Source organism: Neofelis nebulosa, chromosome 13 (assembly GCF_028018385.1).
Source record: "Neofelis nebulosa isolate mNeoNeb1 chromosome 13, mNeoNeb1.pri, whole genome shotgun sequence".
Taxonomy (NCBI): Eukaryota; Metazoa; Chordata; class Mammalia; order Carnivora; family Felidae; genus Neofelis; species Neofelis nebulosa.
The window spans coordinates 9,741,204-10,882,881 of NC_080794.1; the positions used below are offsets into that span (position 1 = coordinate 9,741,204).

General features: G+C 40.8%; 10 protein-coding genes, 2 long non-coding RNA genes and 1 pseudogene across 66 annotated transcripts; 3 read left to right on the forward strand and 10 right to left on the reverse strand.

The window, feature by feature from the left end:
• Positions 1-183,897: 183,897 nt before the first annotated feature.
• CHRM3 (cholinergic receptor muscarinic 3) lies at positions 183,898-706,188 on the forward strand. 5 transcript variants are annotated; one of them, XM_058698296.1, is made up of 5 exons: positions 183,899-184,826; positions 332,795-332,907; positions 417,308-417,370; positions 455,182-455,284; positions 703,793-706,188. In XM_058698296.1, exon 5 carries the CDS (start codon positions 703,812-703,814, stop codon positions 705,579-705,581), a length of 1,770 nt encoding a protein of 589 aa, XP_058554279.1. In that variant the 5' UTR covers positions 183,899-184,826; positions 332,795-332,907; positions 417,308-417,370; positions 455,182-455,284; positions 703,793-703,811; the 3' UTR covers positions 705,582-706,188. The 5 variants fall into 5 exon arrangements, with proteins under 5 accessions (XP_058554280.1, XP_058554279.1, XP_058554277.1 ...); XM_058698294.1 differs by having other exon boundaries at positions 332,795-332,903; XM_058698295.1 differs by lacking the exon at positions 183,899-184,826 and adding an exon at positions 185,651-185,909 and having other exon boundaries at positions 332,795-332,903.
• LOC131493690 (uncharacterized) lies at positions 373,354-383,332 on the reverse strand. Its single transcript, XR_009252798.1, has 3 exons — positions 383,110-383,332; positions 375,313-375,437; positions 373,354-374,988 (listed from the first exon to the last, which is right to left on the reverse strand). It is a non-coding gene; the product is annotated as an uncharacterized LOC131493690 (long non-coding RNA).
• Positions 696,492-822,853, reverse strand: LOC131493669 (zinc finger protein 37A-like). 14 transcript variants are annotated; one of them, XM_058698282.1, is made up of 10 exons: positions 822,739-822,853; positions 814,606-814,750; positions 814,233-814,328; positions 783,567-783,625; positions 774,054-774,180; positions 773,689-773,778; positions 759,836-760,906; positions 758,752-758,877; positions 708,953-709,069; positions 696,492-698,981 (listed from the first exon to the last, which is right to left on the reverse strand). In XM_058698282.1, the coding sequence occupies exons 1-9, from the start codon at positions 822,751-822,753 to the stop codon at positions 708,990-708,992; spliced, it is 1,809 nt and encodes a 602-aa protein (XP_058554265.1). In that variant the 5' UTR covers positions 822,754-822,853; the 3' UTR covers positions 696,492-698,981; positions 708,953-708,989. The 14 variants fall into 14 exon arrangements, with proteins under 14 accessions (XP_058554265.1, XP_058554275.1, XP_058554267.1 ...); XM_058698284.1 differs by lacking the exon at positions 696,492-698,981 and adding an exon at positions 701,190-701,465; XM_058698283.1 differs by lacking the exon at positions 696,492-698,981 and having other exon boundaries at positions 708,742-709,069.
• LOC131493691 (uncharacterized) lies at positions 701,902-705,993 on the reverse strand. The gene is made up of 2 exons (XR_009252799.1): positions 705,900-705,993; positions 701,902-702,925 (listed from the first exon to the last, which is right to left on the reverse strand). It is a non-coding gene; the product is annotated as an uncharacterized LOC131493691 (long non-coding RNA).
• Positions 814,623-838,525, reverse strand: LOC131493689 (zinc finger protein 37A-like). 3 transcript variants are annotated; one of them, XM_058698340.1, is made up of 4 exons: positions 836,557-838,517; positions 830,393-830,519; positions 830,027-830,116; positions 814,623-814,750 (listed from the first exon to the last, which is right to left on the reverse strand). In XM_058698340.1, exons 1-4 carry the CDS (start codon positions 836,647-836,649, stop codon positions 814,746-814,748), a joined length of 315 nt encoding a protein of 104 aa, XP_058554323.1. In that variant the 5' UTR covers positions 836,650-838,517; the 3' UTR covers positions 814,623-814,745. The 3 variants fall into 3 exon arrangements, with proteins under 3 accessions (XP_058554323.1, XP_058554322.1, XP_058554321.1); XM_058698339.1 differs by lacking the exon at positions 814,623-814,750 and adding an exon at positions 822,080-822,870 and having other exon boundaries at positions 836,557-838,525; XM_058698338.1 differs by lacking the exon at positions 814,623-814,750 and adding an exon at positions 823,454-823,647 and having other exon boundaries at positions 836,557-837,089.
• Positions 838,526-854,835: 16,310 nt separating this feature from the next.
• On the reverse strand, positions 854,836-945,546 carry LOC131493665 (zinc finger protein 33B-like). Of its 2 annotated transcripts, none has more exons than XM_058698273.1 (4): positions 945,457-945,546; positions 880,415-880,559; positions 880,042-880,137; positions 854,836-857,577 (listed from the first exon to the last, which is right to left on the reverse strand). In XM_058698273.1, exons 2-4 carry the CDS (start codon positions 880,446-880,448, stop codon positions 855,251-855,253), a joined length of 2,457 nt encoding a protein of 818 aa, XP_058554256.1. In that variant the 5' UTR covers positions 880,449-880,559; positions 945,457-945,546; the 3' UTR covers positions 854,836-855,250. The 2 variants fall into 2 exon arrangements, with proteins under 2 accessions (XP_058554256.1, XP_058554255.1); XM_058698272.1 differs by lacking the exon at positions 945,457-945,546 and adding an exon at positions 888,162-888,276.
• On the reverse strand, positions 887,503-968,086 carry LOC131493688 (zinc finger protein 37A-like). 4 transcript variants are annotated; one of them, XM_058698334.1, is made up of 5 exons: positions 967,442-968,086; positions 961,091-961,217; positions 960,725-960,814; positions 895,814-895,940; positions 887,503-888,293 (listed from the first exon to the last, which is right to left on the reverse strand). In XM_058698334.1, the coding sequence occupies exons 1-4, from the start codon at positions 967,574-967,576 to the stop codon at positions 895,900-895,902; spliced, it is 393 nt and encodes a 130-aa protein (XP_058554317.1). In that variant the 5' UTR covers positions 967,577-968,086; the 3' UTR covers positions 887,503-888,293; positions 895,814-895,899. The 4 variants fall into 4 exon arrangements, with proteins under 4 accessions (XP_058554317.1, XP_058554320.1, XP_058554319.1 ...); XM_058698337.1 differs by lacking the exons at positions 960,725-960,814; positions 961,091-961,217; positions 967,442-968,086 and adding exons at positions 895,448-895,537; positions 908,724-908,900; positions 909,187-909,334; XM_058698336.1 differs by lacking the exon at positions 887,503-888,293 and adding an exon at positions 889,920-890,008.
• Positions 920,261-1,014,283, reverse strand: LOC131493667 (zinc finger protein 33B-like). 4 transcript variants are annotated; one of them, XM_058698274.1, is made up of 5 exons: positions 955,035-955,253; positions 953,576-954,484; positions 945,830-945,974; positions 945,457-945,552; positions 920,261-922,995 (listed from the first exon to the last, which is right to left on the reverse strand). In XM_058698274.1, the coding sequence occupies exons 2-5, from the start codon at positions 953,588-953,590 to the stop codon at positions 920,669-920,671; spliced, it is 2,583 nt and encodes an 860-aa protein (XP_058554257.1). In that variant the 5' UTR covers positions 953,591-954,484; positions 955,035-955,253; the 3' UTR covers positions 920,261-920,668. The 4 variants fall into 4 exon arrangements, with proteins under 4 accessions (XP_058554257.1, XP_058554259.1, XP_058554258.1 ...); XM_058698276.1 differs by having other exon boundaries at positions 954,943-955,039; XM_058698275.1 differs by lacking the exon at positions 955,035-955,253 and adding an exon at positions 954,893-955,028.
• Positions 977,888-1,013,876, reverse strand: LOC131493668 (zinc finger protein 33B-like). The gene is given in 5 exon segments (XM_058698278.1): positions 977,888-978,408; positions 978,410-980,481; positions 1,001,966-1,002,061; positions 1,002,339-1,002,483; positions 1,013,746-1,013,876. Coding segments are annotated over 5 exon segments (2,442 nt in total). The 5' UTR covers positions 1,013,761-1,013,876; the 3' UTR covers positions 977,888-978,294.
• Positions 1,009,650-1,010,540, forward strand: LOC131493644 (PRELI domain containing protein 3B-like; annotated as a pseudogene).
• Positions 1,014,284-1,018,214: 3,931 nt separating the features above from the next.
• LOC131493677 (zinc finger protein 25-like) lies at positions 1,018,215-1,053,862 on the reverse strand. 19 transcript variants are annotated; one of them, XM_058698307.1, is made up of 9 exons: positions 1,053,713-1,053,860; positions 1,052,630-1,052,672; positions 1,051,005-1,051,115; positions 1,044,753-1,045,720; positions 1,043,352-1,043,410; positions 1,031,411-1,031,537; positions 1,031,032-1,031,127; positions 1,026,610-1,027,248; positions 1,023,204-1,025,894 (listed from the first exon to the last, which is right to left on the reverse strand). In XM_058698307.1, exons 5-9 carry the CDS (start codon positions 1,043,364-1,043,366, stop codon positions 1,025,113-1,025,115), a joined length of 1,659 nt encoding a protein of 552 aa, XP_058554290.1. In that variant the 5' UTR covers positions 1,043,367-1,043,410; positions 1,044,753-1,045,720; positions 1,051,005-1,051,115; positions 1,052,630-1,052,672; positions 1,053,713-1,053,860; the 3' UTR covers positions 1,023,204-1,025,112. The 19 variants fall into 19 exon arrangements, with proteins under 19 accessions (XP_058554303.1, XP_058554290.1, XP_058554288.1 ...); XM_058698305.1 differs by having other exon boundaries at positions 1,052,630-1,052,703; XM_058698306.1 differs by lacking the exon at positions 1,052,630-1,052,672.
• Positions 1,053,863-1,057,276: 3,414 nt separating this feature from the next.
• LOC131493684 (zinc finger protein 25-like) lies at positions 1,057,277-1,084,012 on the forward strand. The gene is made up of 5 exons (XM_058698331.1): positions 1,057,277-1,059,042; positions 1,077,150-1,077,276; positions 1,077,563-1,077,658; positions 1,080,272-1,080,335; positions 1,080,785-1,084,012. Exons 1-5 carry the CDS (start codon positions 1,059,028-1,059,030, stop codon positions 1,081,836-1,081,838), a joined length of 1,356 nt encoding a protein of 451 aa, XP_058554314.1. The 5' UTR covers positions 1,057,277-1,059,027; the 3' UTR covers positions 1,081,839-1,084,012.
• A 24,779-nt stretch (positions 1,084,013-1,108,791) lies between these two features.
• LOC131493663 (zinc finger protein 883-like) lies at positions 1,108,792-1,138,707 on the reverse strand. 11 transcript variants are annotated; one of them, XM_058698270.1, is made up of 10 exons: positions 1,138,543-1,138,649; positions 1,136,992-1,137,094; positions 1,136,238-1,136,300; positions 1,132,335-1,132,493; positions 1,131,950-1,132,161; positions 1,131,511-1,131,573; positions 1,124,384-1,124,510; positions 1,123,836-1,123,931; positions 1,119,668-1,119,723; positions 1,108,792-1,112,633 (listed from the first exon to the last, which is right to left on the reverse strand). In XM_058698270.1, the coding sequence occupies exons 8-10, from the start codon at positions 1,123,874-1,123,876 to the stop codon at positions 1,110,388-1,110,390; spliced, it is 2,343 nt and encodes a 780-aa protein (XP_058554253.1). In that variant the 5' UTR covers positions 1,123,877-1,123,931; positions 1,124,384-1,124,510; positions 1,131,511-1,131,573; positions 1,131,950-1,132,161; positions 1,132,335-1,132,493; positions 1,136,238-1,136,300; positions 1,136,992-1,137,094; positions 1,138,543-1,138,649; the 3' UTR covers positions 1,108,792-1,110,387. The 11 variants fall into 11 exon arrangements, with proteins under 11 accessions (XP_058554253.1, XP_058554248.1, XP_058554249.1 ...); XM_058698265.1 differs by lacking the exon at positions 1,119,668-1,119,723; XM_058698266.1 differs by lacking the exons at positions 1,119,668-1,119,723; positions 1,131,511-1,131,573.
• Positions 1,138,708-1,141,678: the final 2,971 nt, after the last annotated feature.

The window sequence follows — 1,141,678 nt, forward strand, 5'->3', positions numbered from 1 at the left end:
CGTATCACTGAACAGAGACTTCACTTAATTACAGTTTTGGGATCTCCCAAAAATGGAATCTTAAGCCAGGAAGTCAGGAACTACCTCACTGGCACTAGCTCCGTCACCTGCCTGATAAACCTCTGCCGTCCTCTAAAGGAAAAGTAATCTTGCAACAACCAAAGACTTTTATGAAAGTCTTTCATTTTATACGGCTCCTCAGAGCTCTTTTCTGTCTGCCAGATTGGATGCTGCCTAACTCATGAACTGCTGAATACAGCCAATGAGATCCTTCAATTTGACTCAGTTGAATTTGATTTTTTTAACACATCCAAATCATGTACCGAAAAAAATAACCTGGTTTGGTTTCTCTGCACGGTATAGGAGAGACTAATGGGAGACAAGGACAAAAAGGTTAAAACCACACTGGGAAAAATCTTGAATATCAGACAAGTGAGTTTGTACAAAATATTTTGGACAATGCAAATTAATGAGAAGTTTCTTTCTATCTTTCCTTCTTTCTTTTAATTTTTTCTTTTACGTTTTATGTATTTTTGATAGACAGAGAGAGACAGAGCACAAGTGGGGGAGGAGCAGAGACAGAGGGAGACACAGAATCCGAAGCAGGCTCCAAGGTCTGAGCTGTCAGCACAGAGCCCGCAGTGGGGCTCAAACCCATGAACCGTGAGATCATGACCTGAGCCGAAGTCGGACGCTCAACCGACTGAGCCACCCAGGCGCCCCACCTTCTTCCTTTTAGAAGCTGGCACAGGTAGAATTAAAACCGAAAAATATTAGAAGGCTGAAAATATACTTAAGAAAGAGATTGTAAAACACAAACAATATGAAAAATTAACAGCCTGAATTAAAGTGTTGTTAGTATAAGAAAAAAAAATACTTAGTAAAAACTAAAGCATAAAACAGAAGTAGGTATTTGAAAGAGAATCTTCTTATTCAAAGAGACACAACAATGACTAAGCCAAAACTACCTCCCCAATATTCACCTTCCCTTTGGGAATTTTGTGCTCACCACACCCATAGCTATGCTGCCACTGCACTCTCTCTCTTTTCTGACCCAAGAATGGACACTTGAGTTTTCTTCTCCACAGCCCCCAGCAGAGCAGAGACAGAACTGGAACAACAAAAAATAATTTACTGAAGACCACTCTGCAAGTTGATCCAAGGTGTAAAATCTGGATGGCGTGGCATATAAAATATGGCACCATGTTTGGCTGATGACCCACAGAAGAAGACCTAGCTCAAGGCTGCTGCAGCTTAGGAGATTCCTGATAATCACCAGAGTGGCACACATCTGAATACACTCCAAGTCAAAGGAAGTATACAACCACCTAGATACTGAGATGATGTCCGAGTGTTATCTTTCAGTTCTAGCTTACTGCTTGAGGACCTACTTCATATCCTGGCCAACTTAAACAGGATGAACTCATTCTGTTCACTCACTTGTTCATTGTTTTATCTCTGACCTTTTTAGGATAACTATATCAAAGCACAACACTGACAACCCAACATAAGTGACATGCTAAGTGTTGAGCAGTAGGCTCTCTGGAAAAATGAAAACAAAAACAAAACTGGTTTGTATTGTTTGCTAATTTCTATGGTGTAAATATCCTTTCCCCTTCCAATTTTGAGCTACCAATAAGAAGTCACTGAATTAAGAGTTGGAAGAGCCTGTGTGAGCAGGCTCCAGGTCAAACCTGCTATTTGTGTATAATAACAATAGCTAGTATTTTTAAGTTCTTTCTTTCTCAAAAAAATTTAAAAAAGAAAAAGTTAGAGTAGGAGAGAGCCAAAGCATAAGAGACTCTTAAACACTGAGAACAAACTGAGGGTTGATGGGGTGTGGGAGGGAGGGAAGGGGAGGTGATGGGCATTGAAGAGGGCATCTTTTGGGATGAGCACTGGGTGTTGTATGGAAACCAATTTGACAATAAATTTCATATATTAAAAAAAAAGATTTTTTTTAATTAAAAAAAATTTAATGTTGATTTACTTTTGAGAGACAGAGACAGTGTGTGAGCGAGGGAGGGGCAAAGAGAGAGAGGGAAGCACAGAATCTGAAGCAGGCTCCAGGCTCTGAGCTGTCGGCACAGAGCCCGATGCAGGGCTGGAATTCACAAGCTGTAAGATCATGATCTGAGCCGAAGCTGGACGCTCAACCAGCTGAACCACCCAGGCGCCCCCTTAAGTTCTTTCTAAATGTCAACATGAATGCTAAGCAACCAACATATCTTCTCTCCTTTACTCTTCCAACAGCTCTCTGAAATAGGCATTCTTTTCATCATTGTCAAGTATAGGGATGAAGATATTAAGGATCAAAGAGGTTAAATCGTTCAAAGTCACAAAAGCAGTAAATGGAAGAGCCAACATTTGAGCCTCTTTCTGTCACTTGACTTCTGATGTGCATGTCTACCTCTTAATCACCAAGTTCTAGTTTTGGCATCTATGTTTCTCACCCAAAAATCTTCCTGTAATGCTTGTGTTCTTATGTACTTTTTCTATACTTTCCTTGTTATATATTAGGAAGCACTAATATAGAGATTATAGCTGTAAGAAGTAATAAACAGGTATTAAAATAATGGGTACAATTATATAAATATTGCAGGTATAAGCTCTTCATGAGTAGACAATAGATTAAATATGGGGATCAGAGGGAAAACAGTCACTCCATTTTTATTCTGGGGTGATTGGAAGAATGCAATGATCATTAAATTTTTTGGATTCTGGAAAAGGCCTTGGTTTATGAGAAACATATTTCAGGAATGCTGGTCTAGGAAAAGGAAGAGCCTAAAGATTTATAAGGAAAATGTATACTGTAGTATCCGTTCTGGCAAGATAAATAAGTCTACCAGAATCGGGCTGGGCAATGTAGGAACAAGGTAATTAATTTCCATGACTTTAAGTTTCTCTACTTTAAAAACCCAAAGTTAAGAACTCTGCTCAAATTCACTCCTCAGAGAATGGTAGGAAGATTAATGTATTTTAATCAAGAAAGCTCAAATGCCCATCTCTAGTAGCTACTGGGGGGAAGTTGGTACCAACTGAAATGATAGTTTATTCCTCTCCATGAGAGAAACCATCAGTTTCATGGTTTCATCAATGTAACATCATTATAGTTATCAGATCGATTCGTTTCCCCCATTTTTCTTCACACTCCATTTTTTCTTTTTCACCATAATATTTGTAAAGGACATCTGAGTATGAAGGAAGGCCTTAAAAAAAAAAAAACAGCTGTAAAGTTAGTGTTATGGCTTTTCAGCAACTTGCAGGGAGACCTCATTATCACACAGAAAATGCCAATTCAGAATACAAAGAATGTGATATTTCCTGCTCTATTCATTTATATAAAATCTTTTTCATGTGGCCTTAATACCCAAGAATTTGAAAACTAAATTAATATTTGCTTCCCTCTATGAGATTGAAACTCACCTCTTAGAAATCTTAGCATATGAATTGTCTAATTTTGTAGATCGCATATTTTCTATTACTTATTTTGTCTTTTTCCATCCCCCGTTCATCGGGTCACAGACTTTGTCTTCCTCAATGTGTCTGAGCACATCTCTGAGTGTATATGTGATGGCCTGAATAAAAGAACTACTGGATGAATGAATGAATGAATGAATGAATTAACATGGCAGGTCAGGGAACTTGGTTAGCTCTGAAAGTAGGGCATTTGACCAGCTCCAGAATCTGGGCTCTGTCTTGCCTTAAAATTGGAGTCATGGATGATTTCTTGTTTTATACATTCCATGCATACTATTGTATATCTCCTCTGACACCAGATATTTTTCTGATTCCTGGTATCATGTCCCCATTCCTCAGTGCTGATCTTCTATTTAGTAAGGACAGCCCAGAAGCAAAACTGTGTCCATGTCGGTATGTTTACTTTCCCAGCCGGGCTGTATGTCTCTTGGAGGTAAAAACGGTGTCCTTACCTAGCTCCATGGTTGGACATGCAGTGGAGGTTCTGAGACATTAGTCATGGTCTTTCTTTAAAGGCTTCACGTGTGAAATGTTGGAGACATTTTTGTATTCTGCCCAGCATTTCTCTTTTCATTTTCCCATATCTGCTTTGATTTGTAAGGTAGTTCCATTTGATATTTGACCTTTGCTTAACACTTTCAGGAAAGCATCGGCAGCGGGAGGCAGATAAATATTATTTTTTAACAGATTCTATTATTTATATTTAATGTTAGTATCTTATCTACCTAATCATTTGCAGTAATAAATTTGAAAATTGTAGAAGTCAACTCACTGAACATTGAAATAATTAATTGTTCTATCCCTATTGTGTCTTCTAACAACAAATGGCTACTTTTCTCATGTTTCTACGTGGTAAAGAAAAGCATTTATTTTGTGTGTATAAAGAGTGATAATTTGCAAAATGAGGACCAAAAAGCAGTGTTAAAGGAAGAATCTCATAGCAGATTTTAACCGAGGCACTTTCTTCTTTTTGCAGCAAGGAGCCTTGCATCAAAATCACTAAGAAAAGATAATAATTTAGTTTCTAATTATAGCACTAAATATAGCATAGTTTATTTTCTGTTAGAAAGCATGTAATTCAAATTAAAAATAAAATATAATTTTACCTTCTATTAGTGTTTTATCCTGTGCACTTAGAATAATAAAAAGGCCACTCTCACTACACTGATTTCCCTCAAAGTCACTTTTGACAGTGAACAAAAACAAAAAAAAATTTTTTTAATCTTAATCTTCCTTTATATGGCAATGATTTGAACATATTTTAGGAGAAATCATGCCACCCACGAAATACTTAAATGAGTAAACCCTTAGTACAATTAAATTAGCCTGCATTTTGGGTTGTAATTGAGAATGAAATTGATCCCATTCTATCCTCTGGAAGTTTGTAAAATAAATGTGATTGGGGGCCAGCACTCTTAAAGACATCTTTATTTTGTAACACGAGAGGACAAAGCCAGATCTCTCTAGTGAGGATCACAGCTTCTACTAAGTTTTCTAGACAATGCCTCAAATAACTGCTGCCATAGTTTCTCCTGGTCAATAAGTTGCTTGTGATTACTTACCAATTTTCATGCTAATATTCACATAAAAGTGTTCTATCATTAATTTAATAGATTTTTTTTCAAGGAAAGCAATGTATTTTTGCATGTTTTGGGCTGTTGTTACGTTTATTAATTGTTTAAAATCCCCCCTGCCTACATTGAGCAATCTCAAGGGAAACCAATGGGATATTTAGCTTAGTAGGTGCTAACCATATCACATTCCCAACTGCACCCATACTCATTTGATCTATTACAACATTCATTTTTTATGTTTATTTATTTTTGACAGAGAGAGAGAGAGAGAGACAGAGAGAGAGAGAATGAGCAGGAGAGGGGCATAGAGAGAGGGAAAGAGAGAACCCCAAGCAGATTCCACGGTGTCAGCACAGAGCCCAATGTGGGGCTCAGACTCATGAACTGTGAGATCACGACCTGAGTTGAAAGCAAGAGTGGGACACTTAACCGACTGAGCCATGCAGCCACCCTGATCCATTACAACACTATTAACCTAAGGTCCAATAATTAGATGTCAGTAGGCTCATGAATATGGATGGGTTATTTTCACTGACGTGTAACCAAAATTCATCATTTCTGTCACTTGTAAATCGGTCAACAAAGCAGAGGAGTAATATCAGTGAATGTGGATTTGTCACAGATAGAAGCACACGCATATTCTTGTGACATTACAGCTGCTGGAAATATCCTAAAATCAATATGTATACTCATCACCTTGAATTTATGTTGAGTAGGTCCACAGTTACATTTCTGATGTACAAGACAGTTCCATTAATGGGTTTATAAACACATGTATTATTATATCCCAAATGTATTTACACATGTATATGTACCCATGAATTAACATAAAGAGATGGCTGTAAAGTCAGATTTAAATACAGATGTATAACTGATAGTTTCCTTTGTGTCCTATGCATTTAATAAATTTATCTTGGAAAGGCATCCATACCCTTCTCCAGAGTGCCCTTGGAGCCCACGTGACATTGAATGTTACGACTTCTGCATTGTTGAGCTTGTAAGACAGACAAAGGAGAAGTTTGTGCTGAAATAACACAAAAAGCCTCAAAACATCCTCAGAAACTTGCAAATACTTTTCAGGGAAAAGACCAAAAAAAGTCCTCTGCCAAAATATGGCGACCTGAACCTGGGCAATCAAAAAATTTAGCTAAACTTGTAAGTTTTTTCTTAATGTACTTTAAATGTATTATTTTAATCTAAAACAAGTATATGTGCTTTGTACATTTTTTGATAAGGATAAAGATTTTTTTTTCTTTTCTTTGAAGTTCTCTGGTTTGAGATTTATTTTGGCATTATTGTTTAAAAATAAACATATTTGAAAGGGATTGTCCATGATTTTCAGGTTCAGTGAAATTACGACAGCCTCACAAGCTTTGCAACGTAAGTGCCAAAGACTTCTGGGTTTGTATTTGCAGAACATTTTCCCAAACTTAGAGTTGTCTCACTCACTCTTAACCTGACTGTGATTTTTTAGTAAGTCACCATTATTGATTCTTCTCACAGAAGTCAACTTCATTTTCATACAAACAAAAATTATCACCATATTAAATAAGATTATTTAAAAATAAGTTTTGTGAAAACGCAATTAACTGACCATTGACAAATCAATTAGAAGCATAAAAATACAGAGACACTAGGGGCGCCTGGGTGGCGCAGTCGGTTAAGCGTCCGACTTCAGCCAGGTCACGATCTCGCGGTCCGTGAGTTTGAGCCCCGCGTCAGGCTCTGGGCTGATGGCTCGGAGCCTGGAGCCTGTTTCCGATTCTGTGTCTCCCTCTCTCTGCACCTCCCCTGTTCATGCTCTGTCTCTCTCTGTCCCAAAAATAAATAAAAAACGTTGGAAAAAAAAAAAAAATACAGAGACACTAATCAACTTCCTACTAATTCTGAGCCTTCCATATAGCCCTAAGTGTGACATCTTTAACAAAAGCGTTTTTTAAAAGGAGGCGCTAGGGGCGCCTGGGTGGCTCAGTAGTTGGGCCTCCGACTTCAGCTCAGGTCATGATCTCACGGTCTGTGGGTTCGAGCCCCGCATCGGGCTCTGTGCTGACGGCTCAGAGCCTGGAGCCTGCTTTGGATTCTGTGTCTCCTCCTCTCTCTGCCCCTCCCCTGCTCATGCTCTGTGTCTCTCTTTCTCAATAATACACATTAAAAAATTTAAAAAAATAAAATAAAAAAATAAAATAAAAAAAAAAATAAAAGGAGGCGCTATGTGCAGTCATAATTTTATTTTACTGACAGAAGAGAGTAGCAATCTAGCATGTCAGTTAAGTGAAAGTGGGTAAGAGAGTTAAGGAACTTCTACACTACATGTGTATTATCTATACAGCTTTCCACTGTATCTACAAAAATGTTGCTGCCAGAATTAATGTATAATTCATAAAAATAAGATAGTCTTCAACGAAAATATTTCAGGTACTAGATGATTTTAAGCTGTCATATTTCATAAGACCCATGAACCAGCATTAAGTGCAAATCAAGTTGCTGTTAGAAAACTTTAAAACAAATTTTTTGTTTATGTTTTATTTTATATTTGAGAAGAGAAAGCGAGAGACAGAGCACGAGGCAGAAGAGGGGCAGAGGGACAGAGTCCGAAGTAGGCTCCAGGGTCTGAGCTGTCAGCACAGAGCCCGACGTGGGGCTCGAACTCGTGAACTGCGAGATCAGGACCTGAGCCGAAGTCAAACTCAACCAACTGAGCCACGCGGGCGCCCCGGAAAACTTTGAATAGACAAATTTAAGCATCATCTCTCAGGATGTATGCAAGTGACTTTCAAGGTAACATATTTACCCACGAAGATGGTATCCTAGCATACTTCCCTATGAACAGAGTGCCTTTACTACTATAGTCATCAACAATACTAAGCACACACAGTTATTCTCAGATCAGTCTGCTTACAATCCACTTGAAACTTCTAACAACAAAAAATTATATTTAGAGGGAAGATGAGCACAATGGAGTAAAATAATTAGCTTGCATATTTGAAAAGCTCATCTAAAAACACTTGGCTGAGAGCTGCAGCCTTCATTTCCAGGAGTGAGGCACTCTGGATCAGGACCTAGTAATAGTTTGGGATGGAGTCCAGGTGTATCTGACTCATTATGAAAACAAATACAAGTCATTTTAAAATTATTTTCACCTCTGTTCACCTCCTTATATTGGAGATGATATTGAGCTTTTGCTTAGGATTATTGTGTGCCCTGAAAATGAAAGGAAAAACAAAAGCATTTTGAAAATAAAGTGCTATGAAAATTTTAATAATAATTTGCAGAAGTGAAATTGCAAGGTCTGAAAAAGAATTTAAAAATCAATGTAAGTTTCTAAATATAATAAAAGTAATTTATCCCTCAAAATTGGAAGAATGTTGAATAGAAAAATGAAATTTAAATATAAAACTTTAGCATGTGGGTCGCCTGGGTGGCTCAGTTGATTAAGCATCTGACTCTTGATTTTGTCTCAGGTTATGATCTCACGGTTTATGAGCTGGAACCCCACGTGGGGCTCTGTGCGGATGCAGAGCCTGCGTGGGATTCTCGGTCTCTCCCTCTCTCTCTCTCTCTCTCTGCCCTTCCCCCCTCAAAAATAAATAAATAAACATTAAAAAAATACTTTAGCATAATATAATCCCTTAATTGTGAAGTTTATTTAAAATGCTTGCTTCTTTAATATCTTTCAAAACTGAAATATATTAACATAGAGTACCAGCTTCTCTAAAATTTTAATGTCACAGTTCAACAAAGGCTTACTATCAACGATATGAAATACATTATTCCACTGCTAGGGAAATACATTGACATAGTTGCTGTTCTCAGTTAACTTGCAATGGATATTGCACAGGAAAATTATGTTTTTAAGTTTATTTATTTATTTATTTATTTTGAGAGCGAGAGAGACAGAGACAGAGAATCCTGAGTAGGCTCCATGCTGTCAGTGCCGAGCCTGACATGGGACTCCATCCCACCAACCATGACATCATGACCTGAGCCAAAATCAAGAGTCAGACACTTAACCGACTGAGCCACCCAGGGGCCCCTAAAATTAATTTTTATTATTATTTGGATCTCAACTTTCTACTTGGAGCAAACCGAATGCAAAGCTGAGACAAAGTTTTAACGCCAAATGCTAGTCTTGATGTGATAGGGAGCAGACAAATGTTTAAATTAACATCATTTACTAAATATCCTCTTCTCATCAAGCCCTGTATTATACCCTCAGAAAAGAAACAAAACTAAAGCAGCACTCCTGCCCCATGGATTTCAAAAGATGTTGAATTAAATATGCAAATGATGAAACAGAAAGGGGAGAAAGTAAAATATTTCGGATCTTTTCTGGAATTCTTAGGGGAGGACTGTGGGGTCACCAGCAGAGGGTGTTTGGTTCCATGGGATGGGGACTGGCCCGTGTCACTACCCGTACAGGGTCATCACTATAAACCACGGGATTTCCTCCACTGGTTGCCTGCTGGAGCACACGCTGACGTCTCACAGGTATGTGGGCAGCAAATTTATTCGATGGTTCTAATGAGCCTCCCGTATTAGGTTATATTCAGCTCCGACACTTGTTCAGATTCCATAGAATCTGAGATAGAGATCAATTACAATTTCTTTTCGTAAAAGGGAACATTTCTATAGTTACACTTCTTTCCAAACTTATCGTTCAGGAATAGAGCAATAAATATCAAATGCAGTGGATGGTGCTGCTTGATTTTAGAGCAAATATTCACTAAAGCATTTATTTGCTGCATCGCACAGACGTGCTGCCGGGCACTGGTCGCACCAAAAGCCAACACAAGAGAGAAAGGCCCTCTTTGGTCAGAGCCACAGAGTTTCTTTTTAATGACACAGAAGTATAAGACATTTGGATAATGTATTTCACAGCTTTAATTTTTTTTAATTTCTTCTATTTGACAAATAAAGGTGGAATAAGAGGAAGTGTCTCCTTATGGAGTCAGGCACGCATCATTTCATTTGATTCGAATGATGACATCTTTGTAATTTAGGCAAAATACTGAAGTTCTAAAAGTTCACTGTGACATTCGTCCAAGAACTACTATGTGCTGAATAGGGGATGTTAAAGTAACTCTGCGCCACCTCTAAAGTTTTCCACAGAGATGGGTAGTATTTCTCAAATAGCATTCTGCAAAGCAAAGATTCCATAGAAACTGGACACCATTCATCATCCATAACAAAGAAAAATGGGAAGTCGAAGAAAAAGAGTTTTCATAGCTGCAGATACGCTAACTTGCATTCTGAACAACCAAGAAGGAATGACAGCATAGATTTCTCAAAATATTTAGCCTAAGTCTGTTTTCATGAATCCTTATGGATATATCGAGTTGGAGTATGTGCTATGGGAAGCATCCCAACGAACCTATAAATAGGAATGTGGGGAGGATGTACAAAGAGGGACAGGAAGGACATATGCCAAGAAGTATCTTAGGGCTTCCTGTAGGTGGACAGTCTTTAAGGAAAGTTAATGCTGTGGGCCAGAAGAAGAGGCAATGAATTCTAAAACTGGAAGTAGTGGCCCAAGTCCTCCGGCTTCAGTGGATATTGTCCAACCCCAAAGCAGAAGCAGATACTTTACTAAAAGACATCTACCTATAGCTACGATTAAATCACTGGGACTGGGCATGTCCTTTAGCCACACACACACATGAAGCTAGAAACCTGGACAAAGTATATGAAAAATGTCATTAGCAGACATTGGACAGGAGACAGGAAAGACAGGAATGACAGGATCCCCGAAGAGAAGAGAAACAAATGAGGCAAATCCTGTGTCTTAGTCTGCTCAAGCCTCCATAACAAAATACCGAAGACTGGGTGGCCTAGGCCCCAGTAATTCACTTTCTCACAGTCTGGAGTAGAAGTCCCGGATCAAGGTGCCCACTGATGTGGCTCCTGGTGAGGACCCTCTTGTTGGTTTGCAGATGGCTGCCTTCTCGCTGTGTCCTCACATGTCAGAAAGAGAAAGGTCTCTAGCGTCTTTTCTCGTACTGAATCAAGGCTCCACCCTTATGACCTAGTTTAACCTTAATTACCTCAATCTAGGCCTTATTTGCAAGTACAGTCACATCAGGGGGTGGGGCTTCAACATGTGAATTTGAGGGGAACATAAACGTTCATTCTGTCACACCATCTCTTTCTCCCTCTAGCTATTTCTTAGACTGTGATACAGAGGTGAGGTTGGAGGTCTGTAAGACAAGTGAATACACCTCTCAGATCTCCGACTGCAAGGGTCGGAGCGAAGGCCCTAGCCCTGCCCCCAGAAATCTACTGATATATTCGCACGGAGGACACTTCACAAGGGCTGCACTCAGTGAATAACTGCACATTCTGGGAATATTCACGCAGATCTGTTCTGGGAAGCAGGGCAAGAAATAAGAAAATAATTTAAAATCTAGTAGATACGTTATACAGTACACTACTGTAAAAAAATCAACAGAGAAATTAAATAGGATTCTAAATACACATATACATATATACATAAATACATATATATGTATCTTAACAAGAAAATATATGTGTGTATACATAATTTAAAACACACACGAGACACAAAGGAACAGAATACACTTGAAATATATATATAAAACAAATAGCAAAATTATGTAGACATAATTCCAATCATATAAATATTACACTGGGGCACCTGGGTGGCTCAGCGGGTTAAATGTCTGACTCTTGATTTTGGCTCAGGTCATGATCTCGCAGTTTGTGAGACTGAGCCTTGAGTTTGGTTCCATGCTGACAGCTTGGCACCTGCTTGGGATTCTCTCTCTCTCTCTCTCTCTCTCTCTGTCCCTCCAGACTTGTGCTTTCTCTCTCTCTCAAAATAAATAAATAAACTTAAAAAAACATATTACATTAAATGGGAATGGACTAAGCACTCCAATCAAAACACAGAGATTATCAGACCGGAATAAAAAATGATATCCAAATACATACTGGACACACTAAAGTTTCAGATATACTAATGGGTTGAAATTTAAAAGGTGAAAAGATATACATATATATGTGTGTATATACATATACATAAACATACATACATACATACATATATACATATACATATATACACACATATATATGTATGTATCTACTTTTTAAGTGACACAAAAAGACCTCCAAAATTCACTCCTCCATAAAAGCAATAAGAAAACTAGCAAAAAACGTTAGAATCAACTTTTTCTGAACCTTAGAAATTAAGCAAAGGCTTGAAACTACTCAGGGAGTGTTTGTTGAGGGAAAGTGGCTGGATCTCAGTGAGAATGCAAGCTTTGTGGCATTTTATCTGCCTTTGTCACACCCCCTGCCCTCCAGCTCTGTGGTGGCCTTGTAAAATAACAGCCCACACTTAAGGAGTGCCTCCAAAGCTCCATGCCTAGGGGGTGGTCACTATCTGGCCGTTTCTAGCGGCTTCCGGCTTCCTGAAACGCCGCATTCGCAAGGCTGTCTGTGTTTGCCTGACGTGGAGACTGCTCCATGTGAAAAGCTTTTTCGTCGGAGTGATTTTTCAAATATATTCCAGGCAATTGAGTAATTTAGTATCTTTCTTAGGTGGTGAAAAGCTGCCGGGCCGAGGCAAACAAATCAGGGAGCTTAAGAGGAACATCTGGGTCACAAGATGTTCATAGGAGATTTTAAAAGCTCGGACTTGATGCTGGGAATCTGGAAGGCCGTGGGTATACATGCCCGGGGTTGTGCACACACTCAGGAAAGATCTGAAAAGGCCCCGAACTCTCCCCTCTGGCTGACCTCGAGGCTCTGTGCAAAAGAAAGCAGAAGAGCTAAGGCAGAGCAGTCAAGTGTCTAGCTAAACACTGAAAGCACACAACCAACGTGCACTCAGAGCCCCTCAGCAAAGGTGGAGATGCACTGGCTGTTCACTGAAGAAACTGTCTATGCCATTATTGACACACCTCTACGCTAACCAAGCGAAGACTCCCATGGCCACGCATGACAATGTGGACTTTGCAGAATTATATCAGAAAAGCCACTAACCCAACAACAACTATGACAACAAACAACAAAAGCAGTAAACTCTGAGAGGCGGCAGTGGGAGTCTGTTGTCCAGGGTTGCCACACAGTGTTAATGAATATGTCTGATTTTAACAAAAATTAACGAAGAGCCAAGAAAGTATCACCTGTACACAAGAAAATAAGTAGAAACTGTCCCTGAAGAAACCCAGACATTGGAATTCCTAGACAAAGACTTCACTTATTTTATATATGTCCCCCAAATTAAAAGGAGCCATGTCTAAAGAGATAAGGAAAAATGTGTGAATAATGTTTCACTGTATATAGAAGAGAAATGAAGAGGTAGCAATTATTTAGATAATGAATTAAAATTCTGGAATGAAAAGTTGAAATTAAAAATTCACTGGGAGGCCTCAACAGAAGATCTGAACAGGAACAATGAAGAACCAACAAACTTGCACATAGACAAGATGAACTTATCTAGTCTGAGGAACAGAAAAAAAACATAAATAAGGAAAAAAAGCCTTTGGGTGCCTGGGATAAGTGTCCAACTTCGGCTCAGGTCATGACCTCATGGTTCGTGGGTTCGAGCCCCATGTCAGGCTCTGTGCTGACAGCTCAGAGCCTGGAGCCTGCTTTGGATTCTGTCTCCCTCTCTCTGCCCCTCCCCTGCTCATGCTCTGTCTCTCTCTCTCTTTCAAAAATAAACCTTTAAAAATTTTTTTAAAAAGGAAAAAAAAACTTAAAAGTCCTTTGGGCACCATCACACATACCAACATCAGTGTCACAGAAATCCTAGAAAAAGAGGGGAAAAAAAGGCAGAAAGAACGTTTGAATAAATAATGACTGGAAACTTCTAAACATAATGAAAAACACTAACCTGTACATCCAAGAAGTCAATGAATTCTAAGTAGGATAATTTCAAAGACATATACACCTAGATGCAGCAAATTCAATAGTTGAAAACCAAAGAAAAAGACAGAAATATAAAAACAGGAAGAAAAAGTGACTCTTGACATACTAGGAATTCTCAGTCATAGTAAATGCTGATTTTTCATGATTAATCATGGAGGCCAGAAGGTAGATGAAACACATAATAAAAGTACTGAAAGAAAAATATTATATTATTATGTATATATATATATATAGTATATTTATATAATTTTATATATATGTATGTATGTATGTATGTATCAGAAACTTTATGTCCAGCAAAATTGTGCTTCAAGTTTGAAGGAAATATTAAGTCATTCACAGGTACGCAAAAACTGAGAAAGTAAGTCTCTAGAAGAAATTTATTCTAAGAAAAGAGTCCTTCAGTCTGAAATGAAAGGAGGCTAGATATTAACTTGAATCTACATGAAACACTAAAGAACCCCACCAAAGACACCTGCATAGGTAAATATAAAAAAGAAAGTATAAATATGTTTTTGAATTCCTATCTGATTTAAAACACAACCGTATAAAGCAATCATTACAAATCTGTGTTAGTGGGCACAAAATGTACATTATGTAACAATACTAGTACAAAGTAAGCAGAGGGAATGAATTTACAAAAGAACAAAGTTTTGTATGCAATCGAGCCAATCTGAAGAGCTCACACATCTTGATTTCAACACTTACTACTCAGTTACAGTGAGCAAGGCATATAATAAATACTGCCATAAGAATAGACATATACATCAGCAAAATGGAATCGAAAGTCCAGAAAAAAATGATTTTCTACAAGAATGCCAAGATAATTCAATGGGGGTGGGGGTGGGATTAGTCTTTTTAACAAATGCTGCTTGAACAACTGTACATCTTTATGCAAAAAGAAAAAGAAAAGAATTTTGACCCATATCTCATATCATATAAAAAAATTAAAATGTATTAGAGAACAAAATGTAAGGGCTAAAATGTTAAAGTTCTTAGATGAAAACATTGCTGTAAGTCATGATGGTCACGAACCAGGCAGTAAGTTCTTAGACGTGACACCAAAAACAAATCAGTCAATTAACAAACTTCTGGAAACCAATAGGGCAGAGTAGATTTCACAAGAAACGTCGTAAAATATGTGAATTGAATAAAATATGTTTGTAAACTGATATCAAAATTTATGGAACACAGCCAAAGGAGCACTTAAATTTTAACAGCCTACACTAGAGAAGTAAAAGGGTATTAAACAGGGGCGTCTGGGTGGCTCAGTTGGTTAAGTGTCTGACTTCAGCTCAGGACATGATCTTACTGCTTGTAGGTTCAAATCCCGCATTGGGCTCTGGGCTGACAACTCAGAGCCTGGAGCCTGCCTCAGATTCTGTGTCTTCCTCTCTTTCTCTAGCCCTTCCCTGCTCATGCTTGCTCTCTCTCTCTCTCTCTCTCTCTCTCTCCCCAAAATAAATAAACATCTAAAAAATTTTTAAAAGGTATTAAATAATAAACTTAAAATCTTCCACCTAATGAACTATAAAAAGGAGAGCAAAATAAATACAAAGCAAGCAGATAAAAGAAACAATAAAGATGTGTGCAGAAATCATGGAAATAGAAAACAGAAAAACAACAGAAAAAAAAAAAAAAGGATACCAAAGTTTGGTTTCCAGAAAAGATGAACTAGATTGACAATTTTTTTTTTTACCAGACTGACCAAGGAAAAATACTCAAGAAAATTACTCAAATCAGGAATGAAAGAGGGAACCTTACCACCAACTTTACAGATTATAAGGAAATATTATGATCAATCTTACACAATGAAATTTAGACAACATTCATGAAGGGGACAAATTCTTAGGGACAAACAAATTACCAAAAGTAATTCATGAAGAACTAGAAAATCCTGACAAAACTGTAATAAGTAAATAAATTCAATTAGTAATTAAAAATCTCCCCACAAAGCAAAACCAGGGATCATATGATTTCACTGGTGATATCTAAGAAACATTAAAGGAGAAAAAAAATATTCACAATCTCTTTCAGGAAAGCACACCATGAACACATTTCCCTCATTAATGTAAATACAAAAGTCTTTGAAAAAAAATTAGCCAACCAAATTCATCAGCATGTAAGAAGGATTACAACACATGATTAAGTGGGGGTTATTCTAGGGATAAAAAGTTGTTTTAACATCTGAAAATCAATTAATGTAATAGATGTACAACAGATGTAGAAAATGATTTAACCAATCCCACACCTGGTTACGAAAAAACTTTCAAAGAAGGAAGAGAAATTCCTCAGTGTGACAAAGGGCATCTATGGAAAACCTACAATTAACATGATATTTAATGGTAACAGATGATATACTTTTCCCCCAATAACAAAAAAAGAGGCAAGGATGCCTGCTTTTACCACTTCTCTTCAGTATTTTAAAGGAAGTAATAGCCAGTGTGGGTTTTTTTTAATTTTTTTTTTAACATTTATTCATTTTTGAGACAGAGAGAGACAGAGCATGAACGGGGGAAGGTCAGAGAGAGGGAGACACAGAATCCAAAACAGGCTCCAGGCTCTGAGCTGTCAGCACAAAGCCCGACGTGGGGCTCGAACTCACAGACCGCGAGATCATGACCTGAGCCAAAGTCGGACGTCCAACCGACTGAGCCACCCAGGTGCCCCAAAAAAATATTTTTTAAAAAGGTGTTCAGAGAGGAAATGTAAGTAAATTGTCTTTATTCATAGAAGACACACTTTTTTGTGTGGAAAATCCTGTGGAATCTATTTAAAAACTAACAGAAATGATTCAACAAGGTCTCAGGATAAAAGATCAATATGAAAATGGATTTTATTTCTGTACATTAGCAATGCACAATAAGAAATTGAAATTAAAAAGCTGTAACTTTTAAAATGGCATCAAAAATATGAGGGGTGCCCAGGTGGCTCAGTCGGTTAAGCATCTGACTTGGGCTCAGGTCACGATGTCTCGGTTTGTGAGTTCAAGCCCTGTGCTGGGCTCTGTGCTGACAGCTCAGAGCCTGGAACCTGCTTCGGATTCTGTGTCTCTCTCTCTCTCTTTCTCTGCCCCTTCCCGTCTTATGCTCTGTTTCAAAAATAAATAAACATTTAAAAAATATTTTAAGAAAGTATGAAATAGTTTGGGTTACATGTGAGAAAGATCTCTTGACGGAAAACTATAGATCATTCCTGAGAGAAATTAAGGAATATGTAAATAAGTGAAGAGATAAACTTTTCTGTCATGGACCAGACAAACTGATACTGTTAAAATAACAAATCTCAAATTGATTAACAAATCTCAAATTGATCTATACATATGGTACACTCATAATCATGACGAAAGCAAGCATTTTTAAACAGTTGACAAGTTGTTTCTAAAATTCTTATGGAAATACAAAGGATCAAGAAAAGCCAGATCAACTTAGAAATGATTTTAAAGTTAGTCACCAAGACAGTGGTAGTACCCTCAAGCTAGACAAATGTATCAACGGGTTAGAAAAAGAGTACAGAAACAGACCAGAAAATACACAGTCAATTCATTGTTGACAAAGGTTCACACAATTCAACAGAGAAAGGCTAGTCTTTTCAACAAAAGACACTAGAAGTTAGAAATCCATTAAAACTGTAACTTCATGGGGCACCTGGGTAGCTCAGTCAGTTGAGCATCCGACTTCAGCTCAGGTAATGATCTCACGAATCGTGGGTTAGAGCCTCACCTTGGGCTCTGTGCTGACAGCTCAGAACCCGGAGCCTGCTTCAAATTTTGTGTCTCCCTCTCTCTCTGCCTCTCACCTGCTCTCTCTCTTTCTCTCTTTCTCTCTCTCAAAAATAAAATAAACACTAAAAAGATTTAAAAAATAACTTCATACTTCAAACTGTATATAAAAATTAACTTAAATTGGATCACAGGCCTAAATGCAAAACTAGAACTAAAAGGAGAAAGTCTTTACAACCTTGGTTTTGCCAAAGATTTCTTAGATCAACATCAAAAGTACAACCAATAAAAGGAAAATTTGGTAAACTGGACTTTTCCAGGTTAAGAAATTCTTTTCAAAGAATAATGAAAAGACAAGCCAGAGATTAAGAGTAAATGTTTGCACACCATTTACTTGATAAAGGACTTGAACCCAGTACATATAAAGAGCCTTTGAAATTCAATAAGGAGAAAACACACCACTAAAAAAAGAGGGCAGAAGAAGATTTGAAAAGCCATTTCGCCAAAAATGGCCACAAATTAGCACATTAAAAAGGTCCTCAACATCATTCCTTCACTAAGGAAATGAAAATTAAAATCACAATGAGAGATCAAAATGCACCTGGTACAATAAAACACACTCCTTAATGTAATAGATAAATAAATACATATCTGACCATTCTAAGTGTTGACAAGTTTATGTTGCACAACAAACAGGTCGTGGTACACTGATACAACTGAACATAATTCAGCAGTGAAAAGAATAAACTATTGATGAATCTCAAAATAATGAGTCGGAGTAAAAGAAGTCACATAAAAGAGAGTACATACTGCACGATTCCATTTATATAAGGTTCCATTTTCATTCCAGAGTGAAAATGGGAACTAATTTATGGTAACACAGAGCAGATCAATGGTTGCTTCAGAACAGGACAGAGATGAAAGGGAATGGAAAATTCAGATTATTGTATGTCAGCTCTACCTTATGAAAGCTGGCAAAAATAAATAAATAGTATTTCTTCCACCATTTTGAAAGAATAAGCAGTTGAGTATTGGTTAGAGATAAGTAAATCAGTGAAATTCTAGAAATAGGGAAGAGTATATGAGTTTACTAAAGAATAGAGTGACATTTGTAACAATGTAGGAAAAATGAATTATTCACCATAAATCAATAATCCAGTGAAAAAAGGTAGGGTCACAGTGGCCTAGAGCACAGAGTATAAGCAAAGACTTTCTACAATGAATGCTGACTCCACCACTTAATAGCACTATGGTTTTTGAAAAGTTATCTAACCTTCCAAAGCCTCTAACACATGACCTTCTATGTGAAAACCTACCTCCAAAACAATTTGTCAAAGGATGAAACAAGTAAGAAATTATTTTAACCTCGACCTCTACCGAACAATATCCCTAAAACTTAGCTCATAAAGGATCATAGATTTATACACAAAAGCAAAGACCATAAAATTCTAGAAGAAAATAAAGGGGAAAGTCTAGTCATTTCTGACGGTTGAAATCGCTCCGGTCAGAGACAAGGAGCTCATATTCTTCAGGAGTTATCAGAAAAAAGTAATCTCCCTGCCAGGCAGAGAGCCTGAAAATGACTGGTTACCCACTAGATAAAAGATGCCTTCCGTTTTCATCAATGAAGAACAGAATATTTGTTTTAACCAGTCCCAGAAAAGAATATCATGAAAAAATAATACTTAATCCTCCTATTCAAAGCTCAAACAAAACAAAAGATTAGACAGCTCACTCATTCTTGGGTTTTCAGGTCTTGTTTCTCAAGCCAAGCTTGCGGCTTGCCTGCGTTTCTTTTGCCTTCTTAAATTGACTTGGCGCTCTAGGAAGAACATGGTCTTGGAAGGCATACAGAGCTGTGTTCAAATATCAGCTCTGCCATTTATTAGCTGGGTTACCTGAAGCAAGTCTTTTAAATATTCCGTGTCCTGGTCTTATCAAAAAGGAAAAATGAGGTGGGGTGGAGAATACTTTCTAATGTAAACACTGAGCAAGATAACATAGGGACAATGTGTCTGACAGCAGTCATTTTAAGACCTTAGCCTCCTTTCTTTCTTGAATATCAAACTGATATTTTGTTTGTGTCCCTAGCCAGTCTAGCTTTTCTTCAGTCCTCCAAGAACCATTCAGGGTAACGATCATTTTACCACCGCTCTAAGTAAAATGTGTGTTACAGATAATGCTAGCATTTTCACTGTCCCTTCGGATTGTCCTTCACCTTTTTTTTTTTTTTTTTTGGTTTTTGTTTTTCAAAATCCATAACATCAGGACAGAGGGAAAATGGTCAATTTTGTCCTATTTATGTTAATGGGAACAACCAGTGACATAAAAACAATAGAAACCTTAAGTAGCAACCCATTACATTCCTTGTTACAACCTCCCTCCAAAACAGACCATTTATCAAGAAGGAACAAGTAAAAATATGACAAATTTCTCTCCTTTCCATTCCTCTCCTCTTTTCCCCAGATCCCTTCTGACCCTACGTTAAAGCTGTAAAGTATTATAAAAGCAATCACTTTTAGGAAAAGAGGTAAAAAAAAAGTGTTTGAATTACCAACAACAGGAAATGAATTTTTAATAATTAAGAGCAACCTGTTTTTCAGGAACCAGTACAAAAACATCTTGTGGTATGTTTGTGACCACGCTTCATTAGCCAAAACACCTTCACGACTATTATCTCCAACAGCAGCATCAAAAATCGTTTCAGCCAAAAGAAAGGCTAATTTAGGTACTTCTCCTCTCATAAGCAGTAGCTATTATCATTGTTCAAGGTCACCATACAGAAAAGAAGGTAGAAACTGAGAGGACAGAATGTGAAGAGTTTTAAGAGAAGAGAAAAAAATGTTCAAGGGCCTTGTGCAAAAGTAGTAAATTTGTATAATCTTTCACGGAAATGATTGAAAATATCAAAAGAAGTTTATAATAATAATTACTTTTTAAACTAATGAATGTTCTGATCGCTGACACTCCAAGAGGGGAAAGAAAACTCAACATAATAGTTAATTTCCTGTTGATGTGAAATATTCATATCATTTTGATAACGCAGAAGTATAAAATGTCATTCATCATACTTTCTTGACAGAAGACATTTTTAAATACTTTTACCTTTAAAATGGACTGTGACTATTTACAATAATTCTATTAATTTCCCACATCTCTGAGCACAGATATCTAGTATCTGATATATTTAATGCTTATTACATAACAGGCATTCTGCTAATTTAGAGAGATTATTTTATTTACTTCTCACAACAATTTGAAGTGATTTTTATTATCATCTTTATTTTGCACTTGTGAAAACGGATACGTAAGAAGATGGCCCTCCAGGATCACTCAGTGTAACTAGTGAAGTTTACGTTTAAAACAATGCACATCTGGTAATCGAGTTCAGAACAGTGACCTAATGTCTCCATGAGAAAGCTGCTTCCATATGTTCTCTTAAACCTTCATCAGTTTCATTTATGTGAGTCCTTCCATAATTCCTTATTTCTTAAATAATGTTCCCTCTTTGCAAATTGAAATTATAAACTGTAATTTCACTCTTATGAAACCATTTTTATGAAATAAAAACTACTTTTCCAGGACTTCACATTGATAAACTTAATATTTAAAAGAATCATATTTAAAAGGTAAAATAATGTCTCTTATCAATTTGAAATGGACACATGTCAAACATTAACTCATTAATGTGGGGACCAGTAAGATGTTACAAGGGTTTCAAAGGAGAATCCAAAGAGCATGTACATATGTAAGAAGAAAGAAAGACTGACATAAATCCCCTTAATAGATGCAGAAATGGTCAATATTAACAAGGCAATAGTTGTCCCTATCTCCGAGGAAATTTACATTCCTATGGTCAAGTCATTTGTATTAATATCAGTATTTGACAATTTACAGAAGAGCTCAAAGACAATGAAAGACACAGAGATTCCACAGGAGCACAAACTCAATGCCTACCTTTATTTTTTTTTTAATGTTTATTTATTTTTGAGAGAGAGACAGAGAGACAGAGTGTGAGTGGGAGAGGGGCAGAGAGAGAGAGAGACAGAATCTGAAGCAGGGTCCAGGCTCTGAGCTGTCAGCACGGAGCCCAACGCAGGGCTCAAACTCACAAACCGTGAGATCATGACCTAAGCTTAACCACCTGAGCCACCCAGGCACCCCATCCTAGTTTTACTTTAAAGACTCGCAGTGATCTTTTCATGCATTTTCAAGTCTTTCACTCTTTTTCCCTAAATTATCTAATTTTACTTAATAACACTGAATTTTAAAGAACGATCAAAGGAGGAGGAGTTGACTAACTTGAGTGAGATAACCACAGACAATAAACTTAAAGGAATCCTAACAAATATGTACCTCCTATCCCTCTGAAACCTCACTAAATGACAATGCAGAAATGAAAGCGGGGGGGGGGGGGACTTCCTCCCTCAAACATAAAGAGAATGTCCGTGCAGAAAATCGGACCACCAGAAAGCTAGTGGCATCCTACAAAGAGCAGTGTGTAATCCCAGTAACCCTTGCCTCCCTAAGGAGATTCATCCGTGCTTTAAATTTTATAGAAATTTAACCAGAAAGGCTCCGGGCTCAGCACTTGATGGAAGAGGGTTAGCCCAGAAATGAAAACGGGAGGATTAAGAGAAAGACGCACTAGTGAACGGTGAGAGGTTTTGCACCTTCTCCCTCTCTAGGACATGACTTAAGACCTGAGATTTGAGGATTCTTTTCTCAAGACACTGAAAATTCCCAAAGAAATGACCTTTATGTACTGAGATCACAGATTTGCCAAGTTATTGTGTGATAAGCAAGAAACCCACAGGGTAGCAAGTGTTGTGAACAAACTTTTCCTCCACTCTGTTATGTTCTTTTCTGGGAACCTGCAAATTAAACTGACAAAAGCTAAATCAACAAAGAAAAATGTGACTCAAAGAGGACATTAGAATTTGGGACTTAGATACCATCTTAACAGGGGACAAGGAGGTACAGAGAGGTACTTCCAGGAAATCAAATGACTTATTTGAAGAGGTGGGGGGGGGAGAAAGGACACTTATAGAAAAACAAGTGGATTTTGGAAAGAAAATGGGCCCTTAGGGGAATAGAAGGGAGATATGATAGTTTTGTGACAATGTCTGTTTATGTGTGTAGCCTGCTGCTCCTCTCTGAGAAGAGATTAGAGTTGCTCTGGGGAAGGAATTTAAGACAATTGAGTTCTTTCTGGAGGCTCTACCTGTAGGCAGCTAGGGATTTCAGGAACTCAAATGCCTTCAGTTCAAAATAATTTTTATGCCACAATGATTTATTGGGGACCCCTTTACAAGCCTTCCCCACGCCCCACCCTAGAGCAATGGAAATTAGGTACTACTTACAACAGCAACATCAGCAAAACCCTACAAAGTATGTAAGAATTCGCCCAGAATCCAAACAATCTCTGTGGAGAAAATTAAAATTAAAACTCCTTTGTGCTTTATGGACAGTTTCACACATCAATAATTTAATGCCTGTGTTTTAAGATGATATAAACCGTTTAACAGCCTGACAAAGGAGAAACAAGAGAAAGACCTATTCCATGTATTCATATTTTGGAAAGGGCTATTTCTTTTCTGGTTCAGTATGATGTAAGGGCATAAAATTGCCTAGGTGAGAAAATGCCTTTGGCTACAAACTTGAGGGAAGGATAAGGGAAGGAAAGACATTAAGAAATGATAATGTTTTAAGATGTTATATTAGTTACGCCTTCATAGCTTTTTGATCCCGGAATGTCAAAAAACTACTGGAGTGATTATATCATAAATCACCTGTCAGTTAGAAGCAGCAGAATAGAGACGTGGAGTATGAAAGATGGAAAAAATCTTAAACATCATTTATTCCAACTGCTTCATTTCACAGGAAAGCAAACCAAACTCCAATGAGGCTAAAAAAGTCCCATAAGGGTTCAAAGTGTGCTCAAATGTTGCCGGGTCACCTGTCTTTGGCCAGCCTATATCAGTATTTAAGAGGTAGAAAAACACAAATCCGTCTCCATTAATTACAGATTAGGAAACCAAAACACAGATATTAAAGGGCTTATTTAGAACCATATACACTTCAATGTCTTGATTTCTGACCTAGGACACTTAACAACTACACCATACTGGCATGTCTTAACTGATTAAAAATAAGATTGACAAAGTTTCTTTTTTATTGAAATAAGCCAGGTAATTTCTAGTTGTTGTGGTCACAAGGGAACTGGAAGGTCTAAATTAACTAAAATGTTAGATTTTTCTGAGAATTCACTTTAGGCAATCTATGACATGATTGGTTTTGAGTCTCCTCAATATCACCATGTAATGCATACTAATTTTTTTAAATCTTTTTCTGGACTACAATACAAACAATTTTCTTTATGAAGATCGATGCAATATATTAATTTGTCCATTTTCAAATTTTCTGGGCAACATTGGACAGTGATAAATTCATGCCCATCTTATATCTGTGAAAACTAAAATTCTACATAGTATAATTCCCTTTCAACTCTTACAACCAAAACAATTGGTGTTTTCATTATATTTTCACACATCAAAGTCCTTGGAACCCCTTATCCCTGTTTGTTTTCAGATCTCCTTACATAGTACATATCAAATTGATTCTTTTATCCAGAAATTTATATCTTTACATTTATTCAACAATTTTTTTTTAATTTTTTAATGTTTATTTATTTTTGAGACAGAGAGAGAGACAGAGCATGAGCGGGGGTGGGGCAGAGAGAGAGGGAGACACAGAATCCGAAGCAGGCTCCGGGCTCTGAGCTGTCGGCGCAGAGCCTGACGCGAGGCTAGAACCCATGGACCATGAGATCATGACCTGAGACGAAGTCGGACGCTCAACCGACTGAGCCACCCAGGTGCCCCTATTCAACAATTTTTATACACTGCAATATCTTACTGTGTCTCAGAAACACTCAATGTTATATGTTGTTCTTGATTATATTGTGACATGTGTTCATGTGCTTTTACCATCACCTTCGCCTTTCACATCTCAATAGTCACATCGTCTAAACTTTGCCTTCTGTCAAATTAATAATTCTTTAAAAGTATTGTGCCAGTTTTGATCAGGACTGTAATAAATATGTAAAGGAATTTGAGAAGAGTTGAAGCATTTCAAATGTCTCTCCTTTCCATTGAGTAAAATACATCTCCCAAAGTACTTGTCTCCTATATTCCTCACAAACTGTTACTTTACACACTTACATACATCTCCAAGCAACATGAATTATTCGGTATTTTTTTTATTATGAAGGAGGAATCACTTTTTAATGTTTATTTAGTTTTGAGAGAGAGACAGAGTGCGAGCAGAGGAGGAGAAGAGAGAGGGAGACACAGAATCCGAAGCAACCTCCAGGCTCTGAGCTGTCAGCACAGAGCCCGACGCGGGGCTTGAACTCATGAACCACGAGATCATGACTTGAGCTGAGGCCAGACGCTTAACAGAATGAGCCACCCAGATGTCCCAAGAGGAATCACCTTTTGGATGTAACTTATACATGGTGATCAGAGAAGTAAGGAAATGTCAGGGATATGTAGTTTTTCTATTTTATACTTATATGTATATTTAATGATTTCACAATCACTTTCTTTGGGGAGGAAGTCTAGTGATCAATATCTTAGGTTAGGGAGCAAAAGCCAAACACACACATCCAGCCACTTATTGCTACTGAAACCCCACAGTGCAACACCATGCCTATTATTAGAAATTATAAATATCAATGTGGATCACCATTCTTCAGCTCAGTATCTGCAGTAAATTGACAATAGTCAATGGCCCTCACCTTTGTATAATCCCCTCCCCATGAATGTGGGAAGAATCTGTATATATGATGAAAAGTAACTTCTGTGGTTATGTTACATTGTATAACAAAAGGGATTTTAGAGATGAAATTAAAGTCACATTTCAGTTTACTTTAAGATAGGGAAATTATGGGGCGCCTGGCTGGTTCAGTAGATTAAGTGTCTGACTTCAGCTCAGATCATGATCTCATAGCTTGTGGGTTTGGGCCCCATGTCGGGCTCTGTGCTGACAGCTCAGAACCTGGAGCCTGTTTCGGATTCTGTATCTGCCTCTCTCTCTGCCCCTCCCCTGCTTGTGCTCTGTCTCTGTCTCTGTCTCTATCTGAAAATGAATAAACATTTTTAAAAATTTTAAATAGGGACATTATGCAGGTGAGATTGACCTAATCACACCAGACCTTTAAATCTGGATCAGTCTGGGAGAGGAGAAAGTCACAGACTCAAAGCAGGAGAAGGGTAAGCATGTTATTGCTGGCTTAAGTGTGGGTGGGACCATGTGGCAAGATATGTATGTGTCCCCTTGAAACTGACAAGGGCCCCTGACTGACATCCAGTAATGAAATGGGAAACTCAGTCTTACGACCACAATGAACTGAATTCTGCCAGTAAGAGCTCACAGGTGTTTTTTCTCTCCGAGATTCCCGACCAACATGTTACCTGGCCGACAGTTTTCAAAAGAGAAAATTCATGTGGCTAATAACACGAAAAGAGGCTCAACCTCACTAGCTGTCAGTTTTTAGACAAATTAAAACTGAGATGCAATTTCACAGGTAACAAATTGGCATAAATACTGGACATCTTATAATACCAAGTGCTGATGCTTATATGGAAAAAAGGGAATGCTCTGATAATTCTCACGCGAGTGTGCATTAGTTCAACCACTTTGGAAAGCAATTCCCCAATGTCAGGCCAATTTAACAAAGGTGTGAATAGGGGCACGTGAATGGCCTAGTCAGTTAAGTTAGTCCAACTTCGTCTCAGCTCATGATCTCACAGTTTTGCTTGTGCGTTCGAACCCCGCATCAGGCTCACTGCTGTCAGCACAGTGCCCACTTTGGATCCTCTGTCTCCCCCCCTCCTCTGCCCCCCCTTTCAAAAGTAACAATTTTTAAAAAGATGTGAATATCTTAGGTCAAGAAATTCTTAGGTCAAGAATTTCCACAGGTATATACACTGTAGAAATATCCATACATGTATAAAAGAATGTCTACTAGAATGCTGTTTGGAAGGGAGGAGAAAAGGAAGGAAGGAAGGAAAGAAGGGAGGGAGGGAGGGAGGAAGGAAGGAAAGAAGGAAGGAAGGAAGGAAGGAAGGAAGGAAGGAAGGAAGGAAGGAAGGAAGGGAGGGAGGAAGAGTGGAAGGGAGGGAAGGACAGAGGAAAGGAGCGAAGATACAACTTAAAATCCCATCCACCACAGATTGAGTAATTAAATTGTGATATACTGACAAGTGGACCACTAAACAGCAGTGTAAAGGAAATTACAATATATTTTGCCTTTTGTAAAATTTTCAAACAGTAGAAATACTATATATTAGTTACAGATGCATACATATGTAGAAAAAGTATAAAAACACAAATGGAAAGGATAAACAGCAAATTTGATTTATTATGTATCTAGGAGGACATAAAAGTGAATGAAATTTGGCAGGTGGCTTCAATTTCATCTGTAATATAATAGGCCTTTAAAAAACGGTAATCATTTCTGGGCGCCTGGGTGACTCAGTCAGTTGAGCGTCTGACTTCGGCTCAGGTCATGATCTCACCGTTCGTGAGTTCGAGCCCATGTAGGGCTTTGTACTGACAGCACAGAGCCCAGAGCCTGCTTTCAGTTCTGTATCTCCCTCTCTCTCTCTGCCCCTCCCCTCTCATGCTCTGTCTCTCTCTCTCTCTCTCTTTCTCTCAAAAACAAACTTTTAAAAAATTTAAAAAATAATAAAAAATAAAAAATGGTGAACATTTCTGAGGCGCACTGGCTATGTCTTATTTTCTGTTATTTTGTGTGTGTTTGTGTCACTTAATAATGAATCTGTGTAGTTTAAAGGTTTGTGACAGGTCCCATTTCCTAACATGTCTCTGTTCTTCAACTTGATCACTGCCTACACTACTTGCCTCTCCTTCCCAGGTGATACCAAAATCAGAGACAGTCCCTATTCAGAAACCATGCGGATTAGTCAGCATCTGTAAACTCAGTCAGCTCTTCAAGGTCAAGAACTGCATCTTCCTTATGGCTGTGTAGGTGGTACCTAGCTTAATGGAACAGCTCAGCAAAGAGTTTGTACAAGTGAGCTCCCTGGTAGCTGGTCGACTCATCCAGGTGAACACTGTGATGGACAGCTGCTCAGACACGTCCTGTTTCAGGTTCTGGATTTGTTTGTTTGTTTAATAATTCCACAATACTCATCGTTATTCTACACTTCTGGCAATAACAAGCAACACATGGTGAGGAACTTAAATGCACCTCTATTTGAGTTATAGGTCCGCTTCCTGAACTCTTAAACTTGATAGACACAGATATAACTAATGACAAAGTATACGTCACCTAGTTGTTTCCTTGCTTCCCGCCAAGCTCTCTGAACTGAGGATTCATTAAGTCTTCTGTGACTCGCCAGAAGACAGCTCTCAGACCGGGCCAGGGCCTGGCTGACTTTGCTTTGTTTTGCCCTCTGGTTGGGTTCCACGCTTGTCTTGGCAGGTCATTGCCTATTCATGTAGAAAGCTCTATAAAGATGAGCTGGCGGCAGGGATGCTGCAGGCTGTTGAGGCTTCAAATTACAAGGCTTTCTGCCTAAAATGGTGTTACTTCTCTCCTGCTCCCACCTACCTCTTCAACTCAACCTCACCTACACCACCTGACAACTGTGCTCCAGCACTAGAGCCACTTAGAATGCAGACACACTTATTGTTTCTTGACTCTGCACCTTGTCACGGGCTGTTTCCTATGCCAGGAATGCCATTCTCTCTTTCTTGTCTGTTTGGCAAGCATCTTGTCTACCTGGCAAAGCCCTACTTAGATATCACTCCTTCTCACGTAACTTCCCTGAATTTGGCAATCCAGAACTGTCATGACCTAACACAAAACAAAACAAGAAGGACAAAATCCATTCACCTTGTCCTGACATCCAATATCTTCGACGATATGCCCAACATATTCATTCACCCATTTATTGATTTCACAATGATTGAGTGCTTACGAAGTTTTAAGCAATATACAAGGTATTGAAGATAAAAAGATGTCTAACATACAAACCTCTGGCTATAAAGAGCTTCCTGGACTGTTGAAACCAAAACCAACATCTACACTATAGTAACTTTATATGCATATATATTTAGTCCATGAGACAATATGAGAACACCAAAAACTAGTAAGAGGGAACAAGGCAAGAAAGGAAATGGTAAAGAAAGGAAAGGAAAGGAACAAGAGGAAGATATATATGAAAAGAAATATGTCTCTTTGGTTCCTCTGACCATTTTCAAAACGGATTCTTTGGTGGGTTTTGCTATTGAGTTTTACGAATTCTTTATAAATTTTGAATGTTAACCCTTTTCAGATATATCAGTTACAAATATCTTCCCCCACTCAGTAGGTTGACTTTACAATGTATTGATGGTCTTTTGCAAAACATTTAATTTCCTTATTATTATTTTCTTCCATTACACTCAGGAGTCAAAATGCTACAGTTGAATGAATCCTACTGCCCACCTTCCCCATAGCTTTACCTTCACAGATCCACCACTCAGGGGGGAGAAAATATTAAAAATACTGAATCAGATCAGCCAATGGTATTTTAAACCAATGGTGCCGAAATTCAGTGGGGCCCTCCTCACCCTACAGCTGTCCTTACAGGCCAACTTTCCCATTATTGAAACCATCATAACAGCATCATTCCTTTATTTTCTCCTATTTCTTCAAAACATTTAGACTCCTTCCATATCTTCCATATTCAGGAGACAAACTGACCTCATAGAAGAACCTCATAGATGAGAACTTTTACCAATAAACCTACAAACATACTCTTTCTTGTGCCCATTTTCTCCCTCTTCTTTTCTAATTTAATGCAGAAAGTACTCATACTTCTGTCAATGCTACCCCTAGAAAATCTACTCAGAACTCTACAGATTACCTTCTTCTCAAGGCCATATGTGATCTTCTCTTCCTCCTGCCTTGCCCATCACTCCCCCAGCATATAGATATGCACCTGTATCTACCTGCTAGAGTAGAGGCCCCTCTTGTTCTAAATCACAGTACTTCATTTGCTTCTTCAGAGCATTTAGCAAAACTTGAAATAATTACATTTTATTTGTTTGGAACTTTAATGCTGGCAACATTCTGGCTCTTGATCTGAAAGTCTTGACACAGTTCATATCTTGTTTTTTTCTTGTTAATTTTTAAAGTTTATTTATTTTGAGAGAGACAGAGCGAGTAGGGGAGGGGAAGAGAGAGAGGGAGACAATCCCAAGCAGGCTCCATGCTGTCAGCACAGAGCCCGATGTGAGGCTAGAACACACAAAACCATAAGATCATGACCGGAACGGAAACCAAGAGTCAAATGCTTAACCAACTGAGCCACCCGGGCGCCCTTACATAGTTCACATCTTAGTGAGTTCCATCCACAGTTATGTTTTGGGTAGTTCTTTTTGTATCTGTTAGACTTCGGAATATTATACTTTTTTTTTTTTTCCCAACGTTTTTTTTTTTTTTTTTTTTTTTTTATTTTTGGGACAGAGAGAGACAGAGCACGAACGGGGGAGGGGCAGAGAGAGAGGGAGACACAGAATCGGAAACAGGCTCCAGGCTCCGAGCCATCAGCCCAGAGCCTGACGCGGGGCTCGAACTCACGGACCGCAAGATCGTGACCTGGCTGAAGTCGGACGCTTAACCGACTGCGCCACCCAGGCGCCCCTGGAATATTATACTTTTTAATTGATATATAGATTTCTATCATATTTAATATCTAATTTTATTTGTTAGGAAGAACTCATCTTTGTATTACCCAATATGAATATTCAATTATTAGTTCAGTGTGGGAGTAAAAATCATTAAAACTTCTTCTTTGCTGTGACACTGTCATCTTAATTGTTTTAAATGGGAATTCAAGGTTCTTACCAATAATAGTTTTATAGAAAACAAGGGAGATGAAGAGGCAACTAGTCATAATTATAAAGAAGAGAATAGGGATAATGTACGAGAGACAGTATTTATAAAAATAATGCCTACCATGGACTAAATGTTTGTTTCCCCCCATCCCAAATTGATATGTTGAAGTCTTACTCCCCAGTGTGATGGTATTGGAAGGTGAAGCCTTTGGGAGGTAATCAGAGTTAAATGAGGTCATGAAAGTGAGGTTCCATGATGAGATCAGTGTCATTATAAGAAGAGGACCAGAGTGTTTCCTCTCCCCCCACCCCTGGCAATTAATCTGTCTCCCAAACTCTCTCTCTCTTTCTCTCTCTCTCTCTCTTTCTCTCTCTCTCTTTCTCTCTCTCTCTCTGTCACGTGAGGACACAGCAAAAAGGCAGCCTTCTGCAAGCCACGATGACAGTCTTCACCAAAAACCCAATCGTGTTGGCATCCTGATCTCAGACCTCACTGTCTCCAGAACTGAGAAATAAATGTTTGTGTGAGCGACTCCGTTGATGGCATTTTGTTACAGCAGCCCAAACTGACGAAGACAATGCCTCAAGATTGTTTATATTTAATGAAGGACATAAACCCTTTAATGACAGATATAGACTAATGAACACAAGAAGCTCAATGTACACAAAGAAGGAAAAATACAGAGTCTACGCCTCACACATCATAGTGGAACTTCAGAATACCAGACAAAAGACCTAATTTGGGAAGCAGAATCAAGGAAGCCTATCTAAGGAGATGAAATTTGAACAGACAACCGAATGATGAGAGTGAAGCACACAGGCTTGCTCAAGGACGAGCGAGGAACCAGTGAGCCAGAGCACATTTATAAAAGGAGATATGGAGGGAAATGTGTACAGAAATTTAGGCCAGTCATGTAGGCCTTGGAAGCCCAGGAGGAAGACAGTTGATTTTTCTTTTCTTCTATGTGAGGAGAAGCCATTGGAGTGTTCTGAGCATATGAATGGCATGAATGAATTTATTATTTAAATGACCACTTGGGGGCGCCTGGGTGGCTCAGTCAGTTAAGCAGCCAACTCTTGATTTCTGCTCAGGTCATGATCTCACGGTGAGTTTGAGCGCCACGTAGTGCTTTGCGCTGACAGCGCATGGAGGCTGCTTGGGAGTCTCTCTCTCCCTCTTTCTCTGACTCTGCCCCATTCTCACTCTCTCTCTCTCAAAATAAATAAATAAATAAATACGTACATAAAATGATCATTTGGATTAACACTGTATGTTAACTGTGTTGGAATTAAAATTTTCAAAAATAAAATGATCACCTGCACTGTCTGCTCAGGACTGTACTGTTGGATCACTAGTGGGGCAGAAGGACTGCTGGGACCAGTGGGACTGCCATAATGTGAGAGACAGGTGAAACTGTGTGGGAATAATGGGAAAGCAAAGGCAGGTGTCAAGGAGATGGGTTGGGAGCATATTTTAAAAGTATAGCATATAGGGGCATGTTGATGGATTTGAATGGATTTTTAAATGTTTATTTATTTTGAGAGAGAGAGTGAGTGGAGGAGGGGCAAAGGAGGAGAGAGAGAGAGAGAGAGAGAGAGTCCCAATCAGGCTCCACGCTGTCAGTCGAGAGTCCGGCATGGGGCTCCATCTCAGGAACTGCGAGATCATGACCTGAGCTGAAATCAAGAGTCAGACTCTTAACCAACTAAGCCACCCAGGTGACTCTGGATGTGAGTATTTAGGAAAACAGAGGAATAAGGAATGATTCCTATGAAAAAGGAAAGGAATGCAAAACAACTTCTTTTCCAATTAATAAATATGAAATTAAGTGGAAGCAATTGCATAAATGTGTCTTAAGTTCAGATCAAACTCGGGGCTGAAAACTTAAATTGTGGAAGTTCAGCTTACTAATACTATAAATAACACAAATAATATATGCTGACTGTAACAAATGATGACTAACTTATCCATGGGCCCCAGACCTAGGGAAGCAGTCAAACTTCTTCCTAGAAAAAAATTACACTGATATAACTGCTGTGTTCTGAATGTTGGCATCCCCCTAAAATTCTTATGCTGAAATGCTAACCCCAAAGTGATGGTTTTAGGAAGGGAGCCATTGAGAGGAGATTAGGTCATGAGGGTGGAGCCCCCATGGTGGGGGGGGGGGGGTTCAGTGCCCTTGGAAGAGAGACCTGACCGTGCTCCCTCCCCCTTCCACTATATGACACACGGTGAAAAAACTGCCACCTATGAGCCAGGAAGTCCTCACCAGTCTCTGAATCTGCCTGTGCCATGATCTTGGACTTCCTGGCCTCCAGAACTGCGAGAAATAAACTTCCGTTGTTGATAAGCCACTCAGTCTGTAGTATTGTGCTATAGCAGCCTGAACAGGCTAAGGCAACACCTGGAGAGATTTTTGTGAGTGCCACCTTATCTGTTTCAACAGACATTCCGGTCATGCCTTGCAAGTATAGTGAGGGCTGCAAGGAGATGCAATTCAAATAGCGCCATACAGAATTTCATTTCCACTTCATGCTTTTTGAATATGTTTTATTGAATAATAAATTGATGAGATTCTACTCTAATATTAAATATTTATTGATGTTTGCCTACCCAAAACATCTCCTTCCCAGTGAGATTGGAATGGTCTGTAGACTTACTTATAAAGAGAGAATAATAACAATAATAACAATAACAATAATAACACTTCAATTGCCATTTCCTTATCCCTCAGGAAGATCTGCTTTTCTTTGCTTTTCAGCCAAAGTTTTAAAAAATGGGGCAAGAAGATTGAATATAATCAATGTCATCTCACGCTGGCTAAGGGAGTACCTTTCCATGGCATTGCTGCAAATGACACTGGGAAGCTGTTCAGTCTCATTAACTTTACACACCAATCTGCTATAAGCATCTGGTTGTGAATTTGCCAATGATGAAAAAGGCTGGAATATACCTCCTGGAATCATTGCTTTACACATTTTGTGTATTCAGTATGATCTTTCTGATCATTTGCCAGCATTATGAATTTTTTAGGAATAGCCAGGGTGTTGGAAGGTAAATTGAAAGGAAATAGAAGCCTGATTCTCCTATAGATTCAGTTTAGCATGTTGGAACGAGACCCTCAATTTCCTTACAAGAAGAGGTACCAAGAAACTAATGGGCCTGGCTATGCCAAATTTTGTACTGGAAACCTTGGATTCCCTACACACCCAGACCACTCACCTCCACTGGCATTTTCACTACAAGATACGTCATGAGTACTTCTCCAAATCAACTTCACACTCGCCCCCCTACCCCGTCCTTTTGCAGGCTTATTTCATAACACTGAACTTTTTCACTTACGATGAAAGTTAAATTATGTTGAAATTCCAAAGTCACCTAAATCCTATAATTTGACCACAGAAACTTATAATTAAAATGTAAGTTTAGATATCCACCCCCATGTTCACTGCAGCATGATTTACAATAAATAATAGCCAAGATACGAAAACAACCTAAATGTCTACGGATGCTGAATAAAGAGAAGGTATGTGTATATACTCATACATGTTATAATAGAATACTATTAAGCCATAAAAAGAAAGAAAATACCCTTCTATGTTGTTGCAAATGGCAAGAAATTGCTCTTTTCCATTGTGTGTATGCGTGTGTGTATGTGCATCTCACATCTTCTTTATCCATTCATGTATTGATGGGCACTTGGGCTGCTTCCATACTTTGGCTATTGTAATAATGCTTCAATAAACACAGGGGCGCATACATCCCTTGAAATTGGTGGTTTCACGTTTTTTGTTTAAATACCCAGTAGCGCAATTAGGGGATCACAGGGTAGTTCTATTTTTAATTTTTTTGAGAATCCTCCCTACTGTTTTCCCCAGTGGCTGTGCCAGGGAACTGTTAGATCACTATATTGTACACCTGAGACTAATACAGCACTGTACTTTAACTTGCACTGGAATTAAAATTTTTAATTAATAAAATTTAATTATTAAAATTTAATTATTTAATTAATAAAATTTTTAATTAAATCAATTGATTTTAAAAAAGAAAAAAGAAATCTTGCTATTTGCGACCATGTGGATGGATCTAGGGGATAATATGCTATGTGAAATAAGTCAGAGAAAGACAAAACCATATGACCTTACTTATATGTGTAATTTAAAAAACTCATAAGATACACAGCATACATTGGTATTGCCACAGGTGGAGGGTGGGAGGGTGGCTGAAATAGATGAAAGGGGTCAAAAGGTACAAACTTCCAGCTACCCGATAAATAAGTCATGGAGGTGTGAGGTACAGCATGGTGACTATAGTTAATAACACTGTAGTGCTTATGTCAAAGCTGCTAAGACAATGTAAAAGTTCTCATCACACGCACACGCATACACACACACACACACACACACACAATTATGCAGTTATGTATGAGGATGGATGTAACTGGAATGACTGTGGTGATAATTTTGCAATATATACAAATATCAAATCGTTATGTTGTACACCTAAAACTAATACCATGTTGCATGTCAATTACATCTCCATTAAAACGTAACACAAAATAAAATAAAATTTCCTGATTTTGAACAATATTAGAGTGAGCCAGGGCCAACGACATGACCACAGAGGAAACGGAGATGAATCTTCCGGAGGCGTGAGATAGAAGTCCTGGATAGGGACGTGTGTACCTAGTATCAGAGTGGTAACAAGAGTCTTTTAGCCACACACGTTGAGCTACCTTACCTGAGTTATTCTTGGCAAACCTCATAATTCCTAAATTAAACACAATACTGAAGTCAACACACATAAATCAGAAATGATATTTTTAGATAGGAAAATTACTCAAATAGACATACTGCTCGTTAGACTTCGACTTTGTACTTTCAGTGCCTCCAACCACAGTTTAGGAACTGTTTTCTATTAGTCAAAAGATTACCGCGTATCACGAAAATACAAGCCACACACAAAATCAAGAAACCACACCCAGTGATATTATTCATCCAGGTTTGCCTTCAGTGAATACAGAATAATAGACAGTATTCTCAAAACCAGAACCAAATACCCACCTACTAAAAGGCGTGGATATGTTAATACTTCCTAACATTTAAAAATGCTTTCAAATATATCACATCATCCATTTCTTTCAGTGTACCTGTGAGAAAGACATTGTTTTATTCCCTTCAGAGATGAGACTCAATGAGATTCAAACACATGGTAAATGGCAAGAAAAATAGTCACGAATCTGGATCATGTAATACTGTTCTTTCCCCACTAGGAAGTTTCCATCCTTGGAAGATAGATGCAACTTTTATAAACCATGATTATGCTATTGGCTCAGCATTCTTGAAACACAAATTCTGAGTTGTACTGTTCTGTCCAGACACCCTGCTCCCTTCCACCCAACAAAGCAAGTAAGAAAAAAGAGGTTAATGCAATTGACGTGAGCTGTGGCAATATAATTTTTAAAACCCAACTGATATTCATGAAAACCGAAAAATTTATAGTGAAAGCATCTCAGTCTATACAACTGAGACAAAATGTTTGTAAATATTTGAAATATCCTACTAATATTTTACAACTCTTTCCCCAAGGATGAATTCCTGAATATAAAGCAAGCTTCCACTCAGCAAATGTGTATGTCAGATTGAAATGGAAGATAAAATGGATCCATTTATAATTGCAAATCTATAGCTCTTTCACAGCAACTTGTCTCATGAATTCATTCAAATACTGAACATTAGTTCTGAGCTAAGGGCTTTGCAAAATCTATGAACTATATAAAAATGTATGCAGCACCAACATTTTTTAATGTTTAAGAGTCAAATACTTAACCAACTGAGCCACCCAGGCACCCCAGAGCACCAATATTTTAATATTTAAAACTTGGTAATCCTGGGGCACCTGGGTGGCTCAGTCCATTGACCATCTGACTTCAGCTCAGGTCATGATCTCGCGATTTGTGAGTTTGAGCCCCAAATCAGGCTCCCTGCTGTCAGTGCAAAACCTGCTTCAGATCCCCTGTCCCTTTTCGCCCCTCCCCTGCTTGCGCTCTTTCTCTCAAAAATAAATTAACATTAAAAAAAAACCTTGATAATCCTCATTCAATTTAAAAATTTTTTTTTTCAACGTTTTTTATTTATTTTTGGGACAGAGAGAGACAGAGCATGAACGGGGGAGGGGCAGAGAGAGAGGGAGACACAGAATTGGAAACAGGCTCCAGGCTCCGAGCCATCAGCCCAGAGCCTGACGCGGGGCTCGAACTCACGGACCGCGAGATCGTGACCTGGCTGAAGTCGGACGCTTAACCGACTGCGCCACCCAGGCGCCCCTATCCTCATTCAATTTTAACAGGACCTAAAAACTTTTTTAAAGCTCACCATTTTAACTCCATTATTCTGTTGTTTTCACTGATGACCTAACACAAAACCATAGGAAGGAGCATATATCATCAGTATTTCACCCCAGTGTTCAACGAAAATATTGTTCCTAGATACACTTCTAAGTACAGACTTCTAGTAGTTGTATTTACTAGGTATTATGAAATAAGTGGAATTAACCACCAAGTTAAGAGCAAAAGGCATTCGTTGGTATATTGGGTAAATCTCGAAGTACTTAACATCTGCCAATTTGAGTATGTTAGCACACTCATGTTAGCATGAAAGATAATAGTGCTTGGAAAATACAGAAAAAAAGACAATATATTTTTCCATATAAAAAAACTGACATTGGAACCCATCTGGGAATAATGAGAAAGTGAGTCTCCTCTGATCCCATGATAAGCACAAATGCAAAAGGAAATGAGACGTAACTTTTTAAAAGCTCTAAACTTTTCTCTGTCTAGATTGCCAAATTTATTAAATCTTGGGATCATGCATTTGCCCTACAACCTTGTCCTCTTTATATCTGTACCAGTTAACCCAGTATCAGAAATACAGTGCTAAGAATGCTGTCTCAATTCTACCAAGTTTTGTAATACCTGGATAACATCACTTGCCACAACTAAACTTATAAGGTATTGAAAGGAGTGTTATGGTCCAAAATAAAATGTTCCAAATGAGCACTCTGCCATCCTCAGAAAATTTTCCCAAGAAGGGGAAAATATCCATATGCTTTGTGATCAACTGGCTGAAAATATTGCTGTGTGCTTTGTCATAACAGGCTGTTCTGTTGTTGAGACTTATGAATACTGGCACAAGTCCAGTGTGTATAAGAGATTAACTTTATCAAAGTCTCTGAAGATAAAGGCTCAGACCAGTTCATGTGACTGTGGTCACAACAGCATAGCCAACGAGAAAAAGCTCACAAAGGAACAAAGACTCCCTCATTCATGGTGAAAGACATATATGCATGACTCCTGTAAGCTTCAGCAATGCAAGAAAAATTGGCAGAAATACTTGAATGTGGCCACCAAAACCAATTTCATTTTTTATGGAACTGCTACTGTGAACACTGATTAGATAAGGAAAAACCGTTGCCAGCACTTAGAGAAAAACATTTTCCATCAATTGACGATGAAACACTGCTAGAGCATAAAATATTCTTCTTTCTAAGCAGATGACTTGGAGTGAAATAGAACCTCTTCTGTCTTCCCAGGAGTCATTCCTCCGGTATTTACCTTTTCCCTGGGGATTCTTCCGGAGTAGGATTTTGGCCACTGGGTACCAAGACCACTGAGGAGGCAATGGAGCCAGATCTGGCAGAAGATGTTAGGATGCTAACACTTATCTTAGCCTTGTGTCGGGAAAAAGGCAGCTTGGCCACCTGCCAGACATATTCTTTTGGTCTGTAGGAGAGGTCACTCAGCCACCAGAAGTTGAATTTTATACAACTACGGAGAACAGAGGAGTTGGAAAGAAGGATGACCATTTGTCCTTTTTGGGAGAATAAGAGGAAAGAAGCCATTGGTGGTCTTCTGTTCTGTTGATAAATGGTTAAGGCTCATCTTTTACATTTCTCGTAAATGATTCCTAGTTTACATCCTCAAAAATTAAAACTGAATGTTTAAAGTCAGAGATTCTGGCGGGGTGGGGGGTGGGTGGTTACTTCCAAATGCTAATAGATTGAAATGCAGCAAACAAGATTTTAATTTTTTCCTAAATTCCCCACACTAATGATTAAGAATCATGTCCTATTATTACGATTTCTCCTTACACATTTATTCTAACATTGCATGATTATACAGCTCACCTATTACAACAGCTATTTATAAACGTTTCATTTTACTTTCTGAAGAGAACCCCCCAAAATGTATTTCTCACGACTGTCTAGAGAAGAGTTATATGTAAACTCTTAAGGAAAGGCCAAATGAGTAAAATACCAAGAGATTTTTAAAATTTTTTTTAACTTTTACATTGCTTTCCTTCATTAAGTAACCCCCAAACATGCAAAAACACTGTGAGTCTTAACCAGAGAGCCCCATTTGACACACAGGAATGCAGTCTGACTGTCTTGTCTAATGAAAAGAATCTGAGTGCTGACAAGCCTACAATTATGAATATTTGGTTCTTGGTCTCCTGTATTTTAAGTAGATTTCTCTTTATTCTATCATGTATTGTTCTTTTGCAAATGAAATCCCTTAACAATATCAACTCAGTGCCCTCTTTAAGTAATAAATATCTGAGGTACTGCTAAAGTATGATCAGTATCAAACAGCCTATGATATTCTAAATTCTGAATGCAATCAAAATAGGAAACCTTGCCCAGCATCATTTAGGTGTAGGATACAAATGGCTCTGTAAAAGTAATCTTACTCTAACCCTTCAAAGGAATAAAACCTTGAGAATTTCTGTGAAAATAATTTCAAAGAAAGCAGAAAAAGCAATCTTATTTTCTTTGGCTAATGCATAAGGTAAAACTATCTGAAAAATCAACCATTAATGGGTACTCACAAGTGCCTTTCTTGGAATATGTGATTTTTAAAATTTTTTCAATGTTTATTCATTTTTTCAGAGCGAGAGATAGAGTGCGAGCGGGAAGGGGCAGGGAGAGAGAAGACACAGAATCCGAAGCAGGCTCCAGGCTCTGAGCTGTCAGCACACAGCCCGACATAGGGCTTGAACTCATGAACCACAAGATCATGACCTGAACTGAAGTCAGACGCTTAACCGACTTAGCCGCCCAGGTGCCCCCGAGTATATGATTTTTATGAATGATTTCAGTTCACTCTCAGGCAAACAAAGTTAGCGTTAGTATCCTTACTTTACAAATTAAAACAACTGATACTTAAAGATATTAAGTAACACACAAGTAATTAAAGATATTAAATAACACAACTTAAAGTCACACAAGTGAATGTGGGATCCAGGATTCTAAGTCCTTTTTATATCATATTTTGCATGACATTAAGCTGATGGCATAATTTCTTCTGTTCAGTGACAGTGACATAGAGGGCCTTCTCGCCCCCTTTTGGAATCAATCTCTTTGTAATTGAACTCCCAGAGCATTTATTACATTTATGAGCCTTACTTCAGTCTACGTTTATTATAAATATCACATACTTAGCCTGGATACTCTTGGAGATTTTAAACTTCCACGAAGACCCATGCCTTTTTTACATGTTCCTAACATGGCATTTTATACATAGTAATAATCAGTAGTGAATGAATGCCTGCTAGAAAGTTATCTTTTGTAAAGCATTGTAAAAACTGACTAACACCTTGATCTTCATATTAGAGGTGACTGTTTAGATTAGGTGAGCAAATGTTGGATCCACAACTCACCATGTGGTAAACATAATTTAAAAATTCATCACTACCTTCTCCTTGCTCTTGCGACCACATTAAACCTTCTAAATCTGATCTCATGGTTGTCCTTTTCTGTAGATTCTCATTATTTTACAAATGTATTCATTTCCTAATTGTGATTTAACTGTGCTTGTGCTCAACAACCACGACCACCTCCACAGGGAAGGGCTTCCTTCCATCTTTTGCAATCTATCCTAGAGTTTATACTTGCTTGTCACTGAAAAGTGGGGCTTCCCCTCAAAGAAGAGCATACATCTTTTTTTTCGTCCATATGTCCCATATTAATATGCTCAGTTTCTGTGTGTCTAGCTCTTGTCTAAACATGGTAATGAAATTTCTGAGAGAAGTGCTCTAGCTTATATATGACCTTAAAAATGACCTACACCTATAGCACTCAGTAGAAGGCTTTTGGTTAACAAGCCCTTAGCAAATATTAATAAAAGTACAGAAGTAGAAAATACTACAATGGTTAATTTCCACTGTTAGACAAATGAGTGCCAGTTGCCCAGAGTTTTAGGGTTTTATCCCTTTTTTGCCAATGTTCTGAGTGAGTCAGTCATTCTACATGGATTTTATTAACATACTACATGATCAGCAGATGTTCACTTACACTGAGTTGACAACAGACTCATTCATGTCAAGGTTTATTTGTATAACCATCTTGTCCAACCATATGCATCACCATTTGATCTGTGGGAGTTATTAGTTCACTTACATTATTCTCAGGATGGTAGAAAGCTGAAAGAAAACTGGGCTTTTGTGAAAGTACTCCAGATGTTCACCTCTAAAAGTTTAGAACTTGAAATGCAAACAGCACACTGGATAATTATTAGATCTGTTAATACTTGCTTTCAGGGACACTTAAATACCTGTTCGTTTCCTCTTGTGTCCCTAGTGCATAGTATTTATTGTATTTCAAATGAAAATACTTTACTGACACTTTTTTTGCAAGATATCACTGCCAAATTTTATTATGCATTTACACAGAGTGAAATAGATCACAAGATTCTACCATTATTTACTCGCATTAGCTAGTAAAATAAGAGTTAGTAGTTTAAAATAAGTGGTTTCACATACATTTACACACTCCTCTATCAAAATACTGCGAAGAAAGCTACCAAATTATTAGGTTTCTTAAAACTGTACATAAAAATAAAATTATTATACTGTAAGCAGAATTTAAGGCTCACTTAGATAAGAAAACCAGATTATGTCTATACCTGGACACCACTGGACATAACTGAGCAGACTGTGAGTCGAGATCCAAAGGGAGGACCTGCCCCATGCCACTTCACATATTTAGAGGGACATTGGGAGAAGACAAGGAACACCAGACTCGTTGATAACTTTCTTCTGTAGTTTAAAAGCCTTGTTGAAGAGAGGAACATCATATATAACCCAAAACGGTTATTAGTTTAAAAAAAAAAAAAAGGCAGAGAGGGCTCAGCCCTGCTGATACAGGTCACAGCTAGGGGCCTCATAAGTTACGGGTCGGGGAGGGATGAGGAGAACACAGAAACCATCTAGCACCTTATCTCTCTTCATCCAGTAAAGAATGCTAAGAAGGTGCAGAAGGAACAATGTGGAAAAATGAAGTGAAAGGGCAAAGCTCTCTTTTGATATTCTGTAAGCACAGAGTTTGATCACTTAGTCAAGACCTTTCGGACGGAGATTGCTTACGGTTGACCGTCACATGCTCACTCCGTCAGGAGACACTTGTTAGCTTCTCCCACATGTGAGGATCAGGCCAGCCACGTGTGTGTTATTTCACACATTCTGAACAGCAACCTAACAAAGAAAGGTACCTCTCAGGAGCTGCCTCATGTACTAAGGTCTTCCTTGGAAAACTGTGAAGCTGTTTTCCTTGCTTGGTCTTCTTAAATCCCTGTGGATATTCTCTTATAAATAACTATGGCCCAGATATTAAAAGGGTAATGGATGACTTATAATATTACACAAGTAATAAATGCTCATTCTAAAAGAAAACTTTTACGGGAGCCTGGGCGGCTCAGTCGGTTAAGCGTCCGACTGCGGCTCAGGTCATTATCTCGTGGTTTGTGAGTTTGAGCCCTGCATCAGACTCTGTGCTGACAGCTTCAGATTCTGTGTCTCCTTCTGTCTCTGCCCCTTCCCTGCCCGTGCTCTCTCTCTTTCAAAAATAAATAAACATTAAAAAAATTAAAAGGAAACCTTTCATATAGTTGAGATCTTAAGAGTAGACTCCCTAAGGAAGACTGCTGTGGGGGTTCCTCATGGTTCACTGTGTTGGAGAGCTGTCTGGCAGGTCACACGCAGGGCAGACATGCACACAGCAGGTTTTCAGTAAGTTAGTTGACAAGCAACTTAGTCAACTTAGAGTAAGGTGTGCTGTTTGGGAGAAGCCAATTTCAAACATCTTCTTACATGCGTGTGACACCGATTTAGACAACAGGCTCAAATCAGAGCCTCAAATGTATACACAATGGCTGCTATAGGTGATCTTATTGAGAATGAGAATGGATATTCGTACTTTCTTTTTTTAATGTTTATTTATTTTTGAGACAGAGAGAGACAGAGCATGAGCAGGGGAGGGGCAGAGAGAGAGGGAGACACAGAATGTGAAGCAGGCTCCAAGCTCTGAGCTGTCAGCACAGAGCCCGACGCAGGGCTCGAACTCACGAACTGTGAGATCATGACCTGAGCCGAAGTCGGACGCTTAACCGACTGAGCCACCCAGGCGCCCCTGGATATCCATACTTTCTGATAATGGTCAGATAAGGATTTTCTCAGGGAACAGATGTGGGTTAATAAAATGTTCCAGAAGTGCCATTGTTACGACATGGATTACATTCTCTACAACTCACATGGTGAAGTCCTGATCCTCATACCTCCGAATGTGACTGCATTTGGAGCCAGGGTCCCTACAGACACAATTACGTTAAAAATGAGGTCTTTGGAGTGGGCCCTCATCCACTCTGACTGGCATCCTTATAGAAAGATACAGGAGGAAGATGATGTGAAGACGACAGGGAGAAGGTGGCCATCTACAAGCCACGGAGAGAAGCCTCAGAAGAAACCAACCCTACCAACACGTGGACCTCGGACTTTTAGCCTTGAGAGCTGTGAGAAAATGAACTTCTGTTCTGTCAGCCACCCAGTCTGTGGTACTAGGTTATGGCAGCCCTGGGAGACTGATACAGGTACTATTACCCTAGTTTCTGGGTTATATGAGGCCATATGCACTCTGTTCAGATGATGCAGAGGCTTTCTTGGGTCAAGCCAGTTCCCCCTGAACTGGTGTCTGAATCATCCATACCACTAAAGCCAAGAAACAAGGAGCTGGCCTTTACATAATGACTTTGAGCCAGTAGGTTGCTGGTGTCAGGAGTCATGCCACCCAAATCTGGGATTATGGCCAGGTTTCTGCCTGCACGCAGATGTGTTCTGTTACAGAGCTGCATGGTTATGGTTCAGTCCTTGTTAACAGGTCTGTTACCTTTGCCTCACTACTGGTGACAGGAAAACAATAAAAGGAGAGTATCATTACAAGCTTGTAAAGGGTTCCTAGGGACCCGAATACTCCCGACTCCCATAATGACAGAGGATAAAGCAAGCTTGCTGGAACATCCACACCACGGATTCAAACCAAAGTCCCAGTCCTGGCAGGGAGCTTCTGATCAGGACTGTGATGTTCAATTTGGCACAGCACATGTGTTTATATAATCTCCCTCCAACTGTGAAAGCTGCAGGAGCAGATATGACAACCCATCGTAGGAAGAACCCACTGAATACCTTGGGCAGGTAGCAAGGAATACCACTGGTCTTGCTAAGGGAGTCTTTCATAGGCAGCCCAAAGCAGTGTCAGAGCAACTAACAATGTCAAGCACATGCCATCCACTAAAGGACCCCTTCTCAATGAGGGAAAGAAGATACAGGAAAGTGACAGGAATTCAGAAAGCAAACCTTAGGAATCTTCTTGTCTCCTGTACCACAGGCTTCTTGACTTGTTTCTGGGATATCAAGAACTTAAGAAAAATAGCGTATGAAAAAGAGAGAAAGACCACAGAGGGTGTCAGGGAGTTGATCAGTTTTAAGCCACTGGTAGTGGTACTAGTCAAGCCGGGATACATACCTGCAAATTTTATGCTTAGCTGGTCACAGGACTCTTACACAGACAGGGAGAACAACAGAACAGCACGGGCAGCTCATGAAGACCTGGGCACGAAAGCGATAAGTTGATCTAAGCCTTTTCTATGACTGAGAGAAGTGGTTACTTCTTCTCAACAGGGCTAGAGGTAATACCGGAAAGCACAGTCACAAAAGCAAATAGAGAAGTGTCCAGTGAGTGCCATCAACATAAATTACCTGAGCGTGTTTTGGGTAAACTCCCCCTTGTGGAAACTTTGGGAAATGACATAGACAGCCATCTTCCATTCACAGGCGGGGTAAGAAGTCTTATGGAGGGCAAAATAATCACCCCTGTCTCCTGAGCTGAACAAGTATGGTTAGCAATCCAGAGACCAGAGAATCTGGAACTTAAGGCTATTATCCCAACTAATGTTGGTCCTGGAGGAACCAACCTGGAGGAATCCATAATAGATGTCCCCACTTAAAGTAATCATGGTGGTACCACATTAATCGTTTTCCTCTCATAGCTAGTTGGGCAGCTGAAGGTTAAGCATAAGGTTAATATGCTTAAAGAAAAAAATGTGCTTACTTTTTAGTATCAAAGATAAAACTAACAGCTGGTTCCTTTCCTCTAACAAAAGTGACCCTTAAACAGAGACTTTTTAAATTGAAACATTTTCATTACTATTTCTCTGCACCCTAGACCAATGGAGGAGGAAGTTGAGTTTCCTGGCCCTGGAGAGCATAAGGGTTATATTTCTCAAAACTCCAGGCAGTACGGTTACATGTTAATCATGTCTGGATATGAAATTCATTGTTCCACATTCCCTAGTCAAGGGAGGAAAAACAATCATGTCCACGGATTAGAGCAGATGCAATGACAAAAACTGCAGACTGGAAGATATGTGCTTTTAGACCAGACCACATCAAATGAAAAAGTTGGCTAGCTGTGGGCCTTATCAGGCAGCTAACCCTTCATAGACTAGACGATTCCATCATAAATAACTCTCCAAAAGTCTCAAGTTCGGTCACCAAAACACCAATGACAGAGTGACATCAGCAAAAATGGCAAAGCACGGACCTCTGAGAATGAGCTCCTCCATAACAGGAATTTTTTTAACTGACAGAATTTTCATTATCAGAACTCTGAAAATCCACTAAAGGTTTACAGTAATCCAGGCGGAATTTATTCAAGACAATCAGTGGGACCTCAGTGAAGGCAGCAACTTTTGTGGCATTTTCACTTGCCTTCGTCCCACCCTCTGCTCTCCAGCTCAGTGGCAGCCTTGAAAAACAGCAGCCCACCACCATGACGCAGCTGGACCAGCCACTGGAGGTGGCGAAATAGGACTGGGTCACGCCCACAGCCTCGTTCCCAATGAACCTGTTGGTATTATTTGACCTGCTGGTCATTCCCTGAAGACCCCACTTATAAGGCTGTCTGCATTCAACCTAATTAGAAGCTCACCCAAAGCAAAAATTCTTCACCTAGGAGGCATTTGTCAAAAGCAATTAAAGGCAAGTGTTTTAACCTTCCATTGCTTTTTGTAATGGAGGGCAATAGTTGGTACAAACAGAATACAGACCAAAAAGATTAAAAGGAAAAGCTGAGAAATGAGATGCCCACATGATTTTTGAAAAGTTATCACACACACATACACACAAACACGCAAAGTTGTGACCCGTTCTGAGTTTCTAGAAGGTCATACACACGTACACTTAAACAGAACAAATTTGAGAGAGCCATAAGCTCTCAGTTCTAGCTGACTTCGAAGTTCTACCTAAGGATGAAGTGAAGGAAAGGACAGAACTGTTAACTGCTCCACTGAGTGCTGGAAATGTGCCTGGATATAAACACAAGGTCCCTCAACAAAAACAGGGATTGACTGGTTTCTGATGTATAAGTAAATATCCATCCAACCATTAGTTAAGCCAAAACTAAGCAAACAGAGTAGAGATTTCCGTGACCACTTAGAAGAAAGGCTACTGACTTCACAGAATTACTTCAAAAGGCACTGAATGATGGGGCACCTGGGTGGCTCAGTCGGTTAAGCGTCCGACTTCAGCTCAGGTCATGATCTCACACTCCATGAGTTGCAGTCCCGCGTCAGGCTCTGTGCTCAGAGCCTGGAGCCCACTTCAGATTCTGTGTCTCCCACTCTCTCTGCCCCTCCCCTGCTCATGCTCTGTCTCCCTTTGTCTCAAAAATAAATAAAAAAACATTTTTAAAAAAGACACTGAATGATGAAACAAATAAGACAAACAGCAACAACAGCAGATGTTGGAAAGGGAGAGAATCTTATTTCTAGAGTTACCACACCATACTATTGAACATTTCCAGTTATCAACACCAACGACAAAAATACATAAGGCATGGAAAGAAACAAGTATGGCCCATATCAATAAAGAGAAACAATTTGTAAGGATGCCCAGGTGTTAGACTTACTGAACTAAGACTTTAAATCAGGTATTTTAAAAATGCTTAAAAGAGTTCAAAGAGGGGCGCCTGGGTGGCGCAGTCGGTTAAGCGTCCGACTTCGGCCAGGTCACGATCTCGCGGTCCGTGAGTTCAAGCCCCGCGTCGGGCTCTGGGCTGACGGCTCGGAGCCTGGAGCCTGTTTCCGATTCTGTGTCTCCCTCTCTCTCTGCCCCTCCCCCGTTCATGCTCTGTCTCTCTCTGTCCCAAAAATAAATAAAAACACGTTGAAAAAAAAAATTAAAAAAAAAAAAAAAGAGTTCAAAGAAACCAAGTGTAAATAACTAAAGATGTGTATAAGAAAAATGTCCCGCCAAATAGAGATTACCAACAAAGACATAGAAACATATAAAGATATAATTTATATATAAACATTTATATACTTTAGTTATATATTTATATTATATAATTTGTTTATATATAATATAAATATATTAATATTCTCTCTATGTATATATATGTATATATATACACATACACACACACACACACACACACACACATATATATATATATATATAATCATGTAGAAATTCTAAATTTAAAGAGTATCATGGGAAAAGTTAAAAAAAATCAATCGAGGGAATCAAGACCTGACAGCACTCAGCTTACTCAGGACTCTCCCTCTCCCTCTCTCTCTACCCCCTCTCTTTCTCTCTCAAAATAAATAAATAAATAAATAAATAAATACACACACACACACACACACACACACACGCACACGCACACTGTTTTAAAAAGCATAAACACCTAAAAATAAAGAGAACAGAAAAGATATTGATGGATGAACTTGGGCAACAAATTTTTGGAAGTTGAGTGTCTGACAAAAGGCTGGCAACTAAGCTAGCAGAATAAAAAGAGTTGAAATCTAAGGGCTTGCTAAAGGAGTGATAAAAAGAGGCATACTAATTCATACCCTAAGACCTAAATGATGATGGAGAATAGGAGCACCCAGTTACCCCAGCAGGCATAGGTGAACCGGGCATTGAACACAGGGTCATTTGTTGGATGTCTGTATAAAGCACCAGTTAGAGTTCCAAGTTCCTTCTCATACCCCAGCAGAGACTGGCATTTAGTTTTTGGAGAACTTGAACCAAGAGGTTCTAGACATAAGTCGGTGCAGAAAGCATGACTGAGGCAGGAAGATAAAGAGGCATGCTATACAATGCTGGTGACAACCTCTTCCCCAGCCCTAATTCCGTCATTAGTTCCCAGACTGCTGGAATGCTTGCTAATTATCTTAGGGCAAAGGATTAGAGATCCTCTTGAAATCCTCTGGGATAAAAAAGAATACTTACCCTTACTTATATTTAGGTATCCCACTGTGATGTTTAATTTTATGTGTCAAATTGGCTGGGCCACAGTGCTCAGATATTTGGTCAAACATTATTCTGGATGTTTCTGTGAAGGTAGCCTGCATTAAACTAACATTTACATTGGTGGACTTTGAATAAAGCACATTTTCTTCCATAATGTGGGTGGGCCTCATACAATCATGAAGGTTTAAACAGAACAAAATTTTGGCCTCCACTGAACAAAAGGGAATTGTGCCAGGTCTTTATTTTTTTTTTTAATGTTTATTTATTTATTTTGAGAGAGATAGAGAGCTAGCAGGGTAAGGGGAGAGAGAGGGAGACAGAAATTCCCAAGCAGGCTCCACACTGTCAGCACAGAACACGATTAAGGGTTCAAACTCACAGACCGTGAGATCTTGACCTGAGCCATAACCAAGAGTCAGAGGCTTAACTGACTGAGTCATCCAAGCATCCCAGGAGAAGGCCTTTAGATTTGAACTGCAGCAGTGGCTCTTCCCTGGGTCTCCAACCTGTCAGCCACCCTGCATATTTAGGGCTTGTCAGCCTCCATAATCTCATGAGCCAATTCCTTAAAATATCTCTCTCTCTCTCTCTCTCTCTCTCTCTCCCTCCCTCACACACACACACACACACACACACACACACACACACACAAATGTGCATACACACCCTACTGAATCTGTTTCTCTGGAGTACTCTGATTAAAATACACCTGCAAAGAAAGAAAAGCCCAGATCACTATCCTATTCGTTATAAAGAAGTCCATCAGTTGACATGTCCCATATATGAACACACAGTTTCAATCCTGATAATGCTTGAAACCAAGAAAACAAACATTTGAGGAAAATCTGTGAGATCAAATAACATAGATCAAAGAAGATTTCCGAAGAAAGAATGGCAGTGCGAGAAGAAAAGTTTTAAAAGTTAGAATTAATATCTTCATAGCAATTAGAGAAGATAATTTTCACATTACAGAGAAAGAAAAATAATAAAGGGGAATAGATAACAAGAGAATTTTATTAAATTAAAAATATGATAATTAGAATTTAAAAATTCAGTATGAAATATGAAGCTATTGTTGAGAAAATCTTCCAAAAATACATCGAAAAGAAAGATGGGAAATAAAAGATCATACAAGATGATATAATAAACAGATGTTCAGATCTAACAGTTCTCAAAAATTATCCTCATGGGCACCACACTTATTCTCATGACAGCGATAAAAAATTAACTCCACTAAAATAAACAATGTGTCAAGAAGATTACATAGAATCCAGGAAAGAGAGGACCCAACATGGAAATCAAGCAAAGGGACTTCCCAGGATGTGAATGACAGACAGAGTTAGGGAACAGATGTGTCCTTAGACTAGAAAGCAATCAGTCCAGATATGAATAGGAGAACAGAGTCCTCCAAGAAGGGGGCTGTAAATTCAATTTCTTAATGAAATCAATAGATTATTTTATCAGAAATGTATTAGAATTCCATAGGATAATTTTGAAGAATTCATGACAAGTTTCTAGAAAACTTACTACATATAAAAATGAACAGGGTAAGGGTGCCCGACTGGCTCAGCTGGTAGAGCATGGGACTTGATCTCAGGGTCATGAGTTCAAGTCCAATGTTGAGCATGGAGCCTATTTTATAAATACATACGTACATACCTACCTATCTACATCCATAAAGGCACTGTAGAAGGATAAGGATATATAATAATAACATATTAGCATGCAGACAAATGAAACAACATATTACCTAATGCAACTCAAAAGACAAGTGACAGGAAGAGATTATTTACAGAATTATAAACTGCAAATGGCTAAGCACATAAAAGACCTCAGTAAGGATTAAAGAAATTGACATTAGAAAAATTAAAAGTAAAGCAAAAGTATGACATTATTTCACACCCATCAAGTGGGTAAAAATGTAAAAGTCTGATAATACCTAGTGTTACAAAGGATACTCACCAATGGGAATAAATATATGTTGACTGTAAGAATAGAAATCTGTCCAGCCACTTTGAAGAGCATGTAGGCAATATGTATTAAGGTTGCAACAATACAGGAATGCTGATTCATAGGGGGCACATGTACCCCAATGTCTATAGCAACGCTTTCAAAAATAGCCAAATTATGGAAAGAGCTTAAATGTCCATCAAATGATGAATGGATAAAGAAGATGTGGTTTATATACAGAATGGAATACTACTTGGCAATGGGAAAGAATGAAATCATGCCATTTGTAGCAACATGGATGAAACTTGAGGGTATTATGCTGAGTGAAATAAGTCTGTCAGAGAAAGACAGATATCATATGTTTTTCACTCATATGTGAAGACCATGGGGGAAGGGAAAGGGGGAAAAATAGTTACAAACAGAGAGGGAGGGAGGCAAACCATAAAAGATTCTTAAATACAGAGAATAATCTGAGGGTTGATGGGTGGGGGCGGGAGAGGGGAAAATGGGTGATGGGCATTGAGGAGGGCACCTGTTGGGATGAACACTGGGAGTTGTATGTAAGCGATGAACCACAGGAATCTACCCCAAAACCCAAGAGCACACTTGACACACTGTATGTTAGCCAATCTGGCAATAAATCATATTGAAAAAATTAAAAAAAGAACAATAAAGTTGCAACTGTGCATAGTCATTAAATCAGGATTTAAGTACTAAAGAGATTCACACAATTGCACATCAACACATGAGCGTAAGTATTTACTACCATCATAAAAATATGATGCGCACAAATGCATCTGGATACACACAAATTTTTCAAAGTATAAAAACCCATGTGGCATGGGGCCGTGGGTGGCTCAGTCTGTTGAGCATCTGACTCCTGATTTCAGCTTGGGTCATGATCAAGCCCCATGACGGACTCTGTTGAGCATGGAACCTGCTTGAGATTCTCCCTCTCCTTCTGGCCCTCCCACTGCTCACACACATTCTCTCTCTCTCAAAATAAATAAATAATAATTAAAAAAAAACAGATGTGGCATGATAAATACTAAATTCAAGATCCAGGTTATTTGGGAAGAGAGGGGAGGGAATTAAATGGTGCTAAGGACAAGTATTGTCAACTAAATCTATGAATGCTTTGAAACACAAGTAGCCATATGGTAAGTTTTATTTTTAAGCTGGGTAGTAGCTACATGGATGCTTATGATATTCTTCTCTATACTTTCAGGTAGGGTAGAATTAGTTCTTAATTTTAAAAAATGGGTAAGTAGGTGATGAAGAAATTGAATATCTATTTCAAGCCAATCTGAAAAACATGGAGATGGAAGGAAAGAGTGGGGTGAGATTGAAGGGCAAGAATGAACCCATGAAATGTTACCCAGATCAGTTAGGATACAGATGGATGGTGCAGACCACCAGGAAGAACACAATGCAGGAAGCAACAGGAAATGGCTTCCAGGTCACAAATGTTGGAATGAGCCTTGTAAGGATGAACCTTGGTTTCCTCCCAACAATGCGTGGGGTAAGTGGAGAAACTGGGGGCTGGGTTCTTCCCTGGCTTTGTCTATCAGTAAGGAATTTAGTAAGAAAGTCAACCTACCTCCCCCCATCATGGTTTCCAAGTGAGCTCTTAGCGACATTACTCCTGCCACATTTGCACAGACGTCTGTAGCTCCACCTTTAGAACGCATAGGATTACTCTTGATTTCTAATTATAATATTTTATTCTTAGAATTAAAATAATAAAAGCGCCTGGGTGGCTCAGTTGGTTAAGCGTCTGACTTCAACTCAGGTCATGATCTCGCAATTTGTGGGTTTGAGCCCCGCATCGGGCGCTGTGCTGACAGCTCAGAGCCTGGAGCCTGCTTCAGATTCTGTGTCTCCCCTTCTCTCTGCCCCTCCCCTGCTCACACTCTGTGTCTCTCTGTCTCTAAATAATAAATAAACGTTTAAAAAATTTTTTAGAAAAAATATCTCCCCCCCCCCACCAAATCTATCATGGCATTTTTTTTTTCTTTCCTGTAACTCCAGACCAACATTTTTAGCCTTGTTCTCTTAAAAGATCGTGGTCTCCATTCATTTTCAAACACTTCCTTTAATTCTCAGGGTATTTTTCACACTGAACAAAATCTATTTTTCCTCCTCTTTTGTTAAATGTTTGTTCCAGCGTGTCTCATTCATTAACAAGAGTACAGTTTCCAGGGATGTCTAGGAAACAAATGTAAGAAATGGAGTCAGAATATGACACAACTAATAATCACACCTGAGATTGACTTCTATTCTCTAATCCACATGAAAAAGACAATCCATATGCATTGTTGTATTTCTGTCTATCAGGTATTTCCCATTGCAAAGGTAAAATAAGAATTAGGAAAATAAGTGTCCTAACAGTTTATTTGATTCAAAAGAAAGATAAAGTCACTGGAACACCAAGTAACTTCAACAGCAACAGAAGAAATATATTTTTCAACTGAAGTATTGCTTAAGAACCAACCATTTGACTTGGGTAATGTGACAGAAAATCTTGACAGAATTTGTCCTCATCAAAGATTCATTTCAATAACTGCTTTGAGTTAAATATTTACCAGATAAATGGCATTATTTCAGTAGTTCTCCTTTAATATATTGATGTACCTGTGTCAAACACTAGTATGTGTATATGTCAAGCTTTTCTTAGCATTTATTCAGTATTTTCACATCTTCAAGGTTGTACACGTTGGAAATCAAGAGCAAAGAAGCAAGTGAAAATGACGAACCATAAACTAATAGGGCATGTTATTTAAGAGAATGAATGAGGTTTTGAATAGAGGCTAAACTCCAGTGAAATAAATAAAAATAAGCAAACCCCACAAAATGCTACATAAATACGTGATTTCTACACTCCTTTGCTTTGTTGATCATGAGGAAAGATATGAGTTTAAGATGTAATTACAATCCTTCAGACTGTATAATTCCAGTGAGATCACTTCCCTCTTCCGTCTCTATCTCTTTAAACATCTGTCCATTAGCAACATTAAGCACCTCTCTATAAAAACTGTGATTCATTAGGTAGACGAAGTACAAGTATAATTTGGATACAAAATGAGCAAAGCAATGAATCACCAAGTTAGAAAAAAAAAAGAAAGCAGAAATACTCCTTACTGCCGAATTTCATATCAACTCAACCTCCAGAGGTACTGATCCTCAAACAACTCTTAGCAGGAAGTCAGAAAGGTAGACAGATAGAGTGTTCATCCAGAACACTCAGATGACATCCGGACTCAGCAGCCAGTTAGGTGGCCTAATACCAGCCCTGGTTAGATTCTAGGAGGTCTTATCCATTACATGAAATAGAGGATCAGAGATCTCTGGGCAGTGACAATCCTTAATAAGGGTTGTGCGTACCAGTTGTCATTTGTGTCAGAACAGAACCCACCCAGAGCCCGGTAATACAAAAAGAATGTTGAAAAAGAGCAGGATCAGCAAATTATCTATCGCTATATTGTCCAATACAGTAGCTGCTAGCTACAGGTGAATGTAAATGTTTTAAAATAGGTAAAATTAAAGTTGGGTCCCACCGTAGCACTCACCACAGCAGCACACCTACTGGACGGCACAGACACGGAAACCTCCCGTCATCTGGGCAGTGCTAAGCCAGAGTCCTGCTACTCCAAGTGTGGTCCATGAATCAGCAGCATTGACATCACCTGGAAGTTTCTAGAAATGGAGAAACTTGGGCCCTACTACATCTTCATGGGATCTGTGCACATTAAAGCATAAGGAGTACTGGTCTAAAGCTCATTCCAGGAACCTTATCATTGAAAGATAAAGGAATACAAGCCAAAAAGCTGAGGCAGAATGGCTCAGTCAACTGCACAAAAATGATCTGAACCCAATTTTGTCCTGGCTTCATCGAAATAACCTCGGATGCATAACCTTTATTTATGGAGCTGAGATGATTCTCAATTCCAAATAGGATTCTGCCTATTTTGTCAGGACTGGTGAGGTAACGTACAATACACAAACAAATAACAATAACAAATAACAATAGCATTTAGCATTTGATGGGCAATTAGGCATTTTCTAAATTATTCACATAAGTGCCCTTTTAAACAGTTTTATCGATGATATAATTTAGTCTCAACAAGTATAAAAACCTTGCCCAAGATCACATACCTAATAAATGGTAGAGCCAAGTTTGAAGAAAAGGGAAAAAAAAAAGGTTGTTTTTTGTTTTTAATCAACAGAACATTCGGAAACTTGTACAGTTATTTTGGCTTTTAAGTACTAGAATCTCTAAGCATTATGAATGCTGCCACAGAGATTAAATAAATCTTGAGATTCAACTAAAAGAATGTGACAAAGAAAGATTTTGTGCCTGGACTCAAGACTGGTAAAGAGAAATATTTATAATTTCCTTAAAAGCTTTTAGTCTTTTGAAGAGGCTCTAATCTACATTAGCAGAGGTTCTGCCCTTGAAGTGACATTCGGGTTTTCTTCTGTGCATTTAGAAATCTGAATTTCAGTTTCTCTCCACCTTACATAATGGAAGGCCACTTCTCTGCTTGCATTTTTAACTTTAACTCATACTGTTGTTGCCCCAGAATCAGACACCACCGTGATCTCTCATTAGCTATGACAGCCAAATGCAAAATTCTTAGTAATACAGGGAATATTGAAGGTTCTACTGGTGAGTGTGGAATTTGCAAGCAATCATATCAAGACAGCAGTTAAGAAAACATGGTTTTACAATTTTTACACTGGCCACCAGAGTTCAGAAGCCTGTCCACTCAGTTTATCCCTAAAGGCTACCCTTACACAGGTTGGAGTATATGCATTCTTTAAATCATCACCAGAACCACGAAAGAAGCGAACAAAGCTGGTCTTTTGCAAGTGATATTTTCATTTTCAATAAATAATGCAAGCAACTATTCTCTTAGAGGAAATGTTAAAGAAAATACAAGCCTATGGAGTAAAAAGAAAATTTAATGAAGATTAGCCATGATATTCTCATTAACTATAAAACAATCCCATTTATATAGTTTTTTACCCTCAACTATTTATTCATGAATCTGACGTATCAAAAATTTGAACCCATGTTTCATATATTCTAAGTTGGTTTATTATATCTTTAACATATTACAAATATGTTTAATATTTTAAATGTAAATGTATGATTTTTTTAACTTTATTTTTATTTATTTTGAGAGAGAGATGGAGAGTAAGCTGGGAAGGGGCAGAGAGAGAAGGAGAGTGAGAAACCCAAGCAGGTTCCACGTGGTCAGCGCAGAGCCTAATGTGGGGCTCAAACTCACAAACCATGAGATCGTGACCTGAGCCAAAATCAAGAGTCTGACACTTAACTGACTGAGCCACCCAGACACTCCGTAAAGGTATGATTTTTTAATGACAAAATGATTTGAGAAGGGATGGTAGCACACAATATTTTCACAAGTGTGGTGGAAATTAAATTGCAGAAACCATGATTTGTCCATATAAGGCAACCATATTTGTTAGTAAGCTCGGAGAGGTCTCTGGGGAAATTAAGGATCTTTAGCCTAAAGAACAGAACTTTAAATAATTAGCGGACTTTAATGTGGAAAAATCTGCATAGCATCCCAATGCAGATTAAACAATCCTGGAGAAAAAAACCAAAAGCAATTCTAATAATACGCTTTAAAAACAAAAATTCATCTCAATAAAAGCATGTTGGATTGTAGGTCACCTTCTAACCTCTTGGGGGAGCTCATTTCATTTCATCCTCTGGGAGAAAGGGCTCAAGGCAAAGTTGGAAATGCTGAAAGAAGCTTAATCAGGGTGCCAGTGGGTGGGGCTTTAGGGGTGATACCAAAAAAGGTCTGAACGTTCTTCCTTCTTGTGTTTTTTGTTCCTTTCTTCTCCTGCTCGTTATGATAAGGTGGCCTGCAGATTACTTTTGCCTGCAGGTGTCCTTACACTTGGAAGGTAAACCAATGGTCACAATACAAAAGCCCAATGTACTAGAAATTAGTTTAGGCAAGCTTTGCTCCTGGCCTAAAGAAAATGATGTTTATAGCCACTGTGGTTTACAAGGAAGCTGGCATGGAGGGAGTTTCCCTGGCCAACATCTTATTTGGGCCTTAAGATGAAGGCAAAAAGAATACCCAAGCAAGCTTTTACTAAGTTGCCTGGCAATATATAATACCGACAAGCAATCTTGTCAATATTCAAAAATAATAAAGAATTAGAATATTTTTTTCTTTATAAAGTCCGCTAACTTCTTCTGAAGATACAACGTAGAGATTCACCAAATATCAAAATAAATTTCATAACTTACCTTAAGCAACATGTGTAGCAGCTCAGAACAATATATTATGAGTGTTAAGCATATTATATCAATATGGCAGTTACAAATATAAAGTCATCATCATATGGTATGTTCTTCCCATTTACAAATGTTGTCATTTCAATAATTTGCCTTGGCAACATGTAGAAATTTAAATACATTTGTCTCTAAAATAATCACCTGAAATCGCTGATTGTTGGTTACATTATCTGAAGAGTTGATTAATTCATTTATTAAATCATCATATGTATGATTCATTAAACCACAGTTTTGACAGAGAAATAAATAAAGTAACTATGTGTAAAATATTTCTTAAGCATTGCAACCATTTTCTCAGTTGTCTTTCTTCTGCATGTCTGTCAAAGTTGAGTTCCCTGTACTCTGATATGCAAAGAACTTCCCAGACCACCCACCAGAACAGATCTAAATTCTAATTAGACTAACTTGAAAGTGAAACAGGGAGGTGATGAGAAAACAAAAGACATTTATGATAACATAGAACAATAATAGATTTTATTACTGAGTGTTTACTATGCGCCAGACATGTACATTTCATGTGCAATAACATTTAATTCTTGTAACAACTAAAGGAAGAAACTGCTATTGGGGATCACCGTCTTCAGATGAGGCAAACTCAGATCACTGACAAATGCCAGTGTTGGATTCAAATCCAAGTCTCTCAACACCAAAACACATACTCTCAAAAGAAGTCCCACACTGCTCTCCTGCAATCAGTAATGTGGCTGATGATATCATTAACAAATACGGACACTTTCGAGATGGACAAACAAATGAGGCAAAATCTATGTAAATACAACCTGACGGCTGCAGAAGATATTACAGTCTACACACAGAAGGTGTTAATACAAGTTAGAGTTTTATGTGTTTTGGAAAAGGTTAATTGGATTTCTACTTCCAATTAGGATGTAGGAATACATGAAAGAATTTCACTCCCATGGTAGCAGCAAGACGAAAATAGATATGCTAACATGCATAATTTTTATAAAGCTACTGAAGGGCACTGAACACAAAGATGTCTTAATGAACTGAGTTCTGGATAGAGATGAGCCCTTCATAGGTTATCAAAGTGCCATTTCCACCCCTGGGATCAAGGGCCTAGTGTGGGAATAGGTAAGTAGAAAAGTAGGCCTGTCAAAGACAAAGAGCTTGCAGAGACACTGTAAAATCAGCCAATGACAGAACACAGAAAATCAGTAACAGAAAAATTAAATCTCTTAACTTGTCAATCTGCACTTCCCTTTGTAGAGTACTGCTGAGTAAAGACAACAGAGGTGAGAACGAAAAGCAGTCTTTGCGAAGACTTGCACAGCTCTGTAATGCTTCACATTCCAGGGATCAGCAAGAGTAGAATCGAAAGGTGAATCAAGACTACCTAAAATTGCCATCTGAACCGCTTCCAACCCGACCCCTGACAAGATCAAAGAGATTAGCGGGAGAGTAAAGAGAGGGTCTGAACCCAATTTGAAACACCAAGTGAATGAAGGCAATCTATTAATGGTAACAGGCCAAACAACTCAACCAAACTCTTCATGGAATCTGAAAACTCCTTCCTTTATACTACTCACCCTTCCAGAGAGAAATACTACTTGAAATCCCTAGGGGAAAAAAAAGATACAACATGATAACAACAAAAAAATATTACAGATCTAATCTCCTCTCTATTTAATGTAAAGATATGCAGAGAACAGGGAATGTTACATAATTATGAGAAAAGATAGTCAACACAGGCTGAGCAGCAGGAGATCCAGATATTGCAATCAGCAGGAAGAGGTTTAAAAGGACTATGATAAAAATGTTAAGAATTACAAAAAACAAAACAAAAACACAAAACAAACCCAGAAAAAGGACAGATGGGGAGAAGAAAGGGAGAATTACAGAATAAAAAAAGAAACTATATAAATGAAACAAAAACTCAAACTCAAATACACAATATCTTAAATATGTATTTAAAATAAATTAAACTTAAATAAAATAAACTTTGGGGCTCCTGGGTGGCTCAGTAGGTTGAGCATCTGACTCTTGATTTTGGCTTAGGTCATGATCTCATAGTTCGTGGGATCAAGCCCCATGTGGGGCTCTGTTCCCCTTCTCTCTCTATCCCTCCCCTTGAAAAATAAATAAGCAAACATTAAAAAATGTATCTGAAAAATAAGAAACTTAAAGTAGTGCAAATCAATTTCCCTCCCCCTATCCTAGGTGATAATTTTGGACATAGCTCAGACACAACAGAAGAAAGGGTTAGTGATCCTTATACAGATTGATAGAAATTATGCAAATTAAAGTAGAGGCAAAAATAAATTTAAAAAATAAAACAACAAAAAGGGACCTGTAGGAAAACATCAAATTTCTAACCTATTATAATTAGAGTCAGAAAAAGAGAAGAGAAAGAATATAACAGAAAAAAGAATTCATGAAATAAAGGTTAAAATGTCCATATTTATTTACAGTACCAATATACATGTCCAAGTAGCATAGCAAGTCTAAACTCAACCAGGGCATAAATAACCACCCTTAGACATAACAAAACCAAACTACTGACAATCCAATCCAAAATCATTTTATCACTGTTTTTTAATTTTTATTTTAAGTAGGCTCCATACCCAATGTGAGGTTTAAACTTACAATCCTTAGAGTAAGTGTCACATGCTATATTGACTGAGTCAGTCAGATACCCCTAAAATAATTTTAAAATCCTGAAAGAATGATAAGAATGATAACGACAATTGACTTCTCATTAGATACAACAAAAGCTGGTAGACAACAAAACGATAATTTTAATGCACAAAAGAAGAAAAATACAACCCTTCATTCAATTTGCAGCAAAATATCTTTTAAGTTTATTTATTTATTTTGAGAGATAGAGAGCATGAGCAGGGGAGAGGCAGAGAGAGAGGGAGAGAGAGAGAATCCCATGCAGGCTCCATGCTATCAACACAGAGCCCAACCTGTGACTCGATCTCATTAACCTTGAGATCATGACCTGGGCTGAGGCCAAGAGTCAGACACTTAACCAAATGAGCCACCCAGGCACCCCAAGAAAATGAAATTTTTAAGAATAACAGAGTACCAAAATCAAAACACTTAAAAATAAATTTATTGAAAGATATGCAAGAACTCTACCACTAAACATAAAAAAAAATTTGAGAGATATTAATGATGAGTTGCAAGAATTATTAGGTATGAATTATTCATAAAGTGAAATCAGTAGTATTAAGATATTCACTTTCTGATTTAACTAGGGATTCAATGCTATCGAGATCAAAATCCTAGTTTGTTTGGGTTTTTTGGTAGAAATATAAGGTGTTTCTAAAAGTTATGTGAAATTGAGGGGTGCCTGGGTGGGCTCAGTCAGCTAAGCATCTGACTCTTGGTTTCAGCTCAGGTCATGATCTCAGGGTTCATGAGGTCAAGCCCCATATTGGGCTCAGTGCTGACAGTGTGCAGCCTGCTTGGGATTCTCTCTCTCTCTCTCTCTCTCTCCCCCCCCCAAATTAAATAAATTAGACTAGACAAAAATGAAATAATAAAATAATAAAATAAAATAAAATAAATTTATGTGAAATTGAAAGGGATCTGGTATAGCCACAGACAATCTAGAAAAAGAAAAACAATTTTAGAGGGCTTTCAGTGCTTGCTTTCAGGGTAACATACTCCATCATAAGATACACTTACTCCCTAATTATAAAGCTTACAATAGACCTACATTAATTTTGACGGCATGGTATTGACAGAAAGAGGCAAATAGATCAATGCAACAGAAAAGAGAGTCATAGGAGCCAATGCAAATCAGTGGGGACACAGAAGTCTTTGCAATAAATGGGGTTGATCAAGTGGAGCAGTGAACCCTGGCTCTACTTCATACTAGTCAAAAATTAATTCCAAAGATATCATAGACCTGAACAAAAATTCAACCATAAAGCTTCTAAAAGCACACACAGGAAATCATTTCCTCAACTTGGGGTACACATATTTCTCAGACACACCATAAAAAGTCCCAATGACAACAGAAAGAAACAACAAACTGAAACACTGCCCATAAATAGATGCCAATTAATAAAAGAAAAAGCCATCGATTGGGAGAAACTATTCATAATCCATATGTCTAACAAAAGACTAACAAAAATTACACAAAGAACTCCAACAACTTAGTAACATAGAGCCAAAACCCTAATGGAAACTGGAAGGAGACATGAGCAGATCCTTCCCAAGAGAAAATACCTCGATGGGTAGTAAGTCAGAAGAAGGTGTCCAATACCATTAGGCATCAGAGAAACTCAAATTAACTCTACAAGGACATGCTACTTCACACGAACAAGAATGAAAACAATAAAAACCAGCCAGTACCAGCTGGAATTTAGGGTATGAAGCATTGGGAACTCTTACATATTTTTGGAGGGAGTGTAAAATAGTGTAACTACTCTGGAAAACTGACGGGCAATTCTGTTTCAAGTTTAATATATACCAAGTCCTTCCTAGTAGTTCCTCTTCTAGGTATAAGTCAACTGTTGCCTGATGAACACCTCCTTTAGATCCTTGGCTTTAAGTGTCAATATGCTGTTTCAAGCAAACTTTCAAAATATGATTGTATCATAATGATGGGTAAACTTACCAACTCTTTCATCTCAATTATTCCAGTAACTGTGAACATTTTAGGGTAAGCATATCTAATAAATTTATCACAGAAGAGTCAATTAATGGAGCAGCAGTTTATAGGAATGCTTTTGAAATTATTTCTCATTTCTTAAAGTGCTCTTTAACTTCAGTGAGGGGGAAAGAAAACTGACTCACAAGGCTGGCCCTCATTCAACCTTAGTAGTATTCCATTAGCAGTGAGAATATGTGTGTGTGTCTTTCCAACAGCGTAATCACTTCATGGATCCTCTTAGAAGCCTACTTATGATCTGTTTTGTGATATTAGATATTAATACTGATTGGTGCATGTATCCCTTGTCTAACCACAGATGCAAATGAAAACTCATAGCATATAGTAGATTATAGGTGGCTGCAAATTCTTAGTTCCATCAAGAGGTGGAGTCTAGTCTCCTTCCCCTTAAATCTGGATGGACCCTATGATTCCCTTGACTGATAAAAAGCAAAACTAAATAACATTGCATGATTTCCAAGGCTGCATCATATGAATCATAACATCTCCTGCTTGGTTCTTTTGGAATGACTGTTCTTGGAACTCTTCTGAGAATCCACCTGTCTTGTTGTAGAATCTCATGCCACAAGGTGAGCCCTTGTGTAACATGCCAATGAATAACTACAGCTGAGCTCCCAGCCTAGAGACAGCATCAAATTTCAGTCATATAAGGGAGCCATTCAAAATGTAGCCAGTAAGCAAGGGTTCGGCTAATTGCAACTTCATCCACCACATGAGAGATCCCAAGGGAGAACCATATGGCTAAGCTCAGCAGTGCACAAAACCAAAAGGGATAATAACTGAGGCCACTAAGTTTGGTGGTCATTTATTACATAATAATAGATACCCACAAACCAGTGAACTCAGAAACCAATCTTTCAGTCTAATTCAGCTCTCTTTTCTGACCTCTGGATAACTGTGATAAAAGCAAAATCACTTATGCAGTCCTCTTGGTGTAATTTTATATGACTGGAGATGGAGATATTCAAATGATCTTTAATTTGCTTCATTTAAATTTGGATTCTGCTTTATAAAGTAGGTCTGCATACAGGATACTTACAAATGTGTAACTATCTTATTTTTAAGAATGAAAATCCAGGGGCACTGGGTGGCTTAGCCAGTTTCCGACTCTTGATTTCAGCCCAGGTCATTACCTCATGGTTTGTGAGACTGACCCCACATTGGGCTCTGTGCTGACAGCACAGAGCCTTCTTGGGATCTTCTCTCTCCCTCTCTCTGCCCCTCCCCTGCTCACACTCTCTGTCTTTCTCTCTCTCAAAATAAATAAATAAAACTTAAAAAAAAAAAAAGAAAAACTAAAAATATTTCTAATTAATAATTATATTTAATACATAAAATTGGGAGTTCATTATAAGTTTTCTCTAACTGTGCCCTAGATATAAACAGGTACACTCTTTTCCCTAAGATCTGGACAAAATTCATTCAGACCCACATTTATTGATTAGAGAAAAGCCCAATGCCTTCCCCCAAATTTCTGTGAAGTAACTGGGCTGAAGGAGGGTAGCCCTTATATTCTCAGGGATACCTCTGATTTTAAGCTCCCATCTCTGCTGAATTTGCTCAATTTCAACATATTTTTCATCTAGTCCTTATTGTAAATTCTACAGATGGAAACCCAGTCCAATTCCTTAATCTCCTTCCAGAATTTACATAGGTGTTTCCCTGAGAACGTAAGTAAGATAGAGGCACTTATAAAAATAAGCTCAACTGTAGGTATGCATAGTCCTTAACAAAAATAAACACACACACAAAACAAAACAAAACAAAACAAAAGCTCTCAGTGATTCTATAAAAGTGGCATTTATTGCTTCTGCTCTCATTCCACTAGAAAGACCAAATCACAGGGTTAATCTTACTGTCACTGGGGCAGGAATGGGTTCTCCTCCCTGAGACAAGTACTGCAAATCATATAGCAATGGGGAAGGGGAAGGGTACATTCTCTCACATGTAGTGAGTCAGTCATGGCGCCCTCTAGGGAAGAGCATTCAGGGAGAGGGAATAGAAAAAGCATATCTTTGATGAAAAATATGCTTGATATATTTATTCAAGGGACATCAACAAGACAGGTATCTCTGTATCAAGGTGAACACGAGCAATAATGAAAGAAAATGAGATCAGAGAAGTAAGAAGTCGGGATTATGTAAGCCACAGTAAAGACTGAAAATATTATTCTACATGTTATGGAGAGCCACGGAGGGATTTGGAAAAAATGGCATCATCTGATTTGCGTATTCAAACACTCATACAGCCTTCCATGTGGAAAATTAACTCTGTCGCTCTCCAGGGGTAACCAGAAAACCAATCAGGAGGCTTTTGCAGAAAAAGGTTCAGGTGAGAAAGGAGAGAAGCATGGCCGTTTGGGACTGTGATGTAAGAGAGAAGGTAGAGAGAAGTATTTGTGTTATGGATCCATTTTAATGGAAATGCCAGGAAGTTTTTGGTGGACTAGATGCTGCATGTAAAGGAGGAATTAAGGCACCACTTACTGGAAAAATCTCATGGAACAGCAAATTTGGAGAAATGCAGAGATTAAAATGCATTAAGTTTGAAATGCCTGTTTGAAATCCAACAGGAAAGTTTCAGTCTGTGGCAAGGTATATGTGTTTGGACTCAAGAGAGATACAAAATTTGGTCATATTAGAAAATGGATTGTAAGTAACATCATCGGATTGGGTGAAAATATAGGGTCAGTATAGATAAGATGAGATGTCTAATGCCTGATCACTAGGGCACTAGAAAGTAGTCAGAAGGATGAGGAAGAATAAACAAAGGAGGGTGAAAAGGACCAACACTGCATTAAAAACAAGACAAAACAAAACAGGGAAGTGGTTGTCCTGGAGTAAAACGTCTCAAGAAAGACAAAGACAATTTGCAGGCTTCTGAGACATCAAGTAAGATGGCAATTTAGAATTATGTATTATATTTATAAATCTGTAACCAAGATAAAAGTGATAGGGATCTCAATGAAGATAATGAAGGAAGTAATCTAAGACTGGGAAGTGATGATTCATAAGCATAGCCAAGTCATTGTTTTTTTTTCTTTTTTCCAAGTTTTATTGAAATATAAGTGGCATACAACACTGTGTAAGTTTAAGGTGTCCTGCATAATTATTTGACTTCCATATATTCTGAAACGTGGGTGCAGATATCTTTTCAATACAGTGTTTTGGTTTTCTTTGTATCAATTTCATTTATCTTTCAAACAATCAATTCTCAGTTTTGTTAATAGCCAAGTCATTTTTAAAGGACATTTGTTTTATTTTTATTTTTGTTATTTTTTTTAATGTTTATTTACTTTTGAGAGAGAGAGAGAGTCAGACAAGACAGAATCTGAAACTGGCTCCAGGCTCTGAGCTGTCAGCACAGAGCTCGATGCAGGGCTTGGACTCACCAACCCAGAGACCATGAGCTGAGTGGAAGTCAGATGCTTAACTGACTGAACCACCCATGTGCCCCAGGACGTTTGTTTTAAAGGGAAGAAGACACAGGATGGGTGTAGAAAGCACCAAAAGTGTTGCTTTGCCCTCCTTTTATTCTAGAGACATCACAGCAGTTCTGAATCTACTCATCGGGGGCTCATTCAGGTTATTAGCATCATAGTAACCACACATACACCCACACACAGGATCAATACAACATGGTAAATCTTTATGAGCTGTGGGGCATCCACTGCCCATCTTGTCCCAACTATTTACTCTTCCTTTTTCAGCTCTTTCATTCTGTGATTAAGCGACAAATGAGTAGTTCCCTTCCTCACACCTGTCTCATCTTGCCAATGACTCAACAAATCATACACAATTTGACAGGCTCCCTTGGCTAGACGGTAACCAAGAAACGGTAGCCATAATTATTTTCAGCCACTGAAGGCATAAAGCTTTCGGAGCTGAAACTTCCAAAGTCCTTGCTGACAGTTTCACTTACTCCAGATCAAGAGCCGTTCGGTCAGCAGGCAACATGTGTCAGAAGACGGGAGGATTTACAAGACAGAAGGGCTCTCAGAAGAGAAGGCAGCACCGGAAGGAGTAGTCCATGCATGCTCGCCCTTTGGTCATTAATATTAATATTTTCTGGTTTGGCCTCTTCTGGTTCACCCATTCACCAGGTTATCAACTTTATTAGTATTTCCAAAAAATCCATTTTGAACTTTGTTAATTGTGTCTATTACTTATCTTTTTTTAATTCTATTGTTTCTTCCTTTATTATTTTCTGCTGTCCACTTACTTTAACTCTTACTATTATGTTTTCAAATTTCTAATAGTGGAAACTCAGATCATTGAGTAAAGCAATACATACATTAAGCTATAAATTTTTTACAAAACACAGATTTTGCTGTATTCCACAAATTCTGATAAATTTTATTTTCATTACCATTCAGATTATAATCATCTGAATCATCTTCTTGTTTGTCTTTTGGGTTTCTAAGATGTTTGTTGTCTATTTTCCAATATTTGAGATTTTCCAAATATGCTATTGTTACTGATTTCTGCTTTAATTTTGTTGTGATGAGGGACCATACTTTAAGAATTTAGCATTTGATAGACTTGTGTTTTCTCCAAAAATGTTTATAGTTTTAGCACTCACGTTTAGGGGTATTTTTAATCTATTTTGAGTTTGTTTTTGTGTATGTTGTGAGAAAGGAGTAAAACTTCACTTATTTGCATATGGATATCCAGTTTTCCCAGCATCATTTCTTAAAAACCCTGCTTTCCCAACATTGAATAGTTGGAACCCTTATCAAAAAGTAATTGACCTCAAATATGTGTTAATCTCAGTGCTATTTCATTAATATATATTTGAATATTCATAACTCACTGTCTTGATTACTAATTACTGTAGTATTTTAGTAAGTTTGTTATCAGGAAGGTTGAGTCCTCCAACATTTCCTTTTTTCCGTATTACTATGGCTATTCTGAGTTCCTTGTATTTTTTGATGAGAGAAGTATTGAATCTGTAGACCAATTAGGGGAGTAATGTCATGATAACAATATTAAGTCACCCCATCCATGAATATGGACGGTCTTCCCACTTACTTTCACCATCTTTAATTTCTTTTAATGGTTTTTTTTGTAACTTTCAACACATAAGGCTTCACATATTTTGTTAAATTCATCTACTTAGAGATGAATTTATTTCTTGTTATTATTAATGGAATTTCTTAGGTTTATTTATTGTTTAGTAAATCTCTACAACATGAGCCTCAAACTCACAACCCCCAGATGAAGAGTCACATGCTCTTCTGACTGAGCCAGACAGGTGCCCCTATAACTTTTTCCTTTTTAATTACATTTTCTGATTGTTCATTGTTGATATGTAGAAACACAACTGATCTTTGGGATGTATAGATCTTGTTATCCTGCAGGCTTGCTTACCACATTTACTAGTTCTAATACTTTGTGTGTGTGGTCCTCAGGGCTTTCCATATAAGATGATGGCATCTACAAACAAAGCTGTGCTTTTTCCTTTCCAATATGAATGCCATTTGTTTCATTTTCTTGCCTAATCACCATGGCTAAAATTTTCAGTACAATGGTGAATGGAGGGGGCAAGAGAAGACATCCTTGTCTTGTTCCTTATGTTAGGGAAATAGCATTCAGTCTCTTATCATAGATTCAATGCTATCTTTGGCATGTAGATACCATCTATCAAGTTGAATAAGTTACCACTAATTTTGTTGAGGTTGATTCTTTTTTTAATTACAAAGTGCTGTTGAATTTGTCAACACTGATTGATTTTCAGATATTTAAACCAGGCTTCTTATTTATGGATTAAATCCCACTTCATTAGCATATATAATCATTTTTACACATTCTTGGATTTGGTTTGGTAATAGTTTGGAGGATTTTTGCCTATGTTTTAATAAGAGGTACTGGCCTATTGTTTTCTTGAGATATCTTTGTCTAGTTTTGGTATCAGAGTAATGCTGGCTTCATAGAATGAGTCGGGCATTGTTCCTTCCACTTCCATTCTTTTGACATGGTTGTAAAGGGTTGATACTAACTCTTTCTTAAACTTATGGGAGAAATCACCATTGAAGCCATTTTATCTTGTATTTTTCTGTGTGGGATGTTTTTAATTACCATTTCAATTTCTTTTTATTGTTACAAGTCTACTCTGACCTTCTATCTCTTCTTCATGCAGAGTCAGTACTTTGTTTCATCCTCGGAATTTGTCCATTTAATCCAAGTTTTCTAGTTAGTTAACATATAGTTGACTATCACATTCTCTTATAATCTTTTTTTATTTCTGTAAGGTCAATAGTATTGTCCCTTCATGCATGACTGATTTTACCAAAATGAATCTTCTCTTTTTTTTCTTGGACAACCTAGCTAAATTTTGCTGATCTTTTCAAAGAACCAACTTTCTTTTTTGTTGATACTCCCTATTGTTTTGTTGTTCTTTATATTCTTCATTTTCTCTAATAATAATTTTTCTCTTAAGGTGTATTTTCATGGGATGATTATAGCTATGCTAGCTCTCTTTTGGTTATAATTTACATGGCATATTTTTATATCATTTTGCTTTTAATCTCTTTGTGTCTTTGAGTCTAAAACATGTCTCTTACAGGCAGAATATAGGTGAATCATATATCTTTATCCATTCTTCCAATCTCCACGTTTTAATTGGAATGCTTGATCCATTCATTTTTGTAAGATTATTTTTTATTTTTTTAATGTTTATTTTTGAGAGAGAGAAAGAGAGAGAGCATGAGCAGGGGAGGGGGCAGAGAGAGGGGGGCAAAGGATCCTGAATGGGCTCTGTACCGACAGCAGCGAGTCCAATGTGGGGCTCAAACTCACAAACCGTGAGATCATAACCTGAGCCAAAGTCTGATGCTCAACCAACTGAGCTAGCAGGTGCTCTGATGATCCATTCATTTTTAATGTAATTACGGAGCAGGTAGAATATGCATTATCTGCCATCTTGCTGTTTACTACTTTCATTACTGACTTATTTTGTGTTAGCTAAGTATTTTTTGTTGTTATTGTTTATTTATTTTTTTGGTAATCTCTACACCCAGTGTGGGTTTTGAACTCACAACACAGCGATCAAGAGTCACAGGCTCTTTAGAGTGAGCCAGCCAGGTGCCCCTCTAGTATACCGTTGTAAATCTCTGTTGTCTCTTTTACTGACTATTTTTGAGTTATGTTTTTAGTAGTTTACTTGGGAATTATAATTAAAACCTTAACAAAATCCATTTCATTTTAGCACCAAGTTAATTTCAATAACATAAAAAGATTTGCTCCAATATAGCTCTGTTCCTTCCTCATCCTTGGAGCTATTATTTTCATCTACATTACCTGTTTATGCATTATAAGCCCTTTGTCTTTTAAATCAGGCAGAAGATAAGTGTTACAATAAAAAAATACATTGGTATTGTATTTTATATTTATCCACATAGTTATCTTTATTGGTGTTCTTTATTTCTCTGTGGAGATTTGAGTTACTGTTGAGTGTTCTCTCATTTCAGACCAAAAAATTCCCTTTAGTAATTTTTGTTAAGCTGTTCTCCTAGCAACAGATTCTCTCAGTTTTTGTTTATTTGGGAATGTCTTAAGTTTCCCTCATTTTTGAAGGAGAGATTTTTTAGATGCAGGATTCTTGTTGGGAGCCTTTTTTTTTTTTCTAGTCCTTAAAAAAATTTTTTTTTAATTACGTTTCTTTATTTTTGAGAGGCAGAGAGAGACAGAGCACAAGTGGGGAGGGGCAGAGAGAGAAGGAGACAGAATCCAAAGCAGGCTCCAGGCTCTAAGCTGTCAGCCCAGAGCCCGATGCAGGGCTCGAACCCACGAACTGTGCGATCATGACCTGAGCCGAAGTTGGACACTTAACTGACTGAGCCACCCAGCTGTCCCTCCAATTCTTTAAATATATCATTCCACTGCCTTCTGACCTCCATATTTCTGATTAGAAGTCATCAGTTAATCATGTCAAGGACACCTACCTACAACATGAGTTGTTTTACCATTGCTAAAGTCAAGATTCTCTGTTTTTTTGTTTTGTTTTGTTTTTTGGTCTTTCAATAATTTAATAATGATGTATCAAACTACAGACTTCTTTAAGTTTATCCTATTAGGAGTTTGCTGAATTTCTTGGATGCTGGTTTACATTATCATGAATCTGGCAAGTTTTCAACCATTATTCTTTAAATATTCTTCCCTCTTTTTTCTTTCTCCTTTCCTTCTGGGACTCACATGATGTATATATTGGGATGCTTGATGGTGATGGCAATTCCTTTATCTTTGTTGACATTTTCCATTTAATAGGGATATCATTCACATGTTTTTCTTTCATTTTTGAGATACGGTTTCCTTTGTTTTTAAGATTTTTTAATAGCTTACTTAAAGTCTGTTTGGTAAGTCCAGCCTCACTGTACCTCAGGAGCAGTTTCTATTAGCTGTTTTTTTTTACCTGTATGTAGCCACAGTTTTCTTTATCTTTGTATTTCACATAAATTTCTGTGTGTGAAATTGTATTTTTAAAATAATATACAACTCTTGAAATAAGATTCTTCCCCACCCCCCATTGTTGTTGCTACAGTTTGTTATTGTTTTTGTTGTCACTGTTTGCTTGTCTTTTTTAAGTCTCTTACTGCCTATGTGTTGGGTCAGTCGATCACATTTGTATAATGTTTTATTTTACTTATGTTCTCTGAAATTGTATTATTTATCTAAAGTAGGGCTTGTGTTCTTTCATGGAGATATCCTAAGTCTGGTGTTTGAAAGATCTCTCAGACTAGTTTTGTGTTTCTTTCTATCACGGGCACCAAAGTTGTCATAGATATTAAAGAACTTACACTCACTTTTGATTTTAGAGAATCCTGATACATGGTTTGCTGAAATTTACTCTAAATCTACAAAAAACACATGATTCTATTGTTCACAAGATCCTTTATTTTTCTTTTTATGCTCAATATCCAAGCAACTTGTTAATTCCTTGGACTATTAAATGGTTTCGTTTTACTGAGGGTGCAGCATCCAGAGGGTCTCACATTAAAACAAGGGTCACAGGTAAATTCAGAACTAACAAGTATACAAGGCTTTGTCTTTCTTCCTGGCTCCTGGTCAGATTATCTCTACCTGTCCCTCAGGCCCCCATAACTGCATCAGTTCATCTACTATTGTTCTAGCTTTCTATCTGTCTTCCCATCTCTGTCACCTGGAAACTTCCTGCCCTGATTTTCTATGTGGTTATAATTTACCCAGTGCTCCTAAGTATTTTTAAGTAGGAGTTTTAGCTGAGTCTACAAATTTGAAAATACCGTACATTTTCTCAATCATTTTTAAGTTAATTATTGCTGCTATGTGGGGAATAGATCAGAACAGGGTAAAAATGAATTTGGAGAGATAAATATTATTCCTCAATATGAATGAATGGTAAAGTAATTTCTCAGAGTTGTATCTTTTTATGCTATGTTACATTCAAAGCAATAAACTTATTATTTTCCAAGTCCTCTGGCACTTAATAAAAAAAAAGCTAAAGGCATATATTCCCAGGCTTTAGCCAAATTTCATAACAGCCAATTTAATCACATCTTACCTGTTCTTTTTATTTCCTGGACTTGAAATAATGCACGGCTTTGCTGGCAACACGACAGATGACTGGGTTGACAGGAGAGGTTGTGTCCATTATTAAACTATCTTCCTTCAGTAATCAACTTCTTAAAACACTCCTGAGAGGATAAAAATGGTAAAAGTTGACATGTATTCCAATAAAAAAAAATACGAACATAAGAGGCACTTTTTAAAAAATTGCCACCTTGGCCAAAACAATTTAATAGATTTGTTAGAGAGGGTGCTGTCCTCGTGTTTCTGGGCTGCTGGTAAACATCAAAAGTATTATTTCTGAAAGCCTTTTTATCTTCTCTCCATGTCTTCCATTTCAAAGAACCATGTGCTTCATTGTCACATTGCTGCACTATCTTTTCCTAGCAGGGAAAATCCCTCAGAGACAATATGGGCTCCACTTCCTTGAGATAGTTATATAATGTATATTTTTATTTTTGTAGCAGGGAGGGAAAGTTTGGATAAATTCAAATGCATAGAGGTGACAAGCTCTTCATATATTATCCAGAGCAGAGAGTCACAAGTAAGTGATAGTGAGGTTGCATGGGCATTCAGCATAGTAATTCCAGGTCAAAGGAAAACATCCATTAAAGCAACGACACATGTACCATTGAGATTTTTGACATAGTAGTGATTTTCTTTTTTCTTTTCTTTTTTTCTTTTTTTTTTTTTTTTTGAGAGAGAGAGGACAGGAGCAAAGGAGAGAGGCAGAAGGATAGAGAGAATTTTAAGCAGGCTTCACACTCAGCATGGAGCCCCACGTGGGGCTTGATCCTACACCCCTGGGATCATGACTTGAGCCAAAATCGAGAGTCAAATGTTAAACCAACTGAGCCACTCAGGCAGCCAGCAATGATTTTCTATCAGTCCTTGGCAATATGGCTGACAACTCAAAATAATCATGCATAACAAAGAGGTTAATATATCTCCTGCAGATAACAGAACAAAACTCACCAAGTAAATATGAAATTGAGCCTTGGTTATCTTATCTTAGGTATGAGGGTTATGGATTTATATTTAAATTCAGTAAAAAAGGGGGCACCTGGCTGACTTAGTTGGTGGAATATGCAACTCTTGATCTCAGCGTCATGAGTGGAGCCCCATGTTGGATGTGGAGATCACTTTTTTTTTTAAATTCTTAAAATAAATAGATAGATAGATAGATAGATAGATAGATAGATAAATTCAGTAATAAATAATTAATTTTGCAGTAATTACTATTAGTTCCTCAAAGAATAATGAAGGTGAGAGTGTTCCGTAACCACAATATTTAATAGCTATTAGTAGTAGTAAAAATACATTAATATGCTATATCCATGGGCAATATTCTGCTCAAATTTATGGAGCCAATAATACTCTGGACACACAAAGAGCATTCCTTGATTATTAAGTCAGTGGTTGAGGCTCAAGTTGGTTTCATGTGAAGTCCTGCTATAGACTGAATGTTTACATCCTCTCAAAAATCCATAAACCCTAACCCCAATGCGATGGTATTCGGAGGTGATGAAGCCATGAATGTGAGACCCTCATGGCTGGTATTAGTGCCCTATCAGAGATGTCCCACCAAGCTTTCCTACACACTTCCACCACGTGAGGACATATTCAGTGACTTTGAATACCCTAATGAAAATATCCAAATATTAAAATAGGAGAAAAATTCTGAAATTTTGTCAAGATGTTACTGAGAAATCTAGTACTGAACAAGAAATAGGGTCCCATATGGGACAGGTGGGGAGCAATGATTAGAACAAACAAAGCCTTTTCTTGTTCATATTCATTGTATGGAGATGCCTGAATATATGATTAAAAATTAAACAGGTTCTCATGCTAGAGTGTGATAGAGGGGGATTTAGGAATTTTCTAGGTCAATGTGCAAACCTAAGAAGGGAGAGAGTTCATGTTTTGGTTTTAGTTGTTATCAAGAAACAAGGAGTTTTATTTCATTTTATTACCTTACTGGATATTACTACAAACAAAATAAGCTTCAGTTTGTTGTAAAGGTGTCATTTAATTTACTGATGCTCTCTCCTATTTCATCAACCAAGGATATATTTCATAATCATTTCTCCATTTCCTTTCCAAAATATTTGGTATGACTATAATACAATGAAGGGAAAAAAAAAAGAAAGAAAAGGAATTCTCAGATGATTTATGGAATGAATCTCAGTATTTTACTTTTATTCTTTATTCTTTTTTTCACCTTGGCTGTAAGTACTGATTTTAATGGAATTTTTTGGCTTATGAATCATAGGAAAGACTTAGCTAAAAGGATTCTATATTTTATTATAAAATATTCAAAAGCCAGTTAAAAGCCAGAGTTGGTCACTTATTTATTTATTGCCTGAAGAAACATTTATTCACAAATTTCTACGTATACTCGACTAGACCCTGTGACCTTCAGTGAATGACAAGATGCTGTGTAACCAATTATCACAAATTTAGCAGCTTAAACAGCACAAACTTATCACTTCACAGTTTCTGTGGGCCCCGATGGTGGGTACCAGTCAGCCGGTGCCCCTGCTCAGGAGCCCACCGGTCTGAAATTAACATGTCGGTGGGGGCTGGGTTCCCCTCAGGGGCCCCTGGTTGTCAGAATTCAGGTCCTTGAGATTGTAGGATCATGTTTTCCATTTTCTTGCTGGCTGCTAGCTGGGGGCACTCTTTTTCCTAGAAGCCACCCTGAGGTCCTAATTCCTACGGCCCCTCCTCTCCCATGAGAATTCCTTTTTTTCAAGACATCAAATGTGAATGCTTATATTGGTTAGCTTATTATCCCCCAAAACAACACTAGGAATTGCTACTATCCCCATTTTGCAGATAAGGAAACTGAAGCACAGCAAGGTTACGTGTCTAGTCTAAGGTCACAGGACCAGCCAGGTTTCAGAACTGACATTTGTATACAGATTGTCTGATAGTCTGGCTCCCAAGTCTTTGTTTTTAAAAAGAGCACTCTAACTTATTTAGGTTCCTTAAATTTTAGGGTAAGACTTAATATTTTATAAGTTTTATAAGGTTCAATAAAGATGAATTTATTCATCACATTCTGTATTTATTTCCCTCTTTAAAATTCTAGGTCATGTCTTTGCCCAGATTTCTATTTTTTTTAATGTTTATTTATTTATTTTGAGAGGTGGGAAGACAGGGCAAAGAGAGAGGGTGAGAGTCCCAAGCAAGCTCAGCACTGAGCCTGATGCAGGGCTTGATCTCACAAACCATGAGATCATGACCTGAGTCAAAATCAAGAGTTGGGCATTCAACCTATTGAACTACTTAGGCACCCCTGCCCAGATTTCTATTTTTATTTAGAACAGAGGAAATTAGAAAATATATTCCTATTGGGTTATATCTCTTTTCAGTTTGTTTAAGCTATTTTTTTTTTTTTTTTGCAATACAGCCATTGTAATTTTATTTATCAGTCTTTCTATTTGAGTATCTGGGTGTGGCTTATGGTTTATAGTTATAGTTCCATTTTTAGAATAATTTCTAATTTGGGGTGCCTGGGTGTCTCAGTCTGTTAAGCATCTGACTTCACCTCAGGTCATGATCTCACAGCTCGTGAGTTCGAGCCCCGTGTCGGGCTCTGTGCTGACAGCTCAGAGCCTGGAGCCTGTTTCGAATTCTGTGTCTCCCTCTCTCTCTGCTCCTCCCCTGCTCATTCTCTGTCTCTCTCTCTCCTTCAAAAATAAATTTAAAAACATTAAAAAATTTTAGAATAATTTCTAATTTGGTTATAAGTAGGCATTAAAATACATATTTGTGCATTTTAATTTCTATTCATGTTATTATAAAGAAGTATTTTAAAATATGCTATAAAATGATATTATGGCCAGAATTGATACCTCTAAAACGAAAAAGAGAACTTTGTACAAAATTAGTAATATTTCAATACCAAATTCAATATTAATCTAATCTCATTTCATTTAACCATGTAAGGTATCTTATTTAGGAAAAAAGTTTGGAAGAAAATCCACAAATATCATCACAGTTTCTTAGAGTGATGAAGTTACGGGCTTTTTATTCTCTCCTCTTCCTTCCCCACAAACTATCTAACATTTTAAAATTCTTTTCACTTTTCAATGAATTTTGCATTATAATGTGGGTACAGAGAAAAGAGGTTACGATTTTCCTTCGCTTGTAGTGAATGTCAAGACATATATGTACCTACTCTCTACTACATGAGTCTGGGATACCTAGCTAGCTCTTTCTTGAAATGTCTGCAAATAGAAATAGTGTTGTAAGATGTCCCTGTTATTTGTCTCTATGCCCTGAACTAAGTAGTCTGGTTATAGCTATTTTCAAAAATAAAATGTTATTTCCCAAGAAGGAAAACATAACGAATTGAGAAACTGTAAATAAGGTGAAGTCATAGCTCCTGGCCGATTAAAGGATACAGCGGATCCAGAGTTCAAGGTGAGACCCATGTGGATGTGGTGGGTAGGGATAGCACCTAACCTTGGCATATGCTGGCCTATTGACAAGTACAAGCACGCAGGCAACTTAAAGCAATGATAGTTAAACAGTGCGACCACACAGCATCACCGAGTGCCATATCTTGTTAAGCAAGACCCTATTTAAACATGTGATAGCTACACAGGTAGTGAGCATATCACAACACACAGAGTTGTGGAGTCACTGTGTTGTACACCTGAAAGTAATGTAATGTTGTGTGTCAACTATACTTAAAAAAAAAAAAAAAGATGATATCTGTTGTAATCTCAAAAGCAGTAACTCTATTGAAAGTGAGGATTCTTATTCCCTTTTTTTCCTCAGGGGCTCTTGTCCCTAAAGAATGTTCTTAAAAATACAAAGCATTAGGTAACTATTAGGTAAAGCCATTTTAAATATTTTGCAAATATTAAATATATATGCAAATATGTACATGGATATAATTTTATGAAGTACACACACAAGTATAGTCCCTGCCTTTTTCCTTAGCTTCCTTTATTTTATTACTCCATTTTCGTATGTCCAAGTGACTCTCTCCCCATCTGTGAAACTCTTGTGTGTGGTGTGTGTGTGTATTCTAAATATTTGGGTGTTTTTTTTTCTTATGTGGCCTTATTAATTTCCCTATGGAGCACTGGCTTTTAATATTAAATAGATTACTTATATCTGTGCTAAGATGAGAAGAATAATCAGAAAATGTAATGAAATGACACAAAGCAAATGGTAGTGAAATCACTATGGTTTTATTTTTCCATTTATTTTTTTCACATCCAGCCAGATAGTTAAGAGTAAAACTTCTTTCACAATCAATATAAATTTCTTCTATCACTGGAAAGAGCAAAAAGACTTTGGATTTACCTGTTTTACAAGAAAAATTCTTGGAATATAGTAACCAAATCTCCCGGCTTTAAACTAATACCATGTCAACATGGTAACAAGTGTTCTAAGAGAGCAAAGTAACAATTGCCTGTTTGGCCAACATAGTGAAAAACGTTACAGATTTCAAATTCCCCACATGTTTTCCTTCATTAGAATTTAGCTACTTTGGGTCTTAAGTCCCCTGGTATTGTGTGCCTGACTCATTTAAGTCACCCTGACATCTGCTCAAAATTAGTCACCATGCCCAGTAGGTCTAACAGGATTCACTCAGGTGGAAAGCAGGCAGCCCTCTTAGACAGAATAATAGAGTGAAAGCCTACTTTCTTCTCCTGTCCAACCTACAGGGCAGTAGCAGGATATACTATTTCCAAAGGCTATGGAAATGTACAAGCCTTCCAGTTAGAGAAGTAAAACTACAGTTTCTCATGGGGAAATGAGATCTTGAAACCATACTCCATGACAAACATTTTTAACAATTTTTTTCTCTCATCCCAATTCACTGAAAATAATGAGATATGAAAAAAACATCAGATATAAGCAGAAACCAATTAACAGGCAGTCTCCACAGCATCTAGGCCACCCTAATTAAAACAACCTTGCAGACTGGTTAAATGAATCACAAATCATTCACCAGTTTGAAAACGTTACTGTGATAAAGGTACTCTATTCCAATAGGTACTATTAGATGCTTTGGCTTAAGAGTTTTCCTTGCCTACAATGATTATCTCTTTTGGTAGTCAGTCAACATTACGGACTCTTTTAAAAGTTTATTTATTTATTTTGAGAGAAAGAGAGAGCACACAAGCGGGGGGGAGGGGCAGAGAGAGAGAGGGAGAGAGACAGAGAATCCCAACATTGACTTGAGGCTCGACCCCACAAATCATGAGATCACGACCTGAGCCAAAATCAAGAGTCAGACACTTAACCAACTGAGCCACCCAGACGCCCTTCCACATTATTGACCTTTAGTCTGAGTGACCACCGTTAGCCTCCGTTCCTCCATTCTCGCCCTTTTATTTCATATAGGTGTTAACCAGCACCTGTGCTGCATGCCCACCTATGTTGCCCTATGCACGTGGTGCTTTATTAATCCTTTCCCAAGCTCCCTTGGCTATTCTTGCAGATTGTTATGGCTACTGAGGCCTCCTAACTTCCCTTGCTCACATTTGACCTCAGCAGGCATCAGTCTTTGAACAAATATTGACGAAGCTGAATGACAGGGGATGCTCTTGGCACTGAGGGTCGTCAGCAGGAAGACAGACATAAACCATCACTACAGAGCTGACTTTCAGAAACTAGTTATCCACGCCTGGATGTATCAATGCTTCTTAAAGCAGCTTCCTCGGACCATGACTGTCAGAATCAGTCAGTCTGCTTACTAAAAGTTTTGATCCCTGGGTCCCAACCAAGACATATTGTATATCAGAATCCAGACAAAGAAGAAAGTATGCATTTAAAACTAAGCACTCTTCTTCACTCTATAATTATTATGCACAATAAAGCAAAGGAATTATTGGTATGTATAAGTGTAGTGGGGAGAGAAAAGGGTACATTTGGTGAATGAGGGGTACATTTGATGAAGCTGGAGTCTCCAGATATGGCCCACAGTATTACCAGCAACTTCGTTCAGGTTTGGATGGGATTCAACCAAAGTTTCCCAACTTTGAGAATAGAGGCTAGCAAGAATCAGTATGTTCTAAGGGCCTTTGTCAGGTAGGCTGAGGTTTGGAGAAGTTCCCAAAGAAGTTGAGTGAAAACCAAGGCGGAAACAAATTTGTCCCAGAGTTAAAATAAGTTAGAAAACTCAGTGGATATTTTTGTTCTGTAAATATCAGCCCTGATCATTGAACACTATACATAAGCCTAATTTCAAGTCCCATTTATTGCTAAGGTAAAGCTCTTTGTGTATTTCCTACCTTTTTACAATTGTTTCAAGAAATGGGCTGGAGTGAGACAAAAGGTTCTGGGCCTTCGCTGTTCTAGTTTAACAGATCTGAGGAAGACAAGTGTTGAGAAATTTGTCAGAGTTAATGGGGAAGGATTCATGGCAGCATCCAGGTTTAGCTAGAGAGAGAAAAACAGAGGCAGAGAGGAAGAGAGAGAAAGAGAGAGGGAGTTTTCTCCTAGAAACATGTCCTTATTAAACACTCCAAGAATGGCAGTAGTTCAGCACTGATAAGAGGAAGTATTAATACTGGGAAACATGCAGTGTTGGAAAAATTATTTTGTCCTTGAGACAATTTCCACTGGCTTTGAGAATTTGCAGCTAAGGTGATTTACCAACTTCAGGCAAGAAGCAGGCAAGACTCAACAAACAACAGATATACCTAAGAGAATAGTCATTAAGGAGTGCCTACTATAAGGCAGGCACTTAACGTGAGAGAATTTCGCACACTTAAACACCCCTGCAAGGGAAATAGTATTGTTCTCTTTTTACAGTAGAGGAAATCGAGGTTCAAAGAATTTAAATGGCTTTCCCAAGATACCACAACTGACCCTACTAGAGTTGGGATAAAAGTAGATTTGTCTATGGGGCACCTGGGTGGCTCAGTCGGTTAAGCGTCTGACTTCGGCTCAGGTCATGATCTTGCAGTCCGTGAATTCTAGCCCCACGTCGGGCTCTGTGCTGACAGCTCAGAGCCTGGAGCCTGCTTCGGATTCTGTGTCTCCCTCTCTCTCTGCCCCTCCCCCACTCTCAAAAATAAATAAATATTAAAAAAATGTTTTAAGTAGATTTGTCTACTTGAGAAGATATTCCTTCCTACTATAATACACTTGGATAACTTAAAAACAAGTTATTAAAAAAGAAACCTTGGCTCTTGACAAGACGGTAAAGTGACATTGGCTCCTATTACTGGACAAACCCAGAAGTAGCCACATAAATAAAAGGAATATATATATAGTTCTGTCAAGCCAAAGAAAAATCAACCAACTAACCAATGAACAACCCATCAGAACCCTTGATAATGGTATCAGTTATGGTCTAGTGTGGAGACAAAAATGGTGGCTCTGAGCAGAGGAAGGCCTGATGCCAAACTTAGGATACAGGCTAGGTGACAAGGTTTGATCTGTGTTCTTCATTCTCTGCTGCATTATCCGGGGGGCGGGATCATGGATGCACATCACTAGATGTGGGTGCTCCAGAAAGAAAAGAGTTCAGGAGAAATCCAAGTGTTTGGTCTGAGCAGCTGGAAATACGGGGTTCTGATTTACTGAGCTGAGGAAACACAGAGTAGAAGAAAGGGTAGGAAGGAAAATATAATGTTCCAGTTTTGGGTTTTTTTTTTTTTTTTTTTTTTTTTAAATTTTTTTTTAAATTTTTTTTCAACGTTTTTTATTTATTTTTGGGACAGAGAGAGACAGAGCATGAACGGGGGAGGGGCAGAGAGAGGGAGACACAGAATCGGAAACAGGCTCCAGGCTCCGAGCCATCAGCCCAGAGCCTGACGCGGGGCTCGAACTCACGGACCGCGAGATCGTGACCTGGCTGAAGTCGGACGCTTAACCGACTGCGCCATCCAGGCGCCCCGGGTTTTTTTTTTTTTAATTAACTTTAAGGTATTACATCACCTGGATACCTATAGTACTATATTATCCAGAAAACAATTTTAATATCAGGCAATAATAGTATTTAAAAAAATGACACAGTATAAGGAAGAACATATCTATGGTGGCAAAAGGCATAATGGAAACATGATTATACATATTTATATATTTATATATATATGTATAGTTAGATATTTACATACTTTATGTTCAATATATTAATGCTGTATTTTAATTCTATAATTATATATATTTATATACCTTTATATTCTACATTTTAATGCTATATTTTTAATTCTATAATGTTACATATATGTGTATATATATGTGTACTTTTATCTTCTATATTTTTAATGCTTTGACATCTGGGACCTTGCTGACATTGGACAGACTGCCCCTCCCAGTGTCAGCCAACTCCTAGACATATTAAATGAATGGACTCACACACCAGCATTGCCCTTCCTCCCCAGTGCATCTTTCATATGCAAATCAAACAATACCCCAACCAGCTCCTTTATCAGGCTTTCACATTCCCAGCCAAGAGTCCCCTGCACTAATCACCACGGGGCCAGGTACCAGACAACCAGGGACCACCCTTATGCCCCAGAGCCTACTGAAGCTCTTCAATTTAGCCAATCCCAAACCGGTTTAGTCTGCATGAACTCACTCTTTCCATAGAAAGCACATAAAAGGTCCGGCCCACATTTTTGTCTCCCTCTTTCTGCCACCTGACTCTCATGCCTCCCTATGTGCCTGCCCCCACAGAATGGCCTGCCCCCTTCTTGTACAATCTGTGAGCATAACAATCGTTTCAATGGTGGTCATTTCCTGATCTTTTGACCTTTCCATACCTCAATAACAATAAAACCTATATTTTATAACATATGTGTGCAAAATATAATAATTTCAGGTAAATACAGCACCAACTGGCAGACTGTGGAGGCACTCTCTCAGAAACTGACAGAACAGATAAATAGGCAGAGAACTTCACAACAGTTGTGTGTTTTTCTACTACACCTGGAACACTCACCAATTTTACTATGAACCAGTTCTCAAAAAACAGTCTCAAGTCTCAATAAAATGCAAAGAATCAACATAGAGTAGTCTTTTTTCCCTAGCCACAATACAATAAAATTAAAAATCAATTACCAGGGGCACTTGGGTGCCTCAGTTGGTTAACTGTTTGACTTGATTTCGGCTCAGGTCATGATTTTACAGTTCCTGAGATTGAACCCCAGGTAGAATTCTACACTGAGAGTGTGGAGCCTGGCTGGGATTCTCTCTCTCTCTCTCTCTCTCTCTCTTTCTCTCTCTCTCTCTCTGCCCCTCCTTTGCTCTCTCTTTTTCTCTCTCAAAATAAATAAATAAACTTTTAAAAATGTTTAGAAAATAAATCAATTACCAAAGAATACCTCAAAATGAAATTGCTTTATGAATTCATAACATACTGCTAATTAATTTTGTTAAAGACAGTCACATAAAGGGAAGTGTACATAAAAGTAATTGTCAATGAAAACACTATACACTGATATTTGTGAGATGGTTCTAAAGTAATATTTATGTCTTGATATATAGCTCTAAATGTACTTATCAGAAAACAAGAAATATTTAAAATATAGAACTGAGCACTCAAATTAAGAACCTGGATAAAAGAAATGTAGCAACTCCTTTAGTAATAAGATGAAAGAAAAATAATTATAAGATCAAAACATACATATCGGACAACCAAAAAGTGGATACAATAACAAGATATTGGAATTCTGATTCACTGAAAAGATCAACATGATGGTGAAACCTCTAGCAATATAGAAAACAAAACAAAAAAAAATTGCATACAAACAAAATACATACAAGAAGAAAAGGATAATTTTAGATTCAGGGAGGTTAATGGAACAAGAGAATAGTATTGATCAGATATATACTCAATAGCCTAAACCAAGTTGATGGATTTCTGAAAAATTTACAAAACAACAAAGTTGGTGAGAAAAGAAATAAAAATCCTAAAGGAACAAATATCCTGGAAAGTTGAGCAATAAGAGTAATAAACAATAATTTCCATTCTTTCCTGAAATACCCCTGACCAGATGAATTATACCAAAATTTCAAGGAATGGAGACAGACAAATCTGCTTAATCCATTTTCTAAGACTTATGCAAACTTGATGTGAAAACCACAATAAGAAGACTGCAAGAAGTAAACTATCAGTTCATTGCACTTAGAATTATAGTTTAAAAATATTAAATATGTTTAAAAAGTTATCCATGACACTGAAGAGCTTTTAACCAAAACATGTATTGAATTTTATCTGTATTTTATATGCATTGAACAAAATACATGGTATTCTCTTTCGTCTGCTCATGTGACAAATTACATTTGCAAATTGCTTTAACTGCTGGGGTCTATATTTACCAGAAAATGTCTGCAAAGATCCAAAAGGAGACATGTACTTAAACTTCATCACTCTATTTTTTGCATGTAGATTAGTGATGGTTTGGTTGCAACACAAGTGTCCATAAATGGAAACACTGAAAAATAAAATATGGTGGATACAGTCAAGGGGAAACTGTCCAGTAGAATGAAGGATTGAATGTGATGAATGCACAGCATCATGGGTAGAACTCCATGCATAGCAATGAGTAACAGAAGTAGAAAACAGAATGAAATGCATAGTGTAATTTAATATATGTTAAAATATATACATATAGAAATGATACATCATTATTAAAGGATGTATGTATATCTAACATAATATGTGTATTAAGGATATTAGCATGCTATTACATAGCACAACACTGTACATTATAGTAGTGTAGTGTAACATAGCGTAATGGGAGGAAGGGTAAAAGGTGGTCCTAGTGAAAACAGACAAAACAAAGTAAGCCAGGGAAAAATAAAATGGCAAACCAACATCTTTGCACAAACTAATGAAACAGTGTGCTTTGAATTGAGGAGTACACAAATTCAAATCTATGCACTTGAGGAACACCAAACTTTTAAACTAAACAGTGAAACAGAAGAATTCTCATGTCAAACTGTATTCTATTTCCCTTCTTCCTATACATGAGACTTTCCAAAGACCTCTAAAGATATATTGTATCCTTAAATGTCTCTTTGTTCAATTTCTACATTATGCTTTTATGGAAACCTGAAGTCAAATTCTAAATGTAAATTTGGGTCAACCACTGTGATGACGAGTTTCGTGTGCCAATTTGGCTACAGCTTAGTACCCAGTACTTCAAACACTAATCTAGATATTGCTGTGAGGGTGTTTTGTCGATGTGGTTAACACTTATAGTCAGTTGACTTTAACTAGATTACCCTCAATAATGTGGGTGAGCCTCACCCAATCATCTGAAAGTCCTTAAGAGCATAACTGAAGGTTTTCCTGAGAAAGAAGAAATCCCACCTCTCAAAAGCATCCGCTGATCCTGCTGGAGGGTTTCCAGCCTGTTGTTCTGACCTTCTGATATCACATTTACCCAGCCAGACTCCACAAGTACATTCACCAATTCCTTGAAAAAAATGTGTACGTGTGTGTGTGTGTGTGTGTGTGCACGCATGTGCATATATAATTCCATTTCTCTAATGGAACCCTAACTGATACAACTCCCAATTCTTGAACGTCAAAAACAAAAATCAAAATTATGAACAAAATGATCAGTACTTTTAAAACCAATAGTGAATTTGGTTTAAAGTAGGACAAGGGTACCTACCCGGCTGGCTCAGTTGGTGGAGCATGTGACCCTTGATCTCGGGGTCATGAGGTCAAGCCCCACATGGGCATGAAGCCTACTTTAAAAAAACAATAATAAAGTAGGACAGATCGCAAGAAAATAAAGAGGATCTTGGTCTGTTTTACTCTATTATGAATCCACTGTTTTGAATTTCTGACATTACTATAGAAAGGTGGCTTTATGTATGAGTCTATATTAAGAGAGCTACCTCATTTTATAAATATTCTCTCAATTCACATCTGTGCGGGTTAGTTTATGGGCACATATCTTCATAGATGTAAGTACACAGAGAGGGGAAGATAATTTTAGGTAGATAGTTGATAAACTCACGTGGGAATAATAACGTCATTAACAAAACTTCTCAATCATTTTTACTCAGTTATGAACTGCTAACCCTCACATGAAGCATTTAGTAGACTTTTGGTAACCATAAATGATTCACTTGTTCAGATGTACTGAAAACTTTAGTTTTTCTCTGTGATTTCAAAACACTCAGTCAACTACCTCAACCAAACAACCCCCTCTCTACTGCCCCTTGGGGAGATTAAAACAACCTGTCAATGGTTTATTCTCTTGAAATGTCAGTTTTGCTGTTTGAATATTCAAGCCACAGTGGAGGATGTCAGAAGAAAGAAAAGCAGCCGCTCACCTTGTTTAAAAAAAAAAAGGCAGGTAATTGATCTTAGACTAATGTCAAACCTGGCTGTGCACATTTCAAAAAGGAATTTCTCGTCATGGTTCTTTTCTGCATCTTTCCCCTCTCCCACCCATGGCTTAACTTGTGTGTCTGAATTCAGCAGTGTGGCTGGGCAGGACTCCATCTCCTGGGCCTTCGGTGTCTTTTGCATCACCTTGACCCTGGCCTTGGAGGACAGACCACCTGCTTCCCTCAGCACATTCATCTCTCCACAAGCTCTGCCTCTGTTCTTTCAAGTGAAAAGGCACCAAGTCTAGCCCGCTTTCCTCAGAGGCCATGCATTCTGCTTCAGCTGCCTGAACCTTCAATTATTCTCTTTGACAGAGAACCAAATGTGTTTGCCCTAAATATTACACCTTCCAAAACAAAATATTTTGAAGGTACATTTATTTTTCAATACACATGTTTATCATCTCTTCCTTTAAACGGGTCTTGAAATTTGGGTAAAGGGAAAGCTAAGCACTGACAACAATTACAAGACTTTTTCTTCCCCAGATCGTGTTGTCTCTGAGAAGGAAACATTAAAGGCTCTTATTAGCTTTGTAGCCTTGAACAATTTAACGCTGAGCATCATCAATGAGATGCAAATGATATCTATTTTGCTCAATAATTTAACAATTATGTGCATAACGTGCCTGGTACATGGTATTCCATAAATGGTAGCTATTACTATCATTAGCTTTCCCTCCAGCAGGGAATAAAGGACACCATCACACTTGATCTTCTCTTCCCTGTGATCTATGACTAGGGTCTCAGGATGGTCAGAGGAGCCTCAGCTCTATGCAACCTCAGATTCTCTCCCTGCCCATGATATAATACAGGCCTTTAACATTACGGCAACTTTGTTCCCTGCTACCTGTTCAAGGGTCTTGACTCTACAATATCAGAGCAAACACATCATTGCCCTCTTCCCCATGAACCTCATTCAATCTGGACTTTGATATCATGAAATTGTTCATGTATGCATGCAAATTAGGTAATCTACTTCCCTCTAAAATACAGGGTTTATTCCAGCCAAAGGTTTTAAGCTGATAGAGCTGGAGAGGTCAATTTGTAACTAACTGTGTTCCTCACGATCAGCACCGTATATTTAGAAGCATTGGTTTTGAAGTTTTGCCTTTAAAATGTTTTCATACAGTAGAGCTTCAACTGATTTTTCATAACCCAACTAAGAACGCTACCCACATGGCAAGGAGATCCAGCCAGCAGCAGAATTCAGGCATCGGAGATGAAACAAGGTGGAAGGAAACAGAGACAGAACCAGATCCCGTACTGGAACTGCCATTCCAGCATCTGCTACACAGAGCATGTCAGTATCGACTGGAGGCACAGAGACAACCACCAGGCAGAGGACTGGACTTCGCTCACTCTACAGAGACATCTGCTCCTTCCAAACCCTCTTCCGTGACCCCCGGGACTGGAAGGACTTTAGCACAAAAAAGAAAGGGACTTCTCAAGATGATGCCAAGTTCCCACCCCATTCCGCGCATTGCTAACTAGCCCTCACAAGGGAGGGAGAAGGGCTTTGAATTGGATATGAAATTAGAATTTTAAATGAGAGAACTAATTTCAATGATAAAAAATGACAGAAGAGTTACAATCAGATCTAGATGTCATCAGGTGCTTGAAATGTAGCCAGGAAAAGAGATTTGACATAGTAATTTGGAAGCAATGACTGAAACAAAAATAAAAAAAATTTATGTTCACATCCCCAAAGCAGTTGAGACACCCCATAAGCCAACTGGTTATATAATCATTATTACTATTCTTTTTTTTTTTTTAATGTTTACTTATATTTGAAAGAGAGAGAGACCAAAACAGAGCATGAGAAGGAAAGGGGAAGAGAGAGGGAGACACAGAATCTAAAGCAGGCTTCAGGCTCTGAGCTGTCAGCACAGAGCCCGATGTGGGGCTCGAACTCACGGACTGCGAAATCGTGACCTGAGCTGAAGTCGGCCCTTAACCGACTGAGCCACCCAGATGCCCCAATCATTATTACTGTTCTAATAAATACTACGTACTAATATAGTAATTGCTTAAACACAGATCCAAAAACATTAGCAAACTATGATTACATGTATATAAAATAAATAGGCTTACAATAGAAGCTTAGATTGAAATACATTAATATTCTGAAAGAAGTTATGTTTGGATGCTAAGATTCATATGTCATTTTTGTTCTTTTTCTCCATTGATCACATATTCCATAAACTGGTTATACTTGTTTATAAATTAAAATATAATTTTATAAATAACAGGGATCATTTGAAATTATTTAATGCTATCTCTCACCTGAGTTTTCATCTAACTGCAGTACGAACATATGGGTGATACCATAGTGTGAGTCCCCTCAACAAAGGATGGCCCTCAGGTCGCTTATTTGGGGAAGTAATTTCAAGGGACAAAGGTGCAGGGCAGGGAAGCATGAAGCAGGGAAAGACAGAAGAAGAATTCAAGGCTAAATGATTGCTGCTATGGACAGCATGGGACCAGTTCCACTGGGGACTCTGGGGAGCCATGAAAAATGGTGTACTTATCCATCAATACCCCCTCCTCACTGGTCAAGGATTTCCTCAATCTTCCTGGTTTATCTTACTTCAGAACGGCAAGCGGATCCCTTAAGGTGCCCATGGGGGCCAGGGGTGAGGGCAATAGAGAATTCTCAGGGCCAAAAGTAAGAAATATGTGACTGAGTTAAGGCCCAGTATTTCGGGTCACAACTAAACAGTGGTAGCCACACAAACCTACTGTAAAGAGGTGGGTGAGGGAAGGTGAGGTGGGACACATACAAACACGTCCCACGTAGGCCATAGCAGCACCATCTGGTTTCCAGTGAGTAAACAAATGAGGACATGGTCGGTCTCCTTAGGGCAAGAGGAAGGACACAAAAGCATTGTCGATGGGGCCATCACTGAGTCGCACAAAATACTGGCTTCAACCTCAGTGAATTACTATAGTCCAGAATGAAATGCTTTGGCAAAGTCAATGAATATGAAAGAGAGATTTTTCTATTTCCCTTCTTCGGCATCTTACTTACAGGAATAATTTCATTCTGGCTCTGCTTAATGAGTTTTATGACCCTGGGCAAGTGAATACCTTGGCTGGGCTCCAATTTCTTCATTTATAAAATGAGATGATCACTGAGCTCCACTCCGGTTCTAACATTACGATTCTATGAATCTATAGCCACACAGTATACTAGAGCCTGAAATCCTTCTCTATTTCCAGAAGTATTCACATCTGTATTACTGTGTAGTGCTTTCCTGCTAGATGCTCTGCTAGAATTTTTCCAGTCCCCCACTAGCTACGTTTGGGCTTCTTAGATTCTGTATCCTGAATACAATGATATGTGAATCACTCTGGAATTTTCTGAATATTTATAGGAAGAGAAGTCTATAAAGAATACTGCCAGAAAAAAAAAAAAAAGAGTTTACACTGATTACATGAAACTCAGCATGTATGCTTTTGGAAATGGTGGCTTATACTTGCACACTAAATGGTAAATTTCCAGTGTCCCCACTCACATTTTAAAACCCCTGAACTCCTTCCAATGGTCTCCATGCTACACACAATCCGGCAGAATAACTCTGTTCCCCCATTTCTTTCCACTCTCCCCATCCCCCCTTTGCTACCTCTAACAGCACGGACTTGCTTTCTACCCTTTGACCACACTTAGCTCATCTCTGTCTCAGGGCCTCCTCACTCGTGTTCTCCCTGCCTGCACTGCTCAGCTTATCTGTGTTTTCTCCTCTTCCATCTCTCCGAGCAAGCATCGCGTCCTCAGAGAAGCCTGCCCTGACCATCCAGTCTAAATTTGCCCAGTCACCCTGTAGTACTCTGTTTTATTTTCCTCCCAGAATTATCACCATCATACATTTTTGTTTACGTGGTTTATATTTAGTTATATATTTATTTATTGTCCTTAAAAAAAGGAAAGCTTCATTCTTCATTGAATTCCCAGTTCCTAGGAGAATATCTGGAACATAATAAATTCAAGATAAATATTTGTTGGCCAAATAAATGATTGCTGAGCGGCACGTGGTCAACATTCAAATAAAAGAGAATGGACACTGATCTTGAAACTAGAATTCTTGTTTCAGTTCTGCTTCTGATATGAGATTATATAATCTGAGAATAACATCTACCCTGTCTATCTCACAGACTGTTGCTTTATGTTTAGATTTAATGCCTCATTATCTGAAACTTTTCCTCCAGGAATATTTTAGAAGAATTTTATTCATTCTTCCATGTTTTATGTTTACATCATATACTAGCTGTGAAAACGTGTGCAAGTTACTTAACTTCCCTAAGCCTCAGTTTCTTCAACTAAAACAATAACAACAGTGCCTATGTTAGGTATATCTAGCGTCTCTGGGAAGAACCTGACACGTACTAACCATTACACAGGTGTTTGCTACTATTTCTTTTTCATTCTGTATCAGCATCCTTCTCTGTCAATAGCTGGTGAATCCTAACTGTGCTCCAAGGCTTCAGGCAAATGTTAGGTCTTGTACCAAGCCCTTCCTTGTATCTCCACTTACCTGTCCTTCCCCAATATGATTCGCAAACATGAGTAATTTCTTTCATTCTGTTCACTTAGTAAACACTTCAATACTTGCTTTGTTTGTTTATGATTTCATTTTATAACACACACTAAAGAATCATCATGATTTTTTTCTTCATTTTAGACAGAGAGAGAGACAGAGAGCATGAGCAGGGGAGAGGGAGAGAGGAAGAGGAGAGAGAGAGAGAGAGAGAGAGAGAGAGAGAGAGAGAGAGAGAGAGAAAATCTCAAGCAGGCTCCTCACTTAGCATGGAACTCAGCGTGGGGCTCATTCCCACGACCCTCGGATCATGATCTGAGCCACAATCAGGGGTCAGATGCTCAACCAATTGAGCCACCCATGTGCCCCCATCATGAATTTTTCTAATACCTTCTTAGAGCCACTTCATTTATGGTTAAATTTATTTTTCTCCAAATAAGTGGAATTAATTCTCACTCTTTCAATTTATTTAAAATATTTATTTAAAACATTTGATTAAAACAATCTTCTTTGGGGCGCCCGGGTGGCTCAGTCAGTTAAGCATCCAGCTTCAGCCCAAGTCATGATCTCACGGTTCACGAATTTGAGCTCTGCATCAGGCTCTGTGCTGACAGCTCGGAGCCTGGAGCCTGCTTCCGATTCTGTGTCTTCCCCTCTCGGCCCCTCCCCCGCTCATGCTCTGTCTCTCTCTGTCTCTCAATAATAAATAAACATTAAAATTTTTTTAAAAAAGCAATCTTCTTTGTCATGATCACTGGTCTTCATGAAGAGAGGAGAAAATATCACATGTATTTTTTCAAGTCATTTGTCTTTTCAAGAGACTTCAAAATGTTCATTTTTTTACTGTACCATAATTTATTTCTTTATCATCCAAAAGAAAGTTCTAAGGAAAGAAGTTATTGAATTCGATGAAAAAAATCTGTATACCTGATCCAAATGGATGGGTTATCTGCTGTTTTTTTCAGAAGATTTATAAATTTAAAAGTGCAATAAATTCAATGACTTCCAGGATAGTTCTAATAAATTTAAAATAGTTTATACCCAAAAATAGAGTGCTAATCCAAAATTATAACAAATTATGGTTTACATCTACTTTTCCAATGATAGAAGTGTTAGTTTCTTACTAAGAACTTCATATGCTTCATTTTCTAATAATAGAAATACCGATGAAACTTCAAAGAAATTCTCCTAAATACATTTAGAAGTTGAACAAACATAATTTCTTGATTTATTTCTTGTCTGTCATCTTTTCCATTTCCCATAGTAAATGATCTAAAAATTTTTAAAGATTTTATTTTTAAGTAATCTCTACTCCCAACGTGGGGCTTGAGCTCACAGCCCTGAGAACAAGCGTTGTAGGCTGTACTGAGTGAGCCAGGCAAGTGCTCCAGACAATCTAAATCTTTATTGCTCACCCCAAGTCCCCAGGTATACACCTGCAAGGACAGACATCTATAGACAAAAAAGGGCATCAGACATCAACATTTGCATTTCCCTCTGCCTCCAGTCACAAACATCTGTCTATTCACTTATATTTACTTCTTTTCCTTCTGTGAAAGACCAAAGAAAGTATCCCATTTTCAAACTCAAAGCCTTCTTTTAGGGGCACCTGGGCACCGACTTTGGCTCAGGTCATGATCTCAGAGTTTGTGGGTTCAAGCCCCGTGTCGGGCTCTGGGCTGACAGCTCAGAGCCTGGAGCCTGCTGGCTTTAGATTCTATGTCTCTCTCTCTCTCTTCCCCTCCCCCTTACCTGCTCGCTCTCTGTCTGTCTCAAAAATAAAATAAAACGTTAAAAAAATGTTTTTAAAGCCATCTCCAACTTGGGCTCAGTGGAGTAAAAAGAATATTAGATATACCTGATTTTAAAACTTCAGTATGAATCCCAGCTCTATCACGTATTAACCACGGCACAGTGGGTTATTAAATTTGCCTGAGTCTTTTCTTTTTCAATTGTAAGAGGGAAATAGTACGTACTACCTTAAAGACTGATGGTTACAAACATTATAGATTATATAATATGTGTCAAGGAACTAGCAACATACAGGCCCTACAAAAATGTTGGTGTTCTTCGTCTGCATCTTTTTCTGTCTTAAATTTAATTGTCTTTGTCTCTTAGTAGCTCCTCAATGAGACACAATTCTTTTCCTTCTCATTTCTAACATCTTCAGTCTCTCATTTTCCTATTTTTATTCTGTTTTTACCCAAATCACACCCTTACGTCCTTTATCCTAAACTTAAAGGTGCTTTCCTTACTACTTCTCTTTGACGTCTAACCACATGGCCCAATATGTTTCTCCTGTCCGTATCTCCTTAGCTTTCCGTGCGTCCTTGTAGCTGCAAGAAGCTGACTCAACCCCCAGCTCTGTTACTGAAACTTCTGTTGGCAAGATTAACAGTGACCAGTTTGTGCAGGACCCATCCCACTTCTCCAACCTCCTGGCAAATCTTACCTTCAGGGCCTGGACGACACAATACTATTTTCTCCTTCTAACACGGTGAGTCTCTGTCTCCTTCATTGTCTGCCCTACTTTTATTAGCTCCTGCTTCTATAGGAGTATGTTCCAGCACCCTTTTCTTTGTCTCATTTGCACTCTATCTACCTTAAGAGAGCAATGTTATAAGTTGTCACAACATGAATAATTTGCTCTCTGCTGCTGTCTCCCCATCAAACTCGCCTGCCAAGCATATCAGCTGACAAATGTGCATTTCAACCCGAATACCCTGCATGACACTTGGATGGACATCTAGAATCATCTCTCTTAATACCCTCAAAGCTATTGCTAATGCTTTTCTGTGTGTTGCTTAGTGAACTAAATAGCCCTCAAATGTCCAAACTAGAGGCAAATGACACTTTCTAGATTTTTCCGTGTGCCTCATTAACCCTGCCCAATGTCCCGAACAGTAAATTCTACTTTGTACATATCATTCCATTGGTTGTGCTTCTTTTCCACTGCTTACATTTAGGGCCTCAGTATTTTTCACTAACACTTTTAAATTTTGTTTTAATGTTTATTTATGTTTGAGAAAGAAAGAGTATGAGTGGGGGAGGGGCAGAGAGAGAGAGAGAGAGAGAGAGAGAGAGAGAGAGAGACAGAATCCAAAGCAGGCTCTAGGCTCTGAGCTGTCAGCACAGAGCCCAATGTCAGACTCAAACTCATGAACTGCGAGATCATGACCTGAGCCCAAATCGGAAGCCCAACCGACTGAGCCACCCAGGCGCCCCTAAAACTTAACATTTTAAAAAAATACTTTATAAATTGTAAAAATCCTGGGGTGTCTGGGCGGCTCTATTGGTTAAGCTTCCAACTTCTCCTCAGGTCATGATGTCACGGTTTGTGAGTTCAAGCCCCACATCGGGCTCTGTGCTGACAGCTCAGAGCCTGGAGCCTGCTTCAGATTCTGTGCCTCCCTCTTTCTCTGTCCCTCCCCCGCTTCCAGTCTGTCTCTCTCTCTCTCTCTCTTAATAATAAATAAACATTTAAAAAAATCGTAAAAATCCTGAAGTCTTCAATGGCCTAGTATATATTTAATTATAGTCCCAAGAGGATGGGAGAGGGCAGGGAAAAAACTGATAAAGAGATGAAGAGTAAATCATAATATCACTTGAGAAGAAGTCGAATTACACACAATGGAACAAAAGTATGGATAATGGCAGATTTCTCACTGGAAACAACTTAAGCCAAAAGACAGTAAAGCAAAATCTTAAAACATGGAAAGGAAAAAAAAAAATCCACCAATCAGTATTGTAAATTTGATGAAAATTAACATTGTAAAGAAAAGGCAAAATAAAGACTGTTTTAGGCCAAGAAGAGCTGAAAGAACTCGCCGTCAGTAGACCAGCACTGTAATCTACACTGAAGAAAGTTCTCCAGAAGAAAAGAAGATGAATTTGAACCTACACCAAGAAATGTAAAGCGCCAGCAATAGTGATAGCATGGGTAAATACAAAAGGCTTTTTTCTTACTAATTAAATCTCTTTATATGGTAATTGATTGTTGAAGGCAAAAGTAACAACAGTGTACTGTAGGACTGGTAACAGTTGTCAGAAGTAGAATGTATAACCAAAAAAACAAAACAAAACAAACAAACAAAAAAAGACAGGATGAGATAACTAGAAACATTCTTGTTACCTTATATATATACCTTTATATAGTAACAAAGAATTAGAGTTCAAAAGCCAAGACAGTACCTAAAATAGAACCATTAAAAAATAGTCACTGAATTCAAAAGATATTTAAAAAAAAGAAAAATTGAACACAGAACATATAGGACTAAATAGGACACAGATATGAATATTCACATGATATGTAAAGGGTCTACATATTGCAATTAAAGAACAGACTTTCAGATTGGATTAAAAAAAATAAGATCAAACTTTTTGCCAACAAATAACCCATATGCTACCAATAAGTAACCCAGTTTTAAGTATAAAGTTACAGAGAGTTAAAAGTAAAAGATGGAAAAATACATAGCATACTAACACTAATCCAAAGTAAGCTATAGTTGCTGTAGCCAAAGTATCTTTCAGAGCGAGGAATATTACTAGGGCTAAAAAAGGTCATTTATCAAAGTGTATACTCTAAATATGTATAGTTCATTGTACGTTAATTAAACCTCTGTGAAAAAAACTTTAATTCAATGTGCAAGTTCTTCTGCATATTGTGAAAAGTGCTCTTACATGCATTGCCTTAATTCCTACCTGCCATATGCACGGATCCTATCCTGCAATCAACGTTGTACCACTACTGTGCTCTAAGAACCCTTGTCATGTCACCATGCTTTAATACCAAGAATTTCTTTCTAGAGCAGACTTTATCCTTGAAAAATACCTAAATATACTTCAAAATACAATTCAAATGCCGTTAATAACACAGTGCAACCGAAACAATAAAAATAAGGAAATAATATTTGTTGGGTATATCTTATTCAGTTTACTTAGAGAGTGACAAAATCTTATTGTCAAAAACCAGTGGAAGTCTAACCAATTAATAACCAAATCTCAAGTGTTCTTTACTCTGGAACCTATAAAGGCAAGAAAATATTAGTCGAGAATGACTAATCAAACATTGGAGGGAATGGGAGGAGTTTACTAGAGAGTTACATTAGGCATACACACCCTGTTAATAATAGATACATTGTATTGAGTGATTATCTTGCCCTGGACACTATAATGTATTATCTCATTTAACGCAGAAAAGTTGTATTAGTCACCCATTTTTTGTTCTTTTCACTATAACGAGTTAAGTTAGCTTTCCAAGAGTCTCAAAGTTAGTGAATTAGAAAGCTGGAATTTCAAGCAAAGTAGTGCAAATTCAGAAAGCGCTCTTGTTCTCGACACCCTGTCACTCATCTTTACAACGAATTACGACTGGCACACGCTGCGGTTCTGGTCGGAATTTCTAAGACCACTTTGCTGAGGAAGTGGCGAAACATCCAGCCAAGTTTCTCTGTCTTGGTTTTTTTACAGATCTTACCAACTTCCCATTTACATTATTATTTTTTTAATTTTATTTTTAAATGATTACTTATTTATTTTGAGAGAGAGAGAGAGAGCACAGACACATGAGCGGGACTGGGGGAGGGGCAGAGAGAGACAGAGACAGAGAGAGACAGAGAAGGGAAGAAAGAGAGAATCCCAAGCAGGTTCCACACTGTCAGCACAGAGCCCAACATGAGGATCGATCCCACAAACCGTGAGCCGAAGGTCAGCTGAGCCTCCTAGGTGCCCCTCCATTTATATTCTACATTACGTCCTAAGTGTTTTTCTCTTCTCTTACAAGTCAGTGATAGAATGAACTCTTTTTAGTAGCTGCACTGCTAAACCGATTTCACAGGGTTTTACATCTCTGCTGAAGTCCAGATCCCAAAATACATCTTGCCTCAAGTGCGTTTACACCATTGCAGACGTCCCTGTCTCTGGCTGCCCCTGCACAAGTGTCTGTGATACAAAACTTTCCGAGGCTTCTTCTGCCATATGCTTAGTGTCAGGTGTGTTTGTCTTTGTTTCCCTGAAATGCCTTCAGAAGCATCCAAAACAGGATTACTAAGGGCGGGAGGACAGCCCTAGTTACAACAGGAAAGGAACGTCTTCCAGACCAAGTTTCACTAAGATAAGTCCACTGAACAGAAATGATTTATTCTTGGTCACTTACTGCATAATGTCTTCAAATACTTGCCTTAGCTCTTAACAGTTTCTCCTGTCAACACTTGCGTGGTTATGTCACATTTTCCCCTCCACTCTTTCCCACCGCCTTCTGTCAGAGCGGCTACCTACCTACCCCTCTGTACTTCCTGGCACTTTGCATAGAGCTGTGCTGTAAAACTTGGCCTGTTGGAGTCTCCGAGACTCTGAATCATCCCCAGGGAACGGCCGTGTCCTACTTCTTTTGTATCACAAAGCCATCGGTGATTTCTGCTGAGTCCTCAGCTTATTAGAACACTTAGCGTTTGGCACAGTGGGCTCTTCTTCCTTGAAGCCACTGCTGTGTTCGGCCGTCAGGTCACCAGACTCTCAGCTCTCCTGTGCCTGCACTGGCCCTGCTTCTCTGCCTCTTTCTGCTCATGAGTCCCTCCCTAAGGGAGTCCTGCGGCCCATGGTTGTGCCCTTGGCTGTGGTAGGCCTGTTCCCAGGACCAATCCTTTGAACATTTATATTCCTTTTACTTTAAATCTTTTCACTATCTTGCCCAGTTCTGTGGCTTTCAAAACCATCTGTATGTTGACAACCCCTGCATTTTTATCTCTAGCCACAGACTCCTCCGTGAACTCCAACCTCTTGTATCGATCTGCCTATCTGACATTTCCACTTGCATATCCGATAGACATCCAAGTCCTAGCCTGTCCTAAAATGAGCCTCGACTTTTCCCTGCTCCCAAATCCTTTCTTAACACAGGCTTTCATGTTCAGTGGGGACAATCCCTTGCCTCCCACTGCTCAGGCTAAAACCCTTGGAGTCATCTCTGGCTCTGCTCATTTGTCTCCTACCCTAGAGCTGGTCCATCAACAAATTCTTTTACCTCTATCTTCAGCATATTGTTTAGAACCCACACGCTTCTCACCTCCTCTTCGGCTACCACCCTGGCTCACACCACAATCACCCCCTGCCTGGATTGTTGTAGCAGCTTCCGAGTTTGTCTCCCAACTGATACCCTCACTCTCTTCAGCCTCTTCTCAATATGGCAGCTCAAAGAATCCATGGCTTCACTTCTCACTGTAGAAGACAAACTTATTGCCACGGGTCAAGGGTTTCTCGGGATTTGTCACCCCACAGCCCACTACACCTACTCGCCCCTCCCCTGCTCACTTGGATCCACGAAGGCATCTTTGCTGTTGTTGGAATTCCCCAGGCAAAGCCTTTTGTATTTGTGCTGGCTGTTCCCTTGGCCTGGAACACTCTTCTCCCAAATATCCACATGGCTCATTCTCTCACCTCTCTCGGGTTTTGACTCAAATGTTCGCTTCCTAGAGCAGCCCCCTTGATCCTCTCTAAGGTGAAATTTCCATGACCACCTCTATCCCCCTTCCTGCTTTATCTTTTTCCTAAAACTTACCACCCATGCAGTCTATTATATATTTTAGTTTTTTAATTAATTGATTGCCTCTCGCCCCTCACTAGAATGTAAAACCCAGAGGGCAGGGATCTTGTCTGTTTTGCTCACCACTGCTTTCTCAGCACTTGGTGCCTAATACACAGAAGGTACTCAAAAACCATGTGCATAGGGGTGCCTGCATGGCTAAGTCGGTTAAGCGTCCAGCTTTGGCTCAGGTCATGATCTGGTGGCTCGTGGATTCAAGCCTCACATCAGGCTCTGTGCTGACAGCTCAGAGCCTCCAGCCTGCTTTGGATTCTGTGTCTCCCTCTCTCTCTGCCCCTCCCCCTGCTCACGCTCTGTCTCTTTCTCTCTCTCTCTAAAAATAAATAAACATTAAAAAAAAAGTATGTGCAGAAAAAGTATGTGCAGAAGTATGAAACAAGTTGAATGAGTGAATGAAAGAACAAATGAATATTTTGCATGACCTAACCTCATTGCTATGATGGATCACTAACACAGCGAACGTTTATGGAAGTGAAAAGGAAAGCTTGGGCAGATAGGACAAAGTTAAAATGAGAAAGGACAATGAAGACAAAGAGAAAGGCACCAGGACTGTACAATATCATTTTCTTTTCTGGTCTTCACATTTGATTTAGAAAAAGGAGAATTGTTTTGGACAGCTTGGGCTGCTCTTTATTTTAGCACAAGCATTGAATTTTCCTTTTCAAGTTTCCTGCCACCTACTTTCTTTATGTTTGTAAATAATGATGGTCCACCTACACGGTTGGCTTCTGTCAGATATCCTGACCTTTGTTCCAATCTTATTTTGCTGTTTGACCTACCCTCCCATGCTGAGAAGACATTCTGATTTAAAACCACTAAATAAGTCAAAAAGAATATGTCAGTTCCTTTCAGGCAGAGACTGTACTTTGGTTTTCGGGGAATAAAAGTAAAAAAAAAAAAAAAAAGTTTAGATGTTAGTGGAAACGTAACTATGGTCTATGTACATATTTCTTCTTTTTACTTTTATATATAATACCACTTTGGCCAAGGTATGTCAGGAACATTTCCTGATGTTTTCTCTCACTTCACGGAAGTCAGTTTATGAGGGTTCGAACTGGATAAAACTGAAGATGAATTCATCTTGTGCCTATTCACTGTGGTCAGTGGAGACTCATGCTATCAGTAGAATGGTCACTCTCCATTTTGAGAGGCATAGTGTATGCAAAACTCTTGCTTTTTTCTAGAACTAGGTGGACATTGTAATTTCTGTAATTAGCTGTTCCCCATTTGGCTACAGTTTGAAGACACTGTCACAGCACTAAAGAAAATTACTAGTTAATCAGCAATTATTTATTGAGCAGACCCCGTGCCTCCAAGAAGGGAATGATCCAGCAGAATTCTCAGACCCACACGTGGGGTTATAGTATTCAGATTCACAGAGAACATGGAGTCTGCTTAAGGTACACTCTCTCCCTCTGCCCCTCCTCCCCTCTAAAGTAATAGTAATAATAATAATAATAATACAGTCATACTACTGTAACCCACATGAAACAGAGGTTGCCTTTCAACTCCCACTGAGAGAGCACAGAGCTTCTTTCTGCCCTGAGTCTGGAGTCCTAGACCAAATCAATCTAGTTAGGAAAGAACGAGAAGGGAAACAGCTAATTTAGTATGTTTTCTGCTAACACAGGGATCAGAGGACAATTGATGCTCATGTGAAGCCAGAGGGCAGTGTATAAACCACCCTTCCTTCCCACCGATGGACAAAGTCGTTCACAGGCAATGCAGTCCAAAACGCACATTTTAAACAAGCTTTAGCAGAGTCAAAGGAAGCTTGCAAGAGGCTGCATCTAGGTTCTCACAATGGGAACTGATGAGGACAGTCTGTCCTGCAAAAACAACCAGGCTGCAGAGAGGAGCCTGCTGTTAAGACTGAAGCAGGGGTTTCCCTTGAGGGATCCAGCTGAGGAATTCTGCCTCCTGACAGGCCCTTGTCACCCCGTCTGCGTCTGCGGCGTGGAAGACTGAGGGTCAGGGGTTCTGCTGCCCGTATTCTCCTTCTGGCTCCACTTTCCTATAACAGATGTGAGGAGAGCAGCTGGGCGACCTGGACATAGCTGCTCGGAAATAAGCACCCAGGAGGCTTCCTGTCGTTCTAGTCACGCTGAGCCTGGTCTCTGCATTGCAGGATATGCCCTGCTTGCTCTCGGATCCTTTCCCGACAGTCTCCTGCCTGCCCCTCACCTCAGGACAGTATTTTCCACGCTCCCTTGTCCTCTGGCTTCTGGGCATTTTTGAGTCCACGGGAAGCAGGGCTGAACTGTGTGTCTCTGCCCGCTCGGCCTCCAGACATCTGCTCAGTAGCTTCAGCTCCCACTCCATAGGACCTTCCTTTATCTCACAGCTTCCAGCAGGGAGGGAGCCAAATGCCTGGTTTCTGCTCCTGCCCTCATCCCTTGGCGTCTGAGCTCTGTTAGCCTTACCTCTTGCTTCTGCAGTCCTAGGCAGATCGTGGCTTCACGCGGTAGCGAAGTTCAGGACGCCTTGCAGTCTCTATCTTGTCAGCCACTCCTCACCCGTGTGACCCGCTGTTTGAATTACACTATTACAGTCAGAAGGAACCAGGGTCGCTTCTGTTTTGCTGGTGGACGCTGATTCACAGGCTGTGGATCGAGTTGAATCTTTCCACCTCCTTCTTGGTTGGTGTTGTTAGGGCACGGAGGAGGACAATATTGAAACAGACCACCAATTGTTTTCTCCACCTCGCAAATATAGCTCTGATGGCTCTGTTCATTTTATATTTATATATAAATTTTTTTTTATTTAAAAAATTTTTTTTAGCGTTTATTTATTTTTGAGACAGAGAGAGACAGAGCATGAACGGGGGAGGGTCAGACAGAGAGGGAGACACAGAATCCGAAACAGGCTCCAGGCTCTGAGCGGGTCAGCACAGAGCCCGACGTGGGGCTCGAACTCACAGACCGCGAGATCATGACCTGAGCCGAAGTCGGCCGCCCAACCGACTGAGCCACCCAGGCGCCCCTATATAAAATATTTTTAAAAAGGAAAATATAGAAAAAAATTGTGTATATTTTATGTAATTTTATGGAAGTATTATAATTATATGTATAATTTTTCTATATGTCTTTTTCTTTCAAAGTGTATTTGTTTATTTTGAGACAGAGAGAGAGACAGTACAAGTTGGGGAGGGGCAGAGAGAGGGAGACAGAGAATCCCAAGCAGACTTCGCACTGTCAGTGCAGAGCCCAACGCAGGTTTTGAACCCACAAAACTGTGAGATCATGAGTTGAGCCCAAACCAAGTGTTGCTTAACCGACCGAACCCACCTAGGTGCCCCTCATTTTTTTTTCTACATTTCTGATACTCTGGCATCTGAAGCCTCACCCACTAATGAGGCTACCCTTCCTGGGCTAGCCAGTTCTTAGAGATAGCAAACAATTCCTCTGTGGAGCATGCCTCTCACATGCAAACTAAACCATCCAAAGCCTACATAGGCCAACCACCTCCTTTCTAGAACTTTCACACTCATAGCTACCATCCAGCTGCTCTGATCACCCCACGGCCAGCTATCAGACAAGCTGGGGTGGTCCCTACACTTCAGAGCCCACAGACACTATTCCAACTAGCCAATGCTATGTCTGTTTTCACTGCCTCACACATTCCTTCTCACAGAAACCATGATAAAGGCTTTTGTCCAAATTTTCCTCTTACTCCTGCCTCCTGACTGCCCCTACTGCTTCCTCATGTGGCCCTACATGACCTCCCATGACTCCTGCTTCGAGGGATCTTCGAGCATAAAAATGTCTTTCTTCATGACAGTCATTTCATTGTCTGTGTGTCTTACCATATCTGATTAAAACAAATCTTGGTGCATTTTGCAGGGGGTGGGGGGATGCCTGGGTGGCTCAGTTGGTTAGCGTCCAACTCTTTACATCAGCTCAGGTCATGATCTCACAGTTCATGGGTTTGAGCCCCATGATGGGTTCTGTGCTGACAGCTCAGAACCTGGAGTCTGCTTTGGATTCTGTGTCTCCCTCTCTCTCTGCCTCTCTTCTGCTCTCTCTCTCGCTCACTCTCTCTCTCTCTCTCTGGAAAATAAATAAAAAATCAAAAAACAATTAAACAAAAACAAAAAACAAATCCTGGTACATTTTTAACAATGAATGCAATATAATCGGTGTTTTCTGTAGCTCCTCATTTTTTTCTTCTTAAGTATCTTCTTAGAAATTCTGTAAGGCAGTCAGCTGGGAGAGGAGGTGGAAGGGAATGTTAACCTGAAGTTACACTTAGCTGGATGCAAAATAAAGTCTTTACACATCACTGGTTAGTCTCATATCGTCTTCCTCAATGATCATTCTTACTTTTAAAGTTTTAAGTCTTCTGTCCTAAAAGAACCACTTTCATGGTTAGCATAGTTTTGTGGGGTTTTGTTGTTGTTGTTGTTGTTCCCTCTCTTACTATACACACACACACACACACACACACACACACACACACGAATTGATCACAGGTCAATGTCTTCAGTTCCCTACTGCCCACACACAACGGGTCCTGAAACAGCTCACCTGCCCCACCTCACCTGTGCTCAGAACCCACCTGCCCCAATTGAACACGCTCAGCCTGGCTCTCTGGCTCTCTCTAGGATTCTCCCATTTTTATTCATCCCCTCAGCTGAAGAAAAGCCCAAGTCTTTTCCACCCTTGCACAAAATGTTTACCTCCACACCCAAACTTCATGGAAGGTTACTTAAAGTCACACTTTCTCATCTGTCTCCTCTTGCTTCGCATCATCTGGTTTGTGCCCTCTCTTCCCACAACAGCTGACGCTTCCATCATCTCTAGGCACGTGTCAATTAACTTCCTTATAAATCTTATCAGCCTATGCACTACGTCACCACCTTAGACTTCTCTCTCGTCCCTTGGTTTTGTGTGACACCAACCTCTCTCTGCTCCTTCTCAACTCCTCTCTCTCCTTCTCTGTTTGTCTTGTGAACACTGAAGTTCTTTGGTTTCTTCCTCCGTCCTTCTCAAAGGTCCATGTATCTACTTTCCTGGCTACAGTGGTGCCACTTTAAATTGTCCCTTTTAGAATTATACCATAGGGTTAAGCCAGCATTTCCCTAGTGGGAATTACAAGGAAACTATATGTAGGTGTATACAAATACCTACACACTTGTACAAATGCTATAAAAGAATGCTTTCTCCATTCCAATCATATTGGATTAAAATTAACTGAAGAAAATGGAGCACAGAGAGCACACTTGCAATGCACCATTTCTGAAATGTTTTTATATTTTGAATGGGGCACGTATCAACATCTGTCGGCGGGATTGTTACTCACACGCCAGCTGATAAAATACCAGACGATAACACTCTCTCAGAAAGACCTTGTATAAATTTGCACTAAGATACACTAATGTGTTGGGAATCTCTAATAAACTGCCTGGGGTGGGTGTGAATAACAGCATGTCTGTCATGTTAGAACATGAGATAAGCAAGTTTGGGTAAAAAGCAAGAGACAAGCCTGAGGCAAAGTAGTACTCTGAGAAAGCACAGACGACACTCTCAGAACTTGAGGAGAATTCCAGGTGTCTACAGGTAGGGCAGTACTGGAAGAAGAAAAGGTTAACAATGATTTTTTTTTTCTTAAGTTTTTTAGAAGTTGAATATACACACAATTTCATCAAAATATAAGAATACCAAGAGACAACCTTTGAAAAACTAAAAACTAAAAAAAAACTATTTTCTTTATAAACAATTTTATTTCCTTTCACAAATGATGAGGTTATAACTAATCCAATTTACAAAGAGAGAAACCTAGTTTCAAAAGATAATTGAATTTGTGCTATTATATGCACAGAACTAGTCTTTGTTTTTCTTGTAGGTATGATTAGAAATAGGAAAATGAGGAACTAAAATTGAATTTTGGTTAAGGCACATATGAAAACTTTAGTTTATAAACATTTTGCATTTTGTCCAGCTTCAAGCTGTACTGAATGCTTTTTAAAGTCATAGGAAGTTTTTTTTAGCCTGGGATCTACAGTATCCTGGCAAAAATCAAAGCAGAGGTACAATTTCTTAGAAAATGTATCTTTTAGGGACACCTGGCCAGCTCAGTGCATGGAGCATGTGACTCTTGATCTTGGGGTTGTGAGTTCGAGCCCCATGTTGAGTATACAGGTTACTTAAAAATAAAATCTTTAAAAAAATACTTTCAAAAAATTTCATTTATACTGTCTTAAAAATAGCACACTTTTTTTTATTTTTTTAAAGACTATTTATTTATTTGAGAGAGAGTGCAAGTGGGGGGAGAGGTAGAAAGAGAGAATCCCAAGCAACCTCAATGCTGTCCACACAGAGCCCAACACAGGGCTTGACCTCATAAACCATGAGATCATGACCTGAGCTGAAACCAACAGTTTGATGCTTAACCAACTGAGCCATCCAGGTGCTCCCAAATACCACACTTTTAAATAGTGAGCTTTAGGGGGTGCCTGGATGACTCAGTCGGTTAAGCATCTGACTGGGGCTCAGGTCATGATCTCACCATCCGTGAGTTGGAGCCCTGCGTCGAGCCCTGCGTCGAGCCCTGCGTCGAGCTCTGCGTCAAGCTCTGTGCTGACAGCTTAGAGCCTTGAGCCTGCTTCAGATTCTGTGTGTGTGTGTGTGTGTGTGTGTGTGTGTGTGTGTGTGTCTGCCCCTCCCCCACTCATGTTCTGTCTCTCTCTGCCTCAATAAATTAATTAATTAATTAACTTTAAAAAATTAAAAAAATATAGTGACCTTTAGGATCTCCACTCCAAATGGACACAAAGTTAGAATACATCTGTAAATAGGAAATTACTCACTTGAAGTCATGTTATGAAAAAAAGAGAATATGCTATTATATAACACATTTCTTCTCATAAAAATATATCACAGGTATTTCAAGACTATCATATTATGTGAAATTTCTTTCTTTCTTATGGATTTCACATGTGATTTTTTTTAATGTTTATCACCGACTATGGAGTTAAAACATTACACATTTGGCGACATAAAAAGTTTACAACATTTTAAGTGCACATATTGAAAGTGTAGATTACATTGTAACATCTAAGGAACCAGTTAAGCCTAGGCTGCAAGTCTCAAAGGATGAAGCGTGAAAATACGGGCATTTTAAATTTAAAATTTTGTATGATGGAGGATTGGCTATTTTCTCAAAATTTGATAATACTATCACCAAACTGCAAATTATTTCTCCCAGATTCCTTGGGAGTAACTGTCTACCCAACATCTGCCCCAATTCCCAGCTTCACTCCTTGGTGTCACAGCAGTGTTAAAGTATAACATACTTTCTGTCATTTAGCAGACTATTCCTGCTCAGAAACACAGAACTTGGGATTTCCGAGGCTCTGCTTCAAACCTGAGAACATGTCAGAATGTAGCGCCTCCCTGCTAACCCTTCCTCACTTTCCATCTCAACACACATGGAGGCAGAGGGGAAACAAACCTCACACTGCAGTTTTTCGGAGACCTCTATGATGCAGAAGCACATGGATCTTAGTGCCTTGTGCAAGATGCTGATTGATGTCAGTCTATGCAGTATTTAGTCTTCCTTTCCTTGGAACCAAAAGGCTCCCACTTGTTCAGGACTACAACACATTCAGATAAAAAGTTTCAACATATAGGGATGCCTGGGTGGCTCAGTTGGTTAAGCACCTGACTTCAGCTCAGGTCATGATCTCAAGGTTTGTGAGTTCAAGCCCCACGTCAGCTCTGTGCTCAGCCTGGAGACTGCTTCCAATTCTGTGTGTGTGTGTGTGTGTGTGAGTGTGAGTGTGTGGGTCTCCCTCTGCCCCTCCCCTGCTTGCATTCTCTCCCTCTCTGCCTCTCTCAAAAATAAATAAACATTAAAAAAAATTTTTTTAAGTTTCAACGTATAAGCTCCATTGCAATTAGAGATAACTGAATGTGGCTAATGACAGGTACCTAATGACACTGAACAGAGCTTCAGGGAAACTTCTTTTCAATCAGGGAGATTCAGCAGACATGTGCCCTTTGGCTTTTTTATTTCTTCTTCCTGCCTGAAACTCAGTGCGACCCTGGAGGCCAATCAGAGGTGACAGGTATAACATGTGAAGGGCGGCTGAATCCCAAGCCGAGTCGTGCGGCCACACCACCAGTCTTGGGCAGCCTACTCTGGAATACTTGATATGCTGAAAAAACAAATAAACCTATAAAACCCCTGCCTGGTTGAAGCGATTTTTCATTTGATTTTCTATTGCCTGTAGCTGAACACAGTCCTAACTATTACAATACACACAGTCTAACCTAGTGAATTTTATAATGTCAGCAAGTGCCCATAATATTTGAGCCAGATAAGCATGAGTTTTTCTGAATTCTAATAGGAAGAAAATGGTAGACTTTAAATCCATGTCTTTATGGACAAACTTATGAGCAGCACAATCATTAGGACCATAGCCATTAGGAGTCAGGACACACGAAATAGATAAATTTTGAAAATGTACTGATTGATGTTTAGAGCTTTAAATTTAGTGGCTAGTAAATTGTATACACATTAACTAAAATGGATAACTCTAAAATAACAAAACGTGACACTTGAACTATTAAAAATATCAAAATTTAAGTTTTAAAAGCTCTGTTCAAATTAAATTTGTTTTTTTTAAATTTATTTTTATTTATTTTGAGAGAGAGATGGAGAGCAAGTGGGGGAGGGACAGAGAGAGAGACAGAGAGAGAGACAGACAGACAGAGACAGAATCCCAAGCAGGCGCCACACTGTCAGCACAGACCCTGATACGGGGCTCAAACTCATGAACTGTGAGATCATGACCTGAGTCAAAATCAAAAGGTCACTTAATTGACTGAGTCACACAGACATTCAAATTTAAATTTAAAATATTGAATTAAGTATCACTTGAATGTGAAATTTAAGGAGGAAATGAGCAAGTATGTTATGGAAGAACAGTATGGTTTTGTACAAACAAAGCATCCATGAAACCAAAATCTCAACTCTATCCACTCTGACTAGATAGATGATAGATGGACAGATGCATGGATGGATGGATGGATGGATAGATGATAAATACACAGATGTATGGATGGATGGATGAATAGATAGATGATAGATGCATGGATAGATGGATGGATAGATGATAAATGCATGGGTGGATGGATGAATGGATGGATTGATAGATGATAGACAGATACATGGATGGATGGAGGGAGGGAAGAAGGAAAGAAAGAAAGAAAGAAAGAAAGAAAGAAAGAAAGAAAGAAAGAAAGGAAGGAAGGAAGAGAGAAAGGAAGAGAGAAAGAAAGGAAGAAAGAAAGAATATGGCAGGTCCTTGTGATGTGACCTTCTTATGTGGGCTTCATGACTCTCAGAGAAACATCCCCAGCATCTTTCCCCAGCTCATAACTTTCCACCTAGCGATCCCCCCGACACAGAGTTAGAAAAAATAGGCCACAGACAGTAAAGGACAGTCCACGGCAGAAAGGGGTCGACGCACCGTGCTTCCGCTCTGTGCACTGAGTACAAAAATACTGTGAAAGATAGCAAGAGGAATTTAGTGTCTGTGCCCATGCAGTAATCAGGACAGCCTTCCTTATCATGTAGATTGTGTAAAATATTAGGCTATGGCTTTGCTTTGATAAACGTGTATGAAGATGGCTTGAGATCATTCATACTGCAGAAGAGTTTTAACTTACATGCTGTTGCTTCAGAACTACCAGGGGTTCTCCATTCTCCCTGTAAAAATACCAATATGGGCCTAGTCACCTGATGCAGGGGGCTTTCTGATTTCTTCTGTTTATACCTTCACTCCTTATGTTCACCATGCCTTTTTATTAGACAGCAGAAAACAGGAACAGTAACAGACAGCAGTCACACACAGTTGTACAAAGTAAAGTAAGCCAAATAGCTGGAAACTCAGTTAAGGCAAGTGGATGCCCCTTGACCCTAGCCCCCAAACCATCTGTGGAATTAGGTGCAGGATAAATAACCATAAAATATGAGTTAAGAATGTAAACATACTGACTTTCCTGAATGTGCTTCATCAGTGCTTGTTTATACGCTACCGTCTGAAATTAAACATTAAGAACTGCAACTTTAGTCAAAGTCTTATGTTTATGGTTTACTCAAGAAGGACTCAGAGGTATCTGTCTGCGGGCATCGACAGAAACAAAAGACTTTGGTCCTACATGCAAAAATGGGGGCAGGGAGGTGACTATGTGCTGGTAAGTTTTAAGTTACAAAAAGGTATTAAGCTATTGGGTCTGACATTACTTAATCACCTCTGAACTATGAATCTGGTCTATTATGCTCATCTTGGAGAAGGGGAGAGACTCACAAAGGAAAGCAACTTAGCCAAGATCACATACCGAGTTCAGATTTGAGCAAAATCTGCTTGAATCCTAAACTACTGTAGGCAACTATTGAATTCCTTCCTTAGAGGACAACCACGATATATTAATATCGTTGAGAGTGGTTAAATTGGAAACACATATACATATGTAGAAAACATATTCCTCAAGCAAACCACATTGATTTTTGGTTTTACTCGCTATGAATGAAACAGGAAAAAACACCATTTTATGATTAATATTTGTTACCAACAAACTTACAATGATTCCTATTGACTCAGAATAATACATTTACTTGAATCCTGGATGATAAGATATTTACTAAATTTATAGAGTTGCTAAGTAACAGATTAACTGCAACCCACCTCAAAGATTCTAAAAAATGGATAAATGTCACCAGGTTTTAAATAGAAAATGTTTAATACCATAGAGTTCCCAGTTCTTGGTTCGTGAGTTACATCACAGTTAGAAACATTAACTTTTTAGCTATGCAATTGTCCTCCTTCCTTTAGCCCTCTTATGATATGACATTTTCTTTACCTTTTCTGCATGTGAGAAAACTTAGGTATATACTCAGAAACAAAAGTATGAATCACTGTATTAAGCTCAGAAAAATTATAGCTTAACCTTAGAAAGATGTGAAGACCTGGGGTGCCTGGGTGGTTCAGTCGGTTAAGTGTCCAACTTCGGATCAGGTCATGATCTCACGGTTTGTGAGTTCGAGCCCCGTGTAGGGCTCTGTGCTGACAGTTCAGAGCCTGGAGCTTCCTTCGAATTCTGTGTCTCCCTCTCTCTCCGCTCCTCCCCTGCTCATGCTCTGTCTCTCTCAAAAATGAATAAACATTAAAAACATAAAAAAATAAAAGAAATATTCCAACGCTGAGATCAGCACAGTGTGCTTTAATAATGCAGTCTCTACCCGATTCTAGGGCTATTTAGGGAAGCATATTCATACTACTTCCTTGAAAAGTTGTAAATCTCACAAAGGTATGCCTCATTTTGGAAAACGTCATTTTGAAAAACCACCACATAAGGAAAAAAGATAATATGTGTATATATTCTGGTCCAAGTCCAAGCAGTCCCTTACTTGTGTACAGATCTGTAGCTCATGACAAATCAAGGGCGGCAAATACCTTTAATGTTCTCTCAGCCCTGCGGACCTTAGTTAAACAGATGAACAATCAGTATATTTACAGTAAAGAACAAAGAACCAAAAGGAGTAGAGAAGCCAGCTGCTTTTAACTTGTACGTTTGGCTTTTAAAGAATGCTTATCCCAGATAAGACTCCATCTCCAAGAATATGCACCTTTGTTTGCATTACATTTCTTAACTTTTTAAAAGAAAACTACTGTTTTCCTCCTATTTAAATCTTTGACTTTATCCTTGGTTAAGTTTTTGTTTTTCATCTTGAGTCCGTTGCATTTGTTTCCTGGGAACACATGTTCATTTTTGTAATAAATCTTAAGAAAGAAGTTAAAAGTTCATCTGTTTGAGGTTTATTTAACACCTAGCTTTGCAGAACTTGTCTCTCTCTGCATAGTTATACATACCTCAGCCTAGTAATTTCGATTTCGATTTCTTTATAAAACCTGAAGGGCATGAGTTTACCATCACTTCCATTGTCTTGACCGCCTGTGCAGGATTTTTGGGGGTGGTTAATGCCAGACATGAAGAGGGGATTTTTCAGGGTCCAGGTTAGGCTACAATGTACATTATGTCCTTTTAAAAAAGGCAGCAACTCTTTCATGCCACAGAGGAATCATTTCAGAAATAACTGTTGCATTTTAAATGGATACATATTAAGTGTTTCTGCCAGAACTATCAGCTGAATTCTTAGCTCAAAAATCACCTCATCTCCAAACCCTATCACCTTTTCAGGCTACACCTTCATCAGGTTTTCACAACATTTGCCCCTGTTGATTATTCTTTGCTTGACTTACCCCCACGGGTGCTCTATACCATGCTTTCTCTCTCCTTCCAGTCGTTCTTGTTTCTCCAAACATCCCCTGAGGAGTAGGGTCCTGGGATCTTCCCACCACCTTTTGTCTTTTTTTTCATATTTACTTTATTTTTCATTATTTTATCATTTTTTCTTCACTTTTTAAAATTATATCCAAGTTAGTTGACATATAGGATAATCATGATTTCAAGAACAGAACTCGGTGATTCATCACATAGATAACACTCAGTGCTCATCCCAACAAGTGCCCTCCTTCGTGCCCATCCCCCATTTAGCCCATCCCCTCACCCAACACCCCATCAGCAACCCTAAGTTTGTTCCCTGTCTTCTTGATTTCCAGTCCTCTGAAGTCATGCCCTTGGGTAGCCCCGCCTCTCTCCTCTGCGCAGAGGGCTTCAGGATCTGAATGCCCAGCTACTCTTCTCCCATATTCCCAGGTCCCCATTCCAGCTGCCTGCAGTTGTGTCTTCCTACATGTCTCCTCCAAAGACTCAGACTCCGATTTCTTCACCATCAGCTGCAAACTCCGTATACCATTTGATGCCTATGTTATTCCATGCTTCAGACAAAATGAGTTATTGGCCATTTCCTAAACACAACTTGCCCATTTTGTTCTCTCTGGCTGAAATGTCTTTATTCCTTGTCTCAAAAAAAAAGGCAAAAAAAAAAGATTTTATACAAAATGTTTTTATTCCATGCTTTATAATTCTGTAGGGTTTCATTTCAGACTCTCTTAGGCTTTATTCTTTGTTTTCCTTATGAATATTCGTGTCAAGATGTATTTTCTGACCAAGATCCCAGGTTTCTTGTGGGCAGGAAACTTCCTGTTGTCCCCTGTGCCTGCCTAAGGTGCTCAATAGATAACTGCTCAAAGAATGCAAAACAGCCCATTGTCATAGGGCAATGAACTCATTACTCTTGAAGTACAAGCATGCCGTTTTTGGCTTGGAAAAACTAAGTTCTACAACAAACTGTCCTAAAGAAACAGTGCTAATGGGAACATTGAGATACAAATTTGCTTTGAAAAATCTGTGATAAATTCCCAAGAAGAGATATATGCTCATTGACATAAACTCTTTCCGTATTTAAAATTGAAAGCTGGGCACGGGGAGGCTCAGTCAGTGATCTCAGGGCCATGTTAGGCTCTGTGCTGACAGCTCAGAGCATGGAGTGTCTCCCTCTCTCTCTGCCCCTTCCCCACTGGCGCTCTGTCTCTCCCTCTCTCTCTCAAAAATAAATAAACATTGGGGCGCCTGGGTGGCTCAGTCGGTTAAGCGTCCGACTTCGGCTCAGGTCATGATCTCGTGGTCTGTGAGTTCAAGCCCCGCGTCGGGCTCTGTGCTGACAGCTCACAGCCTGGAGCCTGTTTCAGATCCTGTGTCTCCCTCTCTCTCTGACCCTCCCCTGTTCATGCTCTGTCTCTCTCTGTCCCAAAAATAAATAAACGTTAAAAAAAATTAAAAAAAAAAATAAATAAACATTAAAAATTTTTGAAAGATAATAAAAATAAATAAATAAAATTGAAAGCCATCTTTTTTGCATTTAAAATAGTTTAAATTCGGGGCGCCTGGGTGGCGCAGTCGGTTAAGCGTCCGACTTCAGCCAGGTCACGATCTCGCGGTCCGTGAGTTCGAGCCCCGCATCAGGCTCTGGGCTGATGGCTCGGAGCCTGGAGCCTGTTTCCGATTCTGTGTCTCCCTCTCTCTCTGCCCCTCCCCCGTTCATGCTCTGTCTCTCTCTGTCCCAAAAATAAATTAAAAAAAAACATTGAAAAAAAAAAAAAAATTTAAATAAAAAAAAAAAAAAAATAAAATAGTTTAAATTATTGTGAAACTGCATATATAAATGGCTAAGGAAAAGCATATCTGAAAACACATATAAACATACTTCTCTTATAATATTTGGTTTCAAGCAACATAACTTTATCTAGACAAAGTAATGCTATTGTCCAAATGCCCAAGCAACTGGTTTAATTTTTTATATTGTAGAAACGTAGATGAGCTCTAATTTCCCTTATCACTTTCAACAGATATCTAGAAGTATCTTTTTCAATCAAATTATTAAATATTCAGAGAATTGGAAAACATATATGTCTCTTGAATATAGCAAGTTCTAATACCTTGGCAATATCTTAATTCATCGCTTTTTGTACCAAGGAACAACTTCAGTCAAAAAAATAAATTCTGCCTGAAAAATTAAAATACTGGTACAGATTTTTGAGAGGGAGGGACTGGTTGATTATATTTATTCCCATTAATGTTGTTTCATATAATGTACTCTGTTATTGGCCAGGTCTTAATAACACATTACATAATACCCTGTTAATCAGAGTTCTGGTTTGTGAGTCACAGTTTTATTTTGATATTTCAGGTGCCCTACTTTTTTTTTTTTCCTATAAACTAATCTTTTCCAAAAAGTCTCCATGATTTACTTTCACACTTTGTTTTCTCCACGAACAGCAGCAGGCTTGAAGAGCTTTTGAGAGAAAAATTCAGGGGAACTTGTGACTTTTTTTTTCCTTTTCTATCTCTTGATTTGTAGCCAAAACAAACGAAAAATACAAAAACCTTCATGTTGTGAGAAGATAAAATAAAGAGTAAGTTCCATATATTCACGGTGGCCTAGGAATGAAGGCTCATGAGGCAGCGTGCCTGCCCCCACCTTTTCCAGGTGGAAAGCAAGCTCCCTGCTCCGGACCAGGGTGCAGATTCCCCGCCTTCCTTCCCCTCTTCACCTTTCTTAACAGGACATGGGCTGCCAGCTTGGAGCGACAGCAAACACACCACTGGTGCTGGAGTGCACGGTTTGGGGGTAGGGAGGGGTAGGATGACGCTTCTAAAAGCAATTATGCCCAGTTGGAAATCTTTTTCAGGATGTTCTTCTTAGGATCACCACTTTGGGGATCGACCTCTTTCAGTCCTCTCGTCTGTAATTCTTTTTTCCTTCTTTGGGCTGGGTTTTGGGGATTGCTTCGGTTTCTTCTCCTGTCTGGTCTGGTACAGTTGTCCTTCCTGCTTGACATGCTGTCTAGTGCTCATCTCTTTAGAGCCACCAGGTGGGAACGGGGGTGAGAGACAGGAAGAGAAACAAAGGGGCAGGAAGCATAGGTGTGTCTCTGGTCCAGTCAGAGGAATTCCTCAGAGTCACATGTACTGTGTTCCAATCCCATAAAGTAGATTTTATAAAAATTGGAAGCCAGAGCCCCAGATATGGTTAATTTTATCCTACAGTTTCTCTTCTGCCCAACTCACTCAAAAACTTGAGGGAAATCAGCCAGCTGACTGGGACTAGTCAGGATGCTAGCCATCTGTGTCTAGAGACTCCACTCAGAAAAAAGATAAAGGCCAAAGATTTGGATCAAGTATACATGAGTGACTAGAGCAAAGAAAGAAAGGGCCTCTGAGGATCAGTAACACACAGAGATCTCAGACTTAGTCTAGACATATGCAGGAGAAGGGAAGGTAAAACCTTAACATCAAATTCACCTATGATCTGGTACAAGAGGGCTTCAGAGAACATAGTGTTGACAGACCATCTCATCCCATCTGAGATAAAACAGGCGGAAATCGCTAACAGTCATTCTTATCGGAGTTAAAATAGATGATCTGTGTCCTAAAGGACAATTTTTTCCAGATAGTAACGATGTGATATTCACTCATGAGATGGCACACACTGGCCAACCCTTATCCATGCCAGGCATAGGCAGTACCACTGCTAGACCTGGCCAAGTAGGGTCCTCATGTCCACTCTGGAATGTCTTCCTGAAAATGTCTTTAGATCCTTCCTGTGTTGTGGGCCAACACCATCATCGTGTCAGGGGGGCCCAGGCCTGGACTGCTTGGCCCTAGTCCCCATTTCTCCCTTTTGGGGAACTCTCCAACCCTATCCCATTAACTCATCTCTCCCATACCTGCTCTACAGATGCCTCAACGAGGAGATGTAGGATTCATGCCTTTGGGGTTATCCCAGGACCTTGCGTTAAGTCCCTACTTCTAGGAGAAGAGTCTGGTAAACAGATTACTCCCACTGGATTGTATGGTATTTCTTTTACAGGATAATGTGAGACCGTGCTGCAGAATCATGACTACATGCCGATTTGGGGTGATTTTGACCCATGGAGGAACTAGAAGGCATTCATGGATATGGGCTACCAGAGGACCACTGACCCTTCGGCCTGAGCCATGTGCAGGATGGTTAATTGCTTCTCACCCATCCATCACTGCTTCTGGTTTGTACCTGAGAGTAGTGGAGTAATGGCAGAATTCCCTTACCCTGTGCTCTCCATGCCACCAGCCCCAGATGCAGTCGACCACCTCCTCCACTGTGTGTATTCTTTTTTAGGGATTTTGAAATTATTGCTCTACAACAGAAATGGGCCATACCAATCATTGTCTTCTCTTGCCTCCAACAGATACGACGATGTTGTGCTCTTGTTGGTGATTAGGAAGCCATACCAGACGAGGGACTGACATTCCTTGTGCAAATAAGACCGCTTTTCTTACTTTGCCCCTCAACCACCCTCCCCACTTGTGTTGGTATGTGGAGGGCAGGGACAACATTGCAAGAGGAATACTGTGAGCATGGCCTAAAGAGTTCAAGAGAAGACGTGGTTTGAAGATGTGTTGAACTGTGTTTCCACCACAAACTCCTCACAATAAACTTAACACGACAAGAGTGAATTATTTTTCACATTAGTCTGAATATTCTGGATAAGATTTGCACCTGGGCTCATTCTCAGCAAAGCACAGTAACAAGCTATTATTAGACAGTATCTAATATTCACAGAAGACTCAATGGAAAGGATAGTGTCATGAGTATCAATGTAATTAGCATCAGATAAAGGATGTAAGGCAAGAATATCTATATTGTTTCAATAGAAACAGATTCCAAGGAGCCGTGCCATTTTAAGCAGTAACAGAATTGCTGCCTTTCTACTGTGGTGGACATATAAAATTTGCCAGGAAAGTGCATTTGGTAATAAAGTCCATGAAGAGATAGTTCCTAGATCTGAATGGAAGATGACAGTGCCTAAATATCAGAAAGGATCCTCTGATCCTTTGGATCATAAACCGGTTGGATGACAAACAAATGCTTGGGTACCTCTTCCCTACCCATTCTTCTGAGCCGAAAACTAAAACTATAAATTGATATACCTTACGTGGACCCATGAATTTCATTGATAAAGTCAGTATAAAGACTTCTCAAAAAATTGCCCATGTTCCCATAGACACTGGCAGGAGCCCTGCCCACATCCTGGAGCTTGGCCTTCGCAGGGTCAGTATAGTGCTATCTTAGCGTCCCTCCCAAAGTGGAGCTGAGCTCATCATGCAAGAGGCTTGTGGTCATTCCAGACAGTCATTTCTTCATCAGTGCCAGCCACGATACCAGGAGCTGAAGTATGGCTCGGACTGGGGAGGGAGGTGTTTAGAGCAAGAGACTGAGGAAACTGGGAGGATGCTTTCACCACTTGTTTAATTTCTATTACAACCCCCACCACAGCTTCCAAAATAAATCAAGAAACCAGAGGGCTAAGGGTTGAGAGAAACCTCAAGACAAACCACAAGCATTTCTCACTTTAAACTAGATTGTAACTGTGAAGCTTTCTTTCTTTGGAACCCACAGTCACCACTATTAGCAGGATTGATAGCAGCAGCCTATGCAGCAAGATGCTAAATGAACACTTTTCTGATTTTCAGGAAGTTTTAATGGGTCCCAAATGGAGTTTAAAGAAGTGTTAGGTATCCCCACATTTTAAACAGATTGCCTCAAACTGGAATTTGACATATGAAGAGCTTACTTAGAACTGAAAGAATGAGCCAAGTTAAATTCCACATCACCCGGACCCAGAAATTTAAACAAAGCTGGGACTTTTAGAGAAGGTGAGAGTCATGTCTGAGGAAGAAGAAGAAAGTGTTCTCCATACCTCTGAAACCAAGTGAGAAGAGCTGCAAGAGAATTTTAAAAATTATAAGAACCTGGGGCTCCTGGGCTGTTCAGTTGGTTGAACACCCAACTCTTGATTTCCGCTCAGGTCATGATCTCACAGTTCATGAGTTCGAACCCCACATCAGTATCTCAGCTGACAGCATGGAGCCTGCTTGGGATTCTCTCTCCTTCCCTCTCTGCCCCTCCCCTGCTTGCACAGTGCATTCTCTCTCTCAAAATGAATAAACTTTAGTGAATAAAAAATAAAAATTATAAGCACTCAGCATATTTCCTACATAAGATTTACCACTTAGGCATATACTTGGGAGAGGAGAAAAGAAATTATGATACAATTATTGGGCTGGACAGCTACAGTATATTTTACTTGGTTTCCTGTTGTTAATTCTTTCCTCTGGCCAAATTAATCTTTAATGCTAACCTCGTTGGGGGGAATTTGTCGGATTAAGACCGAAAAAGCTCAATTTATTTAAATGTCTCATTTTTGTTGATTAACAAGCATAGACCTCTTATTTGCTTTTCTTAAACTTTCTCCTTGTAGAAATCTCATTTTTTTGGAAAAGATTAAAGAAGCAGGGAACCTAATGGAATGACAAAATCTCCTCTCAGAGTTAAACCAAAACTGTAGCCATAGAATGCAGATGGAGAATATCTACTATAAATAATGTTTGAAGATACAACACTGTTTTCTTAGACCGCTGTTATTATCTTCACAAGGAATAAGATATTCTTCCGACACTTAAATTTATCCATTTAACTTTATCTCATGAAAGATAATTTGTCTAATGCCCAGAATAAAGATAGTGAGGAATTAGTTGCACTGCAGGTAACTGTCCCACATGGCACTGACCTGATAACTTGGTTACTGAAAGCCACAGGTCGGAGCTATTAACAATTAACTAAGGTAAGCTGCAATTGTGTCTTGTGATAAGAATGACCTTGTTTAAGAATACAGTTCACAGGTGAGCAGTGAGGTTTAGGTAGTGCTAGGCTTAGAATAAGCTCTGCATATGCCCTAATATATGTGTGCACACAAAAATTACAGTGTTCACCAACTTTATTCCAACATTTACAGGAAATTTTATTTTTCAGTGACAGAATCAGTCATTGTGAAGTTTATTTTACATGGTTGGATTTCATAAAATAGTATCATCTGACTTACTTCCTTATATGAGCTAAAAAAAGTCTTTGTGATATGATTTCAGGAACACCATCTTTTAAATTTCATGTCATATCTGAAATATTTGGCTTTCAAAAGCTTGTACATCCGAACAATCAATTGCTTTTTGCATTCTACAGTAAGTATTCATTTAAGGATTTCCAACCATGCTAAACATCTGTTCTTTCTGCCATTGAAGTAGAAGGAAAATCATAAATACTGCAGCATTTGTTTGATGAGCAAATGGAAATGCACAATCTGTTGCATCCTTTTCCTTTCTTTCCTTTTTTTTATTTGTCTGACTTGAGCAATCATCCAGATTTTGATCAATTAGATCTTTTGTACTATACTGATTTTTTCACTGCAGAAAATATGAATGCAAAAAAACCATATTTGAATTCTGAGAAATAAAAATGTGAGATCTTAGTCTTTCAATGACTCACATAAGCAAACATGAAAGGAGTCTAACCTCAAATGACTTATTCAAAGCACTAGGACCTGTATGTTCTGTGCTTACTGAGGATTTGCAGGGCTCCAGAGAAGACAAGTAAACAAAGGCATCTGCTGGTACCCCAAACAGGTCTTGAGACATTGTCCTAAGCAACTTTCCACACTGCAACAGTTTTCAAAGTACAAGTAAAACCTTGGATTGCAAGTAACTTGTTCTGCGAGTTCTGCAAGACGAGCACACCTTTCTAATAAATTTTAACTTGATAAACGAGCGATGTCTTGCAATATGAGTCGTACTTGACGCAGAATGTCACATGATCACAACTGAGCCAATAGTTCTTGAAATTCACTTTGATATACAAGTGCTTTGGATTACAAGCATGTTTCTAGAAGGCACCGTACTCGCCAACCGAAGTTTTACTGAACTTGATGCTCTATGTGCTTTGTTTATCTCCCAGTTGGGAACAGAGTAAGCAGAATACTAAAAATTACATCCACTGGAACTGTTTTTGAATAAATTACTATTACTATCTTGAGGAACACTAATGTCCTACAAACATGACTTGGGGAAGCTGGGCTATAGATCTGTGTTTGGAAGTAATCAATATTCTTGTGGTATTAAATCTTTGAGACTATATGCAATGGTTCCCAGACAACAGACAGACCAGAATGGAACTTTGCAGAAGGACACCACAAGCTCCAGGACAGGCAGGGTGTTATACTGAGTTTCTTATGCATGTTGTAGACCCACAAAAATTTTAAAGTAAGAAGAACAGACATCACATAGTTCAATTCCCTCACTTCATAGGTAGGGCAATTAAGGACTAAAGAATTAGGTGATTTACTTAAAGTTACACAGCTTGGTTCCTGGTTGCTCATCAAAATCAATGTATTAGCCTAACGAAACTCACATGGAACAAAAGCAGCACGTTCTGGTTGCAAGACATTAAAGTACGTTAAAATAATTTCTTAATATAGAAGACGAAGGAATCTACTGGGCCCCTTCCTTCCTTCATGCAGTTTCTCATAATGAGGAGGGAACGTTTTGAGTGGACAAAGCACATTAAACCCTTGTTGGAAGCCACCACACAAGGAGAGTGCTCATGACAATGATAAAAAGAGAAAGAAAGAGGAAGAGGAAGAGGAAGAGAAAATCCCCATGGTTTGTACTTTTATGTAGCCTTTTGTTGTCTCATTTGAGAATGTCAAATACAGAAAAAAAATAGAGTATTTTTGTTTCTCTTGACTCCTCAATCATCCAGTCAACTAATAAAAGAGTAATGTTTTGGTTTGTTTTGTTTTCTCTGTAGCCAAGGACTCTGTGTATGTTGACTTAAATAATTCAAAATGGTACAATCCAACTTCCGGCAGCATTTCACACTCATTTTTATATTCAAAAATGACAATGAGAAGAAAGTGACTGGCAATGTATTTAGCAGGCTCCTAAGACAACTACGGCTTTGGAGCTGCTGGACATCCAGTCTCTTCTCCTGACAGCAAATGGTGTTTGCTCATATGACACAGGCCACTGCACCCCTAATTGCTGCACAACTGTACCTTTGATCTGTTTTCATTTTCTATCTAATTAAATGTAAATATTATTTCACATTATAAGCCAATGGAATGAGGTGTCATCTTCCCACCCTTCTCTACATCTTCTTTATTTCCTGGAGCAGGTGCCATAATAGATATTCAATATAAATATCTATAAAACAGAGATAACAGTAATGTCACCCTCATAGTCTTATCGAGAAGTTTAAGTGAGGGATGATACATGACAACTCTTTGTAAACAGTAAAGCACTACTACCCTGCTCACCAGCTATTGCACTACTAGGTATTTACCCAAAGGATACAAAAATGCTGATTCGAAGGGGTACATGCACCCAATGTTTATAGCAGCACTATCAACAATAGCCAAGCTATGGAGAATGCACAAATGTTCATCAACTGATGAACGGATAAAGAAGATGTGATACACACACACACACACACACACACACACTGGAATATTACTCACTCATCAAAAAGAATGAAATCTTGCCATTTGCAATGATGTGGATGGAGCTAGAATGTATTACACTAAGCAAAATAAGTCAGAGAAAACAAAACCATATGATTCCACTCATATGTGGAATTTAAGAAACAAAACAGATGAACATACGGGAAGGGGGCAACAAAAAAAGAGAAGAGAGGGGAAACAAACCACAGGAGATTTTTTTTAATGTTTATTTACTTATTTTTGAGAGAGAGAAAGAGCACAAGCAGGGTAGGGGCAGAGAGAGAGGGAGGCACAGAATCCAAAGCCGGCTCCAGGCTCTGAACTGTCAGCACAGAGCCCAACATGGGGCTCGAACCCACGAACCATGAGACAATGACCAAGAGGAAATCAAGTCAGACACATAACTGGCTGAGCCACCCAGGTGCCCCAAACCACAAGAGATTCTTAATGAAGCAGAACAAACTGAGGGTTGATGGAGGGACGTGGGTGTGTGATGGGTGATGGGTATTAGGAGGGAGCTTGTTGGGATGAGCACTGGGTGTGTTGTATGTAAGTGATGAATCACTGAATTCTACTCCTGAAATCAATATTGTACTATGATTGCCTATGTTAAGTACTAGAACTTAAATAAATTAATTTTTTTAAAAAGTAAAGCACTGCTTATACATTATAGATTATTATGATTACAAACATCAACATTATTATTTATAAGATGCTGCTCTAAACATTGTAATAGGTATTAAAAAGAATCGGAACATTTATAAAGCATAAGATCACAATTCTTAGCATATAATTCTTCAACAGTATTTATTGAATCGAATATAAAATCAATATGCTACAAATGGAACACAGTGGAATGTGGGTACAGAATAAAGGGTGAGCCAGAGCCTCATAAAACTAATGTGGAAAGTGAGTATTAAAGTAATTTCTTCAAAAGGTGAGAAGTAGAACTTCATAATTTGGTGGGGAAGACAACATAAGGCAAAGAGCATTGGCAAAATTAAAAATGGCAGGAGTAATTATAAGCAGGGAACTGTAATGATAAAGTGCAAAGAATTAGACAGTAACTAAAGGATCACAATTAGGGTCAGTATTTGTGATGATGACGAAGTTGGAAATTTTTCTGTATATAGACCTAAGAAAAAGAGGTAAGGCAATCTAGGAACTGAGTAAGAGGTAGCTCTTTTCACACAACCATCTCAAAGAGGTGATCTTTGCTTCACTTTAAAGATAGCTTTTCATCTATTCTCCAGTCTAATCTTTCAACTCTAGAATTAGACAACGAATTCTTCAGCATCCACATTTGCATGGCTAATATAAGTCAAGGTTCTAAGTTAATGTGTCCAAGAATGAACTTCTGCCCCCCTGCACGCAAGTCCTTGCTGCCTCAAGTCTTCTTCATCTCAGGAAACGTCACTCTTCGGTTAGGTGAACATGCTTGGAATCATTTTCAACTCCTTTGCTTCACTTACAACCCAAATCAAACCATCAGCAAATTCTATCAGCTTACCTATCAAAATATTTCCTAAAACTGAATGTATCTTTTCTCACCATTCCTACGCTACAGTGCTAGTCACACTGACAAATTCCAACGCCTCTTAAATGGCCGCCATGCTTTCTCTCACTCTCCACCGTCTATAATCCAAACAGTAGAGAAAATTACTCTCCTAAAATATAAAAAAGTTAGTGCTACTCTCTTGCTCAAAGGCCTGCAGTTTCACTTAGAATAAATTCCAAACTCCATCCCATGACCTAAAGAATGACATGATCTCAGCCCTTACCTTCCTCCCTTACCTCACCTCTTCTATGACTATTTCCCCTTAGCTCCCTGCTCTCCAGCCGCAGTGGCCTCCCTCATATATTCCTGGAAAACACCAGACAACACATTCCCACTGTGGGGCGGGGGGAGCTTTTGCACTTCCTCTTCCTCCTATTTGGCCCACCCATCCCCTAAACAGTCACGTGTTTCCTTCCTGTTTCCGTTCAAATGTCACCCCTTCAGAAAAGTCTTCTCTGCCATCTCATCTAAATATTAACTTTAAGCATTCTCTGTTCCGTTACCAAGCTTTATTTTTCTTCATTGCAATTATCATTGCAGACCCTGCCTTTTGTAGAACTTGTGTATTTGCCTGTAGTACGTCTCCCCCTGTTACAAATTAAGTGGCATGGGACATGCCATCTGTCTTACTACTGTGTTCCAAGCACCAGGGCCTGGAGTATAATGGACACTAGATAGATGCTTGCATTTAACGCTTATTAGTCTCCAGAGCCCTACTTTTTAATCAAGACAGTATGCGTTTGATATTTGTGATTTTTATATATTACCATCATTTGAAGAAGAAGACTAACTGAATCCTGCAGTTTATCAACCATACTGCTCAGGCGTACGTTTAGCATTACAGAAGTGAGTCGCTACCTGACCCACTGCACACATTCCCGGGGGAAACCGTGTCTACATCCCTGCAGGTGAGCCTCCAGAGCAAAGTTCTGTTCTGCATGAACCCAATGGCCTGCCCCAGCCTACTGGCTTACCCGTGGTCAATAGATTCACGGTCAGCCCACAGACACCACCTCCTTGGAACACTGGACAGAACCAATCATATTCATCTCTTGAGAGTTTAGAGATAGGAAAGTTTGAGATGGAAATAATGAACAGAGCTGGATGATTTTAAGAAACTGAAAGCAAAACAGCCATTCTAGGTGTTTTGCAAGCAAAAGACAAAGAGTAGGATGACAAGCAAATGTGCTGAGCGATGCCGAGATTCCCTGGCGATCTTCCAGGAGAGTCCTAGGAGGGACATAGAGAAGAGACCACCTTCCCAATTCAGCTCCAGCCTTTGTGTGTCTTAAAAATAAATCCCGAGTTTCTTTAGGCACTGAGGTAGACCACATTTCCTTGATCCCAAGAAAACCATGACATAATCTGCCTAACTATGGACTAAGAACTACATAGTGGACTAAGAACTATGGAACATCATCCATAGTCTTCTTTCGCTTTTTTTTTTTAACGTTTATTTATTTTTGAGACAGAGAGAGACACAGCATTAACGGGGGAGGGGCAGAGAGAGAGGGAGACACAGAATCGGAAGCAAGCTCCAGGCTCTGAGCCATCAGCCCAGAGCCCGACGCGGGGCTCGAACTCGCGGACCGCGAGATCGTGACCTGAGCCGAAGTCGGACGCTCAACCGACTGAGCCACCCAGGTGCCCCTTCTTTCGCTTTTGACAGGAAGGGCGACTATAGGTTAAGTGGCAGAGTTCTGTTAATCGTCTATGAGGTTCATGCAATTTCATGTTTATCCATAAGTCACACAAGGCACTTTAACTACCTGTTCCTTATCTATGAACTTAGATGTTGTATTCACCTTATAAAAATATAATGAAATCAGCTACCAATAGAAGTCCCAGGGATGAAAGTTTGAACTGGAATCTCTGAGGCTACTTGCTGCTAAGCCATGCTTCCCAAGGTTAGCTCTCAATCAGCAAAGCAAAATATAGATTTGAAGCAATTATCTGGATAATTCAAGCAAAAACATTACTTTGACTTGAATTGCCTGAATAATTGCAAGTTAATAATCTCTTCACTACTGACCTCTTAGCAAGTCAATTGTCCAGGTAATAGAGACAAAGCATGGTGGTAGCTTCAATTACCCAAATAATTGCATGCTTGCTTCACTCAACCTTATCAATGAGTCCTGGCCATGATGTAAAGAACATGAGTAGAGAAATGACCTGAGTTGACAGCTAAGGCCAGACCTATCAATGGGAGGTGAAAAGTCACAGGACAAAAGTCAAGAAGGCTTTGTTAGGAGACACAAGTGTGTGAAGTAGGAACCGCTCGAGTGGGAAGAGCCACCTACTACAATGCCACTTGATGAGGACGGGAATGGAAGTGGGGAACGATGCACTCTGATGATGAGAAATTCTCATATATGTGAGAAACGTGGGGGAATAAAATGGCCTTCTAAAATCCCAAAGAGTCACTATGCAATAGGCTTAGCTGTGGATTAAATCACAAAAGTTAAAAAATTTTTAAACATAAGTCCAAAATAGTGTCATCCCTGTGCTTAGACATTGAATGTATTTTAAGTTTACTTATTTATTTGAGAGATAGAGAGAGAGAAAGAGAGCAGAAAGGGGCAGAGAGAGAGAGGGAGAGAGAGAATCCCAAGCAGGCTCTACACTGTCAGCACAGAGCCCGACATGGGGCCCGACCCCACAAACCGTGAGATCATGATTTGAGCCAAAACCAAGAGTCAGATGCTTAACTGACTGAGCCACCCATGTAACCCCACACTGAATAATTTTAAGTATACTATTAGTAAAATTACATTCAACAAACTAAAAACACAAACACTCTCCACTCATAATTTATTTTTATAGTTTTTTACTAAAGTGTGATTTCCTCAATTTGCCTCTCTAATACTATGTACAGAGAAAAAAAATAGGTGTAATTTTAAATATAAATAATCTGAGCTGCACTAAATCAACAATGACCGTATTTCTAGAACTGCAGGCATTCATGAAATACTGACTCTATAGCTATAGTGCTTTAAATCCATCTTCCAATAAAATAATTTCCGCTGAAAGGCTGACTTCCCTGTGAGGAATTGGTCATTTGTGTTCTGAAAGTTATAACTGAATTATAGTTTGAGATATACTGATTTATCATATTCATTCAACAAACTTTTATTACACATCTACAGTGTGAGAACTAGCGTGCTTTCACATATACACATTTATTTGCACTGCAAAGCAAGTCAAACATCATCAATGCATTTCACCATGAGTTACTTTATTTCTGTTATCAAAGCTGCAGCTTTTATATTAAAGTAAAACAGAAATCTAAACAGGACAGTGATATAAAGGGAACTAGTATCCGGATATTAATCCAGACTCTGTCCAATGACTGTGTTTTCTATACAATGTGCTTGTTGATATAGAATGTCAAGGTTTCCCTCCTACTAAAATTTCTGACTCTCTTTATTATAACCGAATCTATAGTAATACATTTTGTGTGCTATCAGTGATGGTAATTATTATTTATAATGCTGCCGAAGGCTTTTTTCGTACATTCTGTGACCCAAATGAATCTCTCTATTGGCAACCAATCTGCTTTCGTGAAAGAAAATCTGAAGTGTGCAGTTAAGAGAGTGGTTTAGTATTACCTGAGTGTTTTTTTGTTTTGATTTGTAAGAATTATCCCTGCTTTAATTTTTAGATACATTATAAGTTACAGTATACATGGAAATATACCAAATTACTTATGTCTGCATTTGTTATAGATCAGGTTTTTTTAATCTTTGATTGATTGCTCTAAATTACCACTGGTCCTTCACTTGTATTTTGGAACACATAAAACCATATTTGAGGACTTTGTGTTGTAATTCACTGTGTCTGATGTACACTCGGTCAGATACGGACCCTAGGCGAATGAATTACCCAAGGTTGTGCAAACTGGTGCTAAAGGCAGGCAGTGAGACGTTATCAGAGGAAATCAGCAAGGCAAGGCACAGCTTTGAGTTTACGTAAGAGGCAGTAGGGTACAAATAACTGATATGCCAAATCAGGTAAGGATCAGTTCTAGAAGCCACCCTGCGCTATATAAACAGCGTGTGTTTGTTCAGATGTCTGCCTTGATCATTTTCCTCCCTTTTTGTTCAAGGAATGCAAAAGCTTCAGGCTGATTGATCCCAGGAAAGAAGTCAAATGGGTTGTATGACCTACTTTGTGGCTCCGTTACCAATACCATAAGAGCAGTTACATTCAATTAGATGCCACTGATCTGGCAGTTTTTATCGGCTCTCCTCTAAAGTCTGCCGGTGTGCATGTGTGTGTGTCGGCACATGCCCACCTCTCCCTCCTTCTCCTTCTCTCTCTCTCTCTCTCTCTCTCGCTCGCTCTCTCCTCTTTCTCTCTCTTATTCTCTCACTTCTTACATAGTGACATTTCACAGTTGGCACCTATATTGGCCCTAGTAACGAAATACTAGGCCCTGGTAACAAAATGATATGTCAACAAGTTCACCGGGAGGCCATTCTGGAGGGATTATCAGGAAGGGTATTAGGAAAGCATTCCCATTTGCATTTGGTTCAATTTGGCTCTGGCTCCATCCACATTTGTTCTTCGATTTTTTTTTTTTAACTGCTATGCATGTTTGAGGGGAAGCTGGATGACATTTTATTTATTTTAAGTTGTCTTTTTTTTTTCCCCTAAGAGCGGCAAAAGGAAGGATGTTTTTGAGAATAATCTTTTTTTAGTTACTGATTTCTACAAGCAAAAGCTTTTTCTTATATTTAAATAATTCCTTTTGTAAAACAGACTATGTAACTTTGAAAAACAGCTGCTATACAAGAGTACTGACTACTCGCCCTAACGATTTTCTACTCCACGAGGCGTTTCAGTGCTGTGTACTATCTTATTAAAAGTACTCTCCAGAGCGCATTGGTAATCTAACTGTAACTATTTGACAATTACCCTTTCCTTTCCTAGCCTTTACACTGAAAAGCATCATGTGACAATGTGACAAAAGTGAACATGAAGCTGCATGGTGCATCTTGGATGTATGATGAACGGCACATTTGTGTTGGTGTTGTTTTTTTTTAATTTTTTTTTCAACGTTTTTTTTTTAATTTATTTTTTTTGGGACAGAGAGAGACAGAGCATGAACGGGGGAGGGGCAGAGAGAGAGGGAGACACAGAATCGGAAACAGGCTCCAGGCTCCGAGCCATCAGCCCAGAGCCTGACGCGGGGCTCGAACTCACGGACCGCGAGATCGTGACCTGGCTGAAGTCGGACGCTTAACCGACTGCGCCACCCAGGCGCCCCTGGTGTTGTTTTTTTTAAGCACAGTTGGTCTTTTTCCCTGTTGTTCATTTTCAAATATTTACTGGGTAGCTACTGTATATACAGGACCGACCAGGGACGCTGAAGTGCACAAAGTATATAACCTCAGTGAACATGTCATCTATCACGGAAAATAAACTAGAGACACAAACACTTTGCTTCTGACCCGAAAAATAACATACCCTCTTCCGAGAGGAGGAAAAGGTATCTCCTAGATAGTAGATCTGAAGAAGATTCCCCAAGGATATGGTATTTGAGGGAGAGGACGTTTAGGCCTTCCACATGGGAGATTAAAGGCTAAGAATCCAAAGCAAAGAGAGGGACCAGAGTAAGGAAAACACAGGCTGTCATAAGTCACTAGGAAGCTACCTATTTTGATGAAACCAAAAAAAAAAAAAAAAAAAAAAAAATGATGTAAGAGAAGGGCTCAAAGGAGGACCAAGATTCAATCATAGCAAGTCTTGCATGTCCATCATCCACAAAATAGAAAGAATATAAATGATGTCCAAAGAGAAGGAACAGTAAAGAGACCGCGTGCCTCCAAAAAGAAAGAGCCTAAGAAAGTCAGCCCCTTGCCATGTTCAGTTCCTACTTCCAACCTGTTCTGAAGCCCAGATGCATGGCCGACTGTGCATAGGTCTGAGAATCCCCGTGTGTGCGTGTGTGTGCGTGTGTGTGTGTGTGTGTGTGTTTAATTCATGTACACACAGGCTCTCATATCATAAGCCTCCCCGTTCTTTTATTGTCTCAAGATATTTGCAGTGTTTTTTAACTTGCAAATGAAGAAACATTCATAAAACCAAAAGTGAAACAGGACAGGACTCCAGGGAACCACTTATCACATATGTGAATAAATAGCAGGGGTTACTAGAAGTGTACATGAAGAAAGTACAAAGTTATTTCCTGCCAGATACCGAACGGCTTAAACGTCTGATGCTAAGGACGAACAGAAGCTGAGAATAACCAACAGGAAAACTAATGACCCAGCAAGTAGAGGAAAAGTCATCTGCACATTCTGCTTCACAGCGACTTCTGCGTGCATAGATCAAAGTTGTCACCTACAGCATTTCAGAGCATGAACGATTTAATCACAATTTCCTGTGTCTGAGGTCTTGGACTTTAATTTTATTTTAACATGCATGTTTTAGAGGTAAAAGGAAAGGGTTTTTAAACGCATCCTAATTACAAAGGTCAAAAACAGAATATGATGTATTTTCAGCCCTATTCAAAACCAAACCCTAATGTCATTTCAAGGTGACACATCAGTTAGAGAAGCGATGTGGTCTTCAGTAGTGCTCAAATTTTAGCAAGCATCAAATAATCTGGGCAATAGTTAAGATGCTGTTTTCCTAGGCTTCACTCCTATATATTTCGATTCCTTAGATCAGATGTGTGGCCAAGAATCTCCACTTTTAACAAATATCCCAATTGGTTCTGATGCAGAGAGTTCCTGGATGAAGCCTTGAGAATTCTTTTTGTTTTTTAAGTTTATTATTTATTTTTGAGAGACAAAGAGAAAGCACACACATAAATGGGGGAGGGGCAGTTGGGGGGGGAGAGAGAAAGAGAAAGAGAGAAAGAGAGAGAGAGAGAGAGAGAGAATCCCAATCAGCAAGCAGGCTGCTAGCTGTCAGCAGAGCCCAGTGTGGGACTCAAACTCCCAAACTATGAGATCATGACCTGAGCCAAAAGTCAGATGCTCAACCGACTGAGCCACCCAGGCGCCCTAGCCTGGAGAATTCTTATCACTGATCTTTAGTAAGCAGCTTGGGCCAGCAGAATAATCATCGACCTGTATGTCAGAAGTCACAACTTGTCTAAGGCTGTTTATTCAAACTAAAAAATATTAATTCTATCCTTCCCATTTCAGTTACTGTCAAGTTAAAATAATATAATAGACCATGATTATAGTATTCATTGATCGCTATTCATGTTACAAGTCACAAGAGGGAAAGCTTGTTGATTCCCTGGGAAAGTTCCTTGAGTATCAAAGGAGTGCATGACTGAGGTTCTTTACAGGTACGAATTCGACAGCAAAATCAAATGTTTGCAGGGGGAAAAAAATCTCTTTGTTTTGATATAAAACGGGTTTCCTTTCTCAAGGCCTCATTCTTTCTCAGTGGCCAAGGGTTAACAAAATCATGACATTTCCAGGTATTCTTTTTTCTTTTAGTTTAAAACTTCACTTCCTTTGGGTAAATATTCAGTCAAATTCAAGTATTATTATTTCCATCACTATCCACAGCGCCTTACTTCCCCCTGTCTTGTGGCCTTCACCTCCCGCTCTTACTTCCTTCTCTTCAGCTGCTGGTGCCTCTCTGTTAGAGCTGCAGGTGGGAAAAGGGGAGTGGGCTGATGGGATTGTCCCTCAGGAGAGACACCACATGTCTGGTCTGGGTGGTCCTTTGCCTTCTACTGCTGCTGTCAAACCTCAATCCATCCCTGGAACTGTCTGTTTCAGCCTGGACAGTATCTGAAGCTGGGCTCAGCATATGAAGCATTCCATGTGTGTGGGTCCCCCGCAGGACTCCAGTGCAGGGAAGCATGGCTGCCCCCCTCAAAATCCACGGTAGAGGGGGTTCCAGGCAGACCCTCTGGTGACAGAGCTCTCTTAATGCCATGGGTGGCCCCGTGTGATGCTGGGGAAATGGCTCGCCCTTCCAGATTTTTTCATAGGCGACTCTAGGCCTATTGGCAACTGGTGAATCAAACTCAGCTTTGAGGGAATTTGGGGCTCATCCTTGCCCTCTCCTACCAAGTTCTGTCGCTCCCCAAACTCTACTACCCACACTGCCAAATCACTGCACTTGTCTCTAGGCATGTTTCACTGCAAAGCAGACATCCCTAAACTCTAGTCCCCTGTGCCCAGAATGGCCTCCCCAAGGTCCAGCAATGACCCTAGTGGCCCCCATTTTCAAGCAGAGACAGGTTAAGTACACAGCCTCCACCAAAGGGACCAAGAAAAGTCCAGTCTTCAACTTTCCTCTCTACTGCTTCTCTCTTTCCCCAGCTAAATTGTCTTTTTATCTCTTGTTGTAATAAACTAAAAAAACAAAAATAAAAATAAATAAAAAGTTAATTTTGCCTCATTCATATTTGGTTTGAACCATAGGCTTCCGTATGCCAGTGTGGAGTATTCCTTCAGAATTCTGTCTTTTATTCCCTGCTGCATGCTGTCTCCCAAGAAACCATGCACTTTTAGTGTGGTTACCAGGCATGATAGGGAGTGTACTTACTTCTTAAACACAACAACAACAAATGATTAAGAAAAGGAATTAAACACACTGCTTATGCTTTAAGGCATTTACAACTGAATGGATGACTGAAGCAGACAATTATAACACAATGTGCTGATTACAATCACAGAGATGGGGGCCGGATCATCCTGGGAGTTCACAGTGGGGAGCCACTTGGACCCGACCTTGAGCACTGGGAATATTTCTTGTGAGAAAGTGCTATTGGGTTCAAGGTAAGGTGGTGGATGGAGAAAGGCTAGCAGAATGGCCAGCTGGAGCAAATTACAACACAACCTGCTAATTACTCCCCAGGAGTCACCAGTTCAATTGTAAATGGCTTAAGTATATAAGCAGTGTATTTTAGTTTGTCTCTGATCAACATTTCTGTATCAGTGGCACTTAACACTGAAACTTGGTAGAGGCTCTTAAATTTTTTTTTAACTACTTTGCTAATATATTAATTACATTAAAACTAATGCAATTACTACTATTGCTACTAGATAATGAAATACTGCATCAAAGATTTGTCATGTAGCATATAAGAACTGCTTAAATGTAATGGAGGCCTGGGGGGCTCAGTCGGGAAAACATCCAACTTCAGCTTAAGTCAGGATCTCGAGGCTCATGGGCTCAAGTCCCACATCAGGCTCTGTGCTGACAGCTTAGAGCCTGGAGCGTGTTTCAAGTTCTGTGTCTCCCTCTCTCTCTGCCCCTTCCCTATCATGCTCTGTCACTTTCTCAAAAATAAACATTAAAAAAAATTTTTTTTAAGTACCACCAAGGGGGGCGCCTGGGTGGCTTGGTCGGTTGAGCATCCGACTTTGGCTCAGGTCATGATCTCACGGTCCGTGAGTTCGAGCCCCACGTCGGGCTCTGTGCTGACAGCTCAGAGCCTGGAGCCTGTTTCAGATTCTGTGTCTCCCTCTCTCTCTGCCCCTCCCCTGTTCATGCTCTGTCTCTCTCTGTCTCAAAAATAAATAAATGTTAAAAAAAAAATTTTTTTTAAGTACCACCAAGGGCTCCTGGCTTGCTCAGTCAGTACAGTATGGGACTCTTGATCTCAAGGTTGTGAGTTCGAACCTCACGTTGGGTGTAGAGATTCCTTAGAAACCAAAATAAATGAAACATAAATAAATAAATAAATAAATAGTCACCAAGCAGGTGCTAAGCACCACTATTAGATTCTAGCTCCTGGGGAACACATATGGTTGGTGAATGGCCTTTTTGTCTAGTGGCAAAGACACAGACAATTATAGTCAATGTGACGAGGGTTCTATGGGACATAGAAGAGTCTGTGGGGAAAGAGAAGGGCAAACCTTACCTAAGAAAGTCGGAGAAACAGGTACACAGAGTAGATTTGAAGATGAAAAGAGTTTGCAAGGCAATGGAAGTTCCAGCCTGTGCCAACACAAGATGGTGAAAAGCCCAATCTGAGGATCAGGGGGTGGCTGGTCTGGCTGAAACATGTGTTATGTTGGCTCAGGTAGGAGATAAGGCAGGAAAGAGGTGTCACATGACACAGAAAGCTAATAATAAGACCAATACTGATAGTGCACTATGAGCCCCTACTATGTTTAAGGATTAGGCTGAAAACAAGCAGTGCGTGGGGTCTATGCTTAATCTTCACAACATGAATATTGTTAACCATTTATACCATGTAAAGCTTTGCCCAGAGCTTCATCCGTTGCTGTCCATTACGCAACAAACAGAAGTTGGTTAATACTGGTTATATTTGTTGATTATTAAATTCTCACTGTCCCAGGACTGCACATTTGTGATTACTGAAAACCTGAAGCCAGGAAACACAGCCCATGCTAATCCTCAAGCAGTTAAGAAGCAATTCTGTGACTTCATTGAATTCATACTAAGTCTCACCTTCAAATGAAATCCACAGAGTCATCCTCCCCCAAACCTGGTATGAATTCATATGCTTCCCCTCTGGATTCAATGTCAAAACTTCCAAATTATACTGCTGTTCTGACTCCCTATCTGCGTAATGAATCCCCAATGGGACTGGTCCCGTGAGATGACACATTGCCATTTCTTGCCATGGGTCTCTATCTGTTGCACCTGATGGTGAATTAAAACCAAGTACCTCAACTCTTTTCCCTCATCAGATAACCAGATGGGCTGTCTTGGAACCCAAATCATCCACTTAAAAGTTTTGCAATTGGTACTGATGCTTACCCTCTTTAAAGGTCAACTTTAAGGTATACTCTCCCTGAACACCAGCCCAGATAACTTTCCTTGTATATTCTTCTTTCCAGACCAGGTCATCCTATAGCCTCTTCATGCCTTCTGCACAAACCCATGAAGGCTACAGAATTGAATAAGCTTTAAGAATAAACAACCAAATAAACAAATAAGTAAATAAATTAATATATATTAATATATAAATAAATTAATATATATAATAAATAAAATATATTAATAAAATATAATAAATAATAAAATAATATATATTAATATATATAATGTTTATATTCAATATAGTTAACAGAATAATGGCCTCCCCAAAAAGTCCACATTGTAATCCCTGCAATCCATAAAAACATTGTTGTAAACGGAAAAGAACTTTGCAGATGTGATTAAATTAAGGGTTGGTAGATTCTTGAGATAGAAACATTACCCTAGATTATCACATGGACCAAAGTAATCATAGGGAACCTTCTAGGAGGGAGGCAAGAGGGCCAGAGTCAGAACAAGAGATGCAAAAATGGAGTCCGGGTCTGGAGTGAGGCACTTGCAAGTTAGAGGAAGCATTCTGGCACCCAGGAGTGCAGATGGCCCTGAGAAACTGGAAAAGGTACAGACAACAGGCTCTCCCCCGGACCCCTTAGTAGAATATAGTCCTGCTGACACTCCTTTCTAAACTCCTGACTTCCAGAACCATAAGAAAAATAAGTAATAAATATATAATAAATAATAAATAAATAGTTACTTATATAATATATAAGTAATAAAAAAAGTAAATAAATACGTAATAAATAATAAGTAATAAATTGTATAATAAATATTACTATATTATAATAATATATATAATATATATGTTATACACAAACACATAATAGAATATTATTCTATATAAAAAGAATGAAATCTTGCCATTTGTAACAACATGGATGGAGCTAGAGAGTATAATGCTAAGTGAAGTAAGTCTGTCAGAAAAAGACCATAATAAACAAGCAAAGGAAAAAAGAGACAGACAAAAAACAGAGAACAAACAGATGGTTACCAGAGGGGAGGGGGGATGGGTGGGGGGGGGGGTGGGTGAAGTAGGTGAAAGGGATTAAGAGGACGCTCATCGAGATGAGCACTGAGTAATGTATGAAATTGTTGAATCACTATATTGCACACCTGAAACTAATATAACACTCTATGTTAACTACACTGGAATTAAAATTTAAAACTTTAATAAAAAAAAAAAGAATCTAGAAAATAAAGAGCAAATTGAATCTAAAGTAAGTAGAAAGAAAAAAAGATTGAGGATGAGAACAAATTCCAATGAATAAAAACCAGAAAAACAGTAGAAAAGTAAACAATATCAAAATTAATTTCTCTGAAAAGACTAATAAACTTCTCATAAGAGTCTTCCGCCTGCAAAAGAAAGCAAGATAGAAATTGCCAGTATTTGAACTGAAGAGTGGATATAATTTCATATTCGTGGCCTAAGACTGCAATAACAAAGGACCACATACTTTGTGGCTTAAATAACAGAAATTTATTCTCTGGAGCACAGAATTACAAAACCAGAAGCCTCTAGGGAGGCTCCTTCTTTGCATGTCTCTGGCTTCTGAGGGCCCCAGCATATTCCCCGGGTACAAGCACGGGTGACGTCTGTGCCTCCCACTTCACACGGCCATCTTTTCCTTGCGTGTCTCTATGTCCTCACAGAGTGCTCTCCTCTCCGTGTCTCTCTCTTCTTTTTACAAAGTCATACTGGATTAAGGGCCACCTTACTGCAATATGAACTCACCTTAACCTGACTAATTATATCTGCAGTGACCCTATTTCTAGATAAGGTCACATTCACAGGACTTCAACATTATCTTCTGGGAGGGCACAATTCAACTCCTAATACACTACAGCTGGCCTCTGAATAATGCAGGGGTTGAGGCGCTGACCCCTGCACAGGTAAAACTCCACATATAACTGACTCCCCCAGACCTTAACTATTGCCTACTGTTGACCAGAAGGCTTACCGATAACATAAACAATTAACACACATTTTGTATGTTGTATATATTACACATTGTATTTTACAATAAAGTAAGCTAGAGGAAAAAATGTTAAGGAAATCATAAGGAAGAGAAAATAGATTCACAGTAATGTACTGTACAAAATATCCATGTATAAGTGGATTATATTGTTCAAGACTCAACTGTATAAGCATTAAAAAGATAAAGTCAACACTAAAACAACTTTATGTCAATAAATTTCACACTATAATGGACACATTCTTTGAAAAACGTAAACTGTAAAGCCAGAAAAAGAAGAACTAAGAAATTTAAATAGCCTTATACTAGGTTAAAAAATGTAAATGAATAGCTAATATCGCAAAGAAAACCTGAGGCACAAATAGTTTTCCTACTGGTTCCGTCAAACATACAGACTTACACAAACTCTTCCAGGAAATGAAGAGAGAATACCTCTCAAGTCATTTTATGATGCTGGAATTACCCTGATACCAAATGAAGACAAGTATTTGGTAGCATTAAAAAAAACAGTACATAAGTATCTCTCAGAAACATACAAGCAAAACCCCTTTAAAATAATGTTAGCTAAAAAACCCCAATCAAGCAATATATAAAAAGGAAGCACTTCATGACCAAGTGAGGTTAATTCCAGAAATATAAATTTAGTTTAACATTAGAAAAATCAATCATTTACTTCACCACCATGATTGAATAAAGGATTAAACACTGATTATCAGATAAAGCAGGGGACTGAGTTTGATACTCATTAAAGATAAAAAAAAGAACTCCATAACAAACTAAAAATGGTAAGATATTTATCAGCATCCAGGAAAGGGCATCCAGGAAAAAAATATAGCTAAGTTCATACCCAATGGAAAACTGCTACAGGACGCAACTCCAATTTACAAAACAATCAATTGTATCTCAATAGAGAAGCAATAAAAGTTGAAAAGTGGATTTTATTCTATTTTTTTATTTTTTTTAAACGTTTATTCATTTTTGAGAGATGGGGAGAGACAGAACACAAGCAGGAGGGGCAGAGAGAGAGGGAGATACAGAATCCGAAGCAGGCTCTAGGCTCTGAATTGTCAGCACAGAGCCCGACTCCAGCTGAACCGCAAGATCATGACCTGAGCTTAAGTCGGATGCTTAACTGACTGAGCCACCCAGGCGCCCTGAAAAGTGGATTTTAAAACAAATCCACCTAGAATAGCATAAAATATATAAAACATTTAAGATTCAATTTAAAAAAGATGTTCAAGGGGTGCCTGGGTGGCTCAGTCGGTTAAGCGTCTGACTTCAGCTCAGGTCACGATCTCGCGGTCCGTGAGTTCGAGCCCGGTGTCGGGCTCTGGGCTGATGGCTCAGAGCCTGGAGCCTGCTTCCGATTCTGTGTCTCCCTCTCTCTCTACCCCTCCCCCATTCATGCTCTGTCTCTCTGTCTCAAAAATAAATAAACATTAAAAAAAATTTTAAAAATAAATAAATAAAAAAGATGTTCAAGAACACAACACTGAAAACTACCAAATGGTACAGAAAAAAAATTTTTAAGACCTAAATAAATTAATGGATATATTATACCTGTTGACTGAAAAACTCAAGATTATTAAAAGTCAATTCCCTTCAAATTAATGTATAAATTTAGTATATCTGATTCAAAATCCAGATAGGTTTTTAATAGATATTTAAAAGCTGATTCTGAAATTTATATAAAAATGAAAGTAACCAAATAACCTTAAACAGCCAAAGATTAGCTAAAATTGCCAAATATAGCCAAAATAATCTCTTAAAAATTTCATGTTTTATATAATCCAAATTAAAATCCTTTTATTTATCTACACTAATTATGGCAACTGATAATGTGTAAGAATAAACAAATATATTAACAAAATAGACTTAGTATGGGAACAGAACCGTACATTTGTAATTAATAAGCTTTCAACGCCTGAGATAATTAAATGAGAAAAGAAAGTCTTCCCAAAAGTGGGGCAAAAACAGTTGAATCAACATTTGGGGGAACTTTATCATTTTTAAAATTTTATTTTACAGAGAGAGAGAGAGCTCACAAGTGGGGGGAAGGGGGGGGCAGAGGGAGAGAGAGAGAATCTTAAGCAGGCTCTATGCTCAGCACAAAGCCGGATGCAGGGCTCAATCCCATGACCCTGGGATCATAACCTGAGCAGAAATCAAGAGTAGGATGCTCAACCGACTGAGCTACCCAGGCACCCCCAGCATATGGGAAAATTTTAAATTGAACTCTGCATCATACCATATGCAAAAATCACTCTGTCATGGATCATAATAATGAGTGTAGATGCCAAAACTATAAAGCTTTTAGAAGACATGCAAAAACATCTTCATGAATTTGAGTTACACAAAAAACATCTTAGGGTGACAAAACTATCAGTTAAAAATACCTTTCATGGGGCGCCTGGGTGGCTCAATCGGTTAAGCGTCCGACTTCAGCTCAGGTCACGATCTCGCGGTCCGTGAGTTCGAGCCCCGCGTCGGGCTCTGGGCTGATGGCTCAGAGCCTGGAGCCTGCTTCCGATTCTGTGTCTCCCTCTCTCTCTGCCCCTCCCCCGTTCATGCTCTGTCTCTCTCTGTCTCAAAAATAAATAAACGTTAAAAGAAAAATCTTTCATGAAAATTTGATTTCATTAAAATCAAAACTTCTCCTAATCAAAAGACCCCATTTAAAAAATGAAATGGCAAGCAACAGGCTGGAAGAAAATATAGACAATCAATGACAAAGAATATACAAAGAACTTGTAAAAAATAATAAAAGAAAAATTTGTATCCAGAATGTATAAAGATTTCCTACAAAACAATAATCAACAGAAAAATAACCCTTATGTAAAGCGGGCAAAACATTTCAAAAGACATTTCACAAAAGAAGATATATAAGTGGCCAGTAAGCACATTAAAATGTCCAATATTATTAGTCATAAGGGAAATTAAAATTAAAATCAAAATGAGATGCCTTGTCAACCACTCAAATGGCTAAAATTTAAAACGAGGTCAATGCCAAATATTGCAAAGATGTGAAGCAACAGGAACATGTTTAGACTGCTGAGGGAAATGTTAACTGGTTCAGCCAGTTTGGAAACCCTTCTGTCCATTCATGTGTGTGTGTGTGTGTGTGTGTGTGTGTGTGTGTGTGTGTGTGTTAATGAAATACACATCTACCAGGGGCACCTGGCTGGTTCTGTCAGTACAGCAGGCAACTCAGTCTCAGGGGCATGAGTTCAAGCCCCACATTGGGCATAGAGCTTACTTAAAAAATGAAGAAAGAAACAAAAGAAAAGAAAAGAAAAGAAAAGAAAAGAGGAGAGGAGAGGAGAGGGGAGGGGAGGGGAGGGGAGGGGAGGGGAGGGGAGGGGAGAGGAGAGGAGAGGAGAGGAGAGGAGAGGAGAGGAAAAGGAAAAGGAAAAGGAAAAGGAAAAGAAAAGAAAAGAAAAGAAAAGAAAAGAAAAGAAAAGAAAAGAAAAGAAAAGAAAAGAAAAGAAAAGAAAAGAAAAGAAAAGGAAAGAGAGAAAGAAATCAAGAAAGAAAGGAGGGAGGGAAGACATTTTTCCTTCTTCAAAAGAATGTACACTTTTTACCACATGATCCCACAATTTGATTCTTAGGATCCACACAGAGAAATGGAAATGTATGTCCACAGAAACAATTGCACAAGAATGCTCGTAGCAGATTCGTAATAACTCAAAACTGGAAGCAATTCAATTCCCATTAACAGACACATGGATTAATAAATTGGACATTTGTGGGATGAGAATATTTAGTTTTAAAAAATAAATTGGGGTGCCTGCCTGGCTCAGTCAGTAGAGGATGTAACTCGATCTCAGGTTGTGAGTTCCAGCCTGATGCTGGGTATAGGGATTACTTAAAAAAAATTAAAAACTCAAATACAATAAATTAACTCTCTTCGAAGTGTTTCTTTTTAAAAAAATTTTTTAAAAATGTTTATTTATTTTTGAGACAGAGAGAGACAGAGCATGAACGGGGGAGGGTCAGAAAGAGGGAGACACAGAATCGGAAGCAGGCTCCAGGCTCCGAGCTGTCAGCACAGAGCCCGACACGGGGCTCGAACTCACGGACTGCAAGATCATGACCTGAGTCGAAGTCGGATACTCAACCGACTGAGCCACCCAGGCGCCCCTCAAAGCGTTTCTTAATAACAAAGGTAAAAACAATAACTTTTCAGAAGAAAAAAACTGGCAGACATCATCTTAACCAGGTATCCAATGTAAACATCACAACTAATAGGTCAAAACAACATTATGAGCCTCCTGATAGGATGCACTGAGAAAGATACATCATCACTCCTATGCTATTCCTGTCAAAAAACGCATAGCCCAAATCTAATAATAAGGAAATATCATACAAACCCAAATTCAAAGACATTATACAATGCCTCCGACTCTTCAAAAATGTCAAGGTTATGAAAGAAAATGTCAGACTGAGGAACTGTTCCTAATTAAAAGATCCCAAAGAGACCTCAAAAGTAAATGTAATACTTGATCCTGGATTGGATCCTGAACCAAAAACAAACAAGCAAATGACAAACAAAAAGAGCCAAAAACCACTTTTTTCCCATCTATATAGGAAAATATTGGGACATTTGGTAGAGTTTTAATAAGGTGTCTAGATTGGATGTTAGTATTATATCAATGTTGATATTCTGACTTTAATAATTACACTAATGTTTTGCAAGAGAATGCTGTTTTGAGGAAATACACAGGAAATATTTAGGGTTAATGAGGCATAAAGTCTACAACTTACACCAAATGACTCAGAAAGGGAAAGAGAAAGCAAATGTGGTAAAATATTAACAGTTAGCACCTTGGATGAATGGTATGCAGAAATCCCTTGATTCTTGCAACTTTTACATATCTTTTAAAAAGTTTTCAAAAAAGCTACACTGATACACACAGCATCGATGAAATTCGTTATTATTATGTTGAGTGAAAGAAGCCAGACCCTAAAGGTACAGACGATATAAAGCTCAGAACAGGCAAAACCAATCTATGATGACAGAAATCACAACATAGTTTTTTATGGGCGTTAGAGATGGACTGTAGAGGGGCAACAGGAAACTAAGAAGGAAAAAAAAAACAGGAAATAAGGCCATTTCAGATTATATTTTGCTGTGAAGCAGGAAGTACTGAAGCAAGCCCCTCTCTGGCCCTACCTTAACAGATCAATTGTTCTGTAATAGTTGATTACGTAGAACATCTTTCTTCCAGAGGCATCATATCAGTTAAATGAGATGGAAGAATTTTTGTATTGTTCTTTTTTTACTGACTTCTTGCATTAATTTGCTATATAGGTGAAATGTGGACTCTTAGGGAAGCTGTTTTTGATTCTTCTAAAGCAATTTTTTAAAATAAATACATGCTTTAAAAATGTGTAAAACTAATAATAAATTAATAGTATTAACAGTTCACAATTACCGATTACTTAGAACATGCAAATACCACGTAAAGTATTTTGTATGTATCGTGTCACTGAATTACTGTGATTATTCCCATTTTACAGATAAAGAAACTAAGGTTCAGAAAGTGTAAGCAACTACGAATTTGCACAGAGGCAAAGCTGGGTCTGGAACCCAGATATTTGTTAACCCAGCTGTCCTTATTCAACAAATATTCGGTCCATCTGTTGTTCAGGGTATATGATATGAGTATTACTTCCTTTCTGTGACAGAGTCTGCATAAACAAGGAGAACCACATATCCAATTCTGATCTTTGTAGAAAATTGATAACCCCGCATCTCTCACATGGATTACAGAGACAGGATAGCATGTTGGATCTTGCCATGTATCATTTCAGAGTAATGTAAAAACACCTTAGTAAAGAATTGATCAAATATATTTGTATTTATTTATTCCACTAGGAGTTCAAATAAAGTATGCATTCTGTTGAGGCTCTTCTGTGGTTTTATAATCGCTGATGAAATTCACTAATACCAGTACCCCCAATACCAATGCCAGGAAATTTTTTCTGTTTACTAGGGGATCTAAGTAATGATAATAAAGAAAACCAAAATGACCATTTATCATTGCAGACCACTTTTTTTTTTTTTGAGAAAAAGAGTGGGGGGAGGGAGAGAGAGACAGAGACAGAGACAGAGAGACAGAGAGAATCTTAAGCAGGCTCCATGCCTGTGGGCCAGGGCTCAGCTCTGACCTGAGCTGAAAGTAAGAGTTGGATGCTTAACCAACTGAGCCACCCAGGCACCGCCCCTGCCCCCTGCAAAACACTTTTAAATCAATGCAACATGTCTACTGTTTAGAACCTTCATGTGAGTACCATTCTGCAGATAGAATTTCAATTGCAAATGTTTCTTCATTTTCAGTATTAGGAGAAATCTGGTTGATTTGCACTGTTTGTCATACTATTTGAATACTACGTCAAAAAAAATATATATGTACATAGAGAGAGAGAGGGAGAGAGAGAGAGGGAGAGAGAGAGGCTGAGTAACTAGCCCAAGTTTATTGAGCCATATATACACCAACAGATGTAGACTACCTCCTCGAATTACCTCTTTTTTCCTGTTTTTTTTTTTTTTGAGACTCAATTGACATATTTTGACATGTATTCATTTTAGGTGTACAAATAATGATTTGATTTATGTAAACATTGTGAAGTGATTCCCAAATAAGTTTACTTAACCTCCATTATCTCACATAATTACCGTTTTCCCCTTGTGATGAGAATTATTTAGATTTATTCTTTTAGCAACTTTCGAACATACAATAGAGGACTGCTACAGTCACCATGCTGTACGTTCCATCCCCACAGTCACACTCACTTTACAACTGGAAGTTTGTTCTGGTAACTTTCATACAATTCCCTCACCACCACCCCCACCCCACCCTCCGCACCTGGCAACCACCCAACTTTAACTCATTCTTTCACCTCAGTTATTTCACAGGACGTAGATAAAACATGTTTCATTAGAGTAAGATCAACATTTTATTTCTAGTAATAAAGAAAAAGGTGTACAAGGAGACATTCTATTTTCACACCACCTTTTTTTGTCCTATGAACGTACAGCCATTGGGACGGCAGAAAAGCCAAGAAAAATCTACAGCAGCTGACACAACACTCTGATATTATTGAGTGTTGAGCCAATTCGAGAACTACCTCTCTCTACATTTCTTATAATCAGAGATATCTATCTAAAGTCGCAGTTACTTAGCTATGTTGTTATTTTCATCCCAACACATTGCTAATACAATATGTTTATTAATCCCTTTAATTCTACTTGCCACATACCAACTTTTGCATGAATTCTACCTTTTTTTTTCTTAAGAGTCTATTTTTAAGTAATCTCTACACCCATCACGGGGCTCAAACTCATAACCCTGAGATTAAGAGTCACGTGCTCTATAGACTGAGCCAGTCAGGTGCCCCTCAATTCTACTCTTTCTCAAAGTACAACTCACCACCCTCATGGCCTTCTTATGTATGTAAGTGAGTTTGACTTTTAGTCTACTCCCAACAAACCAGTAAATGAATACATTTGATATGTGTTTACTTATTTCTAGTTTAATAGTTATGTTTTGTATTATATGTATTCTTTTATTCCTCCCGTGAGTCTTGAAATAAATGCCCTCCTTTAGTTGGCTAAAGCTAACTGGTGTTGATGTCGTTTGTTCCCATCCTTAAGGGTATCTGTCTCCACAGCTACTGTGAGTTCTCCCTCTCACTCAGACCCTAGGCCTCTGCCCTCACGTTTTCCATGCTTGTTCTCTATTTGTTGTGCTTCTTGGAATCAGGAATCAGGTGAACATCATCCTCCCCACAGAATGTTTTCCTCTTTTCCATTCCTTCCCACGAGCTATAATATGCTGACCCTGCCTCCATCTCTGACCACCTGTGATGTTCCTCATGGACTTGGTCTCGCTCACTTAGCACTCACGGAGTACTCACATATGTTGCTCTAAACATTTGCATTCCGCACTTGTAAGCCTTCTCTCTTTGCCTTTTGGGGAGCATATTCATTCTCACCATTTTGATGGAAATGGTGCTGGACTGGGAGCCAGGTCATGTCCCCATCCACAGGCCAATTTCTCAACTTCTCCAGATCTCAATTTTTCGTTTGCCAATGAATAGTTTTCTTTAAGGCAACTGTTCCAAAATATTCACTAGCTACTGAAATCTGCATCTCAGATCCTTCCTTGTGACCATTTTCACTCCTTGTTCCACGGTTCTGTTTTTTTCAAGTCAGTATGATTAAAACCAACCATTTCCTCTTTCTTTTCCTAACTTTGTCCTCTTCAGCTGGTCATTCCTTCTTCCACTCCTGTGTCTCCTCCATGACTATACACTCTCCCATCTGTCTTGTTTTCATTAAATACAGTTTTTATCACAGTATTTGGCTCTTCTGAAAATTTGATTAACTTTGTTTTATTTAAGATATTGAGATTAACTTCTGTTTTCTTGCATTCGGTACTCTTTACAATCTGGGCTTAGCGTACCTGTGAAGAACATTCTCTACCACTCTCTTTTACTCTCTGCACTTCTAAACCCAATTCCCTAAATGCTTGAGAAAAAAAAAATCACGTTTGCCGTTTCTGCTCATAGCTTTGCTTATACAGTCTCCTCTTAGAAATTTTCGTCCAATATCCTATAAACAATTAAATTGCCTATTTGAAAACCCCTTTCTCCATGAAGTCTTCTAGGAATGATCCATATTATTAATCATTTCACTCTTTTCTGAAATCCTATTCAACTAATGATCTGCATATCACAGATTATTATTGTTAAGACCTTAGACTTCACATCTTAGATTTCATGTATATATTTGTGACCCTGTATGGTTTGCTAACTGCTTCATGTGGGTGAGTGAACACTTCCCAGTTTCCTACAGGCATCCCAGGGCCAGGCCATATCTCTTGTGTCTATCATTTGTCACTCATCTATTGAGTGGATCAGACGTATTAGTGACAGTCCCTTCCAAAACTAGGAAAACTGTTAATATTTTTCCAAATTTATGGTTGAAAACAATAAGGTTCTGTGGGATTCAGTCATTGACTCAAATTTACACAGTGATTAAATGTGGAAGCCAAGACCTGGCTCCAAATCAGCCTTACTCTAAAGCCCAGGCTTTAACTTGTTAATTGAGCTAGTAAAGAGCCTCAGAAAGTACTCACCCTTTAGAAATTGTCACCAGCTCTATGACTCTGTAGGGAGCAGGGGAGATATAGAGTGCAATTCAAGTACTTGAAACTTTTTTCTCAGAGACCACACTTAAACATAGTGGTACAATGCAATCAGTAGTAGGAAGTTCCCACACCTGAGATGATGCAACATTTCCAATATTTCACAAGTGAAGTCTGTGTCAGCTCATGACTTATTGGACAATATAGTAGTACTTTGGTCTTGTCACACACGTTGGGTAAACTCATCCATTTACAGTAAACCACTGTTCTAAACCATGAAGAAAGGAGTGGGAAAAATAAAAATTGTTGCCTTGGAATTCGTAAGTGCAGAATTAAGATATGGTTTAATCTGGGAAAGATTTATTTATCTCACTTGATAAAATTTAAGTTAAAAACATTTGGGATTCGGGCACCTGGGTGGCTCAATGGGTTGAGTGCTGCACTCCGGCTCAGGTCACGATCTCATGGTTTGTGAATTGGAGCCCTGCATCAGGCTCACTGCTGTCATCGCAGAGCTTGCTTGGGATCCTGTGTCTCCCTCTCTCTCTGCCGCTCCCCTGCTTGCTTTCTCTCTCTCTCTCTCTCTCTCAAAAGTAAATAAACATTTAAAAACCATTTGGAATTAAATTAAATATAATTAAATATAATGATTCAAAAATGTGTGTCTGTGCATGTGCACGTGTACTTATATACACATGCATATAAACATACATATAAATAAAGTCCTTAGGAAATTTTTTGTTGTTGAGAGACTTTTTTATCTTCTCTCCACATTCCATTCTTATCCTTAACTTGGTATAAAACTAGCACACATCGGGGTGCCTGAGTGGCTCAGTCTGTTAACGGTCTGACTTAATTTCGGCTCAGGTCATGATCTTACGGTCATGAGATCAAGCCCCGTGTGGGGATTCTCTCTCTCTCCCTTGACCCCTCTCCACAGTTCAGCTCTCTCTCTAAAGAAAACTTAGCACAGATCTCTTTTCTTAAAAATGTTTATTTATTTATTTTCGAAAGGAGGGGGGGGCACAAGTGGGAGAAGGGCAGAGAGAGAAGAAGACACAGAATCTGAAGGAGGCTTCAGACTCCAAGCTGTCAACACAGAGCCCAACTCTGGGCTCAAACCCACAAACTGTAAGATCATGGCCTGAGCTGAAGTTGGATGTTTAACCCGCTGAGCCACATAGGTGCCCCCATATCTATTTTTATATTAGGATCCATTAAGCCTGCATTTGAGATACATTTGAATTTGAAAAAAAAATTAGTCTGACAACAGAAATAGAGTTGTCTTGAGTATTTACCAGTCGTGAGAAGGAGGTAAATGTGAAAACTCAAAATGGGTATAGGATTGGTTAGTACATCCAGACCCCTGGAAGAACACTGAGATGAGGTTCACACAGCAAAGCACACGACACCTGGGACATGGGTGTCACTGATTATCGTTAAGTTATGGAGTACAGTTTAGATAACTAATGGGACTCTGTCAGAGTAAAGAGAACCTAAGTGAATTTTAGATCAATGACCTTAGAAATTTAACTTTCCTGAGAAACAATTTATATTATAAAAGTCTGTTTATTCATTTGAATAAACACCCATCGAATACCTATTCTGTGCCTAATGCTCTAATAAATGCTGTTGATGGGGAAAGATAGCAAGACTGGACCTTGTCCCCAAGAATTTCACAGTCTAAATGAGACATTAAAGCATAAATTACAATGTGACATATACTATAGGGAAAAATATTAAAAGCGGCTTGCAAAAGGAGCTGAGAAAACTAAAGATGAGACATTTCTAAATGCAGTTAGGATTTGAACTGAGCACTGACTCATGAAAAAAGTTGCTACACAGAGCTTCCCAGCATGTTTGCTTCCTAGCATATACTGCAAAATAGTTTATAGTACAGTTTCCATTAACACTGTGCCAAGTTTAAGTTCAAGTTCTTGCCCAATAAGTGATTAAAATAGGTTTTCTTTTCTTTCTTTCTTTCTTTCTTTCTTTCTTTCTTTCTTTCTTTCTAGAGAAAGCATGAGCTAGAGAGGGGCAGAGAGAGAGGAGGAGAGAGAGAGAATCCCAAGCAGGCTCCGCCCTCCGTGCTGAGCAGAACAAGGTGTTAGATGGAGAACCACGAGATCGTGACCTGAACTGAAATCAAGAGTCTGACACTTAAATGACTGAGCACCCAGGCGCCCCTAAAATAGGTTTTCTAGTGAAGTTATTATCCCCCCTTTGGAGATATAGGAAGGCACAAAATCCCTTAACCTCTTAGACTTACATTACACATGTCCTACAGAATGGGAAAAACAAACATTTTCAGTAACATGTTTGTAGAGCACGTAATGGCATTCAAACTAGTTTAACACAATTTTTATCAAAAATGGTGTATGAGTAATGAGCAAGAGAATGGCAAAACAGTTTTAACACCCTTATTAATTATGATGCAATATAGGAATTGAATTTATTATCAGAGGATTGAGTTGAAATATCAAGTTTGTCAGTAATAAGCTCCAAGACCTTGAGCATATCACTCCACCTCTGTGAAGTTCAACATTCTCATCTTTGACATGGTATAATACCTACCCTGCAGGGTTATTATAAGAATTGAGAGCAAGAGGAAAGCAAGAATAGACAGAGATATCTTCCATATATCTCTTTCTATGTATTTTGGCAAAAAGTTCTATTTCTTTTTTGGGGGCACCTGAGTGGCTCAGTTGGTTAAGCGTCCAACTTCGGTTCAGGTCATGATCTCACCGCTCATGAGTTCCAGTCGTGCATCGGGCTTTGTGTTGACAGCTCAGAGCCTGGAGCCTGCTTCAGATTCTGTGTCTCCCTCTGTCTCTGCCCCTCCTCTGCTCGCTCGCTCTCTCTCTCAAAAATTAAAAAAAAAAAATTCTATTGCTTTTCACACCCTAAAACTTAATGTTATTTTTGAAAGCGGATGAATTCTTTTGCAAGATATAAACATCACAAGTTTTTTTCATTTAGTAAAGTATCACACTCTAGGTAAGTGTTTTTGCTAAATATTTGAAGCAAAACTTGTTCAAAACTGAAGATGTAAGATTAGGCTCTAGTTGAGTGGACTGTCTCATTCTAAGTAACAGAGGAAGGAAGTAAAACATTCTTCAAACATTTCTCCAGCACTTTATAAACACTAGTACTTTCAGCATTCAAGTTGAAAAGAGAACTTATGCCATGCATCTCACCTTCAAAGCTTGTCTGCAATGTGGGGAAATGGACATGAAAAGGATCAACGTGTCTTAGGAACTAAGTTTTATGCTGAAGACTAGACTTAAGACATTATAATAATAGATGTCCAATATTGGCCAATTCCTAAACTAAGAAGTTCAAAAGAAAGAAAGAAAAACGCCTACTCAATTCTACTCTGAGATTTAGGAATAGAACATGATGCACATTCCTGGCATTCAACAATCTGAAACCCACATGCTTTCAATATTGGCTCAGACCTGTTTGCATTCAAGACTCAAACACTTTTACATAGAATTAATAATTCTCACATTCTCTTGTGAGGGGGCAGGAGGCACAACAGTGCTTACGTACATCTTACAGGATTGGCAAGAGACTGGTGTAATGTTATCCAAAGTCATAGAGATTGTTGCCAAGACTATAGTTGATATCGGAACTGCAGTTAAAATGTAGTCATTATGGCTCTAAGAATTCTTTGCAACTGTAATCATCTTAAAATAAAAATGATGTAATTAAAATTTTTCCTGCCATCAAAATCCTAGATGAGAGATGGGCAACAACCTTTTTGACCTCAGCCTCAACAACTTCTTACTTTGACATGTCTCTGAAGGCAAGGGAAACAAAAGCAAAAATGAACCACTGAGACCTCATCAAGATAAAAACCTTCTGCAGAGTGAAGAAAACAGTCAGCAAAACTAAAAGGCAACCGATGGAATGGGAGATATTTGCAAATGACATATCAGATAAAGGGTTAGTATCCAAAATCTATGAAGAACATATCAAACTCAACACCCAAAAAACAAATAAACCAATGAAGAAATGGGCAGATAACATGAATAGACACTTCTTCAAGCAAGACATCCAGATGGCTAACAGACACATGAAAAGATGCTCAACATCACTCATCATCAGGGAAATACAAGTCAAAACCACACTCAGATAACACCTCACACTCATCAGAATGGCTAACATTAACAACTCAGTTAACAACAGATGTTGGTGAGGATGCAGAGAAAGGGGAACGCTTTTGCACTGCTGGTGGGAATGCAAACTGGTGCAGCCACTCTGGAAAACTGTATGGAGGTTCCTCAAAAAATTAAAAATAGAACTACCCTACAACCCAGCAATTGCGCTACTAGGAATTTATCCAAAGGATACAAAAATGCTGATTTGAAGGAGCACATGCACCCTAATGTTTATAGCAGCCCTATCTACAATAGCCAAATTATGGAAACAGCCCTAAAGTCCGTTGACTGATGAATGGACAAAGAAGATGCGGTATATATACAATGGAATATTACTCAGCAATCAAAAATCTTGCCATTTGCAACAACATGGATAGAAATAAGAGTGTATTATGCTAAGCAAAATAAGTCAGAGAAAGATAAACATCATATGATTTCACTTATATGTGGAATTTAAGAAACAAAACAGATGAACATAGGGGAAGGGAAGCAGAATAAGATAAAAACAGAGAGAAAACAAATGATAAGAGACTCATAAATACAGAGAACACAATGAGGGTTACTGGAGGGGAGGTGGGTGGTGAGATGGGCTAAATGGGTGATGGGCATTAAGGAGGGCACTTGTTAGGATGAGCCCTGGGTGTTATTACATGTAAGTGATAAATCATTAAATTCTATTCCTAAATTCATTATTACACTATATGTTAACTGACTTGGATTTAAATTAAAAAATTTTTTTCCTGAAAATATGTTCATAAAATAATTTTCTTAGCTGGGCAACCAAATCATACTTGAGGTAAACCAGCTCAAAGTAAAAGTGACTTTTTTCAAATTTTTTAATTGTTTGAATTTTATTTATTTATTTTGAGAGAGAGAGACAACTTGAGTAGGGAAGGGGCAGAGAGAGGGAGAGAGAGAATCCCAAGCAGGCTCCTCACTGCCAGCACAGAGCCCAATGTGGGGCTTGAACTCACAAAACTATGAGATCATGACCTGAGCCAAAACCCAAAGTCAGATGCTTAACCGAATGAGCAACTCAGATGACCCAAAAGTGAAAATTTTAAATCAGAACTACTAAAATTAGAAATTTAGTATTTTATTCCATCCCCAAAATTCATGGTTTTGTTTGCTTTGTTTTGTTTTCATTTTGTTTTGTTCTTATCCAACCCCCAGCTTCAAATAGTGAAAATACAGAAACTTACATAAATCCTCTGAGTTTTAGACTCAAGTTTGGAGAAAATGCATCCATATAAAGAAAAATATAATGATACAAAGAAGTAATAATGTAAAAGATAACTTTAATTTCGGTGTGCCTTCTATGAAATAGGTGGTTCTAGATGTTTTTAAGATACTAAATTGTTCTAGGCGCCTGGTGGCTCAGACGGTTCAGCATATGACTCTTGATTTCAGCTCAGGTCGTGATCTCACTGTTGTGAGATTGAGCTCCGTGTCTGGCTCGGCACTGACAGCCTGGAGCCTGATTCTCTCCTCTACCTCTCTCTCAAAATAAATAAACTTAAAAAAAAATTATATTGTCCAATCCTCACCTCTACTTTTAAAAAATATATGCCTTTTATTCCCATAACCCAGATGAAGACACAACCTCAAAGAGGTTATATAGTTTGCCTAAGGCTATAGAGTTAAAAATAATAGAGCTGACATCTGAGACCAGTCTGTTGGAGGCAGTCCTGCCTTTTTTCTCATTAACCATGAGACGTATTTACAGTGAATGCTATCACATCAAAAGAATGACAGAGATGGGTTGGTCACCCAGGACTAAACTGAGCCCTTAACAGATAGACAGATGATATAGAAAACATTCTAAGTGGAGCTGAACATAAGCAAAACTATGCTCCCACTCCTCCCCCTGGCTTGACTGAAGCTCTTCAGGGTGCCTCAGCACACGGTTGAGAAGCCTTGGAATCAGTACCGGAAATCAGACAAAGACCCCCAATAGTAAGCACTGGAATAAACCGAACTCAAGTTATAAACATAAGGGTATGTCTGATGGTAATAACGAGATCAAGGCCAGGCTGACCTGAAGGGGAACATAATGAAGGAAATGCTTTGCAAGTCTCTCAGTGGTCGAGTCAACAGAAAGTTTAGAAAGAAAAATGTGTCAAATGCTTCAGTTCTCCATCCCTTCCTGCATTTATTGCTGATTTTGTCCTAACTGGAGAGGTATTTGTGTGGCTCCGGAAAGGTCACTTCCCTGGACTGGCCTTAAGAATATTCACTGAAACAATGAAGGACTCTGATCAAAAGATCTCTAACAAGCTACAATATCACTAAGTAGTCATTTAGGAAGCTAACAGATCTCCTTCTAGATATGCAGCTCTATTATGTTTTGCTTAGATGTTTAATAAATACTTCTTGAATAAAGGGTCCCTACTTCCCACATAGGGATTCATTATAATCTAATAAATGCGGAATGCTGAAACAAGTATAGAGAGATGTCAAACAGTGAGTGTTGTTCAGAGCACTGGAATTGTTTCCCCTTCTGATGAGGAAAATAAATTGGAAGATGAGAAAGGTAAATTATAAGACATGCTAAATTTCATATTTGATTGGGGCAAAGGAACAACCAAAATAGCACCTGTTTCAGGATAGGTATTTTTCTTTTTGTAGATTCAGTGGTTTTCTTGGACAAATCTGCTCCTATCAGTGGTGAATGCCATTCAGAAAAAGACATTATATGACTGACAGCATAGGGGAAAAAGCTGATGAATTAGTCACCAAAGCACTGAGACTCACCATCTATAGTAAAACAATTTACAAAAAAAGAATTTATAAGAGTCAAAGACTTCTTCCCAAAGTATAAACCCATTTCTGCAGCTAATTAAAATTCAAAGGAAAGCTGAAGTAAAATGAGGGGAAAATCATAATAATTCCATAAATTTTACCCTCTGAGAACAGAACTGACATCTTGAGGATTTGGGGATAATTTTCTCTTAAGATAATGCTGTAGATGTTTCTAAAATTGTTTCAAGGAGAGACGTCACTGCTCCCCGAGCATGATTTAAGGAGTTTAAGGAAAATTAATAGGGAAAATAGTTAATGAAAAGTTAATGAAAATAAAATTTTGATTGTATGATAATTATAACAAAATTTAGTAAACAAAGGTAGCAATTGAAATGGAAAAAAACTGAATCAATGAACATTATCTTTTAATATTAGTATTAGAGGAGGTATTATTTAGTTTTTTATTTTATTTTTTATCCATTATCTTTTATTTTTCAAAAATTAAAATAATTAAACATAGGGGCACCTGGGTGGTTCACTCTCTCTCAAAAATAATAAATAGACATTAAAAACATAAAATAATGAAACATATCTTAAAATTACGGAAGTAGATACACAAATGTTTATTATAAAAGGTTCTACTTTTCTTTGCTGTTGTTTTTTAAATGATTTTTTTTAAACATTTATTTATTTTTGAGAGACAGAGAGACAGAGCGTGAGGAGGGGAGGGACATAGAGAGACATGGAGACACAGAATCCAAGGCAAGCTCCAGGACCTGAGCCGTCATCACAGAGGCCAAAGAGGGGCTCACACCCACGGATCAAGAGATCATGACCAGAGTCAAAGTCAGTCACTCAACCTACTGAACGACCCCAGAGCCCCAAAGGTTCTACTTTTCTTGTGTTTCAAAACTGTTCTCATACAACTATTTTAATTTATTTTATTTTAAGTTTATTTATTTATTTTGAGAAAAGAGAGAGAAAGGAAATGAGCTGGGAGGGGAAGAGAGAGAGAATGAATCTCAAGCAGGGCCCACACTGCCAATGTGGAACCCAACATGGGGCTTGAACTCCGGAACCATGAGATCACGACCTGAGCTGAAATCCAGAGTCAGATGCTTAACCAACTGAGCCACCCAGACACCCCTATTTTATTTTTTATATGATTTTTTAAAAGTTTTTATTTAAATTCTATTTAGTTCACATACAGTGTAATATTGGTTTCAGGAGTAGAATTTAGTGATTCATCACTTACATATAACACCCAGTGCTCTACTTAGTATTTTACATTTGATTAGTATTATCTTTTTGATAATATTGAATACATTTGGGACGCAATCACTAAATGTTGATTCATTGGAGCCTTTATGAGCACCCTTTGCAACCAGGATCTCTCAGCTCAACCAGAATAACTTTAATATTTCACCATTGGTTAAGAGGAACATTGGACAACAGAATCCATTTACACAAAATCAAATCTATTTCCATTACTAGAATATTAATCTAGGGACTATTTCTTACTGCAGTGGTTCAGACCATCCTTAAATATGGAGGCTGGCATGTTTCTAACTTAACCACTGATGACAATAAGCTTAATTCTTGACGGCTAACCAGACTAACAGGATTCACCTCATATATTAGACCGGATATATAACTGTAGGTATTAGTGAATATCCCAGGAGTAAGGTAAATGGTGATTAGAATTTTCTATAATTCTTGGTGGTTTAAATGATATGGGTTTCAGTGAGAACTCTGACTTGATATTTTTCTATTTTATAAACTTCCATAATATCTTTTTAATTACATAAGAGAATTGAATTAAAAGAGAAGTTTCCCTTCCATAAATTCATCTAAAGCCTTCCTTCTTTCATTACTTTATCTGCTGATTAAGTAATCATTCTTTGTTACAGAATGCAATATAATATATAATTGAAACCATACTTCTTTCTCATCCAAAACAGCAAGAAAAAAGCAAGCAGCACATACTTTGTAGTGAATAGTTTAGTTTATGGATGTTGATTTCCCTTCTGTACTTTGTGTCACTGTTACTGAAACCTTCAACCATTATGTGATCACGCAAGGAAATAACATTTTTTCAATTTAATAGAGTTATAACTCTATTTTGGACCTTTCTGATACAGTGGAGACCTACACAGCTCATATTAGTGATTCAGTCTTTCATTTCTATGTTCTTTCCTTAGAAATAAGAATATTCCCTCAAAGTCATTGATAAACTTGTTTTTTAGTTTACTATTTATAAGAGCTCATCTTAAATCATTAGACAAAATAGAAATAATAGCAAAATAATGAGCTCCATACTCCTTACCATGTTTGGACCAATGGTCCATTTGTGGTGGTGTTGACATATTTGGTACTAATAGCTCACTTAACAGTCAAAAAACAGAGGAGCAAATAACTCCAAATGCCACACAACTACATGAGAATGTCAGGATACAAACCCAGGAACTCAGGATCAAATTCTAGAATGACCACTGATTAGGCTATAGTGGGCAGCTTCAGCAAATATCAGCATTTCAAGGCCTGAATACTACTTTTCACCTTCACAGCAGGGTAACTCTGAAGTTGGCATTCTAAGCTAAGAGTAAAATAAACTTAAAAAAAAGAAATGAGTATGTTGACATTTATTTATGTATTTATAATGTATATTTATTTTGAGAGAGATAGAGCGTGAGAGAGGGCATGGGGGGAGGGCGGAGACAGAGAAAGAATCACCCAGTGGCAAGGAAGCGGAGGGGTGGGGATTGAAACCACGAACCAAATCATGAGATGATGACCTGAGCTGAAACCAAGAGTTGGATGCTTAACTGACTGAGCCACCCAGGTGCCCCAACTTTTATTATTTTTGAGGGGAAAGAAGTGATAAGAAGTGTTTTGTGACAATATGGTTTTTAACTTTTTTTCATTTTATTTATTTGAGAGAGAGAGAGAGAGCATGAGCAGGGCTGGGGGAAAGGCAGAGAGAGAAAAAAAGAGAGAGAATCTCAAGCAGGCTCCACACTCAGCCTGGAACCTGACACAGGTCTTGATCCCATGACCCTAGGATTATGACCTGAGGCCAAATCAAGAGTCTGACACTCAACCAACTGAGCCACCAAGGCACCCTCATTATGGCTTTTAAAATACAGTTTGACTTCTTTTCATAAATATATCACAACTAGAAAATTAATTTTAAAATTATTCCAAAATGTATGGTTGTAAGAACTTTTATAAACACCTAATTATTCAGGTTTTGTTTCTTTGGACTTTCTAATATAATCAATAGAATATCTCCTTTATAAATCTGAAAAAGAACACAATTCAAACTATCTCAAACTTGCTTACATTTATAAAGAATATCTGACATTATGCTTTTAATTCAAGAATCCATATTGGTCAATCACTAATTCAAGGGCCCAGGTTAGAATTCTACTTATGTTTCCATGTCTTTTCTGGAAACTAACTATTTCAAATCTAAAGAGGGAAAAAAATTATATCAAAAAAAATAAGCTTTATTTCTAGTTTTATTTCCAACTGCTTCTATTGAAATTGGACAAAGAAAACAAGTTGATACAATAAAAATAGCTGCAAAAAATGATTCTGAAGAAATCACATTATTCAGGCCAGGCCTGTAATGAAGAAAAAAAGACATCCTTAAAGACTAAAAAATTCAATGAAAATAAGAATCATATGTTCAGGAATAGTCATAGATGACAAGGAAAGACTATATGACTAGTCCAAGCCTTGGGGTTTTTACTGCTTAACTTTGTACGTATCTATGTATGTATGTATTTATTTTTGCTTTTATTGGAGGAAAAAAGGGAACCAAAAACATTTAAATGTTGAAGTCCAAAGGACTAAGAAAAAAGAGTCTCATGAATGTATTTTTGATTTGGTGAAATAAAATATATTTCATGCTAAAAGCATTTGTATTATTCTTGGCTTACGATGAATACCATCAAGGTAGTTCTCCCTGAATGACTTGATATGCAGAGCTTTAAAGGTTCAGGACATACAACTGAATTCCCCTAAGTACCTTCTACCCAATGTATCATAATAACTCATAGGAAATTAAACACATTTCCTATTCAATGACTTTTTTAAAATTGGGTTTACTATTCCTTATGCATACAAGCTAAAACATGTTCTTTTGTCCTGCATGCAGGCATATATTAGAGAAAAACTAAATAAGCGATGATTTTTTAACAGAACCAAGCTATTATTCTGTAATTTATAAATATTGTATTTTGTTTACTGGAAGAATAACTCAGAAGCTTTGTCAGTATTTAATAAACTAAGGGGAATACAAAGGAAGTGGGCATACCTTGATGCAGTTAGTAGTTTTATAATGATCATAAAGTATTTTCAGGTGGGCCAGCCAAAGAGTAATCCTTCCATATCTTCAATTCAGCATAAGATGATGTCAGGAATAAATGCTAACTGGGATAACCAACAGGAAGGCCTTAGTGTAGGTCTACTTCATACCTGAAAAGGTATATAGGCAGATCTACTTACAAGAATATTACTTCATTTTGTCATCCGATTTTACTGAACTCAGAAATGTGACACAGCACTCGGAGTGGAATGAAACATTCTTCCTGTTTAATTAAATATCCAGTTCATCAAGTATATGTCCACACTAAACCATTATTTAACATACAAAGCTCTGGCTTTTACTATTGCACATAAATAACCATAAAGAAGATTGCATAAGTAATTAAATATGCTATATAGTGATTCACTGTGGGTATATAAATAACCTTTGATTATGCACAGAATATATGTATATTTGCCATTTTAATAGCACCAAATGATGAAAAATACATGTGGGAAATCAAAAACCAAATGATTCACTTTTTCTTGATATAGCATAGCGTCGGTAATTCACACAGATGATACATTAAAACCTTTGTGATTTCATTCAAAGGAATATTAGGAAGGTCTAATGTTCGTAAGCAGCATACAGGTAATGATAACCACCATTGGCAAGCTTTGGACGCAAAGAAGAGTGGTTTTCTTACTACCCAAAAGCCACCGCTCATTTGCATTTTTCCATAGGGATGGGTATTGATACGAACTGCCTGCATATTCGTGATCTTTATTTCTACTTTGTGACCTAGTTTCACTAAAGTTGGTACATCCCACTTCTTACTACACTTGGAGAAGAAAAAAAAAGAGAAGAAGGAAGAATAAGAAGGGGAGGAGGAGGAGGAGGAGGAGGAGGAGGAGGAGGAGAGAGGTTGAGCACTGACACAGTAATATAAAGAACCAGGAGCATAGGATAACATGACATTAAGCTAAAGAAATTATGTTTCAAGAGGAAGCATGTTCTCTAGTCTGGGAAGAAAGTCTTTTCAAGAATCCATTGGCTCTATTGGCCAAGCACTGACAGAACGTGGGAAAGGACCACATGTGCTTGAGAAAGGAGGCAGACATGAGTCATTCGGCTCCATTATTGCAACAATCTACCCCAGAGGACATAGACCACATTGCCACTGGCTGGGGAAAAAAAAAAAAAGGATGAAGACTGAGAAAAAGGTCACTGGATTGGTACTTAGAGACAAGTTTTAGGAATAAGAGTGGGGCAAACCCAGATTGAAAAAAAATGTTTAATTAAAAACTATAAGGAGAGCAAATGGAGGGGGGCTATGTTCTCCTCTTGAAGTTCTGTACTGGCAAAAGAAAGAGGAGAAACGGGCCAATGTGAGAAGAGGCAGCAACATTAGAGAAGATTTGTCAATTTGTTAGTCTTTTATTGTTTACTTTAGGCAGAAGTGTCTTCAGAAGTTTTGTTGGTAGAGAAGAAAATAGAAAAGTTTTGAGAGACACGGGCACAGATTATTTCCCAAGCAAAGGCTGGTAGATTAAAAAAAAGAAGGTGAATCCCAGTCTCCTTGAGTCGTGAACTGAATGAGGTGTGAGCAACTGGAAAGTTTATGCCTACATGTTAATGATTAGACATAGTAATAATGTAGGAAGGTGTTTATTTGCACAGCAATATAACTGGCACTCATATAAACTTCCTTGTAAACCCCTCCTGCCTTACATCTCTTTGTAGCTGTGGAGCCCTCAGAAGCTCTGGGAGATTTACCTGATTCACCACCTGCCATAATTGGATTATCAAGAGCAATGACGCTACAGGGTCCCTGGCCCTCAGAGCAGGTTCCCTAAATTCTTTTCGATTTACTGTCATCCTGATTGAGAGGAAAGAGAACAAACATGTTCCATAACCCCAGAGTTTAATCCTTGGGAACTTAAACAAACATTTCTCTGTCTTAAAAAAAAAAAAAAAAAAAAAGGATATATGTGTAGTATTTATGGAGTTGTAGTTGAATGATCTAAAAAGTCAAGTACCGTGATATAAATAAATGCCTGGACTTTCCCAGTAATACATTCACATATCTCATCAAACACTATTGATGATACTGCTAATAAAATACATGGCAATCACTGTGCAGGGGACAAAGCAAAAAAACAAACTAAAATCTAGTTCTTGTCTTTTGACAATTTAGTTAAAAACAGGCTGTTGGTTGATCACTCTCAGGATACAGTATTTACGTAAACTATTCCCCACATTCCCCTTGTAGTTGATGCTATGAATAGCATTAAGGAAAAAAATAAATCTAACCCTAGCCAAAGAATTTTGTAAAACCAGTAAAATAATATAATCACTTGTTTTGAAATGGTAGGGGGTAAGAATAAAGAAAGCCATATTTTCAAAAAGACTTTAGGAACACACAAGAGTTTTTGATAAATGTGATGTATATTTAGGTACCTAGGTTTTTGGCTTCACTATAAACTTATGTTTAAATAGCAATTTTAAATTAGGCAAAAAATATTATTAGGCAATTCACAAAATAGTAAATATAAAAGTTTAGTAAACCTGTGAATGGATCTTCTACTTTATTACTACTAAAAATGTGATAATCAAAAACACAAAATAAAAATATCAAAAGATTGATACTATCTAATTAATGTTGCCATGGATGTAGGGAAATGAATCTGCTCACATGACACTGAATGGTAAATTGCCTTGAACTTTCCAAAAAGTAATTTGACAATAATTATTTGATCCAGCAACATAACTTTTAAAAACCCACTGTATATTCATATAAATATTTAATCCACAAGCATATTTCCAATAAATACTTATAGTAAATTATATTTCTCACAGTAGTGTGTCAAAGGGAAAATGGAAATATTCTGAATGTTTGTATCAATGAATGTCTGAACAAATGACACTATATTCATATATGAACTAAACTGTTTTATGGTAGTTATTAGAATGGTTCAAGGGGCACCTGGGTGGTTCAGTCTATTAAATGTCCAACTTCCGCTCAGGTCATGATCTCACGGTTCATGAGTTGGAGCCCCATATCGGGCTCTGTGCTGACAACTGACAGCCTGGAGCCTGCTTTGGATTCTGTGTCTCCCGCTCTCTCTGCCCCTCCCCTGCTCATTCCTCTCTCTCTCTCTCTCTCTCTCTCTCCCTCTCTCTCTCTCTCAAAAATAAATAAACATTAAAAATTTTTTTTTAAAGAATGGCTCAAAAATATGTCATTTATCCTCTTCAGGGCATGTAACATAACTTTGAGATTTGGGATCCTTCTTAAAGTTTGGTGTGGCCATGTGTCTTGCCTTGGCCAATGAAATGGCATTGCTGTGTTAGGCTGAAGCTCGTGTATAATTTGTTTTCTTTCCCTCTAGCATAAATATAACTTGTTCCAAGACACTGAATTAAGAATATTACATAGAGTTCAGATCCTAGAAACTTTAATAAATATGCAGTTGAACAAAAAATAAGCCTTTATTGTCTTAAAACATTGAAATTTAAAAATGGTTTACTATTACTGTTATTATTATATTTACTATTACTGAAGCATAACCCAGCCTACCATAACTGATATAAAGTATTTTTGTTCTTAATATATGGCTGTGATATACTGAACAGTGGGGAAAGCAAGTTGTAAAAAATATGTATGTTAGAATCTTACTTTTTAAAAAACTTTGAAAAATATATACATATATGAGATGTATATGAGACAGGGAAAAATATTACAAGGTAGACTTATAAATGTTAACAACTGATGACTTCTAGAAATTAAGAAATTATGAGTAATAATTTTTCCTATACACATTGTACTTTTATTTTTTTAAACAAAAAGCAGTTATTTCTAAACTAAACTTAAAAATAATAAAGGGTGAGGGGTGCCTAGGTGGCTCTCAGTCAGTTAAGCGTTTGAGTCTTGATTTCGGCACAGTTAGTGAGCTACAGCCCCATGTCAAGCTCCATGCTGGCAGTGCGGAACCTGCTTGGGATTCTCTCTCTCCATTCTCTCTGCCTCTCTCTATCTCTAAATATAAATAAAATAAACTTAAAAAAAATGATAAAGAGTGCCTGGCTGGTTCTGTCAGTTAAGCATCCAACTCTTGATCTCAGCTCGGGTCTTGATTTCATGAGGTTGTTAGTTCAATCCCCATGTTGAGCCTGGGCTGGACTCCACATAGGGCATGAAGTCTACTTAAGATAATAATACATACTATACTTCTATATTTATTGAAAAATATTATATATGCATGAGAACAAAATGATCAAAGAAAGTGAACAGCAAGTCCAGAAACAGATTCAAATAGAATTGAGTACAGATGAGTTTACCATTGGCAAAAAGAAATATCTATTCAATGAATTAGGCTGATATATTGGTTAAACATTTGAAAAAGATTAAGCAAAATTTATACCTCTTCTTTTTAGCAAAATTAATTCCAGATTCATTACAGTTATGACTATAATAAAATAAATCACATAGACAAACGGTATATGTCTAGTGGATTAGGATGGCCTTCTAAATGTGACACCAAGACCGGAAAGAGTTATGAGTAAACTGACAGATTTGACTACACAGTGAATCAACCAAATCAATCAATCAGTCAATTTCAAAATAGGGGAAATATTTGTGACACATGTAACAGAGCTCAATCAAAATGTGTAAGCCTATCCAATAGCATAGCAATCACACTCCTAGGTACAATTAAGCAAAGATTATTTGTAAAAGTATTTTATTTCACTACTGGGATATTATGGGCAATCTGTGTGACTTTTCCTGGGAGACAAGACTCACAAAATGAGATTAATGAACACAGAATTATTTTGTAAAAGTCAGAAGTAATAAACTAGACATAAACCCAATAATCTGGGTTGAGCTTTTTTTTTAATATGGTAAAAATGAGAATATAAAATTTACGTAAATTCGTATGTGTATAAAGAACAACATACGTACAAATGAAAACATATACAAAAAATGTACATTAAGTACTTTAGAATGAACATCTGTGTGGGAGGAGATTAGAAATGCAATAGAAGAAATGGAATATATAAATAAGTAAAAAAACAAAAACAAGGAACACAACAGAATTGCACTTATTGTACTTTGCAAAGAACAATCATAATATCATGCCAGACCATTGATGAGTACAATTAACTCAATACACATGAAGTCAAAATATATCACCAGTATTTTAAAAATAGGCTAAGACATGACCTGGTAAATTAATAGCAAAGGAACATAAATAGGTAGTAAGAATATTAAAAAGAATTTCATTTTTACTAACAGTTACAATTACAGATTAATACAGACATTGATTTGTGTTTATTTATTGACTAGTCTATTGAGAACTGTGGTATCGAGTAAAAAGTATCATTCATAGCCATTGTTAATGGCACTAGACAGTGGGAGAACATTTCTGGACCACTCAGCTGCCAAATAATATTTGAAAAAAAGTATTTATTGTAACATTCGTTATAGAAGCTAACACCTGGGGATAAATAATTAACACTTATGGGTTTGATCACACAAGTGCTATATCAGAAATGGAGTATTATAGGGGCACCTGGGTGGCTCAGTTGGTTGAGCATCTAACTTCGGCTCAGGTCATGATCTTGAGGTTCGTGGGTTCGAGCCCCACACAGACTCTGTGCTGACAGCTCAGAGCCTAGGGCCCGGTTTGGATTCTTTGTCTCCCTCGCTCTCTGCCCTTCCCCTGCACTCTCTCTCTCTCTCAAAAATAAATGAACATTAAAAAAAAAATTAGAAATGGAATATCATATAGCCACTGAGAGTTGATGAAACAGAAATTTTCTCTTTGCCCCTACTCTTAAAATCTTTCTACAATTAACACGTATTTTTTCTGCAAAATATAATAATAATAAATATTAGGATAAAATTAATTGGGAGGAGCTACAAAAATTGAATTCTTCTAGAAGAAAAGCTCTACTGTTTATTATCTGTTCTATGACAAATAAAATTAGACTCCTAATGTATTTTCTTTTGCTTCTTTTCACACAGATAACTAAAGTTGACTTTTTAAAAATTTTTTTATTAAACTTTTTTATGTTTATTTATTTCTGAGACAGAGAGAGACAGAGCATGAGTGGGGGAGGGGCAGAGAGAGAGGGAGACACAGAATCAGAAGCAGGCTCCAGGCTCTGAGCTGTCAGCACAGAGCCTGATGCGGGGGTCAAACTCACGAACCGTGAGATAATGACCTGAGCCGAAGTCGGATGCTCAACTGACTGAGCCATCCAGGTGCCCCAAGTTGACTTTTGATTTGGGAGTTCATACATTCCCTTCCCATCATTAGGAAATATTTGTGCTTAATACCAAAACTCTACATGCATTACTACTATAGTTAAGTAGGGGGAAACAACTCAGGTTTTTCTACAATAAAAATATTTCAAAACGAAGTGCCAAGCCAGGTTAAAAATCTGTTTAACGGGAAATGGCATTCTAAAAGTATGTATTTTTTTGCCATTAAATTAATTCAGTATTACATTTTGTTAAAATGTAAAATGAAATAACTGAATTTGATATGTTTAATGTGACTTCTTGGTTTGTGGGTAAATAGTAAAATTTATGGCCAGCCATATTTTTATGAAGATTTTACTTTTTCAGAGCAGTTTTAAGTTCACAGCCAAACTGAGCTGAAGCTGCAGAGATTTCCCATCACCCCCTTGCCGCACACATACCTTGTCTCCCATCCCGCAATGATCAACATCCTCCACCAGAGGGGTACATTTGCTAGAGCCGAGGAACCCGCATGGACACATCATCTTCACTCAAAGTCCATAGTTTACATTACGGTTCACTCTTGGTCTCGTACACCCTGTGGGTTTGGAAAAATAGATGATAACATATATCCATCTTTCTAGTATCAACAGAGGGTTTTGACTGCCCTAAAAATCCTCTGCGCTTCATGTATTCGGCCCTCCCCACCCACTGATCTTTTCACTGCCTTTTCCAGAATGTCATATAGCTGGAATCATACTGTATTAAAGCCCTTTCACATTGACTTCTTTCACTTAGTAACATTCTTTCAAGGTTTCTCCCTGTCTTTTAATGACTTGATAGTTATTCGGTCTTCAGTGCGAAACAGAATTTTATTGTCCGGATGTACCAGTTTATTTATTCATTCACCCTACTAAAGGACATGTTGGTGACTTTCAAGTTTTGATAATTATGAGTAAAGCTGCTATTACACATTTGTGTGCAGGTTTTTGTATGGACATTCGTTTTGAATTGCTTATGGTAAATACCAAGGAGTGCAATTATAAATACAGATTTTTTTTTTCTGCAAGCTAATAAGACAGTTCAGGTATCCAGGATTAAACACCCCACACCCCAATAACTTTTATTCCTTATGGTACGGAAAAATAATTTTATGCTGAGATGAATCTGTCTTTGCCAACGAAGTTATCACTTACAAGAAAAATTTGCCCTTCGCATCATCTGGCCCCACAAACCTGTCTTTTGCCCTATGTAATTCCCTTTTCCTGGTGTGAGACTCATTTACTTTTTAACAAGATGTTTGTTCTATTTCTACCGGTTCTCTCCTTCACGAAGAAGCAGATAATTAAAGTAACAGTACCGAAGAGTCCCGGACGCAGTCTGCATCAACGGTGTGCAGTGAGGACAAAGGGCTAAGGCTTTACAGTCTTATTTTGTCACGAGAGTTTATCCCTTATTTTTTTCTTCCTCTGCAGTTACAGGAAATGAAGAATTCACTCTTTTATGTATAGTCTGATGACAGTTGAAAGTTTTACTGAGGATGTGGTCAGGCAATGGTAATCTACAACCCACACACAAAACATAGCACTAAAATCTTTATAATTAACTGCATATGATTTAGCAGGGTCATTTAGAAAGATGATTCATCAGCAGTAGGTGTGAACTGGTTCACTAAACCTAAAGCTTAAAGGGAAAGAAGAGACAGAATGGGTTCTTTATTCCACTTTAGGCGAATAGCCAGGTGATTCAGAGTCCTTAAGAGCCCTGATTCAGTCTTCATTTCTCATCACCGATAAGATGTGGATGTGTCATGCCAAACAATTTATCTTTCCACACCTCAGTTATGTAAATCTCTAACACAAGCCTCTAACAGGGGTCTGGGCAGGTGCTACTTATAGCCTATATTCCGAAGTCCTAACATTTTTTCTTCTTTCTTCTTTGTAATTGAGTGTGTGTCTGTGTATAGAAGATTTTTCCCCAAAATGACTGCATATCTTGGAACAATTGTATGATGGGCACTGTTCTCTTTGGTCCCTTTCCATCTTTTTGCAGACTAGCTATGCCCAGGATTCTTATGCTATCTGAGCCCTGGCAGCTCAGAAAATTCTATCATAATAGACTGTCTCCCTAGGCAGTCCTCAGCTTCTACAGAAATCTTTACCCCTTTCTCCTTAAACTCTGCTTTCAGCAAGTTGCCAATGTAGAAAGATCTGAAAATCTCGTCCTCTAAATTGTGACTAGCTCACTGTTGTTCACGGTTGTTCCCCTCAGAAGAACTTGTGCCATAAAAGGGAAGAGATCCTTGACTTCAGGCTGTGTTTCTCAAGTAAGATCAACAGAATCTCTTGGAAGGAATGTTTAGGAATACAGGTTTGCAGGGTACCAGATTAAACACATATGCTTTAGAGAATCTCCTGAGACTGAGACTGGGAAATGACAACCATGTACCTGGAGCAAACACATGTGACATCACCACACTCAACTACATAGTCAGGATTAAAGCAAGGGGTTTTAGTACCTCTCAAATATTTTCCATCACGCTCTCTACAGTAACCTTGTATACAGTGTATGAGTGCTGTAATTTGGCCCGATGCCAAATGCCAAGAAGAACAGAATCAGATAATGAGCATTATGTATCCATTACAACATCTGAGATAAACTGTACTTTTGGTCAGCTCACGTTCAAGTGTCAGAACATTCCCTGAACGTATACTGCAAAGCAGCTACATCTCTCATTCAGAGGAAACTGCATCCACTTCGACAGGAAGGGAACACACTTTTGGTACTTCTGACTGCCCACCTAGTCTAGCACCCAGTGGCTTCGTAACGTTTTTTGCTAGTTTACTACAAAGGCTTTTATTGTTATTTTTTATTCCAAAAGGAACATGTGTTTGCTAAAGCAAACTTAGAAAAAGCAATGGCATAAATAATAATATTTGATCACTACTGTTCACGTTTTAATGATCCCTTTATTCTTTCACATATACATTCATCCATCCTTTCTGTAAACATTCCAGGAGCTGTTCTAAGTCCTATGGATACATCCGTGAACAAGCTACCTAAAACTTGTATGGTCAAGACAACAGTACTGCAGTGCAGGAGCCAGCTAATAATGAAACACGGAAGTTTTATGAAGAAGACAAACGTGAATAATGGGACTAAGAGGGTCTGAAGAGGGAGCACGACTTTACATTGGATGATAAGGCAAGACCTTACCAAGGGGGTAGCATTTGAGCTGACAACTGAGTAAGAGGCAGTTCATCCTGAGACAAGCTGGGGAATCAAAATCCAGACAGAGGGACTGTCAGTGCAAAAGGCCTAAGATGGGAATAAGCTTAGCATATTTAAAGAATGAAAGGAGGTCAGTTCGATGAGTCTGAAGATGTGGAGACTGATAATAACAGAAGCAGCAGAATTAATTAGGGGTAAGCCTTGTACAGCTGCACTATCCAATATGGGAGCCACTATTCAGATGTATCTACTGAGCACCTGAAATCAAGTTAGTCTGAATCAAGCTAGTCTGAATTGAAGTACACACGGGATGTGATGGTCTAGTGTAGAAACAGAATATATCCCATTAATAATTTTTATACTTGGGGCACCTAGGCGGTTCAGTTGGTGAAGCGTCCAACTCTTGGTTTCAGCTCAGGTCATGATCTCACAGTATCTGAGTTTGAGCCCCACGTTGGGCTCTGTGCTGACAGCGTGGAGCCTGCTTACTGTTCTCTCTCTCTCCCTCTCTCCCTCCCTCTCTCTCTCTCTCTGTCCCTTCCCTGCTTGCTCTCTCTCTCTCAAAATAAATAATAAACTTAAAAATAAATTTAAATAATTTTACATTGATTATATATTGAAATGATGATTTTGGACATATTGGATTAAATGAAATATATTTTTACTGTTAAATGACTTACTAGGTTTTACTATTAAATTACTTTTTCTAAGCAAAAAAATATGGTAAAAAAAAATTTGTCTTTCTCAGTCTGACTTACTTCAGTTAGCATAACACCTTCTAGGTCCATCCATGGTCACAAATAGCAAGATCTCATCCTTTTCTATGGCTGTGAAATATTTAGTTATACATATAATATATATCTTACATATAATACATATATTTACTTATATAATTTTGTATTTTATTTACATTTACATATAAATTATTTATACATTATATAACATAAATAAAGTTATATGAGTTGTATATATACAATTGTCACATCATCTTTATCCATTCATCTATTGATGGACACTGAGGTTGTTTCCATATCTTGGCTACTGCAAAGAATTCTGGAATAAAAATAGGAGTACATGTATTTCTTTTTAAAGTTTTTTTTTTTTAATTTTTTTAACATTTATTTATTTTTAAGAGGCAGAGAGAGACAGAGCATGAACATGGGAGGGGCAGAGAGAGGGGGGAGACACAGAATCCAAAGCAGGCTCTAGGCTCTGAGCTGTCAGCACAGAGCCCAATGCGGGGCTTGAACTCACAAACTGGGAGGATCAAGTCCTGAGCTGAAGTCGGATGCTTAACCAACTGAGCCACCCAGCTCCCCAAAGTTTATTTTTTTGCAATCTCTACACCTAATGTGGGGTTCAAACTCATGATCCCAAGATGAAGAGTCACATATTCCTCTGACTGAGCTGGCCAGGCACCCCTGAATATATCTTTTTTAATTAGTGTTTTCATTTTCTTTAGGTAAGTACCCAACAGTGGAATTATTGGATCATATGGTATTTCTATTTTTAACTTCTTGAACAATGTCCATACTGTTTTCCACAGTGACTCTGCCAATTTAGATTCCCACCAAAAATGCACAAGGGTTCCTTTTTCTTCACATTCTCACCAACACTTGTCATTTCTTGTCTTTTTAATTTTAGCCATTTTGACAGGTTATGGTTTTCATTTGCACTTCCCTGACAATGAGTGATGTTGAGCATCTTTTCATGTATCTGTTGGCCACCTGTATGTTTTCTTTGGGAAAATGTCTATTCAGATTATTTGTCCATTTCTTTTTATTGAATTTGATTGGGTTTTCTGGTGTTGAATTGTAAAAGTTCTTTACATATTTTGGTTATTAACCCCTTATTGGATATATCATTTGCAAATATCTTCTCCCATTCCGTAGTTGCTTTTTTGTTCCGCTGATGGTTACCTTAAGTAAAGGGGTTACTTTACTTATGTGTGGAATCTAAAACACTACAGAAATGAATAAACAAACAAGCAAAAAGCAGAACAATACCTATAAATACAGAGAACAAACTGATGGCTGCCAGGGGAAAGGGGTTGGGAGAATGGGCAAAGTGGATGAAGGTGGGGAGGGGTACAGTCTTCAAGTTACAGAATGAATCAGTCATGGGGATGAAAGGAAATATAGTCAGTGTATTATAATACTGGTAAATGGTGACAGACGGTAGCTACACTTGTGATCAACGTAGCATAATGTGTAGAGACGTTGAATCACTGTGATGTACACCTGAAACTAACATAGCATTTGTGTCAACTGTACACAAATTAAAAATTAAAATAAGAAAGTAAATAAATAAATAAAATAAAATAAAATAAGAAAGTAAATAAATACTTGCATGTACACTATTAAAACAAGTAAAAATGCAGATATAAGGAACTAGAACCAACTAAAAAACTTAATTACTTTTTCTAAAGATGTTACCAGAAAATTTTAGATTGCATCTGCAGTCCACGTTATACCTTTATAGATAGCACCAACATGGAGACTTGCATGTCATAGTCAGGAATTGCAGTTTTTTAAGTACAATGAGAAGTATTTAGAAGATTCTAAGGAGGTGGTAAGAGTTAGCTTTTAATATGATTTACCCGTTAATGAGATTGTATTGTTGTTGTGTTGAGAAAGGATAAGAATGGTAACAGGGAAACGAGGCATCAGATTACTGATGGTTATTTAGACCAGGGTACCATAAATAAAGATGGAACGAAGAAGGTAGTTTCAGAATTTATTTTGAAAGTTGAGCTCTAGGAAAAAGAGATGATTCCCACTTACTGTGCAACTGCGTAAATGAATTATTGTGGTGCCATTGCATGGGGTGGTGAAGACTGGGGTAGGAACATGCTTGAGAGCAGGGGAAACATGTTGGAGACATTTTCAGATGCCTATTAGACATCCAAGTAAACTTCACAAGAGAAATCAAGTAGAAGAAGAGTACACCAAGGAAGATGAGCCAGCAAGCTGCTGGAAAATAGTACATGACAATGTTCCAGAAGTCAAGTAAATAACTTGGTTCAAAGAGCAAATAGTGGTTCACTATTTTACATTCTGTTCAGTAAGCAAGGAAAATGTGAACAGAGAATTAGACAGTACACCTGGCAATGTGATGAACCTTGGTAACAGTCGTTTCTTATGGTGGTAACAGTGAAGGTTCAACTGAAGCGGATAGAACAGTAAATGAGAGATGATAAAATTAGAAAATAAAATTTCAAAAAAATGCTTTGTGAAGATAAGCAGACTAAAGGAATAGTAGCTGGGGAAAGACATGATATTTGCCCTTCTTTTAAAAGTTTCGACCTATCAGGGCTTCCCTTGTGTGCTAAAGGGAATTATTCAGCAAAGCAGGAGAAAATGATGTAGTACAGAGGATAATTGTTCAAGGTTCTTGAGTGAACTAGTTGGAACAGGATCCAGATCTCAAAGACAGGATTGACTTTTGATGAAACTAGGATCTCATTGTATCATAGATCTGTTGTATCTGAACAAAAGATAGTGTAGATGAATGAAACAGATAAAGGTGAGTCTCTCTCTCTCTCTCTCTCTCTCTGTCTTCTCCCTTCATGTGTTTACAATGCTTATATCATATCAAATTTATCAATTTGTAACATTTGTAGACACAATTCTGAATTCACAGATCTATGTGTTCTAGCTTCAAATGTCATTACAGAAAACTCACTCTGTGTGTGTGTGTGTGTGTGTGTGTGTGTGTGTGTGTGTGTTTAACGTATAGAGATGTTGAATCACTATGAGGTACACCTGAAACTTCTTGAACTTTTATGATACGATATTTAAAAGTCTCCTAAAAATTTGACTTGGTTAAGTCTTAATTCATTATTCTGAATGCTCAATGATTCACTGCAATCTGAAGATTGATTTCCTGCATTTGGGGGAATTTTCTGTATTATTTATTTATTTTTATTATTTCCTCCTTTCCAATGTTCCTTTTCTCTCTTTCTGGAATCTGTATTAGTTGGATGTTCCATGGATTGTTCCTGGAATGATCACAACTTTATTTCTCAGTATCTACTTGGTTGCCTATTGCCTGTGTGTTCTACCTTCTAGTAGTATTCCTTGATTTTAACACTGAAACCATTTTGGTTAGAAAAAATTTAGGGGACCCTGGGTGCTCAGTTGATTAAGTGTCGGATTGTTGGTTTCGGCTCAGGTCATTATCTCACAATTCATAGGTTCAAGCCCTGCACTGGGCTCCGTACTGGCAATGTGGAGCCTGTTTGGAATTCATTCATTCTCTCTCTCTCTCTCTCTCTCTCTCTCTCTCTCTCAAAAATAAATAAACTTAAAAAAGGCTTTTTTTGGTATGGAATTTTTAATTTCCTGGAGCTCTTACTTTGATCTCTATTCCTTCTTCACAGCATTTGGCTCTTCCTTAATGGGTTCAGTGTCTTATCTAATGACTCTGGGTACATTAATTACTGTTTCTTTGAAGTTTTCTTGCTTTCACAGTTGTTCCTGCCCCTTCTGAGCTTCTCAGGTATTATCTGTTTGTTGGTTTTCCCCTTTCTTGTTACAGATTTCTCTCAAAAGTTTTGAGATACATAGCTATCTGTTCACAGTAAAAATTGCCTTTAAGCTCTGTGTGCATGGCAGAGAACACTGACCAGAGGGATGCATTGTAAAATGAGCAGGTGGCCTTTGGAGACCACTACATGGCAAGATCTAGGTTTGTCTCTGGCATGGTTCAATTTATCTAGCGGTGGAGGCTTCACATTATTGATCTTGTACAAAAACCTGATGGCGGGTGGTCTATACAGCCAGGTAGCAGAAAGAGGTTGGAAGGAGGGTGGCAGTGCATCATGTAATTAATATGTGGACTCCCATTGAACAGCTCTCTTCGAATCTTGCACCGCGTCTTACATTCTTCTGTAGCTGGTTATCTTAATCTAAGCCTCTCTGGTTCAGTTCCTCCATAGAGCGTGCTTCACATTCCTAGGAAACCTAGCGGCTATAGTTTTCTAACAATGCTGAGGTGGAGGTGAGAGCAGGAAATCTAGCTGCTTCTTATGTAAACTTACTTCCAAACTGCCCCAGGCTTAGAGCCTTCTCCAACCGCCCTTTTGTAGTTATGGTGCCGCAGCTTTGTCTTTCTAGTATCCAAAGAACAAATCAGCTTCTTCCTCATGGATAACCCACTTTGTAGACTTCCATGTACACCATCTCTACTTTTTTTTTTTAAGATTTTATTTTTAAGTAATCTCTACACCCAACATGGGACTCGAACTTAACAACCCTGAGATCAAGGGTCATGTGCTCCATTGACCAAGCCAGCCAGGCGCCCCTCATCTCTTTCTACTTTGATAAATAATTAAATTCCTACTTTTTCTTTCCATCGTCACACATTGTAAGTCAGAATTATAGATCTCTCATAATTTAATAAGAGATGAAATCAGTGTTTCTACTTATGGGCAGAGGCAGCAACATTGCTAAGTTTCCATCTTATACGAGAAACTGTTTAAATCCAATGGTAATAATACAGTTCCTTTTGACAGTCAAGATTCCTCAAGATACTGTCTTTCAGGAACTCTAAATTAATAGCAATGTTTACAGCGTTCTATACTCCCATAGCCATGGGACTATAGCTTCTATTCTAAATATTAATGAAAATAGTATGGGGGGAAAGTAGCATCTTATTTGAATCTGCACACTTAAACCCAGACTTGTTACTGTTTTCTGAAAAAAAGAAGAAAGGAAGCAAGGAAGGAAGGGAGAAAGGAGGAAAGGTCTTTAGAACCAAAGAGGAAAGCAACTAATTCAGCTTTCCTGGTGAATTAGGGAAGGCTTCATAAGAGAACTGATATGTCATCTGTATCTTAAGAGATTTGCCTACCTTTATAAAAGAGGGTATTATATATCACAAGAGAATGGAAGCAGAAAGGAGACCAACATGTTCAAAGAAAAATGAGATATTTGAGAGGACAAAACCAAGATAATGTATTAGATTTGGGGAAAAAGTTAAAAGTTTACATAAATTCAAAGAAGCATTTTTTACTGATACTGATTCTACCTTCTTCCTGGAGTTTTGCACCCTCTCTGTGAATAATATGCATATCTAATGATCTAGTTTACAAGGAACCCACAAATCTACTTCACAGGAACCCCAGAAGATTCAATTCCAATTTCACAGGAATAATTACTTAGTAGAAAACTCATAAAAGAGTCTTTTTTCATCGTTAGGAATTAGGCTATCGTTGATGGTTGTGATGCATTGTGCAAACTCTCCTGAGCATAGCTGACTTCAGCCCATGAGAGGTGGACAGTTCCAACCACACTGCCAGGGCCCCATGTCTTCAAGGCCTTCTCCTAAGCCACAGGAGGCCACTCAACTGAACCTGGTTCAACCTGCAAAGGTAGGGGAATTAACCCCTTGAGAACAATCTTCTACAAGTGGGAGACAGGAGTCTTGATAAATGCCCACCCTTCCTATCCTCTACAGAGACTGTGGAAGGGAGGTCGGATACAGCTCCTCACCAGGGTCCGTGGTAGGACCGAGCTTCACTCATTCACAGGGGTAACTGGACTCTCAAAACTCAGAGCTTGCTCCTCTACCTTCTTTTTTCTCTCATATTTCCCGCTCTTTTACTTCTGCTCCTTGAAATTTCCCCTTGAACAATTTACCTATGCCCCATTTCTGTTCTCAGGTTGTGCCTTTGACAAAATCAATATAAAACATGTACTTAACTAGTTATGTGCCTCTACTATCTACTTATTTTTCTTAACTCCACAGAATTTGCGGCATCCCACCTTTTCCATCTCTTTATCTTAAAATATGAAGAATAATTAAAAATTAAGTATTTTCTTATTTATTAGCATTGATTACTTATATTTAGAATATTCACCACTGATACATAAAAAAACACTGAACGAAGAACCAGAAAACCCATATTCTAGTCTTAGGTTTTGTAGTAACTAGTGGTGAGACTAAATGAAAGCAACTGTATCTCTCTAAAAATCTTAGCTCCCAATTTACTAAAATATAGGAATTGGTGTAGAAGATTATTCATAGGCACTGGTTTTATGATTCCATGAAATAAATTATAGAGGTAGGCCTGCTGTGGGTGAAGCTGTCAATCCGACATGCTGCCAGGTGGGCAGTTGGTCATGTTCACATCATGGTCACCTGCACCTGTGGCCATGCCTAGAGCAACTTCCGACCAGCATCCAATTCAAATCTGTCCCTTGTATGAATAGTTCCCAATGCTCCAGTAGCCCGCAGCTTTAAATATACATCGTATTTGATTTGTGTAATCACAGTTAACCCCAGGTTCTTCTCTTTTCTTATATTTTCTTATATTCTTGAGCAACACACAAAGTAACCATTTGTTACTCAACAGTGACTCCAAAGGTGAAGTTTCTAGACAAAAGGGAGAGGGACACCCAGGGGTGGGCAGAGTTTAGAGGCAGAAAAGGCTTTACTGAACTTTGCAAATCATCCCATGTAGCTGGGTTGCCAATTCAACCACACCGAAGGCTGGCTCTGGCAGGAGGCATTAAAAGGAGAAAGTAAAATAGTTCCTTTGTTCAGACTCTACAAATGCCGAAGGGAAATTCCTGCTCACAGCAGGTGATTAAACAAGCTTTATTAGAGGCCATTACATGGAGTCACTAACACTGCTTTGTTGCAATAAAATGGTTCATTTTCCCATTTTCTCATTCTTTACCTTTCAAATTGTATTAATTAGATTTATCAACAATTTGGTAACTCCAAACTGGCTGCCAGAGTCTTATAAGAACTCTTTTACAACCTGTTCTTTTAAAGCAATAAAGCTCAAACTTATCCAGCAAATTCCTCCTAAGATAGAGGAAAGTGGATTTGTATCTTGGAGGAAAGGGGTCACCATGTGGCTCAAAATGTTTGGCCACAAGCATGAAATTTCTCCAAAGCCTTATCCTTTATCTTAAAAGTTCATGTGAATTTGCCTACTACTCAGTCGTAAACCTCAACTTACATTAATTTCAACATAATGTGTGCATCATTTACTAATTATCCCATCAACACGCCTAAGGAAGAATAATGTAATTTGGATTTTATGTTTTATTCTTGTACTCTTCATCTTTTTATAAGGGTAAAATAGAAATGTTTCTCTTTCTTCCAATGATACCTTTAAACTGTTCCTGCATCATATATTAACCTAGGAGAAAGACTTCCCCATTCATTATGAAGCCTGTTTTTGTGCATCTGAAATCCCATACCATATATAAATACGAAATTCAAATGTCAACTCCATTATCCTTTCAAGAGAAACACAAGGATCAAAATTCAATGCTTATCAAGTAAAAGTAAAAAAAAAAAGGGGGGGGGTGATATTATGGTCTTTGAATCTTCAGACTTCAGAACTCATATGTTTAGCATCATACATAGCCTGCACCAGCTGAATAAGCCCAGGAAATTATTATTTTGCTGCTAGCATCTGACCTCCCACATCAGGGAGGGCAGGGTCAAAGTGAGCACACAATGTGGAACAGAAACATTCATTTCTCTCCCTATATTCCTTTGACTTCCTTGTACCTCACCAACTCACTCTTTTCCTTCCTTTTATTTTGCAAACTCATCACTGCCCGCTTTATAGCATATTTTCGTAATTTTGTTTCCACCCCACATTGTCCTGTACGATAAATACCATTGTTTTGGTGCATTAAAGAAAGGCAGAGATATTCTTTTCCCTTTCCCTTTAGCCAGTCTCTTTGAATTCTGTATTCATGAAATCATCACATTTCCTTGCCTAATCAATTATTACTCTGCTACACATAAATTCGGTGAGTTTGATGGCAAAAATCTGCCAAGCACTTTGGATCTCATTGAATGGAAACCTCTATATAGATGTCTGCTATGATTTCTATTAGATGAAGACACTTTAAGGTATGTTTTATTGGCCCATTAATAAATGCCTGGAGTGGTAGGATATCTGGCTAGAAGCCCTAATTTTTGCAAGCACAAAAGATTGGGTTAATGGAGCAATTAAATACACTTTTATGTCCCAGGGCTGTAATAATATTGGGGAAAGGTAAGTGAACTACTACAAAGGAAAGACAACTGTAAATACAGAGTAAGAACTAAAGGTGTAACTTCTATAAAAGTGATAGAGAAATATATGACAGAATTTCAAACAGTTGGCAGTTTATAGGGCACCAAAATTGTTATCTTTTATACATTTTCTTGTCAAAAGAGGTATCTTGTTTCACTGAGGCAGAAGAAATATAAAGTGGAGAAACAGGCCTACAACAGAAGCGGTGAGTAGTGCGGGGGGAACAGCAGTCAAAAAGCGTTTTAAGAAACTTTAGCAGCTACCTGACTATCGGGTATTGATAAAAAAGACTGTTTTGAAGCTACAGGAGACGTGAGAGTTTGTAAAAAGAAGTGCAAGAGCTGAGAACACCGTCAGTACGAGGCCAAGTACTGGGCATCTCTGCATTCCTAGCATACTGCACATGTGTGCCATGTCGGGCTCATTCAGGAATTGGTAATATGCCAGGATTAGTGTACCAATGTTTGGTTACAATGGCTCTAAAGGTGACAGAGTGATTGAGTCTGTTGGGCAGTCTCTTGTCAAAGCTCAGTTGAAGGATAGGGATCAGGGGAAGATTTACTCACCCCAGTATCAGCATCACGTACTCCCAGAACTGCCACCTTCTTCTTTGCTCTTCTCTTTCCTACGCAGCCTGTTGCGGAGACATCTGGTCTCCCCTCTTATCTGCCACCCTGGTTCCTTTGCAGTCTTATCTTTCCACCATCCAGGCTCAGTGCATTTATTATGATGATCTAACTTCTTAGCTCCTACACCCTGGAAGCTGAGGGTTGCTACAAATAGCTGCCTAACCATAAAAATCTTGTGGCATTAAAAGTTAGCTGAGACCTCAGGGGAACCTGTAAAAATTTCACTTCATTTTTTTTCAGCTTCTTCTGTCAGCTTCTTCAATGACTTTTCCAAAGATTTCTATTCTTTACTCCCTTCCTTTCACTCTCTATTCAAACTCCATCTTCCACACTATCAGAGAAAATGTATCCTCTAATTCATGAGTTCTACTTGGCTTACCCAGTATGCATGATCTCTGACCATATTCATCACCACTGATTACAAACTGTGTATGTGTGTGTGTGAGTGTGTAAGTTTTGGCCTTAAGTTACTTGTACAAGAGTTTTGTATCCAAAAGACACACAACTTTTATTTCAAAAGCATTGAAGAGTGATGGAAATCTTTATTGAATTCCCAGAGGAAGTACTAACAGGATTATACAAATGCCAAGATGTTCTAAAACTTCCCCAAACTTCCACCAATCATTACAGCTACTGGGACCATCTCTTTTGTGTGGGTCTCTAAAAAAACTTGCCTGTGGCTTCCTCACTCAGATATGCTAGAATTTCCTCTCTGAGAGGATTACTGTGTCTTTCCTTGGTATCTCAGTTTTTCTGTGGAGTCCTCTTCCAATGGGTCACCACAAAAGTTCTCTGTGGCAAGTCACAGAGTAAGCAAATACTCCATCCTGGGATGGAATAAAAATCGTGAGATGCGACGAGTATTCATGCTTCTATATCCATGGTTGTCTTTGCCTTTTCTCCTCCAGGTAGAAGACAACTATGCCAGCTCTTTTCAACTAACCCTGCTACCTATTCCTTTGACCAAAGTCTTTCTGTCTCTAAGACATTATCCATCAGGATTTCTGTCTTCAGCCTTTGTCTTAACTCAGTAATGAAAAAAAAATTCTTAATGGGCAAAAGAACGGAACTGACACTTTGCCAAAGATGTACCAGTGAAAAGTAAGCACATAAAAAGATCCTCAATATTAATAGTCATTAGGGAAATGCAAATTAAAACCACTGTAAAATACCACTACGCACCTCTATGGCTAAAACGAAAAGGACTGACCCCATCATGTGTTGGCGAGATTATGCAAGAACTGGAATTCTCATACACAGCTGCTATGGCAATGTAAAATGGTACAGTTCGGTAGTTTTTTTAGAAAAATAAACATGTACTTTTTGCATAATCAAACCATTCAGCACCTGGGTATTTATCCTAGAGGAGTCAAAGTATATATCCAAAGAAGATTTGTACAGAAATGTTCGCAGAATCTGTACATGTAATAGTCTAAGCCCACACGTGAGTGGATAAACTGTGATACTCAGCACCAAACAAAAAGAAATGGATGACTTAAAATAACTACATCATGATCAATACTGCAACACTATGCTGGATGAAAGAAGCCAGACCAAGGGTGCCTAGGTGGCTCAGTCAGTTGAGTGTCTGACTTCAGCTCAGGTCACGATCTTGTGGTTCTTGAGTTCGAGCCCTGCATTGGGCTTGCTGCTGTCAGCACAGAGCCTACTTTGGATCCTCTGTCCCTCCCCCCATCTCTGCCCCTACCCTACTCATGCTCTCCCTCTCAAAAATAAATAAGACATTAAAAAAAATAAAGAAAGAAGCCAGACCAAAAAGAGAGTATATAATGTAGGAGTCCGTTCATATACAATTCTAGAAAAGAAAAACTAATCTATAGTGACAAAAAGCAAATCAGAGGTTGCTTGGGGGTTACAGGGGTGAAGAACAAGTAGTGTGTGTGTGTGTGTGTGTGTGTGTGTGTGTGTGTGTGTGTATCACTCCTGTGCTTCTCCTTTACTTTCATACCACTAGCACACTCACACCACTTGTAGTGGTAAGCTTTCCACATAGTAAGCATTTCTGCCACACTAGCTATCTGGAGTTAGCATCAGATCCCACAGGTTAAGGCTTCAATTTCACATGACTGCCCCCCACTTGGAATGTCAATGTCAAGTCCCAGAATGTCACCTGTGGTTCTGAGCAATGGGCTATAAATTGGGGGTTCTTATAGGCCCCTCTGTGGACTCAGTAGTCTAGAATGGTCCACAGAAGTCAAGGAAATACTGAGCTAAATTTACTGGTTTATGATAAAGGATATACTAAAGAGTACAGATAAGCAGGACACAGCCAGATAAAGAGATGCATAGGGTACGGCACACAGAACAGGACATGGGGCTTCCATGCTCTCTCTGGGTACCACTCTCCCAGCACCTCCATGTGTTCCCCAACCCAGAAGCTGTCCAAACTCTGTACTATAGGGTTTTTTATGGAGATGTCATCATGTAGACATGGTTGATTATTAACTCCATTTTCTGACCCTCCCTCTTCTCTAGAGAATGAGGATGGAAGGATCGTGAAGGACCCAAGCTTCTAATCATGCCTTGGTCTTTCCAGTGATGAGTCCCCATCCAGGAGCCTACCAAGAGTCACCTCATTAGAACAAAAGACACTCCTATTACCCAGGACATTCCAAAGGAGTTAGGAGTTCTGGGTCAGGAACCCAGATCAAAGACCAAATATTAGAACAAAAGATGTTCTTAATACTCTTATTACTTAGGAAATTGCGAGGTTTAGGAGCTCTGCTCCAGGAACCGGGGCAAAGATAGATATATACATTTTTCCCCATAATCTGATTATTCACACACACACACACACACACACACACACACACACACACACACAGGACAAAACTTATCAAACTGTGCACTTTAATAGGTACATTTTATTTAATGTCAGTTATACCTCAGGAAATCTATTAAAATTTTCATACGCTTGCTTTCCCATTTATCTTTTAACCCATTAAAATTTGGTATCTATCCCTATCACTTTAGAGAAACAGCTTCAATAAGATCTTCATTAATATTTGAGTTGCCATCGATCTATATGTATATATTTTAAATCCTTAATTTTACCAGATCTCTCCAGTGCATTTGATTACTGTGATAATTCTACCTTCTTGAATTCCTTTACTCTGCTGACTTCTGTGACACTGTGGTATTCTAATTGTCATCACAATCTCTGAGTTTCTGGTCTTTCTTCTGTATGCACTCCGCTTTCTCTTCAGATTTCTGAACTGTAGTTGTTTCTCAGGATTTCACTGACACCTCGCCTCAAGCTAAACATTATTCCTGGGGGCACCTGGGTAGCTCAATGGGTTGAGGCTCTGACTTCAGCTCAGGTCATGATCTCACGATTCATGAGTCTGAGCCCCACATCAGGCTCTCTGCTGTCAGCGAAGAGCCTCCTTGAGATCCTCTGTCTCCCTCTCTCTGCCCCTCCCCTTCCCTCTCTCTCTCTCTCTCTCTCTATCTCTCAAATAAATAAACATTTAAAAAAGTAAACATTATTCCTGAATATTGTTCTCAATTCCCATTGACCCAATGTCTCAAAGACGGAGGTGACCCACATCTACATCCCTAGCATGAGACCCACACTAATCTTCAGACTATTATTTCCAAATGCTTGATGGACATTTCCAGTTTCATTTCCCAAAGGAAAGTGAATACAACAAAGGAAACACTGAAATTGTCTTCACTCAACCAAAGCCATTCTCTAGGACTAACGGTTTTAAACATCAGAGCCTACTTATCCCCCAGGGAATCACCCTTGAGTTATCTTCTTAAGTCACTTCCTCACTCATTATTTCTTGCTTATAATTAACGGAAACGGCCCCCTAAGTAATCCCTCTGCTTCTAGTCAATTCTCCATCAAGCCCATGCTTGACACAATGCTTGTCACTTCACTCTTCAGTTGAATACCCTTGTGTGGTACTTTATTAACCGCAACATGAAATGCAAACACCTTATCATAGTAATCAAGACACAAGTCTTCAAATATTTGGCTGCCATCTGTTTAGTTAGCAAGCATCTGCATTTACTAACATCAAACAGCTTTTAGTTCTACACACACATCATGCTACCATGTCTCTGTTACCATTAACCTCCGTGCCTCAAATGCTCTTTCTTAGTCTATTATTCTACTTTTCTGGATAACTACTGTGTGTCTGCTAAGATTTACAACACACTATTCTAAGTTATTCATATTATTTATTTATTTATTTATTTACTTACTTACTTACTTACTTAATTTACTTGCTTGCTGACTTCTATATCAGAAGACCAAGCTGGGTATAGAATTTTGGAATTGGTAGAGAAAAAAAAAAAAAAAAAAGACCGAGAAATGAAAAAGTGGTTGAAATGTTGGTAAAGGCTTGATATTAAATGTCCTCAAAAACAACTTGAAGAAATATACCAAACTTAAAGGAAGTTAAAGAAAAAACTCGAGTCAATGTGAAGCAATGATGTGGAGTGAGTTCTAATGCCAATAGTCATGTGAATCCTGAAACAATATGCCTTCGCTGAGCTTGAAGAGTTTGGAGCTAAGGAATTGATTTCATACCTCTGTGTACTTTGCATTTTCTTTGGTTTGAAGGAAGTTTAACGTGGGCATGCAGGAAAAGCAGAAGAACTGTATGTAACCATATAAACTTACTAAAAGATACACTTGTTAAAAAGCATGCCTAGTCCTGTGCAGAAGGTACAAAGAGGGAGGTAAAAAATAATCAGCTAATAAGGTTTTAAAGGTCAAGTTGCTAGTACACCTGAAACTAATATAACACTATATTTTAATTAATTGGAATTAAAATAAACACTTAAGGGGTGCTTGGCTAGCTCAGTCACTGGAGCATCTGACTCTTGACCTAGGGGTTTTGAGTTCAAGCCCCACACTGGGTGTGGAGCATACTTCAAAAAAATTTTTTAATTAAAAAATAAAAACTTAAAAATAAATAAATAAAAATAAAATAAAAGTCAGGTTGCCATTATCAGTAAAGCTCCATAACTTCTGAGAGTCCTAAAAGACAAGTTTTGCTCTTTCTCAACTAATTTGTGTTCTCATTTAATTCATTTTGACTAATTTCATGGTTTTCATATTTAATAAGTCTTGACCAAGTTGTGAGAGCACATAAAAACACTTTTCTGCTTATAAGGAACCTATAGTTTAGAGGAGGCAAATGCCTTTAGTACCAGCTATTTTTCTATGTTCTTTACTTAAGTTTAATTCAGTCTTAGATCAGGCTTGTTTAGGATAGTATAGATATGTATATACAGCAATGCAATGTAGTTATACAGATTAATCTATTTTATAAAGACACTGATATAGGCAGTGATGATTACAGTAGAATTACAAAAGTAGGATTACAAAATTATCTGAGTTGGAGACTATTTTATGTCTAGAAGGGTAGTAATGCTTCAAACTATGTTATATATAAATCTTAAGAACAAAGAGGAAATGTAGTAAAGATTTTTAGTGTTTTTATCTGATATCCATTTTCCTCAATTTTCTTATTTATAAAACTCCAATCATATTCTGAGCAAAGGACCCCATTCCATAGCCTCCTTTGCAAATGGAGTTGCCAATCAGGTATAAAGGGGCAGATGGGTCCTTACAGTGGGCGATCCCAGAGTAGAGATTATCCTTTTATCCTGTCTTATTACCATGTCCTCCTTTTTCTTGCTTCCAGCACAGACATTATTATAGGAACTCCAGCAGCCATTGTAGACCATGAGGAGCTCTTGATAATCGATACAAATTTCTCGTGGAACAGAAAGCCAGAAGGAACATGCCTCCCTGATGACTGTGGTGTGGTGTTACCATACTTCTGGATTATTTTTACAGATGAGAGAAATAAGCTTCCATCTGGTCTAATACTGAGGTTAATCTGAGGTTTTATTTTATATATATCAAATTTAATCCTAAAAGCATCCATATAAGAACAGGATACCAAGTCCAAGTAAGAGTCAAGAAATTGACCACAATATTGACCACTATATTGACCACAATATTGACCACAATACAGAGTCAGACACCACTGTCACTGACAAGTGTCAACGTAACTTCATCTCTAGCCTCCCCTTTGCAATTATAACTCTTCGTTTAAAATGGCCTTACACTTGTTGAATACATAACCTTCAAATGTAACTCTCCATTATCGACATCTATAGAAATCAAGCCAACTTTTCCAAGGAGAACTACTAAAAACTGTAGATTAAAAAGAAAAAAATCAAGGACATTAAACAAAGTAGCCTGGATTCAGGGACCAAGACCTCTAGAAGCAAAAAGCACATTTGAGTTAGCCTGATAGAAGTCATTACTTTTCTTTTAGAAGAGCTTTCTTGAGACAAGGGGCTGATGTTGACAGACAACCTTGGGATTACCCCAGGTGAAATTCAAAACTAGCCCCGATACACAGAGGGCAAGGAGAGTCCAAAGAAAGAGGAAGACCACTCCACATTGGTAGATGGCGGGTTTAATTTAATAAGCAAGGGGATTTACATATGAAGCTTGTCTTGGGCGACCACAAGCCCAGTAAATCTCTGCACCCACTTTCCAGAATCTTAAAAGTGTGTATAGAGGCCTTCACAGGGTTCAGTCACATAAGCTGTCCAGCTGGTTTCAATGATACTTTATTTCTCAAGACTGCATCCTTAAATTGGCTCCAGCTATGGGAGCGTAGTCTTGTTTCATTTTGCTTTACTTAAGTACAACAGTCCCATCACCAGAGCAGTATTATTTGTAGGCAGATATCACCACTGTGTGACTTGGTGGGGAGGGGGGGGGGTGTGGAAACTAAATATGAACCCAACTGATGAGGGAGCATAAGGCAAGCTGAGAGCAAAGTATAGGCTAACAGCACCCCTCCCCCACCTCCCCACCCCAGGTGGGACATGTGTGATATTCCTCCGACACGTCTGGCCGCCCAAGAACAGGGAAAGGAAAGAAGGCAGATGGTTGACTGATACAGATCACAGTCATGCAGGACAGGAGTCTCCCTCAGTTTACAGATAATTTAGTAAACTGCAAGAAAAAGGTAATCTTATCCAGAGCCTAATCTCCAGAAACCTATAGACTCCGTTTCCTGGAGCCCTAATATCACCCTCCTCAAGACGTAAAGGAGTTAAAGTGCTTGCATGGTGATACAGGAAACTAAGGCAAATGAAAAATTAAATTCCCTTACTGCCCACAGCCCATTGACAAGTCCTTGAAACAGGCAGAGTGACCTCCCTCTAGGAGCTGAGCTGCCCTGATGATGACACTTTGCTGGGGCAAAAGGGAATCTTGGCCTAACGTTATCCTGACCGCCAAGGATCCTACTTTAACGTATAAAAATTCCTTTGGAAACGTCCTTTAACTGAACTCCCCCAAATGCAGGCTGGCAATCATACTCCAAGCTTATGGCCCCTGGTGTCCATCTGAAGGGTCTCATGACTGAGGTTTTACTAAAAGGTACTAAATGGTGTTTCCCTAGCAACAGACTTACTCTGTCCCTGACCCCCTACCAACCTGAGGGTATATAATCAGTTACCTGTCACAACCCCGTGCAGCTCTTTCTGCCCAGGGTCCTGTCCCCGTGCTTTAATAAAATCACCCATTTGCACCAAAGCCATCTTCAAGAATTCTTTCTTGGCCCTGGGCTCTGAACATCCCCCCCCATCCCCCCAAACCCCATCACAGCTTCTGCCATCTATTTGCTTCTGTCACATTTAACAAGACATTCATGACTATGTGAGTCTGTTTTCAGCACTCCGAAAGGAATTTCATCGAGAGATTACGATAATAGACATAATAGTGTATTAAGACGCCACAGTAAGCATCAAGCACAATATCTTAATACTGTTCCCAGAAATGTGCAAAACCCAGGGCCCCAGGCATGAACACGGGGGTCCCCCGACCCTTCCTCGGGAGAGAGGCCAGTGCCCTGAAATGCGCCAGAGCCAATAGCCCCACGAGGGCCCACTGGCTGCAGCCCGGTGGAGAGCGAGTGCGACGATGGCGCCCGCTAAAGAAAAAGGAAAAGAGAAAAAAATAAGGAAAAGAAGAGAAGAAAATGAAACAAAGAAAAGAAAAAAGAGGAAAAGGCAGGGCGCCCGCTGGCTCTGGCGAGGCGGGGGAGATGGCGCCACCAGCGCCGCCAGGGGGAGTTTCCCAGCTCCTCCCCAGCTCGCGGAGGCCCCAGGCCAAGGAGGGTTCAAAACTCCCACACAAGGGGCGCCTGGGGGGTGGCGGGCTCCGTGGGTTCAGAGCCGCACTTTGGCTCAGGTTGTGATCTAGGGGTTTGTGAGTTCGAGCCCCCGCCTCGGGCTCCCTGCTGGCAGCGCGGGATCCTCTGACCCGGCTCTCGCTGCCCCTGCCCCACTCGTGCTAGCTCTCCCTCCCTCAAAAGTAAGTAAACATTAAAAAAAAAAAAAAAAGATAAAATGAAATGACCAAACGAGTCCCTTTCACATCAAGTCTGGGCACTCTGGGCGGGCAGGCCTGGACGCAGACCCGTTATGAACGAGCGCCCTGCGTCTCTTGCTTGCCGGTGGCCTTGGGCTGCAAGGCCACAGGTTTTGGGGTCTCATCCTTCAGGTGTCGGTCTTAAACTTGGGGTGTCCCTCAGGGAGGAGCCTCAAGTTTTGAGTTCCCTCCCACGTATTGGGGTTGGGGAACAAGGGGTGGTCCTCATGGTGAGACGTGTCTCAGTCTTTCCTACCTGCTGCCGCGTGCTTTCCCTCCTGCCTGCTGATGGGAAGGCGTTTCCTCTGTCGGGTTGAAGGTTTTTCTGGGAGGAAACGATTCCGTAAAGAACCGAATTCTGCAGTTCTGTGGGAGGAGAGCAGCTTAGGGTCTTCCCGTGTCGCCATCTTGAACCCCGGCGCCTGGCACTTCTGCTGGAGAAACAAAATGGCCCACAGGGAAAATCCGTGGAAATGGTTCCTCCTGTGCCTCCCCTATTCAAACATTGCAGCCCTACGTTGGTTGCAGGTTAATAACCGAAAAATGTAGTTTTACATATGTTGTCCACGTTGTGTAGTTATTTTATGGTAGAAGGGTAAGTGTGCTATTAGCTTTCTGTCTTGTCCAAAACCAAAGCCTTATTTAATAATTGACTCATTGAATAAATGAATAAATCTTATACACACCCCCTGTGTTTTATTTTTGAAAAACGAACCAAAAAGGCAGGATTTCAAAATGTATTTTATCTAGTTCATCCCTTTTGCTATAAATCAACATCTAAAGTAAAGAACTGTTGATGAAGTCCCAATAGTTCATTCTGCAAATGACGTATGGGATAAAGGGTTAGTATCCAAAAATCTATAAAGAACTTATCAAACTCAACACCCCCTCCCCCCGCCCAAAAAAAGTAATCCAATGAAAAAATGGGCAGAAAACATGAATAGATACTTTTCCAAATAAGACATCCAGATGGCTAACAGACACAGGAAAAGATGTTCAACATCACTATCAGAGAAATAAAAATCACAACCACAATAAAATACCACCTCACACCTGTCAGAATAGCTAAAATTAACAACTCAGGCAACAACAGATGTTGGAGAGGATGTGGAGAAAGAGGAACCCTTTTGCACGGCTGGTGGGAATGCAAACTGGTGCAGCCACCCTGAAAAAGAGCAGGGCAGTTCCTCAAAAAATTAAAAGTAGAACTACCCTACAACAAAATGCTGATTTGAAGGGGCATATGCACCCCATTGTATATAGCACTGCTATCAACAATAGCCAAATTATGGAAAAAGCCCAAATGTCCATTCAGTGATGAATGGATTCAGAAGATGTGGAATATATGTATGTATGTATATGCGTGCGCGCACACACACACACACACACACACACACACACAAACACACACAGTGGAGTACTGCTCAGTGATCAAAAAGAGTAAAATCTTGCCATTTGCAACAATGTGGATGGAACTAGAGTGTATTATGCTAAGTGAAGTAAGTCAGAGAAAGACAAATACATTTCACTCATATGTGGAATTTAAGAAATACAACAGATGAACATGGAGGGAAGGAAAAATAAGATAAAAACGGAGAGGGAGACAAACCATAAGAGACTCTTAAATACAGAGACAAACTGAGGGTTGTTGGAGGGGAGGTGGTTTGGAAGATGAGCAGGATGGGTGATGGGCATTAAGGAGGGCACTTGTTGGGATGAGCCGTGGGTGTTTCACGTAAGTGATGAATCACTGGGTTCTACTCCTGAAATCAATACTACACTGTATGTTAATTAACTTGAATTTAAATGAATAAATTAAAAAATAAAACAAAAACAAAACAAAACAAATAAAGAACTCTTTAGATTTGACATTTAGTGTCTTATAAATTATCACTGCCCCTAATTTGGTTCATTCTCAAATCTAAGAAGTAGCCATATAATTTGATAAATTTGCTGAACAATAGGGCACCACGCTCAAAACCAGACACTACTCTGATCTAGCATGAATATAATTACCAAGACACTTCAGGAAACCCTCCCAACTATTGGTTTCACTTTGTTCAATATGACCATACAATTTACACTTGCCTTGTCCATAAAGATAATGAGAAATTTAACAGGAATTGGGAAATGCCACATGTATGAGTTTAATGAAGAAAGAAATAAATGAAGCAAGGTCTGGGAAGATATTTTTACTAAATTATAGTTGTTTTCTGACTACTGGCAAATGATTTATTTCATGATCTTCTCTAGAGTATTGCCAGGAATCCATCTGACACTTAATCACTATATAGATAAGAAAATCTACCTAAAAAAAAAACAAAAAAAAACCTGGTACATTTCTTTATGTCCATTCTTCTGGCCTCCTGTATGTTATTTATGGATTTACAAAACATTATCAAAATATATATTTTATATCAAATTATGAAAAGTAAATAGCAATTTTGTGTAATGGAAAGATATTTTAAATTTGAATTTACTAGCTCTTACTAGCTGTGTAATGGGTATTTATCTAGTCCTTTCAATTTCTGTCCATTATTAAATGGGGGTAACACACTTTTTTTTATGTTTGCTTTGACGATTAGGGATATATATTTGGAGGCAACTATTATATTTCAGTCTGAGAGGTATCCAAACAAGATGCCTACCTTACTAATAGTTATCATCATTCTAGTATTTTGCATGTAATTCATTTGAGTTTGGGTATTTAAATTTAAGTAGGCATATGCTTTCTCACTAGATTTTTCCTATTTTGACCTTAATTCTCTCTAAGCAATGTTTAGTGTCTTCTGTCCTGAAGATTGCTCTACCTAGAAGAGAATATATAGACTCAGAATGTAATATGTACACTTTTATTTCTCTCTTAGCATGACTTACTTTCTCAAAGAAGAGCTCTTTTCCTGTTTATTTTCTTGCTCCAAATAGATTTAACAAAATCATTTTTCTCTTCCCATATTATTAAAACTTTAATTTCATGCTGTGCTCTAAGTTCTTTCCCCCCTTCTCTCCAGAGTCCTTTCTCCTTCCTCAAGGGATTCTCCTGCAATTGTTCCTTACATGATCTTCTATAAACCTTCAGTGCGCTGTGGGGCAGCCTCATTGGTATCTCTGCAACTTTGGCCTCTTTCCACTTTGTCCTTATTTAGTTAGCTGAAAGTAGTATAGTAAGACATTTTCCCCCTCTCCCCACCTCCTTCTTCTCTCCTTTTCTTTCCTCCTTTCTCTCTTTTGAACTTCTCATTCCTCTTGAGCTACCTATGCAATATAAAAGCCTGGCTAGCAAGATCCTATCTTTTATCTTCTGACTACAAAAAAAAAAAAAAAAAAAAAAAAAAAGGGTCTGGGTGCGTGTGCACGCGCGCGTCTTTTTAATGCATGTTTACCTTTTTTACAACTAAGGCGTCAACTTCTGGAAGAGGAAAAGCCAGGTCGTCCTCTATTACATTGTTCTGTAATGAAGAGACTATCATCAGGGAGGGGGCGGGGAAGACTCAGGCTGCTCTCTAAGGAAAGGTTCTCAACGGAGTCGTTTATTATAACCGCGCTGGGGTTCTCTCGGCAGTAAGTTGTGCCCAAGAATCCACTTCCTCTCAATCCTTCCAAGCAGCCCAAGCAAATGGACTCAGGAGAGAACACAGCAACACTGACCCACAAGATCTGTCCTTGAAGCACTGGGGGCCCGAGTTGGGGACACGCGTGGACAGAGCGAGCCCAGCCCGGAGGCCGCGGGGCTCTCCCGCCGCCGCCGGGCTCCCCCGCCCCCAGGCGCAGAAAGCCCGTGGAGCCCGCACGCGGGAGCTGAGCGCGCGCCAGCAAAGCCACTGGGCATGCTCAGAAGCCGGGCAGGTTTGGGTCTGTGGCAGGCAGCTTGTGCATTACACCCGTGCTCGCCGTCCTGGGGGAAGGAGGAGGAGGAGGAGGAGCGCGGGAGGGAGAGAAGGAGGAGCGGCGAGCAGTAGCCACGACCGCCACCACCAGGCAGAGAAAGAGTTCGTGAGGAGGGAGAGACCCTCCTTCCACTTGGAGCGCCTTGTGTCTGCTTTTGGAAAGACAGAATACAAGATAAAGGAGGAGAAGGAAAGAAGGAGGGGGAAGAGTGAGGAGGGAGAGAGAGAGAGAGAGGAGAAAAAAAAGACGCGAACAGAGAGGGCCGGAGCGTGCCGGGCGCCCGAGGCGCGGGGGCGGCGGTGCCGAGCCAAGAGCGCTGCCGCTTGGGCAGGTGCCGGGCCGCTGCCTGGAGGCGGCATGTGACGCGGCCGCAGCTGCCCGCGGGCGGAGCGCTCTCGGACCCGGGAGCGCACACCGCGGGGCAAGTCGGTGCCTCCGGATCCCCGCGCTGCTGGTGAGATCGCCGGCGGCAGCCTCGCTTCTGCAAAGACGCGCGATGAACCGAAGGGCGGCTCCGGGCATGGGCGTGCGGTCCTAGGACACTCGCTCCCGGAGCGCCGAGCAGGAGGCGACTAAAGGACAGGGGACCCGGCGACCCCCGTGAGTCGAGGAGGCGCGGGCGGCCGGCGTGGGACGGTCACCTGGAGCGCAGCGGCCAGGTAAAAGACGGTGCTCGCCACCGGGGCGCTGGGCGAAGCGGGTGGAGGTAGCGGCTGACCTGGTTTCTTGCCTGATCGCGTTGCCAAGGGAGGAAAAAGTTTTCGGCCCGGGTAGGAAATGTCTTTGCTTTGGGGAATGCAAACAGGGTATTGGGGACGCTGGAGAGAGCTGGTCTGTCGATTTGGGGAGTAGGGGGGGTGGGTGATGGAAACTTGAACCTAGAGAGAGCGCGATATTGTGCGGAGTTGGAGCCTGGGACCCAGGGTGGGAATGCTGGGGTCACCGCAAGTGCCAGGAAAATGACGGGAGTAACAGGAGCGGTGGCCGGGAGAGAGCGGGGGCGCACCACTGGGCTCTCCTCGAGCCTTGCATCCTCTCTCCCCCAAATGCCGGATTTGAAGCACCAAGAGTCCGGACAAGAGGAGCTACTCGGCTTGGTGTGTGCTCGTGCGCGCGCGCCTGTGTGATGTGCGTGTGTGGCTTCCCTCAGATGATTTCCTACCGCTTTTAGGAAAGCTAAAGCAGACACCCGCCAACCTCGAAATAGGGTGGCTTGTTCGGATTGCATTTCAGGGGGCGAAGAGGCAAATTTGGCACTTAGTGTAACACCTGGGCGAAGGTGGGTAGCCCCGGTGCGCATCTTTACTGACCCAGAGAGAGTCTACACTCGCGGAGCCGTGGCCGTTAGACCGCACCGGATCTTCTCTCTGGAACCCTCCCCCAGAACAGCCTCCTTACAGCTGGGTTAATTTCTGCGTGTTTTTAAACCGTGGTGGTGTGGGGGGCGGGGTGGGGGCACAGTTGACTCGTGCAGCAAAATGCACTTGTCTTTTTCGCGCTGTGCGTGTTGGAATTGTGATCCTGTTCGGCGTGCGTGTGCATGTGTGCGACTCTCCTAGCACGCAGGTTGGAAGTGGGAGAGGAAGCAGGGGTTTGGGAATTGCACCCATATGGACAGATTACAAGAATGCAAACATTCATGTGTCTGCAAGTGTTATTTGAACCTGTCCGATGGCTGTAAGGATATGCTGTCCTCAGGCTGGCTGTGTTGCGATGTTGAACGGGATGGCTCTTCTTAGGAGGTAAATGTATGTATCCAAGCGTTTGTGTTGTTAAAGACACTGGTTATTTCACTGTATGTTTTGCACAGACCTTTTCATGCCTCTCTTGGCCTCTGAGTCCCAACAAAACAGATAGCCTGATCCCCCATTTTGGGTCTTTCTGTGTTACTATTTGAAAAATAATTTTTTTTCCAAAAAAAAAAAAAAGTATTTGTTGATTCTGCGGTTCCAAATAATTTTATATTGTGAGATCATTAAATTGCATGAAACATTCAGCACTATTTCCTGTGTTTAAAACAATGCCCCTGTATTTACTTAAGAAAGAGACCCTGCCTAAGAATATACACTTAAGAAAGGGGAGAGGTGAACCTAGGACAAATACCAGCATATAGACAAGATTGTGGTAGTCACGTATTAATTTAAAAAAAAAAAAAAACTGAGGTCTTTCTGTTCCAAACGTGGTGGGATAGATATGGCGTTGGGTGCACCCTCTTGTTATGGGAGCTGGTATTGCGAACAGTATATAGAACATGCCTGCCTTTTTTCTGTGTGCATTCAACATGCCACAGAATTGTGGTTTAGATCATACGCTCCTATCCTTGAATAGCCTATTTGAGTTTTTGTTTACATAGCTTGTCTCAATTAGCTTAATGTATAATTAGCTATTGTTGCATTAGAAAGCATGTTATTTTTAAATGGGTTTCCATATGGAAATATACCTTTAGGTTAAATTGCTGACTTAAAATTAATTACATTGCAGGTCTGATTTAGACTGTTTCTATAGGGTGGGGGGGGTTGCTAATAACATTGACTTCCAAAATGAAAATAGTACTACTGAAATGCCATTTTTAAAAAAATAATAGCAAATATTTATGCAAATAGACTTAATATTTTAAAAAGGAAAAGAGAAAAAGATTTTGAAAAGAATCTTTGACAATGTATATGTCTACTGCATGGGAAATTATTGTAAGAGGAAAGTGTAATTCGGGAAAAGGGAAAACGTGTGTGGAATTGGTCAACATATAGAGAAAGATTGATTGTGTTATAAGAGTAGTTTTGCATTAAACCCTACATTTAAACTTATTTAGGAAACTTCCTATTAAAGTTTAGTGAAATGTATGAATTGTACATTTTTCTTTTTGGGAAAAAAGGGAAATATCACATCAAAAGTATTACCAATTTCTGAAGATTATTTAGGCATACTGGGTTTTTTTAGGATGCACCCTTTTTCTTCTCCTTATAAAGACAAATGATTTACTTCCTTACAGAAAGAGTGTGTTGTTTAAGCTACAGTGTGTAAAAGCGTGAACTTCTTTTAATTGTGTTTCGGCTTTAATTGAGGGCAACCTGTTGAAAATGAGCTTGGCGGTGGGGGTGGGGGGGGGAGGATATATGAAATTCACAATAATATAAAATTTCTTACATCCCCACCAGTCCACTGAATAGAAGGAAATTTCCGTGATATAATTAAAAGCAACATTCCCTTGTGTATTTGCAAATTCTAAAGTAATAATTTTGTTCATATTTGTACCTAAAATTTCCTCTAGCATTTCCTGAGCCCACGTACTGTTCTTGCCTAATAGAGTTGTTAGCATTGGAAGAATTACTTGCCCACTCCTAAATGGCCTGGACATTGTCAGTGTAACTATTAAGGAACTGGGTCTTTGCAATGCAGGGAAGTTTATATTGAGAACAGCTGTGGTCTAGTGGCACTTCAGACATGAGATGAATGAATGGTGAATCATATGAAGAGGGAGTCTCTGGTGGGTATGCTGAGAGATGCACCTGTCATTCACTGAGGGAACCTACTTTTATGTCATAATATATTATGACCCATAGCATTATCCTCACATTGTGGTTCTGAAGCATCAGTGAGTAACTGGAAATGTTTTACTTTATGCAATATGTTTGTGAATTGAAAAATACATTTTTCGTACAGGAGAATATCAAAAAGACCTGTATGGCTCCAATAAAAAAAAATTAAGCAAATGCCTCCACCACGGTTATTTTAAAAAAATCAGCATAATAAAATGTGCCTTATGCTTAATTTTTGATGGCAGTGCTTCCCTAGATGGCCATGAAATGGTCCACTGGATTTTTTTTTTAACCTATCAATCTCATTTAGTCCAGTGGAATCCCTGCCCTAGTTGCCAGTATGAACAGAACTGGGGGATAGAATTGTAGCTTCGGTGGAAAGTTTTGATTTTAGGGGAGAAAGGTGAACAGATCACCTAATGAATTTGACAAGAGGCAAAACCTGTCAAATTGGAAGTTAATTTCTCATGTCTGACAAGACTCCATCTTCAACATTAAGGAAGGGGTTCTTGTTCAGATCAAATTAAAGACTCTGAATCCTAAATCAGTAGTTATGGCCCTTGTCTCTCCACCAGCACGCCACAGAAAGGCTGTGCAGGTGCAAAAGGCATTCCCTTTTGGTTGTAATCCCACATCCCATGTGCTCCATTAGATTTCCCCGTTCCCTAAAAAGTGCATATCCTGGGCGACTTAGACCTGCATTAGCACTGTCATCAAATAAGGAAATGAAGACAGTTTTGTTGCAGTGAAGCTATTGGAAATATTGAATCACAATGGGCCGTACAGTGGAAATGGGGTGCCCTCCCCCAGCAATTCTTTCCCCATGTGCAAGTGGAGGGGATAGCAGTCTTCCTGTCTACGTTGCAGAATGCTTTTGGCCATCCATAGCCATGACTTTTGTGGAAGTGCTTTTTGAACAATCTCTAAAGCACTATTAAATGTGGCGCACGATTTGGACCCTTAATATTATTTGATGTGGAGCCCGGAGAGCCAGAGTACAGGTTCCCCTCTGGCTAAGTAGCTGGCTGCACTTGCGTTCCCTTCTGTCCGGAAGTTTTGGCGGCTTGTAGACTCCCTGGCCTCTGGCAGGCTCTCCCCTTCCGACTGGCACTTCTGCTCTCCCACCTGTTGAGACGTCCTGCTCATGCACTCCTGAAGGCTAAGTCCTCTGGCTGGCATGCACCTTCTTTGACTTCTCTCTGCCGAGGCTGTAGCTCCCCACATCGACAGAGCCCCGGGATCCACCGGTGGTGATGGCAGGCCAACAGAAGGAATATTTGAGCTCCTGCCATCTTCTCACCAACTGTGCCAGTTCATCCTGAAGCCAGCTAGAATGTGAACACTTTGAGGAGAAACAACGATGGGGGGGAAATGGGGGAATACGATTAGACAGACAGTAGCTGGCTGATGCCTGTGGGCTTTGAGCTCTTGCCTTCCCCAGCCCTGCATTGTGTGACACTGGGAGACTGGGCTTCTGGACTCTTCAACCAGTGCACTGCAGAGAAGGGAGTGTGAGGTTCACTGGCCCTAACCCTAGTGAGCTCTAGTGTTTCCCATGCCAAGCTAGCCTCAGTTTCTCTTACTCTTGTCATATTTTCCAAGGCTAGGCTTTTCTCATGTTTGCGGTTTTAGTCCTACAGGCTTGCCTGGAAGGGCTTTAGCTGTGACCTTGGCAGTTAGCCTCACCCTTGCCAAGAACTTTTCTCCAGGAGCAAGACTGCATTCTTTCTCTTCTTAGTCTCTGATGCAACCCTAAAGTGGACAAACCCCTAGGCCTAAGGCACAGTCACCCTCCTGACAGTGTATCCTTTCTGCCTGAAGAGTCGTGCTGCCAAGTTCCAACCTGACAAATAAATTCTCCTTGTGTGTCATTGTTGGCAGGATCAAATCTCAGTTCTCCACACTCCTCCTGGCCACTGTAATTTGAGTTGCTGACTATCCACTACAGAATTAATTCTTCATTAGGTCATTTGTTCTGGCCTAGCCCTAGCTTATTTCCTGTCCCCAGTGTTCCCTTGAAATCTGGCACACCAGCTGAGCCCTGACATATTCTACCTTCAGTCACCTCTACTGCAGGAAGTAGAGCTAGTGTAGACATCCTGGGTCAGGCAGGATATCCTCCCACTACTGCTGTGCAGATAAAATTCAGGTAGGATCAAGCCAAAGTAAAATACTGCCAGCAGGCTGTAAAGGACCATGCGTTTATGGTTGTGAGGTGTTCTTCTGCTGAGGCCTTTTAATTTATCACAGGTAGCTATGGCCATGGAATTAGATTCACACCAAAATATCCTGCCAGTAAGCTTTAGGGAAAGGGACCTATGGACAGCCTTTGTCCATTTTTTTTCAACTTCTCACTTTAGAGTAGTGATATTTGCTCTGGACTTGCCCATGGAACCAAGTCTGGAGAGAGACCCCGTTACTACTCAACTAAGAACCACTTCTTGCCCATGGCCATTTGGAGTTTCATCTTGCCGGCTCTTAACCTCCCGTGGGGCCCAATCCAGTTGTATTTTGCAGAATCCAAGAATCCACATAAATTTCAAATATTACTGGGTTCTATGTGTCTGTGTATCTATTTATATGTGTGTGTATTCATTGAGAAGTGTTCAACACAGTGATTTTTTTGTTATTTTCAATTTTTTTCAGTTCAACATAGTCTAAAAGCACAACTTCTCTCATGTGCAAATCCCTCAAATTATCTGCATTGAAAAGAAGTTCTCATACATGAAATGGATGCAGAGATCCTCCTGTCTAGTTTGCCTGTGACTCCTCACGTGATAATGACATGTGCCATGTGCATTATTGTCAGAAGGGAGACATTTGGGAAAACTGGAATTGCCACAGTATCCCTTCATATGAAGTCCTCCTTTCTTCCCTCCTCACCCCCAAATCCTCAGCCAACCTCTCTCAACTTTCCTTGAATGCAGCTATCATTCTGTTTTCCTTGTGATAAATTATTTTAAACCCTTTAGTTCATGTAATAGTAAGAAAACTTGTCTAAGCAACTATAAGCCTCATGTACTTCCTCCAAATTCTGGTTGTACCCTCTATCTTGAATAGTAAATGTGGCATTCGAGGATAACCCAGGTAGTATTTATGAAGTTAACTTCATGAGAGTATAAATAAATTTTAATTTACTTGCTTGAGTAGGATGAGTCTATCCATCTGCCTTTCTTTCTCCTTCCCTGTTGCTTTGTCTATCTATCTATCTATCTATCTATCTATCTATCTATCTATCTATCTATCATCTGTCTATTATCTCTCTGTATGTCTGTGTATCCATCTCTGTGTTCCGCTTACACATGTGGGTGTACATCTCTGTGGTATTTCTCCCTGACAGTGTTCAGTGTTATCTAATGTGCCGGGTACCACAGACATCCTTCTTTGGATTCACAAGAGGGTGAGTCCAGGGCTGTGCCTTCCAAGAGTTTATGATCTGCGTGTGTTGAGAGCAGCTCCAGAAATCTAAGAGTTGGAAGGTGATGTCAGGTGTCATATTGATTTACTATGGCTTAAAACAAAATAAATGTTTCCTCTCATAATTCTGGAGAGCAGAAGTCTGAAATCAAAGTGTGGGCAGGTGCACAGTCCTTCCAAAGCCTCCAGGGGAGAATCCTTCCTTGTCACCCACAGCCTCTGATGGCTGTCTACATTCCTTGACTTGTGACTGCCTCTAGTCTCTGCCTCTGTGGTCACATCACCACCTCTTTTTCTGTGTGCCTCCTCCTCTGTGTTCCTGTCTTACAGGGATACATGTGATTGCATTTAGGACCCACCCAGAAAATCCAGGATAAGCTCCTCCTTCTGAAAGCCTTAATGTTATCATACCTTTTACCACATAAAGTAGTATTTACAGGTTTCGGAAATTAGGATGTGGACATATATTTTGAGAGGACACCATTCAACCAGCTACAGATGTCAGTGATGAACCACATTCTACTTTGTGATTCCCTGTTGAATTGTGCGATCTGTGAGCTCTGAGAAATGAATTTATACAAGGTGGCCTTTTCCATTTTCAGACAGCCCTGAGCAGATTCTCCTTATGTTGAGCCAAAAATCTAATTCTTACTGTTTGCCCTCCTAATAATTCTGAGAATTATGATGAGACTACTTCTCATCTTTTCTCCATAAGCAAATCTTTAAAGTTCAACAGTTTAAAGTTCATTCAACCTGGTCTCTTACGCCCCTTCAGAATTTTCATTTTCGTTCTTAATCTTTTCATTCGTGCTCAGTGCCACCTCCCTCCACCCCCAATTTCACTACCCTGCGACCCTAACCTTTTGCTCTCTAGCTTCCCTCCTCACCAGGAGTAAAACCACTACCAAAAGTCACCCCTGACCTCTTAGTCATAAAACAAGTAGCCCTTCCCCAGGTGTCCCCTTTAGTCTCTTAGCAACACCTGTACCTCTCTTTATTTTCAAAGCATCGTATTTCCCTGGCTCTGTCTCTCTTGTGGTTCCTCTGCCTTCTCCCAGCTTCCCTACCCCATCTCCTGAGCGGAGTGAGACTCTCCAAGAATTTCTCTTCTGTTGACCCCCATGCCTTCCTCGCCCCCTCCTCCCTTGGTAACTGCACTTGTTTTCATGGCTTCCAATGCCTCCTGTGTGGAGCACACCCATTCATGGTCTCCACGCCCAGCTTGGCTTCTGGAAGGAGTGTTTCCATGAGTTTGCCGGACAGCACAGCCTTCATCTGTTTCCTCCTCATCCTGCTCCTCTTCGATTTCCTATTTCTATAAATAGCATGGCCATCGTACAACTCAAAATGTCTGAGTAATCTTGATTTATTCCCTTCCATTGCCTCCCACATTTAGTCAGATGCCAAATTGTAATAATTCAACCAAGTAATAGCTCAAACCTCTTGGCTTCTTTTCTTCCCTATCACCAGCACCTTGATTTATTGCTTTTCCAACTTTATTGTGCATTCAGATCACATAGAGATCTTGGTAGAAGGCAGACTGATTCGGGAGGTCTGGGCTGGGGCCTGAGAATCTGCAGTTCTAACTAGCCCAGGTGATGCGAATGCTGATTCGAGTCACCTCGTTCATCCAGTCTCTGGGCCTCCCAGATGACTGTGCCCTCTTCTCATCCATTTTATACAGATCACTTTTATTGAAGACCCAATCTGATCGTTGTTTTCTCCTATCCTCACAAAACTTCTTTGACATCCCCTTCTATTATTATTGAATGACAATTAAATGTATTCTATCAGCATTCAACTAGCATTCCACTTGTTCCATAGCTTGGATTTACATTTTAAATTCAATCCCAAGTCTCAAGGTCGCCTCTCACGGTACCCTTGGCACTTGCTGTTGTGTATACGCTCTGCCATTTCCCTGACTTTCATGTGTTCTCAGTGCTGCACAAAATGCCCTTTCTTCCATATCCTCATGGGCTCGGATTTTAGCAGTTTGTCAAGGATTGCTTGAACTGACATTTCTTACCATGAATTCATCTTTTAGTACTTTATCAGACATTCAGTGTCATCACCGGTCACATTTACTCGTGCGTGCATGTGTGTGTGTGTGTGTGTGTGTGTGTGCGTGTGTGTGTAAATTATTTCAGATACTGGAGTGTGAAGTCCTTTGAGGACACTGTGTCTCATTTGTCCTTTATTGCCCTAAAGTACCCTGCGTGGAGCCTTCCTCCGAATGCTCAGTATACTCATCAACCTATAAACTGTGTAAATATACTGTATTTGTTGCTTTCTCATTATGTAAGTAATAGGGATTACACTAAAAATCAAGCATTACAACAATGTATATGACGTCAAAAGTAAAACCAAAAAGTTCACCATGACCTAATATCCCCTAAAAAACCATGGTTAACAATTTGATGCAAAATCCTTTAATACTTTTTTTTAAAGCAAGCTCTGCACCCAACGTGGGGCTTGAACTCATGACCCCGAGATCGAGAGTCATGTGCTCTACTGATTGAGCAGCCAGGCGCCCCAATCCTTTGATATTTTTCTATATACATCCTCACGTTTATTTTATACAAAACTGAGATAATAATAGATTTTTGTGACCTGACTTTAAATGTAAATCTACCTCTTCCTGTTTTTTTTTTAAAATCTGCAATGTATTCCAAAAGATCTACTGATTTCCCTGCATAAAAATCAATCCACTTAAGATGGCCCAGTGGTATAGAAATATGTTTGCTTTGAAATTCTGATCAGTTAAGCATGTCTTTATTCAGCACTTTCTCTGCCCCCAGGATTAGACACTTAGGATTTACGAGAGTAAGACATAATACTGCCCCAGAGGGCACAAGCTGTTCACGTCCCTTCAGGCTGATGTTGGACCATAGACTGGTGGTGATGTAGTGACCACTCAGGTTTGATGCCCTGTACTTTCAGATAGTTGAATTTCATATTGAAATTTAAACTGTCACATGCTTTATATTTTAATAGTTTTTTTTAAGTTTATTTTTTAGTTTTTGAGAGACAGAGGGAACGTGCGTGCAGGTAGGGGAGGGGTAGAGAGAGACGGAGACAGAGGATCTGAAGCGGGCTCCTGGATGACAGCAGAGAGCGTGATGTGACGCTGGGCTAGATCTCACCAACCATGACATCATGACCTGAACTGAAGTCAGACGCTTAGCTGAATGAGCCACCCAGGCGCCCCTAATCTTTCACATACTTTAGATCTGTGGAAAGCGGATGATTCATGTTGAAATCTGAATGTGGATATATTTATTGAAGACACACATATAATGTATATTAGTTTTTGTTTCATGAATGAATGTAATCTTGGAGTAAAAAAGCCCAGAAAATCTTTTTCCCCCAGAAATTCTTTAACAAAGATTTAATAAAATCATGTTGTATATTTAACAAAAGTGCAATTTAGAGAGAGGAAGGGCAAAAAAAAAACCCCACAAAGTCATATGAGCTATGTTTTAGAATGCCAATAAATGAATGCACAATGTAAGACATTGATTGAAAAGAAAATTCCTATAGAAGTCAAAATCAAAATTCCTCTAAGGATTTTGGAGAGACAGCTCCAAATGACGAATGTTTGTTACTGTGACCGTTATTTGTCAATTTTTGAAAAATCAGTTTTGCGGTAGAATTCTGGAAGTTCGTTTTGCCTGGGTAGTGGGTCAGGTGGAGTATGTAGGGGGAACCTACAGTTATCATTGAAGCTGGCTATGTCTCATGAAGAAAAAACCTAAAAGCAGAATGCCAGACAATAAGGGGCTGATGCTTAGACATGTGTGAGGCTGCTGTGGTCTGAGTTTGTGAAATTGTATGAAGAACACTTCTAGATCGTATCTCTTCTATTTGAGGAAAATGAGGTCCCAAGACTTTGAGTGATTCACCCAAGGACACAAACTTAACAAGCCTGGGTCTTTGGGCTGCACATCAGGGTTTCTCGGTTCTTCCAGGGAAGAGTCATCCCGCCTGCTGTCTGTGTGTGTTCTCGCCCCTGGAGATCTCAGCTGCACTTAGGGCTTCGGTGACAGCAGACCCAGGTCCGTTCCCTTGAGTGCGGGACATCCATTTCTGGCACTCTGCTGGACATTTCCACAAAGGATATCCACCGGGCACCTCTCACACCCTGTTTGGACATTGGAACCCATCACCTTTCTCTGAAATACACCATTCTGCCTGGTTTTCCTGTATTAGCTGATTGCATCAGTCCCCCTAGGATCTCAGACCTTTTGCCACTGTATTTCCTTTATACCCTCACTCTGCACATGCAGTTTCCACATCCTAACAGATTTTCTTGAGCTGTCTCATCCATTCCTTCCCTCCCCTTCCCACTGCCTTTCCCATCTCCCCCTCACACAGTGCCCATGGCCTCGAACGTGGCTCCCTGCTTTCATTCTGCTTTGGCTTTTCCCTATTCTGTAACGAGGTCAAAGTCATTCACATTTGGCTCTATGCAACTGTCCATACGGTCCTCCTTGCCTCCCTCTGCTACGGCTCTTAGATCCATGTCAGCCTGCTGGGGAACCCTCTCACTGGCCCCCATTCTCCTTCCTCCGGGTGTCTGTAGAGACCCCCCCCATGCTTCCTGACATTCTACTCCTGCTCTGACTGTTAGCAGACCCACAGATGCTAGAGGCCTGCCTCCCCAGACAAAAGTCACCTTTTCAGTCCCCATGCCCCTTTAGTGTATTAGTCCCATGCCCGCTATCACATTTGCCACATATGTTTGCGCTAGAATAAGTTATGTGAATAACTGTCTTTTCCTTTAGATTTTCCGTGTCTCATCAGGACCCACCATTATTTATTTTTCGATGCCTAGGACTTCACGCTGTAAAGTCCAAACGAGAAGATCTCGAAATCTGTCCCTGTATGGGCAGAGATTTTTATGTTATGTTTTCCTCGCCAGCATCTCCCATGGGCCAAAAACAGTGCTTGGCACATGATAGACTCTCGTTATGTGCTTGTTGTTGAGTGAATTCCCTCTCACTTTTCCCCTTGCGGGGCGGGGAGGGGGGGCTTGAATTAAATCTCAGGTTTACCAGTTTTCAGTGCATCTTAATAATGACAAAATAGCTGACATGTTTATAAACAGTAACCAGTTCTTGATGAGTATCATACAGAACATAATAGAATTATCCCAGGCCAGACCCAGAGTGTCGCTTGGGGGGTTGTCTGTGTAGATATAATGGTTACGCGGGTGACCCTAACATTTTGAGAGGTATAATCCTTTCAGAGAACCACCTCCAGATGTGGCTCCTCTCACCGGCCAATGCTGATTGTACTTTTGAAGTAGTCATTATTGGTCGAGCTTCCTAAGTAGCGGCTTCTCATGGGGATTCTTGTAACCACCGGACAGGTTTAGAAATGGTGATGTTTCTAAAGCCATACATAGCCCAGGATTGAGTGCCCCAGAATTCTCTGGGGGTGGCTGTTAAAAATGCATTCTTGGGGATTGAAACCAGACCAGCCGAATCAGGTTCTGTCAGTCTGCATTTCAAATAAATACCTTGAAGGATACTTACGCTTGCTCAATTTTAAGACCCACTAGTGAGGATTAACAGCGAACAGGAGGGAGACAGACATAGAAAGAAATTGAGAAAGAAACATTTTCTTTCTTTCCTTTTTTTTTTTTTTTTTTTTTTTCTGTGTAGATTGTGAGTAGCCTGGTTGGCAAGGGGTGCATTATCTTAGGCTGTTCTCTCTGGTAAGATGAGTCATATTCAATTTAGGGTGTTTCTCAGGCTGTGAGGAAGGGTGGAGTGCTCTTTTCCACTGGAATTTAAACACAATCGAGCAAGGACTGAGATCTCAGGTGTAGAAATAAGATGAAACTGTTTCCATCAAATGTCCTCCACTGTATCTAAATATATTGTTGTATTTAAAAAATACGGATATGTGTTCATAGGTGGTATTAAAACAGAAGTTCTGATCTCGAATACAGGAAGTCCTTGACAATTTTTTTTCTTTGTTTCTTGATTTATATTATGGAGCTATTATACGCAGACCATATATTTGCATGTATTTAATGCTATATTTAAGGATTACCTTTCTGAGAAAGTATATCATATGCATTACTGATATGAAGAAGATAATGTCAGGAAAGTGAGACGGTATAGTCTAGAACTGCTACCTATGTGCCTAATAATTCAATTATTGTAAATATTCATAGAATAAGCATAGATTCATTTTACTCATTGATTAAAGGTCATTCCGTCTAGATCATCTAGAAATAAATAAGTTTTAAAAAGCGTATGTAATACATTTCATAGTACTTCACAAATTTAAAGTATTATATTAATTTCTAAGACAATTAAACAAAATTATCAATCACTCTGTTCCGATCTGTTTCCAGTTCCTCTACTGCCATTCACTAGCTCATTAAATTTATCACGTTCCTAAATTGTTTCAGGCACTGTTCTAGGTGCCAGAGATAAGGAGAGAAATAAACAGGACAAGATGCTGCTTTCATGAAACTTCTGTTTTTGTGAAAATCCATAGGATCTAGACATAAGATCTACAAGTTTCATGAAATTTCTGTTTTTGTGAAAATCCATAGGATCCATAGCAATCCATAGACTCCATAGGATCCCAAGGGGTTTTACACAGGCCTTCCTTAACTTGATGTCAAAGTCAGAGAGATATGGGTATTACAGTAGCATGGTCACTTAGATGTGTGACCTTCCTAGGTTTCACTTTTCCTCTATCTTTTAAGCTTAGAGCTTAGATTGGATTTTTCTCAAAAAAATATATGTGTATATATATGCATGTATATATGCATACATATAGACTGTTTTCTAGAAAAATTAGGCTGCCGATTCTGATTTTTGCCACTAGATGGCAGACATCAGCATTTGTGTCCAATGAATGGGTCAAGTCTTGAAAAATTAAAATGAGGTTCAAAACGAGTCACTTGATATGGGGAAATGTTGTTAGTTCCATGTGAGGGAGAGGGAGGAGTTGCTGTTATATTCCATAGATTTCATGCTTTAAATATGGTCATTCTTTACTCTCTGGCATTTAGTTTGTTGTTTTGTTTTGTTGGGATTTAGTTTTTAATGTGGCTATCTGCTCTTTCTTTCCAAACACAGGACAGCCCATTTTTGAAACCTATGTTGAAAGTCACGTGTATTGCTGGAATTATGATATAAGACATTATCTCTAATATCTTATAACCTTATAATATCTAAGTTATGATATAATAAATATATGAAATATAAGATATTAGCTAGAATAAAAATTCCCTAACATACCTTGACCAGTGTTTCTTACATATGAAAAAAATTAAAATAGACTTTGCAAGTTGAAACCTAGATGAACACATTTAGTAGCTGTAGGGAGTAGACTACTATTCCAAATGTGTGAGAAACAAAGGTTTCATTTGTGTGTGTGTTGGGGTGGGGGGTGACAGAAGAAACAAAGATACTAGAAACCTTAAGCCTGACTAATTAATTTTATCTGCCATTGGTTATAGGAATCCAAAAAAAATCAAATATAAACAAGTTATATCAGGCAACTCATATGTGTAAACCAAGATTAACATTACCATTACAGAGTAGAAAGCTGGCCCAGATCCTGCTAATGAAGATCCCACCAATGTATCTTCTTTTTAGCACAGAAATAACTAACCAGGGGCTCCTGGGTGGCTCAGTTGGTTAAGTGTCTGACTCTTGATTTTGGCTCATGTCATGAGCTCTCTGTGCACAGAGCCTGCTTGGGATTCTCTCTCTGCCCATCCCTCTCTCTCCTTCTCTCTCTCTCTCTGTCTCTCTCTGTCTCTCTCTCCCTCTCTCTCAAAAATAAATAAATATTAACAAAAAAAGAAATAACTAACCAAAGCATGACATTCAGTGTGTCTTTTAGAAGACTGAAGGCGCCATCTTGTTTGTTTTCCAAGTCCAAACCAGACCAAGCTATAAAGTGGTGCCCACTGACTCTTTAAAATTTTAGAAAGCCAATACCAACTGTAGATGCTGTTTTTGACCTCCAGAGCAGCTTGGAAATAATTGTTTTAAGGCAATGAGGTTCAGAAGGGGAAAATGTGTAGCAAACTCTTGCCCTTAGATATGTGTTTATAACCTATAAAAGTGTTAATTGGTGAAATAGAATTATCTGAGCCAAGTTGTTCTTGGGATTTAAAGGGTGGGGAAGCCAAATCTTTTTGGAGGGATTCCAGGAACTTCTTAGTTAAAGGAATTTCACTTGAGAAATACTTTAAAGGACTGGTAAGGTTTAAATAGGCAGATATGCAAGGTACACTAATTAGGCAAAACTTACCTTACATGTGGAAACTCTTTGCTATTTTTTGTCTGTGTCAGGAACATTCCATCTCAGAGTCTTTGCACCTGCTATTCCGTTTGGAACACTCTTTCTGGAAATCTGTACAGCATGCTTCTGCACCTACTTTAGGTTTTTCTCAAATGTCACTTGATCAGGCCAGCATTTTGTGACCACCTCATCTGAAATAGTATGAATTCTCTTCCACTATTCACTGTCTCTTCAATCTCTCGTCCTTTTCTTCATAGTATTTATCACCACCTGACATCATGTGTATTTATTTTTTCATTTATTGCCTGTTTATAATCCACATAATATGAGCTCTCTGAGACCAAGAATTTAATTTTTTTTAAACTGGTAAATCTCCAGTTCCTAGAACACTGCCTGACCCACCATAGGCTCTTAACAAACACTAACCGAATAAGCGAATACTCAGTGCCACTTTTGCATTTCTTGTCACATAAACACTGATAAACTTACCCCGTATTGTCCATTCAGCCATGGCCCTTTCTTTTGTACATTCATAATAAAATCATCACTCATAGCATCATTTACAGTGAAGTATAGAATTATAGATGTGCAGAACAATGAAATAAACTAGCACATTCACTCAGATTTACCTGATTATGCCTAGCCTTGTTTCTAATAATGTTATTTCCCCTATTTTCCCATTAGAATTACATAAGAGAGAAGCAACTTGCTACCTTCTAATTTTTTAAAATTTTATTGTGCTCACAATAAATAAATAAATAAATAAATAAATAAATAAATAAAATGTATTAAATAAGTGCTCACTTAATTATAAGCATATGCACTAAAAAGGAAGTCAAGAAATTCTTTGGGTTATAAAATGGAAGGGGAAGTCGAAGGACTTTTCTGAGTTTGATTCTGTGGCGTAATTAGGAAGTCACCAGTGAGTACCTACTATGTGTCACTGTGCAAAAAGTGACATAATCACAAGTGTGTTGGCCCGAAGTACCACAAGATACTTAATTTTCTACGTTACTTGGCTAATATGCTTTCTAGCAGTTTGGTGATTCTGAGGCTCTTAAAAATAACCAAGTATCATACTCTGTTAGGTTTTTCACAGCAAAATCTAGGTCTTGACATATTGCCAAACATACTTGAAAATAATGTATTCTATTTTTTCATTCATCAGATTTTTTTTTTGAGCAACTGCCCATGCCAGAATGCTGTTCCACGTCAGGGATACAGTGATGCCGAAAAAAGACAGGGTCTTGCCCTCAAGAGGAGTTTCAAGCTTCAGTGAATCAACTAATTGTTCTTGCTATTGAAAAGTAGCTTTAAAAAAATGTAATAAGAGTATAATAAATATAATATAAATATTATAATAAGTAATCTGGCTTGAAGGGTGCTGATCCGTGGGCATCACCGTGAGATTGACATTCCTAATATGGTAAATTTTGCTCTGATGATGGTGGGATAGGAGGCATTCCCTGGAGACGCTGTTTCTCTGGAACCTGCAGATCAAAACGCACACACACTCGACTGTGTGAACCATCTTAGCAGCACCCAGAACTCGGTTGGGGCTGAATCTCTCCCATCTCTCAGGTCTTGAAACCGTATGTGTAGGTGAGAACTTTTGTCTGGGCTCTGAATCAAAGTGGGAAACGATGCTTGTACAGGCATGGTTTCAAAACAGGTATTTGGAAGTTAGGAAAATATTTTACTGGAATCACACAGAAGCTATTGTCCAATAGAATGTGAGGTTGTCACAAGCTTGACCTCTTGATCGCTAAAAGGACAGTGAGATGCTTGGAATTGGTAGCAAGAGATTCACTGAGGGGCGCCTGGGTGGCTCAGTCGGTTGGGCGTCGGACTTCGGCTCAGGTCATGATCTCACGGTCCGTGGGTTCGAGCCCCGCGTTGGGCTCTGTGCTGACGGCTCGGGTCATGATCTCACGGTCCGTGGGTTCGAGCCCCGCGTTGGGCTCTGTGCTGACGGCTCAGAGCCTGGAGCCCGCTTTGGATTCTGTGTCTCCCTCTCTCTCTGACCCTCCCCTGCTCATGCTCTGTCTCTCTCTGTCTCAAAAATAAATAAAGGTTGGGGCGCCTGGGTGGCTCAGTCGGTTGAGCGTCTGACTTCAGCTCAGGTCACGATCTCGCGGTCTGTGAGTTCGAGCCCCGCGTCAGGCTCTGGGTTGATGGCTCAGAGCCTGGAGCCTGCTTCCGATTCTATGTCTCCCTCTCTCTGACCCTCCCCCGTTCATGCTCTGTCTCTCTCTGTCTCAAAAATAAATAAACGTTAAAATAAATAAATAAATAAATAAATAAATAAATAAATAAAGGTTAAAAAAAATTAAAAAAAGAGATTCACTGAATAGAGAATATCTTTTGTTAAAACAAAATCAGTGATGTAGATACTAAAGCAATTTTCATTTGAGGGCATCTGCTGCTCTAACCTTTTGAAGAACATTTTGCTGTATGGTATCAGATGGCTGATATTAACCTTAAAATGTTTTGTTGTTGCTGTTTTTTAATAGTTTTTTTAAAGTTTTTGTTTTATTCTTATTTTTGAGACAGAGAGGGCCAGTGTGAGAGAGGGGCAGAGCGAGAAAGAGAGAGAATCCCAAGCGGGCTCCACACTGTCAGTTCAGAGCCTGATGTGGGGCTCAAACTCACAAACTGTGAGATTAGGACCAGAGCTCAAATCCAGAGTCAGGCACTTAACCAACTGAGCCACCCAGGCATCCCAACCTTAAAAATGTTTTTAACCACAAAATGCTGTCATGCTCCCAGAATTATAAGGTCCTTCTCAATTGTTACCAATTTCCATTCTGAAGCTCTCCCACCATTATTTTCCCTCTTAACCTTCTTTTAATTAAGTGTTTCTTATTTGGACTTTTTTTGGTCCTAATCTCTGTAACCCATGAAAATTTAATACCATGCATTCACTGTGTAGCTGTTTGTAAAATGTGGCCATTCAGAGATTTGGAAACCATTGCAATCTCTAAAACTTTTTTTTTTTTTTTTCCCTCTAAGAACGCATTTTAAAGGCTGGGTATGCCCTTACATACTTTGATCATTTACCAGGACAGTATCAAGGCAAAAGTGGTTCCATGGCCCCTCACACTTCATGGTGCTTTTAGTCTCCTTTGCCGTTCCCCAGAAGAGTTCTGTACCGTTGACGTGATTCTCTCATGGAAGCATGCAGGATCCCTTCCCCACCATCTCTCTGCTGGAATCCTCTGATCCCTCAGGACTCGTGCTAGAGTGGACGCATCTGCTGTCCCTAAAAAAGGATTTCCAGTAAACCTCTACTACACCCTGGCCCCTTAATACTGGGTTTTTGAGCAGTGGAGAAGGTCAGTGTGTTCTTCTGAGGCACAATAAGAAAATCCAAGCACAATTTTATTTATTTTCCAGCTTCTTACTGCTTTTCTCTAGCTCCACTGCTGTGGGTGTCCTTAAATTTGCTTTGTTCTGCCTGGCAAATCTGCCTGTTCTCACCACCCAAGTACACTTGAGATAAAGGGAAGCCTAGATAGGGCCACTCTGTTTTGTTTTCTTACACGATTTACACAGTTGTTGCATTCCTGTGTCATCAAAGAGTTTTGAAGCTTTTGTAATACCTCAGTCCTTCACAAAGTCCCATGGTTCCCAAGGCTATGAGAAAATTATAGCAGCCCTCAGTGCCCCAGGCCTCCCAGCTTCCCAGTCTTAACAGGTGAGCATTTTTAACTCTTTAGGCTGTTTTTTCCCCCTCTTATTTACTTTCATATTTGTAAATACCATGCTTCGACTGATGTGTCTTACTTTTTGGCTTTTAGTTTTTTCAATAACTTTTTAATGTTTATTTTTGAGAGACAGAGAGAGAGTGAGCATGAATTGGGGGAGGGGCAGAGAGAGAGGGAGACACAGAATCCAAAGCAGGCTCCAGGCTCCGAGCTGTCAGCACAGAGCCCGATGCAGGGGTTGAACTCACAGACCACAAGATTATGACCTGAGCCAAAGTTGGCCACTCAACCTAGCCAGCCACCCAGGCACCCCTTACTTTCTGGCTTTTAGAATTTACTTCTTACTATAGAAAACCTCCATCCTTATACTGAGAAAATCACATTAAAATTTTGGTTATATGAATATTCAATATTAACATGTTTTGACTATATAAATGTAACCATTTAGTGAACTTCTTATGATATTTTCTCTTTTTGTATTTTTTTTTATTTTCTAGGAAGTAATACTTGTCTCATGTTCTCCCTTTCTCTCTCCCTCCCTTTCTTTCTTCTTCTTCCTTCCTTCCTTCCTTCCTTCCTTCCTTCCTTCCTTCCTTCCTTCTTCCTTCCTTCCTTCCCCCTCCCTTCCTCCCTTTCTCCCTTCCTTCCTCCCTTATCCCTTCCTTCCTTCCTTCCTTCCTTCCTTCCTTCCTTCCTTCCCCCTCCCTTCCTCCCTTTCTCCCTTCCTTTCTTCCTTCTTCCTTCCTTCCTTCCTTCCTTCCTTCCTTCCTTCCTTCCTGTCCTCTTTCATTTATTAGGAGCGTTCCAGAACTGTTTGCTCTCTAGACCTGCCATATATCTGCACTCTTAAGATATTCCTTCACTCTACTCTTCCCTGAATTACCCCTTTTCTTCAGAGTTCCTCAATTTTACCATCTGTAATATGAGAAGGATAATTACTATTCCTTGCCTCTTCTGGTTATCAGGAAGATTAAACTGAGTATATGTATAAGCCCTTAAGTAGAACTTGAACGTGGTACGTGCCTCAAAAAACAGTGTTATTATCACTGCTGTATCTACTGTTCTGTTGTTATTTTTCTATTATTATCTTACCAGTCTCATCACCGTCTCTATGGCATGATGTGAGTAGAGTAAGAGATTATTGTAGAATAAGTTAAGAGTCTTGCAGAATGATTATGTAGCCATAATTATTACAATTACTATTAATGGTACTGCATACTTCTTTCATGGATAAATCAGAGCAGATACCTCATGGAGGAGAGTCTGGCTGAGGGTTGCTGGCTGACCGCTGCTGTCCAGACCTCGCTTGTACTTTGACCCTCAAAAGAAAGGCCCATTTCCTGGGAGGGTTAGAACTGAACCGTAATCCAAATTGAAATTAAACCGTCACGACTTTTAATAGTCTTCTATATTTTTTGTGAACGTCAGTCAACTACTTCAATATTAATTTGAATGAAACTGTAGAACATAAAAGCATGAATGGCTGTGTTGAAACACAGAACTCACTTGCACAGGTTATTTAGCTAATTAATTAAAGGGAAGGACTCAGGGTGCCTAGGTGGCTCAGTCGGTTAAGCATCTGACTTCGGTTCAGGTCATGATCTCGCGGCTTTGTGGGTTCAAGTCCCTGCGTCGGGCTCTGTGTGGACAGCTCAGAGCCTGGAGCCTGGAGCTTGCTTCGGATTCTGTGTCTCCGTCTCTCTCTGCCCCTCCCCAAGTTGCACTCTGTCTCTCTCTCGAAAAATAAATAAACATCAAAAACAATTTTTTTAATAAAGGGAAGGACTCAAAAATAAGTGGATTTAGATGTTACTGTGCAGTTAGAGTGGTTTGGGGGTATAGAGAATACACAAGACACATAGACACACACTTTTTTAAACTAAAGAAGTAGACATCAGCTTGTTTTCTGTTGTTCTTATTTCCATTGCAAATGTTTACTTGGGTAGTTTTAAATCATATGAATGATACCAGAATAATGCAGACCCAAGGTGGGGAGTGTTTGGTGACAAGAAACGAGGGTTCTTGTCTTGTCTCAGGTTCTCCCTGAGAATGTTCTCCCTGAAGTTCAAAAAGAATTTGAACCTAGGACCTCGTCATTTGTGGTAATTTTGTGAGCAATCCCGGAGTTTGCTGTGTCTCTGTAGCTGAAAATCCAAATGTGTTTGAGTGGGTGGTGGGGCACTGGCTCACCTCATCACTGCTATGTTTTGTTTTGTTTTGTTTCACTACTATGCTCTTTGTTTCATCTAATCCTTGGTTTCTTTTCTATTCACAATTAATTTTATACTGAACACACATGCTTTGTGACAGCTGAATACTTGTTTTTGACGTCAATCAAAAGAATAATTCTACGATGAATCACACAAGTGGCTTACCTTTTTTTTTTAACTTTTATTTATTTTTGAGACAGAGAGAGACAGAGCATGAGCAGGGGAAGGTCAGAGAGAGAGGAAGACACAGAATCCAAAGCGGGCTCCAGGCTCTGAGCTGTCAGCACAGAGCCCGACACGGGGCTCAAACTCACGGATTGTGAGATCATGACCTGAGCTGAAGTCGGACGCCCAACCGACTGAGCCATCCAGGCGCCCCTGTGGCTTACCTTTTTTTTAAAGGGGTTCATCCCTTCCTTACTTCGATTTTAACAAACCTAGGTAATTTTTAATACTCACTTAGGTTGCATCTACCTCAGGCAAGTGTTTCCAACAGTTTGATGTTATTTGGAACACACTTTCCAAGTTGCCTGTGCTATGTGACATTCAACAAACATCAGCCTCTACCTTATGTTTGCTCCAAAGCAGGTAGTAAAACAGCTGGAACAGAACAAAATAGTTCAGATCAGATAACATCCATTTCAGAAAAATGGACTAGCATAGATAGTACACTTAATTTCATATATTTTCCTAAATTCAATTCAGCTGAGATCAAGGAGGATTGATTCAATATATAGAGTAGAAACTGAACATGCATTTTATTTTATGATCAGTTTCTTGGGAGCTCCTGCCTTTATGGAACATATGGCTAGTAGTGGAAATACTGGTGGTGGTGGTGAGTTGTAGGAAACCAGCTTGACCCTTTTTTTTTTTTTAATGTTTATTTATTTTTGAGAGAAAGAGACAGAGAGCGAGTGGGGAGGCGCAGAGAGAGATAGGAAGACACAGAATCTGAAGCAGGCTCCAGGCTCTGAGCTGTCAACACAGAGCCCGACACAGAGCTCGAACTCACAGACAGTGAGATCATGACCTGAGCCAAAGTCGGACGCTTAACTGACTAAGCCACCCAGGCGCCCCAAGCTTGACCCTGTCATACAGAATGATTCACTGTCAATAATATAAACACTAATATTTACCCAAAAAATGCTGGGTGCTTGCTCTGTGTTAGAACAGTGCTAAGTATTTCCTTTGTAATATCTCATTTGCCCTTAAAACAATACTGCAAGGTAGGTATCCTGTCTGATTAATAGGTGAGCATAATAAACCACACATACGCTAAATAACTTGTCCAGTCCAGGTATGACTGTGGTTTTGGTTAAAGGTATTTGCAATCTCCGGACTAAAAAATGAAACTTATTGTGGTGCCTAGGTGGCTTAGGCAGTTAAGTGTCCGACTTTGGTGCAGGTCATGATCTTACAGTCTGTGAGTCTGAGTCCCATGTCAGGCTCTGTGCTGACAGCTCAGAGCCTGAAGCCTGCTTCAGATTCTGTGTCTCACTTTCTCTCTTCCCCTTCCCCACTCACACCCTGTATCTGTCTCTCACAAATAAAAATAAAAACATAAATTTTTTTTTAAGTTACTCATAATAATGTTACAATAAGAGGTTATTTTATTCATCTAAGTAGGATCATCTACTGCTCTCAATATGATCTCTTTGCAACTTGGACACTAATTTAGTGAACTTATGTAAATAATGCACTGTGGCTATAAAAGATGACAGATAGAATTACTCAGTTTCCGTGTTTGGTATGGATTTTCCAAACAGTAAACATTTAAGGGGAGAAGAGCAGACTTTTCAAATAGGAATGTGTATCAGTGATTCTGCCACTGTGCTCAGCTTCTTTGATAATTCAAGTTGTTGAGAGTTCTAGAAGGCTCTTCAGGAACAGAATTAAATATTGTGGGGAAACCACAGTTGATCTGAATCTCAAAATCTACCTGAAGGAAATAAAATCATAAAGACCATTCTTCATTTGAACATTGGTCTTCAATGATCATGGGTTGGTTTTTGTTAAATGATAATTTAGTTGTGTGGACTCATTTTTATCTGACTGTGTCATTCATTTTCCCCTAAAGTTTAGATTATATAAAAAAATGACAAGATGTTGTCAGTGCAGAAACTAACTATTGGCCTATGTAGTAAAATAAAAGAATTTCCCCTTCCACGAAAGAGAGGTGTTCTCTGTAGAACACTATTGTTGTTCTCTGAGGTGACCAGTAGAGCCTCATATGGGCATTTCCTTCACATTCTACGGGATCTGACTGTTTGAGTGATAAAGCCTCGAGAATAGGAACCAGAATGAAATATATTTATATCTTCTTTCTGGTGAAAATATATCCATCAATATTAATGACTATGAGGTATCAGAAGCAGTTGTTAACTTTGTGTTCTTCTTTTGCTGCCAATTAATATTTTCCTTCTTTTCAGAAAATGATTTCGTGGACTTCTGGTTTATAAGTCAAGACAATGGAGGGGAAAAGCGTAAATGAAAGAAGTGTGTAAAACTGAGCAAGGAATATGCCCTCACATTTCACACTCATTCCAGGGTTGGAAGGTGAGGAGACTTTCTCGAAGGGTTTATATGTAACCTTCCTCCTCTCCCATGGATATGGTTTGGGAGCCCAGATTGCTGCTGGCTAGTAAGCTGCTTTAAACTCACTCTTTTTTCATTTCTTTCTTTCTTTTTTTCTTCCTTCCTTCCTTCCTTCCTTCCTTCCTTCCTTCCTTCCTTCCTCCTTCCTTCATTCCTTCCTTTCTCTTTAATGTTTACTTATTTTGAGAGACAGAGAGCAGCAGAGGAGGGAGAGGGAGAGAGAGAATCCCAAACAGCCTCCATGCTGTCAGCACAGAGCCCAACACGGGGCTCAGTCCCATAAACTGTGAGATCATGACCTGAGTCAATATCAAGAGTTGGACGCTTAACCAACTGAGCCACCCAGGCGCCCCAACTCTCTCTTTAGATACGAAGTTGTGTAGTTGGGGAAGACAAGGTGCTGGGTCATGCCATTGTCGATAAGGCTGAAGGAAGGAGAGCCAGTAAGAAGGAAATTGCAGGAATTGCTTTGGAATTCATGGATCAAAAGTATGGAACAAAAGGGTAAACTATTGTGAGGATCCAGGGGTTCGTTTGTACAATAAAAAGAAAGGTCTGCGAAAACAGAATTGTGCAGTATCAGCGGCTACCTAATAACAAACTGACTAGGTGGTTTTACAATCAACCTACCATCTGTTTCTGAATTTGGGGAAAAGAGGTACATGTGAACTTTTCATCATTTTTCTAAGATGAGAAGAAAACAATTTAAGCTGGGAGTATGTGTTGCTCACACATGCTGTTTTCAAAAGAAAAAAAAGGTGTGAATGGAGAAAATTTTAAGATGTGAAATTCATAGGCTTCATGATAGAATAAAGAATATAGTCTGGTATATTTTAGAACAAGTAGTCTGGGCTCCTGGGTAAACTTTAAGTTTGTTCCATTTAGTTCTTTAAAGAAAAGAAAAAGAGATTCCTCCATACTCCTTTTTTCAGAATATTGCCACAGAAGCTGACAGAAGGTTAACCTCCTAATGAACAATAAATTGTAAGTTAAAATAAATTATAGGTTAATTGGTTATTATCCCAGTCACTCTTCATAAATTCTAGGTTTTAAGCCAGTGTACAGATTAAAAAATTCCATTTTAATTTTTGATTTTTTTTCATAATTTACATGTATATGTATATCTCTTTAGAATATAATTTGGGGTCAGAAGTTACTTTGAACTATCTGAAGACATCTGTTTAAAATATTCCTAATTTTATATTTTGAAGTCGACAGGACTTACTAATTTTGAATTCCATAGGTTTCCTTCTTGACTAAAGACAGTTTGGAAAAATAGCACAAATTTTCAACCCTAGACAAGTGGATGCAATGATGAAAATAAGCAATCGGGTCATGAAATTTGTTAGAACTATTTGAGAGCAGATAACCAATTGTAACATACTTGTTTTTCCTTTTCAAAGTTGAAAAAAAAATTTTTTATGTTGATTTATTTTTGAGAGATAGACACACAGAGCAGGAGAGGGGGAAGGGCAGAGAGAGAGGGACACACAGAATCCGAAGCAGACTCCAGGCTCTGAGCTGTCAGCACAGAAACTGACTCAGGGCTTGAACCCACAAGCTGTGAGATCATGACCATAGCCAATGTCGGACACTTAACCGACTGAGCCACCCAGGCACCCTGAAAAGCTTGGAAGGTTTTTAATGACTAAAAATTTCATTCTTTGGGGTGCCTACGTGGCTCAGTCAGTTAAGCGTCCAACTCATGATTTCAGCTCGTGTCATGATTTCACAGTTCATGAGTTCAAGCTCTGCATTGGGCTCTGTGCTTAGGGCACAGAGCCTGCTTGGGATTCTCTCTCTTCCCCTCCCCTGCTCGTGTTCTCTCTGTTTCTCTCTCAAAATAAATAACAGTCTGAAAAAAAATTATATTCTTCAAAACCTGGTTTCTTTAAATAAAGGAGCTGAAAACTCGAATGCATCTGTCCTCCTGGCCTGGGTGTTTCTTAGAGAGAAATTATGTTGACACTGGTACTGCAGTAGGACAAGTGTAGTGCTTGAGGAGTGTACTGGCCGTGATAATCAGTCACTTCATGAGTGGCTTCCTCAGTGCTGCCTCATGGGACATTGGTGCACACCATTCTTGGTGACTTTGTTCTTTAATGAGATGGGAAATCATTGGAGGGAAAGAACAAATCCAGTGTGTGCTAAACATGAACATGTCTTTTAAATAAACCTTGAAGGATCTGTAGGATTTCTGCAGCAGAAATGATATTTATAGAGAGGGGCATGCTGGTATGTGTCGTAGGCACATTTGGGGTGGAGGATGGGTACCTGGCTCAGGTTGTCTGCGGCATAGGATAAAAGCAGGAAGGAAAGAAGTGAAAGACAAGACTCACGGCCACATTCTAGTGTAAGGGTCCTTGAATTGCTCATCTCTATCTGGTATGTGCTCTGACTTGTCGTATTTGTTTTAATTTTTCTTAATGTTTATTTATTTTTGAGACAGAGAGAGACAGAGCATGAGCAGGGGAGGGGCAGAGAGAGAGGGAGACACAGAATCTGAAGCAGGCTCCAGGCTCTGAGCTGTCAGCACAGAGCCTGACGTGGGGCTCGAACCCACAAACCGTGAGATCATGACCTGAGCCAAAGTCGGATGCTTAACCGACTGACCCACCCAGGCGCCCCTGACTTGTCATATTTTTGAAGGAGAGACATGAATCCCTTCTTTCCCTAATCCATAGTATTGCCTCAATGAATCTGTGAGTTTGACTTGATCTAACTTTAGATATCCAGCTCTCAAAAGGGTTTTTGTAAGTATCTACTTATTAGAGTCAAACAAATTTTAGTACCATAAGTTCCTACCCAACCTTTCCATATGGATTAACTCTTTTGGAAGAGTTAGGATGAAAGTGTTAGGCTTTCCATATCTTTAACCACGTGGAGATATAACTCATCTTGACATTTGGATTTAAGTGATAACAACATGTACAATTGGATTTAAGATCTGATGTTAGGAAATCACAAAGGAAGGATTTTATAAGACTTTTAAGTTTTATCTGCCTGTTTTTTTTTTTTTTTTAATTTTTTTTTTTTTCAACTTTTTTTAATTTATTTTTGGACAGAGAGAGACACAGCATGAACGGGGGAGGGGCAGAGAGAGAGGGAGACACAGAATCGGAAACAGGCTCCAGGCTCCGAGCCATCAGCCCAGAGCCTGACGCGGGGCTCGAACTCACGGACCGTGAGATCGTGACCTGGCTGAAGTCGGACGCTTAACCGACTGCGCCACCCAGGCGCCCCTATCTGCCTGTTGTTTTGAAGGAAGATAGCTAAAAAGAAGGATCAGATTGTGTGTGTTTAAAGCTTTTGGACTTGAGGCGTCTGTGGTCCATATTGTTCATATGTTACGGAATTTAATAAAATTAGATGTAACAGTTCACATATAAACATCAGGATGCAAATGGGGAACAATTTATTGTCTAAAAAGATCAAATGTAAAATAACTTCAGTCTTTCGTTTCAAATTCTATCATTCTTCGTGATCTTATTGCACAACACTTGATTCGGAAAACTTTTATTTTATTTGTTTGTTTAAAGATTTATTTATTTATTCTTGAAAGAGAAAACATGGGTGGAGGAGGGGCAGAGACAGAGGGAGAGAGAGAGAAACCCAAGCAGGCTCTGCATTGTCAGCACAGAGCCTGATGCAGGGCTTGAACACACAAACCATGAAATTATGACCCAAGCTGAGGTCGGACACTTAACCGACTGAGCCACCGAAGTGCCCCTGATTCAGAGAATGAAAGCATAGACTGCAATTCTCAAAGCTCTTATGAAGCTTTAAGGAAATTGAGGCATTCTGAATCTACCTGAGAGATTTTGATTCAATAGGCTTTTAAAAGTTTCACAGGGGATCCTGATTTATAGCAGAGTTGAAAGCCACCGAGCTGGATATTTATTAAGTTTTTGTAAATTTAATAATGTTGATACACTTTAATTAAGGAACATTTCAATTTTAGTCTAAAAATGAGTTTCATAATAAGAACTCTTAGTGAGGTTTTTCCTCACTCTGAGTAAGGTTATTGAAAATACTCTATCTTTTAAGACTGATAAATAGTATTGATTTCAGTATAAATCCTCTGGGACAATTATGCTGGCTTCCCCAGTTTTTCTGTTTAGTATGTTTTCTGTGAATGGTTGAAGTTTAGATGTATTTATTAGCTTTGTTTTTGAAGAAAGAAAGAAAATGAAACTTTGATAAGCCTACTGTGATATTAGGACATTGGAACATGATGCAGATAGTTTTTTCTTCTCTTATTTGACCCATAGGTCTGGTGCTCTGTCATTTGATAACTTTATCTAATTTCCTACAAGTTAGTCTACTTTTTAAAAAGAATTCATGTGTTAAATTTTTTAATGTTTATTTATTTTTGAGAGAGAGAGACAGAGCATGAGCAGGGGAGGGGCAGAGAGAGGGGGAGACACAGAATCCGAAGCAGGCTCCAGGCTCTGAGCTGTCAGCACAGAGCCTGACACAGGGCTCAAACCCACAAACCATGAGATCATGACCTGAGCTGAAGTCAGACGCTCAACAGACTGAGCCACCCAGGCGCCCTTAGAATGGTTGTTAGAAAGAATTCTTCCTGGAGCACCTGGGCTGGCTCAGTTGGTAGAGAATGTGACTCTCGAGCCCCATGTTGGGTATGGAGCCTACTCAATTAAAAAAAAAAAAGAATTCTTGGAAACATTGTGTGATTAGTCACAATTAGTAGCCTCATTTGTCCATTTTATTTTCTGACTTCCTTGTATGAAATACCACAATGTTATTAGTCTTTTATTTGGAGGGCACTGACCTTTTATTACAGTAAAATGACAGAGGGAGGTATCGATTTGCATTTGATTGTATAAGCTTAGCTTTTGGCTAATAAATATTTATCATTTAATTACATTTTAAATCTTAAACTCCCTTTTCAGATTCCCTGTAAATAATGTTAACTTAAAAATTTGCATTTGTATATTGCTTTTATATATGTTTACGTGTGTGACTTGGTATTATTAAAAGAATTTCTTTGCTCTCCAGATATATTAACCAGTCATTCTTGATCTGACCTCCAAAACATAGGTCAGGAAATATTAAGTGCTCTTATGCTTTTATTGAGAAATTCCAATCATCCGTGTGAAACTCACCCTGTGGAATGCTTCACCTCTAATGTGCTCTTTATCTCTCCATTTGTCTATATTAGGCTAGTTTTACAGTCTCTGGTCTTCATTGCCAAACCACACCATACTGATGCCAGATAGTTTTTTTTTTTTTTATTGGACTAACAAATGTGCTTAAATTTCTTTTTATCTTGTGAAGAATGAAAGTTATAATTCATATTACACCATGGAGCGCACATAATGCAGTAATTGTAAGGCACGTAGATGTATTCTGCTCTGTACATGACTTGTCTCCATTGTTAAGTTATAACACAGATAACATCCCAGGAGAATGAAGGCTGTGTGATCCTTTAACCAAGAGATCATAAATGAGGACAGAAGCCACTTATCTATAATGGCCCGAAAAGGGGAGTTTATCTTACTCTTATATTTCATAAAACGTTTTTATTTAATGCCTGTGACGATTTCAATGATGCTACCGTAAGAAAGTGTTGGGATCACAGGATTTGGACATAGACTGTGTTTTTCCCATTGCTGACTTCTGTTGAAGTTTGAAGCTTGACTGTGTTCAATAACTTCGTGTTCTAGGCCGTGTAAATCCTGAGAAAGTGACCTGGCCCGGTGCATGTAAGTAGGGAGGTTCTGGGAAGTCAGTAAATCATGGTTTGCTTTCTTTCTCTGTGGCCGTTACTGCTGTTTTTTAGTTTACTTTGTTTCTTTAGAACAAACATTGGAAGAGTGCGTAATGAAGTTGTATTATGGCAAGCTTCACATTTTTATTTTTAAAAGACCATCTTTGAAAAATTAAAAATAAATAAAAGACTGCCTTAACAATTGAGAAGACAAAGGTTTTGTAATGACAATAAGTTGTCTACGAAATACTTTGCCAAGAATAAAACCCATTTAATGCAGGAAGGCAAGGGATCAGGTAGGACAGGTCATTATGGGACAGCTTTGCATCTAAGGAAATGTAAGTATGATAGGAGAGGATAGGCCTCAAGATCAGAAGGTGTTGGGGTGCCTGGCTGGCTCAGTCAGTAGAGCATGCAACTCTTGATCTCAGAGTCATGAGTTCAAGCCCCACGTTGGGTGTAGAGCTTACTTTTAAAAATAAAATTAAAAAGAAGGCGTGGGTGCCAGTTCTGTTTGATCTCCACTGAGTTGCGTAAGTTTCATTTGATCCTTGGTTTTCTTATCTGTGACACAGAGATAGCACTATCGCTCTCAAAGAGCTGTAGGAGGACAAAGCGAAGTAAAGCATGCTAGTCACCTGCAGGGCACCTGTACCTAGGGAACTCTTGGGAAATGGATTGAAATTCCAATTTATTTCTTCCTCAGTGTTTCTTGATCTTTTTAGGACACGTGTCAAAAAAAAAAAAAGTAGGTACAGCAGGTGTGTACTGTTAATCCTCATATTTTTGCATTTAAAAGAAAATCATATGCAATCAAGAAGTTAAAACTCTCATGATTATGATAACTTGTTTATGGAACACTTTGACTAGAATAGCAGCTCTTTACCACATACGCTCAAAGACCACCTGGATTCCACTCATCTGAAGGTATCCATTAACCACTTAGCCTGTGTCTAGGGTAGCATCCTGGTAGAAGAGGGTAGAGTCAGAATGAGGAAGAAATACAGTATCAGATCCCAGCTTTTGAGCCAGATTTGGGGAAGCCAGGACATTCAGTAAAACTATTTAACAATTATTCAATGTATACTTGATGGACTTTTATTGCAAACCAGTGTTACTAAAAGGTAGAGTCCGAAAAGATTATAAAGTAGGATTAAATTGGTAAATTTATAAAAAGCCTCAATCAGAGTGACTGGCACAGGGCAGAAACCCAGTAAGTAGTAGGTTTAAATTTTTTTTTTATTGTTTATTGTTTTTGAGAGAGACACAGAGAGACAGAGAGCAAGCAGGGAAGGGGCAGAGAGAGAGGGAGACATAGAATTGGAAGCAGGCTCCAGGCTCTGAGCACTCAGGACAGAGCCCGATGTGGGGCTCGAACTCATAGACCGTGAGATCATGACCTGAACTGTAGTCGGCCGCCCAACCGACTGAGCCACCCAGGCACCCCTGTAAGTAGTAGGTTTAAAAATTGCATATATTATTGTGATTTTTTTCCCCTAAGAAATAGAAAAACATTCAAGAAGAAAGCTTTGTAACTTCAAACCCAATGCCTCTTTCTTTGTGAAACCATATTGAATATCCAGAGACTGTCGACCTATTTCTCCACCATGTATCCACAGATTTCAACCACACCTATATTAGTGCACTTACACAGAGTCTGACAATTGGTGGGGGATCCTGCTGGGTAGAATAGGCATTCCTCAGGGGAGCTGATAAGATCTTGTGTAACCGCATAGTCTGTGTCCTTGTAACACAGGACTCAGAACATGAGAATTCATTAATGAATATTTGTTGAATTAAATAACAGGTTTGAGCTGGGCATGAAGGAAATACTCGATTTTTGTTCATGGCGGGATTTTGTTCATGGTGGTGGGGATGGGTGAAGTCTCTTCAGGAAGGGGAACAATCTTGGGGCGCCTGGGTGCCTCAGTTGGTTAAACATATGACTTTGCTCAGGTCACGATCTCGCGGTTCAAGCCCCAAGTCAGGCTCTGTGCTGACAGCTTGGGGGAGCCTGGAGCCTGCTTTGGATTCTGTGTCTCCTTCTCTCTCTGCCCCTTTCCTGCTCATGCTCTGCAACTAAATAAACATTAAATAAATAAATAAATAAAATAAACATTAAATAAACATCAAAATAAACATCAAAAAAATAAAAAAGAGAAGAATGGGAACAATCTTTAAAGATGCAGAGATTGAAATGAGCATGCCATTTCATTCATTCATTCAACAAACATCTATTAAGCAGCTTTTTGGTGCCAAGCCCCTGAGTAAAAGCAGATACAGCTTCTCCCTGTGGAACATACAGACTAGTGGGAGAGATGGGCATTAATCAAACAGTCATGACAGTAAGTAGACATTTGTAGCTGGGATGAATTCCACAAAGGAAAGGTACATGGAGCTCTAAGCGTCTGACCTAGTCGCAGAGGACAGAGTGTTAGGTGCAATGTGGTGACAGGAGGAAGGGAGAGGACTCCTACGAAGAGGAGTGTTGCATACACAACATGATGGTCTGAAAGAAGGCTGTGGGCCGGTACAAGGGGGTCGGTGGCGGGGGGAAGGTGTTGGCCTGTAGAAGGCAGTGGGGACCAGATCAGATAGACCTTGTGAGCCACATTAAGGAGCTTTGACTTTGTTGTAAGAACAGCCCAAACCGCTGAGAAGTCTTAATCTTGCGTGAGCAGTGAAGGAATGGCAGAAATCATCAGACTTTCACTTTGGCATTTCGAAGAGCTGACTCTGCCTGCGGCCTGGGCGATACTGTGGGGAAGGGCCAGAGTGGATTCTGGTTGAGGGCCTGGAGGGCTGTTGCACTCCCTTGGAGGCTTGGCCACGAGTGCTTCTGATGGAGACCGCACTTAGGATAGATGTAACTTGGGATAAGGAGGGATTAGTAACGTCACTACAAGTGATTTAGGAGTAACAGGAATTAAGGTTGAATAGGTAATACTGAGACAGGTGCTGCAAGCTGAAACCTTAGGTCCAATGGGTCAAACCCAAACCAAATGACCTGTCACATCTCTGCCTTTACCTTTCCTTCATTCCCTCAATCTTTTATTAGGTGAGTCGTTTACATATTCATCCATTCACTCAATAAATACTTATTGTGTGCCTACTGTGTGTGCCACAAACAAAACCATGTACCCTTGCTAACCTCAGTCTCCCTTTGCTCTGTCTCTCAGTTTATTGTAATTTTTCTTACCCAAGTGCACCTCAAGCCTGTTCTCCCAAGACCGCTTTGTGGGTCTTCCCAGTTAGAAATAGCAGCTTTTACTCATCTTTCCACCGGGTGGAAACATCGCAGCTCTCAAGCAGTAAGGCATTCTCCTTGATCAGTAGTGTGGACAGAGTGCTGCTTTTTCAGATTTGGTTCCTCCCACTGGAACAGAGACCCACAAAATACAGGCACGTGGTAAATGCTTATTCGATCAAGTTAAAATAAACTGAAGAAAACAAAGGAGGGGAGTTTTCCATGAAATGAAATGAAATTTTGTTTAATTTGAATGATGATCATTTAAATCTGGTCAAATGATGATCAGATTCTGATGATATCCCTAACCGTATGTGTTATTTTTATTATTTCCCTGGCAAGTGACTGTTAATCCACGTGATTGTTCACGTAGAATCTTCAAACACTCCATTCCATGCAGTTGTGTTCTTTCGGAAATCTCTGATGAGCTGGGGAATCTAACCTTCCCTGTGTCAGACGTGCCTCTCAGTGTATGCTAGACCAGCTCGTTCCAGCTCGGGAGAGCCCTGTCTGCTGGCTCCTATTTACTGATGTTGCCTTGGTAGCTTGAAATTGGCAGTGATGGCCGTATTGTCAGCACGGAAACTGCAAGTGCTACAGATCAGAGCTTTGGCCTTTTCCCTCAGAAAGCTGATTGTGAATTACTTTCTAGCACACCACTGCTTTGAATCCAAAACGCACACACACAAAAAACAAAGAAAAAAATTACGATTCATGGATTGCATTAATTCTGAAACACATGTGTGCTGTGTGTGCGTGTGTGTGTGAGCACGCACGGGCACATACAGATTGAAATGGTTCGGGACTATTTCTAAGGCCTATGGGAAAAGCGAAATTTTGTTATTCTCATGTTCAGTTTGCACCTCACTCATTCACTCACTCAAGCAATGCATTTATTTACTGGAGACTCTAGCAAACGAGGGTCTTTTTCTTCAAATTGATCCCAACCTAGTTGGTGAGAGACGGCAGGGATTCCTGTACAATATATTGAGGATGGAATCTGAACTGAAGTGGAAGCCATGCAGTTGCAGAGAAGTAAGAGACTTAAGAACTACGTAGGAGATACAACGAAAAATACTTGATAAAAGGCCAGAGAGAATGAGATAATTGCCAGTTTTCCAGATTATGCAGGTAGGTGGATGGTTGTCTGTCCCCAAAATGAGAATTACAGGGAGAGCAATGGCTTGAAGGGAGATGTGGGTAGGGCAGGCAGAGGTCCTTGAAGGAGATGGATTTAATTTAGGGTGTGTTAATCTGAAGTTATTTTAGAATACCTGGAAGGTGCTTTGAACTATATACTTGGAAATTGGAAAGAGATGGGTGATAGTGATTTAAAGTCATTGCCCTGTGGCGGCAGTCAAAGCTGAATGAGAATAAGATGGGGTATTAGTCAAGATCCCAACAAGAAACAGAGGTCATGTGCAAATGGGGTAATTAAGGGGAATTCAATGATAAGATGGTTCATGGAGGTTATGGGAAGCCTTGAGGAAGCCAACTGGATTGATAAAACACACTGGGACCAGCAACAGAATAGAGCCATTGTCCACATTAGGTCTGGAGAGCCAGAGGGAAGGAGCACTTACCAGAACATGGACAAGTAGAAGCGAAAGCTGTAGATATGGCTGTAGGAGAGAAATGCCTAATAGTATTTATAGCCTTCAGTAGAGGAATTTGGCCCTTGCCAGACTTGGCCCAGCAGGACAACAGGCTGGGGAATACATATTATGACCTCTCTCCCTTCCCACTCTCTGACCTCTGGTCTTCCATTGGCCAAATCCACAGTGAAACCAAAGGGCAAGGAAATGCTTTGAGGCTCTTTAGAGGTCATCTTCCTTGGGCACAGAGCAGGATAGGGAAAGGTATAATGAGATTGTGGACTTGGAATGGTGAGTGGAAGACAACAGGTGAGGTCATCTGAAGAGGCTGGGGCAAGACAGAGCCTTGAGAAGCACCAACATGAAAAGACAGGTAAGGAGGAGGAGCCTGAGTAAGGGCATCAAGGGCTAGATGGAAACCGAAGGGGACGGGTGGGGTGGTTTTGCTGGAAGGAAGGAGAACGTTGCAAGGAGGAGGAAACCATCAACACTGTCATATACAGGAGAAAAATCTAATAACAAAACTCCAGAGAGTGTCCACCAAATTAGTCACTGAGGGTCCTTGGTGACTCTTGTGACTTCACATTGTGATGTGCACAAATGAGGTTATGAAATTGGTGGCGGCCACAGGAACATATTTGTAAAATTCGGCACCGTGGTTCTTGCATCAGACATGAAGAGGATGGAGAGTCCCTTAAGAGTGGGACTGTACCTGTGCCACCTGTGCCCCTGTCTCTCCAAGCATACGCTCTGAAAGATGCGTGAGGGAAGATGGGTAATGATTAACTTTGGTGCACCAGGATGCTGTGCAAGAAAGGAAGGCAGTGGTAACTGCCAGCAGCAAGAGAGGAGGGGCCTGCCGCTTTCCGAAACCCCCTGGAGTCTGCCACGCGTCCTGGAGTGGCAGACACAGTGTTTTCCATTTCAGAAATGGCAGTAGACTATTTCGCACAAGTGATTAGTAGTTCTTGTCTTTGGCACAGTCTGCAGTGGTATTTCAGAATACAAAATATGACCTGGTTGTGAATTGACAGGGAGTCAGAAATCGTTACATAGAACACGTTAAAGAAGAAAGGCAAAAGTCCTTGTATTTAGTATGAAATGTCAGGAGACTGGCCCTTGGAGGTGTGAGTGAAATGCATATAGGGAACAGCACAATACAGAGCAAACGTTCCATAAATGTATGTTGAATGGAGCAAAGGAAAACTTGGAGAGATGCTACCAGATTTAGTCATAAGAATACTCGGTAGAGGAAAAGTCCTCATTTTGTATTGTTCGACATCTCACCAAAGGATTAGCCAAAGTAACATTTTCACTATTTGTTTTAAGTTTATTTTTCCTGTTACAAAATATAAATCTGTTAACAGCACAACTACAACAGCAGTTTTTAACATGCCAACATAACCATATTTATCACTTTGAGAAATTTCTTTCTAGATCGTTGTGTTACGTCCTTTTTCTACTTACTGTATACACAGTTATGGATTAACTGCTTCCTGGGTCAGCTTTATATAGTGGGGATTCTCCACCTCATTTCTAGTCGTCATTTTTAGTGGCAGAAAAATAGCCTGTTTGAAAGATACAAGATGGTATTCTTAGTTGTCCTGTTACTGGGTTTTTTTTCACGTTTTTCACTCTTACAAATATATATTATAATGAGGTTTTTGAACCCAGAACTTTACCCACTGAGTTTTGGGTTGTTAGGAATTTTTTTTTTTGGATTTTCTGAAATCAAATTACTAGGTCCAAGAGCAGAAACATTGTTATGGATCTTGATGCAATTTAAGGCACGTTGATATTACTATTTATTAAGTTTGCCTTTGAATGAATACATTTTCAGTATCTCTAATACCTAACAACTCCCTAAACTAAGTGAAACCTAGTGGTTTGTGTGTGTAGGCCTGCAGAATGCTTAACGGTGGTAGCTCTGTGTAAGAGGGAAGTTAACAAAAGGACTTGAAACCCTTCATCCCTGAACGCAAGGACAGATACTTATTAAACTGGATTAAATCTACTGAGTAAATTTTAATACATGATTCTTTTTTTTTAATGTTTATTTATTTTTGAGAGAGAGAATGAGAGAGAGAGAGAGAGAGAGAGAGAGAGAGAGAGAGCATGAGTGAGGGAGGGGCAGGGAGAGAGGGAGACACAGAATCTGAAGCGAGTTTCAGGCTATGAGCTGTCAGCATAGAGCCCAATGCGGGACTTGAACTCAGGAGCTGTGAGATCATGACCTGAGCCGAAGTTGGATGCTTAATCAACTGAGCCAGCCAGGTGCCCCAGGTTTTAATACGTGACTCTTAAGTCATTATCTGTGATTTATTTCAGTCCAATTACCATCTGCTACAGTGCTTCAAACTAGATCAAAAGGCTAGCTGTGACCTGCTCATACCCAGTGTAACATATGCTATAAAACTAGGATGTGATTGTTATATACCAATGCTTACTTAATGTGTTTCACTCTTGCCCTGTGATTTTACACTGCAGAACTCAAGTGGATGGCACATATTTTCTGTGCTTTGCTCTTTTACACTTCTGACAATGTGTTGATTTTTTCATATCTGGTGTTTTTATCTGGCTAGTCTGATTGCATTTTTCTTCTCTTTGCATTTAATTATTTTTCCCCTTCTGTCACTATTTTCTGTTCATCTTCATTATCATGAGTTTTTCTCCTGTAACATCTCAATGGTAATTCCTTTATGTTTTCCCGAACTACCTACACATGGGTTCTGCCTTCTTCATACTTCTTAACCTATTAAACCTTTCATTGCAATTAAATAAAACATGTGCTCAAATGGTATAAAACCACTTGATCAAGTAAATAAACACCCAGACAGTCCTGTAAATATTTTGCACTTTATAAAAATAAGTAAAACCCATAACTTAACACATCTTTTAACTTTTCACTTTTGATTCTAAATTAAGTAAATAAATGCCTAAAATACATATAAGTTTCACAGACTCTCACAAACTACCCCTAAATGCATCTGTTTAAGATGAGTTCAACGTTTATAAATCAGCAGGTATGATTTTCATGTGACTGCTGGATTTTTTTCCACTCATTGGCCAAAATAATCAGAAGAAAACCATGTTTAGCTGAATTTTTGGAAAATATTACTATCGATAACTGGCTAAGCATTAAACATGGGAGACTCAATGTTTTAAAATTAAGACTTTTTTTTAGAGCAGTTGTAAGTTAACAGCAAAAGTGGGGAGAAAGATCAGAGATTTCCCATATATCCCCTTGCCCCCAAATATGCATAATCTCCCCCATGATCAACATGGACCCACCAGAGGGGGGTACATTTGTTATAGCTGATGTGACATTGACACATCATTAGCACCCAGTCCATAGTTTATATTATGGTTCACTCTTGGTGTTTACTGTGTATTGTATGTATGTATCTTTACAAATAAAGATTACATGTATCCATCGTTATAGTATCATACCCTATGTGCTCCATCCATTCACCCCTTGTCATGCCCCCAACTCCTGGAAACCACTGGTCTTTTTACTCTCTCCATGATTTTGCCTTTTCTAGAATGTCCTAGAGATGGAATCGTATAGTACTTATCCACTTCAGGTTGACTTCTTTCACTTAATAATATGCATTTAAGTTTCTCCCATGTCATTTCGTGCTCTAATAACTCATTTATTTTTATTGTTGAATAATATTCCATGTCTGGATGGACCACAGCTCACTGATTCATTTAGCTACTGAAGGACAACTTTGTTGCTTCCAGATTTTGACCAAAGCTGTTATAAACATCCACGTCTTCGTGAGGAAATAAGTTTTTAGCTCTTTTGGGAGAATCCCATGGAGGTGGGTAAGAGGGAAGAGTATCCTTCATTTTGTAAGAAACCACCAAGCTGTCTTTCCAAGCGGCTGCACCATATTTTGTTCGCACCGGCCGTGAACAAGAGTCCCTATTGCTCCACACCTTTGTCAGCATTTGGTGTTGTCACTGTACTGGGTTTTGCCCACTATAATCAGTATGTGATGGTAGATATCTCATTATTGTTTGAATTTACATTTCCCTGATGACATGATGTAGAGAGTAGATTCAATTAAAAAAATAATAATTTTTAGGGGCGTCTGGGTGGTTCCGTTGGTTAAGTGTCAGACTCTTGATCTCAGCTCAGGTCTTGATCTCAGGGTCATGAGTTCAAGCCCTGTGTTGGGCTCTGTGCTGGGCATGGAGTCTACTTAAAAAAAGAAGAAAAAAACAGGACACAATTTTCATACCTAAAATCATACTGTTTTTTAATCCCCCAGATATAAACATACACACAGGTAAACATGTACACACACACACACACACACACACACACACACACACACACACACATTTCCCCAAATACATATATCAAATGGCTGATAGGAGTTTTACTGTTTGCTGTTTTGGTTTTCTGTTAACATTTTTTTTTTGCTTGACACGTTGCCTGGTATATTGATTTCTCTATAAGTAGATTTTTTTGTAATATAAGAGTTTTCAGAGCCTGAGAGAAAGATAACAACTAAGAATATCTTTGTTACTTCTAATATTAAGTGAATAATAGAAAAGTATTTTCAACATATTGAAAATCATAACATCTGTTAACTTTAGTTGACCTTAGAGCTTCTTGTTTCTTTGTTTTATTTATTTATTTATTTATTTATTTATTTATTTATTTATTTATTGTAATCCCCATTTATTTGTAATCTCTACACCCAACATGGGACTTGTTGAACCCATGACCCCAAGATCAAGAGTCATATGTTCTACTGATTGAGCCAGCCAGCTGCCCCCGAAACTGCTTTTAAAACAATCCCTCTGAACCACACATTGTACTACTGTGCCAGACTTTCACTATGAATGATAGAATGTGACCTTCATAATCCTTCCATATTGAAAAATCTAATGAAATTAACTCATTTATTCACTGGTGCATGACATATTGATAGGTACCTACTATGCCTATAAAATGCTCTGGGATACAGAAGGAGAAAGATTAATTTACATAATAAATCTATGCAACCTAGTTAATTTTCCCTCTGAAATAAATTTATAAGGAACATAAGGATCACACAACAGTTTTTTGTTCTATCAACCCTCCACAGATTATCAAATCTGCTTCACTGATTTTCATTTTCAGGAAAAGGATTTTTAAGGGCTATAAAATAGCAATTAAAATGCCTGAGGTTATAACCGGGCATGCCAAATAATGAAATTAACAAGGTTCAGTGGATCTGCATGACACAATAGTCTCTTTACCAACAGGGAAATAAATATTATCCCTCAAAGTTACTACATGTGGACTTAGGTTGGAGCAAAATAAACCCAGACAGAGTTCAAGGTCAGGCCCTGGCTTTTGAAGAGAAGACTGACTGTCAGTGTAAATTGCCTGAAGTTCCCTGCCTTTGCCACGCTCTGTAATTTACAGTCAAGGATAGTGTTGGTTACCACTTGAGTGATTCATTTCATTTATTTAGTGCTTAGTAAGTACTGTGAGAGATACAGAGAGGTGGAGAACACTGTTTGGCATCCTTTGAAGAAACTTTGCCAACAAGAGACCCCCCCCCCTCCATTTTAGGGATTTTTGAGATGAGACTCTAGTCCTGAACGACTTCCATTTTGATTTTACTGGGTCTAGAGACTTTCCCCCAAGAGTCAGGAAGTCGCTGCTTTGGGTCAGTCTGCTAGAGTGCTAAAAACTGTACTGTGAGCAGTTATAAAAATCCAGCAAGCCCCCGCTGTAAGGGAGAGCACACGTTTCTCTGTAACCCTTGGCACTCCTTCTCTGTAACCATCTCCCTCATCCTTGAAGAATGTGGCTATCACAGGAGTTGTGCATGGGGAATGTGCCACCCCAAGATGGCTTATAGAGGTTGACTGTCAGGAGGGGGAGGGGAGACAGATGAACAACATGTTCCAATTCAAAATCCCATCTGGAAGTGTCTGTTTGGCGATTACCTACTCAGTTTTCATAAGCAGTTTTGTTACCTCCTGGGAGATTCCTGGGAGCATCTTTTATTGGGTGGTAACGTCTCAGGGGCATTCCATTAGCTGGTGTGTGCACATATAATTTGACATGACATTCAGACTCTGTATTTATATCGAAATATATTAATCCTCCTCCTTAGTCACCTGGGTTTCACTTGTGTTTAATCTTACCTAATGAGCTGCTGCTGTGTGGCTGCTGTTTGCTACATGAAGAGTGAGTGGGGAAGATGCTCTGTAGGTAGACTGTGAGGACAGCTGTCTTTGCACAAGTGGACTAATTGGGGATTACTTATGCTGACCCCACGGCACGTCAGCTGTAAGTGCTGTGCTGGGACGTCTGCGCTGTTTCCTTTGAAAAGTTGATTTTGATGTTCATCCTGCGAAAACTGTGATGTGATCAACAAGAAATGTTTGAAAATGGAATGTATGAAAACCAAGCATGGTATTATTTAATAATCTAGAGAGAAGATTCAGTCTTCTCTGGTACTTCAGAACTGAAGAGAAACCGTCAAATTCAGTCAAATGCGTTTTTCTACCCAAAGATAGTAAGTCTCTTAATATTCGATTATCACTTTCTCAGCCAAGTTTATAGGCTCTTTTATTTTCCAATACTGGGGCTTCTTAGGATAGGATTCTTGGTCTTTCTATTAATTCAACAATTATTTATCCGTCTCTGTCCCCTCCTTCATCCCCTCTACCCACCACACTCTGGCCTAAACAAATGTAATTCATCCTCACTTAGACGTTAGCCCTTCGGTCTTCACACGTTTCCTCCTCCCCACCCTCAAAACTGGCTTTTGAAGATCACAATCTGATCAAATTGCTTCTTTGTTTGAAATTCTTCGGTGGTTTTCATGAGTTACACTTGAGCCTTGACACCTGATAACTTTACTTCTCTTACCTCTACACAAGCCTCTCCTTAGTTGGGCAGGCAGTGCCCTGTGATCTCATAATTCATTCCTTTATGTGCCCTATTTCTTCTACCTGGAAGGCCCTTTCCTGCCTTGTTTGTGTAGCTAATTCCTGCTTCTGTCTCTTAACTTAAGATAAACATCATCTTCACTTGGATACTTCATAGGACTACTCCATCTATATAGAAATAGAATTACTATATAGAAATAGAATGCCCTTCTGCATTCCAAGAACGTTTTGCGCAGTGCCTGCTATAATTTACCATGTAACACATGGTTTATATGATCTTCTTGTCTGTTTCCTCAGCTATAGAGTGACTTCCTTGAGAGCAGGAACTGGGTCTGATTTACTGCTCTTGTCCCAGCATATCCAGTTCAATGCAGCAGATACTTACTGAACACCTACTATATGCTAGGCGCTAAGTGCTTGTAACACATCAGTGAACAAAATAGAAATCGCTGCACATACGGATTTCGATTCTAGCGTATAATATTTGCTTGGTATTGGAAGAGAAGGAAAGAGAACAGAGAAAGAAGGGAGGATGGAAAGATACACAGATTAAATTATGGGATTGGAATCGCTTTGAAAGGAAACAATAATGGGTATTTTGGTTGGGAATTTGAGATTGCCATCTATCAGTCTGTGGAAAGGGAAGCAAATTTCTTAGTGTTTGTTTGTTTGCTTTGTTTTGTTTTGTTTTCTTTCATGCTCTTTGTTGCTTTAGGACTTCATTATAGGACTCTACTGCCTGTGGAAGACAGTATTGTTCCCATTTCTTTCCTGTTAATAAATGTTAAATGTTTCATAAAACTGGGAGTAGCAAAAATTATATGAACGGTTGCCCAATTAATTTTTTAGAAATAAAAATACTAGTTAATAATGCTCAGTGCTTTTAAGGGTGCAATAAAAGTTTTTCTCACTATTATTGGTGTGATCACCACTTGGTATTATCCCAAAGAAATAGTGAGTAAGTGAATGAATGTATCTGCAACTTTCCTACCAATTAATACCTAAGGTAGGCTAGGCATTTAGAAGTTTCTTATTTATTTTTAGTAAGTGTCCATATTGTAAAAAATGTGTTCAGTGCTTTCCATGTTTGACAGATAATGTTTAGAAGTAATGAATTCCACCATGTGTATAGACTATGGAGATTTAATTTTGAGCTCAGATGGACCTTTGATTCTCCTAAAAAGCATTTTATGCCTTTATTTTTCAACATTTCCATCCTGTGATAGTTTGCACTGCAGAGGGCTTTATGCAAGGCATGGTTCAGAAGATCACACTTCTCTGTTGAGAATTAACGAGATGTGGTATATTTTTAACGATTTTATTTTTAAGTAATCTCTTTACTCGAGAGCATGGGGCTCAAACTCACAACCCCAAGATCGAGTCACATGCTCTACCGAGTGAGCCAGCCAGGAGCCCTTAGATATGTGGTATTTTTAAAAAATAATTTCGAAAGATACCGTAAGTAATAATATTTGACAAATTTTTAAAAAATGAATCTGTGTATGCACGTGTTATGTGTATGCTCATGGGCCTATAAGAAAGAAAGAGAATTCTTGGCTATTTTAGCTTAGTATTCTGAAAGGCAGGGAGGTTGGTTAGGAGGAGTTTTGTTGTTGTTTTTTGTTTTTTGTTTTTTTGACATTGCCCAACAGTTTGGAAACACATTAATCTCAAATAGCTTGGCGGGTCAGGGCATTTCTAACCTGGAGAGATTGAGGACACAAGCCACATGGAAGTCGGAGGTCTCGATGTACTGTTGGTCCCCAGCATTCTGGGGCAAGGACTGCACGACGTGAGCCTGTTCTCCTCCCAGTAAACCGAGCTGTGCTTCCAGTGCTGTTCTCACTAGACCATTACGAGATGAACCGGCAGGATGCCTCTGCCTGTTGGCATTGACCGTGGGCAGCCTCTGCCCATGGCATTGACCGTGGTGTGTGCAATCCCGAGATAACACAGATTTGTTTGTTCCTTTGCATCCACTGCTGCTTTTGTTCATCCATCTCCCCAACCTGTCGGAACCAGCCAGGGGTTAGTCACTTGCCCTTATTTTGATCAAAAGTGGGAGAGCTTTATGAATGGCTCTCGCATTCATTAATTGCGCTCAGATACCTTTTCTGGATGCTGTTACTTTGTAACTTTCTGCCTTGAAAGGCTTCCTACTGAGAAACCTCAGAGTGATACACAGTTACTTTTTCTAGGGCAAACATATTAATTTTAGTAGCAATGCAGGGTTTTATCTGTATGACTCGTTTGTTTCCCCCACCCCAGTACCTCTCCCAGATTAAACTTTGCCTTGAGTGTTGCTATTATTCCATCTTTATTGGGAGTTAGGCCTTTGCCTGCCCTTTTTTTGTTTGACCTTATCATGAAGGATGCCCCAATGAAGTGACCTCTTATGGGATTTCCAGTTCCAGAACCACACATGAATGACTCGCTAGACACAACATATCTCACATATAAACTCTTTTGTTTTTTTAATAAGTGGCCTCACACAGTTTACAATCTAGTGGGTAAGGAAAATTTTTATCTCTCTTCCAGTTAAGTAATTGCTAATGCTTGGTCACGCCCCTTTTAGAGCATTGAAGTCACATCACAGTCTCTGCTGTGGGATTCTGCTCTGTCTGTTCCCCTTAATGGCCTTGGGGAACCCCAGGAAGGTAGAGCTTTTCTTACTGGACCTGTGCACCCCATAGCAATGGCAGAAGATGAAAATTGACAAAATAATCCCAAAGGTTCGCCAAACAACTCAGGGAATCTGGAAAGGAAATCTGAAACCAGAGACCATCGAGAGTCTAGCTGGTACTAAAAGAATAAAGATTATCTGTTTAAATGAAAGCTAGAAGCAGTTTTGAATAATGTCAGCAAATTTTTTTAAGTTTACTTATTTTGAGAGAGAGAGAGAGAGTGGAAGCAGGGGAGGGGCAGAGAGAGAGGGAGAGAGAGAGAATCCCAAGCAGGCTCCCCACTGTCAGTGTGCAGAGCCCAATGTGGGGCTTGAACTCATGAACTGTGAGATCATGACTTGAGCTGAAATCAAGAGTTGAACATTTAACCGACTGAGCCACCCACGTACCCCAATATTAGCAAATTTTTAAGGTCTTCCTAACGTTCTTAATGTTTTGCCTAGTGTGGAGCTGAGATCTTCCTTGGGCTAATTGAAATGGGGACTGGAAGAATCACAGGGTGAAGGTCACATGGAGATAACTGGAAGTTCTAACTCTAATAGACCTTAAAGTTCATTAATGACTTCTTGCTCATTGCATTTCTTCTTCGGCAAACGCACGTTACATTTTAAAATAGAACAAAACATATTTCACGATATGGTATCTTAAGTTTACTGAATGAATGAAATGGCAAACAATTGTTCAGAGACAAGTCACTAGGGCAGATACCAACAATTATGTTTCTTTTCCCAACTCTTGATTTGGCATCACCAAAGACCTCAGCCTGAAAGCATTGATAGGATGTAGATAAGTGGAGCCTATTTTTTTAAAGAGGGGAGGCACAGAAATGTACAAAATGGAGCAAAGGTTTTGTATATAAATAATGTTTTTTTTTATTTTTTTTTTCCAACGTTTTTAATTTATTTTTGGGACAGAGAGAGACAGAGCATGAACGGGGGAGGGGCAGAGAGAGAGGGAGACACAGAATCGGAAACAGGCTCCAGGCTCCGAGCCATCAGCCCAGAGCCTGATGCGGGGCTCGAACTCACAGACTGCGAGATCGTGACCTGGCTGAAGTCGGACGCTTAACCGACTGCGCCACCCAGGCGCCCCTAAATAATGTTTTAACATAGCAGAGTACCTGCAAGCAATGGGGACAATAAAAAAAGAATTTATTTGTATTTAATGTCAATTTTAAATATTATGGGGACTCACTCATGCCTCACAACCCAAGGCAGACTAACTCCATTAAAGGATAGAAACTGAGACTCAGAGAGGTCAAGTGCTTAGCCAACATTACCCAACACTGATGTTAGGTCTACCGGACGTCAGGACCTTGGACTCTGTGTCAGTGCTCTGGATCTTAGGGGCACACTAGGGTGACCTCAAATTTAGGGTGCCACACAGCAGCAGCAAACTATCCTGACTTTCCCCAGCTCAGCCCAGTTAAAGACTCCGATTCTCGGCAGCAGAAAGGCTCAAATGCCCTCAGCCTTAGGCTACCAAGAATGGAGTCGGGTAGCAATGGAGAGGCCCCAGCCCCATGGGCAGAGGCAGTGTGGGATTTATCTACTACAGTCCTAAGCCCAGACAATCCTAGGTATGTGGTAGTTGCATGGCCACAGAGTATACCCCTGGTCACCCCACCCCTGATATTCATTGCCTTGGCTTCTGTTCCAGCTCCCAGAAACTTGGTCCTGACCAGTCCCATCTCCCCAAGAGATCAGATGAGCTGTTCTCAGAGCACACATAGCACCAGGGATGTCATGTTTCTCTGTGGCCCCCACACCAGGTCCCCAGGGTATTTTCTTAATAGGTAAGGAAGGTATGTTTTCAGCAACTGTAGCCAAAGTCTTGAGATGTGAAACTTTTACAGAAGTTATCTATAAATGGTGCCGATTTTCGACACACACGTAAACACACAGAGACACATTCAAGTAAGGCTAATTCTGTATGTGACTTCAAACCCATATGCAACTTAAAAATGGAGTCGCACTTTATAAGTTAACTCATAAAGGACAAGATTCTGCTTCAATTTGGCCAAGCTAAACACGGCATTCTGCTGCCACATCTTGGCATGTTGACTCTGGTACAGTCTGTTTCTGTGTTTTACTTTTATACACCAAAGCTTGTTACATAATCTCCTTCTTGTATATTGTCTATATGACGTGGATTACAGTAAATCTGTCATTACAATAAATTTGGTAGAACTATTGTGTCAGTCACAATAGTGACTCAATATTTGAGATTCGAGAAGCTTTCCTAAGCCACAAAAGCTTTAAGAGACCTCTGCATTAGGAGAGATTATGTTTACTTTTGTAAGTTACAAATCTCTTCTAAAGAACCTTGAGGCTTTCTGATTAAGTATGCGATCTAAGAAAAAAATAGTTGTTATACAGTATTTTTCAGTAGTTATGTGCTTCTGAAACCTGTTTCAGAATTTTGATATTATCTAAGCAAAAGGTTGCATACATGTGCCCCAGTCATCAAAGAATAGAAAACCAAACTGATGTAACTTAGAGACTTGGAAGCAAAGAATGTTCCATACAAAATCAAAGTGTAACCCTGGCTCTGATGAACATAGTGACCCCCCCTCCCCCAACAGATAGTTGTATAAATCGAGCCTAGTTGAATACCCAGGTTCTTAAACAGCAGTACCTTCTCCTGGCAAACGTAGTGTGAAAATTGACAGGTTCACATAGGTTAATGGCAGTTACTGAAAAGGCACATTTCCCTGGTTGAATTAGCATTTCCACTGAAGGCCACTAGTTAGTACAAGTACAAGTTCGAAACATGCTCCTTGGGTTTACATTGCACTGGAAGTCCTGGGATTTCCTAGGTGGCCAGGTCAAGGTTGTGGCTGTCTTCTGTGACATGAACATGAATGGCTCTGCTGATGTTGATAATAATAGTAATAATAGCACTTCACAGCTTTTCTATTTAGTCATTCATGGGAAAGGGTAAAGAGTATGGGGGAGAGAGAACTAATATTAACATCTTTGGTACTTGTGAGGACGGGAGCTGATGGGAGGCTACAGTCAGCTTCCGACTGCACTGGGAGCAGCGAGAGGACACTGAACACCTGGAAGTCTGTAAGGGCAGTGAAACGGAGAATTCGAAATAGGGTCCAAAGAAGGGTAAGAAAGGGCTTGTTGGACAAATTCTAATTATTGTTAGTTTTTCTTAGAATAATGGAGAAGGCAGTCAACACACTACAAAAAGTTGATCTTGGAAAGAACACAAGTTGTTAAAACTCCTGAAAATTTGGGCTTCATGGGTTTATTATGATCTATTGTGGTCACTTCAGTGTCACTGTGCCTGGGTCTTTGTACTGAATGGTATAGACTGCTTGTGTCTAGGACACAGAATGGGGCCGTCTGTGTGGAGAACATTCTGTAGGGAGCAGAAGTCAGTCCTTGTACCTTTCACTAGGGCGTGGCATCAGCCTGTTCGATTTTAGGAAATAATGAGCAAGAAGGTGATATCAGGAAGTTTAAAAGACCTCACTTCAGGGCTAGGAACCCGGTGGGTTTAGACATTGAGTGTAAAGTGTAGAAGGTAGTTCTTTAAAAAATTACGTTAATGCTGAGCTGTCAACACAGAGCCCGCCATAGAGCCTGAACTCACAAACTACAGATCATGACCTGAGCTGAAGTCAGATGCTTAACCAATTGAGCCACCCCAGGTGCCCCTAGAAGGTAGTTCTTGAAAGTGAGTCACAAAGAAAAGAAAAAGGGCAGAAGATCAGAAAATCCAACTAGGAAGCTGAACTGCTGACCTCATACGATGTATGTATTCTGTTTACGAGCAATACTAACGTTAAGCGCATGGCTAACTCTATACTCGGGGGTTCAGTTCCAGTTTGGACGGTGGAGAAATATAAGGCGTATTCATCATCAAAGCGATGTTTAGCTCCATCGCTCAGAATATTCCTGTCTCCTCATCAATAGCAGTATTTCTTGACTATTATTTTTTGTCAGAGAACAGGTCTCAACGCCCTGTTGCTCTTCAGCCAATTAACAAATGTATCCTTTACAGGAGTTCTAACATGGCACACTAATTAACGGCCCCAGAATTGTACCTAATAAAATAATCCCTTAATCCTTGCCTGAAAACCTGTGATACTAGCTCAGATCTTTGTGGTTCAACTCCATAAACAGCTCAGCCTCCCCTGGGCGGTTGAATTTGCATTTACTGTTCACTTGTGAGGCAGACGTTACTCTGGATGGTGTTTTTCTTTGATAGTCTTTTGGCTGCTTAGTACTCCTAGTGTCAACAGTTAAATTCATAAACCGGCAGATTGAGGCCAGAAACAGAAAAATAAGCAAAGTAAACTCTCCTGATAATGGTTCTTAACTGGTGGAAGGCTTCACACAGTTTTCCAGAAGTATTGATTATTATTTTAAGCATGTGTCATCAATTGTTGATGAATAGATCCGAAATGGGAACAAAAAGGTGAAAGAACATTTATAACTGGAAAAGTTCACATTAGAGCTGTTGGCTCTTGGGCAAGTTAAGCAAAAGTAAGACAAAACAGGGGTGCCTGGGTGGCTCAGTTGGTGTAGCGTCCGACTTCAGCTCAGGTTATGATCTCACACTCTGTGAGTTTGAGCCCCGTGTCGGGCTGTGTGCTGACAGCTCAGAGCCCGGAGCCCGCTTCAGATTCTGTGTCTCCCCCTCTCTCTGCCCTTCCCCTGCTCATGCTCTGTCTCTCTCCGTCTCAAAAATAAATAAAAACATTAAAAAATTTTTTAAAAACGTAAGTCAAAACAGAAAAGCAAACAAAAACACAACCGTTTCCTAAATTGGAGCAAATTGCATGACTTTCTGTGTCTTTTTTTTTTTTTTTTTAAGTTTCTTTATATAGTTTGAGAGACATCGCGAGAGAGCGTGGGGGAGGGGCAGAGAGAGGGAGAGAGAGAATCCCAAGTGATCTCTGCACTGTCCGCACACAGCCCGATGTGGGGCTTGAACTCATGAACCGGGAAATCATGACCTGAGCCAAAGTCGGACACTCAACCGAGCCACCCTGCTGCCCCAGTGAGGGTCCTTTCAAATAAGTCCTTCCGAGAAACTAGGGGAAGGCTTTCCCAGGTGGTTAAAGCTTTTGTTTATTTTTCACAGTTGCAGCTAATAATTTTCAGTCAAACAATTCTTCAGATTGTGCCATGACCAATTTGTTTCGAAAGCTGCTTGTATGTTTAAGAATTCATACACTTCTGGGGCGCCTGGGTGGCGCAGTCGGTTAAGCGTCCGACTTCAGCCAGGTCACGATCTCGCGGTCCGTGAGTTCGAGCCCCGCGTCGGGCTCTGGGCTGATGGCTCGGAGCCTGGAGCCTGTTTCCGATTCTGTGTCTCCCTCTCTCTCTCTCTGCCCCTCCCCCGTTCATGCTCTGTCTCTCTCTGTCCCAAAAATAAATAAAAAACGTTGAAAAAAAAAAATTAAAAAAAAAAAAAGAATTCATACACTTCTCATTAGTTGAACTCTTGCTGCCTGTTGCCATGTACAGATGAAGAATCTTAAAATCCTTGATAACAAATAAATGTTTTTAACAGAAATTAAGAAGTTAAGAAAATTACAGATAGATCATTTTTCTTAGCATAAAAATTCTATTTGAATTTTACTGTATACCTAGAAGGAGACAGCCCGTATATTAATCGCCAAAGGGCATATAAGTATGTTGTCTCCAGTCCTTCCTTTCAGCTAGCAGAGGTTGAATATCAAGTTGTCTCAGATTATATTTAGCATTAAAAACAAGTAATGCTAGTTCTCGATGAATGCATGGATAGAGACATTTGTTTTTTCTTTTTGTGTTCTTGAGGTTAACGAATTTTTCAGGTTGAGAGATTATGAACTGTCTTGGAAACAAATGTGTGGGGCACACACCGGTTGTATTTCTTTACCCGTCAGGGGTAACTTGAGCAGAAATGGGGAATGTGGCTCGGACCCTGTAAGATGGCCCTAACAGCCTGCTCTCACTGTTGGCTTTTGCTCTGATTACAGAAGAAGGAAAAGAAAAAATAGAAGCAGGGAACTTTTTAAAGGTAATTAAACCTACAACAGGTTTTATTTTTTTAGTTTAGAAAGGGACCAGAAGTGGCAGAGACTTAAACTTTCTCCCACGGCCAGCAGGCATGGGAAGAGAAAATCAGAATACTTTTTTTTATACTTAGAACCTGTGTCGTTTCTTTCCTGGTGAGTTCTGTGTGCTAGTTGCCTTTTTTCCCTGGCAATAGGTATATGTGTTGTTATTATGCACAAATCCTTGGGCTATGGTTTTGTCGAGTCTGAGGTTCTCAAAAGTGTATTTACAAATAAGGATAAAACTATCAATTTTAATTGACCCACCGATCTTTAACATTTTCATTTGATTGTACAGAGTATTACTTCTTGATGGTTTTATGTGGTTAATTTACTGTGATATAACACAGCTTATTTTATTTCATTTAATAGTGAATTACAAAAGCCTGAGGTCATTGCTGTCACTTATAAAGATATTTTAGAATGAATTTACAGTATTCTTCCACCCCCATGTGTGACTTGCAGTTTTTGGTGTTCAGAGAGGATTTAAGTCATTTATGGAATAGTCCTGTATTTGAGGAATAATCTGATGATTGTATAACTTGTCACGAGTCATGTATCCTAATATGGCGTTAAAGTGAATATCTCGTACTGAAGTCTTCTGCAGTTTACTAAAGAAAGCTGATTTTGTAGTGCTACGAACATAAAATTGATATCGGTTTTTCTAAACAAATAATTATGAGAACATCAACTCTGGGGAAAAAATTGCCGATGGACTGCAGTTATGTAAGCACAAATGGAATTGGAATTGCAAAGATCATATCAACGTGTCTGAGAAGAAAACCTGCTGTTAGGATAAGATTTTTCCGGCTGTTTAAGGTGACTGTCACGTTGAAAGCTGCCTATAATAAATCCAGAGTATTTTTTTAGAAAGTACTTACTTTAGTGAAGAATCTGAAGAAATGCTTAGACAGTGAAAAATGTGAAGAAAAATATTTTTCTTTGTTTGAGCATTAGTCATTGTAATATTTTGACTCCTCAGAGGCTAGATACATGCAAAATTGCTTGAGTGAAAGAAGCTTCAGTCATCACAGAGAATTTGGGAGAGACTAAAGGAGGGTTGATTAAACCTTTGTGGAGGTCTTCCTGTCCTCCTATTACTTGAGCTCTCTTGTGGGACATATGTGTTCTATATTTTATAGTTTTCAAAACCCTCCTCCACTTATTGTGTTATGTAATGCCTACCAAAAAATAGCTTGTGTGGAATTTGCTTTTAATAATTGCAATTGTGACCTTGAATACTAAGAGCCAGGCATCACATGAGGCATGTCCTATGTTTTCTCCAGTTCTTAGGAGAATCCTTCAAGCTATTTATGAGTATTCTTGCTTTACTGATGAGTAAAGTTTCCTCAGGCTGGTCATGGGTCTTCCTCAAGAGTCACACACTTTGTACCGATGAAAATACGAAAGCCCGTTATTTTCTTACTCCACTTGGTTGCTCTCTATGTGTATCAAATTGTTGTCTCTTTTTTAAAAAAGAAGAAAATAAGATCTAAAAGAGTTAAATGACACTCTGTCGATTTTCTCTCTCTCTCTCTCTCTCTCTCTCTCTCTCTCTCTCTCTCTCTCTCCTGGGTACAATGGGTCCCACAAAGATAAACAAGGAATTTTACAATCTGATGGGAGAGACAGGCATTTTATATACAACTGAAATAAAAATAATGTTTTAGATTAATTGAAGAGTATAAAAATTACTAAGGATTTATAAAAGATAAGGCACTTAATTTGTGCTGGAAAGAATACGAAAGAAAGACTTCATTAGAGGCCCTGCTGTAGGAGCCGGGATTTGAAAGGTGGGTAGAAAAAGAACTTTGTCAAGGAGAGAGGTCAGGGGTGAGGAACAGACGGGAAAGGAAAAATGGAAGACTGGAAAAGGAGATTGAAACTAGATCATAGAAGACCTGGAGTGTTTTCAGTTTAGTTGATTTCAGAGAATTTGAGGGAAAAAGTCAATTGGATGATGCAATTAGAATTATAACTCTGTATATATATATATATACATATATATGTGTATATATATATATTCAGATGTATATATATATACACATATATATATACACATATATGTACACATATATATATACACATATATGTGTATATATATATGTGTATATATATATATACACATATATGTGTATATATATATATACTTTTGTGCAGCAGACCAGCAGATTTAGCAGTAAGGAGATGATAGACACTGGAGGCAGTGCCTTCACAAATGGAAATCGGATTGCAGTGTTGGAGAGCATGTGAAAGTTGGGGAAGTCGAACTGTATAGTCATGAAATAATTATTTTTCAGAAATTTGTCTAGCTTGGCAGAGGAGAAGGAGTGACAACCTGGGTAATGCTAGCTGATCTGACAATGATGTTGATGATAATGGCTAAATGTTATGGAGCTCTTCCAGGTGCCTGGCATTGCCTTAAGTACTGTCCCATTTACTCTCCATAGCAACCTCATGAAGGAGACGGCATTATTTTCTTTCTACTGATGAAGGAAAGAAGATGCCGGAAACTCAGTGGAGTGCGATCATCCATATGACAGACATGTTTCTAAGACTGAAGCATCTGAGCTTTAAGTGTGAGAAAATGCATTCACAACAGAAGCTGTGGCACTTTGCACACGCCTTTATTTTATAGTTGCTAGTGGACAGTGCAGCCATCATCCAAGACATAGGGTGGAGGTAGAAGTTTGACAAGTATTCTCTAATGGCCCTTCATTAGAAGAGCAGGCTCTTAGAGGTGGATTTCAGTTTCTTTCTAAAACTGTTATATAAGTGTGGTTAAGACTAGAAACTTTAATGCATCGTGGAGTTAGTATTTATAAACATGATTGAAACAGTGCTTAAGAAGTCAAATTACATTAGCCGGTGTTATTACCATCCTTGTCCATCCATCCGTCCATTCATCCATCTATAAAACCAGGAAATATGGGGTTTTATCTACTAGACGCTGGGGAACTCAGAGATGAAAGAAAGAGCCTGCCAGAAACAGTCCAGTGGGGGGAGGAATGTAAAACAGCCAACTACAGGGTACTGATCCATTAAAAAAAAAAAAAATTTTGAGTTAATTACCAAACATCTTAAGTAGCAAACACTCTCTAAGCCTTGAAGACAGAAAAAAATAACAAAGGCAAATAGAATTGAATGCTTTCATATATATAACCTTTATGCAAAATAAGAAATCACATTTGGAGCTGATTAAGCTGTGAATGTAACTTGAAGCAAAATAAAAGGAAACTGTATTTAGTATATAATATCAGTTAAACTGTTAGGAAATTAGTGGACAGCTCACAGATTAGTGATCAATGTGGATAGCCAGCCATTTGCTGAAGAGTAGTCAACACATCTAAACAAGAACAAAAATACTACATCTTAAACAGCAATCAGAGAAATATAAATTAAAGTCATTATGACCTAACTTTTCCTTTGCAGACTAGACACAAAATTGTAAGACATTTTCAGTGACTGTCAATGTGCAGTAAAATGAGCTCACTCATGCATTACCAATGAGAGTATAAATGGTGCAATCCCTTGAAAAAACAGCCTGGCAATGTGTAAGTCTGAATGGACCATTCTAGTGAAATATAATAAAGTATGGTGAGAGCAGTGTGCATCCAAATTTCAGCATATTTAAAGTAGGAGAAGACTGGAATCATCGAAATGTTCATCTAGACAGGGGGAGTGACTAGGTACCAGTGGTTCTAAGGGGCCTTTTAGAAGGATGTTAGTAATGTTGTTTAACACCATGGAAATAACCCACATAACAATAATGAATAAGTAAAGAAAAAGCAGATCACAAAAATTATGTACGTAAAAATATGGTCATTAAAAACGGAGAGAGGATCTATTTTTGTGGTTGTATTGGGTCTTGGGGCACAGGTATATAAGTGACTTTTTTCGGGTTTTCCACATTTTACAAATTATGTTTAATTAGAATCTAGTTTATGAGTATGTATGCATGCAATCATTTTCATCACCAGATTAACATTAATTAGTATTTTAAAATATTCACTAAATGATTTCCATTTGATTTTTTAGGATGACTTGTAAGTTAGACAAGGCTGGCAATATATTTTAGAGATTAAACAAGAAGATTTCATGACTGCCCAATATTGAAAATATTATTTTGGAAAAAGTCTTAAGAATCTTTATACAAAAAAAAAAAGATGTGGAAGGAAGAGATTAAGTAAAAGTAGTTTTCTAAGTTAGTTTCTAGATATATTTCCTTACAATATTCTAAGAATTTGGGGACAGAGAGAAGGAAGGTCAGAGAGAAAGTTCTGGAGGGAAAAAATTGCATGCATTTTTTTTCTTTGAAAGCAGCTAAGTGCCAGGAAAACAAAACAAAACAAAATTTACAAATGCTTCGTATTAGACCAGGAGCTTTGTGTCCAAGTAGAAGGGCCTTAAAATTGGAATCTGTTTATTGAGACGACATTATTGGAGTTGACAGTGTGAATTAGAGTGTTTTTCTTGGCATCCTGCACTTCTTTTAATATACTCTTGTTTTTTCACTGGGTTTGGTGTGCCATCATTCAATGCTGGTTCCATCCCCACCACACCATTGGAGGTAGACCCAACCCACCACTTTGTTCTTGAAAAAAAGTGGCAGTTCCGGTCATATCTGGATTCCAGTCCGAATTTTGCTATAGTCCAGGACCATTACAAGGTCCTGGGCAAATGAAGCTCTCTAAGGCCCTGTGTCCTTGTGTTTAAACTGAAGAAGGTGCCTTGAAAAGTGATTTGAGGGGACAAAATGAAACAACATGGAGTAAGATTTAGCAAAGCATTCACCACATAATAAATGTTCAAGAAGTGTATCTTTCCTAAAGCAGCCACTGGCTACTCTGCTCTTGGTTCTGAAAGATGGATATGATGGTCCTATGTAATTCACTTGCTAGATCAAAGTCGTAGGCATTTTAGTCAAAGCATTCACTTCAATTTAAAAATTAAATTATACATAGAGTAATATGTTTAGTAAATTATTAATAGGTTGGAGCCTAGCATGTATTTCATTAAAGGATATCTCAAATTTAGTGAATCAAAGGTAATTGATTTTTAGAACTTGAACACTTTATCAAGTTTGTAACAAATATTGAGCCCAATTTTACCTCATACAAGAAAAGGTTACCTAAGTTCTCTACAAAGGAAATAAATGTTCCTTTATAAACATTCAAAATGATATACTCACAGATTTCTTTGTCATGATTAATATATCACTTTTGTTACAAGATAATTTTAAAAGAAGACAGAGGCATTGGTAATACTTAATAGTATAAAACACCCAAATAATGTTATTACAGGCAAATCTTCATTTTTTTTTTCAACCTGCTTACCACTCAGCTAAACCATGAAAGAGATACTAAAGGATAGACTAGTTTTAAAAAAAAATCTAGACCAAAATTCTCTATGGATCAATATCAGGAATTTAGGGTCTTTCTAGTCTTAAAATACTCTGGTCTGTGAGTCTTTAATATCACAAATTATAAAGTTGAGGAATATCCAATCCTTTTCAACTACAGGATGAACGCTGACTCTTCTATTTGATTTTTTAACACAACGGCTCTGTTTATTATAACCGTTTGTTACCATAAAAGTATAAACTGAAAGGTAGCAATGATGGGTGAGTGTAATATATTACATTAAATAAACTTGTCCTGTGCGCAGTACATGGAAAGTTCTGTTTACATTACAGGAAGCTGTTTTCTGCTGCATTTACAATTCTGCTGGGCAAATAAATTAAGAGAGCTTATGACAGCTCAATTTAGTTTATCTGGTCAAACCCCAAAGACATTATTGGTATAATTTTAGCATATTTAACTTTATATAGGTATTTTATAATGCAATCTCAACCATCTTTTTTTTTAAGGAAAGGATGTTTTAGCTGATGATGTAGAAAAAGAGAGCAAAAATATAAAATTACTGCACAAAAACCTGAACAATACAATTCAACATACAGAATCCTTGCAGAGGAGGATTATAAAGGAATATAAAGGTCATTATATGAGCCTGAAGAAGATTTTAAAAACAGAAAGACGTGTAATGTATTAAAATAATATTTTTTCATTCTCCTTCCTACAGGTTGATGATCTAGGGTTCGATGTTTAGACCCAAGATAGAGTCGATGTTTAGATCCAAGATACGCCCAAGTTGGAGGGCGTGGTGTGGAATTTTGCAGATAGCTCCAGGTTCTCTTTTGTAGTAATTAAAAAAAAAATTTTTTTAATGTTTATTTATTTTTGAGACAGAGAGAGACAGAGCATGAACAGGGGAGGGTCAGAGAGAGAAGGAGACACAGAATACAAAGCAGGCTCCAGGCTCTGGGCTGTCAGCACAGAACCCGACACGGGGCTTGAATCCACAGACTGTGAGATCATGACCTGAGCCAAAGTCGGACGCTCAACCGACTGAGCCACCCAGGCGCCCCCTTTTGTAGTGATTTTTAAAAAATTTTTTAAATGTTTATTTTTTGGGGGGGGAGGGGCAGAGACAGAGGGCGCCACAGAATCCAAAGCAGGCTTCAGGCTCTGAGCTGTCAGGACAGAGCCCAAAGTGGGGCTCAAACCCACAAACCGTGAATGGGATCTTGACCTGAGCTGAGGTCAGTTGCCTAACCGACTGAGCCACCCACGTTCCCCTCTTTTGTAGTAATTACAATAGATGACACCAAGACAAGAAATTTAGTTCATTACACTATTCACTTAACTAGACTTAATTTTCTCAGCTTTCTGTTACTTAGGATGAATTTTCATTTTCTGGGTGTGTAGGTCTGTCAGTGTGTGTGTGTGTGTGTGTGTGTGTGTGTGTGTGTATGCGTGTGTGTGTGTAAAATTGTAACATAAAGAGACAGGGTAGGAACACGGAATGGAAAGATTCATGGGTTTGGAGTAAGAAGACCTAAATTCCAAGTCCCTGCTTAGCCATGTGTTAGGTAGGTGACCACTTTCTTTAATTACGTTTTTGTTTTAATTCAACTGTAGTTAATATATAGTGTTAGTGTCATGTTACTTTCAGGTGTACAATTTAGTGATTCAGCACTTGAATACAACACCCAATGCTCATCACAAGTGCCCTCCTTAATTCTTATTTCACCCATTCCCCTCACCCACTTCCCCCTCTGGTGACCACCATTATGTTCTCTATAGTTAAGAGTCTGTTTCTTGGTTTGCCTCTCTCTTTATTTCCCTTTGCTTGTTTGTTTTGTTTCTTAAATTCCACAGATGAGTGAACTCATGTGGTATTTGTCTTTCTCTGACTTATTTTGGTTAGCATAATACTATTTCCGACCACATTGTTGAAAATGGTAAGACTTCATTCTTTTACATGGCTGAGTAATATTCCATTGTAAATGTATACCACATCTTCTGTAGATGACCACTTAAGCAAACGAAATTACTGGGGGGCTTAGTTGAGGCTCTCATCTCTGTTAACTCAGAGTTACATGGTAAATATGGGTGCCCTGGACCTATTAATAATACAGGAACCTTGGCAAATTATGCATTTTATGCCTTTTCAAGCCACTGTTCTTTACATTTCCCTCCAACCAAGTAGGTCCCACTTGTCTAAAGCATCTCATGGCTCTGCATTTGCACAAGTCCTTGACTTTGTCAAGGATGCCTTCCTGCTCCCTCCTAGGTAAGCACTTGTCGTCCTTCTGGGCCCATCTTAGACGCCCCCTCCATTCTAAAGCTTTTCTTATTACTTTTTACTTATCTCTTCTTTTGTCTTAAAAACATCTTTGGATTCTAAAATTAATTTAAAGGGTATCTGGGTGTCTCAGTCAGTTGAGCGTCTGTCTTCGGCTCAGATCAGGATCTCACAGCTCGTGAGTTCAAGCCCTGCATTGGACTCTGTGCTAACAACTTGGAGCCTGGAGCCTGCTTCAGATTCTGTGTCTCCCTCTTTCTCTGCCCCACCCCCTCACTGCTGGTGCTTTGTCTCTCTCTTTCAAAAGTAAATAAACATTACAAAATTTTTTAATTGAAAAAATTAATTTAAGTACATTGCATAAAAATACAGAAATAAAAAAAGTGAAAATAAATATGATCCAATACTCCATGAAAAGAGATAAATACCCCTAGTATTTTAGTATAATTTTACCAACTTAACCTTATACAAACCAACTTAAATAAATGAATTAGTGGGGCGCCTGGGTGGCTCAGTCAGTTAAGCTTCCGACTTTGGCTCAGGTCATGATCTCACGGTCCGTGAGTTCGAGCCCCACGTTGGGCTCTGTGCTGACGGCTCAGAGCCTGGAGCCTATTTCGGATTCTGTGTTTCCCTCTTTCTCTCTGACCCTCCCCCGTTCATGCTCTGTCTCTCTCTGTCTCAAAAGTAAATAAACGTTAAAAAAAAAATTAAAAAAAAATAAATGAATTAGTGGGGCACCTGGGTGACTCAGTCCATTCAGCATCTGATTTTAGCTCTGGTTATGATCTCGCGGTTCATGGGTTTGAGCCCTGCTTCGGGCTCTGTGCTGACAGCTCAGAGCCTGGAGCCTGCTTTGGATTCTGTTTGTGTGTGTGTCTCTCTCTCAAAAATAAACGTTTAAAAAAAATAATAATAAATGAAAAAAATAAATAAGTTAGGAGGGTTTATGACAGCTCAGTTTAGTTTATCTTGTCAAATCCCCACAACATTATTATTTTAGTATACTCACCTTGTATTTGACTCTAACCGCTCCAGAATACAGGCAGTCACAACCGCAAAGAAAACCAACTTGGGAACCCATGTGCATGTATGTTTACATTCTCTTTTCCACTTCTCCTTAGATCGTGTCTTTCAGTGTTCTGAGAAAACATGGCTGTGATCCCTTTCCGATATTCCATCACACAGGTTAGAGTGTGATTAGTGTAATGCTTCCTCTTTTTGTTGTGCATTGAGGCCGTTTAGAATATTTTGCTTTGACAAGCAAAGCACTCTTGTGCGCATCTAATATTCTTTCTGCAGGACAAATTCCTAGAAAAGGAATTCCGGGGTGTGTACACGTTTCGTACTCTGGAAACATACTGCCAAACGGGCCCCTCGGGAGACGGCAGCATTTTGCTCGTCTGCCACCGAGCTCCGCTCTGGGGCCTGTTTTCACGGCTCCTCCTGTGACAGCGGCCCTCATCACGCCGTCTTTTCACAATTTATTTACTCGTCTCGCTCACTCTGAGACTGCAGACTTCTAGGTGATGGGAGCTGTGTCTTACTCATTATGAATCCCAGGGTCTAGCTCAGAGCCTAACCTAGCACAGGAAAGTGAGAGGGAAGCTAAAATTTGGAGAATGAATTATGCGTTTCCGGTTTTTGTTTGCACTCTGTCACAGTTTTCTGTACTTGATTCTAATCGTCAGTGATCTTAAAAAATACGCAAAGGCTGCCTTTTCTGCCACTTCATTGAACGACCCTGTGATTTCGACGTGTTCCGTTTCGGACGGGCTTTGTTACATCCCGCAACAGGAGATTTCCTCCCCTAGACAGTGTTAGCTGTGTCGAGAATAAATATGGTCATGAAAAGTGAGTTTGTATCTATTTCACTTCCTTTTTTGTTATTAAAAAATTTTTTAATGTTTAGTTTGGAGAGAGAGACGGAGACAGAGACAGACAGAGTGTGAGTGGGAGGAGGGGCAGAGAGAGGGTGACACAGAATCCGAAGCAGGCTCCAGGCTCCGAGTCGTCAGCACAGAGCCCACGTGGGGCTTGAACTCACAAACTGCGAGATCATGACCTAGAGCCGAAGTCAGACGCTTAACTGACGGAGCCACCCAGGCGGCCCTGTTTCACTTTCGATTATGAGTGTTTAGTGGAAAGATTCTGTGAAGCTAGATATAAACATATCTTTGGAGAAAAAGTATAGACTTTCTCGACAATGCAAGGGAATCCCATACAGCTGGTGTGACCGTCCCAGGTAACTCAGGCTTATAAATGTCCACGTTGGTTACACATTTGGTTTATATCAAGTGGAATTATAAGATGTAATAATTTGTGGTTAAGTGTCTCTTCTTAAATCTTTTAAGGACACTTCTCAAGGCAGTATTACTTATAAAATTAGAGTGTCTGTGGATGTGATCCTAAAAATCACATTACAGTAGTGAATTGATAGATGAAATCAGTGTTCAGCCATCAATATCAATATATTAAATGTGGGCATTGTAAGTATAGGGCCAGCAACTGCTCCGTGAGTCTAAGAAGCACACCACAGCAGTCTGAATTTGACTCTTATAATTCTGCAGAATTGAATTTGTAAGTTATATGGTACAATACCAACATTGTTGCCAAGAATGAGTATGTGGGCAAGAAAAGACCGATTAAGTCAGGAATGTGGAGGGCTGGCCTCTCACAGTATCTAGAGACCGGGCTCAGGAGGACGTGTCTCGGATTGAGATCCAGCTTCGTGTGGCCTCAGGCCGCTTTCTTCAACCTGTGTACCTTTCTTTCCTCACTGGGGTACAGGGACAAGAAGAGTACCACTTCACAGATCTCATACAGATAAAACGAATTCACAGATATGGAGCGCTTTAAACAGTGCCTGGAACATTTTCAAAAATCAGACAATCTACTGAAGCAAGATCGTTAACCTCAGGAAGATATTTTTTTTAAGATTTTATTTTTAAGTAATCTCTACACCCAACACGGGGCTCAAACTCACAACCCTGAGATCAAGAGTCGCAGGCTCCGCTGACTTAGCCAGCCAGGCGCCCCAAGAAGATATTTTTAATAAACTTGGTAACCAGTAGGAAAACACTGAGCAAAGGGATGGAAAAATGAAATACGTTTCACACCGCAGAATATATGACTAAGAGTGTTCAGAACGAAATCTAAATACATAAAATATTTTATCTTGTTTTCCTAAATTCTATTACCTATTAAAATTGAATGTTACATTTTAGGATACTTATTCTATTAGATTTTAGAAATAAAATTATTCATTGATTAACAGGCAGTACATTTTGAAATAAGAGAATGTGAAATCTGAACACACTTTCCTGTACCTTTTTTGTTGTCACACGACATTCTTGCTTAAATATACTTTCCATACAATATTACGCCCATCCTTTAAAAAATGGTGTTTATCCATTTCCCATAACTATGCAACACAAACTGATGCCCACGTATTATAATTCAAATACATTACATTCTACCCTGATTTAGGCCAGATGAAGGAAAGAAAATTCACATGTTAAAATAATTGTGAATACATGCGTTTGAATTAGTTTAGCGTGGGTTTGGATTCCATAAATGTAGCAGAAGTCACTGGCCTTTTATAGAAGCTGGTTACGATTTGTTTCTTTACAAAGTTTATATAGTTTACTGTTAAATAATTAACAGTACTCTCATTACCCATCCATGAATATCTGCAACATTAAGTGACTGATGCCATTTCCAGGGGGTTGACACCATAGTGAGAAAAAGACCTCAGGAATTCTGGAAATTAATTGCTTCATTAAGCCCAGATTCTAAAGGTGGGCTTATTTTAAGAATCTCGGCCAGAAGAACCACCGAGCTACTAAATATATTCCAATATTTCTAGTACTAATTTCCACTGTAGCCAAGATATTTCACTGAGGTAAGATCCCCATAATGATATAGAATCAATCAGAGTCCAGTGCCTGATGTCAGCCAACAAAGAATAAATGCATGTATCAAATTCATTACCCAAAGGGAGTATAAATTGTAGCAGAACTCTAGATTAATACCTGACAGTTATATTTACAAAGAAAGTCATTCCGATTCCAGAAAGCAGTGAAAGTTAAAAAGCTGACACAGACTTCTTCTGTATTTAGGCTTGCTTCTAATTAACTGATGCGGGGTAGTGTTGATAAAAGAGACTAAGAGAACGAGGAAACAGCTCCAGAAGCCTGAAAAACTTCAGGCCCGCTATGGTGTCATCAAGATAATTTAACTTCTCCGTTTTATTTCGGCATTGCTTCTGAGAAACGAGAGAGAGAAAATGGAATTTTAACTAGTGATCTTTTATTCCTACCTCACGATGTTTGTCAGTATGAAATTATAGGGAATTCAGAATAATAAATGGAGACGGGTATGTTGCTATCCCAAGTGTTGTTGTAGCAAGAGCTAAGCTAAAATGCCTACCTTGGGGAATAGGTCGACTTCTTAATGTGGTTTCATCCAAATGTATGCAAATGTCTGCCACACCATCCGGGTTCTCGTTTTAAATGACAAAGGTTCATCTTTGTACAATTTTGCGCAAAATTGTCATGCAGACACATTATGTCGTGTTATAAACAAGATGTTGCTCACTTCTATTTCCACACAGATATCTTCCAAAAGGAATGAACAAATTTAGCCATTAAAAACAGAAGGGTACACATAGGTATAAATTATGACTTATACGAACTAACACATTGATTGTCCATTCTATTAAATAATCTTAGATACTGTGAAGATTCTAGAAGAGTTAAAGTATTATTACTCTCATGAGAAAATATATGTCCATTTGGAAGCAGGCACCAAAACGGATTTAGATGTAGGAGAGATTCCCTGGGGGAGAAGCCAGTGAAGGTAAGGACAGAGGAGAGACGAGTGGGGAGAGCTTCAGACCACAGTGAAGGTCTGGCATCTGTGAAGGGAGCAGGGAAGGAGTCTCAGGATGGGGGAGCCTCAGAGGGCAGTGCGGTTTGGAGAAAGGCTCCGAGCCTAAGTGTCGGGCCGGAATAGCTGATTCTTAATTTTTTTTTTTTAATGTGTATTTATTTTTGAGAGAGAGAGACGGAGCACAAGCAGGGGAGGGGCAGAAAGAGAGGGAGACACAGAATCTGTGCTGTCAGCACAGAGCCCAACGCGGGGCTCGAACCCATGAACCGTGAGATCATGACCTGAGTCGAAGTTGGACGTTTAACTGACTGAGCCACCCAGGAGCCCCCAGAATAGCTGATTCTGTCTGGTAGTCTGCCATTGCTTGATTACCGGCTTGGAGCAGCTGGAGTGGGGGTAGGGGTTGGACCTGGGGGAAGGCCACGTGGCCTGCTAGAAACGCCACAGTGGATCAAAAAGTACAAGGACTAGAGGCTGCCAGGTGACGACCCTCCACAAAGCGAGGTCTGCTGCGGGGAGCCCAGAGCAGAATTCTGTGACCATCTTGCTGACCACCATGGAGAAAGTACAAATTTGCCTTTACACACGCACAGCCCCTGCAAGTGTATCTACCTCTGCCTTGTTTTATATCCAGTTACTGATCCACGTCTTCACTTTGTGGTCTGGTCTCTAAGTTTCAGCCCTCCCTTTGCTGAGGACTGGGAGTATGTTCAACATGTTGTCTTGTTGTGTCTTTGGTTTGTGTCATACTTTCGGAGTTCAAACCAAGGGGTCCTTCGGGTCTGGATTTGGCTGTCTACCTGGTTTTCTTTGTATGATCATAAGCAGCGTACTTAACTTGTTTCTCTTCTAAGTTTATTTATTTTGAGAGAGAGAGAGAGAGAGAGCAGGGAAGGGGCAGAGAAAGAGGGAGAGAGTGGATTCCAAATAGGCTCTGCGCTGACAGCTTGAACCCAACGCAGGGCTTGAACCCGTGAACAATGAGGTCATGACCTGAGCTGGATGTTTAACCAACCGAGCCACCCAGGCCCCTTTCTGTGCCATTCTAAGTAAGGTTGTAGGTACTTGTATCTCCTGTCACTATCTATGAAGACATTCAAAAATCTCTTGTCCCTGGAAAGAGTCGGAGGGATGAGACGACATTTCCATTGCTTCATTTTTCATTGAGAGCTTCCAATATTTCTCTACTTATGAGCCACAATCAAGAGTCGGACACTTAACCAACTGAGCCACCCAGATGCCCCATTTACTTAACTTTTTAACCCTCAGTTTTCTCAACTGTCAACTGGGAAGGAAAATATAAAGTATTGAAAGAGAGGATTTAAAGACAGAACACATAGAAACCTCTCAATATGATGCTTGGCTTACCTCAAGCATCTGAAAACATTAACAATTTTCATTGTAACTGTAATTTTTGAGTATCCTTCTGTTATCTATACGTTTCATACTCTTATCTGGAGATATCTGAGTTTCTGTATGCTTCCATTTGAGCTGACGAGCTTTGTTTTGAAAGCTCCAATTGTATCCTTCAGTTTAATGGAAAATATAGAACAAATGATGTCAGAGATCTACAAAATGCCAAATGAGGACCTTGTCTAATGCTGTGGATTTTCAATGTGGTGTTTTGTCTATTGGCAAGCCAAATCAAAGTTCCGTGATGAGTACTATGATTTCATATTTCTGAGGAACAAAAAGAAATATTGAGGGCTGTGAGGCTTACAGATAAAAGGAACCCCAGTACTTGTCAGGACAGAGGGCAAGACATCTGCAGCACAGAGGTGCTTGGTTTATTAATGAAAAAATGATACATGTCTTCTTACCTTTGTAGCTTTGTGAAAAATGCTCACCATAAAATTATCTACTTGGGAATGCCCTTGATAAATATAAGAAAAGTACAGTTGTTTGAGAAAGAGGTTATAAAGAGTGGGTTTGAATACAACAGCTTCTCATGTGGACCCAACCCAAGTGACTGGTGAAGCTGTTTTATCACTTGCCCCTGCTGTTGACAGAAATTGCTTCTCATTCGATACATTTGTGGGGGACAACGAAGGTCCGTTATGCTCTCCTTGTGTTTTGTCCAGGAAATTGCATATTACAATCGTAGTTGAATATTAGGGTCTCAGAAATAAACCTGTTCTCAGGAAGCTTGCATTGTATTTGGGAAAAGAAAAAAAAAGAGAAAAGAAAAGTAAGAAACTATATAAGGAAAGAGTAGCGTATATCGTATGTTGGATAGTGATAAACCTATGGAGAAAAATAAAGCTGAGAAGCCATTGGGTTTAAGAAGACAAGACCTACCATAGACTGTGACTGTTTTTCCAGGCACATTCAAGCCATTGGATCCATATTTTTAAGATGCCTGGCTGGGTATAGGGATGTTCTGTGTGGCTGGAAAGCAAAGCTAAATGCATGATCCATACTCTATTGTTATGGTTCTAACTAACACAATAAGCTGCAGATAAAAAGAAATAGAGTAAAACCTTGGATTGTCAGTAACTTGTTCTGTGAGTATTCTGTAAGATGAGCAAACATCTTTAATAAATTTTAACTTGAGGGATGCCTGGGTGGCTCAGTCGGTTGAGCGTCCGACTTCAGCTCAGGTCATGATCTCACCACTCATGAGTTCGAGCCCCATGTTGGGCTCTGTGCTGACAGCTCAGAGCCTGGAGCCTGCTTCCGATTCTGTGTCCTGCTCTCTGTCCCTCCCTCACTTATGCTCTGTCTCTCTTTCTCTCAAGAATAAATAAAACATTAAAAAATTAAAAAAAATAATAAATAAATTTTAACTTGACAAATGGGCAGTGTCTTGCAATACGAGTCATACGTGACTCTGAACGTCACATGATCACAGCTGAGTCAATGGTTTTTGAAATTCACTTTGATAGACAAGTGCTCTGGATGACAAGCATGTTTCCAGAACGAAGTATGCTAGAAAACCAAGGTTTTACCGTATGTTGCTTTCCAAACAGAAGTCCCTACTATGTCGGTACTAAACCAATATATTTAAAAGCATAGTATTTAAAATTAAACTGGAAGGAAAATAAATAAGGTGTAGCAGAATAATTAAAATAATAAGGTATACATATTATGTCTAGATTACATAAAGTATCATAAATATACAAGCCTTAAAACTCAAAGGGTTTTATTCTTGAATGTATTTAAAGGAATTTCCAAATTTTTCAAACCTTTGATTTAGACAATGACTGCTTTTAGTCTGCATTGTTATTATTTTATTTTACTTTATTTTATTATTTTATTTTATTTATTTTTTTTGTAAGGTCCTCATCACATAGAGTCAGAAATTACTTGGTACTGTTCTGGAAATAAAGACCACAGACTCAAAAATTTTTAATTGTACAACCTGAAATTAACATAATATTGTGTGTTAACTAAACTTCAAAAACATATGTAAAATAAAATAAAATAAAATAAAACAATAAAAATGAAGTGAGGTGAAGTGAAGTGAAGTGAAATGAAGTGAAATAAAGAGACCCCGCAGATAATCTTCATGCAAGAGGAAGAAATGGGAGAAATGCCATCAAAGTCTTCTGGCTACTTGGTACTTTGGGTATATGGGCCTTATTTATACCTTTTATACAGAAATGGCACATTATGTTCAACAAAGCTGTCAAGAATTCCTTTAAAAGAATTGTTTTCCCGGGGCGCCTGGGTGGCTCAGTCAGTTAAACGTCCGACATCGGCTCAGGTCATGATCTCACAGTTTGTGAGTTCGAGCCATGCATCAGGCTCTGTGCTGACAGCTCAGAGCCTGGAGCCTGCTTCCGATTCTGTGTCTCCCTCTCTCTCTGCCCCTCCCCTGCTCACGCTCTGTCTCTGTCTCTCAAAAATAAATAAATGTGAAAAGAATGGTTTTCCCTGCAGTTAGATGTCTTTCCCCTGTGATTAGATGTTCTTCGTCTTGCTAAGTGTCAGGATTTCAGGATTTCTTGTAGCACAGGAGAGCTTTAGAGACAGGGGATTTGGTGATGTTGGCCATTGACTAGAGGTGTGGTGGTGGTATTTCCAAAGAACCAGGATGACGTTTATCACCTGGAGTCTGGGGTCTCCCCCCACCAAATGTAAAAGAAAAATCAAGCACTTTTTTTTAATGTTTATTTTTGAGAGAGAGAGAGAGAGAGAGAGAGAGAGAGAGAGAGACACACACACACACACACACACACAGAGTGTGAGTGGGGGAGGGACAGAGAAAGAGAGAGAGAGAGAGAGAGCAGGGGAGGGGCAGAGAGAGAGGGAGACACAGAATCTGAAGTGGGCTCCAGGCTCTGAGCTGTCAGCACAAAGCCTGATGCAGGGCTTGAATTTATTAACTGACAGATAGTGACCTGAGCCACAGTGGGCACTTAATCGACTTAACCACCCAGGTGCCCCTCAAGTACTTTTTAAACAATAACCTTTACACCTCCGGTTATTTCAGACCTACCGTGTATTTGGACCTACACAAGGAGAGTCTTCCTGACCAGGCGGCTGACATCCCAGGACAGGGAGGAGCTTGCCAGGGGGATGGGGCAGCTTTCTAGCAGGAGGAAATACTTTCATGTAATATCCCGTTTTACTTGGCCAAATTCTGATGGTCTGTAACATAGTCAGTAAGTTACACGCGGAACATAAGTTTCTTGGAAGTGGGTAGAGCCTTAAAAAAGAATAAGTCTTTTGTTTTAAAAAAAAAATTTTTTTTTTAATGTTTACTTTTGAGACAGAGACAGCATGAACGGGGGAGGGTCAGAGAGAGGGGGAGACACAGAATTGGAAGCAGGCTCCAGGCTCTGAGCCATCAGCCCAGAGCCCAACGCGGGGCTCGAACTCACGGACCGCGAGATCGTGACCTGAGCTGAAGTCGGACACTTAACCGACTGAGCCACCCAGGCGCCCCAAGAATAAGTCTTTTGAATGGACTGAGGTTACTAGAAGAGAATGTAATGGGCTATGAGAACAGAAAATATTAATTTTCTTCTCTCTGTTTCTGTGAGTACCTTAAATGTTTTTATTACATGAGTTGAATCTTTTCTATTTCCCAATAATTCCATAAGATAGTCATAATTAAAACTAAGAAAGAAATAAAGCTTACCAAGGAAAAAAATCATTGTATTAGTTTCCCTTCATTTTTCTACTTATTCAGATTACGATATAATATGGATGAAAATAAACTCTTTGAAAGTGTCTGTAAGAATCTATTTAATCTTCTTAAACTTCTCTATACCCTGTGGACAGGAACCTTTCCCTAGAATATAGATATTTTTTATATTTTGTTTAGTTTTTTAAATTTTCTTTAAACATTTATTTATTTTTGAGACAGAGAGACAGAGCACGAGTTGGAGAAGGGCAGAGAGAGGGAGACGCAGAATCCGAAACAGGCTCCAGGCTCTGAGCTGTCAGCACAGAGCCCGACGTGGGGCTCGAGCCCATGAGCCTCGAGATCATGACATGAGTCGAAGTTGGACTCCTGTCACGTCATGAAGCTTAACCGACTGAGCCACCCAGGTGCCCCTATATATTTCATTTATTTTCCATGTTCTTTTCCCCCTCTGTTCTCTCTTGGGCATGGGCTTCTAACCCCCATTTTTCAGTCATAACGGAACCATTGATGCTTACTGGGGAGAAGCTCTGCAGTGTTAAGGAGAGATCTCTGCCTGAACTTGCCATCCTTGATCAAAGCCAGTGAAATCTTTTCATGTTAGGGGATGGATTTCCTACCAAACTCCATTCAAAAGTCATTTGTAACCAATGAAACTAGTGGTTGGTTTCAACTCAAGGTTAGATCTTGTATGGTCTTTTCTCTTCTTCATTTCTGCTTTGGGCAATTCTTCTCTGTGTTTTTGTATTATTGATCTTTTCTTATTCTATATTCCTTCACATAAAAAAATTCTGTACACTTCCCCCATTTAAGGGTGATTTCCAAAAATACTTGAACTACAACACAATAAAATTAAATGAAGTTGTTAAGGGAAGTAAAGATAGAAAAATAAATTAGCAAAACGGGCAATAAGTTAACATCAATTTGGCTGTGCTTAAAAGTGATGGGATAGAAATAGGATTATAGTCTCTCATCAGTCGACACACAAAGGAAAATATAAAGTAAAATGCAGTGGTCTTTGGGTTAAAGAAGACTCATAGGAAGAGTGGAGTCATCCCCATGCGGCAGAGAGGACTTTCATGGTTCCTTATGCAGAGACATCGTGTCATGTGATGAGTAGTATCTGTGATATTGACAGTAAGGACAAAAATGAATTTCATTGCTCTGTTTCTTTTTTTTAAGTTCATTTGTTTATTTTGAGCGAGAGAGAGAAAGAGAGAGCAAGCAAGCAGGGGAGGGACAGAGAGAGAGGGAGACACAGAATCCGAGGCAGGTTCCGGGCTCTGAGCTGTCAGCACAGAGCCCGACACAGGGCGTGAACCCATGAACCACAAGATCGTGACCTGAGCCAAAGTCGGATGCTTAACCAACTGAGCCACCCCGGCGCCCCTGTTGGTTTTTTAAAACAAAGTACACTGTGGGAGGATTGGCTTCCTTCACCCTGTCGTACTTCCTTTACTTCTATGCTCCTCTTGTTTTGTGTATGTTAAATGCAGATTCTCTGCAAGCAAACCTTAGCGAATGTGCTTGTCTCCATAAACACGCAGTAAATAATACAATTCCCTTGACAAAGTGAGCTCTTCAGGTGGTATTTCTGGTTGATTTGGGGTGTGGTTCCATCCAGCACTAGCAAACATACACCCTTTGCCCAGGAAGGTAACTGATACTATTTTCTGCCCCTCTTCCGTCCCCCACTCCCGACTGCTGCCAAGACCCCACCCACGTATGACACCTCCTCCTGTCTCCTCTGGGGACATCTTCGTGGATGACACCTTGACTTCATTTTTTTTGTCATCTTGCTTCCTGCAAGTTCTTTCTCCTCCACATTCTCGATTCTCTCCCATTTTCAAAAGTTGAATAAGTGAGGAAAAAAAGAACCTTATGTTGAACCTGCCTTTTGGCCTCTCCACCCTCAGGTAATACCACTTATTTTCACAGCTGAGTAGAAATTTTAATTTTCAAAATTGTGTTTGATGTAGCTATGAGTCGAACTTCTGTTTCTTGCATGCATTTAAACAAGTAAATAATTGTGATTGGGGGTGGGGTGGGGAGAGGTTGTCCTGAAATGTGAAATGTATGAATGCTAAATTTGCTTCAAAGGGAAAACAAAGGGATTCAGGGGCATTTACTATATTTGAGAACTGAGGGGCATTTATTTTATTTTGCTTCAGGCAGGTTTATGTGAGCAGAAGTGTTTATTGTGTGTTATGCCACTGGGTAGGTAAATAATGTACATCTGGTAATACAAGAACCCATTTTTGTTACCCAAAGTTGATCTGTTTCAAAAGTTGTGATTCTGGAGCACCTGGGTGTTTCGGTCTGTTGAGCATCCAACTTCGGCTCAGGTCATTATATCACAGTTCGTGGGTTCGAGCCCCGCGTCGGGCTCTGTGCTGACAGCTCAGAGCCTGGAGCCTGCTTCAGGTTCTGTGTCTCCCTGTCTCCCTGCCCCTCCCCCTCTCACAGTCTATCTGTCTGTCTCCTTCTCTCTCTCAAAACTAAACATTAAATTAAAAAAAAACAAACAAACAAAAGTTGTAATTCTGAAATCCCATAGTTGTCAAAAGAAAACCGAAAAACTTTTCTCAATTTATGCTCTTGTGCCAAATCATAAATGCTTTTGTTTGGTTTTGTTTTTATGATACAATGCATCCCAGGGATATAAAAAACAGACTTTCATTTTGTACATTCACACTTTTACAGCTGCTTACAGGCTATGTGTAAAAATAACTTGACTACGAGTTCACTTTTCTGGCAGATTAAGATAGCAAAATAGATGATTGATTTTCAGCTACTCAGACATGCTCTAATTAGAGATAATTTTTAAATGTGTAAAATACTTTTAGATTAACTTTACATATAGTGTGTTTGACACCAAAAATGATTTTGCTAGCTTTTGAATTTATATTTCAAGTTTAGTTGACAGTTATTTCTTCAGCTTCCTTCCTTGATAGTTATATTTTACTAGCATAGTGTTTTGAAATTCCAGATGACGAACGAAACTTACTCTTTTCAGACATTTTATGGAATCGGTCGTAGACAGTGTTACGTCTCTTCGACTTCAGGTTGACAAAATTAATTTTCTGATCGCCAGTCAGTAAATACATAATGAGAGGAATAGAGAAAATGTGTGAGTCATGATTCCTAGAAAAAGCAGTTCACTTTTATGCAGCCAAAATACATAACTCCCATTTTATAGTATTCCGGACTATGTATAATGACTTCATTAACTGAACAATGTAGTTCCCAGAGTGGAGACTATTGACACTGTAGTGATTGAAGCGATGAGAAGAAATGATACCAGCCTTGGGATGGTATGTAACAGAGGATGGTAAGCAATTAGGAAGCAAATAAACAAATAGATAAGTAACGGCCCATTGTATTCGTGTGGCAATTTGGGGAGACTTTATTTGCCAACCAAAGTCAGAACTTGTTTCCACGTATCATCCAGTTTTCATAAATTTTGGGGTGTGCCCTGAGAGGCTTTCGTGATCACATCCATTCGGGTTCTCCCTGTGCCTCCTTGCCTGTTCCTTTGTTCTTTTCCTGGACCTGTGCTTCTCTGCTCTGTGATTCTGTGCGAGCACCCGAGCAGAGCTTTCTGAATCTGTCACTGTCACATTCATGTTTCTTAAATACTGCTCCCACGATGACTCTTCTCTGCAAATGTAAGTTTAGCTCTTACCTGTCTGCTCTTAGAGCTAGAATCTAAAAACCCGTGTGTCTTCCTTCCCCACTTGTCACTGGCATGCATTCTCTCTTTCCGTCTGACTTGTCATCCTCTCGTGCTGGACTTCACTTCCCAATCCCGTGAACTCATTCCTTCCCTGCTTTCCGCGGGGGGTCTTTCTCCCTCTGCCCGGAATGTGTTTTTTTTCATCCCCAAAGCTGTGTGATGCTTTTAGCGACATGCTTGCGGTTGGGGTTTGTTTCTGGGTGTGATGGATTAAAGATGACCACAAGTTATTGCGCATTCTTCCTGCCTAGATGTGATGACCGTGTCCCCTACCCCTGAACATGGGCAGGTCCTGGACTGTTCTGACTAACACAGAATGTCAGGAGGGACACTGTTGATTTCCAGTCCTGAGGCTCAAGAGATCGGCAGCTTATGCTTCCTTTCTCCGGGAGCACTCACTGTCCACTCCCCCAGCCTCTATTTAAAAAGTCTGACTACCCTAGGTGGTCCTGTTTCCTTTTACTAAAGAAGTGACTGTAAGGGTGCCTGGGTGGCTCAGTTGGTTAAGCATCCGACTCTTGATTTGCGGCTCAGGTCACGATCTTGAAGTTTCTGAGTTTCAGCTCCATGTTGGGCTCTGTGCTGAGAGTGCGGAGTCAGCTTGGGAATCTCTCTCTCTCTCTCTCTCTCTCTCTCTCTCTCTCTCTCTCCCTCTCTCTGCCCCTCCCCTGTGTGCGTGCTCTCTCTTTTTCTAAAATAAATAAACATAAAAAAATAAGTGACTATAATGGGTTCCTGACTCTAACTTATGTTTATATTTGAGACTTTCCCCGAAACAGTGGTCTCCAAAGTACAAAAGACAATCTACTTAGGTGTAGGAAGTAAATATTATCATTTGCGTTACTATGGTTTTTTTTTGTAGCATATTTTTAAGTTTCCCTTAGGTGCATCATTTCTATTTTAGTGACATTATAATGTGTAATACATGGTTGTGATTTATGTATAAATATACACTTATTTGAGGCATGTGCATAAATATTTTTTAATGGAAAAGTTGAATTGTTAACAAGATCAAAGTCTATGAATCTGTAAACATCAAAATCATCTTTGGGGCGCCTGGGTGGCTCAGTTGGTTAAGCGTCTGACTTCAGCCCAGGTCATGATTTCACGGTTTGTGGGTTCAAGCCCCATGTCGGGCTCTGTGCTGACAGCTCAGAGCCTGAAGCTGCTTTGGATTCTGTGTCTCCCTCTCTGCCTGCCCCTCCCCAGCTTGTGCTCTGTCTCTCCATCTCTCAAAAATAAATGTTAAAAAAAATTTTAATCATCTTTAACCTATGTGTGTATACGCATACTAGTGTTTCCTAAAAGAAGAGCAATAATTAACTGCTGATGTAACGTTGCAAGTCCCTGAAAGGGAGAACACACAAATAAAAGGCAGTGAGCCAAAGCCTCTCCTTGCAGAATTCCAAAGTTATGCCTCTTATTTGGTTTATTCCCCCAGAATCGAATTCAGTTTCTTTTTAGGTGCCTACAAAATTTCTCTCCACGAATGTTTTGTAATAATATCAAAGCCTGTAAATGGAGAGGTGGTGTTTTCCAAGTTTTCTTTATTTATACAGTGACTGCTCAATCCTTAACACCCAGGATAAGCCAGTGCAGCTCTGTGCTGCTGTGTGCCGACCTTCCAGAATTGGGGAAGGGGTGGCCCCGTCTCTCAGTTCACAGTGCGTTAGTGAAAGCTGTGCTCTGGGCTTGCTGGAGATAAGTGACGTAACAAAAAGCACCTTGCAGGCTTACGGGATGCCATCAAGAAAAGCAAAAATCTGGACATGACCTAAGACATCTGTAGGCCAGGGAGTTGTTCATTCTGGCTACGGCGCAGGGTATGTGTAAGAGGAAACGGGCCGTTGGATGGCCGATGTGTAGTATCAGGTCTCAAATGACAGGCGAGGAGTTTAAATATTCCTCCGCGGCTGAGGAAAGTAGCTTTTGACGCAGGCAAGCAGGAAGTCGAGCAGGATGGCATTGACCGTGCTGTGCTCGTCAGGTTCCTTCCGTGGACTTCTTGCCTGTGTTTGCCGTTCGTATGCAGCACTGCGCTTGCGTTTGGTTCCACAGCTGAGCCAGGAGGTGTGTAAGGTCCAGGGTCACTTTCGATTCTTCTGGGTCCCTGCTGCCTCGGGGAGGGGCAGCGAACTTAGATTCCAGTAACGCCCCGTCGTCCTGCGTAATTGCAAACTTCCCACCTGGGTGCTGAGATACGTTTCTGAGAAAAAGGGGTGTTAATTTCCAGTTATCAGTTTTGTATTATGTAGTAGTTATTACTGTAAATTGCAAGTTGCAATTCTACTCCAGTCGTTTGGGTTCATGTACATCTAAGATGGACAGGAGGATGCCATCATCTGTGCTAATAACCGGGTGGTGAAACCAGACGCAGGTGGTTTCTATCAGCTTCTCATGGTCACTAACTGGAGCAGGTGCAGGCCTGAGACTAATGTTCAGATGTTTGGGTCTTTTTCTGTGCCTCTCCTAGTCTCTCTAGAAGGTATTTACAATCCTTGGAGAAAGAGTAATGCAGTTTTTAAGGTACTAAACAAGTGTTTTATTGTCCTCTTTAAATAGGTGATTAAGTATACCGAATCTTTTCCTCTGGTTATTTCATTTTTTTTTTTTCTTCAACACAGTACACTTAGCAATTAAGAAAGTGACCGTGTCACACTGAACACTACATCCCTCGGGACTTGAAACACAGATTTCATGCTTAGACGTGCGTGCTTGTTTTCCTTTTGTTTTTTAAAAAGTTCTCTGTGATGAACCGTTTCCAATGATGGGTGAATAAGTTTAAATGCCTTTAGATCTTAAGAGAGCACAGACAGGAAGAAAAAACTATCTGGAGGCATTGAATATATTCTACACGTTTTACCTGTTGGCTTTCATTTTAAAGTATGCAGCTATTGTGCTAATATTGAATAGCACGTGACACCTTTGCTGAGATAGGTTATTGCTTGGGTTGAAGAGAATTATGATTAATGACATACTCTTGCTTAGTGGGTTGGCTCACTTTTATTTTCTGTATTTCCCAGAATGCCATCCTTAAAATAGAACTCATCATTTTCTCCACCAATGTTTCCTACCCCCTCCCAACTTTATTCCAAGATGAAAAGATGACAAAATGTGATCATTTGTCTCCTCGAAGTCTGAGGGTGTTAAAGAGTTCTGAGTGGTAAAACAGATGGAATTGTGCTAAAAAGCACATGGCCCCTTATAATTTTTTCTTTAAAAAGATCCAAAACTTAGGCTTAGTAATAGAATATACTTTGCTATTCTTGAGTAACACATAAAGAAATCTTTGATTCTCCCTATTCTGACTCACTGCTCTTTTCCCAGAGTGCAAAATGTCCATTTTGGATCAGTCATTGAGAAATGCTGATTTAATAGACTTCCAGAAAAGGTTGACCATGGTGGGTAACTCTATGGATACGGGAAATAAAGTATATCAAATTATAAGATTATTACCAAATTTTCTTCTGACTTTGGTGACCAAGAGAAGTCATCAGATGCTTTTACCCCTGCAATGTCTTTTTACCATTACATAAACGTTAAATATATATTTTCTATAAATAGTGACTCAGTATGAACTTATTTTAAAGTATGGTTTTTCTTTTTTGTAAATTAAATTCGTTGAAGTTCATGTCTGGTATGATGGTTTTGGCAAACGTGAAAGTGATAGGTGCCAATTCTATACGATTGAAATTTCCTGTTTTCGGAGGAATTTTTGTCAACTCCTAGAAACCACACTACGGTCTTTACATGAGGAGCTTTAAATTCCTTGCTTTAGGTGGTGCACTCAAGTATTTGAAACAAAGCCATCTTAGTATTTAGCATTTGACGTACTGAAATTAGAAACAGGAGAATTGGACATCATTCCTATGACTTTATCTTAGAATTTAGTGCCAGATATGTTTTAAGCGATTAATGTGTAATGACAATATATTCTCATGTACAAAATACATTGAAACAGGCCTTCAGACACAGATCTCAAATAAGGAAATTCAAGTACCTACTGCATGGCTCCTGGAGTTCAGTCTCTTAGCCACTTTTTTTTAATATGAAATTTATTGTCAAATTGGTTTCCATACAACACCCAGTGCTCATCCCAAAAGGTGCCTCCTCAGTATCCGTCACCCACCCTTCCCTCCCTCCCACCCCCGTCAACCTTCAGTTTATTCTCAGTTTTTAAGAGACTCTTAATGGTTTGCCCCCCCCCTAACTTTTTTCCCCCTTTCCCTCCCCCATGGTCTTCTGTTAAGTTTCTCAGGATCCACATAAGAGTGAAAACATATGGTATCTGTCTTTCTCTGTATGACTTATTTCACTTAGCATAACACTCTCCAGTTCTATCCACGTTGCTACAAAAGGCCAGATTTCATTCTTTCTCATGGCCACATAGTATTCCATTGTATATATAACCCACAACTTCTTTATCCATTCATCGGTTGATGGACATTTAGGCTCTTTCCATAATTTGGCTACTGTTGAAAGTGCTGCTATCAACATTGGGGTACATGTGCCCCTATGCATCAGCACTCCCATATTCCTCGGGTAAATTCCTAGCAGTGCTATTGCTGGGTTATAGGGTAGATCTATTTTTAATTTTTTGAGGGACCTCCACACTGTTTTCCAGAGCGGCTACACCAGTTTGTATTCCCACCAACGGTGCATGAGGGTTCCCGTTTCTTCACATCCTAGCCAGCATCTATAGTCTCCTTATTTGTTCATTTTAGCCACTCTGACTGGCGTGAGGTGATATCTCAGTGTGGTTTTGATTTGTATTTCCCTGATGAGAAGTGACGTTGAACATCTTTTCATGTGCCTGTTGGCCATCTGGTTGTCTTCTTTAGAGAAGTGTCTATTCATGTTTTCTGCCCATTTCTTCACTGGATTATTTGTTTTTCGGGTGTGGAGTTTGGTGAGCTCTTTATAGATTTTGGATACTAGCCCTTTGTCCGATATGTCATTTGCAACTATCTTTTCCCATTCCGTTGGTTGCCTTTTAGTTTTGTTGATTGTTTCCTTTGCAGTGCAGAAGCTTTTTATCTTCATGAGGTCCCAATAGTTCATTTTTGCTTTTAATTCCCTTGTCTTTGGGGATGTGTCTTAGCCACTTTAAGAAAGAAATGGCCAGAAGACGAAATGAAGCAGGAGATAACTGTATACAAGTCCAGGAATTTCATTAACAGACCATTATTAGTAAATGATGTCATCTAACTACCATATTCCTACAGAAGGAAAAGTTATTCTGGGATTATAAAAGCCAAGATGAGTAAGGGAAGACCAGAGGTTGTTAATTCCAATGAAAGTCAGGCGTAATGAGAAATAGAAATTAGACTCAGAGTCAAAAAGCCTGAGTACTAGACTGTACTTCTCATTTATCTTACAGAGAAATCTGGGTAATTTATTCAGCCTGGGTCTCATGGTCCCCTTCCTTCAAACTAGCCTGTTTTGTAGCATTTCTGTGGAGGGTCAGACAGATACAGTATATGTTAAAGTGCTTTGCACTTTCCTGACTGTTTCTAGCTAAAACAGACGGTACCTTGGGTTCCGACCCGCTCCCTCCCATACCTTGTGCATGCAGTTAATTCTGCCCATTTATTTGACACGTCTCTCTCTTTGTTAGACTGTACGCTCTTCAAGGTCTATATCTGAATCATTTTGGTATCTGTAGCTCCTGACACAGTGAACATTCTTAATAAACGTTATTAATAAATATGAGTGAAGGAATGAGCATTATTTGCACAATTATGACTACATAAGCAAATCTTCAGCCTGGATGCTAAGTAAATTTAGTGGATGTTCTGGATACAAACTCTGAGCACTTTCTTGGATTCCTTCGATGGCCTCCTTCTTTCCAAAAGCCCCACCTGTTCCTGGGACTGTGTCCACCCTCCCTTGTCAAGCTCCCTCTGTAGGCTGGAGTCTGAGGTGATACCCAGGGGCCGTGTGGCTCTTACACCACACCCACTGAGACTTACCTGTGCCATTCACCCTGTGGAGGATTGAATAGTGGTGTCCACATTCTAACCCATGGTACCCGTGATTGTGACCTTATTTGGAAATAGCGTCTTTGTGGATGTGATTTAGTTAAGGATCTTGAGATGAGATCATCTCTCTGAATTCATGACTGCTGTTCTTACATGAAAAGAGGAGGGACATTTGAGACACATAGACACAGAGAAGATGGTGATGTGAAGGTGCAGGCCCAGAAGGAGAAATACAGCTACAAGCCAAGGAATGCCAGGAGGTGCCAGCAGCCACCAAAAATTCAGAACAAATTCTCCCTCAGGAACCAACCTGCCAGCATACTTTGATTTCTGACTTTTGGCCTCCAGAGCTGTGAGAGAATAAATTTCTGTTGTTTCAAGCCACACAGTTTACGGTAGTCGTTGGTGGAAGCCCCAGAAAACTAATAAACATCGCTCCTTTCTGGTAGAGGAAATGTTACCCTATGGGCTTGGATCTGGATCCCAGAGTGGTCCTCAGGAAGCATCTCAGAAGTGTGGATGCATGACCCCCGTATAGCTTCAGCCAGCTGGAAATAGGAGCAGCCAGTCAGAAAGTGCTCCCCTCTGTTCATCCTTTCTTGGAACATGCCACTGTGTGGTTTCTTATTTCATGCTTTCCAGGGAAGCTCCTACCTATCACACTCCCCAAGCTACCTACAGCGTTCCCCCCCAGTTCATCGTGGAGGCCAGCACTGTAATAACATCACATGGCATTATTTTGTGTTTTCACTCTGCCTCACTTCCTTCCTTCCTCCCCATCACCTCCACAGAATTGCACCTCACAGAACAAAAGTATCAGTATTTTAATACTTGCTTCAGGCTCTGCTTTGTAAAAGACTTAGCTAAGACAGTGTGTGTATTAAGTTGAAGAATTACAACAAGGCTTTCATTTTTACTGAATTCACTTCCTGAAAACTTCTTGGTGAAATAGAATAGTTTTTAGCAGAAACAATCTTAGGGGCTGAATTCCTCGCCTAGAATCAAATATATCATTTATATAAACAATAAGATTTCCTATAATTATATGTAAAGCCTATATGTTTTTAATTGTTTAAATAGTCCTGTTTAGTTAGGATATAAACAGTCCTAAGAGGGGGCACCTGGGTGGCTCAGTTGGTTAAGCATCCACCTTCGACTCAGGTCATGATCTCACGGTTTGGGGGTTTGAGGCCCGTGTCGGGCTCTGTGCTGACAGCTCAGAGCCTGGAACCTGCTTCGGATTCTGTGTCTCCCTCTCTCTCTTCCCCACCCCTGCTTGTGCTCTGTCTCTCTTTGTCTCTCAAAACTGAATAAATGTTAAAAAAATTTTTTTAAATAGCCCTAAGAAATGGGCATAAATTCATGACCATGAATTATATGAGAGAACTCAATGACTCATTAATTGCACTTTGAAGAATTTCAAAATAACTTCTGCATTTACAAAACTAAATTTTTGTTAATGTTTCATTGTTGCTAGACTTCCTTTCTCTAGCAAATGGGTCAGGAGCTCAGCTGAGGGAGAGAGAAAGCTGGGCTGCCAAGCGTTGGAGGAGCTGGACTATTTGATGAAGGCAAAAAGCCAAGCATGAAAGAGTTAAACCTTTCATCACTGAGGTGTCACTATAAGCAACTGTCTAATATTGGAGGAGGTGCTGAACTCGCCCATTGCAACCTTCCCCGTGAAATGGTGCACCAGTTGATGGTCAGGTGGTTCAGCACAGAAGTCTCACTGTAGGCAGAGCTTTGATTGAAAGCCTCTGGCAGATTTATGGACCCTGGCAGGGGCGGGGACACAAAACAACAAGGCAGGCAAAATCTAGTAGTGGAAAAGCACTGGATACTGAGTCAGGGTGGGGGCAAGTTTTCTTCATGTGTTTCCTTCCCTCCCTCCCCATAAGGAGGTCCTGGCAGAGCCACCTGAGGAAAACTCTGCCTGGGGTCTTAGACAGAGAGACCTAGGAATGAAGGCACCAGGGCTGGATATGCAAATGTGGGTAAGAGCATGACCAGCAAGGGGCTGGGGGGCCCTGAGTTTTGACCGTAACTCCCCTCTTTTAGACATTGAGCGCACCGTCTGTGCACGAAGTCTGGCGTGGAGAGGACAGCTTTCCCCCCATGACATCTGCCAGAAAAAGCCTGTGTAACCTTGCCTGTGGTCAGTTCTGAAGAAATCACACATAGGTTTTAACTAAGAGCCCAATTCCCCAAGTGGTGTTGTTTTGTTTTGTTTTGTTGTTTCCAGGTAGGAAGGACACCCCGCCGAGTGGGGGCAGGTAACCAAATATTCTGCAAACAGCTCCTTGGAGTCGCATACATTTATCATGCTGGGTCCAACATCACTTCAGGGAGGAACACGAGTGACTGGAAGCTTATGAGCCTCATATACAAAGCTAGCTTATTATACATCTCTGCTCTTTTCCTACTGACACCATTCCTGGCCCATCCTCTGGTTCCAGACAGCCCTGAATGGCCTTTTCTTGTCCTCAGGTGTGGGCACTGAGAACTTTTCTTAGCACTCATCTTAAATTGTTCTATACTGATTCTGGTTTTCTTATGGATTCGGTGCTTGTGGTCACCTAATATTGTACATTCTGTGATTTTCTCCCTGCTTGCCATAGCCTGCCTCTATAGGAAACACTCGTTGCTAGAAACTCCTGAAAAGAAGGAACAGACTGATAGGCCATATTCATTGACAGCAGGCAAAATGCAGTATCAAAAATAGGTCAGTTCTCTTCAAATGGGGGAGGCCCAAGTGCCAAGACCAGACAGATTTATTTTAAAAATATAAAGCAGGTAACATTTTGCTTTTACACATACCAACTTAAGAATCTAGACTAGTGAAAATATCACGGCATTGGTGCAGTTATAAACAGTAAACCAAGGAAATAACAAAGATCAGAAATAGTCTCACACACGAAAGCATTCTTGATGTATGATAAATTGGCATTTAAGAAGAACACATAACTTTATGAGGCACTGGGGTGGCTTCAGTTCAAGTCATGATCTCACCGCTTGTGAGTTCGAACCCCACGTCGTGCTCTGTGCGGACTTGCTCAGAGCCTGGAGCTTGCTTCTGATTCTGTGTCTCCCTCTCTCACTACCCTTCTCCCACTCACGCTCTGTCTCTTTCTCTTGAAAATAAGTAAATGTTAAAAAATAATTTTAATAAAAATAAAAAGAATACATAATTTTTTTAAAAATGGTGGTGGAATAAATGGGTGTATGTAAAGACAAAAATAAACCAATTTAAAAGTAAATCTTTGGTCCATTAAATACTAATTTTACAATAGGAAAACAATATACAAGAATCTTTTTGTGAATGAAGGGAAATACGTAAATTCTTAAGTCAAATGCAAAAACCATCTCATAAGCAAAAAGGCTGAAAATTTTAAATAGAATGTAAGCATATCCAAGCAAAAGTTTTAAAAAGATGCATGAAAAAATTAAAAACAAGTCACAGATTGGGGAAATACATCTGCAGCACACATTATCAAGCACGGATGGATATTTAGACTCCAGTATATAGAAAATTCTTTTTATCAAAATAATTCTTACATACAACAAGAAAAAGATAACTCAGTAAAAGAAATAAAGAAAAGATAAGAATAGGCAGTTCATGTAGGAGATGGTCCAAATGGCTGCAAAAATGTGAAGCAAGCAGGGCTCTCATGAAATGTTGGGTGAATCATTTGTGTAATTAATTTGGACTGTAATTTTACAATACATAGTAATGCAATTTTATTCCCAGATGTTGATCTATTATTGACCACATTGTTTGTAATAATGAAAAAAATGTTAACAATCTACATGATAATAACAAAACAGGTAAATAAATTATAGTATACTGATGTTGTGGAATAACATAAATGAATGGACTTGTGTTCTGAAGTCAGTGTGGATAAACGTACCTCCTAAATACATTTAGCAAAAGCAAGTTAAATAAGGAAAGGAATTTTCAGAGGTGTACCTACGGTATTATACCATTTCAGTATTGTTAAAACACTGGTATTTTTTATGTGTACATATGTTTGTAGTAATACCAAATTCGAGGTCATGGTTCCTCTGAGAGAGTAACAGAGAAGAAATGGTATCAGAAAGGGCTTCAGTAGAATCATTGTCTTATTAGAAAAGAACCCAAACCAGCCAATAGTAAGATTTGGAAAGGCTGTGTGTAAGAGAATGATTTGCCAAAGTATTTCACAATGCAAAATAAGAAATAAAAAGTCTTTATCCGTATAAAGGCATTCCATTTTGTTTTAAAAGATAACATCTAAAACATCTAAAGATGTCATTTTTACTTAATGAAATGACAAAAGCCTTAAAAAAAAAAAAAAAAAAAAAGAACCAGCAAAAATACATTGAAACATAGCCCTCCTAAGCTTCATTGTGACTGAATCGGTAAAAGTCCTGGAAGTTAACATGGCGGTACTTAATGCCTCATGCCTTTTGCCCTGTTATTGTTTCCAATTCCCTAATTGTTATAAATAAATAATTAGAGATGTAGTCCAAGCTATATGAGCAATATATAAAAGTGGCTATTGCATATATATTGTATGTATAAGAATAAATTTATATATACATGTAATTTTGTTTGTTGGTGTATCTGTGAGTAGACTATTACATGTATATGTTTTTGCGGATTTATTTTGTTTACTCTTATGTTACCATGTCACCAGCACTGGGAATACTGACTGATGTCTAATTGTGCTCACTGAATTATTGTAGAATGATATATTGAGGAAATATAATGATACAGTTTTTTCTTTTTTTTTTTTTTTCAGAGAGAGAGAGAGAGAGAGAGAGAGAGAGAGCATGCATGCATGTGAATAGAGAAAGGGCAGAAAGACAGAGAGACTCTCAGGATCCCACAACCATGAGATCGTGACCTGAGTGGAAATCAAGAGTTGGCCACTTAACCTACTGAGCCACTCAGGTGTCCTGTAGCAAATAATTTTTAAAAGATAAAGACAGTGTTGAGAACTAATGTAATCAATGGCAATTTGCTTGCAGGGATGGGCTATGCCTACACAGAACCTAATCATTACAGATAAAAGATGTCTTCCAAAAGTGATCTAAACTCACTTTTAGTTAGAGTCTGAGAGGTAGTAAGCATCAACTTTTTTGAATATCATAAGCTGATAAAATTTTACGGTATTAGACCACATTTACAGCAAACAAGATAAACTAGGCATTTAAATAGTTGGTAATACTTACTACTGGGTTATAGTCAGAGACAGTGATATCACCCACTCACAAAAATGAGGTTAAACCATATTTTTACTTACGTATTTGTTTGGGGGCACCAAAATACCGGATAGAAATATGCAGTTAAGAGGAAGTTATGTGAAAAACAACAAAACAGTTAGGAAAATGGGATGATGTAACTGGTAAGTAAATTAAGTTGACAGAATAGGGTACAGTGTGGTCAAGAAACAATTAAGTTAAAACAAACCATCCATGTTGTGTCTGTGAGGAATATCTACAAGTGAAACAAAGAGCTGGCAGGAAAGTTAATAAAGCAGAGAAAGATCGTCCACAGTGTGGAAACCAGGTGGCTGCTCTGTAAGCGAAAGTAAATCTCTAACCTATTTCTGGTGTTAAGTTCTCAAGTCCTGGTGAAAGGAAAGTCTGATTCTTCCCTCAATGGTTAACTGAATAAAGATATAAAAAGGCCAGACAAAGGTCAAATTTAGACAAGAGCGACTTATCTCCACACCAGCGGCCTGACAGAAGAAGGGGGCACTCTTTTCGGAAGAATATGCTGCTGCCTTCAGTCCTGATTGTTCTTTGCACAGAATATTCAGCATAAAATAATGACAAAGTGTTGAGGAAGCAAGAAAAGGTCACTGGTAGTCAAAACAAGAACAGTCAAATCGATGCAGACCTAGAAACGCTAGTATATGTAGGTAAAGAATTTAAAAATACCTGTAATATATATTCCAAAAGATGTATCTTTCTAGAAAAGGTAGACAATGTGAATCACTATGTGGAATTTTAGCAGAACAAATAGAGACTATATATTAAAAAACAAACAGTGGAAATGATGAACTTGAAAACTATAAGATAAGGGGTGCCTGGGTGGCTCAGCAGGTTAAGCAACCAACTCTTGGTTTGGCTTAGGTCATGATCTCTCGGTCTGTGGGTTCAAGCCCCATATCAGGTTCTGTGCTGACAGTGTGGAGCCTGCTTGGGATGCTGTCTCTCCCTCTCTCTGGCCCTCCCTTGCTTGCACTTTGTCTCTCTCTCTCTCTCTCTCTCTCTCTCTCTCTCTCTCTCTCTCCCTCCCTCTTAAAATAAATGAATTAACATTTAAAAATAAGAAAAAAATAAGATTTGAAGAATTAATTCCATGGATTTAACAACAGAGTGGATACAGCAGAAGAAAGAATCAGTGAATTTTAAGATAGATAAGTAGAAATTATGTAAACTTAAACATAAAGAGAAAATAAGGAGTGAAAACATGTAATAGATACCTAAGAACTATAGGACAATAACAATCTTATGTTAGTGTAACTGGAATCCCTCTAAGGAAGGAGAAACAGATTGAGGCAGAGGAAATATTTGAATAAGTAATGGCCTTTTTTTTTCAAAATTAAAGATTGCCATTTACAAATCCAGTAAGCTCAGTAAATCTAAATGGGGTGAATACAAGGAAAACCATACTTAACATGCATTGTAGTCCAACTGCTGTAACCAATGAAATGAAAGAAATCTTAAAAACTGCCAGACTAGAAGACCTACAGGAGAGCACAGGTAAGAAAAACAGATAACTATTCAGAAGATACAGTGGAGGCTGGAAAGATGATGGAATGTTTCAAAGCACTGAAAAAATACCAGTCAACCTAGGATTCTACAGCAAGGAAAAAAAATATCCTTCAAACATAAGGACTACATAAAACATTTCAGGCAGACAAATACTAAGATAATTTGATGAAGACAACTTACACTAAATGAAATACTAAAGGAAATGATTTAGTCTGAAAGGTTTATGATTAGGTTATGATAACAGATGAGAGCCCAGATTCATAGAAAAGAATGAAGAACAACAAGAAGGATAAGTATGTAGATAAAACAGAGGACTGCTTTTGGTTTACATATACTTGTGTTTGTGTGTGTGCGTGTGTATGTATGTGTATCTTTAAAACATATTAACTACTCAGAGCTTATATATAGCATTACACCATGAGATTTATAACACGTGAACAGCATCTCATAATACTTAATACAATCTTATAAAAATAAGAGATATAATGTATTGAGTGCATCCTATGTGCGAAGTATTGTACTTTACACATTTAAAGTCAGGTGTATAGCCCTTACTTTATAGACTAGGAAACTCAGGCTCAGACGACTGAAGTAATTTGCCTAACATCCTACAGCCACGTAGTTGCAAAGCTCTTCTACACTCCAAATGCATGAACAAAGTTATAAAATTGTTTGTATAAACATAATACAGAAAATAACTCCATTCTACCGGGAAGCAACTAATAAAAAAACCATGATGTTTCCATTCTTTTTTTATGGTGTTTCCATTCTATGGAATATTATACAGCTGTTAAAAAGGGTCCTATATCTAAATGTGCTGACCTGGAGCAATATCCATGACATAATTTTAAGTGGGAAAAGTCAGATTAATGCAGTGAGAATAGCATATTTTCCTATGCACATATATGTGTGTTTATTTCTATGCTTTTGTGCACAAATGCCCATCTATACGTATACATGTAGAGAAACTAGCCCTTAACAAAACAAAAGAACTGCTAAGAGATTTTGAATCTAAGAAGGACTTTAGAACTTGAGGGTGAGAACTGAAAGAGAGACTTACTTTTTCAACACTCTCTTTTGGTGTTGTTAAAATTTTTGCTACACACTTGCACTTTCCCCCCAATTTTGAAAAGCCTAGTTTTTTAAACAAATCCTAGTTTTGCTCGTTTCGCTGTAGTCAACTAGCAGAGGACTCACAACGTGAACTTATTAGGGGCAGAGGCCATTCTTTTAATCTAGATTTTTCCTGTGTACCCAGTATAATGAATGCCCTGGCATAAAGCCATTATTACTGTTTGTTGAACTTTCAATTTAAAGGATGTTGGTAATGATAGAGTAAAATTCTTTGAAATATTGGGATGAGACAAGCCCAGCAATACATAGGACTGCTTAGAAGCATAATGTAGGTGGGGCGCCTGGATGGCTCCTCGGTTAAGCGTCCGATTTCGGCTCAGGTCACGATCTCACGGTCCGTGAGTTCGAGCCCCGCGTCGGGCTCTGTGCTGACAGCTCAGAGCCTGGAGCCTGTTTCAGATTCTGTGTCTCCCTCTCTCTCTGCTCCTCCCTGTTCATGCTTTGTCTCTCTCTGTCTCAAAAATAAATAAACGTCAAAAAAAAATTTTTTTTTAATTAAAAAAATTTAAAAAAAGAAGCATAATGTAGGAGGTAATAGTTGAACAGATACTGGATGGGCAGTATTTTGGGAGTTGAGGTCTGGGATATATCACATATATCACTGAGCTCCACCATATATACCACCGTAGGCGAGAATGATACAGACATAGGTGGGGGAGGCTGAGAAGTGCAGATACGTGTTGGTGAAGCGCAGTCTTGTTTGGGAAATAATGAACAGGCGAAGGTAGGTTAGTGCTGTATTGTGGGCTGAGGGGTGGGGGTGAGGGGTCATTGATGGGTTCTGAGCCTCAGACACAACACTGCTTTAGGACAATGAATATGGCAAGAAGTTCTTTCAAGTAACTTTTGAAGCCAGCCCTCTTTGCCATTATAAAGACTCTCTTCTTTCACAGTCTCTTCTCCTTTCTGTCCCAGCCCCCTCCCGCCCTGTCCTTGCGACGCTTCCCTTTTCTTTCCTCTCTCTTTTTCTGGCCCGTCTGTGCCGGCCTGGCCATGGCAGTAACAGCCCAAGGACAGCCTCGTGCTTTTCACAGCTGCTCTCTTACTCATAGAGCAAGTATTTTCGCACATTGCTGATGATTGTAGCCTTTCTCTTCTTTTGCATGTCTGGTTTTTTTCTTAACCTCTGTCCGCGTGGACATGTAACTGTGGTGGGGAACACTGGCCCCCTCAGGGAGATAGACACCCACAGGGCTTAAGCCAAACAAGACCATTTTCGTGTTTCTTTTCCACAAACGTGAACTTGTCTGAGCTTGGAAAGCTACGTACCCTACTTGAACTACGGGTTCTTTGCTCTGCAACGCAAGAGAACCTTTTTGCCTGAAGTACCCTTGTGGTCCCCCCTCTCCTCCTCACCCTCGATTCCCCTGGCTAAACCTTGATCCTTCATATATCAGATCAGAGATCCCTTTCTCCAGGGAGCCTTCCTCTGACAACCCAGACCCAGGCTGCTCCTTCGTAAGCCTGCACTGTGCCCTTTGTTGTGACACTGAGGTGCAGTTCCCTGTTTCTCGTCTCCACTGAGCCATAAATTTCCTACTGCTCTCTATCATTTTTGTCATATTCATCTTTTATGGCCAGTACCTAGCTTAGTAGCTGGAACGTAGTAGACTCTGTTGTCAAAATGAATGAATGAATGAATGAATGAATGAATGAATGAATAGCGTGATAGAAAAACCAGAGAAGTGCTTCATGGTTGTTTTCATGAAACTGAAACCCCCCCCCCAGAACTTTTTTGGTGTCCTCAATGTTCTTTGTATTCATGTGATTCTAAAACATTGCTTCCCCCCCACCACCTTGAAAGAAGGTGATTTCCTAATCTGTGCTGACTTCATAATCATGTTTGTAAAGGCTTTTTTTGGAATCAAATGGATCTTTAAGGGTTCCTCTTTGGGTTTATGGCCCTCGCAAAGTAAATTTGAAAGACGTAAGAGGAGTACTTTGAGGATGCTAGCGTTAACACAGCAGTAATTAACAGCCTAGTTAAAGTGTTTGAAAAACCTACTTCAACAGCAAGTCAGTACCGCATGTCTTACAACTATTACATGTCTGTTCTACATTTTCTAACTTGTAATCATTCTAACCTTCATTATACAAGAAGGTATTAAAGATTTAACTGACCAAGTTGAGACTTAAGAATGTTGCCCCGGTAGAAAAATGCACCTCTCCAGAAGCTGTTGAGAACTCTCATTGTCATAAGCTCTCATTGTAATTCTACACTGTACTTCCATGGGCTTCTGTAGAAATTAACTAATCATATGCTGCTGGACTTCCCTAATAAGACCGAGCCTAGTAATCTGAGATGATCAGCCTCTCAAAAGAGTAAATGGTGGTGGCAGCACAAACTTGGCTTTGCACAGGAGCAAATGGGAGTGGTTTGCCCTGCTTTTGCAAAGCTTCTTTAACTGTGAAATTGTTTTTGACAAGATGCTTTGTCACATGCTTGACATCTTTTTTCTTTTTTTAATTGAGGGAGTGACTGGAAGATAATTTAATCTGAAATGCTGCCACCTACGTAGCGAGAGATTAATTGGATACTGTCTGAAAAATTATGTGAGCACCTCAGAGACAGAGTCTATGTAAACAGAAGGGGGTATGAACAAAGTGGAGGCAAATCATGCCCCTTCCTTGGCTGAATAAGAAGACTCTGGGTAAACAATTGTCCTTACTTGTTGTCCACCCTTACATTGGCTGAAAAGATGGTTTGGTATCTCAGCAAGTGTAGGTTTTCACACAACCAGGATATGGTCTACTTCTAATGCAGCTATTAATTTAACTTCTTTTTTTCTCGGATGCTTATTTTGTACAAGAAGGAAACCAATTCACGGCAGTGGACGTTTTGTTAATAACATAACATTACCAACAAAATAAATGTGTAGGCATTTCGTTTCTGAAACATCCTTTCAAGATCTCCAAAAGATCTTCATTGGAATATGTTTCTAGGATATTATTCCAACTTGAAGAACACGGCTATTAGAATGGAAGAAAGCCAGACATGGGAGTAGGGGACAGGTGTGGACACCGTGTAGGGCTGGGATTTGGCATTAAGGAAGCAGAGATATGGTGTGAAACTCACATTGCGAAGATAATATATGCTCAGGTTGCTGTGCTCTGAGAAAGCAAGGATAAAATCTGAAAGGAATCTTATTACAAAGACTTCTATAACATAAAACATTATATAAGAGAAAATATACATAAACTCCCAATGTATACATTTCTAGAAACCTGTACGTTCACCTGCCCCCTTTGCTGGACCTCCATTATGGCAATCTTGAAATTAAGTTGCTTTTGCTAAACAGGATCCCTTTCATGATGACCTTCAGGTTCCTCAGTGGACCTTAGCATTTTCTTAATATTCTGAAACAAAGCATTATTAGTTTTTAGCTATTGCCTTGATCTGTATTATCAAGCTATGAAAACTTTATAGATTAATTTAGCCATCTTGGAATGCCCGAGGACCCAGCTATTGCCCAATTTTTTGCTCTGTCTTGCACGAATAGGATTAGTGTACAAAGTCTCAACTGTCTCCAGGAGTCACAGAGTGGGCCAGGAGTTTGCTATTAAATCGGCAAGGCTCGTCTTTTCAGTGTCAGACAATAATGCTACCTCCCAATTCTTTTCTTGAAAGGTGTAACAATCTTGGTCTATCTTTTATTTTTTTAAGCTTGTTTATTTTTGAGAGATAAAGAGAGCAAGCATGGGCAGAGGAAGGACAGAGACAGAATCTCAAGCAGGCTCCATATAGTCAGCACGGAGCCTGACGCAGGGCTTGAACTCACGAACCATGAGATCATGACCTGAGTGGAAAACAAGAGTTGGGTGTTCAATCGACTGAGCCACCCAGGTGCTGCAGTCTTGGCCTTTTTCATTCTTTCTTTTGATGTAAGAATGGAAAAATGTGTCTCCATGAAGGGAAAATATAAATTCCAGTTCAACGATTAATTGAAATGACACCTCAAAGTTGGGAGGCATCAGGAACAGTGGACTATAACATACCAAGGCCCATGCTTATACTGAGGGGGACCTCCTACACATCTCCTACTTGTCACTACCATGCATGAACAGGGTCTCGTGTGGACCATTCTTCCAATTACTGCAATAGATTTTCTGTTTTTATTCTCTCAAGGAGAGAAGTTTATTTTATTTATTTATTTATTTATTTATTTATTTTTTAATATATGAAATTTACTGTCAAATTGGTTTCCATACAACACCCAGTGCTCATCCCAAAAGGTGCCCTCCTCAATACCCATCACCCACCCTGCCCTCCCTCCCACCCCCCATCAACCCTCAGTTTGTTCTCAGTTTTTAATAGTCTCTTATTCTTTGGCTTCAAGGAGAGAAGTTTAATTTACACTCTGTGTGTTGGACCCTGTGTGAGGTGCCGGGGACACAAAACCGTGTTCTCTGACTACGACGCTGGTTCTCGTTCAGCATCCCTTTTTGCAAGTACTCCCGCGCAGACATCAGGTTTATCTTTCTCAGTTTCTATATGGATCATGCCCCGCCTTCCAGCAACATCTATAAATCCCTCTTGCTACCAAATACATTCTGAACTGCTTAGCCTGGCGTTCGAGGCTCTACCCAGTCTGGCTGTGGTCCGTCCTTTACTTCAGCCTTCGTTCATCATGGTGCCTACTGCAGACATCATGGCTCCCAACTTGCTTCTCTGTAAACCCAGTCTGCTCTCAGTCCTGTTTAGTTCCAGCCGTCCCCCACCCCCTCCCCCACACACACACCACGGAAAAGATCTAGTTCTGTTCTGTCTGTGGGAACTCGGTCAGGACATGGTTTGGGTCCATGGTTCATCTGTAAAGGACCAGAAAGTACATATTTTCGGCTTTGCAGGCCGTATGGTCTTTCTTGGAACCGTTCACCTCCATAGCTGTGGGGTGAAACCAGCCAGATAACATGTAAAGGAGAGCGCGTGTTCCAGTAAAACTTTATTTACAAAACAGAAGGCTGAAAGGCTGTAGTTTACTAACCCTTGACTTAGAATCTCCTCCCCTACCTCTGTGTGCCTGAACTTCCTGCCCTCTGATGCTTTCTCATCATCACCCCTAGAAAAGAATCCTGGTTTCAGATCTGTGGACACCACGGCTACCACATTTACTAATTAAAAGTCTGGTAATAGAAACTGTGGGCAAAGATGTGAAGCATCAGGAATTCTTTCTTATTCACCATAAATGGGGGAGTAATTAGCATAACCCTTCAGGACAACAACTTGTAAACACCTGGAAGGCTGTAGTAAACACCGCTTGTTGAGGTGTCCTCCTCAACAAGAGGGCAGATTCCTGGGGGAGAGGGCCACGTGTCGTTCTTCTTTGGGTCTCCTGTACTGAATAGCGTTTACATGAAAATATGAAGAACCGTTTGCTCTATGTCATTGAAGTTTCTGGGTTTGGACATGTATTACAAATACCAACTCGTAGATAGAACTTACTGGGAAAAGCAATAAAGAAGGATGCAGGGGAGACCTAATTCTTGTCATATTTATGTTAATCTTTTCTCCTTTCAAATATAAAAGTCAGTAAGGAAAATTGAAACCATCTATATATTGAACTTCGTAAAGTCAATAAACTCCAAGTAAATGTGAGAAAACGGCCCTAGTTTAAGACACTGAAGTATAAAAGAAAGACAAAGCTATTTCCTTTAATTTTTGTGCATGATAATTGAAGTCACATTCAGAATCCCTGTCATAATGTTGTTAGCCTTTCAAATGACTATAACGTTACCATTATTTTCAGTTAACATGGTCTCTAGTAAGCCTGAAAATCTCACGGAAAAATCAAAAAAAGAAGAGAATTTAATAAAGGTTCTGCTTTAAAGAAATTGTACATAACTCAATCTAAGTAACTTTCCATGCACACAACAAATAAACACTTAAATTTTGCAAGAAGAGGGACTTCCGGGTGGCTCAGTCGGTTAAGTGTCTGACTTGTGGTTTCGGCTCAGGTCATGATCTCACGGTTCATGAGTTTGAGCCCCACCTCAGGCTCTGCACTGACAGCATGGAGCCTGCTTGGTTTTCTCTCTCTCCCTCTCTCTCTGCCCCTCCCCCGCTTGCTCTCTGTCTCTCTCTCTCAAAATAAACAAATAAACTTAAAATAAGTAAAAAAAAAAAAATTGGAAGAAGAGCCTCCATGTAGAATATCAACAACAAAAAAAGCACATCTAGGAAGAAATTCAGTCAGAAACATGTCAGACCAACATGAAGAACTTCAGACCCCACTCTTGGCATACAGGAATGGCTGAATACGTGGAAACACATGGCATGGTTTTAGATAGGAAGTTTGGTTATTGTGAAAATGCCAGTTCTCCATGAATTAATCTGTAACTACATTGAATTCCTTGTCAAAATAACAAAAGAGACTATCTCGGGAACACTTAAAGGATACAAGAAACGTAAACCTAAGATGATAGCACATTTATCAAACCTATCAAACCTATAAATCTTAATCTAGAAAAGAGAAATATTATTCTTTAAAAAAAAACTGTACTACTAAATATACAAAACCAAATGACCAAAACATGATTATTTAATATTTGCAAAAAAAAAAAAAAAAAAAAAAGAGCAAAGAGAAATTATCCTTAAAATACAGAGATAAATACAAACCATGCAGTAGAAAATTACACAAAGAGCAATTCATAGTTACCAAGATAAGCATAAATAGACAGTGATCATCTGGGAAAAGAGAAGCTCACCTCATCACTAAGTGGAGAAATGCACACTGAGACAAGGCATGTTTTAGGGGTGCCTGGGTGGCTCAGTCGGTTAAGCATCCGACTTCGGCTCAGATCATGGTTCCTGGTCCGTGGGTTTGAGCTGCGCGTTGGGCTCTGTGCTGACAGCTCAGAGCCTAGATGGAGCCTGCTTCAGATTCTGTGTCTCCTTCTCTCTTCCCCTCTCCCGCTTGCACTCTGTCTCTCTCAAAAATAAATAAATATTAAGAAAAAAAACGAGGCATGTTTTAGCCTATGAGGTTGGCAAAGATTAAAGTTACATAATCTCAGGCACTCCCCCTGCCCTCTTGGCAAGAGTTTAAACTGGTGTGGAACCATCAGTCTCCATGAGGCTGACTTTCAAAAGGTGAAGTGCATAGACTCTTTGACCCCTCTTAACAGCCAGATTCCCCTTGTACGAAGATTTTGTGCTTACAAACTGGTAAAGGTGTGAAAGGTATTATTGACATTACAGTGGTCGCACCTAAACATTCATTAATAGGAGACCACTATTGAATTATGGTAAATCCCTATTTTGGGCTCCCGAGTAGCTGTTCAGACTAATTAGCTAGTTTTGTAGATGCTGGTAGAGGACAATTTTCAATACCTAGCGAGAAGAAAGCAAGCTGTAACTTGTGTATAGGTTTATAATTAGGTTTATAATTTCTCCTACATAAATTGTTTTGCACTTGATGCTCGTAAAGGTTTCAGAAGAATTGGTAAGGAATTAGGCTTGTAGTTTTTTCTAGATATTAAATTAGGAGGTCACATGGGAATTCATATTATATATATCTAAACTTATACCTGCCTGTTTCCAACCTAATGATATTTTTTGTAACAAAAATCTGGTTGCAAATAAAGATCATCACGTGTTGCCTAGATACTTTGCTGCTGGAGAAAAGGCAGGCTCCAATTTTTGACTACTCTTTTTTGAGCAAGAAAAATACTTTGATAAGTTAGAAACAACCCAGCTTCTCACACTGTCATGACTGTAATCGAAACCTTATGTGTTTACAGGACCTCCTGCTTTATATTTATAGCTGGATATGTCTGGAATCACAGCTTAGTTTTTTCAAGGAAAACGTTCCTATTCCTGATTTCCTGGAAGGCACTTTTGCCCAAATACACCTGACCTCTGTGTCATTCCTCACTCTTTCCTCCTTCCCGTGGTAAAAGTGTCGTAGCAGAAATTGTGACAGAACAACTTGGAATTTTCTGACTGGCAGTGCTGTCTTTTCTCTGCCAGCCTGCAGAGAGCGGGGCTGTTGTGGCTGTGGCCAGGCTGGGAAAATGGGGGTGAGGTCCTTGCCCCGGGACGGGGGTGGGGGGTTGCCGGGTCCAGGGCTACCAGCAACGAGGTGAGTGAAGCTGATCTCAGTCTGTCCCTTGGTCCAGGCCAACTTTTATCAGACTCGGGGGAATTTGCTGACTCTTTGGTCTTAACTCTTCATTTGTCCGAAACCTGTTGGAGAAGCCCACTGGTTTATATGGAGTCTGCTCAGAACTCAGTATCACACTATTTAGGCATCACACCAGCCTACCACTGCAGGCTCGCAGGTAAAGAAGCGGAAGTTCCAGGAAATGAAACTTGGACAGTTTGAGACAATAGCTGGACTGAAGCTAGAGCACAGAGTTGCAGTCAAAAGATTTTGCAAGGAAAAGCTGATATTAAAAACAAAGGACTCTTAGGGATTATGTTTACCTTAATGTAATTAAATATTGGAGATACACAAGTGATGAAGTTATACACTGCAGATGCATCAGTATTTTCATGTAGATTCAAGCCAGCGGACCAATGCAGTTTCTCAGTAAGAACCACGGGGTCCCCCTGGGAGACCCCAGTTACTAGCTGAGGAGCTGTGTTCTCACTGCTGGACTTGCCCGTTGTCGCCTTTAATCCCAACCCCGTCAGATGTGTTTCAAAAAAATTCAGTCCATCCTGTACTGAAAACATCTCAGCTAAATTAATCTCTGTGGGAAGTTGCTGTTATCACATATTTATAAGATGGAAGTTTATTTATGGTTGAAGTTTCTTGAAAACTCTGCTCAAAAATAGCTTTAAAAATTATTTGAATACCATGCCAAACACACAGTAGGCATTTCAAAAGCAGTGAAGCTAATGATACACGTTAGAAGCTTTGTACTTTTAGTTAATAGGTTCCCACTGAGTAGAAAATTAAAATTTCCGACCTGCAGTGTGGTTCAACTCTGTAACTGTGTGTAAGGAGGAAGAGGCATTCAGACGCTGGACGGTATTCATGCTCAGCCAAAGTCCACTAGTCCAGGTACTGCTGTTCGATACTGTCCAAGAGCATCATTTGTTTTTTTTAATGTTTATTTATATATATGAGAGAGAGCGCGAGCCAGGGAGGGGCAGAGAAAGAGGGAGACACAGAATCCGAAGCAGGCTCCAGGCTCTGAGCTGTCAGCACAGAGCCGGACGCGGGGCTCGAACTCATGAACTTCGAGATCATGACCTGAGCCGAAGTCAGATGCCCGACCGACTGAGCCACCCAAGCCCGCCTGTCCAAGAGCATTCTTAAATACAAACTGCATACTCATGTTCACTTCAATAGACAGTTAACTTGATAGTGAAAATGTGTGTGGATATTCATATACATGCCACCTCAACACGTTGCCAAAAATATTTGTATAGTTTATATCTTTAGTCCTGTTTCCTTCTCCCAAGTAGATAAAACAATGCCTTTGTCCTGGTTCTCCTGGGTCTTCTTTGTATCTAAGCATTGGGCATCTTTCAGTATTTCATTTTTCGTGTCTGTCCGGATTGGGACACTCACTTCTTTTGTGACAGCTGTTACTCTAATGGAGACAAAATTCTTAGTGCATCGGCTGGCAATTTTTCGAAATTCAGTTACTAGGACCCGGACTCAACAGGTATTTATGTTGTTTCAGGTATAGTTACTGGTTTGTCTACCAACCAGGATACTCATAGGAACTCCTACATCAATATCTTTAGAATGGAACTCATTGGGAATTCATGTAGATGGTTGGGTTTTCTCCACATTAAACCATATAACCAGGGCGCCTGGGTGGCTAAGTCGGTTAAGTGTCCAACTTCGGCTCAGGTCATAATCCCACAGTCTGTGGGTTTGAGCCCCACATTGGGCTCTGTGCTGACAGCTGAGAGCTTAGAACCTGCTTCTGATTCTGGGTCTCCTTCTCTCTCTCTGCCCCTCCCCCACTCATGCTGTGTCCCTCTCTGTCTCAAAAATGAATAAAAACGTTAAAAAAATGCAAACCATCAACTGCTACACAAAAGGGAAGAGCAAGAAAGCAGCCCAAGAAACAGGCAGACAGTGGACCTGTAGCCCTGTCTCTCTTCTAATTAACTTTCTTTTTAGCTTCCTACCCTCTGTACCACTCCCTCCCAGGTACAAATTTGGCTGGTTTCTCTGTGAACCAGTCTCTCCATCCACCTGTGAAACACTTCTGCATCTGAGGTTGGATTTATGTTCTCTGTGCTCACAGCGGAATGTAGGGGAGGATGTTGCAGGAAGAGCAGGCAGGTTGCACTGAGATCAGTCCACCTCCCTTTGACCACCGCTCTGCTCTCCACCAACCGTGAGCCCTCAGTAGGCTCAGCTTCAGATCTTCACATATAAAATGCGGATGATAATTACAGTTGCGATACTGAAGAATGAATGAACCTATCTATCAAGTTTCCTACACATAGTAACAACTTAATAAATATTAGCTATTATTATTATTTTTTAATGTTTATTTATTTTTGAGAGAGACCGAGCACGAGTGGGGGAGAGGCAGAGAGAGAGGGAGACACAGAATCCGAAGCAGGCTCCAGGCTCGTATCTGTCAGCACAGAGCCGGATGCGGGGCTTGAACTCATGAACCATGAGACCATGACCTGAGCCAAAGTTGGACGTTTAACCGACTGAGCCACCCAGGCACCCCATATTAGCTATTATTATTAATTATCACTGCCACTGTTCTTATTAATTCCTGCACACCCCATCTTGGAGTTTCCTTCTCTGCTCAAAAGCAAGCATAATTTCTTCTGATTTCTTATCCTTTTGTCCCTATTTTTGACAACCTATACCAAAACTAGGAATAAGAGGGCAAAGGGGTACGATGTGTATATACTGTCACTGGGAGCTGAGAGGGAGCGGGGATTCTGTTCCAGTGTTTCCTGTCTACTGCTAACTAACGTCCGGGTCTGTGCTGTGTTGGAACCTGAGGACATTCATCATCTTTCATGCAGTCTGCACAATAATACCTCAAGCACTCTATTTTCAGATGTCTGTCTACATCACAATCTCTCTCTTGGGTATATACATGCAGAAATCACCAAGGGGACAAGCTAGGTGAAAACACCATGCAGAATTGCATCATCACCAGGTCAGCTAGCAGGAACCGGCTTCTGCAGGGCAGGTATTACTACTTCTGCTTTACATGTGGGAATCACACTTAGCCAAGTACCAGTCCTGCGTTTGCTAGTTTTACGAGCTTATTTTCACTTTCCAAGCCTCAACAAGTAAGGGTACGATGAAGAATTTTCTGCAGTGACCACACTTGTCTCCTTTTATCTCCAGATCACACCACCAATGAATTTTTGAAGCAGCTCCTTGTGTCGACATTCAGAATTCTCCAACTTGGGTGACGTGTTTCGAATATAATTTCACACAACTTCTCATGTGTATCATAATTATACAGTCCAGAGGTTTTTAAAAAATTTTTTGTTTTGTTTGTTTTTAATAAACAGGGCAGTCGGAACCTTGTTTGCATGAATCACCGATGTTCTCTGCTGAAGAGAGGCTGCTATGAAATCCATTTTCTGTGCCTCACTGTCGCTTTAGAATAATTCCTCTTTCCCCAGCCAGTCTCCTCATCTGTGTGTGTAAACCCAGACACTGAACTAGATGCTTCTGTTTCTAGCGAGGGGTATTTGGGGTTGGGCATACGCTACAATAACCAGGCAGACCAAGAAAGTATCACTGCACTAACTTTCCCAAATCTAGGAACTGGATCATGGCTTCAGAGAATAAATTTAGACAAATGTTATCCCAAGGAGTGTGAGGTGATGATAACACTTTTGGGAGAATGTTGGTGATCACCATGGTCGTTCTTTTTATGCTTTGGGGTAGGGGCTCAACACCCCAGTTTTTCAGACTTTCCATTTTATTCAGCTCTCCCAGGATTGTAAAAAGACTGGTTAATGTCATCCCCACTGCGTCCCGCCCAACCTGCAGACCTGTGAACAAAACGTGAGTTGTTAGTGCTTAATAACTCCACATTAAAAGGGAGTTTAAGGGCACCTGGGTGGCTCAGTTGGCTCAGGCCCGACTTTGGCTCAGGTCATAATCTCACGGTTCATGAGTTCGAGCCCACATCAGGTTTGCTGCTATCAGCATAGAACCTGCTTCAGATCCTCTGTTGCCCCCACCGCCTCTCTCTGACCCTTCCCAACTCACACGCTCTCAAAAATAATTTTTTAAAAATGGAGTTTAATAATGACTAGTTTTAGCTCTATTGATGAATTATATTATCAATATACAAATAATCACGTATAGTCTATATTCTATACTTACATATAATTCTGTACATAATTTATATTGTATAATGGTTTCTTTTTTAAAAAAAATTTTTTTAATGTTTATTTATTTTTGAGACAGAGAGAGACAGAGCATGAACAGGGGAGGGGCAGAGAGAGAGGGAGACACAGAATCTGAAACAGGCTCCAGGCTCTGAGCTGTCAGCACAGAGCCTGACGCGGGGCTTGAATTCACAGACCGTGAGATCATGACCTGAGCCGAAGTCGGACGCCCAACCGACTGAGCCACCCAGGCGCCCCTGTATAATGGTTTCTTATGTAACATTACATTAATACACAGTTGATGCTAATACTGTATCATAATTGATAATATTAATAAATTATAGCTTAATAATAACTAAAGACTTCACTGTTTACCAGTTCTGTTTTTTGGGGAAAATTCTTCACATCTGTTGGCCTTGGTTTCTTCAACCTTAAGACTAAGGGTCGCATTAGTACTTACCTCTTAGTGTTGTGAGAAATAAGTGGAATTAACACCTAGAAAAGTGCCTGAGACATATAAAGACTCAGTAGCTATTTGTTGTGATAATAACAATGAAGCTGGTGATGGTGGTTCTTGATAATGTTGACGAGCAGGACAAAAACATAAAGAGATCACCTTTACTTGGGCTAAGTGCTTACTGTATTATATTTTCCATGATGTATTTATGGGCCTGTTTATGTGAATAGACTGAAACTCACTGAATTCAGGGAATTGGTCTCATTTATTTTTGTATGTCAAGCACAGCTGTGCTTGTTGGACTGTTGAAGAACAGACATCCGAGTGAAAACGAGAAATTCTATTTTGGACCTTCTGGGGTTTAGGATATGAGGGGGATATCCCTAAAACTTATATAGAAGTCCCTGAAAATAGGAGCTTTGTGCTTATGAGAAAAGCAGAGATTTGGGTGACTATTGAAGACACAATTGGCGAGAATCTCTATGGTATGTGGCTGATAAGAATACAAGGCAGGATGTAGTAATTATTTCAAGCACAATGCTACAGAGCCCGAGGCTGAAAATATTCCCTCTGACGGAGGCGGGGTGGGGGACAGGAAGAGTTCACAGACACACTTCTCCTGTAAATCTTGAAGTCATTGGAAATGACTATTAATCATATGTAAATTTATTTTCCAGAGAAAAGAATTAGATCGGCTCTCCCCAGGTTAGTAGTCAGAGAAAAATGAGAAGTGAAGCGATACATCTTCGGTTTAAGCGTAGTTGACAGTTTAATGTGGAAGGGCAATTATGAAGCTGGACAGTTCTGTACAGTGAACTCAAACTGTATATATACCTCAGTGTTTTCTGGAATCTGGATGGATCATCCAGATGGATGGATCATCCTGAATACCAGAAGTCTTCACTAAAATATAAGTGTTTAAGCAGCAAATATGAATGTAAGTGAATTCTTTGCATTTTGAAAACCTACAGCACCAGCTCTATTTTGGCCATGCTCTAATTATTTTTGTTTTTGTCGTTTACAATGTAATACGTGTGATATTCTTTCCTCTTCTAAGGTTTAGGGTAAAAGTGACTCTACATCTTTCTTCTCTATTCTCTTCCTCAACTCACTACAGTCTGGCTTCTGCCCTTACTTTTCTGCCTTAAGTATAATCACTAATAACTTCCTATTTATAATTCCAATGGATACATTCTTATGGAAAGGACTAGAAGCTTACAGAGAAGACTAGAATGCTTCCCATATTGGTACTTATTTCTAGAGCGTGAAAGTTAAACTGTATGGAATCTCTTATGAACACAGGCAACAAGAATTATGTCAATCATCTTCTACAATCATCTATCCCCTGTGCCCACCATCCTCCAACAAATATTTATGGAATACTTCAGTGGATGCCAGCAGAGTTGAGCGATGTAACACTTGACAAGGTCGACAAGTTAAACATTTTGGTGCTCTTAAATTGGATGTTTATTAAAGTCACCTGGGCTGCTTGTTTAAAATTCAGATTTCTCAACATCGCTCCAGATCTCCTGAATCACAGCCTCATGTTGAGGCCAATAAGCATAATGGGCAATTCTGACATGGGACGTCCAGAAACAGTGCACACACGAAGGCTTTGAGGATGCCCTTCCCCGCTCAGTATAACCAGCTCAGACACTCCTCTTACCTATGTGTATGTTACCCTTCTAGGCATGCCTCACTGAACTTCTCCTTCCTTGAACTCAGTTCTCTACTCCATAGATACCTGTAAATTTTTCGTACCTAAGGACTTCCAAACTCACGTAGCAAATTAATCCTGTGTGAACTTCAGCTGGCTCCTTTATTTATTTTAAAATACTTTTTCTTGTTTGTATTCTTTCCATATTTACATTGTAAACTCCTTATTTTTTTTTTTTAATTTTTTTTTTCAACGTTTTTTTATTTATTTTTGGGACAGAGAGAGACAGAGCATGAACAGGGGAGGGGCAGAGAGAGAGGGAGACACAGAATCGGAAACAGGCTCCAGGCTCCGAGCCATCAGCCCAGAGCCTGATGCGGGGCTCGAACTCACGGACCGCGAGATCATGACCTGGCTGAAGTCGGACGCTTAACCGACTACGCCACCCAGGCGCCCCGTTTGTAAACTCCTTAAATACACAGACAAATGTATGATGCTTCTAGAATCAGCCCTAAACCTTAGCAAAGAGCTTCCAGCATAGTTGGTGTTCAATATATAATTATTAATTAACCGAACCATGAATCAAGTATCAAGCAAGCTCTGTTCTAAAAAAAATTTATTTTTATTTTTTTAAATGTTTATTTGTTATTGGGAGACAGAGAGAGACAGAGAGTGAGCAGGGGAGGGTCAGAGAGAGAGGGAGACACAGAATCTGAAGTAGACTCCGGGCTCTGAGCTATCAGCACAGAGCCCGACGCGGGGCTCGAACTCACAGACCGTGAGATCGTGACCTGAGCCGAAGTCGGCCGCTTAACCGACTGAGCCGCCCAGGCGCCCTGCAAGCTGCGTTCTAGTTCCAGCTCTCTGTGTGACTACTTGTGTTGTGACGTGGGACCAAGTCACTGAGTCTCCTTCAAATTAGGCTTTTGTATCTACTGGACTATCTTGAGGGCCCTTTCAGCTGTGTATTGTGAGATGATGGTTTGGAAAATGTGAAAAAACATCAGCCTTTGCATGAATGGTAAGCAGTAGAGAAGACTAGGAGAAGCAGGACTTTATTTCAAATGAAATGTTTCAAATAAATATACTGGATAAACATTTGAAGGTCTAGGTCCACCTCACATAGTGTGAAGTGTCTCCAGGCCTGCAAACATTTACTACATTATCTAAACCAGGTGTTATAAAGAGAGAGAAATTTTCACTATAGTCCCAGGACAAATTCTTCAGACTCTATCCAGTATTATACTTTTCTTAATTTAACTCATCCATTCAGCAAAAATGTGCAGGGGTGTGGATAAATACATTTGATGGGTATTTTTTCTGGAGAAATATTCTTTCTTGTTACCTGCTCTTCCTTGGATATGTTATAACAAGAATTTTTCATTTTTACTGTTGAGTAATTACACATCCTGTTCAGGTCTTGAAGTGATTTTAGATAAATTCCAAAATTCCATCAATGGGAATACCCAGTTATATGCTATTTTCCTTTATACAAAGAAGAAATTAACCTGGAATTTCTATCCAACAGCATTCATGCTTTTTACTCTGGTAAAATCTGTGAATAAAATACTTGCAAATGTTTTTCCCCAAGGTGTAGGTGGAGCTCATTTCCATGTAATCTGGTTGGTTGGTTCCCAGCCAGCAACTCAAAAGCTTCTGGGATCCTGTGAAATCATCCATGCCTGTTTACATAGCAATGTTGATACTATAGGTTCTGGATAGAAACAGGTGTTTGTTTGTTTGTTTGTTTGTTTGTTTGTTTGTTTTTACATGTTTTAGACTAAATTCGGTGTGTAAAGATGTTTATCTGTGCCTTTTGAACATCGCTTGGGAATTGGTGTGTGTTTATGAGTTTGGTTTTTTTGTTTGTTTGTTTGCTTAGTCAACAACTGAGAAGTTTTAAGAAGTAGAAGCTATTTACCTTATGTAAGCAATCTGAGATACCGTAGAAGAAGCTGTATGTACTTCTCAGGGAGGCTGATGCCTCAAAATATATCTTACTCCAAGATTATTAGTTTAAACCAAACAAAGTAACTCTGGGTTTTTTGTTTTTGTTTTTTGTAGATGTAGTATCTCAATTTTTTCCTAGCAAATATTGGTCTAGAAAGAGCATGTGCAGTAATCTAGGTCTGAGTCATGAGCAGAATCAGCTTGGGACTTCTGCAGAGTTTTCTTGTTCATTAGAAAGAGAAATGAGCAAAAATTGTTCCCTCTTCTTCCCTGGATGTTGAGGCATGAAAATGTGGCTGCCATGTTGTGATTATCACTGAGAAGCTAATGGCACAGCTGAGAGATAGGAGAACTGGGATCTTTAGTAGCATCATTGGATTAGAATGTGCCAGAAGCCCAAACTAACCCTCTAGACTTTTGTATTATGAGATAATAAGTTTTAGCTAGTTTGAGGTTTTTTCCTATCTACATTTGAAATCTCTTAAGAGACACAGAATAGACAATGAAACTCTAGGGGTGAGATGGACTTGTCCAGAAGAAAACAATGCAACTACAGCAATAAAGAGAAATAAAATATTACAGAAAGACAGAAACACCTTTACATGAAAAGAGAATGAAATGTCCAAGGGCTTTAAAGAAAAGTACCAGATGCAAAGAACTAAGCAGCATTCGTCAATCACATCTATGTGGCTATAGGTTATGCACTCTTATACAAGAAATCAGAGAGAGAGATTAATCAGATTGATTGCATACAGTTTTATTAACTGTGAAGACTGGCTAGAACCATGGATGTTACTTTCCAATACTGCTGATAATATCTTTTCAAAATTAATTAAACACAGAGTAAATAATCTGTAGATGTGTTATGGGTTACTATTTCCAGTTTTCTTTAAATTGTTGTTTTGTAGATACATTTAATATCAAGTTATTATAAAGGTGAGGTCTATTATTTGTTGTAATTTTGTTACACTGCAACTTAAAGTAAATACTCACTTTCTTCTGGTAGAATTAAGTGTTTTAAAAGATTCAAAAAATGAAAGTGTCAAATCTGATTTCTATGGTTATTTTTCTCCTTAAAAATAACTTTCCAAAAATATTAGATATGTCTATCCCATTTTTGTCATGAATTTGTTAAATGATTTCAACTCTATGGGATTTAAAAAATAAATCAGGCTCAATTAGTTGGAAGTTGCACCACATTATTTTAGGAGAAGAGTTTGGAGACTTTTTGCCTGACATGTAACAAATTAAAACTTTATTTTTTGATTAAGTTTAATTCCATGAAGCACAGGCTGATACTTATTTTCAGATTTACTTCTTGATCAGAATGAAACGTGTTTCATGGGAAATTAAGGGGAAGAGAACAAAAGTGAAAATCCTACCACTGCCAAATCAATAGATCAAGGAAGCAAAATAAGCTTTTTGTAAGGTAATTGAAATTGTAATGAATGAGCACTTTACATTATTATTGCAAGTGCATGTTGAACTCATTTATGCAGAGAGAGGAATATTATTGGGCTATTAACTGGTTATGATATGTACACGGATTGGAGGGTTAAGACTGAAAGAAGAAAGATGGAAGGAGCCATTTACTCTAGTTGAGGCTTTGGACTAGTACGTTGGCATGACAACTGGATGGGAGGAACCAGAGTGAGAGGTGAAAGATTGAGTTTGCAGAAGGAGGAGTTAACAGAGAAATATGAATCCAGAAAAAGGGCAGTCCAGTAGGGGTACGCTTTGGGTGGAAACCCCAATTCACTCTTAGACAGCCATTGATGTAAAAGTGGGATAGTCAAGTCTAGGTTCTCAGGCTAAGCGTAGAATTCAGGGCTGCAGTCAGGTGAGTGCTCAGAGAAATGGGGGAGCTATCTGAGCTCTGGGTGATCCCTGAAGGATTTTAACTCCATTCAACTAATTTTACCTGAATGAAAGCCTCATCTATGTAGATCTCATGGGAAAGTGGCTAAAGGTGAAGGCACAGGAAGCAGCAGAGCCTGAGCATCATGACTGTATCCCTGAGTCCCTGTCCCCGTCTCTTTTGTTGACTTCACCACAGTTTGATATTAACTTCAGGGTATTATTGTCTTTTAGGAGCACTTGGCTTGTTTATTGTATCTGGAAGCTTGTGATTGCTTCCTCCATTCCTCCCTCCTATCCCTCTCTCCTTCCCTCCCTTCCTCCCTTCCTTCCTCCCATCCTCCCTTCCTCCCTCCCTTCCTCCCTTCCTCCCTCCCATCCTCTCACCCTTCCTCCCTCCCTTCCTTCCTCCCACCCTTCCTCCCTCCTTCCCTTCTTTCCATCCTCCCACCCTTCTTCCCTCCCTCCCTTCCTCCCTTCCTCCCTTCCTTCCTCCCTTCCTTCCTTCCTTCCTTCCTCCCTTCCTCCCTTCCTTCCTCCCTTCCTCCCTTCTTCCCTTCCTTCCATCCTCCCACCCTTCTTCCCTTCCTCCCTTCCTCCATTCCTTCCTCCCTCCCTTCCTCCCTTCCTCCCTCCTTCCCTTCCTTCCATCCTCCCACCCTTCTTCCCTCCCTCCCTCCCTTCCTCCCTTCCTCCCTTCCTCCCTTCCTCCCTCCCATCCTCTCACCCTTCCTCCCTCCCTTCCTCCCTCCCTTCCTTCCTCCCTCCTTCCCTTCTTTCCATCCTCCCACCCTTCTTCCCTCCCTCCCTTCCTCCCTTCCTCCCTTCCTTCCTCCCTTCCTTCCTTCCTTCCTTCCTTCCTTCCTTCCTTCCTTCCTCCCTTCCTCCCTTCCTTCCTCCCTTCTTCCCTTCCTTCCATCCTCCCACCCTTCTTCCCTTCCTCCCTTCCTCCATTCCTTCCTCCCTCCCTTCCTCCCTCCCTTCCTCCCTTCCTCCCTCCTTCCCTTCCTTCCATCCTCCCACCCTTCTTCCCTCCCTCCCTCCCTTCCTCCCTTCCTCCCTTCCTCCCTTCCTTCCTTCCTTCCTTCCTTCCTTCCTTCCTTCCTTTCTTCCTCCCTTCCTTCCTCCCTTCCTTCCTTCTTCCCTTCCTTCCATCCTCCCACCCTTCTTCCCTCCCTCCCTTCCTCCATTCCTCCCTTCCTTCCTCCCTTCCTTCCTTCCTCCCTTCCTCCCTTCCTTCCTCCCTTCCTTCCTCCATTCCTTCCTTCTTCCCTTCCTTCCATCCTCCCACCCTTCTTCCCTCCCTCCCTTCCTCCATTCCTTCCTCCCTCCCTTCCTCCCTCCCTTCCTTCCTTCCTTCCTTCCTTCCTTCCTTCCTTCCTTCATTCCTTCCTTCTTGTCATAACCCTTTGCTGATGGATATTCTCTTTTGTTGCTCTGGTTTCTTGATGGGTAACCATCCTCTAAGGACCTAGCTGTATGTGAAACTTTCAGTACCATATTTTGTGTGAGTCCAAGTCCTTATCTCTTTCCCTTAGAAAAACCGTAAGAATCAAGACCTTTGGTTAAGCATCTGGCAGATGGCCCAGAGTATCTGTGGGTTCTGTGCCAACTCCCCAGTCCACCTGGTCAGCTTCGCCTTCACTCTTAGCTCACTCTGGCGATTTCTCTCTTGTTGTTTTGGGCTATGCCATGCCTACAGGAATGCCTGTTCTCATGCCCTGACCTCGATATTGATAAACGTTTTATAGTGAAACATTTTATACTGAAATGTTTTTCATAACGGCTTTTACATTTTAGATCTTATTTCTAATATCAGAAACCTAGATTTTGGCAGTTAGCCCAATGCCAACTGGGTTTCCAATAATATATCTTAAATGTTTTTATAGGTATTGTAAAGACATAATAATAGAAGAGAGAAAAAGAACATGCTATTAGTCTTTTGGCATCTTAACCTGATCCCTTTTGGGGGGGGGTGTTGATTTAGTTAGTTTAAATCTGTATATTTTAATTTTGCCATTTTTCAAAATAACATTTTGATTTATTTATATGTGCATTGGTTTGATTTTTTTCTCCTACAAACTTGATAAACATTCTAACAATTGGAAATAAAACATTTTCTCTAAATTAGATATATCAAATTCTAAACTTTTTAATTACCTTTTTATAAGCCATGCTCCTAATATTTGAAAGGTTAATTAGCTAATTCAGTCAGATAATCAGTCATTTAACAAGTGACCAGTTCATGGCAGGGGGCAGACTCTGTTCCAGGCACTGGAAAGTCAGTTATCAGTAAACTTCCTGATATCACAGGGCTTACTTTCTTTTGGGAAAAAAAAACAAAACAAAACATTCTTTACTTGTTTCAACTAGAGTCTGTTTTGTGAACGAAAATAATACTGTTTTTAGTGTTAGAAAACTGTTGGATACTGTTAGAAACTGTGCCTTAAAGTACAGCTTATGTACAGAGTGCCTGTTTTTATAGTTAGGCATTAGTTTTTTGAGAAGTTTCAAGTTTACAGTAAAATTGAAGGGAAAGTCCCTATATGCCTCACCCCCTCCACATTCCCCACCAGGGTGGTATATTTGTTACAATCCATGAAACTACACTGAACTTCATTGTCTCCCCAAGTCCTTAGTTTACATTAGGGTTTACTCTTAGGGTTATACATTCTATGGTTTTTGACAAATATATAATTTATCCACCATTATGGTATCATAGAGAGTTTTACTGTCCTAAAAATCTTCTGTGCTCTGCCTATCCATCCTTCACTCCCTTCTAACCACTGACATCCTTCTAACCACTGACATCTTAACCACTGACAACCAATAATCTTTTCACTGTGTCCGTTGTTCTCCTGTTTCAAGACCATCTTAACAGTTGGAATCATGTAGGATATAGCTTTTTCAGGTTGCCGCCTGCACTTAGGCATATATAGCTTAGGTTCCTCCATGCATTTTCATAGCTTAATAGCTCTTGTCTTTCTACCACTGAATTCCATTGACAGGATGGACCACAGTTTATTGATGCATTTTCCTACTGAGGGACCTCTTGACTGCTTCCAAGTTTTAGAAATTATGAATAAAGCTGCTATAAACATCTGCGTGCAGATTTTTGTATGGACTTAAGTTTTCCACCGATTTGGATCAGATACCAAGGAGGGCGATTACTGGATCATATGGTATGAGTATGTTCAGTTCTGTAAGAAACTACTTAACTGTCTTCCAAAGTGGCTGTATCATTGTATACTCTCATCAATAATGAATGAGAGGGGCGCCTGGGTGGCGCAGTCGGTTAAGCGTCCGACTTCAGCCAGGTCACGATCTCGCGGTCCGTGAGTTCGAGCCCCGCGTCAGGCTCTGGGCTGACGGCTCGGAGCCTGGAGCCTGTTTCCGATTCTGTGTCTCCCTCTCTCTCTGCCCCTCCCCCGTTCATGCTCTGTCTCTCTCTGTCCCAAAAATAAATAAAAAACGTTGAAAAAAAAATTAAAAAAAAAGAAATAATGAATGAGAGTTCCTGTTCCTCCGTATCCTTACCATCAGTCAGCGTTGCCAGTGTTTTTGGATTTTGACTATTCATATGGGTGTGTATCTTGTTTTGATTTTCAATTCCCTAATCATATGAGATGTTGAGTGTCTTTGCATATGCTTATTTGCCATCTGTATATCATCTTTGATGAGGAGTCACTTAAGTCTTTTATCCATTTTTATTTATTATTTATTTATTATTTATTAGGAAGCTAGGGGTTTTCTTTTGCCTTTTTAAAAATATATTTATTGTCAAACTGGCTTACATGCAACACCCAGTGCTCATCCCAACAAGTGCCCTCCTCGATGCCCATGACCCATTTTCCCTCTCCCCAACCCCACCCCCCATATACCCTCAGTTTGTTCTCTGTATTTAAGAGTCTCTTTTGGTTTCCATTTTTAAATTTGTTTTTCATTGTCCTAGTCTTGAGCTTTAAGACTTCTTTATATATTTCAGATAACAATCCTTTATCAGACATGGCTTTTGTAAATATTTTCCCCCAGTCTGTAGCTTGTCTTTTCATACTCTTGACAGTCTTTCACAGAGCAGAAGTCTTTAATTTTAATGAAGTGTCCAGCATATCAATCATTTCTTTTATGGATCATGCCACTGGTGTTTTATCTAAAAAATTATTACCCTATTCAAGGTCATTTAGATTTTCTCTCTTGTGTTAACTTTTCAGAATTTTATAGTTCTGCATTTTGCGTTTAGGTCTGTGATCCATTTTGAGTTCATGAAGGATTTAGGTCTATGTCTAGACTTTTTTTTTTTTTTTTTTTTTTTTTTTGCAATAGTTCAAGAGTTAAGTTAATCTTTCAGGTTTCTATATAGACATTCATGTTCTCTGTAAACAAAGACAATTTTATTTCTTCCTTCCCTTTTCTTCTCTTCTTTTCTTTCTTTCTTCCTTTCTTTCTTTCTTTCTTCTTCTTCTCTCTTTTCTTCCTTCTCTTTTCTTCTCTTCTCTTCTCTTCTCTTCTCTTCTCTTCTCTTTACTAATTGCATTAGCTAGGACTTCCAGCAGAATGTTGAAAAGGCATGGTCAGAGGGGACTTCCTTGGCTTGTTCTTGATCTAATTAGGGAAGCTTCTAGTTTCTCCTCTGGGTGCCCTTTTTAAGCTTACTGGTTTTGAATGGTTTTTTCTGTGCAGAATTTAAGTGTTTTACATGCATCACTTATTTCAGTCCCCCACCTTGACTACTGTCCACTGAACTTGAGCAAAAAGAAAATTTACAGGTGGAAGCATTTCATTGTTAGGTGTTTGACCGTAGCAGAAAGAAATTTTTTTTAATTTGGGATTCAATCCATCATAAAATCCTCTCTAAATCAAAGCATCACTACAGAAGTGAAAATTAAAATTACTTAGTTGAATATTTAAGAACTTAAAAATATTTTCCCTTGCTAATAACTTTCCCTACGTTTGTAGAAAGAAGAGAAATGTAACTAAATGTGATGCTGAACTATACAAGAAAAAAATACACTGATTTTCTCTATCAATTCGTGTATTTATTGGTCATGTTTTTAAAGCTTAACATGTTGCCACTGCTTGATAACTGTATATATTTACCTATAAATAAACTAGATATTCAAACTCAAAGTCTTTTAAAAATGCTTATTAAAACAATACATACGGGTTTTTTTCTAAAAACCCATAAAGATTCCCTGTATATATAAATATATATATATATATATATATACAAACGTTTGTTTATTATTGAGAGACAGAGAAACACAGAGCGTGAGCAGGGGAGGGGCAGAGAGAGGGAGAGACACAGAATCCGAAGCAGGCTCCAGGCTCTGAGCTGTCAGCACAGAGCCTGACACGGGGCTCGAACCCACAAACTGCGAGATCATGACCTGAGCTTAAGTTGGCACTTGACTGACTGAGCCAGGCAGGCACCCCACCCTGTGACTTTAAAAATCTTACATTGACTTTACAAGTAAGCACTGAGTAAGTTAAAAATAGATATACAAATGAAAAGCAGAAAATATGCCATATAATTGCAACTATTAATGGGACATCTAGAATAATTTATAATTATTTGTAGGTCTTTTTAAAATTCTAGAATAAGGATGGGGTAGGGAAAATACTTTATCTTAAGTTAAAATTTTTTGCAATATTTATATTTGAAGAAGAACAATGTCTGTTGCAAACCTGTTTTCTGCCATAAACAGAGGGAATTATTTTTCTGGACTTTAAATTATTGACTTTTCTAAAACCATGTTGCATGGCTTCAAAAACATGGCAGACGAACAACGATTGTGAGAAATGAAAAGTGACAATGTATTTAACTCCCTGCATCATACTTTTGGGCAGGCAGCAATCTGCATCCGAAATGAGTAAAATGTGATGGAATACACTGAACTGTCATCTTTTTGCCAAGGAAGTGCAGAATGACTTTTAGGGACTTTTGGGAGTATGAATTATGAAATTAAGAGTGCTGCTCTTTGGTTTGGTTGTTGAATGGGACCATGGTAATCTGACCCCTAGTAATCTTCCTTTTAATAGCCATTAAGAGCTGGATAACTCATTGCTTTCCCCCCTTTTCTGTCTAGATTGCCAGAAAACTTACAGCTTATTTTTTGCTTGTTAGCAAGAACCATTTGTAGGTTAGTCCTTCTGGGGTAATACTTTCTTCTCTTTTTTTGAGGGACTTTTCACCATATGAAAGAGTGGCCTTCCTAACAGGGGAAGCATTGTAAGCAATTATGCAAACATATCAAATAAAGGGAAGAAGCTGAAAGAATTATGCTATTTGCAAGTAGTTCTTACCACCTTGAAAATATATCACTTAAAACCTCAGACCCTGGCTTTTGGGTTAGGATTTGTTCTTTATCTCCATTCCTAGGTGTGAGAGCTGAGGTAAAAAGAGATAAATAACTTGTCCAAGTTTGCTCAGCTGATAAGCAAAGACTTTGTCTTCCCACTTCGAAAATCTTCACTTTCCCATTGATTTGACATCTGTTGCCTCTGTTGTGCTTTGCATTTAGACCATAAATAAACAACATGAGTTTATCATTGACATAATATACCTTATAAAGTAGTTCCCGAATTCAGTGAAGTATAATATATTAGGTGGCCAATTATCAGCAACATTAATGACAGCTAGGCACAGAGCATCATTCAGATCTTCTAGGAGAGTCATGGGTTTAAGAAAATGTAATGTTTAAATTATTTTTTATTTTTCTCCAGGGACTACTTGTATCTTTAGGAACAAGCATTTTCAAAAGGCACATTTTAGGAAGCACTATTTTGATTGTCTTTGTTTTATATATTCTGCTTTAAAATTAACTATGGCAGACTGGGGATAAATAATCAATATATCTGATGAGATAAAGACACTTTCCCCACATTTTAATTTTATTGCTTTTAAAAAAAATCTTTATACTTCTTTTTTTGAAAGTAATCTCTACACCTACTCTATGCCCAGTGTGGGGCTCTAACTCACCACCCTGAGATCAAGAGTCACATGCTCTACTCACTGAGCCGGCCAGGTGCCCCTGATGTAATTGCTTTCTAAAGAGCACAAGGGAAGACTAAACAGTCATATAAATTTCCCAGGCTACCTCTAATAAGCAGAAGTAATCAGTTCCTTAAATATATGCAGAAGAATAGTAAATATAGGTGAAAACATTCTCCCATGTATCAGAGACAATCAAGCGAGTGTGCATTGGAACCTGTCTCAATTCAGTCATCAATGAACCCCACTACCCCCTTCTGTTATCCCAAGTCATTCTCAACTTTACACCTGGACTGGATGCATCATATAAATAGAAGGACAGGTGATTGGTGTCAGTGACATTACGCTGTATAGTCTTCCAAACTGAGGTCCACAAAAGGTGCTTCCCATGAGGTTCTCGTGGTGGGTGATGGAGAAAGCGCGTGTGGCCAAATGTAAATTGCCACCCTGAGTGAAGGCCCTTTCAATTTGCTATAGGTTTGAAGGTTTCCAAAATCAGAAGGGTGGATGTGGTGGAGGGAACACAGAAAGCAGAAGCTGTTTCCAGGAAGGTAACTGGTGTTAGAGATTAACTTAAATCCAGTGAAGGCAATAGCATGATTTAGGGTCATGATGGGAAAACCTTTATACTGGTGCTTATGAGGAGAAACTTTATGTGCATTTATTCCACATTTATCTCCCTTTAAAAAATGTTTTAATGTTTGTTTATTTATTTTTTATAATATAATTTATTGTTAAATAGCTAACATGCAGTGTATACAGTGTGCTCTTGGTTTGGGGGTAGATTCCTATGATTCGTCACTTATATACAACACCCAGTGCTCATCGCAACTGGTGCCCTCCTCAATGCCCATCACCCATTTTCCCCCCTCTCACGCCCCCCCCACATCAACCCTCAGTTTGTTCTCTGTATTCAAGAGTCTCTTTTGACTTGCCCCCCCCCCCCCGGTTGGAAATATTTTTCCCCTCTTCCATCCCCCATGGTCTTCTGTTAAGCTTCTCAAGATCCATATATGAGTGAAAACATGAGATTTCTGTCTCTCTCTGACTAACTTATTTCATTCAGCATAATACCTTCCAATTCCATCCACATTGCTGCAAATGGCATGATTTCATTCTTTCTCATTGCCAAGTAGTATTCCGTCGTATATATAACACGAGAACCCTCTTGCACTGTTGGTGGGAATGCAAACTGGTGCAGCCGCTCTGGAAAAGTGTGGAGGTTCCTCAAAAAATTAAAAATAGATCTACCCTATGACCCAGCAATAGCACTAGTAGGAATTTATCCAGGAGTGCTGATTCACAGGGGCACATGCACGCCAATGTTTATAGCAGTGCTTTCAGCAATAGCCAAATTATGGAAAGAGCCTAAATGTCCATCAACTGATGAACAGATAAAGAAGGTGTGGTTTATATATACAATGGAATACTACTTGGCAATGAGAAATAATGTTTGTTTATTTTTGAGAGTGAGAGAGAGCTAAAGAGAGAGAGTCTGAGCAGGGAAGGGGCAGAGAGAGGGGGGGGTACAGAGGATTTGAAGCAGGCTCTGTGCTAACAGCAGAGAGCCTGATATGGGGCTTAAACTCATGAACGTGAGATCATGACCTGAGCCAAACTGATTGAGCCACCTAGGTGCCCCCACACGAATCTTCTTATCTAAAAGACAGAGGACTAGTGGTTGAGCTGCTAAGGCACAGCCTTCCTGTCTATGGTGATCTGCTGTATTCATTCCTTCTCCCCCTGAATTTAGCCCAGTGCATATTTGATACAAATGTTTCTATGGCCACAGAATAATGGACTGATGATTTTTGCATCATAACAACTTGACTTTGAGAGGTCATCAACATACGTTTTTCTTTGAGTATAATCTAGAGATACTTTGAATGCAATTTTTTCAGTGTGAATAGTATAAAAATTTAGCATGTGGTACACACGTTTATCTAGATAAGTAAAAATTTATACAGATTTTCCTTTGTAGTAATTTAAACTCAGGTTTTAAGATTGTATATTGCAGTTCAAATAAAGCCATCCCTTATAAGACAGTATTAACAAATATAGTGTCTCCTGTATGTTTTTTTAAATTTTTTTTAACGTTTATTTATTTTTGAGACAGAGAGAGACAGAGTATGAGTGGGGGAGGGGCAGAGAGAGAGGGAGACGCAGAATCCGAAGCAGGCTCCAGGTCTGAGCCATCAGCCCAGAGCCCGACGTGGGGCTCGAACTCACGAACCGTGAGATCATGACCTGAGCCGAAGTCGGACGCTTAACTGACTGAGCCACCCAGGCGCCCCATGTATGTTTTAAGACCTACCAAAATTAAGCAGATATTTTTGTGATTTTTTCATTGATATTAGAAATATCAATTTTCTGTGTTTCACATGTGAATTGTTAGTGATTCGTAAATTAAGCAGTTCATTCATTGGGTTCAGGTAAGCACAAAGAATCTTTTTATAATCAAAACAACACCTATTTTGAAATGTCTAAATAGTTGTTAGCAGAGAGATCTTTAACAGAGAGAATATTTAGTGTTTATCAACTTTATTTTGATTTCTTGAATATCCTTCCATAAGAGAATTGTTCTCCCATGTTCCTTGCCATTTGAACTCCCTTGCCATATTCACATGGTTAAAAACTAGCTCCTCGGTTCTTATTCTTTTGCTTTCCCTGTCTCTTAAAGTTCGAAACGTATTGTCTCCCATCCGAATACCAAATGTTTAACTCTAAGTGTGCTCACTTATTGCTGAGAAAAAAAATTGTTTTGCTTAATCCCCATGGTGTATTTAATTTTCTAGCATCTAAGAAATGCATACAGGAAATTAAATTGAAATCAGGACTACTTGGGGCATGGGAATGTTTTACTATGGTCATCAAGAACTCCGGTTCATAACAACAAGGCAGGTATGTCAATGCAAGTCAAATCAGTAACTGAAACAATATCCCAGCCAGGTTCTTCTGGTTCTTCTAAGCTTTGCAGGATTCAGCTCCTTTGAACAGATGTAATATTGACCTCGTTTTAGGGAAGCTTTCATGTATTTGCTGAGGCATTTGTTGACTTTCAAAAGGCAACTTCAATCCAAAGCATTCGTACATACATGGCATACTGTTAGTACAGTCTTACAAAGGGTTTCAAATGTATCCTAATAAAACTCCTGTCTCTTTGGAGTTACATAATTATAAAGCACAGAAAAGACAGAGATTTGACCCGATAAGAACTTAAAGGAATCAAGGTTGGCAGTGAGAGTGCAAAAATAGACTTGCAGGAAATCCTTTAGAATTTTTTTCATTATTCAGATTAGTATTAAAAATAATTGGATTAGATGTTCCTCCCACATTGCCGTAGCACCATCCAGAAGTCTGTTATCTTTAATTCCAATCACAGTAACTAACCTAGACCTCATCTGTCAGCCAAAGACTAAAGAGCCTCCTTTGTAGTTGTCAGTACATAGTGCAGTTTGAAGCTCTCTGGTGGTCAGCAGATGGTCATTGCTAAGGTCAGCATTGCCCTGTTCCTACTTCCCTTAGGACATGCACACAAACTATTTTCCTGGTCATTAGGCCTTTAGAAGAGTTACAGCTCCAATGAAGGCATGGGTGTCTTTGTGAAAACATTGGGTCCCTGAGCAATACAAGACAATGGGTCTTTCTCATCCTTGTGGAAGGCAGCTTAGGAATTATTCACTGAAGATTTGTGCTCTCCATATTCTCTGAAATTCTCCAGTATTGACATAGTTACAATGGTTTCCCATAAGTAGAATGTATATCACTATGCCCTTTTTGGTTATTCACTAAATGAAGTCATTTCTGAAATTGAAATAATATGCCATGTGAATTATACTGAATTGCCAAATGATTATTTTCACTGCATCAGTTTTAAAGAAAGATAGTGAAATTCCCTTGCACAGCTGGATGTACAGGTTTAGTCTGTGCTTTGTTTGAGGAAGGGATGTGTATTGTTTTGGTCATAGTACTAGCATTAAAGTGTGACACGAAAAATTTCCAATCCAAAGATAAGAATATGCGCTCATTCCTTGAACACGGGCAGACTGTCGTTGCTGCCTCAGGTCTTAGAATAAGATCGTTGACTTGAAGCCACGTCCTGAAAGGCTTTACAGCATCCATCTTGGTCTCTGTTTCAGTTGGGGAGGCGGGCACCCTGTCATGAGGACCTTGAAACCACCCTGTGGATGGGGGGGGCCGTATGGATGGAGGCCCTCAGCCCCCAGCCTGCACTGGCTTGCCAGCCTTTTGAATGAGCCTCCTGGGAAGCTAATGCCTAAGCCTCACTCAAACCCTTACTGGATCCTTCAGGCTTAGCCAACGCATAACTACAGCTACATGAAAAACCCGAAAGTGGACCCACCCAGCCAAATCTTTCCCAAGTTCTCATCCAGCAGAAACCACATGAAGAATAATAACCATTAATATTGTTTGGAGCCACCTGGTTTCGAGGTGATTACTTTATAGCAGTAGATCGCAGATACTGATTTGGGTTGGGCATATGGGTTCATTATATGTTCTGCTTTTGTGCATGAGGGGTAGTGAGCTTTCTGGTTGCTGAAAATCAGGTGGTAGGGACATTCTGGATAGAGGCCTTTAGGCTTTGAAACCACTTTTTCCTTCCAAGAAATACGTGGCCTTGCAGACGCTGAGCTTGATTTAAGCAGTAGGAACCCTCAGTGTTTCTAAATACTCCCATACAAAAGTTCATACATTATTAGATTAAGTCCTTCTGGAAAGGTCATATAAGCCCATAGAAGAAGAAGTAGTGGTCTAGCAAAAAATTTGACTTTCTCAGACCTGGCAAAATCCTTTCTTGGGTGTAAAATGTTATTCCCCCTGTAGGTCTGTATGGACTCCTGGGTCCAGGGAGTCCTTGCTTTAAGGGACTGAGTCAGCTCCAGCCTTGCCTTGTAAGATCAGACATCATAATTAATCTACCCCCCGTGGCTGGTGTTGTGTGGGCTCTTCCCACCTATCTAACTCACGTGGAGAGCAGCAGTGAAATAAAAAAAAAAATGACAAAAATCAAGTTGATTGCATCTGTAGATGTATTATTCAGGGTTCTCCAGAGAAACAGGAAGTAATTTATAATAAGAAATTTGCTCATGCAGTTCTAGAAGCTGAGAAGTCCCAAGATCTGCAGCTGGCAAGCTGGAAACCCAGGAGAGCCCATGGTGTAAGTTCTAGTCTGGATCCAAAGGCGGGAAGACACTGATGTCCCAGCTCAAGGCCTCAAGCAGGGAGAGGAAATTCTCACTCTTTGTTTTCCTCTTCTAGTCTGGTCCCAATGGATTGGATGAGGCTTCCCATACTGGGGAGAGCAATTGACTTCACTAAGTCTGCCGATTCAAATGTTAATCTCGAGAAACATCCTCACAGACACACGTAGAATAATGTTTAGTCAAATATCTGGCACCTTGTAATCAGTCAAGTTGATAAAACCTTAACCATCACAGTACATAATATATATGTTGTATGTACAGGCATATAATGGTTTTCTTTTTTTTAATTTTGTTTAATGTTTCATATCTTTTTGAGAGAGAGGGAGACAGAGTATGAGCTGGGGAGAGGCAGAGAGAGAGGGAGACACAGAATCCAAAGCAGGCTACAAGCTCTGAGCTGTCATCACGGAGCCCGTCGTGGGGCTGGAACTCATGAACCAAGAGATCATGACCTGAGCCAAAGTCGGATGCTCAACCGACTGCACCCAGGCACCCCTCTTTTTGACAATATATACACAACATATAGGTACACAGCATATACAATACATATATACTTGCATGTATCTAAACCATTTATTGACCCCTTACAATATTCAATAAATAACCATTTTCAAATCAGAGAATAATAGCATGCTACCTACTTAAATTCTTTCAAAAATCTTGATGATGACTATTTACATATGTTATAGATGAAGAAACTTAAGATAAAGAAGTTATTTGCAGTAGGCTCATCCCTCAACTAATTTCAGAGCTACAATTTGAAACCAGTCTGATTTTAAAATCTTCCCATTATGCCTCAGAAATATGTATCATGTGACCTCAAGAAATAATTGTAGGGGCGCCTGGGTGGCGCAGTCGGTTAAGCGTCCGACTTCAGCCAGGTCACGATCTCACGGTCCGTGAGTTCGAGCCCCGCGTCAGGCTCTGGGCTGATGGCTCGGAGCCTGGAGCCTGTTTCCGATTCTGTGTCTCCCTCTCTCTCTGCCCCTCCCCCGTTCATGCTCTGTCTCTCTCTGTCCCAAAAATAAAAAAAATAAAAAAAAAACGTTGAAAAAAAAAATTTTTAAAGAAATAATTGTATTTGTTAGTTTCTTCTAAGACTTAAAAAACTCCATAGTATAAGTGTGCCTAGCACCTAACGGTCTTGATTCAGAGTATACCAGTGGAGGGACTGACCACATTTCAAAATTACGTAATGAAAAGTTTTGTGGCAAAGTAATTCCAAAACCTAGGCTTAACTTTTAGAGAGTGAATCACAGGCAACATCTTATTCCACAGCTGTGCCTGTTATCTGAGCAGAAATTGGTAATGACATTCTAAATGGTGACCTGAAGTTCATGCAGAATTATCAAAGGATTTATGCCATGGAGTTATTGCAAAATAGGGTATCTCTCTACAAATGCCCGTTCGGCTATTAGTGCGTTATTTGATCAAAAGCAGTTCATTCTGTAGTGATTCCAAATAAGAGTAAGTACTGTCAACTTTTTTAATATCAAAAACAGGGATAATGTCTACACGGTGCAATGCAAACACTGCCCAGAAATTTGTCACAGCGATCTTAACGTGCATTCTGTGGTGGAAGAACCGGGATGTTGTTGAGTGATGCGTCCTGCTGTTTGATGGGCAGACCATTGTGACTCCTTTCTGTGGTCTCATAATTTGCCTTCCCAGGTGTATTAGAAGATAATGTTTAGCAGAGTTAGGAGTTGTACGTTATGCTTACATTTGGAGTTTCTCACTCTCTTTACACATTCAGCATAATCAAATGCAATCAGCTAATTCTACTGAGAAATCGTGAACAATTCTTCTGACCCAGTTGTGTTTCCTTATTGCCCACATGTATGAGACTTTCGACCTGGGGCCTTCCATGAGGTCTTGTAGTAAAAGGACAGTGGCGTGAATGTGGAACCAGAGACACAGATACATGGGCGTGTGTACTTGTCCAAGTTCCCATTGCTGGAAAGCTTAACCTCCACCTCTGCACTTTACTAAATGGCATCCTCAGGGTCCCACGCAGATGCCCTGCCCCCTCGAAAGGCTGTCCTAACTATCCACCTGAAGCCACCCCATCCCCCATTGTTTAATTGCATCTTCCTGTTTATTTTCTTCGTAGCGGTTGTCATTGTGTGATTCCCTGTTGATGTATTTGTTCACTTGGGTGCTGTCTGTCTTCCCTGCGAGCATGTCAACTCCATGTGCTTTGTATTCAGTGACCCACCCAGGGCTCTTAGCAGAGGGCTTGGCGCACAGTAGGCATTCATTAGATATTTGGTGAATTAATGAATGATTGGCTTTTATTTGAGCCTAGTGTTTCATCAGCTATAGAATTATTAATATTCCATAATAAACCTAGTACTTTTATTTATCTATTTTTTTGGTATATCCTGTTCCTTGTCACCAAGGAAGGTGCGGCACAGTGAGACTTCTTGAATCCTAGAATCCTGAAGACCAAAGTAGCCTTATCATCTTCTGAGTCCTGCTCTGTCATTTAATAGCTGAAGTTAAAGGCTAAAAATCTTAAAGGCAAAGCTAAGTCCAGGTTAACCAGCATTAGGAGCACTTGTCCAAACTAGGCATCTGGCTCATAAGCCACTACTCTAGATACTTGCAGTGCAATAAAAAATTAATTTCTCAGCAGTGATGCTTTGCAAATGAAAATATCATTTAAAAATTACAGATAAGCTGATGAATGCAGATAGTCGGAGTGACAGATGTGGTTGAAGACAAAAATAAAATCTGAATCCTTTGTCCCCCATATGTGGAAATGTTTTGTTAGCTTAGCTTTTTTTTTTTTACATTCCCATTTGGTGTCTCTCTGTTATTATCATATTATAATTCAGAACTTCTGATTTCAGCTTATTTTCTTGATCAAAATAGAGCCAGGACCAGAAATTAAGGTGCCATAGAGGCCCCCAGTGACAATTAGCAAGTGACTACTGTGTGTTAGGTAGAACAGTATGTTTCAGAAGGACTGAATGCAAAAACGAGATGACAGAAAGTAAGATGGAATTAATGGGAAGAAGCAGTGTGGTGTCAAATAAAACATTGTTGTTTGGCTTTTTTGTGTGTGATTTTGTGCAGAAGTTACAATCAGAAAAGGCATGCTCAACTCAGGAAATAGAAGAAATAAAAGAATAAATTAATAAGTGCAATATTTGTGAGGTGAAACCAGACAGAGGATATCGAGTCAATGAAATCTGTTAGAAAGGAAGACCTATAGGGCAGAACTGATAACCAAGTGCCTGAGTCCTGGCTCTCCTGTAAAAGGTAAAGTCACATTTCTCAGCTTTTAAGTATTCAACCCACCAAAAACATTAAGTCCACATCCCACCTTTTTTAATAGACCTGCCCAACTTATAATTCTAGACCCTACTGACTTAAAAAGAATATATATATATATATATATATATATATATATATGAGTTTCTCATAAAATTATTTGCCTCCCCCCCCCAAAAACAGGCCTTCTGTGATTTTCTAAATAAATGCAAATTTTACTGACAGCATATATTTTTATCTCTTCAAGAAGACGGTTCCTTGTCATTGTTCTTTTCAACAATCTGTCATTTGATTTAAGCAACTTATTCTCCACTTTGTAGTACTTGAGGTATCACCCCAATGAAATTGCTCTGTATCTCTGCAGTGGGTGTTCTCTTGAAAACACGGACAGAGCATTCCATTATTTATTACCAAGTCCTTCGGCACGGTTGGCAAACCACATGCCAGGCTAAAATGGGATAAATGCAGCTAAGAACGTTGTTATCGTAGGGGATTTTCTGTTAAATCCAATCAGTGAATTCCACAGATTGAATTTATAACCTGAGCATGAAAATCAGGTTTCCTTTCCATTTTTTTTTAAGATTTTATTTGTAAGTAATCTCTACACCCAACGCGGGGCTTGAACTCACAACCCCGAGATCAAAGAGTCGCACGCTCCACCGATTGAGCCAGCCAGGTGTCCCCTCTTCCGTTTTTAAATTCATATCAAAGTGAACCATGTCTTACCTCAATAATAAATATACATAAAATTAAATGACTAAACAAACAAAAAAATGTGAAAAAAGACAGTGGTAAAATCAAAGTGGATTCTTTTTTTTTCAATATATGAGATTTATTGTCAAATTGGTTTCCATACAACACCCAGTGCTCATCCCAAGAGGTGCCCTCCTCCATGCCCATCCCCCACCCTCCCCTCCCTCCCACCCCCCATCAACCCCGTTTGTTCTCAGTTTTGAAGAGTCTCTTATGCTTTGGCTCTCTCCCACTCTAACCTCTTTTTTTTTTTCCTTCCCCTCCCCCATGGGTTTCTGTTACATTTCTCAGGATCCACCTAAGAGTGAAACCATGTGGTATCTGTCTTTCTCTGTATGGCTTATTTCACTTAGCATCACACTCTCCAGTTCCATACGCGTTGCTACAAAGGGCCATATTTCGTTCTTTCTCATTGCCACGTAGTACTCCATTGTGTATATAAACCACAATTTCTTTATCCATTCATGAGTTGATGGACATTTAGGCTCTTTCCATAATTTGGCTATTGTTGAGAGTGCTGCTATCAACATTGGGGTGCAAGTGCCCCTGTGCATCAGTACTCCTGTATCCCTTGGGTAAATTCCCAGCAGTGCTATTGCTGGGTCCTAGGGTAGGTCTATTTTTAATTTTCTGAGGAACCTCCACACTGTTTTCCAGAGTGGCTGCACCAATTTGCATTCCCACCAACAGTGCAAGAGCAGTTTTTTACTTGACACATCCCCAAAGGCAAGGGAATTAAAAGCAAGTGGATTCTTTGAGCTATAGTCTCTTCACCCTTCTGTGTAAGCCTGGCACAGGTCAGAGGCCTGATCAACAAAGATTACTTCCAGTACTACCCTTTGTTCTGAAACCTGTTATTGTTTAGGGAAAAAAAATTAATTATTCCCTCTCTAGTTGGATAAATTAAGAATTTTTCATATTGGGTTTTGCAAAGTGAAAAACTGAGCACATTCAAGCATTCCAGTCTGTTCACATGCACATCCTTATATAACACTATCCAGAATATATTATTGTGCATTTTGCTTCATTTTTCTTACACAGGTTTTTGTGTTTTGAGATAGTCCACCTAATTTTTACTTTCTTAGCCACGTAATACCGTGTTGCTGTGTCCTAACTTGATTATCAGCTATTGTCTTGCTAAGCATTTTGATTTCCTTTTCTCTCTCTTTTTAAAAACCTTTAAATCACATATAGTATAAGCACTTATATACAGATTAGGCTATTTATTTGGGGTTGAATAGAAAAGTTCATCTGAAGTTGAATAATACAAATTACAACACATTCCCAGATTTATTTATTTTTTTTTTACAGAGAGGGGAGAGGGCAGAAGGAGGGAGAGAGAGAGAAGGAATCCCAAGCAGACTCCACACCCAGTGCACAGCCCAACACGGGGGTTTGTTCCTGTCACTCCAGGATCACAACCTGAGCCGAAATCAAGAGTAGACACTCAACCAGCGGGGCCACCCAGGATCCCCTCCCAGATTTTTCTTAGAGAAAATGAACAGATTAACTGGCAACATACGTGTCTATACCACCCTACCTTCCCTCATCCACTATCTCACGACAGCTTACATTTTTTGTTTTAATGCCTAAAAGATTAAATTTATGGCTTTTTAATTATGGCAGGAAATGAGATACTGTTCATAACATACTGTCAGGCCCAGTGGTCCTCCACCTTGGTTGCATATTACAATTAACTTGGGGGACTTTTAGAAACCCTGATGCTCAGGACACCCCAATTCCAATTCCACTTAAGTCAGAGTCCTTACGAGTGGAACTCAGGCATCAGTACATTTTTTTTAAGTTCGTTTATTTATTTCAAGTAGGCTCCACACTGTCAGCACACGGAGCCCGAGGTGGGGCTCGATCTCATGAACGGTGACATCATGACCTGAGCTGAAATCAAGAGTCAGACGCTTAACCAACTGAGCCCAGTCATCCCTACATTTTAAATCTGCTTAAGTGATTCTGTTGGAATCAGGTTTGGCTGGGTTTGGGGAGCACTGGACTAACCTGGTTGTGAAGTTGTCTCTGGGTTTGACAGGGGACTGGAAAAAGAGAAATAGCCTTAGTTCCATCTTCTGGGGCAATCAGAATTAAGCAGAGTTGCTTGTCTTACTTGGTTCCATTCTGCGGAAGCAAACCCTACCTTGACCCTGAATCTCCTCGTATTGCTTACACCCTTGCCTGGTTGGTCTCTCCGTATTGAGTATCCTTCCCTATAATGGTCCCTCCTTACTGTTGTCAGCCCCACTGGTACCGCATCTGACCGCTTGCACACTTTTCTCTGATTCTTTGCCTGCAGAGCTACACCTTGCTTCCCGAACCTCCAAACCCTGGCTGAAGTTGTATTCTCAGAGGATACTTGATATTTTTATATTAATCAGGAGCCACAACAATCCTACTTCATCCCAGTAGTTTTAGGGCACACCTTCTACAGGATTTGACCTTTGCAATGAATATGAATGCTACTGGCCTGGGCACCACTACTTCCTAGAGGCCCGTGGCTGGGTTGGCCTCCCCATAGCTTTAATGAGTAAGACGTTTTCTGGCCTCAGCAAACACACTCCTACTCTGATTCCTTTACCACAATTAAGTGCAAGCGAAATCCAGCAGCTTTTGCTGTATTTAATAGGACCAGCTCGCAGAGGAGGGAAGAAAAGCCCATTTCCATTTATTAGGCTTTCCTTTTTTTACTTTTATTTTCCACCAGCTGCAAACTAAGTCTGTCTCATCCGTAATGACAAGAACCACAATGATGAAAATAACTCACTTTCATCAGATTCATTCTACATCTACACACCCTGATAAGCCTTCTACACCTTTTATATCTCATTTGCTGCTGTAACAACTTACAAAATAAATTACTTTACTCAGTCCCATTTTGCAGATGAGGAAACAAAGTTTCTTGACCAAGGTAACATATTTGATAAATGACAGAGCTAAGAGGATCCAGCCTAGGAGTGATGAGTTCCCAGAGCCTGAGAATTACCCGTGGTCTTGTGAAACCTGGGCTTCTTAAAAAATATGCAAGATCCTCAAAAAATCGACTGTCCAACTTCTGTGTTCTCATGGTCATCTTCACTTATCGTTTCCTCAAGTCCTACCGACCTACTGGTTGACCCCAACTGTGACAACGGCGTGTCTTTCCACATCTTGTTTCTTAACCCAGAAACTTTTGTTCCCTCCTTCAAGGTGGACGCCCACTCACAATTTCAAACCTCGGTTCAAGTGTCAAACGACTCTATGTGAAGCTTCAACTGAGCTCCCACATTGGCTATTTGCTCTTTTCTCTGTGTTGTTACAGCATATGTTAAATGTCTCAATCACAGCATTCATCACTGACTAGCTAATTACTTTTTTTAATATTTATTTATTTATTTATTTATTTGAGAGAAAGAGAGAGAACGCACGAGCAGTGGGGAGGCAGAGAGAGAGATGGAGAGAGCAATTTCAGGCAGACTCCACACTGTCAGTGCACAGCCTAACGTGGGCCTCGATCCCATGAACCATGAGGCCGTGACCTGAGCTGAAATCAAGTGTCAGATGCTTAACCAACTGACCCACCCAGGCACCTCTAGCTAATGACTTTTGATGATTCATTTGTCAGACTCAGTTTCCTCAGTTAATCAGAGGGTTCACCTCATAGTCTTATGTGGATAAAAGGAGATAATGAATTTAAGATATTTAACAACATGTTGTATAGTAAGCATTTTAAAAAATATGAACTATTATTATTATTTTATTTTAGAAAGAGAGAGAGCATGAGAAGGGGAGGGTCAGAGAGAGAGGGAGAGAGACAACTTTTTTTTTTTAAGTTTATTTATTTATTTTGAGAGAGAGAGAGAGAGAGAGAGAGAGCGAGCGAGCACGAGAGCAGGGGGTTGGGGCAGAGAGAGAAGGAAAGAAAAAAATCCCAAGCAGGCTCTATGCAGCACATGGAGCCCACTGTGGGACTCAGTCTCATGAACCATGAGATCATGACCTGAGCTGAAATCACGAGTTGGTCACTGAACTGACTGAGCCACCCAGGTGCCCCTCACTATATTTTTTATTATTAACCATCTCTTCATAGCACAATTTCTTTCTGTTTTTAATATGAAATTTATTGTCAAATTGGTTTCTATATAACACCCAGTGTTCATCCCAACAGGTGCCTTCCTCAATACCCATCACCCACCCTCCCACCCCCCATCAACTGTCAGTTTGTTCTCAGTTTTTAGGAGTCTCTTATGGTTTGCCCCCCTCCCTCTCTAACTTTTTTTTCCTTCCCCTCCCCCCGTGGTCTTCTGTTAAGTTTCTCAGGATCCACATAAGAGTGAAAACATATGGTATCGGTCTTTCTCTGTATGACTTATCTCACTTAGCATAACACTCTCCAGTTCCATCCACGTTGCTACAAAAGACCATATTTCATTCTTTCTCCTTGCCAAGTAGTATTCCACTGTGTATATAAACCACAGTTTCTTTATCCATTCATCACTTGATGGATCAGGCTCTTTCCATAATTTGGCTATTGTTGAAAGTGTTCATAGCACAATGTCTTAAAAAACTATTTTCTCTTTCTACATGATTACTTTCTGTGAGGATGGGCACAGTGATTTGTATTTTGTATTTCCATATTATGTAAAGTGCTGAGCACACAGTAGAAAGTTATGAGCTCTTGCAAGTTACCTAACTCCTCCAGCTGTCAATAATGAGGACCCCATGAGGTTATATGTGGATTAAGAGAGAATGTTAAACTGATTAGCATGGAAATATTTTTTTTTTTTAATTTTTTTTTTTCAACGTTTTTTATTTATTTTTTGGGACAGAGAGAGACAGAGCATGAATGGGGGAGGGGCAGAGAGAGAGGGAGACACAGAATCGGAAACAGGCTCCAGGCTCCGAGCCATCAGCCCAGAGCCTGACGCGGGGCTCGAACTCACAGACCGCGAGATCGTGACCTGGCTGAAGTCGGACGCTTAACCGACTGCGCCACCCAGGCGCCCCTGCATGGAAATATTTTAATAAGTGTCAGCAACTATCGTTATGTAATAAGTTTGAATAAATGGATGGATGAATTCAGGAGCGAGTAAAACGTTCTTATGCTGCTGGTTTCTATTTATTATACTGAGATGATGGCAAATCACAGCTGTCTGTGTCAGCTGTCTCCTAGATAGACCTCATCGTGTGATGGGATACGACCAGTCTTTAGACTTTGTCTTACCAATATGCAGCAGGACTGAGTTCTGCAGTCGTCCAGGGAGTAAGTATTGTATTGATCAGCGAGAGAACTGGCAAGTCTTGCCGAATGTCTCTTTTGACAATAAGATAAACCCTTTCCATAGATTCTTTCTGTTCTGCCCTGGAATTTTGGTAGACCATTTGTTTGAAGGTGCAAGACATAATGGTGACCAAGGAAATAAGGTACTTTCCTGTAAATTCTAGTAATTCATCTACAGTAAATTCCAAAACATGACTTGAAGAGAGTACCTGGTAATCTCTGTTACAAGTAAGCTTACACATTCTGGAGCAGCAGAGGTTGGAGATGGAACTAAAAGGACATTCATTTAATTTGGGACAACCATAACAAAATCTTTTCTTCTGGAATAACTCCTCAAAACAGTATGAATATTCCTCTTCCTATTCAAGCTTAAAAGAGCAGTCTTGGGGCGCCCAGGTGGTTTGGTCGTTTAAGCGTCTGACTTCGGCTCAGGTCATGATCTCGCTGTCCGTGGGTTCGAGCCACGCGTCAGGCTCTGTGCTGACAGCTCAGAGCCTGGATCCCGCTTCGGATTCTGTGTCTCCCTCTCTCTCTGCCCCTCCCCTGCTCATGCTCTCTCTCTCTCTCTCTCTATCTCAAAAATAAATAAACATTAACACACATATTTTTTAAAAAGAGAAGTCTTTATTTGTTGGATCCTCTTGCCCACCTTCCGTTCACTTCTCATACACTCATGGCTTTTTGAGCAATTTGCTTGGCCGTAGTTCCCTGTAGAGAAAGAAAATATGACTGGAAAATTATTACTGAAGAAACACTTGCAGGTCTTGGCTTTGTTTGTGGAGAATATTCCATGTCAGAGAATATAGCAGATCATCAGTTTAGTGATTATCAGCTGCTTTGATGTGGTAGTTTGAGAAGTAAATATATGAAGTTCTAATTCCAAATGTCTTTCATTTTTTAAATTTAAATAGCTAGTATATTAGGAGATGTCTTGTTAATTATTTGTCACTTTTCTTGATTAGTTGCGCATTTTCTCATTTTTGTCCATTTATCATTCATCTTTACATCAACCCAATCGTCATTTGGGTCAGAGATTACCCCATGCACGTTCAGTGGTAGCTGCTCTGGGTGCTGGTCTCACCCCTGTTCTTCTAATAAAAACACTTTTAATTTATGAACAAGTTCCTTTCTTACCCCTACCCTCCAACCCTACCGAGCTATCATGTCTTTCATTACTTTTGATAATAAACTTCTCCATGAATACATCAAGTTAAATAATTGCACACTTGAATTAGCTACTAAGTTCCTAATTCCTCAAATTCAAATTTCTATCCAAACATATGAGCAAAAACTAACTTGATGTATTTTTTATCTATATTGGTTATTCTAGTACAATTTATATTGACCTTAAGACAGGGAACAGCTCTAAGTAGTGTGCCTATAAAAATTAATAATTACAAATTTTAAGGAAAGTGGGACTTTAAGAGTGTGGTCCATACTGAAAGAAAGAAAGAAAGAAAGAAAGAAAGAAAGAAAGAAAGAGGCATTTAATAGATGCTGTCAATGTGAGGGCCAGGAGTGGAATTTAGCATATAGCGACTTCAGTGGAGCTATGATAAATATGTTCAAAGAATGAAAGGACTCTATGCTTTAAAGAAGTAAAGGGAAATATGTGAATGACATATCACAAAATAAAAAATATCAGAAAAAAGGAAGAAATTATATATTAAAGCCCAATGAAAATTTACTAGATAAACTAAAAAATAGACTTGGATGGTAGAAGAAAGAATCAGTGAACATGAAGATTTATGAATAGGAAGGAATAAGTCATGAAAAACAGGAAGAGTGAAGGAATGAACAGAGCCACAGGAACTGTGGTACAACATCAGATGTACCAACATTAGGCATTCCAGAAAAAGGCAGAAAACATAGAAAAAAATAATTGCAAAAGTAATGGCCATACTTTCCAAGTTTTATGAAGAATATCAATCTACATATCCAGGAATCACCACAAACTCCAAGTCAGATCAATACAGAGAGATCCATGCCTGAACACATCATCATCAGACAGTTGAAGGCCAAAAACAAAGATAAAAACTTGAAAACAGACTAACAGAAAGACCATAGACATTTACTAGAGACAAAGATATTTATAATGCCAAAAGTGTCTCTTAAGGAAGATAAGAAATTTGAAAACATATAGACACCTAACAATAGAACCCTAAAATATAGGAAGTGAAAGCTGACAAAATTGAAATGAGATACAAACAGTTCAACAAAAATAGTTTGAGAATTCTGACCTTAATAATTGATAGAATAATGAGACCAAATCAACAAGTATATAAATACTTGAACAACGCTATCAACTAACTTAAAATAAAAGAACAAGTGGAGTGTAGAACACTCCACCCCAGAACATGAAAATATATATTATTGTCATGCAGATGGGGAATTTTCAGAAAAAACCATATGCTAGGCCCATAAAACAAGACTCGATAAACTTAAAAGGGTTCAAGTCACATAACCTGTGTTCCCTCACCCTAACAAAATTAAATTAAAAATCAACAATACAAAAATTGGGGAAATCTCCAAAAATTAAAAATTGAACAAAATACGTTTCAAATAACCCAGGAGTCACAGAAGAATTCACAAGAGAAATTTAAAAATATTTTGAAATGACTGAAAAAGAAAATATAGCTTATCCAAATTTGTGAAATGCAGCTAATGCAGTGCTATAGGAAATTTGTGTTTTTAAGTGCCCACAACATAGTAAAATGCAATTGAAAATTAATAATCTAAACTTCATAACATACTAGAAAAAGAGGAGCAAACTAAAATAAAATATGAAAGAAAATAATAAAGATTGCAGTGGATATCAATGAAATGAAAGGCAGTAAAGAAAACCAATAAAAACATAGAGAAAATAAAATCAAAGTTTGGTTCTTTGAAAAAATCAAAACAAGGGACAAACTTTTAGCTAGAATGACCAAGAAAAAAGAGAAAAGATACAAATTGTCAAAATCAGGAACATAAGAGACATCACTACCAATCCTATAGAAGTTAAAGGGATTATAAGAAAAAACTTTGAACTATTTTCTGCCATCAATGGACAATTTTGATGAAATAGACAAATACCTACAAAGATAGAAATCCATAACTGACTCAAAAGAAATAGAAAATCTGAATGGGTGATAAGTAAAAAAAAAAAATAGAATTAACAATTTAAAATCTTCACATAGGAGGGGAAGGAAAAAAAAAAAAAAGAGGTTAGAGTGGGAGAGAGCCAAAGCATAAGAGACTGTTAAAAACTGAGAACAAACTGAGGGTTGATGGGGGGTGGGAGGGAGGGGAGGGTGGGTGATGGGTATTGAGAAGGGCACCTTTTGGGATGAGCACTCGGTGTTGTATGGAAACCAATTTGACAGTAAATTTCATATATTAAAAAATAAAAAAAAAAGTTAAAAAAATAAATAAATAAATAAAATCTTCACATAAAGGAAAATCCAGGCCTACGTGGCTTCCTTGGTGAATTGTCAGATATTTTAGGAAGAAATAATACTATTCTTTTACAAACACTTCAAGATTTAAAGAGAATATTTTCCATATAATTCCTTGAGTCCAGTATCACTGTCATACCAAAGCCAGATAAGACATCACAAGAAAACTAGACCAATATCCCTCATAGATACAGGTGCAAAAATCATCAACAAAATAACAAACCAAATCAATGTGTCAGTTGACCAACATGTATAAATTAATTGCGATTTGTCATTTTAAAACAAAATCAGTTTAATATTCGAAATCAATTAATGTAGTGCACCAAATTAATAGAATAAAAGGGAAAACACACGATCATCTTAAAAGATACAAAAAAGCACTTGACAAAATCCTATATCCTTTCCTGATTTAAATTAAAAAAAAATTTAATGTTTATTTCAGAGAGAGAGAGAGCATGAGCAGGGGAAGGGCAGAGAGATAGAGGGAGATACAGAATCTGAAGCAGTCTCCAGGCTCCAGGCTGTCAGCACAGAGCCTGACACAGGGCTCAACTCACAAACCATGAGATCATGATGTGAGCCAAAGTCAGACACTTAACTGAGCCACCCAGGTGCCCCAACATTCCTAATTTAAAAATAAAAATGAAGGGGCACCCATGTGCCTCAGTCAGTTAAGTTTCGGACTCTTGATTTTGACTTACATCATAATCTCATTGTCATGAGATTGAGCCCCAGGTCAAGCTTTGTGCTAGGCATGGAGCCTGCTTGGGATTCTGTCTGTCTCTCTCTCTCTCTCTCTCTCTCTCCCTCTCCCTCTCTGTCTCTCTCTACCCTCTCCTCACTTGTGCTCTCTCTCTCTCTCTCTCTCTCTCAAAAATAAAATAAAAGCAAAAATGAAAACAAAAAACTTTCAACAAACTAGAAATAAAAGGGAACTTTCTTAGTCTATTAAAGGGCATCTACAAAAAACATACAGCTAACATTATACAAAAGGATGAGAAATTGATACTTGCTCCTTATGACAGGGAACAAGTCGAGACATCCAATCTCAGTGTTCTCCTCATCATTGTATAGAACATGCTGATCACTTGCAGTAAGGTCAAAAATTAAATTTAAATAAAATAAATAAATGCATCCAGATTAGAAGAGTAGTAAACTGCCTTTATTGGCAGACGATTGAGCCTGTGTGTGAAAATCCTAAGAAATCGACAAAAATACTGTTAGACCTAATAAAAGTGTTCAGCAATACCAGAGAATATATTGTCAACAAGCACGATCAATTGCATAGCTATTTACTGTCAATGAATTTTCTGAAAATGAAATTAAAATAATTTCATCGCCCCATAAATATGTAGGAATAAATTTAACAATGAAGTACAATACTTAAACAACAAAAATTACAAAACACTGCTAAGAAAAAGAAACTTTCTGAGAGAAAGAACAGGTTAGCTGAGAGAAATTAATGAAAATTAAATAAATGGAGAGACATTTTATGGTCATAGATAGAAAGACTCACTATTGCTAATATGGCAGTTCTTGCCAGCTTTATCAATCAATTGAAAAAGTCCTATCAATTTCCGTCTAGAATCTTTGCAAAAGGGATAAACTGATCCAAAAATTTATGTGGGAATTCTGAGCATTGAAAGTAATCCAGTGATTTTGGAAGAGAAGAACAAAGTTGGAGGACTTAATATTTCCTGATTTTAGAATTTAATGTAAACTACATTAATCATAGCAGTGTGATAGCATTAAAGACAGATGCATAGAGCATTGATTTTACTTAATATATGCTAAGTAAAAGAAGCTGGATACAAAACACTTTTTTATCTCTATGATTTCATTTGTATAGCCTTCTGGAAAAACTTAAAGAATAGAAATCAGAGCAGGGGTGCCTGGGTGGCTCAGTCAGGTAAACGTCTGACTCTTGGTTTTGGTGTAGGTCATGGTCCCATGGTTTGTGGAATCAAGCCCTGCATCAGGCTCCTTGATGAGAGCCCAGAACCTGTTTGGGATTCTCTCTCTCTCTCTCTCTCTCTCTCTCTCTCTCTCAAAATAAATAAACTTAAGAACACAAAAAAAAGAATATACATCAGAGCAGAAGTTGTCAGGACTGGAGTGGGAGAAGGGCACTGACTACAAAGAGGCACAGGTAACTGGCTAGCATAATGGAAATGTATTTTGTGATATTAGGCATGGCTACTGTACCGTGAACATTTATAAAAACCCAACATGCCATATGATAAAAAAAGGGGTGAATTTTACTCTTTGAAAATTATTTCTAAACAAATCCAACTTTAAAACTGAAGAGAAAACATCCTGAATTTATTTATAATTACATTTTAGCAAATATTGACAATTTCGTGAAAAGGGCATGAGCCTTTGAATCAAAGCACAGTGATGCATGTGCACTTAGGCTTTTCCACTTACTGAGAAACTTATTTTCTCTTCATTAAAATGCAATAGCAATATTTGCCATGTAATAAATTTGATACTTTTTCTCAGTTATTGAAAATGACGCATCTAGAACAGTTATGTGACTGCCTCATAATTTTGTATTAATTTTCTTTATCCTTTATCTTAAAATATTGAAAGTATCAACTGAAAGTGGAGGGCTTTTTCATTTCTTTCTTTTCTGTTTTTGCCATTTCCAAGATACAAAACTTGAATGAAGTACATTTCTCTTCCCTTCGCCTATCCTGTTCAACAAACTTTATTTTCTAGTGCAGGGAATTTGGTTCCCGACACCAGACTAGCCGACAAAGACCTTTCTCCCATGCTCAGAACAGGCCATCATTTCTTGTGTTTCTCTGTGGTCCAGTCCAAGCTCAGACAGATGTATTGTGGGAAGTTTTTATCAATCAAACCAGTTTGGCATGCATGGCATGTCAGTATCTCCAATAACCTCTCTCATTAAAATGTACACAAATTTGGATACATGTTATTTCTTTTATATATTGAATTATTTGTCTTACTTGTTCACATCGTGAAGTTAAGTCAAGACTTACCTCTTTTGCATTGCTAAATATGCTCTTGAAGGAGTAAGATTTTCCGCAGCCAAAGCCTGTGAGCCTCATGGTGCCTAGAATCATGGTTTGTGCCAAGCTCAACATGTTAATGTGTTTGATAGTGATAATAAAAAAATAGGACTCATTTAGGAACTTGTTTTATGCCATTGCTGTTGACCACTATTTTTTAAGAGTTTTGAAGTCCAAAACAAGTTTGAAAAAACTACATATATGTGATAGAGACGATGAATTACATGAGGAAAATTGCATTTAAAAATGTTGGAGGATCATGAGAACATCTGATCAGAAACTTTTAAAAGTAGTTTAATGGCAACCAATAATTGTATTTAGGGACTGAACATAAATCATATAGTTAGATGATGTCAGTACTCCTAAAATGTCAGAGAGCAGCATTCTTTGTAATTCTACTTCAAATGGATTTATTATGAATTAAGTATTGCAAGATATCATGAACTTGGTTAATTCTAAGAAAAAATATCTATTATTCACTTTGTGTTGTAGAAAAGAACATTTCTAGAATTGGTTTCTAAGATGAAGAAGTCGTCTTACAAGATATGTAGGAGTTCCACTCTATTTGATAAAGTTTAACATTAAGACCTTGAAACAAAAGCAGTGTAATGAAAACTGAGAGGTTAATAAGCATGGAAGTAGTAGAGATTATACTAAGCCAGAAGGGAGTGACATGATATATTCTAAGTGCTCAGTGGGAAATATTTGCAGCTAAGAATACTCTATCCAGCAAGTCTATCATTCAAAATAGAAAGAGAGATAAAGAGTTTCCCAGATAAACAAAAACTAAAAGAGTCTGTGACCACTAAGCTAGCTCTGCAATATTAAATATTAAAGGGGATTCGTTGAGTGGAAAAGAAAACCAAAAGTGACAGTATAAAGGTAGAAAACACAAAAGTAGGAAAAATGAATATTTCTATAAAAATCAAGTAACTCACAAAATAAAAGGATATAAAATATAATAACATATACCTAATATGTGGGGAGGAGAGGAGTAAAGAATGGGTTCAAGCTTAAATGACCATCAACTTAATACACACTGCTATATGCAGAAAAGGTTAGATGCTAACTTAATGGTAACTACAAATCAGAAACTGCTAATAAATATTCAAAGAATAAAGGGAAAGAAGTAGCAAATGCATCACTAAATAAAACCAGCAAACCGTGAAAGAGAAAGACAAGGATGAGAGAAAAGCTTCAGAAATGACCACAAAACAAGGAATGAAGTGACAATAAATACATATCCCTCAATAATTACTTCAAATGTAAATGGACTAAATGCTCCAGTGAAAAGAAATAAGGTGGCAGAATGGATAGAAAAGTCAAGAGACTCATTCAGACCTAAAGACACCTGCAGACTGAAAGTGTAGGGATGGAAAAACATCTATAACGGATTGCAAAAGAAAGCCAGAGGAGCAATTCTTATATAAGACAAAATAGACTTTAAGACAAAGAGTATAACAAGAAACAATGAAGGACACAATATAATCACAAAGGAGACAATTCAACAAGAAGCTATAACAGTTGTAAGTATTTATGCACCCAACATAGGATGCTCAAATACATTAAACAATTAATAACAAACATAAAAGAACTAATAGTAATACAATAATAGTAGAGGACTTTAACACATCACTGACAACAATGGACAGATCATCTAAACAGAAAATCAACAAGGAAACAATGGCTTGGAATGACACACTGGAACAGGCGGATTTAAAGAGATACATTTAGAACCTTGCATCCTAAAACAGCAGAATACACATTCTTTTGCACATACAACATTCTCCAGAATAGATCACACATTAGCCCACAAAACAAATCTTTACAAATTCAAGGAGATCAAAGTTATGCCATGCATCTTTTCTGACCATGAAGCTATGATAATAGAAGTAAACCACACACACATTATCACACACACACACACACACACACACACACACACACACGAAACAAAATTTGGAAAAGTCACAAATAAATGGGGATTAAATAACATGGTACTAGACAATAAATGGGTCAAGCAGGAAATAAAAGATGAAATACAAAAGTACATGGAAACAAATGAAAATGAAAACACAATGGGACAAAACTGGTATGCAGCAAAAACGGTTGTAAGAGGGAAGTGTATAGCAATATAGGCTTACTTCAAGAAGCAAGAAAAAGTCTCAAATGTATAACCCATCCTTACACCTAAAGAAGCTAGAAAAAAAAAAACACAAAAACAAGCAAACCCTAAGACCAGCACAAAGAAGGAAATTAAAGATTAGAGATGAAATAAATGATTTAGAAACTAAAAAACAATAGAGCAGCTCAGTGAAACCAAGAGCTGGTTCTTATTATGAAAAAAAGAGAAAGGACTCAAATAAATAACATCACAAATGAGAGAGGAGGAATAACAATCAACACCACAGAAATACAAACAACTATAAGAGAATATTATGAAAATCCATAAGCCAACAAATTGGACAATCTAAAAGAAATGGATAAATTCCTGGAAACATATGACCTACCAAAACTAAATCAGAAAGAAATAGAAAATTTGAACAGAATGATAACCAGCAAAGAAATTGAATCAGTAATCAAAAAACTACCAACAAACCAAAGTCCAAGACTAGATGGCTTCACATGTGAATCTTATTTTGAAGAAGAGTTAATACTTATTTTTCTCAAACTATTCCAAAAAAATAGAAAAGGAAGGAAAACTTCCATATTTATTCTATGAGGCCAGCATTACCCTGATACAAAAACCAAATAAATACACCACTAAGAAAGAGAACTATAGGCCAATATCTCTGATGAACATGGTTGCAAAAATCCTCAACAAAATGCTAGCAAACCAAGTTCAACAATACATTTTAAAAAATACCACCACTATCAAGTGGGATTTATCCCTGGTTTACAAAAGTGGTTCAATATTTGCAAATCAATCAACGTGATACACCACTTCAATAAGAAGAAGGAAAAGAACCATATGATCATTTCAGTAGATTCAGATAAAGCATTTGACAAAATACAACATTCATTCATGATACAAACCCTCAAGAAAGTAGGTTTAGAGGGAACATTCTTCAACATAAAACCCATTGCTAACATCATCCTCAATGGCGAAAGACAGAGCTTTTCCCCTAAGTTCAGGAACAAGATAAGGATGTCCACTCGCACCATTTTCATTCAACATAGCACTGGAGGTCCTAGCCACAACAATCAGACAACAAAAAGGATTGAAAGGCATCCAAGTATATAAGGAAGGAATAAAGATTTCACTATTTGCAGAAGACATGATACTATGTGCAAAAAACGCAAAGACTCCACCAAAAAACTACTAGAACTGGTAAATGAAGTCTGTAAAGTTGCAGGATACAAAATCAACATACAGAATCTGTTGCATTTCTACACAAAAATAATGAAGCATCAGAAAGAAAAATTAAGGAATCAATCTCATTTACAATTGCACCAAAAACATTAAGATAGCTGGGAATAAACTTAACCAAAGAGGTGAAAGACTTGTACTCTGAAAACTGTGAAACAACCATAAAAGAAATTGAAGACAGCACGAAGAAATGGAAAACATTCCATGCTTATTGATTGGAAGGACAAGTATTGTTAAAATGTCTATACTACCTAAAGCAATCTACACATTCAATGCAATCCCATCAAAATACCTCCAGCATTTTTCACAGAACTAGAACAAACAATTCTAAAATTGAAACCACAAAAGACCCTAAATAGCCAAAGCAATTTTGAAAAAGAAGAGCAAAACTGGAGGCTTCACAATTCTGGACTTCCAGTTATATTACAAAGCTTTAATAATCAAAACCATACAGTACTGGCACAAAAATAGACACATAGATCAATAGAACAGAGTAGAAGACCCAAAGCAAACCCACAATTATATAGTCAATTAATCTTCAACCAAGCAAGAAAGAATATACAATAGGAAAAGGACAGTCTTGGGACACCTTGGTGGCTTGGTTGGTTGAGCGTCTGACTTCAGCTCAGGTCATATCTCACAGTTTGTGAGTTCAAGCCCTGCATTGGGCTCACTGCTGTCAGTGCAGAGCCCGCTTTGGATTCTGTGTCCCTCTGTCTCTGTCCCTTGCCCACTTATGCTGTTCTCTCTCAAAAATAAATAAACCTTTAAAAAAAGCACAGTCTCTTCAACAAATGGTGTTGAGAAAACTGGACAGCAACAAAAGAAATAAACCGGGCCACTTTCTTATACCATGCATGAAAATAAGTTCAAAATGGATTTAAGACCTAAACGGGAGACCTGAAGCCATAAAAATACTAGAAGAGAACACGAGCAGTAACTTCTTTGACATCAGCCATAGCAACTTCTTTCTAGATATGTCTCCTGAGGCAAGGGAAACAAAAGCAAAAACAAACTACTGGAACTTCATCAAAATTAAAAGCTTCTGCACAGCTAAGGAAACAATCAACAAAACTAAAGGCAACCTACAGAATAGGAGAAGATATTTGCAAATGACATATCTGATAAAGAGTTAGTATCCAACATGTATAACGAACTTACAAAACTCAACACTCAAAGAAACAATCCAATTAAAAATGGGCAGAAGACATGAATAGGTATTTCTTCAAAGAAGACAGGCAGATGGCCAACAGACACATGAAAAGATGTTCAACATCACTCATCGTCAGGGAAATGCAAATCAAAACTACAATGAGATACCATGGCACACCTGTCAGAATGGCTAAAATCAAAAACAGAAGAAACAGCAAGTGTTGGCGAGGATGTGGAGAAAAAGGAACACTTGTGCACTGTTGGTGGGAAGGCAAACTGGTGCAGCCACTGTGGAAGACCATAGAGAAGTTCCTCAACAGGTCTACCCTACAATCCAGCAGTTGCACTTCTATTTACCCAAATAGTACAAAAGTACCAGTTCAAAGGGTTACACGCACCTATGTGTTTATAGCAGCATTATTTACAGTAACCAAGATACGGAAGCAGCTCAAGTGTCTATCAATTAATGAATGGATAAAGAAGAGGTGGTGTATATCTATGTACCTATGGATATAGATCTATGTAGAGAGATAGATATATAGAATATTACTCAGCCATGAAAAAGAATGAAATCTTGCCATTTGCAATGACATGGATGAAGCTAGAGATTGCAATGCTAAGTGAAATGAGTCAGACAAAGACAAATGCCATATGATTTCACTCATATTGAATTTACAAAACAAAAAAAGCAAAGGGAAAAGATAGATGATGATGATGATGATGATGAAGATAGATAGATAGATAGATAGATAGATAGATAGATAGATAGATGATAGATAGATAGTAGATAGGTAGGTTGATGATAGATAGATGATGATAGATAGATAGATAGATAGATAGATAAAGAAACAGACTCTTAATTGTAGAGAACAAAATTGATAGTTACCAGAGGAGGGTGGGGAGATGGATGCCATAGGTGATGGAGATTAAGGAGTGCACTTGTTGTGATGAGCACTGGGTGATTTATGGAATTGTTGAATCTCTATATTGTACACATGAAAGTAGTATAACACTGTATGTTAACTAACTGGAATTAAAATAGAAACTTTAAAAAAAAACCACAACATGCTAAAAGAAGGTAATTAAGAAAGAAGACTGTCTGGTGAAGTTTAATATAATCTTTGCTACAAACGTAGACATAATCACCTGTAAGAAAATGAGAACAAAAATGACCGAAGCAGATTACTTTAAAATATTATTTATTGGGGCGCCTGGGTGGCGCAGTCGGTTAAGCGTCCGACTTCAGCCAGGTCACGATCTCGCAGTCCGTGAGTTCGAGCCCCGCGTCGGGCTCTGGGCTGATGGCTCAGAGCCTGGAGCCTGTTTCCGATTCTGTGTCTCCCTCTCTATCTGCCCCTCCCCCGTTCATGCTCTGTCTCTCTCTGTCCCAAAAATAAATTAAAAACGTTGAAAAAAAAATTTTTTTAATATTATTTATGGTTTTAAGCTGATTTTCACTTGAATTCATCTGTTTCATGATTTTTTTTTTTAGTTTTGCAAAAGGCCCCATAATCAAAACCTTAAATAATTCTGGAGTATCCTTTAACTATTTGTGGAACTCTGATGGAAATAACATATTTTGATGTATTATCATTCTCCTTTAGGGGAGGGAACAAAAGGTCAAATTATTCCAAATTTTTAGAAAAGAAAAGCATTGTATTCCTTCCATTCCTCAATTTTTGTGGGAACATGATGAGAAAATATACTAAGGTCCCCGTGACTAGGCCAAACTTTCCATGTTGGTAAATGGGCACATCAGCGATGAGGCTAATCTGGTTGTCACCTGTGCTGCCCCACTGAACGTGGGGCTGACTCAGTAGCCTTGACTAGACAGCCGGAGATCCCTTCCTCCTTCCGCGCCATTACACACATGTCAAAATGGCGATGTGCATTTCAGGTGAGCGCACACACTGATTTGCATTTCTAGGTCTTTAACTTTCAAAACTTTTTCACATGCACGTTGCTTTATTGGATCCCACGTAGTGGATTGGGAAAGGGGTCCCAGGCTAGATCACTATCATATGTCTAGGTGCTGAGGGCAGAATTAGTTACCACCTCTCACATCTAGAAGTCTACCAATCATTTCCAGCTTCAGGGACATTCTCTGAAACAGAAAATAAACAAAAACTTAAGTTCTCATAAGGTGGAGGGTCAATGGGATTTGGCATAATCCAACCTAAGTTTGAATCACCAGTTTTCCCATCTGTAGAAGGGGGCCAATATACATTTTCAAGGTAGCAAGGAAGACTAAATGGCACAGTCCGTATTTGGAACAATTAGCATTTGGTCTAGTTCCTGGGAGAACCTCAGTAACTAACAGTGTATAATAAAAGCAATAAACTCTGATTGCAGTAAGGTTCTCCTTGATTGAAGGGTCCTACCACTGCTGGTGGCTGCTGAACTTGAGTAATGGCTTATTTTGAAGATAGCATCTTTCTGTAAGGATGCTCCTCCATCGAGAACTGTCCCACTACGTGTCAGACTCCGTGCCAGGCACTGGAGATGCAGCAGTGAGAAAGAGCCTTTGCTCTCCTGCAGCTTACCGTGTCTCTTAGCATGTGCACATTGCTCTGCCTGTACAACTTTCTTGCACCAAGTGATTGAACTTTTAACAGAACCTCAGTCCTGGAATTCATTCAGCACCAAGTATTCATTGAGGGAAGGAAGACGGACAGATTAAAACTTGGCATTGATGAGGATGCCCACAAGTCGGTGCCAGTGGTCCAGAGTCTGCATGCTGTGGGCTTAAACTCAGTTGGGAACAATCTTCTAATAGTTAATATTGGCACTATGCACTCATCACATCTGGAGCAAAAAGCTCTTTATAATGCATTTTGTCTCCTCTCTCCAAAGGGGAGAGTTCACCATATTGCTGCCATGTTACCATGTTGAGAACTTTGAGTGGAACCCATTTAGTATATATTTATTTCCCATTTAGGATATATTTTAAGCCCTTTACATTTCTTTTTTCCTATTTGGGCCCCATGTTTCTAGCACCCCAGACCATATGGAATGTGGGATCTGCCTTGTGAAAATGCTTTCACATTCTGGTCAGGCAATTCTTCAGGCTCCTGTGTTGCCCTTGGCTTTGGCTTAGGTTAAAGTAACCTGTCTAATTGGGAAGATTATTTCTCCCTCTCCTGCCTGCGTTTGTTTTTCTGTTTGGGGATCTCTCCCATCAGATTCGTGGCCTGGAGCTGCTGTCGATACTTGTGAGGCATGTTCCCCAGCATCAAGGAGTCGATGTCATGGAGGTCAGTCGGCTGTTGAGAGCAGGGCTATAGTTAGGCCTGAGCAAAGGTGAGGACTGTGAAACTGGCTGTCACCTGGGCCTTTGGGCACAGGCTGCTGCAGCTTGACCTTGACCCAGAGAGATCCCACCTACCCTGGAACTGTTAATGAAGCAGACTGAGTATTTTAAGCAGGATAGGTGAATAGTGTTCAGTGCTTTCAAGCTGCAAGCCTGCTGCGCACGTGAAGAGACACTGTTGAGACTCCATCTTTAGATTACGGGGTCTGAGAATGGTGTGAGCATCTGGAGGTCTGTTGCTTTCAATTCCACTCTACGCTTGGGGTCCAGGAGGCGGGACTAACACTGGACTTATACAGTGTATCCTCATGGTTTCAAGTTTGCTTTGGTTGGATTAATTACGAAAATTCTCACCGTGGCTTTGGTTTTCCAATTCCCACAATGCAGAGTATTTGAGGAGCCGGTGGTTTGTGTGCCCTCCATTCAATCTCAATCATTTATTTCCACGTTCTAACTGGAGGACGTGGTTACTAGTTTTCTCTTGGCCAAAGCCATCGTCCTCCTATGGCAAGCAGTCTCTATTGAGATGGAGACCATAGTTTTGAGATTGATACTCGGGAGCTATGGACTGGGGAAAAGGTGATGTGTAAAAGGTGCATTCGACCCACTGGCCCTGATGGTTAGTGGTGAGGCTTCCAACTAGCGTGTTTCTGCATTCATTAACCAGCTGTATGCTTATGGAATTGAGTGGATCCCTGCCCAGAGGTTGATAATCTTATTGAGTGTATTCATTGTATAAATGCATAGCTTAAGAGCAGCTTAATAATATGCACATATGGTGCATTTTTATATGGTGGGAGGTTCCTTTCCAAAGCTTGTATGCCCCATACCACAGGACTGTTGCTTGTCCTTAGTTTCTTAGTCCTGTCCTCGATATCAATTTGTAGGTGGACTGGAAACCTACTTTCTCTAATGTAGTGGAAGTCCTTCCTTTTATCCACATTTTGAGTGATACTTTCCTTGCTTAAATGTGTAGGGTAGAGAGGGGCTTTGCCCAGAGACATCTGCTTGAAGCCACACACTGAAATTCTGAATACATTTTGCCATAAGCAAACCTTGCTGCCACTTTAAGCCATGAGGACGTCCTCTTTCTGCCCCAAGAGCGCAGTATCCTATTGCCCTCAACGTTTGCTGTAGTCTTCCTTACTTAGTCAAGAGAATGCTGAGTATCAGCACTAAGGAATGCTTATGCATTTGTCTTTCCGTGACATTAAGGGAAGTGTTATCACTTCCAAAGACTTCAAGAGCATTTGTGAAATGTGTAAATGTTCTGACTGCAAAATGTACCTGAGACATCTCTTCACCCAAATTACTAGTAAACTGTCATCATTTTGAAAACTGTAATATCCATGTGAGGTAACTGTGTGATTTCAGAGTCCTAAATCACTTCCTTTCAAGCGCAAAACTAGGAAAGTGTCCAAAGGCATTCATGATGATAGCCATCTAACTATCCAGGCTGGTAAGGCGAAAAGAGAAAACCCCAACTTTAATCATTTCTATGTTCTCTTGGCTGCCTTCCTCATTACCGTGCCTCCAGGAAACCAGGGCCTTTCCAGGTTTCAGAAAAATTTGTGCACTGGCTTCTCAGTCCTGGAAAGTTACCATGCACTCCAGCAGACGGCATTAGAAGTCCTAAGGAAGCCTTTCTTATTTAGATATAAATGCAGATTTTGTCTCTGTTGATCTATTCCAGTCAAAAGCTTCCGCATTCCAGTAGTAGGTTCTATGAGGTTTTAAGAGGACAATGAAGCTTGTTTTGTTTTTTTTTTCCTTTCTTTTGTTTCTTGGGCTTCAAAGATGACTTTGAAGTTTGCTTTCCTTGGGCTTTATGTCTGGAATCCTTAGCAGATATCAAATGACTGAGATATTCATAGATTGCTAATTTTGTTGTAGTTCGGTAAAAAAAAAAAAAAAAATACCCTAAATTTTAGCCACTCCTTCCAGTCTAGACACCTCTTGGTCTGGTAACCATTATTTTATTTTTGTTTCCTTTTATCATCCGTAAATTAACTGGAACGTTGGTAGTGATCATGGTCCTTTTTAACATGAAGATTCAGACATTAATTCCATTTGCTCTGGAACTACTATTCTGTTGCTGTGATTTAAGAATGTTTAATTGAGTAGCTCTCTGATACAGAAGTAGGTTCTGAAGGATAACAATCCAGCTGCCAGTTTCCATCATGATTCCTTACATGCTCAGGGGCTGCAGTGTCGCAGTGAGTTCTGCATTTACACAGAGCTCTTACTTTTCTCACTAAAAGAATCCGTTCAACTGGGGTTTGGTTTCTACCTTTGCCACTCAGTGGCTCTTTGGCTGTGAAGTTCAGTCTGGAAGAACCTCAGCTTCTGTGAAATACCAGTAGCAACAGTTTTGGAAGACTGAAAAAGAAAACAAAGATGCATGTAAAGTACCCATCAATGTGCTTGGCACAGAAGTAGGCTCGTGAGTAATGACTGTGATATTGCTCCTGCTAAAAAGGACCGGGAGAAAGACGAGAAAAGAGAGGAGAAGGAGAGGAAGGATAGAAGAGAGAGGAGAGGAGGAGCTTGGAATGGCCCAAATAAGGAGATTCTCCATTGTTCGATAGCCTTTGGGGAGGGTTTTCCCAAGCATCTCTTTCTTCAATTTACCTTAGCTCTCATCTTCAGTGTGATTACAAAGGGCGATGAGAGCCTCTGAAAGGCTTTTTCTTTTCAGGAAGATGCTGATAGAAAATGCTTCCCACCTCCCCTCTATTGGTGCTTTGCCCCAACTGTAGATCGCCTTTCTGCATTAGCTAACCTCCACAGCACCCTTCCTTCAAAAGGCTTGGTCACTTCTCTACTATCATGACAGCTTTGATTCATAAGAGAGCCCTTTATCCACAGCTTGCCAAACTGGATGTCTCAACCCAATCAGATAATATTGGAGTCAGATTTAAAATTTAAATAGAGTTAGAAGCTGCTGTCTGTTTTGTAAATGGCATATGAGAAAATCTACTGATTTTTGTCTAGCTAATTTAACAGTCCTTACTTAAAATTAATATAAAAGACTAATTGGCACATCAGGAAAGCAAATGTAGAATAAGCATGGAAGTTAATTTTCAGTGCAACTAGTCTTTAAAGTTTAATAGCCAATAAATATAAACATGAAGTGACAGTTACCTCATTACAAATGTAAACACATATAAACCTACCCAGTAGCAAGTTAAAACAAACTTAGAAATAAAAATATACCTCCTACTTTGGCTATGCCTGAGCCTTTCTTGCCAAGGCTATCATTCTTTTTGATTTATTATTTCCTACCTTAACACTGTAGCTGTCCACAGCAGTTACTAAAATAGTTAATTCGTGCACCTGGGTGGCTCAGTCGGTTAGGCATCCGACTCAATGTTCCGGCTCAGGTCATGATCTCATGGTTGATGGGTTTGAGCCCCACATCGGGCTCTGCACTGAGTGTGGAACCTGCTTGGGATTCTCCCTCTCCCTCTCTCTCTGCCCCTTCTCTGCTTGCTCTCTGTCTCTCTCTCTCTCTCTCTCTCTCTCCCTCTCTCAAAATAAATAAATGAACATTGAAAAATAAAATAGTTTTCATGAAAATTAATTTTAGAGTCTTAACAGAGAAGGAAAAATACCCATCAGATTATCCTTTATATAGTGGGAAACCTAGCTAAAATGTGTATTTTCATCCGGAATATCCCCATGTACGCTGGGTATAACCATTAATGCGCTTAAACCATGTATATATCAGATGTAGGTCTCTGGGCATAATCATTTGTATGGGAGAAAAGCCACCCACTCACACAGAAGAAGCTGCTCCTGATTCCTGGATGATTAGGTTTCATGGTTGTATAATCAAGATCACTTTTCTGTACTTTCTTTGGTAGAAGATGCCTTTTTAAAAAAAATGTTTAATGTTTATTTATTTTTGAGACAGAGAGAGACGGAGCGCCAACAGAGGAGGGGCAGAGAGAAAGGGAGACACAGAATCTGAAACAGGCTCCAGGCTCTGAGCTGTCAGCACAGAACTTGACTCGGGGCTTGACCTCACAAACAGTGAGATCATGACCTGAGCTGAAGTTGGGCGCTTAACCAACTGAGACACCCAGGAGCCTCCTAGAAGATGCTTTTGATTAAATAGACTTCTTTACAGCCACCTGGGTGGCTCAGTCAGTTAAGTGTCCAACTTCAGTTCAGGTCATAATCTGGCAGTTTGTGAGTTCAAGCCCCGCATTGGCTCTGTGCTGACAACTTGGAGCCTGGAGCCTGCTTCAGATTCTTTCTTTCCTGCTCTCTCTGCCCCCTCCCCTCTCTCTATCAAAAATAAGTAAACAGATTTCTTTAAGTTTTTGTGACTTTCTTCTGTTGTAATGCAATGACCATAAGAGAATACTAATTGCTTCATGAGTAAGTGACACAGGTTAGAACTGCCTTCAGATGAAAGTTGGAGATGCAGGTGGTCTGTGACCTGGGCATCTGCTGGTGTGGATAGCAGGTCCTGACTGAGCACGCGTCAACATGTTTTTGAGCCTCAGCTGTTGCTCTTGTCCAGTATGGTCTCCCTTTTTGGGTAAGAACTTTCATCATTATCTTTGCTGTGGTTGTGTTAAAATAGCACGCTCCCTATATGCGGTATGCATACACACACACACACACACACACACACACACACACACAAATGTGTGTGTGTGTGTGTGTGTGTGTGTGTGTGTGTGTGTATATATATATATATATATATATATTTTTTTTTTTTTTTTTTTTGCAGGAGTACCATAGTCAGTATTATCTTGTGTTGATTGCTTATCCTAATTGGCAAATGTGAAGGTAAACTCTATTTTAAGTCGAGTTGATAGTTTAAATGACTCCATTTCAGAGAGAACTTAGCTCCAGTAATCCTTGTTTTTTAAATCCGCCTCTAAATGTTTCCATTTCCGGGGCGCCTGGGTGGCGCAGTCGGTTGAGCGTCCGACTTCAGCCAGGTCACGATCTCACGGTCCGTGAGTTCGAGCCCCGCGTCAGGCTCTGGGCTGATGGCTCGGAGCCTGGAGCCTGTTTCCGATTCTGTGTCTCCCTCTCTCTCTGCCCCTCCCCCGTTCATGCTCTGTCTCTCTCTGTCCCAAAAAAATAAATAAAAAACGTTGAAAAAAAAAAATTTATATAAATGTTTCCATTTCCTGTAGCAAGATAAATAGACAAACTAATAGCTCTTACTAAAATAGCAGTAAGTATTTTCCTGCTCAGGGAAAAAGTGAGATTTCAAATGTGGAGAAGCCTGGCATGTTACCACCACTCTTAGAAATGTATACATGTCAGCTTTTTTAAAATATAAATTTGAACTCATGCATGTTTGCACTTTTCTCAAATAAATGGATGAATTTCAAATAAGTTACCTATAATCACATGGTCTTGCTTTCACCGTACTGTCTTCCAATATTTATTATTTATTCTACATGAAATTGCTCATAATTTTGATGAGCCTTCTTAGCTTTTTGTATTCTGCATTTATGGACACAGATCCTTATGCTAGCATAACTTCGATACTTACAGCAAACAAAGCATAATATAAGTTACACATTATAACATTCCATAGTGATAAACTGTTTCCCTTTTGTTGGGTTATAATAATTGTAGTAACAACAACTATCACTTATTGACTGTTTATACAAGAAGTCTTCCATTAAGAGCATCTTTTAACAAAGTAGAGACCAAAAAGGAGTTTTAATGTGGAAATGCCTAGACTTTGATATACTTAAGGTTCCACTCACTGTGTGACTTTAGTCAAGAAAAAGCTTCCCACTCTTTGCTCCCCTTCAACTTCCTCCTCTGAAAAAGAATAAAAATGGAAATAGCTGACTTAGAGGCTGTACCCACTGGAGTCTGGTACATTGTAGATGTTTGGGAAATTGGGAAGATTGTCATTGAAATCTACTTCGAAAGCTCTTTTGCCCAAATCTATAAGATGAAGAGATGTATACTACTTTGTGTCTATTTCCAGATGGATTTCCAGGGTAATTAAGCAGTCAGTGTCACTGAGAACTTGCTAAGTGTCCATTTCTTACATATCAGATCCTTACTAGGTTTGCTGTTGCATTCTTCCTGCACTCATTCTTCACTTACTCTTTCAACAAATAACCAGTGTTTGGGCACCAGACATTTCTGAAGTCGCCATTACACTCAGGTTGCAGCTGGCATGAGGAAGGTGTTGTCTATTCAATAAGTGTCAGATGACTCGGATGTGGTCTCCAACACTAGGCCAGTAATAGGCAGGCAGGAAGGTATGGTGTGTGTGTGTGTGTGTGTGTGTGTGTGTGTGTGTGTGTATGTGTGTTTATATGTCTGTGTTTCCCAGGAGGCTATAGTTGGTCATTTTGCTATCGCATCATATCTTACCAATGAAAATGACCAAGATACAGCGTCCTGGGCAAGACAGATGTTAACAGATAATACACTATGACTTAATAATAACAGATTTTTGCACAAAAAGGTTGTGCCTGTATATTTCTGCCCAAGGGATTAAGAATGGTTACAAAATTTATTTTTTTCAAGTGAATAGCAGTTTACCAGTGAGATGAGAAAAGATTCAATGTTAGAAAGCATAGTCTATGCAAAGAAAGCAGAAAATACAAAGGCAGGTGAGACTTACATGTCCAGCAACGATTTTCCTATGGTCTTAATTGTCATGGTGGATGGATGAGTTTTAGAACAGGAGGGTCGGAAGGTGAACAGGGCTAGACCAGAGGGAAGGTAGCAAGCTAGTAAATATCATACTTCCCATGTAACAGGCAATATCCTGGACATTTTAGGCGTATTTTGTCTCACAGCTTTCAAAATAACCCTGTTTCAGAGGTAATGGAAATGAGACTTTGATTATGAGGTTGTTCAAGGTCATACAGCAAGAATATGGTGGATTTGGTGTTCAGGGCCACGTCTTTGAGATCAGAACCTCTCTTTTCTTCACCAAGATGCAATTAGTAGTTAAATGGGAAGCCACTTAAATGTCTTCTCATTTATTTGGGTTTAATTAATTTCTGCGAAGAACTGTGGGATTTTGTTCTGTGTTGTCTCAAACTTCACTGAGAGTCCAAAGAATGTTCTAGAATGTTTAATTAATTAATTAATTAATGTTTAATTAATTTCTGCGAAGAACTGTGGGATTTTGTTCTGTGTTGTCTCAAACTTCACTGAGAGTCCAAAGAATGTTCTACAACACTTTAACTTTCTTTGGTGTCTTTCAGATGTAAATGTTTCCTCTTCATAAAGACGGCATGGTTTCCTTGTGCTTTGTAGCAGATTTTTTTTTTTTTGGTTTTTAAATAGGATTTTTAAATTATGTTTTACTTTTTTAAAGTTTTTATTTAAATTCCAGTTAGGTAACATACAGTGTAATATTAGTTCCTGGTGTACAGATTAGTGATTCAACACTTCTGTACAACACCTGGTGCTCATCACAGCAGATTCTTGTTTACAGGCTTTATGCTTTTTTGTCTGTTTATTTCCGTCTCCCCTTAATCCATCCTTAGACATGGCCAGTTGAGAACACCGTGGCCCGTTTATCCTGGTGGCCGGATTTCTTCATCCATCGTCATCGGCACGACCTGTATGCCAGATTGAGTGTGGCTGAGTCTAACCTTTCCAGTGCCTCCTCCAAGGAAAAGCCCCACTGTCCCCAGAGGAGCCTGGCCATACTCAGTGCAGCCGTTGCATTGCCCCTGGGGTTCTGCATCCTCTGCGAGGATTGGATTCCCACCCTCTACCTCTAGTCTGCCTGAAAACACCCATCTTTCTCTAATATCATCCCCGCCCAAAGGAGAGCGATTCTTTAGATCAGAAGCCAGCCGACCATTTCAATAAAAGGTCAGATAGTCTGTATTTTAGACGTTGTGAGTCATGCTGTTTGTCACAACCTCTTGACTCTGCCGTTGTGGCACCCAAGCCGCCAGAGACGATATGCAAATGAATGGCTGTGGCTGTGTTCCAATAAAACTTTATTTATAGACTCCGAAATTTGAATTTCAAATAATCTGCATGCTTCTTTTGATTCCTTTCAGTGATTTAAAAATGTAAGACCCATTCTTAGCTCAAAAACAGGCGGCAGGCTGCATTTCACCAGGCCCTGCTCTAGACAGACAGTCAGCCACAGCACTCACTGCTTCTTCAGTGGGGTAAATTGGGTCTGACCATCGGGGTCTTTGACGTGGCTCTTTCTCTATAGCTTCTCCAGCTTTTCCTAGTTCCTTGTGGTCACGCAGTTTCTTCCTAGGGTCTTTAGCCATTTCTGTTTGCCCCCGTCTTTGTGCAAGGGAAGGACTGCATGAAGAGATCTGGCCGCAGGGGAAGGTGGTTAAGTTCTGTTAGCAGGCTGATATCTGATCCAGGAGTGAAAGCCGAATTCTTTTTCCGTCTCTGGAAAATTTCTTTGTTATTGACCTTTTGCTGTTCTTCAGGAACCTCTCCAATTGAGGCAAATTGAACTGACTCCTAATGAATTTGTAATTCTTTGAATGAGGGCTATTTGACCTTAGCTCACTTGATGTTTCAGATTATGTATTCTGCTTTTTTTTCTCCCGAGACTGTGTTGCAGACAGGAAGGTAATGTCGGCAAGTAAATGAAAGGGTTGATCAAACAAAAGTGTGAACTCAGACAAAAAATATATGCCAGTTCCTACTTTTGTTGCCATCTATTCATTCGTTTACTCAGCAAATATTTACATGTGCCAGACTCTGCACCCCCACACGAGGTCTCTCGCTTTGGAGGTCTACATACAGTGATGAGCAGAGGACCACGTTTGTCTCCCGAGAACCCCAGGGGAGGCAGAGATCAAGGAGACCCATCTTTCCTTGAATCTCTTGGCACCTGTCACTCATAATGTAGGACGTAGGGGGCACAATTAAGCATAGGACAACACGTGTTCCTACACGTTGCCCATGATAAGTGAAAGGACATGGCTCTAGAGGTCAGAGTCTGGGGCCAGCTGCTGTACTATTCTGAACCCTAAATGCTGTAAACGAGGAGACTACCTGTGTTGGAGCTTTGTTAGGAGGACTAAAAGAAATGTCATACACAGGCAAGATATAAATGTTTAGCACATAGGCCCTAAAAAACCACCCACATCCAAGGATGTCAAATTTGCCTTTTGTTTGTTTTGTTCTTTATTGATAAATTTATAGCCTTCCAGTAAAGTCCTACCGATTTACTGCTAAACTTACTACTAAATCAGACTTATTTATTGACTGCACAGTGCGTGTCCGTGGCTGTACTATGCATTGTGGGAGAAATCAGAAAAGTGTGATGTATCATCAAACATTTTTTCAAGCTGGAGGTTGGAAACATACTCTTATATGAATGATACGAAATACTCTTTACTGACGTTGTTATCTCTTTGTGTGTCTTTTTTAGATCTGAACAGTGATGGCACACATTTCAGTTATGAGTCGCTCAGTGAGCTGTGGATCGACAGAACGATAAACATGCCTGTCGTGATGTATGCCACTAAGCCTCTTCACTAGTAGGTATTTTCTATTCAGTATTGTTTACGTGGTTATATATGGAGATTGTCAACAGAGTCTACATTTATAATGAAAGAGAAGCAGAATACTTGTGTTCGTGTTGTGGTTATGAACATGGCTAGATTTATTCTGGTTATGTGGCAGCCAGTTGCAAAATGAAAGAGCAGGTTAAAATGTACCTGTTGTGTATGTGTGCGTATATTAGTATGGAAGCGTATATGTATCCCTATAGCAGAGTTTAGAAGTATAGAACTTTACCTCTCTTTTAACTGAGTAAAAATAATGTCACTGGAAATTTTCACTGTCCTTTGGCTCTTTAATATCATCATATAAATCTGGCAGTGAAAGCCTAGAAAATTTTACCTAGTGTGATGTTTTGAAACGGTTCAATTTTATTGCAGTTTTAACTAACAAGATATCTGATAATGTGTCCACTTACACAAGTATCATGTGGTAATTGACATGTGATGTTTATGGTGTCATGGAAAGGGAATTATACTGTGTCAGAAAACCTTAATTGGATCATCCGACCAGACCCTCAGGTCTCCAGGCATCAGTTTCCTCATCTGCAAAATGAGAGAGAATTTCTGTTTTACCTGATTCATAAGGTTACTTTATAGGTCCAGTGAGATAATAATGCGAAGTTATTATTTAACTACAAACCCCATAAAAATGATGTTATCTGTGGCTGATTAATATTTCAAGGAGGGAGTTGGACAAGAGTTGTGATCATACTTTGCTTTTTCTTTAGGTTTTTTTTTTTTAATTTCAATTCTAATTAGTTAACATACAGTGTAATATTAAATTCAGGTCTACGATTTAGTGATTCAGGATTTCCATACATTTGGTGCTCAGCTTTTTAAATTGGCCAATACAGTTTGATATTTTGTGTGTTATTCACCCAAAATATAAATGATAAAATCATACTTAACTTTAATTCATGAACCAAATAAATTTCTCATATTTGAGAAAATTATGTGTAAATTAAACATGAAAAAAAAAACAACCAACCATGTTTCTCACACATACTGTGCACCCCAGTCCCCACCAACTATGGGTGTTAGATGTCTGCTTCTGTTCTCCTGGATACACTTTATTAGACTACTTTTGGGTATTTACACTGTTCTCCTGGATACACTTTATTAGACTACTTTTGGGTATTTACACTCAGAGGAGAAAAGATACATTAGATGCTTTTTGTATACAGTTTAATTTCAGGACATTAAGAGATAATGGAGAAATTCAACCAGATATTGTTCATTTAGCTTACTATATTACATTCCTTTTTACCGAAACCTCTTCAGTGCCTCATATAGCCATTCTTTTTTGCTAATGGAATACAGTTAGTGTGTTTAAAAGATTGAAAATGAGAATCTTAACGAATATATTTAGTAAGACGGAAAAAGACTTTTTCACTAAAATTTTAAAAGTTGTTATATAACCGGGACCATGCAATGACACTGGTTTGCAGATTATTCTCCAGGAATTGGATATGATTATTTTTGAAGGGGCAATGGCTTATTACATGAATAAAGTGTTTGCATTTAGGTGAAACAAAATCTTTAATAACAGGTAATATATATTCACTTGCTAATATTGTAGCATAGTCCCTAAGGGGGGGTGGAGTTGAGGGGGAGGAGCTGTCTAAAGTCAGATTTATGGGGTTGCAACCAACCCAGTTGTTTCATTTTCCAACTTTGCACTGTTGGACAGGTCCTTTAACCTCTCTGTGCCTTAGTTTGCCCATCTGTAAAATGGGTCTAATAATAAGACTGATTTCTTTTTCTAAAAAAAGAGAGAGAGAGAAAGTAAGAAAAGAGGTGGAAAGGCAGAATGTATGTCACAAAACGATGTGGAGGACGGTTTGCTTTTCACTTCCCCCGATCATTTTCTCTAAACCATATTGTATACTTATTCCTGTTATAAATAAACTTAAGGTATTGTCCATTGGGGTCATATTGGACAAAGTTCAGTGCTTGTACTGGGTGGTATATTTCAAATGAGTCATCATTTGTTCCCAAGATGGGAAATACTGATAATCTGGGGCGGTGATCTGAGCCAAGAGCCAATTGCCTGGCTGCTGTGTATGACTCAGAACAGAAAACCAAGTCTCTTTCTGTCACGTGTTAATTATAACCCATTTGGAACAGTGACAGTGCTTGGTTACCGCATCTCTGTGTCCATCTGTATATCAGCACCCAGGATTATCTCATAGGGTTTTGCGTGGATTACATGAGTCAAGTGTTTAGGAGCGCTGTGTGATGCTTCGTAACTAATCAATATTTATGGTTATTATTCACTGGACAGAGTGAGGGATTATGGTAACCACCACAGATTTTGGAATCAGAAAGCCCTAAGTCCAAAACCATTCATTATGTTACGGTGGAAGCTAAAGTAGTTACTGAACCTTTCGAAGTCTCAGTTTCTGGGAAAAAAAAAAAAAAAAAAAAAGAAAGAAAGAAAAAAAAAATTTAAAAATACTCCATACTGCTTTTGTTAGGATGATTTAACACAACATCTGGCAAGCAGTGGTAGCCAACACCTGAATCGAGAGTTGTGAAAATATAGTCACAAATTATTATAGAATGCATTTTTAAAGTCATGTAAATCAGAGATACTCCGATTCTGAAAATGTCCTTCTTGCCATATGTTATATTTAGGGGACTTTTAGAAATGTGCCCAATTATATGATTTACTTTGTGAGATCCAGAATTTCAAAAAAGACAAACGAATAACTTAACTCAAATTAAAAAATGCAAACATAACTTAAATATGGTATCCTGATTAAAAAAAAAAATCTGTTGCCTTTTTTAAGCCTATCAGGGAATATCAACTCAGTGTTTATTTTGTTATAAAGATTGGACTGTTACCACATTTAAAATGATTTGTTTTCTAAAAAAAAAAAGTGGGGGGGGGAGAAAAGAGGTGGAAATGCAGAATGTATGTCACAAAACGATGTGGAGGACGGTTTGCTTTTTCACTTCCATGAACATTTCGTCTAAACCATATTGCATACTTATTCTTGTTATAAATAAACTTAATGTATTGTCCTCTGGGAGCATATTGGACAAAATTCAGTGCTTGTACTGGGTGGTATATTTCAAATGAGTCATTATTTGTTCCCAAGGTGGGAAATGCTGATAATCTGGGGCAGTGATCTGAGCCAAGAGCCAATTGCCTGGCTGCTGTGTACGACTCAGAACAGAAAACCAAGTCTCTTTCCATCACGTGTTAATTATAAACCATCTGGAACAGTGACAGTGCTTGGTCACTTCATCTCTGTCCCTCAGTATCACCACCCAGAGACTCTTTCACATGCAAATTTAACCTGACTTGTTGAGAATTCAGATAGTGATGTTATCAACAGTTGCTTTCTACACGCCTGTTACTCTTCTTGTTTATTTTTGCAATAGCGTTAGCCTTTAAGAGTTTGCCCACGATGAGGACAGTCATTGTTGTAGAGGAGATTTTTGGGTGTAAACGTTTGGGAAGTGCATTTTTTTTAATGTTTATTCATTTCTGAGAGACAGAGAGAGACAGAGCGTGAGTGGGGGAAGGGCAGAGAGAGAGGGAGACACAGAATCCGAAGCAGGCTCCAGGCTCTGAGCTGTCAGCACAGAGCCCGATGCGGGGCTCAAACTCACAGACTGTGAGATCATGACCTGAGCTGAAGTCGGATGCTTAAGCAACTGAGCCCCCCCCCCCCCCGCCCCCAGGTGCCCCGGGGAAGTGCATTCTTATGTCCACGTATGCAGACATAGGCTTGGCTGTCCCTGCTTGGGGCCCTTGGTGAGAGATGACCTTGGTCATTCTGACCTCCTTCCGGAAGGCCCTGCATTGCTGCATACTTCAGGCCTTCGGTATGGTTGCCATTCACGTTTTGAAGTCTCGTATTAGGAGTTAGAATGTAATAAAAAGAAGCAGAGTCGTCGTGCTCATCCAAACAAGTGGATTCTCACATCGCCCTCCTTCTTGCCGCAGCCATTGCGCACTTGCGATGTTTGTCTCAAAAGTGATTTGTGGCTTTAGAAGTGTCCTTTTAAAGGGGTCTGATCTAGTCAGTTATCACTCTAATACTTCATCAAATCGTGTCTCTGAAAACGAAGAGACATTTCATTCCCTGTCACAGGGCCAGAGTTTGGAAGAGGTGGGGCGTCCAGAACTAAAGTCAGCTGTCGTTCGGAGACAGACGTGAAATGAAATCTGTCTTGGCGGGACTTTCAAGAAGAGGTTGTGACTGTAAGCGTAACACACTCATGGGAGGGAGCGGGAGAAGCTCGGAGCGGTTGCGGGTGAGCCGGATGGGCGGCAGGACAGGCGGAAGAGGAGCTCATGAACAGCGAGTGTCTGCTGCCCAGTGACCAGAAGTAGCCTCAGATGAGCCGCAGACGCCCCCAGACGTGGATGAGGCCCCCTCTCTTTTGTCGGCTTCAGATCTCAGCCTCTGCGCTGACCGCCCACCCGGAGGCACCCCCGTCTCACCTGCCCGTCGCCATCTCCTCGTGCTCGCCGTCCATCAAATTCCAGTTCTTCCTTCCAGACTCATTTGGCATTCGCTGCCGTCTGTGAAAGCTACCCCATCCTCCTCTTAAAGGTGACCGTCCCCTGCTGTCCTTCCACCTCTGTACTGCGGACGCGCCTTAGTGAGAGATCACATTCTTCACTTCTTCTGCAATACTTGGCTTCCATTTCACCATCAACCGAGTGACTTATGAACAACAGAAATTTCTTCCTCACTGTTCTGGAGCCTGGGCACTCTGAGATCAAGGCACCAGCAGACTTCATGTAGGGTAAGGGTCTGCTCTTTAGAAAGCCATGTTTTCCGTGTCCTCACATGGTGGAAGAGGCGAAGGAGTTTTCTGGGGCACCTTTTATAAGTTTCCCACGTATTCTTGTATAACTATAAGACCATTCATGAGGGCTTCACCCTCATGACTTAATCACCTCCCCAAAGACCCCGCCCCCCCTCCACATGCCACCACATGGGACATTTGCATGTGACGTCTGAGTTTTGGGTGAGGGGTCCACAGTCAGTCTATAACAAGTATCCATCTGTCCCGTTGCAGTCTTGTTGAGGGCATTCCTCGTCTTACTCAGTCTCTTATGTCCAGGGTCTAGTGCTCAACAACTAATTCCTGATTAAATTAATGGTAGAAACAATACCACTCTCTGTCCTCAGACTGAAGAGGAAATAATTGCATTTGCCACATCAAAAGATTTCTACGAAATGTTATTCAATACAGATATTGCTTCAAATTGTTATTAATATAAATCTGCAGGGGCACCTAGTGGCTCAGTCGGTTCAGCGTCCGACTTGAGCTCAGGTCATGATCTCACAATTCATGAGATCGAGCCCCACATCGGGCTCTGTGCTGACGGCTCTGAGCCTCGAGCCTGCTTGGGATTCTGTGTCTCCCTTTCTCACTGCCCCTCCCCTGCTCGTGCTCTGTCTCTCTCTGTCTCTCAAAAAATAAAATAAAACATTAAAAAGTATATATATATATATATATATATATATATATATATAATTTTATATTATATTATAATATATTATACATTATATAATTTTATATTATATATTACAATATTGTATGTTATATATAGATCTGCAAAAAGTATAACCAGAAAAATGAAAACTGGCAACTTTTAACATATTATGAGATTTGTATCATTTTTAACACTTTTAGAAAAACAGAACACAGTTTTGAAAATGTAAAACTGATTCTACTAACTTCCTTATGGGTTTACCATTTAAATGTATTATTTTTAGGGGCGCCTGGGTGGCTTAGTCGGTTAAGCGTCCGACTTCAGCTCAGGTCACGATCTCGCGGTCCGTGAGTTCGAGCCCCGCGTCGGGCTCTGGGCTGATGGCTCAGAGCCTGGAGCCTGTTTCAGATTCTGTGTCTCCCTCTCTCTCTGCCCCTCCCCCGTTCATGCTGTCTCTCTCTGTCTCAAAAATAAACGTTAAAAAAAAAAAATTAAAAACAAACGTATTATTTTTAGAACAGCATTTCAACAATAATGAGAATTATTTGACCGTTTCTTGACTGAGAGGGAAATTATTTTTTCTATGTAAGTTAATATGTAAGAAATTATTTATATATTAATTAAGGAATTAATAGATTAATTAATAGTTTACTAATATATAAAAAACATTAAAGAGTTCTTAAGGTTTTGTTTTATTATAGTAATTATTACATATATTTAAAATTGATTTTGTTCAATTCATTATAAAATATATTAAAATGTGTAAGATATTTTAACATAGTTTACCCATGGAAACCATGGAAGATACCTACTATTAATCTGAATGGGGAAAGGTGGAACGTATATATTGTGTAAGTCAACATTACTATAGGTTTGAGCTGTTTTTGAAGAAATACAGAGAAAAACATCCAAACCAAAAAATTCCCTCCAAGTCAATAAACGAAACCCTCATGATGTAGCCGCGTGAAGTTCTATCTGAAACTTAACTTTGGTGGCCGTATACGACACAGTAGTGGACTTACAATTGTTTAGTTTAATATTTATACTTGAATAGTACCATGTTAACAGGGAAGACCATCAAATCCGCTAAACTAGTATTTTCACACTCGACATTCATCTTTTGTTACTTCGTGTACATCAGTCTCACACAGAGGAGTCACTACAGGCTAACGTAGAATTGTGACACACTGTATCTTAAGCCATTCCGCTTTCACAGATGGCTGTAGATAGGTAAGCGGAAGGCATTGAGCCAGTAAAGACGTATTTCAGAGAGGAAAATGGGCTGACAGTTTTCAGTGCATGAGCTATTTTAGATTGACATGCTTCTGGCAAAAAGGGATAATGTTTGAATGAATCATGTATCAAGAATATTCATCCAGTTGTGTAAACAGAAATACAGGACTAATGTAGGAGTGATGAATATTCATCCAGTTGCGTAAGCAGAAATATACGACTAATGTAGAAATACAGGGCTCGGGTAATCACAATATTAAAGCTTTGGTATGCTCCAGTAAGTAGAGCAAGGTATGCCAAGAATAACATATTATCGGAAGAAGTAGGGGTTTTTATTTTGTTGTTGTTGTTGTTGTTATTCCCAGAGGCTCTTGAAAATTTTCGAGATTGTTTCCTGGTAACTTTTTAAGTCTTTATTTTATGTATTTGAAGATTCGGCTATCTTAGTGACTATTTCCTGACATTCTTTTTAGCTAATGAACTTACAGTCGTGTGGCGAAACTTGGCAATGACAGTGATGGCTACCACGTACTGAGCTAGTAACTGTGCAGTAGGCTTTGGTCTCATGTTGTGTCACATCATTGTGTCATCCTCACAAAACTCTGCAACAATGGCCTCATCATCTTCCTTTCACAAAGGAGATGAGTACTGTACCCTGTACCCCACTGATTCACACCCATACTTACATAACCTAAATTTGTAACAGCCTCATCCCTACAGGGGGGCACATATGTATGGAGGCATATCATATCTTATGAAATTAGAAAACTAATTTGATTTTTAAAATAAAATTAGTGTTGAAAATATAATGTGCTTCGGGTTTTGAGCCCTGCTTCTCTCATATCCTGGAGAATCAATAGCTTATAAAATTATAATTAAAGATTTCCCCTTCTATCCTTCTGCAGCAACCGATATGAATAAAAATGAGAATCTGCAGTTATTTCAGTCATGTCTTCAGTAACAGATACAAGCAGGTGTCTTCCAGGAAAATGCATCAGAAATGCATTCTTAAGACTGGACAGTTTATCCGCAAAGTTCAACGACATCCTTATTCAACATGTTTCCTTATATCTTTTTTTTTTTCATATTAACAGTCAGTGTAAGTGCCATGAAATCAGCATGTGTTTCATACTATAATTAATTGCTCCCACAAAATTCAGACTAAAATTCTTATTCTCAACAACTGTCTTCTGTACACCAGTCACCTCACCAAATGCTTTCACATTAATTCCCTCTTTTCAGCTCAGTTATGCTTGAAAAGAATTTTGTGGATTCATGTCATATGCTGCCTCTCTCTCTCTGATGGAGAGATATTAACAGTGTTTTACTGTCCCTTAGATGCTCACTCAGAGGATCTGTTAACCCCAGCAAGCAACACCTAAATGGAATTAAAAAAATACAATAAAATAAGCCTGGGAAGCAGAGAGAGTTTTGAAGAAACACTTGCTTTTAAATAAAGGAGATAATTATAATATTTTGAAGTCATTTAAAATTCGAGGGGATTAAACTATCTGGAAAGAAAATCATGCCCTACATGACATGTTAAATATTTGAAGCTGGAGAACTGAGGTATTCTGTTTATTCATTCAGCAAATATTTCTAGACCTCCTTCTATGCAGCAGGCCCTGCCTGCCGCTGTGAACAACAGACAAAATCCTTGTCCTCGTAGTTTTTCCAGGTAGCCACTGGTGAGCAGGAGACATGGAGGACGAGAGTAGAGTGTGTGTGTGTGTGTGTGTGTGTGTGTGTGTATGTATACATATATATAAAGTCCTTTTCTATAGTGACATAGATCATTAAATATATGTATATACAAATAGTAATGAATTTAAGTTTACATAAAAGCAGTTGCTTTTTGTACCAGCAAAAACTTTCTTCAAAGCATAATTTTATTTATTTGTTTATAATGTTTATTTATTTTTTTAAAAAATTTTTAATGTTTATTTCTTCTTGAGAGAGAGAGAGAGTCAGAGCATGAGTGGGGGAGGAGCAGAGAGAAAGGGAGACACAGAATCTGAAGCAGGCTCCAGGCTCTGAGCTGTTAGCACACAGCCCGACACAGGGCTCAAACCCACAAACCGTGGGATCATGACCTGAGCTGAAGTTGGACGCTTAACCAACTGAGCCACCCAGGCACCCTGTTTATTTATTTTTGAGAGAGAGAGAGAGAGAAAGAGCGTGAGTGGGGGAGGAGCAGAGAGAGAGGGAGACACAGAATCCAAAGTAGGTTCCAGGCTCTGAGCTGTCAGCGCAGAGCCCGATGTGGGACCTGAACCCATGAACCGTGAGATCATGACCTGAGCCGAGGTCGGACGCTCAACCGACTGAGCCACCCAGACGCCCCTCCAAAGCATAATTTTAGATTACAAACTTGGAAATTCTTACTCACCAAAACTTCCTATTTTGATTGCTTCCAGAAACAAAAAATTTGATAACCTATCTCAGCCTTCATTGGAAAATGATTCGTGTGTTTTCTGCCTTGTTTTCTTTACTCACTGTAAGATAATTTGGTAGGTGCTCCAGAACCTAAAGGAGAAAACTTCAAGACTATTGTGTACATCATCAGATTACACCGAGAGTGGCTAAAGGCGACTGAGGGGGACAGATAGCTTGCACACCATGAGGCCCAAAAGGGAAAAAATAACAGAGAGAAGAGAAGCAATTCCAGTGTTTTGGAACTTCGGTCGAAGTTCAAGTTCTTTCTCTGCTGAAGCACGGAGTGGCATGGATGTGTTGTCCTTGTATCACCTAATCCCATGGAAGTTGGGTATAGAACCAGAACCCTTCATTGATTGATATCCATCACCTAATTAGAAATGCAGTATCTGATGTAGAGCTGGTGACAAAAGGAAAAATTAAAAAAAGTTGGGTAAAGTGGCAGCCATGCACTGTGCTGAACCAGCTTTCCAACAGGAAAGTGAGTCAGAGATTTTTAGTGATTTTTGGATGCCATATAATGACCTCTTAAGCTCAGCAAGTAAGGAGATATTAAACTCTGTTTACTTAGATTGCAGTGATAAATAAAAATAGCCCATTCCTCTTGGGGGAGATGATAAACATCATAACTGCATTCATTTTTTAAAAAAATATTTCTTTTCTTTGCATGAAGCCCAGTTGCATGTTTGACAACTTAGTCTACTTTCTAGGTTTTCTGAATATGTGGTTTTGGTGGCTCTCCCAACTCCAGATCACTTAACTCTCATGCCATTGATGTGAAAATCAATGCTTGATGCAAAAAAGTGCTACACAAGACTTTGCAGCCATTCTTGAGAGTGCATTTTTAAAGTTAGCTCTGTAAAATAACCTAGATTAAAAAATAATATGGTAATGTAGTCAAATGGTAATGTCTAATGGCTTTTAGACGATGGGACGAAAACAGGGCCGAGGCGGAGCGCCATGAGTAGCTCATCACTGCTAATTTTGCCTTTTCCCTGCTACTCTGTATAGAGAACAAAACTAAAGAATTTCCGCCAAAGTGAAAATTGTTGACAAAGTGATTATCACCAAGTTCCCATCCTGTGTGCTAACAGCCTGCAAAGTGTAGCAGTCTAATAAGGAGAGTAATTAAAGCTGCATTTCAGTGTCTCATACTCCTAGCATTTGTCTATTAAAATACATTAGACACGTTATAGAAACGTCAGTCTTCCTTAAGCTGGAGATGTGTCTCCAGCTTCCTCGGGGAGGAGGTATGTAAGATAAGTTGCAAGATACAACCAGTAAGCCCAAGACAAGGAAAAACTCATTGTGTAGAAGGAGTTCCAGGTTGTTTTTTTCAGTTTTGTTGTAACTCTCAGGGGGAAATTCACACCAAGTGGGGCTCATAGGAGGAAGCAAATAAATGTTAGTTGAATCGAATGATGCCCCTGCTTTTCAGTTTCTTTAAAAGATCGGCTACAAGCTCAGACTATATTACTAAAGGTGTTTTTTTTTTTTTAACTTTAAAAAGTAATTGGATCATGGACTTTAATCTCATTCTTTCATTTATGCCTTGGGCTCGGAGATCCTCAGGGGCTGTGCAGATTAAGGAAAAGCCACTTAATTAGTGGAGAGAGCCCTCTCCCTTTGTTCAGATTCTCTGTTGCCTGCTAATGAGAAAGGCAACTCAATCACATCTCTTCTGACACTAAAACTTCTTTGTTCAGCTAGCTGCTGAACAAAACTGGTCTTTCCATCTGAGTTCTCTGTCAGCCTTGCTCATACTTCAAGGCTGACCTGCGAATCAATCATAAAATCAGGTTGGTAGATTGCCACCAGCATTTTAAAATGCAACACAGCAAAGGAAAAAGTGTCAGAGTGTATCCCATGATGACTTTCTATAAAGTCTTTGTTTCATTTATATCTGTATGTATATGTGCCAGGTCAAGGGTACAATGTGTTTATTATTGGGGGTCACAGTGGAAAAAAAAGTTAGAAAACCCCTGTTATTTATCTAACCCCCTCCCCTCTCTTCTTAGTTCTGTCTTCTTAATTTGTCTTTTCTAACTCATACATTTTCAAAATTTTCATTTCATTAACTCTTTTTTTGTCAGTGTAGACAGCTTCTTAGTTCCTCAGTATCTCTGTCATGATAGCCAACACTTAGTACAGAGATCACTGGAGTGATCTCGTAATGTTGTTTGAAAGAATGAGTTACTGGCATTCTTAAAAGCAGTTACGATTTTGTAAGTCCCAACTGTAAATTTAGTTTTTAATCCCACCCTCCTTTTCCTCCTTTAATCCCTATTATGACCAGTGGTAATCACCACCAACCATGCAGTTACCCAGTGGAATTTCTGAGTCATTTTCTAAGTTCCCCGGCCTCTTTAATCAAAATGAGTGGTCAATCCAGATGATTCTATCACCTAATATCCTTTAAAACAATCCTATTCTTTACCTTGTCAGGACTACTATTTGGCCCTGTGATTTTATACCTAAGCTATTACAGTAAACATTGCAATAGTCTATTTGACTCCCTTCTGGTATGTCATTGCTCTTGCCGTTGGAATCTTTTCTAACACACAAACCTGAATATTTCACTCTTTGCATAAACATTTCCCATAGCCACATTCCCTTTGCCTTGAGATTAAAATCCAGACACATTTCAGTGAGAATAAGAGGCCCTCCAATATGTGACTTCAGGAAATTCTCCAAACATATCCAGCCCTACCCACTTCTACACCTAACATTTGAACTCAGGTCAGTATTCTCACCTATTAAGCACGTTAAAATCTTTTGTGTGACTGGACCATCGGGCTCGCCCACGCTCTCCTTGCCTACAATGCCTTCACCTTCTATTATGCCTGGAAAATGCCTACACATCCATTAACATATTGGTTCAGGTTTTTTGCCTTATGTAAGAATTCCGAGTCACCTGAGTCAGCTTCTCTGCCATTACTTACTATTTACGAAACTGAAATCCCTCAATGTCTATATGCTCGTCTTCCTATCCCTGATTAGACTCAGAGCTTCTCTTGCATACGTATTGCCAGTTTCCCTTTGTAACCAGAGATAGAAGCTGTCACAGTGCGGAACACTAGAAGGATGCTCAGGGAATATGGGCTGAGTGAACTCTTGTGCCAGAATTATTGAAGATATTTGCCAGTCCTCTTTTACTGGTACGGCCTTCCTTATCCTCTCACTCCCACTATACCACTGACACAGATTCTTGCTAGACTCATAAGTATGGCACAAAATAATATTCACCATAGCCATTCTCCATCACTTTCCCTATATCTGTGAGGTTTTTTTTTTTAATTTATTTATTTATTTTGAGGGAGTCAGAGGCAATGCAAGTAGGGGAGGAGCAGAGAGAGAGAGAGAGAGAGAGAGAGAGAGAATCCTAAGCAGGCTCTGCACCGACAGCATGGAGCCCGATGTGGGGCTCAAATCTGTGGACTGTGAGATCATGACCTGAGCTGAAATCAAGAGTTGGATGCTTAACCAACTGAGCCACCCAAGCACCCCATCTATGACTTTTATAATCTTTGAAAAGGTCATATAAGCAAAGCAATATGTCTCCATTATTCACGTTATTCCATCGATACTCTGGACTTGGGTTAAGATCATCTTACATGGATTCACCAGTTTATGCTTTTACAGTGTATATCCTAAAGTAATGTTCCAATGTGGGCACAAATACTTATTTCAACACTAGAATTTAAAATGAAATCTTGGGTTTCAGCTTACCCTTGACCTTACCCTTCATCTTGAACAGTGTTATACAACACATTTTCCCTGATTGTTTTATTATAGTCAAATTTTTTTTCATTGAATGTCAACAACTGACCGTTTAACCACTGCATCAGATTTAAACATCGAATTCTGAGGGGCCGATTGCTTTAAGTATAATATTTTCTTCATAAGACTTCAGGGAAAGTGAGGAAAAATTTCAAGAGAGAACACTGATTGGTTTAATTTAGTAAAGAAGACATTCCTGTCAGTTCAGGAAGCTAATCAGCATTTCTCGTGCATGAATTGATTACCTTGTTACATTTCACTGGCCATGATAGGATATGTTTAATACGGGAAAATATTGCATTCATTCTAGAATTATAAATATATATAACATTGTCCCAATGACTATGAAATGTCTTATGCACACTTTCCCCCTTTTTTGTCATTGCAGAACTCACACAATTGATCACACAATTGATCATTTCCCATGCTTCATCCAAATCAACCGTTAAGGGGAAACAAAACATTTCATAGCCTTTTTGTTTTGGAATGAATAGCAACGGATGTCACAATTTGTTTTTCCAAGTAGATTTAAGAGTGATGGATAGACTAACTATATACCATTTATTTGTAAGAAAAGATACAAATGGTGAAGTGTATTAACTAGTGTGCAACAATTCTCTGGGACCAAAAATTTATGTATACAAAGAATAGGGAAAGATACAGAGAAATGTTTTGTGTTGTAAAAACAAAATTTTAAACAATACCATTCTATAAGCACATTAATTAGAAAATATATCAATATGCTACTTCTCAATTAATAAATTTATAGTAATGTTAGGAAATGAAATACCGTTAAACTGGTTTTGCTGAATCTTTCTTTAATATATTCTGCTGTTTTCTTGTAACTCATAGGCTAACTGAAGTTTTTATGCTCCTTATTTTTTCCAGATTTTTATAAAATATAAAAATATAAAATATAAAAAATATAAAAAGAGATACAAAAAGTAATATAAACACCTCAAACCTTACCACTGAAAAACTACAAAGTAACTCTTCAAATATTTTTTATATTCTAGACTTCTAAAGTTTACATACTTTTACAGAACCGGTGGGATTACAAAACTCCTACCTTTTTCCTCTTAGTAGTATAACAATACATTCCTATGTAACAAACATGCCATCATCACGTGAGGGCCTAATAGATAGTTAGTGATAAATTAACATGTGCAGAATTGGACTATGGATTTTCCCCCATTCCACCTCCAACATGCTTCTCCACAATGTCTTGTTTCCCTTTTCAAACTTTACTGCTTTTTTTTTTTTAAGTTTATTTATTTATTTTGAGAGAGAGAAAGAGAATGCCCACAAGCATAGGAGGGGCTGAGAGAGACCGAATCCCAAGCTGGCTCCACACTGTCAGCATAGATCCAGATGGGAGGCCCGATCTCCTGACCTGTGAGACTGTGACCCGAGTCGAAATCAAGAGTTGGACACTTAACTGACTGAGCCACCCAGGGGCCCCCAAACTTTACTTCTTTCCCAGGAGAACCAGGCAAAGCCTAGGTGTTATTTCTCTTCTTTCTTCATTTCCCACATGTAATTCACCAGTACATTTTATTAAATCAGCCTTCATAACACATCCCGGATGTGCTCTCCTCCAGCACTGCCGAGTCCATCTGGTCTCACCTGAGCTGGTACCTGGCACTTCCCATCAGCTCTCCCTGAGCCCACTCTTGGCCCCTGTCACGTCTCCCTTTCCCTCGCAATCGTGCAGGGGCTTTCGGTATACCCAGATAAAATCCAGACTCTCTTCCACAGCTGCCGGGACCCCATGTGACCATCACCAGGCGTGCTTTCCCTCATCTTTCACCACCTTCTTCCTCTTTCCCGCTTTGTCTACTGGCTTCTTTCTGCCTCGTAGAAAGTCCCCTCCCCTCACACTCCTGCTGCCTCTTCCTTTTTGTTCAGGATTCAGCAGACAAGCCATTGCCCTCAGTGGCTTCCTGCCCAACGAGTAGGAAAGAAGGCCTCCAACAGATCTGCACATTTTGTTTCCTGTGTTTGTACATTATTTCTTAAATACTCCTGTGTTTGTTTATCATACATCCACTCATTAGAATGTAAGCTCTGTGGAAGCAGAGAGAAAACTCGGTCTTACTCCCAACTCTATCCCCAGAACCAAGAATAGTGCTTACTGTGTGGAGGAGACTAAATATTTACCAAGTGAACAAATAAATCCATGAAGATTTACTACTAGAATTTGTATTAAATAGAATTTCTCAGTCAAAAAAATTTTTTTTCTTAACCTTTTGCTTCTCAGTCTTTAGTCCCCGCGCATTATGTGGCAGGGCTAAATTTACCACACTGCCTTCCCCATCCAACACTGCATGAATAATATTGTTTTGCCAGCTCAGTGCACAGCATTTAACCAATGGTTTTCATTTTCACATTAGTGTCTGCTAATGGGGCCCAAAGAAGTTTGGAAATCTTTCTCATTTGAAGCCCACTCACTTCTGACCCAATCCAGGCTTCTGATCCAATCTGAAGACTTCCGGAAGGAAAGGATAAAGCAAATGGGGACACATTTATTGAGAGTCTGTTAGGGACCATATACTTGCTGTTTTTCATTGAAGTATTTACATTTAAGTCATTTGACCTTCATAGTAACCCTAGAAAATAGATATTATCCCTTTTTTAAATTTTCATATGAAGAGATGTTCTCTGAGCGATTATGGTTCATGGAAACTAACAGGTTGTATAGTTTAAATCTGTACCCAAGTCTGGCTGATGCCGAAATCTGAAGTGTTAATGCGACATCATAAACATAAAGGTTTATATCCATCACCACACAAGCTTTCTGAGCCATAACCGTTAAGTTTTAGTGTGGATTCTGGATATTAGTGCTTTATTCAGAACATTTTTTAAACAAACAGGTGTCATTCCTTTAGGAGATTTCCACAGACTCACATATCTGTTTTACTACATAAAGGGAAATTTCACAGGTAGAGACCTGGAAGTGACTGGAATCCATCATTTATATAAGCAAAGAAATGGTAAGCTGCTGTTGGAAAGTTCAGCAAACCTTTTATTTACGCATTAATAAAATCATGTCATCAGAATTGGTGCCGATGAGATTTCTATCATATTCTAGACATGCTTACAGGCGCAGAGATTTGCCTTCCTTCCTATGAAGGTTAAAATGTCCTTTATTCCAAGGTTGGCGTGGAGCGACATATAAGAAACCAGGAAGGGATCCATCCAGGTGCAAACTCTTTCTCTCAGATGATATAATCAAAATTATGAATATTTATTTGTTTCTAAGAATAAGCAGATCATCACAGAGGTGGCTTAGTTCAAATCAGGAAGATGAGGTCAGTGTGGCGTGTGCATGCAATTGTTCAAGTTCCCCAGATAGCTAACTTCTAAGGAGCCCTCAGAATGTCACTAACATAACGAATGTTTGGGTAAATAAAATGAGAAGAGTTAAGAATGGTTTAAGCTAAAAATAAAAATTAAAAAAAAGGAAGAGGACGAATTACTTTTAGACTAGTTCTTCAGATATATGAATGACCTTTTCATTTTTGTTCTTTTTTAATCCCAAACATTTCACAGTATAATTCAATAATCATGAAGAATTCCAGATGGGTTCTCAGAATTTGAAGTTTTTATACTATAGAAGTGATCTATCTCAAGGCAGGGAGGAGGCAACACTTTAATGAAAGGGAGGTGGGCATTGTGGACTAGAGTGTCTTTATTTATGGTAACTCTGTGCAGATTGCTCAGTACACATTTGACAAGAGGCTATTTGTAGGAAGCTAATTTAAAGTAGAAACAAATAGTTGTGAAAAATGAGGAAATCCTGCTGGAAGAAAAAAAAAGTGTGACAGGATCACATCAAATAGGAGTGTTAGAGTAATTTACTATTCTAGGCAATCCAGCAGCTGGTTTATCTAAAGCGTTCCTCTTTTTCATGAGCACTGGAACAAGGACAGGAAATCGTTCAAAAAGCATGCTGCCTTTTCCTCTAACAGATTTCTGTAAAACTTTAATAGCAAAAAAAATGAGTTTTAGAAGCTCAGTTCTTAGCCATTTGGGGGACTCTTTAATGAGACAATGCATGTATTTCTAATTTTAGTTACTCAGAAATTATACTAGAATGGAGATTTTTCGAATAGCATAAAGATAAGAGGAAAGAAATCTCTGTTTATGTCATTCATAGAAAGTGTTCTGTATTGAACTCAACACTTAGAATCAGTTTTACAGAATAATGAGTATTTTAGCTAACCATTGAGAAAACGATCCAGAGACCTAATGTAAAGTAGAACATACATAACATTTTATAGAACTGCACTTAATTGTTCCAAATAAAGAAATATTAGGACTGGTATAATTAGGAGTTGGAATCCCAAAGACACAAGAACTGAAGGAAACATAAATCATACAATGTAAAAATGTATTTGGAAAAATATTTTAATGCAACTAATAACCTATAGGTAGGACTATATTTTTTAAAATGATTCCAAAAGATTTGAGTGGAATCTCTTTATGAATTCCCTGCCCCTCTCTCCCACAACAACAACAACAAAAGAATAAAAATTATTTCCTTACTAGGGGCTGGGGGAAGGGGATACTAGGAAAGGGTTGGTTAAAAGGTACAAACTTTCAGTTATAAGATGAATATATGAAATATATATATATATATATATATATATATATATATATATATCTCAGGATATACGGTTCTATTGCAGTAATTAGCCACCGCAACTATATTTTTAAGTAACAAAATGCATTTTTCACTGGAGTTGTTGTCTTCTTGACTCTAGATTTTATTTGGGTTGTGGGCGACAAAAATCAAATTCTGTGTATTAGTTTCGTAATGCCAGCGTAAAAAAAATTACCACCAACTTGTTTATTCTCTCACAGTTATGAAGGACATAAGTCCAAAATCAAGATGGTGGTAAGGTTTCATCCCCCATGGGAGTTTCTGGGGGAGAATTCTTGACTCTTCCAGTTTCTGGTGGCTGCAGGCATTCCTTGGCTTGTTGCCACATCACTCTTATCTCTGTCTGGATCTTCACATCACCTCTTCTTCCAAATGGGTCAGATCTCGTGTGGCCTTCCTCTTAACACATGTAACACATTCAGGACTCACCTAGATAATCCAGGATAATCTCCCCATCTCAAGATCCTTGACTTAATCACATCTGCAGAGACTCTTTTTCCAAATAAGGTCACATTTGCAGGGCCCAGGGATTAGGGCCTGACATCTCTGTAATAAAGGGAGGCATTATTTATCTACTACAGGCTGAGGCATGGAGTTTCCGATTCTCAAGTAGCTTTAAATCTAATGTAGTCTGTGGAATATATTAAAATGTAGGTGTTAACTAGAACTTTTAAATAAAACTAATCAAAGCTATCATAGCTGTAATAGGGTGAAAAAAAAACTAGCTTTGTACCCAGAGTATTTTTTACCCCCCGTACTTCATCTGTTCTCAATTACTGAGGTCATGCCATAAAGCTCTATTGTTCTGTGCCAATTAAATATGATAGAAATCAAGTTTTAAATGTTCGAGTCACATTTATTTCATCTGTTAGAAATTTATTTCCCAAAGTTCCTTGACCCATTTTGCCTTACTGGTCCTTGGTGATGTATATTAGAAGTAGATTAGAATACCTGCCGTTAGGCCTTTTTTAAATTCCACAGTTAGGTGGTTAACTCTCCCTTTTTCTTGTTCTGTTTTCCAGTGACAATCTCCTCACATTCAGGCAATTTGTGATCACGGTAAAGGAATTAAGAAGACAACATAACAGCTCTGATCTGGTCTTGTTTTTATAGCACGTCCCACTGAGAAAATGATATATGTTAAAACACCACCTTCGCCAAACACTGTTTTCATTCCAAGCATCTTTGATTTTGATTCAGTATTGTGTCTGCCAGAGCAGACCAAGCTATAGATAATAATGCGAATCCGGAGGTTAGGTCATCGTATCTGTTATTATGTTAATTAGCTTAAGTGAATTACCAATGTCCAGCAAGACATTACTCACTTTGGAATGCATTTCACTAGCAATTTATCATAGTAATAAGAGCTCGAAGAGACATGTGAGTTCCCTAAGTGGCAGCAATTATACCTACTAATGGAAAGGGAAGCTGTTTATTAAAACACACTCTATCTTTTGCATCAGAGTTGTTCATCTTTACTTGGATGCCTGGTTTCAGTTCCTTTTAATTCGAGTTCTTCTGTGGATGTTTATTACCTTGAAGGATTCGTTGGTCCCAGATTATTTACTTTTAATTCTAAATTGCTGTCAAATACAATGGGACATGAATTCCTTGTGGGACATGAACATTTCTCCTAGGAGTGTGGATTTGCAGGGTACTTTGAGGAGTCTAGTTTGCTCCCACTTGACCCAAATTTCACAGAGAAATGTTGGTGATTCAGTTAGGACGTTTCAGGCTCTTCAGAGCAAGCCGGGCTCCTCGCTTACGGAACAGTAAGGGTCTGGTGTCAGAGAGGCAGGCGGTCAGAGAAGGAAGGTCCCCAAAAAGCGCTATTGCATTTGGTAACAAATACAATCCCTTTCACTAAACACAAATACGAATTGTGTCCAATGCGAGTGCATTCACAATGATAGATTAAAAAGTCTCTGCAGGGGCGCCTGGGTGGCTCAGTCGGTTAAGCGGCCGACTTCGGCTCAGGTCACGATCTCACGATCCATGAGTTCGAGCCCTGCGTCGGGCTCTGTGCTGACAGCTCAGAGCCTGGAGCCCGTTTCAGATTCTGTGTCTCCCTCTCTCTCTGCCCCTCCCCTGTTCATGCTCTGTCTCTCTCTGTCTCAAAAATAAATAAACATTAAAAAAAAAAAATTAAAAAAAAAAAGTCTCTGCAGAAATGTACCAAATTTGTGCAAGGTGAAATTACCTAGATCGAGATCTTTATTCCAGGGTGACTGGAAAAGCTTATTCTAAGGAAAGCATCATTGTATTAGGATGATTATGTGCTATAGTTACACATTTCATAGGTATCTCAGGAACTTAAAATTAATTCTTTGCTGGGGTGCCTGCGTGGCTCAGTCGGTTAAGCATCCGACTTCGGCTCAGGTCACGATCTGACAGTTCGTGAGTTTGAGTCCTGCGCTGGGCTCTGTGCTGACAGCTCAGAGCCTGGAGCCTGCTTCGGATTCTGTGTCTCCCTCTCTCTGCCTCTCCCCCACTTGTGCTCTGTCTCTCTCTGTCTCAGAAATAAATAAACATTAAAAAAATTTTTTAAGAACTACTGTTAGGGGCTTCCAGCCTACCTATGACCTCATTAAAACTGATTGCTCTCTAATTTAAATAAAGAACTTGGTGACATCCTCTTGGTGCTATAGTTAAAATTTTCATTCTCATTGCAACGCAGATATGCAGAAAAAAATGCATTTTATTTATTTTAATCCTAAACTACTGATTAAAACATTTTCAGGATTTATTTTGGGGCCATAATTTAAGCAGTACCTTAGATACTGCCCATTGTCTAAGGGACGTGATCTTTAAGTTGTCCGCTGGTGAGGATTACTTCTGTGAGCAAAGGTGAATGTGGGGCTTCCGTTATATCACGGAGCGTGTGATGCCCATCTCTGGGCACGGGGCGGTCTGCTTTGGGCTCCAGGATGCTGAGCCCCCCATCCCCACTTGTCCTGTGGCATCTATGAAACCTGGATAAGTAGTAACATAGAGGCTGGTCTGTTTTGGCACAGGGTCTGTTTTTCCCTGGCTCACTCCCCATCTCCCTGGCACCCGCTGGTGGGTTCTCCCTAGGCCCTCATGGGGTCTTCACTTTATCCCCTTCGGCTCCAGCTGGGCTGGCACTTAGCTCTGATTGGCCTGCCCTGGCTCTTCTTCAGGCAGCCCCTCAGCCACCTCTGAGCCTGTCTCCGTTTCTAGGAACCGAGCCAGGCCATGAAATGGAATTTGCCTGGTCTCCCCCACCCAGCCATGCTGGACAGCCAAATTCCCATTCATGGGACTATACCCCAGGCTGGTGTGGGCAGCCTCTTTTCAAGTAAGGAAGTGAGTCAAAAGCCCTACTTTGCTTTGCTTTAGCTCTCTTCTTTAACCTGCACTCCCAACCCATGGACAACATAGAGAGAAGAGCAGAATGGGAGAGTACATACCCCTCACTCTTAGCCTCCTGCCTTCTCTCTTCTTGGCTCGGCCTCCTTTCTTACTCCACTCTTCCCTAAAGGCAGATTTTCTGGGATCACATACTTCTTCTGGATACAAGCCTAATCATTAATCCCTGAGGAGGAATAGGGGTGTTCTCTCTACTCCCCGGGGTACCTGGGATCCAAGTACCCCTCTGCTTAGCTCTTGATGAACTAAATGAGAGCAGCTGGAATTCAGCAATTCAGACCAATACATCTGGTCTCCACGTATCAGGCCTGGCTCCCATTGCCTCTTGCTAAAGAGAATCGGGTTCTTTGCCTTTTGCACCCTTGACAGAAAGGAGAAAGCGAGGAAGATGTTGGTTTAATATTTACAGTCATTATCTCCAATATTTATATATGTGATGTGTATATACATACATATGTAAATATAACAGTCTTGTCACCTGCCAGCTATATGATTGTAAGAAATTTGCTTTACTCTGTAAGCTTCGGTTTGCACTAAGATATAGCTATAAAAGCCCATAACTCTGCAGGGCTTTTTTTTTTTTAATGTTTATTTATTTTTGAGAGACAGAAAGAGAGAGAGAGAGAGAGAGCAGAAGAGGGGCAGACAGAGAGAGAGACACAGAATCCAAAGCAGGCTCCAGGCTCTGAGCTGTCAGCACAGAGCCCAATGTGGGGCTGAAACTCACTAACAGTGAAATCATGACCTGAGCCGAAGTCAGACACCGAACCAACTGAGCCACCCACGCGCCCCTGTAAGGTTTTTTTTTTTTAAGTGGTAAACAGGGTTTAGTAGGTGAAATGACAGGTAAGGTCTTTAAGAACCTTAAATTCAGATCTAATGATCTTTGACTCTATACTCAGAGACACTTCAAACAGGCACAGTTAACTCATTGTGTAATAACTCAGATGGCTGCTGTGGAAATCTATCAAAAGGGCCCTTGTACTTATTTTAAACTAAGAAAATGTAAATATGATAGTAATGCAGATTATTAGGCAGTACATGTATGTATTGGCGGTAGGTTAGTGATTTCAACTAGTTTGTCAAAGCTGTGCCTTTGGAAAGTGATTGTATCCATTGTTGTTTAAGAAATCCACTTTCCAGGGCACCTGGATGGCTCAGTCAGTTAAGTGTCTGATTCTTGATTTCTGCTTAGGTCATGATCTCATGGTTCATGGGTTCGAGCCCCACATCGGGTTCTCCATGAACAGCTCAGAGCCTGCTTGGGATTCTCTCTCTCTCTCCCTCCCTCCCTCCCTCCCTCCCTCTCTCTCTCTCTCTCTCTCCCTCTTTCTCTGCCCCTCCCCTGCTTACACTGTCTCTCTGTCAAAATAAATAATAAAAATAAACATTAAAAGAAAAGAAATATACTTTCCTTCATACTATGAGTCCTGATTTTAATGAGAAATAAAGAATAATTGAGAGGAGGCAGAACAAGACATCATCTTTACCTGTCTTTTCCCATCTTTGCGATCAGAGAGAATCCCAAATCCCAAAGCCAAAGCAGAGGAGCGTTGGTTGATGTGGGTACTGAAGAGGGTTTCCCGATACTGACAGTCAGAAATAGATGGCAGGGCTGGATGAGTCCGGTGCCCCCCCACCCCCCGCGGCGGTGGAATCGTTCATATGAACATTAAGAGAGGAAGGACGGAGAGGTGGCTCACTTGAGCCCTAAGAGGTTTGTATTTTAAGATGACTTCTGTAGGTTTACGATTTCCCCCACTGTGTGTTATTTCAGTAGTTTAACTGAATTCTGAAGATCCGTCTAAAATTGGCTACCTTCCTAGGAAATCAAAAAGGACATTTATGTTTTACGTTTAAAAAAAACAAGAACAAAAGAAAGAGAGGTCAGGGGGACGCTTCTTGAATGGACTCATCGGAAACTCCCACTGTCCCCGGGAGAGGGGAGAGGGGCTGACACAGACATGGAAAATCTCCTCCTTTCACTTCCTTTGGGTTTCTACCAATGTCAAACGGTGCAGCGATTTGTGAAAGGCCAGCTTGTCAGGCATACGTGAATCTCTAGTAACACTTGCAGATCAGTTTTATTTTCTTGAGACCAAACATTGATAGGCTCATTCTTTCCAATAATTGATAGTTGAGGGCGCTTTTTAAATAAAAATGGTGAACCAGATAAAGGATGTTCCCTTCAATCATATAGTTCGCTCAAAAATGTGAGGTAGGTTAATATGAAATACACTCTGGAGGGAAGTAAGTGACTCGGCTGGAGGTCACCTTAGCGATAAGTGACTCGGCTGGAGGTCACTGTAACGAACAGGGCATATTCAGATTATGGCAACCTCTAGCTTTGAGATGGAGTAAAGATGTTTTCAATCCTTCTCATCTTAAATAAAGAAAATAACAAGATAAACTCAAAATAACAAGAAATAAACCCAAACTCCATCTTCTCTGACAGTAGGAGGTATGACTACCAATAATACTCGGAAAATGGCAAGAGGGGCAGGGGCTGGATAAAATTCAGGGATATACACGAAAGTCTGCAGTGAATGGAGACCCTGGGGCCAAACCTCTTGTCTTCCCAGTTCTAGTTGACAAGCAGCTGCCTGAACAGGGTAGGACCTTTCTCTGGATATACCGATTCTACCCAGAGAAATCACCTAAAGATCGTAACAATTAAAGGGCCACCAGTTAAAAATCTCTGTACCATGAAGTGGACAAGCCGTCCCCTATGTACCAGACCTTCCGATGAGCTTGTTAGGGTTTTGCATGTTAATAAGGACAGACAGCCACGGAGCACAAGCTATTTGAGGAAAGCTTCGAACAGAAGTGTTCCAGAAACATAGTGTAGAGAAAATTGCAGGGAAAAATTTTAACAAGGAAACAATGCAAAAACATTTTTCAAAACTAAAGGACAAGAGTCTCCAGTTTTTCTTTTTCTTTCTTTCTTTCTTTCTTTCTTTCTTTCTTTCTTTCTTTCTTTCTTTCTTTCTTTCTTTTTAATTTTGAGAGAGAAAAAAAAAACACGTTAGTGGGGGAGGATGGGAGAGAATCCCAAGCAGACTTCGTACTGTTAGCATGGAGCCCAATGTGGGGCTCGAACTCATAAACCATGAGATCATGACCTGAGCCAAAATTGGACACTTAACAGATTGAGCCACCCAGGCACTCCGAGAGTCTCCAGTTTGAAGAGGCATGCCCTTGCCCTGCACCAGAACGAATTAAGATCGACACTGAGGCACATGACCATGAAATCTCAGAGCATCTGGGAACCCTGCTCTTTGGTACAGAGAAACCTCAGAGACATGTCCTCCATTACATCCCTAGGAACCACCATGGACACATGCCCATTTGGGGGTGGCTGGGTGAAGACCAGGTCACCATCAGTTGTCCCTTCCCATGGTAACATTCCCTGTGGCCCCTTCTGCTTCAGACTTCTTTTATTCTCCATGATTTCCGTCTACCACAATCCCTTACTCTCTCCTGCTCTGTCAGGGCAATCTCAGGCCATCAGAGAGGTCTCAAAAATGCTCAACTCCAAATGGAAGTGGCCAAAGCTCTAGTTACCTTTCTCTTGAAAGTAATCAGTGCACTAATACATAAATTCATAAATACATGTAGATATGTGGGCATTGGGCAATAGCACATTTCTTCCCACTAGAATTCAACCTCTCCATAACTGATCAATGCATTGCAACAAGGCTGACTTCTTGAACTTCTTTTCCCAAGCCCTGGCTCAGCCAGTATGTCCCGCCAGCCACCATTTAATTATAAAAGTATTATGTGCCAGGCATGCAAAGTAACTTACATATAATGTCAAATTATTTTTACAAGCACCCTATATGGAGGTTACAGTGTTTTGCATTTTAACTGGGATTTGACCTAAGGCTGTATGATTATCCATTTCGTGACCAAATCTCCTGCAAGTTGCCACCTGGGACTTAGACTTGTGCGTGCAGGAGTACAGGTACAGGGGCTGGGGGTAATGTTCCTTTACCCAGAATGATTCTGAGCCCTTGGGGATTCCCACAGTGACTGCTGAAGATCCTGGACCATCTTGATGAAGTGGAGAAGAGATACCAATGAATAAGCTTTTCATAAATTCAGTCCTGTCTTCCAGACTCTTAGGTGGATCAGAGATACTGCTAAGTTTCTGTCTGAAATGTAGAAGCTTATCATTTCTAGACAGTGTATCAGTAAATTATTGTTAGAAATGTGATGTTGACGAAGGTCATGTTGAATGAGATTTCCTAATTCAGTATAAAGTTGTATCAGGAGAATATATGTGTTTTTCAGCCAGCATGCATCATACTTAATCATCATCAGCAATGGGCAAATTCATCCATTTTTATTTGTCTACACTGCTCTTGTAAACCAGTTTATTTAAATGAAGCTTTCTATTTCCATTAGGTACTTAATACATCAAATCTTTCTTCTCAAGAATTATTTGATTTTTATGCATCGTTTTGATGTCCTGCTGTGCCTCTGGTCACTAAGTAGTGACAATGAATGACATTCCTTTAATGGATGTGATCTGGGATGTTTGTGACATACCCATATCTATTGTTTCATATTTCCTTTACAGTAACTATTTTTATTTAAGAGAAATGAAATCATGTTGTTAAGGACTACACAAAACATGCGAAATACAGAGAGAGTAACAAGCTGGCATACTTTATACTGAGCCCTTCCTTGTCCGTGATTCTTCATATCCCCTTTGAGTTTACCTTTGACTTCCAATACTCTTTCTTCTCCAGAACATTCTTACCTTCTGCTTCACTTAACAGGTGGTTCTTACCCCTCCCATTCCTGCCAGGTTTCCGGGGGTTCTCTGGCATTCTGAGGGCTTTGACACGATCCTCACTATTCCATGGGCATATAGAGCACAGACTCCCCCTCCCCATACTTTTTCTTCTTCTCTGTATCTCTTTTCATTACCAGATTTGTCTTGTCCGGCATCCCTTCTCTGACTGCCCTTCACTGCCAATTTCTCCCAACATTGGACTTCACTTTCCCTTTTCCCTTCCAATCTCTGCTTTCCCCCTCCAGCGTTGTGCTGATCAGCTAGTCAGGCAGTTTTGCTAAGTGCCTTCTGTGAGATGAAACTCAAAAAGATGAGGCTTCTGGGTAATATTATATTGAAATATCATCAAGAAAACATTCTCTATAGAAAATTACTCTGATTAACTTAACACCGATACATCCCAGGGCCAAAACTTGGCCGTGGCTTTCTGGCATGCCCCGGAAATTCTCTTCTCTAAGCCATATTCTTCCCCCAAGTGATTGCTAAAGTCCTTTAATGATTTTACTATGTAGGGAAGAGTTATTGGGTAAGAACAAAATTATATTAAATGCACATAACCTATATTGAAAACAGTCGCTTGTCAAAGCCCGTAATCTCATAGAGCAATGCAGTAGAGGTCCCCATAAACCATGCTTTTTATCTGCTTTAATTCTCCTGTGGGTAAGAGCTCTTCTGGCCGAGGATCTCCTTTTCCTGGCCCACAGGCCCCCGTTAAATCTCCTCCCTCTGTAATTGTCCTGTTCTCTTCTAAACAATGTCACTGAGTTTTGCTCAAAGCATATCTCTGAGCTGAAATCCCCATTTTATAGATATATTAATCTTGTCTTTCTTTTAACTTTCTCTTTTCTGAACACAGTTTTCATATAACCCTTCACCAGAGCATTAACATTCTTCACCTCGTCTTCCACTCCAGGTCACCACCACCCCCTAGAATGAATGACTCCTAGTTAGAGGTTCGGAGAGTGGTGGAGGCTGGGTCTCGTCTCTTGTCTCCTGATCTAACACTCATTGCAAAATTCCAGGACTTCCCTGCTGTCATCATGTCTGAGAGCAGTCCACACCAGCCCACCCTGCCGGTCCATCAAGAGTTAGTCTTGGGGGGCACCTTGGGTGGCTCAGTCGGTTAAGCATCCAACTTCGGCTCAGGCCATGATCCCGTGGTTTGTGAGTTCAAGCCCCACGTCAGGCTATATGCTGACAGCTCAGAACCTGGAGCCTGCTTCTGATTCTGTGTGTGTCTCTCTCTGCCCCTCCCCTACTCACGCTCTGTCTCCCTCTGTCTCTCAAAAATGAATAAACGTTAAAAATTAAAAAAAAAAAAAAGAGTCTTGCATTCCTACACAACTAGTTTTGGATATGGGGGAGAGATTATTTGGTCTTCCTGTTCCTTGCCCCATTTTAGCTGATGCTCAGCAGAGCAGTTGAAGTGTTTCTGTAAAACAAGCCAGAGCACACTACTTCTCTGCTCATCAGCTTGCTGTGGCTCCCCATGTCACTCAGAGTCAAAGCCACAGTCTTTACAGAGTCTGAAAGGCCCAGTGTGGTTGGATGTCAGTTTCCCATCTACTTCCCCTCCTGCTTCGGCCTCTCATGACTTTCTAGCTCATGGGCCCCGCCGGTCCTCGTACTTGCAACACATACTTCCCCCTTGGGACCATGCTCCAGCTTTGGGCCTGGAACACTCTTACCCAGATACGCACGGAGACAACCCCTTCACTCCCTTCAAGTCGTTGATGAAATGTCACTTCCTCTACCAGCCCTGCCTAGACTGTCCTGTGGAATAGAACAGGCTATCCCCCCTCCCCCACCCCAAAGCCGCAACGGACACTTCCTGTCACTCTCAGCTCACTCTACTTATGCCTTTTTTTTTTTTGCCATGTTCCTATCACTTTCTGTCACTCTAAATAATTTACTTTTTTAAAAAATGTTTTAAACTTTTTTTGACGTTTATTTTTGAGAGAGAGAGAGAGAGTGCGAGTTGAGGAGAAAGAGAAGGAAACACAGAATCTGAAGCAGGCTCCAGGCTCTGAGCCGTCAGCACAGAGCCCGACACAGGGCTCGAACTCACAAACTGTGAGATCATGACCTGAGCTGAAGTCAGATGCTTAACCAACTGAGCCACCCAGGTGCCCCAATAATTTACTTTTTTTAATAAAATGTTTCTGTTTATTTTTGAGAGAGAGAGAGCGCGTGCACGTGGTGGAGGGACAGAAAGAGAGGGAGACAGGATCTGAAACAGGCTCTGTGCTGACAGCAGAGAGCCTGACAAGGGCTCGAACTCGAACTTGTCAGAGTGCCTGACAAGGGCAAACTGCAAGATCATGACCTGAGCAAAAGTCAGACGCCTAACCAATTGAGCCACCCAAGTACCCTGATAATTAACTTTTTTTTATTTGATTTCTCATTTATTTTCTTATTCCCTCTGCTATAATTTATGTCCAGTAAGTGTAGTGATTTTCATCTTGTGATTATGATTATGACAGTTGCCATCAGCAACTACAGCATCACCTCGAACAATGCCTGGCACATAATGTGTATTCAAAAATATTTGTTGAATGGAAGTACCCATCTCACCAATTGACAACTTGGCCCTAATGTTATCCTTAGACTACAGGACACTATTTCAGAGTTTACAAGGCTAATTTTATAGTGTCAGAAACCATGCCTTGATTCTGATGTCAAATAAATGTCAGTATAGTGAAACTCTTTACTTTCTTAATGTTTATTTATTTATTTTTGAGACAGAGAGAGAGAGAACATAAGTGGAGGAGGAGCAAAGAGAGAGAGACATACACACACAGAATCTGAAACAGGCTCCAAGCTCTGAGCTGTCAGCACAGAGCCCGATACAGGACTCAAACTCATGGACCATGACATCATGACTTGAGCTGAAGTCAGATGCTCAACCGAACTGAGCCACACAGGAGCCCCAAAACTCTTTAATGCCCTCATTATGTACAAAGATAAGAATTAAGGGATTTAAATTAAGCAGAGCTAAGTTTTTGGGTTTTTTTTTCCAACTGGGGTATTATTAAATCTCTCCTTTTATGAAAACAGATTAAAACATATAGATTCCCTATGTTTATTAGCATTCATTCTTGGGGCGCCTGGGTGGCGCAGTCGGTTAAGCGTCCGACTTCAGCCAGGTCACGATCTCGCGGTCCGTGAGTTCGAGCCCCGCGTCGGGCTCTGGGCTGATGGCTCAGAGCCTGGAGCCTGTTTCCGATTCTGTGTCTCCTTCTCTCTCTGCCCCTCCCCCGTTCATGCTCTGTCTCTCTCTGTCCCAAAAATAAATAAAAAATTAAAAAAAAAAAAAAATATTAGCATTCATTCTTTTAAAAAGGTAGAGGGGTGCCTGGGTGGCTCATTTGGTTAAGCTTCTGGCTCTTGATTTTGGCTCAGGTCACAATCTCACAGTAGGATTGACCTTCGTATCGGGCTCTGCGCTGACAACATGGAGACTGCATGGGATTCTTTCTTTCTCTCTCTCTGTCCCTCCCCTGCTCATGCTCCAACTCTCTCTCTCTCAAAGAAAGAAAAAAAGAGGAAAGAAAGAAAGAAAGAAAGAAAGAAAGAAAGAAAGAGAGAGAGAGAGAGAGAAAGAAGGAAAGAAAGAAAGAAAGAAAGAAAGAAAGAAAGAAAGAAAGAAAGAAAGAAAGAAAGAAACTAAACAAACTTAAAAAATTTGTTTAAAAAAGGTGGAATACTTTGAATAAAGAACAGAAAGCGGGAAAGGTTCTTAACGCCTCTGGTTCACCAAAGTCATCATCAGTCTGTTGTGAATGAAGAGAGAGAAATTACAAGTCTTAATAATGCCCAGGGGCAACTGAAATAATTCATATTATTGTAATCCTAATCTTTTATAAGAATGTCAGAGGAGGAAACCAGAGTATTTTTGACTTACTGGGTTTCTGAATTTGTTGGATCTCACCACATCTCATTTTCTAGAGAAAGTAGAACACCTTTGAGAGTAATGATCAGCTTTGCATCACACCCAGGACACAGAGTTAATTCTGACTTCTGATTTAGGTCACTGTAGACATAGGCGTGCGTTACAAGTCCTGGATGCTTTGTGGTGTCTTGTGAAGGGATTTGTGTTTTCTCTTAGGGTGAGCCAGTCGTTTGGGTTCTAAGCTAAAATCATCCTTTCTAGAGACTGGAAAAACTATAGGCTGTCAGAGCCAGAAAGGTGGCTGGTCTGACTCAGACAGCTGTGCTCAGTGACACCCATGTACAGCCACTAGTCACCAGCCGCATGATAACATCCTGAATCAGGAGAGGGTGTGTAGCCCCACAGGCTGTGTACAATTTACAGTTTTTAAACACACACACACACACACACACACACTCACACACACACACATTTTAATGAATTTTGTTGTGACAAAAAACCCACATAATATTAAATTTACCACCTTAACTATTTTCATGTGGTGGTTCAGTTTTTAAAAAATGTTTATTTATTTATTTTGAGAGAGAGTGTGTGAGCAGGGGAAGGGCAGAGACCGAGAGAGAGAGAGAGAGAGAGAATCCCAAGCAGGCTCCATGCTGTCTGTGCAGAGCCCCACACGGGACTTGATCCCCAAACCGTGAGATCATGATCTGAGCTGTAACCGAGAGTCAGAATTTTAGCTGACCGAGCCCCCATGGAGCGCCCCAGTTGAGTTTTATTCATTGTTGTTCCACCCACCTCTAGAACTTTTCATCCTGCAAAACTGTAGCTCCATACCCCTTGAACAGTGACTCCCCATCCCCTCCTCCTCCTAGCCCCTGGCAACCACCATTCCACTCTCTGCATCTCTGAATTTGGCTTGTCTAAGTACCTCATAAAAATGGAAACATACGGGTTTTGTCCTTTTTGTGATGGGATTATTCTACTCAGCTTAATGTCCTTTCCGTTCATCCATGTAGCCTGTTTCAAAAGTTCCTTCCTTTTTTAGAGCTGAGTAGTATTCCGTTGTATGGATATACCACATTCTCTTTATTCATTCATTCTGGGAGACTAGACTTCTCCCCTCATCCTACGCCCCTCCTCCCAGGGTCTGTAGTTAGTGGCAATTATAAGTGAAATTGTGATGGTTAGAAGAGGTACTTGAGATTATTTTGGGAAGTGTTATCAGAAAGAACATTGGAATGACCCTTATTTTAAAGCAAGTTTGAGAGAAGTAACTGGTGAGAGGTATGGTCCACGATGAGGGATTAATGAAAGTACACAGTGTCTGCACAATTACTGTGGGCCACACGTGCTTCAACGCAGCAAAGAGACCAACAGGGCACCTGGGCGGCTCAGGCAGTTAAGCGTCCAACTCTTGATTTTGGCTCAGGCCATGATCTCACAATTCGTGAGTTCGAGCCCCAAGTCAGGCTCTGCACTGACAGTGCGGAGCCTCCTTGGGATTCTCTCTCTTCCTTTCTGCCCCTCCTGTGAATATTCCCTCTCTAAATAAACAAATAAACTTAATAAAAAGAAGACCAACACCTCCTCTTTGTGACCCTCTGAACAACACTCCTTGTGCTCGCAAACACGCACCAGCAAAGAGTAAAGAGTAAACACATAGAGATTTTACCTTTAAAGATAAGTTACTTATTTCTCGATATAAAAACATTTCCAGGGGGAAAAATTATCACAAACAGTTCAGAATTTTCAAGACCATTTGAGATCTTTAAACTGAAACTGACATATTAGAAATTTCATTGGTTTGTGATTCCTCCTCTAAATTATTTTTTAATGTTTATTTTTGAATCAAAGAGGGCATTTGATTCTTTGAATCAAAGAGGGGGAGGGGCAGAGAGAGAGAAGGTCAGAGGATCCAAAGAGGGCTCTGCACTGACAGCAAGGAGCCTGACGTAGGGCTCCAATTCGTGAACTGCGAAATCATGACCTGAGCCAAAGACGGACCCTTAAGCCACCGAGGTGCCCCCTTTTAATTTAATCTTATTTTTGAAAAATTTTTTAACGTTTTTTTTATTTTTGAGAGAAAGAGAGAGAGAGAGAGAGAGAGAGAGAGAGAGAATGAGAGGTAGAGGGGCAGAGAGAGGAGACACAGAATCTGAAACAGGCTCCACGCTCTGAGCTGTCAGCACAGAGTCCAACGTGGGGCTCGAACTCACAAACCGTAAGATCATGATCTGAGCCGAAGTCAGAGGCTTAACTGACTGAGCCACCCAGGTGCCCCAATTTTATTTTAAAATGAGAAACTGTTCCCTGTTCATCTACATCTCGAAAAACATAGTGGAAAACAAGCTGTTTAGAGAATATTCATAACGAATGCAGTTCTCACATCTGAGATAAGGATGGGCCAAACCTGCAGGCCAGCTCCGTTGGGATTGATGCATGATCTTCTCATGCAAGGGGGTCACGTCCCGCTGTTGTCACCACCACATGCACCACCCTCTCCCCTGCCTCACAGTTAAAGAGTGACGGGTTATACAAATTCTTAAAACTGTTAACAACGTGCACTTGGGTTTTGGAATAATGATTGCTTCTGAGTACAAACTGTTTACTAACTTTGGCACTGGTACCTATTCTGTTATAAAATTCTGCACAAAATTCACCACGTTTCAATGTTACATTCTAAATTTTTTTTGCCCAAAGCGTGCTTCCTGTCGGATTTATGTATTGGTTGCCATTTCCAACGTGCCTCAGCCATGCATCATCCTGAAGGAGGCAGGTCTCATTTACAGCATGCTCACTTTCCTGTCAATGGCACTCACCTAAAGTGCCCATCACGGGTATTCTGACCCCTCAGGAGAATCATTACAGTTCTAGCAAAACCCTGTTCATGAAGGAAATGACAGACTTATTAATGTGAAGACATTAATATGTGAGAAGGCTTATTATGTCATTCTTCCCAAGGGTATGTGCATTTTTATAATGATCAATGCTTTCGGCCTGAGGAATAGAACGCTTATGGTTGGATTTTGGGTATCTGCAAGGGACCAAAGAAATGAGATTTTTCTTTTAAGATGTAAACTCTGGAATACCCCTGAAATCAGATCACAAAGATGGTTGTCCTTATGGAAGACCAGCTAATTCTTTTGACAAGTTACAGTATCTTACGGTCGCATCTATGGGTGCAATTATAGTAAATACATTTCTGACTCTGTGTCTTGTGGCTTTGCAGTTCCTGGTACAAGAAATGTTTGTGCACATTTTTGTATGTTTTCAATTAAATTTCATATTTTTATATTTACCAGAAACATTCCCTGAGTTTCACTGATATATCTATATCGATATATATCTATATCGATATATATCTATATCGATATATATCAGTGAAACTCAGGGAATGTTTCTGGTAAATATATATATATCTATCTATATATATATATATAGATAGATAGATATATATAGTGCATCTACCTCAGTGATACCACTTTGTTCCAAAAAATAAAGTTAAGGATGCACCTTACTGGTATTATTTAACTCTGAATAACTGGACTTTTTCCAAAAGTCAAATCTATCAATAAAGGTCAGAATCAACTAGCATGGTCAACATTCAAATGATGATGCTGCAGAATCAGAAGGACATTCAGCAGAAGCAGTCTTTCGTATTTTAATTCAATGATACTGTTTTTGTCATTAGTATATGACTTCTTATGTGACTGCCTTGAAAATGACCTGAATTACCAGAATGGATAGAGAGGGGTGTGTAGGGTTTTATAAAATGAATCTCATTATCCTGGGTTAAGCTCTTTACTAAATACCGTCTTTTCAGCAGTTCCAAAGCCCAGATAAATTTCAAAACCACCTCAAGAGCATTTTACACGAAGAGACCACCAGGACTCATCCCGGAGACCTGACCCAGAATTTCCTGGTCTCCCGCCCAGAATGCATGGTTGAAATTGGTTCCCTAAGTGATTCCCATGCTTCCAGATCAACACCAGTGGGGGCTACTGAGAACCCTTGATGTACAGCTACCCACATTCAGGAAACTTGAAGAGACTTGGATGTTTTCATCCCCGTTTTCTTGAATAATGAGATCCTATTGACTTTGCATTTTAAATATCTCACTGTCTCGTTATTATATTTATGAGCATGAATGTCTCACCACTTGTCTCCAATAAGAGACTTGAATTCTATTCTGGCATAATTTGAGCATTTATGAAATAGCTGTTGAATGAATGATGAAGTGGCTGAATGAAGGCATCAAGACAGACCTTATTAAATGCTTTTCTGGCCCCAGGTTTTATTTTATCCCACATTTCCCTAAATTACCAATCTTCCAAGCCTAACAAAGAAAGTGTTGAAATTAGTTTGACATGTACTATCTTACTAAACCCATAGTGGTCCTTAGGGATTCCCCAGTCTCTTTTCATGATGTCCTTTACTATGCTAATCTGTTATAGAATCATTTCTGGAATATCAAACAGATTAGTCTCAATATTTGGAAATGACACTGCTTTTGGGGAATTGGAACAACATGTATAATTTTCCAGAGCCATTGGAACTCTTGATGTTCTGTATATGGTTTTAAAGGTCACCAGTCACAGCTAAATATTCTTACTTGTGGATTCTTCAGTGCCTGTAAAGGTATTTCACCGGAGGCAAGGATAGTAGATTTTTCCCTTAGAGCAACCTGTGTAATCCCTGCTTTCGTGTAGCTGACTTTGAATTTCATCTTAGCAATTTTCACATACACTTAGGAGCTCATTTTTCTTGACAGAGAAGACAAAAAAAAAAAAATACGTTAAAAGCTGGAGATGTTTTAGTCTCTTCCACTTTCACTTTCTCATCCAGTAACACAACCCGATTGTCCAGAAGCAGTCCGTGCAAGCTTTCTTACTCCCGAGATAATTCTTCTTGCCTTTAATGAGAGTTGTGCCCTATAACTCATTTTGAATTTTAGATCTTCTAAATTGTTTTTATCAGTCTTTCCTAATAGTTAATACTTGGTCCTCACTCTATGGCAGGCATTGCTGTATTTTATGCTTCTGTATGAACTTATATATCTTCCCCCAAACACTAGGAGGTAGGCAACTGTGGTTATCACCATATTGTAGAGGAGGAAACCAAGGCACAGAGATGTTAAGTGATTTGTCCAGGGTCCTACAGCCCAAAGATATTTGAGTTGAGATTTGAATTCAAGCAGCCTACCTCCAGTATTCCTTTAAAAATTTTTTTTAATGTTTATTTATTTTTGAGAGAGAGAGAGACAAAGTGCGAGCAGGGGGAGGGACAGAGAGAGAGGGAGACACAGAATCTGAACCAGGCTCCAGGCTGAGAGCTGTCAGCACAGACCCCGATGGGGGGCTCGAACCCATGAGCTGTGAGATCAGGACCTGAGCCCAAGTCAGACGCACAACCAACTGAGCCACTCAGGCACCCCACAAGCCCGAATATTCTTAACCACTATGCTGAGGACACTATGCTGTCCTCATTTATGTGCCCTTTGTCCATATATTTTGTCCATAGTTTGGTGCTGTATGGACTCAGTGAAGATTATTGGATGCATCCACATTGCTTCTGTTAATTACCTACCCCTCCTCTGTCACTAAGGGGATTTATAAATACACAGATGACATTCTTTTTCCCCATATTTTAAACCCAAGTCTCTTTGAACCAGGAACTAGACTGTGCTCTTCAGGAAACAATGTGCACTCGTGCACACCAACACATTGTTAGTTGAGACGAAATTGACTAAATAAATATATTCAAGTGAGTATTATGATCAGTTTCCATGTTTTCTTTTTTAATCAAATTATTCAGATGCTATTATCTAACAAGGAAGGAAACTAAAATTCCTCCTTGCTGTTCTCACTTGGTGACTATTTATATAATATTCTTTTTTTGCAAAGAGTTTAGTGACTGTTTATGCCTTGTTGGAAAGTCACTCTTAGATTCTCACTCAACGAAAGAAAAAACTGTTAAATGATTGATTTGTAGTCATTGAGAGGTTATCAAACCTGACAGCACAGTTGAATGTTTCTGCTCTGTTTTTCAGACCCAGTGTCAGAATATCCACCTGTGCTCTCTCCCTGTTGTTACCTGTATGTGAGATTAGATGCACCGCTTTGCCAAATATATTTACTATTTATATACTATATACTATATATACACTATGTATATATATATACTCTATGTATATATGTAGATACTATATATATATGTTCACATTTGTTATACACAAGTAAAGAACTTTGATATGATTTTAACATGTGGAGGTTTTCAGTGAATGTGCTTCTTCAGATTGGCTTTTTTAGATGAACATATCTCTCTGTTGGAACAGAGTTCCTTACCTCTAGGGCATTTCACTACCAAACACAGGCCTTTGGGGTCAAACTCCGAGCACTTGGCAGTGACCCAGGGACATGGCCCTTTACACAGACCTCACAGTACTCCAAAGTTGTGGTTTATCACCTTTTTTTTTAACCCTCTCAAGATGGCCCTTGCTGTTCATTTTAATTAAGGATTGTTTGGTAAGAAATTATTATAGGAACCACGTAGTAACTCCACAGAACTTGTAGTTCTGTATGTGTGGTTTTGTTTCTCGAACGAGAATACTAGTAATGAGGAGGAAGAGGAATATGGTGAGGACTTACAATGAAAAAGGTACCTTTACCAAATAAACTGTACTGCTCAAAAAAAAGTTCTTATTTAAATTTTAAAGCATTGTTATGAAGCAGATATGGTTATCCTTCTGTTTCAGAGGGAGAAATCAAGGCTTAGAGGGTTAGACGTTGCTTAACATCACACAGCTAGTCAGTGGCAAAGCTGGGATTTGAATCCAGGCCTGTCTGATACCAACACTCTCTTCTTAAGGAGAGTTATTGCTGAGACTTGCCTGTTTGTGCGTGCGTGTGCATATGTATATGCGTGTGCATGTGTGAGTGTGTGTATCAAATGCTTACTGAGTTTCCATTGGGTAAATATTTATTGAGCACCTACAAAGCCAGACTCCCTGTACTGGTCACCTTGTGGATACGGACATGATGAAGGCACAATCATTAACTGAACACAATTCACCATGGTTAACCATGTGTTGAGTGATCTGTGGGTGACCAGCTCTATGCTAATGCTTTAATTACATGATCTCACTTAAAGCTCACAGTAACCCTAAAAGTTAGGTAATATCCCATGCTATAGATGATGGAACTGAGGTTTAGGAGATTAAGTTAGGGCATTATTCAAGTTCAAGGCTTGAACTTAGGTTGCCTGATTCCAAAGCCTGTGCATCTATTCTGTGCGTCTATTCACTTTGCTATTCTGTAAAGAAATTAGGAGAAACATTTTCATACTTTTCACTATATACAGTGCAGAGAAAATAAATTCTACGAATGATTTATAATATCTTTCTTTTTATCCTTTTTCATCTCTGCCATAATGTTGTCACAATAATATAAAAGCATACATAGAAATGAATACATATAACTATCCAATATTTGTAGGACTTTTTAACCTAACCGTTTTGCAAGTAGATGTCACTTAAATAACTAAAATTTTGAATTTCTTGAGCGAGAGCACAGTAAAGGTAGATTGTGTGCTGAGTGAAACCATTTGTGTGCTACAAACATAGGATACTCTTGGGTGGTATAAATTATGCCAGCCTGCCAACCTTTATGACTTTTTCCTCTGTGCTCTAACCAGCCTGAAAATGTCATACTAAAGAGGATTTCGACTGCACCATCACCCTAGAGAATTAGCAGGCTTACTTTGCTAAAAACACTTATTTTTAATCAATATATTGTCTCATTCAAAAAAATGAACCATCTCTGTGTAAAATAAGGAGGTCCATAGTACTTACCTTTTTAGTGTTTGAGTTTTTTTTTTTTTTAAGTTTATTTATTTACTTTGAGAGACCGAGAGCAGGAGATGGGGCAGAGAGAGAGGGAGAAAGAGAATATCAAGCAGGCTCCACACTGTCAGTGCAGAGCCCGACACAGTTCTCGAACTCGGGCACCACAAGATCAAGACCTGAGCCAAAATCGAGAGTCATCGGTCACTCAACCGACTGAGCCACCCAGGCCCCCGAGTATTTGAATTATTTTATCACAAACTCGGTTTTCTACCTGTAGAATCATTGTTCACTCAAGTGGAAAATCTCCCAGTTGAGAGCCCATGCACAGTGTGGCTCCGGTTACCAGCCACGTGCCCCTGGCTCTCAAACAATTTCTCTGGATAGCAAAGATGTTCTGGGCTCCAGAATAGTACATCCTACATTTTATTGCACATCACCCCTTGCATTCTGCAGGCATCTCAAACATACCACCTCTCAGACTAAACATGCTTTCCCCCTCCAGCCTCTGAAATTCATCTCCCCAATGCTGTCCAAGTCCATGCCATCATGGTCTGTCACCTGAGTTACTGAAACAGCACTGTAGCCTGCCCCCTAACTAAGTCATTCCCCTCTAGAATCTGTTCTTTACACAGCAACTAATGGGAACCTTTAAAATCACATGGATCTTCCTGACGGGTTCAAGCTGTGAATTCTCTCAGAAGTCTTGAGTGTCTTCCATTGGGATCAAGTCCTATGGCTTTTATTTGATTTGCAAGACACCTTCCGATACCTTACCTGGCGAGCTCTCCAGAGTCCCCATAGGCCACTCTGTCTTTTCCTGCTACCTCTCGAGAGGCTGCATGTGTCTGGGCTTCTCTGGCATGAGAGCTCACTCACACCCACGCCTACACTCAAGCTGGCTCACTGGGCTGGCTAGCATCTCCCCTGTCACCCTTTCAGTGAGCCTCTGCTCACTATGGACCATGTGACTTGCCCACACCACCACTCACCACACTTTAGTTCATAGTTCAGTGCCTATTTTTCCTGGGAGAGTGAAATTCTATGAGGGCAGGTCTCATGTATGAATGAACCATATGGAAACCAGTATGTTAATACTATTTGTAGTATTTTATATTAAATATGCATATGTATTTGTTTATAGCTTAATCATGAATGATTCATTGAGTTTATAAAACATGGAAGCAGTGGAATATATCATCAGTCTCAAAAATGCTTATATTTACTAAGTCTTACTGAATGCTAGGCATAAGAAAGAATGCATTTGTTCAAAAAGTATTTAGTAAATGCTCTGCTATGGTTCGGACTGTGCTAAATATAGCAGGTATAAGGCACAGTGTGTGTCTTCAAAGTTTTGGACAATGTAGTTGAGAAGATAGGACACAGACACAAAGAAATGGTAATGTAGGTCAATTTAGTATAGGGGTACTAAGTCTCAGTATCTATTTTTACTGGTTAATTACTTAGCCAAGAATTACTTTGAAAGTAATTTCACAATTTTTGAATTGTTCTTCTCTCCCTTTCTCCTCCCTTTCACCCCCTTTTCTGAGCAGTAACATAAGATTTATTTAATTCCTCTCATTTGGCATCATGACAGTATAAAGTCATCAGTGTAATCACCATAAGAGGACTTTGTTTTAATTTTTATCACCCAGCACATTTTTATTGTCAGAATGGTTACTAATCGTTCATTTTTATTTACTCTAGCTGGGGAAGTTTTGCAAAAATCTTGTGACTATTTAGAAAATAAAATGTTTGGGGCGCCTGGGTGACTCAGTCGGTTAAGCGTCCGACTTCGGCTCAGGTCATGATCTCGTGGTTCGTGAGTTCGAGCCCCGCATCGGGCTCTGTGCTGATGACTCAGAGCCTGGAGCCTGTTTCAGATTCTGTGTCTCCCTCTCTCTGCCCCTCCCCCGTTCATGCTCTGTCTCTCTCTGTCTCAAAAATAAATAAACGTTAACAAAAATTTTTTTTTAAAGAAAAAAAATGTTTTAAATTATGGGTTCCCTCCTAGCCTGCTGCCCAATGGACACACCATAGACTCAAACCTTATGACTCCATGAAGATGAAGAAGCCTTGGGTAGTAGACAAGATCTGCTTCTGCCCTTGCCAACTGGCCCCAGAGCCCTCCTTCCCCCTCCCAGACCATGCTCAGCACCAGAATGTCAAAGCCAAGCTGTGTTTCTCTCAGGTTTGATTGGAATAGCCATCTGGGTAGCTGATATGGAAGACACAAAAATACTGATGATTAGTGTCTATTTCAAATTCTTGGGCTCTTGAGATTTTTAAAAATAACCATTGTTTTATAGTTTTGTTAAGCTTAATTGAAATATTTTAATAGTGTGCTTCAGAGCCTCTGGAAGAAGAGAGAAGGTAAGGGTGAACATGAAATCGTCTAAAAAAATGCTATGATTTACATCAAATCAGAAGCTGCTGAGAGCGGTAAAGCCTTGTGTTGAGAAGAGAGTCAGGAAGATCTAGGTTTAGAGGATTCTTGTTCCTGTTCAGATTGAGCCCCACAAAGTGTCACCTGTAGTGACACCTTCTGTCCTCAGTTCAGGGCGCATTCCTCATAATTCGTTCAAAATGCCAGTTGGAAAAGCGTCTGTCGGTTGTGTAGGCATTGTGTTGACCAGCAATACGTAAGTTGTCTTCTCTGATAGTCTAGAAGCTCATTAAGACCTAGAATTCATATATCAGATACCAGTGTTATAATTCTAAGCTCAGATTATTTTGTGAACGTTTGCACTTGGTTCTGGTTAGAATAATTCAAATAGGCCCATGACTTACAGCCGTAAGAGGCAATAGTTCTTCATGAAATCAACCCAATAAAAGTTGAAAAATGACCTACATGATTGTTTGGAGACACAGTGTATGTATATAGATCTATGCATACTTTCAGTCATAAATTAACAGGAAAATGCCGAAAAACTTTGATACTAAAAGGATGATAAACTGGACATGTCATTTGAGTAAGAGCCACTGTGGCTCCTGTCTCGTGAATATCCAAATGTGTTTTCTGGGAGAAAAAAAATAGGTGGTCAAGACCTTTGTGAGGGTCCTGGTCAGGACTATAAGGTATTTTGTTTGGTGATAGGAGAAAGAGATTTGAAGCTGAGGTCAATAGGCAAAGATTTTGAGCAGCATATCTAACATTAGTAAAACAAAGACCAAGATGATTACAAGAAGATAAGATGTGCTGTATTCATGGACTGGGACCCGGGCAGCCCTTAGTAGTTCGGAGGTATGTAGGAGAAACACCTTGCCTTTGATCATGTTGTCATCAAAAGCACCCATGTCAGCCTTTCCCTAAGCAGCAATATTAAAGAGTAAACACTGAGCTGAATGGGTCCAGTGTAGCCTACATCTAATGATCACAGTTGAAGGTGGCTATAAATGCTTGGCAGGCCGATCTTTCCTGATTTGCAGGCTGAATGTTATGAAAGCCAGTGGAGAGTTGTAGTTCAAGAAGTCCTTGTACTTTAAGAGACAGAATATGAATTCTAAATGGCCACATCAAGATTAACTCGGTCTGTAAACTGGTCACCACTTCCTTTTAAATCTTGCACAGGATGCATGGAGAAAGGAAAAGAACTCAGTGTTCATGTGCCCTTGCTTCCACTCTAAAAAAAAAAAGGTTTTCCTCTATGATGTCGGTTTTATTTACTATTCCCAGTTTCGAGATGGGAATAGTTAAGCCCAGGGGCACAGTCTTGCTAGGGGAACTCAGCTAATCGATCGTGATGCAAATCTTGATCTGATGGAGCAGCATTCCATCCACTTTCCACCTCCATGCTCCATAGGAATCATTTCTATCTAAACTGCTGTGCCTCAAGAAGTAGACAGGCCCAGAGACCCTGGTGTCTGTGAATTGATGTGATAAGATGTTTAGATTGTTCATAAAACAGTATCTGAGGCCAAGCCGAGTCGGAACTGATGGAAAGTTATATAGTTTTTTTTGTTGCCATTTCTTAGTGGATTTCAGCTCTGGAATTACACCAAAGCCTATTAATATATAACTGTGGTCCACACAGCCACAAGGCCTTTATGCAAAAACTGCCGAGGTGAACTCGGACTGCAGTCTATTTTTTGCAGCATGGAAGTTTCTCAAAGCAAATGTCAGGGCTTTGGATACTCATACGAATCAAAACACAGGCAGAAATAAAATTATAGTTACCTCTTAGAACCAAAATTCAAGGCCAGAAAATAATCCCCTTCCCATTCTTCAATGTCTCAGGGAGATTATTCTTAAATTCACCATTAATTTATTCAGAAATTATTCAGGTGTTCTTTGAGAAACACTTCAACGCTTTTCATTATATATTTTGGGATGTTATGAAGCAGATATGCTTCATGCTTCCTTCTTATTTCTGTGTGAAGATTATAACTTTGGCACTCAAGGAAAAAAAATGTGCTAGGAGGCTTCTTAAATTTTTGGAGTAAGTTAAAATCATTTTCTTGCACTTTCTGAGCTACATAATGAGCTACAGCCAGTTCTAGGATTGGTCCTGGAGGTTTGTGGTGCTGGTATATTGCCTCTTCTTTCTAGATTCTGTCTGGTAGACAGGAAGAGAAAAAGGAAGGTGAAAGCTTAAGTTTTATTTAGGGTGGATATTGGCATCTCCCAACACAGGTCTTTTTGGTGAAGTTGGATTTGAAAATATGACTAATGGAGAAATCTGGGGCTCCTACTAACTTCTGAGGGCTGTACCTTTCTGGGCTTGTAGAGAAAGCTTGGAGCATGTCCTCTCACCTGAACCAGGGGAGGATTGACCTCAGCTCTACCCACCACAGTCTGTCACAGGAAGACCAGAGTCAAGCCCCCGAGCTCGGTGTGACCCTCCAGGCCCTCCCTCTGGCAGGTGTGCCCTCAGCCTTACCCACAGGTGTCCAACGGAGCAGCCAGTTAGGTCCCGGTTGCTTCCTGCAGGGCTGTGACACTCACCACAGACAGACATGGGTCGGAGGTCAGTTCCCACTTGAGCGGAGAGCTCAGCCCTCCGTCCTGTAAATACCATGCACCAGAGAGATTAGCCTCTTACCAGTCGGTTTACTGCTGCTCTTTTCCTTTTCATGGAAAATATGGTGGAAAGCGAGATAGAAGGATCTCCTCCTCCTACTTCACCCCACCCCCAAACACACACACACACACACACACACACACACACACACCAGAAAGAACTTTGCTTCTCATCAAGAAATTCCATCATTTACAGGCCAGGTTGGGACATGAGGAAGCAGAGGGTGGCCTTGGAGTCAGTACCCTGGGGAATTTTAAGCCAGCTATGCAATTAAAATAGTGAGGTTGGCAAAACTGTTTAAATTACCTACAGACACTAGTCTTTATTTTATTTTTCTGTTTATCTGCCTGTCTCTCTGCCCTACACTCCTCCCTTCCTCTCTCCATTTCTCTAACCCCTAAGCAGCAACAAAGTCATTTTTCCAGGGCTTAATTCAGGAATTATAGCCACAGTTACAAAAGCGTGTTCTGGCAAAGAGAAACATTTTCTGAGATTCATTTATAAAGAAACTTTCTCTGGGGCTAAGCAACAAAAGAAGCTTCATATTGGCTTAAATTTGACATATCTGATCCACCAATATAGCTTTCTTGCAGGTGCTAAGTATACTTTTAGTAGACCGGTAAAACAAACTCCTACATTCTGGTTTTATTTTTCCATTTTTACTTAAGTACAAAGGTCTCTTGAAGTTTGGTTTTTGAACATTCTATTAGACCCGTAGACGAGCCACACATCTCTGCTCTCTTAATGCAAACCATGTGGCATATTTTTAATTCTATGTGAATACTGCATAAAAACTTTTGAATACATTATGCCATTTTCTAATTTTAAACAAACTTGATTTAAGCATGTATGCAGATTGGTTCATTTGCTAGTTAGAATACCATTCCTGCAGCTCCCAAGGAGTGGATGAGCCTGGGGACAATATTTATGAAACTGTAATCTAGAATATTGATCAGCCTTCACACTGTCTGGTTGAAACTGGTCTTTGGAGATGAAGGTCCTACGTCTGGAAGTGCTTATATACCATATGGAGGTATTTTTATTATCCTTAACAGAGTGTTGTCTCTAGAATTCATAGACCTCCAATAGGTAGCATAGTGCATAGTATGAGAGAAGCTCAGTAAGCAATTATTGACTGAGTAAAGGATCATCTGTTCGATGTGTGGCTATAATCAGACCCCCACTAGGAGTGTTCAGTCGTGTCTTTTCATTTTCCATTTTCAGATGTTCTATTGCAGGGCGTGAATAGACAATCATCTTACTTTTGCAAACAAAGGATGATTTTGAAAATCAAAAGGAAAATAAAAGGAAAAAATCAAAAGGAAAATAAAAGGAAAGGCACTGGGATACTTAAAAAAATACATATATATATTTTTAGCTCTCTTGTGCTCGTCATGCTTTGCAACAGAGGAACCAGAAGGCCAGCAGTATACAAGCTGGGGGAAATGCTTCTTATAACAGCATTTTACAAAAAAAAAAAAACAAAAAAAAAAAACAAACCACACACAAACAAACAAACATACAGGCTTTAGCTGTGTAGAGAAGTGGATTGCATATACCCACATGTATATGATAGTTCACAAGTGCCCGTACAACTTTGTAGAAAAGGAAATGGGTTTATAAAGCCATCATAGACCTTCAGGTGTTACAAAAAAGCAAAACACTTACTTTATTGAGTTTTTGAAGCACCGTTATAAGAGAACCAAACAGTGTATTAACTTACGAATAGTTAATGTACTGATTTCAATGAGGAACCAAATTTCGTATCTACTAACTCACTCAACTGAGTGAAAATAGCCTCCTACATTCGTAGACCTCTCTCTGCCAAAGATGATTCAAGGTACCAAATGCAAGCACCGTTCATGAAAAAAAAATCATATATTAGTACATGAAAATTACATAAAACTATATATTTCTGACTTTGTGTCTGAAGTTCTACAGAAGTCCCTGTGAAGTCCATGACTTCAGAAGTGAGACCATTCATTTACAAGTGCCATAAAATACCTTAGTGATAAATATAAAATAATAGGGTCTTTGATTTTTGTATGAAAACCCACATTTTAGGCATCACTAATTTTTTTTAAATCTTCTATTATTTTATATTTCTCTCTGAGGCATGTTATAATATTTGTATGTAAATGGCCTTAGACCTAAATTCGTGGGTGTGATGGATCCACAAGACTCAAGGTCACCTTCATAGATTATCTGGTCTGTCTGACTCGCTTCCTCGGGTCAAGCAGTGGCCTTGTCCCTAAGGATCTCAAGCTCAGTCAGAGATGCTGAATGTTTGTAGATGAAATGACTGATTCCTTTTACCTCATACTTTGCCTTCAGTTCATTCAGTGATTTATTAAGTTGATCATTAAAAAATCTAGGGGAGCCTGGGTGGCTCAGTTGGTTAAGCATCCGACCTCAGCTCAGGTCATAATTCCATGGTTCGTGAGTTTGAGCCCCGCATCGGGCTCTGTGCCGACAGCTCAGAGCCTGGAGCCTGCTTCGGATTCTGTGTCTCCCTCTCTCTCTGCCTCTCCCCCACTCGTGCTCTCTTTTTCTCTCTCTCTCTCTCGCTCTCAAAAATAAATAAACATTAAAAAATTTTTTCAAATGCCCATTATACATCTAGGGATTTCAAGACCAATACAATATCCCCAAGACCTCACAGTTGAGCATAAAAAGTAGACCAATGGGCAAAATGGGCAATACATCTTACCAGTATTATGACCTACATATAAAACAAGATACATTTGGGACACAAAGAAAGGGTGGCCAATTCTCCTTGAGGCAGGGATACAAGTTTACTTAAAGAACTATGTTTTAACCATTTTGCATAAGATGAAATTTTATAATAAAAAAATGTCTTTAGGGGTGCCTAGGTGTCTCAGTGGGTTGAGTGTCCAACTCTTGGTCTTATCTCAGGTCATGACCTCACGGTTCTTGAGTTCAAGCCCCGTGTCAAGTTCTGTGCTAACAACATGGAGTCTACTTGGGATTCTCTCTCCCCACCTCTCTCTCTTTCTGCTCCTCCCCTGCTCTGTCTTAAATAAACTTTAAAAAAATGTCTTGATAATTTCATTTTTTACAAAGCAGAGACCAAAAACTTTCCCTGTATCTATTCTGCCTCTCTGACCCTTCTTTTAAGAAATTCTTTATATCTTACTAAAATTTTTCAGGATGCATTTTTAACTTGAAGTTCCTTAGTTTCTCCAGGGAAGATGGAAAACTGCTGATTGGTATCCCTTATTTAGCAATCTGAATTTTTGGCAGGCTGAATTTGAATTGCTGGATCAAAACCAAAAAGATTAAATATAACAGGAATAAACATAAAATCCTATATTTAAATTAAAAATGTTATCACAGATAAAAGACAGGAGAAGCACTGACTTAAATGAAAAGGTCTGAAGATTTTAGCTGACCACAAACTTCAGTATAAGCCCATTGTAAGATGTAGCTGCTGAAATCCCAACTCAACCTCTCGTCCACAGTTACTGTTAATGGAAACAGGCTTCATATCACAGTAAGTATTAAGCTCATTATCCCAGGCACTGGTCAGAGCACAGCTGGAAAATAATCCGTTTGGTTCTGTGTGTCACATTTAAAATAACAGAAAACCTGAAAGCTCTGTATGGAGAAGACCTCCCCACCTGTATCTCTGGAGTAACCTTGGCCTCCATCTTGAATTTCCGTTTCAACCAACTGCCAAGCTTCTGAGTGTGTAGCATCTCGTACTACCCAGTGATACATGGCCTGGTTTGTAACAACTCTCCATTGTTCAGTCAGTTCTTCACTCCCAGCAATTTTCAGTCAGTTCTCTAAAACTGAATCACTCTTCCTTCCCTGTGACGCACTCCTCTCCTTCTAAGGCATGCATCCATTTTAGACACCACTGCTCTAACATCCACCCAGATGGAAAATGTGGTGGTTGTTGTTTTAAAAACACTTTCCCCTTGGCCTCTGCTTTTCTGATATCCCCCGGTCCCCGAGACAGGCGGCTTACACACTTCACTGTCTTGCCCATAGTGTGAATCATCCTATCCTTTTGTCTCCAATAGATAGTTCACGGCAGAGGTGAAAGAATATGGTTATACCATCTGAGTGGGAGAAAACAGAGACTTATATTTACTACTTAAGATGTGTTATTTCTTTTCATTTTAAAGCGCCGTAGCAACCTTTACCATGCTAGTCTTTATTGAAACAAATGAACAGAAAGATTACTCTGAATGAATATTCTGGAGTTTTCATAACCTCTTAAGTAAATGTATGGACCATCAGCTCTGAGTTCAGAATAAATAAACATTAAATTTTTTTTAATTAAACAAAAAGAAAAAGAAACTTTATTCTCAGAAAGCATCATTGCGATGAAGAGGTTTTGGCCTTTTTCTCTCAAAAATATAGCTAATCTAGAAACGTGCTCTTTATAATTATCTGAGCAGAAAGTGATCTACCATGATTGATTGACCTTAAAACTAAGATTTTATTCTTCATCCATAATATACCTGCCATTTTTTTTTCCTTACCAGAAATTGTCAAGTTTTTTGTTTTTGTTTGTGTTTGGATCTTCACTCTAATGCTTGAAGGCCTTGATTTCTCCTTTGGTCTCCAAAATCGGTTTGGGTGTCAAACAAAAGTAATAATTGGATTTGCTTGAGTTATTTCTTACTTTAGTCCATTCCTTTAAAAACATAATAAAGCTCATATATTTTATTTCATTTGCCTGAGATCAATTCTATGATCTGTTTAGGAGGTTGTTATAATTCAATATTGAATTCATACTACCTAGGAAAACTGTGTTAACTTATATTAGAAAGTATAATAACTATATTAATATCAGTAGCTGCCCCAGCCTTTTCCCCTGTCCATTTTCAAAGACAAATGGCCAGGTTTTTGTCTGTTCTCTTATTTCTGTTGATTTCTCTCAAAGAGTGTACTCATGGACCAACTTCTATGCAGAAGGTAACAATTTCAAACTTGTTGCCTCTTTGTAAACTCATCCAAGAGAATATACACACTTCTTTATCAGGCTCAGAATTTTACCAGAAGCACAACCTGCAGTGATTTGAGGTTAAAGACGATGAACACTATGACTAGGCCAGCAAGGTAGCATTTCTCCACCAGAAGATACAGTGTCAAACACTCAGGGAACCGCCAGGTTAAGCAAGCATCACTGAAAGGGAGACCTTCATCCAAGCCCAAGGAAAGCAGAAGTCATTAATGCATCTGATATATCACCGCAGTTGATTATAATCTCGTTCAAAAGCAATCCTTAGCACCTATAATCCTTACTTAGCGGCACTTGCCATTAAGTTGTAAATAAATCTTCAGAATTGTAATTAAACCCTGATGTTCAAATCCACTGATAAGCAAGTTCCTCATTTACTGCTCTATATAACCACTTTAATTGTGCTCTTAGGTATTTTCCATATTATTAATATGTTTCCCCCTTTTAAGCCGTATTAACAGTTATCCAGGCATAGGATGTGTCAGAAAGTATTGTAAAACACGTAAGTGGACGAGCTTTTTCTCCCTTTTCATGTCTAAATTATTTTTGCCAGGCACAAATTATTGCTGCATTCTGTGTTATGATATAACTTGATATTATTAGCTTTAACATTTGGAAATCAGAGGTCACCTGGGTGGCTCAGTCAGTTGAGCGTCTGACTTCAGCTCAGGTCATGATCTCACAGTTTGTGAGTTCGAGCCCCCCATCGGGCTCACTGCTGTCAGCACAGACCCCGCTTCAGATCCTCTGCCCCCCTCTCGCTGCCCCTCCCCCCACTTGCACTCTCCCCCAAAATAAACAAATATTTTTTAAAAAAAGAAAATATTTGGAAATCAGAAGCGAAGGACTTTTCAATATGACTCATTTGATTTACAAGCACGGGAATAAAAAGTACATTTCTAAAACCAGACAAATTTGATAAGCACAGTTGTACTACTTGGGGAGTTTGTTGACTTTTGTTTAAGAGAGACTAAAAGTGGTAGCAACAAAGCTTTTCCCCAAATGTTTGGATTTTCTATATTTGGTATGGATCGTGAGATGCATTGGCAAAGAATACATTTTGCAAGATGTTTGTGTTTATAAGAAGCAGTGTTTGTATCTATACGGGCACATCTCTGTTGTGAATATTAGCAGTGGTACTGTTGTACCTGTGAATTTACTGTTGCAAAATCAACTTGTCATTGGTGTCAAGGTTCACTTAAGTTCAACTCAGTGTTTCAGACTTTTAAGGTGTTTTGAGAATGTATAACTTCAGATACATTTGTGGCCGTTTCTCAGTTTGAGCAAATCCTCACTGTTTCAATTTCAGTAGATAGAATTCCAGTAGCTTTTAAGAAAGACTTTTAGGGAAGGAAATAGTATTATTTTTTTTAATTTTTTTTTAACGTTTATTTATTTTTGAGACAGAGAGAGACAGAGCATGAACGGGGGAGGGTCAGAGAGAGGGAGACACAGAATCTGAAACAGGCTCCAGGCTCTGAGCTGTCAGCACAGAGCCCGACGCGGGGCTCGAACTCACGGACCATGAGATCATGACCTGAGCCGAAGTCGGCCGCCCAATCGACTGAGCCACCCAGGCGCCCCAGGAAATAGTATTATTTTGATAACTGAGAGAAGAGTATGTCTTCAGAAATATCTCCCATAACTTAAGGTATTCAACTTAATCATTTATTTATATTTTTATAAGGCACAAAACCATTGGATTTATTTAAGTATTTGAAAACTATGTATTTCCAAGATGTTTTGTTCAATCAGAGCATCTCTTTATTTTTCTTTCTTTCTTTCTTTCTTTCTTTCTTTCTTTCTTTCTTTCTTTCTTTCTCCCTTTCTTTCTTTCTTTCTTTCTTTCTTTCTTTCTTTCTTTCTTTCTTTCAGAGAGAGCCAGCATGAGTGGGGAGGGGTAGAGGGAGGGAGAGAAAATCTTAAGGAGCCTCCATGCCCAACGTGGAGCCTCATGCAGGGCTCGATTTCACAACGGTGAGACCACGACCTGAGCCAAATCAAGAGTCAGACACTTAATTGTCTGAGCCACCCAGTCGCCCCTGTTGTAGCATTTTCTAAACTTCCCTTTTCAATTCTCCAATGCTCTGAACATTGTAGGCTTTTGAAACAATGTTTAATGTTTATCCATTTGGGTGGCAGAGAGTAGAATTTTCTTTAGACAAACAAATCTAAATCTGTTTTAACCATTTTACTCTAAAATGGCCAAGTTAGTGCCAGGGTGTTTGAAAATTGAATTGTGTACCAGGGGAAATATGTTCTGATATAAACATCAATGCCAAAATTTACTACTATATTCTTCTACTTTCTATTTCCTTAATTTTAGAGTTGGTTTTTAGAATACTGAAAGTCTTTACAAGTAGTCCCATGATTTTGAATACTAAGTTATACCAGTCTGTTGTACTATATGTGACTCATGTTATGTTTAGGAAACAGAACGTTGCCCAAAACATTCAGTGCCTTTATACTAAGAATCAGTGTTAGTTCATGCTTCTTAGTTTTAATTAGAAAAAAAAATCCTCCTTAAAGTATATTTCACCTGGCTGGATTTACAAAATTCAAAGTTTGAAATTTTTTATGTGGGCTGTTTTTTCCATCTCTCGTTTCGCTAGACTGTGAGAAGTCGCAGAGAAATAAAACAATGTTGAGATAATTCCTACCTTCTTCTTCATTCTTTAAATCCAGTAATTTTCCATCTCTGATTCTACATGAAAAGCGTTCGCAGTTCCTGGGACATTTCAGCTGTTGACACTTTAGGAACTTCCAACTCTGTGTAGGTGTTTTCAAGTAAATTTGAAACCTGGAGGTGGAAAAAAAGCCATATGTCCCTAAAAGTTTTATTTTATTTTTTTGAGTGAAAGAATTGTTGCCAGTATGAGAGACAGTCAGCAGCTCATACGTAAGGAAGGTCGCTAAGAGAACTGAAGTAGAATGTCCATTGTTTAAAAAATTCTGAACAAAACTAACAAACTGGGAGAATACGACACATTAAAAAAAAAAAAAAGCTACACACCAAACTATGCTGTTTCTTCTTCATGGATAAAAATTGTACTATCAAAGACAAGTGTATCCCCTGATAAATTTTAATTTCAATTAAGAAGTTGATTGATTGTAAGTCGGAAGATGGATCCAGCCCGTATCATCCCATTCGGAGAAGAATCCTTTCTTGCAACAGTACACACGCCGCTGTTCCAGAATGTGAAGCAGTCTCTGAGGAAACGGATGTCATCTCTGTTGCTGATTTTTTAAAGAGATTAAAATTTAATGGATAAGAGGCCCCTAAATGGTTTTTCTTTGAGTGTCTGCACATATATACAGATACTTTGTGTGAGTGTAAGTGCTGCACAAGTGACCGGAATTGTTTTTAAAACACGATTCAGGACAGAGAAAGCAAAAGAGGCTTCATTTCACTCTGTGCTTCTCTAGGAGGGAGTGAGGGGGAATCCAAGAACACGAACCTTTTCACAAAGAGATGAGCTAGGTTCTGATTTTCCGGAGAGCTCACGGTTTAAACGGAGGAGTCAAAACAAAACAATAAAATAAAATAAACACAACTGAGTAAATAAAATCAAACCAAGAGACTTTATGGATGAAAATTCAACTATAATTCGCTTCGGTGTATTTGGGGGGAGGGGGTGGAACATTCCTGTCTTTCATCATCCTGCCATCTTATTATCATCATCATCAAAATGCATCCTGGGACATTTCCTATGAGTTGGACACTCTGCCCTTCCGTGATTCCAACGTTTTGATTCTTTTGTGTGTTACAGAAAAATAATGGCACGTTCAGTTTCGTTTCACTGGCTTCATCAAGAGGGCGATGTATTTCAGAAAGCTAAAATGCCATACGATAAAACTAAGTCAGTAGCTGACCTGTAGCAGATTCTGATCGAGTGGGGTGTTTTGCTGGGGTTTTTTTTTTCATGACATGACTGAAGTTCCGTTTCTCATCATAATTTGTTTCTAGCTGATACCTTTTGATTTGTTCTTTTTCTTTTTTTTTATTTATTTAAAAAAAAATTTTTTTTAACGTTTGTTTATTTATTTTTGAGACAGAGAGAGACAGAGCATGAATGGGGGAGGGTCAGAGAGAGGGAGACACAGAATCTGAAACAGTCTCCAGGCTCTGAGCTGTCAGCACAGAGCCTGACGCGGGGCTCGAACTCACAGACCGCGAGATCATGACCTGAGCCGAAGTCGGCCGCTTAACCGACTGAGCCACCCAGGCGCCCCTGATTTGTTCTTTTTCATGTCCTGTGAAAATCAAGGCAAGGGATTGTAGTGTTGACTTGTGTTTATTCACCCAACTGTCCCTCACCTCACTTCGAGCAGAGACCCATTTATACTTTAGCATTTCCTTACGTCTCCGTTTGTGTATTTTTTTTTTTTTTTTTTTTTTTTTTTTTTTTTTTGTCAGTAGCATCTCGGGTCTTCTGTAAAAGCCTAAACTTGTTGATGGGGTTTTTGCTCCTGTAGGTCTCTGAGGGCAATGGGAAGAGAGCACAAATGATTTGCCAGAGCCTCCCCTGCCCCTGAAATACAGTGTTGAGAGTTGGGATCTCTGAGCAGAGGGGTCCCTTGAGTAATTCAGTGGCATTGCCTGGGGACACGGCAAGACTTCCGAGGATGCTCTAGCAGGAGGCTGGACTCAGACCTGGGTTCTTAATTGTAAAATCAATTCCTGTACCTCATCATGGCACAGAGCCAGGGGCTCTGAAGGCAAAAGCCAGTGTGGACAGCAGGCAGGACTCAGAGGCGGGGGGGCAAGGGGCTCCCTCACGCTTTGGTTCTATGGGAGACACCAGGACCTCGGAAAGGCCCCAGTCATCATTGAGATTGGTATGGTTGTGTTATTGTTATTGCTTGAATTTCCCTGCTGGGCTGGCAGGATCAGCTGGATCTTTGTTGAGCCAAAGAAAATCAGAAGTGTGTTTTCCTTGGCTTCTTTGCATCTTGAATGTGCCCTGAGATACATCCGTACCCAGTACCTTTGTGTTCTTCTGAAACTGGTATCATGAAAAGGTTGCTGACTGAGCACTCGGGAGACGGATTCTCAGCCTCTCGTCTCGGCTCTGTCTTTCGATCGCACCTTTGTCTCAGGAGAACGCGACACATACGTGCCTCCGAAACTCTGTTTTGGTTGAAGTGGCATTAAACCAAGATGCTTCATCCATGCCCCCCAATTTAAAATTTTTTTTATGTTTATTTATTTCTGAGACAGAGAGAGACAGAGCATGAGTGCGGGAGGGACAGAGAGAGAGGGAGACACAGAATCCGAAGCAGACTCCAGGCTCTGAGCTGTCAGCACAGAGCCCGACACAGGGCTCGAACTCATAAACCGTGAGATCATGATCTGAGCCGAAGTCGGTCGCTCAACCGACTGAGCCACTCAGGTGCCCCATGCCCCCCAATTTAAAGGTGGGGCTCCTGAATTAAAGGTTCCCGATTTAAGGATAAGGCACAACTGTGGTTCATTCAAAGAGCGAGCGGAGTCACTGGTCAATCAGAGCGGGGTTCGCACCTGACTCGTTTGGGGAAGCAGTGACAAAGTTTTCAGTGTTTCAAACTTTCTTTGGGTTTCCTGATTTTGAAAGTCTACAAACTGTTCTGAACCAAATTTTCTCCTTTGCACACCAACATGCTTCTTGCCTTTCTCCCTCTCCTCTCTCTCTTTTTCCAAAGTGGAGAGTGTGGGCTCTGGGGCGGGAATAGGTGAGACTATGGACTAATTGTGCTCCCCCCACCCCCGCCGGCCCCCAGCCCCAGCCCCAGCCCCATGCACCATCAGGGTCTGCACAGAGGCCTCCAAGCATGAGCTACTTCGACCCCCCATGATGGATGTCACCTGAAATTGCATGGACCACCTGCTCATGTTTTGGCTCTTCCCTCATCTGTTCCCAGCTGCTCCCTCCTCTTGTGACATCTCCCTGGGGATCTAATTTCTTCTCTGTGTTTTCAACCCCTCTCTTAGCCCCCTTCCGCAGACTGTCCTCAACTGTTATTTTGAGAAGACATTCCCCCGCCCTTGGTCCTGCCTCCCACTGCAGGCACCTGCATTCCACAGCTGCCCAGCAGCAGCAACCTTCTCAAAAGGTTAGAGGACTTTCACTTTCACTTCTGGGTCTCCCGTGCTCCGCCCTACCGATGGCGATGGATTCTCCCTCGGTCGCCCCGGATAGCTGCTCTTCCCAAGGTTGGCATGACCACCTCCTCAGCAAACCCACTGGATGCCCCCACACCCTCTTACTTCAGTTATCTTCCACGGTGATGCCCTGCACAGACCTCTCCTTCCTTCTACAGTTTCCACCACTTTTCATCCTCTCTCGGTCTCTTTGGCAGGCTCCTGGTGGCCTTTTTCCTTTCTTGGAGTCAAACATTAATAATGTTCCACAGGGGTCCTCCCTGACCCCCTGCTTTTCTTTTCTGATGTCATATCCACGGGCTTTGCATCCATTCCCTTGGCTTTAACTTCTGTCCATTTGATGATTATGCCCAAAGCTTATTTCCTACCCGTGCCTACACTGGGGTACTGCAAAGGCCAAGAATGTACACTTTATGCCCACTGGGCTGCTTCTCAGACCTAACATGCACCCGGAAGAACTGATTTTTTCCTCTAAACTTACACTGTAATGTATGTGCCTTCTTCTGATTAAAAGCAGTGCCCCCACCCCCAAAACCAGAAACCCCAGAGTCATCTGTGAATGTTCCCTTTCCTCCCTCCTCACATCCAATTCAGAACTGAGTCACACGGACTTTAACTCTCACATAATCTCTGCTGCCTTCCCCTTCCTGTCTGTCATCACTGCCGCTCTCCTTGTTCAGACCCCTGGCATCTGTCCTGTGACTCTATCAAGAGTTGTTTGGATGGTTAGTTCCCACCGGCCACCCCCACCCCAGTACATTCTCTGCCCTTCATCTGGGATTGCGTCCTGGGACAGTGACCTCCATGTGGGCTCTTGTGCTTGAGCTAAATCCATAGGAGGCCCTAGAAGATGGCAGAGGGCATGAGGGGAGAGATCGGTCCCCGTGGTTCTGGCTTTGGTTGTCTTCCTCCGAGGATACGGCTCATCTGGGGAGCTGTTCATCCACCCCTGGCTCTCCCCAGCCTCCAGCTACAGTGTCCCTCCTTCCCCTTCTTCTTCGGGCTGGCCACTTCCCTGGGCACTTCACCCTTAGTGGTCTTTTACCTCTGTTTGGGTGTGCCAGTGGGTTTCCTGCCGGGACTCGGGCTGATGCACCTTCTAACCGGTCTCAGTCTTCAGCTCTGCCCTTCCCCCATTCGTCCTCCGTGCTTTTATGCGGAATGAACTTTTAACTGTAAATCTGTCATCCACATGCTTAAAATCCTGCCATGGCTTCCTTCAGTTGGAGAATGAGGATGGGAGGGCGGTTTCTGCGGCAGTGTCCTCCATGACCTCCTGCCTCTCCAGGATTCTTCTACCCTGCTTGACCCTTCGAAGGGTGGAACTGGCTAAGTCTAAGTGCTTATAAACCTGAATTGGTAGGGAGAGCCCTGCTCCATAGCCCTGAGGACTCTACACTCTGGCCATGCTCTGTTTGACCTGCTTGTTCACCTCTCCCTGCGTTGCCACCACCATGTGAACCGATAGGGAGTTTTTCAGATTGTTGTCACTTAGGTGAATGTTCCAAAAAACAGTTGAAAACAAGAAGTTTGACTGTTTTTCCCGATGGACGGCTTGTTTCCTCCAATTTGTTAAGTTGGAAATAAGGCACTTTCTGTTTAAAAAAATTTTTTTAATGTTTATTTATTTTTGAGAGAGAAAGAGAGAGAGAGAGAGAGAGAGAGAGAGAGAGAGAGAGACAGAGTGCCAGTACGGGATGAACAGAGATAGATGGAGACACAGAATCCGAAGCGGGCTCCAGGCTCTGAGCTGGCAGCACGGAGCCCGACACGGGGCTCGAACTCGTGAAACGTGAGATCATGACCTGAGCCGAAGTTGGATGCTTAACCGACTGAGCCACCCAGGCACCCCGAGGCATATTTTATTTTAAACAGAGAGGAAGTTTGAAATGATGGGTTACTCATGGAAGCTCAAGACAGGTATTTTCCCATATGTGCAGTGACCTCTGAACATATTAAAGGAACATTTCCCCACATTGTACGAAGTATATTTAAGATTTTTGAACCCGTTGACTTTGAAGTATGTGGGCTCAGGGAGTGGGAGGGGGAAGAGTGATTTTAAAGCCCAGTGATAGGAGGCTGAACTCATCTTTCTCATCTGAAATATTGCCTTTAAGAATCCAGTGGAGAGGATTATGTCATTCCTTAAGTGAAACTTCATATTTCAGGAAAGCTAATTATTAATTATCCCAAGGGACTGAATCCCATGCTGGAACAGCTTTCCCTCATCCTCCGCTCTCAAATCTTATGTTTTCCTCGGTTAATTCGCTGAGGTCTGTGCTGTTTGGTGATTGATGGGAGACCGTAGAGAGGCCCGGGATGTGAGTCGTGGTGACATGACCGATGGCACTGTAGGGTTGTTTCCTGATCCATAAAACAAGCAAATAATCTTTGTGACCTGATTGATCCTGTGTGATGGAAGTGGTTTTTAAACTGTGTCTTCTTCAAGGAAATGTCAATATGCATGAGCTTACTGAGTAATAAAGTGGGAAAGAGTAAGAGTGAGGTTAGAGCCAGATCAAGTTACATGCATTTCAGAAGAACGTCCAGCTCTATCAGTTTGATAGACCCCAAGACCAATTAGAAAAAGGGTGGTAGGCTCATGGATACCAACTGTGTGACATTGGGCAAATTACTTAAATTCTCTGGTTGTCAGTTATGCTTCTAGAACATGGGGGCAACAGTCCCCCACATGTGCTTATTGTGAGGAGTAAATCAACGGATAACCTATCAAGTATTGAATACAGTGTAAAGCATAAGGGCTCAATATATGGATAGATGATGACTTCTGCTGTGTTCCCGTGGCTGCTTTCATTGCTGTTGCTTAGACATTTCTATGCTTTTTCATGTGTTCCATTGTTGTGCTTTTTATGAAATCCACTCACTATCCTTTGTTCTTCATTGTGCAATAACTGTTTTCCACTCTGTTGATCGGCAGGTTATGACTCCCATGGTAGCCTCCTTCCTTCTTTTGTTGCTCACAAAACTTTCAATATATAAATGCCCACAATGCTACTAAATTGGCCTTATTTTTTTTAAAAAAAAATGTTTTTTTTAAGTGGGAGGAGTCACTTTGGACTTTAAGAATGTGATTTTATAATTAGAAAAAAAAAAAACCCATCCTGGTAACAAACCCAGACAATTTGAGGTATTGTTGGAGATGAAGTACCCGTTTAAGATCATGGATTTTGGTGTGAAAAGAAAGTAAGTAACTGAGAATGTGAAATGCTGAACTAATGAGAGATTTCCATTACTGAAGAGTTTAGATGAGAGAAAATAGACAGTCTCTCTGTGCTGAAAAGCCCATCCTGAGCTCTAGAAAAATTAATGAAAGTGTCTATTGATAGCTCTTTATGCAATAAAAGTAACATTTTCAACAACAGGCAAATACTAGGAGCTGAATATGTATTTTTTAAATTAATGCTTAGTGTGCAAATAATTATTTTTGAAACCTGCTGGAAGTGTGTCCATATAAAACTAGAAGCATTTCCCTAAACATCTGTAGGACAATTCATTTTTAGAGCTATTTGCAGTGGCAACGTGAGAAACATTTACCCTTTCTAAGTACACAGTTCAGTTATGTTGAGTACATTCACATTGCTGTGCAACCAATCTCCGGAACTTTTCCACTTTGCAAAATTGACCCCTATACCCACTAAACAAAAATTCCCTATCACCCCCAACCCCTGGAAACCACCCTTCTACTTTCTGTCCCTGATAAAGACTACTCTAAATACCCCACCCATATAAGTGGGATCACACAGCATTTGTGTTTTGGTGACTAGTTTATGTCACAAGCATAGTGTCCTCAAGGTTCATCCACATTGTAGATGTCAGAAGGCTGAACAGTACTCCATCGCGTGTATATACCACATCTGCTTTTCCATTCATCTATCGATGAGCACTTTGGTTCTTCCAGAACTTCTGACTATTATGCACAGTGCCGCTGTGCACATGGTATGCAAACATCTTTTTGACATTCTGCTTTCAATTCTTTTTCATATATATGCCCGGGAGAGGGGTTGCTGGATCATATGGCAATTCTATTTTTTTAATTTTTTGAAGAGCCTTCATACTCTTTTCCATGGTGGATACACCATTTTATACTCCCGCCAACAGCACACTCTTATTTCTCTACATCCTCAGCGACTTTTGTTATTTTCTTTTTTGATAGTAGTCACCTTAATGGGTGTCAAGTGATATTTCATTGTGGTTTTGATTTGCATTTACTTAATGATAGTGATATTGAGCATCTTCTCATATGCTCGTTGGCCATTTGTATGTCCTCTTTGGAGAAATACATATTCACGTCTTTTGCCCATTTTTAAATTTGTTTTGTTGTTGTTGACTTGTAGTAGTTATTTATATATTCTGGACATTAATCTCCTATTAGGTTATGAATTACAAATATTTTCTCCATTCTTTTTCACTCTGTTGTTTATGCTCTGTAATGCACAGAAATTTTAAATTTTAGTACAGTCTGATTTTCTGTTTTTTATAATTATTTAATTTTTGTTTTCATTTGTTGTGAAGAAATATGGAGTCATTATAACACTTTCATTTGTTATTATTGTTTGTTGTTAAAAGCAGTAAGAATATTTAAAAATCCCTTATCATAAAAGAAATTTTTTTTTTATTTTTTTAATTATTTTTTAAATTTATTTATTTTTGAGAGAGACAGAGCACGAGTGGGAGAGGAGCAGAGAGAGACAGGGAGACACAGAATGCAAAGCAGGTTCCAGGCTCTGAGCTGTCAGCACAGCGCCCAACATGGGGCTCGAACTCACCAACCATGAGATCATGACCTGAGCCGAAATTGGATGCTTAGCCGACTGAGCCACCCAGGCGCCCCAGAAAATGTTTTTTAAAAATATAATCCTTCTTATTTTCATCTCAAGTTTTTGTAGGGAATTCCTACAATCAAAGGCAAGAACTTAGACAAGTTAACTTTTTGGAATGGATAGGTAAAGGAAGAATAAATAACATGGCAATATTTCAGAAATAACTGGGTTTTTCTGAACAGATGTGAATGTTATTACCATTCGGTGATAGGGCCATTTATCCTGTATCCTGGTAGGCATTCTGTCTGCTTGGACAAAGAAAGCACATGCTATTGCTGTGTTCTACCGGAGTTGATTGTTCAGACTTTCTCAGCCTTTGTTGGTAAGTTTACACTAAAGTAAGCATGGATCTTGAGAAACTTAAGAGAAGACCATGGGGGAGGGGAAGGGGAAAAAAGTTACAAGCAGAGAGGGAGGGAGGCAAACCACAAGAGACTCTTGAATACAGAGAACAATCTGAGGGGGGTTGGGGGAGAGGTGAAAATGGGTGATGGGCATTGAAGAGGGCACTCGTTGGGATGAGCCCTGGGTGTTGTATGTAACCAATTTGACAATGAATTATATCAATCAATAAATAAATAATTTAAGTAAGTAAGTAAGCATGGATAGTAAGCCAATGAGCTCTGAGTTTGACCTTCTTATAACCAGTGGTTTTTCTTTTGTTCTTTTTGAATCTGCATCTAGAAACTGACTTTCTTCTTTACCAGAGAAAATATATTAATTCCCCATGAAAGATAGCCTTATATGATTAATGTAGACAGACTGATAGGGAACCTCAAAGGTAAGCTGAGTTATGGGTGCATGGGTGTTTTTCTTTTACCTTTATGCACACATACACACACACATGTAAACACACATGCATGCACACGTACACACACACACACACGCACACACACATTATATAAACACATTACGGACAGTCTATAGATACAATAAATTTCATAATAAAAAATGAATAGCTTTACATTAAGTTCTGTTGGGAGTGAAAATTAGAACTATAAGTAATTTTCTATAACTTAGACATTTGCTACTGGAGATGGTAGTTTATGGCCCAAATTCTGTTTGATTTTCCTCAATGGTATTATGAGGCTTCAACAATGTAGTAAAAGATGAACTCGAATAAGAACCACAGGTTACCTAGTTATATGTTAGTAAAAATGAAGAAGATCCATAATACGTAAATTTTTAAATTGAAATACAGTGTTAAAAATTTCTCTCCTTGGGAAAATCCTTTTCCTTTGAATTAAACATTGTGAGGGGTGCCTGGGTGGTTCAGTCAGTTGAGCATCCAACTGTTGGTTTCAGCTCAGGTCATGGTCTCATGGTTCAAGGCCCATCTCGCACTGGTGGTGTTGAGCCTGCTTGGGATTCTGTCTCCCTCTTTCTCTGTCCCTCCCCTGCTTGCTCTCTATATCTCTTAAAGTAAATAAAAATAAACTTTAAAAACAAACAAACAAACAAACAAACATCTTTGTGGTTCAAGTTAGAGATTCAGATGATGGATTAAACATTTCCTGCCTGTGCTTTTGTGCTCTGTGCATGAAAGATGGTGATTATTTGCACCTTAAGAAGTAGCATTTATTAAATTGGAAACTTAATGAAATTCAAGTGGAATAGCAAACTCTTAGCCCATCTGGGAAAACTGAGGCTAGTTGTTTTTTTCAGTCAAGGAAAAGCAACCAGAACAAAGTCAGTTTCACTAATTACAACTTCAGAATACTGTCATGGTGTTTGTCCATGACATTCACTTCATCTAGCCCCTTCCTGTATTTCCCGGGCTTGATGAATTCTTGAACATATTTCCACCTCTCTTCAGATAGGACTGAAATGATTAAAAAATGGTAAGATCCTCTCCACTCTCTGACAATATGTCTAACATTATGCTTACTTGTCTAAGACTCCTGTCTAGAGCCACGTGCATATTGGCTGGCTCTCTGCATGTCAGACAGCAACTGCCCTCTCATGAAGTGACAGACTGTGGGTCTCCAGACAGAGGCTCGGTTTCTGTGGCTTATGGATAGTCCCAGAGAAGTCGGTCCCAACGTAGATGTCCTCTACAACATTCTAGCTTCAGAGTACTCGGATACGTTTATTGTTCCTTTAATCCAGGGATTTGCAGCTCATTTTCCTCTGAAATGGTACAGTTGGGGAAAATGGAATGCCAAATGATATTTTTAAATTTTTGTGCCGTTTAAAGATTGTTAGACTGTTTAATTGCAGAGTGAATTCCTTCCGTTTTACCTTGTTAGTCTATGATTATATGCGTTAATTTCATTAAGGTCTCTTTATTTTCAATCAAAGTGCTCCCTTTAATGACTAAGATTTTTAATAGAAAAATTTGATTTAATACTATTTTTATAAAGCTAGGATGAATTCTGTATCTCAAGAGATCACATATAGGTTGAGTAACGCTGGTTTTTATGCCAGGAAGAGCTACATGAGTAATCCAAAATTTTATCAGGTATGAGTTTAAATACTTGTACGTTTGCATAGTCCAGATAATGTGGATGAATGAATTATTTTCAAATTCAAAGGTCCTTAGGTAAGAAGACATTTACATAGTTTAAGATCCAGTCATATTCAAAATCCAATCAAGCCACCAGCCTGTGTGAGAGTATCAGACTTTTCAATAGAAGGAAAAAATAGGTCATGCCCATGCAGGGTTATGGGCTGCATTCTTTCTCCTTCTTGATGGTACAGAGCCATTGATATATTGACCATGTGGAGTCTAGTACCTCTCATAAGATCAGCTAACAAAATCCCATGAAAACGTTGGCCAAAGGAACATGTCAAAGGGAATCCCAATGAGACTGAGAAGATGGTTGTCTTCCCTAGAAAGTAAGCACTTTTCACCTCTGAGAAGATAGGGAATTAAAATATAAATGTTTAAGAGAATCAAAACCATAATGCTTTAAAGGAGAATCTGTGAACAACTGGTAACTTACAGACATGTAATTTTAAGGTCACCCTAGTGTAATTACAGCCTGATAATTCCAGTTTAAAATATATAATCATTTAAACTTGGGATTTGGGGCAGAAATCTCAACCAAGTTTATGTTCTTCATTAGAATGTTTAAGATAACTTAAGGTTTGTGGCATTTATAAGGTTAACTTATTAAATGCATGAGAACTACTTATGTGCTTAGGGAAGTTTCTCATCTGGGCATTTGTGACACTTAAAAAGGATTAGACATATCAGTTGGTAACAAACAGCATTCAAGGTCATCACTGCTGTGAGTTTCCAAGGCGTGCCTTGGGATTCTGTGGGGTCCCCAGGTCCATTAGGGATTTCACATGGTCAAAACTATTTTCATAACACTGCTAAAATTTTAGACTATTTGCCTTTTCACTCTTGCTGCCTCAGCACATGCAGTGGACTCGCCCAGAGGCTTCCCCAAGTGCGATATTGCAACAGACAGAATTCGGAAGCAAATAGGAGAATCCAGCTGTCTTCTGTTAAGCCAGTCATTAAAGAGATTTGCAAAAATGTAAAACAATGCCACTTTTTTACTGAAATTTTTTTTTGCTTTGGAAAGTCGTTATTTTTCACTGAAAGATAAATCATTCATGCTAATTTGGGGGGTCAATTTATTTTTTAAGTGAATTAATTTTTTTAATTTCTAGTTTTTATTTCTACTACAGTAAATATTTACAGGTATAATTAACATAAAGAACAGCTGATTGGTGTTATTTTTGAGCATATAAACGCATCCTGAAACCTACAACCTTGAGACTACTCTAAATTAATTGCTAAAGTTACCACATTCATGGGGTGTAGAGGTGGTGGCTAAGTAGAATGCCTAAGAAAGCCATGATTTTGATTTGTAACTCTAATGAGTCAAAAATTAAATCTTGGGGTGCCTGGGTGTCTCAGTTTGTTAAGTGTCCAGCTTCAGCTCAGGTCATGATCTCACAGTCTGTGAGTTTGAGCCCACAAGCCCACGTCGGGCTCTGTGCTGACAGCTGAGAGGCTGGAGCCTGTGTCAGATTCTGTGTCTCCCTCTCTCTCTGCCCCTCCCCCGCTCATGCTCTGTCTCTCTCTGTCAGAAATGAATAACGTTAAAAAAAAAAAGAAAATTAATTCTTAAATCCAAAGTCAACCTCTAAGTAGTCTCTTCTATGCACCCTAGATGCCCTTAAGACCATCAAACAATGTACCATTACATAAACAGGATTGCACCCAAAAATGTGAGCCTCCTGACTGCAGTCCTATCCCACACGCCCTCTGAGAAGGAACACTGGCTTCTTACTCTCATCCACTTGGCCTCTCTTCCCTCTTGCCACTCAGGTTTCATTTAGGTGGAAATGTATTATTCTCTAAACTTAAACAGCAAAAAAAGGTTTCCAGATCAGCAGAATGATAAAAAAACAAAAAGTTCATGTGCTATGGGCCAGCCCAACAGGCTAAACTCATTCTTTCCCTAGAGCCAGGGATCACTCTGGGCCCCTGGCCTCACCTGTGCAAGGAGAAGAGTAAGGCAGTAATCCTGCATCGGGTGGTGGTGAGAGATGAATTCATACATTTAAGGAGCTTAGAATAATGCCTAGCATAAGACAGCTGTACAGCAAGTGCTGCTAGATCTATTTTGATTGTTAAAAAAGAGTTGTCTAGTTCCCTTTAACAAATACATAAGCATCTGGCTGGAACAACGGCTTCTTGGGGTGGAGGCTGCCTGTATCACTTGCTTTTATGTCCCCAAGGAAAAGAGAAGTACCTGTAGGACCCTTATTAATGGTGGGATCAGTTTCTTCAATAACTTAGAATGTTGGCAGAAAAAAATAAAATTCTGACTCAGCTTCTTTTTGTTACAAGAAAGTGATTTTATTTTTCCATTTAAATTATCTATCTCAGTGGAATGCCACCAATATGAAAAACTAAAATGAAAAAGACTCCGTTTAAATCAACCTTTCTGTTATATGTGTGTGTATCACAAATTAATTTTGGAATTTATTACTTGACCTGAAAAATACACAAAAGTTAGCATGCGTTCCTTAGATTTATTTGAAAAATTTTTTTTTCACTGCAAGTCATGGTTGTAAAATTTGAAAGTATAAGATCAAGTGGGATTTATTCCAGGCATGCAAGGATGGCTCAACCTCATCAACCCTCAATGTGATACACTACATTAACAAACTGAAATATAAAAATCATATGATCATATCAATAAATGCAGAGCAAAAGCATTTGACAAAACTCAACATCCATTCTGATAAAAACTCTCAACAAACTCAGTGTACAAGGAAGATCTCATAACATGATAAAGCCCATATATGACAAGTCCACAGTTAGCATCATTCTCAACATTGAAAAAAAACTGAAAGTTTTTCCTCGAAGATCAGGAAGAAGAGGAAGACACCCACTCTCACCACTTCTACTCAACATAGTACTAGAAGTCCTAGCCAAAACAGTTAGGCAATAAAAATAAATAAGAGGCATCCAAATAAGAAAGGGAAATATAAAATTGCCTCTATTTGCAGATGAAATGATGTGATATATAGAAAACCCTAAAGATTCCACCAAAAAAAAGTCAGAACTAATAACTCTATCAGTAAAGCTGCAGGATACAAAACCAGTGTACAAAACCCAGTTGCTTTTCTGTACACCAACAACAAACTAAGAGCGAAATTAAGAAAAAAAATCCCATTTATAGTTGCATTAAAAAAATAAAATACCTGGGAATAAATTTAACCAAGGAGGTGAAAGATCTATACACTGAAAACTATAAGACATTGAATGAAAGAAATTGTAGAAGACACAAGCAAAAGATATTCTGTGCTCATGGGATGGAACAATTAAAATTATTAAAATGTTCATACTACCCAAAGCAATTTGCAGATTCAGTGCAATCCCTATTCGAATTCCAATGGCATTTACCAAAAATGGAACACACCATTCTAAAATTTGTGTGGAATCACAAAAGACTCTGAGTAGCCAAACAATCTGGAGACAGAAGACAAAGTTGGAGAGATCACACTTTCAAATTTCAGACTATATTGCAAAGCTAAGTTATCAAAGCAATATGATATTGACATAAAAACATAGATATAGATCTGGGGCGCCTGGATGGCTCAGCTGATTAAGCGTCCTACTCTTGATTTTGACTCAGGTCATGATCCAGTAGTTCATGAGATCAAGCACCATGTCAGGCTTTGTGCAGCCAGTACACAGCCCACTTGGGATTCTCTCTCTCCCTCTTTCTATGCCCCTTCCCTGCTTTCTTTCTCTCTTGCTCTCAAAATAAATAAATAAACATTATAAACATTAAAAAAAAAAAAAACAACACCGGCATAGATCAATGGAATAGAATATAGAACCGGGAAATAAACCCAAGCATATGTGGTGAATTAATTTGCAAAAAAGTAGCTGAGAATGTACTGGAGAAAGGACAGTCTCAATAAATGGTGTTGGTAAACTGGACAGCCATGTGCAAAAGAGTGAAACAGCCCTATCATATAAACAAAAATCAACTCAAAATGGATTAAAGATTGCATGTACGACTTGAAACCAAAAGACACCTGGAAGAAAAACATAGCTGGTGAGTTCTTTGACGTTGGTCTTGGCAAAGATTTTTTGGATTTGATGCCAAAAGCAAAGGCAACAAAAGGAAAAATAAACAAGTGGACCTACATCGAACTACATATACAGCTTCCACACAGCAAAGGAAACTATCTATTCTGTTAACTTGATAATGAAAACATGCTTCACATTATTCCCTGCATTCTGTTTTAAGATTGTAACATAATTATGCCTTCTTTTATTTGTGTTTAGAATTGGGGAAACCTTTCATTAGGTGGCTTCCCATGGGCTCCTAAGAGTTTATGTATTTACTTTTAAAGGAAGATGCTTTTTCACTGGAAGAAATGACCAAGTATGTATTAATAAACAAAGTAGTTTTCAGACTTTCTGAGGTCCCGAGTTCCTTTATTTAATAAGCCCCACTCTGTATGATAATAAACAGAATAAACTGCACCTTAACTTAAATATAATTTTTGTTGTGGATAAACTTTGAAGTTTATATATAATTATATTTTGAAACCATTTAGTTATAAATGAATCAAACTCATTTATCACTCACTGGCTGAAGTTTCTTGGTAAATATCATGGTAAATGCAGGATTAAATAATTCTTCCAGCTTTATGTGCTTATCACATGTACCTACTTTGTTCAAAGGTTGTTCTGGAAAATGTTCCCCACATACTTATTGTTTAAATAAACTTTTGTGGACTTTAATAATTTTGAGTTTCAGAAAAGAGCAGCTCTGACAAAATCCTTGCTGGCAAGAATATGTCCTTCTAAACACTTCCATCTGTTTTAATTGTTCTGTACGCTCTAAGAGAGCTAACATAGATACTTTCACCTGCAAGAAAGTGCCAGAACTGACTTGCCAAACCATAAAATAATAAACCTTGATAGTTCTGTGGTTTAGAATATGGACAGGTTCGTTTGGTACTTTATTTTTTTTTTAATGTTTCCTTATTTTTGAGAGAAAGACAGAGTGTGAGCAGGGGAGGGGCAGAGAGAGAGGGAGACACAGAATCGGAAGCAGGCTCCAGGATCTGGGTTGTCAGCACAGAGCCCCATGCAGGGCTCGAACTCCAATGGCGAGATCACGACCTGAGACGAAGTCAGGACCCTTAACGGACTGAGCCACCCAGGCCCTCCGTTTGGTACTTTATAATATCACCTTGCAAATGCAGATAGTGACCATGGGTACCAGTAAGCAGTAACACATGGGCAGAAACATTAATGAAAGTCAAAGTTGATTAGTCCCATTACTCAGTTCTGGGGAAAATGTGGCGATTTTCACCAGGACAAAGGTTTTTAGTACAAAACTGTTAGGCATACATATGATTTGCTTAAAGAAAAATTTTAACCTCACAAATAAATTTGACATACTATATAGGTAGCAGTTCAGCCAAAATCATTTTTCTTATAGAGCCTCACTTTTTCTTTATTTTCTATCGCATACATTGCAGGACATTGGAAAATACAATAAATTGAAACATACAGTGGATTTATTATTTTTTTCCAGCTGTATTGAAACATAATTGAATCTCCGAACTGCACATATTTAAAGCAACCAGGTTGAAGTTTTGACATAATATATACATTTGTGAAGCCATCAACAAAAACAAGACACCGAGAATGTTTTGTCACTTTGTAATGTTTTGTAATGTAATTTTTTGCAATCTTTCCGTTCTCCATTCACCCTTAATTCCCTGTCATCAACCAACCACTGATGTGCTTTCTGGCAGTATAGCTCAGTTTGCATTTTCTAGAATTTTATACACATGGAATCATATAATGGGTACTCTGTTTTGATCTAGCTTCTTTCACTCAGAATAATTATTTTGAGATTTCCTCATACTTTTATGCGCATCAGTAGTTTCTTCTTTTCTGTTGCTTATTAGTATTCAAGTATGCTGATATTCTACTATTTATCCATTCACCTCTTAGTAGACATTTGGGCTGTTTCCAGCATTGAGCTATTAAAAAAAAAAAAAAACTATTGTGAATAGGTGTGTACATATCTTTGCATAGAAAATGCTTCCTTTTCTCTTAGGTTAATACCCAGGAGCAAAATGTCTGGATCATATGGTAGGTATATGTTGAACTTCTTAGGAAATTGACACACTGTTTTTCAAGGTGGTTATAGATTTTACATTCCCAGTAGCAAATGAAAGTCCCAGGTGCTCTACATTTTTGCTAATGCTCACTGTGGTCAGTGTTTTTCATTTTAGTCCTCCTAGCAGATGGATACTGGTATTTATTTTTATTTGCATTTCCCTAATGGCTAATGACCTTGGGCATCTGTTCATGTTGCTTATGTGCCATTCGTATATATTTTTTTAGTGAAGTGTCTGATAAAATCTTTTTTGTCGTATTGTTCATATTTTCTCTTGGGCTGTTCATTCTATTATTGAGTGTTAATAGTTCTTCATATATTTCACGTAAAGTTCTATAAGCTAGAATTTACAGCTAATTTGATGCTATTTAAACTTTCACCCATAAATTCATCAAACTAAAGTTCTATAACTTTTTTTAACGTGTATTTATTTTTGAGAGACAGAGAGAGACAGAGCATGAGCAGGGGAGGGGCAGAGAGAGGGAGACACAGAATCCAAAGCAGGCTTCAGGCTCCGAGGTGTCAGCACAGAGCCCGACATGGGCCTCAAACTCACAGACCGCGAGTTCATGACCTGAGCCAAAGTTGAACACTTAACCAACTGAGCCACCCAGCTGCCCCAAAGTTCTATAACTTTTAAAATTAATGCTTTTTAAATTGATTCTACATATGAATCATCTCTTGTTTTACTGTGTATGCTCCAAGCACTATGGTATCAGGAGGCACCTGGTGGCTCAGTCGGTTAAGCATCTGACTCTTGATTTCAGCTCAGGTCATGTTCTCAGGATTGTTAGATCAAGGCCTGAGTCAAGCTTTGTGCTGGGCATGGAGCCTGCTTAAGATTCTCTCTCTCTCTCTCTCTCTCTCTCTCTCTTTTTCTTCCTCTACCCTTTTCCTCTACACTTGCATACTTGTGCTCTCCGTCTCTCTAAAACAGAAAAAAACTGTGCTATCATTATTTATGCCTCTTATTTTTTTAATGCCTATGTCTTCTATATATTAGATTACAATTTCTCATGAAATGGTGTATTTCTGTCCCCTTTTTTATGCCATAGTTATCAAGTTCTCCTTGATGCTGTTCCTGATCTATTATGTATTTATAAAACCTTGTAGCTTTATATAGATATGGTAAAAGCTAAAAGTGAATAGCACTTTTCCTTGCCAGGCATTATTCTAAATCATTCTAAGGTCTTTACATACATTAAATACTTTGGTCCTCACAACACCATGAGTGTACTAATGTGACCCCATTTAGAAATGAGAAAGCCTAGTAAAAGAAAGGAAAGACATTTGCCCAAAGTCACGAATGAGTAGGGGGCAGAGTTAGGACTCACTTCACATCTGGACTGTCTGGTCTGAGTGTACAAACTCTAGATCTCTGTTAAAGGCTTGGAAATTTTCTTTTAAAAAAAGCTATGGATGTTAATGATTTTTCTGTCACCAAATTAACCTTTGTATAAATAAAATAAACAAATTTGAGTGCTAGCTTTGTTGCCCTTTCTAAGTAGTGGAAATATCAAAATGTATAGGAGAAAAGAAAACAAAGTTAAGCTTACTGGAAAAATCTATGAATTCTAAACCAAGCTCTTATCCATTAAATTCACTGAGTACCATGCACTCATGTGCTAATTTTTCTAACATGTAAATAGAATAAATAGACAATGGAAGTAGTATAATATCATATAAATAGACAATTCTTTAAACATTGGATAAATCCAGACTTTATTTTTTCAAAGTAACCATTATGCCTAAGGTGGGGCTCAAACTCACGACCCGGGTATCAAAAGTTGCGTGCTCTGGAGACTGAACCAACCAGACGCCTGTAAATCCAAATTTTGTAAGTGACATGTTTTGCATCCAAGAGAAAATTTAAGATTGACCATTTCTGTAGACAAAATTTCATAACATGGCAAATTCAGACAAGTCTACTAAAATTTATTGTCAATGGGTTATAATTAAGAAGTGTGTGATATTGGGGCACCTGGGTGGCTCAGTTGGTTAACCATCCAACTTTTGATTTTGGCTCATGTACTGATCTCACAGTCATGGGATAGAGCCCCTGATGGGGCTCTGCACTGAGTGTGGAGTCTGCTTGAGATTGTCTCTCTCTCTCTCTCTTTGCCCCTACCCTACTCATGCATTCTCTCTCTCTCTCTCAATATTAAATGTGTGATATTGATGTTGATGAAAAATGAAGAGAAAATTCTCACATATTTAAAGAATTCTAAGTATAATTTATAAAATTCTAATTTACAGGATTGAGAATTCCATACAGGATTTACATGGCCAAACAAAATCCTGTAAAAATCTAATTTACAGGATTTTTATATATATATAAAAATATATTTTATATTATTATAAAATATAATAATATTTTATTATATTAAAACAAAATATTGTTTTAATATAATAAAACAAATATTATAAAAATATAAATATTTTATTTATATATAAAAATGACTTTATACACAATGAAGTCATTCGTAAAATAACTTAATCGTTGGGTCATGGAGGTGGGATTGCTCTCACGGGTTTCTAAATTGGTTCTTTCCCTTTACCATGTCTTCATGAATCTGACAATAAACTCTCTCTGCTTAAAGATATTCAGAGATGGAAACACCATGTCTTTATTTTAAATCATAAATCTGAGTGTTTTGTCATATCAGAGGGATAATCATAATTCCTACTGCCCTGACTTTCTTAGAGAGGAGACTCGTAGAAGACATGGGCCAGATTTTTAATTTTTATTTTAATTAGTATGTCACGAGACATAATACCACATCTAATTTAGCAGTTCTTGCCTAATTATTAGGTGATTTTATTAATTGGCATATAGCTGTAGAGAGCATTTTTGTGTCTTGAACGGCCACTTCTGATGAATCAAGGGTATCAACATTTTCTGAGTTTTGCATTTAGAACTCTTCCTTAAAGCAGAAAATATGTTTTTCCCTCTACTATAAATTGCATGCCGTCTTCCTCAGACAGATAAGGAAAAAGCAATCAAACCCACAGATAACAGAAACCGGCCTATTCCTCACTGCCTGCCAACCCCACTCTTCATTACACATTGAGAAATGTCAGTCTGACAGGGTATCATTCACAAGCAGTTTGATTTCTAGTTGTTTCATTTTTTCCTTCTCCATCATTTTTTTTTCCATTTCCTACAGGATGCACTTAAGGAAATGCTGCCCGTTGTCTCACATTAAATGTCTGGATCCACTATGGAACTTTGTCCCCACTGAATGTTTCCCTGTGGTGTGAGCTGGCAGTGGTATGGAAAAGCACAGCGGTTAAGCGCCCCAGCCGTGGAGCCACACGGTCCGGCTTCAAACTCGGCCACTGGCACTTACTACCTGGGTCATCTTGAGTAAGCTTCCCTTCCAGACCTTGATTTTCCCTTCTCAGGAGCAGGGAGGATAAGAGCACCTTGGCATAGAGTTTTTATGAGAATTAAAGGTAGTTCCTGAGGACCGTCTGGAGTACGTTAGATGCTATACGGCTAAGCTAATCCACTTCTCTGACCATGAAGTCGAGACTAGGAGAATGCGCCCTAAAAGCATAGCACAAAATAGGCCAATGTGACTTGGGGCGTCCTCACCTCATCCTCCCTGTGGCTGTCCCCGTGGTGCTGGGAGGACGTGACAGGCAACAAAGAGCTGATGTGATAGCTCATCAAACACAAGTTTTTGCCAAGCTGGGTGCAGATTTCACCTCTGTGCACACAGGAAGCAAAGGCTGAACGCGCTGTCATTCTTAAGGCCAGTTCTGCCACTTTACTGATCATCGCTAAGGAGCCATGAGTGAGCTGGAGGAAAACGAGCCACTTCGGAGCAACAAAGTGCTGTGATTTTTTTTTAAGTAGAATTAAGACAACATATAGCTTTATGCATATTTAGACATAGGGTTTGTAGTCATAGAAAAATGAGGATCACACAGATTATATATTCTAAAAATCTCCCAATCTCAGGTACCACATAATGCAGCACTATTCACGGTCAGCCTCATGCACATGCGCAAAAAGTTGAAGCCTAAGGAGTTACAGGTCTCAAAACAAGTGATGTTAGTTGATGAAAGATCTGTAGGTAAAGAGAAATGAAACTAAAGGGGCCGTAAGAGAATAAAAACAAATGTCAGTCATTGGGTATGTGTGCATCTGTCTGTGTGTCAGTCTCTCTCCCTCTGTCAGTCTTTCTGCTTGGGTGTTTCTTACTCTCTGTTGCTGTCTCTTTCTTTTACACATACATGCACACGGGCAATGAGACCCACTCTCTCCACATTAATGACTCTAATCACTAATCAGAAATGTAAAGTCATGACAGCAGTAATTAAGAAGTATGCAGTATCTCATTTAAGAGAAAAAGAAGAGTCAGGTCGCTGCAGTACCTCTGTGTCTGGCCTGTACTTTCTTAAAGACCAAGTTTCTAATTATTTCAAAAGTATGTGCAATCTTACTGATTTCTTACAACTAAGCAAATAAAAATATCAATTGGATAACATTATTAGAATGAATAACCAAAAGATGCAAGACAACAGTATTCTCTATAATGTGAAATTTCAAATAAAAATCCAAGGTGGGGCCTGGGGGGCTCAGTCGGTTGAGCATCCAACTGTCGATTTTGGCTCAGGTTATGATCTCATGGCTCATGAGATGAAGCCTCTGCCCCTCTCCGTTGCCCATGCTCGCTCTCGCTCTCTGTCTCTGTCTCTCTCTCTCTCTCTCAAATAAAAAAACAAACAAATAAAAATCCAAGTTAAGGATTCATCACGTTGTATATGTGGGAGATTGGTTGTCAAGTCCCGCTAGGAAGACACAGAAATAATGGTTATAATGTTAATGCTTATGCACAGAATAGGTTCACACTGGGCTTGAGAAAAATAAATCCTGAACCTAAGTTTAAATGTCTTGTCTTTTGCTGTACCCCAGATTCCCAGTGACTCCTCTTGTCTACCACAGGCAGTCAAAATGTCCAGTTTTTCCCTCATCCAGTAAAACCTGTGCTCTCCCAGAATGGGTGGCACTCCATGTGGTTGAAGGAAAACTGTGCTTTAATTCATGCAAAGGTGGAGATGATCTCATGGATTACGGAAGCATTTACATATAGAGTATTTTTAAATCCCTAGTTGAGTAATTAATTGCCAAAAATTCATGTCATCTTTTTCAACGTAATGAATATCTCAGATATAATAGGATCAACAGAATTTTGAAAAGCAAAATGGAATACAAAGATATTAGATTCAAATAAAAATACCCTTCTATTAGCTTGAAAAGTATTCACTTCTGTCTAGTCTTCATAATATGGGAAAAGTTGATATACTTTTTCAAGAATTATTATTTGGTTGACTATTTCTTTTTTTTTTGTCTTTTTAAAAATTATTATTTTAATTCCTGTGTAGTTAACACACAGGGTTGGTTGACTATTTCTTAATAATTCTCATGGGTTTTTTTTTTTAATGACTCGTAGTTTTATTTCAGTCTAATTGTTTTCTTCTCCCCCCCATCTTGCTCACGTTTTTAGGGGGCGATCTCAATAAAATGGGTGTTACTAGAAGGAAACCATCTCTGTGAACTCCAGATGGCCCTCTCTAGGGAAAAATACAAATGCCTTCATGCCATCAGCCATCAGTCAGGAATAAGCTCCTCCCATTGCCCAGCTCCCTGGGGAGAAATGACACTTCTTTCTAATGAAAGAACTCCCTTAGTCTTGAAGCATCACCGTTGTGACTCTGGGGATCCTTCAGGCTGCTTCTGATCTGGAAAGACAAGAATATAGCCTTGGTTATGAGAAGGCGGTATGTGTTAACATTTTACCTACCAAAGATACTGTTCAATCCAGTAGGGAAAAGCCATACTAACTCAGAACACTTGAGCATTTTCTGAAAGATATTTAACAAGAAAAGCTCCAGGGGAGCTGATTAAATCTGTTGCTTGCACCCCCAACAGTATTCTATTTCCCAAGAACAGCTGTACAATAGGAATTGCCAAAATTGTAATTCATCACATCAAAATTGACCTTTCCAAATATTTAAAAGGTTGAGATTTTAGCAAACTACAGTTTCAGGAGCTCATTAGATTTTCAAGAGTGTATCCTAGAATATCATGGTTACATTTCAAAATGTGGCATTTAAAAATATGTATTTTGAATATTGTTATTGAATTTTTTTCCTATCCCAAATCAATTAGTTTTTGTTGTGTAACACAGCAGGCAGTATTCTCTTTTCAGAAAGACAAATTTATTTTTCATGATGTTATAGAGTCTATGAATTTGGAGAAAATACCAGTCCAGACTCAAGAGCAAATTCATTTTCAAGCTAGGCTAGAAAAGAAATAGATGTCTTTTTCTGTAGTGAAGTAGAAAAGAGTCCTGAGCTGTGCAATGCAGCACTTGCCCTTGTCCTCCTAGGAAGACTTCACATGGCCAAACAAAATTGGACGAGCAAGTATCAGAATGCATCTGTCTTTAGGAAATTCATGACGTGTACCTCAGTTTTAATCTCTGAATGACTCTGTTGTAAAGATAATGGTAATGTAGTATTTAACCCAGTAATTTCCAAATTTATTTGAGCACCAGATCTCTTTTTTAAATACTGTGCAGCTCCTAGATGTCAGGTGCAGTCTAGAAAAGGTTGTAAACACCAGTGCAGAGTCTTCTGATCGCCTGATTTTGTCTACTCCAAACACTATCCTCTTGGTCACGTATCAGAATCTAGACAGTTAAGGTGGCTCACTACAGCAATGCCAGCACAAGTTAACTTTTATAAAATTAGATAGTTTTGTGCCAAAAAATTTGAATCTACAGTGTGGTGTTAAAATGTCTATATTTTTAGGGGTGCCCTGGTGGCTTGGTCGGTTGAGCATCTGTCTCTTGATTTTGGCTCAGGTCATGATCTCAGGGTCGTGGGATTGAGCCTTGTATCAGCCTCCACACTCAGTGTGGAGCCTGCTTACGATTCTTTCTCTCTCTCCCTCTGCCTACCTCCCCTGCTTATACAGTCTCTCTCTCAAAAAAAAAAGGTCTATATTTTTATATGTATATTATATACAGTATGCTGTATATACTAATATTAATTTCCTTTGCGTGCCACACACACACACACACACACACACACACACACACACAAAATGGATAACAGTCTGTAGCTAAGAAGACCACTGTAGTGGTCCACTGGAGGGTCCTTTTGTCCTTTTGTGTCTGGATTTGAATAGTCTGTGATAGTCCCTTTTACATCCCCAAACTATTACTGTTTCAGGTACCGTGTCCCTAAGTATTGTGCTTCTCTTGTGTCTTATAGAAGCATTTAGAAATCTCAGACTCTGCCTGCAGTTGTTAAGTGTCTGCTTTTGTTTGCTCATTTAATCAGCCACATCCCTGAGGAATCTGGCTTAGCTGTAGTATACTCTGAGAAGTGTCGCCATTAAGAACTTACCAGGCATGACTTCACTGTTTCCTCTGGTCTTAGCTGTATGTCTACCTGAGAAGCAGTGTCGACTTAAGGGAACATTTGGTGCACGAAGTCCTTATCTACAATCCTGTGGAAGAGCTAGACACAAGAATAGGAAGTAGGGCTGATTTTTAATTACAGACAGCATGGTAACCACAGATGAAGCACAAAGCAGGAATGTTGGGAAGAGAGGAAGCACAGAGAGGGCGTCAGGCATGGAAGATCCTGTCAGACTTGAAGGTGAACTCAGGCTTCATATTGCAGAGGATTTGTTTCAGATTACTTTTGCATCAAATGCATCTGCTTATAAAAAAAGAAGTTGAAAACAAGAGTGATACAGAATACAGAACACACATTCCCTTTATCCAAAAGACAGCCATGTTGTCATTAGGATGTAGTATTTCCTTCTCTGTCTTACAAGTTCTTTTATCACTTCTCTGAGCTGAGTTCATGCTTTTAACTTCAGGCTGTGGATGAGAAAACCAAAACACTGAATCAAGCGCCTGCCCAAAGTCCAGACTCAGCGAGGGCTCAAGAACATGGAAACTTCCTGAGTACTGAAATGAAGACTAAAGAAGGGGGGAAAATGGGAAAAAAACTTTTCTCCAAACGAGCAAATAATAGGCATAGAGCAAAGTCTATTTTCATTATTATGTTTTAAGGAGTCTATCTACCTGAGGTGTGGTAAACTAAGCTGGCATTATGACTAATTGTTCATCACAAATCTGTTCCAAAGTATAGTCAGTGAGTGTGGGTGCCCCACTACTAAGAAATCTTGGGCTCCACATTCACCAGTGGTCTTTTTGGGTATCTCTCAGATGCCTAATGGAAGTCCCCAAAAGAATATCCTTTATAAGAATCTAGGCTGTAGGTACATTTTCCCCCTTAAAATTCATCCCGGTAAACACAATTATTTGCTCAGGCTTTGTAAGACTGGTTTGACCAAAAATAAGAAATACTCCTTTCTGGCTTTTACAGTTGTATTATGACCTAACTTCAAAGAGAGAAAGACTGAGCTTTAAGGGCTATAATTATAAGCCACCTGAGTAAGGACTCCTGAAAGGTTACCTGAAGAAAAGGGTGATTAACATTTCCAGGCATGTGAACTGAGTCATTTCTGGCTGAAGGGTAGCATTTTAAAGATATAATATTGTTTATAAAATTAAGGAACTTCAAGACTGGACCTTTTCCTTTGTTATATATTTTTTTGAACTTTTAGAGAATACAGGAAACCATTGGGTGGGTTAGGCATTTTTAAAATTATAGTTTTATGGAGAAAATAATAGCAGTGGCTTTTACATCAGAATGGTTTTTCCATTCTGGGCAACTCACTGAATGGAGCATTTACTTGTTTTCACTCAGTACAAAAATTCTATCTCTGAATGGTAGTTCCTGTTGTTTTTCCTAAGATACATTTTCCAAGGATTATCTCCCTCTTATGCCACCACATTGGAACATTGGCCAAAGGTGCCCCTAGAACAAAACTATCTCTGAATCCCAACAGATAGAGGTAACACTGAGAACACTGGTTTTCTTGCCAAAAATAAGATAGATTTACTGATTGATCGAAAGATAGAGAGAGATAAATACACAATTATGGGAAACGGGAAACAAAACTGCTACAACCTTTTTGATAAGTAACTGGCATGATTGACTTAAACATAAAACGTGAAGACCGTATGATCCACAAATTATAGCTTTAAGAAGATATAACTACCAAAATGAACATACTATATACAATGATGGTTATTGCTAAATTGTTTTTAATAGAAAAAAAGGAAACAGTCCTAATCCCATGAACAGTAAAAGGATTGAATAAATTATGGCACTTTGTGCTGAGGTGGGTTCACCAGCTCTTACAAAGCATGAGTCAGACCTAGACCCACTGATGAGGACTAGTATATTTTGGTTTATTAAATGAGCTTTATGACTTTATAAATACAAAATAGACAACATTTTGTTATGTATTATTGTGCATGAGTGGCCATTGAATCCTGTTTCTAAGAGGTTAGGTTGCCTGGAATTTGGGCTGACCGAGATGAAGTCTCCAGAACAAAAAGTTAATGGTGGAACCCAGGTGAACAAAACTACCTCCTGCCCCCACCTTATTCTTCCCACTCAATTTCCACAGACTCCTTGGAATTATAGCTAGGTTATTGTCCTAGGCTTATCCATAAATACATGTCTCGACTCATAAATACCTCTGTATCCAATGGGGATACAAAGGCGGAAAACTGGGGCGCCTGTGTGTCTCAGTCAGTTAAGCATCTGACTCTTGATTTTAGCTCAGGTCATGATCCCAGGGTCATGGGATCGAGCTTTGCCTCGGACTCTACACTGAGCATGGAACCTACCTGGGATTCTCTTTCCCGCTCCCTCTGCCCCCTTTTCTTGCTCGTCACTCTCCCTCTCTCTCAAATAAAAAAAAAAAGGTGGAAAATAATAGTTTTTCTGTATAAAAGGAAAAGTGGAAATGTACAAACCCATGGCTCTTTTTCCTTCCCACCTCATTTCTTTTTTTTTTTTAATGTTTTATTTATTTTTGAGACAGAGAAAGACAGAGCATGAACAGGGGAGGGGCAGAGAGAGAGGGAGACACAGAATCCGAAGCAGGCTCCAGGCTCTGAGCTGTCAGCACAGAGCCCGATGCAGGGCTCAAACTCACGAACCGTGAGATCAAGACCAGAGCCGAAGTCAGACGCTTAACTGACTGAGCCACCCAGGAGCCCCCTTCCCACCTCATTTCTACCAGCAATACAGATTAACTACTTTTCGACCAACCTACCTCACAAGTTTTAGAACTATGTTGAGGGGCACCTGGTGGCTCACTTGGTTGAGCATCTGACTTTGACTCAGGTCATGATCTCATGGTTCGTGAGTTCAAGCCCCACATCCATCTCACTGCTGTCAGCTTGTCAGCACAGAGTCCCCTTCTGATCCTCTGTCCCCCTCTCTCTGCGTCTCCCCAGCTTGCACTCTCCCAAAAATAAATAAATATTTTTAAAAACATATGAAAATAATCATGAATCACATGTGATAAATGACTCTTTCACTCTTTAATTCAGATATAGGCCACACATAATATTCAATGTGGTGCATTGGCTTCAAATTAATTATGTTACAAAAGGAACTGATGTTTAAACTTTCTTTTTTTATCCTTCTCCTGAAAGATGCTAGCAGAGGAAGATATTTTGTTTTGTCATCATACATACTCCACATAAAGTTCAAATTTCATTTTAAATCCACCACTTGTGACCAAAGGACAAAATTCAAAAATGGGAAGTTTCGCTCTAAATTGTCCTTTAATTCTTGTTAGCTTCAGAGTTCTCGAATTCTATGATTATAAAGAAAAATTAAAGCCAAAACTACCGGTGAAGCCAGACATAATCTCCAGTAGGTTTTTGCTCACTGGAGACCTGAATGGAAGTGTATCAGTCTATTCAAGCTGCTGTAATGACATATCCTAGATGGGGTGTTTTATTTTTTATTCTTTTTGAAAAATCTTTTAATGTTTATTTTTGAAAGAGAGAGAGAGAGCGAGCATGAGTGGAAGAGGGGCATAGAGAGAGAAGGAGACACAGAATCTGAAGCAGGATCCAGGCTCTGAGCTGTCAGCACAGGGCCTGATGCAGGGCTTGAACTCACGAACTGTGAGATCATGACCTGAGTCGAAGCCAGATGCTCAGCTGACTGAGCCACCCAGGAGCCCCTGCTCTCACAGTTCTGGAGGCTGAGGGTCTGTAGTCAAGAGGCCAGAAGAACTTGTTTCTGGTGAGGCCTTTCTCCTTGGCTTGTTGACAGGGCTTTCTCACTGTGTCCTTACATGCTGTGTTCTCCGTACCTAAGCAGAAAAAGAGAGTGAGCAAGAGAAGAACAGTCAAGCTGAGGTATCTCTTTCTCTTCTTATCTCAACACCAATCGTATTGGATTAGGGCCCCCCCTTATTATTTAACCTTATTACTTAACCTTAATTACCTCTTTAAAGACTTAATCCCCAAATGCAGTCACACCTGGGGCTTAGGGCTTCAACATATGAATTTCAGGGGGAGAAAATTCATCCATAACAGGGAGAAAAACAAACAAAAGGTACCACGGGATACAAAATTTGTGTATATTTTACATTATGCTAAGTTTCTCCCTTCTAAGTTTTTTGTGTCTTTTAGTAAAAGAAACAAATTGAACTGACATTTAACAGCTTGCCACAGCCAGCAGGTATAATCTACAGGGTCCAATTTAGGAAGGTCATGAATTATTTCATTACATTGTTAAAATGTCTTTATATTGAACATAATATGTGAGATACGTACGTACATCTTTTTTGAAAGTGATATTTGAAATGATGCCTCTTTAGAATTATTTCTTCTGCTTTTAAAATAGCTTCTGGGGAAAGCACTGGTTAGCCTATTACATTCTAGCCATTTCGTGGGCCCCGTAGAAACACTAGTTAGTTTATATGAAAGACATTTTCTTCTAATTTATAGAAACAAAGAAGTACACAAGAATCACATCTAATTACAGAAAGAGCCAGCCAACAGGCGTTAATATTATTGGTGAAGCTCCTTTTTGTTACTTTTCTGTGTACAGACGGAGAAAGGCGAAATTGTAAAGTCTGAGTAATACCCTTCACACTGTTTTGTACGTCTAGTCGAATCTAGCCTCCAACCTTTATCTCAACGGTATGAGATTAGGTCTGCGAAAATTGGACTGGCAGGCGGTCCTTTTCCACGAACGTAGGAGAGTTTTCTTCTCCCATTACCGCTTTCTACCAAAACTGAAATTCTCTTCATTCAATTGTCTGCTGATGCTGCCTCAAATTTCCAGAACTCTGGGTGTAATGAGACTTTATAAGAATCTCAGTAGCCACTCCTACTGACCTCAGGCTCCGGGAGCCATGAGAATTGACCACTGCCAGCCACCAAGACTCAGCCGTGCCCAGGTCCCAAGCAGTAAAGAAGCAGACTCGTCCTCTCCAGTTGGCAGCTTCTGAGAATCCTGTGACCTCCAAGAGGTCCAGGGTGGGCCTTGGTAGAGCCAGTGTTTACAGTTCATCATCCTCAAATCCTGGTTTGCTCTTCTCATTCTTATTTAAAATAGATGCCCCACCCCCCAATTCAACACACCTCTGAAGGCTAGGGACCCAGGGATCTGCTTCACCACGACCAGGGCACTCGCTCCAGACTACTAAACCTTGCCCGTGTTCCCAGCCACTGGCTGAGGTCTTGTCAGCTCAGATGAGCCACCGAGTCTGCTCCCATCCTGATGATGAGTACGGAACCTGCCTTGAAGGCTTCTAAGACTGTGTCCCCCATCAAGCGGGCCCACTGCCCACCATCTTGGCTTTGCAATGGCTCCTTAGACACTGCAGTGTGGCAACACTCTCCTGGACAGCAAACCCCCAAAGTGGGAGCTTTTCTTCAGCTCCCAAATGCCATTCCCACTTACTGCCCTTCCCCTTCCAGAGTGTTCTGTTCTCAGGAATATGAAAGTAGAGCCTATCTATCTTAGAGGGCTCAGGATCCACTAAAACTTCTCACGGTGCTGCCCGGATCAAGATCCATTGACCGTCAGCACAGGCAAAGCAACATCTCAAAAATGTTTTGGATATTGCTGGACCTGCTGCACCTCTACCCATTCAAACCGAGAGTGGTGTTAATTGTATGTCTTGGATGAAGTAAAATAAGAAGGAAAAGACAGAGAAGGGGAATGGTAAATGGAAAAAGATGAAGCAACGCCAAATTAGGTCTCAATGATCTCTGTGGAGCTGGGGCGCCCCAACACAGAGCAAACAGGCAGCTGTTTCTTTATCTATGAAATGTAGACAACAATAGTTAGGGCTGTGGTGATTAAATGACCGGGTGTATACAAAGGGCTCGGGGGGGCGCCTGGGTGGCTCAGTCGGTTAAGCATCCGACTTCAGCTCAGGTCACGATCTCACGGTCTGTGAGTTCGAGACCCGCGTAGGGCTCTGGGCTGATGGCTCAGAGCCTGGAGCCTGCTTCCAATTCTGTGTCTCCCTATCTCTCTCTCTGCCCCTCCCCCGTTCATGCTCTGTCTCTCTCTCTCAAAAATAAACAAACGTTAAAAAAAAAAAAACGGGCTCGGAATGGCACCTGCAACATGGTGAGCATTCGTAGATACTTGTCGCTGTTGTGGTTACCGCTACAACTATGTGCGACTGGAAATGCAAAGGAGCCAAGCTTGGACAGCAGCTCTACCCACCACTCACAGGACAACTCTGAGACAGTGATTTGATCCCCGAGCCTCATCTGCAAATTGGAAAGAGTAACAAAAGAATGAATCATTTCATTCATAAGAACAATTTCATGTTTTAATTATCTGTCTTTTCTTTTTCTGGATAGGCTGGCTTAAAAATGAGAAGACAGACTTTGAAAGGAACTAGTGAGGGTCCAACACAACATCTGAATGAATGCAGATACTTAGTGAATCCTGTGTTTAGATAAGAACTTAATGCAAACCAGACTTAGCATAATATATACATTTTTAGAACCATATTTATCCTATTCCCATAAAGCAAGCTGTCAGACACAACTTTGTCAAAACACGTGTTATTTTGGTCTTTGATAAGCAAGTTAAAAACTAAAGCTATATCATGAAATTAAAAAGGAAAATATTCTAGATCTTTCCGAAGAGGCTGGGATCTAATTTCAGCTGAATACCAGAAGTTAAATTAGTTAATTAAACTTATTTATTTCGGAGCTGTGAGCAGGTATGATGCTGTCTAAATCAGATGGCTGTGGGGCACCTGGGTGGCTCAGTCGGGTAAGCATATGACTTTTGATTTTGGTTCAGGTCATGATCTCACAGTTCATGAGTTCGAGCCCCGCGTCGGGCTCTGTGCTCACAGCACAGAGCCTGCTTGGGATCCTCTCTGTCTCCCTCTCTCTGTCCCTCCCCTGCTTGCTCTCGTGCTCTCTCTCTCTCTCAAAATAAATAAATAAACTAAAAAAAATTTTAAACATCAGATGGCTGTGGGTTCAGTTATCACTCACTTAGATTGCAAAACATCTGCTCAAGTGTTCTGTGTCTCCCAGGAGATCAGAGCAATATGCATGCTCACAATAATTAGGAAGTAGGCAAATAATGTGAGTTTTTGGAAAAGATTGAAGGAAATGGGACTGTTCAGATGGTTATACTAAAAGTCCAGACCTGCCACCTTGTTACTATCTCATTACCTCTGTAAATACCCACTGATACGGCACAAAGAAACAATTAAAGACACTAACAAAAGAGCCTACACATCCTAAAAGTAATGTTTTGTTGGCCTGTTGAAAGAATCTTCTCATCTGTGCTTCCTTAATTATTATTCTGTGTCTGGCTTTGTGTTTCTCTTTATTTGGCCTACTGCAAGACTACGACAACAATCTCTGGAATCGCCAATCATATTTTCATCATATAACCCTTTGAGCCGTGTCTGCTGGGATTTGGTAGAGCCTGTCATCTACACTCTGAGAGCTGACGCTCACCCTCAATGAATGTCATGTGCGGTTAATTTGCGATAGAAGTAATTTGAAGTTATGACGGAAGCCAGCTCCCTCACTGGTTCTCACAATGAGTGCTTTGCCTAGTCAAACACTAGAGAAACTTAGAGATTCTTCGAGGTATTCAGTCTCAGTTATTGTTCTCTGATTCATGTAGTGAATGAGATATTTTTATTAGCAGACACTTGAATGACTGGATCGTGTTTATTTTATCATTAAATGTGTGACTTAATTTTATTTTATTGAGATACGTATTTACATATTCAAGTGATCATAATCCTAATACATAGGCATGTTAGGACTTCTACTTCAACTGTGTTCTGGAAAACCGTTCATTTGAATGATAAAATCCATATGACAAATACGTATGGAGCAATTACTGTGCGTGGGGGACTTTGCAGGTTACAGTGACAGGACTGACACGGGCCTCAGTGAGATCCACTTGCCCTTGGGTTCCCTAGATTCTATAAGGAATCAATGGTGAAAGATGAAGTCTAGGCTCCCTGGCATGCCCCACTTGGCAGAAAACATCCGGTTTGTTAGAGACCAGAGACAGAAAATTCTGCATCCTCCCACTGACATGCTAGTTGATGCTTTTCCTAGCACTTCTCTAGTTACAACAGGAGTGTTAATGCTGCCGCACATTCCCTTGAAGTGCCATAATACATGTATTATTTCCTGAGGAGATGCTGGGATCTACCAGAAGCAAGGCCATAGGTGGAAAAGGCCAGAGAGCCTGGATTCAAGTGACCTCTGTTCACTCACAGCCACAGCCTCGGTTTCCCCATGCTCTCGGGAGATGATCAGCTTCAGCTGTTCCTTCCCGAGGATGCCCTCCTCTGCTGGGGCTGCAGGGAGAGGAACCGTGTGAGGCTTCACTGGGGTCCGGGACCCTTTTCCCAGAGTGGGAGAGGTCCCTTGATTGAGAGCTCTGCCAGTGCAGGCAATAGCAGAGTGAGAGGCCCTCAGGGAGAATGAGACAGCAAAGGAGGAATGTTCTCTAGGATAAAGCTTCTCAGACTGAGGCAGCACCAGCGACTTTTTCCTTTCCTTTTTCCCAATCTTCTGCAGATCGATACTTTCAACAAAAGATACACACAAGACACGCATCTATTTTGCATTATGAATGAAGTATTTCTTTCTGTCTCCAGGCTTATCTTGCAGACCACACTCTCGGAGGCTGCCCTGAGCTCCTCTCGTCCTGCGCACCCTGGGAACCCTCACCCTCTCACCTCACGGCCTCTTCCCCTCCTATGGTCTGACCTCACTGTCACCTCTCAGGAAACTGCAAGGTTCTCCCTTTAAAAATCCAGCCACATCTTGTCAGTCCCCACCCCCAATTCTGCCATAGCACTTATGGTTCCCTCCCGACCCCGTGTTGTCCGTGACGTCCTTCACAGGAGCACGCTTCCTTCACTCTCTCCCTGTGGAACGTGGTGTCTCTTTTTCTTTCTCTAGTCCACCTTCTAAAAGCTTTCCTAAGGTTCTAGCCTAAATGTCAGGCTCTATGCACTTTAAATATATGAATGTCAAGGGTGCCTGAGTGACTCGGTCAGTTGAGTGTCTGACTCTTGATTTTGGCCCAGGTCATGATCTCACGGTTTGTGAGTTTGAGCCCCGCATCGGGCTCTGCACTGAAAGTTTGAAGCCTGCTTGGAATTCTCTCTCTCCCTTTCTCTCTGCCCCTCCCCCACGTGCACTCTCTCTGTGTCTCACAATAAATAAATATACTTTTAAAAAAAAATGTGAATGTCAGTGTCTGAAACGGGGTTGGGGGATGTTAAGATTTGACTCTCTCCCAATGTGAAAAGGGGGCTAAGCAGGAGTTAACTGCGTGTATACGTGTCCATCGTGTCTGGAGAAGGTAGCCGACCAAAGCTTCTGAGGAAGGTAGATGGTATTAACCCATTTGCTAACAAAGGAGGGTACCATTTGTTAACCCTTTGCTAACAAAGGAGGGTACCATCACTAACTTGTAAAATGAAGGGATGTGCAATATCTTTTGTTTTCTGTTCTTCTCCCTTTGTGTCCCTTCACTCTGACGGGGGCTTTGATGGGTATGAGGAGTGGAACTGTACAAAGATCCTTTTGTAGAAAGTCAGTAGATGTGTTTCTTCTGCCAATGACAGGGATCTTAACTCTCTGACCACCTGTATCCTCATCAGTGATATGCGGTGGTTCAGTACCAGGATCACATTCCCTAGAAAGTTCTATAATTTTCTTACATTGCCTCAAATCTTTTGTTTAACCTATTGATTTTTTTCATCTCGGGGCTCTATGTTAACCTTATGTTCTTAATTCTCTTCTAGCGACTGTGTTCTGCTCAGAGGCCAAATAAATGACATTCAGAACTTCTACTGAGGTACTATGAGGTAAGATCTTTTTCTGGGTTGAGTTCTTTGGTTTAAAAAAAAAAGGATGTATGGCTTGATCAGTGAAACAGATTAATGAGGAATAGGAATTTCTAAGTTGGTGTTTTCAAGTATGATGTATAATTGCTCTCTGTGCATCTCAACATAGGTAACACAGTCATGCTTGATTTTTGTCTTAATACAGATACTTTTTTTTGGCTTTTTGCTCATAATATTCAAAATTACAATGAAAGCATGTCGGTTAAAATATGAAATGTTGTTTTCTTTCAAATACTCATTTGTCTCTTAAGTGTAGCAAGACGGGGTTACTGGAAATTAGTGCCAAATGTTTGAATTTTTAGCGTCTATAAAATGTTATAGCTTGTCTAATTTACAGAAGCTTACATATTATCCCTTGATTGATATCACCTTATATAAAACGCCATACAAAATCTGATAGTGAATATAAAGACAGAGCAACGTTGTGAAAAAGCTCCATTTCCTCTCAATGTTATTGTTAATCCCTTCTCTATTCAGCAGACAGTGTTATTGTCCTAGTCAATATCCCTTCTCCTTTCTTCCTTCCAAAAATCGTCATCATCACCATCATCATCATCCTGGTATTTTGAAAGGCAGTGAAATACCTTGTTTAAATACCGTCACGTTCCCAGACTCCTTTACTGAGGCCACGTAACCTGGTTGTCACTAATGACCCTGGATGGTGGGCCCCAGGGAGGGCTTCTCTTCCTGAATTTATTCCCTTCCTGCACTCATTCCCTTCTTGACTTAAAAGATCAGAGCTTCAAGAGCAGAATATTTTGGGAATATTGTTACTACTTCATCTTCTTACCTGGAAAGCTGTTCTAACATTTGTAGTCGCGGATTTTAATTTGTGGAGGTGACTGAGTGTTGACATGGAGAGGTCAATGCCATTGAAAGGAGAATTTCTTCCGTACATATGCTGAGAGAAGGGCCACTCTGTGCCACCAGGAAGCACCGGGTTTGGTCAAGAGGCAGAAGACGGGAAGAGGAGAGAGTCTGAGTCAACAGTCTCTCCTGGGAGTGTCTGTGGGAACAGCTGTGCAGAGTGGGGCATACGGTTGAGGATTGGCCAGTTAAAACCGTGTGAGGGGCTCTGGGCTGTAAGGGCGGTCCCTGGCCGCTGGGTGACTTAGGGCTGAGGAAACACTGGCTTGGTGTGTGAGTTAGAGGAGAACTGGGACTGTGGATCCAGGGTTGCTTGGTTTACACATGAAAGATGTGCTCTGGGCCACGCCCTTCGCTGTCTCTAAGACCTGGGTAGCCCTCTTGTTGGCATGAGCGCTGGGAGTTGTATGCAAGCGATGAAACCTAGGAATCTACTCCTGAAGCCAAGAGCACACTGTATACACTGTATCTTAGCTAACTTGACAATAAATTATTTCCAAAAAAAATAGAAAATAAAAATAAATGAAAAGAACTGGCTAGCCTTGACAGAGGCAGGCTCTCCCTCAGCAGCAAGGTTTTAAGATCTCAGAACATCATAAAATACAGAAAGGAAAGAAAATGCCTGATACACAGCACAACCCCCCCCCCCACCCCCCATCTTGATATCCCAAGGACGAAAGCCACAGCCAGAGATGTTAGAGCAGGAAGGTAAAATGAACTTGACTCCTTGATGACATTCTTGCCCTCCGGTGAGCCTACCATCAGCTCTCCTGTGGGATGACTCAGATAAATCCCTGATTCTCTAGATCTCTTGACACTCGGAGCCCAGTTCTTACAGCACTGATTCACGGGCGTTCGTACCCGGGGGTTGTGCTAGACATGCCTGTCTTTAATCTTGGCAGTAGTGTGCATTCAGGGTAAGTGTTATTATCCCCATCTACAGATGGGGAAACTCACACACTGAATGTTAAGGTTGAGGTTTGAGCTGGACCTTCCAGTGCCCTTCCCTGTCCTCTGTTACCCTGATGCCTGTCCTAACAGTATATGCCAGGAGCCTGTGCTTTCGGTATTCACATCTGCTGGCTAGTCAGCAACATCGCCAATTCGTTACCCCTTTGAATGCTTGCTCTTCGATAAGCCAGAATTTCCACTGGATTATCCACTTATAAAACCAAGTGAACTTAGGCTATTCCACATTTAAAAAAAAAAAAAAAGAGAAAAAACTCTAATTTGGGGGGATCAGATTTGATTGGAATTGCCTGTGAAAGCAAGTGAAGGAAATATTAATTCCAAGGTGGGTTTTTTTTTTTGTTTTTTGGGGTTTTTTTTGGCAGTAAGAGTTTAGAACTCATGGTCTCAATAAGGCCACCACAATTCAGCTTTTAACCTATGGTCCAAATATTAAATGTTCTCCTTCCAACGATCTCTGTTCCTTTACTCGCACTTGTTGGGATCGGGGGAAAATGCAGGTAAGAGATAAATTATATAAAGAACTCCTTTCCAAAGAAAGTCATGCACGATATTGAATAAGGTACTGAGCTGAGTCAGGGAAGGAGGTGTTTGTAATGGAAAAGTCTCTGGGCTGGAAAATATGAGAGGGGCAGTGCAGGTGACAGCCAGCTCTTCCAAGGCTTGAAAAACGCCAGCTCACCTCTCTGGACCTTTGTTCTTTATTTGTAAATGGAGGGTGTCAGATATTCTGATATTCTCTTCGTGTAAAATAATAGCTTTCTTTGTCAGATCTCCTTTGCTAAGGCAGGGAAACGCTGCATCTACTGAAGTCAAACTTTCCTTTTGGCCACGGAAGCTATGATTTCTCAGTACTTTCCCTTTTCCTTTCCTTTCTTTCAAATAGATGCGAAATCTCTTCATTTCTTTGTGTCTCTTCTGTCACGACCCTGCCCTAGGTCATCATTCTGTCTTTCCTGGACAACTGTGTGAGCTTCCCAATGGTCTCCTGGCTTCCAGGAGACTGGGGAGCCCGGAGCACATCTCATTACTCTCCTGCTGGAGACCTGTTGCAAACCCTTCAGCTCCTTCCTCTACATTAAGAGCAAAACCCCCAGTGCACAACAATGACCTATACATCCCATACGATCCGGTTTCTACCTGTACTTGACTCCTTGCTTCCCAACTCCAGCCAGTGTCCTTTTCACTGTTCCTTGAATGTTTCTTTGTGTTCTTTCCCCCGACACCCCCTGGGTCCTGGCAGTATAGTCCCCTGGCTGGCATTGTGTGTCCCTGGTCCTTCCAATTCGGATCTCAGCTGCTTCAGCCTTCCCTGACCACTCTCTGGATATGAGCGCCAGCCCAGGTACCCAAATTGAATTCCCTTTAAAAACTAGAAATTTTATTTTGTAAAGCATACGAAAATACCCATGTATGGCAAAAACTACGTACGCATAGAACTTAAGGGATCTAGGAGAGACGTGAAAAATAAGGGATTTAGGCCAGACGTGAAGAATTCAGCCATGTTTGTTTATGGTTTATTATCTCTTGCCATAGTGTGATCTAAGCTCGGTGAGGGCAGGGCCTTATCTGTTCCTTCCTTGCCAAAGCCCACAGTGCCTACAAGGATGCCTGGTCCCTGCAAGAAGCTTAGTAAATATTTAGTGAATGAATGAATGTAGAGGCAGAAAATGCCGTAGATCAAATATCCCCCCAAAATTAAGCAGTGCTTACAGATGTCCCTGAAGAGTTTATTGCTTAGGAAGGAAGGAAGGGAAAAAAAAATAAAAGTAAAGATGGAAAAAAAAATTCTGGGGAGAGGGACAGACAGCAGGGCACAAGGAAAGAACAGTAAATCTTTGGGAGGGATCGCTTCAGGTATTTTTACGAGCAGTATTTCTGATCTGTGGTGATGGGTGGCGGAGGCCAGTTCTTTGGATCTTACAAAGATTTATTAGCTAAGCCTGACATGTGGACGATCAGAACTGTTTGTTGAGTGAAGGCCCAAAAGAATGAAATAATAAATTATTGAACTGCTAAGAGCATTTTGCCTTTTTTTTTTTAAATGGGCAGGATAACATTCCCTTGATGCCAATATTTAGTCCGTGTTAGTAACAGCCATTCCAAATACACTGAGTGTGAAGAATGTTCCATGAAGCAGAATTCGGTTACTGCGCTAGGCATCTCCCTGAGAGCATTTCAGAATTTATTCCATCTTCAAGTAAATTGTCACAGTGACTCTCCAGGATGGCATACCGTGGTAACGTATTAAAATGCTGATGGGAAAATGGAAACTAGAAAAATGTCTTATCTGTCAATTAAATGATGTAGCCTCGTGGGTCGATTACAGCAATTCGGGGGCTTTTTGTTTTCTGCCAATTGAGATTTGACAGCTGTTTATAAAATATTTACATTCTGATTTCAGTCACATTGACAACACTTTTGGGTCTTTGGAAGATGATAATTATATGTTAGGAAAACGTTAAAAAAATTCTGAAGCTGATCTGTTGAGGGGAAAAAATATCTGGCTTTTTTCAAATTGTACAAAGGAAGGAAATCTACTTTATTAAAGGATGTATTTCTAATAAAAGTCAGGAATAATAGACATTTGTGATCCAAAGACATATTGCGTGTAATATGAGGGAGTATCTTTCTTCACCTCGCCTGTTCTGGGAACCTTATCTTTTCTCAGTCAGCTCTGGCTAGCTAGACACGTGTTTCTTCACCTTTCTTTACTTTATTAGGCATACATAATGTTTGTATGGTACTTGGGTGAATTAGACAAGATTTGAGAGCATCTCTATGGAATTTTACAGAAAAAGAATTCAATATATATTCTTAGTACTTGAAAGAAGAGAAAATAAAAAGTATTGGGGATAATACTAACTATTGAATTTATATCGAATTTTCAAATAAAATCATTTTAAATCTTTTTCATGAGAAGTGTAAATTTACATGCAGCTTTTCTTTATCAGGTATCATGTTAGAAACAGTGACCTCTAATTCTTGATCAGTATCTGTCTAAAATCTTGACAGCCACTGTCTGTGTGATGCTTTGTAAGAACAAGTAGGTGATAAAAAATTTGAAACCTAGTTTATAGCCATTCGAGGGTTTCCTGTAACTGACATTGTGTTTGAAGCATCTAACAGCTATTACTTTCTTTCACTGATGAATGTTATGTTGAAGTTTCTTAAGGTAAGGCAAATGATTTTGGAATCCAACCTAACTTTTTAGTATCAAGTATATTAAGTTTGTATAAAACATATATTCTTTTATAGCCATCACCCTGCACATAGTTTGGACCCCACTAAAAGGGCATGCCAGTCATAAAGGGGCCAAAGTGGGCTTGAGTTTATCTGTGGAACCAGGAGAAAAAGTGCAGTTGGAGGCCCAGGGCCCACCCCCTTCCCGTCCCTGGCTCTTCCCTGTCTTTCCAGGGGCCTTGCTCTGGGACCATTCATGCAGACACTCCCTGTGAAAGTCTAACACGCCCCCTCCCACTGTGTCACAGCTGTCCCTTGGCCAGCCATGGGGTCCCAGCGGCACCTAAGGATGCATCTGGAGAAGCCACCACGTGAGCCCTAGAAGTGAGCAGACCTTTGGTGAGAGATCCTAGGGACCTGCAGAGATTAAGCCTGGTCTAGGAGAAACCCAACTCCCTGTGGGCAATTCCCATGCAGAGGGTCATGGCCAGAGGAAGTCCAGAGTGGTCACAGATACAGCGCTTCTCCAACACTAACGTGGACGCACCTGTTAAAATCCAGATTCTGATTCGGAAGGGCTGAGGTGGGCCCGAGCTTTGGCGTTTCTGATACGCTCCCAGGTGAGGCTGATGCTGATACTGACTAAACTCTGAGGAGCAAGACGGTGATGCACAAGGTCAAGGCCAGGGTCCTACTGTTTGGGCTGCAGGGCAGTACTGGACAGAAGTATCTGCTTTGGGTGAACACAGAGACATGGGCCTGCCACAGACAGCTGTCCTCACCCCCAGGACCTCCCAGCCCAATTCTATATCATGTCCCTTGGCAACCTGTGTCACCAGTTGTCTCTCCATCAGCTCCCAGCCCCTTGTCCACGTGGGCAGCAGCCCACTCAGGGGCTGGGCACTGAACTTGATGTCCAGGTGTCAGAGCCCACCTTGGCTGTGCTCAGAGTGTTGCAAGGCCAGGTGTCCCCAGCATGCTGGCAGCCAGGGAGAGCTCAGCACCAGACCGGGCTCAGGCACGCCTGCCCCTGGGGATTGCCCCCCTCCCCTCCACCACACAGGTCCCTGAGGGCATATGCGCCTATCTTACACCCTGGGGCACTTCACCCAGCTTGTGGGAAGTCCTACAATCAGGCTCAAAAAGGCACATTAGGGGGAAATGGTAAATCTAATAGTTCTCTAGCAAGATTATACCTCATTATATGAAATTGGATTACAAAGTTTTCAGAAGTGACCCAAATAAAAGCAGTGCATAAAAAAATGATTAAGTTCTCAAAGGAACCTTTGAACCAAAGAGAAAAGAAAATCCAAATTAGGAACAAAAGAAAACAAACAAAAAAAAGAAACATTTCGGGGCACTTGGGTGGCTCAGTTGGTTAAGTGTCCAATTTCGGCTCAGGTCATGATCTCACGGTTTGTGAGTTCAAACCCTGCAGCGGGTTCTGTGCTAACAGCTCAGAGCCTGGAGCCTACTTCAGATCCTGTGTCTTCCTCTCTCTCTGCCCCTCCTTGCTCACACTCTGTCACCCTCTGTCTCAAAAATAAATAAACATTAGAAAAGAAACATTTGGGAAGTAAATATAGGTGTTACGCCATATACAAAAGAAATAAAATGCTACCCAACAATTGATCAAATCATCAAAATATATCACGGAATCCCACTTTAAATTTTTTTTTAATGTTTATTTATTTTTAAGAGAGAGAGAGAGAATGAGTATGAGCAAGGGAGGGGCAGGGGGAGAGAGAGAGAGAGAGAGAGGGAGAGGGAGATTCCAAAGCAGGCAAGAATCCCAAGCAGGCTCCACACTGTCAGCAGTGAGCCCGATGCCAGGCGCAAACTCAAGAACCATGAGATCATGACCTGAGCCGAAGTCAGACACTTAACCGACTGAGCCACCAAGGCGCCCCTCACAGAATCCCGTTTAAGACAAACACACAAACAGTATCAGGAGATGGGAATCAAAAATTAAAAAATATTATGGGATGACTATAAAAACTTGTAACAAAAGAGCAGCTCTAGAAAACTAGAGTAAATCAGATAAAGTAATAAAGGTGATTAATTTCATTAAAATCCAAGTTTGGAGTTAGTAGGTGATACTTTTTAAATAAAAGAGGGTTTTAGACATAATTCCATAACATGGAGAAATTCAGTTACATTCCAAGAGAAATGAAAGAGCTCGTTAGAATAAAAACATCATAGGGGCTCCTGGGTGGCTCAGTCAGTTACACGTCCAGCTCTTGATTTTGGCTTGGGTCATGATCTCAGTTCCTGGGATCAAGCCTCACATCAGGCTCTGTGCTGTCAGCACAGAGCCTACTTGGGATTCTCTCTCCCTCTCTGCTCCTCCCTGGTACATGCTCTCTCTCTTCCTCTCTCTCTATCTCTCTCTCAAAATAAATAAATAAACTTAAAAAAAATTGTAGAGGGGCACCTGGGTGGCTCAGTCAGTTAAGCCTCTGACTTCGGCTCAGGTCATGGTCTCACGGTTCATGATTTGAGCCCCATGTCAGGCTCTGCGCTGACAGCTCGGAGCCTGGATGGAGCCTGCTTCGGATTCTGTGTCTCCCTCTCTCTCTGCCCTCCCCTGCTCATGCTCTGTCTCTCTCTGTCTCTCAAAAATAAATAAATGTAAAAAAAATTTTTTAAAACCCATAGAAAGGAACATCAAACACAAGCCACAGTCTTCACACCAGACAACATGTAGTGTACATGGAAGTATAAGAAGAAATAAATTCAAAGTGCGTATAAGGATGACTTGGAAAGAAAAGATCTCATAATGTGATCAAAGGCAAAAGCTGTCGAAGTGCTATATTTACATTCTAGTGTGTCAGAGGGGAGAAAAAAAGAAAATCCATCTACACAGTTTCTTATTATTCCAAGACTGCAAACTCTATCCAGTTTTCTTTACAGCAAAGGAGTTATTCAATTCCTGCTGGATGTTCCTAAGAAATTTTAGATGATCTATACCAATGCTTTAATACACAGGGTCTATCCTCAAAGAACGTGCAGTTCCGTTTAGACAGGAAGCCATATACATTTTTTTTTTTAATGTTGTAAGTGTTAAATACAAGACGGGGTATTAGCAATGTAACTAAGTAGTTTAAGTACCAAACAGATCATTGACTTGTTGTGGTCATGGGCTATAGCCTTAGCGTGTTTACTTCCTTGATGCTTTTCGCAGTGATAGACCTATGTGAGCTTGTAGAACATGTTTATGAAAAGGATGTGTTAATGACATGCCAAAGCAGAATAAAAGGTAACATTTTTCATGGCTTCAGGGGCACAGAGACACCCCTCAATAAAAAAGGATGACATATATAGAGGCTGGAGAGAGAGTAGGACTTACATAGGCAGAAAGAAACCAGAGAACATTGCAAAGAATCACAGGGCAGAATGCAGGTATCATCCGTGTGTGTGTGTGTGTGTGTGTGTGTGTGTGTGTGTGTGTGCAGGGGGTGGTTTTCAAGGATGGTGAGAGAAGGGGATGAGCAGAATGAAGAGGACTTTGTAATTCTAAAGCAGCTTGGATTTTATCTGAAAAATCACGGAATACCACTGAAAGAATATGAACTAGGGGATAACGTGAGAAAAATTAATTAGGCAACACTATGTGGAGCTAGATGGAAAGTGGGGAAAATATGTGGGTGACTTTAATCAGGAACCAGAATGTCAAAGGCTGAAGAGAAAGCTACCCCCAGGAGGGAGGAAAGCCTGGATTCAGAAAACAGCACAGCGAAGTCTCTGTCTTCTTTCCTAGTCGGTGTGGTGTTTGCTCTCTCCTGTCTTCACACCTTTCTGTTCTTTTGATGATTTGCCTTTCATATGTACATGTCAAATGGGTTCAAATCATAAAGAAAAAGCAAACAACACCCTGCCTAGGTTCTCTTTTGATTTCTGTCTCTCCCTCCTTCTCTTCCTCCAACCCACCAGTGACCCTAGTTCCTTCCTTAGGTTTCCTCCTCCTCAGTCCTCAACCCTCCATAGCCTGGTGGCTGGTCCCCCTGCCTCACTGGAACTGTCGCTAAAATGAGCGAAGATCTCCTGGTTGATGAACCCTAAGAATTTTTGATCCACAACTTTTTTGACATCTCTGCAAGTTTTGCTGCCTTTTTGAAATTTTCTCTTTGCTTGGAATGCAAGGAACTTCCTCTCCTTGAATCTCATTGTACCTTTTTTTTCCCTCATTGCCATTCTCCCTCCCTCCCTTCCTTCCTTCCTTCCTTCCTTCCTTCCTTCCTTCCTTCCTTCCTTCCTTCCTTCTCTCTCCTTCTATCAGCTGCCTAAGTGCAAATTCTCTCCTCTGTCCCCGCAAAGCTTTGTTCAGAATTCTCCTTATTTCATTTAACTTCCAGGCTTAGACTATGACCTCAAATCTGTGCCTCTAGCTTAGACACCTTTCCCTAGTTCACATCTATCTTTATCTGTAGAGACAACTCTCTCTACAGGGTTTTACCACATGCTCCAAAGTCAGAACAGCAGAACTGAACTCCCCTGTTCCTCTTTCCACTCCCTGCTTCTCCATGTCTCTGTCTCAGTGCTGTGTGTGTTATACAGGTGCAACCCAGAAACTAGATAAACCCTTTCTGTTTCTGAAGTGAAAATCTAATCTTAATTCCACTGAGCCACTTCTTAGCTATGTGACCTTCTACGTTACTTACCTTCTATGGCTCTCAGTTTGCTTATTTATAAAATGGACAGAATAGTAACACTTTTCTCACAGAAGGGCTGTGAAGATAAAAAATGGCACATTGTAAGCCCTCAATACGTATAGCTATTGCATTGTTTGAAATAATCTGACTGCCCATAGACTTGAAAAGAAAAAAAAAACCCTAGTTTTCTTAGCATGTGATTTGATTTTTGCCTAATTCTCAAACTTCTTTCTCACCATTTCCCAACTTCCACCCTGCTCTCCACCCTTATAGAAGACACTCTAAGGTGCCATTCTCTGCCCACCATCCCCCAAGCTCATGAATGCCTCTTCCTGGTATCAGATCATGACTTAACCGTGATAATTTCCCCTGATCATCAAAGTGTATGTGGGTAGGGGTGCCTGGGTGGCTCACTTGGCTAAGCGTCTGACTCTTGATTTCAGCTCCGGTCATGATCTCATGGTTCATGAGTTCCAGCCCCACATTGGGCTCTGTGTTGACAGACCGGAACCTTGTTGGGATTCTCTGTTTCCCTCTCTCTCTGCCCCTCCCCTGCTTGCTCTCTCTATCTCTATCTCTCTTTCAAAAATAAATAAACTTTTTTTAAGTGTAGGTGCTTAGCTCTTCTTGCATTTTTCTCTTCGATCTCAACTAGTTTTCCTCCATGTGCCTCTGGAAAGCCATTGCCTCAGAGATTGTTCCTTCTATGTTGCCATCAGGCACAGATCTTTATCTCTACTTCTGTACTATCAGCTTCTTGGTGGTAGAGGATGTCCTATTTATCTGTAGGTGGGAGTGGTTTTGAGAAGAAGTATAACCAATAGGGTGTGGACAAAAGAGAATAACCGTTGGATGTGCCAATTGTGCACCTAGAAATGGCCCTGAATATGGTTGAGTGAGCCTTCACCTCAGCGGAGTCTGAGGTGGCTGCAAAAGGGAAAGTTTGAAGAGGACAAGGCAAAAGGGATATGGGGATCCTGAGGAAAAGCTAAGTCAAAGATGTGAGGAGAAAAATGGAAGCCAGTTGGTACATGGTTCACAGTGGAGGAGAGGTCCATGGGGCCCAGTGGAAGGGGTGGCTGGCAAGAAAGGAGAGCTCATGCTGACCTGTGATGGATTTATATCTGCATAAAATCTTCCGGAAGAAGATTCCAAAAAAGAGAGGCTTTCAGTGTCAAGAATGAGGAAAGGACAAAACATACATAAATTTGTGATATATAGGAAGTTGAGATATAACAATATACACACAGTTTTAATGAGTTACAGGGGTTTTTTTTTGGTTATGGTATTTGTGGATGTAATGCCATGTATAATAGTATATTATAAATATACATTTTTATATGCAGCTGACCCTTGAAAACACAGGGGTTAAGCGTGCTGACTGCCCCATGCAGTCAGAAATTCATGTATAACTTTTGACTCTGCAAAAACTTAACTACTAATAGCCTACTGTTGACTGGGAACCTTACTGGTAACACAATAGTCGATTACCACGTATTTCATATGTTATATGTATCCTGTACTGTATTCTTCCAATAAAGTAAGCTAGAGAAAAGAGAGTGTTCTTAAGGAAATCATAAGGAAGAGCAAATACATTTCTCACTTATTGTCGCCCCAACCCTAAGAGACTGGGCAACAGGGCTCTGTGTCCCTGAGTTCAAGTGGGGTGCAGATTTAAACCTTCTGGATTTAGAAGAACAGGTCTGGAGAAAGCACGCCGCGTGCCCAGCAACTGACCTCAGGGGCCTTGTTTTCAGGCAGACCTCTGTTTCCTGACTCTGCCCCCTTCCTTCAGCTTCAGGGCTCTCGTCACAGCTGGTGGTGGTGAGGACTGGACCGGGTTGGTCTGGACTCTGGAACGGACTCCTGTGCCAGCCCCATCATGACTGTCCCTATCAACTTGGGCCAGGCACTTAGCCCTTTCCACCTCAGCGCTTATCATGTAACATGGTGATTAAAGCTGGTCGTGCAAATGAGCGACAAATAAGAATGCTGCTATAGGAGCGCCTGGGTGGCTCAGTCGGTTGAGCGTCTGACTTCAGCTCAGGTCATGATCTGAGTTCAAGCCCCACTGCTTCCGATTCTGTGTCTCCCTCTCTCTCTGCCCCTCCCCCACTCATGCTCTCTCTCTCTCTCTCTCTCTCTCTCTCTCTCTCTCTCTCTGTCAAAAATAAATAAACATTAAAATTTTTTTTAAAAAGAAAAAGAAATTGCACATAAATTTCCCAGCACACAACAAGAGAGTGTAAAGAGAACGGACAGCCAGACACTGGTGACATCCTAACAGAAATGGGGGAGAGAGAAAGTGATTAACGGTTTGAAGGCAAGGTTTTTAAAAATTTAATTTTTAGGGGCGCCTGGGTGGCGCAGTCGGTTAAGCGTCCGACTTCAGCCAGGTCACGATCTCGCGGTCCGTGAGTTCGAGCCCCGCGTCGGGCTCTGGGCTGATGGCTCGGAGCCTGGAGCCTGTTTCCGATTCTGTGTCTCCCTCTCTCTCTGCCCCTCCCCCGTTCATGCTCTGTCTCTCTCTGTCCCAAAAATAAATAAAAAACGTTGAAAAAAAAAAAATTTAATTTTTAACCAAATGGCAGCCAATTAAAGCCTGGTGAGGTGGGCAAGGCCCAGCTTTTGTTTTAAAGCTGATAAATTTAATAAAAATGTCTTCATTTTCACTTCAGTAAAGGCCAGGGGAGATTTCGTGTGTGCGCAGGCACATTTCCAAACACGTATCTATAATTGAATGAGATTTTGTACTGGGAAAGGACATTAATTACCACGTTATATCAGAGCATCATGCAAAACACTCAAAACTAAGTAAACTAACTAATTAAAATACTCTGGGTTTTTTTTTTAATGTTTATTTATTTTGAGAGAAAAAGAGCATGAGCCAGGGAGGGACAGAGAGACAGAGAAAGAGAATCCCAAGCCGGCTCTGAGCTGTCAGTGCAGAGCCCAACTTGGGGCTCAAACCCATGAATCGTGAGATCATGACCTGAGCTAAGATCAAGAGTCGGATGCCCAACAGACCCAGGCGCCCCTAAAATATACTGTTCTGTAGCATCATGGATATAATATAAAAACAGGGTGTTTAAAATGTGCATATTATGTGTCTTGATTTCCAGATGGAACCACCAGTGTCCAAGGGCAAATCTAGAACAGTGCCTGGGACATGAGCTACCAGATGGTGGTGGATGAATAAATGAACAGATAAAACCCCTGTTTGCAACCTACGTAGCTTACATCGGAGGGTCTCCATCTTAGGAAAAAATAGCCAATGCATTCTATTTCGATTCTTACAAACGAATGTAACACAAAATTGTGCTTAATGCTAGAAAGCACTATAATGAAGGAATTTTGTATGAGTTGATGTATCAAATCCAAGAAAAAGGGCAAGGCATTCTGAAGTACATATCATGTAAGCGTAGGTAGGATTGTGTTCCAGACTGTTGGAAAAAGGTTTATGGTACAAAATCATACCATTAAAGTATTACCTGAAATAATGTTGTATTTATTGCAAAATCAAAACATTCCTATGAGAGAAGAAGGAAGGCAAGATTTTAAATTTTTTTAACTTATTTTTTGAGAGACAGAGACTGCTAGCAGAGGAGAGGCAGAGAGGTGGGGGACAGAGGATGCAAAGTGGGCTCTGTGCTGACAGCAGAGATCCTGACGTGGGGCTCAAACTCGTGAACCATGACCTGAGCAGAAGTCGGATGCACAACCACCTGAGCCACCCAGGCTCCCCAAGGAAGGCAAGATTTAAAGCTGGAGGTGATGCAGCACAGCATGGGAACAGGGAGGGGGTGTTCAGAGAAGCTTGAATAGTAGTCCTGGCTAAGACAGAGTTGGGGATTCTATGTCCTTCCTTCTTCCCCTTCCCCAGGCTAGTCTCCAGAATGAGAACGTCAGTGACCTGAGTGACTAGCTTAGTACTTTCTGAGGGGAGTATGAATAAACTGGTACTTTGGGAGTATGAAGAAACTGGTACCCGGGTGGCTCAGTCGGTTAAAGTGTCCGACTTCGACTCAGGTCATGATCTCATGGCTCGTGAGTTCCATCCCTGCATCAGGCTCTGTGCTGGCAGTTGAGAGGCTGGAGCCTGCTTCAGATTTTGTGTCTCCCTTCTTCTGCCCCTCCCCCATTCGCACTCTGCCTCTCTCTCTCTCTCTCTCTCTCTCTCTCTCTCTCAAAAATAAACATTAGAGGGGCGCCTGGGTGGCTCAGTCGGGTAAGCGTCCGACTTCGGCTCAGGTCATGATCTCATGGTTCGTGAGTTCGAGCCCCGCGTCGGGCTCTGTGCTGACAGCTCAGAGCCTGGAGCCTGTTTCAGATTCTGTGTCTCCCTCTCTCTCTGACCCTCCCCCGTTCATGCTCTGTCTCTCTCTGTCTCAAAAATAAATAAACGTTAAAAAAATAAAAATAAATAAACATTAGAAAAAAATTGAAAAAAAAAAAGGCAACAGGTACTTAAAGTGTGATCCATGGACAAACATCAGCATCACCCAGGAACTTACTGCAGATGCTGAATCTCAGACCCCATAGCAACTCTTTACTGAATTGGAATCTGCCGTTAACAAGTTCTCAAGGTGTGTGGGCTTCAATCTTAAATTAAAATTTGAGACGTATTGTTCTAGGGATTAGAAACGTGGGCTTTAATGCAAGGCGATCTGAGTTCAAATCCTGATTCCTCCTCGGGCAGGCCAGTTATATAATACTGTTTTATCATCTGCCCTCTGCACTTATAGGTAAGTCATAAATACCCTTATCTTGCTGTAAATCAGATAGGTACACGTAAAGAATTTGTGTAGTACCTGCCTTTCAGTAAGCAATCAATAAACCTTAGCTATGTTTATTATTTCTCTAATGCAGAGCAGGAAGAAAAGGAAATAGTGAGGAAGGGTTCTCACTATGACCTTACTCTCTCCTTTCCCAATCCCAGACTCAGCAGGAACTTGCAAGCAGATCTGATAGTTTCTCAGAGTTTCCTTCTGCCACCACAAGGTTTTTTTTTTCTATTTACATTCCTATGGACAAGTCACTTAACCTCTTTGAGCCTCAGTGTCCTCCCCAGTAGCATGGGATGGCCACATTAGCCTGTATCACAGTTGTGGGGAAAAAAAAAAGTGAAGGGGTCCATAAGACAGTAGATTCTTTTCATTGTTCAAAGAGCGAGTCTGGAGAAGGTAGCATGATGGATTTCACAATTAGAAAGAATCCTCTCGGGTGCCCGGGTGGCTCAGTCAGTTAAGCATGTGACTCTTGATCTCAGCTCAGGTCTTGATCTCCGTGTCATAAGTTCAAGCCCTGCGTTGGGCTCCATGCTGGCCATGGAGCCTACTGAAAAGAAAGAAAGAAAGGAAGGAAGAGAGAAAGAAAGAAAGAAAGAAAGAAAGAAAGAAAGAAAGAAAGAAAGGAAGGAAGGAAGGAAGGAAGGAAGGAAGGAAGGAAGAAAGAAATAAAGAAAGAAAGAAAGAAAGAAAGAAAGAAAGAAAGAAAGAAAGAAAGAAAGAAAGGAAGAAAGAGAGAAAGAAGAGAGAGAGAAGGAAGGAAGGAAGGAAGGAAGAGAGAAAGAAGAAAGAAAGAAGAAAGAAAGAAAAGAAAGAAAGAAAGAAAGAAAGAAAGAAAGAAAGAGAAAGAAAGAAAGAAAGAAAGAAAGAAAGAAAGAAAGAAAGAAAGAAAGAAAGAAAGAAAGAAAGAAAGAAAGAAAGAAAGAAAGAAAGAAAGAATCATCTTACCATGAGAGGCTAAATAACTGAAGGTGGTGAATTACATCACTTTAGAGTAATGCAGGGTGGAATAAATGATAGGGCGTTCCCTTTTGATAAGAGGAGAGCAGGTGGATTCTACTGGCAGATGGGGAGGAGAGGGAGTTAGTTCCGTCTTCAGAGACAGAGGCCTCTGAAGTTTGTTCTTGAAAAAATAACGTAGACTTTCAAGGGATACTTAAGTATTTTGCTCTTTACCTATGTAGCAGCAGCAAAAGAGCGAGACAAAATTAAGGAAGTAGGCATAGAGGAAAAGTTTCTAAAGAGGATCAGAGGAAGGAATGATTGCATCTGGTTGGGTCTCAGCAGAGCTTCTGAGAGAGAAGATTTTTATGGTTGGCCTTGGGGGATGGAGAGAATGTTGAGAGGGAGTTGCAGTCTTATTGGAGGAAATAGCATGAGAAGAACAAGCCAGAAAAGCTTGATCCTCATGATGGAAGAGTGAAGATTCTAATTTGGAGGCTCCAGATTGCACAGGGTTGGAGAGGAAGAATCAGTTGTGAAGGTAGGTGGGGATCAGATTCTGAAGGACCCTGACTGTTCGATTCCTAATTTCTGCGTGACGGCTGGTCATAGATTGTTCTTGATTTGGGAGCTGACATGATCAGGGATGTGTGTCAGAACATTTATTTGGCATCCATGTGTGATGTGGCTTAACCCAGGAATAAGTAGAGAGACTAAATCCGTATTGGAGTGGCTCAGGAAAAGTAATCAGGCCCTGAGCTGGATTTGTAATGCTGGGAATGAAAAGGAAAGGACAGTTTCGAACAAATGCCTTTGTAACATGACTCTTCCTCGTCAGCAAGAAGCATCAGTGTTAGAGGAAAATAGAAATCACTCACTTCATAGTGAGCAATGCTCTTGCCAACTTCCATGTTTCAATATGTTTTAAAGTCAGTGTGAGTAGAAGTGCAAATATACTAGTTTCTTGTTCTATTTTTATGTCCCTGTGTAAGGAAAAGAGAAAAAGGAAGAGCTCTTTTGATGTGTCATACTCTGAGACTTATGGTAGTTTGCTAATTATAAGTTCTATTATAGTAAGGTCTCCCAGACCCCAGTGATTACACAGCTGCAAAATCTGTAGCCGAAATGTCAACCTGACTTAGTATTTTTGCAGGCCAAAAGGCCAAGCAAAGTAAAGTCAAACTGTTTCTCGTTTCTCACCAAAATTTGCAAGATCTAACAATAGATCTCAAGACTGCATCAAAAAACTTGCATCCATTCTTTGCCCTCCTGGACTGTTGGCTGAGCCGGGGTTTTTCCATCTGTTGAATGGGGGATAATCATACTCTTCATCTATATCCCTGTCTTTGTAACAAAGGCTTTTTGAGTGCCTTGGTTTCCAGGTATTTCCAGATACCCAAAATTAAACATAATTCGGATGTCCTCATACACATGGTGGCAGACCAGCTTTCTTTCTTGGTGTAAATTCTTGAAACCGATTAGCCACTGTCGTCCACTTACTCTCAGAGCTGGGTGCCCACCTGACTTGTCATTTCCTTGACGTTTGTTAACCTGCCCCTTCAGGCTCGATCTTAGATCTTAGTGTCATCTCGATGTCTTCTCTATAGGGGCAGTCTTTCTAACGGCTTACCAAATAGTTTGAAATGAAACATTTAACTTAATGCGATCTCTTTTTGTTTGTTTGTTTGTTTGTTTGTTTGTTTGTTTGGTAAAAGTCAATATTAAGAAAATGCAAAGAAAAAGTACTGCCACGTAAAAATATTGATTTGTGATTGTAAGTGATTTGTAAAATGTTTTCATTTTTTCTTTTCAAATCTTTGTAATGAGAAAACCATTTCTTAGAGCTACGAGAGATAACTGACATATGAGTGATGTTAGTTCCTGGCGTGTAACATAAAGATGCAGCATTTGTATATACTGTGAAATGATCACCGTATTAAGTCTAGTTAGTGTCCATCACCATACCTACTTACAGAATTTTTGTTTTCTTGTCATAAGAACTTTTAAGATTTACTCTCAGCTACGTTCATATATGCAGTATGGTATTATTAAATATAGTCACCATTCTGTACATTACATCCCAGTACTTACTTATTTTACAACTGGAAGTTGGTGCCTTTTGACCACCATCACCCATTTCACCCACCCTGTACCCCCACCTCTGGCAACTACCAGTCGGTTCTCTGTACTTCTGAGCTTGGTTTTGTTTGTGGTTTTTTTTTTGTAACATCTTTCTGTTTTTTAGATTCCACATATAATCGAGATCATATGGTATTTGTCTTTCCCCATCTTATTTCACTTAGCACAGTACCCTCAAGGTCCATCTGTATTATCACAAACAGAAAGATTTTGTTCTTTTTTATGGCTGAGTAATATTTCATCATATATATGTATACATATACCTATCATCTTTTCTTTATCATTCATCCAATGATGGGGGAAAAAATCTATTATTTAAAAAGCTTTTTCCTAAGCATAACCATCATACTTTATTTTTATAATTTTGATGTTTTTTTTTTTTTGAGAGACAGAGAGTGTGCTTCGGTGAGGGAGGGGAAGGGTAGAGGAAGAGGGAGACAGACAATCTTAAGCAGGCTCCATGCTCAGTGTGGAGACCGATGTGGAGCTCGATCCCATGACCTTGGGATCATGACTTGAGCCGAAATCAAGAGTTGGATGCTTAACTGACTGAGCCACTCAAGCGCCCCTTGATGTTTTATTTCTAAAAGACACATCCTTTGGTACGTTTTGGTGATTGTGCACATTATTTTATTCTATAGTAACGATTCTTATGAATTTTTGGTTTTGAAAACGGAATAATGTTTTAAAAGCAACTAATCTTGTGCTGTTAAGTTTTAAGAAAAGGAAAGGATATTTTAATACTATACTAATATAAAGGACTTGGTCTAAGAACAAAAAGGGCCCTTCAGGAGAAGGGCCAATAGGTATATTTTTACAAACTTTTATGAGGGCTATATTAACACGTATATACACCATTTCAAATCCATTGAAATTCTATTTAATGACATTAGTGTGAAATAAAGTTATTTTGGAGACAGCCATTTTACAGTGAAACATGGAGATGGAGTGCCTACAATGTCTCATTTTCTCTCTGTGTCATTGTGACTATAAAATTACCCAGCTCTGCACAAGAATATTGAAGAAAATGGAACAATACTCTGTAATATTTACTGCACTCAATTTGGAACGTTCCAGGTAAATTGAGAGATACCAAGGTACAACCACACATCCTGCCAAAATTTTCCCCTTGAAGAACCTAGAATTTCAGGACTCAGGTGACTGGCTGACAAGGTGGCCTCAGCAGTTAAGGACTCTGCTGATTCAGCACAGAAAAGTCAGCAGCTTATATGAACGATTCATCAAGGTTGGTACCAGACAGGCATTTGAGAATCCTCTTCTTTCACTGCCTTTTTATCCTCAGTCATTTTCCCCCTGCTGTCCGAAATATATTTTAGGTACTAAATCTCATGATAAAGCCATTTTAACTCTAGCTAGATTCTGTGATTTGAAGTATGGACAGGCAAGTCATTGGCCCTCACATCGGTAGGTTGCTTTTTAAAATAAGGCAAAAGCGGGGCGCCTGGGTGCCTCAGTCGGTTGGGCGTCTGACTTCGGCTCAGGTCATGATCTCACACTCCGTGAGTTCGAGCCCTACATCGAGCTCTGTGCTGACAACTCAGAGCCTGGAGCCTGCTTCCAATTCTGTGTCTCCCTCTCTCTCTGCCCCTCCCCTGCTCGTGCTCTGTCTCTGTCTCAAAAATAAATAAAAACATTAAAAAATTTTTCAAATAAGGCAAAATCCCATTAAGAATAACATCTGTCTCCACTGCCCTTGGTGCCTTTGTCCTTTATAGAGCTAATATGTCTATGTTCTTCCCTCTACGGTCCTTGGAGAGAAATTACAAGATTTATCTTATTACTCTGACAGCTGTGTTATTGCATAAGTACCGAAAAACTGAGAACAATGCAGTGTACTTCATTGGGGTTATTCTTAAGGGGTCTAGTATGTGCCCCTTTGTTAATATTAATTTGCAGTTCTTAGTATGCTCTGTGTGTGGTTCTCTCAAATGAGGAAAAGTCCCTGATTAGGGATTAAATGTCTAATAGAGTGAGACCAACTGTCCATATCTACTTTTTTATTGCAGGTGAGTGATTAACTTTTGGATTTTTAATAATGAGATGAGTTTATTATTGGAAAAAGAAGCTGTTGCTTCACCAAGGGCTTCCTTTGTGTGACTCACTACACAATTTTAATATTATTTGTGCTAGATTTACAAATAATCTTTAGTTCTCATACTAAGTGGCAGGCTCCATAATGGGTATTATGGGGCCCCTGGTGGGAGCTCAGTTGGTTAAGCATCCAACTCTTGGTTTCAGCTCAGGTCATGATCTCACAGGTTCATGAGATTGAGCCCTGCATCAGGCTCTGCGCTGACAGTGCTTGTGATCCTCTGTCTCCCTCTCTCTCTCTCTCTCTCAATAAATACATAAACATTCAAAAAATGTTTTTTTAAGAAATAATGGGTATTGTGTTGAAAGGCATCCCAAGGCTTCCTTGGGCTCAACCAGAAAGAATATCAAGATGGATTCATACTGTCTACAAAAGACAGGAACCACGAGGTGCACCCGAGTGCCAGGGTGTTGTTGTGCCCAATTTGAGGTAACATTTTCAAACTGTACTCTAAAATTTAGTATCTTTATGTTGTTCTCTAAGCTTCTTCTGTAAGTCCAGACTTTTCAATTTCGTTGTACGTTTTCCCAAAACAGCTGGTATGTTAGGAACCAGTAAGCAATGATAATTGATTGGTTAATTAATGGACTGACAAACTAGCAAATATTTAGCACCTAAAATTTGCCAAATTGTACAGCATATCTGTGTGTCCTCGTAGCTTCTTCAAAATAATACTACAGTTTTGCTTTTCAGCAGGTGCATTTATTCCATGCTCTCTTTGTGTAAACACTAGCAAAGTCTAAATCTTTCATCCTCCATGGTGGTTTGTTCAAGGTTAACAGGTGTGAGTTCTGGGGCGCCTGGGTGGTTCAGTTGGTTAAGCGTTCGACCTTGGCTCAGGTCATGATCTCACAGTTTGTGGGTTCAGAGTCCCACATAGGGCTCTGTGCTGACAGCTCAGAGCCTGGAGCATGCCTTGGGTTCTGTGTCTCCCTCTCCCACTCTTCCCCTCCCCTGCTTGCACTCTGCTTCTCCCTCTCTCAAAAAATAAATAAAAATTTAAAAAAAATTTTAAACAGATGTGAGTTCTGTGTCTTTTATTTCAAGCTCACTGTTTTTGTACCTGCTGTCTGCTCCTTATGTCTCTGGGGCGAAGGCGCTTCTCTCCTTCACCTCTAAGTATATACCCGCTCTGCTCTTACCTTCTCCTGCCCCTCCTGGGATCTTGTGCCTCAGTTGTTCCCAAGATTTGTAGTAACCGCCCTGTCTTTCTCTTGTCTGGAGCCTTTCCCTCTCCTTAAAGGTCTACTAGTCTCTCTGTTTCAGTAGAAACTTCACTTCACTTAGCTCTGTCCCTCACTTCCAGCTACCATATCATTTCTGTCCTCTCACAGGACAGGCCTCTCTGGCCTCCTGACCTTCTTTCACTCGAGGTACTTCCTGAAGTAACGGAAATGTTCTGTACCTGTTCTGTCCAAGCCACTCAGCACTTGTGGTTCTTGAACAGTTGAGATGTGACTGCTGTAACTTGAAGAAATGAACTGTGATTTCTTGGCATTTAATTAATTATTTATTTATTTATTTTTAATTACACATTTTATTTTATTTTTTTTTCACTTTTTTTATTGAAATGTCTTTTCCAAATTGCGGTTAAAATGGTATAGTCAAACTTTAAAAATGTGGCATTTCCATTAAAAAAAGGTATAGTGCATTTATATCAAATATATATTTTTTTATTTTTTCATTTTCTTTCCTCTTTATTTTTTTTTATTTTTTGTGGTTTTTTTTTAATTTAATTTTTTTAATTTACATCTAAATTAGTTAGCATCTAGTGCAACAATGATTTCAGGAGTAGATTCCTTAGTGCCCCTTACCCATTTAGCCCATCCCTCCCCCACACCCCCTCCAGTAACCCTCTGTTTGTTCTCCATATCTATGAGTCTCTTAGTTTTATCCCTCTCACGGTTTTTATATTATTTTTGCTTCACTTCCCTTATGTTCATCGGTTTGTCTCTTAAAGTCTCATAAGAGTGAAGTCATATGTCTTTCTCTGACTGACTAATTTCACTTAGCATTATACGCTCCAGTTCCATCCATGTAGTTGCAAATGGCAAGATTTCATTCTTTTTGATTGCCGAGTAATACTCCATTGTGTGTATGTGTGTGTGTGTGTGTGTGTGTGTATATATATATATATATATATATATATATATATATATATAAATCTTCTTTATCCATTCATCCATCGATGGACACTTGGGCTTGGGCTCTTTCCATACTTTGGCTATTGTTGATAGTGCTGCTATAAACATTGGGGTGCATGTGTCCCTTCGAAACAGCACACCTGTATCCCTTGGATAAATACCTAGTAATGCAGTTACTGGGTCGTAGGGTAGTTCTATTTTTAGTTTTTTGAGGAACGTCTTCGCATTTAGTTTAAATTTAAAGCAGTCATACAGGGCAAATGGCTGCAATATGGGACAACGGGTAGACTTTCTAAGCCAGAGTCCCTCACCTGAGCCACACAACACAGAAAATTATTTGAATGTACCGTCTCCATTCTCCCAGGGATAGTACATAGCGGGTATTATCCCAAGATGCAGAGAAGTTAAATCAGCACATGTAGTAGGTGCTTGAGGGCGTCAGGACTTTGTTCTTTCTGCTAAGGTAACTGAAGTCTTCCTTTCCAGCCCCTTGAAAGACGAAGTTCAAATATATATCATTTGCAAAGGTCATCAGCATCTCTAAAAGGCAGTCCAGTGCAAGTTTCTCAATCCTGACTCCTAATTCTCTGCCTTAATGGAATTTATCACTATCCTCCAAATGCTAATTTTACTTGTCTACTTTCCAGCCTCATATTATACTTTATCCTCAGACTGTTGTACTCTGCCTCCTCTCTATGCTTACCAAACTATATAGATTCTCGGAGGCTCACATCTGGGTTTTTCTAAAAAATGAAGCCTATGAAAAATTGGAATCCTTCAGTCTTTTCAAGAATATCTATTGAAGTTTTGCTACATTCCAGGCAAGGACCTCCCCCTCTCCCTCCCCCTCCCCCCTCCCCTCCATTTTCCCCTCCCCCTTCTCTTCCCACTCCCTCCCTCCTTTTTCTTCTTTTGTTAAATATCTCACGTAGATTCATGTGTTTGGGGAATAGAAGGTCTTGATTCAGTAGCTAGGCTGTCATGGTGCTGAGACATCTATCAAGTTGGAGCTGAGGAGGAGTTTCTGCCCCTTTTGCTTCATCAGGGCTTTCAATCTCACCTCTTTTGCTCTTCCTTTGTCTTCCCCCTTCTTTCTTTTTAAAAAAAAAAAATTCAATCTTTATTTTTGAGAGAGAGAGACAGAGTGTGAGCGGGGAAAGGGAGACACAGACTCCGAAGCAGGCTCCAGGCTCTGAGCTGTCAGCACAGAGCCCGATGAGGGACTCAAACTCACGAACTGCGAGATCATGACCTGAGCCAAAATCAGACACTAAACTGACTGAGCCACCCAGGCACCCTCCCCTCTTTCAATACAGATCACCATGAGACCTGTGACTTTCATCTTAACACACTTACAAGGATATCAAAAGAATGGACATACCGAATTTTGTCAACAATGTGCCAAACTCCCGGACTCCGTATAATTCACTTTCGACACGCTCACATTTATTTTCTTTGCTGTACATCCCCAGGAAGAGGAAACATGAATGCCTCCTTGAGGCAAATATGCTGGAGGTGATCTCATCACATATCAATGTCATAATAGTCAATGGAGTGGAATCATAAGAGAAAGGAAGAACATACAGTAAATTTACTTCTTGTTTACTGCCTAATTATCTTTAAACCTATTTATATTTTTAAGGAGGAATAACTAAAACCAGAACCATACATACTGGATCTCCAAATGAAACAAGAAGCTAATCCATCTGGGATGGTAGTTGAGCAATGTCAATTTACTCTTACATTTTGTACAATTCCGGAGTGCCTAGGTGGCTCAGTCAGTTGAGCGTCTTACTTCCGCTCAGGTCATGACCTTAGTTTGTGGGTTCGAGCTCTGCGTCGGGCTCTGTGCTGACAGCTCAGAGCCCGGAGCCTGCTTTGAATTCTCTGTGCCTCTCCCCCATTTGTGCTCTCTCTTTCTCTCTCAAAATAATAAATAAACATTAAAAAAATGTGTACAATGCCAGTCAAAATATATTTTTTTTTTGCGGCTGATTAATTATAGTCAGTCCTTACCAGTAGAAAACTCTTTCAGGATTCCTTTGGAGACTTTTTTGAAAAATACATATTCCTGTGGCCTGCCCCGCACCCCTTTAATTAGAGTCTCTGAGCGTGGTACCTAGAAATCTTTCCTTTTCAAGGAGTTTCTTCTTCAGAGTGCCAGGGTGGCTCAATTGGTTAAGCATCTGACTCTTGATTTCAGCTCTGGTCATGATCTCATGATTTGCACTGATAGTGCAGAGCCTGCTTGGGATTCTCTCTCTCCCTGTTGCTCTGCCCCTCCCCAGTTCAGGCTCTCTCCCTCTCTCTCTCAAAATAAATAAATAAACTTTGAAAAAGAAAGAAAAAAGGAAAGAAAGAGAGGGAGGGAGGGACGAAGGAAGGAAGGAAGGAAGCAAACAAGCAAGCAAGCAATGTCTTCTTGAAAAGGGATTCTGATGATTTCATCAGGTTAGGAAACCAGTGGCATGCAATCTTGGGTGGTAAGTGAAAACTACTTAAATATCAAAAAGCTTTTAAAATATATGTAACCCTTTTTAAAATTCGCTGATTTTTTTTCTTAGTCGTGAACCCAAGTTTTACGAATGTGATGGTTGGCTTTACCCTCTGGGTGTCCCTTCTGGCTCCCATGAGGAATTGAAAGCTACCAAAATCCTAATGCAGTCTTCATTCAAAAAATATTGTCATGACATCAGAAAGCAATAGACCACCAGTCACTTGTCCAAGAACCCTCTTTGTCTGTAAATATTTACAGAGTTCTTTCTGAGCATAAAGCACTATCTTCAGGGAAGTCATCCTACTTACCCAGCTCTGTTAGCCCGTGCACATAGTCTGGGAGGCAAAGTAGCTTCTGATCCATGTTTGATTTATTCCTGATTGAACACTATCAAAAGCATTTTTTAAATTCTTGCATGTATGGCCCTGTTCTTTGGGCTCTACAGTGAAAGTCACAAGCACCCTGGTTCTTGCTTCCTTAGAACAAATTGGGCATCCTACATATATCCAGATACTTTCCACACATGCTTACGTTTTATTCTGTGAAATGGAGAAGACATTGCCCTTGCCCCTTGGGCAGAGGGACCAGTACAGTTTAAAAGTTTATTTTGTTCTCCTGCACCCCTTATCTTCAGAATCTCTCCTCACAAGAAGATTGCAGGTCCTTTCCTTCCTCAGAGTCCGTGGAGACTGCTCTGAGAGTCCCTTTCAGACTACACAGGTGCCTCGTCCAGCCCCTTCATTGCCCTTCTCTCACACTCCAGCCTCCAGCCTCTTTCCTTCCTCTGCCCAGCCCCCCTCCCCACCCACCACTCAGGGGCTTCCCCTTTTACCCTCCTTGAAGCTTTTCTCATGTTTCGGTGGCTTGAGAACACTGGAAACTCCCACAAGCCTTGTAGACAAGTCCCATTATAAATGTGGGTCTGCCCACTGTCCATAATGGCCGAGTCTACTCTTCACAGTGGCTTTTCCAGTTCTCCTTCACTCTTTGCCCCCAGTCCTGTACATTGCCCTTCCAACCTGAGTTCTCTTGGAATGGGATACCTCATCACCTGCCTGACTGAGAAACCCAGAGCTCCCACATCTGCCCTCCAGGCATCTTCAACACGTTGGTCCCTTATTCCGCTCCTGTCTCATGTCTCCCTCTGTCTCTGGAGAAGTGTCCCTTCCAACTAACCGATTTCCAACGTAGACTCTCCGTCCTGTCTCTCTGGTCCTCAACATCTGACCTTTTAGCCAATTACTGAGTTCTAATCCTCCTATCTTAAGCATTAAGAATTTGTTCTTAAAAGATTTAAAATGCGTGTTGACCTCACCTCCCTGTCTTTTCTCGCTTGTTCAAAAAGGCGTGAGTGCCCTAGTGCGTGCCCCGTGCTGTCTCCAGCGAGCATGCGTTTCCTCCAGACTCCACGGTGTCACCTGCCCTTGCCGTTCCCCTCTCTTCTTTAGCTCACTGCCATTTGACTTCTCCTCCTTCATTATCTAGAAACATTGGTCTTAAAGGTTTTCAGTGAACCCTTCTCTTTTTAAACCTATTTTTCTCCAGCTTTTCTACCTGAAAACTTTTCAGAAGTTGAGGCCATAGTTACCTATTTGTTTGACATTGCCGTCAGTCAGATCTGTGAATCCTTGTATTTTTCCACTTTCTCCGGTTGGTTCCTGGATTTTGGCTGGAGTCTTCTTTTCCACCTCCTGCCCTCCTAAAATAGTTATCCCCTAAGACTGAGTCTGCCTCTCCTGTCTTACATGCTTTTCTTCCTATTCTACGTGCTCTGTTAACATAACTCTCATGGCTGTTGGGCAGGTAGGTCATCTTCATATTTTAATCTTTAAACTATCTCTCCAAGGCTTAATTCTTGTGCTATTAATTGTTTCAATGGCTGAATGAGTAAAAATCAGCACTTCTGAAACACAGAACTATTTACCATTTTTCTTGAAATTTACACACACACACACACACACACACACACACACATTTCCTTCTCCTTTTTATCTCAAAGAAATTGCTATTCTCCTAGTAACTTGGCCTTATCAAAATATGTGAATAATCTCCTTTTTCTTTTATATCCAGTTAGTTGAGAAGTTGCTGTGTTGATCTCTGCCTGAGGGACTCACCTGGGCCCCTCCTACCTGTAGCCATTGAGCCAGGGGCTTATCGAGCCCCCCTTGACATTTCCCCAGTCGGAACCTGTGTTGGGGTTGCACTGGCCTTGTGGTTCTTCTCATTTCTAAACACATCTCAGCAACAAGGTGAGGGAAGTTTGAGGAAGAAGACTTATTCCTCACAGGTTCTGGAAGGTGGAAGGCACACCTAAGGGCCATACATTGAGGTCACAGGTAGAGAGAGATGGAAGGAGCATGGCCTGAGGCTTGGCCTTTTTTGGAGTCCAAGGGTGGGGGGCCCATGGTTTAGGGGGTTCAGTATTGATAACTTGAAAATATAAGAGTGGGAATTAGAATGTAGGAAGGGAAGAGTGGGGTCACCCAAGTGGTCAGTTACCTAGGTTCCCCGGGGCTTTCTGGAAGGGGAACTTCATGCGTGGGAGAGGCCTGGCTCCTTATCTGGTGGTTTTATTAGCATCTCAGTCACACAGCAACCAGTATGCTGAATTGAGATGGGGGTCATTGAAAAGGAAGCCTCAGCGATCAAAATGTCTGGTCAGGTGCTTGCACTACCAAAGCCTAGTCAGCTGTGTCCTTCATGAGGCCTTTTGGCATATTCAGTCCTTCATTTTCCACCCCAGCCTCAGCACCTGCATCAGTCACTGTGTGCCTAGACCCTTTGCATCATTCTCCAGATTCTACCAAGGCCTCATTCTTTCTCATGATCCCCAGTGTGACTGACTCCCATCATGACTCTGTTTCACCTCTCTGTAACAGATTGATTACCGTTCAACTTTTTGACATGTCTTCGGTGTGAATTCAAGCCATAAAAACGTAGAGCTCCATGAGGAGACTGAGGCCCAAAAGGGAAAAATAATTTTCTCAAAGAAGCATCGCTTCATTCTTTCCTTTTGCATGTGCCACCTTCCAGAAGTATAGATGCACCAGGAAGGCTACCTGTCATGTTCCGTGCTGCAGCCTGTGGACATTTTCCTGTGTTCCTCTGTACCTGAATCCCATGTCTCCCATGTCTTCCTGCCAAAACTCTTCCCCACCTTGCAGGATCCAACACAGATCTGCCATTGCCTTTTCATGCCTGATGAGAACAGAACTCATCCTTCTCTGTGTTCAGGTAGCTTTGTAATTCTGTCACAAACCCTGTTGTCTTCCTCCCACAATATGCAGTTAGTGTTTTGTGTTGAATTGCTCTGAAATTCAACAATATGTGCAGACTTGAAGCACCTAATTTTATTGGAAGTTTACCGCTACTTAGAAATGTTATTCATTCATCACTCAAGGATACACTTTCCAAATTTAATTTGGCCTCTGCTTCCTTAGTCCCTTGTTCTTTGTATCTACTAAGCATTGCTTACAGATCTTTTTTCCCAGAAAGACCATCTCTATCACATGAACCTTCTACTCAAAACATTCAGTGACTCTGCTTTGCTCTCAGGATAAAGCACAAATTCCTAATGACTAGCATTCAAGACTTTCTCAGTCTGGTTCCAGCCTAGATGCCTGTAAATCAGTTCAGTGTTATCCTCCCCTTGGTCTTACAGTATATCATCTTGATTCTTGATTCTGAGCCTTTTTTATTATTGTCCACCCCCCAATCCCTGAACCACTTTCCTCCTCTTATTTTATGAATTACATTGAGAATTTAAGATCTAGCATTTTCTTCCTTTTTAGTTTATTCTTTATGAATCTACGCCTTTCCCATGGCGCCGTAAGACTCACTGCCAATAACGCTGAGCACCACATTAGAAGATGGATGGATGGATGGATGGATGGATGGATGGATGGATAGGTAGATAGATAGATAAATAGATACACACCATATACACATTGTATGCATATATGTAACTTTCTGTTATTTTCCCAACATGATTATCTTTTTGCTGAAAACATCGTGTAACCTTCCCAAAGGCAAGGATGATGACTTACACTCCTTTATATCCCACAGAGACACTAGATCCCTAGTGTATCATACTCTCTATTTGAGTTTTTTTTGGAATAATTAAATCTAGAACATCTTGAAAAAGAAACACATGCAATGTCTCTATTCTAAAACTTTTCTGACCTTTGTTCTATATAGTCACACTCTTTCTATTGGACTCCTTTAAGCTCCTATTACTAAGATGAAACATTTTTCAAGCAGATAAAGTCAATTTTTTAAAAAAATTGTGTCCACAGGAAAATTAAAGCTCCAAAATAGTGGGATTATGCATTACTTCTATGCAACTTGCACTCTTAAATATCCTGGTGCTTGATTGTTCTAGTTCAACAATAAGAACAATTCCCAGTTCATCCATAATGTGTTGGCTTCTGGAAAACAGAATTCTAATTTATCACATCAGAGTGTGATTGCAGAAGCTTATGTTCTTTGCTGGTAATTAGTACATGTTTTTTGTGTCCATTCTTGCTCATTAGTAAAACAGTTTGGGGTCTTATTCACAGAAAGAACGGGTAGTTCTAGAGATAATCAGATCAAGCAGGAAGTGCCATATTCCATTTTATACAACACTGAGAAACTGAAAGGGACATTAATTTCTCTAAAGGGCATCCCTGCCTACATAGCTGAACACCACCTTCTACATCGTTCATCAATTTCTATTCTGACTGACCTCATCCTGAGCTTCAATCTCCCTGGAAAATTCAGGAGGCTCTGTCAGCATGGAGCCTGTTCACGCTCCTGTTAGTCAAGAAGGGGCTCAGCACTTCCGGACCCAAACCCCACTCATGTGACTGTGAGCCTGCAGCCAGCTTTCCCCAAAGTTAGCAAGCATTCTAACGCCTTAAAAGGGAAAAGTAAGATGAAAACAGTGAAGGCCAATTTCCATTCCCTTTAACAAAAATTCTTTGCACCGGCTCTTTCTTGATGTTCGTTGTGTTAAATTGGTGTCTTGGTTCTGTTTGTTTCGATCAACTGGTGAAAGCAGACTCATTATTCCCCTTCATTTAACAAAGTGGGCGTTTCTCTGCACCTTGCTTAGTTTATTCCTAAAAGGACCTCTCTTCTGCAGGCCAAGCTTTACTGAAATTCATTACTGTTTAATACAAAGAACCAGACTCTGACTTAACCAATTTCTCCTCAAATTATTCCGAATCTCACGTGTACATGTGACACACGTTGATTCTCATCTGAGAGCTGTGGTCGACTAAGCTATGAAAGGAGATAAGGAAAGGACAGTAAAGAGGATGTGAGAAAGACCCAGAAAGACTTCACCACATAATCCAAAAAGAAGAATTTGGAGAGGAGGGCATTAAAACATACATCTAATGCCACCTGCTATATCGATGATACTCTTTTAAAGAAATGCAGTCCTCTAGATGTTTAAAACATTTTAAATTAAAAAAAAAAACTACAGGCTTACTCAAAACCAGGCAGAACATAACCAACCCCCTGTACTCACCGCCTAATTCAGTAATTAGCAGCACATGGCCAGCTTGTTTCTTGTAGATGGCCCTCTTTTCCCATAAACACTGGATTTATTTATTTACTTATTTATTTAGAGAGTGACGGGGGGCGAGGGGCAAAGGGAGAGAGAGAGAATCTTAAGCAAGCTCCATGCTCAGCACAGAGTCTGACGCAGGGCTCGATCCCATGATCCTGGGATCATGACCTGAGCCAAAATCAAGAGTGAGACACTCAACTGACTAAGCCACCGTAGCTCCCAGCACTGGATTACGTTAAAAGAAATGCGAGATATGCATATTTCCAAGTGTCTCTAAATTGATATTTTAATATTAAAAATTAATTTTAAAAAAATATTTAATCTTTAAGAGATCATCTCTGATATTATATAAGAATTAAGAAGCCAGTTAAGGTTCTGTTTAATGAACTATAGTCAGGTATAATGTATATACAATACTAAGCACCCATTTAAATGTATATTTGGATGAGGTGAAACACATTCATCTAACCATGTTATTACCAGTAAATCAAATCTTAACAGTGCACTTCCATCACCGCACCTTGTTCCTTTTATGCCCCTTCTTTGTCTCTTGACACACGCCCTCAGCCCACCTTAAGCCCCAGGTGATCACTGCTGTGCTTTCTGCTTTCTAGATTTCCTTTTTCTAGAGTTTTCTAACAATGGAATCCTATGAGGGGTGCCTGGATGGCTCAGTTGGTTGAGCATCTGACTGTAGCTCAGGTCACGATCTCACGGTTCGTGAGTTCGAGCCCCACATTGGGCTCTGTGCTGACAGCTCAGAGCCTGGAGCCTGCTTCGGATTCTGGGTCTCCCTCTCTCTCTCTGCCCCTTCCCCACTCATGTACTGTCTCTCTCTGTCTCTCAAAGATTAATAAGCATTAAAAATTTTTTTTAAATGGAGTCCTACGATATATATTTTTGTGCCTGGCTTCTATTGCTCAGCGTAATATTTTTGAAGTTTCTGCATAGTATTGTGAATATGAGCAGTTCATTCCCTTTCATTACATTTTTTCTTCCATTGTATGAAAGTATCTAGATTTGCTCCTCTGTGTCCTCTGATGGACATCTGCTTTCTCAGTTTGGTATAATTGTGAATGTAGTTACTCTGAACATGGGTGTAAAAGTCTCTGTATTGATATATGTTTTTATCTCTCTTGGGAAACTAACTAGGAGTTTAATTGCACAGCCTTGTACTAAACATGTTTAACTATACAGTAAACTGCAAACCCGTTTTCCAAAGTGGTCACATCACCTTACATTCCCATCAGCAGTGTATGGAGACAAGAGTGGCTTCCTGTCCTGTCTGGCCAGCACGAATATAGTCAGTCGTTTTAATGTGAGCCATTCTTGTGGGGGCTTGGTGGCTTCTCATGGAGGTTTTATTTTGCGTGTCCTGATTACTAATGGTGTTGAGCATCTCACTCGTCGCCTTACCGGACTCCTCAAACTCGGGTCGTCACTTTCTCAATTCAGTGAGGCAGCTGTGCTCTGCCCACTTCCTCTGTCCACTTTCCAGAAATCTTTTCCAAACAGGGAGCCCAGATGTTGTCTTCCCTCATTGGTTTCCCTTCCCTCAGTCATCACAGTCCTGTGTACCTGTTGTCTGGTTCTTGAAAACAGTTATTTCGTTTGTTTTGCACAGTCTTCTAAGGTTCTTTTTTTGGGGGGAGGGGGAAAGCCGGTGCCGTGTGCAAAGGATCTAGGTTACTCTCCATCCTTGTTACTCTGTCATGGTGATAAATAGAAGTTCAGGTTATTTTCGGTAATTTTCTATATTCTTTTTTTTAGTTTATCAAGGGCCAAGCCCAGAAAACTCAAGTCATATTGTATGGGAAAAAAAAAAAAAACAACAACCAAAAACCCTTCAACTTATCACTTCTGGGCTCACTGTCTGATGGTAAAAGAATATGACACCAAGAAAGAGAAAGGAAAGCGTGCCCCTTTGCTGAGCCTGGGGAACTCTGCCAAGCAGGAATGGCAGTGGCAGGGAGGAAAGTAAAGCTGTAGAATGTGTGCCTGCCAACTTTCTCTCTTGGGGTTTTAGCCCAGAAAAAGAGAGGTGTGTCAGTGAAAACGAGGTGTGCACAGGACAGGGAGCTATTTCACGTACAGCCCCGTGCAGCAGCATAGTGAACTCGGCAGTTCAGCCTGCTAGGTCACAGGGAGGCCTTGGAACTTAGGTTCCCGTGTGTCACAGAAAGGACCCCGAGATAGCCGGAGAACCTGTCACTGGGGCTGGGGTTCCATCACGTGGGTGAGGGTGCTTCTGACCTGAGGGCTGCAGCACTCGAGGGCTGAGTTTGCATCACAGCCACACCCTAGAAAAGGCTGCATTGTCAGCAGGAGGCAGGATGAGTTAAATAGAGATGTCTACCCACCGTAGCAGGGCAAGAAAAAGCAGATGGCATACCTACCAGTGGTGAATTGAACTGTAAAGTCCACCAAGCCTGGAGCACTCAGATGGATAAGGAGCCTGGTCCCGTAGGTCAGAACAGATAGAAAAAGTCATGTCTGGAGACAGAGACCCTTTTTTCTGTTCCTAGATTTATTCTTTTGCTGTTGTTCTTTTTAAAGTAATCTCTACGCCCAATATGGGGCTTAAGAACCCTGAGATCTTGAGTTGAGTTTTGGGAGCTCAAAACCCTGAGATCAAGAGTTGCCTGCTATACCAACTAAGCCAGTCAGGTGCCCCTGTTCCTAAATGTATTGAAGGCATACCTCTTTCCACTCTGCATAACACACACACACACACACACACACACACACACACACACACATTTTAGAAAAGAAATAGAGGAAGTTGACGGAGATGCTAACTTGTCCAAAAAAGATTAATGGTACCTGAATTACACTTAATTTTGTGTTTCTTTTTATACACAAATGCATAAATACAATGCAGACAGAGGGGCAGAGATGCGGTTTGTGAATTTCTAATGATCTGTAAGATTTATACACTTAGGAAGTGCCTTTGCTTTCCAAGAACTGTTGACATGAGATGGGTAATAGTTTCTCTGCATTCATCTCTAGAAGACAAGGAGTGTGTTGGAGCAGCAAATGCCATGACTTTACTGCCTGGAACCAAGAATGAGACCAAGAGTGGACAGGGGTGAATATGACACCATCTAAGAACTTGCTTTCTCATCCTTAGTCTTACACAAGGCAGAAGGAAGCACCAAGACTGGCTCTTTTTTCTTCAAATGCTCCTTCTTCTTGCCCAGCCAAAGACAAAATGTCTTCCCAAAGATGGAGGAGACCTTGCTGGGGCCAAGGGTGATGTCTTAGAGCAGAAGATGAAGGGGAGAATTCTCCAGCCCACCTACTTTCCCTAGAACATGGGATGGAGGGAATGTGAGAAGATGAAAGCATAATACATAGTGGGAAAGACTACTGGTCGTAGATCCATTTCAGATCACACTCATTAGCAATTATGTCAACAAATCTTGTAATCTCATCTTAATTTCCAATGGCTGCCATAATACTAAAAACATTTGTTTACACCATTGTGTTAAAATATGTGTATTTTGTCCCAGCATTATACAAACCGTGCCTCCTTCCCTCTTCCTCTACTATCAAATAGTTAATTATGTAACAAAATAATATTGTGTATGTGGAAATCATTTAACCATATAAACACGTACTCCAACTGTATTGTGTTTGTGGGTCTATATTTTAATTTAATGGATACTTTAAATGAGTACCGTTTTAAATTATATGGTACGAAGGGGATTAGGATTTCTTAAATGTATTCATCCCTACTCTAGCCCTAGCACAACTATTTTCTTTTTCTGGTCACCAACTAGTATTTACTCACATATGTAGTTTGTTCCTACTTATAATCAGAACATGTAATTTTGTATATAGCTTTCTTTATCATTCTCCATATTGCAACTTAATGGAGTTAATCTAGCAACATTTTCTTAGAATCTCCCCTGTTGGACACACAGATTGTTTCCATTATTCACTATAATGAATAAGCCTGCAATAAACATTTTCCTAAGTATGCCATTTTCTAATTTTGAATTATTCCCTTGGGATAATTTGTAAGATTAATAGTCCAAAGATATGAATATATTTAGGGACTCTTAATATAGAGATGCATCAGATGGGGGGGGGGGGGTCCATGGGCTATATATATGTATAATACCACCAGAACTATATGAATTTATCAATTGTTTTCCCAGTAACCTCATCTGCATTTATATTTTCTTGCTTATAATTTTAACTAACATAATATGTGTCACTTTTTAAATTTATTTGTATTTCTTTAATTGCCATTCAGATTTTGAAAGTTTACATATTGCTTTACACATGCCTTACTATTAGTGAGCTTAATCAGGGAAATCACTGAAGTATCATTCAAGCATATGTTCAAGTTCCAACTCTGAATTAGCCTCTCAAAAAAAAATAATCATTTCTTCAGTTACGACTTAGTGACAATGAGGCTTGCATTACAAAGTTGTTGAAACGATTGGATGAGTTAATCAATGCCTCATGAGTTAGCAGCACATGGGGAATTGTTACTTCTCTCTCTGTCTCTGCCTCCCTTATCTCATCTACCAACCCTCGTGCCCCTGACTTCCTCTCGCATGGATTATGCACTCACGCTCTCTTGGTACACAGTTTTATAGGACCCTCCTTGTCCTTCCAGAGTTTACATCCATGGGAGCTCTTTGTCAGCGTTTTCTAGAGAACCGATCTCTGACTTGCCAGCAAGTGCTGACTTATATTGCACATCACTGAAGCCAGATCTGTTGGACCACGTCTGAACCTACTTGAGTGTTCACACAAACATGTGGGTAATACACTCAGTATGAATGTCTTTCTATAAATTACTCACTTTAGGATTCTGTGTATAGTCCAGTTTCTCTTTTAAATGTCTCTTCTCCGAGTTTCCTTCCACTAGTCTTTTCAGAGATATTTTTATTTGTTTATTTGCCTCTTTGTGCTGGTTTCGGGTAATACTTTATCTTAATCTTCCACTTATTGTGTCCCACCTGAGAACAAGCGTCCTTCTTCTGGTAACAAGTGCAGTTGGTCAAACAGTTTTAAGACAAGCCGATCGCTAGACGTTGCATTCTAGATGATACTGTCATCTGGATTTTGTCCATCTTACGTCTAGTGTGTTTTCCAGGCATTATCGCCCAGCGGTTGCCTGAATTGGTTTCCATCTTGAGGACCTTTGTGGCAGGAGCTGTCTTTTCAAGCAGTCATTCTCCCTTAAACCCAAAATAATTCCAAATACATTATAAAGTATGAGAAAGCCTGTGAGCAAGCATATGGTTTCTCAATTGGAAAAGCATCAAAATTGTAAATTCCTGTCCTCTTCCATGAGGGCAAGGCGGTTTGGGGTCTACCAGAAGATCTTCCAATCTCTCACCTTCATGACGAGAAATCAAACTGAGTAAGATGTGTTCTAAGCAGTTCCACTTTGGGATTTTAAAAAGAGCAAAAGGGGAGGAGGGAGAAGAAGGGAGAAGAGTTCTCTACAGTCTTTTCCAGCCTCAGCAACTGTATTTCTCATCCTCTAGAGAATGCCACGGGCTCCTTTCGATTTTTTATTTCTTACATAAGCCTTCTCTTTATGTGTCACAGGCAAGGCTTCATTTTTGCATTGCTAAACCTGCTTTCCTGCATCTCTGTGCCCACTCTCCCCATTTTTAGATGTTACACATGAGTGCTGGCCTCTTTTCCTATCTGAGCAGATGCAACAATTCTACCTTCTTACCCACATCCAAGCCCTTCATCCGCACACTGCACCAGCAAATGTTCAAGTACTGATGATTTCCACCAAGCCTGAGAGAGGCTCCTGTGTAATAGTTAAATCAACAAAGGGAATTCAAGGATCACAGCTGGGTTTAGACACAAAGACCGGTTTTTCCATTGCTGGTGAGTGGTACACAGCAGCCACCATGCCCGCAATATGCCTGCGCAGAGACATCTAGCACTGAAATTCCCAAACTCACAAGGTGAACGAAACGTGCACTTACAATCACGGTCTTGTTTCTCTGCCCCACACTTGCATTCATGAAGCTGGGACCAGAAAGGGTGATATTAGAAACGCTGTACTTGTGCCCAGAGCCCAACTTGCACACAGCAAGAAAGCTGTTGACATGAAACAGGACAGTGACTGTAATGGCCACACCACGTTCATCGCTGTATCTCACGCACTTCTTCATGAACCCTGGCATCCTGAGCCTCTCCCTGCGGCTGACGGAGGACTGGCCCCAGCTTGAACCTCAGTCTGCATGACTCGCTTTGTGGTTTGATCAAGTCCCCTTAGCCACAGTTTCCCCTACACAGTGCAGGTAAGGTCACACTGTCCTGCAAAGAGCTCATTAAGCTAGAAGGAGATAATGTGCATACAGGATTTTGGAACAGGGTTCAAATTCTCTACAATTACCAGGGTAGTTGTTTTTGTTAGCGCCGTTAGGCTGATTTACAGTAATTTAAATCTGTAAAAAGATGTTCTGCCATTTGTTTGTGTATGTTCCACTTTCCTCACCCTGTTGTGCACCAATTAAGGCGGCTTTCAGAACATGCCGTTCTCCCTCACAGCTTCCTGCGTTTGAATATGCCGCTTGAATATCCTTCTCCTCCCCTCCACCCCCATGTCCCTTTGTCTGTCTGCCACTTTCCTACTCAGCATTCAAGACTCAGCTTAAAGACCTCCTGACTGGTGATGCCCACCTCTGTACCCTCTCTGTACCCCAGTCGGGCAATTACTTGCCTGTATTGGGGTGATCTGTGTCCAGTGTGGTCTCTTCCATTTGACTGGACCAGGTTTGTCGAAGGCAGAACCAAATCTTACTCAGTTTTCACCCCAATACCTGGTTCATGTTATTCACTCAATAAATGTTGATCAAAATGGTGAGTGAATGTCAAATACTTGGTGCCATGAAATCAATTGTATTAATCAGGTGAGCAATTCTTTGCTTCTTTGCTATAAATTTATGAAGGAAACTCATCACTCAGCTTTCTATAAGTGGTATACATATATATTCATTTTGTGTACATATTAAAGGGGAAAGCTAATAAAATACTCCCGGGGCTCCTGGGTGTCTCAGTCGACTCTTGATTCCACCTCCAGTCGTGATCTCACAGTTTGAGAGTTTGAGCCCCACATCGGGCTCCACAAGGTGGAGCCTGCTTGGGATTCTCTCTCTCTCTCTCTCTCTCTCTCCCCCTCCTCCTCTGCTCATGCGTTCTCTCTCTCTCTCTCTCAAAAAAAAATATAACTTTAAAAAATACTCCCAATTATTTGAAGTTTCAAACCGAGGACATGTGACCATGTGACAGAGACCATAAGATGTGATGTTTATGTGGAGAGGTAAGTTATACAAATTCATTGTTTCCCCAGTAGCTGCCATGAATCACTCATTCAGCAAGACACCAACACATATTATAGAAGAATAGGGTTTCTTGATGAACATTTGGAAAATTCTGGGAAAATCTCTATTTATAAAATTTATCATTTAATTACAATGTCATCTCTGGAGGAGTAGGAGAAGGCTGGTCAAAAAGTAACAACCTTCCAGTTATAAGATAAAAAAATACTAGGGATATAATATACAGCATGATGACTGTGGATAATATTGCCATATGACATATATGAAAACAGTTAAGAGAATAAATTCTGAGAGCTCTCATCACAAGGAGAGAGAAATTATTTTTCTTTTCTTTTTTGCTTTGTTTTTATTGTATCTATATGGGATGATGGATGCTAATAACTACACTTACAGCAATAATGATTTCACAATATATGTAAATGAAATTTATTAGGCTGTACATCTGAAACTTACATAGTGATGTATGTGAGTTATATCTCAACAGGACTGGAAGAAAGTGAAATGCCATCTCACAATTTAGCTTTCCGAGTATCATTTCGTCTTTTGTTTTGGTTTAGATTAACTTCCTCTTTCATTATTTTGTTCGATTTTCAGCTTTCGTGGTAACATGGCCCCTGTTTTCCTTCTACAAGAGAAATTCAGCACACAGCAGAGTCCTTGATAAATTGGGTTAGTTTGATGATCCCACTTGGAATAGGTATGTAGAACTTCAATATTTTCTTACTTAGTGTTTTGAACCCTTTTTATGATTCAACAGGAACCATTCCTGCTCACTGAGAATGGAATTTGCTATGAGGAGTAAAACTGATGGGTCAGAGATGACCTTTGTCTTTTCTGCTTCGAAGTCTGTGTTTATGACTTGCAAGGCTCCGGAAGATGCCTTTCTTTTCTTCCTCGTGTGATAAATACACATTGAGAATACAGTCATTCCAGGAGAGGGAGGAAATTCTATGCTCGTAGGATTCTGAAAATAATATTTATCTGCAACTCTTTGAACATCAAGTATATGAAATATGACTGATGCTCTGGTATGTTTATGAGTATAATATCTGTAGTTCAGTGCTGTAATGGAAATATACAAACTTCTTTTTTCCCAAAATTAGGCCAGGCTTAGACAAAACTGAATACTAAATTACAGACTGAATAATTGCACATGTGAATTAATTAATCATCCCCGGATCACTGAGGTTTTGTGACAATTACTCCCTTGGTGTATCATCATATAAATATGATATAAAAACCACAAAATACAGTATCTGACAGTTTTTCTATATACAGAATTCTTTTGAAGGAAATATTCTATAATTAGATTCTTATAAGGTATAAGCCTTGTAACTCTTGATTTGATCCAGTTAAGACTACTTGGATAACTACTGTGTGTGTGTGTGTGTGTGTGTGTGTGTGTGTGTGTGTGTGTATGAGAGAGAGATATTATCACTAAGGGATATTTTATTATAAGATTCATTGCTTTCTTGTATTCGACTTTTAAAATATTATTAGGAATATGGTAGGCTTGTTGAGATGCTGGCAAAAATTTAGAAAAGTGTCCCATCTATATAAATTGTATTTTCAAAAGTAAAACTCTATAACAACTCTTCCGTGCCCCGCCCCTCAAAAAAAAGTGTTGAAAACCACATTTCAGAAGTAGCACAGACTTGAGAGTTAATGAGACATGAGGACCTAGCTTTACTACTTAACCCATTACCCTAGGAGAATCTTTTATGTTTCCTTAGGAAGAGTGTTATTACTTAATTTGAATGGGAGGAAGAAAATAAATTAATTCACAGGTACAATGTATGAAGTCCACGAGGTCACTTTTATTCTTAATGAAGTATCCGGTAATTAAGGATTGTGTTTCCAAGAGTCTCCAAAGAATTTCATTCCTACGTTCTGTGAGCGTCTGAAATCCATAATGAGAGTTTAACTGCCTGATTTAAACAGAATTTGCAGCTGGTCACCTACATGTTAGATCTGTCTTCGTTTGTTTATTTTTACAAGGTTTTGTTTTGGGTTTTGGCCCACACAAAGTTGATACGTATGTATTTTAAACAATTACCAAATCAAAAAACCCAGGAGAGTTCACATAAAAATCTAGGTTCCCAGTCTTCTCTTTCTTGGTCAGTGACACTACAATTAAACCAGATACTTATTTAAGAAATCTAGTTGCCATACAAGAGACTTGCCTCTTCTTAACCTCTCCACATCTACCCCATCAAGTTCTCCAAGTTCAGCCCTGACTCCGTGGTTCCCAACCCTTATGGTGAAAAGATGCTGGTTCCCAGGTTGCCCCCAGAAAAGGAAGGCAGAATTTTTTTTTAAAAAGCTCCTCAAAAGATTCATACGTGCAGTTGGGGTTTAGAGCCACTGCTCCAAAATCTTCATTTGTGTCTGTGTCAAATGCCACCACCCCTCCCCCCACGCAAGTGAGACCTTCCCGTCTCACCAGTGCCCTGCAGTGGTCCTGAATTCACCTTCTCACTTCTATTCTGATCCCCAGTCAACCCATTCTCTGCCCAACAGCCAGAACGATTGTCTGTAATAGAAAAATATCTGGTGAGTGCCTGCTTACACCTCTTCAGTAATAACAGCAATAATGAAGATCACGGATAATGATCATTTATGCTTTGGTGGGATGAAGTTCAGGTTTGTTGAAAGACCGAGTCACCGAAGTGGTGAATTTCAGGACAAATGGGGGAAAGGACATAAAAGGTATAACTGAAAATACCAAGGCAGTTTTGTTCCACCCCCCCCCCCACCCCAAATCAGGCTTCTGGCCGAATCTTCTGCTGGCCTGTTCCTCTAGGCAGTGACCCAGAGGCCAAAAATAGTGCTGACCTTTCCCACAAATTGCCACCCAGTCCATATCCTGGTCTCCCATGACCATCAGGAGGAGCAAAGGGATTTCATAATTTGTCAGTGACACTATTATAAGATTAATTTCATGGCACAGCCACCAAAGTTTATTAAATGTCACTCCCTCAGAGTTGCACGATTCACCCAGCAAAATACAATGATATTGGTAAATTTTTAGGCAAAATAACAGAATTAAGGGTGTGTATTTGTTGGGGGGCGGGGGATGATGGTTACAGCTAGGATCTTTTTTCCTATAGCTCATACGTGTAGGTCTTTCTTTTCGCCAATAAAGAATGTAAATCCAGCTATTTATTTGAGCTGCAGTGGAGACATTTTTTCCTCATGTGACTGTATCGCGATTTTATAGACCACTGTATCAGCCACTGAAATCTTTTCTTTAGATTCTAAGCACCCCATCACTGTAGATGTTGCGCTTTCCACTGGGAGGGCAGAAGATAAGGTTTTCATCAAAAAGTACACTCTTTGAGGTATAGTGATGTTGTTTCATCAGAGTTTTAAAAGATACCAGTAAATGCAAACCGCTTTGGTGCTGAGTGGAAACTTGGATCCCTGTCGGCACCCCATGCATGTGGCATAATCAACTTTTATTTCGTGCTTTTATTTCATGCTGTCTTATATACAGAACCTTCTGCAGTTCACCATTTCCATTATTAAAAAGTTCAAGGAGCTGCTTTAAGAACCTGACAAAAATGTGCATTTGACATTCAGGTAATGGAGACCAGTAAAGAGGTTATAAATGCAGCTACCTAGGTGTTGAATTAAGGCCGGGGGCATGGCTACCTTCTTTACCCTACATTATTTTCATCAGTGAAGCTAAAGTGTGTTTGGGGACCTAATTTACCCAAATAATATGCCCGTGCAGAGTTATCCTTCATTTAAGAAAACAGTTGATATTTTAAGCTTCCCCTAAACGTTTAGTTTGGGGGAAAATGGAAAACAAAATGTACGGAGAGAAGCACACATGCGTGCACGCACACACACACACACACACACACACACACACACACGGACCATCCCAAGAGACACTGGACAGGACCCTGCTTGCTAATGAGATGCCCACGCATTTCTTTTTGGGATCAAGGTGGATTGGTCTTGTATGGAATTCTCTGTGGTGAATAGAGCTTTAATAAGGCCACAGATTCCTTTCATGCTGTTTTAGGAATTTCTTTGAAAGGATTCAGGCAGTGACACCCCTTGTGTTTTAGAGTTTTACATTTGTACAGACAAAGCTTTTCAAATAATATAAAGCCATTTTTCTAAATTCCTTATGTCCCCGAGTCCCTGGGTTCTGGACAGAGGAAGATGAAAATCTCTATAAAATGTACCATATTGCGACCACATGAACCAGCTATTGAGGGAGAAATTAATAGCATCTGAAATGAGCCTTGTGTTAAGCGTCCTTCACTTGGTATTTTCTACTACTTTGCTCGTTTTCTATTAAGTCTTTTTAATCAGCGAGCCCCCTAAAACTCACATACAGTTGATTCAGATTAATCTTTAAAATCTAATATAAAAGAAAAATACATATTGTGTTTGTTAAAGAGCAGACACACTATGAATGCTTGTGAATACTGAATTCATTCTGAAAATTCATATTATCTTGTATTGTTATATCAAATGGCTCCAAAAATATACGTTTGTCACAGATATTTACTCCTGCATCAGACTTTTTCTTAGTACTGTCATTCCTCTAGCACCTCGTGTTGACTCTTTTTTTGTTGTTGTTCTTTTTTTTTTTTTACCTTTTTTTAAACTTCAAGTCTTTTTAGTAAACATACAGTGCAATATTGATTTCGGGAGTAGAATCAGTGATTCATCACTTACATACACCCAGTGTTCATCCCAACAAGTGCCCTCATTTGTACCCATCCCCCATCTAGCCCATCCCCCACCCACCTCCCTTAGTCAACCCATAGTTTGTTCTCTATCATTAAGGGTCTCTTGTGGTTTGTTTCCCACTCTTCTCTTTTCCACCGCATATGTTTATCTGTTTTGTTTCTTAAATTCCACATATGAGTGAAATCATGTGGTATCATACAGTATTTGTCTTTCTCTGATTGACTAACTTAGCTTCACGTAATACATTCTAGCTCCAACCACATCTTTGCAAATGGCAAGATTTCGTTCTTTTTGATGACTGAGTAATATTTCATTGTGTGTGTGTGTATATATATATATATATCACATCTTCTTTATCCATCTTCTTTATCCACATATATATAGATATATATAGATATATATATATATATATATATATATATATATATATCTATATATATACCACATCTTCTTTATCCATTCATCAGTTGATGGACATTCGGGCTCTCTCCATAGTTTGGCTGTTGTTGATAATGCTGCAGTAAACATTGGGGTGCATGTACCCTTTCAAATCTGTATTTTTGTATCCTTTGGGTAAATACCTAACATTGCAATTCCTAGGTCATAGGATAGTTCTATTTTTAGTTTCTTGAGAAACCTCCATACTGTTCTTCATAGTGGCTGCACCAGTTTACATTCCCACCAACAGTGCAAGAGGGTTCCCCTTTCTCCACATCCTCACGAATGCCTATTGTTTCTTGTGTTGTTAATTTTACCCATTCTGACAGGTATAAAGTAGTATCTCATCATGGTTTTGATTTGTATTTCCCAGATGATGAGTGATATTGAGCAACTTTTCTGGTGTCTGTTAGCATCTGGATGTCTTCTTTGGAAAAGTGTCTATTCAGGTCTTCTGCCCATTCCTTAACTGAGTTATTTATTTTTTGGGTACTGAGTTTGATAAGTTCTTAATAGATTTTGAACATTAACCTTTTATTGGAAATGTCTTTGCAATTATGTCTTATTCCATTTTGTCGGTTGCCTTTTAGTTTTGTTGATTGTTTCCTTCATTGTGCAGAAGATTTTTATCTTGATGAAGTCCCAGTAGTTCCTTTTTGTTTTTGTTTCCCTTGCCTTTGGTGACATGTCTAGTAAGAAGTTGCTGTGGAAAGGTCAAAGAGGTTGCTGCCTGTGTTTTCCTCTAGGGTTTTGATGGTTTCCTGTCTCACATTTAGCTCTTTCATCCATTTTGAACTTGTTTTTGTGTATGGAGTAAAAAAGTGGTCCAGGTTCATTCTTCTGCATCTAGCCATCCATTTTTCCCAGAACTATCTGTTGAAAAGACTGTCTTTTTTCCAGTGAGTATTCTCTCCCTGCTTTGTGAAGATGAGTTGACCATATAGTTGTGGGTCCATTTCTGCGTTTTCTATTCTATTCCATTGGTCTATGTGTCAGTTTTTGTGCCAGTACCATACTGCCTTGATGACTACAGCTTTGTAATAGAGCTTAAAATCAAGAATTGTGATGCCTCCAGTTTTGTTTTTCTTTTTCAGGATTGTTTTGGCTATTTGGGGTCTTTTGTGGTTCCATACAAACTTTGGGATTGTTTGTTCTAGCTCTGTGAAAAATCCTGGTGGTGTTTTGATAAGGGTTGCACTAAATGTATAAATCGCTTTGGGTAGTATAGACATTTTAACAATATTTGTTCTTCAAATCCATAAGCATGGAATGCCTTTCCATTTCTTTGTGTCCTCTTCAAGTTCCTTCATAAGTGTTCTATAGTTTTCAGAGTATAGACCTTTTAACCTCTTTAGTTAGGTTTATTTCTAGATACCTTATTGTTTTTGGTTGCAAATGGGATTGATTCCTTGATTTCTTTTTCTGCTCCTTCATTATTGGTGTATAGAAATGCAACAAATTTCTGCACATTGGTTTCATATTCTGTAATTTTCAGAATTCATGTATCAGTTCTAGCAATTTTTTGATGAAGTCTTTTGGATTTTCTACATACAGTATAATGTCATCTGCAAATAGTGAAACTTTGGCTTCTTCTTTGCTGATTTGGATGCTTTTCATTTCTTTTTGTTGTCTGATTGCTGAGGCTGAGACTTCCAGTACTATGTTAAATAGCAATGGAGAGAGTAGACACACTTGTTTTTTTTTCCCCATTGAGGATGATATTAGCTGTGGGTCTTTTTTATATGGCCTTTATTATGTTGAGGTATGTTCCATCTATCACTACTTTGTTGAGGGTTTTTATCAAGAATGAATGCTGTATTTTGTCAGATGCTTTTTCTGCATCTATTGAGAGGATCATATGATTCTTACCCTTTCTTTTATTAATGTGGTGTATCATGTTGATTGATTTGTGAATATTGAACCAGCCCCAAAGCCCAGGAATAAATCCCACTGGTCATAATAATCATGAACTCTTGAGAATAATCATGTTGCCTCTTGAGAGTGAATATTTTAGAATGAAACATATAGTCTTCCAGTATCCTCCATGCTTGGACTCCACATTAGATTTTAGTAAATATTTTTAGAATTTGTAGAATGAATAATTCAAATGCATTTTGATATTAGACACAAGCAGAGGAAATACCAAAGCTAGGAACGGACTTGGTACATAGAATAATGAGCAATGGAAATGGTAATTCATCAGATCAGAGGCTATATTTGATACGCTCTGCTGAAGCAGAGATGGACATCATTTTTAAAGGATTTGGATAAAGTAAAAAAGCCAAGAAGGCTAATATTTTGGTTAAGAACTCATCCTGATTTTATTAAGGCCATGGCCATTGACTTCCTTCTTCACCAATATTTTCATCTTTAATTTTTTTCTGCCACGTTGAGGAGATGTTCTAGCCTGAAGATTCCTAACTGAGATGCCTTATCTTTTGAAACTTTTCTAGAGTCATGTGGACAACCATTAAAATGTAAAGTACTACAGAGTGGCTATAAATACTAGTCTGGTATAGAAATAGCTGCACTAGTGAATAGTTTGGTGGCTTTTAATGCTATCCAAGTAAACTCTAGGAAGTACTTGAATCTCTTCCACATTTCCATCTACCTATCCATTAAATCTCTGACTTCTCTTGGCAAAGTTCAAACCCAATTAAAGAAGACAGACTTTATATTACTTCTCTTTTGCATTTTAGAAAAAGAGTAGATGGTCCAAATGGATATGATGGTCTTCATGATACTTTAAGCCCTTCATACGGAAAGTTATTTTTCTCAATAGTAGTGAAATTTCATTTCAAAATTGGACTGCATTCATAGTGTAACAACACACAGTGCCTTGGGAAAGAAACAGTTTCATATATTTAAGGTTCCTAAATCATATCCTCATATTTGGGAGAATTTAAAAACAAAGCAAAACATTTTCTTTATCAGAATAATAATATGATCAATGATAACTTTGATACTAAATATTTTGAAATAAAGAACTTCCATATTTAACTTTGCCTTTTCAATGTTCAATCATATTTTTCTTTACATTATTAATATTCTAAAACATTTTCATCTACTCTTCTTTTTACTTGTGTATCTCTACTATGCTTTTCTAACCTAAAAAATAAAAAGATTTTAGATGGGTTAGCACAATAATAAAATAGAATAATTATAAATGAAATAAAAAATTAGGGGAGGGGTGCCTGGGTGGCTCAGTCAGTTAAGCGTCAGACTCTTGATTTGGATCAGGTCATGATCTCATGGTTGGTGGGACTGAGCCCCACAACGGGCTCTTCGCTGACAGCTTGTTTGCAATTCTTGCTCTCTGCCCCTCCCCAACTCAGTGTGCTCACTTGCTCTCTCTCTCTCTCTCTCTCTCAAAAATAAGTAAATAAACATTTTTTAAAAAAGAAAATTAGGGGAGGAAAAAAGTGTAATTAAAACCAGAGAACCAAGAAAGAAAGAAATATCAGTCACAATTAGCAGACCCTAGGGACCAGAAGTTACTACTGTTGGTCTTAAGCTTGACTCTGAGTTTCCTGGCAGCAAAATTTAGTTAGGCAATTTTGTTATCTGAAAAAAAAAATCTCACAAAAAGCAAGTACTGTACTGCCTAACATTATCATATTCATTCTGTAAAAAGAGAAATTGCACACTTGAAGGAATGGAAATTGTTTATGATGCTGTGGGACGATTGAACTCATATTAAAGCATCACAATAGGAGGAATGAGCTACAGCTATCCTGAACTGTGTGTATCTATGATCAGCATCTATTTATATTTGAAGTCATGTTTCAGCTAATAGTTGAATGAAATCCATTGAAGTCAGGAATTTGTATATTGAATTCCATTAGCCTTTTAACCTCAATGGGCACAGAGGTCTTGATCATATCTTCTGTTCTCTACCACCGTCAACATTAAAATTTTTTTAAAGATTTTATTTTTAAGCAACCTCTACACCCAATTTGAGGCTCAAACCCACAACCCAGAGATCGAGTCTCATGCTCCACTGACTGAGCCAGCCAGGTGTCCCTGTCAGCATTAAATTTTGAATGATGGTTTATGGAATCAGGTTGAAGCTATAGTTTCAAAATTGCTGTCTAGATTCTCACAAAAGTGGAGGTAGTTTTATTGTTTCAAATTCTTTAGTTTATTTCATTTGGCATAAAATCACATGGCCGCCTAACACTGTTCTTATTAGGTTGGCTAATACCAGACATACATATTTTTAATTTTGTTACTCTGTAAGCTTTTGGGGAAAAAAATGAATGAGTCTTTATATTTTTTTGATTAGGATCATTGAACAAAGAGTAGTAAACTGCTACATATTTCCCTAAACAACAACTTCCTGCATTAATCTATTGCAATATGAATATTGTGATTAATTCTTGTAAAAGCATGGCACACAACTGGATCATTTTAAAAAGGAAAAAAAGGGAATCACATATTATGTAAGCCACATGGTATAAGATAGAGTTAGGAATCCCTATGCATGAATTCTGGTCTTAAAAGATTGAAAGGACTACTTTCAATAAGGAAAAAACAATGGAAATGAATCCATAAGAAAGAATGAATCGTCAGTAAAACATGCTCTTCTATGTTAACATACAGCTTGTTTCCAAATATTGCATTGTAACCAACACAAAGTAGAATTAAGTAATGAGGGGCCAAAATTTGAAATTTATATTCTTCTTCCACTAATTTCTTATGACTTTGGGCATATTCTTTTTTTTTTCCTAACAACCTTTTTATGTTTTTTTAATTGTGAGCATATTTTTAACTTGTGGCTGCCATATAAGTTCTCCCTATTTAGAATAAAAGATAAGTTTGAGAGCCTGTCTCCAGGTATTAAACAAAAGGTCAACATGGTGGTACTGAATGCTGTTTTTCTGGGACATTTTTTCAACTTACAAAGACCATTTTAAATTAAATTGATTATTTTTGCAAACTGGTGCAGCTGCTCTGGAAAACAGTGTGGAGGTTCCTCAAAAAAATTAGAAATACAATTACCCTATGACCCAGCAATTGCACTACTAGGAATTTATCCAAAGGATACAGGAGTGCTGACGCATAGGGGCACATATACCCCAATGTTTATAGCAGCACTTTCAACAATAGCCAAAGTATGGGAAGAGCCTAAATGTCCACCAACTGATGAATGGATCAAGAAGGTGTGGTTTATATATACAATGGAATACTACTTGGCAATGAGAAAGAATGCAGTCGTGCCATTTGCAGCAATGTGGGTGGAACTGGAGGGTATTACGCTAAGTGAAATAAGTCAGTCAGAGAAAGACAGAGATCATGTTTTCACTCATATGTGGAACTTGAGAAACTTAACAGAAGACCATGGGGGAAGGAGGGGGGAAAACATAGTTAAAAACAGAAAGTGAGGGAGGCAAACCATAAGAGACTCTTAAATACAGAGAACAAACTGATGGCTAATGGAGGCAGTGGGGGAGAGGGGGAAATGGGGGACGGGCCTTGAGGAGGGCGCTTGTTGGGAGGAGCCCTGGGTGTTGTATGTAAGTGATGAATCAAGGGAATCTACCCCCAAAACCAAGAGCACACTGTACCCACTGTATGTTAGCCAACTTTACAATAAATTACATTTAAAAATATAATAATTAATTAATTAACTAATTACATTGATTATTCTGAGGGTGCCTATGTGGCTCAGTCAGTTAAGCGTCCAACTTCAACTCAGGCCATGATCTCGTGGTTTGTGAGTTCAAGACCCATGTTGGGCTCTGTGCTGACAGCTTGGAGCCTGAGGCCTGTTTCAGATTCTGTGTCTTCCTCTGTCTCTGCCCTCCCCCCCCCCCCATCAAAAATAGATAAACATTTTTTTTTAATTTTATTAAATTGATTATTTTTACTGCTATGCAGTTAAAACTTGAGTATCACCATTAATCTGCTCGACTCTTTCCCATTTTCCAAACACTGCTATGGTCCAGTCCCCATGTGGGAACCCTAACACATATCATTACTTCACATTACCTGATTTCAGAGCAGCACTGGGAGATAGGTAATATCTTCACTCTGCACGTAATAAACAAAAATGTATTACAGGAAAGTTATGTCATGAGTGATTCCCATCTCCTTACTAAGAAGGATAACCCAAGAAAACCAGAATTTTTGCTTTCTCAGCACAAAACTCTTATCCTCTACATCAGCGCTTCACCATGAGGGTTGTGTTGTCCCCTGTGGGACATTGGGCAGTTTATGGAGCCGTGTTTGGTTGTCAGGGGGAAGCGTCCCTGGCATCTAGTGGGCGGAGGCTAGCGATGATGCAAACTTCCTGCGATGCACAGGGAACCCATATTCCCAACAAGGAATTATGCAGATCAAAATGTCCGCAGTGCTGAGGTGGAGACACCCTGCTCTAAAAAAGTGCCTTGTGAGGGGCTCCTGGGTGGCTCAGTCGGTTAAGTGTCCAACTTCAGCTTGGGTCATGATCGCACAGTTTGTGGGATCGAGCCCCGCATCAGGCTGCTGACGGCTCGGAGCCTGGAACCTGCTTCAGATTGTGTCTCCCTCTCTCTCTGCCCTTCCCCTCCTCATGCTCTGTGTCTCTCAAAAATGAATAAACATTGAAAAAAATTTCTTTTAATAAATAAATTTTTAAAAAGTGCCTTGTGGAGAGTATTGAGTAGTTAGTGAAAGGCTATAGATGTGCATAAAAAAGGAAAGTGTATAGGAAGTGAGTACTCTGACAGGGGCACTGGGGAGAGTGAGTCTGGGGGCTGAGGGGGAGTGTCAGGGGCAGGAAGGCTTTGCGGATGGAGCCAGGAGACATGTGGAAACATGTATGAAAGGGAGCTTTTCTCCTCTTTATTTTTTATTATTTTTTAAGGTTTGAGAGAGACAGCACAAGTAAGGGAGGAACAGAGAGAGAGAAAAAGAGAGAGAATCCCAAGCAGGCTCTACACTTTCAGCTCAGAGCCTGCCACGGGGCTCAAACTCACAAAACTGTAAGATCATGACCTGAGCTGAAACCAAGAGTTGGAGGCTTAACCGACTGAACCACGCAGGCGCCCCCTCTCTTTCCTTTCAAATACAGGACAACCTGTCTGCCCTCTTCAGGCTCCAGCCTCACTCAGCATCTCGCTGGACTTTCTTGGCCGTTTCCCCTCTGCTGCTCATTCTGATTCCACAGGGCACGTAAGCTCTAAGAAGTGTCATGACCCACTACCTACTGGGGGACCTTGTCTTACTCCAAATCTGCATTTCAGTTGTACCTTGCATACAACCCCAGCCGGGAACTGGATGGCTGTATCTACTCTGAGGGAAGATATTTAACTTCCCTGAGCTTTGGTATCTTTATCTGTAAAAATGGAAGTAAATGAGCCACATAACGTTACGCTTTTACCTTAAAAACTGTCGACTCCAGGGGCTCCTGGGTGGCTCAGTCCGTTAAGCACCCGACTTCGGCTCAGGTCATGATCTTGCGGTTTGTGGGTTCAAGCCCCGCGTCAAGCTCTGTGCTGACGGCTCAGAGGCTGGAACCTGCTTCCGATCTTGTGTCTCCCTCTCTTTCTGCCCCTCCCCTGCTCATGCTCTGTCTCCCTCTCTCAAAAAATAAATAAATGTTAAAAAATAAAAACTGTTGGCTCCATGGTGCCCACAGGCGCCTATCCTACAAACTGAAATTGGAGAATTTTATGCAAGCTCCTAAGAGCCACCCCCTTCCATTAATCCTACGTAAGTTCTATCACGCTGGTGTCTTACTGTTCACTGGGAATTATCCAAACGCTGTGCTTGCACACGGTCCCCATTCTGCCTGCAGTATGCTGAACCTCCTTTCCTGACACGTGTGTCTTCTTCTCAAGACCCTGATTAAATCTCACTTTTTCATTGATGCCTCTTCACATGCCTGGCTCATCTTCCCCAAGCAGAGTTAGGTTTACCATGCTGTGTCCCCAGAACTCTTCCTTCATAGTTACCCAGCACTTAGCACCTTGTATTGTAACTTATTGATTTCCTCGGTCATTTCCCTGGGACCGCCCTCATATTCATCATAGTATTCCTAGGGCAGTACATAACGGCCACTAAATACATGCTTTATTGTTGAATAAATGCTAAGCGACCCATGAATCCCTGTTAATTTATCATTCCCTTGCAGCTAGGGAAATGGTGCAATAAATTAATTTGCCCAACGTTCTGGAGCATCCAAAAAGATTAGCAGTGAGTTTCATTAACTTCAGCTTTTACCCTCCCACCATTTTTCAGCTGGGAAGAAATGCAGAGAGAGAAAAATGTAATGTACCTACCTCCTAAGACTTTGACACCTTTTGTAAGATGTGGTGTCATCCAGTTTCTTTCAAAATTATCAACATAAGTACTTAGGAAGCGTTTAAGATATTATATTCTCTCAAGAAAAAAAGCTATCACTTAAGGACAGATGTCATCCATTCATTCAACAGATTTGTGTTGATTGCTGAATATGTGCCAGGTTGCCTGGAACATTATTATTCTATTAATACTATATTTGAATAATAATCGTACTATTTTTTGAAAATTAATGAGATGTAGGGCGCCTGGGTGGCTCAGTAGGTTAAACGCCAACTTCAGCTCAAGTCATGATCTTGCAGTTTGTGAGTTTAAGTCCCACGTTGGGTTCTGTGTGCTGACAGCTCAGAGCCTGGAACCTCCTTTGGATTCTGTGTCTCCCTTTCTCTCTGTCCCTCCCCCACTCATGCTCTGTCTCTCTCACTCTCTCAAAAATAAATAAACATTTTTAAAAAAAGAAAATGAATGAGATGTAAAATGTATCCTCTAATGCCCAAGAATAATTAATTGACTCACATGTGCTAAGAAGATACCTACAAGTTTTATATTTGATCTAGGACTTTAAATTTATCTGTTAATAAACTCCTTCTAAAGGAAGCTGATGTTACCTATATGTCTTGGTGCTGGGTTCAGAGATTATTCCTCACTCTACTTTATGAGCAGGAATATTCCAGAACAACAACATCATGTGGTATTGTTACATCATGTCTTTCTGAGTTAGATCATATTTATACTTAGATATACTTTTTAAAAATTAGTTCACTTCAGGGGCACCTGGGTGGCCCAGTTGAGCATCGGACTTCAGCTCAGGTCATGATCTAATGGTTTGTGAGTTCAAGCGCCATATGGGGCTGGGTTCCAGCTTGGAGCCTGGAACCTGCTTCAGATTCTTTGTCTCCTTCTCTCTCTGCCCCTCCCCTGCTCGTGTTCTGTCTCTCTCTTCTCTCAAAAATAAATAAACATTAAAAAAAAAATTTGTAATTAGTTTACTGCATAAAGCCATTCCTTTTACATTCCATTGAACAAATTTAACAAGTTTATGGTCTTCATGTCGCAAAATTGTAAAAACCTGCCTTTACCAATATAAATGTGACATGTTTATACACTCAAGAAGTATATGCGTTTGAGTATATAACTATATTCTGATCACTACCAAATACCACTGTTATTAATGCATCACGCCATGCTGGATGTTTACACTGATGTACAAAAGTCTCTGCTCTTGCGGCCTCTGGGTGATTTAGTGAGTTCAGCGTCTGACTCTTGATTTCAGTTCGGGTCGTGATCTCACACTGAGTGTGGAGCCTGCTTGGGATCCTCTCTCCCTCTTTCTCTGCCCTGCCCCCTCTCGCACGTGCATGCTCTCTCTCTCTTTCTCTCTTTCTCAAAATAAATAAACTTAATAAAAATTCTCTTCTCTTAAGATAGTTGTGAGAATGAAAAAAAAATTGGGGAGTTTGGTACCTTCTTTTACTTTTTCTTGTAATATATTGCAGTGTTTTTCACTGATCTATTTGCAGAAAGCACCAATATAAATATGTTAGTGTATAACTGCTAGTGTATATAATTATATGTTATTATTATATAGTATATTATATATTTTTATATATGTATTTCTCACTGACTTCGAAGCATTGTCCTGGATTTTTTCCTAAAAAATATGTTACCATACCGGTTTTCAACACAGATTTAATGACTATTTTTTAACTTTATTCAAACTGCATTATCAGTGCAAAATTTCATTTTTTATATGCTCTGTATTTTGCTAAGATTATTCAAGTCCACTAAGTGCATATTTGTGCATATTTATTTGTACACATGCCCATCTAAGACTAACGATGTTGTAAGTCGATGTATCAGCGATTTAAAAAGTACTTCCATAAGCATAGTGTAGCGGTTATGGGCATAAACTTTGCACCCAGAAGCTCTGGGTTCAAGTTCCCCATCAAAACCTATCCATGGAGTTTCCTTGTTTCCTGACTTATCTTAGCCCCCGTTTTCCCATTTTGCCAAGGAGGGTCATCAGGCCCATTTTATGGACAGACCATGGAAAGGATTCCATGAGATGGGGTGTATAAAGTTAAACAACTTTCTGCGTGCCTGTGCAGGTTAGAGTACAGAGAATAGTGATTTGAATTTAGACCTCACAAAGGCCTTTAATAGTTCAATTTTGTGTCAAAGGGAGAGAGAGAGGGAAAAAGCCATGTCCACAGCGATTGGGAAGTATCTGACTCCAGGTCACGGAGCTTTGGAGTGCCCCTGAATGTGGGCTTCCTTCATGCCTGCCCTGCCTCTAGCCCCGAGCTCCTGGTGGACCAGATGGATTTTTACATCCTCAATGTTCTGAAACATAGTAAGCACTCCAGAAATGCTGGGTAGTAATGCAGTTAAAGAAAATTTTGACAATTTAGTGATTGTAAGAATTCCTATGGAAAATTAAAGTTTGGGATGAATACACTGAGAGTCTTTGAGCCACACTAGTACAGCAGAAGGTAGTCTTTTTGCTAAGGTTCTGTTACATCACATCCCAAGGGCAAGAATCTTGTCTTAATTGATGTTAGAGAGTGCCTGGTACAGACAGACACTCAATATCTGTTCGTTTCATAATTGATAGAGCAAATGGATAAACTTGAATAACTAGAAGGAAGTGTTAATAAAAACCTTTTGAAGTTTTGAAATAAAAATTTTATTATTCTTACTATTGTTTTGCCACTAACGTTTTGGAAAGAATATATGCCTTTGGGTGGGTTTTTATCATCAGGTCTCCTTGTATTCCTCTTTTCTATGTGCAATATAAAATTCTTCCTTTGCTTTTTTCCTCCACTTGTTTTGCCTATAAACAACTGGACTTTGTTTTCTCAATATTTTAAAAATATTTATCTTTTTCTTAAGACTCTTATTGAAATAAAATAAAACTTTGTTAATGTGTACTAAATGAAGAAAAGTTGAGACATAGTCGTCTGTTTTGTTTTTTTATTTTTTTTTAATGTTTTTATTTTATTTTGAGAGAGGGACAAAGTGTGAGCAGGAGGAGGGGCAGAGAGAGAGGGAGACACAGAATCTGAAGCAGGTTCCAGGCTCCGAGCTGTCAGCACAGAGCCTGACATGGGGCTCCAACCACAAACTGTCAGATCATGACCTGAGCTGAAGTCGGACGCTTAACCGACTGAGCCACCCAGGCAGGCGCCCCTGTTTGTTTTGTTTTATGCATAAAATGTAACTGAAATTCAGGGACTGTGGATAGTGGTATTTTTGAGGTGTCTATGTTAGGAAGTGAGAGAAGAATGATCCTTAAGGAACACCATGACTTTCAATAGCACAGATACTTCTGAAGTCCTTTAAATTATTGTGTATCCTCAGGATAGTTAAGATGGAACTGCAGTCTTACTTCTTCTCTTGTTTTTGATATTTAAATAAGAGAATGTATCACTTTGACCCGAGTACTGTGATAAATTCACCATTGAACATCACAATTGAAGATTTAACTCAAAAACCACAAGGCACCCGCGGGCTCAGCCAGTGGAGCACGTGATTCTTGATCTCAGGGTTGTGAGTTCAAGCCCCACGTGGGGTGTAAAGATTACTTAGAAAATAAAATCTTTTAGAAAATATTTAACTCGAAAACCAAAGTTTGAAGATAATAATTTAAAAATACTCTATAAGAATTATATATATATATATATATATATATATACACACACACACATATATATGTGTGCATACATATGTGTGTGTGTATATATATATATATATATATATATATATATATATATTGATTTGTTTTAAAATAAAGTAAACCTCCTCAATTCTCTCCACTGGAGTTTTTAATAACAATTACAGTGAAAATGTGATCTGTTTGAATGTTACTAATTTGTTTTGTTGGAAAACACAGAATGAGATTTTTCGTAGTTAGTTTTTTTTTCCCCCCCAGGGAAGGATTCTAATTGAAGCGTCACAAATTAAAGATACAGAAGGTTGATGGGGGGATGGGGGAGAGGGGAAAGTGGGTGATGGGCATTGAGGAGGGCACCTGTTGGAATGAGCATTGGGTGTTGTATGGAAACCAATTTGACAATAAATTATATTTAATAATAAAAAAAGACAAAAAAAGATGCAGGAGGAATGACACGTAATAAAATATTAATGGGACCGATTGTTGCCTTAACTTGAAGCACTTCCTTTGTGCACAGACAGGTGTACATTCAGGCATAGGGTAAGTAAATGTTTGCATAAGAAGGTGATAAGAATATGAATAAAAATGTAAATTTTTCTAGTTAGAATTAAAAAAAATGTTTTTAAGTTTATTTATTCTTGGGAGAAAGAGAGCGACAGAGCATGAGCAGGGGAGGGGCAGAGAGAGAGGAGGAGACACAGAATCCAAAGCAGGCTCCAGGCTCTGAGCTGTCAGCACAGAGCCTGACAGGGGCTCGAACTCACGAACTGCGAGATCATGACTTGAGCCAAAGCTGGATGCTTAACCAACTGAGCCACCCAGGCGCCCCTAGAAGTTTTTTAATAGTAAAAAGAATTATAAAATAGCAGAGCTAATGAATTAGACTTATGATAAGGCTGTGTGTTAAAACACATAAAATCGGTCCCCAAATGTAAAATTATTTTGTATTTGGAATTTCCTGTGCTTCATTAGCCTTGCACCATGTCTTCAGACATGTTTCCTCTTTCTAAGAGATCCTAAAACTGGGATTTTTACTGACCACGTACTTTGGGTCAGACATCCTTACACACTGAGGCTGTGACAGCAAATGAAACAAAAAGGTTGTGCCTTTATGGAGGTCATCATATAGTAGGGGCAGATAGAAAGTACAGAGATACACATACAAATGTTAAGTATGCAGGGAGATCAATCTTAATAAGCATATTAGGGCAAGAGAGAATCTTGGCACTAAAGGGATATGGTGCAGTGTTCTTTTAAGGAGAGTGTTCGGAGTCCTTTTTCAGTTAAGGTCACATTGGAAGAGAAACCCCAGAAGAAGCCAAGGCAGAGGACCAGCATCAGCAAAGGCCCTGAGGTAGGAGCATACTTGAGACGTTGAAGAGAGGCAGGGAAGAACCACAAGCTCAGGATGGAGAGGAAGAAAACACTGAGAAAATGGAATCAAGTGAGAAATAGGTGGAAGGCCAAGTAGACCATCATAAGACTTTGAATTTTAGACGAAGTGACCTGGGAAGGCTTTGGAAGATTTTGAGCAAAAGAGTGACATAATCTAAGGGTTTTATGGAAGGATCATTCTGGCTTTTCTGTGAAGAAGACTAGGTGGGGAAAGGGTTGCAGACCATCGGTAATAGATGGGAGTGTGAGGAGCAGACGTGAACATTTCTCCTTGCACAGCCACGCCCAGCTGCAAGGAAGGTCGCCGTGTGACCAGCTGAGAGTCAGGGGCTTATTATTACAAGAACGGGAAGAACGGATGTGAGTGTGAAAAGAGCAGTTTCGGTGTCATTCAGAGGTAGGACATGGGGTAGAAGGACCAAGTTTGTGGAGGGGAAGTCGTGAGGGTTTGTGCAGGAAAAATACGAGATGCTCAGGTGAACCCCAATGAAATTTTTGGGAGGGGCACAAAGGAGTTGTTTGGTTGGGGAAGATTTGGGGTTCTTTTGTATTGTTATATGTCAATTCGAAGCTTGGAAACAAGAGCACGTAAAGGGAAAGAGACAAGAGCCCTAGGGATGTCCCTGCTTCTGAGCGTGGTTTGAGAATATATTTGAAGAGTCACCCCACCCACAGAGGGAGAGAAGGTGCTGGTGGGTGGCCTTCCCTTTTTCCTCAGGGTCTGCACATTTCCTTTTTGCCCTAACACTCAGAGTGCTATGGATTTCCATTCCAATTTCTCTCTCCCAACTCAGTGTGAGTGCAAGCTTTGGCATATATAATACTTGGAATCCCTAAGATGGTCCCAGCAAGGCAGAACAGTCATCAAAAGAAGGGGGCTGTGTTAACCTGAATTGAACATAACTTCACGCAAAAGTACTTTCTCATCTTAAAGGGTGAAATCACCTAAAAATAGGACGGTTTTTCTCAAAAATCAACCCTTATATGCAAATTCACAGTAAATTATTTTGTCTGCTCTGGGAGAGGATCATCATTTTAAAAAGTTGCATAAGGTTGTTTGTGTTAGTATTCCTAAAAATTCACAATGTTTATGTGACATGTAGTAGCTGGTAATTTTGAAGTGTATATATTTAGGTGTTTTGTTATAAGCAGATGAAATATGCATGTATATACTTAGGTAGATAATTACTTAGGTATTATAAGATAAGTACGTATAAGATATATGTATGTATGTATATATCTTGGATTACTACATATATAGTTATATAAACATATTTACTGAAGTATTTTACAGGCATTTTGTTATAAGCAGAGGAAATATATATAATATATATTTACATAGATATATACTTAAGTATTTATAAGATAAGTGTATATGTAAGAAACATGTATATCTCTTAGATTAGTATATATATATAGTTATATACCTATATATATAGGCATACTTAAGTATTTTATATCTAAGTGTATATGTAGTTATAGAACTATAGAGACAGAGAATCCAAGAGAAAGGAATCCACCTAATGAAAAGCTTTAAAGTGTCCAAAGTTGAAGTAATTATGACATTTGGATACCAGCTAAGAGCAGCAGAAAGCAGAAACCTTTGGTCCAACATCGCTCAGGAACATTTGCCAGGCTCGGATGGGAGTTGTTAAGGGCTGAGCCCTTGAGGGTCAGCTAGAGGAAGCCACTCTGGGGTTGGAGAAGCCACGAGATTGTGCAGATCAGGTGAGGAATAAACCAAGAGGCAGAGTGAGCGCTGGGCAGTGAGGGGCTTTAAGGCCTGACTCAGGATTTTCAGGAAGAATTGGATTTCATTTTAAGCCTGTAGGAAGAGCTCATTAGTCTTATAAACAGAGGCATGGGTAAATGTGATTAAGAACTTTCTTAGAAGGCTTGCTTCTAAGAGTAACTTTTTAAAATGTTTTGGCTTTGCCTTGTGTTTGCTCAAAGAATTTTACCTTACTCAACATGTTAGAAAATTTTCCTGACTCTTACCAAAAAAAAAGGAAAAAAAGAAAAGAAAAAGAAAATATTTTAATGGTCAGAGGCTACAAGCTTTTCATCATTTAGCCAAGAGACATAGATTGGCTAAATACATAGTCCATGTATTCAGTTTAATTTAAATAAAATGTCAGCTTGAGGGAGTAACAACGAAGCAATTATCTGAAGATAGATTAGAGTGACATTAAGCCATGTCCCTCATGTCCACCTGGGGATCTCATCATATAGTAATTCATCCATTTTACATTTTAAATATTGTTCCTAGGGAGAAAATAGTCAATCATAATTTTAAATGAACTCTAAACGTTTTACGTTGTATTCGCCTTTTCTGTTCAGTCATGCTGATGTCTCCCAATTTGGATGTGCATATGAATAGTGGATTAAATGGCTCTCTCCATATTTTGTTGTGAAATAGAATGTCCACTTTTAGGCTCCGGGCTTACAGCTCCCCAAGGCACATCATTTGAGGATTTTCCCCCAAGACCAAGTGTCTGGAAAGATCAGTCGTGAAGTAATGAAATCAAAGGGTACTTATTTCAGTGTTTTGACAAGGATCCTAAGGCAAGAGACCTTAGGGGACAAAAGTATCTCAAAATGAATTAGCAACTTTAGATGTCACCAGTATCTCATCCGTTCCCTCTAGGCTAGTTGCCTGGAATCTGTTCCAGTTTCTTTCTCTTGAGTCTGAAAGGTGGTCTCTCTCTTAGGCATCTTGAGCAAAACACATATATTTTTGAGATAAATATTCAGAGGCTAGAATCAGTCAGGCAAGGAAAAAAGAATGTCTTTTGAAGAAATCTGCCTTGATGATGGTGCCGAATCATTCTGCCTATGCTCAGGCCAAATGACTCTGTAGGGGGCAGTGTGTCTATGGAGTTGAAGAGAAATTAAGGTTCCAGAATCAACACTCTGAAATGTAAACTCTAGTTAGAGGTGATTTGCATGTCAAAATAGTGGAAGGCCTAGGGCTAGTTGCAATTTTGAAAGACAAAATAAGACCAAAAAAAGACAACATAAGAAACAGCAGTTGAGGTACGGTAAGGAACCCGTTGCGCCTGGCTGTTTGGGAATGTTGTCAGCCATTTGCAAAAACAGTGAGATAATCCTGCTGTCATGCTCAATACTGAAAAGACCCTAATGAGTGTATTGGTTCCATAACTCCAAAGGAGCATGGAGATTTTGAAAAAGCTTTAAAGGGTAATCACAAAGGTGAGTAACAAAACAAAAAGCAGGAAAAGTTATGAAAAGCAAAGAACTTCTCTAGAAGAACTTGAGTGATCTTTGAAGTCACCAACAGCTCCTTGAGAGATGGTTACGTCTGTGTTCTTTCTGCAGGACCAAACAGACCGCAACTAGGGGTAAGGGCTTTTACACTCCAGGACCAAACTGGTTTCTTGACCTTGAAACTTGGAAACAGCAGGAGTGGGAACCAAAAGATTGTAAAGTTTAGTTGTTCAAAGAATTAGGGTGTAGAGAAAATGTGTTTTCATCTACTTGTTTTTGCTTTGGTAAGTCCTGTCCTCAGATTGACTCCTTAATCTTTTCTAAGCATTGCTATGACTTTCTTCATTGCTCCAGAGAAGGACGTCTCAAGTGCATTTACAAGTAAGAAATCAGATTGTCAGAGGGTGCACAGCTTGGGCATCACTGCTCTGAATTCGTGTACGCCTCTGTTTGCCCCCATTTTCTTCACACAGGTGTTTAAGAAAAGTACTGTGATTGCTACCCTCAGCTCTCTACACAATCATGACCCAATAGTTCAAAACAGATGCCACTTACTTTTTTTTCACAAGATTATGATAGCTTTTTGACTTTTCAGAGCACTGTGGATTGAATTGCATGCCCCCAAACCCATATGTTGGAGCCTTAACCCCCAGTGCAATTTTATTTGGAGATAGGGCTTTTAGGAGGTAATTAAGGTTACATGAGATCCTAAAGATGGGCCCTAATCCCATAGGATTGGTAGCCTTATAAAAAGAACCCTCCCACCAGGAACCAAATCTGCCTTATCTTTGACTTCCTCAACCTCCAAAAACATGAGCTGTCTGTATTTGTGAACCACCCAGTCTATAGCATTTGGTTGTGGTAACCTGAGTAGACTAATAAGAGGAAAGTTTGCTGCTCGACTATCATAATCTCATATGTCTGAAGCTGGCTTTAATTAGCAGAAACCTTAGAAATTAGGCAAGGCTTTTCTCATAAGTATCTCCATAGAGTGAGGGGCAGGGAGGAGTTCTGGTTGTGGGGACAAAAGGAGGGCGATAGGAGAAGAAAGGCTCAGGGCATGTCCACCTTGGAAGGTTTCTCATTAGAACAGAAACAGACTTGGGTTATTTATGCCATACTTGGGACGTGCCAGAACACTCTTTAAATCAGACTTGTTTAATACTTTGGTGAACAGATCAGGAGATAAACTTACAGGGTTTCCTTTGATTTCATACACGGTGGGAATCATTCTTCCATTAGGAATAAAAGACAGGCTAGCCTGTGGCCAATATATAAATGACAGACAGCCACATTCAGAAAGATGATTTTCAATTCCTTTTCACATAGCAATAATTTATATATTAGACACTGTGTAGTGGGGTGCATTGAGCTTTACACTATTTATATGGTATGCAAGTTTCAGGCCTTTACATATTTATGAAGTTTAAGAGAATTAAGAACAGAAGTCAACACTCAGAAATTCAAAATACAATGAGACAAGAATTACGTATCAAAACCAGTTAAGACAGTAGTTGGCAGTTGAAGACTTTGATCCGATACCTACTCCCAGTACAATGGGAATTCAGCCAAGAAAGGCATTGTTACGAATAACGTTTTGAAGATAACTCAAAGAGATGGAACTTAGGCATGTTTTCTTCTAGGACATCATCACTGTTTAAGAGTTTTTGTTCTTACATTTGTATATGCATATAGATGACAACAGTTGCGCGTTAACATCTTGAGTGAAGGAGTGAATGCTCAGAATGAAAGACTGCCATGAGGTGTAGATGTTAATCTAGGCACTGACTCACACATTTGCTATAGAAGCTTGTAATTAAATGTAGTCTTTATGACAGTCTTTGGATTCCGTATGATCTGGTGATTTAGAGAAGCATCAGGCCCAGCCTACACCGAGCCACAGAAGTTCCAAAGGGTTTTGCAATTATTAATTTCTCTTTTCCTCTTAGCGCTCTTCTTTGAGGTGGGTGTTATGATCATCACACCCATTTTTCAGATAAGGGAGTCAAGGCTGAAAATAACGGCTTGCCCAAGTCTCAGGATAGGGGCTGAACCTCAGCAGTCTGGGTCCATCGTGCTTCTAGCTTGTATACTGTGTCAGCAGTTCTGGTCTACAGGCACTCAGTACTGCTTACTCACACACTTCTCCACCTCTTAAATTTGTGCTGATCGTAAGAATGAGATCAGTATGGAACCAAACCCTATGGTTACAATGAAGATAACTTAACATCATCTTAAGATGTGAAGAAACAATGAGGCACGGTCTGCTTCATTTTCCACCAGGGCACACAGGAGCTCCCCTGGGTCAGAAAGAACAAGGCACAAGTCATGTGTCACAGGTTGTAGGAAGGGAGCTCAGACAAATCGGGCATATGGCCGTGTCTCTGCTTACACAAGCCTCATGCAAATGGGCCCTCCAAGTTCTGAGACTTTCAAAGGAGCTTAGATGTTCCAAGAAATAAGAAAAGGTCTTTGGCATTCCTGGGTAAAGTGCTTATGGAATGTGAATTTGTTCTTGCGTGATGGTAAGTTAAATATTGTATTTTCTGAGTGGTGTTAGAATAGTAGAGACTGCCATCTGTCTGTTTTAAAAATATTTTATTTTATTTCATTTTTACCTTGAGACTCTGGGCTTAAAAATCAAAAGAATTAAAATGTCCCATTCTCTTACACATTAATAAGCATATAAAAATGATACTGAAGAAAAAATTCTGAGTCATCATCTGCATTTTAATACAAATTTAACATCCTAAAATAATTATACTAATCTTGATCTGCATAATCAATGTATTAAAAAGGGTATCCTTTATTAATATGTATAGCTACTTATAATAAAAACTTTCACTTTCAGATATTTTTACCTTTTGGAGTTATATATTGATTTTTCTTTTTTAAAAATTTTTTAATGTTTATTTATCTTTGAGAGAGAGAGAGAGAGAGAGAGAACACAAGCAGGAGAGGGGCAGAGAGAGAGGGAGACAGAATCTGAAGCAGGCTCAAGGCTCAGAGCTGTCAGCACAGAGCCTGACACGGGGCTCTAACTCACAGGCTGTGAGACCATGTCCTGAGCTGAAGAAGTCAGACACTTAACTGACTGACATACCCAGGTGCCCCTATACATTGGTTTTTCATTGACATCTATGTTGCAGAGCAAAAAACTACCCTACAAAAAAAATTGCAATAGAAATGACGTGGGTAAAATTGGAGTTGATTATTAAAGATGCTTCTATTTTACTTTGGGAAAATATTCATATTTTGTGTATTTTACCTTATATACACCACTAGCAAAGTAAATTACTATTTTTTTAGATTGTTTTTAATTGGGAAAATTTAGTTTACTGCTTTGACATGTCGGCACATTGTTATTACTCACATATTTAATTTTTCTTACTTTCACAAGAAATCTGGAAGATCTTGAGGGACCAGAGACTAAAATCATCACACTATGCTCTCTGTGGTCAGCTACAGTCATTACATGCAAAATTACATTGTAAACAAGAAAGGCTTTAGTGCACGTTATAAGCTTTAGTGATCGAAATTCAAACTTAGGCTCTAAGAATTTTTAAGCTATTATGATAGTTACACGAAATGACTTTTTCCCTCAGAGTAGTCCTAGTTAGAGGAAATGAAAAGGAAAGAAAACTCATTTAGAAAATTATTTTTAAGAAGCAGAGAAAGAATTTTCATTACCTTTGAATTATTTCAGATTTGCTGTTCTTTAATTAGATGTTGAACTAGACTCACACAGCTATTTAAATTCAGTGGTTGGGGAACATGCTAGAGAATACGCCCAGGGGCGCCTGGGTGGCGCAGTCGGTTAAGCGTCCGACTTCAGCCAGGTCACGATCTCGCGGTCCGTGAGTTCGAGCCCTGCGTCGGGCTCTGGGCTGATGGCTCGGAGCCTGGAGCCTGTTTCCGATTCTGTGTCTCCCCCTCTCTCTGCCCCTCCCCCGTTCATGCTCTGTCTCTCTCTGTCCCAAAAATAAATTAAAAAAAAAAAACGTTGAAAAAAAAAAAAAAAAAGAATACGCCCAACTCAAGTGCCCTTATTACCTCAAAATTATTTATCTTGATTTCTGTTTCCTTTTCTAATGAATGGATTACCTCTGTAGTCATCATAATATATGTGTTACCTCCAAACCCAATATCTTTTCCATGCTTTCCATATATGCACTAGCATTTTCTCTTAAGACTTTGATTTACAATACAGTGAGGGTGTAGACCATCTTTATCATGTTAAGTATAGAAAGTACATATCTGGATTTGAAGCCAAAAGACATGATTTCTGGCCCTGACTTTGCTATCTGTTAAAATGTCTGGCCTTGAGTAAGACACTTAACTTCATTAAATTCCAGGTTCTGCCCTATTAAAATAGAGACAATAATACCTGCCTTGCAGCTTGAATGAAAATCTTATGTCAAAATAAGTGCTATATATAATAAACCATAAAATACTATAAAAATGCAAGGTCTTAGAAAAAGAAGAATGAACAAAACCCAAAACCAGTAGAAGGAGGGAAATAATAAAGATTAGCGCAGAAATAAACAAAATAGAAACCAAAAAAAATAGAACAGATCAATGAAACCAGGAACTGGTTCTTTGAAAAGATGAATAGAACTGATAAACTTTTCTCTAGACTCATCACCAAAAGTAAAAAATAAAAGAGAGAGAGAGAGAGAGACAGAGAGACAGAGAGAGAGAGAGAGAAAGGCTCCAATTAACAAAATCAGAAATGAAGAGGAGAAATAACAACTAACTCCACATAAATACAAAAGATTATAAGATGTAAAATATATAACCTCCCAAAACCAAGATTCAAAATCAGAAAGAAATAGAAAGGGGCACCTGGGTGGCTCAGTCGGTTAAGCGGCCGACTTCGCCTCAGGTCATGATCTCGCGGTCCGTGAGTTCGAGCCCCGCGTCGGGCTCTGTGCCGACAGCTCAGAGCCTGGAGCCTGTTTCAGATTCTGTGTGTCCCTCTCTCTGACCCTCCCCCGTTCATGCTCTGTCTCTCTCTGTCTCTAAAATGAATAAATGTTAAAAAAAAATTTTTTTTTAAAAAGAAAGAAATAGAAAATTTGAACAGACTGGTTATCAGCAATGAAATTGAATCAGTAATCAAAAAACTCCTAACAAACAAAAGTTCAGGGCCAGACAGCTTCACAGGTGATTTCTACCAAACAATTAAAGAAGAGTTAATACCTATTCTTCTCAAACTATTCCAAAAAAATAGAAGAAGAAGGAAAGCTTCCAAATTCATTCTATGAGACCAGCATTACCCCATTACTAAAACCAGATAAAGACACTACAAAAAAAAGAGAACTACAGGTCAATACCTCTGATGAACGTAGATGCAAAAAGCTTAACAAAATATTAGTAAACCAAATCCAACAATACATTTAAAAAATCATTCACCACAATCAAGTGTGGTTCACTATTCTCAAATCAATCGATGTGATACATCACCATCAACAAGAGAAAGGATGAAAACTATATGATCACCTCAATAGATGCAGAAAAAGCATTTGACAAAGTATAGCACCGATTCATGATAAAAACCCTCAACAAAATAAGTTTAGAGGGAATATACCTCAACATAATAAAGGCCATATATAGAGAACCCACATTTAGGGGCACCTGTGTGGCTCAGTCAGTTGAGCATCTGACTTCAGCTCAGGTCACGATCTCACAATTCTTGAATTTGAGCCCTGCATCAGGCTCGCTGCTGTCAGTGCAGAGCCTGCTTCGAATGCTCTGTCCCCCTCTCTGTCTGCTCCTTCCCCACCCATGCTGTCTCTCAAAAAATGAATAAACATTAGAAAGAATGAAAAGAAAAGAGGAAAGAAAGAAAGAAAGAAAGAAAGAAAGAAAGAAAGAAAGAAAGAAAGAAAGAAAGAAAGACATCCCACATGTGACATCATACTCAGTGATGAAAAACTAAGAGCTTTTCCCCTCAGATCAAGACAAGGATGTCTACTCTCACCACTTTTATTGAACATAGTACTGGAAGTCCTAGCCACAGCAATCAGACAACAAAAAGAAATAAAAGGAATCCAGAATGGTACAAAAGAAGTAAAACTTTCACTATTTGCAGATGACATGATACTATATAGAGAAAATCCAGAAGATTCCATCACAAACTACTAGAACTGATAAATTAATTAACATTGCAGGATACAAAATTAATATATAGAAATCCATTGCATTTATATATACTAATAATGGAGCAGCAAAAAGAGAAATTAAGAAAATAATCCCATTTAGAGTTGAATCAAAAATAATAAAATATCCAGGAATAAACTTAACCAAGGAGGTGAAAAAACCTGTACTCTGAGAATAATAAAACACTGAAAAGGAAACTGAAGACAACATAAACAAATGGAAACATATTCCATGCTCATTGATTGGAAGAACCAGTATTGTTAAAAGGTCCATACTACCCAAAGCAATCTACAGATTTAATGCAATCCCTGTCAAAATAGCAGTAGCATTTTTCACAGAACTAGAACAAATAATCCTGAAATTCGTCCGGAACCATAAAAGTCTCCAAATAGCCAAAGCAATCTCGAAAAAGAAGAATAAAACTGGAGGTATCACAATCTCAGATTTCAAGACATACCACAAAACTCTAGTCCTCAAAAGAGTATGGTACTGGGACAAAAATAGACACACAGATCAATGGAACAGAATAGAGAGCTCAGAAATAAACTCACAGTTATGTGGTCAATTAATCTTCTTCGTAAAGAAGGCAAGAATTCATAACGGGAAAAAGACACTCTCTTCAACAAATGGTGTTGGGAAAACTGTAGCTACATACAAAAGAGTGAAACTGGACCACTTACTTACACCATACACAAAGATAAACTAAAAGTGGATTAAGGACCTAAATGTGAGACCTAAAACCATAAAAACCCTTAAAGAGAGCACAGACGGTAATTTCTCTGACATCAGCCAGAGCAACTTTTTTCTAGATATGTCTCCTGAGGCAACAGGAGGAAACAAAAAGCAAAATTAAATTGTTGGGACTACATCAAAATAAAAAGCTTCTGCATAACGAAGGAAACAATCAACAAACGAAAAGCCTACTCAATGGGAGAAGATATTTGCAAAGGACATACCTGATAACGGGTTGGTATTCAAAATATATAAAGAACTTGCACAACTCAACCCCCAAAAAACAAATTATTTAAATTGGGCAGAAGTCCAGACCAGATGTTTCTACAAAGAAGACAGACAGATGGCCAACAGAAACATGAAAAAAGTGTTCATTATCACTCATCATCAGGAAAATGCAAATCAAAACCACAATGAGATATCACCTCACACCTGTCAGAATGACAAAAATCAAAAACAGGAGAAAAGACAAGTGTTGGTGAGGATGTGGAGAAAAAGGAATCCTTGTGCACCATTGGTGGGAATGTCAACCAGTGCAGACATTGTTGAAAGCAGTATGGAGGTTCCTCAAAAAATAAAAATAGGGGCACCTACCTGGCTCAGTCAGTTAAGCCTTTGACTTCGGCTCAGGTGATCATCTCATGTTTCATGGGTTCAAGCCCTGTCTCAGGCTCTGTGCTGACAGCTCAGAGCCTGGAGCCTGCTTCAGATTCTGTGTCTCCCCCTCTCTCTCCCCTTCCCCTACTCACGCTCTGTGTCTCTCTGTCTCTCAATAATAAATAAACGTTAAAAATTTTAAAAAAAGAGTACACTTATCATCATGAGCACTGAGTAACGTATAGAATTTTTGAATCACTGTATTGTATACCTGAAAATAATATAACACTGTATGTTAACTATACTGGAATTTTTAAAAAATGCAAGTTCTTGTATGTTGTCACTTTTATCGGAAGTCGAGAGGTGTTAAGAGAGTAGATCGTAAATGTTCTCTCCACCACAAAAAATATGTAATTATGTATGGGGATGGAGGTGTTCATTCACCTTAGTATGGTCATATTTTGCCATATATGCATGTATCATAATCATCCTGTACACCTTTAACTTACATTTATGTCAATAATAATATCTCAGTAAACTTGGAAATATTTTTTAAAAAAATAAAAAAGAGTAAGTAACAAAAACAGGCATTATAGGAAATAATATAAAATTATGTGTCAAGGGGCGCCTGGGTGGCTCAGTTGGTGAAGCATCTGACTTCGGCTCAGGTCATGGTCTCATGTCGTGGGTTCGAGTCCCGTGTCAGGCTCTGTGCTGACAGCTCAGAGCCTGGAGCCTCCTTCAGATTCTGTGTCTTCCTCTCTCTCTGCCCCTCCTCTGCTTATGCTCTCTCTCTCAAAAATGAATAAATGTTAAAAAAATTTTTTTTAATTATGTGTCGAAAATTATCTGTACGTAAAACTGTAGTATCCGGTATGGCAGCCACCAACCACCTATGACAATTCAGTGCTTGAAATGCACTACACATGTGAAATAAACCATATTTTTTTTAAATTTTTTTAACGTTTATTTATTTTTGAGACAGAGAGAGACAGAGCATGAACGGGGGAGGGGCAGAGAGAGGAAGACACAGAATCGGAAGCAGGCTCCAGGCTCTGAGCCATCAGCCCAGAGCCCGACGCGGGGCTCGAACTCACGGACCACGAGATCATGACCTGAGCCGAAGTCGGCCGCTTAACCGACTGAGCCACCCAGGTGCCCCTGAAATAAACCATATTTTAAAGACTATGAAAACAATGTAAACTACCTCATTAGTAAGTTTTACTTGATTAAATGTTGAAATTACAAGATTTTGGATATATAAGGTTAAATAAAACACATGATTAAATATTTTTAAAAAATACAAGTTCTCATGGGGGCAGTAGTGTAGGTATCTTGGTTGACAGATGAACACTGGTGTCCTCCTTGTGTAGGTGATCTCTTTCCAGTCATTTCTGACAATTTTGTGACTTGGGTTAAGATCCTGAACCTTTGTGAGTTTCAGTTTCTTCATCTTTAAACTAGGAATTTTGAGGATATTCCCCTCTAAAGGCAAAGTGAGTTTAAGCTAGAAAATGCATGCAAAGTACTTACAGACAAATCTGGCAGATAATGAGCATAAAATAAATAATAATTCATATTGTTTTGTTTTAAAACACACATATTCAGCATCATACTAGCACAGTTTTGTAGCTGGCATTGGTATTACCTGCTCAGAATGGGATATGTGTTAAAAAGAAAACATGAATTTTTTTTTTTTAATTTTTTTTCAACGTTTTTTATTTATTTTTGGGACAGAGAGAGACAGAGCATGAACGGGGGAGGGGCAGAGAGAGAGGGAGACACAGAATCGGAAACAGGCTCCAGGCTCTGAGCCATCAGCCCAGAGCCCGACGCGGGGCTCGAACTCACGGACCGCGAGATCGTGACCTGGCTGAAGTCGGACGCCCAACCGACTGCGCCACCCAGGCGCCCCAGAAAACATGAATTTTTATTTTAGTTTTGTAAGACTTATTTTTCTGGTAACTGAATAATACATCTTTGCTGTAAACTCTCAGAACGTACAGAAAAGCAAGAAGAAAAGAAAAACAGCCATCAATCCAATTGCCAGGTAGAATCATTATTTAACATGCTTCAGATGGAAAAGTACTTGAACAAAAATAATTTCAAAGAAAACCAAAGTTTTCTCTGATAGAAATGGGATGAATTTGGGTTGCAGAGAAACCAGTCCCTAAGAATGGAAACCAGTGGAGGGGGAGGAATTCAGGAAGTACAATATATGAGAGAAAGAAACAACTGACTTACAAAACTATGGTTGTGTTAATAAGGACTGAAAACTACTTTAAATAACTAAAACATATGCCCTTGCTTAGGGTAGAATCACCCTGATTTCACCATTTCCCCTGTAGTATTTGACCACTCTACTGGCAGGGATGTGACCACAGCCACATGGAGGGGGTCAAGAGATACACATATAAACCATTTTCCATGGAGCTCCTGGCTCAGTCGGTTAAATGCCTGACTCTTGATTTCGGCTCAGGTCATGATCTCACAGTTGTGAGATTGAGTCCCTCATCAGGCTCCATGCTGAGAATCCCTACTTGGGATTCTCCCTGCCCCTCTCCTCTCCTCCCCTACTCTCCCTCCCTCTCTCTCTCTCTCAATAAATAAACATTTAAAAAATAAAAAAAAATTAAACCACTTACCAGTGTTTTCCCTAAAAAATAAAATAAAATAGGAAAAGAAAAGAAAACCAAGTCCTCTGAATCATTCCCTTCACACCTGTGACATCAGAAACCATTGTCCTTGGTGGATGGGGAGGGAAAAGTGGCCGCAGAGAAAAGCCGGAAGAGAAGAGAAGTGACTAAATTTGACATCTCTGGCTTTGTGCAGACAGAACTGGAGAATTATTCATACACAGGGGCAATTAAGAAAAAAAGATTCTAAGAAAGGAATTACACACCAAGTTTGCCACATTCGTTTTGTGAAAACAGGCATTAAGAGGTAATTATTATTTTGTGAAACTGCACCATGACAGGCATTAAGAATGCTACGACATCTACATTTGACATTACTGCATAATTAAGAAGAGATTATTGCAGATCTCGAGAAATCACTCTCCCGTTTCCTCCTCAAAGGTCATTATTTCTAAGTCATTAATCTGAAATGAAATTTAAGGTACTTCAGTAGCATATAGGAAAACAGCATAAAAGTTTAAAGCAGATTTATTCTTTCCATGCTGCATTAATTTAATTTATGGCATGGACCCCTCAAAGAGCAGGATCACGCCTACCTGATACGCCTCATATTCAGGAATTATACTCACTATTTCATTGACAAAGAAGGATGTGAATCAATTGCATTTTTTTGTTTTGTTTTGGAAATAAAATACATATTGTTATGAGGCTACTAAATTGTTCATTAGAACGTAGGATTTAAAACACAATAAATAGGGGCCCTTGGATAGCTCAGCCAGTTAAGCATCTGACGCTTGATTTCAGCTCAGGTCTCGATCTGAAGGAAGTGAGATCCAGCCCCGTGTCAGGCTCTGCACTCTGCACTGGGCATGGAGCCTGCTTGAGGTTCTGTCTCTCCTGCTCCCTCTGCCCCTGCCCCACTTGCACTCTCTCTCTCTCTCTCTCAAAAACAGAAAATAAAAATAAAAGCTAAAAAACACAGTAGGGACGCCTGGGTGGCTCAGTCGGTAGAGCGTCCGACTTCGGCTCAGGTCATGATCTCACGGTCTGTGGGTTCGAACTCCATATCAGGCTCTGTGCTGACAGCTCAGAGCCTGGAACCTGCTTCGGATTCTGTGTCTCCCTCTCTCTCTCTGCCCCTCCCCAGCTTGTGCTCTATCTCTCTGTGTCTCTTAGAAAATAAATAAACGTTAAAAAAAATTTTAATGTAAAATAAAAAACCCACAATAAATATACTGTACTTCCAGTTAAGTATACAGTTAGCTGGCAGAACTTAATTCTTCCAAACAGAAAAGCTAATTAACTACAACACAGACCCTTGCTTGTCAGAGAGACACCTACTTCCCGTGGCCCTTATAATGAATGGTCAGCCGCTATCTTATTGCAGAAACAGTGAGTTCAATGAACAGTTACTGAGGGTCAACTCTGTGTCCTGTGGGCTCTGATTCCGGTGTGGGGGCCCTTTATCTCCAGGTGGCCACGGTCCTGACCCTCTGGTCTCTCTTGCTCCTCAGGGCCATTTACCTAACAAAGGTAATAGACTCTCAATCCAGGTCTTGATGAACTGATTAGCAGGAGTGTTCCCACAAACTTAACTCTCCTAGCACCGTGTTCAAGTTGTACATTTCTCTCTTGAAGCCTGGAAAATAAAAAGGTTTAAAAAAAAAGAAAGGAAAAATAAAAAAATAAAAGCCATTCATTAGTCCTACCACACTAACACAACCACAGCTAGCACATTGATACTTTGAAGACTTTTTTTCCTATGTCTGAGGTTTTCTCAGTGTGCTTTTAGTAATATTATATAATTTCTGGATCCTCTTTTTTATTTAATCTATCAAAAGTTATGTTCCGCGTTATTACATAGTTTGGGAAAACTCATTGTTGAGTGAGTGGTGTTATGGAGTGAATGTTTGGGTCTTTCCCCACATGCGTATATTGGAGCGCAAGCCCCCAGGGTGATGGTATTTGGAGGTGGGGTCCCTGAGAGATACTTGGGTTAAAGGGCGTCACGAGTGGGGTGCTGGTCTGAAAAGTTTAGTGCTCTTAGGAGAAGAAACACCAGAGAGCTCATTTTTCATGCCAATAAAAAGAGGAGGTCATGTAAAGACACAGTGAGAAGATGCCCATCTAAAAGCCAAGAGAAGAGAGCCCTCACCAGCCTGAATTGGTGGGCACCTTGATCTTGGACTTCCCAGCCTCCAGAGCCATGAGAGAGAAATTTCCATTGCCTGAGCCACCTAGTCTGTGCTATTTCCTTACAGCAGCCTGAGCTGCCTAGGACAAGTGACTCCATCATATATTGTTTGATTATTTCTAATCGTTCACAGGCAACCTCTGTCACTGTGGTGTACATCTTTGTGCATAAAATATTTTTCTGTAGTTCACATTGCTTCCTTTGTGCAAATTCTCAGAAGTGGAATTATCTGATCAAAGACGAGAATACTTGCTAAGTGTTTATAAATCGGTTGTACCAAATTACATAGCCAAAAGGAATATGGAGAAAGCATGTCTTCGGCCTAACAGCACTAAAAAGAAATGCGTGACAGAAACCCTCAAAATATTAGTTAGAATATCAGAACCGTGTTTGGAACCAGCCTTAAGAAAATAGGGAAGAAATTTAAGTTTCTTTTCTTCCGTCGTTCCTTTTTCCTATGCCTGCCATTCAGCAGGGTTGTTTTCTCCTTCATTCTGGAAGGAAAAAGAATCGTGGATCCTATGCCTTCAGATTTTTAATTCACTCTTTCACGGAGGAATATGGTGTCTGATAAATAGAGGCTCATGACAGAAATGCTGGACAAAAACTCTGGGCTTGTCCCTCACCGACTCCTCTACCTTTCTGTCAAGGGACCAGTGTTCCTTTCCGCTCTCTCCCGCCTGAGACGTTGATGTCATACAGTGTTAGAATTTTAGATTTGCAAAGGATCTCGCAGGCTGTCATCCCAACATCCCATCTACAATGTGTTATTCCCTCTATCACATCCTCGCCAAGTGTTCATTTAAGCTCCATATGAGCCTCTTCAGTGACCGGAAACTCGTCATCTCACTGGTCAGTCCCGTTTGCTGATATCCATCCTCTGGAGGGATCACAAATAAATCTAATTCCACTTTGACTCAAAAGCCTTCAGAAATTTGAAAAGAGCTGTCAAATAAACCTTCTCCTGGATAAATCTTATCAGTCCATCCCCTTTCCCTTGGGCGATATGGCTTTGAGTCCTATTAGCATCCTGTCACCCTCAGAATGCTCTCCATTGTGGGCATGTTCCTGTTAAAGCAGATGTCATAAACCCATAGCCTGCAGGCTGGCTTTTGATCCTTGAGTATTTGGGAGGAAAAAAAAAAAAAAAAAGGTAAGATCTGAGGGGCTTTATTTCTTTAGTTTGGCATGTTCCTCCCAATTTTCTTAACTTCTTGAAGTTATTACTCATCTAAGTTACCTGTAGACTTTTGGATGCCTGTCTGTTTGTGACCTCTGTCTTAAAGGGCAGGTCCCTCAAATGAACACAGCACTGTAGATCTGATTTGAACCGCTTGGAGGAAAAGAGAGCTGTGATCTCCCTCATTTTAATGACATTCCCCAAATGTGTATCAGCCATTAAGACACTTGGTTTTTGTTTACTCTTCATTTTAAGTTCCTAAGACATTTTTCCACTGTTCGGTGTCCTGTTAAGTCCTTTCTCTGCCTTTACTTGTGCAGTCGGTTTTCTCAACTGAAGCATAGGAGTTTGGACTCATGACCAGTGAGCATGTCTTCCTAGAGCTGGTCCACCAAGGCAGAATACTGACAACTTTTGTGTCCTGCATCTGTCAGTCCCTTGCAGGACTGTGTTGTCTGGGGAAAGCTTGTGGTCTCTATCGTGTCCTGGCGCACAGGTGAGCAGGACCCGACTGAGGAGAGACCCACGAGCACGGTGCTGTATACCTTCCTCTTCCCCGTGGGTTCAACATGCTCCTTGCTCTTCCTCTGAGTCTGTCCTCCTTCCCCAAAGCTTGTCACCAGGGTGTGGGAGGTCTGATTTCAGAATGGCCACCAGGCTGTCCTCTTCGTTCTCATGGTTAAGAGCTGTCCCTTGTCAAATTAGGCTTAGGGTTTTGCCAGCAATTACCTGCCTTGTTTGGCTAGCTGGCTCTTAACTCTGAATTTCAGTGCACCTTGTGTGGCATTGCCTGATGATTTTCCTAAAATGTCACGTTCATCATGTCTATTCTGCTCTTGATATTTTAATAGATTGTAGTTAGAAATGCACACTCTTCGGGGTGCCTGGGTGCCTCAGTAGTTGGGCATCCAACTGGGTCATGATCTCGCAGTTGGTGGGTTCAAGCCCCACTTTGGGCTCTGTGCTGGCAGCTCAGAGCCTGGAGTCTGCTTTGAATTCCCAGTCTCCCTCTCTCTCTCTCTACCCCTCCCCTGCTCACACTCTGTCTCTCTCTCTTTCTCAAAAATAAATAAACATTAAAAAAAGTTTTAAGAAATGCACATTCTTCCCTGTGGGTGTCATGGCCTCAGTGACCCCATTCCATTCTGACCCACCCAGAGTCCTGGGCAGCCTAGACTCTTCATGTTTATTTATTTTGGAGAAAGAGAGAAAGAGCACAAGTGGAGGAGGGGCAGAGAGAGAGAGGGAAACACAGAATCCGAACCAGGCTCCAGGCTGCGAGCTGTCTGCACAGAGCCCTACTCGGGGCTCAAACTCACAAACTGTACGATCATGACCTGAGCCTAAGTTGGATGCTTAAGCCGCCCAGGCACCCTATACTAATCAACGTTAAGTCATCTCCTAATGATTCTACTATCACTTCTTTAATGGTTCCAGTTGGGTTCTATTCCTCCTTCTGGGCTGAAGGGTAAGCGCGTCGAAAAGGAGCCATGTCCTTTAATGCTTTGTCTAAACACTTTTCCTGAAATAGTATTAAACACATGATGGATGCCTGGTGAATGTTGCTCTCAAGCTGATACACTTACACTTAAAGGAATGTGGTGCTTAAACTTATCACTGATCCATTGTGCAACTAACTTGATTGATTATGGAATTTCAGACTGAGGACAGTGTTTGGGGGCAATTTCTATCTGACCCTTCTAACAGTATTTCTGAAGAGCCTTCTGTGTGCCCCGGAGACATGGCTATCTCAGATTCAATCCTGGCATTCATGTGAATGTCAGTAGTTCTTGTTTTAAATACTTTGTTCACAGATTTTTCCCTTTACTGAACATGGGGTGCTACTCTGAGCTAACGTTCACAGATGTCATTCACGGTACATCACATGTATTTTTCACTTCACATCTAGAAAAGTGAGCATTGTCTTTATTTTTTTTTTTAATTTTTCTTTAACGTTTTTATTTATTTTTGAGACAGGGAGAGACAGAGCATGAACAGGGGAGGGTCAGAGAGAGGGAGACACAGAATCTGAAACAGGCTCCAGGCTCTGAGCTGTCAGCACAGAGCCCGACGCGGGGCTCGAATTCACAGACCGCGAGATCATGACCTGAGCCGAAGTCGGCCGCTTAACCGACTGAGCCACCCAGGCGCCCCAACATTGTCTTTATTTTTATTCTTTTTTTCTTTCATTTTAATTTCAGAAAGGAACGCAAAAGAAAAACTTTAGTATTATAAAGCGTTGTAGAAATTTCTTGTCTTATCTATTAATTCAGTCTCAACTTTGCAAGAATAAAATTCATCTCTTTTGCTATGTGGTAACTTAAATGTGAATTCGATCCATTGAGTTCCTATGGAGACCTGAATCTCTATTCCAAAACAGTGGCGTGCAACAGGTAACTTTCTTTGTCCCGATTTTCAGTGTTTCTATGTCAGCCTCACATATAGTCTTCAATAGATATCTTCTGTGGATTGATAGCATTGAAAACTGCTTCCAAAATTTCACAGACTGTTATCTCATCCTCCTATATCCTGTGTTGTAATTAATTCAGTTTTACCACCACTGCAGAAATATATTGATTAGGCCCCTTCAGGCATGGCGTTGGGCTCAATGCTCTGTAAAAAAGAGCAATGTGGATGAGCCATATTTTTGCTCTCCTGGGAAACTCTATTTTGCTTGATTCTCTTACGAGTTTACATCAGTTTCTGGTTTCTTGGGAGACAGAGGAAGTTTCTACATTGTCTAGAGATTGCATATACCCACATACAGAAATCCCTTTAGCTAGATGAGTTAACTTTCCCTGCTACTGTGCCTTTGGACTAAAAGCAAAATGGAGTCGGGTTTCGGTTGCATTTGGGAGGCATCCATGTTCAGGAAAACAAAACGACAGATACTTATTAATATGATCTTTGTTGTTTGGGGTAGAAGTGTGAGAAATGACTACAGTACAAATCAAGAAATTCATAAAGGCACCCAACTAATGACTGTTACTTGGCAATCTGTCCTTTTCTTTTTACCCCCAAATATATGTCCTCTTATTCAGGTTAAAGCAAGCAAAATCTTACGGCTTTTGTGAGATGATGACATAATAAGCATTACATTGAACCTGTTTGATATACTTGTCTTCAAAGCTGTAGGCCATAAATGGTTTAATCAAATTAAGTGAAAATTGATAGATCTAGGAATCCCTTTAATGAGTGATGATGTCATCTTGTAAGCATGAGTTGGTGAATCTACCTAATATTTGTATTTGTTCCCTCCTATTCAGAATGTATTTGTTTATTAACTAATGTGAGAGCAACTCATTTTTGCATCAATTTTGACATTTCACCTGGAAAGAAGTGGAATAACTTTGGGGGAGCACTTCTTTGGCTAATAAGCATTTAGCCTCTAGGCTTTTCATGAAGGTCACAGAGGCTTTATCCAGCTTTGTTCATTTAAAAAAAATTAATGTTTATTTATTTTTGAGAGAGAGAGAGAGAGAGACAGAGCGTGAGTGGGGGAAGGGCAGAGAGAGAGGGAGACACAGAATCCGAAGCAGGCTCTAGGCTGCGAGCTGTCTGCACAGAGCCTGACGCAGGGCTCGAACCCATGACCTGAGCTGAAGTTGGACGCTTACCCAACTGAGCCACCTAGTCACCCTCCGTTTTGTTCATTTTAAAGAAGAAATTCTGGGGGCGCCTGGGTGGCGCAGTCGGTGAAGCGTCCGACTTCAGCCAGGTCACGATCTCGCGATCCGTGAGTTCGAGCCCCGCGTCGGGCTCTGGGCCAACGGCTCGGAGCCCAGAGCCTGTTTCCGATTCTGTGTCTCCCTCTCTCTCTGCCCCTCCCCTGTTCATGCTCTGTCTCTCTCTGTCCCAAAAATAAATAAATTAAAAAAAAAAAAAAAGAAGCAATTCTGGTGTAAAATTTTTAGAAATGCCCTTCCCCAACTATTCTATAATTATGCTTTCTGCATAAATAACTTTGAAAATAAATAATTCCTCAAGAAGGGCAGAGGAAGATGTATGTGCAAACCAGAAGCATTTGCAACTGTTGAGGCGGGTCCGCACCTGGCCCCGTTGACAGGTGTGGGATGTAACAAGAGATGAAATGCTGGCCGTGGAAATTATGAAGAAGCTGCAGTTCTTTCTTCCACTGAACTGATGAATCGGTTGAAGAAGACCTTCTGGCAGAACTTTGACTTGGATTTTTGTATTGATTACAAAAAAGGAAAACCTGGGACACCAGACCCAGGGAGAAGATATACCATGAAAGGACACTGAGAAGAGAATAAACAGTCACAAGTGTATTTTAGCTTCTTATCACAGAAGCAGAAACGCAATTCACCACAACCTTTTCCCAAGTAGCTGGGCTTCTCTTGTGCAATTCAGGTAACAAAATAAACACGAAGTACCTTCTCTGTGCAGAGTGCTGTGAGCAGAATCATGAACGGTACCAGAAGGAGGAAGAAGTAGTCCTTGCCACAAAGAACTTGGTTTATTTATTAGAGGAAGATATGTATACAAGTAACAACAAAGCAAGGTAGAATTTATTAATATTTATACTAAGATGCAAATAAAGCGCTACCGGGAGCTTGGAGGAGATGCATTTATGCCAGCTAGCGATTTTGCAGAATTTACGGTAGAAGTCATCTTTGGGCTAATCATAAATGATAATGAGTAATTGTCTAGGCTTATATGAAATAAATGAATGTTGGAAAAGGAGAAGTATGGAACATGGCTGGGGAAAAGCAAATCGCCCTTTGTGAAGGCAGCCTGAGTTGCTACTTTGCTAGGACCGCTTTAACGAAGCACCACAGCCCGAGGGGCTCAAACAATAGAAATTTATGGTCTTGGAGCTCTGGAGGCTGAGCTTGACATGGCCTTCTTTCATGCGTTTGTGTCCAAATTCCCACTTTCTATAGGGACACCAGTCACGTTGGATTAGGACCCACCCCGATGACCCTGTTTTTACTCAGTTGCCTCTGTGAAGATCCTACCTCCAAATAAGATCACATTCAGAGGTCCTGAGGTCAGGACTTAAACACATCTTTTGGGAAGGACATAAATCAACCCACAAGAGTACCTAAAGGAGGGAAAATGACAGACTGAGAGATTCACTGTATATATCCAGTGGCCCTGATTTTCAAAATAAGAAATATAAACATTATTCTAAGCATTGGAGTTCTGTGGGCAATCTGTACAAGGTGTTTAAGTGACCTTGGGATACTAAGTAAGCTTTCATACACAATTAGGATGCAAAGTTGTGAAATGAATGGTGGCAGTAGATGACATTGGAGATAAAAGAGAAATTATAATTAAGTATTTGACATATGAGAGGAGGGGGTTGAATGTCAAGGACGGTGGCTAATTTATTGAGATGGAAGGAATATTAAACTGAGGAAAAGAATACCTTCATTCAACTTCCAAGAACTGTTAAAGGCACTGAACACAGCTAGGACATCCCATGATCCAATGTGCAGACCATCTGCCCACTCCAAATTTTATGTAAAATACCTGAAGCCCTGTTACGAGGTACCACCTCCTGTGTCCTGGGTTAGATCGTCTGTCTCCTTGCGGATTTCAAAGAGGTAGAATTTGTTAGTCATGAAGCATGATTTGGAGAGGTTTCCACTACTTCCTGGTACTTAAATCTAGAAAAAAATTTCACTCCCATTCTGCTTCACACATCCCCTCCATACGTGTGCCTGCACACACACAGAGGCGTGTACAGGTAAGCACACATGTATAAGGGTGATGTTGGGAAGTACTAAGGAGGTACTACAAACACTCGATTTATTATCATGGGTAATTTCCAGGGAAATGTGAAAAAGAGAATGCTATTTTTCAACTTGTATGAGAAAAGTGAGGGCAGGGTATGGTAGAAGAAAGAGCAAAGTCTTGGAGTCTTGGGGCACGTTGGTGGCTCAGTCGGTTAAGTGTCTGACGCTCGGTTTTGGCTCAGGTCATGATCTTACAGTTCGTGAGTTTGAGCCCTGCATCGGGCTCTGCACTGACATTGCGGAGCCTGCTTGGGATTCTGTCTCTCCCTCTCTCTTTCCCCCTCCAGTGCTCGCACTCATTCTCTCTCTCTCTCTCTCTCTCTCTCTCTCTCTCTCTCTCTGTGTGTGTGTGTGTGTGTGTGTGTGTGTGTGTGTGTGTGTGTCTTTCTCTCTCAAAACAAATTTAAAAACAAAAGGCTTGGAGTCTGGCAGGCAGCCTTGTATATGAGCTCCATCAACATTTTCTAGGTGGCTGTGGACATATGAGCCTATCTTACAAACTTTGGTTAATGTGCCATGTAAGAAGAGGACAAATATGTCATATAGTCATTTGGACAATTAGATTAAATGAGCTGTATGAAGGATACAATAAGTGTTATATCTCTCTTTCATTATCATGAATTATAATTTTCATAACCAAAAGATTCCAGACATTTCTGCCTATAGATTTAAACACATGCATATGCACAGACTGATTTGCTGTCGTATTCATAAGGTGAAAATAAACTAGCTGGACAATAAAAAAATAAATCTGAATCTCCGGTGGAAAAACCCATAGCTATTGTAGGACTGGGATGATTCTCAGCAAAACTGGCAACTATTGCTCGTGTCAAGTTTCCTTCTGTTTGTTTCGTTTTGCAAACCTAGATGTTCTGAATAGTGAGATACTTGTTTCAGAAGGAAATAAAATCTACATTTTCAAATGAATATACCAACGTTTGTTGGAGGAAAACTTAAGGAACGATTTTAAACTTTTCATGCAGATGTGTGATCTTGGTCCCACAAAGACATTAATCACACAGAGGCACTGGTTTTGAAAAAAGATGTAAATAAAACATCCTCCTTTTTTCATTGCTTTTGTATTTTTTGGACTCAATAATTCCAACCGACATTTTCTGGGCAACAGAGTTTGTCAGCAATTACTCTGTTGAGAATGCAGAAGAGAAAACAGTAATTAAATACCTTCACTTATCCTACTTTATCCCTGACTCTGTAGCTAAACTTAAGCATGGACTGAAAATAAACATACCTTGGGATAACTTAATATAGAAAAGTACTGGGCATCTTTGGTCTTGGAGTAATTTTTTATACACTTATAGACATTAAATGCCTTTTTGTACACTAGTTTAGCTATTTCCCTCGACCTGTCTTTAACCTGCTAAATAAATACTATGGAATATTTCATTACATGAAATACCTACTCATCTCCTTAAAAAGGACTGTGTCCGTATCTGAATGTAGTAATTCTGCAGCATGGGAGAAGATACGACCTTCAGGGTGTTTGAGTCTATGTAATAGAGATGGGTTGGAAATGGGTGAAGCAGGTGATGGGGATTAAGGAGTGCACTTGTCGGGATGAGCACTGGGTGATGAGTGTGGAGTCACTGTATTATACACCTGAAACTAACATTACCCTGTATTTTAACTAATTGGAATTTAAATAAAAACTAAAAAAAGAAACATAACCGGAAGATGAAATAAAACAAAATCCAACACTAGCAATGTAACACTATATAATTTTTTAGAAAATAGAAACAAATACTCATCGTTTCCCTCAGCTCTTCGCATGTTTCTCCTTGTCCCTATTTACAACAGAGTATGTATAAAAGTTTACATACATGCTGCAAACCTTAATTAAACTTCTCATAATAGTGGAGTTTTCTGGTGCTTCATTGGATTCATGATTCTCGTTTTGTCGGATCTGTAATATTTCAGAAAATAGTTTTCCACTTAGTTGAGTAAGTTTCTATTGTTGGGCATTTATAACAGTCTTAGTGTTTCAAGATTTTCAACATAATGAGTGACCATGCAGGGAGTTCCCTTTTAAATAGCTAAGAATTCATTGTCTCTGAATTGCCTTAGAATGCCGTTCCTGAGGTTGGAATTTTTAGGTTGTCGCTTCTCAGAGCCACGAAAGAAAATATATTTCAAATTACACGAATGTCATGGTAGAGTCCCTATGAATGTGTGGATGTTTGAAGGACCAAGACCCCTACAATGTAAGCATTAAACGTTCCATGAAGAAATAACGAAATTAATTTTCTGAAAAATGGGAATGTCCAAATGGATATTACTTCGTAGGCCTAAGCCAAAAGAGGCTGAGAAAGCTTTTCTTCCGTCCTGGAAATGGTGTTCGTGAATGAGTAAGATACATTTTTAAGTTTCTTTTGTGGAATATGTAAGGATAGCTATTCCTCAGAGGCAGAGGGCTAGAATGGTTAATGAATGAAGGAATTTTTATGAGTGTCCATCTTGTTCCTCAATTGGGGTGTAAAAATGGTTTCCAAACCTGAAGGCTAAAGGTAGACTTAAGTTATTTATCTGTGTCTCTCATGGGGCTATTAAACTGTTTCATTCATAGTAGTTTGTTCTTCGGGTCCCATGACAAGTTCAACAACGTTAACCAGCTTTCGAGGTCCACGTTGGCAAAAAGACATTGCCATTAAAAACAAAAGAGCTTACCAAAACATAAGTCTTTTCCATCTAGTCCTGCCTGGTTATTTACATATCCTGAGAAATATAATGCTTTCTTTTGCTTCCTATTTTCTGCATCTAAGCTTGGTATTTATCAAAGATTTTATCAAACACATTCACATTGATCTTGCAGCTTCTCAAACAAGCCAAGTTTGTTCCCACCCCAGGCCTTTGTTCTCTGTGTTCCAGCTTCTAAACTTTTTTAACATTTATTTATTTTTGAGAGAGAGAGAGAGAAAGAATAAGCAAGGAAGGGGCAGAGAGAGAGGGAGACACAGAATCTGAAGCAGGCTCCAGGCTCCAGGCTCCAGGCTCCGAGCTGTCAGTGCAGAGATGGACATGGGGCTCAAACCCAACAACCATGAGATCATGACCTGAGGTGAAATCAGACGCTTAACTGACTGAGCCACTTGGGCACCCCTGTGTTCCACCTTCTGGAATGCTTTCATAGACTGCCCTCTGGTGAGCAGTGGTCTGCTCAATGTGACTCCACCTCAGGCAGCTTTCACTGGCCACTGGATCCAAAATGGCCATGCCCTTGCCATCCCATCCTCTTCTTTTCCACTGCCCTTTTTACCCACACACCCTGCTTTATTTCTTCAGTAAAGCAGCTAATGTATCATATAAATTCAGGTACAATTTTTTTCTCCCCAACTAGAATAAAATTCCTTTTAATGACTGACTTTATCTCTTTTACCTATATGTCCAAAACTAAAACAGCCCTTCCAGTGTTGTAGAGACTGTATTTGTTGAAATGAATGAATGAATGAATGAATGAATGAAATCCTTCTTATAGACATGGAATTGCTTAAAGGAGTATACAAGTCCTTTTATCCTGTTCACTAGTTGCTTTTGGAAATAATGTTGTCAGAGACAGGCTTTTAAGAGTCCTCTATGAGGCTATTTCTGCAATTCATTATTTGTTGTAAAATTGTATTCAGTAGCTAAATTCCAAATAAGCTTAAAGAGATAACCATTGGTACACCTAAATTCTTCACTACTAACAAATACTCCTTGATGGCTAAGTGACCTTGCTTTATCTTTAAAGCCTAAGTGTTTTTAAAAAGTTGCTATAATATATCGAAACAGTATCCACATGGGAATAAGTTAAAAATGACTTTAATGGGCATTTGGCATGAAATGTCACTGTATCATGAGATACTAATAAAAGAAACTGCAGTCCTCTTATACCCTGATCAGGTAAGAAAGGCACTGATCGAAAAGCTCATACTGGCAATTTCTTTTTGCCAACATTGACCTTGAAGGCTGGTTAATGTTGTTGAGATTGTCATGGGACCCCAGGAATACACCATTGTGAATTAGACAATGTAATAGCCCGACTAAAGACCAAGAGACAAATAAATAATCTTTCCATCTGTTGATATCTACACATCATCTTTACAACTATATTCTTTTTTTTTTAATTTTTTAAATTTATTTTGAGAGAGAGATAGCACACAGGCAGAGAGAGAGGGAGACAGAAAACCAAGCAGGCTCCACGCTATCAGCACGGAGTCCTATGTGGGGTTCAGGCTCAAGAACCATGAGATCATGACCTGAGCCAAAATCAAGAGTTGGATACTTAACCGACTGAGCCACCCAGGCACCCCCTATACAACTATATATTCATATCAAGATCAATCATTGAAAAATTCCCTGATCTAAGTTAGGCAGACATTTCATAAAGTTATAATAATTTCATTTCAATAGGTAAGGCCGTTAATGCAAGAAAATACATTGTGACAGTCCAAAGAATGACATAGCATTCTACGTGATTAAGATTGTTAAAACTGCAGAGATAGATGTGTTCTGGGTCTGTGTATGTGACATGAGGGGAGGGAGACGTGAAGAGGGGGCTGGGGTTCACTTCAGAACAAGCTTCAATTAAGCATGCAAATTAAAATAATTTGCTGAATATTATTTAACCAGATATAGTACAGAGAATTTGATGACTATAATTGAATACCAAGTTTGGGTGAAGTCATTTAATAGATTTTCCCTATGTCTCATTCTGGAGAAATCACTTCTTCCTAAGCATGGGGACAATAGATAGAGCCTTTAAGTGCTGCCTCTGAGCACTGCTCAACCATGTGCCCAGCACCTTTCACTGTCCCCCAAATGACCTGTGGGTGTCCCTGGCCCACCTCATTTGTGCTATATCCTTTGCTTGGAAAGCTCTTCCTCTTCTTTTCCAGTTTTGTTTGGCTTCATTTGAGGGAAGTGAAGGGATACGGTCCTGAGTTTTCTAAATTACTTGACCACTCATGCTCATCCTGCAATACCTACCAAAAATGTCACCTCCCTGATGACACCTCCCTGAGTCCTAAGATAGGATAAAGGAGCCCTTCTCTGGGGCCACATGGTGTTATGTGGACACAGCCACTGTGGCACAGGTGACAGTATTGAGGTTTTGTTCATTGCTTGCCCACCTGCCTTTCCCTCCACACCATGAGGCATTGGGGTCCTGTATGGATTGTCTCTATTACCCTGATGGTTAAGTTGGGTTTTTCCTGCTCCTCTGAGATTTGGTAAGCAGTATTCACTGCATCCAACTTTGCATCCTCTTATGGTCCAGAGTTCTCCCTACAAGTCCTGGAATTTAGTGAAGAGTCTATTTCTTTGTTTTTGAGAGAGAGAGAGAGAGAGAGAGAACACGAGCGGGGAAAGGACAGAGAGCAAGGGAGACAGAGAACCCCAAGCAGGCTCCATGCTGTCAGCACAGAGCCCGACTGGGGGCTCAGTCTCACGAACCATGAGATCATGACCTGAGCTGAAATCAAGAGTTAGGCGCTTCACTGACTGAACCACCCAGGTGCCCCAAGAGTTTATTTCTTTGTATCACTGATGTGTTCGTTCCTACCTCCATGTGTCTAGCAATGATCCAGTGCCCAGACCCACCACTCAGTCCCTTTGCAGTTTTCCAGGAAAGTAGTATCAACTTTCTCTGGAATTTGATGAACTAGTTAATGATTTGTCAAAGATTTGAGGGTCTCCAGGAGAAAATCCTCAAACAAAACACAGCAAACTTCCTTCCACCCAATCCTGAGTTACCTGCCAGTCTCCCTCTGCCTCTATCTTCTTGTCCTTCTTTCCCCCCTGCAGCCAGGTGCCTCCCCAGACCTCACTCAGGGAAGCCCTCTTAGGCAGACTCCTTATTATCTCAGCTTTTATCCCCAGCAAGCTTGTTCAGAAATGTCCCTTCCCCCACCCCCAAAAAAGTTCTTCTTTTAAGAGAAACTCTCAGACATTCCATAAAGAGAAGCATTCCTTTTATCTCACTTATATGTCTTATTCATCTCTGTCATGAGCATAGGATCAAGATTTTTGCAGATGTTAAAAAAAAAACAACTTTCATTGATTGTTATTGTCTCAGTTAACTCGGTCCCTGATCAATTTCAGGTAATTTTGAAAGCCTTCTATTTTAGTTATCCTTGCTTGTGATTTGAATGACTTCATTGATTGGTGAGCTATTTTAATTTACTTTTGTCCTTTACAGAATTCTTCTCAGATCAGAAGAGAAAAAAGATGGTGTGAAAACCATCTCTTACTTAAGAAATATTTTCCTAAAATAAGTGAAATATATTATTCTGAAAAACAGAAAATAACAAAATTCACCTTGGAGTTTATTACTGGGATCTTATACTAACAGAACTCTGTCATTGGAATGAATGAAAACCCAGAGGTCTTTGTACCTGGGGGGTGGGGGTGGGGCAGGGGGGATTTGACTACCAAAAACTCTCAACATTGTAATGAGTTCCTCTTGCCAGCATTTAGGTGAATGTAGCATGGTGACACGTTGCCTTTAACACCCTAATTGCAATCTCAAAAACGATTTCCCTTGAGAACTTGAGAACAGAGATAGATGTATTCTGTAAAGACTGAAGAGGAACCCCAAAGCACCAATAAATTAGAATTCATCTGGGGGCACCTCGGTGGCTCAGTCGGTTAAGCATCCAACTTTTTGGCTCAGGTCATGATCTAGAGGTTCATGAGTTCAAGCCCCACATCAGGCTCTGTGCTGACAGCTCAGAGCCTGGAGCCTGCTTCAGATTCTGTGTCTCCCTCTCTCTCTGCCCCTCCCCTGCCCATTCTCTCTCTCTCTCTCTCCCTCTCTCTCTCAAAAATAAACAGACATTTTTAAAAAAGAATTCATCTGTTAACTGCAAGGTTGAAATATTTCATGGACAAATCCTGGCGAAATACCTACGTTTCGTGTGGTACAGGTGGTGTCTTGTCAACAAGACTAGAGTGACCATAGCTGGGCTGTTTCATTGTCCTGTATGAGATTTGACCGCACAGTAAAGGACATATTTTTGCCCTTTTAATTTACCCAGGATTTAAGCACAGGTATCATACAAGGACAAGCCAATCAGAGATTGTGCGTTTGACATTTTAAAGCCCCTTTAAATCCTCATCGCAGGGCCAGTTCTCAGCGCCTAAAAAGGAAGTCTGCACAGACACCACAAATACTGCCCGCTGTGCGTGGGCACTGTCTGCCTCTGCAAAGATTGTGTGAATGTTCTTTACGGGCATTTCTGTGCGGTAGCAGACAAGGTCATAAAATACTTTGAGGTATGCCATGTCCATTTTTGGAGGCAGCTTAGCAAAATGAACCGATCTCTGAACTGGAAGTCAGAGATCTGATGGCACCATTCCAGCTGTGCAATTTATTATCTGCGTTTCGGAGTTCTGGGCGCCAGTTTCTTCATCTGTAAATATGAGCAACACTACTTGCTTTGTTTTTAATGTTTATTTTGAGAGAGACAGCATGCGAGCAGCTGAGGGACAGAGAGAGAAGATCCCAAGCAGGCTCTGCACTGTCAGCGCAGAGCCCGACCCAGGGCTCGATCTCATGAGCTGTGAGATCATGACCTGAGCCAGAACCAGGAGTGGGTTGCTTAACCCACTGAGCCACCCAGGCACCCCGATACTACTTGCTTTGTAATGAAACAATAGCTTCTCTAAGGATGGTCTCTATCTTGTTCTTCCTTCACACGGGCCCCGTGCTCAGTAAATGTTTTGAGAGGAGTCTGGGTTTATTGCAGGGGGTTACCCAATAATGTGCCAAACGGCATAAGCTCCAGATAAAACACAAATGATTAATGCAATTGTGTGATGGCTGCTGCGGATACACTACTGACTGCACAGTTTGCACAGAACCAGCACCACATTGCAAGAAGCTCTCTTCTGTGTTGGGTTTGGTCCTTCTGTGACCCCAATGACGGTTCACCATGGACAGAGAATTTTGCATTTACCCATTTTGTTCTGCTCTGTCAACTGTCAACATGGTGACCATGAATCCCAGTTGTCTGGAGAGCTCCACGGTTTACCTCTGTTGTCCTGGCATAATTATTAATATCACCTCCTGTCACTGACCAACATGCCAGGTGTGAATAATAAACTGTATTGTTACCCTATGTGAGCATATATGATGATATTCCATCGTATTTTATATGGAGGAGAGACTGAGCATAAAACTAGAAAAGTGTATATAGCGCTTTATGGTTTTAAACCTTGATCTTGGGGGGAGACATGGTGTGAAGACGACACATTCTTCTGCTGTCATTTCAGTAACTCATCTTGTCTGTGCCTCACCAGCGATGTTTACTAAATCAGGTTATATCTCTGTCGAGGCCTTAATTTCCTGGCTTAGCACTGCTTTCTGCTTGTCTGCAGGAAATCTAGCATTCTACCAGTTTCCCCACCTGAAGAAATTTTGGAAATTCCCAGGACCTGCACTCAAGCATTCAGTACATATTCACAAGACTAACACTGTGAGCGTGACATAAACTGCGGAGGTGTATTTATGAGCAAGAAGGGACAGTCTCGCCTTCAGAGAGGTCACCATCTAAAGAGAGAAACAAATACTATTGTATTGAATAAATGTGGAGGGGGCAGACTGAGGAAAGAACATAAATGAAGGGTCCCTGAAAAGGACCCTGAGAAAAAAATGACAAGAGATGTAAGGAGAAATTCAAGAAATGGTGATATCCTAGAAGCCGAGGCAAGTGATTATAAGGAGGGAGTTGCCAATAGGGTCAGATTAGCTTAGTAACAACTGCAAAGCAGCCATTACATTTATCAACTGGGAGGTTACTTATTACTTTCAATTTCAGTGAAGAAATGGTAAGAATTAAAGGCATATTTGAATTGGTGAGGAAGAAATTACAGGCTGAGTACACACTACAGTTTTTTCTTATTTATTTTGGGAGAGAGAGAGAAAGCAAGAGCACACAAGTCGGGGAGGGGCAGAGAGAGGGAAAGAGAGGCTGCAGCACAGAACCCGATGGGGGGCTTGATCCCACGAACCGTGAGATCATGACCTGAGCCAAAATCAAGAGTCATACACTTAAGCGACTGAGCCACTCAGGCGCCCCCACACTACATTTTTAAGTCGAATATAAAAGGAAAAAGAGAGGACATAGGCTAGACACAATGATTTTTTTTTTTTTTTTGGTCAGTATTTTTGTTTGTTTTGAGCAGAGTTTATGTGCAGCGGCGTCCTGATAAACCAGCTCTCTCCGGGGTGGGGTTGATAACCCAACCCCTGATTTATAGCTTTGGCTCACTGCCATGGTTTCAGTTCTCCACCATGGCTGACGTCAGGCTGTCGATGTGATCTTAGTGGTGCAGATACAAGCAGAGAGACAGAATCAGCCACAGCTCCAGCGCAGTGGGAGTGGCTGGAGCTTTGTGTGCGGAATGAAATACGCAATAGAGCAGGTAGAGAGGAAAGGGGTAGCATCAAGAATAAAAGTGGAAAGATCAGTGCTGGGCAAGAGAAAAGACATGGCTTCTAAGGAGTTGGGGGACACAGCACGGGGTTGGAACAAACTCAGAGAGAGGAGAGGGAGCTGAAAGAGGTCTCGCTTCTTGGGCTATTTTATCTATAAAATAAAGTGAGGAAACGAGGGCTTTGCTGAGAGCAGGGAAGTTGTGGTCGGTATATCATACTGGTTTGGAAGGAATAGTCCAAGTTGGAAGGAAACGTCCATGTGGTAGGTTAGTTGGGGTTCTACCGATATCATGGACAGGGCTGTCTCTAGCAGGGGCATGTGGGTTTTTCCAGAACATGGCAGCACAGGTACTGGAACACAGAAACCAAACAATTGCATTGTCCTTGGATTGAAATTTTGCTGGAGAATGTGGAGGGAGGGCAAGAATTCAGGGAAACAGTGGCTATTGACAAGAGAATGTTTGAAGTGATAGGCTAGGGTGTCTAGGATGAAGAGCAAGAACAAAAATGAGAGCCAAGGGGAGTTTTTAGACTGAAAAGAAATGCTACTTCTAAGAGATTGAAAGTCTTAACGAGGTTGTAGAACAGATCTAATAGAAATACGAAGTTGACAGCTGAAACATTGAGAGGTGCAGGTTGGACAATATCACAGAGTAAACAGGTACAGAGATAACCAAGTCCTGCGTGGTCACGACTGTGATGGGCCAAAGCCCAAGGGAGGGTGGGGGCCATAACAACAAATAAGCAAGGGTGTTAGTCATTCAAAAGGACGCTGAAGTCACCCAGGATCTTGTACTGGATATTAAGACTTTAAACCCTGTGTGAAAGTCTTTGTTAGATGTAGGAGGAGCTCACTGAGACTGTGGCCACTTGCAGGGAGAAATGGGGTATAGCTGAACAGTGTGCTCCTTAGAAGGGAGCGTGAGTTACAAGAGAGTGAAGAAATATTATTTGTTAAGGTGGTAATGAAGAAAGATAGCCAAGGGGTCCTGAGAGAGTAGGAATTTTTTCCTAAATTTTTCCTTTATTTTTTAATTTTATTTAAATCCATGTTAGTTAACATACAGTGTAAAAATGATTTCAGGAATAGAATTTAGTGATTCATCTCTTACATGCAACACCCAGTGCTCATCCCAGCAAGTGCCCTCCTTAATGCCCGTCACCCATTTAGCCCAACCCCCCACCAACCTCCCCTCCAGCAACCCTTAGTTTGTTCTCTGAATTTAAGAGTCTCTTATGAGGCAAAACATAGGGATTTTTTTTAATGAAGAGCCTGAACTTTAGAAAATGTGAGTAGACACAGAGAAGAGCCCAGGTACAGCTAAGGGGGAAAGCAGGAGAAGGCAGCTCTCTCTGAATACAAGAACACATAGGAGGGTTGTGGTTGGTTTGTGTGCATGTTTGTTTGACTTGGTTTAGGCTTGTTAGTTTCCTTTGATTTTCACCATCCACACAAGCATATCTGAAGACTGTTCAAAAGATAGTTAGGGAGTGACACTTTCGGGAACGATAATTGAAATGTCTTCAGTTTCAGAAAGACATAGGTGTTCTTAATCACCTTCATTTTTCTTGCATGAAAAAGTTGCCATGAGTACATCTTCCAATAAAAAAGAGAAAGTTTAAGGGGTAAGATCCGAGATGAATGATGAGGTTCTCAAAAAGTATTTTTGGATTCATTTTTTTAATGTTTATTTATTTACTTTTGAGAGAGAGAGAGAGAGAGCGCGCGCGCGCGCACAGTGGGGGATGGGCAGAGAGAGAGAGGGAGACACAATTTGAAGCAGGCTCCAAGCTCTGAGCTGTCAGCACAGAGCCTGATGCGGAGCTCTAACCCATGGACCCTGAGATCATGACCTGAGCTGAAGTCAGACACTCAACTGACTGAGCCACCCAGGCGCCCCTGGGTAAATTTCTTAACTGCGAATTTTGGGACCCTGAATAAGGTTTATACACATGTTGGACCTGTAGCTTGATAAGGAAATAGCCACTGACTTCAAAAGCAGTCAGTTGTATTGATTTTGTAATGCTGGCACTGGGAAAGCATTGAACAGATTGTTTTTGAAAACCCAGAGCCTTGGGGCACCTGGGTGGCTCAGATGGTTGAGTGTCCGACTTTGGCTCAGGTCATGATCTCGCAGTTCACGAATTTGAGCCCTGTATCAGGCTCTGTGCTGACAGCTCAGAGCCTGGAACCTGCTTCGGATTCTGTATCCCCCCTCTCTGCCTCTCCCCTGCTCTCTCTCTCTCTCTCTCTTTCAAAAATAAATAAACATTAAAAAAAATTTTTTTTAATTAGAAGAAGAAAAGAAAACTCAGAGTCTTGCTGGACATTTCAGTGTCACAGAGGGGAGCCAGGACTATTTCTTGGGCAGACTGAAATATTTTATTAACAGACCCTTCCATCACCACTGGAAAATCCTAAAACAAAACTTAAGAGACATATACACAGGGCGCCTGGGTGGCTCAGTCAGTTAAGCGTGTGATTCTTGGTTTCCGCTCAGGTCATGATTTCACAGTTTCAAGCCCCACATTAGGCTCTGTGCTAGTGGTACAGAGCCTGTTCAGGATTCTCTCTCTCCCTTGCTCTCTGCCCCTCCCTCACTCAGTCTGTCTCTGTCTCTCTCAAAATAAATAAATAAACTTTAAAAAAGAGAGAGACAAATATGCACACACGTTTCTCACTGTTGTTAGTAAACAGTAACTAAACATGGTTGATGGTTATTCTCCATTGGTTAGAGATTAGAATTATGTTTCTTCAGATCTGAGAAATGATCTATGTAGTAAGGACCTTGTGTGGACCTTATTGGGGGTCAAGTGCTTAAATCATTCCCTTTCTCGAGGTGTAGTTTACTCTTTTATGCTACCTGTCATTTGTGGCTTAAACTTTGTCCGGGAAATTCACCTCCACTGAACAAAGAACCGGCTCCCTTGCTTGAGTTTTATCCTTCCTCCTCTAAACTTGACATTCCCTGAGGCCATGTCCTGAAATGACTCATCCTGCTGTAGCTAAATGGTAGTAATCTGTGTTTAACTAAAGCACTTTATCAAGCAATCTCGTTTTATATCATGTCAGCATATATAGTGACATAGATTTCACAGGACAGGGAGGTTGATTTTGTACACGTGTTTCTACTTCATTTGAAACATGATTTTGTGGACTGACAAGTAAATGGTATAGTGTAGGGGAAAGAGTAGCAACCACCATATTATTTTGCCAGAACTCTCATGTGACAGTATCAAAAACTGTCGAGAAAGATAACAGTGGATGTTATGATGTTCCGTTCAAGTAATAACAAAGCTTTAATCAACTGATAGACCCACTCAGGATTGAAATGCACCTTTCAAGGGTGAAACATGACAAGCGGTTCATTGAATGCTGCGCAGAAGGTAAATGAAATATATATTTTCCAATCACAATAGGAATTTTAAGTGAGTGGGATGGAATACACTTGGTTGGGAATTCGAAATAAATGCAGCCTGGAATGTGTCTCTGAGAGCAAGGTTTACACAAGAGCTGTACAAGACTCTCAGCATGAAACATGACACTAGGTGAAATTTTCCTGGCATCTGAGAGCCAGATAGGGTTTTTGGAAAGTCCAGGGCTCAGACATTTGGTCAAGAGCAATTTGTTTCTATTTGGGAAAGGAAACGTAGATGCTTATTTAAAACCCTGGGGCAGGAGTAATATTCCACCTGACAGATGGAGTTGTGCACACTTTCCCAGAAGGTGGGGTTTTTAGTTTGGTGTTCCCCATAAAATATTTTCCTCATATTTCCATTTTTTTCTTTCTCTTGATATCTGCTTCGGTAGTTCTAAGTAATTTCATGTATCGCACATAGTAAAACTGATTAGGAAAAAAAAAAAAGCGGGGGGGGGGGGGATGAGAAAACCCAAGAGAAAACACAAGAGTCCACTTCCAGTAATTCAGAAGTAACCATGAGGAGCAGTTTACCTACTTTCTTGCCAAAGCTATTTTCTCAAAGTCTAGATTCCCATGAGCTGGTAACTTTGCAGGGGAATCGTAAAGGGAGAATAGCCTTTGTGTGCAGGGATGAAGAAGCAACTGGTAACTAACAATACATCCTTTGTAAGGTAAATTCAGGTCACAAAAGACTTAATCTGCAGTGTTGAACGACTTCTATATTTCTTAGGAGCACGGAAATACTGGGTCAGGTGGGACTACAGGCAGGTGCAAGGTGCTGGGCTTCAACAAAAGAAATTGTCTGTGCAACACATAAGAAAGGGGTAAGGACGAGAATCATGGAGAAGATAAAGGGTGCAGGGCCGTGGATTAAATGTTCATGCGTAGACCTCCAGCCTTTTGCAAGTGAGATGATGAAGTCGGTGAGCTCCGGGAATGCAAGATGTTGAATTAATTAATCAGGGTTAGTGGATTGCATGTTCTGAGTTCGTCGTTGATTGGAGGGATGGAATTAGTCCCTTGTACCGCTTGTAACACTTTTCCACTGTAAACAGCAGCTTGTGATTATTTAGCCCTCGTCTGCATTCAGGTAAAAACCAAGATAATGCCCTATAATTCAGCAAATATTTATTTCTCTGGCAGTGACGGACCTGCCTGCATCACAGTTTCACGGGCAGTTCTACAATGTTTACAGTTTCCACTGCTTGGAGCTTTCTGTATATTTATCCCTGGATTAGACTCAAAGTAAGCTGATTTTATCAAACCGCTGGGTAATTCTGACCGTTTCGTCTGGCGATTTTAGTACTGTATTGTTGCAGCTGACCTGTATATGTAGAGAATTACTGGGTCACCAGCTCACAGAAATGCCTTCGGATTATGGACATACTTTGAGCACGCATCCATTGAACACAAGGGGTGGGGGGGAGAGTCTTGCACGATCTGCCTTAATGCCGATTTGAGTTAAATAAAAGTGGGATTTCAGGCATGGCCCGGTTGTATCTTCTCAAATTCAAATAGAAGTTCAGCGACTCAGTGCAGAAACAAGAGGTCTTTGAAGAACTGAACATTCAGATGAAGCAAGCGTGTCCCTTCAAACCACATCCTTCCTGCTGCCTGTGGGAAAGGGGTGGTATTTGTGTTGCACTCTGAGCACATGCAGAATAGATCTGTGTGTATTTCCATAAATAAAAGGACATTGTGTGTGTGTTTGGCACCTGTGATGGCAAGGGCAGTTGATTGCTTCCGAAAGCTTTGTTCCAACTCCAGGATCAGCAGGATTTTTAAACACTGAACTAGGAAGTGGGCACTAAAAATACATACACAGGAGACTTATGATAGCATTAAGTTTTGAAGAGCAGGGCGAGGGCTTGCAAACTTTGTTATAGCTGTGTTATTACTCTAATTATTATGGTTCAGGGGAAGGGATTTGACATGTCGTGTATCCAACCTGCAGACTAATGAGCCATGTTGTAGGAACATTTTGAGTTACTGCTTGTTGTTTCAGTGAGGACGTCCAGAACAGATAGAACGTGAGCGTATGTTTTGCTGGAACCGAAAACTATTCTCTATTTCTTCTCTTTGCTTGTTTTGTTCCTAGCATGTTCATGAAGCCACTAGCAATTAATGATTTGGTTATTTATTTGGAGGCAGAGTAGCACCAATCCCAAAACAAGTGTAAAGTAGAAATGAAAGTTGTATTAAAAATGAAGCTTGCGCAGCGCCTGGGTGGCTCAGTGGGTTGAGCGTCCTTCAGCGGACTTCGGCTCAGGTCATGATCTCACAGTTCGTGGGTTCGAGCCCCGCGTCGGGCTCTGTGCTGACAGCTCAGAGCCTGGAGCCTGCTTCGGATTCTGTGTCTCCTTCTCTCTCTGCCCCTCCTCTGCTCACGCTCTGTCTCTGTCTCTCAAAAATAAATAAATGTAAAAAAAATTTTTTTTTAATGAAGCTTGCATTATTGAAGTAAACTAGTAATGCTCCCATGCCCATCTGCCTCCATCTTCCTCAAGGTGCAAATCAAGAACTTTCCACATTGCAAGTAAACGTGAGCATGTTTTAAATGCTCCTGATATTTCCAAAGGTTTAATCCCAAACTTTAATGGGCTTGTCTGTAGAGATATGGGAAATTTGAGTGGGGTTTTGGGGGGGTTGTGTTTTGTTTTGTTTGATTTTCTATTATGCAATTCTCCAGAACCTTTACTATAAAATGCATGGAACAGGCATGATTTGAAGAGAAAACAGGGCACCTGGGTGGCTCAGTCGGTTGAGTGTCCAACTTTGACTCAGTTCATGATCTCGCAGTTCATGGGTTTGAGCCCTGCATCAGGCTCTGTGCTGACAGCTCAGAGCCTGGAATCTGCTTCAGATTCTGTGTCTCCCTCTCTCTCTCTGTCCCTCCTCCACTCACGCTCTGTCTCTGTCTCTCAAAAATAAATAAACGTTAAAAAAATTTAAAGAGAAAACAAAGCCTTATGTAATTCATGTTGGAAATCATGACTATTAGGTCTCTTTACATATGATCAGAGGGGTCATCTCCTTGAATATAATGAAAATAAAAACAAGTGATAGCCCCTTAGGTTTATTTGAATGCAGTTTTTTCTGTGTGAATCAAATTTCCTTCTTTAAACATCCCTGCCAGAGAGTGATTTTGTTGAGAGGCAGTGTGCACTTTTTAATTTTATTTTTGTTTCACTTACATTTGACCGAAATAGATCTGTGAGAAGAACAGTTATTTATTTAAACGAGGGTCTCCAAAAATTATGTGGAAATTATGTATTGTGAAATTGAAAATAATTATAATTGTATTCAGATTATCCAATTAAAGGAGTACTCGCGTGAAGGATGAGAAATGTGTCAAAAGCCCAAACTCTGTGCAGTGAAATGATGCCTGTTTCTCAGAAAACTGAGTGTGTTTTAGATCTTAAAACAGACAGAGTAAAGGAGTTCCTGTCTAACGCTGTGAGTGAAATTCTCTTTTTTTTTTTTTTTTTTTTTTTTTCCAACGTTTTTTATTTATTTTTGGGACAGAGAGAGACAGAGCATGAACGGGGGAGGGGCAGAGAGAGAGGGAGACACAGAATCGGAAACAGGCTCCAGGCTCCGAGCCATCAGCCCAGAGCCTGACGCGGGGCTCGAACTCACGGACCGCGAGATCGTGACCTGGCTGAAGTCGGACGCTTAACCGACTGCGCCACCCAGGCGCCCCGTGAAATTCTCCTTAGAGGGAACATTGAATACAGAAGATGAGATTAGTGATCGATGGGAAAGAACTGTCTTCTCCGGTTCATCTTGTAGGTGGACTCACCTTTCCCACTGGCTCAGATGGCTCTGCTTAGATCGCAACCCCAGGTATTTAAGACCAAGTGAGAAGAAGCACCTTTCAATGACAGGCATGGCATCAAACCTTAGCAATGGCGTTTATACCGAATGATCATTCATGTTTTCAGGGCTTCTGAAACATTAGAAACCCACGGGTGATATAAACACATTTCATTAACAAGCAGTACAAAGTTTCAAAATGAAAGTCAAAATAAGAGTTTCTATTTTAATGGAGTACAGAAAAACTACCCCCTGATAGATCAGAAGAATGGGAAAAGATCTCTTACATACCGTCAGCTCAAATGAAGAACATTTCACCGAAGTGGTTCCTACATTGAAAATTCATCGTGGGATATTCAATGTATATTATCTCCGTACAGTATGGGAAACACAAAACAAGAAGTGCCTATAACCTGCATGGGAATTGTATGCACCCGTGTGTATTACATGCACTCGTGAAACAGCTGGAGAAAGATACAAACAGGACCCCAAAAAATGTTAACAGTGGAGCATGAAAAAAATAAGTATCGCAGAAGATGAGGGAGGGGACCAGCGGTGATATGGGGAGTTTCCAGGACAATGATTTTTACGATGGACCTTGAAAATGAGCGAAATTTGTCCCCTCAACAGAAGGTAGGGAAAGACATTCCAGGCCACGAAATCCTAGGAAAAAAAGGTGAAAAATAATTACTTTTCCAATTCACATTCAGCTTTTGGTTCAAGGGACAAGCATTTAGATACGGTGCAACTTATTTGATCTTTTCCTGCATAAATCATTCCATTTCTTTCATGTTCCAGCCAAAGTCTGTGAAGCAATATAACCACTTGGTTTTTGCCAGGAGATTTATAAAGATGTACTCGCCTAGAAAATGCTAACAGGATTGGCTGAAACCAATTTTCTTCCACTCTTGTGACATGTGCCTTTGTTTCAGTCAGGTTGACTTGACAGTTTTCAGCAAAACAAAAAGAACCCGGTAGACATGTTTCTTAGTGCCTATTGGCCATATGTGCTCAACCGCTCACATACCCCCAGTTAGTTGCATGAACAGACATTATAGTTACCTGCTCTCTCCCCCGTTTAAGTATTATTTTTATCGGCCTACATAATCTTTCCTCTTGCAGTTTAACTGGTGACTTTGGTAGTCATTTAACGTGTCTTCAACGTAGTTTTTCCTCACTGAGCACTTACTCACTAGGCACACTGAGAAATGTACATGCATTGTCTGCAATGCAAGTATGTTGGCGTTAGGAATCTTCATTGTTTAAAGTCGTAAATACTTCGTAGAGATAATACATTTAATTTAGAGCCAACCATGCAACCAAGCGTGGCATTTAAGATGATCATTCAAATGAATGCATTCTTGCCTGGAAAAGCCACGCACTTATTGTGAGAACATCTGTAAACGTGATTGTGCTTTATTGAATTTCATATTTCTTTTACCTTGGGTTCTTAAATGTGAGTACAAGAGGGAAATAAAAGTCGAACTAAGTTCTGGCTGGTTAATTCGTTTTGAGTAAAGACTGACAGTTCCTTACTGACGTATATATGGTACTTAGATTAGCTTTTGGAGTTATGGAGACAAGAATTTACTCAACATCCTCTGTTTTCTCTCTCTTACTTCCTCATGAGAGATTTTGCTGGGTTGCCTTGTTGGTGGTCTCTAAATCTGCTTTCATGAGGAAGAGGTCATGACTTCAATTTATTAAGCTATATATAAGGCATCATGACTCAGCTATTTGCCAAAAATACTAAATACGTATTAAGTGTTTAGTACTAAATACTAAATACTAAATACAACAGTGCCTCAGTGATTTCTATAGGTACTTAATTATGAGAATAAAATTAAGTGTCCCCTAAAGTATAATCGAATTATGGCTTTTACTTTTAAAAATTTTAATATATCAGTATTTTTTTTTCAACGTTTTTTATTTATTTTTGGGACAGAGAGAGACAGAGCATGAACGGGGGAGGGGCAGAGAGAGAGGGAGACACAGAATCAGAAACAGGCTCCAGGCTCCGAGCCATCAGCCCAGAGCCTGATGCGGGGCTCGAACTCACGGACCGCGAGATCGTGACCTGGCTGAAGTCGGACGCTTAACCGACTGTGCCACCCAGGCGCCCCAATATATCAGTATTTTTTGAAAGGTCAATAGTTTATGTTATCTTTGATAGGGATGATTTTTTTAATTCATTTTGGACGTGTTATTTTCAACTTTATCTTTAAAGTACATAACAGGTCGTGGGGGCTGGCAAATTCAACCATTAGGCAAATGCATATTAAGCTCCCGGCTGCTATTACTAAACCATACTTCAGCTAACAACTTGTAGTAATAATAGCTAACAACTTGTAGTGATAATAGCTAACATATATTGAACAATTTGTGTATGCAGGCGGAGTTTGGTACATCATATGCTGTATCTCACTAGACCAGTCCTGTAAGATGTAAAGTGGCTAAATATGATCCCTGCCCAATGGGGCAAATTTCATGAGATGTTTCTAGAACTAGATTGGGAATTGCCGTGTTCAGCGTGACTGATCTAGGGCTGATACACCACTTATTCTACTGATTCTAGAACATGAGGCCCCAGGGTACAGACCAGTAGCATTTTGCTTCCTTACAACAACAATTCAATGGAGTGTCAAATTGTGGAGCTTGCCAAAAATCCAGGGGCTGTCACCCCTAAATATATTAGTCAGGAAGCAAACTCCATTTTATGAATGGGCGTATTTTGGCCCTTGGTTGATATTCACTGAAACCAAGCTGCACAGTCTCTGGGTATTTCAAATATGGTTGAAAGCTTGCAAATCTGGTTTTTGGTCTCTCTGTGCATCAGTACTGGCCAAAGTCAGAAGGCTTGCCATTGTTGGCCATGCCGTAGATGTCGGAACACTGGAACAGTGTCACTTTGGCAAGAATGTTGGCCTAGGAGGATATGAATACATTCTCATCCTTTTATAAACCTCCCCAGTTTACAGAATTGTGTCTTGAGCTCTCGGTGGAGTGCAGGAAGTGTAATTCTCTTTATCAAGTCATTTGCTGATAAGACATATGGCAAAGCCCAAACAGCACACCTGTGCAGCTGGCCTGGGCAAAGGAAATCATTTCTCGCAGTTTTCTTCGGACAGAGTTGCTTTATTATCACAGTGTGGTAATGGTTAAGACTCAATTTAGGATTGCAGATGAATGAGTTAAAGTCCAGGTATGCCCTTTATTTAACTGTTTATGCTTTGAAGTTACTAACCCTCACTAGACGTTTGTTCCTCGGCCTGTAAGTTGTGCACACCAGTAGAGCTTTTGCGAGGAGTCAGTGAGGTTATACACGCAAAGGGCTTAGCACGGTCCCTGGTACAAAGGACTCATTCAGTACACACCAGTGTTAGGATAGTTCATGATGATGAGTTGCCAATCTGGCATTTTCTCCATGCAGATGCTGCAAACATATCTCAAATAGAGTTCCTTCCTCACCCTCCCCTGATCCAGTCATTTCTTTGTGTCACATTTCAACTTTTCACCAAATCCTCTCGGCTGGGAATTCTCATTGCTTACTCTTTCTTATCTCCCACATATCATCAATTACCAAAGCCTGATGATTTTGCCATGGAAATATTTCTTGTTAGGGGGCTCCTGGGTGGCTTGGTCGGTTAAGCAGCCGACTCTTGACTTTTGCTCAAGTCATGATCTCACGGTTTGGGAGTTCAATCCCCGTGTCGGTCAGTGCAGAGCCTGCTTGGGATTATCTCTTTCCCTCTCTTTGCCCCTCCCCTGCTCACTCTCTCTCTCAAAATAAATAAATAGAACTTTAAAATTTTTTTTTTTAATTTATTTTTGGGACAGAGAGAGACAGAGCATGAACGGGGGAGGGGCAGAGAGAGAGGGAGACACAGAATCGGAAACAGGCTCCAGGCTCCGAGCCATCAGCCCAGAGCCCGACGCGGGGCTCGAACTCACGGACCGCGAGATCGTGACCTGGCTGAAGTCGGACGCTTAACCGACTGCGCCACCCAGGCGCCCCAAACTTTAAAATTTTTTTAAAAATATTCCTCAATCTGCTCTCTTTCCTGCATTCTTATACCAGTGCCTTCTTTCAGTCCCTTATCATCTCTGGACCTGATTACTAAAGCAGTCAATCATTTATTCTCAGGTGCAGTCCTGCCTGACATCTCTCGTCACCTCCTCCCCCAGCACGTCCCCCACGGACACAGTGATCCCTGTGCCGCCCTCCTGGAAATGGAGGGCATCTTCTTGGATCTAGCTACTGTCTGGCTGTCTTACATATTTTCCTTCTTCAACATGCTTTGCACTTTGGAAGTTACTTAGGAAAGGAGTTTTTACAGTCTTTCGCTATTAGAAAAATTCAAGCTTTACCATTGCCTGGGGAATAATGACACTATATTTTCTTTGCTTTTGTGGTGTAACATAAGATACTTTACCAAATAATTATGCCGTTTGTCTACTACTACCATTGCGGTGAAATTGAGGCTTGGAAAATGAATATCAAGAGCCTAAAATTAATAAATTACTGACCGTTTGTCTTCGAAATATTGTAAGTTTGAATATATTAGGTAGAAATGTTCATACATAAAGTAAAGTTGACTATACTTCTATGGATGCAGATATAGTACAGTAATTTTTAAACTATACTACAGTATAAATTTTTTGTATACTGGAGTGATTCCACCCTACGCAGTTTGATGTACTTGTTTCTTGTTGTTGGATGTACAAGTTGTAAGTTGTTTCTCTCGATGTTTTTCCTTTTATGTCAGATGTCTCACCACATAAATAATGCAGTTGCCTCATCTATTACATTCTAAGCTTTTTGACAACAAAGGAACGCTTACAAGTGTGTGTTCCCACTGTGCTTAGAAAAGGCAAAACACTTTGTAACTAATCTGTAAACGCCTGTTGCCTCACTCACCGACAGTCAGATAATTAATTTTCACTTACGTAACAAAAAATTATGAGAGTTTTGCTGCCTGGCTAAACATTTTAAATTTTTTTTTCTTTTTTTTTCAACGTTTTTTTTTAATTTATTTTTGGGACAGAGAGAGACAGAGCATGAACAGGGGAGGGTCAGAGAGAGAGGGAGACACAGAATCGGAAACAGGCTCCAGGCTCCGAGCCATCAGCCCAGAGCCCGACGCGGGGCTCGAACTCACGGACCGCGAGATCGTGACCTGGCTGAAGTCGGACGCTTAACCGACTGCGCCACCCAGGCGCCCCTGGCTAAACATTTTAAAAAGACTCCTTTCTGGGGCACCTGGGTGGCTCTGTCAGTTAGGTGTCCCATTCTTGATTTCTGTTCAGGTCATGATCTCACGATTCATAAGATCGAGCCCTAGCTCGGGCTCTGCGCCGAAACCATGGAGCTTGCTTGGGATTCCTTCTCTCTGTCTCTCTCTGCCCCTCCCTTCCTCAAAATAAATAAATAAAACTTTAAGAAAAAAGAAAAGAAAAAAGAAGACTCCTTTCCCTAAAATCTAGGCTAGAATTTGCAAACTATTTCAAGGGGATAAATGTGGACTGGATTTTTTTTTCATGCTGCTAGTTTGAATTCAAATGAGCAAATGCATACCTTGATTATTGAGATGAGCACATCTTCCCCTTTTTGAAATGTATTAAGCAATATCAGAAAATGTTACTACAAACACTAGTGTAAATGTCTTTAAACTCTTTTGGTACTCCCATAGTGTAGCACATACAACCCTCAGCTAAAACCCGCTCTACTTGCCTGTTTTGTAAATAAAGTTTTATTGGAACACAGCCACACTCATTCATTTGCACATTGTTCATGGCTGCTTTTGCACTAAAATGGCAGGCTTGACTACTAATTGCAACAGAGGCTGCAAACTAGAAGCTCTCAGGCCCTTTAATGAGAAGTTTGCTGACCACTGATTTAGTATATTAGCTGTTGTATGGTTTTTTTGTCTGGATGTGGTTATATTAATAGGTAATTTTGGTGCATCATAAGTAGTTATGTTTTACGTATGTGGTAAAATAATGTTCACATTAGTACTGAACTTTTGGATTAGAAGTTACGTAAATCTGTAATACCCATGGAATTAATGTGCATATTACTAAACAAAGCTTCATTTATTAACCATTTAGGTTTTTTTCTATTTTCTTGTACTTTGAATGATTCTGATTTACCTTTTTAAAAATATGACTACCATATAATTTAAAGTATTAAAATAGCTTCTTTATGTAGAGAGTTCTGACCAAGAGGTTGTACCAGGTTTGGGAAGACAGAACTCATTTTTATGGCCTCAAAAATTATTTTCCTGCTTCTCTACCAGACACAGTGATGTTTAGTGGACAAAACACTTGGCCGAAATCAATGGGCAGGAATTCTATTACCAACCCAGTGTAAAATCCTGGACAATCTCTGTTTGGGTTTTCCTTCTGCGAAAACAGACATGACAATAAATGTCTTACCGAGCCAACTCCAAGAAATCATGTGCTCATGAAACTGTGTGTTTGTGAAGAAATAAGATCAATTTCTTATTTATTATCACAATGCCTGACAGATAGCAGTGCTTATCAGGTATTTGGTATCTAGATTGAATTGTCTAAATTAATACTGTTGCAGTAGGGAACCTTCCAGAACAGCACTTACAAGTGTAGCCTCTAAAATTAGCAGCCCTGGGCTTGGATACTGGCTCCATCACTCACTACCTTTGTCACTCCACACATGTTAATGAAACTCTGTGTCACAGTTTTCACAGAGTTTAACTGCAGTTAAACTCACAGCCGCAGCCATGTGTATGAGAAGGGTAATGACAGTGTCCCCTTCATAGACCTTTGGTGAGGATCTAATGGTAAATTTCAAACAAAGCTCTAACAACGCACTTGGTACATAGGCAACTCTCAGTAAATGTAAGTTATTATCATGCCTTAATATATAAGTCTTAAGTGAAGAAGGATAGCCTGTTCTGAATGTAATTCTGCCTGGAAGGTCTTCATCTTCTGTTTGGATATAATTGTTATTCTGAGTATCTTACCCCTGACCCCCCCAGAAATGAGTAAGAAAATGTTCTCTCATTTCAAGATGTCAGCTTCACAATTTCTTTGCCAATTGAACCCTTGAGAGTGAGGCACTCTCTCTGACCTTTTTTGGCATCCCCAATTGTTTAAAAGTCTCTATTTAATTTTAAAAAGCTTTTGTGCTCCTTTTCCTTGATGCTTATTATAGGTTTGGAATCATGTGCTATAAAAAGTATTTGGCTGTATGTGCTTTTATAATGAAAGTAATTTAATTGGGCACTCTGCCTCCACAGATCAGCAAGGGTCAAAATGACTTTTTTAAAAACATGAGAAAAGTAATACAGAGGGGGAGGTTAACAAAAAAAAGAAAAAAAAAACAACCTTACCATTTGCTTTCAGCACTGAATTATGCATATGCTTCATTACGGCCAATGGTGAGTCTCCCATGTTGGCTATTTGCAAACCTGTTCCACTGACAGACAAGTTTACCACATGCATTCTCCTAGAGTGGACAGCCCATCACCCCACGTCTGTTAAGTTTGCGCCTGCCCAAATTTGACAATGCTGGGACCAGGGCACGTCAAACACACAATACCAAATACACTTACTCACTATTTTGTCGGGAATTCTTGCTGCCTCCCAAGATTCTTTGTTGAACTTTTCTAAGATGACCCTTGTCACTTCAAGAGTACAAGGAAGAAATTCCTCTCTTACAGAGGGGACACCCCCAGCCAAATAATTTACATAACCTACTTCCTTTTCACACGGTGTCAGCAGGATTATAGAGTTCACCACCTCTGCCTCTTACTGATAAGGGTTTCCCCTAAGTGGAGCAAACGCTGTGCCTCTCTCAGGATGGACACACACTCCATGTCACCCCCACTGACAGAAGCTAAACTTAACATTAGTGGTCACAGTTACACGCCATTTGAATGAGATTAGGATGTAAGAGAATGAGATCTCAGGGCTTCTGGTGAAAATCCCAAGTTTGTGATTCATGTAACATTAAGATATACATATTTGGGGCCAACTCTCTAGGAAAGGAAGTAATGTAGATACAATGGTAGGAGAGGAAGCTAAATCGCCTGGAACATGCTATGTCCATCTGTCAATATTCTTGGCTCAATTTGGTTGAGCAAGTCTTTCAAATCTTTCCATCTTTGTCCCATATTTTATAAGTTCACAAGAGTAGTTCAGTTAAAGATTATGTAGATTAAATTGCTTTTCAAAATAATTAAAATAGCACTAATTGACAAGTCTATATAAAATGAAGCAACAATGTTGTATTTCCTTGTAGTTGAAGGCAGCACGTTTAATGGAATAACCTAGACCTTTCTCATTAGCACATCCCCAAATCAGAATGGAAATTTTTGGCACAAAGTCTGTCTTTTATTCTAATCTTGACTCAAGGGTCTACTAAACTGTACCTCAAACAGACAAGGTCTTCTCTGTACACACACACACTTAGATGCAACGCACTCACATATGTCCTTCAAGCCATCAGAAGGACTATCGTTCATAGATGAAACCAACATGGATCCATTCATTCGGAATATTCTGAGTGCTCACTGAGTTCAGACCAGCACTTCTCCAAGCTGTGGTCTGTTGAACTGTGTGTGTTTTCAAGACTCTCTCAGGGAGTACACCAGGTCAGAAATCATTAGGTTATAATACTAAGAGGATGTGCACTCCATTGACATTCGCACTGATGGTGTTAAGTCAATAGTACGTAACACTGCTAGTTCCTTAGCAGGAATCCAGGCAGGGACATAGAACTGTACTAGTTGCGGCCATCCTCCACCACTACCCCTTCCCACACATTTTCACTTAAAAACATTTGCAGTGTAGCAATTTTTTTCTTTTTTTAAAGCCAACTAATGTCGCTAAATCTCCATCCTTCAGCCACAAAACTTTAAAATATGTAATATTTTTAATATGTGTGAGGTATGCACAAATTTCTGTTTCATACTGAAGTGTGATGTTTGTCTTAAAAGAACATGTGTGGGGCCCCTGAGTGGCTCAGTCGGTTAAGCGTGTGACCCTTCATTTTTGGCTCAGGTCATGATCTCATGGTTTGTGAGTTCGAGCCCCACGTTGGGCTCTGCGCTGACAGCATGGAGCTTTCTTGGGATTCTCTGCCTCTCTCTCTCTCTCTCTCTCTCTCTCTCTCTCTCTCTGCCCCCCCCCAAAATAAATAAGTGAACTTAAAAAAAGAAGAACATGTGTGCTTGTTTGAGATGCAAGCTGAACTAACCATTTTTTTCATGGGATCCCATTTGTATTTCCCATTAAAAGAATGGGAATCCCATTAAAAGAATGACTAACAGATAAACTCGGGTTATTAAGACTTGGGTATTTTACAACTATTTTCTCAATAATGAATGAAATGAGCTGTTACTTTGAGGAAAATACTTGACTGCTTGTTGCCAATGACAAAATTTAGGTTTTCAGAAAAGCAAAAATTAAAATTTTGAAAAAATTATATTCACCACTGTGAGTTTGATGGCTTCATGGTATTTAAAAAGTTTTCTGATGATATTGTGTGATATTGATTAATGTGATTTTTTTTGTATTATATAATGAAACATGTTGAAATCTGAAAGATCTGCATAATTCAGTGGACCAGTGTTTTTATTTTTGTTTTTGTTTTTTTAATGCAAGAGTCATGGGTAAAAATTCAGTCAAAATACAAGGGATTCAATTACAACATCGTGAAAACTCTATAGATATGGTTTTGGATTCTGCATTGCATCTCATATTTAAGAAACTACTGTTGAGTTTGAGTGTATTTTCAAAGTAAAATATCCACAAGTATCTGAAGAAGCTATTAAAATACTACTCTCCTTCTAACTATATATTTGTGTGAAGCTGGATTTTCTTCGTGTATGTCAGCCAAAGCTACATCTCTCATAATACATTCAATTCAGGAGCAGAAACAAGGATCTGGCTGTCTCCTATAAAGCCAGACATTAATGCAACTTGTAAAAATGTGAAAGAATACTATTCTCACCAATACATTTTTTGCTTTAGGAAATACGGCCACTTTTCAATAAAAATACGTGATTTGTGTTGACATAATCGGCTTATTTCTAGATTCTTTTTTAAACTGTCAGTTTTAACTTTTAATATAGTAAATACTGATACACACATACCCCACACACAAAAGGTCTTTGGTGTGCTCAATAATTCTAATGGTTTAGAGAGGACTAAGGCCCAAAATTTTGAGATGCAGTGGTTTAGATACGGGCAATGCAGACTCAAAACCATAACCTTCACCTTCACGATTTAGTAGAAGTAGAACGAGCAATTCAGCTACTCCCTTGCGTGTGACACTGAAATAGAAGTTCTGTAAGGAGGTTATGGGAAGAGAGGCAGGACTCATAAGTCACAGAAGTTATGGGGAAGGCTTGCTTGCTTGTTTATTTATTTATCATTTATTTTTAATTTTATTTAAATCCAAATTCGTTAATATATTGGTGTAATAATGTCTTCAGGAATAGAATTTAGTGATTCATCACTTACATATGACACCCAGTGCTCATCCCAACAAGTGCCCTCCTTAGTGCCCGTCTCCCATTTAGCCCATCCCCTCACCCACCTCCCCTCCAGCAGCCCTCAGTTTGTTCTCCATATTTAAGAGTCTCTTACGGTTTGCAGAGAAAGAGAAAGAGAGAGGGGTGCAGTGAATGTGAACGTATATGGAAACTGAACATTTTCTAGTACAAATCTACTCTTTTTAAATATCTGGTAGCATTTAGATAATTTAAGACATCTTAATTTTGGTTTATATTCAAATGTATCTTTTGCCAACCATTTATGATCTGTAAATAGCCATTAAGATTTTCAACCTCTCTATTTTTATCTTATTTTTCCTTCCCTTCTACAGGGAAGGCTTCTTAAAGGACATAACAATGTGCATGAGTCTTTAAGTTTATCTGGCTCTTGATGTTTGTCTGAATCTTAACATTCAAGTTCACATCCAGCCAATAAGAAGAATATGTGCATTCTTGTAGAGAGAACACACTGTTTAGAGAAACTGATTGTAAGGGAACATGCTATGTTCTGGAAACTGCAAATTCAGGTTGCATGAGTGAGCCACAGTGCGGACACTGGAGCAGTATAGCTTGCACATGGTTCTGACCATGGAGGAAACAACAGAAACATTCCCATCCTAAGAAGCCGACTCCAGCACTATCCTGGAGACTGTTGTGGGCAGTGAGAAAAACTGGCAGTAGCAGGTGGAAGCAGGGAGAATGAAGAGATGGATTTGATCCGTGTCAGTGAGGTCAGATTTATAGCTAACTGAATGCAGAGGATGAGGAAGAAGATAGAAAATATATGGCTTTAAGTTTTTGGCTTGGGTGGTTGGATAACAATGGTGCCGTTCTTGGCGTGAAAGAAAAAAATGAGGGAAAAACTGGAGAAGGATGGTGTTGATCAATATATTGTAACATTTTGAGCTATTGATTGACTGGATCATCAAATGGAGAGAGCCAATGAGCTCTTGAATGTCCACCTCTATTAGGAAAAACACAGAGGCTGAAAATAAAGATGTGGATACCATCGATACAGAAACGTTAACACCTACTGGCTCCACGGCTCTGGCTGAGATCACTTAGACATCAGGCATAGGATGAGAGTAGAGCAGCGTCAGTATCAAAGAGCTACATGGGACAAAAGGAACTATACTGCAGATGATGTTGTCTGTTGTAGTGACTGTTGTGTTACTTAGGAGAGTTTCATTTTCAACCTTCAGTTTCCCTGAGATTAAAGAACATCCCAGATAGCTTTCACATGCTATCATATATGTTGAGATCTGTATGCATTCTTGCACATGAGTAAGAATAAGAGAGTGAGAAGAGAAAGAGAAAGAGGGAGGGGTGCAGTGAATGTGAATGTATGTGGAAACTGAACACTTTCTAGTACAAATCTACTCTTGTTAAATATCTGGCAGCATTTAGATAATTTAAAACATTTAAATTTTGGTTTAGATTCAAATGTACCTTTTGCCAACCATTTATGATCTGTAAATAGCCATGAAGATTGTTCCTTCAGAAACACTTAGAAATCTTGACTGGGTGGCTCAGTCAGTTAAGCGCCTGACTTCAGCTCAGGTCATGATCTCACAGCTTGTGGGTTTGAGCCCCACATTGGGCTCTGTGCTGACAGCTTAGAGCCTAGAGCCTGCCTCAGGTTCTGTGTCTCTGTGCCCCTCCCCCACTCGTTCTTTCTCTCTCTCTCTCTCAAAAAAAAAATAAACATTAAAAAAAATTAAAACACTTAGAAATCTTTACTGCTGTGCTGGCCTCAATGGTCTGGCAGAAACACTGGTCCAAAACTGAAAAATAAACCAGTAATTAGCTATATGTGCTTGTGTTTTATATTTTAAATTGTAATGTAAAATGTAAACTAAACTGCTTTATGAGGATTATGGTTTTACAATATAAAGAGTAAATATAAACAGGTTCAAACACATTTAGCAACCTTTAAATTTAAACCTTCTAACAAAGAAAAATCTCTGAGTCTGAGTCTAGAAAATGTTCAGTGACATAACTATAGGACACAGCTGGCTTGAGCAGAAGACTTTCTTTCACTTGGTTGACCCTTTATCCACATACAGATAAATTCAATGATTCATGTGAAGTTGTCTAAAACATATCACATTTAGATAATCATAGTTAATATCTCATTTAATTTGATTAATTGGGATAACTTCATCTAAAAAGAGGAACAAATGTCATTTTAACATTGCTTACATTCTTAGAAGTGATCTTTTCCCTCCAGATGTCTCCAGTGTCTAAGTGCCATTTTATTCCAAAAAGATTTTATGTCATCTGACCCTTTCATCATCCATTTTTCTGGGCATTTAATCAAGTTCCCCAAATTCTTCCATTCCCCCTAGCTCTCTAATCTGTCTGAGTTACTTCTCCGTGGCCTGTAATCCCGAACCATACCACCAACTACCTCAGTCAGCCCTGAGCTAAAGTGGAGACTGGGTCCAGCACCAGCATCTGGACAGCTCCCTGAGTATGCAAAGGAGGAGGAGGCTCCAAGGGCAAGAGAGATGCAGAGTAGAACAGAAATAAAGACCCCCAAGGATTCTCCAGCTGTCTCAAAGACTTACAAACAAATGGAAGGAATTGAAGCAAAAATTTCTATTAACAGTAAGGCACATGGCAATTTGCAGGTATATACTTGGCATACACTATGCATCCAAGAAATATTTTAGTAGTAGTAGTAGTTAGTAATTTTCCAGGTAAAGAGTCTTAAGTTAGAGACTAGCAATAAATCCCTGATTTGTTTTCACCTCTTTAGATGCACACAGAGGTACTGTAGTTTTATCACAAAGCACATTTATTGTCATTTAACAGGGGAACATTTGAAGTAAAATTAAAGGGTGAGGACTGAAGAGGAGATTGAGTTGAGCTTTGGAAGAATGTTAGGAACTCAACGCAGCATTCTGGAAATTGGTAACTGAAGGCAAGGACTCAAGTGTTTCTCCTGACTCCTCTCTGCAAACCGGATGTCAGGCTATCCCAAGCAACTGATGAGGGAAATGTTATCCTTTTAGAAGAATTCCAATTAATAACTAGAATATAACAAGTGGAAAAACTTCAGACATCACTATTTTTTAACCAGTAAATGAAATCATGAATCTGGGCAATAATCCTCATTCACTGTCAAGACGATTAGCAGAAAAGCTGATGAGAAACTTACACATGATAAATAAATCAGGATTTTCAACAAAGGAGGAGGGCAGGGGAGGAAGGGTCATGCATAGATTAAAAGAGAACTAAGGCCAAACAAATGTAATATGTGGACCTTATTTTGATCCAGATTTTGAGCAAACCAACCATAAAATAACACTCATATATAATGAGAGAAATACTATTAGTGGGCATCAAGGAATATTTGTTAATTTTTTAGGTGTGGTTTTGACACAGTGGTTATATACTTGGGATTTGCTTCAATACAATCCAAGATGGAGAGAAGTAGGTAGGAATTTATATGAAATAAGATTGCCATATGTTGGCAGTTGTTAAAACTGAGTGATGGAGCTCAATACGATATCTCTACATTTGTGGACACTGGAAATTTTCCATTATTTAATATAAAAATAGATATTTTTTATTCCATAAGGTGTACCCATTTGAAATACATCAGGGCATTTGCGCCTGCTCCCAAAAAAAGGTGGTGATGTCAGAACAGGGAAAGAATTATCATACTTCTAATTTACCCATTGTGTAGGCAAGAAAGCAAACAGAATAAAGGTGCTCAGACACAGAAACATAAAACTTTGATATAAAATCAGTGTAACATGAGTTTATCATCCCTAATATCACCCTGGTTGAGATCATGTGACTGATATCAAAGTCCAGTGGTCCTTTATGGGTCTTCTCTCAAAGCAAGCCAAGTAGTTTCTATCATTGCTTTATAGATGATGCTGATTTGCTTAATGTAGAAATTGGGTATTCAGAACATACTGTCTGTGTCTGCTTCCTGTATTGCCAAATAATCTTGTTCAGCCCTGTCTATCCGCTGCAACTAACATGTTTCATGTCACTGACAAGTATAAAATGAAAGACCGTTTTCCCCTGCTTTTATTATTCTTTTAAAAATGATAACTCCAGCTTAAAAAATCACACAGTAGTTCTGAATGTTTTTGTCAAAACAAGGCACTGTCAACCTTTTTCTTTCCCAGGCACAGACTCATTACTTTTGAATAAAATTGAAGCAGTGAATAAAAACAACAAATCGTAAGTGAAGCAGTAATTTGGCTTGAGGTGTAAATTGTTGTCACGTTTCTTTTTCTGACCACCTATGTTACAGTGGTCATTACTTCCTGAGGACTTGGTTGAGTCACTTCTTTTCTTTTCTCCTTGAAATTTGCCATCCAGAGAAAACTGCCTCCCCTAAAATGAATGCTGACAAATTAACGCCATTATGTAATTTGCACAAATAAAATGCATCGGAAAAGCAGTTACGCTGAAATAATTTAGCAGCTGAGACCATACAGGGGGGTTTCCTCAGAGACGCATGGATGTGCTGTAATGTGCATAATGTCCACCTTCAGCAGTGAGGGCTCCTTCTGTAAACACTGGGGACAAATTATTGACGTGCTGATACCCATCATCACTACTGCCCTCGTGAGATTGGAGCCTAGAAGGCAAGGAGAAATAAACCAACTCTATAATGTTATATTCTCGATTACATGGCAACAGTGGATAGAAACTGAACCCTTCCTGTGTGCCGTCCACAGAAGTTCCGTGAGGAAGGGGTTATGTTATTACTGTAGACATGTATCTCGTATGAGGAGCTGGTGGTATAGGATAAGCTGCCCAAAGCCAATGGGCTGGACTGTGACAGAACCAGGATTTGAACTCTGAAGTCTGAGCTCAACCTTGCACTTTTCAGCTCTACTCGGTACAGCCTCCTTAAGGGTGAATAGCTTACTACGATCAGCTGGAAAAAAACAAGGTGTAGTTAAAAACATAACCAGAGGTGCCTGGGTGGCTTCGTCAGCTGAGCATCTGACTTCGGCTCAGGTCATGATCTCACAGTTTGTAGATTCAAGCCCTGCAGTTGGGCTCTGTGCTGACATCTCAGAGCCTGTGTCTCCCTCTCTTTCTTTCTGCCCCTCCCCAGCTCATTCTCCCTCTCTCTCTCTGAAAAATAAATAAATAAACTTTAAAAATAAATAAATAGGGGCGCCTGGGTGGCTCGGTCGGTTAAGCGTCCGACTTCAGCTCAGGTCACGATCTCACGGTCCGTGAGTTCGAGCCCCACGTCGGGCTCTGTGCTGACCACTCAGAACCTGAAGCCTGTTTTGGATTCTGTGACTCCCTCTCTCTCTGCCCCTCCCCTGTTCATGCTCTGTCTCTTCTCTGTCTCAAAAATAAATAAACGTTAAAAAAAAAATTAAAAAAAAATAAAAATAGGGGCGCCTGGGTGGCGCAGTCGGTTAAGCGTCCGACTTCAGCCAGGTCACGATCTCACGGCCTGTGAGTTCGAGCCCCGCGTCAGGCCCTGGGCTGATGGCTCGGAGCCTGGAGCCTGTTTCCGATTCTGTGTCTCCCTCTCTCTCTGCCCCTCCCCCGTTCATGCTCTGTCTCTCTCTGTCCCAAAAAATAAATAAAAAGCGTTGAAAAAAAAAAAATTTTTTAAAAAAAAAATAAATAAATAAATAAAATAAAAATAAATAAATAAAAATATAACCAATCACCAAATAACACGGGAATGTGCAGGAAAAGAAGAATTTAAAAATGTTGCTTTATCATTTAACTCCATCTTGACCGTAATACTGCCCAGAACACAAATGATACCAACCTCATTTGTGTTATACATAAAGACATGGGTGTGTCCACAGCTATTGTTCTGGAAATAAAGGATTTATTTTAGGGGCGCCTCGGTGGCTCAGTCGTTTGAGCATCCAACTTCGGCTCAGGTTCTTGCAGTTTGTGAGTTCGAGGCCACGTCCAGCTCTGTGCTGACAGCTCAGAGCCTGGAGCCTGCTTTGAAAACTGTGACTCCCTCTCTCTCTGCCCCTCCCCTGCTCATGCTCTGTCTCTGTCTCTCAAAAATAAATAAATGTTCAAAAAAATTTGAATATATAAAAATAAAGGATTTGTTTTAGGATATACCATCAGACACTGAACCTAATGACTGCCGGATGCACACTGAATGCTGTCAGTTTTGCTTTGTCATAGATTGGAAATTCGATCTCATTTTTGTTGTTCTTGAAAATTTTGTAAGCTTAATTGCTGATCTTGCTCATACTGGTTCTGTAACAAATGATGTCAATAAAATTTACATTTCCAGCATCAAATTGGCAGCATTCAGTTTTTAATGTTTTATTTCCTTAAACATAGTAAAGTCACTTGTAAAGAAATTGCCTATAAAATGGCTCCAACTTGGAATCTACTTACAAGAATCCATTGGGTTATCACAGAAATCATTTCTCTGCTCTTAATTTAGTTTTGTGTGAAAGTTCAGTCTTACCAAAAATGTGGGAATACATTTATATAAAACATTTATATTTGTATGGAATTACCACTACTGCAGAATATTTTTATTTTTTATTTATTTATTTTTTAATATAATTTATTGTCAAATTGGCTAACATACAGTGTGTGTGAAGTGTGCTCTTGGTTTTTGGGGTAGATTCCCATGGTTCATCTCTTACATACAACACCCAGTGCTCATCCCAACAAGCGCCCTCCTCGATGCCCATCCCCCATTTTCCCTTCTCCCCACCCCTCCCACCATCTACCCTCAGTTTGTTCTCTGTATTTAAAAGTCTCTTATGGTTTGCCTCCCTCCCTCTCTTGTAACTATTTTTTCCCCTTTCACTTCCCTCATGGTCTTTACAGAAGTATTTCTAAATAGTTTAATGTTTGGGGTTCCTTTCAGGAATTTTTCCCCCGAAACACTAACTTCTGGACAATTCGTCTGTATTTTATTTAATACTTAATTTTTGGGGCGCCTGGGTGCATCAGTCGGTTGGGCATCCGACTTCGGCTCAGGTCATGATCTTGCAGTTGGTGGTGGGTTTGAGCCCCGCGTCAGGCTCTGTGCTGACAGCTCAGAGCCTGGAGCCTGTTTCAAATTCTGTGTCTCCTCCTCTGTCTACCCCTCCCATGCTCATGTTCTGTCTCGCTCTGTCCCTCAATAATAAATAAACATTAAAAAAAATTAATACCTAATTTTCCACATATATATCTCTTCAACCATGTCCCTGTAAAGTACTATATACATATTAAGGATGATGTGCCTGAGTCTGCTCACCACCGTTAGTCATCCAGGACATCTTTATCTTAGTATATTATTTATGACAATTTTTAACTACATTTTGACAAAATAACTTATAATTTAATTGTTACCCTTTGTCGCTGTGGGTAATGAGTATAGCCACTTTGTAATGATCTACTTAGACAAAATGAATTTTCCACAGAAAATCTGAGCAAATAATGGAACTTGAATCTAACTACTAACTACAGCATCAGTCATAGAAAGTAATAATGTTACTGTTGCTACAAATCATTTAGAGAAAAAGGATGTCAGAAAACATGACTAACCATAGGTATAGGTGCTCAGATGTGTCCAGCACCATTTACCAATGTCCCAAACACATAGTTCAAAGCCAGAGCTCTGCCAGGTAGTTTTGACCTCGCTAGCTTTTGTCGAAATGTCCTCTGCTCCTCACCCTTAAAAACACAACCACTTTCTTCTTGCATTTTTGTATCATTACTTTTTGCAGCCTCAACCTGGCCCTGTGGGGGGGACCCGGGGGTAGAGCAATGTTTTCCAGAACAGAGCATCACAGCTCAGCACTGCTCTCTCTGCTCTTTGGAGTTGTTTGAAGTAACAGCTAACTCCGAAAACTCTAAAACATTCCAACAAAGAGAGAATCATGATGGATTACAAAGATGCCCATCCAAGTATCTGAGATCACACCGCCAGGAGTCAGCAAATCAAGTAAACTGACCTTTCTGAACACATGTGAACATTGTATTTATTTCTCTTGGTCAGTTCATTCTTGAACTGAAATTTTTTCCTAAAAAAATTACTCACGGATATAGCTTCTTTAGTTTGCCTCTTTCTTTTGTTGCCAGCAAGAATTAAGAGGAGCAGGTTGAATACCTAATAGGGTTTGAGGTTCATGAGGTTTATTTCCATGATGGTTTTGCAGGGAAGCGTCCGTGTAACTGAACTTTCCTTTAATCATACTCTATATCTGCATTTTGGGAAACAGCTTTTGATCCGTTCTCTCAGCCCCATCCTCCGCCCCGGTGACCCCGTGCCCTTCGTTGCCTCATTCTGGTGCCATCTGTGGTTGCAAGATCCACCTCTGTTTGTACAGAATTAGAGAAAAGCTGGATCCTCAGCACACGAGCACCCACGCCCCATATGGACAGCCCTGGCTGGTGGTCAGCACCGGGGCTTAGTGGTAGGGACAGCGGGTGATCGCAGCCAGCCAGATGGGGATTATCATCCCAGGGTCAGGCTCAGAGAGATTTGGGGGGCCAGGGGTTGTGTGCAAATGAGACATTGACAGGATGGCCCCAAACCCGTTTGTCCTCGGGCAAGTGTGACTCTGATGTTTGGCGAGCGAATGACATCAGTTTGGTATTAGAAACGCGTGAAGCAGATGTTTGGACATAAGGGATGAAATGAGAGAGAGAGAGAGAGAGAGACAAAGCCTGGTCCAGACAGATCCACGACTCACTTTCTTTTGCTAGTTCTTGTGCTCTGGGAACAGACACTGAAAATTAACCACTTCGGCGCTCTTTCTGCTCTCTCTAAAGGTATGTAGTGTGGACTCTGTGCGCTGGGCCGAGCACCGTGTAAATACGGAGTGGTGGATCTCTTTGGAAAGGACTGAAAAATCCACACAAGGCTCTGGAAAAGATAGGTGTCATTCAGGACACGTTTTTGATGTAGAAGTCCCCATCCACACTAGGAAGCGTCTTACACATTCTGTCTTTTTTGAGGTTGCTCCCGGGGCGGGGCTGTGGAAGGGGGGGGGGGGGTCTCGCTCTCCTCCGGGCTCTCTTCCCCATCCCTACCTGCCTCCGTCGATTTCAATCGTTTTGTTAGTGCTCACTACAGGAAGCACCTAAGAATAGACTTGCTGCTCGGAGCAGATTCTATCTTGAGACAGGATGGGTGGAGAACAGCCAAGAACATTGCAGCGAATAGGTGTCCAATTGGGCTTTTCAGTAGTGTGTATTTGACATTGCACGGCAGCACCAGCCCGGGTAGGCATTGGAAAAATGCACTGCCCGGTTCTGTTTGAAAGCTCCCTGTCATTTCAGAAGCACTTGAAAACGGGTGCGTACTGGGCTTTGCTGCGGCACTTGGACGGACTATTAATAGGACTTCAAATCTCGTACTTGTTTTGCCCTTTTCATCTGGAAGAAAAAAATCCGAAAGCCTTTCTCTTCCAAAACAGTACAAATCAAGCCAACGGTAGTGGTCTTTGGACAGAACATCACGTAGCTGCTAAAACTTTGGTCAGGAGAGCTGAGTCACAGTTACTTTTAGGCAGGATACTTCCGTTGTGCCCGAGATAGAGAATTTATAGTGAGTACAGAGATCCCCCTACTTAGTCTGGAAAACACCCAGCTCAGTTGTGACGTCAGGCATCAGGGCTTTGTACGATTGTGAAGAGCTCAGCATCATATTATGTACCCAGAGAGCGTTGGTCACACGGGAGGAGGTATATTTTAAACACTGTCCTGGGTACAATGGGGCATGTCCCAGTCATCTCGAAGAACAGTACACATGATGTCAAAAAACTTAATGTCTCTTTTCCTTAGCAGCCTAATATTTTTTTTTTTTTCAAAGAGACTGATTTCTCTTATGCTTTGCTAGCTGGTGGGTGCTTGGCATCTGGAAGCCAGTTGACTTTGCTTTTTGTCCTGGTGCTTCATGTGAGCTGCTTTTTTTTTTTTTTTTAAGTGTATTTATTTTGAGAGAGACAGAGAGAATGAACGAGGGAGGGAAAGAGACAAAAGAGAAAAGAGGATCTGAAGCAGTCGCCGCACTGACAGAAGAGCGCCCCATGTGGGGCTCGAACTCATGAGCTGAGCGATCGATCGTGACCTGAGCCGAAGTCAGATGCTCAACCAACTGAGCCACTCAGCTCCCAACACTGCGAGCTGCTCTACATGGGACAGCTATCGAGAGAGGTGTGTGCCCGTGTGGGACGTCACTTCTCTGTGGGCGTTCACGGAGTAAGTGTGCTGGTTTCCAAGTCAGAAGGGCAATAGGGAAGGGGGGAGTATTCCAGAAAGAGTGGAGCACCGTGAGAAGGGTTGTCGCCAGAAAAGGGTTAGTCTGCTCTGAGGCATTTGGGTGTCTCTAGTAAGGTCACTTTCTGTCATACAACCTTCTTCCTGTCAGGGAATAGGATGTTCTCCAGGCCAGGAATTTTTGAGGCTACAACCAAAGTTGAGAAAACTATTGTTTTATTATTTAACACAACAACTGGAAATCTCCTCAAAATAATATTGTGAAGTGCTTTGTTTAGGATTTGAGGAAAAATTACGTTGTTTTTTTTTTTTTTAATTACCATTGCTTTCCCGTTTTCAAAACTAGAAGTCTGGAATTTTGACAAGATGTTCTAGGCTCAGTCTGAGGAGCTTCAGCAGGAAACATGCAGGCTCCTTGCTCTGAGGTCCCACTGGCTACTGAGGAAATTGACACTGAGGGTGTTTTCACAAATACTTGCTGAGGTGAGGGGGAAGGTCAAGTTTAGTAAAAATAAATCACCGTTGTTTTTACAAGCGTTTCCCCCAGCTTAATCTTGTTATGATTCCCTGTTTTTCTTTTTTCTTGATGTATTCGTGTATTTTCTTCCCAGCCCTTTGTATGTGATCTATAAGCAATCTCGTATCCTTTTAGTAAGACATCTGGGTTTGAACAAATAAATAAAAGGAATTCTGACACTGAAGCCAGTTGAGTAGTGGCTGAATTCAGTTAAAGCCTTTTTATCTATTTACAATAAAGCTCCACGCCCCCTCCTGTGTACTTATAGTCACGCTATGCACACACCCCTTATATTTCTGTGTCATCATCCAAAGCTATATTTAACTTCACAGAGCGAGAGTTGTAGCAGACGAAAGAAGACTTCTTTCTACAAAGTAAATCTAATTCCATCTTGCTGGTCAACCGCATCTCTGCCTATGTCCCTTCAAGGCAGAATCGGCCCCACACATCATGGCACTTCTTGGCTCCCGCCCATCTCTTGGTCCCCTCACCTCGTCACCATCTCCTCCAGCCCCCGTTGCCAGTCAATGCTTCCGCCCACGGCTCCCAACCCCAGGCCTCTCTCTCAGTCGTGCAAAGGTCGGTTGCACTTCGATTTTGACCTGTAAGCCCCAGTAGTTTGCATTGTTTATTCCTTAAATAATTGGACGTTACTGCTTTCTAATCATGTCATGTGTAAAAGCGTATATGAATTCTGGGCCTCATGAGTCACGGATCCGAGGACACCGCGAGGCACCAAAAAGGAACGTGATAGTTTGAATCAGTGGAAACCTAATATAAGTGTTGGTTTTATAATACACCTTTGGAGAAATTCCTTTACACTTTTGAATTTCTTCAGTGAAATAATGAATCCAGCTCTTTTTTTCTGGGAAAATAAAAAGGTAAGCCAAAACAATTGCCATACGTATTTGTCCTGAACAAATGTTACCGGTCTTGTCTTATCATGGCAATCTGCATACATTTTTTTACTCCTTCTCTGTTTATATAGTTTTGGCTGAACTTGATACCAGAGAAAGTTTATATTAAAATGACATATCTTAGGGGCGCCTGGGTGGCTCAGTCGGTTGAATGTCTGACTTCAGCTCAGGTCATCTAGGGGTCCAAAATGGGGCCCGATGGTCCAAGCTTGTCTCACTCACCTGTATGGCAGTTAGCAGGACTTTGTGCAGGTATTTGAGTTCCCCTCTGCATGGCTGATCCAACAGGATAGTCAGGCTTCTGATGGTGGTCTTGCCAGTCTGAGAGGGAGGGAAGCAGAAACACAGGCCTTACGAGGGCCACACTTGGATGCCACCAATGTCAGGACCTTCACATCTTCTTGGTCAAAGCAAGTCCCAAGTCCAGCCTGGATTCTGGGCTGAAGAAATACACTCCCAAGATGGGAAAGACAGGAAATCATCTGTGACCATGTTTAATCTACACCATCTTGGGGAGCCTGGGTCGCTCAGTCAGGCTGAGTCAAGCCACGGACTCCTGCTCAGGTCATGATCTCGCAGTTCTTGAGTTCGAGCCCCGCGTCGGGCTCTGTGCCGACAGCTCAGAGCCTGGAGGCTGCTTCGGATTCTGTGTCTCCCTCTCTCTCTGCCCTTCCTTGCTTGCTCTCTCTCTCAAAAATAAACATGAAAAATGTTTTGAATAACATTTTTTTAAAAATCTACTACCATCTTTTGTCAAATTCATTTCGTTAGTAGTAGACACGCAAATGAAAGAAGCAGCATGTCGCAAGTCTGAACATTAAGGAAACAAGAGTCTGGTGTCATCTTTAAACTTCTGACAAGATTCGCTTAAAACCCGTGACCCTGTGATAATTGAAAGAAAACCCAACATCTCTGTTGCTATTGCCTATGTTACTCATCTGTACCACTGTCTGCCTTCACTAACCTCACCTCCTGAGCATAGGTCTTTTTAGAAAGCTACCAGTTTCTATAATTTATCGAAAGGGGAAACAGTCTGGGGATATGTTGAATGCCTAGTCATATTCAACAGATGCCATGACTTGGAGCCCAAAGTAAAATCAATTAAAAAAATAACTTCTGTTTAAGTGGAAACCCTAGCAATTGTCTAAGTCATGAGGATGGCTCCATTTTACTACTCATTTTATTTATAATTTGAACTCAAAGTTGAAACTGGTTTCCAGAAAAAACAATGTTTTCTAATACTCATCACATAATATAGCGCAAGCATTGGGTGCCGTTCCTCATTATTTATTCTTGTATCCCGGGTGTTTTTTTTTTTTTTTTCAATAAACTCCAGTTAAGCATAAATACCCTTTAATCATTTTAGCATTGATGTTTTCTTGCTGGGGAGAATCAATTCCTAATAAAATTCGCGCGAACCCATCCACACTGCGCTTTTATGAGACATGGCAATGAGATTGCTGTGTGTGAGAGACCCATCAAGTAGCCCCATCACTTCAAATCTCAGCTACAACCAATAGAAAGACAGCATACATTTGCCAGTTGGGCTTCACGAGAGCTGGGGGTGGACATCGTTTGGGAAAAAGGGACGTCTCTACAAAAGATGATATTCTTCCTCATGAACATAGCATATTCCTCCATTTGTAGGGAAAATTTACAGTAAGATTTCACAATTTCCTTCATAAAGCTAAAAAGAAAAGCGGCATACGTTTCTTTCCTGAGAAGAATTTTCCCTACTCCCACCACCCAAATAAAGAGGCCAATTACAAATGTATTACCTATGACCACAGAAGCTTACAAGTCATTTTGAATCTGTGAAAAATATGAATATTTTGTCTCAAATCTGGAAAATTCCAAACAATATTGTTAGAGAGAGGGCATTCTGTTATATCCATGCAGTAACCAAGAATAGTCCCAGGAGCTCTATCAAACAATCATTGATTCATTCAGCCACTTCTGTGGAGAGTGTGCGTGGCTGGGGCGCTGAGGACCACACTTTCCTTGTATCCTACAATGTGATCCAGTCTATGCCATCAGTCCAAAAAGTGTCGCTATCCTGGTTCAGATGAAAGAACCAAGCCTCGGTGCCCTCGAGCTAACTTGCTTCAGGTCTAGCACTTGGCAAGTACTCAGCTGGTATTTTAACACAAATACATGTATATCTTTTTTCCTACCAAATCTCTGTGCCTTGTTGTAATTTACAGTTTTAACCTTTCACTCTTTGCGGCTTTCTCCGTATGTTCCTTTTCTTCTTGCAGCCCACCTGCTTTTATTTGCAGATGGTATAGTAGCAGCCCCAGTGTCCTTCTAACCAAAGTCTTTATTCCGTGAATGTTTTGGAAAGAAAAGGCGTCCTTAATTAACAGCACATACAAAAGGACTTTAAGCTTCTAGAAATGGTGGGTCCTTAAGAAAAAACAAAGTTAGGGTGGGGACAGTTCATCCTGACTCTATCTTCTTAAATTTTCTCTTCTTTCCTCTTCTTGGGGAGGGGGGGAGGGCAAGTGTCTTTGCTTTTAACCATGATTTAGGCTACAATGATTTCTTTCACAAGCCCTCCATGTTTCTTTCTTTTTTGGGGAGGGGGTGGGACAGAGAGAGAGGGAGAGAAAGAATCCCAAGCAGGCTCCACACTCTCAGCACAGAGCCCGATGTGGGAGTTGAACTCACGAACTGTGAGATCATGACCTGAGCCAAATGAAGATTCCAATTCGTAAACAAGTGAGCCACCTAGGCACCCCTCTCCAAGTTTATTTCTTAGAGGGTTGTCAGTTTGAATCATCAAAGGTGAGATCATCTGACCACGTGCTAGTATACAGTTAGCTAGTGGTGAAAACGGTAATGGCCGCTGCCATTGCCCTAGTATTTATTGAACACCTGCACTTTGGGGCAGCTCTCCCCTGTAATCCCAGGTCACAGTAGATGCGTCTTGAGGATCGTAAAGACTGTGCACAGAGCATAGATGAGAAGCTGGGAGGTCTAACTCCTACTCCCCAGTTAGAATCAGGGCAGGCATCACGCCTCCCATCAAACTTCCTCTGTCGGCCTCCCTGAACTGAACTTCTAGCCCATCAGGCTCTGTTTGTTGCTTTACACATCGGTGTCCTCTTGGTCAAGTGTCCTCTCTCTTGAGCACAGGTGCCATTTGTCGTTTGCATTTCAGCTCCCAGACCCTGACAGAGCACCCAACTTAACATTCCTTGATAACTGACCTATGGAAATAGTGGTGTGGTCTTAAAGGGGACGGTCTGAAACTACGAGGCCTGGGAGTTGCATGCGATCCCAGTAACAGCTGACCTTGATGGAACCGTTATGACCTGCTGGACCACTAGCAGGCACTTTACACACGTGTCCCCCACGGCCTCCAAACGAGGGGTCTCATTGCTCCCACTTCACGTCAGAGCAAACCGAGGCAGGGAGGCTTGGCCACATGTTTGGGGCCCCTGGCTACCATGTGGTAGGGCCAGGATTAGAACCCAGATCCAAACCTACGCTTTTAACCACCAACTTTTATTCCCTTTCCAGACTACTCAGAAGTGACCATTCAATTTCTTTCTGTCTCAGTGCCTTCCTTTTTTTTTTTATATAAAGAATCAAATTATTTTTATTTATTTAAATCTTAACATACATGTTTTCCATTTTTAATGATACAGCTAATGCCTCCCTCATTCAATGTGTATTCATTGAGCCACTGTATGCCTTCAGCACTACTGTAGGCCCTAGGGATTCAGCAGTGACCAAAACTGGCCTAGTTCCTGCTATTAAACTTACATTCAGATCAGGGGTACAAGAACAACGACAAAAGTAAGTAAGATAATATACAGCATATAAGTAGATCATTAGTACTATAGGGAAAGTAGAAAAAATAGGAAAAGGGAGTGTGTGTGTGGGTTGGGCTTAGTGATGGGGAGTCACCAGATTGTGGTTTTAGGTAGGGAGGTCAAGGAAAGCCTCACTGAGAAGACGGCAGCTGAGCAGAGGCCTGGAGGAGTTGGGATAGGGTCCAGCAGCTAGAGAGGAAGTCTGTTCCCAGCAGAGGGAAAGGTGCAAATGTCCGGAGGCAGGAGCGTGAATGGCTAGTTCCAGAAAGATCAAGGAGGCCCGGGTGGCTGGAAGGCAGACAGTAAGAGGAGGTTTACGGAGACTGGGAAGGACAGGTGGGAGGGGAGGGTTTGTTTTAGATGTTTTCATTTTGAGATGCTTATTAAACATCCATAGGGGAGAGGTTGAGGAAGCACATAGACAGATGCAGGAATGAAGGATGTCAGAAGCGCATCTGGACTGGCACACCGTGTGGGACTCCTCAGTTCATAGACCGGTTCAGTCTGTGGCAGCCCAGACAGGGGAGGGAATACTAGGAGTTGCTGGATCCTGAAGGACTTGCATTAGATCAAGGAGCAGAAATTGGGGAGGAGGACATTGCAGGTGAAGGGACTGACCTTGAGCAAGGACCCGGGGCCAGGGAAGGTTTGGCGCTCAGGGAGCGGTATCAGATGTGGCTGGATTGCAGGACAAGACACTGAGGGGGCAGAAGGGGGTGGTGGGGAGGTTAGAGAAACAGATTGGAGAGCCAGATTGCGACCATCTTTATAGGACATGCCGAGGAATTTAGTATTTCTTCTGCAACCAGATGGGAGCCATGGAAGTCTTTGAAGGAGGCATGTAACATGACCGGACACATCATTAAGAAAAGTAACTGGCAGCACAGTGAAGGTTAAATTGCAGAGGAGGAGACTTAAGTCACATACATCATAATTACCAACAAGGTTGAAAGTGACAGTCATGCGATGGACAGGTCAAGTGCTATGCAAAGATGATATGTACCTCTTCGTGTTGAAAAAACACTCCTGAAAGAAACAATAATGGCCTGTGTTTACTGTTACTTATTGTTGTAATTTTTGTTAGAGCATAGTATGATATGACTTCTTTTTCTTGAAGGCCTTACACAATTTCCCTTCTGAAATGATGATCTATTTTGAAATATGAGTACCTTATAAACAATCACATTTCTCTGCACAGAGCTGGACCCTCTGGTGTCACAGTTAATTACCCTCTTTACTGAGTTCCTGAAGAAACTGATCCAACTTCCTTGCGACTAAATCCCATTTTTATTTAGTATATGAAAAAGAAAGGCGACAATTCAGAACACCCTCATATTTTCTATCCCTGAATACCATTACCCGTATCATACTGATCAAATTGCAGTATTTCATTTTGGAAAAATAGCACAGCATTTTCCCCAAACGCAAGCCGGAGGAGCTGGGAATATGCATGTCTTAAAGCTTGTTGAAGGGAACTCCCCAGGATCAACAGAAGCTTATCCTTTGTGTCCATAGAGACTGAATACCAAACCGCGTTTCTTGCGTGTCTTTTCTATGCCGGGCACTTTCACATGAATTTTTATTTAATTTTTAAAAAGCTGTGTTCCATGTGTGATTTTACAAGTGACAGTACTGAGGCTCAGAGATGTAAATAACTTGGCTAAGGATACATGCCTCTTTTCCAAAGCAATGTAAATAACTTGGATGCACGCCTCATATCCAAAGTGATGGCTATTTCCACTTGCCTCTGCTTTGCTTGTTATGAGAAAGCGTACTCGGGTATGTAAAGCAAAATGCAAATCGACAGGTAGAAGGGTCCTGCCAATACTGTTTCTCATAGAATGTTTGGAACACTCTCAGGAAGATTTACCCATCTCGTCGGTAAATATCAGTTATCCTTCTAAGCAGTTCATTCCCTCCCTGGTCAACATGCAAGTAGAAGAGCAAAACGTCCATAAGCAAAATTAAGTAAAGAGATTTTGTTTGCTCTCCCAGACTGAAAAGCCTTACTAAATAAATTTAAATTTAAATTTAAAAAGGGAGGGAGGGACACCCGGGTGGCTCAGTCAGGGAAGCATCCGACTTCGGCTCAGGTCATGATCTCGCGGTTGATGAGTTCGAGCCCCACATCGAACTTCAGCTCAGGTCATGATCTCACAGCTCGTAGGTTCGAGCCCCGCTTCAGGCTCTGTGCTGACAGCTCGGAGCCTGGAGCCTGCTTCGGATTCTGTGTCTCCCTCTCTTTCTCTGCCCCTCCCCCACTTGCACTCGGTCTCTCTCTGTGTAAAATATAAACATTAAAAGTACATATTAAACAAAAAAAGAATTGTCCATGGAACAGTTTAAAGATGCACAGGATCCCAGGACGTTTGTGCGATTTAAAAGATTCACAGGATTCTGATTAGGACTGGGACCGGGAAACTTTTGTGGAAACAGTGGTGATATATTGGTCCTCCATTACAAACCATTCTTGTGCTTTTCTTATCAAATTCCCAGCTTTTGGTCAAACATGGAGAGCAACTTGAGAAAACACAGGGCACAGAGTTCTTCTTTGAGAATGTGTAATTTTCAGTCCATTGATTGATGACTGGATAAAGAACATGTGGTATATATGCAATGGAATATTACTCATCCATAAAAAAGAATGAAATCTTGCCATTTAGAACGACATGGATGGAGCTAAAGTGTATTATGCTAAGCGAAATAAGTCAGTCAGAGAAAGATAAATACCATATGATTTCACTCATATGTGGGATTTAAGAAACAGACAGATGAACATATGGGAAGGAGAAAGAGAGAGAGAGGAAGCAAACCACAAGAGACCCAAGGAGAGAGAACAAACTGAGGGTTGATGGAGGGAAGTGGGTGGGAGATGGGCTAGATGGGGGGTGGGCATTAAGGAGGGCACTTGTGATGAGCACTGGGTGTTGTAAATGATGAAGCACTAAATTCTACTCTTGAGATCAATTTTACCATCTATGTTAACTAACCAGAATTTAAGTAAAAACTGTTAAAAAAATGTGTAATTTGGTCAGTATTTTACACGTGTGAAATGTTTCAAATCAGTTTTATAAGTAGAGTGGTGTTTTTAATCCAGCAGAAATAGTGCTGTGCAAAGGACCACTATCAAAATAGGAATAAGGAAATGATGTTATTTCAACTTGAATAGACACCTGTAGATTTCACCGTTCTGTAAAACAGTACTAGATTATCAACTGTTGGGGTATCTCAAACCACCACCCAAGAAGAAAGTGTGCACACGCTCACCCATTATAGGCACTGCTTCAAAATGTATTGGGTATTATTAACTACTTATCATTCATTCTCATCTTAAGAGTCACATTCCTCATTTTTGTTTTATTTTGGTTTTCCAAACATCAATTCTCTCTTGTTCTGTAGACAGAGTTTTATGGGCACTTTTTTTCTAATTCTCAGCCCGATCAACCTCCCATTTTATGGTGGACTTTTGTTCAGCCGTTATTCCCATAAAAGATAAATCACAATACCCATCTGTTCTTGACTCTCTTTAATTCCATAGAATTTTTAAGTATACTGTGTTTTTCAGTTAATGAAATGTCTGGACAGTTAAGTAATAAATTCTGTGCAGAAATCGATTTCTAAGTCAGAAAAATTTAAACTATGAAATTATTAACTGGAATCAATTTGCATAGATCTTGTTTCATTGTTACTTCAGTATTAGGAAGGAAAGAAGGAACAGCCAGGGAATGTGTGATTAGTCCAAAATGGATGGATTGAATTCACTTGGTAAATATAATTAGCCCTTAAACACCAAGGTCGTTAAACAGAGGTTGATGCAAATTCTAGCGTGCCTTCTATTTTGCAAGTTAGCCTTGTCTAGATTTATGCAGGGCTGAGATATTTAACCTTCACGTGGAGTGGATAGCTTTATTGAGGGAAAATGATTTCTGTGGAATACCGAGATTGTACTGGCAGTTCTGTGAAAGAGGTCCAACCCTGTGAAAACAGGCATGGAAATGAGCATTGATACTGAAATGCGCAGGAGAGATGACTCCTTATTATGGTACAGGTGAGGCAAACCCAGGTGATGAGCAGTGTGGGTACCAAGACCACAGGATGTGTTCCCCACTGGTTCAGAAGGCCAGGGACATACTTTTTTCCCCTTCCATATTTGTTTTATATTTTAATAAGATGTGGGTTTGGATTCGGCACTCTTTGGTAAAGAAAGAGGAATCATTACCAGTAGTGAAACTTTACCTTTTGACCCTTGACAACTTTGCTGTAATGAGCTTAAATGGAATCTTCCCCCCCCCCCCGCCCCCTTTTGGGAGACTGGTTTTGATCAGGCTGCTGTGCATGCCGAATTATGCCAGGTAACTCCTAAAGCAGGAAAACAGACCTGTTCTCATTATCACTCCAAACTCTGACATGCTCGGCGCAAAGTTTCAGGGGTGGCTTTGCATCGTGTGTGAGCCTCCGGGCTTCAGGGAGCATTCGAACAAGGGCAGTTTAATCGCCAACCAGAGTGACGGCATTTGTTATGTAAGGGTTTTTATTGTAAATAAATTAAAACATAGGTAGGACATCCTGACCTCAGATTAGAGAATGTCTACTGAAGGCATCGAAGAACTTACTTGCCCAAATGGAAGGAGGCTACTTGAGTTATAAGGGCCTGTGTGGAGGATACAAAGGAACACAAGACTGTGGCACTGAATGGCAGTTAAGGGTTAGGATAGTCCATGACTGCTGTTGAAGAAATAGTTATTTGTAGATTGAATTTTTATTAGTGGAGACAGTACTGGTTGTATAACATCAAGCTTCATCTTCACTATCACCCGTCCTGTGACAACTTTTCTTACCCCTCCCTTCTGGAGCACTGACTTTCCTCACTGTTCTGATTTGTATATACCCCCATCTTTGTGCCTGTAACTCAGCATCAGGGTTTGCAACCTTCTTGATGGACCGGCTGCAACAGGGTTTGGTAGATATGTGCAGGATATAAATGGAAAACCGATAGACAAGTAGATACGAATGTGCTTGAAAGAAGGCACAGCAGAGGCTATGAAAAGGAAAATGGAAAAGAAACATATGCAAGACCTATAATGAATGAATAGGAAGTCACCAGTGATGTGCATTTATTGTCAAATGCATTTTCGCAATTTATTTGGAGATTTCTTTCTGTAAGGACTTGTGTTGCTGCCATCATTCGGTCAACTCTTCAAATTCCATGTCTGTGTGAGGACTTATTCAAGGAATCTACTTTGCCGTCACCCGAAAGTGTTCTTCTCACCAGATGTCTCCTGGTGGATTCTTTCACCTTACCCTAAACAGAGATGATATGCCAAATGATGATGTACAAAATAATTATCCTCCGAGGGGATGTGACTGAGGAGTCATTGCCACCTCCTGTTTTCAGCTTTTGAGTTGCTTCCAAGGGAAATGAGGGTGAGGTTTGGTTTCTGGGCTAAAGGTACCAACCACCTGTCAATGTCTGCCATTTGATTTCTGCTGTGTACATCTGCAATTCACATCAGTCATCTGAAACTGACTTGTGCTGGTGAGCTAAGAGCTAGTAGACTTCAATCCTCTCAATAAAGTTCGTGTTTTTGGGATTCTTAAGGACATTTGTATCAAAATGTTTTTACTTCTAACATCTTTCTTTGAGACGCTGGAACCATGGGCCACTGCCCATTTACAACATAGCCAGCTAGTGTAACTCCATAGAAACAAGCAATTATCAGCTCAGAAGAAAGAGCATAAGGAGTCAGACAGACGAGGACCCTCATCTCAGCTCCACCAAGTTATTCAAGGACCTTCAATGTCCTCATCTACAAAATGGGGCAACAATACAATCCTCCTGAGAGGGTTTGGGTGAATAAATGATATGACCCGGGCCAAGCGTTTGACACTGGGTGGAGCACTTTTTAAAATAGCATTTTTTTAAAATAGGAGCCATGCTAATAACACATTATTACTTTAAAGCAAAGTGGCAAGACACAAATTTGTCTGGAAGAGTCCATCAAGACTGTGTGTTAGATAGGGAATGCTATGCCGTTGTAGCAAAAGATCCCTTATAGTTCTAGAGCTCAAGGCATGCAGAAGTGTAGGTACTGTTTGCTTAAAGATGCTCAACAGACGTTCCAAGTCAGCGAGTTTCTACTTCATGAGGTCATTTTCAAGGTCTCTCTAGTTCGTCCATTTCAGGGAAAGGACACAGAACATGGAGCAGCAAATGTGGGAGATCAGGGGTTGGGCGTGGAAGTGACACCTGTCAGGTCCATCAGACTGCACCGGGGGTGGGGGGGAACGATCACAGAACTCCACACAACTGCTGGGCGCCCTCACTTCTGCTCCTGTGGAAGAGAAGGCCAGTGAATTGTCCTTGAGCCGTCAGTCTTCTGTTGGGAGGTTGGCAGAGCGCACACAGGTCCCTGGAAATTGCCTACGTGGAGAGTTTGTGAGTCAAGCCTGTCTAAAGTGTATAGTTTTGTGGTTTTATTTTTTAAAATTTGTTTAATGTTTATTTTATTTTTGAGAGACAGAGACAGAGCGTGAATGGGGGAGGGGCAGATAGAGGGAGACACAGAACCAAAGCAGGCTCCAGGCTCCGAGCTGTCAGCACAGAGCCCAACGCGGTGCTCAGACCCACAAACCACGAGATCATGACCCGAGCGGAAGTTGAGCACTTAACCAAATGAGCCACCCAGACGCCCCTGTGGTTTTCTTCTTTTTTTTAAAAAAATATTTTAATATTTATTCATTTTTGAGAGAGAAGAGTGGGGGAGTGGAGGGGCAGAGAGAGAGGGAGACACAGAATCCAAAGCAGCTCCAGGCTCTGAGCTGTCAGCACAGAGCCCGACACGGGGCTCAAACCCACAAACCGTGAGATCGTGACCTGAGCCGAAGTTGGACGCTTAACCGACTGAGCCACCCAGAAACCCCTCTTCTTTTTAAATGAGGCATGGGAATAAGTCATTTATGAGATAACTTCCAGTTCTCAGTATTAGAGAATTAGAGACTACTGACTTTTAGCAAAACACCACTTTGGTTAAATATTTTCCTAATTGAAAAATTGCCAACAAAAATACAGGGTAAGGATTATTTTGTTTTCCATTTTCAAATATGAAATAACATTAAGTGAGCTTATGACAAACAACTGCCAAATTTATCCATTCAAACATTTCTAAAAACAAATAGAATAGTTTAGCTATGCCAGTTTTCCTAAGCTGTTTTTCTAAATTGGAAAATCCTGAAATTCCTATGATTGTCTATTAGATGTGATAATCGTATTTTTTTTTAATTTTTTTTCCAACGTTTTTTATTTATTTTTGGGACAGAGAGAGACAGAGCATGAACGGGGGAGGGGCAGAGAGAGAGGGAGACACAGAATCGGAAACAGGCTCCAGGCTCCGAGCCATCAGCCCAGAGCCTGACGCGGGGCTCGAACTCACAGACCGCGAGATTGTGACCTGGCTGAAGTCGGACGCTTAACCGACTGCGCCACCCAGGCGCCCCAGTGATAATCATATTTTTTAAATATTTTTTCACTAGGCTTCAGAGAGGAGTGCCTGGGTGGTTCAATCAGTTAAATGTCTGACTTCAGCTCAGGTTATAATCTTACAGTTCTTGAGTTCAAGCCCTACTTCAGATCCTCTGTCTCCCTCTCTCCCTCTGCCCCTCCCCCATCTCAAAAATAAAAATGAAACATTAAAAAAAAGAAACAAATCAAAGCAAAAGGGGGTTAAGGTCGGGGTTAGTGTTAGCTTATTCTTATCTTGGTAAAGAGAATGTGAAACTTCAAGATAACGCATTATTTTTATTGATATTTATGCATAAGGAGATAGGTGATGTTTTTTTAAATATCTCTTTTGGACAGCAAAAGTATTTGTTGGAAGAACTACTTTGATAAGCCACCAAAGGTAGAGAGCAAGACTGCATAGTCTACTATGTGTAAGATTAGAATGATTTCTATTCTTTCTGAAATCCACGAGAGTGAGCACAGAAACCTCTTCCAAGGAATTTGGCACTTAGAATATAGAAATTGTATTGGTGCAGCCGCTCTGGAAAGCAGTGTGGAGGTTCCTCAGAAAATTAAAAATAGACCTACCTATGACCCAGCAATAGCACTGTGAGGAATTTACCCAAGGGATACAGGAGTACTGATGCATAGGGGCACTTGTGCCCCAATGTTTATAGCAGCACTCTCAACAATGGCCAAATGATGGAAAGAGCCTAAATGTCCATCAACTGATGAATGGATAAAGAAATTGTGGTTTATATACACAATGGAATACTACTTGGCAATGAGAAAGAATGAAATCTGGCCTTTTGTAGCAACGTGGATGGAACTGGAGAGTGTGATGCTAAGTGAAATAAGCCACACAGAGAAAGACAGATACCATATGTTTTCACTCTTATGTGGATCCTGAGAAACGTAACAGAAACCCATGGGGGAGGGGAAGGAAAAAAAAAAAAAAAGAGGTTAGAGTGGGAGAGAGCCAAAGCATAAGAGACTGTTAAAAACTGAGAACAAACTGAGGGTTGATGGGGGGTGGGAGGGAGGGGAGGGTGGGTGATAGGTATTGAGGAGGGCACCTTTTGGGATGAGCACTGGGTGTTGTATGGAAACCAATTTGACAATAAATTTCATATATTAAAAAAAATAAATAATAAATAAATAAATAAATAAATAAATACTATATTAAAAAAAAAAAGAATATAGAAATTGCATTATAGTATCCTGAAGGCAGAAGTTACCTCTGTCTTGTTCACCAGAGTACAGTCCCAGGATTTAGAGGGATGCTTGAGACATTATAGATATAAATATATAGATATAGCTACATATATAAATATAGATATATAGATATAGCTACCGATAGAGATGGCAAGTTCCCATATTTTGTTGAATGAGTGGATGATTGTAGAAGTCTGAGCATCAGGGAGGCCTCGGTTTACTCCTGGGTTGTATAAGCCAAACCTGCAGATGGGGAAGGTGTCATTAGGCAAATGACCATAGTCACTACAAAGACAACAGTGGGTATTTCCCAAGGGATTTTTTTAAAAGACACTTTGGACAGAATAAGAAAAGTAACTCAATAGAAGACAGTTTCATCTGTCAACCTTTTTAACATCATCCATCCTGTGTATCTGTTGACCTTTTTAATACAGTCAATCCTGTGTGACAGAGCCCATTGGATTGTAGGTGTCCTGGATGGTCGGTAGAGGCTTCTCTGTGTTCATTCGCTTATTCATTTGTTCTCTTTTCAGTACTTACTATAGTGACACACGAGGGAGGCGAGACTGCCTTCAGTGAGCTTACAGCTCAGAAGCAAATACCAGGCTGTTAGTATATGCAGACTGTGTAACAGAGAGACTCCAGACAAATGTCTTTTAATTGCAGTGGTCAGTACCAAGGAGATGTGTCTGGTAACCACGATTATAAATATCTGAGTACTACGTGAACAAATAACTTAGAACCTGAACATCTTCTGCACATTGGCTCAAGCGGCTCTTTATTGGTACCACCAGATAGCACTTTTCCCCTGTATGGGTTTTGTTGAGATGGTGGTGGCTGTGATGGTTTCTGCAGACATTTCAGCACAGCACCGTGTCTAAGTGGTCCTCACGTGGGGCCAAAACCACCTCTCTAGGAGGCATTTGCAAATATGTTGGTGCGTTTCAGTTCTCGCAATGACTGCGCACCTCGGACGGAGGCTGAAATCCCTACATGCTGGCAGCACACGGACAGCTCAGTACCATGAGGGACTGTCCTGTCCAGATTATCACTGGCTTCCCATCCAGAAGCATACGGGGAGATCAAGTCAGTCTTCGTCCATTTCTATGTTCTGAAGATCCAACTTTAGGTATCTGTCTCAGGCTAAGCGTGGGCAGACCATGCACACACTGGAACACAAGACAAAAAAGGATTCTACCAGAATCCGTGATAATTAATGCTGCATTCAGGAAGGGAAGTGTGATCCTGGGGTAACCCCAACCAGAGGGCAATGAGGAAGAAAAACTTAAAATCCATGAGTTATGGGCTAGTCCTCCAGAGGCTGAAAGAGGCAGAGGAAGAAGGAAGACTTTCTTTCATAATTTGTCTGATGATGGAAAAAAATGCCCAGTCTTATTCTCAGGTTAAGACCATTAATGAATTTTAAATGTGCAGACTCAAGGCTGTCCTACCCTGTCTTAAAAGGATTATGGATTGGATTAAGGGACTTTTCTGTTCCAGCCAAGCTTACAGAACTTTCCTACTTTATTGAGGTAGAATTCTCTTTAATTTTAATGAGATTTATCCTTTCTTTGTTCTCTTAAAACTGAATCCAAAGCAGGTCCTTATCAGTGCTTTATAACCAGGTTAAATATTCCAGCTGACTCTATCCTTCTCTTTTTTAAAGGAAATCTGTTCAAAACCATTGGGGATGTTGTGATCAACATTCTGAAAAGTTTCATTTCCCTTAGGTATGTCAGGCAGCCCCCAGGCTGAATTCTGTAAACCATTGTGTTTTATTTCAGTTCACACAATAAAACCTCACTTACCAGGAAGTGCCTGATCTGTGAATCTCGAATATCTAGGATATAGTAACCCAAGCAACAAAGCGCCCGATTTTTATGCCAAAAATGAGAAACTTCAGGCTCTCTTGGGAGTCGATGTATTCTCAATTTACACACTGTTGTAAGAAGTTTTGTTATCTGCTTCCCTGGCTCGCGACAAATTGAAAAATGGACAGCCAGGGAGTTATTTAGTTTGGGTTAAGGATTGCAGCAGGACCTCCTATAGCCTGGCACAGAAAAGGTATGGGCAAAGGGTACCCCACTTTTATTGGAAGACAAAAAAGGAACTCTAAAACCATGTGAGTTTGGAACCAGGGTGTTTTGTTCAGAGAAGCCATCCAGCTAGGCATTTCCTACAGCACACTGCTGGTTCCCTAGGTGTAGACACTGGTGGTCACACTAACCATATGAAAAGAAGCGAGAGGGGTGCCTGAGTAGCTCAGTCCATTTGGTGTCCGACTTCGGCTCAGATCATGATCTCACAGTTCGTGGGTTCGAGCCCCATGTCGGGTTCTGTGCTGACAGCTCGGAGCCTGGAGCCTGCTTCCGATTCTGTGTCTGCCTCTCTCTGCTTCTCCCTTGTTCGCATTCTGTCTCTCTCACTCTCAAAAATAAATAAACATAAATTTTAAAAAAATAGAAAGAAGCAAGAGAAGTTTGTAGCCCCTTTTACAAGGTTTCCCTCAAATTTCATAATTTTTTTCCAAATTTGTAATTTTTTTACAATTGTGCCGGCTATAAGACTAACTGTAACAGTCTGGGGGGAAAACACCACTGATTTAGAATATCTTACTTCCTAATAAAGCTGGATCAATGAGACGGTTGTATGGGAAATTCAATTTGGAAATCTTCCTTTGAAAGTTGGAACTATTCGAAACTAAACACAGCAAATTCTGTACCTCTTATCCCCCATCATGGGATATGTGTCTTCCTGACCTACAGATTTCTTCATACTATATGTTATTCACTTGATTGCCTCAAGTGCACACTGGGACGCAAAGTTACTCAGTGTCATGAGAACCTGCGTCATCAGGCTGGTGCATGGGTGAAACCATAGTTTCCAATGCCCCTTACGTAAGTTGAGGGAGAGAACGTCTTTTATTCATTTTGCACCATCACAGGTAAAGAGAATTGAGGAAGTGGACTGAAATCAAATCCTACCAAAATGGGAAATATGTGTTACATAATAATTAAAGCTTACAGATTAGGTTATTCTTCTCTCTTTGTTAGTAACCCTTAGATTAGGGTAATTGCATTTATGGAGTATGTCCTGCCTATGGATTTATTCCAAAGAAGGACTAATCAATGCAGATAGAGTACAATGAATAGCCCTAAAATGTTTGTATATACTGGACCACTATTGTTCTAATACCCAATGTCTAATAGGGAAGAAAAATATACTAGTTACTGAAATAATGATAAATCATGAGAGAATGAACTGGATCCTATGAGAGCAAAGGTGGGGAGGCGGAGGGCTGACCTGTTCTCTGCCTAAAGTTTTGAGGTGTGGAACCACCCAGTTGGGGTTAAATTGTGGTGCCCACAGTGGGCAGCAGAAGTAAATCATTGTCCTTACTCTCTTCTCATCTTATTCTTGCCTGAGTTTTTTACATAATATTTCTGGCCTTTTACTACACAGAGGTAAATATTGTAGACTTTCATATTAGTTTATGAGGAAATTCTGAGATATAGGTAATCTGCATTTTTAAGCATTCGATAAGTGACTTGTAATCATTGGAGAGTTTTGGAATTATACACAGTCTATTAAATGGAATTTAAAATAGACCACATGCTTTTCTATGGCCTCCTACTTCTTGCCTGAGACTAAAATACCACTTTCCCTCACATGACAATGTCATGAATATTATTTGTGAGGGACTTTGAGAATTTCAAGACAAAGGTGCTGAAGGTTTTTGAGAACAAGAATGAATGTTGTTACAATTTTTACTTTGTCTGCCTCATCCATGAGTGTCAAATTCATATTTATCCCAAACTTCCTTTGATTGTTAATTCAAGGAGTGAGATACTGAAAATCAACTGTTCACATTTCTTACCTTATCCCCTCTAAGTAACAAGTGTATATGTCCTCATTCAGTCTATACATCCTATTTAATTTTTTTATTAATTTTTTAAATTTTTTAATGTTTAGTTATTTTTGAGGGAGACACAGAGCACGTGAGCAGGGGAGGGGCAGACAGAGAGGGAGACACAGACTCCGAAGCAGGCTCCAGGCTCTGAGCTGTCATCACAGAGCCCGACACAGGGCTCTAATCCACGAACCATGAGATCTTGACCTGAGCCGAAGTCAGAGGCTCAACTGACTGAGCCACCCAGGCGCCCCTGCACACCCTATTTTAAAATAACTGTAGGGAAGATGTCCTTATTAAGAATGTCTGGATGGTAGATGTGAAAGTTGTTTTTTATGTACTTGCCAGGGGCTATCTAAAGTAGAAGTTCAATATAAGCAATCCATTTTAATCCTTTGCTTTTCTTACTTTAAAGCTCAATAAACATTTGGTAAATGAATGTTGAATGTTAATGCATTCCGTTTGCCCATCTCATGAAATAGACAAAGGGAGGCAGTCCCCTTAATACAAGCAGCAATGACTTAAGCGCTTAATCCTAGTGAAATGAAGATGTTTAAGTGCCACTCACTCTTCCTGAGTGACTCGTAGGTCAGAAGCAGTCAGTCAACTGCAAACATCTTATGTGTGGTTAAGAAATCCAAGTTAATTTGCAGAATTAAATAATTCCCAGCACTGCCCAACCCAACAGTGCTATATCTCAGCAGTTTGTTGCATAAATAGCAACTACTGATAGTGGCTTGTAACACCGCGAATCTTACCGCGTAACTCTTCTGAACTTCGCATGGGCCAAGACTGCCTGGTCTCATTGGCCATCATAATCAAGACTGACACCTTGCAGAGGAATACTTTCTCTTGCGTGTCACCAATGTAACTTTAGCCTCTGACCATCCCCCCCAAAATCCATATATGAATATAAAAATTTAGCTATTTAGATATTTTTAATAAAGAGACTCAGAGATGCCTGGGTGGCTCAGGCAGTTAAGTGTCTGACTTTTGGTTTCGGCTCAGGTCATTATCTCACCGTTTGTGAGATCAAGCCCAGAGTCAGGCTCTGGGCTGACAGGAGCCTGCTTAAAATTCTCTCTCTCTCTCTCTCTCTCTCTCTCTCCTAGCCCCTCCCCCTCTCTCTCAAAATAAATAAATATTTTTTTTTTTAAAAAAAGAGAATCAAATATCCAAATTTAAGACCCCAGGTGAGGGTAGGCTGGGGATAAGGAAAGGCTTGAGTTGGCTTTAAACAGTTCTTTCCAAGGACTGTAGCTCTTGAAACTTTAAATAAATGTCTTAAGGGGCACCTGCCTGGCTCAGTCGGTGGAGCATGTGACTCTTGATCTCGGGGTTGTAAGTTCGAGCCCCACGTTGGGTGTAAAGATTATTTAAAAGTAAAAATTTTTAAAAATAAATAAATAAATAAATGTTTCAAAATCGTAACTAAGAAAGGACCTTTTGCATCCAGGATTTTTAATAATTGTGTCCTAAATGGTAGGCAGGAGATATATTTTGTTTTCCCCTGGTATTCTCCCACAGCTTCTAGGGCTGTGCCCCACCTAATAGCCCTTGGGGAACGAATGCTGGATGAGTCAGAGAATGGCACCTTGCATGGTGTCTCCCCTTGCCACCCCAGCAAACAAGGTGGTGTATAATGATTGTGATGGCATTGTAGGAGAATCAGCACATTTCCATGAAAATGGTTGACAATTGCTTATTGGAACAGGAATATGTAAAGACATATATGTAAATGATTCCAATTTTATCCAAATTGTAGGAGTTGTCTTCATGCTTCATAATTTTGAGGTTACTGAAGTTGTTAAATGCTTGAATTTTTTTTTTAATTGGCTTGTCTGTTAAAAACAGTTTGGAATATAACTGACTCAAAGGAAAGATTATATTTTGTAATTCTATTGTTTTTTTCCCCCTTGGGAAAGCTCTTATCTTCCTGAGTATATTGTTTTTTCATATTGTAGTTATGATGAATTTCAGATGTGGATGACTTTGTTTTGTAAACATTCACATAACAGAGCCGGGGGTTGGGGGGGGGGGGTGTTGTGCACCTGAAGTTGAGCTCCTGACTTCGGCTCAGGTTATAATCTCACAGTTAGTGGGTTCGAGCCCCACTTTAGGCTCTGTACTGACAGCTCAGAGCCTGGAGCCTGCTTCAGTTTCTGTGTCTCCCTCTCTCTCTCTGCTCCTCCCCCGCTCTCTCTCTCTCTCAAAAATAAGTAAACATCTAAAAAAACTAAAAAACAAAACAAAACAGAGCTTGGACTTGATGTGGTCCCAGTGCTCATACATCTGGCCGTCGAAGGAGACCTTTCAGGAAACTCAAAGCCTTTTCTAAGAAATCAGGAAATGAGGGGTGCCTGGGTAGCTCAATCAGTTAAGCATCTGACTTCAGCTCAGGTCATGATCTCACGGTTCATGAGTTCAAGCCCCGTGTTGGGCTCTGTGCTGACAGCTCAGAGCCTGGAGCCTGCTTTGCATTGTGTCTCCCTCTCTCTCTCTCTGCCCCTCCCCCACTCATACTCTGTCTCTCTGTCTCTCTCTCTCTCAAAAATAAATAAGACATTTTTAAAAATTAAAAAAAAAAAAGAAATCAAAGAATGAGCTGTATGGATTGTCTTATAATCAAGTGCTTAGTTCTTGAATGTGTAGGTTTCCCAGAGTATATGCAGTGGAGAGTTCTGATTTATTAAATGGCTCCATACCTACATCAGAAAAGCAGGCACGGGGGACCAATCAACACCTCGACCTCTTCCTCCTAACTCAGTGTTTCGCTTAAGAGCCTTATCCCACAGGTCTGTGGGCTTTTGCAGAGAGGAAACTCCTATTTTAAAATACTTACATACACAGTTTGGGCTGGATTTTAACTCAGTAAAAATAAGCTACTTTGGAACAAGTTTTTAAAAATATATTATCTGTTCAATTTTACCTAGACTTTTGTGTTATGTTAATGTATCAAGGAGCAAGTGACGATAGATATGGATACCTGTCATCCTCTGAGGAAGGAGTTATAAGCACAAGTAGTCACAGGCCTTTGGTATGCCAAGTAAATCCTGTGTAACCACAAGACCAAAGAGATTAGACAATTAAACTGCAGCCTGTCGAGCCAAAGTGAAATAATACCGACCATGTCTTTTGAGATGCCTGAATTTGTTCTTCAATCTGTGTACAAAAATAGCAACAATAATCATATTGTTGCTTCCAATTTGTTTTAAAAGAGACTGTAAAATAAGGAGATTTTGGAAAGGGAAAATGGGTGTGGTTGTGCCCTCTGCGGTGCATTTTTACTCAGCCGGGAAGTCACAGAGAAAATGAGCGCGGGCCCCCTGCTCTTTCTCCTGTAACAAAATGTCGAGTACTGAGTTGATCAAGGAATAAGAACATTATTTTTTTATATAGGCATAGTGGAACAATTTTGTTTAAGTTTTATGTATTTATTTTGAGAGAGAGAGAGAGGGAGGGGTAGAGAGAGAATTCCAGGCGGGCTCCACACCATTGGTGCAGAACCTGACATGGGGCTCAAACTTCAAACCAAGAATCAGACGCTTAACCGACTGAGCCACCACCTTCTAACGTGTGCCTTTTAATGTCTACTGATACATTTGTATTTGATACTTATATTTTTTTTTTATTTTTTTTATTTTATTTTTTTATTTATTTATTTTTTTTAATATATGAAATTTACTGTCAAATTGGTTTCCATACAACACCCAGTGCTCATCCCAAAAGGTGCCCTCCTCAATACCCATCACCCACCCTGCCCTCCCTCCCACCCCCCATCAACCCTCAGTTTGTTCTCAGTTTTTAACAGTCTCTTATGCTTTGGCTCTCTCCCACTCTAACCTCTTTTTTTTTTTTTTTTTTCCCTTCCCCTCCCCCATGGGTTTCTGTTACGTTTCTCAGGATCCACATAAGAGTGAAACCATATGGTATCTGTCTTTCTCTGTATGGCTTATTTCACTTAGCATCACACTCTCCAGTTCCATCCACGTTGCTACAAAAGGCCATATTTCATTTTTTCTCATTGCCACGTAGTATTCCATTGTGTATATAAACCACAAGAGGCACAGAGAACTCCCTTCAGACGTAACTTGATACTTATATTTAAGATAATTATATTTTTTCTATAATGTATAATATTGTTACATAGTATATAATTTCATATATTTACACACACACCAAAAATTTGGCACACCAATTAGTTCTTTAGTCTTTATTCAGGACAAGGTTTCTAAAATACTGTGCAGTATACCATCCCATTTTTAAAAAATATTTTGTAATGTTTATTTATTTTTTAGAGAGACACAGAGACAGAGACAGAACAATAGTGGGGAAGGGGCAGAGAGAGAGGGAGACACAGAACCTGAAGCAGGCTCCAGGCTCCGAGCTGTCAGCACAGAGCCTGACGCGGGGCTTGAACTCACAAACCGCGAGATCATGACCTGAGCTGAAGTTGGATGTTTGACTGAGCCACTCAGGCACCCCTTTTTCTGTAGAAGTTTGATTGGTTCTTTTTATGTCTTGTGTGATTCTGTTACCATGCTCATACTTTACTTTCTCAGACATTGTGTGTGTGTGTGTGTGTGTGTGTGTGTGTGTGTGTGCGCGCGCGCGCGCGCGCGCGCGTGAGCTCCTTTAATGTCCTTGTCTACTAACGATGCCATTTATTTCATGTCCAGACCCATTTCTGTGGATTCTCTCTTCACTAGGGGTTTCTTCTTGTTTGCATGTCTGAGGATGTTAACATCTGATGCCAGACATTGTGAATTTTATTCTATGGGGTCCTGATGTTTTGTATCCCTCTAAATGTTTTCTCTTTGTTGTAGGATGCATTTAAGTCGGAAACATTTCAATCTTTTTGAGGCTTGCTTTTCAGGAAAGACCCAAGGTCTTTAGTTCCCCATGACTGACTGTGTCTTCAGAGTGCTTTGTAAAGGTGTGTGTATGTGAATTCTTCCTGGCCTGTGTGGTCTGAAGATTGCTTTGCTGCTCCTTCCCTGGGATGCATTCCCCAACCTCAGATAGTTTCCTTCTACACATGCACCAGCCAGTCACACCCGACGGATTTCCGGAACCCTCTCTCTTTGCAGCTCCTTAAACCCTGCTTCAGCCATCACATCCCTAATGAAAGTCTAGGAGTCTCTTTTTTTCCCCAGGAGAATTGATTGTGACTTCATCTACAGTGGTTCAGTTCATCATTTCTTCCAGCATTATAGCACCTCTCTGGTCGATTTTGCGTTGCTCCTTGAGTCTTACAAATGACCTCTCAATAAACTGTACCTGTAATACACCCTTTTTTTAAGTCGCCCACTGCACATCACAGAATGTGTCCACAGTGTGTCCCACAGCCCAATAGAGTGAATGAACAAAGGCATTTATAATATGTTCACATTAGTTAATACGTGAGAATTTGGACCTCTGTTTAACATTGCAGATAGACGAAATACATTTTCCAATAGTTGCCTTTGCTCGGCTTTCTCCCCTCAGTCCTTCTGCATAATTTTACCAGTGACAGGAAGGAGGGAGTAAGAAGCATGTTCATTAAATTTGTAGAGGATACCAAACCCGAAGGGAATCGTAATCTCAAAATATAAGATTAGGGTTAATTATATCCTTGGCAAGTAGGATGAGTGATCACAAAGTAAGTAAAATTAAATGAAACTACAAGCTATTAAGTTTTAGAAAGGAATTAAGCCACCTGCCATGATAGAGAGGGTTGGAACCACATAAGATTGTAAGAGCCGTGGTGAATCACAAGCTGAAAACGCGTCAAAAATGAAATTTCCTGTTGTTATAGGATGCTTTGTAAAAGTGGCAAAGATAATTATCCTTTCACAATCATAATTATACAACCCATATAAAAATCCTGTGGCATTTTTGAGATCTATTTTTATTTTAAGAGCATTAGCAAATATAGGGTTTTAAGAAGAAAGCTGTTAAACTCCTGCAAATGGAACCCACGAAGAAACCTTATTCCCGTTTTCCCTTTTTGCTTTCTTGCCTCTCTGTAAGAACGAGTTGTGTGTACAGAAAAGTAGCATGCTGTATCAAAGAAAACATGCAAACAAAAAAGAACAACCACTGCCTTTAACCGAAACCAAAACAGGAGCCTTAGCATTGGGAGCCAGTAAATGAAAAACACAACAAACTGTTATGAACATCAGAAAGGTTTTCAGCAGGCCCTGCGCTAACCGTGTGCGGGTGTGCAGAAGAAAGCCCGACGTCCAAATAGCTTTTTTTGACTTTCTCAGTGTCTCAAGAATGTATAATATCATCTAAACCTCACAGCCATTTCGTGAAATATTATTTCCATTTTGCAGATGATGAAATTGAGTGGTCTCAAAGAAATGAATCCCATTTCAAGGCAGGTAGCTAATTAACAGCACTGTCTGCACAGACACAAATTTCTACAAACACTGGGTCAAACAAATGGTAATCCCAAATGCTTGGATGGATGCATGGTGGAGTACTTTGAAGGCACCAAAATGCTATAAAATGGAAGATGAGAAATGTGTCTGTGGTCTGGAGACTGGATCTTCCCCCAAAAAAGTGCTGCTGTGAATTCCCATGAATTCCTTCCACTCTCAGGGAAAAAGAAAACCTATTCGTCACTTTCCATACTGTGGCGCTAAGAATTGAAAAGACAACCTAAGACGTTTGTCCTCAGTGAGCGTTTAGTTCATTAACTCCTGGGGGGGGTAGGATGACCGTTAATATTGTAAGCCGACGATGCCACCAGCTCCTTCCCCGTTGAGCTTGAGTTAGTGATGTAGGTTACCGTGACACCTCCGATCATTTATCTATTTTCAGGTTGTTTTGTATTCCTCTTTAAAAATGAGAAGTTAGGGGCATCTGGGTGGCTCAGTCGGTTAAGCGTCCCACTCTTGATTTCGACTCAGTTCATGACCTCATGGTTCGTGAGCTCGAGCCCCATGTGGAGGTCTGGGCTAACAACGTGGAGCCTGCTTGGGATTCTGTCTCCTCTCTGCACCCCTCCCCTGCTTGCCGTCTGTATCTTTCTCAAAGGGTAAAAAATAAATAAATAATGATAAGTTAATAACAGGGTCTCTTAAAGTGTATGTTGAAAATTTGGACCAAAAAAAAAAGTGGGGGGGATAAAATTGATGTTGACTTGGAAGAATTATCCTTTGCATGCAGAAGACTTCTCTCCCATCTGAACAGAGGGGGACAGGAGTGAATTAGCACAGAGGGTTGTGTGGTAGGTGGACCTTGAGTGATTTCCAGCTGAGGTGGACTGCTTTCTCAGTGAGCCCATGTCCACAATGTGTGCATTGGACATGAAACTTGGGTACAGGACAGGTGGCAGAGTGGAGTGGGGTGTGAATGCAAGGGGCTTTATGCAGCTGCTATGGAAATTCCACTTCTCAGAATCCCTTCCCGTCCTCTCTGTATGCGCATGCAGTTTTTCACAACACACAAGGATTCTGCTAGCTTGTGAATGTCCAGTGATAGCAGAATGGGTTGATAAATTAGGCTGCAGGAACTCAATAGAATATTTTTAGCAAAGAGAGGCTATTCTAGCCACTTCTTCTCCTCATAATTATCTCCTGGCTTGACAAATTCTGAACAGGTAAGGACTTAACTCTACACACTACTATTCAAAAGAGTCTTGTCCAGCGAACCCAAAATTGCCTTTTGTTGGACGTGTGATCGTGTGAAGGAATTTAGTCACAACGTCGACTGGCCACCACTGAGGTGAAGTTATATGACTCTAGAAAGTATTTTTCTGCCATTTTGCCATACTGTAGAACTCAGGATATCCCAGGGAAAAGAATTCCTAGGTCTGTCTGGAAACATAAACTTAAAATAATCTGGAAGTGAAAAGAAACTTGGAGATCATCGTTTTGTTCCCTCCTTTTAGAGACAAGGGAACTGTATCAGTCACAGGGTGCCTTACTCGGAATGTTCTGGAAGGTGCTAGTGGTGCCGCAATTGTGCTGGCCAGGCTTCTCCAGGGAGATGTTGATCTTTCACAGTGGAACCCAACAAACCTCTCTACAGATCTCTGTCTATTCACAGAGACTGGGACTCTCTCTCTCTGCCCTCAACCCTGCCGTTCTCCATTGCCTCCTGGGAAGCGTGAATGTCCCTCTGCCACTGGCCTTTGGTCTTAGCTGGCTGCTTTTAAATCCTCATCCTTATGGCAATAAGTCCTGTTCAGGGTCAGGTGCATTTAATGCTTTATTATTTTCTAGTTATGACATTTGTAATGCCAATAGTTTATAGCAACAGACAATAGAAACGTCTGCAGACTCTTATTTCGACAGCTATATTTGACAGAAATTAACTGACGGCACATTTTGAGGCTAAAAGACCAGTAGTTTAATTTCCTGGTGTTGCTGATGTCAGATTGACCATAAAAATTGAAATCTCCTTCTTACCTGACACCAAAAGCGGCTTTGTAGGGGAGGAGCCCAACTTCTGACTTTTACCTCTTTTATTTGATGTAAGAATGTGTGAACCATAGTAGAAAGACTCTCAAGCAGTCAGTATATTCAGTTTGCATTTAAATGGTCAAACGAGAATCAAACTGGCAATGAAATGAACTTAATAAAATGAGAGGATATTTTCTTCCCAAAAATAAATGCGGGAAATGGGAGAGATACCTAAGAACAAATGGTATGCATAAATAACTGAAATTCTGAGAGCTTATCATCAAATGTGGGATTACTGTAAATGGATATGTTGTCATATAGAGAAAACAAAATGAACAGAAAACGAGAAAAATCAGTACGCATACCACAGCATAGTGTCTCTCTGAGGCTTGTTGAAACACACGAGGAATAACAAATTCCTTTAAGCATCATAAGTAAATATGGACTGCCAATACTCTGAGTAAAGTTTAAAATATCATCCTCTTCAACTTTAGGAGACAGTAGACTATTAATGTCATTTGTGGTTTTGCTTGACATGTGTTAGGCGCGCACAGGGAACTGTGGAGAGTTCACAAAATACCCTGCCCTCCCGCTCACAGATGCTCTGTCTTTGTGACATCCCGTGTAGAGAGTCCAGCGGGAAGATGCTGTCCCCATCGTGGCTCACGCTCACCCTCCTGGCCAGGTGGATGGGGCGGGGGGTTTCGCATAAGGAAGGCAGCCAAGCTTCCAACAGCTAAGCCACTTTCAGAGCGTGCAGACTCCCACGCGGTAGAATCAAACTTCCGGTGGGGGATGGGGGGTGGGGAGGAAGTTGGGGTTTTTTTTAGTAGACACACAGTGTTACATTAGTTCCAGGTGTGAGACATGGTAATTGGACATCTCCATAGTTTAGGCTGTGCTCACAAGTAGAACTACCAACTGTACATGGACTGCCTTCCTTATACACTTCCTTTCATCCCCGTGACTGATTGGTTCCAGAACTGGAAGCCTCTGTCTCCAACTCCCCTTCACCATTTTTGCCCATCCCCTCCCCCCCACCCCCGTCCCCTCTGGCAACCACCAATTTGTTCTCTGTGTTTATGGATCTGTTTCTGTCTTTTGCTTGTTTGTTTGTTCATTTGGTTTGTTTTTTTTAGACTCCACACAGAAGTGAAATCATAGTCACACTCTGACTTATTTCATGTAGTCTAATCCCATCTGGGTCCATCCATGGTGTCACAACTGTTAAGATCTCATTCTTTTTTGTGGCTGAGTAATATTCCATTGTACATTTATACCATATCCCAGAAGATGTAGCGTTGATGCAATACTAGGTTTAGAAAAAGTCTTCAATACAAACAACAGCAGCGACAGGAACCACGCAGAAAACCTGAATTCTTATCCTGGCTTTGCTTGCGAAACACTGTATTCCTTTGTAAGTCCCTTATGCTCCCCAAGGCCTCTGAAATTCCCTATTAAAAAAAAACTGCCGTGTCTCTTCTACTTCTTGGGAAATAATGCGAGATTTAAAGAGAGGTCATTGAGAAAGGACCTTCCGAGCTTTCAAAAATATATATTATATGTGTGTTATATGTGTTATATATTATACATAAAATATAGCATACAGAGGGAGAGAGAGAGTGAAACACATGATTTCTGGGACTTTGTAATCTTAAGAAAAAATTACAGTGTTGGCCATTTAAAGCTTGTGTGGGTACAAAATGCAAACAGGGTTCACAAGGTGTATATTAAATAACATAGCAAATCTAGAAATGTGGACAGGAAGGATTTTTGCTTGCTAATCAAATTTTTTTCATTTAATTTCACCTCTTTCCCAACTGACTTGAATACTTTTATTTTCTTTTTTCTTTTAGAGAGAGAGAGAGAGTATGAGTGGGGGAGAGGGGCAGAGGAAGAGAGAGAGAGAGAGAATCCTAAGCAGACTCCACACCCCATGTTTGGGATCCCAGGGATCACGACCCTGGGATCATGACCTGAGCCAAAATTAAGAGTCGGATGCTCAACCAACTGAGCCACCCAGACAACCCTTGAACATTTTTCTTTCTAATTATAGTTCAGTAAATGTCTGCTACATGCTACATGAAAATCAGGCTGCTGAATTTTTTTAATGCGTATTGTTTATGTGCTTAAGATAAAATGAAGTTCAATGGCTAATTAAATATTAGATTATTAATTTAATGGCATAAAATCTGGGTCTCAGGAGTGTAAACCTTTCAGATTCAAGACTTAAGTTGCAAGACTGTGTCCTTCATTTCTCCTGCAGGAAAAAACAAACAATCGCAGAGAACTTTCTAGAACTTCTATAAAGCAATGTCCTTTTCCTCTAAAAGTGTAGGTCCCTATAATAAAAACAACTCCTGGAGCCCTAGTGTCCATTGATAGATGAATGGATAAAGAAAAGGTGATACACACACACACACACACACACACACACACACACTGGAGTATTATGTAGCCATAAAAAGAATGAAATCTTGCCATTTGCAACAACATAGGTAGAGCTAGGAAGTACAGTGCTAAGCTAAATAAATAAGTCAGAGAACAACAAATACCATATGCTCTCACTCATATGTGGGATTTAAGAAACAAAACAAAGGGGACAAGACCACAGGGAGACAAACCAAGAAACAGACTCTTAACTATAGAGAACAAACTGATGGTCACCAGAAGGGAGGTGGCAAAACAGGGTGAAATAGGTGATGGGGATTAAGGAGGGCACTTGTCGTGATGAGCCCAGGGTGATGTAGGGAATTGCTGAATCACTATATCATACACCTGAAGCTAATACGACACTGTATGTTAACTGTGCTGGAAATGAAATTTAAAAATTAAATTAAAAATAAGTGAATAAATAAAATTTCAATGGAGAAGAATCCAAGGGGACTTGCCAGGATTATGAAATTCCCCTTTCATTACAGTAAATGTTAGTTACACTAATGTGTACTTCTAAAATCAAAACTGTTAACAAATTAATTCTGGTGATCATTTGAAATGAAAAACTATAATTATATATTATGTAATATCTAATGAGTGAAGTATATATAGAGCATGAATAGTAACCATAATATTAATTCCTAGAAGTTATTTAGTATTTATTGTGTGCCAGGTGATTTATATATTATCTCTACAACGACCACACAAGATATATATTTTCTTGCAAGAGCTCATACAATTTGTAACTGATGGAATCAGATGGATCTACCTGGTTCCAAAGCTAATGAATGCTCTTTCCAGAACACCAGAGTTTCCTTAGATATGTTCTACAAACATTGATGTGTGTGTGAATCCCTTTGAGTATTTCTAACAAGCTGTCAGATGTCAGTGCTAATGACCATTGGCCACACTTTGAGTAGCAAAGCTGTAAAGTGCAATAATCCCAGAGTATTTCCCTAGAAATGACCAAAACAAAAAAGTAGCCTTTAATTTGTTAATGTGCATTGTGATCTAAAAGGAGGGGAGCATATATCCCATTTTTCAAATCTGTTTGGTAATAGAAATTTTTCCCTATCCAGCATACCTGAGGATTAGGGTTCTCTTTAGAAGTGCTGCTTTCCATCATGCTGACTGACCTTTTCTGGAAGACACTAAAACAAAGACTTGGCAGTGGTCAGAATAAGGTAAAGTTATATAACCATTATTATGCCTAGTAGTTACTGGAGCTGGGAAGGCAATGGCGGGGGCAGGGTGGGGGGATACAAAAAAGAATAAAGCAGGACCCGTGCCTTCAAGGAGAGCTCAACTTGGTGAAAATAAATGTGTAAAAAATTAACTTCAGGGCAGGATTAAGTGAATTCTAAATGGAGGTTGAGAGAAATGCAGTAAGAACTCAAGGGAGCTGGGCAACTGGGTGGCTCAGTCGGTTAAGCGTCTGACTCTTGGTTTCAGCTCAGGTCATGATCTCACAGTTGATGAGATCAAGCCCCATGTCGGGCTCTGCACTGATAGCAGGGGGCCTCTTGGGATTCTCTCTCTCTCTTTTCCTCTCTCTCTGCCCCTCCCTCACTTGCTCTCTCTCTGTCAGAACAAACCAACTAACAAAACTTAAAAAAAAAAAAAAAAGAAAATGAAAGAAATAGAGGGAGGAATTGCTCATTGTAAACTTTATTAGTAGTTTCAAATTCTCCTTTTTTCCTGTATCTGATGCTTCCTTTACTGAAGCCCTTAGACACTGCAGGGATTGTTTGTGGAGACTGTAGGAGCTAAGAACATTTTCCAGATTGAACCTCTTCCCGTATTAGAAACTCCTTCCTTTCCTTACTTCTCCACGGGGGCCAGGCCAGAACATCAGTGATTTTTTTTTTTCTTCAGAACACATCCTGCATGATATTTGCACATCAGCATTTTGAATTTTTTTTAAGTTTATTTATTTTTGACAGAGACAGAGTGTGAACATGAGCTGGGGAGGGGCAGAGAGAGAGGGAGACACAGAATCCGAAGCGGGCTCCAGGCTCCGAGCCGTCAGCACAGAGCCTGACGCGGGGCTCGAACTCACGAGCTGTGAGATCATGACCTGAGCCCAAGTCAGATGCTCAACCGACTGAGCCACCCAGGCGCCCCGCACGTCAACATTTTGAATTTCTTCTTTAGTTCAGTTGCTTTATGGGGGGAGTGATGAAGATGGGGATCTATTTGCTTTTCCCTTCCAGTGTGGGAGGAAGCAGGGCAGTGGGTAGCAAAGGACAGCTGTGCATCACCACCTGCCTCTGGCACCCTTGACTGGTCATTATAACCAGGATTTGATGAGTCCTACCCCAGTTCCCTGGATCTGACCTCAGAGGTCTCAGGCAAAGGCACCATGCTGCCATTATGTCATTCAGAGCTAAGAACTCTGGTATGGGTTTCTGGTTCTCGCAGACAGAGAGAGCCACAAAATCTTCTTTGCCTAAAAATGTGAACTTTCATCATATGGTTACTGACCTCTTTGGTATACGGAAAAGTTGTATAAACACCATGTTCCAAAAAGAATCATGACATTTTGCCATCAGCTTTGTTGCTGTAACTCTTCTCCTAGATCACTCAGTAAGTCCATCACTTTTTCTTCTCAGGATCCAGAATCATTTCTTTTCTGGGGGTCCATCTATTCCTTTTAGGCCAACGTTTAGCTTTCTTTTAGTCAGATTCCATTATGGTGGCTCCTTTCCTCTTAAAAATTGTAACAATAATGGTGCCTGGGTGGCTGAGATGGTTAAGCATCCAACTTTGGCTCAGGTCATGATCTCACAGTCCGTGGGTTCAAGCCCCACGTCGGGCTCTGTGCTGACAGCTCAGAGCCTGGAGCCTGCTTCGGATTCTGTGTCTCCCTCTCTCTCTGCCCCTCCCCTGCTTGTGCTCTGTCTCTCTCTGTCTCAAAAATAAATATTTAAAAAAACATTTAAAAATTAAAATAAAACAGCTAACATTGGCAGTATAAAGAATCACAAATCTCTGTTCACAATGTCACCTATCACGACATGAAGGTATACGTGAGTTTTACATCGATTTGTCAGAAAAGTGATGTTCAAGGAAATATATTTCCTTAAATTCACATTTCTGGTGGTGTTCATCCTTTCTTCTCAGGGGATGAGTTACCCACTTTTTTATTTCAGTTAGGATTTTAACCCCAGAAGCTCTTCTTACCCCCTCTTGCATCTTGACTTTAGCCAGTGTTTTCTCAATATTTCCTCCTTCAGTTATTTTTTTTATTTTAAAATTTTTTTAATGTTTATTTATTTTTGACAGAGAGAGAGAGACAGAGCATGAGTGGGGGAGGGACAGAGAGAGAGAGAGAGACACAGAATCCGAAGCAGGCTCCAGGCTCTGAGCTGTCAGCACAGAGCCTGACACGGGGCCTGAACTCACAGACCACGAGATCATGACCTGAGCCAAAGTCAGATGCTCAACCGACTGAGCCACCCAGGTGCCCCGTTTTTTTTATTTTTTTAAGTTCATTTATTTATTTGGAGAGAGAGCACAAGTGGTGAGGGGCAGAGAGAAGGAGAGACAGAAGTCCAAGCAGGCTGCACGCCATTAACGCAGAGCCCGATGTGGGGGTCAAACCCACAGACTGTCAGATCATGACATGAGCCGAGATCAGGAGTTGTTCGTTTAACTGACTGAGCCACCCGGGCACCCCCTCATCAGTTCTAACACCTCTGCCCGTTCCAACCTTTGTGTTTCCCTCGTCTCTGTCCCGGCTGATAGGAATAGCCTCCTAATTGATCCCTTTGCCCCAAGACTCCTTACTCAGACTCTTCTCCGTACTGCCACCAGGAACCTCTCCAGAGAAGAAAATAAAAATTTCTAAAGAAAATCTGTTCATACAGCAAATCTACTTCTAGAAGGCTCTTCAACAGAAATACTCAAAACATTTGTTACCATTTTATTTGTGACAAAACAATTGGGTGATCTAAGTGTCTGTCAGTATGGATACAATGAAATTTATTCTAGTGCATAATACATAGGATGCCAGGAGTCTGCAAACTTTTTCTGTAGAAGTTCAAATAGTAGTATTTTAGGCTTTGCAGGACATATGATCTCGACCGTTTTTACTAACTTCTGCTCTTATATCAAGAAAGTAGCCACAGACAATACATAAACAAATAAGCATGGCTGTGTTCCAATAAAACTTTATTTATAAAAACAAGGACATGCTGATTTGGCCCCTAGACCTGTAGGCTCCCAAGCCCTGGTGTAGATTAAGGACTGGATATTTAGAACAATTAAGTAAGTCTGCATGTGCTGACCCGGAGGGATATCCACAATATAGTCTTAGGGAAAACAGTATACTACTGATATATCCTATGTTTGTTATGCTATCTTTCTTTGCCTTTCAATCTTTGTTAAAAAGATATACATGTATACAGACAGAAGGAGATAGAAACAAATGCAAATAGAAATAAATCAAATACATGATACATTATGCACAAAACAGAAAAATCCAGAAGAATATGCACCAAATATTACTGAGAGCTCTTCTGAGAGAGGATAGGTATAAAGGCAAGGAAATTTTCTGTTTTTATGTGCTTTATGTTTTTATATACTTCTATATTGTTTAAACTTGTACATGATTATGTGTTGTATTTCCATTACAGAAAAATACTGAAATAATGAATAATCTCCTGAAATCTGAGCCTCTATCTCTCCACTGGTGCCCACATCTTTCCCATCTCCTACATCCAGAAGCTGTTCCCATCATTTTAATATATAACTGTTTCCATTTTCACACCCTCCATTAAGCTGGGTTTCTTCAGGCAGGGCTTCTGTCTCGCCATTTCTGAATCTCCATACTCAGCACACAGCTTAGCGCACAGTAAACACTCATTAAATCTGTGCAGATGAAGGCTCCTAGTTAAGGAAATATTTTAAGAATCTTAGGGATGTGATAGGGAAATTTTTACACTGAAATTTTAAGATGTTCAGTGAAGTCTACAATGCAGATTCGTATGGCAAAATGTTTTAAATATCCCCATCTAGAAAAGGGTTATTCGTGAATGATCTATAAGAGAGGGGTGTACATGTGGGTCTACCTTATTGCTTTGTGGACTCGGATGTTTTCAGCATCACCTGAGTGGCCAAGACAACCCAAAGCTTTTTGCATTGGAAGTCATGTAGCACCTTATAAGATGTTGATTTTATAGCTATATTCGTAGTGAATGTATTCAGCTGCAAGTAACGGAATCCTCTATTTATGGCCCAGATAATTAAGTGCTTACTGTTCTCAGATATGCGGTCTGGAGGAAGGCAAGTGTTGATGGTGAATTACCTGCTCACTGCTGGCATCAGGGGCAAATGCCCTTTTTATCTTGACGTTCACTGTTTCTTAGCAAGCTGGCTTCTATCTCATGCGTGTTGCCTCATGGTTGCAGGATGGCTATGCGTCACCAAGAATCACGTCCATACTGGAGGCAGGAACTAAAGTATAGACGCAAAAGACCTCTCTTCTTGCTCTTTTAATTATGACAGAGAAGTCTTTGCGTTACATTTCCTTGTCCCCTTACCCGTGGCCACTCACCTCTCAATCATTAGTCCAGGGCAGTGAAATGAAGATAACTAGTTTACATCGAATGTGAGTCAACCCCTAGACTTGGGGGGATGAGTATAGCCTCCCTTAATTAAAGGAATCTCTCCTCGTTACCTCTGGACGTAAGGATTTTGTTAGAATGGAAGAAGGAGGGAGGAAGAGTGTCTGGTGAGCGAAGATTGTCTGTGCCGGTGTTGATTAGCACTGCCAGATTCATAGATCACTGGATTTAGACGTACTAGAGAAAAAAAATCATGAAATTTGAAGTTAGACAGGAGGATTCTAGGTCTACTATTTAGCAGCTATGGGAACCTGAGGTAATTATTTAACTTCTCTGGGCTTTTTGTCCTAACTACGAAACAGGAGACAATACCGTGTATCTCATGGGATTATTGTGAGGACCGAATCCAGGTGGCGGGCCTCAGGCCAAGCACCATGAGCCACATGGTCGGTATGCTAGCAACACCTGGCCCCTCGCCACTGCTCTGGGGCAGGGATTGCTCTCGATAGACTCTTCGGTGCCCTTGAGCTTTCGTCTCCCTATGAGTCCACTGGTGTCATTGTTCTTAGTATAGTCATGGCTGTGTCGCCTCACTTAGGCGCTCTTAAAGTTCTAAGTCAAAGTAGGAATACCTAGGCAATGTGTTTATTTAAAGAGAGGAGTGGGGCAGGGGTGCCTGGGTGGCTCAGTTGGTTAAGCATCCGACTTTGGCTTAGGTCATGATCTCACGATCTGTGGGTTCGAGCCCCGCGTGGGGCTCTATGCTGACAGTTCGGAGCCTGGAGCCTGTTTCACATTCTGTGTCTACCCCTTTCTCTCTTTCTCTCTCAAAAATAAATAAACATTAAAAAAATAATAAAAGAGAGAAGTGAGGTATTTACAACACATAGCGGTTCCTATGTTGCTTACTCATGAAAGCTGAATGTAGTTTCAGTGTGGGGTAAAGAAAGACTTGTACAGTCAAGATATAGAAAAAGAACATTTAATTTAGGGACCAATGCAAAATAAAATTTCTTTTGAATCCGAAGTTCTTGGATGACATATTTTGATAAAATGGAATGACAGACATACCAAAAAACAAACACAATGACAGACATACCATTAAATAAAATACGAGTTTGAGGGATTGAATCCTGTTTCAGAACAGTGCTGACTCTCCGGGGTTCTCCACCCAGACTTTCTATCCAGCAGCTTTCTCCAAAATCTGGGGTTGCATTGGCTCATAGAAAGATGTGGGTGAAGTTTCTCAATTTAGAAACAAGAATTCTCTGATCCCTGCCTTGTCAGATATTTCTACTAATGAAAAGAATCAAGAAGGTATTCCCTTCACAGAAAAAAAGGACATCAGGTACCACTCAGGCATTTCCTAATAGCCAGTCTGGGATGCAGGAAAGGAAGATCTGGGGAAGGAGAAAAAGTCAAGCTTCGTGGAAAAGAAGATCTGAAAATAAAAACCCAAAAACCTCACGTGTATTCTTTATATGAATTCTGCCTTTTTGGAACTCTACTGCACTGAAACTTTGCAAGAAATGCTCTTTGATACTCTTCCCTTATCTGACAGCCTCCCTTGTCTGATCCAATTTGGGATCATGGCCTAAAAGAAGTTTATTTTATTTCTTTAGGTGAGTTAAAAAAAGATTTTAGATCAGTTTTGCAAATTACTAAAATATCAAACAATGACTTTATGGCTGACGTCCACGTTAATAATCCAGTAACACTTTTATATTTATTATTAAAGAAGTAGTTTGAAGCTTGAAAGTTTTCCTACTTACTTCTCCAACCATATTTGAACTGCAGCCTTGCACAACTAAGTAATACTCCCGGAAAAGGACTTATTTGGGAAACTCCAGGTACTGTTTTTCTATGTAATACAGTCAGCCTTCTAAAAGGACCGGGGCACCTGGGTGGCTGGCTCAGTTGGTTAAGTGCTTGACTCTGGATTTTGGCTCAGGTCCTGATCTCACGGTTTGTGAGATGGAGCCCCACATCAGACTCTACACTGACAGCCCAGAGCCTACTTAGGTTTCTCTCTCTCCCCCTCTCTCTCTCTGTCCTTCTCCCCACCCTGCTCCCCGCCCAGCTCTCTCTCTCTCTCTCTCTCAAAATAAGATAAATTAACTTTTAAAAAAATCAATGAAAAAACATGAAGGACTGTCTGCAAAAATGTTCAGGATTTCTACCAGGGTGGGAGGGATTTTCTTCAACTTTCAAACCTTACTTTAAAAAATTCTGCTGTGAGGGGCGCCAGGGTGGCTCATTCAGTTAAGCGTCCAACTTCAGCTCAGGTCGTGATCTCACAGCTTGTGGGTTCGAGCCCCACATCGGGCTCTGTGCTGACAGCTCAGAGCCTGGAGCCTGCTTCAGATTCTGTGTCTCCCTCTCTCTCTGCCCCTCCCCCACTCGTGCTCTCTGCCTCTGTCTCTCTCTCTCAAAAATAAAATAAAACGTTTAAAAAAAAAATCCTGCCGTGAAAAATGCCTTAAAAACACATATTATCTTTCATAGCATGAATAAAGAAGTGTTCCAAGCCCCCTTACACAGAAAATTCAGTACAGCTTTAGCTTGTACTCCGAACTTCCCAGAAGTCCTCACCAAGCAGTAGTTGCTATGTCCCCGGCTGCCTGTGTACCTGGGGGGATGCCTGTAACACGTTTGCTCAAGATTTCCGTTTTCAGGTGGAAAAAAGCACAAGGTATTGTGAAAGACCAACTGTTGAACATATCATGTTACCATATGCCACAAACCTGTGGCATATTGCAACCGTCATTGTATTATCTGTGGAAAACAGAGAGGAGAAATAGATAATCCCAGAGCCGAATTTGAGGAGAAGCCTGAGGTTTAATGCAGCCGGTGTTAGTGACAGCAGACAGGGCTGGGGGTGGGGGCGGCAGGTGGAGTTTTTAGGGCAATCCCGGTGAGTTTGTAAGAAGGGAGATTTGATGGATCCGGCCCTGGTGTGGCTTCTTAGCCCTAAGAGGCTTTTACCTTGCAGAGGTATTTGTACACCTGAAGGCTCATCATACATGTTGTGTACATGTTATACATGTTTTATGCATGTTGTAGTTCGAGAAGTCTGACCCGTTCTGTGCATGTGGGCTCTCTTGTGTGCTTTGTCTATTTCTCCATTCATTCTGTTCGCGCTGTCTTCTCTGTTGAAAAAGGCATCACATGACGATACAGCCTCTGTGGATATGTCTCCTCTTAGCTCCGGAGCAGCATAGTAGAGTGGCCTAAAGCACAGACTGTGGAGCCAGACTCCCTCGGTTTGAATCCAGGCTCCACCATTTACCAGCTTTGTGCCTGAGTATTCTCATCTGTAAAACTGGGGTCATACTGGTTTCTACATTATAAAGTTGTTGCAAAAGATTACATGAAGTAACGACTCTAAAGTCCTAAAAACCATATCGAAAACATAGTATCTTAAGTAAAATTTTCAAACTAGTGCCAGGTATTCAGTAGGATAATGCTATAAAGGATCGTTCAATACATTCTCGTCTCTCTCAACATTGCCGCTCAAAACTAGACGCCATAATCCGTGTCTCCCTTTCCCCTTCACACAATTTTAAGAAAGGGAAGGACAGGAAAGAAAGACTCAGCCCTAGGACAGGATCTGCTAGATGAGGTCCACGACCGGGGACTGCCCATCTAGTACAATGTAAAATGGTACATCCTTCATCCATGAACTGGAGCATTTACTCCCTCAACCAAAGCTTTTGGCTGTCTCTGTAATGCACTGTACTGTTTGTATTCTAGAAAAGGTTATTAAACACTGTTGTGAACAATGGATAACTAGAAGTGGGATGAACAAGAGCTCACCAAAAGTCAAGCCCCAACAACATCATCACGGATTTGACAGAAGAGATCGGTAACGTTAAACATTGTGCATCTTGGTTTCAGATGAGAGCGTCTTGATTTCAGAAAGACAATTGGCAGTTTTTCAAGGCACTGTGATTGGGGACGAAATATGGATTGCTTAATAATGCAGTGAGATGGATGTGGAATTAGACCAGTCATTGCCATCACAAATAACAAAGAGAACTAATATCATGCCATAAAACTTTGTTCTGGGATTGTGCTGTTTGAGGTGGGATAGTTATAACCAACCGAATTGCAGCAAAGGTTCAGGCCGATAAAACATTAAGTATATCACGTATAAGTCAGTAAACAGTAAGCTCCAAATCTGAGAAAGGCACAAAGTTTTGTTTAAAGGGATTAGGGCACGGGTGTGCACAAAGCGAGAAGACACGGGCTTCTGTTCGCTGAGCACACAGGTCCTAAGGCTGCCTAATAATCTGTGCTATTCAGACACCAATGAGTGCAGAAAAGAACAAAGGAACCCTCGCTCATAGAGATCAGGCTGTATTCTAGGATGGATGAAAGGCATTAGCAACACACTTGAATCGTCAAATCATTGAAAGGTCGCATTTTTGGACACCTAGATGATATACCAGCTTCTTTTCTTCAGGGGAACCCAATAGGGATATACTCTCAAAACATCAGGTTGAACTATTAGACTTGATATGACATAAGCCATCCTTTGGAGTGCTATGTATTTTCAGCCTTTACCAGTTCTTGAAGTACTGAGTGAAGGAGGTTTACTATATACTGATTAAGTGATACTTTGATTTATCCTCAGTTTACTTCAGACATCTCCAGGGCGTCACCTCCACCAGCCTCTCCCCAGCTCTGGGTTTTCACAGCATCTGGCTATAAAAGTTCCATGTTTACCCTACCCACGCCTTCATGATCTTCTAGACGTGCATCCCTTGTTGTGTAAGAACACACTCATCCTGGCAGATGAGAATTTATACAGACTTCACAGCCCCCTTCCCGACCTTCCTCCTTTCCACCGCCTCTGTCTGGCCCCTTTCCAGCAACACTGTAGGATTCTGGAAGGGCAGCCTCAGGACTGCGCGTCCCTTGCCGCGAGGTGGATGATGGTGGGCCGGTCGGTTCGCACACAGTGTTTTCCTGATAGCAGCTAGGGGATTTGGATGTGATTCAGAAATGACTTGGACGTTACCCACACGCGATCCTGTCATTCCTCTCCTTCGAGCCACAATTACAGGGGATGCCAAATCCTATTCATTTTGGCCTTTTTTGTCCAACTTTTCCCTCCCTGATTATAAACACTCACAATGACCATAAAAAGCCCTTTCCTTAAAGGAGACTCACTTATAGGTTCAACAAGGTGATGTCTCTGACTGTGGTTCCACTTCCACTCTTATTCCTTCCAGAAGGGTAGTTTATCATTATCTTCTCGTCGCTTGTCAGGACGAGTGGACACTTTTTCCTCTCTCTGTATTTACGGTGATCACTTACTAATCCTAATCAACCTTGATGTATGGGTTTGTTCGTTTCTATTTGCTCATCTTTTTAGGGACCAAATTAACTTCTCAGCAGCAAAGACTTGCACAAGTCCTGTGACATGTGTCTCCTCCCTTGATAAATATTTGCGGGGGCGGGGGGGGGGGGGGAGGCGGTCCTCACTTATTTTTGATGTCTCTCCCAGGTCTGTTTTTCAGTGGTTTTGGTTTCGTCTCTTTCTCCTTCCATTGCTTACTAGACCTGCATACCAAATTTTTAATTAAAACCAAACAGCGTTGTGTCCTACAGGTGTCCAGCATTCCCATTGTTCCCTCTGTCCCCTTGCTCGCTTTCCAATTTGTCATCTGTCAGTTTGCTGACTTGGCGAGATTTCTGCCGGCCACACGTGCCAGCTCTGCGACCGCTCAGCAAGGCTGTGGCTCCTTCTGTGCGATTTGAGGGTCTCAGAACAATCAGAACCAGGGAGGTAGAGGCAAGCCTTCCAGCCTCCGCAGTGTGACCACTCCCGTATAAAGCCACACAGCCCGAGGCCAGCATCCCCAGCGGCCCATGATCATAGATGAACCCCCTGTAACTTCATTTAGGAGTATTTCTTTTGTATAGGTAAGGTGAAATTAATGCTGTAGGGAAACCTGATGTGACTTGGTTATGTGACTTCTTAAAATTATATTCTGAGTTATAGAGGTTGTATTATTTTCAATGGATTTGGGAATTTAGTTGGGATGAGAATTTGAGGATACAAACATAGAAAAATAAATCACCTAAACCCTTGGCTTTCTGTCTGGCCACATGGAGACCACATAGATGGATGGCTCTCTTCTTTCGCAGCTGCACTGACTTCTCTGTGCCCCTCAGTCTCCTTGTCCTTGTTTGCCTTTATCCGTTCTCTTCTTTCAGTGTGAGATTTCTTTCTTGCCCATCCTTCTTTCTTTCCTCTATCCCTCCCTCCCTCCTTTCTTCCTTCCTTCTTTCCTTCCTTCCTTCCTTCCTTCCTCCCTCCCTCCCTCCCTCCGTCCCTCCCTCCCTTCCTTTCTCCCTTCCTTTGTTCCTTCCTCCTTCTTTCTTTTAGGTTCTAATTTCTTATTATCTCTTGATATCTTGTGGTTTCCTCAGCTAATTTTTGCCTTGGATAATGATTTCTCCTGACTCCACATGTATTATCTGGGATTGACAAGAGTTAGTTCCTTCATGAAAACATGGGGACTGAACTAACTATGGAAGCAGCCATCGCCAATGGGCTATGGTTTTTATTTTAATCTTCATGGAAAAGATTACTTTGTAGATCCTTCCTTCTTTGGCACTTAGGAGGCTTTCCTTCATGAGGAGGTGGAAATATTTTCTTTGAGTAAAATTACATTTTAACAAACCCTGTCAAGTGTGCATGTGTATGTGCACATATGGGTATAAGTAATCTTAGAAAGTGGGTCCAAGTGCTTTCATGATATCAACAAATCTAATACTTTTTTCTTTCATTTGTAGAGAGGGCATGAGCAGGGGAGGGGCAGAGAAAGAGGCAGGGAAAGGGAGAATTTTAAGTAGGCTCCACTCTCAACAGGAAGCCCAATGCGGGGCTTGATCCCATGACCCTGGGATCATGACCTGAGCCAAAATTAAAGGTCAGACGCTCAACCAGCTGAGCAACCCAGGTGCCCCAACAGATCTGATATGTTAAACACATTATCTCAGGTGACTTGTTTGAGTACACAGTTGACCTTTGAACAACACAGGGGTTGGGGTGCCAACCCCAGCGCAGTTGAAAATCTGCACATTACAACTTGGGACTCCCCAAAACCATAACTGCTAATAGCCTGCTATTGGCTGGAATCGTTATGAATCACATAAACAGTAAATTAATACGTATTTTTATGTTATATGTATTTTATATTGTGTTCTTCTGATAAAGTAAGCTGGAGAAAAGAAAATGTTATAAAGACAATTACAAGGAAAGGAAAATACATTCACAGTACTGTCCTGTATTTATTAGGAAAAAAAATCCATGTGTAAGTGGACCCAGACTGTTCAAACCCATGTTGGTCAAGGGCCAACCATACTGTACGTGAAGGGATTCATCAGCTACACTTTGAACCATCTTTTGTTTGCCCTACAATAGCATCAGCCTGTCATTCTCCTGATGTTGGTTTGGTTTCAGGAGGGCTGGGTGTTGCTTTTATCAAGATGCAAGTCTGATTTAGTTTTATTTTATTTATTTTTTTAATGTTTATTTATTTTTGAGAGAGGGACAGAGCGCAAGCAGGGAAGGGGCAGGGAGAGAGAGGGAGACACAGAATCCGAAGCAGGCTCCAGGCTCTGAGCTGTCAGCACAGAGCCCGACGTGGGGCTCGAACCCACAAACCTCGAGATCATGACCTGAGCCAAAGTCGGATGCTTAACTGACTGAGCCACCCAGGCACCCCTGATTTAGTTTTATTTTTAAAATGCACTCTAAGAACACTCCCCTCCCCAGTTATATATGGTCCATTGTATTAACATTTTCTCTCCACTGAGCTAGGCTATGGTGAGGCAAAAGCAAATCATAACTACCACCAACACTTAGAAGTACTGTGCACCAAATACCATTCCGATCACTTTACATGTGCTATCTCTTTCAACTTCACAACGTTCCTGTGGGTAGACACTGTAATTAGGCAAAACCTCAGCTCTGTGGGGTCCACCCGCTTGAGGTGTCCACACTGTACAGTGAAGGGCAGGGCGAGAACCGAGTGAGAAGAGTGCAGGAGAGGGGTTTGGTGAACAGTATGCCAGGTTGTGGAAATCCTGTGGCAGAACCAGGGAGTTCGAAGTCAGAGAGAGCCATTAAAGGACATTGTGCAAGCAAATTCAACGAGAAGACGTGCTTTTCAGAAAGACCACTCCGGCCTGAACGCAGAGACAGCTGGCAGAGGGGCCAGGCAGAAGGCAGGAAGACTAATTACTGGGTGATTGCAGTAAACCCGGGAGAACGTCAGGAGAAGATTCAGATCTAGGGTATTGGCTTTTGTAAATAGGTCAATGATACCAATTCAGATAGAGCATGCCGTAAGACCCGGTGGGAAAAGAAAGACTGAATTTAGATGCTGGATGCCCACAGTCTCAAGTGCCAGAGTCATCGCATCATGGTGGACCCACCAGGCAGCTAAAGCCGTGTCTGGAACGTGAAGAGACAAAGTGTTCCGCCTCGAGGTGGCCGGTAGAAGCAGGGGACTCGGGCAGTTAAGTAAAGCCACCCACATGCGGGGTGAGAACTTCACGGGGCAGAAGCCATGCGGAAGCTTCAGAGAAGCTTGTGAGGAGGAGAGAACGCCAAGAGAAAATCAAGTCTTAGAAGCCAAGACAGGAGGTTCCAATGGCGGAAGTGGTCAATAGAGGGGCGTCAGATTTGGCAAGCCAGAGGTCTCTGTGACCTGAATGTAGGTCAGTGGGGTGAAACACAGCCCACACTGCAGTGTGAACACGCCAACCCGTGCAAGAGGATGTGGGAACCACTTTCTCCGACTCATCTTTTAATAAGAGTGAGCGTGATGATCAGCACAACTGAGTTCAGATTGTAGCTCTGGCATTGAACAAGCCTGTCCGACGTTAGGTAAGTGACCACATACCATACCTACAGCTTTCTAGTGTGTAAAGTTAATGCCGTGTATCTCAGAGAATATTTGGGGGATTAAATGTGCCGATATGCATAAAAAAGATTTTATGTATAAAATATGTTATATGTTTATAACACAAAAATATGTACATTCACGTATATAAAGTATATTGTTAATGAGAATAGTTGTCATTTTTGCTGTAATTTTAGACTGAATAATCAAGGGTTTTCTCCTGAATCCCAAGTAGGGCCAATATTTTAATACTGGGAAATCAGACAACCATTGAGCTTCAGCAACTAGACTTTCTTATGTTTTTTATTTGGATGACCCCGAATGAAAGACTCTGCAGAATATGTTAAATCACCAAAGAAAGATTAAATTTCATTTGATTATGAAGTATTTTTTATGCTACCTTAATTCTTTGAGAGGATATTGAATACATATTAATTATGACAATTCTAGCTAATATAACTGATAAATTCCAAAAACTGAGTGGAATAAAACAGTATTGGCTTGTTGGCCATCTGTAGGTCTTCTTTAGAGAAATGTCTGTTCACATCTTCTGCCCATTTTTAATTGGATTATTTATTTGATTTTTTGGCGTTGAGTTGTATAAGTTGCTTATATATCGGATATATCATTTGCAACTACCTTCTCCCATTCAGTAGATTCTCTTTTAGTTTTGTTTGTTATTTCCTTTGCTGTTCAGAAGCTTTTTATTTTCACGTGGTTCCAATAGTTTATTTTAGCTTTTGTTTCCCTTGCCCCAGGAGACAGATCTAGAAAGACGTTGTTGTGGCTGACACCAAAGAAATTATTGCCCGGGCTGTCTTCTAAGATTTTTATGGTTTCAGGTTTCACATTTAGGTCGTTACTCCATTTTGAGTTTATTTTTGTGTATGGTGTAAGAACATGGTCCAGTTTCATTCTTTTGCATGTCGCTGTCCAGTTTTCCCAGCACCATTTGTTGAAGAGACTGTCTTGTTCCCATTGCATATTATTTCCTCCTTTGCTGGAAGTTAGTTGACTATATAATTGTGAGTTTATTTCTGGCCTTTCTATTCTGTTCCATTGATGTGCCTATTTTTGTGCTGGTACGTACCCTTGTGATTACTACTGCTTTGTAATATAACCTGAAGTCATGAAAAGATTCTCAACACCACTCACTGTCAGGGAAAAGCAAATCAAAACCACAATGAGACATCACCTCACACCTGTCAAAATCGCTAAAAATCAAAAACTGAAGAAACAACAAGTGTTGGCGAGGATGTGGAGAAAAAGGAACTCTCTTGCACTGTTTGTGGGAATACAAACTGGTACAGTGGAAAACAGTGTAGAGGTTCCTCAAAAAATTAAAAATAGAACTACCCTGTGATCCAGGAATCACACACCTGGGTATTTACCCAAAGAATACAAAAATACTCATTTGAAGGGATATTCATCCCTATGTTTATTGCAGCATTATTTACAATAGCCAAAGTATGGAAGCAGCCCAACTGTCAAAAAGAGGTGTGGTGTGTGTGTATGTGTGTGTGTGTGTGTGTGTGTGTATGTGTAGTGGAATACATAATGGAATATTACTCAGCCATAAAAAAGAATGGCATCTTCCCATTTACAATAACATGGGTGGATCTAGAGAGTATAATGCTATGTGAGATAAGCCAGTTAGAGAAAAACAAATGCCATATGATTTCACTCGTGTATGGAATTTAAGAAACAAAACAAACAAAAGGGGGCGGGGGGAAGAGAGAGAGACAAATCCAAAATAGACTCTCAACTATAAGGAACAAATTGATGGTTACCAGAGGGGAGGCAAGGGATGAGATGGGTGAACTAGGTGATGAGGATTAAAGGACACTTATCATGATGGGCACTGAGTAATGTATGGGATTGTTGAATCACTATAGTGTACACACTATATGTTAACTGCACTGGAAGTAAAATACAAAAAACAAATTAAAATTTTTAAATCTGAAAATTAAGATGCAATTCATGTCCATGAAGTAAATGAAAGTTACTTTTTAAGAAGCTAAAAAAGAAAGAAAGAAAAGAAAAACAGTATTAGCATATGTTTTGCTCATGCAAGAGTCCACTTTGAGTTTTCCTGGTCAGGCATCTCTTCTCTGAACAGTGATTTGATGATGATTGTCCCATCCTCCGGCTCCATCATGTAAGGGTGTCTCCACTCCAGCAATTTGGAAGAGAAAAAGAGCATATAAAATTGCTCAGGGGAGGATGCTGTGAGCCAGGCTTGGAGTGGTGCTCAGTACTTCTGCTCGTAGCCCATTGGTAACCCCAGACCCTCCCGAATTATGAAGGAGGCTAGAGAATGTTATCTAGCTGTATGCCCAGAGGAAGAGAAAATTAATGGGAAGATTAGCCAGTCAATGCACAGTATGTAAGTGATAGGAAATAATGCATATATTTCAGCTGTTATTAACCAGAGTATCACCTTCCCAGCCACACTGAATAAATACACAGTTAGTTCCATTTTAGTCTTTTGAGGACTACCCGAGAAAATTCTTCCTCAGTCTTTTGGGGATTACTTAACGATAAATACCCTTTCTTTAGCCTGGCAATTGTGCAAACCTAAACAGAGGCAGACACAAAGCTGTTAATAGCAGACCTAAAAGCGCAAGGTGAGTTCCCTGACCTCCTGCACAGAGTATTGGTTTCTAAGTCAATTAATCTCCTGGAGCACAGACACAGTAGAGCCAAGACTGGGCTTGTGCCTCAAAACGTACCTCTATTGACATGAAAGTCACACTGGCAGTCAAAGCCACATCGACTCTGCAGCTGTACAAAGGGTGTGACTTCATGGAAGGAACTGTTAAAAGAAAAATGTACAATGCAATTATTCACAGTTAGATTATTATCGTTAACTGGTAATAGTCCACAAACAAAAATACAGGAAGATATATGCAGCAGTCTCTTCTGAAGAAAAAAAAAAGGCACGTCCCACAGTCTGTCAAGATCAGTAGACTTTCTTTAAAAGGGGCGGGCTGAACAGTTTCAGTAATATAATTAAAGACGTGCTGAAGCAAGATGAATTAAGAAGAGCAAATACGTCTAGATATCTCTGCATCTTTACCAGCCATACAAGTGCTACCATTGGTGTTTCTGGTTTTCTAGTCAATTTTATCGTTTGATGTCTGAGATCATGACACATCCTCCTGGCCATCCAAAGATTTGCCAAACAGAAGGCTCAGTATGATCTCTGCCAGCTCTGAGAACGTGAGGGGGGGAAGCCAAATGTATTTCATTAGGCACGGACACTAAGATGATGTGGAAGGGGGGCAGGGGCCAGGTCCTCATGGAGTTGGGTGAAGACACAGGACAGAAGTCTACAGATTCAGCTGGAAAAGTGAGAAAGAAATGGGGCAGGAGGATTCCAGAAGCACCCTGGATAGGTGGACAGGGGCAAGGAGGTCTACAGTAGTATGTATATGTTGTCTATAAATATACGTCATTAGTCTTACAATTCTTACTCAGGATACCGATTTTTTAAAAAAAAATTTAATGTTTTTTTGAGAGAGTATAAGTGGGGGGATGGGGGGGGACAGAGAGAGAGTGGGGGACAGAGGATCCCAAGCAGGATCTGAGCTTTGAGCACAGCCCAACACAGAACTGGAACTCACAAACCATGAGATCATGACCTGAGCCGAAGTTGAACACTCAACCAGCTGAGCCATCCAGGCGCCCCAGAATATTGATTTTTTAAAAAGAAGAAAAGGGGCACCCGGGTGGCTTAGTCGGTTGGGCGTCTGACTTCGGCTCATGTCATGATCTCACTTTGTGGGTTTGAGCCCTGTATCAGGCTCTGTGCCGACAGCTCAGAGCCTGGAGCCTGCTCCAGGTTCTGTGTCTCCCTCTCTCACTGCCCTTCTCCCTCTCTCTCTCTCTCTCTCTCTCTCTCCCAAAAATAAAGATAAAAAAATTAAAGGAAGGAAGGAAGGGAGGGAGGGAGGGAGGGAGGGAGGGAGGGAGAGAAAGAAAGAAAAAGAAAGCCTAGCTGGCAGGCTCTGAGAAAAGCCTTGGAACAGACAAAAGCCACTTCCTTTTCTTGTGTGGGTCCCAGCCAAACAATTCCTGAGAAACTTTCAATATTAACATGCATTTTAATGTTCACAAGTGGATGAGATTGTTTTATAAGATTGTCTTCATCTTCAACCAACTATAAAGATGACTTTCAAATTCATTGTTTTCCTGTTGTTTCTAGCTGTCTGTGAAAACCAAAATGTGTTTGTATAAAGCCACAGGATGTTAGAACTTGAATGGAATTTAAAGATGGTGAAGTTCACGGCTCAAAGAGGATAACTGGTTCTTTCTAAGGACATTCAAATAGTGGACCACACAGTCCAGTTGAACACCTAAGCCTTGGACCCTGAGCTTGACGCTTTGCTAGCCAAGTTGTGGTGTTGCTATGGTCTTTGGTAACTTACGACAGGAGTAAGTGACACAGCTATGATTTGCATTTTACAGCAAGACCTAGCCTGTAGTTGTGACTGGTCTAGCCACAGATGCCATTCAATAGAAAATGATTATCTTTTATAAAACAAGTGCCAATAGGAAGGCAAATCCTGAACTTGCTGGTCGTTCTTCCTGGCTAGAGACCGTTTGACTGGCCTCTGAGTTATTTTTCAGAAAACACAACAAATGGGCTTCAGTTATTTGTCATTATTTGTCACACATTTGGATACCTTCCCAGCGTTAGCATGTGAATTACTGAGCTGCTTTTAAAATCTGTATCCATTCTGAATGATGGTGTGGCACTGGTTATTTTAATTCTCTAGGGATTCCTTCGGGATTGTTTGTTTTAATGTAGTCTTATCTTTTGTTTCAAAAGGTTGAGATTTTGTCAGCTCTTGGGGCACCTGGGTGGCTTAGTGGGTTAGGTGCCCGACTTTGGCTCAGGGGTGATCTCACAGGTTCGTGGGTTCGAACCCCATGTCGGGCTGTGTGCTGACCGCTCAGAGCCTGGACCCTGCTTCGGATTCTGTGTCTCCCTCTCTCTCTGCCCTTCCCCTGCTCACACTCTGTCTCTCTCTCTCTCTCTCTCTCTCAAAAATAAATAAACATTAAAAAAAATGTAGAAAAAAACAATTTTGTCTGCTCCTGGTAGTGATACACAAAATTTTTAAATAAGTAAATACATTTATTTATAAGTTTGTAATTTATAAAATTATTAAATAAATAAAATTACAATGACCCTATCGTTTTTCGCTGGGATGGAGCTGTCAGGAGGGTCCCGGCAAGATCAGTGGCCTTCCCTTTGAGGACAGTCACCTCATGGAATATCCACCAAGTTATCCTAATTCCAGAAAAGAATGAGAGGGAACACGCCCACATTAGGGACTTTTAAAAAACTGGTGGTCAGCGGTGAGACCGTTAATATGAAACAAAATGATTCCTAGAAACAACCAAAATTTTACTTAACTGCTCAGGCAGAGGAATTAAACATATCAGATTAGCAGTCCTGCATCTAAAGCTGTTGTGGATGCTCTTATCTTTTGAGCTTCTCAGCGTGAAAACATCTCGTCTGCTTGGACTACACAGAACACTCTAAGGTGGGAAATTGGCCTACGGCCTCGGCTTTCTGAGGACGTCGGGGAATTCTCGCTGTATCACAACCTTCTGCACCGGAAGCCAACAGATGTGTAACTTTCAGAGAATCTAACCCGTACTTCCTCCCAGACTACCCCCCGTCGGCTGTGTAGGTCAGAAAATTTTTAGTTTCTGGACGGCAAGTATTTCCAAATGGAAAATATACAGATTACAGTAACACAAATTAGATACAGGTGTCGGCTCTACCACTGCTGACTGTACACGGGACGGAATATGCAGTAATGAGAGGTACACTATTTGCCGCGGTGACTGTATAGACATGGGTAGGGAAAAACCTCACAAGGATAGCGCATGCCTGCGAATCGACTTGAGCTTTGTCTCTCCCACTTACAAGCTTGTTCCCTTCTTTGTCTTTTTCCCTTTGACTGACCTGTAATTTGTATTAGATCGTGTGACCATTCAATAACTCAAATGGATGTTTCAGTACCAAGCCAAGAGTTCAGACATTAGAGCAGGAAGAGTGGCGAGGGTCTGCTGTATACATCCTGTGCTTTGTCTTAACCTGATCAACCTGTGTTTTTATTTTCCTACCAGTAAAAACGTGGGAGTTGAGTGGGCTGTATGAATTCAAAGGCTTGTTTCGGCTCTCCGTGCTTTTAATTACCACTCTCTCTGAACAAGCAGTAGTGTTTCCGTTTATTAATTTACAAGTTTTATAAGCTATTAAACCACTTTCAATATTAAGCAAGTAACTGGTATTACATTGCTGTATGCCCATTCCATCATTTTTTTTCTTTCGTTTTACATTTTCAAGAGGTTCCTGGTCATATCAATAAATTTAATGTCTTTTAAACATCAGAACTACCATTATGTGGGCCAGATAACAGTATTCAATTGCTATCACATTTCTGTAAACATCCAATTTTGGATAATTCCCAAATTAGCTTCTAGTATCCATACATGAGAACAGATTGTTAATCTGTTAACTCACATTTGCACACTAGCTGTTGATATTGAAAATCTGTCAATATAGAACTGATCTTATCTTTGATGACATTGCGCGTCATTTTTTCCCATCTGAGAATAGCTGACACACAATGTTACATTAGTTTCAGGTGTACAACAGAGTGATTCAACAAGACTGTACGTTATGCTCAGCTCACAACTGTGGCTACCGTCTGTCACCATAAAACACTACTGCAATGGCACTGACACTGTTCCTCATGCTGAGCCTTTTAGCCTATGACTCACTCATTCCATAACTGGAAGCCCGTACCCCCCACGCCCCTTCACCCGTTTTGTTCATACCCCTCCCCCCTTCCCTCTGGCCATCATCAGTTCTTTGTTTTGGGTTTTGTTTTGTTTTGTTAGAAAAAGAAAGAGTGAGCCTGTGTAGACAAGCAGGGGAGGGGCAGAGGGAGAGAGAGAATCTCAAGCAGGCTCCACACTCAGTGCAGAGCCCTACACGGGGCTCGATCTCATGACCATGAGATCATGACCTAAGCCAATATCACGAGTCGGACGCTTAACTGACTGAGCCACCCGGGCACCCTTGTTCTTTGTTTTTATATGTCTTATTCTGATTTTTGTCTGTTTATACATTTAGGGTTTCGTTTTGTTTTTTAGATTTCACATATGACTGAGATCTTATGATATTTGTCTTAGTCTGACTTATGTCACTTAGCATTATAACCTCTAGGTCCATCCATGTTGTTGCAGGTGGCACAATCTCATCCTTTTTTATGGCTAATATTCCATTATACATACACACACACACACACACACACACACACACACACACACCCCACATCATCCTTATCCATTCATCTATTGATGGACAGTTGGGCTGTTTTCATATCTTGGCCATTGTAACTAATGCTGCAGTAAACACAGAGGTTTGAAGTTAGTGTTTTTTTTTTTCTTTGGGTAAACACCCAATAGTGGACTTACTGGGTCATATGGTATTTCCATTTTTAATTTTTTGAGGAACCTCCCTACTGGTTTCCACACTGGCTGCACCAGTTTGCATTCCCACCACAGTGCACAAAGGTTCCTTTTCCTCCATACCATTGCCAACACTTGTTATTTCTTTGTAACTTGAGCCATTCTGACAGGTATGAGGTGATATCTCCTTGTGGTTTTGATTTGCATTTTTCTGATGATGAGTGATGTTGAGCATCTTTTTCATGAGTCTGTTGACCACCTGCATTTCTTTGGAAAACTATCTATTCAGAACCTCTGCCCATTGTAATCGGATTATTTCTGCGTTTGGTGTTAAGTTGTAGAAGTTCTTTATATATATTGGATATTAACTCTTTATCAGGTATATCATTTGAAAATATCTTCTCCCATTCAGTAGGTTGCCTTTTTGTTTGGTTGATGGTTTCCTTTGCTGTGCAAAAGCTTTATTTTGATGGAATCCCAATAGTTTATTTTTGCTTTTGTTTCCATTACTTTAGGAGACATAGCTGGAAAAATGTTGCTACAGCCAATGTCAGAGAGATTATTACCTGTGTTCTCTTCTATGATTTTTATGGTTTCAGGTCTCCCATTTAGGTCTTTAGTCCATTTTGAATTTATTTTTGTGTATGGTATAAGAAAGTGGTCCAATTTCATTCCATTATATCTAGCTGTGGTACTGTTTAATCATAAGAGGGTAGAATTATCTTTAATAACTATTTTTCCCTTTTTTGTGTGAAAAACAAATTATTACATTTCCTGCACCAACCACATTTCTTTTGACCAAAAGTTAAGAAAATATTGGCTTCTCTGGTGTTAACTTATATAAAGTCCTTTGACTGCTTTTTTGTTAAATTGTATTTTGAAAGTGAGCTGGTATAAAAAGTAGGTGGGAGATAATGGGTATTTTCTGATGGTCTTTAAGAGTAATTTTACTAAAGTAGATGGGTTTAATGGTTACTTTTATGGATGATCATTTAAAGTAATTTTTCTCAGGGTGCCTGGTGGCTCAGTCCATTGAGCGTCTGAATCTTGATTTCGGCTCAAGTTGTGATCTCATAGTTCATGGAATCGAGCCCTTCATCAGGCTCTGCACTGATGGCACGGAGCCTGCTTGGGATTCTCTCTCTCCCTCTCTCTTTGCCCCTTCCCTGCTTGTGCTCACTCGCTTGCATGCACACACTCTCTCTCTCTCTCAAAATAAATAAATAAACTTTAAAAATGTGGGGTTTTTTTAAATATAAAATTTATCGTCAAATTGGTTTCCATACATCACCCATGTGCTCATCCCAACTGGTGTCCTCCTCAATACCCATCACCCGCCCTCTCCTCCCTCCCACCCCCCATCAACCCTCAGTGTGTTCTCAGTTTTTAAGAGTCTGTTATCTTTTGGCTCCCTCCCTCTCTAATGAGGGATTTCATTCATGAGGATTTCAACCCCTCATGCTGTGAGTTAGCACATCAGTGACTCCAGGGTTGTTTTGTGATTAATCCCGTGTGAAGCAGGTCTTCTCCATGCTGTCCCCGTGGCTTTCAGTCCTTGTTAACTGTCCAAATACAGTGCTCAAAACTCACTGGAGTCAGGCAGGAGAACACAGATGAAGGCCTTCTCTTAATTATTTCATTTGTTTCTTTCATCCTATACAATGCTTTGTTAATCTGTAATAATATGCTTCCTGAGTAGATTTACTGTAGCTTCAGAAATTGGGAAAATATTGACAAGCTTCACCATTTTTATTGAAGGTTGATCATCCTTGCATTTTTGTGAACAGTGTGGCTTTTTTTTCTTCTCAGATTTAGAAGGATCATATTTTTAAAAAATTTTTTTAATGTTTATTTACTTTTGAGAGAGAGAGAGAGAGGCATGAGTGGGCAGAGAGAGGGAGACACAGAATTCGAGGCAGGCTCCAGGTTCTGAGCTATCAGCACAGAGCCTGACCTGGGGCTCAAACCCACAAACTGTGAGATCATGACCTGAGCCAAAGTTGGATGCTCAACTGACTGAGCCACTCAGGCGTCCCTAGAGGGGTCACATTTTAAATAAGTGAAATTGTTATTTGCTTGTCTGGCAGCACATTAGATCTGACCAGTTCATCTTTGTCGGAGTTGAGTATAAAATAAACCATGGTCTCCACGTGATAAGGTATAAGGGGACTTTATGCTGTTATTTCCACGTTGACTATGCTCCATGACATTTACATTCTGGCGTGGGGAACACAAACGAGACATTTTGTGGAGTCTTCTGGCTAAGCGTATTTTTAAGTTCATCAAAGAAATGCAATATGTTGAAATTTGTGTTGTTATTATGGTTTGTTTTAAGGCTTTGTTAATACTCCTGCTTTGAACTAATATATGTCAAATTTGCACCCAGATGGAACCTCGTCTTTCTAGAGCATCCGAGGTTGAATGTGTATATAAATGTTGGAATTTTAATGTTTTCCTCCTTCCTCTGTACTCTGTCTTTTCCTTTAGAGTTGAAGAAAGAAAGTATAGTGAGATGAAGTGAGAAGGAAGGGGGATCACAGAAAAAAGAGAAATGGAAAGCAGAGATTTTGCCCATAAGTCACAGGAGAGAGAAGAATCACCACACTTTTGAAGGGATGCAGGTCTCAAAATGAACATCTGACAGAAATGCTCTGTCAGAGAGGCAGAGTTTTGGTGTGATGTTTCCAGTACTTCCTAAATCGCTAATAGAAATTGGAAATCAGTTGTGTGGACTCCATGTACATTCTGGCACAGTTAGATACATGCTTTAGACTCGTGTGCGTGCTAGCAAACGTCCATGGTCGGAGCACTGGGCTGATCCACCTTTCAGATGCTTTCAGGTGTTGAAAGGCATCACCCCGTGATCCCTTCTTGGGCGGGCACCATGTTGTAGTAGAAAATGTCTGACCCACTGTTGTTTGGAAACTAACGGATTCACAACTCTGTCAATATTTCATCTTCCACTACTACACTGATAGTTTCTGCAGTAGGAGTAAGACGGAAGGATTGCATTGTCCCAAAATAATGTGTTTTTTAAATAATGGTTTAAAAATGAAAATGGTCAGGCCTATTTGAGGGAGTAATTCGATTATGAAATGGAAACAGCTTCATGTGGTAGATGGCTGTTTTCAGCATGTGGCATGCAAAAAAGCGGTCGCAGGTTGTATGATATGCCTCCTCCCTTCCCCTGTAGAGTCGGTTTCTTTTTGCTACCCAGCATTTGAAAAGCTGTGCTTTCAATGCACTAGTCTTCTGAGAGTGAGACAACGAGGGCATATATAGCAAACCGCCTTTCTGCTTCTTTACCTCCTTACCCAGCGCGTGCCTCAAACTCAGAAAGCCCGACGCCAGATTCCACATTCCAACGGCCATTAACCGACTCCTCTGTCTTTGACACCTTCTTCTTTCCAGGTCTTCAGATCTGACATTTCGTGGTCCTCCTTGTTTCTTTCTTTCTCTCCTACTGTTGACTGTCCTTTTAAAAATATATATATTCAGTATCTATTCAGTGCTACCAGCCCCGCACCACTTCCCAGCCCAATTCACCATCAGCCCCCATCTGAACTATTTTAATCGTCGCCTCACTGCACCGCTTGCTTCTGTCTTTGGATACAAAAGTCCTTCCAGCCTGGTCTCAGCATGGCAGCCTGAACAGCTCTTACAAAACGCAAGAACGCAAGCTGACTCATCATGCCCAAACACTCTTACTCAGAACTCTGTCATGGTTTCTTCTCTCATCCAAAGTCTTTGCTGGAACCTGAGGCTCTTAGTGATGTGTTCCCTGCTGCTTCTCCAGTGTCCTCTCCTCCCACCATCCCCTTCCTTCCCTGCCTGGCCCCCACTGGCTTCACCACCGTGTCCTGTCCACCGCAAGCGTGCTCTGCGCCTGGCACCGAATGCCCATCCTGCAGACGTCTTCGTGCATGACTTTCTCTCTCTCTTTAGGTCTCTGTTCAATATCAGTCCAGCAGAAAGGTCCCTTTTACAACCCTAAGTAAATAGCCCTCCCCTGTAAACACATCATTTCCTTCCCTCTTACTTTTACTCATTTTTCTTCATGGTGCTTATTACCACCTAAAATAGGTAGGTAGGTAGGTAGGCAGATAGATGATTGGTCAGATCCCCCTCCCATTCTAGAATGTAAGCTTCTTGATGGCAAAGTGTTTTTTATTATTATTTTTTATTTATTAATTATTATTTATTATTATTTAATAATTACTGCTATTATTATTTTTATTTATTTATTTATTTAAATCCAAGCTAGTTAACATACAGTATAGTATTGGTTTTAGGAGTAGAACCCAGTGATTCATCACTTACATATGATCCCCAGTGCTCATCCCAACAAGTGCCCTCCTTCATGCCCATCCCCCCACCCAACACCCACCCAATACGCTTCCAGCAGCCCTCAGTTTGTTCTCTGTATTTTAAGAGTCCCTTATTGTTTGCCTCCCTCTGTGTTTTTATCTTATTTTTCCTTCCCTTCCCCTGTTCATCTGTTGTGGGTCTTAAATTACACATATGAGTGAAATTGTATATTTGTCTTTCTCTGACTGACTTATTTCACCTAGCATAATACATTCTAGTTCCATCCACATTGTTGCAAATGGTGAGATTTCATTCTTTTCGATGGCCGAGTGATATTCCACTGTATATATAAACCGCGTCTTCTTTACCCATTCCTCAGTTGATGCACATTTAGGCTCTTTCCATAATTTGACTATTGTCAATAGTGCTGCTATAAACATGGGGGGGGGGGCATGTGCCCATTTGAATCAACATTTTTGTATCCTTTTAATAAATACCTAGTAATGCAATTGTTGGGTCATTGGATAGATGAAGTATTTTTTGGTAACCTCTCTATTCCTAGTTGTGTGAACAGTGCCTGGCACACAGTAGACACTCCATAAATATTTGTTAAATAAGTGAGTGATGCAAGGCAGAAATCTTACTCTGCACATCATTCTGCTCAGTCCTGCACTGTCCTGGGGAGAACAATAGCTCTGTGAAATACCAAAGAGCAGATATTACTATGCAAATCTCAACTGGCACACTTCAGTAGGGAGAGAGAGGTTGTTCTAGGCTTTGAGGTCATTGAAGGCTTCATGGTACTAATAAGACCAACGTTCAGCCCGGGGTGGTGGTAGTGTATCGAGTTGATAAAGGTAGATGGAGAGATTATTAATCATATGCGAATGCCCAGGAGACAGTGGGAGATTTATTACTCGATCCGGGGAAATAAAGACCTCAGTTGTTGATATGTGTATTCTGGGGGTATTCAATGAAACGTCCGTTGAAGCTGTTGGAGTGGATGCATATTTAAAAACGAGAGCGTAGCTTCAGAAAGATGGGGGCTGGGACTGAGGAAGTGGCTGTTTAACAGACAGGCTCAGGGGTCAAGCCATTAAAGGAAACTCAGAAGAGAACACCGGATACATTGAAAAAAAAAGCAGATTAATGAGGTGCCAAAGGGAAAGAGGATGGTAAAAGACAAACTGTGTCAAATATTGGAGTAAAATCTAGTGGGAGAAGACCTTTCGGAAAGCCATTAGACTTGAGGCCTAAGAGGTCATGGGCAGAATCTGTGGGATTCAAGTGGGAAGGTGTGAGCCAGATGGAACGGGCTTAAATGAGCCTGTGGGAAGGAGGGACACTAGTCCTGGTAATGTCTTCATGACGTTAGACAGGAAAGAATCAAGATGTCATTGATACCATCGAGGAATGAGACTGCATTTGTGGATCTGCACTTCTGATGGGCAGTGTAGACGCTCTCCCTCCCCTCCCTGTAGCCAGACTCCTACCCAGACTCATAGGAACCCAGCATCGCCTCACAGAATCCCTCAAACAGCCCACCGGTTCTGTCCTTATCTTCCTCTTCTCCAAAGAGCCCGGAGCCACAGATGACACTTTGCCACCACTGCCCCTTTTAGTGACACAGTCCCACATGTGGACGTCAAGAGAAACAGTCAGATTGGGCTTCCCTTGACTTTTTCCTTTTTCTGCCTTGACAGTCTTTCGTAACAGCGCAGATCCTGTGGTCTTCGGGTGAAAATGTTACTCTGCACAACATCAAACTTGAACTGCTCCACGCAGGCCTGTCTCAGGGAGAACATAAGGGCTCTATAAAATTCAGAAAAACTCTCCTTCCCTTGCAACTTTCAATGAACCCATGAATTATTAGCGGCAGAGTCAAATGAGAGGGTGTCAGAAGCTTAGACTGTAAACAGGCGTCTGGGATACACAGACAACTCATTACGCACCGTAACAGCTGCCTTAAGAAAACTACTTAATGCCAGTCTGGTCAAAATGGATTTTTAGTTCCTCTTCACACCAGGGAGTTAAGTTTTTTCAACACTAACGGTATGTGTAGGGATGTAAGAATAATATGTTAAAACACTAACGAGTAGGGGCACCTGGGTGGCTCAGTCAGTTAAGCGTCCGACTTCAGCTCAGGTCACTATCTTGCTGTCCGCGGGTTCGAGCCCCGCGTCGGGCTCTGGGCTGATGGCTCAGAGCCTGGAGCCTGCTTCCGATTCTGTGTCTCCCTCTCTGCCCCTCCCGCGTTCATGCTCTGTCTCTCTCTGTCCCAAAAATAAATAAACATTAAAAAAAAAAAAACACTAACAAGTATTTTAATAGGGCTGGAGATAGGGAGGGAGGTGGAGAGGGGAATAGGCGAGAGGCTGATGGCCATTTCTCTAAGATTTCCAGATTCAGATCACCAACCTCCTTTATTTTCACTTCCCTTTAAAGGTGGACAATCTCTAATGAATAGGTGACCAAATTTCCAGTGGGGCAGCTGGCAGGTTCCTGTGGGGCCAGGTCGTTGCTCTTCCCGTTCCCAGCTAGAAAACCCTCAAAGGAGGGGCATGGCATTGTCGTCGCTGTGTCCCCCACGTTAATTAGCACAGTGTCAGCCTCCCACGCTCAATGACCGTGTGCTGATTTCCTCACCTGACTTAATCAGAGTAGGTTAGCACCAAGGGTTCCTTGGAAACCGAATACAATGCTTCTCGGCATTAATAGGCATACTACCACGCAGGGATCTTGATAAAATGCAGTCCTGCCCCTGTGGGTCTGTGTCGAGACCTGATTCTGCATTTCTCACAAGCTCCAAGGGGGCGCCTACATGCCGGTTTGCAGACCATGCCTTACGCAGCAGGGTTTTTGTGGAATGCACCCCCCACAGGTTCCGCCAACCACTGCTGTCATAGACCCACAGGATGATCCAGATTCCTCTTCCTGCAGCGTCAAATGTGGCTGAACGTAGTTTGAACTCTGGTATCTTCTTAAATATTTAAACAAAGGTTTACTATGATGGCAAATGCAAAATTTGGTTTTTAAAATTGCAAGGAAAAATGTAAACTATAAAAAATATATATTTGTTATTATATGATATATATAATATATAATCCCATATATATATATATATATATATATATATATATATATATATATTTCTTTGTGGTGGAGATCACCCCCTGCAGGCTACACTCCCAGTTGGCCTCCAGGGGATGCTTTCGATCAGAAGCTGCTGTGGTACCTTAGAGAAAAAGGTTCAGAAGCACTAATATAATCCCAATGAGGAAATGGGGACCAGGGAGGTTTGAATAGCTAGTCAGCCTTACAACAACATTGAGGACAACAGCTCACGTTTATTGGGTTCTTCCTGTGTACGAGCCAGGCATGGTGCATGATATATACGTTATCACATTCAGTATTCGTGGCAGTGTTCTGAAGTACATATTATGATTGTTTCCACTTGGATCTGAGGAAACAGAGCCTTAGAGAACCAGGTGGTTTGTCCCAGAGCACACATCTATCTTTCGTCAAAGTCCCTGCTGTCAGCCACAGGGTTTCTGAGCCTCCCGAGGAAGGGAGACCCGGGGCTGGGACCAGAGCATCTCACTTCCCGTCCAAGACTCGGTGGAGAAGCTGAGACAAAGCAGGTCGATGCATTTGGCAGAGTGACTTTGAAAATCATAGAGATGTGCCTTGTATGAACCTGGATATTTACTCCTTCTGGTTCTTTCATGGTAACAATCAGCAGACTGACTGGCTTTTCTGTTCAGTATCCGATCCGGGGTTCTAGGCTCATAGACAATCAATACTTTCTCACTAATGTGTGCCTCTGCCAAGCAGCCATCACAGTTAAAGGAAAAGACGGTCTGTAATGAGTTTTTATAAATTGCATTACTAGGTGACAGTTAATGGGTTTCACTCCTTACACAAATGGAATTTAAAAGGGTAGCACTGAGTGTTATAAAGAAGAAATTCTCTTCTATGCATTTCAAGTCCACATTCTAGAAGCTGTACAAGGCACTCTTTTTTTTTTCTTTTGTTTCCTACTTCCTATGTTTTTTGGGGTTTTTTTATTTAGTGATTCATCACTCACATGTAACACCCAGTGCTCATATAACAAGTGGCCTCCTTAATGCCCATCATCTCCCACCCCAAGCTAATCATTTGTAGTATTTTTCCATGCTTGTGATACCACTCTTTCCAGATACTTACCATGCTCACTCTGGGATGTGGATGAACATGCCTGCTGCCCACAGATTGACCTGGTGGCCAAGGGCAAGTGCGGCAGGAGCCGTAGCCCCGGGCCGGCCAGTTTCTCTTATGCATTATGGCTCTCTGTTCCTCAAAAATAGACTAAATTTTCTCCTTCTCCTTATCACGAATCCCTGACTTTTCTAAAAGTGAGACACCCTGATCCTTTCGATTAAGGGAGACTCTGTAGAGGTTCAGGTTTGGAGAAAGTCAAGCCGCTTTGGAACGATGCAGTCTGATGTTGCTGAGACCCATCGGTTAGACCCCAGGGTCAACAGGAACCCTGAAGTTTTGTGTGTGGGTCCTTAAGCTAATAACCCAGAGGCTTATCCTCAAGAAAAATATTGTTCTGAACCATACAGTACCATAATTTTGCAAATTATTTTATACCAGTAGCTGATAATACGTAAAAATTCAGCACAGTTGATTACGCGAGAAATGTAAGAGAACACCAGTTCAAAGTGATACCACCCCTGTGAGTTCCTTGCTAACGATCTAGCTAATGGCTGAGCAGCGCCCTCTATGGTCTCCCAGAAGCAGTGAAGCAGCAGGCAGCCTTTGTGAGGGAAGGAAGCTGAGAGGCATAGCACTCAGACATGCATATGGCACATGGAGTCGTCTCCAAATCTTAATGTGAGATTTGATTGAGAGGCAAGGGAAGCTAACTGTTTCCTCTAGTGGAGCCTACAGTCCACCATATGCAATCTGATCCCATTGTTTGAAAAGACAAATGTCCCTAAGAAAGGTGACATGGAGTCCTTCACATCGTAGTGCGAAAACACATTTAGACGCTTCTTTCACAGGGTAACTGAGTAGAAACTTTCACAGGGTAACTGAGTAGAAAGCTGTATTTCCCCCAGTGAACAAGGAGGCACGGAGGCATCCCCGTGTCTTACCTTCTTGCTGGTTTTGGTGAGGGCAGGTCTCCATCGTGCTGGCCCATCTTGATGGTCCGTTATTTCAACACAAAGCCCAACACACGGCAGCGAATTCCGAGAACACTTTCCTTCGAGCACGTGGAGTGGAAGTACGTGTGTTCTCAGCACTTACTCCATTGGCTGGGATGAGGAAAATGGAAGGGGGAGGTAGTTAAAATACAAGGCAAGCATGTCCATCATCACACCGCCTTCAGAACCGTGAATCTGTTTACGTGAATCTGTTTACCAACTCATTTTTAAAAGACATACATTTGGGGCACCTGGGTGGCTCAGTCAGTTACGCGTCTGACTTCATCTCGGGTCATGATCTCATGGTTCGTGAGTTCAAGCCCCGCGTCCGGCTCTCTGCTCTCCGCACAGAGCCAGCTTCAGATCCTCTGTCTCCCTCTGTCTCTGTCCCTCCCCCAAATCTCTCTCAAAAATAAATAAACAATTTTTTTAAAAAAGACATACATTTCCCAGAGAGGGTGTTCTATCACTATGAGGCAAGAGTCCTGGGAAATGTTTTCCCCTTTGTATCAGCTGAAGCTGACACAAAGAGCTTTGCATTTCAAGAGGTACCTGATCTCTCTACCCATACTTCACTGATCCTCAAAATTATCATTTCAATGTCAGATAATCACAAATTCTTGAATATCAGCTCTTTTTTCTTAGTCTGAATACTATAGCCTTAGGCACTAAACTCCAATCTGAAAGGCATAAGGCAGGTGATCGTGGCCAACAAGTTAAATGGTACAGGCTAAGAGTATATGCCACATTGCCAGACAGAGGGGGACTCTGATTAATTGAAGCAGAAAAGAAAGGCCTCAGCCCTCCCTGTGAGGATGGCCTGTTGGAGATCCCGGTAAGTGCTTTACATCTCCTTAGCATTTGTCTGAATTTAACTCTCAGTCCTGCCTCAGACAGGCTGGTATCTTGCCATTCTAAGATTTGTCAGACTTGCCAAGCAAGCCGATTACCTTTAAACTCTGGTGATCAGAGGATTTATGGCCACCAGAAGCAGTAGGCATCGTGGTAATGGGAGAGAGGAGCATTCCCCCTCTCGGGAAACATTTATCTCTCCTCAGTGATGACAGCTTTATGATTTTACTGAGAAAATCCACGGAAGGTACTTTCACAAAATCAACCGTCTTTTGACATATTTCCAAGGGCAGTGGCATAGGAAAGAGGAAGCACATTATGAAGTAAAAGCTGAATAAAACTCAGGGGTGATAAACGAGATGTCATTTCCATGAAGGGAAATTGACTCCCCCCCCCCCCCCGCCTTGATTTATCCCATTGCAACTTCATGTGTCAGCCACTGTTTTCCTTTATCCATAAAGGACCGTGTTGTGGAAAATGCTCTTCCTGTGGTAAAGACCTGTGTGTTTGCTGTTTGACATTCTCTCCTGGGGAAGTTCCTCAAAGTTATCAACCTTTGAGCTGCATATGTGGAGGACCCACCTACCACTTCTTAAGGGTGCAAGTCTCGTCTTCCTTTGGCCCAAAACTGCCTTTTGTTTTTGAAGGAGTTTGTTTTGTAGTTGAGTTTCTAAGGAAGCCAAGTTGATGGTGACTCTGAACTTCACAGCATCTTTCCTAGAGAGTCAATGGTCCACAGGGCCATGTGCAAGTTCACTCCCAAATCTTAGGATTTAGCTTGAGGCAAATGCAGCCCCTTCCTCTTAATTGGGGCTCAGGGGGCAGCAGAAGACAGGGTATTCATTCTTCTGAATCTTCTTTCTGCTCCTCTCACAAGGGTCCTTTTCTCTCTGCATCACTTTACGTCGTGTATATCTTCCCCTTTATTTCTCTCTGCCTGGCCGTGACTTGTGCAAGCTCTTTTCTTCTCTTGAAAATGTTCTCTTTTATCATGTCCTTGTGTTAGTACTTCTATTTAATCTCTCCTCATTTATCCCAAAGATTATTAACTCATTTCCACCTCTTGCTCCTTCCCTGTTCTGCAGTCACCCGTGGCTCATTTCCTTAAGTCTTAACATTATTCGCCTTCTAGACCTAAAATAAGTCACAATGATGAGAGTGGTAATGATTGTACTTTAAGCTATTATGTTTCAGGACACACTGGGCTACACACTTCACATTTGACATCTCACTTAATCCCTGCAAATGACAGGATGGCACCGTGCCCTTTAATTGATGAGATTCGATGAGGTTCGTACCATGATCAGTGTACAGAGCTTCCGGTCTGGTGCTGTTTATCTGACTCCTGGTGTGCAAAAAAAGGACACGGCTTGCTTAATTGTGAGCTATAACTCATAGGCCTGGAGTGAAGCTTGATAAATATTTACACCGTTTCACTCAGGGCCATTCATTGACCTGTACCCTTTGATGCAGATAAATGTCTTTTACTGCACACCTTTCAATAATTATATATTGGATATCTAAGCAGTCCATAAATTCAGGCACTAACAGGTAGGCAGAGTGGCAAAGTGGGATGAGGAAGAGAAGAGTCCGGGTCAAGAGAAGTAGCTGGGGAAGAAAAACATGTGAAAAGGATTGACGTTTCTGAGACTTGAAAGCCTCTGGCCCTGGAATCTGGGGCCTGACGAGGGGTGAGGTGAGGAGTCACAGCCTTACAGTGGATGGGCAAGGAATGATTGGGCTCACCCCTTCCCATAAGGCTGGAGGAATTTGTGTCTGCAGTAAAGAAAACTATAAATATATTCTTCAGCTGTCAAGTTGGTTTAACTAAGCATACAAATTCACAAGGTTGGCTTTCAGGCAAAATGTACAACATTTTTACGGAGTTCACAGTCACCCTGTGGAGTGTGGAGTGGGTACCTTCCGGTGGCTCGCTTCCCTCAGCTGTAATATCACCCCGCAAAATGCCAAATCCATCATGAAACCATTAAATAAGCAGAAAGAAAGAAAGCAGCAGAAAGAGGGAAAATGATTAACTGGCAGGGTGAGTGGTTAACTAGCAGGGTGAGTGGTTAACTAGCAGGGTGAGCATCAGTGGAACAGACACCTGGGTCTGAGCCCCAACTCCATCCCTTCTGTCACTTCATACATGTATTTATGTCTGGGTTTACATTTTTTGAATAATGGGAACGCCGTCATCATATATCCTCTCGTGTTATTGTAAGGACTGTGTGAACTAGGGTACTTTAAAACGCTTTGTAAAGTATAAAACACCCTCCAAGGGAGACTGTAATTAGCATCACCATTTTTTATTATTACTAACGGTACTAACTTTAAAGCACTTGATTTCCCTTATTGGTCAATTCGAAAGAAGTTCACCTCCACTGTTTCTTTCCGGCATCTTAATAGTTGGCATTTCAGGGGCGCCTGGGTGGCTCAGTCGGTTAAGCGTCCGACTTCGACTCAGGTCATGATCTCGCGGTCTGTGAGTTCGAGCCCCGTGTCGGGCTCTGTGCTGACCGCTCAGAGCCTGGAGCCTGTTTCAGATTCTGTGTCTCCCTCTCTCTCTGACCGTCCCCAGTTCATGCCCTGTCTCTCTCTGTCTCAAAATAAATAAACGTTAAAAAAAAATAGTTGGCATTTCAGTACCACATTTTAAGGGGGAGAGAGAGAGAAAGAGAGAGAGAGAGAGAGAGAGAGAGAGAGAGAGAGAGAGAGAAGAGAGAGAGAGATCTCCTGGGGCTTGAATCTGTTTTTTGGAAGCTTTTGATTCCCATGGCCATCAGGGAACCCAGTCTGCTCAGAAACCTTGGCACAGCCCCACGTAAACCCCACCCCCACCCCACTCTTGCCTGCAGATCCCTGAGAGAGGTTCTGAGATGCTGTAATCAGCCCTCAGCCGGCAGCCTCCAGTTCAGTGACACCTTCTGCCTGGCTTCGAGCAACCACTTAATGACAAAGAGAACTGAAATCTCGAGTTTCTGCTCCTCCAGCATTCTGCATGCCTACAAATTGCTTTGACCTCACTCACTCAAACCAAAAACCACCTGTGCCTAGGTGTTAAGCAGGGCCCAGCGATACGGGGCAGAATGACATGCCACACACACATCTGTGGACAGCCAGAGATTATAATGGTTGCGTCCATCGGGAGCAGATGGCATGCTTAGCAAGAAAATAGGATTGACTTCGGGAATTAAGCCGAACGCAGTAAGGGAATTAGTAAGCCAGATGTATTAGGCCTGCAGAGTAATGGCGGACAGACAGCGTTGCAGGTCACGTGACCTCAAGTGTGGCAAAGCCAGACTGGCAGGGCCTCCTCTGGGAGATGGACCATCACCGTGTTCAGTTACAGAAACAAATACCTTGTAGAAAACAAATACATACCTACATGCTATTTCCCCTTCTAAAATACAGATATATTTTAACTTTTTTTTTCTTTCATCGTTTAGAACAGGCAGTTTGGGCAAAGAAAGAGAAACATGGAAAGAAGAGCTAGGAATATAAGAAATCTGGTAATATTAGATGCGCTTCCATTATCTTTCAGACCTCAAGATAATAAATAGTTGGCAGAAGAACCAAAAGGAAGCATGTATTCTGTTTCGAGAGTAGCACCCACGGTCTCTGGTCAGGGAATATTCCAAAAGACTGTGGCTCCACATGAGTTTTGACGGCGATGATAATGAAAATTCTTATTAATGAAATCTTTTTTATCTGACGTTAGCATTGGTTTGTGTCTAGCAAGATAGGGAGATTTGCCAAATGCATTTTTCTGTACGTTTTAACCGCTAGCACACTGAAAATATAAGGAAAGGAGCAAACGGCTCACTTAGGTAGAAGACGGTGTGACTTTTCCATCTTAAAAAATTCAGTTCCTTTTTACTTCTTTGGAAAAGGGAAGGTAGCTCAAACTCGTTACTACATCATTGTAAATAATTATCCTTCTGGCCTTTTTATTAGTGGGTTTTAGTTTATAGTTTTATGGCAAGAAAAATGTTTATAGGTTGGCACAACCTAAAAACATCACCCTGTTTAAAATTGACTTGACACTTAAACATCATCATTTTGGCAATGAGCACCTTCTAAACTTACCCTTCTGAGTTGTGGGCATTAAGCCCATAAATAGGAATGCTAGAGGGAGAAAGGAGGGGGTCACTTCCAGGAGAAGAGAACCCTTGGAGAAGTGAATGGAAAATGTTGCCTCTGTTTAGCATGAATGAGCCTGGGATTTAAATAACATTCTTCAGGCCAGATAAATAGTTTTCCTTTGGCTTAGTAATCATGCATTGCATTCAAATATTTAGGTGAAATGTTTTCTGGCTTTCCTCACTTTGTCTTTGATCTTTACACGCTCTGTTGTATTTTAACTCATCAGCCTCACCAAATAAAAGACCTAATTTATACCTTTCAGTACATGTAAGAGAGGCAAATTTGCTATAATGCATTGGAAACACACGCCATCGAGTTTCTGTTTTGTTTTGTTTTGTTTTGTTTTGTTTTACACACACACACACACACACACACACATCTCCCCAAATGCTGAAATATACTGGAGTCTTAAAAGCACTTAGCAAGCGCTCAGAGGCGGCATCATGGGTGTTAAGGATGATCTCATTGATTCCTTTCTTTCGTCTGTTTCCAAGCCGTCCTGCAATGTCTATGCGTGATACTTATAAAAAATGAAGATGTTTTTTAAAGAAACCTATCCCAAAATCATTTGAATTCTTTGTGAGTCATCGCCCACCTCTTGCCATTTCGAGACACTGGCTGCTTTGACCCAAATCAGAAGAGCCTCAGAATCGCCCCTTGCAACCAGGCTCCTCTGAAGTGACTTCTCCGTGCGAGCTCCATAAAGGCAGCCTTAGAGAAAGCTCTCGCACACACACCTACCCATGAAAACCCAGCTGAAGTCAGAGGAGCAGAAAGGAAACGCGATCCTCTCCCGTTTCCCCCGCCATGTGACTTACCAGGCATGAAAAATCCATACAGTCCTGATCTCTGTCGGTAAAATGCCAGGCTCTGTTATGGGCAGGATCAACCTGCCCCCTAGAAGGTGGGAACTCATGTGGGATGCTTGAACAAAAGGAGACCAAGTGAATTTGCCCTAAAATCGTGCTGTGGCTCAGGAGGCAATGTCATGCTGCCTTAATTACATGCTGTGTGAACCATGTTCACTCTGACACAGGTGATCTTTTCTAGGTATAGTGATACATCAAATCTAGAGGAATAAAGCAGACAGCCTCTTATTTATCACCTCGAAAATGCCTAGTGATAGTCTTTGCCGTGTCTATAGGGCTGATGAATCAAGTGTGATAAGACTGCCACGCTTCCTGTCTCCTACAACGCGAAATGGATCATGAAGAAAAAATCAGGGCGAACCTCTGATGTTATTCATCACCTTAGACTTTACGTAGACCCTTTAAAAGCCTTCCAGACAGTTGCCAGAGTAGTTTCATGTCTTAGAAATACACTGATTCTAAAAAGAGTTCATCAGCACTCTTCTAGAAAGCCCATCAAAGATGGTTTGTATGGATGCAGGGGACAAGCACTTGTTGAAAGGCTTGTTTGTAATAGTAATTTCCTGTTACTAACGTCTTGACGGGTTCCCAGTTAAGCATCGTGTGTTAATCTTCACAAAAGGAGAAATAAGGGAGTTCACGAGTTGCTGGGGTTTTTTTCCTCACCCCTTTTTCCAAAGCATTTGCTCACGTTGTGCCTCTGTGGCACACTTCGGTAATGGAAACAGTATTTCAAAGATTCTATGATCAATTGCTATTATATTTGTTATGGTGATCTGTGATCAGTGATGCTATTATATTTGTTATGGTGATCTGTGATCACTGAAAGCTCAGGTGGTGGCATTTTTCAGCGATAAAGGATAATTTTCATTAAGGTGTGCACCTTGTTTTTTTTTTTTAGACATGATTTAATTGTGCACCCAACAGGCCACAGTGTAGTGTAGACGTAACTCTTACAGGCACGGTGAAGCCAAAAAGAAATTCACTTGACTCCCTTCGCCGTGATGTTAGCTTTCCTGCGGCCGTCTGGAACCAAACCCGCAGGATCTCCGAGGTCGGCCTCTCCGGGGGTCTTCACCCTGCAGTCCTCTTCTCCATTCCTGTCCCCACCACCCTGTCTCTCCCCAGGAGTGAATCTCCTGCCCACTCCTTGCTGTTTCCTGTTCGTTTCACCAAAGGCTCCTTTTCGCCCTGTGAGCTGATTCGCTGCACCTCGTGAGGAGGTCGGCACACTTGTGCACCTGGTGGTCCAGAGGCCCAAGAAAGGTGAGGTCCATCCGCTCAACAAAGGAGGAACAGGGTGTGTGGCCACTGCGTTTTTTGATCTTGAGACCAGCAAAGCTCCCTCCTTTGTCTTAATATCCGTGGTCTCGCAGGAGGCCCACGTGCAGAAGGTGGCCACTGCTGTTCTTGTGCTTCTCTGCCCCGGGGCCAAGCCACAGGCTGGGGGACCCATGCTGCTCTGTGCTCTGTACCTTCCACAGTGTAATGACTATTCTTCCAAACATACTTTTGCAACACTGGGGGCCAGAATGAGATGCCAGCTCCCTTACCAAAAAGGGATCTGTGATGCTTTGGATTCCTGGGCTATTAAAGGGATGAGGGAGAACTTGAGGTCATGCTTTGCCATCCTGAGGAAGCGCTCGAGGCACCCCTGGACACATGGGGGGCCAAGGCACAGCCGTAGTTTCCCCGTGGGACTGCATGGTCTTTCAGGGGAAAGCGAGGCTGGTCAGGGGAATGTTGACCTCCTGCTGTGAGACTTTTTTAAAAAGGCAGTGCCGGGGCGCCTGGGTGGCTCAGTCGGTTGGGTGTCCGACTTCGGCTCAGGCCACGATCTCGCGGTCCGTGAGTTCGAGCCCCGCGTCGGGCTCTGGGCTGATGGCTCAGAGCCTGGAGCCTGCTTCCGATTCTGTGTCTCCCTCTCTCTCTGCCCCTCCCCCGTTCATGCTCTGTCTCTCTCTGTCTCAAAAATAAATAAAACGTTAAAAAAAAAAAAAAAAAGGCAGTGCCTGGTGGGACACATCCCAGGATCAAGAAGAACGGGCCTGGGCCTGGCGGACTAGGAAGGGGGAGGACTTCCAAATCAGGTGCTTAGGATCCCAGAAGTTAAAGCCACACCAGTTATTTCCAATGTTATCTCTCTGGAATTTACTGGAAGCTTCATTTCCCGGTAGCTATCTTTGAGGGCCAAGTGACAAATGTTAAGCTTTGGCATAATCACAGTTATGGTTCCTGTATCCTTGGTCAAGTCCAAAGGCACCTTCATCATTTGTTAGTAAGAGCTAACAAATGGGGTCGGCTCTGAGTTGTGATTAAACACCGCCACCTGCTTATCAGCGCTCCGAGGCTAAGGGAAGGGGCTGTCCTCAACTGACCGTTCACACCTTGTAATATGCCATGGTGGTGCTTCTGAAAACGCCCATCCGTAAGAGTGAAGTTAGCTGCCGAGTACCTGTACCAGCATGTGGTTCTGAGACACCGTTTCCAAAGAAATCCTTAGAACCACCATAAATTTTGCTTCTTTTCTTTTTTCTTTTTTCTTTATTTTTGAGAGAGAGACACAGAGCACGAGCAGGGGAGGGGCAGAAAGAGAGGGAGACACAGAATCTGAGGCGGGCTCCCGGCTCTGAGCTGTCAGCACAGAGCCCGACGCGGGGCTCGAACTCACGAACTGTGAGATCATGACCTGAGCAGAAGTCGGACGCTTAACCGACTGAGCCACCCAGGTGCCACTCGCTTCTAAGGGCATGGAGGAAACTTGATACCTTACCTCATCCGTGGCTAAGCATACTCAATACATACGTGTGAATTAAAAAGTCTCTTTCCTTTTAAAGCGAGATGCAGTGTATGATTTCGCACGTGGCCATGATTTTTATTTTGTCGGTAGAAGCCATCCCGATTCAAAGTCCAGGTAACATTTCAGGGTTTCATTGAGAATGCTGTCTGTGAACCGTGAGCAGACCCACTCTACAGGGAGGCTCTGCCTTTTGTTTCCAAGGAAGTCTGCGATTAGATTTCTTTTAGCACTTGCGATGTGGTGGCTCCGTTGGCAGCTGATAGCATGCTGACCACGAGACCTATTGTCTCCCATTCAGGCCGTCCCAGACCGCTGTGAAAATCGTCTTCCTTGCCAGCCACTTTGATCCTGTCACTTCTGCCCTGAAAGTTTCTCGCTGTTTCCTAAAGCCCTTTGTGCCAGCCTCAGCTTCCTCCCTCTGGCTGCTACAGCCGGGCGCTTCCCTGACTGTGGGTCGTCGCCTGCCTTCCCCTGACCTCCCTCCGTCTCCTCTAATTCAGCCAAGCAAGTTTATTCTCAGACTCCTTGGACACAATCTGATGTATCTGGTGCCTCGTTTTCACTAGGACAGTTGAGCAAAACAGAATGAGGACACATAACCCAAAGTCTCTCTCTCACGTGGGCTAGTTCCACTGGCCTCCTAACCTTTATGAGTTAGGAAAGGAGGCACCTGAATGAGACCTGCATGTCGTTGACTCATGCTTTGCAGGTTTTATACGGCTACCAGACCACCCGCTGTCAGAGTCCCTCCAGGGAAAGGTTTCGGGGGAGAAGGAAGTTTTCCGTATTATTTTAAGCACAGTTTAAAGATGTTCTAAAGCCATTTGAAGACAGGAGAAAAAAAAACAATTTGTAGAAGCAAAAAAGTGTCACCAATGAGGAGGCAACCAGAATGAATAGAAGGAAAAGCTATTCAGTGGCCACTGGGTAGATTTTGCAAGTGAGCAAACATGAGACAAAGTCCAAGGCCACAGGTCGGTTTCTAATCATATCCCCGTATGCATTCGTCCTCTATTTGACAAAACACGTCAAGAGCCTGACTGATCTGTGTCAGGAGGAATTCAAAAAATAAAAAGGCGGGTGCCTGGGTGGCTTGATTCCAGCTCAGGTCATGATCTCATGGTTGGTGGGATCAAGCCTCATGTCAGGCTCCTCACTAAGCATGGAGCCTGCTTGGGATTCTCTCTCTCTCCCTCTCTCTGCCCCTCCTTGGCTTGCTCTCTCTCACTCTGAAAATAAATAAACTTTTAAAAAGTAATAAAAATAGGGGTGCCTGGGTGGCTCAGTGGGTTAAAACCTCCAACTTCAGCTCAGGCCATAATCTCACAGTTTGTGAGTTCGAGTCCCGCATCGGGCTCTGTGCTGACAGCTCAGCACAACCTGCAACCTGCTTCAGCTTCTGTGTCTCCCTCTCTCTCTCTGCCCCTCCCCTGCATGCTCGCTCTCTCTGTCTCTCAAAAATAAATAACATTAAAAAAAATAATAATAATAATAATAATAAAATGACATCCAAGACTACAAAGCAAGTCACTGGTTCCAGGGAAGAAGGACAGTATGTGACATATTACAGTGAGGACAGAAACCATAGCGGGGCCCCCATTTAAGTCTTTTTACATAAGGATGTCTACTTCGTTTTAAATACTAGTTAAGATTCTTGGTTTATACCAAGAGAACTTGGGTGAGATTTATAGTAATACTAATCTCTTTCCAGTTGAGTCTGTGCTGTGTTCAACCCATCTCTTAGACTTTTGGATATCTTCTGTATATAGACCACGCCTAGGCTGTGTGCTTGACCTTGAAACCATGGCTACCAACTCAGCAACACAGATCCCCAGCTCAACACCAGGAGCAAAGCTTGATTTCATTTCAGTCATGCATGAACTGGCCGATCGCCTCCATCCTGGGGAAAGATTTTTGTCCCCTGGAGCCTCTTGCTATAATCACTATAAACCATGACTTCTTGTAGAGGAAAGGCGATCCGATTCTGCTTTTGTGACAAACTTATAATGGGACGGGCAGGCCCCTTGGTGGTTGCTGAGCAGCGAGGTCTGGGGTCTCACCCCCAGCGCTGATGGTGAAACATGAGGATATTCCCTTAGCCACTTTTTTCTTGGTATCTTCTCTGTTAAATGGAGAATATTCCTGTGAGCATGTCCGTGTTTACTTATAAGTGGCATGTGGTAGGGCTTCCTAGAAACTGTAGAGTATATTGTGAAACATTTCACAGAGGGGGAAAAAGATATTAATTTGATGATATTTTAGAGGAGGCAACCCAAGACCACCTGAGCAACGGCGAAATTAGGTAATAAGAAAGATAGCCCCACCTACTGCCCAGGATAACTCAAAAGGCTACTTGAAACGAGAAACGAGCACAGGAGGAGTCCAGGGTTTCTGCATAATGAAGTACAATTGTATTAGGAGTGCTGTCGAAGGTGCTTTAATTTCCAAGATGCCGCATCACATGGATTTGTACCATAGGGTTATAAAAGGCTGACGCTGCTGGCCACAAATCACATCTCTCTACAGTTGCAAAAAATACCTAGTTGCAACCCACCGGGTCGTAATGAGCAAGCCATCAGTCCATCACGGAAATGAAGGTCGTGATGTGACCACCACCTAGTTGGGTGTCTCCCTGTGCTGGCGCTTGGCCAAGCACACTACACAGTATCCAGCCCAGCAACCTGGATGGACAGGTATTTTATTTTGCAGAGGAGACAAGAGGCTCACGGGAGTAAAGTGCCCAAGGTCACATACGTGGGAAATGGCAAAGCCGGGGTCTGCTCTCCAGTGTACCGCCTTCCAAAATCTGCCTTCTTTCCATTAATGCACCACCTCATAAAGAGGCTTCTGCAGAGGGGCACCCGGGTGGCTCAGTCGGTTAAGTGTCTGACTTGAGCTCAGATCATGATCTCGCAGTTGGTGAGTTCGAGCCCCGCGTCGGGCTCTGTGCTGACAGCTCGGAGCCTGGAGCCTGCTTCGGATTCTGTGTCTCCCTCTCTCTCTCTCTCTCTGCCCCTCCCCCGCTCACACTCTGTCTCTCCTTCTCTCAAAAACAAATAAATATTAAAAATTAGAAAAAAAGAGCATCTGCAGAAAGCTGACCATGTGAAATTCCCTTTTAAAAAAACCCATTTAGTCAAGGATGCCCACCATATTCTCCTGTTCAGAGATTCACAATATGTGTCAGTAGGTTAGTGATTCTAAGCAGCAAAATTTACAGTTAAAAAATGGGGGGAGAACCTGATTTGGACTACCCAGCATTTCAATCCCTTGTTTGACCAAAAAACAAAACAAAACAAAACAAAAAAGAACTGTTTCCATGAACTAACTTTGGCAAATATTTATCTTCCTTGGCTGCTTCGGCAAATACCTTATCTCCCCAGTCTTGTTCCAAAGGGAGGGGAGGGCGTTGGGAAATCCCCACCACATAAAGTAACAGCAGCCGTGACACTTAGGATTGTAAACTGCCTTCCTATTGACAAAGCCCTTTCTTTTTATTCACTACAATTCCCCAATAATCGGGTGAAAGTTATTAACTCTCTTTAAGAAAACATTGATGAAACCATCTTAAAAGGCCAATTTGGGATTTTTTTTTTTTTTGGCTATTTAAGTCCAAATTTAAATGAATTTAAATCATTTTGCGTATCCATGGACTAGAAGTCAGATGGTTAATTTCAAAGTGGAGAGGAAGGTTAGTATGTGGATTCTCTCTCCTTGCCTGCCTCCCTCTCTCCCTGTCTCAATATCATAAAATTCATTTGTGTTATCTAGGTCTTGCTCAGGGGAGACAAAGTTTGATTTTTAAGAAGGTCACCGTAGGGTTTGTTTGATGTATTTCTCAGCAAACCCAGGCTTCTCTGCCTTCCAGTCTTGGCTGCTTCTCCTCTTAGCCTCATGCCAGAGAAATAGTCCTGAGTCACATCAAAGTTGCCTGGAGAGGAATATTTGAATATGGCCCCTTTCAGAGGCACCCAAATCCTCCTTTCCCTCCCCCCGCCACCCTTGGAGGTGGTGTTTTTCTTTCATCCGTGGGAACTGCCACATGTACCTGCTGGCACCTTTGGCATTGTGGAAGCTAGTGACATTGGCTTGAATGCTGATTCAGTCATCTCAGGCGTGAGGCACTCCGACCTGCCACTGAGCTCGTGAGGAAGATAGTCCACGGGAAGCACCACACAAAAGTCCTGTAAATGATAACATTGATAGCAAGTGGTTGCTGAGGGTGACTGACAGCCAGCCTCACAGATAGGGGCAGGATTCAGCCCCTCCTGATTTCTTATGTTACCGTGCCTTTTGCTTTTCCTTCTCTTTCCTCTGGCAGCCTACCCATGGATCCCTTGTATACATTTTAGTTCTTTATCTTGTTACCAGAAGGTAGGGATAAAGTGAATTTTGCAAGTCAAAGAGTTGAAAAGGATTCATGAATAAAATTGAAAATAGTTGTGTTGACAGATCTCCCTGTATTGACTCCCTGTATTGTCATGGCCGTTCGTGTGTACCCATTCTCATGACTCACCCAGTAAAGGGAATGTGTGACTTTGAACTCGGCACTTAAACTGTCTGAATGTTGTTTTGTGCAACTTTTTCTCTCCCGTTTTTCAAAATATTTTATTTATTTATTTTTGAGAGAGAGAGAGACAGAGTGAGCGAGTGGGAGAGAGGCAGAGGGAGAGGGAGACAGAATCCAAAGCAGGCTCCAGACTCCCAGCCATCAGCACAGAGCTCGACGGGGGCCTCAAACTCACGAACTCTGAGATCATGACCTGAGCCAGTCGGGTGCTTAACCGACTGAGCCACCTAGGCGCCCCTCTTCCATTTGTAATCAAGTTACTCTATTTGTAAAATGAAGAGGTTTGTCTAAAACACTCTGAGACCTCTTCTGCCGTTGCCTCTCATTCCATAAACTATGGATTAACCCGTATCTTTATTTAATTAGTACCCATTTTGGAAGTGACCGTAACTAAAAGCAAGCCTGTAAGCTCAGTACAATCCTTCTGAAAACCTACTTCTTTCAAAAAAAAAAAAAAAAAAATCTGAAAAACGGAAGAAGGTGAGCTCTCACACACCCAAGTATAAAGAGAATGCTAGAATATTTACTACAGGGTAGGTCCCACTCGGCCTACAGGCAGTCAAAGGTAAAATGAAATGATGTTAGTGGAACATCGAACAGGGATACACTGACTTCGGGAGGGGAAGACGTGTTCATCCAGACACTCGTGTGTGCCGTGGGGGCACATGGTGCATGGTCTGATGCTATGTATACAACAGGTTTTATGTAGCTTTAAATTGCACTTTTAACTGACTCTTCTGGAGTTGAAGGTTATGTAGTGACAGCAGTTCAGCCAAATCGATGCAAGCCCTTGTACCTCAGTGACAAATTGAACAGTAGGTCCCTGCCATTTGGAGGTTATCCGTGTATGCCATTCGGGTTGGGTTTTTGTTTCTGTTTTTTGGCTGAGCCTTTCTCATTCGGGAACACAAAAAACAAAGCCGGGATTCCATGTCAGTCTCCTCCTCTCAGACTCTCCTCCCACGGTCATCTCTCGGGAGGATTCACCCACCAGTTGCTACCATCTAGATGCCCTGGTAGCTGGCTGAGCTGCAGGGCTGCAGAGAAGCATCTAGAATGCAGGGAAGGCAGAGCCTCAGCGTGACTGATGTTTGCTGCTGCCCACTCCCGTGAGGCTGATTCAGGCTGAGGGAATGTGTTTGCCTTGCTTCAAAGAGATAGTCTTTCCTAATACAGTCTTGCTTTACTAGTCCAGCTCTTGGCTGCTTTTTTACATTTTTTTAGCCACGTAATCCTGTTTTCCTGACGAGCTTTCTTCATAATGTCTAAGCACTCGCTCACTAATCCGCGCAGCGCGTCTGTACGCAAAATCTATAGTGAATGACCCTGTTGAAAGCCAGGCAAACTCAGACACAGGTGGAGTAAGAAAGGGTTCAACGTCAGCCCTTCTAAGACCCTGCTCAGAACTTTGGCCGCCATGCCTGCCTGTCCTGCTCCTGGTCCGGGACGCATGGGGGAAAGTGGGGTTCTCCGGGGAGTCACCAGGCACTGTAATCTGGTGCTCAAGAGCAGGGGAGTGGGGCCACCCGGGCTCAATGCCTGTTCTCCTTGCTGGCTGAACGACCCGAGAAGCTACATCCAACCTCTCTGAGCCTCCCTTTCTTTCCTTCCAAACTAGGGGTATTAGTACCTGCCTCACAAAACGCAAATGGGAATAGATGTACGCCTGAAGCTTTGCACAGTACTTGGACCAGTGCCTGTCACCCTCTCCGGGGTGGTGAGACCAGGCTCTGAAGGTCCTGAGGTTGACCGAGTGCCAGGGACACCCACAGAGAACTTATGGAGCCCCCTGCACCAGCCCTCCCTCAAGGTCTCCTTCCCTGAGTCTTTTCCCCTTACTGTTCCCTGCCTAATAGGGGTTCCTCAGTCAGTTTGATGTGAAGTCACATTCCCGAACTGTCCCACCTCGAGAACCACCCAAATTCTTTTTTTAATTTTATTTAAAAAATCCAAGTTAGTTAACATATGGTGTGATAATGGAGTAGAATTTAGTAGAATTTAGTGATTCATCACTTACATATGACACCCAGTGCTCATCCCAAGTGCCCTCCTTAATGCCCATCACCCATTTAGCTCATGCCCCCCACCCAACACCCCTCTAGCAACCCTCAGTTTGTTCTCTGTATTTAAGAGTCGCTTATGGTTTGCCTCCCTCTCTGTTTCTGTCTTCTTTTTCCTTCCCTTCCCCTACATTCATCTGTTGTGTCTTAAATTCCACATATGAGTGAAATCATACGATATTTGTCTTTCTCTGACTGACTTATTTTGCTTAGCATAATACTTTCTAATTCCATTCACGTTGTTGCAAATGGCAAGATTTCATTCTTTTTGATGGCCGAGGAATATTTCATCGTATATACATACCACATCTTCTTTATCCATTCATCAGTCAATGGACATTTGGGCTCTTTCCGTAATTTGGCTATTGTCGATAGTGCTGCTGTAAACATCGGGGTACATGTGCTCCTTCAAATCAGCATTTTTGTATCCTTTGGATAAATACCTAGTAGTGCAATTGCTGGGTCATAGGATAGCAGAACCATCAAAATATTGAAGACAGGCCACAGCCCCACCAAGATGGCCATGGGACAGAGCTCCTGTGGGTCCCTAGGGCCTCCTACAGTCTCTCAAAGGCGTGTGGACGTTGCCACAGGCTACTGGGGGCGCTGCCTTTGTTTCCCTCTGCCTCCGTGTTCCCTCAGCTCTCCTCAGCTGATGCCTCCCCGGACACAGGAGTGCATGCATGCAAAACCCCCATCCCCTCCCCAGGAGAAAAGCACTACCCATCCACCTGCACCCACACACTCCCACAGCTCTTTAAATCTTAAAGAGATTCCCCCCTCTCCAGACTCGGGGAACTGTGATTTAGTCAATGAGCTCCTATATTACTGCACCCCCTTCCCTGTTCAAATGTCCGCTGACGCTTAGCAGCCGTGCAACGTTAGAGAAATCATTTTCTTTTTCTGAGGCTCCTTCTGTGTGTATGAAATGGAGGTGAGAAGCTTGCCTTGCACGGAGGTTTTGAGAAACCGGTGAGCTAACAGTAGGTGTGCAGTGTGTGGTCGCAGTCTGCTCAGGTGGCCATAACGCACCACAGGCGGGAGGCTTCAACGACAGATGTTTATTTTCTCATGGTTCTGGAAGACAGAAGTTCAAGATCAAGGTGCCAGCAGAGTTGGTTTCTGGTGAGACCTGTCTTCCTGGTTCGCAGATGACAGCCTTCTCACCGTGTCCTCAAGTGGCCTCTGTCCACGCCTGGACAGAGATCTCTGGGGTCTCTTCCTCTTCTTAGGACACCAACCCTGGGGCTCCTGGGTGGCTCAGTCGGTTAGGCGTCTGACTTCAGCTCAGGTCGTGGTCTCACGGTTCGTGGGTTCGAGCCCCGTGCCGGGATCTGTGCTGATAGCTCAGAGCCTGGAGCCTGCTTCACATTCTGTGTCTCCCTCTCTCTCTCTGCCCCTCCCCTCTCGCACTCTGTCTCTCTCAAAAATGAATAAAAGCGTTCAAAAAAATTTATACGGACAGCAATCCTACCAGATTAGGGCCTCACCCTTACGACCTCATTTAACCCAAATTAACCTCTTTAAAGGCTCTTTCTCCAAAAATGGTCACATCAGGAAGGGGGACTTCGACATTAGAGTTTTGACCAGGCAGGTTTGCACAGGTACACAGTAAGTGACATTTGCTCACTCTTCCCTTGCTTCTCCCACATCCTGGCAGCACGTGGGTTTTCATCTTTAAGTCAAGTGCACGTGTCCCTCTTGCCCTGGAGTCCCGGGCTTCAGATGCAGCCCGTTAATGTAGAGTCATAGCCCTGTTTCAGGCACCTGCTTCATGAACGTGTTCCATGCACCTGCTTCATGCACCTGCTTCAAGCACCTGCTTCATGCACCTGCTTCATGAACGTGTCCCATGCACCTGCTTCATGCACCTGCTTCAAGCACCTGCTTCATGCCCCTGCTTCATGCACCTGTTTCATGAATGTGTTCCATGCACCTGCTTCATGCACCTGCTTCAAGCACCTGCTTCAAGCACCTGCTTCATACACCTGGCCAGCATCCCAGCAGCTCAAGCACTTTGCGCTCCTGAGAGTATGTTGTATCCTGGGATACCTGTTCCCATGCCATTCATTTCCTCACCTTTCTGCTGCTGGGCATGCCTGGCTGACTGGGTGTCCCCCAAGCCGAGTAGCTGTGCTCCCATGGGAGCTCTGTCTCACCTCCTTGCACCCTGGCCCTGCCCTCCCTCCAACCAGTGGCACCCCAAACAGATGAGGCCTGTGACCCCAAAGTTGCAGGTGGGTATTTTAGGTACCCTGTAAGCGGTCCCTGCTCAGGAATGTCATCACACACATAGGAAGGGGTAGGGTCAACACTGTCCACGGCTGCAAGTTTCTACTATTTCTAGAGATCAGGTGTCATCTTGGGACCTGTCATCCCTCCTGAGGGAGAAGAATAGCAGATGTTTGGGTCCATAGCCCCTTCCTCGTTCGGCCCACACTCGACCTCGATTTTCTGTTATTTCCTGGCAGTTCTGGGAAACTAGTGAAAGGTGTGGAGCTGCGCATACATGTAAATAATCAGGGAAAGCTGATCACAAAGTTAAATCAATGTATAAAAGCCCGCAGGGAAGATAAATGGAAAGATCAGATAGCGGCATAGTGTGGCTGTGGACGTAGTTGCTGGGGACACTGAAATGTTCATCGAAGAAACCTGTACGGTAAAAAATGGCGCTGGAGCCCCCAATACCGTGAGCGGAGACATATGCGAGGCTGCGAAATCAAAATGCCATCGTCTTGTGAATGTGCTGTTTACAGCGAGGCTTGAAGTACAGAGTGGGCTAGAGGTGCTGAAGGGCTTTTCTCCCTGCCAGTCATCTTGCGGCTCCGAGACCGATCTGGCATCCTCCACCCCCCGTCCACCCTGGCCAGCTTACGGTTCACGCACCAACCTCACTTTCTAGACACAGCCTAGGGGGCGGCCCCGGACACTGCTGTCCGCCCCTGTGCCCGCTTGGCAGTGAGGATGCAGGGGAGGCTACACCCTGTGGTTAGTACGTGGATAAGACCTCTCAGGTATTCAGATCATTCATTTGTAAATCCCTGAACCCACAAGAACCAATGGTTCTAAAGTACAGTGAATGGGAAGGTGCCACTTTGGTCTTAAGACAGACATAAAACAGGGGTGCCTGGGTGGCTCAGTTGGTAAATCAGTCATGATCTTTTGGTTTGTGAGTTTGAGCCCCATCTTGGGCTCTGTGGTGACAGCTCGGAGCCTGGAGCCTGCTTCGGATTCTGTGTGTGTGTCTCTCTCTCTCTGCCCCTCTCATGCTCATGCTCTGTATCTCTCTGTCTCTCAATAATAAATGAACGGAACAAAAATAAAAATAAAAAAAGACAGACACAAAACAAGTGGCCAAACAGCATGCCCTTGCTGTTCTGCCTTCCGGAAGAAACTATGTGCTTCTCTAAACAATTTCACTCATGCCATTCAGAAAATAGCCATTTAGAAATGGTCATAGCTGGATTTGTATGTGACTCGTTAGAGACTCACCATGGGGGCACTGAGTTGAGACTTCTTCCTTTCTCTCCTTACTTACACTCTTTCACACTGTCACGCTGGAAAAGTCACAGCCTGTTGTGATTTCTGTGGGCTTATTACCATCTTGTGATGTGTCTGCAAACCTTCCAAGGAGGACAGCGTGAAGAGCCACATGTTCTGACCTAACAGGGCCAGTGGCTGTCCCAAAATTGAGAAGACCACCCTGCGATACAGTTGTTTTTAGTTTTTATTATATTTATTTTTGAGAGAGAGAGAGCACAAGGAGGGGTGGGTGCTGGCACACACACACACACACACACACACACACACAGAATCCAAAGCAAGCTCCAGGCTCTGAACTGTCAGCACAGAGCCCAACGCGGGGCTCGAACCCATGAGCCACGAGATCATGACCTAACCCAAAGTCGGAACCTTAACTGACTGAGCCACCTGAGCACAACTAGTACAGTTCTCTTTAAAATTCAGGTACACCTGGGTAGCTCAGCTGGTTAAGCATCTGGCTCTTGATTTTGGCTCGGGCCATGATCTCACAGTTCATGGGTTCGAGCCCCGCTTGGGATTCTCTCTGTCCCTCCCCTGCTCTCTCTCTCTCTCTCAAAAGTAAGTAAACATTAAAAAGTAAATAAAATACAATTCAATGCACCTTATTCAGTTGGCAGTGTTTCCGTCATGCAGGATAAAGCAGCAATACTATGGTTAGGGTCCCTAATCAGCCACATAAACATTGATCTCTGTCTGATCCAAAAGAACAGTGGCTGTCGGGATCCCCCTCCACTTAACCTGCTTCAGCATGTGGGGAAGATCCGAGGCATCTCCTAGAAAACAGGGAAAGGGGGTCCTTCTGCTGCCATTACCTTGATGTAATTCTTAGTCTTTAGATGACACTCCAGTCTTATCAGTCATCAGGATATTCCCAGAAATCCTCTGGTGCACATTCTGATTGCACCTGCTTTCTAGTCTCAACAGAGAGCAGGCACTACCCAGTGCTGGGTGGGAAATAGGAATCAAGTGACAGGAGCCATGGGAGATGTGAGTGATAAGGGGACAAGGCGGTGGAGGGTGGGGACACAAGCCTTGTCTCCGCCAGTCTCCCAGGCCCCAGGCACTGGAATGAGAAACTACCCCTCGACCTGCACACCAGTGCTCAGTTCCTTATGGAATAAAGAACAAAAAGGGTCAGATTTGGATCTACTTTACAGAAGGTTAAATTCAGCTGGAACAGAATTTTTAAATTCCAGAATCAGAATATAGTTTTCTAAAACTGCTCTGTGAGCATTCAGAACATAAGAGATAAAGGACAGGCTTTCATGTTAGGTATTTCTAGATGGAAATCTAATCCGTGAAATTATAGCATCATTCAGAAATTATGATACCACAGCCAACATGATTAAATAACAGTTCCTCTTTTATAACCAACAAACGATCCGTGGAATTCAGTTGTGATGCTGGCACTCCTGAAGAGTGTCCTGTAACTTGTGTCTGTGCTAGAGACTAGTGCAAAGATAACTAAACTGAGTAGGAGTAGCAGGAAAGAAGCTTTGCTCCTTTCTAGAGATGGTGCGTTTGCTTAACCAGAATCCGCTTCAGCGTATCCAGAGGTGGGTGCACCGTGATGGGTAATGATTGATCCAGCGACAAATGTGAGCCTGTTGAAGACCTGTCATTCTCCAGAAACCAATCAGCACTTCTTCAAATAACTTTTACAACTAGAAAAACTCCCGACACCGACTGAAAAGTTGAGACTGAGACCCGGATCCTGCTTTTCAGGATCAATCTGGGAAGGTAATTATCCGGTTATATTTCAATAAATTATCGTAACCCTGGTACGCACAGAGATTCCTATTATCTACACCTTTACCTTAACATGCGAAGCAAAAGAATATGACTTTTTTTAACTTATTTATTTTGAGAGAGAGAGAGAGAGAGAGAGGGAGAGAGAGGGAGAGAACGAGCAGGGGAGGGGTAGAGAATGAGACAGAATCTCAAGTAGGCTTTGTGCTGTCAGCACAGAGCCCGATGGAAGGCTCCATCTCATGAACCGTGAGATCATGACCTGAGCCAATATCAGGAGTCGGACGCTTAATCGACTGAGCCACGCAGGCGCCCAAGAATATAATTAATCAATAGGAGGTAAACTTGTGTTGTGGACACTAACACCTTTGCTGATAAATGAAACATGGAAAGGGGTTTTGCATTAAGTGACCCCTTTGAGGAACCCAGGAAATTGCAAGGTTGGGATCACTACACAAGTTAACACGGGTCTTGGAGAAGCAATGACGCAGAAAACAGAGTGAAAGAAAAAGAGAAAAAGGACAGACCCAATAGTTCTCATTTCCCCGCAGGTAAAGTGGCAAAGAAATAGACTAGAACGGTGGCTTCCCCTCCCCCAAAATGTGTTACTTAATGAACATCATAAAGAATTGTCCTGTCAGGTGCTCGGAGTTTGAGGCTGAGGCATGACAAACCAATGGCAGAAAGTTTATCACAGATTTATGTCAGAATGAGATCATGGCCAATATATATCACCCAATCTCTAGTAATAATCTCTAACATTTGTTTAGCTGTTTATAAATTTCAAAGCAACATGTCCTGCATCACCTTATCTGATTATCAAGACAGTTTGATGAGGGAGACAGATGACATCTTTCTGGAAAAGGAGGCTTGGAATCAGTCACCTCATCACATGCAACTGGGAATGTAAAAACCAACAACCTTACGGAACGATAGGGCAAGAAAAGCCTCCAGGCCCCATATGCTCATGCCTTGTGCCTTTAAGCAGGACGGTGACAAGCCAGTGATGATAAATCCCCCAGCCTTGCTGCAGGAAGGCCACCTATGAGATACCCGGGTTCTGCCCACTTGCTCTGGGTCCCATTTCACAGCGTGTCAACCTGCTCCCTCCCCTCTCAGCCTCAAGTTACTATCACCTGAAGAATATGTTACAATTGATTATCCAAAATATTCCCAATTAAATAACTTACTGAGAAGTCAGCTCATCTTTAAGAAAAATTCAGAAAATACTTATGAATTGATGACACTGAAAAATTATTTTTTCTCATAGGGACACCTGGGTGGCTCAGTTGATTAAGGGGCCAACATCGGCTCAGCTCATGATCTCACAGTTTGTGAGTTCAAGCCCCGTGTCGGGCTCTGTGCTGAGAGCTCAGAGCCTGGAGCCTGCTTCCAATTGTCTCCCTCTGTCTCTCTCTGCCTCTTCTTCCCCGTGTGCTCTCTCTCTCGCTCTCTCTCTCTCTCTCTCTCTCTCAAAAATAAATACACATAAAAAAATTTCAGTAAGGGACACCTGGGTGGCTCAGTCAGTTAAGCGTCCAACTTCTGCTCAGGTCATGATCTCACAGTTCATGAGTTCAAGCCCTGCATCGGGCTCTGTGCTGACAGCTCAGAGCCTGGAGCCTGCTTCAGATTCTGTGTCTCCTTCTCTCTCAGACCCTGCCCCACTCCTGCTCTCTCTCTCTCTCTCTCTCTCTCTCTCTCTGTCAAAAATAAATAAATGTTAAAAAACTTTTTAATTTTTAATAAAAATAAAAAATTATTTTTCTCATAAACGAGAGGCTTATGTGAGATGTTTTGAAGAGGAAAGGCAAAAAAAAAGTGGACAACTCAAGAACACAGCAGACTCTTGTGATATTTTTTTTTAAGTAAAATAGTAAACTAGGGAAATAAAATCGTTTTCCAGAGGGATTGAAGAGAAAATGGGCAAGCAGATAGAATGCCAGAAGCCACTGAGAGACGTAAGTGGAGTAAAGGAGACCGTGGGGGTGTTAGATCAGAGGGCGGGAACTCTGCAAATACCTAAAGCTCGCAGCCCCGACTGGTAACTGCTGGGGAGTAGCCGAGGGCCCCCCCGCCCCGCCTGCACCTGCAAAGGGCCGGGCCGGGCGATGCCTCACTTCCTCCAGTCCCTCGTGCCCTGTGTGCCAGACGTCTCTGTTCTCCACTCCAACACACATCCATTCATTTCATATCCCGACTCTCGAATTGAAAACTTTCTAACTTTGTCACCAGAGACACCATGCTGGTGAGAAGACACTACAGAGAGCAGCAGTCAGCAAATCTATTTATCGTCTTCCATTTAGGGTCCCGGAAGGCACACAGTGGACTCCATGCCTTCAGCGGAAGCTATTCCAACGTGCCATTGTGAACGAGCCTTCCTTTCCTGGCCTGACATGCCAAACTATCAAATCCCAACCTTCGGTGCTTATCCAATGCCAATAACATTCCGTTTATTGCTGGCTAATCACAGAGCCCAGTGCGAAAAATAAAAACCTCTGTAGTTTGTGGGTAAACGGAAGATAATTAACGAATATATTGTTTCTTTTTCCCTGGAAGAAGTAAAGATAGGCTGGTCTGAGATGATGAAATTAGCATATCCACTAATTAGGGTCGGGTTTGTGTTTCTGCGTCCCTCAGCATTGTATCTTCATGTGAAAATATTGACTGCGTGTGAGAATATTGAGTGAGCCTTGTAAAGAAAAATGAATGATTAAGAGCACACCCAGGGCAGAAGGAAGGATATTAACACCTGTCAAAATACCCACCAGTGGGGCGCCTGGGGGGCTCAGTCAGTTGAGCATCCAACTTCGGCTCGGGTCATGATCTCGTGGTTCGTGGGTTCAAGCCCCGCGTCGGGCTCTGTGCTGACAGCTCAGAGCCTGGAGCCTGCTTCGGGTTCTGTGTCTCCCTCTCTCGCTCTGTTCCTCCCCCACTCGCTCTCTGTTTCTGTCTCTCAAAAATAAGTGTTAACATTTTTTTTTAAATACCCACCGGTGATAAATGAGTTTTCTTAGGACAGACCAACGTGTTTTGGGATGGACAAGAGACATAAACAAAATCCCAACCAAAGAGTTCCAGCGTTTTGTCCCGCGGACTCTTCCTTCTTAGCGTATTTCAGATTCAGTAGCTTTGTTATTTCCCACAGCCGTGCCCGGCAACCCTGATCCCTGCAAACAAAACCCCCGACTCCAGCTCTCTCTGTTGGCCCATCTTCTCCGCCACAGTCATGCCCTGCGGTTGGCTGATTGACAGGTCCTTGCTGCACATGTCCCGGTGCAAGTTCTGTGCTGGGCCCTGGATGACAGTACAGGCTGCACCTGCCTTCACAGCAGGCACCGTCTGATGGATGCCTCCTCAGTTCTGAGACGCTCACAGCTTCTTCGTCGTCTTGATTTCTTTGGAAAACATTGCAATCACAGTCGTTCCTGTTTTATATCAGTTTCTAGCCGGCCCCTCCTTCGTTCCAGCTAGCACTGTATGTTCTCGCTTCGAGAATGCCCCATCCCCCAGTCCACCTCATCACTCAGCTCCCAGCTCCCAGGGCCATTCCAAGTGCCCTCCCGCTCTCTTCCCTTTCAGACTTTTTCTCTTGACACACTGAAAGTGCCACTTCACAACCCCCCCTTCTAGAGCCCCCTTCTGGAGCCCCCACCCGGCTCTAGTCCTTCTTGTGATGCGTTCTGTGCAATACACGCCTGCCCCCGGCACTGTGTGCACCTGTAGGTGTTCATCACATGTCTGTGCTGTTCCGTGAACCCTGGGCCTTTAAAATTACACATGCTCCTGGGGTGCCTGGGGGACTCAGTTGGTTAAGCCCCCGACTCCTGATTTTGACTCAGGTCACGATCTCATGGCTCGTGAGTTCAGTTCAAGCCCCAGACGGGGCTCTGCACTGACAGCACGGAGCCTGCTTGAGATTCTCTCTCTCCCCCTCTCTCTCTCTGCCTCTCCCCCCACTCATGGTCTCCCCTCTCTCCCTCTCTCTCTCTCTCAAAATAAATAAATAAACACTAATTTTGTAAATAAATAAACATTTTTAAAAAACTATAAAAAAATAAAATTACACATGCTCTGAAGGGATCATTGCACATCCGTGTTCACAGAGCATTATTCACGAGAGCCACGGATAGAAGCAACCTGAGTCTGTGGACAGATGAGTGAATAAGCGAAGGGTGGCATTTATATACAGTGGAGTACTATGCAGCCGTGAAGAAGAAGGACATTCTGACGCCTACTGCAAGATGCATGCACCTTGAGGACATTGTGCTGAGTGGCACAGGGCAGGTGCAACAGGGCAAGCACTGTATGATTCACCTGTAGCAGGTATAGCTAAAGGGGTCAAATCCTAGAGACAGAACATAGAAGGGTGGTTGTCGGGGATGGCGGGCACAGTGGGGGGGCGCGGAGAATGCAGACTTAGTGTTTAACGGGGATTTAGAGTTTAGTTCTGCAAGATGGAAAGCGTTCTCGTGATGGTTGTAAAACAGTATGAATATTGGGGCACCTGGGTGGCTCAGTCATTTCAGGGGCCAACTCTCGATTTCGGTTCAAGTCATGATCTCACGGTTCTGTGAGCTTGAGCCCCATGTCGGGCTCTGGGTTGACTGCGTGAAGCCTGCTTGATATTCTTGTCTGTCTCCCTCTCTCTTTCTCTCTGCCCTTCACCAGCTTGCGCGCTCTCTCTCTCTCTCTCTCTCTCTCTCAATAAATAAACAAACTTTAAAAAAAAGAAAACCCTTAAAAAAATAAAAATAGTTGAGGTGGTATATTTTATATTATGTGTATTTTGCCACAACTTAAATATATGTTTTTAAAAATTACTGATGCTCATTTCCCCACCACATTCAGTTGTGAAGAACTTAAGGGTCCCTGCCTTTTGCTATTTTACAATGCTGGTGTCATTTGTTATGTTCTCCAGGCCCTGAAAACATAAGATAAACAAAGGTCCTCAATAGACATACTTGAATGACTGCAAAATGCAGGATGTGGGGCAGAGAGAGAGAAGGGGGGATGGGGAGGGAGGGAAGGAGAGTCAGAGTTGGGGAAGGAGAGAGAGAGAAGGAGGGGATGGGGAGGGAGGGAGGGAAATGGGGAAGGGGGAGAGAGGCAAGGAAGGAGAGGGAGAGGCAGGGAAGGAGAGGGAGAGGCAGGGAAGGAGAGGGAGAGGCAGGGAAGGAGAGAGAGAGAAATTTCTCCAACATCAAAGCATCCCTGACCTCTCTCTGACCTCAATGTTATGTGCAGCCATAGTCTGATTAAACCAAGGTCAATGTCACTGATATTTTGAGAAGACTGTGGCAAAGAACCAAATAAGCAAAAAATTACCTTAATCCACAGCGTTGGAAAAATGAAAAGAATCAGATAAAGTAATCAAAGGAAAGCTTTGAGATAAACATAGAAGCAGGGCACTTTATTAAATGGATTTTTGATAAAAGGAGGAAGCAAGCCCAATCATCAGCAAAAGCAACCTGTGAGTACTCTGAAGAAATACGGGTAAAATAAGATGAGAGAAAGTGCGTTAGTACATCGAGGGGAAAATGCAAGAAAGTATCATTTCTACAATAGAGGGAAGGATGTAAATCAGTGGAAACAACAATAATATATTCCTTTCCAGGCCAACACCACAGGCAACTTTGCAGGGCTGGCCTGTGGTGGAACTCACACGTTTTATTGGCAGTATACATAAGGAGACAAAAAGCAGCATATGGAGAAATACAAAAATATACTCTCTAGAGACACTGCCTCTTCAGATGTCAAGAAAAACCTGGATGGAAGCGTGCGGAAGAGTGGCAGGCTGCAAAGTTACAAATTCAAGGCCACCCCCAGAACCAAACCTTAAACCTTAGGCAACTCATTGCTCAAATAGTCCCATTCTTTTCTGGGTTCAGTAGAAGACGCTAGGGAACCAAGAGGGATCCCTCTGTGATGCTCAATGACTCCACCATTAAAATGGGAAAAAAGGGGGGCGCCTGGGTGGCTTAGTCGGTTAAAGCGTCCCACTCTTGATTTTTGGCTCAGGTCATGAGCTCACGATTCGTGAGATCGAGCCCCGCATCAGGCTCTACCCTAATAGCATGGAGCCTGCTTGGGATCCTCTCTCTGCCTCTCTCTATCCCCCCTCCCTCCCCCTCTCTATCTCTCAGAATAAATAAATACATTTTTTTAACAAGTGGGAATAAAGATGGAGAAGGGTCTGAGTCCTTGACAGTGAACTATTCCTTCTTTGCATCTCCCCACATGGAGTCAGCCTCTTGGGCAGGCCGCCATCTTGTTCATACCTCTGTTCCAGGGAAGGGGAGGAGTCCCATCACTATATTGTGCCCCTCCTTACCTAACTCAGTGCCACCATATTGTAGCTATGAAAAGGTGAGGGTTTTTTTTCATTAAAAATTGGTGAGTAAATGGAAGTAAACAAATTGCCACTGTATCCCGACTCCACTGCTCTTTAGCTGTGTGACTGATTAAGATATTTTAACTCTGTGTATCTCAGTTTCCTCATTGGTAAATTTGGGATAATAATAGTTTCTACCTCAGGGGTTTTTAAAGGATTAGATGAAAGGGAACAGGTAAAATGTTTAGACCAGTGCCTACAAAGAACATATCTCAATAAATATCAGCTGTTTCTCACACTATTTTTGTTAAGTTATTCCTTTTGCTAAGATATACTTGGAGACCATCATAAATTTCACTGTGCATAGAGAATATGAAATCTTTAAAAACACAGTTTTACCCCACCAGAAAAATTCAACATAGTTTTCACCCAACAGTGAGCCTCAACTGTTCATAAATGTTAGGTGATTTCAACTAAAAGATGGGGTTTTTTTTTGGTACCTAAGTATTAAACGCTAGGATAATTTTAATGTGTTTTAAATTAAAAAATCATTATGAAGTACACCATATAATTCTTTAAGTTTTTTTCAGAACGTGTGGAAGAAAATTTAACTTTCTCTCTGTGTCTCAGATTCACTATTGTGATCATAAATTATGCAGTCCTCCGTAGACACAATGCTATTAAGCACCTGTTATGTTCCAGGCAGTGTTCTAGACACTGGGATGCAGTGGTGAATGGAACAAAGCCCCTGCTCTCATGGAGCTTATATTCCTGTTTGGAAACACACACACACACACACATACACACACACACACACACACACACACACACACATTATTGTTCCATAACACAAGTGTGTGTGTGTGTGTGTGTGTGTGTGTGTGTGTGTGTGTGTGTTATGGAACAATAATGACCATGAAGGAAAATGATTACAGAGAGCATTGCACGGAGAGGATGGTTATCTAGTGTAGTCAGGGATGGACGCTGATACAGTGACACTTAAGTAAACGACGCACTGATGTGATGGTCTCTGGGAAAAGACCCATTCAAGGAAGAGGGGACAGGAGGTGCAAAGGCCCTGGGGTAGAAGCCTGTTTCAAGCTTTTATCTCTCTATCCCAGCATAGAGAGAGCATATAAGGCCAGAGAGCAGTGGGGCAGGGGAAGAATGGTATGTGAGAAATTTAAGAAAGTAACTGGGAGCTGTAATACGGATTTGCTCTAAGTGAATGGGAAGAAACCGGGGAGATTTTATGCCTGGGAGTGATATGATTTATATTTTACAAGTGCCACTCTGGCTGCCGTGGGTACAGTGTGATGGTCACAGTTTGGACTAGGATTCTGGGTCCATTTTAAGCAGAGAGTACGGGGTCTGCTGATGTGCTGGATGCACGTTGTAGATGCCAGTGTCGATTGACTGGGACACCGCCGAATGTGAGTTGCCTCAACAGGTGTGCAGAAACCTGCTTTCTCAAAATGTCCTTCATGTCAGCTCGCTTTGTTTTTGTTGTGGTTTGCTTTGGTTGTAACTTACTCCATCTCTTCGTGAAATAAATGAATCTGTGTGAACTGTGGATACATGAGGAACTAACAGTTCCAAGTCTGATTCCAGCAGTGGAAATCTTGACCTCTCTGAGCCTGGTTTCCCCAACTATAAGCTGTATGTAAACTGCAAACCTCTTTCCTCTACCAGAGGTATCATTGCAGCTCGGTCAAAGAGCTTCCCAGCCACACCAAACTTTACCACGGTTGCTTGGATATGGGGACTCAGTGGATTCATTCATTCGTTCTTTCTTTTCTTTCTCTCTCTCTTTCTTTCTCTTTCTTTCTTTCTTTCTTTCCCTCTTTCTCTCTCGCTTTCTCTTTCTTTCTTCCTCCTCCCCTTCCTCTTTTTTTAGAACTTTTAGAATTTTTAAACTTGATTAGCCTGGTTTACACTAAGATCAAGAAACAAAGGCTCCTGGGTAGTCAGTCGGTTAAGCGTCCAACTTCGGCTCAGGTCATGATCTCACGGCGCGTGGGTTCCAGCCCCACATCGGGCTCTGTGCTGACAGCTCGGAGCCTGGAGTCTGCTTCCGATTCTGTATCTTTCTCTTTCACTGTCCCTCCCCCGCTCTCACTGTCTCTCTCTGTCTCTCAAAAAAATGAATAAATGTCAAAAAAAATTTTTTAAAGAATTATTCCATCATTAGGGTTCTAAAACACCTGCTATCCATTACCATATTTTACGTTCCATATTTAAAAAGCATTTCTTTTCAAGTAAATTTTAGTCTATACCAGCCTTACCAAAAACCCTCTGACCCATGTAGTCTGTCTGCAGGTTGGAGAATGGCATGTAACAGAGTGGTTAAAGCAGGGTCTCAGGAGCCTGACTGCTGGCATTTCAAACCCAGCTCTGCTACTTACTAGCTGTGTGATCCCAGGCAAATTAATCAACCTCTCTGTGCTCTGCTCATCTCTAAAATGAAGATAACAACAGTACTCCCTCACAGGATTGCTCTGAGGACCACAAAAATTAATGCCTGTTAAGCACTTGGAGATTGCTTGATACATTGCTTGATGAAGGAGTTCCTTATAATTATTATTTCTTTTCTCTACTCAAATACTCTACCCACCTCTACTTTTAAAGAACTTGAAAAATGCTTGATACTTAAAATCTCTGTATCTGTTTCAAAGAATTCTTTCTAGTGGCGAAATGAGACCCGTGCCCTGGAACAGTGATTTAGGACAGACCGTTTGTGAAACGTGCCTTTGGAAACACCATAGATTTTCAACTCAGAAAGAACTCCGCTAATCCCATCCCGCTCCTTTACTGGCGCTGTACGTTTGGGGAGATTCTTCCTGAGGTTCTTTTCCTACATCTGTCAAATAAAGATGAAAATGTGTGCTTCTCAAGGTTGTCGTAAGGATTAAGAGAGAGAATGGATGGGAAGTGCTGGGAAATAGCTTCATCACTCTTTATCTCTCTCTTCGCTCAGTCACAGTGCGAGCACCCTAAAGCCGCATCCGTGAAATGTAACACGGTGCCCCGAGATTCCGAAATGAGGTGTCTCGGTGGAACGTGTCTCTCTCGGGTGAGGGTCGCTTACAAGAAAATGAGGCCGTGTGGGCGTGGGCGGTGGGGGACAGAGGGTGCCCCGCGCGGGGGCCCTGCCCACGTGCGGTGTCCACAGATCTCCCTGCCTGAGACTGCTGGGCGTGTGCGTGGCGTCTCCTCAGCCCCCCTTGGCTGAGGACAGGGAAGAGCCCTTTACTCCACAAGGAGATTTTCACAATTGTCTTTGTGCTTGGGATTTTTGTTTTTTAATCTGGGCTCTGTGTCTTCGGGGCACGCGTAGGAAAGGGTGCTACTGGGCACCACTGCATTCTTTGTTTTTCTCCGCATGTCCCCGAAAGCACTAAGGGCAGCATTGCCGAGGGGAGGGACGTGGCCAGGAGGGGGACCCGTGAGGCTGTGCCGTGAATCGGTCGATCTCTGCATCCTCTAGGCTCTACGTGGGAGACATCCAACGAGATGCTCCCTAAGGCCTTTGGATTCCCTGTGATTAAATTATTGGAGAAGTGAAATGCAGAAGTGGTCACACTCCGGGCCCAGATGGGCCAGGAGACGGAGCGGCAGGCTGGGGGTGTCCGAGGTTCCCTCCTCCAGCAGTCTTTTGTCACCGAGTGTTTTTATAAATACCTCTTGACCGACTTGGGGGAACACACACGACCTGGAAGGAGCTGTTTTTCTCTGTATTGGACTTTTAAAAATATATTTCTATCCCTGGCGGTCTGATGGTTAAGTGTTCTGGGCAGAAAAATGGGAACTCGTCTTCCACAGTTTGATCTCCAGTTATAGAAGAAGGAGCAGGCCCCTGATGGAGCTGTTGAGAAGGCACTAAGGAAAGGGGATGGTTCTTCATTTCAGCATCAGCTTGACTATCCATTCTCTGAAAATGACATTCGAATTTCAGCAGAACATGAGGTCCAGAGGTGCCCTGCCCAGAGCGCCCGCAAGTGGTGGGGGATGCTTCACCAGAATATTCTGGGGGCATAATTTACTAAGCGCCACGTGATGGAATCAGGTGTTATATAGGTTGAAGGTGATATTTTTATATCTTACCAGGCATGAAACAGCAGGACTTTGAAAGCGAGTGGAAATATTTTTTCTTTTCCTCTTAGAAGCACTAATATTCTCTATATGCTTATGCTTTATATATTTACGAAAAGACCACTACGCTTTTTTTTTTTATAAACGTTTTTTTTTTTTTTTTTTTTTTTTTTTTTTTGGGACAGAGAGAGACAGAGCATGAACGGGGGAGGGGCAGAGAGAGAGGGAGACACAGAATCGGAAACAGGCTCCAGGCTCCGAGCCGTCAGCCCAGAGCCCGACGCGGGGCTCGAACTCACGGACCGCGAGATCGTGACCTGGCTGAAGTCGGACGCTTCACCGACTGCGCCACCCAGGCGCCCCAAGACCACTACGCTTTTGGCTCAGCCCTCATGCTCAGTGTTTGCTCACGACCCTTATGGAAACAAGGAGAAGAATTAAATCTTCCTGCGTGTGGTCTAGGACAGAGCCTGTCACTTACTGTTTTATGGTGAAATCGCTTGAGAGGGAAGTGCTGTGTGTGAACACCTGTGGTCCCTCCGTCGTCATGCCGACCTCCTGACTTCCGGAGGAAGCGATGATTCTCCACCGGTGAGCTCCCAGCCGGTTACATTTCTCATGTTCTTGCCCTTCGCTTATAATTTTGTCAAACTGGGACAAAAGCGGACTGCTGGAACCCTATGAGAACATCTAGATGTCCGTGGCTACTTGTTCGACTTCGAATGCAAAATCCGTGGCATTTGTCTCCGTTCTTGGAGATATAGGCACCCATCGCTGTGTCCATTCCTTATTTGGACATGCTGAGAAGGCACCCCAGCCTTCCTTAGCAATGAGAACGCAGCAGCTGGGTTCAAAGCCTTGTAGCTCCATTCTCCCAGACAGTTAGTAAAACTCTGCTTTTGTGTTGTCTGGATTTAGGGTTCGTCTGTCTTGTAGGACGAGGCTGGGGCTGAACCAGGGTTAAATGACTTGGTGTTTCCCCGTGGAAACCAGGCTTTTTCCTGGCACCGAGCTTAGTATCTTGACTCTGTCCTGCCTCCGGATAAGATCTTTCTCAGCAGACTTCTTATTGCTCACGCAAAAACACCAGGCTTGTCCTGTCTCTAGGATAAATGATGAATATGGCATAGATTCAAGATGGAGCCCTACAACCCAGAGCTTGATGTCTATGGAAATCAGGAGGTAGTGGGCCTGAAGGAGAGATCCAGAGGAGAGGAGAGGTTTCTCAAGTTCCTCCGGGCGGTTACTTTTCAGAGCCTCTTCCTGGGTCACATCGTCCTGTGATTTTCACACTATATCCCAGTGGAGGTCGGAACAGGACCCACCGAAGGAGGCTGATACTCTCAGACCCAAGGTCTTCATGGGATTCAGCCTCCATCCCAGAACTTACTTTTACCAACAGAGGAATTCTGTACTCTCACTAAGGAGAACTTTGTTTTAAATCCCCAAGGAGATGACCTATGTGTGTTGTTCGTGCCTGAATGCAAAAGATGCCTTGGTGGAGTCCAAGAGAGGCTCTTACTTGTGATTACTTTCGGCATAAAACTGCCTCATTACCAAGTCCTTCCGGTACTTTCTGTAGCTCAGTTCCCTTGGACCGTGTCCAAATCAAAGCTACCTTTACACCAAATTCCTCTCTGTCCTGAATGGTGAGATTATCGGGCATACCCGCCTGCTCCCACACTTCCTTCCTGCTTAATTTAAATAAACAGTGAGTTGTTTTTCTTTTTGACTAAGAGCCAGTCTATACAACAGCAGCAGGAAGATTGCTTTCTATCTATATGCAAATAGGCTGAATTCCCTCCAAGCCCTGGGAAAAGACCCTTTTAACCAAATGACTTATACTTCTGTTTCTTCATGTACAAAATTAGTGGTTTGTATAAAATAACCTGAGTCCCCTTCCAGCTGTATAATTCTACATCACGAACACTGGAGAGGACAAGCTTTGCACACACTCGACAATTAGAGAATCGACAAAGTGGTACATGTTTAAATGCTCAACACTCAACTCCCCACCATAATACTCAAGGTTCTTCTCAACGTGGTATCAACCCATTCTTGCCCCACCTCGACCATAAACCTTTAGGCAACAAGAACACCCAGCCACTCAGCAATCGCCCAAGTGTCCTACACTTAACCTGCTGCTGGCAGCCAAGTTCACATAGTCCCCACTGACCCGAATGCCCCATACCGGTAACTTCTACTTTCGATGACTCCTGCCCAGTCTTCAAAGCCCTGCTCGAATGGCTCCTCCTCTGTGAACCCTCCGCCTCCCCACGCTACCTCTTACACTCAGCAGAAGGCTGGGCTCCCTCTCTGTGTATCCATGACACTTTGCTCAGACCTATGGTACTACTCTTGAAATATGGTAGCAAAAGGGGCACCTGGGTGACTCAGTCGGTTAAGCATCCAACTCTTGGTTTTGGCTCAGGTCAGGATCTTGTGATTTCATGGGTTGAAGCCCCACCTTGGGCTCTGTGCTGGCAATACAGAGCCTGCTTAGAATTCTCTGCCCCCCTCTCTGTCTGCCCCTCCTTCCCTCTCTCTCTCTCTATATATATATGTCAAAAATAAATAAATAAACATTAAAGAAAAGAAATATCGTACGAAGCTTTCTGTGGATATGGCTGCCAAGATAGACCGAGAGGTGTTCAGGTATCACCTACCTTTCTCCTGCCATGATCTAGCACCAAGTTCTTTTTTTTTCCAATATATGAAATTTATTGTCAAATTCGTTTCCATACAACACTCAGTGCTCATCCCAAAAGGTAGCACCAAGTTCTTAATGACACATGCTGAGTACAGCTTGAACAAGTCCCATCAGGGGAAAGGTTCTCAAAATAAATCTTTTTAGGTTAAAGTTTAACACATACACAAGGTTATATGCTTAATGTCGATGCTACAGGAAAGGCAAATGAAGATACGGGCAAGCTTTGATTTCTGGCTAATTAGTTCATTTTCATTACGTGGAGATGTCAGAGGACAGTGTGCTAGATTCTGGTGGTGGGGCTTGGGATCAAGGGAAAAGTACTAGTTTATCTTAAACTGCCATTTTGATTTAAGGTGTTTTCCCTTTAGCAAAGTTTTGTCTAGTAATGATTGAATATAAATCACATGGCACTCTTTCTGGCCAACATGAGACTCAGCAAATCTTCCGTCTTTTGGGATTCTCCATGCCAACTCATTCCTGTAACTTTTGTCTGAAGACGCACAGATCTGGTTCTGCTTTTCTTTCCTTTTTCCCCTTTCCTTATTCTTCCCTTCAATGAAGACATTCAAGTGTGAATCTTTTATAGATTTCGTGGTCTTTCAGCAAGCAACTGGCTCATGCCGACTATGTTCTCTGCACCATAGGAAGCATGGGGCGGGGCGGGGAATCAAAAGATCATTTGGGCAGTGCTGTTCAGGAGGTTATTCTTTTTACTGGGGAAAAAAATTAGGTAACAACATTTCTTGACTCTCTTTTATGTGTAAAGGCATTTTAAGAGTCAGAGATGAATAAAGCATGGTTGTCGACCCCAGAGCCCTTAGACTTTCAAACAGTGGTTTTCAAATTACAAGACATGAAATCAATTTAGTAGATCAGGAAGCACATTCTTATTTAGAATAGTACAGAATAGAATGCATCCGAGAACCTCCCATAAAACAAAGATATTATCACATGGGACTTATGCTCAGTAGAGTGGCTATGTGTGCCCCAGATAACAGTCTAGGTTGTCTTTCCTTCTGTAAGACAAAAAAATTCAGAAGCCCGCTGATTCAGAAGAACCAATGACCATGTACGTAAGTCACTGCAATTTGGGTTGTAAGAGATTATTTTATTCATTTATTTTTTTAAAGAGAGAGAGACAGAACATGAGCAGGGGAGGGGCAGAGGAAGAGAAACCAGGCTCCACGCTCAGTGTGGAGCCCAACACAGGGCTCGATCCCATGATCCTGGGATCATGACCTGAGCCAAAATCAAGAGTTGGACGCTCAACGGAGAACCACCCAGGTGCCCCTGGGTTGTAAGAAACTAAAGTTGTGAGGAGAAGTATGAGAGTATCCGATGTCAAACAAGCGTCAAGGATCCACGCGACCCCAGCTGAATCATATTTGTACCACTTTGCCTCTCTCTCCCTTCCCGGGACCGGTGAGCTCTGTATAAACATCCCTTCGTGCAGTAGTGAACTTTGATGAACTGACTCTTTGGCTGCCATGTTTCAGTTGTTATTCATAACATGTAGGAGGACACGGATGAGAAGATCTCACCTATGTCTTCTGCCACATGATTAATACTTACTGTCTTTATTACAGTTATAACAATAATACATGTTCACCGTATTACAGTGAAATATGTAGAGAGATGACGTACAACTCATTTCCCAGAGGTAATCACTTTTGATATTTTCCTTGAGGCCATTTTACATACATATCATATAAGATACATTTATATACAGATCACTTTTTTGGATCTGTAAATGGGTCTGAGTAAAGCTCAGGTATTGTCTTCTACAAAGAACCAACCATATTCCTGACATATCTTTTGCAACAGCTGAAGGAACGCCTTAAAGATTTTCAAGCTAATAATTTTTAGTTTTATTTTCAAATTAAATGTAACAAATAAGGATTAACCATCCACGTGCTAATCAGTGGGAACACAGAGGTATAAAACATGGCCCTTGCCCTTAAAAGGTTTATAGTCCGGTAGGGGGAAAGAAAGCATTAAATCACCATCAAAACAATGCGGTGAGCACAATAAAGAAAGCTAAGTACCAGGTGCAGAGGAGAAAATGATCTGGCTTATTTGGTGTTATCAAAGGAAGTGTTCCAGAAGCTGACCTGGGTAGAGAACAGCTTTTGGAATTGCCCGGCTGTAGGGAACCTACCTAATGAAAAGCCAATTCAAGAATAATTTCTGGGCGCCTGGGTGGCCTAGTCGGTTAAGCACCTGACTTCAGCTCAGGTCATGATCTTGCAGTTCCTGGGTTCGAACCCTGCACTGGGCTCTCTGCTGTCAGTGCAGAGCCTTCTTTGGATCCTCTGTCTCTCTGCCTCTCTCCCCCTCTCTCTCTCTCTCTCTCTCAAAAATAAACATTTTTTAAAAAGAGTAACTTCCAATGCTAGCAACGAAGTTTGAAACTAGTTAAGAACAAAGTATGATGAGGGAGTAAATCAGACTCTTCTGTCTCATATTTGGATTTACAGACCCCACCTATGTCTCAGGAAACCCACGCATTTTCCCCGTGAAACATCTACATAAATGCCCAGTAAATAATACCATACATAGCCCGTACAGGCCACGCAGAAGGACAGGTGCACACACACCCATAATATATTCTGCGCAAAAAGACTGTGATTACCCAGGGTAGTTTAGAGGAGGTCGTCCTGTGGGTTGACGGAGATGCATTAGCAGAGAAGAAGGTGGTCACTGCCATTTATGCACAAACGTGGATGGTATTTCATGGACGGAGCTTCCGGACGGTCACCCTGCTGTGACCTCTTGTTTCAACCGAGGAGTATGTTGGCTTTGAATTGGTGGAGCTCGCGTGACCAGCTCCCCATCCAGCAAATTCATAAGTGAGAAATAGGAACACTTAACACGGCATCAGGAACCGCAAGCTGCTCTAGGCCCATCTCTCGAAGCTGTTTCAAAAACAAAGTCTTATCCTCAGACCAAGAGAGGGTGTGGCTTCGGAGGGAGCGTGCTTTCCTCATTCTGTGCCCGGCCGAGTGTCTGAGCCTGGCACGGTGCTTGCCGAATGAAGCCATGTCAAATCCTTCTCCTTTTTTTAAAGAGAAGCATATAAATATATTTCAATTGATAAAAATATAAAAAACCCTGTGATTGTTATTCCTATCCCAGTATATTTCTTGGCTGGGAAGCTGCCATGGGAGCCGATTCTGTTCTTAACATCCTGCTCTGAGAGAAGTGTGGGATCCTAATTCATCCCCACTCTTGCTGAACACCAACCTCAAAGCGCCTTTTCACCTGAGGGCCGGCCCTCCTAGAATTCCTGGAACCCTGTTGACGTTCACAGGAAGCAGCCACAAAGGGAAAGTTTCTTTAAAGGGTAAGATGGAGAGAAGTGGGCAAGGGATCTTTGGAGCATAGAGTCACCATCATTCCCTGCTGTCAGAAGTGCATAATAGATAGGGTTGTAAAGAGAAGAAATTGAGTACTGTGCCTCGTGCTTCATGGATCACCCACTGAAATGCTAGCTAAACCGTGAATTGAGAATCTGTCATGCCTCACGGTGTATGAGCAGAGAACACATCTTACTTTTCTCTCATTTCCATGCTTGCCCTTTGAAGTGTCTGTTTAGAGCCAATGAAATGACACATTCGACACATCCTTAATGATGGCTCGAGAGAGCCAGAAAAATATCCGGGGGCCTAGAGTTGCAAAATTAGAACGAATCCACAGAAGGTTGTCCAGTCCAGCCTCTTGTGTCCAGATCTTCCTGAAGCTGACATCATCGGTTAGTTTTGAGCAGGCACAGACCCTGGTGAGGGAGTCAGGTGCTGGTCCTCACCGCCTCCCCCTGTTTGCCCTGCCCTCCTTAGAAAACTACAGACCCTAGCAGACTTTTGCAGCCAATTAATTCCAGAGACCTAATGGCTACTTTATGTTATGTAAGTTTTTGTGAGACGCCACAGAGCTTAGGGTGAAACACTACAGGCAGAACTGTCTGATAATAGTGAATTTCAGTGCCCGCAAAATATCTTTGCACTTACACACCTAACCACACAATTACATAATGACGGCTAGACATTTCTCCTTCAGAAGTTTATAGATTGCTGACTTCACTTGTTTATCTAAAATCGCCAATCCCTTAAAGAGGGTTAGAGTGGGGGTCTCTTTTTGATATTCTGTTACCTGTATCAACTGAATGAAGCCCCTCTCATTCGTGCATTCGTTCATTCATTCATCCATTCGTTCATTCCTCATTTGCTGAGTTTCTATTAAGTGTGATGCCTCGGGCCAAGCTGTGCAGGTACAATGAGACTGAAACAGGCTGACTCAGCCTAGAAGAGTTTGCAGTGCAATTGTGAGGATAAGTTGTGTGGATAGATAACAACCTTAAAAGGCAGAAATAGTAAAATGGCAAACCTCCGTGGAATTTTAAAGAAGAGCATACTTCAAAACATATGACTCAAAGAAAGATCATGAAGGAAGTGACATTTGGCTTGAGTCCTTAAGACCAGGATGTATAAAAACGGGAGGGGGCGCCTGGGTGGCTCAGACGGTCAAGAATCCGACTCTTGGTCTCGGCTCAGGTCATGATCTCATGATTCCAAAGTTTGAGCCCTGCATCGGGCTCTGCACTGACCGCACAAACCCTGCTTGGAATTCTCTCTCTCTCTCTCTCTCTCTCTCTCTCTCTCTCTCTTTCTACCCCTTCTTCTCTCTCTCTAAATAAATAAATAGGAAAAAGAATTTTTAAATGGGAGAGAGCCCTCTTAGCAGTGGATACACAGTGAAGTTGGAAAATTCAGGGAATATTTGGCAGATGGGAAGACGTTTACTTTGACCAAGAATGGGGTCTATAAATGGAAGCCTGGAACACGAGGTTGAAGGGCAGCCTGGAGTCAGACAAGCGTAGGCAACAGAGCGTCAACTTGAGTCTACGTGGTGGGGACCCACGGAAGGTGTCGGAGCAGACAGAAGCGATGTGATTAGAGACAGATGTGTGTGGTTGAAGATTCCAAGCTCCACCACAAACACCATCTGTTTTCACCCAGTTTGGGATAACACCACAATATATAGGTATCATGTCGGCTGTAACTGGCAAGCAGAACACATTCCTTATTTCATTGCTCCTCTCAACATTTGTAAACTCTTTAAAATTGCCATGCCCACTTTGCAAGCACCTGATCTTGTTTGTTCCTTACTGCCAGCCTGTGATGTTTTAGCCCATCGTAGGGGAGGAAAACCGTGCTCCAAGAGGTTTCTTCTGGTCACATGGCTGGTTCGTGACAAAGTGGACACTGGAATCTTCTGCCTGCAGATCCAGGGAATCTCCTAATATATGACAGGGTCCCCAGAACCTAGTTCTTATTGGACTGTTAACCACGAGCCCTGTAAAATACAATGGGGTCCTTTTATGTGTAAAATATTATCATAGGTAAAGAAGTGAGCTCTCCTTGCAGAAATGTGAAATTATTTTCTGGGAGACTGACACTTCTGAAAAAATGCAGCTAGATATTCTTTTATATATTCTGAAGAGAACCAAGAAAATTCAAATTAGATTAAGGAAGATGTCAAGCAAAGCATCATGTCATCTAAAAAATTCAAACTTGGTTGGGGACAGATTTTCTAAGAGGTCACGTAAAAAGAAGGGAGCATTAGATTCATCTTTGAAAATACAGAATGCAAAATAAATACCCCCTTCCATTTGATTTGCCCTCCAGGGCATTCTCAAAACACTTGATTCTCCAAATAACCCCTTAAGATAGGCATGGTAAGTATTATTATGCCTTCCTTGGTAAATCAGAATATTAAGGCTCATTAATCAGGTCATGCTGGTTAATGGGACTGGGACTGGAACTCAGGTGGTTCTTGAAGCTCTTAATTCAAAGCCACTTTCATTGCCCTTAGATCTGCCTCACAAATGAAAGTCTTTTGAGATGATTTAATAATAAGGTGTTACAGACTGTGTATTTGGTTTGAGATACATAATTTACTCCAGTGGTTCTGCATACTGGTCAACCGTATCTTTTAGGTTTTATTGGGATAGATTTTTCTTTGGGCTTTGGGAAGCATTACCCAAGGCAGAATAGGATGCTTAGGAACATTACCATTTATATGCTTTAAAATATCAAAGTCAGTGAGAAGAACCTCATGAGGGTCCACTTATTCATATCCATCATTTAAACAAAACAGAGAGGCAAGGAGGACGTGGCTTACCAGGAAGCAGCTTGGGCCATAAATGCTTTGGGAACCTTGATATTGAATTCAGGGGGAGGTGTGGACAGTTCTTTTCCATAGCACTCCTGGAGCCAGAGCTGAAGCAAAGAGAGAGGAAAGAGGTAGACCCAGGCTCTTCTCCCAGCACACGAGGAAGAATGTCATCCCCCAGTGCAGAGCCCAATCTAGCTCACACCGCGGTTTTTAAATCCATTAATGCAGTCGTTACAAGTGTTATTTATTTTTAACTTCAACAATAATGCATGAATTCTTACTCTAAAAACTTCAGGGACGCCTGGGTGCCTCAGTCAGTTAAGTGTCCAACTTCAGCTCAGGTCACGATCTCACGGTCCGTGGGTTCAAACCCCGCATCAGGCTCTGTGCTGACAGCTCAGAGCCTGGAGCCTGCTTTGGATTCTGTGACTCCCTCTCTGTCTCCCCTCCCCTGCTCACTGCCTCTCAAAAAATAAACATCACAAAAAAATTTTTCAGTTAAAAAAAGAAAAACTTCAAACAGGAAAGGTGGAACTGTCATCTCCCTTGACCAACACTCAGTCTCACTCTCCTACCCAGAGAGTTTTCTCCTCCCTCAATTTTGGGCATATTCATCCAGACAATTGCCTATAAATTTATCTTTATGCTGTATGTACATTTGGAAGCATATCAGTCTGTTTTGATTGTGCTCTCTCTTTTTTGCATCCCATTAAAGATATTAATGGGAAGTCAGTTACCGTAAGACAGCATGTACCTTAATGAATTCTCCCCATTAACATGATCTCTAGGCCTCATAATTCATTTAAGAGCCAATCACTGGTCTGTAACACTCAGACATGTCACACGGCATTGGTTTCCTATTCTCAGTCATGCCCAAGGAAGCAGTCTGGTTCTTCCAGTTTAACTCCTAATAAACTGATACTTGGAGGACAGTGACGGTAATAACACAAAACAATATTCCAGTTATGCAAACAAGTAAGTTACAGTTAATGTCAAAATGTGGTCCCCTGGCCCAGAGGAGCGGCTCGGGCAGAGGAAGTGGACACCACTGACGTATGGCAAGACCTCGGAATTGTTGCTGACCGAGGTACAGACTGTTTTTCTGGGAATGAAAAGAAAAAGTTTCCATGATCCGGCTTTAAAAGCCAAATCACACAAAATCTTGGGAACAACAGAAATCTCACTCTTGCATCTATATGCTCCTCCGGCAACTCGAGGAGCAGCAGTTAGAATAAGAAAAAGAGTTAGTGCGGTGTTTGTTTTCTCTTCAGGACGTCGAGGATTGTTTCGATGTGTAGTATGCTATTCAGAGATGGAGCACGGTCACTGCTTGTTCCATTTTGGGGTGATTAATATTCATTGCTGTCACCCTGGCATAGGAAGTGATTGTCTCTTGATTCATGGTGCACGTGTGGGCAGCAGCAGACGCAGAGGAAACATCATAATTTTAGGCCATTTACAAAGGCCCAGCTACCAGAACAGATTGATCAGAAGCCACCCACCTACATTGTACGTCAAGACACCCTGCCTGTCTTGTCTGCTACAAAACTGACCCGCGGTGTCTTCTTCAGTACTGAGCAAGCATTGAGAACGTGAGTGTTGCCTTTTACTGATCCGTAAAGGCTGAGAAATGCCTTCAGGTGTGATCAAGCTCCTTACACAACGCTGAATTTTCTCATGGAATCAGCCTCTCCTTGAATAATACCAGTGTAGTATGTGTTAGATATTGGCACATGAGGGACAATTTGCCAGAACTTTCGGTATGAACCTTGAGCTAGAGTGCTCTGGAGATGAATTTGGAAGAAATGTGGGGTTTGGTGAGGCATGTCTGAACCTTACGTTGCATTTTGACAAAACAGAACGATGTTCATTTTCAATGATCAATTACAATTCACTGTAGAATTCTATTGTGTGCAGATTCACAGACTGTCAGCTCTCTCTAAGGGAGGACAACAAAGAGTACAACTCCATTATTTGTTGACCTGCTGTTTGTTTCATTAGACGTGCAGGACCCCAGTTTTTTCTGCAATGAAGAGAAGTTCCCCGTGGTTAGAAACCCAAAAGGCTGTAGGACTTGGCATCCTAAATTCTTTGGCTATTAAGGTAGAAACTGAACTCAAAGAATGAGAGATGATCAAGGCCACAGAGGCTGACTAGACACACTTCATTTTCTACTCGGAGTCCAGAGTAATGTGTGACTCTTGAAGAGCACCATTTAAGGCATTAGCATAACTGGCTTATTTTCATCTCGATGGGAAGATGGACAGTCTCAGAAGCCCCAGAAAGTAGTGTCCATCTCTAGTTCCTGACAACAGGAAGTAAGCCGGGTAGAATGAGGAAGTAGCCCAGAGAGAAGTTGTGCAAACTAGAATTCTAGAATAATAAGATTTTATATCTGGAAGGAAACTTGGAGTTCACTTACTCTAGGGATTGTCAGCTGCTGGGGGTAGGGGGGAGACACCTGTAGGGTAGGCTGTGTACTTTGAAAATCTCTAGGTGATGCTGAAATGGGCTGCCCCTTGCTTTACTAATGAGGTTCAGGCATACTGAAAGATTTATTTAAGGTTACATAACTAAACAAAGCTAGAATTTGAGTCTAAGTCCTATGGTTGTTGTATATCATGGAATTATAATATGTCACCTTTAAATCCCATTTTCTTCTACTTTGTTGATGATGGGTGGGGAGAGCTGAGGGAGAAAAGGAAAGAAAGGGGAAGGATTGATCAACACATTACAAGAGTACGGAATTAGAGGCATCTTTTCGGCCTGGATTTTGATCACTTTGAGTTATCAGGAATCCAAATGTCTTCATAAAATCCCAAAGTTGGATGGATCGTCTAAGATCCCAACACACACATGCATGTACGCGCGCGCGCGCACACACACACACACACACACACACACACACTAAACATAAGGGATAGCAGCAGATTTGGGAGTGGAGAAGTGTTAAAATAATGGCCCCAGGGGCGCCTGGGTGGCGCAGTCGGTTAAGCGTCCGACTTCAGCCAGGTCACGATCTCGCGGTCCGTGAGTTCGAGCCCCGCGTCAGGCTCTGGGCTGATGGCTCGGAGCCTGGAGCCTGTTTCCGATTCTGTGTCTCCCTCCCTCTCTGCCCCTCCCCCTTTCATGCTCTGTCTCTCTCTGTCCCAAAAATAAATAAAAAACGTTGAAAAAAAATTAAAAAAATAGATAAATAAAAAATAATGGCCCCAATATCTCAGGAACTGTTAGATTTCCATTCTCACGGCTACCATCCAAGACTCAGACCTTCATCACCCCTCACCTAGACCATAGCAATAGACTCTTCTTAAATGGACTTCCTTCCCCTAGACCCTCCATATTTTAACCATTCTTTAGACCACAGCTTACACTTTTGTGGTCACCTCCTTCCTCTCCTCTGTAAACTTCAGGGGATCTGATCCCACCACTCCCTGAATAAGGACAAAACCCCTTATGTGGCTTTCTTGTTCCTAGTTACTTTGTTGCTTTTTTAGGTCTTTTTACTTCTTACTTTCCAGGCAATATAGATGTCCTGCCCCAAAACAAGGACCATGCTTTGGTGACTTTGTGGCTTCGCTTGTGTTAATCCTCCTGACCACACACTCATCACCATACTCCTTACCTCTATTTACTAAATTCTGCCCATCCTCCAAAACTTCAGCAGAATTGTAAAATGTGGTATTGTAGCACTAGGGACCCGTGACAATTTATGTCATAATTATTTATAGATGTCTCTTACCTACTCCATTAAGCTATAAACTCTGTTGGATTCTCACTTTTCTTAGCATCCCTTTGAGGCCTTATTAGCCTTGATGTAGCAGATTAGCTAAAGGCATGAATGACTCAGCAGTGGTCTTCTATAGACAGAGGAAGGAATCCAGCACAAGATTTTGCGATCAGTAAAAGAAAAAGTATAGCCCACACTAAAAGATAGTAATCCAGTACCTGTCGCATTTCCACATGTTACCAGCTAAAAACTGTAATTGTCCACATAGAAGTACTGTGCCCCTATTCCTCTCCCAATGAAAGGAAGAAACGGACAAAAGATTAGTTTTTTTAACTCCAGTATAATCGATGTACAATGTTAAATTAGTTTCAGGTGACAATACAGTGATTCAACAGTTCCATACTTTACGCAGTGTTCATCATGATAAGTGTCCTCTTAATCCCCTTCACCTTTGTCACCCATCCCCCCACCCACCTCCCCTCTGGTGACCATCAGTTTGCTCTCTCTAGTTAAGAGTCCGTTTTTTGGTTTGTCTCTTTCTTTCTTTGTTCATTTGTTTTATTTCTTAAGTTTCGCATATGACTGAAATCATATAGTATTTGTCTTCTCTGACTGACTTATTCTACTTAGCATAATATTCTCTAACTCCATCTGTGCCATTGCAAATGGCAAGATTTCATTCTTTCTTATGGCTGAGTAATATTCCATTTGACACACACACACACACACACACACACACACACACACACACACACCCCATCCTACATCTTCTTTATCTATTCATCAATCGATGGACGCTTGGACTCTTTCCATAATTTGGCTATTGTAGATAACGCTGCAGCAAACATGGGGGTACAAGTATCCCTTCAAATTGCTGTTTTCATTTTCTTTCGGTAAATACTCAGTAGTGTAATTACAAGTGCGTATGGTAATTCTATTTTAAATTTTCTAAGGAAACTCCATATGAAATCGGTAAATGTTTAAAAACCAGAACCTAAAGATGCTAGCTTTAGTTTCTCTTTCAACGGATCGTAGATAGGTCATTTATATCTAGAAGAGATTAGCTGCCAGTTTTTTCTGAAATTATGTATTTTTTCACTGAGACCTAAGAGGGATAAGATGTGAGGTTCTACGCTTGAATACAAAAATCAAGGTTTAAAGATTTGACGTATTAGTGAGTTCAGTGTGAGCCATCGGTATGGTGTACCTATTATTTCTTATGGCAGAGGTGATCCCAGACTACAGGGGAAAAAGCAGTGTCTAGAATAAAGGCAGTGAGAGGAAATCCCCTCTCTGTATGCAACAAACTACACCCATTCAGTCTGAGATTACATTTAAGGTGAAACTTGATTGCTCAGGCCCAAACAGTGAGGCTAATGGGTGCCATTTTAACTTGAATTCACGGAGAATTCCCTGAGAATTGCAGCTATGTAATCATTAAATGGGTTGCCCTTACTAATAATTACTATTAAACGGAGTGAACTGTGATTTGTTATTCGGTTCTATCCTTCCCATAAGTAGATTATGTTATTATCCAGCCTGTTTCACCAATAAGGATATTGAGATGCAAAGAGACTGAATAATTTATCCTGAGTTACTTGGAAAGTGGCAGAACAGAAAGTCACCCCATGCGTTTGACTTCAAAGCTAAGGCTCTTAACCAAGACACTGATACCCATTTTGTTAATCAGGGTGCAGGGGTGGGGAGAAGATGGTGTGAGAAAGTTGTAGATGGAATGCAATGCCGACAAAGGGAAGGTGCTTATAGACGATTCTGGAATTTTTTTTCTAACCTCCAGATTCAGGGGAGGTCACAGATAAGCTGAATGGCTTGATATCTACAGGTAAGAGGCTGTAGTCCATTCACAGTGAGTTTTTCCTTATTTGCCATTTAGTCGCAGGATACAGAAGTTACATAATGCCTGTGACAGAGCCAATTAAGAAAGAAATGCTAGAAAACTGTAGGAAATGCTTCCCCAGTGAGGTGTTGGCTGAGGAAATAGGATGGTATAAACAAGGTGGAGCAAACTGCAGCCCCTGGGCCAAATTAGGAATTGAACCACAATTTGTTGGCTTTCTATAGTTTTGGGTTGATTTTTTTTTTTTTACCCTGCTCATTTTTGTGGGGGGTTTTGTTTGGTTTTGCTTTTTAAATCGTTAGTTGCCAATATCTTAAAATCGGGATGGTTACGTGCTTTTCTTGAAGAGACAAACCCAGCACCGCTGGACCTGAATCCACAGGTCAACAGTGCCACGTTTCCAGAAGGTTCCCACCATGCCCTGTCATCTTGTAGTGTGCCTGCTTCACTCAGTATGTCATCGACCCAGCTCTTATCATTTGGGTGCTGCCCCACCCCTTATGTCAACCTGAAGAATACTTTTTAAGTTGCTGGAGTTCACTACATGGACAAGGCATAATTTTCTTTCTGAAGCAATTTTGCATAAGGGGACATACATTATGCATAAAAGAAAACAAACTTTTGGTATATCTAAAGAACATCCACTAAACAATTGAAGGCTTAGGTCTTCTAGACCACATTCCAATTTCTGGCCTGTTTTACAGATACATGCCAAAACATACTTCCAGGGTGGACATTTATATATCACTGTCAGCCATATACTTCCAGATGGATCCTTGCTGATTTTAATCTTACTTCCCTTTTGCTTTTCTAAAAAAAAGAAAAAGCATCTTAAGCATTGCCTTTCTGGAAATACATCTTAAATTTATATTGATTTTACAGAATAAAGGTTTGGTAGAAAGTAATTTATCAATAGACAGATAGGTGGGAACATTTTTTTCAATCCACACTAATGAAATTTTAACTGTGGAAGAGGAACATGTCTCTTGATATACTTACCTCAGGCTCAGTGATTTTAAAGTTAATTTTATAGTTTTTTTTTTTTAAAGCTATGATTTAATAGACATTTTCTAGGCCAGGGATCCTGTTGATATAGTAAATGTGCACTTTGTTTCCTTGTAAATTTTCTGACATAGATGGCAGTGTTAATGTCATTTTTAAAGTAAATTCCAGAAAATGCTTTCTCTTGAAAGGCCCAAAAGAAAAATTATATTCTTGGGACTACTGTAGTTATTGGCCTGAACATTTATCTAGACGTAAAGGAAAATTATTACTCCTAGTATATACCTAGTAGTTTGTTGTTATAAACTCAAGAAAAATCCAACAGACTTGATCTAAATTCAGTCAAACTAATCGCCTCCATGTCACAGAAAGAAAAGACTCTCAGTCTAATGCATCAACGGACAGATGATGAAAAATATTCCAGAAGTGCCAGCTTTGCCAAGATCTGAGACAAAACTGAGGGACAGGTCCCCCCAAGCAGCAAGTGAGCAAAAGACTGAGCAATATGGACAATTCATGACAAATGCTAATTCAGAGGAACAGCAACAGAAATAGATCGGCATTTCCCAGAGTGCACTGTGTGGAAGGAATACTAATAAAACAGGATATTAGTAAGTGTTGTTCCCAACATTTAAAAACCTCTGGTCATATACATTTGGGAATCAATGCATTAATGAAGTCAAACATCTTCCTTCTATTATAGGATTCTCTGAGTTTTTAGTATGTTATTATATTAATATGAATGGTGAATTCCCAGGGAAGATATATGGCATACAGTAATTCCTAAACTAAATCCTTTTTCGATAGAATGTCTTTGGATGAGCACCCTACATAAAATACCTGGTATATTGAGGAGCGCCTGGGTGGCTCAGTCGTTTAAGCGCCTGACGCTTGGTTTCGGCTCAGGTCATGATCTCACAGTCCGTGAGACGGAGACTGAACCCTGCATAGGGCTCTGCACTGACTGTGTGGAGCCTGCTTGGGATTTTCTTTCTCCCTCTCTCTCTGCTCCTCCCCACACACACACACACACTGTCTCTCTCAAATAAATAAACTTTTTAAAAAATACCTTGTACATTGATTAAGGCTAAGTTCAGCTGTGGGAGACAGAGTTTTAAGCTTGAGTAATGATGACTTGTTTCTCTCACATGTAAAAGAAGTCTAGAAGCAGGCCAGGACTGACATGACTGTATTTTTATAGAGTACTCATGCTCCTTCCAGTGTTATGCTCTGTTCACCATAGAATTTGATCCATGGTATTATAATCCAAGGTGGCTGCTGTAGCTCCACCCATCACATCTGTGTTTCAAAAATAAGATGAAAGTAGGTATGGTATCCCACCTGTCTTTTAAAGGAACTTTCTGTAAATACATTCAGTGCTTCCTTTTATTTCTCATTAGCCAAACTTAGTCCTGACTGCCAGGATGATAGGAAATTAAGTCTTTTTAGCAAGGTGGTCATATGCATGGCTACAAGAAGAGGGTCTGTATATTTCAGACAGAAAGAGAGAAGGAGTATTTGCAGACTGTTAGAATCTATGCCCTGACTCAGAAATCACTGAACAGATAATCAAAATAATATATAGCATAAGTATTTATATTTGATATAGATACATCTAAGTATTACTTACAAAGGTTTTGATTTTTTTATTGGTATGAATTTCTTGAACCAATAATAACAACAAAAATAGATGTAGGATTGAACTACATGAGGGAAACAAGTAAAGGAAAAATAACTACATGAGTTCATGGTAGTGAGAAGCTGATCTCGTTCTTTGAAACAGAAATAACCACCCTCAGTCGGTTAAGCATCTGACTTCGGCTCAGGTCACGATTTTGCGACTCATGAGTTTGAGCCCCACGTCGGGCTCTGTGCTGACGGCTCAGAGCCTGGAGCCTGCTTCGGATTCTGTGTCTCCCTCTGTCTCTGCCCATCCCCCACTCATGCTCTGTGTCTGTCTCTCAAAAATAAACGTTAAAAAATTTTTTTAAAGAAATAGAAATAGAAAAGAAAAAAGAAAAGAAAAAAAGAAAAGAAAAGAAATAGAAATAACCACCATTTAACACAGTCTTTACCCTCATATTAAAAATACCTTTTTGTTAAGACTTTTATGCATAAATTTGCCTAATTATAATAGATAACATCCATCTATCCATGGCTGGGGAGACATTGTCCTAATTCAGAAAATTTTCATTATCCAGTAATAGAATTGGCTCTGACTCAAATAAGGAATCAATCACTACCTTAATGCTTATGTGTGTGTATGGAAATATCTATTTTTTTTATTTTTTTGTATCTTAGTTAACATACAGTGCAATACTGGTTTCAGAAGTAGAACCCAATGATTGATCACTTACATACAACACCCAGTGCTCACCACAAGTGCCCTCTTTAATTCCCATGACCCATCTAGCCCATCTCCTACCCACCTCCCATGCTTTTAAAAGGGAGGAGAGGGAGTTCTGATCAATCTTTTCTGACATTCAAAATTATTCTGGAAATAGATTGACCTCAAAATTATCTTGGTTCGCTCTGTCATTTTCACTGCTTGGTTCAGACTCATAGCAAATTACAATATACTTTACTCATCAGTATTTCCCAAACACCCTGGGGCACAGGTTGATTTTACAGTTGACCTTTGAACCACACAGAGTTTAGGGGAACTGACCCCTGCACAGTTGAAAATCTCTGTAGAATTTCTGACTCCTCCAAAACTTAACTGCTAATAGCCTACTGTTGACCAGAAGCTTTACCAACAATATAAATAGTCAATTAACACATATTTTTTATGTTCTATGTATAATACACTATATTCATACCATAAAGTAAGCTAGAGAAAAGAAAACATTAAGAAAATCGTAAGAAAGGGAAAATACATTTACAGAACTGTATGTGTGTTTATTGAAAAACAAAGTCCATGTGTAAGTGAACCCGTGAAGTTCAAAATAACCTGACTGATATTCCTACCTAGGAAGCAGCAAGAGCAGGCTTTGGTCTCCGTTTCTGAACTCCTATGCTGTATTTCTCCAACTTGGGAAGAGACTCGTCACTGGTTCAGAAGTATTTGTACATATTTGAATTTATTTTTGCAAGGGAATCTCAGTATTCCATGTGTGTATATAACAGAGTAACACACGCCTATTGTTTATTATTAAGAATAGGTAGCGGGTGCCTGGGTGGCTCAGTCGGTTAAGTGTCAGACTCTTGATTTCAACCCAGGTCACGATCTCACACTGGCTGAGACCAAGCCAAAGCACTGAAAGTGCTGAGCCTGCTTGGAATTCTCTCTCCCTCTCTCTCTGTCCCTCCCTGGCTTGCTATAAATAAGTAAGTAAATAAATAAATAAATGCCCCTTGACTCAATCTAATTATGGTGCATGTCTGTCATGGTGTTCCCACAGCACATACAGGAATACAATTCCCCACATTCTTGGCCCAATAAGATTGAAAATAATTTGATCATCTATAAATAGCTTCACCAAATCATCATTACGGTATAGAGTCTTGAAAAGAAATTATTCCATTTTCACCATATAATCGTTGAGGCTTAGTCTTCATAGATAAACTCTCAACAATTTTAAGAAAAGGGATTGAATGCTGGTTTCAGCTGATTATATAAAAAAGTGATGATGGATAAGTGGTCTTTTAAAAATCAACATCTGTTCCCTGTGTACCCTCCAGTCATATTTGCTTAGTTTACAATTCAGGCAAAATCTGGGCTGTTTTTAGCAAAGCCAACACATCAATGGAGGAAAACGCTGAATACCATTCTGATTTTGCATATTTGCTTCACGGTCCTCGGAGTCTTTATTACTGGTGATGATTCAAGTATCATTGTAGCACGAAGTTAAGACCAACAGCCACATTCTTCCATCTACAGACATTTCCTATTATAGGTGCATCGCATGCTCGGGGTTGAGTCGTAAAACAGAACCAAAATCCTGACTGCATAATGGAGTTGTTGACTTCATCTCTTTGAATACTAGAAAAAGTGTCATAGGAAATGATAAAATTTTCAAGAAGTAAAATACAGATATTTATCATGCAGTAAAATACTAAGAGGTCCCATTAAAATATTTTGACATTCGCCCCAATTATTCTGGGGTAGTATTTAAAAGCACAGACGTTTGAAGTTGCTTGATTTTGACTCGATCAATAAAGCTAATTGTTTCACTGGCTGTGTAACTTTGTAGATTCCACTCTTCCTTCCTCAACTTCCTCATTTGTAAGTGAGATAACAACAGCATTTGTCTCATAGAGTTTGTCCAAGAAATAAGAGAATAGGGGCGCCTGGGTGTCTCGTTCAGTTAAGGGGGCGACTCTTGATTTCGGCTGAGGTCATTATCTCAGGGTTCGTGAGTTCAAGCCCTACATCGGACTCTGCACTGCCAGCAAAGAGCCTGCTTGGGATTCTCTTTCTCCTTCTCTTTCTGCCCCTCCCCAACTTGCACATGCACTTTCTTTCTCAAAATAAATAAATACCCTTTAAATTTTTAAAAATAAAAAGAAATAAGAGAATACCAGGAAAACAGCTAGTAAGTGCCCAATGGATGTTGGCTGTTAGTAATAGATGTAATTGCTATGTTTGACTCATGAGCCCTAGTTTTCTTATCGAAATGTATTTGATCCCTTTTCTACACTTGCCATACACTTTTTTTTCAACATTTTTTTTTTCTTAGAGAGAGAGAGACAGAGCATGAGCAGGGGAGAGGAGCAGAGGGAGAGAGAGAGAGGGAGAGAGAGAGAGAGAGAGAGAGAGAGAGAGAGAGAGAGAGAGAGAGAATGTCAAGCAGGCTTCATACTCAGCACAGAGCCTGATACGGGACTCAATCCCACAACCCCAGGGTCATGATCTGAGCCAGAATCAAGGGTTGGAGGCTCAACTGACTGAGCCACCCAGGCACCCCACCACACACTTTTAATATAAATTTGCTGAATTACTGGGGAAATACTTAAGGAGTATATAATCTTTTCAAAACTTTCACATCATTGGTGGGAAATCTGTTGTAACAAGCCATCTATGGAGAGTAGGTTTCTAAGTATGGGATATACCAGCCTCTAACAATATGATTTGCTGTATGTTCCCATTGTTAAGATATAAACGGAATTACCCATAATGGAAAAAAATACCGATTCTACCATTCCACATATTTATATCAAGCAGAAGAAAAGCAACATCCATGTTTTCTTGACTATGGACATCTATGACACATGTGGCACTCTTATATCTGTCATAAACCCTAAGATTCAGAGTCTATATCCCAAAGGACAGTGAAGTTCTGGAAGAAGTGAGTAAAACCAAGTCTGGCTTAGGAAAAATAATATTGATTAGGTAAACTTACTGCTATTACTTCCTAGTGAAATACATAACATGAGCTGAATGAATAAAAAAAAATTGCAATTCATGTTGAGAAGTAATGGTTACCTAGCAAATTTAATCATTGATTTCAGAAATTAAAAAAAAACTCAAGAGGGGCGCCTGGGTGGCGCAGTCGGTTGAGCGTCCGACTTCAGCCAGGTCACGATCTCGCGGTCCGTGAGTTCGAGCCCCGCGTCAGGCTCTGGGCTGATGGCTCGGAGCCTGGAGCCTGTTTCCGATTCTGTGTCTCCCTCTCTCTCTGCCCCTCCCCCGTTCATGCTCTGTCTCTCTCTGCCCCAAAAATAAATTAAAAAAAAAAAAAAAAACTCAAGAAAGCAATCTAGTGATCTTTAATCCTTCATTAAGAAACAACTAGCTGTTTAGGTAGAATTCCCATCACCGAAATATAGAAATTCTAAGAAAAAATAATTTCCATCTTTTTCTTATTCAAGAAGAAGTGTCTCTTTACTAAATGACTGTACCTACAAGCAAAGTGTTTTTATCTTCCAATATTCTGTGGCAGGAGCAAGCAAAGCTGTAGAAAACAGGCTTAAGCCTCTTCTTACTCCTTTGAGAAGAAGCTTTTCCATCTAATGCAATTGTCCAAGAAATGAAATTTAGCTCCTTAGGAATCCAGATTTGATTTTAATCACATTCGGTGAAAAACCCCTTCTGCAACATATTAAACTCCCACAGCCCTTTCCAAATAGGAAATAAATAGCAAAATTTGACACCTTCTCAGGAACCAGGATCATGGAAATGTAGATATGGAGAAAGCGTGTGTGGCTCTCAGCAGTGGCCTAGAACTTCGTGCATAAGGAAGTGTGGTTGCCATCTGCTTGCTTGCTGAGTCTTTGCTCCGTTCCATAAAGCTAGCATAGGAAAGGTGTCATTTCCTTCCCCCTAGAGATGAATCTCCATAAAATTAGTGACTAAATGAAAGGCTTCATCCCAAATGGCTTTCCTTCCATCTGGTAGACGTTCACTTCTCAAAGTGACTGACAACATGAGCATCACTTGGGAGCTCGTTAGAAGTGAGGATTCTCGGGGCTCCTGGGTGGCTGAGTCAGTTGAGCGTCTGACTCTTGGTTTCGGCTCAGGTCATGATTTCATGGTTCGTGAGTTCGAACCCTCCCCAGGCTCTGCGCTGACGGTGTGGAGTCTGCTTGGGATTTCTCTCTCTGCCTCTCTCTCTCTCCCCACTCCCCAACTCATGCTATCTCTGTCTTTCTCAAAATAAATAAATAAACATATTTAAAAAAAAAAGAAGTGAGGAATCTGAAGTCCTAACCTGAGCCGCCAGGAGCAGAGCATGTATTTGAACAAAATCCTCGGGGCGCCTGGGTGGCTCAGTCGGTTGGGCGGCCGACTTCGGCCCAGGTCACGATCTCGCGGTTCGTGAGTTCGAGCCCCGCGTTGGGCTCTGTGCTGACGGCTCAGAACCTGGAGCCTGTTTCGGATTCTGTGTCTCCCTCTCTCTCTCTGACCCTCCCCCGTTCATGCTCTGTCTCTCTCTGTCTCAAAAATAAATAAACGTTAAAAGAAAAATTAAAAAAATCCTCAGCTCCTTTGCAGGCACGCTCACATTTGTGAAGTCCTGATTGGGTCATCTTCACTGTCACCCTTCACATAAGAGCAGAAACACATGACAGTAGCTCCCATTCAACACCCAGTAACTCACTCTATTCTTATTAACACTGAATGTGTTGAAGGGTTGTAAAGGAGATCTTTTCCTCACCAAGTCAAGGAATCGTGCTCTGAGTATCTTGGGAAAGGCTTATTTTTTACATCTATGTTTGTGTCATAGAAGAGAAGTGGAGGAAAGGGGGAGGCTGGGTGACAAATTTGAAAACGTGGTGAATGTGACACTGCCCTTAACTGTAATGGGAGCCTGGTCTAGTCGTTACAACCCAGCCTGTTTCCACCTCTTGAAACGATTCTCAGGTCCCTTCTGATATAATGATTATGTACAAGGCATATTATTCAGGTCTTCAATTACAGTGTTTTGAGCGGTTTCAGATACAAGTAATATCATGTCCTTCCAGAGAGGGAGTTTCTCTTTTCTTTTATTATTTTTTTAAATTTGTTCTAATGTTTCTTTTTGGAGGAAGAGAGACAGAGTGCGAGCCGTGGAAGGGCAGAGAGAGAGAGAGGGAGACACAGAATCCGAAGCAGGCTCCAGGCTCTGAGCTGTCAGCACAGAGCACCCCAATGCAGGGCTTGAACTCATGAACCGTGAGATCATGACCTGAGCTGCAATCAAATGCTTAACCAACTGAGCCACCCAGATGCCCCTATTATTATTACTTTTAATATAATTTATTGTCAAGTTGGCTAACATACAGTGTATACAGCGTGCTCTTGGTTTGGGGGGTAGATGCCCATGGTTCATCGCTTACATACAACACCCAGTGCTCCTCCCAGCAGGTGCCCTCCTCAATCCCCCTCTCCCCTGTTCCCCCATCAACCCTCAGTTTGTTCTCTGTATTTAAGAGTCTCTTATGGTTTGCCTCCTTCCCTCAGAGAGAGAGTTTTTCATTTGAAACAAAGACCATAAAGTCGTAGCTAATGGCCAAGATGAGATTCCAGGCCTCTTGACCCAGCATTCAGACCCACAATGCCAGTAAATTCTCCAGAAAGTAATGTGTAAATGAAAAAGATGTGCGTAGAAGCTTGGATTATGGACAGCCGATCTCAATTGTTCCACTTGCTCCTATTTTCTTCATTCTTCACATACTCCAGAATTAATAGGCAAATACTTCCAATCGTGACATAAAATGTTTTCAAGGAATTGCCAGCACAGCTGTCTAGTATATTCAGAAGTCATTGAGAAAGCAGATCCTGAGTTTTTCTTCTTTTTCTTCTTCTCTTTTTTTCTATCTATAGGAGGTGATGGATGTTAACTAAACCTCTTGTGATCATTTCACAATATATGGAAGTCAAATCGTTATGCCATACACCTTAAACTTTCACAATGACATATGATAATTCTGTCTCAATAAAACTGGAAAAAATAAATGAACAGTGAATGAATGAATGAATGAATGAGTAAAAGAGAATGAATGAGTAACTTGACACGTTAAAAAATACTTTTGAGATTATAATGGATTCATAAGGAATGGTTTATTCAAACAGTGATATTGAAGAGTGGCTCAGATGAACATTCTAGAGCTGTGTTCCATCATGCATGAATTGCAAAAACACAATGTTGAATAGTTAGAGCAGATCATAAAACTACATACTATTTTGATAATTTATATATATATATACACATATGTATTTAAAACTCATAAAACACTTCTATACATTATTCATGAATGCATCCATGTATTGGTCAACTAAGAAGATATGATTTAAAAGGATTAGAATTCAGGATGATGGTTATCTCTGGGACAGACTGTATGGAATCGAGGGACTGAACTTAAATTGTATCTTAATAGTTCCTTTTTAAATTATAACGATATTTAATTTGGAACACATAGGGCAAAATGCAAATTTGTTATACCTGAGGGTAGGCATATGATTCTCATGGTACTGTGTATGTTGTATTAAATGTTGAAAATATTTTGAAATTTAAAATATTTTTAATGTTTATTTATTTTGAAGGAGAGAGAGGGACAGAGCATGAGCGGGGGAGGGGGAGAGAGAGAGAGAGAGAGGAAGACACAGATTCCGAAGCAGGCTCCAGGCTCTGAGCTGTCAGCACAGAGCTCGACACGGAGCTCGAACCCATGAGCCTTGAGATCATGACCCGAGCTGAAGTCGGACGCTTAACTAACTGAACCACCCAGGCGTCCCTAAAATAAATTACAATTTTAAAATAAGAAAAAAACTACTTTCAAGAAATTAAATGGAAATGAAAACAAGTTTGCACTCAGTGTTACTAAAGGAAATTTGTCTAGCATTGTGCACATTCTAATTCACGTATTGACAAGTGTTTATTACATGGTAATTTTTACTTGTATCTTCGCTTTCTCATAATGCCTTTTAAAAGAAATTAACATAGTTTGTTGGGGTTTTTTGGACAGTTACTATACTTATTTTTTGTTTTTTCTGTGTTAAGATAAATTTATTACTTTATTTTCACATTTTTTTCTTTCTGCTCCTTGAGATGTTCATCTTTGCTCTTTTTAGAACTTCTTAAATTGAATGCTACCATACCATGCTTATTTTCTTTGCTTTTCTTAATATAGCAAAACCATTTATGACTAAAAATTAGTCTCTTACAAAGTTTTGGTCTCATCCTGTGAGGTTTTGGTTTTTTTTAATTTAAATACCTCCTTCACAACTAAATGAATATTTGAGAAAGTGGCTTTAAATTCCTAAAGAGTTGGGGCACCTGGGTGACTCAGCTGGTTAAGCGCCCGACTTTGGCTCAGGTCATGATCTCATGGTTTATGGGTTCGAGCCCTGCATCAGGCTCTGTGCTGACAGCTCAGAGCCTGGAGCCTGCTTCAGATTCTGTGTCTCCCTTGCTCTCTGCCCCTCCCTCACTCATGGATTTATTGAGTAGAATGATTTCAAGATGATTTTTTAATGGATAAATGTTGGGTCAAGACATAAATAAATGCAGTTCATCTATAATGTGGTGTTTTTAGGCTTTATGTAGAGGTTTTATCACATTCACATCACATTATGGAAACCAATATACGTATAGAATAAATGAGGAAAGAATGTGGGAAAGGATTTGAATTGTTTTTTGAATTGGGGCTTTTTACTATTTTTTTAAATTAAGATATAACTGGGGCGCCTGGGTGGCTCAATCGGTTGAGCGTCCGACTTCGGCTCAGGTCATGATCTCACAGCTCGTGAGTTCGAGCCCCGCATCAGGCTCTGTGCTGACGGCTCGGAGCCTGCATCCTGCTTCTGCTTCTGTGTCTCCCTCTCTCTCTGCCCCTAACCCACTCACATTCTGTCTCTATCTCTCTCAAAAATAAATAAACATTAAAAAAAATTAATTACGATATAACCGAAACATAACATATTAGTTTCAGGTGTACAATGTAATGATTCAATATCTGTATATATCAGGATGATTATCCCAGAAGTCTAATTAACACCCATCGCCACATGTAGTTACAACTTTCTTATGATGAGAACTTTTAAGATCCACTGTCTTAAAAACTTTCAAATATAAAATACACTATTGTCAACTATAATCACCATGCTGTAACTGTACTCACCTGACATCCCCAGGACTTACTCATTTCATAACTGGAAGTTTGTACCTTTTGACTTCCTTCACCCATTTTGCCAATCTCCCACCCCACCCCCCCACCTCTGGCAATCACCAGTCTGTATCTATGAGCTTGTCTTTTTTGATATTGCTTTTTTTTTTTAAGATTCTGCATAAAAGTGAAATCGTACACCACACTTTCTTTATCCACTCATCCATCAGTGGACATTTAGGTGGCTCCCATGTCTTGGCTGTTGTAAATAACGCTGCAGTGAACATGTGGTTGCATATATTGAGTTACTGTTTTCCTTTCCTTCAGATATATACCCAGTAGTGGAAATACTGGATCACATGGTATTTCTATTTTTAATTTTTTGAAGACCCCTGTAGAATTTTTCGTGGTGGTCGCACCAACTTACGTTCTTACCAGTGGAATACGCGTGTTGTCTTTTCGCCCCATCCTTGCCAACCCTTGTGATCGCCTGTCTGTTTTATGATAGCCATTCTAACAGGTATAAGGTGACATCTCACTGTGGTTTGGATTAGCATCTCCCCGATGATAAGTGATGTTGAGCACCTTTTAATGTACCTGCTTATGTATCTGAAAGTCTTCTTTCAGAAAATGTTTATTCAGATCCTCTGCCCACTTTGTAATTGCATTGCTTCATGTTTTGATATTTCCTTTTTACGTAAGGAACAGTGAAATAGTGAACTCTATTGTAAAATAGAGCTCAAAGTATTTTTATAATGGAAGTTACTTTGGGTCATACTATGCAACTTTAGAAGTCATTTTACAAGGTGATCAGATTTGCAAATAATTATTAGGAGGAATATAGGACAGATATGCATTGAGAGCCAGCTGTGTATTGTGAATATTTTGAAATGTAGTTACGTAAGAGTAAATTAGCAAATCTAAAATCATCCACATGCTGTTCCTTTCCAATTGACATCAAAGATGCAGGACCTATAAAGATGATTTGAAAACTAAATTCCGTGATTCCTGCTTTTTCTCTCCTTTGTGTAAGACTGGAGATATTCCTCCAAAGGGAAATACGACAAGGGAAGCAATTATATTTCCTATGTAAGCTATTTAATATGCATATTGAATTTAATTGACCCAGATGAATCTCTTTCTTCCATGAGCCTTCGACCCTGCCAGTGCTGTGGAGATCTCACTTGACAAAGGTTAGCAGTGCCTTGATCACTGTTAGGAGAGTTTATACCAAGTACTGTATCAATTCCGTGTACTTTCTTTGTCTCACCAATAATAAACTTCTATAGTCTGTGCTGTCATTAATACTCTTTTATATTGGATCTTTTGTCACTCGCTAATTGTTTCCAGCCAGATTACAAGCTCTTGAAAGGCCATGCTGTGTGCTTTTTAGGGCTCTTACATTTCACCCTAGCAATGGGCACAGAGCTGGCCCCTAATACCCACTTGATTGATCACTTGAAAAATGCATGCAGCGTGTGAACGGAACAGTCAGTGATTTATGAAAGCTTAAGTGGATTGTTCCCTGGTTATCCTCGAGATACACTTTTTATTCTATGTATGAATCTCTTTGTTGATCGCACCTGGAAAGTTCTTGGCCATACCCTAGGAGTCCAAATGTAAAGAAGCTAAAGAAATAATAATTTCATGTGAAGACTTTCGTCTGTTCAAGTCATCTGGTTTCTTATTAAACAAACTCTGACATCTCTATGGTTCAAAAGCATTAAACAACACCATCTGTCATGGTGGCCATGTCCCTGTAATGAGACCGTTTATCAAGATATATTGACTCATAGGCATTTAAGCTTACATTTGTTCTGTCCGATGTGTAAAAGCTTCTACTGGGCATGTTAAAAAAAAAATGATAATAAGGCAAATGCCAAAGTGCTCAACTTTTATGGGCTCTGTTTAGCCTTCAGGTGATTTACACAAAACATGACTCATACGCCACCTGGGTTCATAATGAAAAAGGCCAAATACTTTCCAAACCACCTGTTGCCTTGTGTTTCATGTCTAAGGAATCATATCCAGCATGAAACATGGGCTCTCTGCCGTTATTATTCCCAAAGAAGAAATATAATTCCAAAGGTTTTACCAATCTGTTCATTCTAAATCACTAAGGCTATTAGAGATATCAGAAATATTTTTACGTGGAAAATTTACTGTGAGCACTAGTATGTTTCCTCCCCTCTGTGAAAGCTTAATGCTACACTACTCAAAAGAATTCAGATAAGTGGAAGACATTTTAAAGTTAATAGCTCCATTTTATAAATTGCATTGCTCAAATTCAAGAGTAAAAGCCACTTCCTAGTTTTTGTCAGGTCCTTCCTTCACAGTGTGTCAGATGTCACTTCATTCATAAAGTCTGCGAAGATTTAACAGGCTTATTATGCGGTTCTTTCTGGTAGTGCCCTTCACTCTTGACTTTGCAGATGGAAATATATTTTATCGATCCAGAAGCACTAAGTGTTTCAGACACTCTCCAGCATATTCCAGTTACTTTAGTGACGCCTCCTTGAACATGAGTGTCCCTTGGATAAATCCTTGCCTTTCAGTAATGGCTTTGAAATGGTCAAAATGATCATGAGTCCTCATGCATTCCTGAAATATCTCTGCGCACATAAAAACTACGGAGGGGTTTTTAGATTTGAAGTTGACCTTTTTTGATTAGCAGCTCCATCGTGAAATCTATTCAGAAACTAACTCAGTTTTACACAGAAATCTTTATGTAAGTCTCAGACGAATTACTATTTCCAAAACACTCCCTCGTTTAGACAAGAATTTTCTTCACTATATGAAGACAAGGAAGACTATAAATGAACTGAATGCACATTAGCTTAATATATCAATATGCCCTGTGAAACCGGTCAACATTAATGGGTTTTGCAAACCGATGGACCTTTTCTCAGATGCACAACACACACACACACACACACACACACACACACACACACTTGTGTGCATAGACTCTATTGACGGGTAAACATGTCTGCTCATAGATTGACCAGTGGGCAAAATAAGAGGTCATCTCTTTTTACGTCATAACTAGCTTTTTTCCAACACTGATTATAAAATTTTTTCAGTCCTCAAAAACAAAGAATTTTACAGTTGGCATCCCTAAACAAACGTCTTAGAGTGAATAATTAGTGTTGTGCTGTACTTGTATAGTACATATCCGCATCTATCCATCCAACAAGCCATCATATTTATTCAATGCATTTCCAAGTTAGTTGTGGACATCAGTTCCCCTAAATATGTCAGCAGATGTATGGAATTAAGTAATTTTTATGTAAAAGTTTCGCGGAAGGGATCATTTCAGGTGATCTTAAATCTCATAAGCTACTCAGAATTTTAGTCCAGTTGTTCCGGCTTCTGTGAAGGTCCAGTGTTCTCCCTTCTCTTTTTTGGCTTCATCGACTGCTCTCTTGAGCCTGGCGCGAATTGTCCTAACTCTGCCTGTGCTCCCATCTCTATTCCTTCCCCTGTACCACAGACTTGTGTATGCAGCCATGAATCAGTTAAGAAGAGTTCTTGAACCAAGGTGCGTGTAGCTGCGCGGGTGGTATGAAATCACCACCAGAAAGACAGTTAATGGCCAAAGAGTATTATAAACCACGAAAGGCAGGGGTAGTTGACAAAGCGCTTCACCCAGTGTCTGACACATAGGTGGGACTCAATAAACATTATGGGTAGGAAAATGGAAGGAGAGAGAGGGGAAGAGAGGGAGGGAGAGAGGGGGAAAGGGAGGAAAGGACGCCATTACCTAGGATGATAAGCGAAGGCTTCTTGGAAAAGCTGACACTTACATGAATGAGATTTCATCAAGAGAGTAGGTAAGACTCATCTCAGTGGAAAATTTCAACCAAACCCTCAACTGAACACAATCTCGTTAGCACATTGATTAAAAGTGGAGGTGGCCAATGAGCACTTGTATTTCTGGTGGCTGAAACTTGCCTGGGGAAAGCTCCCTGAAGACAAGTAGCATTCAAGAGTATTTTTAAAACTTGGATGATTCCGTAGGAGGCTGTTTGAAGGACTTAAGATTCAGATAGAAGCTGCAAGGGTAGAGATGAGTGAGTGTGGGACAAGTGTGGGACATACAGAAAGCTGCCAAAGCGAAAACCAGATGCATAACTTTCAGTCACTGGTCCCAGTGTTTACAAGGAAGGTGATAATGTCTCAGCACACATCTTATACAGAGAGAGCTAAAATAAAAATGCTTTTGACATTTCCATTTGGAACCAGGATCTCTCCTGTTTGGAGCATAAAAACAAAGGTACCGGGGCGCCTTGGTGGCTCAGTCGGTTAGGTGTCCGACTTCCCCTCAGGTCATGATCTCTCGGTTTGTGAGTTCGAGCCCCGCGTCAGGCTCTGTGCTGACAGCTCGGAGCCTGGAGTCCGCTTCCGATTCTTTGTCTCCTTCTATCTCTGCCCCTCCCTCACTTATGCTCTGTCTCTCTATCAAAAATAAATAAATGTAAATTTAAAAAATTAAAAAAAAAAAAACGAAGGTACTTTCCCAAGCTGATCTATGGATGATAGCCCAACAAACAGACAAAATATTGGGGTGCTCCCTAAAAATGAGGAAAAGAGGTTTGTTGCTTTCAAGGATTAAAAATATATAATAATCAAGAAAACTGTGTGTCCATCAACTGATGAATGGATAAAGAAGTTGTGGCTTATATATACAATGGAATACTACTTGGCAATGACAAAGAATGAAATATGGCCTTTTGTAGCAACGTGGATGGAACTGGAGAGTGTTATGCTAAGTGAAATAAGTCATACAGAGAGAGACCAATACCATATGTTTTCACTCATATGTGGATCCTGAGAAACTTGACAGAAGACCATGGGGAAGGGGAAGGGGGAAAAAAAAAGTTAGAGAGGGAGGGAGGCAAACCATAAGAGACTCTTAAAGACTGAGAATAAACTGAGGGTTGATGGGGGGGGGGGTGGGAGGGAGGAGAGGGTGGGTGATGGGCATTGAGGAGGGCACCTGCTGGGATGAGCACTCGGTGCTGTATGGAAACCAATTTGACAATAAATTTCATATTTAAAAGAAAAGAAAAGAAAATCACTATTTCAAAAAAAAAAAAGAAAACCTTGTGTGTGCATATATGTATATAAATAATAAAAAATGAAGATAAAAATAGAACATCTTTCTAAAATTTGTCTTATCATTCCAAAATATTTTTGAAGTTATAAACTGGGTGTCTGGCTACTGAACCTAGTACGTGCCATTTGTTTTTATTTATTTATATCATTAAAAAAAATTTTTTAATGTTTATTTATTTTTGACAGAGAGAGAGAGAGACAGAGCATGAGCAGGGGAGGGGCAGAGAGAGAGGGAGACACAGAATCCGAAGTGGGCTCCAGGCTCTGAGCTGCCAGCACAGAGCCTGATGCGGGGCTCGAACTCACAGACCATGCGATCATGACCTGAGCCAAAGTCGGACGCTCAACCGACTGAGCCACCCAGACACCCCTATTTATATCATTTTTAAGTGATTCTAATTATTTTGTGTGGCCAGAAGCTCGCTTTAAGTAATTTGGACCATCACTCGAAGCGCTTTTGTTTACTTTGTCTAGGACCTTGACCACACCTGGAAGGCGGCAGGGTAAGCCTGAGGGATGAGAGCACAGTCAGACTTTCTCAACCAGTCGGATTACAAGGGGTAAAATAATTTATCAGCTGACAAAGGCCTTGTTTAGTTACCTGTGGTCTTTTTTTTTTAAGTTTGTTTGTTTATGTTTATTTCTTTGAGACAGAGAGAGTGAGAGTGAGCTGGAGAGAGGGAGAGGGAGAGAGAGAGAGAGAGAGAGAGAGAGAGAGAGAGAGAGAATCCAAAGCAGGTACCACGCTGTCAGTGCAGAACCAGGCACGGGGCTCGATCTCATGAACTGTGAGATGGTGACCTGAGCTGAAACCAAGAGTCAGGTCGCTTAACCGACTGAGCCACCCAGGCGCCCCTACCCGTGGTCTTTAATCATGCTTTGCCACTATTGCTGTCTATCTGAAGTCTTAGTTATAACATGATTTGAACTTGCTTTGGATATTATCCTTGTGTTCCCTCAGGAAAATAGGCAGTTATGTAACACAGATGTTATTTGAAATTGCTTATCTTTTGGAAATAAAGCTGTAAATATAAGGTGGAGATTATATAGCTCACTCTGTGTCCATCATAACTCTCATCAGTTGCCAAAGAGCAAAATGACTTCAAAGTAACTCACTTAATTTTGCACTGGTCATCTTATTAGAGGGCTGGAAGCGACAACAGGTAAATTCTTTGACCAGTTTTCAAGAGCTCGCACGAGCTGACATCCGTCATGATTTCACAGTATTGCACAACCAGGTGATGTTTTTCTTTAATCGCACACATGAATGCGTTCCCTTTAAGTGTATATTGGATCATCCCTTTCCTTCTCCATACTTCCTCCTTCAGAGCTGGCTCTTAGCTTTTCTTGTCACTTGTCAAATCAAAGAATAGGAGAAAGGAATAATAAGAGGGGCATTCGCGTGTAGTTGTTCGAGTACGTGTTCTGAAATCAGACTGCCTACCTTCCTATTTTGGCTCTTCCGTTAACTCCCTGTGAAACCCGCAATGAGTTACTTAAACTTCCTGTGTCTGAGGAGTTTCATTTGAAAAAATGGAAATAGTTATCATGTGTGCTTCATACAGTCTGGGGGATTTTTTTTTTTTTTTAACAGAGGTAAAATTTACATAACCTACAAAACATAAAATTAACCACTAACCATTTTAATTCAGGGACATTTAGTACATTCACCATGTTGGTAACTCACCTCTGCCTAGTTGCAAGATATTTTCATCACCCCAAAAGCAAAATGCATACACATTAAACAGTCACTTCCCATATCCCCCTACCTCCAGCCCTTAGCAACCACCAATCTGCTTTCCGTCTATTTATTCTAGACACTTCGTATAAATGGAATTATACAATGCGTGACCTTTTGTTTCCTGTTTCTTACACATGGCGTAATGATGTGGGGGGTTATCCACATTGTACCACGTGTCATTATTTAATCACCCTTAATGGCTAAATAATAATCCATTACATGGAAATACCACATTCATCACCTGATGGACATTTGGGTTGTTTCCACCCTTTGACTCTTATAAATGATGCTGCTGAGAACATTTGGGTCCAGGTTGGTGAATGGACATATGTTTTCATTTCTCTTGGGTGTGTACCTCGTATAGAATTACTGGGTCCCATGGAAACTCTATGTTTAACCACTTGAAGAAGCACCACACCGTTTTCCAAACTCACTGCACCATTTTACATTCCAACCAAGTGTATGAAGGTTCTGATTTCTTCGTATCCTTGTCAACAGTTGTTATTTTCTTTTTTCTTTTTATTTTCTATCATGCCTAACCCCCAGTGGCCACAAAGTGGTAACTCTTCGTGGTTTTTATTCGCATTTCCCTAATAATAAATGAGGCTGAGCATCTTTTCATATTCCTGTTGACTTCCTATCATTTTTTGAATGTTTTATTTATTTTTGAGAGAGAGAGAGGGAAAGAGACAGAGTATGAGCGGGGGAGGGGCAGAGAGAGAGGGAGACCCAGAATCCAAAGCAGGCTCCAGGCTCCGAGCTGTCAGCACAGAACCTGACGCGGGGCTTCAACTCATGAACCGCCAAATCATGACTTGGCATGAGAAGAGCTTCAGGGACACTCTAAAACCCAGCCTCAAGTTATGCTAAGGCTGAAATATGTAGCCCAAGAACCTGACACTCAGCAGTTGGAAAGAAGAGTCCCCCTTCTCTTGTGTTTGCAGCTGCAAGGAGAAGAAAGCTGCCTAGGAATCAGGCAGGTGGCGGGGATGCTCGGGGAGTCTGAGCTGAGCCCCACACTCAAGGCAGAAGATCTCAGCTCAAGTATCAGCTCTTTGTTTCCTAGGCCCGTGATCTTGGGCCTAATATTATCTCAACCAGGAAATGGAACCCTAATAATGTCTGTGAAAGCTCATTGTAAACTACAAAACACTATACAAAAAGCTGATTCTAATTAAAATGTGTGAATACCAGGGAGCCTGGGTGGCTGTCCGACTCCTGATTTCAGCTCAGGTCATGATCCCACAGTGGTGGGACGGAGCCCCATGAGGGGTTCTGTGCTGAGAACAGGTCCTGCTTAAGATTCTCTCCCTCTCTCCCTTTGCCCTTCTCCCCTGTTCTCACTCTCTTTCTAAAATAAAAATTTTTTTAAGTATGAATACCGACATTTCTGCATTTAGCAGCAAGCACAGTATCAAAGGTATACAAGCCTTTTAAACTATAAATTATTACAAATATGCTTGTCTGTTAATTGTTTCTAAATATACAGATAGAAACCGATAGGATGGAAGTGAGAAATTAGTCCATGCAGCTCAAATTCCTGGCATCAGACACACCAGTAATATAGTTTATCAAAGAAATTTGAAGCATTTCAGATATCCTTTAAACTAATCCCAAGCAGGGGCACCTGGGCGACTCAATCCGTTGAGCGTCCGACTTTGGCTCACATCATGATCTCAAGGTCTGTGAGTTCAAGCCCCATATTGGGCCCTGTGCTGACAGCTCAGAGCCTGGAGCCTGCTTTGGATTCTGTGTCTCCCTCTCTCTCTGCCCCTCCCCTGCTCATGCTCTCTCTCTCTCTCTCTCTCTCTCTCAAAAAATAAACTTAAAAAAATTTTTTTAATTAATCCCAAGCAGCTACCATAATATGTTATTTCGCTTTTATAATATCCTTTGAATGCTATTATTATTGTGCATATTCACAGGGTGAGAAATTAAAGAGCAAAGAAATGCAGCCACCAGTACCTCATATGTCATTTAGTGGGAGAATCACGACTAAGATTTAGGAGGTTGTGTTTTCTTCCTGTCACTGATATCTGTTATTAATAACATTCAGTTTATATTCTACCAAGTATACTTCATGGGTTGGGCCCTCGGCTAGGCCCCGGGGACAGGATGAGCAAAAGAGACTCTGCAGAGCTTGCAAAGGGGGAGGGAGCCCTGTGGTCCAGGAACCATAGAACCAAGTGAAGCCACAACTGGAGAAACGCCCTTGCGTGTGGGAATCATGGGGTCCACAGTGGAAGCGGAGGCAGATGGGGACTGGGCGGGACTTCCTGAGGAAGAGAAGGTGGAGTTGACATCTGAGGGATGGCTGTGTATGGCTGAACAAGAATGGGCAGCAAGCTGGGTCCAGGCAGAGGAAACAGTCCGAGCTGACCGCAGGGAAAAGAAACAGGGTAGGGGTGGAAAGACCAACACGGCCAGGGCTGGAGAGCAGGGAGGGTACAGGGAAAGGCCCAAGATGAGGCTGGGGAGGCCAGCGGGGCCACACGGGGCCTCAGAACTGTGCCCGTGACCAAGTAGGGCCAGGCAGGAGAGCAGGTGCGAGTCTCGTGCTCAAGGTCACGTGGACTCTTTAGTCCCCTGTCCAGAGGCCGCCTTGCTCCGTGAAAGCACATCTCTGAGGACTTTGGCAATGACCCTGAGAAACTCAGATAGAGATCCCCCAGCCCACTATTTCAATGTGTTTTCTTGTTCTGGTATTTCTTAATTTGAGTGATTTTAGTAATTGACTAAGCCGATCAAATCTAAGAAAAATGTATAAACAGGGGCACCTGGGTGGTTCAGTCGGTTAAGCGTCCAACTCTTGATTTCAGCTCAGGTCATGATCTCATGATTCGTGGGTTTGAGCCCTGCATCAGGCTCTGTGCTGACAGTGCAGAGCCTGCTTGGGATTGTCTCTCTGCCCCTCCCCCTGCTCATGCTCTCTCATTCTCTCGCAAAATCAATACATAAATATTTTTTAAAAATTGAAAAATACATGAACTGTTTTAGTAGAAAGACAGGAATGGTTTTTGAAGAGAGAAACACTTTTGCAGATGCAAAACTAACTTCTCTCTGGGACTGTCTGTGGAGCCCATGCTGGAGCTATTGCAAAGACTCACCAGGACAGTTTAGGATACAGGAGGCTTTGTCCCTGGCTTCCAGTAGCCGGCGACAGGCCTCCCTCTAGACCCAGACTCTCAGCTCATACAGGATCGCTTGTTTGAACGAAGGCTGCAAAATCAAAGAGGTTGCCCAGCCTTCTAAAATCTAGGGAATTCTTAGGGCACCTGGGTGGCTTGGTTGGTTAAGCGTCTGACTTCAGCTCAGCTCATGATCTTTCAGTCCGTGAGTTCAAGCCCCATGTTGGGCTCTGTGCTGACAGCTCAGAGCCTGGAGCCTACTTTAGATTCTGTGTCTCCCTCTCTCTCTACCCCTTGCCTGCTCGCTCAACCTCTCTCTCTCTTTCAAAAACAAATACACATTTAAAAAAATTAAAACCTAGGGAATTCTCTCAGGATATTGGGAGTATTATAATCTTATGTAAACACAAGAGGAAGTTCGTGATGAGTCTCAGTAATTATGCAGACTTCTAGAAAACACAACTCTCAGGCCAGCCTGTCTCCCTCTTACGTGAGAAATCCAGGCTATTAAAAAGGAAGCTGTGTCAGAAAACTGCAACGTGTCTAGAACATCACCTTCTTGGACGTTCATCATCCTTTGACTTCATTTACAGATAACATCAAAGAAGAACGTTGACAAGGGCAGGTTTATCCAAGCAGCGATGACTAGACTCCGGAAGTCGTTAAATGACAAGTCCAGTGACATCGTTATTTTTACTTCTTTTCTTCACTGAGTCCCAAGAGGGTGGTAGAACACGAGAGAAAAATAGGATTGACATTTTAAAAATAGCACTTCGAGTAGAGATTTTCAGGTAGCGTAGGTTTAAACATGTAGGCTAGTCATTAAATGTAGTGTTTTGATAGTTATTAATTTGCTTTCTATAAGTGGCCTATTACTTAGTAACATGTTGTGAAAATAAATTGATGAAAACCTTTGCGTTCCGGCAGAAAGCAAAAGTAGGAGCTCTAGGGCTGAATCACCCAGGTGCTGCCCGCGTTAATGCAGCCCTCTTCCCATTCGGCTGTGTAGGTCAAAACATACATTCCTGTGAAATTCAGTGACACTTTACAGAGACAATCAGTTTTCTCATTTATTTTCAGCCTACCAATTCTAAATCAAAAGGCTTGTGGAAAAAAAAAAAAGATTTACAGAAGAATGCCCCTAACTTTGAATCATTAAATATGGACAGTAGGTTACAGAATCCATTTATTTTCATAAATGTCTTTGAGCCTCAGGATATCAAGAGGGGCTTTTGCCCTGAGGAGCCTTCCAGGCTAGTTCGGCGTCTTGGCTTGGGCGTCAAGAGGCTGACAGAGATGGGACCAGAGCTCAAACCCAGGCCTGTTCAGCACCAAAACCTGCAATCCTTATGGCTAAAAGATTCTCATATTATTTAGATTCATATTATTTAGATTATTTGGATGCATACATGTGGCAGCGGGGAGGAGTAGAGAGAGCGGGAGAGAGAATCCCCACCCTCCTTGCGGGGCTTGAACTCATGAACCTTGAGATCATGACCTGAGCTGAAATCAGGAGTCAGACGCTCAACCAACTGAGCCACCAGGTGCCCCTATTTAAGTTCTTCATATTATTTCTTTTTTTTTTTTTTAATATTATTTCAAGGAAGAGACACTTGAGATCTAAGCTCGGACCTTGTTGCTCTAAAGGCACAATGACATGTTCAGCCCTCCTCTGAGAGCATGGAGATAATGGCTGGTCTAAATTCAGTCTATGACTATAATGCCTGCAGCCACCCAGCCGTCATTTCGTGATGGGCAGCCCTGGCCACTTTCTGTTCCTTCTGTGTGGGCATCTCGGATGCAGAATCCCCGAGAGCACAGTGCATCAGGTCCTGAGTCACTTTACAGTGTGGGTGACCTCTGGCCAGAGCGCCTTATTCTAGCTCCTTGGTGTCACCCAGAGGAAGCACAGCAGCCAGGGTGGCAGGTCAGGGTGGCAGGTGGAACCATCAGGGGTGACTCCTTGACACAGGAACGTGAAGAGCACAGGATCTAGACAGTTTCCCAGGGGAATTCTACCAAACCTTTTAAGAACAGATTCCCCAGTGCTGTTAATACTGTTCCAGAACACAGTGTGGAGTTGACGGGGAGAGCGGGGAAACCCTACCAACACAAGCATCCGATGTTATAAAACTCAGCAAAGGACAAAAACCACAAACAGATATTTTTGAAGAGCAATGGGCCAACCCTTAATATGACACTGCAGCAATTAGGATTAGGAGGAAACGCCCCGTGACCACGTGTTGCTTATTCCAGGAAAATAAGGATGGTTTTACCATTATGAAACTGATTAGTACAGTTCAACACAAGAGATCTAAAGGGAAAAATGATAAGATCTTCTACATAGACGCCACTTCTTAACTCTGAGACTTACACTGAGCCTAAAGGGGAAAGACCAGAAGCAGAAATCAGGAATACGTTTACTCAGGAATCAGACAAGGACGGTCACTACCCCCACCTCACTAAAATTGTCCTGAAGTACCAGAGGTACGAACGTGTTACTAGTTGATTCTCTGCAATTCTCAAAGTACGGACTCACGTGCAAAGTAAACTCTCCGGGATCTCATTTGTTACCTGTCAGATCGGACAAGACTCACGTGCGTCATGACACATGACACGGTCAAGGTGAGAAGGCTCTGGCGCTCGGACACGGTGTTGATGGGATAAGTCTTCTCCGAATGAGGCCGTGATGACCTCTGTCACGGTCCCAAGTGTGCACGTCTTTCGACCATCGAGTCCACTGTTGGGAGTATGTAGATGTACCAGTGACACATGTTACATAAGTAGAGTGAAGAATGTAGATTACAGCATTGCGTGTAACGGCAAAAACACAGAAAAAATCCTAAGTGGCCATCAGCTGACTAAATTATGACCCACGAATCCATCCACCACGATCCATCGGTGAAGTCTAACACAGGCATCCGGGGAAGGAGGAATCTCCTTGGAATGGACACGGACCCATTCTCCTCCATGTCCTATCAAGTGAGAAAGGACAAGATGGAGAACAGTATCTGCAGTAAGCTCATGTTGTATGTAGCATGTTCCCATTTGTGCAAAAACATGTATATGCATAAAACATCCTCTAAAAGGAGTCATGAGACCCAGAAGGCATTGGATGTCTGTGAGGCAGAAAGCTGGGTGTCTGAGGGATAGGATGTCAGCGAAACATTTTCAGTTGGAGCTTTTGACTTTTGAACCATCTGAATATATTACCTTCTCAAGAAATAAATGAATGAAGTGCAAATTAAGGAAGAAAGGAGAAAGTGGGGCGGGGGGGGGGGTGGAGGTGGGAGGTTGGTGGCAGGAATTGCATTGAGCGACTGATCTAGTCCAAGCAGCTAGAAGGGCACATCATGTGGAGAAGGGTTGAGGGAGAGAGGAGCAGTGTGGGCGTTGTCTGTGGTGGGAATACAGGAGTGGAGTGGGGGCCGGAAAGCGCAGGAGGGGAGGACATTCAAAGGGTAACAGCAATTCAGGTCTCACCAGAATGAGCAGAGCAAGATTCAAAGGTACAAATACTGGGGTGGCATTGCAGAGGACATTGGCTCCAGGCTTAAAGGGGCTGCATTTTATCTGGCAGACAATGGGAAGCCATCAGAGGCTTTTCATTAGAGAAGAGACGTGATCAAAACTGTTCTATTAAGGGCTTAAAACCTGTTACCAGCAGAGAGAACGAATTTAAAGGAACAGGCACAGCAGGTGAGTTCCTTGAGCACAGAAACTCACACTGGTTCAGCTCTTTAGCCCCCCTGCATAGAACAGCGACTGGTAGGCACACATCCAGGCAGAGCTAGCTAGAGCACTTACCACACACTAGATACCTTTTTAGCATGTTCCATGAAGGGCCTGATTTGATCCTGGCAATAACTGTATGAAGGGGCTCTACTATTGTCCCCATTGTACAAATGGAAGAAATTGAGGCTGGGATTGATTAAAAGTTTGCCCAGAGTCACAGCCAGGCAGGGTGAAGCCTGGATTCACCAAGCACTCTGGCTATATAGTCTCTGCTTTTAAAGAATATTAAATTCTGTTTTAGGGGCGCCTGGGTGGCTCAGTCAGTTAAGCGTCCAACTTCGGCTCAGGTCGTGATCTCACGGTTGGTGAGTTCAAGCCCTGCGTCAGGCTCTGTGCTGACAGCTCAGAGCCTGAGCCTGCTTCAGAATCTGTGTCTCCCTCTCTCTTTCCTTCCCCCATTTACCTCTGTCTCTTTCTCTCTCTCTCTCTCTCTCTCTCAAAAATAAATATAAAAAAATTTTAAATGCCTCTGTAAACCAGGATTGTGGCAGTGGACATGAACTGGAAGGCAAAAATTCAGAGGAAACCCAAGAGCCGGGAAATATTAGGGTGACATCCTTAACAGTTGAGTAGGGTAACGAATGTGAAAGTTTGAGAAGGAAGAGATAATGTAGCATATGCTTTTTTTCATTGAGCAAAAATTATTAATTACTGTGTGCAGAGGAATTCACTTGACTGTATATAGGATGAATAATAACTACTAGCCTTATTTCAAAAATTATGTATTTCAAAAATAGTAAGGGACACCTGGGTGGCTCAGTTGGTTAAGCTTCTGATTCAGTTTCAGCTCAGGTCATTATCTCGTGATTTGTGGGTTTGGGTCCCGTGTTGGGCTCTGCACTGACAACACACAGAGCCTGCTTGGGATTCTCTCTCTCTCTGCCCCTCCCCACTAGTGCTCATTCTCTCTCTCAAAATAAATGAACGTAAAAAAATAAAAACAGCAAATATCCGTTATTATGAATCACCAGGGATTAATAAACCTTTAGCTGGGATTTGTATATACCGTTCTATTGAAACTCAGCAATCGTACAGTAAAATAGATATCCCTACTTGCATTTTACATCGGAAAAATGAATAATTACTCATGAAAACTGCCACAGGTCACACAGCTAGTGCATGGTAGGACCACGCTCAAACCTGCACCTACCTGAGTCTGGAGCCTTTGCTGGAGCCCTGGGCTGCCCACCACAGCTCCCCTCCCTGCCCACCTCAGGGCAGGAATGTTTGCACAGATCTGTCCTAGCCCAAAGCCTCAATCAGGCACCCACAGTACGGAGGGACATTGCTCTATTCCGATCAAAATAGGGGGCTCCTGGGTGGCTCAGTCAGTTAAGTGTCTGACTTCGGCTCAGGTCCTGATCTCAGTTCGAGGTTATGATCTCACGGTTCGTGAGTTCGAGCCCCACATCGGGCCATCTGCTTTCAGTGTGGAGCCTGCTTTAGATCCTCTGTCCCTCTCTCTCTCTGCCCCTCCCTAGCTCATTCCCTCTCTCTCTCTCTCTCTCTCAAAAATAAATAAACATTAAAAAATAGAGTTATAGGGGAGCCTGGGTGGCTCAGTCAGTTGAGCATCCAACTTTGGCTCAGGTCATGATCTCACAGTTCATGAGTTCGAGCCCCATGTTGGGCTTTGTGCTGACAGCTTGGATCCTGGAGTCTACTTTTGATTCTGTGTCTCCCTCTCTCTGCCCACCCCCCATACTCATGCTCTCTCTCTCTCTCTCTCTCTCTCTCTCAGAAATAAATAAACATTAAAAAATAGAGTTATAAAGCATAAATAGAATGGCTTTTCCCTGACACCATCCCTAGAGAGGATAGTTTTTTAGTGGAGATTGTGCTGAGGACAGCAGACCTTGTACTTACAGAATCAACGGGTGTGTGCATGTTCTGCCTATGTGAACACTAATCGGATGGTAAAGAATTGGAATATACCCCTAGGAGCAGGGATTTGCAAGACACAGGGAAGGTCATATAAAGTGTGTGACTTCTGTGACACAGGAACCAAGTGCATACCAGAGAAATAGGGTGTATTCCTGTGGCTGAGGCTGTGGCTGTGGCTGTGGCTGTGGCCTGCCCGTGGGCCCAGACACCGTGCACGGCTCCCTTCCGAGTGGCCTTAGGTTGCCTGTAGAATCTGTCAGAGTCCCTAGTCCCCAGAAGGGATGGGGGCGCATTTCTCTTGGCTATGAGTGTCCTTCCATGCGGACATTAGAGGAGCCTGCTGCCATGTATGTGTTGTGAGCATGGCCAGACCAGGGTGAGCCACGGAGGAAAACGAGGCAGGGCAGACGCCCACCGATGGCAAGCCCGTGGCAGCCCAGCCTCAAAGTCCACCTTGCCTTTGACACGCACTGGAGAGAAATCCACAAGCCAGACCTCTGCAGGAGTTTCGGGAAGGACACACTACACTGCTCGGCGACAGCCTTGAGGGCTTCCAGGGAACAGAAGGGAACTGCCAGAGCAAGTCCCTGGGAGACACCTCCCAGGACCTGAAATGATTACCCTGCAAGGGGGGACCCCGTGCACAGTTCCCATGGGAATGTTTATCTTACAGCCGTCACTAAATGCTGCGTGTACTCACACGGATGGCCAGAGTGCCCCCCAGCGACCACACGCTCTCTCTCTCTCTCTCTCTCTCTCTAAGTCATTGTTCCAGAAGTTAAATGGTAAATGAAATAGGTGCAGATATTTCAAAAGAAACACCCCAAACAAAGCCCACTTCACTAGGAATGTTCAGGGGCTGTTTTCCCTCACCCACAGCTTCAAGCCAAGTCCATGACCCTGATCGAGAAGGTTCTCACGTCCTTCTCAAGCGCCATCTGGCACTCAACAACCTCCTCCACCTCCCCGCTCCTTGCCCAGCTGAATGTAAGAAGATCTGGTGCTCTCTTCCCCCACAGAGTCATCCAGGGATCAGGGAAGGGCCCCTGAGCCTGGGGTCCCCCCTCAGCCCCACAGGAAGGGGAGAGGAATTTGTGATGCTCGATGCCAAGAGGGAGCCCTGGCTCCTAGTGAGACTGCTTCTGTCACTGTGACTTCGTGACCGTGAGCCTCAGTTTCAAGACTGCCCACTTCAAATAAGCACGCCTGTGTCATTGCGCTTGGAGCCTTAGGCCCTGTTCCCTGGAAGCAGAGCTTGAGGCAAGGGTTCCTGTGCCCACGGTGGTGGGGGCGTGCTCTCAGGAGCTGAGCAAGGATGGGTCTGGGCTGGAGACTGCTTCAGCCTGATTCCAGGACAGCTCTGGAGCCCGCCGGTCCCACTGAGGTGGCCCCACCGTGGAGCAAGGCCCAGCACAGCTAGGGGGTAGGGAGGCCCACCAGTGTCGGCTGCTCGTCATCGGGGGGCCGTGTACCAGGGGGGTTCTGTGCAGCACACCAGCAGCGTGAACTAAAAGCGGCCACAAAATGTCATACCTTACAGACTGTCGACCAGGTATGATTTGGAGTGATACGATCAAGGCTCAGGCTTGGAAGGAGATGAAGGAGGTGAGAGTCAGTCCTACAGCATGATGGAGGGGCCAGCTGGGAGGGGGCCCACAGCGCTGTCCGGCTTCTGGCTCTCACCTCTCCGTCTGGAAACCACACGCAGTCAGACACAGCCTTGTAAGCCTGGGGCGTGATCAGGCGATTAGGTGGGACACTGGATCCACTGGATCTTGAGGCCTGTCCTTCCTTTTTGGAGGTCAGCCTCTATGGGGCCTCCCCCCGGGGACACAGCCTCAACGACAAAGTCCCCCGTGGCCTGGCTCAGCCTGGGGCCCTCGGTCCCCACTCTCTGGGCTGAGCGCTTCCCCGGCCAGCCAGCCCCCAAGGTTTCTTTCCTCCAGCTCTCCAGCTGGATGTGTGCCTGGTATAGGATTTATTGCTTCTTATTAGGTATCGTCTCTTCATGTGCCCAGTTGTGAATTCCTGTAAGGAAGGGCTGTGTCTAAACATCTTCCTGTGCCTTCTCCTCCGAGGGTGTTTGGCAAATACTTTTCAATGGGATGTTTGCTGTTTGACTGGTAGGGTGCCAGGGATTTCCGGCAGCCACAAAGACGGGGACAGTTGGCAAAGAGAAGGAGCACTCGGGAGGCACTGCCGACTCTCTGATGGCTGGTTTCGTGAACATTGCCTTCTATTCAGAACAAACAATTTTGGGATTACTGTTTGTTTTGGGCGGTTTTTAAGGTTTTATTTTTTTTTCAATGTTTATTTATTTTTGAGAAGAGGGGAGGGGCAGAGAGAGAGAGAGAGAGAGAGAGAGAATATCTCCAGCAGGCTCCACGCGGTCAACATCGAGCCTGACCTGAGGCTCAATCTCACAAACCATGAGATCTTCACCTGACCCGAAATCGAGAGTCGGACACTGAACCCAGCTACCCAGGCATCCTTAAGGTTTTGTTTTTTAAGTAATCTCTACACCCAGCGCAGGGCTCAAACTTACAACCCTGAGATCAAGAATGGAATGCTCTGCTAGCGAAGCCAGCCAGCCAGGCGCCCCACGGGATTACTGTTTTCACTGCCACGTGAACTCTAAGTTCGGGGCCGCTCTGGCGTTCTTGTTCTTGAGTTATTCCTAGGTACTAGAAGATGAATAGGATAGAGGTCCCTTCTCCGAGGCGCTCCTGGGAAGGTTCCACGTGTGTAAATGGCACCATCTTTGCACACAAGGAGTTTATTATCTGAAGAGGGAAAGAATAGGCATTTGTATGCAATGCTGACAGAAGCAAATGGAGCCAGAAGTCGCATCTCTGTAGAGACAGGCACACGGAAAGAAGCGAGGGGTGAAAAACCGAGTGGCTGTCCACCTCCCAGGTCCGTACAGTTGTCCAAATAAGCAGAAGTGCCCCTTCCGGGCAGGGAGGGCAGAGGAAACCTTGTCTTCCAGTTTCCTGTGCAGGCCTTCAATTAAGTCATATGATAAGGATTAATATTGTTTGTTGAATGTCAGACATACAACACCGTCCCTTCCTGGGAGCGCTGGACGGACGCACAATTCAAACATAAAAGGGACCAGCTGACGGGGTGGCTCAAGCTCAGAGGTGAGCAGTTTCAGGGTTTACGGGCTGGTTCACTGTTTGTTCTCTGGTTATTTCCCCCCCAAATTCCACCTGCTGTTCTGGGAAGGAAAAACCTCCCTCCCGCGCGTTTCTGTGCTCGGCATTCACTCTGTGGTTAGGCTTCTAGAAGAGCTGTTGACCTCGCTGGCCACTTTTCTTAATATTCACATCTGGTCAAAGCAAACTAACTGCTCCAAGGAGATCCTGCTTTCCATACCTTCCCACTGGGGCGTGAAATACCTGAGCAGTCATCGCAGATGCTGGGCACGTTTATCCTCTTTTTTGACTCCGGTGACAATCGTTAGTTTTTGCCTGAGGCATTCCTGAAAGATAGTTTCACTGGAAGGGAGCAGGCATAGAAAACGGTAACCAGCTACGGGGGTGACTTGGGGTTTCCCTTCCCTTCCTTGGCTTGTCCAGACTCCCGGTCAGCGTGCTGCGATGCTGAGCCAACGCACCGCGTCCGACCACCCCAGCAGTATCCCCTCGTCAAGATGTGCCCCCAGGGGGGGTTGCAAAGTTGGGACCGTGGAATCACTCCAAATGTACTAGTGAGAGAAGATGATCGAGGAGAGTGAAAAGTTAGAATAGTGCTGCCGTGAACACGTGATATTCTGTATAAAGAGAACGTCTCTGGTTGAAAGTTGGAAGGCTGGCTGGGATGAACCGCAGACTAGCCTGTGGGCTTGTGACCTATTCACAGGACAGACGGAAAGAAGCACCACCATAAACCTGAATCCGAATACGTGGCTAGTGGTTTCCCTCTGCTTCGTTTTGGTTTGCTCCATAGTCATATGTCCCCATTGTCCCATTTTGTCTGGATCCTTGCTGTCTGTGAGCTACCCAGCCTAGAAGGCATTCTGGAGCTTGAATGCTTGCTTGCTTCGGAGTTTCTGTAAGTGCCGTACAGAACCTAGTTTCTCCTTTTCTCATCAGTAAAAGGCAACATTCCCAAATATTGCCAACTATGAGGGACGCGCTGAGAATTTTAAGTGGGTCCAAGAGTAAAAAAAAAAAAAAAAAGTCATCGGGGCCGTAAATCTGCCTATGTTTATAGGCAGTCTCGGTACTTCTCACTAATTAATTAGAATAACTGTGTGGATCGGATTCTGAAAACAGAAACAAAGATCAGTTAGTCTGTGGTTGTTCTGGTAGATTTGGTCAGGTGGCCAGGACACCTCGCCCCTGGTCTGGTCGCTTTGGGAACGATTGGTGTTAAGGATACTGGCGAGGGCTGTGTCCCGGGACCCGTCTAACCTGAAAGCTACAGGTTGGAACGCGGGGTCAAGGGGAGACGTGAGTGTTTACAAACGTGCCAGCCAGTGTGGTCAGAACGCAGACTTTCTGTGAGTCCAAGGATCTGAACCTTTGTCACATCTCCACTTTCCACTCAGAGACAGGAACCCTGGAGATCTCGGTCTTCATGTCTGTAAAATGAGGTGATAATCAGCGTGTTGGTCGAGGTTGGCAAGCCGGTGACTGCCCTCCAGCTCAGACCCTGTGACAAATGACAGCACTGGTTATGCCCAACGGACGTGTGGGCCTGGCCGGGCCCAGGAAGAGGTGTAGCCATGGTGAGAATCCTGCAAAGAGAACTAACTCACCCCTACATGGCGAGAGGGGCCCAAACCTGAGATCAACTCCACAGATGAATGATTTACCCGCGGCAACTCGGAATGACAGGCCACAGCATCTTTTTCCGAGGCTGCCCTCCCTAAGCCTGAGTGCACCACGATCTACTTTTATAGAGAAAAACAAAACAAAACCAAAAAAAAAATGGTAAACACTATACTTGTGAAGATGTCCAAATATCAGCAGGAAGTATAAAAATCGGAATATAACATTCTGACAGCCTGCCGACAGGGGAGACTGTGGAGTATTTTTAGCATCGTGGGTATGTTTTTTTCAAGTCCTATACATGCTGGGATAGATGTCAGGAACAGACCTCAAAACTCAGCAGGCTTCGAATCTCTCCGAGCCTGTAGCCACCTGCACAAAACTGTGTTTTTAGTCCGAGTTCCTCTAGTTCAGCTTGAAAGTTTGTTGGTATTTTTCTTCCTAAACTGCATGTAGAATCTAGGACCAGAAGATGGTTGTTTCCAGAAAGCACTTTTGAAATGATGCCCAGACAGGGATTGCTAGGGAAGCACAGCCCTTCGTGAGATGCCCACCTAGTTGTAAAGTCATGACCAGGAGGCCAGTACAGTCTGGATGGACACAGGCAGACACATCTGGGGTCTCCAGAAGCTGAAACACTGCACTGGTGACATGATAATGTGAGGGGAATTTTCTACACACTCCCTTGGGCCTCCCACTCCCTGTCGAAAAACTTTTAGGGGCGCCTGGGTGACTCAGGCGGTTGAGCGTCCGACTTCTTTTCAGGTCATGATCTCACAGTTCATGGGTTCGAGCCCCGCGTCAGGCTCTGTGCTGACGGCTCAGAGCCTGGAGCCTGCTTCAGATTCTGTGTCTCCCTCTCTCTCACCTCTCCCCCATTCATGCTCTGTCTCTCTGTCTCTCTCAAAAATAAATACACATTAAAAAAAGTTTCAGTAAGGGACACCTGGGTGGCTCAGTCAGTTAAGCGTCCAACTTCAGCTCAGGTCATGATCTCACAGTTCATGGGTTCGAGCCCCGTGTCAGACTCTGTGCTGACAGCTCAGAGCCTGAAGCCTGCTTCAGATTCTGTATCTCCGTCTCTCTCGCCTCTCCCCCATTCATGCTCTGTCTCTCTCTCTCTCTCTCAAAAATAAGTAAACGTTAAAAAAAATTTTAATTAAAAACAAAAAACCTTTTAGCAGATCTCTGTTCTTTTTAGTTAAGAGTCAAAACTTCCCAAACTGGGGACCCACACGGTGCACTGTTCCTGCAAGTCTCTGTCTTTTTCACATTTCCCTGTGCCTGGACCCTTGATTCATTTTCCTTCTCTGCATGTGCCAGGCACCTCCCGACCCTGGCCTGCCTTCTTGGATCCGGGAACTGGCTCTTCACAGGCCAGGCAAGGTGCCCCTCGCCTCCCCGGTGGTATGCCCCACCATCAGGCGCTCTCTGTGCGGTGTTGACAGAACTCTCACCACATGGGGACTGTCATTTATCTAGTGCACACCGTGTGCCCAGCACAACTAGGTACGTTATGTATATCTTCTGTTGTTACCCTCACAGGAGCCTAGAGAGGTAGGCGTTATCCCCATCTTACAGATGAGAAAAGTGAGGCCCAGGAGGGCGGGAGACAGGCCAGAGACACCAGCACCAATCTAGGAAACTAGTTTTTAATTCAGACAGTTTTGACTTCACTGAGTGTAGACTTCCTTCACACAGCTTCCTTGCAACTTCAGTTTTAAGCCATATGCATAAAACAATTGACCAAAAAACAACACGGGGCACCAACGTCCCCCCAGCACAGTCAAAAATCCACATACAGGGGCGCCTGGGTGGCTCAGTCGGTTAAGCGTCCGACTTCGGCTCAGGTCACCATCTTGCGGTCCGCGGGTTCGAGCTCCGTGTCGGGCTCTGGGCTGACGGCTCGGAGCCCGGAGCCTGCTTCCGATTCTGTGTCTCCCTCTCTCTCTGCCCCTCCCCCGTTCATGCTGTGTCTCTCTCTGTCTGAAAAATAAATAAACGTTAAAAAAAAATTTTTTTTTAAAAATCCACATATACTTTTGACTCCCCAGAAACTTACCGATAACATAAACAGCTGATGAACACATATCTTGTATGCCATATGCATTATATACTGTATTCTTACAATAAAGTAAACTAGAGGAAAGAAAATGTCCACAAAATCATAAGAAAGAGAAAATATATTTACAATATTGTACCGATTGAAAAAAAATCTGCGTATATGTAGACCCGCGCAGTTCAAACCCGTGTTGTTCAAGGGTCTCAACGTTCGTTGGGACCAAACCCACACGTTCAATCCAATGCAGGGTCAGTACATCATATACCTTTGTATGTGTCTGACTAGAAAAACACCCAGAAGTTCAATCATTTGACGAATATATCTGAATGCCAAGTATGTGCAAAGTATATGTCACGTGCTGGGTAAATAGCGGTAATAAGACAGACATGATTTCCGCCCTTCAGAACGCGTAACGCTGGAGAGTGAATGAGTGTTACGAAGAAGGCTCAGTATGTTTCTGTGGCAGGGGTCCACACACTTTTTCTGGGAAGGGCCGGGGAGTACATATCTTAGGTCTTGCCGTCACACAGTCCTGATTACACTATTCAGCTCTGTTGTAGCGGGAAAGCGACAACAGACAACACATAAACAAATGGGCCTTGCCGTGTTCCAGTAAACTACTTTATAGACACTGAAGGGTGAAGTCCATATACTTTCTGTGTATCACAAAGTGTTATTCCTCTGATATTAGCCTGCATCTCTTTAAAGAAAAATGTAAAAACCATTCTCAGTTCACCAGCTTTACAAAAGGAGGCTGGACAGATTTGGTCCACAGTCAACCCCTGATCTATGGGACAGTATGACAGTCGAGACCTAGCTGAATTGTGGTTTTTATTGACAATAATGATGTAAGAGGCTAAATCTTAAGACGATGTTGTATAGCCGTTGATGATTTATGTTCATCTGGCACACATCATCGGTGTTCTTGGTGGTTTGAGTTAGCCTGTTGGCAGAAATGACCAGCACTTGGTCGAAATTAACTGTATATCAGTATCTTTCTATTTAACGCTTCTTATGATTTCTCCTGTTGTTTCTTCCAAGATAATATCAAATGAATTAAAGAACAGAAACTTACACCGAAGTGCTCCCTCTGTCCCCAAATCAGAGCATTACTGCCACCCCAGCCATCTCTCCAAACTCCCCCTTGGAGGTAGTTTCATGTAGGGTTGCAGAAGTACCAGAAGATTGGGCTAGGCACTTGATGACATCTTTTGACCACACATCTTTTGACGGTATCTTAATCCTTAAATTGTGACGACATCGAGGACATCTTAATCCTTACATTGTGGCAACAGAAGGCTTCAGAAAGCTGATTTCCACAGCTTTCCCACTGGTATCCTGCTGAATAACTCCACTTTTGCTCATAAGCAAACAGAAGAGGCAAAACCACGCATGTTCAGGTTTAGCTCTCCTGAACACGATTAGACAGAAATTATTTGAATAACCAGCTTTGCCTTAAGGGATCTTCTTCCTGACTTAACTTTTAGTTATGTGCAAAGATAAGGAGCCCCACATCCTTAATATTGGTCTGATTTCTGAATGTTAAAGTGCTGGTCTGCATTTGCTGTGGACACAACACTGCCCACAGCCCAGGTGGTGGTCAGCTTAGAAGGCAGCTGCAGGCAGTGTAAGCACAAAGCAGAACTCACGTATGACGACGAGGGATTTCAGGGGAGCCCGGAAAAGGGGCAGGCTGATGGGGGGGCCCTGACTGGGACCTGGAAAGCCACTGGGACCCCGAGCAGGACAGTGTCTTCATCTGAGCCCCAGTGGCCTCTGTGGACGAACTCACCCTACATCTCTGTGTGTGTAAATGGTACGCAGAAGGCAACACAGCCGTAGCCCGAGTGTGCATCCCCACTGTACGGGAGACTGGTCCCCACACACTGATGGCTGCCACTCGGTCCCAAAGACGCATTCCTGGGAGAGAGAATGCCATGCAACCTCTCCAGTCCCTTTGCCCTGGCCAGTCACACGCGCCAGCACAACGAGGTTGCACAGCAGGAACTGGAAAGTCAGAGGATTTTTAGGGACGTTACTCTACACTCGGCATGCACTGTATAATTTTCTTTTGTAACTTTGGTTGTGCCAACCGTCCATTCCCCATAGTGTTTATTCAGCCATTGCTTCGCGGCCCTTACTTTTCTCAGCTCAGCTCTCAGGGTCACCAAGGGGTTCCACAGACCAAGTGTGCTGGCAAGAGTCACTTGCTTATTAACAGCCCTCGGGAGAAGACAGAACTGTCACTTTGTCCTCACCTTCTCTGCCTCCTGGTTGACGTCTTCAACAGAGAAAGCAACTGTGTAATGTCGGGAGAAGAGCTGTATCAGAAGGGGTTTACAGAAAATGCAGCAAATTTATGTTAAAATTGCCCTGCACAGGGCACCTGGGTGGCTCAGTCAGTTAAGCGTCCAACTTCAGCTCAGGTCATGATCTCATAGTCGGTGGGTTCGAGCCCCACATCAGGCTCTGTGCTGACAGCTCAGAGCCTGGAGCCCGCTTCGGATTCTGTGTCTCCTTCTCTCTCTGCCCCTCCCCCACTCACACTCTGTCTCTCAAAAATAAACACGAAAATTTTTTTTAAATTTTTTTTTAAAAAGTTGCCCTTCTCCCTCCCTTTCTCTCAGAAAGACACACACACACACACACACACACACACACACACACGCACCAGTCTGCGTTTGCTTGCAAATTTAATCCATCGAAGGTACTCAGGTAATTTTGATTTCAGTTACAGTTTCTATCATAATCATTCCTTCAGAATTTAACTGCAAGATTTTTATTTTGAAACATAAAGGCATTTTTTTTTCTTTAAAAGAAGTTGGAGACTTTGAGTAACTACAGTCTTATAATTTAAAAAGGATAAAATAGGGGCGCCTGGGTGGCGCAGTCGGTTAAGCGTCCGACTTCAGCCAGGTCACGATCTCGCGGTCCGTGAGTTCGAGCCCCGCGTCAGGCTCTGGGCCGATGGCTCGGAGCCTGGAGCCTGTTTCCGATTCTGTGTCTCCCTCTCTCTCTGCCCCTCCCCCGTTCATGCTCTGTCTCTCTCTGTCCCAAAAATAAATAAAAAAAAAAAAAAAAAAAAAAAAACGTTGAAAAAAAAAAATAAAAAGGATAAAATACATTGCTTTCAATTACATAGTCTGTGAAGTCTCACTGGTGAATGATAACACCAGTTGCCATTTCCTTTTTTTAATTTTTTTTTAATGTTTATTCATTTTTGAGAGAGAGTGCAAGCAGGGGAGGGGCAGAGAGAGAGAGAGGGAGACACAGAATCCGAAGAAGGCTCCAGGCTGCACACATTCCTGGCGTGGGGCTCGAACTCATGAGCCCCGAGATGATGACCTGAGCCGAAGTTGAATGCTTAACGGACTGAGCCACCCAGGCGCCCCTACCCCTTGCCATTTCTTTAGTATTAGGTGCCCCGTACTTCTACACATTGTTTCTCACTTTCAAAACTATAGCAGACATGCAGTCTCTCCATTTTATAGATTAAGACACTGAGTCCACAAGAGAGAAATTGAACTGCCGAAAGCCACATCGTTTTGTGACAAAATTCAAACCCCGAGGGTCAGTTCATTGCATTCTGCTTCTTCCCAGGAGGGGAAAATCCAGAATTTCTTTCAACAGAAAATTTTATGTGATGACTATCTTCTCAGTGTTTTTTAAGTTGTTAGATTTTAAAAATAAAATCTATCTCCCCTCTCCCCCACACCGGATGTCCGTCCATTCACTGCCTCCATACCAGGCAGCTTGTCAGACATTCAGGAAAGGCTGCTGCCCTCAGATAAACCACAGGGACACGGGAGGCAAGAATCAGCTGAAAGACAGTTGGTTTCATCATTGCCATGAGAGCATGTGTGTTGTGTGCTCTGTGACTGCCCCACAGGGACACCTGTCCCAGCCTGAGGAAGCGAGGTTCCAGCAGCATCCTCCTGGACTTGACCAGGTGACCGCGGAAGGTGAGGCAGGATTTTCCAGGTCGAGAGGGTGGCAAGTACAGGGATATGGCAGAGAGAATGATTCCAGACTTTTATTTATTTTCTACTGTTTAATTTTTTTTTTTTTTTGAGAGAGAGAGAGGGAGAGAGAGAATGCCAAGCAGGCCCCACGCTGTCAGCACAGAGCCCGACAGGGGTCTCGATCTCACAAACCGTGAGATCATGACCTGAGCCAAAATCAAGAAGACTCAGACGCTCAACTGACCGAGCCACCCAGGGGCTCCGATTCTAGACTCTTTTAAACCAAAAGTCCTCAATCTCAAGTGTGCATCAGGATCACCGGAGGGCTGGTTAAAACACCACTGATGAGTGGGTGTCACCCCCGGACTTTCTGGTTCAGCAGGTGGGGCCCAAGAACAAGCATTTCTAGCAGGCTCCCGATGATGCCGGTGCCACCAGACCACCCTTGGGAAGAACAGCTTTGATCAGCCCCGCTGGACTGTCTCTGTAGGTCATCCAAGCTGGGCTATGCTTTCTAGGTTTTATCAATTTGATGTTCATACCCACGTGTTACCTCAGAAACCAACTTTGCATTGCTTATGTTTGCTAAGACATCCATAAATCTGCCGAGTTTCCTTTTTTCGATCTGAAAATTCCCCTGGCAAGGAAGCCACGAATCATGAATCATCAGATTGAAAATCAGGCTTCTGGATGAACCAGCTGGTCCCAGCACAGGGCCACGGGCTGGAGGAAGGCTTCTCACCCCTTCTGCCCCCACCCCCTCCCTCCTCCCGTCACCCGAGAGAACGGCCTGCTGGTCCAGACCAAAGGTGGTCAACCTCCCACCCTGCCTGGCTCACACCCAGCTTCTTGTGGGGTCTGACTGCTTCAAGAAACATCTCCCCTCTGCAGTCGTATCAGTAGCTCTAGACAGATGTCTATCTGTGTCTGAGGGCCATGAAAACAAAACGGGTAATTTCAAACATCTGCTTATTGCTGCTAATTTGTATATGCCTGAGCATTCAGAAGAGGAAACTAGCAATCCCAGTTTTCAGCTGAGGAAGCAGAGGGTAAGCTCCTTAGTAGTAACAGCAGCAAGCAAGCACTAGAGAAAAAAAACCAGGAACCAGAGGGTAGTGCCTGTTGCTGAAGCTGTTGCAAATGGTCTAGCGAGGAAAGTGGGAGAGGGGTGTGAGAAATAAACCCATCAACCCAATCGATGGAGGGACACGGAGACTGAGCACAGTGAAGTGAGGCTTTAATCAACGTTCTTGCAAGAGCAGGTGTCTGATTGACAGGCATCCTGGGGCAGTTACAGCAGACGATTTGTCTCCTAGCATGCAAGCCACTCCCCCGATTCCTCATTGGCTCCTAGCGCACAAGCCACTCCCCTGATTCCTCATTGGCTGAGTACTACAGCGGTTACAGCCTCACCTGGAAGTTACCTATGCCCACGTAAGGCCAAAAGTAGTCTGACTGGAACAAATGTACATTCCCTGAGGTGAGGCAGGGACCTTGGCGTGTGCTCATTGCAAAGCCTGTGAAAAAATGCCCATGAAACAGAGAGGGGAAGAAGAACCAGAAGGTGAAGTGTCTAGGGTTTGGGACTCCACTGCCAGGAGGGAGGTGTGTGTCCATATTTCTAATATGTTAACTAGACAGCCCAGCTTTTATTTGGTATTTCTGAAAACGAATCATCTCCCTTACTTTTCACAGGGGTAAAGAGAGTGAAAGGGGGGAAATAATGAAAGAAATGGGGGAAAAAATAAGATGCAAATCTATTTCGGGCTCCATCCATAAATGCACCGGCTTATGGTTCGGGTAACCGTCAGCTGCCTCACCCTGACCTCCGTGACGTTTTCCCCGAAGTTCGCGATGTGCTAAATCAGACAGAAGAATCCACATCTCCAGATTTTCCCTTAATTTTCCCAGGGTTCTTCCCCAAGCCACTGACTTGGAACTCACACTCAACCATCTGCTTCCTATGCCCTTTGAATAACTATTTAAAGTAAGTTTTTCGAGCTAGAGTTTCACCAATGGGAGAAAACCTTTTTATGGTTCTTCCCCTGCCAGGCAGAAGAGCTGGACCATTAGCAAAGCCCAACAGAGCCAGAAGCACCGGGGAATTTAGAAACAGAGTTCTACAAAGCTACAGCTAGAGAACGACTCATTACCTTCATTGTCCTCGTTTTACCCAGGAGAAAACTCGAAGCCCACAGGGAAAAACTACTTGCCCAAACCGTATGCTAATTAGTACAAAGCTGCTCCTGCGTGTGTATGTGATTGTTGTTAGTTATTTTGTTTGCTTTTACTTTGTGGTGAATTACGGTGTCCTGGGGAGACTAGTAATAATAACTATCATCATTTAACACTCACTGGGTTTTCACTACATGCCAGACACTGTTCAGAATACATGTATTAATTCATTTGATCCCAACACAGTCGTGTGAAATAGGAACTATTTTCATTTCCTCTTTGCTGCCTTGGAAAAAAAGGATTCTCCACTTCAAGATTATTGGAGGATCATCTTGCCATAGTAGTTTAGGAACTACGTATCCAAATATTTCCCTCAGGTGGGATGTTTTCCTTGTGGTTCAGGAGAATTTCCTGCCTATTTCCACCCTCTGTATGTTTCTCTTGAAACATACAAATGGTAACAATGAGTGAATCAGTTACTCGATAGAATGAGTGCCCCTCTTATCTGACCCATCCTTGTAAAGTATGAAACAGTTAGTCTTATCAGGAAGCACATCTCTCAGTCCATAATACTGCTTTCCCCAACTTTCTGCATGGCTCCTTTTTTGTGCTACGCTTAATGGTCACCTTCTTAGACAGCCGAGCCCGCCCCACGTTTTCTGAAATGGGCCCCCCCCTTATCCGACATAACCTTTAACCCCACGACAGACCCTTGTTTATTTGCTCGACAGCATCTCAATTGTGTCCATCTATTTTGTGAAGGATTCTCTTTTCTACCAGGATATATACCTTGCGTTTGTCTTGTTCATCCCAAAAGCTAGCTCAGAACCTGACACATTTGTTTTATCTACTTAGCAAACACTACCTGTTCCCTATATGCTCGGTATTTTAAGTGCTTTATTAATTTAATAATTAATTAAGGCACCCAGAGAGTTCAAGTAACTTGTCAAAAGGTACAAAACTAGTATGCGGGTTTGAACCCGCAGAATCGAGCTCTGGGTTTGTCTTAAACCATCCCTTTTAACAAATATGGACACACTCAATTCTTATCTGCTGGACATATGAAAAACTTTTTAAAAATGCCAGGAAAGAAGCAAAGAATGAAATACCTCCTACTTAACTGTATCTGTTTTCCCCTCAGCTTTACTTCCTACATCTTGATCTATATTTATCCCCACCTCTAATCTCTTGGTCTTTTCTTTTTTCTTGAAGTATTATTGAAAGTGTTTCTCTCCTCTTAAAATCTTTCGAATGCAAATGAAAAACCTTTGGCAAAGCTGAAGTTCCAAAGGAAATGTATTTATCATATGAAAAGAGAAACCCATCAACAGACACAAATATCAGCCCTGGTTTGATGCAAGTTCTATCCTCAAGAAAGCTAAACTTGCCTGATTTCTGTTTGCACACAACAGGTCCCAAAAGATAGGTCTGCACCCTCACCTCCCCGAATCTGTGACTGTTACCTTAGTTGGAAAAAGAGTCTTTGCAGGTGTAATTTGGGGCTTGAGATGAGATCATCTCATGGATTATCTATGAGGGTCCAGTGATAAGTATCCTCATAAGACAGAGGAGAAAGCAGGAGGAGGCAGTGTGACCAGGGAGGCAGAGAAAGCCATGAGCCAAGGAGTGCCGGGAGCCCCTGAAAGTGGAAGAAAACACAGGAGGGACCCTCTCCTAGAGCTTCTGGAGGACAAGCAGCCCTAAGACACCTTGATTTTGGACGTCTAACCACTAGAACAGCAAGAGACTAAATTTCTGCTGTTTTCAAGTCACCCAAGTTGTAATTTATTAAGGCAGCCACTGGAAACTAATACACTGACCTATGAAGATTGAGTAGGTGCTTATTAGTTCCATTAATGAAGCTTTTTGAAACCGATTTGGTTCATGTGTCTTGTACAAATGAATGATAAAGGGTAAGAAAAACAGCTTACCTCGGGCATCTTGAAATCTCTTTTTTTCTTTTAGTTACTCTAGCTTTCCTATGCGTGGCTGTGGATGGTTGTAGAGTAAATCCAACATATGTCTGGTGCTTGCTACTAAGTTTTAAATATGCCTCGTCCGGGGCCCCTGGGTGGCTCAGTCAGTTAAGCGTCTGACTTCTGCTCAGGTCATGATCTCGCGGTCCGTGAGTTCGAGCCCCGCGTCGGGCTCTGTGCTGACAGCTCGGAGCCCGGAGCCTGTTTCAGATTCTGTGTCTCCCTCTATGACCCTTCCCTGTTTATGCTCTGTCTCAAAAATAAATAAATGTTAAAAAAAAAATAAATATGACACGTCCTGGTTTGGCACTGAGCAGGTCTGTACCAGAGGTCCGCCCTAGCCCTTCACTGTATTGGGCACTGCGGAGGGAAAGTAAAACAGAAGCCTGTCTATGACTTGAATGCTTCTGATTGTTTCCTTCTCTTCAGCGGGACTCTAATTTCTTGAGTTTAAAAACATGCCTTGAAGTTTGGTAAATATCCCCCAAAGCCTTGGGAGGCTGAATTCGTAGATGCAGAGTGAATTCTTGCTGAGTGGCTGGTAGAAAACAAGTGGACTGTACTTAGCCACCAGCAGCAGGTGTCTTACCAGATAGAAGACGGGAATCATGCTGCCGGTCTTGGTTCCTTCTTGCTGCCAAAGAGCTTGCAGTCGGCCGTCTATTTAGAATCCGATTGGTAAGAATTGGGGCGGGGAGGTGACCGGGAGGAACGCCTGAAGAGAATGTTTAGAGATCATTGGAGAAACTGTAACAGGCAGGTGCCTTAGAAGAAATGGAAAATAATCGATGTCCCCGAAATTGCCCCAGGCTCCCCGGTGGGTGTCTTGAGGACAGTGGGTTCTGAAACTTTCACCATGTATTAGAAATGCCTGGAAGGCTTGGTGAGACATGCGTTGCTGCGGAATTTCTGAAACAGGATGTCTTCCGTGGGGTCCACAATGTGCACGTCTAACAAGCAACTAGTTGCTGATGCTGCTGGTCCGGGGACCACACTTTGAGAACCACTAGTCTAGGAAGCTTATATGAGGGAAGGATATACTCATCTAGTCAAATTGATTGGCTTCTTGCGGTTATCTTGGGACCGTTTCTTGTACCCTGAGAGAAATACCACTGAATGCTTTTTGTGCTGAAGTCCTCAGTATATTTTTCAGTGCAGATCCGTTTATCTGGTGACAACTTTGGCAACAACGACTGTGTGGTGGGCACTCCAGCAACCACATTGTGCTTTCAAGTAGAGGGCACATCTGCTTCCTGCCTCCCACACTCGCACGGTGACTAAGCCATTAATCCCATGTCAGCGCGACACCAACAGTGGCCTTTCCCTCAAAGGCCACATAGGGAATCTTCAGCTCCTACCAGGCCCATCTCGACAGAGGGCAAGGTGACTCCGCGAAACAGCTAACCGATCCAAGTGCACTGGGTTAAAATCGTTCCTAGGCCTCTCTCCTTCTCTGGTCGGTCATATGGAAGCTAACCTGGCTCTGATTCCCCGACCAGAGAGTTGAGGGGATTGCCAACTAAAAGGCTTTCGCAGCCATTGCTAAGCGATCTAGTTATTTCTGATCGATCAACAAAACTGTTATGACAGTTAGTGCTGCAGACGCTGCTCCCTGAGTTCTCCATTGCATGTGTTTTTGGTACTCCGAGCCGGTCACGTGACAGACGTTTTTTGAGGAAGCCAGTAAGGTAGGTCTGGTTCCTGATGCTTCTTGAGGCAGAACCTAAGCCTTGACTTCATCTTCTCTGGCGCCCAAACCTTGGAGAACGTGCGGAGGGCAGTCTTGGGTTACAGTCGTAGGCAGCACACGATGGGTGTTGAGTGGTGTTGGATGGCCAGCAGAATGGCACAGGGGATGTGCTAATGACCAGTGATTTGGGGTCTTTCTCATGAGGGCTTCCAACCCTGATGGATGTGTATTCTAATTTAAAATATCCCGGGGAAGAAAAAAATAGACGTTCCCATGGAAACATTTTCTCAGGGCCAGCTCTTCTGTCTCATTATCATATCTTATTTAAATATTTCTTGGAATCAGTTTCGACTTAACCCTTCCGTAGGTCCTCCACCTTCTGTGGCCATGGATAGCATGTTATCTGGTCAGAGGCTTTCTTGAAATAAACTGTAACATTGCAGGCAGTCCCGTGGACTTCCATATTGTGCTTTCAATAGTTGCTAGTTGAATATCACATGAAAATTTCATTAGCATTCATTTCTAGATCTCTAATTAAGAATTTTAAGTTGGCTGAAACGACCATTTCTTCAGGAACCCCAGTGGACACCTGCTTACAGCCAGAGAGGGTACCATTTGTCACACATTTGCTAATTGTATTCCAGCCTGGTTCCAGTCAGCATCGCTGGGCCACCGTGTGAGCCACATTGTACCAAACACGTGGAGGAAACTTTCCCATAAACCTTTCTTTGGCATATGATTGACTCAAAGTGACTTCCTCTCTGTCAGTTTTTATCATTCTCAGAAAAACTAAATCCCTCAAATATGAGGTTTGCATGTCCCAATTTGTCCCTTTGTGTCCTTATAAGACTGCTTCGGTGACTAGCTTCCCCGGGGTTGACAGACAGGTCCCTTTACTACCGGTTCTGCGTTGACACCAGCCTGCCAGCCAGGGGAGCCCTTCCTTTTTCCCTTCTCCCCTGCCCACCCTTTTTCGAATGTGATCATTTGGTGGCATACAGTGGGATCTCATGGGTTCTTAACTTTAGAAGCTAATTAAACGTTCTCAAACCTAATTCATTGGAATACATCACACCTGGGCCAACTCCAGTTTCCTTCTGCACAGCATCAGAATTTCCAGCCATTGTATTTGCATTTGCTTGTTGAGGTGTTTTTGAAGACTTCATTACCTCTAAGTCTACAGATACACATATTGAGTGAGTTGCATATAGAGTTTTAAAAACTTTAAGTTCCTCAATCATAATCATCTGAATTTTTGTTGGAATTGGGAGGAAATTTACTGTGAAGCTAGTAAAGCTAAAACGGCAAGCTCTTTCCCTTTATGCAAGCCTCTGGGGGAGAGGAGAGTGATGGCATCTTATACTCCTAATTTCGTATGCATTTTCTTAAAGGGGGACAATAAACTTGTAGAAGCTTCAGTCTCCACAAAGTCTGTATCTGCCCCTGATTGGAATATATTGAAATATCAACTCGTATAGAAAGCCTTTTCTTTCACAGCCTGTTTTTGGAGTGGAAAGGGTTTCTTATCATCAAGGCGGTGGTGCTCACGGTCACTGTGGTGTTCTCCTCTGGAGACAAATGCATTCTGACACCAACATTCATGTGTCAATAGTAACAGCAACAAGAAATAGACTGGATAAAGCGATCTGTTCTGATGCAAGTGCCGCTGCCTTCACAGAGAAGACAAGCAGGGCGTTAATCAGCTTCCCCGAATGATTAATTGTCATTAGTCCAGGTTCCCAAGTCTGCCAGGCCAGGGAAGGAATCTTAGGGTGGCTTCCTCTGTCATGTAACAACTGCCCCGCGAACTCACTTCACCTCCGCGTACAGCTCTACCGAAGGCTGTGCAGACTGGTTGAACCAGGCTCCACCGGCAATGGAGAACAACGAAGTACTTTGTCGTGTTCAGGGGCAGCTGCTAACTGGGAGCCAGTCCCGTCACTGTATCAGTGGCTCATGGAGGTGGCATTTCAGCCCTCGGTCCCAGACTAGGATATGCTGAGCCTGTGTCAGAGACGTAACCAATTCTAAAATACGGTTCTGCCAGAGAAAATAACTCATAATGAGGGGGGTAAGAATGAATAAGACACGCTTGCATCAAAGAGTACAAATTTAAACTCGGGAAGGGCCTGCCCCTGTAATTCTGGGATTCTCCCACGTACCGTTTCCTGCTTCATCTATTACAGAGAAAGAGGAATCGATTCTCGAACTAGCAATGTATGAACACAACATTAACGATGTGCTTCATGCCAATTACAAGAAGACCCCATTGGTAGAGTAGGTTAAGCAAACCATGGAGACTGTGGTTTAGTGTCTGACACACAAAGTCTATAATCCCATTGGACACGTCTGATGTCTCTTGGGCAAATTCTTAACCCCTGAGGCTCTGTTTTCTCAAACATAAAATGTTAAGAATATCCACCTTATAGAATTACTCTAAGGATTTGCCCTAATGAATATATACTTTGAATATATACATAATATATGTGCCATATATGAGATAGGCGCTCGATAGATGACAGTATGACCAGTTATTACAGAATTGGTTATGTCATGGGTCATGTTGCACCTGCTGAAGCATAATGATCCCACATTCTGCACAGCTCTGTGCAATGTGCAGTTCAGTCTCCAATATTAATGTGATGTGGCGTGTCGAATCGCCGACATCATAAAGGCTTTAAAATCATTTGGGTCTGGGATTTGGCCATTGATAAATTTGTCCTTCACAGAAGCATGGCCACTCCATTGTGGTATATTATTAGTTCTATGAAGCATTCGCTGCTTCGCAGATCAACAGTGAGATACAGTTAATATCTACCACACAGACGTCTGGGTGGCTCAGCTAAGTGTCCAACTCTTGATTTCAGCTCAGGTCATGATCTCACCATTTGTGAGTTTGAACCCCACGTCAGGATCTGCACTGACAGTGCAGAACCAGCTTGGGATTCCCTCTCTCTCTCTCTCTCTCTCTCTCTCTCTCTCTGCCCCTTTCATACTCCCAGTGTCTCTGTCTCAAAATAAATAACCTTTAAAAAAATATCTACCACAGACAGAGACGTCACATCGTGGCCACAGCATCAGAAGCTTAACCTTTCTTATCTCAGGAAAGGAAAACACAGGCCTCGGAGGGTGAAGCCACCCGCCCAGGCAACTTAGGTGTGCGCGGTATACGATCATGTGGATCCAGCTCCGAATCATGCCCTTGCTGGGTTACATATGCATGTTAGTGCCATTCCTTGCCCTCTGGAGTTCAGAGGCAGGTGGGGAGATGTGACACTTCTGAGCTCATCGGGGCAGGGACCCCCCGTGCCACGGCCCCTCAGTGAAGCCCGACAGCAAGTGCCAAATCGCCCAGAGGAAGGGCAGTTTGATGGGGATTTCTAAAAATAATTCCAGGCACCAAACCTCAGTATTCTGCCCATGATTATTTTTTTGTTTGTGTTTATTCCGAATCCTCAGTATAATTTCTTCTTTTCTATCTGATAAATCTTTTCATTTTATTAATTTCATACTTCTGGTATTTAATGTTTGCATTCATACTCCTGTGCGGTTTTAGAATAAGGATTTGCACTGTTTTGTTAGACCGGTTCAACCTTATTCCTTTGCCCTTTGTTTTTAATCCTGTGGAGCCAGAATTAATAGTGATATGAGCTTTACTTTCCATTTGGTTTCAGGAAATTCAAAACAAGAGATCATTGTTTTCTAATATTTAATTGTGAGGGCTGTGCCAAAATATACATTTTATTATTTTATTTAAATCTCACAGTTTCTGCTCTCATTGTTTCATTTTAACAGATGCGTAGTGCTTTGAACAGTCACTTTTTTATACTTTACCATAGTTTGAGAGTTTAGTGTCCATTTTCTTTCATCAAAATCTGTGAGCGTTCTTGGCGGGTAGTGTTTTAAGAAAAGGGTTGACCCCCCACCGCCACATCTTCTCCATCACAGTCCTTTCGTATCTCTTCATTTGCTTGACTTCTACACGGCTTTGTGATGTGGGCCAGCTGCCAAGGACGTGGAGACATGGCCCTCTGCCTTCTTACTAGGATTTCAGTAGAGCAAGTGCGGAACAGGAGTCTGGAAACCGGTCATTTTCTTGTTTGGAGGTTCTCAGAGATTCGCATTGGCCACGCTCACGCTAACTCGGCATCATGTCACTTAAAAGGAGGAAGAATCGTCAGGGGACGTTGTGTCTCATACGCTCTCCCGCCGTGAAAACCTGCTGGAGTCCAGGACATAACGTGCTAATTAACGAATCCTGGTCCGTCCCTCTTTATGGTACCGGGTGCCTTTTAGGCATGCGTGACGTAGATTTATTGGCGCTGAAGGAGAAAGATGTCCACGATATACCGTTAAATGAAAAAAAAGCAAGGTAGACAGCATAATACACATTGGCTGGTTGGGAGCAGTGCCTTGGGTTGGACGGCCTTCGGCCTTCGTGCAAATCTTATCTCTGCAGCCTACAAGCTGTGTGACCCTGGCCCGGTGACTTAGCCTCTCTGTGCCTCTTGTTTCCTCATCTGGCCATTAAAATGAAAGACTCTTAACTCACAGAATTTTCGTGAGGATTAAATGGCTTAATATGTGTTTAAACATAGAGAACGGTGCCTGGCACACAGGCAGTGCTTAAACACGTACATATGTGATTTTGGAAGGACATATCCATTCCTCTACCAAGTATTCACTTAAGTGAACTGTTGCCAGTGGTTACCTCTAGGGCATGGGCGTGAGAGAGGCGGGGCAAGAGGCCTGCATGGGTGCTTCATACATTTGGGTGTTGCTTGGCAATGGGCCTGGCGGATGTGCCACCAGGGTAGAAGTTAGGAAAAGACAGGGAGCCGGCCGCGGCTAGCTGCGGGACCCGGGGCAGGTCTCTACGGCACTCAGTGCACTGGCCTCTTCACGCTGCAGGCGGGAGCCCTGACCGTCCCCACCTCATGGGATGATTATAAGGCTGCAGGGGTTAATACACGCGCACTCACAAGAGCCCGGGTCCCTGGAGGACAGATGTTATCGATGGCAGCACTGGAAGGGAAACTGAGATCAAAACCTGCAGCCCCTGGGGTCATCGTGGTGTTTGTCTTTAAACTCACGAGAAAGGAACCAAGAAGGCGTGTCCCCCAAAGGACAATAGAAGGCAAAATAAAATTGTGGGGTCTTGCTTACATTTCCACCATTTTTTCTCCTTCCCGCAAAGCCTTTTAATATCTCGGCCGTGTGTAAATTCTTCACCGATCGTACCAAAGCCACCTCGCCAGTGTGTTCTTTTTTTTTTTTTTTTTTTTTTCCTGTTACTGGAGATTAATTCTCCCCGTTCTCCATTTTTTCCTCTACTTCAGTAGAATTCATTTGAACCTTGAGGGGTTTTTGCTTTCAAGGAGGAATCACAATTACTCTATTTTTCTCTTGCCTGATTTGCTTTTATAAGAAAAAGTGAGTATTACTTTTTTCATTTTATTTATTTTGAGAGAGAGAGAGAGAGAGAGAGGGAGAGGAGCAGAGGGAGAGAGAGAGAGAGAGAGAGAGAGAGAGAGAGAATCCCAAGCAGGCTCCACGCTCAGCACAGAGCCTGACGTGGGGCTCGATCCCATGACCCTGGAATCATGACCTGAGCTGAAATCAAGAGTTGGATGCTCAGCCTACTGAACCACCCACCCGGGCGCCCCAAAAGTGAACATTATTAATAAAACCATATGCCTTAAGGGTCAATCTACTGAACATGTTACCACCAAGGGGCCGCTTTCCTCCTATCAGAGTTGTGAATTCTAAGACAGACTTGGAAACTCAAAAAGTAAGGATAAAAATGCCTTTGCTCATTGCCCCCAAGAGGCTTACAACCTGTCAGGAGGATGAAGATCCGTGGAAACAAAAATCGATGTGTCAAATCTCTGACCGGGGAAGGCCCAGGTACGTCCCAGGGACTCCAGCTCTGGGCGTGATCACATAGCAGGCAAGAGAGGACCGACACCTTCTTATAAAACGCTTCCTGAGGGGCGCCTGGGCGGCTCAGTTAGTTAAGTGCCTGACTCGGCTCAGGTCATGATCTCACGGTTCGCAGGTTTGAGCCCCGTGTCTGTGCTGTCAGCTCAGAGCCTGGAGCCTGCTTCAGGTTCTGTGTCTCCCTCTCTCTGACACCCCCGTCCCCTGCTTCATGCTCTGTCTCTCTCTGTCTCAAAAATAAATAAACATTAAAAAAAATTTTTTTTAATAAACGCCTATTGAGTGATGACGGTTGTGCCCCCCGCTTTCTCTGTTATCTCCTTGAATGTGCCTAACAGCCACGTGGTGTTACCCCTGCTCCTTTTCTGGTGCGGATACTGAGGCAATGACAAGGCAGCACCCAAACCCGGACAATCGCCTCACAGGACTCCCAGCACAGGGTGTGGGTCTAGGGTCACCAGTGTGAGGGCCAGAGTGCATAGGGGGCAGCGGAGAACGATGACAAGAAAATGGTGTTTTCCGTGTGGCTCTTTCCCCCAGGCAAGCCTGTCTTTGCCCTGTGCCCCCCACGGAGGGACATCTGGAGGGACAGGGTGATTGAGAACCCCTCTCTCTCTCTCCCTCTCTCTGCCGTGGAAGAGGCTGAGGCAGGCCCTTGACGATGGGGACTCCTCCTTTCTGACACCTCCTTTCTGTCCCGAGTCACGGGTGCCACCGAATTCTTATCTTCTTGGACCAGCCCAGCCCAAGGCCACTAGGCGATCTCTCCACCTCCCCCTGCAGCCGCCTCTGGAGGAGCCCGCGGTGCTCCTTCCTTTCCAGTGGGCTCTCATCAGATGCGACCTCAGTCTCTGCCTCCCTGCCACCGCCGGTTACCCTGGGCGCCCGCATCTCCTCGGGCCCTTCCGTTATCAGCGCTTCTGTCCTAAGTGCGGCTGCGTTGATGCCAGGGACGCGGGAGCTCAGGCCACAGTTCTGGGTCTGCTGTGCGAAAGAAGTCGTGAAGATCTCCGAGTAAAACGGCGAGTGGGAGAAGCAGGAACCTTCCCTTGAGGCGCCTCCCCTGCGGTGAATTGAGGGAGAAAAACTAAAACACACTGTGCTCGGAGGGACTGGAGCCTGTAGGGCGGCCGGCTATGCCCTGCAGAGGCTGTTCCCTCTACCTGGAATGCTGTGCTCTTTGTTTCCTGCTTGGCAGCCTGGGGTTTTATTTCTCAAGACTCGCCAAATACCCCCGCCGACTCAAGCAAAGCTGGTTATTCACCAGACTCCTTCTCTTGCGGCAATTCACCGTAGCTAACGGTGTCCCTAAGGAGTGGTTTCTGGGGAGCAAGAACCCTGTCCCCTGTCCAAGGCCACAGTAAGCGCTCAAACGCACAGACTGTCTCAGATGATGACTGAAGGGTTGATCAAATGATGACAAGATTGATTCCCGTAGGTGGGGAGTGGGATTTCCAGAGGAATTAGATGTGAGCTGATTCTTTTTTTTTTTAACGTTTTATTTATTTGAAAGAGAGAGACAGAGAGAGAGAGAGAGAGAGAGAGACTGAGCACAAGTGGGGGCAGAGAGAGAGGAAGACACAGAATCCAAAGCAGACTCCAGGTCCTGAGCTGTCAGCACAGAGCCCGACGCGGGGCTCGAACCCACCAACCGTGAGATCATGACCTGAGCCGAAGTCAGACACTTAACCACCTGAGCCACCCAGGTGCCCCGTGAGCTGATTCTTGAAGAGACTTTGCCAACCGGCTTGCCAGGTTCATGGGTGCCAGGACGTTTTCCAGGCACTGGATCCATTTTTCTAGATCTCTATTATCTGTCTATACACGGGAGTTTTTCTGCCTCTGGATGACAGACCTCTAGGGCCAGATAATTTTGTCGTCGGGGGCTGTACTGTAGGATATTTATCGGCGTTTCTGACACCCCCCCCCCACCGCCCCTGCTACACACATTCTCCCCAAGTTGTGACAAGAAGAATGTGTCCAGACATTACCAAACGTCCCCCGAGGTCAGAGTCACCCTGGGTTTAGAACTCCACAGAGGCTGGCTCTCGTTTAGCCTTGAAAAAACCATTCTGTAAAATTGAACAATCACAGAAACTTAATAGTCTTAACCATTCTCAAGAAACTGCTGTGGACCCGTCAGGCTATGCTGAATGTTCTCTACACATTCTATCCAATCCTCAAGTAGGATAATCCTCATTTTATAGTTAAGGAAGCAGGATCAGAGTGCTCAGGAGATTGCCCACCTGGCAGAAGGGGTATGTTTGCTGACCTAACGGGATCGGGCCGGACTCAGTCTCCCCTTATGTGCACGCCCCCAAGTAACTGCTACTTCTTTGCATACAGTCTTCCGGCACGTGGGGATGGGGAGGTGCAAATCGGCTCAAGTTTCAAAGGAAATCAGATCTATGAAATACGTCCAGCTACAAAAATAGATACTCTGATAAATACGGACCTTGAAAAAAATCATAACTAGTCTAACTGAAAGCAATCAAAAAACATAAATGTGAAGTCAAAAGAACATTCTTTGCCAGGTGTCCTATCAGTATATAAATGGACACGTTAGAAACATGTAGTCCAGGGGCGCCTGGGTGACTCAGGTGGCTAAGCATCCGACTTCAGCTCAGGTCATGATCTCGCGGTCTGTGAGTTTGAGCCCTGCGTCGGGCTCTGTGCTGACAGCTCAGAGCCTGGAGCCTGCTTCGGATTCTGTGTCTCCCTCTCTCTGCCCCTCCCCTGCTCATACTCTGTCTCCCTGTCTCAAAAATAAATAATAAACATTAAATTTTTTTATTTAAAAAAATATGTAGTCCACAAGTCTGTTTTCACTAGATTTTTCATCAGAATTATTTCTCTGAGTGCATTAGCTCTGCAGTTTACAGACACGATTCCTCACCCATCACAAACGCATACACCGTATTCAAAAGAAGTAACAGTAAGTTTTCAGAATATCGAGAAAATAAGAAGTAAATCCTAGATCCTGAAGGTTTGCGGGAGAACAGAATCCAGCTGGCCCCTCTTTCTCTCTTTTCCCTCGGAAGCGAGTAAGTAAAGGGATAGGGAGTGAGCCCCTCTGAGCTTTGTTTTCTACTTCTTGCTGTTGCTCTAAAAATTCTAATAACAAAAGGTGTGCGGCTCGAGAGTGCTGATGCAGGTAATTAGTCCAATGTAGACGTTTGTTTTTGAGGCTCCACCGTGTTATTTCAGCAGCCAGCTGTTGTGCATAGACAGTAGTGAGGCCAATACTTTGCCAAGCAGCCTTCCTTTTTGTTGTCAAATGGCATAAAACCTATGAAAGGCAGCAACCAAGGGAGGCGGCATGATCCATCGACTTTTCAAAAACAAGCTTTCTCTTTCTGAAGTGGCGTTTTATTCCCATTTTGGCATTCCGGAATGTTCTGTTCGCAACAGGAGCAATTGCACCATATTAGGGCACGACTTTCCTCCTGGCAGCTCGAAACAAGAGCTGGGTTCACAAAGTTTGGTTCTGACTGTGCGAGTCTGCAAAGGTTTGATTCCCTTTAAAGACACGTTTGACTGCAGAGGGTTTGTTGACCCTTTGGCTGTCTCTCCACGCACCGCATGACTGAGCCGCGTGGAGGTTCCCGCTCACCGGCCTGGGGAGAAGGGCTGCAGCCTCGGGCCCGCCCGCCGAGCCGCTTCTCCGGGTCTGCTTCGCCACCTAGTGGCCGGCTCTGGAATTGCCTGTCATCTGAACAACGTAGCGTTGGGGAAAGTCCTTTTCATTGAAGACTGGTGAATAAGAACACAGAGACCCTCTGAACAAAGGGGAGGAGAGACCCACAGCAAACCCTGAAAAGTGATGCGTACTTGATGCTGAATGTGGAGGAAGGGCTGAATAGTTGATCTTAGAAAAAAGCATGGTTGTGAACTGCAAAGGTATTTTTGGTTTTTTCCCTTGGCCCTTCGTGATCTAATAATAATAATAGTAATGGTAATAGTTATAACAACAACAGAAGTGGAATTAAACTTATAGAAAAAGTTAATTTACACATTTTTAATCATTTCAGGAGGTTTAAAAATTGACAGCCCCCAATCCTTTTTTTTCACGATGGCTTAGAGGAAATGAAATGACTTTGTCTCTTGGAATTCATTTAAAAAATGCCTCACATTTACATTGGCCTTTTAGGTGTCTCTAAGCACTTTTACACGTGTTTTCGTACTGGATATTTACATTTTTTAAGTTTTTAAAACGTCATCTAGGTAGTTTACAGATTTATAATCCCAAAACCTTTTCCCATAACTTAGGGGGATTAAATTTCTCATAATGTTACTTTCAACTCTTGGCACTCTCAAATAGTTCACATTTTGTTCCAATTTTTCATTTTAAATACTAATAAAAGAGGCCAGACTATCCACTGCAGTGACTTTCAAACATTGCTGACCAGGACCGACAGTACAAATTACATTTTATGTCATACCTGTGTATGTGAATATGTGTGTCCTAAAAAGAAGTCTTCAGAAACAGTACTTACAGTTATCATGTGTTCTGATATGCCCTGTTCAATTCTGTGTCTTTTCTTTTTTATTCCCCGGTTGGCCCACTGATTGGTTTCTGGTTTCTGTTTTGAAAAACTCAGCGAAGCAATTCTGTATGTGCTCGTAAATACAATGTGGAGAAGATGGTCTGGAAAAATATACACTCAGAGGTGAAATCGGGAACCAACCTATATATGCACAGATGTCACTAATCCACGTGGAAGGATAGGGCGTTCCTCCCAGAATCGTGGAGAAGGACTTCGTGTCCCCACCCACTGGCAGGATCGTGCTCGTTTTTGAATGCCTCGCCTGAGGTCTGCAGGCTGGAACACTTCCATAGCAATGCCCTGAATGTCCCACCAACCCCCACGGGCCCCGGCTCCCACCCGACGGGTCGGAAATCTCTGGATCCCTGTTCTGTTCCTGCCTCACCACCCCTTTGCCCTTGGGCAGCCTGCGTTCCTAGACCTTCTGCTTGCAGGGATCTCTGCTCCCGCCACCTGTTCCTTCCCGAGCATGAGAAGGCGGGGCTTCCCTCAGGTGTCCTCACCAGCGGACATCAGTTCAGTGACCATAGATTAGGAACTTCCTTGATTCGAAATAAGCCCTAGAGCATGTAGGCTTTTGATGGACAAGCTCCACAGTGTGTAAGCTGTTGAGTCAGGATGAGAAAGAGTGCCGAGCCTCGAAATCACATCCCCTCCTCGGGGAAAGGCCTTAAACAGGAGCCCCACGTTTATCATCGTTTCATTTGGATCTTACCCAGGACCCCTGGTTCTTAGCAAGTTACATGTTACTTCTGAATGTACGGAAAGAGAGTAGGTGACTTCATGTCTAATTAAGTCTTTTTAGATAGTCCTTATGGAAGCCCTTAGGACCTTCTGATCGGTTTCTCTGATGTCATACCAACAAGACTTCCATCGCTGAACCTCTGAGAGCACGAGGGTGCTTTTAAGAAGACGGATCTGGCACAGGGGGCCAGGGAGAAGGTTATGGAAGATGTCTCAGGTACCTGTACCTGAGTGAAAGTTGGAGGAGGAGGAGGAGGTCTTGTTTCCTGGCCACATACGGACACCCCCTTACTAGATCCCATGGGTACAGCTCGCTGTGGATGGACTGGGGGCACTGGAAATGCACTCCCCTGGCTGGGGATAGAAGACAGTGTGCTGTGAAGATGCATGGCCCCTGTGGATGTTCCCATGGAGGAACAAATGGGAGAAGGGCCCCCCGCAGCCATGGGGAGACAGGGTGCACAACTGACTGGAGAACTGGGGTTTGCCACGTGTCAGATAGGACGTTAACTATTCACATATAACGTGGGTATTACCTTTTCCACCCACGAATGCTGCCCCGTGCCAGCAAGGAATCTCATCTGTATATAGCTGCAATCTCCGTTTTCACGCCCCATTCGGCATGGGGAATCGCCACACAGCAGCTTACAACACCCATTTGCCATTTCGGCTGGTGGCAGGGTTCCCAGGTCGGGGTGTTAAAAGCTGAGATCCCGGGTGTCAGCTGGCCTGAGCTGAGCTCTGGAGTTGTGAGGCTGAGGGACCAGCCGCTCCAAGTGCGTGCAGGCTGTCACAGACCCTCATGACCCAGAGGCAGAGACGCCCCCCTACCTCCCACAGGGCGCCAGGCAGGGAGCGTGCGCGGCCCCCCGTGACCCCTGCATCACCAACATCCTCAGACCTGGTTTTTCCTGACCCTCTCCTCACGGAGAACCAACACCAGGGTGGCGGGCGGAAAATTCCAGCATCTTCCCGTCTTTACTCTCTTCCCTGCCTCCCTCTGGCTTTGGAAACGCATACTTTTCCCATTAGGAACGTTACAGATTAGGCTGAAGTCCTCTTTGTCCATCACCCGCACCCTCATCGTCTTCCCCAACTGAGACATCACTGCTACTATGGGATTTGCATCTTTCTGTCTTTTTATGACAATTTTAAACATATAAGCATCTATATAAGGTACATACTATTTTTGTATATGTTTTATTGGTACCTGAATCATATCATGTTTATTCATCACCCCACACGCATTTTTTTCCTACTCAACAATATATTTTTAGAGCTTTTAGAACTATGTTCGTATATATCCAGCCATGAAATCATCACCATTACCAAGGTCATGAAGCTCACTTATCCTCTTTGTTTTCTTCTAGAATTAGAGCTTCAGATCTTATGTTTAAATAGATAGATGAGGGGCACCTGCGTGGCTTAGTCGGTTAAGCATCCAGCTCTTGGTTTCAGCTCAGGTCATGATCTCACAGTTTGTGAGTTCGAGCCCCACATTGGGCTCTGATGGTGTGGAACCTGCCTGGGATTCCTTCTCTCCTCTCTCTCTCTCCTCTCTCTCTCTCTCTCTCTCTCTGTCTCTCTGCCCCTCCCCAGCTTGCTCTATCTCTCTCTCAAAATAAATAAATAAACATTTAAAATTTTTTAAATTGATAGATCATAGATAGATAAACTTTTATTTGCTGTATTCCCTTTTATGTATTACCAAATTTTGTTAATCCACTCTCAAACTGATACTCTTTTTTTCCTAATTGTTGTCATGCCAACAAATGCTTCAGCAAACATCCTATGCACATCTCCTTGAATATATGCAAGATTTTCTAGAGGACAGATACTTAGAACTTAAATTGCTGGCTCATGGGGTACCTATTTTTTCCATGATCCTGCTGAATCACTTTTTGTGGTCGTTTGTCCATCTACTTAGATTTAACGGGGTGAGGAGGGATCTTTCGTATTTGATTAGGCCAGTACACCATTCCCTGGTGCCCAAAGACTTAAATGTTTGTAGATAAAAAGAACTTATCCCTAAAGCCCTGTTTCAGCCAGAGTATTTCTTTTTTAAAGTTTTTCTAATGTTTATTGATTTTTGAGGGAGAAACAGAGCACAAGCAGGGAAGGGGTAGACAGAGGGTGAGAGAGAGAATCTCAACCAGGTTCCGAGCCGACAGCACAGAGCCCGACTCCGGGATCCATCTCACAAAGTGTGAGATCATGACCTGAGCCGAAATCAAGAGTCCGATGCTTAACCGACTGAGCCACCCTGGCGCCCCTCTACCAGAGTATTTGAAGTCTGCTTTTAAAAGCACACTTTGAGCATGGTCTGATTTCTTTCTCCTTGTGTTCCTGCGGTCACAACCCAGCACTGAGGACAGGAGAAGTTGGCGTTAGTGGAAAGCAGGCAGCATATCAGTTAATACTTCCGAGAATTAGCCTGTCACACCATGTTTCTTACCCTCTTCATAACCCACAGAGAGCAGGCGGTGGCCAGGGTTTTCGTTTGTTTTTATTCTGATAAGAACCCTTAACATGAGATCGACCTCCTTAAAAAAAATTTTTTAAGTATATTTATTTTGAGAGAGAGAAACAGAGCACATGAGTGAGGGAGAGGGAGAGAGACAGAGAGAGGGAGAGAGAGGGAATCCCAAGCTGGCTCCACACTGTCAGCACAGAGCCCGACGTGGGGCTAGAACTCATGAACTGTGAGATCATGAAGTCAAGAGCTGGACGCTTAACCAACTGAGCCACCCAGGCGCCCCCCCCCCCCCCCCCCCCCGCTTAAGACAATGTTAAGTGCGGGCTGCAGTGTCGTTAACTGCAGACACCGTGTTGTGCAGAAGGTCGCCAGCACTCATTCACCTTGCATAACGTGTGCCCCATTGAATAGTAACTCCTCATTCCCTCTCTCCCCCTGCACCCGCCATGGCTAATCTGCTGTCTGCTTCTACGAGTTCTGCTATTTCCGACGCCTCATATGAGTAACGCAGTGTTTGTCCTTCTGTGACTGGCTTAGTTCACTCAGCATAATGTCCTCAAGGCTCATCGTGCTGTCACATATTGCATCATTTCCTTTTTTAAGGCTGAAAACTATGCCGCTCTACGTACCCCCCATACTTTCTTCATCCCTTCATCCATCCATAGATGTTTAGTTTGTTTCTGTATCTTGGTGATTGTTAGTAGTGCTACATGAACAAGGAAGTAAGGGCCAGTGGTAAGGAAGTAAGGCTTGGAGTAAGGGCTTGAAGCGCTTCAAGATGCTAATTTCGGTTCTTTTGGATAAATACCCAGAAATCATTGCCAAGGACACTGTCATGAGGCCCATCCTCTGTTTTCTCCTAGGAGTTTTGTAGTTTCAGGTCTTATGTGCAATAAGGCTTTCATCTGTTTTGTGTTGACTTTTGTGCATGGCATAAGACTGGGGTCCAGTTTCATTCTTTTGCACGTGGCCGTCCAGTTTTCCCAGCATCGTTTGTGGAAGAGACTGTCCTTTCCTCATTGTGTGTCCTTGGCATTCTGAGCTCTTTCTGGTTACCTGGGTCAGTATGTCTGTCTTCAGGCCAGTGTCATCCTCCTTTAATTACTACAACTTTGTGATGTATTTTTAAATCAGGGATTGTGTTGCCTCTAGCTTTGTTCTTCTCTCTCAAGATGGTTTTCGTTCTCTGGGGTCCTTTGTGGTTCCATCTAGGGAAGCCCTCTTGACAGAGGAAGAAATGTGTCTCAGAGAAGCCAGGCATTCTGCCAAGTTTGTACTCCTTCTCAGCCAGCCCAGAACTCAAACCCAAATCAAACAGGCTCTGAAGACCATGCTTCTTCAACTACCTTTGGCTGCCTTCCAGGGAAAAGTTATTACTGATAACAACAGCATCATATTTATTGAGAGAAGTGCAGTTAGTGCATCTCATTATGTGGTGGCCTCAGATGAGCAACCATGATTTCCTAGACATTTCTCCCTCTCAGAGCCAGAAGTCATAACAGGTTTTCGCTCGTAATTTGCTTTGCTCACTACTTTCCATCTCCCATTTGAAAGGCTTTCTTCTCCTCAGTGACCTGTTCACCTACCAGATTCACATTCTTCTTTTTCACTTTCACATATGAAGATATCAGAAGGAAACAAGTGTAGTTTTCAGGAGTGAATACATGATTATTAACCATTAGCTTTTAATTACTCTCCTTTCAATGTTGTATCACAAGGAGGGAAAGCACGTAACTACAGGTTATTCTCTGTGAATGGCTCTTTCGCAACAGTAAAATTTTTGCTCAGTTCATAATCTATATCCATGGTATGATGGACAGAGACTAGAATATTTTTAAAATAAGAAAAAGCACATATCTGAAACTTTTAAGGGATATTAGATATTGAATTAGCATTGAATTATAAAGAGAACAATGGCCGCTGGTAGATATGCCAAAGAACTTAAGTCAAAGATCGCCTGATAGTTTGTGATTCACAGGGTTTCTAGTGATTAATCAAGAAGCCCATAGACTCCAGCAGCACCAGAACGAGTATTTAATGAGCCCGGGATAGAGACATAGTCCTATGCATGGGTGTCTTCTCTCAATTCTGGTTTCTTTTATATCCTGTGTTCCAACAAAGTATAATTAGAATGGAATATTATACAACTTGTGGTGTGCCACAGATTCCCAGGATGAAGTGAGCCAAACAAAAAGAATTGATCTCAGGCATATTTTTTAAATTCCTACGTGTTTCTTCATCAACATGGGTCAACTGAGCAAATTAATTTGCTCTTGAATTTTTACAAACGTAATGTGATTACCTGCGGGGAGCAATATGACATTGCCTAAAACACTTTGGGCTTTTTAAAAACTATTTTATTCATATCCCGTATCTCATCTGGGGGTAAGCCCATGGAGGGGAGAGTCCTGAGTCATTGAATTCAATGGCACCAATCATAATGGCCTAAAGCTAGTTGTGGCTTAATGAGAAGTGTTGATGTTGAGGGTGACAGTTATGTTAATTGGGACCCTTTTGGCTGCAGACGGCAGCAAGCTATCTCAGGTAGCCCCAGCCACAAAGATAATGGTTGGCTCACATATATATCCTGCAAGGTCAAGGAGGAGGGGTTGACCTCAGGAGTGGCTCCATCCAGGTTTGAGAAGACATCATGATCATGCCGTCTCTGTGCTCCGCACTGCCTGCCATCTCTCTCCTTCCCCTGTACCTCCGCTCTACGCTTGCTTCTCAGGTTTTCCGCGTGGATATAAATAGGTCACCGGCACCTAGAAATCCCCAGGAACACAGAATTACCCTCCCTTTCCAGGACGCATATCAGTTCCCTAAATTTACTCTTGCTGCTCCTGTTTGCATGTTCTTCAGGCTCATTGCTGAGGTAGAGGAGTCAGGACCACATGATTGATGGTCATCCAGAAATTACATACTGTGGATGACAGGCCATTTCTAAAAGAATGGCCGAAGGAGAGACACATAGTAGACAGCCTCTGCATGACATTGGCAAGAAGAAACAAAGATGAACGAAGACAGATGTGCCATCAGCACAAATACAAAGCACTGGGATTATTGGCCGTTATCATGATGTATGAGAAAATCAGCATGGCAGAAGCTGTGAAAATAACTGTACAGAACATGATCAATTCCGTGGGACACGATGACAGAGACTTAGCATTCTTAAGAATTCTGAAAGGTGCTGCAGAGGATATGTGGGATTCAGAGCACACAGCAGGGGCTGGGGTGGGGAGGGCGAGTAGGAAGAAGGGAGGAATATGACATTCGCTGTAGTGCAGCTCAAGCGTGGACCTTGCTGCTATGTCCAGGAGGCTTTGGAATGGAAGACGCTGGGGAGATAAAAGCCACTCGATGTGTAGAAAATTAGCAGAGGTACGTGAGGAAGAAGAGGAATGCATGACAACAGGTGATGATGTGAAGAAGAAAAAAGTAACGCTCATCCGAGCACATGCAGTGGAGGACACTGGACAGGCACCTCGACTCCCCGGGAGAAAGTGGCTGTTAACCTCAGAGACAGGACGTTGAGCTGAGGTGTCTGGTTCGAGACGGATCCATTCTCATCCACCCGTATGGGTGCGAGTGTGATGGGGAAGACGGGCAGACACCTTTAGGTGTCCTATGGGAAGCTGGGAACCGGGTGGAGGGAGAAGAAACAGATCTTCTGTATATGGATCTGGGAAGGAACCGTAAATGCAACAGAGTACCCAAACAGCAAGTCTCACTTCCCGAATACAGACGTCCCGCGGTGAGAGAAAGCTGGAGATAAGGATGAGTTGACTGCACCTAATAAAACCCAGAGAGGTGAAAATAAATAAGGAAGAGGACCCCTTCCATCACCTATGATTGGCAGTTAGTGCAGTGCGGTAGATTTCATCTATGCGTTATTCAGATGTTCCTTTTTTTTAATATAATTTATTGTCAAGGTGACTAACATACAGTGTGTATAGTGTGCTCTTGGTTTTGGGGGTAGATTCCCTTGATTCATCACTTACATACAACACCCAGGGCTCCTCCCAACAAGCGCCCTCCTCAAGGTCCATCCCCCATTTCCCCCTCTCCCCCACTGCTTCCATCAGCCATCAGTTTGTTCTCTGTATTTAAGAGTCTCTTATGGTTTGCCTCCCTCCCGCTCTGTAACTATTTTTCCCCTTCCCCTCCCCCATGGTCTTCTGTTAAGTTTCTCAGGTTACAGATATGAGTGAAAATATGATATCTGTCTTTCTCTGACTTATTCCACTCAGCATAATACCTTCTGGCTCCATCCACATTGCTGCAAATGGCAGGATTTCATTCTTTCTCATTGCCAAGTAGTATTCCATTGTATATAAAAACCACGTCTTCTTTTTTTTTTTAATGTTTATTTATTCCTGAGAGAGAGAGAGAGAGAGAGAGAGAGAGTGTGAATGGGTGAGGGACAGAGAGAGGGAGACACAGAATCCGAAGCAGGCTCCAGGCTCAGAGCTGTCAGCACAGAGCCCGACGCAGGGCTGGAACCCATGAACTGTGAGATCATGACAGCCGAAGTCAGGTGCCTAACCGACTGAGCCCCCCAGGTGCCCCAAACCACATCTTCCTTATCCATTCATCAACTGATGGACATTTAAGCCCGTTCCATAATTTGGCTATTGTTGAAAGCACTGCTATAAACATTGGGGTACATGTGCCCCTATGCATCAGCACTCCTGTATCTTTCGGATAAATTCCTAGTAGTGCTATTGTTGGGTATTCAGGAGTTCTTAAACTCTTCTTCTCTGTAATAGAACAATACACTAGAACACTTAGACTATTAAAAAATTTTTTTACAATTTCAAATAGTCCTGAAGTAAATACATGTGTATATGTGTATGAATGTAAGTGCATGTAAAATTGTATGTGTATGCTTTTGTATGCCCAACCATTTATGTATTTTATGTGTAAGTACACACACACACACACACACACAATACATACATGCTACAGGCACACGCTGTCAGCTTCCGGAATCTTGGAATTTGTGCATTATTTGGACACATGCTGCTAAATTACCTTTCGGATTGTTGACCAGTTTACCCTACAGCCAAGACCGTGAAATTATTTCCTTCACACTGTTGTCAATACTCCATGCATCAAATCACTTATATTTTGCTTCGTAGGTGACAAATGGTATCTCATTGATCTTTAAATGCACATTAATTCCACTTGAAAGAGGTTCATCAAGAGTTTCAGCTAGTCAGGCCAGGTGTATGCAGCATTGGGACAGTCTGGTGGGAAGCAGAGAAACATCCCAGTGGAACACAGAGGTGGTGGGCTCGAGATTGTCTGGGTATGAATGAATCTCTGCTCCCCTCCTCCGTCACTCATTAGCTTGATTCTCGGACAAGTAACTCTCTGTGTCTCAGTTTCTTGTAAAATGTGATTATTTTAAAGATGAAGCGAGATGAAAACATATGGCAATTTGCACGTGTACCACATAGGAAGTATCCAATATATGTTCTGTTTTAATCACTATTATTGCACTAAATTGAGCTTTGAGCATCCTGAAAGCAAAGTGAGCTCACTGTTCGTAAGAGGAAGAGTAAAGTAACACTAGACACTACCCTTCTGTAGCACGTTCTGTGTGCCACACTCTGCACTAAGTACTTTCTTTGCACGTATTAAAATATTTTGATGAGAAACAAAATTTCTTTGACCACTTACTATGGAATTCTGTGTTAAATTTCTCAATGGTTTATTGCATTATACAGAATGTTTCATTCCTATTTTTCAGTGAGGAAACTGGCACTCAAGAAAGTTAAGAAACAGGGGCGCCTGGGTGGCTCAGTAGGTTAAGTGTCCGACTTCGGCTCAGGTCACGTTCTCATGGTTTGTGAGTTCAAGCCCCATGTCGGGCTCTGTGCTGACAGCTCAGAGCGTGGAGCCTGCTTCCAGTTCTGTGTTCTCCCTCTCTCTGCCCCTCCCCTGCTCACGCTCTCTCTTTCTCTCTCAAAAATAAATAAACATTAAAAAGAATTTTTTAAGTTAAGAAATACCCAAGATCCCACCACCAGAAAGTAGTTGAACCGACATTTGAACCCACGCCTTTGGGACTACAAGGTCTTCCTGCTATAGGCTGAGGCCACCCCAAGAGGCTACGTGTCATTCTGACTGCTCTCCGTTGAAAGACTCTGACTTGCAGTGTCTAAAGGCCTGAGTCAGGACTCTTACCGTGTGACGTGTGCACATCTTTATATGTAAGAGCTTACAGTTGAACGCATCTTCTTAAGTTTATTTTTGAGAGAGAGAGAGCATGCAAGAGAGTGAGGGAGGGGCAGGGAGAGACAGAGAGAGAGAGAGATTGAGAGAGGGAGAGAGAGACAATCCCAAGCATGCTCTGTGCTCTCTCCACTCAGAGCCTGATGCAGGGCTCGAATCCACGAACCGTGAAATCATGACCTGAGCCGAAACCAAGAGTCAAGACGCTTAACCGACCGAGCCACGCAGGTGCCCCCGGTTGAACGCTTTTTAAATCAAGAACCTAAACACAACAGAAGTGTTCCCAGTAGTATTTTGCTGTGATCAGCAAACACTGAATTCATAGAATGACACCCACTGAGGAATGATGGACTGAGTCAGGTCCACAGTGGCTGGTGATGTGAGCATCTGTAGGCCTCACGACCCCAGAGGCTCCAAGAGGATGGGGCAGGTCTCCCCCAAGGTTTCCCGTGACAGCACGGGGGTCTTCCTGGTGACGCATTAATTGTAATGATTCTTAGTCATTTCTATATCTTGGTGACAAGTGTCCAAAAGAACTAATTGCAATTTTGCAACTATTTGTACACAAATGTGCATGCGTGGTGCTACAATACTTTTTCATCGCTGAATTTAAAATATCTACGAATACTGGAAATATCCAAAACCAGTTTGGGCAGTTCCGAATATTCTGGTAAAGATCCTGCCTATTATCAAGCATATGGCAGCTGCCTTGCATACTGTTACCAACCACTACACGGATCCAGTACGCTATTTCCTATCTGTGTCTTGAAGAGGGGATACAATGTGAGGTCATTTACACTTATCTCGTCCCTTGCTCCGGGTTGACGTTGCTCAGGCTGGTGAGGCTTCAGTGCTCGGGCACCTCTTTAACGCTGCTTACGTCCGCAGCCTGGGATAGGTAAGTGCCCAGGTGGAGAAAATTCAGATGAGGGACATCAGGGTCTGGAGTAGCATGATGATAAAGCTATGCTAGATAAGTATCACAGGAGCATCTAATATTTTCCCCCTTCTCTTTAAGAGAAGGAAGATTTTGTTGGATAACAGCATTACGTGCGAGTGTAGGTGGCAGACTCTTAAAAGTAAGGACAGTGTGGAGAGAAAAAACAATGTTCCGTGCATGCCTCCAGCTAACTGTGCTCAAACGAATCAACGCCTACCTGCTCTAGACTCCTCACCTTTAAAAATAAGAGGAAGGGCTTGGTGTCTCTAGCCTGCCTGAGGGTCAGCATCCCGTAAGAGGTCTCCATGTCTTTTAAAGTGTTCGTTCGATGCAAAGAACCAATCAAACGAAGGCAGACATTTTCCTAACCGGGTCTTTTCTCTCTTATCTCCCCAGACTATGTCAGAGAATCACAATGACCTTGCACAATAACAGTACAACCTCGCCTTTGTTTCCAAACATCAGCTCCCCCTGGGTACACGGCCCCTCGGATGCAGGGCTGCCCCCAGGAACGGCCACCCACTTTGGCAGCTACAACATTTCTCGAGCAGCTGGGAACTTCTCCTCTCCCAATGGCACCACCAATGACCCTCTGGGAGGTCACACCATCTGGCAAGTGGTCTTCATCGCCTTCTTGACGGGCGTGCTGGCCTTAGTGACCATCATCGGCAACATCCTGGTGATAGTGGCCTTTAAGGTCAACAAGCAGCTAAAGACCGTCAATAACTACTTCCTCTTAAGCCTGGCCTGTGCTGATCTGATTATTGGGGTCATTTCAATGAATCTGTTTACTACCTACATCATCATGAACCGATGGGCTTTAGGGAACCTGGCCTGTGACCTCTGGCTCTCCATTGACTACGTGGCCAGCAACGCCTCGGTCATGAATCTTCTGGTCATCAGCTTCGACAGGTACTTTTCCATCACGCGGCCACTCACATACCGAGCCAAACGAACCACAAAAAGAGCCGGTGTGATGATAGGTCTGGCTTGGGTCATCTCCTTCATCCTTTGGGCCCCCGCCATCTTGTTCTGGCAGTACTTTGTTGGGAAGAGAACTGTGCCCCCAGGGGAGTGCTTCATTCAGTTCCTCAGCGAGCCCACCATCACCTTCGGCACGGCCATCGCTGCCTTCTACATGCCTGTCACCATCATGACTATTTTATACTGGAGGATCTACAAGGAAACGGAAAAACGCACCAAAGAGCTCGCCGGCCTGCAAGCCTCGGGGACAGAAGCAGAGGCGGAAAACTTTGTCCACCCCACGGGCAGCTCTCGAAGCTGCAGCAGCTATGAGCTTCAGCAGCAAAGTATGAAACGCTCGGCCAGGAGGAAGTACGGACGCTGGCACTTCTGGTTCGCCACCAAGAGTTGGAAGCCCAGTGCCGAGCAGATGGACGCAGACCACAGCAGCAGCGACAGCTGGAACAACGACGACGCTGCTGCCTCCCTGGAAAACTCGGCCTCCTCTGACGAGGACGCCGGCTCCGAGACGAGGGCCATCTACTCCATCGTGCTCAAGCTTCCCGGCCACGGCACCATCCTGAACTCCACCAAATTACCCTCATCAGACAACCTGCGGGTGCCTGACGAGGAGCTGGGGGCGCCGGACTTGGAGAGGAAGGCCGGCAAACTGCAGACCCAGAAGGGCGTGGACGATGGCGGCAGTTTCCAGAAAAGCTTCTCCAAGCTTCCCGTCCAGTTAGAGTCAGCCGTGGACACAGCCAAGACCTCTGAGGCCGACTCCTCGGCGGGTAAGGCCACGGCCACCCTCCCCCTGTCCTTCAAGGAAGCCACTCTGGCCAAGAGGTTTGCTCTGAAGACCAGAAGTCAGATCACCAAGCGGAAGCGGATGTCCCTCATCAAGGAGAAGAAGGCGGCCCAGACCCTCAGCGCCATCTTGCTCGCCTTCATCATCACCTGGACCCCCTACAATATTATGGTTCTGGTGAACACCTTTTGTGACAGCTGCATCCCCAAAACCTATTGGAATCTGGGCTACTGGCTGTGCTATATCAACAGCACCGTGAACCCCGTGTGCTATGCCCTGTGCAACAAAACATTCAGAACCACTTTCAAGATGCTGCTCTTGTGCCAGTGTGACAAACGCAAGAGGCGCAGGCAGCAGTATCAGCAGAGACAGTCGGTGATCTTCCACAAGCGCGTGCCCGAGCAGGCCTCGTAGAGTGGGGTCTGACCAATCGCGGTGACCAAACGCACGCACGTCGGCCCACAGACCTTAGCAGGGAATGAGGCGAGGGCGGGGGCGATTTCTGGGCATGATGAATATGGTTTTTATCACCCAGATATGGAAGGAGCTGCCTGTTCACTGACCCATTGAATAAATCCATTTTAATAGAGAAAGTCAAATACCAATTCAGCAAAAAAAAAAAAAAAAAAAAAAAGCCTATTACCGAATATAAAGAGATTTATTCTTAAATAGACTTCAAGTGTTTTTTTCTTAAAGAAAGGAAAAAAAAAATGTTTCGTAGCAATTACATACCCAAATTGATCTGCTTGGTTCTTGTAATTCCCAATAGCGCTGGCATCTCAGATGAGCGTAACTAGCCGACACACTTGGCCACGTCCTTTCCAAGGATTCCACGTGGAACACGTCAGGCTAGTGACCCCGTGGTTCTGAAATTACGTCATGCAAAGCTGAACCTTCTTGTCCCAATAGAGCTTCCGTCTTCTCTGGTGTGTTGTTAAACTCTATTTGTGGACTTGATTCTTGCCAAGTACTGTTTTGTGCAGTTCCAGTCTCGTACAAAATAAAAATATAGACGTATATATATATGTGTGTGTGTGTGTGAGAGAGAGAGAGAGAGAGACTTCTGCACACACACACATAGTGTATATAATAGAGTGGGAATCGCTGAGCTGGCAAATTATTCCTGCAATATGTTTTCAGTACTTTGGTAACTGAAGTTTTCTAGGATCCTAACACAACATAAAAGTGAAATAAACCCAGTGTAATGTTTTGGAAACCAGGGCTCTTTGTCCACAAACCACCCTGGGGAATATTCAGCAGAGAGGCCAGCCCCTGAGAGTCAGGTCCTACGCGGCCACGGCTTGCCCAGGCTCGTGAGCATAAGCCTCGTCCTTTGCTGGTGTTCTCTACAGAGCTCAACCCAACTGGGGCCCCTCTGAGCTCAAAACACGAACCACATGCACATTGTTTGAATTCAGTCATTCAAATCTGAATGTTTCCAAACGAAATGTCTGCTATCCAAACTGCTTGAAACTCAGTACTAGTGTCACGCTTGAATGTCACACACAGCAATATAGATGGCAAAGCAAAAAGGGACACTGTGGGGGAGGGTGGGGGGTGCGGGGGTGGGGGGTGCGAGGAGGGGAGGAGAGCGTGGGATTGGATTTCTTGCTACCTGGCACCTTCCAAACAAAAAAGGGCTCACACCTGTGTTACTTAGCAGTGGCCAGTGCTTTCTGGTTCGTTCTGTGACCTTCACCCAGCCGTCGGTGGGGTTTAGGAACTCGAGTGTCCTCTGAAGAAAGCATTAGCACTCTGGAAAGTATCGCTTCCAATTGATCTCCTTACATTTCGCGACAACGATTTTTGTATCTCCTTTGAATTGATCCAAAAGCTTAAATGTTGTATTTGGCGGGGAGGGGAGGGGTGCTGCCGTTGCTGTTGTTTTCGTCGCTGCTGTAATTGTCGGGGCTCCTTCTCCTTCCTTTTGCCGGGGCCGTGTGGGGAGCGGGGGGGTGGGTGGGGGGGGCTGAGGAGAAACCTCACCTTGTACAGGGCGTCCGTGTCGTGGACCCGGAGCCAGAACAGAAGCTGCTTGTGTTCAGTGTAAGCTGGTGTTTACGAGCAACATCAGCGGACGTGGACTCAGTGGTGTGCGTGTTGCTGAACTATTTAATTTCGTGTTACGTTTCTATGAAGAAATATTTATGCGTATTTCACCACCCGTCTATTTAATGTTGATAAATATTACTCTTCAGTCTTCAGCCGTGGTGTCCCTTGCAAGAGACTGTTTAAGGTCCTCTAGAGCGACACGTGCAGGGAACTGGGCTTTCATGAGGCCGGGAAGAAGACAGCCATCCCGTTGGCGTCAGCAAGTACCTAACTCCTGGGCAATCAAAAGCCAACTGTAATGTTAACGTCAGTGTGGAAAACCACTCTTTACTTGATACCTGATGGACCCTGAACGGAGCAAATTTGAAGTCACATGACAAGGGTTAAAAAGCAGATCAGTGTCATTGAAAGAATGATGGTTTTTGTTTTGTTTTGTTTTGTTTTGACCCACATTCAACCAAAGAACAAGAAAAACCAGAGACCATTTTTTAACGTGTAGAACATACTACAGAATGTTCTGTGATCCACCTGTGAAATGTCTAGTGAGCAACCACATCCATATTTTACTTCTCCCATTGGCCTGGCACTAATAATAAATGCGTGAATGCAGATTCGAGTGTCCCAGGACTTCAATCATTCTGAATCTTTTTGATATCCTGCCTTTTTCCCAGAGGGCTGTTAGCCTGTTTTTCAAACAAAATTAGAGACGATTAGATTTTGAGAAATGGAGAAACCCCCGAGCTTTGGCCAAGCTGCGAAGGTCACTAACGGTTCTTCTTGAACATGATTCTCTCCTTGCCTTTCTCTAACGCTGATAATGGCAGAAAAGTATCAAATCCAACACTCTAGCTCCCCTTTACCATTTTTAAATCTCTTATGGGTGAAAGCTGTTTTTCAGTGCTATCTGTGGACTGTGTTTATAGAAAGGTATGGCCAACTCTTAGGTTGTTTCCAGAGAAGGAAAATTCGACCCTCTCGAATACGGGGAATCAGGATATGTAGTCAAAGCTGTAGGAGTGGGGTTTTTTTTAATATTAATTTATTTTTGAGAGAGAGAGAGAGAGAGAGAGAGAGAGAGAGAGCATGAGCATGGGAGGGGCAGAGAGAGGGAGACACAGAATCTGAAGGAGGCTCCAGGCTCTGAACTATCAGCACAGAGCCTGGCGCAGGGCTCGAACCTACGAACTGTGAGATCATGACCGCAGACGCTCAACCGACTGAGCCACCCAGGTGCCCCATAAGAGTGTTTCTAACAGGACAGGGCTACACGTGCAGCTCTCCAAGGGTATGTCATGAGAGGAGGGGTTCAGCATTTCCATAAGATCAAAGTGTCTTTATCCTCAAACCATTTTATTCCACAGAAGTGAGGTTTGCAGAGAGCTTTCACGATTATTCGCTTTAATTGAAAGAGCAAAATAATTAAGCCTAGAATAAACCACACATGAAGAACACCCCCCGACACACACACACACACACACACACACGCATATACATATGCACACATACATGCATGCACATATGCACACACACATACATGCACACACATATACACGTACATGCATATACACATATATACACACACATACACACATACATATACACAAGCACATATACACACATACACACACACCTATTCTATTCTCTGTTCTCCAGGCCTTACCAGATGAATAAGAGAACTGACCTATCCAGTCCCCTATTTCCCTTGGCTCTCTTATCTTCAGCCCATGACCCACCTGAAGTCTCTCTGCTGGTTCTCCTTCGAGTCCTGCATCATCCTTGCCAGAAATCCAGCCTTGACTCTAAATATGTCCCACTTCTGTTCACTCTTTCACATGTAATAGTTCTCCACTCTGACAGAGAAAACAGAGGAAAGCATAAGCATTAGACGATTCCGTGGGTAAAGATCCAGAAGCATATCCACTTTGTCAAGCACCCTTGTCGCACATGGGCAAGTTCACTGCTCTGGAGAGGGAGGAGAGCCCCTGGGCATCAACTGAGAGAAGTGGGAGGGCAGAGTCAGGCAGAGGGCTGCCTCAGGTGCACCTCAGGACGGAAGAAGAATGCCAGGGCTCAGGCAGGCTGGAGGAGCCTGATCTGGACTACACGAAACAGGGGGAGCACCCGGGGGTTACCCTGGGTGTCCCACAGTGACCTGAGCAGAGATGACTCCCACCCAGATGGGGACATATCACTGAGAACAGTCTGTCACCAGCAGCTCCAGGGGGCAAAGGAAGGTAGCACAAAGAAACACTAAACTAGCATGGGGGGACAGGGGGAGCTCCTGGCTCAGTTTTGTCACCAGGGACTTACATGTCCCCTGCCATGCATGTCACTTACCCTCAGACTGTCTGGGTCATCTCCATAAGCTCGTACTAATTAATTAATCGCAAACAGATCAAAACTGAGGCCTGGTGGGAGGTAAGCGAGAACAGTGGGGAGTGTGAAATGGTGTATCTGATGAATGCTTGAAAACTTTATATCCGTCAGTTATTTCCTTACATTTCAAAACAGCGGAATCTAAGGAACTCACACTTTGTGGGTGAACCTGAAATTGGACTGTTTGAAATACCACTCCAGTCCGGGACCCCCGCCTGAGGCCCAACAGCCTTGCAAATAGAGCTGCTGGGGAGCAGGTGTTTGGGGGTTCACAACGGTGGTTCTCCTCTTAAAGGGACCAAAACTCTGCAGAGTACAGCACCTAAAACAGCAATCCTTTCTTCACCCCGCCTCCCACGTCCTCCTCTAAAAGCGCACTTTTCCCCAAGTGAAATGTGCAGCGAGCTTGGTTCAACAGTGAACAATCCAGCCCACACTTCAGGTTCAAGGAAAATTGCACGGCTTCCCCCTGCAGATTTAAGCCATGTGCTCTCTCTCCTTGTGTCTTCATGACTGTGTTTTGTAGATCTCAGCCTGGATTCATGCTATGTGAGTAAATATTCCAGACGTAACAGTCTGGTTCTGGGGATGGTAACCCAGGGCTCTCCAGAACTAGAGACTTCCATTGTATTTTTCTGGCTTTAGCATTACTGCCTGAGAAAGGAGGCTGTTGAGGGAATGAACATGGACAGGGACAAGTTGATAAGGCGACTCTACTCGGCAGAAGTTCGCACCTGCAAGCACAACGTTGTATTGACTGGCTCGGAAACAGACAGGTGCTACAAACCTTACTTGGACATATGTTACATTCACAGCCTCACACACACAAGGACAGACAGTATGCTTGGAGACGTGTAGAAGTGGACACCAAATGCTTGAGTAGAACCAAGGCTTCAGAACATTAGGTCTGTGGTGGTCACAGCAGAACCACAGAGACTCAGCACTGAGTTCTGACCCTCCTACCCTGGCCTGGGCTGGGACCTGAGACCCGAGGTGGCTCCCCTCTGAGCCACAGGAGACGTCCCACATAAAAGGCAATGGGAAACGAGGCCATAGCCTCCATGAAAGAGAAATATTCATAACACATTCCTCACCCAAATCAGAGCCCAGGAACCCTATCTTAACCTAAAAAATATTATCCCCAGAATATATAAGTTTATTATTGTCCCTTCTGGAAGTCCCAAGATCCTTAACAACTCTGCAATTCACACACCAAGCCCCAAACTTGTGATCAATTCTGGGAGCTCCTTGATGATACAAAGTGGGTCTTATCCATCCATCTGTCTCCTGTCACTGGTTCCGTGTTTGTCAAAGAGTAGATATTCAATAAATGTTGTTGAATGTGTAATATATACTCCTTATGAATTAATATATCAAATATTTATCAGGATTATGTGCACATCCCTGCCCCACACTGCTACGGTAGTCAGGGGTTAGCTCAGTGGAGCTGCGAAAAGTCACTTAAAGGAAAATGTGATAATGGTTAGCTAATAAGATGTTGCTAAGCAACGAGGAGAAATATTTTAAATAGACTTGAAGTAAATGATATAAGTAAGAGTACAGAAATGGGGGGGGGGCGGGCGGGGGAAGCAACTGTCTCTTTTATCCCTAGAACTCGGGGACTTTTTACTGGACTGGTCAACTCTGTCTGGTTCTCCTTGGTCATCCTAGTACGAGGAGTACTGAGGGAGGCTGGAGAGTCCATGAAGGTCAGTTTTCTGTTTGTGCAAGTGAGAGCTGTCATTTGGCTTAAGACATCTTCGTGTGTAGCTTTGCTGGGTGTGCAAAGTTAGGGGAGGATCCATTCTGTTCCACAAGCAGTTAAACAAAAGCCCTCTCTCACATTCCCTCCCCCACCCACTACATGGCCATTTTCAGCCTCCTACAGACAACACTCCGAGAAACTTCTTCGGGGCTTGTACTGAAGACTATGCGAAGGCGACATTGCGAACGATGCCTTTCTTTCTTCCTTTCTTTTTTTTTTTAAACACGGGAACTAAGTTGGTGCAGGTTGGAGGGATAATTAAATTAAAATGGGCCTCCAAATTGATTTCTGTTGGCAAGAAGCTTTCTGGGAAGTATCTACGATGTGTCCAGTGATCATCATATCCTTCTCGTTTATGAAGGTATAGTGAGAAACCACTGTCGAGAAGAGATGGCTACGTATTTGCTTTGTAAGCAAAAGGCATGTAACATAGTTGCATCTATAATAGTGTCCACATCTTTACCAAAGGCACTGAATTTTACCTGTTTTTCTGACCCGGTGGTGGCCTTCACCTCCTCAGTGATCATTTTTGGTATGCCGTATGCCACGTTCATTCCTTCTCCCGAAAATACATCAATTGTCTGTACTATAAAATGATGCCTGCAACTGTGTGGTGATATTATCCCCTAAGTTTAACAGTGAAATAAGGAAATAAAACTATTAATAAACAAAGAATGTGGTTTGCTTGCTTTTTAATCCAAAGTCTGCACAGCTGCGGCTTTTTGCTCTAAGAGCAGAGACACGGAGGGTTCCTTCTGGAAGAGGCAGTTATGCACACTGACTACTTTTTTATATACGCTAGAATTTTCTTCAACAGCCAATACTGTTGCCGCCATAACCCAAAAACACATATGATAATGTGTTTAGGAGTGTGTATTAAGCATGTGTAAAATGTGTCTACACACACAATCCTTATTCCAAGAGTCTGAGGAAAAATTCTGTCTAGATAAACCCATGAACAAGGAGTTTTATTTTCCTCCTTTTAAAAGAAATGCTTATCTTCCCCAACCCCTTTTTTTTAAATGACTTTTTATTTATTTTTGAGAGACAGAGCATGGGTGGGGGAAGGGCAGAGAGAGAGGGAGACACAGAATCCCAAGCAGGCTCTGAGCTGTCAGCACAAAGCCCAAGGGGGGCTCGAACTCCCAAACCGTGGGATCATGACCTGAGCCAAAGTCGAGCACTTAACTGACTGAGCCACCCAGGCATCCCTCTTTCCCCCTTTTTTAAAGAATTGTTTATTAATTTCTTTTGGACCCATCAGAAATGTTTTCCTCCTGAAAATAAAAACCAAGCATCATATTTCACTGCATTGACTTTAAATTTTCTGCAAGTGTAGGTATAAACTGAAGTCAGTCTAGGCAAGGGATGGGAGGGGTTTTTTTAATGTCTTGCTTAATTGATTTGTGGCTATTATGCTATTTCACAGCACGTGCCATAAAAACCAAACACTGCCTCTTCATTGTGGAAACTTCCCAACTTTCACCTTGTAAGCAAGACCAAGAAAACAGTTTTCTGAATATCTCTCTCTCTCTCTCTCTCTCTCTCTCTCTCTCTTCCTATCTCCTTCATCTGTCATTAAATCCTCATTCTTAGTTTATCATTTGGACATATGCTCTCTAGGGCAAGCTCTGTCTGATTTGATGAACCATTTTGTCATGATTCTCAAGGAGATCAATGCAAATTGCCAGGAAATGAACTACTTTTCTTACACTCTATGATAACAGGCAGTTTTTTAATGTTTTCATTTTATTCTTGAGAGAGTACGAGCAGGGGAGGGGCAGAGAGAGGGAGACAGGATCCAAAGTGGGCTCTGCACGGACAGCAGAGAGCCTGATGCGGGGCTTGAACTCACAAACTGCAAGATCATGACCAGGGCCGAAGTCAGATGCTCAATCGTCTGAGCCACCCAGGTACCCCAATAACAGTTTTATATGAAATTAATACTGAGACTGAATAAGAAGAGTTTTCTGTTGTACTGAAGTCTTCCATAATTTGCTACCTAAATTGCCTAGATATAACCTATAGCTATAGAAAGAAAAAAATGGCTGAGACTATGGAAAATTAATGAGGCATAAGAACATGTTAATGTTGGAAAGAACAACCAGGCACGAGTTGATTTTTAACTGAGTGGTGCACCGGAGGGAATTGATAAATAGCTTTGGGGAGGACTTGCTACTTCGTAATCTGAATGGTTACATGGGAGGCAATTTTGTGAAACAGAACTTTGCTCTCTCGACCTCAGTTAATGAATCCAAGGATTGGTACCCAGTTGGACTGATCAAAAAATTAACCAAAGAATTTTTAATTTGAGGGATAGATTGGAGCCGGTCTCATCTCATGCACCCAGGATTGTGAAACACGGGAGCTAGCAGCCGTGACTTGTCACATGAACACATCGTATGTATCATATGCATCGTATGAGCACATCAGAAACTGATGTGGGAAAAAGTGAGATGAATCAGATTCCAGAGACAAAGAGAGAGTAGAGAAAGACACCATCTACCCCTGATTTTCCCAAGGCCCAATGGCATCTGCACACTTCTCCCAAGCCTGCTTGTTCAGATGTATTTTGCCTGTCCCGGGTATTTGTAAAACTTAGCATTTTAGTTTAAAGGCATTGGGCTAAGTACCTATTACTTGTAACTAAAAGGGACTACCCACTACAAGCTGAGGGGATTAGGTAATACAAATGTTTGCGAAATCTTAAATTATGGGATTAGTCATTCGGGTGTAATTGACCATTCCGCTGATTTAAATATTCCCACAATTAATTAAATTTTTATTTGGCTGAACTGAGGAATTTCACCCTTGAATTCAATGCTTCCTGTTCTCTAACCGCAGCCATATATTTCTAATGAAAATAATCACTATTATTTTTTAACTATCTAGCATGCTTTTTAAGGGCAGTAAGAATTTAACATTATTTAAACGATGAGCACACTTTTTTTATTGAAATTATACTTCACAAAGGTAAGTCTGCACATAGCACTTTTCTGGAAGAGATGTCCCCTCATCCAGAGTGTTTACAGAGTTGTAAAGAGAATGAAGCCAACTTCTCTTTAGAGCAGAAGTTCCTTAGTCTGACTGTGGTCTTTCTTGGGCATTTTTGCACACCGCCCTTCAACCTAATTCCCGCTTCTTGGAGATGCCACGTGTACCTGTCAGTGTATTCGCCACTAGAATTAACCAACAGCATTCACATTATTAAAAGGCAAAAATAGGAGAGGAGCCAAGATGGCGGAACAGCATGGAAGCTTTTCGTGTGTCTCGCGTCCATGAAACGCAGCCAGACCAACACTAAACCATCCTACACACCTAGAAAACTGATTGGAGGGTTCACACAACAATCTGCACAACCTGAACCACAGAATTCAGCAGAAAGAGAAAAAATTCATTTTTATTTTCAATTTTTATTAAAAATATTTTTCTTTAATTTTTTTTACTGTATTTTTTACTTTTGTGTAAATTTTTTCAAATTCTATCTTACTTCCATTATTTTATTTTAGTCTACTCCAGTGTATTCACCTTTTCAAATTTTCAAACGATTTCCTTTTTTTTTTTCTCTTTTTTGTTTCTTTTCTTTTTCTTGAATGCAGAAAGAGAAAAAATTCATTTAATTTTCTTACTATATTTTTTGCTTTTGTGTAATTTTTTTTCAAATTCTATTTTACTTCCATCATTTTATTTTAGTCTACTGCAGTGTATTCACTTTTTCAAATTTTCAAACGATTTCTTTTTTCTCTTTGTTCTCTTGTTTCTTTTCTTTTTCTTGAATGCAGAAAGAGAAAAAATTCATTTAATTTTCTTACTATATTTTTTGCTTTTGTGTAATTTTTTTTCAAATTCTATTTTACTTCCATCATTTTATTTTAGTCTACTGCAGTGTATTCACTTTTTCAAATTTTCAAACGATTTCTTTTTTCTCTTTGTTCTCTTGTTTCTTTTCTTTTTCTTGAATACAGAAAGAGAAAAACATTCATTTTTAATTTTTATTACAAATATTTTTCTTTAATTTTTTCTACTATATTTTTTACTTTTGTGTAAATTTTTTCAAATTCTATTTTACTCCCATCATCTCATTTTAGTCTACTTCAGTGTATTCATTTTTTCAAATTCTCAAACGATTTCCTCCCCTTCCCCTTTTTTTTCTCTAATCTGTCAAACCACTTTGAACACCCAGACCAAAACACACCTAGGATCTAGCATCATTTATTAGATTTGTGTGTGTGTGTGTGTGTGTGTTTGATTTTTTAATTTTAATATTTCTTTAATCTTAATTTTTTAATTTTAATTTTTCTACCTCATTAATTCCTTTTCTCCCTTCAAAATGGCAAAATGAAGGAATTCACCCCAAAGGAAAAGGTATGAAGAAATGACAGCCAAGGATTTAACCAACACAGATACAAGCAACATGTCTGAACTAGAATTTAGAATCACGATAATAAGAACACGAGCTGGAGTCGAAAATAGATTAGAGTCCCTTTCTGCAGAGATAAAAGAAGTAAAAAATAGCCAGAATGAAATTAAAAATGCTAGAACTGAGCTGCAATCATGGATGGATGCAGCGGTGGCACGGATGGACGAGGCAGAACAGAGAATCAGCAACATAGAGGACAAACTTATAGAGAATAATCAGCAAAAAAAAAAAAAAAAAAAAAAAGAGGGAGATTAAGGCAAAAGAGCATGATTTAAGAATTGGAGAAATCAGTGACTCATTAAAAAGGAGCAACATCAGAATCATAGGGGTCCTAGAAGAGGAAGAGAGAAAAATAGGGGTAGAAGGGTTAGGTGAGCAAATCATAGCAGAAAACTTTCCTAACCTGGGGAAAGACACAGACATCAAAATCCAGGAAGCACAGAGGACCCCCATTAGAGTCAATAAAAGGAAAAAGTAATTACCAATAAAAAGTAACTGTCAGGGGGCACCTGGGTGGCTCAGTCAGTTAAGCATCCGACTCCGGCTCAGGTCACGATCTTGTAGTTTGTGGGTTCAAGCCCCGCATCGGGCTCTGTTCTGACAGCTCAGAGCCTGGAGTCTGCTTCGGATTCTGTATGTGTCTCTCTCTCTGCCCCTCCCCTGCTTGCTCTCTCTCTCTCTCTCTCTCTCTCTCTCTTTCAAAAATAAATAAACATTCAAAAAAATTTTTAAGGTGACTGTGAAAGATGGGTTCTCATTCGAGTTACATGGGGACACTGATGAGAATCTTGTTGCAATCAGAGCCCAGACCGTGGGAGCTCTCTCGCACTCTCCACAGCAATGTGCTTTAAGAATAGAGTATCTACCCTGGGCTCATAAGAGATTTACCAACTTAACCTTGCTGCAGAGTGGAAGGAGAAATGGCACTTAGTCCTGGATTCATTCCCGTCGTCTGCACTGCCACTTGGCCTATTCTGACACCAAATCATTTGCCAGTGTGCTATTGGAAAATATTTGAGACATCACAAATCTCTGTTGGGGGAGGAAGGGATTCCATGCTTCCACAGGATAGATATTTTAGAGCATCCAAAGTTTGCCCTGAATGTGCTCCGCGCCCGGGAACCCCCAAATATGATGAGCCAGCCAGCATTTAAGCCAAGAGTGACCAAAATTGTGCTTACGTCCATTTCTGTCATCTTCCTGATATGCATCTTTGTAATTCTTAAAACTCATTACATCAGGGGTCTCTTCATTGCATTTTTCTTCATTCCAGACAGTATAATGTTTCTAGACAGTGGGGATGTTTTAAATAAAAGTCAATGTTAATGTTCTGCATTCACTAAATGACTAAATCTCTCATAATGTCTTGTTTGTAAATGATGTTATCTATCATACTTAGTCCTTAATTCATTTTACTGGTTGTTCTTTTCCATAAAAAGATAGGGATTTTGATTTTTAAGTGATTTTACTTATTGGATTTGGAGGAAACTATTGGCAATAACAATGTAGGCTGGGTATGGGTTTGACTTAATCCCACAGTGTTTTCTCATGACTCATACTAACTTCCCCTCTTAACTAACTTACCTTTCTGAGCCCAATCATTCTCCCCCAAACAATTAATTCATAAAGATGACAAACATGGGATTTGTCTTTCTGCTATGGGACAGCCACTTACAAGCTAGGAAGACAGATAGAAAGCAATGCTGACTATATATTCATATACTCACCACAGGAAATATTCTTTAACATTTAGTTCAATAAGGCCAATGAAATTTGAGTAATAATCTGTTTCATTAAATTGTTGGCACGTGGATACAAACAGATCTCTAAGTGACACAATCCCACCCCCCACCCCCGCCCCACTAACCCTGGCTTCCAGAACACAAAGTGCCTTTAGAAATCTGACCACTTGAATGGATTCCACCCAGCAGGGATAGCTATATTTAGAAAGAGTTGACTTGACACTGTCACACTATCTAGGTTAGCTTGAAATGGAAAGAGTCAGTAGATGCTCCAACCAAATATGGAGGAAGTTCATAACTAGCAGAGATAATTAAGGAGGCCCAATACTACCTACCAGCTGTCGGGAGGACCTTTAACTATGACATCACAGGGAAGGGCCTCCTCTGAAATTAACTTCAGAACAATATCAAAAGGCCAGTCCTTTGCCACTAAGCCAGAGGTTAAGTATTTTCGCAGTAGCTTTGCAAGAAATCATCGCCACCCGGGCCGTGGCATCAGTGACGTGCCTCCAGCTGTTACCAGCCGTAGTGGGAGCACGTGTGGGGCAGAGGTCAGATCCATGACAGCTCCCCACACCCCTCCCCTTCCACCACCGATCCACATGCCCACGAGCTTCAAGATCAGACTCACTAGAGGCTTCACGAAAACCCAGGAAGGATACCTGCTGAAACTGCATTTCCTTCTTGGCTCTGTCAGAAACAAAAAGAGCACATATGATTCCTTATCAAGGTGGAAAAACGGAGTTAATACACCAACCTTTCTCTCTGCTACCCCTGCCCACCCTACCCCAATTCCCTTCCTCATGCCCTCTGTGTGTCCCTACACCCAGAAGTAACTCCTACCTTGTTGGCACCGAGTATATAAACTTCATATATGCTTTGTAACGCGACTTAACACTTTCCCACCTCTGAAGTTACAAAAATGATTCTGTGTACTAGTAAGCAAGTTCTTTCTCATTGTGTTAGCTAAGCTTGGCAAACAGAAGTGACTTTGACTTCAGAAGATAGAACCAATGTGTAAAAACAGAGATACAGAGATAAAGAAAAGGAAAATAAACACTCACTGTTCATTAAGAGATAATGGCTTCCTTTGTTTTCTTTCAAGATTCCAAAATAAGATTAAGATCTTAATGCACTACAAAATTTGAGCACTCCTGGATAATATATCATAGATCCTTTAGTTGGGGGGAAAAAACAACAAAACTTTAAATATTCTCCAGTTAAGGGGCGCCTGGCTGACTCAGTTAAGCGTCCAGCTTCAGCTCAGGCCATGAACTCATGGTTCATGAGTTCAAGCCCCGCGTCGGGCTCTACACTGACAGCAAGGAGCCTGCCTGGGATTCTCTCTCTCCCTCTCTCTCTGCCCCTCCTCTGCTCTCATGGTTCGTGAGTTCAAGCCCCGCGTCGGGCTCTACACTGACAGCAAGGAGCCTGCCTGGGATTCTCTCTCTCCCTCTCTCTCTGCCCCTCCTCTGCTCTCATGGTTCGTGAGTTCAAGCCCCGCGTCGGGCTCTACACTGACAGCAAGGAGCCTGCCTGGGATTCTCTCTCTCCCTCTCTCTCTGCCCCTCCTCTGCTCTCTCTGTCTCTCAAATAAACTTAAAAAATTTTTACAAAAAATAAACATTAAAAAAAATTTAAATACTCTCCAGTCAAATCAATGCAAGCAAGGGTCCCTCCTCCTATGGCATTGTTGACCACGAACCACCCAGATGCTGTGTAAGTAATTCCAATGGCAAGAAACTCATTAACAAAGTGGACCACTTTTTATTTAGGGTTTTAATTGTTTTGCTACACTGTATCCACGGGCTCTAGCCTTCCCCTCTAGGGCACTGATCTTCCACAGTATATGCATATCAGTGGGGATACATGAGGACTTTCCAGGGAGCACTAGCGTAAGGTCGGTTTAAGGAAGTCATTTGCGAGATCCTCAAGTGTCACAGGTACTCCTTCTCAAAGGTGACCTGACTAGAAGATCATCTCCTCCATCACACCTGCCTTTCTGCTACTTCACATGACACACATCTCACCCAGCCTGAGTCTCACTTGTGTGCACAATCTAGACAATAAACAAAAGGACGGTTTTATTTATTTATTTTTATTAAATTTATTTATTCTGAGAGAGTGAGTGTACAGGAGAGGGGAAGAGAGAGAGGGAGAGAGAGAGAATCCCAAGCAGGCTCCACGCTGTCAGCACAGAGCCACGGGGCCCAAACTCACGAACCTCGAGATCATGACCTGAGCTGAAACCAAGGGTCAGATGCTTAACCGACTGAGCCACCCAGGTGCCTCACAAAAGGACAGTTTTAAAATGCACAGTTTCCCAGAGAGTGTCTTGTAGCAGAAAAGCAAATAGAGCTTCAAAGAAATATTGAAGAGTGGAGTGTCTTATTTTATCCAGAGAACAAACCTATACCAAAGCCCCATGCCTCTATGGTATCCATTCATATATCCATCCACTCATTCGTCCATCCATCTATCCATCGTGCGTCTATCTGTCCATCCATATATCCATCCACTCATTCGTCCATCCATCTATCCATCCGTGCGTCTGTCCGTCCATATATCCATCCACTCATTCGTCCATCCATCTATCCATCCGTGCGTCTATCTGTCCATCCATATAACCATCCACTCATTCGTCCATCGATCTATCCACTAATCTATGAGTTAGAATTCAAAGGTGAGGTAGCTGTCATAAGAACATGTATAATCGCATTTATTTAAACGGGAACATTAGGTCAGGTTTTTTGTAACATAAAGTAAATGAATTCTGTTGATTCATTTCGCAATGAGGGCCTGGCTTTGCCAGTTGGATTATAAGGTATACATTTTCCATAAGGTGGATAAAGAAAAATCTACACTACAAAGTTTGGATATATTGAACAGAGATCATATGGCATATGCAGGAAACTGCACCCTTTGAACTTATATTAAATCTGTTTATAAACAAAAGTAGGCAAGAGGCATACAGCTTTTAAATTTTTATGTAAATGAGGGGGGAGAAAGCAGTGAAACAGAAAACAGAGTAATAACCTCCCCTCATCCACATGGCATATCCCTGAATATATGAAGACAATTCTCATTTCTCCTGTACAGCACTTTCTCTCCACTTTAAACCTCCTGGACGGCCTGAGCCATTCTTCATAGTTCACAGTCAAGGGCATCACTGAGGGGGGAAGGAGTGAGTGATCCCAGCAAGTCCCACTTCTGTCTTTCCTGGGATCAAGCTCACACCCCCACCCAGCCCTCCTGGTAACTCAGCCTCCGAATCTGGCTTGTCCAACCTCACAGTGGACGTAAAAGCAGCCACTCAGAGAACAATAGCTGCTCCGTCCTCTGAAGAACCAATGGGTGGCTTGACTGTAATTTCTTGTCCTAACTCCAGCGAATCTCGTTGTGTCAGAGGCGCCCTGTCTGCCTCAAGGCACAGTTGACAAGCAGAAGGGAGCCAAAAAGTAGGAAGGGAGGAAGAAGGGAGGCTGAAGGAAAGTGAGTGTGTGTCCCACCTACACCAAGACGCGTGCATCCACAGGCAAGACCACTGGTTATGTGGTTAGAGTCAGTGGCGTTTTGGATACGGTGACATCACACGTGTCGTAGGCTCTGACTTTGCGAGGGGAACAGGTTGTTACGTTCCTCGCTTCTTCTAATCCACTATTTGCCTATTAGCACCATGTCACTCCCAACCCCACTCCTGGCCAAATCCTGCACGTGAACCTATGGTTTCTGTAAGTACTGCTCAAGGAGAAGGCTGATGCAAAGAGACAGAGTCAAAACTCTGAACTTCCGAGCTTCCAAGCAGATTTTTAACCAACCTAGAGGAGAAAAAGACGTCGTTAAGCCATAGCTTTCAAAGGTAAAAGAGAGAGACAAAGAGAAAAATGTTCCTGGGAATTCTAAGACCTTCCCTGGGTTTCTACCCAGGGACATGTGCCTCTGAGCCTTCATGCTTCTCTGCTCTTTAAATTTCCACTGGCTCTCGCCTTCAGCCGAGCCGGGGTCCTCGACCAGGGTCATGGCTAAGTCTTCACGGCGCCCCCGAGAGCCACATTTTCCTGAAGTCTTCATCTGGTATTGCTTCTTCAGCTGGTAGCTGACCATTGTTGTTGTTTGCTTGTTCGTTTCCGATTCAAAACTCTGGCTCCTTTTCAGCTCAACCCCTGACGTTTCTGTTTCCTGTCTGATAAAGGCTTCCCGCTGCTTTACAGAGCAGAGGTCAGTGCAGAGAGGAAAGCCCCCAAAATAGTCTTCTCTCCCGGCTCAGGCACCCCCACCTCCAAGCACCTGACACTCACACTGATGACAGTGTTCAAATATTTCTCTGGGGAGTGCAGAGCTTTCTGAAAGCTCCATAATTTTATTTCTTATGCTGTATCTTACGTTACATAGTGGAACAAGATGTGCAGTTAAGTCCGTTCAGAATAAAGGGAAGGGAAGGTCCTCAGAATTCTCACTGTCCCAGATGCTGTCGTTTACAGTGGAAGCCACACTTTGGAGGTTGGTTATAGGTGCCCTGTCTTCGGATTTTGCAGTGGGGGCTTTACGGAATAGCGCAGAGGGGATGTTCTAGGGTCCAGAGTTCCACGTCAAGCAACAGGAGAAAAGGCAAACTGGTTTTAGGATGATAAGGCCTTTGGGTGGCAAATGGACTTGGGGACTGTGCTGCCCAGAACTGTCTAGTCACCACCCATAGGAGAGAAAGAGCATAGAGGAGTTTCCTTAGGTGCAGGTGAAACTCGCCGTGACCACATGACTTTGGCCAATGGCATTACTGCCATTTCTACCCAGATCATGTCCCTCCCAGCTCTCCAGGGGGTGGCTTGGTGGGAAAGTGTGTATCCTCTGCTTTTATAGAACCTGCTCAGAGAGAGACCCTACGACGACCCTACCATGTAGGGTCTCTCTAAAATAGCACCTTGCCAACCCCATTCTCAACTTATTTACCCCACTGGATGTTTCTTCACAGCACTTATTACGTTACACATTTTTAAAAGCATTTGTGACCTATCTCCCCTCACTGGGATGTAAGCTCTGTGGAAACTGGGTTTTTGCTTACTTTTCCTGTCTCTTCCCGCGCGCCCCCCGCCCCCTGCCATGTGTAAGAGCCTAGGAAAGTATTTTGATGCTAGGCAGGTACTTACAATGTATTTAAGTGAATGAACAGAATAAAATCTAAAAGCATGTCTTCAAACTTCCACATTTCAATTGATTTGAATTCTTTTTTTCAGTATATGTAGTTTCCTATCTAATGTGTGATCCATAACTCCTCAAGGAGAAATCTGATAGGCTCTCCAGCCTTCCACGCTAGCCAGTGAAATGAACAATGCTCCCCACTCTCCAGTCGAGGCCTTTCTTTGCAGGATGGGCCATTCTCATATTTTTGTTACTTCTAGGGCTCTAGAAACAACAAAGAGCTCATTGCAATAAAAGCTTAGGAAATATGTAATATCACATATTCAATAATGATGCGACGTTTTGAATGGTCTGTATACATTTCCAGGCCTTCAGTATAACAGTTTACATTTGTTTCCAGATTTTACATAGAAGTGTACTCATAGTTGGAAAATTTATCCATGACTATGTAAAATGTTCCTATAGTATATTTATATATTAATGACTGTTCATATATAGATATACATAGATTTATGTATAGATATATATAAGTACATATAGTTTTAGATATAAATATGCAAATGTTTATATAACATGTATATGTTATATGAAGGTAATATAAATTATATATTGAATATATACAAATATATAATTTATCTGTAATTATAATTACATACATATTATATATATATTTGAATTCCTCAATTTTGGTACTACTGTCTTTTTCCTTTCGTCCTTCAAACTCTGCACTATTTGACAAGCCACCAAATGGTTCATCTTTCTCCTGACTTAGAGTTATTCTAGCTTGAAGCTAGTTCAACATCAAAACCAATAGTGATCTCTGAAACACACGTCATGCTCCACATTTTCTCTTTATGCTTGTACGTTATTACTCCAAAAAAATAACTCTCTCTCTTCCACCTAGAGCCCCCAAACCCTCAATGGTGGAATCCAGAAACATGTCCCAATTAAATCCCCCAAGACTTGATGTGTCCCACACTCCCCACCCTGGCTGAGACTTTTTCTTATATTTCATGGCCACTGACTCATCATTCCCCAAATCCTTTGTACTCTAGAAGAATACACGGGAATCAGCTATTTCTCTCTTCTTTCCGAAAAAGTAAAATCCAGTTATTATTTATTTATTTGTTTGTTTGTTTGTTTGTTTTTGAGAGAGAGAAATAGAACGTGCACTCAAGCAGGGGAGGGGCAGAGACAGAGGGAGAGAGAGAATCTTCAGCAGACTCCACGTCTAGCGAGGAGCCTGACACCCGATGCGGGGCCGGATCTCACGACTGTGGTGAGATCATGACCTGAGCCAAAATCAAGAGTAGGAGGCTCAACCGACTGAGCCACCCAGATGCCTCTAAAGTCCAGTTATGTAAATACACTTTGCCAAGACAAGAGAAAGATAATGTTTTGGACACCTTGAAAGTGACAATGGGATGAAAAGGGCACGTGTGTGCAGATGAATCCATCACACTGACTCAGTCCAGGGACAGGCAGCCCCAGCCTTACATTTGAAATAGGTCCTTGTTTGTTTGCTTTCAGGATTTTTTTTTTTTTTATTTCTTTTGCTCCGTTTAATCTGGTGGTTCTGTGTGGTCATTTCCAGGCAAGGAAAAAGAAATGCAAAATATACAAATTTATATTCAGGCATTTTTTCATTGCCCTTTCTTGGGGGGATCTTTGGTCTTTTTTCCCCCAGTTCCTTCTTGTTCCAATTGTGTATGGACCTAGAAGAAATACCTACTAAATTACTTCACAACAAGATACAAGTGGTGCTTTAGTTACTATTTCTGTTGTACCAAATTCCCACAAATTTAGTGGCTTATGACAACACACATTTATTCTTCTTGCTCTGTAGTCAAAGAGCAAGATGAATCTCACTGGATTAAAATCAAGGTGTTGAAAGGCCTGCATGCCTTCCAGAGGGTCGAAGAGAGGATACGGCTTTACCTTCTCCAGTTCTAGATGTTGCCCACACTCCTTGGCTTGTGGCCCCTGCCCCCTTCAAAGCCAACAATCTCATCCCTGGACCTCTGCCCCTGTTGTTACATCTGTTTCTCTGAATCCGATTCTCTGCCTCCCTCTTTCCCTTATAAGGACTCTTACGATTAAATTGGGCTTCCTAGGGGCACCTGGGTGGCTTACTCAGTTAAGCATCCGACTTCGGCTCAGGTCATGATCTCACTGTTCATGAGAGTTCATGGGAGAGAGCCCCACACTGGGCTCTACACTGACAGCTCAGAGCCTGGATCCTCTGACAGCTCAGAGCTTTGGATCCTCTGTCTCCCTCTCTCTCTGCCCCTACCCAGCTCACACTCTGTCTCTCAAAAATAAATTTAAAAAAAATTTAAATATATTTTAAATTGGGCTGCCCAGATAATCCACGGTTATCTCCCCATTTTAAGATCCTTAACTTAATCACATCTTTAAAATTCCTTCTGCCATGTTAAGAAGCATATTCATAGGCTCTGGGAATTAGTACATGGACATCTTTGGGGGCCAATATTCTGCCAAACAGAAGTGGTAATGTGTCCTTCACCCTCCCCAGGAGGGACAGATGTTTGTGCTTCAAAAGAAAAGCCTATAAAATTGATTTCTAAAAAACAGAACTCAAGGCATGCCGACCTCTGGGTGTGAAAGAGGGACTTAGGAGCGAGTGGGGTCTTTCCAGTGTGTTAAAAATGATACAGAAACGTCTATCTCAATGACATTGTGGACAGAGGATTACAAATTCTAGTTTCCACAGCTGCTCTGTAATGATTTGTAATACGAAATGTGTGTACATTTTCCTGCTAACTGAAAGAACGTATATTAAGTTTGAAGAGTCTGTATGCTCTGAAAAGCCACAATGAGCTTCCCAAATCCGTATAAGTTCGTTTTTACCACTAAAGGCCAGTTTTTCATAAAGGAATCCTCAAAAATTCACAGATACTCTTTAATTAGTGACATGGGGTAGCCTCCATTTTGTTGAACACTTGCTATGGGTGAGGTGTTACGCGAATATATTCATATCCTATTTATTCCGCCTACAATCCTAGGAGACATTTAGTCCAGAAAAAGGGAACCGAGTCTCAGAAAAGTCATTTGTCCGACATCACACATTTATGAATTGGCCGACCTAGAATTCACACATTAGTGTGTCTGATTCTAAAGGCTGTTAGCACCTCTTCCATGAAGATGCCATGGACTCTGTCGGTGGGTCCTTTCCCACTTCCTAAGCCCATTTTGTCATAACCCCCTCTCGTTTCCTCTACTTTTCCTGTGCAGTGCTCTTTAGGTCATACTCATAACCAGTAAAATCCACTTTTGACAGCTCTCTGCTGTCAGTGCAGTCCCCCTCTCTCTCTGCCCCTCCCCTGCTCTCTCTCAAAAAATAAACATTAAAAAAATAAGAGAAATTAAAAAAACAAAATAGGGATAATAAAATTATAGGTATGTTGCATTGTTTTATTACCCAGCTCAGTTGGGGTAAGGGGTGGGGGGAGGGTGGTTGATGATGAGAAAAGAATTAATGTATTGAATACATTCTATGAGTCACATGCTTTTCACAGTTTTGCACGTATCTGAAATTGACTGCATCATAAAAACACAGTCGTCCAGTTGGGATTGTGACGTAGTTATTGTTGCCTATAAACATGTGACTTTGGTGGTTACTACTTGGGACCTGTCTGGACAATGACCACCACTTGCCATCTGAGTCAACAGAATCTTAAAGGAAGGACCTTTAAGGAAAGGAATATGCGTCCTGATCATCTGAAATCATTTTGACACCTGATACAGAGAGAGGGGACCAGTAGTCAAACTTGCAGAATGAACATAAAAAAGGAAGACAATGTCAGCAATCAGAGGGCAGAGTGGGGGAGGGATGCTTTCAAGAGCTGTAGCTTCACCAAGGTTCTGGAGAGCAGAGTGTAGGGGGGAAAAGTGGACATCAGGGACTTCGATTCAGAAAAGCGGAACACTGACACCAAGAAGCTTTGGGAATGCCCGAAACAATTTATTTTGTTGATAGTTCCTTTCTTCCCACATGTATGAAAAAGATACACGACTTAAATCCATACCTAAAGTCTCCAAGAGCTGTCACCAAATGTACAATAACAATAGTAATGATGAAACAGCTCCACATTCTGTAAACCTAATACTGTTCTAAAATAAAAAGTTTCTTTTTTTTTAAAGCATTGGTTAATAGTAAAATGAAGGAAGTTTTCTGGTATATAAAACAATGGGCTCACAAGTGGTTACTTAGATTCAGAGACATACAGAATTTTATGTTTGATTTTACGGCCACTAGAGTTGATAGACAATAATTTCCTAAAACAAGAGATAGTGATTTAAAGTTTATGTTAATGTTTTCAGAAGGGGAAAAAATATGACTACTTGCCTACTTTTGCGCCAAATAAAAAACCGAACTATTTTTTTTTTTTTTTGAGAGACAGAGAGAGAGACAGCACGAACAGGGGAGGGGTAGAGAGAGAGGGAGAGAGAATACCAAGCAGGCTCTGTGCATTCAGCACAGAGACCGATATGGGGCTCTATCCCGTGAACCATGAGATCATGACCTGACCCCAAACCAAGAGTCAGACAGTGAATCGACTGAGCCACCCAGATGCCCCTCAAACTATCTCAATATAAGAAAAGCTATTTGAAGTGAATAGACTGTGACGTGGTCCATTAATGTGAGCTTTTGTGTTTTATGTATCTCCATACAAACACATCACATGTTTATGTTGACCATAAGGCAAATTTGATGGGAGGTGAATTTTGAGAATTTACCCACATCAGTGAAAGGAGACATATCTTGATATGACTCATTAGCCTTTTAATGTAATTCAGGCATAAATGAAGAGTATCTTCGATAATTACCAATGTCCTAAATACAAAATTTGTTCCTCCTAAATTTCAAGAAATAAATATGTGATCATTTCCTATAAATACACTCATTTCCATCTGGATGGGAGTTGGCTCGTGATTTATAATGTGTCTAATTATGTAATATTAATGTAATGCTGCATCAAATCCAATAGAAAGTGTGTGATATTTGTCATGATAGTAAGAAAAAATTCTAACATTCAAGGTTTTTCCTCAAATATCTCTTCTGCGGTTGTAACCAGAAAATCTGTTGTTAAATGTCACACACTTCACTGTTGCTCAACATTTGGCTTATGTAACTGATGTTTATCAGGCACGCTTGCTGATCAAAATAGTCTGAGGAAACTGACGTGGCAGAGTATGCTTATATTTATCTTTGGGTCTACAACGCAACGATTTTTATTTTAAAAAATCTCTTTTTGTGTTCACCCATGTAGCAAATATTTATTTGAGGATTCACCATAACCCAGGCACTTTTATGCTAAGATCAATTAACCAAGGCAGTGAATTAAGCCAATATCTTATTGGGTGAAATGTATGCAACCTTCAACAGAACTGCTAATGTAGAAATGATTAAGACAAGCAGTGACCAATACATTTGACATCTGAACAAAGAAAGTAGTTTGTTGCCCATACCAGTATGATCTGACAAGTAATCAAATTCCCACCTAATTCAAAGTATTTATCCAATATTTTGCTTGTTTGCCTAAAATGCCCACCTTTACCCTCATTCATTATTTTTAAGACAAGTTTTTTGAACTAGCAGTCCATGGAAAACGATGTTCCACCAAACCTACAGAATTCATCACTAGAGCTGCACTACAAGAAATACTAACAGAAACTCTTCAGGCTGGAGAAAACTTTTTCCACTTGAAGCAGAAAGAAATTAGCAGAAAAGAGAGAGTGCGTGTATAAAATACACACATATGAAGAGGAACAAATATATGTGTATAGGTAAAAAGAAAATGTTTACCATTGGCTTTAACAAGTAATAATCATAGGGGCACCTGGGTGGCTCAGTCAGTTGGGCATCTGGCTCTTCATTTCTGCTTGAACTCGCAGTTCGTGGGTTCGAGCCCTGCGTCCAGCTCTGTGCTAACAGCATGGAGCCTGCTTGTGATTCTCTCTCCTTCTATCTCTCTCTCTCTCTCTCGCTCTCTCTGCCCCTCCCAACTCATGGCCTCTCTGTCTCTCTCAAAATGAATAAATACACTTTAAAAAAAAAAAAAAAGAAGGATGGGGCACCTGGGTGCCTCAGTCAGTTAAGAATCTGACTTTGGCTCAGGTCATGATCACACAGCTTGTAAGTTCGAGCCCCATGTCAGGCTCTGTGCTAACAGCTCAGAGCCTGGAGCCTGCTTCAGGTTCTGTCTCCCTCTCTCTCTGTCCCTCCCCCATTCATGTTCTGTGCCTGTCTCTCAAAAATAAATGTTAAAACAATTTTTAAAAATAAATAAAATTTTAAAAAGGATGATAAAAGAATGTAATGAGTCTTCAAATGTTTTTATTATTTACAATAAAAAACAAAAGTAATAAAAGTAATATAAGCCATGTAACTATAAGTATAAATATTGACTTTCTAAAGTAACTACAAATTCAATTAAAATAACTACATATATCTATGTATACATAGATGGAAATAGATATAAATGTAGAGATACATACCTAACTAAAGAGCTAGTTGAAGAGAAAAGTAGAGTTATAAAAAATAATGAGCCCAAAAGAAAAGAAGGAAAGAACCAAATCTCAAGGGGGAGTCAGAAAAAAAAAATTAGTAGCAATTTAAACTATTAATAGGGAGATATGACATAGATAACTTTTTAAAAATTTTTTAATGTTTATTTATTTTTGAGAGAGAGAGAGAGAGAGAGAGAGAGACAGAATGTGAGTGGGGGAGGGGCAGAGAGAGAGGGAGACACAGAATCCGAAGCAGGCTTCATCCAGGCTCTGAGTTGTCAGCACAGAGCCTGACGCAGGGCTCGAACCCACAAACTGAGAGCTCATGACCTGAGCCGAAGTCAGACGCTTAACCGAGTGAGCCACCCAGACACCCAAGATATGACATAGATATAATTTAAAAAGCTAATAGAGGATAAAATTGAATAATTAAAATAATCCAAAAAAAAGCAAGAAATGAGGAATACTGGGACAAAGGGCAGAATATTGAAATAAAGTGGCGAGACAGTGAGCATAAATTCAACTATATCAACAATTACATTAATTAAGTGTATATAAAAGGAAATTGAGTGTAAATATTGCCAGACTGAAATAAAATACAAGACTCAACTATATGCTGTTGGCAAGCAGCACACACAGATTGACCTGAAAAACTTGAAACTAAAAGGATAGAAACATAAAGATCGTGCACACATGAAGGGAAAGAAAACTGTGTCGCTCTATCACCATAAAACAGAATTATTACCAGAGATGAAGATGAACATTTCATAATGAAAAGGGCCAGCTCAATAGGACAACGTAAACATCCTAAATGTGTATGCAGGTAATAATATACCTTCAAGACAAAGGAAGAAACAGATAAATCCAAAACACAGTTGGAGATTTTATGCATCGCTGGAACTAGCTGTGGGATCAAACGGGCACAACCGGGCAGGACACGGTGAGGTTAACCAACTTGACCCAATCAAGGTCAGGTTAACTAATCTTGTTTGATTCACCCAGAGCGGCCTGATGAACCAACTTGACCTGATTCATGAAACACCACGCCCAACGACAACGGCAGAATAGACATCCTTTTCCACCGTGAATGGAAAATTCACCAAATAGGCTGTATGCTACACAGTAAATCAAGTCTTAACAAATTTCAGAAGACTGGAGTGACGCTGAGCATGTTCTCTGAAAAAACAGTGAAAAACACGTGAGAATTAAGAGGACCAGGAAATCCCTACTCTTTAGAAATGCATCAATATTCTTCTACATGACTCATGCGCCAAAGGAATCATCACAGTAAAATGTATAAAATTTTTTGGACTGAATGGTAATAAAAATATAATATACTAATACTTGTGGATTTTGCTGAGGGGGGAAACTGTAGCCTCAAATACTTATATTAAAAAAGAAGAGTTATTGAAAATTAGTTAACTAAGGTTCTACTGCAAGAAGCCCGAGAAAGAACAGCAAGTTCAACGAGAAGGCAGAAGTAGCTAAATTATACATGTAAGAGCAGAAATCAATGAAAAGAAGCCAAAATCAATACACTAGGGAAAATCAATAAACCTAAAAGAAAATCAACAAACAAAAGTCGGTACTTTGAAAAGTAAATAAAAAATGTTTTTTTAAAAAAGGTACACAGAAAAGGTAAACATTGGCAGGGGTAATAATGGAGATCAAGGAAGTGCTGGAACATGGAATGGGGTCCAGGGGGTCAGCTGATGGAGACAAGGGCATACGGGCGAAGCAGCGAAACTGTGTATTGTCCAGCATCCGGTGGTTCTTTCCCTCAGAACCACAAGGTGGCGCCAAACCTCCAGCCTTTCCTCCAACTGCTCCCCGCGCCGGGACCTGTGTTCCTGGCGGCCTCCATGCTTCCAAAAGCCTAACTAACACTCCTGCATCCACTTTTTCCAGCAAAATGCAGAGCTTCCTTCCTTCAGTACCTTACTTTCGAATTAAAATTCAGATCTAATTGGTGGAGTCTGCACCCTAGCTGCAATTCTTGTTATCTTTAGTTATTTTTTTTATTATCCCTATTAAATAGTAGTTCTACACCTTACCATTTAGTAATTCATCATATTAAGTTATCCCTGTTCAGATTACAGGTTCGGTTTCTGTTCCCTGCAGAGGAGCTGACTGGTACACCTTTTTAACATCATGACTAGGCAGCACGTGTCTGATTTTGAACTGGGCAGTCTGCTGTTTAACCTTTCTGTCTAGTGTAGACTGTAACAGAACTATAAACGTTATTTTTAAAAGATTACATAAGATTATTATAGGTTATAATGGGACCCAAATGCACAAAATTATGCAACTGAATGTAAAATATAAGTCAAATATTTTGCCTCTCATAATTTTTATAATTTGGGCTACACATTTTTATCAAATGATTCAATGTGTTCCCTCCCTATGACTCTAAATTTTACAAATGGACACACTTCCTCTTTATTGTGCTCCATTCTCCTTTTCCTGACAAACATATTGGCTAAAATTTTAAGATCTCAACTGACATTGCCTCATTAAATTCTTTCTCTGCAGCAGTTTGCATTTTGTTGAGTAAAAACACATTCCAGGACAAACTCAGGCACAAAAGACAGTACTGTCCATGATTCCGTTTATCTGAAGTCCAAGAACAGGTTAATCCCGTCAGAAAGTACAAAGGGGCCATAGCTGGTGTTACATGTCAACTTAACTAGGCTAGAGTCCTCATCTACCAAACACTAAGTGTTGCTGTAATGTGATTAACATCTACAGTCAGTTGACTTTAAATAAATGAGTATATCCTCCAAAATCTGGGTGGGCCTTAAAACAGAACCGAGGTTTTCCGAGGAAGAAGAAATTCCACCTGAGACCTGGAGCGTGAGCTCCTGTGGGAGAGTCCAGTCTGCCCTTTCTGACAGGGAGTTCAGATTTACAAGCACCGCACCCCCCCCCCCATTTCCTTGCTACATAGAGAGCTCGACAGATAGACAAGGGTCTATCATCTAGCTGTCTAGATATGTGTCTATGTCCCTATCTATCTATTTATGCATGTCTGTGAATGTGTCCTCTCAAAATCCGAATGTTGAAACCCTAGCCCCAATGTGATGTATCAGGAGGTGGGGCCTCTGGGAGGTAATTAGGGTTAGATGAGGTCCTAGGTCTCCACCTTCAAGAATGAGATTAGTGCCCTTAGAAGAGTCACCAGAGAGCTTGCTTCCTCTCTCTAGGGTGAGTGGAGTGCACAGTGATAGGCAGGCATCTATGAAAGAGGAAGCTGCTGTCGCTAGATACCAAATGTTCCAGTGCCTTGACCTTGGACTCCCCAGCTTTCAGAACCGTGAAAAATAAGTGTTTGTTTTGTAAACCACCCAGTCTATGGTATCTTTGTTATAGCAGCCCAAGCTAATCCTCTAGTATAAATATACATGTAAATATATATATATGTAATATCTAGAATGACAGAAATGTTCTATATCTTCATTTGGGCAGTGGTTACAAAGATTATATTACAATACTATTGTTATATTACAAAGATTGTAAAAGTTTTCAGAATTTGGTTTTACCATCTGTGTGGGGAAAAAATAAATACACCCCCTACCACTTACCATTCCCCAAAATTAATTTTATAAGGACACATTTCATCCAAGTAAGAAATCTAAAATTATGAAATTTTTAGAAGGAAATTTTGGAGAATATCTTCATATTATATATAACACACACACACACATTCCCTCTCCAAAAATCAAACAGAGAGAAAAATGGCCCTTTTTTCTGTTTAAGGCCTTACCTATTAAAGGCCTTGAATCCAAAAGGTAGATAGCCTATATATATAATGAAGATATATATAATATATATTATATAAATTATATATAACATTAATTTATATAAAAATATATATTATATATTATATAATCATTCACTCCTACACCTGTAAAGAAAACAGCCTGATATTTGAACAGACCTTCACAAAGGAAAATATACAAATAATTAATAGGGACCCAATCTCAATACGATTAGTTATCAGGGAAACACAAAACCACAGTGAAAAGGAGCCAATACACAACACTCTAAGGGCTAAAAATTAAAAGGACTAAAGACACCAAATATCAGAGAGGATGTGAAGCAGCTAGAACTTTCCCACCTTGTTGTTGGAGCGTAAAATGGCACAGTCACCCTGCTTTCTTATAAAAACACATGTGCACCTGTTCTGTAATCCAACAATACTAGTCCTCAGTATTTATGATGATAAATAAAACATATGCCCAAAAAGAGAGCTTCTACCACAAAGTTCCTGACTATTTTATCCATAACAGCTCCAAACTGGAAACAACTCAAATATCCATCAAGAGTAGAATGCGTCAGTATGCAAATATAATATTTTTGTGTGATAGAATATTACTTCACAGTAAAAGGAAGGAACTACTGATAAATGCAATAACATTGGTAAGCCTTTAAAAACATCATGGTACGCAGGAAAAATTAGACACGAAAGTACATGAATTGTAACCCCCTTCCCATCACTGAATTGTCTCTGTATTTTTGTCAAGAAACAACTAGGGTATAAATGTGGATCTATCTCTGAGCTCCATTCTGTTCCTATGGTCTCTATGTCTATTCTTTACACAACAATACCACACTTTCATGACTACTATATATTTCCAGTAGTCGTGGGATCAAGGAACATGATCCTCCAACCTTGTTCTTTTTAAGAGTATTTTGGTTTTCTAGGTCTTCCAGAATTGCATTTTTAACTACTCTAAGTTTTCATCATCTTTTACTTAAAATTGAAATAGTAATCCCTGTTTTGTAATAAATCAGTGAATTTTAAGCCACCTAGCACAGAAGTATCAGTACCAATTAAATGTTAATTTCCCTCTTTCTCCTCTTCTTTCCTTCCATCTCTGAAAACCTAACAGACTTTACATATGAGAAAAACTGCCTTTCCTTTTGTGTCATGAGTTATAGTTAAATCCAAGAAAAAAAGAGAACCAAAGTAAGCCGAAGAGGGATATTTTGCTATAAATTTTTACTGTTTCCCCCTACTTGTTTAGAAGGTCTTTATTATTACAGGATTCCACGATTCCATGATTCAGATCACCAGTTTCCTTTTTTTTTTTTTTTTTTTTTTTTTTGGAGAGAGAGAGGGAGCACGACAGCAGGGAAGGGGCAGAGGGAGAGGGAGAGAGGGAAACCCAAGCAGGCTCCACGCCCAGCACTGAGGCTACCTCGGGGCTGGATCTCACGACCCTGAGGTCATGACTTGAGCTGAAATCCAGAGGTGGACACTTAACCGACTGAACCACCTGGACGCCCCGATCACCAGTTTCTTATCTGCCAGACTTTGTGGTCAAATTCAAAGTGGCTCGTCCCATCCCTTTGCCGTCTTGCAGTGCTAGCTAACTCCAAATGCCACGGGGGAAGTAGGGTTCCCCAAAGCGCTTAAGATCCAGCCCGCCTAGCGGCTGCTTTACAGACACGTCTGGGCCTCGGGTCGGACCTCTGTATTGGTGTGGATGCACCCGCGCCCAAGGGCGTCTGCGCGCAGCCAGAGTGAGAGGCCCCACGCCGGGGCTGCCTGACGTTATTAAGACAAGTCATGGAAAACGGAGGAGGAGATGATGCTCCTTCGCCCTCAATTCAGCTTTGGGAACAGCCTGCACCACACCTCATCTGCCTCCCACCCACATGGACTCTCCGAAGCTGGCATAAACATCAGACCGACCAAGGGCCGCATCCATGCCCTCCGTTCCCCCAGCTCCGAGGGCCCCCCCTGTCACTTCCATCTGCTGGGGCCACAACGGCTGTCGCCACCAATGGTCGCTCTCTGGTGGCGATGGCTCCTGGGCTCTGCTTCCGCATCGTGCGTGGAGCCCTGCCTCTGACGCCGTCCTGAACACGGGGACTGGTTCCCATTCACCGTGTGTCGGCCACGCGCTCACCCCCGAGAAAACACGTGGCAGGTAAATCTATCGTTAGCCTCAACCCTGGAGTAACGGACGCCATCATCGATCTACATTTAGCAATGTCAGAGAAACAAAGTTGGAAGGATCTTCAGTCCATCAACTTTCCAATGTCAGGATGTGTCAGGGGTTGAATTATGTTCCCCTCCCAAATTCAGGCGCTGATACACCAACCCCGGGGACCTCAGATTAAGACCTTATTTGGAAACAGGGCCAATACAAATGTAACTAGTTAGGTGAAGATGTGATCACACTGGAACAGGAGGGGCCCCTCACCCAAAATGCCTGATGTCTTTTTATTTGTTTTTTTAAATGTTCATTTTATTTTTGAGAGAGAGAGAGAGAGAGAGAGAGAGAGAGGGAGGGAGAGAGGGAGAGAGAGGGGGGAAGGGGCAGAGAGAGAGGGAGACACAGAATCTGAAACAGGCTCCAGGCTCTGAGCTGTCAGCACAGAGCCCGACACGGGGCTCAAACTCACTGACCGTGAGATCATGACCTGAGGCAAAGTCGGACACTTAACCGACCGAGCCACCCAGGCACCCCAATGTGTATTCATTCTTGAGAGAGACAGAGTGCAAGTGGGGGAGGGGCAGACAGAGAGGGAGACACAGAATCGGAAGCAGGCTCCAGGCTCCAAGCTGTCAGCACAGAGCCCGACGTGGGGCTCGAACTCACAAACTGTGAGATCATGACCGGAGCTGAAATTGGACGCTTAACCGATGGAGCCATTCAGGCACCCCTGAAGTCCTTCTAAAAGAGGAAATTTGGGGGCGCCTGGGTGGCTCCGTCGGTTAAGCGTCCGACTTCAGCTCAGGTCACGATCTCGAGGTCCGTGAGTTCAAGCCCCGCGTCGGGCTCTGGGCTGATGGCTCAGAGCCTGGAGCCTGCTTCCGATTCTGTGTCTCCCTCTCTCTCTGCCGCTCCCCTGTTCATGCTCTGTCTCCCTCTGTCTCAAAAATAAATAAACGTTAAAAAAAAAAAAAAAAAAAAAAAAAAGAGGAAATTTGGATGCAAACATGCTCACAGGGAAAATGCCACGGGAGGAAGGAGGCAGGGATCCGGACGAGACATCCGCAGCCAGACCACCAGCAAACCACCAGAAGCTAAGAGAGAGGCCAGGGTCAGGCACCCTCAGAGCCTTCAGAAGGAGCCAACCCTACTGATGCACTGACCTGGGACCTCTAGCCCCCAGCGGTGGGAGACAATACATTTCTGCTGTTCAGGCCACTGAGCTTGTGAAACTCTGCTACAGAAGCCCTGAGACACTAACGTGGCACTCAGTCAACACAGACCTTTTGCACCTTCACTTTTACAGCTGTAGACCTTTAGTACGATGGCTCTCCAATCTGTAAGAATGACTCATTTGTTCCTTAGGCTGCACTTACTAAGGAGATCAATTGGTAACTTTTTTTTTCTTTTAGCAACAAGGGTTAAGCAAATATAGTTTGATCTTCCCACACAGCGTCCTTTCAAAGTTTTCGAACCTGGTAAACTCCTACTTACCGTTCAAGTCTTTCAACTAAAATTCACTGTAGCTACATGTAATAGAGACCCCCAAATAAGAGTGATTTATACAAAAGTAAGCTTTCTCTCATAGGTAAGTCTGAATGTAGGTAATCCATGAGATCCTCATAGCCTAGGCTCCCTCTACCCCATACACTACTATCCCTAGGGCACCCCTCATTACTCAGGATGGCAGTCAGGGCTCCAGCCATTGGATCTGCACTCCAGGGAGCAGAATGGAAAAAAGAATCAAGAAGAAGAAGGCTCACTGCATAAAGCTTCTCTCTTCTAAGGAAGGATTCTACCAGCTATCACGTGATGTTGCAGCTTACATCCTATTAACTTGAATCAGTCACTTGGCCACCTTTAGTCACATGGTCACACCCCTGGCACACAATGGGACCTGGAAAATGTCATTTCACCTCTTTTCTCAGCCCCCATGCTCCTAGCTAGAATCAGACATGTCATTACTGTGGAAGAAGAAAACAATGAATAGTGGGGGAAGCTACTGCTCTTAGCCACGTCTGGTTAAGAAGATTTATCTAGCAAAATCACTTTATTTCTTTATATATTTACTTATTTATTTATGTTTAATTTAGAGAGAGAGAAAGAGAGGGAGAGGGGGAGCAAGCATGGGTGGTGGAGAAGGGCACAGGGAGAGAGAGAGAGAATCCCAAGACACAGGGCTCGATCTCACGACCCTGATCAGGACCTAGCTAGTCTAGGGGCACCTGGGTGGCTCAGTCAGTTAAGTGCCGGACTTTTGGTTTTGGCTCAGGTCATGATCTCACGGTTTGTGAGTCTGAGCTCCGCTGTCAGTGCAGAGCCTGCTTGGGATTCTCTGTCTCTCCCTCTCTCTCTGCCCCTCCCCTGCTTATGCTCTCTCTCTCTCAAAAATAAATAAATAAATAAATAAATAAATAAATAAATAAATAAATAAAAAGAGTCAGACATTTAACTGACTGACCACCCAGGAGCCCCTCTAGCAAAATTATTTTCATGTCATCTGACATCAGTAATACCTTATGTCCTCTCCCCTCACATGTGTATTATGCTAACACCCAGAGCCCCCACATTTCAGGGGCCTGACATAATGGACGTTCGTGGCTCATCCACATGACAGATGTTCCTGTTTTATCGGGGAGGCAGTTTTCCCCCTCAGTGCAGTGTGCAGACAAAGACTTCTCCAATTTGGCCAGAATTCATCCCGCAGAAGAGGGAGGAGGACACGGGGCAGGCATGGCTGCACCTTCCGGTCGTGGCCCAGACACAATCCACATCCCCCCTGTCATATTCCTTAGGTTTCGCCTCAGTCATTTGGCCACATCCAGTGCCTGCTCCTTGGGCAGAAGGGACAACTAATGTTTCCGAACAGTGGGCTGCATCTCTCTTGGAGGAAACGTTAGCACACAGGAGTCATCTCCTCTCCAGGCAACGTCGCTGGAGTCTTAACACGGAAAGCAGTAGCCTCACCTCCCCGGGGAACACTGGAAATACGCTGGAAGGAGGGATGGCAGCGGGTACTTGGATGGCTGAAAAAGAACGTTAGCGTTACTCTAAAATGGGCTCTTGCAATTGTGACAATAAAGTAACTTAATCTTGCTTCCGTGAGAGAGGGAGAAGAGATTGACATTTCTTGAACATTTCTTTGAGTAGGAAAAATTCACCAACCAGTCATGCAGGTTTTTTTCCTCTAAGGAATGTGTCCATTTGGTTCAAATTTCCAAATTCGCTGACGTAAAATTACAGACAAGTACAGCAGCTGCGGTAACAGATTTTGGTCCAGAAGTGGGGGTGCCTCCTCCCCCAGGCCGTACTGTGGGGAGCTGAGACCAGGTAGTTGAGTTGGGCTGGTTTCGAATGGCCCCGGTGGGGGCTGGCTGCCTAACGTGGGGGCCGAGGGGCTGGGGGTTTCCTGTGTCTCACACCAAGCTCCTGCCCCTCCCGCAGCAGTGAGCTGCTCGGGCTGGATTCTCTGCAGGCTCAGGTCAACTGGGGGAGTCGAGCAGTAGAGAACCCACATGCAGGGTCATAGCTGCAGGCGCCTCCTGCATCCCACAAAGTCCGTGAAGGCCCACCATCGTCTCCACGGCCCATCTGGGGTTCACAGTAGCCAACAAGGCGAGTAAAACGAGCACGGTAAAAAGGCCCAACCCTGTAACCCCCCAGGGCCCGAGGAAGCCACTCATCTCTCCCCCGCCCCCAGTGATGCAGACTGGCCTGCCGTCTACTCTGAGGGAGAGGCGGTCCCGAGGACCTACTAGTCTACTTAGCCCTTTCTTCTCTACAAACCTTCACTCCTAGTTTCCAGAGACGACAGTAAGGATTCCACCAGTTGCTAATGTATCTATTCCCTATACTCTGGGATGGAAGAAACACGCACAGAGAGAGTCCACAGTCCTGACAAACAAACTGTTAAATGTGGGTTAAGACTCCTTCTATCCCCAGACCTCAAAGCCCTATGCCAACTGATGGGCCGCATGGTATGTATGATCTTTGGGAATCAGAGTATGTTCAAAACTACTATATGTAAGTCCTGAGAAAAAGCAGTATTTCCCTTTTCCCAGAGTATGGTCACACTGGTAAATGTCTGCAGCTTTGGGGACACTTGGGGAAGGCTGGTGTAAGTTCATAACCTCAGGAGCTTTCCTGGTGTAATCTCAGACCGGCCCCCATACACAGAGGGCGGGGAGAGATGGAAGAGAAAGGCAAGCCATTCCGGTAGGTGGCAATTTTAATAACAGCAAAGGGAACTTGCAGACGAGGTTTGTCTCGGGTGGCAGCAAGAAAAATGCGTCCCCTCCCCCTGCGCCCACTCTCTAAATCTTAAAAGTTTATAAAAAGGCCCTGGAGCGTCTGGGTGGTTGTCAGTTGAGCATCCAACTCTTGATTTCAGCTCAGGTCATGATCCCAGGGTCATGGGATGGAGCCCTACGTTGGGGTCCGTGCTGAGCGTGGAGCCTGCTTGTGGTTCTCTCTCTCACTCTTTCTCTCTCTCTCTCTGCCCCTACTCCCCGCTTGCACCCACTCTCTATCTCTCCCTTTCTAAAATAATAGAATAAAATAAAATAAAATACCCAGTCACACATTGTGCAGGTGTTTTCAACACATCACCGTCTCAACATGCTGTCCTTCAAGCAGACCCTGGAGAGGGAAAGGTAAGTGGACCCCACATTCCAAGGATGGGGACAGGGTGAGGAGCCCCCGAGTGCCCAGGTTCAGCTCACGGGTCAGTCGGTTGTCACATCATTTTGCTCATGTTCCCCAACAGCTGGGGAGAAGACGTTGCAGGCACCTGAGATGACTGCAGGGTCGTTACCCGAGGAGCTCCAGTCTCCCCCTCAGGCTGGGGGCTCCGGGTCCAACACCGTCTTCGGGGGCTTGGGTTAGGTGAGAGACGGTGACTTCTCACTAGAGCAACCACTGGATCTGGATCTTTTTTCCCGCCAGGCTGCCCATCGATTCATTCTAGGCACACCTTATGAATCGTCCGTCACCACATACCCCTGAGGGTCCCGTTCCGTAATTTCCATCCTTGTCCCCATGGCGTACTGTGCGAAAGCAGGTTTCCTACTCAAATATCCTGGTTAGAAGCCAAGACTTTTTCTCTCTCCCTGGAAACAAAACCAAGAAATGAGAGCCTGTGGTAGGTACGTGGACGCCCAAGCCCTCTGAGAAAGGCGCCGCTGCCCCCTTCTTCCCGGAGTTTGGTGCAGGAAAAGAGCCCTGGCCTCGTCCTTCTCCTTTTCTCGACTTTTCTCAGCAGAGGTTCGGTTTCATTCGGGGCAACCAGTCACCACGCTGAAGGACTCTACCTAGTTCGTCACCTCTTGCAGCTAAGAGTGACCACGTGAAGTCTCGGCCAACTTACAGTGAGCAGAAGGATTCTGTGGGCCTCTGGGGAGGCTCACACAGCCACGCTCCCCTGAGTCCTCCTCCTTTCCTCCCTCTTGCTGTCTGAAATGCCCCAGCAAAGGTGTTCTGCTCTAGGTTCTCCCGCCTGAGGCGGCAATGCCAGTGCTGGCCACCAGGGGGCAGGCGGTGCCCGCCGTGCTCGGCAGGAGCGGGGCGCCAGAGCAGATCCGCGCGGAGGTCATTCTGGCCACTCTCCTGCCCGGGCCCAACAGGCACCTTCAATTATGGGCATCCATCTACACACTCCGAGCTGGTCCGAGGTGGGATGGGGCTCCTGGATCCGCTCATTTATTCATTTTGGCAACTGTGCCCAGAACATTCATCCCGGTTTAGGCCCTGCCCTCCAGGAGCTCACACGCTGGAGGGACAGATGGACAACAGCACAGAAACAAATACACGTGGGAGACAAAGGCCAAACGCTGTCTTTAACACACGGATGCCGTGAGACAGGGCTGGGCGCCACAGGCGCTGCGGGTCTGAACAGGCCACACTGAGATGCTGTGGATGCCGGGACCAGGATGACAGGACAAGGCCAGCCCTGCACGCGCCTCGGAACAGTGTTGGGGGGGGGGGGGGGGAGGGCGGGGGCTCATCTGCAGCGATTCGGAGACGAAGTGACACAAGTGAGTGTGGCCAGAGATGCCACGAGCAAGGCACCACCACCAGTGGCTTGTCACTGGGAGAAGAGGAAGGGCGGGGGCAGGAGGGCAGGGCTGGGACCCGGGGCCTGGGGCCTGGGAGACCGCGTCAACAACGTGTCTCTGGGTGGAAAAGCTACCCCAAACACGGCGACTTGCAGCCACAGACGTGTATTACCTCACGGTTTGCGTGGACCAGGAATCCAGCTGGTCCCAGGAGCCTCTTCCCCAAGAAATCTCAGGAGGCTGGGGCTCTGGTCAGCCGAGGCTGCAGCGGGGCAGGACTGTAGCCGCGTGCACTGGGGGTGCTGGCAGGACTGGTGTGGACCGAGGGCCTGATGCCCCTGTCAGTGTCTCTCAGTTGTGGACTGCATGAACCTCTCCTACGCACCAATGCAATTTCTGTGTCTGCCTCACAACGGGGGATGTGACACAAGAGAGAAAGAGGGGGAAGAAGACAGAACCCAAGAATGAGTGGGCGAAACATTACTCAAAGTCACTTCCAACTCTTGGGAGTGACGGTGCATAGCTTTGCCGTCTTCTATGGAAAAGAGGCCACTAAGTCCAGTCCACGCTCACAGAAGGAAATCACACAAGGATGTGACCACTGTGGGGACCGCAGAGAGCCGCTGAGGAGAGGAGGGGAAGGCCCCAAAAGGTTCAGTGCCTCGCCCAGAATCCCAGTAAGAAGGTGGAGCCAAGTGTGAACCCAACTGTGTCCTCACAGTTGGGGCCCTGGCTGCACCCAGGTTTTCTCAGGGACTCCGGAAAAGGCTGTCAGTGGGACTGTATGTGGACGTGGAGATGGCACAGGGGGTGGGGTGAGTACTCAGCAGCCTAGACGGGCATTTAACACCCTGTCCACACAGCACTCGGGGCAGAGGGAGCTGGGGCCACTAGGTTCGCACTGATACAGTTTCTGAATCTAATTCCTCACGGGACAACTGGGAAACCGAGGCCTACAGAGAGGCAAAACCAAGGAGAAATAAAGACTTTCCCAAATGAACTGAAACAAAGGAGTTCACTGTCATTACACCTGCCTTCCAAGAAATGATGAAAGGTGTTCTTTGAGTGGAAAGAAAAGGATGCAAATTAACATCATAAGAACAGATGGACACATGGGTAAAATTCATTATTAAAGGTAAATAAATAGAAGCCATATTCCTCAATACTGTAATGGTACATAACACTTATAAGTGTAGTTTAAGGTTTTGAAATGTATTATAAACGTAAGTGCAATAATTTGCCATCGGATACATAATATAAAAATATGTAAATTGTAATATCAATAACCTAAAATGTGAAGAGAGGAAGTAAAAGTGGAAAGTTTAGGAATGCCATCGAAATTAAATTGCTACCAGCATAAAATAGAGCATTATATACATAAGATCTTAAGAAAGTATTATATATATGGCATTACCAAGAAGAACAAAGGTAGAGGAATTGCACTTCCTGATTCTTACATAGCTCTAATAACTGAGACACTATGGGACTGCCATAAAAACAGATACGTAGAGACCAGTGGAACAAAAGAGAACCCAGAAATAAACCTCCTATACACATATTTGATAAGGAAGCCAAAAGCACTCCCTTGTGGAGTCTCTCCATTTAACAGCGCTGGGAAAATTGGGTAGTCAGGTGCAAAAGAATGAAAGTAGCTCTCCATCTTAAAATTAACTCAAGGGGCGCCTGGGTGGCTCAGTCAGTTAAGCGTCCGACATCAGCTCAGGTCATGATCTCATGGTTCGTGGGTTCAAGCCCCCCATCAGGTTCTGTGCTGACAACTCAGAGCTTGGAGCCTGCTTCAGATTTTGTGTCTCCCTCTCTCTCTGTTCCTCTCCTGCTTGTACTTTCTTACTCTCTCTCTCTCTCTCTCTCTCAAAAATAAAGATTTAAAAGACTCAAAAAACTAATTCAAAATGGATTAAAGACTGAAATGCAAGCTTGAAACCATAAAACTCCCAGAAAGAAAACGTAAGGAAAAAGCGTTTTGCCATGGGTTTTGGCGACAATACTTTTTATGTGATCTGCATCACAAGCAACAAAATACAAAATAGACAAGTGGGACTACACAAACTAAAAAGTTTCTGCACAGTGAAAGAAATGATCGACAAAATGGAAAAGAAGACTACAGAACTGGAGAAGTAATTTGCAAACCACATATCTGATAAGGGATTAATAGAATATGTAAAGTGGCACCTGGGTGGCTCGGTCCAGTAAGCACCCGACTCTTGATTTCAGCTCAGGTCATGATCTCATGGTTCGTGAGATCTAGCCCTACATCGGGTTCTGTGCTGACAACATGGAGCCTGCTTGGGATTCTCTCTCTCTCTCTCTCTCTCTCTCTCTCTCTGCCTTCCACATTTCGTGCTCTCTCTCTCTCAAAATAAATAAATAAACTTTTAAAAAAAGTAAAAAAAGCAAAAAAAAAATCAATTTAAAAATTGGCAAATATCCTGAATAAACATTTCTACAAAGAAGATATTGATACAGCTAACAGGTATATAAGAAGTTGCTCAACGTCACTAATTATTAAGGAAATGCAAATCAAAATCACAATCTGTTAGAATGGCTACCATAAAGGGGCTCAGTCGGTTAAGCATCTGACTTCGGCTCAGGTCATGATCCCACAGTTTGTGGGTTCAAGCCCCGCATCAGGTTCTGTGCTGACAACTCAGAGCCTGGAGCCTGATTCGGATTCTGTGTCTCCCTCTCTCTCTGCCCCTCCCCTCCGGTCTCTCTCTCTCTCTCTCATTCAAATAAACATTGAAAAATTTTTAAATAAATAAATGCACTACAGAAGAGCAACCATCCCCATCCCCAGGAATAACACTGGCTTCCACATAATACTCCCATAACCATGTCTATTGTGTGTTTTTTAATAAATTTTTTTAAGGTTTATTTATTTTTGAGAGCAAGAGACACAGAATCTGAAGCAGACTCCAGGCTCTGAGCTGTCAGCACAGAGCCCGACACAGGGCTCGAACCCACGAACCGTGAAATCATGACCTGAGCCCATGTCGGACGCTTAACCGACTGCGCCACCCAGGCGCCCCTATTGTGTGTTTTTAAACGCTGATAAATGTTTTACAGAATGTCTACAGCATTCGTTCCCCGTAAGAACTCTTGTAAAGGTAGCTTGCCGGGAGCACTGTTTCGTGTGCCAGGCTCAGCCTGATAACCACACTGATAACCAGTGTGTCTGGACTGGCCTCTGTGGCTCTTAGTATGATTGCAAGATGCCCTCAGCAGTAACCATCAGGAAACTTTGAAACAAAAACAAAAACCAAAACCAGGCTTATTACTTACAAGTCCTGGACATTACATGCACACCTGAAGCCACACTTCAAGGTTGCAGGTGGGGAGAAGGGGAGCTAGAGTTCTTCTACTTTTCTTGGAGTTGAGAGTGGGGGCATTTTTATTGGTAGGCTTTTTACTGGTAAATTTTGAACATAAGACTGTCGAATTTAAAGCATTTGAAGACAGGGGGCGCCTGGGCGGCTCAGTTGGTTAAGTGTCCAACTCCTGGTTTGGCTCTCAGGTCATGACGTCACCATTTGGTGGGATTGAGCCCTGTGTTGGGCTCTGTGCTGGCAGCACTGAGCCTGCTTGGGATTCTCTCTCTTTCCCTCTCTCTCTCTGCCCCTACCCCACTCGTGCTGTCTCTGTCTCTCAAAATAAACAAACGTTAAAAAAATTAAAAATAAATAAAAATGTAAAAAGTAAAGAAAAATCAAGACTGGGAAGAGAAAGAACAAGTAGCCCAAAGGGTCAGTTACCAAACCTACCAAGATCTCCAAAACAAAGGAGCCTCAGGGGTGGGGTGCAGGCCAGCTCTTTACGTATTTACTTAAAGAGCAGCTGTGAAGTGGGCCTCAGCAATCAGACTTAAGTCACATGCTTGCATTCTGAAAAAGAGAAAACCCAACTGTCAGGGCTCATGCCATAAGCACTCCAATACCCACCTTTATTGCATATGATTTTAAACGCTTCTCTACGTTCAATACAAAAGATATCACATCCATGTCCTGAAATAACTCTTCTCAAAGTAGAATGCAAGTAGCACTCTTCGAGCCATTGCTATTACATTTGGTTTTAAATTCTCCTCCAAATGCCTTGCAAAATGGACATCACACCCCTGCTCTGAAATAACAACCCTCTCAACGATGGACTCATGTATCACTGTGATGACCATCTTACTACATGTCTGTTTAAACACTTCTGCATATAATTTACAGAATGGCTAACATATCAATTTCCTAATACAACACCATACTCCAAGTCACATTATACATAGCACTCTTACACCCATTTTTATCACATGTGTTTCAAACACTTCTCTAAATGCATACTGAAAGGCTATCACTTCCATTCCTTGAAACAACATACTTCTCAAACTAATACACACCCAGCAGTATAAACATTTTTATTACTTTTTAAAAATTCTCTTAACCTGTTAACAGATACAGCTATCACACCTGTTCCCTAACACTCTTGTTAGTGCAGGTTACCTGTGCCTTAATAGAACCATAATAATTATATAAGTTTTAGGTCCTTCTCTAAATGCATTGCAGAACATTAAATGACACTCCTCTGTGGTAGAATACAGATTCTACTTTTATAGACATCTTTACTTCAAGTGTTTTTGCCTGGATTTTATTGATATAATTGATGCACAGTATGGTGTAAGTTCAAGGTGTGCAGCACAACTTGACATATGTATTATGGAATGATTATCACAGGAAGTTTACTTAATGTCCATCATCTCAAGTAGATACAAAAAATTTTTTTCCATGTGATGGGAAATCTTAGGATCTACTCTCTTAACAATTTTCATATCTACCATAGAGCAGAACTAATTACAGTCATAATGTTGTACATTACATACCCAGTATTTATCTTACAACTTAAAGGTTATACATTTTGATCACCTCCATCCAATTCTCGCATCCCCCACCTACCACCTCAGGGAACCACATACCTCAATTCTTTTGCTAGGAGTCTGTTTTTTGTTTTTGTTTCTTTGCTGGTTTTTAAATTCCACATTTAAGTGAGATCACACAGCATTTGTCTTTCTCTGTCTCACTTATTTCACTTAGCATAATGCCTTCAAACTCCATCTATGTTGTCACAAATGGCAGGGTTTCCTTCTTTTTGTGGATGAGTATTCCACTGTGTGTGTACCACACCTCTTTCCCTTCATCTGTTGGTAAACACTTCAGTTATTTCCATGTCTTAGCTATTGTAGATAATGCTGGAATGGACAAGGGGATGGAGATGTCTCTTCGACATTTTGTTTCCTTCAGATGTATTCCCAGAAGAGGAATAACCTGATCATACGGTAGTTGCATTTTTAATCTTTTGAGAAGAGTTCATACTATTTTCCACAGTGGCTGCACCAGGTTACAATCCCACAAGGAATACAAGTTTCCCTTTTCTCAACACCCTTGTTCATGTCCATCACTCTAATAGACCATCACTCTAACGAGCAAAAGATTCCTCATTGTGGTTCTCATTTGCAACTCTTTAGTGATTGATGATGTTGAGCACCTTTTCACGTACCTGTTAGCCATTTGAATATCTTCTTTGGAAAATGTTTGTTCAGATCTTTTTCCATTTTTAAATAAAATTGTTTTTTTTTTCTGTTGAGTTGCATGAGTTCTTTATATCTTCCAGATATTAACCCTTCATCAAATATATGGTTTACAGATTTTTCCCCCATTCCATAGATTGTTTTTTCCTTTTGTCGATCATTTCTTTTGCTGTGCGGAGCTTTTTATTTCAAGACAGTCCTACTCGTTGGGACCCCTGGGTGGCTCAGTCGGTTAGGTTTCCAACTTTGGCTCAGATCATGATCTCATGGTTGGTGGGTTTGAGCCCCACATTGGGCTCTGTGCTGACAGCTCAGAGCCTGGAGCTTGCTTCAGATTGTCTCCCTCTCTCTCTGCCCCTCCCCCACTCATGCTTTGTTTCTGTCTCTCAAAAATAAACATTAAAAAAAGACATCTAAATCTTTAATCCATTTTGAGTTCATTTTTATGGGGGAGTAATATAGGGGTCAAGTTTAATTCTTTCACTTGTGAATGTCCAATTTTCCCAGCACCATTTATTGAAGAGATGGTCTTTTCTCCATTGAGCATTCTTGGTTGTTTTGTCAAATATTAGTTGACTGTATATGCATGGGTTTATTTCTGGGCTCTCAATTTATTTCTATTGATCTATTTGTCTGTTTTATGCCAGTACCATACTGTTTTGACCGCCTTAGCTTTATAACATAGTTTAAAATCAGGAAGTGTGAACCTCTCACAGGATTGCTTTTGCTGTTCAGGGTCTTTAAGTTATTCCATATAAATTTAGGATAATTTTTTTTTTTTTTTGCTACTTCTGTAAAAAATTCCACTGGAATCTTTTCAAAAATTACTTAATGTTTTATTATTTATTTGAGGTGGGGAGAGAGAACACGAGTGGGGGGAGGGGCAGCAAGAGAGGGAGGCACAGAATCTAAAGCAGGATCCAGGCTCCAAGCTATTAGCAAAGAGTCCAGCACAGGAGACTTAACTCACGAATGGTGAGATCATGACCTGAGCCAAAGTCTGACGCTTAACCAACTGAACCACCCAGGTGCCCCATCCACTGGAATCTTGATATGAATTGCGCTGAATTTATAGATGGCTTTGGTTGGTATAGAGATTTCAAAAATATTAATTCTTATATCCATGAATATGGAATGTCGTTCCATTTATTTGTGTTTTCTTCAATTTCCTTCATCAATATCCTGTAGTTTTTAGTGAAGAGATCTCTCATCTCTTTGGTTAAATTTATTCCTAAGTATTTTCCTGTTCTTGATGCTCCCATGAACAGAATTTTATTTTTGAAAATTTATTGTTAGTGTATGAAAATGCTGCTAATTTTGTGTCCTGCAACTTTCCTGAAATCATAGCTCTAACAATATTTTGGTGGAGTCTCTATGATTTTCTCTATATAAAAATCATGTCATCTGCAAATATAGACAATTTTACCTCTTCCAATCCTATTGTGATACCTTTTATTTCTTTTCCTTGCCTAACTGTTCTTCCAGGACTATGTTGAATATGAATGGTGACAGGAGACACCCCTGTCTGATCATAAGTGAAAGCTTTCAGACTTTCACTGAGTATGATATTAGCTGTGGGCTTGTCATATACAGTTTTTACTATGTTGAGATATATTCTTTCCATAATTAATTTGTCATGAGTTTTTATCACGAACAGATGTTGAATTTTGTCAAATGCATCCACTGAGGTGCCTTATTGGTTTATGACATTGCTAAACATCTCACATATGAAAATGTAGAACGATGGCTGAAAGAACAGAGAGATCATGCTGATAGTAACATTGTTATCATGCTTGTGGGCAATAAGAGTGATTTGCATCATCTCAGGGCAGTACCTACAGAGGAAGCAAGAGCTTTTGCAGAAAAGAATGGTTTGTCATTCATTGAGACTTCTGCTCTAGACTGTACAAACGTAGAAGCTGCTCTTCAGACAATTCTGACAGATCTACTGCATTGTTTCCCAGAAAGCAAATGTCAGACAGATGTGAAAATGACATGTCTCCAAGCAACAATGTGGTTCCTATTCATGTTCCGCCAACCACTGAAAACAAGCCAAAGATGCAGTGCTGTCAGAACACATAAGGCGTTTCTCTTCTCGCCTAGAAGGCTGTGTCCATTTCCCAGGTCTGAGATTTAAATATATTTGTAATTCTTGTGGTCACTTTGCGTTTTATTACTTCCTCCTACTTATGAATTTTTCATGTCTTAAGTCTTTTGATTTTAGCTTTATAAAATCATCCACTTGCCCCAAATGACTGCAGGTTTTCATGCCATGGCTTCACTAGCCTTACTTTAATAAAATGAATGGATTCATTAAAAAAAAAAAAAAAAGATTCATCTACTGAATTTTTCTGCATCTACTGAGACAATCATATAATTTTTTTTAATGTGTTGTATCACCTTTATTGATTTGCATATATTGAACCATCCTTGCATCCCAGGGGTAAATCCCACTTGAATACGGTAAAAGATCCTTTTAATGTGCTCCTGAATTAGGCTTGTTGGTATTTTACTGAGAATTTTTGCATCTATACTCATCGGAAATATTGGCCTATAGTTTTTGTTGTTGTTGTTATAGTGTCCTTTTCTGGCTTTGGTATCAGGGTAATGCTGGCCTCATAGAATGAATCAGGAAGTATTCCTTCCTCTTCTGTTTTTTGGAATAGTCTGAGAAGGGAAAGTATTGCTACATTCCAATATGTTGTGGTATGTTGTCTTTCCATTTTCATTTGTCTCAAGATACTATTTCACCCATTTATTATTTGATACACTGGTTTTTGAGGGAGTGTTAATTTCCATGTGTTCGTGAGTTTTTCAGTTATCCTCCCATTACTGATTTTTTAATTTCATACCCTTGTGGTCAACGAAGATACTTGGTATGACTTCAGTCTTCTTGAATTTGCTGACTTGTTTTGTGAACATATGGTCTCCTGTATAAAGTGTTCCATGCATGCTTGAGAAGAATGTGTATTCTGATGTTCTGTGTATATGTCCATTAGGTCCTTTTGCCCTACAGTGCTGCTCAAACCCGGTATTTCCTGGTTGATTCTCTGTCTGAATGATGTATCCTTTTTGAAAGAGGAGTATTAAAGTCCCCAAATATTGCATTGCTGTTTATTTTTCCTTTTAGCTTTGCTACTTTTACCTTATATATTTAGTTGCTTTAATGATGGGTGCATAAATATATACAAACGTTATATCTTCTTGATGGATTGACACTTTTACTGTCATATAATGAACTTTTCTTTTACTATTTTTAGTTTAAAGTCAATTTTGTCTGACATAAGGATAGCTACCCCTGCTATTTTTGGTTACCATTTGCATGAAATATTTTTTCCATTCTTTCACTCAGTCAGTATGCAACTTAATGCTAGAGTCTCTTGTAGGCAGCCTATCATGGGATTTTATTGTTTTATCCATTCAACCTTTCTAGGTCTTTGAAGACTATAATCTCTTTACTTTAAAGTAATTATTGACAGATAAGGACTTACAATTGGCATTTTGTTATTTTCTTTTTTGTAGCTCCACTGTTCCTTGCTTCTTATCCATTTGTGTTTTAATGCCTTTTGGTGAGTATGCTTGGACTTCTTTACCATGTTCTTCTGCATAAATGCTACAGGTTTTTCCCTTGTGGTTACCATGAAACTTATATAAAGTATATTAAAATTATGTTTATTTTATTTATTTTTATTTATTTTTTATTTATTTATTTTTGGGACAGAGAGAGACAGAGCATGAACTGGGGAGGGGCAGAGAGAGAGGGAGACACAGAATCGGAAACAGGCTCCAGGCTCCGAGCCATCAGCCCAGAGCCTGACGCGGGGCTCGAACTCACGGACCGCAAGATCGTGACCTGGCTGAAGTCGGACGCTTAACCGACTGCGCCACCCAGGCGCCCCAAATTATGTCTATTTTAAACTGATAACTTAAATCCAACAGCATTCTTAAGCTTTACACTTTTATTTCTCCTCTGTCACACATTTTCATTATTGATGTTACAGTTTATATATATTGTATATTGAATAAAAGGTTATTGTATTCATGGTTATTTTTACTAAGTTTTTTTGTTTTTGTTTTTAATTTTAAACTAGTGTTGTCAGAGGATTATGCACCACCACAGAACAAGCCTAAGACCACACACACAAAGCCTCACAGGGCTGAGAGCTGGTTCCCTTTTCCACCCAGTCAGGGGAGCTCATTTAAAGCCCCACCCACTATTGAGTGCAGAGATGCCCACCCCACCAGGTAAAAAGCCTGACCTGAGCTCCTGGGAAGCTGCCTAGGGAAACAGCACTTGAGTGGAGATCATGGCCAGCAGCACTGCTTTATCTGCTGAGTTGAGGACACTGGCCCATACGGCCAGGGAACTTGGGACTACAATTCTGCTAGACTAGTTCCTCAAACAAGATATGCCAGCCTTGAGGCCTGTCGCGTGGTCCTGCCTGGGCAGGGAATCTACTCCATGCTCTGCCGACGCTGAATACAACCTCCATCCATTCTCACTGTAGAACAGTTAGAATAGGCAACGCAGTAACATCCTCATGAACCCTTCACTCTCTGCCCCCACCATCCTCAGACCACCACCTACCCCTGCAAGTTGCAAGACAGAACTAAGTGTCAAGTCCAGGCATAAAACACTTCAGCTGGGCAAGAAAGAAACCTTTCCCGGAAGTTTTCAGAACACTTCTGCAAACAACTCTGATGACAGCCAGAACACGGGCCAATCCCAAGCAAATCTTGGAAGGGAGTGTCTTTCATGACTAGCTTAATATAATTGTTCTTTACCTCTGAACCTTTCAAGGCCAAGGTGAGAAATTACAAGTTAAGGCACTGCCGTCAAGGCAAAAATGTGTTGGGTATTAAGAGTCTGTAAGAACCTACCAATTGTTTGAAAGTTAATTTAAGAAATAACAGCTAACACATACACAGCTCATATTAAATTGCCCCTATGAAGCAGCCACTACTAATGTCCCCATTTGACAGATGAGAGTCTGAGTACAAAAGATGGTAATTTGTCTCAAATCTAGTAAGTGACAGGGCCAGACATCATATGAGCCCAGGCAATCTGGTAACTAATTCTACGGCCTCCCCTACACTGGGAAGAAAGGAATAAGACAAAATATGTATCTACAACATCATAACACAAATGTACATGGTTCGTTATGCTTGGGCTATGCAACTCATCCCTAAGTGGATTGCTCATCTGAATGTTTCAGCTGGACATTTTCTTCATCTAATGGAAAGCAATACTGTGTTGAACTCAAGTAGTACTGTTAATATCTGCTTTCTTTAATTGGTATGGCTTATTTTGTGTAATCAGTATTTTCATTATACCCACTGATGGATCCTGACGCAGATAACAACTTCATAAACACAGTGTCTGAATTCTTTATTGAAGAATTAATACAAAACACTGGCCGAATCCACTTTTATATGCCAGCAAACTGAGAGAGAACATGTGTAATATATGGTAAAACTATAGAATATTACTTCACTTAACATGTTTATTGAATAGGTAAGACAGAGAAATTGGTTAGCTTTTAACATGGAGTATCTTTGTTATTTAGCACATTGAGAAGGGAACAAAGTACTTTCTGTAGTAAATTCACATACATAAGCACTTACTACACAGCGATCCCTCACACACACGCTTACTGCTGTTGTCCTAATTATTCATCTTGTGTTGTGTTTTTAAGTGAGATGGGGAAGCTGCTGGAGGAATCTAAGCAGAGAGTGAACAATGTCAGACTTTCTGCTTTTATTAAGGAACATTTACACTCAGACATGTATATATATATGTAAATATTCGCAAGTAACAACATCTGTAAATTGATTACACCTACAATCAATACTGAGACAAAAAGAACACGATGAGCACCAGAGGAGCCCCCTCACATTAGGGTCTGCAAGCTGCTACCATCCAGGCGACCACCTGGATTCTAACACCACATATTAGATTTGCCAGCTTTTTGAATGAAAAACATGTATGCAGCACTTAAGTCTTCTTTGTTCTTTGCATGCGTGTAATTGTGGTTTGTTCATTCCTACTGCTGTATAGCACTGAATGAACAGCACAGTTTATATACTCATTTTAGTGTCGTGGTCATGTGTGCCGTTTCTACTTCCGTTGAGAATTCTAGTACTATGAATATTCTTTCAGTAAACATGTATTTCTGTTGGATATATGCCTAGAAGTAGAATTACACAGCCAAAGGTACACGCATGTTTAGCTTTAGCAGAAAGAGCCTATTTTCCACAGTGTACAATTTACATTCCTACCAAACTCGTATTAGTCCCAGCTGCTTCGTATCTTCATCATCGGTTGGTCTTTTCTTTTTTACCACTTTAGCCATTCTGGTGTATACTGGTAATCACATATTCATTATGATTTGCTTTTCCTTGCTGACTAATGAAATTGAGCAACTTTCCACATTTACTGGCCACTTAAATACACTCTGTGAATTATGTTCAATCTGCTGCTCACTTTTCCTTTCCTGATTTGTTGGAGTTCTTTATATATGCCTTATAAGAGTCCTTGGTTTGATATATGCATTGCAATTATCTTCTCCCAGGCTGTGGCTGGCATTTTAACTCATGTTTTTTTGTTGTTGGTGGTGGTGGTTTTTGTTTGGTTTTTGTTTTTGAACAAACAGCACTTTTTAATTCTAATGTTCTCAAATTTATCTACACTTTTTTTAAAATTTAAATCCAAGTTAGTTAACATATAGTGTATCTATGGTTTTTGTTTTTTTGTTTAAGCTGTCTTAACCAAAGCTATGATGTTCGCTTATACTTTCTTCTAAAAGTGTTACTTTCACATCTAGATATAGTGTATAGTGGGTGGCTACAGTCAAAATGTTTCTTTACACACACACACACACACACACACACACACAGCTGACTAACTCACCATTTATCAAAATTACCATCTTTTTACCACAATATTAAAGTGTCACCTTTGTCATATATTAAGATATTGGGGCCTGTTTCTGGACATTGTTTATCCTTGTGCCTATACCACAGTCTTGATATCCAAAATCTAAGTCCTGCAGATTTATTTTTCTATTTTGATTGTCTTAGCTATGGTCACTGCATCTGCATATACATGTTTTTGAGACAGAGACAGAGAGAGCATGAGCAGGGGAGGGGCAGAGGGACAGGGAGAGAGAATCTTAAGGAGGCTCCACACCCAGAGCAGAGTGTGATGTGGGGCTTGATCTCATGACCATAGGAGATCATGACCAGAGCCAAAATCAAGAGTCAGATGCTTAACTGACTGAGCCACTGAGGTGCTCCTGAATATACATTTTAAATTCAGATTTGCAAATTTCCAATAACAAAACCTGCTGTTAGATGGTGATTGGGTTGCACTGAATCTACCACTCAGTTTTGGGGAAATGAGCCTTCAAAGTCACGAAGACAGTTATGTATATCCTTTCATTTATTTTGATCTTTAATATCCCTTAATTTGGTGGTGGTGCAGTTTTTGCATTTCTAGAACTTACTGTTTTTGGAATACTGTAAGCTTAACAGCGATGTAACAGTATTTAAAGTGTACAACTTGACAGGGTGCCTGGGTGGCTCAGTCGGTTAAGCAGCCGACTTCAGCTCAGGTCATGATCTCACAGTCTATGAGTTTGAGGCCTGCCTTGGGCTCTGTGATGACAGCTCAGAGCCTGGAGCCTGCTTCTGATGTGTCTCCCTCTCTCTCTGCCCCTCCCGTGCTTGTTCTCTTTCTCTCTCAAAAACAATAAACATTTTAAAAAATTTTGAAGTGTACATCGTGATATAATTTGATAAATATAGCTGAAAAACCATCACAATATAGTGAACCTACCCATCACCTATAGGGATCACTGCCCCTTTATTGCCTGACGTCCCCTGTCATGAAAACAGTTATTTCCTGGATTTTATCGGTTTCCTTTTTCCGTTTTTTTTGTTTTGTTTTTTTTTTTTTTAGGCAGCTAGGTAGATCTGGTCTCTGCTACTGTATCCTGAGTGGATACAACTGTCCTGCTATCACTTGTTTTCTATTTGTAGTTTTTTACACAGTGAGTTTGCTAATTCACCATTTTTAGTAACTTCTCCGTAAGTTTTTTTCACTTTTCCATGCAATGATACCACCTACCAATAATGAGTTGGCACTTCAATCTTCCAAGTTTTAGGCCTTAAACTTTCTTCCTTTTTGCCTTACTGACAAGCTAGAGCCTTCAGTCATATGTGAAACAGAAATGGTAACAAGCATTCTTGTCTCATTAATATCAGGAAGATATAGGTCAATACTTATTTATTTAGTATAATATTTGCTGTATGTTGGTTTCCTTTTGTGTTTGATGAACTTTCCTTCCGTTCCTAGTTTTGTTGGTTTTTAACCATGAAAGGAAAGTTTTTATCAAATACGTTTTCTGCATCTATTGAAATAATCAAATGGCTTCACTTATTTTTTCTACTAATGTGGTAGGTTACATCAACTACCTTAAACTTGTAAACATTTATTCTGAAATGACTTCACACTTAAAAAAGTCACAAGCGCAGTACCAAAAAACTCCCGTATCCCCCTCAGTCAGATTCTCCTAACCTCACTGCATCTCCTCCATCAGTCCTTCGCGCTGTGTGCGCAGGCACACGCGAGCACACACACTCTCTCTCTCTCTATTAGCCTTTGTCTAAAGCATTTAAAAATAAGCTGCAGAGGCACCTGGGTGGCTTAGTTGGTTAAGTGTCCAACTTCGGCTCAGGTCACGATCTCCTGATCTGTGAGTTCGAGCCCCGTGTTGGGCTCTGTGCTGACAGCTCAGAGCCTGGAGCCTGCTTCGGATTCTGTGCCTCGCTCTGTCTCTGCCCCTTCCCCACTCAGTCTTGCTCTCAAAAATAAACATTAAAAAAAATTAAAGCAAGCTGCAGCCATGAGGCTCCATTACCTCTACATATTCCAGTGTGTATTTTCCCCAAAGGCACTAACCTATAGAACCACCCAGCAATCATCCACATCAGGAAACAAACATTGATAAGCATGACCATCCAATCCATACACTGAATTTTGCCAACTGTTCTACCAATGTCTGGTCTTCATTTTTATTTTAAAATTATCTCCAGTCACCTCTAATCTGAAACAGCCTCTCAGTCTTTTTTGTATCTTTCACATAATAAAAAACTATAGGCTTTGCATTCACTAAAATAACCATTCATATGGATTCACCTGATGTTTCCTCCTAAATAAACATAGGTCAAGCTTTCTTTTCTTTTTTCTTTTAAGTAGACTCTACACCGAGTGTAGAGCCCAACACAGGGTTTAAACTCATGACCCTGAGATCAAGACCTGAGCTGAGATCAAGAGTTGGACACCTAACTCACTAAGCTATCCAGGCATCCTACAGGTCGTGCTTTCTTGGCGAAAATGCCACACAAATGATGCTGCCTCTTCTCAGTGCATCTCATCAGGGGACACATCATGCTGACCTGTCCTACTCCACTGGTGAGGTGAACTTTGATTGCCTGATCATGCCGGTGTCTGCCAGGTTTAATCACAAAATCACCCTTTCACCTCTGCAGCTGATGGGTATTTTGTGGGGAGATATCTGAAAATTATGCCATATCCTGTTCTTCATCAAAGCTCTACTCACAGACTCTAGTCTATGCTGACAACTACCTCCTGAATCAACTGCCCCTCCAATGGTTGCCCAATGGTGTTTTTCCATGTCCATTATTCTCCCTACATTTACTAACTGGCATTCTTCTGTACAAGTCTTCCCTTCTCCTTTATGAATTTACAAATTTATCTATATCACTATACATTAATGGACTCCCATTTTATTAATGGGAATTAATAATTCTGACGCTATGTTCAAACTGTCTCAAATCTGGCCAGTGGAACCTGACCAAGGTGGTTCTTTTGACTCCATGATTATTTGAACATTTTTTTACTGTCGGGCAGGTAAGATGATTCAGGTTCATCGTGTATTTCTCCCCATCTTTTACCTGAAACCAGCCATCACTCCGGAGACAGTCCCTTTTTTGGTGGAGGACAGCATTTAGACATTAGTAACCTGGTATCTGGTGTGCACACTGCTCCTGGGGTGTCATTGTGTGTAGGTCCTCTCAGCAGACAGATCCATCTCACACACACACCACACACACACACACATTTCTGTGAGTTACATTCCAATCCAACACCCCGGGATTTTCTAACTTTCCCCTCTCCATTTTCATGAAAACCTTCTCTGATCTGGCTCTCATCATCCTCAGCACATTTTCTCATCTGCTCAATGTTATCGATACTTTAGCCACGATGATCATCTCTTCCAGCTGCATTCAACACGTCTGATGCAAGTGTGCACATCACCACACCTTTCTCATCCCTTGTGGCAGGCCTGTTCTGACTTCCACTCTAGGAACGGAAGGCAGAAGAGAAACACAGAAAGCACAAGGGAGAAGGGAGGATGTGAGAGGAAGAAGAACTGGCCAAATCGATTTAATTTTAAATAGTAAATCCTTTGATTCCCCTAATAAACATTACTTGGTCCATGGATATGACTGGATTTTTTTTTTAAATTTAAGATTATGCACCTTAATTCATAAAATATTGGTAACTTTACTTTCCTGAAATGTCTTTTACAGGTTTTGGTATCAAGGTTGTACCATGCCCCCAAAATGAATTAGAAAAGTTCCATCTTCCATTCTCTGGAAAAGGTCATGGAAGCTTCCTATTATTTCCTTCTTAAATATTTGGAATAACTGCAGTGAAAGCAACTGTACTCAGAGTTTTCTTTCTGGGCAGTTTTGGTTCTTTTTTAATATCAGGTATCATTTGTACAACTGACCTCTGGTATGACCTTACCTTTACTGATAGCATGCTGTGCTCGCCAAGGGCCCATCCTACTAACAGTTCCAATCATTTTTTGGAACTGAATTCCAATCATTTTCTCTGTCCTGAATAAAATCGACTTTCGGACTAGCTTTTCAGGCTCCTTCCCGTCCTGAGTCAATCTTCTAAAAATTTGAGACTAGCTACGAGGCTTAAGCCTCTAATGTTGAAGAAATTTTCACTCCAGCCTTGACTGCTGAAAGTTCTGCTGGCTTCTGGTCTCCGCCCTCTCGCTACGAGCTTCACCCTCTACCTGAGCCAAGCTCAGGACTCAGGTTCCTCTGTGCCCAAAGCTGGCAAATGCTCCCAGGGGAAACAGGTGCATTTTGCCCGGGGAACTTTCTGTGACTCACTCCTCTCCTGAATTTTACCTTTAGTCCTCTTTGCTCCTGCAGCAATAAGCTGCATTGAAACAGATGCTTTTTGTGATGTTTCTCTAGTTGTTCTCACTAGGGCACCGACCTGCTACAAGTTACTACCCAGCACTGGAATCTACTTGTGCTTTTTACTTATTTTTACTTGTGCTTTTTTAAAGCTTTATATTTAAGAATGCATTTTTAAATGTTTATTGAGAGAGAGGGAGAGGGAGAGGGGGAGAGAGAGAGAGAGAGAGAGAGAGGCAGGCAGGCTGAGAGAGGTAATCCCAAGCAGGCTCTGCGCTCTCAGCATGGTGCCTAACATGGGGCTCAAATTCCCGAACCATGAGATCACAACCCGAACCAAAATCAAGAGTTGAATGCTTAACCAAATGAGCCACGCTGGTGCTCCAAAGAATACATTTTTGTATGTGACTATTATGTTTTTTGGAAATTGTTACATCACCTATGGAAGTATTGAGTATGTGGAGAGACAGAGCGGGGTATGGCAAGTCACCCCAGCAGGGTGACACTGAGAGAAACGTCAACGCCTGCCAGGGAAGAGACCACCGACGCTTCATGCGCACTCAACTTCTACTGCCTCCACTAAGCTGTGCGTGCAGCAACCCACCTTTCCCCTCTGACCCCCTAGGCCAGGATGAGCCGCTCTCAACAGTCTGCCCCAGAAGCATGAACACATCCTGCTGGCAAGCTGCCCATCCATGAGCCAACAATCCAGAACCTCTCTCTCTACCTGGGCATCCGAAAGTCCTCCTGGTGGGTCCTCTTGCTAAAAATCTTCTCTTCTTCTGCAGATGCATGAGCCTCTGACTTGCTTCCAACCGCTGGTCCCAGCGTGCTGTGTTTTCACATCTAATACCTTAAACAGTGGGGAATAACAAGCCCAGCAATGGGCCAAATTGCATCTCAACAAAAATACAAAGCTATTTCTAAATGAAAATCATCCTCCACCTTAAATTGCCAGAGATCCTTCAATTCAAAATATCTGATGCATAAGCTTAGATTTTAACTTAAAGCTCCCACACATTTAAAATAATGTATTTTATCTAGTAACTACTGATATCCACTGAGATGCTACACACAATAAAATAGCACAATGCTTTCCTATAGCTTCCTACAATCTGTGCATGTTCTATAGCCTGTGGATCAAGTATTTTCTACCCTGTGAACATTAATAGAGGTTTCTAACTTGTGAGGTGTGGCTTTGGGCGATTTGCTGATAAGGTGTTCTCCACTCTGAGATTTCTGATATATTCTATGGTTCAAATTCCAGCACTAAAGTTTTCTGTATTCAATAGCTTCATATTATTCTCTCCCCTCTATAAGTTCTCTCCTGTATTGTGAGAACTGACTTTAGACCTAAGATGTTTTCAAAATCATTACAGCAACAGATTTTTCTCCCCTTTTGCATTCTTTTTCTATAAAATCTTGACTTCACCCAGAGTGATTTCCCCCATTTATTACATTTATAGGGTTTCTCCCCAAATGTGTTCGTTGATGTACAGTGAGTTTTGACTTCACATAAAATGATTTTCCACATACGTCACATTCATAGGGTTTTTCCCCTGTGTGTGTTCTATGATGTGCAATGAGTTTTGACTTTACACAGAATGATTTCCCACATTCATTACATTCATAGGGTTTCTGTCTTATGTGAGTTCTCTGATGAACAATTAGGGCTGACTTCTGACGGAAGTTTTTCCCACATTCATTACATCCAAAAGGTTTCTCCCCTGTGTGTCTTCTCTGATGTTCTGTGAAACCCGAGTAGTAGCAGAAAAACTTCCCACATTCAATACATTCATAGGGTTTCTCACCTGTGTGAGTTCTCAGATGTTTGGTAAGGGTTGACTTCTCAGAGAAGGATTTCCCACATTCATTACATTCATAAGGTTTCTCCCCTGTGTGAGTTCTTCGATGTTTAATGAGGTCTGATTTTCTAAGAAAGGCTTTCCTACATTCATAACACTCGTAGGGCTTCTCCCCTGTGTGTGTTTTCTGATGTACAGTAAGGACTGACTTGAACGAGAAGGCTTTCCCACATTCACGACACTCATACGGTTTCTCCCCTGTGTGTGTTCTTCGATGTTGAGTGAGGGTTGACTTTTCACTGAAGGATTTCCCACATTCCTGACATTCAAAAGGTTTCTCCCCTGTGTGAATTCTCTGGTGTTTAATGAGGTCTGAATTCTTGTAGAAAGTTTTCCCACATTCCTGACATTCACAAGATTTTTCCCCTGTGTGTGTTCTCTGATGTCTTGTGTGGGCTGACTTCTGGTTGAAGGTTTTTCCGCAATCATGACACTCATAAGGTTTTTCTCCTGTGCGTGTTCTCTGTTGTACACCAAAGACTAACTTTTCACTGAAAAACGTTCTACATTCATTATATTCAACCACATTGTCAATTGAGTGGCTTCTCTGAACTGGAATGAGGTTTGACTTCTGGCTGAAAGGCTGAACACTCTGATGCTCAAAGAGAATGGATTCCTCAAAGAAATTTTCTCCACATTCATTAAATTCATACTGATTCTCTCTTGGATGTGTTCTCTGATGAGCCACGAGGGATGACATATCACAGAAGATCTTCCCATAATCAGTGTGTTCACAGGAGTTCTTTCCTGTGTAAGTTTTCTTATGTACAACAAAGAGTGAATTCTCATGGAAAGCTTTCCTACATTCACTGTATTCAAAAGGTTGCTCCAAAATCTGAATTTTCTGACGGTGAACAAAATCTTCATTAAGATGGAGGCCATTCCCATTTTTATTATATTTATAAAGTTTCTCTTCAGAATGAATTCCTTCATGCTTATCATTATGGAGCCAATTTCTACCTTTGTTAAACTCATTGAACTTCTTTCTTGAATAGTTTCTACTGCTATTAATTAATTCTGAAATATAAATAGAGTGACAAGGAAGATTAGTTGACAGGAAAATTAGGAGAAACAGAATTAGTTAGGTTTTGGGGAGTGGGCAAGTTTAGGTCATTATCTTCTCACATCTAGATTATGACAACAGTATACACATTTCCAGTCTCATCTCTCTCTTCCATTCTACACAACAGCAACAAATCAAATTTCTAAGAACTCTAATTCAAAAGAGAATAGCACTATAACCCAATCTCTAATATCTAATTCTGTTACTAGCTCTAAATCACTAGCAATAAAAACATGCAACAAAATAGCAAAATCAATGAGTGGTCAAGCCAGCCTTGCCACAGGATCATATTTACAGCTCTTTTCTGATTTATAGATATTTTCCTTTATTCCATCTGAGTTGTTCAATAGTGAACCATCAAACCCTCTTCCAATGCTTTCTGGCTTTTCCCCAACCAAATCTCACCTGATTTAACATTAGTCTTCAATCCTGCATACACACACACACCCTTCTATATCTTTGCAAAACATGAAAACCTACAATTCTAAACCTGGTCCTAAAACTGTCATTTACCTTTACTTTAATATTTTTTTGGTTATGCATGCTCACCTTTACTCCTCTGCTATCTACAATACTATATTTGTAATGATATATCATACGATACTGTACAAAACCCATAATAATACTATTGAGTCCTATAACCTAAGAACTGACAATATTTTTTACAATGGTATCACACTGAAGAGAACATATCAGTTATATCCAGATTCAGCTTAGAATCAAGCTGTCAATTTACAAATCTAGAATGAATATATTTTACTCTGGTAAGCCCAGCTGTTTGTCCCTTATAAATTGCTCATTCTCATTCATAATCTTACATTCTTTCACTCCATTAGCTTACAGTCCAATAACATTTTTAAAAAGTTGCCTTCCCAAATCTCCCCATAATTTTCAGCCTCTTTTGTTAAAAAAAAAAAAAAAGACCTAAAACATAAACAAACATTTCTCCAAAGAAAACATACGGATAGATGGTCAACAGACACATGAAAAGATGCTCAACATCACTCATCGTCGGGGAAATGCAAATCAAAACCACAATGACATATCACCTCACACCTGTAAGAATGGCTAAAATAAAAATACATAAAACAACAGGTATTGGTGATGATGCGGAGAAAAAGGAACCCTCATGCACCATTGGTGGGAATGCAACCTGGTACAGCCACTGCGGAAAGCAGCATAGAGATTCCTCAAAAGAGTTAAAAATAGAACTACCCTATGATCCCGCACTCACAGTACTGGGTACCTACCCAAAGAATACAAAAATACTATTCAAAGGGATACATGCACCCCAATGTTTATAGCAGCATTATTTCCAATAGCTAAGATATGAAAGCAGCCCAAGTGTCCATCGATAGATGAATGGATAAAGAGGATGTGGTATGTGTATATATATACAACGGAATATTACTCAGCCATCAAAAAGAATAAAATCATGCCATTTGCAACACATTGGATGGAGCTAGAGAATGTAACGGTAAGTGAAATAAGCTGGTCAGAGAAAGACAAATACTGTATGATTTCACTTGTATGTGGAATTTAAGAAACACAACAAACAAGCAAAGGGGGGAAAAAAGGGAAAGAAACCAAGAAACAGATTCTTAACTATAGAGAACAAACTGATGGTCACCAGAGGAGAGGTGGGTGGGGGAATGGGTAAAATAGGGGATGGGGATTAAGGAGTGCACCTGTCGTGATAAGCACTGGGTGATTAAAATAAAAAGTTAAAAAAAATCTGTTTGTATAATTTACTTTACCACAAACATGAACTACACTGCGGTAACACTGTCTTTGCTAAACACTAATTTTTTTTTTTTTAATGTTTATTCATTTATTTTGAGAGACAGTGTGTGTGAACAGGAGAGGGACAGAGAGAAAGGGAGAGAAAGAATCCTAAACAGGCTCTGTGACATCACCGCAGAGCCTGACAAGGGGCTCAATCCCACGAACCACTAGATGACCTAAGCCAAAATCAAGAGTTGAACACCCAATCGACTGTGCCCCCCAGGCACCCCAAATACTAAATTTTTAAATATTTCATGCAGCTCTGATTTTCATTCAACTATGTTTCTGGCAACCATAACTCTACCTACGATTTTCTTTCAACACTGAACAGATATGAAGTCAATGGTATTTAACAAACGGTTTTTATCAGAATTAACTGCACAGCTTTACCAAACACAAATTTTAGGCATCATACTGAAAGGTTTAGTGGTTTAACGTCTGTACTTTTAAAAATACTTCTGGGGCACCTGGGTGGCTCAGTCAGGGAAGCGTCTGATTTTGGCTCAGATCATTATCTCATGGTTTGTTGCGTTTGAGCCCCTGACAGTGCAGAACCTGCTTGGGATTCTCTCTCTCCCCCTTTCTCTCCCCTCTCCCACTCATGCTATCAAAATAAATAAATAAACTTAAAAAAAAAACTTCTGTAAAAAAACCAGCAAATATGGTAAAATGTCACTGAAAACTTTTTAAAAAGCATGTATAGAATAATGTACTTAATATTATGACATTAATAATTAATGTTAGTTTATAATGAAAATAAATATTTAAATGCTATTAACACATTCATATAAACCCCATCAAAAATGTCCTGTTCATCTGAGGGAGAGGACACGGGGTTGGCTTTCACACTCCATAGTAAATTTTAAAATGAGTGTGTGCTACTTCTGATAAGAAACAAGGATGATAATAGACACGATTTTTTTCAGTCTCTGTGTCAGTGTACACAGAATAAATCAGAATCTAACAAATCTTACATGCTTGATGAGCTGGCATGTAAGTTTGTAAAGAATTTGTGGTAATGGCTTTCTGCATTATTATGAAAATCTGGCTCTATGTGGCTCCACAGTCAAGCAAAATCATTAATGTGTAATACTAGATTTTTAAGGAGTGAAACCAAGATCTTTCTCTTTGGAGGATCAAAATACTGATAGGAAGAGAAGCCTCTATAAACTATAATTACCTAACTATATGACCAGGAATTAATTTCCTGACAGGCAGACATGGAACGAGAAGTATGCTGAAGTAGTCGAGCTTCTCTTGGCAATATAAATCATGTGATGAACACAAGAAGCCATTACTCAGTGTCAGGCACTCTTTCCACACCTTGTTTTCTGTTTAGGTTTCTCATTTACAACCTCCATGTCTCCTACTTATTTTCAGCAATATCTTTTTTTTTTTCCTCGATTTTTATGTAATGTCTACACCCAACATGGGGCTTAACTTACAACCCTGCGATCAAGCATCTTCTGTTCCACCGAGTGAGCCGGCCAGGCACCCCTGCAATATCTTTTCTACCTCTGTTTTTTTTTTTTTAATTTAATTTAAATTTAATTTAATTTAATTTTTTTAATCAATTTAATTTTGATTACTGCAGTGATTTTATTCTTTTTTTCAATTATTTCCTATGATATAACATAGAATTATTTCCTATGATATAATAACATAGATTTCCTATGGTATAACACAGTTCATAACACACCTTCCTGTGGTCTTACTATCTCCTTCAGAATGAATGACCTGCCTCTCTTATGTTCTCGTACACCAGAAACCATGTTTCATTGTTAATTTATATTAAAAACTAGTGACAATACTCAGACATTACATGATAACATTTTCAAGTGAATTGTTTTTCACCTGCCACTTGCTTGTCCTGTCTTCTCCTGTTTCTCATAATACCTTTGAATCCATCTCGTGTTATGTTTCTTAACAAGGGCACTGCGTGCTCTCCTCGATCTTTACTACGGTCTCCAACCAACCGAGAGAAGTCTTTGGTTTGTTTCAAGTATCAAAGTCTTCTGCACTTTCTACCACTTCACAGATGGCCTGCATCCTTCCAACAGAGCTTGTGTGTGTGAGTCCTCATCCAGCCCCCAGTGTGGAGTCCACTCCAGCCCTCTGCTTCTCACAAAGAAACTACAGAGATCTACCAGCATCCTAAAAGTCCTTCCTCCTGTTCTGTAAGATGACGTTCGACGATCCGAGGTCACACCTTCGGACGTGGCAACTGGGCACACACCTCCACCCCGTTTTTCCCTGCTCTTGGCAACCCTTCACTTGTTCTGTTGTTGACAGTTAAGCTTTCTGCTTGTTCTTTCAAAGTGGGGTTTGACTGGCAGGTCTTAGGGTCTTAGCTCTTCCTGTTTCTAAGAAGTCAAGGTTAAAATGCCAACTTTATGTTTCTGTCTTCAAACCTGAGGTCCTTTACTTGTCCTTGAAATTCTTCTCTGGCCTCCAGAGTATCACCTTCTCTCAAATTTACTCCATCCTCACAGACTCCCCCACCGTCTCCACTGCTCAGTCCTCATCATCATCACTTCTAAACCTCATGGTGCCCCAGGATTTAGCCACAAGCCCACACCTCTGGTTTATATGCACTCATGAGCAAGAAGCTCTCATACAGCTCCCACGACTGAACATCTCCACACAGCCAGCATCCACTCGTCTCTCCAGTTCTGCCCTAACAGAATGCATATTGTTACATACTGTGTAACCCCTAAAAGGCTAATAATTTTTTTTTTTAATTTTTTTTTCAACGTTTTTTATTTATTTTTGGGACAGAGAGAGACAGAGCATGAACGGGGGAGGGGCAGAGAGAGAGGGAGACACAGAATCGGAAACAGGCTCCAGGCTCCGAGCCATCAGCCCAGAGCCTGACGCGGGGCTCGAACTCACGGACCGTGAGATCGTGACCTGGCTGAAGTCGGACGCTTAACCGACTGCGCCACCCAGGCGCCCCAAGGCTAATAATTTTTTAAAAGACTATATAACTAGTCTATATAAAAGACTATATAACTATAAAAAGCTAATAGAGGCAAAAGAAAGTAATAATTAAAAAACCCAAAAGGAGTTGTGAAAGGAAAAATAACAGAAGAAAGAAGAAATGGTACATAAAGACACGAAATAGGACTGCAGGCTTAAGCCCAGTTATACCAGTAAACATAAATGGACTGAACAGTCTAAACAAGAAATTTAAAATGTCAGACTAGATTTAACAACAACTAGAGTGTGGTAAGGCTGGCAGTAAAGGATGAAACAGAGTATATCCTACAAACTCTAAAGAAAAGAAAGCTGGTGTGGCGATGTTAATACCAGAAATGGACTCGAAGGAAGAGCATCACTGCGTATACGGAGACAGGCACCACATAGTGGTTCAAGAGTCCATTAAAAGGTGAGATATAACAATCGTAAATTTGTCTGCCTAATAATACAGCTTCAAGAAATATCATACTTGGAGATTTTAAAACACCTTTCTTAGTAACTGACAGAGTGGCTGACAAAAGACAATCAGGATACACAAGACCTAAAGACCAGAAGACCATTATAAAACACTACACGAAACAATTGTAGAACATATATCCTTCTCAAGTACAAACAGACAACATCAACAACTTTCAAGCCACTGAAATCACACAAAGAATCTTCTCTGTATTAAATCAGAACTCAAAACCTGAAGGATAACTACAAAAGAATGATTTTAGAAGCAACTCCCTTCTAAGCAACCCATGAACCATGGATCAAAGAAGAACTTTTAAAAGGCGGCGGTGGGGGGGAGGGTTCCTAAAAAGATTTCCATGGCAGCCCTGCAGCCCCAGCTCTGCCTCTGCCAACACCCAACGCTGAATTTAGATTCTAGGAGTAGGTGCGAATTTTGCACTAAGCAAAAAAAGGGGGAATTTTTAAAAACAGCTCTGTATTGTCTTGTGGCTACTACGTCCAAAGATGTGGCAGAAAACAATTTGGTGTAAGTCCCAGAGACAGTCGTCCCTATCAAGGGAAGAAGTGTCTGTGGGTGAGGATTTAGTGTCCATGTGTAGAATCTTACAGTACTGGAGACAGAACAAGTCTGCAAGACTGATGATCTGCCTAAGGGAGGGCCGTGTGCAGAAGGAGAACAGAACTAGGGAGGGCCTGTCCAGACAGAGAGACACTTTGGGAGCTAGCTGCCTTTTGGAAAAATCATTTTGAACTTGCTAATGAGCTCTTGTTAAACTGTGATGCCTGATTTACTGGAGAGTGATAATGGGTCTCTAGCCTGTTGAACCCATTTTTGAGTGGATCAACTTGGAATCTACCACTGGCAAGGTGAAAAAGCCTTTCTATTTTATTCATTTTTTTAATGTCTATTTATTTTTGAGAGAGAGAGAGAGAACGCACTTGCAAGTGGGGGAGGGGCACAGAGAGAGGGAAACAGAGAATCCGAAGCAGGCTCCAGGCTTTGAGCTGTCAGCACAGAGCCCGCAGCGGGGCTCAAACTCTTGAACCATGAGATCATGACCTGAGCCTAAGTTGGACATTCAACTGAGACACCCAGGCGCCCCCATAAAAGACTTTTTAAAATAAAACCCAGCAAGAAAGGCCTTGATGGAGTCACAGAGCTCTCTCCTGGCTGCTGCTCTGCTGTGTCCTTCAGCTCTGCCGGGCAGGTGTGAAAGCAGGTGTGGTCCCTCTGTGCAGTGGCAGGACTCTGACCATGACAATGTTGAAAGCCACCCTGAGGCACTGTGGGCTGTGGAAATACGGTGAATCCTGGCAGAATCATGGAGAGGGCTACTTCTGGTGCCAGGGCCTGCACTGGCCCTGGCCTCATGGCCCAGGAGCTGACTGTGTTCTTAGCTCATGTTCCTGTGGAAGGTGCAAGGTGGGGGGTAGGGAGCACCCATTCTGGGACAGGGAATCGATCTCAATTTTAAACTCCTTTAGAGGATATCTCACTACTGTGACTTTACAATAATGGGCAAGAATGAGTCTATTTCCCTTACCTCTTTCTTGGCACACACACCTTAGCAAAGCAGTCTATTAAATGCAGCTGTCCTCAAAAGGGATGGTCTCCAGGCTATTTCCTGGATACGATTAGGGGAAAAAGGGTGAATATGGGGGCGGGTAGTACACGGACCTCTTTTGCAAATTCAACATCTCACCCTGACCGTTCAGGTGGGCATGATGGATCTCTTTTCCCTGACAGCGACTCCAGGCCAGAACACAGCCAAAAAACAGTTTCAAGCATCAGAACTAATTCTAAGTTGTATGAAAACGCTTCTGTTACAGAGCTGTGGTCTCCCTTGTACCTGGCCCTTCCAGATGCAAGGTCTGGCTAAGAGTGGAGGATGGCTGGAAAGACTGTGAAGCTGCAGTTTCCATTAAGACACGCAGACTTTGTAATGATGGAAGGAAAGCAAACTCTCTGGCACCTGGAAAGCGAACCTTTATAGCAGCATGGGGACAGGGCTGTCAGACCTGCTCCCGGGAGTTCTCCTCCCAGAGGACCAATGCCTCTGCTGCTCCTGCTAACTGCCGCCCGTGCTCTTCAACCCAACTACAAACTGCAGCGAATCCCTGGCAGTGAAGTTGGCAGCTGCTTCTCCCATCCCTGCTTGGTGTCACAAGACAGCAGCTCGGAGCACCTGTGGGTATCATGCATACCACAGGGAAGGGGATGGACGAAATGGCGTCATGGACAAGCAGGACTGTTTGGAAATGACTGCCTGAAAAGAAGACAAAACCAAATATTTAGACTGGTACTGGGGTGGGGGTCTAAAGCTTACCAGACAGTGAGAAGCCACGATGGAGGCAGCGGGGGCAGGTGGTGCTAACAACTGCAAAATTTTTATTTCCCAGTATACCCTCTGAGATTGTGTGTGTGTGTATGTGTGTGTGTGTGTGTGTGCGTGGCATTAACTTGAAACTGAAGTGTGATCTGCACCCAGGGGTGGTTATCAGAAACACTCAAGTATGTGAGCAAACACCTGGTGCTGAACAGACCCCAGACATGCACTCTGTGAGCAGTGTCACCTACAGTGCAGGTGTTCTGTTAGAAAGAGGGACAGAATCTTTTCCTGCCTTGAGCTGAAATGCTTCATGACCCTGCCTCAGCCTGGAAGGCATTCAAGTCAGTTTTAACTGGCTGGCCACGGCTGTATGGACCACAGAGCGTGCCACAGACTTCTTCCACACAGACCAAGGCACAGCCTGTACAAAATATCAATAAATGCTGCCGCAGCTGGTTTACCACCTTGGGCCAGGTAAAAGGTGAATGGAAAAACGTGAAGAGCATCTAGCTTTCAGCATACAAACCTGTTTCAAGACTAAAACAAAATGAAGAATGGCACGTACACAGAAAAACTGGCCAGAAGTCAGAAATAAAACGAATGGTACTGTGGGACTGTAGGGAAAATAAATTTTATGTTACTGAACAGTTAGGACTTTTTGAGCAAATCTCGATAAAACTTGGAGCTTAAGGTGCAAGAATGAGGCTTGGAAAGTAATTAATGAGTAATGAGATAGGGACACACTCTAGAGAGATTTACAGTTCAGTGGGCATGCTGGACCTGGGACCCTGATGCCATCCTGGGTATACAGCTGGAGACAGGGGCGCCTGGGTGGCTCAGTCAGTTAAACGTCCAACTCGCAGCTTTGGCTCAGGTCATGATCTCATGGTTCATGAGTTGGAGTCCCATGTGGGGCTCTGTGCTGACAGCGTGGAGACTGCTTGGGATCCTCCCTCTCTGCACCTCCCCTGCCTCTCAAAATAAATAAATGAACTTAAAAAGTACATACATACATACATACACACACACACACATAGCTGGAGATAATAACCGTCTTTTTCCCTGAAGAAATTTACTCATAGTCCAAAGGATTAGAGTGTGAACTTGGGCTCCTTTCTAAGGGAGCAAAGGTTCTGCTCTCTGCTTTAAAAAGGGTAGGGGGACAACTACCTCTCTCCTCTATGCAAGCACCCAGATTCATTTTATCGGTGTTCTGCACCCAAAATACCAATTCTGCATGTATGTGCAAGACCCCTGGTTTTTCTTATTGCTCCGAGAGTAAGAAATCGAGGTACACCAGAACCACAAAATTGTTACTTGGCTTTACATAAATAATAATTCATCTGCTCTGATCCAGATACTCGTACCAATACTCGTATATTGTATTTACGGTAAAATTAACAAAGACAAATACTAAAAATTTAACAGTTTGAAATTTACAATCTCCACCAAGAGATAACTTCAGACCCAATGGCTTCATAGGGTCTGAAAACAGACATACATATGAAAACAAACCATAGGGTTTGAAAACCCAATGTTTTCAAACATTAAAAAAAATAACATAATCTCACATAATATCATACATAGAAAAGTATGAAACACCGCCCAACTCATCTTTTGAAGGTAGTACAGTCTTCAACCCAAAACCTGAAAAGATTACGATGAGGACAATTACAGGATAACAGCTCTCATGAACACACGCACACAGAGAAACCCTATACAAAATAGTGAAAAGCCAAACTCAGTGATTATAACAGCAAAATACATTATGATGAAGAAGAACGTATTTCAAACATATCAGGTTGGTTTAACATTTGAAAATCAATCAAGATCACTCACCATATTAACATAATAAATATGAAATAAGTATGACTATCTCAATACATGCAGAAAAAGCATTTGACAAAATTCAATACTCAGTCATGATCTAAAAAAAAAAATCTCCTAGCAAATTAGGAATAGAACTTCTATTGATAAAAGACATCTATAGAAATCCTTCAGCTAAAGTCAAAATTAATAATAATACACCCAACAGTTTCTCCCTGAAGTCAAGAACAAGACAAAAATGTTCACCTTCATCACTTCTATACATCACATCACTGGCATTCTCAACCAGTACAACAGGCTAAGAAAAAAAAAATGTATGAACATTAGGAAGGAGAAGTAAATTTGTCTTTATTCCTAGAGAACACAATTGTTTACCTATGAAATTTTTAAAAATCTATAAAACTACCAAAATCAGTAAATTTAGCAAACTTGCAGGATACAAAGCCAGGGTGCAAGTATCAAATGTTTTTCTATATGTTAGCATTACACAACTGGAGAATAAAATAGTATGAATAGCATAAGGTTAAAAATGAAAATAGCATAAGAAAACATAAAAATATTTAAGAATATATTTACTAAAGGGCACCTGACTGGCTCAGTCAGAGGAGCATGTGACTCTTGATCTTGGGGTTGTAATTTCAAGCCCCACACTTGGTGTAAAGACTACTTAAACAAATAAAACTTAAAAAAACAAAGAATACATTTAATGAAGGATGGGAAAAACTACTAAACTGAAAACTAAAAAACCAGAAAGAAATTAAAGAAGAGTTAAATAGAGTCATACCATGGTCATGGATTGGAAAACTCAGTATTATGAACATGTCAATTTTCTCCAAAATGAGCAATGCAATCCCAATAGAAGCCCTAAAAAGGTAGGTGTAGGGAGTGTGTGTGTAGTTGTACAAATTGACAAGGTGCTTTTAACATGTATATGAAAATGCAAAAGCTCATAGTAGCAATGCATTATCCATAATATCTGGCATCACAAAAATTATTTTAATATATTTTGTAGACTAAACATGTTCTTGGGGCACCTGGGTGGCTCAGTTGGTTAAATGTCCGACTTCAGCTTAAGTCATGATCCCACAGTTTGTGAGTTCGAACTGTGTCAGGCTCTGTGCTGACAGCTCAGAGCCTGGAGCCGGCTTCAAATTCTGTGTCTCTTTGTCTCTCTGTCCCTCCCCCACTAGCACGGGCACTCTCTCTCTCTCTCAAACAAACAAAAAAAAGCATTACAAAAAAAAGATGTTCTTAAAAAGTAAATACATAAATCTAATAGAAAACTAAAAAACAATGGGTGCGTCTGGGTGGCTGAGTCAGTTAAGTGTCTGACTCTTGGGTGTCAGCTCAGGTCATGATCTCACAGTTCTGTGAGTTCAAGCCCCAGGTCGGGCTCTGCGCTGGCAGCGCAGAATCTGCTTGGAATAAGATCTCCTCTCTCTCTGCCCCTCCCCTATTTGTGCTGTCTCTATATAACTCAAAATAAATAAAAATAAATAAATACATAAATAAATAAATAAAATAAAGCCAAAAAGATGTTCTTGGCAACTTTCTGTATTCATGTTATAGCCAAGGAACCCTGAAGAAAATAGCCAACACAGGAGTGCTTGAGTGGCTCTGTCGGTTAAGCATCCGACTTCTGCTGAGGTCATGATCTCACCATTCGTGGGTTTGGGCCCTGATCGGGCTCTATGCTGACAGCTCAGAGCCTGGAGCCTGCTTCAGATTCTGTCTAGAGAGACAGTCTCTCTCTCTCCCTCTCTCTCTCTGCCCCACCTTGCTCGTGCTCTCTCAACAATAAATTTAAAAAAAATTTTTTTTTAATTAAAAAAAATAGCCAACTCAGAAGGCTAACACTGCCAGACGTCATAACTTATAATTCAGTTATAAAAATAAAAAGCAGTGGTATTGTCGTGAAGAAGGATAAATCAGCCAGTAGAACAAATCAGAAGTCCAGAAAGAAAACCACAAATATATGGTCACTCAATAAATGACAAAGATAAAACCACAATTCAGCAGGGGAAAGGACAGTCTTTGTAACCGTATTCAGAAGTCATCAAGAGACTAAGACAAGTCATAACTCAGAAAAGATTTCAATAACTACATACATCTGCCAAAAATTTATATTCAAAATATACTTTAAAAATTCTAGAATTCAGTAAGACCAATAACCCAATAAAATAATATCGACAAAAGACGTCAACAGTTACTTTGCTAAAGGAAATCCAAAAAGCCAACAAACATATGAAAGGATGCACAACATCAGGAGTCAGCAGAGAAATGGGAATTAAAACCGAACAAGATAGCACAACACAATAACTAGAATAGCAAATTAATTAGGCTGACAATACCAAGTGAATGATGAACTGCAATGAAAACTCTCACACATTGCTAGTAGCAATATGACGTAGTACAACCACTTTGGAAAACTGTTTAAAAAATACTGATAAAGCTAAATATGTAGCTACTCTGTACCCAGCAAGCCTGTTTCTGGTCACACATCTAACAGACATTAAGAGTTTAGGGGCGCCTGGGTGGCTGAGTCCAGTGAGCATTCAACTCTTGCGTTCAGCTCAGGTCATGTGAGACCATGACATGTGAAATCGAGCCTCGTATTGGGCTCTGTGCTGACAGCATGCAGCCTGCTGGGGATTCTCTCTCTCCCTCTCTCTCTGCCCCTCCCCTGCTCACATGAATGCTCTCTCTCTCAAAATAAATGAATGAACTTTTAATATATAAATAGATAGATATAAATATAGATATATAAGATATGATTTCAAAGATTTAAAAACAATTTTTCCTCCAAAAGACACACACAAGACTATTTATATCGACGCTTAAATACTTTAAAACTCAAACCAAATAGGTTTCAAAACGAATATGTAACCTTAATAAGTACTATAATAATAAAGAGATAAACTCTGGGATAGTCACAATGGAATGCTACACAGCAATATACAGCAATAAACTAATCATACACACAACATGAATGTTTCTCAAAGACATAATACTGAACCAAAGAAGCCAGATACTATATATACACACACACACAGAACATACATATGGTCCACATACACATATATAGCATATATAGAGAGTATATATTAAGATGTGTGCACTTAATTCAATATAATTATTCCTTTCGTACACAGAAGTGACACTGGGAGATTCCGGGTGATTCAGGGACACTGAACATTTGAGTCAAGTCAACATGCCACTTCCAAAGGCTCATCAGAGACTCTAAACAGTGATTCCTGAAGACCACTTCAAAGACCATTTCAATGACCTTAAGCTCTCAAGTAACGCTTTATCATCTAATTTCCTCCTAAACTCCAACTGACTCACACTGACGGACTCACCTGGGTCACTCTGGCCTGGGGACTCTAATATCCATGGCTCCTCTCCTTGCTCCAACTTGAGGATCACTTCTGGTTTAGGAATGGATAACCCTGTGAATAAGAATCGTATCACGTGGGACAAATGGAGGAGTTTCAGGACTCCTCAAGGTGGACGACAGTATAACTCAAAGACTACACAATAAAAAAAATTTAATTTAATCCCTGTTACGGGACAGAGGGAAACAAATTCCCTGTGACAACCAAAAGGGATAAACCATCCTTGGCCTCCAAATTCCAAAGCTAAATATTATTGTAGTCTACAAAAACTCTACAGGTTTCTGTAAATACAAAACTGGAGGCCTGCCTGAGCAACAAGCACTACCTACCCACTGCGACAAGGTGGCTGTAGTTCTCCAGCATCACGTCCCTGTACAGGGTCCTCTGAGCACGGTCCAGGCGCTGCCACTCCTCCTCAGTGAAGCCCACAGTCACATCCCCGAATGACAATAATCCCTGCAAAAGCACATTGTGCTCAGTCTAAAGTAGTCAGAATCAGGAAATATGGGGAAAAAAAAGAAAAAAAAAAGATGTTCAAAGACAAATTCTTACATGTTTTGCTGTTGAAAACTGACCAGATAATGTTACTAACCTTTACTATATATATACCTTGTTTTGTGTTAGACTTTGAGAGTAAAAAAGAGATTAGAGTAGAAATACCACTGACGAATCAATTTATTCTTTAATGCAAAAGATCTGAGTGCACACATGTACTTGGAACTGCCCTGGTTCTGACAATTCCAAGTGGAATAAAATACTCTTTCTGATCTCAAAGAAGATATTCTCATAAGGAAACCCGCAAAGACATACCTGCCACAGGAATTAAAGAATCCACACCTAAGAAGACATTACGTTTATACATCAGGCTGATCCTTGGCACAAAGAGAGCCTACCACCATCAAACAATAAATAAGTAAGAAGAAACAAAAACAGTAAGAAAATACAGCAAACATCGCAGATTGCGGAGAATCTGATTTCCAAGCCACCACATTATTAAATTCAAATGCCCAATGTTTAATCAAAAAATCACAAGGCAGGGGCGCCTGGGTGGCGCAGTCGGTTAAGCGTCCGACTTCAGCCAGGTCACGATCTCGCGGTCCGTGAGTTCGAGCCCCGCGTCAGGCTCTGGGCTGATGGCTCGGAGCCTGGAGCCTGTTTCCGATTCTGTGTCTCCCTCTCTCTCTGCCCCTCCCCCGTTCATGCTCTGTCTCTCTCTGTCCCAAAAATAAATAAAAAATGTTGAAAAAAAAAAATTAAAAAAAAAAAAAAAAAAAAAAATCACAAGGCATACAAGAAAACAGGAAAACATGTAACCATATAAAACTCCTAAAAAAAACAACAACAACAGAAGTGCTAATAATAAGCTCCTTGACACAGGTCTTGGCAATGGTTTTAGGTTTGACACCAAAAGTAAAAAAACAACACAAGAAGAAATAAATAGGAGTACATCATAACTAAAATGTTTCTTTGCACACCAAAGAAAATCATCAACAAAAATAGAAAGGAAACCTACTGAACACAGAAAATATTCCTGAGTCCTGTATCTCATAAGGGACTAATAGTCAAAATGTATAAAGAACTCACATAACTCACTTGCAAAAAACATATGAATACACATTGTTCAGAGAAGACATACAGGCCCATAAAAAAGATGCTCAACATCATTCATCATTAGGGAGAGGCAAATCAAAACCACAATGATATTACCTCCTACCTGTTAGAATGGCTATCAAAAACACAAGGAGGAACAAGTGTCAACAAGGATGCAGACAAAAGGGAACACTGGGCACTGTGCGTGGGAATGTAAACTGGTGCTATGGAAAACAGTATGGAGGCCAGACAATTAAAAGTAGAACTACCATATGATCCAGGCATTCCACTTCCCAATATTTACCCACCCCCTCAAAAAAATAAAAACATTAACTCAAAAAGATACATACACCCCCATGATCACAGCAGCATTATTTACAATATCCAAGATATGGACACAACCTGTCCACTGATGGATGAATGCATAAAGAAATTGTGGTATGTATATACAATGGAATATGATTCAGCCATGAAAAAGAGTGAAACCTTGCCATTTGCAACAACATGGATGGACTTTATGGCATGATGCTAAGTGAAATAAGTCAGGAAGAGAAAGACAAGTAAGTACCATGTGATCTCTCTTACATGTGGAATCTTAAAAAAACAAAAACAAAAAACAAGCTCATACAGAGAACAACTTGGTGGGGGGTGGGGTGGGGAAAATGGGTGAATCCTTTTCTAGTTTAAAAAACTGTCTTCAAGAGAACAAGGAAACTACAATATCTTTTATGAACATGGATGTAAAAAGTCCTCAACAAAATATTTCCAAACAGAATTCAGCAGCATAGTAAAAGGATTATTACATATCACAAAGCTATAGTAATCAAAACACATGGTACTGGCACCAAAATAGACACAAAAATCAATGGAACAGAATCGAGACCTCACAAGTAAACCAAAACCTGTATGGTCAATTAATCTATGCCAAAGGAAGCAAGAATAAACTTTGTGAAATAGACAGTCTCTTCAACAAATGGTGCCGGGAAAACTGGACAGCTCCATGCAAAAGAATTAAACTGGACCACTTTCTTACACTATACACAAAAAAGAAACTCAAAAGGGATTAAAGACCTAAATGTCAGCCCTGAAATCATAAAACTCCTAGAAGAAAACTACACCCACTAACTTCTTTGACATGGGCCATAGAAACATTTTTCTAGATATGTCTCCTCAGGCAAGGGAAGTAACAGCAAAAATAAACTGTTGCAACTACACCAAAATAAAAAGCTTTTGCATAAATAAAACCATCAACAAAACAAAAAGGCAACCCAGTGAATGGGAGGAAATATCTGCAAATGATATATCCAATAAAGAGGTTAATATCCAAAACATATGAAGAACTTATACACCTGATTAAAGCAGACATACAGGAGCGCCTGGGTGGCTCAGTCACTTAAGCATCCAACTTTGGCTCAGGTCATGATCTCATGGTTCGTGGGTTCGAGTCCCACATTGAGCTTTGTGCTGACAGCTCGGAGCCTAGAGCCTGCTTCCCATTCTGTCTCTCCCTCTCTCTCTGCCCCTCCCCTACTCCTGCTCTCTCTAACCCTCTCTCTCTCAGACACAGGAAAAGATGCTCAACATCACTCATCATCAGAAATGCAAATCAAAACCACAATGATATCACCTCACACCTGTCAGGATGGTTAGTATCAAAAAGAAATAACAAATTTTGGCAAGGATGTGGAGAAAAATGTGAATTTTTGGTGGGAATGGAACTGGTGCAATCACTGTGGAAAACAGTATGGACGCTCCTCAAAAACAGAAAAATAGAAATACCATATGACCCAGTAGTTCCACTACCGTGCATTTAGCCAAAAGAAAAAAAAAAAAAAACTTAATCTGAAAAGACACATACACTCCTATGCTTACTGCAGTATTATTTACAATACCCAAGATATGGAAGAACCCTGATAGATGAAGGAATAGAGAAGGAAGGAAGAATGAAGGAAGAATCACTGATAGATGAAAGAATAGAGAAGATTTAGTGTGGAGATATATATATATATGTGTGTGTGTGTGTGTGTGTATACATATATGTGTATATATATATGTACACACATATATACATATGTGTATATATGTACACACATATATACATATGTGTATATATATGTACACACATATATACATATGTGTATATATGTACACACATATATACATATGTGTATATATATGTACACACATATATACATATGTGTATATATACGTACACACATATATACATATGTGTATATATATACACACACACATACACACACACACAATGGAATATTACATAGGCATTAAAAAGAATGAGATCTTGGCATCTGTGACAAAATGGATGGACCTAAAAGGTATTATGCTAAGTGAAATAAGTCCGACAGAAAAAGAAAAATACCACATGATTTCACTTCCATGTGGAATCTAAAAAACAAAACAAATGAACAAAGAAACAAAAAAGAGACCCATAAATACTGAGAACAACCGGTAGTTGCTAAGGGAAGGTGTTGGTAGATGGGTGAAACAGAGAAAGAGGATTAAGAGTTACAACCTTCCAGTTATTAAATAAATCCTGGAGATGAAAAGTATATAACAGCAAATAAAGTCGGTAATATTGTAATAACATATGGCAACAGCTGGTGACTACACTTATTGTGGTAAGCACTAATGTATACAATTGTTGAATCAGTATGTTGTATACCTTATGCTAATATAAAATTGTTATGTTAATTATGATTCCTTTAAAAAATAAAATAAAATAGGGGCACTTGGGTGCCTCAGTCAGTTGAGCAACCCACTCTTGATTTTGGCTCAGGTCATGATCACAGGGACATGAAATCGAGCCCTTTGTCACACTCCACACTGGGCACGGAGCCTAAGAGTCTGTCTTTCCCTTTTCCTCTGCCCCATCCCTGCTCACGTCCACACTCACTGTCAAAAAAATTAATAAAATTTAATTTAATTTATATTTTAAAAAAGGATTATTATATACCATGACCAAGTAGATCCATTCCTGGAATGCAAGGATGGTTCAACATACAAAAATTGATTAATAGAATACACCACATCCATATAATGAAGGAAAAAAACCCCACAGATGACAATCTCAAGTGATACAGAAAAAGCATCTGACAAAATTCAACCATCTTTCTTGTAACAGCAGTCAACAAAAGAGGAATAGAAGGGAAATACCCCCACATAATAAAAGCCAAAAATCTCTCTCACACACACACACACACACACACACACACACACACACAGGAAAAATTATTCTCAGTGGTGAAAAGGCGGAAAGCTATTCCTCTCAGATCAGGAGCAAGGTCAGGATGCCTGCTTTCACCATTTGTCTTCAACACAGGACTGGATGTTCTAGTCAGAGCATTAGACAAGAAAAAGAAATAAAAAGCATCTAAATTAGAAAGGAAAAAGTAAAGGCATCTGTGCAAATGAAATAATATTACATGTAGAAAAACCTAAAGACTCCACAAAAAAAGCGGCTGCATCAACTAAATGAATTCAGCAAAGTAGCAAGATACAGCAACACACAAAATTCAGTTGCATTTCTATATAGGTACAATGAACGACCTGAAACGGAAATTACAAAGCCAATTCCACTTACCAAAGCATCAAACAAAATCTTAGGAATTACTGTGACCAAAGATGTAAAAGATCTGCACAATAAAAACTACAAAATAGTGCTGAAGGCATTAAAGAAGGAATTAATAAATGGAAACACATCCCATGTTCATGGATTAGACAACTTCTTGTTAAAATGTCAATACTACTCAAAGTGATGTACAGTTTCAATGAAATCCTTAGCAAAATCCCAATGACGTTTTTTGCAGAAATTAAAAAAAAAAAACCATCCTAAAATTCAAAGAAACCAGACTATCCACAACAATCCTGAAAAACAACAAAACTGGAAGACTTACACTTCCTGATTTCAAAACTTAGTACAAAGCCACAGCAATCAAAACAGGATGGTACCAGCATAAAAAGGGACAAATAAGACCAATGGAATAGAAAAAAAGAGTCCAGAAATAAACACTCACACATATTGTCAAATGATTTTTGACAAGGCTGTCAAGACCACTCAATGGGAAAATGACAGTCTTTTCATCAAATGGCACTAGAAAAACTGCATAGCCACATGCAAAAGAATAAAGTTGGACCCTTACCTAACACCATAGACAAAATCAACTCACACCAAGAACCTAAATTTAAGATCTAAAACAACAAAACTTAGAAGAAAACATAGGACAAAAGATCCACAACACTGGACTTGGCAAGGTTTTCCTGGAGATGACATCAAAGGCATGGGTGACAAAGAAGAAATTGACAAACTTTTCATGAAAATGGAAATATTTTCACTACAAAAGATACTATCCACAGAGTTCAAAGTCAATCCACAGGAAAAAATATTTATAATTCATATATCTGATAAGGAATTAATATCCAGAATATATAGACAACTCCTAATATTCAGCAACAACAACAACAAAACCCAAAACAATCCAATTCAAAAATGGGCAATGCAGTTGAACAGATACTTCTCCAAAGAAGATACACAAATGGCCAATACACAAGAAAAGATACCAAAGGAAATACAAGTCAAAGGTACAGTAAGATCCCACCTCACACCCATTAAGATTGCTACTACCAAAAAAAGAAAAAGCAACTGTTGGCAAGGATGCAGAGGAAATGGAACTCCCGTGCTCTGCTGCTGACAGTGTAAAGCGGTACAACCATTGTAGAAACAGGATGGAGCTTCCTCAAAAGTGAAACTAGAATTACCTTACGGCCCAGCAATTTTCCTTCGAGGTATATACCCAAGAGGAGGTCTCAACCACACGTCTGCACACTCGTGCTCACGGCAGCATCATTATTCACAATAGCGGAAACATGGAAGCAACTCAGGTGTCCACGGACAGGTGAATGGACAAGCATAATGTGCATATACGTACAATGGGATATCACTCAGCCTTAAAAATGGAAAAAACCCTGCAATACGCTACAACATGGATGAATCTTGAGGACGTAATGCTAAGCGAAATAAGCCAGTCACAAAAGGACAAAGACTACAGGATTTCACTAATAGGAGGTACTCAGAGTAGTCAAATTATAGAAACAGGAAGTTGTAACAGTGGTTTCCAGCACCTGGAGGTAGGGGATTGGGGAGTTATTGTTTAATAGGTATAGAATTTCAGTTTTACAAGATGAAAAAAGTATGGGGATGGATGGTAGTGACAGACACACAACAACATGAATGTATTTAATACCACTTAAGTGTACACTTAAAAGTGTTTAAGATGGTAAATTTTATGTTATTTGTATTTTGCCACAATTAAAAAAGAAAAAAGTAATAATGTACTGACATGTACTAAACAGGGACACACCCTGGAAACATGCTAAGTGAAAGAAGCCAGACACAAATGGCCATATGCTGAATGACTCCACTTGTAATAAATATTCACAACAGATCAACCCATAGAGACACAACACAAATTGTTGGTTGCCAGGGGTTGGGTGAATAGAAGAACAGGGAGAAACTTATTAATGAGTAAAGGGCTTTATTTAGAATGATGGGAATATTTTGAAACTCAATAAAGGTAGTGGTTTCATAACACTGTGTAGTAAATGTACTGATTTGACTTGGTTGCTTTAAAATCATTTTGTTTTGGGGGCACCTGGGTGGCTCAGTCAGTTGAGCCTCCTACTTGATTTCAGCTCACGCCATGATCATACCATGGTTGTGAGATGGAGCCCCACATCATCAGGCTCTACACTAGGTGTGGAGTCTGCTTAAGATTCTCTCCCTCCCTCCTTCCTTACCCCTCCTGGCATGCATGCTCCTGCTCTTTCTCTCTCTCTCTCAAAAAAAATAATAATAATTTTGCGATATGAATTTCACCTCAATATATTGGAGTTTTTTTAATATGTAAGAAGAAGGTGTGGACAATAAAATTGCAATGAAAGATGGAGTTAAAACCACGTATCACTAACTACAACAAAAAGGAAACATTAAATTCCCAATATAAAAGACATAGCATTTCATATTGGGCTAAAAATGTCTAGTCACATGTTCTTTACTAAAAAATATATTCACAAAGAACATGTAAAATCTCACTAAGGTGCATTACCCCCATGACGCAAAACCTCCAGGATATCAGAGGATGGAACGACTGACTGGTGAGTGAGAATGGATAATATCTCCTTTTACAATCAAGTGTTTTCAGTTATCTGCTTTCAACTAAGTTGAAAGAGAAATTAATCAGAGTTGCATTAAGAAAACAATTCCACTGGGGCACCTGGGTGGCTCAGTCGGTTGAGCGTCCGACTTCGGCTCAGGTCATGATCTCACAGCTCATGGGTTCGAGCCCCGCATCGGGCTCTGTGCTGACGGCTCGGAGCCTGGAGCCTGCTTCGGATTCTGTGTCTCCCTCTCTCTCTGCCCCTAACCCACTCGCATTCTGTCTCTGTCTCTCTCAAAATAAATAAACGTTAAAAAAAAAATTAAAAAAAATAAAAAAGAAAACAATTCCACTTACAACAGCATCTAAAAGAATAAAATACTTAAGAATAAATTTAAGCAAGCGGTTGTAAGATTTGCACACTGAAAACTACAAAATATTGCTGAAAGAAATTAAAGAAGACCTAGGCAAATGGAAAAACACCTCACATTCACGGATTATAAAACATCCCCAAAGTGATATACAGATTCAATGCAATCCTTATCAAAATCTCAACAGCTTTAGGGTTTTTGTTTTGTGTGTTGTGTGTTTTGTGTGTGTGTGTGTTTTGTTTTGTTTCTTTGTTTGTTTTGTAGAAATAGAAAGGCTAATCTAAAATTCACATGGACTTGCAAGGGACCTTGCTGCAGAACACAGTTTGGCGGCTTCACAATACGTTAAACATAGAATGCGCCATCAATGTTACTCCCAGGAAAGTGAAATAGGTCTTCAACAAAAGCTTGTACGTGAATCCTCACAGCAGCACTATTCTCAGTAGCCAAACATGGAATCACTCCAAATGCCCATCAACTGATGGACACACAAAAGGTGGTGTATACACACAAGGGAATATCACTCAGTCACAAAAGCAGATGAAGTAATGATAACATGCTACAACATGGGTGGGTCTTGAAAACATTAAAGGAAGTGAAAGAAGTCACACATGAAAGACTATCCATTTATATCAGATATCCAGAACAGACAAATCCACGAACAGAAAGTAGATTAGTGGTTGCTAGGGGCTGGGGAGACTGGGGAGGAATTGTTCATTAAGTCACGGCACTGCTTATTAAAAGTATGAGGTTTCTTTCCGGTGTGATGAAACTATTCTGACAGGAGATGGCAGTTATGGTTGTACAACATTGTAAATGTATTAAGTGCAACTCAATTCTACACTTTAAAAAGGTTTAAGGGTGAATTACACATCATGTGTATTTTACCACAACTATAAGAGTGGAATCCCTCACCAGACTCTGCAAAAATTTAGATTCTGCCCAGTCCCCAGGGCAGTCACAAAGCCTACCTCCTCCTACGGACCATCCTAGATCATCATGGTCTGTCCAAATTCGCTCCTTCTTTGAACAACCATGAGTCCTAATGCTGGCACAATTCACGTGCAACTCAAATTTTCCTCTGAATTGGACGAGAATTATTCACTTTATTCCTACCACTTTTTTAGTAACTGCAGGATTGTCACTGGAAGGGACACAATGTCACCAAATGAAGGTTATCAAAAAACCTGTTTATGTTCCAGTTTCAAAACTCAGTAAGATCTCAAGGTGTGCATTTATCCACAGGGCATCTTTGCCCTACTGTATCAGAGGTCGGCAAACAGCAAACCTTTTCCGTAAACGGCCACTTAGCGAGTATTTTAGGCTTGCCGAGCTATACCATCTCTGTCACAATCACTCAACTCTACCCCTGTAATATGAAAGCAATCACAGCCACAAGTAAATGAGTGCAGCTATGTCCCAATAAAGCTTCAGAGACACTTAAATCTGAATTTCATATCACAAAAAAAAAAATCACTCTTGATTTGTTTCTGTTTAATTTGTGGGCCATAGAAAAAGAGGCAGCAGGCTGTATTTGGCCCATGTACTGTAACTTGTGGACTTGTGCTCTATATCTTCCCTGATGTTAACATTTTTATTTGTACTATTTCATGTGAAGGTATAGACGTTTTATAATAAACCTCACACAAATTGTATCAACCTCACATAATCACTGTTAGGCAAAACTGTGAGTAAATGAACAACTCACCTGGGATGTGATCATCTTCTGCTGGCCCTGGAAGAGTGGGGATAGCCAGGAGGGCACAGCTGAGAAGGAAAGACGGATCGTGAGATGCCACCGGCCTACAAAATTCCACGTAGCTGCTGGCAAAGCAGCTCTGAAGGGGAGATGCTTTGAGAAGGGACAGAAAGGATGAGAGGAAGGGAGGGAGCAGCCCAGGAACAATTCCGGAGGGCTGAGACTCACTCGTTTTTAAATGTAAAAACATTTGTTTTCGGGGTGCCTGGAGGCTCAGTAGGTGGGGCCAGCGACTCTTGATCTCGGGTTGTAGATTTGACCCCCATGTTGGGTAGAGACGTACTAAAGATAAAATACTTAAATTTTGTTGGGGCACCTGGGTGGCTCAGTCGGTTAAGCATCCAGCTCTTGATTTTTGGCTCAGGTCATGGATCTCACAGTCTGTGAGTTCGAGCCCCGCTTCAGGCTCTGCGTTGACAGTGCAGAGCCTGCTTGGGATTCTCTCTCTCTTCCTCTCTGCCCCTTCCCATGTTGTGCACGCACGCTTTCTCTCAAAAAAAATTTTTTTCAAAAAAAAAAAATAATAATAATTTTTTTTACTGAGTTACTAACAACGTACACTCTAACCCAGAAAAAGGTAAACAACACAGTACACTAATTAAGCAAATTAAGACAAGCCAAGGAATGGAACATAGGGATTTCATGAAAACTGATGCTGAGCAAAAAATACTCAAGTCGTAATATTCATTACACACCAGAGAGTCCCACTAGGTTCTGAAAAAAGGGAGCGAATTTTAAGGGCTGATCTTTTTCGTAAGGGGGAAAAAAAAAAGGTTGCTTTAACTCAGTTTTAGGTTCTTGAACATATCTTTTGATTAAAAACAACCACCACAAACTGGTTCTGACTTATCTGTTGCCAAAGCAGAAAACACCTGCCAGGGCCATCAGGAGACTCAATGTCTGCTTTTGGTTTTGCCAGCACAAAATGTGTGACTATGAGCGGTCACTGAGACCTAAAGGCCTCTCCTGCAGTACCATCTCGGATTCTATCAGATCGGGACAGAGGGAGCATTCAGCCCATGGCTAGTTGTGCTGTCCTGTGCCAAGGGCTCAGAATCTGGGGGTGGAGCAAAGAAGGAAGGGATGAAAGAGGTGGTTTCCTTCCACTCGGCTGGCAACCCTTCCTTCCACATGATGCCCCCACACCTCCCTCGCGAGCAGTTAAGTATTCTCTGTTCCTTTTGCTTCACCCTCCTCTCCCAGCCACAGCTTCCGTCCCTCCTGAAAGCTGGCCCAGAACGAACACCGTCACCCAGTCTGCGAGGATCTCGACACGACGGCGGTACTGGCAAGGGTCTTTGCTCCTTCCACATTCGCTCTGCATTTCTGCTGCGGTCTGGGGCCAACTGACCGACTGTCCTAGGAGGGATTCCTGCTCTTGGGGGCCCCCTTCTTCCCTCACAAGAGCTGCCCTGTTCCAGGAAAACTGAGCATAGCCAGTTAGAATCCTTACCCAAGATCGAAAGCTATTGGCCCTTCCTGTAACCCTGAATCGCAAGCTGGACCTTCTACAGAACGCAAACTGCTGCTACCCAGGGCACAGGCAAGGCTGCAGGGTGCCGGCGGGACCTGGACGCCATCATTTGGGGTCTCCAGAAACAACAATGAATTCCCCCAATGCAAGGCCACGTTCACTTGAAAATTACTCCCCAGGAGAGGTCAGGGCTCCTGCAGCTACTGCGTCGGCCTCGCTCTCAGGTTTGATGCCAGACAGAGGATGAGGCAGAGAACGCATCTACTCCTTCGCCACCTGGGCTTCCGTCACCTCCCACAGGGCTTTATGCGGTTACCATGGGAACGGGACACTGACCACCGGTGGCTGGGAGGACGAAGACGGACCCTAGTGAAGAAGAACGAGGTCCCCCCCCCCCCAGGAGAGAAGCGACCACCCACGAGCGCCCCCAGGCCAGTTTCCGCCGGTCTTACCGAGGCCTCGGGCGACCCTTCACCTCGGAGACAACACCACGAACCTTCGCTGTGTAACAAGCGCGGGGACGCGCTGGTTCTCATTCGATGCATACAGACGGAGCAGGACTCACCCCGCGCTCAGGCACCGAGCCGTTTCCTCCGTCAGCGGCCCCTCCCGCGCGGGGCCTCCGTCCCACGGGTCACCAACAACCACCAGAGCCACCGGGGTCTCACCCACCACGTCCTCCCCGCCTGCCCCCAGGCCCTCAGTCGCGAGCGCATCCGGGACCGTCTTCTCGCGATGCCGCGGCGGCGACGTGAACCACCGGGAGGAGCGCAGCGCACATGCGCAGAAGGCTCCGAGCAGCTCCTGCGCTGGAGCAGGAAGCGCGCGCTGAGTTTCCTAAGACCCTGGCGACACCTCCTTCGGAATCAGCCTTCAGGCTTAGGAGACTTTGGGTATAACTGCCCGATTTAGCAAATAAGGTACAAGCAGGAGGCACCGATAGTACAGTTTGACTCATTGCTTATCCGAAATGAATGCTAAGAATCTAAATACACACCTCTTTCATTAATTCCATTTCCCTGATGAATTGGCTCTCCTAGCAGTTTCTTCTACTGCAAAATGCACCTGCAGAATTTCTTCCAGAGACAGTCTGTGTTCTATTTACATTGTAACATCGACAGTATCATACCTCTCTTATTTCGTTCGTCCTTTCAGACATTCATTGATGAGAAAGCATACCCGATTTAGCATTAGAGTGGTCAGGAATCACCATCCTTATCGCCAAAACTGTTAGGGAAATCTAATTTAAAACAAATCTCCGAACCTAGAAAACTTAACCACTCAGGCAGAAGACAAATAAAACAATCTTATCATTGAATGGCGGGATATAGATCAAAGACAATCCAAGGACAGAAAGAAATCTCACCCTTTTTTATAGCCAAGGAGATACATCCCATCACATAAATGTTGCAAAAATAAACAATAACTAGTTCTCAAGTAGGAGGATTTCACAGCATCATTTATCACACATTGTTTGCCCTAAATTTGCCTGGTAATTGGGATGACCACCTGTGTTAGTTTATTGCTTTTACAAGTTAAAAAAACAAGCTTCTCCTATCTTTATGACAGGAGGTAGTTTTGCAACTTGGATCAAGACCCCAACCACCAAAGTTTAGGCTTCTACCCTCTCACAGACTCTGGGAGACAGAAGTGCCAGCTCCCTATTACATTTCAAACAGATGGTTCTGAGGTCCTTGGGAAAGACATTCTAGGCTGTAAAACTGCCAAGAGACATTCAAGAAGATTTATGGTTCATTCTCAAAAGCGCAAAGAATTTACAACTTTCAAAGAAAATAATCTACAAGGAGGGATGTCTCTTCATTTTTAGCAGAATATTAAGCCTCTTATTTTTCATTTGTATATGCCCTTACACCACTCTTACCACTTACAGTTAATGTCGAACCGAAGGTCCTAGAAAGGGAAATTAGGCAATAAAATGGAATAAAAGTCATCCAGATTGGAAATAAAGTGGTAAAACTCTGTCTGCAGATGACAGGAGCTTCCACGTAGAATATACTTAGGAACATGACAACAAACATCAGAACTAATCAATGATTGCAACACGTTTGCAGGATACAAGATCAATATATTAATAGCAAATGAACTTGTACACATCAGCACTGAACAATACAAAAACAAACAAAAAGTTCTTAGAAATGAATTTAACAGGGGCAACAAAGTGGCTCAGTTGGTTAAGCATCCAACTTTGGCTCAGGTCATCATGTAACAAATGTGCCCACATTCAAAAGGAAGGGACACACGGGCGCCTGGGTAGCTCAGTCAGTTGAAAGTCTAACTCCTGATTTTGGCTTAGGTCATCTCATGATTTATGAGTTTGAGCCCCACTTCAGGCTCTGCACTGCTGATGCAGAGACTGGTTGGGATTCTTTATCTCCCCACCGTTTGTCGCTCCCCCACCCTCTCTCTCACAAATAAATATACTTTAGAAAGGGGTGGGGGGAGACACAGAACTTCCCTCTCAATGAGATAAGGGTCAAAAGATTTGCAAATATGTTTTGAAACCTTTACACTTAGGAGACCACTTAATAGTGCCTTCTTTCATCTCCCCAATGGAAGATGCAGGGGAGCTGGGAGGTTGAAAACATCTCAAACTTCCTGAGGTTTTATTACCTGCAAATGTATGAGCACTACTGCAAGAATTGTGAGCATTTGTCTAAGTTCAGCACTGAGCAGGCACTTTAAATAGCGACACTTGCACAGGTGTACTCACATCCCACCTGCGAGAGGTGGTCTATTAAACAAAACGCCGGCGGCTTACAGGGGAAGCAACGTTCTACAAACGCCTTTTTCAAGAGCCCAGGATTGTGCATACTGAGAAGGGACAGGAGTGCCTTGGTCACTATCAGTAACGTCTGGAACTAGGAAGGGAACGGGAATATCCTGGTCGGCTCCTGTATCATAGCCATAGGACCTGGAGAAACATCTGTTACCGTGATTTACATTCAGGCTGTACTGTGAGGCAAGACATTTCCAGACTTCCTTACCCCACGGTGGGGCAGCTCTTGGGTTAATGGCCCAAGAGTACGTAAAATTTGCAGATGGGGCCACTTGTTGGCCAGAGGCTCCAGTCTTAAGAGGACCACTTATGCAGACTCTTGGGTCCTTCCCTTCATCAGGGACATCCTGGATAAGGGATGAAAGCCAGCAACATTCCCCCGAGCTCCATCACATGTCAGGATGATGATGGCATCTGTAAAGTCTAAGAACTGCTACTGCTGCTCATTCAGTTCATTCCAAGGGGCTGTCCCGATAACGGGGTCCGGGAGAAGGGGGACATCTTCCAGCACCACAGCTGAGCTGAATGAAGCAGAAGAGCACAGCCCCCTTGCAGCTGGGATACGCCAGAGACCCCACCTTTGGCTCCATCATGCAGCAAGAAGTGTCAGTAACCATGCTTGCAAGGTACTGCTTCCATGACTCAAGCTACAACAGGCAGTTGGGTATGGAGGGTCCCAGGCTCAGGGAGCCTCTTTGTGCTGGGGCACCAAGTATATGACCAACAACTGATGCTCCAATGGGGATTACTGCAAGGCTGAAGAAGGTAGTTTCTTGCATCAGAAGCCACTGGGCAGCCTATGGCCACCCTGGGGGGGGGGGGTCTACAAACTCCAAGAGGAATGGGGGGATACTGGCAAAGTTTCTGCAGTGAAGAAAGGCACTCACAGGAGTGCCTGTTGACTTCAATGTGGATGGATTCTAGAGCCTGTTTTTGGAGGGGGCCCTATAGAAGTTGGGCCAATTGAAGATAAAGCCATCAATAAAACTGAGTAAACTGTTTAAGTGGGGAATATGTTCCTTGCAGAACCCAAGAAGAAAAGACACATTTGTATTAACATTCTGTGTGCTAAGAACACACAAGACAAACAACAGTCAGTAGCAGTTTCATGACAGTGACAGGGATGCAACAGTCCCAGGTTTACAAGTAATTTTCAGGGAATTTACCTGAGGTGGATCTTTGCAGTATGTATGGGAAAATGAATTATCACAACTTTTGTATGTGAACGCCTAATACGTGGGTGAAGGATCTCCTTGGAGGATGAGGTCATCAATATATCATACCTGGGTTCCTGAAGAAATCTGGGTGCAATTAAGGTATCGCCTGCAAAGACTATGTGCAATGGCAAAGAGTTGCTGGGATTTCCCATTGGCAAACTGCTGAAGGTATACCGGGCCCCTTTGGAGGTGAAGGCAAACTGTGGCTGAGGCTGCTGAAAACAGCACTGGGGAGAATGTACTGGCAAAACCCATAGTAACAAAATATGGACTGGTTGCTGCTTAGACGAAGGCAGTTATTTCAGGAACAGTGGTGTTGAGTCCTGGACAACTGGCCACAGCATTGAAGGATGCGGTAACCCACTGTGACATGCCAACACTATTTCCAGGTTTAAGAACGCAGTAAACTATGGAGTACTAAATGGAGAAGCAGCAGTGATAAGCACTTCGTCTCTGAACAGGTGTTACCATGCTTTCAACCGGGACATACAGTACACGGGGGTCCCCTTCTGACAACCCAAATTCTACGTGCCAAAAGTTCATATTCACTCGACTGGAACCCACCATGGGAATGGGCTATAATTAAGTCAATGGGTGCTGTGACCCCAGAGAACTCAGGCAGTAGTTCTGTGGATTAGGAGAAAACATACCTACTCATCCGAATGTCTCAGGTTGTTCATACTGGTAAAAAAAAAAAAAAAAAAAAAAAAAAAACACAGCCCGGGTGGCTTACAAACAACACAAATTTATTTCTCACAGTTCTGGAGGCCCTCAAGTCCAACAGATGAAGGGGCCAGCGGTATCAGCACGTGGGGAGGGCCTGCCTCCTGGTTCGCAGATAGCTGTCCTTTTGCTCTGTCGTCACTTGTGCAAAAGCCAAAGGCGTTCGCTCAACACTCGTGAGGGCTTTACTCCCATTCATGAGAGCTCTACCCCCATAACCTCATCACATCCCAAAGGCCCCACCTCCAGAGACCATCACACTGAGGACTGCAGTTCAACATATAAGTTCTGAGGAAACAGTCACCCGCACTCGATTTTGTGGTCAGTAACTCCTCTAAGATTTTAGGGAATGACATGATCAAATTTAGCCGAAGGCCCAAATACAGCTGTAATTCAAGCCTTGTGTAAGGTCATGACAATTTGTCAACGGTGCGTTTCAGCAGATATTTAAGTCATTTCACAAACGATCTAGCGAAGGTACAAAAGCCAGTTAGTGCCCTTTGATCTTCTGTTGCATAAGTTATCTTCGTATAGTTTGGACTCCCAGCTGGGGCAATCTGTGCACCTTCATTTCTGTCACTTCCTTGTTTCCTTTTCCTGTACCTAAGTTCCTCCCACCCCTCATTCTTTCCTGCCAATTCTTTCCTTTTTGTTGTCACTCAATATACGTCAGGGGATTTTCTATTGACTCTGATCGCACGTACAAGTTGCCTTCTCCAGAGAGCCTCCGGGGAGGATCTACGGGCTCAAGAGCCCACTCTACGGCAAAGGCTACATTGCTTCATACGGATTAAGGATCCTGGGCTTACGCTGCATTCCAATGGTCCCCTTTGCTGTGGCACAGGGTGAGTGCTTTCCCCTCTGAGCAGGAGGATGAGAACTTTTCTCAACAGAGGCAGCAGAGCACAGCTGCAAGGAGCAAGCGTGGCCCATAACCCGGCGGTTGACCGAATGTCTTCTGTAGGGCTGCCTTTTTGCAACAGTGCAGGTTTCTTCTCTCTCATTTCTCTCGCTACAAATTCCCTCACAGTATTTTGGGTTTCTAGCCATGTGAAGTGACAGCGTTCAGTTTTTGTCGCCATCCTGACACCTGTGGCGGGGGCCTGGGTGGTTACAAGGGAAAGGACCACAGCCCGGCAGTCCGCCTCATAGGCAGCTGCCGCTTCCTGCAGGGAATGCCAGTCAATCTCTCTGGGGTCACGGTTCACAAACAATAAGGTCATTCTGTCACGGCAAGCGTCAAGACCATCAAGGCCCAGGACTCCAAGGTTAGTCCTTTGGTGTACTGAAAAAACCCCAGCGCCTCGCAAACCCCAGGTTCACTGGCTGAGGGTTCTGCATTAGCGCAGTTGAGGTCCTTCCTCTGGCCATTTGGAAGACGTCCCCTTTTCTTTCTCATCAGCCTCTGGGCCACAGGACACCACAGGTGTGCACCTCGGCACCCTCGGGCATGAGGCATGTGTGCAATGGCAGCAGGGGAAGGGGCAGCAAGAGATGGGGACGGCCGCTGCCCGCACGTGAACAACAGCTCATCACACACCGAGGGCCGTGCACGCTTCATGCTCCCGGGGCCAGGGCAGCCCAGCTTTCCAAACTTTCACCAAGGGCCATCTGCATGCCCTCCCCGCTGGGGCACAATGACAAAAACTGGTAAGCGTGGCTACCCTCAACAGCCGGGGACGGCCAACACACGGTACGCAGTAACCAGAGAGTGCCAGCCAGACCCTCGACCCTTGGTAGCTGGGGCTCAAATGCTCACCAGTTAAAGTGCGGTGGCGTCACTGCCTCTACAGGCGGAGCGTCTCACGACACCAGCCAAACTGACTGAACCCGGAGCCCAGGCACCTGGGGTACAGCCAATTAACAATTCTTAGGGCCAAGAGCTTGTTGCCAGGGGAGGAAACAGTGACACCCAAAACAGGCAGCACAGTCCACAGCAAGAGGCTGTCTGCCAGCAACCGGTAGCTCGGTCCCAGGTGGCCTTTGTCCTATCTCAGAACTCGTTAGTCAACAACAATCACTTAATGACAACTGGATGAACTAGGTCTTACGTGGTGACCCGGGTCTTAGATGGACCATCCTCTTAGTCATGCCCACGGTGTTAACTGCCTCCTGCTAGGAGGGTTCACTCCATGTTGGTTTCAGATGTCAAGAGTCTAGGACACTGGGCCTTAACTTCAGACCACAGTTACTGTGATTAAAAATATTCTGAAGACTATAGGCACAGCTCAAATGTTCATCAGTGGCCATTATATTTGTAGTGCAGGAACACAGGACCAACGGAAACTTAGTACAGAAACAAGATGTTATGAAGAGAGGTGAGAAATTTACGACACTTGCAGAAAAGACAAGAAGGCTTATAACAACAGGAAGCTACAGCTGAAAATAGGCTTTAGCGATGGTCAGTATATGATTTCTGAGAATGCATTCTGCCTCCCACCATGGGAAAAGTGGTACTGAATACTGTGTTTCTAACTTCGTAATTATAGAAGAAACACCCTCGGAGATTCCTCTATATTGCTATAGGCAGACAGGATGGTTCATTTCTTTCACACACTTTACATTTTAGAGTAGTCGTAGAGTTACAGACACATGGAGCAGAAAGTCGAGTTCCTATACACCCCTTCACTCCTACCCCTCTGCAGCCCCCCATCATGCATATCTTGCACTAGTGTGGTCCATTTGTTACAACTGATGAGTCAATGCTGATACAGGAGTACTACCTGAAGACCACAGTTTACATTAGGCCTTACCCCGTGTTACATTTTTGGGCACTGGCAAAGGATCCGCACGCCATCTACCGTTACAATATCCTACAGCATACTCCCACTGTCCTAAAAGTCCTCCATAATCCACCTATTCAGCCTTCCCTCCCCTGCCTCAATCCTCTGGTGACCACCGATCCTTTTACTGTCTCCCCACGTGCCTTTCCAGAACGCACTAGAACTGGCAATGTAAGGTGGAAAGCCTTTCAGATTGGCTTGTCTCATTCAACAATATGCACGTAAAGGCTCCTGCATGTCTCCTGTTACCGAACAGCTCCTTTCTTTTTACCACCCACCCAATCACCGTATCCTAAAACCTTGCTAACTCGCGTCAGCGCGTTTTATTGTCGACTCCTGGAAATTTCCTACATGGGCAATCATGTTATGTGTGACTGTACACAGTTTTCTCTCCTCCTTCCCAATCCAAGTCTCTCTCCTTCTCTGGTCTTGCTCTGTCGGCGAGGACTTCCAGAAGGAGGGTGAAAGAGCAGGGACAGGGACCTCTTTGCTCTCCTCTTCTCACTGGGAAAGCATCTAGCGTCTCACCATGAAAGTACAACGTTAGCTGTAGGGCTGTTGGAGATGTTCTGTACCAAGTTAATGTTCCCCATACTCCCAGCCTGCTGAGATTTCTTATTGTGGATGTGGGTTAACGTTTTGTGAAAGACTCTTCTGCACCTATTGATAAGATCATATGATTATTTCTTCTTTTGCCTCTTGATGCGACAGGTGACTACCCATCAAATGTTGAACCAGCACAGCACCCCTGGAATAAATCCCACATGGTCATGGCACCTAATTATATATTGTGGGATTCAACTTTGTGATGATTTGTTGAGGATCTCAGCATCTATGTTCCGAGACATATAGACATCTAGCTTTCCTTTTCAGAATTGTTTAAATCACACCCAACCTAGGGTTCGAACTCAGGACCCCGAGATTAAGAGTCACGTGTTCTACTGACTCAGCCAGCCAGGCACCCCTGTTGCTTTCCTCTCCTATAATGTCTCTGCCCGCTTTTGCTACTATAATAATTATCACAGAATGAGTTAGGAAGGATTTCCTCTCCTACTTTTTGGAAGAGGTGTAGAGAACTGGTATCATTTCTTCCTTCCTTAAGTGTTTGCTAGAAGTCACCAGTGAACACATCTGGGCCTGAACTTTCTGATTTGGAAGATTAAGGATGAACTCAATTTTCTTAATAGATATTTGCCTATACAAATTTATACTTCTGTGAGTTTTGGCAGATTGTGTGTTTCAAGGAATAGATCTAGGTTATGAAATTTGTGGGCAGAGTTGTCTGTAACATTACTATCCTTCTAACGTCCATGTTATCAGTTGTTCTTTCTTTCACTTCTCACATTGGCAACTTGTATCTTTTCTTTTTTCTTAGTTAACTGAAGGTTTATCAATTTTATTGACCTTTTCAAATAATTAACTTTTGGTGTATTAGTTTTGTCTTTTCAAAGATCTCACAGATTTCTGCTCTAATTCTTATTATTTCATTTGTTTTCCTTACTTTGGATTTAATTAGCTCTCTTCTAGTTCCTTAAGATGAAAGCTTAGAATATCTGTGCAATTTAAGATCATTAGTTTGTGTAACCTGATTTATGAAATCGGATAATGAAATGTAGTATACCACCTTTACACCTGTCGGTCCATAAAAGCCTCACTCTGACCTTAATCTGGCTCTGCTCCAGTCTCAACCCACCTTCTCATATAATCAAAATCCCATGAGCCCAGATATGTTTCTGGGTATGCTGGACCTGTGATTTTACAGCCTAATTTACAACCCTGAGTGACATATAGCCTGTCTGTGGCTTCTATTCTGAACTCTGCCTTAGAGGGCAGTTACCTATAGGGGTTTGTAAAAAATTGAGGCTGAGGGCTGGAAGATTCACATAAATACACTCAAGGCAGTTTGAAAGGACCATGGGTGAGAGGGGAAAATGAGATCATAGACTAGATATCCCTCTGCACAGAGCACTTTTTATTTACCATTTTGATATTTTACGTATTTTAAGTGGTTACATATTAGCTTTGGGGGCCTCCTTTCCAGAGGTTCCTCCAGACCCCTACATACATGGGAGATGCTGAACTAGGAGTGTCTAGTTTCGATTCACAATCATATTAAATTCCACTACACATATGGAAGAGACACAGTTAATAGAAGGTACCATTTGTAGAAACAGGAGTCCTGCAAACTTAAGGGATACTTCACATAAGCATTTACTGCTGTTGCCCTAATTATTCAATTTGTCTCTGTTTTAAAAACTTCATACTCACATGAATTGCCAGGATAGGGTTGCAGAAAGGGCATTATTAACACAAGGGACCTGCTTGTGGTGAAATCTTGGTTCCTTTTTAACCCTAATACAATACAGATTCCAGATTCCTTTTTGATTTTGTAGCCTGTGCTCACGGGTACTCAAACTATAAGCGACAATAGTTTGTAAAACTTCACATCAACACAAAGTGCATGTAAAAACCGCTGAAGTGTGAATGACAGTATGTGACTTAGTATGAAGGTACCATCCGTATTTCTGCTCGAGAATATACCTTTGTTATGTAAAATATCTTAAGAGGAAGCTCAGAGAAGGGCACATGAGAAATCTATGTATTACTGCAACTTCTTTTATTTCATTTTACTACTTTTTTTTTTTTGCTTGTTTGTACAACACACAATATTCATCTATAAATTACAAATTCTTAGGTTTCCTAAGACAAATATGGCATCAAAACTACAACACAATTTCCAATGTTATATTACCTCTAAAGAGAATCTTCAAGCTGTATGTCTCAAACTGAAAGATTTCTCCTTAGGAGAAATTCTGACATAACCTAGTTTGTATTTTTGCTAAAAACAAATGACAAAATAAAAAAATCTGCAAGGTTTTATACCCACATTTGCTAGGGGACATTCAAAGGAATGTTACTTAACAAGACTGTCCTTTATGTGTTGCAGTCTACTTCGGGGTAAAATAAGGCCAGTTTGTGGACGCAAGTTATTCAACATTCAGGACATCGACATTGCTTCCTCTACGTGAGTCCTCTGAAGTGTAGTGACTGCTTAACCACAGCTCACCATTCCTAAGACCCACTGCAATCCTAAGGTTTTTCTTGTGTGTGTGTTCTCTGATGTACAATGAGGTTTGACTTCTGAGAGAAGGGCTTTCCACATGTGTTACATTCATAGGGCTTCTCGCCTGTGTGTGACCTCTGATGGTTAACAAGGTTTGATTTACGGTAAAAAATTTTCCCACATTCATTACACTGACAAGATTTCTCCCCTGTGTGAACCCTATAATGCACTGTGAGGGATGATTTGTGACTGAAGGATTTCCCACAGTCATTACATGCGTAAGGTTTCTCTCCTGTGTGTTTTCTCTGATGTAAAATAAGTCCTGATTTCACACAAAAAAATTTCCCACATTCACTACATTTATAGGGCTTTTCTTCTCTATGAGTTCTCTGGTGCACAACTAGAGCAGACTTATCACAGAAAGACCTTCCACATTCATTACATTCATAGGGTTTTTCCCCTGTGTGTTTTCTCTGATGTAAAGTAAGTCCTGACTTCACACAGAAAGACTTCCCACATTCATTACATTTATAGGGCTTCTCTGCTCTATGAGTTCTCTGGTGCACAATTAGAGCTGATTTGTGACAGAAAGCCTTTCCACATTCATTACACTCATAGGGTTTCTCTCCTATGTGGATTCTCTGGTGCTGAGTGAGCTGAGACTTCTGGCAGAACGTTTTCCCACATTCATTACATCTGTAGGGTTTCTCCCCTGTGTGTATCCTAATATGTTTATGTAGGGACGATTTACTATAGAAGATTTTTCCACATTCATGACACTCGAAGGGTTTCTCCCCTGTATGTATCCTGTAATGTTGAGAGAGGGTGGATTTATGGCTGAAGAATTTCCCGCATTCAGGACACACAAAGGGTTTCTCCCCTGTGTGAATTCTCTGATGCACTGTGAGGGCAGACTTCAAACACGTTTTCCCACATTCGCAACATTCATAAGGTTTCAACCCTGTATGAATTATCTGATGCCTGGTGAGAACTGACTTCTGGTAGAAAGTTTTCCCGCATACATTACATTTGTAGGGCTTATCCCCTATGTGGGTTCTCTGATGTTGTATAAGATGTGACTTCCGACAGAAAGATTTCCCACAGTCAGGACATTCAAATGGTTTCTCCCCTGTATGAGTTCTCTGATGCAGGATAAGGTGTGAATTGATCCAAAAGGATTTCCCACATTCATAGCATTCATAGGGTTTCAGCCCTATGTGTGTCCTTTGGTGTTTGGTGAGGTCTGTCTTCTGGTAAAAAGTTTTCCCACACGCGCTACACTGATAGGGTTTCTCCCCTGTATGTATTCTCTGGTGTATCGTGAGGGCGGACTTGTGGCTGAAGGCTTTACCACATTCGTTGCACACATAGGGCTTCTCCCCCGTGTGTGATCTCTGATGTTTCGTGAGGTCTGACTTCTCCCAGAAAGTTTTTCCACATTCATCACACTGAAAGCGTTTCTCTCCTGTGTGTATCCTCTGATGTCGAGTGAGGTGGGACTTATGCCAAAACGCTTTCCCACATTCATTGCATTCAAAGTGTTTCTCTCCTGTATGAGTTTTCTGAAGTTGTGGAAGGCATAAATCCCCCCGGAAACGATCCCCACTCTCACTACACTCCGAGGGTTTCATACGTGCCCCATGAGGTTTCAAAAGGGTAGACTTCACACATAACGATTTCCCACAACCACGCAGTCCACAGTGATTCTCGTCGGAGGCATTCATGTGATGTAACAGGAGAGAGGAGTCAGGAAAGAAGGTTCTCCCATATTCAATACATTCAGAGTGATTCTCTTCAGTGATCTCTCTCTTGTACGTACTCAATGTTGCCTTTTCGGGGAAGGTTTCTTGATACATGTAATATTCAAAATTTTGCTCTACACTTTGAATCTTCTCACGATCAACAGGGTCCTCATCCTGACTGAAAGTTTCCCCATGTTTAAAAAATTCACTTTTCTCGCTAGTAGGAGTTTTCTCGTGTTTAATACTGAGTAGTAATTTTCCATAGGCACTAAATTCACCAGTCTTTTCTCCCAAACGTCTTTTCTTATTGATACACAATTCAGAAATACAGCTGAAACTCACTCCATATGAGTCACACTGACAGAGGCTTTCTCTGGAAGGAAACGAATTTGTGTCCAGGTTAAATGGTTTTCCTATTACAATATCACGTTCCTTGGTCAGCGTTTTCTTACTGATGAATGCAACTTCCCTCACAGGTTTATGCTGGTTTTCTCGGCTCCTTCCTTTCTTGTGATCAGTTTCCCAGACTTCTAAAGATAAGAAAAATTAACCGTACACATAAATACTAACACATTTCTTCTGGAATGCAACATATATACAAATGCCCTATGTTTTAGTGGATTTTGATTTCTTGTCTAGTCCCCAGGGAAGAAAATAACTATAAGTACTTATTTTTTCGATTTCTTCTGTTGGACATGAAAATATGAAAATGGAAACAAGAAACAAAAGGCCTGGCATGGTGGAAGAAAGGAGAGGAAACTACTACAACCATACATCTGCATTCCGACGTCTGAGGAGTAACGGCAGCTACTAAATTTGGAATGCCTCCATCTATCCTCCAAATACCTCTAAAGATCAACATACGGAGAGCAAATAAAATGACCAATCGACAACCCGTGACTTCAGCATAACTGGGAAATACAAAATACTACTGACGTCAAACCACCACTGAGGAAATAAACATTTAATACAGAAGAAACTGATAAAGAGCTCACATCTATAGAAAGAGCTTGAGCCCGTGGCAACTACACGTAGAGGAAGAGACGGAGAACTTAGAGATAATTAAAGTCCTTTGTTTTAAATACTTACTTATTTTTGAGAGAGAGACAGGGAAACAGAGTGTGAGCGAGGAAGTGGCAGAGAGAGAGGGATACACAGAATCTGAAGCAGGCTTCAGGCTCCAAGCTCATAGCACAGAGCACGACATGGGGCTCCAACTCACGAACCGTTAAGATCCTGACCTGAGCTGAAGTCAGACGCTCAACAGACTGAACCACCCAGGCGCCCCTAGAACGTATAGATAATTAAATGCAAATAAAATCACTCCCTCAAAGGAGAAGTCCCACCGTGAGAGGGAAAATATGGAGCAGACATCTTCGTTCTGACAGATGACAGCTCAGACCACCGAGAACTCCAACACAAGGGACTTGGAGTATTAATGGGAACTACGGAGGCAAGGGCTGATCGGGTGAGGAATTCAATTGTAAAAAGGCCAGAGTGATCTTAGAATATGACTCAAATTGTAAGAACCTGGTTATGAGCTCAACTGTCCCCCTCCCAAATTCGTATGTTGAAGCCGTGAGGTTTAATTACATTATCAGGGTGTAGCACTAATGACAGGAAAGACATCCATATCAGAAGCCGAAGAGACACCAGCCCTTTCCTGCTCTCCCTGTTTGCAGAAAAAAAGCCATGTGAGGAGAGGGCCACAAGGTGCTGTCTGCAAGCTGAAGACAGAGGGCTCACCAGAAGGCACCCGAGGGCACCCTGAGGATACCTTCATCTTGGCCATACAGCCTCCAGATGTGTGAAAAAATAAATTTGTTACTTAGGCCACCCACTCTGTGGTGTTTTGTCAGAGCGGTTCAGGCCAACTCCTAGGAAGCATGAAGAGAAAAGAGACTTGAATGAAATTTTAATAAACAGCATGAAAAAAGACATGACAATAGAGCAGAAAAAAGAATGACAATAAAACCAAAGAAAGAAAACTGGATCACAGAGAAAGTTCTGGATAAAGCAGGTGATCTACAAAATAATAAAATACATGTTTTTAATTAAAATTATATGTGTGACTGTAGTCTCTAAAGAGAAAAAAAGAAAACAATGGAATAAATACAGTATTGAAAACCATTATCTAAGAAAATTGCCCAGAAATAAAAAGAGATCTTACCCGCATATTTTAAGGACCACCATGAACTTTCCTTTTCCGTCAGGAAAGCTGACCTGAAACAGTCCTTCCTAAGACATGCTTTAAGGAAACTGTAAACCTTAAAAGTGAAGAAGTCTCCTCTGGACAGAAAGATCAAGTCTCAATAAGCAAACAAACATGTAGATTGGGCAAGAGACTCTGTCACCAATAAACAAAGTGAGGTCAGTGCAGCAACCTTTTCAACAAATAACCAAGTAGACGTCAAGGGTTGTATATCCAGCCACGTGATCCTTTAAAAGTATCCAGGCTCTGGGAAGAGGTCGATCATATTAGAGATTCAAGAAATCAGGTAATAATGTAATCACGGAACCTTCTAGAAGAGGACAAACTTCAAGCAACCAGTATTTGATAGGAAACACTGGTAGAAAACCTGAGCAGTGTAGGACTAAGACCAAAAGAAAGTTGAGAACAAGAACATAAGAGTAATATATAAATGCTACATATTCCAGTGAAGCAGAAATAATGCACATAAAAAGACTACTGGATACAGGAAAAAGGAGAAGAAATAACAGTAAGCTAAGTGAGAGCCATGGAATAGTCTAAAGAAGGTCACTAAACACTCTAAAGGTCACTAAAAGCTGAAAACCAAATGGCAGGTTAAATAAGGAAATGAGCAACTAAAGGCAGTATAAGAGACGTTACTGTAAGAGTAACCACTAGAACAAAAACATCTAAAGTTTCTAATGGACTCCTTCAAAATGAACAAAAAGACGAAACAGAATGGTTCAGTGAATATGATACTCATGAAATGTTAACAAAATGCCAGATATGAGACCAGACAGGAATCCTGGTAGTAAATGTGAATGGGCTTAACTCACCACTTAATAAAATGACTTCAAGTGGATTACAAACAAATATCAAATCTCTGCTGCAAAGGGGAAACACACTGACAGAAAATGACTCAAAAAGCTAAAAACAAAGGAATGGTCAATATTGTTCCAGGCAAAGGGAAACAGTAAGGAAACAGAATCTAGTTAGCAGGATGGACAAAAAACCTAAAAAACCAAAACCAAAAACAAAACACTTTACAAGGCTAACATCCACACTTTGAATGTACAAATAACAGTGAGGAGTATCGAAAGACCAAACAACCTTCATGAAGAACTCAGAGAAGCAAGGAAAAAAATAAAACACACTGATAAAAAGAGTATCTCAAGAGCGATCAGAAAGCACAATGTCGGGGTGTAGAAGACGCAACGACATCAGGAAGACTTGTATTATGACCCATTTGTAATTTTCTAATATTAAAACTTATAATACAAAATATACTTATATCTCAAGGGTGCACAAACATTAAAAAAAGAAAACCTGATAAAGGTAACATGCTCAGGGAACAATGCACTAGAACTAGAACTTATTCAGGAATGGGGCGCCTGGTGGCTCAGTCAATTAAGCGTCTGACTTTGGCTCAGGTCATGATCTCACAGTTCGTGGGCTGGAGCTCCGCGTTGGGCTTTGTGCTGACAGCTCAGAGCCTGGAGGCTGCCTCGGATTCTATGTCTCCCTTTCTCTCTGCCCCTCCCCAAATCATGCTCTGCCCTTTTCTCTCTCTTAAAAATAAATGAACATTAAAAAATATTTTTAAAAAAAGAAGTTGTTATTGGGGAAGAACAAGCTTCTTCCCTCAGGACTTCAAAAGCAAACAATCCTCTAGTAAACTGCTCTTTGGTGAAAAAGGAAACAAACCAAAGCCGAAGTTCTAAACCAAAAAAACTAGTGAAAATATTACTTACGAGTCTCTGTGGGACACATATACGGATCAGAGATTTCACAGCATTAAATGTTTTGCATCGGTGAAAAAGAGTGAAAAACAAGTGAATCCTTAACTCAAAAAGTAAAAGACTAGAAAAAGGCAACAGTAATATAAAAGAAAGAAGTAGCACAAAGAGGGAAGCAATAAAGGCAGAAACACACGAATACAAGAATAAATTTAAAATAATACGGATAAGGGGACCTGAGTGGCTCAGTCAGCTTAGGATCTAACTACTGATTTTGGCTCAGGTCATGATCTCACAGTACATGAGTTCGAGCCTTCTGTGTTTAAGGTCCAGTAGTTTTAGTAAAGCATATCTTAGAGTGAACCATTCCAGGTCAGTTTTCCCAGGTTCCTGATGGTCCCTCTGAATATGTGCATCAGGTCTTTTTTCACCTTTGGACAATTTACTTAGATTAGAAGTTAATGAAACAGGGGTGCCTGGGTGGCTCAGTCGGTTAGGCGTCCGACTTCAGCTCAGGTCACGATCTCACGGTTGGTGAGTTTGAGCCCCATGTCAGGCTCTGTGCTGACAGCTCAGAGCCTGGAGCCTGCTTCAGATTCTGTGTGTGTGTGTCTCTCTCTCTGCCCATCCCCTGATCGTGCTCTGTCTCTCTCAAAACTCAGAAATAAATAAACATTAAAAAAAAACAAGTTAATGAACAAAAAACAGAAAAACAGTAGAGTAAGTGGTAAGTCAAAAAGCTGGTTCTTTGGGGGTCACCTGGCGGGCTCAGGTGGTGGAGTGTGCAGCTCTGGAGCTCGGGGTTGGGAGTCTGAGCCCCACTTGAGTGTAGAGATAAATAAAGTCTGAAAAAAAAAGCTGGTTCTTTGCAAAGAAACAAAGGAGGCAAATCATAGGCTAACCTCTTCAACAAAAACAAGGGAATGAAATCTCAAGTGTGCAAACTGGGAAAAAAATTAAGGCAGAAAGTACCATTGAAACATGGTATGAAAAAATCCTAAAGGCTATTTTTGTTCATCTTGATACAAATACATCTGCAAGAAATGTAGCAACTAATTTACTAACAAAATACCACTTACCAAATTTATCTTGGAAGAAACAAAATGTAAATAGAGTAATTTCCACATAAGAAACAAAATATCGAGTTTGCCTGAGCCATAAATCACGCACTTGCATCCTTTCCACCTAGATTCACAAATTGTTAAATTTTTGCCACATTTGCTTTATATAAAGGCTTTCTGACCATGAACTATTTGGTTTAAGTGCAGACATCATGACCTGTTATTTCAAACATGTCAGCATGTATTTCCTAAGAATGAAGACATGATCACACTCAGGAAAACCCTCCAATGATACATCACCCATCATATAATCCATTCAAGAGGAGCAACAGCTTGCAAATATCTATGTGCTTCTGGGCTACACAAAACTCCTCCCTTCACTACAAAATCCTCCATAATCAGAGGTATAGCTATCATGAAAATGAGTTTCATCAAAATTATCTCTTTAAAAATTTTCCACATAGGTTCTGAAATTTGTTAACGTATCCCTAGGTATGCCTGTACTGTCTTTCTCCATTTTCAGTGTTAGGAAAATGCTGGCCTATGAATGAATTAGTATACCTTTTTTCCTGGATTTTCTTGAAGAGTTTAGTAAAACTTGTGTTATTCCACATGTGGCAGAACTCACTAATGAAGCCCCTGGGTCTTCTTTGTGGAATAGCTATCTATTTCTTCTGAAGTGAGCTTTAGTAGTTGTTTTTTTGAAGGAAACTGTCCATTCCATCTAAACGTTGAATTCATAAAGTTAGAGGCATAATATTTCCTTATTTGACTTGTAGTATCTGTAGAATATTTGGTGATATTGCCACTCCTATTCTTGACATTAATAATTTGTCTCAGGGCACCTAGGGGGCTCAGTTGGTTAAGCGTCTGACCTCAGCTCAGATCATGATCTGGCAGTTTGTGAGTTAGAGCCCAGCGTCGGGCTCTGTGCCAACAACTCAGAGCCTGGAGCCTGCTTCGGATTCTGCGTCTCCCTCTCTCTCTGCAACTCCCCTGCTTGCACTAAATGAATATTAAAAAAAATAATAGTAATCTGTCAATTTTACTGACCTTAAAAGAACCAGCTTTTGGTTTCACTAATTTTCTCATTTATTCCTCTGATTTGAATTACATCACTTTTTATCTTTATTACTTCCTTTCTTCTGCTTACTATGGATTTAATTTGTTCCTTTTTTTTCTAGATTCTTAAACAGGAAGCAGCTGAAGCCATTAATTTGTGATGGTCACCTTATCCGACACAAATTTCATAGAGGTGTGTTAGATATATGTGTGTGTACACACACATGAAATTTATACATCATATAATAAATATGTTGTATATAATACATACTCCATATAAAAGAACTTTCACATATGTATTTGTGCTAGAGATATATACATACACACAAAAATGTACTTGTGTTGGCCATTAGTTTGTGATAGTCCATCTTATCTGACACAAATTTAATACGTGTGTGTTAGATGCGTGTACACACATATATACAAAATTCAATGTATGAAATATATACATATCTTAAATATACTTTATAATACGTATTCCAAAAAAAGAAATTTCACATATGTATTTGTATTAGAGATACATACATACACACAAAAATATACTTGTGTTAAGTAAGAAAGTTTTCAATTACTACAGCTGTGTCCACCTTTAAAAACTAGGAAAGAGAAAACAAAACCCAAAAGTAAGAGAAGAGGAGCACTTTGGTGGCTCAGCCGGTTAAACACCTGACTCTTGATCTCAATCTCAGCTCAGGTATTGATCTCAGAACATAAAGTAGTAATTCAACAATGTATTGTTGGAATTTAAACATATACAGATCTACTATGTATACAAGTAATATCACAAAAATAGAGTAGAAGAAATAGAACTATATATGAATACATTTCTATATTTCACTGTAGATGAGGGGGTATAAATCTGAAGTGGAGTCTGTTAGGGTGAATTTCTTAGGGAAATTTTAATAACAACCATTACGAAAATAACTAAGTGAAAAGGCCATTGAAGAATTTAAATACTATGCTAAAACACATTCACTTAATGAAAAACAAGGTACGTGTTTGAACTATGGGTCCAAAAAGGCATAAGGCAGATAAACATAAAACGCAAAATGGCAAGAGTAAATCCAGTCATACCAATAACAGAAAACTGGGAATGGATTTAGAAATCCAATCAAAAAGCAGTAATTGTCAGGTCCCAAACACAAGCTGTCTACATGAGACACACTTAGATTCCTATTAATGAATGAATTAATATTAATGAATATTAATGAATTAATGAATTCATATTAATGAATGAATTAATGAACTATATTAATATCTGACAAAATATACTTTAACACAAAATACGTTATTAGAGATAAAGTGGGACATTATATAATGAAAACAGTCCATCAGTAAAGGAGACGTAAATCCACATAATTCTACGTTGCTGACGATGAGACTAGAGCAAATACTGATAAAATTCAAAGGAAAAATACACACAACAATAATTAAAGACTTTAAAATTCCACATTAAGTAATGGATAAAAAAACTGCTAGAATACAAATAGGAGGAAAAAAAGATAAAAATAACACTATCAGGTAACCAGACTAACAAATATATATAAGACACTCCACGCAAAAAGAGAGGATTACACATTCTTCAGAAGTACATACGAAAGGTTCCCCAGAATACATTTTAAAAGGTTCTCCCACCAAAATGGAAGGAAATTATACATCAATCATATAAAGGAATTTTGAAAACTCACAAAGAGGACATTAAACAATGCATCTCTGAATAAAATAGAGGGGGAAAATATCCAGGAAATTTAAGAAAACACTTTGAGTAAAAATGAAGACCAAATATACGAAAACTTGAGACACACACAAAACAGTACTACAGTACTTAGAAGTCAATTTATCCTGCAAAAACCACATTAAAAAAGAACAATCCCAAATCAATAATCTGCCTTATACAACTGATAACAATGGGGAAAAAAAGTAATATAAATCCAAAGCAAGCAGGGATGGGAAATGAGAGAAGAGTAAAAATTAATAAACCAGAAAAGAAAGGCGATAGATGACTCTTTTAAAATATCAATAAACCTGACTAAACTATACGCTGACATGGAAATAAGAGACATAACAGTCAAACTACTGAAGTTATGGGGCGCCTGGGTGGGTGGCTTAGTCAGTTGAGCATTCAACTCTTGATTTCGGCTCAGATCATGATCTCATGATTTGCATGATTGAGCCCCGCATTGGGCTCTGTGCTGGCAGCGTGGAGCCTGCTTGAGATTCTCTCTCTCCCTCTTGCTCTCTGCCCCTCCCCTGCTCACTCTCATGTGCACACTCTAAAAATAAATAAACGTATCTGAAAGAACTAAATTACTGAAGCTGTGGAATAAAGGCAGTATACACGCTAGGGATAGAATGTACTCACATTACAAACCTGGAATGTTTTCTACGCTACAAAAACAATTGTAAGTGAATGTTTTGAATTGTATGTCAACTAATTTGATAACTTGGCTGAAATACAAAAATTCCTAGAATCGGAAAAAATATAACAACTCAAGAAGAAATAAGCTATCTGAAAAAAAGTGTAAGAAGTAAACACACTGCAGTCATTTGAAAACTGCCCATAAAGGAAGCCGAGGTCCAGATGGTTTCACTGGTGAATTTTTAAACTCGTTTAAATAATAATATTAATTATTCAAACACTCCTGCAAACAATAGAAAAGAACACCTCCCACCTAATTATATGAGCCTTATATTACATCGGCACTAAACTCAGACATGATGAGAGAAGACGACTACAGTTCAATGTCTAAAACAACTAAGAGCAACATCTTTGGAATACAGACCCACAGATACTCTGCACAATACTAGCAAATGTTATCGAGTAACACATTACGAGGATTGCACACAAAGACCCCGTGAGATTTATCCTACTAACGCGAGGCTGGTTTATCATCCGACAATGGTAAGTGAGCACCAACAGTGCACTCTCCCTCTGATTCACTCGAGCTGGAGGGTATCTTCTCTCCGCGTTCTCCCTCTGCCTCACTCCAGCTCGCCAGGGTCTTCTGGAAAGCAGTGTGTATACTCCTCCACCATACTGGGGCGCCTACTGCCTAGTGAACACTTTTAGATTCCCCAGCTCTGGTGGCCAGCATCACTTCTGCTTCCGGTCTCACAGGCCCGTACATATTTGCATACTTTAAGAGATACCGTCTGAAGATCTCCCTTCCAATCAGCCTGAATCTAGATGCTGAGTGAGATCCTCCCCTTGGGACAGTGACAGGTCTTGGAACACCCTCAACTACTGAAAGCCACTACAAATAAAAGAGGCTGGTTAGACAACATGAAGATTTGACAGGCAACCAAGAATGGAGACAAGTGATTTACCTAATAAGGAGTTCAAAATAATAGTCATATAGATGCTCATCGAACTCAGGAGAAAACGGACGAACACGGTGAGAACCTCAACATGAAGAAAGTACAAGAAAGTACCAAACAGAAAATACAGTAAGACAACTGAAAAATACTAGAGGAATTCAATAGCAGAACAATGAGGCAGAATGAATCAGTAATCTGCAGTCAGACAGTGGAACTCACCCAATGAGAGCAGGGGGAAAAGTGAACACAGCTTAAGAGACATATGAGACAATATACAGCAGACCAAAATTTAAAAAACATTTGCATTATAGAAATCACAAAAGGGGATGAAAAAGAAAGGGGCAGAAAATTCACTGAGAGAAGTAATAGCCGAAACTTCCCCAAATTGGGGGGAAAAAAAGAAATCCATACCCAGGAAGCCCAGAAATTTCCATGTAAGATAAATTCAAAAAACCCACACCAAAAACATTATGAGATGGAGTGCCAAAAACTAAAGACACGGAGAGAATGTTAAAAGTAGCAAAAAATCCACAACTGGTTCCAGAAAAGGGAACTCTCATAAGATTATCAGATCCTTCAGCAGAAACTTTTTCCAGTCAGAAGGCAGTGGCATGGTACATTCAAAGAATGGGAAAAGAAAAACCTTTACTGGACAACAATACACAGCAAAGCTCTCATTTAGAATCACCAACACCGGAAAAGCCTCACAAGAAATGTTAAAGGGACTTCTTTAAGCTGAAACAAAAGAATACAAATTAGCAACACGAAAACATATTAAAGTATAAATCTCACTGGTAAAAACAAATATATAGTGAAATTCAGAATATCCTAATGTTCTGAAGACAGTGGGTTAATCACTTACAAACGCAGTATGAAACAAAAAAGACCAAAGTACAAAAAATAACCATAATTACTTATAATCATTAGTTAAGACATACAGAAGATTAAAAGATACAAGAATTGACATCAAAACTATAAAACAAGGAGGAGGGGGGATACAAACACATAACTTTAGAATATGTACAATCTTCAGTTGTTGTCAACTTAAAATTGACATTGTCCTAAAATGCCCCATTAGACCAGACGGACTTTACAGACATTTCATCCACAAAGAAAAATTCTCAAGTACACATGAACAATTTTCAAGGATTGACCATATATTAAGACAAAAAACAAATCCTAGCAAATTTAAGAAGACCCAAACCCAATCAAGCATCTTTCCTTCATGAAACTAGAAATCAACTAGACAGAACAAGAAAGCAGAAGGTAGCATGCTTGCTGATTTCAAACTATACCAAAAAGCTACTGTAATCAAAACCGTATGCTATTGGCATACATGCAGACACACAGATCCATGCAAGAGAACAGGGAGTCCAGGAATAAACCCACATCTAAGTCAACTAATCTACGACAAAGGGGCCAAGAATATACAATAGGGAAAGGACAGTCACCACTTCAATAAACGGTGTTAGGAAATACGGACAGCCACATGCAAAAGAGTAAAATTAAACCGCTATCTTGCACCATACACAAACTCTAACTCAAAATGGATTGAAGACTGGAACACAAAACCTGAAACTATGAAAGTCCTCGAAGAAAACAGGCAGTAGGCTACACATCAATCTCGGCAATAAGTTTTTGTATTTGACCCTAAATACAAAGGCAACAAAAGCAAAAATGAGCACGTGGGACTGCATCAAACTAAAAAGCAAAGCAGACCATCAATAAAATCAAAGACAATCCACTGAATGGGAGAAACTATTTGCAACCATTTATCTGATAAGGGGTTAATGTCCAAAACATAACTAATATTAATCAATAAGAAAAATCAAATTTGATTTAAAATGGGCAGAGGATATGAATAGACATTTTTCCAAAGAAGACATACAGATGGCCAACAGGTACTTGAAAAAAGTACTCTACAACACTCATCATCAGGGAAATGCAAATCAAAACCACAATGAGATAGCACTTCACACCTACCAAAATGACTATTCTCAAAAAGACAAAACATAACAAGTGTTTATAAGGATATGAAGACAAGGAAACCCTTAGGTACTCTTTGTGGGAGGGTGAACTGTGCTGCCACCATAGAACAAAACATGGCAGTTCCTCAAAACATTAAAAATAGAACTATTATGTGATCCAGTAATTCCACTTCTGGGTATATATCTGAAGAAAATGAAAACACTAGCCTCAAAAGACATACACATGTTTTTTCACTGTAGCACTATATAAACAAATGAAGAATACATAGTTATAAGTTAAACACATTATGCATACTATATTTTGTATGTTTTACATATGTATGTATTATGTATATATACATATTATAAATATGATATACATGTGGAGTATTACGCAGTCATAAAAATTAATGAAATCTTGCCATTTGGGGACACCATGGATGGATCCTGAGGGCATTATGCAAAGTCACAGAAGTCAGACAAAGGAAGACTAATACTGTTTGATCTTGCTTACATGGAATTTGAAAAATGAAAAACACAAACACAGTGATGTTACAGATCCAGGGAACATACTGTCAGTTGACAGAGGTATGGGTTTGGGGGTAGGAGAAATGGATGCGTCAGTGTGTGTGTATATCAAAACGATGTATTGTCAAGACCACACACACACACACACCTTTATCAACAACTGATGCTGAGGCAATTGGATATCTACATGCAAAACAATTATACTCTTTTCTCACAACATACACAAAAGTGGGTAACAGACCTAAATGTAACAACTATTTACTTAAAGAAAATATAGGAATGAATCTTTCTGTCCTTGGGATAGACACAGCCCTTTTAGATACAACACCAAAACCAATAGTGACAAAAGACAGAACAGATAACCTGTATTTCATGACACAAAAAACTCTTTTGCTGCAGAGCGCACAGATAAAATAGTAAAATGACAACCCAGAAACAGGAGAAAATACTTGCAAACTACATACCTAATTAGGGACTGATATACAGAATATGTAAAGAACGCTTACAACTCACCAATACAAAGACAACTACAACTAAAATATTAATAAGGCAAATGCCTATTGAATATTAAGCTTGTATCTGGCAACCTTCCTATAAATGACTTCTATGTTGTAGGAGTGTGCCGCATTAGGATTCTTAGACAATTGAATCTCTGCAAAAAGAGGAGTTTTATTTCTTCCCTTGTCACCTTTCATATCTGTTTTGTTGCATTACCTAAGATTTCTACTATGATGTCAAATAAGAGTGGTGAAACTGGATGGCCCTGACTTGCTCCTGATCTTAGAGAGAAAGCATCCAGTTTCTCTTTATTATATGTGATGTTAACAGATTTTTTGGTAGATGTTTTTCATCAACTTGAGGAAATTCTCTATTCCTAGTTTGCTGAATTGTAGTCATACATGGATTCTGTTAAATGCTTCTTCTGCATCAATTGATAGGATCATACAATTTTTCTTTCTGCAGCTTACTGATGGGATGGATTATGTTCATTGATTTTTGAATGTTGAATGAGCTTGCAGGTTTGGAATAAATCCTAATTCGGCATGGCATATAATTCTTTTCCTACACCGTTGGACTTTATTTGGAGTTCTGCATCTATATTCCTAAGAATTATTTGTAGTTTTTCTTCCAAGAGCGACCATCTGCTTTTGGGATTAAGGAAACAATTCTTTGGCCTTAAAGAAAGAGTGGAAAAGTTCCCTCTAACTACAAATCATCCCTAGGAATTTACAAAAAGGCCACTCGAGGTAATAAATAAATTCAGAAAAGCTGTAAGCCACAATATAACCACCCCCAAATCAGGTGGGTTTCTATGCAACTGCAATCAACAATCTGAAAGGAAATTAATAAAGCAATTTTATGTATAACAGCATCTTTGTCAGCCTATGGTACATTATACTGATTGTTTCTGGAATGCTGAACCACTTTTACATGCTCTGAATATAAACCACTCAGTCACGGTGTAGGATTCTGTTTATACACCACTGTTTTCTACTTGCTAATATTTTGCCAAGGATTATACAGGTAACTACTTGAGAGCATTTCTAAGTGTACCACTTCATACATTTTTTTGGTGGTTGCTCGAGGTTTTTGAATCCATTTCTAGGTAAAAGGCACATATATGATTCATCACATTCTTCTCAGATCAACATTTTACCAACTCAAGGGAAATGTAAAACTTCAATTCCAACCAAATCCCTTTATTATATCTTTTAAATGGAATTATATATTTTCCCCACACATGGAGCATCAAATCATAGGATATTTCTACATTTTGCTTCAACAATCAAATATGATTTCAGAAAATAATGAGAAGGAAACTCCATTATATTTATCCTTATTTTTTCCACTTCCGATGTTCATTCTTTTCTGAAGTTCCAACATTCTTGTGTTATTTCCTTTCTATTCAGAGGAGTTCCTCTAGCCATTTTACAAGTTAAGTTTGCTAGGGACACCTGGCTGGGTCAGTGGGTTGAGCGTCTGACTTTGGCTCAGGTCACGATCTCATGGTCTGTGAGCTTGAGCCCCATGTCGGGCTATGTGCTGACAGCTCAGAGTCTAGAGCCTGTTTTGGGTTCTGTGTCTCCCGTTCTCTCTGCTCCTCCCCTGCTTGTGCTTTTTCTCTGTTTCTCAAAAGTAAATACATGTTACAAAAAATTTTTTTAATAAATAAGTAAAAGGTTTCCCAACATTTTCTCTTAGTTTTCCTTTGTATGATAACTTCAGCTCTCCTTTCATGAATATATGTTCATAAGATACCAGTTTTGTCTGAAAGTTCTCTTCCTTCAGTACTCAGAAAAAAAGGCATCGTTTCCCTCTAGCTTCCATGCTTTTGACTGAAACATCCACTATCATTTCCAAAGAAAGGGAGATGTTTCTCTCCGGCTACTTTGAAACATTCTCTTGTTTTTAGAAATGTAATCATGACATGCCATTGGTGTGGATCCCTTTGCATTTTTCTTACTTGGAGTTCACGCAGAATTTCAATGAATACTATTAGGTCTTCTGCCGAACTTGGGAAACTTTCAACCATTATTCTTTAAAATCCTTCAAGTCCCACCCTCTCTTCCCTTTCTGTTACTCTTCTTCCCGACACACAGAGAATCCACCCTCCTCTCGTTACCTCCATGCCTTCCAATCTGGACTGACCATAATCACCCTAAAGGAAAACGACAAGCGTCCTCTAGCGACATCTGTAGTGCTTATGCTCTTCCCAATATCTTCTCCAGGGGCGAGAAAGATCTTATAAACATAAACCACACATTGTGTATTAACCAAAATATACTAATAAGGATAATATTAAAATCTTTAATAAGATTTATGATATTTACCTTGTGGACCACAACTGCCTGATGTCATTTCCTGTCCCACACTCATCAATCACTCACTCCCCTTTGGCCATTGTACTTTTTTTTTTTTTTTCGCTATTTCCCAAAAAACACCAAACACATTCCTGCTCATTGGCTTAGTGGGTGGTATTCCCCTTGCTGAGAAGAGGCAGAAACCGCCCAACTCACACAAACATTTCACTCAAATCCGGCTCTAATGGTGGCTGATCTCCTACTTTAGGTCTCCACTGGCTACTCTTCTTAAAGCAGCACAATTTAACTCTGCTCTAATTTCCATGGTCATTTTTTACCACTACACAGCGTTAATACGCAGAAGTATCTCTTTCTAGTGCTACTTTTTAAATTTTTTTTTTCAATGTTTTTTTATTTATTTTTGGGACAGAGAGAGACAGAGCATGAACGGGGGAGGGGCAGAGAGAGAGAGGGAGACACAGAATCGGAAACAGGCTCCAGGCTCCGAGCCATCAGCCCAGAGCCCGACGCGGGGCTCGAACTCACGGACCGCGAGATCGTGACCTGGCTGAAGTCGGACGCTTAATTGACTGCGCCACCCAGGCGCCCCTAGCGCTACTTTTTAAATGCATGAGACATATAACTATATAAATTCAAGGTGCACATGTTAGTTTCAGACAATTATAAACTGTATTATGACTGCTACTGTACCAGTAATCAGCACCTTTATTATGTTACACAATTCCCATGTCTTATTAGTGACTGGAACCATTCAGTTCTAGTGTCTTCGCAAGTGTGGTTATCACAATACGATACTGTCTGCATTCTTGATATGGTATCCGCTATCTCTAGGCTTACTTAGTACTCTTCCGATCTTGTGCCATCCCTCCTTTCCCACACCCCATCCCCTGGGAACCACCACAGTACCCTCCGTTATCATGAGTTTGCCTTTTCCAGATTCCAGATATAAGTGACACCATACGGTAACGGTCTTTCTCTTAAAGTGGCAAGATGTCATTTCTCATGACTGAATAATACTACTCTCTTTTCTTTCTTTAGCCATTCATGAACTGACGAGCACTCAGATTGTGTCCAGATCTGGCTATTGTGAATAAGGCCGTGATACACATGAATGTGTATATTCTCTTCGATATCCTCTTTTCATTTTCTTCGGGTATGTTCCCAGGAACAACTGCGGGATCCTAGGACAGTTCTATATTTAACTGCTTGAGGAATCTCCACACCCTTTTCCACAGTAGGTGAACCAATTTACATCACCACCACCGACAGTGCACAAGAGTTCCCTTTTCTCCTCATCCTCGCCAACACTTGTTCTCTCTTGTCTTCTTGGTGCTAGCCATTCTAAATGGTGTGATGTGGCTCGGAGGTGCATGTCCCTCACGATAGTGATGTTGACCACCGCTGCATGTATCTCTTGGCCACTAGTGCTACTTGTATAAAGTCACTGGCACATTATTCTTTCACTGCTATGGCATTTATTAATTGTTTTTAATCAAAAAAATGTTTTTCATGTTTATTCATTTTTGAGAGACAGAGCACGAGTGGGGGAGGGCCAAGAGAGAGGGAAACACAGAATCTGAAGCAAGCTCCAGGCTCTGAGCTGTCAGCACAGAGCCCGATGCAGGCCTCGACTCATGGACTGCAAGATCATGACCTGAGCTGAAGTTAGACGCTCAACTGACTGAGCCACCCAGGCGCCTCTCACTACGATGGTATTTAGACAACAGCAAGCACTCAAAAATTACTTGAGTCGGAAAATCAGTGTATGAAACAATGCCTGGGAACAGCAGGAATGCAGTGCAACAACGCCGGTAAGGTCGGAGGCTGACACTGCTTTGAGAAACACACACTCATGCAGGAAAACGATGGCAAAGGGGAGGAGGCAAAGATTGGTCTGTTGACAAATGTAAGAACGGTGAATATTCAAAACGTGAATCAAACAGGAGAAGATTTTTCGTGAGAGCAGAATCTGGAGGTTTGGTCCAATAACCAGTATTCTCAGTCACTCACTGGATTATGACTTCTAAACAGGTACCTTAAAAACACATTCCAAAGTTGTCCAGCCCTGGGTTAACCATGGGAAGATAATAAATGTCCTGATGTTCATCGGTGCCGTATGTATCCACTCACCTGGGAGGCTCTGGCTTGGGAATTCTTCCTCCCATATCCATGGCTCCTCCCCTTGCTCCAGCCTGAAGATCACCTCTGGTTTGGTAGCACAGGACCCTGTCAACGTGAAATCATTCAGGATTCAGACCAGGTGGCCTAGACTTCAGGGCCTCTGGAAGAGGAGGAAGCCGCTGCAGCTGCTCAGTGAAGAAGCCACGGAACACTCCACTGGAGAGGTAAACACAACTACCTTCCTGGCGCCCAAAAGTGGTCAATCGGCAATGACTCCTGAATCCCAATCTTAAATATCATTCAACGTGGCACAGAGCCTATACGCCTCATAATTAACACAATCAAAACATGCTACTTGGAATTATATAAAAACAGTCCTTACCCACTGAGACAAGGTGGCTGTAGTTCTCCAGCATCACGTCCCTGTACAGGGACCTCTGACTTGAGTCCAAGCACTGCCACTCCTCCTGGGTGAAGCCCACGGTCACATCCTTAAATGATACCGATCCCTGGAATCTCTGTTCAATCTGAAATGTTCAGAATTGGGTGACATGGAAAAAGCTGTATGGGAACCAATCCTTCTCATGATTACCAAAACAGTCTGCAGAAGGTGTGTTTGGCTTTAGGCTTTGAGGGAAGACGAGAAATCTAACAAACGCTATGCCATTGCTTCAGGGTATTATTAACGTAAAAATCACCAAATCCCACAACGTATCCGGAACTGTTCCAATTCTTAGAAATGCTAAGATTAATAAAACTGTTCTTGTATTCAAGGAGCACATAATCTGATAAGAAAACATGCAGTGACAGGTTACAATCGCTAAGGTGAAGTATGCACAAGACAGACTAAAACAAACGAGCAGCAAAATTAGCTCTCTGTGGGGCCTCACTGAAGAACGGCTGGTGGAGAAGAGGAAACCCGTACTCGCATGAACACAGGGTCGTGGTCCCCGGTGCAAGCAAAGGCGGGGCTCCATTAACACATTCGCGAAATGAGAAGAGGGCAAATGGTGGAGGAAAAGTTGAGAATCCAGCCTGGATCTGTGATGACAGGAAGTGCCAGAAAGGAATTCATGGAATGGATCACAGAGTAAATTAGACCGAGTCTTCAATGTGTGATCACTTTCCACCTTAAAGAATATTTTGGAGTACTGGGGCGCCCGGATGGCTCAGTGGGTGGAGCGTCCGACTTCGACTCAGGTCACGATCTCGCAGTTCCTGAGTTCGAGCCCCGCGTCGGGCTCTGCTGACAGCTCGGGAGTCTGGAGCCAGCTTCGGATTCTGTGTCTCCCTCTCTCCCTGCCCCTTCCCTGCTCATGATCTGTCTCTCAAAAATGAATAAACATTAAAAAAAAATTAAAAAAAACAACCAAACACTTTTGAGTACTACCAAACTTGATATTTATGAATTACATAAATATACTATCAATACATTTTGTTACAAATTTTTATTCTCCAGTTTAAAAGGTAAAAGCCGAGGGGTGCCTGGGTGGCTAAGTTCGGCTCAGGTCATGATCTCCGTGTTCACGGGTTTGAACCCCGCCTCGTGTTCTGTAAGGACAGCATGAAGCCTGCTTGGGGTTCTGTGTCTCCCTCTGTCCCTGCTCCTCCCCAACTCATGTTCTTTGTCTCTCTCTCTCTCTCTCTCAAAAATAAACATAAAAAAGTTAAAAAATATATGTAAATAACATGTTTCTACCTGTTGATGCAGCTACATATCGTGAGTATAAAGGCTGAGGTTCCTTAAGTACCTGAAGTGGGAGAATACGCTGAGACATGACAAGTCTATGACGAAGTGAGGTGGAGCAAGATGATAAAATCAGCAGCACACGAAGATCTTCCTGAGTCACTTTCAAAACCAGTAGGCACCTCAGGAACCACTGAGAACACTTCCAGGATCACTTGTAATGTGAGTTCCGGTTCTCACATTTCAAGTAGCAACCTGGCAGAAGAGGTATCTTCTGGTGGACCTGACTCAAGAGATCTCAAATCTGTCCACTTCTCAAACTGCATTTTCTGCAAATGAACTATTCTATAGAGATCCCGAACGTAAATCCTTATACGCTTCTGTAATTTCAGTACCGACAGCATAAAGGTGGTGTAGGATTGCACTAGCTAATCCAGAAAACTTACTCAACGTAGTATTATCCAGGCACATAATTAGAATTCACCAATCAAGAGATATATTCGATTCCAAATCATTCCTGACATACCAGCTCTGTCCTTTAATGAAACCGCTTCAAGAAATTTTTTTAGGTTTCTTTATTTATTTTGAGAGAGAAAGAGACAGCACGAGCAGGCGAGGGGCAGAGAGAAAGGGACACAGAGGATCCCACGCAGGCTCCATGCTGTGACAGTGGAGCCCCAAGCACGGCTCCATCCCAGGAACCGTGAGATCGTGACCTGGACTGAAATCAAGAGAAGGATGCTAAAGCCACTGAGCCACCCAGGTGCCCCATGAAACTGTCTGAAAAACAGTATTACAAATATTCTTCATTAAGGGAAACAAACTACTTCAGAGGGCTTCCACAAAATACGGGATAGCAGAAGATGACTGAAGTAAATGTAAAGGTCGAATTGCAGTAATAATAAAGGTCCTTTCATATGTTGAAAGAAAATTACAAACTATAACCACAATTTAAACTTAAATGATAATTAGTATTAGAATAAAAATTAAATACTGAACCACTCAAGAAGGAGTAAACTTTAAGTCCTGGCCCCCCAGCCTGCCCATAAGGGTACATTAGAAATCCTGCCCCTGACATGAACCTGGGCCACGTGACTTGCTTTGTCCAATGAAAAGTAGTACAAGGGAAATGTGTCACTTCAGGGAGAAGTTTCAGAGACATCATCCTTCATCCTTGACCCCATAATGCACAGCACAGGGAACAGAGCCACGCCTTAGCCCCTAAGATCACAGACACAAACGAAAAATAAATTTAGGAATCCTTTGTTATGACACAAGCTGACTGATGCAGTGTTGAAAAAAGAAAACAAAATAATCCAATAAAATACAAACGAACAACCTCTAGAGACCACTTGTGTATACAGCAGGCTTGAGCAGTCAAAGCTTGAGCAAGGCAAAAGGACCCACAGCGACCACGACCACCAAGCTGACGTGAACAGGCTCATTAAGCCACAGGCCCTCACTGACCAATGGGCTGCCCACGGCAGGCACAGGGCCTGAGATTACCAAAAAAGGGGGAAAAGTTACAGCTACTCTAGAACTACAGCCCCTCACCACCGCCTAGTAGCAGACGGTCTCCCCTTTGCCATCCTGCCCGCTGCTCCCTTGCAGGGTATCCGGTAAACTTCTATTTCCTCTGTTCTGTCTTGAGTGAATTCTTCACTGGCACCCCCTACTGGCTCCCACTCAATCGGGGTGCCCCACACAACCAAGAAAAAGCATAGGGAATAAATACATTGTCAGATGGAGGGACTAAAGCCTAACAAGAACAAATACAAATGGGGTACGTCACCCAATACAAAAAACAATTATGTTATTTTAGCCTTGAAAATCTTGTCTTTTCATTTTTAACCAGAAATGAAAAATCATGAGGAAAACAAAACAGGATCCCCACCGTAGGACTTACAGTAACGTCAAAATCACGTGAGTTTCTTTTAATGCCCTACACAGTTCTAAGAGTTTCTCCTTATAAAGAGCGATGTCTCATTCTTAGAATCCTCACCAGCTGGCACACATTAGGACACGTACTAACTATTCATAAATGGTTAATGAACGAAGTGAAGGAAGGCCTAATTAAGGTACGTTACAGGGAATACCAACTGCAGCGAAAGGGAGACTTATTTCAGTGATAAAAACAGTTGCAGTCAAATGGAACAGAAGAGAAACCCCCCAATAAACCCACGCTCATATGGTCGACTGATTTTTGACAGGGCTGCAAAAACACACAATGGAGAAAGGATAGTCTCTTCGGTAAATGGCAGCGGGAAAACGGGATACCGACACGCAAAAGAATGAAACTATACCCCTATCTTACACCACTCATACAAATTAACTTGAAATGAATCAGACTTAAACATAAGAACTGATACCATACAATTCCTAGAAGCAAACATAGGGGAGAAGCTCAACATTGTTCTCTAGGATGATGTTTTCTTTGGATAAGATGCCAAAAGCAAGGCAACAAAAGCTCAAACAAGACTTTATCGAACTTAAGAGCTCTGCCCAGCAAACAGTCCATGAACTGGAAAGTAACCTACAGAATGGGAAAATATATTCACAAATCATGTATCTGATAAGACGTTAATATCCAAAATGTATAAACAACTCATACAACTCAAAAACCAAAAAGCAAATAATCCAATTAAAATGAGCAAAGGAGGGGCGCCTGGGTGGCGCAGTCGGTTAAGCGTCCGACTTCAGCCAGGTCACGATCTCGCGGTCCGTGAGTTCGAGCCCCGCGTCAGGCTCTGGGCTGATGGCTCGGAGCCTGGAGCCTGTTTCCGATTCTGTGTCTCCCTCTCTCTCTGCCCCTCCCCCGTTCATGCTCTGTCTCTCTCTGTCCCAAAAATAAATAAAAAATGTTAAAAAATAAAAATAAAATAAAATAAAATAAAATGAGCAAAGGACCTGAACCGACATTTTTCCAAAGACCTACAAACGGACAATATGTACATGCAAAGGTGCTCAATATCATGAACCATCAAGGAATGCAAATCAAAACCACAATGAAATATCTCTTTCACACCTCTCAGAATGGCTATTATCAAAAAGACAAGAAATGACAAATGGCAAGACTGTGGCGTGAAGGGAATCCTCATTCACTGTTGGTGAGAATGTAAACTGGTGCTGCCACCTTGGGAAACACTATGGCGGTCTCTCAAAAAATTAAAAATGGAACTACCAGATGATCTAGCAATCCAATTCTAGGCACAAATCCAAAAGAAATGGAATCAAAACTGCAAAAGACCCCTGTAATCCCCTGTTCACTGCAACATTATTGATAGTAGCTGAGGCATGAGGCTTAGTGTTCATCAACAGAGGAATGGGGTAAAGATAATGCGTATACATACATGCATATATAATAAATATATATATAAACGCGCACACACACACACACATACACACACACACACACACACACACACACAATGGAATACTATTCAACCATAAAAACAAAGGAAATCCTGCCACTTGAGACAATATGGACAGACCTTGAGGGCATTATGCTAAATGAAGTAAGTCAGAAAGAAAACAAATACCATACACTATAACTCACCATAAAGCCAATTTCATAGAAACAGAGTATAAAATGGGGACTGCCAGAGGCTGGGAGAAAGAGGAAAAAAATGGGATGTTGTAACCCAGGGTCATGAGATCGATCCCCACACTGGGTGCAGAGCCTACTTAACAATGAAGAAAGAAAGGGAGGGAGGGAAACAAACTAATTCCAGGTAAAGATGTCCCTACCTATGAATGAATACCTAAGAAAGAAGTAGAAACAAAATAAAACACAATCTTGGGGAGAAAGCAGGAGGAAATACTCAAGAATTCTTGTTATGAATTCAACATATCTTTGACACTAAATACTAAATCCTAACAAGAACATGTCCCCCACCAGGAAAAAATACCTCACTGCTCAATGTCTCTCATGGACACAGATACATAATTCTAAAACAAAATATTGTCATTTGTCAAAAAAACCCAGTTAGGTTTATTTCAGACATATGTTGTTAGTTTTACATTTAAATTTGTTGTAATTAATTTTACATTAAATTTAATTGCATAAGATTTGATGTAATTTACTAAGAAAATGAAGGAGACAAATCATATGATGATTTCAATAGATGTCCAAAACCATTTTAAATAATTTAATTGGCACTCATTGGGGCGCTTGGCTGGCTCAGTCAGTTAAGCGTACAGCTTCGGCTCAGGTCATGATCTCACAGTTCATGGGTTCGAGCCCCAAGTTGGGCTCTGTGCTAACAGCTAGCCTGGGGCCTGCTTTGAATTCTCTGTCTCCCTCTCTCTCTGCTCCTTCCCTGCTGGTATTTTCTTTCTCTCTCAAAAATAAACATTAATATTTTTTTTTAATTTAATTGGCACTCATTAAAAAAAAAGAAAAATTTTAGGTAACTAGGAATAAAATTGGACATCCTTGATGCCATTATGAAATGTAAACAAATACAGCAAAAATCCATACTGAAAGGAAAGTTTCCCCCCTACTCTTGCTTCTATTTAATATTATATATTTGAGGACCTAAGAGGGCAATATAGAAAAAAAAGTACAAAATCTGGGAAAAGTATATGGCAGTGTCACTATTCCCAGATTATACATGTATATACATAAAAAATCCAAATTTTTGGATATACAGATAAACAATTAGATGTAGTAAATTAGTGTAGAAAACTTGTTGGAAATAAGGTCAATATATAAAAAATAACATGCCAGCAACAAGCAGTTAAAAAAGTGCAAATAAAAATATATTTAAATATTAATACATAATACAGGGTGGCTCAGTTGACCATCAGACTCTTGATTTCTGCTGTGGTCCTGACCCCAGGGACGTGGGATCCAGGCTCATGTCGGGCTCTACCCTGAGTGTGGAGTCGGCTTAAGATTCTCTCCATCCATCTCCCTCTACCCCTCTCCCCAGCTCATGCTACCTCTCTTGGGTGGGGGGAGATACATGTATATTTTTAAAAAACCACTAAACACAAAGAAATAATTCTAACAATGGGTGTGCAAGAATTCCACCCACTCTTGAAATTGCTGAACACTTATACACCATAAATTTATGAAATTTGCACAAACTCAATAATCAGACACATACAAATTAAACAGTGAGGTTTGTAACCATTTGAAGTAGGAATAACTTCTGTATCTGGAGAAGACACAGTTTTCTGATGAGTAACAATTTACCTAGAAAAATGAGAAATCCTAATATCCTGTAACTCAAAAATATTAATCACTGGACACTGGACCAGTGATTCTTAAACTTAATGTGTTATCAACCATCACACGGACATCCCATAAAAACACAGATTGCTGGGCCTGGCCTCCAAAAGTTCTCTTCCAGTCGGTTTGGGATGGTGGATCACAATCTGCATGTCAAACAAGTTTCAAGGGGACGCTGCCATTTCTGGCCAAAGATCCTCACTCTGAGAAGCAATGCTCCAGGGTCTGGAGATACATCTGCATTTACCATAGAGAATGACAAGGATATTCACAGCAGCTGTTATGTTAAGGAAACATGCAAATTATCTACAAGTCTATCAGTAAAATATAGTATTTAGAATACAATGTGGCCACACAGCGGGAAAATCCGACATTAAAAAAACCAAACTACAGGGGTGTCTAGGTGGTAAAGCATGTGACTCTTGATTTCAGCTCAGGTCATAATCTCACTGTCGTGAGACTGACCTCTGCACTGAGAGCGCAGCCTGATTAAGATTCTAATTAAAAAAAAAAAAAGGAAATAAGCTACATATGGATAGATCTCAAATTACTAGTGAACTAAGAAGAGAAAATGCCTGTCAATTACACATTAAGATAATTTACATATTTTTAGAAGTACTCAAAACAATAAACAGTATTATTCAACCATTTTTCCAGTATCCATCAAAAGAGACAAAGAGTCTCCTGGAAAGAGTGGTCAGTAAATACAATTAAATCATTGGCAACCTTTACCTGGACAGATCCCAAACAGTGAAGAAGAAAAACCAAGGCAGAAAGCTATGGGATGAATTTGACGGAGAAGCTCAGACAGACTTACTGGAGAATTTAACTTTAAACGATAGGCTATATAACTCACAAACACAACCCGGCTAAAGTACTCATGGAGAGTTCTTTTTTTTTTTTTTTTTAATTTTTTTTTTAACATTTTATTTATTTTTGAGACAGAGAGAGACAGAGCATGAACAGGGGAGTGTGAGAGAGAGAGAGGGAGACACAGAATCTGAAGCAGGCTCCAGGCTCTGAGCTGTCAGCACAGAGCCTGACGTGGGGCTCAAACTCACGGAGTGTGAGATCCTGACCTGAGCCAAACTCGAAAGCTCAACCTACTGAGCCACCTGGGCGCCCCTAAACATATCAGGTTTTATACCAGGATCGAACAAGACGATCATTAAATTAACTGCTTGAACTAGCTCTTGAACCCTTTTACTTTCAGTGAGGAATAGTTTTAGGCACTCATTTCAGGGCTGTCACAGGAAGGTTATTCACTATGTGTGCCTACGTTAACACCAAAACTTCTTTGATATCATCCAAAAAGTCTGTGTCTTGAAAAAACTCTGTCTGTATCCGAAAGACTGTCTTCCTTTCTCCATGGTTTTCAGAAACAGAGATGTTATTTGTAGGTCAGCTTAGAAACTCTAAAATATAGAATGATCAGCATGCATCTACAAGCCATCTTAGCCTTGCTATTGATCTGTGACTCTGTATCTTCTGTAAAGGTAGATTTCTATCTATTGCTAATTTCCCATTAGTATGGGACTCTTACAAATCTCACCAAGTCCACTGCAAAATAATGTGGGGAATGAACAACTTACCTGGGATTTGTTCATTTTCTGCTGCCTTGGAAAAGTGTAGACAACTCTGGTGATGTCCTGAGTTACAGGAGAAATGAGGTCCTAAAAGAGCTGGCCTGCCTGGTGGCTCCTGAATGCTCCTGCCCTATAAAACTATACAACCCAATAGATAGGAAGAGCGTCAGTGCCTTTCACCTTCAGAAAGGACAGCAGACGCTCAAAGAACAACTATCGAATAGGACTCTGACTTAATCATGTAATGGCTGCTGGGCATAAAAGTTTTCACTGGGAAAACCTAAATATTTGCTTCCCGGGGATTTTTAACAGTTTAAAGCTCTCTTGAGGTTCACAAAAAATTTTTAAATTAAAAAGTAGGTTTAAATAAGACATTATACTCAGTGAGGTAACATTAAGTCTTCACCAAAACTGCTACAAAAAATACTCCCAACCTGGGGCACCTGGGTGGCTCAGTCAGTTAAGCCTGGATTCTTGTTCAGGTCAAGATCTCAGGGATGGTGGGATGGAGTGAGCCCCACATCAGGCTCTGCGTTGACAGTGTTGAACCCGCTTGGGATTCTCTCTCTCTCCCTCTTTCTCTGCTTCTTCTGGGCTCTCTCTCTCTCTCTCTCTCTCGCTCTCTCTCCCCAAAATAAGTAAACTTAAAAAAATACTCCTGATTAAACTGTTTATCAATTTCCCCACTGTTACTAAACCTTTGATTACTGATTACACAGAAAACGATAAAAAGCAATGCTTTAATGAAAGGTCTATGTTTTCATTTCTTGATCCTGGTTGCCGTTTCTCAAAAGGATCTTTTTAAAAGTCATTTGCCTTTCCTCGTGTGGAAAAGCAGGCAGTCTCTCTGGAGTCGGGAGACACAACTTCCAGGCTTCGCCACTAACAAACTGTGATTCTGAACAAGTCAGTAACCTTCGAGAAGAAAAACAAACAAACAAACAAACAAACAAACAAACAATGTTTCTATTCCATGAGACAAAAAGTAAGGGATTCTTGGAGATCCTTCCCTAATGCCGGACTGAGTAACACCACACCTCAAGAAGCAGTCGCGCACCCGACTGGAGAGCCGCTCGGGGGACTCCAGGAAGGAGACAAGGAGAACCAAGAGGCGGGGCGGTAACCGAGTCAGCCCAGGCAGGGGCGCCCGTCTTCCCGGACCACCCCGCCTCCACCCGACGCGCTCGCGCCCCCCTCCCGGCCGCGGCGCCGTCCCTCTCCCACCGCCTCCGGGCACACGCCCTCCTCCCGCGGCCTCCAGAACCGGGCCCCGCGAACGGCCCCGGCCGCTCCGGCAGGGACTGAGCACCGGGGCGGCCCGACCTCTAGTGCTGATGGACACGTCCCCATCCCGCCGTCCCCGGTCCACGGACCTCCTCCACGCCATCGGGCACCGACCGCCGGGGCACAGACTCCCGGGCACACGGCGCCCCCATTGGCCCTCGTCCAATAGTCCCAAGCTCACCTATCGATCCCTGCGCATGAAGCCCCAGAAAAGGTCAGAGACACGGCGGGTGCAGAACCGCCCCTCCCAACGAGAACTGAGTTAAACGGAAGGAAAAAAAGAAACAGGACGGAAGTGCAGAGACGCAGAAGGCGGTACTAGGCAAGCGCAGAACCGGACAGTGGGAGCGTTCCGCGCGGAAAGCCAGAGCTACCGCTCCTTTTAGACTCCTTGAGCGGCGATGGGCTTTAGTGGAGAGTGTGTAGTCTTTATCTAGCGTGAGAAGGTTGGGGCGCTTGTTAGTTACCCAAACAGTTACCCAAACTATCAGATCGCGTCAGGGAATCCCCAAAAGTTGCAGATTACAGCCGAGATCTATGTGCACCCAGTGTGCAATTTGGACACAGAGCTGAGCTGTCAGGAAAAGGAAACTGCTTGTCGACTTCACTTTTTTAAATACTAGGAAACAGATTCCATCAAGCAATAAAAATTTTTAAAATAAAAAAATAGTATCTGACACCGTCAGCGATTCTCTCTGGAAATAAAAAGCCAGGGAACGAGGGTGGGATCAAGCAAGATATCAAAATCATGAAAGCGGGGCGCCTGGGTGGCTCAGTCGGTTGAGCGGCCGACTTGGGCTCGGGTCATGATCTCGCGGTCCGTGAGTTCGAGCCCCGTGTCGGGCTCTGTGCTGACAGCTCAGAGCCAGGAGCCTGTTTCAGATTCTGTGTCTCGCTCTCTCCGACCCTCCCCCGTTCATGCTCTGTCTCTCTCTGTCTCAAAAATAAATAAACGTTAACAACAACAACAAAAAAAAATCATGAAAGCAATGAACAAAAATCGTAGATAAATCAGAAAATCGACAGTCCAAAAGAAAATGTCTTTATTCGTCTACATAATCTTATTCTTCCTTCTACGACACTAACATTACTTGAAGAAATGGAGATAGACCCTTTCACTGAAACTCAATATTCTGTGACAAATTCCACTAACACTGTCAACCAACTTTTGTACATACTTCTTTCTCTTTGATTTTTGTGTACTTTAATAGGTACTTTACAAAAGCATTCGTAACTTCATCTGTAATACATGAAAATCTAAACTGACAACATTTCAAAAAGAAAACTTCCCAGGAAATATCAACACGTATAATATTGCTCCACTACAAGTAGTCTGGCATCTGCTTCATGGAAACATGGCCATGATTAAGAGTGTTTTTTTGAATGTAGTCTAATCAATACAGCATTTCAAGGCAATGAGAAATGAATGGAATATTCCAAACAGCAAGTCATTCGCAACAGTTTGGAATAGTCTTAGGTACATAGTTCACACAGGGCATAATTCACAGGGATCCAAGATTTGAAATGTGTAAAATAAACCACTAGGGAAATAAAGGTGACAAGCTGTGACACCAAAAATAAAAACCATAAATTTAGTATCCGATGCGTTTTAGTATTAGCAATAACAAATAGTTCAGCTCGATTTTAAGTTAAAAGCAAATAAACAAGGAAATATATTTTTAATATTTGAAAGAAAAGATATGTTAATTAATAAAGAGATCTTTAAGTCAATAGAAACGTGAATCCGGCTACATAACTAAGCACTCATGATAAAAAAGAAATGACAGTGAATGACAAATGTATGTAAAAGTCTATTATGAGAATTTAAAAGAATGCAAATGTTTAAGTAAAAACATGTAACCTATCATTTATTGAGAGAAAATTTTTTCATTTTACTTCTATACACAAAAGTTCACTCTGGTGTAGTTTCAGGAATTGTGACAAAATGCGGAGATCTGTGTAACCACCACCACAGCCAAAATCCAAAACTATTTCACCACAGCCCTCAAATTCCTTCGTGCTACTCCTTTGAAGGCAAACTTCCTTACCACTCTATCCTCTGGCAGCTACTATCTATACATCATGCCTACAGGTTTGCCTTTTCTGGAAAGTCCCATGCATATAGAATCTTACAGTATGTAATCTTGTTGAGTCTGTACCTTTGACTGAGTACAATATACTTCAGATTCATCCTTCTTATTTTATGTATCAATACACATACATTGTTGGTTTTTATTTCCCAAGTCCTTGGGGCGCCTGGGTGGGTCAGTCCTTTAAGTGTTCGAATTCGGCTCAGGTTATGACCTCATGGTTCCTTTGTTCGAGCCCCACTTCGGGCCCTTTGCGGACAGCCCAGAGCCTGAAATCTGCTTCGGATTCTGTCTCCTCTCTCTGCCCCTCCCCTGCTTGCACCCTGTCTCTCTCTCTCTCTCTGGTATGTGCTTGAGGAGATACTTATTCCCAGTCACTGTTACTCTGAGTTTAATTCATGTAAACTCCCTGGAGGCTCGTTGCTATCAAATTTTACCGGATTGTTAATCTGGCACTTCCAGCACGTACACGACTCCACATGACGCTATCATAAAATTAACGTTCAGTGATGTGCGTACAAGAATGTTTACATCAGTCAGGGTCCAGATGGGAAGAGAATCCACCCAAATGTTATAAGAGAGGGAATTTAATAGAGCAGGTTAAAACAGGCATTTTAAAGGCAAAAGTGGACACTGAGGCAACACAGGCGTAACACGGGCAGAGAGCAGCTCCCATCTCAGGGTAACATGACGGAAGAAGTCACTCAGGAGAGCGGCCCCACAGAACTGGGATTCCACACCTGAAGCGGAGGAGGTGCTGGGTCATGCTGATACTACAGATACTCAGAGAAGAGCCCTGCAGAACTGGAATTCAGACCTTCAGACCTTCAGAGCGGTGTCGTCCAGTTACCGCAGGCCGCTCAGAAGGGCACGGAGGTGGGGGGATAACGCCTCTGAGGCTCACGCCTCCCAGCTGGTGTGCCCATCGGGGAGGGATCAATATGGCTGCACCTGGGAGACCTAAAAGAAGCTGGTGAGAAAACATGCTGGGATTCGACAGTGGTGATGGTTGCACGACTTTGTGAATATACTTACAAACCACTGAATTTTCCACTCTTAAAGGAGTGAATTTAATGATAGGTGAATTATATCTCACCTATTTTTAAATTTTTAAAACAATTTTTAAAAAGAAGCTGTAGTCTACTACTAGTGGCCAAAGTGCAGGGCCATCGCTGGGGTGATGTTAAGGAAAGCATCCCGTGATGACACCTCACAGCCTGGAGCCTGCTTTGAATTCTGTGTCTCCCTCTCTCTTTGACCCTCGCCCCCACGCGCTCTCTCTCTCAAAAATAAACATTAAAAAAAAAAGAGGTACTTAAAAAATAAGTCAGTAACACTAAAAAAAGATAAATGGGGAACCTGGGTGGCTTAGGTGGCTCAGCATCGAACTCTTAGTTTCAGCTCAGGTCATGATCTCACGTTTCTGTGAGACTGAGTCCTGACGGGCTCTGTCCTGGAGGTGCAGAGTCAGCTCAGAATCAGATCTCCTCTCTCTGCCCCTTCCCAACTCGTACTTTCTCTTTCGCTCCCTCAAAGTCAATAAATCTAAATAAATAAAACTCAAAAGATGTTCTTAGCAATTTTCTGTATTCGTTATACCCACGCGACCCTGAAGAAAATAGCCAACCTAGAAGAGTGACGCTGCCAGATATCATAACTTATAATTAAGTTACGATAAATAAAACGCAGTGGTATTGTCATGAAGGATAACTCAGCCAATACAACAATCAGAAAGCCCAGAAACAAAACCACAAATACATGCTCACACAATAAATGACAAATATAAAACCACCAATCAGCAGCAGAAAGGACAGTCTTTTCAACCATCATCAGAAGGCATGGAGAAGATCAGACATAACTCAGAAAAGATATTTTCAATAAATACATATTTCTACAAACAATTCATATCCAAGATATATTTTAAGACTTCTAGAATTCATTTTTAGGGAATTTTTTAAATATAATTTATTGTCAAAATGGATTACATACCACACTCAGTGCTCATCCCAACTAATGCCCTCCTCAGTTCCCATCACCCACTTTCCCCTCTCCCCCAACTCCATAAACCCTCAGTTTGTTCTCTGTATTCAAGAGTCTCTTATGGTTGCCCCCCCACCCCTGTTTGTAACTATTTTTTCCCTTTCTCTCCCCCCATGGTCTTGTGTTAAGTTTCTCAAGATCCACATGAGTAAAAATATAGTATCTATCTTTCTCTGACTGACTTAGTTCACTTAGCATAATACCTTCCGGTTCCATCCACGTTGCTGCAAATGGCATGATTTCATCCTTTCTCATTGCCAAGTAGTATTCCGTTGTATATATAAACCACATCTTCTTTAACCATTCATTAGTTGATGGACATTTAGGCTCTTTCCATAATTTGGCTGTTGTTGAAAGCGCTGCTATAAACATTGGGGTATAGGTGCCCCTATGCACCAGCACTCCTGTATCCCATGGGTAAATTCCTAGTAGTGCTACTGCTGGGTCATAGGGTAGTTCTAGTTTTAATTTTTTAAGGAATCTCCACACTTTTTCCAGAGCGGCTGCATCAGTTTGCATTCCCATCAAACTTCTAGAATTATTCAATAAGACCAATAACCCAATAAACTAGTATCGGCAAAAGACCTGAACAGTTACTTTGCTAAAGGACATCCAAAAAGCCAATGAACATATGAAAGCATACTCAACATCATTAGTCATCAGAGAAACGGCAATTAAAACCTGACGACATAGAGCAACACAACGACCAGAATGGTTGAATTTAATTAGACTGACAATATCAAGTGCTCATAATGATGAACTGCAATTAAACTCCTCACACACTGCTAGTGGCAATATGATTTAGTACAACCACGTTGGAAAACTGTTAAAACTAACACACATTGATAAATCTAGATATGTAGCTACTCTGTACCCAGCAAGTCCATTTCTGGTCACACATCTAACACACATAAGAGTTGAGGGGTGCCTGGGTGGCACAGTCAGGTGAGCATTCAACTCTTGGTTTCAGCTTGGGTGATAACCTCACGGTTCATGAGATTGGGCCTCACATCCGCTCTGTGCTGACAGCATGCAGCCTGCCGGGGACTCTCTCTCTCCCTCTCTCTCTGTTCTCCCCTGTCACATTCACACTCTCTCTCTCAAAATTAATGAATGAACTTCATTTAAAGATTTCAAAGATTTAAAAACAGTTTGTGTCCTCCAAAACACACACAGAAGAATATTTACATCAAGGTTTTTCAAATACTTTAAAACTCAAAAGAAATAAGTTTCAAAACAAGTGTGTTTCCAATATGTATCCTAAAGATGTAGCATAAAAATAAGGAGATAAACTCTGGGATAGTCACAATGGAATGCTACACAGACATATACAGCAATTAACTAATCATACACACAACATGGGTATTTTTCAAAGATACACTACTGAACCAAAGATGCCCGGTACTATATGTATATATACACACACATATAAAATACACATGGTTGTTATACACATATACAGACAGTATGTCTTAACTCAACATAACTTATTCCAATAAGAAAAAGATAACATTTGTGTTATCTTTTTATAGATAGTATAGATATCTTTAGTATAGATAGAAATAGAAATATATACTATAGAGAGCATACATATCTTTAGGTAGTATGTCTTAAGATGTCTTAACTCAACATAACTTATTCCAATAAAAAAAAAAGATAACATTTGTGTATAAAAGTGACAGTAGGAGATTCTGGGTGATTCAGGGACACTGAATATTTGAGTCAAGTCAACATGCCACTTCCAAAGGTTCATCGGTGCCTCTGAGAAGTGATTCCTGAAGACCACTTCAAAGACCATTTCAATGGTCTTAAGCTCTGAACTAACGCTTTGTCATCTAATTTCCTCCTAAACTCCAACTGACTCACACTGACGGACTCACCTGGGTCACTCTGGCCTGGGGACTCTAATATCCATGGCTCCTCTCCTTGCTCCAACTTGAGGATCACTTCTGGTTTAGGAATGGATAACCCTGTGAATAAGAATCGTATCACGTGGGACAAACTGGATGAGTTTCAGGACTTCTCAAGGTGGACGACAGTATAACTCAAAGACTACACAATAAAAAAAATTTAATTTAATCCCTGTTACGGGACAGAGGGAAACAAATTCCTTGTGACAACCAAAAGGGATAAACCATCCTTGGCCTCCAAATTCCAAAGCTAAATATTATTGTAGTCTACAAAAACTCTACAGGTTTCTGTAAATACAAAACTGGAGGCCTGCCTGAGCAACAAGCACTACCTACCCACTGCGACAAGGTGGCTGTAGTTCTCCAGCATCACGTCCCTGTACAGGGTCCTCTGAGCAGGGTCCAGGCGCTGCCACTCCTCCTCAGTGAAGCCCACAGTCACATCCCCGAATGACAATAATCCCTGCAAAAGCACATTGTGCTCAGTCTAAAGTAGTCAGAATCAGGAAATATGGGGAAAAAAAAAAAAAAAAAAAGATGTTCAAAGACAAATTCTTACATGTTTTGCCTGAAAACTGAACAGATAATGTTACTAACCTCTACCATATATATATATATATACCTTGTTTTGTGTTAGACTTTGCGAGTAAAAAAGAGATTAGAGTAGAAATACCACTGACGAATCAATTTATTCTTTAATGCAAAAGATCTGAGTGCACACATGTACTTGGAACTGCCCTGGTTCTGACAATTCCAAGTGGAATAAAATACTCTTTCTGATCTCAAAGAAGATATTCTCATAAGGAAACCCGCAAAGACATACCTGCCACAGGAATTAAAGAATCCACACCTAAGAAGACATTACGTTTATACATCAGGCTGATCCTTGGCACAAAGAGAGCCTACCACCATCAAACAATAAATAAGTAAGAAACAAAAACAGTAAGAAAATGCAGCAAACATTGCAGACTGCGGAGAATCTGATTTCCAAGCCACCACATTATTAAATTCAAATGCCCAATGTTTAATCAAAAAATCACAAGGCATAAAAGAAAACAGGAAAACATGTAACCATATAAAACTCCTAAAAAAAAAACAACAGACATGCTAATGAGCTCCTTGACATAGGTCTTGGCAATGGTTTTAGGTTTGACACCAAAAGCAAAAAAACAACACAAGAAGAAATAAATAGGAGTACATCATAACTAAAATGTTTCTTTGCACACCAAAGAAAATCATCAACAAAAATAGAAAGGAAACCTACTGAACACAGAAAATATTCCTGAGTCCTTTATCTCATAAGGGACTAATAGTCAAAATGTATAAAGTACTCACATAACTCACTTGCAAAAAACATATGAATACACATTGTTCAGAGAAGACATACAGGCCCATAAAAAAGATGCTCAACATCATTCATCATTAGGGAGAGGCAAATCAAAACCACAATGATATTACCTCCTACCTGTTAGAATGACTATCAAAAACACAAGGAGGAACAAGTGTTAACAAGGATTCAGACAAAAGGGAACACTGGGCACTGTGCGTGGGAATGTAAACTGGTGCTATGGAAAATAGTATGGAGGCTGTCCAGACAATTAAAAGTAGAACTACCATATGATCCAGGCATTCCACTTCCCAATATTTACCCACCCCCTCAAAAAAATAAAAACATTAACTCAAAAAGATACATACACCCCCATGTTTGCAGCAGCATTTTTTACAATATCCAAGATATGGACACAACCTGTCTACTGATGGATGAATGCATAAAGAAATTGTGGTATGTATATACAACGGAATATGATTCAGCCATGAAAAATAATGAAACCTTGCCATTTGCAACAACATGGATGGACTTTATGGCATGATGCTAAGTGAAATAAGTCAGGAAGAGAAAGACAAGTAAGTACCATGTGATCTCTCTTACATGTGGAATCTTAAAAAAACAAAAACAAAAAACAAGCTCATACAGAGAACAACTTGGTGGGGGGTGGGGTGGGGAAAATGGGTGAATCCTTTTCTAGTTTAAAAAACTGTCTTCAAGAGAACAAGGAAACTACAATATCTTTTATGAACATGGATGTAAAAAGTCCTCAACAAAATATTTCCAAACAGAATTCAGCAGCATAGTAAAAGGATTATTACATATCACAAAGCTATAGTAATCAAAACACATGGTACTGGCACCAAAATAGACACAAAAATCAATGGAACAGAATCGAGACCTCAGAAGTAAACCAAAACCTGTATGGTCAATTAATCTATGCCAAAGGAAGCAAGAATAAACTTTGTGAAGTAGACAGTCTCTTCAACAAATGGTGCCGGGAAAACTGGACAGCTCCATGCAAAAGAATTAAACTGGACCACTTTCTTACACTATACACAAAAAAGAAACTCAAAAGGGATTAAAGACCTAAATGTCAGCCCTGAAATCATAAAACTCCTAGAAGAAAACTACACCCACTAACTTCTTTGACATGGGCCATAGAAACACTTTTCTAGATATGTCTCCTCAGGCAAGGGAAGTAACAGCAAAAATAAACTGTTGCAACTACACCAAAATAAAAAGCTTTTGCACAAAGAAAACCATCAACAAAACAAAAAGGCAACCCAGTGAATGGGAGGAAATATCTGAAAATGATATATCCAATAAAGAGGTTAATAACCAAAACATATGAAGAGCTTATACACCTGATTAAAGCAGACATACAGGAGCGCCTGGGTGGCTCAGTCAGTTAAGCATCCGACTTTGGCTCAGGTCATGATCTCACGGTTCGTGGGTTCGAGCCCCACATTGAGCTTTGTGCTGACAGCTTGGAGCCTGGAGCCTGTTTCAGGTTCTGTGTCTCCCTCTCTCTCTGCCCTTCCCCTGCTCCTGCTCTCTGTAACCCTCTCTCTCAGACACAGGAAAACATGTTCAACGTCACTCATCATCAGAGAAATGCAAATCAAAACCACAATGAGGTATCACCTCACACCTGTCAGAATGGCTAGTATCAAAAAGAAATAACAAATGTTGGCGAGGATGTGGAGAAAAATGTAAATTTTTGGTGGGAATGGAACTGGTGCAATCACTGTGGAAAACAGCATGGTGGTTTCTCAGAAAAGTAAAAATGGAAATACCATATGACCCAGTAGTTCCACTACCGTGCATTTAGCCAAAGTAAATAAAACACTTAATTTGAAAAGACACATACACCCCTATGTTTACTGCAGTATTATTTACAATACCCAAGATATGGAAGCAACCCAAGTGTTCACTGATACATGAAGGAATAGAGAAGATTTGGTATATATACACAATGCAATATTACATAGGCATTAAAAAGAATGAGATCTTGGGATTTGGGACAAAATGGATGGCACTAAAATGTATTAAGCTAAGTGAAATAAGACAGACAGAAAAAGAAAAATACCACATGATTTCACTTCCATGTGGAATCTAAAAAAGAAAACAAATGGACAAAGAAACAAAAGAGACCCATAAATACAAAGAACAACCTGGTGGTTGCTAAGGGAAAGTGTTGGAAGATGGGTGAAACCGAGAAAGAGGATTAGGAGTTACAACCTTCGAGTTACTAAATAAATCATGGAGATGAAAAGTACAGAACAGCAAATAAGGTCAGTAATACTGTAATAACGTATGGCAACAGCTGGTGACTACACTTATTGTGGTAAGACTAATGTAAACAATTGTTGAATCAGTATGCTGTACACCTTACACTAATAAAATTGTATGTTAATTATATTTCAATTAAAAAATAAAATAAAATAGGGGCACCTGGGTACCTCAGTCAGTTGAGCAACCCAGTCTTGTATTTGGCTCAGGTCATGATCCAGGGTCATGAGATCAAGCCCCATGTCACACTCCACACTGGGCATGGAGCCTGTCTAAGAGTCTGTGTTTCCGTTTTCCTCTTCCCTGCTCACACCCACACTCACTGTCTCTCTAAAAAATTAATAACATTTAATTTACTTTCATTCAAGTTTTCAAAAAGGATTATACACCATGACCAAGTAGATCCATTCCTGGAATGCAAGGATGGTTCAACATACAAAAACCGATTAATATAATATACCACGTCAATACAATGAAGGGATAAAAAAACCACATGACAATCTCAAGTGATGCAGAAAAAGCATGTGACAAAGTTCAACAATCTTTCATGGTAACAGCACTCAACAAAAGAAGGGAACTACATCCACATTTCCACATAATAAAATCCACGTATAGAAAGAAAGAAAGAAGGAAGGAAGGAAGGAAGGAAGGAAGGAAGGAAGGAAGGAAGGAAGGAAAGAAAGAAAGAAAGAAAGAAAGAAAGAAAGAAAGAAAGAAAGAAAGAAAGAAAGAAAGAAAGAAAGAAAGAAAGAAAGAAAACACAGGCAAATTATTCTCAGTGGTGAGAAGGTAGAAAGCTAATCCTGTCAGATCAGGAGCAAGGTCAGGATGTCTGCTTTCACCACTTGTCTTCAACACAGGACTGGATGTTCTAGTCAGAGCATTAGACAAGAAAAAGAAATAAAAAGCATCTAAATTAGAAAGGAAAAAGTAAAGGCATCTGTGCAAATGAAATAATATTACATGTAGAAAAACCTAAAGACTCCACAAAAAAAGCGGCTGCATCAACTAAATGAATTCAGCAAAGTAGCAAGATACAGCAACACACAAAATTCAGTTGCATTTCTATATAGGTACAATGAACGACCTGAAACGGAAATTACAAAGCCAATTCCACTTACCAAAGCATCAAACAAAATCTTAGGAATTACTGTGACCAAAGATGTAAAAGATCTGCACAATAAAAACTACAAAATAGTGCTGAAGGCATTAAAGAAGGAATTAATAAATGGAAACACATCCCATGTTCATGGATTAGACAACTTCTTGTTAAAATGTCAATACTACTCAAAGTGATGTACAGTTTCAATGAAATCCTTAGCAAAATCCCAATGACGTTTTTTGCAGAAATTAAAAAAAAAAAACCCATCCTAAAATTCAAAGAAACCAGACTATCCACAACAATCCTGAAAAACAACAAAACTGGAAGACTTACACTTCCTGATTTCAAAACTTAGTACAAAGCCACAGCAATCAAAACAGGATGGTACCAGCATAAAAAGGGACAAATAAGACCAATGGAATAGAAAAAAAGAGTCCAGAAATAAACACTCACACATATTGTCAAATGATTTTTGACAAGGCTGTCAAGACCACTCAATGGGAAAATGACAGTCTTTTCATCAAATGGCACTAGAAAAACTGCATAGCCACATGCAAAAGAATAAAGTTGGACCCTTACCTAACACCATAGACAAAATCAACTCACACCAAGAACCTAAATTTAAGATCTAAAACAACAAAACTTAGAAGAAAACATAGGACAAAAGATCCACAACACTGGACTTGGCAAGGTTTTCCTGGAGACGACATCAAAGGCATGGGTAACAAAGAAGAAATTGACAAACTTTTCATGAAAATGGAAATATTTTCACTACAAAAGATACTATCCACAGAGTTCAAAGTCAATCCACAGGAAAAAATATTTATAATTCATATATCTGATAAGGAATTAATATCCAGAATATATAGACAACTCCTAATATTCAGCAACAACAACAACAAAACCCAAAACAATCCAATTCAAAAATGGGCAATGCAGTTGAACAGATACTTCTCCAAAGAAGATACACAAATGGCCAATACACAAGAAAAGATACCAAAGGAAATACAAGTCAAAGGTACAGTAAGATCCCACCTCACACCCATTAAGATTGCTACTACCAAAAAAAGAAAAAGCAACTGTTGGCAAGGATGCAGAGGAAATGGGAACTCCCGTGCTCTGCTGCTGACAGTGTAAAGCGGTACAACCATTGTAGAAACAGGATGGAGCTTCCTCAAAAGTGAAACTAGAATTACCTTACGGCCCAGCAATTTTCCTTCGAGGTATATACCCAAGAGGAGGTCTCAACCACACGTCTGCACACTCGTGCTCACGGCAGCATCATTATTCACAATAGCGGAAACATGGAAGCAACTCAGGTGTCCACGGACAGGTGAATGGACAAGCATAATGTGCATATACGTACAATGGGATATCACTCAGCCTTAAAAATGGAAAAAACCCTGCAATACGCTACAGCATGGATGAATCTTGAGGACGTAATGCTAAGCGAAATAAGCCAGTCACAAAAGGACAAAGACTGGGGAGTTATTGTTTAAGAGGTATAGAATTTCAGTTTTTACAAGATGAAAAGAGTACGGGGATGAATGGTAGCGACATTTGCCCAACAATGTGAATGTATCTAATACCACTGAAGCGGCTCCTGTCACCTCCCAGAAGGCGTTACGCGGTTACCATGGGGACGGGACACTGACCACCGGTGGCTGGGAGGACGAAGACGGACCCTAGTGAAGAAGAACGTGGTCCCCCCCCCCCACCCCCAGGAGAGAAGCGACCACCCACGAACGCCCCCAGGCCAGTTTCCGCCGGTCTTACTGAGGCCTCGGGCGACCCTTCACCTCGGAGACGAAAACACGAACCTTCGCTGGGTGACAAGCGCGGGGACGCGCTGGTTCGCATTCGATGCATACAGACAGAGCAGGACTCACCCCGCGCTCAGGCACCGAGCCGTTTCCTCCCTCACCGGCCCCTCCCGCGCGGGGCCTCCGTCCCACGGGTCACCCACATTCAACCACAGCCACCCGGGGGCTCGACCATCGCGTCCTCTCCGCCTGCGCCTCGGTACTCGGCAACTGAAGCATCCGGGACCGTCTTCTCCCGAGGCCGCTGACGCGAAATACCGAGAGGGGCGCAGTGCACATGCGCAGAAGGCCCAGAGCGGCTCATGTGGCGGACCCGCTAGTGCGGGCCTTTTCCCAAATTCCTGGCGCAACCTTGTTGGGAATCAGGCATCAGACTTAGGAGACGTTGGGTACAACTGCCCGATTTAGCAAATAAGGTACAAGCAGGAGACACTGAGACTACAGTCTGACTCATTGTTTATCCGAAATGAGTATCTAAATACACACCTCTTTCATTAATTGTTTCCTTAATGAATTGGCTCTCCTAGCCGTTCCATCTTTTGTAGAATGCACCTGCAGAATTTCTTCCAGGGACAGTCTGTGTTCCATTTATGTTATAACATAACTTCGACAGTAGTCATCCCTGTCTTATTTCATTCTTCGTCCTTTGAGACGTTCATTGATGAGAAAGCATAATCAATTTAGCATTATGAGTGGTCAGGATTCACCAGACTCAGCCCATCCTTAAATTGTTAGGGAAATATAATTGAAAACAAAATCTTGGGGCGCTTGGGTTTCTTAGTCGGTGAAGCATGGGACTTTGCCTCAGGTCATGATGTCACAGTTCATGAGTTGGAGGCCCAAGGCCCGGCTCTGTGCTGACACCTCAGAGCCTGGAGCCTGCTTGGGATTCTGTGTCTCCCTCTCTCTCTGCTTCTCACCCACTTATGCTCTGTCTCTCAAAAATAAATAAATGTTGAAAAAAAATTTTAAACATCCTCTCTGAACCTAGAAAACTTAACCACTCAGGCAGAAGACAAATAAAACAATTTTATCATTGAATGGTGGGATATATATCAAAGACAATCCAAGGACAGAAAGAAATCTCACCCTTTTTTACAGCCAAGGAGATACATCCCATCACATAAATGTTGCAAAAATAAACAATAACTACTTCTCAAGTAGGAGGACTTCACATCATCATTTATCACACATTGTTTGCCCTAAATTTGCCTGGTAATTGGATGACCACCTGTGTTAGTTTATTGGTTTTACAAGTTAAAAAAACAAGCTTCTCCTAACTTTATGACAGGAGGTAGTTTTGCAACTTGGATCAAGACCCCAACCACCAAAGTTTAGGCTTCTACGCTCTCACAGACTCTGGGAGACAGAAGTGCCAGCTCCCTATTACATTTCAAACAGATGGTTCTGAGGTCCTTGGGAAAGACATTCTAGGCTGTAAAACTGCCAAGAGACATTTAAGAAGATTTATGGTTCAGTCTCAAAAGCGCAGACAAAGAATTTACAACTTTACAAAGAAAATAATCTACAAGGAGGGATGTCTCTTCATTTTTAGCAGAATATGAAGCCTCTTATTTTTCATTTGTATATGCCCTTACACCACTCTTACCACTTACGGTTAATGTCGAACCGAAGGTCCTAGAAAGGGAAATTAGGCAATAAAATGGAATAAAAGTCATCCAGATTGGAAATAAAGTGGTAAAATGACATGAGCTTCTATGTAGAATATACTTAGGAACATGACAACAAACATCAGAACTAATCAATGATTGCAACACGGTTGCAGGATACAAGATCAATACATTAACAGCAAATGAACTTGTACACAATAGCACTGAGCAATCCACAAACAAACAAACAAAAAGTTCTTAGAAATGAATTTAACAGGGGCGCCTGAGTTGCTCAGTTGAAAGCATCCAACTTTGGCTCAGGTCATCATCTCACAGGTTTGTGAGTTCAAGCCCCACATGGGGATCTCTGCTGTCAGTGCAGAGTCCACTCTAGATCCTCTGTCTGCCCCCCTCTCCCTCCCTTGCTCTCACTTCTCTCTCTCTCAAAAATAAATAAGCATTAAAAAAAAAGAAATGAACAAAAATGAGCGTAAGACTTCTACAATTAAAGTTGCATGGTTTATACAAGATTTGTATAATAAAAATTTCAGTGAAAGATTTTGGAGATCTAAATAAACGGGAAATCAGGAGAGATGTTCAACAAGATGTTAAAAATGAAGTTCCAGTCCTTGTTCCTTCACAGAAACACCAATTTAACAACCACCCGTAGATAAAAATACCTTCAGATGATCTCCAGAATCTAGATGAGAGGTTAAAGCACATTGGTAGAGCACAGAAATAACAAAAAAGACATAATTGAAAGGAGTGAGAACAACAGTCTCACTATACCCTCATCACTCCTCCCCAAAACCCACACAGTGCAGCATCCAAAGAGATCCCCTCAGTCCATAAGTTCTCCTGTAGGAAAAAAGAGAGCAAAGTGGGGATCCAAGTTCAGTGTAGAGCCAGCACTGGGTCCATTCACCCCCAGACCCAGCCAACCAGTCCACCCAGAATATCTGGTCATGCTGACTTGTATAGGGCTTTTATTGACGATGCCAAGTCTGTAATGACTAGAAAAAGTAACCACTTCTTCAAATGTACAGACACCAACACAAGGCTATAAGGACCACAAAAAATTAGGGAAACATGCCACCACCAAAGGAACAAAATAAAGCTCCAGTAACAAACTCTCAATCAATAAAAATAATTCAAAATAATCATCTTCAAGAAGCTTAGTACAAGAGAACCCAGAGAGATAGCCAAATGAGATCATGGAAAACAACAAATGAACAAAATGAGAACTTCAACAAAGTGACAGAAACCACAACAAAGCACCAAATTGAAATTCTGGAGCCAAAGAATACAAAGATTGTAGTGAAAAACTTCAGTAGAAATCTTCAAAAATAGACACAATCAAGCAGAAGAAAAAAATCAGTGAACTCAAAGACAGGTCATTTAAACATATCCAGAGGAGCATAAAGGGAAAAAAAAATTTTTTTTTTTTTTTACGAGTGAAGGAAGCCTATAGGACCTATGGAATACTATCAGCTAAATCAACATACACATAATGGGAGTCCCAGAAGACAAGAGAAGGAAAGAAGCAAATGTATTTGTGTGTCCAAGAATGAGAAATAAATCTGACAAAAATTCATGGAAGGGGCAGCATTTTGTCCTTACTGGAACAGACACTCTGGATATAGACTTGCCTTCCTTGCACACAATGCTTCTGCCAAAACAACCATCTGTGGGCTAACAGAATATCCCACTGTCATGGGATTCCACACTGTGTTGCTTCTGATCAAGGAACCCACTTCACAGAAGAAGTAGAGAAGCAATGGACCCAGGGCTCATGAAATTCACTCATCTTATCACCTGTTCTACCATCCCAAAGAAGCCAGCTTGATTGAATGTCAGAATAACTTTCTGAAAATGCACAGTGCCACTGGGTGGCAATACGGTACAGAGCTGGGGCAAGTTCTCCAGAAGGCTGTATATGCTCTGAATCGGTGTCCAGTATATGGTGATATTTCTCCCATTGCCAGTATTCACAGGTCCATGAATCACAGGGAGGAAATGGGATTGGCAGCATTATTACCCCTAGTGTCCAGTAGCAAAATTTTTGTTTCCTGTCCACAAGACCTTCTGGTTCTGCTGGCCTAGAAATATTAGTTCCAAATGGAGGAATGCTTCCACCAGGAGATGCAACAATGATTCCACTGAACTGGAAGTTAGGATCGTCACTTGGTGAATTTGGGCTCCCCATGCCTTCAAATCAACAGGCAGAGAAGGGAGATACTGTGCTGAGGCGATTGATCCTACTAAGAAGAAACTGGACTACTGCCACACATTGGGGATCAGGAAAAGTGTGTCTAGAATACAGGAGATCCCTTGAGGCATCTCACAGTACTAGCATGACCTGTGATTAAAATCAATGGAAAACTACAACAACCCAATTCAGGAAAGACTACTAGTGGCCCAGACCCTTCAGGAAAGAAGGTCTGGATCACCCCACCAGGTAAAGAACCATGACCAGCTGAGGGTAAGAGAAATAAACATAGTCATGAAAGATCATAATACATATCAGCTGTGACTGCATGAGCAGTTACAGAAATAAGGACTATAATTGTCAGAGGAGTATTTCTTCTTTATTTCATTAATATGTGTGTGCCCATACCTTAAGTATATGTACTTAATGTACATATAGGTATATATTAAATATTTACTTAACATACACTTAGTATAATATATACTTAAAATATACTGGGTATATATATTAAGCAGGTATCTTTGTTTATTTCCTTCTCTTATCCCTGTATCTGTAATATATGGTGTACTGATTTCATATCATAGTATTTAAGTACTGTTAACTTAAATCATAGTATTTAAGTTATGGATTATCAAGGAAAAAAGTAAACATCAATGAAGGACTTTGCATCCTCTTTCAGGGATAGGTTTAATGGTTTTTAATTGTACCCTGGAGATAGTTGTATAATGTTAGATGGAGGAAATAGGACTTTGTTATTGTCTTTATTTGGAGATTAAACATGGGATATGGTATTAGAAACCAAGATCTGGGCACTATGTGTGCATGTTCCTTCCAGGACTCTGGTGCGCTTATATTGTGTCAGCTGACACAAAAAGGATATATTTTGTGTATACTAGCATGTGTATATAAACATACAGGGAAGGGGCACCAGGATGGCTCAGTCAGTTAAGCATCCAACTTCGGCTCAGGACATGCATGACTTCATGATTTGTGAGTTCGAACCCCACAGCATTCTCTGTGCTGAAAGCTCAGACTCATTTTTGACAGCACAATAAATAAACATTTTTAAAAAAGAAAAAGAAAACATACAGGGAGAGGGGCAGAGGGAGACAAAGAATCTCAAGCAAGCTCCATGGTCAGCATGGAGCCCAATGCAGGGCTCAATCCCTCAACCCTGAAATCATGACCCGAGCCAAAAGCAATAGTAAAACACTCAACCAAGCCATCCAGGTGCCCCTCATAAAGATCTTCTGATTCTCTCCAGGACTTTCTTACATTATCTCCCCTTGCTTCTAGATCTGTAACTGGACATAAGTCCCAGTAGATGTCAAAGAGTACAAACTGCAACCCATAAAGAGGTGTGATACACACTAAAATAAATGTATAATTTTATATTAACAGGAATCTGGGGAATATGTTTGGGATCAGAATGGAAAGAATATAAGGTCAGATCAGGCTGAATTTATTGACACGGGCCCACTAAATTGATATTCTGGACTGAATATTTAGCTTGAGGGGCTAGTAATGTCTCTTGTTTGATTTGGTTGACCTACTGCACTAAAGCAGTTGAAATGCCAAAACTTCCTTGATATACTGTAGAGAAAACTATGCAAAGGCTCAGGAAGATTAGAATGTTAAAGTGGATTTCTGTAAGGCTTGCTTACCGACCTCAGAAGGTCCAGAGGACATGTCTTTTATCAGGCAAGCCCCAGAATCCTTCAAGATCCTTGTGGTTGCTCTTCTCTATGAATCAGAAATTACAGGGAGAATTGCTACCTTCAAATGGGGATGTGTAAGTCCAATGAGGATGCTGAGGTGCCAGGGTGGCAGGGGTGACACATGGCACTTAATCATCAAAAACATGGACATGGTTACTGTTAGGGACAGTGGAGCCAAAGCAGTAAGCAAAATAGTTCGGCTTGCAGATATTTGGTGTTCACTAGTTGATCATGGTGTAAGCAGAAATAAAATAGATGGGAAGTCCACTATAGTCTTCATCTAAGTGGAAAACCTGCAGGCGTAATGAGCAGAAGTCTGACTTGAACCACGAAAGGAGTCATACCCTCTCAATCAACGTCCAGCCTTGAGCCAGTTTACAGACTCAGAGAGGAGTCTCCAGGTCTTCTTGAGGAAAAACCCAGTAATGCCAAAAATGTATACTGTTAATCTATCTCCCAGCATTCCCCAGAGGAACAGCCAGCCATTTACCAATCTGAGTAGGCATTTGGGCGGGTGGGTAGGGAGAATCAGACTTTTCAAGATTCCCAAACACTGGCTTTCAGCTGATGTTAATGCCTAGTGACCCAAAAAGTCACTTGTAGTGCACTACCCAGAGAAGGAGCTAATGGGGGTCAAGTGATTGAGGGATTTTAGCTCAGGTCTATCTCACAGTAGGCCCACTGGGCCCAAGTCCAAAGGGTGGTTCTTTCTTCAACTGTGGAACACATAATTGGAATAGAGACGCCAGAAATTTTCAGAATTCCCACACTGGTTCCTTGACCCTTCAAGTGAGAGCTATTATGGCATAAAGACCATATGGAAGTCAGTAAAACTGTCTCTATCTACAAAGATACTAAATCAAAAGCAATACTGCATTTTTGGAGGGTTTGCAGATATTAGTGTCAGCCTCAAGGCCTGGAAAGATAGAGCAGTGGTGATTCTGTCTCCATTCAATTACTTATTTGGCCTGTGCAGAAGGTACATTAATCTTACATAATGACAGTGGATGATCATAAATTTAATCAGGTAGTAATTCTGTTTGTAGCTGAGCTTTTAGATGGAGTTTTGTTGCCGGAACAAAGCACCACTTCTCTTGTCACCTGGTGTGAAGCTATTTAGCAGCAAATGCTTTTTATCCCCCTCTACTATACTTATTAGTAAATACCATCATAGCAGTTTGCTTTATGTTGGCAAGGCCAGGAATACACCTTCACTGTCCAACCTCAGGGGTCTGTCAATTCTTCAGCCCAATATCATAGTCCAGGCTACAGGCTGCTAGATTGTCTTTTTCTTCCACCTGTCTTGTTGATTCATCACTTTGATGATACAATGCTGGTTGAACCTAATGTACAGGAAATAGAAAATACTCAAGACCTATTGGCAAGTCGCTGTGAGCCTGAGGGTGAACTATAATCCCACAAAAATGCAGGGGGCTGCCACCATGGTAAGATTTCTAAGGGTCCAGTGTTGGAGGGCATGCCAAGATAATCTTTCTAGGGTAAAGAAGGAGTTACTCCTTCTACCACCAGGGAAGACGTACAAGCGCTATTGGGCCACCTTGGATTACAGCATGTGCCACGTCTGGGCCTGCTACTCCAAGCCATCTACTAAGTGAACAGAAAAGGTACCAATTTTGAAGAGAGTCCAGAAGAAGTGACTGTTCTGCAATAGATCCAAGCTGCCAAGCAAACTGCCATGCCATCTGGATTGTGTTATCCAGAAGGCCTAATGTTGCTTGAAGTCTCAGTGGATGAGGATCCCATTAAGAACCTTTAGCAGGCAACTATCCATGAATCACAGCATATACCCTTAGGATTCTTTAAGCAAAGCCATGCTATTCGTTGTCAACATCTATTCCCCTTTTGACATGTCTGCTAATGGGTCATAGTGGAGACTGAACACCGAACCATGGGCTACCAAGTTACCATGCAACCTGAACCGCCCATCAAGAACTGGGTGTTGTCTCATCCATCAAGCCATATACTTGGGCGTTCACAGTAGCACTTCATCGTGAAATGAAATGGGATATACACGATTCATCTCCAGCAGGTCCTGAAAACACAAGTATGCCCATGACCCCTACTGCTGCTATATACTTCCCTCAATTCACAGCTATAGTCTCATAAGGAGTTCCCTATGACCAGATGACTGAGAAAGAATTCAGGCTTGAGCTAGATAATTCTGCATGGTATGCATAACTACAACCTCATTCTGAGATGGTCCTGAAAGTCAGTGGTGAAAGGATATCATCCAAGTGGGCAAAAATTTGAGCAGGGCACCTGGTTATTTATGTTGTAGGGAAGAAGAGATGGCCATAGTTATAGGTCTACACTGATTCATACACATGGGCTAATGGTTTGACTGGATGATCAAGGATTTGGAAGGAGTACATTGGAAAATCTGTGACAAGTTGTTCTGGAGAAGAAGTGTGCGCACAGACGTTTCCAATCTGGCACAGTGTGTAAAGACATTTGTTTAACCATGTGAATGTTCACCAAAGTGTAATCTTGTCAGAGTAGCATTTAATAATTAGGTGCAGGGAAGCACATATTCTGTGGACAAGACTCTCCTTCTGTTAGTCAGCCCCTTTCCCCAGCCATTTCTGTCATTGCCAAGAGGTTTCATGAATCAAAGATAGATTCCTGGTAGCAGTGAAGAGATCATGCATGGGGTCAGCAACATGGACTTCTACTCACCAAGGCCAATCTGACAAAAGTTACTATTAAGTTTCCAAACTGCGAACAGAAGAGACCACCAATTAACAACTAACTTGGCACCATTCCCTGGGTGGATCAGGGGCTACTTGATACCAGAGTGATTATATCACATCACTTCCATCACCAAAGGGACCATACTTTGTATATACTGGTGAAGATATTTACTTTGTACATGGATTTGCCTTCCCCATCTGCAATGCATCTGTCAAAACTAACATCAGTGGATTTACAGAACGCTGAACCCATCACCATGGTATCTCATACACCTCTGTTTTATACCAGGAAACTCATTTCACATGCCCTTGGAATCAGTGTTCTTACTCTGTTCCCCATCATTTTGAAGCATCCAGAGTGATACAACATGGAGTGGCCTTTTGAAGACTCAGTTGCAGCACAAGCTAGGTGGCAACACCTTTTTGGGCTTGTGTAATGTCTTCCAAGATGTGATATATGCTTTAAATAAGTGCCCAACATTTGGGCCTGTTTCTCCCGTAGCCACAGTTTATGGAGCCTGGCATCAAAGAGGTGGAAATGGGAGAACAGCCCTATCATTTTCCTAGAGATCTACTAGCAAACTCCTTGCTTCCAATTCCCTCAGCTTTAGGCTCTGTTGGTCTAGAAGTCCTATTCCAAGATGAAGAATATACCATGAAACACTTCCACTGACCTAGAATCTGAGACTGCTAGCTAGCCACTTTGGTGCTCATAAGCCACTGAATCAACAGGGAGCTGGGTTACTGGAATGGCTGAGTGACTGGTTACTATTAGCAGGAAATTGGTTAGCTTCTACCCAGTGGGAGTAATGGGGAATATGCCTGGATTGCAAGAGATCCTCTAGGCTGCCCCATATTACTTCTGTGTCCTATCATTAAGAGAAGTGAAGGTTTGGGTCAACCCAAAGAACCAAGATAAGCTAGGGTGCTTGCAGAAGACAAAGGGACAACACAGTAGGTATGTACTAGAGGGTCATTATAAATGCCAGCTATAACCATGTGATCAATAGCAGAAACAAGCACTGTATGGTTATGAATACTTTTTATTTTTGTAATTTTTTAATTTAAATTCAAGTTAGTTAACATACAGTTGACTTGGCATCAGTGATTTACCTTATATGTGACACCCAGTGTTCATCTTGCAAAGTTCCCTCCTTAATGCCTGTCACCCAATATTGTTACTACTTTTTTTTTTTTTTTAATTTTTTTTTTTATTTTTGGGACAGAGACAGAGCATGAACGGGGGAGGGGCAGAGAGAGAGGGAGACACAGAATCAGAAGCAGGCTCCAGGCTCCGAGCCGTCAGCCCAGAGCCTGACGCGGGGCTCGAACTCACGGACCGTGAGATCGTGACCTGGCTGAAGTCGGACGCTTAACCGACTGCGCCACCCAGGCGCCCCTGTTACTACTTTTTTTTTTTTTTTTTTTTTTTTTAAATTTTTTTTTTCAATGTTTTTTATTTATTTTTGGGACAGAGAGAGACAGAGCATGAACGGGGGAGGGGCAGAGAGAGAGGGAGACACAGAATCGGAAACAGGCTCCGGGCTCCGAGCCATCAGCCCAGAGCCTGACGCGGGGCTCGAACTCACGGACCGCGAGATCGTGACCTGGCTGAAGTCGGACGCTTAACCGACTGCGCCACCCAGGCGCCCCACTACTTTTTAATGTTTATTTATTTTAAGGAACAGAGTGCATTTGTTGGGGAGGGGCAGAGAGAAAGGGAGAGAGAGAATCCCAAGCAGGCTCCATGCTCAGTGTGAGCCTGATGCACAACTCCCATGACTGCGAGATCAAAACCTGAGGTGATATCGAGTCGGATGCTGACTTGACTGAGCCACCCAGGCGCCCCCTCCTTTATTTTTAAATGACCAATTATGTAAATATTAACCAAATATTTTTTCTTTTATTTCCCTTTCTCGCCCCTGTATCATTTAACATCGTATGTGTTAATAGTAATCAAGTTACAACTTAAGGATGCCAGTATTTAAGTTACAGGGTATCAGTGGATGACTATGAATCAGAAAAATATACATCATCCAAAGAAAGAAAGCAACAAAAACAAGAAAGACTTCGTACCTTCTCCTGAGAAAAGCATAAGCATGTTTTTGGTTGTCTGCAAGATAGTTGATCACATTAAGTGGAAGCATGACTTTGTTTTGGTTTTATGTGGAGATTAAGTTTAGGGGTTTTTATGGGCTCAATTTGACAAGGGTGAACTGAGGTTGCATGGTAATGTGCCAATGGCTGGGGAAAACTACACTTTCCAAAGTTCCATTTCTTGAACGTTTCTACCTAAGGTTCACTACAACAGATTCTTTCACAAGAAGTGAAGCTTCCACCATGTTGAAGTTTGCACCCTATGTCGGGGATGTACTGACTTACTTATGGGTATGAGGCAGTGCCTGGGCTGCCTCCAGGGGCTCCTCCCTGGGGCTGACTCCAGGGCCAGGAAGGTAGGTTTTGCTTTAAGAAGGACCCTGGCTTCTGCACAAGTCCTTTACTGAGAAGGTCAGAGGAAACAAACAAACATGGCTTTCAGTCCACCCTTGTAGGTTCCAGCTGTTACTTGTGAGTTCTAGTTTGTTCTTGCTTTCCCACCTCACATCTATCTTCCCTTCTCAACTGCTCCTCACTCCCACCCCGTTACTTTCAAGCTCCAGCATCAGACACGAAAACAAGAGTGTTCCAGGGACTATTTAACAAGGTCCCACAATGCATAAGGTCAAATCCCTGTAACAAATCTGTATCTACATGTCTCCTAATGGTTCTGTTTCTCTGATTGAACTCTGACATTTACATTCTGAACACGCAGTTTAAAAACCTGTGATTTCAAGAATATAATCAAGATTACTACTTCTGGCTCATGTATTTATAGTCATCATATATTTCCAGTTTCGAACAGTCCTTCACACGCCTTGTGTATATGATCAACACCTAACGAACTATGTGCCCAATTTACAAGGAAAGAGTCATATACCCTACGGATCCAAGCAAGCTGAGGATTCCTAGGCTACACCACTACCACCATCACTAACAATCATGTTTCAAACAGTTGTCTGAAGATAGGGCCTGACCTACATGAACAAGCAGTATTAGGGCTTTTGGGTTATAGCCCTGTATCGCGGTCATTAACACGCCTCTGGAAATCTATATAAAATATGATTCAGGTGACAAAAAAATATACACACAGATTAAAGATGATCATCTGATTTCAAGTGATCTGGGTGACCCAGTTACTATTGTTGTGTAATATTAACCATCCCACAGTGGCCTAAAACATCCACCATTTTCTTATACCGGAGAATGCAGCAAGAGTATACAAGACAAAACTTTTCCCTGCTCCTTGATGTCTGAGGAAAAGCTGGTTTCACTGAGAGGTGGGCTACAGGCATCTGAAGACTTGCTTGCTACCATGCACAATATATTATCTGGGAGAACAAAGACTGGATATAACAGAACTCCTATGCAAAACCTCCCTGTGTGGCTTGGCTTCTTCTGACACGAAGGTCTCACTGCAGGTGTACTACTCACATGGAGGCTTAGGGCTCCCATTACAAGTATTAATAGCGAACAAGGCAGTGAGTTCTCTGGCCTTCAGGAATAATGCTGGAATCTCTTCCACCAAATCTGGGTGCAATTAAGGTATTGCCTGCAAAGACTATGTGCAATGGCATAGAGTTGTTGGGATATCCCACTGGCAGCCTGCTGAAGGTGTACCGGGCCCCCTTGGAGGCAAAGGCAAACTGTGGCTGAGGCTGCTGAAAACAGCACTGGGGAGAATGTACTGGCAAAACCCATAGTAACAATATATGTACTGGTTGCTGCTTAGACAAAGGCAGTTATTTCAGGAACAGTGGTGTTGAGTCCTGGACAACTGGCCACAGCATTGAAGGATGCGGTGACCCATTGTGACATGCCAACACTATTTCCAGGTTTAAGAACACAGTAAACTGGAGTACTAAATGGAGAAGCAGCAGTGATAAGCACTTCGTCTCTGAACAGGTGGTTACCATGCTTTCAACCGGGACATACAGTACACGGGGGTCCCCTTCTGACAACCCAAATTCTATGTGCCAAAAGTTCATATTCACTCGACTGGAACCCACCATGGGAATGGGCTATAATTAAGTCAATGGGTGCTGTGACCCCGGAGAACTCAGGCAGTAGTTCTGTGGATTAGGAGAAAACATACCTACTCATCCGAATGTCTCAGGTTGTTCATACTGGCAAAAAAAAAAAAAAAATAACACAGCCCGGGTGGCTTACAAACAACACAAATTTATTCTCACAGTTCTGGAGGCCCTCAAGTCCAAGACAGATGAAGGGGCCAGCGGTATCAGCACGTGGGGAGGGCCTGCCTCCTGGTTCGCAGATAGCTGTCCTTTTGCTCTGTCGTCACTTGTGCAAAAGCCAAAGGCGTTCGCTCAACACTCGTGAGGGCTTTACTCCCATTCATGAGAGCTCTACCCCCATAACCTCATCACATCCCAAAGGCCCCACCTCCAGAGACCATCACACTGAGGACTGCAGTTCAACATATAAGTTCTGAGGAAACAGTCACCCGCACTCGATTTTGTGGTCAGTAACTCCTCTAAGATTTTAGGGAATGACATGATCAAATTTAGCCGAAGGCCCAAATACAGCTGTAATTCAAGCCTTGTGGTAAAGTCATGACAATTTGTCAACAGTGCATTTCAGCAGATATTTAAGTCATTTCACAAACGATCTAGCGAAGGTACAAAAGCCAGTTAGTGCCCTTTGATCTTCTGTTGCATAAGTTATCTTCGTATAGTTTGGACTCCCAGCTGGGGCAATCTGTGCACCTTCATTTCTGTCACGTCCTTGTTTCCTTTTCCTGTACCTAAGTTCCTCCCATCCCTCATTCTTTCTTGCCAATTCTTTCCTTTTTGTTGTCACTCAATATGCGTCGGGGGGTTTCTATTGACTCTGATCGCACGTACAAGTTGCCTTCTCCAGAGAGCCTCCGGGGAGGATCTACGGGCTCAAGAGCCCACTCTACGGCAAAGGCTACATTGCTTCATACGGATTAAGGATCCTGGGCTTACGCTGCATTCCAATGGTCCCCTTTGCTGTGGCACAGGGTGAGTGCTTTCCCCTCTGAGCAGGAGGATGAGAACTTTTCTCAACAGAGGCAGCAGAGCACAGCTGCAAGGAGCAAGCATGGCCCATAACCCGGCGGTTGACCGAATGTCTTCCGTAGGGCTGCCTTTTTGCAACAGTGCAGGTTTCTTCTCTCTCATTTCTCTCGCTACAAATTCCCTCACAGTATTTTGGGTTTCTAGCCATGTGAAGTGACAGTGTTCAGTTTTTGTCGCCATCCTGACACCTGTGGCGGGGGCCTGGGTGGTTACAAGGGAAAGGACCACAGCCCGACAGTCCGCCTCATAGGCAGCTGCTGCTACCCGCAGGGAATGCCAATCTCTCTGGGGTCACGGTTCACAAACAATAAGGTCATTCTGTCACGGCAAGCGTCAAGGCCATCAAGCCCCAGGACTCCAAGGTTAGTCCTTTGGTGTACTGAAAAAACCCCAGCGCTTCGCAAACCCCAGGTTCACTGGCTGAGGGTTCTGCATTAGCGCAGTTGAGGTCCTTCCTCTGGCCATTTGGAAGACGTACCCTTTTGTTTCTCATCAGCCTCTGGGCCACAGGACACCACAGGTGTGCACCTCGGCACCCTCGGGCGTGAGGCGTGTGTGCAATGGCAGCAGGGGAAGGGGCAGCAAGAGATGGGGACGGCCGCTGCCCGCACGTGAACAACAGCTCATCACACACCGAGGGCCGTGCACGCTTCATGCTCCCGGGGCCAGGGCAGCCCAGCTTTCCAAACTTTCACCAAGGGCCATCTGCATGCCCTCCCCGCTGGGGCACAATGACAAAAACTGGTAAGCGTGGCCACCCTCAACAGCCGGGGACGGCCAACACACGGTACACAGTAACCAGAGAGTGCCAGCCAGACCCTCGACCCTGGGTAGCTGGGGCTCAAATGCTCACCAGTTAAAGTGCGGTGGCGTCACTGCCTCTACAGGCGGAGCGTCTCACGACACCAGCCAAACTGACTGAACCCGGAGCCCAGGCACCTGGGGTACAGCCAATTAACAATTCTTAGGGCCAAGAGCTTGTTGCCAGGGGAGGAAACAGTGACACCCAAAACAGGCAGCACAGTCCACAGCAAGAGGCTGTCTGCCAGCAACCGGTAGCTCGGTCCCAGGTGGCCTTTGTCCTATCTCAGAACTCGTTAGTCAACAACAATCACTTAATGACAACTGGATGAACTAGGTCTTACGTGGTGACCCGGGTCTTAGATGGACCATCCTCTTAGTCATGCCCACGGTGTTAACTGCCTCCTGCTAGGAGGGTTCACTCCATGTTGGTTTCAGATGTCAAGAGTCTAGGACACTGGGCCTTAACTTCAGACCACAGTTACTGTGATTAAAAATATTCTGAAGACTATAGGCACAGCTCAAATGTTCATCAGTGGCCATTATATTTGTAGTGCAGGAACACAGGACCAACGGAAACTTAGTACAGAAACAAGATGTTATGAAGAGAGGTGAGAAATTTACGACACTTGCAGAAAAGACAAGAAGGCTTATAACAACAGGAAGCTACAGCTGAAAATAGGCTTTAGCGATGGTCAGTATATGATTTCTGAGAATGCATTCTGCCTCCCACCATGGGAAAAGTGGTACTGAATACTGTGTTTCTAACTTCGTAATTATAGAAGAAACACCCTCGGAGATTCCTCTATATTGCTATAGGCAGACAGGATGGTTCATTTCTTTCACACACTTTACATTTTAGAGTAGTCGTAGAGTTACAGACACATGGAGCAGAAAGTCGAGTTCCTATACACCCCTTCACTCCTACCCCTCTGCAGCCCCCCATCATGCATATCTTGCACTAGTGTGGTCCATTTGTTACAACTGATGAGTCAATGCTGATACAGGAGTACTACCTGAAGACCACAGTTTACATTAGGCCTTACCCCGTGTTACATTTTTGGGCACTGGCAAAGGATCCGCACGCCATCTACCGTTACAATATCCTACAGCATACCCCCACTGTCCTAAAAGTCCTCCATAATCCACCTATTCAGCCTTCCCTCCCCTGTCTCAATCCTCTGGTGACCACCGATCCTTTTACTGTCTCCCCACGTGCCTTTCCAGAACGCACTAGAACTGGCAATGTAAGGTGGAAAGCCTTTCAGATTGGCTTGTCTCATTCAACAATATGCACGTAAAGGCTCCTGCATGTCTCCTGTTACCGAACGGCTCCTTTCTTTTTACCACCCACCCAATCACCGTATCCTAAAACCTGGTGAACTCGCGTCAGCGTGTTTTATTGTCGACTCCCGGAAATTTCCTACATGGGCAATCATGTTATGTGTGACTGTACACAGTTTTCTCTCCTCCTTCCCAATCCAAGTCTCTCTCCTTCTCTGGTCTTGCTCTGTCGGCGAGGACTTCCAGAAGGAGGGTGAAAGAGCAGGGACAGGGACCTCTTTGCTCTCCTCTTCTCACTGGGAAAGCATCTAGCGTCTCACCATGAAAGTACAACGTTAGCTGTAGGGCTGTTGGAGATGTTCTGTACCAAGTTAATGTTCCCCATGCTCCCAGCCTGCTGAGATTTCTTATTGTGGATTTCGGTTAACGTTTTGTGAAAGGCTCTTCTGCACCTACTGATAAGATCATATGATTATTTCTTCTTTTGCCTCCTGATGCGACAGGTGACTACCCGACTATCAAATGTTGAACCAGCACAGCACCCCTGGAATAAATCCCACATGGTCATGCCACCTAATTATATATTGTGGGATTCAACTTGGTGACGATTTGTTGAGGATCTCAGCATCTATGTTCCAAGACATACAGGCATCTAGCTTTCCTTTTCAGAATTTTTTAAAGTAATCCTACCCAAGCTAGGGTTCGAACTCAGGACCTGAGATTAAGAGTCGCGTGTTCAACTGACTCAGCCAGCCAGGCACCCCTGTTGCTTTCCTTTCCTATAATGTCTCTGCCTGGTTTTGCTACTATAATAAGCATCACAGAATGAGTTAGGAAGGATTTCTTCTACTCCTTTTTGGAAGAGGTTGTAGAGAACTGGTGTCATTTCTTCCTTCCTTAAGTGTTTGCTAGAAGTCACCAGTGAACACATCTGGGCCTGAACTTTCTGATTTGGAAGATTAAGGATGAACTCAGTTTCTTTAATAGATATTTGCCTACACAAATTTATACTTCTGTGAGTTTAGGCAGATTGTGTCTCTCAAGGAATACATCTAGGTTATGAAATTTGTGGGCAGAGTTGTCTGTAACATTACTATCCCCTAATGTCCATGTAATCAGTTGTTATGTCTTTCACTTCTCCTATTGGCGACTTGTATCTACTCTTTTTCTTAGTTAACCTAGCTGAAGGTTTATCGGTTTTATTGACCTTTTCAAATAACTACCTTTTGGTTTATTGGTTCTCTTTTCAAACATCTCACTGACTTCTGCTCTAATTCTTATTATTTGTTTTGCTCATTTTGGATTTAGTTAACTCTTCTTTTTCTAGTTTCCGAAGATGAAAGCTTAGACTACCTGGCAACTTAAGATAGTTAGTTTGTGTAACCTGATTTTTAAATCGGAGCTTGAAATGTATTATATCATCTTTACACTCTGTCGGTCCATAAAAGCCTCACTCTGAGCTTCCTCTGGCTCTGCTAGAGTCTCAACCTACCCTCTCATATAATCAAAAATCTCCAAGGGCCCAGATCTGTTTCTGGGCACACTGGACCCCTGAATTTACAGCCTAGTTTACAACCCTAAGTGTCATATAGTCTGTCTGTGGCTTCTATTCTGAACTTTGCCTTAGAGGGCAGTTACTTCCAGGGGTTTGTACGACTGAGGCTGAGGGCTGGAGGATTCACATATGTACACTCAAGACACCCCACGGCTTGAAAGGGGAAAATGAGATTACAGAACACACTTACCATTTTGTTATTTCGATTTATATATTTTAAATGGTTACCTATTAGCTTTCTGGGCTTCCTTTCAAGACATTACTCCAGGTTGCTACATACATGGGAGGTGTGCCTGATATTGAAACAACTGCTGAACTAGGAGTGTCTATATTCAATTCCCAATTATATCAACTTCCACTAGGCATATGAAACACACAGGTTACAGAAGGTAGCATTTGAAGATACAGGAGTCCTGTAAACTTAAGGGACAATTCACAGAAGCATTTAACAGGGTTGCCGTAATTATTAAATTTATCTCTCCTTTTTATAAGCTTCATATTCACATGAACTGCCAGGATTAAGTTCGCCGAAATGATATGGTTATTAACACATCAGAACTTCTTGTGGTGAAATCCTGATTGCTTTGTAATCCCAATGCAATTAGGACAGATTACAGATTCCCTTTTGATTTTGTAACCAGTGTTAACTGATACTTAAACTATAAGCAAGAACATTTCATAAAACTTCACATACACGTAGTGCATATAAAAACTACTGACATGTGAATGTAAGTGAGTATTATGGTATCGTCCATATTTCTGCTCTAGAATATACCACGGTCATGTAAGATATCTTTAGCTAAAGCTCAGGGAAGGGCACGTGAGCATGCTACATATTACTACTAAAACATACTACTAATTACTTGTTTTCAGTGTATTGTTTCATTTGACATTTTTTTATTGTACACTGCACAATATTCCTCTCAAAATTACAACTTCTTTTTTTTTTTTTTTTTTTTAATTTTTTTTTTTCAACGTTTTTTTTTTTATTTATTTTTGGGACAGAGAGAGACAGAGCATGAACGGGGGAGGGTCAGAGAGAGAGGGAGACACAGAATCTGAAACAGGCTCCAGGCTCTGAGCTGTCAGCCCAGAGCCCGACGCGGGGCTCGAACTCACGGACAGCGAGATCGTGACCTGGCTGAAGTCGGACGCCCAACCGACTGCGCCACCCAGGCGCCCCATCAAAATTACAACTTCTTATGTTGCCTAAAGAAATAAGGCATCAAAACCAAAACACAACTTCCAATGTTATATTACCTCTAAAGACAATCTTCAAGCTGTATGTCTCAAATTGAAAGAATTCTCCTTAATAGAAATTAACATATCCTACTTTGTATTTTAGCTAAAAACAAATCTTATAAAATCAAAACATCTTCAAGGTTCTATGCCCGCATTTGCTAGGGACATTCAAAGGAATGTTACTTAACAAGACTGTCCTTTATGTGTTGCAGTCTACTTCGGGGTAAAATAAGGCCAGTTTGTGGACGAAAGTTATTCAACATTCAGGACATTGACATTGCTTCCTCTACAACGTGAGTTCTCTGAAGCGGAGCGACTGCTGAACCACAGCTCAACATTCCTAAGACCCACTGCAATCCTAAGGTTTTTCTTGTGTGTGTGTTCTCTGATGTACAATGAGGTTTGACTTCTGAGAGAAGGGCTTTCCACATGTGTTACATTCATAGGGCTTCTCGCCTGTGTGTGACCTCTGATGGTTAACAAGGTTTGATTTACGGTAAAAAATTTTCCCACATTCATTACACTGACAAGATTTCTCCCCTGTGTGAACCCTATAATGCACTGTGAGAGAAGATCTATGAATGAAGGATTTCCCACATTGGTTACATTTGTAGGGTTTTTCCCCTGTGTGTTTTCTCTGATGTATAAGAAGTGCTGACTTCAAATAGAAAGATTTCCCACATTCATTACATTTATAGGGTTTTTCTTCTGTATGAGTTCTCTGGTGCACACTTAGAGCTGATTTATCACAGAAAGCCCTTCGACATTCATTACATTCATAGGGTTGCTCTCCTATGTGCATTCTCTGGTGCTGAGTGAGCCTAGACTTCTGGACAAAAGATTTTCCACATTCATTACATTCATAGGGTTTCTCCCCTGTGTGTTTTCTCTGATGTAGAGTAAGTCCTGACTTCACACAGAAAGACTTCCCACATTCATTACATTTATAGGGCTTTTCTTTTGTATGAGTTCTCTGGTGCACAATTAGAGCTGACTTATAACAGAAAGCCTTTCCACATTGATTACACTCATAAGGTTTGTCACCTATGTGGATTCTCTGGTGATAAGTGAGCTGAGACTTCTGGCAGAAAGTTTTCCCACATTCATTACATCCGTAGGGTTTCTCCCCTGTGTGTATCCTACTATGTTTACTTAGGGACGATTTATTATAGAAGATTTTTCCACATTCATGACACTCGAACGGTTTCTCCCCTGTATGTGTCCTGTGATGTTGAGAGAGGGTAGATTTACGGCTGAAGGATTTCCCACATTCAGGACACACAAAGGGTTTCTCCCCTGTGTTTCTCTGATGCACCATGTGGTCAGACTCCAAACACGTTTTCCCACATTCGCAACATTCATAAGGTTTCAACTCTGTATGAATTTTCTGATGCCTGGTGAGTACTGACTTGTGGTAGAAAGTTTTCCCGCATGCATTACATTTGTAGGGTTTATCCTTTACGTGGGTTTTCTGATGTTGTGTAAGATATGCCTTCTGACAGAAAGATTTCCCACAGTCAGGACATTCAAATGGTTTCTCCCCTGTATGAGTTCTCTGATGCAGGATAAGGTGTGAATTGATCCAAAAGGATTTCCCACATTCATAGCATTCATAGGGTTTCAGCCCTATGTGTGTCCTTTGGTGTTTGGTGAGGTCTGTCTTCTGGTAAAAAGTTTTCCCACACGCGCTACACTGATAGGGTTTCTCCCCTGTATGTATTCTCTGGTGTATCGTGAGGGCGGACTTGTGGCTGAAGGCTTTACCACATTCGTTGCACACATAGGGCTTCTCCCCCGTGTGTGATCTCTGATGTTTCGTGAGGTCTGACTTCTCCCAGAAAGTTTTTCCACATTCATCACACTGAAAGCGTTTCTCTCCTGTGTGTATCCTCTGATGTCGAGTGAGGTGGGACTTATGCCAAAACGCTTTCCCACATTCATTGCATTCAAAGTGTTTCTCTCCTGTATGAGTTTTCTGAAGTTGTGGAAGGCATAAATCCCCCCGGAAACGATCCCCACTCTCACTACACTCCGAGGGTTTCATACGTGCCCCATGAGGTTTCAAAAGGGTAGACTTCACACATAACGATTTCCCACAACCACGCAGTCCACAGTGATTCTCGTCGGAGGCATTCATGTGATGTAACAAGAAAGAGGAGTTAGGAAAGAAGGTTCTCCCATATTCAATACATTCAGAGTGATTCTCTTCAGTGATCTCTCTCTTGTACGTACTCAATGTTGCCTTTTTGGGGAAGGTTTCTTGATACATGTAATATTCAAAATTTTTCTCTGCACTTTGAATCTTTTCACGATCAACAGAGTCCTCATCCTGACTGAAAGTTTCCCCATGTTTAAAAAATTCACTTTTCTCACTAGTAGGAGTTTTCTTGTGTTTAATACTGAGTAGCAATTTTCCACAGGCACTAAATTCACCAGTCTTTTCTCCCAAACGTCTTTTCTTATTGATACACAATTCAGAAATACAGCTGAAACTCACTCCATATGAGTCACACTGACAGAGGCTTTCTCTGGAAGGAAACGAATTTGTGTCCAGGTTAAATGGTTTTCCTATTACAATATCACGTTCCTTGGTCAGCGTTTTCTTACTGATGAATGCAACTTCCTTCACAGGTTTATGCTGGTTTTCTCGGCTCCTTCCTTTCTTGTGATCAGTTTCCCAGACTTCTAAAGATAAAAAAAATTAACCGTACACATAAATACTAACTCATTTCTTCTGGAATGCAACGTATATACAAACGCCCTATGTTTTAGCAGATTTTGATTTTTTGTCTAGTCTCCAAGGAAGAAAATAACTATAAGTACTTATTTTTTCGATTTCTTCTGTTGGACATGAAATACGAAAATGGAAACAAGAAACAAAAGGCCTGGCATGGTGGAAGAAAGGAGAGAAAACTACTACAACCATACATCTGCATTCCGACGTCTGAGTTACGTAACGGCAGCTACTAAATTCGGAACGCCTCCATCTATCCTCCAAATACCTCTAAAGATCAACATACGGAGAGCAAATAAAATGACCAATCGACAACCCGTGACTTCAGCGTAACTGGGAAATACAAAATACTACTGACTTCAAACCACCACTGAGGAAATAAACATTTAATACAGAAGAAACTGATATAGAGTCCACATCTATATAAAGAGTCAGTTTGAGTCTGTGGCAACGACACGTAGAGGAAGAGACAGAGAACTGAGAGATAATTAAAGTTCTTTTTCTTTAATATTTATTTTTGAGAGAGAGAGAAACAGAGCATGAGCGAGGAAGTGGCAGAGAGAGGGGTACAGAGAACCCAAAGCAGGCTCCAGGCTCTGAGCTCGTAGCACAGAGCACGACATGGGACTGAAACTCAGGAACCGTAAGATCCTGACCTGAGCTGAAGCCAGACGCTCAACAGACTGAACCACCCAGGCGCCCCTAGAACGTATAGATAATTAAATGCAAATAAAATCACTCCCTCAAAGGAGAAGTCCCACCGTGAGAGGGAAAATATGGAGCAGACATCTTCGTTCTGACAGATGACAGCTCAGACCACCGAGAACTCCAACACAAGGGACTTGGAGTATTAATGGGAACTACGGAGGCAAGGGCTGATCGGGTGAGGAATTCAATTGTAAAAAGGCCAGAGTGATCTTAGAATATGACTCAAATTGTAAGAACCTGGTTATGAGCTCAACTGTCCCCCTCCCAAATTCGTATGTTGAAGCCGTGAGGTTTAATTACATTATCAGGGTGTAGCACTAATGACAGGAAAGACATCCATATCAGAAGCCGAAGAGACACCAGCCCTTTCCTGCTCTCCCTGTTTGCAGAAAAAAAGCCATGTGAGGAGAGGGCCACAAGGTGCTGTCTGCAAGCTGAAGACAGAGGGCTCACCAGAAGGCACCCGAGGGCACCCTGAGGATACCTTCATCTTGGCCATACAGCCTCCAGATGTGTGAAAAAATAAATTTGTTACTTAGGCCACCCACTCTGTGGTGTTTTGTCAGAGCGGTTCAGGCCAACTCCTAGGAAGCATGAAGAGAAAAGAGACTTGAATGAAATTTTAATAAACAGCATGAAAAAAGACATGACAATAGAGCAGAAAAAAGAATGACAATAAAACCAAAGAAAGAAAACTGGATCACAGAGAAAGTTCTGGATAAAGCAGGTGATCTACAAAATAATAAAATACATGTTTTTAATTAAAATTATATGTGTGACTGTAGTCTCTAAAGAGAAAAAAAGAAAACAATGGAATAAATACAGTATTGAAAACCATTATCTAAGAAAATTGCCCAGAAATAAAAAGAGATCTTACCCGCATATTTTAAGGACCACCATGAACTTTCCTTTTCCGTCAGGAAAGCTGACCTGAAACAGTCCTTCCTAAGACATGCTTTAAGGAAACTGTAAACCTTAAAAGTGAAGAAGTCTCCTCTGGACAGAAAGATCAAGTCTCAATAAGCAAACAAACATGTAGATTGGGCAAGAGACTCTGTCACCAATAAACAAAGTGAGGTCAGTGCAGCAACCTTTTCAACAAATAACCAAGTAGACGTCAAGGGTTGTATATCCAGCCACGTGATCCTTTAAAAGTATCCAGGCTCTGGGAAGAGGTCGATCATATTAGAGATTCAAGAAATCAGGTAATAATGTAATCACGGAACCTTCTAGAAGAGGACAAACTTCAAGCAACCAGTATTTGATAGGAAACACTGGTAGAAAACCTGAGCAGTGTAGGACTAAGACCAAAAGAAAGTTGAGAACAAGAACATAAGAGTAATATATAAATGCTACATATTCCAGTGAAGCAGAAATAATGCACATAAAAAGACTACTGGATACAGGAAAAAGGAGAAGAAATAACAGTAAGCTAAGTGAGAGCCATGGAATAGTCTAAAGAAGGTCACTAAACACTCTAAAGGTCACTAAAAGCTGAAAACCAAATGGCAGGTTAAATAAGGAAATGAGCAACTAAAGGCAGTATAAGAGACGTTACTGTAAGAGTAACCACTAGAACAAAAACATCTAAAGTTTCTAATGGACTCCTTCAAAATGAACAAAAAGACGAAACAGAATGGTTCAGTGAATATGATACTCATGAAATGTTAACAAAATGCCAGATATGAGACCAGACAGGAATCCTGGTAGTAAATGTGAATGGGCTTAACTCACCACTTAATAAAATGACTTCAAGTGGATTACAAACAAATATCAAATCTCTGCTGCAAAGGGGAAACACACTGACAGAAAATGACTCAAAAAGCTAAAAACACAGGAATGGTCAATATTGTTCCAGGCAAAGGGAAACACTAAGGAAACAGATAAAATCTAGTTATCAGGAAGGACAAAAAACAAAGCACAAGGCTAACATCCACAACTTTGAATGTACAAGTAACAGTAAGGAGTATCAAAACACCAAACAACATTCGTGAAGCAAACACACTGATAAAATGAGTATTAAGAAAGATCAGAAAGTACGATGTCGGGATGTAGAGACGCAACGACAGCAATCAGGAAGACATGTATTATGACCCATACACAATTTTCGAAAATTAAAACGTTAACACAAAATACACTTACGTCTCTAGGGTGCAAGAAACATTTAAAAAAAACCTGATAAAGGTAACATGCTCAGGAAACAATGCACTAAAACTAGAACTTACTCGGGAAGAACAAACTTCTTCCATCAGGACCTCAAAACCAAACAACTGTCTAGTAAACTGCTCTTTGTTGAAAAAGGAAACACATAGCTGAATTTCTAAACCAAAAAAACTACTGTAAATATTACTTATGAGTCTATGTGGGATACACGTACTGATCAGAGATTTCATAGCATTAAATGTCTTGCATCAGTGAAAAAGAATGAAAAAAGCAAATCCGTAACTCAAAAAAAACTACAAAAAGGCAACAGTAATGTAAAAGAAAGAAGTTAAAGCACAAAGAGGGAAATAATGAAGGTAAAAACAGAGAAATACAAAACTAAACTTAAAATAATATAGATAAGGGAGCTCAAGTGGTTAAGTTGTTTTGACACTTGATGATGCCACGGTTTGGTCTGTGAGTTCAAGCCCTCTGCGCTCTCAGCCCCTTCCCTGCTCATGAGTACGTGTACACTCTTCTCTCTCTCTCTCTCTCTCTCTCTCTCTCTCTCTCTCTCTCTCTCTCTCTCTCAAAATAAATAAATTTAAAAAAATAATAATACAGGGGCGCCTGGGTGGCTCTGTCGGTTACGTGTCTGACATCAGTTCAAGTCACGATGTCACGGTTTGTGAGTTTGAGCCCAGCACCTGGCTCTGTGCTGACAGCTTCAGATTCTGAGTCTCCCTCTCTCTCTCTGCCCCTCCCTGACTTGTGCTCTGTCCCTCCCTCTCAAAAATAAATAAATGTAAAAAAAATTTTTTAAAGGAAATAAATAATACAGATAAGACTTTTTATTCATTATTAAGGCCCAGCAGATTTACTAAAGGATGCCTTAGAGTGAGTCATTCCAGGTCAGTTTTCTCAAGTCCCACATGATCCCTTCTGTTAATAAAACAGAAACAGAAAAACAGTTGTACAAGTGTTAACTCAAAAAGCTGGTCATTTGGGGGGCAACTGGGTGGCGCAGTAGATTAAGCTTCTGACTTCAACTCAGGTCATGTCAGGGCTCGGTTCAAGCCCTGGGTCGGGCTCTGTGCTGACAGCTCAGAGCCTGGAGCCTGCCTCAGATTCTGTGTTCTGCACCTCCCTGCTCACGCGTGAACTCTATCTCAAAAAGAAACAAACAAAAAGAGAAATTAATTTTTTAAAAAGCCTGGTTCTTTGGGGGCTCCTGGCAAACTCAGCTGGTGGCGTGTGCAGCTCTGGAACACAAGAGACATTACACCAGAAGGAACAAGGCAAAGAGACAAAGAAGAGGCATCCCAGGCTATTGCATTTGTTCCAATCCACCAGAACCATTCACACAAATACACTTATGATAGATGAAGATATTCTAATGATTTCCTCCACCTGTGTTTTCCAGGAGATGATTTCAAAAATGGTGGCATGAAGGGCAGTACCAAAGAGTCGCCTCACACGCTACTCTCTGAAAGGACTCACATTTAACTGGACCAAACTATAGAATGTGTGACTCAGGACAACGTTGGAAACATTGAGCAAAGAGCCAACAATGAGTAGAGGCTAAGGGCAGAATGTGACACCATTAGAGGCAGGGAGGTTAACACAGAGATCAGTGAAAGAGACTGTTAATCAGGGTTCTCCAGAGAAACAGAGCCAGGTACTATATGTACGTGTGAGAGCGACACAGACAAAGGAAGAGGTTTATTAAAGGACCCGGCTTTTGCACTTACGGACGACAAGAAGTCCCACAGTCTGCTGTCTGAAAGCTGGAGAGCCAGGAAAGCCAACTGTATTTCAAAAGGCCTGAGAACGAGGGGAGGTGATGGTGTAACTCCCAGCAAAGATGAAAGGCCTGCCAACTAGAGGGTTGGTGGTGTAAGTCCCAGAGCCTGAAGGCCCCACAACCAGGAGCACTGATTCTGTCCAGAGAGGATGGACGTCCCGGCGCAAAAAGAGAAAGAGAATTTGTCCTTCTTTGCCTTTTGTTCCATTCAGGTCCTCAACGAATTAGAGGATATCTGACCATAATGGTGAGGGTGGATCTCTTTACTCAGTCTACTGAGTCAAATGCTGCTTCCAGAAACACCCCCCAAGACACACTTTGACCAGTCTGGCCATCCCTGAGGCCACTCGGGTTGACACCCAGAATTAATCATCATAGACACACTCAAAGAGCACCCTCTCAACACGACTGCCATTCTACGAACCATGTGCACTGCCCAAGGCAGAGCCCTCTGACAAGAGACATCAGCCAACAGTACACTGCAAGAGGAAAAGACTTCAATCAAATATTACAATCAAGTCACTTAACAAATACATAAGCAAGCAAAAATAACAAGAGGCCCTATCAGACTCGGTACAAAATATCTAAAATATGCTTTCGTCCAAAATTACAGGTTCACAAGACAAATGGGAAAATTTCACATACATGGGGGAAGCAATAGGCAACAAACTGTCCTTGAGAGGGTCTGGATACTGGATTTAGCCGACCTCCAAGCAGCTGTTATAAACATGTTCAATAGGGAAACCCCACTGGGGCGCCTGGGTGGCTTAGTCGGTTGAGTGTCCGACTTTGGCTCAGGTCATGATCTCATGGCTCGTGAGTTCGAGCCCCGCAGGGGGCTCTGTGCTGACTTAGAGCCAGGAACCTGCTTCGCATTCTGTCTCTCCCTCTCTGCTCCTCCCCTGCTCATGTTCTGTCTCTCTCTTTCTCAAAAATAAACTAAAAACAAAGGGAACCACATTTACGGGATAAAGGAAGGTAGTGTTGATACCCTGTAACACAGAAAATATAAAAAAAAAGGAAAAGAATTAAGTGAAAATTCTAAATTTGACAATTTACAGTAACTACACCGTAAATTCCTTAGATGGGCTCAACAGTTGACTGAATGTTATAGAGGAAAGAATTAGTAAACTTATAATACAGTCTAAACACTAGAAAGAAATAAGAATGAAGAAAACTGACCAAAGCCTCAAATATATGAAAGATACCATTATCTGCACCAACATACTCATAATGGGAATATCAAAAGAAGAGAAGAAAGTGGAAGGGGCAGAAAAATTATTCAACAAAGTTATGGTGAAATCTTTCAAATTTAGAGAAAAAGAATATTCAAACACAAAATGATAGACGAACACCACGTGGGATAAACAGATCCACGTCAAGAAGCATCACAGTAAAAATATTAAAAAGCAAAGAGGAAAAAAAATTTCTTAAGTATCAAGAGAAGTACAACTCATCACATACAAGGGAACTCCAGTAAGATGACCACCTGACTTCTCATCAGAAACACAGAATCCAGGAGGTAGGATGACAGAGTGTGTTGGGGGAATAAAACAAACAAAAACAAAACAAAACAAAAAAACCCCAAAACAGTCAACCAAAATAACAGCACTGCTTTCAAAACTGAAGGCGATATAAATTAACCCATAAATTCCCAGTCATTACTTCAAATCCACAAAGATTGTAGGTAAAAGTAACTATTTTAAAAGACAGGATAAAGAAGTATTTCTTCTAACCATTTGGCCAAGGCCATGCAACAATCTTTACATATATAACGATACTGTTGGGTCTGTAACCGTAGAAATAAATGTATTTGACAATAAGGCAAAATGAGGCAGAAAAACAAAGGCAAACTGGGGTGAGAAAATAACCATGGATGGTAACCGGAATCCACAGTAGCAAATGAAGCAGAAATGGTGAATAAGAAAGTTAATATAATGAACTCCACAAAGAGATATTTGCTATCCTTTCTTCTCTCAGTTTCTTTTTAAGACATCCAATTATATAAAATAGTAATTCAACAATGTATTGCTGGAATTTAAACATATACAGATCTACTATGTACAAAAGGAACCTCACAAAAATAGAGTAGAAGAAGTAGAATTACATATGAATGACCTTTCTATACTTCACTGTAGATGAGGGAGTATAAACCTGAAGTATGGTGATAGGGTGAATTTCTTAGGTGAATTTTAATAACAACCATCATGAAAATAATTGAGTGAAATGGTCACCGTAGAATTAAAATATTATGCTAAACCATATTCACTTAATGAAAATGAAGGCAATAATATAAAAGAACTAAAGGGTCATAAGGCTGGGTAGGGCAGATAAATGTCAAAACGTAATATGGCAGGAGTAAATCCAGCCGTATCAACGGAAAACTGGGAATGGATTTAGAAATCCAATCAAAAAGCATAGGGGCACCTGGGTGGCTTGGTGGTTGGGCGTCCGACTCTGGCTCTGGTCATCATCTCACGGTTTGTGAGTTCGAGCCCCGCGTCGGGCTCTGTGCTAATAGCTCAGAGCCTGGAGCCTGCTTCGGGTTCTGTGTGTGTGTGTGTGTGTGTGTGTGTGTGTGTGTCTGTCTCTCTCTCTCTCTTCCCCTCTCCCACTTTTGTTCTGTCTCTATCAAAAATAAATAAATGTAAAAAAACATTTTTTTTAAAAAGCAGTAATTGTCAGCTTGTAGAAAATATGTAAATTCAAACACATGGTATCTACAAGACACACTGTATTTAAAGGCACAAATAGGTAGAAAATTTTAAAAGCAGAGAAAGATCAATCAAGTATATAGCATCAGTAAGCAGGTTGGACAGGCTATACTAATATCAGACAAAATCCACTTTAACACAAAATACATAATTAGAGATAAAGTGGGACATTACATAATGAAAACAATCCATCAGTAAAGGAGACAAAAATCCAAGCAATTATACGCTACTAACGACGAGTCTCAAGAAATACTGAGAGAATTCAAAGCAAAAATACACACATCAACAATTACAGATTTTAATATCCCCCACTAAGTAATGGATAAAACAAGGGATAGAATACAAATAAGAGAAAAAAAAAGATAGAAAAACACTATGAAGTAACCAGCCTAACAAATATATATAAGACAATCCACTCAAAAAGAGCAGATAATGCATTCTTCAAAAGTACACACAAAAGGTTCCCAAAAATACATTTTAAAAGGTTCTCCCACCAAAATGGAAGGAAATTATAAATCTATCATATAAAGGAATTCTGAAAACTCACAATTGGAGATTAAATAACATATCTCTGAATAAAATAGAGGGAAACAATATTCAGAAAACTGAAAACACTTTTTAGTAAAAACAAAGACAAAATATACCATATCTTATGAAACAAACAGAAAACAGTACTTAGAAGACAATTTATCCTACAATATCATATTAAACGAGAACGATCCAAATCAATAACCTGCCTTGTACACCTGAGAACAATGGAGGAAAAAGCAATACAAATTGAAAGCAAGCAAGGATAGGAAATGAGAGAAAAGTAAAAATTAATAAACCAGCAAAGAAAGGCAATAGATAACTCTTTTAAAAGATCAATAAGCCTGACTAAACTGTATTTAGGCTGACATGGAAATAAGAGAGATAAGAGTCAAACTACTGAAGTTATGGGGCGCCTGGGTGGGTGGCTTAATCAGTTGAGCATTCAACTCTTGATTTCGGCTCAGATCATGATGTCATGATTCGCGTGACTGAGCCCTGCATTGGGCTCTGTGCTGGCACCGTGGAGCCTGCTCGGGATTCTCTGTCCACCTTTCGCTCTGCCCCTCACCTGCTCACTCTCATGTGCACTCTCTCAAAAACAAACAAATAAATGTTTCTAAAAAAAATAAATTACTGAAGCTGTGGAATAAAGACAGTACACACGCTAGGGATAGAATGTACTCACATTACAAACCTGGAATGTTTTCTACGCTACAAAAACAATTGTAAGTGAATGTTTTGAACTAATTTGATAACTTGGCTGAAATACAAAAATTCCTACAATCGGAAAAAATATAACAACTCAAGAAGAAATAAGCTATCTGAAAAAAAGTGTAAGAAGTAAACACACTGCAGTCATTTGAAAACTGCCCATAAAGGAAGCCGAGGTCCAGATGGTTTCACTGGTGAATTTTTAAACTCGTTTAAATAATAATATTAATTATTCAAACACTCCTGCAAACAATAGAAAAGAACACCTCCCACCTAATTATTAGTTTTTTTTAATTTTTTTTTTCCAACGTTTTTTATTTATTTTTGGGACAGAGAGAGACAGAGCATGAACGGGGGAGGGGCAGAGAGAGAGGGAGACACAGAATCGGAAACAGGCTCCAGGCTCCGAGCCATAGGCCCAGAGCCTGACGCGGGGCTTGAACTCAAGGACCGCGAGATCGTGACCTGGCTGAAGTCGGACGCTTAACCAACTGCGCCACCCAGGCGCCCCCTAATTATATGAGCCTTATATTACATCGGCACTAAACTCAGACATGATGAGAGAAGAAGACTACAGTTCAATGTCTAAAACAACTAAGAGCAACATCTTTGGAATACAGACCCACAGATACTCTGCACAATACTAGCAAATGTTATCGAGTAACACATTACGAGGATTGCACACAAAGACCCCGTGAGATTTATCCTACTAACGCAAGGCTGGTTTATCATCCGACAATGGTAAGAGAGCACCAACAGTGCACTCTCCCTCTGATTCACTCGAGCTGGAGGGTATCTTCTCTCCGCGTTCTCCCTCTGCCTCACTCCAGCTCGCCAGGGTCTTCTGGAAAGCAGTGTGTATACTCCTCCACCATACTGGGGCGCCTACTGCCTAGTGAACACTTTTAGATTCCCCAGCTCTGGTGGCCAGCATCACTTCTGCTTCCGGTCTCACAGGCCCGTACATATTTGCATACTTTAAGAGATACCGTCTGAAGATCTCCCTTCCAATCAGCCTGAATCTAGATGCTGAGTGAGATCCTCCCCTTGGGACAGTGACAGGTCTTGGAACACCCTCAACTACTGAAAGCCACTACAAATAAAAGAGGCTGGTTAGACAACATGAAGATTTGACAGGCAACCAAGAATGGAGACAAGTGATTTACCTAATAAGGAGTTCAAAATAATAGTCATATAGATGCTCATCGAACTCAGGAGAAAACGGACGAACACGGTGAGAACCTCAACATGAAGAAAGTACAAGAAAGTACCAAACAGAAAATACAGTAAGACAACTGAAAAATACTAGAGGAATTCAATAGCAGAACAATGAGGCAGAATGAATCAGTAACCTGCAGTCAGACAGTGGAACTCACCCAATGAGAGCAGGGGGAAAAGTGAACACAGCTTAAGAGACATATGAGACAATATACAGCAGACCAACATTTGCATTATAGAAATCACAAAAGGGGATGAAAAAGAAAGGGGCAGAAAATTCACTGAGAGAAATAATAGCCGAAACTTCCCCAAATTGGGGGGGAAAAAAGAAATCCATACCCAGGAAGCCCAGAAATTTCCATGTAAGATGAATTCAAAAAACCCACACCAAAAACATTATGAGATAGAGTGCCAAAAACTAAAGACACGGAGAGAATGTTAAAAGTAGCAAAAAATCCACAACTGGTTCCAGAAAAGGGAACTCTCGTAAGATTATCAGATCCTTCAGCAGAAACTTTTTCCAGTCAGAAGGCAGTGGCATGGTATATTCAAAGAATGGGAAAAGAAAAACCTTTACTGGACAACAATACACAGCAAAGCTCTCATTTAGAATCAAAGGACAAATAAATGAGTTTCCCAAACAAAAGCCAGAATTCACCAACACCGGAAAAGCCTCACAAGAAATGTTAAAGGGACTTCTTTAAGTTGAAACAAAAGAATACAAATTAGTAACATGAAAACATATTAAAGTATAAATCTCACTGGTAAAAACAAATATATAGTGAAATTCTGAATATCCTAATGTTGTGAAGATAGTGGGTTAATCACTTACAAAAGCAGTATGAGACATAAAAGACCAAAGTACAAAAAAATAACCATAATTACTTATAATCATTAGTTAAGACATACAGAAGATTAAAAGATACAAGAATTGACATCAAAACCATAAAATAGGGAGGGGAAAATACAAACACAGAGCACTAGAATATGTTCAATCCTCAGTTGTTGTCATTTTAAAATTGACATTGTCCTGAAATACCCCATTAAACCAGATGGACTTTGCAGAGATATACAAACATTTCATCCACAAAGAAAAATTCTCAAGTACACATGAACAATTTTCAAGGATGGACGATATATTAAGACAAAAAAACAAATCCTAGCAAATTTAAGAAGACCCAAACCCAATCAAGCTTCTTTCCTGCATGAAGCTAGAAATCAATTACCAGTAAGAAAACTGGAAAATTCATGGGGCGCCTGGGTGGCGCAGTCGGTTAAGCGTCCGACTTCAGCCAGGTCACGATCTCGCGGTCCGTGAGTTCGAGCCCCGCGTCGGGCTCTGGGCCGATGGCTCGGAGCCTGGAGCCTGTTTCCGATTCTGTGTCTCCCTCTCTCTCTCTGCCCCTCCCCCGTTCATGCTCTGTCTCTCTCTGTCCCAAAAATAAATAAAAAACGTTGAAAAAAAAGAAAACTGGAAAATTCACAGATATGTGGAGACTAAACAACACTCTCCTGAACAACCAATGAGTCAACAGAGAAACCAAGGGATACCTTGAGGCAAATAAAAATGGAAATACAACATATCAAAACTTAAAGGATACAGGAAAGGCAGTACTCAGACGGAAATTCATAGTGATAAACACAATAAGAATCCAGAAACTTCTCAAACAAACAAACAAACAAAAAACCTAACCTTACATCTCAAGGAACTAGAAAAAAACAAGGAAATGAAACCCAAGTTAGCAGAAGGAAGGAAAATAATCATGATCAGGACAGAAATAAATGAAATATGATCTGAGAAGATCAATAAAATTAAGAGCTGGTTCTTTCAAAAGACAAACAAAATAAACTGAATTTTTACTAGACTAACCAAGACAAAGAGGACTCAAATAAATTAAATATGAAAAGATAAAATATTATAACTCGTACCACAGAAACATAAAGGATTTTAAGAGACTACTATGAACAATTATGTCATAACAAATTTGACACTCTAGATGAGATGCATGAATCTCTAGAAAAATGGTCTACCAAGAGTGAATCATGATGAACTAAAAACATCTGAACAGACCAATTAATACTAAGGAAACTGAATCAGGAAAAAAAGCCTCCCTAAAAATAAAGCCCCTTCCCCACACCCACCAAATAAAGCCCAGGACCAAACACCTTCACTGGTGAATTCCACAAATCACCTAAAATAGAATACCATTCTCAAACTCAACCAAAAAATAGAAGAGGAGGGACGTTTCCTAACTCATTCTACAAGGCCAGCATTACCATCATACCAAAACCGGACAATGATGCTACAAGAACAGAACATGACAGAATATCCCTGATGAACACAGATGCTAGAAAATATTAGCAAACTTAACGCAACAATACATTAAAAGGAAGATATACTGTAACCAAGTGTGATTTATTAAAGGCACGCATGGATGGTCAAACATCCACAAATCCATCAACATGACACACATTACCAAAAAAAGGAAAAAAATCATAAGGTTATCCTTCAACAAAGTGGGGTTAAAGGGAACTCAGCTCAACATAATAATGGCCATATATAAATTTTTTTTTTTTTCAACGTTTTTTATTTATTTTTGGGACAGAGAGAGACAGAGCATGAACGGGGGAGGGGCAGAGAGAGAGGGAGACACAGAATCGGAAACAGGCTCCAGGCTCTGAGCCATCGGCCCAGAGCCCGACGCGGGGCTCGAACTCACGGACCGCGAGATCGTGACCTGGCTGAAGTCGGACGCTCAACCGACTGCGCCACCCAGGTGCCCCAATAATGGCCATATATAAAAAAACAAAAGCTAACAGCATACTCAATGGTGAAAAACTAAAAGCTTTTTCTCTAACATAAAGAACAAGACAAGGATGTCCATTCTTCCTACTTTTATTCAATACAGTAATGGAATTAAGTCCTAGCTGCAGAAATCAGAGAACAAAAATAAATAAATAAATGGTATACAGGTTGCTAAAGAAGAGAAACTATCACTATGTGAAGTCATATAATATATACAAAACCGTAAAGACTCCACCAAAAAACTGTTGGCACGGATGTATGAATTAGGTTAAGATTGCAGAATAAAAAGAAAAAATAAGATATAAAAATCTGCTGCATTTCTATACACTAATAACAAAATAATAATAATAAATAATTAAGAAAACATTTACCTTTCCAATTGCACCAAAAATTATAAAATACCTAGGAATAAACTTAACCAAGAAGGAAAAAGATCTGTAATCTAAAAACTAGAAAACACCAATAAAAGAAATGGAAGACAACACAAACAGCTGGAAAGATATACTATACTCTTAGATTGGAAGATTAGCATTAAAACGTCCTTACTGGGCTACCTGGGTGGCTCAGTCCCTTAAGCAACTGACTTCAATTCAGGTCATGATCCCATGGTTCATGAGTTCGAGCCCTGCAGTGGGCTCTTTGCTGACAGCTCAGATCCTGGAGCCTGCTTCGGATTCTGTGTCTCCCTGTCTCTCTGCCTCTCCCCCACTCATGCTCTCTCTCCATCTCTCAGAAACGAACATTAAAAAAAAAAGTTTTTTTAAATGTCCTTACTATTGAAAGCAATCTACATACTCAATGCAATCCCTATGAAAATACCAATAGCAATTTTCACACTAGAAGAAATAATACTAAAATTTGTAGGTAGAACCACAAGATATTGTATTTTTTTTTTAATCTTTGTTTATTTTGAGAGAAAGGCGACACATGCATGTGAGCAGGAAAGGGGCAAATAGAGAATCCCAAGCGGGCTCTGCACTGTCAGCACAGATGCCAACACAGGCCTCGATCTCATGAACCGTGAGATCATGACGTGAGCTGAAATCAATAGTTGGACACTAAACAACAGAGCCAGCCAGGAGCCCACACAAAAAATCCTCAATAGCCAAAGCAATCTTGAGAAGAAACAAGAAAGCAGAAGGTAGCAGGCTTGCTGATTTCAAACTATACCACAAAGCTACTGTAATCAAAACCGTATGCTATTGGCATACATGCAGACACACAGATCCATGCAACAGAACAGGGAGTCTAGCAATAAACCCACATCTAAGTCAACTAATCTACGACAAAGGGGCCAAGAATATACAATAGGGAAAGGACAGTCACCACTTCAATAAACGGTGTTAGGAAATACGGACAGCCACATGCAAAAGAGTAAAATTAAACCGCTATCTTGCACCATACACAAACTCTAACTCAAAATGGATTGAAGACTGGAACACAAAACCTGAAACTATGAAAGTCCTCGAAGAAAACAGGCAGTAGGCTACACATCAATCTCGGCAATAAGTTTTTGTATTTGACCCTAAATACAAAGGCAACAAAAGCAAAAATGAGCACGTGGGACTGCATCAAACTAAAAAGCAAAGCAGACCATCAATAAAATCAAAGACAATCCACTGAATGGGAGAAACTATTTGCAACCATTTATCTGATAAGGGGTTAATGTCCAAAACACAACTAATATTACTCAATAAGAAAAATCAAATTTGATTTAAAATGGGCAGAGGATATTGGGGCACCTGGGTGGCTCAGTCGGTTAAGCATCCGACTTCAGCCTGGGTCACGATCTCGCAGTCCGGGAGTTCGAGCCCCGTGTCGGGCTCTGGGCTGATGGCTCAGAGCCTGGAGCCTTTTCCGATTCTGTCTCCCTCTCTCTCTGCCCCTCCCCCGTTCATGCTCTGTCTCTCTCAGTCTCAAAAATAAATAAACATTAAAAAATAAATAAATAAATAAATAAATAAAAATAAAAATAAAAATAAAAATAAAATGGGCAGAGGATATGAATAGACTTGTTTCCAAAGAAGACATACAGACGGCCAACAGGTACTTGAAAAAGGAACACTACATCATCAGGGAAGCGCAAACCAAAACCGCAATGAGATATCACTTCATGCTATTAGAATGACTATTACCAAAAAGAAAAGACATAACCACTGTTTACAAGGATGTGAAGAAAAGGAAACCCTTGGGTACTGTTCGTGGGAAGGTAAATTGTGAAGCCACCATAGAACACAACATGGTAGTTAGTTCCTCAAAACATTAAGAATACAACTATCAGGGGCGCCTGGGTGGCTCAGTCGGTTAAGCATCCGACTTCGGCTCAGGTCACGATCTCGCGGTATGTGAGTTCGAGCCCCGTGTCGGGCTCTGTGCTGACTGCTCAGAGCCTGGAGCCTGTTTCGGATTCTGTGTCTCCCTCTCTCTCTGACCCTCCCCCGTTCATGCTCTGTCTCTCTCTGTCTCAAAAATAAATAAACGTTAAAAAAAATTAAAAAAAAAAAAAAAAAAAAAAAAAAAGAATACAACTATCATATGATCCAGCAATTCCACTTCTGGGTATTTATCTGAAAAAAATGAAAACACTAACCTGAAAAGACATACACACATTTCTTCACTGTGCTACTATACAAATAAATGAAGAATATATAGTTATACGTTAAGTTATATACGTTACGTATACTAAAGTACATATATTTTACATATGTATATATTATGTATACATATCTTATAAACATGATATACATGTGGAATACTATTCAGCGATAAAAAATAATGAAATCTTGCCATTTGGGGACACCATGGATACATCCTGATGGCATTATGTAAAGTCATAGAAGTCAGACAAAGGAAGAATAATACCAAATGATCTCACTTAAATGGAATTTGAAAAATAAAAACACAAATACAGTGATTTTATAGATCCAGGGAACATACTGATGGTTGTCAGAGGTGTGGGTTTGGGGGTATGTGAAATGGGTGTGTGTGTGTGTGTGTGTGTGTGTGTGTGTCAAAATGATGTATTGTCAAAATGACACCCCCACACATACACACCCTCTTCAACAACTCATGCTGAAGCAACTGGATAGCTACATGCAAAACAATTAAACTCGTTCCTCATACCATACACAAAAATGGGTAACAGACCTAAATGTAACAACTATTTACTTAAGGAAAATATAAGAGTGAATGTTTTTGTCCTTGGGATAGACACAGCCCTTTTAGATACAACACCAAAACCAATAGTGACAAAAGATAGAACAGATAACCTGTACTTCATGAAACAAAAAACTCTTTTGCTGCAAAACGCACAGTCAAGATATTAAATGACAATGCCACAACGGGAGAAAATATTTGTAAACAATATACTTAATTAGGGACTGATATACAGAATATGTAAAGAATGCTTACAACTCACCAATACAAAGACAACTACAACTAAAATATTAATAAGGCAAATGCCTGTTGAATATTAAGCTTGTATCCAGCAACCTTCCCATAAATGACTTCTATGTTGTAGGAGTGTGCCGCATTAGGATTCTTAGACAATCGAATCTCTGCAAAAAGAAGAGTTTTATTTCTTCCCTTGTCACCTTTCATATCCCTGTTTTGTTGTATTACCTAGGGTTTCTACTAAGATGTCTAAATAAGAGTGGTGAAACCGGATGACCCTGACTTGCTCCTGATCTTAGAGAGAAAGCACCCAGTTTCTCTTTATTATATGTGATGTTAACAGATTCTTTGGTAGATGTTTTTCATCAACTTGAGGAAATTCTCTATTCCTAGTTTGCTGAATTTTAAACATACATGGATTCTGTTAAATGCTTCTTCTGCATCAAAGGATCCTATCAAAGGATCATACAGTTTTGTTTTGTTTTTTCTCCAGCTTACTGATGGGATGGATTATGTTCATTGATTTTTGAATGTTGAATGAGCTTGCAGGTTTGGAATAAATCCTAATTCGTCATGGCATATAATTCTTTTCCTACACTGTTGGACTTTATTTGGAGGTCTGCATCTATATTCCTAAGAATTATTTGTAGTTTTTCTTCCAAGAGTGACCATCTGCTTTTGGGATTAAGGAAACAATTCTTTGGCCTTAAAGAAAGAGTGGAAAAGTTCCCTCTAACTACAAATCATCCCTAGGAATTTACAAAAAGGCCACTCGAGATAATAAATAAATTCAGAAAAGCCGTAAGCCACAATATAACCACCCCCAAATCAGGTGAGGCTTCTATGCAACTGCAATCAACAATCTGAAAGGAAATTAATAAAGCAATTTTATGTATAACAGCATCTTTGTCAGCCTATGGTAGATTACGCTGATTGGTTCTGGAATGTTGAACCACTTTGCATACTCGGAATATATCCCACTCGGTCACGGTGTAGGATTCTTTTTGTACATGGCTAGTTTCTATTTGCTAATACTTTGTTAAGGAATTGTGCTAGTAAATTTATGGGACATATCGATCTATAGATTAATTTTGTTTCCTGGGCTATCATTATATGGTTTTGATATCGGGATAAGAAAAAACTCCATTAGAACTGTTGCCTTCTATTTTTCTAGAAGACATTGTGTAAAATCAGTGTTAATTCCTCCTTAAATGGTTACATGTTTGATAGACGGTAAAAACATCTGTAGATTTTTTTAATCTATTTTAAACTAAATTTCTTTAATTCAAATTATCTACGATATCTTCTATGACAATGTATGGACCATTCAAATTGTCCATGTCATCTTGAGTTTGGTAGTTTAGGATTTCTAAAGAATTGATCCAGCTCTTCTCGACTGTCAAATTAAGAGCATAACATTTTAAGTATCATCCTGTTAATGAACGCAGAAGTGATAGCCCCGTTTCCTTCCTGATATTGGTGGTTTGGGGTGTGCGTGCATGTGTGTGTGTGAAGACTGCTAGGTTTAACAATTTTACTTTTTTTCTAAGCACTGGCTTTGTGTCATTAGGTTTCTCTACTGTTTTCCTATTATAAACTTCATTGATTTCTGCTTTTTTCATTTTCTTTCTCCTACTTGCTGTGGATTTACTTTGTTCTTTTCCACTTTCTTTTTTTTTTTTTTTTTTTTTTAAATTTTTTTTTTCAACATTTTTTATTTATTTTTGGGACAGAGAGAGACAGAGCATGAACGGGGGAGGGGCAGAGAGAGAGGGAGACACAGAATCGGAAACAGGCTCCAGGCTCCGAGCCATCGGCCCAGAGCCTGACGCGGGGCTCGAACTCACGGACCGCGAGATCGTGACCTGGCTGAAGTCGGACGCTTAACCGACTGCGCCACCCAGGCGCCCCTTTTCCACTTTCTTAAGGTAGAAAGTTCATTATGGATTCGAGACCTTTCATCTTATCCAATGTTAGCATTTATTAGTATAAACTTCCATAACAGCACTTAAAGCTGCTTCACACACAAATTGGTATACTTTTTCATTTAGTTCTTAGTATTTTTAAAATTTCCTTTGAGCCTTCTTTGATTCATGCTTTACTTACATGGGTCTTGTTTAATTTGTAAGGTCTGGTGACTTCTTGTTAATGATTCAGTTTGATTTCTTTTTTTTGTTTTGTGAGGGTTTTTTTTTGGGGGGGGGTAATGTTTTTTATTTATTTTTGAGAGAGAGACAAAACACAAGTCGGGGAGGGGCAGAGAGAGAGGGAAACACAGAATCTGAAGCAAGATCTAGGCTCTGAGTTGTAAGCACAGAGCCCAGCACGGGGCTTGAACTCAAAATCCGTGAGATCATGACCTGAGCCGAAGTCAGACTCCCAACCAACTCAGCCACACAGGTGCCCCCACAGTATGGACACCATAGCATGATTTCAGTTCTGCAAAATTTCCTAAGCTTTCTTCATGGCCCAGTATATGTTTTACCTTACTGAATGCTCCACAAGCACTGGAGGAGAACACATACCCTGCTCTTTTAGGTAGTATTCCTAACCAACTGAGCCACTCAGGTACCTCAATCTGTTAGGTAGTATTCTACATTTTCGTTCAATCCTGTTCAGGGATGTGCTCTGCAGCTCTTCCACATCTGCTATTAATTCATATCTGTTGTCTACAAGTTCTACCAATTACTAAGAGTAAGGTGCTGAATTCCCCAAATATAATTGAAGGTTTGTTTATTTATCCATTCAGTTCAGTCAGTTTTGATTTGTGTCCTAGGAGGTTCTATTGTTTGGTGCGGTCACATTTTGGATCACTGCCTTTTTCTCTAATAATATTCTTTGCCATCGAGACTACTTTATCTGATATTAATGGAGTCAATCTTGCTTTTGTTTTCATTAGTATTTGCATAGTACATCTTTTTCATAAAATTTTATTGTTTATTTTTGAGAGAGAGAGAAACAGAGCATGAGCAGGGTAGGGGAAGAGAGACAGGGAGACAGAGATAGAGGGAGACACAGTGTCTGAAGCAGGTTCCAGGCTCTCAACTCTCACCACAGAGCCTGACGTGGGGATCAAACTCACGAACCGTGAGATCATGACCTGAGCCAACTCAGATGCTTAACCCAGCCACAGGTGCCCCCATCTTTTTCTATTCCCTATCAACCTCACTATGTTCTGTCTGAAGTGAATTTTTTGTAGATAACATATTTCTGCATCATGTTTTCTGTTTCATGCAGTCTACCAATTTATATGCCTATTGGTGTATTTAGTTCATTTACATTGATGAACACTGCTAATGTCAAGGTTTAAGTCTGCCATTTTATTTTTCGGTTGTTTTCTCAGTTTCTCATTCATCTCTTCCTAACTTATTTTCTTACTGGTTACCTGAACATTTTTTTAAACATTCAATCTTCATTAATTTAGAGTACTTGGTTTTTTTCTGTTTACACTATTTCTGAATGTACCACTTCATATAATTTTTTAGTGGTTGTTCAGGGTATTTGAGTCCATTTCTAGGTAAAAGGCGCATATATAATTTATCACAGTCTTCTCGGATCAACATCTTATCATTTCAAGAGAAATGTAACACTTTAATTCCATTTAAAGCCCTTTATTCTATCTTTTAAATGTAATTATATTATTTTCTCCACATGTAGAGCATCAAATCATAAGATATTTCTAAATTTTGCCTGAATCAAATATGATTGTAGAAACTCATGAGAAGAAAACTCCATTATATTTACCCTTATTTTTGCCATTTCCATTTTCTTTCTTTTCTAAAGTTCCAACTTTCTAGTGTTATTTCCTTTCGATTCGGAGAACGTCCTCTAGCCATTTTTAAAAGTTTTGTTTGCTTACAACACTTTCTCTTAGTTTTCCTTTTTATGGTATCTTCAGCTCTCCTCTCATGAATATATGTTCATAAGATACCGCTTTTGTCTGAAAGTTCTTTTCTTTCAATACTCAAAAAAGGGCATTATTTCCCTCTAGCTTCCATGCTTTTGGCTGAAACATCCACTATCATTTCCAAAGAAAAGGAGATGCTACTCTCCGGCTACTTTGAAACATTCTCTTATTTTTAGAAATGTAATCATGACATGCCATTGGCATGGATCCCTTTGCATTGATCTTACTTACAGTTCATGCAGATTCTTCAATGAGTACTTTTAGCTCTTCTGCCCAACTTGGGAAGTTTTCAACCGTTATTCTTTAAAATCCTTCAAGTCCCACCCTCTCTTCCCTTTCTGTTACTCTTATTCCCGACACACAGAGAATCCACCCTCCTCTCGTTACCTCCATGCCTTCCAATCTGGACTGACCATAATCACCCTAAAGGAAAACGACAAGCGTCCTCTAGCGACATCTGTAGTGCTTATGCTCTTCCCAATATCTTCTCCAGGGGCGAGAAAGATCTTATAAACATAAACCACACATTGCTTGTTAACCAAAATATACTAAAAAGGATAACATTAAAAACTTTAATAAGATTTATGATATTTACCTTGTGGACCACAACTGCCTGACGTCATTTCCTGTCCCACACTCATCAATCACTCACTCCCCTTTGGCCATTGTACTTTTTTTTTTTTTCGCTATTTCCCAAAAAACACCAAACACATTCCTGCTCATTGGCTTAGTGGGTGCTATTCCCCTTGCTGAGAAGAGGCAGAAACCGCCCAACTCACACAAACATTTCACTCACATCCGGCTCTAGGGTGGCTGATCTCCTACTTCAGGTCTCCCCTGACTACTCTTCTTAAAGCAGCACAATTTAACTCTGCTCTAATTTCCATGGTCATTTTTTAGCATTACACAGCGTTAATACGCAGAAGTATCTCTTTCTAGTGCTACTTTTTAAATGCATGAGACATATAACTATATAAATTCAAGGTGCACGTTAGTTTCAGACAATTATAAACTGTATTATGACTGCTACTGTACCAGTAATCAGCACCTTTATTATGTTACACAATTCCCATGCCTTATTAGTGACTGGAACCATTCAGTTCTGGTGTCTTGGCAAGTGTGGTTATCACAATACGATACTGTCTGCATTCTTGATATGGTATCCGCTATCTCTAGGCTTACTTAGTACTCTTCCGATCTTGTGCCATCACTCCTTTCCCACACCCCATCCCCTGGGAACCACCACAGTACCCTCTGTTATCATGAGTTTCCCTTTTCCAGATTCCAGATATAAGTGACACCATACGGTAACTGTCTTTCTCCTAAAGTGGCAGGATGTCATTTCTCATGACCGAATACTACTACTCTCTTTTCTTTCTTTAGCCATTCATGAACTGACGAGCACTCAGATTGTGTCCAGATCTGGCTATTGTGAATAAGGCCGTGATACACATGAATGTGTATATTCTCTTCGATATCCTCTTTTCATTTTCTTCGGGTATGTTCCCAGGAACAACTGCGGGATCCTAGGACAGTTCTATATTTAACTGCTTGAGGAATCTCCACACCCTTTTCCACAGTAGGTGAACCAATTTACATCACCACCACCGACAGTGCACAAGAGTTCCCTTTTCTCCTCATCCTCGCCAACACTTGTTCTCTCTTGTCTTCTTGGTGCTAGCCATTCTAAATGGTGTGATGTGGCTCGGCGGTGCATGTCCCTCACGGTAGTGATGTTGACCACCTCTCCATGTATCTCTTGGCCACTAGTGCTACTTGTATAAAGTCACTGGCACATTATTCTTTCACTGCTATGGCATTTATTAATTGTTTTTAATCAAAAAAATGTTTTTCATGTTTATTCATTTTTGAGAGACAGAGACAGAGCACGAGTGGGGGAGGGCCAAGAGAGAGGGAGACACAGAATCTGAAGCAAGCTCCAGGCTCTGAGCTGTCAGCACAGAGCCCGATGCAGGCCTCGACTCATGGACTGCAAGATCATGACCTGAGCTGAAGTTAGACGCTCAACTGACTGAGCCACCCAGGCGCCTCTCACTACGATGGTATTTAGACAACAGCAAGCACTCAAAAATTACTTGAGTCGGAAAATCAGTGTATGAAACAATGCCTGGGAACAGCAGGAATGCAGTGCAACAACGCCGGTAAGGTCGGAGGCTGACACTGCTTTGAGAAACACACACTCATGCAGGAAAACGATGGCAAAGGGGAGGAGGCAAAGATTGGTCTGTTGACAAATGTAAGAACGGTGAATATTCAAAACGTGAATCAAACAGGAGAAGATTTTTCGTGAGAGCAGAATCTGGAGGTTTGGTCCAATAACCAGTATTCTCAGTCACTCACTGGATTATGACTTCTAAACAGGTACCTTAAAAACACATTCCAAAGTTGTCCAGCCCTGGGTTAACCATGGGAAGATAATAAATGTCCTGATGTTCATCGGTGCCGTATGTATCCACTCACCTGGGAGGCTCTGGCTTGGGAATTCTTCCTCCCATATCCATGGCTCCTCTCCTTGCTCCAGCCTGAAGATCACCTCTGGTTTGGTAGCACAGGACCCTGTCAACGTGAAATCATTCAGGATTCAGACCAGGTGGCCTAGACTTCAGGGCCTCTGGAAGAGGAGGAAGCCGCTGCAGCTGCTCAGTGAAGAAGCCACGGAACACTCCACTGGAGAGGTAAACACAACTACCTTCCTGGCGCCCAAAAGTGGTCAATCGGCAATGACTCCTGAATCCCAATCTTAAATATCATTCAACGTGGCACAGAGCCTATACGCCTCATAATTAACACAATCAAAACATGCTACTTGGAATTATATAAAAACAGTCCTTACCCACTGAGACAAGGTGGCTGTAGTTCTCCAGCATCACGTCCCTGTACAGGGACCTCTGACTTGAGTCCAAGCACTGCCACTCCTCCTGGGTGAAGCCCACGGTCACATCCTTAAATGATACCGATCCCTGGAATCTCTGTTCAATCTGAAATGTTCAGAATTGGGTGACATGGAAAAAGCTGTATGGGAACCAATCCTTCTCATGATTACCAAAACAGTCTGCAGAAGGTGTGTTTGGCTTTAGGCTTTGAGGGAAGACGAGAAATCTAACAAACGCTATGCCATTGCTTCAGGGTATTATTAACGTAAAAATCACCAAATCCCACAACGTATCCGGAACTGTTCCAATTCTTAGAAATGCTAAGATTAATAAAACTGTTCTTGTATTCAAGGAGCACATAATCTGATAAGAAAACATGCAGTGACAGGTTACAATCGCTAAGGTGAAGTATGCACAAGACAGACTAAAACAAACGAGCAGCAAAATTAGCTCTCTGTGGGGCCTCACTGAAGAACGGCTGGTGGAGAAGAGGAAACCCGTACTCGCATGAACACAGGGTCGTGGTCCCCGGTGCAAGCAAAGGCGGGGCTCCATTAACACATTCGCGAAATGAGAAGAGGGCAAATGGTGGAGGAAAAGTTGAGAATCCAGCCTGGATCTGTGATGACAGGAAGTGCCAGAAAGGAATTCATGGAATGGATCACAGAGTAAATTAGACCGAGTCTTCAATGTGTGATCACTTTCCACCTTAAAGAATATTTTGGAGTACTGGGGCGCCCGGGTGGCTCAGTGGGTGGAGCGTCCGACTTCGACTCAGGTCACGATCTCGCAGTTCGTGAGTTCGAGCCCCGCGTCGGGCTCTGCTGACAGCTCGGAGCCTGGAGCCAGCTTCGGATTCTGTGTCTCCCTCTCTCCCTGCCCCTTCCCTGCTCATGATCTGTCTCTCAAAAATGAATAAACATTAAAAAAAAATTTAAAAAAACAACCAAACACTTTTGAGTACTACCAAACTTGATATTTATGAATTACATAAATATACTATCAATACATTTTGTTACAAATTTTTATTCTCCAGTTTAAAAGGTAAAAGCCGAGGGGTGCCTGGGTGGCTAAGTTCGGCTCAGGTCATGATCTCCGTGTTCACGGGTTTGAACCCCGCCTCGTGTTCTGTAAGGACAGCATGAAGCCTGCTTGGGGTTCTGTGTCTCCCTCTGTCCCTGCTCCTCCCCAACTCATGTTCTTTGTCTCTCTCTCTCTCTCTCTCTCTCAAAAATAAACATAAAAAAGTTAAAAAATATATGTAAATAACATGTTTCTACCTGTTGATGCAGCTACATATCGTGAGTATAAAGGCTGAGGTTCCTTAAGTACCTGAAGTGGGAGAATACGCTGAGACATGACAAGTCTATGACGAAGTGAGGTGGAGCAAGATGATAAAATCAGCAGCACACGAAGATCTTCCTGAGTCACTTTCAAAACCAGTAGGCACCTCAGGAACCACTGAGAACACTTCCAGGATCACTTGTAATGTGAGTTCCGGTTCTCACATTTCAAGTAGCAAACTGGCAGAAGAGGCATCTTCTGGTGGACCTGACTCAAGAGATCTCAAATCTGTCCACTTCTCAAACTGCATTTTCTGCAAATGAACTATTCTATAGAGATCCCGAACGTAAATCCTTATACGCTTCTGTAATTTCAGTACCGACAGCATAAAGGTGGTGTAGGATTGCACTAGCTAATCCAGAAAACTTACTCAACGTAGTATTATCCAGGCACATAATTAGAATTCACCAATCAAGAGATATATTCGATTCCAAATCATTCCTGACATACCAGCTCTGTCCTTTAATGAAACCGCTTCAAGAAAGTTTTTTAGGTTTCTTTATTTATTTTGAGAGAGAGAAAGAGACAGCACGAGCAGGGGAGGGGCAGAGAGAAAGGGACACAGAGGATCCCACGCAGGCTCCATGCTGTGACAGTGGAGCCCCAAGCACGGCTCCATCCCAGGAACCGTGAGATCGTGACCTGGACTGAAATCAAGAGAAGGATGCTAAAGCCACTGAGCCACCCAGGTGCCCCATGAAACTGTCTGAAAAACAGTATTACAAATATTCTTCATTAAGGGAAACAAACTACTTCAGAGGGCTTCCACAAAATACGGGATAGCAGAAGATGACTGAAGTAAATGTAAAGGTCGAATTGCAGTAATAATAAAGGTCCTTTCATATGTTGAAAGAAAATTACAAACTATAACCACAATTTAAACTTAAATGATAATTAGTATTAGAATAAAAATTAAATACTGAACCACTCTAGAAGGAGTAAACTTTAAGTCCTGGCCCCCAGCCTGCCCATAAGGGTACATTAGAAATCCTGCCCCTGACATGAACCTGGGCCACGTGACTTGCTTTGTCCAATGAAAAGTAGTACAAGGGAAATGTGTCACTTCAGGGAGAAGTTTCAGAGACATCATCCTTCATCCTTGACCCCATAATGCACAGCACAGGGAACAGAGCCACGCCTTAGCCCCTAAGATCACAGACACAAACAAAAAATAAATTTAGGAATCCTTTGTTATGACACATTTTGTCATTTGACAAAGCTGTCAATGACAAGCTGACTGATGCAGTGTTGAAAAAAGAAAACAAAATAATCCAATAAAATACAAACGAACAACCTCTAGAGACCACTTGTGTATACAGCAGGCTTGAGCAGTCAAAGCTTGAGCAAGGCAAAAGGATCCACAGCGACCACGACCACCAAGCTGACGTGAACAGGCTCATTAAGCCACAGGCCCTCACTGACCAATGGGCTGCCCACGGCAGGCACAGTGCCTGAGATTACCAAAAAAGGGGGAAAAGTTACAGCTACTCTAGAACTACAGCCCCTCACCACCGCCTAGTAACAGACGGTCTCCCCTTTGCCATCCTGCCTGCTGCTCCCTTGCAGGGTATCCGGTAAACTTCTATTTCCTCTGTTCTGTCTTGAGTGAATTCTTCACTGGCGCCCCCTACCGGCTCCCACTAAATCGGGGTGTCCCACACAACCAAGAAAAAGCATAGGGAATAAATACATTGTCAGATGGAGGGACTAAAGCCTAACAAGAACAAATACAAATGGGGTACGTCACCCAATACAAAAAACAATTATGTTATTTTAGCCTTGAAAATCTTGTCTTTTCATTTTTAACCAGAAATGAAAAATCATGAGGAAAACAAAACAGGATCCCCACCGTAGGACTTACAGTAACGTCAAAATCACGTGAGTTTCTTTTAATGCCCTACACAGTTCTAAGAGTTTCTCCTTATAAAGAGCGATGTCTCATTCTTAGAATCCTCACCAGCTGGCACACATTAGGACACGTACTAACTATTCAAAAATGGTTAATGAACGAAGTGAAGGAAGGCCTAATTAAGGTACGTTACAGGGAATACCAACTGCAGCGAAAGGGAGACTTATTTCAGTGATAAAAACAGTTGCAGTCAAATGGAACAGAAGAGAAACCCCCCAATAAACCCACGCACATATGGTCGACTGATTTTTGACAGAGTGCCAAAAACACACAATGGGGATGGGATAGTCTCTACAGTAAAAGGTGGCGGGATAACGGGACACCTACATGCAAGAGAATGAAACCAAACCCCTATCTTACACCACTCTTACAAATTAACCTGAAGTGAATCAGACTTAAACATAAGAACTGATACCATACAATTCCTAGAAGAAAACATAGGGGAGAAGCTCAACATTGTTTTTTAGGATGATGTTTTCTTTGATTAAGATGCCAAAAGCAAGGCAACAAAAGCTCAAACAAGCCTTCATCATACTTAAGAGCTCTGCCCAGCAAACAGTCCATAAAGTGAAAAGTAACCTACAGATTGGGAAAAGATATTCACAAATCATGTATCTGATAAGACGTTAATATCCAAAATGTATACACAACTCATAGAATACAAAAACCAAAAAGCAAATAATCCAATTAAAATGAGCAAAGGACCTGAACAGACATTTTTCCAAAGACCTACAAACGGCCAATATGTACATGCAATGGTGCTCAATACCATGAATCATCAAGGAAATGCAAATTGAAACCACAATGAAATACCACTTTCACACCTCTCAGAATAACTATTATCAAAAAGACAAGAAATAACAAATGGCAAGAATGTGGCATGAAGGGAACCCTCATTCACTGTTGGTGAGAATGTAAACTGGTGCTGCCACCTTGGAAAACACTATGGCGGTCCCTCAAAAAATTAAAAATGGAACTACCAGATGATCTAGCAATCCCAATTTTAGGTACAAATCCAAAAGGGATGGAAAGAAAACTGCAAAAGACACCTGTAATCCCCTGTTCACTGCAGCACTATGGACAATAGCTGAGGCATGACACAGCCTAAGTATCCATCAACAGAGGAATGGGGTAATGAGAATGTGTGTATATATATAAATACGTATATATATAGACTCACCCACACAATGGAATACTATTCAACCATAATAACAAAGGAAAGCCTGCCATTTGTGACAATATGGACAGACTTTGAGGACACCATGCTAAACGAAATAAGTCAGAGGAAAAAGAAATACCATATAGTATAACTTACGATATATAAGTAGTATCTCAAAAACAAACAAACAAAAACAAAAACAAAATCCCTATCTCATAGTAACACAGCATAAAATAGGGATTGCCAGAGGCTGGGAGGAGAAGGAAAATATGGGATGTTGTAAGCCAGGGTGATGAGTTCGAGCCCCACATTTCGTGCAGAGCCTACTTAACAATGAAGAAAGAAAAGAAGGGAGGGAAATAAACTAACTCCAGGTAAAGATGGCAATACATATAATGAATACCTAAAAAGTAGAAACAAAATAAAACACACAAAGAATAGAAGGGAGGGAAATTAACTCCAGGAAAAGATGGCAATACATATAATGAATACTTAAAAAAGTAGAAACAAAATAAAACACAATTTTGGGGAGAAAGCAGGAGGAAATACTCAAGAATTCTTGTTACATATTCAAAATATCTTTGACACTAAATACTAAATCCAAACAAGAACATATCCCTTACCAGCAAAAAATACCTTTACTGGTTAATCTCTTTCATGGACAGATACATAATTCCAAAACAAAATATTATCATAACCAGGTTAGGTTTATTCAGAAATATCTCTTTAGTTTTATATTCAAAATTAATGTATTAATTTTACATTACATTTAACGTAATTTACTAAGATAATGGAGACAAATCGTATCATGATTTCAATAGATGACCAAAACCATTTAATAAAATTAAATAGGTACTCATGAAAAAAAGAAAAATTTTACATAACTAGGAACAGAACTGCATATCCTTGATGTCATCAAGAAATGCAAAAAAAAAAAAAAAAAGCAAAAATACATACTGAAAGGAAAGCTTCCCCCTTACTCTTGCTTCCATTTAATATTATACATTTGAGGACGTAAGAGGGAATAAAGAAAAAAAAGGTATAAAAACTGGAAAAAGTAGATAACAGTGTCACTATTCCCAGATTATACATGTGTATACATAAAAAATCCACACATTTGGGAGGTAAACTTTAAAGTATAGTAAATTAGTGTAGAAAACTTGTTGGAAATAAGGTCAATATATAAAAAATAACATGCCAGCAACAAGCAATTAAAAAGTGCAAATAAAAATATATTTAAATTTTAATACATAATACTGGGTGGCTTAGTTGAACACCAGACTCTTGATTTCTGCTGTGGTCATGACCCCAGGGATGTGGGATCCATGCTCATGCCAGGCTACACCCTGAGTGTGGAGCTGGCTTAAGATTTTCCCTGTCCCCCTCTCCCAGCTGCCACTCTCTCTCGTGGGGGGGTGAGGGGGGGGAGGATACATGTATATTAAAAACCATGAAACGCACAGAAATAATTCTAACAACAGGTATGCAAGAATTCAACCCGAAAACTCTAATATTACTGAACACTTATACACCATAAATTTATGAAATTTGCACAAACTCAATAATCAGACACATACAAATTAAACAGTGAAGTTTGTAACCATTTGAAGTAGAAATAACTTCAGTATCTGGAGAAGACACAGTTTTCTGATGAGTAGCAATTTACCTAGAAAAATGAGAAATCCTAATATCCTGTAACTCAAAAATATTAATCACTGGACACTGGACCAATGATTCTTAAACTTAATGTGTTATCAACCATCACACGGACATCCCGTAAGAACACAGATTGCTGGGCCCGGCCCCCAAAAGTTCTCTTCCAGTAGGTTTGGGATGGTGGATCACAATCTGCATGTCAAACAAGTTTCAAGGGGACGCTGCCATTTCTGGCCAAAGATCCTCACTCTGAGAAGCAATGCTCCAGAGTCTGGAGACACATCTGCATTTACCATAGAGAATGACACGGATATTCACAGCAGCTGTTATATTAAGGAAACATGCAAATTACCTACATGTCTATCAGTAAAATATAGTATTTAGAATACAATGTGGCCACACAGCGGGGAAAATCCAACATTAAAAGAAACAGACTACAGGGGTGTCTAGGTGGTAAAGCATGTGACTCTTGATTTCGGCTCAGGTCATGATCTCACTGTCGTGAGACTGACCTCTGCACTGAGAGCGCAGCCTGATTAAAATTCTAATTAAAAAAAAAAAAAGGAAATAAGCTACATATGGATAGATCTCAAATTACTAGTGAACTAAGAAGAGAAAATGCCTGTCAATTACACATTAAGATAATTTACATATTTTTAGAAGTACTCAAAACAATAAACAGTATTATTCAACCATTTTTCCAGTATCCATCAAAAGAGACAAAGAGTCTCCTGGAAAGAGTGGTCAGTAAATACAATTAAATCATTGGCAACCTTTACCTGGACAGATCCCAAACAGTGAAGAAGAAAAACCAAGGCAGAAAGCTATGGGATGAATTTGACGGAGAAGCTCAGACAGACTTACTGGAGAATTTAACTTTAAACGATAGGCTATATAACTCGCAAACACAACCCGGCTAAAGTACTCATGGAGAGTTCTTTTTTTTTTTTTTTTTAATTTTTTTTTTAACATTTTATTTATTTTTGAGACAGAGAGAGACAGAGCATGAACAGGGGAGTGTGAGAGAGAGAGAGGGAGACACAGAATCTGAAGCAGGCTCCAGGCTCTGAGCTGTCAGCACAGAGCCTGACGTGGGGCTCAAACTCACGGAGTGTGAGATCCTGACCTGAGCCAAACTCGAAAGCTCAACCTACTGAGCCACCTGGGCGCCCCTAAACATATCAGGTTTTATACCAGGATCGAACAAGACGATCATTAAATTAACTGCTTGAACTAGCTCTTGAACCCTTTTACTTTCAGTGAGGAATAGTTTTAGGCACTCATTTCAGGGCTGTCACAGGAAGGTTATTCACTATGTGTGCCTACGTTAACACCAAAACTTCTTTGATATCATCCAAAAAGTCTGTGTCTTGAAAAAACTCTGTCTGTATCCGAAAGACTGTCTTCCTTTCTCCATGGTTTTCAGAAACAGAGATGTTATTTGTAGGTCAGCTTAGAAACTCTAAAATATAGAATGATCAGCATGCATCTACAAGCCATCTTAGCCTTGCTATTGATCTGTGACTCTGTATCTTCTGTAAAGGTAGATTTCTATCTATTGCTAATTTCCCATTAGTATGGGACTCTTACAAATCTCACCAAGTCCACTGCAAAATAATGTGGGGAATGAACAACTTACCTGGGATTTGTTCATTTTCTGCTGCCTTGGAAAAGTGTAGACAACTCTGGTGATGTCCTGAGTTACAGGAGAAATGAGGTCCTAAAAGAGCTGGCCTGCCTGGTGGCTCCTGAATGCTCCTGCCCTATAAAACTATACAACCCAATAGATAGGAAGAGCGTCAGTGCCTTTCACCTTCAGAAAGGACAGCAGACGCTCAAAGAACAACTATCGAATAGGACTCTGACTTAATCATGTAATGGCTGCTGGGCATAAAAGTTTTCACTGGGAAAACCTAAATATTTGCTTCCCGGGGATTTTTAACAGTTTAAAGCTCTCTTGAGGTTCACAAAAAATTTTTAAATTAAAAAGTAGGTTTAAATAAGACATTATACTCAGTGAGGTAACATTAAGTCTTCACCAAAACTGCTACAAAAAATACTCCCAACCTGGGGCACCTGGGTGGCTCAGTCAGTTAAGCCTGGATTCTTGTTCAGGTCAAGATCTCAGGGATGGTGGGATGGAGTGAGCCCCACATCAGGCTCTGCGTTGACAGTGTTGAACCCGCTTGGGATTCTCTCTCTCTCCCTCTTTCTCTGCTTCTTCTGGGCTCTCTCTCTCTCTCTCTCTCTCGCTCTCTCTCCCCAAAATAAGTAAACTTAAAAAAATACTCCTGATTAAACTGTTTATCAATTTCCCCACTGTTACTAAACCTTTGATTACTGATTACACAGAAAACGATAAAAAGCAATGCTTTAATGAAAGGTCTATGTTTTCATTTCTTGATCCTGGTTGCCGTTTCTCAAAAGGATCTTTTTAAAAGTCATTTGCCTTTCCTCGTGTGGAAAAGCAGGCAGTCTCTCTGGAGTCGGGAGACACAACTTCCAGGCTTCGCCACTAACAAACTGTGATTCTGAACAAGTCAGTAACCTTCGAGAAGAAAAACAAACAAACAAACAAACAAACAAACAAACAATGTTTCTATTCCATGAGACAAAAAGTAAGGGATTCTTGGAGATCCTTCCCTAATGCCAGACTGAGTAACACCACACCTCAAGAAGCAGTCGCGCACCCGACTGGAGAGCCGCTCGGGGGACTCCAGGAAGGAGACAAGGAGAACCAAGAGGCGGGGCGGTAACCGAGTCAGCCCAGGCAGGGGCGCCCGTCTTCCCGGACCACCCCGCCTCCACCCGACGCGCTCGCGCCCCCCTCCCGGCCGCGGCGCCGTCCCTCTCCCACCGCCTCCGGGCACACGCCCTCCTCCCGCGGCCTCCAGAACCGGGCCCCGCGAACGGCCCCGGCCGCTCCGGCAGGGACTGAGCACCGGGGCGGCCCGACCTCTAGTGCTGATGGACACGTCCCCATCCCGCCGTCCCCGGTCCACGGACCTCCTCCACGCCATCGGGCACCGACCGCCGGGGCACAGACTCCCGGGCACACGGCGCCCCCATTGGCCCTCGTCCAATAGTCCCAAGCTCACCTATCGATCCCTGCGCATGAAGCCCCAGAAAAGGTCAGAGACACGGCGGGTGCAGAACCGCCCCTCCCAACGAGAACTGAGTTAAACGGAAGGAAAAAAAGAAACAGGACGGAAGTGCAGAGACGCAGAAGGCGGTACTAGGCAAGCGCAGAACCGGACAGTGGGAGCGTTCCGCGCGGAAAGCCAGAGCTACCGCTCCTTTTAGACTCCTTGAGCGGCGATGGGCTTTAGTGGAGAGTGTGTAGTCTTTATCTAGCGTGAGAAGGTTGGGGCGCTTGTTAGTTACCCAAACAGTTACCCAAACTATCAGATCGCGTCAGGGAATCCCCAAAAGTTGCAGATTACAGCCGAGATCTATGTGCACCCAGTGTGCAATTTGGACACAGAGCTGAGCTGTCAGGAAAAGGAAACTGCTTGTCGACTTCACTTTTTTAAATACTAGGAAACAGATTCCATCAAGCAATAAAAATTTTTAAAATAAAAAAATAGTATCTGACACCGTCAGCGATTCTCTCTGGAAATAAAAAGCCAGGGAACGAGGGTGGGATCAAGCAAGATATCAAAATCATGAAAGCGGGGCGCCTGGGTGGCTCAGTCGGTTGAGCGGCCGACTTGGGCTCGGGTCATGATCTCGCGGTCCGTGAGTTCGAGCCCCGTGTCGGGCTCTGTGCTGACAGCTCAGAGCCAGGAGCCTGTTTCAGATTCTGTGTCTCGCTCTCTCCGACCCTCCCCCGTTCATGCTCTGTCTCTCTCTGTCTCAAAAATAAATAAACGTTAACAACAACAACAAAAAAAAATCATGAAAGCAATGAACAAAAATCGTAGATAAATCAGAAAATCGACAGTCCAAAAGAAAATGTCTTTATTCGTCTACATAATCTTATTCTTCCTTCTACGACACTAACATTACTTGAAGAAATGGAGATAGACCCTTTCACTGAAACTCAATATTCTGTGACAAATTCCACTAACACTGTCAACCAACTTTTGTACATACTTCTTTCTCTTTGATTTTTGTGTACTTTAATAGGTACTTTACAAAAGCATTCGTAACTTCATCTGTAATACATGAAAATCTAAACTGACAACATTTCAAAAAGAAAACTTCCCAGGAAATATCAACACGTATAATATTGCTCCACTACAAGTAGTCTGGCATCTGCTTCATGGAAACATGGCCATGATTAAGAGTGTTTTTTTGAATGTAGTCTAATCAATACAGCATTTCAAGGCAATGAGAAATGAATGGAATATTCCAAACAGCAAGTCATTCGCAACAGTTTGGAATAGTCTTAGGTACATAGTTCACACAGGGCATAATTCACAGGGATCCAAGATTTGAAATGTGTAAAATAAACCACTAGGGAAATAAAGGTGACAAGCTGTGACACCAAAAATAAAAACCATAAATTTAGTATCCGATGCGTTTTAGTATTAGCAATAACAAATAGTTCAGCTCGATTTTAAGTTAAAAGCAAATAAACAAGGAAATATATTTTTAATATTTGAAAGAAAAGATATGTTAATTAATAAAGAGATCTTTAAGTCAATAGAAACGTGAATCCGGCTACATAACTAAGCACTCATGATAAAAAAGAAATGACAGTGAATGACAAATGTATGTAAAAGTCTATTATGAGAATTTAAAAGAATGCAAATGTTTAAGTAAAAACATGTAACCTATCATTTATTGAGAGAAAATTTTTTCATTTTACTTCTATACACAAAAGTTCACTCTGGTGTAGTTTCAGGAATTGTGACAAAATGCGGAGATCTGTGTAACCACCACCACAGCCAAAATCCAAAACTATTTCACCACAGCCCTCAAATTCCTTCGTGCTACTCCTTTGAAGGCAAACTTCCTTACCACTCTATCCTCTGGCAGCTACTATCTATACATCATGCCTACAGGTTTGCCTTTTCTGGAAAGTCCCATGCATATAGAATCTTACAGTATGTAATCTTGTTGAGTCTGTACTCAATCCTTTGACTGAGTACAATATACTTCAGATTCATCCTTCTTATTTTATGTATCAATACACATACATTGTTGGTTTTTATTTCCCAAGTCCTTGGGGAGCCTGGGTGGGTCAGTCCTTTAAGTGTTCGAATTCGGCTCAGGTTATGACCTCATGGTTCCTTTGTTCGAGCCCCACTTCGGGCCCTTTGCGGACAGCCCAGAGCCTGAAATCTGCTTCGGATTCTGTCTCCTCTCTCTGCCCCTCCCCTGCTTGCACCCTGTCTCTCTCTCTCTCTGGTATGTGCTTGAGGAGATACTTATTCCCAGTCACTGTTACTCTGAGTTTAATTCATGTAAACTCCCTGGAGGCTCGTTGCTATCAAATTTTACCGGATTGTTAATCTGGCACTTCCAGCACGTACACGACTCCACATGACGCTATCATAAAATTAACGTTCAGTGATGTGCGTACAAGAATGTTTACATCAGTCAGGGTCCAGATGGGAAGAGAATCCACCCAAATGTTATAAGAGAGGGAATTTAATAGAGCAGGTTAAAACAGGCATTTTAAAGGCAAAAGTGGACACTGAGGCAACACAGGCGTAACACGGGCAGAGAGCAGCTCCCATCTCAGGGTAACATGATGGAAGAAGTCACTCAGGAGAGCGGCCCCACAGAACTGGGATTCCACACCTGAAGCGGAGGAGGTGCTGGGTCATGCTGATACTACAGATACTCAGAGAAGAGCCCTGCAGAACTGGAATTCAGACCTTCAGACCTTCAGAGCGGTGTCGTCCAGTTACCGCAGGCCGCTCAGAAGGGCACGGAGGTGGGGGATAACGCCTCTGAGGCTCACGCCTCCCAGCTGGTGTGCCCATCGGGGAGGGATCAATATGGCTGCACCTGGGAGACCTAAAAGAAGCTGGTGAGAAAACATGCTGGGATTCGACAGTGGTGATGGTTGCACGACTTTGTGAATATACTTACAAACCACTGAATTTTCCACTCTTAAAGGAGTGAATTTAATGATAGGTGAATTATATCTCACCTATTTTTAAATTTTTAAAACAATTTTTAAAAAGAAGCTGTAGTCTACTACTAGTGGCCAAAGTGCAGGGCCATCGCTGGGGTGATGTTAAGGAAAGCATCCCGTGATGACACCTCACAGCCTGGAGCCTGCTTTGAATTCTGTGTCTCCCTCTCTCTTTGACCCTCGCCCCCACGCGCTCTCTCTCTCAAAAATAAACATTAAAAAAAAAAGAGGTACTTAAAAAATAAGTCAGTAACACTAAAAAAAGATAAATGGGGAACCTGGGTGGCTTAGGTGGCTCAGCATCGAACTCTTAGTTTCAGCTCAGGTCATGATCTCACGTTTCTGTGAGACTGAGTCCTGACGGGCTCTGTCCTGGAGGTGCAGAGTCAGCTCAGAATCAGATCTCCTCTCTCTGCCCCTTCCCAACTCGTACTTTCTCTTTCGCTCCCTCAAAGTCAATAAATCTAAATAAATAAAACTCAAAAGATGTTCTTAGCAATTTTCTGTATTCGTTATACCCACCCTGAAGAAAATAGCCAACCTAGAAGAGTGACGCTGCCAGATATCATAACTTATAATTAAGTTACGATAAATAAAACGCAGTGGTATTGTCATGAAGGATAACTCAGCCAATACAACAATCAGAAAGCCCAGAAACAAAACCACAAATACATGCTCACACAATAAATGACAAATATAAAACCACCAATCAGCAGGAGAAAGGACAGTCTTTTCAACCATCATCAGAAGGCATGGAGAAGATCAGACATAACTCAGAAAAGATATTTTCAATAAATACATATTTCTACAAACAATTCATATCCAAGATATATTTTAAGACTTCTAGAATTCATTTTTAGGGAATTTTTTAAATATAATTTATTGTCAAAATGGATTACATACCACACTCAGTGCTCATCCCAACTAATGCCCTCCTCAGTTCCCATCACCCACTTTCCCCTCTCCCCCAACTCCATAAACCCTCAGTTTGTTCTCTGTATTCAAGAGTCTCTTATGGTTGCCCCCCCACCCCTGTTTGTAACTATTTTTTCCCTTTCTCTCCCCCCATGGTCTTGTGTTAAGTTTCTCAAGATCCACATGAGTAAAAATATAGTATCTATCTTTCTCTGACTGACTTAGTTCACTTAGCATAATACCTTCCGGTTCCATCCACGTTGCTGCAAATGGCATGATTTCATCCTTTCTCATTGCCAAGTAGTATTCCGTTGTATATATAAACCACATCTTCTTTAACCATTCATTAGTTGATGGACATTTAGGCTCTTTCCATAATTTGGCTGTTGTTGAAAGCGCTGCTATAAACATTGGGGTATAGGTGCCCCTATGCACCAGCACTCCTGTATCCCATGGGTAAATTCCTAGTAGTGCTACTGCTGGGTCATAGGGTAGTTCTAGTTTTAATTTTTTAAGGAATCTCCACACTTTTTCCAGAGCGGCTGCATCAGTTTGCATTCCCATCAAACTTCTAGAATTATTCAATAAGACCAATAACCCAATAAACTAGTATCGGCAAAAGACCTGAACAGTTACTTTGCTAAAGGACATCCAAAAAGCCAATGAACATATGAAAGCATACTCAACATCATTAGTCATCAGAGAAACGGCAATTAAAACCTGACGACATAGAGCAACACAACGACCAGAATGGTTGAATTTAATTAGACTGACAATATCAAGTGCTCATAATGATGAACTGCAATTAAACTCCTCACACACTGCTAGTGGCAATATGATTTAGTACAACCACGTTGGAAAACTGTTAAAACTAACACACATTGATAAATCTAGATATGTAGCTACTCTGTACCCAGCAAGTCCATTTCTGGTCACACATCTAACACACATAAGAGTTGAGGGGTGCCTGGGTGGCACAGTCAGGTGAGCATTCAACTCTTGGTTTCAGCTTGGGTGATAACCTCACGGTTCATGAGATTGGGCCTCACATCCGCTCTGTGCTGACAGCATGCAGCCTGCCGGGGACTCTCTCTCTCCCTCTCTCTCTGTTCTCCCCTGTCACATTCACACTCTCTCTCTCAAAATTAATGAATGAACTTCATTTAAAGATTTCAAAGATTTAAAAACAGTTTGTGTCCTCCAAAACACACACAGAAGAATATTTACATCAAGGTTTTTCAAATACTTTAAAACTCAAAAGAAATAAGTTTCAAAACAAGTGTGTTTCCAATATGTATCCTAAAGATGTAGCATAAAAATAAGGAGATAAACTCTGGGATAGTCACAATGGAATGCTACACAGACATATACAGCAATTAACTAATCATACACACAACATGGGTATTTTTCAAAGATACACTACTGAACCAAAGATGCCCGGTACTATATGTATATATACACACACATATAAAATACACATGGTTGTTATACACATATACAGACAGTATGTCTTAACTCAACATAACTTATTCCAATAAGAAAAAGATAACATTTGTGTTATCTTTTTATAGATAGTATAGATATCTTTAGTATAGATAGAAATAGAAATATATACTATAGAGAGCATACATATCTTTAGGTAGTATGTCTTAAGATGTCTTAACTCAACATAACTTATTCCAATAAAAAAAAAAGATAACATTTGTGTATAAAAGTGACAGTAGGAGATTCTGGGTGATTCAGGGACACTGAATATTTGAGTCAAGTCAACATGCCACTTCCAAAGGTTCATCGGTGCCTCTGAGAAGTGATTCCTGAAGACCACTTCAAAGACCATTTCAATGGTCTTAAGCTCTGAACTAACGCTTTGTCATCTAATTTCCTCCTAAACTCCAACTGACTCACACTGACGGACTCACCTGGGTCACTCTGGCCTGGGGACTCTAATATCCATGGCTCCTCTCCTTGCTCCAACTGGAGGATCACTTCTGGTTTAGGAATGGATAACCCTGTGAATAAGAATCGTATCACGTGGGACAAACTGGATGAGTTTCAGGACTTCTCAAGGTGGACGACAGTATAACTCAAAGACTACACAATAAAAAAAATTTAATTTAATCCCTGTTACGGGACAGAGGGAAACAAATTCCTTGTGACAACCAAAAGGGATAAACCATCCTTGGCCTCCAAATTCCAAAGCTAAATATTATTGTAGTCTACAAAAACTCTACAGGTTTCTGTAAATACAAAACTGGAGGCCTGCCTGAGCAACAAGCACTACCTACCCACTGCGACAAGGTGGCTGTAGTTCTCCAGCATCACGTCCCTGTACAGGGTCCTCTGAGCAGGGTCCAGGCGCTGCCACTCCTCCTCAGTGAAGCCCACAGTCACATCCCCGAATGACAATAATCCCTGCAAAAGCACATTGTGCTCAGTCTAAAGTAGTCAGAATCAGGAAATATGGGGAAAAAAAAAAAAAAAAAAAGATGTTCAAAGACAAATTCTTACATGTTTTGCCTGAAAACTGAACAGATAATGTTACTAACCTCTACCATATATATATATATATACCTTGTTTTGTGTTAGACTTTGCGAGTAAAAAAGAGATTAGAGTAGAAATACCACTGACGAATCAATTTATTCTTTAATGCAAAAGATCTGAGTGCACACATGTACTTGGAACTGCCCTGGTTCTGACAATTCCAAGTGGAATAAAATACTCTTTCTGATCTCAAAGAAGATATTCTCATAAGGAAACCCGCAAAGACATACCTGCCACAGGAATTAAAGAATCCACACCTAAGAAGACATTACGTTTATACATCAGGCTGATCCTTGGCACAAAGAGAGCCTACCACCATCAAACAATAAATAAGTAAGAAACAAAAACAGTAAGAAAATGCAGCAAACATTGCAGACTGCGGAGAATCTGATTTCCAAGCCACCACATTATTAAATTCAAATGCCCAATGTTTAATCAAAAAATCACAAGGCATAAAAGAAAACAGGAAAACATGTAACCATATAAAACTCCTAAAAAAAAAAACAACAGACATGCTAATGAGCTCCTTGACATAGGTCTTGGCAATGGTTTTAGGTTTGACACCAAAAGCAAAAAAACAACACAAGAAGAAATAAATAGGAGTACATCATAACTAAAATGTTTCTTTGCACACCAAAGAAAATCATCAACAAAAATAGAAAGGAAACCTACTGAACACAGAAAATATTCCTGAGTCCTTTATCTCATAAGGGACTAATAGTCAAAATGTATAAAGTACTCACATAACTCACTTGCAAAAAACATATGAATACACATTGTTCAGAGAAGACATACAGGCCCATAAAAAAGATGCTCAACATCATTCATCATTAGGGAGAGGCAAATCAAAACCACAATGATATTACCTCCTACCTGTTAGAATGGCTATCAAAAACACAAGGAGGAACAAGTGTTAACAAGGATTCAGACAAAAGGGAACACTGGGCACTGTGCGTGGGAATGTAAACTGGTGCTATGGAAAATAGTATGGAGGCTGTCCAGACAATTAAAAGTAGAACTACCATATGATCCAGGCATTCCACTTCCCAATATTTACCCACCCCCTCAAAAAAATAAAAACATTAACTCAAAAAGATACATACACCCCCATGTTTGCAGCAGCATTTTTTACAATATCCAAGATATGGACACAACCTGTCTACTGATGGATGAATGCATAAAGAAATTGTGGTATGTATATACAACGGAATATGATTCAGCCATGAAAAATAATGAAACCTTGCCATTTGCAACAACATGGATGGACTTTATGGCATGATGCTAAGTGAAATAAGTCAGGAAGAGAAAGACAAGTAAGTACCATGTGATCTCTCTTACATGTGGAATCTTAAAAAAACAAAAACAAAAAACAAGCTCATACAGAGAACAACTTGGTGGGGGGTGGGGTGGGGAAAATGGGTGAATCCTTTTCTAGTTTAAAAAACTGTCTTCAAGAGAACAAGGAAACTACAATATCTTTTATGAACATGGATGTAAAAAGTCCTCAACAAAATATTTCCAAACAGAATTCAGCAGCATAGTAAAAGGATTATTACATATCACAAAGCTATAGTAATCAAAACACATGGTACTGGCACCAAAATAGACACAAAAATCAATGGAACAGAATCGAGACCTCAGAAGTAAACCAAAACCTGTATGGTCAATTAATCTATGCCAAAGGAAGCAAGAATAAACTTTGTGAAGTAGACAGTCTCTTCAACAAATGGTGCCGGGAAAACTGGACAGCTCCATGCAAAAGAATTAAACTGGACCACTTTCTTACACTATACACAAAAAAGAAACTCAAAAGGGATTAAAGACCTAAATGTCAGCCCTGAAATCATAAAACTCCTAGAAGAAAACTACACCCACTAACTTCTTTGACATGGGCCATAGAAACACTTTTCTAGATATGTCTCCTCAGGCAAGGGAAGTAACAGCAAAAATAAACTGTTGCAACTACACCAAAATAAAAAGCTTTTGCACAAAGAAAACCATCAACAAAACAAAAAGGCAACCCAGTGAATGGGAGGAAATATCTGAAAATGATATATCCAATAAAGAGGTTAATAACCAAAACATATGAAGAGCTTATACACCTGATTAAAGCAGACATACAGGAGCGCCTGGGTGGCTCAGTCAGTTAAGCATCCGACTTTGGCTCAGGTCATGATCTCACGGTTCGTGGGTTCGAGCCCCACATTGAGCTTTGTGCTGACAGCTTGGAGCCTGGAGCCTGTTTCAGGTTCTGTGTCTCCCTCTCTCTCTGCCCTTCCCCTGCTCCTGCTCTCTGTAACCCTCTCTCTCAGACACAGGAAAACATGTTCAACGTCACTCATCATCAGAGAAATGCAAATCAAAACCACAATGAGGTATCACCTCACACCTGTCAGAATGGCTAGTATCAAAAAGAAATAACAAATGTTGGCGAGGATGTGGAGAAAAATGTAAATTTTTGGTGGGAATGGAACTGGTGCAATCACTGTGGAAAACAGCATGGTGGTTTCTCAGAAAAGTAAAAATGGAAATACCATATGACCCAGTAGTTCCACTACCGTGCATTTAGCCAAAGTAAATAAAACACTTAATTTGAAAAGACACATACACCCCTATGTTTACTGCAGTATTATTTACAATACCCAAGATATGGAAGCAACCCAAGTGTTCACTGATACATGAAGGAATAGAGAAGATTTGGTATATATACACAATGCAATATTACATAGGCATTAAAAAGAATGAGATCTTGGGATTTGGGACAAAATGGATGGCACTAAAATGTATTAAGCTAAGTGAAATAAGACAGACAGAAAAAGAAAAATACCACATGATTTCACTTCCATGTGGAATCTAAAAAAGAAAACAAATGGACAAAGAAACAAAAGAGACCCATAAATACAAAGAACAACCTGGTGGTTGCTAAGGGAAAGTGTTGGAAGATGGGTGAAACCGAGAAAGAGGATTAGGAGTTACAACCTTCGAGTTACTAAATAAATCATGGAGATGAAAAGTACAGAACAGCAAATAAGGTCAGTAATACTGTAATAACGTATGGCAACAGCTGGTGACTACACTTATTGTGGTAAGACTAATGTAAACAATTGTTGAATCAGTATGCTGTACACCTTACACTAATAAAATTGTATGTTAATTATATTTCAATTAAAAAATAAAATAAAATAGGGGCACCTGGGTACCTCAGTCAGTTGAGCAACCCAGTCTTGTATTTGGCTCAGGTCATGATCCAGGGTCATGAGATCAAGCCCCATGTCACACTCCACACTGGGCATGGAGCCTGTCTAAGAGTCTGTGTTTCCGTTTTCCTCTTCCCTGCTCACACCCACACTCACTGTCTCTCTAAAAAATTAATAACATTTAATTTACTTTCATTCAAGTTTTCAAAAAGGATTATACACCATGACCAAGTAGATCCATTCCTGGAATGCAAGGATGGTTCAACATACAAAAACCGATTAATATAATATACCACGTCAATACAATGAAGGGATAAAAAAACCACATGACAATCTCAAGTGATGCAGAAAAAGCATGTGACAAAGTTCAACAATCTTTCATGGTAACAGCACTCAACAAAAGAAGGGAACTACATCCACATTTCCACATAATAAAATCCACGTATAGAAAGAAAGAAAGAAGGAAGGAAGGAAGGAAGGAAGGAAGGAAGGAAAGAAAGAAAGAAAGAAAGAAAGAAAGAAAGAAAGAAAGAAAGAAAGAAAGAAAGAAAGAAAGAAAGAAAGAAAGAAAGAAAGAAAGAAAGAAAACACAGGCAAATTATTCTCAGTGGTGAGAAGGTAGAAAGCTAATCCTGTCAGATCAGGAGCAAGGTCAGGATGTCTGCTTTCACCACTTGTCTTCAACACAGGACTGGATGTTCTAGTCAGAGCATTAGACAAGAAAAAGAAATAAAAAGCATCTAAATTAGAAAGGAAAAAGTAAAGGCATCTGTGCAAATGAAATAATATTACATGTAGAAAAACCTAAAGACTCCACAAAAAAAGCGGCTGCATCAACTAAATGAATTCAGCAAAGTAGCAAGATACAGCAACACACAAAATTCAGTTGCATTTCTATATAGGTACAATGAACGACCTGAAACGGAAATTACAAAGCCAATTCCACTTACCAAAGCATCAAACAAAATCTTAGGAATTACTGTGACCAAAGATGTAAAAGATCTGCACAATAAAAACTACAAAATAGTGCTGAAGGCATTAAAGAAGGAATTAATAAATGGAAACACATCCCATGTTCATGGATTAGACAACTTCTTGTTAAAATGTCAATACTACTCAAAGTGATGTACAGTTTCAATGAAATCCTTAGCAAAATCCCAATGACGTTTTTTGCAGAAATTAAAAAAAAAAAACCCATCCTAAAATTCAAAGAAACCAGACTATCCACAACAATCCTGAAAAACAACAAAACTGGAAGACTTACACTTCCTGATTTCAAAACTTAGTACAAAGCCACAGCAATCAAAACAGGATGGTACCAGCATAAAAAGGGACAAATAAGACCAATGGAATAGAAAAAAAGAGTCCAGAAATAAACACTCACACATATTGTCAAATGATTTTTGACAAGGCTGTCAAGACCACTCAATGGGAAAATGACAGTCTTTTCATCAAATGGCACTAGAAAAACTGCATAGCCACATGCAAAAGAATAAAGTTGGACCCTTACCTAACACCATAGACAAAATCAACTCACACCAAGAACCTAAATTTAAGATCTAAAACAACAAAACTTAGAAGAAAACATAGGACAAAAGATCCACAACACTGGACTTGGCAAGGTTTTCCTGGAGATGACATCAAAGGCATGGGTAACAAAGAAGAAATTGACAAACTTTTCATGAAAATGGAAATATTTTCACTACAAAAGATACTATCCACAGAGTTCAAAGTCAATCCACAGGAAAAAATATTTATAATTCATATATCTGATAAGGAATTAATATCCAGAATATATAGACAACTCCTAATATTCAGCAACAACAACAACAAAACCCAAAACAATCCAATTCAAAAATGGGCAATGCAGTTGAACAGATACTTCTCCAAAGAAGATACACAAATGGCCAATACACAAGAAAAGATACCAAAGGAAATACAAGTCAAAGGTACAGTAAGATCCCACCTCACACCCATTAAGATTGCTACTACCAAAAAAAGAAAAAGCAACTGTTGGCAAGGATGCAGAGGAAATGGGAACTCCCGTGCTCTGCTGCTGACAGTGTAAAGCGGTACAACCATTGTAGAAACAGGATGGAGCTTCCTCAAAAGTGAAACTAGAATTACCTTACGGCCCAGCAATTTTCCTTCGAGGTATATACCCAAGAGGAGGTCTCAACCACACGTCTGCACACTCGTGCTCACGGCAGCATCATTATTCACAATAGCGGAAACATGGAAGCAACTCAGGTGTCCACGGACAGGTGAATGGACAAGCATAATGTGCATATACGTACAATGGGATATCACTCAGCCTTAAAAATGGAAAAAACCCTGCAATACGCTACAGCATGGATGAATCTTGAGGACGTAATGCTAAGCGAAATAAGCCAGTCACAAAAGGACAAAGACTGGGGAGTTATTGTTTAAGAGGTATAGAATTTCAGTTTTTACAAGATGAAAAGAGTACGGGGATGAATGGTAGCGACATTTGCCCAACAATGTGAATGTATCTAATACCACTGAAGCGGCTCCTGTCACCTCCCAGAAGGCGTTACGCGGTTACCATGGGGACGGGACACTGACCACCGGTGGCTGGGAGGACGAAGACGGACCCTAGTGAAGAAGAACGTGGTCCCCCCCCCCACCCCCAGGAGAGAAGCGACCACCCACGAACGCCCCCAGGCCAGTTTCCGCCGGTCTTACTGAGGCCTCGGGCGACCCTTCACCTCGGAGACGAAAACACGAACCTTCGCTGGGTGACAAGCGCGGGGACGCGCTGGTTCGCATTCGATGCATACAGACAGAGCAGGACTCACCCCGCGCTCAGGCACCGAGCCGTTTCCTCCCTCACCGGCCCCTCCCGCGCGGGGCCTCCGTCCCACGGGTCACCCACATTCAACCACAGCCACCCGGGGGCTCGACCATCGCGTCCTCTCCGCCTGCGCCTCGGTACTCGGCAACTGAAGCATCCGGGACCGTCTTCTCCCGAGGCCGCTGACGCGAAATACCGAGAGGGGCGCAGTGCACATGCGCAGAAGGCCCAGAGCGGCTCATGTGGCGGACCCGCTAGTGCGGGCCTTTTCCCAAATTCCTGGCGCAACCTTGTTGGGAATCAGGCATCAGACTTAGGAGACGTTGGGTACAACTGCCCGATTTAGCAAATAAGGTACAAGCAGGAGACACTGAGACTACAGTCTGACTCATTGTTTATCCGAAATGAGTATCTAAATACACACCTCTTTCATTAATTGTTTCCTTAATGAATTGGCTCTCCTAGCCGTTCCATCTTTTGTAGAATGCACCTGCAGAATTTCTTCCAGGGACAGTCTGTGTTCCATTTATGTTATAACATAACTTCGACAGTAGTCATCCCTGTCTTATTTCATTCTTCGTCCTTTGAGACGTTCATTGATGAGAAAGCATAATCAATTTAGCATTATGAGTGGTCAGGATTCACCAGACTCAGCCCATCCTTAAATTGTTAGGGAAATATAATTGAAAACAAAATCTTGGGGCGCTTGGGTTTCTTAGTCGGTGAAGCATGGGACTTTGCCTCAGGTCATGATGTCACAGTTCATGAGTTGGAGGCCCAAGGCCCGGCTCTGTGCTGACACCTCAGAGCCTGGAGCCTGCTTGGGATTCTGTGTCTCCCTCTCTCTCTGCTTCTCACCCACTTATGCTCTGTCTCTCAAAAATAAATAAATGTTGAAAAAAAATTTTAAACATCCTCTCTGAACCTAGAAAACTTAACCACTCAGGCAGAAGACAAATAAAACAATTTTATCATTGAATGGTGGGATATATATCAAAGACAATCCAAGGACAGAAAGAAATCTCACCCTTTTTTACAGCCAAGGAGATACATCCCATCACATAAATGTTGCAAAAATAAACAATAACTACTTCTCAAGTAGGAGGACTTCACATCATCATTTATCACACATTGTTTGCCCTAAATTTGCCTGGTAATTGGATGACCACCTGTGTTAGTTTATTGGTTTTACAAGTTAAAAAAACAAGCTTCTCCTAACTTTATGACAGGAGGTAGTTTTGCAACTTGGATCAAGACCCCAACCACCAAAGTTTAGGCTTCTACGCTCTCACAGACTCTGGGAGACAGAAGTGCCAGCTCCCTATTACATTTCAAACAGATGGTTCTGAGGTCCTTGGGAAAGACATTCTAGGCTGTAAAACTGCCAAGAGACATTTAAGAAGATTTATGGTTCAGTCTCAAAAGCGCAGACAAAGAATTTACAACTTTACAAAGAAAATAATCTACAAGGAGGGATGTCTCTTCATTTTTAGCAGAATATGAAGCCTCTTATTTTTCATTTGTATATGCCCTTACACCACTCTTACCACTTACGGTTAATGTCGAACCGAAGGTCCTAGAAAGGGAAATTAGGCAATAAAATGGAATAAAAGTCATCCAGATTGGAAATAAAGTGGTAAAATGACATGAGCTTCTATGTAGAATATACTTAGGAACATGACAACAAACATCAGAACTAATCAATGATTGCAACACGGTTGCAGGATACAAGATCAATACATTAACAGCAAATGAACTTGTACACAATAGCACTGAGCAATCCACAAACAAACAAACAAAAAGTTCTTAGAAATGAATTTAACAGGGGCGCCTGAGTTGCTCAGTTGAAAGCATCCAACTTTGGCTCAGGTCATCATCTCACAGGTTTGTGAGTTCAAGCCCCACATGGGGATCTCTGCTGTCAGTGCAGAGTCCACTCTAGATCCTCTGTCTGCCCCCCTCTCCCTCCCTTGCTCTCACTTCTCTCTCTCTCAAAAATAAATAAGCATTAAAAAAAAAGAAATGAACAAAAATGAGCGTAAGACTTCTACAATTAAAGTTGCATGGTTTATACAAGATTTGTATAATAAAAATTTCAGTGAAAGATTTTGGAGATCTAAATAAACGGGAAATCAGGAGAGATGTTCAACAAGATGTTAAAAATGAAGTTCCAGTCCTTGTTCCTTCACAGAAACACCAATTTAACAACCACCCGTAGATAAAAATACCTTCAGATGATCTCCAGAATCTAGATGAGAGGTTAAAGCACATTGGTAGAGCACAGAAATAACAAAAAAGACATAATTGAAAGGAGTGAGAACAACAGTCTCACTATACCCTCATCACTCCTCCCCAAAACCCACACAGTGCAGCATCCAAAGAGATCCCCTCAGTCCATAAGTTCTCCTGTAGGAAAAAAGAGAGCAAAGTGGGGATCCAAGTTCAGTGTAGAGCCAGCACTGGGTCCATTCACCCCCAGACCCAGCCAACCAGTCCACCCAGAATATCTGGTCATGCTGACTTGTATAGGGCTTTTATTGACGATGCCAAGTCTGTAATGACTAGAAAAAGTAACCACTTCTTCAAATGTACAGACACCAACACAAGGCTATAAGGACCACAAAAAATTAGGGAAACATGCCACCACCAAAGGAACAAAATAAAGCTCCAGTAACAAACTCTCAATCAATAAAAATAATTCAAAATAATCATCTTCAAGAAGCTTAGTACAAGAGAACCCAGAGAGATAGCCAAATGAGATCATGGAAAACAACAAATGAACAAAATGAGAACTTCAACAAAGTGACAGAAACCACAACAAAGCACCAAATTGAAATTCTGGAGCCAAAGAATACAAAGATTGTAGTGAAAAACTTCAGTAGAAATCTTCAAAAATAGACACAATCAAGCAGAAGAAAAAAATCAGTGAACTCAAAGACAGGTCATTTAAACATATCCAGAGGAGCATAAAGGGAAAAAAAATTTTTTTTTTTTTTTTACGAGTGAAGGAAGCCTATAGGACCTATGGAATACTATCAGCTAAATCAACATACACATAATGGGAGTCCCAGAAGACAAGAGAAGGAAAGAAGCAAATGTATTTGTGTGTCCAAGAATGAGAAATAAATCTGACAAAAATTCATGGAAGGGGCAGCATTTTGTCCTTACTGGAACAGACACTCTGGATATAGACTTGCCTTCCTTGCACACAATGCTTCTGCCAAAACAACCATCTGTGGGCTAACAGAATATCCCACTGTCATGGGATTCCACACTGTGTTGCTTCTGATCAAGGAACCCACTTCACAGAAGAAGTAGAGAAGCAATGGACCCAGGGCTCATGAAATTCACTCATCTTATCACCTGTTCTACCATCCCAAAGAAGCCAGCTTGATTGAATGTCAGAATAACTTTCTGAAAATGCACAGTGCCACTGGGTGGCAATACGGTACAGAGCTGGGGCAAGTTCTCCAGAAGGCTGTATATGCTCTGAATCGGTGTCCAGTATATGGTGATATTTCTCCCATTGCCAGTATTCACAGGTCCATGAATCACAGGGAGGAAATGGGATTGGCAGCATTATTACCCCTAGTGTCCAGTAGCAAAATTTTTGTTTCCTGTCCACAAGACCTTCTGGTTCTGCTGGCCTAGAAATATTAGTTCCAAATGGAGGAATGCTTCCACCAGGAGATGCAACAATGATTCCACTGAACTGGAAGTTAGGATCGTCACTTGGTGAATTTGGGCTCCCCATGCCTTCAAATCAACAGGCAGAGAAGGGAGATACTGTGCTGAGGCGATTGATCCTACTAAGAAGAAACTGGACTACTGCCACACATTGGGGATCAGGAAAAGTGTGTCTAGAATACAGGAGATCCCTTGAGGCATCTCACAGTACTAGCATGACCTGTGATTAAAATCAATGGAAAACTACAACAACCCAATTCAGGAAAGACTACTAGTGGCCCAGACCCTTCAGGAAAGAAGGTCTGGATCACCCCACCAGGTAAAGAACCATGACCAGCTGAGGGTAAGAGAAATAAACATAGTCATGAAAGATCATAATACATATCAGCTGTGACTGCATGAGCAGTTACAGAAATAAGGACTATAATTGTCAGAGGAGTATTTCTTCTTTATTTCATTAATATGTGTGTGCCCATACCTTAAGTATATGTACTTAATGTACATATAGGTATATATTAAATATTTACTTAACATACACTTAGTATAATATATACTTAAAATATACTGGGTATATATATTAAGCAGGTATCTTTGTTTATTTCCTTCTCTTATCCCTGTATCTGTAATATATGGTGTACTGATTTCATATCATAGTATTTAAGTACTGTTAACTTAAATCATAGTATTTAAGTTATGGATTATCAAGGAAAAAAGTAAACATCAATGAAGGACTTTGCATCCTCTTTCAGGGATAGGTTTAATGGTTTTTAATTGTACCCTGGAGATAGTTGTATAATGTTAGATGGAGGAAATAGGACTTTGTTATTGTCTTTATTTGGAGATTAAACATGGGATATGGTATTAGAAACCAAGATCTGGGCACTATGTGTGCATGTTCCTTCCAGGACTCTGGTGCGCTTATATTGTGTCAGCTGACACAAAAAGGATATATTTTGTGTATACTAGCATGTGTATATAAACATACAGGGAAGGGGCACCAGGATGGCTCAGTCAGTTAAGCATCCAACTTCGGCTCAGGACATGCATGACTTCATGATTTGTGAGTTCGAACCCCACAGCATTCTCTGTGCTGAAAGCTCAGACTCATTTTTGACAGCACAATAAATAAACATTTTTAAAAAAGAAAAAGAAAACATACAGGGAGAGGGGCAGAGGGAGACAAAGAATCTCAAGCAAGCTCCATGGTCAGCATGGAGCCCAATGCAGGGCTCAATCCCTCAACCCTGAAATCATGACCCGAGCCAAAAGCAATAGTAAAACACTCAACCAAGCCATCCAGGTGCCCCTCATAAAGATCTTCTGATTCTCTCCAGGACTTTCTTACATTATCTCCCCTTGCTTCTAGATCTGTAACTGGACATAAGTCCCAGTAGATGTCAAAGAGTACAAACTGCAACCCATAAAGAGGTGTGATACACACTAAAATAAATGTATAATTTTATATTAACAGGAATCTGGGGAATATGTTTGGGATCAGAATGGAAAGAATATAAGGTCAGATCAGGCTGAATTTATTGACACGGGCCCACTAAATTGATATTCTGGACTGAATATTTAGCTTGAGGGGCTAGTAATGTCTCTTGTTTGATTTGGTTGACCTACTGCACTAAAGCAGTTGAAATGCCAAAACTTCCTTGATATACTGTAGAGAAAACTATGCAAAGGCTCAGGAAGATTAGAATGTTAAAGTGGATTTCTGTAAGGCTTGCTTACCGACCTCAGAAGGTCCAGAGGACATGTCTTTTATCAGGCAAGCCCCAGAATCCTTCAAGATCCTTGTGGTTGCTCTTCTCTATGAATCAGAAATTACAGGGAGAATTGCTACCTTCAAATGGGGATGTGTAAGTCCAATGAGGATGCTGAGGTGCCAGGGTGGCAGGGGTGACACATGGCACTTAATCATCAAAAACATGGACATGGTTACTGTTAGGGACAGTGGAGCCAAAGCAGTAAGCAAAATAGTTCGGCTTGCAGATATTTGGTGTTCACTAGTTGATCATGGTGTAAGCAGAAATAAAATAGATGGGAAGTCCACTATAGTCTTCATCTAAGTGGAAAACCTGCAGGCGTAATGAGCAGAAGTCTGACTTGAACCACGAAAGGAGTCATACCCTCTCAATCAACGTCCAGCCTTGAGCCAGTTTACAGACTCAGAGAGGAGTCTCCAGGTCTTCTTGAGGAAAAACCCAGTAATGCCAAAAATGTATACTGTTAATCTATCTCCCAGCATTCCCCAGAGGAACAGCCAGCCATTTACCAATCTGAGTAGGCATTTGGGCGGGTGGGTAGGGAGAATCAGACTTTTCAAGATTCCCAAACACTGGCTTTCAGCTGATGTTAATGCCTAGTGACCCAAAAAGTCACTTGTAGTGCACTACCCAGAGAAGGAGCTAATGGGGGTCAAGTGATTGAGGGATTTTAGCTCAGGTCTATCTCACAGTAGGCCCACTGGGCCCAAGTCCAAAGGGTGGTTCTTTCTTCAACTGTGGAACACATAATTGGAATAGAGACGCCAGAAATTTTCAGAATTCCCACACTGGTTCCTTGACCCTTCAAGTGAGAGCTATTATGGCATAAAGACCATATGGAAGTCAGTAAAACTGTCTCTATCTACAAAGATACTAAATCAAAAGCAATACTGCATTTTTGGAGGGTTTGCAGATATTAGTGTCAGCCTCAAGGCCTGGAAAGATAGAGCAGTGGTGATTCTGTCTCCATTCAATTACTTATTTGGCCTGTGCAGAAGGTACATTAATCTTACATAATGACAGTGGATGATCATAAATTTAATCAGGTAGTAATTCTGTTTGTAGCTGAGCTTTTAGATGGAGTTTTGTTGCCGGAACAAAGCACCACTTCTCTTGTCACCTGGTGTGAAGCTATTTAGCAGCAAATGCTTTTTATCCCCCTCTACTATACTTATTAGTAAATACCATCATAGCAGTTTGCTTTATGTTGGCAAGGCCAGGAATACACCTTCACTGTCCAACCTCAGGGGTCTGTCAATTCTTCAGCCCAATATCATAGTCCAGGCTACAGGCTGCTAGATTGTCTTTTTCTTCCACCTGTCTTGTTGATTCATCACTTTGATGATACAATGCTGGTTGAACCTAATGTACAGGAAATAGAAAATACTCAAGACCTATTGGCAAGTCGCTGTGAGCCTGAGGGTGAACTATAATCCCACAAAAATGCAGGGGGCTGCCACCATGGTAAGATTTCTAAGGGTCCAGTGTTGGAGGGCATGCCAAGATAATCTTTCTAGGGTAAAGAAGGAGTTACTCCTTCTACCACCAGGGAAGACGTACAAGCGCTATTGGGCCACCTTGGATTACAGCATGTGCCACGTCTGGGCCTGCTACTCCAAGCCATCTACTAAGTGAACAGAAAAGGTACCAATTTTGAAGAGAGTCCAGAAGAAGTGACTGTTCTGCAATAGATCCAAGCTGCCAAGCAAACTGCCATGCCATTTGGATTGTGTTATCCAGAAGGCCTAATGTTGCTTGAAGTCTCAGTGGATGAGGATCCCATTAAGAACCTTTAGCAGGCAACTATCCATGAATCACAGCATATACCCTTAGGATTCTTTAAGCAAAGCCATGCTATTCGCTGTCAACATCTATTCCCCTTTTGACATGTCTGCTAATGGGTCATAGTGGAGACTGAACACCGAACCATGGGCTACCAAGTTACCATGCAACCTGAACCGCCCATCAAGAACTGGGTGTTGTCTCATCCATCAAGCCATATACTTGGGCGTTCACAGTAGCACTTCATCGTGAAATGAAATGGGATATACACGATTCATCTCCAGCAGGTCCTGAAAACACAAGTATGCCCATGACCCCTACTGCTGCTATATACTTCCCTCAATTCACAGCTATAGTCTCATAAGGAGTTCCCTATGACCAGATGACTGAGAAAGAATTCAGGCTTGAGCTAGATAATTCTGCATGGTATGCATAACTACAACCTCATTCTGAGATGGTCCTGAAAGTCAGTGGTGAAAGGATATCATCCAAGTGGGCAAAAATTTGAGCAGGGCACCTGGTTATTTATGTTGTAGGGAAGAAGAGATGGCCATAGTTATAGGTCTACACTGATTCATACACATGGGCTAATGGTTTGACTGGATGATCAAGGATTTGGAAGGAGTACATTGGAAAATCTGTGACAAGTTGTTCTGGAGAAGAAGTGTGCGCACAGACGTTTCCAATCTGGCACAGTGTGTAAAGACATTTGTTTAACCATGTGAATGTTCACCAAAGTGTAATCTTGTCAGAGTAGCATTTAATAATTAGGTGCAGGGAAGCACATATTCTGTGGACAAGACTCTCCTTCTGTTAGTCAGCCCCTTTCCCCAGCCATTTCTGTCATTGCCAAGAGGTTTCATGAATCAAAGATAGATTCCTGGTAGCAGTGAAGAGATCATGCATGGGGTCAGCAACATGGACTTCTACTCACCAAGGCCAATCTGACAAAAGTTACTATTAAGTTTCCAAACTGCGAACAGAAGAGACCACCAATTAACAACTAACTTGGCACCATTCCCTGGGTGGATCAGGGGCTACTTGATACCAGAGTGATTATATCACATCGCTTCCATCACCAAAGGGACCATACTTTGTATATACTGGTGAAGATATTTACTTTGTACATGGATTTGCCTTCCCCATCTGCAATGCATCTGTCAAAACTAACATCAGTGGATTTACAGAACGCTGAACCCATCACCATGGTATCTCATACACCTCTGTTTTATACCAGGAAACTCATTTCACATGCCCTTGGAATCAGTGTTCTTACTCTGTTCCCCATCATTTTGAAGCATCCAGAGTGATACAACATGGAGTGGCCTTTTGAAGACTCAGTTGCAGCACAAGCTAGGTGGCAACACCTTTTTGGGCTTGTGTAATGTCTTCCAAGATGTGATATATGCTTTAAATAAGTGCCCAACATTTGGGCCTGTTTCTCCCGTAGCCACAGTTTATGGAGCCTGGCATCAAAGAGGTGGAAATGGGAGAACAGCCCTATCATTTTCCTAGAGATCTACTAGCAAACTCCTTGCTTCCAATTCCCTCAGCTTTAGGCTCTGTTGGTCTAGAAGTCCTATTCCAAGATGAAGAATATACCATGAAACACTTCCACTGACCTAGAATCTGAGACTGCTAGCTAGCCACTTTGGTGCTCATAAGCCACTGAATCAACAGGGAGCTGGGTTACTGGAATGGCTGAGTGACTGGTTACTATTAGCAGGAAATTGGTTAGCTTCTACCCAGTGGGAGTAATGGGGAATATGCCTGGATTGCAAGAGATCCTCTAGGCTGCCCCATATTACTTCTGTGTCCTATCATTAAGAGAAGTGAAGGTTTGGGTCAACCCAAAGAACCAAGATAAGCTAGGGTGCTTGCAGAAGACAAAGGGACAACACAGTAGGTATGTACTAGAGGGTCATTATAAATGCCAGCTATAACCATGTGATCAATAGCAGAAACAAGCACTGTATGGTTATGAATACTTTTTATTTTTGTAATTTTTTAATTTAAATTCAAGTTAGTTAACATACAGTTGACTTGGCATCAGTGATTTACCTTATATGTGACACCCAGTGTTCATCTTGCAAAGTTCCCTCCTTAATGCCTGTCACCCAATATTGTTACTACTTTTTTTTTTTTTTTAATTTTTTTTTTTATTTTTGGGACAGAGACAGAGCATGAACGGGGGAGGGGCAGAGAGAGAGGGAGACACAGAATCAGAAGCAGGCTCCAGGCTCCGAGCCGTCAGCCCAGAGCCTGACGCGGGGCTCGAACTCACGGACCGTGAGATCGTGACCTGGCTGAAGTCGGACGCTTAACCGACTGCGCCACCCAGGCGCCCCTGTTACTACTTTTTTTTTTTTTTTTTTTTTTTAAATTTTTTTTTTCAATGTTTTTTATTTATTTTTGGGACAGAGAGAGACAGAGCATGAACGGGGGAGGGGCAGAGAGAGAGGGAGACACAGAATCGGAAACAGGCTCCGGGCTCCGAGCCATCAGCCCAGAGCCTGACGCGGGGCTCGAACTCACGGACCGCGAGATCGTGACCTGGCTGAAGTCGGACGCTTAACCGACTGCGCCACCCAGGCGCCCCACTACTTTTTAATGTTTATTTATTTTAAGGAACAGAGTGCATTTGTTGGGGAGGGGCAGAGAGAAAGGGAGAGAGAGAATCCCAAGCAGGCTCCATGCTCAGTGTGAGCCTGATGCACAACTCCCATGACTGCGAGATCAAAACCTGAGGTGATATCGAGTCGGATGCTGACTTGACTGAGCCACCCAGGCGCCCCCTCCTTTATTTTTAAATGACCAATTATGTAAATATTAACCAAATATTTTTTCTTTTATTTCCCTTTCTCGCCCCTGTATCATTTAACATCGTATGTGTTAATAGTAATCAAGTTACAACTTAAGGATGCCAGTATTTAAGTTACAGGGTATCAGTGGATGACTATGAATCAGAAAAATATACATCATCCAAAGAAAGAAAGCAACAAAAACAAGAAAGACTTCGTACCTTCTCCTGAGAAAAGCATAAGCATGTTTTTGGTTGTCTGCAAGATAGTTGATCACATTAAGTGGAAGCATGACTTTGTTTTGGTTTTATGTGGAGATTAAGTTTAGGGGTTTTTATGGGCTCAATTTGACAAGGGTGAACTGAGGTTGCATGGTAATGTGCCAATGGCTGGGGAAAACTACACTTTCCAAAGTTCCATTTCTTGAACGTTTCTACCTAAGGTTCACTACAACAGATTCTTTCACAAGAAGTGAAGCTTCCACCATGTTGAAGTTTGCACCCTATGTCGGGGATGTACTGACTTACTTATGGGTATGAGGCAGTGCCTGGGCTGCCTCCAGGGGCTCCTCCCTGGGGCTGACTCCAGGGCCAGGAAGGTAGGTTTTGCTTTAAGAAGGACCCTGGCTTCTGCACAAGTCCTTTACTGAGAAGGTCAGAGGAAACAAACAAACATGGCTTTCAGTCCACCCTTGTAGGTTCCAGCTGTTACTTGTGAGTTCTAGTTTGTTCTTGCTTTCCCACCTCACATCTATCTTCCCTTCTCAACTGCTCCTCACTCCCACCCCGTTACTTTCAAGCTCCAGCATCAGACACGAAAACAAGAGTGTTCCAGGGACTATTTAACAAGGTCCCACAATGCATAAGGTCAAATCCCTGTAACAAATCTGTATCTACATGTCTCCTAATGGTTCTGTTTCTCTGATTGAACTCTGACATTTACATTCTGAACACGCAGTTTAAAAACCTGTGATTTCAAGAATATAATCAAGATTACTACTTCTGGCTCATGTATTTATAGTCATCATATATTTCCAGTTTCGAACAGTCCTTCACACGCCTTGTGTATATGATCAACACCTAACGAACTATGTGCCCAATTTACAAGGAAAGAGTCATATACCCTACGGATCCAAGCAAGCTGAGGATTCCTAGGCTACACCACTACCACCATCACTAACAATCATGTTTCAAACAGTTGTCTGAAGATAGGGCCTGACCTACATGAACAAGCAGTATTAGGGCTTTTGGGTTATAGCCCTGTATCGCGGTCATTAACACGCCTCTGGAAATCTATATAAAATATGATTCAGGTGACAAAAAAATATACACACAGATTAAAGATGATCATCTGATTTCAAGTGATCTGGGTGACCCAGTTACTATTGTTGTGTAATATTAACCATCCCACAGTGGCCTAAAACATCCACCATTTTCTTATACCGGAGAATGCAGCAAGAGTATACAAGACAAAACTTTTCCCTGCTCCTTGATGTCTGAGGAAAAGCTGGTTTCACTGAGAGGTGGGCTACAGGCATCTGAAGACTTGCTTGCTACCATGCACAATATATTATCTGGGAGAACAAAGACTGGATATAACAGAACTCCTATGCAAAACCTCCCTGTGTGGCTTGGCTTCTTCTGACACGAAGGTCTCACTGCAGGTGTACTACTCACATGGAGGCTTAGGGCTCCCATTACAAGTATTAATAGCGAACAAGGCAGTGAGTTCTCTGGCCTTCAGGAATAATGCTGGAATCTCTTCCACCAAATCTGGGTGCAATTAAGGTATTGCCTGCAAAGACTATGTGCAATGGCATAGAGTTGTTGGGATATCCCACTGGCAGCCTGCTGAAGGTGTACCGGGCCCCCTTGGAGGCAAAGGCAAACTGTGGCTGAGGCTGCTGAAAACAGCACTGGGGAGAATGTACTGGCAAAACCCATAGTAACAATATATGTACTGGTTGCTGCTTAGACAAAGGCAGTTATTTCAGGAACAGTGGTGTTGAGTCCTGGACAACTGGCCACAGCATTGAAGGATGCGGTGACCCATTGTGACATGCCAACACTATTTCCAGGTTTAAGAACACAGTAAACTGGAGTACTAAATGGAGAAGCAGCAGTGATAAGCACTTCGTCTCTGAACAGGTGGTTACCATGCTTTCAACCGGGACATACAGTACACGGGGGTCCCCTTCTGACAACCCAAATTCTATGTGCCAAAAGTTCATATTCACTCGACTGGAACCCACCATGGGAATGGGCTATAATTAAGTCAATGGGTGCTGTGACCCCGGAGAACTCAGGCAGTAGTTCTGTGGATTAGGAGAAAACATACCTACTCATCCGAATGTCTCAGGTTGTTCATACTGGCAAAAAAAAAAAAAAAATAACACAGCCCGGGTGGCTTACAAACAACACAAATTTATTCTCACAGTTCTGGAGGCCCTCAAGTCCAAGACAGATGAAGGGGCCAGCGGTATCAGCACGTGGGGAGGGCCTGCCTCCTGGTTCGCAGATAGCTGTCCTTTTGCTCTGTCGTCACTTGTGCAAAAGCCAAAGGCGTTCGCTCAACACTCGTGAGGGCTTTACTCCCATTCATGAGAGCTCTACCCCCATAACCTCATCACATCCCAAAGGCCCCACCTCCAGAGACCATCACACTGAGGACTGCAGTTCAACATATAAGTTCTGAGGAAACAGTCACCCGCACTCGATTTTGTGGTCAGTAACTCCTCTAAGATTTTAGGGAATGACATGATCAAATTTAGCCGAAGGCCCAAATACAGCTGTAATTCAAGCCTTGTGGTAAAGTCATGACAATTTGTCAACAGTGCATTTCAGCAGATATTTAAGTCATTTCACAAACGATCTAGCGAAGGTACAAAAGCCAGTTAGTGCCCTTTGATCTTCTGTTGCATAAGTTATCTTCGTATAGTTTGGACTCCCAGCTGGGGCAATCTGTGCACCTTCATTTCTGTCACGTCCTTGTTTCCTTTTCCTGTACCTAAGTTCCTCCCATCCCTCATTCTTTCTTGCCAATTCTTTCCTTTTTGTTGTCACTCAATATGCGTCGGGGGGTTTCTATTGACTCTGATCGCACGTACAAGTTGCCTTCTCCAGAGAGCCTCCGGGGAGGATCTACGGGCTCAAGAGCCCACTCTACGGCAAAGGCTACATTGCTTCATACGGATTAAGGATCCTGGGCTTACGCTGCATTCCAATGGTCCCCTTTGCTGTGGCACAGGGTGAGTGCTTTCCCCTCTGAGCAGGAGGATGAGAACTTTTCTCAACAGAGGCAGCAGAGCACAGCTGCAAGGAGCAAGCATGGCCCATAACCCGGCGGTTGACCGAATGTCTTCCGTAGGGCTGCCTTTTTGCAACAGTGCAGGTTTCTTCTCTCTCATTTCTCTCGCTACAAATTCCCTCACAGTATTTTGGGTTTCTAGCCATGTGAAGTGACAGTGTTCAGTTTTTGTCGCCATCCTGACACCTGTGGCGGGGGCCTGGGTGGTTACAAGGGAAAGGACCACAGCCCGACAGTCCGCCTCATAGGCAGCTGCTGCTACCCGCAGGGAATGCCAATCTCTCTGGGGTCACGGTTCACAAACAATAAGGTCATTCTGTCACGGCAAGCGTCAAGGCCATCAAGCCCCAGGACTCCAAGGTTAGTCCTTTGGTGTACTGAAAAAACCCCAGCGCTTCGCAAACCCCAGGTTCACTGGCTGAGGGTTCTGCATTAGCGCAGTTGAGGTCCTTCCTCTGGCCATTTGGAAGACGTACCCTTTTGTTTCTCATCAGCCTCTGGGCCACAGGACACCACAGGTGTGCACCTCGGCACCCTCGGGCGTGAGGCGTGTGTGCAATGGCAGCAGGGGAAGGGGCAGCAAGAGATGGGGACGGCCGCTGCCCGCACGTGAACAACAGCTCATCACACACCGAGGGCCGTGCACGCTTCATGCTCCCGGGGCCAGGGCAGCCCAGCTTTCCAAACTTTCACCAAGGGCCATCTGCATGCCCTCCCCGCTGGGGCACAATGACAAAAACTGGTAAGCGTGGCCACCCTCAACAGCCGGGGACGGCCAACACACGGTACACAGTAACCAGAGAGTGCCAGCCAGACCCTCGACCCTGGGTAGCTGGGGCTCAAATGCTCACCAGTTAAAGTGCGGTGGCGTCACTGCCTCTACAGGCGGAGCGTCTCACGACACCAGCCAAACTGACTGAACCCGGAGCCCAGGCACCTGGGGTACAGCCAATTAACAATTCTTAGGGCCAAGAGCTTGTTGCCAGGGGAGGAAACAGTGACACCCAAAACAGGCAGCACAGTCCACAGCAAGAGGCTGTCTGCCAGCAACCGGTAGCTCGGTCCCAGGTGGCCTTTGTCCTATCTCAGAACTCGTTAGTCAACAACAATCACTTAATGACAACTGGATGAACTAGGTCTTACGTGGTGACCCGGGTCTTAGATGGACCATCCTCTTAGTCATGCCCACGGTGTTAACTGCCTCCTGCTAGGAGGGTTCACTCCATGTTGGTTTCAGATGTCAAGAGTCTAGGACACTGGGCCTTAACTTCAGACCACAGTTACTGTGATTAAAAATATTCTGAAGACTATAGGCACAGCTCAAATGTTCATCAGTGGCCATTATATTTGTAGTGCAGGAACACAGGACCAACGGAAACTTAGTACAGAAACAAGATGTTATGAAGAGAGGTGAGAAATTTACGACACTTGCAGAAAAGACAAGAAGGCTTATAACAACAGGAAGCTACAGCTGAAAATAGGCTTTAGCGATGGTCAGTATATGATTTCTGAGAATGCATTCTGCCTCCCACCATGGGAAAAGTGGTACTGAATACTGTGTTTCTAACTTCGTAATTATAGAAGAAACACCCTCGGAGATTCCTCTATATTGCTATAGGCAGACAGGATGGTTCATTTCTTTCACACACTTTACATTTTAGAGTAGTCGTAGAGTTACAGACACATGGAGCAGAAAGTCGAGTTCCTATACACCCCTTCACTCCTACCCCTCTGCAGCCCCCCATCATGCATATCTTGCACTAGTGTGGTCCATTTGTTACAACTGATGAGTCAATGCTGATACAGGAGTACTACCTGAAGACCACAGTTTACATTAGGCCTTACCCCGTGTTACATTTTTGGGCACTGGCAAAGGATCCGCACGCCATCTACCGTTACAATATCCTACAGCATACCCCCACTGTCCTAAAAGTCCTCCATAATCCACCTATTCAGCCTTCCCTCCCCTGCCTCAATCCTCTGGTGACCACCGATCCTTTTACTGTCTCCCCACGTGCCTTTCCAGAACGCACTAGAACTGGCAATGTAAGGTGGAAAGCCTTTCAGATTGGCTTGTCTCATTCAACAATATGCACGTAAAGGCTCCTGCATGTCTCCTGTTACCGAACGGCTCCTTTCTTTTTACCACCCACCCAATCACCGTATCCTAAAACCTGGTGAACTCGCGTCAGCGTGTTTTATTGTCGACTCCCGGAAATTTCCTACATGGGCAATCATGTTATGTGTGACTGTACACAGTTTTCTCTCCTCCTTCCCAATCCAAGTCTCTCTCCTTCTCTGGTCTTGCTCTGTCGGCGAGGACTTCCAGAAGGAGGGTGAAAGAGCAGGGACAGGGACCTCTTTGCTCTCCTCTTCTCACTGGGAAAGCATCTAGCGTCTCACCATGAAAGTACAACGTTAGCTGTAGGGCTGTTGGAGATGTTCTGTACCAAGTTAATGTTCCCCATGCTCCCAGCCTGCTGAGATTTCTTATTGTGGATTTCGGTTAACGTTTTGTGAAAGGCTCTTCTGCACCTACTGATAAGATCATATGATTATTTCTTCTTTTGCCTCCTGATGCGACAGGTGACTACCCGACTATCAAATGTTGAACCAGCACAGCACCCCTGGAATAAATCCCACATGGTCATGCCACCTAATTATATATTGTGGGATTCAACTTGGTGACGATTTGTTGAGGATCTCAGCATCTATGTTCCAAGACATACAGGCATCTAGCTTTCCTTTTCAGAATTTTTTTAAAGTAATCACACCCAAGCTAGGGTTCGAACTCAGGACCTGAGATTAAGAGTCGCGTGTTCAACTGACTCAGCCAGCCAGGCACCCCTGTTGCTTTCCTTTCCTATAATGTCTCTGCCTGGTTTTGCTACTATAATAAGCATCACAGAATGAAGTTAGGAAGGATTTCTTCTACTCCTTTTTGGAAGAGGTTGTAGAGAACTGGTGTCATTTCTTCCTTCCTTAAGTGTTTGCTAGAAGTCACCAGTGAACACATCTGGGCCTGAACTTTCTGATTTGGAAGATTAAGGATGAACTCAGTTTCTTTAATAGATATTTGCCTACACAAATTTATACTTCTGTGAGTTTAGGCAGATTGTGTCTCTCAAGGAATACATCTAGGTTATGAAATTTGTGGGCAGAGTTGTCTGTAACATTACTATCCCCTAATGTCCATGTAATCAGTTGTTATGTCTTTCATTTCTCCTATTGGCGACTTGTATCTACTCTTTTTCTTAGTTAACCTAGCTGAAGGTTTATCGGTTTTATTGACCTTTTCAAATAACTACCTTTTGGTTTATTGGTTCTCTTTTCAAACATCTCACTGACTTCTGCTCTAATTCTTATTATTTGTTTTGCTCATTTTGGATTTAGTTAACTCTTCTTTTTCTAGTTTCCGAAGATGAAAGCTTAGACTACCTGGCAACTTAAGATAGTTAGTTTGTGTAACCTGATTTTTAAATCGGAGCTTGAAATGTATTATATCATCTTTACACTCTGTCGGTCCATAAAAGCCTCACTCTGAGCTTCCTCTGGCTCTGCTAGAGTCTCAACCTACCCTCTCATATAATCAAAAATCTCCAAGGGCCCAGATCTGTTTCTGGGCACACTGGACCCCTGAATTTACAGCCTAGTTTACAACCCTAAGTGTCATATAGTCTGTCTGTGGCTTCTATTCTGAACTTTGCCTTAGAGGGCAGTTACTTCCAGGGGTTTGTACGACTGAGGCTGAGGGCTGGAGGATTCACATATGTACACTCAAGACACCCCACGGCTTGAAAGGGGAAAATGAGATTACAGAACACACTTACCATTTTGTTATTTCGATTTATATATTTTAAATGGTTACCTATTAGCTTTCTGGGCTTCCTTTCAAGACATTACTCCAGGTTGCTACATACATGGGAGGTGTGCCTGATATTGAAACAACTGCTGAACTAGGAGTGTCTATATTCAATTCCCAATTATATCAACTTCCACTAGGCATATGAAACACACAGGTTACAGAAGGTAGCATTTGAAGATACAGGAGTCCTGTAAACTTAAGGGACAATTCACAGAAGCATTTAACAGGGTTGCCGTAATTATTAAATTTATCTCTCCTTTTTATAAGCTTCATATTCACATGAACTGCCAGGATTAAGTTCGCCGAAATGATATGGTTATTAACACATCAGAACTTCTTGTGGTGAAATCCTGATTGCTTTGTAATCCCAATGCAATTAGGACAGATTACAGATTCCCTTTTGATTTTGTAACCAGTGTTAACTGATACTTAAACTATAAGCAAGAACATTTCATAAAACTTCACATACACGTAGTGCATATAAAAACTACTGACATGTGAATGTAAGTGAGTATTATGGTATCGTCCATATTTCTGCTCTAGAATATACCACGGTCATGTAAGATATCTTTAGCTAAAGCTCAGGGAAGGGCACGTGAGCATGCTACATATTACTACTAAAACATACTACTAATTACTTGTTTTCAGTGTATTGTTTCATTTGACATTTTTTTATTGTACACTGCACAATATTCCTCTCAAAATTACAACTTCTTTTTTTTTTTTTTTTTTTTAAATTTTTTTTTTTCAACGTTTTTTTTTTTATTTATTTTTGGGACAGAGAGAGACAGAGCATGAACGGGGGAGGGTCAGAGAGAGAGGGAGACACAGAATCTGAAACAGGCTCCAGGCTCTGAGCTGTCAGCCCAGAGCCCGACGCGGGGCTCGAACTCACGGACAGCGAGATCGTGACCTGGCTGAAGTCGGACGCCCAACCGACTGCGCCACCCAGGCGCCCCATCAAAATTACAACTTCTTATGTTGCCTAAAGAAATAAGGCATCAAAACCAAAACACAACTTCCAATGTTATATTACCTCTAAAGACAATCTTCAAGCTGTATGTCTCAAATTGAAAGAATTCTCCTTAATAGAAATTAACATATCCTACTTTGTATTTTAGCTAAAAACAAATCTTATAAAATCAAAACATCTTCAAGGTTCTATGCCCGCATTTGCTAGGGACATTCAAAGGAATGTTACTTAACAAGACTGTCCTTTATGTGTTGCAGTCTACTTCGGGGTAAAATAAGGCCAGTTTGTGGACGAAAGTTATTCAACATTCAGGACATTGACATTGCTTCCTCTACAACGTGAGTTCTCTGAAGCGGAGCGACTGCTGAACCACAGCTCAACATTCCTAAGACCCACTGCAATCCTAAGGTTTTTCTTGTGTGTGTGTTCTCTGATGTACAATGAGGTTTGACTTCTGAGAGAAGGGCTTTCCACATGTGTTACATTCATAGGGCTTCTCGCCTGTGTGTGACCTCTGATGGTTAACAAGGTTTGATTTACGGTAAAAAATTTTCCCACATTCATTACACTGACAAGATTTCTCCCCTGTGTGAACCCTATAATGCACTGTGAGAGAAGATCTATGAATGAAGGATTTCCCACATTGGTTACATTTGTAGGGTTTTTCCCCTGTGTGTTTTCTCTGATGTATAAGAAGTGCTGACTTCAAATAGAAAGATTTCCCACATTCATTACATTTATAGGGTTTTTCTTCTGTATGAGTTCTCTGGTGCACACTTAGAGCTGATTTATCACAGAAAGCCCTTCGACATTCATTACATTCATAGGGTTGCTCTCCTATGTGCATTCTCTGGTGCTGAGTGAGCCTAGACTTCTGGACAAAAGATTTTCCACATTCATTACATTCATAGGGTTTCTCCCCTGTGTGTTTTCTCTGATGTAGAGTAAGTCCTGACTTCACACAGAAAGACTTCCCACATTCATTACATTTATAGGGCTTTTCTTTTGTATGAGTTCTCTGGTGCACAATTAGAGCTGACTTATAACAGAAAGCCTTTCCACATTGATTACACTCATAAGGTTTGTCACCTATGTGGATTCTCTGGTGATAAGTGAGCTGAGACTTCTGGCAGAAAGTTTTCCCACATTCATTACATCCGTAGGGTTTCTCCCCTGTGTGTATCCTACTATGTTTACTTAGGGACGATTTATTATAGAAGATTTTTCCACATTCATGACACTCGAACGGTTTCTCCCCTGTATGTGTCCTGTGATGTTGAGAGAGGGTAGATTTACGGCTGAAGGATTTCCCACATTCAGGACACACAAAGGGTTTCTCCCCTGTGTTTCTCTGATGCACCATGTGGTCAGACTCCAAACACGTTTTCCCACATTCGCAACATTCATAAGGTTTCAACTCTGTATGAATTTTCTGATGCCTGGTGAGTACTGACTTGTGGTAGAAAGTTTTCCCGCATGCATTACATTTGTAGGGTTTATCCTTTACGTGGGTTTTCTGATGTTGTGTAAGATATGCCTTCTGACAGAAAGATTTCCCACAGTCAGGACATTCAAATGGTTTCTCCCCTGTATGAGTTCTCTGATGCAGGATAAGGTGTGAATTGATCCAAAAGGATTTCCCACATTCATAGCATTCATAGGGTTTCAGCCCTATGTGTGTCCTTTGGTGTTTGGTGAGGTCTGTCTTCTGGTAAAAAGTTTTCCCACACGCGCTACACTGATAGGGTTTCTCCCCTGTATGTATTCTCTGGTGTATCGTGAGGGCGGACTTGTGGCTGAAGGCTTTACCACATTCGTTGCACACATAGGGCTTCTCCCCCGTGTGTGATCTCTGATGTTTCGTGAGGTCTGACTTCTCCCAGAAAGTTTTTCCACATTCATCACACTGAAAGCGTTTCTCTCCTGTGTGTATCCTCTGATGTCGAGTGAGGTGGGACTTATGCCAAAACGCTTTCCCACATTCATTGCATTCAAAGTGTTTCTCTCCTGTATGAGTTTTCTGAAGTTGTGGAAGGCATAAATCCCCCCGGAAACGATCCCCACTCTCACTACACTCCGAGGGTTTCATACGTGCCCCATGAGGTTTCAAAAGGGTAGACTTCACACATAACGATTTCCCACAACCACGCAGTCCACAGTGATTCTCGTCGGAGGCATTCATGTGATGTAACAAGAAAGAGGAGTTAGGAAAGAAGGTTCTCCCATATTCAATACATTCAGAGTGATTCTCTTCAGTGATCTCTCTCTTGTACGTACTCAATGTTGCCTTTTTGGGGAAGGTTTCTTGATACATGTAATATTCAAAATTTTTCTCTGCACTTTGAATCTTTTCACGATCAACAGAGTCCTCATCCTGACTGAAAGTTTCCCCATGTTTAAAAAATTCACTTTTCTCACTAGTAGGAGTTTTCTTGTGTTTAATACTGAGTAGCAATTTTCCACAGGCACTAAATTCACCAGTCTTTTCTCCCAAACGTCTTTTCTTATTGATACACAATTCAGAAATACAGCTGAAACTCACTCCATATGAGTCACACTGACAGAGGCTTTCTCTGGAAGGAAACGAATTTGTGTCCAGGTTAAATGGTTTTCCTATTACAATATCACGTTCCTTGGTCAGCGTTTTCTTACTGATGAATGCAACTTCCTTCACAGGTTTATGCTGGTTTTCTCGGCTCCTTCCTTTCTTGTGATCAGTTTCCCAGACTTCTAAAGATAAAAAAAATTAACCGTACACATAAATACTAACTCATTTCTTCTGGAATGCAACGTATATACAAACGCCCTATGTTTTAGCAGATTTTGATTTTTTGTCTAGTCTCCAAGGAAGAAAATAACTATAAGTACTTATTTTTTCGATTTCTTCTGTTGGACATGAAATACGAAAATGGAAACAAGAAACAAAAGGCCTGGCATGGTGGAAGAAAGGAGAGAAAACTACTACAACCATACATCTGCATTCCGACGTCTGAGTTACGTAACGGCAGCTACTAAATTCGGAACGCCTCCATCTATCCTCCAAATACCTCTAAAGATCAACATACGGAGAGCAAATAAAATGACCAATCGACAACCCGTGACTTCAGCGTAACTGGGAAATACAAAATACTACTGACTTCAAACCACCACTGAGGAAATAAACATTTAATACAGAAGAAACTGATATAGAGTCCACATCTATATAAAGAGTCAGTTTGAGTCTGTGGCAACGACACGTAGAGGAAGAGACAGAGAACTGAGAGATAATTAAAGTTCTTTTTCTTTAATATTTATTTTTGAGAGAGAGAGAAACAGAGCATGAGCGAGGAAGTGGCAGAGAGAGGGGTACAGAGAACCCAAAGCAGGCTCCAGGCTCTGAGCTCGTAGCACAGAGCACGACATGGGACTGAAACTCAGGAACCGTAAGATCCTGACCTGAGCTGAAGCCAGACGCTCAACAGACTGAACCACCCAGGCGCCCCTAGAACGTATAGATAATTAAATGCAAATAAAATCACTCCCTCAAAGGAGAAGTCCCACCGTGAGAGGGAAAATATGGAGCAGACATCTTCGTTCTGACAGATGACAGCTCAGACCACCGAGAACTCCAACACAAGGGACTTGGAGTATTAATGGGAACTACGGAGGCAAGGGCTGATCGGGTGAGGAATTCAATTGTAAAAAGGCCAGAGTGATCTTAGAATATGACTCAAATTGTAAGAACCTGGTTATGAGCTCAACTGTCCCCCTCCCAAATTCGTATGTTGAAGCCGTGAGGTTTAATTACATTATCAGGGTGTAGCACTAATGACAGGAAAGACATCCATATCAGAAGCCGAAGAGACACCAGCCCTTTCCTGCTCTCCCTGTTTGCAGAAAAAAAGCCATGTGAGGAGAGGGCCACAAGGTGCTGTCTGCAAGCTGAAGACAGAGGGCTCACCAGAAGGCACCCGAGGGCACCCTGAGGATACCTTCATCTTGGCCATACAGCCTCCAGATGTGTGAAAAAATAAATTTGTTACTTAGGCCACCCACTCTGTGGTGTTTTGTCAGAGCGGTTCAGGCCAACTCCTAGGAAGCATGAAGAGAAAAGAGACTTGAATGAAATTTTAATAAACAGCATGAAAAAAGACATGACAATAGAGCAGAAAAAAGAATGACAATAAAACCAAAGAAAGAAAACTGGATCACAGAGAAAGTTCTGGATAAAGCAGGTGATCTACAAAATAATAAAATACATGTTTTTAATTAAAATTATATGTGTGACTGTAGTGTCTAAAGAGAAAAAAAGAAAACAATGGAATAAATACAGTATTGAAAACCATTATCTAAGAAAATTGCCCAGAAATAAAAAGAGATCTTACCCGCATATTTTAAGGACCACCATGAACTTTCCTTTTCCGTCAGGAAAGCTGACCTGAAACAGTCCTTCCTAAGACATGCTTTAAGGAAACTGTAAACCTTAAAAGTGAAGAAGTCTCCTCTGGACAGAAAGATCAAGTCTCAATAAGCAAACAAACATGTAGATTGGGCAAGAGACTCTGTCACCAATAAACAAAGTGAGGTCAGTGCAGCAACCTTTTCAACAAATAACCAAGTAGACGTCAAGGGTTGTATATCCAGCCACGTGATCCTTTAAAAGTATCCAGGCTCTGGGAAGAGGTCGATCATATTAGAGATTCAAGAAATCAGGTAATAATGTAATCACGGAACCTTCTAGAAGAGGACAAACTTCAAGCAACCAGTATTTGATAGGAAACACTGGTAGAAAACCTGAGCAGTGTAGGACTAAGACCAAAAGAAAGTTGAGAACAAGAACATAAGAGTAATATATAAATGCTACATATTCCAGTGAAGCAGAAATAATGCACATAAAAAGACTACTGGATACAGGAAAAAGGAGAAGAAATAACAGTAAGCTAAGTGAGAGCCATGGAATAGTCTAAAGAAGGTCACTAAACACTCTAAAGGTCACTAAAAGCTGAAAACCAAATGGCAGGTTAAATAAGGAAATGAGCAACTAAAGGCAGTATAAGAGACGTTACTGTAAGAGTAACCACTAGAACAAAAACATCTAAAGTTTCTAATGGACTCCTTCAAAATGAACAAAAAGACGAAACAGAATGGTTCAGTGAATATGATACTCATGAAATGTTAACAAAATGCCAGATATGAGACCAGACAGGAATCCTGGTAGTAAATGTGAATGGGCTTAACTCACCACTTAATAAAATGACTTCAAGTGGATTACAAACAAATATCAAATTTCTGCTGCAAAGGGGAAACACACTGACAGAAAATGACTCAAAAAGCTAAAAACACAGGAATGGTCAATATTGTTCCAGGCAAAGGGAAACACTAAGGAAACAGATAAAATCTAGTTATCAGGAAGGACAAAAAACAAAGCACAAGGCTAACATCCACAACTTTGAATGTACAAGTAACAGTAAGGAGTATCAAAACACCAAACAACATTCGTGAAGCAAACACACTGATAAAATGAGTATTAAGAAAGATCAGAAAGTACGATGTCGGGATGTAGAGACGCAACGACAGCAATCAGGAAGACATGTATTATGACCCATACACAATTTTCGAAAATTAAAACGTTAACACAAAATACACTTACGTCTCTAGGGTGCAAGAAACATTTAAAAAAAACCTGATAAAGGTAACATGCTCAGGAAACAATGCACTAAAACTAGAACTTACTCGGGAAGAACAAACTTCTTCCATCAGGACCTCAAAACCAAACAACTGTCTAGTAAACTGCTCTTTGTTGAAAAAGGAAACACATAGCTGAATTTCTAAACCAAAAAAACTACTGTAAATATTACTTATGAGTCTATGTGGGATACACGTACTGATCAGAGATTTCATAGCATTAAATGTCTTGCATCAGTGAAAAAGAATGAAAAAAGCAAATCCGTAACTCAAAAAAAACTACAAAAAGGCAACAGTAATGTAAAAGAAAGAAGTTAAAGCACAAAGAGGGAAATAATGAAGGTAAAAACAGAGAAATACAAAACTAAACTTAAAATAATATAGATAAGGGAGCTCAAGTGGTTAAGTTGTTTTGACACTTGATGATGCCACGGTTTGGTCTGTGAGTTCAAGCCCTCTGCGCTCTCAGCCCCTTCCCTGCTCATGAGTACGTGTACACTCTTCTCTCTCTCTCTCTCTCTCTCTCTCTCTCTCTCTCTCTCTCTCTCTCTCAAAATAAATAAATTTAAAAAAATAATAATACAGGGGCGCCTGGGTGGCTCTGTCGGTTACGTGTCTGACATCAGTTCAAGTCACGATGTCACGGTTTGTGAGTTTGAGCCCAGCACCTGGCTCTGTGCTGACAGCTTCAGATTCTGAGTCTCCCTCTCTCTCTCTGCCCCTCCCTGACTTGTGCTCTGTCCCTCCCTCTCAAAAATAAATAAATGTAAAAAAAATTTTTTAAAGGAAATAAATAATACAGATAAGACTTTTTATTCATTATTAAGGCCCAGCAGATTTACTAAAGGATGCCTTAGAGTGAGTCATTCCAGGTCAGTTTTCTCAAGTCCCACATGATCCCTTCTGTTAATAAAACAGAAACAGAAAAACAGTTGTACAAGTGTTAACTCAAAAAGCTGGTCATTTGGGGGGCAACTGGGTGGCGCAGTAGATTAAGCTTCTGACTTCAACTCAGGTCATGTCAGGGCTCGGTTCAAGCCCTGGGTCGGGCTCTGTGCTGACAGCTCAGAGCCTGGAGCCTGCCTCAGATTCTGTGTTCTGCACCTCCCTGCTCACGCGTGAACTCTATCTCAAAAAGAAACAAACAAAAAGAGAAATTAATTTTTTAAAAAGCCTGGTTCTTTGGGGGCTCCTGGCAAACTCAGCTGGTGGCGTGTGCAGCTCTGGAACACAAGAGACATTACACCAGAAGGAACAAGGCAAAGAGACAAAGAAGAGGCATCCCAGGCTATTGCATTTGTTCCAATCCACCAGAACCATTCACACAAATACACTTATGATAGATGAAGATATTCTAATGATTTCCTCCACCTGTGTTTTCCAGGAGATGATTTCAAAAATGGTGGCATGAAGGGCAGTACCAAAGAGTCGCCTCACACGCTACTCTCTGAAAGGACTCACATTTAACTGGACCAAACTATAGAATGTGTGACTCAGGACAACGTTGGAAACATTGAGCAAAGAGCCAACAATGAGTAGAGGCTAAGGGCAGAATGTGACACCATTAGAGGCAGGGAGGTTAACACAGAGATCAGTGAAAGAGACTGTTAATCAGGGTTCTCCAGAGAAACAGAGCCAGGTACTATATGTACGTGTGAGAGCGACACAGACAAAGGAAGAGGTTTATTAAAGGACCCGGCTTTTGCACTTACGGACGACAAGAAGTCCCACAGTCTGCTGTCTGAAAGCTGGAGAGCCAGGAAAGCCAACTGTATTTCAAAAGGCCTGAGAACGAGGGGAGGTGATGGTGTAACTCCCAGCAAAGATGAAAGGCCTGCCAACTAGAGGGTTGGTGGTGTAAGTCCCAGAGCCTGAAGGCCCCACAACCAGGAGCACTGATTCTGTCCAGAGAGGATGGACGTCCCGGCGCAAAAAGAGAAAGAGAATTTGTCCTTCTTTGCCTTTTGTTCCATTCAGGTCCTCAACGAATTAGAGGATATCTGACCATAATGGTGAGGGTGGATCTCTTTACTCAGTCTACTGAGTCAAATGCTGCTTCCAGAAACACCCCCCAAGACACACTTTGACCAGTCTGGCCATCCCTGAGGCCACTCGGGTTGACACCCAGAATTAATCATCATAGACACACTCAAAGAGCACCCTCTCAACACGACTGCCATTCTACGAACCATGTGCACTGCCCAAGGCAGAGCCCTCTGACAAGAGACATCAGCCAACAGTACACTGCAAGAGGAAAAGACTTCAATCAAATATTACAATCAAGTCACTTAACAAATACATAAGCAAGCAAAAATAACAAGAGGCCCTATCAGACTCGGTACAAAATATCTAAAATATGCTTTCGTCCAAAATTACAGGTTCACAAGACAAATGGGAAAATTTCACATACATGGGGGAAGCAATAGGCAACAAACTGTCCTTGAGAGGGTCTGGATACTGGATTTAGCCGACCTCCAAGCAGCTGTTATAAACATGTTCAATAGGGAAACCCCACTGGGGCGCCTGGGTGGCTTAGTCGGTTGAGTGTCCGACTTTGGCTCAGGTCATGATCTCATGGCTCGTGAGTTCGAGCCCCGCAGGGGGCTCTGTGCTGACTTAGAGCCAGGAACCTGCTTCGCATTCTGTCTCTCCCTCTCTGCTCCTCCCCTGCTCATGTTCTGTCTCTCTCTTTCTCAAAAATAAACTAAAAACAAAGGGAACCACATTTACGGGATAAAGGAAGGTAGTGTTGATACCCTGTAACACAGAAAATATAAAAAAAAAGGAAAAGAATTAAGTGAAAATTCTAAATTTGACAATTTACAGTAACTACACCGTAAATTCCTTAGATGGGCTCAACAGTTGACTGAATGTTATAGAGGAAAGAATTAGTAAACTTATAATACAGTCTAAACACTAGAAAGAAATAAGAATGAAGAAAACTGACCAAAGCCTCAAATATATGAAAGATACCATTATCTGCACCAACATACTCATAATGGGAATATCAAAAGAAGAGAAGAAAGTGGAAGGGGCAGAAAAATTATTCAACAAAGTTATGGTGAAATCTTTCAAATTTAGAGAAAAAGAATATTCAAACACAAAATGATAGACGAACACCACGTGGGATAAACAGATCCACGTCAAGAAGCATCACAGTAAAAATATTAAAAAGCAAAGAGGAAAAAAAATTTCTTAAGTATCAAGAGAAGTACAACTCATCACATACAAGGGAACTCCAGTAAGATGACCACCTGACTTCTCATCAGAAACACAGAATCCAGGAGGTAGGATGACAGAGTGTGTTGGGGGAATAAAACAAACAAAAACAAAACAAAACAAAAAAACCCCAAAACAGTCAACCAAAATAACAGCACTGCTTTCAAAACTGAAGGCGATATAAATTAACCCATAAATTCCCAGTCATTACTTCAAATCCACAAAGATTGTAGGTAAAAGTAACTATTTTAAAAGACAGGATAAAGAAGTATTTCTTCTAACCATTTGGCCAAGGCCATGCAACAATCTTTACATATATAACGATACTGTTGGGTCTGTAACCGTAGAAATAAATGTATTTGACAATAAGGCAAAATGAGGCAGAAAAACAAAGGCAAACTGGGGTGAGAAAATAACCATGGATGGTAACCGGAATCCACAGTAGCAAATGAAGCAGAAATGGTGAATAAGAAAGTTAATATAATGAACTCCACAAAGAGATATTTGCTATCCTTTCTTCTCTCAGTTTCTTTTTAAGACATCCAATTATATAAAATAGTAATTCAACAATGTATTGCTGGAATTTAAACATATACAGATCTACTATGTACAAAAGGAACCTCACAAAAATAGAGTAGAAGAAGTAGAATTACATATGAATGACCTTTCTATACTTCACTGTAGATGAGGGAGTATAAACCTGAAGTATGGTGATAGGGTGAATTTCTTAGGTGAATTTTAATAACAACCATCATGAAAATAATTGAGTGAAATGGTCACCGTAGAATTAAAATATTATGCTAAACCATATTCACTTAATGAAAATGAAGGCAATAATATAAAAGAACTAAAGGGTCATAAGGCTGGGTAGGGCAGATAAATGTCAAAACGTAATATGGCAGGAGTAAATCCAGCCGTATCAATAACGGAAAACTGGGAATGGATTTAGAAATCCAATCAAAAAGCATAGGGGCACCTGGGTGGCTTGGTGGTTGGGCGTCCGACTCTGGCTCTGGTCATCATCTCACGGTTTGTGAGTTCGAGCCCCGCGTCGGGCTCTGTGCTAATAGCTCAGAGCCTGGAGCCTGCTTCGGGTTCTGTGTGTGTGTGTGTGTGTGTGTGTGTGTGTGTGTGTGTGTGTCTGTCTCTCTCTCTCTCTTCCCCTCTCCCACTTTTGTTCTGTCTCTATCAAAAATAAATAAATGTAAAAAAACATTTTTTTTAAAAAGCAGTAATTGTCAGCTTGTAGAAAATATGTAAATTCAAACACATGGTATCTACAAGACACACTGTATTTAAAGGCACAAATAGGTAGAAAATTTTAAAAGCAGAGAAAGATCAATCAAGTATATAGCATCAGTAAGCAGGTTGGACAGGCTATACTAATATCAGACAAAATCCACTTTAACACAAAATACATAATTAGAGATAAAGTGGGACATTACATAATGAAAACAATCCATCAGTAAAGGAGACAAAAATCCAAGCAATTATACGCTACTAACGACGAGTCTCAAGAAATACTGAGAGAATTCAAAGCAAAAATACACACATCAACAATTACAGATTTTAATATCCCCCACTAAGTAATGGATAAAACAAGGGATAGAATACAAATAAGAGAAAAAAAAAGATAGAAAAACACTATGAAGTAACCAGCCTAACAAATATATATAAGACAATCCACTCAAAAAGAGCAGATAATGCATTCTTCAAAAGTACACACAAAAGGTTCCCAAAAATACATTTTAAAAGGTTCTCCCACCAAAATGGAAGGAAATTATAAATCTATCATATAAAGGAATTCTGAAAACTCACAATTGGAGATTAAATAACATATCTCTGAATAAAATAGAGGGAAACAATATTCAGAAAACTGAAAACACTTTTTAGTAAAAACAAAGACAAAATATACCATATCTTATGAAACAAACAGAAAACAGTACTTAGAAGACAATTTATCCTACAATATCATATTAAACGAGAACGATCCAAATCAATAACCTGCCTTGTACACCTGAGAACAATGGAGGAAAAAGCAATACAAATTGAAAGCAAGCAAGGATAGGAAATGAGAGAAAAGTAAAAATTAATAAACCAGCAAAGAAAGGCAATAGATAACTCTTTTAAAAGATCAATAAGCCTGACTAAACTGTATTTAGGCTGACATGGAAATAAGAGAGATAAGAGTCAAACTACTGAAGTTATGGGGCGCCTGGGTGGGTGGCTTAATCAGTTGAGCATTCAACTCTTGATTTCGGCTCAGATCATGATGTCATGATTCGCGTGACTGAGCCCTGCATTGGGCTCTGTGCTGGCACCGTGGAGCCTGCTCGGGATTCTCTGTCCACCTTTCGCTCTGCCCCTCACCTGCTCACTCTCATGTGCACTCTCTCAAAAACAAACAAATAAATGTTTCTAAAAAAAATAAATTACTGAAGCTGTGGAATAAAGACAGTACACACGCTAGGGATAGAATGTACTCACATTACAAACCTGGAATGTTTTCTACGCTACAAAAACAATTGTAAGTGAATGTTTTGAACTAATTTGATAACTTGGCTGAAATACAAAAATTCCTACAATCGGAAAAAATATAACAACTCAAGAAGAAATAAGCTATCTGAAAAAAAGTGTAAGAAGTAAACACACTGCAGTCATTTGAAAACTGCCCATAAAGGAAGCCGAGGTCCAGATGGTTTCACTGGTGAATTTTTAAACTCGTTTAAATAATAATATTAATTATTCAAACACTCCTGCAAACAATAGAAAAGAACACCTCCCACCTAATTATTAGTTTTTTTTAATTTTTTTTTTCCAACGTTTTTTATTTATTTTTGGGACAGAGAGAGACAGAGCATGAACGGGGGAGGGGCAGAGAGAGAGGGAGACACAGAATCGGAAACAGGCTCCAGGCTCCGAGCCATAGGCCCAGAGCCTGACGCGGGGCTTGAACTCAAGGACCGCGAGATCGTGACCTGGCTGAAGTCGGACGCTTAACCAACTGCGCCACCCAGGCGCCCCCTAATTATATGAGCCTTATATTACATCGGCACTAAACTCAGACATGATGAGAGAAGAAGACTACAGTTCAATGTCTAAAACAACTAAGAGCAACATCTTTGGAATACAGACCCACAGATACTCTGCACAATACTAGCAAATGTTATCGAGTAACACATTACGAGGATTGCACACAAAGACCCCGTGAGATTTATCCTACTAACGCAAGGCTGGTTTATCATCCGACAATGGTAAGAGAGCACCAACAGTGCACTCTCCCTCTGATTCACTCGAGCTGGAGGGTATCTTCTCTCCGCGTTCTCCCTCTGCCTCACTCCAGCTCGCCAGGGTCTTCTGGAAAGCAGTGTGTATACTCCTCCACCATACTGGGGCGCCTACTGCCTAGTGAACACTTTTAGATTCCCCAGCTCTGGTGGCCAGCATCACTTCTGCTTCCGGTCTCACAGGCCCGTACATATTTGCATACTTTAAGAGATACCGTCTGAAGATCTCCCTTCCAATCAGCCTGAATCTAGATGCTGAGTGAGATCCTCCCCTTGGGACAGTGACAGGTCTTGGAACACCCTCAACTACTGAAAGCCACTACAAATAAAAGAGGCTGGTTAGACAACATGAAGATTTGACAGGCAACCAAGAATGGAGACAAGTGATTTACCTAATAAGGAGTTCAAAATAATAGTCATATAGATGCTCATCGAACTCAGGAGAAAACGGACGAACACGGTGAGAACCTCAACATGAAGAAAGTACAAGAAAGTACCAAACAGAAAATACAGTAAGACAACTGAAAAATACTAGAGGAATTCAATAGCAGAACAATGAGGCAGAATGAATCAGTAACCTGCAGTCAGACAGTGGAACTCACCCAATGAGAGCAGGGGGAAAAGTGAACACAGCTTAAGAGACATATGAGACAATATACAGCAGACCAACATTTGCATTATAGAAATCACAAAAGGGGATGAAAAAGAAAGGGGCAGAAAATTCACTGAGAGAAATAATAGCCGAAACTTCCCCAAATTGGGGGGGAAAAAAGAAATCCATACCCAGGAAGCCCAGAAATTTCCATGTAAGATGAATTCAAAAAACCCACACCAAAAACATTATGAGATAGAGTGCCAAAAACTAAAGACACGGAGAGAATGTTAAAAGTAGCAAAAAATCCACAACTGGTTCCAGAAAAGGGAACTCTCGTAAGATTATCAGATCCTTCAGCAGAAACTTTTTCCAGTCAGAAGGCAGTGGCATGGTATATTCAAAGAATGGGAAAAGAAAAACCTTTACTGGACAACAATACACAGCAAAGCTCTCATTTAGAATCAAAGGACAAATAAATGAGTTTCCCAAACAAAAGCCAGAATTCACCAACACCGGAAAAGCCTCACAAGAAATGTTAAAGGGACTTCTTTAAGTTGAAACAAAAGAATACAAATTAGTAACATGAAAACATATTAAAGTATAAATCTCACTGGTAAAAACAAATATATAGTGAAATTCTGAATATCCTAATGTTGTGAAGATAGTGGGTTAATCACTTACAAAAGCAGTATGAGACATAAAAGACCAAAGTACAAAAAAATAACCATAATTACTTATAATCATTAGTTAAGACATACAGAAGATTAAAAGATACAAGAATTGACATCAAAACCATAAAATAGGGAGGGGAAAATACAAACACAGAGCACTAGAATATGTTCAATCCTCAGTTGTTGTCATTTTAAAATTGACATTGTCCTGAAATACCCCATTAAACCAGATGGACTTTGCAGAGATATACAAACATTTCATCCACAAAGAAAAATTCTCAAGTACACATGAACAATTTTCAAGGATGGACGATATATTAAGACAAAAAAACAAATCCTAGCAAATTTAAGAAGACCCAAACCCAATCAAGCTTCTTTCCTGCATGAAGCTAGAAATCAATTACCAGTAAGAAAACTGGAAAATTCATGGGGCGCCTGGGTGGCGCAGTCGGTTAAGCGTCCGACTTCAGCCAGGTCACGATCTCGCGGTCCGTGAGTTCGAGCCCCGCGTCGGGCTCTGGGCCGATGGCTCGGAGCCTGGAGCCTGTTTCCGATTCTGTGTCTCCCTCTCTCTCTCTGCCCCTCCCCCGTTCATGCTCTGTCTCTCTCTGTCCCAAAAATAAATAAAAAACGTTGAAAAAAAAGAAAACTGGAAAATTCACAGATATGTGGAGACTAAACAACACTCTCCTGAACAACCAATGAGTCAACAGAGAAACCAAGGGATACCTTGAGGCAAATAAAAATGGAAATACAACATATCAAAACTTAAAGGATACAGGAAAGGCAGTACTCAGACGGAAATTCATAGTGATAAACACAATAAGAATCCAGAAACTTCTCAAACAAACAAACAAACAAAAAACCTAACCTTACATCTCAAGGAACTAGAAAAAAACAAGGAAATGAAACCCAAGTTAGCAGAAGGAAGGAAAATAATCATGATCAGGACAGAAATAAATGAAATATGATCTGAGAAGATCAATAAAATTAAGAGCTGGTTCTTTCAAAAGACAAACAAAATAAACTGAATTTTTACTAGACTAACCAAGACAAAGAGGACTCAAATAAATTAAATATGAAAAGATAAAATATTATAACTCGTACCACAGAAACATAAAGGATTTTAAGAGACTACTATGAACAATTATGTCATAACAAATTTGACACTCTAGATGAGATGCATGAATCTCTAGAAAAATGGTCTACCAAGAGTGAATCATGATGAACTAAAAACATCTGAACAGACCAATTAATACTAAGGAAACTGAATCAGGAAAAAAAGCCTCCCTAAAAATAAAGCCCCTTCCCCACACCCACCAAATAAAGCCCAGGACCAAACACCTTCACTGGTGAATTCCACAAATCACCTAAAATAGAATACCATTCTCAAACTCAACCAAAAAATAGAAGAGGAGGGACGTTTCCTAACTCATTCTACAAGGCCAGCATTACCATCATACCAAAACCGGACAATGATGCTACAAGAACAGAACATGACAGAATATCCCTGATGAACACAGATGCTAGAAAATATTAGCAAACTTAACGCAACAATACATTAAAAGGAAGATATACTGTAACCAAGTGTGATTTATTAAAGGCACGCATGGATGGTCAAACATCCACAAATCCATCAACATGACACACATTACCAAAAAAAGGAAAAAAATCATAAGGTTATCCTTCAACAAAGTGGGGTTAAAGGGAACTCAGCTCAACATAATAATGGCCATATATAAATTTTTTTTTTCAACGTTTTTTATTTATTTTTGGGACAGAGAGAGACAGAGCATGAACGGGGGAGGGGCAGAGAGAGAGGGAGACACAGAATCGGAAACAGGCTCCAGGCTCTGAGCCATCGGCCCAGAGCCCGACGCGGGGCTCGAACTCACGGACCGCGAGATCGTGACCTGGCTGAAGTCGGACGCTCAACCGACTGCGCCACCCAGGTGCCCCAATAATGGCCATATATAAAAAAACAAAAGCTAACAGCATACTCAATGGTGAAAAACTAAAAGCTTTTTCTCTAACATAAAGAACAAGACAAGGATGTCCATTCTTCCTACTTTTATTCAATACAGTAATGGAATTAAGTCCTAGCTGCAGAAATCAGAGAACAAAAATAAATAAATAAATGGTATACAGGTTGCTAAAGAAGAGAAACTATCACTATGTGAAGTCATATAATATATACAAAACCGTAAAGACTCCACCAAAAAACTGTTGGCACGGATGTATGAATTAGGTTAAGATTGCAGAATAAAAAGAAAAAATAAGATATAAAAATCTGCTGCATTTCTATACACTAATAACAAAATAATAATAATAAATAATTAAGAAAACATTTACCTTTCCAATTGCACCAAAAATTATAAAATACCTAGGAATAAACTTAACCAAGAAGGAAAAAGATCTGTAATCTAAAAACTAGAAAACACCAATAAAAGAAATGGAAGACAACACAAACAGCTGGAAAGATATACTATACTCTTAGATTGGAAGATTAGCATTAAAACGTCCTTACTGGGCTACCTGGGTGGCTCAGTCCCTTAAGCAACTGACTTCAATTCAGGTCATGATCCCATGGTTCATGAGTTCGAGCCCTGCAGTGGGCTCTTTGCTGACAGCTCAGATCCTGGAGCCTGCTTCGGATTCTGTGTCTCCCTGTCTCTCTGCCTCTCCCCCACTCATGCTCTCTCTCCATCTCTCAGAAACGAACATTAAAAAAAAAAGTTTTTTTAAATGTCCTTACTATTGAAAGCAATCTACATACTCAATGCAATCCCTATGAAAATACCAATAGCAATTTTCACACTAGAAGAAATAATACTAAAATTTGTAGGTAGAACCACAAGATATTGTATTTTTTTTTTAATCTTTGTTTATTTTGAGAGAAAGGCGACACATGCATGTGAGCAGGAAAGGGGCAAATAGAGAATCCCAAGCGGGCTCTGCACTGTCAGCACAGATGCCAACACAGGCCTCGATCTCATGAACCGTGAGATCATGACGTGAGCTGAAATCAATAGTTGGACACTAAACAACAGAGCCAGCCAGGAGCCCACACAAAAAATCCTCAATAGCCAAAGCAATCTTGAGAAGAAACAAGAAAGCAGAAGGTAGCAGGCTTGCTGATTTCAAACTATACCACAAAGCTACTGTAATCAAAACCGTATGCTATTGGCATACATGCAGACACACAGATCCATGCAACAGAACAGGGAGTCTAGCAATAAACCCACATCTAAGTCAACTAATCTACGACAAAGGGGCCAAGAATATACAATAGGGAAAGGACAGTCACCACTTCAATAAACGGTGTTAGGAAATACGGACAGCCACATGCAAAAGAGTAAAATTAAACCGCTATCTTGCACCATACACAAACTCTAACTCAAAATGGATTGAAGACTGGAACACAAAACCTGAAACTATGAAAGTCCTCGAAGAAAACAGGCAGTAGGCTACACATCAATCTCGGCAATAAGTTTTTGTATTTGACCCTAAATACAAAGGCAACAAAAGCAAAAATGAGCACGTGGGACTGCATCAAACTAAAAAGCAAAGCAGACCATCAATAAAATCAAAGACAATCCACTGAATGGGAGAAACTATTTGCAACCATTTATCTGATAAGGGGTTAATGTCCAAAACACAACTAATATTACTCAATAAGAAAAATCAAATTTGATTTAAAATGGGCAGAGGATATTGGGGCACCTGGGTGGCTCAGTCGGTTAAGCATCCGACTTCAGCCTGGGTCACGATCTCGCAGTCCGGGAGTTCGAGCCCCGTGTCGGGCTCTGGGCTGATGGCTCAGAGCCTGGAGCCTTTTCCGATTCTGTCTCCCTCTCTCTCTGCCCCTCCCCCGTTCATGCTCTGTCTCTCTCAGTCTCAAAAATAAATAAACATTAAAAAATAAATAAATAAATAAATAAATAAAAATAAAAATAAAAATAAAATGGGCAGAGGATATGAATAGACTTGTTTCCAAAGAAGACATACAGACGGCCAACAGGTACTTGAAAAAGGAACACTACATCATCAGGGAAGCGCAAACCAAAACCGCAATGAGATATCACTTCATGCTATTAGAATGACTATTACCAAAAAGAAAAGACATAACCACTGTTTACAAGGATGTGAAGAAAAGGAAACCCTTGGGTACTGTTCGTGGGAAGGTAAATTGTGAAGCCACCATAGAACACAACATGGTAGTTAGTTCCTCAAAACATTAAGAATACAACTATCAGGGGCGCCTGGGTGGCTCAGTCGGTTAAGCATCCGACTTCGGCTCAGGTCACGATCTCGCGGTATGTGAGTTCGAGCCCCGTGTCGGGCTCTGTGCTGACTGCTCAGAGCCTGGAGCCTGTTTCGGATTCTGTGTCTCCCTCTCTCTCTGACCCTCCCCCGTTCATGCTCTGTCTCTCTCTGTCTCAAAAATAAATAAACGTTAAAAAAAATTAAAAAAAAAAAAAAAAAAAAAAAAAAAGAATACAACTATCATATGATCCAGCAATTCCACTTCTGGGTATTTATCTGAAAAAAATGAAAACACTAACCTGAAAAGACATACACACATTTCTTCACTGTGCTACTATACAAATAAATGAAGAATATATAGTTATACGTTAAGTTATATACGTTACGTATACTAAAGTACATATATTTTACATATGTATATATTATGTATACATATCTTATAAACATGATATACATGTGGAATACTATTCAGCGATAAAAAATAATGAAATCTTGCCATTTGGGGACACCATGGATACATCCTGATGGCATTATGTAAAGTCATAGAAGTCAGACAAAGGAAGAATAATACCAAATGATCTCACTTAAATGGAATTTGAAAAATAAAAACACAAATACAGTGATTTTATAGATCCAGGGAACATACTGATGGTTGTCAGAGGTGTGGGTTTGGGGGTATGTGAAATGGGTGTGTGTGTGTGTGTGTGTGTGTGTGTGTGTGTCAAAATGATGTATTGTCAAAATGACACCCCCACACATACACACCCTCTTCAACAACTCATGCTGAAGCAACTGGATAGCTACATGCAAAACAATTAAACTCGTTCCTCATACCATACACAAAAATGGGTAACAGACCTAAATGTAACAACTATTTACTTAAGGAAAATATAAGAGTGAATGTTTTTGTCCTTGGGATAGACACAGCCCTTTTAGATACAACACCAAAACCAATAGTGACAAAAGATAGAACAGATAACCTGTACTTCATGAAACAAAAAACTCTTTTGCTGCAAAACGCACAGTCAAGATATTAAATGACAATGCCACAACGGGAGAAAATATTTGTAAACAATATACTTAATTAGGGACTGATATACAGAATATGTAAAGAATGCTTACAACTCACCAATACAAAGACAACTACAACTAAAATATTAATAAGGCAAATGCCTGTTGAATATTAAGCTTGTATCCAGCAACCTTCCCATAAATGACTTCTATGTTGTAGGAGTGTGCCGCATTAGGATTCTTAGACAATCGAATCTCTGCAAAAAGAAGAGTTTTATTTCTTCCCTTGTCACCTTTCATATCCCTGTTTTGTTGTATTACCTAGGGTTTCTACTAAGATGTCTAAATAAGAGTGGTGAAACCGGATGACCCTGACTTGCTCCTGATCTTAGAGAGAAAGCACCCAGTTTCTCTTTATTATATGTGATGTTAACAGATTCTTTGGTAGATGTTTTTCATCAACTTGAGGAAATTCTCTATTCCTAGTTTGCTGAATTTTAAACATACATGGATTCTGTTAAATGCTTCTTCTGCATCAAAGGATCCTATCAAAGGATCATACAGTTTTGTTTTGTTTTTTCTGCAGCTTACTGATGGGATGGATTATGTTCATTGATTTTTGAATGTTGAATGAGCTTGCAGGTTTGGAATAAATCCTAATTCGTCATGGCATATAATTCTTTTCCTACACTGTTGGACTTTATTTGGAGGTCTGCATCTATATTCCTAAGAATTATTTGTAGTTTTTCTTCCAAGAGTGACCATCTGCTTTTGGGATTAAGGAAACAATTCTTTGGCCTTAAAGAAAGAGTGGAAAAGTTCCCTCTAACTACAAATCATCCCTAGGAATTTACAAAAAGGCCACTCAAGATAATAAATAAATTCAGAAAAGCCGTAAGCCACAATATAACCACCCCCAAATCAGGTGAGGCTTCTATGCAACTGCAATCAACAATCTGAAAGGAAATTAATAAAGCAATTTTATGTATAACAGCATCTTTGTCAGCCTATGGTAGATTACGCTGATTGGTTCTGGAATGTTGAACCACTTTGCATACTCGGAATATATCCCACTCGGTCACGGTGTAGGATTCTTTTTGTACATGGCTAGTTTCTATTTGCTAATACTTTGTTAAGGAATTGTGCTAGTAAATTTATGGGACATATCGATCTATAGATTAATTTTGTTTCCTGGGCTATCATTATATGGTTTTGATATCGGGATAAGAAAAAACTCCATTAGAACTGTTGCCTTCTATTTTTCTAGAAGACATTGTGTAAAATCAGTGTTAATTCCTCCTTAAATGGTTACATGTTTGATAGACGGTAAAAACATCTGTAGATTTTTTTAATCTATTTTAAACTAAATTTCTTTAATTCAAATTATCTACGATATCTTCTATGACAATGTATGGACCATTCAAATTGTCCATGTCATCTTGAGTTTGGTAGTTTAGGATTTCTAAAGAATTGATCCAGCTCTTCTCGACTGTCAAATTAAGAGCATAACATTTTAAGTATCATCCTGTTAATGAATGCAGAAGTGATAGCCCCGTTTCCTTCCTGATATTGGTGGTTTGGGGTGTGCGTGCATGTGTGTGTGTGAAGACTGCTAGGTTTAACAATTTTACTTTTTTTCTAAGCACTGGCTTTGTGTCATTAGGTTTCTCTACTGTTTTCCTATTATAAACTTCATTGATTTCTGCTTTTTTCATTTTCTTTCTCCTACTTGCTGTGGATTTACTTTGTTCTTTTCCACTTTCTTTTTTTTTTTTTTTTTTTTTAAATTTTTTTTTTCAACATTTTTTATTTATTTTTGGGACAGAGAGAGACAGAGCATGAACGGGGGAGGGGCAGAGAGAGAGGGAGACACAGAATCGGAAACAGGCTCCAGGCTCCGAGCCATCGGCCCAGAGCCTGACGCGGGGCTCGAACTCACGGACCGCGAGATCGTGACCTGGCTGAAGTCGGACGCTTAACCGACTGCGCCACCCAGGCGCCCCTTTTCCACTTTCTTAAGGTAGAAAGTTCATTATGGATTCGAGACCTTTCATCTTATCCAATGTTAGCATTTATTAGTATAAACTTCCATAACAGCACTTAAAGCTGCTTCACACACAAATTGGTATACTTTTTCATTTAGTTCTTAGTATTTTTAAAATTTCCTTTGAGCCTTCTTTGATTCATGCTTTACTTACATGGGTCTTGTTTAATTTGTAAGGTCTGGTGACTTCTTGTTAATGATTCAGTTTGATTTCTTTTTTTTGTTTTGTGAGGGTTTTTTTTTTGGGGGGGGGTAATGTTTTTTATTTATTTTTGAGAGAGAGACAAAACACAAGTCGGGGAGGGGCAGAGAGAGAGGGAAACACAGAATCTGAAGCAAGATCTAGGCTCTGAGTTGTAAGCACAGAGCCCAGCACGGGGCTTGAACTCAAAATCCGTGAGATCATGACCTGAGCCGAAGTCAGACTCCCAACCAACTCAGCCACACAGGTGCCCCCACAGTATGGACACCATAGCATGATTTCAGTTCTGCAAAATTTCCTAAGCTTTCTTCATGGCCCAGCATATGGTTTCCCTTACTGAATACTCCACAAGCACTGGAGGAGAACACATACCCTGCTCTTTTAGGTAGTATTCCTAACCAACTGAGCCACTCAGGTACCTCAATCTGTTAGGTAGTATTCTACATTTTCGTTCAATCCTGTTCAGGGATGTGCTCTGCAGCTCTTCCACATCTGCTATTAATTCATATCTGTTGTCTACAAGTTCTACCAATTACTAAGAGTAAGGTGCTGAATTCCCCAAATATAATTGAAGGTTTGTTTATTTATCCATTCAGTTCAGTCAGTTTTGATTTGTGTCCTAGGAGGTTCTATTGTTTGGTGCGGTCACATTTTGGATCACTGCCTTTTTCTCTAATAATATTCTTTGCCATCGAGACTACTTTATCTGATATTAATGGAGTCAATCTTGCTTTTGTTTTCATTAGTATTTGCATAGTACATCTTTTTCATAAAATTTTATTGTTTATTTTTGAGAGAGAGAGAAACAGAGCATGAGCAGGGTAGGGGAAGAGAGACAGGGAGACAGAGATAGAGGGAGACACAGTGTCTGAAGCAGGTTCCAGGCTCTCAACTCTCACCACAGAGCCTGACGTGGGGATCAAACTCACGAACCGTGAGATCATGACCTGAGCCAACTCAGATGCTTAACCCAGCCACAGGTGCCCCCATCTTTTTCTATTCCCTATCAACCTCACTATGTTCTGTCTGAAGTGAATTTTTTGTAGATAACATATTTCTGCATCATGTTTTCTGTTTCATGCAGTCTACCAATTTATATGCCTATTGGTGTATTTAGTTCATTTACATTGATGAACACTGCTAATGTCAAGGTTTAAGTCTGCCATTTTATTTTTCGGTTGTTTTCTCAGTTTCTCATTCATCTCTTCCTAACTTATTTTCTTACTGGTTACCTGAACATTTTTTTAAACATTCAATCTTCATTAATTTAGAGTACTTGGTTTTTTTCTGTTTACACTATTTCTGAATGTACCACTTCATATAATTTTTTAGTGGTTGTTCAGGGTATTTGAGTCCATTTCTAGGTAAAAGGCGCATATATAATTTATCACAGTCTTCTCGGATCAACATCTTATCATTTCAAGAGAAATGTAACACTTTAATTCCATTTAAAGCCCTTTATTCTATCTTTTAAATGTAATTATATTATTTTCTCCACATGTAGAGCATCAAATAAGATATTTCTAAATTTTGCCTGAATCAAATATGATTGTAGAAACTCATGAGAAGAAAACTCCATTATATTTACCCTTATTTTTGCCATTTCCATTTTCTTTCTTTTCTAAAGTTCCAACTTTCTAGTGTTATTTCCTTTCGATTCGGAGAACGTCCTCTAGCCATTTTTAAAAGTTTTGTTTGCTTACAACACTTTCTCTTAGTTTTCCTTTTTATGGTATCTTCAGCTCTCCTCTCATGAATATATGTTCATAAGATACCGCTTTTGTCTGAAAGTTCTTTTCTTTCAATACTCAAAAAAGGGCATTATTTCCCTCTAGCTTCCATGCTTTTGGCTGAAACATCCACTATCATTTCCAAAGAAAAGGAGATGCTACTCTCCGGCTACTTTGAAACATTCTCTTATTTTTAGAAATGTAATCATGACATGCCATTGGCATGGATCCCTTTGCATTGATCTTACTTACAGTTCATGCAGATTCTTCAATGAGTACTTTTAGCTCTTCTGCCCAACTTGGGAAGTTTTCAACCGTTATTCTTTAAAATCCTTCAAGTCCCACCCTCTCTTCCCTTTCTGTTACTCTTATTCCCGACACACAGAGAATCCACCCTCCTCTCGTTACCTCCATGCCTTCCAATCTGGACTGACCATAATCACCCTAAAGGAAAACGACAAGCGTCCTCTAGCGACATCTGTAGTGCTTATGCTCTTCCCAATATCTTCTCCAGGGGCGAGAAAGATCTTATAAACATAAACCACACATTGCTTGTTAACCAAAATATACTAAAAAGGATAACATTAAAAACTTTAATAAGATTTATGATATTTACCTTGTGGACCACAACTGCCTGACGTCATTTCCTGTCCCACACTCATCAATCACTCACTCCCCTTTGGCCATTGTACTTTTTTTTTTTTTCGCTATTTCCCAAAAAACACCAAACACATTCCTGCTCATTGGCTTAGTGGGTGCTATTCCCCTTGCTGAGAAGAGGCAGAAACCGCCCAACTCACACAAACATTTCACTCACATCCGGCTCTAGGGTGGCTGATCTCCTACTTCAGGTCTCCCCTGACTACTCTTCTTAAAGCAGCACAATTTAACTCTGCTCTAATTTCCATGGTCATTTTTTAGCATTACACAGCGTTAATACGCAGAAGTATCTCTTTCTAGTGCTACTTTTTAAATGCATGAGACATATAACTATATAAATTCAAGGTGCACGTTAGTTTCAGACAATTATAAACTGTATTATGACTGCTACTGTACCAGTAATCAGCACCTTTATTATGTTACACAATTCCCATGCCTTATTAGTGACTGGAACCATTCAGTTCTGGTGTCTTGGCAAGTGTGGTTATCACAATACGATACTGTCTGCATTCTTGATATGGTATCCGCTATCTCTAGGCTTACTTAGTACTCTTCCGATCTTGTGCCATCACTCCTTTCCCACACCCCATCCCCTGGGAACCACCACAGTACCCTCTGTTATCATGAGTTTCCCTTTTCCAGATTCCAGATATAAGTGACACCATACGGTAACTGTCTTTCTCCTAAAGTGGCAGGATGTCATTTCTCATGACCGAATACTACTACTCTCTTTTCTTTCTTTAGCCATTCATGAACTGACGAGCACTCAGATTGTGTCCAGATCTGGCTATTGTGAATAAGGCCGTGATACACATGAATGTGTATATTCTCTTCGATATCCTCTTTTCATTTTCTTCGGGTATGTTCCCAGGAACAACTGCGGGATCCTAGGACAGTTCTATATTTAACTGCTTGAGGAATCTCCACACCCTTTTCCACAGTAGGTGAACCAATTTACATCACCACCACCGACAGTGCACAAGAGTTCCCTTTTCTCCTCATCCTCGCCAACACTTGTTCTCTCTTGTCTTCTTGGTGCTAGCCATTCTAAATGGTGTGATGTGGCTCGGCGGTGCATGTCCCTCACGGTAGTGATGTTGACCACCTCTCCATGTATCTCTTGGCCACTAGTGCTACTTGTATAAAGTCACTGGCACATTATTCTTTCACTGCTATGGCATTTATTAATTGTTTTTAATCAAAAAAATGTTTTTCATGTTTATTCATTTTTGAGAGACAGAGACAGAGCACGAGTGGGGGAGGGCCAAGAGAGAGGGAGACACAGAATCTGAAGCAAGCTCCAGGCTCTGAGCTGTCAGCACAGAGCCCGATGCAGGCCTCGACTCATGGACTGCAAGATCATGACCTGAGCTGAAGTTAGACGCTCAACTGACTGAGCCACCCAGGCGCCTCTCACTACGATGGTATTTAGACAACAGCAAGCACTCAAAAATTACTTGAGTCGGAAAATCAGTGTATGAAACAATGCCTGGGAACAGCAGGAATGCAGTGCAACAACGCCGGTAAGGTCGGAGGCTGACACTGCTTTGAGAAACACACACTCATGCAGGAAAACGATGGCAAAGGGGAGGAGGCAAAGATTGGTCTGTTGACAAATGTAAGAACGGTGAATATTCAAAACGTGAATCAAACAGGAGAAGATTTTTCGTGAGAGCAGAATCTGGAGGTTTGGTCCAATAACCAGTATTCTCAGTCACTCACTGGATTATGACTTCTAAACAGGTACCTTAAAAACACATTCCAAAGTTGTCCAGCCCTGGGTTAACCATGGGAAGATAATAAATGTCCTGATGTTCATCGGTGCCGTATGTATCCACTCACCTGGGAGGCTCTGGCTTGGGAATTCTTCCTCCCATATCCATGGCTCCTCTCCTTGCTCCAGCCTGAAGATCACCTCTGGTTTGGTAGCACAGGACCCTGTCAACGTGAAATCATTCAGGATTCAGACCAGGTGGCCTAGACTTCAGGGCCTCTGGAAGAGGAGGAAGCCGCTGCAGCTGCTCAGTGAAGAAGCCACGGAACACTTCACTGCAGAGGTAAACACAACTACCTTCCTGGCGCCCAAAAGTGGTCAATCGGCAATGACTCCTGAATCCCAATCTTAAATATCATTCAACGTGGCACAGAGCCTATACGCCTCATAATTAACACAATCAAAACATGCTACTTGGAATTATATAAAAACAGTCCTTACCCACTGAGACAAGGTGGCTGTAGTTCTCCAGCATCACGTCCCTGTACAGGGACCTCTGACTTGAGTCCAAGCACTGCCACTCCTCCTGGGTGAAGCCCACGGTCACATCCTTAAATGATACCGATCCCTGGAATCTCTGTTCAATCTGAAATGTTCAGAATTGGGTGACATGGAAAAAGCTGTATGGGAACCAATCCTTCTCATGATTACCAAAACAGTCTGCAGAAGGTGTGTTTGGCTTTAGGCTTTGAGGGAAGACGAGAAATCTAACAAACGCTATGCCATTGCTTCAGGGTATTATTAACGTAAAAATCACCAAATCCCACAACGTATCCGGAACTGTTCCAATTCTTAGAAATGCTAAGATTAATAAAACTGTTCTTGTATTCAAGGAGCACATAATCTGATAAGAAAACATGCAGTGACAGGTTACAATCGCTAAGGTGAAGTATGCACAAGACAGACTAAAACAAACGAGCAGCAAAATTAGCTCTCTGTGGGGCCTCACTGAAGAACGGCTGGTGGAGAAGAGGAAACCCGTACTCGCATGAACACAGGGTCGTGGTCCCCGGTGCAAGCAAAGGCGGGGCTCCATTAACACATTCGCGAAATGAGAAGAGGGCAAATGGTGGAGGAAAAGTTGAGAATCCAGCCTGGATCTGTGATGACAGGAAGTGCCAGAAAGGAATTCATGGAATGGATCACAGAGTAAATTAGACCGAGTCTTCAATGTGTGATCACTTTCCACCTTAAAGAATATTTTGGAGTACTGGGGCGCCCGGGTGGCTCAGTGGGTGGAGCGTCCGACTTCGACTCAGGTCACGATCTCGCAGTTCGTGAGTTCGAGCCCCGCGTCGGGCTCTGCTGACAGCTCGGAGCCTGGAGCCAGCTTCGGATTCTGTGTCTCCCTCTCTCCCTGCCCCTTCCCTGCTCATGATCTGTCTCTCAAAAATGAATAAACATTAAAAAAAAATTTAAAAAAACAACCAAACACTTTTGAGTACTACCAAACTTGATATTTATGAATTACATAAATATACTATCAATACATTTTGTTACAAATTTTTATTCTCCAGTTTAAAAGGTAAAAGCCGAGGGGTGCCTGGGTGGCTAAGTTCGGCTCAGGTCATGATCTCCGTGTTCACGGGTTTGAACCCCGCCTCGTGTTCTGTAAGGACAGCATGAAGCCTGCTTGGGGTTCTGTGTCTCCCTCTGTCCCTGCTCCTCCCCAACTCATGTTCTTTGTCTCTCTCTCTCTCTCTCTCTCTCAAAAATAAACATAAAAAAGTTAAAAAATATATGTAAATAACATGTTTCTACCTGTTGATGCAGCTACATATCGTGAGTATAAAGGCTGAGGTTCCTTAAGTACCTGAAGTGGGAGAATACGCTGAGACATGACAAGTCTATGACGAAGTGAGGTGGAGCAAGATGATAAAATCAGCAGCACACGAAGATCTTCCTGAGTCACTTTCAAAACCAGTAGGCACCTCAGGAACCACTGAGAACACTTCCAGGATCACTTGTAATGTGAGTTCCGGTTCTCACATTTCAAGTAGCAAACTGGCAGAAGAGGCATCTTCTGGTGGACCTGACTCAAGAGATCTCAAATCTGTCCACTTCTCAAACTGCATTTTCTGCAAATGAACTATTCTATAGAGATCCCGAACGTAAATCCTTATACGCTTCTGTAATTTCAGTACCGACAGCATAAAGGTGGTGTAGGATTGCACTAGCTAATCCAGAAAACTTACTCAACGTAGTATTATCCAGGCACATAATTAGAATTCACCAATCAAGAGATATATTCGATTCCAAATCATTCCTGACATACCAGCTCTGTCCTTTAATGAAACCGCTTCAAGAAAGTTTTTTAGGTTTCTTTATTTATTTTGAGAGAGAGAAAGAGACAGCACGAGCAGGGGAGGGGCAGAGAGAAAGGGACACAGAGGATCCCACGCAGGCTCCATGCTGTGACAGTGGAGCCCCAAGCACGGCTCCATCCCAGGAACCGTGAGATCGTGACCTGGACTGAAATCAAGAGAAGGATGCTAAAGCCACTGAGCCACCCAGGTGCCCCATGAAACTGTCTGAAAAACAGTATTACAAATATTCTTCATTAAGGGAAACAAACTACTTCAGAGGGCTTCCACAAAATACGGGATAGCAGAAGATGACTGAAGTAAATGTAAAGGTCGAATTGCAGTAATAATAAAGGTCCTTTCATATGTTGAAGGAAAATTACAAACTATAACCACAATTTAAACTTAAATGATAATTAGTATTAGAATAAAAATTAAATACTGAACCACTCTAGAAGGAGTAAACTTTAAGTCCTGGCCCCCCAGCCTGCCCATAAGGGTACATTAGAAATCCTGCCCCTGACATGAACCTGGGCCACGTGACTTGCTTTGTCCAATGAAAAGTAGTACAAGGGAAATGTGTCACTTCAGGGAGAAGTTTCAGAGACATCATCCTTCATCCTTGACCCCATAATGCACAGCACAGGGAACAGAGCCACGCCTTAGCCCCTAAGATCACAGACACAAACAAAAAATAAATTTAGGAATCCTTTGTTATGACACATTTTGTCATTTGACAAAGCTGTCAATGACAAGCTGACTGATGCAGTGTTGAAAAAAGAAAACAAAATAATCCAATAAAATACAAACGAACAACCTCTAGAGACCACTTGTGTATACAGCAGGCTTGAGCAGTCAAAGCTTGAGCAAGGCAAAAGGATCCACAGCGACCACGACCACCAAGCTGACGTGAACAGGCTCATTAAGCCACAGGCCCTCACTGACCAATGGGCTGCCCACGGCAGGCACAGTGCCTGAGATTACCAAAAAAGGGGGAAAAGTTACAGCTACTCTAGAACTACAGCCCCTCACCACCGCCTAGTAACAGACGGTCTCCCCTTTGCCATCCTGCCTGCTGCTCCCTTGCAGGGTATCCGGTAAACTTCTATTTCCTCTGTTCTGTCTTGAGTGAATTCTTCACTGGCGCCCCCTACCGGCTCCCACTAAATCGGGGTGTCCCACACAACCAAGAAAAAGCATAGGGAATAAATACATTGTCAGATGGAGGGACTAAAGCCTAACAAGAACAAATACAAATGGGGTACGTCACCCAATACAAAAAACAATTATGTTATTTTAGCCTTGAAAATCTTGTCTTTTCATTTTTAACCAGAAATGAAAAATCATAAGGAAAACAAAACAGGATCCCCACCGTAGGACTTACAGTAACGTCAAAATCACGTGAGTTTCTTTTAATGCCCTACACAGTTCTAAGAGTTTCTCCTTATAAAGAGCGATGTCTCATTCTTAGAATCCTCACCAGCTGGCACACATTAGGACACGTACTAACTATTCATAAATGGTTAATGAACGAAGTGAAGGAAGGCCTAATTAAGGTACGTTACAGGGAATACCAACTGCAGCGAAAGGGAGACTTATTTCAGTGATAAAAACAGTTGCAGTCAAATGGAACAGAAGAGAAACCCCCCAATAAACCCACGCACATATGGTCGACTGATTTTTGACAGAGTGCCAAAAACACACAATGGGGATGGGATAGTCTCTACAGTAAAAGGTGGCGGGATAACGGGACACCTACATGCAAGAGAATGAAACCAAACCCCTATCTTACACCACTCTTACAAATTAACCTGAAGTGAATCAGACTTAAACATAAGAACTGATACCATACAATTCCTAGAAGAAAACATAGGGGAGAAGCTCAACATTGTTTTTTAGGATGATGTTTTCTTTGATTAAGATGCCAAAAGCAAGGCAACAAAAGCTCAAACAAGCCTTCATCATACTTAAGAGCTCTGCCCAGCAAACAGTCCATAAAGTGAAAAGTAACCTACAGATTGGGAAAAGATATTCACAAATCATGTATCTGATAAGACGTTAATATCCAAAATGTATACACAACTCATAGAATACAAAAACCAAAAAGCAAATAATCCAATTAAAATGAGCAAAGGACCTGAACAGACATTTTTCCAAAGACCTACAAACGGCCAATATGTACATGCAATGGTGCTCAATACCATGAATCATCAAGGAAATGCAAATTGAAACCACAATGAAATACCACTTTCACACCTCTCAGAATAACTATTATCAAAAAGACAAGAAATAACAAATGGCAAGAATGTGGCATGAAGGGAACCCTCATTCACTGTTGGTGAGAATGTAAACTGGTGCTGCCACCTTGGAAAACACTATGGCGGTCCCTCAAAAAATTAAAAATGGAACTACCAGATGATCTAGCAATCCCAATTTTAGGTACAAATCCAAAAGGGATGGAAAGAAAACTGCAAAAGACACCTGTAATCCCCTGTTCACTGCAGCACTATGGACAATAGCTGAGGCATGACACAGCCTAAGTATCCATCAACAGAGGAATGGGGTAATGAGAATGTGTGTATATATATAAATACGTATATATATAGACTCACCCACACAATGGAATACTATTCAACCATAATAACAAAGGAAAGCCTGCCATTTGTGACAATATGGACAGACTTTGAGGACACCATGCTAAACGAAATAAGTCAGAGGAAAAAGAAATACCATATAGTATAACTTACGATATATAAGTAGTATCTCAAAAACAAACAAACAAAAACAAAAACAAAATCCCTATCTCATAGTAACACAGCATAAAATAGGGATTGCCAGAGGCTGGGAGGAGAAGGAAAATATGGGATGTTGTAAGCCAGGGTGATGAGTTCGAGCCCCACATTTCGTGCAGAGCCTACTTAACAATGAAGAAAGAAAAGAAGGGAGGGAAATAAACTAACTCCAGGTAAAGATGGCAATACATATAATGAATACCTAAAAAGTAGAAACAAAATAAAACACACAAAGAATAGAAGGGAGGGAAATTAACTCCAGGAAAAGATGGCAATACATATAATGAATACTTAAAAAAGTAGAAACAAAATAAAACACAATTTTGGGGAGAAAGCAGGAGGAAATACTCAAGAATTCTTGTTACATATTCAAAATATCTTTGACACTAAATACTAAATCCAAACAAGAACATATCCCTTACCAGCAAAAAATACCTTTACTGGTTAATCTCTTTCATGGACAGATACATAATTCCAAAACAAAATATTATCATAACCAGGTTAGGTTTATTCAGAAATATCTCTTTAGTTTTATATTCAAAATTAATGTATTAATTTTACATTACATTTAACGTAATTTACTAAGATAATGGAGACAAATCATATCATGATTTCAATAGATGACCAAAACCATTTAATAAAATTAAATAGGTACTCATGAAAAAAAGAAAAATTTTACATAACTAGGAACAGAACTGCATATCCTTGATGTCATCAAGAAATGCAAAAAAAAAAAAAAAGCAAAAATACATACTGAAAGGAAAGCTTCCCCCTTACTCTTGCTTCCATTTAATATTATACATTTGAGGACGTAAGAGGGAATAAAGAAAAAAAAGGTATAAAAACTGGAAAAAGTAGATAACAGTGTCACTATTCCCAGATTATACATGTGTATACATAAAAAATCCACACATTTGGGAGGTAAACTTTAAAGTATAGTAAATTAGTGTAGAAAACTTGTTGGAAATAAGGTCAATATATAAAAAATAACATGCCAGCAACAAGCAATTAAAAAGTGCAAATAAAAATATATTTAAATTTTAATACATAATACTGGGTGGCTTAGTTGAACACCAGACTCTTGATTTCTGCTGTGGTCATGACCCCAGGGATGTGGGATCCATGCTCATGCCAGGCTACACCCTGAGTGTGGAGCTGGCTTAAGATTTTCCCTGTCCCCCTCTCCCAGCTGCCACTCTCTCTCGTGGGGGGGTGAGGGGGGGGAGGATACATGTATATTAAAAACCATGAAACGCACAGAAATAATTCTAACAACAGGTATGCAAGAATTCAACCCGAAAACTCTAATATTACTGAACACTTATACACCATAAATTTATGAAATTTGCACAAACTCAATAATCAGACACATACAAATTAAACAGTGAAGTTTGTAACCATTTGAAGTAGAAATAACTTCAGTATCTGGAGAAGACACAGTTTTCTGATGAGTAGCAATTTACCTAGAAAAATGAGAAATCCTAATATCCTGTAACTCAAAAATATTAATCACTGGACACTGGACCAATGATTCTTAAACTTAATGTGTTATCAACCATCACACGGACATCCCGTAAGAACACAGATTGCTGGGCCCGGCCCCCAAAAGTTCTCTTCCAGTAGGTTTGGGATGGTGGATCACAATCTGCATGTCAAACAAGTTTCAAGGGGACGCTGCCATTTCTGGCCAAAGATCCTCACTCTGAGAAGCAATGCTCCAGAGTCTGGAGACACATCTGCATTTACCATAGAGAATGACACGGATATTCACAGCAGCTGTTATATTAAGGAAACATGCAAATTACCTACATGTCTATCAGTAAAATATAGTATTTAGAATACAATGTGGCCACACAGCGGGGAAAATCCAACATTAAAAGAAACAGACTACAGGGGTGTCTAGGTGGTAAAGCATGTGACTCTTGATTTCGGCTCAGGTCATGATCTCACTGTCGTGAGACTGACCTCTGCACTGAGAGCGCAGCCTGATTAAAATTCTAATTAAAAAAAAAAAAAGGAAATAAGCTACATATGGATAGATCTCAAATTACTAGTGAACTAAGAAGAGAAAATGCCTGTCAATTACACATTAAGATAATTTACATATTTTTAGAAGTACTCAAAACAATAAACAGTATTATTCAACCATTTTTCCAGTATCCATCAAAAGAGACAAAGAGTCTCCTGGAAAGAGTGGTCAGTAAATACAATTAAATCATTGGCAACCTTTACCTGGACAGATCCCAAACAGTGAAGAAGAAAAACCAAGGCAGAAAGCTATGGGATGAATTTGACGGAGAAGCTCAGACAGACTTACTGGAGAATTTAACTTTAAACGATAGGCTATATAACTCGCAAACACAACCCGGCTAAAGTACTCATGGAGAGTTCTTTTTTTTTTTTTTTTTAATTTTTTTTTTAACATTTTATTTATTTTTGAGACAGAGAGAGACAGAGCATGAACAGGGGAGTGTGAGAGAGAGAGAGGGAGACACAGAATCTGAAGCAGGCTCCAGGCTCTGAGCTGTCAGCACAGAGCCTGACGTGGGGCTCAAACTCACGGAGTGTGAGATCCTGACCTGAGCCAAACTCGAAAGCTCAACCTACTGAGCCACCTGGGCGCCCCTAAACATATCAGGTTTTATACCAGGATCGAACAAGACGATCATTAAATTAACTGCTTGAACTAGCTCTTGAACCCTTTTACTTTCAGTGAGGAATAGTTTTAGGCACTCATTTCAGGGCTGTCACAGGAAGGTTATTCACTATGTGTGCCTACGTTAACACCAAAACTTCTTTGATATCATCCAAAAAGTCTGTGTCTTGAAAAAACTCTGTCTGTATCCGAAAGACTGTCTTCCTTTCTCCATGGTTTTCAGAAACAGAGATGTTATTTGTAGGTCAGCTTAGAAACTCTAAAATATAGAATGATCAGCATGCATCTACAAGCCATCTTAGCCTTGCTATTGATCTGTGACTCTGTATCTTCTGTAAAGGTAGATTTCTATCTATTGCTAATTTCCCATTAGTATGGGACTCTTACAAATCTCACCAAGTCCACTGCAAAATAATGTGGGGAATGAACAACTTACCTGGGATTTGTTCATTTTCTGCTGCCTTGGAAAAGTGTAGACAACTCTGGTGATGTCCTGAGTTACAGGAGAAATGAGGTCCTAAAAGAGCTGGCCTGCCTGGTGGCTCCTGAATGCTCCTGCCCTATAAAACTATACAACCCAATAGATAGGAAGAGCGTCAGTGCCTTTCACCTTCAGAAAGGACAGCAGACGCTCAAAGAACAACTATCGAATAGGACTCTGACTTAATCATGTAATGGCTGCTGGGCATAAAAGTTTTCACTGGGAAAACCTAAATATTTGCTTCCCGGGGATTTTTAACAGTTTAAAGCTCTCTTGAGGTTCACAAAAAATTTTTAAATTAAAAAGTAGGTTTAAATAAGACATTATACTCAGTGAGGTAACATTAAGTCTTCACCAAAACTGCTACAAAAAATACTCCCAACCTGGGGCACCTGGGTGGCTCAGTCAGTTAAGCCTGGATTCTTGTTCAGGTCAAGATCTCAGGGATGGTGGGATGGAGTGAGCCCCACATCAGGCTCTGCGTTGACAGTGTTGAACCCGCTTGGGATTCTCTCTCTCTCCCTCTTTCTCTGCTTCTTCTGGGCTCTCTCTCTCTCTCTCTCTCTCGCTCTCTCTCCCCAAAATAAGTAAACTTAAAAAAATACTCCTGATTAAACTGTTTATCAATTTCCCCACTGTTACTAAACCTTTGATTACTGATTACACAGAAAACGATAAAAAGCAATGCTTTAATGAAAGGTCTATGTTTTCATTTCTTGATCCTGGTTGCCGTTTCTCAAAAGGATCTTTTTAAAAGTCATTTGCCTTTCCTCGTGTGGAAAAGCAGGCAGTCTCTCTGGAGTCGGGAGACACAACTTCCAGGCTTCGCCACTAACAAACTGTGATTCTGAACAAGTCAGTAACCTTCGAGAAGAAAAACAAACAAACAAACAAACAAACAAACAAACAATGTTTCTATTCCATGAGACAAAAAGTAAGGGATTCTTGGAGATCCTTCCCTAATGCCAGACTGAGTAACACCACACCTCAAGAAGCAGTCGCGCACCCGACTGGAGAGCCGCTCGGGGGACTCCAGGAAGGAGACAAGGAGAACCAAGAGGCGGGGCGGTAACCGAGTCAGCCCAGGCAGGGGCGCCCGTCTTCCCGGACCACCCCGCCTCCACCCGACGCGCTCGCGCCCCCCTCCCGGCCGCGGCGCCGTCCCTCTCCCACCGCCTCCGGGCACACGCCCTCCTCCCGCGGCCTCCAGAACCGGGCCCCGCGAACGGCCCCGGCCGCTCCGGCAGGGACTGAGCACCGGGGCGGCCCGACCTCTAGTGCTGATGGACACGTCCCCATCCCGCCGTCCCCGGTCCACGGACCTCCTCCACGCCATCGGGCACCGACCGCCGGGGCACAGACTCCCGGGCACACGGCGCCCCCATTGGCCCTCGTCCAATAGTCCCAAGCTCACCTATCGATCCCTGCGCATGAAGCCCCAGAAAAGGTCAGAGACACGGCGGGTGCAGAACCGCCCCTCCCAACGAGAACTGAGTTAAACGGAAGGAAAAAAAGAAACAGGACGGAAGTGCAGAGACGCAGAAGGCGGTACTAGGCAAGCGCAGAACCGGACAGTGGGAGCGTTCCGCGCGGAAAGCCAGAGCTACCGCTCCTTTTAGACTCCTTGAGCGGCGATGGGCTTTAGTGGAGAGTGTGTAGTCTTTATCTAGCGTGAGAAGGTTGGGGCGCTTGTTAGTTACCCAAACAGTTACCCAAACTATCAGATCGCGTCAGGGAATCCCCAAAAGTTGCAGATTACAGCCGAGATCTATGTGCACCCAGTGTGCAATTTGGACACAGAGCTGAGCTGTCAGGAAAAGGAAACTGCTTGTCGACTTCACTTTTTTAAATACTAGGAAACAGATTCCATCAAGCAATAAAAATTTTTAAAATAAAAAAATAGTATCTGACACCGTCAGCGATTCTCTCTGGAAATAAAAAGCCAGGGAACGAGGGTGGGATCAAGCAAGATATCAAAATCATGAAAGCGGGGCGCCTGGGTGGCTCAGTCGGTTGAGCGGCCGACTTGGGCTCGGGTCATGATCTCGCGGTCCGTGAGTTCGAGCCCCGTGTCGGGCTCTGTGCTGACAGCTCAGAGCCAGGAGCCTGTTTCAGATTCTGTGTCTCGCTCTCTCTGACCCTCCCCCGTTCATGCTCTGTCTCTCTCTGTCTCAAAAATAAATAAACGTTAACAACAACAAAAAAAAAAAATCATGAAAGCAATGAACAAAAATCGTAGATAAATCAGAAAATCGACAGTCCAAAAGAAAATGTCTTTATTCGTCTACATAATCTTATTCTTCCTTCTACGACACTAACATTACTTGAAGAAATGGAGATAGACCCTTTCACTGAAACTCAATATTCTGTGACAAATTCCACTAACACTGTCAACCAACTTTTGTACATACTTCTTTCTCTTTGATTTTTGTGTACTTTAATAGGTACTTTACAAAAGCATTCGTAACTTCATCTGTAATACATGAAAATCTAAACTGACAACATTTCAAAAAGAAAACTTCCCAGGAAATATCAACACGTATAATATTGCTCCACTACAAGTAGTCTGGCATCTGCTTCATGGAAACATGGCCATGATTAAGAGTGTTTTTTTGAATGTAGTCTAATCAATACAGCATTTCAAGGCAATGAGAAATGAATGGAATATTCCAAACAGCAAGTCATTCGCAACAGTTTGGAATAGTCTTAGGTACATAGTTCACACAGGGCATAATTCACAGGGATCCAAGATTTGAAATGTGTAAAATAAACCACTAGGGAAATAAAGGTGACAAGCTGTGACACCAAAAATAAAAACCATAAATTTAGTATCCGATGCGTTTTAGTATTAGCAATAACAAATAGTTCAGCTCGATTTTAAGTTAAAAGCAAATAAACAAGGAAATATATTTTTAATATTTGAAAGAAAAGATATGTTAATTAATAAAGAGATCTTTAAGTCAATAGAAACGTGAATCCGGCTACATAACTAAGCACTCATGATAAAAAAGAAATGACAGTGAATGACAAATGTATGTAAAAGTCTATTATGAGAATTTAAAAGAATGCAAATGTTTAAGTAAAAACATGTAACCTATCATTTATTGAGAGAAAATTTTTTCATTTTACTTCTATACACAAAAGTTCACTCTGGTGTAGTTTCAGGAATTGTGACAAAATGCGGAGATCTGTGTAACCACCACCACAGCCAAAATCCAAAACTATTTCACCACAGCCCTCAAATTCCTTCGTGCTACTCCTTTGAAGGCAAACTTCCTTACCACTCTATCCTCTGGCAGCTACTATCTATACATCATGCCTACAGGTTTGCCTTTTCTGGAAAGTCCCATGCATATAGAATCTTACAGTATGTAATCTTGTTGAGTCTGTACTCAATCCTTTGACTGAGTACAATATACTTCAGATTCATCCTTCTTATTTTATGTATCAATACACATACATTGTTGGTTTTTATTTCCCAAGTCCTTGGGGAGCCTGGGTGGGTCAGTCCTTTAAGTGTTCGAATTCGGCTCAGGTTATGACCTCATGGTTCCTTTGTTCGAGCCCCACTTCGGGCCCTTTGCGGACAGCCCAGAGCCTGAAATCTGCTTCGGATTCTGTCTCCTCTCTCTGCCCCTCCCCTGCTTGCACCCTGTCTCTCTCTCTCTCTGGTATGTGCTTGAGGAGATACTTATTCCCAGTCACTGTTACTCTGAGTTTAATTCATGTAAACTCCCTGGAGGCTCGTTGCTATCAAATTTTACCGGATTGTTAATCTGGCACTTCCAGCACGTACACGACTCCACATGACGCTATCATAAAATTAACGTTCAGTGATGTGCGTACAAGAATGTTTACATCAGTCAGGGTCCAGATGGGAAGAGAATCCACCCAAATGTTATAAGAGAGGGAATTTAATAGAGCAGGTTAAAACAGGCATTTTAAAGGCAAAAGTGGACACTGAGGCAACACAGGCGTAACACGGGCAGAGAGCAGCTCCCATCTCAGGGTAACATGACGGAAGAAGTCACTCAGGAGAGCGGCCCCACAGAACTGGGATTCCACACCTGAAGCGGAGGAGGTGCTGGGTCATGCTGATACTACAGATACTCAGAGAAGAGCCCTGCAGAACTGGAATTCAGACCTTCAGACCTTCAGAGCGGTGTCGTCCAGTTACCGCAGGCCGCTCAGAAGGGCACGGAGGTGGGGGGATAACGCCTCTGAGGCTCACGCCTCCCAGCTGGTGTGCCCATCGGGGAGGGATCAATATGGCTGCACCTGGGAGACCTAAAAGAAGCTGGTGAGAAAACATGCTGGGATTCGACAGTGGTGATGGTTGCACGACTTTGTGAATATACTTACAAACCACTGAATTTTCCACTCTTAAAGGAGTGAATTTAATGATAGGTGAATTATATCTCACCTATTTTTAAATTTTTAAAACAATTTTTAAAAAGAAGCTGTAGTCTACTACTAGTGGCCAAAGTGCAGGGCCATCGCTGGGGTGATGTTAAGGAAAGCATCCCGTGATGACACCTCACAGCCTGGAGCCTGCTTTGAATTCTGTGTCTCCCTCTCTCTTTGACCCTCGCCCCCACGCGCTCTCTCTCTCAAAAATAAACATTAAAAAAAAAAGAGGTACTTAAAAAATAAGTCAGTAACACTAAAAAAAGATAAATGGGGAACCTGGGTGGCTTAGGTGGCTCAGCATCGAACTCTTAGTTTCAGCTCAGGTCATGATCTCACGTTTCTGTGAGACTGAGTCCTGACGGGCTCTGTCCTGGAGGTGCAGAGTCAGCTCAGAATCAGATCTCCTCTCTCTGCCCCTTCCCAACTCGTACTTTCTCTTTCGCTCCCTCAAAGTCAATAAATCTAAATAAATAAAACTCAAAAGATGTTCTTAGCAATTTTCTGTATTCGTTATACCCACGCGACCCTGAAGAAAATAGCCAACCTAGAAGAGTGACGCTGCCAGATATCATAACTTATAATTAAGTTACGATAAATAAAACGCAGTGGTATTGTCATGAAGGATAACTCAGCCAATACAACAATCAGAAAGCCCAGAAACAAAACCACAAATACATGCTCACACAATAAATGACAAATATAAAACCACCAATCAGCAGGAGAAAGGACAGTCTTTTCAACCATCATCAGAAGGCATGGAGAAGATCAGACATAACTCAGAAAAGATATTTTCAATAAATACATATTTCTACAAACAATTCATATCCAAGATATATTTTAAGACTTCTAGAATTCATTTTTAGGGAATTTTTTAAATATAATTTATTGTCAAAATGGATTACATACCACACTCAGTGCTCATCCCAACTAATGCCCTCCTCAGTTCCCAACACCCACTTTCCCCTCTCCCCCACCCCCCATAAACCCTCAGTTTGTTTTCTGTATTTAAGAGTCTCTTATGGTTGGCTCCCCCCACCCCTGTTTGTAACTATTTTTTCCCTTCCTCTCCCCCCATGGTCTTGTGTTAAGTTTCTCAAGATCCACATGAGTAAAAATATAGTATCTATCTTTCTCTGACTGACTTAGTTCACTTAGCATAATACCTTCCGGTTCCATCCACGTTGCTGCAAATGGCATGATTTCATCCTTTCTCATTGCCAAGTAGTATTCCGTTGTATATATAAACCACATCTTCTTTAACCATTCATTAGTTGATGGACATTTAGGCTCTTTCCATAATTTGGCTGTTGTTGAAAGCGCTGCTATAAACATTGGGGTATAGGTGCCCCTATGCACCAGCACTCCTGTATCCCATGGGTAAATTCCTAGTAGTGCTACTGCTGGGTCATAGGGTAGTTCTAGTTTTAATTTTTTAAGGAATCTCCACACTTTTTCCAGAGCGGCTGCATCAGTTTGCATTCCCATCAAACTTCTAGAATTATTCAATAAGACCAATAACCCAATAAACTAGTATCGGCAAAAGACCTGAACAGTTACTTTGCTAAAGGACATCCAAAAAGCCAATGAACATATGAAAGCATACTCAACATCATTAGTCATCAGAGAAACGGCAATTAAAACCTGACGACATAGAGCAACACAACGACCAGAATGGTTGAATTTAATTAGACTGACAATATCAAGTGCTCATAATGATGAACTGCAATTAAACTCCTCACACACTGCTAGTGGCAATATGATTTAGTACAACCACGTTGGAAAACTGTTAAAACTAACACACATTGATAAATCTAGATATGTAGCTACTCTGTACCCAGCAAGTCCATTTCTGGTCACACATCTAACACACATAAGAGTTGAGGGGTGCCTGGGTGGCACAGTCAGGTGAGCATTCAACTCTTGGTTTCAGCTTGGGTGATAACCTCACGGTTCATGAGATTGGGCCTCACATTCGCTCTGTGCTGACAGCATGCAGCCTGCCGGGGACTCTCTCTCTCCCTCTCTCTCTGCTCTCCCCTGTCACATTCACACTCTCTCTCTCAAAATTAATGAATGAACTTCATTTAAAGATTTCAAAGATTTAAAAACAGTTTGTGTCCTCCAAAACACACACAGAAGAATATTTACATCAAGGTTTTTCAAATACTTTAAAACTCAAAAGAAATAAGTTTCAAAACAAGTGTGTTTCCAATACGTATCCTAAAGATGTAGCATAAAAATAAGGAGATAAACTCTGGGATAGTCACAATGGAATGCTACACAGACATATACAGCAATTAACTAATCATACACACAACATGGGTATTTTTCAAAGATACACTACTGAACCAAAGATGCCCGGTACTATATGTATATATACACACACATATAAAATACACATGGTTGTTATACACATATACAGACAGTATGTCTTAACTCAATATAACTTATTCCAATAAAAAAAAAAAAGATAACATTTGTGTATAAAAGTGACAGTAGGAGATTCTGGGTGATTCAGGGACACTGAATATTTGAGTCAAGTCAACATGCCACTTCCAAAGGTTCATCGGTGCCTCTGAGAAGTGATTCCTGAAGACCACTTCAAAGACCATTTCAATGGTCTTAAGCTCTGAACTAACGCTTTGTCATCTAATTTCCTCCTAAACTCCAACTGACTCACACTGACGGACTCACCTGGGTCACTCTGGCCTGGGGACTCTAATATCCATGGCTCCTCTCCTTGCTCCAACTGGAGGATCACTTCTGGTTTAGGAATGGATAACCCTGTGAATAAGAATCGTATCACGTGGGACAAACTGGATGAGTTTCAGGACTTCTCAAGGTGGATGACAGTATAACTCAAAGACTACACAATAAAAAAAATTTAATTTAATCCCTGTTACGGGACAGAGAGAAACAAATTCGCTGTGACAACCAAAAGGGATAAACCATCCTTGGCCTCCAAATTCCAAAGCTAAATATTATTGTAGTCTACAAAAACTCTACAGGTTTCTGTAAATACAAAACTGGAGGCCTGCCTGAGCAACAAGCACTACCTACCCACTGCGACAAGGTGGCTGTAGTTCTCCAGCATCACGTCCCTGTACAGGGTCCTCTGAGCAGGGTCCAGGCGCTGCCACTCCTCCTCAGTGAAGCCCACAGTCACATCCCCGAATGACAATAATCCCTGCAAAAGCACATTGTGCTCAGTCTAAAGTAGTCAGAATCAGGAAATATGGGGAAAAAAAAGAAAAAAAAAAGATGTTCAAAGACAAATTCTTACATGTTTTGCCGTTGAAAACTGACCAGATAATGTTACTAACCTCTACTATATATATATATATATATATATATATATATATATATATATATATATACCTTGTTTTGTGTTAGACTTTGAGAGTAAAAAAGAGATTAGAGTAGAAATACCACTGACGAATCAATTTATTCTTTAATGCAAAAGATCTGAGTGCACACATGTACTTGGAACTGCCCTGGTTCTGACAATTCCAAGTGGAATAAAATACTCTTTCTGATCTCAAAGAAGATATTCTCATAAGGAAACCCGCAAAGACATACCTGCCACAGGAATTAAAGAATCCACACCTAAGAAGACATTACGTTTATACATCAGGCTGATCCTTGGCACAAAGAGAGCCTACCACCATGAAACAATAAATAAGTAAGAAACAAAAACAGTAAGAAAATGCAGCAAACATTGCAGACTGCGGAGAATCTGATTTCCAAGCTACCACATTATTAAATTCAAATGCCCAATGTTTAATCAAAAAATCACAACACATACAAGAAAACAGGAAAACATGTAACCATATAAAACTCCTAAAAAAAAACAACAGAGGTGCTAATGAGCTCCTTGACATAGGTCTTGGCAATGGTTTTAGGTTTGACACCAAAAGCAAAAAAACAACACAAGAAGAAATAAATAGGAGTACATCATAACTAAAATGTTTTGCACACAAAAGAAAATCATCAACAAAAGTAGAAAGGAAACCTACTGAACACAGAAAATATTCCTGAGTCCTGTATCTCATTAGGGACTAATAGTCAAAATGTATAAAGAACTCACATAACTCACATGCCAAAAAAATATGAATACACATTGTTCAGAGAAGACATACAGGCCCATAAAAAAGATGCTCAACATCATTCATCATTAGGGAGAGGCAAATCAAAACCACAATGATATTACCTCCTACCTGTTAGAATGGCTATCAAAAACACAAGGAGGAACAAGTGTCAACAAGGATGCAGACAAAAGGGAACACTGGGCACTGTGCGTGGGAATGTAAACTGGTGCTATGGAAAACAGTATGGAGGCCAGACAATTAAAAGTAGAACTACCATGTGATCCAGCCATTCCACTTCCAGTATTTACCCACCCCCCCAAAAAAAATAAAAACATTGACTCAAAAAGATACATACACCACCATGATTACAGCAGCATTATTGACAATATCCAAGATATGGACACAACCTAACTGTCCACTGATGGATGAATGCATAAAGAAATTGTGGTATGTATATACAACGGAATATGATTCAGCCATGAAAAATAATGAAACCTTGCCATTTGCAACAACATGGATGGACTTTATGGCATGATGCTAAGTGAAATAAGTCAGAAAGAGAAAGACAAGTAAGTACCATGTGATCTCTCTTACAAGTGGAATCTTAAAAAAGCAAAAACAAAAAACAAGCTCATACAGAGAACAACTTGGTGGGGGGTGGGGTGGGGAAAATGGGTGAATCCTTTTTTTCTAGTTTAAAAAACTGTCTTCAAGAGAACAAGGAAACTACAATATCTTTTATGAACATGGATGTAGAAAGTCCTCAACAAAATATTTCCAAACAGAATTCAGCAGCATAGTAAAAGGATTATTACATATCACAAAGCTATAGTAATCAAAACACATGGTACTGGCACCAAAATAGACAAAAATCAATGGAACAGAATCGAGACCTCACAAGTAAACCAAAAACAATATGGTCAATTAATCTATGCCAAAGGAAGCAAGAATAAACTTTGTGAAATAGACAGTCTCTTCAACAAATGGTGCCGGGAAAACTGGACAGCTCCATGCAAAAGAATTAAACTGGACCACTTTCTTACACTATACACAAAAAAGAAACTCAAAAGGGATTAAAGACCTAAATGTCAGCCCTGAAATCATAAAACTCCTGGAAGACACCTACACCCAGTAACTTCTTTGACATGGGCCATAGAAACATTTTTCTAGATATGTCTCCTCAGGCAAGGGAAATAACACCAAAAATTAACTGTTGCAACTACACCAAAATAAAAAGCTTTTGCACAAAGAAAACCATCAACAAAACAAAAAGGCAACCCAGTGAATGGGAGGAAATATCTGAAAATGATATATCCAATAAAGAGGTTAATAACCAAAACATATGAAGAGCTTATACACCTGATTAAAGCAGACATACAGGAGCGCCTGGGTGGCTCAGTCAGTTACGCATCCGACTTTGGCTCAGGTCATGATCTCAAAGTTCGTGGGTTCGAGCCCCACACTGAGCTTTGTGCTGACAGCTTGGAGCCTGGAGCCTGTTTCAGGTTCTGTGTCTCCCTCTCTCTCTGCCCTTCCCCTGCTCCTGCTCTCTGTAACCCTCTCTCTCAGACACAGGAAAACATGTTCAACGTCACTCATCATCAGAGAAATGCAAATCAAAACCACAATGAGGTATCACCTCACACCTGTCAGAATGGCTAGTATCAAAAAGAAATAACAAATGTTGGCGAGGATGTGGAGAAAAATGTAAATTTTTGGTGGGAATGGAACTGGTGCAATCACTGTGGAAAACAGCATGGTGGTTTCTCAGAAAAGTAAAAATGGAAATACCATATGACCCAGTAGTTCCACTACCGTGCATTTAGCCAAAGTAAATAAAACACTTAATTTGAAAAGACACATACACCCCTATGTTTACTGCAGTATTATTTACAATACCCAAGATATGGAAGCAACCCAAGTGTTCACTGATACATGAAGGAATAGAGAAGATTTGGTATATATACACAATGCAATATTACATAGGCATTAAAAAGAATGAGATCTTGGGATTTGGGACTAAATGGATGGCACTAAAATGTATTAAGCTAAGTGAAATAAGACAGACAGAAAAAGAAAAATACCACATGATTTCACTTCCATGTGGAATCTAAAAAAGAAAACAAATGGACAAAGAAACAAAAGAGACCCATAAATACAAAGAACAACCTGGTGGTTGCTAAGGGAAAGTGCTGGAAGATGGGTGAAACCGAGAAAGAGGATTAAGAGTTACAACCTTCGAGTTACTAAATAAATCGTGGAGATGAAAAGTACAGAACAGCAAATAAGGTCAGTAATATTGTAATAATGTATGGCAAAGCTGGTGACTACACTTATTGTGGTAAGTACTAATGTATACAATTGTTGAAACAGTATGTTGTACACCTTACGCTAATATAAAATTGTATGTTAATTGTGTTTCCTTTAAAAAATAAAAAATAAAAAAAAAAGGGGGTACCTGGGTGGCTCAGTCGGTTAAGCGGCCGACTTCGGCTCAGGTCATGATCTCCCGCTCTGTGAGTTCCAGCCCCAAGTCGTGGTCTGTGCTGACAGCTCAGAGCCTGGAGCCTGCTTCAGATTCTGTGTCTCCCTCTCTCTCTGGCCTCCCCCGTTCATGCTCTGTCTCTCTCTGTCTCAAAAATAAATAAACATTAAAACAAAACAAAACAAAACAAATAAAATAAAATAAAATAGGGGCACTTGGGTGCCTCAGTCGCTTGAGCAACCCACTCTTGATTTGGCTCAGGTCATGATCCCAGGGACATGAGATCAAGCCCTGTGTCACACTCCACACTGGGCACGGAGCCTGTCTAAGAGTCTGTCTTTCCCTTTTCCTCTGCCCCATCCCTGCTCACGTCCACACTCACTGTCTAAAAAATTAATAAAATTTAATTTAATTTATATTTTAAAAAAGGATTATTATACACCATGACCAAGTAGATCCATTCCTGGAATGCAAGTATGGTTCAACATACAAAAATTGATTAATAGAATACACCACATCCATATAATGAAGGAACAAAACCCCACAGATGACAATCTCAAGTGATACAGAAAAAGCATCTGACAAAATTCAACCATCTTTCTTGTAACAGCAGTCAACAAAAAGCCAAAAATCTAACACACACACACACACACACACACACACACACACACACACACAGGAAAAATTATTCTCAGTGGTGAAAAGGCGGAAAGCTATTCCTCTCAGATCAGGAGCAAGGTCAGGATGCCTGCTTTCACCCCTTGTCTCCAACACAGGACTGGATGTTCTAGTCAGAGCATTAGACAAGAAAAAGAAATAAAAAGCATCTAAATTAGAAAGGAAAAAGTAAAAGCATCTGTGCAAATGAAATAATATTACATGTAGAAAAACCTAAAGACTCCACAAAAAAAGCGGCTGCATCAACTAAATGAATTCAGCAAAGTAGCAAGATACAGCAACACACAAAATTCAGTTGCATTTCTATATAGGTACAATGAACGACCTGAAACGGAAATTACAAAGCCAATTCCACTTACCAAAGCATCAAACAAAATCTTAGGAATTACTGTGACCAAAGATGTAAAAGATCTGCACAATAAAAACTACAAAATAGTGCTGAAGGCATTAAAGAAGGAATTAATAAATGGAAACACATCCCATGTTCATGGATTAGACAACTTCTTGTTAAAATGTCAATACTACTCAAAGTGATGTACAGTTTCAATGAAATCCTTAGCAAAATCCCAATGACGTTTTTTGCAGAAATTAAAAAAAAAAAACCATCCTAAAATTCAAAGAAACCAGACTATCCACAACAATCCTGAAAAACAACAAAACTGGAAGACTTACACTTCCTGATTTCAAAACTTAGTACAAAGCCACAGCAATCAAAACAGGATGGTACCAGCATAAAAAGGGACAAATAAGACCAATGGAATAGAAAAAAAGAGTCCAGAAATAAACACTCACACATATTGTCAAATGATTTTTGACAAGGCTGTCAAGACCACTCAATGGGAAAATGACAGTCTTTTCATCAAATGGCACTAGAAAAACTGCATAGCCACATGCAAAAGAATAAAGTTGGACCCTTACCTAACACCATAGACAAAAATCAACTCACACCAAATACCTAAATTTAAGATCTAAAACAACAAAACTTAGAAGAAAACATAGGACAAAAGATCCACAACACTGGACTTGGCAAGGTTTTCCTGGAGATGACATCAAAGGCATGGGTGACAAAGAAGAAATTGACAAACTTTTCATGAAAATGGAAATATTTTCACTACAAAAGATACTATCCACAGAGTTCAAAGTCAATCCACAGGAAAAAATATTTATAATTCATATATCTGATAAGGAATTAATATCCAGAATATATAGACAACTCCTAATATTCAGCAACAACAACAACAAAACCCAAAACAATCCAATTCAAAAATGGGCAATGCAGTTGAACAGATACTTCTCCAAAGAAGATACACAAATGGCCAATACACAAGAAAAGATACCAAAGGAAATACAAGTCAAAGGTACAGTAAGATCCCACCTCACACCCATTAAGATTGCTACTACCAAAAAAAGAAAAAGCAACTGTTGGCAAGGATGCAGAGGAAATGGAACTCCCGTGCTCTGCTGCTGACAGTGTAAAGCGGTACAACCATTGTAGAAACAGGATGGAGCTTCCTCAAAAGTGAAACTAGAATTACCTTACGGCCCAGCAATTTTCCTTCGAGGTATATACCCAAGAGGAGGTCTCAACCACATGTCTGCACACTCGTGCTCACGGCAGCATCATTATTCACAATAGCGGAAACATGGAAGCAACTCAGGTGTCCACGGACAGGTGAATGGACAAGCATAATGTGCATATACGTACAATGGGATATCACTCAGCCTTAAAAATGGAAAAAACCCTGCAATACGCTACAACATGGATGAATCTTGAGGACGTAATGCTAAGCGAAATAAGCCAGTCACAAAAGGACAAAGACTGGGGAGTTATTGTTTAAGAGGTATAGAATTTCAGTTTTTACAAGATGAAAAGAGTACGGGGATGAATGGTAGCGACATTTGCCCAACAATGTGAATGTATCTAATACCACTGAAGCGGCTCCTGTCACCTCCCAGAAGGCGTTACGCGGTTACCATGGGGACGGGACACTGACCACCGGTGGCTGGGAGGACGAAGACGGACCCGAGTGGAGAAGAACGTGGTCTCCCCCCCACCCCCACCAGGAGAGAAGCGACCACCCACGAGCGCCCCCAGGCCAGTTTCCGCCGGTCTTACCGAGGCCTCGGGCGACCCTTCACCTCGGAGACGAAAACACGAACCTTCGCTGGGTGACAATCGCGGGGACGCGCTGGTTCGCATTCGATGCATACAGACGGATCAGGACTCACCCCGCGCTCAGGCACCGTGCCGTTTCCTCCGTCACCGGCCCCTCCCGCGCGGGGCCTCCGTCCCATGGGTCAACCGCATTCAACCACCGCCACCCGATTTCTTCACCATCGGGTAGTCCCGCCTGCGTCCAGGCGCTCAGCGGCGAGAGCTACAGGGACAGTCCTCTCGCGATGCTGTGTACACCAACGTGAACTACCGGGAAGAGAGCAGTGCACATGCGCAGAAGGCCCCGAGCGGTTCCTGCGCCTGACCAGGGAGATCACGCTGAGTTTCTCAAGTCTCAGGCGACACCTCCTTGGAAAACACCTTTCATTCTTAGGCGATATTGGATAGAACTGCCCGATTTAGCAAATTAGGTACAAGCAGGAGGCAATGATGCTACAGTTTGACTCACTGTTTATCCAAAATGAATGCTAAGTACCGTACACCTCTTTCATTAATTCTATATCCCTGATGAATTGGCTCTCCTAGAAGTTCCTTCTTTTGCAGAATACACCTGCAGAATTTCTCCAGGGACAGTTTGAATTCCATTTATATTGTGTAAGGGTTAAATTATACTGTAGGGTTAACGCTTAGCTTAAAAGATAACAACTTTGTTCTAACACTGAAGGTCAAAAGATAACAGCCTTGCTTTTACTCCTGTAAATCATACTTCATACTCTTGTGAATCAGGCTTTACCAATGAAGGAAACAAGCTCAAAAAAGAGGGTCAGAGACAAGGTCAAGGAGATCCACTGGTTGCAACTTAGCGGCAGAAAGTCTAAAATAATCACCTCATTCGATAACTGTTTCTGACTCATCTGGCAACTGTTTCTAACTCATCTGGGAACTGTTTCTCTGTTCTGTTCCCAGATAATGAGAAAACGATGTGATCGGGTTTAAAAACTCTGTACCCCGGCCGTTCGAGGCCACACTCTTATCAAGAGTGTTGGTCCCGATCGGTCAGCCTTGCCTCTCATTGTAATAAACTTTGTTGCAACTGTCACTGGTGCCCGTAGCATTCTGTTTCAGGAGTTGTGTGGATGCAACAATTGTAATATCGACAGTACCATCCCTCTCTTAATTTGTTCTTCACCCTTTCAGACATCATTGATGAGAAAGCATACTCAATTCAGCATTATGAGTGGTCAAGAATCACCATTCGTATCACCAACATTGTTAGGGCAATATGATTTGAAACAAAATCTTCTCCGAACCTATAAACTTAAACACTCAGGGAGAACACAAAGAAAACAATTTTATCATTCAGTGCCAGAATACATATCAGATACAATCCAAAGACAGAAAGAAAGCTCACCCTTCTTTATAGCCAAGCAGATACAACCCATCACATAAATGTTGCAAAGATAAAAAATAACTAGCCTCAAGCAGGAGGATTTCACACCATCATTTTGTGACACATTCTTTCCCCTAAATTTACCTGGTAATTAGAATGACCACCTGTGTTAGTTTATTGGTGTTACAACAAGTTAAAAAACAAGATTCTCATATCCTATGACAGTAAGTAGTTTTGCAACATGGATCAAGGCCCCCACTACCAAAGTTTAGGCTTCTACACTCTCATAGAATATGAGATACAGAACTGCCAGCTCCCTGAAAGTTTACTTTCCAAACAGATGGTTCTGAGGTCCTTGGGAAAGATATTCTAAGTGTAAAACTGTCAAAGACATTTAACAAGATTTATTGTTTATTCTCAATGGTGCAGAGAAAAAATTTACAACTTGAAAAAAGAAAATAATCTACAAGGAGGGATGTCTCTTCATTTTTAGCAGAATATTAAGCCTCTTGTTTTGAATTTGTAAATGCCTTTACACACTCTTACCACTTAGTTAATATGGTACTGAAGGTCCTAGAAAGGACAATTAGGCAATAACATAGAAGAAAAGGCATCCAGATTGGAAATAAAGTGCTAAAACTCTTTCTCCCTGCAGATGACATGAGCTTCTATATAGAATATTCTTACGATCCAGACAACAAACATCAGAATAAACCATTGAAACACGTTTGTAAGACACAAGATCAATATATTAATAGCAAATGAATTTGTATACACTAGCACTAAGCAATCCACAAAGAAAATGTTCTTAGAAGTGAATGTAACAGGGACACCAGGGTGGCTCAGTTAATTGAGCATCCAACTATGGCTCAGGTCATGATCTACAAATGTGCCCACATTCAAAAGGAGGGGACACAGGGGCACCTGAGTGGCTCACTCAGTTGAATGTCTGACTCCTGGTTTTGGCTTAGTCATGATCTCACGGTTCTTTGGCTTAGATCATGATCTCATGGTTCAAGAGTTTGAGACCCACTTCAGGCTCTGGACTGCTGACACAGAACCTGTTTGGCATTCTCTATCACCCACATCATCTGTCCCTACCCTAGCCCCAAGCTTCTCTCTCTCTCCTTCAAAAATAAATATACTAAAAAAAAAAAAAAAAAAAAAAAAAAAAAAAAAAGGTCAGACCTTCCCTCTCAATGAGATAAGGGTCAAAAGATTTGCAAATGTTTTGAAACCTTTACACTTAGGAGACCACTTAATAGTGCCTTCTTTCATCTCCCCAATGGAAGATGCAGGGGAGCTGGGAGGTTGAAAACATCTCAAACTTCCTGAGGTTTTATTACCTGCAAATGTATGAGCACTACTGCAAGAATTGTGAGCATTTGTCTAAGTTCAGCACTGAGCAGGCACTTTAAATAGCGACACTTGCACAGGTGTACTCACATCCCACCTGCGAGAGGTGGTCTATTAAACAAAACGCCGGCGGCTTACAGGGGAAGCAACGTTCTACAAACGCCTTTTTCAAGAGCCCAGGATTGTGCATACTGAGAAGGGACAGGAGTGCCTTGGTCACTATCAGTAACGTCTGGAACTAGGAAGGGAACGGGAATATCCTGGTCGGCTCCTGTATCATAGCCATAGGACCTGGAGAAACATCTGTTACCGTGATTTACATTCAGGCTGTACTGTGAGGCAAGACATTTCCAGACTTCCTTACCCCACGGTGGGGCAGCTCTTGGGTTAATGGCCCAAGAGTACGTAAAATTTGCAGATGGGGCCACTTGTTGGCCAGAGGCTCCAGTCTTAAGAGGACCACTTATGCAGACTCTTGGGTCCTTCCCTTCATCAGGGACATCCTGGATAAGGGATGAAAGCCAGCAACATTCCCCCGAGCTCCATCACATGTCAGGATGATGATGGCATCTGTAAAGTCTAAGAACTGCTACTGCTGCTCATTCAGTTCATTCCAAGGGGCTGTCCCGATAACGGGGTCCGGGAGAAGGGGGACATCTTCCAGCACCACAGCTGAGCTGAATGAAGCAGAAGAGCACAGCCCCCTTGCAGCTGGGATACGCCAGAGACCCCACCTTTGGCTCCATCATGCAGCAAGAAGTGTCAGTAACCATGCTTGCAAGGTACTGCTTCCATGACTCAAGCTACAACAGGCAGTTGGGTATGGAGGGTCCCAGGCTCAGGGAGCCGCTTTGTGCTGGGGCACCAAGTATATGACCAACAACTGATGCTCCAATGGGGATTACTGCAAGGCTGAAGAAGGTAGTTTCTTGCATCAGAAGCCACTGGGCAGCCTATGGCCACCCTGGGGGGGGGGGGGGTCTACAAACTCCAAGAGGAATGGGGGGATACTGGCAAAGTTTCTGCAGTGAAGAAAGGCACTCACAGGAGTGCCTGTTGACTTCAATGTGGATGGATTCTAGAGCCTGTTTTTGGAGGGGGCCCTATAGAAGTTGGGCCAATTGAAGATAAAGCCATCAATAAAACTGAGTAAACTGTTTAAGTGGGGAATATGTTCCTTGCAGAACCCAAGAAGAAAAGACACATTTGTATTAACATTCTGTGTGCTAAGAACACACAAGACAAACAACAGTCAGTAGCAGTTTCATGACAGTGACAGGGATGCAACAGTCCCAGGTTTACAAGTAATTTTCAGGGAATTTACCTGAGGTGGATCTTTGCAGTATGTATGGGAAAATGAATTATCACAACTTTTGTATGTGAACGCCTAATACGTGGGTGAAGGATCTCCTTGGAGGATGAGGTCATCAATATATCATACCTGGGTTCCTGAAGAAATCTGGGTGCAATTAAGGTATTGCCTGCAAAGACTATGTGCAATGGCAAAGAGTTGCTGGGATATCCCACTGGCAGCCTGCTGAAGGTGTACCAGGACCCTTTGGAGGCGAGGGCAAACAGAGGCTGAGGCTGCTGAAAACAGCACTGGGGAGAATGTACTGGCAAAACCCATAGTAACAATATATGTACTGGTTGCTGCTTAGACGAAGGCAGTTATTTCAGGAACAGTGGTGTTGAGTCCTGGACAACTGGCCACAGCATTGAAGGATGCGGTGACCCATTGTGACATGCCAACACTATTTCCAGGTTTAAGAACACAGTAAACTGGAGTACTAAATGGAGAAGCAGCAGTGATAAGCACTTCGTCTCTGAACAGGTGGTTACCATGCTTTCAACCGGGACATACAGTACACGGGGGTCCCCTTCTGACAACCCAAATTCTACGTGCCAAAAGTTCATATTCACTCGACTGGAACCCACCATGGGAATGGGCTATAATTAAGTCAATGGGTGCTGTGACCACGGAGAACTCAGGCAATAGTTCTGTGGATTAGGAGAAAACATACCTACTCATCCGAATGTCTCAGGTTGTTCATACTGGCAAAAAAAAAAAAAAAAAAAAAAAAAAAAAAAAAAACACAGCCCGGGTGGCTTACAAACAACACAAATTTATTTCTCACAGTTCTGGAGGCCCTCAAGTCCAACAGATGAAGGGGCCAGCGGTATCAGCACGGGGGGAGGGCCTGCCTCCTGGTTCGCAGATAGCTGTCCTTTTGCTCTGTCGTCACTTGTGCAAAAGCCAAAGGCGTTCGCTCAACACTCGTGAGGGCTTTACTCCCATTCATGAGAGCTCTACCCCCATAACCTCATCACATCCCAAAGGCCCCACCTCCAGAGACCATCACACTGAGGACTGCAGTTCAACATATAAGTTCTGAGGAAACAGTCACCCGCACTCCATTTTGTGGTCAGTAACTCCGCTAAGATTTTAGGGAATGACATGATCAAATTTAGCCGAAGGCCCAAATACAGCTGTAATTCAAGCCTTGTGGTAAAGTCATGACAATTTGTCAACGGTGCGTTTCAGCAGATATTTAAGTCATTTCACAAACGATCTAGCGAAGGTACAAAAGCCAGTTAGTGCCCTTTGATCTTCTGTTGCATAAGTTATCTTCGTATAGTTTGGACTCCCAGCTGGGGCAATCTGTGCACCTTCATTTCTGTCACTTCCTTGTTTCCTTTTCCTGTACCTAAGTTCCTCCCATCCCTCATTCTTTCTTGCCAATTCTTTCCTTTTTGTTGTCACTCAATATACGTCGGGGGGTTTCTATTGACTCTAATCACACGTACAAGTTGCCTTCTCCAGAGAGCCTCCAGGGAGGATCTACGGGCTCAAGAGCCCACTCTATGGCAAAGGTTACATTGCTTCATACGGATTAAGGATCCTGGGCTTACGCTGCATTCCAATGGTCCCCTTTGCTGTGGCACAGGGTGAGTGCTTTCCCCTCTGAGCAGGAGGATGAGAACTTTTCTCAACAGAGGCAGCAGAGCACAGCTGCAAGGAGCAAGCGTGGCCCATAACCCGGCGGTTGACCGAATGTCTTCTGTAGGGCTGCCTTTTTGCAACAGTGCAGGTTTCTTCTCTCTCATTTCTCTCGCTACAAATTCCCTCACAGTATTTTGGGTTTCTAGCCATGTGAAATGACAGCTTTCAGTTTTTGTCTCCATCCTGACACCTGTGGCGGGGGCCTGGGTGGTTACAAGGGAAAGGACCACAGCCCGGCAGTCCGCCTCATAGGCAGCTGCTGCTACCTGCAGGGAATGCCAGTCAATCTCTCTGGGGTCACGGTTCACAAACAATAAGGTCATTCTATCACGGCAAGCGTCAAGGCCATCAAGCCCCAGGACTCCAAGGTTAGTCCTTTGGTGTACTGAAAAAACCCCAGCGCTTCGCAAACCCCAGGTTCACTGGCTGAGGGTTCTGCATTAGCGCAGTTGAGGTCCTTCCTCTGGCCATTTGGAAGACGTACCCTTTTGTTTCTCATCAGCCTCTGGGCCACAGGACACCACAGGTGTGCACCTCGGCACCCTCGGGCGTGAGGCGTGTGTGCAATGGCAGCAGGGGAAGTAGCAGCAAGAGATGGGGACGGCCGCTGCCCGCACATGAACAACAGCTCATCACACACCGAGGGCCGTGCACGCTTCATGCTCCCGGGGCCAGGGCAGCCCAGCTTTCCAAACTTTCACCAAGGGCCATCTGCATGCCCTCCCCGCTGGGGCACAATGACAAAAACTGGTAAGCGTGGCCACCCTCAACAGCCAGGGACGGCCAACACACGGTACGCAGTAACCAGAGAGTGCCAGCCAGACCCTCGACCCTGGGTAGCTGGGGCTCAAATGCTCACCAGTTAAAGTGCGGTGGCGTCACTGCCTCTACAGGCGGAGCGTCTCACGACACCAGCCAAACTGACTGAACCCGGAGCCCAGGCACCTGGGGTACAGCCAATTAACAATTCTTAGGGCCAAGAGCTTGTTGCCAGGGGAGGAAACAGTGACACCCAAAACAGGCAGCACAGTCCACAGCAAGAGGCTGTCTGCCAGCAACCGGTAGCTCGGTCCCAGGTGGCCTTTGTCCTATCTCAGAACTCGTTAGTCAACAACAATCACTTAATGACAACTGGATGAACTAGGTCTTACGTGGTGACCCGGGTCTTAGATGGACCATCCTCTTAGTCATGCCCACGGTGTTAACTGCCTCCTGCTAGGAGGGTTCACTCCATGTTGGTTTCAGATGTCAAGAGTCTAGGACACTGGGCCTTAACTTCAGACCACAGTTACTGTGATTAAAAATATTCTGAAGACTATAGGCACAGCTCAAATGTTCATCAGTGGCCATTATATTTGTAGTGCAGGAACACAGGACCAACGGAAACTTAGTACAGAAACAAGATGTTATGAAGAGAGGTGAGAAATTTACGACACTTGCAGAAAAGACAAGAAGGCTTATAACAACAGGAAGCTACAGCTGAAAATAGGCTTTAGCGATGGTCAGTATATGATTTCTGAGAATGCATTCTGCCTCCCACCATGGGAAAAGTGGTACTGAATACTGTGTTTCTAACTTCGTAATTATAGAAGAAACACCCTCAGAGATTCCTCTATATTGCTATAGGCAGACAGGATGGTTCATTTCTTTCACACACTTTACATTTTAGAGTAGTCGTAGAGTTACAGACACATGGAGCAGAAAGTCGAGTTCCTATACACCCCTTCACTCCTACCCCTCTGCAGCCCCCCATCATGCATATCTTGCACTAGTGTGGTCCATTTGTTACAACTGATGAGTCAATGCTGATACAGGAGTACTACCTGAAGACCACAGTTTACATTAGGCCTTACCCCGTGTTACATTTTTGGGCACTGGCAAAGGATCCGCACGCCATCTACCGTTACAATATCCTACAGCATACCCCCACTGTCCTAAAAGTCCTCCATAATCCACCTATTCAGCCTTCCCTCCCCTGCCTCAATCCTCTGGTGACCACCGATCCTTTTACTGTCTCCCCACGTGCCTTTCCAGAACGCACTAGAACTGGCAATGTAAGGTGGAAAGCCTTTCAGATTGGCTTGTCTCATTCAACAATATGCACGTAAAGGCTCCTGCATGTCTCCTGTTACCGAACGGCTCCTTTCTTTTTACCACCCACCCAATCACCGTATCCTAAAACCTGGTGAACTCGCGTCAGCGTGTTTTATTGTCGACTCCCGGAAATTTCCTACATGGGCAATCATGTTATGTGTGACTGTACACAGTTTTCTCTCCTCCTTCCCAATCCAAGTCTCTCTCCTTCTCTGGTCTTGCTCTGTCGGCGAGGACTTCCAGAAGGAGGGTGAAAGAGCAGGGACAGGGACCTCTTTGCTCTCCTCTTCTCACTGGGAAAGCATCTAGCGTCTCACCATGAAAGTACAACGTTAGCTGTAGGGCTGTTGGAGATGTTCTGTACCAAGTTAATGTTCCCCATGCTCCCAGCCAGCTGAGATTTCTTATTGTGGATGTGGGTTAACGTTTTGTGAAAGGCTCTTCTGCACCTACTGATAAGATCATATGATTATTTCTTCTTTTGCCTCCTGATGCGACAGGTGACTACCCGACTATCAAATGTTGAACCAGCACAGCACCCCTGGAATAAATCCCACATGGTCATGCCACCTAATTATATATTGTGGGATTCAACTTGGTGATGATTTATTGAGGATCTCAGCATCTATGTTCCAAGACATATAGGCATCTAGCTTTCCTTTTCAGAATTTTTTAAAAGTAATCCTACCCAAGCTAGGGTTCGAACTCAGGACCCCGAGAATAAGAGTCGCGTGTTCTACTGACTCAGCCAGCCAGGCACCCCTGTTGCTTTCCTCTCCTATAATGTCTCTGCCTGGTTTTGCTACTATAATAAGCATCACAGAATGAGTTAGGAAGGATTTCTTCTACTCCTCCTTTTTGTAAGAGGTTGTAGAGAACTGGTGTCATTTCTTCCTTCCTTAAGTGTTTGCTAGAAGTCACCAGTGAACACATCTGGGCTTGAACTTTCTGATTTGGAAGATTAAGGATGAACTCAGTTTCTTTAATAGATATTTGCCTATACAAATTTATACTTCTGTGAGTTTAGGCAGATTGTGTCTCTCAAGGAATAGATCTAGGTTATGAAATTTGTGGGCAGAGTTGTCCGTAACATTACTATCCGTCTAATGTCCATGTAATCAATTGTTATGTCTCTCTTTCACTTCTGATATTGGTGAGTTGTATCTACTCTTTTTTTATTTAAAAAAAAATTTTTTTTTTAATGTTTTTATTTATTTTTGAGACAGAGAAAGGTAGAACATGAGCAGGGGAGAGGCAGGGAGAGAGGGAGACACAGAATCAGAAGCAGGCTCCAGGCTCTGAGCTGTCAGCCCAGAGCCTGACGTGGGGCTCGAACTCACCGACTGTGAGATCATGACCTGAGCTGAAGCCGGACGCTCAACCGACTGAGCCACCCAGGCGCCCCTACTCTTTTTCGTAGTTAACTTAGCTGAAGGTTTATCAATTTTATTGGCCTTTTCAAATAATTAACTTTTCATTTTATTGTTTTTGTCTTTTTAAAGATCTGATTTCTTCTCTAAAATTATTATTTCTTTTGTTTTGCTCCTTTTCATTCAATTAACTCTTCTGTTTCTAGTTTCCTAAGGTGAACACTTAGAATATCTGTGCAACTTAAGATCATTAGTTTGTGTAACCTGATTTATGAAATCGGATAATGAAATGTAGTATACCACCTTTACACCTGTCGGTCCATAAAAGTCTCACTCTGACCTTACTCTGGCTCTTCTCCAGTCTCAACCCACCTTCTCATATGATCAAAAACCCATGACCCAGATATGTTTCTGGGTACACTGGACCTGTGATTTTACAGCCTAGTTTACAACCCTGAGTGACATATAGCCTGTCTGTGGCTTCTATTCTGAAGTCTGCCTTAGAGGGCAGTTACTTCCAGGGGTTTGTACAACTGAGGCTGAGGGCTGGATAATTCACATATGTACACAAGGCACCCCACGGCTTGAAAGGGAAAAATGAGATTACGGACTAGATATCCCTCTGCACAGAACACATTTTATTTACCATTTTGTTATTTTGATTTATGTGTTTTAAGTGGTTACATATTAGCTTTGGGGGCCTCCTTTCCAGAGGTTCCTCCAGGCCCTGACATACCTGGGAGATGCTGAACTAGGAGTGTCTGGTTTCGATTCACAATCATATTAACTACCATTATGCATATGGAACACACAAAGTTTATCGAAGGCAGCATGTGTAGATACAGGAGTCCTGTAAACTTAAGGGATACTTCATGTAAGCATTTAACGCTGTTGCCCTAATATTTGAATTATATCTCCTTTTTAAAAACTTCATATTCTCATCCATTGCCAGGATTAAGATTGCAGAAACGGTATGGTTATTAACACCAGGGAACTTCTTGTGGTGAAATCCTGATTCCTTTGTAATCCTAATGCAACACAGGTTCCAGATTCCTTTTCGATTTTGTAGCCTGTATCGACAGGTACTCAAACCATAAGTGACAATATTTTGTAGAACTACACATACACAAAAGTGCACGTAAAAACGACTAAAGTGTGAATGACGTATGTGACTTAGCATTATGGTACCATCCCCATTTCTGCTAGAGAATATACCATACTTATGTAAGATATCTTAAGAGGTAGCTCGGGAAAGGCCAAATGAGAATTCTCTGTATTACTGCAACTTCTTTTAAATTCATTGTTTCATTTTACTACTTTTTTTTTGTTTGTACATTGCACAATATTCAACTATAAATTACAATTTCTCATGTTTCCTAAAGACAAATATGGCATCAAAACCAAACCACAAGTTCCAATGTTATATTACTTCTAAAGACAATCTTCAAGCTATACGTCTCAAATTGAAGATTTCTCCTTAATAGAAATTCTGACATAACCTAGTTTGTATTTTTGCCACGAAAGAAAAAAGAAAAAAAAAAAAAAACATTCACAAAAGCAAAATTCTGCAAGGTTTTATACCCACATTTGCTGGGTACATTCAACGGAATATATTTAACAAGACTGTCCTATATGTTTTGCAGTCTGCTTCGGGGTAAAATAAGGCCAGTTTGTGGATGAAGGTTACCCAACATTCAGAACATCGACATTACTTCCTCCACAGCGTGCGTTCTCTGAAGCATAGCGGCTACTGAACCACAGCTCACCATTCCTAAGACCCACTGCAATCATAAGGTTTTTCTCCTGTATGTGTTCTCTGATGTACAATGAGGTTTGACTTCTGAGAGAAGGTTTTTCCACATGTGTTACATTCATAGGGCTTCTCGCCTGTGTGTGACCTCTGATGCTTAGCAAGGTCTGATTTTCGGTAAAAAATTTTCCCACATTCATTACACTGACAAGATTTCTCCCCTGTGTGAGCCCTATAATGCACTGTGAGGGATGATTTGTGACTGAAGGATTTCCCACATTCGTTACATTCATAGGGTTTTTCCCCTGTGTGTTTTCTCTGATGTAAAGTAAGTCCTGACTTCACACAGAAAGACTTCCCACATTCATTACATTTATAGGGCTTCTCTGCTCTATGAGTTCTCTGGTGCACAATTAGAGCTGATTTGTGACAGAAAGCCTTTCCACATTCATTACACTCATAGGGTTTCTCTCCTATGTGGATTCTCTGGTGCTGAGTGAGCTGAGACTTCTGGCAGAACGTTTTCCCACATACATTACATTCGTAGGGTTTCTCCCCTGTGTGTGTCCTATTGTGTTTAGTCAGGTACGATTTATTATAGAATATTTTTCCACATTCGTGACATTCGAAGGGTTTCTCTCCTGTATGTGTCCTGTAATGTTGAGAGAGGGTAGACTTATGGCTGAAGAATTTCCCACATTCAGGACACACAAAGGGTTTCTCTCCTGTGTGAGTTCTCTGATGCACTGTGAGGTCAGACTTCAAGCAGAAGGTTTTTCCACATTCGTAACATTCATAAGGTTTCAACCCTGTATGAATTATCTGATGCCTAGTGAGAACTGACTTGTGGTAGAAAGTTTTCCCGCATGCATTACATTTGTAGGGCTTATCCCCTACATGGGTTCTCTGATGTTGTGTAAGATGTGATTTCTGACAGAAAGATTTCCCACAGTCAGGACATTCAAATGGTTTCTCTCCTGTATGAGTTCTCTGATGCACTGTAAGGTGTGAATTCATACAGAAAGATTTCCCACATTCATAGCATTCATAGGGTTTCAACCCTGTGTGTGTTCTCTGGTGTTTGGTGAGGTCTGACTTCTGGTAAAAAGTTTTCCCACATGCACTACATTGATAGGGTTTCTCCCCTGTGTGTGTTCTCTGGTGTAACGTGAGGGCTGACTTGTGGCTGAAGGCTTTACCACACTCGTTGCACACATAGGGCTTCTCCCCTGTGTGTGATCTCTGATGTTTCATGAGATTTGACTTCTCCCAGAAAGTTTTTCCACATTCATTACACTGAAAGCGTTTCTCTCCCGTGTGTATCCTCTGATGTCGAGTGAGGTGGGACTTCTCCCAAAAGGCTTTCCCACATTCATTGCATTCAAAGTGTTTCTCTCCTGTATGAGTTTTCTGAAGTTGTGGAAGGCATAAATCCCCCCGGAAACGATCCCCACTCCCACTACACTCCGAGGGTTTCGTACGTGCCCCATGAGGTTTCAAAAGGGTAGACTTCACACATAACGATTTCCCACAACCACGCAGTCCACAGTGATTCTCTTCGGAGGCATTCATGTGATGTAACAAGAAAGAGGAGTTAGGAAAGAAGGTTCTCCCATATTCAATACATTCAGAGTGATTCTCTTCAGTGATCTCTCTCTTGTACGTACTCAATGTTGCCTTTTCGGGAAAGGTTTCTTGATACATGTTATATTCAAATGTTTGATCTACACTTTGAATCTTCTCATGATCAACAGGGTCCTCATCCTGACTGAAAGTTTCCCCATGTTTAAAAAATTCACTTTTCTCGCTAGTAGGAGTTTTCTTGTGTTCAATACTGACTAGTAATTTTCCACAGTCACTAAATTCATCAGTCTTTTTTCCTAAATAGTTTTTCATATAGATACACAATTCAGAAATACAGCTGAAACTCACTCCATATGAGTCACACTGACAGAGGCTTTCTCTGGAAGGAAACGAATTTGTGTCCAGGTTAAATGGTTTTCCTATTACATTACCTCGTTCCTTGGTCAGTGTTTTCTTACTGATGAATGCAACTTCCCACATAGGTTTACGCTGGTTTTCTCGGCTCCTTCCTTTCTTGTGATCAGTTTCCCAGACTTCTAAAGATAGGAAAAATTAACCGTACACATAAATACTAACTCATTTCTTCTGGAATCCATCATATATACAAATGCCCTATGTTTTAGCGGATTTTGATTTCTTGTCTAGTCTCCAAGGAAGAAAATAACTACAAGTACTTATTTTTTCGATTTCTTCTGTTAGACATGAAAATACAAAAATGGAAACAAGAAACAAAAGGCCTGGCATGGTGGAAGAAAGGAGAGGAAACTACTACAACCATACATCTGCATTCCGACGTCTGAGGAGTAACGGCAGCTACTAAATTCAGAACGTCTCCATCTATCCTCCAAATACCTCTAGAGATCAACATAAGGAGACCAAATAAAATAACCAATCAACAACCCGTGACTTCAGCATAACTGGAAAATACAAAATACTACTGACTTCAAACCACCACTGAGGAAATAAACATTTAACACAGAAGAAACTGATAAAAGAGCTCACATCTATAGAAAGAGCTTGAGCCCGTGGCAACTACACGTAGAGGAAGAGACAGAGAACTTAGAGATAATTAAAGTCCTTTGTTTTAAATACTTAATTATTTTTGAGAGAGAGACAGGGAAACAGAGTGTGAGCGAGGAAGGGACAGAGAGAAAGGGATACACAGAATCTGAAGCAGGCTCCAGGCTCCAAGCTCATAGCACAGAGCACGACATGGGGCTCCAACTCTCGAACCGTTAAGATCCTGACCTGAGTTGAAGTCAGATGCTCAACTGACTAAACCACCCAGGCACCCCTAGTACGTATAGATAATTAAATGCAAATAAAATCACTCCCTCAAAGGAGAAGTCCCACCGTGAGAGGGAAAATATGGAGCAGACATCTTCGTTCTGACAGATGACAGCTCAGACCACCGAGAACTCCAACACAAGGGACTTGGAGTATTAATGGGAACTACGGAGGCAAGGGCTGATCGGGTGAGGAATTCAATTGTAAAAAGGCCAGAGTGATCTTAGAATATGACTCAAATTGTAAGAACCTGGTTATGAGCTCAACTGTCCCCCTCCCAAACTCGTATGCTGAAGCCCTAATCCCCCATGTCACTGCATCCGGAGACACAGCCTTTAAGGAGGCTAATTAAGGTTTGAATTACATCATGAGGGTGTAGCACTTATCGGATAGGAATGACCTCCTGATCAGAAGCCGAAGAGATACCAGCACTTGCCTACTCTCCCTGTGTGCACAGAAAAAAAGCCATGTGAGGAGAGAGCCACAACCTGGAGAGAGAATGCTCACCAGAAGGCACCCTGCAGGCACCTTCATCTTGCCTTACAACCTCCAGATGAGTAACAAATAAATTTCTGCTACATAGGCCACCCACTCTGTGGTGTTTTGTCAGAGTGGTTCAGGCCAACTCCTAGGAAGCATGAAGAGAAAAGAGACTTGAATGAAATTTTAATAAACAGCATGAAAAAAGACATGACAATAGAGCAGAAAAAAGAATGACAATAAAACCAAAGAAAGAAAACTGGATCACAGAGAAAGTTCTGGATAAAGCAGGTGATCTACAAAATAATAAAATACATGTTTTTAATTAAAATTATATGTGTGACTGTAGTCTCTAAAGAGAAAAAAAGAAAACAATGGAATAAATACAGTATTGAAAACCATTATCTAAGAAAATTGCCCAGAAATAAAAAGAGATCTTACCCGCATATTTTAAGGACCACCATGAACTTTCCTTTTCCGTCAGGAAAGCTGACCTGAAACAGTCCTTCCTAAGACATGCTTTAAGGAAACTGTAAACCTTAAAAGTGAAGAAGTCTCCTCTGGACAGAAAGATCAAGTCTCAATAAGCAAACATGTAGATTGGGCAAGAGACTCTGTCACCAATAAACAAAGTGAGGTCAGTGCAGCAACCTTTTCAACAAATAACCAAGTAGACGTCAAGGGTTGTATATCCAGCCACGTGATCCTTTAAAAGTATCCAGGCTCTGGGAAGAGGTCGATCATATTAGAGATTCAAGAAATCAGGTAATAATGTAATCACGGAACCTTCTAGAAGAGGACAAACTTCAAGCAACCAGTATTTGATAGGAAACACTGGTAGAAAACCTGAGCAGTGTAGGACTAAGACCAAAAGAAAGTTGAGAACAAGAACATAAGAGTAATATATAAATGTTACATATTCCAGTGAAGCAGAAATAATGCAACTAAAAAGCCTACAGGAAACAGGAAAAAAAGGAAAAAAGAATAAGGTCAGAGAGAGCATAGAATAGTCTAAAGAAGGTCACTAAAAGTTGAAACACCAAATGAAAGATTAAATAAGGAAATGAGCAACTAAGGCCAGTATAAAAGACACTACTGTAAAAGTTAACTACTAGAACAAAAACATCAATATTTCCTAATTGGCTGCCTCCAAACAAACAAACAAACAAACAAACAAAAAAAACACATGTTCAAACAAAATGATTCTGTAAAAATGATACACTCATGAAATGTAACAAAATGACAGATATGAGACCAAACAGGAATCACGTTAGTAAATGTGAATGGGCTTAACTCACCAATTAATAAAATGACTTTAAACTGAGTCACAAACAAATCCCAAATCTCTGCTGCAAAGTGGAAACACACTGACAGAAAATGACTCAAAAAGCTAACAACAAAGGAATGGGCAATATTATTCCAGTAAAAGGGAAACAATAAGGAAACAGATACAATCTAGTTATCAGGAAGGACAAAAAGAAAAGAAAAACAAAACACTTTGCAAGGCTAACACCCACAACTCTGAATGTACAAATAAAAGTGAGGAGTACGGAAAGACCAAACAAAACTCAGAGAAGCAAAACTCAGAGAAGCAAGGAAAAAAATAAAACACACTGATACAAAAAAAGAGTATTTCAAGAAAGATCAGAAAGTACAATGTCAGGGTATAGAAGAGGCAATGACAAACAATCAGGAAGACATGTATTATCACCCATATACAATTTTCTCCTATGAAAACTTGTAATACAAAATACACTTACATCTCAAGGATGCACAAAACATTAAAAAAAAAAAAAACCTGATAAAGGTAACACACTCAGGGAACAATGCACTAAAACTAGAACTTAGGAAGAACAAACATCTTCCATCAGGACTTCAAAACCAAACGACTGTCTAGTAAACTGCTCTGTTTCTTTTAAAAAAAATTTTTTTTAATGTTTATTTATTTTTGAGACAATAGGAGACACAGCACGAGTGAGGTAGGGGCAGAGAGAGAGGGAGACACAGAATCTGTAACAGGCTCCAGGATCTGAGCTGTCAGCATAGAGCCCAATGCGGGGCTCGAACCCACGAACCGTGAGATCATCACCTGAGCTGAAGTCAGACACTTAACCAACTGAGCCACCCAGGCGCCCCTAAACTGCTCTGTTTCTTAAGGAAACACAGACCAAAGCTGAATCGCTAAACGAAAAAAACCACTGAAAATATTACTTATGAGTCTATGTGGAATACACGTACCGATCAGAGATTTCATAGCATTACATGTATCAGTGAAAAGGAATGAAAAACAACTGAATCCTTGCCCCGCCCCCCCCAAAAAAGTACAAAAAGGCAACAATAATGTAAAAGAAAGAAGCAGAAACCACAAGGAGGGAAATAATAAAGGTAAAAACATTGAAATACAAAAATAAACTTAAAAATAATACAGAGGAGGGGGCCTGAGTGGCTCACTCTGTTTAGCTTCTGACACTTGAAGATCTCACGGTTTAGTTCCTGAATTTGAGCCCTCTGGGCTCTCAGCCCCTTCCCTGCTCATGAGCACGTGCTCTCTTTCTCTCTCTCTCAAAATAAATTAACTTAAAAAATAATAATACAGATAAAACTTTTTATTCTTTATTAAGGCCCAGCAGATTTACTAAAGGATGCCTTAGAGTGAGTCATTCCAGGTCAGTTTTCCCAGGCCCCTCATGATCCCTTCTGTTAATAAAACAGAAACAGAAAAACAGTTGTACAAGTGTTAACTCAAAAAGCTGGTCATTTGGGGGGCAACTGGGTGGCGCAGTAGATTAAGCTTCTGACTTCAACTCAGGTCATGATGTCAGGGCTCGGTTCAAGCCCTGGGTCGGGCTCTGTGCTGACAGCTCAGAGCCTGGAGCCTGCCTCAGATTCTGTGTTCTGCACCTCCCTGCTCACGCGTGAACTCTATCTCAAAAAGAAACAAACAAAAAGAGAAATTAATTTTTTAAAAAACCTGGTTCTTTGGGGGTTCCTGGCAAACTCAGCTGGTGGCGTGTGCAGCTCTGGAACACAAGAGACATTACACCAGAAGGAACAAGGCAAAGAGACAAAGAAGAGGCATCCCAGGCTATTGCATTTGTTCCAATCCACCAGAACCATTCACACAAATACACTTATGATAGATGAAGATATTCTAATGATTTCCTCCACCTGTGTTTTCCAGGAGATGATTTCAAAAATGGTGGCATGAAGGGCAGTACCAAAGAGTCGCCTCACACGCTACTCTCTGAAAGGACTCACATTTAACTGGACCAAACTATAGAATGTGTGACTCAGGACAACGTTGGAAACATTGAGCAAAGAGCCAACAATGAGTAGAGGCTAAGGGCAGAATGTGACACCATTAGAGGCAGGGAGGTTAACACAGAGATCAGTGAAAGAGACTGTTAATCAGGGTTCTCCAGAGAAACAGAGCCAGGTACTATATGTACGTGTGAGAGCGACACAGACAAAGGAAGAGGTTTATTAAAGGACCCGGCTTTTGCACTTACGGACGACAAGAAGTCCCACAGTCTGCTGTCTGAAAGCTGGAGAGCCAGGAAAGCCAACTGTATTTCAAAAGGCCTGAGAACGAGGGGAGGTGATGGTGTAACTCCCAGCAAAGATGAAAGGCCTGCCAACTAGAGGGTTGGTGGTGTAAGTCCCAGAGCCTGAAGGCCCCACAACCAGGAGCACTGATTCTGTCCAGAGAGGATGGACGTCCCGGCGCAAAAAGAGAAAGAGAATTTGTCCTTCTTTGCCTTTTGTTCCATTCAGGTCCTCAACGAATTAGAGGATATCTGACCATAATGGTGAGGGTGGATCTCTTTACTCAGTCTACTGAGTCAAATGCTGCTTCCAGAAACACCCCCCAAGACACACTTTGACCAGTCTGGCCATCCCTGAGGCCACTCGGGTTGACACCCAGAATTAATCATCATAGACACACTCAAAGAGCACCCTCTCAACACGACTGCCATTCTACGAACCATGTGCACTGCCCAAGGCAGAGCCCTCTGACAAGAGACATCAGCCAACAGTACACTGCAAGAGGAAAAGACTTCAATCAAATATTACAATCAAGTCACTTAACAAATACATAAGCAAGCAAAAATAACAAGAAGCCCTATCAGACTCGGTACAAAATATCTAAAATATGCTTTCGTCCAAAATTACAGGTTCACAAGACAAACGGGAAAATTTCACATACGTGGGGGAAGCAATAGGCAACAAACTGTCCTTGAGAGGGTCTGGATACTGGATTTAGCCGACCTCCAAGCAGCTATTATAAACATGTTCAATAGGGAACCACACTGGGGCGCCTGGGTGGCTTAGTCGGTTGAGTGTCTGACTTTGGCTCAGGTCATGATCTCATGGCTCGTGAGTTCGAGCCCCGCAGGGGGCTCTGTGCTGACTTAGAGCCAGGAACCTGCTTCCCATTCTGTCTCTCCCTCTCTGCTCCTCCCCTGCTCATGTTCTCTCTCTCTCTCTCTCTCTCTCTCTCTCTCTCTCTCTCTCAAAAATAAACTAAAAACAAAGTAACCATATTTACGGAAAAAAGGGAGGTAGTGATGATAGGCAGTACTGATACCTTCTCACAGAGAAAATATAATAAACAGAGAAAGGAATGAAATGAAAATTCTAAATTTGAAAATTTACAATAACTACAATGAAGCTTATACAAGAAAGAATTAGTAAACTTGTACATATAATACAGTCTAAACACTAGAAATAAGAATGAAGAAAACTGATCAAAGCCTCAAATAAATGAAAGATACCATTATCTGCACCAACATATTCATAATGGGAATATCAAAAGAAAAGAAGAAAGAGTAAGGGGCAGAAAAATTATTCAACATAGTTGTTGTAAAACTTTGCAAACTTAGAGAAAAACAATATGCAAATCCAAGATGATAGATAAACTTCACGAGGGATAAACAGAGATCCGCATCAAAATGCATCACAGTAAAAATATTAAAAACTAAAGAGGAAAGAAAATTTCTTAAGTATCAAGAGAATACAATTCATCACATACAAGGGAACTCCAGTAAGATGACCACCTGACTTCTCATCAGAGACACAGACCAGGAGGTAGGATGACACAGTCAGTGTGCTGGCAGAAGAAAACAAACAAAACAAAACAAAACAAAAAAAACAACCAAGAAACAAACAAAAAAAACCCAAACAGTCAACCAAAATACCAGCACTGCTTTGAAACCTGAAGGTGATGTAAATAAACCCATAGATTCCCAGTCATGACTTCAAATCTATAAGGACTGTAGGAAAAATAACTATTTTAAAAGACAGGATAAAGACGTATTTCTTCTCCTAACCATTTGGCCAAGGCCATGCAACAATCATTATGTATATACCTATACTGTTCAGTCTGTAACTGTAGAAATTAAATATATTTGACAATGAGGCAAAATGAGGCAGAAAAGCAAAGGTAACCTGGGGTAAGGAAATGACCCTGGATGGTAACATGAATCCAAAGTAGCAAATGAAATGAAGCAGAAATGGTGAATAAGAAAGTTAATATAACAAACTCCACAAGGAGATATTTGCTATCCTTTCTTCTCTCAGTTTCTTTAAAAGACATCCAATTATATAAAGTAGTAATTCAACAATGTATTGTTGGAATTTAAACATATACAGGTCTACTATGTACAAAAGTAACAGCACAAAGATAGAGTAGAAGAAACAGAATTACATATGAATGACCTTTCTATATTTCACTAGAGATGAGGGAGTATAAATCTGAAGTAGAGTCTGATAGGGTGAATTTCTTAGGGAAATTATAACAACAACCATTACGAAAATAATGAAGTGAAAAGGTCATTGAAAAAATTGAAATATTATGCTAAACCATATTCACTTAATGAAAACGAAGGCAGTAATATAAAAGAACTACAGGTTCATAAGGCTGTTTAGGGCAGATAAATGTCAAAATGTAATATGGCAGGAGTAAATCCAGCTGTATCAATAACAGAATACTGGGAATGGATTTAGAAATCCAATCAAAAGCAGTAACTGTTAGGTTGCAGAAAATATGTAAATCCAAACAGATGCTGTATACAAGAGACACTCTTAGCTCCAAAGGAACAAACAGGTAGCAAATTTTAAAAGCAGAGAAAGACCTATCACGTACACAGCATCGATAATGCTAGAGAGGCGATACTAATATCTGACAAAATACATTTTTACACAAAATATGCTATTAGAGATAAAGCGGGACATTATATGATCAAAACAGTCCATCTCTTAAGCAGACATAAATGCGAACAATTATCCGCTGCTAACGGTAAGTCTCAAGCAAGTACTGACAGAATTCAAAGCAAAAATACACACATCAACAATAATTAAAGATTTTAAAATTCCACTTTAAGTAATGGATAAAACGACTGGTAGAATACAAATAAAAGGGGGAAAAAAGAGATAAAAATAACACTATCAGGTAACCAGACTGACAAGTATGTCTTAGACACTCCACTCAAGAAGAGCAGATTACACATTCTTCAGAAGTACACATGAAAGGTTCCCAGGAATACATTCTAAAATGTTCTCCCACCAAAATGGAAGGAAATTATAAATCAATCACATGAAGGAATTTTCAAAACTCAAATAGTATATTAAATAACACATCTCTGAATAAAATAGAGGGAAACAATATTCAGAAAACTGAAAACACTTTTTAGTAAAAACAAAGACAAAATATACCATATCTTATGAAACAAACAGAAAACAGTACTTAGAAGACAATTTATCCTACAATATCATATTAAACGAGAACGATCCAAATCAATAACCTGCCTTGTACACCTGAGAACAATGGAGGAAAAAGCAATACAAATTGAAAGCAAGCAAGGATAGGAAATGAGAGAAAAGTAAAAATTAATAAACCAGCAAAGAAAGGCAATAGATAACTCTTTTAAAAGATCAATAAGCCTGACTAAACTGTATTTAGGCTGACATGGAAATAAGAGAGATAAGAGTCAAACTACTGAAGTTATGGGGCGCCTGGGTGGGTGGCTTAATCAGTTGAGCATTCAACTCTTGATTTCGGCTCAGATCATGATGTCATGATTCGCGTGACTGAGCCCTGCATTGGGCTCTGTGCTGGCACCGTGGAGCCTGCTCGGGATTCTCTGTCCACCTTTCGCTCTGCCCCTCACCTGCTCACTCTCATGTGCACTCTCTCAAAAACAAACAAATAAATGTTTCTAAAAAAAATAAATTACTGAAGCTGTGGAATAAAGACAGTACACACGCTAGGGATAGAATGTACTCACATTACAAACCTGGAATGTTTTCTACGCTACAAAAACAATTGTAAGTGAATGTTTTCAACTAATTTGATAACTTGGCTGAAATACAAAAATTCCTAGAATTGGAAAAAATATAACAACTCAAGAAGAAATAAGCTATCTGAAAAAAAGTGTAAGAAGTAAACACACTGCAGTCATTTGAAAACTGCCCATAAAGGAAGCCGAGGTCCAGATGGTTTCACTGGTGAATTTTTAAACTCGTTTAAATAATAATATTAATTATTCAAACACTCCTGCAAACAATAGAAAAGAACACCTCCCACCTAATTATATGAGCCTTATATTACATCGGCACTAAACTCAGACATGATGAGAGAAGACGACTACAGTTCAATGTCTAAAACAACTAAGAGCAACATCTTTGGAATACAGACCCACAGATACTCTGCACAATACTAGCAAATGTTATCGAGTAACACATTACGAGGATTGCACACAAAGACCCCGTGAGATTTATCCTACTAACGCGAGGCTGGTTTATCATCCGACAATGGTAAGTGAGCACCAACAGTGCACTCTCCCTCTGATTCACTCGAGCTGGAGGGTATCTTCTCTCCGCGTTCTCCCTCTGCCTCACTCCAGCTCGCCAGGGTCTTCTGGAAAGCAGTGTGTATACTCCTCCACCATACTGGGGCGCCTACTGCCTAGTGAACACTTTTAGATTCCCCAGCTCTGGTGGCCAGCATCACTTCTGCTTCCGGTCTCACAGGCCCGTACATATTTGCATACTTTAAGAGATACCGTCTGAAGATCTCCCTTCCAATCAGCCTGAATCTAGATGCTGAGTGAGATCCTCCCCTTGGGACAGTGACAGGTCTTGGAACACCCTCAACTACTGAAAGCCACTACAAATAAAAGAGGCTGGTTAGACAACATGAAGATTTGACAGGCAACCAAGAATGGAGACAAGTGATTTACCTAATAAGGAGTTCAAAATAATAGTCATATAGATGCTCATCGAACTCAGGAGAAAACGGACGAACACGGTGAGAACCTCAACATGAAGCAAGTACAAGAAAGTACCAAACAGAAAATACAGTAAGACAACTGAAAAATACTAGAGGAATTCAATAGCAGAACAATGAGGCAGAATGAATCAGTAATCTGCAGTCAGACAGTGGAACTCACCCAATGAGAGCAGGGGGAAAAGTGAACACAGCTTAAGAGACATATGAGACAATATACAGCAGACCAACATTTGCATTATAGAAATCACAAAAGGGGATGAAAAAGAAAGGGGCAGAAAATTCACTGAGAGAAATAATAGCCGAAACTTCCCCAAATTGGGGGGAAAAAAAGAAATCCATACCCAGGAAGCCCAGAAATTTCCATGTAAGATGAATTCAAAAAACCCACACCAAAAACATTATGAGATGGAATGCCAAAAACTAAAGACACGGAGAGAATGTTAAAAGTAGCAAAAAATCCACAACTGGTTCCAGAAAAGGGAACTCTCGTAAGATTATCAGATCCTGGGGCGCCTGGGTGGCGCAGTCGGTTAAGCGGCCGACTTCAACCAGGTCACGATCTCGCGGTCCGTGAGTTCGGGCCCCGCGTCGGGCTCTGTGCTGACAGCTAGGAGCCTGGAGCCTGTTTCCAATTCTGTGTCTCCCTCTCTCTCTGCCCCTCCCCCGTTCATGCTCTGTGTCTCTCTGTCCCAAAAATAAATAAAAAACGTTGAAAAAAAATTAAAAAAAAAAAGATTATCAGATCCTTCAGCAGAAACTTTTCCAGTCAGAAGGCAGTGGCATGGTACATTCAAAGAATGGGAAAAGAGGGGCGCCTGGGTGGCGCAGTCGGTTAAGCGTCCGACTTCAGCCAGGTCACGATCTCGCGGTCCGTGAGTTCGAGCCCCGCGTCAGGCTCTGGGCTGATGGCTCGGAGCCTGGAGCCTGTTTCCGATTCTGTGTCTCCCTCTCTCTCTGCCCCTCCCCCGTTCATGCTCTGTCTCTCTCTGTCCCAAAAATAAATAAAAAATGTTGAAAAAAAAAAATTTTTAAAAAAAAGAATGGGAAAAGAAAAACCTTTACTGGACAACAATACACAGCAAAGCTCTCATTTAGAATCAAAGGACAAATAAATGAGTTTCCCAAACAAAAGCTAGAATTCACCAACACCAGAAAAGCCTCACAAGAAATGTTAAAGGGACTTTAAGCTGAAACAAAAGAATACAAATTAGTAACACGAAAACATATTAAAGTATAAATCTCACTGGTAAAAACAAATATATAGTGAAATTCAGAATATCCTAATGTTGTGAAGATAGTGGGTTAATCACTTACAAAAGCAGTATGAAACATAAAAGACCGAAGTACAAAACAAAAACATTACTTATAATAATTAGTTAAGAGACACAGGAGATTAAAAGTTATGGATTTGACATCAAAACCATAAAACAAGGAGGGGGGAATACAAACACAGAGCTTTAGAATATGTTCAATCATCAGGTGTTGTCAACTTTTGACATTAGCCTTAAATGCCTCGTTAGACCAGATGGGCTTTATAGACATTTACAAACATTTCATCCACAAAGAAAAATTCTCAAGTACACATGAATAATTTTCAACAACTGATCATATATTAAGACAGAAAACAAAACCTAGCAAATTTAAGAAGACCCAAACCCTATCAAGCATCTTTCCTGCATGTAACTAGAAATCAATTACCAGTACAAAAACTAGAAATTCAGATATGTGGAGACTACACGACACTCTCCTGAACAACCAATGACTCAATAGAGAAACCAAGGGATATCTTGAGGCAAATGAAAATGGAAATACAATATATCCAAACTTACAGGATACAGCAAAGGCAGTTCTCAGACAGAAATTCATAGTGATAAATACTTACAGTAAGAATACAGAAAATTCTAAAAAAAAAAAACAAAAAACCCTAACCTTACATCTCAAGGAACGAGAAAAAGATGAGGTAATGAAACCCAAGTTAGCAGAAGGAAGCAAATAATCATGATCAGAGCAGAAATAAATGAAATATGATCTGAAAAGACAATAGAAAAGATCAATAAAATTAAGAGATGGTTCTTTGAAAAGATAAAATTATCTGAATTTTTACTAGACTCGCCAAAAAAAAGAGGACTCAAATAAATCAGAAAAGAAAACGAAAACATTATAACTCGTACCACAGAAACACAAAGGATTTTAAGAGACTACTATGAACAATTATGTCATAACAAATTTGACACTCTAGATGAGATGCATGAATCTCTAGAAAAATGGTCTACCAAGAGTGAATCATAATGAAATAAAATATCTGAACAGACCAATTAATACTAAGGAAACTGAATCAGGAAAAAAAGCCTCCCTAAAAATAAAGCCCCGTCCCCACACCCACCAAATAAAGCCCAGGACCAAACACCTTCACTGGTGAATTCCACAAATCACCTAAAATAGAATACGATTCTCAAACTCCACCAAAAAATAGAAGAAGAGGGAACATTTCCTAACTCATTTTACAAGGCCAGCATTACCGTCATACCAAAACTGGAAAATGATGCTACAAGAACAGAAAATTACAGGAAAATATCCCTGATGAACACAGATGCAAAAAACCTCAAGAAAATATTAGGAAACTGCATGCAACAATATAATAAGAGGATGATATACGGTAACAAAGTGGGATTTATTACAGGGATTCAAGGATGGTCCATAATCCACAAATCCATTAGCATGACACACACATTAACAAAATAAAGAATAAAAATCATAAGGTTATCTTTCAACAAAGTGGGGCTAAAGGGAACATACCTCCACATAATAAAGGCCATATATTAAAAACCCACAGCTAATAGCATACTCAATGGTGAAAAACTAAAAGCTTTTTCTCACATCAAGAACAAGACAAGAATGTCCATCCATTCTCATTATTTTCATTCAACACAGTAATGGAAGTTAAGTCCTAGCTGCAGCAGTCACAGAACAAAAATAAATAACTAAAAGGCATCCAGATTGCTAAAGAAGTGAAACTATCACTATGTGAAGAAGTCATACTATATATAGAAAACCCTGAAGAGTCCACCAAAAAACTATTAGATCTGATGTATGAGTTAGGTAAAATTGCAGAATAAAAAAAAAATCAATATACAAGAATCTGTTGCATTTCTATACACTAATAAAAAAACAACAGAGGTAAAATTAAGAAAACATTCTTAATAAAAATTAAGAATACGTTTCCAATTGCACCAAAAGAATAAATAACTAGGAATAAACTTAACCAAGAATATAAAAGATCTGTATTCTAAAAACTATACAACTCCAATGAAAGAAATGGAAGACAACACAAACAACTGGAAAGATATACTATGCTCTTGGATTGGAAGATTAGCATTAAAATGTCCTTACAACCCAAAACAACCTACAGACTTAATACAACCCCTATGAAAAGGGCAAAAGCAATTGTCACACTAGAAGAAATAATACTAAAATTTGCATGTAGAACCACAAGAGGTTCCCCCTGCCCCCAATATGTTTATTTATTTTGAGAGAAAGAGGAGACGTGCATGTGAGCAGGGAAGGGGCAGATAGAGAATCCCAGGCAGGCTCCACACTGTCTGTGCAGAGCCCTATGCAGGGCTCGATCTGACGGACCATGAGATCATGACCTGGGCGAAAATCAAAAGTCAGACACTTAATGCACCGAGCCACCCAGGCACCCCCACAAAAAAATCTTTTTTTTTTTTTTTTTAACTTTTTTTTATACGTTTATTTATTTTTGAGACAGAGAGAGACAGAGCATGAACGGTGGAGGGGCAGAGAGAGAGAGAGAGGGAGACACAGAATCGGAGCAGGCTCCAGGCTCCGAGCCATCAGCCCAGAGCCCGACGCGGGGCTCGAACTCACGGACCGCGAGATCATAACCTGAGCCAAAGTCAGACGCTCAACCGACTGAGCCACCCAAGCGACCCCCCGCCCCACAAAAAAATCTTGAATACCCAAGGCAACCCTGAGAAGGAACAACAAAGCAAAAGGTAGCATGCTCACTGATTTCAAACTATACTACAAAGCTATTGTAATCAAAACAATATAATATTGGCATAAATCCAGACACACAGATCCACGCAACAGAATAGGGAGTTCACAATAAACTCACATCTAAGTCAACTAATCTATGACAAAGAAGCCAAAAATACACAATAGGGAAAGGACAGTCACCATTTCAGTACATGGTGTTAGGAAACATGGAAAGCCACATGCAAAAGAGTGAAATTAAACTGCTATCTTGCACTATACACAAACTCTAACTCAAAATGGACTGAACACTGGAACACAAAACCTGAAACTATGAAAGTCCTCGAAGAAAACAGGCAGTAGGTTACACATCAATCTTGGCAATAAGTTTTTGGATTTGACCCTAAATGCAAAGGCAACAAAAGGAAAAATGAACACACGGAACAGCATCAAACTAAAAAGCTTCTGTACCCCAAAAAAGACCATCAACACAATCAAAAGACAATCCACTGAATGGGAGAAATTATTTGCAACCATTTATCTGATAAGGAGTTAATATCCAAAACAGAACTAATATTACTCAATAAGAAAAATCAAATTTGACTTAAAATGGGCAGAGGATATGAATAGACATTTTTCCAAAGAAGACATACAGACGGCCAACAGGTACTTGAAAAAAGTACTCTACATCATCAGGGAAGCGCAAACCAAAACCACAATGAGATATCACTTCATGCCTATTAGAATGATTATTATCAAAAAGAAAAGACATAACCACTGTTTACAAGGATGTGAAGAAAAGGAAACCCTTGGGTACTGTTCGTGGGAAGGTAAATTGTGAAGCCACCATAGAACACAACATGGTAGTTAGTTCCTCAAAACATTAAGAATACAACTATCATATGATCCAGCAATTCCACTTCTGGGTATTTATCTGAAGAAAATGAAAACACTAACCTGAAAAGATATACACACGTTTGTTCACTGCAGCGTTATATAAATAAATGAAGAATAAACATGTAAATAGTTATATATTAAATTACATAAATTACATATACATTATACATGTTTTACATACGTATATATGTGTATATTTACTATACATTTTACAAACATTATATACACGTAGAATATTATTCAACCATAAAAAATAATGAAATCTTGCCATGTGGGGACACCATGGATAGATCCTGAGGGCATTATGCAAAGTGAAACAAGTCAGAAAAAGGAAGACAAATACTGTATGATCTCACTTATATATGGAATTTGAAAAATGAAAACTGCAAACAGGGATCTTATAGATACAGGGAACATACTGCTGGTTCCAGAGGTGTGGGTTTGCGGGTAGGTGAAATGGGTACACACACGCGAACACACGGACACACACACACACACACACACACACAAATCCTTTTCAACAACTGATGCTGAACCAATTGGATATCTACATGGAAAAATATTAAACCCCTTTCTCATACCATACGCAAAACTGGGTAGCAGACCTAAATGTAACAACTATTTACTTAAGGAAAATAGGAGTGAATGTTTTTGTCCTTGGGATAGACACAGCCCTTTTAGATACAATACCAAAACCAATAGTGACAAAAGATAGAACAGATAACCTGTATTTCATGAAACAAAAAACTCTTTTGCTGCAGAGCGCACAGCCAAGATAGTAAAATGACAACGCCAAAACGGGAGAAAATATTTGTAAACAATATACCTAATTAGGGACTGGTATACAGAATATGTAAAGAACGCTTACAACTCACCAATAAAAAAACAACTACAACTAAAATATTAATAAGGCAAATGCCTGTTGAATATTAAGCTTGTATCCGGCAACCTTCCTATAAATGACTTCTATGTTGTAGGAGTGTGCCGCATTAGGATTCTTAGACAATTGAATCTCTGCAAAAAGAGTTTTATTTCTTCCCTTGTCACCTTTCATATGTTTTGTTGCATTACCTAAGATTTCTACTATGATGTCAAATAAGAGTGGTGAAACTGGATGGCCCTGACTTGCTCCTGATCTTAGAGGCAAAGCATCCAGTTTCTCTTTATTATATGTGATGTTAACAGATTCTTTGGTAGATGTTTTGCATCAACTTGAGGAAATTCTCTATACCTAGTTTGCTGAATTGTAATCATACATGGATTCTGTTAAATGCTTCTTCTGCATCAATCGATAGGATCATACACTTTTTCTTTCTGCAGCTTACTGATGGGATGGATTATGTTCATTGATTTTTGAATGTTGAATGAGCTTGCAGGTTTGGAATAAATCCTAATTCGTCATGGCATATAATTCTTTTCCTACACTGTTGGACTTTATTTGGAGGTCTGCATCTATATTCCTAAGAATTATTTGTAGTTTTTCTTCCAAGAGTGACCATCTGCTTTTGGGATTAAGGAAACAATTCTTTGGCCTTAAAGAAAGAGTGGAAAAGTTCCCTCTAACTACAAATCATCCCTAGGAATTTACAAAAAGGCCACTCGAGATAATAAATAAATTCAGAAAAGCCGTAAGCCACAATATAACCACCCCCAAATCAGGTGAGGCTTCTATGCAACTGCAATCAACAATCTGAAAGGAAATTAATAAAGCAATTTTATGTATAACAGCATCTTTGTCAGCCTATGGTAGATTACGCTGATTGGTTCTGGAATGTTGAACCACTTTGCATACTCGGAATATATCCCACTCGGTCACGGTGTAGGATTCTTTTTGTACATGGCTAGTTTCTATTTGCTAATACTTTGTTAAGGAATTGTGCTAGTAAATTTATGGGACATATCGATCTATAGATTAATTTTGTTTCCTGGGCTATCATTATATGGTTTTGATATCGGGATAAGAAAAAACTCCATTAGAACTGTTGCCTTCTATTTTTCTAGAAGACATTGTGTAAAATCAGTGTTAATTCCTCCTTAAATGGTTACATGTTTGATAGACGGTAAAAACATCTGTAGATTTTTTTAATCTATTTTAAACTAAATTTCTTTAATTCAAATTATCTACGATATCTTCTATGACAATGTATGGACCATTCAAATTGTCCATGTCATCTTGAGTTTGGTAGTTTAGGATTTCTAAAGAATTGATCCAGCTCTTCTCGACTGTCAAATTAAGAGCATAACATTTTAAGTATCATCCTGTTAATGAACGCAGAAGTGATAGCCCCGTTTCCTTCCTGATATTGGTGGTTTGGGGTGTGCGTGCATGTGTGTGTGTGAAGACTGCTAGGTTTAACAATTTTACTTTTTTTCTAAGCACTGGCTTTGTGTCATTAGGTTTCTCTACTGTTTTCCTATTATAAACTTCATTGATTTCTGCTTTTTTCATTTTCTTTCTCCTACTTGCTGTGCATTTACTTTGTTCTTTTCCACTTTCTTAAGGTAGAAAGTTCATTATGGATTCGAGACCTTTCATCTTATCCAATGTTAGCATTTATTACTATAAACTTCCATAACAGCACTTTAAGCTGCTTCACACAGATTGGTATAGTTTTTTTTTTATTTTTTATTTTTTAATATATGAAATTTACTGTCAAATTGGTTTCCATACAACACCCAGTGCTCATCCCAAAAGGTGCCCCCCTCACAAATTGGTATACTTTTTCATTTAGTTCTTAGTATTTTTAAAATTCCTTTGAGCCTTCTTTGATTCATGCTTTACTTACATGGGTCGTGTTTAATTCATAAGGTCTGGTGACTTCCTGTTACTGATTCAGTTTGATTTCTTTTTTTTGTTTTGTGAGGGTTTTTTTTGGGGGGGGGGTAATGTTTTTATTTATTTTTGAGAGAGAGACAAAACACAAGTCAGGGAGGGGCAGAGAGAGAGGGAAACACAGAATCTGAAGCAAGATCTAGGCTCTGAGCTGTAAGCACAGAGCCCAGCATGGGGCTTGAACTCACAATCCGTGAGATCATGACCTGAGCCAAAGTCAGACTCCCAACCAACTCAGCCACACAGGTGCCCCCCCAGTTTGATTTCTTTATGTATGGACAACATACCATGATTTCAGTTCTGCAAAATTTCCTAAGCTTTCTTCATGGCCCAGCATATGGTTTCCCTTACTGAATACTCCACAAGCACTGGAGGAGAACACATACCCTGCTCTTTTAGGTAGTATTCCTAACCAACTGAGCCACTCAGGTACCCCAATCTGTTAGGTAGTATTCTACATTTTCGTTCAATCCTGTTCAGGGATGTGCTCTGCAGCTCTTCCACATCTGCTATTAATTCATATCTGTTGTCTACAAGTTCTACCAATTACTAAGAGTAAGGTGCTGAATTCCCCAAATATGATTGAAGGTTTGTTTATTTATCCATTCAGTTCAGTCAGTTTTGATTTGTGTCCTAGGAGGTTCTGTTGTTTGGTGGGGTCACCTTTTGGATCACTGCCTCTTTTTCTCTAATAATTTTCTTTGTCGTCGAGACTACTTTATCTGATATTAATGGAGTCAATCTTGCTTTTGTTTTCATTAATATTTGCATAGTACATCTTTTTCATAAAATTTTATTGTTTATTTTTGAGAGAGAGAGAAACAGAGCATGAGCAGGGTAGGGGAAGAGAGACAGGGAGACACAGAATCTGAAGCAGGCTCCAGGCTCTCAACTGTCACCACAGAGCCTGACGCGGGGATCAAACTCACGAACCGTGAGATCATGACCTGAACCAAACTCAGATGCTTAACCCAGCCACCCAGGCGCCCCCATCTTTTTCTATTCCCTATCAACCTATGTTCTGTGTGAAGTGAATTTTTTGTAGATAACATATTTCTGCATCATGTTTTCTGTTTCATACAGTCTACCAATTTATACGCCTATTGGTGTATTTAGTTCATTTACATTGATGGTGAACACTGCTAATGTCAAGGTTAAAGTCTGCCATTTTATTTTTCGGTTGTTTTCTCAGTTTCTCATTCATCTCTTCCTAACTTATTTTCTTACTGGTTACCTGAACATTTTTTTAAACATTCCATCTTCATTAATTTAGAGTCTTTTGTTTTTTTCCGTTTATACTATATCTGAGTGTACCACTTCATTTAATTTTTTAGTGGTTGTTCTAGGTAATTGAGACCATTTCTATGTAAAAGGCACATATATAATTTATCATAGTCTTCTCGGATCAAAACATCTTATCACTTCAAGAGAAATATAACACTTTAATTCCATTAAAAGCCCTTTATTCTATCTTTTAAATGTAATTATATCATTTTCTCCACACAGAGCATCAAATCATATTTCTAAATTTTGCCTGAATCAAATATGATGGTAGAAACTCATGAGAAGGAAACACCATTATATTTACCCTTATTTTTGCCACTTCCATTTTCTTTCTTTTCTGAAGTTCCACCTTTCTAGTGTTATTTCCTTTCGATTCGGGGGAACTTCCTCTAGCCATTTTTAAAAGTTTTGTTTGCTAACAACACTTTCTCTTAGTTTTCCTTTTTATGGTATCTTCAGCTCTCCTCTCATGAATATATGTTCACAGGATACCAGTTTTGTCTGAAAGTTCTTTTCCTTCAGTACTCAGAAAAAAAGGCATTATTTCCCTCTAGCCTCCATGCTTTTGGCTGAAACATCCACTATCATTTCCAAAGAAAAGGAGATGTTTCTCTCCGGCTACTTTGAAACATTCTCTTGATTTTAGAAATGTAATCATGACATGCCATTGGCGTGGATCCCTTTGCATTGATCTTACTTACAGTTCATGCAGATTCTTCAATGAGTACTTTTAGCTCTTCTGCCCAACTTGGGAAGTTTTCAACCGTTATTCTTTAAAATCCTTCAAGTCCCACCCTCTCTTCCCTTTCTGTTACTCTTCTTCCCGACACACAGAGAATCCACCCTCCTCTCGTTACCTCCATGCCTTCCAATCTGGACTGACCATAATCACCCTTAAGGAAAACGACAAGCGTCCTCTAACGACATCTGTAGTGCTTATGCTCTTCCCAATATCTTCTCCAGGGGTGAGAAAGATCTTATAAACATAAACCACACATTGCTTGTTAACCAAAATATACTAAAAAGGATAACATTAAAAACTTTAATAAGATTTATGATATTTACCTTGTGGACCACAACTGCCTGACGTCATTTCCTGTCCCACACTCATCAATCACTCACTCCCCTTTGGCCATTGTACTTTTTTTTTTTTCGCTATTTCCCAAAAAACACCAAACACATTCCTGCTCATTGGCTTAGTGGGTGCTATTCCCCTTGCTGAGAAGAGGCAGAAACCGCCCAACTCACACAAACATTTCACTCAAATCCGGCTCTAATGGTGGCTGATCTCCTACTTCAGGTCTCCCCTGACTACTCTTCTTAAAGCAGCACAATTTAACTCTGCTCTAATTTCCATGGTCATTTTTTACCATTACACAGCGTTAATACGCAGAAGTATCTCTTTCTAGTGCTACTTTTTAAATGCATGAGACATATAACTATATAAATTCAAGGTGCACATGTTAGTTTCAGACAATTATAAACTGTATTATGACTGCTACTGTACCAATAATCAGCACTTTTATTATGTTACACAATTCCCATGTCTTATTAGTGACTGGAACCATTCAGTTCTGGTGTCTTGGCAAGTGTGGTTATCACAATACGATACTGTCTGCATTCTTGATATGGTATCCGCTATCTCTAGGCTTACTTAGTACTCTTCTGATCTTGTACCATCCCTCCTTTCCCACTCCCCATCCCCTGGGAACCACCACAGTACCCTCCGTTATCATGAGTTTGCCTTTTCCAGATTCCAGATATAAGTGACACCATACGGTAACGGTCTTTCTCCTAAAGTGGCAAGATGTCATTTCTCATGACTGAATACTACTACTCTCTTTTCTTTCTTTAGCCATTCATGAACTGACGAGCACTCAGATTGTGTCCAGATCTGGCTATTGTGAATAAGGCCGTGATACACATGAATGTGTATATTCTCTTCGATATCCTCTTTTCATTTTCTTCGAGTATGTTCCCAGGTACAACTGCGGGATCCTAGGACAGTTCTATATTTAACTGTTTGAGGAATCTCCACACCCTTTTCCACAGTAGGTGAACCAATTTACATCACCACCACCGACAGTGCACAAGAGTTCCCTTTTCTCCTCATCCTCGCCAACACTTGTTCTCTCTTGTCTTCTTGGTACTAGCCATTCTAAATGGTGTGATGTGGCTCGGAGGTGCATGTCCCTCATGTTAGTGACGTTGACCATCTCTGCATGTATCTCTTGGCCACTAGTGCTACTTGTATAAAGTCACTGGCACATTATTCTTTCACTGCTATGGCATTTATTAATTGTTTTTAATCAAAAAAATGTTTTTCATGTTTATTCATTTTTGAGAGACAGAGACAGAGCACGAGTGGGGGAGGGCCAAGAGAGAGGGAGACACAGAATCTGAAGCAAGCTCCAGGCTCTGAGCTGTCAGCACAGAGCCCGATGCAGGCCTCGACTCATGGACTGCAAGATCATGACCTGAGCTGAAGTTAGACGCTCAACTGACTGAGCCACCCAGGCGCCTCTCACTACGATGGTATTTAGACAACAGCAAGCACTCAAAAATTACTTGAGTCGGAAAATCAGTGTATGAAACAATGCCTGGGAACAGCAGGAATGCAGTGCAACAACGCCGGTAAGGTCGGAGGCTGACACTGCTTTGAGAAACACACACTCATGCAGGAAAACGATGGTAAAGGGGAGGAGGCAAAGATTGGTCTGTTGACAAATGTAAGAACAGTGAATATTGAAAACGTGAATCAAACAGGAGAAGATTTTTCGTGAGAGCAGAATCTGGAGGTTTGGTCCAATAACCAGTATTCTCAGTCACTCACTGGATTATGACTTCTAAACAGGTACCTTAAAAACACATTCCAAAGTTGTCCAGCCCTGGGTTAACCATGGGAAGATAATAAATGTCCTGATGTTCATCGGTGCCGTATGTATCCACTCACCTGGGAGGCTCTGGCTTGGGAATTCTTCCTCCCATATCCATGGCTCCTCTCCTTGCTCCAGCCTGAAGATCACCTCTGGTTTGGTAGCACAGGACCCTGTCAACGTGAAATCATTCAGGATTCAGACCAGGTGGCCTAGACTTCAGGGCCTCTGGAAGAGGAGGAAGCCGCTGCAGCTGCTCAGTGAAGAAGCCACGGAACACTTCACTGCAGAGGTAAACACAACTACCTTCCTGGCGCCCAAAAGTGGTCAATCGGCAATGACTCCTGAATCCCAATCTTAAATATCATTCAACGCGGCACAGAGCCTATACGCCTCATAATTAACACAATCAAAACATGCTACTTGGAATTATATAAAAACAGTCCTTACCCACTGAGACAAGGTGGCTGTAGTTCTCCAGCATCACGTCCCTGTACAGGGACCTCTGACTTGAGTCCAAGCACTGCCACTCCTCCTGGGTGAAGCCCACGGTCACATCCTTAAATGATACCGATCCCTGGAATCTCTGTTCAATCTGAAATGTTCAGAATTGGGTGACATGGAAAAAGCTGTATGGGAACCAATCCTTCTCATGATTACCAAAACAGTCTGCAGAAGGTGTGTTTGGCTTTAGGCTTTGAGGGAAGACGAGAAATCTAACAAACGCTATGCCATTGCTTCAGGGTATTATTAACGTAAAAATCACCAAATCCCACAACGTATCCGGAACTGTTCCAATTCTTAGAAATGCTAAGATTAATAAAACTGTTCTTGTATTCAAGGAGCACATAATCTGATAAGAAAACATGCAGTGACAGGTTACAATCGCTAAGGTGAAGTATGCACAAGACAGACTAAAACAAACGAGCAGCAAAATTAGCTCTCTGTGGGGCCTCACTGAAGAACGGCTGGTGGAGAAGAGGAAACCCGTACTCGCATGAACATAGGGTCGTGGTCCCCGGTGCAAGCAAAGGCGGGGCTCCATTAACACATTCGCGAAATGAGAAGAGGGCAAATGGTGGAGGAAAAGTTGAGAATCCAGCCTGGATCTGTGATGACAGGAAGTGCCAGAAAGGAATTCATGGAATGGATCACAGAGTAAATTAGACCGAGTCTTCAATGTGTGATCACTTTCCACCTTAAAGAATATTTTGGAGTACTGGGGCGCCCGGGTGGCTCAGTGGGTAGAGCGTCCGACTTCGACTCAGGTCACGATCTCGCAGTTCGTGAGTTCGAGCCCCGCGTCGGGCTCTGCTGACAGCTCGGAGTCTGGAGCCAGCTTCGGATTCTGTGTCTCCCTCTCTCCCTGCCCCTTCCCTGCTCATGATCTGTCTCTCAAAAATGAATAAACATTAAAAAAAAATTAAAAAAAACAACCAAACACTTTTGAGTACTACCAAACTTGATATTTATGAATTACATAAATATACTATCAATACATTTTGTTACAAATTTTTATTCTCCAGTTTAAAAGGTAAAAGCCGAGGGGTGCCTGGGTGGCTAAGTTCGGCTCAGGTCATGATCTCCGTGTTCACGGGTTTGAACCCCACCTCGTGTTCTGTAAGGACAGCATGAAGCCTGCTTGGGGTTCTGTGTCTCCCTCTGTCCCTGCTCCTCCCCAACTCATGTTCTTTGTCTCTCTCTCTCTCTCTCTCTCTCTCTCTCAAAAATAAACATAAAAAAGTTAAAAAATATATGTAAATAACATGTTTCTACCTGTTGATGCAGCTACATATCGTGAGTATAAAGGCTGAGGTTCCTTAAGTACCTGAAGTGGGAGAATACGCTGAGACATGACAAGTCTATGACGAAGTGAGGTGGAGCAAGATGATAAAATCAGCAGCACACGAAGATCTTCCTGAGTCACTTTCAAAACCAGTAGGCACCTCAGGAACCACTGAGAACACTTCCAGGATCACTTGTAATGTGAGTTCCGGTTCTCACATTTCAAGTAGCAACCTGGCAGAAGAGGTATCTTCTGGTGGACCTGACTCAAGAGATCTCAAATCTGTCCACTTCTCAAACTGCATTTTCTGCAAATGAACTATTCTATAGAGATCCCGAACGTAAATCCTTATACGCTTCTGTAATTTCAGTACCGACAGCATAAAGGTGGTGTAGGATTGCACTAGCTAATCCAGAAAACTTACTCAACGTAGTATTATCCAGGCACATAATTAGAATTCACCAATCAAGAGATATATTCGATTCCAAATCATTCCTGACATACCAGCTCTGTCCTTTAATGAAACCGCTTCAAGAAATTTTTTTAGGTTTCTTTATTTATTTTGAGAGAGAGAAAGAGACAGCACGAGCAGGGGAGGGGCAGAGAGAAAGGGACAGAGAGGATCCCACACAGGCTCCATGCTGTGACAGTGGAGCCCCAAGCACGGCTCCATCCCAGGAACCGTGAGATCGTGACCTGGACTGAAATCAAGAGAAGGATGCTAAAGCCACTGAGCCACCCAGGTGCCCCATGAAACTGTCTGAAAAACAGTATTACAAATATTCTTCATTAAGGGAAACAAACTACTTCAGAGGGCTTCCACAAAATACGGGATAGCAGAAGATGACTGAAGTAAATGTAAAGGTCGAATTGCAGTAATAATAAAGGTCCTTTCATATGTTGAAGGAAAATTACAAACTATAACCACAATTTAAACTTATGTGATAATTAGTATTAGAATAAAAATTAAATACTGAACCACTCTAGAAGGAGTAAACTTTAAGTCCTGGCCCCCCAGCCTGCCCATAAGGGTACATTAGAAATCCTGCCCCTGACATGAACCTGGGCCACGTGACTTGCTTTGTCCAATGAAAAGTAGTACAAGGGAAATATGTCACTTCAGGGAGAAGTTTCAGAGACATCATCCTTCATCCTTGACCCCACAATGCACAGCACAGGGAACAGAGCCACGCCTTAGCCCTAAGATCACAGACACAAACAAAAAATAAATTTAGGAATCCTTTGTTATGACACAAGCTTACTGATGCAGTGTTGAAAAAAGAAAACAAAATAATCCAATAAAATACAAACGAACAACCTCTAGAGACCACTTGTGTATACAGCAGGCTTGAGCAGTCAAAGCTTGAGCAAGGCAAAAGGACCCACAGCGACCACGACCACGACCACCAAGCTGACGTGAACAGGCTCATTAAGCCACAGGCCCTCACTGACCAATGGGCTGCCCACGGCAGGCACAGTGCCTGAGATTACCAAAAAAGGGGGAAAAGTTACAGCTACTCTAGAACTACAGCCCCTCACCACCGCCTAGTAACAGACGGTCTCCCCTTTGCCATCCTGCCTGCTGCTCCCTTGCAGGGTATCCGGTAAACTTCTATTTCCTCTGTTCTGTCTTGAGTGAATTCTTCACTGGCGCCCCCTACCGGCTCCCACTAAATCGGGGTGCCCCACACAACCAAGAAAAAGCATAGGGAATAAATACATTGTCAGATGGAGGGACTAAAGCCTAACAAGAACAAATACAAATGGGGTACGTCACCCAATACAAAAAACAATTATGTTATTTTAGCCTTGAAAATCTTGTCTTTTCATTTTTAACCAGAAATGAAAAATCATGAGGAAAACAAAACAGGATCCCCACCGTAGGACTTACAGTAACGTCAAAATCACGTGAGTTTCTTTTAATGCCCTACACAGTTCTAAGAGTTTCTCCTTATAAAGAGCGATGTCTCATTCTTAGAATCCTCACCAGCTGGCACACATTAGGACACGTACTAACTATTCATAAATGGTTAATGAACGAAGTGAAGGAAGGCCTAATTAAGGTACGTTACAGGGAATACCAACTGCAGCGAAAGGGAGACTTATTTCAGTGATAAAAACAGTTGCAGTCAAATGGAACAGAAGAGAAACCCCCCAATAAACCCACGCACATATGGTCGACTGATTTTTGACAGAGTGCCAAAAACACACAATGGGGATGGGATAGTCTCTACAGTAAAAGGTGGCGGGATAATGGGACACCTACATGCAAGAGAATGAAACCAAACCCCTATCTTACACCACTCTTACAAATTAACCTGAAGTGAATCAGACTTAAACATAAGAACTGATACCATACAATTCCTAGAAGAAAACATAGGGGAGAAGCTCAACATTGTTCTCTAGGATCATGTTTTTTTGGATAAGATGCCAAAAGGAAGGCAACAAAAGCTCAAACAAGACTTCATCGAACTTAAGAGCCCTGCCCAGCAAACAGTCCATAAACTGAAAAGTAACCTACAGATTGGGAAAAGATATTCACAAATCATGTATCTGATAAGATGTTAATATCCAAAACGTACAAACAACTCATACAACTCAAAAAGCAAACCAGCAAATAATCCAATTAAAGTGAGCAAAAGACCTGAACCGACATTTTTCCAAAGACCTACCAACGCCAATATGTATATGCAAAGGTGCTCAATATCATGAATCATCAAGGAAATGCAAACCAAAACCACAATGAAATATCACTTTCACACCTCTCAGCATGGCTACCATCAAAAAGACAAGAGATAATAAATGGCAAGAATGTGGCGTAAAAAGGGAACCCTTCACTGTTGGTGGGAATGTAAATTGGCGCAGCTACCTTGGAGAACACTATGGCGGTCCCTCAAAAAATTAAAAATGGAACTACCAGATGATCCAGAAATCCCACTTTTAGGCACAAATCCAAAAGAAATGGAATCAAAACTGCAAAACACACCTTAATCCCTTGTTCACTGCAGCATTGGTTACAATAGCTGAGGCATGACACAGTGTAAGTGTCCATCAACAGAGGAATGGATGGGATAAAGAAAATGTGGTGTGTAAACACACACAATGGAATACTATTCAACCATAAAAACAAAGGAAAAAGGAAATCCTACCATTTGTGACAATATGGACAGACCTTGAGGGCATTATGTAAGTCAAGAGAGAAAACAAACACCATATGGTGTTACTTACATGTAGAATCTCCTAAAAGAAAAGGCCAACATCATACAAACAGAGTATAAAAAGAGCCCCTGATTGGGTGTGGAAGAAAGGAAGGACGGAAGGAAGGAGAAACAAACTCCATGCACAGATGGTGCCACATATGGATGTATATCTAAGAAAGAAGTAGCAATAAAACAAAATCTTGTAGAGAAACCAAGAGGAAACACTCAAGAATTCATGTTATGAATTCAACATACTTTGATGCTAAATACTAAAACCTAAGAAGAACATATCTCCCCCTGGCCAAAAAGTTAGTGGTCAATCTCTCATAGACATAGAAACAAAAACCCGAAACAAAATATTAGCATGACCCAGTTAGATTTATTTCAGAAATATCCAGGTATTTTTACATTTAAAAATTAATGTAATTCACCAACTAAGAAAATGAAGGAGACAAATAATATGATTTCAATAGATGTCCAAAACCATTTAATAAAGTTTAAAAGGCACTCATGAAGAAAATAAAAACTTTAGTTAACTAGGAATAGAATTGGACATCCTTGATGTGGTAAGAAATGCAAAAAAAAATGCAGCAAAAATCACATATTGAGAGGAAAACTTCCCCTTTGAGAACAGAATAAAGACAAGGAAACCTACTCTTTTCTTCTATTGAGTATCATATATTGGAGGACCTAAGAGGGCAATAAAGAAAAAAAGGTTTTATGAATTGGAAAAAGTAAACAGCAGTGTCACTAATACCAGATTACACATGTGTATATATAAAAAATGCAAATAAGGTTGAGATAAATTATTAGGTATAGTAAATTAGTGTAGAAAAATTGTTGATTTAAGGTCAATATATAAAAAATAACATGTCAGCCACAAGCAATTAAAAAGTACAATTGAAAATATATGTATAATACACAAAAGAAAAACTCAGAATGGATGAAAGACCTAAATGTAAGACAGGAAACCATCAAAATCCTAGAGAAGGAAGTAGGCAAAAACCTCTTTGACCTCAGTCGCAGCAACTTCTTACTCAACACGTCACTGGAGCCAAGGGAAACAAAAGCAAAACTGAACTATTGGGACCTCATCAAAATAAAAAGCTTCTGCATAGCGAAGGAAACAATCAGCAAAACTAAAAGGCAACCAATGGAATGGGAAAAGATATTTGCAAATGACATATCAGATAAAGGGTTAGTATCCAACATCTATAAAGAACTTATCAAACTCAACACCCAACAAATAATCGAGTGAAGAAATGGGCAAAAGACATGAGTAGACAATTTTCCAAATAAGATATCCAGATGGCTAACAGACACATGAGAAAATGCTCAACATCACTCATCATCAAGGAAATGCAAATCAAAACCACAATGAGATACCGCCTCACACCTGTCAGAATGGCTAACATTAACAACTCAGGCAACAATAGATGTTGGCGAGGATGCGGAGAAAGAGGATCTCTTTTGCAATGCTGGTGGGAATGCAAACTGGTGCAGCCACTCTGGAAAACAGTATGGAGGTTCCTCAAAAAATTTAAAATAGAACCACCCTAAGACCCAGCAATTGCACTGCTAGGTATTTACCCAAGGGATACAGATATGCTGTTTCAAAGGGGCACATCCACCCCAATGTTTATAGCAGCACTACTGACAATAGCCAAAGTATGTAAAGGGTCCACATGTCCATGGATGAATGAATGGATAAAGAAGATGCAAAATGAATGTATGTGTATGTGTGTGTGTGTGTGTGTGTGTGTGTGTCTGTGTGTGTGTCTGTATGTATACATATATATATATATTTTTATATGCTTTATATGTATATATATATATATACACACAGACACACACACACACAGACACACACACACACAGACACACACACACACACACACACACACACACACACACACACACACACACACTGGAGTATTACTCAGCAATCAAAAAGAATAAAATCCTGCCATTTGCAACTACATGGACGGAACTGGAGGGTATCATGCTAAGCGAAATCTGTCAGAGAAAGACAAGTATCATATGACTTCACTCATATGAGGAATTTAAGATACTGAACAGATGAACACAAAGGAAGGGAAGCAAAAATAACATAAAAACAGGGAGGGGAACAAAAAAGAGACTCTTAAATATAGAGAACATACAGAGGGTTGCTGGAGGATTGTGGGAGGGGGGATGGGCTAAATGGGTAAGGGGCATTAAGGAATCTACTCCTGAAATCATTGTTGCACTATATGCTAACTAGGATGTAAATTAAACAATAAATTAATTAAAAAATAATTTTAAAAATAAAAATTAAAAAAATATATACAGGTATATTAGGGGATCCTGAATGGCTCACTTGGTTGAGCATCCAACTCTTGATTTAGGCTCAGGTCATGATCCCAGGGTCATGGAATCCAGGACTGTCAGGCTCTGCCCTGAGTGTGAACTCTGCTTAAAATTCCCTCTCCCCCTCTCCCTTTGCCCCTCTCCCCTCTCTTTCTCACCCTCTCTTTCTCTCTCTCTCAAAAAAAAAAAGCATATATATTAATAAAAATGCTGAACACATAGAAATAACTCTAACAATAGGTGTGCAAGAATTCCACACACAAAGAAACTTTTAAAATTACTAAAGACTTACATAGATAGAAAATGTAGAAAATACATCATGTTCACAGGCAGAATATTCAATATCAGAAAATAAGCAATTTTTCCCACACTGACTTATAGATTCAATTCAACTGCAAATAAAGTTCCAGCAGGTTATTTTGTGAATGCTAACAATATTTGTACAGGAACACAAAGGGCCAACTGAAGCCAGGATCCTGCTGAAGACGAAAAAAGTGTGGAAGGATGTACACTACTCACTTGAAATATTTTTTATCAAATGTGGTACTGGCCTAAGAAGGGCCAAACTAAGCAGTGGAAATGAATAGAGCGCGAAAGGACCCAGACATAGATGTATGCACTATGACATACATCACACTGCAAAACAGTGGGGAAACTCAAGTTTTCAAAAAGAGTTCTTAGACAAATCGTATGGGAAGAAAGTGACCTGATGTCTGTCTCCTACAGAACGCCAGGGTCATCATGCAGGCTGACAGCACCATGAAGATACGGACTTCAGAGCGCATTTCTAATCACCCATGGGAAACTGTTTCAACAGTCGCAGTGCAGAAATACCTGAACCCTATGACCTCAAGCTTGGTTGGAGTTGATGTACTGGACAGAACATACAGATCCCTTTGGAAAGTTTCACAGCCAAAGACTTCTCGGAACAGAGCGAGGACTGCCTTCCACTGTGATCTCTTATTGGTGCGGCAGAACTAAAACATATGTGCAAAAACATTCTGTAGTTGTTCCCATAGACAAAACAAGGAACTTAGGTCTGCTAGTATTTCATTTACAAATATGGTTTCAGTGGATGACAGACTTCTATACAAACCACATTCTCAGGACCCAGAAAAAACTCTTTTGACTCAAGAAGCCATAATCATTGTGAAAGGAGTCTGTCTCAGCAGTTACCTTGAAGGACTGACAGTAAGTACAACATCTGCAAATGCTAAGAGTGGCCGAGAAGCAATGGAATGGCTTATACATACATTAAATGTGGAGACGGAACAACTGGTAGCTTCAGGGAGAGGGACATCGGGGCACCGACAGTGACAGCAGCATTTGCAGAGAACTGAGGATGGAACCTGCTCCCCCAGGTCTCTGTAAGCTGGCAATCTACTTGTTATTTTAAAAATAAAACTTATTTTAAGTAGAATTTGTTTTATAAGCTGAAGAAAAGCTATGTAATTTCTGATCCAAAGAAAGAGGTGCAGGATTTCTAAATAAAAGATTTCTGAAAGTAGTATTGTTTGAAATTACCATCTAATTGTGAAGACTCCAGGATTTGGGGGAAACTTAACAATTTTTGAAAAGTACCTGGAAAATCACACTGGCATGTTAAATCTCCACTGAGGTAGAATTTTAAGCTTTTAATGCATTAGAAATCTGCCTGGTGGGGCACCTGGGTGGCTCACTCGCTTGAGTGTCCAACTTCAGCTAAGGTCCTATTTCACGGTTTGTGGGTTTGAGTCCTGAGTCGGGCTCTGTGCTGACAACTCGGAGCCTGGAACCTGCTTCAGATTCTATGTCTCCCTCTCTGCCCCTCCCCGACTTACACTGTTTATGTCTCTCTCAAAATAAATAAATAAATTTTTATATATATTAAATATAATTTATTGTCAAATTGGTTTCCATACAACACTCAGTGCTCATCCCAACACGTGCCCTCCTCAATGCTCATTAAACTTTAAAAAATAAATAAATAAAATAAAATACACAGGAATTCTTACAAAACTCAGCAGAATAAAACAACCTAAAAAGCCATAAATTTATGAAAGTTGCACAAACTAAATAATCAGACCCATGGAAATTAAACAATGAAGTTCTTCACCCTTTAAAGTAAAAATAGGGGCGCCTGGGTGGCGCAGTCGGTTAAGCGTCCGACTTCAGCCAGGTCACGATCTCGCGGTCCGTGAGTTCGAGCCCCGCGTCGGGCTCTGGGCTGATGGCTCGGAGCCTGGAGCCTGTTTCCGATGCTGTGTCTCCCTCTCTCTCTGCCCCTCCCCCGTTCATGCTCTGTCTCTCTCTGTCCCAAAAATAAATAAAAAACGTTGAAAAAAAAAAAAAAAAATTAAAGTAAAAATAATTTTTACATCTGGAGAGAAAGGAAAAGTAGTTTTCTAATAAATAACAATTTACCTAGAAAAATTAGAAATCTTCATATCCTATAACTCAAAAATATTAATCACTGGACATTGGAGCAATGATTCTTAAACTTAACACCATCACACGGACATCCTGTTAAAAACACAGATTACTGGGCCTGGCCTCCAAAAGTTCTTTTCCAGTAGGTTTGGGATGGTGGATCACAATCTGCATGTCAAACAAGTTTCGAGGGGACGCTGCCATTTCTGGCCAAAGATCCTCACTCTGAGAAGCAATGCTCCAGGGTCTGGAGATACATCTGCATTTACCATAGAGAATGACAAGGATATTCACAGCAGCATTTATATCAATGAAAAATGGAATTACCTGAATGTCGACCAATGAAATATAGTATTTAGGATACACTGTGTCCAGACAGCAGGAAAATCCAACATTAAAAGAAACAAACTACAGGGGTGCCTAGGTGGTGAAGCATCGGACTCTTGATTTCAGCTCAGGTCATGATCTTATGATTGTGAGAGTCAGCTCTGGGTCAAGATCCATCCTAAGTGTGGAGCCTGATTAAGATATTCTCTCTCAAGATATTCTCATTCTCGGGGCGCCTGGGTGGCTCAGTTGGTTGAGCGTCCCACTTCGGCTCAGGTCATGATCTCACGGTTCGTGAGTTCGAGCCCCACACCGGGCTCTGCGCTGACAGCTCGGAGCCTGGAGCCTGCTTCGGATTCTGTGTCTCCCTCTCTCTCTGCCCCTTTCCTGCTCATGCTCTGTCTCTCTCTGTGTCTCAAAAATGAGTAAGCGTTAAAAAAATTTAAAAAAAAAAGATATTCTCATTCTCTCTCTCTCTCTCCCTCTTTCTCTCTCTCCTTCTGCCCCTCTCCCCCACTCACAAACTCTAATAAACTTTTTAAAAAACTATTTATTTAAAAAAGTAATTAAATACACTTCCTATGGATAGATCTCAAATTACTAGTGTACTGAGGGGAGAAAATGCCTGTCATATAAACATTAAGATAATTTACATATTTTTAGAAGTGCTCAAAATAATAAGCAGTATTATTTTTCCAGATACATGTAGAGATAAACGTTAAGACTAGTAGACAAAGGATACAAACTTGGAACTGAACGATGGGGTACAATGAGGAAGGCTACAGGAAAGAGCCATCAGAAGAGACAAAGAAGACTCCCCAGGAGAGACTGTCAGAAGAGTAATGGAGCAGTTCTTGAAGGAAGGCAATTACAATTAAATCATTGGCAATTTTACCTGGACAGACCCCAAAAAAGTGGAAGGGAAAAACCAAGACAGAAATCCATAGGATGAATTTGAGAAGCTCAGACACATTTACCAGAGAATTTAACTTTGAACCATCTGCTATAAAACTCGCAGACACAACCTGGCTAAAGGAGTTATGGAGAGTTTTTGTTAACAGGCATGTAGACCATTCATTCCTCTGAATATACCGGGTTTGACACCAGGATCGACCATGACCATCATTAAATTAACTACCTGAACTATCTCTCAGACCCTTTTACTCTCAGTGAGGAACAGTTTTAGGCACTCGTTTCGAGGCTGTCACAGGAAGGATATTCACTATGCGTCCCTATGTTAAAACCAAAAAAGATATCATCCAAGAAGTCTTTGTGTCTTGAAAAAATTCTGTCTGTATGCAAAAGACTGTGTCTTCCTTTCTACATGGTTATCAGAAACAACAGAGATGTTATTTGTAGGTCAGTTTAGAAACTCTAAAATAGGGGCGCCTGGGTGGCGCAGTCGGTTAAGCGTCCGACTTCAGCCAGGTCACGATCTCACGGTCCGTGAGTTCGAGCCCCGCGTCAGGCTCTGGGCTGATGGCTCGGAGCCTGGAGCCTGTTTCCGATTCTGTGTCTCCCTCTCTCTCTGCCCCTCCCCCGTTCATGCTCTGTCTCTCTCTGTCCCAAAATAAATTAAAAATGTTGAAAAAAAAAAATTAAAAAAAAAAAAAAGAAACTCTAAAATATAGAATGATCACTATGCATCTACAAACCACCTTAGTCTTGCTATTGATCTGTTACTCTCTATTTTCTGTAAAGGTAGATTTCTATCTATTGCTAATTTCCCATTGCAATGGGATTCACCAAGTCCATCGCAAAATAAAGTGGGGAATGAACAACTTACCTGGGATTTGTTCATTTTCTGCTGTCTTGGAAAAGTGTAGACAACTCTGGTGCTGTGCTGAGTTACAGGAGGAATGAGGTCCTAAAGAGCTGGCCTGCCTGGTGGCTCCTGAACGCTCCTGCCCTATAAAACTATACAACCCAATAGATAGGAAGCATGTCAGTTCCTCTGACCTTCAGAAAGGACAGCAGATGTTCAAAAACCACCTAAATGTAAATATTTGCTTCCTGGGGATTTTTTCACAGTTTAAACCTCTCTTGATGCTCACAAAAAAAAAAAAAAAAAAAAAAAAAAAAAAAAAAAAAAAAAATTTTAAATAAAAAAGCGAGTTTAAATAAAACAATATACTCAGTGAAGCAACATTAACTCTTTACCAAACTACTGTAAAAAGAAAAAAAAACAAAAACAAAAAACAAAAAACTTCCCGACCGGGGGCAGCTGGGGGGCTCAGTCAGTTCAGCCTCGATTCTTGGTTCAGGTCACGATCTCAGGGTTCGTGGGACCAAGGCCTGCATCAGGCTCTGTGCTGACAGTGTGGAACCTGCTTGGGATTCTCTCTCCCTCTCTGCCCTTTCCTGACTCGCTCTATTTCTCTCTCTGTCGTGATAATAAACTTACAAAAAAAATACTCCTGACTAATCTGTTTATCAATTTTCCTACTGTTACTAAACCTTTGGTTAGTGATTCCACAGAAAATGATAAAAAGCAGTGCTTTAAGGACAGGTCTATGTTTTCTTCGTCCTGGTTGGGTTTCTCAAAAGGATCTTTTTACAGGCGCACCTGCGTGGTTCAGTAGGTTAGGCGCCTGACTTCGCTCAGGTCATGATCTCACACTTCCTGAGTTCAAGCCTCCCATCGGGCTCTGTGCTGACAGCTCAGAACCTGGATGAAGCCTGCTTCAGATTCTGTGTCTCCCTCTCTTTCTGCCCCTCCCCCACTCACAGTCATTCTCTCTCTCTCTCAAAAATAAAAATTTTAAAAACAAGGATCTTTTTATAAAGCAATTTGCCTTTCCTCGTGTGGAAAAGCAGGCAGTCTCTCTAGAGTCGGGAGACACAACTTCCAGGCTTCGCCACTAACAAACTGTGATTCTGGACAAGTCAGTAACCTTCGAGAAGAAAAACAAACAAACAAACAAACAAACAAACAAACAATGTTTCTATTCCATGAGACAAAAAGTAAGGGATTCTTGGAGATCCTTCCCTAATGCCGGACTGAGTAACACCACACCTCAAGAAGCAGTCGCGCACCCGACTGGAGAGCCGCTTGGAGGACTCCAGGAAGGAGACAAGGAGAACCAAGAGGCGGGGCGGTAACCGAGTCAGCCCAGGCAGGGGCGCCCGTCTTCCCGGACCACCCCGCCTCCGCCCGACGCGCTGGCGCGCCCCTCCCGGCCGCGGCGCCGTCCCTCTCCCACCGCCTCCGGGCACACGCCCTCCTCCCGCGGCCTCCAGAACCGGGCCCCGCGAACGGCCCCGGCCGCTCCGGCAGGGACTGAGCACCGGGGCGGCCCGACCTCTAGTGCTGATGGACACGTCCCCATCCCGCCGTCCCCGGTCCCCGGACCTCCTCCACGCGATCGGGCACCGACCGCCTACAGCCGCCCGCGACTTCCCAGTCAGCGCAGCGCCCCCCTCGGCCCTCGTCCAACCGTCCCGCGCTCACCTATCGCTCCCTCGTCATGAGGCACTGACCCCAGAAAAGCGCAGAGATTCGGCTGCCGGGGAACCGCCTCCCACGCGAGAAGTGAGGAGAACGGGACGGGAGGAAAAGCCTGGCGGAAGTGCCCAGAGGCAGAAGGCTGTACTAAGCATGCGCAGAACTAGGCATGCGCAGAACCGGACAGTGTGAGCAGTCCGCGCCGAAAGGCAGAAAACTACCTTTCCCTGCAAATTCACCGATCAGTGGTTGGAGGGTGGCTGAGAGTGCAGTCTTTACCTAGCACGTGGGAAGTTTGGGGAGCTTGACCTAGTTACCCAAGCAGTCAGAGCCCGTCAGGGACTCCCCAAAAGTTGCGGATTGCAGCTGAATTCTATGTGACGCCAGTGTGCAATTTAGACTAGAGCTGTCAAGGAAAGGAACCTGCTTGTCGAGTTCACTTTTTATAATACTATGAAATAGACTCCATCAACACAATAAAAGAATATATGAAAAAAATTAGGATCTGTCACCACCAGCAACTCTCTCAGGAAATAAAAAGCCAGGGGTCAAGGGCGGTATCAAGAAAGCTTGTTCATCAAAATCACAACAATGAATGATAACTGAGGATACATCAGAAAATCGACAGTCCAAAACAAAATTTCTTTATTCGTCTACATATTCTTTCCTCTGTGACGTTAAAATTACTTGAAGAAATGGGAGATTGACCGTTTTTTATTTATTTTTTTATTTTTTTAACGTTTTATTGTTGAGAGAGAGCGCGTGCCGGAGCGAGGGAGGGGCAGAGAGCGAGCGGGACACAGAATCCGAAGCAGGCTCCAGGCTCTGAGGTGTCAGCACAGAGCCTGAAGAGGGGCTCGAACTCACAAGTGGTGAGATCATGACCTGAGCCGAAGTTGGTCGCCCAAACAACTGAGCCACCCAGGCACCCCAAGAGATCGACCCTTTCAATGAAAGGCTCAATATCCTTTGACAACATTCCACTAAGAATCTGAACAAATTTTTGTACATACTTTTTTCTCTTTGATTTTTGTGTACTTTAATATGTACTTTACAAAAGCATATTCTCTCGGGGGCTTCTGGGTGGCTCAGTCGGTTGAGGGTCCAACTTTGGCTCAAGTCATGATCTCACGGTTTGTGGGTTCAAGCCCCATGTCAGGCTTTGGGCTCACAGCTCAGAGCCTGGAGCCTGCTTCGGATTCTGTCTCGCTCCCTCTGCCCCTCCCCCACTCGTGTGCATGCGCTATCAAAATAAACATTAAATTTTTTTAAAAAAATGAAAACAGGACACTGAAGAGATACATGCACTCCCATGTTTACTGCATTGTTATTCACGATACCCGAGATATGGAAACAATGTAAGTGTCCATCAACAGATGCATGGATAAAGAAGGTGTGTGGTAAATACATAAAACACACTACTCCTCAGCCATGAGAAAGAAAATCTTGTCCACTTGCAACTCTATGAAGAGACCTTGAAGTCATTATGGGAGTGAAGTAAGTCAGAAAGGGAAAGACCAATACTGTAGGATAACAGTTATATGGAATCTAAAAAAGCTTATCTCACAAAAACAGATTGTGGAATGTTGGTTACTGAGGGCTGGGCGTTCAGAGAACAGGAGAGATGTTGTTTAAGGGTACAAACTTAGCAGCTGGTAGATATATAAGTACATATTAACCCAATGTTAATATGTCAATTATATCTCAATAAAAACGTACCCACTTATCCTAAAGAAAAACAAATTCATACTCCTCATAATTCAAAATTAACCGTTTAGAGGTGTTTTAATTTCCTGTTGCTGCTGTAACAAATTACTGCATAGTGGCTTAAAACAACACAAGTTGAGGGGCGCCTGGGTGGCTCAGTCAGTTAAGCGGCCGACTTCGGCTCAGGTCATGATCTCGCGGTCCGTGAGTTCAAGCCCCGCGTCGGGCTCTGTGCTGACCACTCAGAGCCTGGAGCCTGTTTCAGATTCTGTGTCCCCCTCTCGCTGACCCTCCCCTGTTCATGCTCTGCCTCTCCCTGTCTCAAAAATAAATTAAAATGTTAAAAAAAATTAAAAAAAAATAAAACGTTAAAAAAAATTTAAAAAAAAAAGAAATATTTTCTTTCTTCCCTTTTTTAGAGATATTTTCAATTTCAATTTGTAATTTAAAAGAAGTCTAAGGCGCCTGGGTGGCTCAGCGTGTTAAGCGTCTGACTTTAGCTCAGATCATAATCTCATAGTTCATGGGTTCGAGCCCTGCGTCAGGTTCTGTGCTGTCAGCACAGAACCGCTTTGGACCCTCTGTCTCCCTCTCTCTCTGCCCCTCCCCCACTTGCACTCTGTCTCTCAAAAATAAACATTTAAAAGAAAATAAATTAAAAATAAATAAAAGAAGCCCAAATCATCAAATAACACATAAAACTTTCTATGCACTTATGTAAGAGTGGGGTTCATTCACAAGATACAACCAATTACAGAATGCATTTCGGCTTACTAGCTAAAGTATCATTACCATATGGCAACGAGAGGGACAATCTGTACTTCGTTTGAGATGTCAGTTTTAACATTTTGTTATTCCAGACTAGTAATAATTCAGAACTTGTATTCTTTCAACATTACGATAATAAATCAGACTTCATTAATGTTTATATGAGGTCATTTAAAATTTGCGTAACTAAAACAATCTTAAAGTAAGACAGTGCTCTTACTATACATTCTTTTTACATACATATATGTGGGTTTTAACTATACGGTAAAGGAAGATGTAAAAGGTTACACACTGAACTAATAGCAATGGTTAAAGCATGGCAGGCTACCAATGTAAAGGTGGTGGGTCCAAAGAAATTAATTCTTTAATGAATCATTTTGAAATAATTTCAAATTTCACAAAAGTTCCAAGAACAATGCAAAAATTCCGATATCCTCCTTACCTAGATTCCCCAACTGTTAACATTTCACTGCATTCTTTTTGCATGTATCTATTTAATCAACTATCCTCTTATGATCATTCTTTTCCTATTTGAGATCAAACAACAGACACCATACACCACAGTTCCTAAGTACTCCATTATGCATTTTCCTAAAATGAGGGCACTTTCCTACAGAACCACCATCCAAACAAGCAAGCCAGGAAATCAACCCTAACAGAACACTACTGTCAAATCCACAAACCCCCTTCAAATCTCAACAGCTGTCCCAACATCTTTCTCCTTCCTGGTCCTGGATGCCACCAGTCAGAGTCTATCCTATGTTTCATCACCAGACTTAGGTCATGCTTTCTTGGTAGTAACCACAGAGAATATAGATCAATGCGTCGCGTCATGGGACACACATTGTTGACAGTGGTGATATTAGCCTTGATTATCTTGTCATTTTGGTGTCTGGTAGGTTTCCCTGCCAAAAAAATCACCATTCTCCCCTTTGAAACTGGTATTTGTGGAGATATATTCTGAGATTATGCCAATAATCTGTCCCTCATCCACTCACCAATCTTAGTATCTGTTAATAATCTCACCTGAATCAGTCACTACCAAATACTGGTTTTTTATTTCCATTATTCCTCATACATATATTAGTAGGGAAAAGGTTCCCCTTCTCCCATTCATTTATTTCTATATCAATACGGATTCATGGCTTTCTGTTTTGTACCAAAGATTATATTCCATTCTTACTACTTGTTTTCATGCTCAAATTGTTTCAGATTTGGCCAACAGGAGCATCTTTGAGATGGCTTTTGTGTACTTTTGCTATGCCCCCATTATTCCTTGAGCAGCTCTTTGCCTTCTCCCTCGAGAAGATATTTTAGGTTCATCCGCTTTCCCTGGCCCAAGTTTGGAATCAGCCATTTACAAAGGAGTTCTGTTTCCTTTAAGTGGAAGGTAGTATCTAGGCACCAGACTCTGGAAGGTACTGCTCATTGCTGTGAGGATGTACTTGCTTCTAAGCAATCTCAGTATAAAGAGCTAGGAAATACATGTATGGAGGACACACACACACACACACACACACACACGTACATTTGCATATACACATGCATGTGTCTACACACATATGTAGACATACGCACCTATAAATATTTCTATGCCAACACCTCAGGGTTCTGCTTAGTCTTCTGCCTTTCTATATTTGTAAATACTTTCAATAGGGAGAAATTTGGCTATCAGTTTCAATACATTTCATCTTGCCCTCAATGTAATCAATCTCCACCCATGCCAACCATTTCCTCTATCTATAATCTCCTTAACCCTCACCTCCCTAGTGTCCTGTGTTTCCGTAATGGGAACAGCCACACTATTCTGTTCCTCTTCACTTCCCCTCACTGGCCTGCATTGGGACTGCTGTCCCTGTACTGGGAAGGGGAGGAAGAAAAAAAGGAACAGTTGTAATTAAAAAATATATACATGTATTCCAATATTATTTGTAAAATAAAAATAATAAAAATGAAATAATGCTATAGATCGTTTACGCCCCATGTCACCTTCCCTCCAAAAAAAAATCATTTTGTGGGTAACTAATCCCAATGTCGTAGTATTTGGAAGTGGGGCCTTCGGGAGATGATTAGGTCATTAGAGCGGAGACCACATGAATGGGATTAGTGCCCTCAGAAAAGATGCCCCAAAGGGATCCCTCACCACGTCTGCCATGCGAGGACACAGGGAGAAAACGGACCTCTATGAACCAGGAAGCAGGCCCTCACCAGACACAAAATCTGCCAGGGCGGTCATCTTAGACTTCCAGGCTCCAGAAGCATGAGAAGTAAGTATCTGCTGTTTATAAACCACCCAGTCTATGGACTTTGTTATAGCAGCCTGAATGAACTAAAATGTACAATTAGACAACACGGTCTACAGGGTCTAATTTCTAGTCACATTAAGGAAGCCACAAGGTTCCTACCCATAGCTCCTACGTTCCACATGACGTTGATAGAGTGATGTCTCCTCCCTGATCCACATTCTCATCATCACTAATATAGCCATTCATTCACACTCCCCTGGCTTACTAAAAGTTAAATTTGATAACTTATAGCACAGGGCCTGATACTTAGTAAATGTTTGACAACATATGTTTAGTAATTATATAGAGGGCACAGAGGGGAAGTTTGCTTAAGATAACCCAGTCACTCCTTCCTCCCCACAGGACATCCACAATGCCTCTTCCTCCCCATACGATGGCTAGTGTCAGCCCAGGAATAAAATGCCTGAGCCGAGAGACCATCAACTCAGGAGTAAACATGGTTACCAGTTATAGCTGCCAATGCCCTCCAATTTCCTTTATTGTTTCAAAGAATGTGACCCAAAGATCCACGTATGAGTTATAAGCACACAGTAATCAGCTCACAGTCCTGTCTCTTCTGCTCTGAATACACGGACTTCCTCTAGGGAAGATTCTTAGAATCAGTTCAATTTTTAACTAAGTCTGTGTTTTAACTTGTAGCTTAACATTATTAACTAAGTTAAAGAGTAGGTGATTTACTTATCAAGTACAAGCTACATTAGTCTTTGGAAATAATTTTAAACTCAGAACACATTTGCAAGAGTAGCGCAAATAACCTTTTATTCTCTGAATTATTGAGAGTAGGTTGTCAGCATATTCCAACACCTCACATACTTTAGTAACAAGAATACATAATCACATTTCAATCCTCAAAATCAGGAAACTAACACTAATACCTACCACCTCATCCTCAGACCTCATTCAAGTTTCACCCATTTTCTAAATAATTTCCTTTACAGAAAAATGATTTAATCCAGGATCCTGCATTGTAATTTGCTATTTCTTCAGTCTCCTTCAACCTGGGACACTTTCTTAGTTTTCTTGACTTGCATGATCATGACATGTTTGAAGATCCCAAGTCATTTATTAAAAAAAAAATTTTTTTTTTTAACTGTTTGAGAAAGAGCATGAGCGGGTTAGGGGCAGAGAGAGGGAGACAGAACCTGAAGCAGGCTCCAGGCTGTCTGCACAGAGCCCAACATGGGGCTGAAACTCACGAACTGCGAGCTCCTGACCTGAGCCGAAGTTGGACATTTAACCGACTGAGCAACCCAGTCATGCCACAAGTCATTTATTTTATTATTTTTTAAATTTTTTTAACGTTTATTTATTATTGAGAGACAGAGAGACACAGAACATGAGCAGGGGAGGGGCCGAGAGATGGAGAGACACAGAATCCGAAGCAGGCTCCAGGCTCTGAGCTGTCAGCACAGAGCCCGAGGCAGGGCTCAAACTCACAAACCACGAGATCATGACCTGAGCCGAAGTCAGATGCTGAACCGACTGAGCCACCCAGGCGCCCCACAAGTCATTTATTTTAAAGAGTGTGTCTCCACATGGGTTTGATATTCCTCTCTGCTTTGACTCAGGTTATGCATCTTTGGCTGTATTCTCACTGCATCCTATTAGATGGTACACAAATTAAATACTATCGAATGACACTAATTATCGGTATTATTTATGTTAACTTTAATCGCTTGACTAGGCTGGCTGAGCCGAGTTTTTCTACTGGAACCAGACTTCTGTTTCGCCAGCTGTCATACTTTGCCAATAGTATATGCTGGCGGGTTGCAAGGGTGGAGGAAAGAGGGACATGCTTCCTCCCGTTTCCTGTGGGCTTCCCCTCTATGTCCTGTGCTGTCAGCACCTTACCAATGCTTCTTCACCCGGTCAGGTGTAATGTCCTCTGAGGACAAGGCGCTGAATTCACTCTTACAGTGTTTCCCCATCAGAAGTACCAACGTCAGGCAGCCAATATGGGTCCCAGACCTGTGGGGCCATTCCTCTGGGCTCAGATACCCCCAGCAGTGGAACAGGTTCCTTTGGAGTTCTGCACTTCAGCTCTGAGGGACGCCTACCCTCTTCCCTTCATTTTACCAGCCTAGAGCTTGAAGCTGCTGCCTGCAGTTGCTATTCTAGGGATACACTTGACTCTTATTTTCCCCTTTCCGATTCTTCTTCATATCTCAGGGTTCCCTGTATACCCTTTCAGATCCCTAGACAACTGTACACCAAGCTAACAATTCCTTGGATCATGTTGTTTCTGTTCAAATCACTGCTGTGGTTTCTCTCTCCTGACAACGCTGATTATGTCTCACTGGAATTTAACCTTGGGAAGATTAGAACTTCTGTTGTATTCACTGTTGTACAACACCTTCTACATAGTGACTAATATTTATTGAATCAACAAGTGCTCGGCTGTATTTACAGAAATGTGTTTCTTACTGTGGGTTGAGGATGCAGCTGTAGTCTGCATAAACACAAAGTGTCCAAAGTAGTATTGTTCAGAACAATGGAAAATTAGAAACAAGATGCCTTTCAACAGAATGAAGTTATTTTAATAGAACGGAGCAGAAGATGCTAAAAAGAACAAAAGCTACATATATAAACATGGTCATAACTCAAAACCATTTTGCTGGTTTTAATAAATGGTGTTCAAGGCACAGTGTGGAAGATGACAAAATGTTACCAGAACCACCGAAATTCACAATGAGTTTATACACAGTGGCAAAAAGCAGAGAGTGAACAGCAGTGAAATCTTCAGTGTAGGGTAGGAGGGTGGTGTCCTGTGGTTGGTCCATTTAGCTTATGGACCAGCAGTAGACACGACAAGAACGGGGACAAGAACGCAGGGCCTAGAAATGCAATAGCCACACCAAAGGGTGTCTATACAAAAAATGGGGTTTCAAATCAGTGAAGTAAGGGCAAAAGAATGAACCGGTGAAAGATCCATTGGCTAGTCATTTGCAAAAAAAAAAAAAAAAAAAAAAAAAGTTGGATTTTTAGTTCACACCATATTTAATCAACAACACAGAGAGGTCAATAGATTATTCTGTTTATTCCAAACAGATTTGTTTCATATATTTTAAAGACAAACCTGACAAAATACAAAGTTCTAAAAAGAATCTTCTTGTATCAACTCAAGAAGCAGAAATACACTTCATACTATGGAATGACTATTTTATTTCTAATGTTCAAGTTCTAAACATAACTGCCTTTGGCTCTAATAACAGAAAACATCAACCCAAACTGTTCACTATCTGTGAGGTAGATAATGAAATTGAAGCAGAAAGATTAAATCACTACACAGGTCACTCAAATAGTAAGTGACAGGCATAAAACACTTTGCAGAAACCATGCATAATTCTAAGGCGGAAACGTGGCAGCCTACCACAAAAAATACAAATGCAGAGAGTTGTGCTCACAATATCTGCACTTTGCACTTAAACTTACTAAACATACCCTTTAGAAAACACAAAAATGGGGGAAATGTCTTCAATGGGCCCTGCTTTCAATCCGTACAGTGTACTAAGTACTAATGTTCAAGGCCACCTTTGAAAATTAACTCATATGTGTATCATAAACAACTGTGCGCTGAATCGTTGCAGATTTCCAATAAATCTTGACTTTATTAAATGTTATGTGGGTGATTTACTAAAAGGACAGTTTCTTCACAATGTCTATATGGAGTTATATATAACACCAAAAAGCAGAAAACACATATGACATTCACGCATTCAATGTTCCTTTTAAAATTCATATATGTTGTGGTGTAAATATGTGATGGGACAGTAGTATTTAGTGTCAGAAATCCTAGTGTATGTTACAAAAGTTACTTAGGTAAGGGTGCAATGCTCCTACTGTAACTACTGTGAGTACAAAACAAAAATCAAGGATGCAGAAAACAGCTGTTAAAGAGCACTGTCGTGTGCAAGCCTGACCTAGCACAGACGCTACTCATATACATTTAATGCCGCTGCTCTGACTCAACTCACTCACGCCTTTCTCAAAGCGATGTGTTCCTTGATGAGCAAGACCCTTAAATAAGCATCCTGTGTCATATTATTTGTAAGTTATTTAATACTGCATCCGAAACATCGCTTCTAGAATAAGATCATTTCTAGGTAAGGATGTTTTCCTCGTTTCCTAAACTGACAATTTTCTTTTGTTACGTATTCTGATATATAAATCTTGAAATGTTTTTCAGGTTGTTAGCTTTATTCTACTCTCAATTATCTACTGGATAATCAGACTGTGAAAATTTTCCTACATTCATTTTTGGGGTTTTCCACTGTAAATTTCTGATTTATAAAATGTTTGGCTTGTTGATGAAGGTTTATTAAAATGCAGGATATTGAGAGCGGTTTCTCCCCTAATGAATTCTCTGACCTACAGTGTTTCTCATACCTTCATTAGATTCACAGGATAGATGGGATAAAGCATGGCTAGCATACACTATGACAACAGAAAGCTCTAAACATGTAATGGCTGAAAAAAAAATTATTTCTCGTCTATGACAAGACTTACGAAGTGATGTTAGTAAAGGCAAAACTCTGCCCAGGACCCTGGTTTCTCCCAACTTAAGAATCTGTAATCTCTAATGACTAGCGTCCACGTTGTCCTGAGGATATCTCCATTACCCCCTGATAAGGAAAGAAAAACGAAAGTAGGAAAAATTCCAAATGAGGTCTTTTACAGGCTTGGAATTTGTGACCGTATTGTGAGTCACAGGTCATATGGCCTCATGTGTATGGAAGACAGGCTAGCAAATCTGGACTAGTTGTGTAACCATAAAGAAAGAGAAATGGGTATTGGGAAAAACATAGCACATTTCTGCTACAGGGTTCCTACCCTACGTGAATTCCTTGATGATTTGTAAGGGCTGATTTCCGCCCAAAAGCTTTTCCACATTCACAACATTTATAAGGTTTCTCTCCTGAGTGAGTTCTCAGATGGGTAGTGAGGGTAGATTTATGACGGAAACTCTTCCCACATTCATTACATTCATAGGGCTTTTCCCCTGTGTGAGTCCTCTGATGATTAATAAGAGTCGACTTTGTAAGAAAAGATTTCTCACATTCAATACACTGAAAGGGTTTCTCTCCTGTGTGAGTTCTCCGATGTACATTAAAAGCTGAGAGGTGACGGTAAGTTTTGCCACACACATTACAATGAAAGGGTCTATCTCCTGTGTGAGTTCTCTGATGTTGAGTGAGGGCTGACCTCTGGCAGAAAGTTCTCCTACACTCCTTGCATTCATAGGGTTTTTCTCCCGTGTGAGTTCTCTCATGTCGAGTGAGGGATGACTTCTCGTAAAAAGATTTCCCACACTCGTTACATTTATAAGGTTTCTCTCCTGTGTGAATTCTCTGATGTGCATTGACATCGGACTGTCGATAGAAAGTTTTACCACATTCGTTACACTGAAAGGGCTTCTCTCCCGTGTGAGTTCTCTGATGTATATTAACTTCTGACTGCCGATAGAAAGTTTTACCACACTGATTACATTGAAAGCGCTTCTCTCCCGTGTGAGTTCTCTGATGCACGTTAACGTCTGCCTGCCGATAGAAAGTTTTACCACACTGATTACATTGAAAGGGTTTCTCTCCTGTGTGAATTCTCTGATGTGCATTAACGTCTGACTGCCGGTAGAAAGTTTTTCCACATTCATTACATCGAAAGCGTTTCTCTCCTGTGTGAGTTCTCTGATGAACATTAACGTCTGCCTGCCTATGGAAAGATTTACCACATTTGTTACATTGAAAGGGTTTCTCTCCTGTGTGAGTTCTCTGATGTGCATGCACGTCTGATTGCCAATAGAAAGCTTTACCACACTGATTACACTGAAAGCGTTTCTCTCCTGTGTGAATTCGCTGATGTGCATTAACATCTGACTGCCGATAGAAAGTTTTACCACACTTGTTACAGTGAAAGGGTTTCTCTCCTGTGTGAGTTCTCTGATGTAGCTTAATGTCTGATTGCCAATGGAAAGTTTTGCCACATTCATTACACTGAAAGCGTTTCTCCCCTGTGTGAATCCTCTGATGTATCTTTATGTCTGACTGCTGACAGGAAGTTTTCCTGTCTTCATTACACTGAAAGCGTTTCTCTGCTGTATGAGTTCTCTGATGTTGAGTGAAGGTGGATTTCTCACAGAAAGTTTTCCCACTTTCATTACATTCGTGGGGCTTCCCCCTTGTATATGTTCTCTCATGTCGAATGAGGGATGACTTCTTGTAAAAGGACTTCCCACATTCACTACATTTATAAAGTTTCTCCCCTGTATGTGTCCTCCCATGGTCTGTGAGAACTGATTTGTGACCGGTCTTCCTACGTAAATTAAGTTGATAGCGTTTCTCTCCTGTGTGTGTTCTCTGATGCACTGTGAGATTTGACTTGTAGTTGAATGTTTGCCCACATTCGTTACATTTGAATAGACACTCACCTCTCTGGCTTTTCTGAACTTGAGTGAAGTGTGACATCTTACTGAAATTATTTTCCATTTGATTGCTTTTGGATTGTTTTATTTCTGTGTAGACCGCGTGATATTTCAACAGAGATGATATCTCACAGGTTTCCCCATGTTCCTTATATTCACAAAGTTTCTCTCCTATGTCATTTTGCCTGTGTGGAATTATTATGGTCTCTTCTCCTAAGGGTTTTCCACCATCATTATATTTTAAAGTCTCCTCTGAAGTCTGAGTATTTAGGTGCTGAATAATACCATTCTTATGACCAAAGGTTTTCTCATCCTGATTATTTTCACAAGAAATCTCTTGAGCATGAGGTTTTTCCTGCTTAATATCAAGTAATTTCTCATACACATTTAAAATGCCATATTTTTTTCTTGAAGAATTTCTATTACTACCAATTGATATTAAAATATTTTTCAAACTCACTCCATGTGAGTCATATTTACAGGACATTTTTCTTGAAGGAACAAAGTTTGCACTCGTATTAGATGGTTGTCTTAAAGCATGAACTTTTTCTGAGGCCAGTGTTTTGTTCTTAAATGCAACTTGTGGCAAATATTTGTCTTGGTTTTCCTGGATTCTCTCTGTTAGGTAATGAGCTTTGTTGTCTTCTAGAAATGAAAATATTGAACAGACCATAAGATTTCACAGTCTAATGGAACTGGATTAAGATACAAATGTCCTATTATATACTTGACTTTTGGTTTTGGTAGTCTCTTAGGATCAAAGTGCCTTTTTTCCCATCTAGTTCAAGAAAACGTAAGTGGAAAAAGGGAGAAAAGCTATTAACACAAGGACATGTAATTACTTAGCCCTTTATAAATAAAACATTTAAAACAGAAATGAAGATATAAATGCAATTAGCAGTGTACAGAGGATGGAAGATTCTATAGGAGTGACAGATTCAGTAGGAGAAAAGTCACAGAAAATAAGATGGGTCCAACCGAGCTAATAAAAAGTAATTGGAGTGACAAGAAAAACCAGTAGACAAAGGTGTTCAGAGGGAAAACATGAGACATTAAGGAGAGAGACTACAGAGTAGACCTCATACTCTCAAACCTATATTGTTCTAGTAACATCTAAACAAGTTTTCATTCTTCCAGCTGAAGTTTCCTCCTATGCATTAATAGCAAGGTAAATTGCTGAATGAGCCAACTGGCTGATGTTTAAGTAGAGTCACTGAATTGCATTATAACTCCCCTCCCAACTATGATTCACAGGAATACCAATAACCAACAGAAAGTATAAAACAATGACAACATTAAGTAATCTTGTGCCAATATAGATCGGATGTATCACCCTGTTTTGGCTCTGATACCTTCATATCGCTCTACTGGAGCTATTCAATAGGTGAACCTACCATGACACGTTTATGTTCACTTGCTTTTGCTTGCAACAACACTGCTTGTGCCAAAATACTAATACTTAATTTTGCTTTACAGTTCACAGCTCACATTTCCACATTTCTATTTATTATCAAAATTTAAGGATCACATTTTTTCAACCAAATCCCAGAAAATGAGTAATGTTTACGTTGATTTACCATTTTAAAAAGTATTGTCCACATTTTCTGCCCAGTGCAACAAAGTCTGCCCCGAGCTGAAAAAAGTGCCACTGGCCTGAAGCATGTACTACATGGAAAACTGTTACAAGTCACCATTCAGACAAACAAAATTTACACCAACTAAATGAGCATCAGATTTTTGTTGTTGTTGTTAATGTTTATTCCTTTTTGAGAGAGCCGGCGTGAGTGGGGGCGTGGCAGAGAGAGGGGGACAGAGGGTCCGAAGCAGGCTCTGAGCTGACAGCAGCAGGCCCGATGCATGGCTCGAAGTCATGAACTGTGAGATCATGACCTGAGCCAAAGTTGGAAGCTTAACCAATTGAGCCACCAAGGTGCCCCCTGCATATCAGATTTTCAAGCTGCCATTCTACAACTCCCCAGTCAATATCCTTTGCTCCAGTTTAGTCAGTTGTCTCATTAAAGTACTCATTCATGACTACAAGGTCAAAGTGTGTTCCCTCACTCAGAGCCAAGGCTAGGATATAGTCAATTTAGTATCTAGAAAAAAAGACAAAATAGCACTATTTTTCCAAAATTTCAAGAATTCCTTTTCAAATCTTCTTCAAGACTTTCAAAATTTATCCTAAATCTAAAAAGTAGTTCCTACGTAGATCAACTGTTTTAACACAACAATACCACTGCTTTGTAACATACTGTATCTCACCTAATACGATACACATATATTTAAGTTATAAACTCAGAATGCATGTTATAATTGATCACATATCTGTGATCAACAAGTCACAATATAATATTTTACCTTAGTGATTCATCACATAATGGTCCAGTTACAAACTATGGCTTCTTAGATTTGAGGGAATACAACAAATTTTTCTTAAGTAAACACTGAATTTAAAATGTTTCACGTAATTTAATCCTCATTTTTCCATCCAGAGGATGGCAAACTTCCTTAGAAGGCAAAACAGTACACATTTTAGGCTTTGCAGGCCATACCTGCCTTTCACAACATCGAGTTCTGCTATTAGTACATGAAACCCGCCAAAGATCATATGTAAACAAATGAGTATGGTTGTTGCAAAAAAAACACTTTTATTTACAATAACATGTGGTAGGTCTGCAGACCATAGTTTATAACCACTGCTCATAACAAGTGCTGTTAACTCTCTGATTTCCTTTGAACCTGAGTAATTTTAAATTAATAGACTTCAACAAGCTGTGCGTATCAGTATTACCTGGAGAATTTTTTCAAACACAAATGTTTCGACACTATGCCTTTTTATACCCGATGAATCAGAACTATAGGTTCATGCAAGTAATCAGAATGAGTTCCCTCACAATGTTTTCAGAATATGAAATTTTTCTTCTACTTGATTCCAATCAACACGTGCTTATCAAATGTCTATTTCAGGTTATATACCAAAGTAAGAAAGAGTACCATGATTGCCATTTTCTGTAATATCATTCATCAGGTGTGAAAAAAGATAGATACAATAAGGAAACATCATGATTTTGCTTTTGTTTCTTGTGAAAGACCCACTGCATGCTGGACACTCTGAGAAAGAAGAGATTACATTGGCTCAAACATTCAAGGTCTGTTTCTTGGAAGCAGATACACTTAACCTATACTATTATAGGTTATTATACTATTATAGGTTATTTTTATATTATAACCTACACTATAATATTACATTATTCAACATAATAACAATAAAAATGTTTTATTTATATACTAAACACTGTTCTGAGGACTTTTCATTCATTAGCTCATTTAGTATTCAGTCAGAGAAAGCACACAATGAAGAAATGTGTGAATGATTAGAGTATGTTTAAGTGATATTTGATGAGGGGATCAAATGGTGTTTAGCATGAGTGTAAGCAAGATAAAAATAAGATTGCAGCAGCCAAATAAGGCCATAATGGAGTATGGCAAGTGTGGCCATAATGCATAATGCAAAAGGCAAGTTAATTTAAATTTCTTTAAATAAATAATAGGGGTAACACAGATTTACTTTGTCTTTTTTACTACTGAAAGAAAAGACGTTCTAAGGCAAACAAAACCACCACCATCAACAACAAAAAAACCTCTCACCAACTACAATTAGGAACTAGAATAAAGCAAAGTATGAGGGAATGTAGTTCTACCTGATATTGATGTAAAGTAAGAACATGAGAAATATTAGAAGTTTACAAGGAAGAAATACAAATGCAAAAGAAAAAGAATTAATTTGTCTTCTGAGCTTCATAATTTTGTTACTGATTTCTGGTTTTATCAGACTACAACTAGGGAACGTCCTATTTCTACTTTGTAGGATTTACTGAGGGTTTCATTTTAGCAATGTTCTTCGGGCACATAATCGGTCTTTTTCCCATTGTTTTTAGGTACAAAGATATAATCTTGTAAAATAACAACGGCTGTGCTTTTGTTACAGTAGTTAATCTAATACAAGCTTGTAATCCCATTAATTTATTGCCTATTTATTTAAATAGTATCAAGTACTACACGTAGCAGTGAAAATATTATTTCCTCCCTTCTCCTCAAGAACCAAATTTTAGATTTTATTACCTTTCTAAGTTTTAGCTTTGTGCTATTAAGCACACACAAAAAACCCTTTATCACTTGACTCGTCTGCATAAATGATACCCTTGGACCCCGAGCTTTGAATAATCAGAAAACCAGCATACAGTCATTCTCAGGCATTACCCTTTTCGCTTTCAATTTTATCATATACGTACCCTTTCTCTACTTGAAAAGTAGGTGCCTCTAAGAGATTCTTAGAAAACATTTGAAATGTCCAACTCCTAAACTGACCACTTAGATTGTAATCTCTCCTGGCTTCCTCACTAACCTTCCTGGTACTCACTAACTTACCTGGGTAGTTCTGGTACAGAAATTCTTCCTTTACTATCCATGGCTTTTCCCCTTCCTCCAATCTGAAGATCACCTCTGGCTTGTTAATGAGAAACCCTGTAAAAGGAAAAATGACACAGAATTTGGGCAAAGCTGCATGGGTACAGCAATTCTTAAGGAGGGAGGAGGTATACTTTCAGGAGGTGGACCATGATGAGGCTCATTTAAACCTTTCATGGGATGTGAAAATACAAATATTCTTCCTCGTGCTCAAAAGAGATTAACCACCTCAGACTCCTGAAGCAAAAGTCTCAACAATATTAACCACAAAAGACCAAACGTTTTGGTATCTAAGAAATAAAACGCATGCTATACAAAGTTCGACATGCAAATTGCTTACCCACTGAGACAAAGTTGTGGTAGTTCTCCAGCATCACGTCCCTGTACAGGGTCCTCTGAGCAGGGTTCAGGCACTGCCACTCCTCCCAGGAGAAGTCCACAGTCACATCCCCGAATGACAGTGACCCCTGAAACAGCACATTTTTGCTCAGTCTGAAGTGGTCAGAATTGGAGTGGCACAGGAAAGAAACATGGGAACTAATTCTTGTCAGGTTCATTGTTGAGTATCTGTTACAATATGCCTACTGTGTACATTACTTTGGGTTAGGTTTTGTACAAGAAGGAAAAATGAAACAACATCATGCTTGTTTTACTTTATTAATACCCTATGCCTTGAAATGTTCTGGGTGTCATAAATACTAAAAAAAAAATAAAACACTGTTCTTTTTCCCTAGAAAGTTAAATATTATACAAACATGACATACTCCAAAACTGAAAATAAGGTTATTACTAGAATGTATTAGAATATGTAAAAAGTATACTGGAGTCAAAAATTTAACTATTTTGTGTCACAGCTTATGCTTAATTAAAGAGTTAGAGACATAGGGCTTGAAACATGATGGATAAATGTTCTTTATGATTACGAAGCAACACAGTATACATAAAATACTGAAAGCATTAAAAACATGGGTTGACTTCAGCTTCTACCCCAGGATATATAAACCAAGTAAGAAAACCACTCATTCCTACGATAAAAATGAGCCAGACTAACTTCAAATTCACAACTTTTTTCCCCCCTAATTTACAGGAGAGCCAAGGTCACAAAGCACCCAAGTGTCCCAAATCTAGGAAGAGACAAAATGTATGTTTTTGCCTGAGGTGCACCACAGGTAAGAACTCAACCAGAATAGGGGTCACATTTATTAATGAAGACTGAGTGTGAACTGACACGACAGTGTGAAACCCCTTCAGACCACAGACGTTGAGACTTGCCCTTTCTTACCAGCTTTGTCTCTGCGAACCCCACTGGGCACTTACACTACTCCTGGGGGAAGGGCAGGATTATGCACGGAGTCTCCAAGTACAGCTGGGGTTGGGGGTGGGGCAAGAGAACCAAGAAGGCCACGGCCACAAGGTCAGACCTAACACTGAGGCTGTATTGGAGAAGGAGGACACATTCTGTCAACGACTTCTCACCACCAAGCTAACAAGCGTGGTGTAACAAGTATCAATAGAATATTGCTGATAGATGGACAGGAGATAAATAAATACATGGAACGAGACTGTCTCTGAGACAGAAAGCAAACAGAACCCTTAAAACTCAGAAATGAACAGACACAGCTGTAAAGAAACCCGTATCCTAAAACACAAGGTGTCTCTATAGAAACTTGAAGCCTGTGATACATTGTGAGTAATAGCAGAAACAGTAACCCTCACATGCTGCCCAACTCCTAACAGTTAAACAAACCCCTGGGCTAAAGGCCTAGCAGGAAAGTCATGCCCAGATTCCAGGAATCTAGTTACCTCAGTTTAGAGACTGACCCAAGATATACGCATTTCAAAACATATTTACAAAGCATACAAAAAGAAACTACCAAGATACTACTAAGATACAAAGCAACCGTCAGAACCAGAGTCACATATACAGAAATGTTGAAACTACCTAACAAGATTTTACTTATAACTAATATGTTTCAGACTCTAATAGAAAAGATTATATGCAAAATCAAATGGATAATTTCAGCAGAGAGAACTAAATGGAAATCTAGAAATAAAAATATAGTAACAGACGAAAAATAAGCTTCAACAGGCTGAACAGCCGTTAACACCGGTAAGGAAAGAATAAACGAATTTGAAAATGGGTCAATAGAAATTATCCAACTAAAACTGAAAGAGAAGAAAAAAATGAAAAACAGAAAACAAAACATAAGATAGCTGTGAAATATAATAACATGTTCTGACATATGCATAATTGGGACCTGGGGGGTGGGGTCAAGAATGGAACAGAAAAACACTTTAAGAAATAGTGTCTTAAAGTTTATTTATTTTGAAAGAGACAGAAACAGCATGAGTGGGGGAAGAGCAGAGAGAAGGGGAGAGAGAATCCCAAGGAAGCCCTGCACCATCAGCATGGAGCCCAATGGGGCTCGAACTCACGGAACTGTGAGATCATGACCTGAGCAAAATCAAGAGCTAAACACTTAATCGACTGAGACACCCAGGCAACCCCAAGAAATAGTGTCTTAAAATTTCTCCCAATTCATGACAGAAAACAAACTTAAGATCCAAGGAGCTCAACAATACCAAGTAGCATAAATGCCTCCCAAAAGCATAACAATGCACAACATGTTAAAACCGCTAAAGAGAGAGAGAAGAATGAGAATCCTAAGTGCAGCCAGCGAACAAAGAAACATTACAGACAAGGAATAAAGACAATTTCACCAGGAGCCATAAAAACTAGAACACAACAAAGTGACATGCCTAATGTGTTAGAAGAAAATCACTGTTATTATAATCCCACCATAAAAGCAGTCATTTGAAAAGCACCTGGGGGTATACATGAAAATTCATTGACTAATTTTAGGATGTGTGCAGGAAGGGTGGGGATCTGCAGAAGCTTTTTCCAAAAAACGAGGAAGCTAGAAGGCACTATTTTTCTTTGCCCTCCCAGAGCCATTTATACAAGCCAGTACAAACACTCTGCATCTACGTTTCTACCACAATGTACCCCACCCAGTGCTCCTCTAAAGACCTACTCCATCAACCCACCCAGGAGGGTGCTTCTCCAAAACCGCTCCCAGCCCACCCACCTGGCAGGCAGCCCCGGTGAGGAAAGAGCCTCAAGCCCTGGGGAGGTGGGGAGCTAACCGCACACACCAACGCACCTACAGCTCAAGCAGCCGAGACTCTCAGTTGGCCGTGCAGGGAGCTGTGATCACTGCACCCAAGCTGTCCCAGCAGCTAAATGCAGACAATCAGGCTGAGTACTGGCTCAACCTGTGAGCAAGCTGGCATGGTGCAGCTAAGCCTCTTGGCTAGACAGGGAGAAAGATTCCCACCCCAGTGTGCATGCAGCAGGCAAAGCGGGTCATTACAGGTAGCTGAACAGAGTGCAAGATACACCTGTCAGCATGCTCACAGCAATCACAGCTCAGCAATAATAGGACACCCTTGAAGCATCTGGTTCTAGTGACCAGAGGGACTGCACAACAGGGAAAAGAACCCTATCTACACAAGGCCAGTACTTTCAAGACGAGGATGCATAGCTGACCTACCCATTACATAGAAACAGACAGGTAGACAAAATGAGGAGACAGAGGAATAGGTTCCAAATTAAAGAACAAGACGGGGGCACCTGGGTGGCTCAGTCAGTTAAGAATCTGATTTCAGCCCAGGTCATGATCTCGCGGTTTGTGAGCTCGAGCCCCGCGTCGGGCTCTGGGCTGACAGCTCAGAGCCTGGAGCCTGTTTCAGATTCTGTGTCTCCCTCTCTCTAACCCTCCCCTGTTCATGCTCTGTCTCTCCCTGTCTCAAAAACAAATGAAACGTTAAAAAAAAATTTTGTTTTTTTTTTAAATAAAATTTGAAAGAACAAGCCAAAACAACAGAAAAAGAGCTAACTGAAACAAACATAAGCCAATGTGCTACATATGGTTCAAGGTAATGGTCATAAAGATACCAAACTTGAGAGAAGAGTGAATGAAGTAACCTAAACTTCAACAATGAAATATAAAATATGAAAAGGAACTACTCAGAGCTGAATAGAATAATTGAAATTTAAAACACATTAGAATACTTCTTCAACAATAGATTAGAGGATGCAGAAGAATGGATCAGCAATCCTGAAGACAGTAACAGAAGCAACCAAGCCAAACAGCAAAAATAAAAAAGTGTAAGAAAAAATTGAGGGTAAGTTAAAAGAGCTCTGTGACATCATCAAGCCAAGTAACATTTATACTATAGAGGTACCCAAAAAAAGAGAGAGACAAGGAAGCAGAAAAATTATTTGAAGAAATAATAGTTGAAAACCTCTGTAATCTGGAGAAGGAAAAAGACACCTAGGTCCAGGATGCAGAGAGCCCCAAACAAGATGAAGTCAAGGAGACCCACACTGAGACACATAATTGACACAAATCAAAGATAGTCTTTTTTTTTTTAATTTTTTTTTTACGTTTATTTTTTATTTTTGAGACAGAGACAGAGCATGAACAGGGGAGGGGCAGAGAGAGAGAGGAGACACAGAATCAGAAATGGGCTCCAGGCTCTGAGCTGTCAGAACAGAGCCCAACGTGGGGCTCGAACCCACGAACTGTGAGATCATGACCTGAGCCGAAGTCGGACGCTTAACCGACTGAGCCACCCGGGCGCCCCTAGATAGTCTTAAAAGCAGCAAGAGGAAAGCAGTTACACATAACAAAAACCCCATAAGGTTATCACTGATTTTTCAGCAGAAACTTTACAGGCCAGAAGAGACTGGTATGATGTAGTCAAAGTGCTGTAAAGAAAAAAACCTACAAAAAAGAATATTCTACCCAGAAACACTATCACTTAGAATTGAAGAGATAAAGAGTTTTCAAAAGAAAACAAAGTTAAGAGTTCATCACCACTAAACCAGCTTCAAAAGAAATTTTAAAGGAACTCTCTTAAGTGGAGACAAAAGGTCACAAGTAGAAGTAGGAAAATTAAGAAAGAAAAATATTTCACTAGTAAAAGCAAACATATAGTAAAGGTAGTAGATTAGTTACTTATAAAGTCACTATGGAAGTTAAAATGCAAAAATAGCAAAATCAATTATATCTACAAAAATTACTCAAGTGATACACAAAATAAAAAGGTATGTGACATCACATACGTAAAACACGGAAGAGGGAGTAAAAATTTAGTGCTTTTATAATATGTTCAAATTTAAGCGACCTTCAACATAATATAGAGTACCATACACATAGGATATTGTACTTGAACCCCATGGTAAACACAAACTGAAAACATATAACAGATGCACAAAAAAACTTAGAGAAAGGAATCCACGCAAAACACTAAAGAAAACCATCAAACCACAAAGAAAGAGAGCAGGAGAAGAAAGGAACAGAAAACAACTACAAAACAACCAGAAAACAATTAACAAATCAGCAGTAAGTACATACCTATCAACAATTACTTTAAATGTAAATGAACTAAATGTTCCAATAAAAAGACATAGGGGGGCACCTGGGTGGCTCAGTCGGTTAAGCGTCCGACTTCGGCTCAGGTCATGATATCACGGTCCGTGAGTTCGAGCCCCGCGTTGGGCTCTGGGCTGATGGCTCAGAGCCTGGAGCCTGCTTCCGATTCTGTGTCTCCCTCTTTCTCTGACCCTCCCCCATTCATGCTCTGTCTCTCTCTGTCTCAAAAATAAATAAACGTTAAAAATTAAAAAAAAAAAAAAAAAAAAAAGACATAGGGTGACTTAATGGATAAAAAACGAGACCCAACTATATGCTGCCTACAAAAGACTCACTTCAGGGGCGCCTGGGTGGCGCAGTCGGTTAAGCGTCCGACTTCAGCTCAGGTCACGATCTCGCGGTCCGTGAGTTCGAGCCCCGCGTCGGGCTCTGGGCTGATGGCTCAGAGCCTGGAGCCTGCTTCCGATTCTGTGCCTCCTTCTCTCTCTGCCCCTCCCCACTTCATGCTCTGTCTCTCTCTGTCTCAAACATAAATAAACGTCAAAAAAAAAAAAAAAAGACTCACTTCAGAACTAAAGAAACAAAGATACTGAAGGTGAAGGAATGGAAAAAATACTTTAAGCAAATGAAATAATAATTCTAAAAGCACCAGGGATTATCAAAATCAAACAACATACACTTTAAAACAAGGACGGTAACAAAAAACAAAAACAGTCATTACACAATAACAAAGGGATGTGGATCAAACCCAACAAAAGGATATAACAATTGAAAAAATATATTCACCCAATGTAAAGAGGATCCAAACACATAAGGGAAATATTACCATATGAAAAGAGTAACTGACACTAATACTATGGTAGGAGACTACAACAACTCGCTTACATCAATGCATAGATCGCTAGAACATAAAATCAATATGGGAACAGTGGCTTTGAATGACACATTAGACCAGATGGACACAACAGCATCTATAGAACATTCTACCCACAAATTGCAGAATACACATTCTTTTCAAGCGCACATGGAACATTCTCCAGGACAGATCACATGCTGGACCACAAAGCAAGTCTCAACAATTTAAAGATGAATGAAATCATATCAAGTATCTCTTCCAACCAAAAAAGGATAAAACTAGAAATCAGTTACAAGAAAAAAACTAGAGGAAACACAAATATGTAAAATCTAAATGTAAGTCTAAATAACATATTACCAAACAACCAATGGGTCAGTGAAGAAATCAAAGACAAAATCAAGAAATATCTGGACAGAAATGAAAACACAACAGTCCTAAATCTTTGAGACACAGCAAAAGCAATACTAAGAGCAATTTATAGTAATAAAGACCTATCTCAAAAATCAAGAAGTAACTCAAATAAATGATCCAACATCTAAAGGAACTAGAAAAAGAAAAACAAACAAACCCAAAAGTTAGCACAAAAGAAGGAAATAATAGAGGTCAGAGCAGAAATAAATGAAATAAAGACTAAAAAGAAACAAAAAGAAAATATCAATGAGGCTAAGAGCTGGTCCTCTGAAAAAATAAGCAAAATCGATAAACCTTTAGCCAGACTAATCAAGAAAAAAACGTGAAAAGACTCCAACATATAAAATCAGAAATGAAGCTAAGTTAAAAATGACACATTAGTACAAAGGATTATATTACTATAAAAGTTACACTGGACAACCTAGAAAAAATGGACAATCTAGAAAAAAATGAATAAATTCCTAGAACATACAATCTTCTGAGACATAATCAGGAAGAAATAGAAAAACCTGGTAAAAAAATTACTAGAAATGAAACTGAACTGAAGTCAAAAAACTCCCAACAGAGGCACCTGGGTGGCTCAGTCAGTTAAGCATCCGACTCTTGATTCTGGTCAGGTCATGATTTCACAGTTCGTAGAATGAGGCCTTGCAATAGGGTCGGCACTGACACCATGGAATCTGCTTGGGATGCTCTCTCTTTCTGTCCCTCCCTGGTTCATGCAAGCTCTCTGTCGAAAATAAATTTAAAAAAAAACACAACAAACTCCCAACAAACACAAGTCCAGGACCAGGACCAGATGGCTTCACAGGTGAATTCTACCAAACATTTAAAGACTTAATACTTATCCTTCTCAAACTATTCCAAAGTACAGAAGAGGAAGGAATGCTTCCTAATTTACTCTCTGAAGCCAGCATTAGTCTGATAGAAAAACCAGACAAAGACACACACAAAAAGAAATCCTCAGCAAAATACTAGCAAACTTAATCCAACAATATATTCAAAAAATCATTCACCACAATCAAGTGGGATTTCTTCCAGGGATGGAAGGATGGTTCAATATACACAAATCAATCAATGTCATAGTCAATGGTGAAAATCTGAAAGCTGTTGCCCTGAGATCAGGAACAAGACAAGAATGTCCACTCTCATCAATTTATTCAACATAGTACTGGCATTCTTAACCATAGCAATCAGACAAGTAAAAGAAATAAAAGGCATTTGAATTGGTAAGGTAGAAATAAAACTGTCAGTACTTGCAAATGATATAATACTACATATAGAAAAAGCTAAAAACCCCAGCAAAAAACTATTAGGTCTAATAAATGAATTCAGTAAAGTTGCAGGATACAAAATCAATCATATAAATCTGTTGCGTTAATAACAAAACAGAAAACGGGGCGCCTGGGTGGCTCAATCGGTTGAGCATCCAACTTCGGCTCAGGTCATGATCTCACAGCTTATAAGTCCGAGCCCCACGTCGGGCTCTGTGCTGACAGCTCAGAGCCTGGAGCCTGCTTCAGATTCTGTGTCTCCCTTGCTCTCTCTTTTCCCCTCCCCCTCTCATGCTCTCTCTCTCAAAAATAAATATTAAAAAAAATTAAAATAAAATGTCCATACTATGCAATGCAATGTACAGATCTGCAATCCCTATCAAAATACCAATACTGTTTTTCACAAAACTAAAACAAAAAATCCTAAAATTTGTATGGAACCATGAAAGATCTCAAATAGCCAAAGCAATGTTGTGAAAGAACAATGCTGGAGGTATCACAAGCCTAAATTTCCAGAAATACTACAAAGACAGAGTAATCAAAACAGTATGATACTGTTGCAAAAATACATACGTAGGTCAATGGAACAGAACTGTGAGTCCAGAGACAAACCTATATGTGTATGTGCGTGTCTGTGTGTACGTGTACACACACACACACACACACACACACACACACACTACCACTTCATCTATGACAATGGAGGCAAGAATATACAATGGAGAAGACATCTGCTTCAATAAATGCTGCTGGGAAAACTGGACAGCTACACACAAAAGAAAGAAACTGGACCACTACAGACAAAAATAATCTCAAAATAGATTAAAGACCCAAATGTAAAACTTGAAACCATAAAACTCTGAAAAGAAAATATAGGCAGTAATATCTTGGATATCGACTTTAGCAATACTTTTCTGGATCAATCTCCTTATGCAAAGGAAATAAAAGCAAAAATAAACAGAAATACATCAAACTGAAAAGCGTTTGCACAATGAAGGAAACCAACAACAAGATAAAAAGGCAGCCAAATAAAAGGGAGAAAATATTTGCAAATGACATGTCTGATAAGGGGTTAATATCCAAAATATATAAAGCATTCTTAAAAACATTAAAAAATCCTAAATAATCCAAGCAAAAAGTGGGCAGAATGGTGGGAAAGTAAAGCGTTGCCGCCACTGTTTTTCATACTATGCAAAGCAATCTACAAGTTCCTCAAATAATTAAACATAGAAATACTATACAACCCAGTAATTCTACTACTGGGTATCCCTCCAAAGAAAATAAACATACTACTTCAAGAAGATATGTGCACTCCCGTATTTATTTACAATTGCCAGGATATGGAAGCAACAATAGTGTCCACTGATAAATGAATGGATACAGATGTAGTATACATACACAATGGAATATTACTCAGCCACAAAAAAGAATCAGAGCTTACATATTTGTGATAACATGGTTGAACCTAGAGAGTATTATACTAAGTGAAATCAGACAGGGAAAGACAAATACCATATAATTTCATTTATATTTCACTTACATGTAGAATCTAAAAAACGAGCAAACAATAGAAAAAAAAAAGACTCCTAACAACAACAAAAAAGAGAGAAACAGACCCATAAACATGGAAAACAAACTGGTGGTTGCACGGGGGCTATAGGTTGCTAAACTGTCTAAAGGAAAAATAGTAGAACTGTACTATGGGTATATAGCATAAGTTAAAGTAAAAAATAAAATATGTTAAAGTAAAGTAAAAAATAACACAAAGGACAGGAAGGAAGAACTGGGAAATATACTGTTGTCTGGTCATTATACTATATCCATCATGTGGTTTAATATTTGGTTTAAATTAATAAATCTGATTAAAAATGTGTGTTATAAGTCCTTGGCTATTTAAAAAAAATTTTTTTTAATGTTTATTTATTTTTGAGAGCGAAAGTGAGAGAGAGTGAGGGGCGGGGAGGGGTAGAGAGAGAAGGAGACAGAATCTGAAGCAGACTCCAGGCTCTGAGCTGTCAGCACAGAGCCCGATGCGGGGCTCAAACTCAAGGTGAGATCATGACCTGAGCCAAAGTCAGACACTCAACCAAATGGGTCACCCAGGCACCCAAGTCCTTGGCTATTTTAAAACTTAAAAAAAGAGATATAAATAATAAGTTAATAGCAAGGATAAAATGGAATAATAGAAAACACTCAACTAAAATCCAAGAAAAGAAAAAGACAAAGATAAAGAACAAATAGAAAAATAGCTAGCAAAATGGAAGATTTTTTTTTTCAACGTTTTTTTTTTTTTTGGGACAGAGAGAGACAGAGCATGAACGGGGGAGGGGCAGAGAGAGAGGGAGACACAGAATCGGAAACAGGCTCCAGGCTCCGAGCCATCAGCCCAGAGCCTGACGCAGGGCTCGAACTCACGGACCGTGAGATCGTGACCTGGCTGAAGTCGGACGCTTAACCGACTGCGCCACCCAGGCGCCCCAAAATGGAAGATTTTAACCTACCATGTCAATAATCAATTTTTAAATGTGGACATTCTGATCATACCAGATAAAGAGATTGTCAGATTGGATTTTAAAAAAAGTAGGACAAATTACATACTGTCTAGAAGAAACTCAACTTTACCTATAAAAATACATACATTAAAGATAAATGGATGGGGCGCCTGGGTGGCTCAGTCGGTTGGGCGTCTGACTTCGGCTCAGGTCATGTTCTCACGGTTCGTGGTTTGAGCCCCACAATGGGCTCTGCATTGACAGCTCAGAGCTGGGAGCCTCCTTCCAATTCTGTGTCTCCCTCTCTCTGGCCCTACCCCACTCACGCTCTGTCTCATTCTCTCTCTCAAAAATAAATAAACATTAAAAAAATTTTAAAAAAAAGATAAATGGAGAAATACAACATAAACAATAATCCAAAGAAAGCTGGAGTAGCTATGTTAATATCAGACAAAATAGACTATATGAGATACTATCAAAGATAAGTAGGCACATTACTTTAATGATAAAGGGTCAATTTTCCCAGACAAAATCAAATATATATCACCTATCAAAGGATCTTCAAAATATGAGGTAAACACTAATAAGACTGAAAGGAGAAACAGAGTAATATAGTCGGAGACTTCAATATTTCTCTCAGTAATTAACAGAAGTAAAGAGGTAATTGGAAAGACTACAGAAGACCTAAACAACACCATCACTTAACTAAACCTAAGTGACATTTACCAAACATGCCACCCCACAACTGTAGAATATACTTTAAGTGCAAATGGGATAGTCATCAAAATAGACTGTATTCTGGGCCATAAAACAAATCTCGATGAAATTACAAGAAGGAAATCATACATATTATGTTTGTTGGCCAAACTAGAAATCTGTAACAGAAAAATCTCTGGATATCTCCAATTACTTGGGAATTAAATAACACAATTCTTGAACAGAAGTTCAAAAGGTTGAACAGAAGTTTCAAAAGAAATAGAAAATATTTTACGTAGAATCAAGGTGAAAACACAACTTACAAAAACTTGTGAGATGCAACTAAAGTAGTGCTTAGATGGAAATTTAAAATATTAAATGCTTTATTGGAAAAGAAGAAATGTTGCCAAGCAATAAGATCACATTCACTGGTGAATTTTCACCAGAACAAATTCAGGCAGGTGGTGGGAAAGAACCAAAATTGCACGCAATGGGTTAAAATGGAAACATGAGGTGCAGAAATATTTTCCAGGGAATACAATTTGAACTTCCTGCTGAAAACCTGCACATGAAATTCTAAACAAAAACCAAAACCATTTTCATGAAGAGTTAGAGTAAATTATTTCTATTGCCCTTCATCACTTCTCAAGATACTAGAAGGTTTTATCCCAGATTTGAGTGGACCATGAACAGCTCATTGTTTACATCGGAGTAGTATGATCTCTTGATAATCTAAACCAGTTATGCTTTGGCAATATGTCCTCTCTTTCTACCATGTTCTCAGACTTCAGTTTCAGGACAGTCTTTATGTCCCATTAAGAATCATTATGGTTTATTCTTATTTTCATTGCACTTCCTGTAATAATGTTTGCTACTTCCTATAGTAATGGTTGCTACTGCTATCCAAGACAAATGTAGAGCTCAGCATAGAAACTTCAAGCACTTGAAGGTTACTGCCACACTGTGCCCTTAGCTCTGTTACTAATCTGCTACTCCATATTTCCTCCTAAGTTGACATGTACCTATTTCTACATTTACATCTTAATGGCTATACCTTATTCAGAAGATCTAATGTAAACAAAGTAGGAAATAATAATAAAAAACAACTCACCTGGGATTTGTCCATTTTCTGCCGTTCTTACAAAAGCATAGAGTCCTGTGCAGATACAACTGAGAAATAACAAAACAGAGATGAGTCATAAATGACTCCCCTACATCTTGCCTTCCCTACAGTTCCTGGATTTACCTGCCTACAAATACTCTGTACACCAGTGGGTAAAATGCCTTCCAATGGGACACTGTCCTATTGGCTCCTGAAAAGAGACGGCCACATAGAGGTAGTGCCAACAGAGGAAAATATCTAATAACAGGCTCTCAAAAAAATAAATTTTTTTTTAAAAAAAGCTCTGACTTTTTTGCCAATTTTGGAGGCATAAATACTCCTGCCATGGCCAATTTCAAACTACCCACATGATGTCACTGCATAGAGTTGGGAAGAAATATAGTATTTTTGGGGCGCCTGGGTGGCTCAGTCGATTAAGCGGCCGACTTCGGCTCAGGTCATGATCTCACGGTCTGTGAGTTTGAGCCCCGCGTCAGGCTCTGTGCTGACAGCTCAGAGCCTGAAGCCTGTTTCAGATTCTGTGTCTCCCTCTCTCTAACCCTCCCCCATTCATGCTCTGTCTCTCTCTGTCTCAAAAATAAATAAACGTTAAAAAAAAAAAAAAAAGAAAAATATAGTATTTTTACCATACTGATAGATAAATAGCCTAGAGAACTGAGATATGAGTAAAAGGAAGGAAATTAATTAGGAAGTGAGAGTTTTGAAACTGATCACAGCCATGAGGCTCTTAAGCAGATAAGACTACTAAATGTAGTATAGTATCCTAGAAAGGAACACAAAACAAAGAACATTACAGAAAAACTGAGAAAATATGAGAAAATACAGACTTTACTGGCTTATTAATTGGGACAAATGTACCACACTTACATAAGATGTTAAAAATAGGGAAAATTAACATGGGGTATATAGAAATTGCTGCTGGGTGAACTGGGGAGATCCTGGGCCATGGAGCCTTGACCCCAGAGCCCTCCCAAAGATGTTGCCGAAGGTTCTTGGTGTCATCACAAGAAAGAACTCAAGGACAGACACAACACAGTGGGAAAGTTTATTAAAGTGAAAAGTGCGTGCGAGAGAGAGTGAGAGAGAGAGAGAGAGAGAGAGAGAGAGAGTGTGTGTGTGTGTGTGTGTGTGTGTGTGTGTGTGTGAGCTGTGGCGGACGAGGCTTCCCTATCTAAATATTCATCCTATTCCTAAACAGAGGAACCCATTTACCCTTGCTTGGGGAATCAGGTTTTGGAAGTCACTCCCCATGGCCCTCTTTGTGCAACAACTCCACCTGATGTAGTTTCTATCTGGGACACACCAAGGAGCAAACTCTTGTTACTTGGGTTACAAATCTGGCAATGCAGATGGGACTGTTGTCCTTCTGAGGTCCTGCCGTCTGCTTACCTGGTTCCCCACCGATGGAGCAGTTGGCAGCGGTTCATCCGGGCTCACGCATCCACCCTGGGGACTGGGAGAGGAATTCTTGGAGGGGACTCTCCCTTTGTGCGGTCTGTGCCTCTGGACTGATGCTGCTGACCCCTTGAAGAACTGTGGCTGCCCTGAGCCTCTTGCTCTGAAATCTCTCCACAGAGGTAGGTAGGTGGTATGGATCCTATGCTGTGACTAGAAGAGTATCTTCTTTGAGTTGTCTCACAAAGCCTGGCAGGCCGGCAGTCAGTTAAGAACAGGGCCTCTCCAGTAAACACTCTGGGGGACTGAACACTCAATTAGAGTTGGGTGCAGACATCCCTGAGTGGCACAGGACAAGACCTGGCCACTCAGAGGCTGAGTGCCTCAGCCTGGCAAACGAGAAAGTGGCCCATCTGAGACTAGTCTAGAATCAGTCATGGTAAAGGATATCTCCATCTTACCCGTTTGACCTGTTTGATCTGTCTGTTGGGGACACCTGTACTGCTCTGTTTTTCCTCTTAAAAAGGGAAGTGTGCCTTGAGTTACTGAATCTAAACCAGGTTCTCCCTGAGTCACTCTGCCAATAAATCCTTTGGGACCACCTGGACACTGAGGGGATGGAAGAGGCAGCCTGTGCCCCAGCTGCTACTCTGTAAGGCACAACTACCCACACGCACTTAGACGCCTTAGCATTAACTTTCTCTCCTTGTGAGCCTGGTTTTAAGTCAACCAAGTCTCATACATATTGTGGGTGAGGTTGCATGGCATTTGTGTCACCACTAACCATTATAAATTACTTTGTGGAGGGTAAGAGGAAACCCTAAGAAAGAATCCCAGAATATGGGAGGGATGAATTCTATTCTGAAGGAGAGGCCGTTGGGCTATAACCTCCAGAAATGGAAAGCATTTATTCAAATACCCTCCCTTAACCTGAAAACATAGGACTTTCTTCTGAGCTTATTCTGTAAAAGAGAGAAAATAGGAAGAGATTTCATATGGTCAGTGTTTTATGGCATTGTATCAAAATGTGGGGTTGCAAAGGAATTCTAAGATTTGGAAAATGGCGGTTGAACCTAAAACCCTAAAAATGCTTCCTATATTCTCTGATGGAGAAGACCTGCTCCAGAAAACCTAAAGTCAGGGAATCTTTGCCCAGATTGCCATCTCCTCCAAGTCGTTAGATCGTAATCAGCCTCTGCCTTATTCCTCTGGTACTCAGGCCTTGGCTCCCCCAGTTTTATAAGCACCAGCCCTTAAACCTTGACTAACCTCCTCAAACCTTCCCCTATGTCTCCTGTATCCCTTTATCCTCCTTTGCCAGATAGCACTACCAGATTAGGGATCAATTTTAAGCCAGGGATGGGATGTTTCCATTGAGACAGACAGAGACCGATGGAGTCTGAAAGAGACAGGAGTCTCTATAATGTCCACATCCCATTTTTTACCTCAGACCTGTATAACTGGAAGGCACACACTAAAGGGCTATGGGCTGACCTGATTAATTTACAAATTTAATGCAGGATGTCTTTTCTACCAACAATCCAATGTAGGCAGATATTCAAACTTTGCTAACCACTGTCTTAACAAGAGAAATTTGCTTTGTTAGCAAAAGCCAGACAAGAAGCTGATAATCAGCCAGGATCAAATCCTCGAAGACCGAACGAGGCAGCAGTGGTAAGAGCTGACCCTGAGTGGGATCCCCACTCCCATGATGGGAGACAAAGTTTAGGGCATATCAGGGCTTTTCTTAAAAGCTATGGAGGAGTGCTGGTGCATAGGGGCACAGGTACCCCAATGTTGATAGCAGCACTTTCAACAATAGCCAAATTATGGAAAGACCGTAAATGTCCATCAACTAATGAATGGTTAAAGAAGATGTGGTTTATATATACAATGGAATACTACTTGGCAGTGAGGAAGAATAAAATCATGCCATATGCAGCAACGTGGATGGAACTGGAGGATATTATGCTAAGTGAAATAAGTCAGTCAGAGAAAGACAGATATCCTATGTTTTCACTTATATGTGGATCTTGAGACACTTAACAGAAGACCATGGGAGAAAGGAAGGGACAAAAAAAAGAAAGAAAGAAAAAAGAAAAAGTTACAAGCAGAGAGGGAGGGAGGCAGGCAAACCATAAGAGACTCTTAAATACTGAGAACAAACAGGGTTGATGGGGGCTGGGGGAGAAAGGAAAGTGGGTGATGGGCATTGAGGAGGGCACTTGTTGGGATGAGCACTGGGTGTTGTATGTAAGCCAATTTGACAATAAATTATATTTATAAAAAGCTATGAAGGAGATAAGCATATCTCGTATAAATTGGTCCCTTAAATTTAAGGGAGATTCAACACGGGACAGATGAGAATCCATTAGCCTTTACGGAAAGGCTGCAAAATTGCTCAAGATGAAATACAAACTGGGACCCCGAGACTCAGCATAGTTTATATGGTCCTTAATAACCTAGTTCATACCTCAACCTGCTCCAGACATTCAAAGGAAACTCCAGAATTTGGCAGTGAGTCTCAAAACTAACCCCTCAGCTTCTAGAACTAGCTTTCAAGGTGTTCAGTAGAAAGAATGTGATGGAAGACGTTAAGACCAGAAAATGAGAAAGCAAGGTCTCCTTTGATGGTAGCTCTCCAGCCTACAGAATAGAAGGAAAGACACCCCGAGGGTGAGTGCTCCCAGCCCCCTCCGCGGACCAAGAGACCAGAAACAAAGTTGGGGTCCAATCAATGTGCACACTGTAAGCAGGAAGGGTACTGGAAACAGGATTGCTCAGACTGCTCTTGGAAAGAAAGGAAGAAGCACAAAGCTGAATCAGTTCACTTGTCCCTCACTGAAGGTATGAGAGGGCCATGGGGCTCCCCAGCTGGTCTTGGACCATTAGATCCTCATCTCCTACAAGGAGTCCCAGGTGACCTTACCAATAGGAGGAGAGCTAGTTGAATTTTTACCTGATTCCAGAGCTACTTTCTCTGTACTGAACACCCAGAAGGGTAGCCTTTCTAACAAAAACTGTAATATAAAAGGAGTCTCGGGAAAAGGAGATACCAAAGTTTTTAGAGGCTTTGACTTGTGAAATAAGATAAAACATGTTAAAACGCTGTTTTCCATCTGTGCCAGAATGTCCCATTCTTCTTTTAGGATGAGATATTTTAGCCAAAACAGGGGTCACTCTAAGTTCAGGACAGGGCAAATTACAAATTCAACTCCCTAGATACCAAGGAACCGAATTCATGGCATTATTACAACATATGCCAGTATTTAAAAGAGAGGAAATCCCCACCACCCCCCCAAAAAAAACCTTAAGCCAAGTCAACTGGAAAAGTCTGGGTGTAAGGGCAGGTGGGGGCATGCCATTAACGCCCCATCTGTAAAAGTAAAATTGAGACAGCTAGATTGCTGGCCCCAGGTAAGGCAATACCCTTTAAAACCAGATGCTATACAAGGGATCTTCTTAACACAGGGGTTGATTAGGCCATGTAGATCCCTAGGTAACACCCCAATTTTACCTATTAAAAAGCCAGAAGTAGGGAATACAGATTTATTCAAGACCTCAGAGTTGTCAATGAAGCTGTTTGAGACATACATCCTATAGTACCCAATCCCTATACTCTACTGACCAACTTACTGAGTAACGGCAAATATTACACTGTGTCAGGTCTAAAGGGTGCCTTTTTCTGCATCCCACTAGATCCTAAATTCCAAGGACTATTTGCTTTTGAGTGGGAAGATCCTGGCTCCCATCAAACACAACAGTACTGCTGAACTGTTCCCCCACCATCTTTGGGAAAATTCTGGGACGAGATTTAAGAGAGTTAAATTTAGAAAAACAGCACTGTATTATAATATGTAGATGATATTTCGATAACTAGTCCCACCCAGAAAGTTTCTGACAAAAACAGTTGATCCATGTTAAATTTCCTGGCAGACATGGTATATGGTCTCAAAGGAAAAGGCCCAAATTTCTAAGGAACCTGTAAAGTACTTGGGGTTTATTTCAAGACGACAGCGAAGCCTCCTCCAAGAGAGAAAAACGGTAGTATGTCAGCTAGCCCCACCAAAAACCCGCAAACAACTGCATAAGTCTTTGGGAATGGCTGGCTTTTGCCGTGTTTGGAGTCCTGCTTTGGGGATGACTGCAAAACCTCTTAGTAATAAGCTTTGGGGATCTGAAACAGATTCATCTGCATGCGATAAGTCCTGGGGCCAAGACTTCAATAAACTTAAAGCCCTGCTTAGGAAGGCTCCAGCCTTCACACTGCCAGATCTTAAGCCGTTTGATTTGCATGTTAATGAGAGGCAACCAATAACTGTAGGGATATTAAAACAAATGCTGGGCCTGTAAAAAGAGCAGTGGCATATTTTTCTAAGCAATTGGACATGATGGCCAAGGGTTGGCCCCCTTGCCTAAGAGCTGTAGCAGTGTATCTTGATAAAAAGAGAAAAACTACGTGCCAACCTATGGCTGTTTGGACCCCACACCAGGTTTCCACTTTACTGGAAAGCAAGGGATATATCAGTGGCTGTCCCAAAACAGAATGCTATGGTATCAGGCCATGCTGAGAGATGCCCCCCGGACACAACTGAGGCCATGTCACACCTTAAATCCAGCCACCCTACTCCCTGATGATGATTATCCATGATTGTCCATAAGTGTTTGATCAAGTTTACTCTAGCCACAAAGATCTCAAGAGTGAACCTGTCTATCCAGTGCAGAAGAAATCAGTTTTACACAAAATGGACTAGGAAGGCAGGATATGCAGTAGTACCCTTAAACCCTCCTAGAGAAGCTAAAGGCCTGGGCCCAGGCACCTCAGCCCAAACAGCAGCAGCAGTAACCGCACTAACCAGAGCATTCCAGTTGGGTAAAGACAAGGTGTTAACCATTTACACTGATTCTAAATATGCCTTTTCTATACTGCATCTCCATGGAGCCACATGCAGGGAAAGAGGACTACAGCAACCATAGAGAAATTCAATATGGCAAGGAAATGCACAGGCGGCTCGAAGCTGTACAGAAGCCTAAAGAAGCGGCAGTGGTTCATTGTAGAACCCATCCAGAGGGAAATTCAGAGATAACAAAGGGAAATAATTTGGCTGATGCAGCCGCAAAAAGAGTTGCCAAGTAGGGAGATTTTGCAGCTAGCTCTAATTCTGTCTCTATCACTAAATAAGTTTTCTCCACCTACCCCCAGGAGATAGAGGAGGCTTAAAATTGGGCTACCAATGGTCTCTTAATCAGAGGGTGGATGATAAATAACAATGGAAGAATCTGGGTACCCAAGCTGACTGCCTGGGGCCTCCCTAAGAGTGCACACGACTCAACCCATTATGGTAAAGGAGCTTTATACTTGTGGTTAATAAAGATCATGAGCATCCTGAAGGTGAAAGAAATTATTGAGAAAATAACAAACCAATGTGCCTATTGCTGGACAAAATGTACAAATCAGACCTTAGGTACTCCCTCTGGTTAGAGCAACTCAAATCTGGGGGACAATGCCAGGGGAGGCGTGGCAAGCAGACTTCACTGTAATGCCAATGGCCCCTGGAGGGATTAAATGCCTTCTGGAGTTTATAGATACATTTACTGGATGGACTGACGCCTTTTCCTGTAGGAAAGAAAAAGCTAATGAAATAAGAAAGGCCGTAATAAGAGATAATTCCTCGATTTGGATTGCCACGGTCAATCCGAAGTAATAACGGGTCAACGTTTACATCAATAATTATTTCTGAGATAGCCAAGACCTTAAATATCAAGTGGAGGTGACAATCTGCTTGGAGACTTGAGTCTTCTAGGAAGACAGAATGTGCTGACAGAACCCCAAAAAACACCCTGGCAAAGTTATGCCAGGAAACACAGGAAAACTGGCTAAAGATACTACCAATAGCTCTCACCAGAATGAGAGCTGCCCCAAAGGGCAAACTAAAGCTCAGTCCATTTGAAATGACTTACAAGAGGCCCTTCCCAAAAGGTTCTGATTTTTTTTTACCTCCAGACCCAGAGGTTTCTGTAGACACTAAGCATATACTTAATTCCCGACAGGTGATGGACATGCTCAACAAATACGGGAATTTCGGCCTCCCTCTAGCCAAGGAGATCAAGCTTTACCCTGGGGACTGGGTGTACCTCAAACTTGGAAAAGTGGGTCACCTCAGAATCACCTATACCCTATATGGACAGGGCCCCACCCAGTACTCAGAACCACACACCCCTCCTTAAAATTAGAGGGAGTTGTACCTTAGATCCACCATGGTAAAGAAGGCGTCTGCACCAGAGACCCAGAAGGAGATGCCACCAGTGCCAGATGACAACAGATACTCCAGTGAACCACTCACGGGCCTGAAACTTCTGTTCCAGAGACACAAGATAAGTGCAGCCTCAAAGAATAAGAGTTCTCCAGGCATCTGGGTGGCTGAGTCGGTCAAACGACCAACTTCGGCTCAGGTTGTGCTCTCATAGTTTGAGAGTTTGAGAGTTTTGAGCTTGGGTGAACTCCAGCCCACTTCAGGCTCCACGCTGACAGTGCAGAGCCCACATGGGATTCTCTCTCCCTCCCTCTTTCCTTCTCTCTACCCCTTGCTCACTCGCTCTCTAAAAGAAATAAACTTAAAAAAGAAAAGAAAAAGGCTTCCCAACTCTAAATAATTTTTTTTTTGTCAGCCTGTATTGTTTGCTGTCAGGTCCCATAATAGACCATCATTATCTCCGTGATTATTAATGATCTAGCCCAATCTACTTTGTTCTGATTTTTATAATGAATACCTTCTTAATATTAGTTCTTGTCACCAATATGCTAGAGATGTCAAAAGCCATAAACACAGAGAAGCATCCCTGGGAGCGAAATTCTCTAGTAAATATAAGAAGGATCATAGCAAACGGAAACAAACTAAAGAACCGTATGGCCTGTGTTCCACCCGATAAAAAATGACCATAACATTAACTTCATTATGAGCTCCCCTAAATCCTTTGAAAACCCCCCTTCCATAGCTATACAACTAAGCCATTCCCACAGGGTAATTCAAAGTGTCCACCTTACTCCAGTTATTAATGATGCAGAGAGGATAACATGATACTTAAATTCCACCTCAAAGCAAAAGCCATGCTACAAGTATACTCCTGAGATAGGGAATGATAGCCAAGACCCAACAACTACAGTTCCTTTTACCTTTGACGTTAATGATGATTGCTCTCCAAACAAAACTCATTAGTGTGCAGAAAAGAAATATCACAGTACTGCTGGGACATGGAAAAATCAAATGGAGAGCATGAACAGGATTGGCCAGACCTAGGGGATTTGGGAACTGCTTTATTTGTCACCCAAGGCATTGAGGATGAGGGCCTGAGATCCAGTAAATCACGAAGTAATACAGGGAATGGACCCTAGTCTCCTGGAGCCCAAAACTGCTTAACTGGCTTTACCTCAGTACAGCCTGCAAAGCCTGTGCACACCCAGGACACCCAGGGTATGTACACCTTAATTTGTTGATCACCTTTTCTTGTGGCCACTAATAATCCGACTGCTCTTACTGCTGTTTGGACCTTGCACAGTTAACTGGCTGGTACAATTCAAATGCAAATTCAGGAAGGCCAAAAATTACAGATGGTCATAACACAAATATATGAGTAGTTGGAGGTTAAACCTGGTGATCCACAGACATATCTAAAATGAGCTAAGGGAAAATTCTACTCCACTAACAATCCTAATGACCAAGCCCATGTCCACCAGGAAACAACTACAGAAGATGGGCCTTTGCCCTGTGCCCCTCAAGAATGAAGAGGGGGGGGGGGGGAAACTAGAGGAGGGATTTGTCACCTGCTAGACCCTAACACCTAACCTTTACTGTTTACCAGCTTGTACTCACGAATCTCTGTCCCACATTTTTCCTTAAGCTCTTTCCGGCTTCTCTAAACGCAGGCAAATGGAAATTGGAATCACCTGTCAAGGGATAGCGAATGCCCCAATACCAACTGCCCCAACACCGCCAGGACCACTTTGAGCTTAACCCTGAGCAGGCGGGATCATGGAGTGACCTCTAGAAGGTGGGGCAACCACCATATTATAATACTAACATCTTGGTTCAAATAGGAGTACCATTTACATAACACAGAATGTGTGTGAGTATAGGTAGGTTGCCTTAAGGCGACTGCAGGACCTTACTCCATCTACAATACAATGACAAAGATCCCCTTTCTAAATATTCATCCTAACCCTAAATAAAAGGAACCCGTTCAACCTTACTCAGGGAGTCAAGGCTTTGAAAGTTATACCTCATGAGCTCCTTATCTGCTGCAAATTTTCCTTTGTACAACTCGACCTGGTGTAGTTTGCATCTGTCACTCGCCAAGGAGTGAACTCAGGTTAGTTCGGTTACAGTGGCACCTTACGCAACAGGAAAACAAAGAATTCCTATGCTATGCCCTGCAGTTCCAGGATCTACCCCTTTCTGGGACTGAAACTCTGGGGAGGGATCAAATGTCCCAAGGGTCTCTTCAGGATGCGATTTGTTTCTGGAGACCCAGGTCTTTAACTTCACAAGAACCCACAGGTTCTTTAGAAATTAGGATATAAGATTAGAAGGCAAATTCATATTTGGAACCTTCACCCAGGACCCCAAATCTGCACCTCTTGGAACTTCTGGTCCCCCTAGATACTGGGGCCACTGAGGACAAAAACAAAGGTGATGACGTTCACGGCACTTGTTACAGAGCTGTAAGCCAAGTTCAAAAGTCACGGGGCTCTCCACGCAAGCAGAGCGCAGCCTCACGCATGCGCACGCCCCCCACCCCCGTCCCGCGGACGCTCCGGCAGAACCACCCTCTTAGAGCTGGGGGGCCATTCGAACCCAAGCCAATGGTCCGGACCTGGACGCCCCTGCCCGCTGTCTGGGGTCCCGCTCCTCCCCACCGCGGGTCAACGCCGCTTCCCACCCGGCCCACGCTCTAACCTCTGCTGTTAAGAAGGTGGGCAACCAGGACCTTGAGAGTTATTGGGAAATCTGGAAACGGAACATAGGGCTTCGCTAAACCTGTAGGCGCAGGAGGGGCACCAGGAAGATGGCGGAGCTGCGCGTGCGCAGCACTCTCCACGGCTAGGGCGCAAGTACTGCTGGGTAAGCAAATAAAATTCAAGACTACGTCTACCATAATCCTTCGCGTGCACTCCTGTAAATAAAAATGTAAATAAACCTATCCCATTCAAAGGGTATGGAGATTGTTACTCTGGCAGGTCTGTGGTTCTGGCCCTACATAGAAGAACTACTAAATGTAATTTGTGGTCCTTTACTGCGTCCTGGTTTTGGAAAAAAAAAATCTTTAAAAGACATTTGCGGACAATTATGGGAATTTGAGTATAGATGCGCTATTAAAGAATGTACTTAGTTTTAGAGATACATACTGAAGTATTAAGGAGTGAAATATACCTAACTTACTTTAAAATATTTCAGCAAACATAAGATAAAGCAAATACGGCAACAGGTGAAATTTGTCCAATATAGACAATGGTATGTGAGTGCTCCCTTTTTTCTGTGATTGAAAATAGAAACTTCAATAAAAGATTGCAAAACTAAAAAGAACTGGGAGTATCATTAGACACAAAACTAATAGGAAAGCATGTATCAGTTATCAGTTCTTGTGAATAGGGAATTTAATTAAAATGTTAAAAAATGGAATCCAGCAATACAGTAAAAAAATAACATCTCTACCAAGCAGAGTTTGTCTCGAAATTGAAGAAAAGGAAAATAACTTTTCTAAATTAAGGACGCAATATATTTTTTTAAATAAGCCAGAAAATATATGCATACTTTAATAAAAAAGATTTTAGATAAGCAATAATTCACTCGAGTAATTCCACTTATTGGGTTATATGCTAATATAATTCAAAGATTTATATAAAGAATGTCCTTCACAGTTTAGTGGAGTCGATACAAATATTCAGTAGATTTTATGGTAAATATGCTAATCCATGAAGTACAATGACAAAGAGCAGCCTTTAAATGTAATAAAGTGGGGGCACCTGGGTGGCTCAGTTGGTTAAGCATCTGACACTTGATTTCGGTTCAGGTCATGATCTTACGGTTTTGTGGGTTCAAGCCCCATGTCGGGCTCTGTGCATGGAACCATGAGTACCCTGCTTAAGATTCTCTGTCTCCCTCTCTCTCCCTCTGCCCCTCCCCTGCTCACACTCTGTCTCTCTCAAAATAATACATAAACTTAAAAAAAAATAAATGTGATAAAGTAGAAGTATACTAAATCATACAAGGGATATTCAAAATATATTCTGAAATAAAAAATAACAAACACGCCAGTAACATGGAGCAATCTATGAAACGTATGTATGTATTCATGGAGATATGACAGTGTCTGTCACAAGGTAAAGGACTCAAATAGACATCATTCCAGTCAGGCTATGTAAGTGTATTTATTGTGTCAGTGAGTCTGGGTGTATGCATTTTTGTTAAAGAGGTTATTTCTGTATGACTTGTATATTAGTGTGTGTCCATAGCTTGTGGGAGTGACCACCACAGACTCTCTTGAGAATAAGGCAGGTACTTTAATATATAAAACAGTTACAAAAAAAGAAATATATATATATATATATATATATATAGTCATAAAATATAACAGTAAATAAAAATGATACATTTATTGTGTAAAAATACTTGTATATCTATGGGTGAATTATCCTTCATCGGTAAATAGTAACTACATCCATGGTTCTGCAGGCCAAAATCTGAAATCACTCGTTTAGGCAGAATTAAGATGACCCTTTATTTTTAATTATTTTTCCAACACCTCCCATCCAGAACACTGGGGTATATGAAAGAGGACTTGGGCTGCCTCCATTTTGACCTCAGATTTTCTAGTCGCATCCTTCTTTCCAACTGGTCTCATGGCTCGGGTGGAGGACTCTGAGGACCAAGCATCCACCTCCCCCCCAGACCTGACAGTACCCCTTTAAGGAATAAGGACTACCCCGAGCCTGCAAGACCCCACCCATGTTTGACTCCAAGACAATGATCATTGGACTCTCACTGCCTCCCTGCAGTACCCACCATCCTTTGCCCCACATTTTGAAAAATAAACCTGGAAGGATTTTTAGCACTTGGGGGACAGTCTTTGAGATGCTAGTCCACTCTGTCTTCCCAGTGTTAGCCTCACTAAAAGTAAATTCCTTTCTTGTTTCACTACCGCTGGTCTCTCTGCCTTTGGATTTTCTCAGCAGTGGCTGAACCTGGTCTGTTTGGGACTCCCACATCCAGTTGCTCCACCCTGCAAGCCAGCTATGTGTGTATGTATACATAATATACACATACTCAAATGTGTATGTATCTTTTGCCTACATGGATTTTAGGTTTTAAAGTTAATCTTACCAAAAAAAAAAAAAAACTTTTTGTCATTACACTGAATGGAAATTCATTTCTGTTGGCACAAAACTAAGTTAATGTCATAATGTGACTGACCAGGAAATCACTGCATATTCAGTGCATATTCCCTAGTAAAAGGAGTTATTTTATACTATTAGCATAAAATGAGTAAAAAAAAAATCTCAGACTGTGCACTCACATTAAACTTTTCTTTCTTTTGGGTAATGGTATGTGTGGTACTAGTTTTCTGTTTTAGCCTATACGTATTTTCTCCTTATTACAGATTTCACGTGTCATTTGCATAATTTTGAAAACTAGCATTCCTAAGATAAAAGTCAGATGTTAGTGGACATTATTATTTGAATGTATTGTTGTACTTGGTTCCAAGTACTTGGTCAATATTCGCACCGCTTCCGGGTAGTTATCTGTTTTCAAGCCCCCTCACTGCGGGCTGCCACTTGTCACCAGCTGTCACTGTGAGTAATCACGGGGGGAGCGTCCTAAAATCCCAGCAGCGCTCAGGCGGCTGGAGGAGGCCAGGCCTTATTATCATATGTCATCCGAAATGGAGTTGCTATCGAGGCTTCTGGGAAGCGTAGTTCCAGAGTGAGGCGCGCGGGGCTTTTGGGCATGCGCAATTCCACCTCCTTTTGATAGTCGCCATCTTCTGTCTCCTGCCCCAGGGCGGGATAGGACTCCGGGGCCTGCAGGTGTCCGCGGTGCGGCAGAGGGCGGGGCCTGGAACCTGCGCGGGCCGGGAGCGGTGGCCGAGCCCCTGCAGGTGTGTCGGAGGCCTCTCTGCGGGTGCGAGGCCGGGGGCGGGGGGAAGCCGGGTCTCCGCGGCTGCGACGAGTCGGAGAACTTGGAAGGCGCCGCCCCCCTCTGAGCGCCCGGCTGGCCTCCGAGGACTGGGGAGGGGGCCGGGCAGGGGGCTTGGCGGGGAAGCCCGTTGTCCACCTGCCGCCCCTCCTCAGAAGCCTGGCTCTCGACCTGCGGAGCCGGGCGGCCCGAGTTGGCCTGGGGCGCGGGAGCAGCGGGGAGGGACGCGGGGGGAACGGCTGTTGTGACGTGGACCCCGGGCCCGCCGCGTCCGCGCCGGCGTGGCTGCTGGCGTGGCTGCTGGCGTGGCTGTCTACGCCGCGGCGGTGTCAGCCCGGGGGACCTGCGCGCGTCCGGTGCCCGCCACTTAACTGGGCAGGATGACCTGGGTACGACTCGGACATTCATCTGTATAATAACCACACTTACTACTGGGGTTGTTTGCTGTATTAAATAGGGCCGTATATATAAAGTTTGATAAGGACTCAATAAAGGTGAGCTGCTTTTATTATTCCCGAGGTATGCTGTTCTTTTCATTCTTGGCTCATTTAATCATAATCATCATGACCATCCTTTGAATCGGCATTAACCACCTCCATTTTAATAGACAGGGGTACGAAAGGTCGGAAATTGATTGGTTTACTCAGCATTAGCGGTGACGGGGGTGGGTAAATTCGTTTTATTTACTCTTTGGTTCCTGCTGTTTCCTACAGCCTTGGGCTGTATTTAGTACAATAATTGCCCCTAAACATAACTGTGGAGAGTAATGGACCTAACCTAGTGTTCAATTAACAAAAATTCTTGAGGTTTCCTCAGAACCCTTGTGTCAAAATGATAATTAAGGCCCTTCCCTCATTCTCCAACCTATTTGAATTCTCAGAGGACTGTTACATATGTAAATTGAGCCCTGAATCTTACGTGTTACTGGAGAAGCTGGGAATCCTCTCCAAGCCGGAGACTACTTTCTAGAGGGGGAATGGGACACACTTTGTTAAAAAGACAAAAACTGGAATTTCATCCTTGCTCCGTGTTATTAAGGTGCTATCATAATGCCTCTGGCTGGTGTATCTGGGCTTATTATTAGGCATTTTGTAAGCATCAGGCCATCGGGAAGAGCTTTCTGCTCTCCCAGCATTATGGCATCTAGTTACCTTTTGCTTACCTACATCAAGGGCCTGTTCTGGGATTTATGGTGTCAAATTGTTATTTTAGAAGTTAGATTTGTGTCCCTGTCGTAATTCTTCGAGGCCTAATTAAATTTTACCCTCGGCCCAGCCCAGGCTTGGAGGGGACAGTGAACTCCAGGGTACTGTCGGGATTTGTGGCACTGAGTGAAAATTTACAGAATCAAAATGGTACGTGAAAGTTTCAAAATTAGATCTAATTCCTCCTCAACGTTAAATATAAGACCACTGAAACGAAGTCACTAGGTTTGTTGATGCCAGAGACTAGCACGGCACCAAAGTCTTCAGGTCCACTGCACCATGCTTAAGTCAAAACTGGTGTCTTAGAGAAGTGATTTTTGAGAAACTGCAATTTAGGGAGAAGAGACATGTTAATTTTTGAGAGCTCTGAAGACTTTCTAACGTCGTGGGGTTTATAATGTTAATAGGAACAATTGTTATGTAACAAACACTTCTTTATCAGTGCTTTTCAACATCATTTATAATGCCAGCATAGGGATCCACACTTTGGACATGTGTTATACATTTTGCCTAACTTGCTCTTATTGGATGCTTAAGTTTTCAATTCTTTTGTATTATTTAGTAAATGGGTACATAATTTGCAAAACAGCTAGTAGGAAAGAAATGTTTAGATTCACTCAAAAATTTCCCAGATTCATCGAGGTTGTATCAGAGTCACCAATGGACAGGTGGGTATTCCTTTATTATGCCCCTTTCTATTCCTTCTCATGGCTCAAAGGGATATTTTCCTAGGGGGTTATGTTTGACTAAAATGTATGGAAATTTCTCACAGGTGATTCCTGAGCGGCAAGATAAGGTCTCTTAAGACTTCTGTCTTCCACCTTTCCCTGTTCTGGCTTCATAGTTTCTATCCTTTCCCAAGAGCAGCAGAAAATGAACAAGTATCAGGTGAGTCATTTATTTAGCCCTGTGTGTGTGTGTGTGTGTGTGTGTATTTTCAGTGAGTTTTATGAAAAAGAGCCCATATATTAAACTAGAAAAGTGGAAATAGTTAAAAATCACCTTCAGGGAAAATACTGTTTGAATAACACAGCAGTTCCAGAATGCAGACCCCTGGCTTCCCCAAGACCTTTTCAAAGGAGTGTATCAGGTCAGAACCTAATACTAAGATGCAAATTGCCTTTTACACTGATGGTGTAAAAGCAGTGGTGAATAGATTGCTGTTGGACATGAATGAGACAATGATAGCAGGTGACTGTATTCAACAGTGTACTCAACAGTAAAAAATTCACCTTCACTTAAGGACAGCCTTGATAAAACAGTAAAAGTAACTAATTTTATTACATTTTGACCCCCGAATACACATCTTTTTTTTTTTTTTTTTAATATTCATTTTGGAAAGAGAGAGACCGTGCAAGTGGGGGAGGGGCAGATACAGAGGAAGACACAGAATCCAAACGAAGAAGGCTCCAGGCTCTGAGCTGTCAGCACAGGGCCCAATGTGGGGCTCGAACTCATGAACTGTGAGATCCTGACCTGAGCCAAAGTCGGACACCCAACTGAGCCACCCAGGCGCCCCCCAAACACACCCCTTTTTACTATTCAGTATGACCAAATGGGAAGTGCATATACAGTTCTTTTTGCTGCATACTGAGGAATGATGGTTGGTCATTTAGGAAAAGCACTTGTGCAACTGATTTGTGAGCTCTGCTAGACACCTTTTTTGCTTGAAAGAGCAACTGTCAGACAAACTATAGTTATTCGGAGAAGTATTTACCATTTTCCCAAAAATGGCTGAAGTGAGCCTGTCACTTCAAGGAAAATGACTCTTGGTATTTATTGCCAATGTTAAAAGTTGAGGTTTCAAGTGAAACTTAGAATTTTGGAAAACTTGTATCCTCTGCTGTGAAGCGGACAACTTCTAATATATAAGATTTTTCTGAGGAGATTGGTGGGGATACGAATAAATGTGATATATTTTCTATATGTGTCAGCATTTGAGTGATATTCCTCGTGTATGTGCTCAGAGGTAAACAAGCAGTTACAAGGACAGCATGATACAGAGAAGTGAGGAACAGGGGATAAGTTGATTGGGGAACACCGCTCTAAAAAGTAATATTTGAGGGGCGCCTGGGTGGCTCAGTCGGTTAAGCGTCCGACTTCGGCTCAGGTCATGATCTCACGGTTCGGGAGTTCGAGCCCCGCGTCGGGCTCTGTGCCGAAAGCTCAGAGCTGGAGCCTGCTTCAGATTCTGTGTCTCCCTCTCTCTCTGCCCTTCCCCTGTTCATGCTCTGTCTCTCTCTGTCTCAAAAATAAATAAACATTAAAAAAAAATTTTTTTAAGTAATATTTGAGAAATGTCCTAAATTAAATAAGGGAACCAAGTAGAATTCTAGGGGAAGAACATTCTAGATAGGAAGAACAATAAATACAAGCACCTTGAGGCATGTTCCAGAAACAGTATTCAACACATTGAAGCTAGAGGCAACCTAGGGAAGAATGACCTAGAGGTAAAATCAAAGACGTAGAAGGGGCTAGAATATGTAGGACCTTGTGGGCTGGAGAAACATTGAATTTCAATTTTATTTATTTATTTATTTATTTATTTATTTATTTATTTATTTATAAGTCGTTCAAAACAATGTGCATAATGTATATGTAAAATTTAGGGAATATTTTTTTTTTTTAATTTTTTTTTTTCCAACGTTTTTTATTTATTTTTGGGACAGAGAGAGACAGAGCATGAACGGGGGAGGGGCAGAGAGAGAGGGAGACACAGAATTGGAAACAGGCTCCAGGCTCCGAGCCATCGGCCCAGAGCCTGATGCGGGGCTCGAACTCACGGACCGCGAGATCGTGACCTGGCTGAAGTCGGACGCTTAACCGACTGCGCCACCCAGGCGCCCCAAATTTAGGGAATATTAATGAAACACAGTTGTATCCCCTATCTGGCTTAAGAAATGACTATTACCAGGATCTTGGAAGCCCCTGTGTGCCCCACCTTAATCTCCTCTCACCATTCATTACCCAGAGAAAAATGAATGCTGAGTTCTGTGGTAACCATATCTTTAATTCCCAGCCCTTTGGTAAGCACTTGACATAGTCAGTCTTACATAACTCTCACAGCCCACCTTCTGACATGGTATTTCTACTGTATCATAAATTTTTTGAACAGACATTATCTTTTTTTTTTTTTAAGCTGAAATTTTTTTAAGCTTATTTATTTTGAGAGAGATAGAGACAGCATGAGCAGGGGAGTGGCAGAGAGAGAGGGAGAGAGGGAGAATCCCAAGCAGGCCCCCAGCTTCAGTGTGGAGCCTGATGCGGGGCTTGAACCCATGAACCGTGCGGTTATGACCTGAGCCAAAACCAAGAGTTGGCCACTTAACTGACTGAACCACCCAGGTGCCCCAAACATTTTACAGCCAGTTATTACACAGGGCTTGTTGGTATTGGATTCTTTTTTTTTAAGTTTGTTATGTATTCTGAGACAGAGTGAGCAAGCTAGGGAGGGGCAGGGAGAGAGAGAGAGAGAAAGACAGAGAACCCCACTGTCAGCGTGGAACCTGATGCGGGGCTTGAACTCACAAACTGTGAAATCATGACCTGAGCCAAAGTCAGATGCTCAACCGACTAAGCCACCCAGGCACCCCCGCTATGTAGACATTATCTGTTATTAACTAAAAATCGTAGCTTTTGGGCATGATAGTGGGAGAAAGAGGCTTTGGAAAGAGGGAGAAATAATGTAGGAGGAAGCTCAAAAAAACAAAACAAAACCAAACTTACCTACTCTACAGTTCTGCTTCAGTCAGTTTTGAATGTATATCTATGTGCCATTCTCCTGATCCAGAATTCACTCGACGGTGCTACAGTGTTTCCCCTGTGTTAGGCTCTGTAACTAATTGCTGAGTTGAACGGTCAGTTTGGGACAGCACAAAGGACTAGCGAGCCTTTTTGTTTTTTGAAGTAACTTTGAGTACAGTCATCACGACCAACTCTTAGAAAAGTTCATTTTCTGCAGATACTGTATTTTTTTATTTGTTCATAGCCATTTTGGTCAAATTAGATCTTTTTTATCCCTAAAGTTGTGTTGGCATAAAGGTCTTCTCTTTGAAAACATCCTTTATAATTACTGTTTTTTTTAAAAAAAAATTTAATGTTTATTTAAACATTTGAGAGAGAGAGGGACAGAGCCATGAGCAGGGAAGGGGCAGAGATTGGGAGACACAGAATCTGAAGCAGGCTCCAGGCTCTGAGCTGTTAACACAGAGCCCGACATGGAGCTCAAATTCACAAACTGAGATCATGACCTGAGCTGAAGTCAGCCGCTTAACTGACTGAGCCACCCAAGTGCCCTTGTAATTATTGTTTTTATTCTGCTTCTTTCCTTGTTTTAGTGAGGATCTGCTGGTAGAAAATTCTCACTTTGGTTTTTCTGAAATATAAATGAACTTTATCACTGTGTATACAACTCTTGGTTGGAAGTTCTTCTGTTTTAAAACATTGAAAGCATTCACTATATTATACTATTGAAAACTCACCTTTTAATTTGTCAGACATCTAAAGTAAATTTGTGTGTTTTGGACTAGCTATTTTTCAGATCTTATTCTAGTACGTTTGTGTGTGGATTTGTCATTATCCTGATGAGATTTGTTGTACTTCCTGTAGGTTGAGCGTTTTGAGTATTATTGACTTTTAAGCTCTACTTTTGTGTTATTTTGTTTATTGCTTAGCCTGGCGACTACAGTATGCGCCATTAACTTATCACCTATGTCTTCAAGTAATATTTATTCATGAACAACATAGTAACTTTCTTCAGCATAATTCAATTTACATCCTCCCACCCGTGTGGTCCTTGTCTTATATCTCACTTTTACATACAGTTTTAACCCCAAATATTTGTTATTTTTACTTTAAACGGTATTGACTTTTTTAAGTAACTTGAGTATGCATGTGTGTATGCACATAAAATACTGCTTTATGTTTATACAAGTATCTGTATATACAGGTATCTGTATTCCTTCCTACAGGTCTGGGATTGTCTCTGATGTCTTTTCCCTTCAGCCGAAGCAGCCTGTTTTATCATTTCATGTAGTGCAGGAGTGACGGCGACAAATTCACTTCATTTGTCTTTCTGATAATGTCTTTATTTCACCTTGGTTTTTTGAAGGATATTTTTTTGCCAAATATAGACCTCTATGCTGAGCATTTTATTCATTTCTGCATTTATAGGATGGCTTTGTCTTCTGTTTCTGAGATGTCAGTCTCATTGTTATTCATCTGAACATAATGTGTCTTTTTCCTCCACTTGTGCTTAAGATTTTCAGTTTTATCTTGGGGCGCCTGGGTGGCTCATTCGGTTTAGTGTCCAGCTCTTGGTTTGGGTCAGGTCATGAGCTCACAGTTCATGAGTTCGAGCCCTGCATCAGGCTCTGTGCTGACAGCAGGGAGCCTGCTTGGGATTCTCTCTCTCTTCCCTCTCTCTCTGGCCCTCCCCCACTTGTACTCTTTCTCCCTCTTTCTCTCAAAATAAATAAATAAACTTAAAAAACAAAAGAGATTTTCCATTTTATCCTTAGTTTTTGACAGTTAGACTGTGATGTGCTTAGATACAGTTTGTTTTGTTTTATCCCTCTGGGATGATAAAGATTTATGGTTTGTTCCTTTTATCATTTCAGGAAATTCTTGAACACTTTCAGTTATTTTCTTTGCCCCATTCTATTTCTTCCTAAGATCTAAGATTGCAGTTACACAAATGTTAGACACCATGTACATATTGTCCTGAATATCTTCAAATGCTATATTTAGTTTGGAGGCTATTTTAGTTTTTTAGTTTGAATATTTCTGTTGAACAGAGTTTTTTTCAAGTTCATAGTTTCCTTCTGTTTTATTAATTCTCTTCATTTCATAAGCCCACAGAATCCACTTTTGATACTGTATCTTTTAATTCTAAAAATTCCTGGGTTTTTGTTTTTTCTGCTATGACTCCCCATTTTTTCATTTCCAGTCTGTTTTTTCATGAAGTCATTTAACATTTTATTGTAATTACTTTGAAGTCCTTATCTGCTAATCCCAACGTCTAGGTTGTGTCTGCTTCAGTAGGCTTCTTTGTTTTTAAGTCTGTTTACTGATTTTGAGAGAGAATGTGTGCATGTGTGTGAGCTGGGGAGGGGCAGAGAGAGAAGGAGAAAGAAAGAATCCCAAGCAGGCCCCACACTGTCCATGCAGAGCCTGATATGGAGCTTGATCCCATTAACCTTGAGATCATGACCTGAATGGACGCCTAACCAACTGACCCATCCAGGCGCCCCTAGGCTTCTTTTTTTAGTATGTATCAAAATTTTCTACTTTTTTGCATGTCCCCTAATTCTGTATTATGTGCTAGACATTTTATAAAGGGACAGTAGAGGTCAAAGTAAATAATAGCTCCAGAAAAAGGCACATCCCTTCATCAGTCTGGTTGCTAAACTGATCTAAGATATACTTGAGCTGACCCTGGACGTTAGGGTCAGTTCACCACTGGCTTCAGGTGATTTAAGGGCAGGATGCAGGCTTTCTCTTCAGCACAGCTTGGGATCTGAGCGCCACCAGGTCTCCAGTGATCTGCTGTGCAGCCTAGCCACCAGCTAGGCTACTGAGGAGTAACTGAGAAGTTCTGCAGAGCCTTCCCCAACTGAGACCTCTCGTCCTGCCCGTCGTCTCTGCCCCCAGCCATTGGAGGGTTGACACCACGTACTCAGTAGAGGCCTCGGGGGAAAACTGGTGGCTGTTTGTACTTCAGAGCATCCGTGTCTGTTATGGATCTTCCTATTTGGTTCCAGAAACTGCTTCCCCAACTTATTATATGTGCTGCTGAAACATTCCCTGGTTCTCCAACTCAAAATAAATTGATCACCTTGAGACACTTGGGAAGTAAAAGTGCTGCAGACACTAGGCTTCTGTTTTGAATATGAAACCAGATAGTGTCAAATGGCAGGTTGGCGTTCACTTGCTTTGTGACTAAAGCTCTTAGCGATTCTAATACATCACAGAAGCCCGCAAGCAAACATGAACATTTTGCGAAAAGTTGGCCTGGCTCTCTCTGTCCCCTACTAGCCCCCAAAACTGAAAGAAGTTGTGGTTTTCTTTTCTCTTCTGAGTTTTTTTCCTTTGTTCATCTTTGGATTGTTGGTTCTCTTCGAGGTTTTAGAAAACTTGTAATTTTCTAGGTTAGGGGCTTGTTCTCATGGTTATAGTGAGATCAGCTTCTCTTTTCCTTTTCTACATTCTATTCAGAACTAGCTTCTTATCCTTATTCCTGAGATGCCAGCTCTAAGATATTTTCTCTCCTGCTTTTTTTCCCTGCTTATGAAATTTGAAAATGCCCTGAGAATACGAATTAAAGGCATAGGACTCATTCCAATCAATTTCTTTTTTTCTGGGATTTTGATCCCTCTAAGTCTGGTGTGTATGCCAACGTTTGATACTTTCATAGTTTTTTTAGTGCGTTTTGTGGGTATTGGCTTTTGCTTTTATTAATTGTAGCAAAATACACATAAAATTTACTATTTTAACCATTTTTGATTGCATAGTTCAGTAACATCAAGTACATTCACATCATGGTACAACCATCACCACCATCCATCTCTGAAACTTTTTTCATCTTGCAAAACTAAAACTCTACCTATTAAACAGTAACTCCCCTCCCCCTTCCCCTAGAAACCACCAATCTACTCACCTATGAACTTGACTGTTCTAGGCATTTCATAGAAGTAGAATCATACAGTATTTGCCCCTTTTAACTGGCATATTTCATTCAGCATAGTGTCATCACTGTATCATGTGACAGGATTTCCTTCGTGTTAAAGACTTTAAAATGATATTCATCTGTTTGTATTTACACTTAGTTTATGCATTCATCTCTTCTTTTTTTTTTGCTATTGATGTTTTATTAAAAATCAAGATTCTATAACTTTTAATGAGTTAATGAGTTCCATCCTTACTTTTGCATCCACTTCTGATATTCTCAGCCGACTTCTGTGATGGAGCTGCTTCTCTACTTTTAAAAATATTTTATTTTCTTAATGTGTCTTTATTTTTGAGAGAGAGCATGAGGAGAGGAGGGGCAGAGAGACACAGAATCAGAAGCAGGCTCGAGGCTCTGAGCTGTCAGCACAGAGCCCAACGCACGCTCAAACTCACAGACCGTGAGATCATGGCCTGAGCCAAGGTCAGATGCTTAACAGACCCAGGCACCTGCCTCTTCTCTACTTTTAGCTGTGGAGTTTGTTCTGCTCGTCTTGGTTGTTTGCTGAGTTATTCACGGTGATGTGTTACCTGCTTGTATCCATGGGATGGAGCGAGCTTAGGGTCCTCCTACTCCACCATTTTCTCAGCTTCTCTGTTACGCGTTTGTCTTCGTGCACACTGGGACATCTGCCCCTTGTGGCTATTGTGAATAATGCTGCTATGAATACTTGTGTACAAGTATCTGTTTGAGTCCCTGCTCCGAGTTCTTTTGGACATATAACCAGGAGTGGAATTACTGGATCATATGGTAATTATAGGCTTAGGTTTTTGAGGAATCGACACATATCCTCTGTAGTAGTTGCACAATTTCACATTCCCACCAGCAATGGACAGGGGTTCCAGTTTCTCGATATCCTTGTGAATACTTGGTATCTTCTGCGGTGTAAAGTCGTTTTTGTTTTGTGCTGTCTTCTTATCTTCCTTATTTAACTTAACAGCAAAATCCATTCTTTTTGGGTATACATTTTAGTGAGTTTTGACACATGCATAAAGGCACAGTCATCACCACAGTGAAGATACCGAACGGTTTCATCATCTCAAAACTTTCTTGGTCCCTCCCACCGCCACTAATTCCTGGCAATCACCAGTTTATTCTTTATCCCTATAATTTTGCCTTTTCTTGTTATGTCATATAAATTGAGCCCAATGGTATGTAGTTTTTTAAGACTACCAACTGGCATTTAGCATAATGCATGAGATTTAATCATGTTCCAAGTATCAACAACTCATCCTTTTTCATTGCTAGAGACTATGGATTTGTATGTATGTACCCCATTCATTAATCTGTTCACCAGCTGACAAACATTTGGGTTTCTGGCAGTTATGAAAGGAGCTGTTACAAATATCTGTGTTTAGATTTTTGTGCTTAGATTTCGTATGTTTAGATTTTCATGTATCTTGGGTAGGTACCTAGGCAAGTGCTTGCTTGGTCATGTTGTAAGTATTTGATTAACTTCATAAGAAACTGCCAAACCGTTTCCAGAGTAGCCGTACTGTTTTGTATTCCCACCACAATGTGCAGAGCTCTGCTCACTTCACATTTTGTCCGCGTTTGGTATTGTCAGTTTCTTTTTTTTTTTTTTTTCCCAAGAAAAAAAGGGATGCTGATGGGGATGTAGTGGTATGCCATCATGGTTTTAATTTGCATTTTTCCTAATGACTAATATACTGGAAATGTTTTAATGTGCTTATTTGCCATCTATATGTCTTCTCTGCCCGAATCTTTTAAATTAGGTTATTTTCTTACTGAATTTTGAGTTCTTTATATGATCAAAGCCTTTTGAGAGTGCTCTGTGATTTTCAAATATTTGCTTGCTTTCTGTGCCTACTCTTTCCACTCAACTATATCTTTCACAGAGCAAATTTTTCTGACTTCCAGATTTTCTTTCTAAATTTTTTGTGGTGTTGTCTCTAAAGAGTTTTTGCTTAGCTCAGGGTCACGAAGACTTTTTCCTATCTTCTAAAAATGCTGTAGTTTTACACTTTGCATTTAGGTTTATAATTCATCTTGAGTTGATTTTTGTGTATAAAGTATAAGCTATTGGCTGAGGTTCATTTTTTGTATATGGATGCTCATTTATTCTAGCTCCCATTTATTGAAAAGCAAATGTATATACACTACCTTAATATATACTAGCTTGACATATATATATATTTAAATGATTACGGATGTGTATACACGAGTTCATACACATATATTTTCTAACTCTGTGAAGTGCCTGTAAACAGTGACGACAGTCTAGTAGCAACGATCATACTTGGTTCACAGGTGTTGATTTCTAACTACCATCCTCCAATGAAAGGGAACTAGAATAACATGGAGAAATGTTTGATTTGAGGGATGAGGTAATAGAAATTTAAAATAAGCCCATATAATTTTGTAGTGTCACAACGTATGTGCTCAGAAAGATGAGGACGTGTCAAGTGGACATGGAGCCAGCCTGAAAGACCTTCTCGTAGGCACAGCTGGAACAATTGAGCAACAAAATAACACACTACTGGCTTCTTTTTTTATTTTTAATTTTTTTAATATTTGTTTATTTTTGACACAGAGAGAGAGAGAGAGAGAGAGAGAGACAGAGCATGAGTGGGGGAGGGGCAGAGAGAGAGGGACACAGAATCCGAAGCGGGCTCCAAGCCCTGAGCCGTCAGCACACAGAGCCCGACACGGGGCTCAGACTCACGAACCACGAGATCATGACCTGAGCCGAAGTCGGACACTCAACTTACTGAGCCACCCAGGTGCCCCACACACTATTAGATTCTAACGCGAAACATTAAATCTTTGAAGCCATAGTGATATAAATGAATGACTGAACAAATAAGTAAGCAGGGAGAAGAGGATATTCTTTGTGAAAAATTACAATATATGTAGATAGTGCCAACTTCTACAGGTGGGGCCTACTCCCTCTTTGAGTATGTGCTGGTCTTAGTAAATTTCTTTTAAAGAATACAGTGTAAAAAAGAAAAAGCTACTCTACAGTGGAGAAAACTGGCAAAAACTACCTTAACGAAGTAATCTAGGTTATCATCACCAGTGGTATTATGTACCCACACTGATATATACTTTTATACTTTATACACTTTTCAGTTTTATTTATTTAGAGAGGGTATGCGCACACACGTGAGCGGGAGAGACGGAGAGAGGGAGGAGAGAATCCGGAGCAGATGCCCCCATACTGATATATTATGATGAGGACTCTTTGTTATTCTCCCTCAAAACCTATAATCTTCAGCTTAACCAGCATAAACCCTAATTTAAATTCTTCTGCATTTTGACATCTATTCTGGGTGTATTCCTTCATTTCCCTTAATTTCTCTAAGACTGTCTTATTTTTTTGTGTTTAATTTTTTCTAGTGTACCATTTTGATTTACTCATTTCCTTTTATTTTTCTGTTACTTTTAAAAGTTATCTTCATATTCTGGTTTCTCTTCAGATCGTATAAATCTTTCGCCTTTTAAAAGTTATCTTCTGGGGCGCCTGGGTGGCGCAGTCGGTTAAGCGTCCGACTTCAGCCAGGTCACGATCTCGCGGTCCGTGAGTTCGAGCCCCGCGTCGGGCTCTGGGCTGACGGCTCGGAGCCTGGAGCCTGTTTCCGATTCTGTGTCTCCCTCTCTCTCTGCCCCTCCCCCGTTCATGCTCTGCCTCTCTCTGTCCCAAAAATAAATAAAAAACGTTGAAAAAAAAAAAAATTAAAAAAAAAAAAAAAAGTTATCTTCTAGTGGTTACCCTGACAATTACAATTAATATCCCTAATTCCTAACAATTTGAAGTGATACAAATCTAGCTTCACTTGCGTAACAGCAACTGCTGAAACAGCTCATTCTTCCCCCTTCATTTTGTTAGTGTCACATATATTCATATTTTGTGTGCCCACTGACCTAGATTTACAGCTAACTATCTTATTCATTTGACTTTAAACCATATAGCACATAAAGAGGAGTTATAATAAAAAATACAATAGGGGCGCCTGGGTGGCTTAGTCCATAAGCGTGATTTGTGAGTTCTAGCCCTGTGTCGGGCTCTGTGCTAACAGCTCAGAGCCTGGAGCCTGCTTCATATTCTGTGTCTTCCTCTCTCAGATCTGTCTCACTCTCTCAAAAATAAACAAACATTAAAAATATATACAATAATATAGGCTAATAAATAAATAAATAAATAAATGCCTATAAATAGGCTTATATTTTTCTACGGTCACCTTTACCTGTGTTCTTCATGTGGCCTTGAATTACTGTCTAATGTCTTTTCATTTCAAGCTGAAGAACTCCCTTTGACATTTCCTGTAGGGCAAGTCTGCTAGTCCCTGAGCCTTTATCTTCAAATACCTTTTATTTCTCCTGCACTACTGAAGGACAGTGTTGCTAGAATTCTTGTTTGGCAGTCTTTTTCTTCCAGGAATTTAATGCATCACAGTGCCTCTGGTCTCCAAGTTTCTGTTGAGGATTTAATCATAGTGAGGATCTTGCTGCTTTTAAAAGACTTTTTGTCTCTGGTTTTGACAATTTGATTATAATGTATATTGGTATGGAGCTCTTTGAGTTTTCCTTTTTGGAGTTCACTGTGCTTCCTGTGTGTACACAGTTATGTCTAGCATCAAATATGGGAAATTTCTGGCCATTATTTCTTCAAATATTATGTCTCTTTTCCTGCCTCTTCTCCTCTGGGACTCCCAGTTTGCTTCTGTTGGTATGATTAATGGTGCTCTCACAGGTCCCGTTAGGCTCTGTTCATCTTTCTTCATTCTTTGTTTCCTTCTCCTCAGACTGATTCATTTCAAATGTGTTCAGTCTTACAGATTTTTCTGCCTGCTCAAATCTGTTTTGATGTGTTGTATTGAATTTTATATTCCAGTTACTGTACCTTTGAATTTCATAATTTCTTTTTGGTTTCTTTTTATAACTTGTATCTTTTTGATATTATTTGTTCATACATTGTTCTCCTAGTTTCTTTCAGTTCTTTGTCAATGGTTTCCTGTAGCCCTTTGAGCATGTTTAAGAGAGTTGATTTAAATTGTTTGTCTAGTAAATCCAATATTTGCATTATCTGAGGGATGATTCCTGTCAATTTCCTTTTCTTTCCCCCTGTGAATGGGCCTACTTGTTTATGCCTTTACCTTTTGGTTAGAAGCTTTGTAATATGAATAAACATTATAATGTGCTTAACTCTGGAAAGCAGGTTGTCCCCCTCCCCACGGTTTGCTTTTGCTGCTCGCTGAAGGCTGGACTTGTTCATTTGTCTACTCTCCAATTTTTCAAAGGCTATGTTTCTTGTCAAGTGTGGTCGTTGCCATTTCTGTTCCATTATCTCAGTGGTCAGCTGGTGATGTGACAGAGATTTCCTTAAACTTCTGGAACCAAGAAGAAAAATCAAATACTCGTTATTTACATATTGGCTCTAAACTGGGGCACTCCTTCTCCATTTAACCATGCTGTCTATCTACCCTTTTGCCTTACCCTCCACCTCTTTTGGAGAGCCCTAAAATTAGCCAGAGATGGATGTCAGCCTAGTGTCCTCTCAAGTGTTTTCTGAGCCTGTGTCCAGCCCTGGGCATGCACATTGCTCTCTGGAGTCCCTGGTTTATGCACTGTAGTCTGTGCAGGCCCTTTTTCTCCCTACTGTCTTCCTCCTCAGCTTCCACCTTCCCGGGCATCTGGAGTTGTCTCTGCTTTTCCCACCACCGTGCCACAGACCGTACATGTCATGACATAGTTTTCATTGAGTCTGGCCCAGGATGCCATTCCAGACCTAGAAGGGCAAAAGGCAGGCAAGCCTCTGCACTCACCCACCAGGAAACCACTAGACAGATCAATACTCTTAGCAGTTTTTGAACACAAAATCTGTATTGTCTCACCCTGTCAATCTGCACCAGGAACACAGGCACTGTCCCTACTGCCCTTGTTACACTGGAGAGGGGGTTGGTAGGTGGGCAAGCAGAAATACCAGTGCTTTCTTCATGGCTAGCATCCTCTTTCTTAAGTACCTCACTAGTTGCTCTAAGCTTTTCATTAGTTTTTAGAATTAGATTCTAGAGTTCTGAAAAAGTTGATTTTGTCAGTTTTTGCCAGCTTAATGGTTGCCTCAGTTGGAGGGAACAATTTTTGAAGCTCTCTACCATCACTCACATCGAATGGTTTTTAACTGCAAGAGCAATTTACTGAATAGATACATAGGACTATTCAGCTCTAGGTATTTCTAAGTGAGATTTAATATTTTCTTTCCAGGAATTGGTCCATTCCATCGAAGTTGTCAAATTTATAAACTTAGAATTGTTCACAGTATTCTTTATTATTATTTTAACATTTGCAAGGCCTATAGGAATTGTCACCCTTTTCATTTCTGATATTGTTAACTTGTTTTGTTTTCTTCATCATTCTGGATATAATTTTATCAATTTTCTTGATCATTCAGAGAACTTTTTGTTTTCCAGTACCACTAAACAAAAGTGCTCAAATATTATTTACAAATATTTGGCACTTTCCCACATAATTTTGTTACTGATTTCTAAGTTTAAATCAGCTGTGGTCAGAGAATTTATTTTATATGATTTCAGTTATTTTCAGATTTGTCTTCTGGTCAGAAAATGATCTTGTCAGTATTCCATGAAAAGATGTGAGCACGTTGTTAACATACTAATCAGTATCTAGAAAGGACAGTGTGATTGTTTAGTATGCACAATAGTCTATTCCTTTTCATGGTCTCTGAATGCAATCCATTTTAACTCCCCACAGCTTCCTATTATGGCTATACCAGAAATAAGTTCTTAGTGATCTCATATCTGTTAGCTGTCATTTCTGGCTTACCACGTGCTTTTCCTTCTTGTTTCCTTTTCAGTGTATCCAAGTACTTTGGAGAATACTTGCATAGTTTGTATGCTTTTAGTATCCTTATGTTTACAAAAACATCTGTTTTTAAAAAGTCTGAGAGAGTGTGAGTGAGCATGAGCAGGGGGAGGGTAAAGAGAGAGAGGGAGAGGAGAATCCCAAGCAGGTTCCATACAAAGCTACATACATAGATGCATAGGAGCCCCAAGATACAGGGCTGACTCACAAACCATGAGATCATGACCTGAGGCAAAATCAACAGTCAGAAGCTTAACCGACCTAGCCACCAGGTGCCCAAGAAGACATCTTTTTTAAAATTTATTCTTGATTGAAAATCTGGCAAGGCATGGGATTTTAGATTCAAAACGTTTTCATTAGATCTTTGTGGGTGTTCCTTCTTTGTCTGGCAGCATTTGGTTCCGCATATGAAAAGTCACATGTCCATTTTATTATCTTAGATATTCTCTTAATTGCTGAAGTGATATTGCTATAAGAAAACAGTACTTGTAAGTATTTCATCATAGGTGTTGCCTTGTAAAGCAAAACAAAACAAAAACAAAAACCCTTTTGTATTATAAAGGAATACAATGTGTATAACACCATTTTGTGTTTCTCTTTCTGGCTGTTTTGTTCCCACACTTAGAGCCAGTGTCTTCCTCTGCTTTATGTGGTCAGTTCATTTCACCAGTTCTTGCCTTCAACTGAATGCTCTTTAAAAAGGGGGTAAGGACAAGGAATCCTAGAAGCTTGACTCTGATCAGTTTCCCTGCCAAATCCATTGTTCTGTCCTTATCAAACTCCAGGCCTTTGTTTTCCCAAGCTGTTAGGATGTGCATCCAAAAGCTGGTTTCTCTGAAGAATTTTAAGTCTTCCCAAAATTTCTCCAATCATCGTGCTTAATGATTACAGCTTTCACTCCCTTGCTGTGCTCTTACCCAATTACTCTACCTTGGATGTTTACATTTGGCTTCACAGTAGAACTGCCCATTTGTTGTGAATCTCCCTGTCTTTGGTTTCTGAGCACTCTCCTCCTGGCCTGCTCTTCTATTTAGAGAAGTTCCGTCAGGCTTCGGTCTTGGCCTAGTTTCTCCTACCATCATCTTGAAAATTCCTATTTCCACAGATTTTTTTTTTTTCTTTTTTCTTTGGACTCTTCCAGAACCCTGCTTAAATATATATGACAATATTATTTGTGGAAATTCACTTACATATGTATCTGCCAAAATGGACAGTTCCAGCTGTATGTTCAACAGTCACTTCACAGTGTGAACAAAATTCAACTCATTGCCTCTTTCTGCCCAACTGATTCTTTTTCTCATTTTCCCAATTTCTTTTATAGAATAATGTTAGCTGGCAAAATACAAACATCTCCACACACCACAACCTGATCCTGCTATATAGCTAGGAGGCAGGACACTTCAGTTTATGTATAAGTTGGGAGATCACTGTCAAGAGCAGAAGCAGCTGGGAGCTCCCCCCAGAGCAGGAAGTCAGGAGGGGGTTGATGAAAGACAAAGGACGGTAAGGTCACAGTTGTAAAGGAACAGAAGATCAAGTGGACTCTGCCACAAGCAGAGGCGCTCACCCTGATTGGGGAAAGATGGGGGGAAAGTCTGGAATCGTGGGGTCCAAGTACTGGCACCGGGATTAAAAACGAAGGGACTCAGAATGTGCGTGGGAACATCAGCAACTCAGAGGAAAAGAAATAGAATTCCTGTGTGCCCGTACTGAAAGCACGTAAGAAAACAAGCAGCTGAAATCAGGTGCCCTAAAAAAAAAAAAAAAAAAACAGTACAGAATCTAAAGATACCTCCCCCAGTAGTGCTTTCTTCAAGAATGTGAACATATGGGGCTCCTGGGTGGCTCAGTCGGTTGGGCATCCGACTTCCGCTCAGGTCATGATCTCCCTGTCTGTGAGTTCGAGCCCCGCGTTGGGCTCTGTGCTGACAGCTCAGAGCCTGGAGCCTGCTTCTCATTCTGTGTCTCCCCCTTTCTCTGCCCCTCCCCAGCTTGTGCTCTCTCTCAAAAATAAACATTAAAAAAAATGTGAACATACTATGCCAATAGAGACACCCCTCCCCAACATAAAATAAGCTCTTCATTTGATCATGAACCAAAAATATTACTCAACATGTATACAATGCTAATACAAGAAAAAGTGGAATGTGTGAATTGACATTTTTTGAGCTGATGTCAATACTCCTCCCCCAAACACACACAAAGTAGAGGAGAGTACAGCCTTTCAATATTACGTGTTTCAGACAGGAAAGAACCTGAACCCCAGAGATTAAAGCCTGAGAACAGAAATGGAAAAACAAGTAGATATAAAATGCAAGCAAATTAACTCAGGAAAGAAATGGTAGAACAGCACATCATCTCAGAATAGAAGATTAAATTTCAGGGCACCTTGGGGAGAAGATGAATGAACGCCTGATAAATGATACACAGGAGAAATGGAAAAGAGACCCCAGGGAGTGGGAGGGGGAAGAATTAACTGGAAGAGGAAGACAGGGTAACAGAAGTAGAAGCTGAAGTAGGATCCGTCAATAACAAAATCTAAAACGAATATTCAATCAGAGGAAACTTTCCCTAAAGAAAAGGAAAACTGAATTACATACTGAAAAGACTCTCTGTGCCAGAGAGAACTGACCCAGAATGGTAAACACCAAGAGAGAGTCTAGTAAAACTATTAGACCTAAAAGCAGAGGGGAAAAAAAGAGTCCTCTAGGCCACAAAGAAAAAGTCTACATCTCTTGGCAAGGAAAGAAAATAAAATTGACATAACTCTTTTCTTTTTGAACGGACATAATTCTTATTAGCAACTTATATGTAAAAGAATAGAATGGTGTTTTCAGGAAAGAAATGTGAAGCAAGAATTTATAGCCAATGAAGAAGTTCCTCAGATTTTCACATTTCAGATTTTATGAAATATAAGCAATGACTGGAAGAAATTTCATAGCCCTAAACAGTCCTGTCAATAAAAATGAGAGAATGAAAATAATTAGCATTATAGTTCTAGCCATTATCAAACTATAGAAGTACTATGGGACATAACCTCCCCCTTCTCTCAATAATTAATTTCCAAGGAAGTTATTTTTTTACCCACTGCTGCTACTTTATTATTTTTTTCATGTTTATTTTTGAAAGAGAAAGAGTGTGAGCAGGGGAGGGGCAGAGAAGAGAGGGAGACATAGAATCTGAAGCAGGCTCAGGCTCTGAACTGACAGCACAGAGCCGGATGCAGGGCTTGAACCCACCAGCCGTGAGATCACGACCTGAGCCGAAGTCCGACGCTTAACCGACAGCCACCCAGGTGCCCCCACTGCTGCTACTTTAAATGTTTATTGCTCACGTATGCCTCTTAATTTTGTAACACTCCATATTTCTGATGTGCCCTTGCCTCTTCTTTAGTGTTTTTTTAACTTCGAAAAAGCACGAGTGGAGGAGGGGCAGAGAGAGAGAGAGAGAGAATCCCAAGCAGGCCTACGCGGGGCAGGGCTCGATCTCACAAACCAGAAGATGATCTGAGCCGAAATCTAGAGTTGGTCACTTAACCGACTGAGGCGCCTGGGTGCCCCGTTAGTGTTTTCTTCTAAGCTACCGGTCTACTCCTGTGGCTCTCCTGATACCCACATGTATCACATCGGTAGCTCCGTTATCCATACTCGCATCTACAAAGTGAAGGGGTGAACACCCCAAAAACATGTAAGACAGTCCACATAGTATAAAATACTAGAATTAGTTTTTTAATCATAAATAGAAATAAAACTTGCCAACTTTTAATAAACAGATTATTACAAATATAAATTAATAAGCAGGTACCAATTTAGTGGGTATGCAAAATACATTTTAATGGTCCAGAGACACATTCAGAATTATTCCATATTCTGTCACCTGGACCAGACTGTATTACCTTCTAACTGATCTTTGTCCAACACCCTATTCTCGTATCAGACTGTCTTCTTTGTAATTTTCCTCAACTTGCCATTTTTCATGCATCCATCCATGTCTTTGTCAATTCTGTCTTCTTTGCTCCCAAAGTTTCCATTAGTCAGCTTAACCTAGAAAATCTAACTTGATAATACAAAATTCAAGTAACCACTCCCTCTTGTGACCATTTTATATCTCGTACATGTTTCTGTCAGAGCACCTGCCATCTGTACCGCATTTGAGTATTTACGTCTGTGCCTCCTTGTCAGACTGTGTGTTCCTTCACAGCAGGAACAGTTGCTTTCATTCATCTGTGTATCTCCTGGCAGGATTCCAGGCGTGGAGCCGTAGCTCAGCAAATAGAGTGAGCAGATATTTTATCTATGTACAGAGTAGCAATGTATCCAGCTTTCTAGAGTAAACCTGATGGCACATGAAGAGCTAGTTCACAAGTGGTTTTCTCCTGGTACTCCACTCTGAATACTTCAGTTTCAACCAAAATATGTTGTTACAGGGACCTGTAACATTCAAGGATGTTATTGTGGAATTCACCCGGGAGGAGTGGCAGTTACTGGACGCTGCTCAGAGGACCCTGTACAAGGAAGTGATGCGGGAGAACTATGGTCACCTAGTCTCAGTGGGTGAGGAAAACTTCCCCAAATGGAACTGCCAGTAGTTCGCATTTCCTTCCCCAGTTGCTGCAACACGTGAGGTCCCTGTAGGGCTGCGCCATATTGGCTTTGTTTCAGGGGTCAAGTGTGATGAGGCCGTTTCGGGCACCAGAAAGAATGTGTGTCCCCACCCTCGCCAGTGAAAGAATCTAAATTTGCCGAGCCAAAGTAGGACTTGAGTGTTCTCAAACTGTACTTCCTTATCCTTCACAGGCCCTAAATCCCAAGTAAACCGTGTTTTCTTCTCCATTCATAGGTTACTGTGTGAATAAGCCAAATGCAGTCTTCAAGCTGAAGCAAGGAAAAGAACCGTGGATACTGGAGGTGGAATTTCCACGTCGGAACTACCCAGGTGAGTGAGAAATTAGAACCCCTGTCGCTAGTGCCTTCTGAAATATGTTTCAGGAATCTCTTTTTTAAATGCCCTATACATCTGGGAATGACTGAGGACACTTGGTCTGCATATGCAAGCAACATAAATCGCACCTCCAGTTGTCATTCTTTCCACATAAATTCGTCCTTTGCCAGACTTTGTAAAATAGATTTACTTTTCTTTCCTATATACAAAACTAATTCCTGCCTAACCTTGTCTTAGATGTTTGTCTTTTTTTCTGGAATTCCCATTATTCCAGTACCTGGGAATTAAGTGGGAATTCTAGAACACTATAATCTTAAAGTATTAAATCTTAACAATTCTTTTTTTTTTTTAAGTTTATTTATTATTTGAGAGAGAGACAGAGAGCGCGTGTACACATCAGCAAGGGAGGGGCAGAGAGGAGGAGAGAGAAATCTAAGCAGGCCCCGCGCTGTCTGCACAGAGCCCAATGTGGGGCTCAATGTCACAAACTGTGATATCATGACCTGAGCTGAAATTAAGAGTTAGATGCTTGGGGCGCCTGGGTGGCGCAGTCGGTTAAGCGTCCGACTTCAGCCAGGTCACGATCTCGCGGTCCGTGAGTTCGAGCCCCGCGTCGGGCTCTGGGCTGATGGCTCGGAGCCTGGAGCCTGTTTCCGATTCTGTGTCTCCCTCTCTCTCTGCCCCTCCCCCGTTCATGCTCTGTCTCTCTCTGTCCCAAAAATAAAAAATTAAAAAAAAAAAATTAAAAAAAAAAGAGTTAGATGCTTAACCAACGGAACCACCCAGGCACCCCTAAAGTGTTAGATCTTAAATCTGACCATAAATTTTTCTTCGAATGCCATTTCCCTCCTTTTATTAACAATGAAATGTGCCTCAGTTATTTTCAGCACCAGTTTATTAACTTCCTATTCTCTCTTTAAACTCTGAAATTAGGTTATAAGTCATTATGCCTTTCATCAGTTATATTATTTCAGAGTTGATACTTCCTTTTAGATAGTGTTTGTCTTTCACACAGGTACTGATTGTCCCTCCTAAAATCTGCACCTTATTTGGAGTGTTATAACACTAAGATAAAAAAACAAAAACAGGAAAACCACTAAGATGATCTCACTCTGCTCCTTAAATGCTTTTCCTGTACTTGTGAGCTTCTGCGTTGCCAGGACTAGGAACAATGCCTGGTATTTCTTAGTTGTTCACTAGATGTTTGTGGAAATATTCAATCTGAACTCACAAGAGACAGACCCTTTCCTCTGCTCTGTGCCCTTCACAGTCACTCCTGCAAGGGCTCATCCTTTCTTAAGACCAAAGACACACAGGCTCTTGTTTCCTGTGCATCTCACTTAACCCTGCACATGTCCCCGTCACGTTAACTTCTTACATCTTCCCCGCAAAGGCCATGAAATTCCTACCCCAAGCCCCTGCTCTTTATCTTTCGCTTCCTTTCAGGCCTTTAAAGAGGAGTAAGTCTTGGGGCGCCTGGGTGGCTCAGTCGGTTGGGCAGCTGACTTCGGCTCAGGTCATGATCTTGCGGTTTGTGAGTTCGAGCCCCACGTCGGGCTCTGTGCTGACAGTTCAGAGCCTGGAGCCTGTTTCAGATTCTGTGTCTCCCTCTCTCTGACCCTCCCCTGTTCATGCTCTGTCTCTCCCTGTCTCAAAAATAAATAAACGTTAAAAAATAAAAGAATAAAAAAAATAAAGAGGAGTAAATCTAAAGGTCAGTAAAGGTTTCAGGATCATGTTGAATAATTAATCCTTAAAGATCATGTAGTAAATTGAAGCAGAAATGTCGAAACTAAGACAGGAAAGCAGTGGAAGACTGGCATTGGGTCGTGGTAACGCTGCTTTGGAGATGCAGTATTTTTTGGTGGTCAGGCTTGAAAACGTCTGTGCTACAAATGGAAACTCATCCTGTTGTACAATGGCTTGCACACTGCTGTTTAATCATCTTTCCTTTGGGATGTATGTGTTCCTGGATCTTCCGTCCCGGTGAAAATTACACCAGTGAGACGGAGAGAGCCCGGAGTGTGGAACTGTTCCTCCACACATGTTGTGATGTAGTCACTGTAGGGACTAGACTAGGCATCTAGACTGTCGTGTGTGGGTACAGAGGAAATAAAGTAGAAGTTTGTAGTCACTAATGAACAGTAAATTAAATTCTGGCTGACAAAGGCTTAGCTTTGCATCCAGTTTCATCTTTCCCCAATATTTCCAGTGGACACAGTCGTCTACTAATTTTTCTTGTCACCCTACCTACTGTTCATTGTCTGTAATGGGCTTACCGCATTCTGAGTCCCAGATTCTTGTGCACCACTCTGAATGTCTTTTGTTCTCTGCTCCCCATTCTTTTTCTTTTTCCTTAACTTTTTTCTCCAGGTTTTTAAAATGTTTGTAAAGTGTCAGAGTACTTGGGTTTATAATGACATTTCTTCCCTTGTCTGCTCCAACCGTCTTTAGTGTTTATATTTTTTCTAAACCAAAGGCATAGAGGAAATTTGCATATAAGAATTCCTTTATTTGGGGAGATTGGCCTGAAGCCTAAGAATCAGCCCTACAACCATAATAATATGTTAAGATTTAAATGGTATTAAATTTTGAATTCCTTTGTAGAAGACCTTTGGAAGATTCATGACTTAGGAGCAAGATCCCAGGGAAGCCAAGCTGAAAATTCAAGGCAAGTTCAAGATTTTGATTTTAAGATGAAAAGACTTGTAAAAAAAAAAGTGTTGATGGGAGTACTGGAAGTGGGAAGGCACTAGTTCATACTAAACGTGAGAAAACTAAAACACTGGAGTGAATTCCAAAGAATTCACTTTCCAAATGGGAAAGCCCTCTTCCCCAGTGGAGATCTTCTGTAGGACCAGGAGACTCGAACTTTGAAGCAGTCTTTCATTTCTTCAATTGCACAGGAAGGGAGGCTTTGTTACCCAAAGCAGATCTCAGGCAATTAAGAGACTGCATACAATGCAAAGGAAGGTTCCTGCTACTTAACGTAAACCACAGTGTGTGTCAGAACATTCATAGTAGAGAAACCATGAATCGAATCAGTATGGGAACATCTCTAGAAATGGGTTCTCAGCTAGAGTACCTTATGTATTACTGACTTTGGGAATTTCTCTCTAGGAATGGAGAACTCACAAAACACCAGCAAACTCCTGCCAGAGAGAAAATCTATAAATGTAGTGAATGTGGAAAGTCCTTCTGCCAGAAGTCTATCCTCCTAATACATCAGCATATTCACTCAAAGGACAAACCCAGGGAATGTGGGACATCGGTCCCTAGGAATGGAGACCTCACAAGACAACAGAAAGGTCAAGCCAGAGAGAAAACCTATGAATGTAAAGAATGTACGAAAACCTTCTACCACCTGTCCTCTCTTAGTAGACACTTGAGAACTCATGCAGGGGAGAAACCCTACGAATGCAATCAGTGTGAGAAATCCTTCTACCAGAAGCCACACCTTGTGGAACATCAGAAAACACACACAGGAGAGAAACCCTATGAGTGTAACGAGTGTGGGAAGTTCTTCTATGTTAAGGCATACCTCATGGTACATCAGAAAACACACACGGGGGAGAAGCCGTATGAATGTAAGGAATGTAGGAAATCCTTTTCCCAGAAATCACACCTCACGGTACATCAGAGGACACACACAGGGGAGAAACCCTATAAATGTAAGGAATGTGGGAAATTCTTTTCTAGAAATTCACACCTCAAAACTCATCAGAGAACTCACACAGGAGAGAAACCCTATGAATGTAAGGAGTGTGGGAAGTGTTTCTACCAGAAGTCAGCTCTCACAGTGCACCAGCGAACTCACACAGGGGAGAAGCCCTTTGAATGTAATAAATGTGGGAAAAACTTTTACTATAAATCAGACCTCACTAAACACCAGAGAAAACACACAGGGGAGAAGCCTTATGAATGTCAAGAATGCGGTAAATCCTTCTCTGTGAATTCAGTCCTCAGATTACATCAAAGGACTCACACAGGAGAGAAACCCTATGAATGTAAGGAGTGTGGGAAATCCTTCTCTCAGAAGTCACATTTTATCATACATCAGAGGAAACACACAGGGGAGAAACCCTATGAATGTCAGGAGTGTAGGAAAACTTTTATCCAGAAATCAAAACTCACTGCCCATCAGAAGACACACACAGAGGAAAAAAGCTTATAAACAGTATGAATAGGGAACTTTTTTCTGAGTTCATCCTTCAGAATAATCAGATAATTCACACAAGACCAAAAAACTTAGGAATATCATCTATATGGGAAAGTTTTAGTCACAAGAGTTTTTCTTGACAGGAAATACACAAAAATTCTTTGAATCTAGAAGGAAGAAATTTTTACCATATGTTAGACTTTAGTGTCAGACACCCTACAAATTGTAAAGCATGAGAGAGACCATTCTTTTAGAAGTCACGGTATACTGTACAACACAGAAATCACATGAAAGAAGAACAAATAAAAAAAACGAAGGTCAGGAACTTTCTGGTCAGGGCAGCCATCACTAGATATCCCAAAGCTCACGTGAATGAGAGCCTCCGATCCGTGTCCATCCTGAGCTTCAGAAATACTTTACAACAGGTGGACTCCGAACGCTCAAAGGGGTGACTAGACGTCGAAACAGATCCAGAAGCCCTTCTTGAGAAGTGACGTCTCTGTGACCTTCAGATGAGCGATGCCAGGATAGAACCATCGCAGACATCTCAAATACGTCAGTTTCCTGACAAAAACTCAGTATCTGTATTGGGTGAGAGTGACAGTTACGCCAGAAGTCATGTTGCAGCGACTGGATTGTGAGGGTTGGGTTATTTTTTTCTTTGAAGAAACCTGCAAATGTCTAGATAGATAGATAGATAGATGAAGCTTTTTAAAAAGCACAAACACATTGAGAAACCAGGTGACATCCTTGAACTCACGTGAAAAGTCCTTGAGTGGAGCTGATGTGTGTCCGCGTGCTGCTAGGCCGATCACAGATGTCTGTGCATGCACGGATCCCATCCATAAGTGTACACAGGAAAATCCGTAACCTCAGCTCCGCAGCTCTCACGTGCGTGAGGAGATCCCACGTCAACCCTCAGCATCGACTCCTGTTGTTCCAGTGTATATTTTAAGTGTACTGTTCTTTTAAAATTTAATGCATCTCTATTTCCTGGCATTTTTAAGTGAATTCAGATGTTCCTGAACTGATCCTTCGGAAAGAAGCTAAAAGTCTTTTTGTAAAATTCTCCAGCTGTCTCGTGGTCAGCCAAATTTTGCATTAGGGACACATTTATTCCTAAGAAAAGACTGAGTTTATTTTTGAAAACAGTCTGTATGATAAACAGTGCTGTGTGAAGAAGTAGTGTGTGTCCTACTGTTGATGTTTTAGGAGGGTGCAGAGGTATCTGCAGGAGAATTCTGTGTGAGGAAGGATGTTCTTCACACAACATGGCAGTGGTTAAGAGTGTGGACTCTGGACTCCCACTGCCAAGGCTCAGATCCCATGGGGCATGCCACTTACCCTCTCTGTGCCTCGGTTTCCTTTTCTATAAGAGAAGTGAGAATGTTAGCATTGCTTGGAGGTATGAGTTAATATTTTTAAAGCACTTAGGATAGCGTCTGAGACACAAGAAAAGCGTAAGTTGGCTACGACTATCATTATAATTGTATTTCTTGAATGATGCTGGAAAACAAAAAGGTTGGCTCCCAGCATTCATCACTCACTTTCTTGCTGTAGTGCCTTGCTTTGGCTTGGTTGTGCATTTTCCTACGAATGGTTCAGATACTCACGTGTGACCCGCTGCCTGTCTTTGTAGCCTTACAAGCCAACAGTGGTTTTACGTTTCTAAATGGTTGAAAAAAAAAAAAAAAAAAAGAATATTTTGTGACATGTGCCGATTATATTCAGATTTGTGTCCATAAATAAAGTTTTACTGGAACACTAATTAATAAAACAGAGACCGATGTCTCTGTTCTGCCTGAGGCTGCCTTCAGCACTATAAGAACAGAGTTGAGTAGTTGTGACGGGAGACCATATGGCTCACAGAGCCTAAGACAGTTACTGTCTGGCACTTTACAAAGTCAAGTTTTTCTGTTACTTAGGACTGAAGACATCACAATCAATGTATACAGTGTACTTCTATATATGCTACATGTTCCAGGAGTGATGCACACAGCAGTTTGTGGGTGGGTGGTTTTTGTGGTGTATTTATTTTGTACATTGTATTTATATGTTAAAAGCCTAAGCATTAGAATTTTTTTTCAAATAAATGTGTTTTACTTGTTGAACTATCATAAAATGCAAACATCTTCTGATGGAATGTAGCACTACACGTATGAAATAAACATTGTCTGAATTAAACAGAATTGTTAATTTGTCCCTACTTAAAATATTCCTTTACTTTATTACAAGTCTATGGCCTGCTTTCCCTGTATCATTTTATAATTTTCTCACTGTCCCATGAGAAAGTACCATCTTTATGTCACACTTGACGTGATTTAGTAACAACAAAACCCTTACAATACCCAACCCAATCCCACCAGGTACGTTACCAGTAATCTGCATTACTAGTATCACCACGTTACTAGTAAAATCATTGAACTGCCCGAACTTCCTTCAGTTGTCAAATGCTGCTCCAATCTATATCCTGCCCTTACCTCCCCTTCCTAACGATGACTTTTGTGATGCTCAACTTCTTACGCAGGCCTCCTTCTGATTTGTCTAATGTTCACCACTAATGAATACCTACTATATTTAGTGACTGCATGATCTATATAACTTCCGAATATTCAAATACAATATTGTTACCAATATTCTACCCAACACTGATATAAGTATGCCATCCTGACAACAGCCATCTTTAGGGTAGTTCTTTATTTCAACCTGCTTTGAAAGCAAATATATTTCTAAATTTCCCCTGGCTTCGCAGCCAAAAATTAAATAAAAATTAGTATTTTGTGGGGAAAGTCCAGTAACTGCCAAACCTGTTATTAAGAATAAAGTCGGGGGGGGGGGGGGGCGGTGGGAGGGCGGGGAGGGTGGGTGATGGGCACTGAGGAGGGCACCTGTTGGGATGAGCACTGACTGGGTGTTGTATGGAAACCAATTTGACAATAAATTAAATATTAAAAAAAAAAAAAGAATATAGTCTGTACTGGGGCGCCTGGGTGGCTCAGTCGGTTAAGCATCCAGCTTTGGCACAGGTGATGATCTTGGCGGTTCATGCCTTCGAGCCCCGCGTCCGGCTCTGTGCTGACAGCTCAGAGCCTGGAGCCTGCTTCGGATTCTGTGTCTCCCTCTCTCTCTGCTCCTCCCCTGTTCACACTGTCTCTCTCTCTCAAAATAAACATTAAAAAACGAAAAAGGAAAAAAAGGATAAAGTCTGTACTAATGAAAATCTTCTAAAAATACTCTGATGAGAATAAAATATTCCTGGTCTTCAAATTCAAGATGGGAACTGGACTGCTTCTTGGCAAGAGCCTCAAGCCACGAATTAGTAACCACGAGAATCGATGGATCAGAGAGAAACGATCGGTGTCTTGTCACCACACATGCTTATGAAGACGACCAGCCAACCTGACAGTTCCACATTTCTGAAAGCCAATCAGCACCAGCATTCAGTTCGCCCGTGCTCGGAACGTCAGTCAGGTGCAGCCTCACTCCAGTGACCAAACCTTTAGAACTGAAAGCCAGCAAGTCAGTCCCCCAACACTTCTGCTTCTAAAAGCCTGTCAATCCCTGAATCCATTTCCCAAACCCTGAATCACTTTACTTTCCCAGACTGACTTATGAGGATAGCCCTTCTCTGGTTAGTATGGTGGCCAACGGTAGACAGAATCAATCCCTTCCTTACTCCGTTCTAAAAAGATACTTTTTTTTCCTCATCCCCTTCAATCTGGACTGGCCTCCTGACTTGCTTTGGCTTCACTAGAATGTGACAGATTCCAGGCCAACCCTTCAGAAGTGTGGCAGTTTCCTCTTTCCTTCTTGAAGCTAATCATTGTGCACAAAGTCCAAGTAGTCTGGAATCACCAAGCTGTGAAGAAACTCAGGCTACCAGAGGTGAAAGCCCAATATAATCCCAGACACAGAAGCGAAGTTTCTTAGATCTTCTGGCCCAGCCAAGCGAGACTTCCGCTAATGCCAAGTGCAGGAGCCACCTACTCCACCTACAAGAACAAATCACTATAAAAGCCATGAAGTTGAGTGTTCCTGTTACATAGTAATAGATGAGTGAAACCGACAGGGAGCCAGAAGTCAAGTTGCTTCAGGTACTGACCAGTCTCTTCTTTCATAAAAGTTTTACGGTACACGCAGCGCCAGTCTTGCTGCCATGAAGAACATCACAATGACCACCATTCAATCTGACACCTAACAAGGATTTGCCCACACACCACAATCTATTGCCACGAAAAAGAAGCGATCCTAGCTAAACTAGACTGTCTCATGCTGCTGCCCCAGCCACAGCTGTATGCTGAGTATTAGAAAGACTAAACCCGGGGCGCCTGGGTGGCGCAGTCGGTTAAGCGTCCGACTTCAGCCAGGTCACGATCTCGCGGTCCGTGAGTTCGAGCCCCGCGTCAGGCTCTGGGCTGATGGCTCGGAGCCTGGAGCCTGTTTCCGGTTCTGTGTCTCCCTCTCTCTCTGCCCCTCCCCCGTTCATGCTCTGTCTCTCTCTGTCCCAAAAATAAATAAAAAAAAAAAAACGTTGAAAAAAAAAAAAAAAAAAAATTTAAAAAAAAAAAAGAAAGACTAAACCCAAGTGCAGGGGGGAAACTCCAGACATTGTCCTACAATGAAGATTCTATCTACGAGATTTAACAGTTGACCAGATCATGCTTTATCTGTAAAGTTCACACAGGGCTAGGGGCCCTCCCTCTTCGAGCATTATAGCACTGGACCAAAGGGGTATTTCTAGCTGTCTGGCTGATTTAGGGCAGGGGAACTGGATTCTATGAGAGAGAGTAGGAGACTGGGGCTGCTACTAGTTGGTCTGCATATGCAAGAGGTGCTCCAGGCCCAGCCCTGTGCGGTCTCTAAGGGAGGCAGACTCTCCCTGGCCAACAAGCTTTTTAAGCTGTCAAATGTAAAATACAGAAAATAAAAAACATGATTAATACACGATGCTTTGAGAAATGCTTGGTATTCCTTAGCCCAAAGTTCTACAACTATTACTAACGATAATGACAATGTGATCTATACTTTTCAACGTTTATTTATTTTTGAGACAGAGAGAGACAGAGCATGAACGGGGGTGGGTCAGAGAGAGGGAGACACAGAATCTGAAACGGGCTCCAGGCTCTGAGCTATCAGCACAGAGCCCGACGCGGGGCTCGAACTCACGGACCGTGAGATCATGACCTGAGCCGAAGTCGGACGCTTAACCGACTGAGCCACCCAGGTGCCCCTATACTTTTCAAATCCCTATAAGTTCACGGGGTGCCTGGATGGTTCAGTCAGTTAAGCGTTGGACTTCAGCTCAGGCCACGATCTCACGATTTGTGAGTTCGAGCCCCACATCGGGCTCTGTGCTGACAGCTCAGAGCCTGGAGCCTGCTTCGGATTCTGTGTCTCCCTCTCTCTGCCCCTCCCACTTGTGCTCTCTCTCTCTCTCTCTCTCTCTCTCTCTAAAAAATGAATAAACACTGAAAAAAATTTTAAATAAATAAAATCCCTATAAATTCTCATAAAATTGTTACTAAATGATCTGAGATTTGGCTTGAATTTTCCCCTCATAAAGCTTAAGTTTAGATTTATCAAATAGCCAATGTCATGTACACAGTCATATGCCTGAAAGGTAAAAACTGCATTTCTAAAAGTAAAGTCACCAGAACACCTACAAAGTCTACAAAGATATATGTTAAAACAGACATGAATCAATGTTAGTCTTAAAATCACACTGAAAAGGACCATTTCCTATATTTATATTCTTAAATGCTACAAGAATAAAAGCATGGAGGAAAATTACCAGAATAGGTCATCCATTTATTTCTGACTTTGGAACAAATGGATAAAACGGCTTAAGTCACAAAGGTCCTACAGACTGAAATAACTCCATTCATTAGAGTAATACCAAGAAATTAAAATTGATGTTGAATACTGTAGACAGAATCTTTCTAGATGTCTGATTTCCAGGTGCTTAAAGGTTGCTACACGGCCAGTATGCTCAGCCTCCATTAAATGATGATTCTGCACTAAAGAGACTAAAGCCTTTATGGTCAAAACTGTTTTGTCCAAAATGAAGGAGTCTGAAAACTTCTAATGAGGAAAATGGTATCGATCTAATGTAGAGTTGCTCATAGAAGGACACTGACCGATTATATAGAGACAACCTGTCACATGTACTTAACAGTTAAGCTCTCACTTTTTTTTCAGACAATCTATAAAAACTCATCTTTTCTTGGATGTCCTGGATAGGCTACGTAAAGACAGACTTCCCAAACTGATTTCTGTTAGCTGCCAAACTACTCACTTTACCTAAAAAGAAAAAAATAAATAAAAAGTAAAAAGGTAAGATTCACTGTTCTCATTGTAGCTACCATTTACCATTTTATCTTCATAAATGAATCCTTTATTTTGGCACAACTGTCTGGTATAATTTGTAAATTATACCAGAGTAAATTTGTATACAGAATGCTAAATATCTCTTAAGTAATTCTTTGACAAAATATGGACTCCCTACTTACAGACATCCTTGGAGAGGCTCCAACATCATAATCAGCAGTTAGTACCCTCACCTCATCATTCCCTTGGCTTGAAATTCCGTCCCTTTCCTCTCAAACTCTCGTCACGTTGGGGGAAATCCTCGCAAGATTGTGACCTTCCCATCTCACGTTTGTCAGAAGACTGGCCTCAGCTTTCCACATAGTGCCTGCCTGGTCTATTTCATTCTAGAATCCTCCCTAGGGGAGCTTAAAATTGGCCACAATCTCCCCCGAAAGAGACTGAGAGGAGCCAGAGGTAGCACCACAGGCCATCCCTGCTTCTTCTAGGTGCAAAATGTTCATGAACATGAAGCTGGAGAACTGCCATTCCTGGAATCTTCCAGGACATGTGCCCTGGGGGTCACCAATCCAATTCCCAGAAAAGCAATACGGTCAGGGGAGGTGCAAGGTTCTGTGCTACAGATAACCTTTTTAGGGTATCGGAAGCCTGGTAATTTTAAGAAGAAAATATTTCTTGCAAGCAGAAAAGAATCGAGAATAATATGATCACCTATTGCCCTGTTAACAAGTAAAAGGCTACAAAAACCAAAGCCCATGCCGATCTTTATAAAATCATTCACCCAACTATACCCTTTCCATTCTCAGCTATTCTAAACTCCTTTATCCTCTGTATCTACTTATACTTTTATTCTGTACGTTTGTGTCTAGAATAATATATATTTGGGGCACCTGGGTGGCTCAGTCGGTTGAGCGTCCAACTTTGGCTCAGGTCACGATCTCGTGGTTTGTGAGTTTGAGCCCCGCAGCAGGCTCTGTGCTGACAGCTTGCTCAGAGCCTGGAGCCTGCTCCGGATTCTTTCTCCCTCTCTCTCTGCCCCACCCCCACTCACACTCTGTCTCTGTCTCTCTCAAAAATAAACAAACACTAAAACAACAACAACAACAACAACACTAGAAATAATATATATTTTTGCTTTGCAATTTTTCTATCTATGGTAGCATGTAAGCTCTTCTAAAGCTTGCTATTCAATTCTATGGTTTTCAGGGTTATCTATATGATCTATGTACAGTCAAGTTGACGAAACTAGTACATACTATTCTACTTCATACAAGAATCTTTTCAGTTGTAGAACATTTAGTTTCCAACTTTTTATGAAAAGAGAAATATAATTTCATTATATAAAGGAGTAAGAGATTCACTATTACAGCTGAATGTAATTATTGCTCATTGCTGAGGAGTAAGAATCCCTTTTTTTTTTTTTTAATTTTTAAAAACATTTATTTTTGAGACACAGGCAGAGAGAGAGACAGAATGTGAGTGGGGAAGATGCAGAGAGAGTGGGAGACACAGAATCTAAAGCAGGCTCCAGGCCCTGAGCTGTCAGCACAGAGCCCGACGCAGGGCTCAAACTCACGGACGGCGAGCTGAAATCAGATGCTTAACTGACTGAGCCACCCAGGTGCCCAGAGTAAGAATTTCCTTATAGAGAATCTTAAACATTTAAAAAAAATCTCAACACACTATAAGAAATAATTTATTATATTTCATGACCCAGCATAACCACACAAATTTAAATTAATTCATTCACAAAATTCTGTTAAGTACCTACCATTCATCAGGAACTATTTTAGGCACTTGGAAATAGCGAATAGAAACATCTCTACCTTAATAATGCTTGTATTGTAGTGATGCGCAGGGTGTTGGGGGAGGAAGAGAGTTTAGGAAATGTAAAAAAGTAAAACATATAGTACACAAGATGGCAAGCATTATTTGAAAAAAGAAAAGAGGATAGAGAATTATAGAGAGAGAATTCGAATTTAAAAAGGTAGTCAGGGAAGGTCTCACTGAGAAAATGACATTCCAGCCAATAGCTGAAGAATGAGTAAGTGAACTTTGTGGACATATGTGGGAATATGTGATATGTAAATATATGATAAATGCTATAAATCTATCTATATATATATCTATATGTATATATATGTATATTCACACATATTCATAAATGAATATATGTGTATCAACTTGAAATACTGTTTCATTAAACAGTATCGTTTCCACCTATGATGTATTACTATATTTGATAATCAATTCTATTTTACCATTTTACTTATTGATATGAGCACTTACTAAGTCTTAGACTATGAGTTTCTCTAACCAAACTCATTTGTTTCCCAAACTTTTTTCCCCTACTTTTTTAACTTCACTTCCCTCTAAGCAATGTGGTATTCTTCAATGACAATAAAAACTTAAATGTGGTCATACCCTCAACAACGTCTTAGCACTTACTACGTACGAGGCACTATTCTTGGCATAGGGTTTAAAGCAGTAAAAGAAAGCTCCGTGTGCTCGCACAGGCTCAATTCTAGGTGGGGAAGACAGGGTAGGGATCAAAAAGTAAGAAACTCATGGCTCACTGCAGGAAGTGCTAGGATGAAAACCTAAGAGAGCTAAAGAACTGACGGAGGCGGGTGCGTGATCAAGGAAGTCCTCACTGACGTTACACTGACGTAACACTGGAAGTACATACGGGGATGTGTCATGTTAAAATCTAGAGTAAAAGCATTAAAGATGGAAGAAAAACTATTTCTAGTATATACAAATACAACTGAAGGAATATATATCCTAAAAAAAATTTCTGGAAAGAATACCTTCGCTACTTATAATGCAGTTTTATACTCTACTTCAGTGTTGTATATGGAAAGTTTGCCCAAAACCATGTTAAGAACTTCGCAACCTATTCATGGATGTCATCCTACAATTTTAAACCAAAGCTCCAGGAGTTATAAAGAGGAATGGGATTGCTGGGTCCTCTCAAGAGATGGCACCAATTTTGTTAGGGCCCAGAGGACAATGAAGTGGTAAGAACATAGCCGTGAGAGGGGCACAGGGACAATGAGTGAGCTTAGCAGGGACTCTCCTCTGGAGGCCAAGTCTAATGGTGGAAGACGCTGCTATGGAACTGCTCTCACAAATGCCAAGAGAGACGGTGAATTCCGAAATAGAAGCCAGCTGGCAAGACTAACAGTCGAAAGTACAGAGAGTAAAATACTATACAGGGCACAGGACCAAAAGGCAACGAGAGGGCCTCCACTCACAGGGGTCTGTGGTGACGGCTTATGGACAACACATTAATCTTTAAATCTTGGACCCATGTCAGTCATTTCAGGCTGTTACCAAAAAAAAAAAAAAAAAAAAAAAAAGGAAAAGAAAAAAAATCATACAGTGGGTAGCTTATAATTAAAAGAAATGTTATTCACACTGTTCTGAAAGCTGAGGAATTCAAGACTGGGGAGCCAGCATGGTCAAATTCTGGTGAGAACTCTGTTCTGGATTGCAAACCCGACTTCTCATTGAATCTTCATGTAGCAGGGAGCAGAGGAGAGGAAGCAAGCTCTCTGGGGATTCTAACAAGGATACCAAATCCAATTCATGGGGGCCCCACCCTCATGACCACATCTAATCCTAGTCCCCAAAGGTCCCAATGCTTAATACCATCATATCGGGAGGCTTGGTTTCAACAACTGAGGGGACACAAACATTCAGTCTGTAACAGCTAGAAACCAAAAATTACCTCATCTTTCTTGAGTTCATAATGCACATATGACAACTACAACAAAAAGAACAGTGCCAGGAAGGAAGTAAATGGACTTTTTCAGTTGCAAGGTTTCACATTTTATGCGAAATGGTACATTATTAACTCTAGAAGGTGAAAAGTTGAAATGTACACTGAAAAAGTACTTGCTAGAGCAACTAACATACAATACAAAGAGATACAGATTGGGGCGCCTGGGTGGCTCAGTCAGTTAAGTGTCAGACTTCGGCTCAGGCCATGATCTCATGGTTTGTGGGTTTGAGCCCTGCATCGGGTTCTGTGCCGATTAGCTCAGAGCCTGGAGCCTGCCTCAGGTTCTGTGTCTCCCTCTGTTTCTGCCCCTCCCCTGCCCGTGCTCTGTCTCTCTCAAAAACAAACATTTAAATTTATTTTAAAAAATGAATAAAATAAAAAGCCAACGGATCAATTAAAGTAGAATTCTAAAAAATATTCAAATTCAACAGTAAAAGAGGCAAGAAATCAGAACAAGAGGGACCAATCATAAATAATGAAATTACAGAACTAAATCCACCAATAATTCACATTACATCTTCATGTAAGAAATGAAGAGAGGAAGGTAGATTTTGAAAAGGCCAAGTACCATCTTGAAAGACGTGCCCCATGTTGGGCATCCACACCGTCTCTAGGAAATGGTAGTGCCCTCCTTTCTATTAAGGAGAAATGGCTTCTTCTGCCCGTCTGAAGAGTTTAAGGGAACCTCAAGGCTCAAGTCTCGGGTGTCAGCTGCAAATTTCCCCATTCGAGATCTCAATTTCCCACCTCCATTCAGGAGGTTCCTGAATTTCACACAAGAGGTCTGTGACACCCGCACCATGGCGAGCTGCTGCTCCCCCGCAATTAAAGCTGGGGCATGACTTACGGGACATGGCCTTACATCTCGGGATAGAAGACTCCTTTGAAAGCTCTTATGGCGGGCTGCCGTCCTTTACTGTGTGCCCCGTGTTGACAGTTAACCTGAACCCATCTTCAAGGCTCCTAAGGCAGGAAAGTCAGCAACTCCACAACTCATAAACTTATCATTACCCCATCCTGTTCAAGTGCTGCAGCTACTGCGGAAGACCAGCCTACCCCTCCTCACCCTACTCTACCACATTCGAGAATCCTTCTTTCACGGGACGAGGGTTAGCCTCCCACCACTTACCATCAGCAACGTGGACTTCACTGCCATCTGACTAATAAGCGATCTAGTTATAGATTCCAAAACCCAACTTCTCATTTGTAGGCCCACTTGTGGCGTCAACACTACTGCTCTGGGTTGGAACGAAGGCAGAGACAGACAAGGAACTGTCAACAGAGAGTTGATTTTAGACGTCACCTAGGAAAACCAGAGGGGGATGGAGAGACTTGGCCAGGAAAGCAGGGAAGGTGAATAAAGCGCCACTGGAGGAACGGCGTCTAACACCACTGTGGACTCTGAGTAACTGTACGGGATGCACCTCAGAGTAGATCCTGCTGAGGGACGGCCTGGGCAAAATTCACATTCAGTATATTCTTTTTTGTACCATTTTCTTACTGTTTGCTCATAGTCCACTGGTAGTGATGTCTTAAAACTTCGAATGAAGTATGGAAAATTTTCAATTTCCTTACAGGTCCTATTTGGAAATCTAATTGCCCTTAGTATTTTCTCTACATACACTGAGTACCACATCAGGTGGTGTTATTTTTTGTCTGTTTTCAATATGAAATAATTTAATTAACTTATGACAACAGCCTTACACTTACCAAATTTTTACCCATTTCCTTCTCTTTTCTGAATTTCCAAGACTCCTTCTGTTACTATTTTCGTGAAGAACTTCCTTTAGCCACTGTCTGTAGGCAGGTCACCAGGCAACAAATTGTTACCCTTTATCTGTTTCCCCAAGGCTATTTTTCATATAAAGCTCACAGTAGACAATTATTTCATCACTTGAACAATTTTATGCCATATACTTCTAGCCTCCCAAGGTTTCAGGGGAGAACTCTCTTGCCATTTGTATCGGTGTTCCCTAAAAGTTAATACACGGTTTCTCTCGAACTCCTTTCAAGATTTTCTCTTCACTATCAGTTTTTAGAAGTTTTAATCAAACGTGTCTGTGCATTGACTTATATTAATTTATCCTCTTGTGGTTTATTTTCCTTCTTCAATCTGTACATTTATGCTTTCGGTCAAATTTGAGAAAGTTTCAAATACAGGCATACCTCGTTTTATTTTACTTTGCTTTACTGCACTTCACAGACTCTGCATTTTTTACAAATTGAAGTTCTGTGGCGATCCTGTGTCCAGCAACTCTTTCGGCACCGTTTTTCCAAAAGCGTTTATTCACTTCATGTCTCTGTGTCACCTTTTGCTAATTCTTACAGTACTTCAAACCTTTTCATTATTATTATTGTTGTTATGGTCATGCGATCAGTCATCTTTAATGTCAGTATAATAATTGTTTGGGGGCACCAGAACCGTGCCCACACAAGATGACGAACTTAATCATAAATGTGTGTGTTCTGTTTCACCGACCAGCCGTCCCATCTCTCTCCCCCCTCCATGAACCTCCTTATTCCTCGAGACACAACAATGTTGAAATTAAGCCAACTATACCCTACCGTGGCCTCTCAGTGTTAAACGAAGAGTCACATGTCTCTTACTTTAAATCAAAAGCTAGAAATGATTCAGCATAGTGAGGAAGGCACGTCAAAAGCCAACACAGGCCAAAAGCTACGCCTCTTGTGCCAGTCAGCCATGTTATGAATGCAAAAGAAAAGTTCTGGAAGCAAATGAAAAGTGCTATTCCAGTGAACACACATGATAAGAAAGTAAAACAGCCTGTTGGTGATGTGGGGAAAGTTTGTGTAGTCTGGACAGGTCACACCAGCCCCAACATTCCCTTAAGCCAAAGACTACTACAGAGAAAGCCCTAACTCTCTTTGATTCCGTGACAGCAGAGAGAGGTGCTCTGCGGAAGAAAAGCAGGAAGCTAGCAGAGGTTGGTTCATGAGGTTTAAGGGAAGAAGCTGTCTCCGTGACATCACAGTGCCAGGTGGAGGGGCACGTGTTAGTGTGGAAGCTGTAGCAAGTTCTCCAGAAGATCCAGCTGAGAGAGTTCAGGAAGGCGGCTACACCGAACACATTTTCAGTGTAGACAAAGCAGCCTTCTATTGGAACAAGATGCCATCGAGAGAGAGGTCAACACCTGGCCTCAAAGCTTCTAAAGAAAGCCTGACTCTTGTGAGGGGCTAATGCAGCTGCTGACTTTAAACTCGAGACAATGTTCATCTACCATTCCAAAAAGCTTAGGGTCATTTACAATTATGCTGAATTTACTTGGCCCGTGTTCTATAAATGGAACAAAGCCTGCATGATGGCACATCTGTTTACAACATAGTATACTGAATATTTTAAGTCAACTGCTGACAATTATCACCCAGATAAAAAAGATTCTGCTCGTGGACGATGCAGCCGGTCACCCAAGAGCTCTGATGGAGATGGACGAGATTAATGTTGCTTTCATGTCTGCTAACATAACATCCATTCTGCAGCTCATGCTGCAAGGAATAATTTTGACTTTCAAGTCTTACTATTTAAGAAATACATTTTAAAAGGCTGTAGCTGCCAGAGATAGTGATTTCTCTGATAGATCTGGCAAAGTAATTGAAAACCTTCCGGGGAAGATTTCCTATTCTAGATGTCAATAAGAACACTTTGTGATTCATGGGAACAGGTAAAAACATCAACATTGACAGGGGCCTGGAAGGTGATTCCAACCCTCACGGATGACACTGAGGGGTTCAAGAGCTCAGGGGAGGAAGTAACCACAGATGTGGTGAAAGAGCAAGAGAACTGGACTCAGAAGTGGAGCCCGAAGACGGGACTGAATGGTCGCATCTCATGATCACACTTGAACAGATGAGGAGATGCTTCTTATGGATGAGCGAAGAAAGTGGTTTCCTGAAATGGAATCTGCTCCTGATGGAGATGCCATCAAGACTGTTAAAATGACAACAGAGGATCTGGAATATCTCACAACATACTTGATAGACCAGTGACAGGGTCTGAGAGGGATGGACCCCAAATGTGAAAGTTCTACTTGAAGCAGAATACTAGCAAACAGCAGCACATGCCCCAGAGAAACTGCTTATGAAAGGAAGAATCCACTGAGGTGGCAAACTTTGCACTATTGTCTTAGGAACTTGCCACCGTCACCCGACCTTCGACAACCACCACCGTGATGGGTCGGCAGCCATCAGCACTGAGACAGGAACCTTCACCAGCCAAAAGTTACGACTCCCTGAAAGCTCAGATGATGGTTAGCATAATTTAGAAATAAAGTATTTTTTTTTATTCTTAATGTTTATTTATTTTTGAGAGAGCACGTGCAAGTGCGCCTGAGTGAGGGAGGGGCAGAGAGAGAGGGAGACACAGCATCCGAAGCAGGCTCCAGGCTCTGAGCCGGCAGCACACAGCATGACGTGGGGCTCGAACTCACAAACTGCGAGATCATGACCTGAGCCGAAGTCAGACACTTAACCGACTGAGCCACCCAGGCGCCCCAGAAATAAATTATTTTGAAATTAAGGTATGTACTATTTCTTTCTTTAGATATAATGCTATTGCACACTTAATAGATTACAGTATAGTGTAAACATAACTTTCATATATACTGGGAAACCCGAAAATTAATTTACCTTGCTTTATTGCAATATTTGCTTTATTTTTATGGTCTGGAACTGACCCTGTGATATCTCTGAGGTATGCCTGTATCTGACAGAGAACTACAGTCCAGAATATATGGAGTACTCTCAAAACTCCACAGTAAAACCACAACCCAGGTAGAAAATGGGCAAAAGACAATAGAACCTGTTTCACACAGACAGCAAATACACTGATGAAAATATTTTAAACACCATTAGGGAAACACAAAGTAAAATGACAATGAGCGTTCACTACAAACCTATCAGAATTGCTAAAACAAAATATAGTGATAACACAAATGATGGTGAGGATGCAGAGAAACTGATCACTCATACATTATTGATGGGAATATAATACCGTGCATTCATAGCAGCGTATTTCCAATAGCCAAAAACTGCAATAAAACCAGATATCTATCGATGAATGAATGGTTAAGGAAACTGTTATATATATATATATAAAATGAGGAACACTATTCAGCAACAAAAAGGAATGAACTACTGATACACATAACTTGGATGAATATTGGAGGTATTATATCTAATGAAAAAACCCGATTCCAAAAGGCTACGTAACATACATGTTTACACATAAATACAAATTTCTGAACTGACAGTGCGGCCACATCAGAGTAAAGGCGGTGTGGTTACAAAAGGGCAACACAAGAGGCCCTTGTGATGAGCGAACAATAGAGTATTTTGACTACAGTGGCAGATACATACAACCTACAAAAATGACAAAGCTGTATTGCACTCAATATATACACGCAAACAAATGAAAAATATCTGGAGAAATCCGTACAAGACCTGAGGATTCTATCAACATCATTATCCTGGATGTGATATTTAATCCAATGGTTTTGCAAAATGTTACCATTAGAGAAAACTGTGTAAAGTTTTCACAAGACTTATATGCATTGTTTCTAAAAACTTCATGTCAATCTACAATCATCTGATAAGAATTAAAATTTTAAAAAATAGCAAGATGGCAGATGTTCAAATAAAAACTTACTCCAAATAAAAGCACTCAAATAGAAGGCAGAGATTATCAGACAGGATAAGAAAGTAAGTGCAAACTCTATCCTATAAAAAATTCACTTTAAATATAAACACAAGTACAGATTTTTTAAAAAAGATGGCATTAGATATACCATGCAAACACTAATCATAAAAAGCGTAACTGGTTACATTATCATAAAAAAAAATTCAGGAAGATAAGTTTTGCCAGGAATAAGTAGAAAAATTTCACAATGAAAAGGAAGACCTAACAAACTTAATGTGACTGTACCTAACATTAGAACTTCAGGTTATATGACAAATGACAGAATAGAAAAACACAAAGTCACAATTACAGTTGGAAACCTCAACATGCCTTTCTCAAAAATGGATAAAACGGTGAAAGGGAAATTTATCATAAATACATATAATTTACAAAACATTATCAACCAACTCGACCTGATATTTTATTTATTTTTGCTTATTTATTTAGAAAGACAGTGAGAGCACATGAGTGGGGAGGGGCAGAGAGAGAGGGACAGAGAGAATCTCAAGTAGGCACCACACCCTCGGCATAGAGCCCCATGTGAGGTCGTGACTCAAGCTGAAACCAAGAGTCAGATGCTTAACCAATGGAGCCACTAGGCACCCCGTTTTTGAACATCTCGCCTAATAACAGCAGAATACATAACCTCTTCAAATGCGCATGGAACATTCACCAAGAAAGATAAACTTCAGTGAAGTCATAAAGATTATATTCTCAGAACACAAACAAATTAAGTTAGAAATGAATAATAGAAAAGTATGTGAAAAAATACCCATATATTTAGAAATCACACAAGGTTTTTCTAAATAACCCATGGTAGGGGGCAGGACATCTCAAGGTAAATTAGAAAATATTTTTGAACTAAATGAAAATGAACACATAACTGTCCAAAATTTCTAGATGCTAGAGTGAAATTCAGAACTTTAAAAGCTTATAATTAAAATGAAAATAATATTGGGGCGCCTGGGTGGCGCAGTCGGTTAAGCGTCCGACTTCAGCCAGGTCACGATCTCGCGGTCCGTGAGTTCGAGCCCCGCGTCGGGCTCTGGGCTGATGGCTCAGAGCCTGGAGCCTGCTTCCGATTCTGTGTCTCCCTCTCTCTCTGCCCCTCCCCTGTTCATGCTCTGTCTCTCTCTGTCCCAAAAATAAATAAAAAACGTTGAAAAAAAAAAATTAAAAAAAAAAAATAAAATGAAAATAATATTAAAACCAATGAAAAACCCAGGTTTCATTATAAGAAGTCAAAGAAAGAACAAACTAATCCCCTAGTGAGTGGAAGGATAAAAATAGCAAAGAAATGAAGTCAATGAAATAAAAAAAAGGATAAATAGAAAAAAATCAATGAAACCAAAAGCACGTTCTTTTGAAAAACATAATCAGGAAAACTGGTAAATTTCCTTGAAACTGATGAAGAAAAAGAGAGAAAACCAATTATCAATGTTATAAATGAAAGAGGTGACTGGTATAGTTCATACAAACATCATTCTTCATGAATACTGACACAACCAACTTTTTAACACAGTGTCTGCAAACCAAACTCACCCATGTATAAATGACAGGTCACGAGTTCCGGAAGATGGCGGCGTAGGAGGACGCTGGGCTCACCGCGCGTCCTGCTGATCACTTAGATTCCACCTACACCTGCCTAAAGAACCCAGAAAACCGCCAGAGGATTAGCAGAACGGAGTCTCCGGAGCCAAGCGCAGACGAGAGGCCCACGGAAGAGGGTAGGAAGGGCGGCGAGGCGGTGCGCGCTCCACGGACTGGCGGGAGGGAGCCGGGGCGGAGGGGCGGCTCGCCGGCCAAGCAGAGCCCCCGAGTCGGGCTGGCAAAAGCGGAGGGGCCGGACGGACTGTGTTCCGACAGCAAGCGCGACTTAGCGTCTGGGAGGTCAGAAGTTAACAGCTCTGCTCAGAAAGCGGGAAGGCTGGAGGACAAAGGGAGGGAGAGCTGCTGAGCCCCCGGACGGCAGAGCTCAGCTTGGCGGGGAACAAAGGCGCTCGCCAGCGCCATCTCCCCCGCCCATCCCCCAGCCAAAATCCCAAAGAGAACCAGTTCCTGCCAGGGAACTTGCTCGCTCCGCGCAAACACCCAACTCTGTGCTTCTGCGGAGCCAAACCTCCGGCAGTAGATCTGACTCCCTCCCGCTGCCACAGGGCCCCTCCTGAAGTGGATCACCTAAGGAGAAGCGAGCTAAGCCTGCCCCTCCCGCCCCCGTGCACCTTGCCTACCCACCCCAGCTAATACGCCAGATCCCCAGCACCACAAGCCTGGCAGTGTGCAAGTAGACCAGACGGGCCACACCACCCCACAGTGAATCCCGCCCCTAGGAGAGGGGAAGAGAAGGCACACACCAGTCTGACTGTGGCCCCAGCGGTGGGCTGGGGGCAGACATCAGGTCGGACTGCGGCCCCGCCCACCAACTCCAGTTATACACCACAGCACGGGGGAAGTGCCCTGCAGGTCCTCACCGCTCCAGGGACTATCCAAAATGACCAAACGGAAGAATTCCCCTCAGAAGAATCTCCAGGAAATAACAACAGCTAATGAACTGATCAAAAAGGATTTAAATAATATAACAGAAAGTGAATTTAGAATAATAGTCATAAAATTAATCGCTGGGCTTGAAAACAGTATACAGGACAGCAGAGAATCTCTTGCGACAGAGATCAAGGGACTAAGGAACAGTCACGGGGAGCTGAAAAACGCTTTAAACGAAATGCAAAACAAAATGGAAACCACGACGGCTCGGATTGAAGAGGCAGAGGAGAGAATAGGTGAACTAGAAGATAAAGTTATGGAGAAAGAGGAAGCTGAAAGAAAGAGAGATAAAAAAATCCAGGAGTATGAGGGGAAAATTAGAGAACTAAGTGATACACTAAAAAGAAATAATATACGCATAATTGGTATCCCAGAGGAGGAAGAGAGAGGGAAAGGTGCTGAAGGGGTACTTGAAGAAATTATAGCTGAGAACTTCCCTGAACTGGGGAAGGAAAAAGGCATTGAAATCCAAGAGGCACAGAGAACCCCCTTCAGACGTAACTTGAATCGATCTTCTGCACGACATATCATAGGGAAACTGGCAAAATACAAGGATAAAGAGAAAATTCTGAAAGCAGCAAGGGATAAACGTACCCTCACATATAAAGGGAGACCTATAAGACGCGTGACTGATCTCTCCTTTGAAACTTGGCAGGCCAGAAAGGCTTGGCACGATATCTTCAGTGTGCTAAACAGAAAAAATATGCAGCCGAGAATCCTTTATCCAGCAAGTCTGTCATTTAGAATAGAAGGAGAGATAAAGGTCTTCCCAAACAAACAAAAACTGAAGGAATTTGTCACCACGAAACCAGCCCTATGAGAGATCCTAAGGGGGATCCTGTGAGACAAAGTACCAGAGACATCACTACAAGCATAAAACATACAGACATCACAATGACTCTAAACCCGTATCTTTCTATAATAACACTGAATGTAAATGGATTAAATGCACCAACCAAAAGACATAGGGTATCAGAATGGATAAAAAAACAAGACCCATCTATTTTCTGTCTACAAGAGACTCATTTGAGATCTGAGGACACCTTTAGATTGAGAGTGAGGGGATGGAGGACTATTTATCATGCTACTGGAAGCCAAAAGAAAGCTGGAGTAGCCATACTTATATCAGACAAACTAGACTTTAAATTAAAGGCTGTAACAAGAGATGAAGAAGGGCATTATATAATAATTACAGGGTCTATCCATCAGGAAGAGCTAACAATTATAAATGTCTATGCGCCAAATACTGGAGCCCCCAGATATATAAAACAGTTACTCATAAACATAAGCAACCTTATTGATAAGAATGTGGTCATTGCAGGGGACTTTAACACCCCACTTACAGAAATGGATAGATCATCTAGACACACAGTCAATAAAGAAACAAGGGCCCTGAATGATACATTGGATCAGATGGACTTGACAGATATATTTAGAACTCTGCATCCCAAAGCAACAGAATATACTTTCTTCTCGAGTGCACATGGAACATTCTCCAAGATAGATCATATACTGGGTCACAAAACAGCCCTTCATAAGTTTACAAGAATTGAAATTATACCATGCATACTTTCAGACCACAATGCTATGAAGCTTGAAATCAACCACAGGAAAAAGTCTGGAAAACCTCCAAAAGCATGGAGGTTAAAGAACACCCTACTAACGAATGAGTGGGTCAACCAGGCAATTAGAGAAGAAATTAAAAAATACATGGAAACAAACGAAAATGAAAATACAACAATCCAAACGCTTTGGGACGCAGCGAAGGCAGTCCTGAGAGGAAAATACATTGCAATCCAGGCCTATCTCAAGAAACAAGAAAAATCCCAAATACAAAATCTAACAGCACACCTAAAGGAAATAGAAGCAGAACAGCAAAGGCAGCCTAAACCCAGCAGAAGAAGAGAAATCATAAAGATCAGAGCAGAAATAAACAATATAGAATCTAAAAAAACTGTAGAGCAGATCAACGAAACCAAGAGTTGGTTTTTTGAAAAAATAAACAAAATTGACAAACCTCTAGCCAGGCTTCTCAAAAAGAAAAGGGAGATGACCCAAATAGATAAAATCATGAATGAAAATGGAATTATTACAACCAATCCCTCAGAGATACAAACAATTATCAGGGAATACTATGAAAAATTATATGCCAACAAATTGGACAACCTGGAAGAAATGGACAAATTCCTAAACACCCACACTCTTCCAAAACTCAATCAGGAGGAAATAGAAAGCTTGAACAGACCCATAACCAGCGAAGAAATTGAATCGGTTATCAAAAATCTCCCAACAAATAAGAGTCCAGGACCAGATGGCTTCCCAGGGGAGTTCTACCAGACGTTTAAAGCAGAGATAATACCTATCCTTCTCAAGCTATTCCAAGAAATAGAAAGGGAAGGAAAACTTCCAGACTCATTCTATGAAGCCAGTATTACTTTGATTCCTAAACCAGACAGAGACCCAGTAAAAAAAGAGAACTACAGGCCAATATCCCTGATGAATATGGATGCAAAAATTCTCAATAAGATACTAGCAAATCGAATTCAACAGCATATAAAAAGAATTATTCACCATGATCAAGTGGGATTCATTCCTGGGATGCAGGGCTGGTTCAACATTCGCAAATCGATCAACGTGATACATCACATTAACAAAAAAAAAGAGAAGAACCATATGATCCTGTCAATCGATGCAGAAAAGGCCTTTGACAAAATCCAGCACCCTTTCTTAATAAAAACCCTTGAGAAAGTCGGGATAGAAGGAACATACTTAAAGATCATAAAAGCCATTTATGAAAAGCCCACAGCTAACATCATCCTCAATGGGGAAAAACTGAGAGCTTTTTCCCTGAGATCAGGAACACGACAGGGATGCCCACTCTCACCGCTGCTGTTTAATATAGTGCTGGAAGTTCTAGCATCAGCAATCAGACAACAAAAGGAAATCAAAGGCATCCAAATTGGCAAAGATGAAGTCAAGCTTTCGCTTTTTGCAGATGACATGATATTATACATGGAAAATCCGATAGACTCCACCAAAAGTCTGCTAGAACTGATACATGAATTCAGCAAAGTTGCCGGATACAAAATCAATGTACAGAAATCAGTTGCATTCTTATACACGAACAATGAAGCAACAGAAAGACAAATAAAGAAACTGATCCCATTCACAATTGCACCAAGAAGCATAAAATACCTAGGAATAAATCTAACCAAAGATGTAAAAGATTTGTATGCTGAAAACTATAGAAAGCTTATGCAGGTAATTGAAGAAGATATAAAGAAATGGAAAGACATTCCCTGGTCATGGATTGGAAGAATAAATATTGTCAAAATGTCAATACTACCCAAAGCTATCTACACATTCAATGCAATCCCAATCAAAATTGCACCAGCATTCTTCTCGAAACTAGAACAAGCAATCCTAAAATTCATATGGAACCACAAAAGGCCCCGAATAGCCAAAGTAATTTTGAAGAAGAAGACCAAAGCAGGAGGCATCACAATCCCAGACTTTAGCCTCTACTACAAAGCTGTCATCATGAAGACAGCATGGTATTGGCATAAAAACAGACACATAGACCAATGGAATCGAATAGAAACCCCAGAACTAGACCCACAAACGTATGGCCAACTCATTTTTGACAAAGCAGGAAAGAACATCCAATGGAAAAAAGACAGTCTCTTTAACAAATGGTGCTGGGAGAACTGGACAGCAACATGCAGAAGGTTGAAACTAGACCACTTTCTCACACCATTCACAAAAATAAACTCAAAATGGATAAAGGACCTGAATGTGAGACAGGAAACCATCAAAACCTTAGAGGAGAAAGCAGGAAAAGACCTCTCTGACCTCAGCCGTAGCAATCTCTTACTCGGCACATCCCCAAAGGCAAGGGAATTAAAAGCAAAAGTGAATTACTGGGACCTTATGAAGATAAAAAGCTTCTGCACAGCAAAGGAAACAACCAACAAAACTAAAAGGCAACCAACGGAATGGGAAAAGATATTTGCAAATGACACATCGGACAAAGGGCTAGTATCCAAAATCTATAAAGAGCTCATCAAACTCCACACCCGAAAAACAAATAACCCAGTGAAGAAATGGGCAGAAAACATGAATAGACACTTCTCTAAAGAAGACATCCGGATGGCCAACAGGTACATGAAAAGATGTTCAACGTCGCTCCTCATCAGGGAAATACAAATCAAAACCACACTCAGATACCACCTCACGCCAGTCAGAGTGGCCAAAATGAAGAAATCAGGAGACTATAGATGCTGGAGAGGATGTGGAGAGATGGGAACCCTCTTGCACTGTTGGTGGGAATGCAAATTGGTGCAGCCGCTCTGGAAAGCAGTGTGGAGGTTCCTCAGAAAATTAAAAATAGACCTACCCTATGACCCAGCAATAGCACTGCTAGGAATTTATCCAAGGGATACAGGAGTACTGATGCATAGGGGCACTTGTACCCCAATGTTTATAGCAGCACTCTCAACAATCGCCAAATTATGGAAAGAGCCTAAATGTCCATCAACTGATGAATGGATAAAGAAATTGTGGTTTATATACACAATGGAATACTACGTGGCAATGAGAAAGAATGAAATATGGCCTTTTGTAGCAACGTGGATGGAACTGGAGAGTTTGATGCTAAGTGAAATAAGCCATACAGAGAAAGACAGATACCATATGGTTTCACTCTTATGTGGATCCTGAGAAACGTAACAGAAACCCATGGGGGAGGGGAAGGGAAAAAAAAAAAAAAAGAGGTTAGAGTGGGAGAGAGCCAAAGCATAAGAGACTGTTAAAAACTGAGAACAAACTGAGGGTTGATGGGGGGTGGGAGGGAGGGCAGGGTGGGTGATGGGTATTGAGGAGGGCACCTTTTGGGATGAGCACTGGGTGTTGTATGGAAACCAATTTGACAGTAAATTTCATATATTAAAAAAATAAAAATAAAAAATAAATAAAATAAATAAATAAATGACAGGTCACAACCAACTGGATTTTATTCCAGAAATACAAGGTTATTTGAACATTTAAAATATATATAAATTAATCATATTAGAAAAATTTAAAAAGGAATCATATGACTATTAGATTTTGTGCTTAAAAGACCAATTGACAAAAATCAAACTCCATTCATGATACAACTCTGTGTGCTCGCTTCGGCAGCACATATACATGATACAACTCTGAGCAAACTCAAGTAGAAAACACCATTCATGGCGGACATGAGACATGCGGTGAATGACTCAATGCTGTCCCCAAAGACAGAATAAGACAAGAATATCTTGTCACCAATTCTCTTCAGCATTGTATTGAAAATGCAGAAAAGGCAAAAAAAAAAAAAAAAAAAAAAAAAAGATATAAAAAGCATAAAGATTAAAAAGGAACTGCAAGAGACATGGTCATATACCATCATTAGAAAACCTTAACCAAAAAGCCACCAAAATGAAGTTTGCTTATCAAGGTTACAGGAAACAAGGTCAATACACAGGGATCAACTGTGCTGCTACTGATTAACAAAGAACAACCAAAAAGTGAAAGTACATAAACAGTACTGCTTATAAGACACAGACCTAGGGATAAATCTAATAAAACACACAATATCCATACTCTGGCAATACAAAACGCTGCTTCAAGAAATTAAAGATCTAATTAAATGGAGGGAAAGAGATCATATTCATGGATCAGAAGAATCAATATTATTAAGATGTCAACTTTCGGGGCGCCTGGGTGGCGCAGTCGGTTAAGTGTCCGACTTCAGCCAGGTCACGATCTCGCGGTCCGTGAGTTCGAGCCCCGCGTCAGGCTCTGGGCCAATGGCTCAGAGCCTGGAGCCTGCTTCCGATTCTGTGTCTCCCTCTCTCTCTGCCCCTCCCCCGTTCATGCTCTGTCTCTCTCTGTCCCAAAAATAAATAAAAAATAAATAAATAAATAAATAAATAAATAAATAAAAAAGATGTCAACTTTCCCCAAACTGACTTACATAGTCAATAAAATCCTAAAGCAGTATTAAAACAGCCTTTCTTTTCTTTTTTTGGAAATCGACAAGTTCATGCTGAAATGTATGTGGAAACACAAAAGACTTAGAAGGTCCAAACGATACTGGACAAGAGAACAAAGCTAGAGAATTTATACAATTTCATTTAAAGACTTATTAACAAAGGTACGGGAATACAGACAATGTAGAGAAGATAAACAGGTTAGTGAGACAGAAAAAAAGCGTCCACGGTAGAACCCCCAAAAACACAGACACAAATACAAATAATCAACTGGGATTTTTAAGAAGGTACCAAAGTAATTCAATGGAGAAAAGACAGTCTTTTCAATAAATAGTACTAAAACAAGTGAATGTTCAAATGGAAAAATCTAAATTTTGACGCTTAACACACACTATACACAAATATGTATTCAAAACAGATCATACACCTAAACATAGAGCCAAGGCATTTAGAAAACAGGGGGAAAATCTTCGATGCTACTGGGTCTGTATAGATTTTTTAGAAAATATTAAAACCGATAAGCTGGATTTTATCAAAATGAAAAACAAAAAAAAAAATTTTTAATGCTTATTGATTTTTGAGACAGAGAGAGACAGAGTGTGAGTGGGCAAGGGGCAGAAAGAGGGAGACACAGAATCTGAAGCAGGCTCCAGGCTCTGAGCTATCAGCACAGAGCCCGATGTGGGACTCGAACTCACGAACCGTGAGTTCATTACCTGAGCCGAAATCAGAGGCTTAACCGACTGAGCCCCCAGGCGCCCCATCAAAATGAAAAGCTTTTTAAGAGGCCACACACTGGGGGAGAATATTCACAATCAATACAAATAAGACAAACAACCTAACTATGAAAAGGGCAAACGATTTGAACAGATGCTTCACAAAATAAGATACACAAATGGCCAGGACTTGAAAGATGCATAACATCATTATTAGGGAAATGCAAATGAAAAGCACAGGGAAATTCCACTAGGCACATGAAAATGGCTACAGTCAAAAGTCACGGTACCAAAGTACTGGCAAAAATGTGAATAACTGCGACTCTCACACAAGGGTGACGGAAATGCAAAACGTAACAAGCACTTCAGACATGTCAGACATTACATATACTAACCTACAAACCCAGAAATTTTACTCCTCAATATTTACCCAAGAGAAATAAAAACACGCCTACATTAAAATGCACAAGAAGTTCACTGCAGCTATGTTCTTAATAATCAAAAAGTGGAAACAGAATGGATAAAGAAGCTGTAATATATGCATACAATAAAATACAACTTTGCAATAAAAACGAATGTGTGACTGATACGTGCTAAAACATGGATGCATCTCAAAATCATGCAGAATAAAAGACAGATGAGCAAGAGGACATCTTGTATAGATCCATTTATGTGAAATGATATTAAGAACATCAATCTAACCTAGTGACAGAAAGCAGATCACTGGTTGCCAGGGGCCAGGAGGGAGGAGGAAGTCCCAGGAGTGGATGGGAAGGGGAAGGAGAAACCCTCCTGGTGATGAGGGTGTTGTCTCTCTTAATTGTAGAAGTAATACGTGTGAGTATACTCTTACTAAAATTCAAGTAGGAGGTGACAGGGTGGCTCAGTTGGTTAAGCGTCCAAATTCAGCTCAGGTCATGATCTCGCAGTTTGTGGGTTCAAGCCCCACATCCGGCTCTGTGCTGACAGTTTGGAGCCTGGAGGCTGTTTCAGATTCTGTGTCTGCCTCTGTCTCTGCCCCTCCACTACTTGTGCTCTCTCTTTCAAAAATAAATAAATATTTTTAAAAAATGTTTAAACAGATCTTTCTTAAAAATATATATATCCTCACAAAAAACAAAAAAAAACTAAAAAAAAAAAAATATATATATATATCCTCAAAAAACTAAAAATAGAACTACCCTATGACCCAGCAATTGCACTACTATGCATTTATCCACGGGATACAGGTGTGCTGTTTCAAAGGGGCACATTCACCCCAGTGTTTACAGCAGCACTATCAACAATAGCCAAAGTATGGAAAGAGCCCAAATGTCCTTCGATGGATGAGTGGATAAAGATGTGGTGTGTATATATACAATGGAGTATTACTCGGCAATCAAAAAGAATAAAATCTTGCCATTGCACTACATGGATGGAACTGGAGGGTATTATGCTAAGTGAAATTAGTCAGAGAAAGACAAATATCATATGACTTCACTCATACGAGGACTTTAAGAGACAAAACAGATGAACATAAGGGAAGGGAAACAAAAATAATATAAAAACTGGGAGGGGGACAAAACAGAAGAGACTCATAAATATGGAGAACAAACAGAGGGTTACGGGAGGGGTTGTCAGAGGAGGGATGGGATAAATGGGTTAAGGGGCACTAAGGAATCTACTCCTGAAATCATTGTTGCACTAGATGCTAACTAATGTGGACGTAAATTTATACACACACACACACACACACACATATATATATAAAATAAAACTCAAGTTGGATACTTAAATAGGGTATATTTAACCATATTTAAATGACTGCCCAGAGTTGATTTTTTTTAATTTTGAAACATTATTGTTTTAATAATGAAACTCTTAAAATTTTGAAAATCAGACAGGAAAATAGACATTATTGTTACAGTTACATAATCATATATTATGCTTTATTAAAACAAATCAACTAAAGCATATGTATAAATATCAAAACCATACATCTGAAGACAAAAACAAGTTACAAAACACGTGTTCCCACCGATACCCTAGCAAATCAATCACACACACACACACAAACATACATTAAAATATTATTGTATAAGTAATGAGACATGGATCAATATTAAGTAAATCGAGAAAAGTGCTGAAGGTGGAAAAAGTTATAGGGTATGGGATAGTTTTGAGGACGGTATACAGATAATTCAACTATTCTCATAGTACATTACTTCCAACCTGCAGCAGGCACACAGGCACACAATGGTTATGCTATTGCTCATAATTTGACACACATAGGAAATATGTCAAGTTTCTCCCCCCTGGAAAGCCAGGCTATCATTGGGTCAACAGGCTTGAATTCAAGCAACAAAGCTAAGATGCTCTTCCTGTAAATTTGAACTGGGGCACAAAGGTCATATGCACTAGAGTACTACAGAGTATACACTCAATGTTATTTCTGGTTCCAGAACCTACGAAGAGGAAACAGACACATCCTTCAGACTGCCCCTGGCTGGTGGAGGTGTACATTCTGGGCTGGGCTAGTCCACGGTGGGAACCCCTATAGTAGATCCCAGGAGGAACCAGACCATCACACATTATTTGCAGAGGTAACAGCATAGTTGGGGGGCGGACTAATCAAAAACATACGATGGCTCATGATAGGGAATGTCACGGGGTGACACGTGTTTCTCCAAAAGTGAAATCAGAGACTGAGAAGATTATTCTGTTTATTTGTTCTTTTCCAAAAGCTTCACGTTGCATGGTTAGTATTTTTATAAATGTCTACCATCAGCTTTATTTCTATTAAAGAATTTTGAGATCAGAGAAAAGCATAACTTTAGGGATAAGAGATCTAAAGGAAAATTCCTGTCCATATTTCCTAAAGACATACTTCCTTCAATACAATCTTCAGATATAATAAAGTCTGGATTTTGTTAAAGCCTGTACATTCAAAACACGTTTAGGACTTCCTCTCAGTATCAATTGTGTTGCTCAACAAAGGGCATTTCTGATAAAGTTGCTCAACTACGTTTGCTGCATTCTTTGGGTATCCCCCCTATTACTCCTCCGACCTACAAATGAGTACAACTTGTGGACGAAGGTCTCAAAAAAAATGTAAGATGCTGACAGTTTTTCCCAAATGTGGTCTGATTACTAATGGCCAAATTCTGGAAGAACATTTTCATATCTCTGATTGACAGGATTACCTCCTATGTAAATTCTTGGTTTAATAAGCTCTAATTCATAATAAAATAATCCCCCATACTCCCTACACGTATTAGTAGGCTTTCTTCCACATGCAGTCATTTTTAGTTGTCTTATTTACATCAGATTTTCAAACATTCATCAAATTCAGAGTGTTTTCCCCTATGAGTATTCTCGTTTGCTCTGGAAGATGACTTCTGGTAAGAGATTTGCCATTCTTTACATTCTTTGAGTCATGTCTTTTGTAAATTTTCCATGGTATTTTGAGGTATGACTCACGAGAGAAAGATTCCTCTCACCGCTATATTTACTACTTTTCTTCCCCTGTGTGTAACCTTGGATGTGCTGTGATAACTGATTTCTTGGCAGTTACCTCGCACTCAATACATTCATAGGGTTTCTCTCTTACGTGTCTTCTCTGATGTACTTTGAGGCCTGAGTTGCAACTGAAGGTTTTCCCACAATGCTTACACTCATAGGGTTTCTCTCCTGTGTGTGTTCTCTGATGCTTAGTGAGATCTGACTTATGATAGAAGGACTTCCCACATTCGTTACACTTATAAGGTTTCTCCCCTGTGTGTATCCTCTGATGTACGGTGAGAACGGATTTCTCCGAAAATGATTTCCCACACTCGTTACATTCATAGGGCTTCTCACCTGTGTGAGTTCTCTGATGTGATCTGAGGACTGAACCGCAAGTGAAAGTCTTCCCACACTGATTACAGTGATAGGATTTCTCCCCTCTGTGTGTTCTCTTATGTACTGTATAGTCTGACTTAAGGTAGAAAGTTTTCCCACATTTCTTGCACACATAGGGTTTCTCCCCTGTATGACTTCTCTGGTGTACTGTAAGGTATGAATTCCTAGAGAAGAATTTCCCACATTCCTTACATTCATAGGGTTTCTCACCTGTGTGAGTTCTGTGGTGTTTAGTGAGGTCCGATTTATTGTAGAAGGTTTTCCCACATTCATTACACTTGTAAGGTTTCTCGCCTGTGTGTATCCTCTGATGTACTGTGAGAACTGATTTCTCAGAAAAGGATTTCCCACACTCGTTACATTCATAGGGTTTCTCCTTTGTGTGAGTTCTCTGATGAACTTTTAGGCCCGAGTTACGACTAAAGGTTTTCCCGCACTGATTACATCCATAGGGTTTTCCCCCTATGTGAGTTTTCTCATGTTTTGTGACATCTGACTTGTGACAGAAGGTTTTCCCACAGAGCTCACATTCGTAGGGCTTCTCCCCTGTGTGAGTTCTCAGATGTACTGTAAGGTACGAGTTTCTGGAGAAGAATTTCCCACACTGATTACACTCATAGGGTTTCTCGCCTGTGTGTGTTTTCTGATGTATTGTGAGGACTGAGTTGCTTATGAAGGTTTTTCCACATCGGTTACATTCATAGGGCTTCTCCCCTGTGTGAATCCTCTGGTGTACCGTGAGATAGGACTTATGGTAGAAACACTTCCCACATTCCTTACATTCATAGGGCTTCTCTCCTGTGTGAGTCCTCTGATGAATTATGAGGTGTGAACTCCTAGAGAAGCATTTCCCACAGGCCTTACATTCGTAGGGTTTCTCTCCTGTGTGGATTCTCTGATGTAAAGTGAGGAGGGATTTCCGAGAGAAGCATTTCCCACATTCCTTACATTCGTATGGTTTCTCTCTTGGATGTATTTTCTGGTGTTTGGGGAGTTTTGACTTTTTGCAGAATGCTTTTCCACATTCGTTACATTCATGGACTTTGACTCCTACGTGTGTTCTCGGAGTTGTATTAAGAACGGACTTCTCCCAGAAAGGTTCTCCCAAGTTGTTATATTCAAATACTCTATCTCCTGTGTCAGGGAAGTCTGATCTCCTATTGAAACTAACCACTCTATCAATGTACTCATAACCCTTCACCTTTAAATGAACTCTAGGTTTCAAGAGGGAGGACTTCTCAAATGTTTTACCGTATTCATTAAACTCATGAAGATTTTCCATTCTTTGTGCTATCTTACGGGCCACGAGGGTTGCATTATTACAGAACGTTTTATCAGATTCATTATGTTCACAAGGACTCTCTCCTATACAAGCTTGGTTATATGGGACAAGTGCCTTCTCATGGAACTCTTTCCCGTATTCCTCATATTCCTTATTCCTTTGAATTAAGCATTGTTGTACATTTTTAATTTTCTGATATGGAATGAAATCTTCATTACGACTTACATATTTTTGATTTTGAATGAATTCACAAGGTTTCTCCCCCATTTGGGTTTTTTCAGGGTTACTATGAAGGAACAATTTCCCACATGGATTGAGGTCATCAGGCTTCTTACTTAAATAGTTTTTCTTATTAATAATTAATTCTGAAATACATTTCAAATTCATACCACATGAGTCACATTTACAGGGTATTTTTATGGAAGGAATGCTGTCTGTGCTGAAATTAAAAATGTTTCCTAATACATTACCTCTGTGTACAGTCAGTGTTTTGTTGTTGATAAATGGAGCCTGCCAGAAATGTCTGTGCTGGATTTCTTGATTCTGTTCTAGTTGGTTATCAACTTTGCAGACTTCTAGAAATGAAGGAAAAAAACAAAACAACCACAACAATCATAAGTAATGAATCTTATGGTAATTATGATGAAATTACACTTACAAACAAATGCCCTTTTACACAGTTGACTTAGTTTTATGAAATAAGACAGATCCAAATAGTCGTGTTGCCCCATCCTTTTGTATCAGAAGAAATAAAACCTGACAGGGTGGAAAAAAGGGGGATAGAAACTTATAACAAACACAACTGTATTTGGCAATTTACAAATATGTACTTCAAGACTTCATATACACAGTAGAAATAAATATAAAGCACGGTGAAGAAAAGGAAACAGTCATTGAAAAAAAAGGGGGCTGATCTAGGAATGGGAAATACAGAGAACTAGAGAGGCCCTAAAGAAGGAGATGAGAGGTGGGGCGCCTGGGTGGCGCAGTCGGTTAAGCGTCTGACTTCAGCCAGGTCACGATCTCACGGTCCGTGAGTTCGAGCCCCGCGTCAGGCTCTGGGCTGACGGCTCGGAGCCTGGAGCCTGTTTCCGATTCTGTGTCTCCCTCTCTCTCTGCCCCTCCCCCGTTCATGCTCTGTCTCTCTCTGTCCCAAAAATAAATAAAAAACGTTGAAAAAAAAATTAAAAAAAAAAAAAAAAAAAAAAAAAAGAAGGAGATGAGAATGCCCTAAAGAGGTACCAGGGGGATGATCTGATATTCTGAAGGATCAGACTTTAGGTAATTTTCTTCCCATCCTTACATTGTGCACCTAAATTCTATGGTTTACATGTTTCCAGTTTCATCCCCTTCTTTTTAAAATTACCTCTGTTTTGGGGTGCCTGGGTGGCTCAGTCAGTTAAATGTCTGACTCCTGGTTTCAGCTCAAGTCGTGATCTCACAGTTCGTGAGTTCAAGCCCCACATCAGGCTCTGTGCTGACAGCATGGAGCCTGCCTGGGATTCCCTCTCTCCCTCCCTCTCTTTCTGCCCTTCCTCCAGTCTCTTTATCTCTCAAAATAAATAAACTTAAAAAAAATTTTTTTAATTATGTCTATTTTGTTACACGTTAACTTATTATACTGTCAATGCCAAATTAAATCCCCAAAACACCGATTTCTTTGTGCTTGTGAAAGGACTCCTGTAACGGAGCTTCTAAGTTTCCCTCCAGTCATGTTACTTACAAATGTCTACCAGGAAATATGAAATCAGATGAGAAAGAAGGCTGAAATGACCAAATCCATCAACTGTTTTTAGTTGTGGTATATTCAGCTTAGTCTCAGAGTTTGTTCAAAAGGGAACCTCTACTACCACCAGATGCTAGTTTTCCCCCATTTTAAACACGCTCTGATATAATAGTAATAATTTTTTCTTGACACTCAGATCTCCACCTTTATTGGTTTTATTCATAACCGTGGAAGACCTGACCTAAAACACTAAAAGGTATTTATATTTACTTACCCTAAGAATTCTCAGCCATACTTCACGTTACCTTCTTGCTTGGTACATACAACGTAAAACCTATTCACAGCTCATTGTCTCTAAGTGCCAGCACAGCAAACAGACTGCAGTTATAATTCTGGGGGGGCGGGGGGGGACTTTTTACCAACAATATACATAATTAGCTGTTGTTCAGCTAATTATGTTGTTCAACATAATAAATGTCTTCTTTCTACAAATGCCAGACTATTAATTTGCCAAAACTTGTTCAAGTTCAACCAAGACTTTTCACTCAGCGAGCTTACATTCCCACTTTGGACTTGCTCACAACTTCATTCTTCAGGAAAATGACATGTCTCATAACTCATGTCTTCACAAACTTCTCTACAATTTCAAGTCCCACATACACTGAAATTTAAAATCAATCACATTCTATACATCTCATTCTATCACAATGTTAGATTATACTCCCTTGAAACATAAACATATCCTGTTAATTGCTGAAATTTAGAATACTCAGTAGTCTTTTTTTTCTTTTTCCAACCGCAAACTATGGTATCAGAAGTATTTATATCTGCTTTCCTCTAAATTCATCTGAGTGGGTTCTGGAAGTAATGGTCCTTAACAAGTGGTGTGCTTTCCAAAACAAAGATCAAGTTTGTTCTTGATCAAATTTATAATTTTGGACGAGAATCTACAGGTTTATAACCCAACATGTGGGTTTAGAAATTAATTTCTCATAGTATTTTCTGAATGAATGTATATAGGCTCTCTCACTCAAGAGTCACAGTTAATGAATTAAGTAATGATCCAATATCTACTCTATGTTATATAACAAAAAAAAGTTTGCTCTCAGAAAAAATTATAATCCAGATAATAATAGCTTCATTCAAAATCCATACACCATCAGGAACCAGGTTCTACAGCAGATAATGTAAACCAAAGCAATGAAGGAACATTTTACATTACAAAAGGTGTGGAAAGCTGAGTGTAAACTTAAAATTCATGACGATGATATTCACAACAGGAACAGTAACAGACCGTTTCCGTGAGCCAGGTACTGTTCCATGTACTCTTCATGTATTAATTCACAAGAATTACCAAATACATTAGAAATGAAATGTGACGTTGTAGGGCAGGAAAGCATATCTGGGGGTAAAACTCAGGAAGAAGGATTAAATGGGAGTTTAGCACCAGTTTAGCACCAGTTTAGCCACACAGATGAGATGTAGCCATATTTAAGGGTCATTAAAGGAGGAAGACTTAAATTTGCTATATTACATATTGGGGAAAATATAACTCAGGATATTAACATGATAAATCAGATGCTTTGTGGGGCAAAGTCTAATTTCATTTAGGAATTAGACCATCAAAGGGTAAAACAGTATGCCCAAGTGTTTTGGGGGATGTCAGTGCAAAATGAGAATAGAAATAATTTGCAAAGTTTACAAAGTAACAACAATACTGATCTAACATTAGGAAGGACGGAAGAAGGTAGAAAAATAAAATACCGTGACGGTCAGTTGTAAGAGTGGAAGACTCAGAGAATGTAACAAATCAAGTGGGGAAAATCTATGATTTGTAAATGCTAATTGTAATATTAGTTCTTGCCACACTGAAGGGATCGGGATATCCTACCCAGGACGTCCTACACAGGCAAGTAGAACGCTGAATGTTGAGTGGGCAAAAGATGAAGACAGAAACATGGACTTCTCAGGATAAATGAAAACCTGGTATCTCAGCCATAGGAAGGCATTACCCTATTCTGAAGATCCAATTTGACAAGATGTCTTCTAACAGATAAATTTAGTCGGTTCGATGGTGATTATCGAAATGTTGCAAAGTCCTCTCTTGCATTTTACTTGGTACTTTACATTGGCCACAGTTATCCATTCTATTGATTCTCCTTTCCTTTTTGGGCTAATTTTGTATCTTTTCTACTTTTTCTTCTTTACAACTTTGAAAGTTACACACACTGGTTTCTCAGCTTTAGGTGGCTTTCCGTTAATCTTACCATAAATACTTAACTTAAAATCTGAAGTAATTCAAAATCTTGAACCTCTTTTTCTGAATAAAAGAAGTATCAAACTCAATTTGACCACCCCTCACCTCATTTATATGCAGTTATTGTTTTGCAGATCATAGTGTCTTTTTTAGTCCCACACATTAGATATCTTCATTTTATACACATTATTGTTCAGATTTACCTGGATGTTTTCTAATTTCCTATCACTAACTGCTCTTTCTCTCATCTCCAGCATCCTTTTGGGGATCATATTCTCTTTTCTAGTAATCTCTCCATTAGAATTTTACAACGAAATTACACAATAAAAGGTACGGCTTCTATCGTTTATTTCAGGATCAACCCAAGTTTTACAATATGCTCCGACAAGAACTCTCCCGTTGACTAAACCTTAGTTAGGCTCCACTGAGCCCTGTTCTCAACTAGGCCTTTCCATGTTTATCCAGGCTGAATTCGGTTCTAGCAAGAGTCCTTTTAAGTCAGTCTAGTGGGAAGCCCCTCACCCTTGATATCTGATCAAGTTCCTTATTCCCTGCCCTTGATGTGCCTGGTCTGCATTTAGCAAGAATCCCCCTACCCCTGATGTCCCTCTTAGTACTGTTCTATCCAGTGATCCCCCCAGATTGTTGGCTATAAGTTCCTAGCTGCCTTAGCAGTATTTGGAGGTGAGCTCAGTTTTACTGAAGCTTCTCACTTACTATTCCCATAGCTATTGAATAAAATCTGTATCTGTCACCTTTAGCTGGAGTCTGGCTTTATTCCTCTTTGAAATAGCATCAGCTCAGTCAACTGCTGCAAGAGGAACAGGAGGAGAGAGGTAAACCCTCTGTGACACAGGCTTGGAAGGGCGGCTGAAAATGCAGCACAGACACTGATGAAATTCTCCTGACACAGGACAGTCAAGGACTATGGAACACAATCAAATATAGCCACACATAAGTAACTGCAGTCCCTGCCAAAAATAAAGGATGAAATACATCAAACCACAAATTTAAGAAACAGAAAGCAGGGGCACCTGGGGGGCTCAGTCAGTTGAACATCTGACTCTTGACTTTGGCTCAAGTCACGATCTCACAGTTCTCGAGTTCGAGCCCCACATCGGGCTCTGCGCTGACCACGGAGCCTGCTTTGGATTCTCTCTCTCCCTCTCTGCCCCTCCCCCACTCGTGCTCTCTCTCAAAATAAACAAACTTAAAAAAAAAAAAGAAAAAGGAAACTGAGAAAACAGCAAGGAATACCCAGAAAACCTCAAAATCAAATCAAAGCTAAACAGCTGAAAACCAAAATGAAAAGAAAATCTTGAAAGCAACAAAACAGAATATTAAAGAACAGAAGAACAAACACTTGAAAATCACAGGAGGAGGGACGTTAAGCCAGAAGGAAATGAAGTGAATCTTTCAAGTATGTGCAGAAATGAGTGTCAATGCAGAATTTTGTATCTAGAGAAAACACGTTTCATAAATGAAGAGGAAATAAAGGCTCTTTGGACAAATAAAAGTGGAGAGAATTCACTGCCAACACATCCATGTTGTAAGAAATACTAAAAGGAGTATTAGAAAGAGTAAGCTACACAAAGAAATACAGTGCTAATGGTTTAAAAAAAGAAAGTAAATAAAAGATGCCTTGTGGGGTTTGAAGTAAAATATCACATAGAATGGGAGGAACAGAAGTATATTGACATAAGATTGCAAAGCTACATGTAAACTAGTATGTCATTTGAAATCAGACTGATAAATTAAAGATGTTGTATTCCATAGGGCAAACACTTAAATGCTTGAAATATTCTTATTAAAAAAATAGAGGTTTTCACACTAGGTAAAATAGACCCAACCATATGGGTCTTTGAATGCTATCGATAGAAAATCCACTCTAAATATAAATAGGCTAAAAGTTAAAAGATGGAGGGGTACCTGGGTGGCTCAGTTGGTTAAGCCTCCAACTCCTGATTTCAGTTCAGGTCAAGACATCATGGTTCAGGAGTTCAAGCCCAGAGTTGGGCTCTGAGCTGGCAGTGTGGAGCCTGCCTGGGATTCTCTCCTTCCCTTTCTCTCTGCCCCTCCCCCGCTTATGCTCTCACTCTCAAATAAATCAACTTAACAACAAAAAAAGTAAAAAGATGGAAAAAGATATACATGGAAACGTTAATTAAAAGAAAGGTGAAGGTACTATGTATGCGTCTTTCTTTTTTTGCCTCCAGCATTCTGACTAAAAACTGAGGGTTCCTGTGACTAGCGAGCCCACCTCAGATTTGATAATATGCTAGAACAACTCACAGAACTCAGAAAACAATTTACTTATTTATTACTAGTTTATTATAAAGGATTCAACTCTGGAACAGCCAGAAGGAAAACACACATTGGCAAGGGTTTGGGACATGAGCGGTGTGTGAGCATGTGGAACTCCGGGCACGCAACTCAACACTCCTCAAACTCTGTTGTTTAGAAGTGTTTACGGAGGTTTCATTGCCCAGGCTTGAATGATTAAATCACAGGCCGCTGGTGGCAGCCAGCCCCTTGCTGAAGCGGTCTAGTGGCCCCCAGCATCCGGTCAGCCCAGTATACCAAAGACCCTCTTTTCATGCCAGAGACCCCAAGGGATTATGGAGCCATGTGTACAAGGAATCACATATGAAGTTCAAAATTCTGTTATATTCTAGCCTCTGTCACTACCTAAAAACTGCAATAGACCCCCACAGTTTTATCTGAATGAAATTCAAATTTAGCGGCATGGCTGAGAACATCAAGATCAAGTTCATGCTGAGGTCTCCAACTTTACTCCATGCTGTTGCTCACTGCACTTGCCACGCCAGAGCCATACCAGCCGTCCTGCCGTTGACCCAACAAGTCAAGCGCGCTCCCCTCTCTCTCAGAAAACGCTCTTCTCAGGGATCACATGGTTTAGGTCCTTTTCAACTAAAATTTTGAAGAAGCCACGTGGGCCACTTGGCTTAAACAGTCCACCTATCCCAAATGCCCTCGATCACATCACCTCATTTTCTTATCTTTAAAACCCTTCATAATGGGGCGCCTGGGTGGCTCAGTTGGTTAACATCTGACTTCAGCTCGGGATGATCTTGCGGTTCATCAGTTCGAGTGCTGTGCTGACAGCTCAGAGCCCGGAGCCTGCTTCCAATTCCGTGTCTCCCTCTCTCTATGCTCCCAACTCACATGTGTGTGCACGCGGGGGCTCTTTCTCTTTCTCAAAAATAAACATTAAAAAGAAAATTTAAAAAAATAAAAAATAAAACCCTTCATAGCATTCAGCATGACCTGAAATTATAAGATTAAATTATTTGCACCCTTGTTTATTGTCTACTTCTTCGTCTATGGTCCTTACCTCTATGCCTCCCTCCTGAATCTAAGCTCCACGAAAGCAGAATCCTTGATGTATCTCTGATGTATCCCAAGCTTTTAGGAGGGCATTAGTTAAATGTTAGCTGGAGGTGTAAACTTCCTGAATGCCTATTTTAGCAAGGCACTGTGATTTGTACCTTGCCTCATCTGATGCTCGTACGTATTGTGACAAAGGTCTTACTATTGAAATATACAATGAGGAAACAGAGGCTCACAGAGGTTAAGTGACTTGTCTAAGCTAATAAATGGCTTACCTAGGATTTGTGGAGTAGGTGTATGAATATCAAAGCACACTTCAGAGCAAAAAGTTCTACGAGAGATAGAGACATCATCATAACGGGGTCATCTCATTAAGAGAAGAACATAAAGATTCTTATATTTATACACTTAATAATTCTTAATGATTCTTTAAAAAAAAGTTTTTTTAATGTTTATTTTTGAGAGAGAGAGAGAGAGAGAGAGAGAGAGACAGAGCACAAGCAGGGGAGAGGCAGAGAGAGAGGGATCCACAGTCCAAAACAGGCTCCAGTCTCCGAACTGTCAGCACAGAGCCAACGCGGGGCTCGAACCCATGAGCCGTGATATCATGACCTGAGCCGAAGTCGACGCTTAACCAACTGAGCCACCCAGGCGCCCCAATAATAAATCTTTAAATAGATAAAGCAAAACCTAACAGAACTGAAAGGAGAAATAAATGAATACAAAATTCTAGCTGGAGACTCGAACGGTGCTATCTCACTGTGTCACTGACAAAGCTTTTGAGTGTTCTAGCCCCAATCCCATTTGGCCATCAGCCCAGTGACTTGTAGTTTACTGCTTCACATGGAGCAGTGATTTTTCAGGAATGCACATATCGTGTTATAACAGGTGTATTCATACACCTTCATTGCTCTCCACTTGTTTTTAGCCTCCTTTTATCTACACGGACACCCAGCCTTTGTGTTGCCCAGATTTGCAACTGGTACATTCTCTTCTGTCAGCTAGCTCCCACAATTGCTTTAATTAGTTCTTCAGTTAAATTCAAAGCCCACCACCAGTCTTTTTACCATGCTTTCTTTCTGTCACTCCTTGGTTACCTGATACTCATTCTCTAATAGAGGCTTCCAGGAACAATGATCCTAGGGTTCTTGCCTATTCGAAAAAGATTTGTTCCTCATTAAAGAAGATCCTCTTAAATGGGTATAATACTGTCAATGGAACACACTAAGGATTTTGTAGGAACTGCTGTGCTAATTCTTACCTACAGATTTAACTATGGAGAAGTCTGAAGCTAGTTGGACTTTCTCTTATATTGGCTGGTTATCAAATTGACTCTTTGTTTTTGAAATCCCGTCTCTTTATTAGACTCTATCCTAATGTGGATGCGACTGGCCCTTTTATACAGATTCAATTGCACCTCTCCCTCCAACCCCCCCAACAAAAAGTGTTCCTGGATTATTTTAAATACTTGTTCTATTTCCTTTACTTTCCCATTTGGGGGACGAACTGTAGGCAGAGCATGCGGGGGAGCTCTAATCTTCAGGACTCATTTCAGCTGCTTCTCGCTCGCATGTCTCACTTCCTTCTGAATGTAATTTCAACACTATCTGTTTTTTCTTGCGATTCCTCCGATTTCCTTTCTTGACTGTGATTTTATTTTTTGTTTCAATTCTTTTCTGACTTTGACACCCCACAATTTGTTTTCTATTAACATCTTCCTTAAAAACTTGTATCACAGAGGTATTTAATTCCATTAGTTCTCTCTTTTGAAACTCATTATTTAATATTTGGTCACACTATTTATCTACTTTATGACTACTTTGATCAAATGACAATTCAATCACCTACTATCTTTCTTGCCGATCTTTGTCCTCCCTTTTCTCTTGCAACAGTTTCGTATGTATTTTGTGCTGGTTCCTGTTCAATTACTCAGGCTGAAAGGAGGTGAGCTTTGTAAGGAACAGCACGCTGCACAAGGTTTACTCGAGAGAAGGGAAGAGAGTCACGTCTTAGGCTGACAAGGTAATTCCTTATGAACAAGCATTTTGCACATGTACTGGACTCAGTTTATAGATCAGCCAAACTCTGCCTTCCTTCATAGCCAGAGCGGCCTTGGCAGCGGCTTCTCTCTTGGCGATCCCTGCGTCGGGTCACCAGGCTGGCACCGCTGTCACTCCAGAGTGAGGAACAGCGGGTGTCGAGCTGACTTCCAGAAACTACGTGCCCCGGTAACCGAACTGGACCCACGGAGGCTCTGGGGCCCCAGCATCTGCCCAGACAAACTGTCTGATGCAATCCAGAAAAGAAAGGTAGTCAAACCTCTACAGAACAATTGCATCTAATAAAGGAGAACAGGAAGAAGACCACAGATCTATCGTTCTCCCTTCCACCTCTCCGACGCGCCGCTCTGGGACACAGCGGTTCACATGAAGACTCTGACAATACCCTGTTGGTCCGAGCGACCCGATGTGCTAATTACAGAGCTCTGGTCACCAAGGCAACTGCCGTCTGGAACTTTCCTTTCCTCCTAACCGCTTCCCTCATTTTTGTAGAAGGTCTGCACATCCTTACCAATTGTTACCGAGCGAGTTTTTGCTTCAAATCCTGTGGCCTGCAAGTACCCGCTAAGAGCGCGTAAGATTCTCTCTCCACATTTAGACGTCTGTGAGGCAGTTTTCCCAGACGTAAAGCCTCTCTTGCGCTATCACAGAACAGAAGAGGCTACTGGAAGATATGTTTGGTTTCTACACTTTACTACATCTGCTTGGCAGAAGCAAACTGCATCCGAGGGAGCTCAGCCATCTAGGGCACAGCACTGCTGTTAATCTAAGTTTTACGTTTCACACCTCAGACTACGCACTCTGTTCATGAAAAGCACTGCGCCAGTCCCCCAGAGCATCAGAAATGCTTTTGTTTTCTACCCGCCTGCTGATACACACGCTCCTTGATTTGTCCAATTTCGCACCGTTTACACCTGCACTGATTTGGGATTTCAGATATCCTCTCGTGTCATAGTGACATGTATGTGGTTCATTTTCCTTAATGCTTCTGGATGGTTTGTGAGCAGAGAGAGAAAAAAGGCTGACGTTACATATTCTTCAAAACGTTCATTTTGTTTTTGAAAACTGTCTTAATTTGGCTACAGGACGCCACATTCTCTGTTTCCACCTTATCCCCAAACTGCTTGTCTCTCTTCTTCACTGAGCTTTCTCATTTTAATGACTTCTGAAAGCTGGTAGCCCAGGGGACAGTCTTCAGACCTCTCAGATCTGTTCTTTGGTACCTCTAAGGAGAGGCTGTCTGGTCCCTTAGGCTCAGACACTAAATTTAAAAACTTTAAGTACTACCATAAATTGATAATTTCCAAATAAATCATCTCCAACCTGGGGTCTCCCCTAAACTACCTCTGTTCAAACAGTCAAATGCTTACTTACTCCCAGGTAAACCTGGACAGTTTATAATCACCTGAAACTTGGTATGTGCAGTCTAAACTCCTATGACTTCTAAACTGCTTCTCCCCAATCTCCCCCCATCTTGGCAACCGGTACCCATTCATCCAATTGCTCTGGATGAAATCCTTGGAGTCGCTGACTCCTTTCTTTCCCTCACATTCCTCATCCAACTCACAGCACATCTTATAGGTCCCACCTTCAAACCATAACCAGAAGCCAACCATGGCCACTCTTCTCCGCCACTCCCAACCAGGGGTAACCTATCCCCCCTTCTCAGAGACTGCAGTACTGTCCTGCTGGTCTCCCTTTCATCCCTCTGCCCCAGTAGTATTTTCTTTGCCCAGTGGCCAGAGAGAAAAGTTAAAAGAAAAATAAGCATATGTTGCTTAGTAGGTAAAATCCTACCAATGGCTTTTCATTTGACTCAGTATAAAATCAGTCTTTATCATGGCCTGAACGGCCCTATGTAATTTGAGCTCCGTTACCTCCACAATGTCAACTCTTACCACTCTCTGCTCACTCATTTCCCCTAGTCCACAGTGACACGTGTGTGTCCTCAAAAACACCAAGCACATTCCTGCCTCGGTAGACTGACATTTAATGTCTCCTCTGCCATCCATAATCCTCACCTCATTCCGTTCAAGTTGATATCACCCAAATGCCTTCCTGAACCTCTTTTCTCAAGTATAACATTTCATTAGTTTTCATCTTTAACTTCCTCGCTATTTTATTGGCATATCATGCGTTTGCGTATTACGTATGAACTGTTGTTTGTTTCTTATCTTTCTCTCCCTATCAGAATGCAGGGTCCACGAAGTGAGGAACAAATTTAGTTTGCTGAAGTATTTCTGGCACCTAAAACCTTCGTGCCACACAGTGGGTACTCAGTATTTGCTGAATGTGAAAATGAACATACAAGCAAGCACCTGAGAATAAAAGGAATTCATACCATGCCATCAGGTGTCCATCCGTTTAACACATACTAACTCACCTGGGCAGCTCTGGTCTAGGGACTCTTCCTCTACGAGCCATGGCTGCTGTCCTTGTTCCAGCCTGAAGATCACGTCTGGTTTAGGGACGCAGCACCCTGTGAATGGGAAACGACATGGCAACTAGGCTAGGCCCATGGGTTTCAGGGCCTTTGAAGAACACAGAAAACGAAGCTTCAAGGGCCAAATACAATCTTTCATTGAAATAGAAAACATTCTTTTTTTTTTTTTTTAATGTTTATTTATTTTGGGGGGGGAGGGGGCAGAGAGAGAAGGAGACACAGAATCGAAGAAGGCTCCAGGCTGAGGTGTCAGTACAGAGCCTGACACAGACCGTGAGATCATGACCTGAGCCAAAGTCAGATGCTTAACCGACTAAGTCACCCAGGAGCCCCGAAAAATAAAACATTCTTTATGGTGTTTCAACAATCCTTCCCCTTAATACTTGAGTATCAAGCCTCCATATCACTAAATTCAACGAAGCTTCTACAGGTTTCAAATCAAGAAAGGATGTCCATACTAGGAGTCTACATGGCAAACAACCCCTTACCCACTGCGACAAGGTGGCTGTAGTTCTCCAGCATCACGTCCCTGTACAGGGTCCTCTGGGCAGGGTCCAGGTGCTGCCACTCTTCCTGGGAGAAGCCCACAGTCACATCCTCAAATGATAAGGATCCCTGAAACAGCACGTTTGTGTTTAAGTGTAAGTAATCAGAACTGGAAGGCATGGAACAGCTGTCAGAGAACCATCAGGGAGTTCGCCATGCACAGGCAATTAGAAAATGTGTTATGGCAAGTCTACTTGTGCACTTGACTGGAAAGGTCCTCACCGTTGTGCCAAGTTACCGGGGTCGTGGTACGTGCCTACGTGCCATAAAGACCTCTCCTACTCTGAGAATCTGAAGACCAATAACACCACGTCACTGTCCTCAAGGAGCACATAATCTGACAAACACACATAAACGTGTAAGCATGTAACTGTGATGAGATGTTACTACAGGAAAAAGATGCACGATGTAGATGGAGGTTACAGAGGGGAGAAAAGTTCTACTCCTGCTACTGGGGTGGGTTTCACTGATAACAGAGTATCATTCACGAAACTCGGGCAACAGCATCACCATGTATATGTCCAAAATATGTAGTGAAAGCAGTAACAATGAACACACAGGGGAGTACTGTTGGGACTCTGAGAAGATAAAGAGCTATAGCGGTATTCAGGGAACGTGGTACGAGCAATTCTGGACATAACTCCAGTAGAATAGGGGCATCCAAAATATTTGGTTACTCTTCTAAGAAACCTTTCTTTCATAGGATTGTCAACTTATAATGTGAATCTATATATTAAGTTTCCTCATTATTTTTTTTCTAACTCACTTTTATTGTTTTCAACTGAATAAATTTGGCACGTAACATTGTGTAACTTTGATACACCTACATGTTATAATGATTGCCGGCATAGCTCTATTTACCACATTACCTAATGATAATATGCGGTATTACTGTCTATATTCATTTCACCGTACATTAGATTTCTCCATTCTTTTTTTTTTTTTTTTTTTTTGGATTAAAATAAATGTAGGGAGGCATCTGAGTATTTTCTTCCCATAACTGAACAGACTCTTGCACAGTCCCTGGGTTATATATGACCCACTTAGGAGATGACCACTGTGGAAAATATTGCAAGAAACAGACATAAGCAGGCAGAGACAGAGACGTATCATTCCCAGGTTATCAAAACAAATAGCTAATAAATGCTCATGCCATATATTAAAAACTAGTTAACAGGGAAAAGATTAGACTATTACCCAGAAATTTTTTAAGTATTATTGAGAATAAACAAGGAATACCCGAATAAATGAATACACTATGTTCATGGATTGGATAACTCAATATTACAAAAACCTAATTTCTCCCCAAATTAGCCTATAAATCAGAACGATTGGTTAAATCCAGACAATCAGAATTAAAATCTTGGCAGATATTCCTGTGGAAGCTGACAAGTTCATTCTCAAACTTATGAAGAAACTCAAATGACCAAGAATAACCAAAGCCATCTTGGAGAACAAAATGAGTAAACTCACAATGACTAGGAAGAATTCCAAGATGACCTCCAAAGAGCCTCACACTGATATAATCTTCTCTTAAGTGGGAGAGACTTGTGTTCCTGTGATATTGTGTTCCTTGTGTTATGTTATATTCAATGGCAAAACATGTTTTCCAAGTATAATTAAGATCCCTTCATCAGCTGACTCTGATCTAAATGGGAGATTGCCTTGGGTGGGCCTGACCTAATCATGTGAGTCACTTAAAGAGGGTAAAATATCAGAGACATTCTTCTACTGATCTGAAAGAAGCAGGCTACTCTGAGTTCTAGAGCTATGTAGAAACAAATTCTGCCACATATGTATGGAAGGGAACCCAGGTGACACTTTGATTGCAACCTTACGCCTAAGAGGACCTAGATAACCTATTTCCAGACTCCTTATCCACAAAAACTGTGAGATAATAAACTTGTGTTGTTCTTACCTGTAAAATTTGAGGTAATTTATTTTGAAGTACAAAACTGATGTACTAGTGGATATAAAGATTTATTCCAAAGTTAGAGTAATTTAACAGAGTACACTATCAGTAAAAGAATAAACTGAAAGATCAATGGAACTAAATTTATAATCTAGAATCTGACCCACAAACATGGACACCTGGTTTATTAAAAAAAAAAGAAAAAAAAAAGTGTTACTAGTAAAGCAGTGAGAAAAGGACATTGAAAAAAAAATTTGATTTCAATCTCACATAATATGTGAAAATCAATTCCAGATGGTCTGTAGGTTGAAATGCGATCAGTAAAACTTCCAGAATATTACACAAAAAACTATCTTCACAATCTGTAGACAAGCAAAAAAAATTTAAGCAAGACACCAAAAACACTAACCATAAAGAAAAAGAGTGAAATTAATAGGAGGACAGTGAAGTTAAGAACTTCTATTAATCAAAAGGAAATAATTTTTTAAAAAAGCAAACCAGAGAACAGGAAATTTTAGCAACATCTTGAAATGATACAGGGATTATATCCAAAATATATAAAATGCTCCTAAAATCAGTAAGGAACAACATGAACTAATGGAAAAATGGGAAAAGGACCTAACACAGTGACTTCACGAAAGAAAAGATCCATGGCCAATCAACATGAGAAAAATGCTTAACCCACACCATCAACCACTGAGTGAAAGGCTATTGGGAATAAGAACATTCACACAGTCTCCAAGTGTCCTGTGACAGATTATGAGTTTACAAAAGGAGACAAGAAAACTCTACTTTTCGAGTGGGGTATTTGGTGGTATTATTAATAATGGTACAGTCATACCTTACAAGTATACAATAAATGAGCCTAATAAAAATACACAATCTGACTCTAATCATGAGGAAAAACAGATCTGTCGAACCAGACATGGGGGCCACAGACCACAGACCTGCTTCTCGACATGGCTGCCCACAGCCAGGCATCATCCCCAGACCTTCGGACTTAACTGGTATGAAGCATAGTCTGGGTCCAGGAATATTCGAAGAGTTTCAGATGATTCTAAAGCATTAAGTTCAAGAATAACTACTCAGCAAGACATGTGACCAGGACTTAAAAAATAAAAATCTATCATATGAAAGAATATAAGGGTATGATCTTTAATTGGATCCTAAACCCAGTAAAGTTTAAAGGACACTTTGGGTACACATAGGGATATCACAGACAAAGAAAGTATGTGGGGAAAATGCTTCTATCTTTTTAACTTTGAAAATATAAAAGCTGAAGTAAAATACTTAGACGTGAAGTCATAACAAAAAATGAACAAAACCTACATAAAGAAAGCTGTGAAAACACTCCTTTAAAAAGCTATTAGAAGAAACTGAAAGCTAGCCCATGTTCTCACATAAGAAATCTTAGCATCAAAAAGATTTTGATTCGTAACATTAATAGGGCAATTTAATGCAGTCTCAAAAAAATACCATCAAGCTTCTAAGTGGGCATAAAACAAGTTGGTTATATATTTAATTGGAAGAAAAGCAAAGTAAGCCAAGAAAAACCTGAGAAAAGAGCAATGAGGAGGAATTAATCTACCGGAAAGTACCAGATATAAACATAAAGCTTCCATAATTAAAATAATGTGGTACAAGACACATAAATAAAAAAAGGGATCAATGGAAAGACTCAAATGCATCTGGAATTTAGTAAATGATAAAGACAATATCATAGAGTAGGAAAAAGAATCTTTCATTAACACTGATAAGATAACTTGGAGCACCTGGGTGGCTCAGTTGGCGAGTGACTAACTTCAGCTCAGGTCATGATCTCACGGTTTGTGAGTTCGAGCCCTGCATGGGGCTCTGTGCGGATGTTTCAGAGCCTGGAGCCTGTTTTGGATTCTGTGTCTCCCTCTCTCTCTGCCCTTCCCCCAACTCACCCTCTGTCTCTGTCTCTGTCTCTCAAAAAATAAATAAACGTTAAAAAAAATTTTCTTAAACAGACAGTGATAAGATAACTTAATAGGATAAGAAAGATAAATGGGATCCTTTCTCATCTATACATCAAGAAAACTGCAAACGGATTGGTCAAGGTTAATGTAAAAGACTACGTAAGGTATGGAAGAAAACATGGGTGAGTTCCCCGATAACTTAAGAAAGAATAAAATTTTCGTAACCGTGACTAAAAATCCTGATGCAATAAAATAACAAATTTGACCAAAAAAATTAAAAAACAAGCAAAGAAAACCCTCTGCAGAATTAAATAAAGTTAAAACCAAAATCAAGAGTAAACAAAAATGACAACTCAGAGGTAAGTATTCACAACTTAGGTGACAAGGAAAGGGTTAATATCCCTATATAATGAGCTCCTTAAAAGGAAAAAAGCAACTGCCCCATGAAATATGTACAGGAACTGAGAAGAGAAAACTCACAGGAAGAGAAACACTAATGGCACTAACTAAACCTTATAAAATCAAGCTCACCCTTTAAAAAGAAAAGTGAAAATAAAAATTATACCGAACAATTTCACTCCTATCGGACTGGCAGAAATCCAAAAGAATAACAACATATATACTTAATTTAATTTGCTGTTGACATAAAAGCATCCTGATATCCTGCTGTTGAGAATGTAAAATGATTAACCACTAAGAAGTGGAATATGGCAATAGTTAGCTAAATTACAGATGAATTTACCACTTAACGCAGAAATCCCACTTCTGGGAACCAACCACAGGGCAGCTAGCCAAAGAAAGAAAAGACATAGGCGTAAGGCTACATCACTATTTATATTTACAAAAGACTAGAAACCACCCAAACGCTGATTAATAAAGAACTGGTTGAATGTGTTATGATAGACTCACACCATGGAGTGGTGCGGAGCGACTGGAAAAGGAACTGGGGAATATCTCCGTATAGTGCTACAGAATGAACTCCATAATATATTATTAACTGACAAAAAGTTTAAGTGAGAAAATCAAGTATAATATGCGACCCACAAAGACCTACACATGGGTCTGCTTAATTAAAAATAACAAAATGAGAATCACTGTATTGTACAAGTAAAATTAACATAACACTGTATGTTAATTAACTGGAATTCAAATGAAAACTTGGGGCACCTGAGTGGCTCGGTTGGTTGCCTGCCTGATTCTGGATTTCGGCTCAGGTCAAGATCCCAGGTTGTGGGAGCGAACCCAACATCAGGCTCTGCACTGAATGTGGAGCCTGCTTGAGATTCCCTCTCTCTCTCCCTGTGCCCTGTTCATGTGCGCTCTAAAATTTAAAAAAAAAAAAAATTTTTAATTAAAAAAAAAACTTAAAACAAAATGGTCACCCTCAAAAGGTAAGGGAAGGAACAAGAAACAGGATGGAGGGGACAGAGATAGAAGCCAGACTGATTTCTGAATATGCTGTGTATTATATGTATAGTTCATCTTCAGAAAACTGTGTTTTTTATACTTAAACACAAATAATTATCAAAATGAAAACAAAACCCTAAAACAAATAGCAAATGAAACAAATGAATCTAATTGTATCTCAATTTGATGGTACACCTCAGTGAGAAAATATCTGCTGAATTTAAGGCATAGGAATGTGACTACATATCACAATGGGAATATACCCAAAGGATAAAAGGACTGCAGAAAACAAACAAAAACAAAAAACGCAAAAAAAACCTAAAAACCCAACAAATAAAAACAAAAACCTTGAAAAAAAGATTCACAAATCTGCCTACATCAAAATACAACATTTCCACATGACCAACAATACCGTAAAGTTAAAAGATAGAACAAACCCTGGAGAAGATATTTACAATGAATAAAAACAAAGATTACTATACAAAGCTCATAAAGGATATTTACAAATTAGTAAGAAACACAAGAACGAAATCAAGAGAAAAATATGTAAAAATATACAAAATATATAAGCCAACGTTTCACAGAAGAAAACTGAAAGACACAATCTGATAAAATAATCAGAGAAATACAAATCACAACAATGAGGCTTTCATTATCCATCAGACTGGCCATAATTTTTTAATTTTTTTTAAAATGTTTATTTATTTTTGAGAGAGAGAGAGAGAGAGAGAGAGAGCAGGGGAAGGGCAAGAGAGAGAGGAAAACACAATCCGAAGCAGGCTCCAGGCTCTGAGCTGTCAGCACAGAGCCCGAAGCGGGGCTGGAACTCACGACCTGTAAGACTATGACCTGACCGGAGCTGCAGTCAGAAGCCCAACCAACTGAGCCACTCTGGTACCCCAAGCAATAATTTTTAAATAACAGTAACAACCATCAATAAGGAGGTAAAGAACTCTGTGCTATCCTATAAGCTGGCGTGAGCGGTATGGTTACTTAGGAGACCAATCAGGCAGTACCAAGAGACAGTGCAAGTCCTTTCCTTTCAGGGTCCAACAATATTAATCATGTGTGTAGGCTCTGGTGTGCTTGAAATGCTTGCTCTTATTCGGGGAGAGAAAATGTAAAAGATGTTCACTGGAGAATTATACATAAAAATGAAAAATGAAAATGGCATGCCTTAAAGAAACGGACAACTAAAATGTATGGTGTCATAACAACATTAGAAAGAATTAAGTATTAATCAACTTGGATAGATCTTAAATGCAGTATTAAATTTTAAACACAGAGCTGAGGTAACATATACATCAAATGAGATACAGCCTTCAGAATTCTAAAAATAATATACAACAAAAATATATATTCCTTCATGATACATACATACGGTTGTCTCCCTACACAAATGGAATGACAAATCAATGTACATACACAAATAGAAGCGAACAGTGAGTCAGGGATGAAAAGCCAGGAGTGGTAGGGTGATTAATGGCCCCAGGGATATTCACATCTAATCCCCGGAACCTGTGAACATTCCTGTACATGGCTAAAGGGGCTTTGCATATATGATTAAGGTAAGAATCCTGAAAAGAGATTTTCCTGGATTATCCAGATCTTGCCTGGAGCATAATGACAGGTGTCCAAACAAGCTGGCAGAGACTGGACTACAGACGGGAAGGCGACGTGAAGACAAAAAGGCAGTGATTGACGTAATGTGCTTTGAAAATGGAGGAAGGTGCCACAAGAGCCACCCCCCCCACCCCGCCAAAAAAGCAAGGAAACAGATTCTCCCCTCAGAGCCTCCAGAAGATACCTGTCCTGCCACTGCCTTGACCTTAGCCCCGTCAGAGTCATTTCAGACGTCAGACTTCCAGATCTGTAAGAGGACAAATCTGTGTCGGCTCCAGCCACTACCTCCGAGGTAATTTGTTACAGCTCTAGTAGGAAATTAATATAGTAAGAAACATGGTCTGCCAAGTCAAGATTCCATGAGGGAAATCTCACTGACAGGAGGAAGGGGCTTATGTGGAGTCACAGGAGTCAGCAGTAGGGACCGCACAAGAGCACAGGCAGAGAGGTCGAGCAACTCGTGCCCTGCAAACGATCCCCGAAGCGGGTCTGGGTCAGGAAGGTAAGAGCGGGGAACTGCCCGGGGTCCATCCCTCCACAGAAACATCAGAACAATGGCAACAACTATCAGAATGAATTTTATCAGACCTCTGGAAAAGAGGCAAAGGTTGACAACCACCTACCGAAGGACGGATACAGAAGGCAGCTGAAACCTGGTAGGAGAGACCCGTGTGGCTTTGACTTAGCCTTGCTCCACCTCAGCCTCGCAGGAGGCCCTTGTGGGCCAGAGCCGCCACAGCAAAGAACGCAAACTGGGCGGCTGTCCTAACAGAAAGTTACGGTCGCAGTGCGGAGGCTAGACTCCAAGACTATGGTGTTGGCAAGGTGGTTCCTTCTGCGAGGGAAGAAGCCGGTCAAGGCTTCTTCCGTGGGCTTGCAGGCGACAGTCTCCCTGTGTCTCATCATCTTCCCTCTGTACGCAACTCTGGGTCCAAATCTCCCTTTGATGAGGACACCAGTCATACCATATTAGGGCCCACCCTAATGATGTCACTTTAACTTGATTACCTTGGTAAAGATCCTACCTCCAAATAAGGTCACATTCTAAGGTATCGGGGGTTAAGGCTCCAACACATGAATTTTCGGGAGACACAATTCAACCCACGAACTGGCTCAGCAACAGTCTTGGAAGATGAAATCCCACATTCTTGGTGTGGATTCCTGGTGCTGGAGAGAATAGAACAGAGCTGGTTCTCAAACAATGGGGACTGCCTGTTTTGACCTGTCTAGTGGAGACATGAAAACACTAAGGCAAAATACTCCTATAACTCTCGCACATCACAGGATACGGGGAGGGCACCTGCTGAAAACATGTGAAGGCAAATGAACCAGCTGCTGCCACCAGGGGCAAAAGATAACGCGTGGGGCGAACAAGACATGCCAAAAAAGTCTGGCGAGAAACGCTGGGGAGTGGAATAGCTTGAGACTGAAAAGCTTCCACATGTTCCTGGAAATCTAGAAGACACACGTATTCAGGACAGGGTGCATGTTCAGAAAAGACCCAATAAAGCCCCAGGCTCTCACCTCTGGAGGCCATCAGCTCTGCGCCAACAAGAAGTGAGCGCGAGGGAAGAGTTGTCAACGGCCCGGTCTCGTGCCGGTGGTGGTGGTGGTGGTGGTATAACCCAACACACCTAGACCCCAGCAGCAAGGACTCAGAGATTTTTGGTTTTTCTTGGCCCCAGGCATTTAAGAAAATCTCTAGTTCACCACTGGGGGACACCTGGGTGGCTCAGTAGGTTAAGTGTCCAACTTGGGGTCAGGTTGTGATCTCGCGGTTCATGAGTTTGAGCCCCGCATCAGGCTCTGTGCTGACAGCTCAAAGCCTGGAGCCTGCTTCGGATTCTGTGTCTCCCTCTCTCCCTCTGCCCTTCCCCCACTTGCATGTGTGTGCACTCTCTTTCTCAAAAATAAATAAAAACATTAAAAAAAATTTTTTTAATTACTAGTTCACCATTGGTAAATGGAATACGCTTCTGTAATGACATGGAGCAAATACAGTCTTTACAAAAAAGTCTTTCTTTACAGAAACTCATTACACAACAACAAAACTGCACCTTACCTAACAGTAACAAGCCTAAGGGGTGTGGGAGAAAAAAAATAGTCTCTTCAACAAATGACATTGGAACTGGATATCCACATGCAAATGAATGAAAATGGACCCCTCCCTCATATTATACACAAAAATTATCTCAAAACAGATCAAAGACCTACATGTAAGAGCTAAAAACTATAACTCTTAGAAGAAAACAGGAGTGAATCTTCATGATCTTAGATTTGACATGGATTCTTAGACAAGACATCAATGGCAAATGCAATAAAGAAAAAGAGAAACCAGGTTTTACCAAATTATAACCTTTTGTGAATCAAAGGACATGCCATCAAGAGAATGAAAAGACAACTCACAGAATGAGAAGAAATATTTGAAAATCATACACCTGATAAAAGTCTAGTACCCAATGGGGCGCCTGGGTGGCTCAGTCGGTTGAGCATCCGACTTCAGCTCAGGTCATGATCTCGTGGTTTGTGAGTTCGAGCCCTGCGGTCAGGCTCTGTGCTGACAGCTCAGAGTCTGGAGCCTGCTTCGGATTCTGTGTCTCCCTCTCTCTCTGCCCCTCCCTGACTAGTTCTCTGTCTCTGTCCCTCAAAAAATAAAATAAAAAAAATTTTAAAAATCTAGTACCCAAAATACTAACAAAAAATCCAATTTAAAAAATGAACCAAGGATTTGAGAGGCACCTGGATGGTTCAGTCGGTTGAACATCTGACTTTGGCTCATGTCACAATCTCACGGTTTGTGGGTTCCAGCCCCACGTCAGACTTTGCACTGACAGTGCAGAGCCTGATTCACATTCTGTCTCTCCCTCTCTCTACCCCTCCCCCACTCTCACGTAATTGCTCTCTCTCTCTCTTTCAAAAATAAACATTAAAAAATAATACAGAAAAAAATAAAAATAAAGGGTGCCAGGAGTAATAATAATAATAAAAATGGGCCAAGGATTTGAACAGACATGCATGCAAAGCAGATATCCAAATACCAAACAAGCACATGAAAAGGTACTCATTAGTCATTAGGGAAAAGCAAATCAAAACCACAATGATATATTACTTCATACCCACTAGGATGGCTAACATAAAAAGACAACAAGCGTTGTCAACAACGAGGAGAAACGAACTTGCATACATTGCTGGTGGAAATATGAAATTGTGCAGACACTGTGAACAAGTGGCTGTTCCTCAGTAAGGTAAGAATACAACTAACATATGGTCCAGCATTATCACTTCTGAGTAAACACCCAGAAGAACTAAAGACACATATTCAAGCAAAACTTGCACATGAAATGTTCAGAGCAGCACTATTCACAATAGTGGAAAGGCAGAAAAAGACCCAATGTCCATTAACCAATAAGTGGATAAACAAAATGTGGTCCTCCATCTGTGCAATGGAATATTATTCACCAATAAAAAGGAACGAAGTCTTGGTAAAAAGGCACACACATTCAGCTATAAAATGAAGAAGGCTTGATGATCTAATGTGTAACATGGGGACTAGAGCTGGTATCCCTGTATTGTACAACTAAAATTTGCTATGCCAGTGATACCTGGGTGGCTCAGGCAGTTAAGCCTCCGAATTCAACTCAGGTCATGATCTCACTGTTCGTGGGTTCGAGCCCTACATAGGGCTCTGTGCTGACAGCTCAGAGCCTGGAGCCTGCTTCAGATTCTGTGTCTCCCTCTCTCTCTGCCCCTCCCCTACTCAAACTCTGTCTCCTCTCTCTCTCTGTTTCAAAAATAAACATTAAAAAATATTGTTTTTAATAATAAAACATTAAAAAAAAAGTTGCTACGCCAAGAAACGAAGAACTATGTGAGGTAACGGACGTGTTTGCTAACTAGACAGGAGGAGTCCTTTCACAATGTATACAAATATCAAAATCATCATGATGTACACTTTAAATGTCTTAGAGTTTTGTCAAATACACCTTAATAAAGTTGGATAAGAAAATGAAGTCTGTAACATCCTACAATACGAACAAACTTTTAAAGCTTCTGCTAAGTGAAGGAAGACAACACACAAAAATACGTATCATGTGACTGTATTTATATAAAAGACCCAGAAGAGGCAAGTCTACAGCAACAGAATGTATTTTACTGGTTGCCAGGGACTGAGAATTCCAGAGTAACTTTAAGGACACACCATCCATTTAGCCTACAGGAGCTCTAGGTTTTATCGAGGGAAAACAAAACCAAAAATAAATCAAGATCATCGGAAAGCTGTCTACGTGGCTTCAGTAACATGGTCTCCTAAAAAACCTCATTAACTGGGCTCTACTCAGCTTTGTCTTTTGCTTCCACTGAAAGATAATTATAGGCATTCTGGTTGCCACCAGAAGGTTGTTTATCATCTACATAAAAGAAACAAAAGTTGTTTTATTCACCTCTCAATGCCAGAAAGTCTTTAGGCTCCAAATGGAGTCAGATTGCTCGGTGCATGATCAATGTTAACAGTCTTTTTTTTTTTTTTTTTTTGGTCATGGCTAAAAGGTCAGAAATATTTGCAACTTAAGGTTGCTAACCATCTAATTTCATTTGAACTGTGTGTGCGTGTGTGTGTGTGTGTGTGTCTCGTCAACTTTGCCCTATTGATCTGTTACTCCAATGCTACTGGTCTATAGACCTCAACATCACCTGCAATCCTGTTCAAAATGAAAATTTTCGGGTCCCATTCTATGGTTTAATAAACTTTCCAGTTTTGATCTGATGTGCACTAAAGTTCTAGAACCATTGTGTCATGCTGTTTCCCTCAGGTTCATTTTATCTATTTCTACTTTTCATTTAAAATACAGGAGTCGTTACCCTCATAAAATCCATTATAAAACAAAGCATAAAATGACTTCAACAACAACTCACATAGGATTTCTTCATAATTTGCTGGTCTTTCTTGGAAAAATGTTGAAATCTCTGAAAGTATAGCTGGGATAGAAAAACAGGAATGAAGTCATTAAAGATACAGATTGCTTTGCAGTTCCTGGATTTGCCTTCTTAAAAAGCCACCAACATCACCAGGATAAAATGCCTCTCTATAGGCATTTTATACCCTTTTCACCTTGGAGAAGGGGCAGGAAAGGACATAAGATAAAGCACCCACATGTCCACATGAGACTGCGATTTGGCCATGCAAAGCTTGGGTGTGCAATTTTTCACTGGGTGAATGGAACTCTTGTCTATTGATATTTTACAATATCGATATTTTAAAAGTTTAAAATAATAACCCCTTTATTCTACTTCAAAGAAGTTTTAAAAATCAGAAAATTGGTTAAACAAATGACAATATGCTAAATGAAGGAACACTACACCTTCAGCAAAGGTTTTATAATAGAAGTTGTTACATGTATATTTCCTTGTTTACTCCCCAAATCAGAGAACTCAACCGAAGCTGTGAAAAAAAAGGACGGAGGCACTTTCAGGTAAGGGTACTTTTTAATTGTTTTTCTAAAATAGATGTACACTCTGAAACGGCTGTCTTTTAAGAAATGTGTTTCCACAGTGATGATGTGGTCAGCACTGGCCTGGGTGTGGGTAGATTCAATATCTACTTTGGGCTCTGCCCCTAACACAAAACCAGGGAAATTCACTTACACCCTCAGCACCAATTTTTCCTCACCTTTTAGGAAGAAAAATAAACTCTTCTTGTACTGCTATCCTATAAAGAACTCATCCGCACACCTTTAAATGTCAGATTCATCATGTGAAAGACAGCTCGGAATCTGGGAAGAGTGAGTGAAAAATAAAGAGAGTGGGGGATGAGCTGGCATTGGTGAGACAAGACTGACTCAGATCTGCTTTTAAGGCCCCTTCCTGCATGTCCTTGGAGCGCCTCCAATGAAGCCTAACTGTCCTCCATTGGCGCAACCCAGATGCCTCTCTTCTGAAACCTGGTCCAGACTTCCCTTCATTAGGCAGCCCTGAAGGATTCTGAAGGTGGGAACATTCTCAAATCTCACTCATTCTGAACAGGCTGTGCAAACCTAGTATCTGCTCCTCTCTGGGAACTACACTGCCTTTGCTCAAAAACTCAGTCAAATCATGGAATGGTTCTCTCCAGGTAAGATTCTGTTCCCAGAGACTCTTCCTTACTTGACAAAACGTGCTTCATTCAAAGGTAGATGAGAAAAGTACCTAAGGGGCAAATTCTTTTTAACTGAATTGTCATCCAGGCCCACAGTTCAACTGTATTTGTTGCTCCATGGAATCTCTCAGGTCAGACTTTCAATAAACTCAAATCAAGGCTTCTGAGAACAGTTACAGACCTAACTCAGAAACAATTATGCTATCAGAGGCTCTGAAGACACCTAGAAATCCCTCAAACAGAACTGCCATGGTAAGATTCAATCGTTCAAATTGTTTCTTCACATGCCAAATTACTTCTGCTAAGCGTTGTGCAGGATGCAGTGCTGGCTTTTATAACCAAGATAGTAAATTGCAAAGACCAAGACATTTGGAGAAACAACTAAAACTGTCTTCTAGTTTATCTGCTAATGTTGTGACTTCGGGCATATAACTTTCCTCTCGGTCTCAGTTTTCCAATTTGTTACAGCAAGGAGAGCTATACCCACCTAAGTGAGCATAAAGTAACGAATAAGAAGTCTGTTAACAGTCGCTAATATTTACTGCTAGGCCTCTGAACAACTCCAGGAGGCAGATGTTATGAATACCTTCAGTTTTACAGACGTAAAGTCTCAGGTAGGTTATTTTTCCCAGATGACTCTTTTATACCCGGTGCTGCCCTGCATCAAAACACCCGCTCAACCCGGGCCCCCTCTCTCTGCGGCTGAGCGCACCCACCACGCATGCGCACCGGACGCTCCTCCCGCGGCCGCACAAGCCACGCCCCGGGATCCACGCGGAATGTGCATCTTCCCCGGGGTACCTGGTCCCCGCATCCCCGCATCCCCGCATCCCCGCATCCCACGCCGGCCCCTCCCCCTAACACAAACTCTCCGGTCCCGGAGTCCCTCCACCCGGCAGAAGCCTCTCCCACCCAGTCTCTCGGGTACAACAGCCGAGGGTCCCGCCGGGGTTCGCGGGCCTCTTCCCCACGCTAGGCACCAACGCTCCCTGGAGCCGCTCAGGGATCCTTTGGGAGCTCGCAAACCCTCTGGCCTCGCCAACCCTCCCACTTGGGCCGCACCAGCTCCCAGAGCGGCAGGCAGACCTGCAGGATCGTGGAGGTTCCGCACCGTCTCTCACCGTAAGCGGGAGAACCTAGAAGGGCCTGCGAAGTTCTGCCCATGCGCAGAAGGAGCCGCAAGAAGACCCGTTCCCATGACCACGCGCGGCGGACTCTGAAACTTCCGGACTCCATTTCCCACAAGTCCGCTCGCTAAGGACCTGGAGAATTTTGAAAACGTTGCTGTTTCTTTAGCAATTCAGAGACTGTGGCAGGTGGTTATCACTTCTGTATGCAGCCCTGTATTTTTTCAGTACCTCAGAGAAAAAGTCTTAAAGCCTATGTGCCTTTTGAACACCAAGCTACCAAAGGAGGCAAAAATGTAAATCGATGTATGTTATTAACATAAATTGGAAAGTTACCTTGAATAGTAGAAAGCCAAACGAATTAAATACTAGAAATGCTAGCAATGAAATAAAAATAATAGTAAACAATATATAAAATAATAGCATTTCTCTCAGTAGTGAGGAAGATAAGCACTGGACCCTTCAAGTATCAAATAAAAATAAATCCAGACTTCGGTAAGGAGAAACTTATTTCAAAAAGACTATTGCAATAGGAACAATGCTCTGACTTCAATCTGAAAGCATCTCAAAATTGAATAGAAAAAAGGGGCAACTGGCTGGCTCAGTTGGGGGAGCATGTGACTCTTGATCTCAGGGTTGTGAGTTCAAGCCAAATGTTGGGTGTAGAGATTACTTAAATAAGGAAATAAACTTTAGAAAAAGGTTTTTCTTTTATAGGGAGGATGGAAAACGCTCAGCAGAAATTTTTGAGAGAAAACTGGGCAAGTGAGTTGGGGAGGTGAACAAAAAGCATGATGGGGTAGTCTGACATGAAATGTTCCCACTGTGGTCAGCCAACCTTGGGATGAGCTGTTCAGGGTGCATGTTCAGGGAGCTGTTCAGGCTCAGACCTGGGGACAAAACAAAATTCAGGGCTTGTGAAGGGAAGAGAGGCCTGACCAAAGTTTAGTCAAGCTAAGTCCGTGTAGACCTGACCTATAAGAAATTCTAGGGGCGCCTGGGTGGCGCAGTCGGTTAAGCGTCCGACTTCAGCCAGGTCACGATCTCGCGGTCCCTGAGTTCGAGCCCCGCATCAGGCTCTGGGCTGATGGCTCGGAGCCTGGAGCCTGTTTCCGATTCTGTGTCTCCCTCTCTCTCTGCCCCTCCCCCGTTCATGCTCTGTGTCTCTCTCTGTCCCAAAAATAAAAATAAAAAACGTTGAAAAAAAAAAATTAAAAAAAAAAAAAAAAAGTTATAAAAAAAAAAAAAAAAAAAAAAAAAGAAATTCTAAAAGGCCTTCTTTAGCCTGAAAAGGAAGGGCACTAGACATTAGACAGTAACTTGAAGCCATATTAAGAAATAAGGAATACCAGTAAAGATAACTACACAGGTAAACATAAAAACCAGTATCACTGTATTTTGTGTTAGTAACTCCTCTTTTTATTCCTCATGTAAGGTAAAAGACAAATACACTGACAATAAATGTCAAACAATACCAAGAAACACATAAATTACCTAAACTCAAGAATAGAAAATCTCAACAGATCCATAACAGACAGAGGTTAAATCAGTAATGAAAAACCCATCAACAAAGAAAAGCCTAGGATCAGATGGCTTTACTCATAAGTTCAACCAAATATTTAAAAGGATAATTAACATCAATCTTTCCAAACTCTTACATAAAATAGTGGAGAGAACATTTCATTCATTATTATGCCAGCATTCTCCTTATTAAGAAGAGACAACAAACAACAACAAAAAAGACATCACAAAGAATAACTACAGATGAAAATTAGTATAGTTATAAAAATCCTTAATAAAATACTAGCAAATAGCCCTAGTATATGAATTAGGTTAATTTTTAAGATACGAGATCATTACTGAAAAATCACTTGTGTTTCTGTACAGCAGCAATGGAAAAGGAAATTAAGAAATTCCATTTCCAATAGCATACAAAAGAATAAAACACTAGTAACAATCTTAAGAAAGAGATAAAGAAATTGTAGGTTGAAATCTGCAAAACATTGTTGCAAGAATTGAAGTAGACTGAAATAAATGGAAAGACATTCCATGTTCATGCTACGGAAGACTTAATGTTCTTAAGATGGCAATATTACTCAAAGCCATATACAGGTTCAATGCAATCGCTATCAAAATTCCAACAGCCATTTTACAGAAATGAAAAAACCAATTCTCAAATTCATAAAGAAATAAGCATCTTGAATAGCAAAGCAATGTTGAAAAAGAACAAAGTTGGATGACTCACACTTTGTGATTTATAAACTTACTACACAACTACATAAAAGAGAACAGTGTGGTGCTGCTTTAAGGATAGGTATATAGAAAAATAAATAGAATTGGGGGCCTAGAAATAACCACACACATCCATGGTCAATTGATTTTTGACAGTATGTATTAGCAAATAAAGACATAGATCAATGTCTTTATCTGTCTTTAGAACAGATTCAGAAACCCACACAAATACAGTCAACTGGTTTTTGACAAAAGAGCAAAAGCAACTTAATGAAGAAAAGATAATTTTTCAACAAATAATTCTAGGACAATAGGACAAACATGCAAAACAAATGAATCTAGACATAGAATTTACACTTTTCACAAAAATTAACTCAAAGTGGATCATAGACCTAAATGCAAAATCGCGAACTAAGAAACTTCTAGAAGATAACAGGTGAACATCTAAGAGACCTCAGGTTTGGTGATATATTTTTATATACACTACAAAACAATCCATGAAACAAAATGGATAAACGGGACTTACTGACATTATAAACATCTACTCTGTGGAAGACAGAGTAGTGCTAAGAGAATGAAAAAACAGACAACAGATTATAAGAAAATATTTGCTAAACACACATTTGATACAAAATTTGCAAAAAAAATTCATATCTAAACCATACAAAATATTCCTAAAACACAATAAAAAATGAGCAATCCACTTATTGTATATTAAAGTATATTATAAGAAATAACAGAAATGTAAGGATTTAAAATACCACATAATAATTCTTATGACATGTAAGATTGGCAACATTTTTGAAAGTTATATGAAAAGTTAAATTAAACAAATTGACATTATTTATTTTTGAAGGAGACAG

What these genes read in the sequence shown, in the direction of transcription:
- CHRM3 (XM_058698297.1), top strand. Translation starts at nt 703,812, where the DNA reads ATGACCTTGCACAATAACAGTACAACCTCGCCTTTGTTTCCAAACATC.
- LOC131493669 (XM_058698279.1), bottom strand. Translation starts at nt 814,639, where the DNA reads ATGCTGGAGAACTACAGCCACCTTGTCTCAGTGG. An exon ending in CAGCCACCTTGTCTCAGTGG is followed by an intron (nt 814,329 to 814,605) that starts GTAAGGACTGTT and finishes TCACGTTGACAG; the next exon opens with GGTCCTGTGCTACCAAACCA. An exon ending in CCCAAGCCAGAGCCTCCCAG is followed by an intron (nt 797,948 to 814,232) that starts GTGAGTGGATAC and finishes TCTTATCTTTAG; the next exon opens with AAGTCTGGGAAACTGATCAC.
- LOC131493689 (XM_058698339.1), bottom strand. Translation starts at nt 836,649, where the DNA reads ATGCATCGAATGCGAACCAGCGCGTCCCCGCGCTTGTCACCCAGCGAA. An exon ending in AAGGGTCGCCCGAGGCCTCA is followed by an intron (nt 830,520 to 836,556) that starts GTAAGACCGGCG and finishes GTGCTTTTGCAG; the next exon opens with GGATTATTGTCATTCGGGGA. An exon ending in CAGCCACCTTGTCGCAGTGG is followed by an intron (nt 830,117 to 830,392) that starts GTAGGTAGTGCT and finishes TCTTATTCACAG; the next exon opens with GGTTATCCATTCCTAAACCA.
- LOC131493665 (XM_058698272.1), bottom strand. An exon ending in CAGCCACCTTGTCTCAGTGG is followed by an intron (nt 880,138 to 880,414) that starts GTAAGGACTGTT and finishes TCACGTTGACAG; the next exon opens with GGTCCTGTGCTACCAAACCA. An exon ending in CCCAAGCCAGAGCCTCCCAG is followed by an intron (nt 857,578 to 880,041) that starts GTGAGTGGATAC and finishes TTTTATCTTTAG; the next exon opens with AAGTCTGGGAAACTGATCAC.
- LOC131493667 (XM_058698274.1), bottom strand. An exon ending in CAGCCACCTTGTCTCAGTGG is followed by an intron (nt 945,553 to 945,829) that starts GTAAGGACTGTT and finishes TCACGTTGACAG; the next exon opens with GGTCCTGTGCTACCAAACCA. An exon ending in CCCAAGCCAGAGCCTCCCAG is followed by an intron (nt 922,996 to 945,456) that starts GTGAGTGGATAC and finishes TTTTATCTTTAG; the next exon opens with AAGTCTGGGAAACTGATCAC.
- LOC131493688 (XM_058698334.1), bottom strand. Translation starts at nt 967,576, where the DNA reads ATGGGACGGAGGCCCCGCGCGGGAGGGGCCGGTGACGGAGGAAACGGC. An exon ending in CAGCCACCTTGTCGCAGTGG is followed by an intron (nt 960,815 to 961,090) that starts GTAGGTAGTGCT and finishes TCTTATTCACAG; the next exon opens with GGTTATCCATTCCTAAACCA. An exon ending in CCCAGGCCAGAGTGACCCAG is followed by an intron (nt 895,941 to 960,724) that starts GTGAGTCCGTCA and finishes GTGCTTTTGCAG; the next exon opens with GGATTATTGTCATTCGGGGA.
- LOC131493677 (XM_058698316.1), bottom strand. An exon ending in TCTGTACCAGAACTACCCAG is followed by an intron (nt 1,027,249 to 1,031,031) that starts GTAAGTTAGTGA and finishes TTTCATTTCTAG; the next exon opens with AAGACAACAAAGCTCATTAC. An exon ending in AGTTCAGAAAAGCCAGAGAG is followed by an intron (nt 1,025,895 to 1,026,609) that starts GTGAGTGTCTAT and finishes ATCTTTCCATAG; the next exon opens with GCAGGCAGACGTTAATGTTC.
- LOC131493684 (XM_058698331.1), top strand. An exon ending in TGGTCACCTAGTCTCAGTGG is followed by an intron (nt 1,077,277 to 1,077,562) that starts GTGAGGAAAACT and finishes CTCCATTCATAG; the next exon opens with GTTACTGTGTGAATAAGCCA. An exon ending in TCCACGTCGGAACTACCCAG is followed by an intron (nt 1,077,659 to 1,080,271) that starts GTGAGTGAGAAA and finishes ATTCCTTTGTAG; the next exon opens with AAGACCTTTGGAAGATTCAT.
- LOC131493663 (XM_058698261.1), bottom strand. Translation starts at nt 1,138,692, where the DNA reads ATGGAGTCCGGAAGTTTCAGAGTCCGCCGCGCGTGGTCATGGGAACGG. An exon ending in CAGCCACCTTGTCGCAGTGG is followed by an intron (nt 1,123,932 to 1,124,383) that starts GTAAGGGGTTGT and finishes TCCCATTCACAG; the next exon opens with GGTGCTGCGTCCCTAAACCA. An exon ending in CCTAGACCAGAGCTGCCCAG is followed by an intron (nt 1,112,634 to 1,123,835) that starts GTGAGTTAGTAT and finishes CTTCATTTCTAG; the next exon opens with AAGTCTGCAAAGTTGATAAC.